The sequence below is a fragment of the Mustelus asterias genome, chromosome 9 (genome assembly GCF_964213995.1).
Source record: "Mustelus asterias chromosome 9, sMusAst1.hap1.1, whole genome shotgun sequence".
Classification (NCBI taxonomy): Eukaryota; Metazoa; Chordata; class Chondrichthyes; order Carcharhiniformes; family Triakidae; genus Mustelus; species Mustelus asterias.
The window spans coordinates 98,455,531-99,608,963 of NC_135809.1; the positions used below are offsets into that span (position 1 = coordinate 98,455,531).

At 43.1% G+C, this 1,153,433-nt stretch overlaps 2 protein-coding genes and 2 pseudogenes across 5 annotated transcripts; 1 reads left to right on the forward strand and 3 right to left on the reverse strand.

Annotated features, from left to right (window-relative positions):
* The first annotated feature begins 5,995 nt into the window (after positions 1-5,995).
* mob2a (MOB kinase activator 2a) lies at positions 5,996-227,384 on the forward strand. 4 transcript variants are annotated; one of them, XM_078220648.1, is made up of 5 exons: positions 5,996-6,283; positions 197,068-197,228; positions 200,982-201,075; positions 217,263-217,387; positions 225,237-227,384. In XM_078220648.1, the coding sequence occupies exons 1-5, from the start codon at positions 6,267-6,269 to the stop codon at positions 225,500-225,502; spliced, it is 663 nt and encodes a 220-aa protein (XP_078076774.1). In that variant the 5' UTR covers positions 5,996-6,266; the 3' UTR covers positions 225,503-227,384. The 4 variants fall into 4 exon arrangements, with proteins under 4 accessions (XP_078076774.1, XP_078076772.1, XP_078076771.1 ...); XM_078220646.1 differs by lacking the exon at positions 5,996-6,283 and adding an exon at positions 156,224-156,987; XM_078220645.1 differs by lacking the exon at positions 5,996-6,283 and adding an exon at positions 157,052-157,416.
* Positions 227,385-249,099: 21,715 nt separating this feature from the next.
* LOC144499351 (U6 spliceosomal RNA) lies at positions 249,100-249,159 on the reverse strand (annotated as a pseudogene).
* A 16,628-nt stretch (positions 249,160-265,787) lies between these two features.
* On the reverse strand, positions 265,788-903,839 carry LOC144498863 (serine/threonine-protein kinase BRSK2-like). Its single transcript, XM_078220644.1, is given in 19 exon segments — positions 265,788-265,913; positions 265,915-265,967; positions 333,699-333,788; positions 339,676-339,856; positions 358,156-358,279; positions 370,366-370,414; positions 384,251-384,458; positions 385,288-385,348; positions 387,543-387,693; positions 388,507-388,604; positions 392,114-392,278; positions 394,043-394,074; positions 425,819-425,965; positions 449,587-449,655; positions 460,993-461,026; positions 485,384-485,500; positions 639,114-639,254; positions 702,979-703,064; positions 903,779-903,839. Coding segments are annotated over 19 exon segments (1,938 nt in total). The 5' UTR covers positions 903,785-903,839.
* Positions 903,840-911,133: 7,294 nt separating this feature from the next.
* Positions 911,134-911,787, reverse strand: LOC144499173 (proteasome subunit alpha type-7 pseudogene; annotated as a pseudogene).
* Positions 911,788-1,153,433: the final 241,646 nt, after the last annotated feature.

The window sequence follows — 1,153,433 nt, forward strand, 5'->3', positions numbered from 1 at the left end:
TTTTGCAATTTGTAATCCCTTGTTGTGCACATATTGGGTTGCATCTTTGCCCACAAAACAACAGTGGCTTCTACACTTTAAAATAATGAACTAGATGTGAACCGATATTTGGGCATTTCAAGGAATAATTAATAATTAGCCACAGTCCATAAGGGACCATGGACATATTTCTACATTAGTGAGGAGACAATTGCTTATATATAGCTTGAGCGACACCAGTCAGCAAGCATGGGACAAGGTGAGGAAGGAGACCTCCATAAACTACCACAGTCTGTATGGGGAGTGAACTCGCGCAATTGGCATCATTCTGCAATACACCCATCTAGCCAACTGAGCTAACTGACCCTTGGATATCTTAAGGACACGACTGCAATGTAGGAAATGTGGCAAGCAACTTGCAAGCAGCAAGGTCCCACAAATGCAATAATAACCAGATGTTCTGGTTGAGTGAAAACATTGGCCCGGATCACGAGGGGATCTTCCCTGTTCTTCTTAGCAACAGTGATAAGAGATCTTTTACGTCCTTCTGAGAGAGCAGACAGGGTTTCAGTTTAAAAAGTCATCTGATAGATGGCAGCACCAACAGATGGGAGGTGGGATGCTGGAGATGCTATGAGAAGAGGAGGCATGTGGGGGTTGGCAAATTTGTGAGAGCAGGGTCGGGGGGCGGGGGGGGGGGCGTGGGTTTGGAGTGGGTATTACCATTGTAGCCACATGACCTGCCACGAGCTCGCTATAGCTCTCCTCCCAACCACTGATAGGCCTCAAGCACAAATCGCGGTACTTCTGGAGCCGATGCATGCACAAACACGAAGACTGGTTAACACATAAGCAAACATAAAAAGTGGAATGACAGATGAGTTTCGGGACAAAACATGTCCCAGAATGGCATGACCTAGGACACAGGATTAAAAGCCAAATTATGGGACAGATGGTTGTTCACTCTGCCAATGTGGCTTCTGCCCTTCTCACAGCACCAAACTGGCACTCACTGAACAAATGACAACCTTTGTCATTGTGATGCACCCACCTTCATCCTCCTCAGCTTTTGACACATTTGACAGCATCATTCTCCAATGCATCTCCTCTCTCTTCCAGTCCAAGTCTATTACTGGTCCCATTCCCTTCCTAAACATGTGTTTAAACTGAATTAGATTATCTGCTATCTTGTTAGACTTTGAACTGAGCTTTAAACCCCGCATTCTGTCCATCACTGGGACTGCCTATTTCCACCTGCCTGACACTCTCCACTTCTACTGTGAGTTGAAATTCTTGTATATGCTTATCATGTTTGTTTGATGTTTGTTTTCTTGGATGTAATGATGATAGCATTTTCTGTCAGCTGATCTTGCATCCTCTAAAATTCAGAGCATGCCTTAGATTATCTAATAGAAAGATCACAGGACAGTAAAAAGGAATCCATATTCTGCAAACCATTTATTTTGTGCGACAACAAAATTATCCATTTTGAAATGCAGACAGAATACATACCCTCAGAGCAAAATTGAGCCTCTAAACCTTTTTTTGATGTGTGTCAGCTTTGGCAAGCATACTCTGAATCACATGGCTCTAGGTTCAAGGCCCACTCCACGGCTTGAGTACACAAATCTACAATCTGACATTCCAGATAGCTACTGAGAGAATTGTTTTTTTAATTACACTGTTGGAGATGCCACCTTTTGGATGAGATGTTAAATCAAGGCCTTATCTGCCAGTTTGGGTGGATGTTAGCACTACAGAATTTCAAAGAAGAGCAGGGGTGTTATCCCTGCTGAACTGGTCAATGCTTCCACCTCCAACAAAATACAAACAATATAGATTATCTGGTGACTAAATTGTTGTTTGGGGCGGCACGGTGGCAAGCACTGCTGCCTCACTGCGCCAGGGACCTGGGTTTGATTCCAGGCTTGGATGACTGTCTATATGGAGTTTGCACAGTCTCCCCGTGACTGCGTGGCTTTCCTCCAGGGGTTCTGGTTTCCTCCCCACATGTCCAAAAGACATGCTGGTTAGATGGCTATGCTAAGTTCTCCCCAGAGTGTGGCAGACATTTTCGCAGAAACTTTGTTGCAGTGTTAATGTAAGTCTACTTGTAACACTAATAAATAAAACTTAAACTGTGGGAACTTGCTAAATGCAAAATTGGCCACCGTGTTTTCTATATTACAACAGTGACCAAATTTCAAAAGTACTTCATTAACTGTAAAGCTCTTCAAACATCAGGTGCTGGTGGTCATGAAATGTTCAATATTGATACATTAATCTCTTCTTTTTCAACAAAATAGGTAATTGAACAGTTTGCATGATAAGACAGTGAAGCATAACTTCACTTTCCTCACAATACAAAATGGAGATACCGTGCACTTTTTCTCCAAACAATGATTTTAAAAGTTTTCTTGTAGCTTTCACCTGCTTAAGCTTCCCTGCTAAACTGGCACAAATTTAAACAAAAAGCCCTTCTGCTGCTGACTATAAGCTGAAAGTGACATTGTTTGGTAAAACAGACTTCCCATAGAAATAAATTCCCAGCTGCTTTGAAGTTGCACAGAAACAAAAGACCATTGACAAGTGAGTGTGTCATAATCCTCTTAGATAAACAATATCTTATCAGTATTGATTTCAAGTAATTTTTGATAATGACAAGGAAATCTACAATTGTGACGGCTCCTGCCATATAAAATATACCTTAAACAATTTACTGTGCACCTGCAACAATTCACACCTCATGAAGCCATTAAGCCAACCTATTTGTTCAAGCTAGTGGCTTTTCTTTAAGAAATGATTGAGGTTTTAAAGTCTTGCATGCTATTTGTAGCCTTGCAAGTTACCAAATTTTACAAACATCCTGCAGCAAGATATCCCTCCAGGACCTTGCCTCATTCAGTGTCTCCAATTCTCCAAATTTACGGGAGTCGTAGCAGATGGGACACAGACCATGCAAAGGTTCATTGACCACGGGCAAGATTTTACGGTCTCGGGGCAAGCATAGCCGGAAAATCCCACCCTCTGACTGCAAACCATTAACTCTGTTTCTCTCCCTCCACAGATGCTGCTGCTAGATTTGCTGAATATTTCCAGCATTTGCTGCTGTATAGTTGGTAGCACACTCTCCTCTGAATAACAAGGTTCAGTTCCTACTCCACAGTTGAGCACAAAAATCAAGACTGATATTCCAGCGCAGTACTGAGAAACTGTGCTGTTGGAGGTGCTGTCTTTTTTTCTCTTTAATTACATTTATTCAAAACTACCAGAAAGGTCTTCAATGCTTTCCAATTAAAACATGCCAATTAGCTGTAAATGAACCATGTGTGTAGAGATGCTGGTGACAACTTATCTTGTATCTCTCTTTATAACAAATTGGATTTTAGGATTTTCAAAAGTCAATCTACTAAATTACCCCATTATCTGAAATAATATCATTTATAACAAGTGGAAAGGACAAAAAGAACAGGCTCAATCACCAGTAGTATTTTCCAAAAGAAAGTGCTCCTATGTATAATTTTTAAGAATTATGAACAAATAACCTGCTAGGCTTATAAAGATAATAACTTGGAAGCATATTGCTCTTACTTGTTAGCAGCTCAGAGGAAAGTTAGTTGAATTCACATCATTTTTCCCTCAAAATTGGCCATTGTGCATTTCCTTGTGAGGATACCAGAGGAACCTGGTTCAAAAAGAGTTGGATGACACAATAAACTGAGTCCCCATCTGCCTACTCTGGTCGATGTAAAAGAGCTTATAACACTATTTCAAAAGAACAGCAGAGGGGTTAAACCTGGTGTCCTGACCAAAATTTATCCCTCAATCAACATCACAAAATGCAGATTATCTGGTGATTATCACATTGCTGCTCTATTGGCTCTGTCTACACTTTCCACTGCCTTGGGAAAGCAGCCAGCATAATCAAAGACCCCACGCACCCGGACATACTCACTTCCACTTTCTTCCATTGGGAAAAACATCCAAGAGTCTGAAAACACATACCAACAGACTCAAGAACAGCTTCTTCCCTGTTGTTATCTGACTTTTGAATGGTACTATCATATATTAAGCTGATCTTTCTCTTCACCCTACCTGTAACTGCAACACTATATCCTGCACCCTATCCTTTCCTTCTCCCCTATGAATGGTATGTTTTGATTGTATACCTCGCAAGAAACACTTTTCACTGTATCCCAGTGCATGTGACAATAATAAATCAAATCAAATCAATTGCTTTTGACAAGGTACCGCATGGTAGGTTGTTGCATAAAGTTAAATCTCACGGGATCCAGGGTGAGATATCTAAATGGATACAAAATTGGCTTCTTGACAGAAGCCAGAGGGTGGTTGTAGAGAGTTGTTTTTCAAACTGGAGGCCTGTGACCAGCGGTGTGCCTCAGGGATCATTGCTGGGCCCACTGTTATTTTTCATTTATATTAATGATTTGGATGACAATATACGGGACATGGTTAGTAAGTTTGCAGATGACACTAAGATTGGTGCCATGGTGGACAGTGAGGAAGGTTATCTCCAATTGCAGCGGGATCTTGATCAATTGGGCCAGTGGCTGACGAATGGCAGATGGAGTTTAATTTAGACAAATGCGAGGTAATGCATTTTGGTAGATTGAACCAGGGCAAGACTTACTCAGTTAATGGTAGGGTGTTGGGGAGAGTTACGGAACAAAGAGATCTAGGGGTACATGTTCATAGCTCCTTGAAAGTGGAGTCACAGGTGGACAGAGTGGTGAAGAAGGCATTCGGCATGCTTGGTTTCATCGGTCAGAACATTGGATCCAGGGGTTGGGACATCTTGTTGAAGTTGTACAAGACATTGGTAAGGCCACACTTGGAATACTGTGTGCAATTCTGGTCACCCTATTATAGAAAGGATATTATTAAACTAGAAAGAGTGCAGAAAAGATTTACTAGGATGCTACCGGGACTTGATGGATTGAGTTATAAGCAGAGGCTGAATAGACTGGGACTTTTTACTCTGGAGCGTAGGAGGCTGAGGGGTGACCTTATAGAGGTCTATAAAATAATGAGGGGCATAGACAAGGTAGATAGTCAATATCTTTTCCCAAAGGTAGGGGAGTCTAAAACTAGAGGGCATAGGTTTAAGATGAGAGGGGAGAGATACAAAAGTGTCCAGAGGGGCAGTTTTTCACACAGAGGGTGGTGAGTGTCTGGAACAAGCTGCCAGATATAGTAGTAGAGGTGGGTACAATTTTATCTTTTAAAAAGCATTTAGTTACATGAGTACGATGGGTATAGAGGGATATGGGCCAAATGTGGGCAATTGGGATTAGCTTAGGGGTTTTAAAAAAAAATAAGGGCGGCATGGACAAGTTGGGCCAAAGGGCCTGCTTCCATGCTGTAAACCTCTATGACTCGATGACTCTAAATCAAATCGTGTTTGCTGTGTGAAAATTAGTTGCTGTGTTTTGGTGGGACAGTGGTTAGCACTGCTGCCTCACAGCGTCAGGGACCCAGGTTCAATTCCTGGCTTGGGTCACTGTCTGTGTGGAGTCTGCACATTCTGCCCACGTCTGCTGCGTGGGTTTCCCCCGGGTGCTCCGGTTTCCTCCCACAGTCCGAAAGACCACTTAGATGGATTGGGCCATGCTAAATTCTTCCTCAGTGTACCCAAACAGGCGCCGGAGTGTGGCGACTAGGGGATTTTCACAGTAACTTTCATCGCTGTGTTAACGTAAACCTACCTGTGACACTAATGAATAAACTTAAAACTTTACAACACAACAAGTGATTAACTCTTCGAAAAGTGCTCAATTGGCTTCACGGTGTCTTGAGACACCTGGTGCTGATGAAAAGCGCTATGTGTGTGTGAGCCTTTCCATTCTCCTCAGGTAGGGAGGTTCCCCCCTCACCTGCTCTGGTGCTCACCTGGTGGCTTGGCAAGCAAGGAAACTACATTTCCCAGCGGGCGGCGGCGCTTCCGGCGGAAGCGGCCGGTGACCCTAGCAGGGGGCGGGTGGGCGGTTGAGTGTTTACTTCCGGTCTGGCTGGAAGCGCCTCATCGGCTGAGTGGAGTGTCTGTGGCCGGCTCCACAGTTCCAGCAGCTGGGGCTCCCTCCTTGCGCGCACACACACACACACAGAGAGCAGCCTCCTGACTGACACTCAGTCACTCACTCCACTTTAAATGCCTGCCGTCCCTCGCCTTTTGGCACGGCTTCCACTTTGATGGTGTGGGACTGCGCCGTGGAGAGGGGCTGGAGGAAGCTTGAAGAGGTGCCGGCGGCTCTTCAATCCGCTCAGCGATGGATTGGTTCATGGGGTGAGTGAAGGAACTTCGGAGAGAGACAGAGAGAAGCCCAGCCAACTGAAGGGAAATGGGGTTTGAGTGCAAGGAGCTGGCGGCTTGAGGCTGACCTGTTTGCCAGTCCTCCTCCTGCTGCCTCCTCTTTCATATAGTTCACCCTGGGCCGAAGTGAGGGCTGTTTCTGCCCTGACCTCGGGCTGGCAGAGGCACTCCATTGAATGACAGGGGAACAGTTTCTGTAACTTCGATCCTGCAGTAAGCTGAGAGGGACAGACAGCTCTTGTGTGTCCTTGCTGGGTGGGTGTTTAGTTTATTGGATTAACTTCTGTTTTATTATGATACTGCGGGCTGGCTAAAAAGTTTAAGTTTGTTTATTAGTGTCACAAAAAAAATCCCACGGTTACAGCTTCCACACTGAAATCATCGTTTTTTTTGTTTTAACTAATGAATGACTCGATCCGTTTGTTTAAAAACACTGAGCAGTGGTTACATTTTGTTTTCAAATAAGTAAGGGAGGCAAAGGTCCAAGTGCTGTCTACCTATTTATGGAGAAGGCTTACTATAAACTGCACATGATAGATGTTCGGGGAGGAGAAAAATATTTATAGTGTTTGTAAACCCGGTCATAAAATTGCCATGTCATGTCAGAGTACAGCAATTATGTTGGTATATTTTACCCAGCGAAGCCAATGGGTAATATTTTGAATACGTTTCCTTTTAATAATTTATCATAACCCTCTGTTTTGGAGGTGGTAATTCTTTATTGGCAGAGTTTAGACTTTGTGTAACGATGTTGTCCTGGCAATTCCTCCATTAGGATGTGACATGAAAAGCCTTTTGGGGACTGTTCTCTGGTTTGCTTTTTGCACAGTTATTTAATTCTACAAACTTGTTTATCAGCTTGCCCTGTTTATCTTACTCAAAATATGCACCTTTACAAGCAATGAGGAAATATTACAAGCTCCATTTAAAGTTTAGGTAGTAATATAAACTTTACCAGCTGTGCAGGTAAACATTGGGACTAGAATAATGCAGTGCATAAGAACATGGAGAGAAGCTGGAGTAGGCTATTTGGCCCCTCAACCCTGCTGTGCCAGTCAGCAAGATTGTGAGATTGTGGCTGACTTGATTATGACCTTAACTCCCCTTTCCTGCCCTCCCACCCCCCCCCCCCCCCAACTCCCTTGTTGATCAAAAATTTGTCTAATTCATTCTTGAATATATCATAGAAATAGAATCATAGAAACCCTACAGTGCAGAAGGAGGCCATTCGGCCCATCGAGTCTGCACCGACCACAATCCCACTCAGGCCCTACCCCCATATCCCTACATATTTACCCGCTAATCCCTCTAACCTACACATCTCAGGACACTAAGGGGTAATTTTAGCATAGCCAATCAACCTAACCAGCACATCTTTGGACTGTGGGAGGAAACCGGAGCACCCGGAGGAAACCCACGCAGACACAAGGAGAATGTGCAAACTCCACACAGACAGTGACCCAAGCCGGGAATCGAACCCAGGTCCCTGGAGCTGTGAAGCAGCAGTGCTAACCACTGTGCTACCGTGCCGCCGAGATATTCAGTGACCTAACCTCCACTGCTCTGTGGAAAAGATTTTCAAAGATTGACAACTCTCTGAGAGGAGTCATTTCTCCTCATTTCCATCTTAACTTATTTTGAAACTGTGCCCCCTTGTTCTAGATTCCCTATGAGGGGAAATGACCTCTTGACATCTAGCCTGTCAAGCCACCTCAGAATCTTAAGTGTCAATTCAACTCATCCTTCTAAATTCCATTGAGTATAGGCCGAAGCTGCTCAACCTTCAAGATAGAATCATGAGCTCAGAAATCAACCTAGTGAACCTCTTCCGAACTGTTACCAAATGTGACTAAATCCCCTCTTAAATAAGGAAACCAAAACTGTAAACAATACTCTAGATGTGAGTTCAAAATTGGGACAGTATCTGACGACAGGTTAGTCGGACAACGCTATGACAGTCTTATGCACATAACATCATACTTTTTAGTCCGTGTCCCAGGCTCTTCCATCACTATGCCAAGATTTTCACCCTCAAACTGAATGTGAAATTCTATCCTGTTATGATCACTTTTTTCACGAGGATCCTTTACAATGAGATCATAAATCAATCCTGTCTCATTGCATTTACCAGATCTAAAATGGTTTGTTCCCTGGTTGGTTTCAGAATGCATTGTTCTCAGAAACCAATACACTGTGAATTCATCTCAAGGCTATCTCTGGGAAGTTGACCTGTCCAATCTGTACGAATCGTGCTATCCTTCTTACAAATCCCCTTATTTCTAGCTTTGTAAACTCTTACACAGTGTACCGACTGGGGCCTATAAACTGCTCCCACCAGTGAATTATTTCTTCTTGCTGTTTCTTATCATAACTCAAATTGATTCTACATCTTGATCGTTTCCTTTTACTGTATAGTTCTCGTCCTTTACCCCACCTCCTTTTACATTTTTCCTACCGTTCCAAAATATCAAATATCTTTGAATATTCACTTCTCAGATTTGGTCACTTTACAACCATGTCTCTGTAATAGCTATCATTATCAGATCCATTTATTTCTATTTGTGCTATCAATTGATCTATCTTGTTAGGAATGCTGCATGCATTCAGTTAAAGAGCCTTTAGTTCTGACTTATTCCCATTTTTCCCAGCACAGACCTATTTGTTCGTGCACTCTTATGTTTAAATGCCCTGGCCCTTCCTGATGCACATTGTTTATCAATACCTTTTTGTTACTCTGGACAATTGCCTTGTCTTTGTGAACTTTTTGAATCTTTCCACACATGGACCCACTTCCCAACTATTTTGGTTAAAACTTTCTATGGCTCTCGTTATACAATTGACCAGGGCACTGGTCCCAGCACAGTTCAACTGAAACTTGGCCTGATGATACAGTTCCCTCTTACTCCATAACCAATGCCAGTGCCCATGAATCAAAATCCATTTCCCCCACATCAATTTTTATAATTCTGAAGAGGAGATAGAGTATAATCTGATACTGCACAGATGAACAGGTGTAATTTTATGGAAATATTTCAGTTTGGTATCATTGTCCTTGATTGCATAGCATTGCATTCCGATAACTCCGTCATCCTGAGTATTGTTATAAAATATTATTTGAATGCAACATTTTCTTGACTTTAATTGGCATATTTGATCATTTGTTCTTTCTCAGAAGTCTTAATTGGTATTGTACTTTTTGCCAAATTTTGGAAAGAACTTTTATGATATAAATGAAGGCGTTAATTTCTCTGTGACACTCCTCAGAGAACAGGTCAGAAAAATCATTAATGCGATTGAACAAATTGGAAACATGAAAGTGAATGATCCTGGAATATACTAAGCAGCGTAAACTTCCAATTTCCAAAATTACATTTATTGTTCAACATTGGTAAAGAATAAACTTGGATCAGATTTGAAGGGGTGTGGTAACATCCTGGTTTTGTTACTGCACTAGTAATTCAGCCTAATGATCAAGAGCCCAGAGTTCACATCCCATTATGGCGTCTGGGGAATTTGAATTCAGTTAGTTAATTATATAAATCTGGAATAGTGACCATGAATTATGAAGATTATTGTAAAAACACAACTGGTTCAATAATGTCCTTTTGTGAAGTAAGTCTAACATCTTTAACTGGTCGAGCTTACATGTGATTCCAGACCCACAGCATTTTGCTGCCTCTGAAATGGCCTTGCAAGCCACTCCGTTTCAAAACAGCTACATTTTAAAAAAGACTGAGTGGTCTACCTGGTGTTGATTTCAGCATCGTGACAAAGGCACACCCTGCCTGGTCGACCCTGCAGAAATCTCCTCGCTAACATCGGGATACTTGAATAAAAATTGAGAGAGTGCCTCACAGCCTAGTTAAGGGACAGCCTGACAACCAAATGTGCAAAGAATCGTATCTTTCAACCAATATCCCTGGCTCTTCCATCACTTATTGCTGGCTATGCCATCTCCCACCTGAAGAACAGACACACCAAACCTGATGGCACACTGCTGTATAGTTGGGTAAGAGTGGCCCTGCAATTCCTCAACATTGACTCTGGACCCCATGAAACCTTGTGATGTCAGGTCCAACATGAGCATGGAAATCTCCCGCTGTTCGCCATCTATCATGGGTGTTCAGCAACAGCAAAATAATATTCCATCATAATCTGTAAACACATGGTCTGGCATATCGCTCGCTCTTGTCATTACTGCCAAGGCAACAGACTGACTCTTGTGCAATGAGGAGTGGAAATGAGCATGTCAGGACCATAAGACAGAGGAGCACAATTAGGCCACTCGGCCCATCAAGTCTGCTCCGCCATTCAATCATGGCTGATATTTTTCTCCTGCCTTTTCCCCATAACCCCTGATCCCCTTTTTAATCAAGAACCTATCTATCTCTGTCTTAATGACACTCAATGACCTGGCCTCCCGATGCTGGGACCACAGCTTTTCACAATATACATTAATGATTTGGAAACAGGAACTGAAGGCACTGTTGCTAAGTTTGCAGATGATGCAAAGGTATGTAGAGGGACAGGTAGTATTGAGGAAGCAGGCAAAAAGTTCCACAGATTCACCACTCTCTGGCTGAAGAAGTACCGCCTCATCTCTGTTTTAAAGGATCGATCCTTTAGTCTGAGATTGTGCCCTCTGGTTCGAGGTTTTCCTGCCAGTGGAAACATCCTCTCCACGTCCACTCTATCCAGGCCTCGCAGTATCTTGTAAGTTTCAATAAGGTCCCCCCTCATCCTTCTAAACTCCAACAAGTACAGACCCAGAGTCCTCAACTGTTCCTCATTCGACAAGCTCTTCATTCCAGGGATCGTTCTTGTGAACCTCCTCTGGACCCTTTCCAAGGCCAGCACATCCTTCCTTAGATATGGGGCCCAAACTGCTCACAAAACTCCAAATGGGGTCTGACCAGAGCCTTATACAGCCTCAGAAGTACACCCCTGCTCCTGTATTCTAGCCCTCTCAACGTGAATGCTAACATTGCATTTGCCTTCCTAACTGCCGATTGAACCTGCACGTTAACCTTAAGAGACTCTTGAACAAGAACTCCCAAGTCCCTTTGTGCTTCTGATTTCCTCAGCATTTCCCCATTTAGAAAATAGTCTATACCTCCATTCCTCCTTCCAAAATGCATAACCTCACACTTTTCCACATTGTATTCCATCTGCCACTTCTTTGCCCACTTCTGAGCCTGTCCAAGTCCTTCTGCAGCCCCCCTGCTTCATCAATACTACCTGTCCCTTTACATATCTTTGTATCATCTGCAAACCTAGCAACAGTGTCTTCAGTTCCTCCTTCCAAATCGTTAATGTATATTGTGAAAAGTTGTGGTCCCAGCAGCGACCCCTGAGGCACACCACTAGTCACCGACTCCCATCCTGAAAAAGACCCCTTTATCCCCACTCTCTGTCTTCTGCCAGTCAGCCAATCCTCTATCCATGCCAGGATCTTACCCTTAACACCATGGGCTCCTTAACTTATTTAACAGTTCCTATGTGGCACCTTGTCAAAGGCCTTCTGGGAATCTAACTAAATCACGTCCACTGGTTCTCCTCTATCTAATTTCCTAAGAACTCTAACAGATTTGTCAGACATGACCTCCCCTTGACGAAGCCGTGCTGACTCAGTTCTATTTTATCATGCACTTCCAAGTACTCCGCGATCTCATCTTTAATAATGGGCTCTAAAATCTTGCCAATGACTGAAGTCAGGCTAACTGGGCTATAATTTCCTGTCTGCTGCCTCCTTCCACTAAACAGCGGTGTTACATTAGCTACTTTCTAGTCCTCCGGGACCCTTCCTGCCTTCAGTGATTCCTGAAAGTTCACTACCAATGCCTCCACAATTTCCTCAGCTATCTCTTTTAGAACCCTGGGGTGTAGACCATCCGGTCAAAGTGATTTATTCACCTTCAGACCTTTCAGTTTCCCCAGAACCTCCTCCTTAGTGATGTCCACTACACTCACCTGTGCCCCCTGACTCTCCTGGAGCTCTGGCATCCCACTGGTGTCTTCCACCATGAAGACTGATGCAAAATAACTATTCAGCTCCTCTGCCATTTCTTTGTTTCCTATTATTGCTTCTCCAGCCTCATTTTTCAGTGGTCCAATGTCTATTTTTGCCTCTCTCTTACCTTTTGTATATTGGAAAAAAAAAACTCTTCCTGTCTTCTTTTATATTACTAACTAGCTTACACTCATATTTCACCTTCTCCTCCCTTATTGCGTTTTAATTGTCCTCTGCTTGCTTTTAAAGGCTTCCCAACCCTCTGGCTTCCCATGAATCCTCACCACTTTATATGCTTTTTCTTTTGCTTTGGAAATTAGCATGTTAGGACCAGCACGAGGCAAACCTAAAAACGATCTGCCACCCTGGTAAGGCTGCGACACAGAACAATGTGCAACCTCAGCAGTAAAAAGACATGCTGTAGACAGAGTTAAGTGATCCCACTACGAATGGGACAGAGCATAGCTCTGCTGTCTTGCCACATCAAGTCATGAATGGTGGTGGACAATTCAACAACTAATGGCAGCAGCAGAGGAAATAATTCATGTGAGAGCAGTTTATAGGCCCCAGTAGGTACACTGTGTGACAGTTTATAAATCACAAAATAATGGGGGCTTGTAAGAAAGATATTACAATAATCGTGTTTGAACATTCCCATCCTCAGTAAGCGGGGAGTTCAGTTTGTTGGTGCAAAAGACAAGGCTGAAGTATTTGCACTCCTCCATCTCGGCCTCCTCCTGAGATCCTACCATCGCAGATGCCAGTCTTCAGCCAATTCTACTCACTGTACATGATAAGCAATGGCTAAGTGTGCAGGATACAGCAAATGTTATGGGTCTTAACAATATCCTGGCATTACTATTACTGAATCCCCTATCACCAATACCTGAGGGTATCCATTGACCAGAAACTAACTTTGTCAACTGTATAAATATGGTGGCTACAAGAGCAGGTCAGGCTGGGAACTTTACAGCCAATAACACAGTTACTGACTCCCCCATAGCCCTCTTCCACCAACAAGCACACATCAGGAATGTGATGAACGCATAAGAACTAGGAGCAGGAGTAGGCCATTGGGTCCCTTGAGCCTGCTCCGCCATTCAATAAGATCGTGGCTGATCTTTTTGTGGACTCAGCTTCACTTACCTGCCCGCTCACCACCCTTAATTCCTATACTGTTCAAAAATCTATCTATGCCTTAAAAACATTCAATGAAGTAGCCTCAATTGCTCATTGGGCAGGAAATTCCACAGATTCACAACCCTTTTGGGTGAAGACGTTCCTCCTCAACTCATTCCTAAATCTGCTCCCCTTTATTTTGAGGCTATGTCTCCTAGTTCTGGTTTCACCCGCCAGTGGAAACAACCTCCCTGCTTCTATTTTATATACTCCCTTCATATTTTTATATGTTTCTGTAAGACCCTTCCTCATTCTTCTAAATTCCAATGAGCATAGTCCCAGGCTACTCAGTCTTTCCTCATAAGCCAACCCTCTCAACTCTAGAATCAACCTAGTGAATCTCCTCTGCACCCCTTCCAGTGCCAGAATATCCTTTCTCAAGTAAGGAGACGAAAACTATGCACAGTACTCCAGGTGTGGCCTCACCAGCACCTTTTACAGCTGCAACATAACTTAACTGTTTTTAAACTCCATCCCTCTAGCAATGAAGGACAAAATTCCATTTGCCGCCTTAATTACCTGCTGCACCTGCAAACCAACTTTTTGTGATTCATGCACAAGGACACGCACGTCTCACTGCACAGCAGCATGCTGCAATTTTTTACCATTTAAATAAGAATCCATTTTGCTCTTATTCCTACCAAAATAGATGACCTCACATTTACCAACATTGTACTCCATCCGCCAAACCCTTGCCCACTCACTTAAACTATCTGTATCCCTTTGCAGACTTTCAATGTCCTCTGCACACTTTGCTGTACCACTCATCTTCATGTCATCTGCGAACTTTGACACACTACACTTGGTCCCCAACTCCAAATCCTCTACATAAATTGTAAACAATTGCAGTCCCAACACTGATCCCTGAGGCACACCACTAGTCACTGATCGCCAACCAGAAGAACACCCATTTATGCCCACTCTTTACTTTCTGTTAGTTAACACTCCACTTGCCTGGATGGCTGCAGCTCTTATAACACTCAAGGAACCCAACATCATCCAGGTCAAAGGAACTTGCTTGATCGGCACCAAATACACTAGTGTAAATATTCAGTGGTGCACTGTGGCCGCAGTGTGTACCATCTGTAAGATGCACTACAACAACTCTCCAATGCTTCTTTGGCAGTGCCTCCCAAACCATCAACCACCTACCAGATTAGGGCGCTTTTTATTCAAATTCAGATCTTTAATTTGTCATATCAGTTTTCACGTTAGTTGCTAACTGGATAGCATTTATAAGCTGAATAAGTAGATATCAAAATTCAACTTAAATTGCTTGTACTCGAATAAATAATGAAATATATATTTGTTTTTAAATGATACTTAACATTTGAAACTTACAATCTGGAGTTCAATATATAGAAGTTAAGAACTGAACAATGGGTGACAAATGGGACATTAGTGGACATGTATGTTAGGCCTCATTGATAGATTTGACTTCTCCACTGTAACATAAATGAAGAGGGCACTCCGTAGAGTGCATTTTTTGCCGTACCATGTTATTTCAATTATGCAGCTTTTCATTGAGGCTTTTCTGGTTGATGTTCCATCACTGCAAAGCTGGAAAAAGTCTTTCAGAGCTTCTGTCTCAGAGGAGTCTTCAGGCCAATTCACATCCAACAACATGCTTTGAAAACTCTGCTCACATTTTGACAGCTGTGACAAATTGCACTACAGAAGTGGACACAATGCAGAGCATTCCAAAACAACCTACAACATTTTTTTAAAAAAAAGTCAATTTGCCCTATATCCCAATGGTCATAAACCCTTAAGAAAAACTCCACGATTCAAGTCCACATCTTCACCAAAATCTGGTTGGTCCTTCCTTGGCCCATACTCTAAGTGTACTAAGTTTTGTTGAAATCTGCCCATTAGCTTTTGTGATATATTGTTTACAAATTGGTGGAAACATTAACTTGATCCGTCTTCAGTGGCAGAGGCAATAATGCTGGTGAACGTAACTTCCAGTGCTTATTTGTGGAAGTTTTTAATATTTATGACGTGGAGGAATTTTATTAGAATGATCTCTTTCTTACTGGGCTTTCATTTTGGATTATCTCCTTGAGAAGTTAAGGTGTGGAATTAAACAAGTAGCTCTTCATGTTGTGGATCCTCATTAATTAATTAATAGCTGCCAGTGTACTGCAACATCTCAGTTACAAAGTTATTTTTGATTCCATTTCCTGTTACTTATCAAGCAGGTATAATATCACAGCACATACAATAGTTATGGCATTTCCCTTGAACATTGCACACTGATTAAATGGGTGCATATTTAAAGGTAAAAAGTGAGTTGTCTGGTTTACCATTGAAAAGTTTGCCTGTTAAATCATCAATTTCTATATCTCGATGGGATGCAATGTGATTGTTAAAAGCTGATAGTGTGAAAGCTATAATGAAATAGCTAGTTTTGGTATTTTGAAATTGAATCTACTGAAAAACGCTACCTGTATTTTATGTTTGCATCTTCAATGCATGTTTGTTAATTCTATTTAAAAGTTGCTCATGGGAGAGGGATAAAAGTCAGGTTAATTTCATCTGTGCTTAAAAAAAATAATTTTGGTAATGTGTAACCAATTGTCTGCAATACCTTTAAAATACCAATGGTGTATTTCTTGAATTTAATTGAATACTTGGTAACTTTACATTCAGTGCAGTGTAGAATTATTATTAAAGTAGGGTCTTCCAATTGTGATTTCTGTTAAATGATGTCGGAGACTTGATACAGAAGTAAACGTGACAGATTTATCAGTACAAGTTTGGACAGACAGTATTGCATAATTTGATCCCTTGACTTAACCATCTATTTTAAGAGTAGGGTACTTTTCTGTGTTTTGTTTTCCTGCTTATTTCTTTACTTTCCTTTATGCTGTTATCTCAACAGAATTATATCTAATGTCCTATTAATGTATAACAAGCATTAATAGAATTCTGGTTTGTGATCTCAGCAGCAGAGATCAAAGGCAACTTGAAGTACTGATAAATTGTAGGATGTTTCAGCGCGCACGTTTCTGAAGCAGTTCTGCTGGTGCCTAATGCTTTAGAACTGCCTACGATAGTGGGAAAGATTTGCTCTGAGATGGTATCATGTGTATACCTTGTTTTTTGAAAATGGGATAATCAGAACCAATGTAATTGTGCAGCAGATGAAAGTTTAGTTGGGTTTAGATTTTCTATTAGTCTTGTGTGGGAAATTAGGTGAGCTGTTCTTTTCTATTATTCTGACTTGAAGAGACTGTCACATTTTTCCCTTGTTTTGCTTTATTACTGGAATAGAAACACACTTTTCTTCATCGCTTTTCTGAATTGATAATGGTTTGTTTCCCCACTTTCCAGTCTGATAGATGTGGTACAGCTTGAGGTTTGATAACACTAACCTGAGTTCAACAAATAGGAGGGAATACATTGGTAAACTGCTTTTTTTTTTTTGCTATGTGATGAAATCTTTGCAGTGATTATTTTCAATGGGATAGTTGAAAACTGGGGTTGATTGACCACTTGGAGAAGATTGTTGTAATTGAGTGATTTTTGTCTGTCTTCAGTAGAAAGTTTCTCAGATATTAGCAGAAATGAAATGAATACTTGTATGTTTTGTGGTAAATCTGCTGTCAGGAGTGACACTGACCAATGTGGATCTGGAAACTTCCTGATTTTGATATCCAGTCTTTATGTTCAGTATGTTGATCTCAGCTGGAGCATGAGTGTAAGTATTCAAATTGATTTCACCCCCCCGTTGACAAGAAAGGGAATACAAAATCAGCCATGATTCTAACATGTAATTGTTATCCAGAGATATCTGTTAGAAAATGGATATTGAGTGAATACAGATCATACTCTGTTATGATGCCCACTTCTGCCATGAGTCAGGCAATATCTATTGTTGAGATTTTTATACAATTAATGGCTACCTGGGTGAGTTCTTGGAGAACTGTCAAATCCATGAACAATACCTTTTTGAATCTTTCCTTTTTGGAAAACAGAAAACATAAAAGGGAACATTTAACCTGTTGTGTCCAATATTTAAATTTGAATACATTTTTAAAATATCTGAAGTGTATCTCCAATGACACTTTGCATTTGCAATGATACGTCATAGATAATTTAAAGCGTTAAATGTACTGTCCCAAGTTTGCGGTCCTTTCCATTCCTGTCTCCTGGCTCAGTTTAACCATTTTGTATATAAATTTAATGGAAGTTGAGTACTTCATCAACCAGATATCAAAATGGGGGACGTTAACTTGAAGTAGATAATAAATTTGAATATGGTAGCTTTAAAGTTGTAGTTATCATTCTGCTGCACAATGCATTTATAGTGAATAAAGAAGCAAATAAAAATGCTTAAAAAAACATCTTTGCTAGATTGAACTATTTTACCCTCAGTGTACTTGTACTTTTAATTAATGTGGCATAATAGTTGGATTAAATCTACGGGGTTTGTGAAGTAAATGCTGCTTTTCTTTTAAATTTCAGAGTGCAGGAGTGGTAAGACTTGTGTTTGTGACAAGGAAGTGTTAGGAAATGGTTAACTAGATTATCAAAGCTCATTAGGTATTCAACTGGGAGGAGAACTGGGCATTCATTCAGGGATTGATGGTAGATGTGGCTCAGACGGATGTACTTTAATCATTAATGCAATGTTATATTCATATGTCGGATATTTAATGCGTGATTTGGCAATCATATCTCCTCTTAAATGTCTGGTTGCTGTAAATGATACAGAGCCTTTGTTGTTCAAAGTTTCCTCTGACTCATGATTTATCTGTGTTGGGTTCACCTTGTCAGCTCCAGAGGATTTAATCCATTTTAAGCCTAAAAGAAAGTTTAAAATTCAAAACTTCCTGCTGCCGCCATCCTTTATTTTTTTTGTTCGTGCCTTTGGCATTTCAATGAGAGACTGCTATTTATTGTTCGTCTCCCTTTCAGAGCAAAGTTTATTTTGACAATAGCTTTTAAGTTAATGTACTTTAGAAAACTGGAAATGTAATTTGGCAATGTTTCTTTTTTGATTTGTTACTTACCTAATGCTACTCCAAATGCTGAGATGGAAATGGGGTTTGGGAGTGAATGCAAGTAGCGATGCAATATCTTTGTAATACTGTTTCTGGTGACCGCTGAAATATCTGAAAATGTATGCAAAGTTCTCTTGCCAGATATCCAGGAGAATTGTTTTCCACTTCTGGTTAAAATGAAGCAATGCATCAGCTCCCTACTTGTCTTTGGGTGCTAGCCATGGCTCAGTGGCAGCACTCTGACCTCTGAATCAGAACATTGTGGGTTAAGTTGCATTCTGGAAATTGCGCACAATCTAAGCTGAAAGTCCAGTGCAGTACATTATTGTACTATCAGAGGTGCCAACTTTCAGGTGAGACATTAAACATCTTCCATCTCTGATGGACTTAAAGTCTGATTCCACTGTATAGAAGAAGAACAGGGGAACTCTCCCTAGTATCGTGGCCATTATTAACAATATTATTAAAATAGGCTACCTGGCCATTATCATATGCTATTTGTGAGACTTTGCTAAGTATAAATTGTGACACGTTTCCCCACAAGTTTGTTTGTTTATTTATTCATCACAAGTAGGCTTACATTCACACTGCAATGAAGTTACTGTGAAAATCCCCTAGTCGCCACACTCCGGCATCTGTTCGGTAGATTGAGGAACAATTTAGCATGACCAATCCACTTAACCTGCACAGTCCACCTCACCTGCACATCTTTGGACTGTGGGAGGAAACTGGATCACCCGGAGGAAACCCACGCAGAAGCAGGGAGAATGTGCAAACTCTACACAGACAGGGACCCAAGTCGGGAATCGAACCTGGGTCCCTGGAGCTGTGAGGCAGCAGTGCTAACGACTCTGTCACCCCCAATGTGGAAGTGACTTTAAAAGGTATTTAATTGGCTATAAGAAACTTTGGGACCCCAAAGTTTTTATTTGCGTCAATTCTATCTAAACATTTACAATTTCAAACTCGCTGTTCACATTAATTAACTATGAGCCTAACCTTCCTTCGTGTTTGGGGAAGTTCCATATAGGCCTTGGATCATGAAATAGTTCAGCACAGTAGCCTTAGATTGGTATTCTGCATGACGCTTAACTTGAGAAAATAGTCCTGCACTGCTTGATGCAGAGTGCTATGTAACTGCAAACTCGTGGAAACCTGCTCAAACTTAAAAATTAGTTAGAGAGTCTACTATGCATTTTTAATTGTCAAAAGTGCCGACAGGACAGAGTAAGCAGTAGAGGTTCTATGTTTTTTTTTAAGTATGCATGCGCAAAGCCCTCTTTTCCGTTACTTGAAAGCAGTTTGATTTCTTGTTTAAAATAGTCTTTCATTTTCATTTGCTATATGATGGCAAGGTTTCAAGATAATTCTTCACCTACTGTAGGTATTTAAAAACATGCATCTCTACTTTGGATATACTCTGTTACATTTTTAATTTGGTGTAAAATTGAACCTCAGTGATACTGAGAACTAATAGTTATGGGTCATTCGATGAGTGACAACATTGTGTCTGCTCATGTACTCAGAGACAATAAATCATAGATCATAAAACAGTGAGGGTGGAGAAGAAATTGAGGGAAAAAAATTGAAATGCTGTTGTAGGAAAAGAGGAAAAATATATAATAAAACCCAAAGTGGGAATCTTGAGAAATGAAAAGTGAGCAAAAGTTAAGTTTGCTGCAAGTGATGACTTGCAATTTATTTAGCACCTTAGTGAAACTTCTCGAGGTGCTTCACAGGATCATTACCAAACAAAATTTAGCAAGCAGATCGGCCTAAAGAACAACAGAAAGCAAGCATTTATTTTATTCTTGGAGAAGGTTTAAATTGTGTAGATAGAAACAGACTTCACTACATGCTGGCACAGTACCAACTTGCTACAATGCTATCAGAAGCTTCTGTACACTTTAGGAGGGAGGTTTTATTTGTCAACTGTCAGAGGTCATAATCTCCCGATTAAGTACAAAGTTTAAACATCATGTTTACATTTGTATTAATGACCCAAAATTATGCGTATGCTTTAGCTTATTTTACAGCTTTAACTGATTTTGGATGTGGGAATTAAAGGAAAACTAGATGCCATCATTTGAAAATTGGACGACTGATTAAATATTGATACTGCATAGGGCTTGCAGCTAAACTAGACTGCTATGTTAGCAAAATTGCATATTTTGTCTTGCCACCAGAAGGCTCCTGAGTGTTCTGCAGCATGGGAAGAAGCTATACCAAAAGGATGCTACAGTTAAGATTCGAAGAAGCCTTGGGAACCATTGGTGCAGCTGTTAGTTATAGTTTGCACCTTTATAGTTTGCAGCTCACAAAGGAGCCCTGGGAGTTGATCGATGCAGTTTGGGGAACTGAGAAGGTGGTGGAAGGTTACGGATTCGGTGCTGGAGAGAGGTAGGGCTCAGAAGAAGCCCTGTGAGTCATTTATAGCTTGGTGCAGCTGGGTCACTGGAGTTCGGAGAAATGCAGGGACAAAGCCAGTTTAGTGAAACTAGTGGTCTGCAAAAGAGTTTGCCAACAATAGAAGCAGGAGCTTTGTTAATCCCCTGGCACACTGTCTCATAGAACATAGAACAGTACAGCACAGAACAGGCCCTTCGGCCCACGATGTTGTGCCGAGCTTTATCTGAAACCAAGATCAAGCTATCCCACTCCCTATCATCCTGGTGTGCTCCATGTGCCTATCCAATAACCGCTTAAATGTTCCTAAAGTGTCTGACTCCACTATCACTGCAGGCAGTCCATTCCACACCCCAACCACTCTCTGCGTAAAGAACCTACCTCTGATATCCTTCCTATATCTCCCACCACGAACCCTATAGTTATGCCCCCTTGTAATAGCTCCATCCACCCGAGGAAATAGTCTTTGAACGTTCACTCTATCTATCCCCTTCATCATTTTATAAACCTCTATTAAGTCTCCCCTCAGCCTCCTCCGCTCCAGAGAGAACAGCCCGAGCTCCCTCAACCTTTCCTCATAAGACCTACCCTCCAAAGCAGGCAGCATCCTGGTAAATCTCCTCTGCACTCTTTCCAGCGCTTCCACATCCTTCTTATAGTGAGGTGACCAGAACTGCACACAATATTCCAAATGTGATCTCACCAAGGTCCTGTACAGTTGCAGCATAACCCCACGGCTCTTAAACTCCAACCCCCTGTTAATAAAAGCTAACACACTATAGGCCTTCTTCACAGCTCTATCCACTTGAGTGGCAACCTTTAGAGATCTGTGGATATGGACCCCAAGGTCTCTCTGTTCCTCCACAGTCTTCAGAACCCTACCGTTGACCCTGTAATCCACATTTAAATTAGTCCTACCAAAATGAATCACCTCACATTTATCAGGGTTAAACTCCATTTGCCATTTTTCAGCCCAGCTTTGCATCCTATCTATGTCTCTTTGCAGCCTACAACAGCCCTCCACCTCATCCACTACTCCACCAATCTTGGTGTCATCAGCAAATTTACTGATCCACCCTTCAGCCCCCTCCTCTAAGTCATTAATAAAAATCACAAAGAGCAGAGGACCAAGCACTGATCCCTGTGGCACTCCGCTAGCAACCTGCCTCCAATCCGAAAATTTTCCATCGACCACCACCCTCTGTCTTCGATCAGGAGAAGTAATTGAACCATTGGGAGGTGAGTAGACATTGAGAGTCAGAGCGACTTTCAAAGGAATTCAAAGGCTACATCTTCAAAAGTGAAGAATTGAAATCACCCGTGAGAGACAGAGTTCTCCTGTTTTTCACGCCCCTCTACCGCTGCCAGCGCGAACAGGCAATTTGGCGCTCAGCCAAATCTCCATTCACAGTAGCAGGACGGGATAATCCCAGCCGCGGGTGAGGTCAGAGAATTCTGGCCAGAGTTTCAATGAGATTTTGTGACTCTGATATCTGGGTGGACTACTGAGAAATTCATGGAATCTGTCTTGGTTGCATCTGTTGTTTAATGTGCAGTGGGTGTGTTTGACTGTTAATTCATATTTACCTCCTGTTAATTCTGAATGTCAGAGTGTAAGATAGATGTTGTAGATTTTTTTTTACTTTTTGACTTTGTACAGTGAAGCCTCTTTTGTTTGTTTTGAAACCTTGGAATTGTGCAGCTTTGTTATTTTCGTTGGTAACTGGGTTTTCAGATTTTGTCCACTTGCAACAAAAAGTTAATGGTCCCGAATTGGTTCGTTATACATGGGAAATAAAATTATCTGAACCTTTAAGTTTCAATGAGATTGGGTGATACACTCCAATTAAAATATTGGTGTAAGTTTGATTTCTCAGAGAAATTAAATGCTCGCCACAATCTTTTTATTAGTTCGATTTGTTGGACATGTGTGCACCTGTTTAATTTTGTTTACTAACAATGCTTGGCTGCACTCCTGTAATATTTTTCTTCCTTTATTGAACTGATTGCTTGTAGTTAATGTGAGGAAATAGATTATTTATTATTTCTATAATGGATATCCCAAAGAGCAGCTGTGGCTTTTATCCATCTCAGACTAGCCTGTGTGTAGATTTTTATTGTTGCACCGTTAGAACATCCGGTCAAATCAAACTACTTGTAAATAATTTGGTCATAGAATTCCTACAGTACAGAAGGAGGCCATTCGGCCCATCGAGTCTGTACCGACCACAATCCCACTGAGGTTCTGTAACCCCACGCATTTACCCTGCTAATCTCCCTGACATTAGGCTCAATTTAGCATGGCCAATCAAACTAACCCGGAGGAAACCCACGCAGACACAGAGTAAGTGCAAGCTCCACACAGACAGTGACCCAAGGCCGGAATTGAATCTGGGTCCCTGGCGCTGTGAGGCAGCAGTGCTAACCACTGTACCGCCCATAAAATTTCACCATTTGCAGGGTGGGATTTGAACCCAGGGTCCGAGAGCATTTCCCTGGGTCTCTGGATGTTAGTCCAGTGACGACACCATCGCCTCCCATTCCTCTTACACTGTTCATTTTTAAAATATATTTAAAAGTGCATATTTTGTGCTATACATATTAGCGTAGAAAGCAATGAATTGCACGATCAATACATTTGCAGCCGAGCTAACACAATTATTAAATGTTGCAATATTTTCAAAAGAAGATTTAGAGGAAGGGTTATGTAACAGAATGATGACCTTGTGCTAGTCAGGGACAATAATGCTTATTTGTTTACAAATTAATTCACATTCTCTTTCTCCCAGTTTTCATCTGTTCCCTCTTTGAAACTTTACACCCACAATCAATTTAAGGACAGAAACACAAATACTGAGCAGAACTGATTTTTGTCTATGATGTGGTGATGCCGCCGGTGGACTGGGGTGGGCACAGTAAGAAGTCTCACAACAGCAGGTTAAAGTCCGACAGGTTTATTTGGAATCACGAGCTTTCGGAGCGCTGTTCCTTCATCGGGTGAGTCCCTGATGAAGGAGCAGCGCTCCGAAAGCTCGTGATTCCAAATAAACCTGTCGGACTTTAACCTGGTATTGAGATTTTTATCTAGTTACTGGAGCTAGAATTTGGAAATACTAAAAGTTATCTTACTAGTATTGCTTGATTACTCGTCCATCTCAGTTAGAGAATATGTTGGAATGCCACACCAGAAACCAAATTTATCATTATTACAGGGATGCAAGATCAAACTCTCCCTTTTCAGCATTTCGACCTAAAGTTGCAAAAAGAAAGCTGCTTGGGTTGGATTTTTAAAAAATATATTGAAGTTTGGGCTGGTGAATAAGACCGTATTACAGTGGAATTTGAGAGCTCTTTAAAGTTATTGTTCTGCATCTAATTATACACTGTACCAAATGACCAGTACTCATAACTCCTATTTGAGGATTCCTTGTGCAGAGTTTGCACTATTGAATAAAAATCTTCATAAAGCACTAAGTTTGTTGTAGTATAAAAATGCTTCCTGTTCTAGAAGCAAATTTACCAATAGTTGACCACTTGTTACAGGAAACTGGAAGCTTTGCCACCTGTGTGACGACAGAATAAGCTGCCTAAAAATGCCTACAGATTTAGATATCCTTCAAATAACATTTCATACATACAGCACACCCTGCTTCCACCACTCCTTCAGGCAGGAGAAATTCACTCCTGGATGTTTTGCAATTATTTTCTGTCCAATATCTGATGCTTTAGCTCAGCATCATAGCTATAATGTTGGCAGTATTTCATAAATTTTAGGATCAGATCTAGGAACTTTCCAATAATGGGACAAAAATACTAAATTACATTGTCCTACCTGTTCCATGCACGTGTAGTTTGGTTTCTTGGAGGAAAAACCGTTGTAGAATTACTAGCACCAGGCTACTGCAATTTACAAGATTCTACTTCAGTTAAGTGTTGCTGTGAACTTATTAGTTTGTTACAAAGCTGCGATCTGTGTTAAATTTTTAGCCTAACAACACCAGGTTAAAGTCCAACAGGTTTATTTGGTAGCAAACACCACTAGCTCCTTCGTCAGGTGGAGTGGGAGATCTGTTCACAAACAGGGCATACAGAGACACACACTCAATTTACAGAATAATGATTGGAATGCGAGTCTTTACAGCTAATCAAGTCTTAAAGGTACAGACAATGTGAGTGGAGAGAGCATTAAGCACAGGTTAAAGAGATGTGTATTGTCTCCAGACAGGACAGCTACTGAGATTTTGCAAGCCCAGGCAAGTTGTGGGGGTTACAGATAGTGTGACATGAACCCAAGATCCCGGTTGAGGCCGTCCTCATGTGTGCAGAACTTGGCTATCAGTCTCTGCTGAAACTGAAAGCAATTTTTGTGAGTGACCCCCCAATATTTCCTGTAACTTTAGGAAGAGAGTCCTTCCTCAGAATGGCCCTGATTATTGGGTATGTTATCTGTGGTAATTTGTAGTCTTAGCACATCAGAGAGTCGGTGAATAATGTCTTTGTGTTGCCAGTAATCCTAGTCTTTTTTAAATACACAAATGTAGAGAATAATGTTAGTATACCTGTACACCAAAACCTTAAGTAAAATAACATGGTTAGTGCTACTTACAGTTTAAAAATATGAGTAAATCCTGTTGTACTATTAGTGATATAAATATTTTGCAAAGTATTTTGTTGGGATTGGGCAACTCTTGCTTGTCCTCGGGAGGTTAATAGCAGCTGGGTGGGGTGAGCACTACAGGCCTTGATTTGCTCAGTTTCACATCTGCTGCATTACATGTTATAATCTACAGAACCAATAGTTTCCTCAGAGAACTACTTGTTTAAAGGCCCTGGCTAAAATGAAACCACTTCAGTGTGGTTTCAAGCTGACTGATGCACAATTATTTTTGCGCTTAGAATTTAGATCACAAAGCCACTATGTAAAAGTCACTGGCAAGATATGAATGTTCCATAAACTACATGACCTGCTGCCTCATATGGAACATTTACTCTTAGCTAGCCATTAATAAAGATTTGTATATTAGGACTTATTAACCAAGACTGTATACTTTCAAGAATGCAGTCATGCAGCAAATCACATTGAGTTATTACAGACCTTTGAGGTCATAATTTCAAGTTGTATGAATTTCTTGGGGTATAAAAACAAATTAGGCCAAGTGTTAGTAAAACTGCTGTACATGTTGGGGAAGCACTTGGTATAATTAATGTGCGTAAAGGTTAAAAATGGTCCCATTTTTGAGTTATTGGTGTATTTATAACCAGCATAAAGTCTCAAAAAGGTCTGAAATAACACATGGCCATGCGTTTAATGAGACTCATTAGTTTTCATCATGTAAAGTAAGTGTGTGAATGTTTGGACTGAAAATCCAGTTACGAGACAGACGCATGACCACCTGCTGTATCTTAAACCCGTTTGAAATGCATGGTGACTTGTAAATTATTTCATAATTGTACAGAGTTGATTAACAGTTGGTGTTTGGTTGCATTTTACGAGCATATGCCATGCCATTGATTTGCTGATTGTACATGCCAATTGTGGGTCTCAAACATGTGCATAATGGCAGCCATTTTGTGATATGTGCACCATGATCATTTGGTCTGTATAGTGCATTTAATTTAAGGTGAGATTTCTTTTAATTTAGAACTGTTTACTATTTTTATCATTTTATTTTTAAAACTTTGCATGTAAAGGCAGTACCAATAAGCCACCACGTCCTGCTTGTAAGTTTCCAGTTAGCTGCTGTCTTGGAGGAAAACAATAAGCAGAAAGCAAGGTGCTTTTAGCTGTTAAGTGAATGAGGCACCTTTTCTTTCCTTTGCACATTCAGGAAGGAGTTTGGGAATCTTAAACATGAAGTGAGCTACCCTCTTTGATGGGATGATGTATGGGTTGGGGAGTTAAAAAATACTTGGAGATGAGTAAATCAGCTTGGTTCATCTTAATTCATCCATCCAGAACAACTTTTCAATCAGGCTGTCTAGTTTTTTATTGTAAACTGATTTCACATACTGATCTTGGCCCTCAACCCTATTTTAAGCAGTCATTTTCGGTATGATGAATTTCCTGATATCAATGCTAAAACTATCTTTTACCCATTACCTGGGCACCAGATTAGGTCAGTCCACCTCTGATGCCTATTCGATCACATCATACATGATCTTTACCTCAACTCCATTCAACAATTTTTGATCAATCTCCCTTGATATCATTATCACGGTACGGTAGCACAGTGGTTAGGTACGAGCGGCACGGTAGCACAGTGGTTAGCACTGCTGCTTCACAGCTCCAGGGACCTGGGTTCGATTCCCGGCTTGGGTCACTGTCTATGTGGAGTTTGCACATTCTCCTCGTGTCTGTTGGGTTTCCTCTGGGTGCTCCGGTTTCCTCCCACAGTCCAAAGATGTGCGGATTAGGTTGATTGGCCATGCTAAAATTGCCCCTTAGTGTCCTGAGATGCATAGGTTGGAGGGATTAGCAGGTAAATATGTAGGAATATGGGGGTAGGGCCTGGGTGGGATTGTGGTTGGCGCAGACTTGATGGGCCAAATGGCCTCTTTCTGCACTGTAGGGATTCTATAATTACCTAACAAATATATCAATCTTAGTCTTAAATTTTAATTGACCCACAGCTTCTTGGGGGAATATGTTATAGATTGCCATTACCTTTTGTATGGAAAAATTACATTTGAGTTTGATCCTGCAAGGTGGTACAGCATTCTACCTCGTGAGACGATGGTTTGTACTGTGGTGGTCAACTCTTGTGTTAAGCATCGCCTTGGGCCCGATTTTACCAAAACTTCGCGCCTGTTTTCGGGCGCGAAATCACGGTAAAATTGGGCGCCGGGCCTTTAACGCGATCTGCACCCGATTCCGAGCAGATCGCGGCTTTATTGACACCCGAGACCCGTGCCCGAATCGGGTGGCCCGACGATTTAAATGCATTTGCATGCATTTAAAGCGACTTAATGAACCGCGCGCCCAACTCTACCGCCAAATCACACTTTACTGTCTTCTGGCCCGTTCCGCATCCGCGCTGTAAGCGACCTGCAAAATAAAAGTCTGAAGTCGTCGCTGCAGCTTCTGAAGAGCGGGGTCAGAGCCTCCAATGGCTCTCTGAACCAGGTCATCCTCTGGTTGGGGGGAGGGGGGTGATGTTTCATCCTCTGGGGGGGGGGGGGGGGGGGGGGGGTGACGTTTCATCCCCGGGGGGGGGGGGGTTCCGCTGCCAGTCTGCGGCCGATCCCTCCTCCCCACCGGAGGAACGATTCCCTCTGCTGGAGTGGCCGCATACTTCAAACACCAAGACTGTCATCATTCACCTCAGTGGAATGCAACAGTACCACACTTTCTTTGCACCATCTGTTCAGGGCACTGATGCAGAATGAAACGACCAGGGTAAATGCCAAAGACTAAGTAGATTTGTGATATGAGCCATGTTCGTCCCGAAGGAGTAAATAGAAGGATAAATAATCTTGAGTTATTCATTTGGATCTGAGTTGTCTCTTGGTACCCCAGCGAGGATGGTGTGTTTTTTGCACTGCTGAAGCAGCTTTACATTGATAATTCCCACTGTTTGTTCAAGTTCACTCAGTTGACCAGCGGAACGCTGAGGTGAATGATGACAGTCTTGGTGTTTGAAGTATGCAGCCACTCCGGCAGAGGGAATCGTTCCTCTAATGGGGAGGAGGGATCGGCCGCAGACTGGCAGCGGGGGACCCCCCCCGCCCCGACCAGAGGATGACCGTCAGAGAGCCGCTCTTTCCGCTTTTTTCTTTCGTGCCCAGGCGCGCTCTGTCAGATGTTTTTCGAACTGCGCATGCGCAGTTCAGAGCTCCGATCGGTCCGCCAGCGCGAATCGGACCAGAGCCGGCAAAACACGTATGGTCGTGCTGGAAAGAGGATTCCAGGCGCGGATCTATTTGACGCCCGGATTCGGCACTTAGACTCAAAATGGTAAAATTCCCCCTCTTGTGTTGCTCAGGAGCTGCAATCTCTGCTGAATTTTCTATGATGGAAGACAGTGTGCTGAGAAGGTTCCTGATTCGCTGGCCTCTGTTTTTTTAGGGCCATTTGTCCACCAGCTGAGCTTTTCTTTTCTGCTTGGCTTTTTCAATGCCTTCCAAACTGTCAGCTTCCAGAGTTTAGGGCCGTCAGTAACTGTCTCCCAGATGTCAATGTCCATCATCTTCATATCTCCTTTGCAGGTATCCTTGTAGTAGAGGAATGGATATTCAAGAAAGAGGTCGTAACCAGTTCAACATACTTTCTGTTTGGGTGCGCCTGCCATCCAATCAATGAATGTGACTGAGTCAGCGCAGACGTAGTTGACTTCGTGATGAGGGTATGCTAATGGAATTGGCATGTTTTGGGATCTCTGAGTTGGCAACCTTGTTCTGCCAAGAGATGCCGAGCAGATTCTGAGACAGTCTTCAGCTTTTTCTCCCATCTATCATGTGTTGTCCAGATCTCGCCACTGTAGAGGAGTGCACTGAGAATGCAGGCTTGATATACTCAGTTTTTCTGATGCGTATTTTGATTTCGGCATCAAGTACCAGAATTTTGGTGATTGCAGAGCCTAGATATGTGACGATATCATCTATTTTCCAGCATTACATTGAACTTTACAGGTGTAGGAGAGTCTGTCCATTTGCTGCTGAAGTTGTTCCTTGGTAAGGAATGTTAGTGTGACATTGTCAGTACAGAGCGACTCTCTGATGAGGACTTGGCGCACCTTTATCTTGGATCTTAATCGAGCAAAGCTGAACGGCTTTCTGTCAGTTCTGGTATGTAAGTGGACACCTTCTGAGCTGAAGGCATGTGACTGCAGCAAAGAAAAGAATATGCTAGAGTGTCGGTTCCAGAACGCAACCCTGTTTGACCCCACTGCTAATCTGGAACGGTTCTGATGTTGCCCATCGTAGCTGATCTTACCTATCATGTTATAAAGAGATCACATTGAGCAGCTTCAGTGGGCAACCAATTTTCTCTGGCAGCTTAGAGACCACTCTTGCTCACATGGTTGAATGCCCTGGTGAGATTGATGAAGACGATATGTAGTGATCTTTGTTCATGGCATTCCTCCTGTAGTTACTGGGCGAGGGAGATCTTTCACGCGGAGATGACGCTGGGATTTGGGATAGATGCGTTTAGCCAAGATCTGCAATCTGATGAGGGTAACACTGGCAAATACTTTTCTCACAATGCTCAGCAGGACAAATGCTCGATATTTGTTGCAATCGCTGTTGTCGCACTTGTTCTTGTACAAGATTATGACCCTGTAATCCTGAATAGTCTAGCTCTAATTTTAAGACTGCACCCTATTATTTTGGATACCCTCCATCGACAAAATAATTTATTTATATCTACCCTATTCAATTCCATTATAACTTAAATTAATTAAGACGTTTGGAACCTTAATTTCCCTGTCTTATTCCCACAGTTTAATTTAAAGCAGAATTCCAGAATAACTTTTTCCATACCATTTACTATCTTGTATATCAGTTATGGCTCAGATGATTGCACTCTAAGCTCCATGTTAGAACATTGTGGGTTTAAGCCCCACTCCAGGACATGTTTTTTTAAAATCAAGATTTTATGCCATTCTTGAAGTTACAAAGCCACTGCTCTGAGTGGACTGGGCAAATGCAAAAATTCATCTCCTGTTTCCTCCAAAAACCAAGTTCAAATTCCAATTTTATCGAACTCATGGCCCCCACAAAGAGAGGAACAAGATCCAAGCTGACAAGATAAGGCATTGTGTCAAATCTTGGGCTTGATCCAATGGTTGATCTTCGCCAAAAAGCTGAGGCCCACTCTAGGACTTGTTTTTTTTAATTTCAAAAATATACTTTATTCATATGTAATCTGAAAAAAAATTACAGAAACATTTTCAATCATAACAGTAAAAAGCGTTTATATTGACATTTTCCCTGAGATCAAAAATTACACTGTGTTCAGTCCAAGAACGTTACATATATTTCAATACCATCCCAAAGTTCTTTATGAAACCAGAACTTATTGAGCATAGTAATCTAGGCTGACACTTCATTGTAGTATTAGATAAGTGCTGCACTGTCAGAGGTGCTTTCTTTCAGATGGAACGTTAAACTGAGGCTCCCAATGGGGAAGGTGAAAGATCTTGTGATATTATTTTGAGGAAGAGTATGGAAGTTATCTCAGGAGTCCTGGTGAATAGTTAGCCCTCAGACAGCATCATAAAATGCAAATGACCTGTTCATTATCACATTGCTGTTTGTGGGAGTTAGCTGTGTGCAAAATAGCTGCCATGTTTCCAACATTTATAACAGTGAATGCACATTAAAAGTATTTCATTGGCTGTTAGCACTTTGGGGCATATTGTTTATTTTATTTTTTGTATGATATCACCTCTCAGACACCACCCTTGCCAGCTGAAAATCCATAAATCTCTCTTGTCTTCTCTCGTTACTCTGAAACTAATACTGTTCTTTGCATTCTTGAATGTCTCCCCAGTTTCTTGCTGACCAGGCCAGCATGCAGTGTTGAAGATGCAGTTTGGTCAGAACAGCTTGATCATGACTTCCTAATTTGTAATCGACTTGTTTATGCTATGCAGCTCAACTTCTTATTGGATTGGCTAATTGATGCTCAGCATTGGTTGGATGTGTTGAGCATCAATGCCATTATATTTATGAGCACTCTTTCAGTCCCCGGCCTAGATAATTAAATCATAAAATATGTATGTCATTGTTTTATGCCTAAATGCTATACCTTGTATTTGCATTTAAATAGCATGCACCATTATTCCATTTGCTTGTATATTTAATTTTTTTCTCTTTATGGCTTCTACTTTAAATTGCAATATTATGTCTCTTGGTTTGCCAATGTCTGTAGACTTGACCAATTTGTAATGAGTTTCTGAATCCAAGACACTGAGGTCAATTAGAAGTAATAGTGATCCAACATCAAGAGTGATCATGGGTGGCACAGTGGTTAGCACTGCTGCCTCTTAGCGCCGGGGACCCGGAATCAATTCTGGCTTGGGTCACTGTATGGAGTCTGCATGTTCTCCCCATGTCTGCGTGGGTTTCTTCGGGTGTTCCGGTTTCCTCCCATAGTCCAAAGATGTGCGAGTTAGGTGGATTGACCATGCTAAATTGCCCCTTAGTGTCCAAAGGTGTGTAGGTTAGGGGGGTTAGCAAGGTGGGGTTATGAGGATAAGGTGCTGTTTGGACCTGAGTAAGATGCCCTTTCAGAGAGTCTTTGCAAACTTGATGGGCCGACTGGCTGCCTTCTGCATTGTAGGGATTCTATGATTTCAACATTGAGCGCCTGTATATCCCATTCAGTATATCTGACACCCGGAGGAAACCCATGCAGACACTGGGAGAACGTGCAAACTCCACACAGACGGTGACCGAAACCTGGAATTGAACCCAGGTCCCTGGCGCTATGAGGCAGCAGTGCTAACCACTGTGTCACTGTGCCGCCCATTTTCATTTTTGGTATCTCTCAAGATTCATTGATTTTCTCATAATGATTCGTCAATGCCTCATAAATCTCCTCTCCTCAATCACTCAACACTAGTATAAGAACCATTGAAACTGTGGAAATTATCTACTTTAAATTCTTTCATCTTTTCTACAACTTCGCTATCCTATTGAAATATTTAATTTTATCTGTATAATTTTTTCCTGAGGGAGGGATAATGTTCTTATCTTCTCTTGGGAATTTTGGAGGAGTCGTTCAGTGTGCTTGTTATCTTATACTCATTTTCAGTTTCAAACTCACTTACATCTTCTTACATGCTCACCTGTAGTACTGGGAATTGCTGACTGGACATTTCACTACTGCAGCTGTGCTTTTTTTCCCCTCTAGGTTTTTGTTACCTATAAGATCAACCTGTTAGTGTCCATATCCAATATAAACCCTGTGGACATTCTGACTGAAATGGCTGCCATGATCTGTCGTTTGAAAATCTGTGTTCAAGAAAGCAATGCAGGATAATTGAGGTGATCTTAGTTTTTAATATTTTTGAAGCTGTTGCTGCTTTGTGGTTCAGAGAGAGACCACAGCAAGTTACCAGGCAAAGGTGGCTAATTATCTGAAGTAGAGGAAGATACAAGACCATAATGAGAGAACAGGACAGTGGAAGTAACTGATTTCCCGCAAAAAGATTGCGTGCAGACATGGTCCCAGTGACTTCCTTAGGTTGGCGTTGTTTGACTGCTGTTTTTTTTTCTAATTTCTTTTAGCACCAAAAGGTGCTTCCATGGTTGCCTGTCCACCTTTTGAGTGAACTTAAATTGTTAGATTGCAGAATATAACTGCTCAATCAATTTAAACACTCCATTTGAGACTCGCTGGCTGATTGCAAAGTTACAAACTGCTTACTAACTGAGCCAGTAAGGTAAATCTGAAACTCCTGGCCTACTGCGGGGTGATCAAGTTCCTTGGTATTTAGGTCATTTGTTCTTTGTTCACTCTCTCTCATGATCCATCTTTGCATTGCATTATTTTGGTGGAACAAAAATTCAGTTATCGACTTGTTGACTATTATACAGGAATTTAAATTTCAAAATAGTACTTCATTTTGGTAAGTTTTGGAACATGCCTAGTTTTTAAAGACTGAAATTTAACCAATTGAGCACTAAATTTACAATTTATATGGTAAAGTTTTTGATCTTTTAATGCTGCACAGCCTTTATATAAAATTGAAAAATTGTAGTTTGATGTTAGGTAGAAGTGTTATCTATGCACTGCTTTCTTCTGAGTTTAATGATAGCAGTGCTTTATTTTACAATTTTTTTCCACATCTTAACATGATTGATTTTCACATGTTTCAGAATCTTTTGGAACTACTGAAATATTTTTCCATTTTCAATAGTCATTGATTTTTAATTTTAAAATAGTCAAACTATTCACTCGGGTATTAGGATAAATTTCAGTTGAAGCTCTAAGTGCAATTCACAGCCACTTCGTTTGCATGATATTTTATGTCCAAGTTGCATGTTTAATATTTAACCTATCCATAAAATTCAGCCTCAGTATGTTTTGAGACACCATTCTGATTGAACATTAATTTATGGTAGATTATGTAGTAATTCCTCTTGCTGTAGGGTGTAGAAGAGTAAACATAATTTATGTTTAAAAACTTTCTCTCTTGATAACTCCATGAGTTTATCCAGTGAGCAGCTGAGTCATACGTACTATGCAGGCTCTGCATTTTGTCTTTCACTTGTGCTGAATTTGCTGAACTCAGCTAGGGCAATCAAAATGAACCAACATTTGGCTTTGCCATTCTGAGGCCATGAAGGGAACAATAGCCAGGTGTCCTGCTCCTGATTGTGGTCCAGTGATTCCTGTTGAAAGTGTATATTTGTTGTTGCTGGGTAAGGAGTGATTTTGACCCCCATCTGTGATGCTATGTGCACATGCGCGCACGCACACAGACAGAAGTGCAAGCACGCAGACACACGCATGCACACCCACACAACCTGGCACACAGACACACACACATCCTGCTGGTGTTATACCAAAACTGATGTGAATAATGATCACTTGACAGAGGAATCAGAGAATGCCCATGGAGCTGAGCTTCAGTGAGGAGTTGCTGCAATCAGAAGGAAGGAAAGCTGTGAGAGAAAAGTAATTGTAAAAGCTGTATAAAGTTCAGAAAGGGAAAATACCCACTTGTCGGTGTCCAGTGTGGAATGAATTGAGTTAATCAAATCCTCTCAAATAAAGAATGACTTCTTTGGTCAAGCACTAGAATGGAACAGTATCCTAATCGAGAGGCAGCATCATAAGGAAAAGGGTGATAAACTTTTAAAAAGATTTAGCTGTTTATTTTAGGGTGTTAAAACTGTGGTTTGAGTGACCAGCAAGTCAGATTGTGTAGAAATTACAACCATTTTTAAACATTAAAATGAATCTGCACTATGTTCCACTATTTGCTGGGAATCTGGTGTCATGCTGCCTATAACAAGGAAACCTTCAGCACATAGGAAATCAGTCTGAGTAATTCGGTCTGTCAGACTCAGCATTGCTATTAACCACAACTAGAGCAACATGTTCTTACACACACACACACAGCAGGTGCAGACTCAAAGCTATTTCTGGGTGTTTGGTGGGAAGTGGTTTCAACTGTGTATTTATCCTCTGTTCCTTCACACTAAATGATAATGAGACTCACAATAAAGGGCGATTTATCTTCTTTACTCCAAGAATTTTACTGAAGTAATGTTGCCCTTTCACACTTAGATTATCTACTTTCTGAGAAGATAGCTTTTCTTTTAAAGCTAAATTTCTGAATCTGTTCTGCTGGCCTAAGTATTTCCTATGTAACTGTCTGATATTAAAAATGAAGTTGGCAAAAAAAAGTTTGTAACAGCCTGATGATGTGATCACTATGCTTAATTGTTTAATCTTGCATATGATATTTATTTTGAGATAGGCTGATGGGTTTTAAAAATTCTCACCATGTTTTAGTAATAAGTGATCTTATAGGAATAAGAATACTGCCTTTCTGAGAAATTTCAACAACTTGTATAACATACTGCAGTGGAGAATAAATAATTTTCAGAATTTCTCAAGCGAACTTCAGGATTATTTTGTTCTATACCTAGAGATTGTGCTTTTAGGTACAAGTCACCACCAGAGCACAATGTTTGTAGAAGTCATTTACTGAAAAATATGATCGTTTAGATGATAATGACTTCACCATATGTTTCAGATTTAACATTTCAGATAGCAAATAGTGATTTTTAAAAAAAATTTGGCCGTACAAAACAAAGATTCTCTGAATAAAATATGTTCTGACAAAATTTAAAAATATTGAAAGAAATTTCCTCCAAATAAATATTGGGAAGATTGAAGCTGTTGTCTTCAGATCCCGCCACGAGCTGCATTTTCGAGCCAAGAACTCCATCCCTTTCCCAGGCAACTCTGTGTCCGAACCAAATTGTTCACGACTTCCCGCTGCGTCGGAAAAGCAGTCAACATAATTAAGGATTCCATGCACCCCAGATATACACTCTTCCACCACCTTCCGTCGGGAAAAAGATACAAAAGTCTGAGGTCACGTGTCAACTGACCCGAGAACAGCTTCTTTCCTGCTGCCATCAGATTTTTGAACGGACCTACTTTGCACTAAGTTCATCTTTCTCTCTAGCTATGACTGTAACACTACATTATGCACTCCCTCCTTTCCTTCTGTATGAACAGTATGCTTTGTCTGTATAGCATGCAAGAAACAATACTTTTCACTGAACATTAATACATGTGACAAATCAAACCTCAGTGTTATGTGACCCCGAGATAAGCTTCTGACCACACATACGTTCAATCACTAAGACTGTCAGTTTCCACTTCGATCATATTGCTTGACTCCACCCTATTTTTAGCTCAACAACTGAAACCCTCATCCATTCTTTTGTAGCCTCTGGACTTGATTAATCTAATGCACTCCCTGCTGGCCCCCGACATTTTGCCTTTTGCAAGCATGAGGTCATCCAAAGTTCTGCTGCCCAGGTCCTTACCAGCACCAAGTCCTGTACACTCATCGACCCTATGCTCGCTGACTTAGATTGGTTCCCAGTCAAGCAATGCCACGTTTTTAAAAATTCTCATTCTTGTTTTCAAATACTCCATGATCTTGCCCCTTCCAGTCACTGTAATGTTCTCCCATCTTATGACCATCTGAGATATCTGTGCTGTGCCAATTCTGGCTGCCTGAGTATTTTTATTGCTCCACCACTGATAATGATGCGTGGGGAGATGGTGGCATAATGGTATTGCCATTGGACTGATAATCCAGAAGCCCAGGGTAATGCCCTGGTGACGTGGGTTTTGAATCCCTCCATGGCAGATGATGACATTTGAATTCAATAAAAATCTAGAATTTAAAGTGTAATGATGACCATGAAACCAGTGTCAATTGTCGTAAAAACCCATCTAATTCACTAATGCTCTTTAGGGAAGGAAATTTGCTGTCCTTGACTGGCCTGGCCATCATGTGACTTCAGATCCACAGCAATTTTAAATGCCCTCTGACAGGCCACTCAATTCATGGTCAATAAATGCTGGCCCAGCCAGTGACACCTATATCCCATGAACGTTCAAAAACATGCCTTCAGCCAGCCGCCAAAGACCCGAACACTCTATCGCTTCTTAACTATTTGCCTCTGTATCTTACTCCTCTTTAACACACTCATTCTATCCTATTTATGATCAAGCTTTTGGCCACCTATTCTGATGTCTCCTGACCTGGCTCTCAAATTTTATTTGATAATGCCTCTGTAAAGTTCCAGGGCAAAAACATGCTGGAAATTCTCAGCAGGTCTGACAGCTTCTGTGGAGAGAGGGTAGAGCCAACGTTTTGAGTCTATATGACCCTTTGTCAGAACGCTGAAGTTCCTGGGCATGTTGTACTCTATTAAAGGCAGTATGTAAATAAGTTGGTTACTCTTGCCAGCGAAGGTAATTGTTGAGGCACCAGAATTTACTTTTGTGCTGTTGTCCCAACACCCCCACCCTTCCCTTGAGCTTGCCTATGTTTTTATTTAGCAATGTAACTGCAATCCAAATTATCTTCAATTTGATTGCTGGCTTTAAACTTGACATTATCAAGAAGAGTTTGGATGTAATAATAAACCAGAATGGAAAATGGGGAAATTCATGTCAATCAATCTCTCCTCATTGGGAGTTGACCATATGGAATTATTCATTGAGTTTATGATACAGGTATGCCATTCTATATCTCATATGTTTAGTTGAGCAAAGATTTTTAGTGTTTGGACTGAAGCAAAATGTTGATCCATTGATTTTACAGTGGAAAATAACATTTCAAATAGCCTTAGAGTTTAATCTAATGTGATCTGACAATTGTGCAAGATCATTAATTGCTTTACAAATATGCTTGCAACACCTAATTATTAGAAAATCACCCTCCAGGTTTGGAATTTCCAATTGTAGATTAACAACTACCATTGTAGATATTTACTTGGATGTGAATTTTGCAGAGGCACTGGGCATTTCCACAAACCTTTTTGCTCACTGACCCGTAACCCTGCCCTAATTAGTAGAGCTGATGCAAGATTCTTGGAAAGTCCAGGAAACAGATTTGACAGTCAAACTGTCGGTAATTTTTTTAACAAACCATTTAAGCAGTAGTTTCAGTTTTGCTTGCCGGAGCATTGCTGGAATTTAGAAATTCTAGTTCATATTTAAAGTTGAACTGTACTTACTGCATTGTTTAGAAGCTAATGAATTCCAGTGGCAAAACCAGCAGTTGGAAAATCCACTGCAGTTCAACAAACTTCTGATATCTGTATGTACTGCCTACAAAGTTAACAACAAGAATTATTACTTTTTTTCAGGTTTTGAATCAGGATGTTGTGGTTAGTTGTTTTTCTTGTTTGATTTTTAAATTTTTTTTCACAAATTACAACAGTATCACTGTAATTTGGTGTGGAAGAAGCTAGATTTTAGTGTTCATAGGTAATCAGGTTTGGAATAAAGTTACCATTTAAATACTTAAGAGTTTGATTTATCCTGTTTGAAGTTATTGGAAAATAAAGACATTAGTATCCTGTGGCTAGTGATCTGATGTTTCAGGAGAAGTGCAATGTGCATGATTACAGTTCAAATTGATGCACTGATATGAGGTTGCAAAAGGTTTGCAGAGTGTGATTTGATCCAATTGTGATTGATGCTTCAGGTATTTTACAAAGATGTGCTGACTGAACAGTGGTTAGTTTGTAATTTTAATGAAGGTTAAATTCATGGTAATTACCCAGAATTTCAAAAAGCACTGAGTTTAAATTGACCAATGTTTAAATCCATATTATATAATGTTTCTTGGTCACAGTTATAATCCCTAAAGGCAAACTTCTTTTATTTGTTATGCTTTTTTGTGTAATTCAACTGAATCTACAGAAGGACAACAAATCTCAGTAAGGTGATGTAATAACTCAAAGTTAAAATTACAAGTGAACTATTACTCAAATACTACATATATAAGTTACAACCGTAATTGTCAGCAGATGTCATCAAAATTGTGAAATATAGGTGTAACCTCTTAATGCCTTCAATAATAATGGTTGTGTTTGAAGAAGTAATTAAAATTAAAAAGGGTTTAAAAAGGAGCTAAAATAATCCAAGAACAGTTTGGTAGATTCCATGTTTCCTTTTTTTTCTGTGGAGTAAATTGGAATGGAATTTGATCTTTGTTGTTATTAGAGGCAAATTAGTGGACAAACTATGTTGAAAATAATTTATATAGAGTCCTCGAGTGAGGGAAAATGTTTCCAAAGTGTTTTGCAGAGTGCAGTTTGGAATTGTGTGTATACCTGGGAGTTTGGAATTTTTACATGCTCTACTGCAGGGAAAGAAGCTAGCTGTTTGGTGAGTAAATGGTGAGTGGTTAAGGTCTATTCCAATGGTTCCCAACCTATTCAGCAACAAGGCACAGTTTAATGAGGCAAACAATTCCACAGCACACCCACTTTTTTCAGTTGAATCGATTGCTCATAAACCTCCCCCAAATGTAGTAGCAAACCAGCAGTAATCAATCACACAACAAGGGATTGGGCCACCCGATGTCCCATTGCCATGGAGATGGATCATTGGCACCTGCTACTTCTTGGTGGGTACCTGGGGGGGAGCAAAGAGCGTGCAGGGTGGGGATGAAAGAGGATGCAGGGGGTGGGTGAGTGAAAGAGGGTGCCGAGGCGCAGGAGAGAGGGTGGAGGGGAAGATCCAGGACTGGAGGATTTCATTGCGCAGGTTATGGGGGCAATTGAAGGGAGTTTTGGGTTAAATCTGGAGGTGGCTAACACATGCAGACATGTCTCTGATGTGAAAGTTCAGTTTCTAGGATGGAGGTAATGATGCAATCACTCCCTCCAGCCAGCAGGCTATGTGGGAATCCATCCTATTTCGAGATTGAGAAGTCAATATTGGGGGTTTCTAATGAACATGTCAAAATCCCAATGCATTGGTTCAGTCCAGTTTCATCACAGGTTAGGCTCATCCCAGATGTCCCATAGATCTCACTCTTGCTGCGGTTGATTTGGTAGTTTTGGGTGGTCACCAAACCCCATTCCATCACAGGATTCAGCTCATAATCTTCCACTCTCACATTATCCTTTTTTTATGATACTTTTTTGCTGCTCTGTCTCTTTCCTCTGGCGTTCTGGGATATGGACCTGGTAGCATATTCTTAGAAATATTGGAGGCAACCCTGAAACAGGACCAAATCCCCTCTGGCTGCCGCTCTTCCTTAAGCCCCTGCTCAAAGAGCAAAGCCAGCAAGTTCTGCACCATATCTTTTTGAAATTGTTCAGAAGATGTCTTGCTCGGCGAGGGGGAGGTTGGAAACAAGGAAGTTGGATTAACTTTGTAGATTATATTCTGGCCTCTGTGTCTGCCACGTTCCCGCCACCACCTCCGCCCCTCCCCACCCTGTTTTTGTGTGCTCCAGGACCAACACCTCACAATAAGTATTTGCATCTCGAGGACCTTTGGCTCAGTGTCATTGAGTCGGAGGCTGAGCTGCAGACACTATGGAGCATCAGGGATGGGGAAAGTTACTTTTTATACCAGGGAGCAGTTAGGATAGGGTTTTCAGATTTGGTCAGTAATCATGAACAGCAGAATGAGCGAGGTAAGAGGACACCAAGGGCAGATGTTTGTGAACCTCAGCCTTTGTAGATGTTCAGTAGGTTTAAGATTCTCTCGGCTTGTTTGGATGAGAGTGGGGACTACAGGCTGAATGAGCTAACTGATCATGGTGCCATGATACAGGAAGCCATTCAAGTGGGGTGGGGGGGGAGCAGGTGGGCAACAAAAAAGAATGCAGTGGTAGTAGTAGGGGGCAGTATAGTCAAGGGGATTGATACTGTTCTTTGCAGAAAAGTGCAAGAAACCAGATGGTGTGTTTCCTGCCCAGTGCCAGTGTCTGGGACATTTGCTCAGGGCTGGAGGGGAACTTGGAATGGGAGAATCCAGTCATCGTGGTCCATGTAGGTACCAACGACATTGATAGAACTAGGAAAGAGGTTCTGCATAGAGAAAGAAGGAGCTAGGCACTAAATAAGCAGAACGTCAAAGGTAATAATCTCCGGATTATTACCTGACCATGTGCAAACTGGAATAAAGTACATAAAATTAGAGATGAATGTTAGGCTCAAAGACTGGCATAGGAGAAGTGGGTTCTAGTTCATGGGGCACTGGTACTAGTACTGGAGAAAATAGAGGCTGTACAGTTTTGACATTCTGCACCTGAACTGTGGTGGGCTGACTTTCTAAATGGGTGACCCCTTATTTTTAAACAGTATCCGCTAGTTTTAGATTCTCCCAGAGTGGAAATATCCTCTCCGCATTCACCCTGTCAAGACTCCTCAGGATCTTGTTAATTTCAATCAAGTCACCTCTTACTTTTCCAAACTCCAGTGGATACAAGCCTAGCCTGCCCAACCTTTTCTCGTAAGATAACCCACCCATTATATACAGCGAGTTCTCATATAAAGTAGTAGTTACGTTCCTGAAAATCACCACGTTAAGTGAAGCGTGCTTTCCCATAGGAATCAATGTTAAAGCTAGGGTTAAGTTCCTGAGGACAATTTTATGCCAGCAAAATTCGATGTAAAAATTGAAACGCTGTACCATACGGTGTAGAATACTGCACAAAACAGTAAATGACTTTAAAATTGCTGCCTTGCCTTCAGGCTTCATCCTAGCAGGGAATTACTTAAAACATGAAGTGTACCACCAGTTCCTCAAACAGATTCTGTACAGTGGAGTATAAAGTAGTACCCCTATACAACAAATAATTCTTGTGAAAACAGAAGTCTACTGCAGTTTCTCAGGTACTTACTGTACCTGAGGCAAAGAAATTTGAAAAGTAAACTTTATACTAGGTACTCTGAGCACCTGTACTGTAGGATAACGTGGTGCATTTTTGTTTCCAAAAAACAAAGCCCACAGAGTTCCTCAACTAATACAGGGGTACAGTAAATAAAAGTTCAAAATTTAAGGAGGGGGGGGGTTACCAGAAAATGCAGCAAACCCACCCCCCCACCTGATGTTCCTTGGAGGTACAGAAAGGATAAAATGGCCAGACTCCACACTAAATCACTGGGCTGGGTTGCGCGATGATCGGGACCAGATGATGTCATCGCACTGCCATCACCCTGTGCAAAGGGGAAATATTGCACTTTAAATGGAACCCAGACATAAAAAAATAAAGCCCTTTAAAATGAAACCACTTTGAAAAAGGACACTTAAAATGGGGATTTAATGTATTAGTCCGGTAAACCTTCTCTAACTGCTTCCAATGCATTTACATCCTTCCTTAAATAAGGAGACCAATGCTATACGCTATACTCCAGATTTGGTATAATCTGAAGCATAACCTCCCTACTTTTGTATTTAATTCCTCTCGCAATAAATTATAACATTCTGTTGGCTTTCTGAATTACTGTACCTGTACCACCCTTTCATGATTCATGCACTCAGACACCCAGATACTTCTGCATCCTCGCTCCATTTAGATAATATACTTTTATTTTTTCTGCCAAAATAGAGAATTTCACATTTGCCCACATTATACTCCATTTGTCAGATCATTACCCACTTACTTAAGCTCTCTATTTCCCTTCGTAGTCTCCTTGTGTCTTCACAGCGTACTTTCCTACCTATCTTTGTGTCATCAGCAAATTTAGCAACCAAAACTTTGGTGCCTTCATCCAAGTCATTTTTATAAATTGTGAGAAGGTTAAGGCCCCAGCAATGATTCCTGTGGCACACCACTCATTACATATTGCAAAGAAAACAAAAGACCCATTTATGCCTATCCTTGGTTTCCTGCTAGCTCTCCAATCTTCAGTCTATGCCAATATGTTGCCCCCTACACCATGAGCTTTTACTTTTTGCATAACCTCTGATGTAACACCTTGTTGACTGCCTTCTGGCAGTCTTAAGTACAGTAGATCCACCAGTTCCCCTTTATCCATTACACATGTTACTACTTCAGAGAGCTCTAATAAATTGATTAAGTACGATTTCCCTTTTCCAAAACTATGTTGACTCTGCCTGATTACCCTGACCTTTTCCCAATGCCCTGCCAAAGCATCTTTAATAACAGTTTCTAACATTTTCTTTATGACAGATGTTAAACAACTAGCTTGCTTTCTGTCTCCCTCCCCTTTTCAAATAAAGGAGTTAGAATCATTATTTGCTAATCTAGTTGAAGCTTCCCTGACTCTAAGGAGTTTTGGGAAAAATAACCCAAGTATCTCGCTAACCATTTCTTTTACACCCTAGGATAAAATTCATCAGGACTTGCAGCTCCAACAGGTTGCTCAGTGCCAATTCCCTGGTGATTGTAGTTATTATGTGTTCCTCCCACCTTTCCAGGCCATTTTATCAAAATGGTGAGAGATTGCGGAGTTTTGAGGTGCAGAGTGATCTGGGTGTTCTAGTGCACGATTCATAAAAGGCTTGTATGCAAATCGCAGTCTCCAATGATGAAGTAAAGGGAGCAAGGGGTACAGCTGAAGTGATGTCCTATCCTCACCCAAATTTCCACATAAGCACACATTCACCTGGGAGTTATTTGGCAGGCCAGTTGTAGTGATTCTATCGCCTATAGTTGAGGTCAGCAAACTCGGCATTGTTTGGAACACATCTGGTCTGTTGGCTTAATAAATTGCTGACCTGATATCAATGCATATCATTCAAGCTGAATTTCAGAAAAAAAGAAGCTGTCCTCTTGAGTATCTCCTTGTCTTGAATCATTCAATGTTCTAGCTTCCACCAAGTTGTGTTGGGAAGTCCCAACACATTTACGTGCTATTTGACTGAGTTTCATGTCCTTTCCTGCCCACAGCTGCTTGGTTGTGAGAAATGATTTATTTTGCTTCTTCACCATTGCATCCCCCTTTCCCTATCTTGTCCTTGGCTTGGGAAAACCCAAACCTATACCTTTTTACAACTAAAGAGTTTGTCCCTCCAGCTGTATTTCTCTGCATCACCCATCTGTAAGTTCCTACTTGTATTAAATCTCGCAATGTGAATTAAATCTTACATTCCCATCAACCTCATCTTTGCTAGGTTCCATTGACACACACTGCTCTGACATGTCCATTTCAAAATTCTCATTTTTATTTTCTAGTCTGCGGGCCAGCACAGACATGATGGGCTGAATGGCCTTCAGCAGTGTAACCATTCTGTGACCATAACCCCAGCTTTCCTCAATTACATCTTTCTGCCTAATATATATGCTCTACATGAGACATCAGTGGGCTATTCAGTCACTTGAGCCTGTTCTGCCAGTCACTGGGTGATTGTATTTGAACTCCATCCATTTACCTTGAATCAATGTTCTCTTTTCCTCACCCTTTGTTGTCTCTGCTGCAACATTGGTAGCAGCTTATTCAGAAACCCGAGGCGTAATTCTCCCAAAAAATAATGAAGTGTCATTTCTGGCATGAAACGCGGCAAGAATTCTGCTAGGTGAGTCGGTGAGATTCCGATCTCAATCCACCCACCCGTAGTCATATCTTTGGAGGGGGTGAGGCCTAAAAATGGCGGCAGGCCATGCTCCTCCAAGATCGGACTTTTAAAGGATGCCCTGATCTCAAAGTAAAATGAGCCCCCCTTCCCTTAACCATTATATGCTTGGGTAACACCAGCCCCATCCCCACATCATGCAGGCATCACGGTGGTCCAACACCACTCCCCCTGCCCTCCCATCCTTGCCATCAAAATCCCCTCTCCCTCCCCACAGCTGGCATTAGCCCCACCCCACCCCCAAGTGAGTGATATTCCGCTATGGGGTTGCCAAGCGCCGTGTCCCTTGGCAGTGCCAACCTGACACTGCTCGCTGGCATCATGACAGTTTCAACTTGCCAGGGCACTGTCCAACCATGTCTTTGCCCACCCAGGGACTACAAAGGCTCCAACCTCAAATTATTATTTCTATACTGGAAACATTTATGAAAAGTGCTGTGTAATTATGATTTGCAACTTATTTGGTATTCTGCAAAATCAGCTACAAGTGGTCCCAAAGAGATATATAGGAACATAAAATAGACACTGCAGAACAAATTCATTACAGTGTGTTGCATCTGAATTCATGCCACAGTTTGATGCTTCTCTTCCTGACACTTGTTATATTTTCCTAATGGAGAGCATCTCGGAAGGCTCTCGTATGTATTTTAGGGATTTTTGAAAGGAGATTTTTGCATTATGTGATAGGATCTACTTGAAATGCTTTCTAAGCAATGGATTATGTTGAAGTATGGTCACTGTTGTATGGGCAGAATTTCAACTGAAATGATTTCTTGAATGGTCTGCTGAAGCACGTAACTGGATGAGTGAGAAATATTTTCTGAAGTTTCTCACATGGCAAATTCACAATCTCAGTTGCTGATTTGCAGGGAAATGTTTGTTTTGGGAATGAAGGGTGGATGAATCGAATTCAAGATGTGCACAGATCACATACACAGTGGTGAGCACTGCTGCCTCACAGCGCCAGGGACCTGGGTTCGATTCCCGGCTTGGGTCACTGTCTGTGCGGAGTCTGCACATTCTCCCTGTGTCTGCATGGATTTCCTCTGGGTGCTCTTGTTTCCTCCCACAGTCCAAAAGACGTGCTGGTTAGGTGCATTGGCCATGCTAAATTCTCCCTCCGTGTACCCGAACAGGAATCGGAGTGTGGCGACGAGGGGATTTTCACAGCAACTTCATTGCAGTGTTAATGTAAGCCTCCTTGTGACACTGATGAATAAACTTAAAATTTTAAACTTTAAACCAATTGCTCAAGATACCCAATAACTCAAGTACACTGACAGTACTGAAACCAAACAGAATCAAACAGTATAATATCTTTTCTCTGCATTGGAGTGCTTTGTCAGTTTTAACAAATGATGAAGGAAGGCTTGTAGTTGAGCACTTGGGTGTAAATCTTCTGTATGTATATTTTTAAAATCTATCCTTGTATCATTACTCTGGTGGCATTTTTGTGGCTTAGGTGCAGAAATGTTGCATTACTTCAGAAACTCTTGAGGAAGATGGAGGAAAAGAGGTTTAGGTGTGTCCTTATTTTCTTGGCCTAAGTGTAGATATATCTGTGATTTAAACATAGACCTAAGTTTTATTTTAAGCAGTTTAGAATGAAGCTATTATAGAGCCTTCGCTCCATATTTACTTGATCCAAGACAACTTCAGATTCATGTTGCTCAACGTATGTTTATTTCCAGTGTAATCCATAATTTTGGATCAAAGTTCTTTGAGTTTATTTTATTTTTCCACCTTTCTCCTATGCAATACAAAATAACTCATTTTTTAGCATAGTTTTAATTGTCATTAGAAGATGCAAAAGCAGCTATCCTCTACTGGGCAATGCAGCTCGTTGAGTTAAATTAACATACTAACCCGTGGTTTTCATTTCAAATTACGCTATTTCCACATAACTTCTGTATATGGCAAAATATTGGAGGAGCAAGTGTACGGAATGTTCTGTTAAAAGCACCTGCAAATAGTACTTGCAAACTTTACTTCGACTCCAATCATAAATTACCCAAGGTCACTGAATAAAACAGAGTTTGTCCAGCCTTCTGCCTACTGATTGTGGTTCTTAATGGTGATTTAACTTTGTATGGCCTATTGCTACAAAAATATAAAGTTTATAGATAGTTTATAAAATATATAGAGAGCCACATGAACGGAGTGGGAATGGAGGGATACAAAAGAATGGTTTAGTTTGGACCAGGGAGCAGCACGGGCTTGGAGGGCCGAAGGGCCTGTTCCTGTGCTGTATTGTTCTTTGTTCTTAAAACTTTACTAAGAATTCCAGAAGATAAACCTCATTGAAACTTCAGTGGCAGTAATGGCCCAAGTATGAAGTTGTAGTAATGCAGTAATATTTTGAGCAGAAGATGAATATTTAGCTTATCCTTTCAAAATTACTAGTTTCTTTACCATAGTTCCACAATAACTCCGCATGCCCATTCCTTAGAGGAATTCATCCAATCCCTTTTAAAGAAAACAGCTGTGTCTTTCTGACGTGTCATTCTCGAATCAGTTTCACAGTTCTATTGTCTTCTCTCGAAAAAGTGTTTGCTAAATTTCTATTTTCTTATAATCTAACTCTAACTTTAAATTGTGGTCCTAGACCGTAGTTCTTGGCTGAGAGAAGAACTTTTCCCTGATTTCTTATTCTCTGAACGTATAAAAATCTCTCTCCCCACCCCCCCCCCCCATTCTCTTCTCTTCTTCTCTTCTGAGAGTTCAGTCCTAGCTTTGTGCTTTACTCATAACTCAGCCCCAGCGATTCTACATTTAAAAAAAAAATGCAAACTGAGAGCAAAACACTCAAAAGTATTTCATATGTGGCCTTATCATTACCAAATGCAATTGGAGCACCTCTTAGCTACATATCCCAGCATCTTTTTTTCACTGTCTGCAAACACTGAATTGATGGTTTTAATTTCCTATCCTCTAAATGCCATCTCTTGCCCTTTCTTATACCAAGGTCTCAAACAATCTTACTTTAGGTGAAAGTAAGAGGATTGTTTTGTGTATGACCATCCCCAGCTTTCTTTTACAGATAGGGATTACGTTTGGTACCTTTCAGTACCTTGTGACATAAATCAATTCATGTGATTTTTAAAAAAAAGTTAGCAGTGTGGAATGTGAAATCTTCTCGGCCAACTGTGCCAACAACCTTGTTTAGAAACTGTTGGAGCTCTGGGAGTTGAATTTATTTTCTGGTTCCTGAACTCTTAACCTATGCCCATCATTATGAAGCCCATTTTTAATTTGTCACTGTCCTGTATATTTCCCTCTTGACTCTAACAACGTGCCTTTTTTTCCTCCACCCCTATTATTTCTTTACCAGGTTCCTATCTTGCATTGCGTTAGTTCATTGACAGTTCTTCACCCCCATCTAATTCCTTCCCTGTGCATTTCAAAATTATAGAATCTCTCTCTAACCTTCCTTTTACTCGGATTAATTTTATTCTCCTGCCTGGTCCTTGACTTGTTTAAAAAAGAACTACTTGAAATGGGCCAATTTTCCTTTCATGTTTCATTTCATTATGACAACATTTTATTAATTTGAATTACTCTCTTCTGAAATTGATTTTAAGATTTTACTGTTCTCATTTCAACATTAAAATAAATGATCTAGTTTTCCAATAGTAACACCAACAGTAAGCCATTTATTTTGATGGTTCCTTTTTGAAAAAATCATTCACAGGATGAGGATATTGCTGGTAAGACCAGCATTATTGCCTGTCCTTGATCTTTGGTGGTGAACAGTCTGTGTGGTGAGGGTATCCGCAGTCCTGTTGGGTGGGAAGTTCCAGGATTTTGGCCTATTGATGATGAAGGAATGGCTAGATTTCCAAGTCAGGATGGTGATCGACATTGAAGAGAACTTAAAGGTGATGTTATTTCCAAGCACCTGCTTGTGTTGGCCTACTAGGCATAGAGGAGGTTCTGCCAAAGAAACTTTGTCAAATTGCTGCAGTGCATCTTGTAGATGGTACTCACTGCCAACATGGGTTCTAATCAAATGAGTGCTTTGTCCTGGCTGGTGTTGAGCTTGGGTTTTGCTGGAGCTGCATGCACCTTGGCCAATGGAGAATATTTCATCACACTCCTGACTCGTACCTTGTAGAATTATGCAAAAATTTCAGGGAGTCAGGAAATGAGTCACTTTCTTGTAACCACAGAAGTTACATGGTTGGGTTGATCATCAACATCCCAAGGATGTTGATGATAGAGAATTTGATGATGGTAGTACCATTGATTGTCATGGGGAGGTTATAAGAATTGATCTTGTAGGAAGTGATAATTGTTTGGCCATTGTGTGACCTGAATGTGACGTGCCACTTTTCAATCCAGACCTTGCTGCAGGGGGGTATAGACTCCATTTTTATTCACTCTGGTTCGACCACATATGGAATACGGTGAACAATTCCAGGCATCATTAGGAAGTGAGGGAGCACAGCATTAATTAAGGAGAATGAGGCTTGGAACTTAACTTGGTTAAGCTGTGAGGAAGCATAAGACATATTGTAGTTGTATTCCCTTGAATTGATAAGTTTGAGTAATTTGAATAAGGTTTTCAGGATTTTAATGGGAACAGAGGGTAGATAAGGAAAATCTATTTCTGCTGGTTAGGAAGTCTCACCCCAGGAGCTTGGTCTAAATGTTAGTCAGACATTTCAAAAGTGAAATTGGGAAGCACTCCTCGCAAAGGATGATAAAAGTTTGGAACTGTTTTCAAGTGACAATTGATGGCTAGATTGTTAACCAAAGGTATTGGGAGATATGGGGCAGAGGCAGGTATGTGGACTTAGGCTGTAGTTATGTAATTGAATGGTGAAAGAAACTTGAGCTAAGTAGCCTATTTTTATTCCTCTGTTTCTATGAGATTTTGCAAATTGATGATTGCAGAGTAATCACTTCTATGAACATCCCCACTTCCTCCAGCCTATGATGGATGGAGGAACGATCAGTGATGAAACAACTGTCAGTGGTTCAGCCTAACACACTGCCTTACAGAACTCCTGGAACAATGTCCTCTGGTTGAGTTGTTTGGCTTCTAATAACCTCAACCATCTTCCCTTCTGTTAAGTATGACTGCAGACAGTGAAAATTCTTCTTCCATTCCTCAATTTTGTTGGGCTCCTTGATGCCACAATCTGTCGCATGCTGCCTCGATGGTCAGGGGAACCATTCTCAGATCATCTCTGGAATTCAGCTCTATTGTCCCATGTTTTTATCACCTCCCCAGCGGTGCGTGCGCCTCCTTTTTGTTTCGCTGTGGCCTGCATTATTCTGACTACTAATCTTCTTTCTTTTCTATGTTCCAGATCCATCTAAAGAGAGACTTTGCCATTCTCAGTTTTTCCTTCTCTGCAACATTTAAAGCTTCCCTAAGGAACACCAAACAACATTTTTAATTGAATCTTACTGAGGCATATATGGTCTTGCAATTTTGTTCTCTGCTTATACTCCGTTTAGTATCTATACACTTAACATTCAATGGCATTGCCATCGCTTAAGAGAAGAGTTACATTCTCTCGTTAGAGACGTTCCTGGAACTTGTGCAGCATGGTTGTTACAGCATGGTTGTTACTCCGTTTAGTCAGTTCAGGAACTCTGAATTTTAACTTCCAGCATATCCCCTTTTCATCAGAAGATCTTATGACCCCAAACACCCAGAAAGTAACATTTTTGATTTGATTTATTATTGTCACATGTATTAGTATACAGTGGAAAGTATTGTTTTTTGCGCGCTATACAGAAAAAACATACCTTACAAAGGGAAAGAAATGAGATTGCAGAATGTAGTGTCACAGTCATAGCTAGGGTGTAGAGAAAGATTAACTTAATGTGAGGTAGGTCCATTCTAAAGTCTGATGGCAGCAAGGAAGAAGTTGCTTTTGAGTCGGTTGGTGGGTGTCCTCAGACTTTTGTATCTTGTTCCCGACGGAAGAAGCTAAAGAGAATATGTCCGGGGTGCGTGGGGTCCTTGATTATGCTGGCTGCTTTTCCGTGGCAGTGGGAAGTGTAGACAGTGTCAGTGGATGTGAGCCTGGTTTGTGTGATGGACTGGGCTTCATTCACGACCCTTTGTAGTTTCTTAATAAATAAACATATTATGTTATTAAATAACATATTATGATTTCAATTGGATTAGATCCTGAAAACTTCCTTAGGCAAACAGCTGGGTGAAAATTTGGTAGCTTTCTATTTTCCACTGTCTTGTTCACCCATTTAATTTCTTATATCTTGACATTTGTGTAAATGCATGTTAATTCATTCCATGAAGTGTTGACGTGACATAATAAGGTTTATACAGTTTTCCCCTTCTACTGCTTCACTTGTTTCAATCTTCTCAATTTTCTTGTTTATCTTGTAAGTCACAATTGTTGCAACAGTGCAGCCCTTCCTTCCCTAGAAGTGGTTTAGATGGGTCAAGCATTTGAACATTTTTCTTCTGACACCATGTTATGCATTGACCAACCTAATATGTCTTTCTCTCATAGGTCCAGTTCATTGCACAGGGAATGAAGGTTACTATCCTGTATACCCCTTTCTTACCTCATGGAATCTCCTTTTCACCTCAATTCTAAATCCACTTTTGCAATTGTTTGTTCATAAATTGTAACCGTGGACTTCTCAATTTCTCTTCACCTGATTTTTATCATGTACTCTAATGCATCCTGACACTTAGTACCCAGGAAGCACCATACCGTTGATTTCAATTAGATCAGATACTGCAAGCATTCTTATTCAAACAGTATTTTTTTTTCTTTCGAGGGATGTGGGCAGCATTGATTGCCCCTCCCTAATTGCCCTTGAAAAGATGGCTGTGAGCTGTCTTCTTGAGCCTCTGCAGTCCATGAATTGTGGAAGTAATTGGGGTGAAAGGTACTGGAAGCTATTCATATTTGCAGTGAAACCATCGCCCTATCACTGAATTAAAAGTCGCATTTTACTGTTCAAGTTATAAAAGTGCTAAAAGTTTAGAGTTTGAGTTTATGACCATTGGTTGTTATCAGTGGAATTCTGGAACCTGCTCTGTAACATGGAAGAGTTTCATTTCACAGTTTCAGGAGCTTTTGCACATATGCAAGATAGAAAGCATGACCTTGCATTTGTTTAGTGGCTTTCCCGACCTCAGGATATTGTGAAGTACATCATAGCCAGTGAAATACTTTTGAAATGTAGCTGCTATTGATTAGGGAAATATGGCAGTAAATTTGTATACAGCAAGGTCCCATAAATGGGAATGAGGTAAATAACCAATTAAGAATTTTTCCAACGATACTGGTTGGTAAATAAATATTGGCTTTAGAAATTCCATGCTCTTTTTCAAGAAGTCCTATTTCATCTTATGCGTCCCTCTGAGAGGGCAGACAAGACTTTAGTTTAATGTCTTAGCCAAAAGAAGTGACCTCTGATGGTGCAGTACTTTCTCAGTATTGAGTTGTGTTGGCTGATATGTTCATAAGTCCTGAAATGGGGCTTGAACCCCCAACTTTCTGACTCAGAAGGGAGAATGCCACATTGAATCAAGGCTAACACATAATAGAACATGAACTAGCTCGATAATCTAAATAATATGAACACCTATTAAAAGCCAGTTGACACTTTGAGCCCCACACCCCCCCATAGTGCATTGCGCACAGTGGGCAGCTTATCAGGAAATTATAGATCCAGTGCTCTTCATTAATAATGCTGATAGTTAGAAATTGCTAGTTGGGCATCACAAGCAAAAGTACCTGTGATTTCCTGATTTTTGCCTGTTTGGAGGTCAAGTACCTGGTGAAGCCCTGCCTCTGAGCCAGAAATTCCAAGTTGAAGTCCTGTATCAGGACTTCTTGGCCACGGAAAGAAAGTTCATGACATGGCCAAATCACTGAATAATCAGTTTGCTAATCTATCCAATATGATGTAGTCGGTGGTAAGAGCAGGAGAGATTTCTGCTCAGCAATGCTTGATGTAGAGCGGTGCCCCTCAAGCAATAACCACTTGTGTCCCTCTCAAACATGGAGAGGTGCCTTTGATCCATCGAGGACTAATGGCTAATTACAGACAGATATAAATACATTTGAGTATTTGTTTCCGAAACGCACAAAAATATATAAATAGAATACTTCCACAATAATCAGAGCAAACATCCCATATCTTGTGACTGCAAGTGATAATTCCTCGAGTGGGCCATCTGAACTGTTAGAACTATGATGATGTGTGGGGGGGTTTAGAGAACATTGATGCATTCAGTACATGTAAATGTTACTTCTGGAAATTCTGGCCCTGGAATGTGGTATGTTGCAGTGTGAATGACTTGCATATCTACATTTGGGGGCAGACTAATTTTAGAGTCATGTTTCAGCTTTGAAATACCACACAACACAAAGTATACAGAAATAGCAATGTCTCGGATGTGATACACACATAATAAATCCATAGTGTGCAGGACATGAATAGGAGTAAATAAGGAGTACATCTTTCTGAAATGAAGCTGACCTACAGTTTATTTTATTTCTCAAGTGCTTTAAAAGATTAATGGATCACCCTATGTGGGATTTTTAGTTCGTAGTACGTAATTTGTTTTAAGCAATGATGTATCATTTTTCAGGTTTCTGTAGTAATCAGCTGGTTGACACAACTGGCGTTATTTTTCAGTTTATTTTGTATTCTTTAGTGGCGTCAATCAGCAATCATTTAAAACATGTTAAAGTGAAAGATCATGATCCACTATCCAAGTGAAATAAAACAAAGAATGCTGGAAATACTCAGCATGATGTGGAGATGCCGGCGTTGGACTGGGGTAAACACAGTAAGAAGTTTAACAACAGTTTGACCTGGTGTTGTTAAACTTCTTACAATACTCAGCATATCAGAGAACATCTGGAAAGCGAGAGAGTTAGCATTTTGGATACTCACTTTTTATTAGAACTGATATCCTTTGACTTGTGCATTGTGTTGCAAATACGAAGGTTATAAAATTATACTTTGTGACTGTCTCTTTTTAATTTATGATAAAATGGAGAAATGAAAGGGGTTGTGTGCCTTGCCTTTGAATTTTGCCCTGGTGACATGGTTATATGGGGTAGAGGATTCCAAGTCAAGAGATTCGTTGAGGAGGTGCAAGATGTTCACATCTGCGGACCATGGAAAGAGCATCTGTGCTGACTGTGGATAGGCTGTCTGTGGTGAACCATCGTTGGTTACCACTGTGGGGTTATTCCAATGTTGCTGTTGGGTTAGGGTGTTGACACTGTGGGGTTGTTATAATGTTGTTGTTGGGCTAGGGTGTTTAGGGATTAATATACCTGTGGTGGATGCTGTTATGGCACATCCCGGTCGGGCCCCGCCTCCTGGGAGAGGTATAAGACCCTCTGCTCAGGCGGGACCCCTCCAGTCTGGAATGGTGTACTCGTGTTTAGATAGTTCCATTGTTTGTCAATAAAAGCCTTCAATCACTGAAGCCTTGTACCTCGTGCTTGATTGTCGCGCATCAATTTTATTGACAAACACGAAACTCTCGACAGTAAAGAGAGTATGGAGCAAATGCTGAAACCAGAGCGTCTGACGCTGGACCCATGTGCGGTCGGCGCCTCTAACACCTTCGACCACTGGCTGAAGTGTTTCGAGGACTACCTGGCAGCCTCCGCAGCAGTTACTACGGACAACGACAGACTCCAGGTCCTCCATGCGAGGGTAAGCGACACGGTCTACCTCGCGATTCGTGCGGCCACCACTTACCCGAGGGCCATCGAGCTCTTGAAAAAGCGATACACGAGACCACCCAACGAGATCCACGCTCGTTACCTCCTCGCTACACGACGTCGGCAGTCGGGCGAAACCATGGAGGACTACGCCAATGAGCTCTTGCAGCTTGCCAGGGGCTGCGACTGCAAAGCTGTGTCGGCTGAGCAGTACATGTCCGACCTCGCCCGAGATGCGTTTGTGGCAGGGGTAGGGTCTTCGTACATCCAGCTCAAGCTGTTGGAGAAAGGGAATCTCAACCTGACCCAAGCGATGGAGATGGCTGAGATGCTGGAGGCGGCGTCGAAAAGCTTGGCTCTGTATCCAGAAGACCACGTGGAGACAACATGGCAGGAGCAGGCACAAATCCCTCCTCGCCCCACGGGCTCGCGCTCCCATATCGACCCGACGACGGCGGCAGCCCCAGGCGGCCCGCGGTGCTATTTTTGCGGAGGAGCCAAGCATCCACGGCAACAGTGTCCAGCTAAAACGGTGATCTGCAGTCAGTGCGGTAAAAAGGGGCACTACGCGAAAGTCTGCAGATCGAAGCCCAAGAACGGCAGTGCAGCCTGTGACCCTCCAGAACGGAGACAATCTCCATCGGCGTCGCAGTACCCACGAGGTCCGACCACGTGCGAACCCAGGACGACGCCATTGTGGCTGGCGGAGGAGGAGGATGACCACCAGGAGTCGCTATGCTTGGCGCCCTCACCCACGTGCGATTCATGGGGGCGGCCATCTTGGTCGACGACGACCAGGAGCGACCAGCAGGGGTCCTCAGCATCAACCTCGGCTGCCTGCAGTGACGTCCAAGGGCCAACGGTGGCGTCGATCACCCTGGACCAGGCAAAGCATCACAGGCTTGACTGTTCAATGATGAACATCAAGGTAAATGGTCGTACTGTGTATTGTCTGTTTGACAGTGGGAGCACCGAGAGTTTTATTCACCCTGACACTGCAAAGAGGTGTGGACTCCGGGTTCTACCTGCCAAACAGACAATTTCTATGGCATCACGGTCCCGGTCTGTACCGATCCAAGGACGTTGTGTGGTAACTCTGGAGGTGCAGGGCACAATTTACGAGCGATACAGGCTTCTTGTGTTGCCGCACCTTTGCGCGCCAATTCTCCTCGGACTAAACTTTATGGTCCACATGAAGAGTGTGATCCTACAGTACGGTGGGCCACTCCCTTCGCTGGCAGTAGGGAATCAGCCGCAGCCTCCAAATCGTCCAAAGCGCCCCGCATGCAATCTTTCCACACTAAAGATCACCACACCCTCTTTATTTAAGAATCTGGTACCAGGCTGCAAGCCCATCGCTACTAAAAGTAGGCGTTACAGCGCTGAAGACCGGATCTTCATCAGATCTGAGGTTCAGCGGCTCCTCAAAGAAGGGATCATACAGCCCAGCGCTAGTCCGTGGAGAGCACAGGTCGTGGTGGTTAAGAGCGGGAACAAACCCCGGATGGTCATCGACTACAGTCAGACCATTAATCGTTATACGCAGCTGGATGCGTATCCTCTCCCGCGCATATCTGATATGGTCAATCAGATTGCGCAGTACCGGGTGTTCTCCACCATAGACCTTAAGTCCGCCTACCACCAACTCCCCATCCGCCCAGAGGACCGACAATACACGGCTTTTGAGGCGGATGGTCGTCTGTATCAGTTTCTTAGGGTTCCATTTGGTGTCACCAATGGGGTCTCGGTCTTCCAGCGTGCTATGGACCGAATGGTGGACCAGAACGGGTTGCGGGCTACCTTCCCGTACCTGGATAATGTCACCATCTGCGGCCATGACCAGCAGGACCATGACACAAACCTCCAGAACTATTTGCGCACTGCGTCTCGCCTGAATCTGACCTATAACAGGGAGAAGTGTGTATTCCGTACGCGCAGGTTAGCTATCCTGGGATACGTGGTGGAAAACGGGGTCATCGGCCCTGATCCAGACCGTATGCGCCCCCTTACTGAACTTCCCTTGCCCGCTAGTGCAAAAGCACTGAGGAGATGCCTCGGCTTCTTCTCTTATTATGCGCAGTGGGTCCCCAACTACGCGGACAAAGCCCGTCCGCTCATCAAGTCCACGACTTTCCCACTCACGCCGGAGGCCCAATTGGCCTTCAAGGCTTTGAAAAGCGACATTGCGAAAGCCACGATGCACGCGGTGGATGAATCCATCCCTTTTCAGGTGGAAAGTGATGCATCGGATTTCGCCCTGGCCGCCACACTAAACCAGGCAGGCAGGCCCGTCGCGTTTTTTTCCCGCACCCTTCAAGGTCCCGAAATTCGGCATTCAGCGGTGGAGAAGGAGGCCCAGGCTATTGTGGAGGCCATCAGACACTGGCGCCATTACCTGGCGGGGAAGCGGTTCACCCTGATCACGGATCAGCGATCCGTGGCGTTTATGTTCAGTAATACGCAGAGGGGCAAGATCAAGAATGACAAGATCTTGCGGTGGAGAATTGAGCTCTCCACCTATAATTACGATATTATGTATCGTCCAGGGAAACTCAATGAGCCCTCGGATGCCCTCTCGCGCGGAACATGCGCTACCATGCAGGAGGACCGCTTGAACGCCCTCCATAATGACCTGTGCCATCCTGGGGTCACTCGGCTCTACCACTTCATAAAAGCCCGCAACCTGCCCTACTCGGTGGAGGATGTCAGGTCAGTAACGAGAAGCTGTCGGATTTGCGCGGAATGCAAACCGCACTTTTACCGACCTGACCAGGCACAATTGGTCAAGGCCACTCGCCCCTTCGAGAGGCTGAGTGTGGATTTTAAGGGCCCCCTTCCCTCAACGGACCGGAATGTGTACTTTCTCAATATCATAGATGAATACTCCCGGTTCCCGTTTGTTGTCCCCTGTGCGGACACGTCGACTGCCACGGTGATCAAGGCATTCCGTGATCTTTTTACCCTGTTCGGGTACCCCTGCTACATACATAGCGACAGGGGCTCGTCGTTCATGAGTAACGACTTGAGACAATTCCTGCTCTCATACGGGATTGCCTCTAGTAGAACCACGAGTTACAACCCTAGGGGCAACGGACAGGTGGAGAGAGAGAATGCTACAGTCTGGAAGGCTGTCCTATTGGCGCTGAAGTCCAGGGGCCTTCCAGTCTCCCGTTGGCAGGAGGTCCTTCCAAATGCGCTTCATTCCATTCGCTCCCTCCTGTGTACGGCAACCAATGCTACTCCCCACGAGAGGATGTTCTCATTCCCTCGGAAGTCGTCCTCGGGGATATCTTTACCAGCCTGGTTGACGTACCCAGGACCCGTCCTTCTGCGGCGACATGTAAGGGCCCGCAAGTCCGACCCCTTGGTCGAACCAGTCCAACTCCTCCACGCCAACCCTCAGTATGCCTATGTGGCATATCCTGACGGGCGAGAGGACACAGTCTCGATTCGAGACCTGGCGCCCGCAGGGGACGTAGCAACTCCTGTCGCTCCCATACCCCCTGTCACGAATCCCCTATCACTTATTTCTTCCCCGGACGTGGCGCGGTCAGCACCGGGACCAGTGCATAACAGTTATACTCCCATGTACAGTTTGCCTGAGACTCGGAGATCGGCGCTACCACAGAAGGTACCGGGATCCCCTGCACCACCGCTTCACCAGGGTCAACCGGCCCGTGAGTCCTCGAGGGGACAGCCGGATGCTGTTTTGGAGAGAACGCCACCGCAAGCACCTGCTCCAGTGTCACAACCGGTGTTGAGGAGATCACAGCGACGGTGCGGTCCTCCAGACCGTCTGGACTTGTAGATTTTTTTGTGTATAGGTAATCTGTTTTCGCACCCCGCCGGCCTTTGTTTTCAAAGGAGGGGTGAATGTGGTGAACCATCGTTGGTTACCACTGTGGGGTTATTCCAATGTTGCTGTTGGGTTAGGGTGTTGACACTGTGGGGTTGTTATAATGTTGTTGTTGGGCTAGGGTGTTTACACTGTGGGATTAATATACCTGTGGTGGATGCTGTTATGGCACATCCCGGTCGGGCCCCGCCTCCTGGGAGAGGTATAAGACCCTCTGCTCAGGCGGGACCCCTCCAGTCTGGAATGGTGTACTCGTGTTTAGATAGTTCCATTGTTTGTCAATAAAAGCCTTCAATCACTGAAGCCTTGTACCTCGTGCTTGATTGTCGCGCATCACTGTCCATCACCAAGATTCACAGAGAAGTGTTAGCAATGTCATGTTTTATAAATTATTATACTTCAAATTGTCTGTGCAATTCCAAGCTAGAATGGAGTTGATCAATTAAAGGATAGCGAATTGCCATTTCTACGTGGATACAAGACCCATATGATTTATGTTGCCATGGAATGGAATTGGGGGGGGTGGGGCCGGGGGGGTGGAGCCAGAAATGAATGGCAATAAATCCTGCACCTGAAGCAGAGAAAATGCTGACCCTTTGTTCACCACTGAGAAAGCAGGCAGTAGCTTCTGCTCAGATTGAAAAGGTTATGTTTGTGAGGATTTAGAGAAAGCTGGAAGATTTACCAAGCCTGGCCTAGGGAGAAGGAATATCCACTGGGACTAGACAGTAGCTGACCATAAAAGGAAAGGAAGCTGGCCATTGGGAATGGGGAATAACTTTGGACTGGTTCCAAAGAATAAAGTGCCCGTTTAAAGGGCAGCTAAAGTATAGCAGTGTTGGGAAATTTTGGATTGTTTTAAAAGTTAACTGGGGAAATGTTTCTGCAGTTTAAAGTACAAGTTGCCTACTTAGTGGTTAGTCAATGGTACTTTTAATTTGTTTGCTACAGTAAAAATCTCAACTTCAAATTTTGTTGTGCAGTCCTTCTAGACAGTCATTGGAAACTCAAATATTTTTTTCAGTTATTTGCCTCTACGGGGATTGTAACAATGAAGTTAGGGTGCTACTACTTTTCTAATTTTATGAATATATCTGCAAGGAAAATTTAGCAGTTTTCAGTTGCAGTTTTGTTATAAAAGCAAACGTGCTGAAAATATTCAGCAGGTCAGAGTTAAAGTTTTGAATCAAATCTTACTTTGTCAGAACTGGATTTGGCTGTTCTGAAGAAGTCATATTTAGCTTGCCATGTTTCTCTCTCCACAGATGCTGCCAGACCTGCTGAGCATTTCCAGCACTGTTTTCATTCAGATTTACAACACCTGCAATATTTTGCTTTTATTGCAGCTTTATCACTGGTGATTTAAGGATGGGTGGTTAAGGGAAATATTATCTTGAGACCCCCTGTATCCAGTGTCACCTGCTGTAAAGTGTGCATGTTGAATGAGAAAGGATCCGGCTCAGCTGTGATGCTCCATGTAGTTGGAAAAACTCTCTTGATTAATTGGGTTCGCAGTTGAAGGGTGGCTGCTGTTAATGGAACCATTCCTCTGTTATACAGCACCAAAATAGGCATTCAGCCAAACTCTTGCTTCCAATCTCCTCCCTCTTGTGCTTATCTAGCTTCCCCTTAAATGCACCTGTGTTATTCACCTTAGCTATTGTTTATGGTAATTCCACATTCTAACCGCTTCTCCTAAAATAGTCCTTGGCCTGTTCAATCTTTGCTTATGCATACAGCCTTCTGTTCTGGCGTCATCCTTATAAAGCTTTCATACTCTTTCTACATCCACTCCCCTGGCAGACCTGCTCAGTTTTTCCCACGTCCTCTGTTCTTTTATCTCAGTGGTGTGCAACTTGTGGCCTGGAGTCCACATAAGGCCCATCTGGGTTCTGAGGGTAGCCTATGAGACATTTTGTTGACCATTGCCCATGCATAGCTTTGCCACATTCCACTGACTTTTGTCTGCACAGTTTTGTCCCCTACTGATATGACTGTGATATGCATGTAAAGCCAGTACAAGCTGATTGCACGCAACATTGACTAAGTGAGCGGTGCGCTCCCTCTGTCCAAAGTGTAATTTTTTTTTGTTTTACCATTTGAAGTTGATGACATTAATATATGTATGATTAAGCATTTCCTGTAACTTGTTCTGAAATATTCAGTGTGTATTAAATATATTCAATCTTATTAATGGGGCCATGTTTAGTGAACAAAGCCCGATTTCAATCTTGCGGCCCACTGAGATGAAGGAGTCTAGGGTGCCCAATGCTGCTCTCTCTGCTTTCTTTAATGTGGAGAACAGAACTGTGCACAGGTTCCAGCTGTGGCCTCACTAATATTCTATGTGAGTTGAACATAACCTCTTTTTGCTTTTCAGTTCTATTTTTGTAGAAGGGCTTTCTTTGCTTAATTTGTTTTTTTATTTAAACCTAAATCTATTATGTTTCATAATAGATTTCCAAGCTGCATCATCTTTGCCTATTTTTTGGCTTCTAGATATATTCTTAAGTCTTCACTTCAAGCTACTCTTGAAATCTTTTTTATTCTATCATCTGTAGCATAGAGTTTTGGGAAATCGCGTGCATGCTTGTAATTTGTCTAACTGACCTGTATGACCACTGTTTTGATGCTGGTCATATTGGCACACTGTACTACTTTGGTGTTAGTCTTGTTGTGCCACTTAATTTTCATAGGTTGTGTATGACTTCGAGACGTTTTTCTATCCATTAAAGTGCTTATGTTGAAATGCTTGTGGCTGAATTCCCTATTGCCTCCCTTTGCTAATCCAGAGGTGTTGAGACCAATTAGCATGTATTCGTTAACGCACAACATCCTGGTGATTAGATTTCGGATCCTCCTGATATATTCACCCACTTAAACAGCCAAGTTATCCTGCAGCAATGAAGTGTTTGTTTTCCTTTTTGATCTGACAGGAAAGTTGACTCAACTTTGTTGGAAGTGCCAAGGCTCTTTGTGTTGGTTCCTTCCCGTGTGTTTCTGCATCCTACTTCCTTCACTAAGAGGATAGCAATAACAGCTGACCTGTTCCAACACTTCTGCAGTATGAGTACTTGGGGCCCATCTTTATACTTAAGTGCTTTCTTTTAATGTTTGACCCTCCCTCTATCCATTTTAATAGTTATCAAAATACTTCTCATTAATGTAAGAAAAGCAGCACTTGCCAATTTCCTCTGTTCCATGAAGATTCAGTTGCTATGTACGGCAAAAGTTCTGCCGCCTTTGCAGCTCAACACTAATCTCCTGAGTTAGAAGGTTGTGCATTTAGGTCCCACTCTCAGATCTGAGCTAGACTCACACTTCAGAAAGCACTGGGGATCTGCATTATCAGAGATGCCATCTTTCATGTGAAATATTTTAAAATAAAGAGCTCATCTGATTCCAAAGATGTGCAGGTTAGGTGTATTGGCCATGCTAAATGTGTGGGTTTATGGGGATAGGGTGGGGAAGAGGGTCCAGGTAAGATTCTCTGCCAGAGAGTTGGTGCAAACTTGATGGGCTGAATGACCTCTTCTGCATTGTAGAGGTTCTACAATTCTATGATTTTAGGTGGATGTGAAAGATTGCATGGTACTGTTGGAGAAGAGGGAGATTTCTTGGTTTCCTGGCCAGCCTTTGGTCCCCAACCATCCTATAAATAACTGCATTTACCTCATCATTGTTTGTGGGTTCCTGCTGTGCATTCATTGGTCGCCACATTTGCCTCCCAAGCCAAGAATGGATACACTTTAAAATTCACTTGAGTTCTGAAACTCATTGGGGTGTCTTGATGACGTGGGAAGCATTTTACAAATGCAAGTTTGTTCCTTCCTTCAATAAGTGCAACATATTTTGTTTCTATGTTTCTATTTTTAAGAGACTCCTGGATGAGTACATGGGATTTAATAGGATGGAGGGTTATAGGTATATGTTCGGCACAACTTGTGGGGCCGAAAGGCCTGTTTTGTGCTGTAGTTTTTCTATTTCTTTCTATGTTTCTATATTAGCATTCTGTTGAGCAAATGCCAAAGGTTGTACAGAATATCCTTGAGGTTTTTTTAAATGCCCTGTTTGTACATGGCTATAATCCTCGTTCATTCTCTTGCCGTTATAAGTGTGCATTAGACCGTGTTCTGCTTTTCACAGTTAGTAATGCCTTGTTAATCTCACTTTATGTTCTGAGAGCTGACAACAGCATGGATGAACAAAAGAAGGTTACCCTTTGAGCACTGGATGGCTTTTGAAGCTTTCAAACTATATACACCTCTTTTATATAATTTGTCCAAAATGACACTCTACTGCTGAAGGTCTAGTCCATTGTACAAAGTCTATCATCTTGATATAATTACAGCGATGAGCAACTTGCGTTTGGTGAATTTCTGCCATTTGAATTTTGGAATTCCATTATTCTAAATATATCCCTGACCTTCACCTCTAAAGTCACAATGAGGCTGAAAAATTGAAATCAAAAGCTTCAAAAGAATGGAAAAATAATGGAGTTGTGCTTGGAGGAGCTGTGGGTGTTGGAGAGTCAGAATCTGAGAGGAACTACTCCAATCTCAGATTCTGTCTCTCCCATGCTACTGCTCCCAGCTCCTTCAATCACAGGTTCCCAGCATCCTGCTCTTGCTGCTTCTCCTGAGACAGAATCTATGATTGGAAGAGCAGCAAGTTCACGAGAGGTGGAACCTGTGATTGGAGGTTGAGAAGAAGTTATTCTGGCTAGTCCCACTGCTGCCATGCAGGAGACTTCAAACTGTGCTGCCACTGATCACTTTCACCAGATGCTTGACAACCAGTCTGATCTGTTGGGCATCCTCCATCACACAAAAAATCAAGAAGCTGAATGACAAAGAAAGAGGAGGCAAGAGACTGCCTGTATCCTAGAGCAGTGGCTCTGAATGAGGGCCCCGAGCAGCACTTTGGCCACTGCCACCTCCAACATGGCCAAAGTTGAGAGGAGAGTCTCAGCCTGGAAAATCCGCACCAGCAACAAGTAATCTTGAGGGAGCCACTGTACAAGGATTTGTTCATGGACAGCAGCCAACAGAAAGAAGGTCCAGCCCCCCCACTCCCCAGCCCTTGACTGTGCAGTATTAGGCAAGGGAAAGGTTAATTAAAAACACCAGTTAATGTTTAACCACCAACCACCTGGGGGTTGAATGTGTACTCAGTTTCACTCTGCAAACCCGGGGCTGTGGAGAGGAGCATGCAGGCAGGGGACTGGCAAATAAAACTTAGTTTTGTTTTCAAAGGTCTCTTGGTCATGTAGGTGAGGAGTACAAATTTGCCTCAGGGTTTACTTTTTCTATAAAAATTATCAACACTTATGTATGAAGTGCAGCATTTAAAGTGGGATTGGGATGGGTGTCTGTACTGGTTTTAGAGAATTGCGGGGAAGAGTCTGTACCCAAATTGGTGGTAGAGTTGGGGTGAGGTGGTTTGTGCCAGGGTTGGAATGGGAATTGGTCTAGACTGGGGTTGTCGTGGGGGTCTTACCGGGCTTGGCCATTGATCTGGATGTGCAAAGTTCTGTTTGAGGGTGGAAACCTTGCCTAAAATTGTCATGGCAACAAATCATTAATATATAATGTGAACAGTTGGAGTCCTAGCACAGATCCCTCTGGTACCCCACTAGCCACTGCCTGCTAATCAGAAAAAGACCCATTTATTCCAATTCTTTGCTTTCTGTCTGCTAACCAGATTTCTATCCATCTCGAGACACTACCCGTAATCCCATGCGCTGTGAGACCTTGTTGATAGCCTTCTGAAAGTCTAAATAAACAATGTCCACTGATTCTCCCTGGTCAACTCTACTAGTTAATCCTCAAAGAATTCCAGTAAATTTGTCAAGCATGATTTCCCTTTCGTAAATCCATGCTGACTTTGTCTGATTATACCACTGCTTTCCAAATGCTGTGCTTGAAATCCTTGATAATGGACTCTGGCAACTTCCCTACTACCGACTTTAGACTCGCTGGTCTAAAGTTTCTTGTTTTCTATCTACCTCCCTTTTTGAATAGCGGGCTTACGTTAGCTATCCTCCAATCTATAGGAACTATTCCAGAGTCCAAAGAATGTTGGAAAAATGAATAGATTTTTTATGATGTTAGATTTTACCGACAACTTAAGGTTTTTGATTGCTTATTCATTTGAGTATTTGGGACAGTAAATCCTCATTTAATGTTATTCTAATGTGTTCCTGAAAAATGCAATTTTAAATGAAACTATTAAATGAATCCGATTTTCCTATTACAGCCAATGGAAAAGCTATAGGACCTTTGTCAGAAAAAAGTAACGACATTATATTCTAAGTTTAAATACTGTACATTACTAAATTGCTGTATTCATAAACAAAACTTTAAAAATAATATAACATTTCTCTTGTATTCAACTACCTATCCACCCCTATTTGTCTTACTCACTGGCTACCTCTTCTGCTCCTTGCCACTCATTACCTCTTCCGTTCCCAGATCCTCCTGGTCACCACTTGGCATGCCAGCTGTTCCACTTACTGCTTCTCTCTTCCAACTCTTGCTTTGAGTGAGGGTTTGGGAGATGAGCATGGCAAGGCAGGAAGCAAGCTGCAGAGCTTCAAGTTGCAGAGACATGGAGGTATGCCACAAGTAGGAGAGTCAGCTGGTGGGAGAGGCCACTCCAAAATGGCATTAATCAGGTCACAAGACTGTCACACCTAGCACAAAACAAGAAGTCAAACCAGGATAGGACTTGTACAGTGGATGATAGGGCCCTGGGGAGTGTTGAGGAACAGAGGGACCTAGGAGTACAAGTACATAATTCGTTGAAAGCAGCGTCACAGGTAGACAGAATAGTGAAGAAGACATTTAGCACACTAGCCTTCACCAGTCAAGGCATTGAGTAAAGGAGTTGGGGAATTATGTTACAGTTGTATAAGTCATTGGTGAGGCTGCACTTGGAATATTGTGTACAGTTTTGGCCACCCTGTTAGTAAGAGGGGAAAGATCTAAAAAGGACCTGAGGGGCAACTTCTTCACGCAGAGGGTGGTGTGTATATGGAATGAGCTGTCAGAGAAGGTGGTTAAGGCAGGTTCAATAGCAACATTTAAGAAGCACTTGGATAAGTATATGGATGGGAAAGGATTAGAAGGATATGAGCTAAACGCGGGCAATTGGGACTAGCTGGGAGGGCACCATGGTTGGCCTGTACTGCTTGACCAAAGGGCCTGTTTCCATGCTGTGTTGCTCTACGACTCTATAATTAATGCAAATCCATAAGGGTAAACAATAAAACGGGGCAAGTTGAAACAAGGACTGACTGTAGTTGTAACTGTCATAGAAGTTAATTTTAAGCTTTTTTAAGTAAAATCTAGACTCTTTAATTTTCTCTAATTCGAATTAAAGAAATGATTCCTTGTTTAATTCCAGTTATGCGTTAACTCATTGAAATATGAAGTAAACACGTTATTCAAGTAGCACTGACTTAACCGTAAATTTTAGAGTGAAAATTAAGTTTCTATTATGAGAACAGAGATATATACCACAGTGCAAATTGCATTAATCTGTAATAGTATATCATCTGGCTACAGGGATATCATATACTTAACGTACAGAATTCATCTCTCTCGGATATGTGTATTTATAGCATGGGTAACACTACCTCTAATCTGGAATGGAAACCCATGATCTCCTGAGAATGATAATCTCATTAACTGTCCTCTTGATCTTAGTGCAGAATCAAACTACACAAGAGAATATGTTCGGACAATATATTCATCAGATGGTCTGTTGAGTAAATGACAAATATACGGATGCTACTAAATATTGCCGATGCAAGCTCTCTGGTTTTAAGAAATGAAAGTATTCACAAGTAAGCACATGGTATGAAAGTTGCTTCATGTCGTTAAATCCATTTCTGTGGGTGTTGGTTTCAGTCCTCAGTGTGCAGAAGAGACAATATTAAATAGGAATATTTGGGAAAAGTTATTGTGAATGCTTTCACACAATTCATCCAGTTTCCTTCAATGAACTTTTGTTTGTGGCTTATTTATACTTCTCCAGGTTTGATTTTAATCACATGCTCTGATAAGTACTTTTGAGCATTCAAGCAGAATAATTACAACTTGTACCATTTCCAAAGCAGTTTGGCATACTTTGGTCATGGAGAGGAATTGTGTTAACTGTTTGTTTCACTGAAAATGTACATATTATACTTGGTATTATTTTTGTACCAGCAATATGTTAATAGCTGTGCTAATGTGAAATATTTCTTGACCCTTGACATATTAAGGGAAAAGTCAGTTCAGTGCTTATTTGGTTAGTTGTTACCAACATCCTTTCGTAAAAATTACACACATCAGTGTTTAAATATTGTCATATTCTTAATCCTAGAAATCATGGAATCCCTACAGTGCAGAAGCAGGCCATTTGGCCCATCGAGTCCACACCGACTCTCCAGAGCATCCCACCCAGACCCCATCCACGTAATCCCATGTATTTGTCTTACAAATATCCCTAACCTACACATCTTGAGACACAAAGGGGCAATTTAGCATGACCAATCCATCCAACTGCACATCTTTTGAGGATTAATGAATCACCTGATATTACTTCCTCTATCAATGATAGAACTGTAACCACTACTATATCGTAATATTGCAAAGATGAATATATCCCTTCTAGAAACAGCTCATTCTTTTGTAATGGCTGAGAGAGTGCCCTACACATGTATAGTGAAAGAAGCCTGTGCGCAGGGGAAGAAACAGCAGGATTCTTGATTAAGTGATCAGTTTGAAGAATCCTCACTGAGACATGTAGAATCTATACCTGAAAGTATATAGCAGGAAATATAAAGTAGCTTTAAGTTGTGAATGAAGAGAGAGATGAAAATGATGGAGAAAAAAAGTTTAAAGTAGTTTTTAAAATCTTCATTTGTTTTCTTTTGTGGGACTGAGACTCCCCACTTGCAAATTTAAATTCTCAGACCATAGTGACTGTCACCTATCACTTATCACATGTTTAAAAAGATCGTTCACTCCTGAATATAACTGTTCTACCTTTTCAGCAGTTTTTAAGCACCGAGCTAGCAGGCAGGTATGGCAATTTCATGCAGTTCAAGTTATTTAAGTGCCACATCTATTGCAAGGATCACAACAGTGCATCCCATGAAAGAGGAAGGTATTTCTGTGACAACTTCTAATATTTGTATTTTGACTGTATATGTGTGGCCTGTCAGATTGTCTCCCTTAAAATGGTGACTACTGTTGACCTCAACATTATTTTGAAAAATGTGACCCAGTAGCTCACCACTCGGGTAAATCTAAGTAACCAGGAACAATTTACTTTCTTGGAAATTGGAACATGCCATTAGGAAACTTGTACCCCATTCTACAGCACAGCATGTAGAATGCACCGCCAATTTGCTATTTAACCTATACAACCTGAAAATTCATTTGGATAGTGCAGGTGTTTGTTAATTGCATCAAAAATCACAAATACATCATGTAATTTTGACATTTGGACATATGCAAACATTATCTCCAATAGATCTGTTTTTTTCAATTTTGTATAAACTTTGCTTGACCAGTGATGCACTGAATATGGCTTTCTGTTAAACAATATGCAACTGACTCTCATATTAGGATAACCTGGTGTTTGTGGGTTATTGATCCATTCCAGTTTTAGCAGACTTAGTTAAACCTATAGTTACAAAGTTTTGTTAAGTCATGCTGTTACTTGCTATTTTTCATACTGACTCAAGATAAATCTTAGTTTTATCCCGGATCAACATCTTTGTCAAAAACTCATCGGTTATTCCTTGGGCCATATCCTATCTGTCTACCAAGTTTTGTTGAAATCTGTCAGTTTTTGAGATATATTGTTTACAGATAGACAAACTAGCAAAAACATTCCCTTTGCCACTTTTAGTGGTGGAGGTAACTAATATGGGAGCCATAAAAGGAAGTTGTCTGGTCAGCAGTTTAGTGAGAATAGGGTTGAGGGAGCAGGAGGTGGATTCCATATCCAAGAAGTTTTGGAGAAGGCATGAAGGGACTTGGGGGAGAAACTAGTAATGGATACAATTTCAGGGTTAAGCTTACGGGGATCTTTGAGAGGCGATTTCTCCTTGTGGGCTAGGTGAAGGGATGGCAGAGGCTACTGATTGGATGCACAGAGAAATCGATGATCTCCTTGCGTTTGCTGTTGGAGGTGAGGGTGCAGAAGAAAAGAGGGGTTTAAGTGGACACCTGGCAGTAGGAAAAGAAACCTGGGAGTTATAATTACACCAGGCTGATCTTGAAAACCAGGATTGGGCAGGATTTTACTAAACTTTATGTTGATGGTCTGCATTGAAGAAAACTTGGTTCTTATCAGATTCCTGGTAAATCATTTTAATGATTCAAATTGTTTACACTCAAAGCCTCTGACTTTTGTCTGGAGTGGGAATTTCTCAGTGAAAATGCTTGGGAAGTAAACAGAGTTCTATCGTTTACGTGTTTTTACTGTGTTTACGTGTTTTTACTGGGCATGGGCATTCGTTTTTTGATATATTGAAGGTAAGTTCATTTTGAATGAAGCAGTCTTTCAGTATTCAGGATAATCACTGTCCTGTTTTTCTAATACTGTAAACTTATTCTGTAAGATAGTTTGTTCTTTTACAATTATGACATTGGAACTTGTAGAGAACATAAGAGTATCAAAGTTAGCCACTCTAGTATATATCTTTGTGACAATGAAGAAGTCAATGAATATCATGGTTTGTGATCTTTCTGATGGGTATCCTTAAGAGATGGAAGGAATCCTACAAAATACATTAAGTTGCACCTATAACAAACATGAGGACAGCGTGATTGTAGTGAAATGATCTGTGTGTTTGTGTCAGCATACCTGAAGGTTTTCACTGTACAAAAACCCATTAACTTTCACATCATAAAAATAGAAAGCAGCCTGTACCATATTTTTTTTTAAAAAAACAAATCTTGGCCCTATATAAATGTAAATAACTTGTAGCAATGTTGCTTTCATACCCTTGAGGGTCAAGTTTTTTTTTATCCCTTCCTTATTTTGGGTAGCTAAGTAGAGCAATTGGTGCTGTTTCTTCTCAGAAGGAAAAATCAGGATCAGTCCAACTCTGCAAAGAAACCTCCTGTGGAGGAGAAGTATTGGGTTATGACTTCTGTTCTGGCTAGAAGTTAGAATGTTGAAAAACAACCCAATGAGAAGGAAACATTTCATTTGTAAGAGTGAATCTGCTGAGTTTGTCGGAGACTTGCTAACAATTGACCCCAGCAATAGTATTATTTCTGTCAAGTGAAACACTTGATTCAAGCTACAAAAATAAAAGTGGATTTTTCAATTCAAGCAGCGCTTCAGATTGTTAATGAATTTCACAGCAATTGTCTATAATACAATTGTAGTTTTCAAGAGCTCTTGTTTACTTTTAAATGGACAAAGCTTCTTGTTTGTGATCATGTGAGTTCACTCCAGGCACAAAACATAATAGGGAGGAATTGAAAGTGTGATTGTTCATTTTACGATTCTTTTGTGCTCATTTTCAGTACGTAAATACAGCAAAAATGTCAACATCTTGCCTTGATCCGCTTATTCAATTTGCCCATTTCTAATCATAAATAACTTGAAAAGTTTTCCCAATCTGACATCACTTTTTCTTCTTTGCATGTGTTTCAATTGTATGCATATGGTCATTTTCAGCCCAGTAGAGGGCAATAGATATCTGAAAACTACTTCAGCAGACATTTGAGGAATCATTATTACTAAATTATGTACTATAAAAAGTTAGAATGAGGCCTGAAGGCGAGGATGAGAAAAAGCTCACCACTCAGAACAAATGTGATTCTTTCTTTGACCATTTGGCATTTGTTTTGACAATTTGAATATTCCCATTCCCAGAATTTCAAGGTATCTGTTAGAGATAGGTTAGCCTAAGAAATTACCCAGAGCTTTAATTGGGTGATCTTGCTCTTTCTTCACAGTTTCTCGAAAGTTGGACTGAAATGGTTGAGATTTTCTGCTTTGTCAGGCAATGTGTATTTCTTGTTTACAGTGAAACATTCTTCTGCTTTTTTGAGAATTTGAGTATTTTGTTAATACTAATTATTTACGGGACTCAAAAACCTGCAGTTATGGTCTTAATATGGTATATTGTTGTATGTGTAACTGTTACGTGCTTTCAGTTTTAACTGCTGTGTTACCAATAGTATTCCTTTGATGGGGCAAGGAAGAAAATTAGATTTTTAAAAGTGTGTTAAGTAGACCAGGTATATATTACTAGTTATATTCAAACCTATCTTAGAAATGGGGGGAAGAGGCATGTTTCAGAATATCAAAGTCCTCCTTTGAAAAAAGGTGACAGCTGCAGAATCAGTAGAGGAAACTGTTTTGTCTTTGTTCACATGAGGGGAATTTATCGCCACTTGATAAGTGTAGAAAGGTAAATTACGCTGACACGTCCTGTTTAATCATACAAAGCAGTGTTTAATGAACCTTACAGCTGCAGATAGAAATGCACACGGTTGGTTAATGTTTGAAGCTTAGATTCATGCGGTTAGTTGTACCCAATGTTTCTTGCTGTTGCTATCACTCCCGTTCTTTGGAGGCTGTTAGATACACAGCTAAACTCTGTTGCCGATGTTCTGAGGTTGGTGTTCTCCAAGGTCATCCTGTTAGCAGAGCAGAACCACTTATAGCACGGCTGTTTGACCATACATGGCCACCCAGCTTTCATGGGACTTTTGCATTCCTGAATCTGTAACGAAGCAGCAACGTGTCTGGGAAACAACAGGAATGCTTGGCTATAACCTCTGGGTTGATTGTTTCTGATTTTTAAAGGAAATGTGATAATCAACTTGGGCCCACAGGAAATAACCTGATATCATTCATACACGATAATGGAGAAGCAGCCCCTTTTTGTAGATGTTGATTGTGGCTTACATCGTAAACTTTGATGGCCCCATACTTTGAGATTTTGCTGGTTGCCATGACACTCACCACATGCAGGTAACATAATTGACCTAGTTATGTTCTTGTATTTAGAAGCACCTTATTAACTGATAGCTTTAAGCTCCTAAATTGTTGTTTTTTGCTTTATAAACATGGTATGGTATTTAAGACAGAATTTGAATGTTTTGTCTGCTTGTTGCATCTCCTGTTCAAAGTATGCCTCTGGGCCACATCTTCCATGAGAGTGGCAGCTTGTAGCTTGCATAGTTTGACCTTATTTTGCATCCTTTATTCAAAACATTTTTTCTGCTGCACTTGGTGGAAGTTGATCTGATAACAGCATAGTGGCAGTGGAGCATCAGGGACCGACAGTATTCTCCTTAACTCAGGAGAATAAAAGGTTGAGGAAGATATTATAACAGTAGAGAAGGAAGATGAATTTGTCCAAGTCAGTTTCAATAGCTTGTATTAATGTAACTCCTTTGTTTATCCCAAGGTATTCCCACAGAAGTGTGATAAAACAAAATGTGACCAAGCCCCACAGAGGTAATACGGCAGATGACCAAAAATTCAGTCAAGGACTGAGGTTTTAAGAAGAAATTAAAAAGAGGAAAATGAGAGCGAGGTAGAGAGGTTAGGAAAAAAATTCAGAACTTAGGATCTAGGTAGCTGAAAGCTACCATCACCGGAGTGATTAAAACCAGAGATGATCATGAGGCCAGAATTGGAGCAGTGCAGATATTGTAGAGGGTTGTAAGACTGCAGATGATTATAGAAATGGGCAGGTGGTGGGTGGGGATGGGGAAGGACCATGGAGGGATTTGAAAACAATGATGAGAATGTTTAAATGGGAGCCATTGTAGATCAGAGAGCGCAACAATGATGGGTGAACAAGATTTGTGCTAATTCGGACATGTGTGGAAGAGTTTTGGATTGCACCAAGCTCATGGAGGTGGAACATGAGAGGCTAGCTAGGAATGTATTTGAATAGTCAAATCTGGAGGTAACAAAGGCATGATTGAGGTTTGAGCAACAGATGAGCTAAGACAGAGTGGGTTAGGGCAATGTTATGCAAATTAGAATAGCAGACATGTGATAAGAGGGTCATCTTGGGGTCAGATTAGATACCAAGATTGTGAACGGTCTGGTTTAGTGCCAGGGAGAAGGATGGAGTTGGTGGGTAGGATGTGGAATTTGTGGCAGAGACTAAAGACAGTGATTTTGATCTTCATAATTTTTAATTGGAGGAAATTTCTACTTCAGTACTGAATGAGCAGTCTGACCATTTGGAGAAAGTGGTGGGAGAGTCGAGAGAGGTGTTGATGAAAGCAAAGGGTTTTCTGTGTACTCATGTAAACTGACATGTTTCTGGATGATGTCACCAGGAGACAGTATGTAGATAAGACCATGGCAATGAAAATAGATCTGTGGGAGACACCCAAGGTAATAATGTGTGAATGGGAAAAAAAATGATTGCAGTTGATTCTCTGGCTACGATGAGACAGAAGCGAATGATGCCAGGCGAATGTAGTCTGCCCCAGCTGAATGACATTGGCGAGACTTTGGAGGAGTATCTTGTGGTCAGCCGTGTCAAAGGCTACAGATGAGTCAAGAAGGATAAGGAGGGATAATTTGTATGGGGATATGGTTGTCACTTATGGGCTTTGCTGATTTAATATGAGAGATCCCTGATTCATATTCTGGGACAAGCCCTGCGGTGTTGCCAGTTGGTTTAGATAAAGTGGAAACCAGCGGATGTCACATATTTGGGTTTCCAAAAGGTATTTGTTAAGCTACCATATAAAATGTTATTGTACAAGGTAAGACTCAGTTGGGGGTAATATATTAGTGTAGATAGAGGATTGGCTAATGAACAGAAAGAGACATTTGGAAGCCAGTAACTTGTTGGGAGCCACAAGGATCAATGCTGGGTCATGAGCTATTTACAATTTATATTAATGACTTGAAATAATTGATCTCAGTTTGTTGAAGGTACAAAACTCAGTGGAAAGTAAACTATGAGGATGATGCCGGGGGCTGCTAAGGGAGTTAGACAGGTTAAGCCAGTAGGCAATAGGCTGGCAGATGGAGTACAATGTGGGAAACTGAGATTACTCACTTTGGTCAGAAGAATAGAAAAATGAAAATTTTTTCAATGGTGATAAATTTTAAAAGTTTGATGTTTGGAGAGATTTATTCTCTTGCAACTTGAGGGTTGTAAGTTTTTGTCTTTAGCTGTCAGTAAACAGGGAGAATTTGTATTCGTCCACAGCAAGCAATTAGAAAAGCACATGGCATGTTGGCCATTATTGCAAGGTTGCTGGAGTACAAACATAAATAAATCTTGGTACAATTGTGCAGGGCTTTTGAGCGACCATAGCATGAGTACTTTGCATGTTGAAACAAGGAATATAGCCTCAGAATAAAGGGTCAATCATTTAAGGTTGAGATGAGGAAGAATTTCTTCACTTGAGGGTTGCAGGTTTTTGGAATTTGCTGATTCAGAGGGTTGTGGATGCTCAGTCATTGAGTATTCTACGGTGAGTTGGATAGATTTTTTTGCATTCTTGAGGAATCATGGAGTAATGGGGTTCAGGTGGGAAGATTGAATTGAAATCAAAGATAACCCATGAACTTATTGTTATAGGAGACTTGAGGGGCTTTATGGCCTCTAATTGCTCCTGTTTCATAAGTTACATTTTCCTTTGCACAGTCTCAAAATATGCAATTTACAACTTAGAGCTGTTTGTGTAGTGTGGCAGGGACTGAATCTTGATTTGACAGAATAAAACAGTGTGCGAGTAACATGGGCATGGATTGGGGAGGTAACAACATGTTTAACATCTTTGGAGAGAATAGGGGGTTGGAGATTGAGTGCTGGTGTGCAACGTGAAAGGACGTCGGAGGTTTTTTGAGAAGGTGATAACAGCAAATTCAAAATAGCGGGGGCAGTACCTGAGGAGAGTTCACAATATCCACTAACATGGGAGCCAGAAAGGGAACTTGGGTGGTCAGCTGTTTAGTGGGAATAGGATCAAGATAGTCTGTGCATGAAACACACCTCATGCCAAGTTCAGAAAAGCCATGAGGGGAGATGGGGGAGAAATTAATGAAAGGTACAAGTTCAAGGCTAGAGCAAGGGGAAATGTTGGAGGAAATTTGATCCAGTCGGCTCGGGGGAGGGAATTGAAAGAGGCAACTGATCATATGATCTCAATCTTTGTGATAAAAATATTCGTGGTATCCTCCTATTGTTGAAGGTGAGGATTGAGGATGTTAATTATATATTAATTGTGGTTAATTGTATGCAGGTGCTGGGTATTAACTGGGGATCCATTTGTGCCCCAATAAGTAGACAAAATGGGAGCTGTCGTATTTGGATTAGGAAGTGCATGTTTGTAATTGGGTCTCTCTCAAATAAATGCTTAGAAACATGTATAAAGATTGACTCAAGTTGCCACCTTCACCAGCTGGCTTTCTGGAGTATAATAGAGAAAGCCAGGGAGAGGGGTTTAAGAAGACACTTTGCAATAGAGAAAAAAAGCTAGGGGTTATCTTTGCATTTCAAGACCAAACTGAAATAGTGAGCAGTTTTGGCAGATGAGAGTGGGACCCAATAGAGCTTTATGGGGAATGTCTAAACCAGTTATTCACCCTATCCATTCAAATCTCTTTGGACTACATATTCCCTTTCCAGGCTGGGAAGGTTGTTTGGCATTGCGTTAATAGTAATCATGTTGTTGTAAGTGTACTTACACGCTTCAGTAAAAGTTCTAACTTCTTGTGTCAAATTTAATGTGCAAATCCACTAATTAGTTAATATAGTGTGGATGTTGTGAGCGAGCCGCCACTTGTGTGAGATAAATAGTGGAGTGGCACAAACCATCTACAAATGTTCAAGACTCTCAAAATATTAGTTTTTCACCTGAACTTGCTGATTGGTTGATTTTGTATATTAATCAAATTAACTTGCTGTTATTTTTCCAGAATGAGTTGGGCCTCTTGTGTTGCTGATACACGATCAGGAAATGATAATTACAATGTGTCATGCTTGATGAATATGCCAGTCATCCAGTTCTATTCATCTATCTAACAGTATGGGTATCAAGCTCTGAAACCTTGAGGTGCATTTGTAATAAATTGAATTGGAGCATTTGATTTTTCTCATGATCAGCACTTTAGTGTTGTAAGCTCTTAGCTTAAAAAAAGTTAACTGCCTCAAGCCCAGTTTATAAATAGCCCAAGTCATTTTAAAGCACTGTTTTTTAAGTTAAAAGTGGAGCATTGTTCAGTCATTGAAATATGAAGGTCACGAAAGGCCCAGTGCATTGGTTCAGTTGTACACAAAAATCACTGCTTTACAAAATGGTTGAGGTAAAAGTTCACTCGAGTTCTAGCCACACAGAAGCTTACTGATCCCAGAATAATAATCGGGGCGAAGCATTGATAGAGTTGGGAAGGGAGGTGGAAGTCACCAAAGTCCCAGAGGGCCATCGGCTTTTCTCCCACTTTTTTGAGAGAAAGAGAGAGCTGATTTAACCTGAGGGTCAGGTGAGGGGCAAGGTTGAGAAAGTAATGAATAACCCCTGCACCCGGTACAGGAATTCAACCCGCTCTGATGGCGTCGCTCCAGATTCGAAACCAGCCAACCAACCAATTGAGCTAACCGACCCCCTAATAAGTTTGAGGGGAAATGCTGGTAGCCTATTTAAGACTGGCATCAGAAATGGTATCTCAGCCTGTCCACTTGTGAAATGTGTATTCAAGATTAATTTGTGGAGGTGGGAGTTTTCTGTTAAATATGGGGGCTGGAAAGATAATCTATCACCAGACGTTACTGCTGGCTGGAAATTGAATGCTGCAGCATTTTTGAAATGCTTCCAAAAGCAAAACATATGACTAGACAGTATAATTACAGAAGAAAGTGTGTTCAGACATTAAAAACCATAAACACAGTTAGTTAGTGTATTTAATTATTCAGGCTTGGACTTTGAAAGCAATCTGAGTTGCAAATGTGTACACTTCCCCCTGTTTTTGAAATTATGGGTTGACTGTTTTGTGATGTCTTTGCAGAATACATTGGGAGGTAATACTAGTATAGTTCAGAACATGATTCCTATCAATGGGGGCCATGTCATTGAACTCCAGAGTTGTAATAACACACCATTCTTGAGGGAAATTTTTCAAATTAAAATTTGAAAATGTACATATCCTGGATGTGATAAGCACAACGTTCTTATTCGAATAGAATTGATTCTTGAAGGATTTTCTTGTGCTTTGTTTTTGCAATTTCTGAGTCAGTTGCAGAAAGTTGTTGAAGGCCCCTTACCAATGTACTGCAGAAGGAATAATGTACAGGTTCCTGTCCTGGATCTTGGATGAAAACTTGTTATGGAGGGGGTGCCGAACAAAAGCCATGCTCCTCTATTCGAGAGAGGAGACGCCTGCTCGGCACAACATGCTAGTTGCTCTTGGTAACTTCCTGGTGAGTATTGAGAAGTCTGCGGGAAACTTATCTTGCTCATCATCTCACCTGGAGAGCGATAGACGCTACGAAGGGTTATAGAATATTGCAAGGAAAAAAGGGAAAGAAGTTGGGCGGCACGGTAGCACAGTGGTTAGCACTGCTGCTTCACAGCTCCAGGGTCCCGAGTTCGATTCCTGGCTCGGGTCACTGTCTGTGTGGAGTTTGCACACTCTCCTCGTGTCTGCGTGGGTTTCCTCCGGGTGCTCCGGTTTCCTCCCACAGTCCAAAGATGTGCGGGTTAGGTTGATTGGCCAGGTTAAAAATTGCCCCTTAGAGTCCTGAGATGCGTAGGTTAGAGGGATTAGCGGGTAAATATGTGGGGGTAGGGCCTGGGTGGGATTGTGGTCGGTGCAGACTCGATGGGCCGAATGGCCTCCTTCTGCACTGTAGGGATTCTATGATTCTATGAAGTTCATGGAAACAAAATAAGTCTTTGTTGACTTGAATTTCCCTGAGTGGAATGTATTTGCAGCATCTTACCACATGGTGGTGCTTGAACCCATTAAAAGAAGCACAGCAAGCTTACTTTTGCGGTCCTCCAACAAAAACTGCATTAGATATTTGACTTATTTATACACACACACACACACACACACCTAGGCTTTCATCCAATAGTGTAACAGGGTGGTGATGCCCAACATGGCATATTCTCAGTTGGACTGTTGAGGATACATTTGGCTCTGCTTGTTGCTGGATTCTGTTACCAAGAACTTCAGTATATTTGGGCAGAATTTTGAAGTGCCTTTAAGGTTATGTTTATTTTATATTGACTCTGGATTAGATGCTGCCTGCCCTGGGGATTTTGGAGTTGAAGGAATCTAGCGTGCCAACTTTGTGCCTGGTCATGTAGACTTGTTTATACAAGAGGAAGACCCACTTGAATTGATTTTCCAAAAGGTTGCTGTTTGGTAAATGTTGCAGTTAAACAAGTTACCCATACTCCTGCACTACATAAACAGGCCTTCATTTATTACACTGTCTAGGAGACTGTTGGTATCAGTTTGTGACTGTGACAAAATGTAAGAAGACATAAATAATCTTGCAGAATGGGCACGTAATTGGTAAACAAATTTTGATATAGTTAAGTGCAAAGTGAACATCAGCTGCTGCGGAAGGATGTTCAACTCTGAAATACGCTCTTTGGTCTGCCCAAAACGTATTGGTTTTTCAGTGTAACGAGTTGTTGCAGACTGGCACACTAAAAAGTCCAGGACTATGTGCTGAGGGATGCACAAATGTTTGGGGCAGCCACTGCAGAGGTGCAATGCAGAAAGGTCACTGCCTAAGACCTTTTTGCCCATTGTAAACTAGGGGCTGGAAATTGTACAGCACCACCCTTGGACTGTATGACTCATAGTGAATGTGTACAATGAATCTTACATGTGTCAGAATTGTAATAAAGCACCTCAGAGTGCAACTTGATCTAGGTTGATAACTTAAATTCCATTGCACTTTTTGTAATGGCTGTTTTGAAATGTTTGTAATGTTCCTTTTGATAGTATTGAAGCAGCTCAGGGTACAACATGATCTTTGTAGAAAACTTGAATATTATTGTAGTTTCTGTGATAGCCGTTTTGAACTGTTCCAAATATTCTTTCAGGTATTTTATGAATAAAGTATAAACAAGAAAAAAACCCAGGGTTGCAGTTCACAGTTGCCACAAAAAGAGGAGCAACAGAGGTCAATAAAGCCATGAAAAAACCCAAATAAAGCTTGGTTCTTTCATTTCTGGAAATACTGAATAGGAAAGCAGCGAAGTTATATTCAACTTAGACAGAACCTTGGCTAGACTATACTTGGAGTAATGTGCATGTTTTGGCAGATTATAAAAGGTATAGAAAGGTACTCGATATACTAACACCAAGAGGTCATACCTACCAGGAAAGATTAAACAGGTTGAAGCTCTTGTTCCTGGAAAGGAGAATGCTGAAGGATAACCTGACCATTAAAATTATAAAAGGGTTAGATAGGATGAGTGTTCCGACCTGTGGGAATGGGGGATTAAAACTCGAGGCTATGAATATATGATGGCTTGCTAATAAATGCCTTTAGGAATTCGAGATTTCTTTTTAACCCAGTGTGGTTATAATGTGGGACTTGCAACATCAAGGAGTCGTTGGGCCGAACAGCATAGATTCATTTAAGGAGAGTCTAGATAATCATTTGAAGGAGAATTGCTGATGGATTTAGGATGGGAGGCGGCTTGTTTTTGTAAAAAAATATTATTTCACAGGATGTGAGTGTCACTGATAAGGTCAGTATTTATTGCCCATCCCCAATTGCCCTTGTACAGAGCATAAACACCCACACCCACATGCACTGCATTGAGCAAATTGTTCTAATTCTGTGATATGCATTCTGTGTAATTCTGTGTTGGTTAAAGGATACAGAAATGGACATTTACGTCTGACAACATAGCCATTCGTAGTCAGATATGGCTGGACTACATAAAGCAAAACCGTGTTTTGCTCGACTCAGTCAAAGCTGTTCACTATTTTAGGATCATCTGTAATGCACAGATAATCCTGGATTCTCTTCTTTATTACAATCAGGCTCAGGACTTCTGATCTGTGAGTTATCAGACTCCAGGGGAGTTGTCTGGGAAGTTTGGACTTTCCTTGGACAATTTTTCTGCTTCGTGGGAATCTCCAAAACAGCCTTCAATTCTGAGTCCGAGTTTGAGACTTCGGATGGTTCCAACCTACTTAACTGGATAGTACCTGGGAAATGTTATACAGAAAAGATTGTATTCTGACTCCTGGGTAACCATACAATTGACCTGACTGACCTGATTTTTCTGACAGCTTGTGTGACATCCAGTACTGAATTGGTCCCCATCACTCCATTCGCCCGCCAGTCACCGACTCCAACTCTCTCCCTGGCCTATGGCTGAATCAGACTCTTTGAAATTTTGACTCTAAAGTGAGCTTCTGATCACATATCTGCTCATCACGAGGATCCTATTCCACCATTGTGCAACTTTGCTCATGCCTTAATTGATTTTGTACAGAAGCCTCATCCATCCTTCTGTTACATCTAGTCTTGTCTATTCTAATGGCTTCTGACTCCCATCTTCCACACTAAAAAGTTAAAACATGTCTAAAAGATTGCTGCTCCAGTCTTAATTTCCTCCATAATTCGAACCAAATCCTGTTCAACTGTCACATCTTTCCTTCCTCTACATTGGCTGTTGGTTAAGAAACACTACAAATTTAAAATGATCATCCATGTTGCAAATCTGTCTATAGCACCACCATTCCCCATCTCTGTGACCTTCTTCAGCTCTCGACCCTTGGTCTCTGCACTTCTCCAGTTTTAGCCGTTTGTGCATTCCTGAGTTTAATTGCTCCACCATTGTCAGCTTTGTCAGCCTTCTGTTACCTGAGTCCTAAGTTCTGGAATTACTCCCCAGATCTCTCCATTTCCCTCCCTCTCTCCTCCTCCTTTAAAATGCTCTGTAAAACCTATCTCTTTGACCAAGCTTTGGTCAACTTTCCTGATATCGGCAAAAATAATGCGAATGCTAGAACCTAGACAAAAACAGAAAATGCTAGAAAAACTCAGCAGGCCTGACGGCATCTGTGGAGAGAGAATAGAGCCAACACGGATGCTGTCCGTCCTGCTGCGTTTTCCCAGCATTTTCTGTTTTTGTTTCCTGATAACTTCTTGTGTGGTTCAGTATAAGACTTTGATAGCAGTCTTGTGAAACAGCTTGATGACCATGGTTTACTGCGGTAAAGGTGCTATATAAATGAAGTTTGCATTGGAGATATTGTTCATGCAGATATTTACATTTGCATTGACATCAGGAATTTGACTACCGACTAGATTTTTGTATTTTACTGAATTTGCTTGTCCTAGTTAGTGAGCAGTCTGTTTATCAACAGTCATTTCGAGTATGAAAATAACTTGAACAAGAATCACTATTTGGTGCCACATTGGCTGTGGCATGCAAAATAAAAGCTCGATGCTATTCTGTTTTACAAAGTTTTAATTTATTAGCATCCTATTACAACAGATCGGAAATGAATTACAGCATTGAAACAGAACATTCGACCTGACAGATCCATGCTGGTCTGTGTTGGTCCTTCCTCGCCACCAAACCCCAGAAACATATCCTGTATTTTATCGCAATGTTTCACTATTAAAATCAATGACAGTACGTTAACTAAATGTTTGGATACTAAAACCTAGTTTTGTTCCTTGTCTCTGATAATCTATCGTTTACTGAACATCTGTTTTTAAACAGGTATTTTTAGTTGATTTTCAGAGATTCACCCTTTCACAGCTTGAACTGTGAAGATTGACTGACTGTTTTGAATGCCAGAATGAAAGCTTATTTGTTTCACTTTATTTCACCATTGCTCTGTAGGACAAGCTGTGATGACATGGGCTTGAAGGCCACTTTAATTAAATATTGGAACCTCCCACTCCCGGAAGCAGAGTTGTGAGGCCTCACAGGTCAGGAATGTGATGGAATGCACTCCATTTGCCTGGATGAGTGCAGCTCCAACAACACTCGAAGCTCAACACCATTCAGGACAAAACCATCTCCTTGATCAGCACCCCATCCACCACCTTAAACAATGGCAGCAGTATATACCAACTACCAGATTCAGTGCAGCAAATCAGTAGTGCTCCTTCGAAAGCATCTTCCAAATCTGCAACCTCTACCAACAAGCACAACAGATGCATGGGGACATCAGCACCCGCCGCTTCTTTGAGTCACATACCATTCTGACTTTGAATTATATTATTCGCTGTCGCTGGGTCAAAATCCTGGAAAAACCCCCTTGTCCGCGACAACCAGGCCGTGCTGTGGCCTCAGGAGCCGGGCCTTGCATTCTATTTGACGATCTCATTCGTACACTCTCTCCTCATCCATGAAAACTATTTTCTTCCCAGCCAAGTCACTGCCACTGCTCTTCACTGTTCCTTCAATCAGAAACTCACTAGTGAGCCTTTCAGTAGTAAATGTGGTAGAGAAACATTCTCTGATTGGAGAAGTAGCCCCCTGTGGAATCTTCAGTTTCATGTGCCTTTCTTACTGACATTTTGAACAGTGGCTCCAGGGGCCACAATCAAGGCCACGGGTTGGACAAGCCTTCCCTACACCCTTAGGTTCTTGAGTGACATCTAATTCAGTCTTAAAAATATTCAGTGACCCTGTCTCCACCACTCTCTCGGGGGAAATGAGTTCCACAGACTCATGACCCTCAGAGAAACATTCGTATTTCAAACAGGAGACCATTTATTTTTAAACTGTCTCTTCCTAGCTCTCGTCTTTCTCAAGGAGAACCGCCTTCTTCGCATCCACCCTGTCAAGTCCTCTCCGGATCTGTTTCAATATGATCTCATTCCTCTAAATTCGAATGAATACAGGCTCAACCTGTCCCAACTTCTCCTCATTCCAGGAATCAGTTAAGTGAACCTTCTCTGAAATGCTTCTAATGCAATTATGTCCTTCCAAATAAGGAGACCAAAACTGTTCCCAGTACTCTAGATGGAGTATCATTCATACCCTACTGATCTGCAATAAAACACCCCTATTTTTATATTCTATTGCCCTTGCAACAACAACATTCGATTTGCCTTCCTAGTCACTTGCTGTATCTGAATACTGTTTCTGATTCATATACCAGGGCACCCAGATGCCTCTGTATCATGGAGTTTTGAAATTTAAATAATATGCTGCTTATTTTATTCTTTCTGCCAAAGTGGACAAGTTCACATTTTCCAACATTACACTCCATTAATCAAACTTTTGTCCAGTCACTGAGCCTGTCTATATCGTCACTGGACACAGGTGAGGTCCCAGAGGATTGGAGGATAGCTAATGTGGTCCCGTTATTTAAGAAGGGTAGGAAGGGTAACCCGGGAAACTATAGGCCGGTGAGCTTGACGTCCGTGGTGGGGAAGTTGTTGGAGAGGATTCTTAGAGATAGGATGTATGTGCATTTAGAAAGGAATAAACTCATTAACGATAGTCAGCATGGTTTGAGAGGGAGGTCATGCCTCACTGACCTGGTGGAGTTTTTTGAAGAAGTGACCAGAATGGTTGACGAGGGAAGGGCCGTGGATGTCATCTATATGGACTTTAGTAAAGCATTTGACAAAGTACCTCATGGTAGGTTGGTGCAAAAGGTTGTATTTCATGGGATAAAGGGGGGAGGTGGCTAGATGGGTGGAGAACTGGCTTGGTCACAGAAGATAGAGGGTGGTAGTGGAAGGGTCTTTTTCCGGCTGGAGGCCTGTGACTAGTGATGTTCCGCAGGGCTCTGTATTGGGACCTCTGCTGTTTGTGATTTATATAAACGATCTGGAAGAAGATGTAACTGGGGTGATCAGTAAGTTTGCAGACGACACGAAATTGGCTGGACTTGCAGATAGTGAGGAACATTGTCAGAGACTACAGATGGATATAGATAGGCTGGAAATTTGGGCAAAGAAATGGCAGATGGAGTTCAATCCAGATAAATGCGAAGTGATGCATTTTGGTAGAGCTAATGTAGGGGAGAGCTATACGATAAATGGCAGAACCATAAAGGGTGTAGATACGCAGAGGGACCTGGGTGTGCAAGTCCACAGATCCTTGAAGGTGATGTCTCAGGTGGAGAAGGTGGTGAAGAAGGCATATGGCATGCTTGCCTTTATAGGACGGGGCATAGAGTATAAAAGTTGGGGTCTGATGTTGCAGATGTAAAGAACGTTGGTTCGGCCGCATTTGGAATACTGCGTCCTGTTCTGGTCGTCACACTACCAGAAGGACGTGGTGGCTTTAGAGAGAGTGTAGAGGAGGTTTACCAGGATGTTGCCTGGTATCGAGGGGCTTAGTTATGAGGAGAGATTGGGTAAACTGGGGTTGTTCTCACTGGAAAGACGGAGGATGAGGGGAGACCTAATAGAGGTGTATAAAATTATGAAAGGCATAGATAGGGTGAATGGTGGGAAGCTTTTTCCCAGGTCGGTGGTGACGTTCACGAGGGGTCATAGGTTCAAGGTGAGGGGGGGGGGGGGGAGGTTTAACACGGATATCAGAAGGACGTGTTTTACACAGAGGGTGGTGGGGGCCTGGAATGCGCTGCCAGGCAGGGTGGTGGAGGCGGGCACACTGGGAACGTTTAAGACTTATCTAGATAGCCACATGAACGGAGTGGGAATGGAGGGATACAAAAGAATGGTCTAGTTTGGACCAGGGAGGGGCGCGGGCTTGGAGGGCCGAAGGGCCTGTTCCTGTGCTGTATTGTTCTTTGTTTGTTTATATCCCTTTGCAGACCCTTGTCGTCTTCAAAACTTACTTCCCTACCAAGTTTTGTATCTCAGCAACTTTAGCAACCATACATTCGATCCCTTTACCTGAATAATATAGTTTGTAACCAGGCCCCAGCACTAATCTCTGTGGCATTCCACTTGTCGCATCTTGCCAACCTGAAAATGACCCATATATGCCTAGTTTCTGTTTCCTGCTCCAGTTGTCTTTTTGCTCCATGACATGAAAAATGTTTCAAAAAATGTACGTTCATTTCTGTAATGTCTTAGTTCATGTAGAAACATCTCAAAACTGAACTGCAGTGACTTGTATAGATAAATGTGGTGTTATTCTGCACAAAGTAAGATCTCACACATTATCAAGGAATGAATAGTCATCTATACTAGTGTTACACTAAGTACTCTACTGGAATGCGAGCCTCAGTTTTGTGTTGAAGTTGAATGTACAATCACCTGATTCAGAACTGTTAGTGCTGTGAATGGAATGCTTTTCATTTTGGACTTCCAGTGTTCACTAAATATGCTGGATATGAAGAGTACCCCAATTTCAAAAGAGACCTCCGAGGCATAAGTGTGATTTAAAATGCTGGTTATGTTACTGAACCAGAAATCTGGACTACCACACTCGTCTGGAGATGAGAGACTTGGTTGTACTAGAAGAAGAAGAAATGCAGAAAGTTAGCACGTAGGTACAGCAAGTAATTGGGGTGACAAGTGGCCTTTATTGCAAGGGGATTGGAGGACACGAGCAAAGGCGGTCTTGCTACAGGGCTTTGGGAGACCACAGCTGGAGAACTGCTCACAATTTTGGTGTCTATCTAAAAAAGTATATACTTCTCAAGGGCAGTAAAGCAAAAATTGACTAGATTTGAATGGGCATTGTTTTATGGTGAGCAGCTGATTAAATGGCGTTAATATTCCGTGGAGTTTAGAGGTGAGAGGCAACTTCATTGAGACGTATAAAATTTTGAAGGGCCTTGTTGGGGAAGACATTAAGATGTTTCCCCAGGTTGGGGAATCTAGAACATGGGGGTACAGTCTCAGGATAAGGAACAAATTTATTTACTACTGACATGAGAAGAAATTTCTTCATTACAGCTTTGTATATCTTTGGAATTCTCTACCTCAGATTATTGTGGATGTTGTATTGTTGTGTATTCAAGGCTGGGATAGATAGATTTTTGATCTCTGTGAATTAAGGGAAATGGGAGGTGGATGAGAAAGTGAAGTTGAGGCAGAAGATCAGCCATGATTTTGTCGACCAAAGTCACTCGGTGCCTGATTGAGGGCTTGACGTTGAAAAAGGAAGCCTACTGAGAGCCACCCCATTTCCCTTGCTGCTGACCTTGTGCATCCTCTGTCCCCATGAGACCATCTCAAATTACTTACCTGTGGCCGAGGTTGCTCTGTGATCATTGGACTCTGGTGTCTGTCTTTCCAGCTGGAGTCACGGTCTCCCAGTGGCGCTGCTGGCTCTGACAGGCCGGCATCTTTTGGTAGGTGAAACTTCTGCCCCGGGATCTTAATTCCAAGGGAAGGCCCTTGAATTAAGATGCCCTCATCACTTGGCTGGTGGTACAGTGGGCTTTCCTGAAAAGAGGCACTGCGGTCTCTTGCTGGCTCTCCAGCCGACAGGCGAGACCCCCGCAACAAGATTCCGCCCGTTAGATCATCATTGTGACTACAGGAGCAGCACAGAGGTTGGATACTCTGCGATGTATGGCTCACCTTCTCGGCCCTCAAAATATTTCCATCATTTAATATATCAGCCTTGACTCAGTGGCAGCACTTGTTCTGAGTCAGAAGATTGAGTTCCAGTGCCACTTTTGATACAAAGGAATTTTTCCTATCCACATACACCCAGTCTTTCATGAAGCAATGTGTTCATGGAGACAAATATCACCATTAACTTTGAATCGATTTCTCTTTACAGTATGTTTTCTCTTTGAACATTGTTAATAAATATCCAGTCTGAACCTGTTTCTGTTTGAGATTAGTTCTGTACATTACTATGCTGTATGTAGCAACACCTGCACGGCCTTAAGTTGGTCAGATATGAATGGAATGTACAGAAATGATAGTTCACTTCTATTGATGTAATTTGCAAAGTGTTGCAATATTTTACAGAATATGAAGAAATATAGTTGAATTCTGGACACTGCCTGTGGTTTAAAATCCACTTGAACAATGCTGGATGGACAACATGGTAATGCAGCATAGTGGCTCGCTGTAAAATGTTTGTTTCTGTGTATGTTTGTAAAACTCAGTGGCTTCACATTCAGATTTTGGTCCCAGCTTTGGCTCCCTTTGGGGACCAGTTGCTGAGCTTGACTTTGAGTACTTTACTCTGTGGAGGTTAGGTTTCTATCTGATGGGAAACAAATTTGATCTGAGCACTGTTCTCAATATCTGAGTCCCTGGCTAAATGGCTGGCATGATGTGGAGATGCCGGCGTTGGACTGGGGTGAACACAGTAAGAAGTCTCACAACACCAGGTTAAAGTCCAACAGGTTTACTACAGACTGACCTGACTAGGATCTCTGAGATGTTGTCTTTTTTTTTGTCCAAAACGGACGCCTCGGGAAAGATTTTTTATGAAGTGGAGAAAATCAGGATCAAATTGTATAAAATCATAGCTATTACCTTATACAGAATAATCATTATTTATAAACCAGTTATTCAAGCTGCAATTTTATAATGCCTGTGAATAATTTGAGTACATTTTTATAGAATAATGTTTTCTCAACAGCATGCAAAGCAAACAAACAATGCAAACTTCATTGCATAGTTTGGTAAATGGTTTGCTTGTATTTGTATAAATGAGTACTGGTGAGTTGTTTCAAGTACTTAGCTTGGAGGAATAGTATTGTAAGGGAGCTAAATCATCTACAGAGGTGGCCATGTACTTAGAAGGACGGAGTAGATGACCCTCCTGCTGACGTCTCCAGTATCAAAGGTGCCAGTCTTCAACCAATTCTGTTCACTCTGTGATACTAAGAAATAACTGAACACACTGGATATAGCAAAAGCTATAACAGCTTCCTGGAAGTAGTACCGAAGACTTTTGTTCCCAAACCAATGGCGACCCTAGCCAAGCTGTCTCAGTACAACTGCAACATTTGTATCTACTCAACAGCCTGAAAAATTGCCCCAGACATTTTATGTCCACTAAAAGCACAATATATCCAATCTGGCCAATTACCACCCCATCAGTCTCATTAAGTGTGCTATCAAGAGACACTTGGACACCAATAACCTCCAAGACTGCTCAGTTCTGGAGTTCATTGCCACCTTGATCCAAACATGAACAAAAGAGCTGAGTTGACAATGACTGCCTTTGACATCAAGGTAGCATTTGATTGAGTGTGGCATCAAGTGCTCTCTCAAAATTGAAGACAGTGGGAATCAGGGGAAAACTTCCATGGTTGAGGTCGTATCTAGCACAAAAGGAGATGGTTGTGATTGTTGGAGGTCAATCATCTCAGTCCTAGGACATTGCTGTGTGACTTCCTCAGGGTAGTGTCTTAGCTTCATCCATCTTCAGCTGCTTCATCAATAATCTTCCCTCCATCATATGGTCTGAAGTTGGCTGCTGATTGCACAGTGTTCAGTACCATTCGCGTCTCTTCAGGGTTCCAGTGCCACTGTGGTCCTGTGCAACAAAGCTTGGGCAACATGGCAAATGACTAGTAACATTTGCACCACACAACTGCCAGTCAATGACCATCTCTAGTACGAGAGAACCGAATTTCCCCTTGACATTCAAAGGCATTGCCATCACTGAATCCCTCACCATCAACATCCAAGGGCTTGCATTGACCACCAACTTAACTGGATCAATCCTAGAAATACTGTGGTTACAAGAACAGGTCAGACAGCAGATTCTGCAACATCCTGCCTTCCTAAAACCTGTTCACCATCTATAAAGCACAAGAAGCATGATGTATTGTTTTCCACTTGCCAGAATGAGTGCAGCTACAACATTGAAGAAGCATGACACCATCCAGGGCAAAGCAGCCTGCTTGATCAGCACCCCTTCCACCACCTTAAACATTCACTTCATTCAGCACCAATGCAGAGTGGCAGTAGTGTGTACCATCTACATGGTGGCAACTCACTCAGGCTCATTTGACATCAACTTCCAAACCTGGACCTTTACCACCAGGTTGGACAAGGGCAGCAGGTGTATGGGAACGCCACCTGCCAGTTCTCCTCTAAATCATAAACTATCCTGACTTGGAATTATATTGCCATTGCTTCACCATTGCCTGGTCAAAATCCTGGAACTACCTCCCTAATATCATTATGGATGTACCTACACCTGAAGGACTGCAGAGTTCATGAAGATAGCCCATCCCAACCTTCTCGAGGGCAATTAGAGATTGGTAGCAAATGCTGGCCTTGCCATCCCATGAACAAATAAAACAAAACATTGTTAATGAGAATCAGTAAGCTGTTTGACTATGGAATAACTCTAATAATGTCCTCACCCATTGCCCAGAAATGCATACTTGTAGCTGCAGTAGCTGAATTATTTTCCCTTCTTTCTCCTTTGTACCTGCAAAACATTGGGGTGCTGACACCAACTGCAGAGTACTTTGTTCCCCAGGGTACTAGCTGAAGTTACCAGCTCTGCACATAGCTGGACCAGTGGAAGTGCGAAGAAAGTGTTTTTAAGCATGTACTTTGTCAAGAAATTCCTACAAAAATTAGACATGTCAAAATTCCACATGCATCGAATAATGCTCTAAAATAAATCTGAGGAATGGGAAAGTATTTCCCATCTAAATTTTAACTGGCACATTTTTGTTATCTTTCTTCCAACAACAGCATCTGTGTTTTCTGACAGTAAATGGCAGGTTGTTGCTTGGAAGCAAATGCTCTGGTTCCGATTGCTGCACCTTCAAACAGATTAAGTCTAAGTTTAAAGCAAAATATTGCGGATGCTAGAAACCTGAGCTCTGAAAGTGAAGAAAAACATATAGCTTTAGCAAAGCAGACTCTAGTTACAGCTTGTTGTGTAGCATTCTTAAACCATCCAGCCACACACAGTTGGAAATAATGATGTTCCTTTGATGCTCAAGGAACCAGACTGGTTAGAGCCAAGTAGATAAAGAAGATCCCAGGCTTGGTGAATGCTGGGTTAACTGATCTTGATAATGGGAACAGGGTGGTGTGGAAGGGGTGCTTAGGGGGTGACTCTGGTGCAGTTGGACAACTGCTTTACTTCCCTGATATCTTTGGGCTGAGGAAGCAAGAAACATGACGCTCATAATTGCGATCCACTGACCTACCCTGAAATGTGCACCTGGCGAGAACAAGATCAGACTTGGCTAGATGCATTTCATGATGAATAGCTCAGTGTTATTCAATCCTAATTCATACAATTTGGGTGAGGTACCTATAAAATGGAGAAAATAGGGACGATCACTGGGAGAAGAAAACATTTGTGCAAACAACTGAGAAAAAACAGTCCTGATCACATGAGTAAGAGGAAGTGAGATTATAGAATGTGTTTTCTGAACTTCATTCATGATTCTCAGACTTTGCACCCTAATCCCAGACTAGCCCATCAGTGCAAGTAAACAGAAAATTTCTGTTTCCCTAAAAGTTATTTTATCAAACTATTAACTTTCTAAATACCAGGAAATGCAAGCCTAGCTTGTGTAATCCCTTCTGTAATTTAACCCTTGAAGCCCAAGTATTTTCTTTTTTCCTTTCAACATGGTGACACAGTGGTTAGCATTGCTGCCTCACAGCACTAGGGACCCGGGTTTGGTTTGGGTCACTGTCTGTGTGGAGTTTGCACGTTCTCCCCATGTCTGCATGTGTTTCCTCCAGGTGTTCCGGTTTCCTCCCAGTCTGAAAGACGTCCTGGTTAGGTGCATTGACCCGAACAGGTGCTGGAGATGGCGACTAGGGGAATTTCACAGTAACTTCATTGCAGTGTTAATGTAAGCTTTACTTGTGACTAATAAATAAACTTTTACTTTACTTTTGATATTGCTAAACCTTCCAACCTGTGACCTTCCAAGCTGTGACCTCTACCACCTAAAAGGACAAGGACCCCACCACAGCTGACAAATGCCTTCCAAGTCGTACATCCTCAGTTGGAACTATATCGCCATTCCTATACTACAATGGATCAAACTGATTTTCTGATGGTTTAAAAACTCTGATATGATTTGAGCTAAATCCAGATACTAGGGGTGGGATTTTCTGGCCGCACTTGCCTAAGACTGGAAAATCCTGCCCGAAGTCAATGGACCTTAGCATGGTCCTGTCCCACTTGCTATAATTCCCGTGGCAGGCGGGACGGGAGAATTCCACTCGAATATCCTATGCTTCATTAAATCAAGATGTTGAGATGCCAGCGTTGGACTGGGGTGGACACAGTAAGAAGTCACAACACCAGGTTCAAGTCCAACAGATTTATTTGGAATCACGAGCTTTCGGTGCGCTGCTCCTTTATCAGGTGAGAAGCACTCACCTGATGAACGAGTAGCAACCCAAAAGCTCGCGATTCCAAATAAACCTGTTCGACTTTAACCTGGTGTTGAGACTTCTTACTGTGCTCATTAAATCAAATCATGAGATTTTGCACATTGTAATTTGGGATAGCATGTTTTAGGCAACCAATTCGGTTTTCTTAGTCATTGTAGGAGTTCATGTGAGACTTCCATTCTGTCTCGCGTCACTTCAATAAATGATTAACATTGACTGTGCCAGACGGTTTCAAAACAGACTAACAGATGAAGTAAGCTTATCTACAGATACTTATTTACAAAAACAGATGGTAACAGTGAAAAACAAAACTTTGGAAAGTTGCAAAGGTTATTGCTAAATTGAGTGAAAGGGCAAAAACTGTGAAAAATGGAGTTTACTCCAAGGCAGATCAGTATTTTTTGAAAGATGAGAAGTTGAGAATTTTGGGGAAACAGATTTGGGGATCAATGAACAGAAATTGTTAAAAACTGGTGTTTGAAAAAAAGCGAATTAAAAGGCTGACAGAACGTTCTCTTTGTCTCAGGGGGCAGGAATGTTAAGGGGTACAGTTATATAAATTTCCTCTTTGACCCCCATCTGGAGTACTGTTCAGTTCTGGGTTTTGCACCCCGGGAAAGATGTATTGGTCTTTGACAGGATGCAGTGCCGATTCTCTCGAATGGTGCCAGAGCAAAAAGGGTTAAATTAGGAGTTCAGATTGCACAGACAATGCTGACATTCATTTAGTCCAGATGATCAGGGATAATCAATTAGGGATGAACAATAAATGCTGGCCCTAGCCAGTGATGCCCATATCCTGTGAACAAGTTAAAAATACCTGTTAAAGCTCGGCCAGTTAGAAACTTCAGAACTGAGATTGACAGATTTTTGTGAGGTAGTTGTATTAATGGTAACATAATTAAAACACTTGGATGGAATTAAGGTATAGATTTGTCATGATCTAATTCAATGGCAGAACGGACTTGAGGGTCTGATTGGCCCACTCCTTTTCCTATGTTTATAAGTTCCCTTCCAAAGTTCGGGACAAACCAAATGGTTTTTCAGAGATAATTGTTATGGTCCTCATAGAGACCTATAACTATATGAAAGAATTTTCCAAGCAACCAACAGTAATAACCGAAGGATAAGATTTCAAGTTTTTAAACTTTACAGTAACGAACAAACTAAAATGAGCATAAATCAAGCATGACTTAACTAATACATCAATTTAAAGAAAATATACTTTTGATTTCTAATTAATACTGTGCACTGCACTTCTGGCAGATATGCAGCATTACAACATCAAGTCTTAAGTTATGACCAGCTTTCCTGCCGGCACTCTTCTCCGTGCCACACCAGGTTGATTCTTCTGGTGTCTTTCAAAAATGGTTCCACTCAGCCTGAGTATTCCCGAACCAACTTCCATCAACAAGGCTGACCTCAACAATTCCTTGTTCCTTAAATCTTCAAAAGTCCTGTCTGTTCCTTCGTCTTCGTTTCAAACAGATAACCAGTTCGCAACAGCATCCTGTTTGGTTGATAACACAAAAAGCAGTCCCCCCCCTCCCCCCCTGTCTTCACAGTGGCTGCTGCATAATCTATCTCTGTTCTTAAGCCTGTTTCCAAAATACAACTGTCCCTTTTTCTGTCTGAGTGAAAACTGTCACTTAATTTTGAATAGGCTTGATTTGGGTTTTCTTTCCCCATGGCCAGCAGATAACATGACCCAGTCTCTGAGCAATGCTTGAGTAGGACCACCATTCTTTCTTTCTCTCTCTCCCTCCCTCTCTTTCTCTACCCTCTCTCTCTCTCTCTCTCTTCCCCCCCCCCCCACCACCCACAATCCAGAACGTAATTTTACCTTATTAATGCAGACATTTTAAAACATATTCATCAGTAAAGTCCTGCATTTGTAACAATATTTAATTCTTGGAGACCCAATGATCTTTACAGGATTTGCACAGGTGTGTACCCCTGTGATTGAAAAAGCAGCTTCCTTTCCAGTAATTCTGGGAAATTTATTGTGAAATAGTCAAACAGTGACAAGCTAATAATTGGCCAAATTCAACTAATGGGCAACTTGGGCAAATAGTTACCAAGAAGTATTTGGCTTTTAGCAACTTAGTAATTGAAGTGCTTTCAATTATGAAGTCATTTCATTGGTGTTTTACTCTTCCAAAAAGACTCTGTGGAGAAATTGTTTTTTAATATCGAATGCCAACAAAGACAATAAATAAAAATGCCGAGCAACCCAGCTGTTGTGCATGAACAACAAAATGTATTGTTTATTAATCCTTAGGTGGAATGACTTTGGTAAATGAATTGGCATAAAACTTAACTTGGTAGGTTTAAACATTCCAAATCAATACATCAATCTATCAAATGCTAGGATTTTAATACAGATAAGATTGAGGAAAACTTGGCATTTTCTGTCTCTTTTTGATGTGGGCTCAAGTTTCTCTGGGTTTCTTCATTCATTTTAAATATTGTTTTGCCAAGAAGATAAGCCTTCAAACAATTGATACTTAAACATTTAATGATAGAAACGGCATCACATTTCATATATTTAAAAAAAATCTGGCATATCAGCAGTATATAACTCATTCCAGGTAAATGTACTTAATTTGAAACAAGATGCTACTGGCAACAGCAAGGGATTTGATCTGTTTGGCAATTGTTATAAAGTGGTGTTCAGTAGATGGCGTTAAATTTCACTTTTCCTCATTCCAGCAGCACTCACCATACAGTAGGCAGAAGTTATGATGTAGCTTCTTTCATTCTTTGACCTCCAATGCAATATATTTCTTTCTGCTCCTGCACTGTTAACTCTGACATACCCCAAGGATCTAGCCTTGGCACCCTCCAATTCCACATTTACATGGTGCCTACCCAGCCCCAGCTCCCGATGTAATCCCAAAACAAGGTGTCAAGTTTCCCCACACAAGTCAATGACACCCAACTGTACTTCATCATAACCTCTCGTGACTCCTCCACTGTCTCTAATTTGTCAGACTGCTTGTCTGATATCCAATATGTAAGGTGCCAAAGCCCTAAGCTTTGAAATTCCCTTCCTTAATCTCTGCTTTCAATCTCTTTTCTTTTTTCAGGCACTCCTTAAAATCCACAGTATCTCTCTCATCAAGCTTTTGGTTATCTTCCCTAATGTCTCCTACTGTGGCTTGATGTCAAATTTTGTTAATGTTCCTGTGAATAATCTTTGAACATTTACTACAGAAAAAACACAATATAAATGAATGTTGTTACCCTTACTGTCAGTCCTCCTTGCTCCATTGTCAAAAATGGAAAATTAATCCCTGGAGAACATATCTGTTGAATAAGTCACATTGAGTGGATATCAAATCTGATGAGCATCTCGGGTGGAACATTTGAACACTGGCCAATTTCTCTGAAAGATGCCCCAATCCCTTACACACTGATACTAGTCACTCAAAACTAAAGATACAGAATTGGGGTTACAATGATCATAACTCATAATGCAGTTGTGATGATTTCTACATTACAGCAATGATTACACTTCAAAATGCTGCAAAACACTTTTGTGTATCTTTAGATTGTGAAAGGTGCTATATAATTGGTCTCTTATTGGGTCTGAAATGGTGGTATGAATGCTACACTGTCAATTCTTGTTCAAGTCCTGTAATAGGGATATAGGGATGATGCCATACATCTATGGTACATTTTATCTTATACAGTTATACTGGCACAAATAATTCTTGAAGCATACATTCATATTTCAAGTATTTTCAGTAATTGCAATTACTATAAATTTTAGTTATTTCGTAATCTGTGTTACACACACGTGATTATTCTGCAATTACTTCAATTATGTTACAAGATTTTTGACATTGTGTGTTGGATTGCCGACTGGTATAGTCCTTAAAAGCTGGAATGGTTAGCAGTAGGTAATGTAATTTTCTCCTTGCATAAAAGCTCAACTTGCCAGTGAAGGCTTTCTACTCTCCTGATGGAGTGCAGATAATTTTTATTAGATGATTGGGTATTAAATTAAGAATATTCTTTTCTTCATTTCCAATGACAAATGAAAAATGTTTCAAACAGACCATCTGTATTTACTGACTATTAAATAAATAAAGTAAATTCTGATCTCAATGCATCACTGTTGTGTTGCATCCCATTCATGTTTGTACATTTAAGGCAATCTGTATATACTTTCAAAATAATTTCCGATAGTATAAGCTACTTCTTTGTCTCCTTGATTATCTTTTTTTCCTCTAAAATATTCTCAAACTGTAACATATAATGCAGTTAATGCAGGGGCCCAGTGAACGGTTAGTTGTTTGGTGAAGATCAAGAGACACTATGGCCCTGTAAATTAAGTGAATATTGAAGAAAGAAACTACATCTGGGAACTAGTGAAGAGAAAATGGAATCCATTGAGGGAGAATGACTGTCGAGGTAGTTTTTGGCGACTGGTGGTATTTATTCAATTTTTAGATTAAAAATCTATAATAATAAACGAGTTCACTATTTTCAATGAAACTTTCACAATATATACAGAAGTAAATTGGGGGAAGTAGTATTTGGAAATATTCGGGTTTTAATATATCCCATGGGATACCCTCGCAGGAAAAAACTTTGCATTATTACTTGGAAATCTGGACTAGCAATCTAAAACTTTTCACAAACTCCCAAGAAATGCCGTTGTATTTTTAATATATCAGATGTCTTTTGGGACAATTCCAGAAAACCAGCTTGAACAAAAGACTATATTAGTGTTATTAACTGGCCCAGAAACTCTGTTACCTCTTCAACACTCACTAATGCTGAATAACTTAGTAACTCTTCCAGCTCATTCCTTGCCGCCTCCAGCTCATTGTCTCTGAGCTCGCAGCTTCACTCCCCAAACTCTCCGTCTCACCTCCTCTCTCTGCCTCCGAAACACTCGCTGTGAATGAGGACCTGGGAAAGGGGGCAGCAAGAAGGAGTAAGCAAGATGGACAAGTGGTGTTGTGAGGGTTGGGGAGGAAGTGGCATGGAGGGAGGTGGCAAATCAGTGTAGGTCCAATAGCCGGCAGGAAGTGGTGAATGGAAGGGTCAATGAGCAGGCTGCACATAAAGCAAGTGCTGAAATAGCTTCAGGCTTAATGAACTGACGCATTTGAATTTTGGCTGTTAATTTCATCTGATTAATCATGTCAGGCTTGGCTCTTGTCCATTAATTTCCTGGCATGGGGGAAGTCTACCATTTCTTTGCTCGAGGACTAGCGTGGCAGTAAACGTAATTTAACCATCAGAATGTGCATGCCTGTAATAGTTAAGTGACCAGCACGAGATGGGTTGCTGCACAGGTGCACAGCTTGGAGGGAGATTCGTTTCTGTGATTCATTGTGCAGAGATGTGGGTAGGAGCCCATGCTTAGATTGGAAAGATCAAATTCTTGAGGCATTAAAACAAGACAGGAAGATTTGCCTAACTTTAGCTAGAGGGAGAAATCCCCAGGAAAATGTGCACCATGAAAGACCATTCTGTGATGAGACCTTTCCAGGCTGGGCAAGGAAAAGACCAGAAGTAAACACTCAGGAGTTAAGAATCATTTTGAATTGGTTCTTGCAGAATGAAATCTTTGTAAAGGATGGTGTAACGTGTTCCTGATTGTTTGCTTTCTCAGTAAAGTTATGTTCTATGGTTTAAAACACAAGTTGTGTTGTAAAAGCAGTGTTTAATCAATAGTGCTTTTAGCCTGCTTGTTGCAGTAAACATCTTAAAATGTGAAATCTTGCCATGTCGCCTTTTCGCTATTAACTGAAAAAGATGTGATGTCAAATTCAATTGAAGTTATGGTTGGTGCGAAGTATTCAAACCCATAATATAAATGGGGGAAAAAGTTGCATCAGAGTGGTGGATACTTGTAACTCTCCCCCAACCTAATGTTTGAGGACTAACCAAACTCATTCTGCCTACTGCCTATGATTGTTATTTCCATAGAATCCCTACAATACAGAAGGAGGCCATTGGCCCATCGAGTCTGTACTGACCACAATCCCACCCAGGCCCTGTTTCTGCAACCCCACACATTTACCCTGCTAATCATCTTGACACTAGGGTCAATTTAGCATAGCCAATCCACCTAACCCGCACGTCTTTGGACTGTAGGAGGAAGCCGGAGCACCTGGAGGAAACCCCCGCCCCCCCCCCAGCTGCTACTTATCAAAAGAGGACAATTAAGTGATGGTTGCAAGACCTACTGCAGTAATCTTGATGGTATTGGTGGGGTTCTGATTTAAATCAAAAATTCCCCCATGAGGCTCATTCCAATTTGTCCTAATGCATTGATGCCAGCACAATCCATCTTTTGACTGAATTAGACGCCCCCTTCCACCGGGATGTTCCTTTGTGCCCTTCAATGGCAATTTGAGCCAGCCTGAAGTACATTGTTGACATTATTGCTGTGGAAAATATGTATGCAATCCATGGTACACTTAAGAGTTTGGATATTTTTAGATGCTGAAAATTTCCAGCCTTCCAGCAGTGGGAGAGTTTGCTTATGTGATCAACACATTCACAATTCTGTACTTGATTCAAGCACTGTTCAAAAAGACTGAGATGGAAGCATTCAAGCTGTTTTTCGAGGTACCATACAGCATTTCATTACAATGCTAGCAAAAAAAATGCATTTATGTGCACTTTCATTGATATAATGTGGAGATGCCAGTGTTGGACTTGGGTGGTCAAGATGAGAGATCACATGACACCAGGTTATAGTCAAACAGGTTTGTTTGAAATCACAGGCTTTCAGAGCACTGCTCCTTTGTCAGGTGAAGTTATCTGATGAAGGAACAGTGCTCCGAAAGCTTCTGACTTCAAATTAACCTGTTGGACTATAACCTGTGACGCCTCATCTTCATTGATATATGCATATTTCAGAGTGAATAGGCTAAGCGATAAGTGCCAATGTAAATATTTGTTTTGGAGATTTTCAAGACTTGTATATAATTTCAGTTGGCTGCATCCTCAATATTTGCATTCACACCTGAACCTTTGCACCAGAGAGAATGCTTTGATTTGCATTGATGTCACTGATGATGTACAAATGCTACTTGAGTCCATTTATAAGTCTGACATCACACCAGAATGAATTCCCTTGAATGTGGGAGGCTTGCTTCTCATTGTTTTGAGGTTAGTCTGAAATTTGCATCTTATTTGTGTCAAAGTTTAGCATCAGTGCAAAATTGTTTTGGCTCCTGCACTTGTGGATTGAGCATACATTTTGTGCAGCACCCTTTTCAATACTGCTTTATAGCTCTTATCAACAACATGATGTAACAGTACTTTGGGTTGGGTTATGGAAAATGAAAGATAAGGGATCATGTCTGTGTTTTCCCCATGATGTTTTGTTGAATAAACCATCAGGTTTTTCTTTGACCATGGAAATTTTTTCCCTACATCCCAGAGTTGATCGCACTCCTGTTTTACGTAGAATATACAGCACAGAAACAGGTTATTCAGCCCAAACAGTTCATGTTGGTGTTTATGCTCCACTTAAGCCTCCTTCCATCCTTCCTCAGCTATATCAAAATAACTGTCTATTACCTTCTTTCTCAGCATTTTACATAAGGGCTTCGGCATTTTGCCTGGAGCCTATTCAACTATGGGAAGTCACCAAGTTCATGCCCAATACAGTATAAATTCATACACCCTTCCATGAGGTGTCAATCAATAACAATCCCAAGTTGTAATGCTAGGTGATATTCTCTTTCTTGAATAGTGTGCTGAAGTCAATTGTTCCTCAGAACTCACAAACCACAAGACTACAGGGTCCAAATTGGATAGCCCCTGAAAATGGGCATCAGGGTCACGATGCATCATGAATTCGTACTAGTTGGATGTGATGCAAGGCAGGCCATATTTCGTGCTGTCTTCTCATTTACATGATTCTGCATGAAACCAGAGTGAAAATGCACTGTTAATTGGCTGTTTGTATTAGCACAGGCCTAAAATCAATTCTAGCTAGCATTATTCAAAACTAACCTGCATTGCTTAAGTCTCGCCTACGTTTCTCAAAGGGGGTTTCAGGAGCAGGTGCTGAGTGTCTTGTGGGAGCTGAGTCCAGCCTAGGAAAGACAGAAGAATGGCACAACCTGGGAGAGACAACTCAAAGGTGTTGTGCACAGCACAAGTGGTTTTGGTGGAGAGGAGCAAAGTCCTGTAACCATGGAGTCAGGGGCCTTCTGGACACTCTGAAAAGGCACGGAGGTCAAAACCAGAAGTAGTGCTGCAAAAAGTTCCATGACCTCTCACGAGTGAACATTAATGCACCTTGAAATACCATATCCTATCAACTGTACCACTAGTCCTCAGATTACCACATCTTTGTCGCTTAGCTACCAGCAACCTCGAACAGTCAAGACCCTGAGCTAACATGCCTATACTTCACTTTATCCATTTCTGTAAGTATTGTTGCAGGCCTCACACCTACATCTCTCAGTTTGCAAACACTGCCGGGCTATTCAATCAAATCAGCTGCACATATTGCTGATTCAGTGGACAACAGTGGAGCTGAAGTTGTTGAATTTTCTGAAGTCTGCATTTTCATATGTAATTTTCCTCCTCCCTGTCCCACATTCCCCCTTTCTCACTCTCGTCTGATTTTCAAGCTGGATGTGTTGTAAGAATCCATTTCCTATCATAACCAATACCCCCTCCCACTCCGCCCTCGCCACAATCTGAGTCTTATACTTTTTTTTTCCTCTCAGATTCTTGAAAAGTACATGTCCATACATGGGAGCAACACTAAACAGTCATAATGAATAAATACCATCACTTGATTCCACATGCAACCACCAGCTCAGATATCAACACTGCACGTATTCAGAAGGATAGCTTGGAGGTCGCACACCAGGCACAAGTGTGCTGCAGTCAGGGCAGTAGGCAAGGACAGCACAAATGTCAGTTCACTGGAGGGCAAGGCTACACATGATGTGCTACCTTTGTTCACACCAAATGGACATTGAGGATGTGAAAACTTTTTTGGTTCAGGTGCGTGGCAGAATTGACAAGAAGCATGCACAAAGCAATACGTGTGCAGTCCGTGACACCCTGCACCATGAAGAAGCTTGCAAAACTCTATGTGACCTATCTGCCTCTCTGGCAAGAGAAAATTAACTGTGATTATCTCTCTTTGAATGGAAAAATTTCTAATCTCCTTTATGCAATGGTGCATGACAAACTGAAATGTTGTTAATAACTCATCATCAGCCTAGAAAGATCTAGATGTATGAATGTTCATTGCACGGTTACCTTCACACCCACTAGTAAAGCAGTCCTTGCCCTACTCTGACATTGCAATTGTGGCTCCAGCAGTTAGCAGATTTCAGTCAGGCTGGTCTTATTAATGCATAGATATCTCACCTGAGGTTCAGGTATAAGAATGGCTTCTTGAGTATTCTAGGTATATACAGCCTTCCGATTGGAGCCATTCTACTCCTATTGGAAAGTTAACTTGCTTTTTAGGCCTTTCTCATTCTCCCAGTCGTGCTGCATTCCATGTGGAAGGTCTACTATTGTGCCCATGTCTGGGAGCAACAGGTTTATGCATAAGTCAAGAAATCAGCTTAAAGTCCTTCCATAGATGTCATAACACTGTGGACATTCTCTGACATAAAATCATTATTCCACCAAAAAATTGCAGAATTATGACTACAGCCAGGAAAACAACTAGAATTCTCTAAATAATACTACTGGATAAATTCCCACTAAGCTCCATGGGTGTGCCACCACCTGAAAGTTTGTGCACAGGCCTTGTTCTGTAAAAAGTAATGTGTCTGCAACGGTGTAAATCAGATTTAAAGCTACGGTACACTCAAATTAATGGGCCTTGTAAACATGTAAAAATCTTAAAGGGAACATTGCTGATGAGGTTGGGGAGAGGGGTTTCCTTCCTGCTGTTCAATGTATGTTGCTAGCCAATGTAGGGTGTCAGCTGGAGTCTTAAAGTCAAAAGACGATGCTGGCATCAAATCAGCACTAATGAATGTCCTGATCTGCCTACAGTGCGTACAGTTGGTGGACATTAATTGTGTGAGCAATAAAATGGTGTCTTGCGCATTTTGCCTCAAGTGTGCACGTGTGCCATGGCACTGTTTTGAATCTCTTGCGGCATTCATAGTGCCCAGTAAACGGCATTGTTGATCCTTTCCTGGTTCTTATTTGGCTGTACGGGGCAGTGCGAGCATCATCTGTGCTTTTGGCGGCAGGCAGTTCCAGAATCTTCAGAAGCAGGAGCACGTGTGGCCGCCCTGGTCCCTCAGCTGGGAAGTGGTGTTTTTTTTAAATGTAGAAATGTGAAATAACTCATCCTTGCTAAAGTTTTAGGCTGGTTAGTTAATTTGCACATTTTGAAGACCCTGCGAGAACTCTCTTTAAAAAGTGCCGTTTGACCTTCAACATCCACCTGGAACAGCAGATGGAGCTGTCAGTATTTCAGCATTTTATCTATAGCTCTGTGAAGTGTGATACAAGATTGTATGGAGTGGGCTTGAACTCGCAACCTTCTGATTCAGCCGGAGAGTGCTACTACTAAGCCATAGCTGATAACACACACATGCAGCTAACATGGGTATACATATTCAACATGCTCGCAACACAAAGCCTTGCATAATGGATTCTCACCCTACATAGATGCATCCAATCTATGCACACACTTGAACCTACATACATAATAAACACACTCCCCAAATACAAACGTCCATTCTATCCAAATGAAAACACACCCGTACATGCACACCAACATGCATATTACAGAAAACATACACCACACAGAATGACAATACACAAACTTCATAGAAATGCTTGATGTTACAACGTGAAAATCAATCGTTCAACTCACCCAAACCATGTTGGCCTTTACACTACAAACATACAAACTGGTTTAACCACCACCCTGATCTCCTTCATGCACGTATTCAATCTGATGCTGAATGTGCACACAGTTTCTGCCTAATCATGAATCTTGAGAACAAGTTCCACATCTTCACAATTTTCTGCATAAAGAAGTTTCTCTATGGCCCCTAGTTCTTGATCCTTCAATTGCTTTCAAAAGTCTGCTTCAATTGATCCTGTATTATTCTTTGAGAATTTTGAAACTTCGATCATATCACCCTGAAATCAACATTTTAACAGGAAAATTCCTACTTTTTAATCAGTATTTTTTATTTCCTCATGCCAGACAGTGGGCGGCTCAGTGGTACTGCTGCCTCACAGTGCCAGGGACCCAGGTTCAATTCTGGCCTTGGGTGTCTGTGTGGAGCTAGCACATTATTCCTGCGTCTGCGTGGGTTTCCTCCGGGTGCTCCGGTTCCCTCCCACAGTCCAAAGATGTGTGGGTTAGGTTCGTTGGCCATGCTAAATTGCCCTTTAGTGTCACGGAGATTAGCAGGGTAAATACACAGGGTTATGGGGGTAGGGTCTGGGTGGGATTGTTGTTGGTGTAGGCTCGATGGGCCGAATGGCCTCTTTCTGCATTGTCGGGATTCTATGATTCTCTGATTCCAAGCAACAATATCCTAATGAATCTACAGCATGAGTCTAAAGACTCATTATCCATGCAACTTGCATATAGACATCCTCCAAACACAAATATGGTGCTCATATTACAATCACGTGCTACAAACACACATACATACTCTGTAAAATTGCAGGTGTATAAATACACATGCAAAACATGATGAGAGCATGGTGAAGCAAATCAGTAGCTGCACAAGTCATGTAGAAACTGGAAGATTGATAAATGGGAATTTGAAAGTGAGGTCTTGATCAACTTAGAGTAAAACTCGAGCATCATTTGAATTGGTTGAAAAATCTCTGACTTTACCAAATTCTAAAGGAGCGTCATCAAACATAAGGCAGATTTGCACAATGGACTGCCAAATATGAGGGACCTCTGTGCAGTTTGTGAGGTGATAGTATTACAAATGAAATTAATTTGCTCATCCCTTTTATGGCTGGTATTACCTCGCCAGCGCACTCGCTGCAGTAGCTGCTTGTGCAAGGAATCTTTAAAACAAATAATGATAGAGAAAAAGTGTCACATGCAAAATTCAATAGTGGGTGCACTTACAAAGAAAATCATTGTGTAAAGCACTTTGAGATGTTTTGATATGATAAGATGCACCATAATTGCAACTATTTTATTTTAAATTTCCCTTTGAAGGGGAAGGCAGGTTTGGTCAGTTATTTGGTCTGTGCTGGTAGAGCTCTGGACAATGATCGGAATACAATAAATTTTACCTCCGTATAACTGCTGGTTTATTTTCATAATTTTAAGATCTGTGCAACAATTCAGCTTCACTATCAAATAAAAACTAGACTTTAAGTCAATTTTAATCAATAGAAATTTATTGACCCCATTTCTAATGTGGCAAGGGCTTTCTTCTCAAAGCTGGAAAAACTCTTAGTTATTGGAAGTCTTCATTCTGAACAACGGGGCAGCACGATGGCACAGTGGTTACACTGCTGCCTCACAGTGCCGGGGGGGAGCTGGGTTCAATTTCCGGCTTGAGTAACTGTCTGTGTGGAGTTGCACGTTCTCCCTGTGTCTGCGTAGGTTTCCTCCGGGTGCTCTGGTTTCCTCCCACAGTCCAAAGATGTGCAGGTTAGGTGAGTTGGCCATGCTAAATTCTCCCTCAGTGTACCCCAATAGGTGCCGGAGTGTGGCGACGAGGGGATTTTCACAGTAACTTCATTGCAGTGTCAATGTAAGCCTACTTGCGACGAATAAATAAACTTAAATTTTCCTCCATCCTTGTCAGCAGTGAGGTCCAGGTCACTCCCACTCGCAGCATAAAATAGATGTTCTTTACACTCCTCCAGCCCAAAGCCTTAAATCTTTTGCCCAAAGTCTCAATTCTTGATGTTTAAAAAGTTATAGAAGTGCCACTTTTTTCTCGAGGGTAAAATAACTTTTCACCTATGTTGAGCTATGTAATATGGAAGATATTCCATCTTCAATAAACCTGTCTAATTTAGAAAATTGGATTGTTAATTAAATCATATATTTGAGTTTGTAAGTGCAGCTATGCTTCAAGCATCTGTGTTCAACAGAAATTGAATGTAGACTTGCAATAGGATTTTTATAATACTTACATGTTGGAGTCCTGAAACATTTCACAATCTAACTTTTTTCTTGCTGAGAGTTGGAATCCACATCCATTATTCTTGGTTTAGCTGTCACGACATAATTAGAGATCAACTTTCACTTTGCCTTGATCAATCATGCATGCATGTTGGCACACAGGTTGCTGCCAAGACTGGAGCTTATTGTTCCTGTCCCAAGATAAAAAGGGGAACACAATTTTCATTACTGTGAGGCTAGTTCCTTCATGTTATGGAGGAATAATTGTTAGGCTGAGCATTCTTCAGGATTCATTCAATCTGTATTTTAATTGTACAGTAAAAATCTGAGATTAACATTGCTGATAGCAGTTCTTAAACCAGGACTAAATTCTAGGTTAAAGTCATGAGGTGTCTTCCACTGCTTCCATTGTATACCCTGGTTGTACTACAACATTTCTATCTGGAGAAATGATTTATTAGTTATCTAATATTGATGCTGATGGATGAGTGATGGAAATCATCAATTGTAAATTGAGAGATTTACTCAACTGTTGGCAACAAAAGATATGAAAAAGGCAGTATATTAGCAGTTGAGTTTTTATTTCTAGCATTTTGATAAAATTTTGTCTTTATTAGCTGTTCCCAAATGATGCCTTCCCCCAAATCCTTGAGCATGTTGTCACCTTCCAAATCTGTTACTATCTTTTTGCAATTCCATGTTTGAACCACTCTAATCAGGTTTCCACCCTGTCCCAGCATTGGAATTACTCTAAAGTCATGGATTACATTTTCTACATATTATGATTTTTCTAATTATTCTATTGGCACATCTCCACAATAAATTATTGCATTTTGCCTTTATCAATGTTGGGCTAACTAGCTTACAGTTCCGCATTTTCTCTCTCTCCATGATGGGGTATTGTTTGCTACCTGCTGATCCTTGGGAATTGTTCTAGAATCAAATGAATTTTGGAAAATCTAAACCAATGCATCCACTTTTTCTGCAGCTATCTCTTTTTTAAAACCCTAGAATGCAGATCATCAGAGCTAAACAGTTTGTCAGCACTTAATCTCATTAATCTCTCCAGTCTTTAAAAGAAATATACTAATTTCTTTTAAGTTCCTCATTCTCTCTATACTTGTGGTTTGTCATTATTTCTGGAATGTTCCTCGTGTCTTCTACCATGCAGACAGATATAAAGTATTTGTTTAAAGTCTCTGCCATTTCCTTATTCTTCATTATAATTTCACTTGTCTCTCTGGGCCCACACTTATTTTCATTAATCTCTTCCTATTTGTGTGCCATCTACAATCTGAAGCATCTACAATCTGTTTTTGTATCTCTTTCTAGTCTGTTCTCATTTTTTTACCTTATCATTCTCTTAGTCCTCATTTGCTGAATTCTAAAATGCTCCCAATCTTCAGGTTTACTTTTTCTGCAAGTTTATAAATCTCTTCCTTTGATAAAATATTATTTTAACTCCTCTTGTTAGCCAAGGCTGGCTTACTTTCTCCGTGGTGTTTTGTGCCTCAGGTATTGTATATTTGCTACAAATTTAATATTAATTCTTTAAATGCTTGTCTATATAAAATCCTTTAATGTATTTTCTAAATCTACCCTTGCCAACTCTCACCTCAAACTTACATAGTTTGCTCTCTTTAGGTTTTAGGCTAGTTTTGAACTTGCACCGAGTTTGAAAGTTATTTAAAATTCTATCATATGGTCACTCTTCCCTTGAGACCTTTCCCCGACAAAGTTATAACTTGGCTCTTTCTCATTGCATTATGTGTGGAGTTTGCACATTCTCTCAATGTCTGCATGGGTTTCCTCCGCGTGTTCTGGTTTCCTCGCACAGTCCAAAGATGTGCGGGTTAGGTTGATTGGCCATGCTAAATTTCCCCTTAGTGTCCCAGGATGTGCAGGTTAGGAGGATTAGCAGGGTAAATACATGAGGTTATGGGGATAGGTCCTGGGTGGGAATGTTGTTGGTGCAGGCTCGATGGGCCGAATGGCCTCCTTCTGCACTGTAAGGATTCTATCGATTCTATGCTAGATCCAAAATAGCCCGTTGGTTCCTTGACACATTGATGTGGAAAATTATCTTGTATCCATTCCATAAACCGTCTTCCAAATGCTAACTTCGGATTTGCTTTGTCCAGTCTATATGAAGATTAAAGTCCTCCATGATTGCTGGATTACACTTATTACATATACCTCTAATTTCCTGAAGAGTGTGAAGTAGGTCAGGATCGCTGTGTAGCAGACTGGAAGGAGTATGAAGCAGGTCAAAATCATTATGAAACAGATGGGGAGGAATCTCTTGAGCTAACTGACGACCAGTGTGGTACAACCCAACTAATCTTGGTGACTTTTTAAAATCTTATTACTTCAATTATTCCTTTTCTTTGAATAATTATTTTAACAGCTCTACACAGCTCCTTGGGGGTGAACAAAGTAAACCTAAAATGAGAGGGCAGCCATTCATACTTGTTAAAATAAAAGTACTTTCAATGAAAATACATTGGGGTTGTATTTTTATTATTTGGGTACTAAATCAGTAGTTTCCTTGAGATTTCACGTTTTTGCTTTGACAGCCCAACATTTGACCAAATGATTTGAATGGTGCAGTTATGTTGGTGCACAGAAGATTAATTTTAGTTCATTGTTGGCCTTCAAGTTTGAAGTTTGGTTATGAAATGAAAGGATATTTTTAAGGCAGAGGTAGGTAGATTCTTGTTGGACAAGGGAATCAAAGATTATCAGGGGTAGGTGAGAATGCAGAATTTGAAACACAAAGATCAGCCACAATCTCATTGAATTGCAGAGCGAGTTCGAGGGACTGAATGGCCTACTTCTGCTCCCATTTCATTTGCTCGTAAATCCCAACCCTGGGAAAGAACTATATTTAAGGAAAGTTTCTTATCCCTTGATAGTTTAGGGTTGTATATAAATTCTAATGCAAACAAATACGGCTCCTGCAATTCAGAGAGTCTGATGTCTGAGTGGAAAACAGAAATTATTCACTTATTTGAATATTGTGATCAATTATTTAAAGGAGAAGCTCTTTTATTAACTAAATTGTTCCTGTTAAAAGTTTGAAATACTGCATCAGAATGTAATGGTAAGCTTTACAGAATTGAAAATATTGTTTTGTAGTTTTTCTGACAACTCAACTATGTTCAGAAGCAATTGATGCTTTTCTGCGAAGCTTCTTTTTAATTGCACTTGAAGACAAAAAGGGATGTCTACTTTTTATTCTCCTGGTAGGGAGTAATTAATGGGAGGAGGGGGCTATATGAACATCTTCATCCTCAACAATCCAGAGTACGGCATCTGCAACTGTCTTCAACCAGAATGGATGGCATTCGCCAATCTCCAATGAATTCTGTCAACCCACGTGAAATCAAGAAACGGCAGAGTGCACAAAGCACAGCTAATTTACTGACCCCAACAAAATCCTGACTCCAGACATCTCCTAGAATGTGATGTTTTGACACCAATTATCTCATCTCCATAACATCTCACCAAGAGTGCATCGCTATCTTCAGCTGCTTCCCTCCATTGTGTCAGATGTGAAGGTTTTAGCTGATGATTGTAAGGGTAAAGCAAATTTCCTTAGATAATGTGCAGTCCCTATGTTTGCGTGCAGCAAAACCTAAACCAGAATCTAATTGAGGTATGTAAGATGATAAAAGGCATTGACAAAGTAGACGCAGAGTGGATGCTTCCTCTTGTGGGTCAATCTAGAATAAGAGGTCACTGTTTTAGGATAAGTGGTAGCAGATTTAAAACAGAGATGGGGAGAAGCTTCCTCTCTCAAAGGGTTGTGAATCTGTGGAATTCATTACCCTAAAGTGTGGTGGATGCTGGGATATTGCGTAAATTTAAGGAAGAGACAGATTTTTAATTGGTAATAGTTTGAAGTGTTATGGAAAATGGCAGGAAAGTGGAGTTGAGGCCAAGACAAGATCAGCCACGATCATATTGAATGGTGGAGCAAGCTTGAATTGCCTATTCCTGCTCTTAGTTCTTATGTTCTAATGTCAAGGCTTGGGCTGTTAAATGGCAAATCCAAAGATGTGCGGGTTAGGTTGATTGGCCATGCTAAATTGAACCAAGTGTCAGGGCGACTAGCCAGGGTAAATGCGTGGGGTTATGGGAGTAAGGCCTGGGTGGGATTGTGGTCGGTACAGACTCGATGAGCCGATTGGCCTCTTTCTGTACTGTAGGGATTCTATTCTAACTTTTGTGTCATAGCAATGTTGGACAATGACTATCTTTAACAGGAATGCCTAACCAACTCCCCATAACATTCTATGGCACTACATCATGACTACCATTGCAGTCATCTAAATCTTGGGGGTCACCATCGATCAGATGTTCAACTACTGCAATCGCATAAATACCATAGCTACTACAGCAGGTCAGAGACTGGGTGTTCTGCAACAAGTTGCTCATCTGACTCATTAGTGCCACTCCATCACCTCCAAAACACAAGTTAAGAGTATGATTAAGTAATTTTCCATTTGCCTGTATGATGCAGCTGCAACAACATCCAAAGCTCAATACCACGGAGAAGTCCACTTAATTGTTACCCATCCACCATCTCCATCACCATTGGACTTTTGTTGTGTGTGTCCTATTTACAAACTGTATTGTAACAAGTTGCTAAGGCCAGATCTTTGACAGCATCTCACAAAGCCACAATCTGCATTCCCTGGAAATACAATGGCAGCAATTCCATAGAAACACCCATTGCTTTGATGCTCCCACCAAGTCGTATAACATTGATCTGGACATTTATCTTCCTCCTCCTTTGAAGTTCTGGAACTTCATACCTAGCAGCATTGTTGAAGTACCTTCACTAGTTAAATAACTACATAGATGAGTTCATGAAGGAGGACCACCGCCTTTCTAGGGAGAGGCAATAAATGTTGGCTTTGCTGGCAACGCCCGCATTTTAATATTTCCTGGATGAATAGCTAGTTGCTTCCAGCCCTTGAGGGATGCTGCTCATGACCAGGCCACAATTGCCATAATTAGATTACAGAATAGCGTAATAAAACATTCTGCAGTATTCCCTCAGGGCCCAGGTGCTGTTGTACCCACCCTGTTGATGTTACAGATAGTCATGCTTGCGTGTGTTGAAGTTGGCTATTTGAACATTGTGGTTATTTCAAAGCCCATGATTTGCAATTTTTTGCTGGTTTCCTCATAACTGGGAAAGTGTGTAATGCTTGTTGGGTGATTGAAAAATTTTATTGCTGTCCATTATAGAAAAATGAAGCTACTAAATCAGATGGAGGAAATAAAAGTTTCAGTCTTTGCCTGTAGAGGAGTACTTGTATTGTTGAATGTGCCAGTGAAAGCCTCCTCTCTGTGAGCCCTGCCTTAATTACCTTACAGTACTGCAGCTAATGTTGGTGAAGCAATGTCATTGCAGGAAATTAAATGGAGCACAAAATTTACGTAGGGATTTCTTGATTGAAAATTTTGCTTTATGTCATGGAAAAGCCTGATCTTCACTTGGTACTTTTCTGATGAGCACAGCTTTTGACAGGCAGCTAACCGGGCAACATAGCATAGTGATTATGTTACTGGACTAATGATGCGTTCACATCATAATAGTCTGGCAATATAAATTAAATTTAAAAAAACTAATATCCGTAATCTGGAAACTACTGAATAGTCTTTTATGGAAGGAAATTTGTTCCCTTGCTCATCTGGCATAAAAGTGACTCCAAACCCACAGCTCACTATTGTACAATCAAATGGAATGGCAAACCAATCAATTGTATTCAGGAAGGTGGCTCACCACAGCCTTCTCAACAACAATTAAGGATGGGCAATGAATGCTGGCCTTGGCAATGAGTGATCCCATGAGCTAATTAAAAAATGGTGGTAAAAAATATCAAGCATGCAATTTTGGACCTGTAATGTTTTTTTAATTTTAAAACTCCTTTCCTTCACCTTACAGCCATATCAAAGTATTTCTAATTGATTCTTGCAGTTCCGTTGTGTCCACATCCATCCACGACTTAATCTGAACTCCTGCCTTAGCTGAACTCAACTAACCCAGCACAAATGAGAAATATAACTGTATAAAATCAGATGTACGGCACAGAAACTGGTTAGTGTCAGCTGTGGTTCAGTGGGTAGCACACTCTTCCCTGAATCACAAGATTCCAGGTTCAAAACCCACTGCAGGACTTAAGCAAAGTTGACATTCACCGTGCAGTATTGTCAGACGTGGTGTCTTTTGGATGAGAAATAAAACTGACACCTGATCTGCCTGCTTGGATTATTGTAAAAGATCCAATGGCTCTATTTCAAGAGAGAAAGAAAGTTATTCCTGATATTCAGGTCAATACTTATCCCTTGATCAACACCATAGTAACTAGATTACATTCCCAAAGCACTTCATTGGTACTAAAGTGTTCAAGATACTCAGTGATCATGAAAGGCATAATGTGGAGATGCCGGTGTTGGACTGGGGTGGACAAGATGAGAGGTCACACGTCACCAGGTTATAGTCCAACAGGTTTATTTGAAATTACAAGCTTTCGGAGCACTGCTCCTTCACTTGGCGAATGAAAAGCATGATAAAAATGCCGGTCTTCCTTAATATTTTTGGCATATCTAGTCTCAACTGGTATATATGCTGCATGTAAACCTTCTCTCAGCCCTCTTCATCTAACCCCATCATCACAACTCTATTCCGTTTCCCTCATGTTTATCTAGTCTCCCTTTAAATGCATCTATGCTATTCACCTCATCTATCCCTTGTGGTAGCAAGTTTCACATTCAAACCACTCTCTGAATTTTTATTCTTTCACAGAATGTAGGCATCACTGACTAGATCAGCATTTATTACCCATTCTAATTGTCCTTGATAAGGTGATGGTGAGCTGCCTTCTTGAATGACTGCAATCCAAATTGTGTAGGTACACCCACTGTGCTGTTACAATGAGAAGTTTCTGCTTCATTCCTTATTGGATTTATTAGTGAGCAGCTTGCATTCATAGGTCCTAGATTTGCACTGCTACATCTATCCTATCAAACACTTCTACAATATTAAAGATTTGTATCAGGTCACCCTTCCCTTTTCTGAAGAAAAGAGCCATAGCTTATTTAATATTTCTTCACGATGGATAACTTCTCAGTTTTGGTGTAATTATAAATTTTCTTTGAATATTCTCCATTGCCTCAGGTAAACACAACTTCTCTATTTCGCAATTCTACCGCTGCGGGGGAGGGGGGGTGGAAATGGTGCTTTTTCATTACTTTCAGTGCTGTATTTGTTTGTCCGAGTAAGGAGTCTCACAGCACCAGGTTGTTGTGAGACTTCATACTGTGTTTACCCCAGTCCAATGCCGGCATCTCCACTTCTTTGTTTGTCCCTCCAGATCCCTCTGCTCCTCTACCCCATTTCAGACTCTCCCAAGAAGCTTGGAACATCCTTTTTCTCACTGAAAGCATCACTTTGCACTTACCCATGTTGAAATTAATTTACAACATTTAAGTGGAATAGAACAGTAATACATTTTCCAGTTCCCACAAAAAGTGAAACCTGACAAGATTATATAAACGATTTGGATGAGAATATAGGACGTTTGGTTAGTAAGTTTATGGATGACACCTAAATTGGTGGTGTGATGGACAGTGAGGAAGGCTATCTAAGACTACAATGGGATCTTGATCAAAACTGGGCCAGTCAGCCGAGGAATGGCAGATGGAGTTTAATTCATCTAAATGCGAGGTGTTGCATTTTGCTAAGACAAACCAGGGCAGGGCTTGCACAGTTAATGGTACGGCCTTGGGAAATGTTGAACAGAGAGTCCGAGGGGGTGCAAGTACATAGTTCCTTGAAAGTAGCGTCACAGGCCGACAAGAGTGGTGAAGAAGGTACTTGACATACTTGCCATCATCGGTCAGAGCATTGAGTACATGAGTTGGGACATTGTGTTGCAACTGTACAGGATATTGGTGAGGCTACATATGGAGTACTGCGTACAATTCTGGTCACCCTGCTATAGGAAGGATGTCATTAAACTGGAAAGGGTGCAAAAAAGATTTACAAGGATGTTAACGGGACTGGAAGGTTTAAATTATAAGGATAGGCTGGGACTTTTTTTTTCCCCTGGAGTATAGGAGAATGAGGGGTGACTTTATCGAGGTTTATAAAATCATGTGGGGCATAGATAAGGTGAGTAGCTAAGGTTTTCTCCCCAGGGTAGAGGAGTCCAAGGGTAGAGGAGTCCAAAACTAGAGGGCATAGGTTTAAGGTGAGATGAGAAAGATTTAAAAGGGACCTGAGGGGCAACTTTTGCATGCGGAGGGTGGTATGTATATGGAATGAGCTGCCAGAGGAGGTGGGTACAATTACAACATTTAAAAGGCATTTGGACAGATACATGGATAGGAAAGGTTTAGAGGGATATGGGCCAAACGCAGGCAAATGGAACTAGTTCAATTTTGGAAACCTGGTCGGCATGGACAAGTTGGGCCAAAGGGTCTGTTTCTGTGCTGTATATCTCTATGATTCTGTGAGTCACATATTTGAAATTGCTACATTAGTTACCAGAAGTTGCTGTTTATGTTGTCATGTATTGGTTCAATAGCAACAAACATCAATAGCCCATTCTGCAACATTATTAATGTTGTCTTGTATTTTGTCGTCACTGGCCATTTCCTGGACAGGGACATTTTGATCATTAACTTTGTTCACAAAGTAATTGAATGGGCAGAACCTCCAGTTTTAAAAAGTGATCAGTAATAGCTCTTTCTGTGGAAATGTTCACTGTTTGAGTAAAAATAAAATTTAGTTGCAAGAAGTTTTGAGTAGCATATACAGCCAATAAACACTGATACTTGTTGATATTAAATGAATGCATGGCATATAAACAATGATTTCTAATAACCATGATTTTGTCAATGTTCACTTTTCTTTGGAAACTGAAGTATTTCTGTAATATTCCACTGAAAATTGGCAGAAGTTTGCTATCTCCTGACGCATTTGCAAGGGCTGCTGGCAAACAGACAAACTCAAAAGGCTGAAGTTTAGAGGAAGGGAAAGTAATTTGTCCATAATGACTCAGATATCAAATTGTTTGGTTAAGAGTAAAAAAAAACAGACTGGAAATTCCCAGATTTAGTCTCTAGCTTGTGCTTTGGCAAGAAATGAAATTGCCTTTATGTGGCACCTTGCAGATTCTGAGGGCTTCCCAGTAGTATGAATCTCTACATTGACATAAGTGCCCTGGTTTTAGAAGGGGTAAATTGCACATAAAATTATGTTCTTACACCTATCCAGTGATTCTGCGCATGTTAGAGTATTGGGTAACGACAGTCCGATTTGACACTTGCTGTCACCTCTCGCACACGTGAACAATAGCCTCTTGGGGGGGGCGGTTATCAGAGGCGACACTGTACCTGTAGAACTGTCGCCAAAGGTGGGGGTAATATCTTAATGAGAAGTAAATAACAGATTATTTCCAAAAAAAAAGACTATAAAAGATTTGCAAGTGTCTGATAATTTGACTCGACTGTTCATTAGTGAGATAACGTATATAACTATATCTGCTTCAGGAAAGAGATAGTGGAAGATGTAAGTATGATGATTTAAATGTTTTAGCCAGGAGGTTCTGAAACAATTCTATTTGAGCTGACTTGTTTCTGCCAGAATGAGGGGTGGGGTGAGGGTGTTCCAGTTCCTACCAGTCTTCTGTTTCTTTATTTTGAGCTTTTTGGGTTCCTTAATTTCAATTAACAGAAATGGGCTTCCCTCCTCACCTTCAAACATTATTTCTGTTCCAAATTAACATTCCTTTATCATCTTCTGGATTTAATTTAATGTCTGATGCTAGTATATTATTAAGAGGTTTAATTTAGTTTGAAGCAGGAAGAGTCATCACATATCAAATAAGGATTTTTGAAGTAAACTATATTTTATCACATCTTTCTCTTTTTAAAGATTTCTCATGATTGATGTTTTTCTCCCTTTCTCTTCGTCCTATTCTGAAGCTACAAACTTCTGTTAAGGTCTGGTTCCACAGGTATTGATTGCATAGCACCACCTCCCCAAATTGCCCAGTTTTAAGTGTGTGGAAAGTGAGTCACAAACATGGAGGGCGTTATAGCCAAGTTCAATCTCGCCCTTGTTAATAATCCACCCACAGTGTTTTCAGCAGGACAGAAATCGGGAGCTGAAATTTTGGATTTCTTGTTCCTTAGATTAGAAGTATTCAGACCAGTTGAGGCATCCAACTGAATACTCCTTTAATCAACTAACTACAGCTCAGGAATCAAATCAAAGACCTTTCACTCAATGACGAGGGTCCTCTTTACATTTACCAATTGATCCATTGAATCCACATCACACATTAGAGCTCAAATTCAAATGTTTTTCAATGCTTGTAAAATTTGAACGTGATGCATCTTATGAATGCAGATCCCAATATGAACACACCAGTTTCCCCAAAGGTTACAAAATATATTTGAGCACAAATCTTAAGTAACCTATTCTAATACTAAAAGTGACTGCAGTTACAGTATTACTGTTACTTTTGTGAATTGGCTTCGCTCTGCACTGCAGTTAGTGTAAGTGCCGCGATAATAATCAATTGTCAATATATGGTACCTCTAATGCAGAATAAAGCCCTAAAGTGCTACACAGGTATAATTTTAAAAAAGGATGTTGAGCTTCAGAGGAAAATTTTTGGAGAGGCTTGTCCATTGTGGTAAATATTAATAAAGGTATTAATTAGAGGAGAGGGAGGTGGAGAAGAAGAGTTAAGGGAGAGAATTTGCTAATATATACCCAGGAGGTTAAAACCCTGGGCTAATGGTGGGGTAAAAGGAGGGAAGCGTTATTTGTGAAAAGTCATGAATTTTTGAAGTTCATTCTTGGTATGTGGGTATCAATGGGTAGGCCAGCATTTATTGTCCATCCCTAACTACCCTGGAGAAGGTGATAATAAACTGTCTTCCTGAATATCTGCTGTCCATGTGATGTTAGTACATCCAGAGGGGAGGAGTTGTTCCAGGATTTAGACCCAGCAACAGTGAAGGAACGACAATATATTTCCAAGTCAGAAGGATGAGTGGCTTGGAGGGCAACTTCAAGGTAATGGTGTTCCTATTTGTCTGCTGCTCATGTCCTTCTCGATGGTGCATTTGGAAGGTGCTGTCTAAGGAGCTTGGTGAGTTGCTGCAGTGGACCTTGTAGATGGTACGCACTGCTCCTGCTGTGCATTGGTGGTGGAGGAACTGAATGGCACCTAATCCAAAAACAATCAAGTAGGCTGCTCTGGATGGTGTCAAGCTTCATGAGTGTTGTTGGAGCTGCACTCATCCAGGCAAGTGGAGAGTTTCTATCACACTGCTGACTTGTACCTTGTAGATGGTGGGCAGGCTTTGGAGAATCAGGAGATGAGTTACTCACTGAAGGATTCGCAGCCTCTGACCTGCTCTTCTATTTTTAAGGTTAGTCCAGTTCAGTTTCGGGTCAGTGGTAACTCCCAGGATATTGATCGTGGGGGATTCAGTGATGCTAATGCCATTGAATGTCAAGGGATGATAGCAGCATACTTTTTGTACTTGTTGCTTTTGAATATATCAGTTCATGCTTGTTAAAAATTCTGGCACACCCACGTCATTTGGACAGTCAGCACGAACATATTGCATTGCACAGTAAGACTTGAGAGGCTTAGACAAATTCCATTTCTCAATGTTATCAGATTTGATTAATTAATGCTGGCATATTGGGTAATGTAATTGAATATAGCAAAAGCAGACTGTTTCCTCTATGGACTCTGAAGAGAAAAGGCAAGAATCCCAGACTTTATGTTCCAGAAAGTTGCACAAAGTGGATTATAATTGGAGATATTTAATTTGGAGTTCTGGTATGCCAGCTAAGGCTTCAGAATTTCCTGTTTTTTTTTAATGTAAACTCGCTCAGTAATATAATTAAACACAGTTGTAGCCAGGACATTTTTAAGTGGAACTTCTGTAAATCATATATAAATGCAAGCATTTCAAACAGGCACTGCTTTATTTTGCATGCAAGGAGTTTAAGCCTTTTCATTAATTTCAAGCAACAAATGCAGCGAGTTGCATTGACCAATTTGTTATCTGAACAGTTTAAATTCTCAATTGCTGAAGTCAAGCCTAACACAAAGGAGGATGGTTGTGGTTGTCAGACCAATCATTTTGACCTCAGGACATTGGTTCAAATGTTTTTCCTGGCAGTGTCCTAAGCAGATCCATCTTTAGCTGCTTCATCAATGACCTTTCCTCCATCATAAGGTCAGAAGTTTGAATGTTCACTGATTGCAATGTTCAATGCCATTCGCACATGCCTGCATGTACAGGTAAAATCCCTTTTTTTTTCTGTAGTACAGTTTTCCGGATATGCGGGTTTTATGGAATGAAAGTGATTTGCTTGTAAACTGATGGCTACGTAGGCTGTGGAGCTGGTTGCTCTCCGTATCACTGTTCCGTTTCTTCTGCCTGCTGCAATATTGTATAAAATCTATTACTGTGATTATGCTGTCATATACAGTAGGCTACATATTTCTTAATGAAGAACACAAACCTGCATGTTTTGTTTTCCAATGTTATTAATATCTTTGTGTATTTTACTATATTCTAAGGGTGAACTATACAATACTGGTTTTAAGGAAAATCTTTTTTTATAGAATGAACTTGGCCCTGACCCATTTTTTTAAAAAGTAGCAAGACCTGGACAGTATTCAGGCTTTGGCTCACAAATGGAAAGTAATGTCAGTGTCACACGAGTGCCAGCTGATGACCATTTCTGACAAGAAAGTCTGTAACATCTTGAATGACAGGCGACCACCAGGTAGATTAACGAATGAATGGTTTATTGTGATGAATAACTATTTACAGAGAGTGATGAAAGACTACTGTATGCCAGACTCCTAACAACCAGGGAAACCCCACACTCTGTCCCTGGAACCGTGCACTCTGACCCGATTGGCTGACTGGGTCACATGACCTATAGAGAGCTTGCCTCTTGAATGCACCAGACTAACACATTTCAATAACAATTGAACTATTTACAATATTATACAACAAATGGAACTCAAACACAGCCACTTGTAAGGAAAGTTGCTTTGGGGACTTCCTTTGGGTAAGTTGCAGTTCATTAATGGGTGCCCCATCAGCAGAGGTAACTTTGCTTTGAACCTTAATGTGTTGACTTTCAATTTGCAAAGGTGCTCCAATGCCAATAACACTCCAGATTCCACTGGTGCATTACTTCTCTCTTCCTTGAGGCAGTTTGCTGCAGTATTAGTTTCATCCATTTTAGTGTCACCAACAGGCATACTAAGGGCAGCCAATCCCCCTGGTTCTGGTGCACTGTACCTTCTGCAGGATACACTGTAGGAATTCACCAAGGCTTCTTCGACCTTCCAAACCTGTGACTTCTATCAGCTACAAGGCCAAATGGGCGGCACTGTAGCACAGTGGTTAGCACTGCTGCTTCACAGCTCCAGGGACCTGGGTTCGAATCCCGGCTCGGGCCACTGTCTGTGTGGAGTTTGCACATTCTCCCTGTGTGTGCGTGGGTTTCCTCCGGGTGCTCCGGTTTCTCCCACATCCAAAGATGGGCGGGCTAGGTTGATTGGCCATTCTAAATTGCCCCTTTGTGTCCCGGGATGCATAGGTTAGAGGGGTTAGTGGGTAAAATATGTAGGGATATGTGGATAGGGCCTGGGTGGGATTGTGGTTGGTGCAGACTCGATGGGCCGAATGGCCTCTTTCTGCACTGTAGGATTCTATGATTCTATGATCATCTTTCAGTGCTTCTTCTGCATTGTGGAATTAACTTTGCATACATAAATATTTATGTAAATATATAGGAATGATGACTCAGTTATTCTTCCCTTCAGTTGAAATAGGTTTTAAGTAATATACTTTAATTGTAGTTCGACCTATGTAATTGTTCAGCTTGCAAATCTGCCGGCAGAAATCTGATTCAGAATAGGCCCTTGCATCAAAGAGGAACAAATTGATTACATCACCGTTCAGTTGTGTGCTTCCCGACTGTAGTCAGGTCCTTCTGCTGCTACAAAGTTCAGGTAGTCATTCTAACCAAGACAGAAAATGCAGCAAAGCACTTGACACAGAGAGCCAAAATAGATGCAGCTTTTTATTGACTTTATTCTTGTCATCAAAGCCACATTTCCTCATGCATCGAACCTTTTTGTTTTTGGTAGGGACCTATGATACTTAATGTGTTGCAAATTAGTGTAATGTTACTGCAGGTTGCTTCTACATGACCGCAGCGGTGTACAGCTCTATTTTTTTTTCAATTCTTTCTGAGACTTATAATTGTGTCTCGTATGCGATGGGAAATGAGCACAATTAAGAAATGCATTACATATTTACAGTTGGGTAGACGTACAGAGTGTTCATTTAAAGCTATGCTGTAAGGTGCAGAGTGTGAAGAAGCAATTTATAAGTATCTCAAAACTGATTTGAAATTGAGGCGAGTAATAGTTATAGCACCTTCAATTAGTGGAAAATTGGTGCTAATTTTTGACATTTGGCATTAATTGTTTGTTCAGCTTTTCCTTTAGTATCTGGTTCTCATGTCCCTTGCAGATATAGATGAATGCACCAAAATTAAAGTATCAAGATGTGAAAAACATTGCCAAACAAGACAGAGGCTGCTGAATGGGTGTGCAAGTTTCAGAATCATTTGGTTCGCTGTCAGTCCCACACAGAGGCCTTTGAATATAAATACTTAACCACAGGGAGATATAATTTAGCATCTACAGTTTCATCACATTTTTTCTTGTGAACTTCCTAGAGAGCTATTCTGCAGTCCTACATTTTGTAGTGTTGCTGAAGTTCCAGTGAACAAGAGTCCAAATCCCACCCGGTAGCAGAAGAAGGTGATTTCTGTTTTTAAAAGAAATACTGGAAATAAAAGCAGGTGTCGGTAAGAGGAACCACAAAGCTGAGGAAGCAAAACTTCCATTGTTCAGTTTGTTCTATAAGAAAAACAAAAACACACAATGCTGGAAATATTCATCGGTTCAGGCAACATTTGTGAAGAGAGAAACAAACACAGTTAACATTCTGGCAAAAGGTTATTGATCTGAAAAGCTAACTCTGTTTCTGACTCCACACTTGCTCGACGAATTCTCAGTATTTCCATGTGGTAATACCAACTGCAAACCAATTCAGCACTTACCAATCTGAGATTTTTCCAAGCTGAGAAAAGCTGCCAATTTTGCCTTTAAATTTGAATGTCCAGCACTCCCAGGAGCCATTCCGTCATTGGAGACCCTCCAAGCATGGGAAATTTAAATTGACTGATTTTAATACTTGTTACTGCTGCTGAGTTGCCAATAGTACATGAAGGGCCCTGTTCTTCTCAATGCTGCCTCTTGCACGCAATGTCTGAAGCCAGTATTCGCATATTATATATGTGAAAAATTGAACAAACAATGAGTGCCAAATGTCAAAATTAATATTACTGTATGTAGTAGAGGTTTTTAAAGCTTTTGTTTAAACTAATGCTAAAATTCAGACAAGCATCTCCTCCAAACTGGTGAACAGTACAGGCACCTCTTAGCTGGATGGCTACAGTATTGGACTCTGGAAGTTGATACCTTTGCCTGCAAAAATGTTTTTATTATGAATTAATTTGACATTTGCGCTCCTGAAACATTGCCTGATAACCACTTGGTTCAGATTCACAAGCTGACTAGTTGATGCTAGGGATGAAAACAGTTATACAGACATACCTAATTATCCAGGGACGGGCAGCACCTGGGTGGCATCCTTAAGTGTCATATATGTTCGGAGGTAGAACCAAAAGATCTCATGGCACCTTTGGGGAAAAAAAATCTCGGGATGTGGACATTGTTGACAAGGGTGACATTTATTGCCTATCCTACCTTGTACTGAGAAAGTGTTGGTGGGCTATTTTCTTGAATCATTTTAATTTGTGTGGGGAAGGTGCTTCCACAATTAGGTAGAGAATTCCATGATTTTAACCCGGTTATGATGGAGTGATGCCCCATCAGGATTTTGTGTGACTTGATGGACAATTTGGAGGCGATGATATTCCCTGAGTTGTAAATGGTGGTGATGGTTACAGGTTTGTATGATGCTGCTGAAGATGAGCTACAGAGTTCTTCTGTATTCCCTCAAACAACTTTGTTTAAACAAATGATATGGTTATTAAACTCATTGCTATTTGTGGGATCTTGTTATATGCAAGTTGACAGATATTTCCTTACATTGCAATACAAGTATTAAAATCAGTCAATTTAAATTTCCCACTTTAAAGTATTTCATTGGCTGAGACATTGAGATTATAAGATGTGCAATATAATTGCAAATTTTTCCTCTAAAGCAATTTTTCTATGACGAAGGCTCTGCTATCAGCTCATGCCTCTCATGTTTGCAAGGCTGAAATCAGGAACACATCATGTAAGGAATTATAGGCTCAAATGATGTGGTAATGTGTGTCTGATCCACAGCAGTATCACTCAGCATATGTCCTTTGACATGATGACTTTCAGCTTGTGTGAATCCATAATCCGGTTTTACAGTAGAATGGTTTTTGTATAGCTCTTAAAAGACTTGAGTGTCTGCTGTGCATATCTGGTTCATGTACTGTACAGGGTTGGATATTTAGTTATTGATTTTAGTAATGTATAATCTGTAAACTGACTACTGTACATGAGAGCAGTAACTGTTTCCTGAAAGAAATGGCACATTGTCATTTTCCCTGTAGATTAGAGGAGTTAATTGCTGGAAAGATTCAGAGTTGAATAAATAAGCCACTCAAATGTTTTCTCAATGGGGAAAATGCCATCTACTTAAGAATTAATGATGCAACACATGGGAATGGTTAATAGTCAGCAGATCTGTGGTACATTGTTTTGTCTGGCAGAGGACTGGTATTTATAAAGGGCATGGCAGCTTGAGGGTGGGTGGGTAAGGATTATACCTTTTTATCACGTGGTTGTGTGTGAAGGTTGTTCTTTACTGCACACTTATTTGTTTAGGAAGGTGGAGCAATAACCTGAAATAGTTCTGACTTCTGTTTCATTGTTATCATTGCTGGTACTTAATGTTGGAAATCTGCTCTGAATACATTGTGATTATGCAGTAACATTTTGACTTGTGGTATCAAACATTCCTGCACACCACACTAAGCTAATAGATTTGTGAGCCTGAGTCTATGCCCAAATTGTTGGGAGCCATGTACAGATTGCAACTACTTAGGATATTTTTTAGGCAAATATTTAGATGGCTACATTGAAGCAGGGTGCTGTATTTTTAAGGGTTGAAATATGGTTTCAAAAGATTACAGTTGTAAAGTTTCATTGCAATGCATGTATATTTCAAACATTATCATATTTCTACACTTTCAGAGCTGTATTTTCATTTATTGGCTGCATTATGTAATAAGTAAAATAATTACATTGCATTAACATTCACCCAGAAAACTCATAGAATCATAGAATCCTACAGTGCAAAAAGAGGCCATTCGGCCCATCGGGTCTGCACCAACCACAATCCCACCAAGGCCCTACCCACATATCCCTACATATTTACCCACTAACCACTCTAACCTATGCATCCCGGGACACTAAGGGGCAATTTAGAATGGTCAATCAACCTAACCCGCACATCTTTGGACTGTGGAAGAAAACCGGAGCACCCGAGGAAACCCACGCAGACACAGGGAGAATGTGCAAACTCCACACAGACAGCGACCCGAGCTGGGATTCGAACCCAGGTCCCTGGAGCTGTGAAGCAGCATTGCTAACCACTGTGCTACCGTGCCGCTCAGTAATATTCATGTTGAATACCTTGCTCCGCAATAGAATCTTCTTCAAGGAAAGGGCATATAACCTCGTCTTTTTAAAAAAAAACTTGTGGACTTGATTCCTGGTCCCGTGAAATCTCATGGCATCAGGACAAATCTGGATAGGGTTACCCCCCCCCCCCCCTCCTCCAGCTGATGAATCAGTACTCCTCCATGTTGAACATCAATTTGAAGAAGCAATGAGGGTGGCCAGGGCACAGAATGTGCTTTGGGTGGGGGACTTCAAAGCCCATCACCAAGAGTGGATCAGTAGCACCATTACTGACCGAGCTGTTGAGCACTAACATACATAACTGCTAGACTGGGTCTGAGGCAGGTGGTGAGGGAACCAACAAGAGGGGAAAGACTGCCTGGTTTAAATTTCCATAATGCTTAGCAGTTAACTGTCAGTAACTGTCAACTGGTGCATTCCCCATGGCCATACCTCTACCAATCAGAGTCCACTGGCCATACAAGCAGCACTCTCTTGTCATACAGTATAAATTTGTTGATTTTCCCTTGCATTGTGTTCTTGTGAATATCCTGATGAGCTTAAGACAGCAACTTTGACAAAACTTCATCTTTTCAGCAATACTCAAGTTCTGTACTACCAAATGACTATTAATTACTGTCAAGCTGGGGACTAAACCTGGTTTAATGAAGAGTACAGGAGAACATGCCAGAAGCAGCACCATGCATGCCTTAAAATTAGGTGTCAACCTAGTGAAGTTGCAACATGACTACTTTCATGACAAACAGCAGAAGCAGCCTATGAGAGACGGAGCTGAGTGATCTCACTACCGACAGATCCGATCCAACCTCTGCAGTCCTGTCACGTCCCCAGTTGTGTATGATGTGGATAATTTAACAACTACCTGGAGAAGGAGGCTGCACAAATATCCCCTCCTCAGATGATGGAGGAGCCAAGCAAATCAGTGGGTTGGGTAGCAATGTAGCATTTAGAACCATTTTCAGCATGAAGTGCTGGGTGGATGATCTATCTCTGCCTCTTCGAGGGTCCCCAGCAGCACAGATGCCAGCCTTCAACCAATTCAATTCTCTGGATACCGCAAAGGCTATGGACCCTGACAGCATTCCGGCAATAGCACTGAAGACTTGTTCTCCAGAATTAGCTGTGCCCCTAGCTAAGCTGTTGCAGTACAGCCTTGACTTCTACCTGACAATGTGGAAAATTACCCAGCTATGTCCTGACACAAAAGCAGGCCAAATCCAACCTGACCAATTCCCAGTCCCCTCAGTCTACTCTCAATCATCAGCAAAGTGGTGGAAGGGGTCATCAACAGTGCTATCAAGTGGCACTTACTAAGCAATAATCTGCTCACTGATGCTCCGTTTGGGGTCTGCCACGGCCACTTAGCTCCTGACTTTGTTACAGCCTTGGTCCAACATGGATGAAAGAGTTGAACTCAAAGGATGAGGTAGGAGTGACTGTCCTTGACATCAAGGCTGCATTTGATTCAGTTAGACATCAAGGAGCCCTAGGAAAACTGAAGTCAATCGTAATCGGGGAGAAAACTCTACTGGTTGGAGCCATAACTAGCACAAAAGGGGATGTCTGTGGTTGTTGGGGGTCAACCATCTCATCCCTGTGACTGTGCCACAGGAGTTCCTTGGTAGTGTCCTTGGTCCCACCATCTCAACTGCTTCATCATTAACCTTCCTACCATCATAAGGCAGAAAATGGGGATGTTAGCTGATGATTACACAATGTTGAGCACAATTTGTGACTTCTCAGATACTGACATACTGACTTCTGCAGCAAGACATGGACAATATTTAACCAAAAGAGAAAATGCTGGAAAATCTCAGGTCTGGCAGCATCTGTAAGGAGAGAAAAGAGCTGACATTTTGAGTCCAGATGACCCTTTGTCAAAGCTAAAAGTCACAGAAAGTGAGAGATATTTATACTGCGGGGTGAGGGAATGAAAGATGAAACCAGGGGAACTGACTGCTAATGAACAATAAAAAATTAGAATGAAAACAAAGGGGCCGAGGTGGGGTAGAGCAAATCATCTGAAGTTGTTGAATTCGATGTTGAGAATGGAAGGTTGTAAAGTGCCTAGCCAGAAGATGAGATGCTGATCCTCCAGTTTGAAGCTTTGAGCTTCATTGCAGAAAGCCAAGGACAGACATGTGGGCATGGGAGCAGGATCGTGGTTAAAATGGCAAGCAACCAGAAGGTCAGGGTCCTGATTGCACAAGACCAAAGGTGCTCAGCAAAGTGATCACCCAGTCTGTCCGATATAGAGGAGACCACATTGGAGCAGCGAATGCAATCGACCAAATTGAAAGAGATGCAAGTGAAACGGTGCTTAACCTGGAATGAATGTTTTGGGCCTTGGATGGTGAACATAGAAGAGGTAAAGGGACAGGTGTTACACCACCTGTGATTGCATGGGAAGGTGCCATGAGTGACGGGAGAGGTGTTGGGTATCATGGAGGAGTGGATTAGGTTATCCCGGAGGGAACGGTCTCTGCGGAATGCTGACAGAGGGAGTGAAGGGAAGATGTGTTCGGTGGTGGCATCACGCTGGAGTTGGTGAAAATGGCAGAGGATTATGCTTTGCATGCTGAGGCTGGTGGGGTGAAATGTGAGAACAAGGGGGACTCTATCCTTGTTCTGGGAGGGGGTAAGGCTCGTGGCGCGGGAGATGGACTGCATACTGTTGAGGGCCCTGTCGACAACTGTAGATGGAAATCCATGGTTGAGGAAAAAAGAGCACATATTAGAAGCACAACTTTGGAAAGTGGCATCATCGGAACGAATGCTACGGAGGCGAAGGAGCTGAAAGGGATGGAGTCCTTGCAGGATGTAAGGTGTAAAGAGCTGTAGTCCAGATAGCTGTGGGAGCCCATGGGCTTGTAATGGATATTGGTAGAAAGTCTTTTGCCGGAAATGGAGATAGAAACATAAGGGAAGGGAGGTGTCTGAGATGGACCAGGTGAAGGCGATGGAGGGGTGGAAACGAAGTTGATGAATTTTTCAAGGTCTGGACGAGAGCATGAAGCGGCACCAAAATAATCATCAATATACCAGTAAAGGAATTGTGGGAGGGGACCTGGGTAGGCTTGGAACAAGGAATGTTCCACATACCCCATAAAAAGACAAGCGTAGCTAGGACCCATGCGGGAACCATTGCTACTCCTTTGATTTGGAGAAAGTGGGATGAGTTAAAGAAGTTGCTGAGAGATAGAACAAGTTCAGCCAGACGGAGGAGAGTGGTGGTGGATGGGAATTGTTCAGGCCTCCTTTCAAAAACGAAGCGAAAGTTCTCAGGCCGTCCTGGTGTGGGATGGAGGTGCAGAGAGATTGCATATCAATGATGAAGGGGAGACGGTTAGGGCCTGCGAACTGGCAGCTGTCAATATGACGCAGGACATCAGAGGAATCCCGGATGTAGGTGGGGAGGGAATGGACCAGGGGAGTGAAGATGGAGTCAAGGTAAGAGGAAATAAGTTCAATGGGGCAGGAGAATACTGACACAACGGGCCTACCAGGACTGTCCTTTTTGTGGATTTTGGGAAGTAGGTAGAAGCGAGCTGTCCGGGGTTGGGAGACAGATTGGAAGCTGTGTTGGTGGGGGGGTGGGGGGGGGGGGGGGGGGGGAGACATCCAGAGGAAATGAGGTCGGTGACGGTGTTGGAAATAATGGCTTGATGTTTAGTGATGTGGTCATGGTTCAGGGGGAGGTAGGAGGAAGTATCTGAGAGTTGGCGCTCAGCCTCTGCTAGGTGGAGGTCAGTACGCCAGACGACAACAGCACCACCTTTGTCGGCGGGCTTGATGACAATGTCAAGGTTGGACATGGGGGAGCAAAGGGCAGAAAGTTCAGAAGGAGGGAGGTTGGAATGGGTGAGGGAGGGGGCAGAAAAATTGAGATGGCCAGTGTCCTGTCGACAGTTCCCAATGAAAAGATCGAGGGCAGGTAATTGTCCCGGTGGGGGTGTCCATTTGGAGACAGAATGTTGGAGGCACGTGAAAGGACCTGTGGAACGGGGGGAGCACTCTTGCCCAAAGAAGTGGGCACGGAGACTAAGGCGAACGAAGAAGAGTTCACCATCATGTCAAGCCCGGAATTCATTGAGGTCGGGACGTAAGGGTACAAAGCTGAGTCCTTTGCTGAGAACAGTATGCTCAGCCTCAGAGAGGGGAAGGTCGGAGGGTATGGTGAAGACACGACAAGGGCTGGGGCTAGAAAAGATGGAGTTTGAGGGATTGGGACTGGTGGAGGGCCTGGGATGGGGAGTTGTGTTGATAAGTTGTTGAAGCTTGCGTTCCTTTACATCTGTAAGAAACAGGAAAAGGTTTTTGTTAAGACATCGAATGATGCGGAGGATGAAATGAAACTGGGAACAGGGACGGCTTTGAGAGAGAGTAAGATGGTGTTGCTGGAGAGAGATGTCGAGTGTCTTCATGTGGCAGTGCATGGAACTGAGTGTGGCTTTCAGGATGCGACGAGAACAGCAGTTCAAAGAATGTTGTATGTATATTTAGTCGATATGTTTAGACAATATTTAGTCTTGGCCTAATATGTGGCATGAATGTTACTAGCCAGTTAAGTGCCAGGCAGTGGCATCTCCAACAAAGGAGAACCTAACCATGTCTCCTTGACAGTCAATGGCATTACCTCTGCTGAATCGCCCACTATCAACATCCTGGGTGTTACCATTGACCAGAAATTGAACAGGACCAGCCATATAAATCTATGGCTTAAAGAGCAGGGCAGAAGTTAGGAATTCTATGGTGAGTAACCCACCTCCTGACTCCCCAAAGCCTGTCTGCATTCTACAAGGCACAAGTCAGGAGAGTGATAGAATTCTCTCCATTTGCCTGGATGAGGGCAGTGCCAACAACACTCTTAAGTTAGACAGCATCCAAGACAAAACAGCTCACTTGATTGGCAGCCACCCATCATCTTCAACCTTCACATTCTCTACCACCGATGCACATTGGCAGCAGTGTATATCTTTTACAAGATGCACTACAGCAACTCAAGATTCCTCTGACCATACCTTCTAAACCCTCCGCCTCCACCATCTAGAAGGACAAGAATGGAATTGCATGGGAACACCAGCTTCAGGTTCCTCCCCAGGCTACTAAACATCCCGACTTAGAGCTATATCACAGTTCCTTCACTGTCACTGGGTCAAAATTCTGGAACTCCCTCCCTCATAGCACCATGGGTGTTCTTACACCATGTGGACTGCAGCAGTTCAAGAAGCTAGTTCATCACCTTCTTGAGGGCATTTAGTGATGGTCAATTATTGCTGCTGCATTGAGCGAGACCTGCATCCCATGAATATATTTTTAACAAGTTTCTGCTCACCTGCTACAACTGAGGGAGATCGTGAAACGACATCCATGTCGTAGTTTATTTACTCTTAATATTATATTGAAATAGCTACACTTGTTTTTACTTAAGCAGATCCGATACAGTTTCATTTCGAGCGAGTGTACTTGGTCACCACCTTTGCCCCCGCTGATACTGTGTGCTTGGCCAGTTCTCTGGGCAGCAGCAGTCTGGATCTCCCAGGAGCTGATGGTTTGTCACTTGTTGGAATAGACCAGGTGGGAAGCCTTTCCCACGATGCATTTAAAATATGTCATTGAGTTCATGATGCTCATAGCCTTGGGGGATATGCCAGTGTCGGGGTGAACCTGCTTCTTCACCTTGTAGATGTAGATGGAGTAACTCTCCTTCCTGGTTCTCTTTCGTTTCTTGCCACCCTTGGGCACCAGCTTCTTAATTCAGATGCAACAATCTGAATATAGCTACCTCGATGCAGCTCATAATTATATGTAGGTAATAACGGACACAGATTTCACATGTAATATGTGTTTATTCTGTTTTTAAAAAGAGCATTTGTCCTGGGCTCCTTGCACCTTTCCCCAAACATTTGACAGAAAGACAGGTAGCTGTAACCATGTCCTATGAGGCTCTGTAACAACGTCAGGAATTTAATACATGAAACATAGAAGACATAATAGCAACATTTGTTTTACCTAGAACAGGACTATATGTCAATTAAACTATTGGTATAAAGTTTTGGTTGTTTATTCCACTGAGGGAGGCCATTTGATGAATTTAATTTTCAGAGTGACTGATCACAGCCAAATTTGCCTGCATAACAAGTAAGTATGCTTCAAAAATAATTCACTAGCAATGTGGATTTCAGTAAGGCATTTGACAAAGTCCCACATGGCAGGTTGGTTAAGAAGGTTAAGGCTCATGGGATACAAGGAGAAGTGGCTAGATGGGTGGAGAACTGGCTTGGCCATAGGAGACAGAGGGTAGTGGTCGAAGGGTCTTTTTCCGGCTGGAGGTCTGTGACTAGTGGTGTTCCGCAGGGCTCTGTACTGGGACCTCTGCTATTTGTGATATATATAAATGATTTGGAAGAAGGTGTAACTGGTGTAATCAGCAAGTTTGCGGATGACACGAAGATGGCTGGAATTGCGGATAGCGAAGAGCATTGTCGGGCAATACAGCAGGATATAGAAAGGCTGGAAAATTGGGCGGAGAGGTGGCAGATGGAGTTTAATCCGGATAAATGCGAAGTGATGCATTTTGGAAGAAATAATGTAGGGAGGAGTTATACAATAAATGGCAGAGTCATCAGGAGTATAGAAACACAGAGGGACCTAGGTGTGCAAGTCCACAAATCCTTGAAGGTGGCAACACAGGTGGAGAAGGTGGTGAATGAAATCATAGAAACCCTACAGTGCAGAAGGAGGCCATTCGGCCCATCGAGTCTGCACCGACCACAATCCCATCCAGGCCCTACCCCCACATATTTACCCACGAATCCCTCTAATCTACACATTTTAGGATTCTAAGGGGCAATTTTTAACCTGGCCAATCAACCTAACCTGCACATCTTTGGACTGTGGGAGGAAACCGGAGTACCCGGAGGAAACCCACGCAGACACGAGGAGAATGTGCAAACTCCACACAGACAGTGACCCGAGCCGGGAATCGAACCCAGGACCCTGGAGCTGTGAAGCAGCAGTGCTAACCACTGCGCTACCGTGCCGCCCGATACACGTGAAGAAGGCATATGGTATGCTTGCCTTTATAGGACGGGGTATAAGAGTATAAAAGCTGGAGTCTGATGATGCAGCTTTATAGAACGCTGGTTAGGCCACATTTGGAATACTGCGTCCAGTTCTGGTCGCCGCACTACCAGAAGGACGTGGAGGCGTTGGAGAGAGTGCAGAGAAGGTTTACCAGGATGTTGCCTGGTATGGAGGGTCTTAGCTATGAGGAGAGATTGGGTAGACTGGGGTTGTTCTCCTTGGAAAGACGGAGAATGAGAGGAGATCTAATAGAGGTATACAAGATTATGAAGGGTATAGATAGGGTGAACAGTGGGAAGCTTTTTCCCAGGTTGGAGGTGACGATCACGAGGGGTCACGGGCTCAAGCTGAGAGGGGTGAAGTATAACTCAGACATCAGAGGGACGTTTTTTTACACAGAGGGTGGTGGGGGCCTGGAATGCGCTGCCAAGTAGGGTGGTGGAGGCAGGCACGCTGACATCGTTTAAGACTTACCTGGATAGTCACATGAGCAGCCTGGGAATGGAGGGATACAAACGATTGGTCTAGTTGGACCAAGGAGCGGCACAGGCTTGGAGGGCCGAAGGGCCTGTTTCCTGTGCTGTACTGTTTTTGTTCTTTGTTCAATGTGTTTTGGGCGTTCACAATAATACGAAAAGGTGTTTAAGGTCTTTGTTCCATTCTACTTCCATTTCCTGGCTTAAATCATTTTCATTCCCTAGTTCTGAAGCAGCCATGGCATTAAAACACCTCGAATGCACAAAGTGAATTAATCTTTTAGACCTAAGAAGCCACCAGGTTCCCTGACTGAATTGCTATTTTTCAGATCATTTGCTTACAGTACACATTTTGTGAGGTCACAAGATTATAGTGCTACAAATTATTTAAGTCTGCAGTGTGTTAAACAGCAGTTATTCAATTTCCTTCTTTTCAAAAAAGAAGAACATGTCCATCAGCTAATAGCCTCCAAAGCAATTCTAACTATTTGCTCATATGTTAGAGTGCAGTCTGGGAACAATGCCATTGAACGAAGCCAATCAATTTCAGATCTATCCAAAGCCAAAGTTGTTTGCAGCCAAATGTATTGAATAGTTTAATTTTAAAATTGTCTGAATACAGCTTAAATTTGTTTCTTCAGAGTTGGTATTTTTTTAAAAAGATACTGACTTGGATAATACATTGCAAATAAAATTGTTTCAGCTATTTTTCCATTCCTCAAATTATAAAGACACAGCTAATTAAGACTACATGGTTAGTATGAATTGCTCTAAACAATGTCTAATCGGAAGACCCAAGAAACTGAATTTAATCATAGAATCATAGATTTGTAGAACGTTTTGAGCTTAAATGCAAACTGGTATTAATACTTGCTATTCCAGTTCTTCCACATTCAGATGCTGAGCTTTTTTGCATGCTTCTGTTGATGGTTGTAAAACACTTTTCCTATTTATTTACGTAGTATTGATGCATATTTAGGCAGTTGTTCTTGGGAGAATTTCCAAGGTGCAGAATCATCTGTAAAGTTTTCTTGTTCTCGCATTTTCAGCAACAGGCAGTTAAGTCAATATTAATAGGTATATTTTATAGTTAATGAGTGTAGAACCATGAGAAACAATTTACATATTGCAGTTAAGTGTTAGTGGAATTTCCAAGCCTGGTTATGAACAAGGCACAAAGTAGGATGATTTGGTGGAGATTGTTTATTGCTCGTCATGCAGCTTACTTCTCCACTCTAACCCCAGACACCCAGCATTGGTTGCCTCTTCTTTATATACACATCTTGAGTATAATTAACCACTCAATACCCGTTCACCTGATTACCTTAAACTACTAGGTATATAACCTCCAGTAGAAACTAATACTTTTCTTTAAATTAAATTTGATATGCAAGCAGAAACAATACATTATGATAATTCATGTTATTTCATTATATAATCAACTTTAACATGCTCCATATTCCCGCCCCATCTTGCAAACAAAACAAAATTTATAATCTTACAACATGAAAAATTGCATGTTCTCATAACCCATTAGCGCACAAAGCATTCACCTCGAGGATACCCAACAATTCCTTTGGACAAGCAGTTCTTTTTGTGAAACAACCTACCATCGATTTGCACCGATCCATTTTAGCTTTGAAATCTTCCTTTCCAACATTTCTTTCACACTCACAAGATCAATCCTGAACCTCTTTTCCACAACACTTGGTTAAATGGACATTGTCTCATAGCGAATGGTTATCTATGTAGCATTCTGTAGGCACATTTTCCCCCCCATTTGTCCCTTTATATAGTTCCTTAAAAATACTTTGAAGATAGCGGACAATAGACGAAAATTTGCCAATGATGAATTCAGGAGTACATGTGAAAATTTGAATATCATATGTACAGAGTAGTGGAAAGTCCTTTTAACAATGGGATATGTGACAGAAATCACTCCGGTTGGCTAAACTGCTCCAAAAGATTTTCGCTGACCCACCAAATTGTTAGTTGACAACTGCTTTAGCATGGGAAGTACATGCAGAAGACATGCTTCAGATTGGTGGGGGGAGGGGCATTCAATTTCTGCCGAACATGTAAATGCCCTGCATACACACTTATTAAGGTGGAGGTTTCAAAAAAAATCAGAGCTTTGTGGTACTGAATCAGGCCATTAGAAACTCATTTTAAACCCAGGGACAAGGCAGATTATAATGGAGCAGGGAAAAAGAATGGAGAAGCCCAGGAACACTTATAGGCACTGATAACAAAACAATACTCTTGAAACACGGTAACCAAACTGTTACAGTGCATTCCACAAGGCTTATTGGCACTAATTACACATTGACAGAACCCGAACAGGAAATTGAAGATGCACAATGAACTTCACACACCCATATCCTGGAGCTGTACAAACAACAGATTGTGACAGAGGAACTAGGGTGGTATGTGCCCTAAAGGGGCTACTGAGTATAGGGAAGCCACAATAGTAGAAAGAGCAGAAAAGGCCACAGTGAAATACAAAAACTGGCTGAATGTACAAGACAAGGGGCAGGATATTAGATCTGTGGATTGGCAGAACAAAGTAAAAATGCAAAAAGCCAGGAAACATATAGTTTAAGTTCAGACAGTGAGTCGACTGATCATCACAGCCCAAGGAAAAGATCAAGAACTTGTGAAAGGAAATCTAGTCACAGGAGATCAAGTAGTAGAAGTCCAGATAGGTACAGCAGATCTAGTAGGGACATAATTTAACACAAGCAAGGACCAAATAACGGGAGGAGTGACGCAAGAAGTAGGAGCCCCGACCTTGGAGTGGCTCTAGTAGCTATAAACGAGTTAGAGAGTAAATTGGTAAAGGAAGCAAAACAAAAGAATTTGAGGGTTATAGAGTCATAGAGGTTTACAGCATGGAAACAGGCCATTCGGCCCAACTTGTCCATGCTGCCCCTTTTTTAAAAAAAACCTAAACTAATCCCAATTGCCCGCATGTGGCCCATATCCCTCTATACCCATCATACTCATGTAACTATCTAAATGCTTTTTAAAAGATAAAATTGTACCTGCCTCTACTACTACCTCTGGCAGCTTGTTCCGGACACTCACCACCCTCTGTGTGAAAAACTGCCCCTCTGGACACTTTTGTATCTCTCCCCTCTCACCTTAAACCTATGCCCTCTAGTTTTAGACTCCCCTACCTTTGGGAAAAGATATTGGCTATCTACCTTGTCTATGCCCCTCATTATTTTATAGACCTCTACAAGGTCACCCCTCAGCCTCCTTCCAGAGAAAAAAGTCCCAGTCTATTCAGCCTCTCCTTATAACTCAATCCATCAAGTCCTGGTAGCATCCTAGTAAATCTTTTCTGCACTCTTTCTAGTTTAATAATATCCTTTCTATAATAGGGTGACCAGAATTGCACACAGTATTCCAAGTGTGGCCTTACCAATGTCTTGTACAACTTCAACAAGACGTCCCAACTCCTGGATCCAATGTTCTGACCGATGAAACCAAGCATGCCGAATGCCTTCTTCACCACTTTGTCCACCTGTGACTCCACTTTCAAGGAGCTATGAACATGTACTCCTAGATCTCTTTGTTCCGTAACTCTCCCCAATGCCCTACCATTAACTGAGTAAGTCCTGCCCTATTTCAATCTACCAAAATGCATCACCTCGCATTTGTCTAAATTAAACTCCATCTGCCATTCGTCAGCGTACTGGGCCAATTGATCAAGATCTAGCTGCAATTGGAGATAACTTTCTTCACTGTCCACTATGCCACCAATCTTGGTGTCATCTGCAAACTTACTAACCATGTCCCCTATATTCTCATCCAAATCATTAATATAAATGACAAATAACAGTGGGCCCAGCACTGATCCCTGAGGCACACTGCTGGTCACAGGCCTCCAGTTTAAAAAACAACTCTCTACAACCACCCTCTGGCTTCTGTCAAGAAGCCAATTTTGTATCCATTTAGATACCTCACCCTGGATCCCGTGAGATTTAACTTTATGCAACAACCTATCATGCGATACCTTGTCAAAGGCCTTGCTAAAGTCCATGTAGACAACATCAACTGCACTGCCCTCATCTACCTTATTGGTTACCCCTTCAAAAAACTCAATTAAATTTGTGAGATATGATTTTCCACTCACAAAGCCATGCTGACTGTCCCTAATCAGACCTTGCATCTCTAAATGCCTGGAGATCCTGTCTCTCAAAATACCTTCTAACAATTTCCCCACCACAGATGTGAGGCTAACTGGCCTGTAGTTCCCAGGCTTTTCCCTGCAGCCCTTTTTAAACAAAGGCACAACATTTGCCACTCTCCAATCTTCAGGCACCTCACCTGTGACTATCGATGATTCAAATATCTCGGCTAGGGGACCCGCAATTTCCTCCCTAGCCTCCCACAACATCCTGGGATATACTTCATCAGGTCCCGGGGATTTATCTACATTGGAGAGAGTTTGGCATTTACACGGACTTGCCAGACAAAGGACAGCCAGCTTTGTCCCATAGACAAATATGTTTGGAGAAAGCACTTTCCCCTGATATATATAACACTCAGGCTAGACCTGTAGCTTGGGAATTTAAGGAACAATTGGGCGACCAGGAAGTTAGAGTAGTCTCCAAACAGTAGGAAAAGTAAGTTTGAGGATGTTTCTAGCACTTTTAGTGACATACTCATCAGAATGTAAATCCATTGACATGAAAAACAGCCTTTTTGGAAGGGGTACAATTTCAAACAGAAATATTCTTAAAGCCTCCAAAACAAGCTGGAGATATATAGAGGAAGCTATGGAGGCTAAACAAGTGTCATTATGGGCTGAATGATGGATCCAGGGTATGGTAGTTTTCAGTGAGTAAAGCTGGCTGTATTCAATTCAAAGCAGATCTAGCAATGTTTTATTGGTACGATGAAGGAAAACTAACAGCTATTTTCTTAGTGCAGAAGATGATTTCCTGTGGGGGGGGAAATCTAGGACATCTGACAACTTTGTGATAGATAAAATTATAAAGGAATTCAAACTGGAAGTTGGGCTTCAGGAGCTTAAAAGTATACAGGGTTGGACATTCAGCAGTTGGGAACGACCCAATTTCAACATTCTCGATTTGTTAGTGAATCCCAATAAAAGAGGCCAGATCGTCACAAAAGGAAAACTTTTATTATCAGGAAGAAGCAGATCAATTATGAAGCCTAACTGGACAATTAAACTGTTAATATACACAAGCTGGATGGGTGCATGTGATGATGCATTAGAACCGAGTACCATGCTAAAATGTGCTACTGTTGGGCAAGTGCAAAAAGCAAATAAAACATTGAAGAAATTAAGTTTAGAAGAATGTCCACTAGATTTCCAGACCTCAGTGACCCAGAAGGGATGAAATTAGTTGTTTTCAGTGACGCCTCAAACACTTGCCTTCCTGATGGTTATTCGAGTATATTTTTTTGGGAAGAAATATTAAATGTTGTCTATTAACCTGGGGATCAGAAAACAAATAGTGGTTAAAAACACCTATACTGTGGAGACACTTGCACTGGTTGAAGTGACATCTGTATTTAAAATGTAGAACCCCAGACTTCGACACTGCTGTGGTTACATCAAAGTCTCTTGCTAATGGAATACTTACAACTGGTCACGAGAGCGTTCTCCTTTACTTTTTAGAAATATCACATTTTTCATTTGTATCTTTGACAATTCTAGTGAATTCCTTATCCAGTACCCTGGAATCTTCATCCCAATAGCCAGAGGGATGTGCAAATTACCAATAAAGTTTGGTAATAATTTGCTTCTTCTCCTCTATCCCCTGCTGACATTAACACCTCTTTAACATTCTGTCTAGAGATGATGGGCCTTAAAGGAAAATGCAAATCTGCAGATCTATCAATTACTTTATCGTGCTCCATAAGTAATTTCTTTTGGGCATTTTTCATTAAAGGTTTACTTAACAGTAAAGTTATTTCACTCAATACCACATCAGTACTGAAACTTATTAATCTCTGCTACTTAAGCACAGAATTACTATTCTGTGCACTGTGTGCTGCTGCATTGTATTTTCCATCTTTGTTGTCACTGCTGAAGATCCCATTTGGACCTTGAAAGTGGCTGGAAATGAATGTTTTCTAAGGTTTTTGGATTTGATCCAAGGGTGAGCAGAAAAAGGACCCAGAGGCAGTAGCCACCTCCTAGAAGAGCGAGAGACAAGCTGCGAGGCCCTTGACGGCACAAGAAGTCAGTGCCACCCTCATGAATTTGAGGCCAGCACTGCACTTTATGAATTCCAGGGAGTTGAGTCCTGTGGGAAGGTGGAGTATGTGTGCTTGTATAGAATCATAAAGTGCAAAAGAGGCCTTTCAGTTTATTGAGTCAAAACTGACGTGTGAGAAGCACCTGACCTCCAACCTAACCCCATTTACCAGCACTTGGACCATAGCCTTGAATGTTATGACGTGCCAAGTGCTCCTCCAGGTACTTTTTAAATGATATGAGGCAACCCGCCTCCACCACCCTCCCAGGCAGCCATCAGACTGTCACTAACCTCTGGGTAACAACATTTTTCCTCATATCCCCTCTAAACCTCCTGCTCCTCACCTTGAACCTATGTCTCCTTGTGACTGACCCTTCAACTAGGGGGATCAGCTGTTCATTATCTACTCTGTGCCCCTCATAATCTTGTACGCTTTGATCACGTCGCCCCTCAGTCTTCTCTGCTCCAACAAAAGCAACACAAGTCTATCCAACCTCTCTTGCTAACTTAAATGTTCCAGTCCAGAATCTCCTCTGTACCCCCTCCAGTGCAATGACATCCTTCCTATAACATTGCGAGCAGTACTGCACACAGTAATCTAACTTTGGCCATACCAAAGTTCTATACAACTCCAACATGACTGCCCTGCTTTTTAATCTATGCCTCAAATGGTTAAGGCAAATGTCCCATGCGCCTTTTTCACCACCCTACTAACATGCCCTTCCACCTTCAGAGATCCATGGACAAACATGCCATGGCCCCTTTGTTCAACAGAACTTCCTAATGTCATGCCTTTCATTGAATACTTCCTTGTCAAATTACTCCTTCCGTATGTCCTGCATGTGTACAGTGGAGCCCATGCTTCAATGTCCCCAGTCATCTTGGATCCCCTTGTCGCTGGACCAAGGCCTTGCTCTGTCAAGCCAGTGTGGTAGCTGGTGAGCTGGTCACCCAACGTTAAAAGAACTCGTGCATAGGCATCGTCCTCCCCTTAAAATGAAGTTTGGGACCTGGAATGTCAGGATCCTCGTGGACAATCTCAACAATGAGAGAAATTGCAATGACTGAGTACTATTATTGCCCGAGAATGCAGGTGTTTCAACTTTGACATTGCTGCCCTAATTGAGACCAGGTGGACAGGGGAAGCTATCTTAGAGGACAAGATGGTTATACCTTCTTGTGGAAAGGTAAACCAGAAGATCATCGTCGCCGCCTCCACAGAGTTGGCTTCGTCTTTACAAAACAAACTAGTTGTCTGTCTCATACTCCCATGGTGGGATAAATGAGTGTCTCATGAGCCTCCGGCTCACCTGAGCCCAGAATCAGTGTGCCACAGTCCTCGGTGCATTCGCCCCTACACTGGAAACTGCAGATGTGTCCAAAGAGGAATTTTACTCCAACTCCAAGCAATCCTTGGCCTGAGTCCAAACGGGCAACTAACTGATCCTCCTCAGTGACTATAATGCTAGAATTATAAAGTACACAGACCCCTTGGGAGGTATAATTGCCAGAGAGGGGTAGGGACTTCCAACATCAGTAGTATCCTGTTCCCAACAAAATACCTAGTCTTGTCATAATCAACAGCTTGTTCCATCCACGACAAGTATAAGGCCTCGGCAACACAATAATTTCAAGTACTGGCACCAGATCAGCCGTGTCATCTTCAAGGGGCCACAAGGTCGTATATATCACCTTTGCCATGACGGGCCAATGACTGCTGAATGGTCCACTATCTAATCCGCTCTGTGATCAATGTCAATGTAGCTCCAAAGCAGCAAAAGCAACAATGCCACAGGAAAATCAATGGTGAAGCATGCAGACACCCTGACAAGAAAGCCTATTCAGCCAGTGTCTCACTGTCAACTTGACAACTCCCAGTAACCCAGAGATGCAGTGTCCACAGTAACTGGTCTGTCCTCAAGGTCTGCATAATCATCACCTGCGAAGAAACGCTTGGTCATGCAACTAAGTAACACCAAGGCATTTTGAAGGTTCAGTGAGATCCAGGAGCTGATGAGCCACAAGTGCAAGACTTTTCTGAACCTGAAACAGCAGCCCAATGTGAGAGCAAGAAAGCAGCTCTACAGACAACTGGGGTCCAACAAAAATCCACGACCTAAAGAACAGATGGTGGATGGAGAAAGTGTAGGATATCCAGCAATTAGCCGACAACCATGACACGCAGCGCAGTCAAGACCAGCCACGGCCCAAACACCAAAGGCCCTAACCCACTGCTGGCCAAGAATGGAGAGGTGCATTTCAAGAATAGAGGCAGTCAGTGCCTGTTGGAAGGAGCACTTTGAAGACCTCCCTAACAGAGATTCTGTCCTTGACTTCATTCCAGAGCAGCTATGCACCACCATTGCAACACAACCCAGCTTGGCAGAAGGTAAAAAAGGCCATCTAACAGCCAAAAAACAGCAAGGCATCAGGAGCAGATGGATTCCCTGCCGAAGCATGAAAACATGGCGGAGATGTACTATTGGTGAGAGTACATGACCAAATTTCCTTTATGGGGAAGGAGGGAGATCTCAGACACCGTAATCGTGACCATCTTCAAGAAAGGTGACAAGTCCAACTGCAGTAACTACAGAGGAATTTCCCTGCTGTTGGCCACAGGGAGGGTCATCAGAAGAATCCTCCGTCATCATCATTTCCCTATGGCTGAAGAGTTGCTTTGAGTCGCAATGCAGATTCCACCAGTAGGGCATCACAGACATGATAGTCACCATGCAGCAACTAAGGGAAATGCAAGAGACAGCATCAACCCTTGTATTGTCAAACCTGATGAGTTATGGAGCATTCTCCTTCATTTCAGCAGCCCCCTCACCATTTTCTGCCTGCTCCATGATCAAATGCCAGCCATGATCCTGATCGACGGGGTCCACCACTGACTCATTCACGTTTCGACTTGGGTCAATCAAGACTGTATCATTGCGCTGAAGCTTTTCTCAATCTTGCTTGCTGCAATGCTCCATCTGGCCCTGAGCGCACTCGCCACTGGAGTGGAACTAAACTACAGAACAAAAGGGAACCTGTTCAACCTACACCACCTGCAAACCAGATCCAAGGTTGTCCCATCCTGGAGTCATCATCAACATCCTCATTGACATGTACAAGAGCATAGGCCTTACACTAAACATCTGTAAGACAAGGTTCCTCTACAAACCCCCCCCCCTCCCCCCCGTGCCTGATTATTGAAATCCATGACAGGGTCTTGGATAACGTGAACCACTTTTCATACCTTGGCAGCCTACTGTCAACAAAAGCAGATATCGACAATGAGGTTCAACACTACCTTCAGTGTGCCAGCACAGCAGTCGGTCACCAGAGGAAGAATATCTTTGAAGACCAGGACCTCAGATCCAGCACCAAGCTCATGGTTTACAAAGCAGTAGTGGCACCAACTCTCCTACATGGCTTAAAGACATGGACTGTGTAAAAACAGGCACCTAAAAACACTTAGTTTAGCTCAGTGGCTGAACTGCTGGTTCATGATGCAGAGCAATGCCTACAAAGCACTGCTTCAATTTCCGTACCGGTTGAGATTATTCATGAAGGCCTGCCTTCTCAAACTTGCCCCTTCCCTGAGGTGTGGTTAAATCACTACCTGTGTTAAAGAAAATTTTAAAGAGCAACGTACATTGCGGCAAATCCATACAATATTATTTTATTTTGTGCTTACAATGGCCATTGGGAGTGACCAGAAGGATCTGCTCAAAGTTGTTCTGTTACAGCCATCTTTTATACAGATCTAATCATAGGAGTATATTCCATTTTGTAGAGATCTAATCACCTTCCTCGATACAATGGTTTTCCTACCTTATTTACCCGATAGATCTTTACCAGAATACAATTACACCCATAATGAGATCACTTATGTGATTTTAGCTTTCTTCCTAGAGCATTCCATTCTTTGTATGCCTTCATTTTATTCGAGTCATGCTATCCTCTCTAACCAAGTCTTGCTAACCCATGTTTTCTGAGATAACCCTTTATTTATATTCTACTTTCTCACCTGTCAGCTCTCCCCGTTAAAGGGGAGATCAGCCTAGATTCATCTGGAACTACAGTGACTATTTTAGATCCTAACATTAAGACCTGTTTGAATTCTGGTCAATTTTATTGATGTTGGCTCTGCCTAATCTCACCATAATTCTCTAAGTGCCCAGTTATCACATCCTTGAATAGTTTCTAGCATTTTTTCCAACTAGTGTCAGGCTTAGATGTCTGTAGTTCCGTTTTCATTCTCCCTCCTTTCTTAAATTGTGGGATTACATTTGCTACCTTCCAATCAGCAGGCACTGTTCCAGAATCTGAGATGTTGAAAGATGATCACCAGTGCATCCGCCATAGCCACCTCTTTCAACATTCGGATTTAGATCATCAGCTCCAGGGGATTTATCGACTGACGGTCCCAATAATTTCTTTTCTTCACTGACACTAATTTCTTTCAGGTCCTCAATCTCATTTGTTCTTTGGCTCTCCGATATTTTGGCGAGGTTTTTATATCTTACTCCATGAAGACCGAGGCAAAATATTGGTTCAATTTCTCTGTTATTTCCTTATAAATTCTCCGTTCTCTGCCTGTAATGGGTTCACATTTGTATTTACTAATCTTATCCTTTTTACATAGCCTCAGAAGCTTTTACGGTCGTTTTTATATTCTTCACTAGTTTACTTTATGTTCTATTTTCTCTTTCTTTATCAATTTCTTGGCGGGTCTTTGCTGAATTGCAAAATGTTTTTAATCCTCAGGCTTATTAGTATTTTTTGCAAATTTATGTCTTTTCCTTAGATCTAATAGAACCCTTGACTTATTTTGTTAGCCATAGTTGGATCACTTTTCCAGCTAGCATCTTGTACCTTTAAAGGATTGCAAATTTTTTGCAAAGCATGCATGGTTCTTTGAATGCTTTGAATGCTATCCATTGCCTGAATATCACCACACCTTTTTAATGTAGCTCCCCAATCTACTGCAGCCAACTTGCCCTTCATATCACAGTAACTAGATTGAACTACATCACTTTCCAACTTGGCTTAAAATTTCATCGTATTATGGTCACTCTTTCCTAAAGGCTCCTTTCCAATGAGATTAATTAGCCTTTTCTCATTGCACAATACTAGATCTAAAATAGCCAGTGCTTTAGTTAGATCTTTGACATATTGTTCCAGAAAACGTTGCATATACATTCCAGGATTTGTCCACTGCTGCATTAGTGCTGCTTAGGTTTACCCAGCCTACATCTACATTGAAGTCGCAAATCTGAAGAGATTGAGATGAAGGGAATTTCGCTTTTAAAAAAAGAGGATTGGATTGGAATGTATTGTAATCTTTGGTTTCAGACCTGCTGCTGGGCAAGTGTAATAATGGCTCATACCATCTTCTCCATGGGGATGAGCACCATCCTCGTCTCCCCCAGTTAGATGCTGCTGCCTCTAGCTGTGTGCCACTTTGTCCTGCGCAACAAAGGGAAGTGTGTTTGAATGATATCCCTGTCTTTGGTTTGAATTCTGATCAGTAGAAACTGTTCTTAGATGGGCATTGAGCATTCTGTGACCTTGACTATTTATGGGGAGGCCATTGAACCTTCTACAGCATTGCATCCAGATCTTCAGGGTTTGACTCCTGGCATTGGCCATCGCAGCTATTGAGTTACAGTGCCTTCTGAGAATTTGTCTGGATTACCTTATAGTCTGCTGTGGATACAGCACATTTCTTCTCCTTGACCAAGGCTCCAGTGGAGAGTGAGGAAATCTTAGAACCCATTCGCTTTCCTATGTTCTGCCATTATATCTTAATGACAAAATGAGTTACACAATGATTTTTATTGCTTGCTCCAGCCACAATAAACGCCCCCTTTACAAGATAAAGACTGGCTATAAGTGGTGTTTGCATCACAGTTTTGGGCTGAGGTGTGCAGACAGTCAACAGCATTGTGAGCACTGACTGCACTACTGAAATTATATTAATCAGCAGGCATATCAAAATGGATACGATGCTGGCATTGAAGTAAAGGGCCTGGTTTAATCCTGCATCATAATGACTGTCTATTTTCAGGGGCTATTGAATTTAACTCCCACATACTTAATGGAAACTGTCAAGTTAACAAGGGGAAAACTGGAAAAATATCCAGTGCTATTAGAAGACTTGATACTGAACATTGTGAATCAGCAATAACTCATCAAGGTCAGTAGTGAACTACATAGTAAAAGTAAGTGGTCTGCTTGCCTTTATTTATTATTTATTAGTGTCACATGGAGGCTTACGTTAACATTGCAATGAGGTTACTATGAAAATTCCCTAGTCACCATACTCTAGCATCTGTTCGGGTACACTGAGGAACAATTTTAGCATAGCCAATGCACCTAATCAGCGTGTCCTTTCAGATTGTGGCAGGAAACAGGAGCACCCAGAGGAAACCCACGCAGACACTGGGAGAACGTGCAGACTCCGCACAGGCAATGACCCAAGCTGGGAACTGAACCTGGGTCCCTGGCGCTGTGAGGCAGCAGTGCTAACCACTGTGCCACCGTGCCGAAGCGTAGAGCTCAAGATCATAGAGGTTCAGCTGGAACTGTATAAAGCATTGGTTAGGGCACAGGTATTGTATTATATGTAGTTCTGGAATCCACATTATAGGAAGGATGTGATTGCACTGGGAAGGGTGCCGAAGAGATTTACTAGGATATTACCTGAGCTGGAGCACTTCAGCTATGAAGAGACTGGATAGACTGGGGTTGTTTTCCTTGGAACAGAGGAGACTGAGGGGGGAGACATGATTGGGATGTATAAAAACATGAGGGGCATAGATAGACAAACTTTTCCCCCTGGTGGAAGGATCAATGACCAGGGAGCATGCATTTAAGGTAAGGGGCAAGAGATATAGAGGAGATGTGAGGAAAATCTTCTTTACACAGAGTGTGGTGGGAGTCTGGAGAGTGTTGGAGACAGAGACCCTCAACATTTAAGAAGTATTTAGATGTGCACCTACGATGCCAAGGCATACAAGGCTATGGGCCAAACTCTGGAAATTGGGATTAGAATAGTCAGGTGGATGTTTTTGACCAGCACAGACGTGATGAGCCAAAGGGCCTTTTCTGTGCTGTAGACCTCTAGGATTAAGTTAAAGGATATCACAGTAAACTGCAGTATTCAGATTATCCCTTGAGATTTGATCACTGAGATACAGAATTCCACAAGATTGTTCCCTTGTATAAAAATTTTGAAGTCTGGAAAAAGCTCAAAAGGAATTAACTAAGAACCACAGAGATATTTAAAGTAGTAACACAATAAAAACCATCAAAAGCAAAACAAACCTGTGGATGCTGATATTTGAAATAAAAGCATAATTAGCTGCTCAGACCTCGCTCGCCCCGAAACCAGAAAATCCCGCCCAAGGACAATGGACCTTTCCATGGTCTGCCCTTCACCTGCTCTGATTCCTGTGACAGGCGGGACAGTAAAATTCACCCCAATGTTTCAGCTCGATGATCTTTCATCAGAACAGGAAAAAGTTAGAGATTTAACTGATTTTAAGCAATCACACAGGCAGAGAAAGGGAGGAAAGAACGAGAGGGATAGGTCTGTGATGGAGTGGAAGGTAGGAGAAATTTATGAACAGGTATGATGTTGCAAGACAATGGGATCGGTAAAGAAACAGAAGATGTGTCTAGAGGAGTTGTAAATGACAATAGCAAAATCAATACCAGCATCGGCTGCCTGAAAAACTAGAAGCAGTGGTTACATTCTGAAACTCGGTCTTTAGTCCAAAAGGCTGTAGAGTGTTTAATGGAAAAATTAGATTCTGTTCCACCAGTTTCCTTTGAAGTTCACAGAACAATGTAAGAGGTGAAGTCCGGAGAAGCCAGAGTGGGAGCGGGGCAGAGAATTAAAATGACAAGTGAACATTAGTCCAAGGTCATGTTTGTGGACATAATGGAGGTGTTGTGCAAAGCAGTGCCCAAACTGCATTTGATCTCCCCAATGCAGAGGAGATCATATGGAACTTAGCAAATACAAAATAGTGAATTGGAAGTACAAGTAAATGTGGATGAAAAGATCAATTGGAATGGTAGGTGCTAAGTAGTTGTTAATTCAAGGGGGCATTGTTTCAAATGAGTGAAAGGTAAATTTTGGACAGTTATTGAGAAGTTTTTTGCACAATGATCAAGATGGAGAAAGGAGTTCTAAATAGGATAATGGAGAAAAAACTGAAATTGTTTTAAAGAAATAGTTGGTGTCTGTCGTGAGATCAGTAGACAAACTTAAATGGTGCATAGAGCTTTGTGCATCTGTAAACTTTTTGTGATTTAGTCAAGTGGTTCAGGTGCTGTGTTTGATCATTTGAAAAAAAACATTTAGTGGTATCCCATTGGTCACCATGGCAAGAAGATATATTTGTATTTTACTTAAAGAAAGTGAAAAATAATTCAATTACTTGGTTTTGAGGACTTTTATTGAATAAGGTTAGCACTGCTGCCTCTCAGCACCAGGGACCCAGGTTCAATTCCCAGCTTGGGTCACTGTCTGTGTGGAGTTTGCATGTTCTCCCCGTGCCTGCGTGGGTTTCCTCCGGGTGCTCCAGTTTCTTCCCACAGTCTGAAAGACTTGCTGGTTAGGTGCATTGACCCGAATAGGCACCGGAATGTGGCCACTAGGGGAATTTCACAATAACATCATTGCAGTGTTAATGTAGACCTTACTTGTGACTAATAAATATACTTTACTTTAAATGACCCTCTAGTCCTGGGTTTTTTGGCACCAGCACCAAATGTACTTTTATCAGTACAGCCTTCAATGCGAAATCACTGGATTCTGTTTATCTATATACATACCAGTCATCCATTTTGTCATCATTTGGAATCCCTGTTGCACTATCTATACCTATTCCTTGTGCCTAAAGTCTTTGCTTCTCTACACTTACTCTCCCAACCTGACAATACAGTCTAGTTTCTCCTAAATCCATGGGTAATTCACCAAACAGGCTGCATTCCTCCTCTTAAGTTTGTTTTTAAAGTTTTAAAAATTTATTATTCGCAAGTAAGGCTGTGAAGTTACTGTGAAATTCCCCTAGTCACCACACTTCGGCGCCTGTTCGGGTCAATGCACCTAACCAGCACATCTTTCAGATTGCGGGAGAAAACCAAGCACCTGGAGGAAACCCATGCAGACACTGGGAGAACGTGCAAACTCCACACAGACAGTGACCCAAGCTGGGAATCGAACCTGGGTCCCTGGCGCTGTGAGGCAGCAGTGCTAACCACTGTGCCGCCCCTCTTCACACATTTTCATTATTAATTCCTGCAGTTTTCATCTGCTGGGGGCAAGACCTTGTGTGGAAACAGGGGAATGCTGTTTCATGTATAGGCCATTAGCTGTACAGAGTGTGAAAAATGGAGAATGCATGATCAGTATACACATGTTTGGGTGAATAAGGGCAAAATTTGTGATGAGGAAATGGACTGGGGAATGGATGGCAGTGAGAGAGGGAAGAAGAAAAGTGGAAATTGACAGGAATAAAGATGAAAAAATGTAACCATGTGAAAAGGGTGAAGGTAACAAACAAGCGGGGATTGGTACTTTGGTGGGGGAGGTGGAAAACTGAGGAGTTACGCACACAGAATCAAGAGCTTATGTAGTTTTAAATGAGGCAGGGTTAGAAGACAGAATAAATCAATTGTGTTCGTTTTGGTGCTACAATGCATGTGTAGCCGTGTGGCTGTGTACCAACTTGTTCATGATTTGTTGGTTGACTGGAGAATAGGGTGTATCAAGTGTCTTTAGCAAACAGTGAAGTAATATAATGTTTAGGATAACTAAGGAAAAGGACAAGGAGCAATCTAGGGTCAAAATAATTAATTGCCAACTTCAATGGAATGCAAACAGATCTGGCCCGAATAAATTGGAATCGAAAGGTTGGAAGGCAAAATTAACAAAACAGTGGGCTGCCTTCAGAGAGGAAGGGGAACATTCAAAGTACATTGCAACCAATAAAAAATGGTGCAACCTCTTTCGAAAGCAAGCATATATCAGGGGCAGAGAGAAAATACAAGGGGAGGAAATCTTGAGCCAATAACTAATCCAAAACTGTGCAGTAACCTGTCCTATTTGTGGCAGGGCCTTCTGGGCACAAATAGTCCTTAGCAGTCACCTATGTACCCACTGGAACCCTACTAAACACCCCAGATAACGAACATGATCATCTTCACCTCAGAGGACAAACCAGGAAGGGTGTCCAGTTTAGGAAGGATGTGAAGGAATTTGAGATGTCCAGAGACGAATCACAAGAATAGTTATAGGGATGAGGGACTTCAGCTTGTGGATAGCTTGGAAAAGGAGGGGCTGTGTACTTGGCAGGAGAGGGAAAAAAAAGAACCGATTTGATAAAGGTGTTCAAAATTAAGAGATCAAAACAGAGTAGATAGGGAGAAAATGCTCTGCCCATTGGCAGTAGGATCAAGAAAAAGATGATACTGATTTAAGATGATGGACAAACGCAGCAACAGCAACATGAGGGAAAACTGCTTTACTCAGCGAGTGGTTTGGATCTAGATACATGACTTAAGTGTGTGGTAGAGGCCAATTCAACTGAAACATTCAAAAGAGAATTGTCTAATAAACTGGAGAGAATAAGAATTGCAAGGGTAAGTAGAAAGGTGGAACAAGCTGAGTTGCTTTAGCAGAGAGCTTGCACAGAAATGATGGGCTGAATGGTGGCCTCCTCTGCCGTAGACATGTTCTAATTCTATCATTTTAGTAAACATGCAAAATAGTACGACAACAAAAGTACTAAGTACTTACAGCATGTTTATCCTCAACCACCTTTTCACTTTGGCCTTGGAATAAACATTTTCACACTCTTCATCTAATTCCATTGACACGATTTGCTATTCTTTGCTCGGTCATGCTATCCAGCTATCTTTTGACACATTTTCTCCTGCCACTTGCAGTAGCTGTACACGAAGTTTTTTTTTAAGATCCATGCCTTTATGGGCTTCACCCTTCTCCTTCAGGATCTCAGCACCATACATTATTTGTATATTTTGGCTGACCAGTTAGTTACTGAGTCAGTTTTGGCTCGGCCATGAATAACTGGCTGAAAATGATTTACTGTGTTTCAAGTAATGTATATGATTTTTCATGACTCGCACAAATTGTAATTAAAGTGCGTTTTTTAAAAATCCTGTTCAGCAAATATTCAGCCAAGTGCTAAAGTGAAATGTAGAACCAGCATTTTGCTATTTTAATTTACATCCTTGGTTGTGCTCTCCACCTTTTTCTTTTGTAGTTTTGCCCCTGCCTTATCCCAGTCTTTTCTAATCATTTCCCCCATCAACTTTCAATGAGGAAAAAGGAAGCAACTGAACTGTAGTCTTGAATACTGCTGCTTTTGTTTCCATCCATTAGTTAACCATAGGAAGATTTACTTCAAGCTTGAGTGAGTTAGGTGTTTTGTTGGCAGCTCTAACACTAGAATATATTATATTTCTTAAAAAAGAAACTTAATCATGAACTGTACTCTCAGACTTCCCCAAAATTCATGTTCAAACTTCAACTTGAAAGCAGCTGTCAGCTTCAATGTGATGAAAGATTCCCATTGTCCACCACTCAATTGAGTCAATACTTGGGTTAACATTCATCATTTTCAGAGAGGCGACAGTAGCACATGATGCTGTCCCTTTCTTTTACTGTGGTCTGTCCAGAGCAAGATATTTGACAGTCGGAGTATCAACTTTTACAGATGCACCATGTAAAGTATTCTTTCTGGTTGTATCAAAGCTTGGTATGGCTCCTGCTCTGTCCAAGACGGCAAGTAACTACAAAAGGTCATTAACAAAGCCCAGTCCATCACGCAAACCTGCCTCCCGTCCATTAACTCTGTCTACACTTCCCGTTGCCTCGGAAAAGCAGCCAATTAAGGACCCCGCGCACCCCGAACATTCTCTCTTCCACCTTCTTCCATTGGGAAAAAGATACAAAAGTCTGAGGTCACCTACCAACCAATCCTAGATACAACCCTTTTGGCAATAGTACTGGCAAATTTTCTTTAATGTGTTGGAGTCAGTGCAGACTTGATGGGCCAAATAGCCGCCTCCTGTACTGTAGGGATTCTGTGATTTTATGAATGTGTGGCTCTTACCTATCTGGCTTGTGTCCCAACAAGGAGTAATACTTATGCATGTCAAGGTGCAGCCCATAGTAAATGAGAAGGGTACAAGGATATGTAATTAGGAGGTCAATGAAAACTTGGCGAGAAAGCTGATATGGAGGAAGTAGTCAATAGACTGAAGGGATAAGAGAGGCAACTTCAGTCAGAGGAGGCTAACATGACGGAATGCTGTGCCACCTATGTGTGAAGAGGATAGAATATGAATACATTGGCATTTTCTACACTTATGTTAATGTGACTGGCTGTATTATCACCAATAGGCAACATCGGGTCAAATATAGAGTCAGAGATAAGCCCTTGAGAATTGGAAAGGTGACATGTTGTTGGGAAGAGAAGCCATTGCAGATATGTGCTGCCTGTATCAGGATGGGTAAGCTGTTCCTGGAGTTGAGCAGTAGTAGAAGATGACAAAGACAAACATATCAAGTGTTATGGAAAGGTTGAGGAGAGCAAGGGGAGGTGCTCACAACACTCGCAGCTGCACAAGAATGTATTTCTTATCTTGCCCCAGGCATTGTCCATTCTGTGAAAAGGAAGAAAAGTAGTCTGAAGACATCTGAACAAATTAATGCAACACTTGAGAGGACAACATTATCTCTTAGACCAACATACCAATACATCGCTTTTCTAATTAAAAGATATCACTAGTGTTAAGGGCACAGCTGATAGTAAATGCCGAGTTGTTCAAATCCGAGAAGGGAAACTTGAAACAACTACCCTCAACTGTATTTGCAATTTGTGTAGTATGAGGAGAGGTTTGAAATCCAGAGAATGATGTCCCTGACTGTGATGATTTTAATAAAGTTAACGTTTATTAAGAAATAGAAGAAAAATACAATAAAGTAAAATAGAACTACACTTAACCAGGATAATGGCTTTACAAAGTATCCAGAAGTTCCAAACAAAGTTAACTACGATCTGAGCTAACTCTCCCAATCTGTTCCACAACACGTTCTACATTTGAAGATGATAAAAAAATCCAGTAACTATTACCACACGTGGCTTTCACATCTCTTGAGGCCGCTTCTGAGCTAAACCAGCAGCTTGCTTTTCAAATTCGGCTTCTATCACAAACATTGCATGGCTGGGAGATAAACAGCCACTCCTGCTGTTGGCTGAGAGAAGATTTCAGAAACCCTTTAATTGCATCATCTCTCCCTTATCTGACTTGATTTATTTAGATCTTCCCTCTCCCAGACCTAATTACCTTTATATCTCTGTTTAAGCTTTCAGACTTTAAAAGCAAAGTACTTTATACACCTTCCGTATGACACCTTTCCTTCACACCTTGCATCTCCTCCATTGAATCTTTAACGACCTATTCATGTTCTGTATCCATTGTTATTGAGGTGAACATACGGAGGTAAATTGTTACTTGGGTAAACATCTGTTTGCAGTGTTGCAAGGTTCATTAACATATCACATGCACCTGTGCGCCATTCACATAGTCACTCTTTCCTGTCCTTAATTATCTTACTCCCATATTCCCACAGTTTGGAGTATATTACCAGAACGTAACCGACAGAATATATAACAATTTCTTAGGTTTCCTTGATGTTTGCATGACATTATACCATTTCAAGCTACAGCTGTGCCACCACTATCTGCACAAAGCAGTTTTTCCATTTTTGCAATCCAAAAATTACATCATGAGGGGAGAGCATCACTTGGGAAAAATCTCCATAGAAATGTGATGCCAGGTTTAAAAAAAGAACTCATGGATTCCAGGGCATTTTATAAAAGTGTGACACCCCTACCTGTGCACTCAAACATTTAAAATGTACTGACCACAGAGTACTCTCCTGGCCTCGAGCTGTTCCAGTGAGGCGATATAAATCAAATGCTGCCAGTTTTGAGTCAATTCTATTACTGATGCTTTTGGACCAGTTGCTTTAATGTTGATGCAGCCGACTTTTGTCGGGATGAGACTAATCAGTTTCATAGAGAACAGTCTAACAGTCGTGTTTAACTGCTTTTTTTAAATTGGTAGTGTATTACTTTGTGCAAGAAAGGATTCTTTCTGCTCTTTCTTAGTCTGATTATCTGCAAGTGGTTAACAAATGTACACTTTGCATTCTCTTTCCTGTTAAATGATTTAATCTAAGCATTTTTTAAAGGGCAGAAGCCAAAATAATAATTTGAATGAATATTCCAATGATCCGATCAGTTTTGATTTCATTGGATAAAAGACCAGATTAGTTCCTATTCTGTATGAGAAATTCCTCCCCAAGGTGGTGTCCAATTTCCATCTATTTCTAAGAAATGTTCTGCTCTGGGTAAGGCTTATCACATCAATTTTTTTTGTTCATAAACTCAGTGACTGGGGGGGGGGAAATAAATCCCTCAAGTGTCAGTCATTCTGTGGAACTAAAATGTTTGGTGAAGTCTGTTGCAGGAAAGAGAATGTTATATGAACATACAAACAAGTAAGGAGTCTAACAACACCAGGTTAAAGTCCAACAGGTTTGTTTGGTTGCAAACGCCACTAGCTTTCAGAGGGCTGCTCCTTCGTCAGGTGAGTGGGAGACCTGCTCATACACAGCAAACAGGGCATATAAAGACACAAACTCAATTTACAGAATAGTGAATAATGATTCAAATCATTACTCACTCCGAAAGCAGTGCTCCGAAAGCTAGTAGCGTTTGCAACCAAATAAACTTGTTGGACTTTAACCTGGTGTTGTTAGATTCCTTACTGTGTTTACCCCAGTTCAACGCCGGCAACTCCACATCATACAAACAAGGGCAGACTTTCCCATCCATCCAACCTGCCCCATACAATTGCAGTGTCTTGCATCATAATATGTGGATTCCAACTCCACTTGATAGCTATGATTCTCTAGATAAGTAGCTGCCTCACAGTGCCAAGGACCTGGGTTTGTTTGCTGCCTTGGGTGACTGTTCTTCCCGTGGCTGCTTGGGTTTCCTCCCACAGTTCAAAGATGTACAGCTTAGGTGGATTGGCCATGTTGAATTGCTCTTTAGCGTGCAAAGATGTGTAAATTAGGTGCATTAGCCATGGTAAATGCACAGGGTTATGGCGATCGAGTGGGCCTGGGTCGGATGTTCTTTTGGGGAATCAGCATAGACTCGATGGGCCAAATGGCATCCTTCTGCATTATAGGAATTCTATGGTTCTATGCATATTAAGTGGAGGTGGAGATTCAAGTTCTTCAGCTTTTAAATAAAAGCGTTTCGACATTGTAAAACAAAGAATTTCCATCTTTTCTAACAATCAGTCACACTCTGTCTTTCTTGTATCCCCTTATTCCATTTGCTTTGCTTAGATTGTTAGAAGCTGGAACTTCCTGATGTGATATATTAAGGATCCATCATTGCATAAGGAAGTGTGGGAATTGTCCTTTTGCTTTATATGGCACTGAGCAAAAGCTACTGGGAGCCATTTGTGCACACATTGTTTCAGCATTTACTTCCTGTGAGGATTACGCCCAGATGGAGATTTGATGTGTATAATGCTCCCAATTTTATGCAGCAGCTCTTTTATACTGGCTTCTGCTGGATGGAGCTATCTAGCGCACACAATTCTTCTTTCAGGTTCATATACAGACTTTTTTTAATTTAGCAGGGTTCCCAAACATTGATAGCAGCTAATGTCTCTCTAAGTGGGATTTAGTCACTAATCCAAACAAGCTTTATACAAAGGAAAACTTGTTTCACTGAACTATGAACAGTGTTAGCAAACCATTAAGCATAACCTCTATTCAGAGGAAATGTGTACAAGTTGGAAGCAGATATCGAGACTGAATCAACAGCCAGAACTTGCATTATTCTGCTGGTTTAAAAAAAAACAAATATTTTTTTTCCGAAAACATGACCAAATCTATTCATGTTTTAATGTGTTTTGGCATAAACTTTCAATTTTAAATTGAAGATTTTCTTTAAAAGGTTAGTCACAAAGCAAATCACACATATGCAGGAGGATATTTGTATATAAGAGACCAGAATTTGTAGATTGGAATAGAAACAGTCAAAATCATTAGAGCTAGGAAATTGATATCTGTAATTTATGCTTCATGGAGAAAATAATTTTAATGGAGAGAAGTGAAGCAATTGCAGGATGCCTCTGTTGGGGCAGAAAATGTTTTTTGACAACACTTTTGCATAAGGCCCTCTCTTTCCTCTTTCATTTGTACAAGTAGTTTACCTTTTAAAATAACATGTGGACAGTGAGCAAAGGCAAGTGAGAGATTTACATCCGGCTCCCTGTGACTCAGCAGATTTATCCAGCGAGAGATTTGACAGGTCTCCGGGGAAACTGCTGATCCCAGCCGAGGAAGTAATAGGGGTGTCACAATTGGCTTGATGCTGCCATGTTGGGGGGGGGAGGAAAGAGTCAGTTGGAATTGATGCTCCTGGATAATGATCGCGTTCTGAAGAATATCTGGAATCCATAGATGAGTGGACAGCAAGGCATTATTGTCTTCAGAAGAAAATAAATCACCTTGTGACCTGGTTTCTGCAGGTTTTTAACTTAAAGATGACATCATGGGCATAATTCTTACTCAAATGACAATCCACTTAATGCCACAACTCTGGGGCAACACCACCAGTGATAGGCCCTTGTCAGAATTTTAATGTTTTGTGCTATTCTCTCAGATTCAGTGTCAGCTTTCACTACAGTGGGTGAACCTTGCATCATCTCAGGAACATATTTCATTGCAATCCATATGCAGTTCATTGATTGTCTGATCAGTGAGCCATAATAGAGAACCCTTGCTCTGTAGGCCAGCTCTTTGTAAAAGATGGTTTGAGATGAAACCCAACATCAGATTAACACATCCTGATTTCACATAAAACACATGGATGAATATGGAATTTTCATAGTGAGAACTGTCAATTTTCTTACATTTTGTTATAGAAAATAAAGACAGTTTATTAACTCTACAGACATGAGCATACTTCGTTGAGCCTGTGTGATAGAGCAAAGTGGGCAGCAAAGGGGTACATAAGGTCACTAAACCATCAATGATGGTTGTTAGCTTACATGGAATGCATATCCTGACAATTTTTAAATTTTACCCACCGGAGCCTAACCAAGTTTCCAGAATGTTGTGTGACCTTAGATGTTAAAATAATATCAGGATAGGATCCTTAAGAATGCACATAATGACCTAGCTATTAATTAACACATGGTAAAACAGGGTTATTGTTGGGGAAAAAGAAAGAATTTGAGAATAGTATAGAAATATAAAGATTAAAAAAATACAAATCTGGTAATAAACTATTCCATTTTGAATCCAGTTTAATACTTAAGTTGGGCGACGCAAAAAGGAATGGGGTTGACAGTCTTGCTGTATTACTTTCTTTTGTCCTTCCTTAACCTCTGATCTTTCAAACCAATACCTTCCAACACATGCGACACTTGGGTAAAATAAAAGCAGAAAATTAACAGCGCAAAAAGATGAAGCTTTTTATTTGAGAAATCCTGATGCGAGATTCTCTCTTTAAATACAAAATGGCTATGTTTTTTAAAAAAATTATCGTCCCATGTGCTGAGACAATTGCAGCTGTTTATACAAAGTTCACATTGATTGCTCGAAACTAACAGAGATTGAAAATGTGATAAATGCTGAGTTCAGCACTCCTCCTTCCCAACTGCTAAGCCTAGCTGATTGGAACTTTTTTTAATAGCCATTCCCCCTCCCTGATAACCTTTTCTAGTTACATTTTTCATTTTGAGGGGGAGATTTTGCCATTTTTTGGCCGTGTCATCTCTGGCGGGAAGAGCAGAGGGCAGCCCAATGGTTATGCTGCTGGCTTTGCCTACCATATTTTTGGACACACTGGCAAAAGAAGCTCAAGGGATGGGTCCCATGATATCATCCTGAATTAATTCACCCTATCAGCAACTTGGCCTTCTATGACATTGGGGTACCACTTTTAAAGTGCGCCCCGGTGTAAGTGAATAAAAATGGAAATGTTTATAAAGCTTTTGAAAAGGTGAAACCGAACCCCTCCTTCCCACCACAGACACCCCCCACCTCATGGCCATGCCCAGGCAGTGTCAGGGCAGTAGAAGTACCCTCTTCCTCTGGGGGCTGCATTCACCTGTGCATCTCCATGGGTTCTGTGCACATCATGTGGGATCTGTCATGATTCACATTAGCATGTCCTCACACTGACCTGATTAGATACTTTACGGGGAGACAATTAGGCATAAAGGCCTGATATTGAAATTCAAATTGATCTAAATGAGGATTCCAACTTTTAAAGTTGGATTCCTGTTATGTCATTGGCAGGGGGCAGGATCGATCGAGCGGGGAAATCCTGCCAGTACAAAAGCCATTTTGGGACTACTGCTCAATTTTCCACATCTTCTGCTGTTCCCCGAAAATAAGGATGGTAAATCCCAGTCCTTGTGCTCCAGTGCAAATGTCAAAGGTGAACAAAATGCCAAAACAAATTGAAAACGCTGAAAATCTGAAACAGAACCAAAATGTGTTGGTTAGTCAGAATTAGTGAAGAGAACAGATAAGTTATTGTTCTAGATTTCTGATGAAGGTTATACCTTCAACTATTAAAACATATTTTACTCCATTTTTAAAGTTACAAAGCCAATGCGTGGAGTGGACCAGACAAGCCCAAATCCATCTCTTTGCTTGTTCCAAAAGCCAAATTCAAATTGAATCCAATTCTTGATCCCCACAAAAGAAACATATAAGATCCAAGCTGACAAGGAGGTGGGCAATGGTCTCTTCCTCACCACAGTCACCTCAAGGGCAATGTGCAGATGGGGTGAGACTCTGGGGCATTTAGGAAGTATCTGATGGGGAGGATCTTTATCACAATAAGCCAAACTAGTTCTTGGTGCCTGTTTGAAAGTTCTGGTGATGAGGCATTCTACCAAATGACTGTCAGTCTGCTCAGGGAACCATCCGACAGGCTCTGTCACCTCCTTTTCCCATAGGACGTTCCATGCAGACTGCTGCCTGATGGACTTGTGGTCAAAGATGTTCTTTTGCAGAAATCTTTTCCACAAGGTATAGGTATACAGCTCTATCCAACTCCTTGGAATGTTCCACGGCAGTGTGGCCAGACCCATTCTTTGCAACACGGGGGACAGGTACCCAGTGACACCTGGCGTTTGAATACTGAGATTCTACGCACAGCTTGATGCAGCCGCACAAAGATGGCCATCAGGATTAGGGTGATGTTGAGCACGTTTTTTTCCCCCCTAGTGGTTTGTACATCACGTCCCAATGACAGTCCATTTTAGATCCCCACGTGAAACAGAAAATGGCTCGGGTGATTGTCACAGCACAGGAATGAGGAATGGGCCAGACCTGTGTCACGTACAGTAACCAGATTGTCTCTCACCTGATGACCAGGTTCTAACTTGCAATGGAGAGGGAGCGTTGCTCCCACATGCCCAGTTTTTGGTTCATTATACCTACTTGCTCCTTCCAATTTCTAATATATAGCCTGGTCCCTCTGAATCAGATCCTGAGCAGCCTCAGGCTGTCTGACATGAAGGGACTAAGAGTGGGTCCGCCCAGTTCCCAAAAAACATGGTCTCGTTCTTGCCAACATTTACCTTGGCACCTGAGGCCAGTTTGAACTGGTCGCTGATGTTAATCAGTCTGCATACTGACAGTGGATCCGAGCAAAAGACGGTGAGACTGTCCATGTACAGGGAGGCTTTGACCCAAGTACCGCCACTTCATGGGATCTTCATTACTCTTATGCCTGAATCGTTCCTGATAGACTCAGCAAAGGGTTCTATACAAAACACAAAACAGGATAGGAGAGAGAGGCAGCCCTGCCTAACTCTAGATTTAATTGGAAAGCTTTCTGAGATCCCCACCCGATGATTGCAACTGCACTGCTGATGTTTGCATGGTGCTGTTGGGTCCAATTGTGGATTCCTTCTCCAAACCCCATTTTGGAGAGCACAACCATCATGTAGGTGTGTAATATTCTGTCAACAGCCTTCTCCTGGTCCAGGCTGATGAGACACCCTTGTCCTGCACATCGCCTCATGCTACTTGGCTACAATCGCCTATCAGAGATCTTACTGTCGGGAACAGAGCAGCTACCTTCAACTTTGTCTGCATTCTCCAGAGATGCTGGATGACGAACAGGGTGTTTCTAGCAATCTTTTGTTTCTGGTCAAGTTTAAAAACCATCATCCTGGTGGTAGCTATTTGCTAGAAGCAGAAAGGCAAAATGCAAGATTGCAAGTCTGAGACAAAAGAGACTGCTTTATCTGAACAGTGGTCCAGAGGGTTTCTTTCGAGGAATCACAGCTCAATTTTAAATGTTTTCCATGAATTTATTTGAAATTTACATCTGTGATGCATCACATGGCAAAGTACCCAATGAGCATGAAGTGCTGTTTAAGGAAGAGGAAAAATTGACGAGCCAGTCAAACTCCCAGACTGACGCCACCTGGCACTGTTTATGGAAAGATAAAGCCAGTGAATTTTTCTCTCCCTCCCCTTTTGTCTGGGAACTTTTTTGTAGAAATAGAGAAGCATGAAGCCGAAATCTTAATTGAGAAAATAAAGTTGGAAAACTAAGATCTGTTTTAAAATTTTTTTTTGAAGTTTGAACATGTTACTTGTTTCACCATGGATCTCAACAGGGCAAGAAAGAAATGCTATAACATTTCCACTGCATCTAATTAATGGCTGCCAGTAGCTTTAAGTATTATTTAATGAAAGGTTTAGTAGGGCAATTAAATTATTTAATGATACGACGCTATATATTTAAGAATTGCTGTGTGTGTGATACTATTAGGGCCTTTTAATTCTACATACAGTTGGACTTGGTTAGAAAAAGGCATGAAACTTGAGATGACCATATGCAGCAGTCATTATTTATAGGCCCTGGGGATTCGGGCCTTTGTGTTTCGTGAGGGGGGTCTTAAGTTTTTGCCTGGTTTAAGATAAAACTGCTTATTTTATTCAGTTGCAAGTATGGTTTCTTGATTCCCGCCCGCCCGAGAAGTGCACATGCAGTTTATGGGCGTTCTCTAAAATTAAAATACTTTTTTATTGCTTCACCCGCCCTGTTAACAGAGACTTACTGTCAGTTGGAATTTTTTTGTTTCACCAGGAATCAAGTGGGCAGCCCTATTTGCGGGGATATTAAGTGGACAGGAAGGAAAACTGAGCAGTCTAATCAGACACACTGTGCATCTGTGATTTATGCAAGGCAGCCTGCCCAGAGTTTTTTTTAAAAAACAAGACATTTCTGTGCCTGGGAAGTTGCAACGGCGCTCAGTTGTTCCTTTTTCCATCCAGAATCAATGGTGCATAAGAACGCTGCTCCCCAAAAAAATATGTTCTGTTAACCTAGAAGGCAGGCTGAAGATCCGTCTTGCTTGTGTTTTCCCTGGGAGCGCAGTGAAGCGATCTGCACTGTTATTTTATGGCCAAGAAAGATCCAGTGGCAGAGGAGGAGTTGATTTCAAGCAGAGATAATCATTCAAGTGAACGGCCGTGGCAGGCTATCAATGCAATTAGACTGGAAGGTTTTATTTTATTTTTATTTACGTGGCTTATTGGTGCAGTTAAAGGAAATCTTGGCCATCGCCTCCGAGAGACCGTCTCTGGGTTGGATCTGCCGTTTGTCTCCAGTAATTGTTTCCCACTTGTATTTAATTAACGTAGTCGAAGGGCTGTTCCTTTCCACTCCTTGAATAGAGTTGCAGTAGGTTGCAAAATAACGTCAGCAGCGTGTTTTTTTAAAAAAAGATCTATCTATATTTAACAAAATCATTCTGGATTTCATCATAAGACTCCTGTCAGCGAACATGAGGCTGAAGAGGAATGGATCGTACACATTGCACAGGTACAGTTAATATTCCTGACCTCTGTATTGGTGCCTTTAAAAGTAAACAGTGAGGTAAGAACTGGAGAGAGAGGGGGGGAAAAAGCGTTGTCGAGTCGTGATTTGCATTTTGTTCCGTTCGTCCTTGGACCCGCAGCTAGCCTCGGCAAACACACAGATGTGTGTTTGAACTCTCAGTCCCATTCGCTGTTGGGTTAAAGATTCCTCGGTTTCAGAAAGTTTACCGTTTGTGTGTGTGTTTGTGAGAAATGTTTCTGTCTTTTCCTTCCCCACTGCATCCACCGGGGGTTGTACGATCCTCTGGGCAGAGCAGTCGAGGAGGAAGTTAGTGCAGATCTTGGGAACAGCATGTGAAGACCAAGAGGAGGTAAACAGACCAGCTGCAAGCTCGATGGACATCCTGTTCTGCTTCGATTGCGTCTTGTTTAGGTACTATCCGACGCTGCGAATCCTATGTGCTTTTCATTTCTTTCCGCTTTTTTATCGGACCATCCATTGTCTCTCCTTTTTTTTCCTGAATTTTGTTTTAATTTCGGTCACATTGTGTGCCCAGACTGCTTTATGGTAACAAGTTTACTTTTAGCCGGAGCCGTCCTTCACACACATTACGCATTCAGAAGCACTGACTTCAGATCATCATTGCGTAAGGTTGCTTTGTCCGCTGCCGTATTTTAATTCAGGTTATTGACAGTCAAAGTTTATTGATCGGAGCCTCGGGTACCCCCGCTCTAGTGAAGATACGATTAAGCACGCGTCAAGTTAGTTGCCATTAGCAGTGATCTTAATATCACTTTTAACAATCGCATGTTAGAGCAATTCATACAGATGGGATTTTCATTAAGTTGATGGTTCAGAATAATGCAAATTAAGAATTCCTTTCTTTGAAGTTCAACTTTGGGCGGGCGGGGGGGGGGGGGGGGAGGTGGTTGCAGTATTCTGCCTTATTTGAGCTCTACAGTGGTTCAAATGGCGAATGGGTCATTTGTGTACAAACACAAGATTTTGACTTTTTTTCACTCAAATTACGTAGAAAATAGGTTTGGATGATGGGGGAAGAAGGAACAAGAGTATTACAGTTCAGAAGGAAAGGTTGCTGAGCTATCTGGAACTTCTATTCTTGGCTCGCATATCAAGGTAATAAAGGTTGAGATATAGGTATCAGGGAAATGTACTTCGTACACCGATTTTGGCACGTTTTGTATAGCAATGTGGTACTGCAATGCATTTTGTTGTTCACTCTCAAAGGTCCCACCTATATTCACTAACGTAGTTTAAAGGCAGGTTTGTTCCCATCCCTATCTCTCACATCTTGTAGATTCCATTGTTCTTCTATCCCCACCTTCCTCAGAGTAAATGCATATTGCTGATTTTAAAGCTGCCATATGTAGTACGAGGTGTTTTGTTTCCCTTATTGACAGTGAGATTGAGTTGCATTGACACAAGATTTTAGGGCAGCACCACTACATACCAGTCACCTGCTTGGAACCAGTCTCCATTGCTTAATTGAGAGCTTTATTAATAGCTGTTTGAAGTTCCAGGGCTAAAAAAATAGGGAGTCCGGTTTACTGTCTTGGTCTAGACTCGATGTGGAGATGCCGGCGTTGGACTGGGGTGAACACAGTAAGAAGTCTCACAACACCAGGTTAAAGTCCAACAGGTTTATTTGGTATTTGCTACCAAATAAACCTGTTGGACTTTAACCTGGTGTTGTGAGACTTCTTACTGTGGTCTAGACTCAACAGTGCCCGAGATCCATTGACGTCTTGGTCTCCAGTGCAGCTCAATTTCCAGAAGTCAGTCTTTTTATATTTAAGTGGACATCAATGGTAGGAAAGCTGTGCATCTGCCATCCATGCCACTCCTTCAGTGTAAGAATTCTCCCAGACGCCTAATTAAATTGATTGCATTAGATATAAGTGATGCACATATATTTGGTTGCTGTCAATGGCATTGCCCTCTTTTTAGGTCAAACCAAATAAACAAACTCAAATTAAATCAGGACAAAGTAAAAGGGGCAGCTCCCCAAAAAGGAGGGGGAACAGCCCGAACAGAAATCAAAGTACAAAGGAAACTTAAAAACATCAAATTAAAATGTGATTATTAGGGTCCTCACATCAAGATTTCTCTGTGACATGAGCGAGGCAGGAAGCTGATCTCTGCTTGTCACTCTCAACACTGGGACTAGATCGAGTTTGTTAACTGTGGAGTGACAATGCATGGACAGTGGTCAGCATTACTGTAGGCTGTATTTAGATTTCAAATTGTGCTGCAGAATGTTATAAAGTCATTACATTGCCTGAGGCATGGCCTTGCATTTATGTCGCATTTTTGTAATCTGTATCCATTGGAGCACTTTAGAACTTCAAACATTGTTGTATTGTAGGGGAACATATCATTTTAATTTATTGTATTTTAGCAAAGTATAACTGTCCTGAATTAGAAAAATCCTATTTTGTTAAGAGAACCATTCTGCATTGCAAGTATCAAAAGCTGTAAATACCTGAGCCCCAGGATAAATTTTGAAAGTTAGTACTGCAGTCCTAAATTCTTGGATCTTCAGTTAGCTCAGTACGAAAGTTCTCCACCTGAAGCATACGGACCACAAATTTGTAGTTCTCAACTAAAGTAGTGGGGGAGTAAAAGTGAAAGAGATGGAGGGACGATTATGATTCCTCTACTGCACAGAGCCAGAGAGAGAAGGAAAAGTGCAGTAAAAATTCCCATTTCTGATCTCTTATCCAGTTGTCTTTGTTGGAAAGTGTGTGGTAAAGAACAGGGTGTGATCAACCACAATTTAATAGTTTGGCATCATTGTAAGTGAAGAATGGCTGGCAAGTAATTGGAGGGCTGGGCTGCTGGATTGCTACCTTCAAGAGGAGATGAAAAGAAAATTGGAGGAAAAAAAGTATTCACATTTTAAAATTCAGTGATTTACATTAAATTAGGTAATTTATTAACCAGAGCAAACGTTTGGTCTGAGTTTTCTGTTCTGATGTGGGTCACCATACAGCTACTTCACTACTAGTGAATTTCGCTTAGCTAGAATATTGTCAGTTTATGCTATGTCTATCTTGATGTTTGGTCTGAATTTTTGGTTCTGATTTGGGTCATCATGCAGTTAGCACCTCACTACTGGTGCATTTCGTCTGGCTAAAATCTCGACAGTTCATGTTATGTGAATCTAACCTTCCGTTGTGGCTCTCACAGGCTTACCACAAAGCAGTGCTAAGCATGGAGGAGTCTACAGTTCCTTCCGCCCCCTTGTTCTTGCTCTTTTCACATGAGAGATACCTCATACTGATGTGAGATTGGCCCTGTCCTTTCTTTAATCTACATACTGGCTCATGGTGACATCACAGTCACGAGGTCAAATTCCATATGAATGATAAAGGCATCCAGTTCTACCTCTGCAGCACTTCTCTTGACCTCCCATCCATCTCCATATTATCAGACAACCTGCCAAATAATTCATGGATAGAATTCTTTATTTCCTTCCTCATCTTCAAAAGCCTTTTCAAAACATCTTGGCCAATCCTTTGGTCACCTTCTCTAACCCTCTTGCTCAAGGCATGTTCTTTTCACCTTTGTGAAGTGCATTGGGATGTTTTTGTGTGATTCTGTTAAAATGCAAGTAGTCGCTGCTGTAACACAACTTGGACTTGAAAGTTCCATGATTTATTTAACTTAAAAGGACAACTGTTTTTCAGTCTCAAATACCATTAAAGAAAACTGATTAACCAGGCAAAATTTTCACTGGATTTGAACAGGATGTGGTATTCGGTTTTTTATTGAACCTCTCCAGTTCAGTGCAATATGACGTTAATAAAAGTTAAATTTGTTGTAACCTGTGTAAAAGCAGCAAGCTGCAGCGCTTTTTTCACTAATGGTGTGAGTAAGATTCACAAAAATGTTCTGAGAAAGCAATGACGAGGTTTTGTGGTCCCACTCCTTCTGAGAAGATTTTCTAATGCCATTTTTTTTTTAAGAAGTGCCAGAATAAATAAATTCATTTTATGCCATAACAATGAAACTGTAGACCTGGTACTAACTCTGAATTTGTGCAGGGAAGCTTTAATATTTTTCAGCTCCTAGTTTAACCAACAGAAAAGTACATTTCCATTACAAATGGATGGATGAGAGGTGAAAAGTAAAAATAATTTGCAGTTATGGATTGCCAAATGTGATATGCTTTTATGAGTGTTTTATATTTAGAAGTCGCTGATGTATTTCCTTGCAGCCATGGAGGAAGGGCGATGCTTGTAGAAGTCTGCCTTTCCCTGGAGATTTGTGGGTGTATGGAATGTATGGCTGTCTACATCTGTTTTACAAGATCGAGCATAGACTGTGTATGCTCAGCTATAAAGGCTAAAGATGTTGTGTTTTGTCTGCTTCCCAAATGGGGCCATGTTTAAATAGAAATTAATGTATGAAGTGTGTAAGTGCATACATGCACGTATTTTAAAAGTCTAGCTGTTTTAATTGAGAAGGCAAATAGCCTTTTTTATTTCTTTACCTTGTCTATGTGTTGTGCTCACTCAAATCTTTTAAATACATGATTTGTATTGTTTTGTTGAACTGTCCTGTAAGGCTTACATTGAGAAATATTGCCCCATATTCTAACATTCTTTCTGAATAGTGAATTCGTAGACACAATGTTATCTTTATATACCAGAATGCTCCTTTGATAGGCTGAGAGGAGGAAAGAGACTTAATAGCACAGAAAATCAGAGAATATATTGTTTTTCATCTTTGGCATCTGTGAGGAAAGGCTCGTTCGTGTGTTTGAAATGAAAGTCTTCTGACTTGACCAGTAACAAAGGTCCTGTCTGTCTGTGCTAGCTGTAAGGGTCCGAAGTGAAATTATGTACTCACCCTTGGGTTTGGAGTTTACTACAAAAAACAGCTTGACATTTTTAATACTTGGAAGTTGTATTCTAAAAGAATTCTTACTTTCATAGAAATGAAAGTAAGAAATGATCTTACTTTCACGAGCTAATCTTAATTGACCCTTCCTTCCCTGCTTTGAGTGCCTTTTTCTATAGGTTACCTATGCCTAAAATATTTCTGATAAGGTTGTTGTGTATGTGCTGAGCTTTGGACACCAATCCTTGTTCAGTTCACAATAGGGGACAGAACTTTTTTTTAAAATCATGTTTCAAGTAATTTTCAGTAACTTATGTTTTTCATCGTGACATTTTTTTATTTGTTCATGGGATGTGGGCAAGGTTAACATTTATTGCCCATCCTTAATTGACCTTGCAAAGGTGATGATGTGCCACGTCCTTGAACCACTGCAGTATTGTGGGGCAGGTACACCCACTGTTGATGGGCAAGGAATGCTGAGAGTTTAATTCAGCGATGTTGTAGATGTGGCCACTGCCAAGCCAATGCTGGGTGGCCTATCTTGGTCTATAGCAAGTCAACTATCAATTTAGACCATCTGACCCATTGTCATGAGTCTAATGTACAGCTGCAATGTGGTATTTATGGCTTCTGCAACAGGAGGAACTAATGATGCAGATCCATAGACTCTTTGGGTATTTCCTTTTGGGTCTGCTTGTATACATAAGTACAGCTGAAGGAAAGGCACCTATATGTCTGTTGGTTACTTCATGCAGAACTTTAATGCAAGAGATTCTGGTGATTTGTGTTAGAAGAATAAATCCCAAATGTTCTCATAGGTGGTGCCCTCTTGAGATTGAGATTAAGCAATTTATTGTGACTCGGGTGCACAAAAATGTAATTCTTTGTGTTGCGAAGTTGGGTAGAGTAATTGTAGATTGGTAATTGTAAAATGCTAGGGAGAAAGCATTGCATGGTCCCTCTAAAGGATGGTGCTTTTTCTGTGCTTAGATTTTTAAAAATGCAAGTATATAGAGAGCACAAAATGAAAAATTATATCAAGCGGTTAGGCAGCAGTTTTTAACTAGGCAACAGGCTTTTGACTTTAGCCAATCAATTTGAATTAGGCACTTGGATACCAGGAACCTATTAAATTTAAATCTGATGGTTTTGACAACCTAGGACCAAACCTATTGTGGAAAATATTGATATGTCATCACAGATATAATAGAGGAGGGCAGTGGGACAAAAAGGAGAGAACAACTGCTACAGCTCACAGCTTCTAGCTCAAAGCGCCATCTAGATAACAAATGTACCAAAGAAGAGAAAAGTTTTAGGCAGAAGAATCAACAGAGAAGCCCAGAATATTTCAGAAGATACAAAACCTGGTAGTAATTTAGAGAGTAACTCAATTCTTTGTTTTTGTAAATAAGTGGAAATTGTATTTATTGGAACAGCATACCATTAGAATCTTGTTTTATTTGTTTGTTAATAGTTTGGTCAAGTTGTTCACTGTTAGATAAATAAATTGTTACGTGTTGATTTTAGTGTGAGTGTCAAGGATTTATTTTGTATTTAGCCACTAGAAATGCTGAAGAACAGGTCACACCACTTCTCTCTCACTTTTTACAGATTATAAGGCGATGTACTCCCTTTGGGTTTTGGTGTTAGTTCTCGGGGGGGGGGGGGGGGGATCAACCTCCACTTCATAACACTTGGGACTGGCTTGTTTCAACTTGAGGGACATATTTGGTCAAACCATGAAACTTGTTTTCCTCATTTAACAATTTGATGAACATAATATTCAGGTGATATATTTGAATTGATAGAAAATGAGTGCTTCCTTGGCAAAGCTCTCCCTTTATGCTTTGATCAGTTATTTGCCATTTGGCTGATTATAAACTCAATGCAAGGAAATAAGCCAAATGCAGGAGCCAGATAAAATAATGATGCCCAGATTGGGATAAGCTAAGCATTACTTCACTGCAAATTGCCCTATTGCTGCAAATTATTATTTTTGGCATTCCATGGTCAGTTCATCAGACTTTGAGTATTTGCTAGTGGAGACAGTGTTGATAAAGCAAATTCTTCATCTGATGTTGCAACATAACTAAACTCTAATGTAAATGGTGCACATAGTAACTATTGTTAAATTCCTGTGTAGAATGGTGTTTTTGCCCAAGTTGTAGTACTGTGTACTGTTCTGGATACCTAATTATATGGAAGGTGTTATTCTGTTTGTGAAGGTGAAAATTTTGAGGTCACCTAATTGAAGTTTATATTGAGGGGGCTGATGGAGTTGAATTGAGCAAATTATTCCCTTGAGAAGGGTTCTAATACTGAGGAAGGCTAAATGATTTAGAGTATAGAGAAGGCTATTGAAGCAGCTCTTGCTTCTCTTCTCTCCTTGCCTTCACACACTGTTTCAACACAGGAAATTCTATACCTGTGCAAACTGTGAAAAATGCTGTATTCCAATAAAATCCAGCCTTCATAGCAAGTTTTCATGTAAAATGGAGTGGAATTTTGAAACACTAAATTCATTTCATTTGCATTTTCAATGCCTTTTTGATATTTGTTTTGTCTGTTTTGTTTTATATAATATTGTTTTAGCACTGGTTTTTCAGTGTCCATACATGTTTATGGTTTGAAATTATTCTGAAACATATTTCTAGTTTGAATTGGCAACCTGTGTCCAATTTTAATCAACATACCTCATGAGTAAATGATGGTGCTACATTGCTCCAAAGTATTTTAAAAAACAAAAATGTTAGTTTTCCTCTAACTTTCTGCAAACGAAATCTATTTAAGTGGAGAGATAAAAGCAATGTGTTTATTTTATGTAGTCCTCCTTGTCCTTGGACTAGCTATTCTTTTGTCATATTTACTGCAAAAATAAACATTCCTTTGTTTGTGTAGAAAATTCAGAACTTCAAAGGCAATCGCAGTGGTATTGACTTTGGTTTCTGTTACAGTAAACAGTTCCCGAGTCAAAGCTCAATATCGGTGCAAATGTTTATTTTTGTCTTATTCCAGTGAATTCTTTTCTACACAGAAATGTTTGTTGGTTGTTGCTGAAGTCTTCAGTGATTTAAACAAGTTGTCAGTTGCAACAATTCTAAATTGTAGACATCAGTATAATAACTAACTTAGAAGTGTGACCAGTTACATTGAAATTACTTGTGTTTATTCAACAACACCAAATACAAGATAAAAACATCCCCGACAAGTGAGAAATTGAGGGAGTGTAGCCTCTTAGCAACATGCCCTTCCTGTATTGGCAGGCATTTTAAGTCAACTAATTTTTAATACTTCAGGATTCAAAGCATCTCATTTTAATAACCAAATGTTTTAACTATGAAGGTTTTATTTGGGGAGGCCAAGGCTGTGTGTGAATATTGCATGTCGATTTTCTGGTTCTTCTAACGCTCACCCTAGTTGTTTGGCTGAACTTCGTGGCCCTTGCCAGTTCTGCGCAAAGTTGGTTCCTGTCAGATATGTTGGAGCAGTCAGGGCTGTCTTTAATATCCCTCCTCCACGTTATGTTTTTTCCCATGTTCCCCATCTAAATGATGTGAAAGTGCAGTCCATGTCCAAATGCGGCAAGAACTGAACAAAGTTTAGGTTTGGGCTGATCAGTGGCAAGTAATATTCGTGCCACACAAGTGCCAGGCAATGACCAGCTCCAACAAGAAAGAATCTAACCATCACCCCATACCATTCATTGGCATTACTATCACTGAATCCCCCACTATCAACATCCATTTACCAGAAGCTGAACTGGGATAGCCATATAAATACTCTGGCTCCAAGAGCAGGTCAGAGACTAGGAATCCTGTAGCAAGTAATTTGCTTCCTGATTGCCCCAAAGTCTGTCCACAATCTACAAAGCAGAAGTCAGGAGTGTGATGGGATACTTTCCCCTTGCCTTGTTGAGTGCAGCTCCAACAACATTCATGAATAAGTCTCGTAATACCAGGTTAAAGTCCAACACGCTTTTCTGGAATCACGAGCTTTCAGAATGGTGCGCCTTCATCAGGTGAGTCCAGATAACCTGTTGGACCTTAACCTGGTTTTGTGAGACTTCTTACTGTGCCCACCCAGTCCAACGCTGGCATCTCCACATCATAACATTCGTGAAGCTTGATACCATCCAGGCCAAAGCAGTTTGCTTGATTGACACAAACATTCACTCCCTCCACTACTGACGCACATTAGCAGCAGTGTGTTCTAATTTCTCAAGAGCAATTAGGGATGGGCAGTGAATGTTAACTTAGCCAGCGAAGCCACATCCCTTGAATGAATAAAACAAAACTGACTTCCATACTGTATACAGGGTTTGCATAATTTAACTGTGGCAGCTGAAGAGCTGAAATTTAATGGATATTGGTTTTATTTGGTTATTAATTGCAGTGCATTTTAATGTCGAGGTGCAAGAAGAATTTTGAATACACTGGGGGAAGAATGATAAATTGTGACCAAAACCTGTTGAGCACTTGCAGAGATTTACACAATTTAGTTGCATTAGATCTCCAAGCACCCTTAGAAACATAGAAAACTACAGCACAAAACAGGCCCTTCAGCCCCACAAGTTGTGCCAAACATATCCCTACCTTTTAGGCCTACCTATAACCCTCCATCCTATTAAGTCCCATGTACTCATCCAGGAGTCTCTTAAAAGACCCTATTGAGTTTGCCTCCACCACCACTGACGGCAGCCGATTCCACTCGCCCACCACCCTCTGTGTGAAAAACTTCCCCCTAACATCTCCCCTGTACCTACCCCCCATCACCTTAAACCTGTGTCCTCTCGTAGCAGCCATTTCCACTCTGGGGAAAAAGCCTCTGAGAGTCCACCCGATCTGTGCCTCTCAACACCTTATATACCTCTATTAGGTCTCCTCTCACCCTACGTCTCTCCAAGGAGAAAAGACCGAGCTATCCTCATAAGGCATGCCACTCAATCCAGGCAACATTCTTGTAAATCGCCTCTGCACCCTTTCAATCTTTTCCACATCCTTCCTGTAATGAGACGACCAGAACTGAGCACAGTACTCCAAGTGAGGTCTGACGAGGGTCTTATATAGCTGCATCATTATCCCCGGACTCCTAAACTCAATCCCTCGATTGATAAAGGCCAGCACACCATACGTCTTCTTAACCACCTCCTCCACCTGCGGGGCCGATTTTAGAGTCCTATGGACTCGGACCCCAAGGTCCTTCTGATCCTCTACAGTACTAAGAGTCTTTCCCTTTATATTGTACTCCTTCATCCCATTTGACCTGCCAAAATGGGCCACTATGCATTTATCTGGGTTGAAGTCCATCTGCCACTTCTCCGCCCAGTCTTGCATCCTATCTATGTCCCTCTGTAACTTCTGACATCCCTCCAGACTATCCACAACCCCACCAACCTTCGTGTCGTCGGCAAACTTACCAACCCATCCTTCCACTTCCTCATCCAGGTCATTTATGAAAATGACAAACAACAAGGGTCCCAGAACAGATCCCTGGGCACACCACTGGTGACCGACCTCCATTTAGAAAAAGACCCATCTATACACACACTCTGCCTCCTTTGGGCAAGCCAGTTCTGGATCCACAGGGCAGCAGCACCTTGGATCCCATGCCCTCTCACTTTTTCTAGAAGCCTTGCATGGGGGACCTTATCGAACGCCTTGTTAAAATCCATATAAACCACCACTGCCGCTTTCCCTTCGTCAATGTGTTTAGTCACATTTTCGAAGAACTCCACCAGGCTCGTAAGGCATGATCTGCCTTTGACAAAACCATGCTGAGTATTCTTGAGCATGCTAAACCTATCTAAATGCTCATAAATCTTGTCCCTCAGGATCTTCTCCATCAGCTTACCAACCACTGAGGTTAGACTCACCGATCAGTAATTTCCTGGGCTATCCCTATTCCCCTTCTTGAAAATAGGAACCACATCCGCAATCCTCCAATCCTCCGGCACCTCTCCCGTCTCCATCAACGACGCAAAGATAATCGCCAGAGGCTCTGCAATCTCTTCCCTCGCCTCCCACAGTAACCTGGAGTACATCCCATCTGGACCCAGCGACTTATCTATCTTGATGCCATTCAAAGATTCCAGCACAACCTCTTTGTTAAAGTCCACCCTTCTGACCATTTTTAATATGGCTTAAAGCTGCACAACCTCACAAGCTACATCCTGTAAGAGAATGATCTATTTTTCTGAACTTTTCCGAAGAGAATATAGTTTCTACGTCTTGTTTGAAAGTTAGTGAAAAAACCATGTGAAACCATTCACTGGGATTCCTCATGGCTCAAAGAATAAATGCTATAAGTGATGCAACGTTCAGCATATAGATTTAATCTTCACCAGAGCCTTTGTATTTGTTCATGGGAAGTGGGCATTACTGACAATATTACATAGAAACAATAATCCCAAACTGAGCATTGTGACATTAGTGTACCTTTAAGAATGTTTTTTGATTCATACACACAACCTTGGGTGATGTCATTTTTGGGAGGCGAAACAAACTGTAGGCAGGTCAGGTGACAGGGATTTCATTTTCAGTTTGGAGCTGCAGGTTTGAGTTTTTAAGTTTTAGAAAGGACAGCAAGCTAAAAAGAAGTGTTTTCTCTCCCCTTCTCCCCCCCCCCCCCCCCCCCCCCCCCACTCCCTGTTGTTCTGAAAATTCTGTTGGTTAGGTGAAAACAAAATCTTGTTTTCCTTAAAGGTGAAAACTTGCTGTTGTTGGGGGCTGGACCAGAATCTCTTGGTTTTGGGAAGCTGTCTTGTCTTCAAACTGTTCTGAGCCTCAAGAACATTTGACTGCAGAATTCAACTAATGGCCTCTATCGCAGTATCATGTGAGCATTAGTCTGTGTTAAACCTGTGAAAAGGGTCTTTGTCAATGAGATTGGTTTGATTGGAACATTGTAGAGATCTTTGTTAAGAGTTACACATTATCATGATTATTTGTTTCTTGTTTGTAATTGATAAAAGTTCTTGCTAATTTTCTTACTATACGTGTTAACTATATTCTTAAATAAACTTTGTTTGATAAAAGCTCCCCACTGGGTCACTTAATCATACTTGAAGTGAAATATCTCATGCTTATGCTAGCTAAATTCAGAATGCAAAACTTATGATTCAGGCGGGCTTCATAAAACACTTTTGGAGTTTCTAACCTGAACCTAACAGCATCCATGAGTAACTATTGCTTGATGGCAGTGCCAATGATGCCTTCTGTCACCTTGCTAAAGATAGAGGGTAGACTGATACAGGGATAATTGCTGGATTGAATTTGTCCTGCTGTGGTGAACCATCGTTGGTTACCACTGTGGGATTATTCCAATGTTACTGTTGGGTTAGGGTGTTGCCACTGTGGGGGTTGTTATAATGTTGTTGTTGGGTTAGGGTGTTTACACTGTGGGATTAATATACCTGTGGTGGATGCTGTTATGGCACATCCCGGTCGGGCCCCGCCTCCTGGGGAGAGGTATAAGACCCTCTGCTCAGGCGGGACCCCTCCAGTCTGGATTGGTGTACTCGTGTTAGATAGTTCCATTGTTTGTCAATAAAAGCCTTCAATCGCTGAAGCCTTGTACCTCGTGCTTGATTGTCGCGCATCACCTGCTTATTGTGACAGGGCATACTTGGGCAAATTTCGATTGTCAGGCAGCTGCCAGTGGTGTCGCTATACTGGAGCAGCTTGGCTAGAGGGAAGCTAGTTCTGGATCATAGGTCTTCAGTACTACAGTTGTGATGTTGTCGGGGGCATAGCTTTTGCTGCTAGCAGTACTTCAACCATTCCTTGATATCATATGGAATGAATCAAGTTGGCTGAAGATTGATTTCTTTGTTGGTGGGATGCTCAGGAGGAGGCCAAATGGATTATCCATTCGGCACTTCTTGTTGAAAATGGTTGTAAATTCTTTCATGGGCGTCACTGGCTGGCCAGCATTTATTGCCCATCCCTAGTTGTCCTCAGAGGGTAGTTGAGAGTCAACCACATTGCTGTGGCTCTGGACTCACATGTAGGCCAGACTAGGTAAGGACGGCAGATTTCCTTCCCTGAAGGACATTAGTTAACCAGATGGGTTTTTCCGACAATCAGCAGTGGTTTCATGGTCATCCGTAGATTCTTAATTCCAGATTATTTTTTATTGATTTCAAATTCTTCCATCTGCCATGGCGGGATTTGAACCTGGGTCCCCAGAACATTAGCTGAGTTACTGGATTAATAGTCTAGCGAGAATATCACTAGGCCAATGCCTCTCCCCTCTTCTGCACTGAAATGCTGGACCTAGCTATCATTAAGGCTGGGGTGTTTACGGAGTCATCATCTCTCATCAGTTGTTTGAATTTTCACCGTCATTCATGACTGGATGTGGCAGGACTTTGATCTGATCCATTGGTTGTAGGATCACTTTGCTCTGTCCATAGCATTCTGTTTCCGCTTTTTGGCATGCAAGTAGCCTTGTGTTGTAGATTCACCAAAATTCACCCTTTTAGGTTTGCTCGGTGCTGCCCCTGACATGTTGTGATACATACCCTACGGTAATGATAGAATGATGGATATGGTGGACCATGAGGTTACTGATTGTGATGGAATACAGGACTTCTCACTGAGCTTCAGTTTTGAGCTGTTAGGTCTGTTCTGAATCTTACCACAATTAGCAGGTGGTCATGTTAAACATCACAACAGATTGTCCTCCGTGTGAAGACGGAGCTTTGTCTCCATAAGGATTATGTGGTGCTAATTCCTAAATCTACAGCAGGTAGATTGGTGAGGACAAGACCAAGTACCTTCAGGATTCACCCAACTTGGTCAGTACTGATACTACTAAGCCACGCTTGATGGATCTTGGGAAGTCCCCCACCAGAGTACATCCTGTGTCTTTGCAACTCTCTGCTTCTTCTGAGTAGCGTCCAATGTGGAGGAGTCCTGATTCATCAGTTGGGCATATTAGACAGGTTGTACATCAAGTAACTGCGTGTTTTGGGTTGGAGGTGCCAACCTAACAGTATCCCACGAATAGTGTAATTTTCAGACAGAAACCGGACAAGGTGAGTGGATTAGAATCAGTGTTCAGAAGAAATTCAAATACTAAAACTATTGTAGCGAAACAAAATGTATATCTTACCCGTGTTTAAAATCCCATCGCTTGAAATGGAAATAGGAAACCTTCATATTTCCCTGCAAGCAATATTTATTTTTTTCCCAAGCCTCAGACATTTAGCTTTTCATGTTTTAGGAAGTATTATTGATCTCTGACATGGATTGGCTTTGTAGTTGATTCCAGTATCCAATTTGTCCTCCCTTACACCTCCTCTGGGAATCCTTGGACATAATTGTTTAAGTTTTAAATGGCAAGTTTTGAATTATAAATCTTTTGATGCTGCTCCTTCAAATTTGGATATTTACTTTTGTAAGTTTATTATGCAATTATCATTTATTTGAACAGTTTTTATTTTGATGCAAGAGTGCAGAGACCTGAGTAACATTGAAGTTTCTAGCCAGAACTCAGTTCCTTCTAAGATCATGGTAAATTGAGAACAGAGATGCTTTGTGAACAGAGGGGTGTTGGGTTAGTATATATGGACAAGGTCCCTCCTAGTTTTCAGAGTCAAAACCAGGCTGTCTGCACAGCGCACACAAGCAGGCAACAATTCATGTAAGACTTGAGTCACTAAATTGGTAAATTAAACTGTACAATGGAGACCACTGTTAGTCCGTGATAGGTTAAACTCTGAGAGCTGAACTCATTTCCTGCAAAATCCTACCTTGTGCCAACTTTACAGCCAACAATAGCTCTTTCAAATTATAGCCTTTAAAGCTAATATTCCCATAGTTTGTAGCTTTCATTAGGCGCCCCTTTTACTGCTCAATGCATTGCAACTGCCCTGTTGTATTATGTAGGAGCCATTTGTTGAAATATTCTGGGGATTTCTGACACGCAAAGTTAATTTGCCAAAACAAGCAAAATAGTACTGGTTGTATTTATTTTTACTAATATTGAGGACACAAGGAACCTGTAAGTTTCATGAATAGATTATTCTGTTCCAATTTATGAAATTTCCAAGAACTGAGGTAATGCCTTTATAACTTTCTGACAAGTGATTTTGTCCCTATCTTATCAAAAAGGGGTATGCTTGCCATTATGGGTGAATTAGATCATATCCAAGTATCTTGTGCTGCGACAACACTATGTAGCCTCACTGGCTTAAATATGTTTTTAATACCCCAGGAAGTTGTATATTAAATGCATTTTGTTTTGGACTTTATGAATAATTGGGACTCTGCATCTTGTGTCACCTTTTGTACCGTTCCCAAAATACCTTAGGTAGACTTGATAGTTGCTGTGCCTGATGAGGAAGTTGGTTCTACAGTCGTTCCATGTCTTGGCTGCTATCAGATAAATCCGAACTGAAGTGTTCATTATTCTGTGCTGTACCACTATGTAAATTCAACATCCTGCCCCGTACTATAATTTTTCTTGGGGAATAGTCTGATTGCAATGGATTCCCTTGACCAAACATGGTCTCCAATCCAAGTTACTGAGAAGTGTGCACAAGTTGACTTGACTTTTCTGGCCACTTGATATGAATATTCCTTTGCCCCATCGGTCAGTGTCCACTAGAGAGTTGGATAAGAATCTGCTTTTGAGCAAAAAGCTACCATTGTAGCTTAATCAGCTAAACTAGCACAACTTCCTAGCACAAAGTAAGCTTTCAGTTACTTGTCCAGCCAGTACCATTCTTAATTTAAGGTTTTGGCTTATATGGCTAGCTGGTGGAAACAATCTCAGCTCCTGCCAGGTCCCATTCAAGAGCCAAACGCTCTGCTTTCCCAGGAGGCTAAGGAAATTTGGCATGTCCGCGACAACTCTCACCAACTTCTACAGATGCACCATAGGAAACATTCTTTCTTGTTGTATCACAGCTTGGTATGGCTCCTGCTCTGTCCAAGACTGCAATAAACTACAAAGCATTGTGAACGAAGCCCAGTCCATCACTCAAACCAGCCTCCCATCCATTGACACTGTCTACACTTCCCGCTGCCTCGGAAAAGCAGCCAGCATAATCAAGGACCCACGCTCCCCAGACAAACTCTCTTCCACCTTCTTCCTTCAGTAAAAAAGTACAAAAGTCTGAGGACGCGTACTCACCGACTCAAAAACAGCATCTTCCCTGCTGCCATCAGACTTTTGAATGGACCTACCTTGCATTAAGTTGATCTTTCTCTACACCCTAGCTACGACTGTAACACTACATTCTGCACTCTCTCCTTCCCTATGTACAGTATGCTTTGTCTGTATAGTGCACAAGAAACAATACTTTTCACTGTATACGAATACATGTGACAATAAATAAAATCAATTTGGTTGGTTTAATTATGAAAAGCCCGAGGGTACCATGGGCCAGTCCAGCGCAGTTGTCCGATTTCATCGCCACCTACAGAGGGTTGACTAGATTTGAATCTTCTATGACTAGGCATTTCAACCTGCAGCTAGCATTATCCGAACAAGGTCTGGTAATGTCCCTATTGTCGTCTTAAAACCTCTGCGAATGTCCGTGTCCTACCCTCATCAAATTCTGACCATCATTGCCCCCTGTGCTTGATGACTGACATTGGCTCCTGGTTAAGCAGTGCCTTGATTTTAAAATTCTTGTTTTTAAATCCCTCCCATGACCTTGCTGCCGCCAACCTCTGTAATATCCCCCAGCCCTATAACTTCCAGGATATTGATGCTCCTCCAATTCTAGCCTTTTGAGCATCCCCACTTCCAATCACTCCGTGATTGGTGGCTGTTACTTAATTTGATGTCTTAATCTTGTTCTGGAGATCCCTCCCTAAGTTTCTCCACCTCTTTTCAACCAACTTCTTTGACCTGATTATTGATTAATTGTCCTCATTTTTCTTTATGTGGCTTGGTGTCACATTTTGTTCTACAATCCTGTGACATGCCTTGAACTGTTTTATTACATTAAAGTCACGGTATAAAAGTTGTTTTTTCCTGTGATCTAGAGGAACTTGGTGAAGTCAAAATTGTTATCAATCAGGATCTTTAGTTGCTATTTGAGGAATTGACAACTGTGACACATGCTCCTTACATCTTCTAACCAAGACTTTTGAGATGCTCTCTTAAATCATGCAAAGCCAGTGGAAACTGAATTAGGTTATGCTTTTGTGTAATTGTGTATCCTAGTGCATTAATGCAGTGCCACATTTCTCTTTAACCATTCAACATATTGCATGTACTTTTATTTTTCAAGTATTTTGTGAAGCCATATTATATCTTCATAACAGCTCTTGTTCTCTTTGGCAATAACTTTGAGAAGATCTCATTTCAGTTTTGAAGTTTGGCTGAAGAGACTGCCTATCAGTGATCTTTTGAAGGTCATGGTCAGTAATGTCCTTGTGGCTGAGGGCCTTGGACCAATCATCAATAGTGTAGAAACTATTAACCATCTCAACCTGCTAGTCATCAAGGCTATACTCTTGCCAAAGATGGCCAGAGATGCCCTCTTACTAAAGAATGTAAGTAACCAGTGGTGCAAGGTTCCCACGGTATTTAACAGCACAATTGGAAACTTGCACTGGTGACAAGGAAGCTGATTACGAATGTTTGTTTATGCAGCGTTTGAAGTCAAAGTTTATCCAGAATCCACTGAAAGCAATACGTGCAGCAAGGACTATAAATGGGCATGTAGTTTATGCAGACAGAATTTAGGGTGTTATCTAACTGCCTGGCAGCAAAAGGCCGCAGTCAATTTCCTTTCCTTCTGGAAGTAATTTTGCTCCTTTTAGAAGATTATAATCATCTCCGCATTCTAATAGGTTTTTGAGCACCAATGAACCATAACACAGGAGTCAGCATTAATTATAATCTCTGTGAATTCCAGGAAATAGAGCCCTTCCCAGTTCATCAGATTCATCGCTGGAACTGACAATATTTTTGTGTTCCCATACACCATCTTTTTTTTTAAATGCACGACTGATAGTCTCTGTACAGATATCATAATTACAACAAAAACATAATGAGACTGTAACTTGAGTTGGCTGCACCTGTGAGGAAGACATTGCCTCCAAAGCTTTACAACAGAGGTCTGTTGCAGAGGGACTCTGGCAGAGCCCAAACTGAGCATCAGTGTCACTTGACCATGCTGGCTATGAGACCTTACACAATGATCAAGATTAGATGAATAGGTCAATAATTAGCTGCGTTGGATTTGTCCTGTTTCTCATGGACAGAACATACCTGGGTAATTTTCTACATTGTTGGGTAGATGTCGGTGTTGTAGCTGTATTAAAGCAAGTTCGCTTAGAGCTCAGCTAATCCTGGAGCATAAGCCTTCAGAATCGAGTGCCTTCGGCTATTTTTTGATATCGTTTGGAATTAACTGAATTGGCTGAGTACTGGCATCTGTGATGCTTGGCTCCTCCATCATTGAGAATGGGGATATTTTTGGAGTCTCCACCTTCTGTCAGTTGTTTCATTGTCCACCATTCATGACTGGATCTGGCAGGACTGCAGAGCTTAGATCTGACCTGTTAGTTGTGGGATGGTATAATTCTGTCTATTGAAGGCTACTTGCACTGTTTGGCATGTGTGTTGTAGCTTCATCAGGTTAGCACCTCATTTTTCGGTGTGCCTAATGCTGCTCCTGTCATGCCCTCGTATACTCATTGAACTATGAATTGATCCCTGGCTTGATGATGATGTAGACTGAGGCATATTCTGGGCCATGAGGTTACAGATTGTGTTTGAATATAATTCTGTTGCTGATGGCCCATAGCACCTCATAGATGCCTGGATCTGTTCTGAATCAGTCCCATTTATTATGGTGACAGTTCCGTACAGCATGATGGTCGGTATTCTTGGTGTGAGAATGTGATGTTTTGTCCATAAAACTGTGTGATGGTCGCTCCTACCAATTCTGTGATTGACAGATACATCTGTGATGGGTAGATTGGTGAAAGTCAAATGAAGCAGGTTTTTCCCTCTTAGTTCTTTCACCAACTGCTGCAGGACCAGTCTTGTAATATGCCCTTCAAAACCTGGTCAGTAGTGATGCAACCAAGTCACCTTGGGTGATGGGCAATTAAGTCCCCCACCCAAGTACATTCTGTGCCTTTGCTACATTTACTGCTTCTTCCAAGTGGTATTCAATATGGAGGAGTACTGATTTACCAGCTCAGGGAGGGTGATATTCTCAGGAGATTTCCTTGTCCACATTTGATTTGAAAGACTTCTTGCAGTCCAGTGTAAATATTGAGGACTCCCAGAGCAATTCCCAATTTCCCCCCTCACCACCACCAGCACTTCCTGCTGGGTCTGCCCTGCCAATGGGACCAGTTATGCCCAGGAATAGTGATGGAAGAGTCTGGGGCATTGGCTGTACTGTATCATTTGGTGAGAATGACAATATCAGGCTTTTGCTTGGCTAGTCTTCAGAGAGAGCTCTCCAAATTTGGGCTCAAGTCCCCAGATATCAGTAAGGAGGACTTTGCAGTGTTGACTGGTCAGAGTGTGCCTTCATTGTTTCTGCTGCCTAATTTGATGCCAAGCTTTTCTTTTTCAATTTTCCTGTCGTGGTTTGGTGCAACTGGGTAGCTTGCTAGAACATTTCAAGGACAGTTTGAGTTAAGAACATCACTGTGGGTCTGGTGTCACATGTAGCCTAGAATGCATAAGGATGGAATATTTCCTTCTCTATGAACCAGATGGGTTTTTATGACAATCCAGTAACTTCATGGTCACTGTTACTAACACAAAAATTCCAGATTTATTTAATAACTGAATTTAAATTCCACCTACTGCTGTGGTGGGATTGACCTTTATGTCCTCCGAACACCCAGGATTAATAGTCCAGTAAAATTACCACTACACCATCATCCCCCTGAAGGTGAGGTGAGAGTGAATGCTCTTGACATTAAGACAGCATTTACCGAGTGTGGCATCAAGAAGTCCCAGCAGAAGTGAAATCATTGAGAACGGGGAAAACTCTTCGCTGGTTGGAGTTGTAGCTCCCCCAGAAGAAGATGGTTGTGGTTATTGAAGACCAAACATCTCAGCCCCAAGACATCACTGCAGGAATCTTCCAGGGTGTGCCCTCAGCCAAACATTTTCAGCTACTTCATCAGTGACCTTCTCTTCATCATAAGGTCTGAAGTGGGGATGTTCGCTGATGGTTGCCCAATGTTAAGCACCATTTGAAACTTCTGAGATAGCCAAGTAGTCAGTGGTGATATGCAGCAAGACCTGGACAACTTTCAGGCCTGGGCTGATAAGTGGCAAATAACATTAATGTCACACAAGTACCAAGCCAGAACCATCTCCAACAAAAGAGAATCTAACCATCTCCCCATGGCATTGCCATTGTTGAATCCCCCTCCATTGACATCCTGAGGGTTATCATTGGCCAGCAACTTCCATTTAAATACGGTAGTGACAAGAGCAGCTCAGAGGCTGGGAATTTTGCAACAGGAATTTTTGACTCCTGTCAAACAGGCACAAGTCACGAGTGTGAAGGAATGCTCTCCACTTGCCTAGATGAGTGCAGCTCCAAAAACATTTCAGAAATTCAACACTATCTTGGACAAAGCAGCCCACTTGACTGGCACCCCATACATAGAACATAGAACAGTACAGCACAGAACAGGCCCTTTGGCCCACGATGTTGTGCCGAGCTTTATCTGAAATCAAGCTATCCCACTCCCTATCATCCTGGTGTGCTCCATGTGCCTATCCAATAACCGCTTAAATGTTCCTAAAGTGTCTGACTCCATTATCACTGCAGGCAGTCCATTCCACACCCCAACCACTCTCTGCGTAAAGAACCTACCTCTGATATCCTTCCTGTATCTCCCACCACGAACCCTATAGTTATACCCCCTTGTAATAGCTCCATCCACCCGAGGAAATAGTCTTTGAACGTTCACTCTATCTATCCCCTTCATCATTTTATAAACCTCTATTAAGTCTCCCCTCAGCCTCCTCCGCTCCAGAGAGAACAGCCCTAGCTCCCGCAACCTTTCCTCATAAGACCTACCCTCCAAAGCAGGCAGCATCCTGGTAAATCTCCTCTGCACTCTTTGCCACATCCTTCTTATAGTGAGGTGACCAGAACTGCACACAATATTCCAAATGTGGTCTCACCAATGTCCTGTACAGTTGCAGCATAACCCCACGGCTCTTAAACTCCAACCCCCTGTTAATAAAAGCTAACACATTATAGGCCTTCTTCACAGCTCTATCCACTTGAGTGGCAACCCTTAGAGATCTGTGGATATGAACCCCAAGATCTCTCTGTTCCTCCACAGTCTTCAGAACCCTACCTTTGACCCTGTAATCCACATTTAAATTAGTCCTACCAAAATGAATCACCTCACATTTATCAGGGTTAAACTCCATTTGCCATTTTTCAGCCCAGCTTTGCATCCTAACTATGTCTCTTTGCAGCCTACAACAGCCCTCCACCTCATCCACTACTCCACCAATCTTGGTGTCATCAGCAATAAAATAAAGCTCAGTCATACACCACTTTATTTCCTCCCTCCACCACTGGCAACAGTGTGTACAAGTAGCAGTGTAGCAACCCGCCAAGTTCCAATCTAAATGTTGTAAAGGTATGTTCATATATACCATACCCATTCTTGTAAGTGCTTTAACTTTGCTAGTTCATCAATTAGGCAACAGAGATCTTGCTCGAATCCTCTGGCAGTGGCATTTATGTTCCAGTTAAGATGAACAAAATGCAGCCACAATGTAAAAGTTTTAAGTTTCATGGGGAGAATGCTTAACATAATGCTAACTTGTTTGCAGATTATTACTGAAATTACTGAATTGTAAGCAAATAAAATACTCGTGTTCAACAGATCTTTAGGCATTTGAGAAAAGACAGGATAATATTTCAGGTGTAAATAATTTTTCAGCACTAAGTGGAAGGTGGTAAGATTGTATGGAGTGATTATCAAATCTGTCTATTTAACATGATGGAGTGGTTATCAAATCTGTCTATTTAACAGTGAGCAAAATTGCAAATATTGAATTGTGCAGTGGCTTTGATTTAGAGAGAAATGATAAGTCAAGACCTTCAGTAATCCTATACTGAGAAGTGAAGAAATTAACTAAGATTCTCAATTTGGTTGTTTTGTGGTAACCCCAAATGGAATCTATAATCATGACAGCATTGAACAAGAATGGGTTGTATTCAACTCTTTGGCCCTCCATAGAAAAATAGTCTGCTAATCACAGTGCAAGCTCCTATGTGAAAAGTGGTCTTGTCAGACCTATATTACAGCATGAACTATGGTAATGTCTTGTGTATTTATGGGGGTGGGGAGGATGGAGGGGTAGTGGGTTGCATGGATTGACATTTGAGTAATGTGAAGTAAGATGATATTGGCAAAGGTTAGGACAAATTGATGGCTTGGGGGGGAAAAATTGGGAAAACCGAATCTAATATATGACGTGCTTTACGTTCACTAAAATGAATCCAACTCCATTGATATCCTGGGGGTTATCATTGATCAGAAACTGAAATGGATCAGCCGTTTTAATACTGTGGCTACAACTTCTAAACTAATTTCTTTTCTCTCAAACGCCTCATAATACATTCCCTACTATGATAGCAAAACATTAAGAGCTTGTGCAATTATATCCAAATAATTAATGGAGTCCACTAGTTTAGAGCTGACTTTGGACACCCAAGAGTTGATGCTGATTTGTGCTTTGATTTTCAGATTGTTATTGTACAGTTTGTATTTATGTTGGGATGTAGTTATCTGGTATTTCTATCCTGCCATAAGATGAAAGAACCTACATTTTAAAAAGTTACGGAAACCCACCTACAGTATTCGGAAACATTGTACGCAAATAATCACCTGTTTGAAGATTGTAGGAGAAAGTGATATGAAGACAAGGAACCCTAGACATACTTATGCATATTTGTTGGTGAAGTTGTTGCAATCAAGGAATGACTTGTGTACTTACTAATTATAAAGATGTGTTGAATTGGCTTTAACATGGAAACAAATGTTGAATTGTGCAAAATTTGTCCCCATCTTTATACTGACTTGCCAGGGTATGATCTGTTACCATACCATGTATGTTCATAGGGCTGCTCTTGGAGCAATAGCAGCCCATTCCATCATGTGATATACCACTACAGAGACTAATCCATTTCCTTATCCAATGTCCTCCCTTGCCTTCGTGTTCCCTAACAAAGGGAAATGTTTTGATTACTTTCATTTTTCTTCTTCCTTTATTGCTAAATTTAGAGTCTCTTGTATCATGAAATATGACAAGTTTTCAATTTATTCTGATGGGTATCGCTGAAGGGAAATGATTGCAGTGAATCAAGTTCAATATGCCTACAACTATTGTGCAATGCGTTCACTTAAATTGTTGCCTTATCACACTCTAACTTGAAATCAAATTGACGCAGATAGAAGGTTTTTCTAGGAACTGCAAATATCTGACCAGAATAACAATTTGTTAAACTATTGGAAATAATGAAAAAAAATCTTAAGTAGCTGACATATTAAAAAATATACATTACATTTTACTTGATGCAAAATGTGCCCTGTTTGTGCGTAACATTTTTTAAATAATCACTGCAACATGAAATATGTTAGTTGTGCAGTCATTGATTATGTATGTTACCGGGTATAAAATTGTTGGATTGTCTGCATCATAGTAGTGAATTTAATAAAATGTATGACATGTGGCAGTTATTTGAGGAATGAAACCCCTTAATTAACATAATTATTGCTCAAGCAGTACACAGCCCGGGATTAACAGTACAAGGTCCAGTAGCTAGCATGCTTCTGTCCAAACATCTGGGTTACCCCAAGATGCTGAACAAAGGTAGAAGGACAGCATTTGTTTTCCTTTCTGAATAAAATAATGGTGTGTAAATTTTACATTTGGAAGTGTAATTGATGTTGCTATTCCAATCATGTGGAGACCCCTTCCTGAGTGGTTTTATTTTCTCTGCCACCCCTCCATGCAAATCCGTCAGCAATTGAAGACTCGTCACTCAAAAGAAAAGGAAATCCTGCACTTTTCACTGTGATATGGATTTTTATGTAAAGTGTAGCTTCTATTGTCTAACACTCTCGTCAGTGAAAGCATAGTTTACCTATCCCAATACAGATGTTAGGACAGAAGCATGTTAGCCACTGGATCTTGCACTTTTAATCTCAGGTTGTGCACTGTTTGGGGAAACAAGTTTGTTAATTTAGGGGTTTCATTCCTGAAATAGCTGGCATATGTCACAGATTTTATTAAATTCGCTAGTACAATGCACCCATTCCAATAATTTTATATCTGGCAACATACATAGCCAATGACTGCACAAGTGACCTATTTCATGTTGCAGTGCTGAGGTCCAAAAATATTATCAACAACATTCTGCATACAAACAGGACAAGTTTTGTATCAATTAAGTAAAATGGATATATTCCTTTTTACATTTAGTATTCCTATTAAGATTTTAATAAAAATGAGAACTAGGCGTTGTCCCCTTTCCATTAATTAATCTCACTCTGGAAGGAATAAATCCACTTGTGGGTTTCTGCAAAGCCAATGTTCTATTATGGCTAATACATGGAATGTGGAGATGCCGGCGTTGGACTGGGGTAAACACAGTAAGAAGTCTCACAACACCAGGTTAAAGTCCAACAGGTTTATTTGGTAGCAAATGCCACTAGCTTTCGGAGCGCTGCTCCTTCGTCAGGTGAGTGGGAGTTCTGTTCACAAACAGGGCATATAAAGACACAAACTCAATTTACAAATTAATGGTTGGAATGCGAGTCTTTACAGGTAATCAAGTCTTAAAGGTACAGACAATGTGAGTGGAGAGAGCGTTAAGCACAGGTTAAAGAGATGTGTATTGCCTCCAGACAGAACAGTTAGTGAGATTTTGCAAGCCCAGGCAAGTCATGGGGGTTACAGATAGTGTGAACCCAAGATCCCGGTAGTGTGAACCCAAGATCCCGGTTGAGGCTGTCCTCGTGGGCGGAACTTGGCTATCAGTCTCTGCTCAGCGACTCTGCGCTGTCATGTGTTGTGAAGGCCGCCTTGGAGAACTCTTACCCGAAGATCAGAGGCCGAATGCCCGTGACCGCTGATGTGTTCCCCAACAGGAAGAGGTTCAACAGATTTTCCTTAAATGAATCCTTCGTGGGCTTGGAGATTAATTTAAGGAAAATCTGTTGAACTCTTCCTGTTGGGGAACACATCAGCGGTCACGGGTATTCGGCCTCTGATCTTCGGGTAAGCATTCTCCAAGGTGGCCTTCACGACACACGACAGCGCAGAGTCGCTGAGCAGAGACTGATAGCCAAGTTCCGCACACATGAGGATGGCCTCAACCGGGATCTTGGGTTCATGTCACGCTATCTGTTACCCCCACGACTTACCTGGGCTTGCAAAATCTCACTAACTGTCCTGTCTGGAGACAATACACATCTCTTTAACCTGTGCTTAACGCTCTCTCCATTCACGTTGTCTGTACCTTTAAGACTTGATTACCTGTAAAGACTTGCATTTCAATCATTATTTTGTAAATTGAGTTTGTGTCTTTATATGCCCTGTCTGTGAATAGAACTCCCACTCATCTGACGAAGGGACAGCGCTCCGAAAGCTAGTGGCTTTTGCTACCAAATAAACCTGTTGAACTTTAACCTGGTGTTGTGAGACTTCTTATTGTGTAATGCATGGAAGTCAGCATCAATTTGTTGAAAGCAAATGGTGTTCAATTAACTTGATTTGATTTTTTTTTGAAGAGAGGGCAGATGAAGGCACTATGGTTCACGCGTATATGGACTTTCAAAAGGCTTTTGACAATGTACCATATCTAAACATCCTTGACATTAATAGCCACTGCCAACCTGGCTAAGGCACATAAAGTGAAGATGATAGTAGTGTTGAGCAATTGGTTTTCAGACCAGAGAGAAGTATACAGTGGTTTTCCATGGGGGCTGGTATTAAAAACACTGTTCTTTTTGGTATATATTGATGACCTGGATTTGGATGTATATGGCATTATATCTAAGTTTGCAGAACTTGGCAATATAGTATAATAATGATGAGGATAGTAACAGACATTCAGGGGGATATAGATGGGCAAGTACCATGGTGATGATATAGCACAGAAAGGGACCACTTGGCAAATTGTCCATGCCGACCCAACGACATCCCGGTGCCCTTTCTAATCCCATCTTCCTGCATGTGGCCCATAAGCCTGCAGCTTACAGCACTTAAGGTATTTTGTAAGAGTTTAGGGTCTCTGCATCCACCACCAACTCGGGCAGCAAATTCCAGACACATGGCAGATGAAATTTAACAGACTGTCATGATTAATTTTGACAAGAATGAGGGGAGGCAGTATGAACTAAATAGTATAATTTTGAAGGGGGTTTTGGAACAGAGACACCGTGAGGTGTGTGCGCACAAATCATTTGACAGCACAAGTTGAGAAGGCAGCTTCTTATAAAAAGCATATGGCATTCTTGGCTTTAGTAATGAAGCCGGAGAGTGCAAAAGTAAGGAGGTTATGCTAAACCTTTCATGGTTGGGCCTCAGTAGTATTATTTCCCATTTGAGAAGGATAACAATGGTTTGGAGAGAGTGCTGAATAGTATAAGGGATGGGAGACCTCAGTTGTGGAAAAAGTGGAGAATCTGGAATTGGTCTCTCTTCTTTGGGAAGGTTACTAAGAGCTTTACCAGAGGTGTTCAGAACCACCAATGGATTTGATAGAATAAGTGAAGAGAAACTACTTCCCGTGATCAGAAAAGATAGGCTGACGATAATAGGCAAAGAAACTAGAGGTGAAATTATATACAGCAAATTGTTGTGACCTTGGATGCATTGCCTGAAAGGATGGTGGAAGCAGATTGAATTGCTGCTTTAAAAACTCAATCAGATAAATGCTGGAAAAAATATATATAAATTGACAGATCTTTCAACAAACCAGCTCAGGCATGATGGGCCAAATAACCTTCAGTGCTGTATCGCTGTACGATTCTGCACTCGCTTCACCTGAAGGGGCAATTTGTCGGCATTCTTGTATTTTAAGTTTAGAACAATCAGACAGATTGAGTTCATAGGTAGTTCTGGAGTTTGAGGGTAATGTACTTGCCAACCATGCTGCTGCACTGCCCACAGCTTTCTGAAAAATTACGTATGAATTCCAAAAACTATAGAGTAGCACACTTGGAGCATTGTGCTGCTTGTGGTGTTTGTTTCATTTTTACTCCCGTATGGTTTGTATCAGTTTACCTTCCTTTAGACCACTGTGTTGCCTTGAGCAAGTTTCTGCTGGCTGTGTTTACACAGAGGGAGAAAAAGCTGAAAGAAGCCAGTTCATGCGTGGTTCTCTATGAAATGCATTTTTTGAAAAAAAATTCTATTCCTGTTTCAACCTGTCTGGTCGAGTAGTTTAGACAGATGTGAGCTTGAGCATGTCCTGGCATGACTGCACTGTGCACACTCTGTTCTTCACAAAATATGCACTGTCTGACTCAAAAGTAGAAGGTGGGAGTTCTCTTGAGTGAAACCATCCTGTTGAACTGCAATCCTATCAAGTAGGACGATACATATTCTCTTTCACATATATTGCACAAAGAATTTCCTAATTGGAAAAATAACGCAGTTCTGATTGAAGAGTGTTTAAAAAATCCTGGAATCCCATGTAATAAAAATTGTATTTAACCAGCCAACTACAGTAAATCAGTGATCCCAGTAATTAATTGTGTTCCACTGTAGGTTTTCTTGTTTTATGACTTTTGACTGAGCACATTATTGAAATGTTCAATTTTGGTCCATTTTGAGGAATTTAGGAACATTTTTTTTTCTTTACCAGCTGTTTTGTCACAATTAAACAGAAGAACGAAATGCTTTTTTTAAGGTTCCATGAAAATTGGTAGCCCTCTGGAACCTTTTCCAAGCTAGTTTTTGTGTATGTCTAGTTAGATAAAGTGTGTCGAGGAATTTGACAACATATGATCTTTCTGCAAATGCTATGTGCTTTCTGGCAAGGTAGAAATCTGGTTTGAATTGAGTTCCATCTGAGGCCTTCAGATCTATTTGTGCTAAGACAGGTTTGAAGGTCTCATTTTGATACTTGGTCTGGTGCTAAGTTACCTGATCTCAGCATCCGGTGTAGCATCTGGCCTCAACAGCATAGCATGATTTCCCAATAAATCCATCTTTGGCTGTACTATGCAAATATTTTATATATGGGAGATGCATTTTGTTATGCCATACTGTGAATATTTTTGTCTCGTCTCATTTCGGGATGTAAAAATCATTATTTAATATGTATATGCATTTTTCTAAACACAAACATTATTGTTCACATGAATCTGGCATTCGTGTGGGAGTGGACAATGCTATAGAAAAACCCTGAAGGATCTTGAGTGAGCAAAATAGAGCATTGAGGACGTAATGTAGAACTGGAGGTGATTACAGAGATGATTTGATGGTGAGATAAATATTAAGAAAGCAGGGTTTGTGGTGGAAGCTGAAATCAATCACATTGATGGTCTTTATTGAGCTGTAAATGAACAGTAATGCAGGATACATTGTTGAATGCATTGGGGATATCAGAAGAAATGGTGGACAGGTAGAGTTTGGTAACAGAATAAAAGCTGGCCTTGTACTTCAGGGTAGTTTTGCTAAAGGGGCTAAATGTTGATCATGAAGAGGAGCGATCTAAGAGAAAATCTTTATGTTGGGGTACCCAGAGTGCGATGAGATGACAAAGAATAAGCCATACTCCCAGAGGACCATGGGCTGTTTTTCCCTTTGAGACAGAGTTGTCTGGTGGCGAACAGGATTTGAACCCATGTTGTTGGCGTTGCTTCACATCACAAACCGGCTATCCAGCCAACTGAGCTAATACGGCAGAGAACATAATTATCAACTTTTTGATCAACATCACAAACCAGCCGTCCAGCTAACTGAGTTGATATGGTATTGTCAACTTTTTGATGGTCTCTGTGCTGTTAGACTGCTGCTTCCAACTTTAGCTGTGAATTACTTTTAACTTCTTGCTTCAACTTGCAAGCAGCTGCAATTTATGCATTGCCCTAGGCTAGGAAAGGAGATGGGAAGGGTGTGGTAAGGAACCTGGATTACCAAGCTTGCTTCAGTGATCCCCATTGGAGCGTGCATGTTGTGAACACCTTGAGGATGGGATCTGGATCAAAAATTCCTTCCATGAATAAATGGCTTGTCGGAGTGGTACAAAAATAAGCAACTTGAAGATTATTTTAAAAAATGCTTCACTTGATTATTATAAAGCGTGCACACACGGTGATATTAGATTAGCTGACTAAAAGCTTGGTCAAAGAATGTCTAAAAGGATGAAAGTGAGATAGAGTGGCAGAGAGATTTAGGGAGGGAATTCCAGAGTTCAGGGCCCAGGCAGCTGAAGGCATAGCCCCCTAATGGTGGAGCAATTAAAATTAGGAAGGTACCAAGCTGCCAGAAAAAGATGAGTGCAGAAAACTCAAGTTGTGGGACTGGAAGAAATTGCACAGATATGGAGGGTCAAGGAGCGATTAGAAAACCAGGATTAAAATTTTAAAATCTTGACCAGGAACCAATGTAATTTAACGAGCACAGGGGTGATGGGCAAAATGGTCTAGGTGCGAGTTAAGACACAAGCAGCTAAGTTTTGGATGATCTCGAGGGTAGAATATGGGCAACCTTTAGGGTAGCAGAGTGTCATGGACCCGGGTTTGATTCTGGCCTAGGATGATTGTGTCTGTGGGGAATTTACACATTCTCCCAGTGTACGTGTGGATTTCCTCCGTGTGCTCCAGTTTCCATCCACAGTCCAAAGATGTGCTGGTTATGTGGATTGGAGGGATGGGCCTGGGTAAGATGCTCTTTCGGAGAGTCGGTACAGTTTCAATGGGCTGAATAGCATTCCTCTGCATTATAGGGATTCTATGGACCAGCTGTAAGTGTGTTGGAACAATCTAGTCTAAAGGTAACATGCATGAATGAGAATTTCAGCAGTTGATGAACTATGATGAGGGAAAAGTTGATGTTATGGAGGTGGAAGTTGGCAGTCTTAGTGATGGCGTGAATACGTGGTCAACTATGATACCAAGGTTATATACGAACAAGGAGTAGGTCATTCAGCCCCTCCAGCCCACTCTGCCATTTAATAAGATCATAGCTGATCTAATAGTTATTATCACTCCTTGTTTAATAATCTATCCACCTCTACCTTAAAAATATTCAAAGCTTCTGCTTCAGAGAAATTAATTCATCTCCATTTTAAATGGGTGACCCCTTATTTTTGGACAGTGACCCCTGGTTGTAGATTCTCCCATAAGAAGACAAAACATCCCCTTCCCCCCAATCAATCTCCTTCAGGGTCTTACAGTTTCAATCAATTTGCCCATTACTCCAGCAGATACAAGCCTAGCCTGAACAACCTTTTCCTTTATAAGGCAACCCACCCATTCCAGGGTATTAGTCTGGTAAACCTTCTAACTGCTTCCAACGTATTTACACCCTTCTTTAAATAAGTTGACCAATACTGTACACAATACTCCAGATGCGGTCCCATTCATGAACTGCACAACTGAATCATAACCTCCCCACTTTTGTATTAAATTCCCCTTGCAGCAAATGATGCTTTCCTAATTACTTGCTGTACCTGTGTACTAACCTTTGGTGATTCGTGCACCAAGACACCCAGATCCCTCTGCTATCTCTCACTATTTAGATCGTATGCTTTTTTATTCTTCCTGCCAAAATGGAGAATTTCACATTTGCTCACTTTATACTCCATTTGCCAGATCTTTGTCCGTTTGCAACTTATCTATATCGTTTTGCGGCCCCCTTATGTTCGCTTCATAATCTACTTTCCTACTTTGTGTCGTCAGCAAATTTGGCAACTGTCCCTTCATCCAAGTCATTTATATAAATTGTAAACATTTGAGCTCCCAGCCTTGATCCCCCCCCCCCCCCCCCCCCCCCCCCCGTTGTTTCACTGGCTGGGTGATGGGAATAGCTCAGCTCAGTGGTCAACGGCAAAATATCCTAAGGCACCACATGGAAGCATTATCAACAGACTTTGATACCATGTCACATAAGAAGAAATTAGGGCAGATGATCTAAGAGCTTGGTCAGATAAGTATCTTTTTAAGGAGTGTCTTAAAGGTGGAGTGAGGCAGAGAGGTTTAAGGAGGGAATTTCAGAGCTTGACACTTGGAGCCCAGACAACTGAAAGCATGGCTGCCGCTGGTGGAGTGATTAAAATTAAGTTTCAGAAACCAGAGTTAGAGATACAAGAGGTTTATTTGCCCAACATATTTTTTCCCCCAGCAGAAGAGAAAATTACTTACCTACTCACCTTTTAAGGAAACTATTATCTTTTTTTTTAACTTGAACTTGATTTACATTAGTTTCTGTATTGGCATCCAGCCTTGTGTATATTCTGCATGGCCTTTCAGCTTCATTGAAAACTGGAAGTATCTAAGCTTTAATAGACCTCCTAAGTGGAATCTAGATACATTGTGAAATTGAATGCTCTGAGAAATTCTGAACTTCCATTTCTATATAATTGGCAAGGTGTATTGCAATGAAAACCGTGTCATGCATTTATGTCTTTGGAAAAGAACTTCAGATTATTTTTCAATGAAGAGATTGATCATGTCCTCAGCAAGGCTTTTTCAACTCTAAAAGTTCACAGGAGTAGAAGTTTACTATATTGCTTCCCTCTATCAGTTAAACTGTATTACAATTCCAAATATTTTCTGTTTCTGCTATGTGTATATTCTACAATGTGGAATATGTTATTTGTATTCTACATAAAAAAGTGTTGTTTAAAAAGAGATTTAATTAATTTGTCATGTAAAGTTACAATGGTCAAACTTCAGGGAAATCGCCAGTCTACAGCCGGCTTGCATATAAGCCAAGAGCTTGGGGCTTTTAGTACTGAATGCAAATCTACAACATGATGTCCATGAGTTTCATTTTGCTCCGAATAAAACCAGCTCTTAAGTCTGCCTTTAGACAAAATTGAAATTGATCCAGGTGGTTGAAAATGCGATATTTGAGGTAAAACGTTTTTTTTCTTTGCGTGTGTGCAAGATCTTCCTCTGATTCCACATCTTGGAAGTGGCTTCATGAATTAATTTGTTGCTTAGTTGAACATGGTTAGGTTATATTAACATTATAATTTTGATGTAATCAATTTTAAGTTTAAAATTGTGGTAAGCGGCAGATTGCCAACATGCCATGGAAAGATAAGAAGCTGACTAGAGGTTGATTAGTACAACTTCTAAACATTTGAGGTGTATTGTAGCAAAGATTGTCACACGCTATGCTTGTACTTACAGCAAGGAAAATGTTCACCCTTTTGAAAAGTAGGAAAGGGAGGGGAAACAGGCTGAAAAGAATTTGGGGGAAGGAAGTAAGAAATCTTGCTGGAAAAGTGACCGCAAATGTTCTAATAATCACCAAGATGATTAGTTTAGATGTGGGAAGGGTACTGATGCAGAAGTTGGTTCCTACTCTGGTATCTTTTAAATTCGGAACAGCTGTTTTCAGTCATATGCCTGAAGGTTTTCCTTCTCTTTGTAGACGCTCCCTAGATTTATCGTCCTAGCTGTTGATGGAATCAGTGAATTACTTGTCCTTTCATGCCAAATCCAAGCACTTCTGATTGGATGAAAGCAAAGGTTGTTTGAAGCTCAATGCTGATGTAAATGTGAATGTGGTTTGACTAGTTTGAGTTATAGAGAGACAAAGGAGGTCTGAACGCTGAGAAACTATCATGGTGGGAGATTATTTAAACCATGGTGAAGATAGGTCATTACTTGGACAACAGAAAACAGGAGTGAGTTACAAGATGGTTCTTCAAGCCATGGGAAAAGTCCTGAGGTAGAGGCACACTTTTATAAAAAAAACTTAAGGGTCAGGAGGAGGGAAAAATATGGTAAAGTTTGTTATAGTTTGATTTATTTCTTAACTGATATCATTATAGCTAACTTAAGCAAGTGACTAGGTATTAATCTGTAAACTACTTATTAATGTTTTAACCCAGATGCAAGGCACAGTTATCTCCCATATGATTGATTTGCAAATGACATAAATTGATGTGATGTAACGTTAATTGATGTAATGTAACGTTTTATTAAGCTTACTGTAGTAGAACGTCAACATCATGCAGCATGCTATGTATTTTTCTGTACATCAAGAATGAATTAATTTCCTGAATAATCTCTTTGAGTGATACTATGCAAACTGTTGGACCAACAAGTGAAGAGAAATTGTTAAATGGTGCAGTAAATATTTAACTTCCCCACTGAAAGTGTCTTCAGTATCTGCTAATTTTGTGACTATACCTGGAATAGTACGTAGACTATGATGACAGCAATGGAGCCTGCCATTGCAACAACCAGCATTTAGTTATTGATACTCTGGAAAGTATCTGAGAGACTAAAGTTCACTTTACAGTTTGTGCATGTGAACTGCATGTTGAAATCTTCAAAATAGATTGAGCTTGACCTTGGATAGTTGAAATCCCAACTAACAGTTGCACCTGATTTTGGTTGAAGCTATTACCTCCAGAATTTAAAGAAATGCAACATTTCTGTAGAACTAGCCATGGATCTATCGAATGTTGGTTCAGAAGTGTTTGCTTTATATCACTTTGGTACGGGTTGAGTATTTGAATTATGCTGCTCAAAGTATCAATCTTGAATCAGTAAAATTTGACACTTCGGTGCAGAGTTTGGTGTTCATGAGCCAAAGTTACTGAATATGCTTGATATTGCCTAAGCAAAATGGTCAAACTGCAAGAATTTACCCCAGTGTCCTGGCACCAGCTAGGAACAACTTGGGAGTGTTGTGTGCCTTATAGACAGCTTACTGACCACATGATCTGTGAATGACTGCATTATATTCACCAAAACCCCACAATCCTTTTCAATGAATTAAGCTTCTGTACTTCACATTTTGTGTGAACTCTCTGTTACTGAATCTTTGGGTGAGCCAAATATCATTCCCAAATTTGCTCAGAGCAACTTTGGCTGAGTTCATAAATACATTATTAGTGCAGAAGTACAGCTATTGTAAATGTAACTCTAAAACTTGTAGGACATTAGTTTGGACATCAGTCCATGTTTCTGAGTGGTATCAGGATTACTTAATATAAACAGATTTAAATTTTCGTTTTGAAGACTGTTAATGCCAATGGTTATTCAGTCAGCATAGGGCAGAGGGGTGGTTTATATGGGCAGATTTAAGGAGGTAGTCTACTAAATGATAACCTTATTTTCCTGCCTGAATACCTGCATTATGCATTGCCAGACACACTCATTGTCTAGTGCTTGGGCTAATGGAATTGTGATCATTGGAATATTTCTCAATACAAAGATTTCAAACTGTTTCAAATTCAGTTAACTTTACTGCTGATCAGGTGGTCTTATTCCTTTGCTTAGAGAAAGTTATGTGCGCAGATAGGGATCTCAGCAGCTGTCTTCCCACCTGCGACAGGAATGACGGTTCTTCTCTTTATATGATGGGCAAGGTCTGTTTGATTACAAGATTTATTACCCATACAAAGGCGCTCTAGCTACCATTGTATTAAGTAGCTGTGACAGACTTAATGGATCAATAAAATATACTGTCAGAAGTTATCTTATGTAAATAGTGTAAACACTGGCCTGCAGCCAAAACCATTGCAGCATCATGTATATAAGCTTATGTACAGCCTGCAGCTTGTAAAATATTTGTTTTCTGTCATGGAGTATTTTGGGTTAAGAAAATGATATAGAATTCCACATGCAGCATAATTTTAAGGATTTTTGGTTGTCCATACTGTCATATTTTCTATAGTTTCATTTGAATTTGAGGTGTCAAGGCATGCCATATATCCTTACTGAAGTTTAGTGGTAGGTTTTGCAAAGTGCTACTCAAAGCTGCACCATCTTAGTCACAGATATTGCATTTGTAGCAAGATAAATTTCAAAGCAGGTTTCCAACTAATCTATCTGAAGAGTACTAAAATGCAAGTTGCAGTGAAACATTCTCAGTACAAACCTATGATTATATGGAGTTGCTCGATTAGGCTCCTTTCTTAAAAAACCTACTTGCAAAAGCATTTGTGTCGGTACAACTTTGAAGCCGCTTTATGGTCCTGTGGAACGCGAGTGTAAATTGGATGTCATGGCCTAGACTGATTGCGAAGCAGTGTGAGGTACATTCCTCCACCGTGCTTCAATCAATTTCATTCCATTGTTACGTTTTCTCTGTTAACTATAGCATTGGTGCAAAACTATTGGGCTTGCAAGTTGTGTGAGTGCACTCTTCGGCACTTATATTCACTTTGTGCATCCTCATCCCTTTCACTCCATACAGCACCTAATTTTTTAACAGTGAATAAAAAAAATCAAATTGTCAAATAATTTTAAGAATGAACTGCACATAATTGCAAGCTCTCTATCAAAATTCAGTTTATTGTATGTTAATGCCCAATCATGTTTACTTAACCAGAAGAATGTATTCTAAAGGTCACATGGTTCTGTTCTTTGACTGGTGTGTGTTGGATCTCTTAAATGTAGATTGACTTAATTTGACTCGCAAACAAAGTAGTAACACTGCCATTATCAATGGGTTCCGCACTCAGGAGGTGGCCAAGGATAGCTTCACAAATGCTGTAGTGTATGATCATATGTCATGATTATTTACACTATACCTTCATGACACTAACGGGGTATAAGTAAAATAGCTGCTACCACAATAATAATTCAAACTGCTTTAGAGAATTCCAATTGCATCAAAATTTGACATCTGATCAAAGGGTGGTACATGTGCTAGTGTTGCTAATAGTGCTGGTTTAACAGTCTTACAATCCTGGGTACAGACAGAAAAGTTGCATTTGAATACAAGCAAGGTCAAATACCAATTCCATAAGCCTCGAAGCTGCCTGAGGGGGAATGTGATGTAGAATGCTTAAGGCTATATTTCCTTTCCTTTGGTTTGGTGGGCTTATTTTGAAAATTGAAATTGATCTTATCCTCATTTCTTGCCCTCCCTCGTTCCAATTTTTTTTTGAGGGCTATGTTTGCAGTGATAGGTTGGTTGCATTCCAAATATTTGATATTGAGCTTAAAGAGATTTTGGTTAATCTTGTAATGCTATGATAAACACTTGGTTAAACGCCACTGAGGGATATCCAGGATAAGATGCAGCTGGCTGTGATTTTTAGAGCATTTTGAGGACACGCATAAAACTGCTGTGAGTATTCTGAATTAGCTGCCAATCATGGACTGTTTAGTTTAATGTGTTAAAGTATGCAGTTTTTTTGTTTGTTTCAAAACTTTGTGGTGCAAGAATGTTGGATATATCAGAGCTAAAAATGCAGCTCCCTGCGATGGGGACTGAGTAAAACGTTTTGCTGTAATGTCATGAACTACCATGTTTCCGTTTGTGCATTGTGGGCTACTTAGCATGAATTTTAAGCATGTACTAAAACTGACCTGTAACAGTTGACAAGTTGTGATTCTTCAGAAATATGCGAACTCTGTAGCACCTTCAAGATGCAAACTTCATGACGTTACAGCTGCATATTAAAATGACTGCTTGGGTCCTTCCAGCATATATATCTCTCTGCATCAACTCAAGATTTGATCTTGCATCTTCCATGGCAGACCCTGGAAATGTTGAGTGGAGATTACCTATTAAGGAAAAGCTTTTTCTGAGAATAGGGTGAAAAAGGCTTCTGGCAGTATTACTGTTTTTTTTGTCCTTTTATAAACTGAACAGGAAAAACAGTGTACATTGCCAAAAAAATGTTATTCCCTAAAATACAGATGCCTGGTATGAACAACTGGATGATGTCCAAAATGTCATACGATGGCAAGTAAACAAATGAAGATTAGCTGTAGTAGATGTTGTGAATTAATTGGTTCTGTGTTTAATTTGTGGTCAGAAATCAAGATGCCATTCACTTTCCAGTGATCACATCAGAAGGATCCATCAGTCCATTACAGTACTTTTTTTTTCCCCTTCTATCTCCCTCTTTCTCTCTCCCCAGCACCCCCATATGTATATGTATATACACACACACACTCTCCGAGTTGGCCTCTTCCCATCTTATCACCCCCACTAGCACCAGCATACTTTTCACGGTTCATAGGGAAAATGCCAAGTGGCTGCTAATCCTATTTGACCAGCCATGTGACAAAGGTATAGGATATTTACTGAAGTAGTGCATTCATTCTACATAAATTGCAAATAGTTTGTTTTCCTACTTTGAGAACTACTAAAACTTCTACTTCGAGCATTTTGTGCTTATCTGGAAGGAGATCTGCACACTTTTTCTGTAGGATCCAATAAAGTGCCAGCCCACCTGCTCGCTCATCAGAAGTTGTGGGTTGACTTCCAATCCAGGCTGTGACATGTAAACTCAGTTGACATTGCATTATAGTACCAAGAAATCCTGCATTGTTCAAGATGCCATCAGTCAAATGCGATGTGATTCATTCTTGTGGCTTGGGTGGATACACTCAAAGGAACAACTTGTTTTTCCTGAAGTCTGGCCAGTGTTGCATCCCCAAAATTCTTTTTTTTCATGGGATTTGGACAACACTGGCTAGGCCAGCATTTATAGCCTATCCTCAATTAATCTTGAGATGGTGGTGGTGAGCTGCTTTCTTGAACTGCCGCAGTCCATGGGGTGCAGGTGCATCGACAGTGCTGCTAGGGAGGGAGTTCCAGGATTTTGACCCAGCGACAGTGAAGGAATGGTGATAGTTTCCCAAGTCAGGATGTTGTGTGGCTTGGAGGAGAACTTGCACGTGGTGGTGTTCCCATGCATCTGCTGAAAATGCTGTCTAAGGAGCCTTGGTGAGTTCCTACAGCGTATAGATGGTACACAGTGCTGCTGCCGTGTGTCAGTGGTGGAGGGAGTACATGTTTGTAGACGAGGTGCCAATCAAGTGGGCTGCTTTGTTCTGGATCAAACTTTGAGAGTTATTGCTGGAGCTGCATCCCAGCAAATGGAGAGCATTCCATTACACACCTGATTTGTGCTTTGCAGATGGTAGTAGACAGGCTTTGGGGAGTAAGGAGGTAAGTTAATAGCCACCTCTGACCTGCTCTTGTCTTGAATTATTTAGAATCATAGAATCCCCATGGTGCAGAAGGAGGCCATTTGGCACATCGAACACAATCCCACCCAGACCCTATCCCCTCAACACCACCTACTTGCTAGTCCCTCTGACACTAAGAGGCAATTTACCATGGCCAATCAACGTAACCCGCACATCTTTAGAGTGTGGGAGGAAACCAGAACACCCAGAGGAAACTCATGCAGACACGGGGAGAACATGCAAACTCCACCCAGGCAGAGACCGGAATCGAACTCTGGTTCCTGGCGTTGTGAGGCTGCAATGCTAACCACTGTGCCACTGTGTGCTGCCCATAATTATTTGGGACAACATAATTCAGAATTAATGTATATGAAACATTTTAGGATGTTTCTGAAATATGAGATGATTTATAAATGAATGTCTTGTTTAGTTAGCAAAAGTCAGTTGTTAGCCTTTCGTCCTTTACCATATGTAGAATTAATTGTTTGCAAATACTTCTCAGTTCAGAGTTGCTTCATTTGATTTGTCATAAATTTGTGCAAAAACCTTTGTTGTTTTATTTAAATTATACCATTGGATCATTTTTTAGATAAAAAATATTGGCTCAAATATTCTATTTCTTTTCAATTCGGATAAAATTTTAAGGGATCCCTCCAGGTCATTGGTTTAAAAAAGTCATGTGACAAAAATTTCATAAGCCAAAGAATGTTTCCTTAAATATACAAGTGCACAGCACTACAGGATATAGGTGATTGTAAATGTGATGGACTCCTGATACTGGTTTAACTTTTGGGGAGAATCAAGCCATGGAGAAGGGGTCTATCCTTTCTTGTACTCAGGCTCATGCAGCTAGCCATTAGGGAAGAGCCTTGGAAGTGGTCTGTGCTCTGCTGTGAGGGGGATTGAATAAAATGGGATGCCTATATAAGATGGTCATTTAAATAAGAAATTGTATTTCAGTAATTTAGGTTTCAACAATGTGCTGGCAGTCTTGTACTGTACAGTTAAACAATTGTTCAGTGATTAGTGCCTGGAGTCTTTACCAGTTGGTCAATTTCAGTGGGATTACTACCAGACATTTTGCTTCAACACTTAAATTGTTTGCAAGTAAATAGAAAAAAAATCTGGAAATAATTTTAAAATTCACCTACGGTAACATTTTACATCTTGGGCAATTTCCTGTATTTATTCAAACTAAATTGCATTAAGGAGTATTACTTTGTGTGTGCAAGATCCATAATGTCTTGTATAACATGCACGTAATACCACTGGAATTTACAGTATTATACTCCAATGCAAAATAAATTTCAGTCTTCACTTAATATGGCACATTGATAAATGTAGTGGCCACGTATATTTCAAACTTAACAGTACAATCTTTCCACATGGAAAGGATGAACTTTTTGTGTACTGTAAATATAGAGTGGATGGAAAGAGCATGAAACAATCACTGCTGAACAGCACCTGAATTAACCAAGTTTTTGTAACTGGAATGTGAGAAAGAAATTGATTTAGATAAAGACTTGTGATTCATATTGTAAAATGTGCATCACCAGTTCGACTTTTACAAGCTTCTGGAGAACTTGTGGTTTGGCTGCTGTGAAGTATATTATGCTCAAAGTAACTACTGTATGAATGTATCATATTAGTCATAGAAGATGACAGCATTAATGTCATTCTTGAGAATTGGGTGTCCGTGCAGAGCAAGGCATTAGGCTAAGGCTGAGTAATAGAAATGATCGAAAATTTGGAATTACTTGCTGAACAGTTGAGGATCGGACGCAAGGTTCAAGTTCAATGTGCTATACAACCTTTCCATTGGATTTTGGTAAAGCAGGAAGTGAGGAAGGGAAAATGGGTCTGAACATAGTGATTATTTGGTGTGTTCTGGGAATGGAATAGTATCTTGGTTGGCATTGTTCCCCATTCCCATGCTCATTTTGTTTTCCTTTAGACTTCATTGTCTTGCACAACATTGTGTAGCATGTTGAATTTCCTTTGTGATATTTATGTAAACGCTATGAATGTTTGAGACAGACTAAATAGTCGCATTGAAACTTGTCCAATCCAGTCCCATTCAACTACTCTCTTGTTTGTTTGCTTTTAGGAAGTCAAAGACTAAGCCAAATGGTAAAAAAACAGCAGCAGAGGAGAAGAAATTGTATCTGGAGCCCGAATACACCAAAGCAAGAATAACAGATTTCAACTTTAAAGAGTTGGTGACTTTGCCACGTGAAATTGACCTGAATGAATGGCTAGCTAGCAATAGTAAGTTCCTATTCAGTTACTTAGCAATTACTAATAAATATTAAAGTCTTATCCCGTATTAACATCAGTGAAGAAGAGTGAGCAGAGACTTGTCTGGACCATTTGGGCCAAATGGACTGTTTCTGTATGGTAGCTGGTGGCACAGTTGCTGCTGCTTCACAGCGCCAGGGTGACTGTGTGTGGAGTTTGCATGTTCTCTCCATGTCTGCATGGGTGTCCTCCGGGTTCCTCCCACAGTCCAGAGATGTGCAGGTTAGGTGGATTGGCCATGATAAAAGTGTGGGTTTATGGGATAAGGTGGAGGGGAGGGCCTGAGTGGGATGCTCTTTCGGAGAGTTGGTGTGGACTCAACAGTCCGGATGGCCTCTTTCTGCACTGTAGGCATTCTATGGACATTTTATATAACAAGTGAATTGGATTATATTCAGAAAGCGGGCAAGGTTGCCCTTCATGATAAACCTACTGTGCAGAAAAACAGTTGTGTTTTTGTGCAGTGAGACCCTATTTTAATATCAAAAGAAAATGTCTATCTGGAGCAATATACCCCGTTGAACTCGAACATTGCACCTGATCCTCAACTGTTAGGCGAGTAAATTCCAGCATTTTTGAACATTTCTGTCATTCAGCCTTAGCCAATTGCCTATTAGCCAGTTCACAAGAATGATAGTGAAGCTATAATGTTGTATGACTAAGATATAGTACATTAGAACAATAGTTGTGTTGAGCTGAAATTACTTCAGAGCAGTCAAATGTCACAATTTATTCATTACCTTGTTAAAGTCTAACTGGTAATTGTACATTTTACGGTGTGAATCTCAAGCTTTTATCGAAATCAATCTCTTCATTTCTTCCCAGCTGCAAAAACTTCAAGTGCTGTTCTGCTGCGATCATTTCATAATCTTGTTCCATCCACTTTATATGTGCAGTACACAAAATTTGAATATAATTAGATCCATATAGTCAGATCCTCATCTCTTGGAGTTTGATGCCTCCTCTGCTCATTCCAACTGGGTCAGTGGCAGTGTATCCCACAGTTACAGAGAAGAAAGTCAGCATTAGATTATGAGAAATAGGAGCTGGAATGGATCATAGAACTCATTGAGCCCGTTCAATCATTAGCATGATCTTCAATTTAGCTCCACTTTCTTATCCATTCTCCATATCCCATGACTAGCTGAGTGTGTCCAAAAATCTGTCCATATCCACCTTAAATATATTCAAGGATCGAGCAGCCACAATCCTCTGGGGTACAGAATTCTAATGATTCACAACCAGTTTAGGAAATAAATCCCTCCTTATCTCAGCCCTAAATGATTTGTCCCTTATCGTTTGATTCTGCCCTCTTGTTCCCAAGCCATTGGAAATAGCCTCTCAATGGTTCCTCTGCCTTGTGAAGACTTTTCAGAATCTTATATATTTTAATGAGATTCTCATTCTCCTAAACTCCAAAGAAGCCCAATTTATTCAAGCTCTCGTACAACAACAATCGAGTGAATCCAAGTTGAACCACCTCTAATGCAATAATTCCTGCCTTAAACAAGGAGACCAAACTTGTGCATAGTACTCCAGTTGTAGTCTTACCTAAGCTCTGTGCAAGACTTATTTATTTATTATACTCAAATCACCTTGCAATAAATACCAGTGTGCCATTTGCCTTCCTAATTGCGTGTTGTACTTGCATGCTGACCTTGTGGCCATTGTCTTGAGTATACTCGACTCTTTCTGAACATCATTTCCAAGTTTCGTGCCCTTTTAAAACGCAACTCGCTTTGCTATTCTAAACACCAAAATGAAGAACTTCACGCTTCCCCACATTATACTCTTTCTGCCACTATTACTCATTTCACTTAGCCTGTCTATATGCCTTTGCAGACTCTGTGTACCCTTCTCACTGCTGCATTCCTACTGTCCCTAGCTTTACATTATTAGCAAATTGGATATATTTTTTATTTATTCATTTATGGGATATAGTTGTCATTGGCTAGGCCAACATTTGTTGTCCATTCTTAATTTTTCCTGTGAAGGTGATGAGCTGTTGCCTTGAATCACTGCAGTCCTTGTGGTGTAAGTACACCCACAGTGCTGTTAGAAATAGTTCCAAGATTTTAATGAATGAACGGTGCTATACTTCCAAGTCAGGATGGTGTGAGAGCTGGAGGGAAACGTGCAGGTAATGGTGTTCCCATGTATTTGTTGCCCTTGTCCTTCTAGGTGGCAGAGATCACAGGATTGGAAGGTGCTGTTGAACCTTAGCAAGTTGCTGCAGTACATCTTGTAGTAGATACATATCAGTGGTGGAGGGAGTGAATGTTGAAGGTGATTGATGGAGTGCTAATCAAACAGGATGTATTGCCATGGATGGTGTCAAGCTTCTCGATTTGTGGTTGTTGGAGCTGCATTCATTCAAACAGGTGTACAGTGTCAATCACACTCCTGAATTGTGCCATCTGAAATGGTTGACAACTTTGGGGGAGCCAGGTGATGAGTTACTTGCCACAGAATTCCCAGCCTCTGACCTCTTTTATAACCATGGTATTTATATGATAGGTCTAGTTCAGTTTCTGATCAAAGGTAAAACCAAGATGTTGATCATGAGGGATTCAACAATGGCCATGCCTTTGAATGTCAAGGGGAAATAGTTGGATTCTCTCTTTTTGGAGATGGTCATTGCTTGGCACTTATCAGCCCTAGCCTGAATGTTGTCCAGATGTTGCTGCATATGAATATTGACTGCTTCTTCTGCTTCCTTTTGTCTTAAGTCATCCAAAAATATTGTAAATAGCTAAAACCCCGGTATTTATTTCCGAGCACTCCACTAGTTACAACCTGCAAACTTTAACAATGCCTGAATTATCCCTACTATTTGCTTCATGTCCATTAACCGATCCTCTGTTCATATGGGATTTACTAGTTCGACTCCTTGAACTCTTTCCTTGTGTAGTAATCATTTGTGTGGCACATTATCGAATCCAAATATATTACGTCCATTGGCTCCCCTTTTTCTGCTGTCCTCGTTACCTCCTTGAAAAACTCTGAATAAACTTTTCAACAGAATTTCCCTTCTGTGAAACCACATTGACCAGTGTTTCCGCTCCTGAAAATGTGTGAAAATGGTGATTATGTTGTCTGATGACTAACTATTCATAAGCGCACATGCATCATTGCACATGGGTACAGTACTAGAGGGTTGTCAGCACCATACACCTGCAAAGCATCGATATTGTCAGGTCAAAGGGAAGAAAATTGACGAGGGAAATTATCTGTGTGAGCACGTTGTTGTACTATTCACAGTATCATCACAACCACACAGTGCAGGAGGCCATCATATACAAGAAGTGCCCATCTATTCCTCCTGCCCCTTTCCCTGCCAGGTTTCACATTTTATTTTAAACCCCTTTTCCTAATTTATGTTTTCTGATTCAATGTTCATTAAAATATCTGGCCTCAGAATTTTGAACCTGTAATTTTAGTGAAAATGGTATTCGGTGATTTATTCATGTTTTGGAGTTAAATGTGAAAGAATTTGCATCTTGTACAAATTCTAATCCGCTTGCAATGCCATCTGCTGTTCACTGAAGACATTTGACTATTTCACATCAATTGGCTGGTAATGATGGAAGCTTAAAATATGATTGTTCACCCAAATACATTTTTATTGCTTTAAATTTGATGCATCTTGATCAATTTATTTACCATAATTTTTGATAAATGTCATCGTGTAACAACATTTTTCTTTTCCTCTTTATTCTTTAGCAACAACTTTCTTCAACCATATAAACCTACAGTACAGCACTATCTCTGAATTCTGCACTGGAGATACATGTCAAACGATGACAGTGTGCAATACGTAAGTATAATGAGACTCTGAGGACAAAGTCCATGTTGGTACTCAAAAATCTCACATACCTGCATGCATATTCAATGATATCATGAATCTTTGCCTTCCAATCAACTGAAATACTATTTACATCATATTGTTTGATTTTAAAGTCATATGGTGACTTAACAGTAAATAGCAGATCCGAGCATTAATTTGGCACTGGTCAAACCTTTGTTACTCAACTATAATTACAGTTATGCTTTAATAGTTAATTGTGATTATGTGCATGAGGTAAGAGTAACTTGGAGCAGAAAGTGAGGAAAGGGCTGTGCATTTTGTGAATGTTAACTTCTGCGATAGTAGAAGTTTATTTAAACTAGATGGGTTGGGGGGAGGGGAGCTCGAAGAGTTGACTAGGATCAAGGAACTAATTGATGGGGGGGAGGATGCAGGGGTAAGGGGAATTACAAAATTAATGGTAGAGGAGAGGGTGCAAGTGAATGAAGGCGGTAATTTAGATAAGGGAGTAGAGGGAGAGGGTGTTCGCGACTCATCAAAGCGGGTCCAGATAAAAGCTGGAATAAGGACACTTTGCCTGAATGCACGAAGCATTCGGAACAAGGTAAATGAGTTGATGGTGCAAATCAGCACAAGTGGGTACGATCTAGTGGCCATTACAGAAACATGGCTGAAAGGTGACCAGGACTGGGAGATGAATATCCAGGGGTATCGGGCGTTTAGGTCGAATAGACAGGAAGGAAAAGGTGGTGGGGTCGCGCTATTAATAAGAGATAATATCAGGGTAGTACTGAGGGATGACATAGGCTCTGAGGAACAAAACGTGGAATCATTATGGGTAGAGATGAGGAATAGTAGAGGGAGAAAGACACTAGTAGGTGGTATATAGGCCCCCAAATAATAATGTTGAGGTAGGGAGGGCTATAAACAAGCAGATAAGGGATGCGTGTAAAAACGGAACGGCAATAATCATGGGGGACTTCAACATGCACATTGACTGGCAGACTCAAGTCAGTAAGGGTGGAATGGAGGAAGAGTTCTTAGAATGCTGTCGGGATAGTTTCCTTGAACAGCATGTTACGGAACCGACGAGGGAACGAGCTATTTTGGATCTGGTATTGTGTAACGAGGTAGGTAGAATTAAGGATCTTATTGTGAAGGACCCTCTTGGGTCTAGTGACCACAATATGGTCGAATTTCTGATTCAGATGGAAGAGGAGAAAGTTTGGTCCCAAACCAGTGTCCTCTGTTTGAACAGAGGGAAATATGATAGGATGAGGGATGAATTGGCTAAGGTAGACTGGGAGAGCAGGCTGGCAGGTAGGATAGCTGAGGAACAGTGGAGGATTTTTAAGGAGATCCTTTTCAGTTCTCAGCAAAAATATATTCCAGCAAAAAACAAGGATTGTAAGAAAAGGGAGAACCAGCCGTGGATAACGAAGGAAATAAAGGAGAGTATTAAAATAAAAACAGCTGCGTACAGAGTAGCCAAAAATAGTGGAGAAACAAGTGATTGGGAAAAATTTAAGAAACAACAAAGAGAGACTAAGAAAGCGATAAAGAAAGGAAGGATAGACTATGAAGCTAGGCTAGCAATTAATATAAAAAATGATAGTAAAAGTTTTTATAAATATATAAAAAGGAATAGAGTGGCTAGAGTGAATGTTGGACCCTTGGAGGACGAGAGGGGGGAGTTAATAGTGGGAAATGAGGATATGGCTGAGTCTTTAAATACGTTTTTTGTGTCGGTCTTCACGGTGGAGGACACAAATAGTTTGCCAAATATTAACGATAGAGGGTTGGCAGCAGGAGAAATACTTAATACAATTAATGTTACCAGAGAGGCAGTGCTGGGTAGACTAATGGGACTGAAGGTGGACAAGTCCCCGGGTCCGGATGGAATGCATCCCAGGGTATTGAAAGAAATGTCAGAGGTAATAGTGGATGCGTTAGTGATTATTTATCAAAACTCGTTGCATTCTGGGGTAGTGCCGGTTGATTGGAAAACGGCTAATGTTACGCCGCTGTTTAAAAAAGGAAGGAGACAAAAGGCGGGTAACTATAGGCCGGTCAGCTTAACGTCTGTAGTAGGGAAAATGCTGGAATCCATTATTAAAGAGGAGATAGCAGGGCATCTGGATAGAAATGGTTCAATCAATCAGACGCAGCATGGATTCATGAGGGGAAAGTCGTGTTTGACGAACATGTTGGATTTTTATGAAGATGTGACGAGGGCGGTTGATGGAGGAGAACCGGTGGATGCGGTGTTTTTGGATTTCCAAAAGGCGTTTGATAAGGTGCCCCATAAAAGGCTGCTGAAGAAGATTAGGGCACACGGAGTTGGGGGTGGTGTGTTAAAGTGGATTGGGGACTGGCTATCTGACAGGAAGCAAAGAGTCGGAATAAATGGGTGTTTTTCCGGTTGGAGGAAGGTAACTAGTGGCGTGCCGCAGGGATCGGTACTCGGGCCGCAACTATTTACCATTTATATAGATGATCTGGAGGAGGGGACGGAGTGTAGGGTAACGAAGTTTGCAGACGACACAAAGATAAGTGGAAAAGTGAATCGTGTGGAGGACGAAGAAGATCTGCAGAGAGATTTGGACAGGCTGAGTGAGTGGGCGAGGATATGGCAAATGGAGTATAACGTTGATAAATGCGAGGTTATACACTTTGGAGGAAATAATAACAAATGGGATTACTATCTCAATGGAAACAAATTAAAACATGCTACCGTGCAAAGGGACCTGGGGGTCCTTGTGCATGAGACGCAAAAGCCCAGTCTGCAGGTACAACAGGTGATCAAGAAGGCAAATGGGATGTTGGCCTATATCGCGAGGGGGATAGAATATAAAAGCAGGGATGTCTTGATGCACCTGTACAGGGCATTGGTGAGGCCGCAGCTGGAATACTGTGTGCAGTATTGGTCCCCTTATATGAGGAAGGATATATTGGCATTGGAGGGAGTGCAGAGAAGGTTCACCAGGTTGATACCGGAGATGAGGGGTTTGGATTATGAGGAGAGGCTGAGGAGATTGGGTTTGTACTCGTTGGAGTTTAGAAGGATGAGGGGGGATCTTATGGAGACTTATAAGATAATGCGGGGGCTGGATAGGGTGGAGGCGGAGAGATTCTTTCCACTTGGTAAGGAAGTTAAAACTAGAGGACACAGCCTCAAAATAAGGGGGGGTCGGTTTAGGACAGAGTTGAGGAGGAACTTCTTCTCCCAGAGGGTGGTGAATCTCTGGAATTCTCTGCCCACTGAGGTGGTGGAGGCTACCTCGCTGAATATGTTTAAAGCGCGGATGGATGGATTCCTGATTGGTAAGGGAATTAAGGGTTATGGGGATCAGGCGGGTAAGTGGTACTGATCCACGTCAGATCAGCCATGATCTTATTGAATGGTGGGGCAGGCTCGAGGGGCTAGATGGCCTACTCCTGCTCCTATTTCTTATGTTCTTATGTAGATGACATCATTGGTGTCAGTCTGGTCATTTATATTTTCAAAAATAGATTTAAAACAGTAACTGTAAATAGTGTGATGAACCTATTGCATTTTTTAGCTTTACTCCGGTTTATATTGTAATACAATGGCTGAGTACACAAAAGGGGAGTTAGTCCCAAATGTTCAGACTTAGCAGCCACACGAGGACAAAATTAGTCTGTGATTTTACAAAGAAACATTACCTGGAGCGACTTAATATATTGCTTGTCGAAAAAGTGTGAAGGTTTAGTTGTCTCGCTGCACGTAGTGTGTATGTGTGAAGATAGTTATGACCTTTGGTGGAACTTTTGAAGGAAATGAACTGGATCACTTAAAGCAATAAATTAGCTCAGAGCTTCCTGCTGTCATGGTCCATACAACTTCCTTTATTTCTTTGTGGTCACAACTATTTGTGATTGCATCAGTTCCATGCATTTTCAGCCCCCAGCCCCATTAAGAGCAGTTGAATTTGGTTTTGTGACTGAGTTTTTGTTTGAAGATCATTATATTGATGGCTGTAGGGATTGTGGCAAAATATTAATTAAGTCAATATAACAGCACCTGCTTCACTGTAAGCCCTTAGCCATGCCTCTTGGCTTCTTACTTTCAAGGAGGTACTCCCTCAGAGTGCTTTGTTTTGTGGAGTATGCTGGAATGTTCACCTTAAACACACAATTTAGCTAACAGGCACCTTGCTTTGCCATTTGGTCCAGTAGCTGCAGTTTTCCCAAAACAGGATCAAAACTCGGAGGAGGGTGTGTCTTATTGTTGGAATGGTTGTGATAACTTGATACGTTTTTGTAACACCAGAGATCATAATCATAAGCTTTGTCCCCTTTGAAGCATAGTAAGGTTGTCTTGCAGCTGCACGTGCCAATTGATATTTTGTTAGATTTTGTAAAGCAAGAAAAAAATCATTGCCCGAGGTTATTCTGCAAGCCCTTGCTAACACCTGGTATGAGGGAGAAATTAGCTAATTTCTTAATACATTGGAGTTCTGGAAAATTCATCCATTCTTGTTATCCAGCTGTAGATTTTAAACTGTATTTTCTGGAGCATTAAATAGATTATCCTCCTTGCTCTAGCTCTGAAACTGCATATTTCTCTAGATTCTTCCCGGTTGCCCATCATACTCTGATCAGGGCAGTGCGGTGGCACAGCGATTAGCACTCTGTTTCACAGTGCCAGGGACCCGCGTTCAATTCCTGCTTGGGTCACTGTCCGTGCAGAGTCTGCACATTCTCCCCATGTCCGCATGGGTTTCCTCCGGGTGCTCCGGTTTCCTTCCGCAATCTGGTTAGGTGCATTGGCCATGCTAAATTCTTCCTCCGTGTACCTGAACAGGTGCCAGAGTGTGGCGACTAGGGGATTTTCACAGTAACTTCATTGCACTGTTAATGTAAGCCTACTTGTGACACTAATAAATCCTTTTTAAAAAGGACTGATTTCATGGACAAGATGAATTAATCTGCAGTTCCTTGATTCCTTCCTATTAATTTTCTGAGCACCCAACTTCTCTTCCTGGCCCTATATTGGTGAACATTGTAAATGTCCCCCTTATTTGAGGTGCTATCCCATTACTTTCAAAACTACAGTCCTTCGGCACATGATTTACAAAGTTCTTGGTAGCACAGAACTTGGATATTGCTGAAGATAGAAACTTGTGGCTAAAGCATTTCATCATGTACTCACCTGGACAAATGCAAGGATACAAAATTTCAAACATCCACAGCAATATAATAATGCAGGAGAAAAGGAATGCTGGTTAGCAAGTTAACTCGGACCAAGGCATTGCTATGGAGAAAGCAATGGGAAACCATTGGCTTCCGATGCTTCCAGGTAGTTCTGGACTCGAGGCTTGAACATATTCCTTTTGTTTGCAGAGAATAGACCTTTGCGTGTGAAGGTGCATCATTTCCAGCCGGTGTAAATAAGCCACGTTGAGTTCAAACAATGGTCTTAAATTATTTGTTAATGCAGCTAATGGTGTACTTGGAATTATTCAAGTGCTGCATAATTGTGGAATTACATTTAAAAGTCGACATTTTGTTTTCGGTTTTGCAAGCACAGGCTGGTTGAGAACGGTCTGTACTCTCTGCCTGTTATGAACAGCCGGAAAAACATGCTGTTTGATTCAATCAGTCAATCATTAGGACATATGGCCTACACCCCTGGCATCACACCAGCACTGAAACTCGTACACATTTGTTGCTCAGTTATCTGATAAGCAGACTGTCTTTTTGGACTAACAACAACATCCTATTAGTTGGAAGCGCCACTTACATTGCAATTGCACAGAAGCAATGTGAGCTAGTTTCCTTAACCTGTCGTTCAAATGTTTGAGACACTTTGCCTTTCCAGGGTAATTTTAGGTAGACGGGGCATGTTTAAGGTCCAAAAGTGGGAGCCTTTGGCCCATTTGTGAGTTTGCAGCAAATAATTTTCTGATCTTTGTTTGAAAAGGTATCTTTGATGTGCTTGATTTCTGCATCGTTCGCACTCGATGACACAAATGGCTAGGACAGTGCTTCCCAAACTTACTTTTCCCAATGTGACCCCATTTCAATGACTCATACTTCATGTGGCCCCAGAGTTAGTGTTGTAGAGAGTTCATAGAAACCCTACAGTGCAGGAGGAGGCCATTCGGCCCATCGAGTCTGCACCGACAACAATCCCACCTAGGCCCTATCCCCGTAACCCCACATATTTACCCCGCTAACCTTCGCATCCCCGGGACACTAAGGGGCAATTTAGGATGGCCAATGCACCTAACCTGCACATCTTTGGACTGTGGGTGTCAACTGGAGGAAACCCACGCAGACACGGAGAGCATGCAAACTCCACACTGACAGTGATCCGAGCTGGAAATCGAACTCGGGTCCCTGGAGCTGAGAGGCAGCAGTGCTAACCACTGTGCTAGCATGCTGCCCCATTGTTGAGTAACGGGTGTTAAAATTGCTGAAAAAATAAGTGGAAAGATCCACCAGTTTACAGACTGTCGTTGGACCTCAGAGAACAGACCATTAATCCACCCCCACCAATAGGGGAAAAAAGCAAACATTTGAAGGGACTGCAGCCCAGTTTGATAACCCCTGGGCTAGGACCCTATTTACAAGACCGTTGATGAGGCCAATCATCATGTGCTTCATCCCACACTAAAATTCACTTTTGAGATGGAGCAGTCGAATGTGCTTCCTTTCCTCAACATGCTAGATGGTGGTTTCTCCACTTCGGTCTACTGCAATCATACCTTCACCAGGCACTTTATACATTGTGGTGATATAGTGCCAAGCAGTCTAAGATGGATCTTATCGGCAATCTTGCAAATGGAGTCATTTGCTCACCTTGCATATTTGTCTAACTACTTTTAGTTCTACACTTAATTGTATTCTCCATTTCAAAGTCTCTGCCTCTGGTCCATGCTTCCCTCAGTACATCTTTTCACTTCTTCCCCTTGAGCCACACGGTAAGTCCTCGCTTTAAATTGCCCCGCTTAATCGTTATTTTGATTTAATGTTGTTTATTCTTTAGGGCCTATTTTTAAAATTTGCGTTGCTGTTTTTTTGCTCTCTGGCTCCAAACACACACACTGCTGCATTCTGGACCAGTTGCTGTGGTGTTCTGATGTCTGAGATACCAGTCTGTCATTGAGGACAAGGGTGTGGAGGGAAAAGTGAAGTCCAAGTTCTGGGAGCAGAGGGGCAGGGAGCCTGACCCAGAGGCTTGGGCAGGGAGCCTGACCCAGAGGCTTGGCCAAGCCAATCACTACCAATTGGAGTGGTGCCCTGGTGGATTGGTATGGCAGCTGCTAACCACCAATCAGGTCATGAAGTATGAGTAACGCAGGTGGGGTGGTTGGGGGTGTGGGGAGGGGTGAGGTGAATGGAGAGTCTTGTTCCCCTGAACGCTGTCAGGAAGGAATATTGGCTCCAGGCCTGGGAGTTGGCTAGAGCATTGGGTTGTTGAGTCACTGGACTGGGGGTGATGATGAAGGTGTCGGGGGTTGTGGTGAGACAAAGTAGGGAAAGAAGAGAGACAGTGAGAAAGGAAAGCGAGCAAAAAATTGAACTGAGTTTTAGGAGTGCTGTGGGTGAAACACAGAATCTATACTACTGGGTTTATTTGAGTGGTATAGTTTAGTGTTATCCAGTTTGAATTTATACAGTATTTGTTATGTTCAGTGACATTTTATAAGGCATTGCAGCTACAAATGCACAGTGCTGCATGTAAATTGTACAGTCTTTCAACTTGTACATTGTTTTTTCTGGGCAGGAAATGTTTGAAGGAATAAACATTGATGGGAACCCATGACTCACTTAATGTTGTTCCACTTAATTCGTGCTATGCAGGAGCACAGCCAGAAATATAACTGAGAACTTGCTGTCCTATATTCCGGGTATTCCTTCAGCTGCTTGGGCATCACAATTGAATTTCTCTCTAAAATACCTTTGGTGCTCCCTAAGCCCATCTGCCTCAGCACCCCTCTCCTGGAATTCACCTTTTTATCAAAATGTTTGATTGCCAATGAAGCAGAAATGAGGGTAAAGTATCCATTTTTATCTGCCTCTGGGAAATTTCAGCGGTCAAGGCACTATATAGATGTAAATTGTTGATCGGAGCTCAATAAAGTAGCTGTCTTGGTTCAGATTTTAACTTTTTTAAATATAAAACATTATTTCCATTAAGGAACTAAAGAGTTTGATTTGCCACCAGTGCTGTTTGGTATCAGCTGGGCACTAATTGGGAAGTTTTTGCCAGGCAGGGAGGGGAAACATGGGATTGGTGGTAAATTTTTGGCCTTATTTTGCCCCTCTCAGTTTTAGCTACTCAGTTAAAATCCAGGCCATTATAAAATCAAGCTGAAGAGCAGAGATTCTGCAACTCTGCAGCACACTCCCCAGTCAGTGATGCATGCCTGATTTTGTAGTCCTTGAAAACTTAAGTACTGAGTTTGTGCTTTGTCTTTGCCCAATGTAATTTGGACCCAATAAATGTTGCACTAAAGGCTTCTCCACATTTTATTTCCAACTGTATAATCAAAAGTGGTCATCATTTGTGATGTTTGCAAATATGCTTTTCTTGTAGATTTGCTCCCGTTGAGCATTATAAATAAAACTCTCCATGAACTGAAGATTGGGCGAAAGAGTATGTTTACTTTCTGTCTTGTAATCTGGCGTTTGTGGTGGCTTGGCTAAAAAGTTTGAATAAAAAACAGGATATATGTTATTTGAGATGAAATAATGGCCAATGTGGGTGTCTAATTAGGGGTTCGCTGCCACAATGTTAACGTTGTCAAGGTTCCATGTTTGGTATTTCGCAGAGAGTCTGATTGAATGAGAGCTTCCAAGTCTTGATTCCGTTCCAGATCCCATTGAAGCACTCATGTCTGCAGGCTTTGGTTGTCATGAATCATTCTTTTTCTGTAAAGAGCTGCTGATAAATTTATGCTCCTGACACTTTTACATCTGCCTTGCATAATTTTCCGTTTGACTTCTGTGCAAACTTGATTGATCTGCACTCATCAGGAGAACAATGGTGTGCGCGAGTGAGTCAAATCTGGTCGAGACACCAAATAACTGCCTGTCAGCAGAATTTGTGGTCCTAACCCTGGTGAGCGATTTTAAAAAGTGTGTAGTCTTCTCTAAATTTGATAAGAACCTGCCTAAAGTATAATCTTGTTTTTAATTTGCAACCCGTGGAAGCTCCGAGCTTTGCAGATATAACTATCCAATGTTGTGTTAAAACCTGCAGTTGAGTATAAACCAGTTATAAGCCTACATTGATTTGATTTCTGGAGTTTTGCTAAACAGTCAGCCAATTGGTATTAGTGATTACAGACAGAAATGGTTGTCAGAGAAGCCTTCTAACCTACTTAAAATTCCAAAGTTTTTTTAAGTTCTCACCATTATTCACTCTCTCTGCTCTTGTTCATTTCCTTTATTTACCCATTATTTTATCTTGTGACAAGCCAGGCAGATGATCAGTTACTAAAGCTTTGCAGATGTGACTATTCTTTACCCGGTCAGAGACCTACTTGCACAGATTTGTTTTCTGGGAAAACTCTTGAAGTCCCATAGCTGAGACCTGTAATGTGTTGGGATTAAAGGTAAACCTGAAACCTAGAGAATCAAACCTTTACTTAATCATTACGTTGTTCCCTCTGTTTTGAAAAGTAGCTCGGATTGATTGCATGCATGCTGGATCTAAGGATTAGAAATCCTTATAAGCAACTTTCATATTATTAAACTGGTAAAAGCACTAAACTGCGTGCATTGACGTTGCGTAAGGAATTGGAGCAAGAGTAGACCATCTCCCCATTTCAGTAAGATCCAGGCTCTACCTCCATACCCCTTGATTTCCTCAGTATCCAAAAATCTGCTTAACTCTATATTTACTGTACTTGATGAATATCCACAGCCCTCAAGTAGAGAATTGCAAAGATCAACAATCCTTTTGAGAGAAAATATATCCCTCGTATCGACTCTGAATGGCAAACTCCTTATTCTGAGACAGTGACCCCTTGTTCGAGGGAACATTGGTGCTTTGACTGGAGACCTTTGTTTGCAATGACCCGATGCTTTCTCCTTTTCTAATAGGCTGACCACACAACATCATAAACACTGAAACCATGATTTTAAACTTTGAGGGGGATTATCTGTGCCTGCTGGCTCCTGGCAAGAATCATGATGGCCCAGTAAATCAGGCATCAGCGGGAAAATGGGTTTTGCGCCGGTCACCGAACACATTCCGATACTCCCGGTCCACCACGCTGGTGACCACCCTGATTGGGTTCCTGGTCAGAGCAGGTGGGAACCCAATTAAATGTTGAAATTGCCTAGTTTACATCTGGTTCCCTCCCACTATTCACCCCCCTCCTCCCCAATGAGATCTGCGCCAGGCGGCCTTTGGTGCAGGTCCTCACAAGTAAGGATCTGGCTTGTTGGACCCTGAGGATCCAGGAGACACCACCAACTCCTCAGCAGTGAGAGGCATCCTCCCCCACACAACGTGCAGGCATGAGGTTGACCCGACGACCACTCACTCAGCCAACCCGCCCCCCCCCCCCCCCCCCCCCACACCCCTGTCCCCCTCAATGGAGGTACTTGAGATGCATTTAAGAGGAATGAAAATAAATATAGCTGTCCATGGAGGCCTCTCTCAAAGGTGCTGAACTTTGAAATTAACAGAGATCCAAGGCTTTCCAGTGACTAGACAGTTTCAAAAAGTTTCTGCTTGCTAGGAAGCCTCAAATTTCAAATTAAAGCAGTGTGCATACTTTGGGGCTGAGTGCACAGCTGTGCAAATTGGAACTGCTGCCATCCCCCCCTCACCCCAGTGAAATTGACATCTCCTGTCTGTCAGGGGACTCTGCTCACACCTGCAGCTTCTAGCAGGTAGAAAGGGAAATCTCTGCTGCAGAATGGAGTGCTGCAGTGATTTAAAAACCTACCAGGTGACCAGGGGCATTGAGATGAAAGTGACCTGGCCACTTCAAAGTTTTTACAGCTGACAGGCAGGAATGCAGATGTTGATCACAGGGCTGCCTGAAATTGCCATCCCAGGGGAGAGTGGTGAGGTTAACCCTTTGTTCCCAGCCCGACCCCACCCCACCCAACCTTTCAGGACCCTTGAGGAATCATCTTCTGCAGCCCGGCAGCTGCAGAGAGTCAAATGGACGCTGGATCTACCTCTTTGACCCACCTTGGGACCTAACGCCCAGGGGGCAGTGCACCGCCAAGGCGAGTGGCCTGAATGGGGGGACCTGAGGGGACTATGGTGGGGTCTGAGGTTTAATGGGGCCTGAGTGAGGGTCGGGGGAGAAGGGTGGAGATGGCTGAGTATGGGTTCTGAGGGGAAAGTAGGTCTAAGTGAGGGGGCTGAGGGGGAAGAGGGACCTGGTTGGGGAGGTTTTAGAGATTGGCGTTGGGTCACCCTCACGGCTGTATGGTGTGGAGGGGGAGGGTTTACCTGTTACTTGTGGGTGGGGGAGGATGCCTCTCTGGTGAGTGATGAGACACCCCTCTGGTGTCTGTCTCCAAGCGCAGAGATCAGGTTGCCTCTCGGAACTGATTTGCAGTTATGTAGATTTTAGTATATTTTGTGTAAATGCTGACATTTATGCTTGCGTGCAGGTGCAGTAACTAGCTGGCACACATCAATGTTCCTCAAACAGCAGTGAGACAGTTGACCAGATACTCTGTTTTAATAATGATGTTAGCCAGGACATGGAGACACCACATCACACTTCTTGAAGTGGTGCTGCGGACTTATTTTTTTCACATCCTCTGGAGAAGCCAGAAAGATAGCACCTCTGACTCTACAGCACTCCCTAAGTACTGCAGTTAAGTGTCAGAATGTACTGTGCACTTGAGTCTTGAGTTTGTATCAGACTAATATGACTTCAGTGTTCATATTGTGATAAAAATGCAAGACTTAAACAATGTTTAAGGCTTTAATCTACAGCCTTCTGATCGAGTGCTACCACAGAACCAAGAATGGCTCTTTAAACTCTACTGGTCAATCGTTTTTGTAATTCAAAAAAAACCACACACAGCTGATTCTTGTGTCTAAAGAATACTTTGTAACTTCATTGAAAATCTGCAAGCAGCAAAATAGAGAAGTGCTGGAACAAATTTATTTGCCAGATTAATGTTTGACAGGCTAAAGCCGATTACATCACCATGGTCCTATGATCTGTACCTTTGTTCCAAAATGCCCCTACACATTTGATTTCTGTCCTCTGCATCTGTTTACTGAGGTTCCTCCAGAATCTTCACCAAATAAGGGGCAATTTTGCATTGTTGGCTTTCACAAGATCAGCTGTGTGTTTTCTATGGCCCTTCTATGGTTAAAGTATGTTTTTAATAAGTGCTCTATGAACTGCATTGTGAAGCCTCCTTTTTAGGTCTTGTAGCTTGTTGCAAACTTAGTATGTTGCCACCCAGAAATGCCAGGCTTCTTCCTTTTAGCTGTGCCTTTCCTTTCATAAAGTGGTGCCTCTCATAATAATTGAAAACAATGCAAAGTAGGACTAGAATTCAGAATGTGGAAGCTATAAAATATTGCTTTCTCGGCTGAAACTATACAGGAAAAAGAGTTTTTCAGTTCTCAACTCATTTCTATTGTAGGAAAAATCAGATTTCCTTCCTTCAATATTTTCAAAATGATTTGGCTGGGAGTAGTATTTGAGTATAGAGTAATTAATGGTTTGTGAAAACTCCTGACTTTTCTACTTGCAACCTATTCAAGATAATTAAATCTGATAGAGATCTTACTCTGTTCAAATTGAATTTTATCTATTGTTCAGAGTGGACTAAGTTGTGGCAATGAGAATAGTTCTTGTAATATAAAAAATGTGTTGAATTGTGAAATCCTTAAAGCTTTGCGCATCCCTGAACTGCAATTTAAATAAATTTTAAACTCCGATTTGAGTGGCATTTCCTCACATATACTAAAGAATGTTAAAATGATGCATGTTTCAGAACTAGAGGGTAAAATTTACCAACACCTGGAACAGCTTCCATTAGTTTAATAAACTTTGCATGCTGAAAATATCAGAGTGCTTTTTGCATACGATAAGGAATAAAGTTATATGCTGGACATGGTACATGGGTGAGGCTGGGAGGATTAGAAGCACAGTTGGAAGGATTATACAGTGATTCCAGAAACTGAAGGAAGTGGCACAATGAAAAAACTTAGAGTGGAAAAAGATATGGAGGGTCTTCAGCAGTAGAATGGAAGTGATGAAAGTAGAGGCAGCAATATTGCAGAGGTGGAAGAAAGCAATTTCGTATTGGAGCGGATTAACTGGGTTTCCTTTCATTTGGACACCAGTGGTGCGTGCTTCTTGGCACTTGAGATAGCAGCAGGGAGGTTAGAATTAAAGGCACAGTAGCTTAGCTTCAGTATTCTAAACTTTCTCTGTTTGCACAATCCACTTTTTGCAATCCAACGCAACTAAGTTTTGATTGAATACCTATGAGTTTCTGGTTTGAACCTGCTGTATCCTATGGCTAAATATTCTCCTGCTAATGCTTGCAAGCCAGCACTTGCAAAATACATACTGCCATGAGCAAAGGAATGATTAAAGGGTGGGTGGAGAAGTGTAATTAGCATACAAATATTTTCTCTAGGTAAAAGTTAATATTCTAGATATCCGTGGTAAGTTTTGATTGTGAAAGACTTTTACAATAGACAAACCAACTCTGTAAATATTACTGTTTTTAGTATAATTATTTACTTCAGGGAACCTATAAGCACCAGTCCTTAATTTTTGAAAGGTATCTAGTTTCTCTCTTTTCGAACTGAATTTTTAAGCACATTTAATTGTAAATCGCATTTTCTTCCTCTGAATTATTTTGTAGAATTGTGGTCGTATTTAGACTTGGAGAATGCAACAAGCTTGAGTTCAACTACTCAGGAATTGTTAATGTTGAGATATAAACACAATTTAAGTATAATATCCATGTATAATGCTGGTATGTAATTTTGGGATTATACTTTGCCACTCTCTCAGGTTTGGTCCATGTAGTTGGCCTGGGGAACTGCAGTCTGAAAATAGGACACTACTGATGACATGTTCAAGTATTGCAGTTGATACAAACTTTGCTGGGTTGAGTGACCAAGAATTAACTGAAGTTGGCAACTCTACCAAAAAGAATACATGTCTGAATTTTCATGCTTTAAAATCAAGATTGACCTATCAAGTAGTACAGAAGGATCCCAGAGTTTTGCTGAGTTGAAAACTATTGCAAAAGGCTCCTGGAGCAACTGGCAGAAATTTTGTAAATAGCATGCATCTCTAACAGATCTATGAAAGAAGAGAAAATATAAGGGAATTTCATTGATATGGCGTACAGCTCACTTTGGTAGTTTAAGTCAACTTACTCCTGTTAATATTTGATTTTCTTTGTCCCTGGCACTCTTAATCCAATTTACAATTTCCCACTTTTTAAATTTAATTCATGGGATTTGAGTGTCAGTGGTGAGGCCAGCATTGATTGCCCATCCCAAGTGGCCCACAGGAAGGTGGTGAACTGGCGTCTTGACCATCGCAGTCCAAGTAGTGTAGGTACACCCACAGTGCTTTTAGAGAGGGAGTTCCAAGACTTTGACCCAGTGCCACTGAAGGAATGGCAATATACTTCCAAGTCAGGATGGTGAGTGGCTTGGAAGGGAATTTGCAAGTTTGGTTTGATTTGATTTATTATTATTGTCACATGTATTAACATACAATGAAAAGTATTGTTTCTTGCATGCTATACGGACAAAGCATACCGTTCATAGAGAAGGAAATGAGAGAGTGCAGAATGTAGTGTTACAGTCATAGCTAGGGTGTAGCGAAAGATCAACTTAATGCAAGGTAAGTCCATTCAAAAGACTGATAGCAGCAGGGAAGAAGCTGTTCTTGAGTCGGTTGGTACGTGACCTCAGACTTTTGTATCTTTTTCCCGACGGAAGAAAGTGGGAGAGAGAATGTCCAGAGTGCGTGGGCTTCTTAATTATGCTGGCTGCTTTGCTGAGGCAGCGGGAAGTGCAGACAGAGTCAATGGATGGGAGGTCGGTTTGCATGATGGATTGGGCTACATTCATGACCTTTTGTAGTTCCTTGCGGTCTGGGGCAGAGCAGGAGCCATACCAAGCTGTGATACAACCAGGTGTTGGTGTTCCCATGTCTGCTGCCCTTCCAGATGGTAGAAGCATGAGTTTGGAGGGTGCCATCTCGGGAGCCTTGGCGAGTTTTTGTAATGCATCTGTTAGATGGTACATACAGCTGTGCAATCAGCACACTCCTCCTGCAGTCTAAGGTGTTCCCTTTACTGTTGGTATTTCTTGCGAGCTGTGCTAATGAGTGAAAAAGAAAAAGCTTCAATAGCATGTCTCTCTTTCCAGCAATAATCAAGTTCCGTACTCCCAAATGATTACTGAATCACTTTGTATGTGTAGTGACTTATGCAGACAAATGCAGCAATCAATCTACGCACCGCCTGATTCACCATGAATGGCCAGCTAATTTGATATTGGTGTTGGTGGAGGAATGTTTGTTGACTAGGACGTGCAATCTCCCTGCTCTTTCAGTAATGCAGTAAGAAGTCTCACAACACCAGGTTAAAGTCCAACAGGTTTATTTGGTAGCAAATAAACAGACATCAAGTTTCTACATATTTGCTACCAAATAAACCTGTTGGACTTTAACCTGATGTTGTGAGACTTCTTACTGTGTTCACCCCAGTCCAACGCCGGCATCTCCACATCATGGCTTTCAGTAGTACTACAGGATTTTTACACCCACCTGAACAGAAAAAATGGAATTAATGTCATAAATATCTGTGCCTCTGTCAGTTCAGTACTGCACTGAAGTCTTAGCGTGGGGATTTAACCCATGATTTTCTGACTTGTAGGTTAGAATACTGTTGAGCAAGACAAACAGTGGAAGATAATTTGCTGTCCATGTTGTTTTAACTGTTCTGAGTTTACAATATGGGTAGGTAAATTATTAAACTTGGGTTAATAAAAACAGAGTGAAAGTCAATTTCAAAAAATGCTTCTTAGCTCTGAATCAGAGCAGTTGTTAATTAGGAAAGTTGAAATAGAGAGAATATTTTGTTTTTGGATGCAGCAGATATCTTGGAAATTGCTAATTTTTCATTTTGAAAGTTTTATCTGTTGCAATCATTGCTTGTAGTAAGTTGAACTTTTTTTTTGTCATCAGGCAATATTACTGGTACGATGAAAGGGGAAAGAAGATCAAGTGTACAGCCCCACAGTATGTGGACTTTGTAATGACTTCTGTACAAAAATTTGTGACAGATGAAGATATTTTTCCAACAAAATATGGTAGGTTTTTATGCCTATTTTTCCATTGATTTGAGCAGCACAAAGCTATCACGTGCGGATTAGCCATTTCAACTGAACGTTTTTATTTATCGTGTTTAATTATGTGCTGCAAACCTGTGTAATTTTAGATTGGGGCCTCTTGGTTTGGAAAAGAATGGCTCAGAGACTCTGCTACCTTTTACTGTCCTCCCGTAGCTGTACCTCCCAAATCCTTTGCTATTTTAGGTTTGGTTTGGTAAATGTCCTAAAAGAAGTCCTAAAAGTGGAAAAACGGATCCTTGTATGACCAGGGTGGTATTTTTCTTTCTTGATCTTTGGCCTTTGACCACTTGTACTTTTAACTCCTTTAATTTTAACCAATCCATTTCACACCAATATATAAAATCAGTTCCACATTTGGATTGTTGTTTAATATCCTTATTATGTAACAGACTGTAACAACGTCACCAAATTGTGGTATTTAAAACGTATTCTAAAAGTTCTAGCTTAACTCAAACCCTTCACCCACACACCCGCAACTCCCATATTTTCCCAAATATTCACTTTAGAGTCACAAGAAATTTCAGACTTATTAAAAGAACATCAAATTGTTCCAATAATCCTAGCCTAATACATTTAATAATAGCAAGCTTTGTGGCATGTATACATGCCAAGCTTGCCTACAGTGTGGCTTAATTTTACGATGCCAGTACTGGTTTGTCATGCCAAAACAAGTTGAACAGTAGAAAAGAACATTGGTTTATGAATCAGGTGGAGGGAGTGTATGATTTTAAAAATAAGACAACAAGTTTGAATTCTCCATCCCCCCCCTTCCCCATCCCCAATTTTGCTTTGCTTTTCATCTACATATATCTAGCTCACTATCTAACCTGTTGATATGCAGCTACCCATAGAGGCAGGCAGTCTTTGCTGTTTACTGTTTCTATCCCCAGTACTCTTGCCATTCCGGCATTATGCTGCATAGTCAGTCCCAGACCAGAGGACTGCCAGACACTACATCAGCCCTGAGATTTGTAGTTCCTTCTAATTTGGCACCTGGCACTGTAACAAGGAAGTCTTAAGTTTTCATTAATCACACCCTGTTGACCATGCTTTTGAGGGGGGGTGGGAGGCGGGGGGAATCAAAGCTACCCTACAGACAATCTAATGATCGTTATTATTGTGATATAGTTGATGGTGCATTTGCACTTCCAATATTTTTTCATCGCTTTTGCGATTTGATTGTTGGGTGGGGGTGGAGGAGGAGAGAGGAGGGGGGTGGTGGGAGATGGTGGAGGTGTTGGGAAGAGGGTGGTATTGATGCCAGAAATGAAAATCTTGAGCTGGGTGGCATAGCTGCAGAGGGTGGATCGAACAAAGCCAAAGGGCTTTGAATCTGAGGATTTTAAAGTCTGAGGAGGGACCAGTGGAGGTGGTGAAGACTGTGCGCTGATTAAGACGAGCAAAGTTTTGTTTGACATGCAAGTTACAGTCCATTATATCATGTTGTATAATTTGGAATTTGAGAGGCTGGAAATCTAAGTGTTGAGAGTCGCACGTTAAGGTGAGAGAACTTGCATAGCGAGAACCTGTAGTTGTTTGCAGTTTGGGAATGGAAAGAAACAACCTGGCATGTACCAAGTATGGGGTTTGATGCTCAACCGTAGGTTAGGGTAGTAAACTAAGATTGTTGCATGCATGCATTCAGTCTGAATGAACAGTTAAACAGGATCATTTCAGCCTTACCGTTTGTTGATCTGGAAATAGCTTTTGCTAATCCAGAATTTTAATATGAAGCAGTTAATGGCACCACAGGTACCATGGAATTAAGGGTGTTAGGGGAAAGCTAGAGTTAGCAGATATCACCATAGGAATAAAAGCTAACCCAATGTATGTGGCAAAAAAATGTAGCAGCAGTAATATGTATATGTGAGGAATAAGATTCAGGGATTAGCCCCTTTGCACAACAACAGTGACCATGGATGAGTGAGATGAAATGCGCATTCAAAGAGATGTTGGCCTTTTTGGTATAAATTGGAATGGAACCAGGAGGAGGCCGTGCATTGAGAGGATAGGCTGGTTGCTTTTATTGGTAGGGCAAGGAGGGATAGAATGCCATATTGTAGGATTGAAACATCACTGAGTAGTGTTAAAAGCGATGTAGACGAGACTGAAACCAGACTTGAACAGATCAAGAGCCTTTGCTTTGATGTAATTTTTTGTAATAAAAACTGTCTTGTGGCAGGGCATAATCATTTTGAAAGATGCAGTCATAATTCTTTTTTTGTCAGAGCTGCATCTTGTTAAGTTTCTGTTGTGTCATTTGATAGTTTTGCAAAACACCACTGAATTGCACATCACTGACTCTTTTTATACAAGTCAAACTCCTGACTATAGCATGACAGGATATGACTCGGTTGATATGATTACCAAGATGGTTACCTAATATGGAACCACCAGCTCAAAATATTTGAACAGACTTGTAATTTTCTGTGACTCAAATATTCAGTAAGTCATGACATAAACAACCATTTACGACTGTTACTGGTGTTGTAAAATGTGGTAAGAAGTCTCACAACACCAGGTTAAAGTCCAACAGGTTTATTTGGTAGCAAAAGCCACTAGCTTTCGGAGCGCTGCCCCTTCGTCAGGTGAGTGGGAGTTCTGCTCACAAACAGGGCATATAAAGACACAAACTCAATTTACAAAATCTACCGAAAGTTGTAAAATGTCAGCAGAGATGCTTTCTTGCAAATATAATGTATGTAGGTGGATTTCATTTGGTACTTTACAATTAAAAATCTGAAAATTACTATCTAAAAGCTAGGAATGTCTCAGGAATTTTGTTTGTAAAATGCAGCCATAACTTAGAAAGAGAGGTTGGGATGTTGCAGTGAACCACTTTCCGTTGTGCAAACTGAACACACTTGCAAGTGAATCAGGAGCTTTACAAGGTGGTGGTATGATTGCACAGTGGTGTGTGGCTCCCCCTATTGGCACTTAATCTTATTCAACAAATGTGGAATAAGGACTGGCCCTCGCATGTAGTTTGTACCAATCTTCTTGGAAACCACAAGTTTTCAGTTAGATTTTGGATCAAGTGTATGTTTGCATTGTGTGTTAAATTACTCAGCCATTGTTCTACACAGGTAGTAGGCTACACAGAGATTGCATGTGAAGGTTGATTTGTTGTAAACAATATTAATCTTTTAACATAAAACACCCCAAGGCACTTTACAGGAGCATTAGAAATCAAAATATAGCACCAAGTCAGATAGAAATATTAGGTCAGCTGACCAAAAGCTTGGTCATAGTTATACAGCACAGAAACAGGCCCTTCGGCCCACCATGACTATGCTGACCATCAAATACCAATCTATACTAATCCTATTTACCAGCACTTGGTCAAACAAGTGGGTTTAAGAAGTATTGTAAAGGATGAAAGTGAGGTGGAGAGGTGTCAGGAAGGTATTCCAGAGCTTAGAGTCCAGGTAACTAAAGGCACAGCCACCAAGAACGGAGTGATTAAAACTGGAGATGCTCAAGAGGCCAGAATTAAAGAAATGTAAAATTTTTTAAAAGTTTATTAGTCACAAGTAAGGCTTACATTAACACTGCAGTGAAGTTACTGTGAAATTCCCCTAGTCGCCTCAGTCTGGCGCCTGTTCAGATCAATGCACCTAACCAGCACGTCTTTCAGAATGTGGGAGGAAACCGGAGCCACCCGGAGGAAACCCATGCAGACACGAGGAGAATGTGCAAACTCCACACAGACAGTGACCCAAGCCGGGAATCGAACCCGGGTCACTGGCGAATGTAGGACTTTGAAACAGGAGTGGGCTCTTCAGCCCTCAAGCCTGCACCACCATCCAATAACATCATGGCCAATGTGGTTATATTTCAACTCCACTCTGCATTTGTCCCTCATAACCTTGACTCCTCTGCCTATGAAAAATCTGTCTACCTCTGCTTTGAATAAATTCTGTGGCAGGAATGTTACGGCTGTTCACGCCAGTGGGATTTTCCCATCTTGCTGCTGTGAACGGAGATTGCGTTGGGTGTCAAATTCTCCGACTTCGCTGCAGTGGGAGTGTGGCGTGAATGGCCAGTAAAATCATGCCCAATCACTGCCTCCACTGCTTTCTGGAAAAGAGGATTCCACATACGACCTTTCAGAGAAAAAACTTATCCTCATTTCCATCTTAAACAGTAGACCCCTGATTCTGGTGTCCTCCACAAAATGAAAACATCCCCCTGGTGTCCACCCTATCAAATCCCCTCTGGATATTATGTTTCAATAAGATCACACGTCATTCATCTAATCTGCACTGAGTGTTGGCCCAACATGTCCAATCTTTATTTATAAGTAAGCCCCTCATCCCAGAAGTGAGCTGTGTGGAGCTTCTCTACTGTTTCTAATGCAATGATATCTTTTTTCAAATAAGGAGAACAAAACTTCACAAACTGCTCCAGATGTGATCTCACTGAGGCCTTGTACAACTTCAGTAAAACACCCCTACCTATATATTCCATTTCCTTTACAATAAATGCCAACATTCCATTTGTCTTCCTGATCACGTACTGTACCTGCATACTAACCTTTTGTGTTTCATGTACCAGGACATCCAGATCCCCCTAATTCACGGAGTTCTGCAACTTCTCTCTGTATAAATAGTATATTAAGTTTCCATTCTTCTTGTCAAAGTGTACAAGTTCATGTTTTCTCACATTATATTCCATCTGCCAAATTTAACCTGTTTTATATATCCCTTTACAGACCCTCTGCCTCCTGTTGACAACTTTGTTGCCTACCCCTATCTTGGTGTCATCGGCAAATTTATCTTCTGTACACTTGGACCCTCCATCCAAATCATTGATATAGATTGTAAATAGTTGAGGCCCCAGCACTAATCCCTATGGCACTTCACTAGTTACAGCTTGCCAACTCTGACTTTCCTGCTTCCTGTTAGCAGCATGGATGAAGGATTTGTTGGCTATGTTAGCTCCTACACCATGTAATCCTATTTTGTGTAGTCTTGGTGCTGAAGCGATTACAGAAATGGGGAGGGAAAAGGCCGTGCAGAGATTTGAAAACAATTATAAGAATTTAAAAATCAAGAAATTGCTTGACCGGGAGCCAGTGTGTCATGTTTTCTTCATTTAAGATGCTCCTTAAAACCTATCTTTTGACCATATCTCCTTATGTGGTTCAATGTCATATTTTGTTTTATAAAGCTCCTGTAAAATATCTTGAGGTTTTATTATGTTAAAGGCAAATATATTTGATTTGATTTATCATTGTCACATGTATTAACATACAGTGAAAAGTATTGTTTCTATACAGACAAAACATACCGTTCATAGAGAAGGAAACGAGAAAGTGCAGAATGTAGTGTTACAGTCATAGCTAGGGTGTAGAGAAAGATCAACTTAATGCAAGGTAAGTCCATTCAAAAGTCTGACAGCAGCAGGGAAGAAGCTGTTCTTGAATCTTGGTACGTGACCTCAGACTTTTGTATCTTTTTCCCGATGGAAGAAGGTGGAAGAGAGAATGTTCGGGGTGCGTGGGGTCCTTAATTATGCTGGCTGCTTTGTCGAGGCAGCAGGAAGTGTAGACAGAGTCGATGGATGGGAGGCTGGTTTGGCTGATGGATTGGGCTACATTCACGACCTTTTGTAGTTCCTTGCGGTCTTGGGCAGAGCAGGAGCCATACCAAGCTGTGATACAATCAGAAAGAATGCTTTCTATGGTACACCTGGAAAGGTTAGTGAGAGTCGTAGCTGACATGCCAAATTTCCTTAGTTTTCTGAGAAAGTAAAGGCATTGGTGGCTTTCTTAACTATAGTGTCGGCATGGGAGGACCAGGACAGGTTGTTGGTGATCTGGACACCTGAAAAGTTGAAGCTCTCGACTCTTTCTACTTCGTCCCCATTGATATAGATGGGCACGTTCTCCTTGCACTTCCTGAAGTCGATGACAATCTCCTTTGTTTTGTTGACATTGAGGGAGAGATTATTGTTGCCGCACCAGTTCGCCAGATTCTCTATCTCATTGTTTGAGATCTGACCCACTACGATGGTGTCGTCAGCAAACTTGAAAATCAAATTGGAAATATATATTGTTGTAAGGTGCCACAAAAAAGATTAATGCATATAATGAGAGCTTGTGGAGTTGGTAGTAATATATTATCATGGATAAAGAATTGGTTAAAAAACAGGAACCAGAGCGTAGGGATGAAAGGGCCATTTTCATATCAGCAGGTTATAACTAGTGGAGTGCCATAAGGATAAGTGCTGGGACCTTAGCTATGGACCTTAGCTTTCTCCCCTACCCCAAGTTGGCAGATGGAGAACAGTGTGGGGAAAGTGTGAGGTCACTCAGTTCCGTGGTAATGATTTTTTAAAAAAAGCAGAATACTTTTGAAAAGGCATGGAACCTCAAGTGATGTTCAGGGAGATTTGGATGTACTTGGAAACTCAGCATGCAGATACAGTAACAATTAGGAAGGCCAATGTTGTGTTGGCCTCTATTGTAAGGGATTCAAAAACAAGAGTGTTGTCGTTGTACACACCTTTGGTGAGACCACACCTGACGTACCTTGTGCAGCTTTTGTCCCTATCTAAAGAAGGATATCCTTGTCTTGCAGGCAGTTGAGCAAAGGTTCAATAAATTGGTTCCACGGGTGGGTTAGTTGTCCTAATTTGAGAGGCTGATAAACTGAGTCTATGTTCTCTGGAATTTAGAAAAATGAGAGGTGATCCCTGGGGCCAGATTTCTGCCATGGAGCCATGGAAATGACCTCCCCACACAAGATTTTCACTGAGCGGAAGGGAGAGCAGCAGCAGCGCGGGGGTGCGATCAATTCGGGCCTGCTACCTCTGGCTGAGGTGGGCTGGATAGAATGCTTGTTTTGGTTATGAGATTTAGGCCCAGTTTTATAAATGGTTGTTGGGGCCCCTACCTGCCTCCTGCCCCATGCCCTCCCTCGTGTTTGAGTGTGCCTCCCTGCTCCACTGTGGCACCTTGGTGGCCACACACATGCTTCTTACAATGCGAGTTCTCACTCATGCACACTTGATACAGAAAAAAATCATGAAACCCATTCAAAGATTTTAAATCTCAAGCAGTCGATTTGGGTTCAGGTTTCTCACCTGTGAGTCACATCCTTTCCCTGTCAGAAAAAAGGGATCTGCTGAAAATGGGAGTATTTCCACCAACTATTTTTAAAGTCCTCCTCGGACAGCTTGACTCCATGAAAATTCCACCCTCGAAGGCTGTTTTGCCTGGCTGGGGAATTGAGAACATAGTAAGAAGTCTAACAACACCAGGTTAAAGTCCAATAGGTTTATTTGGTAGCAAACGCCACTAGCTTTCGGAGAGTGCTGCTCCTTCGTCAGGTGGAGTGGCAGATCTCCCACTCCACCTGACGAAGGAGCAGCACGCTACCAAATAAACCTGTTGGACTTTAACCTGGTGTTGTAAGACTTCTTACTGTGTTTACCCCAGTCCAACGCCGACATCTCCACATCATGACTAGAATTGAGAACATGGCATAGTTTCTGGATTGAAGGGTTGATTATTTAAGTCTGGTGATGATAAGGCATTACTTCACTCGGAGAATTGAGAGTCTTTGGAATTGTCTGCCCCAGAAGGTTGTGGATGCTCCCTCATTCAGTATATTCGAGGCTAAGGGCGACAGATTTCTGATGTCCATGGGGAGCAGGAAAGTGGAGTTGAGGCAGAAGCTCAACCATGATCATCTTGAAGGAAGGAGGAGGCTTGAGGAGCCATCTGGTCTACTATTTGTAATGTTCTTAAAGTTGAGTGCTTATGATTGGGTTCTAAATGTGTTTCTCTTTCTCGTTGCAGGCAAAGAATTTCCAAACTCCTTTGAGTCTTTAGTTAAAAAGATCTGCAGGTATCTGTTCCATGTACTGACTCACATCTACTGGGCTCATTTTAAGGAGACTGTTGCACTGGAACTGCACGGACACTTAAACGCACTGTATATGCATTTCATGTTATTTATAAGGGAATTCAATTTGGTAGATCCCAAGGAAACACTTGTCATGGATGACCTGACTGAAATCCTCTACAGTAACGCAGCAGCACAGAACCATGTCAAGGAAAGATGAGCCACATGCAGAGGAAAGACATTTGATCATGAAGACTGTGGAACTTAACTGAAATGTGCAGAATCAAGTGTGGAACCTCATTTCACACTCTAAATGCAGTGTTTACTTTTAGGAAAGAACCACATTTGACATGGGAAGATGCTTTCTAGAATGGTGGTACTGCCATTTTTAATATATTATGATATGTTATTAAAAAATGACTAACTTTGAAGTGGCATGCTGGCAAACATGCTCTGTTAACTGCTTCTCCCCTACTGAGTAGGAATGGAATGGATAAGCCTTGGTTTTAACCCAGGAAAATAGAGGTTGGGATTTGTATGGTTATAATCTTGGAATACTGGAGCTATCATGTTGCTCTGGCAACTAATCAAGTACCTCTCATTATTATTGCTTGGACCAGTTACGCACGACAGGAATAATTTTTCTTAGCACATTCTATGTGCAAGCTCCATAGTTATACTTTAAAAGAGAACTTAACGTGCAGCTTATAAACAATATTTTGGCTTGCCTTCAGACCTGTGGGATGAAAATTATTTTTCCCTCATTAAGCAATTCTATACTCAGTTAACCTTGCAGATTAGCCTCACTCTAGATAAATAGTCAAAGGCAGTGCTGCTGGGGAGCAAATAGCATGCAAAGGTGGGCACTGCAGTCAGGCCAGGTTCGGTACCACGAGGGCCTCTGCTCTGGCACATTTTAATGGTGAGCTCTTGTTGCTTCTCACCCTTGCTCAGCTATCTGGGAAATGTTCCTGATTGGGCAGAAAGGGGAAAGTCAGTCTGATGTTCCTTCAAAGGTAGCCACTTCAGGGTGTACACACATTTCTTTGTAAATACTGTTTAAAGTTAAGGTTGGCGTGCTGTATGTGAATGCAAATAGCAACCTTAGTTTTTTTTCCATCAGTTCATTATTTGATTTATGGTTATTTTCATTTTCTGTTATAGTGCTTCTTCTAAGTTTAGCCAAGTAGCTCGCCCTCATGTTTGCTAGGAATTGAAATAAAAGGGGGGATTGGGGATCAGTACACAGATTTCCAATCTCAGTTGCCTCATTTTTGGTTTTAAAACTGAGGGACAGCACACAATATTTCATTTTAATTATCATTTTATTTAGAAGTGTAGGGGTTTTTTTTGCTGTTTAAAGTTTCTCTTGAGTTGGAACATGTTGCACTTGAACCTTGATAGTTGTAGTCAACCTTGGTTTCCAGGTGTGTTCAAGCAAATTTATTTTGTTTCTGGCTTCATTAATATAAAATTACAAATAAAAATAGTGATTACAAAATGATGGGGATTGTCTTTTGTAAGTAAGTCTTCTGTTTCTGAAGTTCTCAAAGTATTCATTGTGTTCTAGGTCTTAGTCTGCTGAAGTTAATGATGATGGGTGGCACAGTGGTTAGCACTGCTGCCTCGCAGTGCCAGGGACCTGGGTTCAATTCCGGCCTCGGGTGACTGTGTGGAGTCTGCACGTTCTCTCCCCCCTGCCTGCGTGGGTTTCCTCCGGGTGCTCCGGTTTCCTCCCACACTCCAAAGATGTGTGGATTAGGTTGATTGGTCATGTTACATTGACCCTTTGTGCCGTGGGGATTCACAGGGTAAATATGTAGGGTTATGGGGATGGGGCCTGAATGGGGTGTCAATGTTGGACTGTAGCCCTGTGATAAAATGTAATGTATTGATTCTATGCAGGATCAAGATTATACTGGAGATTGTTTCAATCTTCACTGTAATTATCAGTAAGAACACTCTGTGTAAAGTTAAAAGAATCCTCCTGAATGGATGAGATGTTCCTTGTACCGTGGTAAACTAAAATGAGTCTTAGAATTTTTTGTTTATTTTCAGTTTTGACGGGCATTTTTAAAGGAATTTTACATTTTGCTATTGAACTTGTTTCTTCAAAATCTTTGTTACCTTTTTAAATGCCTTCCATAGATTTGAGTATTCATAGGCAGTTTTCTGTAGAAGGGAAGAAGAAAGCAGTCTTGGTAAGTAAAGATTTTTGAGAGGTTGAGTTTTAGAGCATTTTTCTTTGTTAGTCATAACATGTGCATACCCTTCAATTCATTCTTGAGTCAATAGTGTAATGTAATGGGGAGTGTTTGCTATTTGTTCTTTGGGATTGGCTGAATGGAATATCTCCAAGTTAAATAATATCATTAAATGCTGTGTGAAAGAACATCGACCAGGGTGAAAAAAGTTCTGGAAATACTTTCCACATCTGTGGAGAAAAAAAGAGTTAACAGAACTTTAGAGTCTCCTCATTGACTTAAAACTGTTTCTCTCTCCAAAGATGCTACCAAACTTGCTGAGTATATTCTTTATTTCCCATTCCTGGCATCTGCAGTATTTTGCTTTTGTCATAATTACAAATTCCCTGGTTGCCTCTTAGCTGAGCTATTTGATAGAGCAATGTGGCAAGAAGATGGGCCATTTCTGCAAACGATAGAGGGCGAAGCTGGAAATTGCAGGGAAGGACCGGAAGGGACAATTTTATAGAAGACTGTTCTGCGTTGGCACTCCTTCTGATCTTGGTTGGTGCACTGCTCAGACTGTTTTGCCTTCCTGACATTTGTAGGCAACAAGTTTAAAAGATGGAAAATGAAATCTTGAATTCATGATCGGCAAATTTCCTTAATTTATAGCAGGTTTTGTCTTGAATTTTGGTCCTTCCTCCAGTAACCTCAATTCTTTCTCTTTGCCCCAACAAAACAAAGATTCCGACACACACTTTTTGGGAATATTCTTTCTAGATTTTTTTTTCTTATTCCTATTATGTGAATATTATCGACAAGACCAACATATGTTGCTTATCTGTAATTGCCCTTGAGAATCTGTTGGTGAGCGGCCACCTTGAACCACTGCAGTCCTTCTGGTATAGGTACATTCACAGTACTGTCAGCAAGGGATTTTGACACAGTGACAATGAAGGAAAGGCAATATTTTTTTTAATTTCAAAAATATACTTTATTCACAAAATAAAACTCTCAAATAAGACATTTCAAACGACAGATCCAATAGTTACAAACAGTCCAATAAATGAATCATTTTTACCCTACAATACAGTGCTTATTTACAAAACATTACATTAATTACATTTCATTACTTAAAACTATGTACATACGTCATCAGAGTTTACTGTGTGCCGTTATTTTTCAGATTGGCACACAGTTACGCAGGCCGAGGGTATTCTGCAGTTACCCGGCCCTCGGTCTGCCTCGGGAAAGGCAATATATTTCAAAATCAGAATCATGTGCAACTTGGAGGGAAATTTGCAACTGGTGATGGTCCCATCTTTCTGCTGCCCTTGTCCTTCTAAGTGGGCTAAGTGATCATGGGCTGGAAAAGTGCTGTTGAAGGAACCTTGGGCAATTTGCTGCAGTGCATGTTATAAATAGTACCACTGTTTAAGGTAGTGAAGAGGGTACTGATCTAGCACTGCTTTGCCCAGGATGTTAGCGAGCATCCTGAGTATTGCCAGTACTGCATTCATCCAATGCCATCAGTCCTGACCTGTGTTTGTAGATGGTGGACAAGCTTTGGGAGGTGAGTTACCTGTTGCACAATCCCCAGCTCTAACCTGCTCTTGTAACCACAGTGTTTATATGACAGGCCCCCAAATGCTGAGCTGGGGAATTCAGTAATGGTAATACCATTAAATATCAGGGGGAAATGTTTAGATTTTTTCTCTTGTGGGAGATAGTTATTGCCTTGTATGTGTATGATGCAAATGTTACTCGCTACTTAATAGTTCAACCCTGAATGTTATCCAGATCTTTTTGCATGTGGGCATGTGCTTCAGTATCGGAAGAATTGTGTATGGTGCAGTCATCAACAAACATTCCCCCTTCCGACCTTATGATAGAGGGAAGGTCATTGATGGAGAAGCTAAAGCTGGTTGGACCAAGGACACTGCATTGCAGAAGCCTGGCAACAATATCCTTGGACTGGGCTGATTGGCCTCTGGCACCCACAGCCATCTTTTCTGCTAAGTATGACTACTATCATTGGAGAGTTTCCACTTTGATTCACATTGATTTCAATTTTGTTAAGACTCTTGGGTGCTACACTGTCAAATGTCACCTTGATGATAAGGGCAATCGTTCCCTATTGTTTGAGTTTTTAAGTTTGTCCATGTTTGGGCCAAAGCTCTGATGAGACCCGTGGCCCTAGCACAACCAAGTATAGTAGCCACTGGGCATTCAGTGACTAATGTGTGATGTTGGAGTTGAGCTCCATTATATCTCACCTCAAGCACTATCAATGTTTGCTTTCAGATGCTTCTAACCAACATACCTATAAAAATAATGATGATTCAATGAGACATGCTGTTAAATGTACAGCAAAATCTCACACTAGAAAATTTCAGTAGGTCATGTTTCCCTTTCAACATACCAATTATTGATACTTGAGGAAATTTGTACTTCTCACCTTTGTATTTCCTTCCAGTTCTAGCTCACTTTTCCTCAGTACGCCAATCACATATACCTGTATATGTAGTCATTTAAAAAGAATATATTTCAAGGCATATTTAATTTTTTCAACTTCAAATTTGTTCAAAACTTGAACATAAATTTATTTTTTGTGTTTATCACAAGTAGGCCTTTCCCTGGTCTGTAGTGGCCTTGTTTTGTGCTGGGAGCTCTTGGGTGGCAGGAGAGGGAAATGCATGATGCAAAACCCTACCTAACCACCGCTGTCATGCCTGTGCTGCTTTTAACCTGGAGCCTTCTGTCATAATTGTGTTTTCTTGCGTGTACTTTGTATTCTTCCTTTTCAACGGCAACCTTTCCTATTCAAAAGGATGAGATGGTTGATGGAAGGGGAAAGACAGGGGTGGCACAGTGATGCAGTGTTTAGTACTGCTGCCTCACAGCGCCAGGGACCCGGGTTCGATTCCCAGCTTGGGTCACTGTCTGTGCGGAATCTGCATGTTCTCCACGTGTCTGCATGGGTTTCCTCCGAGGGCTGCAGTTTCCTCCCACATTCTGAAAGACGTGCTAGTTAGGTGCATTAGTCATGCTAAATTCTCCTTCAGTGTACCTGAACAGGCGCCGGAGTGTGGCGACTGGGGGATTTTCACAGTAATTTCATTGCAGTGTTAATGTAAACTTGTGACTAATAAATAAACAAAAAAACAAACCCACAGCAAGTTCAGCATTATCCAAGGTAAAACATTCTCCACCATTGGTGTAAAATGTCTACAGTGTGTATTAACTTCAGGATCGACTGCAGCTACTAGCTTTAAAGCTCCTTGGAAACCACTTCCCAACTCAATAATCTCCACACCTGGGAAGGTGACAGTAGCAGATGTACAGGAACACATCCAAGTTCCCATCCTAATCTCTCAATATCCTCAGTTGGGTAAATATTACCATTCCTTCATTGGGTCAATATCCAGTTAACATCATTCAGATGTCAGTGGTTCAAGAAGACAATGACTCATCAACACTCTCCTGGAGGACACCTGATGAGGGTTAGTAAATGTTAACCTTGCCATAGATGCCCACATTCCAAGACTCAAGCTGAAAATTAGTATATTACACTTGCTCGAAAAAAATTGTAATGATAGAATAACAATTCAAAAATGAAGCACAGAATTGGGAAAACATTCATTCTTGCTGGGAAAACATCTGTCCTTGCTAATAAAGTGGTCTACATTGTGTTTAATGTTACAATCTCTATCGTCGCCAGTTCTTATGGGAATAAGGCCACAACATTAAGCAAACCATAATTTGGTGTAGTCATAAACTGTCTGAAGTGGAAAGTTGTTCAATAGCATAACCATCCAATAAAAATTTACCCACAAATTAGCCTTTATAATGTTACAAATTTCTAACTTCCAAGGATGCCATGTTGAATATATAGTGATCCTAATCTTGATCATTCCAATAATGAGAGTCAGTGATGGCAGATCAGATCCAAAGATCTTAATCTATACACATTAGAATTTCCTGGTTCTGCTCCAGTTTCTATAGTCCAAAAGAAAATCACCATGCCTTTGGATCTTATGAGAAAGACTTTACTATAGGGTAAACACAATCAATGCCAATTCATAGACACAAATTAGAAGTATTGGACAGTACAATAAATAGTAATCTTTCTGCTTAATTTTTTGTCATGCACACAAGTGGGAACTTCATTCTAAACTTGCATAAGTGGTGAGTGGATGTGGGATGAAATTCTCTGGCACCATTTTGTAGCCATATCACCAGTGACCAATATTGGAAGAGGCCAATTGGCCCGAAATTGGGCTTGAATCTTGCCTGCACTCGTTTACAGGAATGCTACAATGCTGACTTTGGGGTATCAACTGTTGAGGATAGTTGCTGTACGGGCATCACGTCAATTTCAGAAACCTTCAAATAGGAGAGTGGGGTGGTGCTGTCACCTCTACACCGCCACTTAATTTAGATCACTACTTGTCAATCACCTGTCCCTTCAGCCTGACCGAAGGCTGCTCATGGACTGAAATGCTTTTTGACATTCTTAAAATGGACAGAAGTGACAACAAGTAATATCTCTTGTTTCTTACCTTTGTTGTAAAGCTTTAATTTTAAACACCTTCCAAGCATTCCAGTTTAATGAGACAAACAAAGACAGTAATTCAATTATTTCTTTTTTTTAACACTTCTAGTACCAACTCAAACAGTTGCAACTCATTAACTCTTTAATGAACTTTAACTCTAACTGAACATCAACTTTAAAACGGAACTTTAATCCTTAAACTGCATATTAACTTTAACTGAACATCAACCGTAACTATTTAGCTGAAAATAGATACTACCGAGTTTAGAAAAACCTTTGCCAAGAAATATCTTCGATGTAGAATCAATCATCTTGTTCTCTGAAGCTCCTTCAGGGTACAAGGTCTTGCTGCGATGGTTGGTCTCTTGAGTTATCGCTGCCAAAGGATTCACATGTCTCTTTATCCACAATTTTCCACTTGCTTCCAGAAGATTCTCTGTCATCCAGCCAATTGTGTCACCATGATCACATGGCTCAAACATCCAACGAAATTACTTTTGAACAATGCCATGCTGCTTAGCTCCTTTTATATGTCCCATACATAGCAGCCATATAAATCGAAGCCACTGTATCTCGGTTAATGTAAACAACTTCCCTTATCTGAGAAGCTTCAGATCACAGCTCCCAGGCCAGAGCCTCTTTACGACCTACACTTGGTTTTAATCTATAAATTGACCAAAATTCCCAGCATGCTTAGCTCTGAGCCAGAATAGCCATTTTAAAGCCACTATTGCCATTATTGTTGTTAAATCATTGTTGTAGCCGTTCTTTCTCCATCGAGAGCTACATCCGCTCAAATACTTTTGAAGGTGTAAATAAATTCCTCATCTCAGTCCTAAATGATCGACACCTGATCTGGAGACTGGTTCTAGATCTCCCAGACATCGGAGACAATTTCTCATAGTTGCATAGTTTATGACAGGAGAATCTTTTACTTTAAAGAAACTCTGGGAATACACTACATCTTTTGGGCACTTTACAGCCTACTAGATTCACCATTGAGTTCAACACTTTCAGATCCTAAACACCACTCCCATTTTTTCAGACAGCAGTTATAATGGTTGGGCTTTTTCATTTTCAACTCTTTTTTACTTGTTATATCATATTACCACCCCCTTTTACCTTGCACGATCATCCTTTTTTTCATTTAATCCCTCCTGCCTTCCATTCCATTGTGGACCTTCCCTTTTATTCCTTTCTTTTCTTAAAACCTGATGCATCTCTAACTTTTTCCATTCCTGATGAAAGATCAACCTCGAGTGTTAACTTTCTCTGACCGGCGGTGTATTTCTAGCGTATTCTAGTTGTAATCACCTGAATTGCCTGAGGATGAGTAGGTTGTTCTGTGTGAAAGGCTGAGTAAATTGGGCCTAAACTCTCAGGTTTAAAAGTAATGAATTGACCTTGTTGAAACATAGCTGATCCTGAAGGCAATTGAGAGGGTGGACACTAAGAAATTGTTTCCTATGCCTGGGGAAATCTAGAACAGTCTCCGGATAAGGTGTCGATCATTTAGGACCCAGATGAGGAATTTAGATGAGGAATTTGTTCACACATAGGATTGTAAATCTTTGGAATTCAACCCCAGAATATTATGGATATTCCATAATTAAATATACTTGAGACTGCAGTGGACTGATTTTTGATCTCAAGGGACTTGGGGAACGAGTAGGAAATGGAATTGAGGCAGAAGATTGGCATGATTATAATGAATAGTAGACTCAAGGGGCCCACCCAACTCCTATTTCCTAAGTTCTTATGAAATAACTTTGCCATTCTTCTACTTTCAAATGTCTTTGTATGAAAACACGAATAATATGTATACATTTTTCTGCTCTTTGTTATCCACAGCAATTTATTTTTCAAATTTCTCTTTCAGTATCATTTGTAAGCAAAATTTCAGAGTATTATTAATGATCATCTGTCTGAAGTCTGAGTCATAATTATCCCCATAAGAGTCCGATATGACAAACAATTTTGTAACTTAGTTTATCAGTAAAGTACAATAACTGATTAACTGTAGAAGCATTGTAAGTTTCCTTGGATAGTTAGCCTTGTTCCTACGCTCTTGTGTATTGAAGAAGCACTTAATTGCACCTAGTATAAGTGGAAATTATCTTTTAAGTTTATGCAATATTGCAGCAAATCACCAAAGATCCTTGGATAGCACCTTCCAAACCCACGACCACTTCCATCTAGAAGGACAAGAGCAACAGATACATGGGAACACCATGCCAGTTCCCCTCCTAGCCACTCACCCTGACTTGGAAATATATCACGCTGCTTTGCAATCGCTGGGTCAAAATCCTGGAATTCCCTCCCTGTCGGCATTGTGGGTCAACCCAAGGCACGTGACCTGCAGCAGTTCAAGGCAGCAGCTCACCACCACCTTCTCGAGGACAACTAGGGATGGGCAATAAATGCTGGCGAGCCAGTGACGCCCACTTCCCATGAATGAATTGGGAAAAACAGTTGTTTTTCCTTTCTCGGCCTAGATAGCAGGTTGAAAATTTGCTGCTAAAATTCTTACATTGCCATTCTACATATTTTGCAAGGTGGCGTACAAGAGTGAGATGCAGAAAATGGATGGTGCCTACACTCAATTTTTCTTTCTCTCCAGTATTTTGGCATCAGCCTATAATTCCTCCTATTAAGCTGCTAGGAATTTCGGGAGGAAGCGTAACTCTAGCCACTGGAATTAATGCTGGAATTTATTTTTTTTTAAAAAGTATGAAGGATATAGATGGAAATCCTAACTCGAGCAGTGATGTGTGAGAGAATAATGAGTACTGAGTTACGTTCGTCGGCTGTCTCATTATGTTCCTAGTCCAACCAACTGTTCCTAACTTACAAACGCTTTCCCCAGAAGATTGCAGAAGCTGCCTGGAAGCATCCTGTCTCCAAATACCAATACCATCCGGATCTCGCACCAGGAAATGTACTCGCCCAATCAATTGTCACTTCTTGAGGACATTATACCCTGAAGTGAATCAGTGCCTTCAAGAGAGAGGAGAAAGAAAAGTGTGTGTTTATTTCAAATGGTTCATATCACAGTTGGTATTTTCAAGGCATGTACAAGCACACAACCAATTTCCAACTGCTGTTTGCAGAAGAAACCAAAGGCCTGAGGATAGAAAATGACATCTCAAGTTTGTGGAATGTGCAGTTAAGCAATTTTAAGTGACAGGGAACTATTAATGCCACTTATTATTCACACGTGGTATGCAATAATTACACACATTCATGAGAAGTTGAGGAAAACTCCCAAGCAAGTTCAAACCTATAAACATGCCACACAGCTATTGATGCTGAAACTGCATCCACAGACGTGAGGCTATACTAATAATTCTCAGCACTAAATTTCCTGCCATCCTGCTAAAGCTTTTTTTGGGATCATCAAAACCAGAATGAATTAGAAGGTGAGTAATTAAGTGATGCAGGATGAATAAAAAGAAACTTGCTATCTAAATAGTGAGAGATTGCAGGGCTCTTAGATTCAGAGGGATGTGGGTGTCCTAGTACATAAATCACAAAAGGTTAGTATACAGATGCAGCAAGTAATTAGGAAAGCTAATAGAATGTTATAACATTGTGTCAAGAGAATTGATTACAAATTAATTCTTGTAATCAATTCCCCTGACACATAAGTAGGAGGAGTTGTGCAGGGAATTGGTGCACCCACATCTGGAGTAGTGTGTAAAGTATTGGTCACCTTATTTCAGGAAGGATATAAATGCATTAGAAGCAATTCAACAAAGGTTTACGGGAATAATGCCAAGAATTGTTGTCTTATGAGGAAAGGTTGCACAGGTTCAGCTTGTATTCACTAGTGTTTAAGAGACGACTTGATCAAAACCTTTAAGATCCTGAGGGATCTTGACAGGTGGATGTGGAGAGGACATTTCCTCTTGTCACCAAACCTAGAACTTGCGGTCACTCTAAAAATAAGGGGTTGCTCGTACAAGACCGGTGAGGAGAGTTTTTTTTTCTCTTAAAGGTGATGACTCTTTGGACTCCCTTAAAATTTAGTTGTAGCAGAGTCTTTGAATATTTTTAAGGCAGAGTTTTCACCCTGTTACTTATCAAGATGCTATCAGGGGTAAGCAGAAATGTGGGGTTGAGGTTAGAGTCGGATCAGCCACGATCTTATTTAATGTATTTACGCTACTAATCCCCATGACACTAAGGGTCAATATATCATGGCCAAATCAACCTAATCTGCACAGCTTTGGACTGTGGGAGGAAACCGGAGCACCCGGAGGAAACCCACAAAGAACGTTCAAATCCCACACAGTCACCCAAGGCTGGAATTGAACCCAGGTCGCTGGAGCTGAGAGGCAGCAGTGCTAACCACTGTGCCGCCGTGCCACCCCTTCATAAGACGCATTCTTTAGCACAAGCTCGGCAAAATGTTCTTCTGGTGAAAACTCAAAGGGACGATATTAGATGATTAAAACAAAAATCTGCATTAGTTTAGTCACAATTTTAACAAGTGTTTTTTCTTTCATTTTGTTTCTCCTCATTAATCCTTTCCTAACATCCTTGTTGGGAGTTGGTTACCTTCCAGCAAATCAACTGGCCATTGTTCAAATGTAAACCTCACTAATAAACAGGCTCTTTGAAGGGAAGGGCACCACAGAAGAGCCAGAACTTGGTTCCTCCCTTCATCAGCCATAGGATAGTGCACAAAACCCTTGCTGGTTTTCTCGGTGGGAATAACAGTCTGGGCCAAGATAGCAGAAGTGATTTACAGACAACAATCTGCCAATCATAATTGACAGAGCAAGTGTGAGGCGAATTACAATGTACAGTGTGAAAAAGTCAGCCCTTAACCTGTGGGCTGAGCAGCTGGGAAAGCCATCACAATGACTGAATACAAGTTCAAGCAAGCTGCAGAAGTACATACAACAGAGTAGGCTATTCAGCCCCTCATGGCTGTTCCTGCATTCAGTGAGGTCAGGGTTGATCTGTGTAAAAAAAAAAACTCCCTATACCCCATCTTTGTCTCCCCTTAGGTTAACAAAATCTATCAATCTCTGGGATTTAAAATTAACAATTGATTTATCAATTATCAGCTGCAAAAAAAACATTTCCCAACTGCTTCCATCCTTTCTGTGTACAAGTGTTTTCTAATTTCATTCCTGAAAGGTCTAGCTCAAGTTTTTAAAATATACTCGCTAATCCTCGACTCCTTAACTAGCAGAAAGAGTTGCTTTCTATCTACTCTGTGAAGTGCTATGTGGCAGATGGTGTCTGACCTGAAGAAAAGTACCAATGTAAGAAATTAAAATAGCTGGAAAAGTGGCCGAATATGTAAAAAATCAATCATCCCAAGGGCAACATGTTGGCACAGTGGTTACCACTGCTGCCTCACAGTACCAGCGACCTGGGTCCAATTCCGGCCTCGGGTGACTGTCAGTGTGGAGTCTGCATGTTCTCCCAGTGTCTGGATTTCCTCCGGGTGCTCCGGTTTCCTCCCACAGTCCAAAGATGTGCAGCTTAGGTGGATTGGCCATGCTAAATTGCCCCTTAGTGTTCGGGGACTAGTAAGGGTAAATGCATGGAGTTACGGGGATAGGGCATGGGTGGGATTATTGTCGGTGCAGGCTCGATGGGCTGAATGGCCTCCATCTGCACTGTAGGATATCATGATTCAATTCTATGAAGTTAATCAGGTTTCACCATAAACACAAATCGATCCAGTCATCTGCTGAAATTACAACACAAATAAATGATGAAACTGATTAAGAATTCATTTAGCAGAATCAAAAAAGCATGATGTATCTGAGAAATTGTGAATACCAATTATATGTGTAGCGATTTAGTTCTTTTCAGCAACTGCAGTAAAGTTTATCACCACAAACTGAAAAAATCAATTGGCTAGAGATGCATTTTGCAGAGAATTTAACAGGAATGACCATTCCCAACTAATCTAACCATGCCCCCAACCATTCAATGAATCCTCCTCCACCATCAACATCCTGCAGGTGACCATTGACCAGAAACTTACCTGGACCTGCCATATGAATACTGTGGCTGCAAGAGCAGCATAAAAACATGGAATTCTAGGGTGACTAACTCATCTTGGAAGGGATTTTCCAGCCGCGCTTGCCCCAAGACCAGAAAATTTCACCCAAGGTCAACAGATCTTTGCATAGCCTGCCCCCTATCTGCTACGATTCCCGTGGCAGACAAGACAGGAAAGTTCCGCCACTTATATCCTTAAAGCTTGTCCAACATCTACAGGCATAAGTCAGAAGCACGACCCGCTTGCCTGGATGAGTGTAGCTCCAATAAAGAAACTCAACACTATCCAGGATCAGCAGCCTTCTTGATTGTCACCTAATCAAACACTTTAAATATTCACTCCAAATACCATACAATCACAGTGTATGACATCTACAAGATACACTTCAGCAACTTGCCAAAGCTTCCTCGAATAGCACTATCCAAACCCATGACCTCCAGCACCTAGAAGATCAATGGCAGCAGATGCACGGGAACACCATCACTTACAAGTTCCCCTTCAAGCCCCACAGCATCCTGACTTGAAACTATATTGCCATTTCCTGACTGTTGCTGGGTCAGCTCCCTTCCTCATAGCACTGTGGTTTCGACCTGCAGCAGAAGGTGGCTCACAGACACTTTCCCGTGAAATTAGGGATGGTAACATTAGTGACAGTGATACTGTTACTTGACTAGTAACCCAGGCCTGGAATAATGTGGAGGAACCACGGGTCCAAAGCCCATGACGGCAGATGATGGAATTTAGATTCAATTAATAAAATCTGTTTGAAAGTTAGTCTCAGTAAAAGTAACCATCGTTGATTGTTGTAAAAACACATTTAGTTCACTCATATCCCTGAGGGAAGGAAATCTGCCATCCTTACTTGGTCTGGCCTACATGTGGCTCTAGATCAACAGCAATGATGTTGACTCCTAACTTCCCTCTGAAATGGCCAAGCAAGCCATTCAGTTTAAGTGCTATTGGGAATGGGTAGTGATGTCCCAATTCCCCTGAAAGAATAAACAAAATGCCGGCCTTGCCAGCGGTGCCCACATTCCAGGAATTAATTTCATTAAAAAGTCACAAAGTTTCCTCCTAAATCTGGGACAAAATGCAATGTTCAGCAACAATTAGATCAACTCACTTTGATATCAGGAGCACTCGATTTATCCAGTTTTATACACTGGAACACAGTGGTTGCAAATCCAGAATTTGGTACCTCGTCACGAGGGAACCTCAGCCTTCCCACTTCAGATCTTCAAATTTCTTTACTGCAGCATACTTTATACTCTATATACCATACATCTATGAGAAAACTAAATGGGGCTGATAGCTTACCAAACGGTGACTGCTCACTCGTGATCAAGTGCAGGGTCAGAGTGCCCCCTGCTGTGTATTCAGGTGTATTACCATTCAGGTAAAGTTCCACGCTAACAGCCACAGCAGTAAGTTAAAAACATTTGCTGGGACACACAGTTACATAAACCTGCCAGAGTCTAAAAGAGGATAAATTCTTAAAAAGAACCAATACTAATTGTCCACACATGGTTAATAAACCAGTAGAAATTTTCTATTCGCGCAGAAATTAACAGGCTTTAAAATCAGGAGCTCACCTCAATGAATAAAATTATGCAATCAAGTCACCTTCTTGGTCATATTTCAAAGCTTCATTTTCTCATGGTTTCATTTTTGGATCATTAATTATGAAGTGAAACGCACATTCTCCGGTTCTTCATCAGAGGAGGGGATTATTATTCCTTGGTCTGCCTGTGTATTTTTACAAGCTATATCAAACAATAGTTTGTTGTGCGCTGGGTTTTTATTTAAACACAAGCTCTTGGATAAATTGCGACAAGTCCCAATCACGGAGCGAGCCACTGCCCGTCTCTGCCGTGCATCTGAGCAGAAAGGTGACTGACATTTCCTGAGAGGAAATTATATTGTAAGAAAGTTCACGCCTTTCCTTCAGTCTTCTGCAATTATGTTGTCTTAAAGAAAACAAAGAAAGAGGATTAATTAAGGGTGAAGCCTTTCCCTGACACTCTCAACCCTCAATCCCGCTCTCTGTTTCTTTTCTCTCTTTCAGATGCTTGTTCAGACTGGATCAGCGGCCCGGATATTGGTTTTCTGTAATTGCACAAATTAACGGCATTTAGCCGTGACACTGATATTCCAAAAATGCTATGTTAGGCTGCCAGTGGCGTGGTCTAACTCATAGAATAGAATCCCTACAGTGCAGAAGGCCATTCAGCCCATCGAGCCTGCACCGACCACAATCCCACCCAGGTCCTATTCCCATAACCCCACATATTTACCCTGATAGTCCCCCTGACACTAAGGAGCAATTTTCCATGGCCAATAAACCTAACCTGCACATCTTTGAACTGTGGGAGGAAACCGGAGCACCTGGAGGAAGCCCATGCAGACATGGGGAGAATGTGCAAACTCTACACAGTGACCTGAGGTCAGAATTGAACCTGGATCTCTGGCGCTGTGAGGCAGCAGTGCTAACCACTGTGCCATCCCATGATGTTGGCGATAAGCACGGAAGATGAAGTTGGGTTTGGTAACTGCATCCTCTTCACCATGAGTTTCGGTTTGCCCCAAAGAAGAATAACAAGTGAATAGAGGCTGCTCTGGTGGCCAGTGCCAACCTTCTTTATAATATTGTGCAAAATTCCACAAACTATAGGTAAGCTGTACCCTGGCATTCACCTTGATGGTGTAAAATGAGTGCAGTAATAACCCAATGGCTGATGTGCTGAGGTTGGACTGGGGGGGCTGACAGACTGAACAGATGGTTGCTGGAAGAACAAGGCTGCATTGGCCTTACTGAGGAATCCCAGGCCACAGTGTGACATTAATGCGGAAAGGCACCTTAATTAACCAGATCCTGATAGACCACTCAGGGTGGGTGCTTGTATAATTCAGCAAAATTCAACAATAACCAAGGTGTGATATATAACTTTATTCGCTACATGACATTATTCAATAACATATGAAGAGCAGATTACAGCAGAACAGGAGGCCAATCATACACACTGCCCCGATGCTTTGTTCGAATGAACTCAGAATGAATTCCACCATGCTTACTCTCCCTGTAGCTTTGACTCCTTCAACATTCATCTAACTTTGCCCTAAACAAAGTGATGGTCTTTGCCTCAATGACTCCAAGTAAAAATGCATTCTGAGCACCAACAAACACGTGTGCAAAGCAACTTCTCCTAACCTCATTCTTCATTTATTTTAATTTGTTTTAACTCCATTCTTCCTGATTCCCCAGTCAGGTAATAGTCTTTCCCCAGTCAATCGATCAAATTCTTCAGAATTTAGAAGTTCTATTGAACTCCTCCTGTGGGATAGCCCTAATATCTGAAGTCTCTCAACATAATTACAGTTTTCTATCCCTGGTATCATCACAGTAAACTTATACTGTCTTCCCCATGTTTCCTCCGTGCAGATACTGTTGGATACCTGTACCTCTGGCCACTCTGTCGCCACAGTTCTTCTTCAGTGAACAATATGTTTTCACCGTAACAAAAACTTGCCCCCCTTTAATGGTGAACAGCAGCCCTTTTTTCCTGTTCGCAACTAATCAGTTTGCTGGCCAGATACATCCCATCCATAATTCATATATGGATTGTGAATTGAAATGAGGAGGACAGATAGCCTTAGTAACATTAGGTGAGGCCAGCCTCTGACACATCAGCGACTGTATTTCATATATAATGCTGACAGACTGTTGAGGCACCCACCTTGATAACTCCTTCTTAGGGTAGATGTCAGTCTTTGTCTGGTTACACATGTGAAGTAATGTGGGACATTTTCCCACATTAAATGTGTGCTGTTATGGTGTTACAAATTGGGTCTTAAATATCAAGAGGCTGGTTAACTATGTGAGTAGATGTAGTAACTCGAGGCGATTCGATGTGGCAAGTAACAAACTAAAAGATTTATTGACTGAGAAGAACTATGTGCAACTAAGGGTTTAATAGCCCATCTACTCCTGACAACGCCCTGACTCCAGCTGAAGCCTTCCAGCGCTGCATGTATGCGCCTTCACTCCCGATTGGCCTTGGCTTACGCGCCCACGCTCCATTGGTTTCGGCCAGGTCACGTGGTATGTGAAGGGGGTCACGCTCTAACGGTAGAGTTAGGATGGGAATTGCAATTAACTCCAATCTCGGCGACAGATACATGAGAACTTCCTATTAGAGGGTCACTGGATTGAGAGCAAGATAACTACTGCACATTCTGTAATGGTTGCTAACGGAGTTCCATTAGAAGATATCAGTAAATTCACCATTTACCTAACACCTGGTCCAGGGATAGTGAGCAATTAGAGGAACCAAAGAAAACGGTTTGAAATTTTTAAAAACTGGGAGAAAAGCAAAGAGATCAGGTGGCCAAACACTAGAACACTTGGATTCTGTACCAGGAAATGAGAATTTGATTGCTAGTATTGCCTAATGCATGGGCTTGGGGAAACATAATCTGGCATTGTTTCCAGGTGCTGATGGGTGGGAGCTGTCACTCATTGCTCTGAATCTTCTGAAATCCACAGCAGCAAAATCTGGTATCAGGGTGCTAAGACCTCACTCCATATTTTATAAAATATGTATTTATCACCATTGCTGATTAATAAAATTTTAAAAACTGATCAAGACTTAAAAATGACTAAAACTATGGCTGGCTATGACTCAGACAAAAGGAACTTTCTGGCATTCAGAGAAGCTGACACCTCGTTATCTCCAAAGAGACACCAACAACCCGGTGAACTGCAGAAGGCCAACTTCCAATGAAATTGTACATTTAAGTCAGGCCTGGCCAAGTGAGACTGCCAGTCCGCACAAATGTCCCTGAAACCTCTTTTGAAAATCTTAATGGTTGAAATATTAACTATCTCAAGCTTATCTCAGATTAAGGAATATGTATCCTTTGTCAAAGCCAAAGTAGTGAGGTGTGAATCACATGACACACCTGCTCAATCTGATGGATCCTGTAATTTGCCTGCTGGAGCTGCAATGCTCAGTCTGCCACCTTCCACCAACTGAGCAGCTGCTCAGGAAAAGAGCCGCGGCCAGGTTTGGATGTCTGGCCCCCATTTACGCTGTTTCTACTGAGACATCTGAATTTCCAATAAGATTAATTCGCCCCTGGATGCCCATCTCATTGTGGAAGTCACATCTACAGGAAAAGTGGATTATCCAGCATCAGTTTCAGCCTGCTGACCTCTGAAGGAATACACCATTGGACTTTTGATTCTGGACTCTGGAATCAAGTGAAACAGTAACTTTTATTACTGAGGTCTTTGCACTGACCCTCGTTTCTTTAATCCCTCTTTTACTGTCTGAATAAAAAAAAGGTGCAAGGATGGGGGACATTGCAAACCCTCTTCTCACATTTTGAGTGTGTATAAAATAAACCAACCCTCCAGAAAATAAACTAACTCCTATCACAAGTTTGCAGTGGGGTTATTAGTAGAAAATAGTAAAAAGCAAGGGTTTGGGTAATATGCCACTGCGTATAAAGTGGGGGTGTCTAATATCAGAACATTTTTCTGTTTATGGATGGAGGGTGAGAGGAGAAATCGGGGCTCGCTAAGTTAATCCCCCTCCTGTCTGTAACACTGGATTTAAGTTATTGTTGTGCCTCAGGACCCTGTGGAAATCCTGATGTTCACACGTACTATGAAATTATTTGAGAAGTTGAAATTCTGATGGGTGGATATGTGCTGACTGGAATCCTCGGCGAAAGTCTCTAAGCCTGAACTTAGAGTCAGACACTGAGAGTAGAAATGCAGGAATTACCCGGATACTTAGCCTGGAAATGTTAGATTACTTAGTACCTGGTGTAACTCAGTGATTAGCCATCAGTAATTGAAATGAACAACCGCCCCCACCGCCTTCTCATCACCTCCATCCAACCTGAATACCCCTCTGACCCAACTACTTCACAAACTGATCGTGCACTCACAGATCTCAACCACATACTCAACCACTCACCTAGCCACTCACTCACCTATTCACCCACTCACTCACCTACTCACCAACTCACTCACTCACACACTTACCTATTCACTCACCTACTCACCCACTCACTCACCTACTCACCCACTCACTCACTTCTCCACTCACCCACTCACCTATCTCCTCACCTGCTCATCTATCTCCTCACCTACTCACCCACTCACTCACATATCCATTTGGTTACTCACTCACTCACCTACTCACCCACTCACTCACCTACTCACCCACTCACTCACTTCTCCACTCACCCACTCACCTATCTCCTCACCTGCTCATCTATCTCCTCACCTACTCACCCACTCACTCACATATCCATTTGGTTACTCACTCACTCACCTACTCACCTATCAGTAAGGATAGGCAACAACACCTCTTCCATGATCATCCTCAACACCTGTGTCCCACAAGGCTGTGTTCTCAGCCCCCTACTATACTCCTTATACACCTCTGACTGGGTGGCCAAATTCCCCTCCAACTCAATTTTCAAGTTTGCTGATGACACCACCGTAGTGGGTTGGATCTCAAACAATGACGAGATGGAGTACAGGAATGAGATCGAGAATCTGGTGAACTGGTGCGGCAACAATAATCTCTCCCTCAATGTCAACAAAACAAAGGAGATTGTCATTGAATTCAGGAAGCGTAGAGGAGAGCATGCCCCTGTCTACATCAACGGGGACGAAGTAGAAAGGGTCGAGAGCTTCAAGTTTTTAGGTGTCCAGATCACCAACAACCTGTCCTGGTCCTTCCCATGCCGACACTATAGTTAAGAAAGCCCACCAATGCCTCTACTTTCTCAGAAGACTAAGGAATTTTGGCATGTCAGTTACAACTCTCACCAACCTTTACAGATGCACCATAGAAAGCATTCTTTCTGGTTGTATCACAGCTTGGTGTGTCTCCTGCTCTGCCCAAAATGGCAAGGAACTACAAAAGGTCATGAATGTAGCCCAATCCATCACGCAAACCAGCCTCTCATCCATTGACTCTGTCTACACTTCCCGTTGCCTCGGAAAAGCAGCCAGCATAATTAAGGATCCCACGCACCCTGGACATTCTCTTTTCCACCTTCTTCCGTCACGAAAAAGATACAAATGTCTGAGGTCACATACCAAGACTCAAGAATAGCTTCTTCCTTGCTGCCATGACTGACTTTTGAATGGACCTACCTTGCATTAAGTTGATCTTTCTCTATACCCAAGCTATAACTGTAACACTACATTCTGCACTCTCTCGTTTCCTTTTCAATGAATGGTATGCTTTGTGTAATCTGCAAAAAACAATACTTTTCACTGTATGTTACTACATGTGATAATAATAAATCAAATCAAATCAAATCAAATGCAGTCACCTACTCACCTATTCACCCACTCACTCACTTATCCACTCACCCACTCACTCCATATCCATTCGAATACTCACTCATTCACTCACCTACTCACCCACTCACTCATCCACTGACTTATCTATTCACTCATTCATCCACCACCCATCTACTCACTCACTCATCTATCCACTCACCTATTCACCCTCTCACTCACTCACCTATCCATTCATCTACCCACCCAACCACTTACCCATCCACTCACTCACCCACTCACACGTATGCACTCATCTACCCACCTACCCACTCACCTACTCACCCATCCACAGACTTACTCAGCTATCCATTCATCAACCCAGCTACCCACTCGCTCGCTCACACCTCCCTCCCTCCCTTACTCACTCACTCACTCACTCCCTCATCAACCCACCTACTCACTCACGAAAAGACTTAAGAGCTTTAAAAACTTACCTGAATATAGCGGCTAATCTTGTAAAAGGGGGTGTGGGGGCCGGAGGGGGCGTGTCTTCTCCTTGCCCATCTTCTCCAGTACTTGGCAGTCTTGCCCTTGAAAGCTGCACTGAATCATCACTGCTTGGGCCAGGATAGGAAGACCAGACTGAAATATGCGATATGGTCAGGGAGCAGAAACATTCATGGACAGTGGTAATACACACAGCACCAATGCTGACCGTCATGTTGGAGGAACCCTTTCTCTAACCAGGCCTCTGCAGCGGATGGGGCTGGGGAGGGCAGGTGGAAGCCCCTCTAGAGAGTGGCTTTAATCTGTTCCTGCAACATGGTAGGGAGAGAGGGCCTCTAAGGATCTAAGCTAGTCCCTGCCGCATGGTGGAACTTTAATTAGCTTTAATTGGTTTCTTAATGAACCATGTCCACCATGTAGCCTATCACCCAGCCACCCCCATTCCACCACTAGAAAAATGCCCCAGAGGTGGCATAGAGCCAAAAAACAGGCACACCAGCTGGTGAGGCAACTTTTAGCTCATCCCTCTCTGATCCTGGCTCTGATAGAGGCTGGAAGTCCAGCCCCTCATCCCATAGAAACATAGAAAATAGGAGTAGGCCATTCGGCCTGTCGAGCCTGATCATCCAACTCAATAGCCTGATCCTGCCTTCTCCCCATATCCTTTGATCCTTTTGCCACAAGAGCTATATCTAACTCCTTCTCAAAAACATACGTTTTGGCCTCAACTGCTTTCAGTCCTAGCGACTTCTACAGGTTCACCATTCTCTGGGTGAAGAAATTTTTCCTCATCTCAGTCCTAAAATGTTTACCTCATATCCTTAGACTATGACCCCTGGTTCTGGACTCCCCCACCATTGGGAACAACCTCTTTGCAACGCTGTCTAGTCCTGTTAGAATTTTATAGGTTTCTCTGAGATCTCCCCTCATTCTTCTGAATTCCAGTGAATATAATCCTAACTGACTCAATCTCTCCTCATACGTCAATCCCACCATCCCAGGAATCAGTCTGGTAAACTTTCGCTGCACTCCCTTTATAGCAAGAACATCCTTCCTCAGATAAGGAGACCAAAACTGCACACAATATTCCAGATGTCTGGTCTCATCAAGACCCTGTATAATTGCAGCAAGACATCCCTGCTCCTGTACTCGAATCCTCTCGCTATGAAAGCCAACATACCATTTTCTTCTTCATTACCTGCATGCTTACCTTCAGTGACTGGTTTATGAGGACACCCAGGTCTCATTGCACATTCCCGTCTCCTAATTTATAGCCAGATAATAATCTGCCTTCCTGTCTTTGCTACCAAAGTGGATAACCTCACATTATACTGCATCTGCCATGCATTTGACTCAACTTGTTCAAATTACACTGAGTAATCTCTGCATCATCCTCACAGCTCACCCTCCCCTCCAGCTTTGTGTCATCTGCAAATTTGGAAATATTACATTTAGTTCCTTCATCTAAATCATTATTGTATATTGTGAATAGCTGGGGTCCTAGCACTGATCCCTGCGGCATCCCACTAGTCATTGCCTGTCATTTGGAAAAAGATCCATTTATTCCTACTCTTTGTTTCCTGTCTGCCAACCAGTTTTCTATCCATCTCAATACACTTCCCCCAATCCCATGCACTTTAATCTTACACGCTCACTTTATTTGGGACTTTGCCAAAAGCCTTCTGAAAGTCCAAGCAAACCACATCCACTGGCCCCCTCTCATCAACTCTACTAGTTACATCTCCGAAGAATTCCAGTAGATTTGTAAATTTGTCAAACCTGTTTTCTAAGTGCTCTGCTATAAAAGTTTTGATATTGGTCTCTACAATTTTCCCCACTACCGATGTCAGGCTGATTGGTCTATAATTCCCTATTTTTTCTCTCTCTTTTTAAATAGTGGGGTTACATTGCCTACCCTCCAATCTGTAGGAGCTGTTCCAGAGTCTATAGAATCTTGGAAGATGACCACCAGTGCATCCAATATTTCTAGGGCCACTTCCTTAAGTACTCTGGGATATAGATTATCAGGCTCTGGAGATTATTGGCCTTCAATCCTAACAATTTCCCCAACACCATTTCCGTACTAATTTTGATTTCCTTCAGTTCCTTCCTCTCTCGAAACCCTGTATTCCCTAACATTTCTGGTACGTTATTTGTGTCCTCCTTTGAGAACTCAGAACCAAAATATGTATTTAGTTGGTCAGCAGTTTCTTTGTTTCCCATTATAAATTCACCTGTTTCTGACTTTTTCTGAGTCTTTTTCTCTTTATATACCGATTGAAACATTTACAGTCAGTTTTTATGTTCCCCGCAAACTTATTCCAGTACTCTATTTTCTCCTTCTTAATCAATCCCTTGGTCCTCCTTTGCTGAATTCTAAACTGCTCAGGTCTGCTCTTTTTTCTGGCCAATTTGTATGCCTCCTCCTTGGATTTAATACAGTCTCCAATTTCCATTGTTTTACTTTTGTGCGAGACAGGAATGAACAATTGTTACAGTTTATCCATGCACTTTTTGAACGTTTGCCATTGCCTATCCACTGTCATCCCTTGAGGTAACATTTCCCAATCTATCATAGCTAATACGTGCCTCATATCATCATAGTTTCCTTTATTAAGACTCAGGACCCTAGTCTCAGAATCAACTATGTCAATCTCCATTTAGGTGAAGAATTCTATCATATTACGGACCCCAAGGAGTCTCGCACAACTAGACTACCAATTAGTCCTTTCTCATTACACAATCTAGGATGGCCTGTTGTCTAAATTGGTTCCTCAATGTATTTGTCCAGAAAACAATGCTGTACACAATCCAGGAATTCCTCCTCTATGGTATTGTTACTAATTTTCCAATCTATATGCAGATTAAAATCACCAATAATTGCAGCTGTTCCAATTTCGCATGTTTCTGTAACTTCCTGTTTAATGTCATTTTCAACAGCACCACTGCAGTTTGGGGGTCTATATATCATTCCCACTAACGTTTTTTGCCCCTTAGTGTTTCTCAGCTATATCCATACAGATTCCACATTGTCTAAGCAAATATCCTTCCTCACTATTGCATTAATTTCCTCTTTAACCAGCAATGGAACTCCACCGCCTTTTCCTTTTTGTCTGTCCTTCCTAAACACTGAATAAACCTGGATGTTGAATTCCCACCCCTGGTCACCCTGCAGCTATGTCTCTGTAATTCCCAACTGATGTGGAGATGCCGGCGTTGGACTGGGGTAAACACAGTTATGGAACGCTTCACGAATTTGCGTGTCATCCTTGCGCAGGGGCCATGCTAATCCCCAACCGACCCAGACGGACATCGTTGGCCTCCCCATCCCCCACTGACCCGGACATCGCTGGCCTCCCGGCATTCCCATCCCCCTCCATCCCTTCTCTCACAGAGCGCTGCGAAGGCACACTGGGATCCTGTCTGCAAGCACTCCTCCTCATTGGGTGAGAGGCTTGAGCATTGCACCCCCTCCCCCCCCATCTCCCCCCCCATCTCCCCCCCTCTCCCACTCCCCCCTCCTCCCTCCCTCCCACTCCCCCCTCCTTCTCACCCCCTCCCCCCTCCCCTCTCACACCCTCCCCCTTCTCCCCCACACCCTCCCCCTTCCCCCTCCCACCCCTTCCACCTCCTCCCCCTTCCCCCCCACCTCCTCCCCCTTCCCCCCTCCCACCTCCTCCCCCTTCCCCCCTCCCTCCCCCCTCCCCCTTCCCCCCCTCCCACCTCCTCCCCCTTCCCCCCTCCCATCTCCTCCCCCTTCCCCCCCTCCCACCTCCTCCCCCTTCCCCCCTCCTCCCCCTTCCCCCCCTCTCACCTCCTCCCCCTTCCCCCCCTCCCCTCCCCCTTCCCCCCTCCCACCTCCTCCCCCTTCCCCCCTCCCTCCCCCTTCCCCCCCTCCCACCTCCTCCCCCTTCCCCCCTCCCATCTCCTCCCCCTTCCCCCCCTCCCACCTCCTCCCCCTTCCCCCCCTCCCACCTCCTCCCCCTTCCCCCCCTCCCACCTCCTCCCCCTTCCCCCCCTCCCACCTCCTCCCCTTTCCCCCCCTCCCACCTCCTCCCCCTTCCCCCCTCCCACCCCTTCCCCCCTCCCACCACCCCCTCCCCCCACCCCCTCCCCTCCTCCCCCTTCCCTTCCCCCTCCCCCACCCCACCCCCCCTCCCTTCCCCACACCCCCTCCCCTTCCCACTCCCCTTCCCCCCCTCCCGGTCTCACCCCACCCCCCTCACCCCTCTCCCCTCACCCCCCCATCCCCCCCCCCCCCCCACCCCTCATCCCGCCCCCCCCCCCCCATTCGGACAACATGTCAGACTTAAGTGGCACCAGGGCAGGATCCCAGTGTGCCTTCGCTGTAAGGGCCAAGGGGTTGGTATTACGCAGCACAGCAGTCTATGCCTCGATGTGTGGGATTGGAGTGCACTCAGCTCTGTGGGGGGAAAATCAGAGACACATTAATCTCTACTGTGAGGTGCAAATAACTTTTAATTGTGTTCTTAGCATTGACCAAAACTTAACCCTGACTATTGGTGACCTTCACCCATGCCCTCTTAGTGAACCTATAACTTCCTAATCTTGTACGGCCCACTGCTTCTAAAGTTTATTCATCATCCTCCAGCCTTCATCAAAGACTCGCTACCATAGCTAGCCCAGGCCTATTAAGCTGTTGTGATATTTTTTGAGATTGGGGGGGGGGGGGGGGGCGGAGTGGGTTGGTGATGGGCTGAGAGGGTGGGGGAGGTGGACTGAGAGAGGGTGGGGAAGGGTGCCGGGCACCTGCAATCGCCACCTGTCCTCCATCCTCTGGCTCTTCATAAGGCAGGCCCTCCTGTTCTGCCTGGTGCTGACCCTCTTTCTCCTGCTCCAGCTGGTCTCCCCACTGCTGGACGATGTTGTGCAGAATGCGACAGATGATTATAACGCACGAGGCACACACAGGGTCACACTGGAGGGCACCCCCAAAGTGGTCCAGGCAGCGGAATCACATCTTCAACAGGCCTATGCAACGCTCTACTATGGACCGGGTGGCAGCGTGGGGCTCATTGTAGTGGGTCTCCGCCTCAGTCTCGGGTCTCCGCACTGGCATCATCAGCCATGACCTTAGCGGGTAGCCCTTGTCCCCCATGAGCCACCCCGGCAGCCTGGACTGGTGTTTGAAGAGCGCTGGGGTGTCTAACTGCCTCAGCACATAGCTGTCATGAACAGTCCCTGGGTGACGTACACAGACCCACATGATCATCCGATGGTCACGTACAATTCGTACATTCAGGGAGTGGAACCTCTTTCTGTTAATAAAGGTTGCCCCTTACCTCGCAGGGATAACGGGGCGGCTGTGTCCCATCCACTGCCCCCTGGACATGGGGCATCCGGGCAATGGTGGCGAAGCCTGCCGCCTGGGCCGCCTCCAGAGCATGCCCAACATCAAAATGGATGTATTGGCCTGCCCGGGCAAACACCTGGCGAATGCATCTGTGGATTGAGGCCTGAGAGATTCCACAAAGGTCACCACTGGGTGCCTGAAATGACCCTATTGCATAGAAATTCAGTGTCGCTGTCACCTTAACTTCTATTGGCAGTGGGTGGCCGCCCCTGCCTTCTGGTGCCAGGTATGCGAACACCTCACACAGGTGCTGGACCGTGTCCTTAGATAGGCAGAGCCGGCGACGGCACGTAACCTCCGACAGCCCCTCGAATGGTCCAGTACCGCCTAGGCCTCTGCATCCTCCTTTTCCAAGCCACTCTTTCAGGACACATTCCTGTGGAGTTTGCACATTCTCCCCGTGTCTGCGTGGGTTTCCTCCAGGTGCTCCGGTTTCCTCCCACAGTCCAAAGATGTGCGGGTTAGGTTGATTGGCTAAGCTAAATTGCCCCTTAGTGTCGCGGGATGCGAAGATTAGAAGGATTAGTGGGTAAATATGAGGGTTAGAGGAATTAGCAGGTAAATATGTAGGGGTACGGGGAGAGGGCCCGGGTGGGATTGTTGTCGGTGCAGACTCGATGGGCCAAATGGCCTCTTTCTGCACTGTAGGGTTTCTATTGTTTTCTATAGTTTTTCTATGACACTGCTTTCCCACCTCTTGGCCATCAGCGGCAGCCCCCTGCCCTCCTTCCTGAAGGGCTGCTCCTGGAGTGCCCTCCCTACACCCTCCACCTCCTGAGCTGCTACCTCCTCCTCAGCTGCCACCATGATGGCCAGCTCTCAATTAATCAGCCCAAGATCCATTCTACACGGTAGGGGTTAGAGAGAGAGAGAGAGATTGATAGATATATGTCATTGCTTGCAAACCCCCCAATCCCTCACTGGGACCAGTACCCCCTGGCAACACAACACAATCTGTGGTGCCATTCGTCACCTGATTAGGTTGCCTGCCATTGGCATTATGAACACGGTTGGCAGGGAGAGTATGCAGGTTGGTGTGCGGGTGTGACCATTGCGCTCCCTTGAGCCATTGCCATGAGTTCCCATTCACTGCTAAGTACATGCAGTATGAGTTTCTATGTCAACCTGAGCACCCCTGCTTGGAGCACCAGCTGCCTGAACTGATGAGCCCCCAAGCAGCACATGGTGCACTTTCCCTGCTCTCCCTAAAACCCCAGCACTCAGTCCAGTCCCTCACCACAGCCCGGGGCCAGAAAAATGGAACAGCCCAGTGGCTGCAGACAGCAGCCTGACCAGCACCCAGTAAAGCAGTCCACCCCACCCCACAGAGACTACGTAAAACATCCCTGGGCCTGGGGACAGCACTTCCAACTCTCCAGGGACCTCCCCACAGCAAGCAGAAAATTTCCAGGCCCTGCCTCCATCTTCCCCTGCACTCCGAGGGCTGCAGCTCCTTAACACTTACCTCCTTACTCCTGTTCAACGCTGCACGCCCAGGTCCCGACTATTATACTGGATAAAACCAAATTACTGCGGATGTTGGAAACTGAAACCAATTCTTTGACAAAGGGTCATCTGAATTCGAAATGTCAGCTTTTTTCTCTCCTTATAGATGCTGCCAGACCTGCTGAAATTTTCCAGCATTTTCTCTTTTGGCTCCCGACTTTTATACAGCAGCTCTAATCCCCGCCAGCGTGACGTCACGCCAGAGTGGGTGGAGATGTTAATGGGGGCAGAGATTCTAGTCGCGCACCCGCTAATTAGTTGGTAAGTTATGTAAATGCATGCTAATATCCTTACACTGACTTTCAGCATGGATCTGTCGATGCCAAAAACATAGGCTGGGAGACGCGCAGAGACCTGGACGCCCAGCGTGAATTGCGTGAGTCCCCTGGCCCGCCGCGCTAAAAAATCAGCGTAGCCGGATGGGAGAATCACCCCCGCGCTCCCTCCCAGTGCTCAGGAGCAAAGTTCACCATCTCTGCTTAGCTTGTCTGCACATTTGCAAGTGGGTTATGTCAAGTAAAATCATCCACGATTCCTGTGGAAACATGTGTAGGGTCAGGTAGAAAACATGAAAATCAGAATGATAATAAAGTCAGAGCAATATATTTGTCAATTTAAAGAAGAGTTAGGTATCATTGATGTGGAAATACAGGCTATTATGTGAACCTTCATAATAAGTTGTATTTAGGAATGACAAAAAAACCACGGAAATGATTTATTCCATAAAATCATAGAATCCCTACAAGTGCAGAAGCAGGCCATTCGGCCCATCGAGTCTACACCGACCACTATCCCACCCAGGCCCTATTCCCGTAACCCCACATATTTACCCTGCTAATAATCCTCCTGACACTCGGTTCAATTTATCATGGCCAGTCAACCTAACCAGCACATCTTTGAACTGTATTGTCCAAAGATGTGCGGGTTAGGTTGATTGGCCATGATAAATTAACCCTAGTGTCAGGAGGATTATTAGCAGGGTAAAGTCCAGCATTGGATAACAACAATACACAAATCTGATTCTCAAACCAATGTTTAACCATTTACATTTTACTTCTCCTCAAACTACTACAATCATTTCCAGCATTTACTAACTGTGTATCAAACTATTCTACATGTTGCCTCTGAAATGTATCTATTAGTTAGACTCCCCACATCAGCTGTTTCTCTAACATAAAACATTAAGCCCAATTTGTTTAAATAACATTCCTGTCCAAGCCTTGCTAGAATCTTTTGTTCTACGTGCCTTGTGAATAACATACTCATTTCAATTTAATTCAAAAAGACATTAGAATATCCATGGTGTAGAATTGAATATAGAGCAGATCACCTCTTTTTGCAAATAAACCACAACATCCTCAGGGTCGTTATCATTCCCTGGCATTACTGTTGTTAGCGTCTTAACAGGAGCAACAAAGAAGGAGCGGGCAGACCTGGATTATTTTTTAAAAATGACCATTTGACTTTTCAGTGGATGGATAAAGCACCAAACAATCTAGGAATTAAAGATAGTACATGTGTTGTCTGTTGCATTTTAGGAGATAGATAAATATCTGTTAAGGCATTTTTCGATGTTGGAATACCAGCAGTTAGTTGTCACTGTTCCCTCTCAAGCCTGTCGATGACATTTTAATCAGCTATCACATTATAAAATGGGCATTGAGGTTCCTGTCACGTAGGAGCTCCAACCCACCACCAGATGGTGGTAAAGAGCTTTTAGCATCACAAATTCATCTTCACTTCGCTCAGCACAGTTTAGAAATGATTCAGCCTCCCTGTTCAAACAGAATAAAGTGGAAAAATGTCTCTACTGTGTATTTTTGTTGCTATTTGAAATATAGTTGGAGATTGTGTTATTCAAATTCTCCATGTTTCCAGTCCAGTCCATGTCTTGTTCGGACTTTCCTTTGACTATTTCAGCATTGGACCTATTCCCGCACAACCGCCCTCCCCTGCCCCAAATCCCCACCGCTCCCCTCCCCTGCCCCAAATCCCCACCGCTCCCCTTCCCTACTCCAAATCCCCACTGCTCCCCTTCCCTGCCCCAAACCCCCACCGCTCCCCTTCCCTGCCCCAAATCCCCACCGCTCCCCTTCCCTGCCCCAAATCCCCACCGCTCCCCTTCCCTGCCCCAAATCCCCACCGCTCCCCTTCCCTGCCCCAAATCCCCACCGCTCCCCTTCCCTGCCCCAAATCCCCACCGCTCCCCTTCCCTGCCCCAAACCCCCACCGCTCCCCTTCCCTAACCCAAATCCCCACCGCTCCTCTTCCCTGTCCCAAATCCCCACCGCTCCTCTTCCCTGCCCCAAATCCCCACCGCTCCCCTTCCCTGCCCCAAACCCCCACCGCTCCTCTTCCCTGCCCCAAATCCCCACCGCTCCCCTTCCCTGCCCCAAACCCCCACCGCTCCCCTTCCCTGCCCCAAATCCCCACCGCTCCCCTCCCCTACCCCAAATCCCCACCGCACCCCTTCCCTACCCCAAATCCCCTCCGCTCCCCTCCCTACCCCAAATCCCCACCACTCCCCTACTTGTCTCTCCTCCCACCACCCCTCCCCCCCTCCCCCCCCAGCCCTCATCACTACTGGATTCCATGATTCAATACAGTCCTAAATCTCCTTTTCCTATTGGCCTCAGAGCTCCTTTCAAGTTTGCACCACCTGCCCTGACTGCTTCTGACCTGAATGAATTGCAATGGCTGCAAGGTTAACTCCAAGTCCTGTCCGCAATAAACCTGATCTTGAGGCTTTTACAAAAATACATTTCTACTCAGTACACCTACCCAGCACTGCCTGCCTGTCGACTTTCTTTCAACCTGCACTCTCTCTCCGTGTTGGCTCAGGGCTGTAACTGTTTCCAGTCTATCCCAGCCGCCAGTCCCAATGCCTCATGGCTGTTAAATCCCACTGCCAACAATAATCCTGCTTCCCATCCCATGCAGTCAATACCTTCTGGGAATGTGGCCTTAGAGATTGTGTGATGACCACCACACCTTCATTCTCAGGGAAAATTCAGGATGGCTTTGCCAGTGACACATACATCCCAGCAACAAATAAAAGAAAGAATAGTCACTGAGGAGGGAATTGAATAAAGCTCAGGATAAATGATAGATGTTATGAGGGAGTCAGAAACATGATCAGGTCACTCAATGGGGACAGAGGAGAGGACAAATCATGAGAAGTGAGCAGTGAGATCAGGAATGGAATTAGTGAAAGGGAATATGGATTGGTGGAGAAAACATTCGAAGAAGGTGAGGCAATCATGATGAGATATTCTGTTTAGTGGAAAGGCAAAAGAGATTAATATCATGAGAGGTAATAAGAAAATGAAAATAAGTAGGATATTTCATACATAATGGAAAGAAATAGCAACATAGAAATTTAGAAAATAGCAATAGTCCATTCGGCCCTTCCAGCCTGTTCCACCATTCATGGATACAGTGACTATAGGCGACTACAAGTCCTGATGGAGATTGCCATGGCTTCATCTCAGAACAGGTTGGACTTTAACCTGGTGTTGTTAGACTTCTTACTTCATCTCAGAACAGCAGAGTCGGGAGACAAACATATGGTGGACTTCAACCTTGGAGCTTCCTGGGCAAGAGTGCCTCCCCTCTGTCCCACTTTAACAATATCGCTGCAGCCCTGACTGTCATTAATCAAGGATCCCACGCACCCCGGACGTACTCGCTTTCACCTTCTTCCGTCGGGAAAAAATGTCTGAGGTCACGTACCAACCGACTCAAGAACAAATTCTTCCCTGCTGCTGTCAGACTTTTGAATGAACCTACCTTGCATTAAGTTGATCCTTCTCTACACCCTAGCTATGACTGTAACACTACATTCTGCACTTTCTCCTTTCCTTCTCTATGTACGGTATGCTTTGTCTGTATAGCATGCAAGAAACAATACTTTTAACTATATACTAACACATGTTAGGGGGGCACAGTGGCAGAGTGGTTAGCACTGCTGCCTCACAGCGCCAGGGACCTGCGTTTGATCCCCAGTTTGGGTCACCGTCTGAGTGGAGTTTGCACATTCTCCCCGTGTCTGCATGTGTTTCCTCCACGTGTTTCCTCCCACACTCCAAAGATGTGCAGGCTAGGTGAATTGGCCATGATAAATTGCCCCTTAGTGTCAGGGGGACTAGCTAGGGTAAATACATGGGGTTGTGGGGATAGGGCCTGGGTGGGATTGTGGTCAGTGCAGACTCGATGGGCCAAATGGCCTCTTTCTGCACTGTAGGAATTCTATGGATTCTATGGATGTGACGATAATAAATCAAATCAAATCAAATTGTGGTAATCCTGTGACCTGTATTTACAAAGGTGGGGAGCTCGAGAGGAGGATAACTGAGATAATCCAATCAGCGGTTTGGGCTGAAAATGCTTACAAACGGCACCAGCTGGAACTGCAGCTTTCAAGCTTAGCACAGAGGGAAATGCCCCTTTAGCTCCTAAATTAATCAACGTGCCAGCAAATAGTCCACAAATCCTCGCTAACTAGCAACTTACTATCCGTAACTGAAGATGTTAATTTCATTCAGAAATTTGTAAGTTCAGATATAAAGAGCTATAATGAATTCCTATCCAGTGTAACAGCCACGTTAATGAAGAGATTCGAGATTCCTTCACTTTCCTCCCTAGCTAAACTTGAGAAAAATATTCAACAGGGGAAATTAAAAATCCGTAACGAGAATGGGTGGAGGAGGTCAGTGATATAAAAATTAATTTCCTCTTCTATTTTACCAGCAGCTATTCCTGCTATTATATTTCCCAATCCAATTCCGCAGGCTTAACAACTTCATTCAGAGTGAGGAGATAATCAGGAGCCTCATCAGGTACCTTACTGCACACTCAGGTATAACTAAATGAGTTAAAATGTGTGAAAGCTATGGAATAAACACAGGAATAAATGGAAAATAATGAATATTTCCAAAACGAAATTAAGATAAGAGGTGCAAGATAGTTGCTTGTCACATGGTTAAAGCTTTTGCTGCACTGATGGACTTACCAGTTCTAATCATATCATAAATGTGGGGTGGGGGGGGGGGGGGGTGTGGACAGGATATATTTATTTATTTTTATTCATTTGTGGGACATGGGCGTTGCTGGCTGGCCAGCATTTATTGCCCATCCCTAGTTGCCATTGGAGGGCAGTTGAGAGTCAACCACATTGCTGTGGTTGTGGAGTCACATGTAGGTCAGACCAGGTAAGGACGGCAGATTTCCTTCCCTAAAGGACATTAATGAACCAGATGGGTTTTTCTGACAATCGACAATGGTTTCATGGTCATCAGTAGATTCTTAATTCCAGATATTTTTTATTGAATTCAAATTCCACCAGCTGCTGTGGCGGGATTCGAACCCAGGTCCCCAGAACATTAGCTGAGATTCTGGATTAATGGTCTAGCGATAATACCATTGGGCCATAGCCTTCCATCACCTCTCACAAAGGTGGATGATTATGCAAATCTATCATTTGTGCACAATCCCAATTTCGTCACACAGCCTCCTCTACCCTGAGACAACATTTTACCACATTTCAAATCAGTAGAACAGGACAAAATTCTGTCAGTTTTGTGATTTTTTTATTTCATTAAAATTACACTTTTCTTATATTAGTAAAATGGAAGTTGTTAAAGGTCAAAGTGTTTAGGTTATAAATCCAAGTCTCCTGTTCATTTATGCCAAACTAGAAAACCCAAAAATGCAGACCAACAGTTGGTGTGGTTCCAAAAACCTGACCATTGAAGAATTGCCCTGAGTGTTAAGTCTTTGACGTGCAAAATTATTTTGTAACTTATGGTGTAGGACTACCCAATCCTCCATCACTTGTATTGGAGCAAAGTAAAATAGACCAGAAAATAGGCCAGGCTCCCCAGCATCTGTTGAAGTGATACGTAAAAATTGCATATTCCAGTTAGCTATAAATTTGTTTTTCCTTTTACAGATAACAAATATTTAATCTGTAAAAAGGAAAATTAAAATAACATTTGGAGTTCCAAGTGACTAACCAGTTGAACACATTCACAAAATTTATCTCAACAGTCCCTTTTCCATATCCATCCTTCACGCAACAGGAATTTTATACCTTTGGGAACCTTCGAGACTGTATACTCAAATCAACTTCTTCAAATTAATGGCATAATGGTATTATCGTTAGACTATTAATCCAGAAACTCAGCTAATGTTCTGGGGACCTGGGTTCGAATCCCACCACGGCAGATGGTGTAATTGGATTCAATAAAAAATATCTGGAATTAAGAATCTACTGATGACCATGAAACCATTGTCAGAAAAACCCATCTGGTTCACTAATGTCCTTTAGGGAAGGAAATCTGCCGTCCTTACCCGCTCTGACCTACATGTGACTCCAGAGCCACAGCAATGTGGTTGACAATCAACTGACCTTGGGCGACTTGGAATGGGCAACAAATGCTGGCCCAGCCAGCTACGCCCATGTCGCAGGAATGAATTTTGAAAAAATCACTAGCTTTGATATTTTTCATTATCCTGGGAACATACCCAGTGTCCATGCTGACACTGCTGTAGCTTAAGGTCATTCCCAAGGAAAATTCAGGATGGCTTTGCCAATAATGCTCACATTCCACCAATAAATAAAAGAAAGAACGATAGATGAGGGGAATCTAATCAACCACCGGAAAATTTGCATAGGGCTGCTAAGGTTATAGTGTCAAACTGGGCATTTACTTTTAACTGAAAAATGATATGAACACAAATGTTATCAATAACTTTTCTTCTTCCAAAATAAAAACTCCAACCAAATTCAGGATTATTGCGCAATTACCATCAGTTCAGAATCCCTGCATCAGATTCTTTCAGACAACATTTTAAAAATTCTACCTGTGAATCTGCCTCCAGAATCATCAGATTACACAATAGTAATTATATTTCAGGACCGGATACCAATTCACCAGGCTCCTGGACTGACAGAAGCTCAATTATAAAACTCCTTGAGAACTTCCAGATGCTACGTGTGATAGCCTAATAGCAGCACCACAAACCACTTCACAGCCGCAGAGAATTCACAAAAAGGACAATTACAATGGCAATGCACCAATGATGTTACGGGAGGGGGGTGGCGGGGGTGGGTGGGAGGGGGGGGGGCAGGGGGACTACAAGAAAGATAGAGAGATTAAAACAACATAACCACAGCAAATATAGCTGAGAGGCATATCATTTCCCGCAACTAATAGAGAGTAATGTCACAGGAAATACACTAGCATGCACATAGGCCAGGTGGCTTGCATATTGTAACAATCACTGCAAGGATCCTCCACTTTCCCAAAGACATTGACTTTGTCATTTAATGTTGCCCAAATAACAAACAGTAATTATTTCACTATCTGATCAGACAAATCTCTGACGGATTTTGGGACCAAATGTTTTAAATTTTTAAAATGATTTAAGTTTACAGGGCAGGAAGCTATTCAGCCCACTGCGCTAACACATGAAGCGCTATCCATTTAGTCCCTTAGTCCCTTCAGCTTTCCCCACATCCTTTTATATTTTTTCTTTTTCAGATACTATTTTTGTAAAGTTGTTATAGATTCTGCTTCCATCACTGTTTCTGGCAGGGTACTTCATCTTCTAACACGCCCTTGGATAGAAGCAATTCTGGTAGCACAAGCAGACAAGAAACAGGGGAAGGCCCATCGAGTCTGTTCTGCTATTCGATATGGTCATGGCTGATTTTGGGCTTCAACTCTACTTTCCCACCAGCTCCCCATATCCCTCGATTCCCTGAGAAACCAAAGATCTGTTTACCTCAGCATTAAATACATGCAATCATAGGGCACCAACAGATGAGATTATAACCACAGTTACTGATACTAGCTTTTCAATTCCAGACTTATTTAATTGAATTTAAATTTCTCAGTTGGCATAGTGGGATGTGAACTCATCTCCAGATCATAAGCCCAAATCTCAGGATTGTTACTGCCAATTAATGATCACTTAAATGTCTTATTCCAGCCCCGCTGCCATTTTACCCATGTCAGTGGATACCTATGCCAGATGGGTAAACCCAGCAGCTTTTACTGTGTGGGCTGGTGTTAGGGAATGGGGGCAGTAGGGGCATCCACCTTTGGGTGGTCCGCTGGACTCATTGAAGGCAACCACCAAAGGTCATAAACTCACTTTAACTCACCCACTATGCAGTCTCTCAAATCCAGGCCCCCGCCCCCCTCAACCCTCTTGACAGGGTCTGCCAGCCCAGGCATTTTCAACACCTCTCATCTTGAAGTCCACATCAATAAGCTCCTCTTGCTCGGGGACTGCCTATAGTTGCAGTAGTGGCCACCATTCATACTTGGTGCTACTGGAACTGAATGGCCGGCAGCTCTTGAAGACAGGATGCCCTCCCCACCTGGGAGGAGATGTCATACCCCGAGACAAGTAATACTGCTTCCAACATAAAATGGATACAGAGCAGCTAGCTTTTTGATGGGCAGGCTTACAACAAAGCTATTAGCTGGGGCGAGTGGTGGATGGAGAATATGGCACCTCGTAAAGCCCCAGCCTCTATATTCCCATTACCATTTATCTATATTGAATTTCATTTGCCAATTATCATGCCCATTTTGCATTACAGGTTTACTGATCAGTGGGAATAGTTTTTCCACAGATTTAACAGCTTCATTGCTTTGCTTCAAGTTCCCCATTCTGTGTTGCTTCAATAGACTGGTGATGATTTCGAACCCGATGGATCCAACCTGTGGACTGAAAGACTTCACTCACCAATCCATTGCCTGTTTTATAGGCCAGGCAATTCCCCTCCCTCACCTTCTGAAGCACCTTTCGAGGCAACACAACTCCTCTCCCCGCCCGCTTCTCTCTTCAGCTGGTGGCAGGACCTGACACACTAACCTTGGTCTTCTCTGGAATTTTTTCTCTTCCCCACTGATAGCCTTTCTACTCTGCAATTCCTGAAAATTAGATTTTATCATCACACGAAAGAAAATTGAGTAACATATTACCACATGGTCATATTAGTGCTCCTTCAACATTTCTTAACCATCTAACGATTGAAACTTTATTCACCGTGTAGTACGAAGTGTATTGAGAATGACAGAAAGAATTGTCAGAAGTGTTCAATTTTCAAGCCATCTTATGGAGGTATCACCATGTCAGAGAAACACGAGCAGATCTCAGTAATAGGAAAAAATAACTCCCAAGTATGCAAAGAAAGCAACCGGTGGGACACTTTATCACAGAAAGAGTCAATGTCTTGCACACGATCTTGAGGGTTTGATGGGAGGACTGGGAAGGTTGTCTGAAGAAGACCAGAGGATGACATGGAAATTGCTGCATAGAAAGTTGAGACAATTGACAGAGAAATATTAGCAAGTAGTTAGCAAATTAGTAAGAAGTGAAAATGGAAGAGTGATGAAGTTAAAGTGTACATGCTAATGTGACAAGAAACCTGTACTGCAGGAACAAATTACCTCGAGCCGCATCACCCCGTGTCATCCACCACTCTTCTTGTTTAAAGGCAAAATTTGGACTATACTACAATATGGATCAGAGAACAGGAAAATACTTATAGCATCCCAGGAAATGGTAGTTGCTTTGTTATGATGGGTGAACTTCAATTTATGTACCATGATATGTGGGTATTCTGTGATTGTGAACAAATGCACATTGATATATGTGAAAACAATACAACCTCCAGCCTGATAAATGGGTGCATCTCGTCATCACATCCCATGTCCTCTCTTCAAAGAAGCATGGAGAATCCGTAAAAGGTGATGAATATGGACCTGCCAGGAAACCTCTTTCCTGTTGTTTCGCACTAGTTATATTGGTGGGGGGGCCATAAGGCTGAAGCAATACCTCCTGGAGCTGATCTCACGCCATATGGTATGGAGGGCATTAGCTATGAGGAGAGGTTGGAGAAACTTGGTCTGTTCTCACTGGAACGACGGAGGTTGAGGGGTGACCTGATAGAAGTCTACAAGATTATGAGGGGCATGGACAGAGTGGATAGTCAGAAGCTTTTTGCCAGGGTGGAAGAGTCAATCACTAGGGGGCATAGGTTTAAGGTGCGAGGGGCAAGGTTTAAAGGAGATGTACAAGGCAGGTTTTTTACACAGAGGGTGATGGGTGCCTGGAACTCGCTGCCAGGGGAGATAGTGGAAGCAGATACGATAGTGACTTTTAAGGGGCGTCTAGACAAATACATGAATAAGGTGGGAATAGAGGGATACGGTCCCTGGAAGGATAGGGGGTTTTAGTTCAGACAGGCAGCATGGTCGGTGCAGGCTTGGAAGGCTGAAGGGCCTCTTCCTGTGCTGTAATTTTCTTTGTTCTTTGTATATGCCCACATTTAATTCAGCTAATTTCACCCTTGCGTTACGCAAATTATTTGGATGTGAAGCTAAAGCTGTCTTCATTCTGTGGTACAACTGTCTGAATGGTGGGGGGGAAAGAAAACTTGAATCTTTGGAACTGGAGTGGGAGGCACAGTAGCACAGTGGTTAGCACTGCCGCTTCACAGCTCCAGGTACCTGGGTTCAATTCCTGGCTTGGGGGCACTGTCTGTGTGGAGTTTGCACATTCTCCTCGTGTCTGCGTGGGTTTCCTCTGGGTGCTCCGGTTTCCTCCCACAGTCCAAAGATGTGCGGGTTAGGTTGATTGGCCATGCTAAAATTGCCCTTAGTGTCCTGGGATGCGTTGGTTAGAGGGATTAGTGGGTAAATATGTAGGGATATGGGGGTAGGGCCTGGGTGGGATTGTGGTCGGTGCAGACTCGATGGGCCGAATGGCCTCTTCCTATGCTGTAGGGTTTCTAAGATTCTTCTAAGATTCTAAGATAGAACTAAATTGTTGGACAAACCAGAAATCAATAAGACCCATTAATGCTATTTGCATAAAAGCAAATTACTGCGGATGCTGGAATCAAACCAAAAGAGAAAATGCTGGAAAATCTAAGCAGGTCTGGCAGCATCTGCAAGGAGAGAAAAGAGCTGACGTTTCGAGTCCAGATGACCCTTTGTCAAAGCTACCATTGTGTGTATAAAATTATCGCCAGGAATAGTTGGAAGTCAGCGTCAAATACAGTTATTTATAATATGCACCCGGTCCCAGATCTCTACCGGGGCAACCTTAGACATAGATATGACGATAATAGTTTGAAATTTCAATCTTTCACCCTTAAAAAAATGTTAAACTTCACCTTCAGTCCACGTTCAGCTCCAGTTTTCTTCCTGTTAAATTACAAATGATCTGAATTTTTCTGTCTGTGCCACTGTAGACGCTGTAAATACTCTTCTGTTTTGATGTGTTGAGCGACTCTGTTGCACATACGTGACGTTTTACCTGGACAAGTGCAATGTGTGCCAGAGTAACCTTGCCATCTCATGGTCGCCAGCAAAATATCAGCACACAAATGATTGGAATTGAATGAATTTATTGATCTTGCAGTGAAGTTGCTCACAGTTATATTACAAGGGGGAGGGGGCTGGGTGGGTGTGTACATTTGATAGTTGGTCTGTTAAATAAGTATTTTTTTTTCTCCAAAGTACAAAATAGGAAGGATATCAATATAAGTATTGCTTTATTTCTTCCCCTTCCTGCTTGTACCATCCATGTTGTAGTCCAGCCATTTTGCAGAGGTACGGTGTAAGGAAGCATTAGTTTGTGCACATAGGAGAGCAAGAAAGAGGACAGAGCATTTTGAGAACAATTACAGCAACATCATGCAAAGAAAAAACCATGTCTGACATGCACACAGTTATACAAGATAAATTCAATAACAGTAACCTCCAGTGGTTCAAAGTCCATTGCTGATTTACTTATGTACAAGAACTGGTCCAATAATTTTACCTGTGGAACACGCACACTGATATGAAACTAACAAATAGCAATATAAGGTAATCATTTCAGACACTACTGCTATCCTACATTCTTAAAGTACTGTTTGTTCTTTAAACATATACTACAAGTTCCTTGAATCGGGACAGAATAAGTTAATATTGTTCACAGAGCTCTGATAAATTGGACAAAATATTTTTTTTTTCCTTTAATACAGTAAGTGTTGCCTCTATAAGTCATTCACAATGAAAGACAACATTCATACACCTAGACGTTCTGCTGATAAATTACTGGGGTTCAATAAATAAGAACAGAAAGGGGGAAAAATATATATAAAATGTCCACAATAAATGTAACCTTTTACAGCAGTGGGTGGTTTAACTGTGCCCCCCACCCCATGATAGTAAACCAGCAACATGGTTCAATTGAACATGGTGCTCCTGTGAAATGAATAAAATATATCTATATACACATATATATTACCCTGAAAATAAATAATACTGACAAACTTATAACCGGCAACACAGTGTTTGAATCTGTTGTTCTACAGCTAAACAAGGTGTCACAACTAGACAAACAGAATCTATACAGAAAGTAGGGGATGTACAAGTGTTTGTTACACATGTACGTGCTTTAGTTCCTTGCTGCGGTGTTGTCTGACCCCCTGATATCTTACCCCTCAGCAGCAGTCTCACCAAAGTCCTGCTTCAACAAAGAAAGAGTCCACTGTAGCTGCCGAAGCCCATGTTGCTGTGCGGTGCAGTTCAATTCAACCCCACCTCCTCTCTCTGGTGGACAACCTGCTGCTGAAGGGTGTCAGTCTCTCCCAGGATTTCCGTCCCTTTTCCTGGGATGCAGCAGCTCCAGATTGGTCAAGTGTTAAGCGTCAAAAGGGCGCCAGGTTCCCACATGCACCAAGATATCAGCTGCCTTTCCTTCGACAAATGTCCGCAGCCATAGGGTTCACCAGATGGGATTTAACAAGTTTTCTGGACAATTCCTGGCAGTAGAGTGGAAATAAATCAGGTCATCATAAAAGGAGAGCAGCAAAAAACAGGGAAACAAATGTTGTAGAGGGGGGTTGCACGTGCTAATCCTCAGTTATATACAATCATTCCGCCATACAAAATTCTGTCTATGGACATTGTACCGAAGCAGTCTGCTTTTTACATCCTTTCAGAACATGGGACTATCTCTAAATGGTTTTAAGGTTGGTCCTGTGTCCCAATACTTGGCACCATCTTTGCCTTCTCTCTCCCAGCTGGAAATTTAGAGACTCCGCTAGAACCATAGTCAATAGCATCAGAATCATTCTGCTTGCTGTTTTGTGCCATGTTTGGTTGGCGTAGCTGGTGGATGAGCTACTTGCCCATTGTTCTTCTCGTCTGAAAAAAGTTGTTTAATTACGTCAAAGAAGTTACTCAATGGGCTGCCTGGGTACACAAACAGAAAGAAAGAAAGAACAAACAAACAGATGAACAATGGGTCACGAAAGAAGTGAAGTGAGATCCATAGCCACAAGCGCCTGAAGGAGGAAGCACGTCACCACTGAGCCTTTGAAATCACAACCTTTTTTTGTGGTTAAGTTTGGCTGGCTGGTTTATTTGGAAATGACGAAGTCAAATACTTCTTGCGACATATTGTTTTTAAAAGTGGCTTTGGAGTCTCAGTTTTTCTACTTGAATGGAATTAGTTGACAGAAAGAATGGAACAGAGCATTGAAGATGCTGAAAGGGGGAAGAGACTTTGTCTCACAGGATAGAGGGATGTTTGCTGACAAACATTTTAGTTCCTTCTGCGGACACGATCACTGTTACTGATAGAACATACATTTCAACACAGAAACTCTTATCCACTTACATGATTTTCTGACCTGTCTTGGAAACAGAAAGAGAGAGAAAGTTGGGGGGCGGGGGGGGGGGGGGGGGGGGGGGGAATAGGAAATCTAACCCTCCTCAGACTGGGGACTTTCTCAACAGGAGACCATCATATTGGAGCTGCAACAATTTACAGTATCCGGAGATAAAAGTGAACGTGACCGGATTCCATGCGGCTCTGACTGGTACCATTCATCACAAAGGATTCAGAGCCATTTAGTGCTTACTATCTCAACCCTGCACTTTGATGACAGAAATACATTTGAGGCTTCCTGGCTGAAAATGGGCTCATAAACTAATTATTCGCTTATAATACCTCCCCATTACTTAAAAGAGGAAACCATTCTAAATTATAATCTGCATAACCAAGGTTAAACTGCATTTAAACCTTTGTAATAGCTTTTAAGGCAGGGCACCTTTCAAGCAGTACGAAGGCTTAATAAAACTGACAAATTATTTTATAAATTTAATCTGCACACCCAGAGTATTTTTAAAAGCTGCCATCATCTTCGGTCTAATTTAATTCCGCTCCTTGATGGCTCAGCTGCTAAGTACCGCCGCAGCAACGAATCATAAGTCCCAGGTTTGATCCCTGCTCTGTAATAAGTTAGCTAAAAGCTGCTGGGCCAGTGGTGTATTTGGCTAAACTCAGGGCCCTCTTCCTAATTTACTGCAGGAATGTGTGCATGTTGATCCTGAGTGAGGATAGGAGTGAATTAGATTGTGATAACCACCTTCTCATCCTCAACCCCGATCAAACATCCAGCAAACACACACTGGCCACACACACATCAAGCCTGATCAGTTGGGTAAAACAGCAATGGTGTGCTATTGTCTGTAACACTAAACCTATATGTTCAGGAGAGGAGGGTGAGGAAAAAAATAACTGGCAGAAAGCTAACCTTAATGAAAATTGCACTTTCTAAATGGTGAAATACAAAGGTATGTGGTTATTTCAGAAATTGATGATTTCAAATAGTGTAACTTGTGCCATGCCTTGCTGTTTTAGTTCAAAAAGTTCTTATTCAAACTAAGCAACATCTGGTTGAGATGATGCTCCCTAAGATGCTGCCAAGTAATTAAACAATACACCTTCATTCACTGCTGCCTCACAGTGCCAGGGACCCGGGTTCAATTCCGGCCTTGGGTATCTGCGTGCGTTTCCTCCGGGTGCTCCGGTTTCCTCCCACAGTCTAAAGATTTGCATGGTGGATTGGCCATACTAAATTGCCCCTTTGTGTCCCATGATTTATATGGGTTGGGGAGATTAGCGGAGTAAAATATGTGTGGTTATGGGGATAGGGCCTGGGTAAAAGTTGGTGCAGACGTAAGGGGCCAAATGGCCTCCTTCTGCACTATAGAGATTCTATGATTCTATTCTATAATTCATCTCCTGGCCTAAGGTTGGACATTTCAAGACTCAGGCTGCCACCATCATGGAAGGAAACTTCCCTGACTCAGTAAGTTCCATCAGTTTTTAGTCAGTCTGCTACTGCGGTAGAGAGAGGAACACAAGATATTACAACAACTAATAGGTAAATACTATTGTAAACATATTCCAGTTCACGTGGCCTGATACAAAACACATGGAGCAGTCAAAAACCTTGACCATCTCATCTTCCAGAACCAGGTAACACGGAGACCCAGGGCAATACTCCGGGGATCTAGGTTCGAATCCCACCGTGGCAGATGGTGAAATTTGAATACAATAAAAATCTGGAATTAAAAGTCTAACGACGCCCGTGAAACCATTGTCGATTGTCAGAAAAATCCATCTGGTTCACTAATGTCCTTTAGGGAAGGAAATCTGCCATCATTACCTGGTCTGGCCTACATGTGACTCCAGACCCACAGCAATATGGTTGATTCTTAAATGCCCTCAGAATGGCTCAGCAAGCCACTCGGTTCAAGGGCAATTAGGGATGGGGAAATCAATACTGCACACTGTACTCCAGATGTGGTCTCATCAGTGTCCGGTACAATTGGAGCATAACCTCCCTACTTCAGTAATCAACTTTACTTGCAATAAACATTGTATTAGCTTTCCTAATTTCTAGCCATACCTGTGTACTGGCAAATTGCAATTAATGCATTCGGACACCCAGATCCCTTTGCATCTCAGAGCTGTGCAATCTCTCACCACTTAGATTATGTTGTATTACGTGTCTGCATGCCTTTGTAATGTAAAGGTTCTCGGCAGAGCAAAGGTTAATGCGGGACTGGAAAATGGCATAGCCCACAGTATGATGTACAGAGTCAAATGGTAAGAGACTCAGAGAGAACACTCTGGAACCAGCCTTCTTTTTTTCATTCATGGGACATGGGCGTCACTGGCTGGCCAGCATTTATTATGTGGAGATGCCGGCATTGGACTGGGGGAAAAAAAAAAGAAACATAGAAACATAGAAAAACTACAGCACAAACAGGCCCTTCAGCCCACAAGTTGTGCCGAACACATCCCTACCTTCTAGACCTACCTATAACCCTCCATCCTATTAAGCTCCATGTACTCATCCAGGAGTCTCTTAAAAGACCCTATTGAATTCGCCTCCACCACCACTGACGGCAGCCGATTCCACTCGCCCACCACCCTCTGTGTGAAAAACTTACCCCTAACATCTCCCCTGTACCTACCCCCAGCACCTTAAACCTGTGTCCTCTCGTAGCAGACATTTCCACCCTGAGAAAAAGCCTCTGAGAATCCACCCGATCTATGCCTCTCAACATCTTATACACCTCTATTAGGTCTCCTCTCATCCTTCGTCTCTCCAAGGAGAAAAGACCGAGCTCCCTCAGCCTATCCTATAAGGCATGCCACTCAATCCCGGCAACATCCTTGTAAATCTTCTCTGCACCCTTTCAATCTTTTCCACATCCTTCCTATAGTGAGGCGACCAGAACTGAGCACAGTACTCCAAGTGGGGTCTGACGAGGGTCTTATATAGCTGCATCATTATCCCCGGACTCCTAAACTCAATCCCTCGATTGATAAAGGCCAGCACACCATACGCCTTCTTAACCACCTCCTCCACCTGCGGGGCCGATTTTAGAGTCCTATGGACCCGGACCCCAAGGTCCTTCTGATCCTCTACAGTACTAAGAGTCTTTCCCTTTATATTGTACTCCTTCATCCCATTTGACCTACCAAAATGGACCATGACGCATTTATCTGGGTTGAAGTCCATCTGCCACTTGTCCGCCCAGTCTTGCATCCTATCTATGTCCCTCTGTAACTTCTGACATCCCTCCAGACTATCCACAACCCCACCAACCTTCGTGTCGTCGGCAGACTTACCAACCCATCCCTCCGCTTCCTCATCCAGGTCATTTATGAAAATGACAAACAGCAAGGGTCCCAGAACAGATCCCTGGGGCACACCACTGGTGACCGACCTCCATTTAGAAAAAGACCCATCTATACCCACTCTCTGCCTCCTTTGGGCAAGCCAGTTCTGGATCCACTGGGCAGCAGCCCCTTGGATCCCATGCCCTCTCACTTTTTCGAGAAGTGACCACTCATCTGATGAAGGGGCAGCGCTCCGAAAGCTATGGCTTGTGCTACCAAATAAACCTGTTGGACTTTAACCTGGTGTTGTGAGACTTCTTACAGCATTTATTGCCCATCTCTATTTGCCTGAGGGCAGTTCAGAGTCAACTGCATTGCTCTGGAGTCACATGTAGGCCAGACTGGGTAAGAACAGCAGATTTTCTTCCTTAAAGGACGTTCGTGAACCAGATGGGTTTTTCTGACAATCGACAATGGTTTCGCGGTCATCAGTAGATTCTTAATTCCAGATATATTTTATTGAATTCAAATTCCACCATCTGCCATGGCGGGATTCGAAGCCAGGTTCCCAGAAGATTGTTGAGTTCCTGGATTAATAGTCTAGTGATAATACCACTAGGCCATCGCCTCCCCTGCATGGGAGAAAAAGCACCGGATATAACAACATATGGGATCTGTAAATAGTTAAAGGCTAATAATAAGGGTTCCTTTTTACACTCCTCACTGTGATACTGCAGCAATGGCACAATATTACATCATTGTTGGCAGCAATGATGTAATATTTATTTTATTCATACGTTAGGAACAAAAGGGTTGTCAGGGAAAAAATTGGACCTCTCAGGGACAAAAGTGGGGAATTATGCTTGGAGCCCAAAGAAGTAGGGGAGATCCTAAATGAATACTTTGCGTCGGTATTCACAAAGGAGAGGAATGTGTTGACTGGGAGTGTCTTGGAGGGGAGTGTTGAACCGTTGGAATAAAATCTACATTACAAGGGAGGAAGTGTTAGGTTTGTTAGAGAATATAAAGACTGACAAATCCCCAGGGCCTGATGGAATCTATCCAAGGCTGCTCAGGGAGACGAGAGATGAAATCGCTGAGCCTCTGACGCAAATCTTTGTCTCGTCACTGGACGCAGGTGAGGTCCCAGAGGATTGGAGGATAGCTAATGTGGTCCCATTATTTAAGAAGGGTAGGAAGGATAACCCGGGTAATTATAGGCCGGTGAGCTTGACGTCCGTGGTGGGGAGGTTGTTGGAGAAGATTCTTAGAGATAGGATGTATGCGCATTTAGAAAGGAATAAACTCATTAACGATAGTCAGCATGGTTTTGTGAGAGGGAGGTCATGCCTCACTAACCTGGTGGAGTTTTTTGAAGAAGTGACCAGAATGGTTGACGAGGGAAGGGCCGTGGATGTCGTCTATATGGACTTTAGTAAAGCGTTTGACAAAGTCCCTCATGGTAGGCTGGTGAAAAAGGTTGGATCTCATGGGATAAAGGGGGAGGTGGCTAGATGGGTGAAGAACTGGCTTGGTCACAGAAGACAGAGGGTGGTAATGGAAGGGTCTTTTTCTGGCAGGATGCCTGTGACTACTGGTGTTCCGCAGGGCTCTGTATTGGGACCTCTGCTGTTTGTGATTTATATAAACGATCTGGAAGAAGGTGTAACTGGGGTGATCACTAAGTTTGCGGACGACACAAAATTGGCAGGACTTGCAGATAGTGAGGAGCATTGTCAGAAGCTACAGAAGGATATAGATGGGCTGGAAATTTGGGCAAAGAAATGGCAGATGGAGTTCAATCCTGATAAATGCGAAGTGATGCATTTTGGTAGAAATAATGTAAGGAGGATCTATACGATAAATGGCAGAACCATAAAGTGTGTAGATACACAGAGGGACCTGGGTGTGCAAGTCCACAGATCCTTGAAGGTGACGTCACAGGTGAAGAAGGTGGTGAAGAAGGCATATGGCATGCTTGCCTTTATAGGACGGGGCATAGAGTATAAAAGTTGGGGTCTGATGTTGCAGATGTATAGAACGTTGGTTCGGCCGCATTTGGAATACTGCGTCCAGTTCTGGTCGCCACACTACCAGAAGGACGTGGAGGCTTTGGAGAGAGTACAGAGGAGGTTTACCAGGATGTTGCCTGGTATGGAGGGGCTTAGTTATGAGGAGAGATTGGGTAAACTGGGGTTGTTCTCTGTGGAAAGACGGAGGATGAGGGGAGACTTAATAGAGGTGTATAAAATTATGAAAGGCATAGATAGGGTGAACGGTGGGAAGCTTTTCCCCAGGTCAGTGGTGACGTTCACGAGGGGTCATAGGTTCAAGGTGAAGGGGGGGAGGTTTAACACAGATATCAGAAGGACATATTTTACACAGAGGGTGGTGGGGGCCTGGAATGCGCTGCCGGGCAAGGTGGTGGAGGCGGACACACTGGGAACGTTTAAGATTTATCTAGACAGCCATATGAACGGAGTGGGAATGGAGGGATACAAAAGAATGGTCTAGTTTGGACCAGGGAGCGGCACGGGCTTGGAGGGCCGAAGGGCCTGTTCCTGTGCTGTATTGTTCTTTGTTCTTTGTTCAATGGTCACTTCTAAACATTATCACATGAGCAGTGATATGAAACATGGCATCTTGAATGATGAACCCAGAACAATATTCCAACTAAAAGCAGCTAAAGCTGGATTAGGGAGATGTGCGCCTATGAAGAGAAAGTAAAGACTAAGCTGGAAGTTGGAGAAGCTTTGCTATAGAGTTAAAAGTTGAAACACCAGAGTGAGTGGAAGTTCATTGTAAGTCCCAGGTGATGCACTGGTCAGATCATAAGGATGGGTGAGCCATACTACGAAAATTGCAAAACCCTGAGTATTGCAGAGTCCAAGAACCTGGACAGTTTAAAACACGGTCAACAAAATGATATTAAAGAAGGTGCACTTACATTATGGACTAGGTGGCAGTCCCAGGACTCAGAGACGGCGGCAGTGGTTGCTATGCCGTACTGAGGCAAAACAAAGTTAAACAGAAATTGGCAGGCAGAGTCAAATTTTAAGAAGGCTGTGCAGAGTTAAAAAAGAGACCCGCAGAGTTTAAGAAGCAAGTTAAACTTTAAGTTTTAAAAAAGGCTGATCGTCAAATGGCTGAGAAGTCTCCCAGTGTGCGGGGCATTCACGGTAAAAAGGCAATAGTTCCTGCAGATTTAAAAGACAAACAAAAGAATCGCCCAGAGGAGAAATACTGCACTTTTAAAAAGTTTTAAAAAGAGGCCCAAGATTGCCGTGAGGCTTGCCAAACCCAAAGAAATGTGGTAAACTCAGCAAAGAAAACCGACAGGTGCAGATTCAGCCTGAAGTGAAGGAAAACGGTTACTGCATTGACAGTCTCATTGGAGCAATGACATTTAAAGCAGTAATGAGAAGAAAACACAAATGGCCGTGGACAGAAAATTAGAAGAGCCAGATGCATTCTGGGTAAGGAAATGGCTGTATCAGACACAGGTGTGGGCTAGCACACCCCCAGTAAAACATGGAAGGTAACAAAAAACCTTGTAAACAAGGCTAGAGAAGATCCAAGAGAAAGGGCAATTCCCAATAAACTGTCGCGGGCCACAAGAGACCCTAGAAAGAGGGTGACAAGAGATCCCAGCAGGAAGGCACCAAATGACCCCAGATAGAAGGCAACAAAAGACCCCAGAGGGAGAGCATCAAAGACCCCACAGCAAGGAGGGCTGAAGACCCCAGAGCAAGGGAGACAATATTCAAGTCAACAATGAGTTGTAATGAAATGCATGAATCAAATTTTTTAGAAGAAAGAAATGGCTGAAATGCAGCCAAAAGACTCAAATATAGCGTGTCCTGAAAATGCTGACACAATACCCAAACTGCAACAGCAGACAGAAATGTGCAGTGAACAGATGGCTATGAATGAAGGAAAGCTATCTGAGGTATGTTACCCCCTGTATAACATGCGCTTTTAATGTCCGCAATGACTTTTGATGTGGCATGTTATCAAATGCTTCCTGGAAATCTAAGTACAGTACATCCGGCAGTTCTCCTTTGTCAATAGCACGTTTCTTCTTCAAAGTGAATTGGTTAAACACGATTTCCCTTTGATAAAACCATGTTGACTCTGTCTGATTACCTTGATTTGATCTAAGTCCCCTGCAATTACATATTTAGTATGAACTTCTAACATTTTCCCGATGACAGATGGTAAGCTAACTGGTCTGTAGTTTCAAAGAACAAACAAAGAACAAAGAACAATACAGCACAGGAACAGGCCCTTCGGCCCTCCAAGCCCGCGCCGCTCCCCGGTCCAGGATTGAATCCTGAATCCAGGATCCCCGCCCAATTTTCCAGCCTATCTACATACCAATATCCTATCCACCGAGCTGTCCCTCACAGCTACGATGCTTTGTTCATTACAACCTATTAACTTACCCCCACCCCCCCATTCCAGACCATGTGATCTCCAGGGAGAGGCGAAAACCCAGAGTGAAAAACCCCAGGGCCAATATGGGGAAAAAAAAATCTGGGAAATTCCTCTCCGACCCCCTGAGGCGATCGAAACGAGTCCAGGAGATCACAATGGCCCCGATCGGAAAATGCTTCCCAACCCTAGTCATTTCCACTTCCACGAACACCATATGAATTCCCTGCCCCCGAGACAGGTTCCCAACTATCCGCAGTCTCACTCTGTACTGGCACCAGCAAGATGATCGTAGAATGAAGCCTTGAAACGAGAAACCAGGAACAATTAGCCCGCGCCGCTCCCTGGTCCAAACTAGACCACTCTTTTGTATCCCTCCATTCCCACTCCGTTCATATAGCTGTCTAGATAAGTCTTAAACGTTCCCAGTGTGTCCGCCTCCACCACCTTGCCCGGCAACACATTCCAGGCCCCCACGACCCTCTGTGTGAAATATGTCCTTCTGATATCTGTGTTAAACCTCCCCCCCTTCACCTTGAACCTATGACCCCTCGTGAACGTCACCACCGACCCGGGGAAAAGCTTCCCACCGTTCACCCTATCTATGCCTTTCATAATTTTATACACCTCTATTAAGTCTCCCCTCATCCTCCGTCTTTCCAAGGAGAACAACCCCAGTTTCCCCAATCTCTCCTCATAACCAAGCCCCTCCATACCAGGCAACATCCTGGTAAACCTCCTCTGTACTCTCTCCAAAGCCTCCACGTCCTTCTGGTAGTGTGGCGACCAGAACTGGACGCAGTATTCCAAATGCGGCCGAACCAACGTTCTATACATCTGCAACATCAGACCCCAACTCTTATACTCTATGCCCCGTCCTATAAAGGCAAGCATGCCATATGCCTTCTTCACCACCTTCTCCACCTGTGACGTCACCTTCAAAGATCTGTGGACTTGCACACCCAGGTCCCTCTGCGTCTCTACACCCTTTATGGTTCTTCCATTTATCGTGTAGCTCCTCCCTACATTATTCCCACCAAAATGCATCACTTCGCATTTATCAGGATTGAACTCCATCTGCCATTTCCTTGCCCAAATTTCCAGCCTATCTATATCCTTCTGTAGCCTCTGACAATGTTCCTCACTATCTGCAAGTCCTGCCAGTTTTGTGTCGTCCGCAAACTTACTGATCACCCCAGTTACTCCTTCTTCCAGATCATTTATATAAATCACAAACAGCAGAGGTCCCAATACAGAGCCCTGCGGAACACCACTAGTCACAGGCCTCCAGCCGGAAAAAGACCCTTCCACTACCACCCTCTGTCTTCTATGACCAAGCCAGTTCTCCACCCATCTAGCCACCTCCCCCTTTATCCCATGGGATCCAACCTTTTTCACTAGCCTACCATGAGGGACTTTGTCAAATGCTTTACTAAAGTCCATATAGACAACATCCACGGCCCTTCCTTCGTCAACCATTTTGGTCACTTCTTCAAAAAACACCACCAGGTTCGTGAGGCATGACCTCCCCCTCACAAAACCATGTTGACTATCGTTAATGAGTTTATTCCTTTCTAAATGCGCATACATCCTATCTTTAAGAATCTTCTCCAACAACTTCCCCACCACGGACGTCAAGCTCACCGGCCTATAATTACCCGGGTTGTCCTTCCTACCCTTCTTAAATAACGGGACCACATTGGCTATCCTCCAATCCTCTGGGACCTCACCTGTGTCCAGTGACGAGACAAAGATTTGCGTCAGAGGCCCAACGATTTCACCTCTCGTCTCCCTGAGCAGCCTTGGATAGATTCCATCAGGCCCTGGGGATTTGTCAGTCTTTATATTCTCTAACAAACCTAACACTTCCTCCTTTGTAATGGAGATTTTCTCCAACGGTTCAACACTCCCCTCCGAGACACTCCCAGTCAACACATCCCTCTCCTTAGTGAATACCGACGCAAAGTATTCATTTAGGATCTCCCCTACCTCTTTGGGCTCCAAGCATAAGTCCCCACTTTTGTCCCTGAGAGGTCCGATTTTTTCCCTAACAACCCTTTTGTTCCTAACGTATGAATAAAATGCCTTGGGATTCTCCTTAATCCTGTCTGCCAAGAACATTTCGTGACCCCTTTTTGCTCTTCTAATTCCCCGTTTGAGTATTTTCCTACTTTCATTATACTCCTCCAGAGCTCCCTCCGTTTTTAGCTGCTTGGACCTAACATACGCCTCTCTTTTCCTTTTGACCAGTCCCTCAATTTCCCTGGTTATCCACGGTTCTCTAATCCTACCCTTCCTATCCTTCTTTTTTACAGGCACATGCTTGTCCTGTAGCCCTAACAACCGTTCCTTAAAAGACTGCCACATACCAGATGTGGATTTACCCTCAAACAGCCTCTCCCAATCAAGAGCTGCCAATTTCTGCCTGATCCCAATAAAGTTAGCCTTCCCCCAATCCAACACCTTACCCTTGGGACACCACTCATCCTTTTCCATCACTATCCTAAAGCTAACAGAATTGTGGTTTCCTGCTTTCTGTCTCCCTCCCTTTTTGAATAAAGGAGTTACATTGACTATTTTCCAATCTAATGGAATCTTCCCCGAATCTAGCGAAAATTCAAACCAATGCATCAACTATCTAACTAAAAGAGAAAATGCTGGAAAATCTCAGCAGTTTTGGCAGCATCTGTAAGGAGAGAAAAGAGTCGATGTTTCGAGCCCAGATGACCCTTTGCCAGAACTTTGTAACTTCTGTAGCTTTGACAAAGGGTCATCTGGACTCGAAACGTCAGCTCTTTTCTCTCCTTACAGATTATGCCAGACCTGCTGAAATTTTCCAACATTTTCTCTTTTAGTTTCGGATTCCAGCATTCACAGTAATTTGCTTTTAACTATCTAACCAGCCATTTACTTTAAGACCTGAGGATGAAGTGCTGCAGAACTCAATGATTTGTCAGCCCACAGCTCCAACAATTTACTCAGCACCACTTCCCTGGTGACTCTAATCTTCCTGAGTACCTCGCTCCCTTCCATTTCCTGATTTACAGCTATTTCTGGAATGTTGCTTGTATCCTCTATAGTGAAAAGCAATTGCAAAATACCTATTCAAGACATCTGCCATCTCCTTATTTTCCATGATTAATTCCCCAAACTCACTTTCTATAAGACCAATGCTCACCTTGTTAATTGTTTTATTTTTTAGTAGCTACAGAAACTCTTTTTATCTGTCTTTATATTTCTAATTAGCTTTCTCTCATATGCTAATTTTTTGCTCCTTACTAATCTTTGAAAAATTCTTTGCTGTTTTTCTGTCCAATGTTTTGGCCTGTTATCCATCTTTGCACAATTCTATGTTTGTTTTGATACTACCTTTAACTTTTTTAGTTAATCACAGATGGTGGGTCCTCCCCTTGGAATGTTTCTTTTCTCTGTATTCTGAAATATCCCCTTAAATGTTTGCTATTGACCTATTCCTTAAGCTAATTTGCTAGTTCACTTTAGCTAGCCCTGCTTTCATGTCCTAATTTAAGTTTAAAATACTAGTCTTAGGCTCACTCTTCTCTCCCTCAAACTGAATGTAAAATTCAATCATACTATGATTGCTTCGAACTCAGGATGCCTTCATTGTGAGGTCATTAATTAATCCTATCTTGTTGCACAATACCAGGTCTAGTATAGCCTTTTGTCTGGTTGGCACCAGACTGTGCTGTTCTCAGAAACGACCTCAAAAAACATTCTATGAATTCCTCATCTAGGCTACCTTTGTCCATCTGTTTTTTCAGTCTTTATGTATGTTAAAGTTCCCAATGATGATCACCATTCCTTTTTGACAAGTTCCCATTATTTCTTCCTTTATACTGCATCACACTGTTCGGGATCCTGAACACCACTCCCAGAAGTGACTTCTTGCCTTTATCATTTGTCATCTCTATCCAAACTGCTTCTACATCTTGGTTTCCTGAACTTAGGTCATCCCTCTCTATTACATTAATATTATCATCAATTAATAAAATCAACCCTTTACCTGTTTCTAGATTCCTGCCTTTCCTAAGTGTCATATACCCTTCAATATGCAGGTCCCAACCTATGTCATCCTATAGCTATGTCTCTGTAATGGCTAACGATCATACTTATTTATTTCTATTTGAGCTATTGTTTCGAATGCCAAGTGCAGATGCAGGGCCTTTAATTTTGTCATTTTATTATTTTTGTAATCTCTAGATGCTTCTTCTGACTTATCTTAGATTTCATAGAATCATAGAAAATCATAGAAACCCTACAGTGCAGAAGGAGGCCATTCGGCCCATCGAGTCTGCACCGACCACAATCCCACCCAGGCCCTACCCCCACATATTTACCTGCTAATCCCTCTTACCTACGCATCTCAGGACTCTAAGGGGCAATTTTTAACCTGGCCAATCAACCTGACCCGCACATCTTTGGACTGTGGGAGGAAACCGGAGCACCCGGAGGAAACCCACGCAGACACGAGGAGAATGTGCAAACTCCACACAGACAGTGACCCGAGCCGGGAATCGAACCCAGGACCCTGGAGCTGTGAAGCAGCAGTGCTAACCACTGTGCTACCGTGCCGCCCACGGTACTCTCTATCTCTTCCTATCATGCTCTGTTCATCACGTCCCATATTAATATTCATATTTCTCTCCAGCCTTGTCTCTACTTTCTGATTTACCACATCTTCCCTTGACCCCATTATTTAAGTTAAAAGGCTCTCCACTTCCCTTGTTACCCAGCTCATTGGATCACTGGTCCCAGCATGGTTCAGGTGTAAACCATTCCCCACTTTCCCCAGTACTGGTGCTAGTGTCCCACAAAGCAGAAACCACTTTTCCCACACCAGCCTTTGAGCCACGCAGCCACCTCTCTAACTGAATGCCAATTTGCACATGGCTCAGGTAATAATTCAGAGATTATTATCTTTGAGGTCTGCTTTTTAATTCAGTGCCGAGCTCCTTATACTGTCTATGCAGAACATCTTTCCTAGTTCTACTTATGTCATTGGAAACCACGTGGGCCATGAAAACTAGATCCTTACCCGCCCACTGCAAGTTCCTTTCCAGTCCTGAATAGATATCCTGAACCCTGGCACAGGGCAGACAACACCACCTTCTGGACTCTCGTTGTTGGTTGCAGAGAACAATGTGTAACCTCCCTCAACTATACTGTCCCCTTCTACTACTATATTCCTGTTGGTTCCTCCCATTTGAATGGCTTCTTGTACCATGGTGCTATGACCAGACTGCTCATCCACCTTGCAGACTTCGCCTTTATTCACACAGGTTGCAAGCACCTCAAACATGCAAAATTGGCATAAGGTATAAAAATGTAGAAACACCTCTGACAATTAAGCAGTCTAAAGTTCCTCCACTATTGTCTGCTTTACCCGTCTCACTCATGCTCTCATTGTCCTGTCCCTCACTGCTGACAAAAAAGGTAAAGTCACCATAATCCCAGATGACAATAGACTCCCTCCTTTGAGGGAAGAGCCAACTGATGGTGATATAAACCTGAGGATCACCACACCTCAGGCAAGGAGCAAGGTTGAGAAGGTGAGGCCTTCATCAATAACCTCAGCCAGTTCAGGAATTGAACCCATGCTGTTGTCATAACTCTACATCACAAGCCAGCTGTCCAGCCAACTGAGCTAAACAGATTGCCTTGACACTAGGAGTCCCCACGTTCCACAGATGAAACACAGCATCTGTCCAGCCATTGTTATTTATGTTAGTTAGTTAATTTAATTTCTTTCTTAATTAACTTAGGAATTATGTTAAGTACAGTTTACTGTACTTAATCAATGCGAGTACCACCTTCAGCTAACAGTTATACATTTCTTAGTTCCTAATTAGTTGACCAGTTGCTCACCAACCAACACCTTCCACCACACCGAAGTGTAAAAACCAGAAACTCCTCCCCACTCACACATCAGCTCTCTTTACTTGCAATCTGCACACAAAAGGAACAGGAGAAGGCCATTCAGCCCTACTCCACAAATTGTAGTCAGAAACTCGAGCAGGAATTGAACTAGCAACTCTGATTTACAAAGTCAGTGCTCTAACCACTAAGCTATGGAGCCAACTGCTGAACGATGGAGTCAGCTTCGGTCTATAATCTTTGGAACTGACACTATGGGCCCGATTTTACCAGCAAGTTGCGCCCGTTTTTGGGCGCAAAAACTTGGTTAAAGTCGGGTGTTAGATGAGTAGGGCGATCCGCCTCTGCCTCTGCACTGGTTCCCCCTTTACCAAGGCCTGAAAATGGCCGCGATCGGGACCGCACCCAAAACGGGCGGGACAGCCATTTAAATGCATTGCATGCATTTAAATTGACTTAATGGGCTGCACGACCAAACTTACTGACACTTCACCCTTTACCACCGCGTTCGCCTATCCAGAATGCTCCGTGGGGGTGGGTCCGAAGGCTCTCTGCTGGAGATCAGTGGGGGGGAAGAAGAGGGGTCTGCTGCCACTCTGCCTGAGATCAGTGAGGGGGAAGGGGCCATGATCGATCTGGGTGGCGGAGGGGATGGGGCGGATAAGGAGGTCAGTAATGTTGTGGGGGTGGGGTAATGTCTGTGGGGGCCAGGGGGAGGCATTATCCGGCCTGGGAGGGATGTGGCAGGGGAGCCACATTCTATCATATTTTTTCTGCGCATACGCAGTTGGAGGCGCCAATCAGAGCTGCAAGATTTCGGGCTCGTTAAGCCTCACCCACAGGTTTGTGCAGACGATTTGGAACTGCTGATATTTTTGCAGGCCGAGTGTGTATGGGGACACCTGAGAACGGGTCTAAAAGTTGGATCTGAAACACTCCCAGTTTCAAGTCCATCCAGCACTTAGAATCAAAATGGTAAAATAGGGCCCTATAACTAGTTAGCTAATTAACTAACCATTTGATTTCCAATACAGCTTGTTTATCCCTGCATAAGGCTGGAGGAAAAACTGCAGACCATGGGGGCGACTCTCCCATCCTGCTGCTCTGCTTTTTAAGCGCAGCAGGCCCGGAGGCTGGAGTGCGGCAGGCCGGGAGGCTGGAGTGCAGCAGGCCGGGAGGGCAGAGTGCAGCAGGCCGGGAGGCTAGAGTGCAGCAGGCTGGGAGGCTGGAGTGCGGCAGGCTGGGAGGCTGGAGTGCAGCAGGCCGGGAGGCTGGAGTGCAGCAGGCCGGGAGGCTGGAGTGCAGCAGGCCGGGAGGCTGGAGTGCAGCAGGCCGGGAGGCTGGAGTGCAGCAGGCCGGGAGGCTGGAGTGCAGCAGGCTGGGAGGCTGGAGTGCGGCAGGCCGGGAGGCTGGAGTGCAGCAGGCCGGGAGGCTGGAGTGCAGCAGGCCGGGAGGCTGGAGTGCAGCAGGCTGGGAGGCTGGAGTGCGGCAGGCCGGGAGGCTGGAGTGCAGCAGGCCGGGAGGGCATAGTGCAGCAGGCCGGGAGGCTGGAGTGCAGCAGGCCGGGAGGCTGGAGTGCAGCAGGCCGGGAGGCTGGAGTGCAGCAGGCCGGGAGGCTAGAGTGCAGCAGGCTGGGAGGCTGGAGTGCAGCAGGCCGGGAGGCTGGAGTGCAGCAGGCCGGGAGGCTGGAGTGCAGCAGGCCAGGAGGCTGGAGTGCAGCAGGCCGGGAGGCTGGAGTGCAGCAGGCCGGGAGGCTGGAGTGGTGGCTGATTTGTGTGGTTCATGCTAGCTGTCCGGGCCTCCGTGCATCTCCCAGAACCGAATTTCCGGCACCATCAGCTCTGCACCAGAAATTGCCGTGGAGCTTCCTAATTTATGCAGCAGATAATTTTAATATAATTTAAATCCTATTAGTGGGACCAGGATTGAAGTCTCCGGACCCACTAGCCTTTCGCCACCACCCCCCCCCCCCCTCCCCCCACTCCAACCAGGAATGGTTCACTCCAGTGGAGGCGGAGTTTACTACAGCTCCCAACTTGCAGGGAGCTGGCAGTCCAACCCCGCTGGAGTGAAGGGGGGGCAATTGAGGCATCCCAGAGGGTCAAGGGGTTGCTCCTAGACATTGCCACCTTGGCAGTGCCAGCCTTGGACCCCTGGCACTGCCCATGGGGCAAAATGCCAATGCCAAGGGGGCAGGGCCTAATGGGAGGTGGGGCCTCTGGTAGGTGATCTGTGGGGATGGGGGTCCTGCTGCATTTTGCAGTTGGGATCAGCGGGGGAGGGAGTGAGGCCAGCGATCGGGGCTGGCCATCGAGTTGGTGGTGGTGTGGGGGACGGGGGACGGGGGGGACGGGGGTGGGGGGGGGGGCAGTCTGCTGGGGAGGGGGGGATGGGAGGAGAAGATTGAAATGGGCCAGGAGAGGGATGGCTGGGGCTGGGCCCGGACATGTTCAGGGCGGAGGGGGGGAATGCTCAGGCCATGGGGGTGTCAGTCAGGCAACAATGTGGGATCGCAGGGCTGGCCAGCGATTGAACTGGCCAGAAATCAGGAGGCCAGCAGGCAAGGGCCACTGTGCATGCATCGATCTCCGCTCTGACAGATAGGCACATGCGCTGTGACCCGCTCAGCGCTATGCTGCCAGTCTCTCCAGCAGGAATGGGACCCGCCTGCTGGTTTCACTGGCGCACTGTGCAATGCACAGTGGGAGATTCATTTTGAAACTCCCGTTGAAAGAACCAGCAGGATTTACTCCAGTTTTCATGTCAATTCAATACTTAGAAAATTTTTGGGAGAATCCCACCCCATATTCTTCGAAAGATATTGATGCTTAAAACTCCCTGCTCATCAAACAAGTGTCAGCTCAGCCTGCTTGCACTCTGCACTCCATTTCTACCCTGAATGTGGTTTCCATATTGTGCCATTGTTTTCTTCAACATGTGCCGACTCGTCTGCTGAGCTCTCCCATCAATAATGGAATACCTGGTTTTGCCGGGAGAGCAGGGTCACACGCAACTGTCCAGCCGAGTGGTTCTCAATTGTTCTTGTACAACAAACATAATGTTGTTTTGATGGTAGCTGATCACAGGTGAGGCCTGTCACCATTCCATTGTGAATAATTAAGAACGCTTTTTGAACAGTAATTCTGTTTCACTGATCACTTGTTCCACCCTCTGGACGGCTAACAAAACCTACAGGATTTGAAATATTGAAACAGATGATGGACATGTCGACTCTGTCCTCCTGTTGCCAAGCTGCAGTTATTAATTAGCTCTGTTGACAATCTGATTACACCTGTAACGAGATTGTGACATGCAGCAGACTTCCAGTGAGATCCCACTCTCCCAACAGAGTTTGACTACCTTCTCATCTAGATATCATTCCCGTGCACACTCTCACATTTGCATTGCAGGCACAGTGACAGCAGCTGGGAGCAGAGCCAATTGGTGTGGATGAGCTTCCATTAATACACCAGGGATGAGAATTAGACGCTAGCTAATGATACAAATGAACCAAGCAAAGGAAGTGGACATAGAGGTCATTAACTCAGGGACAGATGAGACCATCAATAACAACTTTGTGCACTACTTACCACTAATGCAATGTTCGCACCTATTTCACATAATTGCCCGATTAACGGTGAACTAACTCTACCCTATCATACCATTAAAGAAAATCATGATGCAGACAAAATATATGAATTATTTTCACCAAAGCGTCATTTTTCTCAATAAAAGTAATTACTAGTACAATGTAATCTATAAAGTTCAATTGATAATATAGTATTTTGAAAAAATGTACTGCAGCAGTACACAAAAATAGTGTTTCTTATACCACCATTTCATTCTTTATATTAAAAACTACTGTTGACAAATTCTGCCATATTTGCCTGTGGGTTACAGCCATGAGATGTCTCTGTCAGGAGCTGCCGCCACTAGTGTGCGCTTTAACACAGTGTAAGAACAACTAATCTAGGAACGAAATGCTGTTCCTCATTGTGTAGCTCTCTAAGAAATCACAAAGGAACATATTTATGGGTCACAGATGAGATGGCCTTCTTTGTATTGAACTTTGCTCAGGTACTGGTTCAGGGCTGCCCTCATTAGTGTGAAATGATGAGCCTGCCATTCCAGCCTGTCCCATACATTTTATTAATTCTTCCATGGGCTGGTGCGGGGAACTGTCATCAGTAGCAACCTAACTTGGGCTGCTCTGTCTCAAGTAATTTCAATAACTTAGAGAAGAAGCTATTCACTATTAGCACAAGCTTCATTAAAAACAACTAGAAGCCTGTGCATCCATTTGTTTAGTGTTGAAATGTGCCTACTGCGACATCAATTTGATCCTGTCAAGAGTCGAGTGCACTTAATAACAATGACATTCACTGTGGGAACTTCATCACTGGGTCTCAGTAACTCTCCTCTAAACCAACACTGGAGCTCATCAATATAAAGCACTTTACTTGCAGAGATCAATGCAAAGGTCAAAGGTTTGTGCAAGAAAACAGTGTGCTACTTCTTCAATATCCTGAATAAATATCAGTATAACATGCCTCTCAATCCTTGTTGTTGCATTTGGGATGCTTCAACATACAGCAACAGAAAAGCCAACTTATTGGTTCTCAGAAGAACTACACTGCAGCTAAGTTTCAATCTATAGCTTCAAAACACATTGCAAGAGGTATATAGGTATGTCTTGGGAGAGGTATATCTTGGGAGAGGTATATCTTGGGAGAGATATATAGGTATATCTCAACAGTTACCAACTTTCAGCTAAAAGCCCTCGCATTTGTCTTCAGTTTCAGTTGCTTTTTGCAAGTGAGCTAATTGCCATTATTTTTCAGATGAGTAGTGCCAACTCAAATTACTTAACGATAATTGTCTGTTAACCGTTCCATCAAGTAGATACAATTGTACTGCACGGTTATCATTATTGGCCTTTCTGAAGGGATTACAGTGATCAGTCCTTATCGTTGGGAAGTGTTTAATGCAGAGATACATTTACACCTGTACGTGAAGCCATGAAACAGATGTGGTCTGACAGAAAGCTTGTACTTCAGCAAAACCCAGAGGACCTGATCCTCTCCTCTAACACTGACAGAAAACATCAAAGAAGCCCAGCATCTGTCCTCAGCAATCTGCCAGAGGAATGCACTGTGCTCTGAATAGTTTGCTCATTAAAATCATTACCAACAAGTTGATAGATTTGAAAACAAACACAATAAAAGAATTTGTTTTTGTAACTTAATATTTACAACCTTGCAAGATGTATTTATAAATTTAAGTTACAACCATGTAGGGAGGGAAAGAAGAGCTTTTTCATTTAATCCTTGCATTTCCTGGAGACATCACATTCATATTCAAAGAAAACTCCGATTACTAATCACTGGACACATTAACTGAACCAAAACACCTCAGGACATCCCAAAAAGTGATTAAGTTGAAATGGCTTTCAACACTCCAATTATTCAGTGGATAACTATGCCCCCATTAAGAACCGAGCCAACAGCACAGTGGTTAGCACTGATGTCTCACAGCGCCAGGGACCTGGGTTCAATTCTGGCCTCGGGTCACTGTCTATGTTGAGTTTGCACATTCTCCCCATGTCTGTGTGGGTTTCCTCCGGGTGCTCCGGTTTCCTCCCACAGTCCAAAGATGTGCGGGTTAGGTGGATTGGCCATGATAAATTCACCCTAGTGTCAGGGGGGATTAGCAGGGTAAATATGCGGGGTTACGGGAATAGGGCCTGGGTGGGATTGTGGTTGATACAGACTTGATGGGCCGAATGGCCTCCTTGTGCATTGTAGGGATTCTATGGAACAGGCAAAGGAAGTCTCAGAATCATAAAGAGAGAACCGTTTTAATTGTGTAAGGTATCAGCATAAAGTCTTTGCAGGAGTTGGAGAGAGAGGAGGAAATGGTAGTGGGAAAGTGATACAGAGACATTCTTTTAGAATCTTTAGTGGTAAATTTACCTCCGAGTGGAAAGAAAAAAAAATCCTCCTATGAACTCAGCTTTCGCAATAGATGTTGGTTACATTTTTAACTCCTTATTTTTGACATATGTGGATCTGTGGAAACCTATTTTATTATTAATGAGAAATATCAATCTCACATATTCAGTATTTTTTTGCCTTCCAATAGAGATTTTTGCTTCTACACAGCCTCCCCCTGTTACATGGATGATAGTGCCAGATGGATACGTTTTCAATGCTGGTCAGGGGAACCTCTTAAAGTAGGAATACTTGCTTCTTCCTTCCTCCAAGTGGAATGGTTTCACAGTGTAAGCCAAGGATGTAAAATATGAACTCAAAATATAGTACTGTAAATTCCAACAGATGTTTAATAAAGAAGAAAGGATTTGCATTTGGAACATGTCTTTTGCTACCTAAAGATATCCCAGCCCATGTGGTACTCTTAAAGCATGGTCGCGGTGGGAAGGTAAGGAAAATTGGCAGCTCACCATAATGTCCCACATACAGCATGGAGACACGTGACCAGATAATCTATTTTAGTGATGTTGGTAGAGGGATAAATATTGGTAAGAACACTTCAACTTGGTTTCCCCTGACCAATACTGAAAACATCTCCATCTCAGACTATCAAAGAACAAAGAACAAAGAAAATTACAGCACAGGAACAGGCCCTTCGGCCCTCTAAGCCTGCATCAACCATGCTGCCCGACTCAACTAAACATCCATGCAACAGGAGGGAAGCTGTGTAGAAACAAACATCTCTGTTGGAAGGCAAACAAATACTGAACGTGTGAGATTGGCGTTTCTCATTCATAATAAAACAGATCCACATATGTCAAAAATAAGGAGTGAATAATGTAACCAGCATCTATAGCAAAAGCTGAGTTCATAAGAGGGTCTTTGTTTCTTTTCACTCAGGGGTAAATTTACCAATCATGTTGGGGGATCTTTTATGTCCACTTGAGGTGGCATAGGGAAGGACGATTAAATGTCTCACCTGAAAGACCGCACTGCCAACACTACTGCACTGAAGTGATTATGTGCTCAAGAACCCTGACGTGGAGGTGAAAGTGCTATCACCGATCCAAGCCTGACACCATGCTGCAGCAATCAGAAACCAGGGACATAAATGTGAAAAATTATTATGGAAATTAAATGTTAAGAATGATACCAGTGATGTCATAAAAGCAATATAGCAAAAAATAAAACAGGTCTAAGGTCAGGCGGATTATTTTTAAACACAATATGTGACATTTAATTAGATACCAGACACTGAGACCCTGCCTAGTGTTTCACCCTTAGGGTTTTCAGCCGAAGATGGATTTGGTAGAATTTCAATTAAACTTTCAACAAGAAGGTGCAAAATGATGCCTGTCATAAATAGTAATTTTGAAGAACAACTGACGATACAATGGATTGTCAACTGTGAGTGATTCAAGAAATATTCTGAGTTGGAGATACTAGAATAAACATTAATTACTTACAAGTTAAATCAAAATGTTGGAGTTTTGTTCAGAAGGCAATTTGCTTGGGACTGTGTACAGAAGATAACGATGTGGAAAGGTTTCAAGAGTTTGAATGTTGAAAAGCCAGTATTCCTCTGGTTTGTTACAAGGGGTCTTACACATCACGCAGACAAACAACCTATTAAATGCTTTGGTTTATTAGTGGAATGAAATCCATGAAAAATGTCCCTTTGAATATGGGAAAGCAATAACTACAGGGCAGACTTTTTTTAAATGCCGTCTCAGGATTGCAAAATCCCAGCATTTACTGATGGAGTGGAAGGCTGAGAGGTTGCCATGGAAATCCCATGTCTCAGCAGTACACTGACTGATGGCTTCTCTAGGTATTAGAGGCAATATCAATCTTCATTGTGCGAGCTACCATTTTCAAGCACTGCTTCTTTGCCTCCTTAGGCTCAGTATTGAAGATATTCGAGTGTAACCTTTATTGCTTCCATTCCTTCTGAGTTAATTGTTCTGTTAGCATGTCTGTTGCTACAACGGTGACTTTAGAGTTAAATTGCAATGAGTGGAGCTTAAAACAACCGCAATCAGGCGTCAGTGCTATCAAATCAACATTGACTTTGTGGTTAAGTGCAATATTTATAATCCGAACAAATCTGCAGGAAACTGTTGGACAGCTGAGATCACCGGAGTATTAGGGAAAACTGATTATGGATCCATATTCAGGCTTTTGCTTTGAGCTCTGGTGTCCCACTTTCCTGTCTAATCAGATTGTCTCCGACAACGCTGTGCTGATTTGGTAAAGTAACGCTGATTCCTGTAAGGACTGATGGACCATTATCTGCTCTGCCCAGTGCTGATTGCTTTTCTTTCTTGATGCCCAAATACTGTTAGTATAGAGCAGAGGCAATTTTGTTTTTAAACGCAATGATTTGTTGAATGCATTCCACAAAGTGGGTGGCATGATGCCACAGTGGTTAACACTTACAGCACTAGGAACTCAGGTTTGATTCCAGCCTTGAGTGATTGTCCATGTGGAGTTTGTACGTTCTAACCAGTGTCTGCGTGGGTTACCTATAGATGCTCCAGTTTCTCTCACAGTCCAAAGATGGGCAGGTTAGATTGACTGGCCATGACTTAATTGCCCCTTAGTGTCCCAAGATGTGTAGGTTAGGCGGATTAGTGGGGTAAATACGTGGGGTTGTGAAAATAGAGTGGGATGCTCTCGGAGTGTCAGTGCAGAGATGGGCTGAATTGCCTCCTTCTGCACTGTAGGGATTCTTTGATTCATTGGCTGAAGGGGTGCTGCAAGGTTCAAATTTTACTTTCAAAAGGGAGTTGAACAAATGTTTGAAAGGAAGAGAACTGCAGGGATATGGGGGAAGAACAGGAGAGTGGGATTAATTGGATAGTTCTTTGGCACAAGAAAAAAGGTGCTGTAAAATTGTGTAATTCTATGGCACGAGATAGCATCAGTTTTACAGACAAACTACGGCTCTTCCTATATTATTTTCAAACGTTAAAGTCATATCAAAATGATTGTATTTAATGTTAAAATAATTGTATTTGCCCCTCCCCCCAATAAAAACTTGTGTCAACACAATCAAGCACCACAATATTTTTAACAGTGCAGTGACATTGTGTTTATGTGATGTGGCCAGATCTGGATTTTCGGGTTCAGGAGGAAACTCTTCACAAATATGTTCACAGGCCTGTTCCCACTTGACTGTTAAGCTTGAAATGTCTCAGGAGTTTTCCTCAAAGTAGGTTAAATGCACAAATTGCCCTGCGTATTCTGGAAATCTGGTTTGGTATCGAACTTGCAACTGTTCTCTCACCATTCATCTCCTGAATCGAGTTGGGAACTGACCCAGAAATATCCTGTCACTTTTGCATTGCTGTAAATTAGAAACCAAGTGGGAAAGTAGCAGGATGTCAGAACCATAAAGCTTTACCTTTGAGGAAATGACTTGAAAGCTAATGTTAATAGCTCTTAAATTTAGTCAATCATCCAAACAACAAACTTGCTAAGATGGAGAAATGTACTGTAGGTAACTAACATGGGTGAACACTTTGCAATTTTAATTCAAAGAGATTGGATCTTCAACTGTTTTGTGTCTCGGATGTGCATGATCAGTGCAGCCAGAAATCCAGGTACATAGCCCTGCAGTTGTACACATCATTTCAGTGGCCAGCAGTTAACTAATCTAATCTTAACCACCTCAATGAATAATTTGAACAAATTCAACAACTATTTTTATTGCTGCTTCTGTTTTTGCCTGTTTTGGTTTATTTTTGAGTATATTGGGAGGGATTTTCTGGCCCCAAAACCGGAAAATCCCACCTGAGGTCAACGAATCTTTGCATGGTCCGCCCTGCGCCCGCTACGATTCCCGTGGCGGGCAGGACTGGAAGATTCCCCCAGTTGTCTAATAATGCTACTCAGTTAAAACTGCTTTAGAATTTCAGGTTATTGTTATGGACAGGACTTTCCTGTACCAGCAGCGGTGAGTATCATAAGACCATAAGACCATAAGACATAGGAGCGGAAGTAAGGCCATTCGGCCCATCGAGTCCACTCCACCATTCAATCATGGTTGATTTCAACTCCATTTACCCGCTCTCTCCCCATAGCCCTTAATTCCTCGAGAAATCAAGAATTTATCAATTTCTGTCTTGAAGACGCTCAACGTCTCGGCCTCCACAGCCCTCTGTGGCAATGAATTCCACAGACCCACCACTCTCTGGCTGAAGAAATTTCTCCTCATCTCTGTTCTAAAGTGACTCCCCTTTATTCTAAGGCTGTGCCCCCGCGTCCTAGTCTCCCCTGTTAATGGAAACAACTTCCCTACGTCCATCCTATCTAAGCCGTTCACTATCTTGTAAGTTTCTATCAGATCTCCCCTCAACCTCCTAAACTCCAATGAATACAATCCCACGATCCTCAGACGTTCATCGTATGTCAGGCCTACCATTCCCGGGATCATCCGTGTGAATCTCCGGCAAACCCCCACCATGGCTTTCCTGGCGACGGGGGCTGCATAGAATGGGAAACCCCATTGACAGCAGCAGGATCTGCCAATAGCGGACTGCCTTTGCCACTGCGAAACACGTCGCGGGTTTGCGGAAGGGTTTTGTTTCTCTAATTTCTCCCATTATGCCTCCCTTTGATTAAAGCTTCTATACTTCTATAATATATCACATACTTCTAAAATATTTCTATTAACTAAACCACCTTCTGCTCAAAGCCTAAAGAGAAAATGCTGGAAAATCTCAGCAGGTTTGGCAGCATCTATAAGGAGAGAAAAGAGCTGGCGTTTCGAGTCCAGATGTCTCTTTGTCAAAGGGTCACCTGGACTCGAAACATCAGCTCTTTTCTCTCCTTACAGATGCTGCCAAACCTGCTGAGATTTTCCAGCATTTTCTCTTTTGGTTTCAGATTCCAGCATCCGCAATAATTTGCTTTTATTCTGCTCAAAGCCTAATTGCTTTACTTTTTTAAAACAAATTGTGTATGTGGTCTGCCCCTCCACAGCTTTTCCCCTCTCTGTTTCTTTATAAACTGCTTATTTGCAAAATTACCCAGCTGTAATGAAGTATTACATGTGAAATGTTAAAGTTGTTCCTCCCACATTTTCTATTTACACATCATTTTGTGTTGATGTGAGCTGACATCTGAGATTTTCTTTGAAACATGACATATTCTTTGAAATACCAGGAACTACAAAGTGCACAGAATCAATAACTCCAGGAAATCAATTCCAGGTATTCCTTTGCTCAGGAGAAAGACTATATTGGTGGGACAATGCCTACTAACTCATTAGAGTCAGGGTCAAAACTTTGAATCAACATTGTGCAGCTATTTAATCTAATTTTGGATAATCACTTTTTATGAGTCCTTATGAGTGAGGCACCTGCGTAATCCCACTGAAGGAGATTATAAAGGGGAAGAACAAGTGAACAAAAGGGGAATGAGAGTTTATTTCATACAATCAGATTTATGCCCATGACTCCCCAGAATGGGAGTCCAGTTTTGGACATGCTGCAGTGTGCCTTGCAACTGTGAGAACTGCAGGCGAGTCCCACAACACAATCAACCTTGTGGGCATTCTTGATGCCAACGTCGTGACACCTAGAGTGAATTACGAGCTTTTTCCAATTTATCCACTCATGGGATGTGGGGATTATTGACAGGAATTTGTGGCCCATACCTAATTGCCCCTGAACAAAGTGTTTGACTGGGCTATTTCAGATAAGATATTGCTGTGAATCTCAAGTCACATGTAGGCCAGATGTCAGATTTCCTTCCTTAAAGGAGATTAGTGAATGACAATAAATGATAATTTAATGGTCACAATTATTAAGACCAGCTTTCAATTTCAGATTCTATTAATTGAATCAGGATTCCACCAAGGTGGGATTTGATCCCACGTAACAGAATCATAGAATCCCTATAGTGCAGAAAGAGGCCATTCATCGAGTCTGCACCAAACTCTTCAGAGTACTAGCCTAGGCCTCAGGGTTACTAATCCAGTGACATTGCCACAATGGCACTGAGGATAGTGTGAGGCTGTGGAAATTATAGACCCTGAAACTATAGTACTGCTCCCTCACAGCACCGGGGACCCAGGTCCGATTCCGGCCTTGAGTGACTGTCTGTCTGGTTTGCACATTCTGACCGTGTCTGCGTGGGTTTCCTCCAGGTGCTCCGGTTTCCTCCTATAGTCCAAAGGTGTGCAAGTTAGATGGATTGGCCATGCTAACTTGTCCCTTTGTGTCCCAAGATGCGTAGGTTAGGGAGATTAGCCGTGGTATATGTGGGGGGATTATGGGGATAGGGCGGGGGTGGGGGGGGGCAGTGGGACTGGGTGGGTTGGTCTTTCAGAGGGTTGGTGCAGATTCAATGGCCAAAATGCCTCTTTCTGCACTGTTGGGATTCTATGGTTATCACACTAGATGATGATTGCTATTTATTTTAAATAGATTAATTTCAAAATAATTCTGAGGAATGTATTAAATGTTAGATAATCATAATTCCAAACATTTGAAGATAAAATGGTAAGTGATATATTTTCTTGAAATGATTCAAAAAGCCTAATATTGAACCAAACAAATAAAATACTCTGGAAACTAAAAGCCAGCATTTTATTACTGTAAAGCCTTGCACTTTTGTTCTACAACATTCACAGTTGATTATTTGCAGCACAGTTTATCTCTGACTATATTAATGACGTTCTTAACAAATATTTTCCAGCCTGCAATGAAGCCACTTATCTCTGTGGGACTGCAGCCTTCAGCACATGAAGGGAATACTCAGCTCATTAGAAACATTTTCCTAAATATCAATTAATGCTCTTTGTAAGCGCGCAGGAAAGAGGTATGTGCATTGAGACATCCAACAAAGTTCCAGGATCAAAAATAGCTCTGTAATTCTCATCAAACACAAAACACAAGGCAAATGATTGCAGGATATCCCTGGTAGCATGGCCACCTCTAGATTCCCTCGTGCATTGGCAGCCGGTCTGCATCTCTGACTAAGTGAATATGAACACACTTACTTTGTTTCTAATGATCCTTTCTAAACAAGGTTTTGAGGGGAATCATTTTTCTTAATAAGGGTCATATGGGAAACATTTTTTTTAAATTACAAAAATCCTCTCTATAATTCCACAATCAATTAAGTGCATTACCTCAGTCAAATAATTAATGACACCGAAATGTGCAATGCTGCTATTTTTGTGCTTTATTCCTAATTCATCCAGTTAGTGTTTCCAAATTGCCTTCTTTAAGTCACTGTCACGAAGGAAGCCGATCAGACACTGCCAGGTTTAACAATAAGATGCATTAATACTGCATTTACTGTATGTTGCAATACTGCTTCCAGCCAGTTTGTTGCCAGCCTTGGAGCACTTTCCCCTCTGGGTCAGAAGGTTGTGAGTTCATGCCCCACTCCAGAATTTGAATATACAAATCAAGGCTGACACCCTGCTGTGCAGTACTGAGGGAATAATAATCTTTTTAAAATAATGTTCATGGGATATGGGCGTCGCAAGGATGAGCCAGTATTTATTGCTCATCCTTGAGGGCAATTGAGTCAACCACATTGCTGTGGATTTGGAGTCACATGTAGGCCAGACCAGGAAAGGATGACAGATTTCCTTCCCTAAAGGACATTGGTGAACCAGATGGGTTTTTATGACAATCGACAATGGTTTTATTGTCATTGTTAAACATTTAATTAACCAAATTTCACCATCTGCCATGGTGGGATGCAAACGCAGGTCCCCAGAGAATCGCTGGATTACTAGTCTAGTGACAATACCACTACCTCCCTTAGTTCTGCTAGAGGTGCTGTCTTTCAGATAAGATGTTAAACTCAGGCCCAATCTGCCCTTTTAGGCAGACCTAAAAGATGATGGGCGCGACTTTACCGTCCGTTGACACCATGTTCCCGCTGCTGCGAAGTCAGAGAATAAGGCGGCAAGCCAAATCTCTGTTCACTGCAATGGAATGGGAAAACCCACTGGAAAGAACGGTCGGAAAATTCCAGTCCTTATGTGGCACAACTTTGGGGAGAAGCCGGGGAATTTCCCTATTTCCTGCCAATATTTATCCTTCAAAAACAGATTATCTAGTCATTATTGCACTGTTGTTTATGGGAAATCTCACAACACCAGGTTAAAGTTCAACAGGTTTATTTGGAATCACAAGCTTTCGGAGCGGTGCTCCTTCATCTCCACTCACCTGATGAAGGAGCAGTGCTCTGAAAGCTTGTGATTCCAAATAAATCTGTTGGACTTTAACCTGGTGTTGTGAGACTTCTTACTGTGCCCACCCCAGTTCAACACCGGCATCTCCACATCCTGTTTATGGGAGCTTGCTGCAGGGAACTAATCGGCTGCCTTGTGCCACACTGCAACAGTGACTACACTTCAAAAGTACTTCACTGGCTGTTAAGTGCTTTGGGACATCTGGTGGTCGTGAAATGTGTTCTACAAATGTAAATCTTTCTTTCCTCTTTAAACAGGCAGATGCAGCTTTCCCTTTCTGCCTATTAAGTATTACCATTTTTAAAGTCAAGGCAGGAACGTTTGCATCGTCTCTCTGTCAGCTTTAAGTGTTGAAGAGGGCCGCCAACCCTCCTTATCCAGCACTTTTTAAGCTCAGTTTGACCCTGTATGGATGTTACACCCCTTATGGCATCTACTGTGGGGATTATTCGACTGCCAGGTCCACAGAACCTCTCGGGTGCCAGAATGAGTTCAGAAGCTGATTATAAACGTAAAGTAGAACTTGCTGCTTCACAGTGAGGCCGAAGTTGCTGTATGAGTGCACCCACAGTGTTAACAAGCACTTCTCCCTCCAACAGTCAGAACATCTTAGGACATTAGGATGAATATCATAAGAATACACAGAATGGAAGTAGGTCGTCCAGCCCCTTGGGCTGCTCTACCATTCAGTTTGATCATGGCTGATCAGCCTCTGAACTCGATTTTCCTGCCTTTGCTACATATCCCTTGATCCCTCGTCGGAGTCCAAGCAGAGACTATAAAACACACTTTTTACGTCAAATGCAGAAACAAAAGACTTGTGTGAGTTGAGGAGAAGGTGGAGCTTTATGAAACGTAGACATTTCTATCAAATAACTGCGCTGCTCCTTACAGGGCATTAACATTCCTTCAGCAAATCCAAATTCCTCTATCTTAGTGTCAACTTTGATCCATCCATGCGGTGCAGAGTTACAAATGAGATGAACATGCATTTAAAAGTTCCTCGGCTGCTGGTGTTAATGAGCATCCTCTAATCCCCTCAGCATGCTGTCTTGCGGTCAGCGGTGCAGAAAGTTACACCGCTGGCCTCCTGTGCCGGTAGCAGATATCCCTACATACTTACAAGTCAGCTGTGTAAAAGTTGTGCGATAACACAGATTCCTGGAATGGCTCGCCTTCATATCAACTGGGAGTGGAAATTTGCAATGGGAAGCCTGCACTGAAAAGCGCTGTGCTTCACCAGTCGATGTTTGAAACATCCCGTTACAGGAAGAAACTGGGTAAAGGGGTGAGTGAGTCTGTGAGCAAAGCCTGTTCAGCCCCTAAGCCGATGATGCCACAGCAGGTCCGTTTGTTGCTAACCATAGTTCAGCTGGTGGACATAGTAACAGACATCTGTGACAATTTTCTGCAATTACTTTTTATTTCCTTTGACATTTACTTTCAAAATCAGAGTGCCAGGGACCCTGACATTCTTTTTGTTTTGTGCTGATCACGACCACTTACGCAGTTCCTCCCTCTGCAATATTTTTGCTCACCGTGAAATGTTTCTATTGCTTGATTGCTTCCTGACTGCAATGTCCTGTTCTCAAATCTGTGCTGCAGCAGTGGAGACTTTAGATTTAAATTGGAATAAGTGGGGCTCAGAACAATTGGCATCAGTGCTCTCAAATCAATATTGAATTGTGCAGTAATATTTGCTCTCGTGGGATGGCTCAAATGTAAACTCACGTGATAAGCAGAGATTTAAAAAAATAAAGGAAGACTTGAATTTGTGGAGCGCCTTTCACAAACCTGATTCAGTCCCACAACGCTTCACTGTGAATGAAGTAAATTGGAAGCGTAGGCACTGCTGTAATGTTGGAAACATGACAATCAATTTACACACAGCCAAACAGCAATGTGATAATCAGCAGTTAATCTGTTTTTAGTTGTGTTGGTGAACAGATAAATATTGGCCAGGCCACCAGTGGACACTCCATTCTTCCTCTTCGAAATAGTGCTATGGGATCTTCTATATCCACTTGAGAGGGCAGAAGGGGCTTCAGTTTAATGTCTCATCTGATAGACAACACTGCTGACCGTAACAACATCCCCCATACTGCACTGAGTTGCCAGCTTGGATTATGTGCTCAGGTCTCTGAGGAGAAACTTGAACCCACAGCCTTCTGGCTCAGAGAAGAGGGTACGAGCCACTGAGCCAGGCCCACGCCTGACACCCAGAATTAATTCCAGGACCTTTAAGGCTGGCTGGACCATAATTAATATCATGCTCCGACTTTACCTCTTGTTGATAAATGGGTGGCTGAAGCAGCAGAGCAGGTTCCCTGGGAAACAACCACTGCTAATGCCTTCTCCCTCTCAATGAATGACTCAATTAATTTTGGATCATGTGGAAGGTGGGGGATGGAGGGGAGGTGTTGGGTCGGGTGATGTTGGGAAAAAGATTTTGCAAGGACTTTGTGCAGTGAGTGTGCCACCAACAGCAGATGGGTGGCTGCCCCACACTCATAAATATAAAGAAAGCAATCTGCAGCATTTCCTTGGCATCATGAAGCTCCTGATCTGTTGTGAAATAAACAGATTCTATCTGCATCATCATCACACAAACATGTAGATACACAGAATCTACTCCCCATCGATATAGAGATGTTAAATGCTATGCAAATTAAATGAGAGACAAGTGATATGATTATCTTGCTGATTTTTTGTTCCTTTTACGGTGCAGAAGGAGGCCACTTGGCCCATCGAGCCCGCACTGACAACAAACACCAATCCCACCCAAGCCTTATCGCCCCAGTAACCCCATGTATTTACCCTACTAATACGTCTGACACTAAGGGGCAATTTAGCATGGACAATCCATCTAACTCGCACATCTTTGGACTGTGGGAGGAAACCCACGCAGACATGGGGAGAACGTGCAAACTCCACACAGACGGTCACCCGAGGTCGGAATTGAATCCAGGTCCCTGGCACTGTGAGGCAGCAGTGCTAACCACTGTGCCACCGTGCTGCCCTTATGTTTTGCCAATTGTCTCCTCTGCTCAGAGTTGGGGAGTGAAGCAAAGGGGGAAACACTGGTTTGAAATGACTTCACCATCTTAAAGCCAGGACAAAGTTAAAACCATATTGCAGCACTCCCATTGAGAGAAGGAAGCAATCAAATAGAAAACATATAAAAATACAGCATAACCATTTGCTAAAAATGAATTTACTGCCAGAACCTAATGACATGTAATTTCCTGTCACAAAAGCAAAGTGCTGCAACTGCTGGATATTTGAAAGAAAAACAATATTCCGAAAACACTAATAGTTCCAGCAATTTATGCTTTTGTACTGTAACTTCCTGTTGCTGTTTTCCCTGTTCCAGAGGCCATTTCTAAATGGCTGGAGATGCATTTGGGCCATTCAATTAAATGCTTTACATTGTGTTCCTGTTCACATTTACTTTTATCCTTAAATTCAAATATTAAACACACAAAATAAAGAATCTCACAGAGACTGGTGGTGCAATTTAATGCCCTACTTTCTGAGGCGCGTTTGGTGAAAGCGATGGAGTCCATTTGATTGGGCAAAAGTTGAGGGTGGAGCCTATGCCACCTTCCCAATGTCCTCCTCCCCATTAAGCTCACAATAAGAAGGGCAGAGGTAGTCTTTCCTGCTGCCCGGCTGCCAATTGAGACCCTTATGTAGTCACTTAAAGGTCAAGGGCCTGATCCCACCATTGCTGGGATTCAACCAGCGACAGCGACAGGCAGAGAACCGCCATCACCATGCAGCACGACTATAAAGCAAACCTTGTAGCGTTTGCCTGCAGCCTACTGGGCTTGGGTGGGAGGAGGGGTTGGTGCAGGATGGGGGTTGGTGCAGGATGGGGGTTGGTGCAGGATGCGGGTGTGTGACCAGTCCACCCTTGAACTCATGCACTTGAGGGATCAACCTCATTGCTTATTGCTCATCATCTTCTGACCACCACCCCAACATCATGAAGAGTGACTCAGGGAATCCCTTGGTTATGCCACGCCAGTGCCCCTTCCATCCACCCGCACCTCCTCACCCCCACCTTGCCAGTTACCACCATCTCATCCACACTTCCCTCTTTCCAGGCTGTGGCATTTGTAGTTCCAGCAGTGTCCACCTGGAGTGGTGGCAGTGCAGGCACTGGTGAACTCTGGCCTCTGATTAGCCAGCAGTTCTTTGAGGCGAGATTTCTACCTTGTGTTGGGTTCAATTCAATGTGAGACCCAATGCTGCCCAAGTAAGTACCTGATTATTAAAAAGTTCCATCCATTTTCCAAAAATGATTGATGTGGAGTTCCCATTGGTTTTGCAGCCTTTGGACAAGAACCCCACTGTGATCATTGTATTCTACTCAAAGGGTTTCTTTCATTGAAAGTGTGAAAGTTAAAAGGGAATCTTCAAAATCAGGAATAGGTTTTGAGATGGTGAACAGCAAATCCTTGATTTGTCAGATCGACAACAAGAGCACATGGAAGGGTATGAACAGAAAATCAAAAGGGAAATTAAGAAATTTGCCACTCAAGATTAATAACCTGTAATAATTTACCACTGTGCCGATTGACTAGAATATAAATTAAAAGGCAATTGGATAGACTGTTGAAAAAATATTAAAGGATGCAGGGAAAGGGTTTCGGAATAGGATTAGATCAGATGGTTCTAGTTTAAGAGCTGGAATCCTTGAACCACTTTCTTCAAGTGGGCTTGAACTTTCTGTGCAGGCCTTAGGGTGGCAAACAGGCAGATTGCTTGCTGGAATGTGGAAGATGGTGGAGGGGGAGAGGTTATCTGGGTTTTCTGGCTATTAATCTCATTACATTTTACTTGTCATCTTCTGCCCGCCACCCTCAAAGCAGTGAGTGGCTCGGGGAATCCCTGGGTTGTGCAAACTGGCCCTTATACTGTCATAACAGAACATTTCACTTCTGAGACCCGGGGCAAGATTTTGCTCTGGGGTGGAACCCTGACTACGAGGTCAAATCAGAATCAGGCCCTGCACTGTGTGGTGAATGCTTGAGAATGACATTTACCATTGGATGGCCAATAGGAATCTCTGCAGAACTGAAGAAGTTGCCTTTTCAGGTGAGAGGGAATGAAAGAGGCTTTCATCTTGCAAGAAGTGGCAAGCAGCACTAGATTTACTTCCGATGGAGGCACTCTCTCTTCAACCTTTTACACATGTAAATAAAATATATTCAGCAGCCAGGCCACCAGTGTGGAAGGGATCGCTGCAGTTGGGGAGGAGATGGCCTAGTGGTATTATCAGTAGATAATTAATCCAGAAACTTAGCTAATGTTCTGTGGACCTGGGATTGAATCTCATCACGGCAGATGGTGGAATTTGAATTCAATAAAAAAAATCTGGAACTAAGAATCTACTGATGACCATGAAACCATTGTCGATTGTTAGAAAAACCTATCTGGTTCACTAATGTCTTTTAGGGAGGGAAATCTGCCAAATTCCAGAGCCACAGCAATGTGGTTGACTCTCAACTGCCCTCCAGGGCAACTAGGGATGGGCAATAAATGCTGGCCAGCCAGCGATGCCCATGTCCCACTAATGAATATACAAAAAGTTGAAACTAGACAAGCGGAGAGGGCCTCAGAGCCTGCCTGGAATGCTAGCCACCCTTTGCCTTTTCACCAGGAGGTTGGCTTCAGGCAGCAAATCTGTTCCCGATGCCTCCGAAGTCCAGGAGGCCGACTGCTAAAGCCTAGTCGGTCCTCTAACAATAGGTCTTCAGTTGCCTTTAACTAACTACCAACTGCTTGCTCCTATCAGAGGCTAAAAATCCTGTTCCTGATGTGAGTTCAGCTGAGGGAGCAGAAAAAGGCTCAAACCTTTAGCAGATAAGGTATAGGAAGAGAGGTTTCTTTAGTTTGGAAGGGTGGGCCCTCGCGTCCTCAGACAGAGTGGCTGTGGAGGCAGCCCTGTTATTTAGGCAAGATTAAGTGTGAAGCAACTTCAGATGCTTTCGACTCTCGTTTTCAGATGCGATGCTAATTTAATTCATTACATTTTGCTGCCAGCTTGATTCATGAAACATAGTCCAATCCATGTTAATATGAGATGACATTTGTTCAAATACTTGCAAAGACAACGCAAATTCAAACAGACAAGTTTGACTGTTTTGATGGTGATAATATTTCTCTCTTGTCCTTCTGCACATATTGCATGGAGGAAATTAACATTACTGTTATAGCTATTCAATATGATAATACAAATCAATACATCAATCTTAGCCAGCCATTTTTAAATTATAAAAAATATTTGCATGAAATCTAATGATGGAGCATTGAATGTAATGCCAATTCCTGCTTAACATCTCAGAGAATTATATCTTATTCACTGTAACTGCTTTGACCTTCTCACATATACTTACACAAAGGAAATGATGATTTATTCATATATTCTACTGATAAGCATTACATGCTTGCATGTATTATTTGCACCCTAGCTCAAAAGCAAAACTATTGCAGATGCTGGCAATTAGAACTATAAACAGAAAATGCTGGGAAAACGCAGGAGGTCAGGCAGCATCCGTGGGGAGAAAAACAGACCTCATGTTTCAGGTTGATAATCTGCCGCTTGAATGAGTGATTTTCCCATCAAATCTCTGTGAAAAAGAATGCAAAGATACAAAATGTATGCATAACAACAGACCTAGTCATTTCTAACAGTGGTCCCTAGGCATGGTTGACGGGGGAATCATCTCCATTCCAGCAGAGGATGGTGGTGTCACTGTACACAATCTACATACAAGGGGAATCGATTGATGTAGCTGTGTTGTTCTGATGAAAAATGGTTGACCTGAAACATTAACTCTGTTTCCCTCTCTACAGCTGCTGCCAAATCTACGATTTCCAGGATTTTCTACTTTAATTTCCTTATACCTTGTTCTGTTGACTTCAGCTCTGCTAGATCGGATGATGTATCATCTGTTGTGTAAGCACTCCATGGTGAGCATTAACAAATGTCACCAGCCAGGACAAAGATATAAAGAACATAGATATAAAGGAAAACATGACATAGACCTCTTGTAGGGCTAAATGACCTGTTACCGTGCCGTAAATGCTATGTAATACGCTTTAGATCCCGAATGCTCTGTCAACACACAATTCTATTCATTTTTATTCATTCATGGGCACCACTGACTGACCCAGCATTTATTGTCCATCTCTAATTGTCCTTCAATTGAGTGGCTTGCTAATCCATTTCAGGGGTCAACAACAACTGCTGTGGGTCTAGAGTTACATCATAAAATCATAGAATCCCTACAGTGCAGAAGGAGGCCATTCAGCCCATCAAGCATGCACCAATAACAATCCCATCCAGGCCCTATCCCCACGTATTTACCCTGCTAGTCCCCTGACCTTAAAGGGCAATTTAGCATAGCCAATTAACCTAACCAGCATATCTTTGGAGTGTGGGAGGAAACCGGAGCACCTGGAGGAAAACCCATGTTGACACGAGAGAATGTGAAAACTCCACACAGACAGTGATCTGAGGTCGGAATTGAACCCGGGTTTTTGGCGCTGGGAGGCAGCAGCGCTAACTACTGTGCCACTGTGCTGCCCATATAGGCCAGGTAAGGATGGCAGATTTCCTTCCCTAAAGAACATTAGTGAACCAGATGGGTTTTTATGACAATCAACAATGGTTTCATGGTCATCATTGGACTTTAAATTCCAGATTTTTATTGAATTCAAATTTCACCATCTGCTGTGGTAGGATTTGAACCTGGGTCCCCAGAGCAGTGCCGCTGGTTTCTGGATTTATTGCCTATACCGCTGCCTTTAAATTTAAAACTAGAGATATTGCTGAATAACAAATTTGACTTTTGTTCCTTCAGCTACCTTGATGATTCCAAGACATTAGTGTTGGCTGGGCTTGTTTGATTAAAAGTTTTGCTTATTTGTAAAATTTACCTGCAGTGAACATAATCTAAATATCAAGCCATGCCTGGAATGGAAAACTGCTGTATGCATAAGGTTGAACTGTTGGAAGAGTTGGAGTTGATTGTGGGAGTAAAATAAATTGATGACAAAATTTGGCATATGCTGGAAGTTATGTTAAACAGAACACTTGTGATTATATCTGATATGAGTAGCTTAGGTCCTGTCAGTATATCTCTACAATAATTGTTGTCACAAGTTAAAACTGAAATGTATCTATTGAATCACCATCAGCCAATGAGTTGCATGCAGGCTGGGACTTACAGTAGACCTCAAACAAAGTTCATTTACTCAGCAGAGTCTATCTAAACAGTGAGCTACAGCAAACAGTCTACAGAGTCTATTTAGAAAGTTACTACAAGATACAGTGAACACAACTCATGATCAAAACCATAGCAACTTGTCCTGATGAAACAATGATTTCCCCACCATATTGCAGTGAATAAATGGATAGATAATTACAAATTGTGTGTACAAAACCAATCCCAGTCACCTGCAGAAGTCTGGTTTCTAACCTGATCAGGGGATGAAGCTATCTCTACTTTAAAATGGTGGTTTCACTATATGTAACCTATGAACAGAGGGAACAGCTTGACCTAGCTCCATAGTTTCAGGAATACAGCCAGAAAGCTGCTACTCTCACTGTCTTCCATTTGCGGAGTTGTGTCAGTTATTAACCAGACTGCCAGATGGAGCATCACATCTCATGGAGAGAGAAAAAATACCGCCTCATTGTGGCAACCTTTACTGACTAATTACTTGATATAATTCAATAAGATTAATCAGCAGAAAATTGGGGGTGCTGTGCTCAGGTGAGCTGACCTTCTGCCAAATTCGCCGATCTTTCAATAACCTTAATGTGCTCGGAAGGAATTATGCAAAATTGGCCTGCGTATCACTCGGTTTGACTAAAAAGGTTGTGACAATCTAGAATAAAATCTTTACCTTTAACTTTGATCTTTCTCCCTTCTGCTATGTCCTTGATATTTACCTCAAAAGGAATGGCTCTGATACAAGAAGCTTACTGTCAACTAATTGAAAAATTACACAACCAGTCGAAAATGCCTATTTTGAATTTAAAAATACTTGTTATGGGAGCTCCAACCTGATTTTCTACTTTGATTACTGAGTTATGTGAATATAATATAATACAATCTTTAAAGTTACTTACAAATAAAAATGTTTTATCTATATATATATATACAGTGAGCATAATAACCCAGTTCATAGAAAATCACAAAAGTCAAATCTGTCTTGAGTGGTAACGCAAAACAGGCGGTAAAAAATAGATAACCCGCTTTACACACTCCACACTGTTACAGTCAATGAAGCAGAAAATTGGGTCGAGTGTAAAACAGATTGCCAATTTGCTACTTCTATTTTGCTCGACCTCCCAAGATGTATTTCATCCCTATACTTTTCTGTTGCTGGGTGACAATTTTCTGTTTTATTGACTCCCACGTGTCACTCAGGCTGCTGGCCAGGTCACCCTGATCCTGTTGCCACTCAGTCTTCATGCTTCTGGTTAACTGCCCGCCCTCTGTTCGATTGTCCCTACATTACCATTGGAACTTAGAGCTCAGACCCCTAGTTCTGACGTTCCCTCCCTAAACCGCTCTGTCTCTCCCTCCTTCTTTAACCAACCTTTCACCTTTCTTAATGTCTCCTCCTTTAGATTGTTGACCATTTGTGTCTGATTATCCTTCTGTGGAGTGTCTTGAGAAGCTTTCTTACATGAAAGATGGATCAACAAGGCTAATTGTTTTGCATTTATGTCCATGAACCCTGTTAGTCTCAAACCTGCCCCCCTATCTTTAAAATCACATGTTTTACAAGTAGCTATTGAATTTCCATTTAATAGAATTTATAGATTCTAATTTAGCAATGATATGTGACAGGGAATTCTAACCATCCTCTCCATAAACAAATTATTTATTTCTTCTCTTAAATTCCCATTCTGGTTATCTTGAATGCCTGGTTCATTTTACTGACCAGTGAAAATAACCAACAGTATTTATCTCAGCAAAATGTTTGAACACCTCTTTCTGATCACTCCAAAACATTATGTGTCATGGATTTGCCTAGTATTAGCAGTAACAACAATTTAACAAGGCCTGATAGGATCAGATCAGCCCAGCACCAGGTAGTGACAGCAGCAGCCAGCATTCAAAAGACATGACTTTCCCAACAACGAGATTATCAGGTATCTAGACAGAATCACGTGTAAGCTGCCCTATGAGTAGAAAACAGCTCACCTAGATGTCCGAGAAATTAGTGGTGGTAGGCATTTCTAGAGACCCGGAATTTGAGAGATGCAGACAGCTAAATACACAGAAGGAAGAATCAAAGAAAAAAATTGTATAACTTCCAGCACTATCAGAAGCAGGCAAGCCTGTTTACATCTAGCAGCCGAGAGGCCAGTTTGTACCGAGCAGCAGATAGGCCAGTCCAATCTCACAGCCAGGTGGCTAGGCCCACATCTATGTCTTAGAAGTGCAGAAACCTTCATAAAGGCAGTTTAAATATCTTCGCTGGATCGGGAAAAGACGTTTCCCAGACTTGATCCTGTGGTGCGTGCTAATTAGATGCTGGATTTGACTAATGTACTTAGTTAATTTGGATGTTGTTTGGGAAGGGGACGGTCTTGAGGAGTTGTAGGATCATAGATATATTTTGGAACAAGGGCAATTTCTACCTAAGCTGTGTGTGCTTAGTGATTCATATATTTAATTGTCTGTAGTCCTGTTTGTATTTGTCTTTTCTTCAATTTAAAATAGTCTTTAATAATTGTTATACGATGAACTGGATTGGTTATTCTCACTGGGGGTTTCACGTGCCTCCTTACACCATTCCAAAGACAAAATCATACAAAGTCAAGTTGGGACACCCTTTAGAGTGGTTTGTGACACTTGGCTCTAGTTAAAACAAAACCTAATTTCTTAAATCTTTCTTCATAGCTGTAACCGCTCATCCTTGTTAACATGCTGGTGGACCTGTGTTGCTGTACATTTTCCATTGCTGTTATATCCTTCCAGAGACTCACAATGACTATGGTTAAATGAAGATTGATTAAAGATTGTTTATTAGTGTCGCAAGTAGGCTTACATTAACACTGCAATGAAGTTACTGTGAAAATCCCCTAGTTGCCACACTTGGCACCTGTTTGGGTACACTGAGGGAGAATTTAGCATGGACAATGCACCTAACCAGCATGTCTTTTGGATTGTGGGAGGAACCAGAACACCCAGAGGAAACCCACGCAGACACAAGGAGAACGTGCAGACTCCACACAGACAGTGACCCAAGCCAGAAATTGAACCCAGGTCTCTCGTGCTGTGAGGCAGCAGTGCTAACCACTATGCCACCATGCCATTTTGTTGGATTTAGCTTCAGTTCCTGTTCTTTGGAGAATTAGGGCATTTTGGAAGCTATGGTGAAAGAAGTGGAAGACCTTATGATGCAGTGGGTAATGTCTCTGCCTCTGAGCCAGAGGCATTTGGCTGGATCACTGGCATGGATCAGATGACCCCAAGAGCACAGGGTTTGATTCCTCTTCTGGTTGGTGTGGATTCAGGACCTGCCTTCTTGCCCTACCTGCGCTGGAGATCGCGGTGCTCTGGGTCAGACATGCTCTCGGGCAGATAATTGAAGGAGGGTGAGAAAGGAGTGGAAGTTGGCCAGGATTCATGTTCGTGAGTTAAGTGATAGCTGCTAGAATTGTGCATTTGGTGATAACATGATCAGGATCAGCTTGATCCCTTCTTGGGCAAATAACCTGCTGCTAATGGTTATACATCAATAATGGCCATTAGGTGAAGTAATGGCAGTCAACCAGTATTACAACAAGGAATGAATGCCCTCAGGAGGGGAGGAAAATTGGTGATGTTTTAAAAAATGATGAACAGAAAGAAAATTCAAGCAGCTCCTGTTAAACTAATCACACAATTATAACTGAAAGGCATGGAGGTTGTTTAAAGTGAAACAAGTTGTGATAAATGCAAATAATGTCAATAACTGGCTCTTAAGTGATTATGTTATGAAAATACACTTAACCCTTCAAAGCACGATGCATATCTCTTAGAATAGTGCAGTAGTGGCTTAATTATCAGTTGGATTGTTGTCATGGCCTTATGTTAAACAATAACAGCATTCAGTAATTCCAAGACAGGGATAACCAGAGAAATTTACAACTTTACTTTGCAGAGATTGTCACCAATTTTCTTCAATGTGCTTTCTAAATTCTCAATAGTGTGCAGAAACCAATAGCAACAAAGGTGAAAGAAGAAAGTTATTTGGGATTAGTGAAACCCTAAACTGCTTCAACAAGCATATCAGCATGAATCTTCCATTCACACATCATCCATCAGAGGACTCTAAAATAAAGCACTGGAAGCCTGTTAATTAGTACTAAATTAGGACAGTTTTAAACTGCTTGCTGGCAGCCAGAGGTCTGGGTTAAAACTACCAAATTAATTTCACTTAATCTTTTAACAGTTTTCAGACTGTACTGGATTTGTTGCCTTTTGTAGCGGATGCAACTCAAACTGGCTAGCAACTCACACAAGGAGTGATTCAGAAAGTGAAGGTGTGTGACATTACCATGTCGGTTTAAACATCAGTAATTGAATGCTGGAAGGTAGGATGCGGTTGGGTTATTGGTTAACCTAGAATTACGGCTGGACAGGAATGTGCATTGGAATCAATACCAAATTGTATTTCTTTTGTTAGCCAGCTGAACCAGAAAGGTGACATAGGAAGGGAAATGGAGAGACAGATGAGAAGAGCAATACATTTAGGCTGATGAGTCAATATAGTCAATCTCAATGGTGTGAACTATGACATTAGCAACTAATGATAGATGATCTTGCCTGAGCCTTTGGACAACTGTTGTCTCTGAGCAATATTAGGAATAAGATCTCAGGATCACTTGCTGAATATGGTTAAGGTCAAACAAGATAAAGATTAGCACTGCAGCTAAGATGGACAAAGGGATGAACAGTTCCCGGTACACGGCTTGAATGAACAACAGACAAGCCAAACAATAATTACATTTACATAGAAACTTTAATTTATGAGAGAAAATCCAACCTCCACTCCCTCCATTACCCTCATCACCCTCCAACCTCCCCTCGCTCATTGCCCTCCAACCTCCCCTCCCTCCCTCGCCCTCATCACCCTGCAACCTCTGGTCCCTCTCTCACTCATCACCCTCCAACCTCCCTTCCTTTCTCCACCCTCATCATTATAGGTGCTGTTGGAGGGATGCTTTTGGGTGACTGTTGGTTCAGGGTTGCTGGTGTTTTGGGGAGCATGTTGGGAATGGGGTATGTTGTGTGGACGATATTGGAGCAGGTGATATCGGGGGCAGGAAGTTGTGGGGGTATTTTGGCAAGATTTTGGAGGAACGTTGGGGGAATGGAGGGTGATGAAGAGGAGTGAGGAGAGTTTGATTTGTTATGAAGGCAAGGGAGGGAGGGGAAGTTGGAGGGAGGCTTGATGGCAATGAGGGTGGGGGGGAGGTTGGAGGGTAAGGAATGGGCAAAGGAGGGGAACTTGTAGTGTAATGAGAGTGGAGGAAGGAAGGGAGGTTGGAGGGTGATGAGTGAGCGAGGGACCGGAGGTCGCAGGATGATGAGGGTGAGAGAGGGAGGGGAGATTGGAGGGCAATGAGCAAGGGGAGGTTGGAGGGTGATGAGAGTAGTGGAGGGAGTGGAGGTTGGAGGATCTAAGAGCAGAGTTGAAGGGGAGTTGAGAGAGTGATAAGGATTAGGGAGAGGGCTGGAGGGTGGGAAAGTATGGCGGGGGCAGTTGGAGGGCAGGGAAGAGGGGGTGGAGGACAGAGAGAAGGGTTTGGAGGGAAAAGGGAGTTGGAGGAAAGGGGATATAGAGGTGGAGGATTTAGAGGGAGGACAGAGGAGGTGATGGAGGTTATTATAATAGGAGCAAAGCCATAATGTTGTGATTTACATGAGTGAGAATTTAAAAAGTGAAGCTAATGTAGACTTGTGGATGAATAGAATGTGGGCAGCAGAACTTTGGATATCTGAAGTTTATGAAGAGTAGAAGGTGCGGGGTGATCAGGAGAGTTTCGTCTGGTGGTAACAAAAGCTGGAGATGGGTTGAGGTGGGTGATGTACTGCAGGTGAAAATTGTTAACCTCGCTGAGTAGGCGGCAATGAGATCACTCATTCACTCTCACTCAACTCTGAGCCTAATAGGACACCAAGATCCTTTCACAATCTTGAGACAATGGCCTCAGCAGGGAATGGCTTTTGAGTTTGTGACAAGGGTCATGAGGATGATGGCTCAGTTTCAGCTGCATGTAGATGCGGAAAACTGCAGGAAGTGAGACAAGGGCTCTGGGATCAGAGAAGCAAGCTAGCTGGTGGGGAAGTCAAAAGCTGCTGTCAGCAAGTTTTGTAGATTATGTTACCAAGGTGCCACATGTAGGTGATGGAGAAAATGCCAAGAATAGGTCCCTCGGGAACACTGGTGGGAACAATGGTGGGGCGAGGAGAAACTATTTCTTGGGGTACAGTGGCTACAATTGGTAAAAGTTAAGGCATATAATGGTAGCTCTACTGAATTAGGCAATGGAGGTGAGAAATTTTGGGGAGGAGGGTTTGGTAAACCCATGTCAAAAGCTGCAGAGAAGTTGGACTAGTACTTAACAAAGGGGAAGCATGTACAACGACTGCTTGGTGGACACAAAAAGAAACACATAGAAACCCAGCCCAGATAGTGACAAACAGCTTTAGTCCTGTGAATGATTGGAGGATTAACTATCAGTTCTTTTTGTATTCTAGTACAATCCTTGCTTTGTACCTAAGTCTGAGTAGCATGAAAAGATAAAAAATCAAGCACAGAGCAGACAGATATTTTACTAACTCATCCATAAAAACACACAAAATAAGGAGTTTAGTACAATATTCATTGCCCCAGGATGCAGTGGGCATTGCTTCCCAGCCCACGTCTGACCCTTTCAGATGTAAAGATGTATCAGTAAGCATGCAAGACTGGGTGAAACACTCACTGACCACTGGAGACTCTGCCCACACATGAGAGAGTACCAAAATGCCAGATTTTCAACAAAATGGGAACAAGAAAATTGGGGGTGGTGGAGTTAAAGACGACCAGATAGAAATATAGAAACTAGAAGCAGAGGTAGGCCATTTGGCCATTTGAGCCTGCTCCATCATTCATTTTGATCATGGCTGATCATTGAATTCAATATCCTGATCCCCCCTTTCCTCCATATCCCTTGATCCCTTTAGCCTCAAGAGCAATATCTAATTTTTTTTCTTATATTTTTGAACAGTCAAGGAATTAAGGGCTATGGTCAGCGGGCGGGTAAGTGGAGCTGAGTCCACGAAAAGATCAGCCATGGTCTTATTGAATGGCAGAGCAGGCTCGAGGGGCCAAATGGCCTACTCCTTCTCCTAGTTCTTATGTTCTTAATTTCTTCTTGAAATCAGACAAATTTTAGCCTCAACTACTTTTTGTGGCAGTGAATTCCACATATTCACCATCCTCTGGGTGAAGAAATTTCTCCTCACCTCAGTTCTAAAAGGTTTACCCCTTATCCTCAAACTATGACCCCTTGTCCTGAACTTCCCCACCATTGGAAACGTTCTTTCTGAATCTACTCTGTCTAACCCTGTTAGAATTTTATAAGTTTCTATGAGATCCCCTCTCACTTTTCTAAACGCCAGTGAATATAATCCTAACTGACTTAGTCTCTCCTCATATGACAAACCAGCCATCCCACAAATCAGCCTTGGAAACTTTAGCTGTACTCCCTCTATAGCAAGGCATCCTTCCTCAGATAAGGATACCAAAACTGCACACAATATTCCAGATGTGGCCTCACCAATGCCGTATACAATTGCAGCAAAACATCCCTATCCCTATACTCAAATCCTCTCGTTATGAAGGCCAACATACCATTTGCCTTCCTTACTGCCTGCTGTACCTACCCACTTATATTCAGCGACTGATGCATGAGGACTCCAAGGTCTCGTTGAGTATCCACCTCTCTCAATTTAGACCCATTTAAGTAATAATCTATTTTCCTAGTATTGCTGCCAAAGTGGATAACCTCATTTATCCACATTATACATTTACTTTTGTCAATCTTTTTCTCTTTACATAGCTCTAGAAACTTTTACAGTCAATGTTCATGTTCCCCGTTAGCTTACTTTCATACTTTATTTTTCCCTTCTTAATCAATCCCTTGGTCCTCCTTTGCTGAATTTTAAACTGCTCCCAATCCTCAGGCCTATTGCTTCTTCTTGCCAATTTTTATGCTTCTTCTTGAATGTGATACTAGCTCTAATTTCCCTTGTAAGCCATGGTTTGGCCATAATCCCCTTACCATCCTTGCGCCAAATAGGAATAAACAACTTCTGGAGTTCACTTATTCGTTCTTTAAATGCCTGCCATTGCCTGTCCGCTGTCTTTCAGGAATGTTTCCCAGTCCATCATGGCCAATTCATGCTTTATACCATCAGAGTTACCTTTATTGAGATTCAGGACCCTGATCTCAGAATCAACTACATCACTATCCACCTTGACACAGAATTCTACCATATTATGGTCACTCGTTCCCAAGGGTTCTCTCACAACTAGATTGCCAAATAATTCTTTCTCATTGTATAACACCCAGTCCAAGATGGTCTGCTCTCTTGTTGGTTCCTCAAAGTATTGCTCCAGAAAACCATCCCATATGCACTCCAGAAATTCCTCCTCTATCGTACTGTGACTAATTTGACTCTCCCAATCTATATGCAGATTAAAGTCACCCATAATCACAGATGTTCCTTTAACACATGCATCTCCGATTCCTGTCTAATTACCACTGCAGTTTGGTGGTCTGTATACCACCCCACCCTTGTTGTTTCTTAACTCGATCCATACAGATTCCACATCGTCTATGCTAATATCTTTCTTCAATATGGTATCAATATCACCTTTAATCAACAATGCAACTCCACCACCTTTTCCTTTCCATCTGTCCTTCCTAAACACTGAATAGTCCTCAATGTTTAGTTCCCATCCTTGCTCACCTTGGAACCACATCTCTGTAATGCCAACTATATCATCCCCCTTTATATCTATCTGTGCAACTAATTCATCCATTTTGTTTCGAATGCTCTGAGAATTCAGATACAAAACTTAAGGTGGGCACTTTTAACATTTCTTTTCCCTTTCATACTATTTTTTACTCGGTCCTCATCTGACTCTGACCCTTGATTTCTCTATCTGTCATTTCCCATATTCTCCTTACTGTCTTTTCCTCTCGTTCTTAATTCCCCCTGTTCCAAACCTTTGCAAAGGTCCCCATTCCCCTGCTGTATTGGTTTAAACCCTCCCCAAGCACTCTAGCAAGTACCCCACCAAGGACATCAGTCCCAATCCTGCCCAGGTGTAATCCGTCCAGTTTGTACTGGTCCCACCTCCCCCAGAACTGGTCCCAATGCCCTAGGAATCTGAAATCCTCCCCCCCACACCATCTTTTCAGCCACATATTCATCCTATGTATCCTGCTCGATCTACTCTGACTAGCACGTGGCACAGGTAGTAACCTTGAGATGACTACCTTTGAGGACCTACTTTTCAGTTTGCTTCCGAGCTCCCAATGTTCTGCTTTTAGGACCTCATCCTTTTTTTTTACCAATGTGTACTACGCCCACTGGCTGTTCGCCCTCTCCCTTCAGAATGATCTGCAGCTGCTTCGAGACTTCCTTGGCTCTTGCACCAGGGAGGCAACATACCAACCTGGAGTCTCATTCGCGGCCACAGAAATGCCTATCAATCATATTCAGATGTTAGATCAAGCAGTCTGTCTAAAAATCAATGTAACATAAAACTAACTTTAATGTTTTGTTTCCTATCTGTAAACCAATTTCAACACATGCTTCAATAGTTCATTTTCTATCATATATTTGAATATTTGTAACAAGTCTCCTGTGAGAGATCTTACTGAACTTACTTAAAATCCATACACGCTACATACAGCCCATTCCATTTAGATAGTTCAGGAAAAACCAAACACAATTTACATATCTCTTAATATACATGACATCAAGGACCAGTGACTTAGAAACCTTGAGCTCTGCTAATTTCTTTTCAGAACTCATTCTTTATCCAGTTATTTCTAACAACTGTTCTAGAACCTTCTCCAGCACCTTGTTACTTTCATGTTCACCATTGTTTGTAAAAACAGAGTCTTTAATTCATCCCTCCACCATAACTTTCATTCCTCACCATTAAATTTCCCCCTTCATATCTGAATATGGGTGGCACGGTAGCACAGTGGTTAGCACTGCTGCTTCACAGCTCCAGGGACCTGGGTTCGATTCCCCGCTTGGGTCACTGCCTGTGTGGAGTTTCCACATTCTCCTCGTGTCTGCGTGGGTTTCCTCATGGTGCTCCGGTTTCCTCCCACAGTCCAAAGATGTGCGGGCTAGGTTGATTGGCCATGCTAAAATTGCTCTTAGTGTCCTGAGATGCGTAGGTTAGAGGGATTAGTGGGTAAATGTGTAGGGATATGGGGATAGGGCCTGGGTGGGATTGTGGTCGGTGCAGACTCGATGGGCCGAAGGGCCTCTTTCTGTACTGTAGGGTTTCTATGATTCTATGATCTGAGTGGTTCTGTCCTTTTGTCAACTATTCTTCTCTTTGGCTGCTTAGAACAGTCATTATTATTTTTTAAATTATCTGCTATATTTTTAAACTTTTCTTTCTTGACCTCCCTTCTATTTTTTTAAATCTTCCAACTCTACTTTCTATATTGTTCATTCGTTTCTCTAGTATTTTTAACCTTAATTTTATCATCCTTTCATGTATTCACCTTGCACAGAATGTAATTGCTTAGTGAGTACATCTGTCATAGTGCCCATTAACAATTATATGCTGACATCAGGGTTTTGCTTTATGTCATGGCAGCAAAAAGCACTTCTCACTTCTTGTACTCTTCCTCAAGGACAAACCAATCCATAACATTTGAGAGAGAGCGCGGTGACAAGTGGGTATCTCACCAAACCTCTAACCTTCCACCCTTGGTGAGGAAGAAACACTTCAAATGGTGGAAACGAAGCGATGTCGAATTAACAAGGTAGTGAGGTAAAAGAGGAAACTCCCAGGCAATGTCAACAAACCACATCATGACACCGTCACATTACTCCTACTGGAATAAAAATGTAAATTGTGTGCACCACGAAATGACTGTAATTTCTCTTCTCTGTTTCTATCCTCTCGAAATGACTGAGGAAGAACAAACAGACCCTAGTCCCATCATTTAGTCTATTCCTCCCAATCAAAGGCTCGGAGATATTCAGCCCCTGAGAGCTAGCAAGTGTGCCACGAAGGAGCGTATGGATGAAATAATGGACACATGAGAAAGCGTACATGAGGAGGAAGATGTTGCTGACTGGAGTGATGGGTTTTGTAGACTTTTGCTTGAAAAACCTAGTGCTCTGAATCCTGCATGTCTAGCATTTAAAAGAACGCTGGGGCATGGCACCAAGTATTGGGGCGGACTGGTAGGCAGCAACCTGCAGATTGGCGGGGGGGGGGGGAGTGTAAAATCCAGCCTGCAATATGGAGAAAAATGTGTAGTCCCTTAGCTAATAGTAGGAAACTATCAAAGTAGGTAGTGAAAGCAAAAACAACCCAAAAGTCTCTAAACGCATCTTCAAAATAAGCTTTAAACTGATGACTTTCAAGTTGATGCTGAGCTCAGTAAGTCCTGTTTTGACTTGCCCAGGTTGCTACCAACCCTGGATGCTCATATTAAACATAGAATCATAGAATGCCTAGTGCAGGAAAAGGCCATTCGGCCCATTGAGTCTGCACCGACAACAATCCCACCCAGGCCCTATCCCCATAACCCCATGTATTTATCCTGCTAGTCCCCCTGACACTAAGCATCAATTTAGCATAGCCAATCAACCTAACCTGCACATCTTTGGACTGTGGGAGGAAACCAGAGCACCCGGAGGAAACCCACGCAGACACGGGGAGAGCATGCAGACTCCGCACAGACAGTGATCCGAGGCCTGGGTCCCTGGTGCTGTGAGGCAGTAGTGTTAACCATTGTGCCGCCAGATGAGAACATGAATCAGAAGAGATGAGACGGACATTATAGAAGAAGAACTGCATTATGGGCAGGCGCAAAAATGGGCACAAATCTAATGTGGAGTTTCACTGCCCAAACATTTGATCAGATGTGATGTGTAAAATATGCACTTCATCAACTAAGCACGCTCGTAAAGAATAATCATTTTGCTCAACTACCCGAGGGTGGTTAACACGCAGAAAATAGTTAGTGCTTTTAGTAAAGCAGATATTAGTTCAGAACAATGAAATATAAACAACTTGCATCTTTAACGCACCTGTAACATTGTAAAATGTCACACGATGCTTTATTAAACAAAATCTGACACAAAGCCTCACGGATAAATATTATTGGGGCAAATGACCAAATACCTGTCCAAAGATATAGGTTTTAAAGGGGGAAGAGAGGCAGATAGAGAGGCATAGGGTGTATGGAGGGAATTCAGGACTCAGAGACAAGTCAGCTAAAGGCAAGGCTGCCAAAGGTAGACTAATGATGCAAGAGGCTAGCATTGGGAATTACCATATCTTATTACCAGCTATATGCCACTGACAAGCATTGGAAGCTGAGAATATGGCCAGACAGGTACTGGTAGAATCTTCAGATTATGTGGGCAGAAACTAATGTAAAATCAGCAAAAGTCAACCCGTGACATTCTCCCAGGCGAACTTGGTTCACATTGCAGCTTACATCGAGCAGAAGATGAATTTTCTACATTACAGCTATCACTGGCCATAATACAGTCCCTCAGTGACCTTATTATAAATCAGCTTCGGCTGGAAGAGGAGGGATTTTAAACTGCAGTCATTGCTGGATTTTCCAGTCATTCAATCATTGTTTCTTTAGCTGAACTACTGTCTCTTTCCACTCATAAGAAAGCCATACAAGCCTATAAATCTGTTTGGCTGGTCTAAACTTACTGAGAATTACAATTTCCAGTTACTGCCTTGGAAAATTACATTAATAATGAAGGTGAGAGCGAGCAGCTTGTCAAAAGTTGAGAGTAAAATAAGTCTCCACTGGCTTCGCTTATCGTCAAACCCACACACCCTGTCCCACTTACCTGAAGCATTTTCTAATCTAAAGGCAGCATCTTTGTATAGAAAACTGTCATAATTGCAGTGTAAACACCCAAGTAGGTTCACTAAACATTCCACTACTCTAGAGATAAAATACAGAAATCTCATCAATCATAAAACACTATACTAATTTCCCTTTAAGAACTAACATTAATACTGCTATTGGGCTTTCTCTGTATCATGCCTAGGTACTGATCTTACCTGAAGAGAAGTGTGTTAGATTGCCAACAGATGAAAAATCCTTCACCATCTAACAATAGTTAGATGTCCTGGGATGCGTAGGTTAGAGGATTAGCGGGTAAATATGTGCGGTTACAGGCCTAGGTGGGATTGTTGTCGGTGCAGACTCGATGGTCCAAATGGCCTTCTTCTGCACCGTAGGGTTTCTATGATTCTATGATCTAACAATACAATTTCCAGCTAAGGTTGGGGAGAAATAGAATGCATAGCACATTCTGGTCCAGTTACTAACCAGATGACTATTATTGCAATACATTTATGATACCTAGCCTTCAATGACTAGCTACAAGTAGATGCAAAGTGCAGGAAGGAAGGTGAAAATCTTTACTTATTTCAGTTCTGTGGAGCTGTTCGCAGAGTGACAGGCTGCTAAATGATCATCACCTTCATTTTAAAAACACACACCAGGCCGAGGACTATAATAAACACAAACACAGGAAATGCAGGAACATTTCAGCAGGTCTGTGGGAATTTTTAAAGCTGTATGTTTTTTTGCTCAGATTCCATGGTCCTTGTAGTGTGCAAAAAAAAAAGGGTTTTGTGCAAACTGACTTTTCCTGAATGACTTGCACAAATTGTTTATATTGGTGAATAAAGGAAGGGTAAGGTGTCTCAAAAATCGAGTAACAGGTGTAGTATTCACCACCAATAGGATGCTGCTGTCAAGCCAAAAAGACATTCTGTGCATCACGGTGGCACAGTGGTTCACACTGCTGCCTCACAGCACCAGGGATCCAGGTTCCATTCTGTGTGGAGTTTGCATATTCTCCCTGTGTCTGTGGGTTTCCTCCGGGTGCTCTGGCCTCGTCCCACAGCCACAAGATGTGCAGATTAGGTGGATTGGTCATGCTAAATTGCCTCTTAGTGTCCCAAGATGTTTAGGTTAAGTGGATTTGTCATGGTAAATGTGCGGGGTTACGGGATAGGGCAGGGAGGAGGGCCTGAGTAAGTTGCTCTTTCGGAGTGTCGGTGCAGACTCAATGGTTTGAATGGCTTCCATTCAGGGATTCTATGATTCAATGATCACAAAGTGAGTAATGTGGATATGAACTTCAGTGCCAGTGTGATGCCAGTTGTGTGAGCTGTACTTCTTAACGACTGGCGGATCATATCAAACAGCACCCCTTCAGAGATTCACAACAGGCAAAGTACTGACCATACAAAACCAGCCTGCACTTGCAAAATTCAAAACATAGGCCGGAAATGTCAGGATGGCAAGTGCTCTGTTCCTGTCATCCTGATATGAATCTCTACCAACCTTAACAGGCCTGCTGCCATTTCACACTCAATTGAGCATTGACTGGCAGCAGGCGAGACTTCCTACTGCAATTGGATGGAAGTCTCACCTTGGAGCTGTTGGCCAATCTAATTGACTGGCAATTCACCAGTGCCTCCAGACACAGCGTTGCAGTGGTCAGACGTGGTAGACATGATCCTTGCAGCACCTTGCCTCAGACTAAGTCCTGGGACTGCACTTCAGGTAAATACCAGGAGCTCTGGGGAAAGGAAGGTTAGAGATCTGTCTCCAGGGATATACCAGTGGGGGGAGGATCAGAGATCCCTGGTCCTTGAGGCGAGGGGGCCTTTCTACCCAAGATAAAAGGTGAGAATTTTTCCAGCTTCCTATCCTTAGAGATTGGGAATCCACCAGCCTAAAAGTTGGTGGTGGGCTGGAAAAGTGTCATAAAGTGGCCACTTCATGGGACATGGGTGGGCTTCCCACCCGAAGTTCTGTCCATCACTGAAGTTTTGTCCATCCCACCGTAAAATTGCATTTGGGATTCCCGGAGGAAATCTCATCCAGGCTGATTTACATGTCTCCCACTCCTCGGTCTCAGAAGCTGCCTGGGGGATGGTGGCGGGCGGATGGGGGGGGGGTGGGGGGGAGGCGCGGGTGGAGCCTACTTGCCAACAAATCAGCACTCTCTTCCCATGCAGTATAAATTGTTGTACCATTTACAATTGGTATTCTTGGCAAATCTGTCCTGATGAGTGGAAGGTAAGAAAGCTTCAACAGCATCTCTCTTTTTTCAGCAATCCTCAGGTTCTGTAGTACCAAATGACTAATTGTTTATATGTTTATTGGTGCATAGTTTAACAGAAACTGTCTGCAGAGGTCAGGATTTTGAAACAAATTCAGATTTATGGTGCAAAAGCATCTGGAAGGGAAGGACAGTCTCCTTGTACTTTGTTTTTGACTCTTATGGAAATATCGCTGCCTAGATTCGAAAGAGAAAGTCCAACGACGTTTCCGAATCATGGGTACATGTACAGACTTGCATTTGTGACGGACTTGGGTAGGTATGTTGCCACAAATGTGCGTTAAATGAAGTCCCAATGATAAAGTCAGTCATTTTATTTGCACATTTCCTTCAATTTTACAGTGATTTTCTGAGATAATTTCATGGAACTTTCCCAATTACGCGAAATCTGCTCGAATGCTGTGTGCCATGTAAACCTTAAGCAAATAGGTAACACTAACTGCTGCACAGAGGAGATAAAATGTGGAGCTATGTCCAAACATATAAATTATGGAGAATGAACCAAATTTTTAAAAACCCTCCAATTTATTATCATCTCTGTCAGCGGCAGATACAATGTTCTTCATTTGGGTCTTCATGAGCATTTAACACTAAGGTGTGGCAAATTTAAACCTTGTAGTACAATGAAAATTTACTGAAATACTTAAGAACAAAACATTTCTTTTACGCTGTGATTCAAATTGTCTTCGAATTTTATAAATGTAGCAGGTTCTATTTCTAGAAAACTTTAAACCTGAGCATAAATAATTTACAAGACATTCTACTAACCAGATAAGGATGCTGACGCAAGTGCGAGTCTATGCAGCAACAGGCTGGTATGCTATGCTTCTAGAATCGAGAGCTTTAATGGCTTATTCCAAAGATAAACACTTTTGCTCTACTTCTTTTTTCATTCTCGAGAGCAATCTCAGTGTCCTCTTCTTCCATCTTTATACCTCCCATCATGTACCAGGCAGCTGGGCTCTGTTGTGAGACCCATTCTTTTACACATGCTTAACATGTTAAGACCATGGCTCAGGTTACTCAGATTTTAGCCAGGGGAGTGGAGCCAGATTTATGGCAGTGTATCACAATTGATTTGTTAATTAAAAGGTTAGATTAAAAGATTGTCAGGGATTGTAGACTATTTGCCAATCATATTTTTAAATTTTCACCTCATTTTCAAAGTTTTCTGCTGGTCTTGGCGCTGGGGAATGAAAGATCTTTCCGTTTGGGCATGCATCGTGAGCAAATGTAAAGCAGCATAAGCAGACACGGGACGGCGTGGTGGTGCAGTGATCAATACTGCTGTCTCACAGTGTCAGGGGCCTGGGTTCGATTCCCGGCTTGGGTCACTGTCTGTGTGGAATCTGCACGTTCTCCTCGTATTTGCATGAGTTTCCTCCAGGTGCTCCGGTTTCCTCCCACAGTCCGAAAGACATCTGGTCAGGTGTAATGGCCATGCTAAAATCACCATCAGTGTACCCGAACAGGAGCCAGAGTGCGGCGACTAGGGGATTTTCATTGTAACTTCTTTGCAGTGTTAATGTAAGTCTACTTGTGACACTCATTGAAAAAAAAAACTTTAAAAACCATTCTATTCTGCTATTGCATTATGCCTAATCTTAGCCTCAACTCAGCATGATTATTTTTGATTATTTCCTTTTCTGGCCATCCCGTCACGGTCCAAAATACTAGGGACAGTTTTATGCCATGGAATCTTCTTATAAGAATTGAGTTGGAAGGACTCAAACCCATTACACATTAGTCAGAGGGGATTTTCATTCCAGAAATATTGGCTGGATTTGCACGCATGTATTAAATTAATCAATTTTCAACCAAACACCTCCATTTACAATATGCACACAAAATTAAATATATAAAAAGGCTGGAATTTTACCATTCCAACCACCACAGGAATCGGAGGGGGCGAGGGGTGGACAATGGTTAGGTCCGTCGATCTCAGGTGTGAATTTACGGTTTTGAGAAGAGCGAGGCCATAAAATCCCGCCCAATGTATTTATATTTTTCAATGCATTTTCACAACGAGGTGATAATTTGATCAAATGTTGTGACACCTTTTGCACATTATGAAGGGAAAATGTGCAAACTCATTCGCTTTCATAGTGGGTATAAAAATAACAGCAAACACTCAAAACTAAATAAAAATGAGAAAATCCTAAAAATACACGGCAGGTCAGTGAACAGTGGGAAAGAAAGCATTCTGAAGTAAGATTGATGCCCAAAATTTTAATATCTTTTTCTTCACACTACTGATCCATTTGCAGCTTTATTTGCAATGCCCATTTCCTCAAGTTAACAAGGTGTTGTTGCTGTTATGGGGATTCAGTGCTGGTTGAAGTCTTGTTGTGCAATATGTTGAATGCAGCTGATGATGGGTACATGCTCTGCTGCAGAAGTAATATTGCAGAGGATACTATAGTTTTTGTGCAGCCCAAAATACTTTAACTTTCTTTTTAATTTGCCCCCAGCTTTCTCCTCTCCTGAAGTTCAATTGCTGCCAGCTACCCACTGCCATCCCACGTGTGAGTCTAGACAATGAATGTTGACAGATTATTCGATCACTGGAAGCCTTATAGCCGACCCAATCTTGCACTCACATGACATCTACACTCACGCATTTCCCAAAAGGGCTCAGGAAAATAAACCCTGATTACTTTACTCGCTCCAGTTTAGGAGTCCAGACTGAGATCAACCAGCTCAGCACACACAGCAGGGATTACAATGTGGACTTTTCCTGGTCTGAATTACTCAGCACCGCATCACACAAACACTCACCACTATGTCAATAGGAATCCTTTCAATCAGGATTTAATGCTTGACTTTAGTTTTGTAAAGGTACTCGTTCACCAGTTCAGGGAAAACACAACTCGTTAACAGGTTCAAGATGCAGCTACATGGTGCACCAGGTAAGTTACCTTAGAGCCTCCTTCTTGAGGCGAACTCCAGCCTCTTGAAATCTCTTCAGCCTTCTCTAAGTTTGCTCGATGCTCGGCTTCTGTTATGGGAACGTGTGGCAGCTCCTGCAGCAGACTTTCCACTGCCCTCTAGAAAATTGCACATGCTGAAGACACCCAAAAGGTAGCAGGCACGTGTATTGGAACAACCCTTTCTGTATGTTTATTGTGACATAACCTCGGGAAGCGTGGACTGATTTGAGTTGCTGATATGCATGACTCATATCCAGACAGGTTTTACACATACCATTACTGTGTCCACTATTTTTATTGCCTCTCGAGTACAAGTTGTTAACTTGGCTGCAGTACTCTTCAAATTCAATGGTTGAACTCGTTCTCTCAAGTACCGATATGTGTGCTCACCTATCACAGTAGCTGATGCCCCTGTATCATCATCCATCCATTCACCTGGAGCATTAGAATAATAGGGGCTATCTTGCCCGATTTTATATTAAACAGTGAATGAATACTTAAATTGTTGACCCGAGACTCTTCCACACTGTATATTGGCGAACTATTATTTAATCAGCTATTCAGTAAACTGACTTGCCATCTATGCCATAAGTGGTAGTCAAGGAACTCCTTCTGGAGTCACAGTGTGATTTTTGCCCGTCAGGAGAAACCGCAGACATGGGGGGATTTCTCTGCCCTCAGCTCCCCCCACCTCCTACCTCCCCAACCGTATGTTTCTTAGTGGCGGAGGTGGCACGTTGTTCACTGGCGGTGGGTTTCTCTGCTCCCACTGCTGTCAATGGGATTTCCCATCGATGTCATCCCATGCCTCCGTGAAACCCACTGGAGGGGGCGTGCTACCACCGGGACCGGAGCATCCCACCGGCATGAATGGCTGGAGGATTCTCCCCGAGGTCTTCACCATGTGCCAAATTGTGGCAAAAGGTGTCCCCTGGGCATTGTCACTTTGCCCCTTGGGCAGTGCCAGGAAGCAGAGGCTAGCACTGCCAGGGTGCCAATGCCCAGGAGCAACCACCCCACCGGATCATCAATGGGGCCCTAATTACCCTCCCTTCACTCCAGCAGAGTCGGGCTGCCAATTCCCTGTTAGTGGGAAGTAGTGTAATCCCCACTGGAATGAAATACTCTGACAGGGTGGGAGATGCTAGTGGGCACAGAGAGTTCAGTCTGTGCGCCTCTCTGCCAACTTCCGGTGTGGAGCAGATGCCGCCGGAAATCCGGTGCTGGGAGATACAAGTGGGATGCGAATGCTCATGCAAACCCCACGGATTGGCCGCCATGTGATTCTTCCGGCCTGCTGCGCTAAAAAATTAGCACAGCAGGATGGGAGGATCGCAGCCCCTATATTTGAAAACTGGGGTCAAACGTGTGTATTTGCATCAATCCTCTTCTCCATTTTCCTCATTGCAATATTGCATTTCACCTTCAACAAATTACCCACAGGCGTGGAGACAGTCTACAGAACAGATGGGAAACTATTCAATCTAAGCCAATTAAGATCAACGGCAAGATCCTGAAAAACGTAGACCATTTCCATATATTGGGAGCCTCCTCTCATTGAAGGCAGGAATTGACAATGAAATTCATTATTGCCTCCGTGTGCCCGCTCAGCCTCTGAACAACTTAGGAAAAGAGTATTTGAGGACAAGGATCTCAAACTCTAGACTAAGGTTATGGTTTACCAGGTTGATAAGTGAGCTAATCCACACACTCCTATATAGAACATAGAACATTACAGCGCAGTACAGGCCCTTCGGCCCTCGATGTTGCACCGACCAGTGAAACCAATCTAAAGCCCCTCTAACCTACACTATTCCAATATCATCCATATGTTTATCCAATAACCATTTGAATGCTCTTAATGTTGACGAGTCCACTACTGCTGCAGGCAGGGCATTCCACGCCCTTACTACTCTCTGAGTAAAGAACCTACCTCTAACATCTGTCCTATATCTCTCACCCCTCAATTTAAAGCTATGTCCCCTCGTGTTAGCCATCACCATCCGAGGAAAACGGCTCTCACGATCCACCCTATCTAATCCTCTGATCATCTTGTATGCCTCTATTAAGTCACCTCTTAACCTTCTTCTCTCTAACGAAAACAACCTCAAGTCTCTCAGCCTTTCCTCATATGACCTTCCCACCATACCATCCTGGTAAATCTCCTCTGCACCTTTTCCAAGACTTCCACATCTTTCCTATAATGCGGCGACCAGAACTGTACGCAATACTCCAAGTGCAGCCGCACCAGAGTTTTGTACAGTTAAGAACAAAGAACAGTACAGCACAAGAAACAGGCCCTTCGGCCCTCCAAGCCTGTGCCGCTCCTTGGTCCAACGAGACCAATCGTTTGCATCCCTCCAGTCCCAGGCTGCTCATGTGACTATCCAGGTAAGTCTTAAACGATGCCAGCGTGCCTGCCTCCACCACCCTACTTGGCAGCGCATTCCAGGCCCCCACCACCCTCTGTGTAAAAAACGTCCCTCTGATATCCGAGTTATACTTCGCCCCCCTCAGCTTGAGCCCGTGACCCCTCGTGATCGTCACCTCCGACCTGGGAAAAAGCTTCCCACTGTTCACCCTATCAATACCCTTCATAATCTTGTACACCTCTATTAGATCTCCCCTCATTCTCCGTCTTTCCAAGGAGAACAACCCCAGTCTACCCAATCTCTCCTCATAGCTAAGACCCTCCATACCAGGCAACATCCTGGTAAACCTTCTCTGCACTCTCTCTAACGCCTCCACGTCCTTCTGGTAGTGCGGCGACCAGAACTGGACGCAGTACTCCAAATGTGGCCTAACCAGCGTTCTATACAGCTGCATCATCAGACTCCAGCTTTTATACTCTATACCCCATCCTATAAAGGCAAGCATACCATATGCCTTCTTCACCACCTTCTCCACCTGTGCTGCCACCTTCAAGGATTTGTGGACTTGCACACCTAGGTCCCTCTGTGTTTCTATACTCCTGATGACTCTGCCATTTATTGTATAACTCCTCCCTACATTATTTCTTCCAAAATGCATCACTTCGCATTTATCCGGATTAAACTCCATCTGCCACCTCTCCGCCCAATTTTCCAGCCTATCTATATCCTGCTGTATTGCCCGACAATGCTCTTCGCTATCCGCAAGTCCAGCCATCTTCATGTCATCCGCAAACTTGCTGATAACACCAGTTACACCTTCTTCCAAATCATTTATATATATCACAAATAGCAGAGGTCCCAGTACAGAGCCCTGCGGAACACCACTGGTCACAGACCTCCAGCTGGAAAAAGACCCTTCGACCACTACCCTCTGTCTCCTATGGCCAAGCCAGTTCTCCACCCATCTAGCCACTTCTCCTTGTATCCCATGAGCCTTAACCTTCTTAACCAACCTGCCATGTGGGACTTTGTCAAGTGCCTTACTGAAATCCATATAGACGACATCCACGGCCCTTCCTTCATCAACCGTTTTTGTCACTTCCTCAAAAAACTCCACCAAATTTGTAAGGCACGACCTCCCTCTTACAAAACCATGCTGTCTGTCACTAATGAGATTGTTCCGTTCTAAATGCACATACATCCTGTCTCTAAGAATCCTCTCCAACAACTTCCCTACCACGGACGTCAAGCTCACCGGCCTATAATTTCCTGGGTTATCCCTGCTACCCTTCTTAAACAACGGGACCACATTCGCTATCCTCCAATCCTCAGGGACCTCACCCGTGTCCAAAGAAGCGACAAAGATTTCCGTCAGAGGCCCAGCAATTTCATCTCCCGTCTCCCTGAGCAGTCGAGGATAGATGCCATCAGGCCCTGGGGCTTTGTCGGTTTTAATGTTCCCTAAAAAACCTAACACTTCCTCTCTTGTAATGGAGATTTTCTCTAACGGGTCAACACCTCCCTCCGAGACACTCCCGGTTAACACGCCCCTCTCCCTTGCAGCATGACCTCCTGGCTCCGAAACTCAATCCCTCTACCAATAAAAGCTAACACACCGTATGCCTTCTTAACAACCGTATCAACCTGGGTGCCAACTTTCAGGGATCTATGCACATGGACACCCAGATCCCTCTGTTCATCCACACTACCAAGTATCTTACCATTAGCCCAGTACTCTGTATTCCTGTTACTCCTTCCAAAGTATATGGTTCAGAGATTTGAACAACCTATAGCAGGCAGCTCAAACGTGCTGGGGAAGTACCATCAGTGATGATCCTCCGAAGACAGTCCAACAGCTTCTCCCAAGCCAAAGGTCACACCAACCCAGTTCCACCAGGTGGAATTGTGATGTCATTCGTATGCTTGACACTAGATGCCTGAAGCAATTGCTCTACCTGACACTTGGTCATGGAAGAAGATTTCCGGGAGGTCAGCGGAAACCAAAAGCAGGACAAATCCAACCCAGCCAATTGGTGTCCCATCAGTTTACTCTCGACCATCAGCAAAGTGATGGAAGGGACCATCGACACTGCCATCATGCAGCACTTACTTAGCAATAACCTGCTTGTTGACGTTTAGTTCAGGTTCTGCCAGGGCCATTCAGCTCCTGACTTCATTACAACCTTGGTCCAAACATGGACAAAAGTGCAGAATTCAAGAGGTAAGGTGACAGTGACTGCCATTAACAGCAAGGCAGCATTTGGTTAACTGTAGTAACAAAAAAGACCCAACAAAACTGAAGTCAATAGGAATCAGGGTGAAAACTCTCCATTGGTTGGAATCATATCTAGCCCAAAGGAAGACGGCTGTGGTTGTGGAGATCGATCATTTCAGTCCCAGAACATCACTGCAGTGGTTCACTGATGATTACACAATGTTCAGCACCATTCACAATTCCTCAGTTACCGAAACACTCTGTGTCCATGCGCAGCAACACTTGGCCAACATTCAGGCTTGGGCTGATAAGTGGCAAGTAGCCATTGTGTCACACAAGTGCCAGGCAATGACCATCTCCGACAAGGCAGAATCCAACCATTTTCCCTTGACATTCAATGGCATTACCATAATTAAATTCCCCTCCATCTCATACCGATTTGGAAACATATCATCATTCCTTCACTGTTGCTGGGTTACAATCCTGGAACTCCTTCCCTAACAGCACTGTAGGTGTACATGGTCTGCAGTGGTTCAAGAAGGTAGCTCAAGACCAAGGGCAACTAGGAATGGCTGTAAATGCTGGCCTAGCCAGTGACACCCACACTCTGTGAATGTTTTTTTAAAAAATGCTTTAATGATGTCCTCAATGCATCCCTGAAGAGGTCAAAAATCACTACCAACTCATGGGAGTCCTTGCTTTGTGACTGACCAAAATGGAGAAGGCTCATATAGGAAGTCACCAAACACATCAAGATACTTTGTCACGAGTGTGCAGAGGCACGGGCGATGCACAAATTTCCAATCAACCCTTCAAGCACCGCCTGCTCGGCTGGTGGCAGAGTCTGCAGATCATTGATCGGACTGATCAGCTTTCTCAAAACCCATCAAACCAGAGTGGAAGCAAGGGACTTGCTTCCTTGATCCCAAGGGGCTGCCTAAGAAGAGAAGGGCTGCAGACTCAAACAACAGCATTCTGTCTCAGGAATTATAAACACAAGGGGTGGAACCTTGCATGTATTCAGGCTGCAAAGGAAATACTTTGGTAAAATTCAGGTGCAAGGGCCAAAATCTAATTTCCTTCCTCTTTTGCCCCTTGCTCCGTGCCCTTGAACACATCTCAGCCCATTGCAATGTCTTCAGTTAAAGGACCTGTACATGTGAATTTCCTGCAATGATGCGGGATCATAACGGGTGCAAGGTCCTGCCCAGAATTTTAAGTGGAGTGTGAAACAATATAATGTTGCTGCTGTTTCACTGTAAATGTTGAACAACTTTGATTTAATACCCTCACAAGGGTTCTGCACTTTCTGTTTCAGTTAATGTATTTTAATGGCATCAGTGTAAGACACATTAAAAATTGAAAAGTTTGCCTGATTGCAGGTTTTTAAAACATCAATTGCTTCCTGTGCATGAAAGATATTTGGACGGCTGGAAACTTTAATTTTCATACTTAAGGAAACTTACAGGGGGCGATTCTCCCAGCCCGCTGCGCTGCTTTAGTAGCTGCCGGGGGGAGGAGGGGTGGGGGGGGGGGGGGGGGGGGGGGGGTGGTGGTGGAGATCGGGACTGCCGGCGGAGGTGGGGGGAGGAGATTGAGGTGGGCCGGAGGGAGGTGGGGGTCGGGGCTGGCCCAGACACGTGGTGGTGGGGTGGGGGGGCGCAGGACTGGTTGGCAGTCAGGAGGCCTGCAGCACAGGGCTACTGCGCATGCGCCGATCTCTGTTCTGACAAATTGGCGCACGCACAGTGGCCCGCTCAGCCCTATGTTGCCGGCTTCTCCAGCAGGAATAGGCCAAGCCCACTGATTTTTAATGAGATTCACGCTAGTGCACGCTGCAGAGTGTGGGAGATACATTTTGAAAATCAGGCTCAAAAAAAAAGCGGGATTTACTCCAGTTTTTACACGAATTTGACACTTTCCTCAGGCCCTGACTGATTTATTTCTTTTCGTGTTTAGGTTCATACCAATGAAATTAGTAGGAAATTTGGGCGGAATCAGATGTCAGAAAAATAGGTGCACCAAAGGGGGTAACATGGTGAATAAAGTCACTGCTGATGAAGTTGTGAAAGTGGATTAAAACGTCTTGTCGAGTATAATTCAGGTTTCAAAGCTAAATCTCTAACTGCAACACCAAGTTGAGATTGCTGTGAGGCATGAAGGTATATTTCTCTTTTGCTTGTTACCAGCAGATTTCTGTTAAAATTCATCACATTTTTTTCTTCACAATTCTGGGGAATTTAAAGGAGATTTTGACATAGTTGTCACCTGAACGCAACTCCATTTGCACAGGGAAGTAACAGAGGAAGTTTGTGCCATTTAAAAAACACGTGACTTAAATCTAAATGTAGGATTCTGCTGTTGAAAGGTTCAGAAATCTTTCTTTAAAGCCATTAGCTAGCTGACACTAGTCTGTTCTGAACTGCATCAGTGTTTAATCTCATAATAATATTGTGAAATGTTGCAACATTTATTTTGACGTAAAGTTTTTCTGGCAAATCGTTAAAAATCTTCTGAGAACAGTGAGACTTTGCAATGTCACTGTGTAAATCAATTAACAAATGTAATAGGGATCCTCCAATATATCTGTAACTAAAGGTTGTCCCCACACTGATGTTTTAGAACCAGGTGCGTTTGACTGGGAACTACATTGTAACTTGTGGTAAAAATATTAATTTTAGAATATCATTGCAAACATGTGATGCAAATATAATCGATCATGTTACATGTGTTGATGGGGTGAGATGGGAGGAGGCTAAGGTGGAGCATAAAACACACAGTTGCGCCAAATGGCATGTTTCGGTATTGCAAAATCATGAATAGCGGTGAGACCATACAAATCCACACTTGAGGGTCACTGTAGAATTTGAACATAACATGTCATTTGAGATATCTGGTCCTCTCAGCTCTGTGAGATGGTTATCACACTTCAACGCTGGGTAGGTATATCTTCAAGCTATTTCTCCCACTTTACTGTGTTTGTTGACCATTCCTGGGCAGGAAGCCAATTCGAAAAGGAGACTTTTAAACTGAACTGAGCTATCAAGAAACATAGAAAATAGGTGCACCACCATTCAATATGATCATGGCTCTTCATGCACTTTTAGTATCCCACTCCCGTTTTCTCTCCATACCCCTTGATCCCTTTAGCCACAAGGGCCACGTCCAGCTCCCTCTTGAACATATCTAATGAACTGGCCCCAACAGCTTTCTGTGCTTGAGAATTCCATAGGTTCACAAATCTCTAAGTGAGGACGTTCATCCTCATCTCAGTCATGAATGGCTTACCCCTTATTCTTAGACTGTGAGCCCTAGTTCTGGACTTGCCCAACATCGGGAACATTATTCCCGAATCTTGTCTGTCTAGTCCCATCAGGATTTTATGTGTTTCTATGAGAAACGTCCAGGTGTAAGTTTCTAATGATTGCTGAGGTTGCCAAAAAAGCTTGTGAGAATTGAAACTGTATTTGCACTTTAAATGTAAAGCAAAATATATTTACAGTGTAGTGCACCCTACCTCCACTGTTCTTTCTGCCTTTCCTGAATACACAGAATTCCTGCAGAAAGGTGGTTCCACTGGTAGTCATAGAATCCCTACAGTGCAGAAGAGGCCATTCGGCTGATCGAGTCTGCACCAACTCTCTAACACAGTATCTTACACAGGCCCTCTCTCTTGCCCTATCCCTGTAACCCCACACATTTACCATGGCACCTAACCTACACATCTTGGGACATTAAGAACAAAGAACAGTACAGCACAGGAAACAGGCCCTTCAGCCCTCCAAGCCTGTGCCACTCATTGGTCCAACTAGACCATTCGTTTGTATCCCTCCATTCCCAGACTGCTCATGTGACTATCCAGGTAAGTCTTAAACAATGCCAGCGTGTCTGCCTCCACCACCCTACTTGGCAGCGCATTCCAGGCCCCCACCACTCTCTGTGTAAAAAACGTCCCTCTGATATCTGAGTTATACCTCGCCCCTCTCACCTTGAGCCCGTGACCCCTCGTGATCGTCACCTCCGACCTGGGAAAAAGCTTCCTACTGTTCACCCTATCTATACCCTTCATAATTTTGTACACCTCTATTAGGTCTCCCCTCATCCTCCGTCTTTCCAGGGAGAACAAGCCCAGTTTACCCAATCTCTCCTCATAGCTAAGACCCCCCATTCCAGGCAACATCCTGGTAAACCTTCTCTGCACTCTCTCTAAAGCCTCCACGTCCTTCTGGTAGTGCGGCGACCAGAACTGGACGCAGTACTCCAAATGTGGCCTAACCAGCGTTCTATACAGCTGCAACATCAGACTCCAGCTTTTATACTCTATACGCCATCCTATAAAGGCAAGCATACCATATGCCTTCTTCACCACCTTCTCCACCTGTGCTGCCACCTTCAAGGATTTGTGGACTTGCACACCTAGGTCCCTCTGTGTTTCTATACTCTTGATGGCTCTGCCATTTATTGTATAACTCCCCCCTACATTAATTCTTCCAAAATGCATCACTTCGCATTTATCCGGATTAAATTCCATCTGCCATTTCTCCGCCCAATTTTCCAGCCTATCTATATCCTGCTGTATTGTCCGACAATGTTCATCGCTATCCGCAAGTCCAGCCATCTTCGTGTCATCTGCAAACTTGCTGATAACACCAGTTACACCTTCTTCCAAATCATTTATATATATCACAAATTAAGGGGCAATTAGCATGGCCAATCCACCTAACTGGAGCACCTGGAGAAAAAACTTATGCAGACGTGGGGAGAATGTGCAAACTCCACACAAACAGTCACCCAAGGCCAGAATTGAACCTGGGTCCCTGGAGCTGTGAGGCAGCAGTGCTAACTACTGTGCCACCATGCTGTCCTCTGGCATCTTTCTCAATCTTCCATCCTTTGTACTAAAGATTGAATATTGGTGGACAATTCAACAGTGGAGAATGTCAGAGCAGGCTCTGCTCCTGTCTTCAATTATCATCTATGTTCAAACAATATCTAAATGGCATCATGGACAGAAATTAGGAATAGCTACTATTGTTGATTTTTCCTTAATTTGGTTATATTGAGGGAAATTTTAGGATTGCATTTCCATCCCAGCCGAGAACAGCTATTTCAACTTCGGCAATTGAGTCCAGCTCCTCCTGATTTGTGTAGCTGAGTACCTGACTGATCAGCGCAGTTCAGATTGGCGCCATTAAGGGAGCTCAAGTACAGACAACACTAAAAAATGAATATAATGCATGCACAAGACAGGGGACAACTCTAGTGGTTCATTGCATTGAATATCAACACTACTCCCAGTCCTCAAGAAGTTAAACAATTACAATACTAATGCGGAAACTTTTCTACTTGCACAGGCAGGACAAGTGCAAGAATGCCAAATTTCAAACAATCACAACAATCTATATTACAGGAGATGAAAGTGTTGATTGGTTGACATGTCTACTCCGACTGGCCAAGGAGTTGCCATGGAAAAATTGACTCTATTTGGCCAAGGAGGTACGATGGAGAAAGCAACAGGAAACTGGAGTCCATTAAATTGTTGTGTTAGTTTGAAAAGTGACGGTCGTGTGTTTGTCCTGATGAGTGGAAGATGAAAAACTTTGGCAACATATCCCCCTTTTCACAAAAGTGTTGATATTTTCAAAGGCATTTTCACAAGGAAACCATATTTATGAATACAATATAAAACAGCAAAAATTTCGATAAGTCATTTATAAAAACAATTATTTAAAAAGATATAATATATAAAGAGGGAGGATTTGGTGGGATAAACTTTAGCAGGAAGTGTACAAATAAAATGCATTTTAATCGTTGTGTCATCATGCACAATTCAGTGGGGGGGATGTTAGGTGTGTTTTCCTGTCCATTTAGCATTATGTGCATTGGAAGATAAGCAAAGCGACGGCAATTGCTGAATACTAGATCAGTGAGCAGCTGGTTGACAAGAAAGGCGATAATAATCAAGTAATTGAGGCTCATCTTCAAAAGACTATTAAAGCTGCGGTCTTGCCATTCACTGCCAAAAGAAAAAGCAGTAAGGCATCTTAACGCACCACAAGCCTATCTAGCAGGCAAAGTCACCCAGCGACTGCTGCATAAGGTCGGGCTAATTATGACATATTGCAACATGCAGCATCAGCAACAGAAGGAACTGAAATGTGGTGGTCAGAAGCGTGGATTCAAAGTGAACCAAAAAGCAATCCGAAAAAGTCATCACAGGTGCTCTCCATAGGGTAAGAGTGATTGGCAGGGTGGCTGGGGGCGGCGTTGGGAGGGCGGGGGAGGGAATTCTTACCACATTTTGAAAGTCTGCCAGTCAGCAGCTGCATACAGTGAGAAGTTGCTGGATTACAGGAGGAGAAAGGTACATGTTTCTTTACTGCATAAACCAATAAGCTAAGACATGAAGATGTAGACAAATAAGTCACACTAGGTCACGAATAAAATGTTATCCTTTTTTAAAAAAATCCCCAGGATGTTTATTTACGGACATGACCCCATTTGAACTGTATCTGTTGAATGGCAGATCTTCTTAGATTTAAATAATTCACTCTTCCCAAGGATGGTCGTTGCAAGGATGGTGTGATTACAAAATCTCAGTGAATACCAAAATGGAGAGAATAAGGAGAAGTGAACATGGGTCATGAGAGAAGCTGAGAGATGTGGAATAGATAGATCACGCACACAGATATCATGAGACTATACGGTCGCCATTAAACAAGGATGGAAAACAATGGCAGTGGAGGTGTCAGAATATTCTATTTAAACACTGTTAATGTTACCCAGGATTTCAGAGGGAAATCGTGCTTATATAGATGAGGCAAGTACGTTCAAATGAGCTATGATTTGACTCTAGTTCCAATTTAGAAGCAGCGTCCAACACTATCTGTAACAACTTCCTCAGATCACCCAAATAGAATTAGTTACAAAGATTTTGTGAACCTCAAATACAGTTTACAAAAGTAGATGGTAAAAAGCAAGTTACTTGGTCAGTAATTCAATCTTTTTTTGTATTTTTTTTTTAATTTTCAAAACCAAATTTACAATTAGGAAATAAATCTTTACAGATTTCCACAGAACAGAAACATGAATGAGGACAAAAAACAGTAAGAGTTTTTTCCCCCCTCGTCACCTGAATAATTGCTTTGAACCATCAAGGGTTAAGTAAATACAGATAAAGTGTGACCTTGGCTGACCAAGTTTCCAGCAGAGGGGAATATGATTTGCTCCGGGATTAATGGGGACTTTCAGCTTTGCTATTCAGAGAGCTGCCTACACAATGTTAGCCTGGCGGAGCGACCAGAAACAACAGCAATGATGGCCACAGGATGATTGCTGTATTAAAAATAAACCCACACCTTGTTTCATTGGCAGAACTTGTTTGAAATTTATTCTCCAACAATAAGGAGAATGTTCAAAATGATATAATTGCGTATACCGCATTTACAAAAGGACCCGGTTGCCTGGCGTGGAAAATCGTCCCTTAAAGGGACCACTTGAAAAATCCCACCACAAGCATTTAAAAACATCAGTGCTTTTGGATATACATTGGCTGGAATTTTACTGTCCCACCCACCACGGGAAGCAGAGCGGGCCAGGGGCGGAACATGGAAAGGTCCGTTAAGGTCTCGAGTGGGATTTTCCGGTTTCAGGACAAGCGAGGCCATAAAATGCCGCCCATTATGTCAGAATGTCATCACAACAACCATCTATTTCTGTTAACCTACTTGGTTCAATGTTGGAGATGGCTACATAATTAAAGAATTGTTGTATATAATTTAAATAGAGCAGGTGGTCAATTCCTGAAATTCCTCCTCATTCTCCCAATCTGTGGATTGTATCTACTTTCAGTTTTTTTTTTACTTTTCTCACAGAACTTTTACAAATCCAGCCAGGAAAATTCGATCCAGTATTCAATCTTTCAAACCTTAGAATAATTTGCTGCATGTTTTAATACAGTAGGTATGAGATGAAAAACCAGGAGCAGATCCAATTTTTATTGCTTTTCATTTATTTAAAGTTTACAAAGGAGTGTCTCAAACTTTGGGACCCAACTTCAACCTTTTCCTCTTACTAGGTTGCGACTCTGCAACTCACAGTTTCTAATTGGGGTTATGAGTGAACTGGCTGATGAGTGGCAGCGATGTATTCAAATTCAGTTAAAGGGAATTAACCCATACAATATAAAATATTCTAATCACTAAGAGTTCTGAAAAATCAACCAAATTTTAAAAAATGAAAACCAAACTTTTCACTTCATCGCTACTGCGAGGAGATTTAAAACAGTTTTAACAGGCTGGGAAGCAACATTAAAAGTGGGAGATGTCTAGGATACATGGAATGACTTGACATGTTGCATGCTCTTAGGCAAATACTGTAAGCATACAGATGGCATCTATTTAGCACATTATTCATTTTGAGAAAAAAACGTAATATTTACCAGACAACTGTTGCACAGAAGGCTGGTCATGTGTGCTTAACAACTGGACCTGAATTGTTTCCACGACTCTTTTGAACCGACGACTTGGACCTATTATTTGGAGCAGAGAATGAAAGGTAAAAGGAATGAACTCTGTATTCTCATTACAAGCACAGCACGTTCATCCACATAAACACAGAGTGTCATTTATACAGGACATCATATCTGATTTTTTTAAGCCTGACAACTTTCTGAATCTCACACACTTAACATAATAATTATCTGCATTAATTTCATCTATATTTCACTAAGGTTTCTATGAGTCAGTGATGAAAATTAGTTTCTGATTAAATGTAATCATTGGTACGATTTTTCAATCTCTCCAGAGAAGATTGTTTACTCTTCTAATAAAATAAATAATGTAGCAAATACCATCTTGTTTATTTGGATTAATATCTACACTCCCCCACTCCTAAAGACATTAAATACTGTGGAGGTTTTTTTCCCCTCCAGAGTCCGGTTCACCTGCAGCAGTCTGCCCTAGTGTCCATCCTTCAGCTGTGAGTCTACTGACTATTTGGGTATGGGGGACATTACAGTCAAACCCGTTCCTGTTCTCACCCAACACACATACAAACACGCAACTTTCCACGTGGGCCCAGAGGAGCAACAGTGACCTTGGTCACCATAGGTTTCAGTCCTTCCTACATCAGCGATATGGCAATTGCTTGTAGTGGCGGCACGGTGGCACAGTGGTCAGCACTGCTGCCTCACAGTGCCTGGGACCTGGGTTCAATTCCCAGCTTGGGTCACTGTCTGTGCAGAGTCTGCATGTTCTCCCCGTGTCTGCGTGGGTTTCCTCTGGGTGCTCCGGCTTCCTCCCACAATCCGAACGACATGCTGGTTAGGTGTATTGGCCATGCTAAATTCTCCCTCAGTGTACCCAACCAGGTGTGATGACTAGGAGACAGTAACGTCATTGCAGTGTTAATGTAAGCCTACTTGTGACTGATAAATAAAGAAATAAACTTTACTAATGTTGTCCAATGGAAATCAATTAACTCAGTATAGTGAGAATCAAACCTAGGGTCTTCTGGCTTGTGAGATTCACAGTTCAGAGACTTTAACAAGTACAATGAATATATTTTTTCTAAAAAGAATAAGAACTTTAAGAGTGGCTTGAAGACAATTACCAATTGATAAGATTGGTCTTTAGAGAGGTGCCCCGACATAACACAAAACAGGATCTTAGCAGCTGAATAACCTGAGCTTCATCTTGACTATCACTTTAAATCCAAATTCACTCAATGGGTATGCCTTTGCAGCCCTCTCACAGACACTACAGTTCACAAACTTCACAGTAACTGATCATTGTGTCTGGGCACAGAAAATGAGAATATTGGAACTAGTTCCGCATATCTTTTTTGGCCAATGCTAGTGTCATAGAGATAGAGCTATGGAGCGGTCAGTGTACACACTGTCCCACCCTCCAAGCTGGAGAGAGAACTGCCTGACTGAACTAAAACCCCCGACCTTCCGGGGACCATCTCCCTCTACTGGTTGATTTAACACCACGGTGGTACAGTAGTTAGCACTGCTGCCTCACAACACCAGGGACCCGGGTTCGACTCCCGGCTTGGGTCACTGTCTGTGTGAAGTTTGCACATTCTCCCCATGTCTGCGTGGGTTTTCTCCGGGTGCTCCGGTTTCCTCCCACATTCCAAAGATATATGGGTTAGGTTAATTGGCCATGTTAAATTGCCCCTTAGTGTTAGGGGGATAATCAGGTTAAATAGATGGGGTTACGGGACCTGGTTGGGATTGCTGTCTGTGCAGGTTCAATGGGTCGAATGGCTACCTTCTGCACTGTGGGGAGACTAGTCTATGAGATAAGTGCTTTTTAGTGAAGCAAGTTTGTATCCTTATTTTATGGAGTTAACACAAGACCTCGCCCATTGATTTTCAACAGTCTGTGATAGAGGGGTGGCGGGAAGAAAGACACAATTCTTGCCCTCTGCTGAATTGAATCTGTTAGTAGGGGGTTACAGAAACATTTTAAAAAAAAATTTTCCCTCACTACTTTCTTCAGGGAAAGCACCTTGCTTCTAACTGTTAGCTCTATCTATGGTCTCTTGACAAGTGTGATCAAGGCTTTTTGGGTGTATTTTGAATCCTTTGTGCCCAATGGAAGCCAGACCAATGGACAGTTAAAATCACCCTGGTCTCCTACCCACCCTGCAGCTGCTGGGGAGTTGACATGCTGCTCTTTAACCTATGCCACTGTGGAGCTGGCCTCTGTGGAAAATGGCAATGCATTTCCTGCTCAGCCAACCAAGTGAGGAAGTGGATTGGGGATCCACAAGATTCCTGCAAACGTTCGTAACCAATCACAGGAACACTTCTGGGACAGTATAGCAGTCAATTCCGTAGACTAATCTGCTCTCAGTGGGCAATACTGGGCTACATGAATTCACACCACTTCACACTCAGAACTGGTAAAGTTTATTTATTAGTCACAAGTAAGGCTTACATTAACACTGCAATGAAGTTACTGTGAAATTCCCCTAGTCACCACAGTCTGGCGTCTGTTCGGGTCAATGCACCTAACCAGCACGTCTTTCAGAATGTGGGAGGAATCCCACGCAGATACGGGGAGAATGTGCAAACTCCACACAGACAGCGACCCGAGCCGGGAATCGAACCCGGGTCCCTGGCACTGTGAAGCAGCAGTGCTAACCACTGTGCTACCATGGTGTTAACTTAACCAGTAGAGGGATATGGTCCCCGGAAGGTTTGGGGGTTTTAGTTCAGTCAGGTAGCATGGTTGGTGCAGGCTTGGAGGGCCAAAGGGCCTGTTCCTCTGCTGTAATTTTCTTTGTTCTTGTTTTTTGTAAATGAAACCTTGGAGTTAAAATAGTCTTTTCCTTGCTGCAAATTTTGAAACAGTGTGTAGGGACGGATGAAACCTCAGCAAGTGCCTCATCATCTTACTAGCACAATTGATAAGCACACAGGGACGCAACACTCCAGAATACTGAACAATGAAGTAACTACGAAGTATTTGGTACATTACTTCTCTGCATTAGACTAAAACTAAGATGAATGACACAAATTGCATGATGAGTCATTTAGCATGAAAATGTGTTGGTGCTGCGAGGAGATTGTTTCCTCCTTCCCAGGAGTGAAGTTGGCACTTGCTTAACGAAAGGCTGTCAGATATTAGCAGTTATCATCTCTGGGCTCTTCCATTGTGCAGTACATGTGATTTCACAATTCCCTGCCTTCACCAATCAAGTCAAGTTATTGTCCAGGTATAGCTGAAACAACTGTCACATTGAATGCAGTCAACCAACTAAGTTTTCTTTTGGAAATTGTCCTTAAAATGCAACATTTCTTTGAAGCATTTTGGATAGGAACTCTTAACTTCAAGTCCAAAGGCACTGAAGGGGGATTTGAATTTATGCAAACAGCAAATCAAATGGGGGCAATGCTATCTTGAGCAGATATTGTTGGCAACTTGTGGCTGAGATGCCAGAGGTATAGCTTCTTCTAAAGTGAGACCCACACAGAGGTATCAAACATGCTACATAATTTTCATCAAATGGTTGATTTTGAATGGTTCTAGATAAAAGTGAAGTCAAGTTTATGTATTAGTTACAAGTGAGCTTACATTCACACTGCAATGAAGTTACTATGAAAATCCCCTAGTCACCACACTCTGGCGCCTGTTCCGGTACATTGAGGGAGAATTTGGCATGACCAATTTACCTAACCTGCACATCTTTGGACTGTGGGAGGAAACCAGAGCACCCAGAGGAAACCCACACAGACACGGGGAGAACGTGCAAACTCCACACAGACAGTGACCCAAGCCGGGAGTCGAACCCGAATCCCTGGTGCTGTGAGGCAGCAGTGCTAACCACTGTGCCACCGTGAGATATATGCAACGCTTCTTAAAAACAACCTCAATCGAAAAACAACAGAGTACCTATATCACTGCGATTTAACATGCGTTGGAATTTGTCCCCCAATTTATCTATGAAATTTATGTCTTGCGACAGAAATCGCGATGGATATTTAAAATAAATCCAATCAGGAACCCAGGTACTGATTTCACAAGACGTTTATAATAGACTGAAGCTTTAGTGATACAAAAAATATCCAGTCTGCTACCAAAATCATCCTTTCTAGCACCAAAATCATTTTTTCTGCCACCAAAATCATTCAGTTTGATATCATAGCCCAAAGAAAGCTGTTGATTTGCAATTATTTTGACTCTGACCTACTTTTCCTGTCCTATGTCCCTGCTCATTAATTCCTTTGCATTAAGTTTTACATTTTTTCTGTAACTTTTTCCACAAGTAGCATACTTAAAAGATTTCATGTGGAGGCCTCCCACGCACCAGCTTTGGTTTTGAGGAAGCATTTCCCAGTTTCTGAAGTTCTGCAAGGTTCTGCTGTCAATAGTCATGTGGGGAGGGGATACTGGGAGAAACCTCTGGTACAATTCTGTACACATTTGCAACTCAGTAAACTTTACAGACGTGAAAATCAAAGTTAGTGGAAATTTAATTGTCATTCATTACTCACAAGTTATATAAATACCACAACATGGTTTATAGTTTCCTTCACTTCCTACTAATGGGGAAAGTCACTGTGATTTTAATGCGTGTTTTTCTCACTGGAAGAATGACATGCCTTTCTAATTGAAACTCATCTTAACTTCATCAAACCTACATGCCTCTGTCTTTATCTGCCAAGGTTATGTGTCAGTTTTTTGATCGATTGTCTTTTGCTTTCAACAGGTTCATGTCTCCTGCCTCTCTGCTTTTTTACACGATCTTTGGTGACTTTGAGATTAATTTGCGGGTTGATCCAATTAATTTTCTTTTGCTCGCTCATCACTTGTAAACATTAGAAATTTTGGCCAGTGACGCTTTCTTACTCTCGCCAGAAGTAAAATTCATCCAAATTATTCATTGCGGTGTCTAACAACATTGAAAACAAGGGCAAGTGGAACCTCATTAGAGAACTTGTACACCCTCATACACTCAATTCCAGCTCCACTGGATACACTAACATCAAAATCAAAGCACTTATGTTTACAACATTAACGTTTCTGCACAATAGTAAACTCACAGAAAATTCTCAACAAAAGCTTCTCTGAATAGCACTTTTATACATTTTCTGAAATGTAAACGTGATGGAATAAGAACATTAAAAATAATTTTCATGGTGGAAGAAGGTTAACAATTAACCTGTCAGTGACAATTATGTACCTTATTTTTTTCAACCAATCACTGTTTCCAAATGTCTGTCACCCCTGGTCGATGATAAAATGATTTTCTTTTATTGTAATCAACTAAAAAGAAGCACTCTCCAAATTTGGCCACACATGACTAATTTATTTTTAGCTAAAATGCTAAACAAATTGAAGTGAATATGCGTTTCAAATCAAGCCCAACTTGATTTAGATTACCTTGGATACAACATTATGTGAGCAATTTGAGAGATATGACAGAATGCACTCCTCAAGCACTCATAAAAACGGCAAAAGACTTGCTTGTGATTTTGCAAGAGTACACTTAAGGCCAATATTCCTCCCCCTATTCATCTTGTTTATAATTAAAGTTGTGACGCAAAATGATTAGAAAATTCTGCTTCAAGTGAAAAATGAAACTGAATTTTTAGCACACAACAGAATTCAGCTCTGATGCTTAAAGTGCGGGATTCTTTTGATGCTGTTGCTTGCTACCCAAGCGTTCTTACTGAGTTCGCTTGAATTTAATATGCATATCCCCCATCTGCTTCTGTGACTGCAATAACATAATAAATCACTGATGACCTAAAGAGACACAGAATACAATATTACACAGGAATGAAACATTATGCATAGGTTGCGGTGATAATCAGTGTATGTGCAAGAGGTCCTTCCCATTTCCCTTCCTGCTATTAATAAGGCTACTCCTGCCCCCATTGCCTTTGTCGCTGCTGTTACCTGACAGCAGTGTGAAGGTGACTGAATAAATTCCATTCTCCTTCCGTGCCTCATTGCCTTCTGTGTAAGTGATGTCCACCTGGAATTTAACTGGCTTCTGGAACACAGCTGGGCCCCCAGTGGACTTGTACTCTGCTCGGAAACTTGTCTGAGACATGACACTGTGACTTAGGCTGGGAATCTGAAATTCAGGAAAATAATATACCATCCATTAATGATAGTGAATTGGGGTTTAATTTCTTTAAGTAACATACATGCATATAATGAAGAACCAGACATTTCAGACAACACAGTCAAAATCTTTTAAATAAATTAGTCACTTTCCAATGGCTACAGTATAGTAGATGGAAGTTTTACACTAGCTCTTCCACTATTTTCATAGAACCATTGAAGTTTACAGAAGAAGGAGACTTTTCTGGCCTTCATATTTATGATAGTTCTTTGCTACAGCTAAACAAAACTAACTCTACTGCCTTGCTCTTTTTCCATTACCTGTATCTCCCTATGCTCCCAATTCTCCCTTAAAAGATGCAATGGTTTATACCTCAAACACTTCCTGTGGAAAGGCATTACATTCTTTAACAACCTCTGTGCAAAGTAAATTCTCATGGCCGCTCTCCTTGTTCTCTTTAATCATTTCAAAATGCTGACCCCCCTGGTCACTAATTCCCCAAATCATGATCATTCTGTCAAACCTCTTCAGAACTCTAAAACATGCTATTACGTTTCCTGCTGGTTTTCTATGCTCCTGTGGAAGTAGCTCAATTCTTTCCTCAAAACTATGCTTTTTCACCCCAGGCATCCGCCGAGTGAATCTACACTATACACTTTCTATTACTTAAATGTCTTGTCGATAAGCAAAATCTAAAACTGTGGTCTACTCATCATAATTCTACTATCTGTTTGCTTGTCTGCTAACCAACTTGTTATCTATGCTGTTCCAGTTCCCGAAACAAACCGTCTGAAAGATTATATACATCACGCCATGCAGTGTATGCGGCACGGTGGCACAGTGGTTAGCACTGCTGCCACACAGTGCCAGGAACCCAGGTTCAATTCTGGCCTCGGGTCACTGTCTGTATGGAGTTTGCACATTCTCCTCGTGTCTGCGTGGGTTTCCTCCGGGTGCTCCGGTTTCCTCCCACAGTCCAAAGATGTGCGAGTTAGGTTGATTGGCCATGCTAAATTGACCCTAGTGTCAGGGGATTAGCAGGGTAAATACGTTGGGTTATGGGAGTAGGGTCTGAGTGGGATTGTGGTTGGTGCAGACTCGATGGGCCGAATGGCCCCCTTTTGCACTGTAGGGAGTCTATGATTCTATTCTATATTCAAGAATCCAGTTTGTTATTTCTTCAAAATACTCTGTACATTTGTCAGACACAATTTGCCATTTAAACAAAAGCAAAATACTGTGGATGCTGGCAATCTGAAATAAAAAGTAGAAAATGCTGGAAGTACTGTTCTGGCAGATTTTGTGGAGAGGGAAACAGAGTCAAAGGGCAGAATTTTATGGCCTCGCTCGGGCGAGACCAGAAATTCCCGCCTGAAGTCAAAGGAGATTTCCATTGTCGGACCCTCGCCCACTCCGATTCCGTGGCGGGCGAGGTGGTAGAGTTCCGGCCAATATTTCAGATCAATGTCATTTCATCCAAACCTATTTTTTGCTTCTGAAAGATTAGATGACAGAAGTTATCATGGTTCAAAGCCAAAGGGAGTGGTAAAAGGGACAAGTAAAGAAACAAAATGTGGATTTCGAGGAGGTGAGAAAAAAAGAGAAATAAGGAAAACAAAACAAATGGTGGCAGAGGCTATGATCCAAAATTGTTGAACTCAGTATTGAGTCCAGAAGGTTGTTAAATGTCAAGTTAAAACATGAGGTAATAATCCTTGGGTTTGCATTGAGCTTCACTGGAACACGGCAACGTGTAGGCCAAGTATAGAAAGATCAGAGTAGGCACAAGGAGGGAATTAAAATAACAGGACACTAGAAGCTAAGGATCATGCTTGCAGAATAAATGGAGATGTTCCATGAAGTGGTCACGCAGTCTGCATTTGGTCTTCCCAATGTAGAAGAGAGCACATTATGAACAGCGAATACAGCACACCAAACTGAGAGTGCAAGTAATTTGCTGCTTCACTTGGAAGGAATGTGGGGTCTTGGATGGTGAGAAGAAAGGAGGCAAAATTGCAGGTGTTACATCTCCTGCACTTGCGCCAAAAGGAGCCAAGGGAAAGGGAAGAAGTGAAAGGGGTGTCTGAGGTGAGGACCAGGGTATTGCCGAGGAAACAATGTTACATGTTGCTGAAACGGGAGGGCAGAGGTAGATGTGTCTGGTGGAAGTGGCAGAAATGCAGGAGAATGACCCACTGAATACAGAGGCTGGGAGGCAGAGATGGTGGAATGTGAGGACAAGGGGTAACATATCTTGCTTCAGTGAAGGGAAGGGGAGAGAGAGCAGAAGTGTGGGAAAAGAGACAGACACTATCAAGAGTTCTGTCAACCATGAGGCAGAAGGAGATGGGGGGAAGGAAGGATATGGCAGGGGGTGAGGGGTGGGTGGGTGAAGGAGTCCTCGGTTGAAGAAAAAGGAGGACATATTGGGAGTGCTAATATGGAAGATTGTGTCATCAGAAAAGATGCGGCAGGGATGGAGAGACTGGGAGAATGGAAAAGTTTTACAGGAAGCAGTGTGTTAGGAAGTGTACTCAGGGTAGTTGTGGAAGTCAGTGGGCTTACAGATTCCCAGGATCCTCAGTATTTTGCTTTTTTATAGTGAATTTTACTTGATTACCTATCCCCAGAAATAGGAACAGAGAAGTCGAGGAAAGGAAGAGTCAAAGATCAACTCTGTGAAGGTGAAGGATGGAAAATGGAGGCAAACTTGATGAATTTTCTCAGATCAGAGCAAAAGCAGGAAACTGCACTGATACAGTCATTAGTGTACCAGGAAAAGGGATGAGGGCAGAGCCCGAGTAGAACCAGGACAAAAATGGTCCATACAATCTCACAGAAAAGTGGGCATTTCTAGGATCCATGCCGATACCCTTAGCCAACCTTTTATTTGGAGGTAGCATCTTTGGTCAGTATGCTAACTCGGACTAAACTCTGATGTACTGACAGTTGTAACATGCCTCATGATCAATAAACAGTGGGAAGCTTCAAGCTTTTACCCTGCATGAGATCATAAGCAGAATAACATACTTTACTAACATGCTTCACGCACAAGAGATTATCATGCAAGATTAAAGTGCATGGGATTGGGGGAAGTGTATTGAGATGAATGGAAAACTGTTTGGCAGAGATGAAACAAAGAGTAGGAATTAATGAATGCTTTTCAAATTGACAGGCAGTAACTTGTGGGATGCCACAGGGATTGGTGCTGGGACCCCAGCTATTCACAATATATATTAATGATTTGGATGAGGGAACAAAATGTAACATCTCAAAGTTTGCAGATGATACCAAGTTGGATAGGAGAGTGAACTGTGACGAGGATGCAGAGATCCTTCAGAATGATCTGGACAGGTTGGGTGAGTGGGCAAATCAATGGCAGATGCAGTATAATTTGGATAAATGTGAGGTTATTCACTTGGGAAGCAAAAACAAGAAAGCAGATTACTACCTGAATGGCTGTAAATTGGGAAAGGGGAGTGTGCAGCGGGACCTGGGTGTCCTTGTGCACCAGTCACTGAAGGTAAGCATGCAGGTGCAGCAGGCGATAAAGAAGGCAAGTGGCATGTTGGCCTTCATTGAAAGAGGTTTTGAGTACAGGAGTAGGGATGTGTTGTTGCAATTATACGGGGCCTTGGTGAGGCCACACCTAGAGTACTGTGTGCAGTTTTGGTCTCCTTTTCTGAGGAAGGATGTTCTTGCTCTTGAGCGAGTGCAGCGAAGCTCCACCAGGCTGATTCCGGGGATGGCGGAACTGCTGTATGAGGAGAGATTGACTAGATTAGGATTGTTTTTGCTGGAGTTCAGATGAATGAGGGGGATCTCATAGAGACTTATAAAATTCTAACAGGACTAGACAGGGCAGATGCAGGGAGGATAATCCCGATGGTGGGGGAGTCCAGAACCAGGGGTCACAGTCTGAGGATTCATTTAGGAATGAGGTGAGGAGACATTTCTTCACCCAAAGAGTGGTGAGCCTGTGGATTTCATTACCACTGGAAGTAGTTGATGCCAAAACACTGAATGTATTCAAGAGGCGGCTTGGAGCAAATGGGATTAAAGGTTATGGGGAAAAAGCAGGATTAAGCTATTGAGTTGGATGATCAGCCATGATCGTAGTGAATGGTGGAGCAGGCTCGAAGGGCCAAATGGCCTCCTCCTGCTCCTATTTTCTATGTTTCTATGGCAATGAGTTTCTATGGCAATGAGTTCCACAGATTCACCACCCTTTGGCTGAAGAAATTCCTCCTCATCTCAGTTTTAAAGGAGCGTCCCTTCACTTTGAGATTGTGCCCTCAAGTTCTAGTCTCTCCCACGAGTGGAAACATCCTCTCCACGTCCATTCTATCTAGGCCTCTCAGTATTCTGTAAGTTCCCCATGCCCGATTTATTTTTCCATCGACCTCAAATGGGAAAGGAGGTGCACAGGCTGCCAACTCGCTTCTGCCTATTTCGCATGATCACCAAAGGCCAACTTCATATCCCGTGGGTGGAATTTTCCACTTGGAAAATTGGAGTTCATTTTCAGAGTGGCAGCTCCTCTACCTCATAAAAGATAACCTCTGAACCCGGCTCAGGGGTCGTTTACATCGCCTTGGGGACAGGGTTTCCTGTTCCTGCGCCACGGGCCGGGATTTTCTGGTCCTGCCGCCGGTGAGCATTGTCGCGGGCCCAGATGGGAAAACGTCTCTGCAAATTCTCCCATCCCGAGATGATGCCTGGAGGTGTCAGGGCCGGAAGATCCACACTGGCAGTCCGCCTAGAGTGCACATGGAGTCTGGTGTCTCGCCAATGTTTGCTGCAATGTAACGCAGCTGGCAGCCTCTGTACAACAGCACGAGGGTTCGAGATAAAAATTTCCATTTTAGAAATCACATCAAAACCAGAGCAATCATTTGTCCTGACCTTCTGGGGCTTTCAAATATTAAATAGTCCTCCTCTGTCACCATAGCAAAGCCAGTGCAAATGATTGAAAATACTCCTGCCTAGAAACAGGTTAGCATATTGCAAGTTGCTTTTCGCTCACACAGGAAAATTAAAACAGTGCTCAAATAATACAACCGGATACATACTTTTCACCCAGGCCCATCTACGTAAATGACACCAACCAATTAGTAGATGGTTAAAAGAAGACTGCTGAAGGACTGGGATTTTAAGTTTCTATTCGGATTATTCATTTAAGTGAAGTCAAATTTTTTTAAAAAAGTGAAGTCAAATGCATAATGCACAATCAGCTTTAACATTCTGGAAATAACGCGACCTCCAGAGCCACAAAGCTCTCATCATTCATTTCAATACTCCTTTCCATCAGGCTGGTTTTCAGTTCTCCCTCCTTCATTGCTTTCTGCTTTGTCAAGCCCAGCGATGGGAGCTAGCTGGAGCATTTTATATATATTGTTGGCTGCAGTGGACTGAAAGTAAAATGGGCTGTGTCAGATATTGATGTATGCTCGCTGTTCCAATCCTGAGAGAAAGAAAGATCACAGGACTTAACCTGCGAAATGACAGGTCATGAACAATCTTTTGTATCTGAAAAGTGCTCAAATTGTGAGCTTTCAGACAGAGGATAAATACTCCAGATTAAGGATAGAATTCTCCCATCCTGCCCTGCAGCAGGTTTGGTGGCAGACAGCAGTGAAGAATCTAACGGGAGCCAATAAGTCATAAACCTGCTGACGTAAAATCACATTGTAATTCTCCCAGTGGTGGGTTAATGATGGGCTGTACTCCCACTGTCTGGTGGCGTGAACACCATTTACATCTCATGAATGCTCATTAAAAAAGCTGCCCGCCAGTATCTGATCAGGTGGACACTGTACTATGTGATGTTGGCATCCAATGCTGGCGTCACGCCAACATGAAATTACACTGGTCTGAACCCTAATTGATGTAGAGTGAGGTGGACAAGATGATCCTCAGTTCACAAGAGACTTCGAGGTAAGTGCATCCGAGCCCATCTGCCATAGTACTGCGCTACCCTGGATGCACTATATGTCACTCTGCTAGGGCAGACCAGTTCCTGCCCCCACCTTCAGGTTGAGCAGGTCTTCAGGGACAGCACCTTGCTGATGGACTCCTGGACCCTCCTGCGACACCGTCTCAGTTCAGTACTGTGCCGAGGGTTGGGGAGTACAGGGGTCTCCTTCCCCCTGGTGCCACACACAGTGCTCTGATGAAGGGTGATCCAGACAAGAAATGTTGGCTCTATTCTCTCTCCACAGATGCTGTCAGACCTGCTGCATTTCTCCAGCATTTTCTGTTTTTGTTTCAGATTCCAGTATCCATAGTATTTTGCCTTTATCTAATCTGGACAGCACTGTGCTGCGGGACCCATGCAGCCACCATTGTGTGAAATTCAACCAGGGGCAGGGGTGTGGGTGGAAGGAGGGCTGTGCAAGGAGCGGGGGTGGGTGGGGCGGAGGAAGGACAAAGGAAGGATGGCTGTGCAGTGCTTTGTGTTGTCCACAGTCCGCTTTGGAAATAAGAATTATGTCAAGGCTCCCTTTTAAGTTCAGGGGCTGGCAGACAAGAGTCAGAGTGTGCAGACATTCTTGCGATGAAATGGAAATGAGCCACAGATGTCTGGCAGTCCAAGGGCTACGTGAACCTCTCAGTCTGAAGACAGAGGGTGGAGACAGTGCAGAACAGCAGCAGGCCATGCAGCAGGAGCAATCACTGGAAGCACGGTGTACCCCAGCTGCAGGGAGGGTCAAGGCCTGTATCCTTCAAAAGTAAAATGGACAGCCTGGTTTGCAGGGCTGTCCAACAGTCAATGTCCCTGGGCTTGGTGTGCCCTGTCACTGGGTTGCTGAGTGTATGGTGATGGTCACAGGGGGCACTTGCAGTGTGTAGACAGTAAGCACATAATACAGAGGCAAGGAGCATGGAAAGCTCTAATGGAGGGTTGCAGGACCCCTGCATGTGATGAAGCATATGGCCTCCAGATGAGCTGGGTGCAAGTCCACACGAGACATGGGCACCTCACAGGTGATGGGCTCGGGGGAGGAATGTGTCACTATCCATTATCACACAATGACAGGATCTAGTATAAAGGGGAGGCTGGAGAACCACATAACTAAGCATCGTGAGGCACCAGGTAAATTAGAGACATGCTGACAGTGAGGGAGTAACTCCATCTTCTAAACACTCAGGTAAAATCACACCTTCCGATATTGAAAGCAAGATCGGTTCTGTCCAGGCGAGTATGATGAAGTTTGGGAGGACCTGCTAAGCTGGCCTCTGGGGCTCCTTCTTGGAATGCATACTCACTTGTTGGTGCCACTACAGTGAGCAGGATCCAGGTCAATCAGAGGTCACAGACCCTGTTTCCCAGGAAGCAACAGTAAGCCACATTTTTAATGTTGCACTTTGAAAGGGAGAGGCACAACTCAATAAACTCATGTTAAATTTGGAAAAGCTACATAGTAGATTGCAGCCTTGAAGAGTGAAAGCTACAACGAAGGGGACACAACTGCATCAACTCTGTCATCCTATCAATGAAGGGGAGTTACGGGTTAACAATTAATGCCATTCATCATGACCAAATGGATTCCATTCATTTACCATCAGCAAATGAATGCTTTAGTTATGCCAAGTCAATGAGTGGAGTTCAGAGCTACATTTGTTCAATTCACAAGTTCCCACCCTCCACAGGACTCCAGATCTAACGCCTGTGGAATGGAATGCTGTTCACATCTGTGTTAGGCATAAGGTAACATGAAGAACAATGCAATCTAAGCTGCCAAAGCTTAACTGCCCAACTTCTCCCAAAGGTCTCTTGTTCACACCTTTGTACTCTGCACCCTTTAACCATTCTGGTCTTTTAAGTCAGGAGGCAAAAGTGAGAATGGATCCAGTGGTCCAGGTAACTTTTATATTCAAGACAAGAGGCGAAAGCGGGCAAGACACACAGTTCCAGCAGGGGGCTCTGCATGGGGGACAAAGCCAGAGGGAACATGAGCATCAACAGGAGGCTGAGGAGCAGAGACTCAGAGAGCGGAGATGACTGGCAACACCAAGGATCTGTCGCCCTTGAGTCTCCTTTCTCCAAATGAGAGGGAGCGCAGAGTAAGGCTGTGATTGTCCAGAGATCTGGTCCACCACAAATGCCACATGCTCTGAGAAGACCTGATGGGTGGATGTGGTGACTTCCTCATGCTAGTGGCCCTGAAGGCAGTACTTAATTTCTTTGCCTCTGGGTCTTTCCAGGGAGCAACCGGGGACCTGTTAGCATTTACAGTCAGCAACACATCAGTGCATTCAGGAGGCAACCAATACCCATTACAGGAGGGCCCATCATTGTGTAAGCTGTGCTTTGGATATGGACAGCCAGGCTCAGAGACTCAATGGCTTCGCAGGTATCTCGAGGATCCCAAGGCTGCAGGGTGAAACAGACTGCACCCATGTGACTATATGGGCTTCCTGGTAGCAGGTCTTTGCAGTTCATCCACCACAAGGGCTTCCATTCCATCAATGTGCAGTTGGTGTGTGACCATCAAAAGCAGATACAACATGTTTGTGCATGGTTTCCTAGGAGTTGTCATGACTCCCACATCCTCAGTCACTCCTAGGTGCTGGGAGATCTTCGAGGGGCCAAAACATTTGCAAGGGTGGTTGCTGGGTGATGAGGGATACCCACTTAAACACTGGCTAATGGCTGTGGTGCTTTGCCCTCTCACTCCAGTTTGGAAAGGTACAAGGCTGCACACGCCACTGCAGGCTCCCTCATAGAGCAGACCATAGGATTGCTGAAGATGTGATTCCGATGTCTGGACTGTTCAGGTGGCTCTCAGCAACACACTGCATGATCACAGTTTGCTGCGCCTTCACAATATAGTGCCCACCACTGCACTTATTCTCATAAAGGGAGAATTCCACTGTAAGATTGTAATTTGATCAGTGATAGTTTTTTTTATGGTAACCTGAGATGTACTTGAAACACTCTCCAATTTCTCACATAATTGTGAAAGTAAAGACAGTGGAGGATGCAAAAGGGCTGCTGTGACCATGAGAACTACAGGGACCAGGCGGGAAGTCATTCCCAAACATTTCTGGGACACCTTTGAGTGGGAGGGTGGCTTCAAAATCTACCACATGGCTTCTTCCAAAGACATAACTGCTGTTACGAAGCAGATAACGAGGATGGAGAGACACTCAACAAACCACTTATCATGACAGAACTTTATCACTTTGCTCGGCATTGCACTGCACTTCCTAATTTGGAATAAGTAACTTAAGCTTCTGGGCAGAATCAGCAACTGAAGCTTGGTGGGAGGAGGAACTTAATTTTTTAAAAAATTCATTCATGGGACATGGGCGTCGCTGGCTGGCCAACATTTATTGTAAGAGTTTTAACAACACCAGGTTAAAGTCCAACAGGTTTATTTGGTAGCAAATGCCATTAGCTTTCGGAGCGCTGGTTGGTCTGGTTGGCTGTAGAGATTCGCACTCTAATCAGTATTCTGTAACTTGACTTTGTGTCTCTGTGCCCTGTTTGAGAGCAGATTTCCACTGGAAAGGAGCAGCGCTCCGAAAGCTAATGGCATTTGCTACCAAATAAACCTGTTGGACTTTAACCTTGTGTTGTTAAAACTCTTACTGTGTTTACCCCAGTCCAACGCCGGCATCTCCACATCATAACATTTATTGCCCATCCCTAGTTGCCCCTGGAGGGCAGTTGAGAGGCAACCACATTGCTGTGGCTCTGCTGTAAGCCGGACCAGGTAAGGATGGCAGATTTCCTTCCCTAAAGGACATTAGTGAACCAGAAGAGTTTTTCCTGATAATTGGCAATGGTTTCATGGTCAGCAGTAGGCTCTTAATTCCAGATTTTGTTTTGGAATTCAAATTTCACCATCTGCCGTGGTGGGATTTGAACCCACGTCTCCAGAACATCCAGTTTCTGGATTAATAGTCTAACGATAATACCACTAGACCATCGCCTCCCTTGGTGGAAGGCCAACTATCAGTTTCCTTCTGTCAGGATGAGCTTTAGCAAATAAGTTCTGGGACTTCAAAGGTGGGTTGAGCTTCCCGATTAATAATGTCATGATGCCTTTTTGCACCTCAGGCATACTCATTAAAACCTCACCAAATTAAATTCTCCACCTATGAGAGATTAGAATGTTCACTTTTACAACTGCAGATAAGTGACGTGGGCCTGGTAAGGTCGGCTTCTTCTATGATACGTCATGGAAGAATTCTTGGAAATAAGTGGAAATAAATTCTTGGAAATAAATTCTTGGAAATAAGTGGACTTATTAGTGAGAGCAACATGGTTTTGTGAAGGGGAGGTCATGTCTCACGAACTTGATCGAGTTTTTCAAGGAAGTGACGAAGATCATTGATGAGGGTAGGGCAGTGAATGTTGTCTACATGGACTTCAGTAAGGCCTTTGACAAGGTCCCTCATGGCAGACTGGCGCAGAAGGTGAAGTCGCATGGGATCAGAGGTGAGCTGGCAAGGTGGATACAAAACTGGCTCGGTCAAAGAAGATAGAGAGTAGCAGTGGAAGGGTGCTTTTCTGACTGGAGGGCTGTGACAAGTGGCGTTCCTTAGGGATCAGTGCTGGGACTGTTTGTAATATATATAAATTATTTGGAGGAAAATGTAACTGGATTAATTAGTAAGTTTGTGGATGACAGAAAGGTTGGTGGATTTGCAGATAGCGATGAGGACTATCAGAGGATACAGCAGGATATAGATCAGTTGGAGACTTGGGCGGAGAGATGGCAGATGGAGTTTAATCTGGACAAATGTGAGGTAATGCATTTTGGAAGGTCTAATACAAATAGGAAACATACAGTAAATGGCAGAACCCTTAAGAGTATTGATAGGCAAAGGGATCTGGGTGTACAGGTACACAGGTCACTGAAAGTGGCAATGCAGGTGGAGAAGGTAGTCAAGAAGGCATACGGCATGCTTGCCTTCAGCGGCCGGGCATTGAGTTTAAAAATTGGCAAGTCATGTTGGTGCTTTATAGAACCTTAGTTAGGCCGCACTTGGAATATAGTGTTCAATTCTGGTCGTCACACTACCAGAAGGATGTGGAGGCTTTGGATAGCGTACAGAAAAGATTTACCAGGACGTTGCCTGGTATGGAGGGCATTAGCTATGAGGAGAGGTTGGAGAAACTTGGGTTGTTCTCACTGGAACGACAGAGGTTGAGGGGTGACCTGATAGAAGTCTACAAGATTATGAGAGGCATGGGCAGAGTGGATAGTCAGAAGCTTTTTCCCAGGGTGGAAGAGTCAATTACTAGGGGGCACAGGTTTAAAGGAGATGTACGAGGCAGATTTTTTACACAGGGGGTAGTGGGTGCCTGGAACCCGTTGCTGGAGGAGGTAGTAGAAGCGGATACAATAGTGACGTTTAAGGGGAGTCTTGACAAATATATGAATAGGATGAGAATAGAGGGATATGGTCCCCGGAAGGGCAGGGGGTTGTAGTTAAGTCGGGTAGTATGGTCGGTGTAGGCTTGGAGGGACGAAGGGCCTGTTCCTGCGCTGTAATTTTCTTTGTTCTTTGTTTATTTGGTATCACGAACTTTCGGAGCGCTGCACCTTCATCAGGTAAGGTGATGAAGGAGCAGCGCTCCGAAAGCTCGTGATTCCAAATAAACCTGTTGGACTTTAACCTGGTGTTGTGAGACTTCTTACTGTGTGTTTATAGTGAAACAGCTTCTTCTGCCGTTTTCTCTCCTTCTCAATTTTAGCTTTCTCTGCTTCATTTTCATCCTCTCAAATGTTTAGATAATCTTCTCCTGGACATCTGGGAAAACTGCTCTGGACGGAGTTTTGAGGATGTAGACTAGTTCTGGAAAACACATCTTCTCAAAGAAGACAGTCAGACATCTCAGTACTCCTTAAGAATGGCAAAAAGTAACATGGCTGAAGTGATGGAGTTGACAGCAACTGCAGCCTCCTCTAACAGTAATCGCACTCTTAGCATTCCAACACCTCGAGGACACAAACAGTCCATGCAACTAATTCATAATTTGCCTGATGGATATATAATCATTGGAAACAAGTTTATTTCATATTGAGACTTTAAATATTGCAGATGATATGAGAATCTTCAGTTGAATTATGCAGCTCATTTATTTGCATGTCCATTCTGATCAAACTTGTAGAAGAGGAAATACCCTGAGGTGAAATATTAACAGAAGCCAAATGATAAACTTCAGCCAGCTGTCATGTGAATTTACATCAGTCTCCCCAGTCTGCTGCTTTTAAAAAGTAATTCTGAATGGTTAATATTCCGGACTGCCAGTTCAATCTGAAGTTATGATGACATTGCTGCCCATATGAAGGAGCATCGTCTGAAATGATCACTGAACTTGCCCAGTGCACCTACTTTCAGGTGTCAAAGAGAAAGAGAAAATGTTGTGAACACATTGCAACTTGGCCAACAGCTAAACAAAAGAAAGGCAGGCTAACACCCTTGACAGGCGAGCTGAGCTGACAGCTAGGGCAGTCAGTATATTAACGGACCTTTTTCCTTTAAGATACAGAGGCACAATGGTTAGCACTGCTGTCTCACAGCACGAGGGACCCGGGTTCAATTCCGGTCTTGGGTAACTGTCTGTGTGGAGTTTGCACCTTCTCCCCGTGTCTGCGTGGGTTTCCTCCGGGTGCTCTGGTTTCCTCCCACAATCCAAAGATTTGCAGGTTAAGTTGATTGGCCATGCTAAATTGCCCCTTAGTGTCAAGGGACTAGCAGGGTAAATACATAGGGGGTTACGGGGATAAGACTTGGTTGGGATTGTTGTCGGTGTAGGCTCGACGGGCTGTATGGCCTGCTCTGCACTGTAGGAATTCAATAATTTTGCAGCATTTTTGCTTGCATTTCAGAAATTTGGGCTACAGTGCATTTTTTGAAAAAGAAAAACAGATTTATTTAAAACCAAATTACGGTGCAGCTTTAACAATAGTCTGGATGGAGTTGCAGTTAAGCTCCTTCAATAACTTCAATTTGATGGAATAAGCTATCACACTTCCGCGTAACAACTTATCACATGGTGATCTCATCTCTGGTTTTGTTTCTGGCAGTGAAAGGGATAAACAATGGGGGAAGTTTTCCCATCCTGCCCACCATGGGAATCACAGCGGGAGAGGGGTGGGGTGGACTATGCAAACGTCCATTGACCTCGAGCAGGATTTTCCGGTTTTGGGGCAAGCGTGGCCAGAAAATCCCGCCCAATAAGTCACAAATGGAATTGGGTTACCCTGCTTGTTCTGGCACCTCTTAAACCTGGATTCAAATTTAGTTTGGACTGATGGGATGAAAGTTTGCGGGCTACAAGAATCTTCCATAAATGAACCTGCTCATTCTCTATCCACTCACCCACGTTTGGTTCTAAACTGGTCACTGCCTTCAGCGCGTGGCTTTATCTGAGATGTTTTAATTGGGCACTGGGGAGGGGGGATTCAGTTTTGCCCAGAAGGTAAAAACAGTAAAAACCGGGGAATAAGAATACTGGTCTGAACTGCTTTTTCCTATCGGGTGGGTATGCCTTGATTGTTGTCAACTACTAGTTTAGTTTGGAGACACAGTCAAACCACCTATGATTTTGCATTCATTGACTTTATGTAAAATCCCACGCAAAGTTAGCCCATGATTTTTGAATGTGTGCTTGCAGCTGATACAACAATGTGTATTTAGAAATTTACCTTGTGGACATGACAATTTTACCTCACAAAGTGAAAGCAGAATGGCTGTGTCAGTTGCAAAGCTTTCCTGGAGAGGAAAGATTTATCCCAGAGTGATTTGCAACAATTAACTCAGGATGGGCTAATAGGATTGGCAGGAGAGTTGTAGATGAAGCAGCTTGAAAGAGAGGAAGAAAGAGAAATCAAAAAGCTCAAATTAGAAATAGAAGAAAGGGAGAAATGGAAAAAAAACTGGCAAGAATGCAACAAATGAGTGATCACCTGATGAAGGGGCAATGCTCTGAAAGCTCATGCTACCAAATAAACCTGTTGGACTTTAACCTTGTGTTGTGAGACTACTTACTGAGTGGAAAGGGACAGCGTTAGAGAGCTTCAAAGAGAGAAGGCAGTCAGAAAATAGGAACTGGCTAAATAAAAGCTTAAAGGGTGAAAGTGAAACATATAGTTCAGACGATGAGTCAGGTCCCACTTTGAGCTTTGATTTAACAAAGAAGTTTCGCCGAGTAGCAGCTTGGTCTCTAACTGAAAGGGCCAACTTTGTGGGGAGTTGATATGAGCCTGGAAGAATTGCCTAGCTTGGGCTAGAGGGAGAATCTCTGGGAAAAGAAAACTTCAACATGAAAGACAGGACAACACATGGACTGCAGAGGTTATGAAAGGCTGTTCACTGCTACCTTCCTGAGGGAAAGAAGAGATGGGCAATAAATACTGGTTTAGCGAGGGACACCGGCACCCATGAACAGAATATTTTTTTAAAATTGCAAGGTACCAGGTCGAAAGAAGAAAAGAACAGGAATAAACTGGGGCGGCTGGGCGGCACGGTAGCACAGTGGTTAGCACTGCTGCTTCACAGCTCCAGGGTCCCGGGTTCGATTCCCGGCTCGGGTCACTGTCTGTGTGGAGTTTGCACATTCTCCTCGTGTCTGCGTGGGTTTCCTCCGGGTGCTCCGGTTTCCTCCCACAGTCCAAAGATGTGCAGGTTAGGTTGATTGGCCAGGTTAAAAAAATTGCCCCTTAGAGTCCTGAGATGCGTAGGTTAGAGGGATTAGCGGGTAAATATGTGGGGGTAGGGCCTGGGTGGGATTGTGGTCGGTGCAGACTCGATGGGCCGAATGGCCTCCTTCTGCACTGTAGGGTTTCTATGTTTCTATGTAAACCCCTGGGAGCTCATCATCACAAATTCTGCCTCGGTTCTGACGAAACACCATCAACCTGAATTGTCAACTCTGTTTCTCTCCAGAGATGCTGCTTGACCTACTGAGTAACACCAGCATTTTCATTTTCCAGTTCTACTCAGGCTGCCTCCCTTATCTCATTTTTTGAAACATTAATGACTGTAGCAGTGCTATTTGATGCTCTCAATCTGAACTGGAAATTTTCACTGATTTTACTCCAATTTCCACCCTTCTTTCACTTTCACATGTACATCTCCAACTCTTCCCTTCCCTTCCTGACTTCTCTCTCCCCATTTCTGGTGATAGACTTTCAACCAATAGTCAATATGACCTTACTAAACCCACTGCTACTTTAACAATGCTCCCTCACACCTTGCTTACTGTAAGGACTGTATTCCATTCTCCCAGTTTTTCTGTCTTTGTCGCATCTGTTTTGCCAATGCAGCCTTCCATACTAACGCTTCCTATTGGTCCTCCTTCACTTTGTTGCACCATGAAACCTTTCGTCATTGAACCTCTCATGCCTCCACCCTACCACAGATCTACCCATCCTCACTCTTTCCCTTGCTCAGAACCTATTATGTTTCTAACCTACCTCAATTCTGATGAAAGGTCATAGACCTGCAATGTAACTCTGTTTCAGTCTCAACAGATACAGCCAGACCTGCTGAGTATTTCACACTCATTTCTCCCTTGAACAGCTTGGCGCTGATTTCAAGGTCATTCTAGACTTCCCCAAAAAACAGCAAACGTTCCTATCATAATCTTTTCATAATCCTAAAAAAATCAATGAAATCACCCTTTAACCTTCCATATTTTGGGGAATAAAAGCATGGTTTATGGAATTTCTTCCTATAATCTAAAACTTAGAACCTGGTAAAATTCTGGTTAAGCTGAGCTGCGCCAGTTCAAAGACCCTACGGTGTGATGACCTAAACTGCACAGTGTGCTGCAGTTCAGGGCTTTTGATAGTTGTACAAAAACTTGCCTCCTTTTACATTTTAGCACTTTAGTTTTATTAATTTATTTATCCATTAATCTTTTGTTTTTGTTTCCATCTGATTACAACATTTTAGTGGTCCCATCTACACTACTTATTACATCATTAATATTTGTGACATAAATAAATTTGGATACATGATCCTCTATTGTAATACTTGTGCAGTATATGTATACTGAATAGTAGAGGCTCCAACACAGATTCTTGTGGGCTGCTGTCAGTTGCTCTCTTACAATTCAACTGCATGTCTATTATTCCTAGTCTCTTGTCATCTAATGTCCAACCAATCTCTTAATAAGGTCAACAATTTGCCTTCAATTCCATGAGTATTAATTTTACCTAATAGTCTCTCATGTGGAACTTTATTGGATATCTTCTGGAAATGCATTTAAACTACATCTATAGACATTCCCCTGTCTACTACTTTAGTCATTGACTCAAAAAATTCAATTAAGTTCATTCCACATGATTTAGCCTTTATAAATCCATGTTGGCTCTCTCTAGTCAACTTAAAGTTCTCTAAGTCACTCTGTTCGTGATTATAAATTCCAATGACTTGCCCACACAGGTTCTCTCACGGTTCTTAAATAACAGAGTTACATTTGCAGTTTTCTGATCTAAAAGGACAATCCCTGAATTGAGAGCACTATGGAAGATTATGATTAGCGCATTTCAAATGTTATCACTTACATCCTTTAAAAGCCTGAGATTGAAACCATCAGTTCCTGTGGCAAAGGCAGGTACTGTAGGTTGCAGATCAGGCACGATCTCACTAAATTGCAGAACAGGCTCAAGGGACAAGATGGCGCATTTCTGTTCCTACATTCCTACGATTTGTCAGTCTTTAGTGCTATTATTTTTTTAAAATACCGTTTTCTTGTTTACATTAGCTTTAATGAGTTCCAGTCCTTGATTCATTATTAATTTCCCTGGAAAGTCAGATATAATATTGTCTCTCCGCTGCTTTGAGTAGCAAAAATGGCACCCAAGAGAAGCTTAAATTGCCTACTCAAGGATGAGTGAGACAGACAAACGAAAATGAAGCAATCTCCAAGTACATAAATGCCTTGACAATGCATTAATGAAAAGTACAGATTCTAGTAATCTATCTTACTGGAAATGCATGCTCTTTCAAATTTTCCTGCAAGTTATGTCAATCTGAAACATTACTAAGTTGTTTACCACTGAGCGGATTTCTATCTCACTGACTTAAAATTGCTTCAAGGTCTTAACTACATAATCAAACCTGGATTTAAACATATTTGTTAGCGACCTACTGGAAACTAGAAGATGCATCTCTGAATCAGTTGCTTCATGAAAATTGGGATGAGTCAGAGGAGGGGTGGTGAAAGTGGATTTCCCTGCTTTTAACTGCTCAACTGTCTGATTGCTTATAAGGGGTGAGGAGGGTTAAAATCTTAAGACACTGTTGTTATGGATAGTTTGCAAAAATTTAAAGTAAGAATTGATTTATCAAAACCACAAAAATGTGCAGATTAGGTTGATTAGCCATGCCAAATTGACCCTAATGTCAGGGGATTAGTAGGGTAAATATGTGGGGTTACGGGAATAAAGCCTGGGTGGGATTGTGGTCGGTGCAGTATTGATGAGCCGAATGGCCTCCTTCTGTACGGTAGGGATTCTATGATTCTATGATATGATTACTTAAAGCACAGATACAAATTTCAAAGAATATTTGTCATTTATTCTTAACAGTAGCCAAAGTAATAAGCTTCACTGCAACAAGCAAATAAAAAGATTCTGTTCTGCCCTGTTTTTACACAATGTTCTATTCTGCCACTGCTTGTTAGATCTTCCCAGCTTGCTCGACTGAGTTTCTGCAATGTGATTTCAAGAGCCCATCTCTCTCGTGATTATCCATTGAGTTTTCCTTCTCCGTGGGGAGATACCAGGCCTCTGCTCTTTGATTCTTCTTAACTAGACAAATAAGATCACAAACCCACATACCATGGGAGAACCACATAGGCATGGGCTCACTTCATACCCAGAATAATACATCAATAAAAGAATGGGTCAAGCAGTAAATCATTTCTCAATAAATACTCTCTTTAGGTAAGAATGCTGTTTTAAGATTTATATTTTTCATACAATTAGAATGAATATAAACTTCATGATGGAAAAATCAGAAATTGATTTTCTACATCTTCCAGTTTCAGTAGCAATTTTTTGCATTGGTACCTTTTCCCAAATTTCAACCATACCATATTTCTTTCTTTATTGAGAAATGATTTACTGCTTGACCCATTATTTGATTGATGTATCATTGTGGGTATGAAATGTGCCAATGCCTGTGTCTTTAGAAAATTAAATATTCTATGATTATTAAATATAGAAAGGTGATAACTTCACGAAGGCAATGTCTCATTTTAATTACAGGCAGCAAAAAGATGAGAATCTTCTCCTAAAAATGCAGCTGTATCTTCAGCACAAATTCATACTTACTGAAAGGAAGGCATGGACAATGTCTGCTTTAATGGAACTCAATGGCTTGTCCTTGATGACCACAAATATCTGCTCCTCTTTGTCCAAATTGATGAAGTTACCAAACCACGACTTTTTGGCAAGTCTAAAGAAAATAAAAGGAGAATTTTGACTACACATGCCTGAAAGATTTCATTCTCTTCCCCGTCTCATTTTCACTTACCATGGTCACCTAACCTTTCCATGGTATCTAGCTTTCTGAAGTGTTAACAAGACGTACAAATGTATCTCCAGTGATCAACTGACTGGAGTTGTAGGCCATTGGACCAGAAAGGCAGAGCTGGCAGTTTTTCCCTTCATACTTCAATTGAAGATCGAACCTATAAATTATATCTGGTAACTCCAGATCCTTAATGAACAGTTCTATTATATTTCTAGACCATTGACTCATTAGGACTGTACATAAATATAATATTGTGTTGCAGCAAGATTTAATTGCCTGCTCTCTTGTGGAAGACCACTCCATTGTAAAAGAGGCACTCTATGTCAGCCAAAACTTGCTTGTGCCTATGGTCCTTCCTTGTTTCATAAGACCATAAGACATAGGAACAGAACTAGGCCACTCGGCCCATCGAGTCTGCTCCGCCATTCAATCATGGCTGATATTTTTCTCATCCCCATTCTCCTGCCTTTTCAGTTACCAACCTGAAGCTGAAGCATTCACCACATGTTAGTGATAATGGGAACATTTTAAAAAATGTTGTTTATTTTTAAAAAATCAAGATTGGTTTCTTAATAAGCCAATTTAAAGCTTCATTAAGCAGATAAACAAGTCGGAATGCAGGTTTATAAATCTGGATTCAGCATGTTAGGAGTAAGGGCAATCCCTATTGGAAAACTTACAATTTTGAAATAGTTTATTCTAATTATGTCATACAAAAATGAAGTGACATTAAATAGTCATTGAGAAACTTAGCAGAGATATTGAAATTGCAGAAAATTAAGAGGTTCGTGATTTCCCACCTAATTGCTCAAAGATCACAATCTCCAGTGCGTATCCATCATGCCAATAAATCCTGGCAATAGTCCTGCTTTGGGAGGAAGGGTTATTGAAGCATGCAAAGTAATAGCAAATTCTCTTTTGTAAAACTGCATGGCTTCTAGTTTTACTGGCACACATTAACTACTGGTTAGGTTGTTGGGATAGTCTTCCTGGAGAGTGAAGCTTCAGCGAGTGGTGGGGACAGAAGTCCAGAAAAAGAAACAGAAAATAAATAAAGAAAAGAGGATAAAAAGGAAGGAGAATTTATTAATCACCCTAGGCAAACTCAGCAATCACTATGATACATATAACTTGTCACTTCTAAAAACGTTTATAATTTTTGATTGAGACAATAGGCTCAACTGAGAATCTAACATTTAGGGAATTAACCAAGATTGACAACTCTAAATGTAAGCCTCAATTCAAACTATTTCCTTTGGATAGTACAACAAGCTAAATGGTGGGTGGAATTTAATCAAGCCCCTCGCACTGAGAACAATGGTGGCTGGTCTCAGTTCAGGGAGACTCCACTTCACTCTCCCAATGGCAGGGTAACCTTCCCTGATTAAGTCGGAAGTATAAGAGGCTGACACAGGATTTCAATCCAGATGTGTGTGACATTAGTGTATCTTTGAGAAAGGTTTTTAGTTTAAATCATGGTCTCTGGAGCTCTCACAGCTTCAGTGTTCCTCATTGCTGCCGAGCTGTCTACCAGATCTCCTTTCACTGCTCCTTAAGTGACATAAATGGGGGCCTCAGGTACTTCCTGAGATTCGTTTTATGACCTTGCATTGTTCGAAAGAAAACTGGTTGGCAGGTCAGGTGACATTTTCATTTTGGGTTTGGAGCTGCAGGTTTGAGTTTTGGAAGGAACAGCAAGCCGAAAAGAAGTGTTTCTCTCTCCCTGTTTTATTTGGAAATTCTGCTGGTTATCTGCAAACAAGGTCTTGCCTTCCTGGAGTAGAAAATCAGCTGTTGGTGGCTTGACCAGAGTCTACTTGGGCTTCTGGGAAGCTGTTCTGACTTCAAACTGTTCTGGGTGTGTCAAGAGGACTACTAGAACTTACAAGACTGGGGGTTTTCAATTCTCCAACCAAAGGACTCAATTCCAGTATCACGTGAGCATTAGACTTTGTTGTGTTGAACCTGTTTAAAGGGTTTTATCTATGGAAGGTTTTGGTTTGATTGGAACAAGTTAGATATATTTGTTAAGGGTTATACATTATCGTGGTTGTTTTATTTTTGTTTGTAATTGATAAACGTTATTGGTAATTTTCATTCCATACATGTTAACCATATTCTTAATTAAAATTTGTTTGATAAAAGTTCCCTCGTGAATCATTTGAATCATACCTGAAGTGAAACATATCATGCTTATCCTAGCCAAATTCAAGATGCAAAACTTAAAAAATCCAGGCAGGTTCCATTAAACACTTTGTGGAGTTTCTGACCTGTTCCATAACACGTGGCAACATGCCATTTAAAGTCGTTAGTGAGCCAATTGACACTCATTATTACTGAGACCACCGCAATTTAGTGGTCATTGGGATCTGTATGGCTTTTCATTATCTCCTGAAAGCCACCCAGCAAACTGCTGAAAGCTACCTACCTGCCCTTGTGTCCGATTCCCCTGCACGGTCCTCCTGTGAGCCCCTACACTGAGATCCCCATCCTGCCATCACTCACCTTTGTCCTGGGTCTCTGGTGGGTGCATTGCCAGCAGCTGCCACCACTCCTGATGACACTGATGGCAATAAGGATTTGATGGCTGCAGATTGGCTGGCAGGACTTGCGCTGTCAGGCTCCTGTATCCTGGGGAAGAGCTGATGGTGGTCAACTAAGTTTCTGAAAAAGCACTTCATACCATCTGGCCTCCCTCATGGAACTGATGGACAGTTCTTGTCAGTTCTCAGACAGATGTGCAAAATCCCCATTGGGTTGATTAAATTCAGCCCAGTGTGTAATAAATTATTGGAATGTAGGAATGTAAGAATGTAACAATGAATATTTCAGCCCACTATTCAAAAACCAAATACAGAGAGTTCACTATGTACATCCCATTGTTTTTCTTGCCAAACGTCTGCTCAATTCCCTCTTAATGTTACGAAGGTGCTCAGTCTCAGCTACCTCTCTTTGAGCTTACACCATTCACTGTGTGAATCATAGAAACCCTACAGTGCAGAAAGAGGCCATCTGGCCCATCGAGTCTGCACCGACCACAATCCCACCCAGGCCCTACCCCCATATCCCTACACATTTACCCGCTAATCCCTCTAACCTACGCATCTCAGGACACTAAGGGGCAATTTTAGCATGGCCAATCAACCTAATCCGCGCATCTTTGGACTGTGGGAGGAAACCAGAGCACCCGGAGGAAACCCACGCAGACACGAGGAGAATGTGCAAACTCCACACAGTCAGTGACCCAAGCCGGGAATCGAACCCAGGTCCCTGGAGCTGTGAAGCAGCAGTGCTAGCCACTGTGTTACCGTGCCGCCCCAAAGTGTGATTCAGCTTTGTTCGATGTGTCAATCTATCTTCCTTCTTCTGAGCTTTATCCCATGTTCTCTCCCTCTCTCTTTCTCTTGTTTCTGGAACGATCTATTTTCAACTTGTTCAGTAGCGTTAAGAATCTTGAACATAATAACATAAGAACTAGGAGCAGGAGTAGGTCACGTTGCCCCACGAGCATGGATGATCTTTTCGTGGACTCAGCTCTACTTACCCGCCTGCTCACTAACCCTTAATTCCTTGACTGTTAAAAAATGTATCTGTCTTTGCCTTAAAAACATTCAATGAGGTGGCCTCAACTGCTTCACTGGGCAGGGAATTCCACAGATTCATAACACATTGAGTGAAGAAGTTCTTCCTCAACTCAGTCCTAAATCTGCTCCCCCTTATTTTGAGGTTATGCCCCCTAGTTCTAGTTTCACCCACCAATGGAAACAACCTCCCTGCTTCTATCTTATCTATTCCCTTCTAATCTTATATGTTTCTATAAGATCCCCACCTCATTCTTCTAAATTCTAATGAGTTTGGTTCCAGTCTACTCAGTCTCTCCTCATAAGCCAACCCTCTCAACTCCGGAATCAACCTAGTGAATCTCCGCTGCACCCCCTCCAGTGCCAGTATATCATTTCTCAAGTAAGGAGACCAAAACTGTACACAGTACTCCAGGTGTGGCCTCACCAGCACCTTACACAGCTGCAACATAACCTCCCTGTTTTTAAACTCCATCTCTCTAGCAGTGAAGGACAAAATTCTGTAAACCTGTAAAGCAACTTTTTGTGATTCATGCGCAAGGACACCCAGGTCCCTCTGCACAGCAGCATGCTGTAATTTTTTACCATTTAAATAATAGTCCATTTTGCTGTTATTCCTACCAAAATAGATGACTTCACATTTACCAACATTGTACTCCATCTGCCAGGCCCTTGTCCACTCACTTAAACTATCTGTATCCCTTTGCAGACTTTCAGTGTCCTCTATACATTTTGCTTTACCACTCATCTTAATGTCACCTGCGAACTTGGACATATTACCCAACTCCAAATCATCTATGTAAATTGTAAACAATTGTGATCCCTGAGGCACACCACTAGTCACTGATCGCCAACCAGAAAAAAACCCATTTACCCCCAGTCTTTGTTTTCTGTTAGTTAACCAATCCTCTATCCAAGCTAATACATTACCCGTAACACCGTGCATCTTTATCTTATGTAGCAGTCTTTGATGTGGTAACTTGTCGACTGCCTTCTGGAAATCCAGATACACCACATCCACCGGTTCCCCATTGTTCACCACGCTCATAACGTCCTCAAAGAGTTCCAGTAAATTAGTTAAACTTGACCTGCCTTTCATGAACCCATGCTGCATCTTCCCAATGGGACAAGTACTATCCAGGTGTTTCGCTATTTCTTCCTTGATGATAGATTTAAGCATTTTCCCCACTACAGAAGTTAAGATAACCGGCCTGTTGTTAACCGCCTTTTGTCTGCCTGCTTTATAAACAGTGGCGTCACATTTGCTGTTTTCCAATCCTCCAGAACCATCCCAGAGTTCAGTGAATTTTGGTAAATTACCACTCGTGTGTTTGTTATTTCCCCCGTCATCTCTTTTAGTCCCCTGGGATGCATTCCATCAGGGTCAGGAGACTTGTCTACCTTTAGCCCCATTAGCTTGCCCAACACTACTTCTTTAGTGATAATGATCATTTCTAGAGGTCCTCACCTCCATAACCTTCTTGTCATCAATTTTTGGCATGTTATTTGTGTCTTCCACTGTGAAGGCCGACACAAAATACCTGTTCAATGCCTCAGCCATTTTCTCATTTCCAGTTATTACATCCCCCTTCTCATCTTCTAAAGGACCAATATTTACCTTAGCCACTCTTACGTTTTATATATTTGTAGAAACTTTTGCTGTCTGTTTTTATATTTTGAGCTCGTTTACTCTCATAATCTAGGTTACTTTTCTTTACAGCTTTTTTTGTGGCTTTCTGTTAACCTTTAAAGTTTTCCTAATCCTCTAGTTTCCCACTTGCAACTTTATATGCATTTTCTTTCAATTTGATAGTCTCCTTTATTTCCTTAGATATCCATGGCTGATTATCCCTTTTTCTACAGTCCTTCCTTATCACTGATATACTATTGCTGAGCATTATGAAAAATCACTTTGAAATTCCACCACTGGTCCTCAATTGTCCACTATAAAGCTTTTGCTCCCAGTCTACCTTACCAACTCCTCCCTCACCCACTGTAGTCTCCTTTTTTTAAACACAACATACTGGTATTGGATTTTACCTTCTCATGCTCCATCTGCATTTTAAATTCAACCAGACTGTGATCACTCCTTCCAAGAGGATCCCTAACTGTGAGATCGTTAATTATTCCTGTCTCATTACACAGGATGTGGAAATGCTGGCGTTGGACTGGAGTGAACAGAGTAAGAGTTTTAACAACACCAGGTTAAAGTCCAACAGGTTTATTTGGTAGCAAATACCATAAACTTTCGGAGCGCTGCTCCTTCGAGGAGCAGCACTCCGAAAGCTTATGGTATTTGCTACCAAATAAACCTGTTGGACTTTAACCTGGTGTTGTTAAAACTCATACTGTACTTACCTCATTACACAGGACCAGATCTAGGATAGCTTGCTCCCTTGTAGGTGCCATTACATATTGTTCAAGGAAACTATCGTGGATACATTCCAGGAACGTCTCCTCAAGGCTACCTTGACCGACCTGGTTTGACCAATCGACATGTAGATTTAAATCTTCCATGATAATTGCCATACCATTGTTACATGCATCAGTTATTTCTTTGTTTATTGCTCCATCCACTGTGATGTTAATATTTGAATTATTTGAATGACTCAATAAGCTCCCATTTCCATCTCATCCTGTACTGCAAACACACTCAGCTCCTGTACAATTACTGAGCTGTGAAGGAAAACTATTAGCAAACATGGCTTGAAAGGAAGGTTTGGATTTCACATTTTTAAAATATCAGCACATAAAAGTAACATACAAAAATGTAAAATCTTAAAGGAGGCTTCCAGCTTTGCAGAAGCTGGAGTGAAGGGAAGCAATCCAGACCCTCCAGAGGGTCGGGCAGCAGGTGTGGGTGCCCCCTGGGCATTGGCATCGCCAGCCTGGGCCCCCTGTTTATTATTACATTAATTTAATTATTTAATAAAATGAATGTTATTAAAAACTAATGTTTTTTATTAAATCATGCTGACTAATTGGATTGACTATTTTTGATCAGCTAAGTGGTATGGGAACAGAGCTGTTGACGTTGTGTTTATGGACTTTCATAAAACATTTGAGAAAGTACCAGATGATAGGATTGTTGGTCAAATTGAAGCCTAGGAGAAGTAGCAGCTAAATTATTTGACAGATAGGAAACAGAAAGTTGTGGTGAATGGCTGCTTTTTGGACTGGGGAATGGTATAAAATGGTATTTCTCAGAAATCGGAAAATCCCGTCCATTGAGTACGAAAGCAAAGAAATGATGATGAACCTTTGTAAAACGTTAGTTCATAGAGCATGATCTTTCCTCTGCAATTATTGGGTCACAGGAGAGTACTTGGGCCATTACTGCTTTTGATATAGTTGACTTGGTCTAGGGAGTACGGAGCACAATTTTGACATTTACACATACCCGAAACTTGGGAGATGGATTAAACAGTAAGGAAAATAGTAATAGACTTCAAAAGGATGTAGGCAGGCTAATGGAATATGTGAACGCATGATAGATGAAATGCAACACAGAAAAGTGAGGTGATGTGATTTGACAGGAAGGATGAGAGGCAATGCAGCTAAATAGAATTATTTCAAAGGAGGCGCAGAGGTGCATAAATGGTTGAAGCTGATAAGACAAGTTAACAAGGCAGTTAGTAAAGCATATGGCAATCTGGGCTTTAGAAATAGAGGCAAAAGGGTAAATTTTCCAGTCCCGCCAGCCACGGGAATTGTCAGTGGGCGGGATGGAAAATTTCACGGACCACTTAAAGGTCTGTTGACCTCAGGTGGGAATTTTTGGTCTTGGGGCCAGTATAGAGTACGAAAGCAAAGAAATGTTGATGAATCTTTGTAAAACACCAGTTCATACAGCTTGATCTTTCCTCTGCAATTTTTGGGTCGCCGAAGAGTTCGAGCCCGTACTTCCTTTCCTGCTTTTATGCTCAACTTATAACCACCTGCTTCTGATGCATGGTCCCACACGGCTGGTGCCAGGGGAAACTTTAACAGGCTGGATTACTTGAACAAAAAATAGGAAACACGAGAACTGTTCATGGGACCATGCAGCATTTGCCCAGAGAAAAGGCATTTTAACATTTCAGATGAGGACCTTTCATCAGCACAGTTCTGGCAACATTAACTTCTCTCTACAGAGGCTACTTGACCTACAGGTTTTCAGAATCCACATTATTTTGCTTTGTAATTCATTTTTTTGTTTTTAAAGGTAACACCCTGGGTCAGTGTTAGGGCTGCTTCTCTTTATGATATTATTAAGACTTGGAACCACAGGGTATATTTTCAAAGTTTGTAAATAACACAAAGCTCGGAAATGAAGATCATTATGAAGAAGACAGTAATAGGTTTCATGGGAAAATAAATGGACTGGTGAATGTTGTTGGATAACGCTCCTGAGAAGCACCCTGGGATGTTCACAATATTACAATATAGGCTCTATGTAAATGCAAGTTGTATTTGGTGAAATGGGAAGACATAAAGCTGTTTTAAAATTTAATCGAGAGGTGTGATTGGTGATTCACTTTGATAGGAAGAATGAGAAAAGTCAGGTGGAATCTTAAAAGGATGCAGGAACAGAGTGCTAAGGATATAGCTACACAAGAAGGTGGCAAGACAAGCTGAGAAGGCTGTCAAAGGGCATTCAGAATCCTTGGCTGTATAAATACTGATGTGGAGATGCCGGCGTTGGACTGGGGTAAACACAGTAAGAAGTTTAACAACACCAGGTTAAAGTCCAACAGGTTTATTTGGTAGCAAAAGCCACACAAGCTTTCGAGGCTCTGAGCCCCTTCTTCAGGTGAGTGGGAATTCTGTTCACAAACAGAACTTATAAGACACAGATTGAGTCTGTGTCTTATAAGTTCTGTTTGTGAACAGAATTCCCACTCACCTGAAGAAGGGGCTCAGAGCCTCGAAAGCTTGTGTGGCTTTTGCTACCAAATAAACCTGTTGGACTTTAACCTGGTGTTGTTAAACTTCTTACTGTGTATAAATACTGGCATAGAGCACAAATGGAAAGAGGTTACACAAAACTTTAATGAAACCAGCATTAGGCCTATACTGGAGTATTGTGCTCAGTTTTGGGCATCACAATATAGGAAGCATGTCAATGGCTTAGAGAGCATGAAGAGGATTTACCAGAATGGCACCTGGGCTGAAAGATTATGTAGAGAAACTAGAGAAAACTGGGGTTCTCTGTAGAACAGGGAACGCTAAAGAAGATTTGATAGAGGTGTTCAAAAACTTAAAGGGTTTTGGTACAGCAAAAAAAAAGCAGAAATTGTTTCCAGTGGCTGACGGCTCACTAACCAGAGGACACAGATTTAAGGTAATTAGTAAAAGAACCAGGACAACATGAGGGAAAGAAAATGCAATGAGGTCTGATGCACTGCCTTGAAGGACTGGGGGAAGCAGGTTCAATAATAACTTTCAAAGGGGAATTGGAACGTATTTGACGTGAAAGGATTTGTAGGGCTATGTGGACGGAGCAGGGGAGTGGGACTAATTGGACAGTTCTTTCAAAGAGTTAGCAAAGGCATAATGGACAGAGTACCTCTTCCTGTGCTTTATCAGGCTATGATTCCATGGTTCAATGATGATCCGGGTGTAAAAGATGGCCTTACAGGCTCTGCTTTTAGTCAATCTGGCAGATTTAAAACTCCAACACAGCACAGATCATCACAGAAGCACTATTTTGATTGCAAACTGATAAATATTTAGCACAGCCGAAAGCACCATTAGGCACGGCAATTAGAGATTACTTGTGAAGCACATGAAATATGGATTTCTACACTAAACAGGGTGCAATGATTCTGTCCAAACGATCTCAATACATGCTGCTGTCAGCAGCTTAGAGCTGGTGGAAGGTTTGCAGGAAATGACACTTTATGCAAACACCTTTGAAATATGCATTAATGAGTTATGCAGCAACAGCTTTGCAAGAAAATGAAAGAAAATAAATATTTGTTTTATTTGGAAATGTTGCTTTCTTAATAATGCTTTGCGAAATTAGCATTTATTTTAGACGCAGGATCAAGGTCTGGGTGAGGTGGGATATGTTTATGGAAGTAATCCAGCAAAATATTCCGTTTCTTTAGTTTCAATATTGAATAACCTGACAAAACTCATTGTCTGGATAGATACCTGTACGAGGAATGGCTGAGAGAGGAAGTCTTTTCTCAGCAGCTTCTGGAGAGATTAGAGGGAAAGTGGGTTGGGGTCGGGGCGGGGGGGGGGAGGAGGAATGGGGTGTAGTGCGCTGGGCTGGGTAGTGGTAAAAGGGGAGAAATTTACATTTCCCTGTCAAAACATATTTAATTATAAATAGTCGCTGGGATATGCTGGCCTCCTTGTGGCATTTCTCCCCATGGCGGGAGATGGTGTAACCTGGGATATCCCATTGATTCCACGTCATGCCACTGGGTAACACACAGCAGGCATGAAGAGCCAGAAGACTAAGCGTAAGTATAATGCAGAGTTCAGCCTAATGTCTGCAAGCCAGAGTGCCTCCCAACAATGCAGTATTTAATGCAGTATTTGCTTGGCTAATGAGACAGACTGAAATGGTCTAAGGCAGGGCAGATTGGTTGAGATAATTATCTAACCTCGTACTTTGTAACATGACTTATTTTTTCAGCTGGCAAATTCCAAACTCTTCTTTCCCCTGAAAACTATTCGCCTAACAACTGTGGGTCTTCGACATAGAAACGGTAACATCAGCTGCAGGGCAGATTCTCTAGAAACCCAGGAATTGCTGGAACAAAGGCCTAGGTCCAGTGATCATCCTGGAAGTCACATGGAAAAAAGGAAAGATTTGCATCCATGTAGAGCCTTTCGTGACATCAGGACACCTCAAAAGTGTTTACAGTCTGTGAAATACTTTCCAAGTGTAGGATCAAACTTTCCAATTTTTTTCAAAGTATACTCTCTGGTGGGAAAAGCAGAACGCCAGTTGCCTTGCCTTGCAGGAACAGAGTGCTAAGGATATAGCTACACAATTAGTTTTAGACACTTTGAAAATAAAAAGTGAGGAGGTGGGTCCCTCGACGTCATGCTGGTGGGGCCGGCTCATGCAGAGCCCATCCTAACAGATCAGGCTGCCATTTCTAAAGGGTGTAACAAAATTTAAAATAAAGGAAAGGAACTCCCAATGGAGATGGGACAACACCCACCCTCAAACCCCTATGAACACAAAAGCTCCCCCCATAACACAGAAACCACCACCCCAGGAACTTCTCTTCCCCAACAGACACGGACAATATTCCACTGGCGTTAAAGCTGTTTTGGGTCTCTGCCCCATTATCACTGTTCCAATGTAGGAAACATGCAGTAATTTGCAAGTTTCCACAAACCGCAATGTGATAATCACCAGATACTCTGTGTTTCCGATGTTGGCTAAGAGTCAAATATGGCTAAAACATTGAGGATAACTTCTCCTTCCTCAAAATAGTGCCAGGGGATCATTTACCTTCACCTGAGAGGGCCTAGGTTGAACATTTCTTCCGAAACATAGTACACCTGACAGTGCAGCACTCTCTCAATACTTCACTGGGGTGTCAAACTAGGTTTTGGTGCTCAAGTCTCTGCTGCCTCACAGCGCCAGGGACCCGGGTTCAATTCCAGCCTCGGGTGACTGTGCAGAGTTTGTATGTTCTCCCTCTGTGTGCGTGAGTTTCCTCCAGGTTCCCCGGTTTCCTCCCACGGTTCAAAGATGCGCGGGTTAGGTTGATTGGCCATGCTAAATTGCCCTTAGTGTCAGGGAGACTAGCAGGGAAAATACGTGGGGTTACGGGGATAGGGCCTGGGTGGGATCGTTGTTGGTGCAGGCTTGATGGGACAAATGGCCTCCTTCGGCACTGTCGGGATTCTATGATCTAAGTGGGACTTGAATCCATAACCTTCTGACTCTGAGTTGAGAGTGCTACCCACTGAGCCACAGCTGACATACAATGACAATGGACTTGTCGACTTATTCTGGAAAGACAGTCAAACTTCAGGAGTCTGTCGACTTTTAAAGAAAATTTTACAATCAAAAAATCAAAGCATTGTCTATGAATAGCCAGCTGTGGTTGTCAATCATTAAACACCGCTTGCATTAGTAAATGCTAGGAATTGAAGTCTGCTGGTTGGAATATCTTCAGCTAACTGTGATTGTTCTGGGAACCTGCAAGAATTCAAAGCACAGCTTTCTCACAAAAGTCACTGACAGAAAAGATTTTACAGGCATTTAAAATACAAAAAAAAATGCTAATGGGGAGAAGGGAGGCTGCAAATGGGTCCTGGATCTTGAAGTTGCACTGATGAACAGTCTATTCAATAATGGACTTTATCTCACTTAAAAATGGACAAATGGGTTGGAAGTAGTTGGGACGTATAAGCAGTGAACTACCCTGACAATGTATCTGCACCAGTGAGCAACGGGCAGTTACTTACTCTGGGGAAGACTCTGGAGTTAGGCTCGACATCTCCTCTGGCGTAGGTACTGCATGGAGAGAACAGTAAAACAAGTTATTTAAATTAAACATGGCATTTTGGAAACTTTTTATACCTTTACATGAAAGCTTTAAACAAATTATTAAATGTATCAAACAGTTTAATCATTTAGAAGATCTGATGCTTGCGAGCAATGTGTTTTGTTCTTGATATATCAAAAATCAGATAGCAATGCAAAGAGAATGACCATAGTCTTTTCAAAATACATGTATTCTTCTTGATTTTTGTGTCCGCCTAGGAAAGGATAGGATTTTGTGTGGCACAATGGCACAGTGGTTAGCACTGCTGCCTCACAGCCCTGCTGCCTCACCTTCCACCTCTGGTAGAAATGCCCTTTCTTGGTTGATCATAATGGCATTCTGGATTGCTGCTGCTCACATCCCACTTCACACCAAATGCTCACACTCCGAATCAGAGTCAGCATTTGCTTGATTTTGCTGGATGAACATTTTCAGATATTGAACGGGATTCTCCCACTGGCAGGTTCGATGGCTGGAGGCCCAAGAATTGGTTTTACGCAGGCATGAATTTACAGCGAGATCTTCCGCTGGTGCCTGCCATGGCAGAAGGGGAAACAGCTGGAGGCTGGGGTGAAAATTATCTGCATCCCGCTAATGGGATGCAGATGAAAGTCCAGCCAGTCACGCTTGATTCTTCGCAGTGCCAGTGGGAAAACAAGCCGGTGTGAGACACATTTGGAACAAAGTGGCATGCAGATATCCAATTTCACATGAACAATGCGTGGAGTTGCCTCCAGGGTTCAGGATGGAGGCCAACTGCAACCTTGGGTCCTGCAACACCACAGCAATGAGTGGCAGGAGCTTCTGCAGGTGGACCTTCCAGATTCAATGTCCTGGAGGGGATTCACTTTCCAGCTTCAGAAATCAGAATGTTCCTGGGAGATCCATCTTCCAGTCTCAGGGTGCTCACAGAGATCCATCTGTATTTGCAGAAGGCCCACCTCCTTGTTTCAATAGTGGGTCAGTGATTTTGGATGCCCTTTTCAATATGGCACCCAGATAGGATGGCAGACTACACACCATCAGGCCTGAACCACCATGGAATAGGTGTAAGATCCCCGGTTGCATAATTAATTAGGTTGGCACTGGAAAATATGGTGTGTTTGCCTTCCAGGCACCACTGTGGGAAACACTCCACATTCCCGCCCCCTCTACGCCACTTCATCCTCAGATGGGAAAATTTCATCCATTAACTTCCACTGCATCAAACAGTGGGGTCCATTGCCCAATATCCACATGGATCCAAAATGAAAAAAAATTACCCAAATCGGGACCCGTGTTCAATTCCCGGCTTGTGTCATTGTCTGTGTGGAGTTTGCGCCTTCTCCCCGTGTGTGCGTGGGTTTCCTCCGGGTGCTCTGGTTTCCTCCCACAGTCCAAAGATGTGCTGGTTAGGTGGATTGGCCATGCTAAATTGACCCTTAGTATCTGGGGGACTAGCTTGGGTAAATGCATGAGGTTGTGGGGGTGGCCCCGGGTGGGATTGTGGTTGGTGCAGACATGATGGACCAAATGGCCTCCTTCTGCACTGTAGGGTTCTACGATTGATTGTATGATCAAGTTTTATCAATGTTAACAAAATAGATTTGGGTAATTTTTTTTCATTTTGGATCCATGTGGATATTGGGCAATGGTCCCCACTGTTTGATGCAGTGGAAGTTAATGGATGAAATTTTCCCATCTGAGGATGAAGTGGCGTAGTGGGGGCGGGAATGTGGAGTGTTTCCCACAGTGGTGCCTGGAAGGCAAACACACCATATTTTCCAGTGCCAACCTAATTAATTATGCAACCGGGGATCTTACACCTATTCCATGGTGGTTCAGGCCTGATGGTGTGTAGTCTGCCATCCTATCTGGGTGCCATATTGAAAAGGGCATCCAAAATCACTGACCCACTATTGAAACAAGGAGGTGGGCCTTCTGCAAATGCAGATGGATCTCTGTGAGCACCCTGAGACTGGAAGATGGATCTCCCAGGAACATTCTGATTTCTGAAGCTGGAAAGTGAATCCCCTCCAGGACATTGAATCTGGAAGGTCCACCTGCAGAAGCTCCTGCCACTCATTGCTGTGGTGTTGCAGGACCCAAGGTTGCAGTCAGCCTCCATCCTGAACCCTGGAGGCAACTCCACGCATTGTTCATGCGAATCTAGATATCTGCATACCACTTTGTTCCAAATGTGTCTCACACCGGCGTGTTTTCCCACTGGCACTGCGAAGAATCAAGCGTGACTGGCTGGACTTTCATCTGCATCCCATTAGCGGGATGCAGATAATTTTCACCCCAGCCTCCAGCTGTTTCCCCTTCTGCCATGGCAGGCACCAGCGGAAGATCTCGCTGTAAATTCATGCCTGCGTAAAACCAATTCTTGGGCCTCCAGCCATCGAACCTGCCAGTGGGAGAATCCCGTTCAATATCTGAAAATGTTCATCCAGCAAAATCAAGCAAATGCTGACTCTGATTCGGAGTGTGAGCATTTGGTGTGAAGTGGGATGTGAGCAGCAGCAATCCAGAATGCCATTATGATCAACCAAGAAAGGGCAGTTCTACCAGAGGTGGAAGGTGAGGGGGTGGGGTGCAAGTCTCATAAAGTTTCCAACCCTTCTTTAAAAACGGGCATTCCATTGTCACAAAATGAGACATTGGGCCTGATTTTACCATTTTCATTCTAAGTGCTGAATCTGGGCGTTATTCAGATCCGACTTAGAAATCTGCTTCAGGCGCCCCCATATGCACTTAACCTGAAAATAAAATCGCGGGTCCCATTCGCAGTGTGGGCGCGGTTTAGCGCGCCCGAAATGATCGGAGCAGTGAACTGCGCATGCGCAGTTAGAAAAAAAATTGAAAAAGCGCGCCCGTGTCAGATCGCTCCCAGGCCGCAGAAAGCGGAGAAAGCGGCCCAGGAGCGAAACGCGGGACCGATGGCCCCCACAGACATCACTGTCCCTCTTATCCACCCCCCCCCCGCCGCTACCCAGATCGATCACGACACCCTGCCCCCTTCCCCCCCCCACCGATCGCCCGCAGAGTGGCAGCGGACCCCCCTGCCGCCCTCCTCCCCCACCAGAGATCCATCTACCCCGCTCCACCAGTGAGCGACCGGGCCTCGCCCCCCCCCCCTTTCCCCGACCAGAGATACATCTTACCCGCCTCCCTCCCCTCCCCCCCCGCCAGAGAATGGTGTGGCCTCATGCTCCCCCCCGCCCCCCACCCAGAGAACGATCTGGCCTCATTCCCTTCCCCTGCCAGAGAACGATCTGGCCTCACTCCCTCCCTCCACCCCAGAGAATGGTCTGGCCTCACTCCACCCCCCCCCCCCCCCACCCCCCACCAGAGGACAGTCTGGCCTCACTCCCCCCACTCCAGAGGAACATCTGACCCGCCTCCTCCCTCCCCATCAGACATAGAACATAGAACATTACAGCGCAGAACAGGCCCTTCGGCCCACGATGTTGCACCGACCAGTTAAAAAAAAAACTGTGACCCTCCAACCTAAACCAATTTCTTTTCGTCCATGAACCTATCTACGGATCTCTTAAACGCCCCCAAACTAGGCGCATTTACTACTGATGCTGGCAGGGCATTCCAATCCCTCACCACCCTCTGGGTAAAGAACCTACCCCTGACATCGGTTCTATAACTACCCCCCCTCAATTTAAAGCCATGCCCCCTCGTGCTGGATTTCTCCATCAGAGGAAAAAGGCTATCACTATCCACCCTATCTAAACCTCTAATCATCTTATATGTTTCAATAAGATCCCCTCTTAGCCGCCGCCTTTCCAGCGAAAACAATCCCAAATCCCTCAGCCTCTCCTCATAGGATCTCCCCTCCATACCAGGCAACATCCTGGTAAACCTCCTCTGCACCCTCTCCAAAGCCTCCACATCCTTCCTGTAATGTGGGGACCAGAACTGCACACAGTACTCCAAGTGCGGCCGCACCAGAGTTGTGTACAGTTGCAACATAACGCTACGACTCCTAAATTCAATCCCCCTACCAATAAACGCCAAGACACCATATGCCTTCTTAACAACCTTATCTACTTGATTCCCAACTTTCAGGGATCTATGCACACATACACCTAGATCCCTCTGCTCCTCCACACTATTCAAAGTCCTCCCGTTAGCCCTATACTCAACACATCTGTTATTCCTACCAAAGTGAATTACCTCACACTTCTCCGCATTAAACTCCATCCGCCACCTCTCGGCCCAACTTTGCAACCTGTCTAAGTCTTCCTGCAAACTACGACACCCTTCCTCACTGTCTACCACACCACCGACTTTGGTGTCATCAGCAAATTTGCTAATCCACCCAACTATACCCTCATCCAGATCATTAATAAATATTACAAACAGCAGTGGCCCCAAAACAGATCCCTGAGGTACACCACTTGTAACCGCACTCCATGATGAATATTTACTATCAACCACCACCCTCTGTTTCCTATCCGCTAGCCAATTCCTGATCCAATTTCCTAGATCACCCCCAATCCCATACATCTGCATTTTCTGCAGAAGCCTACCATGGTGAACCTTATCAAACGCCTTACTAAAATCCATATATACCACGTCCACTGCCTTGCCCCCATCCACCTCCTTGGTCACTTTCTCAAAAAACTCAATAAGGTTAGTAAGGCACGACCTACCTGCCACAAAACCATGCTGACTATCACCTATCAATTCATTACTCTCCAAATAACTATAAATCCTATCCCTTATAATTTTTTCCAACATCTTGCCGACAACAGAAGTGAGACTCACCGGTCTATAATTCCCGGGGAAGTCTCTGTTCCCCTTCTTAAACAATGGGACAACATTCGCTAACCTCCAATCTTCTGGTACTATACCAGAGGCCAACGACGACCTGAAGATCAGAGCCAGAGGCTCTGCAATCACTTCTCTTGCCTCCCAGAGAATCCTTGGATAAATCCCATCCGGACCAGGGGATTTATCTATTTTCAGACCCTCCAGAATATCCTGCACATCCTCCTTATCAACTGTAATACTGTCTATTCTACTCCCCTGCAACCCAGTGTCCTCCTCAGCTATATTCATGTCCCCTTGCGTGAACACCGAAGAGAAATATTGGTTCAATGCTTCACCAATCTCCTCCGGTTCCACACATAACTTCCCTCTGCCATCTATAACTGGCCCTAAACTTGCCCTAACCAACCTTCTGTTCTTGACATACCTATAGAACGCCTTAGGATTCTCTTTAACCCTATCCGCCAAAGTCTTCTCATGTCCCCTTTTAGCCCTTCTAAGCTCGCTCTTCAACTCCCTCTTAGCCAATCTAAAGCTTTCTAGTGCACTACCCGAGTGCTCACGTCTCATCCGAACATAAGCCTCCTTTTTCTTTTTAACCAACAAAGAAACTTTTTGGTGCACCACGGTTCCCTAGCCCTACCAATTCCTCCTTGCCTGACAGGGACATACCTATCACAGACTCGCAGTAGCTGCTCCTTGAAAAAACTCCACATGTCGGACGTTCCCAGTCCCTGTAATCTCCTAGTCCAACCTATGTTTCCTAATTCTCTCCTAATAGCCTCATAATTACCCTTCCCCCAGCTAAAACCACTGGCCCGAGGTTCATGCCTATCCCTTTCCATCACTAAGGTGAACGTAACCGAATTGTGGTCACTATCACCAAAATGCACACCAACTTCCAAGTCTAGCACCTGGTCTGGCTCATTTCCCAGCACCAGATCCAATATAGCCTCACCTCTAGTTGGCCTGCCTACATACTGAGTCAAAAAACCTTCCTGCAACAATCAGCCCTCCCCCGCCCCACCACCAGACAACGAGCGGCCCTCCCCGCCCAACCCCCCCCTCCGCCAGACAACGAGCGGCCCTCCGCCCCCACCAGAAAACGATCAGCCCTCCCCGTCCCCCCAGAGATATATCTGACTTGCCTCCTCCTCCTCCCCCCCGCAACCAGACAACGATCTGGCCTCACTCCCCTCCCCCCACCCCCCAACCAGAGAATGATCTGACCCGCCTTCCTCCTCCCCCCCCACCACTGATCTGAGTCAGAGAGCCATTGGAAGCGCTGAACTCGCTCTTCAGCAGCTGGAGCGCCCGATTCAGATTTTTATTCAACAGGTTCATTTCGGCGCGATTCCGGATCAGCGAACACGGCGGTAAAGGGGGAAATGCTGATAAAGTTGGGCAGACAGTTTATTAATTCAATTGAAATACATTTAAATTGCCGTTGTGCCTGTTTCGGGTGCGAAGCGGATCGCAGCCTTTCCTGGGTTTCGGTAAAGTGGCCATCTGCGTGGACGCGGGCGTGGATCGCGTTAATGGCCTCACACCTGACTTTACCACGTTTTCGCGCCCATTAGGGCCCATTGTTTGGCTTATTGTTATTGTTTGGCAGCATGGTGGCACAGTGGTTAGCACTGCTGCTTCACAGCGCCAGGGACATGGGTTCGATTCCCGGCTTGGGTCACTGTCTGTGTGGAGTTTGCACGTTCTCCCCATCTCTGCGTGGGTTTCCTCCGGGTGCTCCGGTTTCCTCCCACATTCTGAAAGATATGCTGTTAGGTGCATTGACCCGAACAGGCGCTGGACTGTGGCAACTAGGGGAATTTCACAGTAACTTCAGTGCAGTGTTAATGTAAGCCTTACTTGTGACTGATAAATAAACTTTACTTTACTTTTTACTTTACTTTATTCAGGAATCACTGGAGACGTTCAAATGTCAGTTTAGTGAGACTCCCACCTCCTCCCAGGGTTAGTTTTTCATTGCTTCTCAAAAGGAAATCTCCCAAATTGGAGAACCTCAATATCTAGGGGAATTCCAAGTGACAGTGTAAAACGGAGAGCTCTAGTTAAAGTCATTTGGCCCATCTGAGAGTCTATTATTCTTGTATAAAGTGATGCTCAAATAACTCATTCCTACAAAATCTCAGAGTTGATCTCTTTAGTTCTCAATTTATAGATACATATTTATCAAAAGTTAATCTGAAAGTTACTGCATGTGGTCTTTTTATGTTAATAATAGGGCAACATGGTGGCACAGTGGTTAGCATTGCTGCCTCACAACCCACCGGTTCGAATCCGACCTCGGGTAATTGTCTATATGGAGTTTGCACATCTGCCTGTGTCTACTTGGGTTACCTCCGGGTGCTCCGGTTTCATCCCCCAGTCCAAAAATGTGCAGGTTAGGTGTGTAAGTTTCAGGGCAATCCTCCATACGTTAAAGGACTCAGAAGAAATCTTGACAGTTTAAAAGTGACCAACTCTGGCTGCTGCTGATGAAAAGCTTCCCAGAAGGCTCGGCAGGACAAGCATAGCCGGCCTCGGACTGGGATAAGGAAAGGTGTGAGCCAGCCTTGAATATGCAAGCGGCCAGTGGAAGTAGAAAGGCAGACACACCTGTGACCTAATCATTAGAACAAAGGCAGATGGAGACCAGCAGACGAATAAGTAAACAAATCACCGGGGGGGGGGGGGCGGGGGGGGGCAAATGGCCATGGAAATCGGCCCATCCCCAGAAGACAAAAAGACCCATCCCACTAATGGGATACCGTTCAGGAAGCTCCGGAGGGACATCAAAAGGACATTAAAATATCAATCAAGGCAGTTTCAGCCTTTTGTGTTTGGACTTGACTCAATTTAAACCAAGACTGCGGGTGATCGAAAGCCCATTGTCTTTGAAAGCATCTACGGGGGCGGAGTCAATCGGACCCTTTTGAAAAGTCAAGACTTAAAAGATACAGGTGCTTCTGTGTTTCAGTGCTTCAGGTCTCACAGGTACTGCAGAGTTGTTTTCAGAGTTGTGGTGCTTCTCGGCCTTTTGGCTGAGATCAAGTGTAGTATGGTCGGCAGCCCATGGTCGGCCGCACTTGGTTGAGGTCATTAGGTTACGCTGAAGCTTCATATGTTTCATATGAAGCAATTTTTAAAAGCGGCATCTCGGCCTTTTGGCTAAGATGCAAATGAGCTCAAGTCTTGGAGGAGGAACCTCCCCCTTCTCCAATCAGCTTGGCTCGTGTGGATCGGGCCCAGGACAGGGTGGTTTGGTCACTCGCCCTGTCTTGTCAGCCTGGATCTGAAATGTCTCAACTTGTTGAGACTCTGAATTGGATTTGATTTGATTGAATTGGAAAAGTATTAAAAAAAAAGTTGTGGTGCTTGAAAGCCGTTTTGGAAAAGTTAGCTGGAGAGTGTGGCTGTTCGAAAGGGCAGAAGTCAAGATTGAGAAAGCAGACAAGCAAGGCCAAGCTCCTCTTCCAGAATTGCAAACTCCCTGCACTAAGCTGTTCGAGCTCACCACAAAGGGACCCCTTTTTGGATTGTGAGTATCCCAGCCAACCTCGTGAAGTTCCCGAAGATAGGATAGAGGTTGAGGGAAAGGGGAGGGATGGCGTATTGTATTTTTAAAGTTCAGTAATCTTGTTTGAACTGTGTAAAGTAAGATTTTACTTGTGTCCGTTAGCATTTCTCCCATAGTGATAGCATAAAGCATAAGTTTTATTCATGTGTGGTGTGGCATTGGAGAGGTTGATTCTATTGTTAAATAAATCACTGTAAGTTTGAAACTCGTTTTGGAGTTCGTCTTGCCTCTTGGTCTCTCATCAGCGCACTCTGGCGAGGTCACAGTTTCAATATCCCTTACCATAAATCCGGAGTCCAGAACCGAGGGTGATCTGAGCGATTCAAATCCGCTCACTCCAGGGAGACTGCTGGTCAGGAGATAAAGGATCAGAGTCTCTCTGTTTCTCTCTCTTGGGAACCCACTCGAGTGGTGTGGGTACAGGGTGGCTATTGTCCCACCGACAAGGGAGAGAATCACTCGGGCCTTGGTGGCGGTTTTGGGATAGCTGTGTGATATAAGTATCAGGTTACCGGTCAGGTATAAACGGTGAGCCTGGTTCAGCGCTCTCTCCTGCGGAGTTGCCCCAGTGCGGCATTCCCCGATCCTTTGAAATTTGTAGGAGAGAGACACTCACAGCTATCGGCAGACCCCCAAATACCGGCCCGCAAGTGGAGTAAAAAGAAAGATCCCGCTACAGTGGATTGGCCATGGTGAATGCGCGGGGTTACGGGGATAGGGCAGGAGATGGGCCTGGGTAAGATGCTCTTTCAGACAGTTGGTGTGGACTCGGTGGTCTCTTTCTGCACTTTCGGGATTCTATGATAAACTGAAATAAATCGATCTTAAAATGCTGATTTTACTCCCAGATCTTGCACTGGCGCAACCTTAAGACAGCGTAAAACTTTGCTTGGCCCATCATTGCACAGTTAATTCTGGCTGATTTATTGATGTCAGGGTCATTTTAATATTCCTGTCTGGATTTCTGTAAGGGCACTCATTGCCACGGAACTGAGGAGGTTGAATGTGCATAGCCTCACCAAAGAAGTTTTCTTTCAGCTATACTGCAACAATATTGAATGGTGTGTCCAATTGCATTTCTCACATCCAGTGTCACAATGGCGTATAAGGCATAGGCTGACAGATTCCTGTCATTTGCATATGATTCCATATTGGACTCCTGGCATCATTCTGGGCAGAAATGGCATAGAGTTTTTTCACCTTTGCCCACTGGAGTTATCCAAGGGAGCTGAAAGATGGGTATAGAGGGATATGGGCCAAACGTGGGCAATTGGGACTAACAGTGGTTTAGAAAAAGGGCAGCATGAACAAGTTGGGCTGAAGGGCCTGTTTCCATACTGTAAACTTCTATGACTCTATGAGATAATTCAGGAAAATGGACCCTTATATGTTTAGAAGGAAACAATTTAGTTTCTTCTCCTAACATTCTTTGGATCTGTGCTGAACAAGAAATGTATCTACCACTGGAAGCTGGTAAATAATGAAATGGCAGAAAAGATTTCATGCATTTTTGTTCTTTTCTGCCTATGGAATGTGAAGTACTATAACATTGGGCCAGCCCATTAGACACTTTAAAAGCTACTACATAGAATGTACAGCAGAGAATTAGGCTATTCGGCCCAAATGGTTCCTGCATGCATATTCAAGGGACTTTTGTTAATAAGCAAATTAAATTTTTTGAGATTTCGTTTTGGCAGCAAACTAAGCAATTAAATTGTGGGAATGATAAAGGTTCGGTCATTTAATTCCCCCATGGTAACACTAGGAGTGTAAGCATGAACACAAGTAGTCACGGCCGAAATATTTCAATCAGTGCCCTTTTGCAGCCCCATTGTTAGTCAATGACAGTGTGTTAGGGTATGTTACAATAGAGATCTTTTTTCTGGAAATGTCACCTGCAGAGTTTAACAGTTGAGTTTATATTTCTGTAATGTTCTACTGTAAGTGATGGACTTTTTAGCTTTTGAGAATATTGTAACATTTCTGCACCACAATATTAAAACTGTTTTTCCTGCAACCATTGCTGATACCAATATATTTTGCTTGGAAAGCAATAAGAGTAAAATCATGGTTGTATCACAATTAGAGGTTATACGTAAAAATGAGTCATCCCATTTGCAATTCATTTGAGCAATACAAAAATACTGCATTGCGGGAGTCAAGGGAGTGTGAGTAGCTACGTAGGCATGAAAGCATCTGATGTAGATTGAACTTGTGGTTGCATTTACACAGCAGCAGCCATTAAAGGATCACAATGGAAAGCTTTCTCTGGTGGGTCTCAAAGAAGAAAAGCAAACTTAGTAAAACACTAATTTTGTAATAGGGCCCCCTGAGGGAAGGCCATTATACATTGATAAAATTAATGAAGAACAATAAATCAAACTTCTACAAGTGTAAGTTGGAACACAGTCAAATACCACACACAGAGACTGAAACAAAATCAAGGGTCAGAATTTATGGCCCTCCATGTGGTGAATCTGGTGGTGGGCAAAGGGCCACTTAATCAGGCAGGAGGGTGATGGCTGGGAAGCCCACCATCTTCCCACCTCCATCATGATTAAGTCCATGGCAAGGACAGCCAAGGTGGACAGCCTTCCAACCTCGCTGCCAATTGAGGCCCTTAAGTGGTCAATTGACAGCCACTTATGGGTCTCAACCTTCCGCCATTGTTACTAGCCAAGGGTGGGCTCTCCATGTGGGGAGCACCACAAGCAAACCTATGCAGGTTCCCAGGAGGGGTTCCTTTAAAGGCACTCAGTGCCTGATCGAAGGACTAGGCATCAGGAAGTAGGGGCCCACTGAGAGCCACCCCCTCCATCCTTGCTGTAGACCCCCTTCCATCCTCCCCCATCATCACTCATCTGTGGTGTGGGATCTAGGGACGGTCATAAACTGTGAGTGGGTGTACTACCAGCAGTAGTCACTGCCTCCCAGTGGTGCTGCTGTTCAATCGAGCTGTCCACCTCTCTTTGGTCTTAGTTTACGGTGGGTGGGACTTCCCCTCCCCCTGGGGTCCCTGACCCTGGGGAAGACCCACCACTGTCGAGTTAAATGACTCAGTAGTCTTTAAATTAGTGGATTTTTATCTACTTATGGAGGTGAGCATCAGCTTGCGGAACGCTGAATTTAGTCTTTTTCCCTAAAAGAGGCCACATGAGGTTTCTGCTGGCTCTCCAGCTGACAGGCAAGATCTCTGTCCATTCAATCCAGCTCAAGGTTTCCACCCCTTGAGAAACTAAAACAGATTGTTGCAACATCACTCAAATTAAATTGTTGGAAAATATGTGTCCCCAATGTTGTATTTTAAAAAATTCTCTGAGGTTAATATTTATCTCAATAGTTTGGAACAAAGTGCAATGAGTTTATATGTCTTAAAATAAAATGACTCTCTTATGATTGACCAGGAGCCTGATTTGAACTCTGACTTTTCGGTGAAGGGGTGCTGGAAGTGGGCGGATGGGGAGGCGAGAACATTCATCTGCTGCTTCAACAATCAGGCGGAGGCTATGTTAATGCCCAAGTTTGCTGTTAGCCCACTTCACACTGGGAATGGAATGGACAGCAAGTGGATGGGAAGGATACCGGGCTTTGGAGAACGAACCTTTTCTCCAAAGGTGGGGTTAAGAAGAGCATCCATTCTCCTTCTGGCCCAAAGAAAGTAAAACCTCTTTAGGCCTCTGCACCTTTATGACAAATCCCAACCTTTGAGCATGGTGGGAAAGGTGTAATGATTTTGGTTAGGTGGGTAGGATTAAAATTGTGAACTTAGGAGTAGTGAAAATAGTGTGCTATAATTTAAATTAACTGACAGTTCTGGCTGTTTAAATAAAAACCTTCTTGTTAAAGTAGAAGCAAATCACTGCACCTACTCCCCTCCATTGATTGACAAGCAGTCTGCTTTGAAACAGAAATGGGAGACCATACTGTTCTGTCAATTTCAGGCAATGTAGCTGAAAGCTTTTGTTATGACAGCTGTAGCCATTATGAATGTTTGGCTGAGTTTCAAAAGTTCTTAATGGCTTCAGCTCAGCAGGAGGTCTACTGTTCCAAGAATGATTAAATCTTTAAGAAGCCATAATATAACATGCCTTTGATGTGATCTCTTTTCACTTAAAAACCTAATAGCCCTTAAAGAATTATAATTTTTTTGCACTGGAATAGTTTATTTCCTTTACAGTACCAATGATAGTGAGTTTTAATTCAGCATTTTATCAGATTGTTAGATGTTTAATATTTTTCCAATGGTTTAAAATAATTCCCATTACTGTTGCACAGCTCTGGAGGACAATGCATACTGCATATGTAAGTAACTATAGAAGATGCATGGGGAGTACGATAGTGGCCTAGAGTAGCATGGGAAGGTGGGTGAAGGGTTGAGGGGAATGAGGTTTAACAGCCCTTTCAATGACGTGGGGAGCTAGGCTGTTGTGTCGGAGGAACTGCATACACCCTTGATGCAATTCATTGTGACTTACAAAATATTTTGTGATTCCCTGTGTGAAAAGACAAAAATCCCAGGCAAAGTCACACACAAATGGTCAGATGTACGTTTTCGGAAGTATGAAAGTGTGCAGATCAGGTTTTCCCAAGGCCCACAAAAAAATCCGGGCCCATGAGTTTCCTCCGGGTGCTCCAGTTTCCTCCCACAGTCCAAAGATGTGCGGGTTAGGTTGGTTGGCCAATGATAAATTGACCCTAGTGTCGGGATTAACAAAGGAAATATGTGGGGTTACGGGAATAGGGCCTGGGTGGCATTGTGGTCAGTGCAGACTCAATGGGCTGAATGGCCTCCTTCTGTAATGTTGGGATTCTATGATTCTCTGGTATCCAACATTATTTAAAGCCTTTTGATTTAAGTTACACTTAAAGCTGCACTGCAAAAGCGAGGTGTTGAACTGAGTTGACTATGACACGAAACTGTCACAGCTGATTATTTAATCAATATTCACCATTGATTTCAGGCTGATGACATTTCAAACTGCACATGGCAAGAGGCAAACATGTTCTGTGTTTTTTACATGGGTCTATTCTGCCAGCACAATGTCCCACCATGCCTGCAAAACTCCATTTGAACTATGACACCAAAGGTTCGCCCACATGCATTTTTTAAATTAAAAAACCCTATGCAGTGGTCACCCGCAGAGAGTGTGAGAGTGCCATATAAATTTGAATCCTGACAATCGAATGATGAAATTTAAGTTTGTCATCTTGATGATTTAGATAACTAGCATGGGCACAGACATAAGGGAAGAATTGAACATACTTCCTTCAATAACAAGCTTTACAGCATCCATAAATCTTTAAAGTACTGAAACTTGATAGGAACCGAATATTCACCCCCAGCACTGATTCAAAACCCAAGCCTTCTCACAGCAGGCCAGCTCAAAGCAATCCCAGTTATTTCTGCCACACTAGAGAATATTATGAGGACATGTCATTGAACTAATATAAAAGAGCTTACCCTGTAATTTCCTGCGATGGAACCGAGGTGAACCAAGGAAACTGTTTTTGATTGAATTCAGCCGCGTCCTCCAAGGCATCCCTCCGATGCTGGGGCTGGATGGCGGTGTTGGAGTCGGAGTGCTCGCCGGACTTTCCTTGGGAGTGTGGACTGGTGTACCCTTTGGGGTGGGGAGGGGACTTCCACGTGGGGAAGGGTGAGGGGTCACCTGTATTATGGGGATAGATTTGGTGCTCGGATCAGTACCAGGGATCAATCTAACAAGCGAAAGGGGGGTAATCTGGACCGACGGAACAAGCAATTGGGTTGGTGCGGTGACTGCAGGTTGCTGACTCTGAACATTTTGAACAGGCGTTTTCTGTGGGGAGGGCGCTTCCGATGTTACAACAGGCAGAGGGTTAGATTTAGCGCTCTGCAAAGGTTTATCTGCAAGCTTACTTTTAGCAGGAAGAGTCTGTGTCTTTGGATTGGATTGAAACGCTATCTTTGGTTGAAGCACAACACCAGGCTTTGTTGCATTTCTATTACAATGAGAAACTATGGAAGCATGTGTTTTGGGAAAGGGGGTAAGCTCAGAACTCTGGGGAGGAACAAAAAACTTTCTGATAGGCTACGCGACAGACAATGTCATGCAAGGAGAGTTCAAAGGAGAATAAACAGACAAGAAAGCATGGAAGACAGACACAAATCAGGAAGATGGGAGTGCAGAAAACAAAAATATGCGCTGTTAGGCGGTAAGCAACATATCATAAAAAAAAGTGAGCATAAAATACTATCAAATACATAGGCATTCAAAAATCATAAGATTTATGCCAGCAAATTAATAGGAAGAGAAGCAGCACATTGTAATTAATGTGTTTGATGAGCTAAAAGGTAAACACATAGCCAAAGTGGCAACAATTGTAACTCATAGTTAAGGGGTTCAACCAATCCTTGCAGTTGTTACTTGTAGAGGCAAAAGTCAAGACGCAAAAAGCATTACTTAATGAAATGAAATTGGAAGTATAATGAGGTGGGGTTTGGTCAGTGTCACTTACCCTTGGACTGCTTAGAGGGCTAGTGGAGAGGCCAGAAGATGCTCCACTTATTGACCTGGATCTGCACAGAAAAAGTACACCAGGATCAACTCAGTATTTTAAAGGTTTACTTTATAAAGAGGCAATGTTCAGAATTCATTACCCTCTCACATAAGATGCACTTGATCCTATGTCACCTTTAGGCTCCCATTCATCACAATATTGTACTGCTTTTGAGAGACAGAACAAGGCATTTAAAAATTAGAATTCCCTCCAACATGCTCCCCTTGTGTCCTGAAGCAGCTGTTTATCATAGAGTACAGGTCCCCAGGCCCTCCAGAGCCTAGCCCAATTGCCCTAGGCAACCAATGCTTTGTGTGTCGGTGTGCAAGGGAAAGGGTGATGGGTGTCTCAACACTCAATCTCATCAGGTCTTTCCTTGATGTCCATAGATAGAGATCTTTCCAGCAGATTCACTGGACAACAATCAGCAGGCAAGTCCCCAGCTGATCTTCCCCCTCCCTAGTCAGTGGTATTAAGCCTATTTATAGAACCTGTACCAATGCCACAGCTCAGGCCACCTAACTGAGCACACAGATTGGGAATCAAATATTGGACCTTTGTGTTCCGTATTGCTCATGCTTACCAAGCAATGCACTTACCAACTGAACCATCTGGAGAGCTTGTCACATTAGCTCAAATTACTTTCGCTACACATTATTCTTGTACCATCATGTGTTCCACACGCTACAAATATTTAAGATAAGTGACATGTTGCAAAATGTAAGAGAACTATAAAGTTCGAGCACACTTAGCAAAAAAGATTAAAATATATCAAGTCTCACTTCTCCATTGTACATATTAAAGCTGTCAGGCACCAATTCTATTTCAGTACACTGCAAAACAGCACCTCTTAGTATAGACAACCATTGCGTAAAAACTCCACTCTATTGTAAAATTAACAGACGGATTTGCTCAATGTTGCTTCTGAATAATTTAATCAGTGTAAAATAAAGATTAATTAGAACCAGCACCATCCCATGAGGTGGAAGAAAGAACATTAGGAAACTTTTACATGCAGATATACCAAGCTTTTAACGCCTGTCATGTAATCCAAGGGAACACCTTTAAATAAATCACCAGAATGCCATGCATAGGCTTTAGGGGAGGAAAACAGCATAGATCAGAGCATTAAAACAATTGGCAATTACTTTCCAACTAGGTGCACTAGAAATGTTCAGGCTTTCAACAAATAAAAATAAACTGAGTTGGGGAAGAAAAAAGGTGGGGAGGGTGAAAGCTACCCAAGCCAGAGTTTAATCAAGACTGTGGACATGGTGTGCAACAGAAGAAACTCTTTGCCATTCAGATATGGGACGGAAACCTCTAAGGAGTGGGGGGAGGGGAAGAAGAGAAGATATCTTAGCTATTCCAACAACCATGTGCACTTAAGGGCATCTAATTCAGCTACCCACAGTGAGGGAGAAATCATGTGAAACACTTTTACTACCTTTCTTCTTTGTTGATTCTGGGATTGGCATCTGTGATATCCAAGCTTTTACTGAACATACTTTTACTACAGTAGGGACAGTAAAACAAAACAAAAAAAACATAATTACATTGGTAAAGAATTTAAACAGGGGCTATTTTAAAACTTGATATATATATATATAGTTCAAAAAAGAAAGCTTTTTTAAAAAAAAACTGAGAGCTACAGAAACAAATATTTTGAGCATATCAGTAAACGTCCTTAGTCCATTCAGATTAATGAGACATGTTTCCATTGTTGGCAGCTGCGCCCCACTATTTCTCTATTTCTAAAATAAGGTTAACACTAAGTTAAGATTTAAGATTGCAGGCAGACTAAAATATGTATATTTGGCAAATAAAAAGATTAGGATTTGAAAGTACAGCGTGAACATCCAACTCTACTGTGCTTCAAAATTGTACTTTCTCCCTTAACACCCCTGATTCTTTGCCATGTAATGCTCATACTCAGGCATGCTGAAGCCCAGAACTCCCTGCGCTGCAAAAATCAGCGTTTGGGTTTGTCACCCGCTCACATACAGTGTCTCGATGTACAAGACCATAGATGCAAGGGCAGCACCAGGTCGGTGCTCTGTAATTCATCACAAAAGCTCTTCATTCTTGGTGGAGTCAACAGAAATAATCACCACGTCATTAATGATGGAAACATAAAGAAAGCCTAAATTCATTCCCTCTATTAGTTTGTGAAAAAGCATTTCATGGTGTGATACCACAATGCAACGCTGTACCTCTGGCCGTGCTGTGCCATTTCAATTGCCCGTCGAGCTGGAACTGGGGAGCCGCCATCAGTAACACTCAGTACCTCCATCGATTTCCTTTCGGGTCGCCGTTTGCCATGTCGGTTTAACATTGGTGAGTCTACTCTTTTTCTAGGTGGATCTTTCAAGATCCAAATCAATTAAAAATTGCATATTAAAATTTGTAGTTAGAATGATTCTATGCATGTTAGACTTCCTTCCTAAAACATTCAAAACATCAAAGTTGTTCAAAGTGACCAATATTTTGAGCAGCAATTAGTACTGATGCGTTTTTTTTTCCATCACTAGTCCAGATGTTGCCGTAACTATGAAGGTGATGAGCGCTCTCTATTAATGCAGCTTACATGTGACAACAAATTTGTACGTGTGCGTTTATAACAAAAACCCAAAGAAGCTTCAAAAGAAAGACATTTAACATGGAACCAATCTGATTCCTGGAAAACGTTGATGTTTCCAGGAGGAATACACCAATGGATTGATTATAGTTTCTGTGTGGAGAATTTGGAAATAAGCTGGTTTGGGATATATTTTTAATATCCTCACCCTTTTTTTGGAAAGCACCGACTCCGGGCATGAGAAGCCCTCTGAGCCTGTTGAAGAAAGTAACGCTTCATACATGAACCTATGCAGTGAGTGGTGGCAAGCTTTTCAACTGAAAGGGCATCACGCCCTAAAGCCAATCACACGCGCACACACACACAAGATTGAACCTGGGAGCTTCAATGATCTGTATGGATCCACGCAACTCTTCATTCAGCCAATGAAGTAGGAGCATGTCAAGCGCTATACTTTGGCAGTGAATTGTTTGGATACTTTGGGACTCAAAGGCTGGGATCACTGCACGGTCTTGTAGAAAGGGGAAATATCAATGGTTTGAATACAACTCTTCTTCTGATTATATTTGTAAAACTCACAGAATATTCTTTGTGCTCACCTATATCACTTTGAGGGGGCAAGTCTTCATCTTCGTGGCTTGGATACCGCTCTTTCCGATCAAGAAGAAGAAAATAGATCATTTTTTCTTGATTTTCTCTGCAAATCAAGAAAAATTCAAATCAGTGGGTGTCAGTCATTTGATATCATAGCATCTCTGCACACACGTTTGACCCGCTTACCATCTGCATACAATTCTACCAATATTATAATACAATATTTCAGCATGCAGCTCTAGTTTGTGTATTCCTAACACGTCTGCATTAATAATGATGCTGCTTTAAGACACCATAAATTGCTGCAGATGCTAAATTACATCCACTGAGCATAAGTTCCAATTTTAACGCAACCTGCCCAGTGGGAATGGGATAGCTGTGCAGTTAAAATTATGAAAATCAACAAATTGTCCAATTCCCATCAAAAAGCCTCCTAACCTGCATTTTAACTGCAGAGCTGCTTGTAGAAGGCCTCAGCAAACCAGTGCATGAGAAGGTTAAGATTCACCCGATAGGTTGTACACAGCCTGTTGCAGCAGGACCACTTGCCCGGGCGGTATTCTCCGATCTCATCCGTGCTCACCCCGCTGCAAGTCAGAATGGAGAATTTGGCATTCCAGCCAAAACTATTCACATTCAGCGGCACTAGGGAATCCCAGCCAGGAACAAGGGTGGAGGTTTTTTGGTGATACATTTCCAAAGAAGTTCAATCCAAGTTTGGAGAACAGCACCTCATCTTTTATAAGATACCTTAAAGCCTTCCAGCCTCAACACTGAGTTCAACAATTTCAGATCATAACCCAATGTGCCCCTTTTTCAAAGACCACCTGCTAGTAATGTCTCTGCTGTTTACAGCTACTCTGCACCAACTTTTTATTTCTAAATAGTCTTTGTTCCACTCTTCCTTTACCTTTACACCCTTTGCTTGTAATGTCATCTCTTTTGTTGTTTAATTGCTGCTTCCCTCCACCTGAACACAGAGCTCCCATCTTTTGTTCTTTCCTCCATCCTCCTCCTCCTCTGCCCACCTCCTACATTCCTCTGGCTCTGTATTTGCTTATAGATCTTTAAATTCTTTCCATCCTGGTGAAAACTATCAGCCTGGAACATTAGCTCTTGTTTCTCTCTCCATGTGCGCTGGCTGGCCTGCTGAGTATTTTCTGCTACTATGCGTGAAACATCCTGATTTTCTCCAATTCTCTTCATTCAATTGAACCGTAGCAATTTAATTATGCTCTGAGAGAGCTGTCTGGAAGTCCACACACACACACACAAACACTTCGCGAATGACCAAGATGAGAGCAGATGACCACACTTGGTGATCTGTGCACCTCCTGCTAAAATCAATTTATTATTCTTTCCCCAAATTGCCATATTTAGCATCAAGGTAACATTTTCAAGTTGAGTCATGAAAATGATTTCAAATAGAAATGATTTAAAATGCAGTCACACACACAGTGGAATTTTAAACAGGTACAACAGAGAACACTGCAGGTCACTTTTCTGGTTGCTATTTGTTCCATGCTTGAGGTGATAAATGTGGGATGCTTTGAGCAGCGCTTGTCGGGTTCTTCAGTCTCCACAATGGACCTAGATTATATTGAATTAATTTGGAATAACAGTCTACATTAAATATGCAGAGGTTTTAAAATTAGAAGCATATTTTTATACTTGGGCAGTCTGTTTCCCCAAAACAGCAGAATGCTTTCACTTTATAAACATGCACTTCTCTGTTCAAAAGGAATGGGACACAGTGCCGAAAGAGTTGGAAAATTGAATATTTCAAGCCTGATATATTTATAGGTATATTAAATAGCACTAACAACACAGGTCAATGATTTTTAATTTTAACCTTATATTTGGATTTCTTTGCTGCATCAGGTGAAATCATCCTTCTATTAAGTTTCCCCCGGGTTACACAGATCTGGGATTTAGAAACAGATCTGTGAGTGGTTTTGCGTTTATTGGAGGCTGGATGTTCACTGTGGGAAGTCATTTCATTACTGACTGCTCAATATAAAGACACGGCTGAAATCGAACACCTTCTTCTTTCCTAAAATCTGATACATGGGTAAAACTGGTGCTTGTACAAGTCTAGTTCTTTTTCATTCTGCAAATTGCAGACTCTACACTCCAAATCCCTCCTGATCTGAAGTAATAAAAGTAGCTTTATGGCGGTATACGTAAGCGGAAATAGATGGGATGGTGGGAGGCAGGAAGCCGAAGAGAGCAATTGAAACCTCAGGCTAGAAATTCACCTATCCATACTCAAAGGCATAGTGCATTGACCCTATGGTGATCTGTGCCACCAGTACATTGCAACAAAAATAGCCAGCTGTTCATTTATTAGACTGAGATCATTCTAGAAATTTTCTTCTAAGTGTTCTTGTGTCAATTCGCCTTCAATAGGTGTCCAAGTCAGCAACAACCTGTCCTGGTCCCTCCATGCCGACACTATAGTTAAGAAAGCCCACTAATGCATCTACTTCCTCAAACGACTAAGGAAATTTGGCATGTCTGCTACAACTCTCACCAACTTTTACAGATGCACCAAAGAAAGTATTCTTTCTGGCTATATCACAGCTTGGTACCGCTCCTGCTCTGTCCAAGACTGCAAGAAAGTACAAAGGGTCATGAACGAAGCCCAGTCCCATCACTCAAACAAGCCTCCCACCCATTGATACTGCCTGCACCTCCCGCTGCCTTGGAAAAGCAGCCAGCATAATCAAGGGCCCCTCTCTCAGAGCACTCTCTCCTTTCCTTCTCTATGTATGGTATGCTTTGTCTGTATAGCACACAAGAAACAATACTTTTCACTGTATACTAATACAGGTGACAATAATAAATCAAATTAAATTAATATCCCCTTAATTTAGCACTATTGGTTCATAGAACATAGAACAGTACAGCACAGAACAGGCCCTTCGGCCCACGATGTTGTGCTGAGCTTTATCTGAAACCAAGTTCAAGCTATCCCACTCCCTATCATCCTGGTGTGCTCCATGTGCCTATCCAATAACCGCTTAAATGTTCCTAAAGTGTCTGACTCCATTATCACTGCAGGCAGTCCATTCCACACCCCAACCACTCTCTGCGTAAAGAACCTACCTCTGATATCCTTCCTATATCTCCCACCATGAACCCTATAGTTATGCCCCCTTGTAATAGCTCCATCCACCCGAGGAAATAGTCTTTGAACGTTCACTCTATCTATCCCCTTCATCATTTTATAAACCTCTATTATGTCTCCCCTCAGCCTCCTCCGCTCCAGAGAGAACAGCCCTAGATCTCTCAACCTTTCCTCATAAGACCTACAGATAATGAAATTAGAAGCTCTCCAACACATTCCCAAGAAGCAGCTTGCACTGGATTTGGTTTTATTTTACCTTGATTCCCTTCAGTGTATAACAACAGACAAGTTACACATCTAAACCTTTTCCTCCCATTCTAAAGCTGCCAGTACAAGTCTCTAACTGATACAGTTCTGGTGGACTAAATAAACAAACATTTGGAAGAATCACACAATTAATGATCGACAATGAGTATAAATACTACAAATGGAATATAAGCACAATACGTGAATATCATGAACAAAAGGGGAATAAAACTTACTCTTCTGATACCAAATCTTGCATGAGTTTGTTCTTATCTCTAAAACAACCTAATGAATGCATGCTGTCCAGGACGTCTGGGTCGATGTCCTCCAGTGATGGAAGTGAACGGATCTGCACCTTTCTTGGGACAGGCTGCTCTGGTTCGGGTTCATTCTTGCCCCCGCTGTAAGAACATAAAATCCCAAAATTCCAGCTCCATCAAATAAACTGCATTAGGAGAATCATTTTCTTCACTTAAGTTGCTTTTTTCATCATTGATTTCTTCAAAGCTAAACAATGTGCTGACTGAGATGGTAAAAGTCCCTCCTGATAATTAAATTCTTACTTGCCAGATAAAACTCTTTTGCTTCCATCTACCAACCAATGCTCAATCCCGCAAAACAGCACCAGTGTGACCTCAGAATGAGAGGGACAATCATTACCAATTGATTGTGTTGTGGACTGCACACGAGAAATTGGGAAACCAGTTTCAATTAGGCCATCAGCAGACAAGGGAGAAGGCAATCTTTCTGTCCGCAGGAAAATTAAATACAGAGGTGGATAAAATGTTCTGACTCACGGGGGCAATAGGCTGGTTCTTAATAACATTACCTTTCCTGACTGAAAGTGGCCGAGAGACTTTAATTTATATAAATTGGTATTTTTGTTTGATTTTGAAAGAAAAAAATGTTCTTCACAGTTAAAAATGAGTGATCCAGGTTGATATTTAACTTGAAATGTTGCAATAAAGAAACAAACCAAATGCAGTGAGCCATTCATCAGATATTCAAAAGTAAGGGGAATGGTGACAGTAAATAATTAGTCTTTATTGTTATACGGGGTAGTGCGAGATGATGTTTCCACTGGGGTAACAAATGGTTATCCAAAAGTAGATACAAATCTCTTATTGTCTATTACATAGAACAGTGCTAGAATAATTTACAAGCTGGTTCATTCATATTCATGATTTAGAATTGCTGAAATGTGATGTGTGCTGTCCCAAATTGAATATTCCATTCCCAGCAATGAATGTCCAGGTGCTGAAATTCCAACTGTGTCTTGTGGAGGAGGTAAAGAGAGAGGAATTGGCTCAAATCGTCCTAGACCACTTTTGGAAATGCCTTAACAGTAGTTACAAAGGCACAGGTATTGGTAATAGCACAAGCAGGTAGGCTGCTTGGAGTCCGTCTCAACCACAGAGAAGCCTATTATATGGGAAGAGAAAACTAAAGATGAGTGAAATAATGTCTTGGGGCCTTTGAGAAAGAGAATACAGAAAAGTCACCTCCCTGGGAAGAAAGCCACAACAATATAATGCATTTTGATAAAAATATTTTGTTTGCTTTGTTTCCTCTCCTCCTGAAGGAATCTAACTTGTGCTTGGGTCCAGGTGCCATTTTGCATGAGCCTAGGCAATAAATGTCAGCAAACCATTAAACTGTAACAGGCATCACATTCAAGCCCAGTCCAGTCCTCGCTTACCCAACAGGAATTATTGAAGGCAAAAGATCTAACAGAGCTTTCCTCTGGACTGAGATCAGTTCGAGCACTTATAATGCTACCCTCATAGAGATTGGCCAATGAAGCACAAACTAGCAATATATAGACTGCTAGTCCATCATGTCTCAGTTCTAAATTGGGCTTTGATTTTCATTTACTAAACCACAAGGAAAGCTGTGTTTTATTAGTTTAATTATTTTTAGATAAAATTGTTATGCATCAAAAATATTCACGAATAAATTAAAACCACAAAGAATGGAAACCCATGTTTTAAGTTCAAAGTCTGCCAAGCTATTTTATTCCATTCGACTTCCATATGCCAGCAATGTCACACATGAATTGTGAGAGATTGCAAAAGACAGGCAGGTTGAATTTGCCAGAAGGGGAAAACAGAGATAGGAGCAAATAAAATGCTAATAAATATATTCAAACTAATAGTTGTACTTACATATACCAAGAATGTTTTTGGATCTGGTCTAGCTGTTAAGGGAAATAAATTGAGTAATATATTACTTAATGACAAGCAATATGAAGAATCATATTACGTATAAATATTTTAATAGAAAATTATATTTCAACACTATTATATTTTTATACATCAAATATTCTTCAATAACAACGAATCTGACCTCAATAGTTTCATTAGGTTTTGGCAGACATGAAAGGCATGACAGGATACTTATTATAAATTCATTTAATAGACAGCATTCTCTGTTTTTGGACTTGTTCTATATTTTTTTCCATGTTTAGTACAGCTCATACACTTGTTCCATGGCTAGCGGCAGCGCAAATGTTCTTCCTTCACTGCAAATAAGACACTCAACCTTTTCAATAATACAATGGCTGTATTTGCATATTTATGCTGGAGTGTTTTAGATATAAAAGCTCTTACACAAATTTTAAAAAAGCAAAAACCTCCATGTCAACAAAACTCAAAATGAACGGATAAAAATGTATCATTTATTTAAATGTGCATTGCAGTTTTTCTTTGGACACGACTAGAATAAGCTGTTTAAACTAACTGGTAACAGCAAAGGTATTAATGCCTGAATATAAAGGGTCGGTGTACATTTTCTTAAAGTTTTAACAATATTCTGTTGTCAGCTAATCTGTCACACAGTATGAAGGCGTGACCGGTGTGTGATATCTTTGCACGACAAAGAGACAGTGCACAACACATGGAGTTCAAAAGTACCCAACTTAAAACTAGTTTATTCCAATTTGACTATATATAGACAGTTGATCAACAATGGCAGACATTTTATGAAAATAGTTCATAACTCAATCACAGATATATCCCAGTGAGGAAGAAGGATTTTGGGAAGGTGTTGATTAACCAAGGAAGTTAAGGATTGTATTACACTAAAAGAATAAGCATACAATAAGGCAAAGGTTGGTGGTAAGCTAGAGGATTGGGAAAGTTTTAAAAACCAACAAAAGATAACCAAAAATCTAAAAGAGGGAGGAGATAAACTATGAGGGTAAACTAGCATGTAATATAAAACTGACAGAAAGATCTTCTTTAATTATACATAAAGGAAGAGAGAGGCCAAAGTGAACATAGGCCACTTAGAGAATGCGACCGTGGAAATATTAATGGGGAACCAGGAAATGGCAGGCAAGTTAAATAAATACCTTGTGTTAGTCTTCATAGCAGAAGACAGAATAACATTACATAAGTACCAAATAATCCATGGAAGAAGGAAATAAATACAATCACCATCACTGGAGAAAAGGGACTCGGGAAATTAATGGGGCCAAAGGTCGATATGTCCTCTGGACCTGATGGATTGTACCTTGGCTTAAAGGAAGTAGCTACAAGATAGTTGATACACTGGTAATATTCTTCCAGGAATCATTAAATTTTGGAAAAGTGCTAGAGGAAAACTGCCAATGTCACACCTTTATTGAAAAAGGGTGGGACCACTTAGCTTTAAGTCTACCATTGGGAAAATGTTAGAGTCCATTATTAAGGGTGTTATAGCAGAGTATTTAGAAATACATAATATAATCGAACAGAGTCAGCATGGCTTCATGAAGGGGAAATCATTCCTGACAAATTTATTAGAATTTTTTGAGGTGGTGATGACCAGGATAGATAAAGGGGAACCAGTAGATGTAATATATTTGGATTTCCAAAAAACATTCGATAAGATACCACACAAAAGGTTACTTAATAAGATAAGAGCCCATGGTATTTCTGATGGTATATTAGCATGGATAGAAGATTGGCTAACAAATAGAAGAAAGAAGTAGGGATAAGATTTTCATGATGGCAACCTGTAACTAGTGGAGTGCCACAGGGATCAGTGCGGGGGCAATAATCATTTACAATATACATTAATGACTTGGATGAGGGAAGTGAATGCACTATTGCCAAATTTGTGGATGACACAAAATAGAAGGCAAGTGGTGAGGATGACATAATGCTCAGAATTTTAGCTGTTCACTCTGCCCATTGATGCAGCAGCAGGGGCCTGGCAGCTCTCTCTCTCTCTCTCTGTCTGTCAGACCTCTGTTGGTGCTATTGTGCATGTGCAGAATCAGAGGTTTGCACATGCAATAGCTCCCACTGCAGGCTGACTGGCAAATTAGGCCCAGCCCACAGCCTACAGCAACTTGAAATGGTCTGGCCCATTTTTCCATGCATTATGTGCACAAGATTGGGTATAAGAACTTGCCCAAAAAATGGATCTGCAACTCTCCCATTTTCATGCTAGCTGGACATTTAGGCTGGAATTTTACCGGCATGCTCACCCTGATTCTGGGGTTGGGCAAGGCTCGGAGAATGGCATTCTCCATTGGCCTCAGGCGGGATCATATAAACCCGGGCGGATGTACCGGTAAAATTCCGCCCTCGGAATCGTTCTCGTAAAATTCCGCCCAAAAAGGCTATAGAGGGATATAGACAGGTTAAGTGAATGGACAAAAACTTGGCAGATGGAATATAATGTAGGAAAGTGTGAACGTATGCACTTTGGTAGGAAGAATAAAGGAACTGAATATTATTTAAATGGACAAAGACTGCAGAAAGCTGCAACGCAAAAGGATTTGGGGGTCCTTGTGCCCAAGTCACAAAAAGCTGGCAGGCAGGTTCAGCAGGTAATAGGGATAGCAAATATAGGGCCCGATTTTACCATTGTGTCCCGCCTTGGTAAAGTCGGGCATGAGACGATTAGTGCGATCCGGGCCCACGTACGCACAGATGTCCACTTTACCAAGGCCCGAAAACGGCCGCGATCAGAACCGTGCCCTAAACGGGCACAACGGCGATTTAAATGCATTTGCATGCATTTAAATTGAATTAATGGGCTGCCCGCCTAACTTTACCTGCATTTTCCACTTTTCCCCATCGTGTCCGCCCGTCCAGATTCGGCGTGAAAGACACGCTCAGCAAAGGTCTGCTTTGGGCACTCCAGCTGCTGAAGAGGGAAGTTCAGAGCTTCCAACGGCTCTCTGACTCAGATCGGTTGTGTGGGGGGAGGGGGGAATCAGATCATTCGCTGGTGGCGGGGGGGGCGGGGAGAGGGGCGGATCAGATCATTCTCTGGTTGGGGGGGGCGGGGGGGGAAGAGGGAGGCCAGCTGGTTCTCTGGTGTGTGTGTGTGTGGGGGGGGGGGGGGCAGTTCGTTCTCTGTTGGGGGGGAGGCGGGGGGGGAGGAGGGCCAGATCGTTCTCTGATGGTGTGGGGGGGTGGGGCAGATGGTTCTCTGTTGGAGGGGAGGCGGGGGGGGGAGGAGGGCCAGATCGTTCTCTGATGGGGGGGGGGGAGGGGGGAAGAGGAGGGAGGCCAGATCATTCTCTGATTGGCATGGGGGGTGGGGGGGAGGGGGGCAGATCGTTCTCTGATTGGCGGGCGGGGGGGAGGGGGGCAGATCATTCTCTGATTGAGGGGGGGCTGGGGTGGGTAGATCGCTCTCTGGTGATGGTGGTGGGGCGATGGGGGGGGGGGGGACCAGATCATTTTCTAATGGGTGGGGGGGGGGGAGGAGGGAGGCCCGACCATTCTCTGGTGGGGGTGGGGGGGAGGGAGGCCAAATGGATCTCTGGTGGTGGGGGCAGGGGCAGGGGGACCGCTGCCACTCTGCAGGCGAATGGTGGGGGGCAAAGGGGGCAGGGGGTCGCGATTGGTCTGGGTAGTGGGGGGGGGTGGGTGGATAAAGGGGACAGTTATGTTGTGGTGGTGGGGCAATATCTGTGGGGGCCATTGCTCCCGCTTTTTGCTCCCGGGCCGCTTTATTCACTTTTTGCGGCCCGGGAGCGATGTGACAGGGGCGCATTTTTTCAAATTTTTTTTCTCACTGCGCATGCACAGTTCAAAGCTCCAATTGGAGCTGCAGCGTTTCGGGCGCGATAAGCCCCGCCCACAGCGCAATTCAGGCTCGCAATTCTTTTTCAGGCTAAGTGCGTATGGGGGTGCCTGAGAGCAGGTTTCCAAGTCGGATCTGAACTGAGCCCAGATTCAGCACTTAGAATCAAAATGGCAAAATCGGTCCCAAAATGTTGGCCTTTATTTTTAAGGTAACAGACTATAAAAATATGGAAGCCTTACTAAAACTATATAAGGCACAAGTTAGACCGCACCTGGAATACTGACAATGGTTTTTGTCCCCTTATCTAAAGATGTACTGGCATTGGAGGCAGTCCAGAGAAGGTTTACTCGGTTGATTCTGAGTTTGGAGGGATTTCCTTATGAGAAGAGGTTGTGTAGGTTGGGTCAGTACTCATTGAAGTTTAGAAGAATGAGAGGTGACCTTATTGAGACATATGGGATTTTCAAGGGGCTTGATAGGGTAGATACTGAGAGGTCGTTTCGGCTTGTGGGACAATCTCGGATCAAGGTAATCTCAGAGTAAGAGTTCACCTATTTAAGACAGGGTCGGCACGGTAGCACAGTGGTTAGCACTGCTGCTTCACAGCTCCAGGGTCCCGGGTTCGATTCCCGGCTCGGGTCACTGTCTGTGTGGAGTTTGCACATTCTCCTCGTGTCTGCGTGGGTTTCCTCCGGGTGCTCCGGTTTCCTCCCACAGTCCAAAGATGTGCGGGTTAGGTTGATTGGCCAGGTTTAAAAAATTGCCCCTTAGAGTCCTGGGATGCGTAGGTTAGAGGGATTAGCGGGTAAAATATGTGGGGGTAGGGCCTGGGTGGGATTGTGGTCGGTGCAGTCTCGATGGGCCGAATGGCCTCCTTCTGCACTGTAGGGTTTCTATGATTTCTATGACAGAGATGAGGAGAAATTTCTTCTCTCAGTGTGTAGTGAAACTGTGGAATTCTTTATCACAGAGGGCTGTACAGGCTGAGTTATTGAGTATGTTCAAGGCTGAGATAGACAGATTTTTAATCAGTCAGGGAATCAGATACTATGGGGATAAGGCGAGAAAGTGGAGTTAAGGATTATCCCATCAGATCAGTCGTGATCTCCTTGAATGGTGGAGCAGACCCAATGGGCCAAATGGTTTCTTTCTGCTCCTACATCGCATGGTTTTATATACATACATAAATACACAAATGGCGACAGAGGATTCTATTACTCTACTTCCTCATTCATGAAAAAGTTAGGCAGAAGTTCAAATTCCATGCAACTTATATACCTTTCTCGTTTTTCATCTACTTACATATCCAGCTTAATTACTAGTTTCCAGTTTCCTGTTCCTAAGAGGATACTTCATTTATTGAGCCAAACCTCCAAAACTATGGGAAAGACCTGGAGCCATCTGGGTCTGAGTCTGAGGAGAAGATTTCTCCAACAAAGAGTGATTTTGACCTTAACCTTCAATTGAATTTTCCACTTCATCAGGTAATCCTGTCTGACTCTGATTCTGATCTGAACTCGTTTCAGGCACATCATTTAACTACTGGTATTCCTCACATCCCAGCTGTCCAATTCTTCAGACTCATTTGACTCTTCCCAACTCTCTTCTTCTTCCTGAACCTCTGAAGGTAAAGCATGATTAATGTAGACAAACCTAACGTTTCCACTATCAGTCCTCTTGACCAAATGTGTGCGAGGACCACATATGTTCACAACACTTCCTGGCTTTAACCAAAGAACAATACAGCACAGGAACAGGCCCTTTGGCCCATCAAGCCTGTGCCGATCACGTTGTCCTACCTAGACCAACTGCCTGTATCCCTCTATACCCTGCCTGTTCATGTGTCTATCCAGATAAGTCTTAAATGTGGCTAACGTATCTGCCTCAACCACCTCACTTGGCAGTGCATTCCAGGCCCCCATCACCCTCTGTGTACAAAACTTCCCCCACACATCTCTATTGAACCTTTCCCCCCTTACCTTGAACTTGTGCCCCTTGTAGTTGTCATTTCTGCTCTGGGAATAAGCTTCCAATTGTTCACCTTATCTATGCCCTTTATAATTTAATAAACTTCTATCAGGTTGCCCCACAGCCTTTGTGTTTCCAGGCAGAACAATTCCAGTTTATTCAATCTCTCCTCATAGATAATACCCTCCATACCAGGCAACATCCTGGTAAACGTTTGCTGTACTCCCTCCAAAGCCACCACATCCTTCTGGTAGTGTGGCAACCAGAATTGGACACAATATTCCAAATGCGGTCTAATTAATGTTCTATATAGCTGTAACATAATTTGCCAACTTTTATACTTGATGCCCCACTTAGATGATTATTCATCTTAACTTCAGATTTTTTTCTCTCACTCTACCCTTTATCATGGCTATCTTTCTGTCTGAATGTTTTACCTTCTACTGATTGTGGTTTCAGCAGTGAAAACCTTCTACCAGGCTGTCTTTTGAGAAACAATTCAGCTGGCATTCTGCCAGTGGTAATATGAGGTGTTACAATAAATAAAACAACAATTCAATGACAACTGACATTTCTTCCAACTTGTGTCGAGCATTTGTTTAACAGGAACATGCTGAATCATTTGTATTGTGTGCTCTGCTGCTCCATTTGAAACAGGATGATATGGTGGAATTTTAGTCTGTTCACTCTCATGAATTTTGCAAACTCTTCTGAACAAAACTGAGGTCTGTTTGGGACACAACTTCCTCTGGGAACCCATAAGCAGCAGGCAAACTAGGCAAAATATCTAGAGTATTGCTCACTGTTGTCTGATTCATCAGGAACCCCTCAGCCCACTTTGAAGCTGCCGCCTTTCAAATTCTGCAAAAATCTATGTGCAGCTTCTGCCACACTCTAGTTGGCCACCTGAGGGTACTTGGCAATCACATGGTCTTTCGCTGTGAGCTTTGCTTTACAAGAAAAAATGAAAAATTGAACATAGAATAGAATCGAATCCTACAGTGCAGAAGGAGGTCACTTGACCCATCGAGTCTACACCGACCACAATCCCACCCAGGCCCTATCCCCATAACCCCATGCATTTATCCTAACTAGTCCCCCTGACACTAAGGGGCAATTTAGCATGGCCAATCCACCTAACCCGCACATCTTTGAACTGTGGGATGAAACCGGAGCACCCGAAGTAAACCCACGCAGACACGGGGAGAATGTGCAAACTCCACACAGACAGTGGCCCAAACCAGGAATTGAACCCAGGTCCCAGACGCTGGGAGGCTGCAGTGCTAACCACTGTCCCATCATGCCGCCCTTGCATTGCTGGCAAGGGCAAACTACCCTTGAACTGAGCGGCTTGCTGGCCAATTAAGGTCCAACTGCACAACTGTGGATTTAGAGTCACCTGTAGCCCAGTCCAGGTAATAATGGCAGATTTTCTTCCCTAAAAGATATTAGTGATTGTTTTTATAACAATGGATGATGGTTCCACAGTCACCATTACTAATGTTAGCTTTCAATTCCAGATTTTATTAATTGAATTTTTAAATTCCATCAGCTGCCATGGTGGGATTTTAACCCATGTCCCCAGAGCATTAACCTGGGCCTATGGAGCACAAATCCAATAACATTACTATTGTGCCATCACCCCACTTAAATGCTGTTAACCAGTTTCTTCCTAATTAGACTGGGTTTTCACCCTTCACAATGAGAGGCAACTTTGCCCATTGCTCCTTGTGTGTGACTGACACGGACATATTTCCCATGATGGGGATTTTCTCTCTTCCATAACTTCATAATTCTATGTGAGATTTCTCTGGCTGATGTTGACTCAAAGTTTGATGGTGCAGTGATTCAGGAATCACGCTGACTGATACTCCTGCCTCCGATGTTTACTGGAGTTCCGTTCAACACTACTTGGATAATGATGCTCTGTGAACTTCCACTGAACATCCTTGTGCTTCAGATCATATGGGTCTCAGCCAACCCCACATCGACCCGGTGCTGTTTGACAACCAAATGCAGTGTTGTGGTTTCCTCCAGCCAGGGTGTTCTCCATTTACATTCTTTCATCATGCCTTGGCAAGATGACCCTTCTTGCAGTGGACAATTCTGTGTGCAATGTTCGGCTAAGCACCTGTAACAGGACTTATTAATACTTTTGCTACTACTAATTGCTGTCATTAGAGCCTTCCGCTTACTCAGTTGCAACTTGTAAGAACATAAGAACCTAGGAGCAGGAGTAGACAATTCAGCTCCTTGAGCCTGTTCCACCATTCAATACGGCCATGGCTGAACTCATCTCAGCCTCGTCTCCACCTTCCTGCTCATTCTCCATAACCCCTCATCCCGCTACTAATTACAAACCTATCTATCTCCTCCTTCCATTTGTTTATTGTTTACCATCCACTGCACTCTGGGGTCGAGAATTCCACAGATTCATAACCCTTTAAGTGAAGTAATTCCTCCTCATTTCTTTTTAAATCTCTCAACCTTGAGACTAAAACTATGACCTCTCATTATAGAATGTCCAACATGGGGAAATATCCACTCTATGTCTACCCTGTCAATCCCCTTCAGCATCTTATATATCTACAATTAGATCTCTTCTCATTCTTCTAAACTCCAGTGAGTATAGGCCTAAATTGTTCAATCTCTCTTCATAAGCCAAGTCCTTCATCCTTGAAATCAATCTAGTAAACCTTCTCTGAACTGCCTCTAATGCATTTATATCCTTCCTCAAGTAAGGGGACCAAAATTGTGTACTGTATTCCAGTTGAATTCGATGATCAGCCATGATCAAAATGAATGGCGGGACAGGCTCGAAGAGCCGATTAGCCTACTCCTGCTTCTAGTTTCTGTCTCACCTATGCCTTATACAGTTGCAACAGTACCTTCCTACTTTAATACTCTATTCCAACTGCAATGAATGCCAAAATTAAATTTGCCTTCCTTATTACCTGCTGCATCTGCATACGAGCTTTCTGCAATTCATGCATGAGGACACTCCGATCCCTCTGCAATGAAGCATTTTGAATTTTCTCTCCAATAAAAGTAGCCTTTTTAATCTTCCAACCAAAATGGATAACCTCACACTTACCCACGTTAAATTCCATCTTCCAAATTTTGGCCGACTCGCCCACCCTATTCATATCCAATTGTAAATTTCTTATTTCCTCATTGCAACTTGCTTTCCCACCTATTTTAGTGTCATCTACATATTTGACCAAAGTACATTCTATCCCTGCTTCCAAGTCATTCATATAGATTCCAAGTAGTTGAGGACAGCGGATTGAGCCCTGTGGCATACCACTAGTTACATCTTGCCAACCAGAAAAAGTTCCATTAATCCCCACTCTGCGCTTTCTGTTAGTTGGCCAATCTTCAATCCAAGCTAATATATTACCTCCAGTGCCCATGGGATCTTACCTTGTGTATTAACCTTGTGTATTTGATGCGCGACAATCAAGCACGTGGAACAAGGCTTCAGTTATTGAAGGCTTTTATTATCAAACAATGGAACTAACTAACACGAGTACACCAGTTCAGACTGAAGGGGTCCTGCCGGAGCAGAGGGTCTTATACCTCTCCTCCGGAGGCGGGGCCCCACCGGGATGTGCCATAATAACATTTACAACAGGTAAACACCCTAACCCAACAACATTATACAACCCCCACAGTGACAACACCCTAACCCAACAGTAACATAAGAACAACCCCCAGTGGTAACCAACGATGGTTCACCACATTCACCCCTCCTTTAAAAACAAAGGCCGGCGGGGTGCAAAAACAGGTCATATATGTACAAAATTCACAAGTCCAGACGGTCTGGAGGACCGCACCGTCGCTGTGATCTCCTCAACACCGGTTGCAAAACCGGAGTAGGTGCTTGCGGTGGCGTTCTCTCCAAAACAGCGTCCGGCTGTCCCCTCAAGGGCTCCCGGGCCGGTTGGTCCTGGTGAGGCGATGGTGCAGGGGATCCTGGAACCTTCGGTGGTGGCGCCGATCTCCGAGTCTCAGGCAAGCTGTACATGGGAGTATAACTGTTATGCACTGGTCCCGGTGCTGACCGCGCCACGTCTGGGGAAGAAATAAGTAGTAGGGGATTCGTGACAGGGGGTATGGGAGCGACAGGAGTTGCTACGTCCCCTGCGGGCGCCAGGTCTCGAATGGAGACAGTGTCCTCTCGCCCGTCAGGATATGCCACATAGGCATACTGAGGGTTGGCGTGGAGGAGTTGGACCGGTTCGACCAAGGGGTCGGACCTGCGAGCCCTCACATGTCGCCGCAGAAGGACGGGTCCTGGGTACGTCAACCAGGCTGGTAATGAGATCCCCGAGGACGACTTCCGAGGGAATGAGAACATCCTCTCGTGGGGAGTAGCATTGGTTGCCGTACACAGGAGGGAGCGGATAGAATGGAGCGCATTTGGAAGGACCTCCTGCCAACGGGAGACTGGAAGGCCCCTGGATTTCAGTGCCAGTAGGACAGCCTTCCAGACTGTAGCATTCTCCCTTTCCACCTGTCCGTTACCCCTAGGGTTGTAGCTCGTGGTTCTACTAGAGGCAATCCCGAATGAGAGCAGGAATTGCCTCAAGTCGTTGCTCATGAACGACGAGCCCCTGTCGCTATGAATGTAGCAGGGGTACCCGAACAGGGTAAAAAGCTCACTGAATGCCTTAATGACGGTGGCAGTCGACGTGTCCGCACAGGGGACAACAAACGGGAACCGGGAGTACTCATCTATTATGTTGAGGAAATAGACGTTCCGGTCCGTTGAGGGAAGGGGGCCCTTAAAATCCACACTCAGCCTCTCGAAAGGGCGAGTGGCCTTGACCAATTGTGCCCGGTCTGGTCGATAAAAGTGCGGTTTGCATTCTGCGCAAATCCGACAGCTTCTCGTCACTGACCTGACATCCTCCACCGAGTAGGGTAGGTTGCGGGCTTTGACGAAGTGGTAGAGTCGGGTGACTCCAGGATGACACAGGTCATTGTGGAGGGCCTTCAAGCGGTCCTCCTGCATGATGGCGCATGTTCCGCGCGAGAGGGCATCCGAGGGCTCATTGAGCTTCCCTGGACGATACATAATATCGTAATTATAGGTGGAGAGCTCAATTCTCCACCGCAAGATCTTATCGTTCTTGATCTTGCCCCTCTGCGTGTTACTGAACATAAACGCCACGGATCGTTGATCCGTGATCAGAGTGAACCGCTTCCCCGCCAGGTAATGGCGCCAGTGTCTGACTGCCTCCACAATGGCCTGAGCCTCCTTCTCCACCGCTGAGTGCCGAATTTCGGGGCCTTGAAGGGTGCGGGAAAAGAACGCGACGGGCCTGCCTGCCTGGTTTAGTGTGGCGGCTAGGGCGAAATCAGATGCATCACTCTCCACCTGGAAAGGGATGGATTCATCCACCGCGCGCATCGTGGCTTTCAAAATGTCGCTTTTCAAAGCCTTGAAGGCCAATTGGGCCTCCGGCGTGAGTGGGAAGGTCGTGGACTTGATGAGCGGACGAGCTTTTTCCGCGTAGTTGGGGACCCACTGCGCATAATACGAAAAGAACCCGAGGCATCTCCTCAGTGCTTTCGTGCTAGCGGGCAAGGGAAGTTCAGTAAGGGGGCGCATACGGTCTGGATCAGGGCCAATGACCCCGTTTTCCACCACGTATCCAAGGATGGCTAACCTGCGCGTACGGAATACGCACTTCTCCCTGTTATAGGTCAGATTCAGGCGAGATGCAGTGCGCAGAAAGTGTTGGAGATTCGTGTCATGGTCCTGCTGGTCATGGCCGCAGATGGTGACGTTATCCAGGTACGGGAAGGTAGCCCGCAACCCGTTCTGGTCCACCATTCGGTCCATAGCACGCTGGAAGACCGAGACCCCATTGGTGACACCAAATGGAACCCTGAGAAAATGGTATAGACGACCATCCGCCTCAAAAGCCGTATATTGTCGGTCCTCTGGGCGGATGGGGAGTTGATGGTAGGCGGACTTAAGGTCTATGGTAGAGAACACTCGGTACTGCGCAATCTGATTGACCATATCAGAAATGCGCGGGAGAGGATACGCATCCAGCTGCGTATAACGGTTAATGGTCTGACTGTAGTCGATGACCATCCGAGGTTTGTTCCCGCTTTTGACTACCACGACCTGCGCTCTCCACGGACTAGCACTGGCCTGTATGATCCCTTCCTTGAGGAGCCGCTGAACCTCAGATCTAATAAAGATCCGGTCTTCAGCGCTGTAACGCCTACTCTTAGTAGCGATGGGCTTGCAGCCTGGTACCAGATTCTTAAATAAGGATGGTGTAGTGATTTTCAGAGTGGAAAGATTGCATGCGGGGCGCTTTGGACGATTTGGAGGCTGCGGCTGATTCCCTACTGCCAGTGAAGGGAGTGGCCCACCGTACTGTAGGATCACACTCTTCATGTGGACCATAAAATTTAGTCCGAGGAGAATTGGCGCACAAAGGTGAGGTAACACAAGGAGCCTGTATTGCTCGTAAATTGTGCCCTGTACCTCTAGAGTTACCATACATCGTCCTTGGATCGGTACAGACCGGGACCGTGATGCCATGGAAATTGTCTGCTTGGCAGGTAGAACCCGGAGTCCACACCTTTTAGCAGTGTCAGGGTGTATGAAACTCTCGGTGCTCCCACTGTCAAACAGACAATTCACAGTACGACCATTTACCTTGATATCCATCATTGAATTCTCAAGCCTGTGGTGCTTAGTCTGGTCCAGGGAGATCGACGCCACCGGTGGCCCCTGGGCGTCACTGCATGCCGCCGATGTTGATGCTGAGGACCCCTGCTGGTCGCTCCTAGTCGTCGTGGACCATGATGGCCGCCCCCATGAATCGCACGTGGGCGAGGGCGCCAAACGTAGCAACTCCTGGTGGTCTTCCTCCTCCTCCGTCAGCCACGATGGCGCCGTCCTGGATTCGCACGTGGTCGGACCTCGTGGGTACTGCGACGCCGAAGGAGATTGTCTCCGCTCTGGAGGGTTACAAGCTGCACTGCCGTTTTTGGACTTCGACCTGCAAACTTTACCATAGTGGCCTTTTTTACCGCACTGGCTGCAGATTGCCGTTTTTGCCGGACACTGTTGCCGTGGATGCTTGGCCCCACCGCAAAAATAGCATCGCTGGCCGCCTGGAGCTGCCGCTGTCGTCGGATCGATATGGGAGCGCGAGCCCGCGGGGCGAGGAGGGATTTGAGCTTGCTCTTGCCACGTTGTCTCCACGTGGTCCTCGGGGTACAGCGCCAAGCTTTTCGACGCCGCTTCCAGCATCTCAGCCATCTCCATCGCTTGGGTCAAGTCGAGGTTCCCTTTCTCCAGTAACTTAAGCCGGATGTACGAGGACCCTACCCCTGCTACGAACGCGTCTCGGGCGAGGTCGTACATGTATTGTTCGGCTGATACGTCTTTACAATCGCAACCCCTGGCAAGCTGCAGGAGCTCATTGGCGTAGTCCTCCATGGTTTCGCCCGACTGCCGACGTCGTGTAGCGAGGAGGTAACGAGCGTGTATCTCGTTGGGTGGTTTCGTGTATCGTTTCTTCAAGAGCTCGACGGCCCTCGGGTAAGTGGTGGCCGCACGAATCGCGAGATAAATCGTGTCGCTTACCCTTGCGTGGAGGACTTGGAGTTTGTCGCTGTCTGTAGTAATAGCTACAGAGGCTGCCAGGTAGTCTTCGAAACACTTCCACCAGTGGTCGAAGGTGTTAGCGGCACCGACCGCACGTGGGTCCAACGCCAGACGATCTGGTTTCAAAATCTGTTCCATACTCTCTTTTTACTGCTGAGAGTTTTCTGTTTGATAATAAAATTGATGCGCGACAATCAAGCACGTGGAACAAAGCTTCAGTTATTGAAGGCTTTTATTATCAAACAATGGAACTAACTAACACGAGTACACCAGTTCAGACTGAAGGGGTCCTGCCGGAGCAGAGGGTCTTATACCTCTCCTCCGGAGGCGGGGCCCCACCGGGATGTGCCATAATAACATTTACAACAGGTAAACACCCTAACCCAACAACATTATACAACCCCCACAGTGACAACACCCTAACCCAACAGTAACATAAGAACAACCCCCAGTGGTAACCAACGATGGTTCACCACAGTATTAACCTATTTACCTTGTGCAACAACTTAGCAAATGCCTTCTGGAAGTCCAAATACACTACAAGACCCCCATTATGCACTTTGTTTCTTATATCTTTGAAGAACTCTCGTAAATTAGTCAAACACGATTTACCCTTCATAAAACCTTACTGACTCTGATGGATTGAGTTTTGACCTTCCAAATGTCCTGTTAGTACTTCCTTAATAATAGATTCCAACAATCTCCCAATGACAGATTAAACTAACTGGTCTGTAGTTGCATACTTTCTGCCTTTCTACTTCAGCAGACGACTGGCAGTTGTTAACTTTGACCTGTCTCGAGTCACGTTCTGCCATGTCCATACCCATGTTGAAAGTTAACTTAAGCAATGACAGCAACTTACTGCGAATGCATTTGCTTTTTAAACTGCACACAAATCTGGCCCACAATGTTCTCGCTTGAAATTTTCCAACATTATGATGGATGGACAGCTTTTTCAAAGCCACAATAAAGCCTCCAATGTCCTCACCAAGCAATCGATTCCTTATTCCAAACTGATTGCTAGATTAGGGCCATAGTGCTAGTCAGCTTACATAAAATGTCTGATAGCAGTGTGTCTTTCGGCTTGAGTGGGGTGAGAAAATTCTTGAGTATTTCATAAACATCTGAGATTGTTTCAGTCAGAAATATTGCCCTTTTCCTTTCTGCCAATGCCCAATTATCAGCCGGATTATCAGGAATATCATGGATATTATTAACAGTGAAATCGACCTCTAGCTGTTCCACATACGCACCAAAAGACTCTCGGTCATAACTACGCTCTCCGAGTTTCTCAATAGTACCTGTTGATGCAGCTTCCTTTGAAGGTTAGTCCTCCCAATGTTCAAACAGCCTTTATTGAAGACTAGATTTTTAAATATTATTTCTTAGGCAAAATAAGCCTCACAACTCAATGGTTTTCTAGAAGCTTCTTCAATTAAATTTGTTTGGCTAGAGAATCCAAAATCCCATCCTCATCTATAGACTATGATATCTTTGCAGGACAGAATAGACTGTGTACAGAACATGAGTTCAAAAGTATCCAACTAATGTATTCTTGTTTGACTACATGTACATATGTACACCAATGGCCACATAATGTAAACAATTAAATAATCATAAATGCATTGATAGGATGTCACTCTTTTGAACTATGGCTTAAAAAGGAATGCAATTTCTAACAACCAACCAACTCATGTTTTCCATAGTTAAAAATCAAAAGTTGTCACTTTCTTATCAGCCCATATTGCTACATCCAGTGCAAATAGAATTCGCAAGATATTTTTCATTTGTTTAAAAACTATTGCACCCTTATGCTAGCCCTACTGACCAACATGAACATGCCCCCAATTGAATTCATTAGCGCAGGGAGCTTCCATCATTTTCACCTGTTTGATGGCCCTTCAAGGCTTACTTTGTACTTGGCACAAAGGGTATTAGTAGCCCAGTATTAAAACATTTTAATTTGAATACAGCTGCTCATTTTTGAGTGGATTTATTCAAATATGGGGACATGTGATCTGATGAATTTCCCACAATCAACCCTTTAGCAACTTGGTGTTACAAGGATTGCTATCGTACTTCTTGCATCCTATTTTGCAAAATCAGTGAATGGAATCTGGCATATGAATGGCCTGTATAAATGCGCGGTCCTATTTAATGCAATGCTGGCGGATGCAATATATATGTATTTATACACATATAATATATATGCGCATTGACAACCCCCTCCAGCCCCATATCCTAGCAGCCCACTGACCCAGGGAAAATAACCTTTGGCATCAGTAGTACCATTGGGAACCATCAAGAAAATTTAAATGAACTGGGTCAAAAAATCTAACCCTCAAATGTCTTGCAGATAATACCACGGATCCTTTAAAACCTATTTTTTGATCTGAATAAAAGAAAGGTTCAAAGCTGCCTGTGGTGATTCAATTACAATAGTAACTACATTACTAAATTTAACTAGTATTGAGAATCGGGAGTTTTAAAAAATATTATCTAACGAAGAAATTTGTGAAGGAATTTATGCTAAAGCTTTATTGATGGGATTCATGTACAAAATTACAGGACGTTTGAAAGACTAGACATAATAAAATTAACATGGAACAATCAGTCAAAACCACAAGAGCAGAACCATCTGAGAAAATTACTTCAATTTTGCATTTTTGAGCTTTTGTAAACACAAGGGAGATTGCAGGTACATATTTTACATTAAAAATAAATTTAAATTCATTAGAGCACAATTATGAGGTGATGCAGAGTGATAAGCCTGTTCACAGTTGTCAGCACTATGTACTATTTGTTTTCCAGTTCATTTCCAGACTAATGACAATAATATATGAAAATAGAATAGAAGGTAACATTACTTTTACAATGATTTTAACAACGCTCTAGGTGCCAAGTCTTTCAAACAAATGTGGGAACCATTAGGTTATTATTAATAAACAAAGAAGTGTTCAACTGATCATTAAAGCATGCCCATGCAGAATGTGAATACGGTGCATCAGTGCCCAATGACAAAGCACATTAACTGACAATTAATATACACTTTGCTCAGAGAACTGTGTTATATATTTATGCAGAAAATTAACATTGTTGATTAATGACTGGTATGCACTCTATCATGTTCAAAAATACGGTGGTCTAATACTTTTTGCAAACATTCCTTTGCCCTTTTTGTTCTACCTAATATTTCATGGTTAATAGGCATTCAACTTGCTTCCCAACCTCTGGGAACAATTCATGATGCAGACCCCATGGAGATACAGCTATGTGCCAGCCATAACTCAAATGGTCACTTCCTTTCTTCTGAATCAGAAGGTTGTGGGTTCAAGTCTCGTTCCAGACTTTGGGTACAAAGTTAAGGCAGGGATACCAGTGCAGTACCAGGGAAGTGCTCCTCTGTTGAAGATGCCCTCTTTCAGATAAATGTTAAACAAAGACCTCGCCTGCCCCCTCAGTTGGATGTAAAACTGTGGAAGGGGATTTTAGGTCAGCTAGTTAGATCCACAGACAGATCTTTAATCTATAGTGACAGAATAGTGGGAAGGGGTTAAATGATTCTACCTAACGAGATAATGTTAACAGTTTGCTCATATGTGAATGCAATAGCAGTATTAAGATGAATGAAATATGATTTAAAAATATAAATAGGAATATTAAGTGTATTTTTAAAATGTATTTTAAATATATAAATGTATTGTTCGTCTCAGTCAAAAAAATGTAAATGCTGCAGAAATATAATGAGAAGGTCAGAAGTTCAGTTGTTAGAAATCCATTAGTCAGCAGAATAAGCATCAGTAGTTTCAAGTCCCGGGACAGTTATTAAAACATAATGTAATATTATAGAGGCACCCATTGTCCAGACATAAGAAAGTATCTTTCTAACTGGCCCGGAGAGACACTTGTCTCACTGTCTTGACAATGTGCGCATGGGAAAGGTATAGCAATAGAAGCGTCCCTGACAACATAGCAACCAGGAAGTGAGCTCAGCCAGGAGGAAGATGTCCAGTATTAAATGGACAAATGGAGTATCGTTATATCAAGTAGCATATCGCAATTGGCTGAGATAATTTGTTTTGTATTGGACTGACATGTTAACACTGAATGAAATTGAATATAAGCTAATTAGAAGATGTATCTTAGATAACTAAAAGTATAATTGTTCTGTAATTTGGCTGAGTGTCTCAGATCTTTGGAGGAGTCTTGTAGCGCTGAATCAGAGCTATCTGACCATCTAAAGGCCTCCCACAGCTATAGGTCAAAGGTTTGTTTGTGTTGTATGATTTTTGTGTTTTAAATAAATCTTGGTTATGTCTTTTTGAACAGAGACTTTGGGCCCGATTTTACCACTTGGAGTCTAAGGGCCGGATCCGGGCGTAATACAGATCCGAGCCCGGAATCCTCTTTCCAGCACACCCATATGCTTTTTGCCGGCTCCAGTCCGATCCGCGCAGTGGGCGGGGCTTAGCGCTGCCGGAACGATCAGAGCTCTGAACAGCGCATGCGCAGTTCGAAAAAAATCTGAAAAAGCGCACCCGTGTCAGATCGCAGATCTGAGGAGTAGAAATGATGCCTTGACTTAAAATCATACCTGCGAGTAAATTTCTCACTCAGAATGACAATTATTTGTTAGTTTAAAAATATAACCTGTTCCTGTGCAAGCCACTCAGAAGCAATAAACACAGCTACACGTATTTAACTACATTTGCAATTTGCATCATTCTTGCTGACCAGAAGTAACTTTTAATATTTCCATGATGCCACAAATCTGTGTTGTTAAAAACAGATAATGAGTCGGTGCTGAAAGATTTCCATGGACTAGTCTGTCAGTCAGTGCTCCCACTGATCCATCCTGTACCAATATCTCTGTCCAGCTGCCTGGAAATCATCGAGTCTCATCTGGAACAACTGAATTTGGTCAATAAATGATCTTTTTTGCCTTTGATGCTGAAATAAAAATCTCACCATTCACCGGACTCTGAAATGTCTTGCTGCACTTTACACTGGAGGCTGTCAGCTCTCTACCAACTGGTCCTATGTTGGCCACTTCAGTCATTACTGCAGTTGAAGAAAAGTCTATGGTGACTGTATATTTCATCCAAAAGAATGCTGGCTTTTCACGCTGTGATATATGTGCGTTCAGTCTTTTGAGTTATGCCCTCTACTCCAGACGTTAGATAAACATCCATCTGAGCACCCTTATTCCAGACATTAGACAAACATCCATCTGAACAGCTCCATTCCAGACATTAGATAAACATCCATCTGAGCACCCCTATTCCAGACATTAGATAAACATCCATCTGAGCACCCCTATTCCAGACATTAGATAAACATCCCTTCTGAAGTTTTTGTGGAGAAGCAAGGTCACATGACCCAGGACACCTACCTTTTGGCCAGTTTAATAATACAGACCCCCCTGGGAGGCAGGCCTCCCTCGGCAGACCCCCCCCAACCAGAGATCCATCTGAGCCCCCTCCTCCCTCCCACAACCAGAGATCCATCTGAGCTCGCCTCCCTCTTCCGGCGGACGCCAGCGGAACGGTGTGAAGCCCGGTCACTTTAGCCGTGGCTCCAAGTCTGTGGCTAGAAAGATGCTGCAGGCTCTCGAAGGACTGAAGATGGTCGAGAAGGATGGTGGAGGGAGACCAGCGATCGAGGCAGGTTGAGGGTGTGGTCTGCCGAGGGGAGCCTGCCTCCCAGGGGGGTCTGATCCCGGTTGGGGGGTGGGGGGTGGGGTGGTGCTCTGCTGGGGGGGGTCTGCCTCCTGTCGGGGGGATCTGCCTCCAGGGGAGGGGGGTTGGTCTGCCGGGGTGATTCTGCCAGGGTGAGGGGGGTGGAGGGATTGGCACTGCTGGGAGGCGTGGGCTAGATATCGGGGCGCTCTGAGAAGGATGGTCGAGAAGGATGGTGGCCGCAGACTGAGTTCACAAGGGCAGAGAGGGCTTCGGAGGTTCCCCTGCAGAATAGAAATCCGTTTCGGATTTTTATTTTGCAGGTTGCTTACAGCGCGGATCCGGAACGGACCAGAAGAAGGTAAAGTGGGATTTGGTGGTAGAGTTGGGCGCGCGGTTCATTAAATCGATTTAAATGCATGCTAATGCATTGAAATCGTCGGGCCGCCCGATTCGGGCGCGGTCCGGATCTGCACCCGAATTGGGTGTCGGTAAAGTCGCGATTTGCTCGGATTCGGGTGCAGATCACGTTAAAGGCCCGATGCCCGAATTTACTGCAATTTCGCGCCTGAAAACGGGTGCAAATTGTTGGTAAAATCGGGCCCTTTGCCTTTTGCGAGTTTTTCAAATAAATTCAAGTTTTAAGATGTTTAGCCACCATTGTAAAGAAATCCCCATTGGAGTCTTCCCCCTGGCTAAGCCCACTTCCTGGGATTATAATCATATATCATTCAATTTAACACTGTAATTGCATTCAAATATGAGAAAACTGTTAACATTATCTCGTTAGGAGGAATCACTTAAGCCTTTCTCACTATTCTGTCACTATGGACGAAAGATCTGTCTGTGGATCTAACTAGCTGACCTAAAATCCCCTTCCACAAAAACATTCCTTTGCAGTATTCTGAAACGAAGAGCTGGGGAGTTATACCTGGTGTCCTGGCCAATATGCATCCCTCAGTCAACATCACAAAAATAGATGATCTAGTCATAATCACATAGCTATTTGTAGGAGCTTGCCATATGCAAATTCACCGTTCCATTTCCTACATTTGAATAGCGGCTATGCTTAAAAGTAATCCATTGGCTGTGAAATGCTTTGAAATGTGAGGTAGCCTTGAAGGGCACTATATAAATACAAGCTTTTCTTTCTTTTCAATACCATCGAGATTGGCTTGACCTCTGATTTTCCCCTTTCTCTGTGGATATATTGGAGCATCAGCTCTTTGCACAATTGCAGAACCCACATGGCCTTTTTTTTGACCTCACGTGTGATCTATTTTCTTCACAAAAATCTTCATGCCAGCAGACCAGTAGATCGCTATTGTCAGCTCAAGAGATGGAGTTGCAGGAGAGACACCATGAATGAATCATCATTTCGTCAGAGGAAAGGGTCTTAAAAAAGATTAGAGTTGATGTTTTGAGGATAACAACTAAATTAAATTTAACACCTCCAGTCCAGAAGTAAGTGATATTAATGTAAGTGTAAGGTGGGCATGCCTTTGTGGCAGGAAGTGTTGAAGTAATTTGCATCCTCGTTAGGAACTGTAAGTTGCATTAATCACAAGTGTGCTATTATTGGTGTGCGTCATGATTTACACCACTTAGAAAAGATAATGGGGCAGCACTCTCTGACTTTTGAGGCAAAGGAGATATTATATTTCATGTTATGATTGATGCCGAATGGCCTAACCTACTTAAAAAATTACCATTTACTTAAACTGATAGAGGATACATAAAAGTGCGAGCCACTCCGCTCAATCAGTTGTATATGTGAACAGTGAGACAAGCCATAGCTATTAGGCACAACAACTCGACAAGACCACTTAATGCCATTAAGAAATTTTTATAGATCCATCATTTGATTTTAAAGTAACCCAGCGTATCTATTTTACCAACAACGTAAAACTTCCACTGACCCATAAAAATTTTTCAATGATCTTGCCATCTAAATGATCTCAGTTTTTCAAACAATCTGAAAATCCCCTCATAAAGGTGACCTGTCTTAGAAGCTAGTTTGTCTCACAGGACTTTCGGAACTTCACTTTTTATGCAGAGAATTCATGATCCACTCCAAGCCCCATGTCGGGCAGAGATTTACTAAATATTTGGCAGAAACATTGAAATCATTTATTAATGATTGGAGATTACCCAGTAAAATCTTTACTATCTGGCAGATGAGGGAATGGATGGTGGCAGTAGATGCTGTTTTGTTTCAGATTCCAGCATCCACAAGTAATTTGATTTTAATTAAAAGACCGGTTAGTTCCATTTACCAATGGGGGAGAATTTTGTGGACCCTCCAATCAGTGGAATCTTCCGTTCCCGCCAAAGTCAATGGAGATTTGAACGGCAATGCAATTAACAGCCCCGCCCTGGTAAAGTTCCACCCATAGAATATAGCGCAATAACTTGTACTATAAACTAATGTGCAAGTACTCAGGAAGTAAAGGACAGTATTCCTTTTACTTCTTATCAACAATACATTGAAACATAAAGAAGTACGAATCAATACAGTACGAAGGTACTACTTCTGGATAACTTCAAAATTGCTTCCGGTTGGTATAGTGGCATTTCGTTTTGGGAAAAACATCAGGAATTCCAGTTAGTAGACAATTCTGGATGGTAGGGTGCTGGGTAACACATAGTTAATACAGTTTTCTGTACTAACATCTTCTGATGTTCTGACTGTAGGAAGCTCTAGGCTCTGATGACGTAGTAACTATGTTGTATGCTCACGTCCAAAGCAGTGCTGCTACCTTTGGCCAGGATTTTCTGGTCCCGTTTGCGTCGGGAAGGTTCAGTGATAGGAGCAAAAAATATCGCGAGAAGTGCAAAGTTGCATTTTACGTTGGTGTGAAAGCATGACATAACTGTCCCCTCCCCTGTCACTGAGAGGCCACGCTTCATCATAATAAATTTCATAATAGAATTATAGAATCATAGAATCCCTAAAGTGCAGAAGGAGACCATTCAGCCCATTGAGTCTGCGCCGACAATAATCCTACCCAGCCCCTATCCCTGTAGCCCGACATATTTACCCTGCTAATCCCCCTAACCTACACATCTTGGGACACTAAGAGACAATTTAGCATGGCCAATGCACCTAACACACACATCTTTGGATTGTGGGAGGAAACTGGAGCACCTGGAGGAAACCCACGCAGGCACGGGGAGAACGTGCAAACTCCACACAGTCACCCAAGGCCAGAATTGAACCCGGGATTCTGATGTTGTGAGGCAGCAGTGCTAACCACTGTGCCACTGTGCTGCCCATAACGTATGAGCAGCACAGTGGCTAGCACTGTATCATTATCAGGCCCATTTGCCAGGATCATCCCCGGTCAAAAAATTCCATCCACGACGGTGTGATGACAGGATGGCGTGAAGCACGACTGGTCTCGAGCGTGCAGCTGGCGAGCAGACCTTCCAGGGGAGCTTAGGTGTGTGCAGCGCTCTGGGGGGGGGGGGGGGGGGGGGGGTCATGCCCGGGCACTCCCCTGGCACCCCCCAGGTTCTGCCCTGACACCCCCAGCACTACCCAGGTAGTGTCCACTTGATGCCTGGGAAGCGGCCAGTTAGTGCCAGGGTAGTACCGGGGGGGGGGCACCAGGGTGAATTGGTTTGCTTACAGTTCACTGGAGTGACCTTTAGAAATGGCGCTCCGGATCGAGTGTCTGAGTTGTTGGCAGGACGGGCAAATCAGAGGTGCCCTGCCAGCAACATGTCATGGGACCCGTGAGGGAATATTTTTTTCAAAGTTTCGCCTATACGGCGGAGAAAGCTGCCATTTGTGTCGGCGGCTTCAACATCACTTTTCCTGCCTGACTTCAGCCTTTGCCGATATCAGGGAAAATCCTGGGCTCTGCCATATCTTTCCATTCTCCAGTGATAGAACTTCTCCAGTTAAACGAGATTTCACCAGAGCTGAATTTAAAAGGGAATAGTTTTAAATGCAACTACTCCTTATTGCCTAATTAACCATTTCTTATTCCTAACAGTTCCCTCCAATGGAATGTGTACATTTCAAACTCTATAAAAAACAAAACCAATTTATTTTTTGTTGTGCACGGGCCTACAAAGCTCAACATTCAGAGCAAATTCAATAATGAGCTCAGTTAAACTAATGCAATGTCCTTGCTCAGGCATGACAGGGTGATGTATTACAATACAAACAGCCTTCAACCGCAGCATCAACTAAAGGGCAGGAAGCAGGCTATGCAAATACAGGCAAGTCTAGTCAGCAGTGATAGCCGTGCCTGTGTAATTGAGGTATTTATATGAGCATCTAACAAATGGAAGGGCATTTTCGAAAACAAAATAAATGAATTGAGTGTGAACTGATCCTGAAATAACAATCATCCTATCAGCTAATGGATAGGCAAAGAAAAGGTTGCAGAATGATATTCCTTTCACATTAATGGATGCTGGATGATTGCCAATTATGGTACCCAGAAGTTAAAAGTGGATTTTCTCAGAGCTGCAAATTTCAAGACAACCAAGCTTACTCAGTTCTCTGAATGAAGTAACAAATAATAGACAAGGGCAGGAGAGTGGCTGTAGCACAATGCACATGAAGTTTCAGAAGACGCAACACAATAAGACTCACGATTAAGCTTGGGGCATGGGCAGTCAGGGGCTAGGAAACAGGATGGATTTAAGGATGGCTAAGGAACAGGAAACAACATTTTAAGGGAAGCTGCTGGGACTGATGGAATGTGAGAAGGAATGCACTGCATAAAAAAAGATTTGATTTGATTTATTATTGCCACATATATTAGTATACAGTGAAAAGTATTGTTTTTTGCGCACTATATGGACAAAATATGCTGTTTATAGAGAAGAAAAGGAGAGAGTGCAGAATGTAGTGTTATAGTCATCGCTAGGGTGTAGAGAAAGATCAACTTAATATGAGGCAGGTCCATTCATAAGTCAGATGGCAGCAGAGAAGAAGCTGTTTTTGAGTCAGTTAGTGCGTGACCTCCGACTTTTGTATCTTTTTCCCAATGGAAGAAGGTGGAAGAGTGTACGTCCGGGATCCTTGATTATGCTGGCTGCTTAAGGCAGGGGAAGTGTAGGCAGTCATTTGGTGGGAGGCTGGTTTGCATATGGACTGGGCTTCGTTCATGACCCTTTGTAGTTTCTCGCGGTCTTGGAGAGAGCAGGAGCCGTACCAAGCTGTGATACAATCAGAAAGAATGCTTTCTGTGGTGCATCTGCAAAAGTTGGTGAGAGTCGTAGCAGACATGCCAAATTTCCTTAGCGTCCTGACAAAGTAGATGCGTTGGTGGGATTTCTTAACTATAGCGTCAGAGTGGAGGAACCGGGACAAGCTGTTGGTGATCTGGACACCTAGAAATTTGAAACTCTCGACCATTTCCACTTCATCCCTGTTGATGTAAACAGGGGCAAGTCGTCAGCTACGCTTCCTGAAGTCGCTGACTATCTCCTTCGTTTTGTTGACATTGAGGGAGCGATTATTGTCGTCGCATCAGTTCACCAGATTCTTTATCTCTTTCTTGTACTCCGTCTCATCATTGTTCAAGATCTGACCCACTATGGTGGTGTTATCAGCAAACTTGAAAATCAAGTTGGAGGGAAACTTGGCCACAAGAGGGCCAGAAACCAATTAAATAAAGAATGTAGAAGGAATTTCTTTGCAGAGTGGCAAGAATGTTGAACACAGCCACATGGCGCACGACTGGAGAAAGTTTGATGGATACATGAGAGAAAAGAGAATGGAGAGATTAAAGGACAGGGTCGGAAAAGATCATTATAACAGGGAAGAGGGTTGTGTAGATTATTGACAATGGCAGGGACCAGATGGGCTGAATATTTTGTACCTCTGTTGTTGAATCCATGTATATAATTAGGCAGTTATGTGTGTATATTCCCAAACTTTCAAAAGCAATCAACAGCTTTGAGAATATTTCATATTGTGTCTGTACTTCCTGTTACAAAAAAGCACTGGGAAATTCTAATAAATAATACCACTGAGTCACGTAACAGAAAAGATCCTTTCAAACTCCATCTCAAAAGTGCCGGATGTGCAGCATGTCTCCCTGTAACTTTTCACCTAGACTTTCCACTCTTATTTCTCACACTGTCACCACCTGTTATTTCCCTAAATAACAGACATTTCATTTTAAATACTGTCTGAAATAATAGATTGGAAATAAATTTTAAAACTGATTGTTCCTGAACCTAACCAAAGCCCTGGACTTGCTGTAATCCTTTTACACACAATATCCAACATGGAAACAGCTCACAATATATTTACCTACTCTGTTGCCTTTATTCCATGTCCCTTCATCCACCTACCCAATCTGACCTTGGAAGTGAATTGGACAGGTTGACACCTACCAAGGCCCAATTGTAGCTGAACCTGCCCCAGGCAGAAATGAATGGGATTCAATTACCCACCTGCTCCTGATTTCACTTTCCCTCAATGGTCAGTTGCCTGTCAGACAGGATAGGTCAAAATGACCGACCGTGTATGAAGCAGTTTCTCTTGTTCTCCTTTCCATAACTGTTACATTTAATCTTATTCCCATAGCTTCATGATTGACCCTGCAATTTCTGCAAATAGTCTGTTTCTATCTGCTCTGTGCCACCCATTCATAATTTTTATCATATTGTTTGCGAGGTGCATTGTTCCAATGAACAAGAGCTCAATTTTTTGAGCTCTGCTTTGGAATTTGTATTTCCTCACACCAGGTAGCATTGCAGTGAATCTGCTTGTACCCTCCCCATCAAGTTTCAAAATACTTCCAATAATGTGCAGCCCAGTACTGGCCACTGTACTCTCACTGAGGATATTAGTGAAAGGGTCACGTACAGTATGTCCGGAAATGGAATGTATCAGCCCACCGTTGGTGTGTTGGCCTGGCCCCTGGGTGTCCAATCAGCTTTTTCCCTTCCACCAGGCTCCCAGTCAAGGTGTAGCCCACTCTTCTTCACTCCAGGTTCAATTTTGCTTTTGTTGTAACCATTGCACCTCTTTGAACCAACCTTTTGGTCCTTGTCTCTTCTGGCATGCACCATCATCCCTTTTGTCACTCAGGCCCTCCAACTTATTCCAGTCCTTTGCTCTTTCCTGCCTCTCTCTTGCCCCAGGTTCTCTACTTGATTAAAAGTGTTTAATCTCCAACATCTTCTGGTTCTGATGAAAAATTACTGAAACACTGGGGGCTATCTCGTCTGGTGTGTTTGGTGGCAGCGAAGGCAGTTAAGCAGGTTGGACATTGGCATGCAAGCACCCTGCTGCCTTTCACCTCCGCCAAAATTAAGCCCTGGGCAAGAAAACCCACGGTGGGACTTCACACCCCACTGCCAATTGAGATCCTTAAAGGGCAAGTAAATTACCACCTAAGAGTCTGATACCATTACTGTTGGTATTAATCCAGCTGTGGGAGGGTCTGTTGCCATGCAGCACGCATGGCATGTTTCACTGTGAGGATGGGCTGCTTGTGCTTTCCAGTAGTGAGGCACATTGGTGGGGAGGGAGGGCAGGACTAAGCATCAGGGAGGGAAGGATAGCTGAGGCCACATCCCTGCCGGAATCCCCACCCCCTGCCACTGCGACCCCTACCCTGCGAAGCCCCACCCACCTTGACTTACCTCTGACATGTGTCGCTTCTCGATCCTGGGCTCCCGGTGGCTGTCTTTCCCACTGTGGCCACCGCCTCCCTAGCTGAGATTATGAGCAAAAGTGCTGTTGGCCCTTGATTGGCCAGCAGCCCCTCGAGAGCAGGATGTCCAACCCCGGATCCAGGATCCTGGGGATAGTTCACTTACGGCCAATTAAGTGCCTGGGAAGAGGCAACGTGGTGGGCTCTCCAGTCTGTAGGCAAAAGCCCCAACGCCTCCATAACTTTCCCCCGTGAACTCAATTTCTCTCTTCAAAGCTGCTGCCTGGCCTGCTGTGCATTTCCAGAATTTTCTGTTTTTATTTTACCTTATAGTCTAAACGGATTATTTTGATCAGGTCACACACATGTTTTAGCGTATTTTGAATTTTATCAAATCATTCCTCTTTCGGTACCACTTCCATTTTGTGCAGCTTTAACATTGGAAAATATTCCAAAGTATTTAATTGGAGTCAATAAAAAGTGGACCTAAGCCAAAGAAGGGGATTATGAGAATTGAATCAAAGCTTGATTCGAAGCAATTGATTCGAAGAATTGTATTTCAGGAGGTGACTATAGACCATACACAGGCAAATGAAAGTAGATGTATAACTTTTATAAAAATCTGATTCTGACTAATTCTATGGGTGCCTTGGTCCTCATGGCCCCCTCCCCCCTTTTCCCCTATTAAAAGCCTTTGGGGTCCTGGTTCAGCCGAAGAATGGCTTCTCTGCAGACATTTAACAGTTGACTAACCGTTAATAGACAGGAGGCAGAATTTCTGCCTCAAGGACATGATATCTGCCTCAGTGAGCTGCCAAACAATCAGAGGTCTGCAATGCTCCAGTACCAGCAGCCAACTGCTGCTAGTGCGCTTGGGGCTTGTGAAGGCGTTCAGTGCTGGATTGGGACTTGCTGTGTGATTGCACCCCCCCCCGCCCCCTCCTCCGCCACCAGTCTATGCAGGAAAACCCGCATTTTGTGTGGATCTCTCCCAAAACTGCTTAAATCCCAAATAGCTCTTAAGTGGGCATTAATTGAAAGGCCTCAATTGGCCCACAGGCAGGTGGGCTATCCAACATCACTCAAGGTGAGAGGGGCGAAGTATAACTCAGATATCAGAGGGACGTTTTTTACACAGAGGGTGGTGGGGGCCTGGAATGCGCTGCCAAGTAGGGTGGTGGAGGCAGGCTCGCTGACATCGTTTAAGACTTACCTGGATAGTCTCATGAGCAGCCTGGGAATGGAGGGATACAAACGATTGGTCTAGTTGGACCAAGGAGCGGCACAGGCTTGGAGGGCCGAAGGGCCTGTTTCCTGTGCTGTATTGTTCTTTGTTCTGTCACTGATTAAATTGCAATAGAGCCATGTGGGTAGGCAGCGGACAGACAGCCTGCTGGGTTTAAAATGAAACCTCCCCTTTCCAGCTCCAAGCCTGATGGTGAGGACAGAGGCAATAATGAATATCTTACCCAAGAATGGTATCTGAATTCACCGCCCTGAAAGGGAACCACACATTTCGCAGGGCAACACGGACAAGTGCACCCATCCTGGGTGAGAGTCCCCAAGCTCAAGTCCTTCGCCCTCAGCCTGAGCCACCCAGACCCCAGGTCTCTTGGGGAACACTCCATCTGCAACCTGGCAGCAGCAGAGAGGCACATGGGAGAATTGTGCCCTAAATCAGAGTTGTGTTTATATTCATTGAATATACCCTTTCACTTAATCCAATTCTTGACCAAGGTAGTTCAATGTTCAGAGTTAAAAAAGATAATGGGACAAAACATATTCTCATAAAAAAAAACGAAAGCAGAATCCTTCCTGGTGTATAAAGCAAAGAGCCTTGTTGATCCTGGGAAGCACCTTGACATTGCTCCCAGAAAGCGGGTTTTCTAGGAGGGAGTTGGTCATCTTTGATTACATGTAGCTGCCCTCCAGCATCCAGCTCCATATCTTGGAAAAGGAGATGGGCATCACATTAATAAACAAGAAAGTAAAGCGGGCAGCCATTTCTTGGCAAAATCTTTATTTGTAAAGAGGACTTGAAGGTCTGAGACTTTCTATTAGCAAAGTTCAGCTGCCAAATGAGAATTTATTTATCAATCGCTTGGAAAATACGTTCAATATTTGCAGTTAGTTTTAACTTGAAGTCTGATGGTAAAGTATTTATCTGTGATCCGATCATCCACAACTCTATGTTAAACATTGCATGTTGTTTTGTGTGTCCAATATGTTTATATGACTTGATCAGATTTGGATGTTTAAATTTTTTGGGGCATTCAATTATGTAATAAACTGTGAAGTCACAGTGTGATTTATTACCTGCAAAAAGGCAACACTCAGCTAGGGATCAGACTCCACAGAAGCTAAATAAGTTCATGGCAACTCTAGCATATGTGCAAAAAAGTCTGATCTTACAGCAATAAATCACTTCACTACTAAGTCACCAAGGGCCCAACAGTGACATTACTGAGTTGTGGTAGTGATTAAAGTGGCTTTAATTCAAGACACCAAAGCTTGCAGTTGATTTTAAACAGGGTTGAGCTTAGGTAATTAATTTATCATTTTATTGGCACAAAGCAGCGTAACAGTGGAGTGGTACAAATATCCCAGTGAATTATGGCATGGCCTAAGTGTCACCCTGTACAATTCTCTGAGATTTCTGCAGCATAAACTGGGCTCTATGCCGAGTTTATTACCAGGGAAGTCTCCAGAAAATTCTGGCTCTATATTTTCAGGTTTTGTTGAGGGTGGATGCATGTCAGAGAACTGGAAAGCAGCCATTTTCAAAAATGGAGACGGAGCTAACTTGGATACAGGCAGTCCTTGACTTTCTGACGTTCGAGTTACAATGAACAACACTTACAACATTTACAAATTGACATCCTGTTTCGTCTTTACGATGCCACGCCAGCGAACAAGTTCAAACACTCATGCATGAGCATCAATGTCCTGTGCCGCCCATCTCCCTGACTCAAGACACTCAGTTGCTCTTCCAACGCAATTTCACTTGGTGAATCTTTGTGTTTCAAACTTTTTCTTAAAATTTATATTTTATAACATTAATTTATTGCGATATTGCTTTATCATAATTGATTGAGTACACAATTTTGGGTGACCTCGGTGAAAATAGGGCATTGGACCTTGGTTCAGGGACCAATCCCCCATTTATAACGTTTTTCTTCTGGGAAATTGATTCTGACTTATGATGTTCTGACTTAAGACGTGGTTTTCAGGGATCAATAGTGTTGTAAGTCCAAGGACTGGGCAATTAGTTTAACGTCTGCGGCAAGGAAAATTTTACAGTCTTTAACCACGTCAGTGTTATTAAATATCTCGATGAAGGGAAAATAATTAGTGGTTGACAACATGGATTTCAGACAGGAAGCTCATGTTTGATAAATTGGAGAGAGTTCTTTGAGAAAATTACTTCTAAAAGATTTAAAATTGAGGACAGAAGGATTTTCTTTTGCACCGTGGATTCTGAGGTACTGAAATCACAACTGAGTTACTGATTGATGCAGAGAACGTGTCAACATTCAAAGAAAAGGTTGATAAATAGTTGAAGGAAAAAAGGGTTAAAGGGATGCGGAAAGAGGGATGAAGGGATGTGAAAGGAGGGATAAAGGAATGTGGAAAAAGGCAGGCTTTTGTAGAAAAATTGCTTTGCCCACTGTCTGGTTTCTTTGGCGAATCGACCATTGTCAGATTCACAAAAATAACCACTGGGAAAAGCTGGTAGAAAAACGGTCAACTTTCTGTACAGCAAGTCTGAATTATTTCAGCTCATATTCCGGGTCACCAGTAGCTGCATGAGACCGGCACTGTAGGAGCTAGAAACTGCCACTAAACCAGATATACAAACAGCTTTAGAAAACCAGCTGTTAATCACGCCAAGGTATCTGTTCTGCCAACTGAGCTGTGACTAAGTCACTCATGATCCTGTTGTTCTCTGTAAACATCCACGTGAAATCAATGGTAAGATAGCCACTTCTTTAAAAAAAGTCACAGTTTCAGTGAGCAAATACTAGGTCTCCCCGCTTCACTTTCATGCTTAGTATATTTCTCATGGTACTCCAGACAGGATTTATCTTAAAAATACATAACCTTTTCCTTAAAGATCCATCCTTTTTGTACTGGAGGTAGTGACTCATGCTGCTGAGTGGCAACATGGATGCCAACATCCTGCATTAGCTCACTCAAATGATAGTCTTCTCATGCAGCTAGGCATTGGGAATTGGCAGGCTAGTTGCTTTGGAGGGCACAGGAATTGAACTTAATACTGTTTGCACTTGACATTTGCATAGCAGCATTTTCTGAAGAGATTAGGAGTAGGAACTCTGGCTAATAACTTTCCCCTTCTCCTATCTTTAAACATGTTGAAAGTGCTGGGGAGTAGGGTTGTTAAAATTATTGCGCAGTCTTCTTCACCATCTGCTTCAGATCAGCTAAGGCAGCACATTGCAGAGCCTGGAACCTTGTAGGTCTGACTGACTTAGCTCCTTACTGGGCAATTAAACTGCCCACAAAGCCACCAGGGAAGCAACTCGTCTGAAAAGCAATCATCTTCTCCAATCCACCACAGCTCATGTCTTCTAACTAAGAATAGGCGCTTTTGCCACATGATTGATCACACTTCACCTTATTGTGTTAGTTAGAGATTCTTCTTAACGCTTCAGTACAATATCTATTGATTAGGACAACCCAATTGGCATGTTCAGCTTATTTTAAATGAGAGTTTTAGTTAGGCGATGTTTGTGTTAAAAATTGTAGTGGGAAAGAATGCAACAAAGTGGGAAAGTGCATCACTGACACTTACAGCATCATGAATTTTTATTGAATTTTAAAACTATTGGAATCACTGCACTGTACCTTTGAGCGCACAGTATTTTTTTTATTGATATCCTCAAAAGAAACGACCATGTATGATTTGCATGGTCAAACAGGAGATTAATGTACATCCAGAGAGCAGTGGAGAAACAGAAAGCCAATACTTACTGTTAAGCGTTTTGAAGCATCCACCTCAATCATTCCCTTTAAGAGATTTTGACAGTCCGGCGGTATAAAGTGTGGCATATGAAACACTCCACGTTTTACCTTTTCCAATAACTGTCTCAGATTATCATCATCAAATGGCAGCGCTCCCTACAAAAGCAGGAAAGCTCAGTGTTAACATTCTTGTTTATAACTCAATGGATAAGAAGTCTCACGTTAGAAGTACATTGATCGCAACTTTCTTTTCTTAAAACATTTCTGGATTTGTTTTAGGGCAAACAGTCATTAGCTGAACTAGCTGCAAAGATTTGGAAACTACTTTGTCCTTTTTCTTGAATGCTGAAATGCAGAATAATAATAATTGAGGTGAAATTTCACAGAGGCACCAACAATTCTGATTTCCTCAAATATCACCCATTTATATAATGCTTTTATGCTCTATAGTAGTTGTTGTAAAGCTCCTCTCATGATCTCTAGATGGCCCAAAGTGCAATACAACCAAATAATTATCATGAAGCGTAGTAATGTACTCTTGTAATGTAGAAAACATTACTGTACGTTACTACACAAATGTAGAAATTTGTGCACCACAGATCAATGAGATAAAGACCAGAGAATTTCCTTTTAATGATGTAGGATAAGGGATAAATAGACACGGGGCAGAACATGCCTTCTCTTCTCTGATGAGAGGGCAGATATGGCCTTCGTTTAACAGTTCATGTGAAAGACCAACATCTCTGACTATGTAGCAATCCCTCAGTACTGTACTGAAGTGCCAGCCTAGATCATGCATTCAAGTCTCTGGAGCACATGGGACAGGAAGTCTTAGTAATAGTAGCCATTATGGATTTATATAGATTTGGATGCACCTTTGAGGGTTTGGATGGTCAGCAATGTTTTCACTTAAATACGCAAAAGCGTTCTATATTCACTGTAATCTTATTTGACACTGCCAGTAGGAACTTTCTTAAGTGAGTCTTTGTCCATGGTCTAAATCATTGCCTATTTGCATCCACTAGGAATGAGAAAATATAACAATAGGGTATATAAAATGATCAACTGCTCCAATTTAATCCCTCTCATTCTTTCTCCAGATGGCAGTGGTAAAGGGACAAAAACAATGATATGGACACAAATGCATCTTTCCTGTAGCATAATACAATCAAAAGTTAATGTATGAAGGGAAATAACAGGTAATGCGATGCAAGACAAACACATTATTTCAAGTCTTAAAGAACTTTAATTGAATGTTCTCTATGAAGATACAAATAGCCTTGGATTGGTCCTGAATTGGTATCCTGAAAATATTTCTGTCAATTAAAATTGATTTTTCTGGAGCTTTGGAAAGAACACCCGTGAAAAACTGCAGTTCAAGTAGTAATTATTCTTGCTGTGCTGCTTTCATCGGTGTAATGGTCTTTTGCTGTAAGCAGCTCAGATAATCAGAAAAGTGAAGAAAACAAAATACCACATTGGCTATGCAATGAACTCTGGTCTGTTTAATCTTCAGGGACTGAGTGCTTGAATGCAAGTGATCATTCCCATTGTTTAGGGTAGATAATAAGATTGATACAAGAATACTAAATCCAATAAGTGAAAAAAAATACCTTGGGGCCCATTTTAACCCTGCCTGCTGTGCGGAAATTGGGCAGATGGAGAATGAGAATGGCCTCTGCTGCTTACTCTGATCTGTAAGTGGGGTGACATTTTAGGTAGGTGAGGGTGACATCCTGCAGGAGGTGATGGGGCTTTCTTTAAGTATGGAGATTGTATTGGGCCTGACACTAATTTTAATGATGTGGAGATGCCGGCGTTGGACTGTAAGAAGTCTCACAACACCAGGTTAAAGTCCAACAGGTTTATTTGGTAGCAAATACCATAAGCTTTCGGAGCGCTGTTCCTTCGTCAGATGGAGTGGAAATGTGCTCTCAAACAGTGCACAGAAATCAAGTTACAGAATACTAATTAGAATGCGAAATTATCAGTAACCCCCACAGCTTGCCCCCTGGACTTGCAGAATCTCACTAGCTGCTCTGTCTGGAGACAATACACATCTCTTTAACCTGTGTTTAATGCTCCCTCCACCACATTGTCTGTATCTTTAAGACCTGGCTGGTTGTAGGGATTCGCATTCTAATTAGTATTCTGTAACTTGATTTCTGTGTCTCTGTGCACTGTTTGAGAGCACATTTCCACTCCATCTGACGAAGGAGCAGCGTTCCGAAAGCTAATGGTATTTGCTACCAAATAAACCTGTTGGACTTTAACCTGGTGTTGTGAGACTTCTTACTAATTTTAATCCCAGGCCTGCACAGGAACTCACTGTGGCTTAACCACCAAGCCAATTTGGTGGAGCAGGAGTAGAGGAGGCTTTGAAAGGTAGTTTAATCCCATTTTTAATTTCCTTGTGCAAAGGCAGGTGTCTCCTCTATGTCCCACAAGGCACGTTCAGGCCTCCACTGCCTTGTGCATCCCTCCTACCTTACTGGCCGTGATGCCCTTCTGACCTCAGTCCCAATAACTTACCTGAAGGATAGAGATGGATCCATTTGGACTCCAGTGCCAGCATCCTACAGCATGAAACCCCATGCTCACCCGCGCACCTGCCACCCAGCTAATGAGCACTTCCCACTGGACTGAGGGGGAGATGATCCTTGGGAGTTAAAAGTTTCCTGATCTTATGCTTTAAGGTCAAGATATTGTGCTGCTGTCTGCCTTGGTCCTGAAATGCGCAACTCGCTCCAGGTGTTGAAATTGGTCCTTGTGTCCCCAAGTGACATCTCGAGGTTTATAGCCTCCTTTATAATTGAACTTGGTTGCCAGTTAACAACTGATGTGCTAACATTAATCCCTCTCTTATCTCAGCATCAACACAATGCAATATGATCTCTCTAATTTGCCTGCTGTAAATGGGGTGTTAAAGTAAAAATATACTATCCATGAAAGGAAATAATGGGCGAGATATTCTCCGATATCAGCAAAGGTCAATGTCAGGTGGGAAAAGCCGTGTTGAAGCCATTGGCGGGATTTTGAGGAAAAGGGCAGGTAGGGGTTGCAAGTCACATCCTGACGGGCAGCCTCCGATTCATCCACTCCACCATCTACTCACCGGATTGATGATCCGGTTCTCATTTTTAAAGGCCACCCCAACAAGCAACAAGCACACCAGCAAACAGTCTTCACTCAAGTGCATCCCTGGTATTACCCTGGCAGTTCCTGGTATTACCCTGGCAGTTCCTAGTATTACCCTGGCATGACCTTCTTCCCTCAGAGTGTGCACTCATCTCCAAACTCTCCTGGGAGTACAACTCGCCAGATGCATACCCTCCGAGACTAGTCGTGCTTCACAGCTTTCTGACATCACACCGCCACGGTTTCATGGGGGGTATGATCCGGCATATAGGCCCAACAATGAGATGCTAATTTATTACAATGACGTTCCCGACATTGAATGGTGGGAAACGCAGCCTGCCAATGACGGGGGGTGGGGGGGAGAAGGTCACTTCCTGCTTTTATGACAACATGAACTATGACTTTGGTCTTCTCGCGACATTTTCCTCTCTTGTGATCAAACCCACCTGACTTGAACAGGAGTGGAAAATCCTGGCCTATGTCTCACTAATGAAAAATTACAGGTTAATGTACTTAACAGGATAACTAAAAAGTTTTTTGGAGATATTTTCTTGTATTGAAACAGTTTATTTATTGCATTAGTTAATACTAATAGTATTAGTAGTTTCATGCAGTGTCTTACTTTTAAATAAATTTGAATGTATTTATTAGTTTTAGGTTGAATGTAATGATCTGTCAGTATGTATTGCCTTTTGAAGCACATAGGAGAATATGGTGGGCATCATGTGTAGTTCTCAATGCATTTTATCCAATTGCTAGTCCCATGGTACTAATGGCTTTAATGTAGATTGATAGGATTTGGGCTTCTCTTGATACATTTGCCCATTGCTCACAACAAAAGGCCATTCAAATATGAACCAAATCCTTTATAGGAGCCATTCATACCATGGGCCTAGCAATTAGATAAAATGCGTTGAGAACTACACATGATGCCCACTGTGTTCTGCTATGTGCTTCAAAAGGCAACAAATACTGACAAAACATTACATTCAACCTAAAACTAATAAATAAATTCAAATTTATTTAAAAGTAAGACATTGCGTGAAACTACTCATACTAACTATTAATATTAACTAATGCAATAAATAAACTGTTTCAATACAAGAAAATATCTCCAAAAGACTTCTGGTTCTCTTCAGCTGCTTTTGGCAGACTCTGTGAAGGATGTTATAAGTCAGATTGATATTGCAGGGAACTTCTCTTTGCATCCACTGTTACTGAGATAGTGTGAAGCAGAAGGCTGTTCCTCTGCTATATGTATGTCTTTATTCTGATATTAAAGCAAGCTCTTTTGAAGGCAAGATCAGATTATTCTCAAGGGTCAGGCAACTGATATAATAACAACACTAACATTTACTCAGCATGACAGTAGTTTCCTGGGCACCTGATGATTCATTTGTTTTCAACACCTTACTCCTCTTCGAACAAGGCTCCCTTGATGGTTCAGAGATTTGAAAATATTAATTTTGGTTTCTTCCTAGTTCCCAAACTCTCAAATATCAGTATTTGAAAGGAAGATTGTTCAGCTTCCAAGAATACTTTGACATAATCGATTTCCGAGTCCAGGAATCTTAAGAACAAAGAACAAAGAACAGTACAGCACAGGAAACAGGCCCTTCGGCCCTCCAAGCCTGTGCCGCTCCTTGGTCCAACTAGACCAATCGTTTGTATCCCTCCATTCCCAGGCTGCTCATGTGACTATCCAGGTAAGTCTTAAACGATGTCAGCGTGCCTGCCTCCACCACCCTACTTGGCAGCGCATTCCAGGCCCCCACCACCCTCTGTGTAAAAAACGTCCCTCTGATGTCTGAGTTATACTTCACCCCTCTCAGCTTGAGCCCGTGACCCCTCGTGATCGTCACCTCCGACCTGGGAAAAAGCTTCCCACTGTTCACCCTATCTATACCCTTCATAATCTTGTATACCTCTATTAGATCTCCCCTCATTCTCCGTCTCTCCAAGGAGAACAACCCCAGTCTACCCAATCTCTCCTCATAGCTAAGACCCTCCATACCAGGCAACATCCTGGTAAACCTTCTCTGCACTCTCTCCAATGCCTCCACGTCCTTCTGGTAGTGCGGCGACCAGAACTGGACGCAGTACTCCAAATGTGGCCTAACCAGCGTTCTATACAGCTGCATCATCAGACTCCAGCTTTTATACTCTATACCCCGTCCTATAAAGGCAAGCATACCATATGCCTTCTTCACCACCTTCTCCACCTGTGTTGCCACCTTCAAGGATTTGTGGACTTGCACACCTAGGTCCCTCTGTGTTTCTATACTCCTGATGCCTCTGCCATTTATTGTATAACTCCTCCCTACATTATTTCTTCCAAAATGCATTACTTCGCATTTATCCGGATTAAATTCCATCTGCCACCTCTCCGCCCAATTTTCCAGCCTATCTATATCCTGCTGTATTGCCCGACAATGCTCTTCGCTATCCGCAATTCCAGCCATCTTCGTGTCATCCGCAAACTTGCTGATTACACCAGTTACACCTTCTTCCAAATCATTTATATATATCACAAATAGCAGAGGTCCCAGTACAGAGCCCTGCGGAACACCACTAGTCACAGACCTCCAGCCGGAAAAAGACCCTTCGACCACTACCCTCTGTCTCCTATGGCCAAGCCAGTTCTCCACCCATCTAGCCACTTCTCCTTGTATCCCATGAGCCTTAACCTTCTTAACCAACCTGCCATGTGGGACTTTGTCAAATGCCTTACTGAAATCCATATAGACGACATCCACAGCCCTTCCTTCATCAACCGTTTTTGTCGTTTTAACATCAAAGTCTGGTTGCATTTGGCTGGAATTGTAGATCTTTCTGGAAAGATTCAGTTATCCCTGACTCCTGTGTCACAGAAATGATGGAAAACTATGCTCTCTGCACCTCGGTGGACCTAATCTTTATACCACAATTTTCTATCCCAAGTCATGTCAAATAGATACAGTAATTTCCTTCATTTGATGCAGCATAAAAGCTTTGCTTTATTTTCGTCACGTACACAATCAATAACTGCTCACATGAATTTAATTTTTGCTCTGATTGCTACAAACTGTTTTCCAATTTTTCTTCTCCAATTTGGGGCGGCACGGTGGCACAGTGGTTAGCGCTGCTGTCTCTCAGCGCCAGGAACCCGGGTCCAATTCCCGGCTTGGGTCACTGTTTATGCAGTTTGCACATTGTCTGCGTGGGTTTCCTCCGGGTGCTCTGGTTTCCTCCCACAGTCCAAAGATGTACGGGTTAGGTGGATTGGCCATGCTAAAAATTGCCCCTTAGTGTCAGCGGGAGCTGGGTAAATGCGTGAGGTTATGGGGATAAGGCCTGTGTGGGATTGTTGTCGGTGCAGACTCGACAGGCCAAATGGCCTCCTTCTGCACTGTAGGATTCTATGATTCGGGTATCTCCATGAGAGACAATATTTTACCTGCTCCTTGCTTCCACAATTCCGTCTACCATCTGTTTGAGTGAACTCCTGGAGATGTAACCCGGACTAACAGAGCACCAGGGGAGGAACCATTTTGTAGTCATATTATTTTTTGTTTTTTCAATGAATTGTAAATGAGGCTGTGGCTAAATTGCTGGATATATTGGAATTTAAACTTTTCTCTGTATCACCTCTCTTGCCTTCCCTATTTTGTCATTTGCTGGAATTCTACCACCCCGCCAGCCACGGAATTGGAGCGGGCAAGGGGCGGAAAACGGAAACGTCTGTTGACCTCGGGCGGGAATTTCTGGTCTCGCTCAGGCGAGGCCATAAAATCCCGCCCATTATCTTTCGGAGTTTTACATCCTTGTTCCTTTGAAGAATCAAATAAACTGAATACTCTTCCTCCACCAGACATCAGCACTGCACACCTCTTATACTAAATCATTTGTTCTAATGACTAAAATATCTGAAATTAATAGGGGCCCAATTCTCCCAAAAAATTCCAAGTGCTGAATTGGTGGGAAAAATGGTGTAATTCACAATTGTTTTTTCAGTGGGAGTTCAGACTTGAATCACTCTATGCAACACAGAGGTCACAATCGTGAATCTCATTAAAAGCTCGGGGGATGTGGCCTATTCACGCCAGAGTCTGACAGTTCCAGGCCCCTGCGCATGCGCAGTGGCCCCGAACTGTTAGATTGCAGTTTGCAGACCAGCTCTAACACTGGCCAACCCGAGACCATTGCAGTGCTGCCCCTACACCCCCCCTCCACGGCCTGATCGCGACCATTCCCAGGCCAATCCCGACCGCCCTCTCATCCTGGAGCACTGCAATCTCCAGCCGACGCCCCCATGCCCAGGGGGCACCACCGCCCTGCTGCCTGACCCCCTGGGGGACCCCAATTCCCCCCCTTCCGTCCAGCGGGGTCTCCCGCTAGTTCCCTGAATGTGGGGAGTTACTTTAAACCCGACTGGAGTGAAATATTCCTGGGAGGGTGGGAGATGATATTGTGCCCGGAGAATTCAGTCCCTGGCCCGATGATGACCCTTAAAATAGATTAAAAATAGATTTAAATCACTTACCTTGTCTTCCCACCGGTTTCTAGCGCGGTCCTGACTGTGCCTGCTCTCCGGCTGTGGGAGACGCGCTTGCGTGGCCAACACGCGCATTTCCCAACCCAACGTGTCAAAATACATGTGCGTCGGGATGGGAGAATCGGGCCCTAAGAGTCTACTAATGACAATGAAACCATTGTCGATTTTCAGAAAAACCCATCTGGTTCACTAATGTCCTTTCAGGAAGGAAATCTGCCGTCCTTACCTGGACTGGCCTACATGTGACTCCAGAGCCACAGCAATGTGGTTGACTCTCAGTTGCTCTCTGAAGCCACCTTGCAAACCATTCAGTTCAAGAGCAACTATGGATGGGCAATAAATGCTGGCCAGCCAGCGACGCCCATGTCCCACAAGTATCTCGGCGGGTCCCTTAGCCGAGATATTTGAATCATCGATAGTCACGGGTGAAGTGCCTGAAGATTGGAGAGCGGCAAATGTTGTGCTTTTGTTTAAAAAGGGCTGCAGGGAAAAGCCTGGGAACTACAGGCCAGTGAGCCTCACATCTGTGGTGGGTAAGTTGTTGGAAGGTATTTTGAGAGACAGGATCTACAGGCATTTAGAGACGCAAGGACTGATTAGGGAAAGTCAGCATGGCTTTATGAGTGGAAAATCATGTCTCACAAATTTGATTGAGTTTTTTGAAGGGGTAACCAAGAAGGTAGATGAGGGAAGCGCATTTGATGTTGTCTACATAGACTTTAGCAAGGCCTTTGACAAGGTACCGCATGATAGGTTGTTACATAAGGTTAAATCTCACGGGATCCAGGGTGAGGTATCTATATGGATACAAAATTGGCTTCTTGACAGAAGCCAGAGGGTGGTTGTAGAGAGTTTTTTTCAAACTGGAGGCCTGTGACCAGCGGTGTGCCTCAGGGATCAGTGCTGGGTCCACTGCTATTTGTCATTTATATTAATGATTTGGATGAGAATATAGGAGGCATGGTTCGTAAGTTTGCAGATGACACCAAGATTGCTGGCATAGTGGACAGTAAAGAAATCCAATTGCAACGGGATCTTGATCAATTGGGCTAGTGGGCTGATGAATGGCAGATGGAGTTTAATTTAGACAAATGCGAGGTGATGCATTTTGGTAGATTGAACCAGAGCAGGACTTACTCAGTTAATGGTAGGGCGTTGGGGACAGTTACAGAACAAAGAGATCTAGGGGTACATGTTCATAGCTCCTTGAAAGTGGAGTCACAGGTGGACAGAGTGGTGAAGAAGGCATTCGACATGCTTGGTTTCATTGGTCAGAACATTGAATACAGGAGTTGAAACGTCTTGTTGAAGTTGTACAGGACATTGGTAAGGCCACACTTGGAATACTGTGTGCAATTCTGGTCACCCTATTATAGAAAGGATATTATTAAACTAGAAAGAGTACAGAAAAGATTTACTAGGATGCTACCAGGACTTGATGGATTGAGTTATAAGGAGAGGCTGGATAGACTGGGACTTTTTTCTCTGGAGCGCAGAAGGCTGAGGGGTGATCTTATAGAGGTCTATAAAATAATGAGGGGCACAGATCAGCTAGATAGTCAATATCTTTTCCCAAAGGTAGGGGAGTCTAAAACTAGAGGGCATAGGTTTAAGGTGAAGGGGGAGAGATACAAAAGTGTCCAGAGGGGCAATTTTTTCACACAGAGAGCAGTGAGTGTCTGGAACAAGCTGCCAGAGGTAGTAGTAGAGGCAGGTACAATTTTGTCTTTTAAAAAGCATTTAGATAGTTACATGGGTATGATGGATATAGAGGGATATGGGCCAAATGCGGGCAATTGGGACTAGCTTAGGGTTCTTTAAAAAAAAGGGTGGCATGGACAAGTTGGGCCGAAGGGCCTGATTCCATGTTGTAAACTCTATGACTCTAAGACTCTCAATGAATTTTAAAAAAATTCCCCTTGCATCTCTTGCCCCAAATCTTAAATCTGTATCCCTTAGTTCACGTGGACTCAACATTTCAAAGTGAATTTCAGTATATTTTCTGCAGTTTCTTTTAAAGTATGACAATTGAATGATCAGTTTTACACTCTTTGCCTATCTCCGATTGCAACGGGATCTTGATCAATTGGGCCAGTGGGCTGACGAATGGCAGATGGAGTTTAATTTAGACAAATACGAGGTGATGCAATTTGGTAGATTGAACCAGAGCAGGACTTATTCAGTGAATGGTAGGGCATTGGGGAGAGTTACAGAACAAAGAGATCTAGGGGTACAGGTCATAGCTCCTTGAAAGTGGAGTCACAGGTGGACAGAGTGGTGAAGAAGGCATTCGGCATGCTCGGTTTCATTGGTCAGAACATTGAATACAGGAGTTGGCACGTCTTGTTGAAGTTGTACAAGACATTGGTAAGGCCACACTTGGAATACTGTGTGCAGTTCTGGTCACCCTATTATAGAAAGGATATTATTGAACTAGAAAAAGTGCAGAAAAGATTTACTCGGATGCTACCGGGACTTGATGGTTTGAGTTATAAGGAGAGGCTGGATGGACTGGGACTTTTTTCTCTGGAGCGTAGGAGTGATCTTGTAGAGGTCTATAAAATAATGAGGGGCACAGGTCAGCTAGATAGTCAATATTTTTTCCCAAAGGTAGGGGAGTCTAAAACTAGAGGGCATAGGTTTAAGGTGAGAGGGGAGAGATACAAAAGTGTCCAGAGAGGCAATTTTTTCACACAGAGGGTCGTGAGTGTCTGGAACAAGCTGCCAGAGGTAGTAGTAGAGGCGGGTACAATTTTGTCTTTTAAAAAGCATTTAGATAGTTATATGGATAAGATGGGTAGAGAGGGATGTGGGCCAAATGCAGGCAATTGAGATTAGCTTAGGGGTTTTAAAAAAAAGGGCGGCATGGACAAGTTGGGCCAAAGGGCCTGTTTCCATGCTGTAAACCTCGATGACTCTATGACTCTAACTGGGCGAATCGCCAGAATTTAGGAATGAGTGACCTCAGTGAAACATTCAGTAATTTTGTGTAATAGGAAGAACACTCCTGTTCCTTCTGCTAAAAACAAAAATGACAGAAGCTTCTGCTAAAAATGAACGCTGAAACTAAACAAAGAGGAGCTTAAAAAAAACTCAGAGCTATTCAGAGTTCATGGTGCTTCTCTTCAGCCTGGTCCAAGTGAGTTGCCGGCTCAGTCTCAGCTTAAGTAAACAGCAAATGGTGCCAGGCTTCATTTAAATACATTGCAACTCTTAAATGAAGACCATTTTCAGTATGAGCAGGTTTTCCAGAACGATTCTCTGGAAATATTGCATCCAATGTTAAAAAGTGGCCCTAATCAAGTTATACGAGCATCTAGTTCTCTTGCACTGTTGCTGCACCTTCATTCAGGACAGAATTCAAGTTGTTTGTTAGCCTACATTCTGTTTTGCAGTAGTCTTTTATTCCAGTTCAGTTGTTCCCAAGACCTCAAAACTGTAGAACTCCTAAAATCTTACCAACTTTCTTTCTTTTTAAAAGCAACACGTTTATACAGCTTGAGCTTGGCAACACTAACAGTTCCCGATTGATTTAATCTTTTCTAACAATCTGCCCAAGTCTGGTGGTATCCTTGGCCTTTCATGTAGTTGGTGTCATATTAAAAATAATATTGCCCAGGCTGGCAGGTGCTGGTTGGATCAGGGTGCCAAAGGGTGTCTTCACCTATCACCTTGGGCAGCGAGGGTTGGGGCGCCGTAGATTTGAAGCACCCTCTCCTCATGGACCTAGGATCGCCAGCCCACCCTACCCCTCCACCAGCCCCTCCCCCTCCCTAACTAACCCCCAACATTTTGATCGTCCCCCCCTCCCCCCTCCCAAGGGCATCTCCTGTCCTCCCGCCCCAGGACTGTTGGTACTTACCTGAACTGTGGACCCGGGACTTAGGCTAAGGCACGGTGTTGCAATACCTTTTCTGGCCACTGCAGTGCTGTACCTGGGGGGGAGGAGCAGGAGAACTATTGGGCAAAGTGTTAGACCAATAGCTCTCCAAGGTGCGACTTGCATCCAAGTGCAGACAGGAGTCCCGCCTGTTGCCAACTAATGCTCAATTGAGCGTAAAATCGCAGTGGGTAGGCTGTTCTTTTCAGCAAACTCCTTAATAGACGGGCAGGCAGAGGGTTGCCCTTTAGGCTGTGCCCTGTGTGCATCAGGAAAAACTTCCTCCCCAAAGATGATACTCTCTCCCCTTTTGCCACCTCCCAAACCCACCCTCCCATTTCCCACCTGCCCCCTCCCTAGCTTACATTGCACTATATTCACACTAACTAGAACTGAATGTAATATTAAGCAAGTAGATTTATAAAGATAAATGCAGCAAAATACAGAGTTCTTTAGACTAAAAAAAACTATATGTTACCTACTGTCAAGCAACCACTCAACTTAATGGGCTGGACTTTCTGGGCCCTCCTGTTAGTGGGATTTTCGGTTCTGCTGAAATCAATGGGGATTTAAGTAGATCACTGCGGGAAAATCCACTGCAGCATTGCCGGAAAGACACGGCTGATGTATTGCAATTTTAAAAAAATCTGAAGAATGAAATTAATTGATTCTTGTATGTTTTGAACAGCGATTTAACTCAAAACTTCTCAAAATAAATGCAACTGCATAGGATTATTTTGTACATTAAGAAACAATAACAAAGCTCCCTTCATTTTAAGGTAACTCTTCAGTGTTTAAGCCTAAGCATCGAATACATGTTTCGGCATGCAACAGAATTGATCCCCAGGCCATGATTAATGTTGGCTCTAAATAAAAGCTTTCTGATCAAAGGACAAGCCTGTGTAATTAATGTCAAAAGCACAGAAGCAGAGATCAGGACCCGCATTAAATAATAATGAAAGAAAAATGGCTGTTTTAAAATGTCAAATCATATGTTCTTGTGTATAATAAGTTTAATATAATTAGATTCATCGTAGTTCCAAATGCGAATGGAGGCATCAACACAATTTTTCTATAGCTCAATCTTAACAATGGCAATTATAGGAAAATAAAATGATTGTCACATATTTTGCTTTCTTCGCAAGGTTACATAGCCAGACTCAAAACAAATCTTTCATCCTTTTTTTCCAGGTTATTCAGGTCTTCCAAGTTCATAAAATTAGCTTTCTGTTTAAAATATCTAAAAACATGCCTGCAGCTGATATTCAAAATTTTCAGGATCATGGGTAAGCTTGAATCCCAATGTCTTATTTGACATAATTATCGAGTCTGAAAGGAGATACAAGGAAAGAAAGTGGAAGCTGGACATGAAGCTTAGATATAACAGCATTTTACAAAGGGTGGAGAATATTAGAAACAGGTCTGCTGGTGTTGAGAATATCCAAAGGGAGCTGGACAGCTAACTGGCAGAGAGAAGAGATGGTGGAGCCTTAGTGATAGTAGAGTATGGTATTTTTGAGGCTTTTTAATAGGCTACATTGGACAGTAATTTTCTCTTTAATGTAGCAAGTACGAAAGAGATTTCAAAATTCTTAATAAGTTCTCAGGACTGAGATTGCTCCAAAGAAATCTAAATTTCATAATGACCTTGAGGTATTTGATATTTAACCATGATTAACGGGAAACGATTTATGACAAATGTATAAATGGTACCATGACTGGAGAATATCACATAATGTCGCAGAGCAGATTATTCTAACAAATACATTAGAGAAAATTCAAAAAAAACGAAACAAGTATGTGAAACGTTAGGAACTTTTAAAGAGATTTTAATGCTCATCTCCGTGCTGTTCCTTGGTGACATCACCTGAAAACACAGCGTTAGTCTTCACATGTAGGCTTATGACATGCAGCTCCACCTCATCAGCACTTCTTTCAACCTCTCTATTGTTACTAAATTATCACAGTAAGAAGTTTAACAACACCAGGTTAAAGTCCAACAGGTTTATTTGGTAGCAAAAGCCACACAAGCTTTCGGAGCTGCAAGCCCCTTCTTCAGGTGAGTGGGAATTCTGTTCACAAACAGAGCATATAAAGACACAAACTCAATTTACATGAATAATGGTTGGAATGCGAATACTTACAACTAATCAAGTCTTTAAGAAACAAAACAACGTGAGTGGAGAGAGCATCAAGACAGGCTAAAAAGATGTGTATTGTCTCCAGACAAGACAGCCAGTGAAACTCTGTGGGGGTTACAAATAGTGTGACATGAACCCCATATCCCGGTTGAGGCCGTCCTCGTGTGTGCGGAACTTGGCTATCAGTTTCTGCTCAGCGACTCTGCGCCGTCGTGTGTCGCGAAGGCCGCCTTGGAGAACGCTTACCCGAATATCAGAGGCCGAATGCCCGTGACCGCTGAAGTGCTCCCCAACAGGAAGAGAACAGTCTTGCCTGGTGATTGTCGAGCGGTGTTCATTCATCCGTTGTCGCAGCGTCTGCATAGTTTCCCCAATGTACCATGCCTTGGGACATCCTTTCTTGCAGCGTATTTTCTTGCAGAAAGGATGTCCCGAGGCATGGTACATTGGGGAAACTATGCAGACGCTGTGACAACGGATGAATGAACACCGCTCGACAATCACCAGGCAAGACTGTTCTCTTCCTGTTGGGGAGCACTTCAGCGGTCACGGGCATTCGGCCTCTGATATTCGGGTAAGCGTTCTCCAAGGCGGCCTTCGTGACACACGACGGCACAGAGTCGCTGAGCAGAAACTGATAGCCAAGTTCCGCACACACGAGGACGGCCTCAACCGGGATATTGGGTTCATGTCACACTATTTGTAACCCCCACTGGCTGTCTTGTCTGGAGACAATACACATCTTTTTAGCCTGTCTTGATGCTCTCTCCACTCACATTGTTTTGTTTCTTAAAGACTTGATTAGTTGTAAGTATTCGCATTCCAACCATTATTCATGTAAATTGAGTTTGTGTCTTTATATGCTCTGTTTGTGAACAGAATTCCCACTCACCTGCAGAAGGGGCTTGCAGCTCCGAAAGCTTGTGTGGCTTTTGCTACCAAATAAACCTGTTGGACTTTAACCTGGTGTTGTTAAACTTCTTACTGTGTTTACCCCAGTCCAACGCCGGCATCTCCACATCATGACTAAATTATCAGACAACTTACGAGCAGACATTTCTTGCAATTGAACATTGAGAAGCCAGAAGCCATTGTTTTTGACTGCTGTTGAGAAAATTCCATTCCCTTGCCAGGATGTCAGGGTGGGCAGCACGATGGCACAGTGGTTAGTACTGTTGCCTCACAGCACCAGGGACCCGGGTTCAATTCCGGCCTCGGGTCACCCTCTGTGTGGAGTCTGTACATTCTCCCCATGTCTGCATGGGTTTCCTCCGGTTTCCTCCCACAGTCCAAAAGATACGCAGGTTAGATTGATTGGCCATGTTAAATTAACCCTAGTATCAGGGAGAGTAGTAGGGTAAATATGTGGGGTTACAGTGCATGGGCGGGGTGCAGACTCGATGGGCCAAATGGCCTCCTTCTGCACTGTAGGGATTCTATGATTCTATGTTCATTTTTCTCCCTGGAAGCTGTTTGAGACTGAACTAGACTGCAACCTCAGCTCATCTGAAGCCAAAACCCTCATTCTATTGTTACTTGTAGACTTGACTATTCAAATGGGCTCCTTGCTGATCTTCCACATTCTACTCTCCATAACTTGAGGTCATCCAAAACACTGCTGCCCATGACTTAACCTGCGTCAAGTCAAATATGGCCTGGGTGGGATTGTGGTCAGTACAGGCTCGATGGGTCGAATGGCCTCCTTCTGTACTGTAGGGATTCTATGATTCTAAGTTTTGTTCACCTCTCCCCCCTGTGCTCATTGACCTGCATTGGCACCCAATCAGGAAACATCTTGATTTTAAAATTTTCATTTATTTTCAAATTTCTCCATGGCCTCAGCCCTCCCTAGCTCTACAATCTCCTTCAGCGCCATAACAGTCCGAGAGCTCTGCGCTCACCTCATTCCGGCCTCTTAAGCATCCCTGGTTTTAATCGTTCCATCGTTGGTGACTGTTTCTAGTCAGCTAGAACCAAAGCTCTGGAATTCTCTTCCTATGCCTCACTGTCTCTCTACCTTGAAACCGTCCTCGAAGATGCTCCTTAAAATCCACCTCTCTGACCAAACGTTTAGCCATTTGATCCAATATCTCCCTGTGCAGCTTGGTATTATGGTGTGTTTTAGTTTGCTCCTGTGAAGCACCTTGGGTTTTTTTTACACTAAAGATTCGATACAAATATTGTTTTTGTTGCACGTATGGACTGTGAACGCTACAAATGCTCAAGGAATTTTCCCCACATCATTTTAAACTTGTATCTTCCATATTTTCATATGATAGCTTACAATTGCAACGTTAAAACAATTTGGGTGCATGTAGGAGGGAAAAAGAGTCTTTTGACATAATTTTAAGCACAGCATTCAATCCAGCGTGCTTTGAGAAACGAGGAAAGTACTGATCCATAGAATCCCTACAGTGCAGAATGAGGCCATTCGACCCATGGAGTCCGCACCGAATCTCCGAAAGAGCATCTTAACCAGGCCCACCTGCCCTATCCCCTTAACTCTGCGCATTTACCATGCTAATGGAGGTGAAATTAAACCTGCTGAACTTACCTAGCTGAGAGACTAAGACAAATAATATTAAGGAAAACAGAGATAGAATAGTGATAGCAAGTGAGATACACAGGTGCTTTAGTTTAGGAAGACTAGACCTTGAATCAAGATTAGGTGAAGCACAGCAGTCCAGCAAACCTGGAAAAACATAACGGAACTTTAACTGGAGAAGATAAACTGTGGTGCAGAGGCCAACCCACAGGCCAGCTAGGTAAGCAACAAAGGCACAGAGACTTACCAGGCTGGGGAAAACTATCCAAACTAGCCAGCAGAGTGACCATACAAATGTTGTGGAACAGAGCGCCCCCACAGGCTTAATCAATGTCATGCAATGTCAGCCCAATGCCTTCAATGCAACAGGATTGGACACTACAGCAAACAAGACAAAACTCTGAAACGCACAGAAGGTCCAGAGATTATCCATGAGGATGAGACTGCAATCCTGGAAGAGACATGCTTCTTGAGTGAGGTCAAAGTTCTTGGTTTCTCATTTGGAAATGCAGGCATTTGAGTCAATGGCCATTTATAAATTTTAATTTAAACACAGGAGTCAGCATTACAGTGGTGTTGGACCAAGAACCATGGTTATAAAAACTATGACTTCAAGCAACAGACATACCAATCTCAGGGCCGAGGTAATTGCAACACCTCCAGTGGGAGAAAAGAGAGCAACCAGCAGTCCGATGAGCCTCAACCTCCAGCTCCAATGTCAGATCAACACTGCAACCACTGAGCATGCCCTGCACCTCCCCTGTGCCAAAGCCACAAAAGATGCTGGAACCTGGTAGCTGCCGTCCGTTGGAGAGGTGAGTGTACCACTAAACCTCATTCTAGCCACTGGCCTTTATCAATCAAGGGATTGAGTTTAGGAGTCCGGGGATAATGATGCAGCTATATAAGACCCTCGTCAGACCCCACTTGGAGTACTGTGCTCAGTTCTGGTCGCCTCATTACAGGAAGGATGTGGAAAAGATTGAAAGGGTGCAGAGGAGATTTACAAGGATGTTGCCTGGATTGAGTGGCATGCCTTATGAGGATAGGCTGAGGGAGCTCGGTCTTTTCTCCTTGGAGAGACGTAGGATGAGAGGAGACCTAATAGAGCTATATAAGATGTTGAGAGGCATAGATCGGGTGGACTCTCAAAGGCTTTTTCCCAGGGTGGAAATGGCTGCTACGAGAGGACACAGGTTTAAGGTGCTGGGGGGTAGGTACAGGGGAAATGTTAGGGGGAAGTTTTTCATACAGAGGGTGGTGGGCGAGTGGAATCAGCTGCCGTCAGTGGTGGTGGAGGCAAACTCAATAGGGTCTTTTAAGAGACTGGAAAGGCACTAATGAAAAGTGGAACTTTTTCAAGGAACAAATACTGGGTGTCCTTGACACGTATGTCCCTGTCAGGCAGGGAGGAAATGGCCGAGTGAGGGAACCATGGTTCACGAAAGAGGTGGAATGTCTTGTGAAAAGGAAGAGGGAAGCTTATGTAGGGATGAGGAAACAAGGTTCAGATGGCTCGATTGAGGGTTACAAGTTAGCAAGGAATGAGCTGAAGAAGGGGCATAGGAGAGCTAGGAGGGGACATGAGAATTCCTTGGCGGGTTGGATCAAGGAAAACCCCAAGGCTTTTTACTCTTATGTGAGGAATAAAAGAATGACCAGGGTGAGGTTAGGGCCGGTCAAGGACAGTAGTGGGAACTTGTGTATGGAGTCAGTAGAGATAGGCGAGGTGATGAATGAATACTTTTCTTCAGTGTTCACCAAGGAGAAGGGCCATGTTTTTGAGGAAGAGAAGGTGTTACAGGCTTATAGGCTGGAGGAAATAGTTGTTTGGAGGGAGGATGTACTGGCAGTTTTGAATAAACTGAAGGTCGATAAGTCCCCTGGGCCTGATGAAATATATCCTAGGATTCTTTTGGAGGCAAGGGATGAGATTGCAGAGCCTTTGGCTTTGATCTTTGGGTCCTCACTATCCACGGGGATGGTGCCAAAGGACTGGAGAGTGGCAAATGCTGTTCCTCTGTTTAAGAAAGGGAATAGAAATGACCCTGGTAATTATAGACCGGTTAGTCTTACTTCGGTGGTTGGTAAATTGATGGAAAAGGTCCTTAGGGATGGGATTTACGACCATTTAGAAAGATGCGGATTAATCCGGGATAGTCAGCACGGATTCGTGAAGGGCAAATCGTGCCTCACAAATTTGATAGAATTTTTTGAGGAGGTAACTAAGTGTGTTGATGAAGGTAGGGCAGTTGATGTCATATACATGGATTTTAGTAAGGCGTTTGATAAGGTCCCCCATGGTCGGCTTATGATGAAAGTAAGGAGGTGTGGGATAGAGGGAAAGTTGGCAGATTGGATAGATAGGAGCATCCGGAACAAGGTAGATGAACTTGGGGCGTGGATTGGTACTTGGGACTACGATGTTGTGGCCATTACGGAGACGTGGGTAGAACAAGGACAGGAATGGTTGTTGGACGTTCCGGGGTATAGATGTTTCACTAAGTGTAGGGAAGCTGGTAAAAGAGGTGGAGGAGTGGCATTGTTAATCAAGGATAGTTTAACGGCTGCGGAAAGGCACTTCGTGGGGGATCTGCACACTGAGGTAATATGGGCTAAAGTTAGAAATAGGAAAGGAGCGGTCACGTTGCTAGGAGTTTACTATAGGCCCCCAAATAGTAATAGAGATGTGGAGGAAGAAATTGCTAAGCAGATTATGGATATGTGTGGGGGTCACAGGGTAGTTGTCATGGGGGACTTTAACTTTCCAAATATTGATTGGAACCTTTGTAGGTCAAATAGTTTGGATGGGGCAGTTTTTGTGCAGTGTGTGCGGGAGGGTTTCCTGACACAATATGTGGATGGGCCGACTAGAGGTGAGGCCACATTGGATTTGGTACTGGGAAATGAACCGGGCCAAGTGTTAGATTTGGTTGTGGGAGAGCAATTTGGAGATAGTGACCACAATTCGGTGTCATTTGTTATTGCAATGGAGAGGGATAGGGCCGTACGGCAGGGCAAGGTTTACAATTGGGGGAGGGGTAATTATGATGCTATTAGGCAAGAATTAGGGGGCATAAGTTGGGAACAGAAACTGTCAGAGAAAGGAACTAATGAAAAGTGGAACTTTTTCAAGGAACAAATACTGGATGTCCTTGATAGGTTTGTTCCTGTCAGGCAGGAAGGAAATGGCCGAGTGAGGGAACCATGGTTCACGAAAGAGGTGGAATGTCTTGTGAAAAGGAAGAGGGAAGCTTATGTAGGGATGAGGAAACAAGGTTCAGATGGCTCGATTGAGGGTTACAAGTTAGCAAGGAATGAGCTGAAAAAGGGGCTTAGGAGAGCTAGGAGGGGACATGAGAAGTCCTTGGTGGGTTGGATCAAGGAAAACCCCAAGGCTTTTTACTCTTATGTGAGGAATAAAAGAATGACCAGGGTGAGGTTAGGGCCGGTCAAGGACAGTAGTGGGAACTTGTGTATGGAGTCAGTAGAGATAGGCGAGGTGATGAATGAATACTTTTCTTAAGTGTTCACCAAGGAGAGGGGCCATGTTTTTGAGGAAGAGAAGGTGTTACAGGCTAATAGGCTGGAGGAAATAGATGTTCGGAGGGAGGATGTCTTGGTAGTTTTGAATAAACTGAAGGTCGATAAGTCCCCTGGGCCTGATGAAATGTATCCTAGGATTCTGTGGGAGGCAAGGGATGAGATTGCAGAGCCTTTGGCGTTGATCTTTGGGTCCTCGCTGTCCACGGGGATGGTGCCAGAGGACTGGAGAATGGCGAATGTTGTTCCTCTGTTTAAGAAAGGGAATAGAAATGACCCTGGTAATTATAGACCGGTTAGTCTTACTTCGGTGGTTGGTAAATTGATGGAAAGGGTCCTTAGGGATGGGATTTACGACCATTTAGAAAGATGCGGATTAATCCGAGATAGTCAGCACGGATTCGTGAAGGGCAAGTCGTGCCTCACAAATTTGATAGAATTTTTTGAGGAGGTAACTAAGTGTGTTGATGAAGGTAGGGCAGTTGATGTCATATACATGGATTTTAGTAAGGCGTTTGATAAGGTCCCCCATGGTCGGCTTATGATGAAAGTGAGGAGATGTGGGATAGAGGGAAAGTTGGCCGATTGGATAGGTAACTGGCTGTCTGACCGAAGACAGAGGGTGGTGGTCGATGGAAAATTTTCGGATTGGAGGCAGGTTGCTAGCGGTGTGCCGCAGGGATCAGCGCTTGGTCCTCTGCTCTTTGTGATTTTTATTAATGACTTAGAGGAGGGGGCTGAAGGGTGGATCAGTAAATTTGCTGATGACACCAAGATTGGTGGAGTAGTGGATGAGGTGGAGGGCTGTTGTAGGCTGCAAAGGGACATAGATAGGATGCAAAGCTGGGCTGAAAAATGGCAAATGGAGTTTAACCCTGATAAATGTGAGGTGATTCATTTTGGTAGGACAAATTTAAATGTGGATTACAGGGTCAAAGGTAGGGTTCTGAAGACTGTGGAGGAACAGAGAGATCTTGGGGTCCATATCCACAGATCTCTAAAGGTTGCCAGTCAAGTGGATAGAGCTGTGAAGAAGGCCTATAGTGTGTTAGCTTTTATTAACAGGGGGTTGGAGTTTAAGAGCCGTGGGGTTATGCTGCAACTGTACAGGACCTTGGTGAGACCACATTTGGAATATTGTGTGCAGTTCTGGTCACCTCACTATAAGAAGGATGTGGAAGCGCTGGAAAGAGTGCAGAGGAGATTTACCAGGATGCTGCCTGGTTTGGAGGGTAGGTCATATGAGGAAAGGTTGAGGGAGCTAGGGCTGTTCTCTCTGGAGCGGAGGAGGCTGAGGGGAGACCTAATAGAGGTGTATAGAATGATGAAGGGGATAGATAGAGTGAACATTCAAAGACTATTTCCTCGGGTGGATGGAGCTGTTACAAGGGGGCATAACTATAGGGTTCGTGGTGGGAGATACAGGACGGATATCAGAGGTAGGTTCTTTACGCAGAGAGTGGTTGGGGTGTGGAATGGACTGCCTGCAGTGATAGTGGAGTCAGACACTTTAGAAACATTTAAGCGGTTATTGGATAGGCACATGGAGCACACCAGGATGATAGGGAGTGGGATAGCTTGATCTTGGTTTCAGATAAAGCTCGGCACAACATCGTGGGCCGAAGGGCCTGTTCTGTGCTGTACTGTTCTATGTTCTATAACTGGCTATCTGATCGAAGACAGAGAGTGGTGGTGGATGGAAAATTTTCGGACTGGAGGCAGGTTGCTAGCGGAGTGCCACAGGGATCAGTGCTTGGTCCTCTGCTCTTTGTGATTTTTATTAATGATTTAGAGGAGGGGGCTGAAGGGTGGATCAGTAAATTTGCTGATGACACCAAGATTGGTGGAGTAGTGGATGAGGTGGAGGGCTGTTGTAGGCTGCAAAGAGACATAGATAGGATGCAAAGCTGGGCTGAAAAATGGCAAATGGAGTTTAACCATAAATGTGAGGTGATTCATTTTGGTAGGATAATTTAAATGTGGATTACAGGGTCAAAGGTAGGGTTCTGAAGACTGATGAGGAACAGAGAGATCTTGGGGTCCATATCCACAGATCTCTAAAGGTTGCCACTCAAGTGGATAGAGCTGTGAAGAAGGCCTATCGTGTGTTAGCTTTTATTAACAGGGGGTTGGAGTTTAAGAGCCGTGGGGTTATGCTGCAACTGTACAGGACCTTGGTGAGACCACATTTGGAATTTTGTGTGCAGTTCTGGTCACCTCACTATAAGAAGGATGTGGAAGCGCTGGAAAGAGTGCAGAGGAGATTTACCAGGATGCTGCCGGGTTTGGAGGGTAGGTCTTATGAGGAAAGGTTGAGGGAGCTAGGGCTGTTCTCTCTGGAGCGGAGGAGGCTGAGGGGAGACTTAATAGAGGTTTATAAAATGACGAAGGGGACAGATAGAGTGAACGTTCAAAGACTATTTCCTCGGGTGGATGGAGCTATTACAAGGGGGCATAACTATAGGGTTCATGCTGGGAGATATAGGAAGGATATCAAAGATAGGTTCTTTACGCAGAGAGTGGTTGGGGTGTGGAATGGACTGCCTGCAGTGATAGTGGAGTCAGACACTTTAGGAACATTTAAGCGGTTATTGGATAGTCACATGGAGCACACCAGGATGATAGGGAATGGGATAGGTTGATCTTGGTTTCAGATAAAGCTCGGCACAACATCGTGGGCCGAAGGGCCTGTTCTGTGCTGTACTGTTCTATGTTCTATGTACTCCTGGATGAGTACATGGGACTTAATAGCATGGAGGGTTAGAGGTAGGCCTAAAAGGTAGGGATATGTTCGGCACAACTTGTGGGGCCGAAAGGCCTGTTTTGTGCTGTAGTTTTTCTATGTTTTCTATGTTTCTATGTTTCTAGGAATGCTCATCCTCCACCACAGAGCACATTGTCACAATGCGCATGATGATGGAAGATGCAAAAGAAATGGCAAGATGATAAATAAAATGTTTATGCACCTCGCAAGAAAAACGTTAGTCTAGCAACAACCAACCAGCGCAACAGCAGAACCAACCAAGTGCAGTTCAACACAAAGGATGAAAACATACCCAGATGCCAGAACAACCTCCAAACTGCAGGACGAGCCAGCAGTGACAAGGCCTGCCACTCTTCTGACTGTAGTGAGAATGAGATTTAGAAGGGTTATAAGGAATCCCGCCCATCCATTCAAGGACTTGAAGGGGGAAGATAGGGTAGTCATAATGCAGGATTGACAATGTAAATGTATGATAGTAATAACAATGTAAGACAGAAGATAAACTATAATCACTTAAAATATATTGGATAAAGACCTGGGGGAGGTGTAGTATAAGGCTCTGGCACATATAGGGTTAATATGGAGCTGAGTACCGCCCACACACTGAGCACATGATCTGGACCCAGGAGTCAGTTCAGTGTTAGACAGAGCCATGAGTATCAGCAAGCACAGTGACAGCTCTGAGTCTGCACCCTTTACTGTATATTCATAAATACTTTAAGGTGTCAATAAAGAATTGCAGTTAATCTGTGTATGATTATGAAGACTTCTTCAGACTTACCAAACTGTAATTAACACCCGACAACAATCATGGGTACAAATAATCTAACACCATTAAGCACAACACTTTTTGGAATTTACCATTTAGGTAATCCACCTGAAATGCTTAACATGATCTCACTGTATTGCTGAAGATTACTGGAAGCCAAATAGATCCATCAACATGAGTAGACATGCAGATTGTTTGATATGGAGACAAGTGATAATGCTGTCAAAATGAAACCTCCTGGGTACTGAACTCACTGCAGCACAGCAGCACATCTTCACAACAGAATCACTTTAACAAATGTATTGCATAAAATTATCATTAATTTTAAAAGAAGTGGAAGCAAATAGATCAAAATTACATTAAGTGAAAAGTGCAAAATACTAATCCTCTTATAATAGGTCTCTGTACATCAAAAGCTCATTCAATATTTACAAGACTGAAGGAAAATACTCAAATGACTTACCACCAACAGTGCAAATAGGATGACACCACAGCTCCAAACATCTGCTTTCCGACCATCATACTTTTCTCCCTAAAATGAAAACATTTTTCAATTAGAAAACTTCTGTTCAGAACTATGATTTCTGATTAACATAAAGCATCCACTGCAGCACCATCTTCAAATCTTTGTATTTTCTGCACTGTCATCTCTTATGCACATTGATCTGTCTCGCTATGGGATACACTGAACATCCTACCTTCTGTGACGAAGTCACCCAAAGAAAGGTTTGTAGTTGCCCCTTGGTGGAGTAAATTACTGCACTTGGAAGCCTATTTAGGCACTTTTTCACTATGCAAGACTCATACAAGTGCAGCTGGTAAGATGAGTTTTCCTGGCAGGAAATCTCTGTGAATCCCAGATACTTTAATTTAGCTTGTGGCTGTCTAGACAACACCTGCTCAATTTGAGCCAGCCATTGGCTTCAGGCAATAGAAAAGCAGCTTAAGTTTATGATTTGCTACTGTATTAAGTTAAAGCATTTAGGCCACGATGGAGATGCCTAGCGACCCATTCGCTCAGTAACAAATACATTTTATATTTATTCATTTACCTATGAATAGTCAGCAACAAAATAATCTGCCCCATGCCCAGACACTGGAAAACTTCAAAACGGCACGTGGAAAGATTACTGGAAGGTAAACAGGTGCATTTATTTCAACCACTGCCAACAGGTAGGATTTGACAATTGTGTCCCCAGGTCTGGGCTTGGTCTTCAATTTTGCACCATATAGATCAATGGATGAAAGAATAAAGAGTTGAGTAGCCAGATGTTCAGATGATACTACATTTGTAGTGATTGCAAATTGTGTAGATGGGAGCTGAAAACTTTAAAACGGCACAAGCAGTCTAAAGAAGTAAGCAAAGCTCTGTCGATCAGGGTTCAATGTGGAGAAGTGTGCCATCATCTACTTTGGATCTGAGAAAGGCAATTGGAAAACTTTGTGAATAGACTCAGATTATGCATTAACAAAAACAGGATGTCAGAAGGGTCCTGTACAGTTATTTTTCATCTTTACCATCTGGGGTTGACAATGAATAACATCCTCAGCTAGATTAGAAACTGTGGGGGAGTTACGAGCGTCATGAATACAAATCACTAAGATCCAGTGGAATACCATGTTCAATTTTGAGCACCAAACTTCGGGAAAAATATACTGAAGGTGTACAATGCAGATTCACCAGCATATTACTAAAGTTTAAAGGATTGTATTATGATGAAAAGTTAAACTAATTTGCTTTGTATTCCCTTGAGTTTAGAGGGTTGTGTGATGATTTAATTAAAGTGTTTAAAATGATAGATATTCAATTGAGTGCACAGAGACACTATTTTCTCTCGTGTGAGTGGCTGCGGGTAATGGGGGGATGTATCCAGAATAAGAGGGCATCGTCTTCAAATTGGAGCTGTACCTCTTAGGAGTAAAATTGTAGAATAGAATCATAGAATCCTACAGTGCAGAAAAAGGCCATTTGGCCTATCAAGTCTGCACTGACCACGATCCCACCCAGGCCCTATCCCCATAACCCCATGCATTTACCCTAGCTAGTCCCCCTGACACTAAGGGGCAATTTAGCATGGCCAATCCACCTAACCCACACATCTTTGGACTATGGGAGGAAACTGGGACACCCAGAGGAAACCCATGCAGACACGGGGAGAATGTGTAAACTCAAAATCAGGGAGTACTTTTTCCACATAAAGTGTACCAGAAATCTAGCACTTTCCCCCCAAAAGAATATCGGTGCTGAATCAATTTTAAATTCAAAGGTTGGGATTGGGACGTTATGAAGATATTAAGGGGTTATGGAGAAAAGGTGGATAAATAGAGCTCAGGCACAGATCAAGCATGATCTAATAAAATGGTGGTGCAGCTGCATGATCTAAACCTGCTTCTATGTTACATCTGATGGCAGCAGCTGATTCCTATGCACCCTCCACAGCCATGCTGATATATTAAATGGGACTATACACATGGATAGTGATGCCAATTATTCACTATATGACTCACCTAGTGAAAAGTTTAAATTACATAGAAAATTATATAGCTCACTTCAATTGAACCTAAAATGGATTTGGTGGTCTAGTGATTGTGGTAATGTTCTAGCAACTCAGTGATTGTCAGTTCACAGTCCCAGAATGGTAAGCATGGAAGTGAATTCATTAAATCTGATAATCCATTGGCCGGCTCCAGGTCGATGGCTTCAACAGCTACTGAGCTGTCATTAAAGATCAAACTAATTCACTGATGCCATTCAGGGAAGGGTGCCCTCCATCCTTAGGTTAGGTTGATTGGCCATGCTAAATTGACCCTAGTGTCAGGGGGATTAGCAGGGTAAATATGAGGGGTTACGGGAATAGGGTGGGATTGTGGTCATGCAGACTCAATGGGCTGAATGGCCTTCTTCTGCATTGACCAGGTGCTCCCCTGGTCAGCGGGGGGTGGGTGGGGGTCATTATTTCCATTGTGGTGGGGAGGGGGTCCTCTCAATCAATGTGGAGTTCAGGACGCCTCTGAGCTTGACGTCCGTGGTAGGGAAGTTGTTGGAGAGGATTCTTAGAGACAGGATGTATGTGCATTTAGAACGGAACAATCTCATTAGTGACAAACAGCATGGTTTTGTAAGAGGGAGGTCGTGCCTTACAAATTTGGTGGAGTTTTTTGAGGAAGTGACAAAAACGGTTGATGAAGGAAGGGCCGTGGATGTCGTCTATATGGATTTCAGTAAGGCATTTGACAAAGTCCCACATGGCAGGTTGGTTAAGAAGGTTAAGGCTCATGGGATACAAGGAGAAGTGGCTAGATGGGTGGAGAACTGGCTTGGCCATAGGAGACAGAGGGTAGTGGTCGAAGGGTCTTTTTCCGGCTGGAGGTCTGTGACCAGTGGTGTTCCACAGGGCTCTGTACTGGGACCTCTGCTATTTGTGATATATATAAATGATTTGGAAGAAGGTGTAACTGGTGTAATCAGCAAGTTTGCGGATGACACAAAGATGGCTGGAATTGCGGATAGCGAAGAGCATTGTCGGGCAATACAGCAGGATATAGATAGGCTGGAAAATTGGGCGGAGAGGTGGCAGATGGAATTTAATCCGGATAAATGCGAAGTGATGCATTTTGGAAGAAATAATGTAGGGAGGAGTTATGCAATAAATGGCAGAGTCATCAGGAGTATAGAAACACAGAGGGACCTAGGTGTGCAAGTCCACAAATCCTTGAAGGTGGCAACACAGGTGGAGAAGGTGGTGAAGAAGGCATATGGTATGCTTGCCTTTATAGGACGGGGTATAGAGTATAAAAGCTGGAATCTGATGATGCAGCTGTATAGAACGCTGGTTAGGCCGCATTTGGAGTACTGCGTCCAGTTCTGGTCGCCGCACTACCAGAAGGACGTGGAGGCATTGGAGAGAGTGCAGAGAAGGTTTACCAGGATGTTGCCTGGTATGGAGGGTCTTAGCTATGAGGAGAGATTGGGTAGACTGGGGTTGTTCTCCTTGGAAAGACGGAGAATGAGGGGAGATCTGATAGAGGTATACAAGATTATGAAGGGGATAGATAGGGTGAACAGTGGTAAGCTTTTTCCCAGGTCGGAGGTGACGATCACGAGGGGTCACGGGCTCAAGCTGAGAGGGGCGAAGTATAACTCAGACATCAGAGGGACGTTTTTTACACAGAGGGTGGTGGGGGCCTGGAATGCGCTGCCAAGTAGGGTGGTGGAGGCAGGCACGCTGACATCGTTTAAGACTTACCTGGATAGTCACATGAGCAGCCTGGGAATGGAGGGATACAAACGATTGGTCTAGTTGGACCAAGGAGCGGCACAGGCTTGGAGGGCCGAAGGGCCTGTTTCCTGTGCTGTACTGTTCTTTGTTCTTTGTTCTTTGTTCTCTTTGTCTGTAACCTAACTTTTCTGTAGTTCTACAGGATTCTATGATTACCTGGTCTGGTCTACATGTGATTCCAGTCTCCAGTGATTCAGGACATTTATCCCAGGCAAAGCTAAGTAAAATAAAATCTCTGCGGAGTTCATAACTAGGGAACACCTTACCACCCTCAGCTTTCCACTCCTTCAAAGATGTGTATGCATTCTGAAACCTGAGCTAGGCATCACTTCTTCACTGTTTCGTGACTTACATTATTCTCTTAACTATTCTTTTCATTTCACTTAGGTTTCTCAAGCTAATAGTTTCTGACTTGAAGCTTCAATCACTGCGTTGAATCAAACCCCATCGCCGATGTGGTGTGAATTATTTAGACTTAATTGTTATACTTTTTGTTTTTCATTAAATCCAAAGACAGGGGAAAAATACATCCTGACAATTTAGAATCCTCAGCATACTGATACATTCAGCTCTTTATATTCAGGGATTTCACACAACACAAATCTCTACTGCTTTTTTTTTGTCCTACTGAATATGATTGAAGCGTTCAGTATGATCACTGGTTGTGTGTAAGGTGCTGATTATCAATGATTTACTATTGAACCTACTATCTAATGAATTAGAGTATCCTAGCAATGCATTCATGAAGTAGTTCTTTGAGAAGCTACAGTCAGGCAAGGTTTTTGCACAAACTCAAAGATATGTTCCTTTGATACCAAATACTTCTTTAGTTCATGTACTCCATTAGAATTTTATAGCTGATCAGTGTTATTCACGATTAGTGCTAAATTACTGTCTGTGGTTTTGTATAATGATTAATAAGTGCAAGATTTGTTCATTTCTATCTTGCCTTAAATGATTGTTGCTTAGTGCTCGCGATGTGCGTTAAGGCTCATTGTAAGATTTTCAAGTTAATACAATCTTGATTATGAACAACTTTTCCCCTAGTTATTTCTAAATTCAATCTCAAATATACGTTCGCAGTTTAATCTTCAGCAACCTAGTGGGATAATGAACTGTACTGAACAGTAGAATTGTAAATGGGGCATTTACTGAATGGTAGATTGAGTAGTGCTGTGCTTATTTTACTGGACAAGTAATCTAGAGTCTTGAGGGCTGGGAGGGCTTGGGTGAGGGAGGAGTCAGGCCACCCTCATGCCTGCATGGTGGGGGAGGAGGGGGGGGGGGTGACCCGTTAGTTTAATGGTGGTGGGAGGAGGATGCCCCTCTTTGCTGAGGGGTCGGAGGTGCTCCCCTGATCAGCGGGGGATGGGGGGGGGGGGGGGTCATCATTTCCGTTGTGGTGGGGAGGGGGCCCTTTCTGTCAATGTGGAGTTCAGGGCGCCTCTGTCTGCAACCTAACTTTTCTGTAGTTCTGCAGTTCTAACCTTGCAGAGAATAAAGATCACTGCCTATTATGTAAAAGCATTATTGTGCATCTATATTTTGAAAAATGGAAGCTTTCTCATCTAAGATTTAAGCTGGCATTGATTTCTTTAAATCTGTCACAGTAAGTAACAGGTTACAAACTGGCTCACACACAAATCATTTTCCAGCTTAGGCCAATACTTTATTGCAATAATTAATCAATTGTTGCTTAACAGTTTCTTGAGCAAGAAGCCAACCCATTTAATTGAAATACGAACATGCTATGCAATATAGTCATCCATATTTCGGATTTATTTCAAAAAAATGACAACTATCTGTTTGAATTCTGCTTAGTTTCAGTTACTGAAAGGATTTATCACCCTTTTTTGGGCTTTCAATAAGGCAAGATGTGACCAATAGTTTCCAAAATAAATCTATCTGGAACTTCTGCTAAGTGTCAAGCTAAAGTTGAGACTTGTGCACTGAGTCAGAAAAAGCAAGAGAAGAAAATAAAGAATTACATATAAACATTAATTAGAACATATAGCTCATCATTTTCCATTGCACTGGAAATAAAAACAGAAAATTCTGGAATTACTTAGCAGGTTAGGCAGCATCCGTGGAAAAAGGAACAGAGTTATAACGGGTGAAATTTCTCATTTTATTTTCGAAGTGCTGGACCAGGTGAGAAAACCAGTCTGCAGCTCACCAGCTGCACCAGCTTTTCTCTCCATATTTTCCAGCACTTAGTGAAAAGAAGCGTTGGAGGCGTGTCGCAAGCCGTCATGCTGGTGAGGCGGAGTCTAATAGAGCCGGCAACGTCTGCACTCCAGAGACTTGGGATAGGGCGCCCTACTCTTGAAAAAAAAACCCACCAGGAATCCCACCTCTCAGGGAATCCATCCGCACACGGGAGTTGCCCCCTTTGGTGATACCCCTGCCCACAAGGGGAACTGCTCTTGCCCGCATGGACCTCCCTAACTGAAGCCCCTTCCTCCCCGGCACAGCCCCGGCACTCTAAGTCATATGGACTCGAAACGTTAACTCTCTTTCTCTCTCTAGAGCTGCTAGGATTTTCCAGCATCTTCTGTTTTTATTTCAGATTGTTAGCATCTGCAGCATTTTACTTTTATTATATTATTGTAACTATTTGCGATTCTCCAGTCCTCAAGTCTACTGGCACCACCCAGATAGATAAGGAGGTTTGGAAGATTATCCAGTACCTACACAATTCCTACCTTTAAGGCCCCCAGCAACCTAAGATATACCCCATTCTGAACTGATGACCTAAACACTGCCAGCCTTTCTGGTACTACCTCTTGATCTATTTTTACTTCATCCAGTGTCCTGACAACCTCCTAGTTACAACAATTTTGGTTAAGTCCTTTCCCATGGTGAACATAGTTTTATTGTTAATACTCTTAAAGCAGATCTTTGGATTCCATTATATGTTGGCTACAAATTTATTCCTGTTCCGCCTCTTTACCCCTCTTGTTCTCTTTTTACTTCTCTTTACATTTTTACGTCAGTCCTAGATAGTACCTGAACCATCTCCTCTTTAAAGATCACCCATTGCTCCATTATTTCTGCCTGACAGTTTTTGATTCTATTTACCTTGTCCAGGTCTCTTCTTAATTTGTTGAAATTGGCCTTCCTGGAGTTAAGCATTTTTATTCGAGATTGCTCCTTATCCATAACCGATCTAAACTTTGTCATCTTATGATCACTATTTCCTAGATGTTCCCCTAATATGATTCTCTTCACTTGATCATTTCACTCCCCAGGACCAGATCCAGAAAAGCCTCCTTTCTTCTGATGGAAGATCAGAGGTTTGAAAAGTCAAATCTGTTTCTCTCCCTACAATTGCTGCCAGACATGCTGAGTATTTCCTGCACTTTTGTTTTCAATTTCAGATTTCCAGAATCTGCAGTACATTGTTTTTGCACGGCACCTTTCTTGTTTGGAAGGAACCATACTCATCATGAGAATTTCCTGAGTGCACTTCAGAAATTCCACCCATTCTCTGCCCATATCACCATCTCCGTCGCATTCAATGTTGGGTAATTAGAAGTCTCCCATTATTACTATTCAATCATTCCCACGCCTCAGTAACATCCTTGAAAATCTGCTGCTCTATCTCCTCCTCATTATCTGGTGGCCTACAAAATACAGCGATTTGCATAGCAGTTCCTTTAACATTACTTAACTACAACCAAATAGACTCTGTCTTTGACCCTGGAGGCATTCTCTCTTGCTAGCTCTGTAATGTTTTTCTTAATCAAGTATGAGCAACAGCCAGATTGGAAGTAGAATTTACAATACGGCATGTAAAATCCACTCAGTATCTGGGCTTGGAAATTCCTCCTTGGGCACAACCTGAAAGTTCAATCTAAAGATGAGCCTAACGCTACATCTATTTTATCCCTGCTAAGTTACACTCAAATATCCTCCGCATCTGCATGTCTGAATTTAAAATAGGTATATGTCAGCATAAATAATCTGGGCCCTAGAGAACGCCAAACTCACACCAGTATATTACTTCACTGAGCCTTAAAATTTAAGTTTCAAGTCATTTAACAATCAATCATTCATGCACATCAGGCACAGTATGTTTAAGAGCCTGCTTTTCAATTTTTAATGTGCCTTAGACCAATGTCTTCAAACTCATTAAGAGAAATGGAGAATACAGAGCAGGTTTCGTGATGATAATTAAAACAAAAACCTGAAAGGTTGTAATTGAAAAAAATGTCTGTTTTCTACTGCGTCTGAAAATCTGCTCTCAGTGTTCAGAGCTCGCTCACTACCCCAATTCCCCGAACAAATACAATTAGAGGATATTCATATTTAAGAACTGAGGGCATGGCCGGTTTTGTGGGATGAAAATTGCTTTGAACAGAGGGTTTGATGGACAGACATGAAAAATTGAAGAGACTTGGGCATATTGTGGACTTAAATGCTGAAAATATTGCCCTCGACACATCCACAGAATTTGTTTATGCCACAGAGTATGGACATATCGAGCCAGAAATACAGAGGGAACTCCAGGCCCTGAACTTTATCCTAAAACTAGCCAGAAAAAAACAACAATCACAGTAGTAATTAGGATGATGGTGAGGAGCTAACATTTAATAAAATTTGGCAGGAGTAACTGAATTTTCCGTTGCTCAAAGCATTTAGTATATACAAGGTATACTGTCCACATGCCACTGTTGCAATACAATGAACTATGGCAGCCACAAACAACAACGATCAGGGACTGGATTTTGCAGGAGAGATGCATTTGCTTTCTCGCCTACTTTCCATTGCCCACTATGTTATGGTAGTGGTAGAAAGATTGTGCGCCTTAAATGGGTATTAATTGGATACTTAAGGGCTTCAACCAGCCGAAGAGCTTGGAAACGTTCAAAGAGTGGAGTGAGATGGGGGGTGACCGAGGGGGGGAGACTTTAGATCATGTGACTGGGGGATGGGAGGGTTAGGTTCATTGGCCATGCTAAATTGACCCTAGTGTCAGAGGGACTAACAGGATAAATAGGGCCTGGGTGGGATTGTGGTCGGTACAGACTCAATGGGCCGAATGGCCTCTTTCTGTACTGTAGGGAATCTAATCTATGGAATCTATGGGATAGAGTTTAGCTTCTGGGACTTGGTGAGTGGGTGCAAAGTATAGTCCCGGAGACTAAAATTAGTTAAGAACTGATGGGGATCTGGTGGGTGCTCTCAAGCATATATTGTACAGTAGAAAGGTTTTTTGGTCTAAAGGAAAAAAAATGAATAAATTCAGATATTATTTAAGTAATTAATTTTCTTGTATATTTCAATGCAGGTTGTTGAGTGCATTGGATAGCTGAGTGCACTGGATAGCTTCGAGCTTGCTTGATGCCTTTGAGCGTCTTTTGCCAGTTGATTGCATTTGATGTCAAAGATGGCAAAACAAGCTGCTCTAAAATCAAACTCATTCCAAATTAGAACATTTGATTTTGAATAATCGTTGATAGTTTTCAAGTGCATTGAGTGCAAAAATGATGTCCAACTTTTTGGGGAGCTTAACCAGCTAAGTCTTTCCAGCCATTAAAATCTCTGACATATGCAATATTTTGCTTTATACCGTAACAGTATAATAGTGTTTGGCTACCATTCTGCACCACTGTCACTGCCTCACCATCACCATCATCATGGTGGCATAGTGGTATTGTCACTGGACGAGTAATCCAGAGACCAGCAGCAATGTTCTGGGGACCTGAGTTTGAATCCCACCACGGCAAATGGTGAAGTCTGAATCAAATAAAATCTGGAATTAAAAAGACTAATGATGACCATGAACCCATTGTTGATTGTCGTAAAAACCCATCTGATTCATTAATGTCCTTTAGGGAAGGAAATCCTCCGCCCTCACCTGGTCTGGCCTACATGTGACTCCACATCCACTGCAATGTAGTTGCCTCTTAACCGCCGTCTGGAATGACCTAGCAACCCATTCAGTTCAAGAGTAATTAGGGATGGACAATTAATCCTGGCCCAGCTAGCGACACCCACAACACATGAATGGGTGAAAAAAATTGCCTCTCTGAAGCAGTTTTCTTTATGTGCTTCTCACCATGCATTATGATGTGGAGTTGCCAGCGTTGGACTGGGGTAGACACAGTAAGTAGTCTCACAACACCAGGTTAAAGTCCAACAGGTTTGTTTGGCAGTACAAGCTTTTGGAGCACTGCCCCTTAAAGTCCAAAGATGTGCGAGTTAGGTTGATTGGCCATGCTAAAATTGCCCCTTAGTGTCCTGAGATGCATAGGTTAGAGGGATTAGTGGGTAAAATATGTAGGGATATGGGGGTAGGGCCTGGGTGGGATTGTGGTCGGTGCAGACTTGATGGGCCGAATGGCCTCTTTCTGTACTGTAGGGTATCTATGATTTCTATGATTCTATGATTCATCAGGTGAGTGCAGGATCTGTTTCACAAACAGGGCATATATAGACACAAACTTGTAATTGATGCATTATGACTTGCACTGCTCTACGACCTGGTTATCTTGCAGCAAGGATTTCAGAGCAGTGGTAGCCAGCCAATAAAATCAGCGCAAGTACATATTTGTAGAGAAGAACTTAGTTTTCTGGCTTTGGACCCGCTCAGCGACAGAAATTGCACTGTGAGCAGGGAAATCCGGCTCAGTGAGAATAAAAGAAAATGCGTGGAATTGTCCGGCCATTCACGCCGGCGGGATTTTCCAGTCCCGCTGCAGTGAATAGAAATTTGGCTGAGCACCAAATTCTCCATCCTCGCTTGTGGTGATGGTTGTGGGGGGGAGCTGAACAATCGTAAAATTCTGGCCAATGCATCACAAGTAGGGCTGCTTGCTCCAGCGAGTAGTGTTATGGCATCAAGACTACCTCTCTAGGGAGTACTCCATTCTAGAAAGCATTGGCTCCATCTCATTTACATCACTGCCATCACTGGAATTGTAGCTGCCTCCAATGGCAACAACTGACATGGTTTTTTTCCAGTTAGTTTGTGCTCCTTTGCCTCACCTGACAGTATTGAACAAATTCCACTTCAAAGATTTTCTTTGAAGTTCCACCCAACAAGGAGTTCTCAGTAAGTATGGATCTCCATCCTTAGCCAGTAAAGGAATGATATATTATTCATTTCTTTGCTGAAGGACCAGGACAACAATGGAGGAGGTCACCGTTGCAGTACCACAAGAAGAGTAAGTGCCCTTTCTAGTGAAAAGACCATGGATGACTTTCATGCGAGTCAGAGAAGGCAGGAGGAAAAGCTACAGGACCAGCAGCAGAAGGCTGTGAAAAACCAAGAGTAGCAGTCTTGGGAAGAATAGTGAGAAGCACGAACAGTGAAACAGGAACAAATAAACTGAATTTGATTTCCTACTATTGGCCAAGAATATTTCCAGCACCAAAACAAACACAAAATGAATTGTGTGCAATACCTGAAAGAAACCTTGTTTCGGGTCTTAAAAAAATAATGTATTTTTATGCTTCATTACACAAGATATGGTAACATATTATTTTTGCAGTTTTTGGTTGAACAGGCTATTGCTATCCGCGTTATGGTTCACATTCAAATTAAGGAACAGCTATTAAGTCCTTGCTTGGTTTATACTTACCCTGATGACTTCAGGACAGGCGTAATGGGGTGAGCTGAAAAAGAAGAAAGCAACACAGTTAGTTCATCACACTGCAGAACTACAGACTGTTTTACACTGTCACAGGCAAGTGATCTCACCATACTGCAAACATGTATTCAAAGATAGTTTGAAGATTAATGTTCTTGGAATTGGATGACAGGGGGAACAGGGGGAAAAAATGTTGTTCGGCAGATCCCAGAAGCATTAATACTGAATTTGCACACCACGCACGAGGCAGAATTTAGTGCTGTACTGATGTAGACCACGCAGAGAATAGGCACACGCACTCGTCCAAACTTGCAGTGGTGTTCTGTGTTGGCTGTGAGGCGATTGCCATTCAGGTTCTTTCCCCAGCCCTGTCAACTTTGATTTATTTAGCAAAAGGGTGCATTAGTAGCAACAAACTGTGACCAGCTGGAAGGCGATCTGGCCAGTGTGACTTTCTGTCTTGAAGTCCCTCACAGCCTCTGGGGGCTTTGTCTTGACAAGTAGCTGGTTGCGCCTGTCAAACTCTGCCCAGTTGCCCCACTTTATATAGAGAGATGCTTTTGCCACGGAGTAACATGCAATGGATTTGCATTACACTGTATTTTAAATCACACTCCAATTTTGCAAGCACCTTGCTGTTATTTCTCAAAAAGGAAAAGGGGCAGATCGGATCGTAGTATTTTTCTCCCAACCACAAGAAGTCATCTTGTGAGTGCAGTGGAGTTGAAAATATTGAAAAGGAAAGTTATTAGTAGGAGACAGTAAGGATCCCCAGTATCAGTGCATTTACTGAAAGAATTGTCCAGAAGGAATGGCACTCAAATTGCTCACTAATGAAATGGCTTGCCTGCCTTCTTTTGCAATCGTGGTGATGGATGTAAAATGTTCCCCCAGTACAAAAGAAATAACTAATGCATTTTTCGGTACAGAGGCTTGGAGTTAATTGGCGTCCAGGCAGATGGTCAGTTAACTCCTAATTGCAAATCACCTTCCCAGTGTACATTTAACAACATATAATTGCTATAGAAAATCATTATGACTCCAATATTTGAAAGCGCACTTTACTGTACGTCATTACTTTAAAATTAGTAAGTTAACTATCCATTAAACTGGATGCACAGATATTAACTGCTACCAAATTAGTGTTCTTTTTTAAGTTGATGTCACCATATTGACTTTTAGAAGAAAATGCACTATTGAAACAGTCTTTGTGCTGTGAAGTTTGCCTTTTATATACTTTCATCACTGAAGTCTTAAAACATGAAATCTTGTCATCCAGTTCTTCCCGATCAATGGGATAATCATTTATTTTAAAAAGTTGTCCGTCTCTACAAGGATCAGAACAGAATATACAACTCAAGTTAGCAAGCCTTTCTGAGTATCAGGCATTCTGGCTGCAGAACCTCCAAGGCTGTTGTGATAGCAGCAAAAGTCTGCTTAATACAGGCTGCACAAGCCATTGAATAAATTCCTTGATCTCCTGCTCAGCAAAGAGCCACGCTTGAAGGGTCCATGGGCTGAAGAATCAGGGATAAAATGGTTTAGCTGCAATCTTTGACTTGTTATTCCTTTGAATGTACTCCTGGCTTCAGGCAATTTACCATTATTTCAGTTCTTCATCAGTCTCTGTCCAACAAGTGGAGTGTTTCTCTCTTGAGCAACATGAATCAAACTTCCAAAATTTGTTGCCAGCAATGTCATGTGACCAGTGAGTAATCACACAGTGGGAACGAATAACTCAATGTTGGAAGCCATTTGATGATGACGATAATTCCTTTTTAATGCAACCGAGAAAGAGTATTAATGGGCTGACCAGTTTTTCAGTTTTCAATGGTAGCACAGCCTCTTCTGTCAACGAAGGGTCTCACATAACATATATTTGGGTAGTTGCAATCCGATTCCTCCTGGTCAATAGCCCATGCAACGTGCCATGAAAAATAGGAAAACGTTACACTGCGAAAAGACGGACGGGGTTTGGTGGTTGAAACCAAGGAATATTCTTGGAACAGATTAGTGTGACCTTAAGCTGAATATAAACCGTGCTTTGTCTTATCAGGGACTGCAAAATGGAGATACCAGGCATCAGGATTTGAAATATTCCACTGTCCAGCATAAACCCTTACTTGACGGGTCAAAATATTCATGTGCACAAACATGCCTACATAAACGAATAAAAGATTGTCCCCTCTTGTAACCCAACTAGTAACCAACAAAATTACAATAAGTACACCTTAGCCTCGTAACCCCACACATTTACCATGGCTAAACCACCAACCAACCTACACATCTTTGGAAACCAAAGGGCAATTTAGCATGGCCAATCCACCCAACTTGTGCATCTTTGGAATGTGGGAGGAAACCGGACCAACTGGAAGAAACCCACACAGAGACGTGGATAATGTGCAAACTACACACAGTCACCCAAGGCCGGAATTGAACCCGGGTCCCTGGCGCTGCGAGGCAGTGGTGCTAACCATTGTGCCACTGTGCCACCCTGCACCTAACACTTCAGCTGCATGGCTTTTCAATTTCCCGAGCGCACAAAAATTGATTACTTGAATGTTCATTATCAATGAATAATGGGAATGTTCATTTTTACATTCAATAATCATTTACTGAGATTAATAGCTCCATTCACAGAGAAATTATTGCAGCTTGCTCTACCCAGAAATTTAGCTAGCAGCAAAAGGACGTTCAAAAATATCAAAACATGCAGACATTCATCATACTTTTAATTGTTCATTTAATTATTAACCTTATAAAGAACTGTGATTGACTATTATATTATCTCAAAATTACTGTACTAGGAGAATTCAATTTTTCACCCATTCACTAGGACAAATCATCACGCATTTATATTTGGGCTAACTGTTCCTAGATTCCATCAGTCTACAAATTCATCTCAGGAATTTCACCACAAAAGTAACTATTTGTTTTTAGTCTCACTATTTACAACCTTAGGCTTCAATTTCCATTGCGATCTGCACTTTATGCTGCAAACAACATTTCACATCCGCACACTAGAACAAACATTTCAATTTGATTCAAGGGTCCTCATAGGCCTTTGACCTGGAGTGATGCTTGGCTGCTCCAAAGTTGAAATTTGGAGCTTTATCACTGGGTTAGTTTAGCTTTCCACAGCTTAAATTCACATCTGTGGAAAACTGTAAAGTTCAGATTATGATTATCAGATTCTTTAAAACTAAACCTCACAACTTATCTCTGTTGAGTTGATTTCTGGGATGTGTGCATCACAGTAACAACTTACATTTATGCAGCACTTATATCATAGTAAAACATTCCAAAGGTTCGGGATATCTTATCTGGGCTGCAGAGGAACTTGGAGTGGGAGGATAAAGATCCAGTTTCGTGGTTCACCTAGGTACCAATGACATAGGTAGAACAGGAACAAAGATTCTGCTAAGAGAGTATGAACAGCTAGCATCTAACTTAAAAAGCAGAACCAAACAGGTAATAATCTCAGGATTACTACCTGAGCCACGAGCTAATTGGCACAGGGTCAATAAGATTAAGGAGGTAAATGCGTGGCTCAAAGATTGGTGTGGGAGGAATGGGTTTGAATTCATGGGATATTGGCACCAGTATTGGGGAAGAGGGGACCTGTTCCGATGGGACAGTCTTCATCTGAATCATGCTGGGACCAGAGACCTGGCGAATTGTATAACTAGGGCTGTAGATAGGGCTTTAAACTAAATAGTGGGGGGGGGGGGGGGGGGGGGGGGGGAGTGGTCAATGCAGGACTGAGGGTGTTGTACTTAAATGTGCGCAGTGTACAGAACAAGGTAAATGAGCTTGTTGCGCACATTGAAATTGGCCGGTACGTGTTGTGGACATCACAGAGATGTGGCTGCAAGGGGATCAGGGCTGGGATCTAAATATCCAAGGATATGTGTCCTATTGAAAGGACAGGCAGATGGGCAAAGGGGGCAGGGTTGCATTGTTAGTAAGGAATGAAGTTAAATCGATAGCAGGAAGAGATACAGGATCAGAAGGCATAGAATCTATGTGGGTAGAGTTGAGGAATCGCAAAGGTAAAAAGACCCTAATGGGAGTTATGTACAGACCCCTAGCAGTAGTCAGGATGTGGGGCAGAAAATAAATCAGGAGATAGAAAAGGCATATAAAAAAGGCAATATTAAATAATCATGGGGGACTTCAATATGCAGGTGGACTGGGAAAATCAGGTAGGTAGTGGATCCCTAGAAAAGGAACTTGTGGAATGTCTAAGAGATGGTTTTTTGGAGCAGCTTGTGACAGAGCCTACTAGGGAACAGGCAATTCTGGATTTCGTGATGTGTAATGAGGCAGACTTGATTCGGGAACTTAAGGTGAAGGAACCCTTAGGGAGCAGTGACCACAATATGATAGAATTTACCTGCAGTTTGAGAGGGAGAAGCTGGAATCAGATGTAATGGTATTACAATTAAATAAAGGTAACTACAAAGACATGAGGGAGGAGCTGGCCAGAGTTGATTGGGAGCCTAGCAGGGAAGACAGTGGAACAGCAATGGCAGGAGTTTTTGGGGGTAATTTGGGAGGCACAACTGAAATTCATTCCAAGGAGGAGGAAACATGCTAAGGGGAGGACGAGGCATGATGTGCGGGTTAGGTGGATTGGCCATGTTAAATTGACCCTAGTGTCAGGGGATTAGCAGGGTAAATGTGTGGGGTTATGGGGATAGGGCCTGGGTGGGAATATGGTTGGTGCAGACTTGATGGGCCGAATGGCCTCCTTCTGAACTGTAGGGGTTCTATGATTTATTTTATGATTCTATGAGGCATCCATTGCATAAGAGCAAAAGAAAAAGCATACAAAGTGGATAGGATTAGTGTGAAGCCAGAGGGATTGGGAAGCCTTTAAAAGCGAGCAGAGGACAACTAACAAAGCAATAAGGGGGGGGAGAAGATGAAATATGAGGGTAAGCTAGCTAGTAATATAAAAAAAGATAGGAAGAGTTTTTTTTCAATATATAAAAGGTAAGAGAGAGGCAAAAATAGACATTGGACCACTGGAAAATGAGGCTGGAGAAGTAATAACAGGAAACAAAGCAATGACAGGGGAGCTGGATAGTTATTTTGCATCAGTCTTCAAGGTGGAGGACACCAGTGGGATGCCAGAGCTTCAGGAGAATCATGCCCGACTTTACCAAGTTTTCGTGCACTAAAACGGACACAACGCGATGGTAAAATTGGGCCCAATGAATCAAATTTGACCCCTTATTGCCCATGAGTGTAGCGGACATCACTAAGGAGAAGGTTCTGGAGAAACTGAGAGGTCTGAAGGTGGATAAATCACCTGGACTGGATGGACTACACCCCAGGGTTCTAAAAGAGATAGTTGAGGAAATTGTGGAGGCATTGGTAGTGATCTTTCAGGAATCACTGGAGGCAGGAAGGGTCCCAGAGGACTGGAAAGTAGCTAATTTAACACCGCTGTTTAAGAAGGGAGGGAGGCAGCAGACGGGAAATTATAGGCCAGTTAGCCTGACTTCGGTCACTGGCAAGATTTTAGAGTCCATTATTAAAGATGAAATCGCGGAGTACTTGGAAGTGCATGATAAAATAGGACTGAGTCAGCACAGCTTCGTCAAGGGGAAGTCATGTCTGACAAATCTGTTAGAGTTCTTTAAGGAGGTAACAAGAAAGTTAGATAAAGGAGAACCAGTGGACATGATTTATTTAGATTTCCAGAAGGCCTTTGACAAGGTGCCGCATAGGAGACTGTTAAATAAGTTAAGAGCCCATGGTGTTAAGGGTAAGATCCTGGCATGGATATAGGATTGGCTGACTGGCAGAAGACAGAGAATGGGGATAAAGGGGTCTTTTTCAGGATGGCAGCCGGTGACTAGTGTTGTGCCTCAGGGGTCAGTGCTGGGACCACAACCTTTCACAATATAAATTAATGATTTGGAAGAAGTGAACTGAAGGCACTGTTGCTAAGTTTGCAGATGATACAAAGGTATGTAGAGGGACAGGTAGTATTGAGGAAGCAGGGGGGCTGCAGAAGGACTTGGACAGGTTAGGAGAGTGGGCAAAGAAGTGCAGATGGAATACAATGTGGAAAAGTGTGAGGTTATGCACTTTGGAAGGAGGAATGGAGACATAGACTATTTTCTAAATGGGAAAATGCTTAGGAAATCAGAAACACAAAGGAATTTGGGAGTCATTGTTTAAGATTCTCTTAAGGTTAACGTGCAGGTTCAGTTGGCAGTTAGGAAGGCAAACGCAATGTTAGCATTCATGTCGGGAGGGCTAGAATACAAGAGCAGGGATGTACTTCTGAGGCTGTGTAAGGCTCTGGTCAGACTCCATTTGGAGTATTGTGAGCAGTTTTGGGCCCCGTATCTAAGGGAGGATGTGCAGGCCTTGGAAAGGGTCCAGGGGAGGTTCACAAGCATAATCCCTGGAATGAAGAGCTTGCTGTACGAGAAACGGTTGAAGACTCTGGGTCTGTACTTGTTGGAGTTTTGAAGGATGAGGGGGGGATCTTATTGAAACTTACAGGATACTGTGAGGCCTGGATAGAGTGGACGTGGAGAGGATGTTTCCACCAGTAGGAAAAACTAGGACCAGAGAGCACAACTTCAGACCATAGGGACAATCCATTAAAACAGAGATGAGGAGGAATTTCTTCAGCCAGAGAGTGGTGAATCTGTGGAACACTTTGCCGCAGAAGGCTGTGGAGGCCAGAGTAGATGGTTAAGGACATGTAAAATAGGCATCTTTTAAGGCTTTAAGGAGGCTTTTAAAGAGGCAAGAGATATAGGACGTAAAGGGAAATTGAGGGAGACCTGCGGGCTGGAAGAGAGCTAAAGGTTCTGAAGGCAGGTCAGAGGAAGCTGATCAGGGTTGAAAGAGCAGAGAGTGAAAGCTGGATGGAGAAGCTTGCAGGCTGGAAGAAGTAAAACCATGATGAGATGTGCAGAAGAAGGAAGATACACAACAGATCGAATCTATTGCCAACGTTCCGAGTCTGGATGACCCTTCATCAGGGCTAGCGAAGGGTCATCCAGACTAGAGACGTTGGATCTATTCTCTCTCCACAGATGCTGCCACACCTGTTGAGATTTTCCAACATTTCCTGTTTTTGTTTCAGATTCCAGCATCCTCAGTATTTTGCCTTTATATAGATGGGATGTATTGCCTGGTGGGTAATGTCCCTCAATAGCACTAAATCATGGGCAATAAGGGGTCAAATTTGATTCATTGGGCCCAATTTTACCATCGCGTTGTGTCCGTTTTAGTGCACGAAAACTTGGTAAAGTCGGGCATGAGTTGAGTAACGCAATCCGCGCCCGCCTCTGCGCCGGTTCCCCCTTTACCAAGGCCCAAAAATGGCCGCAATCAGGACCACGCCCAACCTTACCGGCACTTCCCCCTTTGCCATTGCGTTTACCCATCCAGATTCAGCGCAAACAGACATGCTCTATAAAAGTCCGATTCAGGCGCTCCAGCTCGTGAGAAGCTAAGTGCCGAGCGTCCAATGGCTCTCTGCTCGAGATCGGTGGGGTTGGCGGAGGGGGGGAGTGGGTCCACTGCCACTCTGTCTGTGATCAGTGAGGGGGAAGGGGGGGTCCGCTGCCTCTTTGCCTGAGATCGGTGGGGGGGAAGGGAGGGAGGGGGCCGTGATCAGTCTGGGTGGCGTGGGTGGGGGGGGGGTAAGGGGGTCAGTAATGTTGTGGGGGTGGGCAATGTCTGTGGGGGCCAGGGGTAGGCATTATCTGGCCTGGGAGCTATGTGGCAGGGGAGCCGCAGTCTATCATTTTTTTTCTGTGCATGCACAGTTGGAGGCGCCGATTGGAGCTGCAGGGTTTCGGGCGCGTTAAGCCCCGCCCACAGGCTTCTGTAGCGCGATTCAGAATCGCTGATATTTTTTCAGGCAAAGTGCGTACGGGGGCGTCTGAGAAAGGGTCTAAAAGTCGGATCTGAAACACACCCAGTTTCAAGTCCACCCAGCACTCAGAATCAAAATGGTAAAATAGAGCCCATTATCTGTTTTATGTTTGCTGGTAGTGCTCTTCGGCTGGTATGGCAGGAGAATAGGCCTTAGTGACGAGGTGAGGAGAGCTGGGTGGGAGGAAAGAAAAATCATACCAGGATTCAAAATTAAGTGAACCCTGTGGGAGGGAATGTGTACTAAAAATATATGGGAACATCACCATCAGCAAGTTCCCCTCCAAGCCACTCACCATCCTGACTTGGAAATACATTGCCGTTCTTTCGCAATCACTGGGTCAAAATCCTGGAATTCCCTCCCTAACGCATTGTAGGTCAACCCATAGCACATAGACTGCAGCGATTCAAGAAGGCAGCTCACCACCATCTTCTCAAGGGCAACTAGGGATGGGCAATAAATGCTGGCCAGCCAGCCATGTTCCACGAATGAATAAAAAAACAGTTGGGTCTAGAACTGGCTTAACTCAAAAATATGCATGGCCAAATTTCTAAGCCATGCAGTTTAATTGCTGTACTGTGCAAAGGCAGAGGCATTCTAACAATTTAAAAAAAGGAATCAAGTTGACTCAAGGTCTTAGATCATCAAGCAGTGAAAAGAGGATAAGGCAGCTCCATCTGTTCTCTGAAAAAATATAATTGTTGGGGGAGGGAGAAGTGTCCCTAGCTTTTAAAAATCATTGTTAAGAGGATAATTGGTTTAGATGTGGAGACCCATTTTGTGTGGAAGCCAGCAAGCTCAGGATAATGATTATGCAGCGATGGAACCTAAAGTGTCAGTGGATTCTAAAGAATAATTTCTTCACAATTTGGTTATTAACTTGTGGAATCATACAACCTTGTGCAGGGAATAAGAAATCAGTCACAGTGCGCAAGAAAGCAATGGGCATATTCTTAATTTATTGGGGCATAAAGAGCTTAGCATGAGGGCAGGAGGAATATGACAAGTAGCCTACATGAGTCTGAACGATGTACAGCATAAACTGATTGGGACTATTATCAATTTCTTCTTCCTTCCTTACGATCTTCTCAGAAATTAAAGAAAAGATTGAGACCAGGAGGCACCGAGAGTGCTGAATTGATGGACATGTATCCGGCACTGAGTATCTGAAGATATTTTCCCAATTTATATTATTGTGTTTAATTGTATGCAGGCAGTGGGCATTAACTGAGTATTTGCTCGAGTCCTCTATAAGTAGAGGGACTAAAAACCATGGGGTGATTCTCAGGCCCTGCACACTCTGACTCTGACTGCATTGGGCGTGCGTGCGGCCAGAAAATCACAATGGAGGGGTCTAGTACATTTAGCACTGGCTAGAACCCCATTTCGGATTCTTCCCAGCCCCCTTCCTGGACGTAATCTGGGTCTCCCCCCGGGGCAACAATTGAAGCCCCCAGGTGGTTGGGGACATGGCAGGGCAGTGCCCTGGCAATGCTTCCTGATGCCCTGGCAGTGCCAACTTGACAGGGTGGCACCACCAGTGTACAGGCCAGTGCCCAGGTGTAGGACCTGAAGGGGTAGGGTATGAATAGGGAGGAGTATGAGGGGTGGAAGAAGACTGGAACAAATTACAGGAGGACATTAATAAACTTGCAAATCAGGCAAAAACTTGACAAATGAAATTCAAGACAGGTGAGGCAGTACATTTTGATAGGATGACTTATTACTTGGAAAGTGAAAGTCTACATGAGCTGGAGGAATAAAGTGATCTTCGAGTACAAATCACTACAAATAGTACCGCAGATTAAAAAAACTTGAGGGGGGGACAAATAAAACAAGCACAAGGTTTTATTTCTAGAGGGATAGAATTGAAAAGCAGGGAAAGTTATGCCAAACCTGTGTGAAACCACATTTAAGAGTACAGCCTGCAATTCCGGTTACCATATAATAAAAAGGATACTGAGACACTGGGGAGGGTGCAGAGATTTACAAGGATAATACCAGAAATGTCTGGGTATAGGTATCAGGAAAGGATTGATAGGCTGGGTCTTTTCTCTCTTGAATAATAAAGGCTCAGGGGGCGATTTAATGGATGCATTTAAAATAATGAAAAGTTTTTCTGGAACGAATACAGGGAGAATGTTTCCACTTGTGGGAAAGAGCATAACTAGTGGAAATCAATATAAGATAGTCACCAAGAAATTCAACAGGGAACCGAGAAGAAATCTATTCATCTAAAGAGTGGCAAGAATGTGGAATTCATCACCGCAGGGAATGGTTGAAGTGAATAACATTGGCGCATTTAAGGGGCAACTTCACAAATGTATAAGGGGGAGGGGAATAGATGGTTAGAATTGTACACTTAGATGAGAAAAGATGGGAGGAGGTTCAAGCTGAGATCTTATATATGAGCATCAATGTCAACACAGACTGGTTAGACTGAATGGGTTGTTCCTTTGCCGTACATCTTATGTACACCTATTTAATAACGAAATGGAAAAGGAAATCTCACGGCAGGTGAAAGGTTTGTGGAAATAACAAGTGGTCATTTTGTTTTGGATTTTTACTGGAATGATAAAGGGAATGAAGAAGTACAAGAGGAGGATTGGGAATTAGTTATGCTAATGCCTGATGGGAAAATAACACTGAAAATATTGCTGTAACCCAAAAATAACGGGGTGGGCTTTAAAATGCAGAGTTAAGTCACGGCGGAAATAGCAAAAGCTCTGATCAAAATCTTCCAACATCCTTGGATATAACATTCACATTTAAGGAGAAAATAAGGAGTTAACTGGGTATCGATATTCAATCTAACATCAGTAAATTGGTGATGTTATAGATGTTAAAGTACAGAATACAATCAATGCTTTCTTAGAGAAACATGGATTTAGTAAGGATAACCATCATGCGTTTATATAAAAAAAGACAAATCAAGTCAGAGCAACCTTACCAGAGTCCTTTGAAGAAATAATGGAGCATACTGACAACAAAATGGAGTGGGGATGTTGCATGTATGGATCATCAGAACAATTCGTTACATGGGAGACTTTAGAATCAAGTTAAGCAGACAGCATTAAAGGGAATGCGCCAACACAGAAAGGAAGCTGGTTGTTGATCAGAGAATGGAAAGTAATTATTTCCTTTTTTTTGCAATGGTGGGATATAAATAATGATGTTCTTTTTGTTTGGACTAACATACATACAAATAGAAAATAACAGAATAAATTATCTGTGCTCAGATCAATTATGGTAGGGCCATAATTTCAAAATTGAGAGAGAGATATGGAGTGCCTCTGACAATAAAAGAGATTGTGTCATTTCAGAAAATCATAGATTGGGGTGTACAAAAATTATGGAGACATACAAGGCATGATTTTGGATGGAGGAAAAGAAATATGGTAACTATGAATGAGTTTTTAAAAAGAAATGAAAGGATAATTGAGCAACATCACACCTACGGATAGGTACTAAGGACAGTCCCTCAGGAGTCCCTCAGGATCTGTTGACAGTAGTGACGCATGACTGTCCGGTTGTTAACTGTGGTTAACATCATGGAAGCATTTATCGAGTTGCAGGTGTCAGTGAAATGCATGGCAGCTTTACTGGTACCTGTTACATTCCCTACTTCAGAAATGGTTTGATCCAGCTGTCGACTGCTCCCCCAGGGCATCAGAGACTGCAGCTAGGGAACAGTAGGACAGAGGTCTGCAACTGGCTTGCAGACACTGTCACAGGCTACTGCCTTTCGTGGCTTTTGGAGCCCAATGGCTATCATTAGGCCTGCCATGCAGTTAATCAGTTGTTACACAAGTCTTGGGCTCTGTATAATGGCCGCAGATGGAGTAATCCTGTATGATGCTACAACTTCTCAGGACAGCAGCACATATCAAGCATTGGGTGCATCCCATCAGAGATCCACACAAGTGGCACACAGGAGGCAACCACAAAAGAAAATTGCAGAAATGCAATCCACAGCAGGTTTCCTAAGTGCCAACGTGCCATGTATGGAGGACCACGTGACTCCTTTGCAGCACAGGAACAGCCAAGTCTTTTTCACAGTACTGACTCCTGGGTTGCATCGTGCTTTGCATTCATTTATTTATGGGATGCAAGGACAGCATTTATTACCCATCCAAATTACCCTAGAGATGGTGGTGATGAGGCTCTTTCTTGAACGGTGCTGTTAGGTATGGAGCTCCAGGATTTTGATCTGGTGACATTAAAGGAATGGTGATATACTTCCTAGTCAGCAATGTGTGAGGCTTGAAGAGGAACTTGCATGTGGTGGTGTTCCCACACATCTGTCCTTTTGGCCAGTGGTTTTCAACTTTTTTTTTCTGCTAATGAATAATATAACATATTGTAAAATTCTGTGGAAACCCAACCTTCTCTCCCTTCTCCATTCAAAACCAAATGAAAATAAAGCAAAACCGTTGTCGAATGAATGAATGATTACTTTCCATTAAATGTAGAACAACATATCCTGAAAGATTTGGTACAATTTTCAAATGATCTGAAAATTGTACAGAACCCTTTAGGGATGCTTTAGGGAACCCTTGGGTTCTGGGGAACCGTGGTCAAAAAACCCCTACTGTTCTGGGCAGTTTTTGGAGCTACAATTGAAGAAGCCTTGGAAAGTTGCTGCAGTGCATCTTGTATATGATGCTGTCATGGCACTCCAGTGGTGATGGGGGTACCAATCCAATGGGCTGCTTTGTCCTTTGTCCTTATATTACTAAAGTGACACTCATTCAGGCAAGGATTTATTTCATCACATTACTAGCTTGTATATACGAGATGGTGGGCAGGTTTTGGGAAGTCAGGAGGTAAGTTACTCAGTGCAGAATCCCTAGCTTCGGATCTGCTCTTGTAGACACAATATTAATATGGCTGATCCAGTTTAATTTTTGGTCAATGGTGATGCCCAGTATATTGATAGTGGCCAATTCAGCGATGCCAATGCCATTGAATGTCAAAGGAAGATATTTAAATTCTCTTCTGTTGGAGATGGTCATTGTCTGGTATGCGTATACTGTGATTGCCACCTGCCACCCATCAGCCCATGCCACATTCGGCAAGACTATTGTCCAGGTCTTGTTGAATGTGGACACGTACTGCTTCAGTATCTGAGGAGTAATGAATGGAACTGAACACTGTGTAGTCATCACAAAGATCCCCACATCTGATCTCATGATGGAGGGAAGATCATTGATGAAGCAGCTGAAGATGGTTGGAACTAAAACACTACTCCCAAGGAACGCCTCTAGCAATGTCCAGGAGTCAGGATGATTGGCCATAGACTACCACAACCATCTTCCCATGTGCTGGCATGATTGCAACTAGTGGGGAATTTTCCCCAATTCCCATTGATGCCACAATCGATGAAATGCGGCATTGAAGTCAAGAGCAATCAATGCCCCCCACACCTCTGAATTCAACTCTATCATCCATGTTTTGACCAAGGCTGTAATCAGGTCTGAAGCTGAATTGTCCTCGCAGAATCCAAACTTGGTGAACATGTTATTGGTGAGCGATTATTGCTTGACAGCACTGTCAATGAGTCCTTCTATCAATTTGCTGATGGTTGAGAGTAGACCAATGGGGCAGTAACTGGCCAGACTGGATTTCTTTTACCGATACAGGGCATACCTGGGTAATTTTCCACTTTGTCTTGTAGATGCCAGTGTTGCAGCTGGACTTGAACAGGTGATAGAGGTGCAGCTAGTCCTGAAGTACAAATCCTCAGGGCTACAGCTGGAATGTTGTCAGGTTCATCATTCGTAGCCATTTCTTGGAATTAATTAAATTGGCTGAAAGCTGGCTTCTTTAATGGTGAGGAGCTCAGCAGCAGGCGGAGATGGATCATCCACTCAACACTTCTGGCTGAAGATTGCTGCCAACGTTTCAGCCTTTTGCACTAGGGTGGGGATATTTGTTGAGAATCTCCTGCGGTTTTCTTTTTAAATTGTTCGTCATCATTCGCAACTAGAAGCGGCAAGACTGCAGAGCTTTGATCTGATCTGATGGTTATGAGATCTTTTAACTCTGTCCATAAGGAATTCCTGGTTCTGCTCCTTTCATCTCTCTGGGACTCTGGGTGTCCACCACAGCGAATAAAGTGGTTCAAGGCAACAGCTCACCACCACCTTCTCAAGGGCAATTGGGGATGGATAATAAATGCTGCTTTTGCCAGTAGGATCCCTGTCTTGATGGTAATATTAGAGTGAGGAATATGCCAGGCTATTAACTTACAGATTGTGGTGAATGGACACAGCACCTGAGCCAGGAAAGGCAGGTTAGACACCCGGGGGAATTGAGCCCGGGTTCCTGGCACTGTGAGGCAGCAGTGCTAACCACAGTGCTGCCGTGCCGCTGTAAGAAAATTGGAAATAATTGGCCTTCCTATGGTAGATGTATTTTCTTGATCTTGTTGTTCAATAGAGGTGAATGCAACAAGTTATGAGGTATAAGGAGAGGCTGGATAGACTGGGACTTTTTTCCCTGCAGCGTAGAAGGCTAAGGGGTGATCTTATAGAGGTCTATAAAATAATGAGGGGCATAGATCAGCTAGAAAGTCAATATCTTTTTCCAAAGGTAAGGGAGTCTAAAACTAGAGGGCATAGGTTTAAGGTGAGAGGGGAGAGATACAAAAGTGTCCAGAGGGGCAATTTCTTCACACAGAGGGTGGTGAGTGTCTGGAACAAGCTGCCAGAGGTAGTACTAGAGGCGGGTACAATTTTGTCTTATAAAAAGCATTTAGATAGTTACGTGGATAAGATGGGTACAGAGGGATATGGGCCAAATGCAGGCAATTGGGATTAGTTTAGGGGTTTAAAAAAAAAGGGCAGCATGGACAAGTTGGGCCGAAGGGCCTGTTTCCATGCTGTAAACCTCTATGACTCTATGATCACGGCTCCCAAAGCAATTCCCGGGGCAGCCCTGACCCCCTCCGTCCCGGAGTGCCCCGATGCACAGCCCACCACCCCCCCACCTCCCCCAGTAGTGGCGATCCCCCCATCGGCCATTGTCTCTATTCTCTCTCCACAGATGTTGTCAGACCTGCTGAGTTTCTCCAGCATTTCCTGCTTCTGTTTCAGATTCCAGCATCCTGCAGTATTTTGCCTTTAACTCACTATAAAGTTCCTTAGTTTCTCTTATTGCAACGTACTGGGGGATCATAATCCAGAGCTGCTAATGGTATGACTAATCATGCAAAATCCATTTGTCATCTTGCTTTTCTTCATTGACCGTGTGGGTAGAGATCCTGAGGGCAAAGCAGGAGGACAGTTTCCAGTGAACTTGTCATGTACACGGAGAATTCATTGCAGCGAGTTGAACATTCTGCAAATTTAGAAAGTTCTGTCGGAACTTTAAAGCGCATCATCCCTCAGGGAGTTTATATATAGGAGGACCTCACCATGCTCTGTGCATGGCACATCATCTCTCAGGGAGTTTACATACAGGAGAACCGCGCAATGCTCTGTGCCTGTCATCTATTATTTGGAAAACCTGCTACAAGATCAACTTGAGTGACTCGATCAGATTGTTGTCCTGCCAAACTGAATGATCTCCCTGCCATTCACCTCCTCAGAATGCTGTCAGTGACCTGACAAGTGCATGGCCAGATGGTATCTCGAATGGCATTACATAGGCCCCTCGTAGCTGCTGGTAAGTTGCTGATGGCATTGACGTCCGGCAGCAACCAAAAACCGTTTGGACAGATGATCTAGGCTCCAGGTCTTCATGGACAAAGTTATCACCTCACCTAGAGTCTCTTACATGAAAACGCACTCTTCTCACTCACAGCTGCTCCGTCTTCAGAAGATCTGTTTAGGCTGTGGGGAGCACAATATTTTGCAGGGTGCAAATTCCTGAAATTCTACCTCTCTTTTTCTCCATTCTGTGCAGTACCTCTGCCTGTGGAAGGCAAGGCACGTCCTTGAACTGACACAGAACATCTTACTTTGAGTAGAAGCAAAAATATTCAAGTGCTCTTCCAACCCTCAAGCTCTATGAAACGTGGCCAGCTCTGTACAGGTGCCTGGCAAAAAATAAAGCTGCTCCCAAACATCTCTTCAAAGACATGCAATTAGTGTTAAAACTTCTCCAGGCAACACTTCTGTCAGGATCAGCTGATTCTGCTCTTGGCAACCCCTCTTTGCTTTGTTCTAACTTACCCTTGGTGCAGTGGAAATGCAAATCATGGTCTTTTTCCTCATTTGTAGCTATTAAAACAAACTCCAGACAATGCTGTCTCACGGACTAAAGTGTCCTCAGAATCAATCAAATGTTATAAGGTGCAAATCTGGTTTAAGCAGGATTTGTCCTGATTTTTGGCTATCACAAAGTAGAGGTGCTTTTACAGCATTGATGTAAGTTCAGGGATATATTCCGTAAAGGGACTTTTCAAAACAAAAATTTTGCTTAAAGACCTGTCTTTCTCTTTTCAGATGCTGACAGACATCATTCGGGTGATTCTCCCAGCCGGGAGAATCACGCGTCAGCTGATTCGCGGGATCCCCGCGGGCGTTCATGCCGGATCTCCCAGGCACGGATTTCCGGTGGCATCTGCATGGCGCTGGAAATCGAATGGGAGGCGGGCTTGGCATTTAAATAGTATTTTACATACTGAATTCTCTGGGTCCGCTAACATCCCCCTCCCCGCTAGAATGTTTCACTCCAGCGGGCATTACAGTAGCTCCCCATTTTCGGGGAACTGGCGGGATGACCCTGCTGGAGTGAAGGGAGGCAATTGGGGCCCTCCATTCCAGGGTGGCAGGTGACGGGGGGGTGCCCCTTGGGTATGGGCACTTTGGCAGTGCCCATCTGTGCCCGCTGGCACTGCCCAAGGGGCATCTTAGCACTGCCCACCGGGCATGGAGCAGTGCCAAGAGGGCTGGGCCTATGGGGGCAGGGCCTATGGGCAATCAGTGGGAGTGGGGGACCCCTCTGCCACTCTGCATTGGGATCCAGTCGGGGCTGGAAGGAGGCCAGCGATTGGGGTGGGCTGGGGGTGGGTTGTCAGCCTGGGTGGGTCTGCGGAAGGGGAGATCTGCTGGGGGGGATCTGCAGCAGGGTGGGAGGGAATCGTCATTGCTGGGAGGGGTGGCTGGGCACGGGAATGGTTGGAGGGCTGCGATCGGGCCGTTGGAGGGGGGGACAGCACTGTAGGGGTCCTAGGCTGGACAGCGGTCAAGCTGGCCAGCAAATGAGAGACTGACAGTGCAGGGCCACTGCACATGCGCAGAGGCCCGCTACTTTCAGCCTCAGCTCCGCCCCCTGAAATTCACGCTGGTGGTCTCTGCAGTGTACAGAGTGTGGGAGATTCCAGTCTGAACTCCCACTGAAAAAAACAGTGTGAATTACTCCAGTTTTCTCCTGAATTCGACACTTAGAATTTTGGGGGGAGAATTGCCCCCCCCCCCCCAATATAAAAGTTCATTTTCCTGCACTCATTTCATATTTCAATATTTGCATTTTTCACTCTGTGGTAGCATGGCCCCTATAAGGGAGGAAGTGTGTGAACCATCACCGATTGAGTGTTAGGCCACGGGTTCTGGCAGAAGGGAACCTTCAGTGTGAGACTGGCAGTCAGTGGAACTGAACCGGTAAATGCATTGAGTTTGTTTGTATATAGTTCTATTTTTTCTTCAATAAATCACTGTGGTGATTCAAGGTTTCCTCAGCATGATGCCGTGTGTTATTACACTGGCGACGAGAATAAATTGGCCTTCAGTTGCTAATATACCAGCATCTGGAGGGCGGAGGGTGATTCACTGAAAGAAAGATCTGCAAGGGAGGTAAAAAAGGCCAATCTTAGTTGTGTAGCCACACCACTGTTCGTGAAAATTGATCCATTTGGTGAAAGTACTTTTAATACTTTTCCTCAGCCAATGAAATAGTGTGTAAAGAAAAACAGGAAGCTATTTTACTCCTGGTTTGTGGGCCTCAAATTTATAATCTTGTGAGAAGCCTTACATCTCCAGAGGTACCTTTGATGAGTTAGTCGCTCTAATAATGGATCACTTATCCCCGACCCTCCATTACTATGCAGAGATATAAATTCCAACCAGTTATTAGGGACCCAAAGGAGACAGTTTCTACTTTTGTCGCTGGACCTCGGCAATTGGCCAAGCACTGAGAGTTTGTTCCATCTTTAAGCGATATGTTATGTGATTGTCTTGCAGGTGGTGTTAACAATTTCAACATTCAAAAGATGCTGCGAGCCAAAACCAAAATTTCCCTGGATAAAGGCGTGGAATTGGCTCAATCGACTGAGAGTGCTGAGCAGAGTCCTTTTGAATTGCAAGGCGTGCAGAGCGGGGTGAACAAATTTAGCAGGAATCAGTGACTGCTCAGAATACCAGCGGAGCCTGAGAGAGGGAAGAGAAATCATCAGCTTGACAAGTGTTATTGTTGTGGGGGAGACCATCCCCAAGACAGATGCAAATGTAAAGAGTTTATTTGTTTCCGATGTAGGGTGCAGTCGGGTGCAGAGTCAGATCATCTTCGACTAGTTCCCAAATAAAAAAACGAGGACTGCAATGAACAAGATTAAGGAAGGTTCGGAAGAGAAGTCCAAAGTTTATGAGGTCAACACTGTTGAGGTCAATAAAGTTAAACAAAACGGGTCGGCATCTGAGAACTCTCTGGACCTGGTTTCTCAAATTTAATGGGAAGGGTGGAGGCTCAGCAAGCTTCACTGAAGGACTATCGTGATTTCCTTTAAGGCAGACAGGTCATTTAATGATTTGGTTTGTTGCCCAGAACCTTGGGAGGGGAGAGGTGTGGATGAGGTGGCCAGTTTGGGTACCCAGGAAGATCATTCGAAAGACTGGTCCAGTGTCTTATTCTATTGACCTACAGGACCACGAGGTGCAGAAGCACATTGATCACATCAGAAGATGGAAAGCTATAGCCCTCACTGCCAGTCGTCAGAACACCGGAATAGAGTCCAGTGTGTCGGCACTAGCAGGACCTAGCATTCTCCAGGAAGAATCTTGACTGTCAGCTGAAGCAAAGGAAGAGAGCACCGGCTCCAGTGCGACATCGGAATCTCTTGACCCACTCTGGAAAATTCAGTTATCCTTGGCTCAGATAACACGGGTGTGGAGTTGCGCCACTCCACAAGAGTCCATAAGATCCCAGAGCGACTGACTTTGTGAGCTGTGCCGAATGGCCCCTCTTGCAAATTTTATTTTGACTTTATTTATATCTAAAAATCTGTACATAAAATTTTTGTTTGTGTTTTAATAAAAGAATGAGGAATGTGGTAGCGTGGCCCCTTTAAGTGTTTGTGGGTCACGGGACCCTCCTGGGGCCTATCAGGAGGAAGCAAGTGAACCGTCACCAGGTGTTAGGGCGTGGATAAGTGGGAACCTTCAGTTTGAAACCGGAAGTTGGCAGAACCAGACCTGTACCTGCATTGAGCTGTTGTGTACAGTTTTATCTTTCCTTCAATAAATCACTGTTGTGATTCAAGGCTTCCTCGTCGTGATACCTCGCACTATAACACACTCCATTTTTGATGCCTTTGTTTTCTAGAAGTTAATTCTCTTAAACTGTGTGCTGCTGTAGTCTTTGCAAACTTGGAAAATCCTTGAACAAGAATGCCCTTGCTGGGCAATCAGGGATTTAGTTGCACACTGTTATTGCACATGACAGAATTTGACATGTGGCGCCCAATCTTTCAGAGGCCACAATGGATCAGATCGAAAGCAGCAATTTTCCCCAATCCTAAACCTATAGTACGGAGAAGCTTCTTTCGTGGCACAAAGGAGGTGAGGGCAGCCCCTGCCTGTCTCTGAAAGCAGCAGAGATACACAGGTGTCAGGAGCTGGGCTTTCAAGGTATATCATGCCAAATGTAAAATGGAGGCAGCTAGCCAAGTTAACAATGTCAAACCATATACGTACCATCAGAGTATCTGAGCTGTGATAATTAACATGCATCTAGCGCTGTCATAGACCTTCCAACTCACTCCTCAGTAATTTCTGCACAGATGACTATGGTTCCTGTTTACAGGCTGCATCAAAGAGAATTAATGAAAGGTTTGTAACCGTTCAGCAGCTTTTGATCTACCACCTATTTGATCACGCCTATTTCATTGGGCACTTATGACATTTTCCACAAACTGGAAGACCGGCTGTCATGGCAGAATTAACGCCTCTTTTCTTTTTGGAAATAAAAAGCTAACAGAAGCAGTGCACACAATTTGTCACTGATGACCTTGTGTTCAAGTTAATGGAAAGTGAAAAGTTTCAGCTATCAGTGAGATCAGAAGCACTGCTGAATCCTCCTCCAACTGATCATTTCTAGATGCAGTTCTCGTGTACCCCATGGATGGAATTTTACCGGCCCGCTCCACCCCAGTCGGTAAAATCGCATGAGGGACGGGAAATCAGAATCACGCCCGATTTCTCGGCGCTCGCGATTTTACAAGAGCTGGATTTCTGGCGCAGTCAGCTTCTCAGCGGAAATGGGCAAGAGGCTGAATAATTTATTTAAATATATTGTAATGAGGATTACCATGTGATTAGTGAGCCTGGCGCTCAATCATCCGGGCTCCCTTGCCTTTATGGCCTCACCGGGAGAGGTTCTCTGCAGCAAGAAAAACACCTGCTCCCCATGAACAGGAAACAGTCGTTTTGGCCGCGCCAGTGGAAGCGGAGTCCATTGAGGCCTCCCATGGAGGCCGAGGGCAAGGGTGTTGCCCCTTGGGCAGTGTAAGCCTGGCAATGCCACCCTGGCACCTTGGCACTGCCAGCCTGGCACTTAGGCAATGCCCACTGGGCCACTTGGCATTGCCTGCCAGGCCAGGGAGTGGGGCTGAAAGGGGGGAGGTGGGCTGCTGCTACTCTGCAATGCAATTGGGGAGGCGGGCCTGCTGCCACTTTGCAATATGATCGAATCCAAGTGGGGGGGAGGTGGCACGATTGGTCTGGGTGGCGGGTGGGGTGGCAGGACCTGCATCTCTGGCAGTGTGAGGCTCACGATTGGCTCCGGGCCTCCACGGTTAGGGGGTGGCTGGCTGTGTTGAGGCTGACTGCATCAGCAGGGGTGTGATAGCTCTCTCTGTCATTCTAGACCCCGGCTTCTGAAATTGTGCATGTGCAACATCAGAGGTCTGCGCATGTGCAATAGCTCCCTCTGCAGGCTGGCTGGCAAATTAAGCCCAGCCCAATGCCTGCAGCAGCTAGAAACAGTTTAGCCCATATTTTCGATGACTAAGTACGTAAGATTTGGCATGAAAACCCGCCCAAAAAAGGCATCAGGAACTCTCCCATTTTCATGCTAGCTGGACACTTGCAATCAATCTTGTAAAGTTCTGCCCTTTAGTTTTGTGCACAGCATGTAATCTTAGAACAGTACAGCACAGAACAGGCCCTTCGGCCCACGATGTTGTGCCGAGCTTTATCCGAAACCGAGATAGTAGAACATAGAACAAATGATGGCTATATCCTTAGAGTTTGCTCGCAGCTCACTTTTAAACTATTTTCAAAGCACTGAAGGGACAGTCTCTCGATTGACCAAGACCGCACAAACAACAGGGTTTTGTGGGGTAAGTCGAAGGAGAGGGAGGGTAGGGGGTTTTATTTCACCAGGGCAGCATGGTCGGTGCAGGCTTGGAGGGCCGAAGGGCCTGTTCCGGTGCTGTCATTTTCTTTGTTCTTTGTTCTTTGAGAACTTGGTTAAAATCATTGCAGCATGTTTGCTAAAATGGCTTTACGATACAAGAAAAAAACCAAAATACTGTACACCCTGATTTTTGGCAATAGTGCTAATTTTATTGGTGCAACAAGCTGGAAGAAACCTGAGTTGCAAGAATCCCCCCTTTGTGAATAATTTAATCATTATAATAATATTGCAGCTTAATGCTTTTCATCTTTACCAGCTGGGGTAGTAAAGGATCATGTGACCACAGACGCCCTTTAATCTGTTGGTTGCTCTGTACATTAAATCAATTCCTCGTAAGTAAATGCACAACACAAAGTTGTGCGCATTTTGATACTAATTTTCATTGATCAGACACACAGGATGGTTCATTGTGAAAATGTCAACAAGGAAGATATGCTGTCAAGGCACAACATTAGGAGACTTACTATGCAAGTAACCAAAATCTTACCAGACCTAGGAGTGGCAGATTTTGACACGGTATTAATTCCTCACCAATATCTTTCTCTACACCCTAGCTATGACTGTAACACTACATTCTGCACTCTCTCATTTCCTTCTCGATGAACAGTATGCTTCATCTGTGTAGCGCGCAAGAAACAATACTTTTCACTGTACAGTAATACATGTAACAATAATAAATCAAATTAAAGCAATAACCCTCACTATGAGCTCAAAATTCAACAAAAATAAAGTGTAAGTGCGAGGGTCACGTGGGTGTTTCAGAAAGATAAAATTAAAACATACAGATTCATCAAGTCACATGTGCACACCTACATCAAGGAACTGTTAGAAGTGAGATCTGTGATCAAACACTGACAGATTTCACATTCATTGAAACATGCTGTTCCCTTTGGTTTCAAATGTAATCTTCTTTCGAGTTACTAATTCCTCAAAGTGAATGAGTTTGAGTTCAAGTGACTGGGATTTTATGGTCATTCATGTTTTTCAGTGACATTGGATGTTAACTAATAGCTCAGCTCTTCTCCTTTCAGTAGGTTTGCTATCGATTTCATTGTTTCTCTTGAAAAGGTCCTATCCAATTATCTGAAATGGGTATGCAGATTCACGGATTTCAACTAAAGACTTCTGAGTGAGGAGCTAAACAATGTTAGGGTAATCCTGAAGAATTGCTCCACTCATTCAGATGTTGACAGTGAATTAACAAAGTCCTCTTGTTCATTAACCTCTCTTCAATTCAGCCTTTGTCTAATTTTCAGCTATGTGGTTACACTGAATAACCTGTTGCCTAGGTGTGAAAATTACTTTGTTTAGTTTTAATTTGAGGGAAAACATGTTGTCGTTATATGGCTTATCCACACACAAGGCTAAGAATAATTTTATGAAAAGGCCATGCTTACATACAGTTCAACAATGGCATTGTGGCCAAAGGCACTACCTTATACAGCCTACAAGCCATACAGAGCAGAAAGCTACGCTGAGTGAGCTGGTCTCCATTTGGACAGCAATGACAGTATGTATCAGGATCCTTGAATTAGGATGGGAAATATCAGATGTAGTTCCAGCACTGCTGGAAAGTGCACATGTGGGCACCGGTGAATTGCATTTTGCTGTGATGCCTCCCATGACTGAATGGCCTGCAGTCACTTGCAGTCTAGGCACACACATGAAGATTTGTCACTTGGATGAGGTGCCAGGAGATTCACTGTGCAACTAACAAATGTTTCACCAGGCCTAGGAGTTTAGCTTCTGACACTTTGTGCCTGTAGTATTAACTGCTCACCAGCATGAGGTACCAGAGAGCTGCCGGCAGCAGTACAACTGTACCCCAAACAACTATGGGAAGAAAACTGTACAGGAAAAGAAACAGCAAGCACATAATATAAAAGATATTTAGAGTTTCATAATTAATAATAATAAAAAATCTGTTATTTCCTCACCAGACTTTTGACACTAATGCTGTGCAAATTCAAGATACTGGCAGCAGAAATTCCCATTTGTGACAGCAAGTCTAAAATTCCAGCGATACCTGCTGGTCATCTGGTGGCATTCCGGAATGATTTTTTTGTCTGGGAAGTATTGATTTTTAATGAGCATCCTCCATGTGTTGTCACTGCACCCGACTGGAGTGCGGCAGGCAAACACAAGCGAGATGATAATCAAACAACAGTTTCCTTGCCACCTCTTTTTTTTATACGTACTGTAACTTTCAAGGAGACTTATATTGATGGGGATCTTAAAAAAAAATGTTCTTACATCTCTTCTTTGATGATTCCATGGTTTCCTGTAACTTTGAAATTGGAAGGGTACTACAGTCTCTCTGGTTATTCATTGAGATGGATTAAGAAACACCCCACAGTGAAAAATTATTTCATACAATGTTGTCATTGGATGATAATAGCCTCATATATTTTGCCGAGTTGCCATTTGTTGTTGTCAGTGCAATAAAGAGTTACTTGTCTGACACAGTGTTTGTGAATTATTACCATCACCCGTTGTTTGAATTAAAGGCAGCGGGCGAATGCTGTTTGTAATAGTTAAATGCTGCCAAAAAAAATGAGCATTTCCAAAATTTAAATCAAGATAAATGGGAATTTTTGAAAACAAACCATTTGAGGTTTGACACTATATCTCAGTAAATCATAATAACATTCTGCTCTGAATTATAATACACACCAAATAAATAGATTAGTTTTCAAAGATTGCGTTTTCACATTGCTGTTTGTACAAAAATGAATAATGCATCCGATATGAACAAATTAAATGTCTGAAGCAGTCAATTATTAAAACATATTTTGTTTCCTTTATTATACGAGCAAAATGAGAACTTACCCGCAGCTGGTTTCTAACAAGCTGTCGCCGACCTGCAGTGAAGCCATCCCGAAGTCTGCTATTCTGATGTTATTCTTTTCATCCAGCAATAAATTTTCTGGTTTCAAGTCCCTGTGGCTGTAGGAAAAACACAGTGAGAATTACTAAGGGTTGCCTTCACAACCTCTATTTAAGTGGAAAAGGACCAAGATAAACTTGATTTGCCTTCCAGTCCATTCAAAACATTAAGACATCTTTCTCTGACCAACCTGTTGTGCACTTGCTCAGACATAAATTCTGGGTTTCCTCCGGGTGCTCCGGCTTCCTCCCACAGTCCAAAAGACGTGCTGGTTAGGCGCATTGGCCATACTAAATTCTCCCTCAGTGTACCCGAACTGGGCGCCGCAGTGTGGCGACTAGGGGATTTTCACAGCAACTTTACTGCAGTGTTAATGTAAGCCTACTTGTGACACTAATAAGTAAACTTTTAAAAATTCAGCACAGTTGCACTCACTCTATGGGTGTAAAGTAGACGCAGCAGTGACAAATATAGCAAATGGTCAGAGCCCAGTTTGCATGTGCATTTGAGCTACCACCGAACTCATAGGAACCTTTTTTGTTAAGGTGGCCAAACAGAAATAAGTGCAGGCCTCACTTCAATATTGAAATGAAGTTGATGTCTCATGGACTGGTTGATGTTGGCACTGCTGCAGCTGCAGTATCCGCTGGTATTATCTCAGAGATACAGTCACACTAGGGAGCCTCTTCCACCAACTGTTCCGACAACCAGCAACTTTCCTTCCCTTACAGCAGTTGCACCAAGTAATACAATATCATTGGTGTTCGTCTTTGAGGAAGGAACATCTAGATTGTGCAGCTTCTGGAACAGCGCATTTAAGTTATTGGACACTTGCTTCTTTTTCCAAGTTTCTATGACTGAAGTAGTCATCTGAAGATCATCCAAATTGGGTCAATTAAACTTTTTTGGTCAGCATCATTTATGAGATTAGTATTTTGGTGGCATAAAGTCTCCAAAGTCAAAGTGATTGAGTGAAATGCCACCGTTATTTCTGCAATCTGATTAATGTTTTGAGCAGGGAGAAACATGTCTAGTAGTATTTCAGATCAATAACAGTTTTCCGAATGGAGATTTTGCCATACTCTGCAACATAGAAATCCGAGCATTCTACTATGTCCTGCAATCCCGATTCAATTGTTGTTCTTCTTCACGTTCTTGACCTCTGCCTTCTCTCTTATTCGAAGATGAATATCATCATTTGTCAGTACACTGTTGTCAGCTGTTGTACTGACAGCGGTTTTCAAGCCCATCATCTTAATCAACGCTGTATTCTGATCCACAGTGTTTAATGCATTTGTTTACATAAATGTCACCATTGTCATATTCAGTTTGATTTCTTCACCTTTTGAGTTGAACTCTCCAGGCAAATTAGGAATGGGATGGGAAACAAGCCCGGACCCGATCTTGCTGCATAATAGATGCAAAATGAAAAAATAAAATCACATATTAAAAGGAGTGAAATTCCTAATGGACCACCGGGAAGGTTGTGGGAAGTTGTTCACATTGAGAAGTAAATTCAATAGGTTGGGAGGTACATCTGATTGCTATGTTGGAAGATTGGTTGAGAGGTTGAATAATCAGCTACTTTCTGTTCAACAATTTAGATGTTGGCAGGTGCTAAACAGCAATGGTGTGCAGTGCAGTCACGAAGTCACTCTCACAACTCATCAGCCATTCATTCACAGTCTAATAGTGCAGAAACATAACTGGACCAACTGGATAAATAGTGTGGTCCAGAAGCTATGAGTTCTGTGGTGAGTAACTCACTTTCTGACTCCCCAAATCCTGTTCATCATCCACAAGTGTGATGGAATACTCTCTGGTTGCCTGAATGAGTGCAGCTCCTAAAACACTCAAGAAGCTTGACACTAACCAGGATGAAACAGCCCGCTTGATCAGTGACCCCATGCACCACCTTCAACGCTCCCTCCACTATCAACGCATAGTGGAGCAGTGTGTATCATCTACATGATGCACTGCAGCAACTCACCAAGGCTTCTTCAACAGCACCTTCCAAACTCACAACCTCTACTACCTAGAAGAACAAGGGCAGCAAAATGCACAGGAACATCATCACCTGCAAGTTCCCCTCGAAGTCACACACCATCCTGACATGGAACAACATTGCTGTTCCTTCACCTTATGGGTGAAAATCTTGGAACTCCCTCATTAACCTACACCAGACGGACTGCACGGTTTAAGAAGGCATCCCACCACTACCTTCTCAAGCTAAATTAGGGAAATAAAAGCTGGCCTAGCCAGCGATGCCCACATCCCACAAATGAATTTTAAAAAGTCATGGCATGATGAAAGGAAAACCTGCAAATGCCAGAAGTATGACTGGGGATTTTCACCCAAAACATTAACCTGCCTGTTCTCTCTGCAGATGCTGACAGACGTGTTGCATATTTCCAGCATTTCTTTGTTCATACTTTAGGAAGCTTTGTTAAGGTCATTTGCACACTAATTCTAGCATGTTATCAACATGTGCAGCTGTGCAAATAAGAAGTGGGATCACTATGCCCAAAGTGCAATGGTCACCATAAACACTTGAAATTATAGCCTATCATATGGGCTGTAGTTCAGAAAAACTGCTTTTGACCAATATAAGGGACTGATCACTGGAAGTGGAAATGAGTACTTCCAGATTTTCTTAAAATTACTAATGCATCATTCACAATATTTTGAAATAGAAAAGGTGGTTAATGAGTGAGAAATGGGGAATTAAAATATTTAGCAAATGAGGCTGGAAGATTTAATAACTCAAAAGCAAATAGAAAGGCATGTGGACAGATTCACATACAGGCAGACACCAATATGATTCAGGAGATAATATATAGGCGGATATTTAAACAAATAGACACACAAGCACCCGTGAATCTGCTAAATTTTAAAAATAATTTTAACTAGCTCAATTCTCTGGTTAATAACGTATTTACTTTGCTTATGCATATTTAAACAAACAAACCATTGAAATTAATGACACCAAAACTTTAGCGCTCCCAGAAAAACTGCACATTTAAATACCAAGGACGGAATTTTTCTGTCCCGCCCACCACAGCAATCATAGCGGGCGGGACCCGAACCACGGAAAGATCCACTGACCTCAGGCGGGATTCTCTGACCTTGGGGCGAGTGCAGCTGGAAAATCCCACCCCAAATATTTATCCATTTTGGCACAAAAATGTGCATGTAAAGATATTTCTTGTATCTGCATAATCTTGTATAATTTGCACAAATGATCCATTCACCACTGCCTAATTATAAATTATAGAATCACATTGTTCAATACACCAATAATTCTACTTCTACAAATGTACAAAAGGGCTCATAGTCTCATGATAAGGGATCGGTTAATTAGAACTGGGATGTGATGTCATTTTTTTCACTTAAAGTTGTGAATCATTGGAATTCTCTATTCCCATGCTCCACCCCTCGCCCACTCCGATTCCCTTGGCGGACGGGCCAGTATAATTCTGGCCAATGAGTCAATGTGGTATGTAGTTGAAAAAAAACCATTGAAGACACATTTCAGATCATAATAAATAGGAGCATTCAGTTCAATGAGCTTCTTCCACCATTTGGTAAGATCATGGCTGATTTGATTGTGACCTTAATGTCACTTTCCAACCTGCCCCCATAACCCTTGACTCTCTTGTCAATCAAGAATCTGCTAAACATAGCCTCAGATATATTCAAAGACCCAGCCTCCACTACCCTCTGTGGAGGAGAACTCCAAACAATGACCCTCTGAGAGCTAGAAGAAATTCCTTACCTCCATCTTAATTGGGAGACCCTTAAATGTGTATATGATAGATGTGGAAACAGAAATTGATGTTATCAACCAGGAAGGCCAAGAATTGTACACTGTCAGAGAACAAGACAAACAGCACATGGAAAATGAGAGTAAAAGGGCTGAAGACATTCCAATGGCCACAGTAGAAATAAAAGTTCGAGATTCACAATTTACTTTCATCACTGATGTAGCTGCAGCCATGTCCGTTATCTTGGAAGGAGAATATAAGAAGTCCCTAAGTCATATTCTCTTCCACAGAACTGGTGCGAAACTGACTAGTTCTTCCAATAACTGTATTCCACTGTTCGGTGAAATTAGTGAGGGTGGAATACGTTGATACATTCTATTACTTGCATTGGTAGTAGGAGGGAACAAAGTCTCTGATGGAAAGATATTGGCTGAAGAAGATACTGAGCTGAGTTATTTACCGGAGGGATCAGTAAAAGAACATTTGACAGAGAAAGTGCTAAGAGAGCATGAAGTGATATTTGAGCGAGGAGGATCAAATTACAAAACTAGACATCACAAGGTTGAAGTGAAGTTAAGGATAATGTACAATCAACATTTTGCAAGGCTAGGCCAGTTCATTGTGCACAGTTAGAAGCAGTAAGTAAATAGTTGCTACATGAGAAAGACCATAGTCAAACAGAAGAAAACTGTGCAGAATGAGTACATGTTGATTTCTTTGAAGTGGAAGGGAAATAGTACCTTGTTGTTTGGTTGATAGCTATAGGCAGTGGATAAATATTGTGTCTATAGCCAATACTACAAAACTACTGAGGTTTTGAGAAGTTGGTCTGTAATTTATGGGTTGCCAAAGGCATTGGTGTCCGATAATGGCCACAATTTACATCAGAAGAGTTTGAAATATTTCTGAGTAAGAATGGAGTTAAACACACTCTAATATCACAATATCACCCAGCATTGAACAATACGACAGAAAGAAGTATACAAATTGTGAAGAAGCCTTTTGCAGAGGTACTTGCTCAGTGACAAGCCAGGCAGTTATTTTCCTGTTTCTCTTCAGCACAGGCTGGACAATTTTCTGTTGTCTTACAGAATAACTCCACCATTAACAACAGGCCACTCACTTCATGAGTTAGTATTTAAACGCAATTCTAGAACAAGCTTTAGTTTGCTTCAACTTGACATCAATAGTGAAGAGAAAGGCAAGGCAAAGTGAAGATGATGAGCAAAGCATTGAACTTAGCGAGTTCAGTGCTGTTCAAAAAGTCCTTGTAAAAAATCACTGAGGTGATAAGGAGAAGTATATGATTGGAGTTGTTGTAGAGAGACGAGGTGCATTCACATATGTGGTGAAAACTGGATAGAGACTCCATCAGTGTCATGTAGATTATTTGCTTGAAAGAGGAACTCTGACAAAGGGAGAACATGATGAACACTCTTATTGTCCAAATTCCTCCTACAGTGCAAAGTGAATGTCAGAAAGAAAGCAAAAGTCAAAACTAAAGTGCAAGTCACAAAGAAAGTGCAAGTTTGATGGTATCAGAGAATCCACCAGTTGAGCAAAATGAGTCAGGACTTTTAATCAAGACAAATCAAGCAATGTCACAGTTCCAACCATTAAATGAAGTCAGTTGTCAAAGTCAAAGTTCAGGTTTGACACAGTCAGAGATATTGAGACAACAGACTCAAGCTAATGGAAATGGAAGGAGATACCCAGATAGAAAGAGAAAGAAGTCAGATAGGTCAATTGAAAGTATGTAGGAAGAAAGAAGAAATAAGTTGTTATTTTCATTACTTGTCAAATGATGATATTTTAGTTAAAGATATACTGGTGCTAAGGAAAAGCATGTTTTTGTATGTAAATTACTCTGGAAGTTTTGGTTATATATGTTTTGGCTGTGATTGAAATAATGTCCATGTGCCATTTTACATTTTAATGTTAAAGTTGTTTATTATATTGAGGAGGAACTGGAGTATATTGCAAGATCTGAGCATTTTGATATGTTGCCCTCTCTTTTGGAAGATGTAAATAAAGTTAGTTCAATAATGGCTGCTCACAGTGAACAAACATGGTGGAGGGGAGGGAGGAGGGAGTTCCCATCCCACCTGCCATGGGAATCATAGCAGGTGGGGGGGCGGGGGGGTGCTCAGACCATGCAAAGGTCCATTGACCTCGGGCGGGATTTTCCGGTTTTGGGGCGAGTGTGGCCAGAAAATTCCACCCGGTGAATTTTTTTCAGTGCAATATACAACAGGGGGTGAACAAGAAAGTGGAATTAAGGCCACTTTTAGAGAAACTATAACCTCATTGAATGGCAGGACTGGTTTGAGGGGCCAATTGGCCTATCCTGCTCCTATTTTTAACATTCAATATTCAAACTCAGTGTTTTTCCTTTGAAATTGATTATTTTCAGGACAATCTGGTAATTGTAAACACAGTCAGAATGATTAAACAAAATGATATATTTCATCCCAGTTAATACCATGTATGCTTATGTGATTTGAATCTTTTGACATTCAGTTTGTGCATATAATATTAGTATTCAGTGTTGTTGCACTTGAAACCTAAAATCACTTTATTTCAGTGATTGATATCAAACAGTTTCTTGGCTCTGACATGCAGAGTATTTAGACAGTGGTATAACTGATTAAATCTTGTAAGATGAACTGACTATAAAAAAAACCACATCATCTAGTGCGCAATCAAACTCATTGATGTTGAGATCAGAAGGTATTAATACATCAAGGATAAGGATTGCATTGGCAGCTAGTAGCAGCAGCAAAAAATAGAATACCCCAGGAGTAAAACAGATAAATATATCTTACATACTCATAAAATTTTCACGCTCATTTGTGGACCTAGAGCCAGCTCTGTTCTAGTCTCTCCCAGGGCCTCAGTTAGCTGACTTCTCTCATCAAACTGCTTTGATCCCTTGCCAACTCTTGATTGGCATAGCTCTTTATCTCTATCTTTGAATGTTGTTTTTCTTCAACATATTCTTCTGTTCCTTCTCCTTCAGTCTTGACAACTATTCCAACCCCTCCCAACCTGGACCTGTCTTCTCTGGGCCTGTCTGCAACCTCAGTATTCCTACATAATTGTAGGAACTACAATTATGCTCATCTCTGCCGTTTGGGCAGATTGTCCAACCTGCTCTCTTCAGGCCTGGTACTTGGCTGATATCAAGCCACATCCCCAGTACCAAGTGCTTCTATGTTTCGACCCAATTCCTGCAATTGTGTCCCAGATCCCCACCTTGCTGAGGGGTGCCATGCCTCCATTTAAAACATGAAAATAATAATTAAAAAATTATTGCCTAATATTATTTTTTTCAAAATTGACCCCAACTTCATCCCAATCACATGGTGGTCCCAGGCTGTTTGCTCCTTGCTCATCACAGCCACATCTCATTGTTAAGTGCCTTGCACTCCAGAGCAGTTCCCTTTGGACAGTGCGAAACATCTTAAAGGGAAGTAAAATATGTCTAATCACCTTCACTTTTCACAATCCCAAAGGGTGCCTCTCCCAAAGGTGTCCCAAGCCCCCATCCAAAGGAATACCTTGCTTCCCTAAAGGGAATACCATAGCTACCCAAACAATCCACCAAGTTTAAACCTCCTATTACCTGTTCTTTTCTACACACTCTGGATTTCACACTATTGTTCTTTCAGAATCCCATTTAAGTGGGGGCAGCTGGTGGTTTAAATGGTCAACGGCCTCCACAAATCACACGTGAACCTTGCCTCAACTCTAGTCCTGCCCCCATGAAGTTGGTATTTGCTGGGATCAGGGGTGAGACTTAGAATGTTTGGCCATTTCAGAGATTTTTGCCATGATTGAGAGCCTCTCTGTCCTAGGGAGGTATTGAGAATGTCAGGTTTGAAACAAGTATACTTCAAACTGGTCACTTGATTCCATGATAGAATAGAGTGGAATCTAAAGATTAGCTCATCAAAATTTCTATCTGGATACCAGGCCCATGTGACTCACATTGCAATGGAGATGGATTTTGAGAGGGTAAGTGTTTCAAAGATGTCCCTGAAAATATAAACACAGGCAGTCTGTAGGAATCCAACAAAGAGCTGCTGGAGGCAGCCAATCTCAGGTTCATTGTGCAGGAATACGGATGAGAACGTACACTCAGACTATGAAGACTAAATCTCTGAGGAATTAAAACAAGGCTGGAAGATTCACCTGGCTGGAACTAGAGTGTGTGATTCTCTAAGCAAACTTTCACCGGAAAAGTCAATTTTGGGGTTAGAAGTTACCAGGCTGGAAAAGGAAAAGGAAATAAGTAAACTTTCGAGGGGTAAGAATCACTCTGGACTGGTTCTGGGTGAATAAGAATGTCGACTGAAGGGACAGTGTAATAGTAAAACTGGAAAGTGAGATTTTTGGTTGTGTTATATGTTTAAGGAGAAAGGTCAATTCTGTAATTAAAATTACAAGTTGCCGACAAAAAAATATTTATTTCAATTTGTTTGTTACAGTAAAAGCCATGAAATCCTGCAATGTCATCCTTTCAGCTATTCACTGGAAGCTCAAATTTATTTTTATGAGTGATTGGTCTCAGCAGGGATAGTAACAGTACAAAAAGACTGATATAGAAAGAAACAAAGGAATCTGAAGAGCGAACAGAAAAAAAATGGAAAACGCTGAAGAATCCTGAGAGTAAGGACAAGGAAAGTTATAGAGAGAGAACAATTAAGAGATAGCAATTGAAAGAGGAAAGAAGGAAGGAAGACATTAATGTGTCTTCCATTATCTCAGACACCACAAACTGCATTGGAGGTCATGAAGTTCTTTTGAAGTGTAGTTGCTGTAGTAACATAGGAAACATGGCAGCCAAATTGTACACAACCAGGTGCCGCAAACATGTTAAATGACCAGATAATCTGTAAATTGTAAAGAATTAACAAGATGATGGCAGGGAATGTGACAGTTAGGGAAAAAAGTAGCATAATTTGTTTTCTCTAAGCAATGACACAGGAGCTAAACACTTTGTATAGTGTATATTTAAAAATCATCATGATGTTTAAAACCATAGCCTAATGTTGGGCTTTGATTTCGTGGGTTATGAAACCATTTGAACCCATAGAATGGATCAAAATCTTGCAACAAATACCCTCAAGTTAACTATTAGGTAACTGTTTAAAAAAATTGATATGCATATATAGCAATTGTTAATCCACCAGTCATCATTCATTTAAACTCAATTTGCTTTTAGTGGAAGTTGCTATTTAAATGGAAATGAAAACTTAATCAGGCTGAATTCTTCAAAGGAAATAGTCTGTCACATATTATGGACTTGTGATGTGCCAATTTTTATATAAGAAAAGCTCAATATCAGTCGTTTGTCATGGGTTAATTAAGAAAGGGCTTTGAGCTGAGCTCTCGGGTTCCGTCACTATAACCATAGCCTTGTTTGTTGTCTTGAATCTAAATACCATTGACCCTTCAGAAGTGAGCTGCATGATGCCAATAAAAAAAATGAAGCATTTATTCCTTTTACACTGGCACTGTTTTTTAGGTTGAATCTGGTATAAATAGTCTAAGACTCCCTGCATTTCTGCTGATCCACCTGGATTGTATACCGTGTAGGCTAGATTTTTATTTTCACTGCCCGGTTGGTAATCTGGTGTGGCAGAGCATCCACCAATTGTGGTCGCTGCCTGATTGAGATGACTGGAATTGAAAATTAGACAGGTACCAAAACAGGTGAATGATCTACTCTACCAGATTATCACCCAGTGCAAATGTTAATTTATACGAAAACATAAGAAATAGCAGCAGGGAGGCCATAGTGCCCCTTGAACCTGCTCCACCGTCCAATAAGATCATGGTTGATCTGTACTTGGCTCAATTCCACTTTGCTGCCTGTTCCATAAATCCCTTGATTCGCAAGTTGTTCAAAAATCTGTCCATCTAAGCCTTAAACATATTAAATGACCCAATATCTACAGCTCTCTGGGGAGAGAGTTCTGAACATTCGCCACCCTCTGACTGAAGAAATTTCTCCTCAACTCAGTTTGGAATGGTGACCATTCTGATACCAAGCCCCCGCAAATTCTTGATTCCCCTACAATGGAAAACATGCCCTCAGCATCTACCCTGTCAACCCCCCTCAAAATCTTTTAAGTTTCAATAAGACCACTTCACATTCTTCTAAACCTCAATGAGTTTGGGCCTCATATGCCACCCTAATATATTTAACCTACCGTCATAAGACCCACCTTCAAGCCAAGAATCAATCTAATTAACTTTTTCTGAACTACCTCCAATGCAAGCACATTCCTTCTTAAATAAGGGGACCGGTGGGGTCTTATGGCACAGTGGGTAGTGTCCTACCTCTGAACCGGAAGCTTAAAGTTCAAGTCCAGCACAGGACTGTTGGCCATGGATGGAGCATTTATAACACGGTTCAATGGGCCGATAATCAGCTTGGGAATCTTTTCACCATTCCCCAAAGGAAAAAAAAAGTGTTAGTAAAAATAAGCTGAAAAAAAAAGACCAAAACTATATGCAGTACTTCAGTGTTGTCTCACCAATACCTTCTATGGTTGCAGCAAGACTTCCTTCCCATTATACTCCATGCCCCTTCCAATAAAAGTGGACATTCCATTACTTGCTGTACCTTTATTTATTCTGTTAAAAGAAATGCTCTATCACGGCAGTGGTTTAGTAGTTTAAATGTTGGCAGCTAATGGATGTTGTTCTCTGGAATCAAATGAAAACAATAATAACTTGCATTTATATAGTGTCTTCAACGTGGAAAAATGTTCCCAAGTGTATTGCAGAAGCGTATTCAGACAGAACAAATGATAACCAAGCCAAGGGAAATATTAACAAGAGTGACAAAAAGCTTGGTTAGAACGGTGACTTTTAAGAAGAATCTTACAGGATAGATGGAGAGGTTTACAGATGCAATCCCAGAGAGTAGAATCCAGAAGTCTGAAGTTAAGGGGTGAGTGGGATATACACTGTCCGTTTACAATTGTTTATAAAACATAATATTCAGTATAAAACAGGCTATTGCATGGTGTCATGGAATACTCGAGTATCACAACATGAGCAGTGTTCCATTATTCACAATAGGCAACCTCCACAACATTTAAATATAGAGATGTCATTCAGGTGTGGGGGCAAGTCCTACTCTGGAGAATTACCCACAAGTTTGGCTACCATTTCACCGCAGTACTGAAGTACATTGTCAGAGATGCTAGCTTTTGGAAGAGATGTTAAAGCAATGGTGTGCCTGCCCACTCAGGTGGACATAAATCTTCCCATGCCACTTTTCAAAGAACAGCAACATTTATCTCTCAAGCTACACCACTAACACAGATTATCTTGTAAATTAATACTTGTGGGGTCTTGCTGTGTGCAAATTGCTTATTACATTTCCTTATGGTTACAACTGTGACTACAATCAAAAGTACCTAATTGACTAGAAACACTTTGTGATGTCCTAAGATCTTTGAAAGGCACCATAAAAATATTTGTTGTGATATATAGTCATTTATTTAACCATTTAAAAAAAATTGATGTTATTTTATTTATTGTTGAAAAGCTGTGAAAGATTTAACATACAGGTGGCTAAAATACTTTTCATATCATCATATGCATGTTGATCCCTTCCCCCGCCTCATTTAAATTGTCACTCTCCCTCCAGATTACAGTAGCATGGTCACTTTGCAATAAGGCAAGCACTATATATGTTTTTAATTCAAACAGTCTCCAAAAATAAATCAAACTCACCAGAAACCAACTATTAAGATGCATGATTATGACCTTTAGCAGAAACCAGGACACTGATAAATTTAAAAAATGAATTAAAAAGTGCAACCTGAATCTGCAGAAGTATTCATTCTGGAATAGGTTAGGCTGCTGTAGTAGAGGTTAATATGGTCATTTCACAGTCCCTTCAGGAAATGTTATATGCGATTCATTGCTGTTGCAGGACTCCTACCTTTTCCATTGCAATTATTATTTTCTTGCCTGGTCTAATCCCGGCATTACCTTTACATTAGCTTGTAGCTTCTGGGTTCTTTAAATGTTACAGAGATGTAAGAGGTGAATTTAACCCTGTCAGCAAGGGAAACCAGGCAGGCAGTTAAAATCAACCAAATAGACCGACCTGCCTACTCAAAATGTATCACCTCATACTAAATTATATCCAACATCTAATCCACTCCTTCACTATCACCCACCTCCACCCCTACCTTAGCTCATTTGAAATTCATACTCCGCACTTGACTATTCGAATGCTTTCCTTGCATTTTTACTTCCCATCCATTACCCTCTATAAACTCGACTGGCCCAAAACCACGATGCACTGTAATACAAAAGCGAAATACACGTGGATGTTCAAAATCTGAAATAAGAACAGAAAACGCTGAACAACTCAGCAGGTCAGGCAGAACCTGTGGACTGAAACACAGTTAATGGCCAGAACTCTACCACCTCACCCGCCATGGAATTGATGCGGGAGAAGGTCCAACAACAGAAATCTTCGTTGACCTCGGGTAGGAATTTCCGGTCTCGCCCGAGCGAAAGTGCAAAATCCTACCCATTGTTTTCAGGTCGATGACCTGATGAAAGATCACTGACCTGAAATATTAACTCTGTTTCCCTCCACAAATGTTGCCCGACCTGCTGAGGTTTCCCAGCAACATTTGCTCGCATTACCGGGGTGCACATGTTGTGTTCTGTACATAAGCTCGACCGCTAACCCAAAACTACCTCCTCTAATCTAAAATCCTTGATCTCATTTTCACTCATCTGCTCTATCTACAAATTTCCTTTAGCTCAATATCTCAAGCTTTGAGATGCCAGCAGAGGAAGGTTAAGGGGGAGTCATAATCTTGGGAGGGGCACATGGGACAATCCCTGAATGGCAGCAGCTCAAGCAGTGAAAACTACTGAGCTTGCCGCCGAGCTGCTGCCTTCCCCTTCTGCCCATGAGTTAGAGGCAGAGGTAGAATGAGGTCCTTAAGTGGCATCAATAGGTCCAAGGGTTGCCTGATGCCTTCACCAACCTTAATGCAGGGGAGAGGTTGGGAGTGGCTGGGCACTTTATTTCATCCACTTTATTTTCCATCCTCCCGTGCCATGGAATATACCAGCAGCGAGCTATAAAATCCAGCCCCATGACTCTGGAAGCTTACGTCAAAGTACCTCTGGAACCTGGAGCTATCCTGAAGAATGCCATAGGAGATCTGCTGGTATATCAGACGTACCCAACCCCGACCACAATATTGATAGGAGTGTGTGCAAATGGATTTGGATCTTCACAACACAAACTGAAAATAAAGCCATCATTTTGTACTTGGTCCGTGATTAAATGAGTAGTTCAGAACATTTAATGTTTCATCTCGCAATTCATTCTGGGAAATCTGAACGATTGAGAAAGTGATGTTGTCAGCTGAACCTGTCATTCAAGTGCAGAAGGAAAATGATCTCAAGTTGCTTTCAGGTGATTTTTCTCAGTAGCACATTACCTCACATATTGGGCGGGATTTTCCAGCCTCGCTCACTCCGAAACCGGAAAATCCCGCCCAAGGTCAACAGACCTTTCCATGGTCCGTCCCTCGCCCGCTCCGATTCCCGTCGCGGGTGGGATGGTAAAATTCCGGCCATAGTGTTTTCAAAATACCACCCTGCCCACCCCTTAGTTGGTTGCTTTGTAACATTTTCCCTTCCAGGTGCCACTGGCATCATCCATTGTCTTTCAGCTAAGGCACCATTCTTCACAGGAACGTTGCGTAGACAGCAAGGTTCAAAATAAACAGGAGTGGTGGGCAGATTTACTCCCAAAATGCCATCAATAGCCGATGGAAAAAGTAAAGATGGGGGTGGGAGGGGGTTAACAAATTCAAGAAAGGTCACCTTGCTTTTGCACATCATGGCTTCTCCAGTCATGTGATGTGGGCATCGCTGGCTAGGCCAGCATTTATCAACCATCCCTAATCGCACTTGAGAAGGTGGCAGTGAGCCGTCTTTTTGAACCGCAGCAGTCCATGTGGTGTAGGTACATCTACAGTGCTGTTAGGTGGGGAATTTCAGGATTTTGACCCAGCGACAGTGAAGGAATGGCGACATAGTTCCAAGTCAGGATTGTGTGTGACTTGCAGATGCTGCTGCTCTCATGTACCTTCTGTCCTTGGCCTTCTAGATGGTAGAGATCATAGGTTTGGAAGGAACATCGGTTAGTTCTTGCAGTGCACCTTGTAGCTGATACACACTGCTGCTACTGTCTGTTGGGAGTGGAGGAACTGAATGTTTGTGAATAGAATGCCAATCAAGCAAGCCACTTTGAATAGTATTGAGCTTCTTGAGTGTTTTTGGAGCTGCACTCATTCAGGCAAGTGGTGAACATTCCATCATACTCCTGACTTGTGCTTTATAGATAGTGGACAAGCTGTGGGGAGTCATGAGTTACTGTATGCAAGCCTCTGACCTACTCTTGTAGACACAGTAAGAAGTTTAACAACACCAGGTTAAAGTCCAACAGGTTTATTTGGTAGCAAAAGCCACACTTTATTTGGTAGCAAAAAGTTTATTTGGTAGCAAAAACCTACTCTTGTAGACACAGTCTTTATATAGAAACATAGAAAACTACAGCACAAAACAGGCCCTTCGGCCCCACAAGTTGTGCCGAACATATCCCTACCTTTTAGGCCTACCTATAACCCTCCATCCTATTAAGTCCCATGTACTCATCCAGGAGTCTCTTAAAAGTCCCTATTGAGTTTGCCCCCACCACCACTGATGGCAGCTGATTCCACTTGCCCACCACCCTCTGTGTGAAAAACTCCCCCTAACATTTCCCCTGTACCTACCCCCCAGCACCTTAAACCTGTGTCCTCTCGTAGCAGCCATTTCCACCCTGGAAAAAAGCCTCTGAGAGTCCACCCGATCTATGCCTCTCAACATCTTATATACCTCTATTAGGTCTCCTCTCATCCTATGTCTCTCCAAGGAGAAAAGACCGAGCTCCCTCAGCCTATCCTCATAAGGCATGCCACTCAATCCAGGCAACATCCTTGTAAATATCCTCTGCACCCTTTCAACCTTTTCCACATCCTTCCTGTAATGAGGCGACCAGAACTGAGCACAGTACTCCAAGTGGGGTCTGACGGGGTCTTATATAGCTGCATCATTATCCCCGGACTCCTAAACTCAATCCCTCAATTGATAAAGGCCAGCACACCATATGCCTTCTTAACCACCTCCTCCACTTGCAGGGCCGATTTTAGAGTCCTATGGACCCGGACCCCAAGGTTCTTCTGATCTTCCACAGTACTAAGAGTCTTTCCCTTTATATTGTACTCCTTCATCCCATTTGACCTGCCAAAATGGACCACTATGCATTTATCTGGGTTGAAGTCCATCTGCCACTTCTCCGCCCAGCCTTGCATCCTATCTATGTCCCTCTGTAACTTCTGACATCCCTCCAGACTATCCACAACCCCACCAACCTTCGTGTCATCGGCAAACTTACCAACCCATCCCTCCACTTCCTCATCCAGGTCATTTATGAAAATGACAAACAGCAAGGGTCCCAGGACAGATCCCTGGGGCACACCACTGGTTGCCGACCTCCATTTACACACTCTCTGCCTCCTTTGGGCAAGCCAGTTCTGGATCCACAGGGCAGCAGCCCCTTGGATCCCATGCCCTCTCACTTTTTCTAGAAGCCTTGCATGGGGGACCTTATCGAACGCCTTGCTAAAATCCATATAAACCCCATCTACCGCTTTCCCTTCGTCAATGTGTTTAGTCACATTTTCGAAGAACTCCACCAGGCTCGTAAGGCACGATTTGCCTTTGACAAAGCCATGCTGAGTATTCTTGAGCATACTAAACCTCTCTAAATGCTCATAAATCTTGTCCCTCAGGATCTTCTCCATCAGCTTACCAACCACTGAGGTTAGACTCACCGGTCGGTAATTTCCTGGGCTATCCCTATTCCCCTTCTTGAAAATAGGAACCACATCCGCAATCCTCCAATCCTCCGGCACCTCTCCCGTCTCCATCGACAACGGAAAGATCATCGCCAGAGGCTCTGCAATCTCTTCCCTCGTCTCCCACAGTAACCTGGGGTACATCCCATCCGGACCCGGCGACTTATCTATCTTGATGCCATTCAAAGATTCCAGCACAACCTCTTTGTTAAAGTCCACATACTCAATCTTTTCAGTCCACCGCAAGCCCACAGTACATTCACCCATGTCCTTCTCCTCTGTGAAAACCGAGGCAAAATACTCATTAAGCACCTCTGCCATTTCTACTTGTTCCGTACAGATTTTCCCGCCTTCACCTTTTATAGGCCCTATTCCTTCACCTATGGCTGGTCCAATTCAGTTTCTGATCAATGGTAACTCCCAGAATGTTGATAATGGGGAATTCGGCAATGTTAATGCTATTGAATGTCAAAGGTAGATGATTATTCTCGTTGGAGATGGTCATTGCCGGGCACTATTGTGGCACAAATATTAATTGTGTACTTGAATGCAGTAAATGGTGGCTGAATCAAAACCCAAGAAACTCCAAAGTCATACATGTCACCGTTGTGCAAAGCCAGAGCACTCTGCAGTTGAATGCTGGTGTAAAGACATGGGGGGGATTCACCCAAAAAAAATCGAAGTGTTAAATTCGCTTAAAACTTAGAGTAAATCCCGCTGGTTTTTTTCAGTGGGAGTTTCAAATCGAATCTCCCGAACTCTGTGCATTGCAGAGTGCATTAGCGTGAATCGTACAACAAACCCAGAAATGCAGAAATCGACGCGGAGCTGCCTCATTTATGTAAATGATCATTTGCATGTATTTTAAATCCCATCAGCGGGTCCGGGACTGAAACCTCCGGGCCGGCTAGCGCCTCCTCCACCCGGCCCCCGGAGCGTTTCACTCCGGCTGAAGTGAAGAGGGGAAATCGAAGGCCCCCCCAGAGAGTCGGGGGTAAGGGTGGAACCCCCTGCCCTATTCCCACTGGAGAGGCCGGCAGCACAGTGCTGAGCGGGCCACTGCGCATGTGCCGATCTGTCAGCACCGAGATCGGTGCATGCACAGTAGCCCCTTGTTCCGGCGTCCCGATCACTGGCCAGGCTCGCGGCCCCGCATCACTGGCTGTGCAAACATGTGCAGGTCAGCCTCGACCACCCCCTCCCACCTCACCACCTCTGGCCCGCCTTGATCTCCCCACCATCTCCCCCCTCCCTGGCAGCCCTGATCCCCCCCCCAATGATTGCCCTGACCCCACCACACCCATACCTCATTGCCCAGCCCCGATTACTGGCCTCCCTCCCTCTGCTCACAGTCACTCTACAGAGTGGCAGCGGGACCCCCCACCCCCACCAATTGCCCCACAGAGTCTTCTCTCCCTTTAGGTCCCACCCCTTTGGGCCCCACCCCCTTTGCACAGCCTGACAACACCCAGTGGACAGTGCCAGTGGACATTACCACTTTGCCCCTTGGGCAGTGCCATGGGCCAGGTTGGCATTGGCAAGGTGGGAATGTCCAGGGGGCACCACCCTTACCGCCGACCCTCTGGGGGGCCTTCGGCTTCCCCTCTTCACCCCAGCTGGAGTGAAACACTCCAGTGGGGGGCCGGGGGCGCTTGCAGCCCGGAGATGTCAGTCCCGGACCCGCTGATGGGGTTTAAAATACAGGCAAATGATCATTTACATAAATGATGCAGCTCCGCGTCGATTTCTGGATTTCTGGCGCCAGAGACTTGCGGAGGCCATGGCACCCAGCGGGGAAGCCCGTGAAATAGCCTCCGCTTGAGTCTCCCAGCCCGCTGCAGGACAAAAGCAGTGCAACGGGCTGGGAGAGTCGCCCCCACAGTATGTCAAAGATTTGAAAAAAAAGGAACATAGAGCGTGCCTGCTGGAAGAGAAAGCAAGCTCCAAGTAAAACTAAGAAACAAGAGCAAACCAGGACAGCATTTAAACAGAACAAAAGGAGAAATGTTTAAGCTGTAAAACAGGGTTGAGAAAAACTCAGTCTGAGGAGGAATTATCACGGAATGTGCTATCCATTGCAGCACATCAATATTGGGTCATCCAACTGCGGGATGGACAGCCTTTAAGTTGACACTGGGGCAGCAGTCTCTCTGGTGCCAGAGACTGTTTACAAGAAGAAACTTAAAATACATTCCCTTGAAGCCATGAAGAATAATGCTGAAGATGTACACAAGACAAGTGGCTCCACTGAAGGACTGCATCGAAGTAACTATGCAACTTAATGGGCAAACAGCGGATTTGTCTCTACATGTAGTAAAAGGCAACTATCCAGTGCTGATGGGTTGAACATGACTGGAGAAGGTTTGACTGAACTGGGCTGAAGTCAACATGATGACCAATGGAGAATCAGATCTCACAAAAAGTTTTAAAGAAGCACACAGTTGTATTTGATGGAGAATTAGGAAATATTATAGTTGAACTCAAAATAAAAGAGGGAAACCAAGCAAAAGCAAAATGCTTGAAGTCAAGGACTATAACATATACTATTAGGCCGAAGGTGGAAAGCTGACTTGGGATGACTTGTGAAGATAAGCATTCTGAAACTTGTCAGCATTAGTGAATGGGCCACACCAATAGTTCCAGTCATCAAGAAGGATGGATCCATTAGGATTTGTGGAGACTTCAAGGTCACCACCAATCCAGTGTTATGTGCGAAATAGTACCTGTTACCCCACATTGAAGACTTGTTTGCGGGATTGGCAGGAGGCCAGCTTTTCAGCAAATTGACCTGAGCCAGGCTTACTTACAGATGAATATGGACAAGATGTCACAGGAATTTCTGACAATCATGACGCATAAAAGCTTGCTCTGGTACTAAATATTGCCATTTGGTATCATCTCAGCTTCTGCATTGTTTCAAAGAGCAATGGATCAGATCCTGAGTGAAGTCTGGTGTTATCTGGATTATATCCTAGTCACTGGAAAAAACAAAGAGGAACATCTTTGGAATTTGGATGTCACTAATCCAGAGATTAGAAGGCTATGGTCTGAGAGTCCGCAAGGACAAGTGCGAGTTCATCCAATCCTCTGTTGAGGATTTGGAACGTGGTTGACACCACTGGCCTTCATAAATCTCTTTCAAATGTTAAGTCACCTACACTTCAGAATATTAACCTGTTGTGTTTCTTCCTAGAATTGTTCAATGATTACAGAAGGTTTGTTCCAAACTTGGCAACCATTCTGAACCCATTACATAACCTCTTGTGTCAAAACAAAAAGCAGAACTGTGATCAATGCAATAACACTTCCATGCATTTTGATCCCACTCTACCCATACAGTTAGCTTGTGATGCATCCCCTTATGGTGTAGGAACTACATCATGCAATTGGATGAAAAAAGACCCATTGCTTTTGTGTCTCCTTGAGTAAGGCTGAAAGTAACTATGTACAGATTGAAAAGGAAACACTAGGAATCATCTTTGGAGTAAAGAATTTCCATCAGTTCCTGTACGGGAAAGAACTTATATTGTTGACAGACAATCATCCACTAACTACCATTATTGGACCACGCAAGGGAATTCCATCACTTGCAGAAAGTAGAATGCAAAGATGGGCATTGATTTTGTCTGCACATATACCATTAAGTATTGACAATCAAGTCTACATGGTAATGTGGATGGACTTTCAAGATTACCATAGCCAGGTAGTTCGTCAGACTACTCAGGCAAGAATATCTTCTACTTTGAACAAGTAGACAACACATCAGTCACTTCTAGAAAAGTGAGGAAGCATATTTGGAGTGATCTGATACTCTCAGAAGTTATGGATCTGGAACTAGCACCTAACCTGATACCATTCTATTCCAGGAGATTAGAGCTGTCAGTACAATCAGGATGTCATCCATGGGTCCAGAGTGATCATTCTGCCATCATTGAGAAAGCGTGTTAGAGAAGTTACATGAAGACCATTGTGGAATCGTAGGCATGAAGAAAATAGCGAGGCGTCATTTCTGGTGGCCTGGATTGGATGCGGAAATTGAAGGGAAAGTTAGAACATGTTCTTCAATGCGAACATAAGAAAGCTTCCACCCTTAGCATCACTGCATCCGTGGGAATGGCCCGAAGAGGCTTGGCAATGCGTGCATGTAGATTTTTCAGGACCTTTGAAGGACATATGTTCTTAAATTAGTCAATGCTCATACTGAGTAGCCAGAGGTCGCTGTGATGAACTTTTCTTCATTCGAGAAAGCTCTTGAGAAGTTAGGAGAAGTATTTAGTCATTTTAGATTCCCTGAACAGCTGGTAAGCAACAATAGACCTCAATTTGTCTCACAAGAAGTTGAAAGTTTCTTACAAGAGAATGGTATTCAACATATTAGGTCTTCACTGGATCATCTTCCCCTCTCCAATTACATGTACTAAGAGCTGAAATGTTGCAATGCTGAGATACTATTTGGTGATTTTATACAAATGCATTAGTCCACAGTCTTGATGGTTGAAGAGGTAAAGAAAGGAAAACTAATGTTAACTTTAAGTATTTGCTACTTTTGGTTAAGATGAGAAATCACACAACACCAGGTTATAGTCTGCCCCAAAAGCTTGTGATTTCAAATAAACTTGTTGGACTATAATCTGGTGTTGTGTGACTTCTCATCTTGCCCACCCCAGTCCAACACTGGCAGCTCCACATCATGGCCACTTTTAGTTATAATGGAAACTTCCATTTCAATCAAAATTGTTGTTACCCAATTTCCATATGTTTTCTCAGTGCTGCTTATTTGAATGACTACTTCACAAGCAATGTGTTGCCAACTAAAGGCATTCTTTTGCAAAATATGTTTTTACTCTCACATTGATACATGTTTAACATGCTATTTTGATCGCTTAATCCTTGACTTTAGACTGGATGAGCTGCTACATATCAGTTTTATCAAGGGGCGGCACGGTAGCACAGTGGTTAGCACTGCTGCTTCACAGCTCCAGGGTCCCGGGTTCGATTCCCGGCTCGGGTCACTGTCTGTGTGGAGTTTGCACATTCTCCTCGTGTCTGCGTGGGTTTCCTCCGGGTGCCGGTTTCCTCCCACAGTCCAAAGATGTGCGGGTTAGGTTGATTGGCCAGGTTAAAAAAAATTGCCCCTTAGAGTCCTGGGATGCGTAGATTAGAGGGATGAGCGGGTAAAATATGCGGGGGTAGGGCCTGGGTGGGATTGTGGTCGGTGCAGACTCGATGGGCCAAATGGCCTCCTTCTGCACTGTAGGGTTTCTATGATTCTATGATTTTGTATCTGTGTCACCTTGTCTGTCCAAAAGAAGGAAACCCTGAAAAAAAATTCGACACAAATACAGAAGGTAATGTTACTGCGTGACTACATCACCTAACAAAGGACATAGAGAGAATGAGTAAAGAGCCTCTGAAAGTCAACAAGTAACTCTTAGAAAACTCTCAAACGGAACCCTCAAAATAGAACAATGATTTTGACCCCTGTCAGACAGTGAATGATGGCAGGCGTGTTGACTGTGGGCATCACAATCAATGCTATCTAAACCTGACCTGACATTTCCTTACGTGGATCTCTGGGTAGTGATCAAGAGTAGGGAAATGATCCTAAGGATGTTGAGGCTGTAATCGTAATGCTCACACTGAGATCAGTAACTCAGCCGTACACAGGATTAAACACACAATTTCCTGGTATGAGCCACAGCAAACATCAAATCTTGCCATGAGTTCTGAACTCTCTCTCTCTCTCCTCCCCACCCCCCCCCCCCCCACACCGATGTGCAATCCAAAGAAAAGGTCACATCCAATTCAGTTCAGCAAAATTTGCATCTTATTAACTTTAAAACAAAATGGATTTCTGTGCATTAGGTTGGAGCTACATATTATAGTGTGTAGTATTGATTTAAAAAATGGAGTCATGCAAGGTCACGCAGCTTTAATATGTTGTGAAACTGATAAGGTTCTTTCAAGCAGAGCCTGAATGTGGGATATAGCCACTGCCATTTCTGCCTCTCTCAGAAATGGCAGCTGGACTTTTCTTTGCGTCTACCAAAATGTCAAATAAAATAATTTTCTTATATCAAACATTGTATATATTGTATTCCCTGTGACAATTTCTGCTAGTGACAAATGATTTAATGATATCACTTACTATTGCTTGCTGCAGTGTGTTCTCCACTCCTGGCTATAATTGCCACAGAATTAGTAAGCTCCAGTTATCACAACAGAAATAAGAGCCTGAAGACATTGTTGAAAGATGGTTTTGTACCATAAAAATATGACCAGATGTCCTCCAAGTCAGTGTTTTATCACAACCCACTGATTATACATCTGCACTATACAAAAAAAAACCTGCCCACACTTTACATCACCCTGCGTCGGTCACAGAGAAGGTGAAATAAGCAGCCGTGAAAAACAGAAAGGAGAGGAACCTGAGAAATTATTGTACATCACACAAGAGCCAGAGTCAGAAACTTCCAAGGAGGAGAAAGCATTAATAAAAGTCCTAACCTTCTCCTCCTGTCAAATAAACACAAAAAATGTGAGAAATGTGTAAATCTACCAGAATTAGCAACAAACAGAACAGACTAATCCCCCCCTCACCAATCAAAGCAATAAATTTATTGCAGTATTAATGTAAGGCTACTTGTGATACTAATAAATAAACTTTAAATAAATGTACTTACAGTGCTTCTGATTGTAAAGGAAAACAGTTGTTATTAAGAGCTAACTATACAATTGGACCAATGGTATATTTATTCCATGATGTGGAAATGCCAGCGTTGGACTGGGGTAAACACAGTAAGGAGTCTAACAACACCAGGTTAAAGTCCAACAGGTTTATTTGGTGGACTGTTAATAAACCTGTTGGATTTTAACCTGGTGTTCTTAGACTCCTTACTATATTTATTCCACCCAATTTTTCAGGGAATATGAGGATCAAATTCAGCAAAAATGTAAAAGAAATTGGATACAAAGGAGCTCAAAAGCTCTTCAGATTCTACTGATACCCCACTGTTGGAATGCTGATGAAAAGTCCATGGGTGTGAGGTCAGGTATGGGCGGGATTTGAAAATACTACTCTCAGTTGGTGTGTCAATGCCTTCAGAATGTATTCCTTTTTACAACTGAGGAGTGCGAGCAGGCCACTGGCTGCTAAATTCCTGGAAAGTCTTGTTAATGAGGTGGGGAGGGCCAGAAAGAGATTTTCAAAATGGAGACCTGAATAAATAAATGGCCTGGTACTCAGTTGTCAGGAGCAATGCAGGAGTCATTATGTGATGCAGCTGATAAATAAGAGTAAGGGAAAATAGGATGATTCAGAGCGAGGGAAATATCTCCTGAGTAGTTATTTGGTCACTGTGATGCCACTGGCTCTCTGATCTCCTGTCTGCTCCATTCCACAAGGCAATGGCAAGCCCTGTCATGGATGCCATGTGCCTTTGAGCATTGCAAGCTAGGGCTGGCTCTCACTCCACCATGCAGCACCCATTGCGCACTGAGCTTGCCTCTGGCCCAATTAGTGGCTATTGATTTAAAGACATCACCATATTAGTATTTAAGGTGCAGGTTAGGGTTGGGACTCAGAAATGATTGGGGCATCAATTTCCTGACCAGCACCCACTGTTCTATTCTTAGTTGCTGCACTTGGAATGCTTCAATACTTCTGGCTTTGAGTGTGATACTGTCTGTCAATACTGTCAGTGTGGAGTTAGTATGTTCTCCCCGTGTCTGCATGGGTTTCCTCTGGGTGCTCCGGTTTCCTCCCACACTCCAAAGATGTGCTGGTTAGGTGGATTGGCCATGCTAAATTATCCCTTAGTGTCAAGGGGATTAGCAGGGTAAATGCGTGGGGTTACAGGGATAGGGCCTGTGTAGGATTGTTGTCGGTGCAGATTTGATGGGCCGAATGGCCTCTTTCTGCACTGTAGGGATTCTATAATCTTTCAGGTATTCATTAGATTTTTGTAACATGATTTGTCTTTACTTTGGATTGTCTATCATCTCTATTTTCCACCTTACTTTACATCTTTGGTTTGTCAAACGCTGCAACCTAAGTTGCCATATGCACAATTAAGAGGATCACTTGGTAGTACAGAACTTGAATGTTGCTGAAAAGAGAGACATTTTGTTGAAGGTTTTCAGCTTGCACTCATCAGAACAAATGCAAGAAGGCTGGATTTCAAATTATCACAACAATTTATACTGCAGGAGAAAAGAGTGCAGCCACGTGTAAGGATTTCCTTAAACACCTTAATGCACTCCATCCCATGCTCAAATTCACTTTTGTGATGGGAATAGTCTAACTGGCTATCTTTCTCGATGTGCTAGTTTATCCAAACTCTTTGCTTAGTGTTTGTATTGCAGTAAATTCACTGATATTTTTTCATCTTTTTAAAGTCAGGCCTACTCATTGAAGATTTCTTCTCCTTATATGTTTCACAGTTTTTCAATGGTGGCTTATCTATCCATTTTATTTGGTATTATTCCAGTCTGTTCAGTTGTGACTTTTTGAAGTTTTGTGAATGTTAAATTTGAGCAAATGCTTTGGAACTATCATTCATACATTGCTGATCAAGCAAATATGGAAAGTGAAATGTTGGCCCAGGGGCAAGAACACTGCCAAGTGACGTAAGGTGACACATAAAGGACAATCTACAAAGGGAAATATTGCTGAAAGTGGCTTTGAAGCAATTGAACTCACTTCCTGTACAGCACAAGCTGCGTCAGAGTCAAATCTATAACAAAGATATAACTGCAAAATTAACCATTACAGACAGAACTGTGTCTCCAGCTGTCAATCAAAGGAGCATTTCACAGTTTTCAGGAATTGTGCCACAATCCCACACAAAGGTTCTTCCTCAGACTGACACACTTTGAATTTTAACTTACAAGTGACCGAGGTGCTATTCTGAGATAAGACAAAAGACAAGAAAACTTTCAAATCATACAAAACTTGCATTCATATAGAGCTTTTCACAACCGCCAGATGGGTGGCACGGTGGCACAGCGATTAGCACGGCTGCCTCACAGCGCCAGGGACCCGGGTTCGATTCCCGGCTTGGGTCACTATCTGTGTGGAGTTTGCACATTCTCCCCGTGTCTGCGTGGGTTTCCTCCGGGTGCTCCGGTTTCCTCCCACAGTTCAAAGATGTGCAGGTTAGGTGGATTGGCCGTGCTAAATTACCCTTTAGTGTCAGGGGGACTAGCTAGGGTAAATGCATGGGGTTATGGGGATAGGGCCTGAATGGGACTGCGGTTGGTGTAGACTTGATGGGCCGAATGGACTCCTTCTGCACTGTAGGATTCTATGACCTCTCAAAACACATCACAGCCAATAAAGTACTTCTGAAGTGTAATCACTGCTGTCATGCACATATGAATATGTACGAAGTATGAACTTGTATAAACACAAACATATTGCCTTTGAGGGATACACAAATGTGCACTGAAGTGAGAATTGTGAATATTGACTCTACACTTTTTTAAAAATTGTAAATGATAGGTGTTAGAAATTGCATCTGTTATACATTGGAGCTGAGTAGTCAGGGATCAGGATACATGAGTGAATTTGGTTATAAATCAGCATTATGGTAAAGTTAAGGATGGGAGAGATGCCACTGGTGTAGTCGAGTAAACCTGTCATACAATATAACTGGGCTTCCCACTGACAGCACATAACCTTACCATGGAACTATACCTTCTATAAACTCCTGCAGCAGACTGCCCATCACTATTCCACCATTCATATTTTCCAGAACACATGTCGAGTTTGACCTTCTATGCTGAGTAGAGATCATCTCTAACAAAAAGGAATTCAGCGGTAGATTTGACATGTTTTGATTATTTTTCCCATAACATTGGTTGAGGTTTTTAATCTGGCTTTTCACCTCCCCACATGGCCTTCCCATTGCAAACATCTTTCTACAGTACATTCTTACTGTATGCAGGCCACGTCTGCAAATTACCTTCACTGTCCTTCCAGTTCAAAGGACTCTGCTTCTGTGCCTTTGACCAGAGCCAGCTCTTGTTCCCACAGAGAGTGAATTTGGCACTCACATACACTCCTTTCCACATGTCTTCATACATCTCTCCTGCTCTAGTGTGGTTTCCATCATTTTTTTAAAATGCTCTCAGCTTAGATAATGAATTCCTCCATCTCTTTATCACCTTTTCCTTCATATGGATTTCACACTCAGCCATCATAGAATCCGACAGTGCAGAAGGAGGCCATTCAGCCCATCGAGTCCACACCGACTACAATCCCACCCAGACCCTATCCCAACAACCCCATGCATTTACCCTAGCTATTCCTCCTGACACTAAGGGGCAATTTAGCAAGGCCAATGCACCTACCCAGCACATCTTTCGGATTGTGGGAGGAAACCGGAGCACCCGGAGGAGACCCACGCAGACACGGGGAGAATGTGCAAACTCCACACAGGCAGTGACCCAAGCCGGGAATTGAACCTGGTGGTGTGAGACAGCAATGCTAACCACCGTGCTACCGTGCCTTATCATCAATTTTCATTCTCTTAAGTTACCCTTCATTCTTCTGTGCTGTTTTTAATCTGTGGTCTTTCTAAACTTCAGTTGATGTTCCAATCCTTTCCTTCACCATCCCATTCTAATGTCACAAGATGTGAGTAACCAACAATGCAGTGATAATGGCAATAAAATCCAGATGTTTTACTGGGAAGTGACCCATTTGTACACCTTCAAACTGGTGTCTCTGCTCCCTGACATCTTGCTTGTGTTGCGGATGGAAGATCATTGCCTGCATTTTCTTCAAATGTGCCCTTTGAGAACCTTTGGCTCTGCTAGATCCTGGAATCACTTTCCATATTGCCACAAACGGGAGCCCTGCTGTCATACAAGTGCTAATGTTCCTGAAAAAGCTTCATTTTAATTTCAAGGTGCACATCACCCAGAGATAAACTTCCCGTTGCCTCCTCAAGCTGGAGTGTAACAACGTGCAACTGCATGTTTGCTAACAACTGCGTCCAGCTGTGTCACAGGCTCTTTCCTTCTAAGACAATGAGATGGTTTTCAGTCTGTTGCATCCTGTAAACTGTACCTTCACTCGAAGCATTTGGTTTCATCGACCTACAAATACTAACAACTTTTCCATGATTTCCGACCAGTTGGGACGAATTTTCCCATCCTGCCCACCACAGGAAATGTAGCGGGCAAGGGGTGGACAATGTTGACTTTGGGCGGGATTTCCCGGTTTCAGGACGAGTGTGGCTGGAAAATCCCACCCATTCTGTTAGTGGAATCTAAAGTGTACAGCTACCACTCAATGTTGCTGTAGAAGAATGATTTTGCTACCAAATAAACCTGTTGGACTTTAACCTGGTGTTGTGAGACCTCTTACTGTGTTCACCCCAGTCCAACGCCAGCATCTCCACATCACGGCTGTAGAAGAAGACAGCTTATAGTCATGGGATGTAAGTGTCATTGGCAAGGCCACGTTTGTTTTCCTCCTCTAATTGCCCTTAAGGTGATGCTGAGCTGCCTTCTTGAACAACCGCAGTCCACCTGGTGTAGGTACATTCACAAGAGTATTGGGAAGGCAGCTCCAGGTTTTTAACTCAGTGACAATGAACTTGGAGGGGAACTTGCAGGTTGTGGTGTTCCCACACGTCCATCATCCTTCTAGGTGGTAGAGGTTCCATGTTTGGAAGGAACTGTCGAAGTGAGAAAGAGATCACACAAGTTGCTGCAGTGCATCTTGTAGGTGGTGCCCAATGCTGCCACCATGTAGCGATCTTGGAGGGAGCGAATGTTTAAGGTGGTGAGTGGGGTGCTGATCAAGTGGGTTGCATTGTGCTGGATGGTGTCAAACCTTTTGAGTGCTGTTGGAGTTGCACTCATCCAGGCAAGTGAAAAGTATTCCATCACACATACTCGGGCATTCAACATTTACCATCACACGAGTTTCCACCTTTGACATGAAAATGGAGATGGGAATGTGCAGATACTTGGCCTCCTCTGGGTTCATGTGAATGTATACGTCATCTTTCTTAATATTTCTATGCATGTTTCAAACTCTCCCCTAGCTATCATTCTTCATGTAAGAGATCTGAAACGTAACTTGTGTAAGAAAAGAAGAACCTACTTTTGTATAGCAACTTTCACAATTCAAGCTGTTCTCTCAGAAGCATTCATGAGATACATTGTAGAATATTCTTCTTTTTAGGAGAGGGTGGGATAAATATTGACCAGGCCTAGCTGTAAAATTCTTTATGCCCACCTGAAGGAAGTTAGAGCACTCAGTTTAACATTTCATCCAAATGATGGCATCTCTGACAGTGCAGCACTCCTTGGGCAGAATTCTCCCATCCCGCCTGTGGCAGGTAGGAGTGGAGAATCTAGCGAGAGTGTGCATGCGTGTGCGTGTGTAACATCTGAAGCACCAGGAAACATCTGAAACAGCAAAACTATCATAGCTGGAAGTCTTTCAATGCAGCCAAAACTTGTTCCAGCTTCCAGATCCACCTAAGGACCAACATCCTGGCTATTCATCGACAAAAGGCTTCACCGCTTCATGTGAATTCTTCATTTCTAAAAGACCTTCACTCCAACTAGAGTATCAACTCAACCAAGAAGACAACAGACCTGTATCGATTTAAAGACTGAGTTATAAGTCCCATTTCTGTAATTATGACTTTAACCTCATCTGTATCTAATCTTTGTGCGTGTGATAGTGAGTGAGACGAGTAACTGGGATGTTGGCCGGAATTTTACCATCACGCCTGCCCTGATTCCGAGGGTGGGTGAGGCTTGGAGAACGGCATTCTCCGGTGGCCTCGGGCGGGATCGTACGAACCTCAGGCGGACGTGCCGGTAAAATTTCACCCGTTGTATTCAAAGATCTGGGGCAAGTACGTGTCATTAAATAACCTGCTGCTGGAATTTAGTTTAAGGAAATTCATTGTGAGAATAAGAAAATACACACAATCATCCTGATTGCAGATTGGAAGGGACCTCACAAATCCTGTCTGTAACACCTTAAGATAGGATGTTAAAATCTTAACAGCATATGCAAAATGTTACAAACCCAGCTGGTGTTAATACTGAACAAGTAGGATCCCAGAATGAAACCCGGTTTGATAGATCCTAACTTTGTTTTTTTTTAAAAAACTGTGGAGAAAAGTTACTGAACAAATTCACAGAAGTCTGCTGATGAATTTTTAATATGAAGCATAAAACATTTATGAAACGAGAAAAATGAACGATATTAAGACTAGACAAAAAGGTTGGAAGGATCTCAATACAAACACAATAAATGATTCAGACAGTCACCATTCCTTTACCTCAGCTAAATGTTTACAGGCACATCCAAATTCAGAAAGATAAAAAAACTTGCCATATTCTATCGAATACTCTAACATTCAGGGTAAGTATACAGTAAATATGAAACAACAGGTGACACACCACGCTCCAAAGCAAGTGACAGATGCGGCCAAAGCAGATTCTATGGATTTCTCACATACCCACCTAGACGCTTGTCATGCCGTGAGCCAACTAGTCTCACTGAAACACTTTCTCACAAGGGGTTTCCAAGAACTTGTCTTGTAATTTTCTCCAAATGTTCCTCCCGCTTGGACGGCTGCTAACACTCTACATAAGGACATAACATAAGGACTAGGAGTAGGAGTAGGCCATCTGGCCCCTCGAGCCTGCTCTGCCATTCAATAAGATCATGGCTGATCTTTTTGTGGACTCGGCTCCACTTACCCACCTGCTCACCATAACCTTTAATTCCTTTACTGTTCAAAAATCTATCTATCTTTGCCTTAAAAACATTCAATGAGGTAGCCTCAACGGCTTCACTGGGCAGGGAATTCCACAGATTCACAACCATTTAAGTGAAGAAGTTCGTCCTCAACTCAGTCCTAAATTTGCTCCCCCTTCCCACCAGTGGAAAAAACCTCCCTGCTTCTATCTTCTTTATTCCCTTCATAATTTTATTTGTTTCTATAAGATCCCCCCCTCATTCTTCTAAATATTCTCTAATACTCTGATATTCTCTATACTCTAATATTCAGTGAGACTGCTCCTCGCAGTTCTTTTTTTAACTTGGAGCCTTTTTCCCTGCTCCTTTTCTTTACCTTGACTCAATGAGATCTATCTCTGATCTATGTCTTAGTCCCTGCCTGGGACTTTCTTCTGCGACCTCTCCCAATCCCCATTCCCATGTCCTCTCCTTCGGACACCTTGTCCAGAATTTTCTAGGTCATCAGACCTGCATTTTTGCACTGCTTGACTTAAAGTTTAAAGTTAACTCATTAGTGTCACAAGTAGGCTTACATTAACACTGCAATGAAGTTACTGTGAAAATCCCCTAGTTGCCACACTCCGGCACCTGTTTGGGTACACTGAGGGAGAATTTAGCATGCACCTAACCAGCACGTCTTTCAGACTGTGGGAGGAAACCGGCGCACCCGGAGAAATCTCACGCAGACATGGGAGAACGTGCAGACTCCGCACAGACAGTGACCCAAGCTGGGAATCGAAGCCGGGTCCCTGGCGCTGTGAGGCAGCAGTGCTCACCACTGTGACTTCCTCTCTTATGCACAGGTGTGCAGGGCACGTTCCTGGCCTGAAAAATTGAAGAACACCAACTGCACATCTGCAACCATTGCCAGGGTGCCGCATGCGCACAAGTCCCGAGGCCCACCGGGAACCGCGGTTCTTGACCTGCAGCTGCTGGTTCAAATTTAAAGAAAGTATTTGCGTTTTGAAACAAAAACATGTTTCTGAAAGTAGAAGTAGTAATATCTTATATCTAGCCTAATAAATTGCAACTATAGTTTGGTATTCCCGACCTCAAAATGTGCTGATTTAAATCACTCTCATACATGTTTGTAAGTGTACAGTTGCTGTAATACTGATAGTGATTTCTCCTCCAAGAACTGCAGATGGCTGTCAACAAGATTCACTTTTGCCGAATGGAAGCTTGTCTTTCACAAACTGATACCCTTAAAGCCACAGAAGTTCAGCATTTCTCAGATACAGCGCCGTCAGTATATTTCTAAAGCATTCATAAACCTCAAAGACAGCAGAAAACGGAAAGTAGCCAAATCATGTTTAATATGGCAGTCACAAGGGAAATTCCACACGATCCAAAGGCTGGCCATTAATATAGGTCAGATCTTTGCAACAAGCTGTGATGTTTGTACATCTCGTTGCTCTGTATCTCATCCTTCACACTGACATCAACTTCATGTCTGATTTGCTTCATAAAGTTTTGAGTTCAGCTATCCATCTTTGTAAGCCAACTCCTTTATTTTTCTCCCTTTTTCTAACCGCAGGAGCTTTGAAAATATGTTTTTTCAAACAGCGAGCGTGACTAAACCAACATCCCATTTGGAAATCACCTTTAGCAATTTTCACTTGAATTCCTCAGAACAATCCATGTAATACCCAACTTCGCTGAAGAATTTTCTTTTTAGCTCTTCAATCACTTTTCACATCTAATTTCATTCACAATAACCTATATTTTGAATTGCGATAAATCATGTTATCAACCATCCTTGATTTTACAATGATGCTTTTCATCATTGTTGCTGACTCCCTGTGAAGCTGTATTTCTGATGAATTACTTCACTGGGTCCATTGCATTTGTGGCAAAGCATTTATTGTGGCATTCAGAGGCAGAGCAAGAGAGCAAGGCAGACAGTGCAGGAATCTCCTCCGGCTATTCCCCTGCAAAACAGATATACCGTTTTGGATACTGTTGAGGGGAATGGCATTTCAGGGGAAAACAGCAACAGCCAGGTCCGTTGCACCACGGTTGGTTCTGCTGCAGAGGGGAGGAGTAAAAAGTGTGAGAATGCAATTGTTATAGGGGATTCAATTGTGAGGGGAATAGATAGGCATTTCTGTGGCCACAAACGAGACTCCAGGATGGTAGTCTCTTTGGTGCGAGGGTCAAAGATGTCTCAGAGTGGCTGCAGGACATTTTGAAGGGGGAGGGCTAGAGATGGTACACGTTGGTACAAACAACATAGGTAAAAAAAAGGGGATGAGGTCCTAAAAGCAGAATATAGGCAGCGAGGAAGCAAGCTGAAAAGTAGGACCTCAAAGGTCTTAGGATTACTAACTGTGCCGCGTGCTAGTCAGAGAAGAAACAACACAGCTGGATACATAGGATGAATACGTGGCTGAAAAGATGGTGTGAGGGAGAGGGTTTCAGATTCCTAGGGTATTGGGACCAGTTCTGGGGGAGGTGGGACCTATACAAACTGGACGGGTTATACCTGCGCAGAATTGGGACTGATGTCTTTGGGGGCGGGGGGGGGGGGATTAAGAACAAGAGAAAAAGACAGTAAGGAGAATAAAGAAAGTGATAGGTGGAGAAATCAAGGGCTAGAGTCAGATAAGAACAGAGTAAAAAATAGTAGGAAAGGGAGAAGAAATGTTATAACTGCCCACCTTAAGGTTTTGTACCTGAATGTTCAGAGCATTCGAAACAAAATGGATGAATTGGTTGCACAGATAGATGTAAAGCGGTATGATATAGTTGGCATTACAGAGATGTGGCTCCAAGGTGAGCAAGGATGGGAACTAAACATTGAGGGCTATTCAGTGTTTAGGAAGGACAGATGGAAAGAAAAAGGTGGTGGAGTTGCATTGTTGGTTAAAGGTGATATTGATACGACATTGAAGAAAGATATTAGCATAGACGATGTGGAATCTGTATGGATCGAGTTAAGAAACAACAAGGGGTAAAAAACATTGGTAAGGGTGATATACAGACCACCAAACTGTAGTGGGAAAAGTATTAGACAGGAAGTCAGAGATGCATGTGTTGAAGGAACATCTGTGACTATAGGTGACTTTAATCTGCATATTGATTGGGAGAGTCTAATTAGTCACAGTGCAATAGAGGAGGTATTTTTGGAGTGCATACGGGATGGTTTTCTGGAGCGATACTTTGAGGAACCAACAAGGGAGCAGACCATCTTGGACTGGGTGTTGTGCAATGAGAAAGGATTAGTTGGCAATCTAGTTGTGAGAGAACCCTTGGGGACAAATGACCATAATTCTTGGTCAATGTGGATAATGATGTAGTTGATTCTGAGATCAGGGTCCTGAATCTCAATAAAGGTAACTATGACGGTACGAGGCACGAATTGGCCATGATGGACTGGGAAATATTACTGAAAGGAAAGTCAGTGGACCGGCAATGGCAGGCATTTAAAGAATGAATAGATGAATGCTAGAAGTTGTTTATTTCTGTTTGGCACAAGAGTGCCAATGGATTGTGGCCAAACCATGGCTTACAAGGGAAATTAGAGATGGTAACAGATTCAAGGAAGAAGCATAGAAATTGGCAAGAAAAAGCAATAGGCCTGAGGATTCAGTAAAGGAGGACCAACGGATTGATTAAGAAGGGAAAAAATAGAGCATGAAAGTAAGCTAACGGGAAACGTAAAAACTGACTGTAAATGTTTCTATAGATATGTAAAGAGGCAAAAACGAATGTAAGCCCTTACAGTTAGAAACAGGAGAATTCATAATGGGGAATAAAGAAATGGCTGAGGAATTAAATTTGTACTTTGCTTCAGTCTTCACAAAGGAAGACATAAATAATGTATCAGAAGTGCTGAGAGAAACATGTTTTAATGAGGAGCTGAAGGAAATCAGCCTTAGAGAAATGTTTTTTGTGAAATTGATGGTTTGAAGGTGGATAAATCTCTAGGTCCTAATAATCTTCAACTCAGAGTAGTTAAGGAAGTGGCCCTGGAAATAGTAGATTCATTGGTGGCCATTTTCCAAAATTCTTTGGGCTTTGGGATAGTTCCTACAGATTGAAGGGTAGCTGATGTAAGCCCACTATTCAAAAAGGGAGGCAGAGAGAAAACAGGGAACTATAGACCAGTGAGTCTAACATCGGTACTGGGGAAGCTGCTAGAGTCTATTATCAAGGATTTCATAACTCGGCATGTGGAAGGCAGTGGTATAATCAGACAAAGTCAGCATGGATTTATAAAAGGGAAATCATGCCTGACAAATCTATTGGAATTTTTTGAGGTGCAGTAGAGTTGACGGAGGAGAATCAGTGGATGTGGTTTATTTAGACTTTCAGAAGGCTTTCGACAAGGTCTCACATAACAGACTATTTTGCAAAGTTAAAGCACATGGGATTTCAGGTAATGTCTTGAGATGGATAGAAAGCTAGTTAACAGATAGGAAGCAAAGAGTTTGCATAAATGGGTCTTTTTCAGATTGGCAATCAGTGACTAGTGGGATTCCACAGGGATTTGTGCTAGGACCCCAACTGTTCACATTATATATTAAAATGATTTGGAAGAGGGAACTGAATGTATTATCTCCAAATTTGCAGATGACACTAAGTTGGGTGGGAGGGTGAGCTGTGAGGAGGATGCAGAGATGCTTCAGCGTGATTTGGACAGGCTGAGTGTGTGGGATTATGCATGGCCAGATGCAGTATAATATGGATAAATGAAAGGTTATCCACTTTGGTAGCAATAATAGAAAGACAGATTGTTACTTGAATGGGTGCAAATTGAGAGAGGTGGATACTCAACAAGACCTTGGAGTCCTCGTGCATCAGTCGCTGAAAGGAAGCGTGCAGGTACAGCAGGCAGTAAAGAAGGCGAATGGTATGTTGGCCTTCATAGCAAGAGGATTTGGATATAGGGATAGAGATTGTATAGGGCGTTGGTGAGGCCACACCTGAAGTATTGTGTGCAGTTTTGGTGTCCTTATCCGAGGAAGGATGTCCTTACTATAGAGGGGGTACAGCGAAGGTTTACCAGGCTGATTCCTGGGATGGCAGGTCTGTCATATATGAGGAGAGACTAAGTTGGTTAGGATTATATTCACTGGAGTTTAGAAGAGTGAGAGGAGATTTCATAGAAACTTATAAAATTCTAACAGGGTTAGACAGAGTAGATTCAGAAAGAATGTTCGCGATGGTGGGGGAAGTCCAGAAGTCGGGGTCATAGTTTGAGGATAAAGGGTAAACCTTTTAGAACCGAGGTGAGGAGAAATTTCTTCACCCAGAGGGTGGTGAATGTGTGGAACTCACTACCACAGGATGTAGTTGAGGCCAAAATGTCTGATTTCAAGAAGAAATTGGATATAGATCTTGGGGCTAAAGGATCAAGGGATATGGGGGGAAGGGGGGATCAGGATATTGAATTCGATGATCAGCCATGATCAAAATGAATGACGGAGCAGGCTCGAATGGCCTACTCTTGCTTCTAGTTTCTATGTTTCTATATCCATTGTGAGCTTACATCTCAACAATTTTTAACTTCTTGATCCCTTTCTCCTCCTATCTGGAAGATGTTAGCTCCTGTTGGAGTTGCTTCCCCAGTTATTCTTTGCCCTTTGGTATTTTGCCTAAATGATCTTTTAAGGGGTATCTTGACAAATCCATGAATAAGATGGGAATTGAGGGATATGGTTCCCGGGAGGGTAGGGGGTTTTAGTTCAGTCGGGCAGCATGGTCGGTCCAGGCTTGGAGGGCCGAAGGGCCTGTTCCTGTGCTGTAATTTTCTTTGCTTTTTGTTCTTTGATCGTCCTTCATGTATGGGCGTACTTCAATGTTTGCAGGCCATCCGACTGCAATGAGAAGGTGCACTTTACAGGCAAGCCTGATCCTGAACTCACCCAACAACAACCTCTAGCAGGGATTACCTGATAGCAATCAACAGTACAAATGCAGGAGCTGGTCTTTCCCTTGCTAACCCAATTACAGGCCCATCCTAGCACCCCGGCTGGAGTCAGCTGTCTCAGTCTACATCAATGATTAAATGTCGGAGCTGCTTTAATCAGCTACATGCTGAGTCTACCACTGCACACCTTCTCCGTGTTAATTTTTATTTATGATGTTTAAAAGAAAAGGCTTTTTCAAATGGTAGGGGTGGTAAAACAGAAACAGAAATGCTGGAAGCGCACAACTGGTCAACATATACAACAGAAAGAAAAGATAGCCCAACAGTTCAGATCGAGACCCATCATGAGACGTCAATTTGAACTTTTAAGAAGGGTGATAATCCAAAGCCTGCCTTTCTCTTTCAAATATCAATGTACCTGCTGTGCCTCATTTTGCTCCTGAATCTAAAGCAAGGATCCTTCCATTCACCGAGCATACCAGGAGTTTCTTGTAAGATCCTACATTTTTCAATCTAATGATAGAAAAGTCGAGAGGGGTGATTGATATATTCTCCTGTATTAAATCAAATATCATGAACCATAAGCTTTTCTTCAGGTCAGTAATTCGAATACATTGAAAATAGAATATTATTTTATACCATTTATATTTGATCCCCAGTACGGCAACAATTCAATGCTGCATAGTTAACTTCTGATCCCTAATATTATGCAAAGATAAAATGCCCTGCTGTTCAATCTTTAATAAATCACGCAGTGATACTGAACATGTAACACAAACAGAAAGGCTACAAAAACAATAGAATAACTTTTCTGTTTGCTATCACTAGATAGCACTAGATGGGGCGGCATGGTGGCGCAATGGTTAGCACTGCTAACTCACAGCGCCAGGGACCTGGGTTCGATTCCTGGCTTGGGTCACTGCCTGTGTGGAATCTGCAAGTTCTCCCCGTGTCTGCGTGGGTTCCCTTCGGGTGCTCCAGTTTCCTCCCGCAGTCCGAAAGATGTGCTGGTTAGGTGCATTGGCCATGCTAAATTCTCCCTCAGTGTACCCAAACAGGCGGCGAAGTACGGCGACGAGGTGATTTTCACAGTAATTTCATTGCAGTGTTAACGTGAGCCTCCTTGTGACCCTAATAAATAAACTTGAAAATCTTTTAGAAAGAAGGACAAAAGCCCTGTTTACCACCAGTCATGCTACCATTTTGTTTTCAAAGCTATTTCAGCAATTTCAACACTTCTCATCTTACTTCTGAACCGTCAAGCGTTTAGTTGCTTTCACTCATGCTACTGGGATGATTAGATGCTATGACACAGGCTAGGACAAGCTAGCACTCTTCCCCCTCCTTCAAGTTACCCTCGCTGACAGTTCAACAACAGTAATAGAGAAACAAGGGCATTTGCCCTACCAATAATGGTAGGACTTGCATTGATTTAAAGAGTGTGCAGGCTGCTATCTAGGGACCTGACACGAACAACAGAAAATAGATGAATTAAGAATCCCATTTCAAGAAAATCTGCTGTACCAATGTCCCTTGGGTTTGTAATCATATCATCTGTCCACCTGCGCAGCCAAAGAACACATGAAAAATGGAAACAGGAAGACAAAGACCGGCAATTCCAACAAATTGTTTCATTGCTGACGGTTAATAGGCTTTATAGAAATTAGCTAACCACTTTGGGCTGGACGTGGATGCAAATTGTAATCTAATGCCTGGTCGTACACACCAAAAACTGCAATTTCGAAGCAGGAGTTATACGTGTCATTAAAATAATGATGCACAAAAGATGAATGATTCCACAATTTGTTCTGTCACAATTAAAACTGCTTCAAAAATCAGAATTTAGATTAATTTGTTGTTGCGATATACAGAGAGCTTACTGAATCAAACATATGCTTAATTACTTTTTTAAATCAGTGCGATCCACATTCTGATCAATCAAAAGTTAAAGTTTGTTTATTAGTCACAAGTAAGGCTTACATCAACATTGCAATGAAGTTACTGTGAAAATTTCCCTAGTCGCCACACTCCAGCGCCTGTTCGGGTACACTGAGGGAGAATTTAGCATGGCCAATGCACCTAACCAGCATGTCTTTCGGACTGTGGGAGGAAACCGGAGCACCCGGAGGAAACCCATGCAGACAAGGGAAATCGTGCAGACTCTGCACAGACAGTGACCCAAGCCTGCTGACGTTTGGAGCTAACATTCATTAAAAAATAGATTTTTATAAACAGGTGAGCATAAGCTGCAAATGCTTCATCCATGTGGATCAAATGTTGTGGTTGAAACTTTGGAGTAAATTAAACGTCTCTCATAAATAATCAGTCTGAAATGAGCTTGGCTGTTTCTTTGCTGGGGAATGGGAGGGAAGGAGGGCGGGGGGAATAATTAAATGGAGATTTCCATTAAAATAATTTTTCACATAATCAAAAGCACAAGAGCTAGACCAATCACGGGTAAGGGCACTAACAAGGTGAGGTTTTCAGTACTAGCATCAAGCACTGAATACAGCAGTGACCTGACAGATTAAAATATAGTTCCTGTTATCCTGCCTCAACAGCATCCCTTACCTCCAAGTCTTGGAAGGTCACCTCTGTGTGAATTTAACTTCACAGCCATCCTGCAAGAATGGCACTTCTGTGCCAGAATGTACTGCACTGTGGGCAGTGTTACTGATGTGGGGACATGAATTGGGGATTGAGACAAGCCAAACATTTTCACAGTGGGACTCTTTCATCCCATCCCTTCACTACTAAGTTTCAAACCTTGATGCCAGACATGAGCAAACTGTCTGTTAGCCCATTGTCGCACCCACTCAGCCAGCTAAATAAATGTTTGATTTGCCAGCTGCTGACAACCTCCTTAAACTGATCTATGCATGCTCCCCTGGCAATGTTAAATAATTGCTATATATTGGATAGTGCAAATGGATGGAGTTAAGGTAGAAGATCAGCTATGATATTGTTGAATACTGGAGGAGGCTCAAAGGACCACATGGACTACTCCAGTTCCTATTTCTTACGTTCTGATGTATAACTGGAGATGATCCTGTGGACCCATTAAAAATCATTTTTTCTACAGAGGAGTGAATCACAGTAAATAGAATGCTGTTTCTTTACGTCACATCACAATAACTTTGTCATCAGAACTTGATTTTTAAAAATTGCTTTTCTTCCCCAAAACTCAAGGTGTTGAGTTTTAGCCCAGCGCATTGCTTCATGGACACTGCCGACCTCCATTGCCCCACTCAATTAACTACTATTCATAGACCATAAGACCATAAGACATAGGAGCAGAATTAGGCCACTCAGCCCATCGAGTCTGCTCCGCCATTCAATCATGGCTGATATTTTTCTCATCCCCATTCTCTTGCCTTTTCCCCATAACCCCTGATCCCCTTATTAATCAAGAACCTATTTATCTCTGTCTTAAAGACACTCAATGACCTGGCCTCCACAGCCTTCTGTGGACAAGCTTTGGCAGTGGGTGCTAGCAGAGTACTGGACCCTACAGTGACACCACAGTTAAGCCTGAGCATGTCCTTGCTTGTGAAAGCATACTCTATTCATTTGGGGTGGTGCCATTTCGATAGCAGTCTGAAATCAAAATTTCCATCTAGCCTGAGTTTCCCAATCACTGAAGTGTTGCCTTCATCGCTTTCATTTCATAGCTAGATTATAAGGCTAAATTGCTCTTTCTATTTTAAAAATCACCAATCCAATACACAAAGATCTTGCTTCATCCATCCAATGACTCAAATCTGAGATAGAACATGCTACTGGCTTTCAGTGTAGCAATAGGGCTTAAAGTCCACAAGGCTTGTCATTAACTCCCTAGCCTCTACGTAGTAATTGATTTCAGCCATCTAGAGGTGGTACAATTGGCTGCAACAGCTGAGTTAGGGAGGTAAAGACCAGATTGGGTTCCCACTCCTGTTCATTATTCTTTTCTTTATTCTTTCATGGAATGTAAGTGTTGCTAGAAAAGCCTGCCTTTGCTGTCCATTCCTAATTACCCTTGAAATGAATGGCCTAATCAGAGAGCAATTAAGGGTCAACCATATTATTGTGGATCGACTAATATGTAAGCCAGAGTAGGTAACGGATGGCAGATTTCCTACCCTGAAGGATATTAGTGAACCCGATGGGCCTTTGTGATAATCAGTCATGGTTTCATGCGCACCAATACTGATACCGACCTTATATTCCAGATTTATTAATTCCAATGGTGGGAGATCCAATGGATTCTATTGTGATTTGTCCAGTGTGGACATCAGGTTTGATTAGAACCAGGCTTGGTTTTTACTGGTCTGAACTGATCTTGTACACCTTGAAATGGAGCTCCAGTTCAGACCAATATCAGTCATGTCCAAATTTCACTGTTTTTTCCTGGGTGTCCACCAGGTATACTGATACCTAATGGGTGAGGTTTTCCGGTTTTGCCCACCCGGAGAACAGAAATTCCCCCCTGAGGCCAACGGCCCTTTCAATGGTCCGTCAAATTGTCCAACCCACCTGCAAAGATTTTCACGATAGGTGGGATCGGAAAATTTACCCCACTGCCTCTAAGCTCATGCACAAAGAGCGGGTATTTCTGTAAGGTACCATCGGGCTACCCATGGAAACAAAACACAGTAAGTACATTTCCAAAATAAGAGGAAACAGGATAGAAGTTATTAGGAAAAACAACGCAGATCTGATTTTTCATTTAAAGAAACTCCATATCATTTCAATAACAACATATACTTATCATGATATGGTTAGCACTGCTGCCTCACAGCGCCAGGGACTCAGGTTCGATTCCCGGCTTAGGTCACTGTCTGTGTGGAGTTTGCACGTTCTCCCCGTGTCTGCGTGGGTTTCCTCCGGCTGCTTCCGTTTCCTCCCACAGATGTGCGTGTTAAATGGATCGGCCATGATAAATTGTCCATTCGTGTTAGGGGGATTATCAGGATAAATATATGGAGTTACAAGGATAGGACCTGGGTGGGATTGTTGTCGGTGCAGGTTCAATGGACCAAATGGCCTCCTTCTGCACTGTCGGGATTCTATGATTCTAGAGATATCTTTAACATAATGAAACATCCAAAGGTTTTCACAGAAGAGTATAAAACTAAGTACGGCACTGAACCACGTAAGGTGATATGAGATCAGATGACCAAAAGCTTGGGCAGAGAGGTAGGCTTTATGGAGTATCACAAAGGAGGAAAATGAGTGAGAGTGGCAGAGAGGTTTAGGGATGGTATTCCAAAGCTTAGAGCCTAGGTAAGTGAGACATGGCCATCAATGGTGTGAATAAAATTGGGGACGCACCAGAGGTCAGAATTAGAGGAATGCAGAGATCTCAGAGGGTTATGGAGCTGGAGGAAATTGCAGACATAGGGAGGGCCAAGGACATGCAGGGATTTGGAAACAAGGATGAGAAATTAAAAATCAAGATACTGCTTGATCAGTACCCAATGTAAGTCAGTGAACACAGGGTGGATAGGAAATGGAACTTGCTAAGACATAGGCAGCTTGGCTTTGTTTGTCCCTCAGGTTTATGGAGGGAAGAGTATAGAAAGTGACTCAGAAGTTCAAAAGTTCTCATAAATTTATATTTTTAAATGTTGAAAAAAATGGCGATATTTATCATTCCACTGGTTCTCTCAGTCTCGATGTGGAGGTGCCGGCGTTGGACTGGGGTAAACACAGTAAGAAGTTTAACAACACCAGGTTAAAGTCCAACAGGTTTATTTGGTGGCTTTTGCTACCAAATAAACCTGTTGGACTTTAACCTGGTGTTGTTAAACTTCTTACTCTCTCAGTCTCGACATGACAGCTCCAGGAGACAGCTACTGAAGTCTACCACTAGGTGGCACTCCAAGCACGCAGCTTTTAAAAAATAATTGGGAACCTTGCCACAGGGTCAAAGCCTATCCGCAGTTCAGGAGACACCACCAAGGTGTGCAAGAGGTGAGGGGAATCAAAAGTCATAAATAGCTGCAGCCAAGTTTGGCTATTCAAAGCTGTATATTGTAGATGGAAGGGAAGGAGGTGAGGAGTTTCATAAAGAGGCCTGGCAACATGTAGAGTCAGTAAGAAGTCTCACAACACCAGGTTAAAGTCCAACTGGTTAATTTGGTAGCAAAAGCCACTAGCTTTCAGAGCACTGCCCCTTCGTCAGGTGAGTCTGTTGGACTTTAACCTGGTGTTGTGAGACTTCTTACCATGTTTATCCCAGTCCAACGCCGGCATCTCCACCACATGTAGAGTTGATCAGACTTGATTTCAATGTACTGAGGACGCAGCAAGAAGGACAATTTTTTTGGATGAAATACAATGGCAGTTAACTTCAGAGGTCCAATTACCGTTGCATTGTGGTGAAGAGCGGGAGTCTGCGGTTCAGTGATGCGACTGTGACAATTGCTCATCAGATATCAAACAGCATTTTCTTAGTAGGGAATGCAAAAGAGTTCTGGAAATAGTACTAATCTCTTGGATAGACCAGGACTTTGTGAAGAGCAAAGAGCTGCAGAGGGGACAAATAAGTTTTGGCACAAAGGAGTCAAACAACTTTCCTGGAGGCAGCAACTAGGAAGCGAGAGTTCCAAGAATTTCAATAAATGATGAACTACAGATGGAGCCATCAAAGGCAAGAGGCAGATGGCTGGATTCAATCGATCGAGAGGGAGAGAGAGAGACTTTAGATGCACACATATTCACGGAGGAGATCCAAATACTGTATAGTAATGTAGTCCAGTGAGAAAAATGAAGATTCTGTGCACTGAGGAGGTATAAGTTGAGGTGAGTTGATGAATGTAGGGTGGCATCATTAGCAGAAGAGTGGATTCAGTTGAATGATGAGGTGACTGCAAGAATAAAGTAGGAGAGAGGAGAAAGCCCTGGGGAACGCTTGAATTAATGGAAAGAAGAGTCAAAGGATGCGTGAACAAAATATGGGAAAATCTATTAATGGGTAAAGTGACAGTGGAGGCGTTCAAAAAATAATTTAACGTGACACAGAACCAGTTTATAGTCCTGAAGGACAATTCGATCCATTTGCCCACAAGGACAACGGAAGAGGTAAGAGACAGCCTTAAAAGAAAAGGTAGACAGAATGTAAAAATGAACACAGATCCTGACTAATGGGGAAGATACGGAGAGCAGCAAAGGATGATAAAGCAGACAGTGGAAGCTACAAATAGAGGGTGTGCAAAGAAACTTGCGAGGGATATCAAAATCCGCACAAAGAACCTACATTAGGAAAAGAAGGCTAGTCAGGAGCAATGTGGGCCCTTTGAAAAATGTTGACAATGACATTGTCAATGAAAATAAGGAAATGGTGAACATGCTGAATAATTATTTTGTATGAGTATTTAGCATTAAAGAGTGACAAATCCCCAAGACCAGATGGTTTCCATCCAGGGTTATAAAAGGAAGTAGGTGATGACCTGTTAAATGCTTGAACAAGTGGCACAGTGGTTAGCACTGCTGCCTCACAGTGCCAGAGACCTGGATTCGATTCCTGGCTTGAGTCACTGTCTGTGTGGAGTTTGCACATTCACCCCATGTCTGTGCGGGTTTCCTCCGGGTGCTCCGGTTTCATCCCACAGTCCAAAGATTTGCAGGTTAGGTGGATAAACCATGCTAAATTGCCCCTTAGTGTCAGGGGGACTAGCCGCGGTAAATGCATGGGGCTATGGGAATAGGGCCCAGGTGGGATTGTGGTTGGTGCAGACACGATGGGCTAAGTGGCCTCCTTCTGCACTGTAGGATTCTATGATTCTATAATCTCCCTAAATTCACTGGATCCTGGAACTGTTCTTTTAAACAGGAAAATTGCACATTGTTCTGCAATTTCAGAAAAGTCAAAAGTAGAAACAAGGCAATTAGAGATGAGTTAACATCTCTTATCAGGACTCACATGGGTCCAAGCTATGCCTGCCTTTTTGTGGAGTATGCGGAACATTCTTCCAGTCTTCCTCAGAACCCCTTCCTCACCTCTGATTCAGTATATTGCTGCCGTTTCCTGCTCTTACTCCAAACTGGAAACTTTTATCAATTTGAATTCAAATTTCTAGCTTTGCCTTGCCTTCACATGGTCCACCTCTGACTCTTCCCTTTCCGACTTCCCTGTCTCCATTTCTGGGAAAAGGCTGTCAACTAATATGCACTATAAGCCCACCCCCTTGCACAACTATCTTGACCAAATATCTTTGCACTCTGCTTCCTGTAAGCACTCTATCCCATTCTCCCAGCTTCTCCATCTCTGTTGCAACTGACCTTTCATAACAGGGCTTCTGAGATATCTTCCTCTTGATTCAACTGAGGATACCCCTGCACCGTGGTTGACGGAATCTTCAACTGTTTCCATTCCATTTCCCCTCCTTGAAAGAAATGATAGGTTTCCCCTCGTCTTCAACTTACACCACCCTCAATATCTAATGGACCACCCTCTATTACTACTGCCACCTTCATCATAAGACCATCACCAAACGTCTTCCCCTTACAATTCCTTTCAGCATTCCGAAGGTATTGTTCCTTCTGCAACAATCTGATCCACTCCTCAACCACTCCCAAATCCCCCTGTCCTCCTCACATGGAACCTTTCCACGCACATCACCCAGTGAGAATTTAGTCACATGGCTCAAAGCCTATCAAACCCCTAGTACTGTCAACGCTGAGTTGGACCCAGAAGACCTGGCCATGTCAACATGGGTTTCCTCCGGGTGCTCTGGTTTCCTCCCACAGTCTGAAAGATATCCTGGTTAGGTGCATTGACCCGAACAGGCGCCGGAGTGTGGCAACTAGGAGATTTTCACAGTAACTTCATTGCAGTGCTCATGTAACCCTTGCGACTAATAAATAAACTTTACTTTTATCATAAAAACAGATGATCTGCTCTTCATCACATTGCTGTTCATCATGCGAGTTCGCTCTGTGTCAAATTGACACCTGTGTTTCCTACATTTCGGTTTATCCCATCAGTTTCCCACTCAGGGGTTTAGTGTTAAAATTGCCCCTCAGTTACATATTAGGATCAATCAGGCTAGAAAGCCACATAATAGTGGACTCAAGTAGGAGATGAGGAAGAGATAGGAGAGTGGGATGGAGGAGACACAAGGGAAAGGCAACTACAGAATGGTTTCCACTGGAACTGGACCCAGTTCTTCACAGGAATTGATGTTTATGAAGTGGAAAAGGGTCCATATGGACTGAGGGAGAGGTGTTTGAGACTTCTTATTCTATATCCTGCTCAGTGCTGAAAGGTTCCCAAGCTTCTCAGTACTGGGTGAATGAGCAAATGATTGCTCATTAGTACTGTACTGGGTGAATGAGCAATAATTAGCACTGCTGCCTCACAGTGCCCATCGAGTCACTGTCTGTGTGGAGTTTGCATGTTCTCCCCATGTCTATGTGGGTTTCCTCCAGGTGCTCTGGTTTCTTCTGACACTCCAAAGATGTTGGCCATAAAAATTTGCTCCTCAATATCAGGGGGACTGGGAGGGTAAGTATGTGGGGTTACGGGGATGGGACCTGATGGAGATTGTTGCCGGTGCAGGCTCAATGGGCCAAATGGCCTCCTTCTGCACTGTAGCTTCTATGATTCTATGGCAATAGAAGGGTTGAGGAATGATAGGGCAAGAAAAATGACCTATAAGGTTGGAGAAAGTTGGTATGACATTGGACCAGGTTACCATTCAGTCAGAGGGAAAAGCTGCACTGGGTCAGGGATGATTTTCTGTTCCGAGGGAATAGCTTCACTGGGTCAAGGCTAGTGGGAAAAGCTGCACTGGGTCAGGGAGTTTTCCATTCTGAGGAAATAGCTGAGGTGGGCCAGGGTCAAGGCCAATCTTTTGTTCAGTGGTAGGGAGAAGAGACACTGGACTATGGCCTGACTCCATTTCCATGATGGTCAAGGAAGAGGATACTATCTTGTTCCTCAAACGTGAAAATTATTGAGGGTAGGTTTTCAACTCAGGGTGTGGTAGTGCTGAGTTGCCTCTGGGTGAGGGATTAAATGAGAGACAAGTTGTTCCTGATTTCAACTCAATGGAAGAGATTGTGCCATCAGATTTTACTGAATGAGCAGGAGGGACTGTGCCTAATGGAGTAAAGGAAGTTGCACTCTCAGCTGATATGATGGATTTTACATGATTTTGTCTGTCCAAGATATGGAATTTTATTGACGCGTTTCACAGAGAATGCCAGGTTGCAGTTTGCACACGTTCAATCCATTATCTGTTTTGTCTCTTCAGATTATCCTTGGACATGCCCTGCTCAGGCCAAATGTCCTACCTGTTAGAGATAAGGTAGGGCATAAAGCCTGTTCATGTGGATGAGATCTTTACATGTTGGTGGCTATGTACTCCCATTGGAGCATGCCACAGTATTTTCTCAATAGATGGAGCAAAGTGAGCCATATGGTCATACGAATTCTTAATGGAAAGGGATCGACAAAAAGTGCATAAGAGACTTAAGAATTTTAATTTGGAATCTAGTTCCTGTGATGTAGAAAATTCAAAATGCACGAGAAGGAACCATTGGATTAATAGCTTCTATTTTATATGCAAGCTGATCCTTCATAATTCACATGTGACTTGGCAGTTTGTTGAGCTTCACGAGTTGAATAAGCTGTTTATTGCACCATTTCATTGATAATAGTATTTTAATGATCCTGGGCTTTTCACAGGATGAATTCTGCAGCGTAGTTATTTTTCTAAGAACCCTGATGTAAAGAGGCTTCCACAATCTTTGCTTTCGCTCTCTCAAGATCTTTAGGCTTTTAAAACCTAAGCTTGGTGTTATCTAATATCATCTGATTCATCTCATTATCTCTCCAACTCTCTTAAACCACAATCCTGCATTATGGGCATCAACTCCTTACTTAAATTTCTCAATAATTAACCGTTTAAACAGACAATGTTTTATGCAGAAGTGACATATGGGATGGCACAGTGGTTAGCACTGCTGCCTCACAGCGGCAGGGACCCGGGTTGGATTCTTGGCTCGGGTCATTGTCTGTGCGGAGCCTGCATGTTCTCCCCGTGTCTGCATGGGTTTCCTCCGGGTGCTCCAGTTTCTGCCCATAGTCCAAAAGATGTGCTGGTTAGGTGCATTGGTCAAGCTAAATTCTCCTTCAGTGTATCCGAACAGATGCTGGAGAGGGGCGAATAGGGAATTTTCACAGTAACTTCATTGCAGTGTGAATGTAAGCCTACTTGTGACACTAATAAAATAAACTTTAAACTTTAAACCCTGGATGCTGTCTCCCAAGACAGATGTATGCTAATGATAATTTTAAAAAAACAAAGGTAAATTGCGGAACCTAATTTAGCTTGTAAGAAAAGCAATCTTACTGACCAGCCAAGGGAAGTTGAAGAAGAGGTATTATGTCGGTTGTGGTGAAAGCTTTCCCCAATTTGCTGCTAATAAAGTATATATATTTACGGTTAGTATATATATTTACAGTTATTATTAACAGCAGTGTCCATCACTTTGGAAGGTATTCAATACCAAAAAGCTGGAAGGCTATGAGAAGATGCGACACTCTTGTTGGTAAAATACTTGTCGTCAGAAATGCTGCTGCTTGTTTTTAAATAGGATTTGGATTATTAGAGGGTTAAATGGAGTATATACCAAGCCCACTTTTACTGAATGGGCCATAAAGCCAAACTTAGGATGACTGAATTTAACTACCTAACAAGGAGGTATAAAAATGCAAATTCGATCATTTAATTTAAAACTGAGCCATTTTATAATCCTCGAGATACAGCATTAGTCTTCATTCTTCCTAACCAAAGATTATGTGTAAACCAAATAGGTTAGAGGACATTAGGAAGGGCCATATAATTTTGAATTGGGTCGGCCTGTGTATAAATTACTGAGCTCTAAAAATACGCAAAACCCTAAAACCAAATGAGGCGGTCCCCCACTCTTAACGAAGATATTTTCTATGTTTAGAACTTGTGCCATTTGAAAGACTATTTATTGCTAAAGCTCTAGCTAAAATGATGGGGGGTGGGGATTCTCCTGGCCTGCTGCCCTGCTTTTGGAGCACAGTAGGCTGGGATATTCGAGCGGAGGCCGTTTTGCGGACTCCCCGCTGGGCGCCACGGCCTCCACGAGTCTCTGTCAACCAGATTTCCGGAGCTGTCAGCTCTGTACTGGAAATCGGCGCAGAGCTGCATTATTTATGCTAATACCAATTTACATCTACTTTACATTGGATTAGTGGGCCCCAGACTGAAATCCCCAGGCCCGCTGTCATTCCCCCCCCTCCCCCCCCCTCACCCCACCACCCCGCCAGCAGTGGTTCACTCCAGCGGGGCTTACTATAGCTCGCCACTTGCAGGAAGCTGGTGGCCCGAACCTGCTGGATTGAAGGGGGGGGGCAATTGAGGCTCCCCCCCTCAGAGGTCAAATGCTGGGGTGGGGGGGGGGGGGGTCTCTGGTGGGGGGAGGGGGCGATCAGTGGAGTTGGGGGGGTATCCACTGCCACTCTACACTTAGGCTGCATGATAGGGAGAGGGAGGCCAGCAATCAGAGCTGGGCATCGGGGTGGGGATTGCGGTCAGCCTGCATTGGGGCGGGTCAGGGCTGCTGGTGGGGAGGGGGCTTGGGAGATCGGGGCTGCTTGGGGGGTGGGGGGGGATCGAGGCAGGCTGGGGGTGGGGGAGTTTGAGGGGGTGAGGCTGATCCGGACACATCCGGGGGGGGGGGTCAGCGATCGGGCCATGGGGAGGGTCGCACAGCCGGCGATGCAAGGGCTGTGGGGCTGGCCAGAGATCAGGAGGCCGGCAGTGCGGGCTACTGCGCATGTGCCGATCTCTGCTCTGACAGGTAGGTGCGTGTGCAGTGGCCCGCTCAGCGCTATGCTGCCGGTCTCCCCAGCTGGAACAGGCCCCGCCCCCAGATTTTCAACAGGATTCACGCTAGTGCACTCCGCAGTGCACAGAGTGTGGGAGATTCATTTTGAAACTCCCCCTGTAAAAACCAGCGTGATTTACCCCTGTCTTTACAAAATTCAACAATTAGAGTTTTTTGGGGAGAATCGCCCTCGGGAAGTTTACTGTGATGATAGAAGGTTTTTTTCTCTATACTTATACTTTCCACAATCTATCTTTTCTGAACAGCTCATCTCATATTCTTTCATTAAAAATGTCATTAGCTCTGATGTAAAGATTATTGTTCATTTGTGCATTGGGGTTCAGGTACTCATGGGAGGAACAGTTGGACCAAAGTACACATGGGCTTTCCAACCTTTTTTGGATATCGTTGATGACATAGTATTTCAATGTGACCGATGCTCATATTTGGGGAATGTGTTCTACATCCCCAAAACTGCGGTGTTGCGTAGAAAGCTATTGGAATGCTCAAGGCAAGTTTGCCCCACATTCCACTAGAGTTACACCAGCCCCCAGGAGCAACTTGAATGGGGAATCATGGCTACACTGACTGAAATTTTGAAAGCTGCTGTAAACTTCCAAATTTTTCATAGCCCTCTATGAGTGGGCGCGGCACGGTGGTTAGCATTGCTGCCTCACAGTGCCACAGTGGTTAGCATTGCTGCCTCACAGTGCCAGGGACCCAGGTTCATATCCAGCCTCGGGTGACTGTGTGGAGTTTGCACGTTCTTCCTGTGTCTGCGTGGGTTTCCTCCGGGTACTCCGGTTTCTTCCCACAGTCCAAAGATGTGCAGGCTAGGTGGACTGGCCATGCTAAATTTATCCTTAGTGTCCGGGGGGATTTGCAGGGTAAATATGGGGGGGGTTTCATTGATAGGACCTGGGTGGGACTCTTGTCGGTGCAGGCTTGATGGGCCAAATGGCCTCCTTCTGCACTGTAGGAATTCTATGACTGGCCTTAACTGTGATTGTTTTTTAGCTTGACTTTCTTGGTGATGCAGTCTGTTTTGTGTATATCTGGAATTCTGCTCTGAACTACTTTTTATGATTCATTTGTCATTTCCATCTTTTGTGCCAGTGTTTTCTACTATTTTCCATTTCTACAACAAAAACAGAAAATGCTGGAAAATCTCAGCAGGTCTGACAGCATCTGTGGGGAGAGAATAGAGCCAACGTTTCGAGTCTAGATGACCCTTCGTCAGAGCCCCGGGTTCTGATGAAAGGTCATCTAGACTCAAAACGTTGGCTCTATTCTCTCTCCACAGATGCTGTCAGACCTGTTGAGATTTTCCAGCATTTTCTGTTTTTGTTTAGGTGCCAGCATCTGCAGTACTTTGCTTTTTTCTTCCACTTCTAACTCGGCTACCATCATATAGTTTTCCACTAAAACCTTAGGAACATAGGAAAGGGAGTCGGCCATTTAGCCCCTTGAGCATGTGGCACCATTCAATAAGGTAGTACCTGATCTATGACCTAATTCCACATACCTGCCTTTGCCCCATATCCCTTAATGCCTTTGCCCTTTTAACATTCTATCATTCTTAGTTTTAAAATTAACAACTGATCCAGCATCAATTTCCACTTGCAGAAAAGAGTTCTAAACATCTAACAATGTTTATCGGAAGAAGTTTCCTAATTTCACTCCTGAGAGGGCTGACTCTCAACACTGGACGACACTGGGGTTTGGGGGCCCCATTATCAGGCACTCAGTTCTTCAATTGAGGGACTCAATATTGAAGGGGGAGTGTGTGTGCATGGGCGTTTGGGGGGGGGGGGCGGTGGGTGGGTGGGTTAGAGGGTGCTAAAAGCCACTCCACTGCCTTTGCCATCAATCCCCGTTCATACCTCCAACCTCCCTGTCCCCTCCCACGATTACCCTCCTGCCTTCACTCAGCTTTGTCTTGGGATCCCTTCGTGATCCTGGGCATTGCACTGCTGAGGGGACATGGAGAGCTGCATTCTAGGGAAGGACTTCTGCCACCGGGGTTCTGAATCCTGGGGAAGGCCCGACAGTGGCCACCTAAATGCCTGAAGGGCATTTAATACCATCAGGCCTTCCACATGGAACTGATAGGGATTCCCCATCAGTTCCCTGACTGGTGGGTGAGACCCCCATTGGGCCAGCTTAATCCAGCACTCTGCTTCCTGCTGCTTTACCAACTTCCGGTTTAGGTTAATCATTTGCTTTCAATTTCTTGAGTTCAATTTTAGCTAACTCTTCTGAAAGAGGGTATCAAGTGTCTTGTAGAAGTCCATATAAATACGACCCACAGACATACTCCTGTTTACCACGTTAGTCACCTCTTCCAAATGAAGAATTTAGAAACAAGCTAACATTAAAGAAGCAGGCATATGGTGCCTGTAGGTATGAATCCCTACAGTGCAGAAGGAGGCCATTCAGCCCATCGAGTCTACAGTATTCACAATCCCACCCAACCCCACGCATTTACCCTGATAGTCCTCATGACACAAAGGGACAATTTAGCATGGCCAATCAACCTAACCTGCACATCTTTGGAGTGTGGGAGGAAACCGAAGCACCCAGAGGAAATCCACGCAGACACGGGGAGAATGTGCAAACTCCACACAGACAGTCACCTGAGATCAGAATCAAACCCGGGTCCCTGGCGCTGTGAGGCAGCAGTGCTAACCACTGTGCCACCATGCCGCCTGTATGATGTAAATAAGAGACAATGCAAGAAAATAAGTAAAGAAAGGATTTAGGAAAACAAGGAAGGGATATGAAGCAAAACACCAAAGAGAACAGCAAGGTGTTCAAAAACAATATCAGTAAGAAGAGAATTGTTAAATGTACGACAAGGAAGGGATCGTAAATTAGTGCAGGGTAAGAAGAAATTTATGGAGAGACTTAACAAATGCTTAGTTTTGGTGTATCCAAGAGAAAAGATACTGGGCAGCAGATATATTTTGATTGGTTAAAAATGACTGCTTTTGTTGCAAATAACGCGAAAGTATTTGGCAAGTTAAGTTGAAGGAGGATAAAATGTTGGATCGTCATGAACTTCGTCCAAGGATGCTAATGAAAATGGGGAAAAAGTGGAAGGCTGATGTTATGGGCTGAATTTTCACTGTCATGATGACACCAGAGCCCTTTAAGAATGGCGGGTGGGTCCCAATTCTGGTATTCCCAACCCAATTGCCAGGCTCTCTGATCTTCAGGAGTGCTTTTAAAGGGTGCGGACAGGTTCCTGTCGGAAGCCGGCATTCCTGCACTGCAGACTTGGCCGGCTCCATTGCAGAAACAGGCATGTCCCACTCCTTCCTAATATTTATGGAGACGGGCCAGGTTTTGAAAGAGCCACGGTTCACAGACCATCAAATGAGTCAAGAATCCTATTCCACATGAGGGGACTTGTTAAAAAGGTGAGATCGGAAAGTCCATTTCATGTCCCTACACCAAGATAAAACTTCCCACTCACCCCTTTGGCCCCTCATGCCCCCATGCCAAGCTATGTCACATCCATGGTCATTAACCCACTATACGCTGTATAGAACAAATGAAACCCATAACGACAATACGATGCATGAAATAAAGTTTTCAAAATTGATTCATTCATGACTTTCCATGATGTTAAAATAAGTAATTTCACTACAAGACAATAAAAGTGTCAATCATCCAGACCCTTTAAAATAATGAGGCTTGGCTGAAATGACTGACATCCATTACTCTTGTTGCAACAGTCGCACCTAGGGAAAACATTGATTGATTGACAGCTCTGACTCTCTGATCTCTGCTGTAAATTTTACAACGTTTATTTACACAAGTGGTCTCAACGGTTGTGTTTTCTCTTTAGAAGGTCCGGATAATTGACACTTTGTTGCCTTGTAATGGGAATTACTAATTTTTCAATATAAATGGTAAGTAATGAATGGATGACTTATTTCAATTTTTTTTCTCTTACCTACTACTGTCACTTTGGGTTCTTCGATACAATGTATTGTGAGTGGGTCAATGGACATGGAAGTGCCATATTTTGACAAAAGGGGTATGATGAGCCATGTGGGAGATGGGTGGAGGAGTGCAACTTGGCACTGGGGACATGAGGGAGATTAGAGGTGGGTGGAGGAGCATAGCTTGGCATAGGGAATATGAAAATCCCTATGGGGGGGTGGATGGAATGCCATACCTTGACACAGAGGGCATGAAGGGGCATGGGGGTGGGGCATACACTGGAATGGGGGCATGAGGTGATACGGAAAGGGAGTGTGTGAGGGGTGAGGGCTGGAGTGCCTTTGTATTTTTATTTTAACTGGGGCTAGGTCCTACAGCGCCGAGGCAAGGCTTTCAAACAGTCCACCTTGACTCCCAACCGCCACTGTGGCTGCCTCCGAACCTTTTTCCCTGTTGGCTGGCATGACTGTGGCCCATACCAGCACCCCAGCAATGAAGACCTCCCTTTTGCAACAACATTCTCCCAAAGTCTGAGGGCCAATCCAGAAAATTACCAGACTCCCATCACACGCCGCCACAAGAATTAAATTCAGGCCAACATTTCAGGGTTCCATTGAGCGTTGATGTATGAAAGAACTGCAGAGTTTCGCAGATGGTTACAGTTCAGTAATTTTAATACCTGTTTTTGACAGAGGAAACATTGGAATCTTTAAAAATGAAACGACGAAGTAAGCAATGTTATCTCGGGACAGAAATCGGGAATGTGGACATTAAGGAGGATGCAAACTATTCTTCCTCTTGGAGCATGGGGCTTTGGATATTTTAACTCCCAGGTTTCATTTGAATGCCCAACCCAAGTCACACCCCAGGTCAGCTGGATCAATAGCACAATTGGAATGAGGGTGGTCAGACCGCAGACAGAGATCCACCAAAATCATTACATCTCAGCACAGCAGAAGTTAAGGACAATAAGTTAGTTCCTAGCTTCAACCTGAAATTGGACAAGTGCAGTGAAGTTTAAAACTTTGCCAATGTCTAGGCTTCTGTTAAGTATTCCCTCAGGTGGTTCATTTTCTGTTAAGGGTCCAGATTTTCAGTCCATTCCCCTTATTCTAATCATTGTAAATGTGGATCTATTAATTATTCATCTATTTAATGAAATGTAATTAGTGTAAATGCACTTGAAGCGCTGAACTGCCCTATTATTTTATATTCATTCAAATGCATTGCAATAGGGACATCTCAGTGCGCTCATGTGCTGAATTTGAGTTTCATGAAGATCAGCCCTTCCCCCAACCTCCTAAATGAAAACATTGCCACCAGTTCCCAATACACATCAGTAACTGAATTCCCAAAGAACTGTCGTTCTGCAAGAATGGGAATTTTATGGACACCAGGGCTGAAATATTCCAGCTGTTCTCGCCGCTGGGATCTTCTGGTCCCTGCCAATGGCAGCCCCCTCCCCCTGCAGGTTCCCCAGTGGCAGAGAGTGTGAACAACGGGAAAGCCCATTGACAGTGGTGAGACAGGAAGATCCCGCCAATGGTCAAGGTGGGTTGCTTCTGCCACTGTAAAGCACACTGCAGGGGGGTGGAAAATCTCGCCACAGAGCTTTTTTTTACAACTGTGATTTGGGATTTGTTATGTTTATTTGCACATTTTGAATATGTAGAAATTTTGCAGGATTGTTAGATCGCAGTTGGATTCTTCAAATTCATTATGCCATTATTCACAGAAGAAAATGCAATGGAAAAAATCTTAAACCAGTTTTGCTCCATGCTCGGTTCAGTCCAGTTGGAATTCGGAAGTGCAGGAAGAGTTAGATTTCAGTTCCTATTCATTCACATTCATAACTGGAATGCATGCAAGTTTAAATATAGTAATGAATATGCCCTTATAGCATCTTTTAAATCAGTATACAGTCTATATATCAGCATACCTTATGCTCAATTGGATCCCATGTATCAGTGACACAGTTGCACAATCATCGAAGCACCATAGACTAACAGACCATAGGTTCACCTTAGCTATCTCTACATCAATCCATCAAACACCCACAGCATTCCTTACATGCTGAATTCCAAGCTTAAGTTACTCAGGTGTGTAAAGAGGTGGGAAATATATAAACATTCCTACACTATTACTACACAAAATAAGAGCTCCTGGTGTAGAGGGTAACTTACTAACATGGATAGAGGGTTGGATAGTTAACATCAAGCAGAGAGTAGGGATAAATGGGTTTTGGGTTGGTAAAATACAATGAGTAGAGTTCCACAGTACAGGAGTCTCAACTATTTACAATCTATATTAATGACTTGGAAAATTATGGTTGCTAAATTTGCTGATGACACAAAGATATGTAGACAAGTATATTGTGATGAGGACATAAAGAATCTATAAAGGGATTTACATAGGTTAAGTGAATGGACAAAAACTTGGCAGAAGGAGTATAATGTGAACTTGTCCATTTTGGCAGGAAGAATAAAACTAGCAACATTTTATTTAAATTAAGGAGAGATTGTGGAACGCTGAGATATAAAGGGATCTCGATGTCCTGGTACATGATTCACAAAAAAAGTTAGTATGCAGGTACAGCAAGTGAGTAGGAAGGCAAATGGAATGTTGGCATTTATTGCAAGGGAAATAAAAGTCGGAATGTTTTACTACAGTTGTATAGGGTATTGGGTGAGATCACCTCTAGAATACTGGGGAAAGTTTTGGTCTCCTTATTTATGAAAGAAATTAATTTCACAAGAAGCAGTTCAGAGAAGGTTCACTTGACTGATTCCAGGAAAGAGGGGTTCATCCTATGAGGAAAGATTGGACAGGTTAGGCCTGCATCCCATTGGAATTTAGAAGAATGAGAGGCGATCTTATTGAAACATTCAAGATCCTGAGGGGCCTTAACAGGATGGATGCTGAAAGGATGTTTTACCTTGTGGGAGAGGGGAGAACCAAGGGACACCACTTAGAAATAAGAGGTCTCCCATTTAAAATGGAGATGAGGATAATTTCTTTTTTCTCAGAGGGTCATGCCTCTGTGGAACTCCCTTTCCCTGAGAGTGCTGGAGGCTGGGTTACTGAATATTTTTAAGGCTGAATTAGATTAACTCCCTTGTTAATCAAGAATCTAAGAGTATAGAAGGTAAGAAGGAGAGTCAGCCATGATCTTATTGAATGGCGGAGCAGACTTGAGGGGCCATATGGCCTATTCCTGCTCCAAATTGTATGTTGTACCTACGTTTGTTTACCACTACCAATTCCCTACCTCACTCCTCCCCAGCTCTCACCCCTTTCACTACTCCTAGGGAACAGGAAAGAGAGAAATTGCAAGGTTTAGCCAACACCAGTACCTTTTGTAATGATTAACTTGTACAGAGAAGTGGTGGTGTGGATCTGGTAACAGGTTAACTGAAGTAAGCTGTGGCATGGAAAGAGTCATAAGGAAAAAAGTGGGGATGGGGGTGATTTAAAAAAAATGGGATTTAAACAAAGACCCTGTCAGCCTTAAGAGGAGATCCTGTAAAGGAGACTTCAAATTATTCATGCTAATTACTGCTTCCATCTTGATCTGATTATTTTTAATACTTTAAGCCTTGTCAAGTGAAACAATATACATCTAAATTGGTGGATTTCATATGGCTTCCACAGAATGGAAGCGCACTTGCATTTAGCTGCACTGTGCTGACCCACTATTCCCACTCATTCCTTGGGGCAGATGGTTTTATTGAGGAAAGCAACTGATGATATATCACATTAATATTCTGAAAATGCACAGCGCCAAAATTAAAACTGTGATAATTACTTTACATTTAATGGAATATCACAATGTAAATTAACTTAATTTTGTCCCCATCCAATTGACCTTGCTCACTCATCATGTATGCCAAGAACTCACACTTGAGGTGTCTCATTACACCAAGCTCCTCTCTGGTGTAGTAGTACTTATCATACACTCCCTTTATGCAAAAATATGAAAGATGAAACTATTAATTTAGAAACCAGCATTTAAAATTATCTGTATATCAGTTGTAACAAATCATTCACACACAAACCTGGATTTTACAACGGGAAAAATCCTGAAATTATCCGGCACTCATGTTATTAAGAAATTATGATGTGGAGATGCCGGCGTTGGACTGGGGTAAGCACAGTAAGAAGTCTCACAACACCAGGTTAAAGTCCAACAGGTTTATTTGTTAGCAAATACCATAGCTGAAGGAGCTGTGCTCCGAAAGCTTATGGTATTTGCTACCAAATAAACCTGTTGGACTTTAACCTGGTGTTGTGAGATTAAGAAATTAATCAGACAACAATATCCAGGAATGCAAATGCACTGTAAAGGACAGAAATCTGCAAACTGCTGTCCAAGTTGTCTTGCTGCTGCAAAAGATAAGCTATACCAGTACCAGCAACCATCTTCAAGTGTGGTGCTGAGTGGATGATCCCTCTTGGCCTCCTCTTGTGGTCTCCAGCACAGAGATGCCAGTTCAATCAACTCCACAGATATCAAGCAACGGCTGAAGGTACTGGATACAGAAAGGGTACAGGCCCTGACAATATCCTGTTGTAGTGCCGAAAACATGCTCCAGAACTAGCTGCACCTTGAGCCAAGCTGTTTTAGTACAGCTGCAACACCTGCCTCTACCCAACAAGGACAACAATTGATTAGATATGTACCTAAGGAGTTTAATACTCTCTCTGCACTTGCCTGGGTGTGTGCAGCTCAAACCACACCCATAAAGCTCCACACCAGTAGGACAAAGCAGCTTGCTTGATTCAATATTCACTCCATTCACCACTGATGCACAATAGCAACCGTGTGTACCACCTACTAGATCCAGTGCAGCGCCTCACCAAATCTTCTTTGACGGCATCTTCCAAAACTGCAACCTCCATCACCAAGAAGAACGAGGCCAGCATATGACTGGGAACATCGATATTTGCATGTTCCCCTCCAAGTCACGTCTTGGAATGTTCCCCTCATGGGATCAAAGCCCTGGAACTCCCTAGCTATCAGTACTGTGGGGTTACCTACACCACACGGACTGCAGCTATCTAAGAAAGTACACCACCTCTTTCATATGGACAAATAGGGATCAGTAATGAATGTTGACCCTTCAGTGACATTCACATCCCTGAATTGCATAAAAGTACTTGGCAGAGATTTGGCCATTGAAGCACAAGAAGGCTATGAAGCTGGGGTGCTTACTCACAAGACACCTATTAAAAATCCCCAGAAAGAAATCTGGGCTTATCCATTCCAGTATAAGTAAATTTTTAATGACATAACTTTTAATTGCTGACAAACAACCTCCCGAGTGACGAACACTAGAGTTTCATTCCTTCAGATTTTAATTATTGTTGAATCTTTAAATTATTAATAAAATTAAAATTTAAAATGTTGCTTTACCTTTTTTCTCTTTTATCTTTCTCCTTTAATCCCATCTTTCTTTTCTTATGTTTATTTGCTTTCTGTGCATGAGTTTACATTGAAGAATCGTTACTGAAACATGTCAGGTCAATCTGATTGATTGAAGAGGCAAAGTGTCCTTGCTGTGCTCAAAACCCACATCTTCTCTGCAGGGGGCTGCCCAGTTTGCGACTTCCAATCACATTAAGTTGCCCCACAAAAGCCCAGGAAAAGTCTGGGGACAGCTGTAACCGTGCCGAAAGAAAGAGGCCGTTCCTTCACCTGACTGCAAAATTGCTGCCTGTATGACCAATTGTAGAAGGTCTTGTTTATGAAATAAAGTCATAAAGTATGCTGTCACTGCTATCGGATCATTGATACCAAACATCTTTGGACAAAAAGTTCACCTGAGCCAGTCTCACCAAGTCTGATGTCTCAATTAAAGTCAAGTCAGTACAGGTGCTGCAGCTGCAGAATGTCTGGGGTTGATGCCATTCTGATTTGATTTGATTTATTATTGTCACATGTATTAGTATACATTGAGAAGTATTGTTTCTTGCGCACTATACCGACAAAGCATACCGTTCATAAAGAAGGAAAGGAGAGAGTACAGAGTGTAGTGTTATATTCATAGCTAAGGTGTAGAGAAAGATCAACTTAACGCAAGATAGGTCCATTCAAAAGTCTGATGGCAGCAGGGAAGAAGCTGTTCTTGAGTCGGTTGGTATGTAACCTCAGACTTTTGTATCTTTTTCCCAACGGAAGAAGGTGGAAGAGAGAATGTCCGGGTGCATGGAGCCCTTAATTATGCTGGCTGCTTTTCCAAGACAGCAGGAAGTGTAGACAGAGTCAATGGATGGGAGGTTGGAAGCTGGCTGTAGACAACAACTTGCATTTAGTAAGCATCATTAAGTTAGGAAAGCAACCTCAGGCACCTCAAAGATTTGTGGAGAAACAGATGTTGAGTGAAAGGAGGAAAAGTTGAGGAAGGGTGGAGTCATTGGTGAAAGAGGTGCATTTTAAAGAGGATCTCAGAAGGAGAGGGAGATGAGGAGACAAGTAAGTTTGGAGAGGAAATCCCAGTGAACAGGACCTAGGTGCCCAAAGGCATCAGCTGCCAATGGTGGGGTGAAAGGAGGACAAGTGCACAAGAGGCCAATCAGAAGAGTTCACCACAAGGTATATGTAAGCCTTGCCATCTCCCACTTAACTCTCCACTCCCCCAACTCCCCTTGACATTCAATGGTGTTACCATCACTGAATGCCCAGCTGTCAACATTCTGGGGGTTTCACTGACCAGAAACTGAACTAGTTGTATACATTTATTGTAAAAATAAAATTGCTATAGATCCAGATAACCATAGGCTGCTTTCCCCTTTGAGGGAGAGAGCTGACTGGTGGTGATTTGTCCTGAGGATCACCACACCTCAGGCAAGGGGCAAGGTTGAGAAGGTGGACCTTAGTTGTATAAATACAGTGGCAACAAGACCAGCTCTGAGACTGGGAATTCCAAGGGATATAACTCACCACCTGGCTCTCCAAAGCCTGTCCACCATCTATGAGACTTAAATTGGGAGTGTAATGGAATATTCTCCACTTGGCTGGATGGGTGCAGCTCCAACGACACTCAAGCTTAACACCATTCAGGACAAAGCAGCCCGCTTGATTGACACCCCATCTACCACCGATGCACAGTAACAGCAGTGCATGCTTTGCATAAGATGCACTGTAGCAACTCACCAAGGCACCTTTGACAGCACCTTCCAAACCCATAATCTTTACCACTTAAAAGGACAATGGCAACAGAAATTTGGGAACACCACCATCTGCAAGCTCCCCTCCAAACCACACACCACCCTGACTTGGAACTACATCGCTGTTCCTTCACTGTTACTGCTTCAAAATCTTGGAGCTCCTACCCTAACAGCACTGTGGGTGTACCTACACAGAGGGACTGCAGAAATCCTAGAAATCATAGAAACCCTACAGTGCAGAAAGAGGCCATTTGGCCCATCAAGTCTGCACCGACCACAATCCCACCCAGGCCCTACCCCCATATCCCTACATATTTTACCCACTAATCCCTCTAATCTACACATCTCAGGACACTAAGGGGCAATTTTAGCATGGCCAATCAACCTAACCCGCATATCTGTGGGAGGAAACAGGAGCACCCGGAGAAAACCTACACAGACACGAGGAGAATGTGCAAACTCCACACAGACAGTGACCCAAGCCGGGAATCGAACCCAGGTCCCTGGAGCTGTGAAGCAGCAGTGCTAACTACTGTGCTACCGTGCTACCGAAATTCAAGAAAGTGGCTCATCACTACCTTCTCGTGGACAAGTAAGGATGTGCAACAAAAGTTGGCTTTGTCAGCGGCCTTGGAAAAAACATAAAAAAAACAGTAGCCCTTTGTGCACCCCTTCATCTTATTGTCCCTATAATGGGAACCATTGTCTTCAGTGGCCTAGGCTCCAATTTCTGCAAATTCCTTCCCAAACTATTCCAGTTAATTCCCTAGTTTTAAGAATCTCCTTAAAATCTATTGCCTTGACCAAACATGAAGCCACCTCTCTGAACATTTCCTTTGCTCACTTAACATCCATTTTCTTCTGATCCTGCATTTGTGAATATCATGGGCATTTTTCAATATTCAAGGGGTTGCATACATTTAAATTGTTGTTTAAAATATTTTGATGTGCTGATTTAATATGTCCCGTTAAGGCAACAATGCTAAAGACAATGGAGGCTAAATGAGCTTCCAAGAAATGATAAAACGCGCCATAGGGAATTGGCAGTCCTCTTCCACGGCACCCAATTCATTATCTGCATTGTATGTTCAGCAAAGACTAATTTCACCCACTCACACTGTTATAGAAAATTTTTCCAAATTTTTAGGTTGAGTAAATTTACACAGGATAAACCCACAACAGGAAATGTGTACACAACTAATCTGAGTTGAATGGGTTTTGAAAACCAGATCTGCTATTCATTCTGCAGGAGTGGAAAATGCATTCACACCATTCTTCAGCAAGTCACTCAACATAGATACTGGTCAGACGGGGAATGTGCAGATGTAAGTTGACATTCGGCCATTTTGTGCGGCAGTTTATAGGTGCCCAATGAACTGCTCTATTGCACAGAAGCATAGAAAATAGGAGCAGGAGGAGGCTATTCAGTCCTTTGAGCCTGCTCGCTGATCATCCAATTCAATAGCCTAATCTTGCCTTCCCCTCATATCCTTTGATTAACCTTTGCCTCAAGTGCTATATCTAACTGCTTCTTGTAAACATGCAATGCTTTGACCTCAACTACTTTCTGTGGTAACAAATTCCACAGGCTGATTACTCTCTGGGTGAAGAAATTTCTCATCTCTGTCCTAAATTGCACTGTCCTTTCATTGACAATAACCCTGGGCAGATTCTCTGGCCTCATCAGTAGTGGGACCTGTTGTGAGCAAGAAAGAAAAATTTGGCATTCCAGCCAAAACTCCATTTACTCTCACCAGCACCAGAAAATCCCAGCCGCGAACGAGGATGAAAGATTTTGGCCATTGTAACCAATGGTACCTGGAATACAGGAGGGCTGCTAATTCTTGATGTTTCATTCAGTGTTTGAACTGATGCTAGTTGCAGGGAAAACCCACAGCTCACACTGCCTTTCCCTTCCATCAGTGAGGATGAGCAACTGCTCATTGGTGGCACAATGGTTAGCATTGCTGCCTCACAGCACCAGGGACCCAGGTTTGATTCTCAGCTTGGGCCATGGTCTGTGTGGAGTCTGCATGTTCTTCCCATGTCTGTGGGTTTCCTCCGGGTGCTCCGGTTTCCATGCCAAAAGACGTGCTGGTTAGATGCACTGGCCACGCTAAATTCTCCCTCAGTGTAACTGAACAGGCGTCGGAGTGTGGCTACTCGGGGATTTTCACAGTAACTTCATTGTAGTGTTAATATAAGCCTACTTGTGACACTAATGAATAAACGTAAACTTAAAATGTGGAATAAGGTGATTATTTGTCTTTTTAAGGATAAATGGATATTGGATGCAGTTTCTGCAGTGCCGACATAAATAATAAAACTACAATGTTGTAAATATGAAATTTTAAAAATGTACAAAGCAAATTGGTCAGCATCTGAAAACAGAATAGATGGATTAATGCTTTAGCTATAGCACCATCATCCTAAGTTTGATGAAGGGCTTCTACCTGAACAACTTTTGAGTTGCTAACAGACATGTTTCCAAGTACTTTTTTTTTGCCCATGGCACAGCACTTTGATGACATGGTGGAAAGAATCCATATGATCTCATCCAAGCACAAATCAGATTTTCATGCTGCATTATGCATGGTAATGGGTCCACATGTGTTTCCTTCTTAAAACGTTAATCAACAATACTTGAGCATTGGAAGGTTAATTTTGTGCAACTAATGTGCCATTGGCCTAGGGCTGTTCAGTCTTAGGCTTACTGACCTCACAAGAAAACTTTTCAGTACTTGTCTTTCTCTCCCTCTTCCTTTAGCCACCAACCACCACCCCCAACCTCCCTTCACACCACCATAACCACCCCCAACCTTCCCCCACCCCCCTCCACCCCACCCCCAAGCTCTTCACTGTAACATTTACTTTCAGAGATTTTCACACTGTCTATTCTGTGGCAAGAAGCACTCAAGCATTAACCCAGCAATAATCCCCACAGAATAGCACAAGCGTGATGTTGTAACAGACTCTGATGGTATTAAAATATACGAGAGATATGCAGAAAGGGATGCTCCCTGCTTTATTAATGTGCAGAACTTTGCAGACACATATTTCCCTGTGATCTCCCTGGACAGATATTTATAACAGGTACCTTTTCTCAAAGTGATTGATGGCAATAACGAGACCATAGTAAAGCTCACTTAACTTTCAATATCACAATACATAGTTCCTGTCTAAAGTATATTCATATTTTATGAATCAGGAATATCCTGCCATTTAATCATTACTGTATAAGATTTCCAGTCCCATCTGTCATGCAGATCTTGGGAGAAATTGCTCCGCATACAGTGCCCAACATAAAACTCAGAAGACATTGCTCAGATACTCTCCAATTAATGTTCAAATGGAACAGTTTCTCAAAATACAATTATCAAAAAGCAACAACATTAAATGCTCCTATTGCCCAGTGAGTTAACTGTCGTTACCCATTATTAATGTTTTGTTTAAATAAAGTTTTAACAGGCAGCGTTGTTTTGGTAATCATATGCTCCCTGTCAGTTCTGCTGCTGTGCATATCGTCCAACTGCGAAGACTGCATTGACAATAAAAATGAGCTAATAATATACTAGTGTCACATGCTAATCCACAGTCTGCCTCATTTCTCCAATTGTTCAAGCAGCCTTTTCTAATGAGTAGCCTTAGGCTTTTTCTGCAGGTTTTATCCTGTGAAAGGGTAGCACTGGTGCTTCTTCTATATTTGAGGACAACTAATGCCCAAGGGTCTCATTGCATCACTGCTGTTTTTGATTAATATTTTACATTTATACCATTTTTTTTTTAGGAACTCCAGCTTTTCAGTCAGGCAGACTTTTTTTGATTTTTTAGAACTCTTTTGCCAAGCAACGATAATGCAGAGGTAGACGAAACCAGAACAGCAATGCCATTATAAGCTCAGCTACAATAATAACCTCCATCTTTAAATGATATGTAGAGCTATGTCAAGTTGTGTTCCAACATTTCACATGGTTATGCAGAGATGTGTCATGACGTTTCCATCAGGGGCTGTGAAACACCTCAGTGTGAATCCAGACAGAAAGATCTCATGATCCTGGCTTGAGCTGCACTATTTGCCTGTTTGATTTTTGCTCGATTTCACCTCCAAGCAATAGTTGAATAAGACAAACTCAGTATTTCTAGCTCCATTTCAGAGAACATCAGCCAACGCATGAATACAGGTTTACGAGTCAGTGGTAATCTCTTCTGTTCTCCATGTTTTTATGCTTTTGCCCTGAACACAGATCACATTAAGAATAATACTCCAGAGACTGAGATCTGCCTAGCACACTTCATCATAGATTCAGTAGCTAAGCAAGGACATACGCTCAAAACCACACTCAAACCCTCGCACAAGAACCTGTACTTAATAACACACAGGAGACATGGATTAGGGAATAAATAAACTAGAACAGGAACATGCCTAAAACTGTTTGGCATTCAGTCTGTTTTTAGCAGCTCTCTCAAGGATAATATGCCCAAGACACATGAACTTTAGGATAAATACTTTGGCATCAAACCAGCATAATAATCACGTTTGTGGCATGAACTGTGGGGCTGTAATTCCTGGCTGGGAATCATGATAACAGTTCCATTGTTAGACCTCTTGTTTACATCAGCAAATACAATGTGAATCAGTTCATGGAGCAGGCTAGCTCAGATTCGTGTCAGTCAAGCTCAGTGCCCAGCTGCACACATTAGCCAGCCTACATTGCAAGATGGATATGTAAGTGCCAGCCATTAATAGGCAACAAAACATCAACCCTGGGCGGGATTCTCAGGCCGTGCTCGCCTCAAAACTGGAGAATCCCGCCTGAGGTCAATGGACTTTTGCATGGTCCACCCCCCCGCCCCCCCCCCCCCCACTCCACCCGCTACAATTCCCGTGGTGGGCAGGACGGGAGAATTCCAGCCCCTGACTTGTATATTGTAAGCGGAGCCTTCTAATCCTTCAGCATCAAAGGTGACTTGCTTACTCTCCAGTTTGATGGGTTATGAGATGGCAAATAAGACCAATGTGTGATCTGCAGACTCTGCCACATGTGGCACAGGTGGTGCTTGAAAGGCCAGGTAGATGAGTTGTTCGGAGGTCTGTGCACTCTTTTCAATGCCTCAACTTTGCCTCTGCATGTTGGTAGATGTGTTCAGTGTGTTCCCAAATGAACCTTCTCCATTTTGGTCAGTTACAAGCCAGGGACACTTGCAAGTCGGCAGGGATGTTTGACCTCTTCAGGAATGTTTTAAGGACATCCCTAAAGTGTATTTTCTGACCTCCTGGAAATCTCCTGCTATGACCAAGTTGCAAGCAGAGCAATTTCTTTGAGAGTCTGGCGTCAAGCATACAAACGATACAGTGCTGCTCAGTGGAGATGGTTTTGAGTGATTAATATCTCGATGCTGGACATTTAGCTTGGGAGAAGATGTTGCTATTAGCCACTCTTGTCACCAGATTTTCAGGATCTTGTGAAGGCAGCCCTGACGCTTGTCCAGTGTCTTCAGGTGCCTGCTATCAGTCGTCCATGTCTCTGAAGCATGAAGGATTTGGGGATCACTGTTCTTCAGTAAACCATGACCCTTGTCTCGGATCATCAGTTACTCTTTTCGTCAGTCAGCCAAAGGTTGAGATGGGACATTGGAGGCACTCACTAATGAACTTTGACACCTACCTCTGCCTCCTTCGAGAGGAGGCTTCCAAGATATGGAAAATAGTCCATATTTTCCAGGATCTAGCCACTGATCTTATTTGACAGATGGAGGTGTTTTGCTGAGGGAACTGATTGAAAGAGGACCTTCATTTTCTCGATGTTTAGTGAAAGGTTTGTTTTCTCATATGCTTCAGAGAAGGAGTCGACAGTGACCTAGAGTGCAGTTTCTGCATTATCTGCATAAAGGGGCTCAATGACTGAAGTTGGAGTGACTTTGGTTTTGAGTTGAAGATAGAGCAGTTTGAACAGTTTCCTGCCTATTCTGTAAATCATCTCCATTGCTCTGGGTATTTTACTGGAGGTGGGGTGCAGTATTGCAGTGAGGAAAATGGAGAAGAGGGTTGGTGCAAAAAGACAGCCTTGTTTGGTCCCAGTCTTCACTGAGATAGGTTCTGTGGCATTCTGTTGCAGAGGATCATGGCTTGCGTGACATCGTGTAGTAGGGGAAGATGGTGACAAATTTACAAGGGCAGCAAAATTTGAGGAGAGAACTCCAGAAGCCTTCAGGGTTGACAGAATCAAGTTGAAAAGGCCATGTGCAGTGATTAGTTCTGTCTTTGGGGCTGAGTCTCCAGCCTCATTTGCGCAGACACAAATCACGTTATGGCTGGAGATTCTTGTGAGAGGTGCCATAACGTGATTTTCACCAGGGAGAGCTCGTTTTGAGATCGTTCTGACCCCAGGCCGGCTCAGCGAGGGTGTGGGTCTGATTAGCATATTTAAATCTTCGTTTAAATATGTTAGATCTGTTTTAGTAAGAGTTTTAACAACACCAGGTTAAAGTCCATTAACCTGGTGTTGTTAAAACTCTTACTGTGTTCACCCCAGTCCAACGCCGGCATCTCCACATCATGATCTGTTTTAAGCCAGAGTTACCCGGCTCCTGGAATTCACCCACCCACAGGCGCAATGTGATGCCGGCAAGAATCATTACTGGTTCACCACAAACGGAGACCAGACATGGTGATCACATCAAGGGGCTCAGAGGCCATCAGAGCCCCAAGGTGGTGATGGACACGGCTAGGCACTGACCCCAGCACAGCCAACCTGGCACTGCCAACTTGTCCATTGAAAATCTGCCTGTGGTTCCCTTTGGTGGGTGAAAACTACACTGCGATTCTGGAAGGAGCTCTTTAGTGATGTAATTAACTGAAGGGCAGCTATTTTGGACACAATTATTAAACAGATATGTTGAACCAGAAACTGGTGATAATGCCTATAACATTTATGAATATTATGGGATGTTGTATTCCATTTTTCTGTAGCAGAACAACTGAAACAGAATCGCACATCTATATATACCAGCTTCGGTGACAGGTGCACTGTTTGTGATGGGAGAGACGTATGCGCAAAGTCTTTTCAGGAAAAGAACAATTGATTACCACGTACAACTTGCATTGTAATTCTGCGCACAACTCACCATGATCAGAGGCATCACCAGACTAAATATGCCTCTTGTCACAACAGCTGTCTGTTTCCAGCTTTGTAACATCATCCACCTGTTTGCTGCTGAAAACCTCACCTATGCATGTGTTACATCCAGATGCAACTATTCCACTGCTGTTCTAATCAACCTCCCATCCTCTTCCCTTTATAAATTTCAGCTTACCTAACATTCTGTTGCCCGCATCCAAACCTGCAATTCAAGCCACTCTCACCAGTCACCCCAGTTCTCGTTAACCTAAATTGACCTCCAGTCCCCCAAATGTGGTAGGGTGAAATGTTTTCTAATAACCCAACACAGAAGTATTTTAGAGTTCTCAGGGAAGAATGCTGTGCAGCTCTTTCAGGGTTTGACCCTGACCAAGACATTACTAAAGCAGTGCAGTACTGAGAGAGTGCTGCATTGTGAGAGCCATTTTGCATCTGCCTGTTCAGGAGAGCATTAAAGGCCCAAATGGAACTTTTTAAATAGGAGCAGAAAATTCTCTTGATGTCTAGATCTATGTTCCAGACTTATGCTGCCCCAATTAGATTAATTGATCATTCACCTCATTGCTGATTGTGGAAACTTGTTGTGAGCAAAATAGTGTCTGTGTTCACCAAAATAACACTGACTACACTTCTCGTTGTATATGGAACATTCAGAGAGATGTAATAAGTCTATATAAATGCAAAATCAATCTTTTTTTAGGTTAATACACTTTTAGTCTGATATATAGACTGCAGTTTTTGCTCTTAGCTGATTGAGAATCCTTACTCTGCATAATTTCCATAGTTTCCATTTGATGCATCTCTAAATGTGATTCAGGCATAACAATAATATAAACAGGGATCACTGGTTAATGCATTAAAAGAAGTTCTTGACCCTTATGGGAAGCCCTGGTATAGAATGGTTTGTAAGGGGCAGCACGGTGGCACAGTGGTAAGCCCTGCTGCCTCACAGTGCCAGGGACCTGGGTTCAATCTCCGACTTGGGTGACTGTCTGCGCGGAGTCTGCACATTCTCCCAATATCTGCGTGGGTTTCCTCCGGGTTCTGCAGATTCCCCCCCCATGCTGGCTAGGTGCATTGGCTATGCTAAATTCTCCCTCAGTGTACCCGAACAGGTGCCGGAGTGTGACGCCTAGGGGAGTTTCACAGTAACTTCATTGCAGTGTTAATGTAAGCCTACTTGTGACACTAATAAATAAACTTTAATAATCAGAATCAGGATAACATGGTCAAGATGTTTTCCACAATCATAATCTGTCCCAAAACATGTGGCTTCAACCAAACCCAATTAGTCACAGTGTTTCAATTCCTAAAGCTCCAAGTTTCTGATGCAAATTTCCATTTGTTGATACTTGAGCCCTGATTCACAATCCCGTTATCCTTCTCTGCTCATTATTTTCCTTTGTGCCACAAACCGTTCCCCAGTCAAAGTGCTGTCAGGCAATCATCTCCCATATCTGTAAGTGTTCATCATCACTTATGTCTCCTGCCAAGACAGGCTGTGCTGGGTCATTAGGTCTGAGCAAGTCAAGGTATGAACAACTTGAGCAGGAGACCAATATAAAATAATTCACTTGGATGTTTTACTTTCCCTTAAAATGTTCCCTTCTTCTGAAGGCACATGCAGGGAATGGGCCCATGGACACCAGTAGCTTCTCTTTGACTGGACGGTGAACATGAAGAAGATATTCATCCCTGTGGGATGGGGAAAGGGGTTAACAATATTGGTGACGAAACATCACAATTGAATCAAATCTTGTCCTCACTCAGGATCACTGTCTAATGTCCTCGTAGAGCACAAAGACAGCAGCAGTAAAATAAGACGATTCACCATCACGTTCTCAAGAATGGAGAACAAATGCTGTCTTACCAATCCTGCCCACAACTTGAACTAATTTTTAAAAATAAAATAAGCTGTGGGGACGATAACCACTTTTCACCATCTTAGCCTGGGAAATTGCTGTGTCTTTCTTGCTTTCATACTTGCAACCACTTAACTCAGCAGGGATCAGGAATAGAACGTGATGCCTTCCTGATTGGTATGGTCACGCATCACTGTTGAACAGATGCACACACAGTCATTACGAGATACTGAGATTTCCCATACTCTTAAATTCATGGCTATACTACACAGTTATTTTAAGCAAAATCTGTACAACTCAATCTTGATGTACTTCCCAAAATCTTGTCTCTCTGTGTCAGTGGAAATAGTGACTCTCTTTTTCATCTTCATTAACCGAGCATAGCACAAATTGCAGGAGACACATTATGAATTATGCAGCTTTTACGCTGAAAGCAAATCAGGGAATAAAACTGAGAGAAAGATCCTAGTTTCTAATTACGAAGAATTCTGAACCAAGTGTTTCCTAAAATCAATTGATCACAGAATCCTAGCTATGAAATAAAGGCTGGAACTCTCCAGTGTCACGTGCCCCACTATCGCGGCCAGTGAGAACAGAGAATTTAGCACTCAGCCAAATCTCCATTCACAACAGCAGGACCAGATAATTCCAGCCACGGGTGAGGTCTGAAAGTTCCGGCAAAAATATCACAAAAATTTCCTATATCATACAATCATTACAGCAAGTCCTCACTCACAAAGTTGTGGTTGCTGAAAATTGCTACTTTAAGTGAAATAACTTTAAACGTATCATGTGTCCCCATAGGAATTGATGTTCCAGCTGGAGTTAAGTACTTTCAGACATTTCTTGCCCAGAAAAAACAATGCACAAATTGAAATATTGTAATCATACCATAGCACTGAGCATTCCTAGCTGGAATAACTTGCAAAGCAAAATAAATCACTAAATATAACAAAAATACTGTATAAATTCAAATTAGATAACACTAAATCACCCAAACAAGGCCCGGGTTGCACAGCTTGTGTGTCTCATGTCAGGAACCTGGCTAATGTTATCTGCGAGGGTGTCCCAACTTGAAACACTGGTGCATGGTGGTGTATAATTTTGCTTACGGGAATGGTGTGAGGAGTCACATGGAAGACACAGTGTGACCTGTAATCAGCCCAGACATAGTATAACACTTATTAAATACTATTTATTACAATAAAGAAAGGACACATATGCATGGACAGGACTATAATTATCCAAGACTGTTGTGTACAGGAACTAGTAAAAACGCTCACAATTTATGTAGAAATGACCATTTTTAATCCAAAGTATATTTAAGAGATCCAAACTCTGTTAGGACTTCCCTCTTCCCAAACAACACCCACTTCAGTAGATCTATAAGTGAAGGCCAGCTTATAGTTACCACCTGTACCCAATTGAAGGGGTTATTCTGGGAAATGTCTCTTCTTGTTTCAGTGAAGATAAGGTTTTAACTGTCTCTACGAAGGTTTCTGCACTCTTACTTCTTGTCTGCTAACTAGAACTGGCTTGCAGGCTGTTAGGTGAAATCTGTCTCCCTGCTTCCCCGCGTGTTGGCTTACAAAATATTAGTCGTTATACAATTTTCCCCTTTGATTTGTTCTCTCTGTGTATTTGCTGTCTATTAGCTTCTGTGGCTCTAAAACATTAACATATGTATGCCTCCCCTTGATGGTTCAATTACCTAACTAAGGTGTTTCCTATTAGCATGGGGTGGAATGGGGAGGGGGGAGGGGGTGGAATGGGGGGGGGGGGGAGGGGGTGGAATGGGGGGGGGGGGGGGGAGGGGGGAATGGGGGGGGGAGGGGGTGGAATTGGGGGGGAGGGGGTGGAATGGGGGGGAGGGGGTGGAATGGGGGGGAGGGGTGGAATGGGGGGAGGGGGTGGAATGGGGGGGAGGGGGTGGAATGGGGGGGAGGGGGTGGAATGGGGGGAGGGGGTGGAATGGGGGGGAGGGGGTGGAATGGGGGGGAGGGGGTGGGAGGGGAATGGGGGGCGAGGGGTGGAATGGGGGGCGAGGGGGTGGAATGGGGGGCGAGGGGTGGAATGGGGGGCGAGGGGGTGGAATGGGGGGGCGAGGGGGTGGAATGGGGGGCGAGGGGGTGGAATGGGGGGCGAGGGGGTGGAATGGGGGGCGAGGGGGTGGAATGGGGGGCGAGGGGGTGGAATGGGGGGCGAGGGGGTGGAATGGGGGGCGAGGGGGTGGAATGGGGGGCGAGGGGGTGGAATGGGGGGCGAGGGGGTGGAATGGGGGCGAGGGGGTGGAATGGGGGGTGAGGGGGTGGAATGGGGGGAGGGGGTGGAATGGGGGGAGGAGTGGAATGGCGGGGAGGAGGTGGAATGGGGGGGAGGGGGTGGAATGGGGGGGAGGGGGTGGAATGGGGGGGAGGGGGTGGAATGGGGGGAGGGGGTGGAATGGGGGGAGGGGGTGGAATGGGGGGCGAGGGGGTGGAATGGGGGGCGAGGGGGTGGAATGGGGGGAGGGGGTGGAATGGGGGGAGGGGGTGGAATGGGGGGAGGGGGTGGAATGGGGGGGAGGGGGTGGAATGGGGGGAGGGGTGGAATGGGGGGGAGGGGTGGAATGGGGGGAGGGGTGGAATGGGGGGGAGGGGTGGAATGGGGGGGAGGGTGGAATGGGGGGGAGGGGTGGAATGGGGGGGAGGGGGTGGAATGGGGGGGAGGGGTGGAATGGGGGGGAGGGGGTGGAATGGGGGGGAGGGGTGGAATGGGGGGGAGGGGGTGGAATGGGGGGAGGGGGTGGAATGGGGGGGAGGGGGTGGAATGGGGGGGAGGGGGTGGAATGGGGGGGAGGGGTGGAATGGGGGGGAGGGGGTGGAATGGGGGGGAGGGGGTGGAATGGGGGGGAGGGGGTGGAATGGGGGGGAGGTGGTGGAATGGGGGGGAGGGGGTGGAATGGGGGGGAGGGGGTGGAATGGGGGGGAGGGGGTGGAATGGGGGGGAGGGGGTGGGATGGGGGGGAGGGGGTGGAATGGGGGGGAGGGTGGAATGGGGGGGAGGGGGTGGAATGGGGGGGAGGGGGTGGAATGGGGGGGAGGGGTGGAATGGGGGGGGAGGGGGTGGAATGGGGGGAGGGGGTGGAATGGGGGGGGGAGGGGGGTGGAAGCCACTGATTAAATCAATATTAACCACTTTCTCACTCCACCCTTCCATCTTCAACAATTTGTGCACATCTACCCAAGACCTCTCCTCCTGTATCCCTTTAGCATTGTATTCTTTATTTTAAACTGCCTCACCTCATTCTTAAACCAAAACGTAGTACTTCACCCTTCCCTGTATTAAAGCCATGTGTCCACCCATTTCACCTTGGTAAGTGTGAGGTTATCCACTTTGGAAGGAATAATAGTAAAATGGACTATTATTTAAACGGTGAAAAATTACAACATGCGACTGTGCAGAGGGACCTGGGGGTCCTTGTGCATGAATCACAAAAACTCAGTTTGCAGGTGCAGCAGGTAATCAAGAAGGCAAATGGAATGTTGGCCTTTATCGCGAGAGGGATGGAGTATAAAAGCAGGGAGGTCATGCTGCAACTGTACAGGGTACTGCTGAGGCCGCAGCTAGAGTACTGTGTACAATTTTGGTCCCCTTATTTAAGGAAGGATATATTAGCTTTAGAGGGTTACAGAGAAGGTTCACCAGGTTGATTCCAGAGATGAGGGGGTTAGCTTATGAGGAGAGATTGAGTAGACTGGGCCTGTACTCATTGGAGTTTAGAAGGTTGAGGGGAGATCTTATAGAGACATATAAGATAATGAAGGGGCTAGGCAGGGTAGAAGCAGCGAGGTTATTTCCACTTACAATGGAAACAAGAACTCGTGGGCATTGCCTCAAAATACGGGGGAGTCAATTTAGAACAGAGTTGAGGAGGAACTTCTTCTCGCAGAGGGTAGTGAATCTTTGGAATTCTCTGCCCAATAAAGCAGTAGAGGCTACCTCGTTAAATGTGTTTAAGTCACAGATAGATTTTTAACCATTAAGGGAATTAAGGATTATGGGGAGCAGGCGGGTAAGTGGAACTGAACACATATCAGAGCAGCCATGATCTTATTGAATGGCGGAGCAGGCTTGATGGGCTAGATGGCCTACTCCTGCTCCTATTTCTTATGTTCTTATGTACCAGCCTGTCTATGCTCTCTTAAAATCTATTACTATCCTCCTTGTAGTTCACAATACATTATGACACTTCTGTGTCATCTTTGAAATTATGTCCGGCACATGCAAGCCTAGATCATTAATATAGATCAAGAAACATAGGGATCCTATAATAGATTCCTGGGGAACTTCACTGAATAGCTTCCTCCAGTTCAAAGATTGACTATTTACCTTTATTCTCTATTTCCTGTCACTCAATCAACTTCGTATCCTTGATGTCCCTGTCCCTTTTATTGCATGGGTTTTATACTTTGATGAGAAGCCTGTTATGTGTCACTTTATCAAATATCTTTTAAAGGTCCATACTACTTCAACCCAATCTTCTCCGTTACATCATCAAAATATTCAATCAAGTTCGTTAAACCCAATTTACCTTTAACAAGTACGGACTGGTTTTTCTAAAATAATCCACACTTGTCTAAATAACAGTTTGTTTTTGTCTTGGATTATAATTTCTAAAAGCTTTCACACCATCAAGGTTAAACTGATCTGTCTACAGTTGCTGGGCTTATCTTTACAACCCTTTTTTGGAACAAGGGTGTGACATTTGCAATGCTTCAGTCCTCTAGCACCATCCATTTATCTCAGGGGGACTGGAAGATTGTGGCCAATCTCTCTGTAATTTCCACCCTCACTTTCCTTCGTACTCTTAGATGCATCTGCCCTGTCCTGGTGGCTTATCAACTTTACGTATAGCCAGCCTTTTCTGATACCACCTCTTTATCAATTTTTAGTCCATCTAGTGTATCAACTATCTTCTCTTTCACTTTGACTTTGGCAGAATCTTCTTCCTTGGTAAAGACAAATAAAAAGTACTCATTTCACACCATGCCTTTTGCCTCATTTGTAAAGCCCCTATTTGTTTCTGATCGCAACCCAGCTTTTGCTTCCTTTTTACTATTTATATGTCTCTGGAGATATTTATAAATGGACAAGGCTTCTAAGTAGAAGCATGATTTACATTTGTCATTCACAATGATACATCTAAAGGCAATCCAATGCTATTGTGAATTCTGCAGTGTATAGGCCCCATGCTGCTATGTGGGAGAACCGCCAGTGAACGCTTCAGATAGATCAATAAACTTCAGAGTTCTTCACAAAAAAATGCAAATGATATTTTTGCTTTCTACTTCTAATCAAAAAGTCTTGTTATGGACTGCAGAATTACCTTTCTTTAGCTGATGCAGCAAAAAGACATTCATACATTATTCTATAACTGGCATATATGAATTCAAAGCCCTCTTCCATATGCAGGATCCAACATAAAAATTTTCCAGGTTCTTTAACAAACATATCTCATCGGATACTAAGGGAATTTTCCACTATGTTTGAAAACACTTTTCATTCAGTTCTCATTTGGCTTTTCAAAGACAATGACTTACCTTAAGGCAGTGCAATTTTAATTGTGTTTTTTTTAAACACTGTGCATTCAGCAATCACAAATCAAGCAGCATCCATTTTATTTTTAGGCACCTCAAAGACTTGTCCACCTTTGACCAAACTCTTTTCCAATGAAAGCTGTCTGCTTTCAGGCCTCTTTGTAATGTATGCATGAATGTGATCTGTGCAGTTCATACAAATAGTTGTCATTCCTTGATTATGACTCATACCCGCTTCTTGCGCACTCTTACACACACGCGCACACACACGCACGCACGCACGCACACACACACACACACACAGTAAATCCATCAATTTAATGGCTAAGATTGCCACATGAAATTTGTATTTCAGATCAACTTCCAACAGCTGCAATGCCATCAATTGCAGAAGAATCACATAAACATATTAGGTCCGAGCAGTCATTTCACATTAAAACAGCAATCCAACAATCTGTATTTGCATTGCATTCTGTTAATACAGTCCCTCTGGAAATGCTTATATTATTCATCTCTTCCTCTGGAATAGGAAATCACCCTTTTATTTACAGCGAGAAGCACATCATTTCCACACAGTAACAAAGAATTAAAGAACAAAAATGACAGGAAAAATAGAAATAGTTCATAAAATCATGAAAATAAAAACAACAGATGGGAACGCATCTCGATCAGTTAAGTGGAACCTAATTTGCATCTACTTTAAAAAAATATTAATTCCCATCGTGTGCAGAGGAAAGATTGTGCGCATGGAAATTGTTTTCTCGATGGTGATACCAGGACTGTGATGTTACACCCATCAGAAAGGATGCACAGGCTGGGTCTTTATCTCTTGAAAAGAGAAGGCGAAGGAGTAACTCAATGGAGATTGTGGTAGCATGGCCCTTTAAGGCCACGTGATCAGGTCAGACCCTATGGATTGTCAAGGTGGGATGTTGAACCAATCAGGAGTGCACCCCAGGTCAAGGAGGTCCTGCAGTTGGAGCCTGGGAGGAGAGTTGTTCAGTCAGGTGGCTAATTCAGTCTGACCGCTTGTATATATAATTATTTATTGTTGGCAATAAATTCTTCGTTAATTCGGGCAACATCGATATGCCCTCAATCTATCACAGAGGTGTTTCAAATTATGGGAAATTTCAATGGAGTTGACAGAGAGAGTGCTTCTACTTATGGGAATGAGCAATATAAGACCATAAGACACAGGTGCAGAATTGGGCCACTCAGCCCATCGGGTCTGCTCCGCCATTCAATCATGGCTGATATTTTTCTCATCCCCATTCTCCTGCCTTTTCCCCATAACCCCTGATCCCCTTATTAATCAAGAACCTATCTATCTCTGTCTTAAAGACACTCAATGACCTGACCTCCACAGCCTTCTGCGGCAAAGAGTTCCACAGATTCACCACTCTCTGGCTGAAGAAATTCCTCCTCATCTCCGTTTTAAAGGAACATCCGTTTAGCCTGAGGTTGTGTCCTCTAGTTCTAGTTTTTCCTGCTAGTGGAAACATCCTCTCCACGTCCACTCTATCTAGGCCTCGCAGTATCCTGTAAGTTTCAATAAGATCCCCCCCTATCCTTCTAAACTCCAACGAGTCCTCAACCGTTCCTTATATGACAAACTCTTTATTCCAGGGATCATTCTTGTGAACCTCCTCTGGACCCTTTCCAAGGCCAGCACATTCTTCCTTAGATATGGGACCCAAAACTGCTCACAATACTCCAAATGGGTTCTGACCAGAGCCTTATACAGCCTCAGAAGTACATCCCTGCTCTTGTATTCGAGATATAAGACAGTCATCATAAAATTAATGGTGAATTCAGAGATTACTTCCACTTGGAGTAGTTGAGGCTAATAGATACATTTGAGAGGACATTAGATAATCATATGATGGAGAAGGGAATTGAGGGTTACTCTAGAGTCAGATGAAGAAGAATGGGAGGATGCTTGAGTGGAACACGAGTATGGACTGGTTGGACCTAATGGAGGTTTAGCTCAAAAACAGGCTGTGAATTCATGAAAAAATGTTGCACTATTAGCCTGGATTTTGTGGTCAGAATAACACTGAGGCTATCAGTGCTCACCATTATTGTGGAGTAAATCAGACAACAACATTCAAAATCCGCATAAGCACAGTTAAACACGGAAAACAGTGGCTGTCTGATTTGCCATCTTCTCCTCATGTTCCACTATAGAAGTAGCATTGGAATCCATGCAAGGGCATGAAATGGTGGTGCTTGCCCACCAATTACACACATAAACAAGGCAGAAGCAGTTAGGTCTGTGCTTTTAATTACAAATAAATTATTAGCTTTACGATACGTCTTCATTATTGTCAAACTGGCTCTTTAAATCTTACTTTTCAATTGTGGGGTCTCATTCCTTTTAAAGTAAATTATTGTTGGAAATTAAAACAAAATTTTTATTTTAAACTTGTTCTCGTTTCCTCTCTCAATCCCACCTTTTTTTCTCCTCCATTTTGCTCTCAATACATGATTTTAGAATGAATTCAATGTTGTAATTTGTACTTCCTGGTTTAGATTCTATACAGTTGTGTGGATTCTTTAATCTAACTGGGTGAAGAGCCACATTATTCCTTACCTTGGTCATGCGTATTAGGAAGTAGAGATGGTTTAAAGTAAGTTATATGTGTTGTGGGTGTTAGAAAAAAGCTGTAGCTTTAAGTTTAAATTTAATTTTAATTTGTGTGTGGGAACCTGAGTTTTGGTTTCATTTGAAAAAGCTTCCTGCAAGTCTGGAGGGTTTATTTGTGCACCTGCATTTTAATGAGATCTAATGATCCTTGAAGTAGAAAGCTGTGTTATCAAGAAGGATAGTGGTTTTGGGAAGTCAAAACAAAATTTTAAAAACTGGGCTGCTGTCTAGGAACAGGAGATGCAGAGAGACAAATGGAACCAGAAAGCAGTTTTAGGTCAGTTGGAATCAGGTCCCAGGAGGATCTGGGCACAGGAGAGGGAACTGCAGATAGAAGATTTCTCAAAGGGACAGGAGAAAGTCCTGAAAACTAGGGAGTGGGTCAAAAATAAAGTCCCAGAAAGACACTTCAGTCAAGGAACTTGGCCAAGATCCTGTTCAGTGAAGTTAAAGTAAGGACCAGAGGAAAAGATTCTCAAAGCTGCAGGGAGCATAATCAAGACAAAGTGGGCTTGCGATAAGCCGAAGATTCAAAGAGACAGCCAAAGGTTGGTGACTCCTTACTATGGGCATGTGAAGTACAAGTATTCTTTGATACAGTTGAGTATCTGAGTGTGGAAGGCTAAGCTTGAATACACATGGCAATCCAGGGAGAAGAACATCAGAAGGAGAGGTTGAAACCTGGAAGTGGATCCTTGTTGAAAATGTCTAAGTGAAAGCAGAGTTTGGGAGGAAATTCTAAGATAGTTTCTTACAGAGTGGATATTGGAACTCGAAGTCAAAAGACAGAGTTCCTGTGAGACTAATTGGCTCACAGTGTGACAAGCATCTGGGGGAATTGATGAGAAATCCATAGGAAGTTGTTTTGGGTGGTATCCATTTCTTGGTTTCAGAGTGTGATGTGTCCGATTACAGGTTGCTGATTGGTTTAGGTAGACTGCACCGACTGTGAACATTTGAGTATAAGATAGACTTTGTAACTCGTGTTACCCTTATCATAGAATCATTGAATCCTACAGTGCAGAAAGAGGCCATTCAGCCCATCGAGTCTGCACCAACCACAATCCCACCCAGGTCCTATCCACATATCCCTACATATTTACCCACTAATCCCTCTAACCTATGCATCCCGGGACACTAAGAGGCAATTTAGAATGGCCAATCAACCTAGCCCGCACATCTTTGGACTGTGGGAGGAAACCAGAGCACCCGGAGGAAACCCACGCAGACACAGGGAGAATGTGCAAACTCCACACAGACAGCGACATGGCCGGGATTCGAACCCAGGTCCCTGGAGCTGTGAAGCAGCAGTGCTAACCACTGTGCTATCATGCCGCCCACATGTACCTGTATATATCTGTAAAGATATGGTTGGGGTGAAGGAGTAATATATTTCACATTTTCTTGTTTAATAAATGTCCATTCTTTTCTTAAAATTTCATTAGCAGACTCCTGTGATTCTATTCAATAGCTGCTCTCCACATTCCGAAACAAAAAGTAAAAGTTAGAATCTATCATGCCAGGTTCTACCCTGGGATTGTACTTGTCCACTAGTAGCATCAGCTGGGATCATAATACATGCCATAGATTCCCTGTAGAATGCACCTCACTGAAAGGATCTCTAGTAATCATAAATCACCATTTAAATGTCAGTGAAAAGTTTATGAGCAGCAGTAAGAGTGAGCACCATTGCTTCACTGCTAACTGCAAAATCCAAGCCATTGAACTGAACCGACATTATCGATGTGTAACCACCAAAACACAAACGCAACAGATACATCAGCAGAAATTCAGCTACATTTGAATGGAATGTAAAAATAATGAGAAGCAACACTTAAATCTGAATTCATAAATGTTGCACTCTCCAAAGGAAATTGAGCAACCAACCTGAGCAGTCAGGAATCAGATTAATGATTGCAAAAAATAGCCTAAACTTCAAACGCCACATTGCCTGTGTTTCAAGGTAAGTTAGAAACTTGGCAGCGCAGAGCAATGACTTGGAGAGGAGATCGCACTGGAACAATTTTTGGTGGATTTAAAAAAAAAGCATGGCAAAATGAAATCACATTTTTATAAATCCTAACATCTCTCCTGAGCCCAAAAAGGCTGTTAAAACTGACAGGGAGCATCAAATTAAATTTCACCATATAATGTCACATGTTGTTATCACTAGATATCTCTGATTACTGGCCAAACTGGTGACTCCTGCAAGTTGTTGGAGCAGCAGTGAACTTATTTGTAAAAGGTTAATGTATCTGGAGAAATGCTTGATTATTTGTCCAATGTGCAGCGCAGGCAAGGTGTCAACAGAGCACCTACCAGCATGCACTGCCACAGGATTAGTATTCCAATTGAAGTGGGATTTGTGAGAGGAAAGCCTGAATTAAAATTCAAAGAAGAATGGCTATGACGGCAGTGAGCAGAGCAATCTTAAGTAGCGAGGAGAGAAAGGCACACACACAACTATTGCCAATCAACTATTGGATATCAGATGAATACTTCCTCCTGACTAAATCACTGAATTAGTCAGATATATTCACCCAAACAAGTCACCAGAGTAACTAACACAAATAATGAAATTGCAGAACCGGAAAAATCCTATCATGGTCGACCTGACCCATTCAATCTCAAGGAAAAGCTGCTTTTCTTTTCTCCCAGAGGTAAATGAGAAAAACTCCACATCATTGGTACAGGTCGTAGGAAATTGTAGGAAATGTTGTATCCCACTGGATATTTAATCATCTTTGTCCAATCAAATCATTATATCTTTTACTCCCACTTCTCACATTTTCTTTATTTTGTATTACTACATTACATTGAGTTAATTTTGAAGGGAGTTAATCATTATACACTGACCATATTAACCATTATCATCATAGGTTAACCGTGCACAAACAAAGAAGACAAAGCAAGGAAGATGCCAACTTTCTGACTGGAAAGCTGGTACATCAGGACCAGGTGCATGGGATTGACAGATGACTTGCAGCTGGTTGGGAATGGCAGCAAGACAGCTGTGATCAACCTGGAACTTGATAGGCTGGTGATTGATATAGCATCCCTACAAGAGAGCAGGCTTGCTGGGAGCAGGTCACTGAAAAGATAAACACTACACATTCATCTGGCAGGGGAAGGGGTTAAAGGAAACCTGTAAGCAAAGTGTAGTCTTCACTGTAAGGAACTCACTACTGTCAATGATAGAACACCACCCCCATCAATGGTTCAGGGTGTGCTTTCTACATCTGCCTCTCAACTCATACATGGTCAGTGAACCTCATGAGGATCTATACTCCAACACTGTGCTGCACTACAGAGGAGAAAGACAAGTTCTCTGAGGAACTCGATCCTTCTATCAGCAGAATCCCCAAGTCAGAATATCTTTAGCTACACGGGGATTTCAACACAAGAGTGGGAGCAGACCCGAAGGCATGGTCCTCCTACCTCAGACACCATAGCCTAGGAGAGGTAATGGCGAACAGACAGAGACTATTTGAGCTTTGCTGCTACCATGGATTGTGTGTAACAAATACCTTCTTTCAGGGCAAACAGGCCACAATGTGCCCTAGAGATATCCAAGATCATGGCTTTGGCACCAGATGGATGTGATCATCACCAGATGCCGCTCTCTGAACAGCATTGTCAACGCACACAGCTACTACCGCTCTGAGTGTGATCCAGTTCGCTCCCTAGTGTGTGCCAAGCTTTACAATACAAGCCTTGAAGATTTTTCATTCTAAACAGAAATGTTGGTTTTTGTACCAGCATCAGCCATACAGATAAAAACTAACAGTCTGCGATTTGATTGCACAGGCACCCTCCGGCATTCCCAGAGTGGAGAATTGAAATGTTACATACATGGAGACACCATCTATAATACCGTATTCTCTCAACATATAACAAGCAAGAGCGGAAGAATGGTGACTGTGATGGAATCCGCCATTGAAGCCAAGCAACCCGCTCTCATTATTTATGAGATCTGAGCAAGAAAACTCTGAATGCAGTAAGAGCTGCCCAGACTGTTCGGCAGTGTGACAATGACTGGTTGTATCTTTGCCAGAACATCCTGATGTCATTGAATACAGGAAATGTCAGGGGCGTGTAATCATCACTGATTACAATAGACAGTTGGCAAGATGGGTAGAACACTACCTTGAGTTGTACTTTCATTGTCTAAAGACATATTCTTGGCATCTCTTAGCAGAACAAGGTCACCAACACAGAGGTCCTGGATTGTGCTAATTCAACCAGCATATACTCATTGCTAAGCCAACAGTGTCTGGTGTGACTCAACCACAACCATCGGATGAATGGCGCCTACATACCCAAAGGTCTTCTATTTGGTGAATTGGCTACTGGTTCATGACCTCCTCGGCATCCATACCTCCACTACAAAGACACGTGAAAGTGAGATTTGAAGATGGAGGATACTGACACTGACAACTGTGACCTTAGGAGGCTGACTGTTTGCAAAGTTGTTGGAAGAGGTGAACAGAAGCAAAGAGCTCAACTGCCCATGCAGAGGGCCAGAGAAATCAGAGGCCAGCAAAGCATGCACCTTCTCAGCCCACTGTCTTCCTCAGCAGTGAATGTGACAGAGACTGCCATGTGGGGAGTGGGGCATCTGTGCCACACCAGACCATGCTTAACAGAGTTGGCCATCACGGCCAAAAACAATTGACTTATGAGGGAGAAGGCTGTCACAGAACTGTATTTGCTTGGAATCAATTCCAAGCATCCATTAGCCTGTGAAGAAAAAGCTTTATTTCTGCTCTGCAATTCCATTTGTTTGTTTTGCATTTGTCCTACAGGTCTTTGGACAGTCAAATAACTTGCTTACACCATGCCACTCCTGATTTTAAATACGTGGATCTTGCCTCTTCCCGATCTTCCTTTTTCTAAGGAAAACAAGCTCTACACAATCAGTTTCTTCTGCCAGGACTCTTGATTATCTGTCAATTCCTGTTACCCATTGGCAGGCCTTTTCAATTATAGGAGATAATAGAGTTCCTATTGTAGATTAGTTTCTTTGATCGCAACTTCCTATAGACTGGATCTTCCAAGGCATGGTCAATAATTATAAAGAGATAGGATTGCCAGGAAGATTAAACAATTACTAAACAGCTTGTAACAAATTTGGGTCTGCTGTAGATGTTTTCTCAGATCTAGTGCTGTCAGTCTTTCCCTTAAGTAGTCCGAGCATCTTACTTTTAAGTGAATTGACTTACACTGTCCTGCATCTACTCCAACAGTACACAGATGCAAACAATAGTAATCCTTTGTGAGGGGGCTGGATGTACATGCTTTCTCTATGCTCATTCCATCAATTTTCCAAAGGAAGACCAGTTTGAAGCTAGCACAGGCAAGGCTGGGACTGAATCTTGTACATTAACTTGTACATTATGGAGAAATACAGTTCAAGTTTATTACTGCAATGAAGTTACTGTGAAAATCCCCTAGCAAGACACAAAGCAATAGTTCTGATCAAACACGATTAGTTCAACTGGCGCAACTGATATTCACATAATGATACAAAATAAAGAATATGCCACACTTCCTCAATGCATTACTTCAGCTAAACCCAACAAAAGGTTTTGTACTTGTCCTCCAGTAATTCTGACTCGTCACCTGAGCAGAGACCCTTACTTTTCCCTTTAGCATTTGCAACCTTGTTTAAAAACATTCTACCTTAGGTCTTTATGATATCCACAGTTTCAAAGGCTCACAAGATTCAAAGGGATTGACATTGAGTCCACAGCATGGAAACACACAGCCTAACTGATCTATGCCTGACTAACTCTGCACAAGCCTCCTCGCATTCTTCCTCATCTAACCATACCAGCATCTCTCTTTCTACTCCTTTTTCCTTCATGTGATTGTCAAGGTTCCCTATTGCATCGAGGCAACAGTCTCAACTACTACTTGCATTACTGAGTTCCATATTACTACGAGTTTTTCTAGGGTCCTGATCCCAATGCCGGGCTAAATCCCAGGTAAATAATGTAAATGATAGAAAATACATGTTGGTTACAGCTGTCCGGCCATCATTAAGGGGTGTGACTGTCCTAGACTGCTCAGGGAGACAAGAGATGTAATTGCTGGGCCTCTGACGGAAATCTTTGTCTCTTCATTGGACACGGGTGAGGTCCCTGAGGATTGGAGGATAGCGAATGTGGTACCGTTATTTAAGAAGGGTAGCAGGGATAACCCGAGTATTTATAGGCCAGTGAGCTTGACGTCCGTGGTAGGGAAGTTGTTGGAGAGGATTCTTAGAGACAGGATGTATGCGCATTTAGAATGGAACAATCTCATTAGTGACAGACAGCATGGTTTTGTAAGAGGGAGGTCGTGCCTTACAAATTTGGTGGAGTTTTTTGAGGAGGTGACAAAAACGGTTGACGAAGGAAGGGCCGTGGATGTCGTCTATATGGATTTCAGTAAGGCATTTGACAAAGTTCCTCATGGCAGGTTGGTTAAGAAGGTTAAGGCTCATGGGATACAAGGAGCGGTGGCTAGATGGGTAGAGAATTGGCTTGGCCACAGGAGACAGAGGGTAGCAGTTGAAGGGTCTTTTTCCGGCTGGAGGTCTGTGACCAGTGGTGTTCTGCAGGGCTCTGTACTGGGACCTCTGCTATTTGTGATATATATATATAAATGATTTGGAAGAAGGTGTAAGTGGTGTTATCAGCAAGTTTGCGGATGACATGAAGATGGCTGGACATGCGGATAGCGATGAACATTGTCGGACAATACAGCAGGATATAGATAGCCTGGAAAATTGGGCGGAGAAATGGCAGATGGAATTTAATCCAGATAATTGCGAAGTGATGCATTTTGGAAGAACTAATGTAGGGGGGAGTTATACAATAAATGGCAGAGCCATCAAGAGTATAGAAACACAGAGGGACCTAGGTGTGCAAGTCCACAAATCCTTGAAGGTGGCAGCACAGGTGGAGAAGGTAGTGAAGAAGGCATATGGTATGCTTGCCTTTATAGGATGGGGTATAGAGTATAAAAGCTGGAGGCTGATGTTGCAGCTGTATAGAATGCTGGTTAGGCCACATTTGGAGTACTGCGTCCAGTTCTGGTCGCCGCACTACCAGAAGGACGTGGAGGCTTTAGAGAGAGAGTGCAGAGAAGGTTTACCAGGATGTTGCCTGGTATGGAGAGTCTTAGCTATGAGGAGAGATTGGGTAAACTGGGCTTGTTCTCCCTGGAAAGATGGAGAATGAGGGAAGACCTAATAGAGGTGTACAAAATTATGAAGGGTATAGATAGGGTGAACAGTGGGAAGCTTTTTCCCAGGTCGGAGGTGACGATCACAAGGGGTCATAGGCTCAAGGTGAGAGGGGCAAGGTATAACTCAGATATCAGAGGGACGTTTTTTACACAGAGAGTGGTGGGGCCTGGAATGCGCTGCCAAGTAGGGTGGTGGAGGCAGACGCGCTGGCATCGTTTAAGACTTACCTGGATAGTCACATGAACAGTCTGGGAATGGAGGGATACAAACGAATGGTCTAGTTGGACCAATGAGCGGCACAGGCTTGGAGGGCCGAAGGGCCTGTTTCCTGTGCTGTACTGTTTTTTGTTCTTTTGTTGTTCTTTGTTGGGTGGGGGAGGGAATATACCCAGGATAGCATGCGGCTAATGCTGTGACTTTGGCAGCCAGTAGATCCTCATTGGGCTGATTTTCAGGATGTGCTTCTGACTCCCTGGCCTTCCATCATGAAGACCAGCACCATTCTATCCACACTCTCTAGTCACACCCGTTCTCTGTAAGTTCCATATGGCAGTGTTGTACTCTCATACGACATTAGCGGGTGGGTAAGGAAATCTCCTGCTAATTATCAGCTATCACCCTCAGCCCCAATGCTGAACACCATTTGGAAAAAGCACTAATGGTAGCAAGGCACAGAATTGATTCTGGGAGGAGGATTTGAATGTCCATCACTGTGAGTGCTTCAGAAGCACCACCACCAACAGATTTGTCCAAATCCTTAAACGACATGGCTACCAATCTGGACCTGTGGCAGATGGTGATTCAGTTGAGGGAAAAGCCTACTTGACCCCTCTAATCTGCCTATTGCTGATGCATCTGTCCATGACAGTGTTGGAAGGAGTGACTGCAAGTCCTGTGGAGACAAATTATTGTCTTTGCACAGAGGAAACCCTCCATTGTGATGCACAACATTACCACTGTGCTAAGTGGATAAATTCAAAATGGACTAAAACAGAATAAAATTCGGCATCTGTCAGCTATTATGGGTCATCAGCAGAAGCAGATTCTACCACAATCTGAAACCTTATGATCTGAAGTATTCCTCACTTTACTATCTCCATCAACATTGGTATAATGAAGAATGTCAGGATCAGCACGAGACATACCTTAAAATGAGGCATCAACCTGGTGAGCTACAAAACAGGACTACATGCAAACTAAACACAAGATGCAGCAAGCAATAGGCAGAGTTAAGTGATTCTACAACCAACAGATGAGATCGAATGTAATCCTGCTGTATCCAGTCCTGAATGGTGGACAGTTAACCAACTAATAAGAGTAGGAGACTCCACAAATACCTCCATCCTCAATGACGTCCCAGCCCAGCAAGTGAATGAAAAAGGCAAGGTTGAAACATTTGCAACAACTTTCAGCTGGAAATGCTAAGTCAATGACCTAGTTTGGCCTCTTCAATGAGGTCCCCACCATTTCAGATGCCAGTCTTTAGCCAATTTAATACACTTCACTTCATACCAATAAATGGCTGAATGTACTGGATACAGCAAAGGCTAAAGACTCTGACAACATCCAGGCTCTAATGCTGAAGACTTGTGCTCCAGAACTAGCCTTGCTCCTAGCTGAGTTATTCCTGTACAGCTATAACATTGGCAGCAACCTGTTAACGTGAACTTTGTCTAGGTATGTTCAGTACATATAAAAGCATCCATTCCCACCAATTAATGCCCCACCAGTCTGCTCTCAAACAACAAATTGATGGCAGGTACTGTTGACAATGTTACCAAGTGGCTTTTGCTCAAAAGCCTGCTGACTGATGTTCAGTTTGGGTTCTGCTCGGGGAATTCAGCTCCAGACCTCATCACAACCTTGAGCCAAACATGGACACAAGTTGAATGCCAAATGTGAGGAAAAAGTGACTGCCCTTGATCTCAAGGCAGAATTTGATCGAATGTGTCATCAAGGAGCCTGAGTAAAATTGAGATCAATGAAAATCAGGGGGAAAACTCTCCACTGGATTAGAATCGTACCCAGCACAAAAGAAAATGGTTGAGGTCATTGGAGGCCAATCAACTCAACCCCAATATATTGCAGGAGTTCCTCAGGGCAGTGTTCTAGCCCCAACCATCTTCAACTGCTTCATCAATTACTTTCTCTCCAAATCAAAGTGAAGTGGGGATGTTCATTGATGATTGCACAATGTTCAGATCCATTCACTCCTACTCAGAAAATGATAGATCACTAACATACTAAAATAATGGAAGGGTATTTCATTCATGGGATGAGGTTCACTGGCAAAGCCAGCACACCTTGTCCATCTCTGATCGACCTTGAGAAGGACACATCCAGCAAGACCTACAGAACTTTCAGGCTTGGGTTGGTCAGAGAAATGAAATACCTTTCCACTATTTTAGTATGTTCGAATCATCTATTGGGTTTTATCATTTTGAGAGAAAATAACTCCAGCCTGTTCATTCTTCCCTGATTGCCGTAAGTGCTCAGTTCTGATATAGTCCTGGTGAATCACTTTGCACCTTTTCTTATAATTTATTATTTAGTGCTGGATCAAACAACTTTCATTTAATCTCTTTTCATTGAGGTGTCTTTTTAAAAACTTGCATGAACACATTGATGTTTTAAAGAAAGTATTAAAAATAACCCCCTTTTCAAATCCTTTCTGTGGATAAAGCGAGAGGAACTTAAATTCAGTTATTTAATCAAAATCTGGAATAAAAAGTTAGCTTCAGTAATTATGATTACAAAACTACCAGATTGTCAGGAAACCCCTTCTGATTCACAAATGTCCTTTAGTGAAGAAACCCTGCCTTTTTTTACTTGCACAATCTTGCCTACATGTGACCTACAATGAGCCCACAATGACTCAAAGAACAAAGAACAATACAGCACAGGAACACGCCCTTCAGTCCTCCAAGCCTGCACCGATCATGTGTTCCTAACTAGACCATCCGTTTGTATCCCTCTATTCCTAGACTGTTCATGTGGCTATCTAGATAAGTCTTAAATGATCCTAGCGTGTCTGCCTCAACCACCTTGCTTGGTAGTGCATTCCAGGCCCCCACCACCCTCTGTGTAAAATACGTCCCCCGCATATCTGTATTGAATCTTGCCTCCCTTACCTTGAACTTGTGACTCCTTGTGTTTATCATTTCTGACCTGGGAGAAAGCTTCCAATTGTTCACCCTATCTATGCCCTTCATAATTTTATAAACTTCTATTAGGTCGCCCCGCAACCTCCGTCTTTCCAGGGAGAACAACCCTAGTTTACTCAATCTCTCCTCATAGCTAATACCCTCCATACCAGGCAACATCCTGGTAAACCTTTTCTGCACTCTCTCCAAAGCCTCCACGCCCTTCTGGTAGTGTGGCGACCAGAACTGGACGCAGTACTCCAAATGTGGCCGAAGCAACGTTTTATATAACTGCAACATCATATGCCAACTTTTATACTCTATGCCCCGTCCAATAAAGGCAAGCATGCCATATGCCTTCTTCAGCAACTTTTCCACCAGTGCTGCCACCTTTAAGGATCTGTGGACTTGCACACCCAGATCCCTCTGTGTGTCTATACTCCTGATGGTTCTGCCATTTATTGTATAGCTCCCCCCTACATTAGATCTACCAAAATGCATCACTTTGCATTTATCTGGATTAAATTCCATCTGCCATTTCTCCGCCCAATTTTCCAGCCTATCTATATCCTGCTGTATTCTCTGACAATGTTCTTCACTATCTGCAACTCCAGCAATCATGTAGGCAAGACTCAACTGCTTTCTGAACTAGAGAATAAAACCAGATGGTTCACCCAGCCCCGAGGCACAGATACATCAGAGGCACAACCTTCCATGTCAACAAAGTCCTCCTTATCAAAACCTGGTGTTAGAATGTAACAGGTGATAACATTGGATCTGTTGTAATGTGACCAATGGTAACAAGGTGTAAGGGTCAGCTGGCCCAGTAAAACATGTAACCAATGACAGAATGATATGAGGATCAGCTGACTCAGTATAAATTAGAACATGTTGGGAATTGTGGGGAACTTGGAATAGCTCAGGGTGAGGCCCCAAGTTTGGAGTAATGAAGTTTCATATTAAACCTTTTCTTTGATTTATAAGTTGGAGTAATGTTGTCATTAGTTGTTATGTTTTATTGTCTACACTGGCAAATTTCCTGGATCAACACGTGGGGGCTTGTGGCAAAATTGTGAGATTTATTCCACACCCTAGTCAGGCCACAGCCTCAGAGGCATTATTGTAGACTTCGCCGTCACCACTGCTGGCTATGTCCTATCCACCCCCTCTGCACACTCAGCTGATGAATCAGGGCTCTTCCATGTTGTACAAAGCAGTGGGAGGTCCAGACAGGGTAAAAAGTAGTTTAACATATCTTTAAATGACCCAAAATAAAATTGAAAAAAAATTAAATACAAATATGCATTGAATAAAAACACAGTTTAAAAACTTTTGTGCACAAAAAGCAGGAAATCATCTATCATGCAATAGGTTCACAAAGCCACCTAGTGGCCAGAATATACAATTACAGAATTACATGCCTCTTATCCACAGTATTTAATCAGGTCATTCAGCCCAAACAATCTGCTGATTATATTTCACATGCACTTCCTCCCACGCAGATTCCCTTTGCCTACCTGGCCTGATATCCCTCTCTTCCCCTTCTCACTCAACTATTCATCAAATCTCCCTTGAAATGTCTGTATCACATTCACAAGGAAATCGGATTAAAGATGTACTAGAAGCAAACAGCACAAGATGTACCAGAGTGTGGATACAGTTTGCAGTAACATCTTTCCAAGGAATGTTGGTAGTTGATATTGTTAAGGTACTGGATCAGAACCCCAACTTAGATTGGGAGGCCAGACTAGACCCCAACAATTTTTCTTTTTAGCATGAATGTGAGGATAAGATATTTCTCTCCAAGAGTGATTTCACGCGCAAAATATGGATCTTTTATAGCAAAACAAACTTTATTTCATAGAATCATACAATCCCTACAGTGCAGGAGGAGGCCGTTCATCCCATTGACTCAGCACTGACTCTGTGACAGAGTATCTTACCCAGGCCCTCTCCCCATCCACCCCCGAAACCCCACACATTTCCCACGACTAATCCATCTAACCTACACATTTTGGGACAGTAAGGAGCAAGTTAGCATAGCCAATCTACCTAACCTGCACATCTTTGGGCGGTGGGAGGAAACCACAGTACACAGACACAGGAAGAATGTGCAAACTTCACAGAGACGCACTAGGCCGGAATTGAACCCGGGTCCTTGACGGTCTGAGGCAGCCGTGCCATTCTGCCACCGTGCCGCCCCAAATTAATAACACAGTTTAAATATAACTCTAACAAATGAAGCAACTTAACCATTAACAGTTGAACAATATTTAAAAAGGAAAAGAAGCAACTTTCCTTGCTAGCTTATGACTATTCCAGTTCCAAATAAGCCCCGTTTATGTATAGATAAAAAACGCATTTTAAAATAAAGTTAGCAAATCCAAGCATATTTGCTATAAATTGTGTTAACAGTATTAAAGCTCTGAGAGATTTCGTGGAGAGAGAGTGAATTCTCAGGGACAACCTGAATGTGCCTTTGACTTTATCAGACCTACACCTTCAACTGCAAAAGCTTCTTTCCCTCTGGTACAGACTGAACACACTCACAAACACATTATAAATACACATACACACTTATACAGAGATATATATATATATATATGGAAGTGTGGCATGCAGTGAGGATGATACAAATCAATTCTGACAGGACATAAACAGGCTAGCAGAATGGGCAGACAAGTAGCAGATGGAAGATTTAATACAGAGAAGTGTCAGGTGATACAATTTGGCAGAAAGGAAAGGGATAGGCAATGTATATTTAATGGTACAGTTCTGAAGAGTGTACAGGGACAAAGGGACATGGAGACTCATGTGCTCAGATCTTTCCAAGCAGCAGTAGCCTATAAGAGCAGTTAACAAAGCTTATGGGATCTTGGGCTTCATAATTAGAGGTATTGAGTACAAACGAAAGAAAGTAATGCTGAACCTTGATAAAACTGTGGTGAGGCCACAGCTAGAATGTTGTGGCCAGTTCCGGACACAGCATGGATGGCCAATTGGCCTGTTTCTGTGCCGTATATAAAACTATTTTGATAGTTTCCACTGAAGCCAGAGCAGAAAAGTATCTATTTTGAAGTTATCATACACTTCATATCTTGTGGGAGGTTTGGTAGGGGGTGGGAGCGGAAAATCTAGCAGGAGCCAAAAAGCCGGAAACCGCCAGGCATAAAAGCACATTGCAATTCTCCCAGTGGTGGATTGGTCTTCCGACTGGTTGGTGGGAAGCTCATTAAAACAACTGCCTGCTGTTGTCCCATCAGGTCCTCCAATCTTGCGTCATGCCAGTGTGTAATTACATTGGTCTAAAGCCTGATTGTTAAAGAGTGGCGTACACAAGGTTGTCTTCCATTCGCAAGTGACTTTGGGGTGAGTGTAACAAAGCCTTTCTGCCATAGTGTTGCACTGCTCCTGATGCAACGCTCACTACTCTGCCTGGGCAGACCAGTTCCTGCCTTCCATCTCCATGCTAATCTAGTCTTCATGCACAGTACCATGCTGCTGGACCCGTGGACTTCCCTGTGTCACTGTGTCGGTTCAGTACGATGCCTGGAGGTTCTGGAGTAAAGGGATTTCCTTCCTCCCTGAAGCCACACACCAGCAGCCATCGCAACAACGGTCTAAAATGGGTGGAGTCCGAGGTGAAGCCAGGTTATGGAGGGAGGGGTGACTGGCCTGACAGAGACTAGGGGGGCAATATGGAATGAGGACTGTGCAAGGAAAGGGGGAGTGGAGGCGGAAGGGTGAGGACTCATGATGGCATACAGAGGGGGAAGAAGGTGGATAAAGAAGACAAACAATGGAAGGCAGATGGAAGACCAAGGGAAGGGAAGCTGGACCCCAACAAAGCTGCATGAAAAGCTCACAAACAAGGGGGTAAAAGGGATACCACGATGTCAATTGGAAGAGGATGGATGAAGGTTCATCTGGAACTGGATGCCTCGCAGGTGATGGGCTCGTGGGGAGAGTTGTTGATTCAAGGAATAGACTTCTTCTTGAGGCTGCTAGCCTTTTCCCTCTGGGTTGCTGACATCCTGCATGGTCTTGTGAAGCCAGGTGGGCTGGAGATAGTGACACAAGTGTGCTGAACTGGTGTTTAAATATGGTGCCGGGACCTTCAAACCCATCAGCTGAGGGCAGGCGGACGAATCAGCTGCTAGGAGATTCAGAGGGGAACTCGTCTGTGCGTAACCAATGAGGTTTCCAACACTGAAGGTGGCATGGGATTCTGCCATTCTGGCCAGTGGGAACAGTGCCACCAGAGCCACCCACATCCGCACATACACCAGAATTCTACCGCCCCGCCCACCACAGAACCGGAGTGGGCGAGGAGCGGAAAATGGAACTGTCCATTGACCTCGGGCGGGATTTTCCAGTCTAGTGAGGTGCAAATTCTGCCCATAGTCTCAAAAATGGAGAAGTCTGCCCAGTGTCTCAAGAACTCTCTAATCATACAATATCAGTTGCTCTTGCATTATCTTTCACTTACATAGAACAGTACAGCACAGAACAGGCCCTTCGGCCCACGATGTTGTGCCGAGCTTTATCTGAAACCAAGATCAAGCTATCCCACTCCCTATCATCCTGGTGTGCTCCATGTGCCTATCCAATAACCGCTTAAATGTTCCTAAAGTGTCTGACTCCACTATCACTGCAGGCAGTCCATTCCACACCCCAACCACTCTCTGCGTAAAGAACCTACCTCTGATATCCTTCCTGTATCTCCCACCACGAACCCTATAGTTATGCCCCCTTGTAATAGCTCCATCCACCCGAGGAAATAGTCTTTGAACATTCACTCTATCTATCCCCTTCATCATTTTATAAACCTCTATTAAGTCTCCCCTCAACCTCCTCCGCTCCAGAGAGAACAGCCCTAGCTCCCTCAACCTTTCCTCATAAGACCTACCTTCCAAACCAGGCAGCATCCTGGTAAATCTCCTTTGCACTCTTTCCAGCGCTTCCACATCCTTCTTATAGTGAGGTGACCGGAACGGCACACAGTATTCCAAATGTGGTCTCACCAAGGTCCTGTACAGTTGCAGCATATCCCCACGGCTCTTAAACTCCAACCCCCTGTTAATAAAAGCTAACACACTATAGGCCTTCTTCACAGCTCTATCCACTTGAGTGGCAACCTTCAGAGATCTGTGGATATGGACCCCCAAGATCTCTCTGTTCCTCCACAGTCTTCAGAACCCTCCCTCTGACCCTGTAATCCACATTTAAATTAGTCCTACCAAAATGAATCACCTCACATTGATCAGGGTTAAACTCCATCTGCCATTTTTCAGCCCAGCTTTGCATCCTATCTATGTCTCTTTGCAGTCTACAACAGCCCTCCACCTCATCCACTACTCCACCAATCTTGGTGTCATCAGCAAATTTACTGATACACCCTTCAGCCCCCTCCTCTAAGTCATTAATAAATAGCAGAAGACCAAGCACCGATCCCTGTGGCACTCCGCTAGCAACCTGCCTCCAGTCCGAAAATTTTCCATCCACCACCACCCTCTGTCTTCGATTAGATAGCCAGTTCCCTATCCAATCGACCAACTTTCCCTCTATCCCTCACCTCCTTACTTTCATCATAAGCCGACAATGCCATTTTGTATTTCTTTATTGGCTATTAGAAGCGTGCTTTCTCACAATCATACTTGTGCTGTTTGAACATCAAATGAAGTAGGCAATATTTAGAATCATTGGCTGGGATTTTCCAGCCCATCCCGCTGATGGGATCTTCCGGTCCCCACCCCGCAGGTCGCCCTGATGGTACGTTCTCTGGTTGCGCGGCTGGCGAGCAACACAAATGGCCATTGACTTTGATGGTGCCGGAAGATCCCGCCAGTAGCCAATGACAAGCTGCCTACATTGCCGAAAAATGGGGGAGGGGAGAGCTGGAGGGAAATCCTAACCATAATTACTGAAATGTAAGGACCACAACTTAATCTTAATCAGAGCCCCAGTGCCTTAGCATTGTTTCCACCTTCAATGGAAGGGGTTCCGACCTTGCATTTTGAGGTGGGAATTCTCAGGAGCATCCTTGCTGATTAAAATGGGAGTAAGATTGTGGTGGCGGTGAAGTGACGGGGAACTGAATCGATGAGGGCAAGCAAGATGAAAGATGGAGAGAAAGTGGAATGAAGGGAAAGGAAAAAGGACTGGGACAGGAACGGGAAAGTCACTGAGGGAGAAAAACAGAGCAGCTCTGAGATTTTGGGGCAAAGAGGGAAAGCATTAATGGGCGTTTGAGGGGAAATAACATAATCTTCAGCTGGATGGTTCAGCATAAAGTTTGGAGCCACAACAACTTGAACTGAGTGGACTGGAGGGGAACTGTAGAGTTTGAATTTGAACTGAAGTGTGCCATTTCAAATGGGAGAGTGGGGATGGGGTGAGGTGTGTGAAAAGAGTGCCTGCTTACACAGGGCTGGAGAACGAGTGCAAGGTTGAACAGAGTGCCGATGGTGAAGAGAAAGGACCTCTTTATGAGGGTGATGAGTTGGAAGGAATACAGTGTTCCTTTGAAGTGACTCAAGAGGAGGTAAAATGTCTCTAAAAGATGGAGCAGGATGGCTTTGATTTGGAACAATGGCCTGTATAGGAAATCTAAACGTTATTTGGATAAAAAATGAAATCAATTCTGAAATACTAAAATGATTAAAATTAACAAAATGTATCATTTTAATGAAAACGCAGAACTTTCCAAGAAACAAGTCCCCAGAATCATCCCTAAAAGCACCACTAATTTTCTGTCTCCAGTATTTCCTCTCCTGGATTAAATTTATTCATATCTCTTTCCTCCAATACATGGTGTAAGGTTCGAGGGACAAGGTTTAAAGGAGATGTACGAGGCAAGTTTTTTACACAGAGGGTGGTGGATGCCTTGAACTTGCTGCTGGGGAAGGTAGTGGAAGCAGATACGATAGTGACTTTTAAGGGGCGTCTGGACAAATACATGAATAGGATGGGAATAGAGGGATATGGTCTCCAGAAGGGTAGGGGGTTTTAGTTCAGACGGGCAGCATGGTCGGTGCAGGCTTGGAGGGCCGAAGGGCCTGTTCCTGTGCTGCAATTTTCTTTGTTCTTTGTATGTGAAGGAATGTTAAGTGCATCTACCACATTTAATTACACCCACGTGTTCACTTGGTCAGCACGGTGGCACTGCTGCCTCACAGCACCAGGGACCCGGGTTAGATTCCCGGCTTAGGTCACTGTCTGTGCAGAGTCTACACGGTCTCCCCAAGGGTTTCCTCTGGGTGCTCCAGTTTCCTCCCACAGTCCGAAAGACATGCTGGCTAGGTCATGCTAAATTCTCCTTCAGAGAACCTGAACAGGGGTTAGAGTGTGGCGACTAGGGGATTTTCACAATAACTTCATTGCAGTGTTAATGTAAGACTACTTGTGACACTAATAAATAAATTAAAACTTTCACATGTCAGAGGTTTGTACTCAGTCATTCTTGAGCTGTCAGCTTTTTTGGGGCTGTTTTATTTTGAAACTGTTGATTAGCTTTCATTAGATTTTTAAATTGGCGTGTGTGGTTATTGGAGCATAAAATGCTTTAAATAATTTGTTGCAATTAAAAATGGACATTAAAATATTAAAACAAATGTTTCGCAAACACTTTCTAAGCACAAAGGATCTCGCACAAGCTGTACAAGTGTCTTGGCCTCCTGATTCACCCTTTGGCTTCTTGTATGTTCAGGGAGTGTGATGTACTGTATATTATTTAAATCCATTCCCACCTTTGGATGTCAGTTAGTTTACAACCCCCTTCACAGAATGTAAATCTCCAGTTATCGGCAGGTTAAAGATCGGAGTTGTTAGACAAGTAAAGAACTGTCAAGCATGTGTGGCATCTAATTCCCAGTGGAATTGGCAGGAGCGATGATATAAAGAGAAAGTTTTGCTTACCGCAGACGTGATCGCAAAAGAGGTTCCTGATGCATCCCTGAGAACAGGTTCTGCCATTGTGCATGAAAATAGCCGTAACTTGGATGTCAAAAACCATGTCAAAATATACATCCTATGACATGAATTATTGAGCCTGCTTTTGGCAGTACAATATGTTTAATGCATTGCTACATTTTCATTATCTGTGGTTCTGGCTGTGTTGCATCAATAACAACGAATAGAACCCTGATGTAAAACCAATTGGAGAGACAAAGAGTTCACTGCATTAAATTTACTGTGGATGTGTTTTCAGAGCTGTCTTCACAAATGTGAGTTTCATTTTAAGCATAGCTTACTTACAGGCAGAGTGTAGAATACATGCTGTCTTAGAATTCACCAATTGAAACTTTAAAAAAAATCCTTTCAAAGCCTCTTCTTTCCCTTCGCATTGCAAGATGGCATTCTCTGTCAACCAAGTGTACATAAATCATAGAAACCCTACAGTACAGAAAGAGGCCATTTGGCCCATCGAGTCAGCACCGACCACAATCCCACCCAGGCCCTACCCCCATATCCCTACATATTTACCCACTAATCCCTCTAACCTACACATCTCAGGACACTAAGGGGCAATTTTAGCATGGCCAATCAACCTAACCTGCACATCTTTGGACTGTGGGAGGAAACCCCGGAGCACCCGGAGGAAACCCACGCAGACACGAGGAGAATGTACAAAGTCCACACAAATAGTGACCCAAGCCGGGAATCGAACTCATATCCCTGGAGCTGTGAAGCTAACCACTGTGCTACCGTGCCGCCCGTATACCATAAAATGCTAATAGAGGTTTTAGAGTCACATGACAAATATGGCAGTTTGTCCCATAAATGAAATTAGTGGCAATGATGCTCACCTTCTATTTAGCCTACTTTCCATCTTTCACCACTGTCCACTTTGCCAGACTCCTGTCACTCTGCATTTCCGAGTGAGAGGTTAAAACTTCAGACTCCCTGTGAAACGCACTTATGCAGGGGTAGATAAAACAAAACTATTTTCTCAGCTGGGGGCGAGGATCCAGAACCAGGGAGCATAATCCTAAAATCAGAGATCAGTTGCCCAATGCCAAGGTCAAGAAGCAACTCTTCACACAAAAGGTAGCAGCAATCTGAAACTCTCTCCCTCAAAAAGCTGTTGAGGTAAGATCAATTGAACAATTCAACACTGAGACTGACAGACTGTGTCAACGGCATTAAGCAATATGGAAGTAACACAGGTAAATGGAGTTGAGTAAAGATCAGAAATGATCTTACTGAATGACAGAACAGACCTCACAGGGCTGAATGGCCTCCTCCTGTTCCAATGAGTGCAGAACATTCCAGTCAGAGTGGATCCAGGTGATCTCTGCCCTGATCACACTTTCCACAGGCGATCCACCTAGCAATCAACAAACCTCACAGCGCTTCAGTCACACCTGGAGCCTCAGTCACACCTGGAGCTTTCAGTCACACCTGGAGCTTTCAGTCACACCTGGAGCCTCAGTCACACCTGGAGCTTTCAGTCACACCTGGAGCCTCAGTCACACCTGCAGTCTTCAATCACACCTGCAGTCTTCAATCACACCTGGAGCTTTCAGTAACACCTGCAGTCTTCAATTGCACCTGCAGTCTTCAATCGCACCTGCAGTCTTCAGTCGCACTTGCAGTCTTCAGTCACACCTGGAGCCTTCAGTCACACCTGCAGTCTTCAGTCACACCTGGAGCCTCAGTCACACCTGGAGCTTTCAGTCACACCTGGAGCCTCAGTCACACCTTGAGCTTTCAGTCACACCTGGAGCCTCAGTCACACCTGGAGCCTCAGTCACACCTGGAGCTTTCAGTCACACCTGGAGCCTCAGTCACACCTGGAGCCTCAGTCACACCTGCAGTCTTCAATCACACCTGAAGCTTTCAGTAACACCTGCAGTCTTCAATTGCACCTGCAGTCTTCAATCGCACCTGCAGTCTTCAATCGCACCTGCAGTCTTCAGTCACACCTGGAGCCTTCAGTCACACCTGCAGTCTTCAGTCATACCTGGAGCCTTCAATCGCACCTGCAGTCTTCAGTCACACCTGGAGCCTTCAATCACACCTGGAGCCTTCAATCACACCTGGAGCCTTCAGTCACACCTGCAGTCTTCAGTCGCACCTGGAGCCTTCAGTCACACCTGCAGTCTTCTGTCACACCTGGAGCCTTCAGTCACACCTGCAGCCTTCAGTCACACCTGGAGCCTTCAGTCACACCTGCAGTCTTCAGTCACACCTGCAGTCTTCAGTCACACCTGCAGTCTTCAGTCACACCTGGAGCCTTCAATCACACCTGGAGCCTTCAGTCACACCTGCAGTCTTCAGTCGCACCTGGAGCCTTCAGTCACACCTACAGTCTTCAGTCGCACCTGGAGCCTTCAGTCACACCTGCAGTCTTCAGTCACACCTGCAGTCTTCAGTCACACCTGGAGCCTTCAATCACACATGGAGCCCTTCAGTCATTTAGCAGATTATCAGTTGCTAAATTCTTCTTTCGACAAAGTTAAAACACTATTTCTGCCCCACTGCAAAGTTTCCATTCGTGGTCCCCAGTGGAAAGGGACAGTGGTATTTCTTAGCCCATCTCTTCAGCCTTTAAGCACCTGAGTTAGCTGTTTACATGCCAAGAGGTGGGCAGACATCTTGTAGGATGACACTTTCTCTAACTGTCTCACTTTATTGCGAAGTTTTCTTTCTGTCGATCATAGCCACAACACCACAATCATTACCAGAAATGTACCTGTCTTTTTTTCCTCTTTTACAGGCCTTGCTGAATCCACATTTGATTCAGTAGATAGGGTACACAGTTCATCTACTGTGAGCACCGCCCCCCACCATGATTAGATATGCAATGTACATTGAAATAAAAATCACACATTGGAACACATCCTGCTCTGATGTAATGCAATTACTTTGTGCCCAAAGTATTCCCTCTTTCAAATCTCAACCTGTCCTGAATATGTTACTTCTTGTTGACAAAATGTTTCCTAGGTACATGCAGCCTCCCATATCGGATCCAAAAAGCCACTTTTCAAGGTTGAGTCTTCCAGAGACGAGACATATCACATCAGAGTCAGATCTTGTTCAGTGTTCACATGAATTCAGGAGAGTGATAGGTGAGAGAATCCTGTTTCCTTCCTTCCCTGGCAGGGTTTAAATCAGTAATGTTGTTGTCCAAGCTAAGATAAGCTAACTCATAATAGACAGGAAAAGGGGAATTTTATGTAACTAATTCCGGATCCGCCCACTGGTTGGAAAACTCATGGGAAACCCTTGTTGTTTCTGAAGGTGAAGCCAAAAGGATTAAGGGCCCCAAGTACTTGATTGGTGAGCGAGCATCAGGCCTTCCTAGGGATTCTGGATCCTGGAGGTGAAAGCTACCTCACCCCCGGAGTTGCCAGCCAATCAGAAACCAACTGCTCTCCTTTACAGGCTGTGCTACCAGGAGCTGTGGCTGCTGGTGGTAATGCACCCAGGGAGAGGCCGAGGATTGCTGATGGACCCAGGACTGGTATTCAGTAGCCATCACCCACTGCGATGCTAGCTCCCTAAATGCCTTCACCCCAGAAGGCCGCAATCTCTGTAAGGTTTGCCCGATGGCCTTCTGGAGGCATGGCAGAGCATTTACATGTAACCCCCTGAGCCATCGCTAAGTTCTGGTGGGTTAAGTGGCTCAATGAGCCTAACTGACAACCCACCACAAGCAGGCTTGTTTCCCTCATGAGGCTTTTCCAACCTCCAAATTAACCATGGGAGGTTTTCCCACCACCGAGAGACTGAGGGACAGACTCCCAAGGTTAAATGGGCCTGGCAGCCATGTTTCACACTGCAACAAGCTACATTAAATCCAACCAGAGATCAAACATGGGACCTTCCTGGCTTGCAAAGCTCAATACCTCACCAGATAGCAGTTACACCAAATGAGTCAGTAGATGAGATCAAATGGCTAGTTTTATTTAGCTATAACTTTAAAGGCGCCAAGTCTAGAAACAATAAAGAACTGAATTCACTGCAACGCACGTTAATCACTTCTGTTAAAATCTTCTATCAAAGTAAAAGGTGATAAACAGTGTGGTTTTGAATATTCACTTATCCGTGATAAACTCTGTAAATTCACTATTTATTTGCTCCATGATTTTTTTGACTTGGTTCCATGTCAGCACCTTATGTCACCTATCATAGAAAAAATATTAAAGCAAGAGCTTTTAATTAGTATTTCTTAATAAATTTGGTAGAAGAGGCATATCATGAAACCACTGAATGATGAAGGCTGTTTGTAGTGTAAATTTAATTGTTTAACACAAGTAGGTTAATTTTCAAATCACTGTTTCCTATTGTGTAATCCATTTGTACATTTTCTTCTGGTTATTTCTGTAATAAAGTAAAGATTATGAATGTTCACTGTGAGTAGAATTGGTACTACTGATGTGTTCAGAAACCAGGTAAGGCATGTTCTGAGAAGCACTTTGCTTGTTGCTTCATTTTCATAGTTAGTCTGTATCCTGCACTATCAGTTTAACAACTACAACAGTGTTGTAGCTGTTAAATGATTACCATCGATATCAAACTAACCATTTGTTGAAAAACAGCTCTGTGTTTGCTATTTGGTAAATGCTCAGTGTAGCATTCAGCTAAATACAGACATAGTTAAATCTTCAATCGCCAGTTTCTTTTTCCTTTGCTGGTGCATGAACATTGCTGTCAAGGTTGCCCATCCTTAATTACCCTTAAGAAAATGGTGCTGAGTTGCCTTCCTGAACTGCTGCAGTCCATGTGGTATAGGAACTTCCACAGTGCTGTTGGGGAGGGAATTCCAGGACATTGACCTAGTGACAGTGCAGGAACAATGATATAGTTCCAAATCAGGACAGTGTCCATCTTGAAGGCGATCTTGCAGATGATGGTCTTTTTATTCTTTCATGGGCCAGCATTTGTTGCCCATTCCTAATTGCCCTTTAACTTAGTGGCTTGCTAGGCCATTTCAGAGGGCAGTTAAGAGTCAATCACATTGTTGTGGGTCTGGACTCACATGTAGGCCAGACCGGGTAAGGATGGCAGATATCCTTCCCTAAAAGGACATGAGTGAACCAGATGGGTTTTTACAACAATCGACAATGGTTTCATGGTCATTGATGGATTTTTAATTCCAGAATTTATATTGAATTCAAATTTCACCATCTGCTGTGATGGGATTCAAACCCCAGGTCCCCAGAGGATACCCTGGGTCTCTGGATTTCTAGTCCAGTGACAATACCTCTATGCTATTGCCGTTGTCTTTCTAGGTGGTAGAGGTTGTGGGTTTGAAAGGTGATTTTGAAGATGTCTTGGCAAGTTGCTGCAGTGCATCTTTTGATGGTGCATATTGTTGCCACTGTGCATCGGTGGTGGAGACAGTGAATGTTTAAGGTATTGGAAAGGGTGCCAATCAAGCAGGCAGCTTTACAATGGATGGTATCAATCTTCTTCAGCATTGCTCGAGCTACAGTCAACCAGGAAAGTGGAGAGTACTCCATCATACTTCTGTCTTGTGCCTTATAAATGGTGGACAGACTTTGGGGAGTCAGGGAGTGAGTTACTCGCTGTAGAATTCCCAGCCTCTAACCTGCCGTTGTAGCCACTGTATGTATATGGCAAATCCATTTCAGCTTCCAGTCAATGGTAACCCTACGGATGTTGATAGCAGGCGAATTCAGAGATGGTAATGCTGTAGAATGTCATGGAGATGGTTAGATTCCTTTTGTTGGAGATGGCCTTTGCCTGGTACCTGTGTGGCCGAATACTACTTGCCACTTATCAGCTCAAGCCTAAATGTTACCAAGGTTTTACTGCACTTGGACACAGTCATCTTCAGTATGTGAGGAGTTGCAAATGATACTAAAACAGTGAGCTCAGACAGGTTAGTCATACCCAGCAAGGTAGAAATGCAATAATTGGCATTAGTATTCCTGGATTTTGGAAAGAAAAAATGCCTGATTGCAATCTGAAGATTTCATATCACGTAATACAGATTCAAGTCGACTTCCAGTTATTAATGGAAATAAATTCTATGAAAAATCCCAGTGGAAGCAATTAGTTCCAAAGTCCAATTTTGTTTCTTAGTCAAACACAAAGGCGAATGATAGCACCTTGCATTACTGGGCATGGATGCCTGAGGCACACTCCTTTCCTGACTCACCCACCTCAATGCAGTTGGTGTCATGGAAGCCTCTGCATAAAAGATGTGGAAAGTTCATTCAGGACCAGAAGTTATTTGAGTTTGAGAGGCGCTCTGAAAGTTCACTGAGTGCCTCTAGTCAGTGAATGGCCATTTGGAATGGAGGGAGGCCTGTTCTACAAGTACTGAAGCTTTATTCCCAAGTGGTTCTCTTTTTGTTAGAGGGTTAGTTTTCACATCAATGCACACTGCAACTTTGCCCGCAGTGCTCAATTTTTTCAACAAGGACTTTGTTGTCCATGATACGCAAGAAATAAAATGGTGGCACATTACACCCGATGTTTCAGCCTGGTTGATGGGTGCTCCCACTATGGCTTGGTCCATGCAGCAGAAACACTAGGCCATCAAGTTGACCTTGCATTATAGCATAATTTCAGCTTGTTTGGGTGCAAGCAGGGCAATGCCTCAAGAATAACTCTTCCAGGACAGAGCACCCGCAATCACATAATCTGTACTCATACCTTTGTTTTAAGCTAATCTCATTCAAAGTAATTTTACCACTTGTCCCAATGACATTGAAAATAAGTAGAATCCAAAATATAGTAAGTTGCTTATTTGATATGTTCTCTCAAAATCTCTTTCTGCAGTGGTTCATGAAGATGGCTCATCATCACTATCTCTAGGGTAATTAGAGAGGAGCAATAAATGTTGACCTTGCCAGCAAGGCTCAGACTCCAAGAATGAGTTTTAAAAAAGGCTAACCACCACATTTGAATTAGCAACAATTCTTTCCATCCTGAAAAGATAAAACAGAGTTTGCTTGCACCTCTACTAAAATGTAATATTCATTACTTTGTGCACCAGGCCACACAAAGTTTAAGTGACTGATGCAACAGCAAATGCTGTTGTACAGGGGTTTCATTATTTTGGAGGACAGGTAACTTGGGCAAAAGAATGTGACAGCTTAGTGACAGTAATATGCCAAATAAAGCCTCGCCAGAAAAGACAGTTTCAAAATTATCAGCACTTGTAGCCCCCAGCAGTTTTCTATCGAACCTTTCCTTTGCTTCTACCATAGCCACGACCTTCCAATAGCTGATACTCAAAGGGGGATCAATCAATTCTACCACGGAAATGTGTCTGAGCGCCGTGAGTGCTTTCGAGGGACAAAACAACATTTACACTGTGGTGGGAGTGGGATACACGCAAGGTTCTTTTCTTCCGTGAACAAGTGAACTAAATATCACAGCACACACAACAGATTACAAACTCAGAATCACAATCGCATTTCGTGTTCTGCACCGTTTTTACTTCCCCATGGCCTATATATATTGTCTAGATTCACAAAGAGTTTTGAGGATTTAAATGAGCCTTTTGGAAAAGTACCCTTTTTATTCTACAAGTCATCCCTTTTGGCAATGATAATTTTCCTGTCTTCGTAATCTTCTCTGCTGCCGATAGCATCTTCCTTTGAGAAAGCGGAGATTATGCTCCATCTATGAGCGCCCATATCTTTAAATGACTCATGGTAGATAAAGCAGAATCTATCATACTTCATGGTATTTTGGGCCAGATCACACAATGGCCCGCTAACTCCGGAGACGGCTAGATTGAAGTTTGTCATCCTAAATTATCCTAAATACAAAGGAAATGAAGAATAGAGCTTTACTTGTAGTCTTTCAAGAAATCCAACAGAATGCATATTGAGTGGTGCAGGAAAGGAACATTACATCTCTGCACCCTTCAAGCAACTCGAGCTACATAGTAAAACTCAGCCACCACAAGATGTCTAAGTGGAACTCCAAACCCATGACCACTTCCATCTAGAAGGACAAGACCAGCAGATACAATGGAAAAAAACACCACCTGCAAGTTCCCCTCCAAGCCACTCATCATTCTGACTTGGAAATAGATTGCCATCCTTTACAGTCGCTGGGTCAAAATCTTGGAACTCCCTCCCTAACAGTATTGTGGGTCAACCCACAGCACATAGAGTGCAACGATTCAAGAAGGCAGCTCACCACCACCTTCTCAAGGGCAACTAGGGATGGGCAATAAATGCTGGCCAGCCAGCGATGCCCACGTCCCACGAATGAACAAGAAAAAAATGAGAACATCCCTCGCCCCCGCCACCATCTCGTTGGCAGTCCAAATTCACAAGTGCTGGAGCTCTGGTAATCTAAACGTGTTTAGCAATTAGAAATAATAGCAGCCTAAATGGACACCAGCATTCTGCTGCAATTACTGTGACATGATGAGTGATTGGAGATCTGTAATTAGGAATAGAATGGAGAAGCTTTAGAACACAGGGGAGTTTTAGCTGAGAAGAAGTTACAAAGAATGACTGTAAAAATCCTGATGGATTTTGTGCCAGTCACACAATTTAATTTTTAGCCGAAATTGCTGCACATTTATGCATCAAACTAAACAGTAAATTACCAAAGAACTGGTAGCCCGAGGGGGTAACGGATTAGTAAGATTGAAAAGCAGAGCGCAAAACAGAGACACCCTTTATGGTCATATTTGCTTGTCAAATTGACAAAAAAGATCATTATCACAAGGAGCATTTATTAAGAGTGACATTAGACAGTAAATTTGCCTTATTTGTAATTGAGGAATCTATTATGGCTTAAACTTGAAATAGTGGCAGAAAAATATTGGCCAAAATTCTCCAACCACCATGCCTGTGGTTGGGTTTCTCCGGTCCCGCTGCAGTAAACAGAGTTTTGGCTGAGTTTCAAATTCTGCGTTCTCGCTGGCAGCGGTGGCAGGGCGAATGTGATCAGAGAATTCCACCCATATTATTTCCCAAAATATTTAGAACATCACGGTGACAGATTTTAGTTTGAGAAAGTGGGATCCTTTCTATTTCAGGAGCCCTGTATGAACATCACATTCTGCCAGCTCAGGTATCACATAAACGGATAGGGTATAAAGCCCCAGCTCTTTGCTCCAAAGTATCCCATTCTCCACATCAGACAAGCAACACCAACGTACTACTCTTCCACTTATCACACCAGTCATATCCTAGTCTTAATGTCCATTAAGAAGTGATTTGAGACAATAGGTTCATTACAAGCAGCGGGAGGAGGGGGGGGGGTGCATTCCATCAATTTAGGATGAATTTGAACTCAGGGGAGGAGATAAAGCTTATGTCTAATCCACTGCGCTACTCAATTGCTTTAAGTGTCAATGTAATTTGGGGTGAGGCAATGGTGTAGTAGTAATGTCACTGGTCGAGTAATCCAGCAGCCCGAGCTAATGCTCTAAGGACACGGGTTCAAATCCCACCACGGCAGCTGGTGGAATTTAAATTCAATTAATAAAATCAGGGATTGAAAACTAGTCTCAAACTATCATTCACTGTGATAAAATCCACTTTGTTCACTAATGTCAGAAGGAGGCCATTCAGCCCATGAGTCTGCACCAACTCTCCGATAGGGCATCTTAACCAGGCCCACCCCCTGCCCCATTCTCGTAATCCTAGACTAATCCTCCTAATCTACACATTTTGGGAGGCTAAGGGGCAATTTATCATGGCCAATCTATCCTGCACATCTTTAGACTGTGGGAGAAAACCAGAGCACCCGAAGGAAACCCACGCAGACACAGGGAAAATGTGCAAACTCCACACAGACAGTCACCCAAGGCCAGAATTGAATCCGTGTCCCTTGCGCTGTGAGGCAGCAGTGATAACCACTATGCCACCTTAACAGAGGATGGGACGTCCATTGACAGCCAAGTGATCAATTTGCTTTGATTTGATATATTATTGTAACATGTATTAGTCTACAGTGAAAAGTATTGTTTCTTGCGTGCTATGCAGACAAAGCATACCATTCATAGAGAAGAAAATGAGAGAGTGCAGAACGTAGTGTTACAGTCATAGCTAGGGTGTAGAGAAAGATCAACTTAATGCAAGGTAGGTCCATTCAAAGGTCTGATGGCAGCAGGGATAAAACTGTCCTTGAGTTGAATTTGGTACATATCAAAAGAGTTGAATTTGGTACATATCAAAAGAGTTGAATTTGGTACATATCAAAAGAAAAAAGAAAGATTTTCACTCTGTGTCGTGTGTAACAACATTGCAAATGCAGTTATAAAAGAATACATTTTTAATTTCACTAGACATAGCACAAAGGGTATATTCCTGATACATTATAGAATTCACCAATTAGAGGGGTAACTCTTTGCTGGAATAATGTTAAACTGCCCTACTCTCTGCAACTCTTTGTCTACTTCAATTTGTTTCACACGAGCCTTCACTCCCTATTGGGTGTGCCAGGTCACCTCTTTAGCGAGATGATCGGCCTAACCAATTTATCTGAGCTGCTTTTCTGTGTTTCCATTAGATCAAATCAGTGATCTAGTTCCTAATGGCACGACCTCACTTGATTTTGACATCCATACAGATTGACAGCAAGATAGCTTAGTGGCTGAACTGCATTACAAAATCCAGATACTTGAAACACAAATAACTTGATAAATCCCAAAATGAAGCTGGAGCATTTTAATAAGGTCTTCTGCCTTCCTTGATATATTGCTGACTTGAAGCAAACTCTTAACGCCTATGTTATTCTTTACAGTACGTACTGACAAATTAGCTTATCATTTAAAATAGAACCCAAGAGTTTGGTACTGAATTGATGGCAGAATCCTGCGATTTAATTATAAAAGTCAAATTAACATAAACTTATACTGGGGATCCAGACTGCACTGATCCCAATTTTATTTCAGAATACTTTACAGGATACTATCACTCAGTTTATGCAGGTGATAAGATATCAAAGGGTTCATGTAATGTCAAGAAATTTGAATAGTTATCAGCAACATCTGATATATCCTTGATGCGAATCAGCTTGAAAACATTAAAAATAAATGATTGTGTAGGCCACACTTGGAATATGGCGTTCAATTCTGGTCGCCACACTACCAGAAGGATGTGGAGGCTTTGGAGAGGGTACAGAAAAGATTTACCAGGATGTTGCCTGGTATGGAGGGCATTAGCTATGAGGAGAGGTTGGAGAAACCTGGTGTGTTCTCACTGGAACGACGGAGGTTGATAGAAGTCTACAAGATTATGAGAGGCATGGACAGAGTGGATAGTCAGAAGCTTTTTCCCAGGGTGGAAGAGCCAATTACTAGGGGCACAGGTTTAAGGTGCAAGGGGCAAAGTTTAAAGGAGATGTACAAGGCAAGTTTTTTACAGAGGGTGGTGATTCCTGAAACTCGCTGCTGGGGGAGTTAGTAGAAGCAAAATAAAAGGTGACTTTTAAGGGGCGTCTTGACAAATACATGAATAGGATGGGAGTAGAGGGGTATGGCCCCCGGAAGGGTAAAGGGTTTTAGTTCTGTTGGGCAGCATGGTCGGTGCAGGCTTGGACAGCCGAAGGGCCTGTTTCTGTGCTGCAATTTTCTTTGTTCTTTGTATTAACATAACAATATCTACAGGTAGAAGCAATTTGGAAGCATAAGAGATGACAGTTTAAAAATAAAAAAATGCAGCATATCACACAATTCAAATCAAGGTCATAGATGGAAATAACCTCTTCGGCGAGAATCATATCAAATCTATTGAATAACCAAAACAATTCAGTCTGGCTTACAGTGACATGCAGAACATTTCTTTTTATTTTGAGGCACGGGTGAAATGATGGCGTAATTGGTGACTCACTCCATTCTTTGTACCAATTCAGCTATACTTTACCATGACTTTTGCACTGTTCCGCCAGTGCACTCACAGGCAACATTTAGAAGGTAATTATTTTGGGCCCGCCTCATCCACTACAACCAATAGCGATTCCAATTTTCCACCAGTTTCTATGCCAATGGCACTTAGATTCAAAACTGATAGTACTAAAAAATCATGATGTGGAGATGCCGGCGTTGGACTGGGATAAACACAGTAAGAACTCTAACAACACCAGGTTAAAGTTCAACAGGTTCATTTGGTAGCAAAAGCCACTAGCTTTCGAACAGGCTGTTCCTTCGTCAGGAGTTACCCGCATTTGGCCCATATCCCTCCATACCCATCGTACCCATGTAAGTATCTAAATGCTTTTTAAAAGACAAAATTGTACCCACCTCTACTATTACCTCTGGCAGCTTGTTCCAGACACCTGACGAAGGAACAGCCTGTTCCGAAAGCTAGTGGCTTTTGCGACCAAATAAACCTGTTGGACTTTAACCTGGTGCTGTTAGACTTCTTACAGTACTAGAAAGTGGCAGTTGCTTTATTACTTGTAGACCTGGACTCCATCCTCTGGTTGCATTGAAATGATGTGTTAATGGGGTTGCTGAACGGGAAGCTGCTCTGTTTGCAGATTGGGGCTTTTGAAAGACCGGGTGTTAAATATTGCAGCGTGATTTCGACGCATTTATTTTTGCTAATGTGCTGCTTCATGTCATAGAGTGATAGAGGTTTACAGCATGGAAACAGGCCCTTCGGCCCAACTTGTCCATGCCGCCCTTTTTTTTAGAACCTCTAAGCTAATCCCAATTACCTGCATTTGGCCCATATCCCTCTATATCCATCGTACCCATGTAACTATCTAAATGCTTTTTAAAAGACAAAATTGTACCCACCTCTACTATTACTTCTGGCAGCTTGTTCCAGACACTCACCACCCTGTGTGTGAAAAAACTGCCCCTCTGGACACTTTTGTATCTCTCCCCTCTCACCTTAAACCTATGCCCTCTAGATTTAGATTCCCCTACCTTTGGGAAAAGATATTGACTATCTAGCTGATCTGTGCCCCTCATTATTTTATAGACCTCTATAAGATCATTCCTCAGCCTCCTACGCTCCAGAGAAAAAAGTCCCAGTCTATCCAACCTCTCCTTATAACTCAATCCATCAAGTCCCGGTAGCATCCTAGTAAATCTTTTCTGCACTCTTTCTAGTTTACAGAGGGTGGGGACCCTCTGCTAAACACTGTGTCACCGACCAGGCCATCATAACAGCGGCACAGTAGTTAGTACTGCTGCCTCACACACCAGGGACCCGGGTTCAATTCCCGGCTTGGGTCACTGTCTGTGTGTGGAGCTTGCACATTCTCCTCATATCTGCGTAGCTTTCCTCCGGGTGCTCTGGTTTCCTCCCACAGTCCAAAGATGTACAGATTGGCCATGCTAAATTGCTCCTTAGAGTCAGGGGCACTAGCTAGGGCAAATGCATGGGGTTATGGGTATAGGGCCTGGGTGGGATTGTGTTCGGTGCAGACTTGATGGGCCAAATGGCCTCCTTCTGCACTGTACGATTCTATATCAGTACGAGGGCATCAAAAATCAGAAGACACATGCAAACTCTTCAAGCTTTGCTCCGATAGCATATGGCACCTTTTGCCCCCACTTCCTCCTACATATTTTCAAAACTCTATTCAAAGCATAGAGCAAATCTAAAAAAACACATCAAGTTAGATTTAAGATTAATTTAAACACCCTGCGGCAGGGATTTATGCTATCATTTATTACCCAATACGATTAGTGTTTGAAGGTAAACCTTTCTTGATGCAATACCATAAATTCCAGGTTAATAAAATATTTACAAAATTACAATCCCATCCATGTAGCTGGAAATTACACTTTTAAAATATTGGCAAATACTTAATATAATTGCATGAAATTCCTGCATCTGCTATCTTAACAGCAATGCTAATTCATTGGAAATAAATGGGTTAATGCCTCCATTTAAATATTGGAGGAATTTTATCATTTGTACCAGGCATTCATAAGCTAATATTCAAAGGATCCAGATTTCAAGGCAATAGTTGATTTAAAAATACATTGTTTTTGCAACAAATTCTGTGGCTATATAAGACAAGTCAAAATTTATAAGGCTATCTATCACCAGTGGGACTCAACTGCAATCTATGCACCCCCATGGCCTGCACTATGTTGCGCCCTAATGTTGTATTGACTATAGCTCATGCTTCAGCTGGCATTCAGGAGTTATCAGGTCCGGCCATTCTTGGGATATAAATTGAATCCATGGATCCTCATCATTTATCTTCTACTTGTAAACTGGGATCCTTCAAGAGTGACAAGAATGTTTTCAGTTATTTTATTGACCAATTAAAGGAACTTTGTTGCTGCATGGAATTTGATGCAGCATAGGCTGACGCGGTCAAACAGGCCTAATAAGGCCAATTCTGACATGCTTCCTGCAGGCAGTAGAGTGTAGATTTTAATAAAACAAAACGAGTGAAGGAGAACTAAACAATGGTTCATAATAAAATTTAACCTTTCAGAATTGACAAGCCACTAATTTATCAATGCATGGTTGCAGTTTTTACAGGCAAGCTATATATTGATTCAGCCTTCATATTAGACACTTCTACTCAGTTAACTGGAGACTATGGATTTTAGTTCATCACTCATGCAGATAGTTTATTTTCGAAAGAGATAGTTTATTTTTCCGCTATGGCCATCATGACAAGGCTATAACAGAAAGCTAGAGAAGACTATTGAAAACAGTGACAGGAAAACCAGTTACTTCTGTAACACAGGGCTGACGAAGGGTCATCCACACTCGAAACATTGGCTCTCTTCTCACTCCACAGGTGCTTTCAGACCCGCTGAGTTTCTCCAGCATTTTCTGTTTTTTGTTTCAGATTCCAGCATCCACAGTATTTTGCCTTTATTATAATTGTGAGGTAAGGTTGGGTGTCACCAGCATACTTATGAAAATTAATCCTGTGCTTTTGGATAATGTTGATGTGGGCAGTATTTAGATGTGAAATAGGAAGTGGACTAAAGACAGATCCTTGAAAAACGCCAGAGGTAACACCATAAAAACAGACAGAGAAGCTTTTGCAAGTGATTCTCTCTGGCTATGGTTAGATAGGTAAGAATGGAACCAAAAGAGTGTACTCTCAACCAGCTGGAAGAGGCATGGGAGGAGGATGGTGTGTCAAGTGTGTCAAAAGCTGCAGACAAGTTGAGAAGGAAGTGTTTACCTTTATCATAATCACATCAGATTTCATTTGAGATTTTGATAAGAACCATCTTGATACTGTGGCAGAGACAGAAATCTGATTGGAGGGATTCAAACATGGAGCTCCAGGAGCGATGGGCACGGATTTGGGAAATGACAATGCATTCAAGATTTTTGAAAAAGGAAAGTAAGTTTGAGAAGGTGTCATCTGCAAGGATGGTAGGATTAAAAGTTGTCTTTTTCCCCCCTGGAATGTGGTGATGACTGCAAATTGAAAGGTGAAAAAGCCAGTACCTGAAGAGAAAGGACTTGTTAACAATATCAGTGAACATGGGAATCAGGAAGAGAAGTCGAGCAGTCAGCAGGTTAGTGGGAATAGAATCTAGGAAGCAGGAGATGGGTCTCATCGACATGATGAACTTAGTGAGGTCGCAAAGAGAGATAGGAGAGAAAGATGTGAGTTCAGTGATAGGGCAGGATGGAAAGTTTGGAATGATGGGCGAGGGGAAGGGAGGGAAGTAGCTGATGGAACGTACAATCAACAATACCAAAACAAAACTATCTGCTAATTTACTTGATTGCTGTTTGTGGGATTTTGCTGTATTCAAATCGACTGCCTCAAATTACATTAATAACTACACTTCAGAATCTACCTTAGAGTCAGCCATCTCATGCAGGAGTTTGTAACTGAATGGAATGGCATGCCTCCTTCCTAAAAACTCCATTAAATGATCCCAAACACATTGAACAATCTGTGAGATGAGCTATCACCCAAGGAAAATGGCTAGCAGACAGCCATGTATATCAATGCATTTGGTGTACCATATTGCAATGCAGAAATGCATGCCATCAATATGTTTTAACCCTATGTTTGCCATAGTCAGTCAGAATGAATCCGTTAACAATCCATTTCAGTCAAAAAGGCTTCGTTTTTCTCGGAGTTTAATTTATTTGAAAAAGTATTTTTTTTTAAACAATGGAACACTCTTGGAGTGCTTGCAGCTCAGCTATGTTTCCATTAGCTACAGCAGTAAAGAGTGATTAATGATATAGCCTCAGCAATGTTGACAGCAGAATAATAGATGAATTTTAGTAGGAGAGTCAATTGTGGTAGTTGTAAAATAAAATGCAAATGAGAGAAAAATATAGATATTTATGAATAATTAGAAAAAAGGTTGCAGGAATGTTATATTCACAATGTTCAAGTACTGCACCACTTTGTTTTGATTTTACACCTTAAGTTCGCATAATTACAATGACTGAACCTGATATATCCGAGCTGCAGATCTCACAAATCTGAAAAGACCATCGTATTTATTTGATGAACAGCCGTCTGTTAGAGAAATACAACATTTTATAGCGCACTGATTTTAAAAATCAAAACATGTGTTCACCAATCCGTCGGGAAAAAGAAACAAAAGTCTGAGATCATGTGCCAACTGATTCAAGAACAGCTTCTTCCCTGCTGCCATCAGACTTTTGAATATTATGTTGATCTTTTTCTACACCCTAGCTATGACTGTCACACGATATTCTGCATCCTCTCCTTTCCTTCTCCCCTATGTACTCTATAAATGGTATGCTTTGTCTGTATGGCACGCAAGAAACAATACCTTTCACTGTGTCCCAATACACGTATGTAATAAGTCTTTGGAGGCAGAACTCCCTTCACCGAAACACTTTCATTTACAATTCCAACAGCAGTACCCAGAGTGCTATCCGTCAACAGTCTGCCTTCGGGAGTGCCAGAGGAACTGACACTTCCCGTTAAATACAAGGAAAAGACTCACTGATTGGCCCATCAATAGACTCCTTAATCAGGGAGTTCATATACCAACAGGCCAGCCTCAATGGCTTGATTGAAGTCATTACAATGTGACAATAATAAATCAAATCAGTAGCATAACCATGGGATCACATGGTGCATTTCAATAGAAATGGCTTGAGTGTTTAGAAATGTTGACTGTGTCCTCGTGAAGTCTGTTTTATAAAATGGTGGCTCGCAGGCCCTTTTTGCCTTTTGGTAAGCTATGCGACAAGCAGATTTTCAAACAAAGTTAATTAAGGCAGAACTCATGCAACGAGATTGCATTAACTGCCAGCTCACATAAGAGCCCACATGCACTGGAAACTATTGATATGAGTTTTGAAAACCCTCAATTGTGTCAAGCACAAAGAGAAGGAATAATGAAATGCTGGCTTACATAATGAGGCAGGAAAAACAGCAGGTACTGATCTAATATCCAAGCGGAAGTATTCATCGAAATGTTCAACATCTTAACAGCGTTATCATTGTGAGGGATGCAGAGAGTTTACTTATTAGTTGTATCAAGCCAGCAATAAAGACATGTGAAAGAAATTACTCTGTGTACACAACACAGAAATGATATCCTTGGAGAGAACCTTAAGTGTGATCAGGTGGTAGTCTGTTTTGTTTTATTATTGTTCTTAAATCTGTCCCTGGGTATGATAGAAAATCTTAATCTCTCAGAGTAGCAATCCTGATTCGGTAGCCAGAGTACTGGTTCCTGTACAGAGTGAGCTGCAATTCTGCCCATCCTCCCTCCCATTACATTAAGATATAAGACTATCAAATGTAAACGATAAAAGAAATTGGAAAAAACTCATAGACTTCGACCCAGGTGAAAGCAGCAGCATTGGGACTGGACAGAAAAGTATTTTATTAATACAATATTTCACTGAACTCCAGACAATGCACAACTACCAAAAGGAACAAGAGCGAAGAATGAAACTGACTAATTTAGCAATAACAGAGACCTGGCAAATCATCAAAGCTTAACGGCATTCCCTAAAATATAATGGCAATTGCTTCCGAAAGCATCTCAAAAATCAACATGTTCCATTGAGTCAACTGCTAATGCCAACATTTGGTAAAGGTCAAGAAAAAGTTGGAAACATTATTTTTAAAAACTCAGCTGTGGATGTAGAATTACATAGAATTAACAGTACAGAAGCCAACCTTTCAGAACCATTCATCTTTGCTGGTGTTTGTGTCCCATACCAGTCTCCTCCCACCCTATTTCATCGAACCCTGCTAGCATAGCCTTCTATATTGGCTGTCACATACTTATCTAGGTTCTCCATAAAAGCATCAGTCTGACTTTGCTGTCCATTTGTACACATGATTGAAGGAATTTCAGCAGCTTGAAGTCAAGGAATTTTAATTTGACGGACATCAGGTCAGCTACCTCCCAGTTTGTGTCCAAAATTGGAACTGATGTCAGTCAGCATCACACGCTAACAACACAGAAACTTACTGATGGATATTATAGCTGATGTCAGCTCTGCCGAGTTCAGATACCAGAAATTAAATTCTGAACACTTCTTAGCAAATTGAGATTTTTAAACAAAAACTTTTCCTCGCTTATTTTAGCCAAATTGTCTCCTGTTAAAACATTCCTCCTACTGTTACTTTCCTCTTAAACACAGGTGTGTAACCCTCATACATTGTGCCGAAGTGAGGAAATGAACAAGTCAATCAACTGAGCGTGACCTCCCTCCTGAAGACTGTACATCAACTGCATGCAGATGAGGGAATCGTACAGGTGAGGCGAGAGGAAGTCAGGTATCTGAAGATCATAGAATCCCGACAGTACAGAAGGAGGCCATTCGGCCCATTGAGTCTGCATCAACAAGAATCCACCCATGCCCTATCCCTGTAACCCCACATATTTACCCTGTTAATCCCCCTGATACTCAGAGGCAATGTAGCATGGCAAATCAACCTAACCCGCACATCTTTGGAGTGTGGGAGGAAACCGGAGCACCCGGAGGAAACCCACGCAGACACGAGAAGAATGTGTAAACTCCACACAGACAATGACCCCGAGGATGGAATTGAACCCAGGTCCCTGGCGTGCTGTGAAGCAGCAGTGCTAACCACTGTGCCACCGTGCCGCCCTTGAAGATCCTGTGGCATTAATAGTGGTGGTAGCAGTCTAATACAAAAGAAGACCATTTAGTTTGAACAGAGGACTTGCAAAACTGATATGAATTTTGGAACATGCATCCCTCCATGCCTGCACCTTCCTCCCCTCTCTACTTACTGAGCGAAAACAGGGGAAAGGATTTCCGCACTTAACAGACAGACTGGATGTGAAGAGGGATGGGGTCAACAAAAAAAAACAGAAGGACAGAGAAAAAGAATAAGAGGAGTAAGGTAAAATAAATTAAATCACTTGGCAGCCTTTGCACCTCATGCGCCAAATTTATTGCTCTTAGCCACAACTTTATATTTTAGTTGAAAGGTTATACCTCAGACGTGTAGCTTGCGACTGAAAGTTTCACAGCTCGGATTTATCCAATGTTGACAGCTCAGGTAACTGAAGTCGTTCTCATTCTCTCTCGTATTGAAGTATGGTATCTCAGTTGTTTGTCTCAATGCAATCAATGCTGTCAATGTGGTTCACTCATCCTAAGCTTGGACAATAGTCACTGCAGTTCTCTCTCACAAGCAGGATTATAATTAGTAAAATTTGCTTCCTCCCTGAGACTAGTGTATTGAATAAACGGTAGTTCTAAAGTTTGGGAACCACCCATGAACCACTGTGCCACCCATGGGCGGCACGGTGCTACAGTGGTTAGCACTGCTGCCTCACAGCGCCAGGGACCCAGGTTCAATTCCGGCCTTGAGTCACTGTGTGGAGTTTGCACTTTCTCCCCGTGTCTGCGTGGGTTTCCTCTGGGTGCTCCGATTTCCTCCCACACTCCAAAGATGTGCGGGTTAGGTTGATTGTCCAGACTAAATTGCCCCTTAGTGTCAGGGGCATTAGCAGAGTAAATGTGTGGGGTTGCGGGAGTGGGACCTGGGTGGGATTGTGGTCGGTGCAGACTTGATGGGCCGAATGGCCTCCTTCTGTGCTGTGGGGATTCTATGATATGATATATGAAACTGTCGGTCATTCTAAAAGAAGTATTTTGTGAGGAAGTTTGAAACTGGAGACTATAGTTTGGGAATTCTCTCTCAAAAACGGTATTATATATCTCTCAATATCTGGGCTATAGTTGCTCCGGTTTCCTCTCTCTGTAAAGCTCAACTGTAGTAACTGATGTTTCCCCTTTCTGTAAAGCTGGACTCTCGCTGCTGTGTTCACCCTCACTCTTCATCTCTGTTAAACTAGACTATAGGTGCTGTGGTTTTCCCTCTATTTAAAACTGGACTAAGTTACCGTGGTTTCCCCTATTGCTGTGATTTCCCCTCTCTTTATAAAGCTGGACTACAGTTGCTGTGGGTTTTTTTCCCTATTCAAAGATCTCAAAAGGCTCAATGAATTACTTTTGAAATTCAGAGACTATTTTATAGGCAAAAATAATGTGAATCAATATTGTCTAAAATCAGTGCAGAAGGCTTTGAAATTCAGTATAAAGTTGGGCTGCGGACATCAACTTAATAGGTTCTGCGCAACAATACAGCCCATGGAAAATGTGCAGCCTGCACTCACAGATAGACATGGTTGTCATATTGACACAATATAAGATTCAAGTCAGCATTTGTAAAGAAATAAGATGGCTTAATGTTTCAGATCCTTTGTCAGGAATCCAACTAATTCGGACAGTTTGATGAAGAACCTGCACCCAAAATATTAAACTATTTTCTTCACTTCACAGATATAGGCCAACTGTGTATTTCCAACATTGCTGTTTAATACCAAATTTCTACCATTTGAAGTTCCTTTCTTTTTAGTTTACATGTTGTGAATGTTTCCTGAGCTTTCAGCTTGTCCCAATAGATAAAACAATTCTTATTTATCAGTTTTTACTGGTGTTCCATTTTAAGGTATACAAGGTTATTTCGGAGCAGTATTCTAATTTCCCAGTTTTTACTGCCTTTTTCTTCTGTGCGCACCAACAGCAATACTGGAATAGTGAAACCTGGAGCCTGAAGAATGTTGAAAGATTGTTGAAAGTATTATAAAACTTGAATACATCAAATTACAGGCGGCACAGTGGTTACCGCTGCTGCCTCACAGCGCCAGGGACCCAGGTTCCATTCAGGCCTTGGATGAGGGTCTATGTGGAGTTTGCATGTTCTCCCTGTGTCTGTGTGGGTTTCCTCCGGGTGCTCAGGTTTCCACCCACAGTCCAAAGATGTGCGGGTTAGGTTGATTGGCCATGCTAAATTGCCCCTTAGTGTCAGGAGATTAGCAGGATAAATACATGGGGTTACGAGGATAGGTCCCAGGTGGGGTCATTGTCGGTGCAGGCTTGATGGACGGAATGGCTTCCTTCTGCACTGGAAGGATTCTATGATTCTATGATACATGGGGGGAGTAGTAAGATATGGCCAAGCATTTCCTTGAATCAAAGTAGAACTATTCACATTTCATAGTTCTCAACAACTGCATGTCCTCTGAAGTGGAGATGCCGGCGATGGACTGGGGTAAACACAGTAAGAGTTTTAACAACACGAGGTTAAAGTCTAACAGGCTACCAAATAAACCTGTTGGACTTTAACCTGGTGTTGTTAAAACTCTTACTGTGTCCTCTGAAGCACAGGATCATGTGTGGCCTATGAAGGAACTTAAATAGATGAACAGGATGAAATGACAATTTAAATATATACACACACGCATATATATTATTCGTTCATTGGGGTGAGGGCTTTGTTGGCTGGGCCAGCATTTATTGTCCATCGCCAAGGGCATTTAAGAGTCAAACACATTGCTGTGGATCTGGAGTCACGTGTAGGCCAAACCGGGTAAGGATGACAGATTTCTTTCCTAAAGGACATTAGTGAACCAGATGGGTTTTTACAACAATTGACAATGGTTTCATGGTCATCGTCAGACTTCTAATGAATTCAAATTTCATCATCTGAGATTTGAATCCGGGTCCCCAGATCATTACCCTGGGTCTCTGGATTACTAGACTAGCGACAATACCACTACACCACTGCCTCCCCTTCATATATTATATATATAAAACAAAACATTGCAACAGGATGAATTTTAGGATCAACAGCTTTTTTAAGAAATAATTCATTTCACCTAATATGGAAAGCACCTTCCCTTACATAGATGCTCTTAACTTGTGTGCCCAGCCCTATTCAGCTTCTTTGAAAGCACTGTGTTCCTATATCAGTGTCTGGGTGTTTCATATCACACGGTCATCAGAGGCTGTATTATGCCAAGTTTTGCAAGTTCAGACCAGATCTGCAAAAAGCTATGGTTAGCCTACCTACAATAACTCCTGTTAAACATGTCATAGATCTAAATTCTCATAATACATTTTTGCTTTCCCTTTGGTTAGACGTTTTAATGTTCTTTTACTTGTTATTTGAAAAATTGCACCATCACCAGCTTGTAGGAATTCAATACTTCATGTAATCACACATTTTTAATATACTCACCACTAATACATTTACAGCATGAATATAAAATTTTTTTTAAAAAACATCGCCCTGAAATTGCTGTCAATTGCTACTTTGCTGCCTAGCAACTTCAAGAAGGTTCTAACAAAGCATTTTGAGAACAGAATTTGAGTGGGCGACTGCAGGTACCCAGCATGGGCAATGGATTAAGTAAATGAATGGAATATTAAAACCAGTTTATTTAGTAAATCATGTCGTGAGTGCTTTTGGAAATCCAAATTTAGCACGGCAGGAGATGCTGAAATTGGCCACAATGGTTACCTGCTTTAATTTCAAAATGATCGTTCTGCCGGTTCTGAAATGTTATTAACTCTACCCGTGTTGAAATGTGTGTACGGAATGTAAATCTCAAGTGCAGTCAGGGGTGATCCTCTGTGGTTGGAGTTAATGCCCTTTTTTGGGACCGCTGTATAGGTGGTTTATCCGCACATCTGACCCGTACCAGAGGCTTGACAGTAAGTGGAGTAAACAATATTCATCGTGATATACAGAGAAAGCTCGCATGTACGTGTGTCCCGCATTAACTGTGGGTGGGCGTTGATTGCCCATCAAATAGGATATAAAGATAATGTCATCTTTCCTTCCCAAGGATTTTTTTTAGTGCTTTCTCCACAATTCCACTGATATAGAAAAAGATCAGGAAGAGAAAGCTCAAATTGGTTGCTGCACCTTCCTGATTCCCAGTGTCAACTCACTTTTAATTTTGCACACAGGTAATAGCAGGCTGTCAGGAAAATTCCAGCATTAGTGTGCAAAAGGCGAATGCAAAATGACAACTTGTCCCAAGAAATCTAGATGTAGCTGTTAATGCTTTCTCGTGCTTTGCTATGTGCTGCAATCAGAGTTAATTATCTAATAATATACATATACATAATACATACATGCTTTTGGAATGCTGATCAAATATTGCTTAATCTGTATATGGTGGACACAACATAGCTGCCCAGAGATCTACTTTTCAACTTTGCGAACATTATTCCATCTGATAGCATGCACATGCAAGCACACACACTCACACTTGTGAATAGTACACCTTGCTTACACATTTTTAAGTTTATTTATTAGTGTCACAAGTAGACTTACATTAACACTGCAATGAAGTTTCTGTGAAAATCCCCTAGTCGCCACACTCCGGTGCCTGTTCGGGTACACGAAGGGAGAATTTAGCATGGCCAATGCACCTAACCAGCATGTTTTTTGGACTGTGGGAGGAAACCGGAGCACCCGGAGGAAACCCACGCAGACAGGGGGAGAACGTGCAGACTCTGCACAGACAGTGACCCAAGCCGGGAATCGAACCCTGGTCCCTGGCACTGTGAGGCAGCAGTGCTAAACATTATGCCACCGTGCTGCCCATTTTCCCCCAGACAACTTTATCCACTTTTTCCTTCACCCAAAAAGATGCCAATTCTTTGCTGGGGCACTGTTTGACAGCAGCCATCACTTCTGTGGAACATCTGCTGATGTAAAGGTAAAGTCGCCATTGTTGCCAGATGACCAAAGGCTGCTCTCCCCTTTGAGGGGATGTGCGGGTTAGGTTGATTGGCCAGGTTAAAAAAAAATTGCCCCTTAGAGTCCTGGGATGTGTAGGTTAGAGGGATTAGCGGGTAAAATATGTGGGGGTAGGGCCTGGGTGGGATTGTGGTCGGTGCAGACTCGATGGGCCGAATGGCCTCCTTCTGCACTGTAGGGTTTCTATGATTTCTTCTATGGCTGGTGGTGATTTAACCTGAGGATCACCACGCCTTAGGCGAGGGGCAAGATTGGGAAGGCGGCCTTCATGAACAACCTGATGTACATGTCCACAAGTGCAACACACTCACCCACACATACGCGGGTGCACACACACACACACACTAGGACTGAGAACCATGGGCGATTTTCCCCTTTCCTAACCCAGGGGAACAACGGTTGAATTCAGCCAACTCTGCGCAAAGAGCTTCCCTGGTCTTTGCAACTCCTCAGCTCACCAGAAAAGTTTAATCTAGCCAATAGGAGAGTTTTTCATATATTTGTAATCTCAATTTTGATTCTAACTGTTGCATTTTTATAATAATCAAGCAAAAAATTGAAATAGATTGTATTTTATTTATGTAAAATGACTTAAGATGATCCCTGATGAGATATTTATTAAATCAATTTTGAATTACACAATTGATTTTCTCATAACTTTGGTATCTAATTGTAAATTGTTCCATTATAGGGTATACGGATCTCATCCAATATAACCATCTGATAGGTGTCTACAACACAAAGTAATGTTTGGGAATTGAATTCACAAGAAGCTATTCTTATTTTGATCGACACAGTAACTAATAGCATAATTAGGAAGTGTAATTGGAGATGTCCTGTTAACTCTGGAGAGCTGGAGCCAACTGTCTATCTTTTAATTTGCCTTTTTACCATTTAATCATAGGCTTCCTACAGTGTAGAAGGAGGCCATTTGGCCCATCGAGCCTGCACCGACAACAATTCCACCCAGGCTCAATCACCATAACCCCACATATTTACCCTGCTAATCCCCCTGACACTAAGAGGCAATTTAGCCTGGCTAATCAACTTAACCCGTACATCTTGAGAGTGTGGGAGGAAACCGGAGCACTCAGATAAAACCCATGCCGACACGGGGAGAACATGCAAACTCCACACAGACAGTGACGCATGGCATTGAATTGAATCCGGGTCCTTGGCGCTGTGAGACAGCAGTACTAACCACTGCCACCATGACGCCACTACGGTCATGTTTCAACTCTCAAATTAGGGCCTGGATATTTTAGATGTGGAGAGGATCAAGTGGACCAAGTACCAAGTGGAGAGGATCTCCAAGAAGATCGCGCATATCGACACAGACATCAAGTTTCTACAAAGATGCAATAAAGCAGACAAGATACCGAAAGGACTACGGATCACGAACCCACTCAGGTCAACCTATAACACAGACTACGCTGAGAGACTTTGCCGTCGCACCTCTCTCACACTCCTCAACCACCTCATACACCAACTCTACAGCAAATGCCGCAGCCTGGAAACCAAGATTGAGTCCATATTCTCAACTTGCGCTCAGGATGCAGACCAGCTGCGAAACTCTGTCAAGCAGACAAGACAAAGGAACTACGCCACGGCATCTCCACATCATATTTTAGATGCAGCAGGATTTCCCAACGTGCTAGGAGCCAGTGGGGAACAAATCCCGCCAATACTGACTGCCCTGCAGCCATTTAACTCTCCAAGGAGCATTAATGGGCTGGTGATGGGATTTCTGCCCCTTACCCGCGAGGAGGTTCCGCCTCGGAGAGCTGCCAGCAACTCTGACTGGCCGACAGCTCTATGGTCCCAGCAGGAACAATGGCCAGCACTGGGAAAACAAGCAATGCTCAGACTCAAAGACCTGGAGTCCAGGACAGGGTAAGTGTGGTTGGTCTCACTGCGGGAAGGGGTGGTGCGGCCTGAAGGTGGTGGTGGGAATGGGATGGGGGAGGAGGGGGTTGCCCAATGTAAAGAAGGCCGTTTAAGGAGGCTCAACCTCCTTTCCAACCTGTGGCCTGAGCAGGGTGACTTTCCAGCACCTCCCCACCTTCCCCCACCCCTTCCCCCCACAAAACCCCTCCTGCCATCCTGAAAATTCAGGCCAGGTGGGAAACAATCCTTAAGTGGTCATTACTTGGCCAGTTAAGGGCCTCAGTTGGGGCGAAGGGTGTATGGGACAGCTAGCTAGGGAATTTTACGCCCCACCCCCATTGCTTGCAAGCCCACTGATAGGAGAATGTAAAATCCAGCCTGAGGATTCACCACAACTATTGTCACACTATTATGCAACAAAAAAAGTAGTTGACAGAACTATACCGAGGCTGCCCCAGAATTAATGGATGCTAATAAATGGCATGCTTGCCCTGTTGGTCATCTTCTCTCAGGTAATCGTATTTTTCTAATTTGGGCATATCCTGTGCCTATATTCCCATAAAGACAGTCACTAGATGGTTGGTGAAGCGAGCGCCTCTATGGCAGCAGCCCCAACCTAAATTGTATGTAATATCTACAGGGCAAAAAAAAATCAGTTTGATGCTCTGTGGTGAATCTGACACCTTGGAATCATTTACCACAGACAGTTTATAACACAAGGGGAAGTTTGCAATATCTCCTTCTAATGGTAGCTTCGTACACAGAGGACAAGGGGCCTGCTCTGAATGTCTGCGGAGGGTAATCTGAGCCAAACACCAGGAGTGAGAAAGCATGTCTTTTTTCTTTGACAAAGATTTTACACAAAATAGGGTTTTACCCCAGTGGCGAAACCAATGGCATGGCTGATACACATTTACAGATTCTAGCAATGTAACTTTGCACACATTGGGAATAGAAGAGATATCTACACGGTAACAAATTAAGATTCTTCAGTTCGGCCTTTGCAGAGATGGGTGGACTCTGTTATCACACTGCAAATGAACCCACATGACTCTGTTCTCAACCACTTGGGGCAGCTTTAAAAGTTTTCACTGCTTTAGAACAAAGAACAAAAAACAGTACAGCACAGGAATAGGCCCTTCGGCCCTCCAAGCCTGCGCCGATCACATTGTCCTATCTAGACCAACCGCCTGAATCCCTCTATTCCCTGTCTGTTCATGCATCTATCCAGATAAATCTTAAACGTTGCTAACGTATCTGCCTCAACCACCTCACTTGGCAGTGCATTCCAGGCCACCGCCACCCTCTGTGTAAAAAACTTCCCCCGCACATCTCCACGGAACCTTTCCCCTCCTTATCTTGAACTTGTGCCCCCATGTAATTGTCATTTCAGCCCTGGGGAAAAAACTTCCAATTGTTCACCCTATCTATGTCCCTCATAATTTTATAAGCTTCTATCAGGTCGCCCCCTCAGCCTCCATCTTTCCAGGGAGAACAATCCCAGTTTATCAATCTCTCCTCATAGCTCATACCCTCCGTACCAGGCAACATCCTGTATTCTCTCCAAAGCCTCCACAAAACAACTCAGTTAGGTAACAAATTTCCGTGACAAGAAGTTCAGGTCCATTATGATTTCTAATATTGTTCCGCTGCACCTCTGCCAAAACAGGAAGACAGTTTTTTAGTTATAAGAACATAAGAAATAGGGGCAGGAGTAGGCCATCTAGCCCCTCGAGCCTGCCCCGCCATTCAATAAGATCATGGCTGATCTGACGTGGATCAGTACCACTTACCCGCCTGATCCCCATAACCCTTAATTCCCTTACCGATCAGGAATCCATCCATCCGCGCTTTAAACATATTCAGCGAGGTAGCCTCCACCACCTCAGTGGGCAGAGAATTCCAGAGATTCACCACCCTCTGGGAGAAGAAGTTCCTCCTCAACTCTGTCTTAAACCGACCCCCCTTTATTTTGAGGCTGTGTCCTCTAGTTTTAACTTCCTTACTAAGTGGAAAGAATCTCTCCGCCTCCACCCTATCCAGCCCCCACAGTATCTTATAAGTCTCCATAAGATCCCCCCTCATCCTTCTAAACTCCAACGAGTACAAACCCAATCTCCTCAGCCTCTCCTCATAATCCAAACCCCTCATCTCCGGTATCAACCTGGTGAACCTTCTCTGCACTCCCTCCAATGCCAATATATCCTTCCTCATATAAGGGGACCAATAAATAAAAATGAATAAAAAACTTAAGAATAACATGAAGGGGACCTAACCTTTCCTCACAGTTTGAATGATTTATATTTTGGAACAATACCTTCTATCACATTTTGAAACAAAAAAAATGACTTGCACTGCTTCAAACAACTATTCAAGCAGGCAATCTGTACAAATGGGCAGAATGCAGCATAAATCTGGGTCACAGTGCACATTGCACAGATTAATTTGTGGCCTGCTTTACCTGAATAATGGATTAACCTGCTACAGATAATTGATCATTGGGCCTTAACTCAAAGAAAAAAAAGAACCTAAACAAAAGGAACAACAGGAGAAAAAGATGCATTCCTTCAGCTGATTCAGAGAAGTCTTGAGTTTGCTTAGTTTTTTTTTAAAGTTTATTTATTTGTTTTACAAGTAGGCTTACATTAACACTGCAATGAAGTTAAAGTGAAAATCCCCTAGTCGCCACACTCCGGCGTCTGTTCGGGTACGCTGAGGGCGAATTTAGCTTTCAGACTGTGGGAGGAAACCGGAGCACCCAGAAGAAACCCATGCAGACATAGGGAGAATGTGCAGACAGACAGTGACCCAAGCCGGGAATCGGACCCAGGTCCCTGGCACTCTGAGGCAGCAGGCTACCGTGCCACCCAATATTATGTATATATATTGTTATATTGTTGCGCATCACCCAATAAGTCTAACTAGATGCCGCCCCAACATCTCATAAACCAGTGACACTGGTCTTTTTAAATGTCCGTGGAAAATTCTGAGATTTCAGAGCTTTATTGTGAGATCAGGTGTGAGGTTTAATTTTAATTAAAAATGGTGTCTCTTGCCAATACTACAGTGAGGGTTGTAATGTCTGGCCTACCTGTAATTAGGACAACTTGGGTGATTCCCAAGATTCAAAATGGGGCAGGCCTGGCATCAAAACTTGCTTTTTTTTAAAAAAGCTTCAATTTATAAATTCCGAAATCCCACTTAATGACATCCTCAGGATGTTCAAATCTCTTTGCAAAAATTGGATTATTTTTTGAAATGCAGACACTCTTGTTATGTCTACAAATGTAGCAGGCAATCTGCATGCCACCATAGATAAGATGAACATGCAGCTCATGTGTTCTGAATGATGTTGTTTGAGAGAGGAATATTTGATGGAACTCTGGGTAAACTCTCTGCCCTTCATCAAAGTTATGTGGAACCCAATTTTAACTGGGAGAGCAGTTTTCAGCAGGTGAGTTTTGGTGTTAGTTCAAAGCTCACCCACTGCAGCAACAAGAGGGGCATTGGATATTTTTACTTCCAGATCTCGTATAAAGCCCACTAGTCCTTTTCCCACATACACATTTGCCAGAAGCAACAGAAACCTAGGGCTCAATTTCCCAGCCTTAAGGCAGAATTTTCCACACCCCTCCCCCTTTCCCCACACAGTGTGTTTTCTGGTGATGGAGGCAGCCCACCAGTGGTGGGACCTTCCTGTCCTGCCGATGTCTACTGCCTTTCGCATTGTTTGCCGGCTGCACCACCAGCCAACTTCTGATTATGAGGGCAAAAGGTGCAGTGGTGAAAAAGGACCACATTAACTTTGGACAAGTTAAAAAGGTAACCAGTCGGCAACTGGTGTCTCCAAGGGGGATAACTAACCAAGGCAATTTTAACAGGTGTCGGCTCAATTTCATAGAATCCTCATAAAATACCTAGTGTAAAGAAGGCCATTTGGTCCATCAAGTCTGCACTGACCACAATCCCAACCAGGCCCTATTCCTGTAACCCCACATATTCACCCTGCTAATCCCCCTGACACTGGGGTCAATTTAGCATGGCCAATCAACCTAACCAGCACATCTTTGGATTGTTGGAGGAAACCGGAGCACCCGGAGGAAACCCACGCAGACACGGGGAGAATGTGACAACTCCACACAGACAGTGACCTGAGGCTGGAATTGAACCCAGGTCCTTGGCGCTGTGAGGCAGCAGTGCTAACCACTGTGCTACCGTGCCACCCAGTTAAGTTTATTTATTAGTATCACAAATAGGCTTATATTAGCATTGCAATGCAGTTACTGTGAAAATCCACTAGTCGCCACACTCTGGTGCCTGTTCGGGTACACTGAGGGAGAATTTAGCATGGCCAATGCACCTAACCAGCATGTCTTTCAGATCATTTCTGCCAGAGGGTTAAGTATTAAAGAACCCGGATCTTTTATATCCATTGAGCAGGATATCAACCTTGTTTTAGTATCTCATCCAGAAACGGCACCTTTGTTAATAGGTGGTGGCACGGTGCCACAGTTAGCACTGCTGCCTCATAGAGCCAGGGACCTGGTTCACTTCCCGGCTTGGATCACAGTCTGTATGGAGTTGTTCACATTCTCCTTGTGTCTGCATGGATTTCCTCCGGGTGCTCCGGGTTCCTCCCACACTCCAAAGATGTGCGGGTTAGGTTGATTGGCCATGCTAAATTGCCCCTTAGTGTCAAGGGATTAGCAGGGTAAATATGTGGGGTTACGGGAATAGGGCCTGGGTGAGATTGTGGTCAGTGCAGATGCGATGGACCGAATGGCCTCCGTGTGCACTGTAGTATTCTATGATTCTAATACCATTTATGTTAATTCTCAGAAGTGCACTGAAGTATTAGCCTACATTAAGTGTTAAAGCTGGTAATGGAACCTGAACCTACAACTAAGAGGTGAAGGGGCTACCAAGATGACACTTGGTGAGATTTCCTTTCCAATCAATGCTCCAAACAGGCAGTACGTGCTGCTAGGACTCTGTGCTCCACGCATATTCCCAGGCACGCACACCAGGTTCATGTCACACTATCGGTAACCCCCACAGCTTGTCTGGACTTGCAGAATCTCACTGGCTGTCCTGTCTGGAGACAATACACATCTCTTTAACCTGTGCCTAATGCTCTCTCCACTCACATTGTCTGTATCTTTAAGAACTGGTTGGCTGTAGAGATTTGCATTCTAATCAGTATTCTGTAACTTGATTTTGTGTTTCTGTGCCCTGTTTGAGAGCAGATTTCCACTCCATCTGACGAAGGAGCAGCGCTCCGAAAGCTAATGGTATTTGCTACCAAATAAACCTGTTGGACTTTAACCTGGTGTTGTTAAAACTCTTACTGTGTTCACCCCAGTCCAATGCCGGCATCTCCACATATTGTTGGGCTTCCAGTGCAAAGAGCTGTCGACAACCAAATGTTGCGGATGGGCACATTCAGGTCCAGGACGACATGTTAAGTGATGCACTAAAGCTTGGGGCATCCGCTGCAAAGGTCCAATGGAGAAATCCCTTCAGCCATAAAATACTAAGCAGCTGGAAACTTTGTAAACACTCTTGGGCTACATTTGCCATAGAATGTTTGACATGTAATGTAAATGTACCATATAAATATAACCTGTAGCTTTATTCATTCGTGGGACATGCGCATCGCTGGCTGGCTGGTCAGCACTCATTCCCCATCCCTGGTTGCCCTTATTCAGAAGGTAGCTGAGAGTCAACCACATTGCTGTGGATCTGGAATCACATGTAGGCCAGACCAGGTAAGTACGACAGATTTCCTTCCCTAAAGGACATTAGTGAATCAGATGGGTTTTTACATCTGATGTAACATCTGATTTTACAATCAATAATGATTTCATGGTCATCAGTAGACTATTAGTTCCAGACATTTTTTTTATTGAATTCAAATTTCACCATCTGCCGGGTTCGAACCCGGGCCCCAGAACATTTGCTGAGTTTCTGGATTAATAGTCTAGCGATAATACCACTCGGCCATCACCTCTTCTGTAGTGAGTGAGGCATCTCATGTACTGTATTGAAAGAATCTGATCCGTGTTGCGCTTTATGTAATGTTGAATTTAGACTGCTTTGTAATGTACTTTTACAAATGTTATGAATTAAGTACCTTAAATCATGCCATATATATTGACTTAGTGCATAAGATGACCCCATTTTTTCCAGTCTCACAAATCACAGCTTTACATATAGAAACATAGAAACCCTACAGTGCAGAAGGAGGCCATTCGGCCCATCGAGTCTGCACCGACCACAATCCCACCCAGGCCCTACCCCCACATATTTTACCCGCTAATCCCTCTAACCTACGCATCTCAGGACTCTAAGGGGCAATGTTTAACCTGGCCAATCAACCTAACCTGCACATCTTTGGACTGTGGGAGGAAACCGGAGCACCCGGAGGAAACCCACGCAGACACGAGGAGAATGCGCAAACTCCACACAGACAGTGACCCGAGCCGGGAATCGAACCCGGGATCCTGGAGCTGTGAAGCAGCAGTGCTAACCACTGTGCTACCGTGCCGCCCTATATACTCAGCATGTAAGTCAGCCTCCAGTCCCTTTCCAGCCACAACATGGTATATTTGCATTAGTGATCACTCTCAATTTATTTTCCCACAAATGCATGTTTCACTTATCATTGACCAGAAATTCAAATGGACCAGCCATATAAATACTGTGGCTACAAGAGCAGGTCAGAGGGCATATAACTGAGCGTATAAAGGATCAAGCAGGCAATACAGGGCGTGTTGCAAAGGACAATGGGAGGTTAAGCAATGCCCACTCTTTGTGTTGGGAGCAGATGACATTTCAAAATGGCAACCAGCCATGCCCACACCAGCGTTTCGCTTTCATATTGGGCGTTTCAGTCGACCCCTGTTTTTGGAATTAAATGTAATATCTTCAAATTCGCAGATAACAAAAAACTGTATGGGAGGGTGAGCTGTGAGGAGGATGCAGAGATCCTTCAGTGTGGTTTGGACAAGTTGAATGAGTGGGCAAATGAGTGGCAGATGCAGTATAATTTGGATAAATGTGAGGTTATCCACTTTGGTAGCAAAAACAGGAAGGCAGGTTACTTTCTAGATGGCCATAAATTAGGAGAGAGGACCTGGGTGTCCTCATACACCAGTCACTAAAGGTAAGCATGCGGGTGCAGCAGGCAGTAAAAAAGGAAAATGGTATGTTGGCCTTCATAGCGAGAGGATTCGAGTACAGGAGCAGGGATGTCTTAATGCAACTATATAGAGCCTTTGTGAGGCCACACCTGGAATATTGTGTGCAGGTTTGGTCTCCTTATCTGAGGAAGGATGTTCTCACTCTCGGGGGAGTGCAGAGAAGGTTTACCAGACTGATTCCTGGGATGGTAGGACTGACGTATGAGGAGAAATTGAGTTGGCCAGTGTTGTATCTGGTAAAGTTCAGAAGAATAAGGGGGATCTCATAGAAACCTATAAAATTCTAACGGGACTAGACAGGGTAGATGCAAAGAGGTTGTTCCTGAGGGTGGGGGTGTCCAGAACCAGGGGTCACAGTCTAAGGACTGTTTAGGACAGAGAAGAGGAGGAAGCTCTTCGTCTAGAGAGTGGTCAGCCTATGGAATTTGCTACCACAGAAAATAGTTGAGGCCAAAACATTTAATGTTTTCAAGAAGCAGTTAGATATAGCACTTGAGGCATTTATCTCAAGAGGCTTGGAATACAAAAGCAGGGATGTACCTCTGAGGCTTTATAGAGCACTGGTTAGGCCCCATTTGGAGTACTGTGAGCAACTTTGGGCCCCATACCTCAGGAAGGACATACTGGCACTGGAGCGGGTCCAGCGGAGATTCACACGGATGATCCCAGGAATGGTAGGCCTGACATACGATGAACGTCTGAGGATCGTGGGATTATATTCATTGGAGTTTAGGAGGTTGAGGGGAGATCTAATAGAAACTTACAAGATAATGAACGGCTTAGATAGGATGGACGTAGGGAAGTTGTTTCCATTAGCAGGGGAGACTAGGACGCGGGGGCACAGCCTTAGAATAAAAGGGAGTCACTTTAGAACAGAGATGAGGAGAAATTTCTTCAGCCAGAGAGTGGTGGGTCTGTGGAATTCATTGCCACAGAGGGCTGTGGAGGCCGAGACGTTGAGCGTCTTCAAGACAGAAATTGATAAATTCTTGATTTCTCGAGGAATTAAGGGCTATGGGGAGAGAGCGGGTAAATGGAGTTGAAATCAACCATGATTGAATGGTGGAGTGGACTCGATGGGCCGAATGGCCTTACTTCCGCTCCTATGTCTTATGGTCTTATGGATCAAAGAATATGGGGGGGGAAGGTGAGATCAAGTTATTGAGTTGGACGATCAGCCATGATCAGAATGAATGGCAGAGCTGGCTGGAAGGCCCGAAAGGCCTTCTCCTGCTCCTGTTTTCTATATTCCTTTGTTCCTATGTTTCTATGAAGAGTACACTGATAGTAGATGATAGTATACTGTTTGCACCTTGTCTCTCTCAGAGAAGAGCTGTGTTAAAGCGGTCCCACTGGAAATGCTGTGCAACACTTATTCTATTGATTACTCATACTGTACAATAAAAGGGTGTTGCTTTCTAAAAGCTACTCATAATCTGTTATGGGGCCACTGCAGAAATTCCATTGGTGTTCATCTTCATGTTAATTGTCTTGAAAATGGAGTGATTTCCAAGCTGGCACAAATCTGGAAACTTCCCTGTCTTGATCAACTCGCTAGACTCCACCATAGCTCTTCTTAAAAAAAATAGGTGCTGAACAGATAGTCCCTTTTATACAGATACGAATAGGAAACATTTTCAGATTTCTTTATAATCTGCACATGAATTATAATACAACTCGCGGATGGTTGATAACCAATGTATCACGCAGCTGTAAGATCTCCCTTCAACCTGCTCACACGCGAGCAGAAAAGCTTGACTCTCCTACACAGAACAGCAAACTCATTTTCTCAGCTCCTCAACCATATGATCTTCATCCTAAGAGCTCTCAAAAAAAACTAATAATTTTGAGGAGGCAATCATCTCAGATGAAGATATGGAAAGGAGAGCTCGTGTCTTTCCCAATGACGAGAGAAAGGCAGAGAAGCAATTTTTGTGAGTTGAGATCCGCAATATTTGATTTTTCGACAAATCCATTTATTATTCACTGCTTCATAAAGGAAGACTACATTATAGCCTCCTCATCTGTATCAGCGGATAGCAGAATGGAAAAGGATTATCTTACATGATTGCAGAGTGATGTGATCGGGCAAAAAAGGGGGAATGATTATTTTAGATGATTATAGTAAAAGTATCTAAAGATTTTTATGCCCAAGAGCTTGCTATCTCCCAGAACTGAATTAGAAGCACTGATTTAATACGTGCCTCTCAATGTCATTGGATGCCTATCACAAGGGATTTTCTCCGCACGTTGCAAAACATTTATCTTCTTCATTCTCTTCGGAAAATTAGAGAAATGTTTGCTGTAGCAGGAAGTTTTAATCAATCGATAGAAATTGGAGCAAAATATTAGAGCCAGGAAAGGACCTGGTATTACACAGAATATGAGTGCACCCAGCACAGCGAATGGGAAGCTTTCCAGTTCTTGCTACAATAATTCAACTACTATGCGACGCAAAGCTCTCTGTGGCTCATACATCTATTCAAGTGCGTAGTCATTCTCTGGAATAGCGTGTTCACAAAGTGAACAAAATGGAAAATACGAGAAGTCTGCTCAGCGTATCAAAGTATAAAACAATAACACATCTATTCGCACTTGATTTTAATAAAAGGTTTCAGATAACACCAAATCACCATCCTGCATGCCAGAGGCAATCCCACTCAAGATCTTTGTTATTTTTTGACAAATGCTGACAAGTGGCAAGTAACAATCTTTCTCAAGGCAAACATTGCAAGATTACGATGCATGCCTGCCAACAGCAGCTTTTGGTCTCTTGGGAGCCAGCAAGTGCTAAGTAACATACGTGCCGCACAAGTGCCAGGCAACGGCCATCTCCAACATGAGAGAATCTAACCATCATGCCTTGACATTCAATGGCATTACCATCACTGAAGCCCCCTGGGTTTACCATCCTGGGGGTTACCAATGACCAGAAACTGAACTAGTCATATAAATACTGTGGCTACCAGAGCAGGTCAAAGACTAGGAATCCTGCAGTCAGTAACTCACCTCCTCTCTCCCTGTCCACAAGTCAGTAATGTAATGGAATAATTTCCACTTGCCTAGATGAGTGCAGCTCCAACAGCACTCAAGAAGCTTGATACCATCCAGGACAAAGCAGCTGCTCAATTGCTAACCCTTCCACAAACATTCAATCCCTCCACCACCGATGAACAGTAGCAGCCGCGGGTACCACCTACAAGTTGCACTGCAGGAACTCACCAAGATACCTCAGGCAGCACCTACCAAACCCAGAACCACGAGCATCTAGAAGAACAAGAGCAGCAGATACCTGGGAACATCACCACCTGCAAGTTCCCCTCTAAGGCACTCAGCATCCTGACTTGGAAGTATATCACCATTCCTTCACTGTCGCTGGGTCAAAATCCTAGATCTCCCTCCCTAACTGGGTATACCTACACCGCTGTAGGTATGCTGTAGGGACTGCAGCTGTTTAAGAAGGCAGCTCAATGCCAGCTCCTCAAGGGCATTAGGGATGGGCAATAAATGGGGGCCCAGTCAGCAATGCCCACATTCTGCAAAGTGAATAAAGGAAAAGAAAAGAAGGGTATACTTATCTTAGACAAATGTTTCTCAAAAGTGTGGGACCAGTCCATGATGATTGAGTCACATAAGCGTGAGGATCATAAATATCGTGCCTGTTCGCCGTGGACACAAATCCCGTTCTGGCTGCTAATGCTTGTGAAAGGGCCATAACGGGATTTGCAGTGGCGAGATCTCAATTTGAGATCTTCCCCGTCCCCTGCTGGTGACGTGAACAGGTTCATGCCCAGGCCGTGAACCTGACTTCCATGAACTTAAATAGATTTAAATGTTATTATATGGCTTAACACCGTTGCTTCCAGGATTGTTCGTCAGGAACTATTGCTGATTTTCAAAACAAAAATCAGTCGTGATGGCCACATCATGGGCATCAAGCTGAGTATAGCCGCTGGATGGTGAGATACATTGCAGCACAGTGCCCTGGCACTGCCTGGGGTGGGCACTGTGTAGCCCCATTGGAGAGTTCCCTAATGCGGGGGCTGAGGGGCAGTGGATGATCGGGTGGGGGGGGTTGTGCTGGAAGTCTATCACGGGGAAGTGCCCTAATGCTGGCAGTTGGGTGGGAGGAGGGTCGGGTCACCCTGATGCGCGGGGGTGCGTTGCAATCGATATTTCAATGGTGGTGGTGCGGAGGAGTTGCACTTCTGCGTACGAGTGTTGGGGTTGTTTCCCATGTCTGCTGGCAGTCCTGATGTTTGTGGGGGAATCCCAATGTTCATGGGGTGGGGGGGAGATAGGTGTGAACTTTACTTTGAGATCGGGGCATCCTTTAAAAAGGGCACCCCGATCTCTGAATCCCAGGCTTTCTGGTGAGTTTAGGCCCCGCACCCGCCCCCAGCTGGCTGTGTAATCCTCACCAGAACTTTAAAATTGTGCAGAGTGTTGTTCAATCAGGCAAGAAAAGGCAGTTGTGAAACCAACGAGTTTCACACAGCTTTTATCACCTGCTCCAACACTCTGCAATTTTAGGAAAATTCCACCCGTTGCCTTATAAGCAAGATTCTTGTCACTGTTGATTTTGTTTGATCAATCTACCTTTAAGATATATAGTCATTTTGCAGAAGATGACTGTCATGATTTTACAACATATCTTAGAATATTTCAAATAAATAAGTTCTCTTGTACCACTGTTTACAATATGAAAATGCATATGCTTTTGTTTCTGACATGATTTAATAATTTACTTACTGTATTTAACAAGAAAATTATTCAAGTAAACTTATATTTAATACCAAAAATGCAATTAATATTTGTAGTTTTCGTAAGTTCTGTCAATTCTGATTAATTTTCTTTGTGAAAGTGGGTGGACTAGGGTCAACTGGTGGGCCACAAGGTCTTTTGCCCCACCTAAATAGTCCACAGAAGAAAAGATTCAAAAAAGGCGGCATGGTGGCACAGTGGTTAGCACTGCTGCCTCACAGCACCAGGGACCCTGGTTCGATTCCCAGCTCAGGTCTCTGTTTGTGCTGAGTTTGCACATTCTCCCCGTGTCTGTGTGGGTTTCCTCCGGCTGCTCCTGTTTCCTCCCACAGTCTGAGGATGTGTGGGTTAGGTAGATTGGCCATGCTAAATTGCCCCTGGGGGAACCAACTGGGGTAAATGCATGGGGTTATGGGGATAGGGCCTGGGTGGGATTGCTTTCGGTGCAGCCTCGATGGGCCGAATGGCCTCCTTCTGCACTGTAGGATTCTATGAAATCCGACCTTAAACGTAGGGTAACAAAAATTTACGAGGCTGATTCCTTGAATGAGAGGATTGTTCTCGAGGAGAAATTGAGTAAACCAGGCTTTTATTCCCTTGAGTTTATAATAATGAGGTAATCTCACTGATTTGTTTAAAGCTCTTAAGGGATTTGACAGGCGAGATGTTTCTCTGAGCTGGTTAGCCTAGCACTGGGGAACACAGTCTCAGAATAAGGAGTTGGCAATTTAGAACTGAAATTAAAAGAAATTTCCCCTCTGTGAAATTCTCGACCCCAAAAGTTCACCTTCATTACCTGGGGGTGCAGTGGTTGCTGCATCATTGGGTATATTTGTTATAGAGGTCGATAGATTTGTGGACACTCGGAATGTCGGAATGAATGCTTCTGAGGATCTGGCAGGAGGGTAGAGCTGAGGTACAAGATCAGTCCTGACCATATTGAACGTCTGAGTAGGCATGAAGAGCCAAATGGCTAAATGCTATCTATCCAGGAATGCATTTCTTTTCACCCCAAACAGATGTCTAAGAACAAAGAGCAAAGACAATTATAGCACAGGAACAGGCCCTTCGGCCGTCCAAGCCTGTACCGACCATGCTGTCCGACTGAACTAAAACCCCCACCCTTCCGGGGATGAGATTTCATCTCATTCATAAGGAAGACATCGATATGTTAATATGAGATATAGAAACCCTACAGTGCAGAAGGAGGCCATTCGGCCCATCGAGTCTGCACCGACCACAATCCCACCCAGGCCCTATCCCCACAAATTTACCCGCTAATCCCTCTAACCTACGCATCCCAGGACTCTAAGGGGCAATTTTTAACCTGGCCAATCAACCTAACCCGCGCATCTTTGGACTGTGGGAGGAAACCAGAGCACCCGGAGGAAACCCACGCAGACACGAGGAGAATGTGCAAACTCCACACAGACAGTGACCCAAGCCGGGAATCGAACCCAGGTCCCTGGAGCTGTGAAGCAGCAACACTAACCACTGTGCTACCGTGCCGCCCACGGTCTGGAAAGGGTATGTTGCTCATGTCTTCAATACTTGAAGAAAAAGGTCATTTGGAAAATGTACTATTTTATGCTCATCCTGAGCTTCAGGTTCCTTTATGTCTTTTACGCTTTTCAGTTCCTTTATTATTGCTCTCTTGTTACTGCAGTACAGAAAGAACATTTTTCTGTTAAACGTAGCTTCGGCTGCTACTTCTCTTTTTAGGTCTCTCTTTGGCACACTAATCACCCTATTAACATGTTGCTTCATTTTATTATCATTCTCAGTGAGGCTTTCCTTTCTCAGATGATGCAGAAGCCACTCTTTTCTGCCTTTTAATTTGTTTATTCATTAATTGTGGATAGCCTGTCAAGCCTGGGCATGCTCTTTTAGGAATGTATCTATCCAAATGCTCAGCAGTGTGGGTGGAAAATTCACCTTCACCACCTGAGCAGTAATCTGATATGCCCAGATTTTAATGAGATAAAAGTGAGGAGGGTTCTACAATTGGCAGGCGAACCACTTTACTGGAATACCGCCCTGGTGTTAACCTTAAAAAGCTGTGATCGTTCGTTCTCCCACTGAAGAGTTGTCGCACACTACTCCTAATTTTTTCTTACTTTAAATGTCCCCCATTTTGCCAAATGTAGCTCTCCTAATTTAGAATCACCTACCCTGAAGTTATGAGCGCCCAGTCAGAAAAAGTTTTGGATCCCTACCCTGCTCTGACAGGGTACCCACCTGCTGGATCTTCCCAGAGGCGGCCAATAAAGAGGTCACCTCCAGGGTCACTGTCCTGGTGGATCCCTGAGGCTTCAGGGCCTCGGAATGGAAGGACAGCAGCAGGGGTGAGTGCTGCCACTGTTGGATGGGAGACCTCCCGTGGGCACCCCCATCTTGAAGCGCTCTCTGAACAGGTTAAATATCATATAAAAAAGCACTGGCCGTAGCTGTGCATCCTGCGGTTGGCCGACAACAGCAGCTGTGGCCCACTGATGTCTGCAACTCCAGTGGAGTGGGCTTGGTGTTGGAGGCCTTCTGGGTGCCCCCCTCCCCAGACCAATTGCCAGTAAGCTGCTTTCAGGTGACTGGCAAGCTTGGCCCCCAATGGTCGGCCTGTCCACAGTCAGGAAGATCCCAGCAGTGGCCTAAATCAACCCAAAAATGCACAGATTGGCTAGATACTGCTGCTGAGTGGGGAGCCTCTGCAGGTGTTGTGACTCATCTCCAGTACATCTCCCGAGGCAGGAATGCAACGCATTGGGTCTTTCTCAAAGATTCCTCCAAGCCCCACCTTGAAGTCCATCCCCCTGGGACTGGGAACATTTCGCTCTGACAGTAAGTAACTGGCTTAGGAATCTCTGACTCCCAGAACATGAGTTGAATTTTACATGTCCCGATTAGGTGCATTTTCAATGAGGGGGGAGCTTGTTAAATAGGGCGAGTGCCTCCCCCAACATTTTCCCACACACTCATGAGCTCACCCCCATAATACAGGGGGTGGGTTTGTGTCAGAACTCGCCCGCCATATTTAAATTAATAATTAAGATTCAATTCAGGTTGTTTCCAAACCAATTAATCCTGATAGTATGTTGCCTGCGCTATAGAATGTGGGCAACACATAGGTGTGGCTAGTTGAGCAGGACTGGGCAACTTAATTTTTAAAAAATAATTTCTTCCAAGGGATGGAAGGAAGTAGGGGTCCCATCTTGGGGGAGCTGCTCTTTGCAGGTTTGGGGGGCCGGCTGTGACCTCTCCTAAGCTGGAACCCCTCCGTTCTTCCTATCCTTCTGCAGTCTTAAACCCACCAACCCCACCCTCCCTGTTCCCCTCCCTAACCTGCCCAAACCCTGCTTGCCCATTTCTAGGGATCCACTGCTCCTTTTCCATGTTCCCCAACTTGTACCCTCACTGGAGAGGAATTCCCACATTGCCCCAATTTTTTTTAGAATCCCTATAGTGAAGAAGTAAGCCATTCGGCCCATCAGGTTATTTCTGATCCTCTGACAGAGCATCTTACCCAGGCCCTATCCCCATAACCCCACATATTTAACCTGCTAATCCCCCTAACCTACACGTCTTGGGACACTAAGGAGCAATTTACCATGGCCAATCCACCTAACCCGCACATCTTCGGACTGCGGGAGGAAACTGGAGCACCCGGAGGAAACCCACGCAGACACGGGGAGAATGTGCAAACTCCACACAGACAGTGACCCGAGGCCGGAATTGAACCCGGGTCCCTGGCGCTGTGAGGCAGCAGTGCTAACCATTGTGCCACTGTGCAGGGCATGCTGATGTGGAGTGGGTCGACTCCACACCAACTTTGCTTCGAGAGGGGAGCAAGCCGTTCCCCAACTACCGGAATATTCAATGTTAAACATTATCATTCTGCGGTCACAGAGGTGATCTTTAACCAATTCTAGATTACAATGAGCACTGCCTCCTGCGGGTGATAAAGCTGTCATATACTTCATCTACCAATACTGACGTGAAACCACTGCAGAGTTGCATCAGTATGTGTCCAAATAGACAAACTACAAAATGCACGACTAAAATGAATCAAGCACCGGAGCCTGGCTGAGCTGCCCAATGCAGAATGCAATCTGGAGGTCAACTGCATCCACTTGCCCCTTGCAGTGATGTTCAGCACAGATATATTTGGCCTTTCTTCTGCTTTCTCCCAGCTCTGAGAAATGAAATATTGATACAAAATAGAACAGGATTAAAATTGTAACTTTCAACAGCGGGGTTGGGAGTAACCTGAATTGCTATGGTGTTCAGTTGGATTGAACAGAAAATTCTGCTGGTGGAACCTCTATTATGAAAATTTTCATTCAGGAGCTGTGCAAACAAGTAGCTCGAATAAATAATAAGGTCAAAATATGAACGGTGAGAATTTTGCCAGCCTACAGGAGGCAGGATCATGGCAAGGGAATGGTCAAATCAAGAGGTGGGGGTGGGGCAGATACGCCTGATTGACAGCCTGACCATGTCAGGGCAGGTAAGTAACTCTTGCCATCTGGAAACATACCTAAAGAAATGTTACTAACAGCAGGGCTGGTTTTGCACAGTGTTCCTGCTACAAGGAGATGGGAAGCAAATTTAAATATTCTATTGACCTATGAAGTACCACTGTACCAGGCTGTTGGCATTTTGCCAATGAGGGTTAGGAGGCTGCCAGCTGAATGCCGGCAACCCAGGGAAGAATGGAAGTATTATTTCCATTCGAAGACAGGGCTGCAGGCACTCTTTGCAACCCCAGCAATTAGCTCAGAGGGGTTTCCCTTCCATCTGGAGTCATATGTAAACCAGACCAGGTAAGGATGGCAGATTTCCTTCCCTAAAGGACATTAGTGAACCAGATGAGTTTTTACAACAATTGACAAAGTTTTCATGGTCATCATTAGAATTTTAATTCCAGATGTTTATTGAATTCAAATGTCACCATCTGAGATTTGAATCCGGGTGCCAAGAGCATTATCTTGGGTTTCTGGAGTACTTGTCCAGCGACAATACCACTATGCCCCCGTCCGAGGTCTTTATTTAAAATTCTCTTCGGCCTACCTTCTGTAGGCTGTAGGGAGCCTTCCTCAGCTGTGGGCACCATTGCTGGGGGCATCGCTGAGGCTCCTGAGCTGCGGGCCATTCAGTTCACCTGGCAGCTTTCTGAGTCGAGACATTCCCCGCGTGAGGGGCAGAAGTCCATCTCTGGTTAATTAATGCTCCAGGGAGTGTTAAACAGCTGCGGAATTGTCCACATTTGCAGGGGGTATGTTTTCGTCGACATTTCCAAGACAGGTAAGGAACTCCTGCCATCTGGAAAAATCTTGCCGCAAGTCACTGACAACATTAACCAGCATGAAATTATTTTAACAACCAGAGGTTGAATGGTCCAAGTTTTATTTTCATATTGTAAGATTTTCTGGGGCTGGCACACCAGAAATAAGGGTATGTAATCTCTTTAAAATGTATGAAACCTGACAATACTCCAAACCTGAAAAACCACAAATCCAGAGCTTAAGAGCAGCTACAACACACCAGGCAGCTATTCTTTTTGCAAAAGAGGTGACACGGTGGCACAGTGGTTAGCACAGCTCCAGGGATCTGTGTTCGATTCCCGGCTTGGGTCACTGTCTGTGTAGGGGTTGCACATTTTCCCCATGTCTGCTCAAGTTTCCTCTGGGTGCTCCAGTTTCCTCCCACAGTCCAAAGATGTGCTGGTTAGCTGCATTGGCCATGCTAAATTGTCCCTTAGTGTCCCGGGATTCGTAGGTTAGAGAGATTAGCAGGGTAAATTTGTGGGGATAGGGCCTGGGTGGGATTGTTGTCAGTGCAGACTCGATGGGCTGAATGGCCTCCTCCTGCACTGTAAGGATTTTAAGGATTTTAAGTATTGGGGGTAAAAAAGGACAGTGCATTGTGTGGGGGGCAAAATTGCTTAGTATGCATCTCAACAATTTCCACAAAATCTTAAGATCAGGGCACAGTAATAACTTTCATGATAAATAAAATGCTGAAGATTAATTTCAGTTCCATCAGTCATGATTAACTTGTTGTGAAAAACACAGACATTAATTGGTGAGAACTCCTTTACACCTGGCAAAATCAACAAAACTGATGACTAATTACGGCCATCCACAACCAATGCCTTTCCACCTATAAAGACATCAATGGTAACTTTAATTAATATTCACACGAGTGGTTATGTAGCCTGATACACATCAGCCTTCATTAAAAAGGTCAACAGTTACATGCTGCAAAATCAAAGCATGCCCGTCAACATGCAATCATACACAAGGCATTTTGCACATAGTTAGTTACCTTGAGATCAGAAGATTATAATGAATGAGTTCGCTTCAGCGTTTCAAAATTAATTATATCCCCTTCAGAAACCACAGACACAATGACCTTTAGACTTCAGCTTGAAATCTCTCTTCTCTCATGTGTGGTTTAGGTTTGAGCATGTGGGCTTTTTAATAGAATTGTTTTTCATTTTTACTGCCCAGCATATCCCCAGCAGCAATGACAGAGACAATAGTGCAGGCAGAGACTTGCCACTTTTCGGATCCATCAGTTTTGCATTATCCAAAACATTTTTTCCTGAAATGTATCAAACTCAACTCATATCAATGAAGAAAATGTCAACATTCAGTGCACAGAAGTGCAAAGCATGAACATAATAAAGTGGAACTGATAAACAGGCAAATTGGACTCCGTGACCATTGGGTTTTGCCTCCAATTTGACAATAGACAACATGACAGTAGCAGACCAAGTCTGGCGCAATCCTAAAAGCATGTACTATTTGGAACCTTCACAATAACAGAACCCTTCTACTTAAAGTTTATTTATTAGCATTACATTAACGTTGCATTGAATTTACTGTGAAAATCCCCTAGCCGCCACACTGCGGCGCCTGTTCAGGTACACCGAGGGAGAATTTAGCATGACCAACGCACCTAACAAGCACGTCTTTCATTCTTGTGGGAGGAACTGGAGTACCCGGAGGAAACCCACACAGACACGAGGAGAATGTGTAGACTCCACACAAACAGTAACCCAAGCTGGGAATTGAACCCGGGTTCACTGTGTCATCGTACACCTGATCTGGAGAATTCTGAAAACTGCAACTTGTTAAACAGAGCTCACATCTATTAGGAAACTGCTACAAACCAAATCTCGACTTCAGATATTTGAGTGTTTTTTTTAAAATTTCTCCTTACACTTGGCGATGAAGCACATTTTCCATATCAATGCTGTTGTATAGAGGCAAGTACTGCCAACCTCAAATTCTGTGTGGAATTACACAAGACCGTTTTATTTATAGGAAGAGAAATACAAAATAATTACTGTAAAACCAACATTGAAGCACAAGATACCAGGTCAGAATTCTTTTTTAAACTGGAAAAAAACATGTGGGCGTCTTTTAACATGGTAAAGAAAGATCTCCTTCAGTGGATAATCATATTCAAATATATTCTAAAATTACAGGGGATGAAATTCCTCCTGTTGATAAATTTGGCTAAAAAAAAAATTGTTGTGAATTCAAACAAGGAATCCCACTTTGTATTTGCACAATAATTTTACTTAACTATAGCTGAGAGTGGGGATTTGATGTGGACAGTGGTTTCATCTGATTAGAAAACACCAACACCTTGAAAATAAGAATCCCAACAGAATGTGAAGTAATATTCTGTGGAGACTAATAAGTACATTGTGTCAGGTGGCAATAATTCATACTAGTTAGAATAAAAGAAACAATAGCTTGAGCGAATTATGATTTAATAGCCTGTGCTCGACAAAGTGTCCCAATGGAATTTTAAATCTGACATGAACAATGGGCACTGCTTGGGTAGTTGTAGGTGTTGAGTGACATGCAATTATGGCCATTCATTGCTTTCTGGGAAAGACCTTCGTAAGTCACTCCTGTCAGCCAGCATTACGAGAGAATATTTTGTACTCATAAGAACCAACCAGACTGAACTCTCAACTCTCATTTCTTCCCTCATTTGCATACCTATTTGCATTGTGTGTCAGTGCTGCATCGGATGTATGATCAAAGTGGGTAATGTACAACACCTTCCTCAGCCAGGGGAAAAAAAATCACAGAGATATTGACAAGTAGTTCAAGAAGAACATGACAGTTCTGGCCCTTAAATCCATGTCAGCTCCTATTCGGTTTATTATAAACCCATCATGTGTACAATTCTCACTTCCAGGGTTTGGACCAGCTTGGGATTTCTCTTCGCAAGACGCGCTACAATTGTCTGATCCATGAATAAAAGGCTAAAGGTAGTTACTGCAAGTATTCAGCCAAATGACATTTTCACAGCAAGATAATAATGTGTCAGATCCTTTTGCACGGCAGAAGTTCTCCTGTTCCTCGCCAAACGACACATAGCTGCCAAATTGCAAGACAAATCTGAGAGAACATTTCTGAATTATTTCTTTTGTGTACACAAATGTTTTGAGTGAGCCTGTTTTTTGATGCTACTTTTAGGTTCTGCAGGCAGAGGATCTTTATTTTGGGATTTTATAGACACAACAGGGCTGATATTGTGATGAGTCACCAGCAGTGTTACTGCCTTTTGAATAGCAGAACCCTGCAATTTTGGATGAAGAGTAAGTCTGAGTATGACTGAAGCAAATGAGAACATAAATGTGTCCCTGTGCAACTGGTTCCTCTGCTTGTACTGTGTGGATCAGGCTAATTAAAGATACGTGGTAGAAATGTGACTCGGGCAGTTGTGCAAAATGGTAGTATCGGATCGGGCTACCTGTTTTTACATATGCAACACAGAACATGTCCATTTGGTCAAACTAGTCAAGGTCAGGTTTTATAATCAACATGCGTTTCACCCTATTCCATCTCCCTCATTTTATGCTTTCCAAGTATCTTTCTATCTCTTTGTCACTCATGTATGGCTTCCTTTTGAAAGCACCTCAGCTATTTGCTTCAACCAATTCCTGTACTAACAATTCCACATTCTAACTACTCTTCAAGGAAAAAAATTCTTGTTAGAACCTGGAATCTCCACAGTGAAGAAGGAGGCCATTCATCCCATCGAGCCTGCACTGACAATAATCCCACCCAGGCCCTATCGCAGTAACCTCATGCATTTATCCCACTAATTCCGCTGACACTAAGAGGCAATGTAGCATGGCCAATCAACCTAACCCGCACTTCTATCCCTATTGAATTTATTAATTGCTAGCTTTGTTATGAGCAAGATGGGAGGAGTGTGTAAATGATCTCGCTCCATTACTCCACAGGTCCTACCATTTGTTTAAAAGTTTAAAATTAAATTTAATTATTATAAAACAATACTTTCTTAAAACAAGTCCCAAGAACTGGTACACTCAGAATTGTACTCTGCAAGTATAACTATCTCTTCTTTTTTAAAAGTGCTCCAGCACACACACACAAAAATAAATAAAGGACAAACAGATAGTGGGGGGGTCAACCTTACCAAAAAATTCTAAGTTCAGGATGGGCAGGAAAACGGAAGAGTTTCAGATCCACTTTTTGGGTGAGTTCAAAGCTGCTATCTTACACACTCAGTGCATGGAAATCAGCAGAAACGGTTCCTCGCCTGTAGGGCTTAAATCACCTGAACGCTGGCTGAAAGCGACAGTGGGCGATCACCAGCCCAAGCCCTCCCTCCCCCATGATCGGCTGCTCGACCCCCGCACATGGCCAGCCCCGATCGACCCCTTCCCTACTCTGCAATGCAGAGCGGCAGCAAGTCACTCTTCCCACCCCATACCGATCGCAACTGCAGAATGCCCCCCCCCCCCCCCAATCGGCCTCTCGGGAGGCCCCGCCCCCAGTAGGAATCGAACCCAGGTCCCTAACACTGTGAGGCAGTCGTGCTAACCACTGTGCCCCAGTCCGCCCTGCAGTTAGTAGCCTTTACAGGGATCATAACACTTTCCAAAGGCATTTACCTGCCCTGACTCACATTTCCTAGCAGAACTATGCACACAGTTGCAAGAAGATTAGCCAGCCAGTTCCAAGTCAGGAATGGCTGCTGTGACTCTAAAGGCTAAGGTTCCATTGAATTTTACTTGACAGGCTAATTTTAAGAAGTTCTGGCTACATCTTCCAATCTTCAATGGCACTTCATGTCACTAACACATCATGGAGTAAGGATTCATTTTGTTCTTGGTAGGGAACCTTCCCTACTGTGGTGTAATATTAGGAATTACAGCGGACAATTGCCTGACCATTTAAAGTCATGTTTGGGAAAATCGTGTTCAGCACCAAACAGCATTTCCAATATTCACTCTTGATAGATGGGGCTCCCTACCGGAAGCGTGAAATTAGAAATTACCTTTTCTTTGCCAGGGCCATTGATTCCATTAACTTTACTTTTGAAAGGAACTAGTAACAAGAGTGAGCCTTCCACTTGTATATGTGGTAGGATTCCCATAAGTGCAGTGCAAAATTGACTGCATTAATATGGTCTTGCTTTCCCCTATCACCTACCCGACATCATTTAAATCAAGAAAAGGCTACCAGTCCATGAAATTACAGCAGGTCTGTGACCATTGACATAGAAATATGCAAGTCAATGCCCACTCTGCTGATAGATGCAATGATTCCTACATTCTGCAGCAATCATAGAATCCCTGCAGAGCAGAAGAGGCTATTTGGCCCATTGAGTCTGCAGCAACTCTCTAACAGAGTATCTACCCAGGCCCTCTCTCCCTGTACCACCCCTGAAACCCCACACATTTACCATGGCTAATCCATCTAATTTACAAATCTTGGGGCAATTTAGTATGGTCAATGCACTTAACCTGCACATCTTTGGACTGTGGGAGGAAACCAGAGCTCCCGGAGAAAACTCACGCAGGCAGAGGTAGAATCTGTAAACTCCACACAGTCACCCAAGGCCGGAATTGAACCCGAGTCCCTGGAGCTGTGAGGCAGCAGTGCTAACCACTGTGCCACCACGCCAATGTGACAATGCTATGTGAAGGGCCAAGATGTCAGTAAAATGGCTGTTGAAGAGATCATGCATTTGTACTGCATACATAGCTTGTGACAATGCTGCGCTACCCAAGCATGAGACCTGGGGTAATTAAGGTACAATGCAATCCAAATCCCACCGGGACCTGATTGGAACATAATTCCGGCACCCTCAACTAACAATTCTAATTCTTGGAAAACAGGGGTGGGTAGAAATGAGTACTACAGTACATGTCCACACAAAGGTGTTCAAAATTGTCGTAGTCTGTTGCGTCAAGCGTGCATGGGATATGGGTCACAGCTAATGTGGGTGGCCTTGAGGTCTGCTGCCTGTGCTGTTTTAAAGTTCTTACAGGGCTGTGTCAGTCTAATATCTGTGGCAGGGGATGCCTGGGGTAGGGGGGTGGGAGTGGGGTGTGATGAGAGGCAGGCCAAATGGACTGAGTGGATGAGACCCCGAAAGAGAAAGCAAAATGGTGCCCAGCGTGGGTTGGGGAAGGGACTGGTAATAAAACTCTACAGTGGCTGCTCAGGAACCTTAAACGTTGAGGCATGATAGCAAGAGATTTTGGGATGATGCGGCCTGAGTTAGAGGGGTGCCTAAAAGCTTTGCCCATCCCTGAAGCAGAAAACAAATGTGCCTTCTATCATTCCTGAGACTGATGCTCATCAAATGAATTGGCCATCAAGAGTTAACCCTTAACAATGACAGTTTCAAACCCAAGGAATGGGATGAATACACAGGGTTCAAGGCTCAAAACCTGTGCAGTGTAAACTGGATATTGAGGCCTGAACTTACCCTGAAATGGAGTAAGACTCCCTCCTTTGGTGACACAGTGGTTAGCACTGCTGCCTCACAGCACCAGGGGACCCGGTTCAATACCCGGCTTGGGTCACTGGAGTCCGTGTGGAGTCTGCACGTTCTTCCTGTGTCTGCGTGGGTTTCCTCCGGGTGCTCCAGTTTCCTCCCTCAGCTCAAAGATGTGCTGGTTAGGCGCATTGGCCATGTTAAATTCTCCCTCAGAGTACCCGAACTGTGGACACTAGGGGATTTTCACAGTAACTTCATCGCAGTGTTAATGTAAGCCTACTTATGACTAATAAATAAACTTTTAAAACTTTAACCTTCTTTGTGCTTCAGTCCAGTGCTGAGCGGGATCCTGACTCCAGATTCAAGTTGCATTTATGCTGTGACTCCAGGGTTGATGTGGAATAGAATTGATTGGTTTTAAGGCTATGGGACTTACCTAGGTTTGTCTGTGGGGCACTTTTACTCCTTCTAGGAAACCAAACAAATAAAAAATGTCACTGACTTTCTCAGTCTCTTACTCTTACTGATCCTTCTTACTGCCAGGCTGGCTTGGATCAAAAGTCAGACCCTGTTGACATCATCAGAGTAAGAGTTTTAACAACACCAAGTTAAAGTCCGACAGGTTTATTTGGTAGCAAATGCCACCAGGAGAGATCCCGGTGGCATTTGCTACCAAATAAACCTGTTGGACTTTAACATGGTGTTGGTAAAACTCTTGCTGTGTTTACCCCAGTCCAACGCCGGCATCTCCACATCATGACATCATCAGAGCCCTAGCTGCATATTTAAAGAGGACCTTCTGCTGTTGTCTGGTAGCCAGTCCTCTCAACTACTCAAAATAACAGCTTCAAACGCAACCTGTGAAAATACAGCGTGATTGGTGCGGCCAAGTTGCTATGACCATTTTAACTGTTACAATCGGCCTCAGTATCGTAATCTGATATCAGCCAAGTACAATTTTAGATTTCAATGCGGGTCTGGAGGGGAAGACTGAAAACAGCTGCTGCTTTGCCAAGAAGAGGAACAGACTGCTTCTCTGTTCACCGCCAAGCAGAACGCTGGTGAGGAGAGATTCCCTGTTTGAAGAGATGAGACATTCAGAGATTTAAAAACTAAGGAACCTCCAGAGGATGCCTTGCTCCTGGAAGTCAGTTTGATGATTCGCAGACGATTGACTGAAGGAACTTCAAAAGGATCTTGAAAGACCATAAGACATAGGAGAGGAATTAGGCCATTCAGCCCCTTGAGTCTGCTCCGCCATTCAATCATGGCTGATATTTTTCTCATCCCCATTCTCCTTCCTTTTCCCCATAACCCCTGATCCCCTTATTAATCAAGAACTTATCTATCTCTGTCTTAAAAGACACTCAATGACGTGGCCTCCACAGCCTACTGCGGCAAAGAGTTCCACAGAGGCCATTCGGCCCATCGAGTCTGCACCGACCACAATGCCACCCAGGCCCTATCCCCATAACCCTATGCATTTACCCTAGTTAGTCCCCTGGCACTAAGGGGCAATTTAGCATGGCCAATCCACCCAACCCACACATCTTTGGAGTGTAGGAGGAAACTGGAGCACCTGGAAGAAACCCACACAGACACAGGGAGAGTATGCAAACTCCACCCAGACAGTGGCCCAATTCAGGAATTGAACCCGGCTCCCTGGCACTGTGAGGCAGCAGTGCCAACCGCTGTGCCGCCCATTAGGCAGAAAGTTAAAAAGCAGGAGTGAAGGGTAGTAATCTCTGGATTACACCCAGTGCCACATGTAAGTGAGAGTAGGAATGGGAGGATAGAGCAGATGAATGTGTGGCTGAGGAGCTGATGCAGGAAGCAGGGATTCAGATTTCAGGAGCATTGGGAATTCCTCTGGGGCAGAGGGGACTTGTACAATAGGGACAGGTTGCACCTGAATGAGAGGGGGACCAATATACTGGCAGGGAGATATGCTAAAGCTACTCGGGAGCATTTAAACTAGTCTGGCAAGGGGATAGGGCCCTAAAGAGTAGCGAGACAAAAGGGGACATTGAGGCTAACACAGAACTTAAAGAGAGCAAGTTAAATAGACAAGCCAGGCATGAGCACTGTAGGGAACGAGGGGAGACTGATCAATTAAACTCCACTTATTTCAATGCAAGAGACCTGACAGTTTAGGCAAATGAACTCAGGGCATGGGTGGGTACATGGGACTGGGATATATAGCTCATGGCTGAGGGAGGGACAGGACTGGCAACTCAATGTTCTAGGGTACAGAAAAAGAGAAAGGGAGGCAAGAGAGGAGGGGGAGATGCATTTTTGATTAGATGTATTTTTGAAAACATCACAGCAGTACTTAGAGAGGATATTCCTGAGGGACAGTCCAGTGAGGCTATATGGGTGGAACTGAGAAATAAGAAGGGGGTGATCACTTTAATGGGACTGTATTATAGACGCCCCAGTAGTTAATGGGAAATTGAAGAGCAAATATGTAGAGAGATCGCAGATAGCTGCAAGAATAATAGGGGTGTAATCGTGGGCGTTTTAATTTTCAAACCATAGACTCGGACTGCCATAGTGTTAAGGGCTTGGATGGGGAGGTATTTAAGTGTGTTGAGGAAAAATTTCTCAATCAATATGTAGGTGGCCTTACTAGAGAAGGGACAAAACTCAACCTTCTCTTGGGAAATAAGGCAGCTGACTGATTAGTGGGGGAGCACTTTGGGACCAGTGACCATAATTCTATTAGTTTTAAAGTAGTTATGGAAAAGGATAGGTCTGGTCCGGAAGTTAAAGTTCTAAATTACGGCAAGGCCAATTATGATGGTATTAGAGAAGAACTTTCAAAAGGTGATTGGGGGAAGCTGTTCAAAGGTAAAGGAACATCTGACAAGTGGGAGGCTTTCGAAAGCGAGATAACGAGAGTTCAGGGCCAACATATTCCTGTTAGTATGAAGGGCAAGGCTGGCAAGAATAGGGAACACTGGATGACGAGAGATATTGAGACTCTGGTCAATAAAAAGTAAGCATATGTCAGGTATAGGCAGCTGGGGTCAAGTGATTCCCTTGAGGAGTATAGGGGGTGTAGGTATATACGTAAAACGGAAACCAGGAGGGCAAAAAGGGGAATTGAGATAGCTTTGGTAGATAAGTTAAAGGAGAATCCAAAGAGATTCTAAAAGTACATTAAGGGCAAAAGAGTAACTAGGGAGAGAATAGGGTCCCATAAAGGTCAACAAGGTATTCCATGTGTGGTGCCACAGGAGATAGGTGAGATCCGAAACGAATATTTCTCATCAGTAGTTCTCATGGAGAAAGACATGAAGCTAGGGAACATAGGGAATAGTGATGTCTTGAACATTACAGAGGAGGAGGTGCTGGAAGTCTTATAAAGCATAAAGGTAGACAAATCCTGCGGACCTGATCAAGTGTATCCCAGGACATTATGGGAAGCTAGGGAAGAAATTGCGGGGCCCCTAGCGGAGATTTTTGTAACATCGACAGCCATGGGTGAGGTGCCGGAAAGTTGGAGGGAAGCAAATGTTGTGCTGTTATTTAAGAAAGGTGCAGGGAAAGCCAGGGAACTACAGGGCGGTGAACCTAACGTCAGTGGTGGGTAAGTTTTTGGAAGGGATCCTAAGAGACAGGATCTACATTAATTTGGAAAAGCAGGGACTGATTAGGGATTGTCAGCATGGCTTTGTGCGTGGGAAATCGTGCCTGACAAATTTGATAGAGATTTTTGAAGAAGCGACCAAGAAAATAGAGAGGGCAGCGCAGTAGACGTTGTCTACATGGACTTTAGCAAGGGAGTGAGGAAGCAAGAGGTATCTGTTTCATTGACAAGGTGAATCTGATGTGGGGATGGTGAGAAATGGGGGAGGGGAACCCCTTGGGGGGAAGGGAGGTGAGGGGAAACAACTGATCTTGTTACCTCTATCTTAGCAGCCCCTAATTGGCGACACTGTTCTTCGAACAACAGCTTTAATGTTCATCCACCTATCGAAAGGGGTTTCTGAATTCCCTTTTAAAATTTCCCATCAATTGATTCTCAGACTCTCTCTTTGCCCTTCATTTCCTTTTTCACTTGCCTCTGTATTTCTTTGAACTCAGACTGATTCTCCTTTGCAGACTGGCATAACCGGCGGGAAAAATAGGGTGGAAGCCACTGGCCCCACGGACAGCTTCCTCCGCCATCACCACGGAGCCCCCACCCCATGGACATGGAACCACCCATCCCTGCTGTGGAACACCCACCCACCCCACATAGAACACTCTCCCAACACTGCCCCTGGCACTGTCTGGACATGACCCTCTCCCCCCTCCTCACCAGCATGCCTGCTTGCCAGGTTCACGTCTTGGTAGACCTATTACGATTCCCATCAACATGCCCTCATGCTGATGTGAATGGACAATTTAGTGGGGAGAGGGGACTCTCAGGCCTGAAGGCTAATAATATTTAAATATATTCAAATGGGGATGCCTATGTTCAATGTTGAGATACCCATTACATCATTGGCGGGAGGTGGGGACAATCATAGCAGGAAATCCTGCTGGCATTAAACCCAATTCAGGCTTCTTGCAGGACTCTCCACCCCCACCACTGAGCCTGCCCCCAAAAATGGGAGTGCAAAATCCCCCCACAATATCTGTCATATAACCTCTCTCTTAGCAACAATCACCAAAAGTTCAATCCTGAATTATAAGCCACTTTTTCACAATTTAGCATGGAAATGCAAAGAGTGCTGGTGATTATAGGGTAGTTGTAGTGTGGACACCAGGGCAGGATGTGAGGTTAGTCTCCACTGGGAACGCCAGGAAGGAAGCAGTAAAAGAGGAAAACAAGACCATTGGAGATAATTTCTTAAAAACTAAGCAAGAAGTGTCACATTGACCCAACGGACAAGGCCGTGAATGACGAAGGATCATCCAGACTTGAAACATTAGCTCTGTTCTTATTTCAAGAAGAAATTCAATATAGCTCTTGGGGCTAAAGGGATCAAGGGATATGAGGGCATCAGGATACTGAATTTGATGATCAGCCGTAATCACAATGAATAGCGGAGCAGGATCGAAGAGCTGAATAGCCTACTCCTGCTTGTAGTTTCTCTGTTTCTCTATTTCTCTCTCCACAGCTGCTGTCAGACCTGCTGAGATTTTCCAGCATTTTCTGTTTTTGCAACGGTGGCCTTGATTGAGATGACAGTAGTTGAGAAGGAAGACTGAAGAGTAGTTATGGGTTGGGGTAGCATTAGTGGGAGTAAGGTCATTGAAAGGAGAGAGACAATCAGAGGGAAAGCTGAGTAAGGGGAAGGGAAGGACAGACGAGTAAAAGGCCTGAGGTGGAAAATTGTAGGTAGACTAATTTGGAGCTGTAGTCAAAATGCGCAATGAATCACATAGGCAGGGACGAAGGGATGGATTGCTGTACATTGTCTTTCACTTGCTGGATGCCTTCTCTAAAGCAATTGGTTGAAATTAGGAACTCAGTATTCACTCCCGACTACAAACACACCGTGCAGCGCCATTGGACTAGCTTTTATTTCTCTTTCTTCAATGGAAATTTTGCTTTGAGCTGAAGAATTGCATAAAATAACCAATGGATCCTAACTTTAGAAAGCTCAGTTCCAATTTTAACACATCAGGTTGTGGCCTAATGTTCCATAGAACAAAAATTGCCAGTGTCAACAGTGAACTATACTGAAGGGATAATAATATTGTACAACACCATTAATCTACTGTGCAGGATTGCTTTATTTGGCGCGTTTCTTTATAGTGTTGTAACAAGGTTGAAGTCTCATTGATCACTTCTACACATCACATAAACTTCAAAGAATTTTTCCACAGAATACATTAATAGAACATTCATATCGTTCCAGCTACTCATTTAGTTAAAAATACCAAAGTGACATTGTCTTAATGGTTGATAGACTCTCTTGTTTAACCTGTTGCCTAATTAACCTCAAGTTATTATGCCTATATTTAAATATATTTGCATCATAATCAGTTTCACATTAATGTTGATGCATAAATTAAATTACAAATTCGACTGGCTTTTCTTTTAGAACTTGCTATGAAATGGTGAATGCATTTTAAAATCATTCTTTTTAACCAATATTTCCTTTTTGACTGAGATGCATTTTACAAACTGCAAATAATAGGGCTAGAATATAGATAGGTTAATGTGGCATTGTGCGTCGGGGACATTGTGCATTACTGTTCTCTTTCGTCAAGATGAGCAACATGCAGAAACAGATTACAGTAATAAAATCATCACCAACATAAGAAGCTCGTAGGATGCAGAATAACAAATAAAATGATGAGTTTACAGGGCTCAGATGTTTGCAAAGGGTTGCAGTTTGCCCTTGTGATTTACCTCTCAAGATTTCAGTCTTACAGCTCATTGTTATTCTAAATTAATTTCTTCCAGTGGTGTACAAGTAATCTTATGTCCACTAAACTGTGCAGACCTTTCCAAACAACTTGATATAAAGATGAAAAAAAAGGAGAAGAACGATATTGACTTGATGGATCATCATTCAATAACATGTAGGCATCCAGCTCTTTCCAGGCTCCTTTGATGTGCATTAAGGTGACAATGACTTTCATGATGCAGTTAACATTCTTCACTCACCTTCTGGTAATGGTACGAACTGGCTTCTGATGTTTGCTCTTTTTTTTATCATTGTCCTTGCCTCCCTTGTAACAGAGTGTTCCAACAATACAGCTCCCGAGGACTTTCATATCACGATTTAAACCAACCTATGCATTCTCTGACATGAAGGTCCAATTCAATGGAAAATGAGTTTGGGGTTTCCAGCATTCTATCAATAATAAGCTCCTTTCATTCTCAGAGTGACATTTGTCTTTTCCTTGCTGTTTGTGTTGGCTTCAATAATCAGTCAAATTGTACCAGCCTTAATATACGCTGATTGTTCTGGTAATTGGCTATCACTTGTTAGACCTGAAAGATATTAATTCCACATCAGTCGCAATGGGCATGCCAGCTATGACATAATGATGAAACAAACTCCAGTACATAGTAAATAAGTCATACTGGAATGGCCTTGAGCTGCAATCTTATTTTAGACTTCAGATAAATTAATTGATTGACAATGCCAACCTAAAATTACTGTGGGGTAATCATTATTCTCCAAACTTCTGAATTGTAAGGCAGTCATCCTCCCAATTCTTCTATACAACTCAGAAACCTAAGACTACTACAGACGCCACCTCAAGGTCCTGGAGAGGTGCCATCAACTCTGTCTGAGACAGATTCTCTGCATCAGCTTGGAGGACAGGCGTACTAACATCAGCGTCCTTGAAAGAGACAAGAGCACCAGCATCAAGGCCATGATCATCCAAAACCAACTCTGCTGGGACGGTCATGTGCATCGGATGTCAGAGTCCCAACTGCCAAAGCAAATCTTCTTCTCCCAGCTCAAGGAAGGCACCAAACAAGAGAAGAATAAAGGAAGCACTTCATAGACACCCTGAAGGCTTACCTCAAGAAATGCAACATAGATGTCAACATCTGGGAGACCCTTGCTCAGACGAGACCTACTTGGAGGAACCTCCAACAAAAACAGAAACAACAGCTGTTTGAAGGGACCCAATTCTTCAAGAACACTTGACAGCAAGAGAAGGTGCAGAAAAGGAGCCTGAAAAATAGTAAAATCATAGTATCCCTACAGTGCAGAAGAAGGCCACTCGGCCCATCAAGTCTGCACTGACCACAATACCACCCAGGTCCTACTCCCATAACCACACATACTCACCCTGCTAATCCCCTGACACTAGGGTCAATTTAGCATGGTCAATCAACCTAACACGCACATCTTTGGACTGTGGGAGGAAACCGGAGCACCCAGAGGAAACCCACGCAGACACAGGAAGAATGTGCAAACTCCACATAGATAGTGACCCAAAGCCAGAATTGAACCCGGGCCCCTGGCACTGTGAGGCAGCAGAGCTAACCACTGTGCCATCGTGTCATCCTGTAAATGAATGCTAAAAATCTCGCGTCCAAGGACCAATTCCGCCTCCCAGAAACACATGCCAAGTGTGATAAGACAGTTCTGAATTGATCTGCATTTAGTGCTCTAATGTTGACGCTGGTGGGCACTAACCACCCATTTACCCATAAAAGAACAAATGCATTGTGCCTTGCTTAATGTTGGGACAGAAAGTGACTGAGATTGAACTGGATAAGTTTGGTTTGAATGGTTGAGCTTTACTGACATGTGAAGAAATCAACAATAGGGCAGCACGGTAGCACAGGGTAGCACAGGGTAGCACAGGTAGCACAGGGGCGGCACGGTAGCACAGTGGTTAGCACTGCTGCTTCACAGCTCCAGGGACCTGGGTTCGATTCCCGGCTTGGGTCACTGTCTGTGTGGAGTTTGCACATTCTCCTCGTGTCTGCGTGGGTTTCCTCCGGGTGCTCCGGTTTCCTCCCACAGTCCAAAGATGTGCGGGTTAGGTTGATTGGCCAAGCTAAAATTGCCCTTAGTGTCCTGGGATGCATAGGTTAGAGGGATTTGTGGGTAAATATGTAGGGATAGGGGGGTAGGGCCTGGGTGGGATTGTGGTCGGTGCAGACTCGATGGGCCGAATGGCCTCTTTCTGTGCTGTCGGGATTCTAAGAGTTCAGAGTTTTAAAATCAGAACTTTGGAAATAATTCAATACTTTCTACATGGTCAGTGTTACTAAATATTGGCTGCAACTTTCAGAAAAAAATGCTAACTTACAGCTGCCTATCATGTACAAATGACGCTGGTTTTGGATGCTGCAATAAACTCCATAAGGAAACTTTCCAAAGTTAAATTCAGCATCTCTGAGGAAATTTAACTAATTATCATATTTTTGATGCAAGTCTCAAGACAAATCCCCTTCCTGTTGTTAACGAATGTGCTCAGATGAAAGTCATATGATATCAAACGATTTCTCTCAATTTATAACTTGCATCAAATTTTAATAGCATCCCAATAGTAAAGAGTCGACATGTACACAGAACCTTGTCCTCATTGATGTGATCATTCTCAACAACTGTTGAACAGTTCTCTGGCAACAAATGTTCCATACAATGTATTTATATACAAGCAGCTTTAATGCTTTTCAGATTAACTGTGGTACCAATGCTTTAGGCTTACCATATTGAATGACTATGGCAGAAATCTAGTGCAGATATTATTTGTCGGAAGAACTTTCTGGCCTCCTTTGGTGTCAGTCGTCCTTTTTTCACAAGATAATCAAAGAGCTCTCCCCCAGAAACATGTTCTAGCACCAAGTACCTGCAAAAACCAAACAACACAAAACAAATCAAAAAGTGATGAGAAAAGATCTGATGAGTTAAAGAACTGTAACACCTTAAATTGGAGGAACATTCCATTCAAGAGGTTTGTACCTTTCTTGAAATGTTTTGACAAATTCTTTACCTGGTTTGCCAATCAACGTGTCATCGTGGCAAAACACAACACAATGCTCTGTAAATAGTGCAACTGATGCAGAAGCATCATGTAGTTATCCTCCCTACCACCGTGTCTAAGATAATGGTTCTTTATGACGTATTTGCTTACCACAAACACACACTCAATTTTGGTAAATGGTATGATACGCCACTAATTCAGCCAAGATCAAGTCTTTAACTAGGTCACAAGTACAAAGAACAGTACAGCACAGGAACAGGCCCTTCGGCCCTCCAATCCTGTGCTGATCATGATGCCTACCTAAACTAAAACCATATGCACTTATGGAGTCTGTATCCTTCCATTCCCATCCTATTCATGTATTCGTCTAGATGCCCCTTAAATGCCGCTATCGTACCTGCTCTCACCACCTCCCCGGGCAACGCGTTCCAGACATTCATCATCCTCTGTGTAAAAAACATACCTCGCACATCTTCTCTAAACTTTTCTCCATGCAACGTAAACCTATGTCCCCTAGTACTTGACTTTTCTATCCTAGGAAAGAGCATCTGACTATCTACTCCCTTGTGTCCTGAGGTATGTCTCTTTATTGTTAGCACAATATCTGGTTATTTAAAGAAAAAACTTCCCCACCAGAGTTTCAAAGGTTCATTTGGATCAGTTTTGTTTTACTCATTCGTGGGACATGGGCGTTGCTGGCTGGCCAGCATTTATTGTCCATCCCTAGTTGCCCGAGGGCAATTGAGAATCAACCACTTTGCTGTGGCTCTGGAGTCACATGTGGGCCAGTTGTGGGGCAGAAAGACAATGATAAAGTTGGAGGTCATCTCTATACATGTCTATTCCAAAGCACTGCTGGCTAACCTCCCATGTTCTACACTATGTAAATCTGAGGCCATCCAAAACTGCTGCCCATGTCCTACCTCACACCAAATCCTGTTCACCCATGACCTCTATGAAGATTAACCTACATTGGCAGGTTTAGTGGCATCTATGGAGAGAGAAACAGAGTTAATGGTGCGGAATTTTACGAGAATGATTCTAAGTGTCCAGCTAGCATGAAAATGAGAGAGTTCCTAATTTGTTTTTTGGGTGGGTTTTCACACCCAATCTTATGGACTTCAGACATTGATAAAATAGTCTAGGCCGTTTCCAACTGCGGCAGGCAGTAGGCTGGGCTAAATTCAGCAGCCAGCCTGTAGAGGGAGCCATTGTGCATGTGCAGACCTCTGATTCTGCACAGATGCAATTGCAACAGCACGAGTCTGACAGACAGAGAGAGAGCTGTCAGGCCTCTGCTGTTGCAGGCAGCCAGAACCAACCAATCCCCTACCCCCCCCTCCCCACCATGCCCACCCCCTCCCGCAGTCAAAAGGGCCCTCAGCCGAACACGAGCCCAACACCGCCACCCAGGCCCATTGCGACCACAGGCAGAGTGCGCAGCGGCCCCCTCTCACCCCGCTCTGATCACAGGCAGAATTCGCAGCGGCCTCCCCCTCCCTCCGCGATTGGGCCACCCCTTCAGGCCCTGCCTCCTATAAGCCCGATCTCCCATAGGCCCCACCCCTGGCCCTGCCCCATTCCCCCGCCACCCCCCCCCCCCCCCCCAGTGGCCCCAGCCTGGCACTGCCCCATTGGCCCCACCTCCTGCCTGGTGGGCAGTGGGCATTGCCATGGTGCCAGGCTGGCAGTGCCAAGGTGGCAAGGCCAGGCTGGCACTGCCCAAGGACCCTCCCCCATCCTCGGCCTCCCTGGGGGGCTTCAGTGGCCTCTGCTTCCACCGGCGAGGCCAACATGACTGTCCCCCGTTCCTTGGAAGCAGCTGTTTTCCTTGCTGGAGAGAACCTCTCCCGATGAGGCCATAAAGGCACGTGAGCCTGGACAATTCAACGCCGGGCTAGCTAAAAACATGGAAATGAAGATTTCAATAAATTTGAATAATGTATTCAGCCTCTTGCCCATTCCTGGCGTGAGGCAGACCGTGCCAGAAATCCGGCTCTCGTAAGATCGCGAGAGCCAGAAAATCGGGCGTGATCCTTGGGCACGCTCAGCCCATCGATAGCGGGGTGAGCCGTAAAATCCCGGCTGATGTTTCAAGTCTGTCTTAGAGAGCTGAAGCCAGGGAGGAACGTGATGGATAGTGTTTAAGAGGGGGGTGGAGTAGGTGGAGCAAAATATGTCAGGGTTAGGTGGGAGTTCTGTTATTGACACATTCTACTGCCTTACCTTTATGCCACTTGCAGCACCTTCTTTTTACTCTATAACACTATTTTTAACATCCATTTGTTTTGTGTCCATGGCATATTTGTCTAATCTCTCAAAGCTCCTTCCTATCCCTGACATACTTTGCTCCGCCTCTCTCAAACAGTATAAAATCCATCACATTTTTCCCTCTCCTTATCTCTGAAGGAGAGTTATAAGGACTCGAAACGTTGGGTGGAATTACGTGGCCTCGCTCGAACGAGTCCAGAAGATCCCACCTGAGGTCAACAGATATTTCCATTGTCCGCCCCTCGCCCACTCCGACTCCATTGCGGGCAGGGCAGTAGATTTCTGGTTAACTCTGTTTCTCTTGCCACAGATACTGCCAGACCTGCTGAGTTTTTCCCAGCATTTCCTGTTATTATTTCCCCCAGTATTTTGCTTTTAACCTAGATTGGCTCATGATAAAGCAAGGCCTCCATTTTTAAGTTCACAGTTTCTTCCAAGTCCCTCCATGGTCTCACCCCTTCCTAACTCTGTATTCTCCCACAATTCCAACCTCTTAAGTACCCTGATTTTGATTGCTTTACCACTGGTGGTCATACTTGCAGTTGCTGAGGCCCTGTGCTCGGGAATTCCTTCCATAAGCCTTTCCATCTCTTAAATGGTCATCTGCCCTAGTATCTCCTTTTGAGGTTCAGTGTCAAATTTTGTTTTATAGTGTTCTTGGGTTGGTTATCACATGAGAGACACTATATAAACACAAACTGTTGCTGTGGATTTTTAGATAGGGGATGGACATTTATGAGATATAGTAAATTACAGATAGATGCTACTGTCCATAAAATCATAGAATACCTACAGTGCAGAAGGAGGCCATTCGGCCCATTGAGCCTGCACTGACAGCAATCCCACCCAGGTCCTATCCCTATAACCCCACGTATTTACCCTGTTAATCCCTCTGACACTAAGGTCAATTTATCATAGCCAATCAACCTAACCCGCACATCTTTAATACTGTTGGGAATACTCAGACTATTTTTGTACTGCATAACTCTGCTCTCTATTTTAATCCATTTCAGGTCAGAGTAGGCGGAAGAATGTTGTGCAAATGTGTTCGTATTTGTTCACTAATATTGCCAACAAATACTTGTCAACTTTAGTATTGAACTGGGACAATGTAGGTTCTAAAAAGAAACGGATCTATAAATAAAGTTTTCAAACTAATTTTCTCCAAGGTATTAGACGGCTTAAACAAATTCAAATAAAACAAATTTAAAATTCAACAGAGCTTTCTACAAACAGGTGAGAATCGCTGGGGATGGTTTTAGCATCATGCTATTTATATAGTGCTGAAGTTACCATAGTAACAGTAAAGTGCATCAATAATTAATTATGGATGTATAATAATGGCACTGTCAGCATGACGATTATAAATACATTTCAAAAAGTTATACTGTTCGTCATCATTTTTCTTTCTAAATTGGTAAAGGGGTGTAGAGTCGCACAGGGATAGAATGCTGGTTCACACTTGTGTATTCGCACGGTGACCTTGGCTTGGCTGTCATGCTGAGGTAACAGGTATGGAAGGCTGAGTCAGTTAACAGTACACTCAGTGGTACTTTTATATTTTCATAATAAAGATCCATGGGATTGACACTAAAATGCACATTTGCAAGCCCTGTGCACCAACTCAGCCACTGCTGCCAATCAAAGCCAACCAGAAAGTCACAATTTCCGTGGCTAAAGAGCAAGCTTCCCTGTCTACATTTCCCGGAAAAGCAGCCAGCATAATCGAGGACCTCACGAGGACATACTCTCCTCCATCTTCTTCCATCGGGAAAAAGATACAAATGTCTGAGGACACGTACCAACCGATTCAAGAACAGTTTCTTCCCTGCTGTCATCAGACTTTTGAATGGACCTACCTTATATTAAGCTGATCTTTCTCTACACCCTATCTTGAATGGAACACTATATTCTGCACCCTCTCCTTTCCTCCCCTCCTATGTATTCTATGAATGCTATGTTTCTTCTGTATAGCGCGCAAGAAACAATACTTTTCACTTTACCCAATACATGTGACAATAATAAATCAAATCAAATCAAATCCTTGGATTCCTGGCATTCACTCCCTTTAAGTTGGAGAGTGCCATTTCTGATAAAAGAATTGTTTGCCTCATTTCCGTGACACTTTTCCAACATTCGAGTTCCTTCAAACCTCCTAGCACTCAGTGAACAGCAGAATAGTATGAATAACTCAGGGTATAGGTTGGTAATCCACTGTTGATCTCCAAGGCAGTACGAGACATCTAAAAATAGGGCAAGAAAGACAGCTAATGAAAATAATTTACAAGTTACAGAGCAAAAACTTCTTTGTCCAGACTCAGCCTAATTTTGTAAGTTCTTGACGTATTTAAAAAATGACTGCTCACATTGTTTTCCCTGAACTTTTCCTTGATTACGTATTTTCAGAAGTCAATGTAATCATTTTACAAGAAAGCCTGAAAACCTAATTACAACCAACAAGCAATCATTTTGCATTGTGTGCTAAAGTGTTTCTGGCTATAAAAATGTGTGGCACATGGCTTCTCTGCAAGAATGATTCAAGTCTGTTATTCAGTTAAATTCTATTATGTTTAGCAGCAGATCAAATGATGACATTTCCAACACTTTTTTTTAACATCCAGACTACTTGGAAGAGACTGAAGAGGACTACCCTACTTATTCAGAGGAGCAGAAATTGTTCAGATACTCCTCAATCCACTTAATCCTGCTCATCAGAAAAAATAAATCAACAGTTACAAACACTGGGCAAACTGTTAGCAGTCTTTGCAGAGTGGGAAATGTTAACGTAACTTCAACTGCAACACAAACCAAGCGGCATGGTGGCACAGTGGTTAGCACTGCTGCGTCACATCTCCAGGGTCCCACATTCGATTCCTGGCTTGGGTTATTGTCTGTGTGGAGTTTGCACGTTCTCCCCGTGTCTGTGTGGGTTTCCTCTGGGTGCTCTGGTTTCCTCCCACAGTCTGAAAGACGTGGTGGTTAGGTGCACTGACCTGAACAGGCGCCGGAGTGTAGCGACTAGGGGAATTTCACAGTAACTTCATTGCAATGTTAATGTAAGCCTTACTTGTGACTAATAAATTAACTTTACTTTCTTTTTAAACTTTAAACAAGCAAGTAAGGTAACAGCATTTTCCGAGATGGAGCTCTGTTTTGACACAAATTGTAATATTTTATGATTCATGCAGCCTATATGGGGCATAATTTGGAAACCAAGGGAAAGGAACAATTTATGTGAAGATTATAGGCGCACAACGCTGGTCATGGCATGAATAGCTTGCTGGTTTCATAGTTGTTAACTCAACAGGAAAATTTCATTTGTCCTTTAATAACCTGCCTTTTACAATAACAGATTGCGAAGGGGTTCTTGTACAATTATTTCTACCACATGTGTTGAGATTATTTCGAAGGTTTGTACGTGATGCTTTTTCGTTCTGCCAACATTGTTTAGCAGCGGCTGTGTGCCAGCACTGACAGCTGTTGGGCTCTCACTTTGTCTCAGGCAACTGATGAGTTCACACCAGGGACAGAGAGAGTAAAGCCGCAGTCCATGTTTTACTCAATGCCAACAAATGTAAATGCTGCCAAAATTCACTCAACAATTAAAGGAAATTCTCAATTGTTGTGTAAAATTCATTCCTACTTTCTGTTCCTTTTCCTCTTGTAGCCTATTCCTCTACCTTTCTCCTCACTCCCCCTCTTTCTTACTTTCTCTCCCTCGTAATCCATTCTATTTTTTTATTCCCTTCATCGCCTTCCAGCCCATTTAACTCACTCTCCTCTCTCTTTCTGCTGGTTTGCCCCACTCCTCCCGGCTTCAGTGAGCATCTGACTGTCCAGTAGTAACATCAGCTGGGACCGTAACACTTATCTAACAGTTAAAGTGCCATACACTGCAACACTTTTTCCTTTCAATCACAGTCAACAATGAGCACTCCCAGTTCAGCTACAGCACAGGCTAAATGCAGAGTATACTTCATCTCTGCCTGTACCTGCGGATAGCATTTTCCTATATGTGTGTGGTACCTCTGATTACCTATTATAAATCCAATTATTGCTGATTTATGAGCAGTTTTGTCCTCTGGATATGCCCATAGGAACGAAGTTAAGACTCTTCAAGCTCCTTCATTATGGCCATTATAGAAAGGAGAAAATGACCTTGTTGCACTGGTTTCTAAATCCTGGTCACAGAGGTGAAACCTGGACTTAGACATCCCACTTATCTGCATAACCCAGTCAGTTGCCTGGTGAGCAGTTTTGATGAGTATGATAGGAATTAAAAAGCAAAAGTGCAATGATGTTGGAGCAGCAAAAAGTGAGTGGCGACAACATTCAAAGCAGCTGTTCTCAGAAACAGGACATTTGCAGAAATCTGCTGGCTCTATTGTTAATTATTATGATGTTTTATTCATAGTAAGCATGGACCTTTATATGTGTCCACCCACGGAAGATAAGGTGGAAAATTCTTAGATAAACCTAACAAAATGATTCAGAGAAAGTAGAAGCAGCAATGACTCCACAATGCAGTGAAAACAAATATATGAGTGGTTCCTGTGTGATCTGTCTTTATCAGGGAACATTCAATACCTTTTATATTTCTTTATCAAATGTTAGCAGCTGACCAGCTGGTGGCTATTTTCACATGTTTATCACTTGCTGGAAATAGACAATCTGTGCTTAGCTGAAAACATTTTATGTGTATTGTGTGCTGATATTAAAGGATGGATGAATCATTTCTGTCTGGACGGATTTCTGAAGAAAGTCACGAAGTCATTTTTGGACCCAACCGCACGAAGCAGAGCTAGCTTTTAGGGACTTGGAATGTGAACATCCCTGGCAAAGCCAGCATTTATTGTACGTCCCTCATTGCCAGTGAGATGATGAGTACTCTCTTGAAATGCTACAGTCCGTGTGTTGTAAGCACACCCAGTGCTGTTAGGAAGGTAGTGCCTGGATTTTGACCTGGGTGTCAGTGAAGGTGTGGAGATGCTGGCGTTGGACTGGGGTAAGCACAGTAAGAAGTCTCACTGTGGAGATGCCGGCGTTGGACTGGGCTAAGCACAGTAAGAAGTCTCACTGTGGAGATGCCGGCGTTGGACTGGGGTAAGCACAGTAAGAAGTGATGTTGTGAGACTCCTTACTGTCAGTGAAGGAACAGCAATATATTGACAAGTCACAATGGTGTGTGACTTGAAGGGGAACTTGTCGGTTCCCATGGAGATGTTCCCATGAGTTTACTGCTCCTAGTTGGTTGAGGTTGCAGGTTTGGAAGGTGCTGTCAAAAGCAGCCTTGATGAGTTGCTGCAGTGCATCTTGTATATGGTGCATATTGCTGTCACTGTGTGCCGGTGGTGAAAGGAGCAAACGTTTAACTTGTAGATGGGATGTCGATCAAGTGAGCTGCTTTATCCTGGATGGTGTCCAGCTTCTTGAGTGCTGTTGGAGCCACAATCATCCAGGCAAGTGGAGAGTGTATAATCACATGAATATTACTTACCACTTTTCAGCCCAAGTCTGGTTGTTATCTAGTTCATGATGCAAACAAGTGGCTTGAATGGCAGCTACCTACGCTTCAATAAATACTTTGTGGGTCAGCCTTAACACAACATTTTCACAGATCTTCCAAGACTCAATTGAAACTAGCTGGTCTGCTCTCATACTGATGAGTATTACCTCTGCACAGAGAGGCAAGAAGAAGGGTAATCATCATCATTAGCACCATCACACATGCTCTGCCTGAAGGCAGCTTCGAGGCTCATTATTGGTTGATGCTTCATCCTGAGCTGATTTCTTGGTAGATTTTGTCAGTGGTTGTTTGCCATTGCCTTCCATTCAGGGGCAAATCGAGGAGGCAGGAGCCAAGTCTACCTCAGCCAGAATGGGAATCAAATTTCTGCTGTTGGCATAATCATGAACCATACGTAGCCATCTATTCAACTGAGCTAATTAGCTTCCTAAGAATGGTAATAGCAGTCATTCTCTCTTATAAGAGTGACAGGGAGCCTAACACCAAAGGCTTTCTCCAATATCATCATGAGAGGGCTTCAAACTTGGGATAAGTACACCTTGTCACAGAAAATCAAGGATACCAAAATGCATCCCTCAGGGGCAACAGCTTAACTGACATGAGGACTTTGAAAAGCTCAGATATCCACTTCCTCGCCTCCTGTCAGCAAAAGACATTAGGTAGAAGGAAGAGGTTAGGAGCACGGGTCAATGCCACTGAGGGCGCAAGAAACACACACAATAGTACAAAGCAACAGTAGCTAATTTCTGAATTGTTAGAATTTTGAAACGAATGTACTGAAAAGTGCTTGGCTATAAAGCCTGTGGTGGCACAGTGGTTAGCACTGCTGCCTCACAGCACCAGGGACCCGGGATCGGTTCCTGGATTGGATCACTGTCTGTGTGGAGTCTGCAATTTTTCCCCCCCATGTCTGTGTGGATTTGCTCTGGGTGCTCTGATTTCCTCCCACAGTCTGAAAGACATGCTGGTTAGGTGTATCGACCATATTAAATTCTCCCTCAGTGTACCCGAACAGATGCCAGAGTGTGCAAATTGCTCCTGGATAACCAAGTTCTTCAAATTAGCCTCTTTAATTTATTCATCTTCTGTAAAGTACAACAGAGGAATTCTCATTGGGAAGTCTAGCCAGTCCTTAAACTAACCTTCTTGAGTAGGAGAACGGGTAGACAATACAGCATCTACAGCTTGCCCCACCACTTAAATAGCTCACGGTGATCTGTTATTGAACTTCATTTCGAATCGTAGAATGAATAATCAAATCATGCTATGGGTATGGCATATTTCCATAGCTAATCTGAACCTCATTATACCATGATAGCTGTTTGCTAAATGTTCCCTACTGACACTTGATTCCTCCTCAGCTCTCAGTCCCAGGAACCAGACCCAGCAAAGGCTCTTTCGTCATTGGGCTGGAAATGTACAGGCCAAGAGAATAGTCCTGAACAAAATGATTCTCCCTCACTACTCTTTACAATAGTATCCCAGTCTATATTAGAATTGTTAACGTGCTTCATTTTCACTACAGTACTCAAAACTTCTTGTAATTTTCCTGCATAGTTACTCCTGTATATTTTCCACTAGTTGGTGGCCTATTGAATATACCCAGAGGTATAATCATACTTGTTTCATACCTCGAACCAAACAGATTCTATCCTTCACCCAACTAAGGAATCCTTTCTGTCCAGCACCGTGATACTCTCCTTTATCAACTCTACCACCCCTCTTCCTTTCTCTCTCATGGGGCAGCCTGGTGGCACAGTGGTTAGCACTGCTGCCTCACAGCGCCAGGGACCAGAGTTTGATTCCCGGCTTGGGTCACTCTCAGTGTACCCGATCAGGCACCAGAGTGTGGTGACTTGGGGATTTTCACAGTAATTTCATTACGGTGTCAATGTGAGCCTACTTGTGACACTAATAAAATAAACTTTAAAAAGAAGTTACCCTGGAGTTAGACAGAAAGGTTCACGAGCTCCCCGGCCCCATGACTGTCCCGGAACCTCCAATCCCACCTGACCCTTGCACACCCTCCTGCATGCAAGAATATTTATTATCCAACCCCAGCCTTTCTGGAAACAAGTCTCCATTATTGTCATGATGTTCTATTCACATGTGCCCATTTCTGCCTGCAGGTCATGAACCGTATTTTGTATATTTACATACATGCACTGTAAATCTGAATTCAATCTCACTGTATTCCTTTAGTCTGATGCCATGTAATGCCTTGCTGTTTCTTATTCATGTGCTATCTGTCTCTCCCAGTCCTTTGCGCTCCTTGTTTCTCCTTTCCAATGCTGGATCTTGGTTTTCATTTCTGTGCCAAGTTATTTTATCCCTCTCCTGCACACTCTAGCAAGTCGCCCCCATCAGGTCATTAATCCCAGCAAATTGTCCAATTTGTGCACATCCCATGTCCTCCAATACCAGTCCTAATGTCCCAGGAATCTAAAGGCCTAGTTTCTGCACCATCTCTCCAGTCACACATCCACCTGCACTGTCCTCCTATTGCTATACCCAATAGCATGTGGCACCAACGATAATCTGAAGACTATTATGTTTAAAGCCCTACCTCTTCATCTCTTTCCTAGATCGCTAACATCTGCCTGGAGGACCTCACTCCACATTTGACCTATGCTGCTGGTACTGATGTGGACCATCACCTCTGATTGTTTACCCACTGCCCGCCAATCCCCTCAAAATATAATGAAGCCGCTCAGTGACATCCTGGGCACAGGCAACAGGAATGTAACATACCATCCTGAATCTTGTCTAGGTTGTGGAAACGTTCCTTGAACTATAGAATTTCCCTGTGATCATTGCTCCTCCCTGCACAGTGCAGCCACCCCTGATGCTGTAGTCCTGGCTCTGGCTGCAATCCTCAGGAGAACCACCATCCTCAATAGTATTGAGAAATGAATGCTGTTTGGAGAGCAAGATGCGTTGGTAGGACTCCTGTACTACCTGCCTGGGCCTCTTCAACTGTCTGGACAGTTACCAGTTTCCTCTTTGCCTGCACACCATTCAGCTGGGGGGTGACCACCTCCAGAAACATTCTATGCATGTTGCTCCCAGCCTCACAGATGCACCACAGTGACTCCAGTGGCTGCCCAGAACATGAAAGCATTTTGGGAGTTCCAACATTGCGCAAGATGCACATTCCACAGGGCTGAGATGACCTGTCATGCTTCTACTTATTAGGATAATGACTAAATTAAGAGAAATAAGCTTAAGTAAATACTCAGTACTCAGCTCGTTTCTTGTGCTGATGTTGCTTTATTCTGTAAGTAGGTTTTTTAAATGTTTTTACTTGATTCTTATCTAAACATCTCAGATTTTAATTTAGTGAAAAATTAGGAATCCTTTAATATTACTATCTCTCTTCAGCCAGCTTAGTTCAATATCCCATTATCTAACAAAAATCCATCTCTTTCAGACTTGAAAGCTCCAAATGACCCAGAATCCACTGCCTTTTGGGTGCAGAAAGTTCTAGATTTTTACTACAGTGTGTGTGAGTTCATGCTTCCCGAGTTCTCTCCTTCATAGCCTGACTCAAAATTTAATATTATGTGCAATCGTTCTTATTTCCCCTACTGGGCAAAATAATTGCTCTGGGTAAATGCTGCTGAATCCTTTCAAACTTTTAAACATCCCACTTACTCCGCAATCTTCTATACTCAAAGAATTAAAAGCCAGGTTTATGGAACCTGACATTAGAATCTAATCCTCTAAGTTCCAGCATCTTTTTATTTATTTGTGGGACATGGGTGGCGCTGGCTAACCAGCATTTATTGCCCATCCCTAGTTGCCACTTTCTCAGAGGGCAGTTGAGAGTCAACCACATTGCTGTGGCTCTGGGGTCACGTGTAGGCCAGACCAGGTAAGGATTTCCTTCCCTAAAGAACATTAGTGAACAAGATGGATTTTTCCGACAATAGTTTCATGGTCATCAGTAGATTCTTAATTCCAGATATTTTTATTGAATTCAAATTCCACCATCAGCCATAGCAGGATTTGAACCCAGGTCGCCAGAATATTAGCTAGGTTTCTGGATTAATAGTCAAGCAATAATACCACTAGGCCATCACCTCCTCTGCACATTCTGGTATGCAGACCTTCCAAAGCCATTATATCCTTCCTGAGTTCAAAACTGAATGTAATATTCCGGAAGAGGCCTGACCAAGGCTGTGTACAAACTGAAGCATAACCTCCTCGCCTCTGTATTTTAACTCCTTTGCAATAAAAGACCAACACCGATTATCATTTTGAATTTGTCTTCTGGATTTAAATGATGTACTTCGTTTATTTGCGTTTGATAAGGTCCCCAATGGTCGGCTTATGATGAAAGTAAGGAGGTGTGGGATAGAGGGAAAGTTGGCAGATTGGATAGGTAACTGGCTAGCTGATCGAAGTCATGATGTGGAGATGCCGGCGTTGGACTGGGGTAAACACAGTAAGAAGTTTAACAACACCAGGTTAAAGTCCAACAGGTTTATTTGGTAGCAAAAGCCACACAAGCTTTCGATGAAGGGGAGCACTTCAGCGGTCACGGGCATTCAGCCTCTGACATTCGGGTAAGCGTTCTCCAAGGCGGCCTTCGCGACACACGACAGCGCAGAGTCGCTGAGCAGAAACTGATAGCCAAGTTCCGCACACACGAGGACGGCCTCAACCGGGATATTGGGTTCATGTCACACTATTTGTAACTCCCACAGTTGCGTGGACCTGCAGAGTTTCACTGGCTGCCTTGTCTGGAGACAATACACATCTTTTTAGCCTCTCTTGATGCTCTCTCCACTCACATTGTTTTGTTTCTTAAAGACTTGATTAGTTGTAAGTATTCGCATTCCAACCATTATTCATGTAAATTGAGTCTGTGTCTTTATAAGCTCTGTTTGTGAACAGAATTCCCACTCACCTGAAGAAGGGGCTTAGAGCTCCGAAAGCTTGTGTGGCTTTTGCTACCAAATAAACCTGTTGGACTTTAGCCTGGTGTTGGTAAACTTCTTACTAGCTGATCGAAGACAGAGGGTGGTGGTGGATGGAAAATTTTCGGACTGGAGGCAGGTTGCTAGCGGAGTGCCACAGGGATCAGTGCTTGGTCCTCTGCTCTTTGTGATTTTTATTAATGACTTAGAGGAGGGGGCTGAAGGGTGGATCAGTAAATTTGCTGATGACACCAAGATTGGTGGAGTAGTGGATGAGGTGGAGGGTTGTTGTAGGCTGCAAAGAGACATAGATAGAATGCAAAACTGGGCTGAAAAATAGCAAATGGAGTTTAACCCTGATAAATGTGAGGTAATTCATTTTGGTAGGACTAATTTAAATGTGGATTACAGGGCCAAAGGTAGGGTTCTGAAGACTGTGGAGGAACAGAGAGATCTTGGGGTCCATATCCACAGATCTCTAAAGGTTGCCACTCAAGTGGATAGAGCTGTGAAGAAGGCCTATAGTGTGTTAGCTTTTATTAACAGGGGGTTGGAGTGGGGTTATGCTGCAACTGTACAGGACCTTGGTGAGACCACATTTGGAATATTGTGTGCAGTTCTGGTCACCTCACTATAAGAAGGATGTGGAAGCGCTGGAAAGAGTGCAGAGGAGATTTACCAGGATGCTGCCTGGTTTGGAGGGTAGGTCTTATGAGGAAAGGTTGAGGGAGCTAGGGCTGTTCTCTCTGGAGCGGAGGAGGCTGAGGGGAGACTTAATAGAGGTTTATAAAATGATGAAGGGGATAGATAGAGTGAACGTTCAAAGACTATTTCCTCGGGTGGATGGAGCTCTTACAAGGGGGCATAACTATAGGGTTCGTGGTGGGAGATATAGGAAGGATATCAGAGGTAGGTTCTTTACGCAGAGAGTGGTTGGGATGTGGAATGGACTGCCTGCAGTGATAGTGGAGTCAGACATTTTAGGAACATTTAAGTGGTTATTGGATAGGCACATGGAGCACACCAGGATGATAGGGAGTGGGATAGCTTGATCTTGGTTTCAAATAAAGCTCGGCACAACATCGTGGGCCGAAGGGCCTGTTCTGTGCTGTACTGTTCTATGTTCTATGTACTTCGACTTTCTATAGTTCCAAGTTTTGTCATCATTTACAAAATACTCTGGTTTAACTTCCTTGGGTCTAAAATAAACTCCATCTACTTTAGCTTTTAATCATTCAGTTAATTGTTCTTTGCCTCTTTGCAGCTCCCATCTGCACTGCTTATACTGCCCTTCCTAATTAGTATAGTTTTCAACTCTGCATTCCTTCACCCAAGCCAATAATAAATATGATTGTCCCCCCTTTCCTTTAGATCTACTGTCATCACCCAGCTCCTCAAAAAAATGCTCGATTCCACCCCCACCCTTGTAAACTATCGGCCACTCTTCTTGAATGTGTAGCCACCTCCCAAATCTGTCCCCATCTGTCCCCTTATCAAGGGCAATTAAGAATAGGTCTTAAATGCTGACCTTGCTAGAGATGCCCCCCCATATCCTAGAAAGATTCTTTACGGGAAGGTCCAAAGAGAGGTCATGAACCCAAATTGAGGACCTGAATTCTTAGCAGCATCTAGATTGATAACCTGCATCCCAACTTAAACATAGATGAGCAAAACAATTACTTTTAGCAGCTGTTCTATAACAAGAGTATACCGAGCAAAACATTGAACTAACACCTGTAGCTAAGGTAAAATCCTACAGTACAGAAGGAGTCCATTCAGCCCATTAAGTCTGCACTGACTACAATCCCACCCAGGTCCTATCCCCATAACCCCATGCATTTACCCTAGCTAGTCCCAATGACACCAAGAGGCAATTTGGCATGGCCAATCCACCTAACTCACACATCTTTGGACTGTGGGAGGAAACCGGAGCACCCGGAGGAAACCCATACAAACACGGGGAGAATGTGCAAACTCCACACAGACAGTGACCCAAGCCAGGAACTGGACCCGGGTCCTTGGTGCTGTGAGGCAGCAGTGCTAACCACTGTACCACCGTGCCACCTAAGATATCTGGGTTGTGATGGTGACATGGACAACACTCATACTATTTGCTCTATAGAACAGACAGTTGAGGGGAGATACTTAACTACGTAAAACTCCTCATGGAATAAATAAATATAGCCCTCAAAACATATTCCACTCGGTCCAAAAATTCTAGAACTCGCAGCTATAAGCTCAGAGTCAGAGGAGGGAAAATAAACAGGAAACCACTTCAACCAACAATGGATTCAGCAAACATATTCTTCATGTTTAAAAGTATGCTCTTTCTCAGGCAGTAAGACAAACGCGACCTGTCTCCATTGCCATGTGCCAATCATCACATGCACCTGGACTCTGCCAGTCTGAATTCTACTATATTTTTGAAAGCTGAATTCAAAGTGAATTGGGCCTGAATTGTAAATTTGGTTTATAGATGAATGATCAAAATTGTGCATTTCCTAAGATGAATGTTCCTAAGTAAAGAGATTGCAATTCTCTCAGTGTGCAGCCTGTTATAATGAGACCTGATTACAGCAGGATATCAAACCTCCGCTAAAAGCCCATGATTAGAAATGGAGATCATGTTGTACAAAGAGGGATGTGTCATCCCACAGAGAAGTCTTACTGTACGTTGACACCCACATATGTTACTTTCAAATATCCTCATCTGATTTCAGATTATTGAATCTTGCATTCAACTGCAAAAAAAGCCACGGGTTTTTGGAAACATTAGGGGTGGGACAGTGGCAGAATGGTTAGCACTGCTCCCTCACAGCACCAGGGACCTGGGTTCAATCCCAGCCTTGGGTAACTACGTGGAGTTTGCATGTTCTCTACGTCGGTTTCCTCTGGGTGCTCTGGTTTCTTCCGACAGGGCTAAAGATACATGGGTTAGGTTGATTGGCCATGCTAAATTGCCCCTTAGTATCACAGGGATTAGCAGGGTAAATACATGGAGTTACGGGGATAGATTCTGGGTGGGACTGTTGTCAGTGCAGACTCGATCGGCCAAATGGCTTCCTTCTGCATTGTCAGGATTCTATGATTTGGTAGTTCATGGTTAATAGCTACAAGTGATATGTGGATATCTAATTTTTCAAATGAGATGCAAGGCCAAGGGCCCTTCTGTCTATTCAAGTAGATGCAAAAGATCCCATGGTATTATTTTGAAGGTCAGCAGGGGAGTTATCCCCAGTGCCTGACAAATATTTACTCCTCAATCAACATTTAAAAGGCTATCACATTGAAATTGATGGGAGCTTGCTGTGTGCAAACAGCCTGTCACATTTCCTGCATTAGAACAATGACTACTTTTCACAAAGCACTTAATTAGACGTAAAGAACTTTGGAACATCAGGTGGTCATGAAAAGCACTATATAAATCTCTTGAGAAATACTAAACCCTTTTAGATCCAAATTGTTTTCTGTGAAGATTGTGCCTTGTAGATAAATTGACATTTTCTCTATTATGTTGTGAGCCACCACTGCTGTAGTACAACGTTCCGCCAGTTTTGTCCATTCAATGGTTATTTAGCTATTTGAGAAAAAGTAAGAAGTATTGACCCAAATCCCCCAGTTTCCAATGGTCAGAGACCTGATGTACTCTGGAAGATGCACTACTGGACCTCTCAGAAGTTCCAATGCATGGGCTCCACGGGAATCGCCTGGGAAGTTTAAAATTCCAATGAGCGCTTCTCATGACACAGCTCCCCGGGACTGCCTAAAAAAGTCTTCACCTCTGAGTTACAGTCAGAGAATTTGGTGAGTTCCAACTCGACATGGTGGCACAGTGGTTAGCACTGCTGCCTCTCAGCACCAGGAACCCGAGTTCGATTCCCGACTTGGGTCACTGCCTGCGCAGCGACTGCACATTCTCCCCGTGTCTGCCGAGGTTTCCTCTGGGTGCTCCGGTTTCCTCCCGCTGTCCAAAAGACATGCTGGCTAGGTGCATTGGCCATGCTAAATTCTCCCTCAGTGTACCCAAACAGGCACCAGAGTGTGGTGACTTGGGGATTTTCACAGTGACTTCATTGCAGTGTTAATGTAAGGCTACTTGTGACACCAATAAATAAAACTTTAAAAAAATAGTTACCCAGGAGGTAGACAGAAAGGTCCAAGTGCTCCCCAACCCTATGACTGTCCCAGAACCTACAACCCCACCTGACCCTTGCACACCCCCTTCACTCTCTGATTCCCTCAACCCTCTGGCCCCCATCCTTGCCACCTGCCACTCTGCCACCTTACCTCCCTCACACTCATTCACCAACACAGTGAAAACGTTTTTCGCTGTATTAATGATTGATGACTTACGGCAGCTAGTGCCATATAAAGGGCACGACTTGGTTTCTCCTGATGATCCTGCCCTATGAAGAAGAACACTTAGGACAGAGGTTCAGAGGTCTGGGCCATAAATGTGGAGGTACAGAGCTATGTTTATTAAAAAAAGGAGTGGAATGGCAATCTGACAGTGATTGCCACTCCTCGGAAGTTTCAGAACTTCAGCACATCAAATTTGAGATTGGGTGCCTTTGTTCAAAAAAACTTTGACTAAAATAGAATAGAATCATAGAGTAGAATCCCTAAAGTGAAGAAGGAGGCTATCGGGCCTGCACCGACAACTATCCCACGCAAGCCCTATCCACGTAATCCCACATATTTATCCTGCTAGTCCCCCTGACACTAAGGGGCAATTTAGCATGGCCAATCAACCTAACCTGCACATCTTTAGAGTGTGGAAGGAAACCGGAGCGCCCGGAAGAAACCCACGCAGACACGGGAAGAACGTGCAGACTCCACAGACACCCAAGGCTGGAATTAAACCTGGGTTCCTCGCACTGTGAGGTAGCAGTACTAACCACTTTGCCACTGTGCCACCCGAACGTGTTTCTCAAAATTGTGTTTTGCCACTATATTGATTAAATTTTATACAAATGGGCATTTAACATCATTATTGAAAGAGTGAAAAATAAAGGATTAAATAGATATAGACAATATGCAACCAGCAACTTGCTCCAGGTTCAAACTTTTAAGAATTTGACTTCTGCGGTTAAGTCAAAGTTCTCAGTTCTGGGATGGCTAGGTGCACCTGTTGAAGTAAATTGCTTGAGAGTGCTTGAAAACTTTGCAATATTGTTCCAAAGGGAATGCGGAATTCCTATAATCAAATGAATTTTAAACCAAACTGGAATTCGATCTGATGACTCAAAGGAATCAAGCGAAAGGCCTTGAGTGTTTAGTGCCTCTGCAATACTCACAGCTTTCAAATGCACTCGAGCTTCTATTTACTGATTGTGTAAGTGATCTGTGAGTAAATATGCTTGGGCATTAAGCTTAGACTCTCTACACATCTCTACACCTCCTCCAAGGTGCAGACCACTTTCAGCATTGTGAATGGAAGAACAGCCACACAAGTGAAAGTTAATGAATCAAAATCTGCAATTAATAAAATATTTAAAGTTTATTTATTAGTGTCACAAGTAGGCTTACATTGCAATGGAGTTACTGTGAAAATCCCCCAGTTGCCACACTCTGGCGACGCCAGTTTGGGTATGTTGAGGGAGAATTTAGCATGGCCAATGCACCTAATCAGCACATCTTTCGGACTGTAGGAGGAAACCAATGCAGACACGGGGAGAATGTGCAGGCTCCGCAAAGACAGTGACTCAAGCCGGGAATCGAACCCGGGTCCCTGGCATTGTGAGGCAGCAGCGCTAACCACTGTGCCACAGGCTCAACCTGTTGATCTGAACACTCTAAGCTCTTATCTTTTCTTTACTGGGCTTTATTTCCACACACATTACGCTAGTGTACAGAAAAGCATGCATATTCAAAATGAAACACACACTTTCACAAAAAAAAATTCACAATTGAGTCCTTTGAACCTGTACATGTATATACAGTGTTGCATTCCTCCTTCATCCCAGTTAGATTTAGGCAAATTAAGACCAGGATTTCAGTTTCAGAAATAACAAGACAAATTAATACATTCTGCCTACATTAAAATTTTAAAGTACTGAAGAAATCAATGTTTACTTTCAACAGAAAATTCATGTCATTAATTATTCTTTTAATACTGAACCAACTGTATTTCTTAAGATGGATTGCAACTGACAGTGTTATATATTTACTCCTACATTTAGGAAGTGCTTTGAGATTTGGAAGCATATATTTAAGTTCTATAATAATGCCAACATCATTTTTCCATTTTTAATGGAAAAATGAACCTCAGAAATAATGCAACGCAATAATTTTACATCATTATTATTTCCATCCAATATGAAGTATTTATACCTCCAGTGTCCTACATATGTTAAATTATGTAGCTTCACTGCTGAACATACGGAGCTGGTAAAAAATATGCTTGAAGTCATCCATTATTAATGTTACAACATCATGTGAAATAAAGGACTGAGGGAGTTTCTATATCACACTGCTGAATTATAAAACCATTTGGAATGCATTTATTGCAAACCCTTTGCAGAATGTCAGTAAGGCTTCTGTCCATTATTATATATGGATCCATATCTTCAGTGTTAATGGGTTTGATTATTATTCTTGCTTTTTCTCTCAAATAAGATACTCCAACTAATTGGATAGCTTGGACCTCAGACTTCTTCATAAATGCGACTACTAATGATACTCCACGGTCCATGAATTAAACTATAAGTGGAACAAGATGGACAACATTCATTTATTTTTCATTGCAGGAAAGTCTTATTTCCACTTCATGCCTTTTACAGCAATCCAGCTGAAGAACTGTAAAAATTACATATTCATACCAAGTAAATCTGATCAATAGAAACTCTTGGATTATGAAGTTTAACTGCCTAGTCAGGACACAAGCACTCAAATGCTTTAGCCAACACACAACCTCATTATGGAAGAGTATTTCCAAATCAATTTTAATTTTCTTCATTCACTGCATTCTCATAATGACCAGGCTTTATTGTACTCCTGTGTTGAAGCAGCAGAGTTGCATGACATTTTAATACTTCAATGCTTTGTGTCCAATGGTGCAAGAAGAATATATTTGGGATTACAGAAGGTTTTGCTGTTCTCATTTACGTCTCCTTGAGATCCACCTTTTGTGTCATTGCTTGTTCCAAATGCTATCTCTTTTTGCCTTACACTATCGTTTAATATCTCTCCAGCCTTTCACCCTAGCACAAACCTTCCTCTTTGATCTTCTCCAGTCTCTGCATTTGCTTAAAACCTTTTACAGCCCTAACTTTTTCCATTCCTGATGAACAGTCACCAACCTGAGATATTAACTCTTTCTCTCTCCCCATAAGCTGTCAAACTTGCTGAATATATCCTGTATTTTCTGTTTGTATTACAGAAGGCTGGCGTTAGCTTACTCTTTCAGTCAGGTTATAGGGGATTTTCACAGTAACTTGATAGCAGTTTTAATGTAAGCCTACTTGTGACACTAATGAATAAACTTAGACTTCAACAAAGTACATGATGAAGTGATTTTGAAGTTTATTTATTAGTGTCACAAGTAGGCTTACATTCACATTGCAATGAAGTTACTGTAAAAAAACCCTAGTCGCCACACTCTGGCGCCTGTTTGGGTACACTGAAGGGAGAATTTAGCATGGCCAATGCACCTAACCAGCACATCTTTCGTACTGTTGGAGGAAACCGGAGCACCCGGAGGAAACCTACGCAGACACGGGGAGAAAGTGCAGACTCCGCACAGACAGTGACCCAAGCTGGGAATCGAACCTGGACCCCTGGCACTGTGAGGCAGCAGTGGTATCCACTGTACCAGCATGATGTATAAATTTTGTCAAAGTCATCCTGAAGGTAAATATTGCTGCTCAAAGGTTTAAAAGGTTTAAAATGACCAAGGTCAACATCATAGACAATGTAATAGTTTCAATCGCAAGAGTTTGGACATGACAGTCAATAGTGTCAAAAATGAATTTATATTTATATAGCTATCATTGTCTGCTGCTTTAAGACATCAATCAAAAAAGTAAAATATTTCACAGATGCATCAATAACAAAGAAAGGCTGTGATGGGAATAGGACCATTAATGGATAGACTGGATTATTCCACATGGCAGAAATATTAAATAATTATTACACTTGGGTATTTACCAGGGAGATAGATCAGGTAGTCATGACATTGAACCATGAGATGAGTAATGAGCATTTAAGATGGAATAAACAAGTGCATGGAATAACTACACAAATTCAAAGCCACGTATTCTAAAAGAATCTAGGAAAGAACAGCAGTCATTTCTACCCATATTTAATAATTTGTTGGAACAAGGTATAGTGCCAGAGCTGTCAGACACTAGTGTAATTCCTATATTTAAGAATGGGGACAGAACATGGCCAACGAATTATAAACCAGTCAGTTTAATGTCAGTGGTGGGACAAATAATGAAATCTCTATGAAAGTAGAGAATGGAAGGACATCTAGAAATGAAAAATATTATATTGAATAGTCAGCTTGGATTTCAAAAGGGGCAATCTTGCTTGGCCAAGCTTACTGATTTTTTTGAGGAGGGAACAGAATGTGTAGATGATAGTCATGCAGTAGTGCTTTATTTGGATCCACAAAAAGCCTTTGATACGATGCCCCATAATAGACAGATGAATAAGGTCTGAGAATGTGGAGTCAGGCCACAAGTGAAAGAATGGATTGCTGGTTGGCTTCAAGATAGAAATCAGAGAGTGTTTCAATTAATATGACAGGACGATGGGGACCTATATAAGGATTCAGAACAGGGGAATCAAGAACAAGAGGAAAAGACAGCAAGGAAAATCAGGAAAGTGATAGGCAGAGAAATTAAGGGCCAGAGTCAATTAAAGACACAGTAAAAAAAATAGTAGGAATGGGACAAGAAATGTTAAAAGGGCTCACCTTAAGGTTTTGTACCTGACCACTCAGTGTATTCAAAATAAAATGGATGAATTAGTTGCGCAGATAGATGTAAAACGGTAAGGTATAATTGGCATTACGGAGACATGGCTCAAAGGTGACCAAGGGTGGGAAATAAATATTGAGGGTTATTCAGTGTTTAGGTTGGACAGACAGAAAGGAAAAGGTGGTGGAATTATATTGTTGATTAAAGAAGATTTTAATATGATATTGAGGAAAGATATTAGCACAGATGATGTGGAATCTGTATGGGTTGATTTAAGAAACACCAAGCGGCAAAAAACATTTGTAGGGGTGGTATGTAGACCATCAAATTGTAGTGGTAATGTTGGATATAGCGTAAGACAGGAACTCAGAGACAGATGTGTTAAAGGAACATTTGTGATTATGGGTGACTTTAATCTGCATACTTGATTGGGAGAATCAAATTAGTCACAGTAAAATAGAGGAGGAATTTCTGGAATGTATACCAGGCAGTGGTGAAGATAAAATGGAGGCAGTGAACTTGCCAGTTTGGTACAGATCCAGGATCAATTTTTGGGGAGTGGTGACAATATCCACAAGGTTGCTAAGGAATCTTTCTGAATCAGATAAAACCCGCATAAAGCTACAAAAACTGAGATCTTACGATGTACCTAGGAACCTGATGCTCTTTTACTGGCTTACTTTCGCCATGGATAATCCTCTCAGTTAATTCTATAGAAGAGGTGCAAGGATGTATGAGCTAAAAGAGTTTTTATGGGGCAAGCTACTGGCTATGTTGGCCCTCTGACTTCCTGATAATGCAACGGCCCAAAGCCAGTGAGCTGCAACAGGACACTCTGTTTAGGGCATGCAGCTCACCAGTGGCAACTTAAAGAGGCTCAGCCCTCAGTGGACTGGGCCTCTCACTGGGCCTGCTCACTGGCCACCCGAATCTGTCTCCATCGGTTCCAGTTACTGACTAGAACAGTGGTAAAAAAAAACTATTTTTAGTTCTTTGATTTGTTTATCACACAAAATGACAGACATACTTACACAAGGAAATTGAAGTACAACCATTTACCCCACCCCCCGCCCACAAGGAATTTCAATGTTAAGTATGAATGTAAAAGTATGACAAGAATTTGTGATAACAGAAAGTGAAACTTGTCGATTGATACACTCACAAGATGATAAAGCCAAATCTGATAATACAACAGTACAAAAATGGCATTTACAGTAGCTATAAATCAACATTAATTGACATTAATCATAAGGTTCAGATGGCTCGATTGAGGGTTACAAGTTAGCAAGGAATGAGCTGAAAAAGGGGCTTAGGAGAGCGAGGAGGGGACATGAGAAGTCCTTGGCGGGTCGGATCAAGGAAAACCCCAAGGCTTTTTACTCTTATGTGAGGAATAAAAGAATGACCAGGGTGAGGTTAGGGCCGGTCAAGGACAGTAGTGGGAACTTGTGTATGGAGTCAGTAGGGATAGGTGAGGTGATGAATGAATACTTTTCTTCAGTGTTCACCAAGGAGAGGGGCCATGTTTTTGAGGAAGAGAAGGTGTTACAGGCTTATAGGCTGGAGGAAATAGATGTTCGGAGGGAGGATGTCCTGGCAGTTTTGAATAAACTGAAGGTCGATAAGTCCCCTGGGCCTGATGAAATATATCCTAGGAATCTTTGGGAGGCAAGGGATGAGATTGCAGAGCCTTTGGCTTTGATCTTTGGGTCCTCGCTGTCCACGGGGATGGTGCCAGAGGACTGGAGAGTGGCGAATGTTGTTCCTCTGTTTAAGAAAGGGAATAGAAATGACCCTGGTAATTATAGACCGGTTAGTCTTACTTCGGTGGTTGGTAAATTGATGGAAAAGGTCCTTAGGGATGGGATTTACGACCATTTAGAAAGATGCGGATTAATCCGGGACAGTCAGCACGGATTCGTGAAGGGCAAGTCGTGCCTCACAAATTTGATAGAATTTTTTGAGGAGGTAACTAAGTGTGTTGATGAAGGTAGGGCAGTTGATGTCATATACATGGATTTTAGTAAGGCGTTTGATAAGGTCCCCCATGGTCGGCTTATGATGAAAATAAGGAGGTGTGGGATAGAGGGAAAGTTGGCCGATTGGATAGGTAACTGGCTATCTGATCGAAGACAGAGGGTGGTGGTGGATGGAAAATTTTCGGACTGGAGGCAGGTTGCTAGCGGAGTGCCGCAGGGATCAGTGCTTGGTCCCCTGCTCTTTGTGATTTTTATTAATGACTTAGAGGAGGGGGCTGAAGGGTGGATCAGCAAATTTGCTGATGACACCAAGATTGGCGGATGAGGTGGAGGGCTGTTGTAGGCTGCAAAGAGACATAGATAGGATGCAAAGCTGGGCTGAAAAATGGCAAATGGAGCTTAACCCTGATAAATGTGAGGTAATTCACTTTGGTAGGACTAATTGAAATGTGGATTACAGGGCCAAAGGTAGGGTTCTGAAGACTGTGGAGGAACAGAGAGATCTTGGGGTCCATATCCACAGATCTCTAAAGGTTGCCACTCAAGTGGATAGAGCTGTGAAGAAGGCCTATAGTGTGTTAGCTTTTATTAACAGGGGGTTGGAGTTTAAGAGCCGTGGGTTTATGCTGCAACTGTACAGGACCTTGGTGAGACCACATTTGGAATATTGTGTGCAGTTCTGGTCACCTCACTATAAGAAGGATGTGGAAGCGCTGGAAAGAGTGCAGAGGAGATTTACCAGGATGCTGCCTGGTTTGGAGGGTAGGTCTTATGAGGAAAGGTTGAGGGAGCTAGGGCTGTTCTCTCTGGAGCGGAGGAGGCTGAGGGGAGACTTAATAGAGGTTTATAAAATGATGAAGGGGATAGATAGAGTGAACGTTCAAAGACTATTTCCTCGGGTGGATGGAGCTCTTACAAGGGGGCATAACTATAGGGTTCGTGGTGGGAGATATAGGAAGGATATCAGAGGTAGGTTCTTTACGCAGAGAGTGGTTGGGGTGTGGAATGGACTGCCTGCAGTGATAGTGGAGTCAGACACTTTAGGAACATTTAAGCGGTTATTGGATAGGCACATGGAGCACACCAGGATGATAGGGAGTGGGATAGCTTGATCTTGGTTTCAGATAAAGCTCGGCACAACATCGTGGGCCGAAGGGCCTGTTCTGTGCTGTACTGTTCTATGTTCTATGTCTTGAACTGTTAAAAACCAGAGACACTTTGCAAGACCTAACTTTGAATACATTAAGTTTTTTTAATGCAGTTATTCATTATTGTGTTGTCCTCTGACTCAAAGGAGAAACAGAGAATCCCTGCCCATCTAACGAATATAATCCAAGTTGGTTAAGGAGAAAATAAGTCATTCAATCATGCATCCACCAAAGACATTGACCCATAGCCCGATCAAAACTCACCCTCGGGCCTCTACAGGAGACCAACCAGATGAAGATGAAAACTTGACATCCCAGTATGGTTTGTACATGAGGAAGCTTTAGGAATTGGGAGCTGATTCCACACTTAGTCAGCCCATAGATGAACGATCCTGGGCAGGATGGAGAAGCAAAACGGAAGGGTGTAAACCAAGGTCAGCATGGTCTGTAGTACTTTTGTGGAGCCACAGAAACAGTCCTATTCCTCCTGGCTTTACAAACATTAGACGATAAGGAGATTTCCTCATCTTTTTGTGGCCATCCAGTAGCAGTTGAAAACCTAGAAAAATGTCTCCTCCCAAATGATGACCCATTTAGTGTTGGGTGCCAAAAATCTGATTAAGGGGACACCCTCTGCACTCAGAATTCACTGGCTTCCAATTTGGCAGCTGACAAACATCTGGAGGAGACTAAGCAAGGGAGATTAAAATCTAAATTTTGTCTCCGTAACTTTAATTTTCCATGCAAAAATAGGAGTTCCAACGATATCCAATCTCTGCCCTAAGTATTCACCTGAGATACTGCATTCAATTCAACCGTGCACAGGATATTAACAATTAATGGATTTACTGCTTTCTTGGGAACCATTATCAAATAATTCCACCCAGTTTAATAAAATGGGTTTGCTGAAAATTAACATATCAGAAAGCTACCAGGCATTTTTCTGGTCAGTACCTTCAATGGATATTAGCATATTAACCCTCTTCTTTTCTCTCATCCACCCTTTGTTCCACAGGAACAAAGCACAGTGTATTACTGGCTCCATTTTTAAGGTTACTACGCCAATGCTCAGAATGGACCAGGCAAACCCAAATCTATTCCTTGCTTGCTCCAAAACTAAATTCAAATTCCAATTGAATCCAATTCAAGGTCCCCACAAGAGAGACACACAAGATCCAAGCTGACAAGATAAGGCATTGCACCTCATCTTGGGCTTGATCTTAGCCAAAAGGTGTATTATTGCCTTCAACATATCAGTCCATAATGTTTCTTCTCCGCAGCTCATAAAATCTCCGAGCAGCAACCATTTTAATCCAGTGTGGGCTCTGACCATCAGGAAGGAATCCAATAAATAAATCCATGCTTCCACACTGAAGCAAATGCTAACTGAAGATACCCTTGTTATGTGCAGGTCTGACACTCAGCTATCCTTGTCTGAAAAGATAAATGTGCAGTGTAGAGCCAAAACTATGGGCAGAATCTTGCTGAGCCGTGAGGGTCTTGCCTGTTGGCTGGAGAACCGGTGAGAGACCCATGCTGCCTCTGTTCAGGAGTACCCGCCACGCCACAAGCCAATCAGCCAGCGGTGACACCGACCTTCCTCTAGAATCAAGACCCTGGTGTAAGTCTTGCCTATTGAGAGCTGCTGGCCTCTGATTGCCTGGCAGCTGTTGTGCTCAGCAGCACCACTAGGGAGGCTGTGGCTAGTGCTGGGAGAACAGGCATCACAATCCCAGGATCGCAGAGAGACTTAGGGCACAGAGAGGTTGTGGGGGGGGGCTGAAGAGGAAAAGCATGTGGAGTGGGGGGGCGGGGGGTCAGCAGCAAGAGCAGAGGGGTGTCTTTTAGTGGGTCCTGGACCCATCCCTATGTCAAGACCGTCTATCAGGCATGAAGTACCTCTGATCAAGGGACATCCCCCACCACCATTTTAGCTGCCGTCCACATCACATGACAAAAGACCACCTGCAGTTGGGTTAATATCAGTAACAGTGGGATGAGGCCCATAAGTGGTCGTTAATTGATCACTTAAGGGCCTCAAGAGGTGGCAGGGCAGGAAGATCAACTGAGGGCCTTCCCATCCAGAACTTAATTCTAGCAGAGGTAGGAAGGTGGTACATCACCATCTTGACTAATTACAAGCCCTTCCTGCCTCCAAGCACGCCATTAGCAAGAACAGAAGATTCTGCCCTCTATCTAGTATCAGTGTCTCGCGTGAGACTAATGGTGTTCTCAGAAAATCTGTTCCTCAGCAGAACTTCCATGGTCCAATGGACAATTTGAATTTTCAAATACTTAAAGGGATCACTTTATATGGAACCATAACAAAATAAAATATTTATGACTGTTCTTTCACCAGTGATATTATGAGTCATTATTTCCATAAGAAGATACTGTACAGCTGGAACTAAAACAGACAGCAAGTCAATCAGCATTTATGGAAACATTACAATCTCCATTGGGAAACCGTAAACCAAAATAACCAAATTTACTGAATGCCCCCCTCAAATCACCAAGATTTCACTTTTTGTAACTTTTACTTCAACATGAATTAACAGGAAAATGGTATTTCAAATAAAAAAAGGTAATTTCCACTTTGATTCAACGCAGATGTCTCTTTCACAATGACGTACATTGATGTCACTCCCCACAGATATGCAGCGCTACATAGATGCACCGTCCCATGATATAATGTTGTTTATTCATGCAGGGTAGGTCAGGAATCCTATCCAACAGTAGCTTTAGTCTCCAAGTTTCAAGGGTATGATTATCATCAGTAAGGTATACTTATATGGACCCTCTCCTCTTCAGGTCACAGCAGTTCTGATGCTGCAGCTTTCCATAATTCCTATTCAACTGATCAACCAACAATACCATTCAGTCCATTGTTACAAACTTTCAGCTTTCGTACGCCTGAGCTCTTCATACTGCATTTAGGATTCCGTTCCTTTTAGCTTGCTTGTATATCATTTCCCCAAGATATAATTCTACTTTTCTTCTTATTGCCAAACAGAAAAGTCATCTTGTCATAAGCTTTGCTGACTTCTTTTCACACCCCCTTCTTCCGTCTCTATCCACTTTCTCAGCATCTGCGTGCTGATCGCCTTCTGCCTCCAGCTCTCCTTTGCCGTGCAACTCTCCCTTGAGTCTGCTTCTAGAACCATAGAACCATAGAAAATTACAGCTCAGAAACAGGCCTTTTGGCCCTTCTTGTCTGTGCCGAACCATTTTATGCCTAGTCCCACTGACCTGCACTTGGACCATATCCCTCCACACCCCTCTCATCCATGAACCCGTCCAAGTTTTTCTTACAGTTTTTCTGTATCTTAATTTCCTTCCTGTTGGCACTGCTTCCAGGTCAAGGGTTGTTGGGTCGCATAGACCAGCATTTGTTATCATCAAAGAAAATTACAAATGATCCCTTTACAATTGGTGCAAATTCTAAAAAGAAAATCCCTTTCACACATTCTTAGAAGATAATTACAGATTCCACAGACATTTTAAAGAAATTGAAAATTTTCCTTTCTTTACTGCTTCCAAGTTAAAGGTCATCACAGAACGAACAGACAAGTACAGTCCATAAATTACCCCTCATCAAAATTGTACAACTGAAGTCTTGATTCAGCAAATACAAGGAATTAGCACACACTCATGACTTCGAGTGATAAGAGAACAATCACCTGCTATGCTGGGGATAACAGCAGCTTCCATAAGCTCCAGTAATAATATTGCTCGGAAATTGGAAATTAAATCAGGTCATGGGCAGCACTAGTTCCGTCCCGCGTTTAATCAAATGGCTCCCAAGCAAAGCAATTTTACAATAATTCCTCAGTTTTGTACTATGCCACTACTTCCAATTGTAATGTGATTTCCAGCCACCTTCAGCACGATACCTCCTCCTCTAGGTTTCCAGCGATTCACAGAATCAACAACAGAGCCCTACTTTGAGCTTCTGATATTAGCAAATATAATGCTTGAGTTTACAATGAATATCTGATGCTATGAGCTTCTAAAGGATGAATGCTAGATTTAGATCTTAGTCTATTAAATATTGCATGAAGTAGATAAAGTAAAACATAAATGATGTGCAAACAGCTTTAATGGAATTAAGGTGAACTTTGAGATAATCTCAAGCATTTATGTTTTCTGCTGAGTAGGACAACATACCACAGCATCAATGTGTCACAGAGTAGTATCCTTATCATGTAGACTCATAGAATTTCTACAGTACAGAAATAGGCCATTCGGCCCATAAAGTCTGTGCCGAAAGAACATCCCACTCAGGCCCTTCCCTCTGCCCTATCCCCCTAACCCCACACATTTATCATGGCTATCCCACCTAACCTACACATCTTTGGAGACTAAAAAGCAATTTAGCAGAGCCAATGCACCTAACCTGCACATCATTGGATTGTGGAAGGAAACCGGAGCTCCTGAAGGAAACCCACACAGGCACGGGGAGAATGTGCAAACTCCACACAGACAGTCACCCAAGGCTGGAATAGAACTCGGGTCCCTGGCACTGTGAGGCAGCAGAGAAACCACTGCACCACCAGGTGCCTTAACTGACAGTCATTCTAGGGAACTGTATGGCAGAGGCTAGGTACAGTCTCTCTGCTATGGATAGAAAACTGAAGAAAACATCCATCACGGCACGGTGGCACAGTGGTTAGCACTGCTGCCTCACAGCTCCAGGGACCTGGATTCAAATCCCAGCTTGGGTCACTGTCTGTATGGAGTTTGCACATTCTCCCCGTGTCTGCGTGTGTTTCCTCAGTAAGAGTTTTAACAACACCAGGTTAAAGTCCAACAGGTTTATTTGGTAGCAAATGCCATTAGCTTTCGGAGCGCTGCTCCTTCATCAGATGGAATGGATATCTGCTCTCAAACAAGGCACACACAGACACAAACTCAAGTTACAGAATACTGATTAGAATGTGAATCTTTACAGCTAATCAAGTCTTAAAGATACAGACAATGTGAGTGGAGAGAGCATTAGGCACAGGTTAAAGAGATGTGTATTGTCTCCAGACAGGACAGCCAGTGAGATTCTGCAAGTCCAGACAAGCTGTGGGGGTTACCGATAGTGTGACATGAACCCAAGATCCCGGTTTAGGCCGTCCTCATGTGTGCGGAACTTGGCTATCAGTTTCTGCTCAGCGACTCTGCGCTGTCATGTGTCATGAAGGCCGCCTTGGAGAACGCTTACCCGAAGATCAGAGGCCGAATGCCCATGACCGCTGAAGTGCTCCCCCACAGGAAGAGAACAGTCTTGCCTGGTGATTATCAAGTGGTGTTGTCGTAGCGTCTGCATGGTTTCCCCAACGTACCATGCCTCGGGACATCCTTTCCTGCAGCATATCAGGTAGACAAAGTTGGCCGAGTTGCAAGAGTAGGTACCGTGTGCCTGGTAGATGGTGTTCTCACGTGAGATGTTGGCATCCGTGTCGATGATGTTGTGTCCCATTGCCACAGGGACCCTGTGCGAGAACCTCTCCGGCTATGTCGAGGGCATCCTGAAACCCATTGTACAAAGAACCCCCAGCTTTTGTCGCGACACGACGGACTTCCTACAGAAACTCAACACACATGGAGCTATTGAACCAGGAGCACTCCTTGTCACAATGGATGTCTCGGCACTCTACACCAGCATCCCCCACAATGATGGCATTGCTGCAACGCCCTCCGTACTCAATGCCGACAACTGCCAGTTTCCAGATGCAATTTTACAACTCATCCGCTTCATCCTGGACCACAATGTCTTCACCTTCAACAACCAGTTCTTCATCCAGACACACGGAACAGCCATGGGGACCAAATTCGCACCTCAATATGCCAACATCTTCATGCACAGGTTCGAACAAGACTTCTTCACCGCACAGGACCTTCAACCGATGCTATACACTAGATACATCGATGACATTTTCTTCCTTTGGACTCATGGTGAACAATCACTGAAACAACTATATGAGGACATCAACAAGTACCATCCCACCATAAGACTCACCATGGACTACTCTCCGGAATCAATTGCATTCTTGGACACACGCATCTCCATTAAGGATGGTCACCTCAGCACCTCACTGTACCGCAAGCCCACGGATAACCTCACGAATCTCCACTTCTCCAGCTTCCACCCTAAACACGTTAAAGAAGCCATCCCCTACGGACAAGCCCTCCGTATACACAGGATCTACTCGGATGAGGAGGATCACAATAGACACCTCCAGACACTGAAAGATGCCCTCATAAGAACAGGATATGGCGCTCGACTCATCGATCGACAGTTCCGACGCACCACAGCGAGAAACCGCACCGACTTCCTCAGAAGACAAACACGGGACACGGTGGACAGAGTACCCTTCGTCGTCCTGTACTTCCCCGGAGCGGAGAAGCTACGAAATCTCCTCCAGTGCCTTCAATATGTCATTGATGAAGACGAACATCTCGCCAAGGCCATCCCCACACCCCACTTCTTGCCTTCAAACAACCGCACAACCTCAAACAGACCATTGTCCGCAGCAAACTACCCAGCCTTCAGGAGAACAGTGACCGCGACACCACACAACCCTGCTACAGCAACCTCTGCAAGACGTGCCGGATCATCGACACGGATGCCATCATTTCACGTGAGAACACCATCTACCAGGTACACGGTACCTATTCTTGCAACTCGGCCAACGTTGTCTACCTGATACGCTGCAGGAAAGGATGTCCGGAGGCATGGTACATTGGGGAAACCATGCAGACGCTACGACAACGGATGAATGAACACCGCTCGACAATCACCAGGCAAGACTGTTCTCTTCCTGTGGGGGAGCACTTCAGCTGTCACGGGCATTCAGCCTCTGATCTTCGGGTAAGCGTTCTCCAAGGCAGCCTTCACGACACACGACAGCGCAGAGTCGCTGAGCAGAAACTGATAGCCAAGTTCTGCACACATGAGGACGGCCTAAACCGGGATCTTGGGTTCATGTCACACTATCGGTAACCCCCACAGCTTGTCTGGACTTGCAGAATCTCACTGGCTGTCCTGTCTGGAGACAATACACCTGTGCCTAATGCTCTCTCCACTCACATTGTCTGTATCTTTAAGACTTGATTAGCTGTAAAGATTCGCATTCTAATCAGTATTCTGTAACTTGAGTTTGTGTCTCTGTGCCTTGTTTGTGAGAAGATATCCACTCCATCTGACGAAGGAGCAGCGCTCTGAAAGCTAATGGCATTTGCTACCAAATAAACCTATTAGACTTTAACCTGGTGTTGTTACAACTCTTACTGTGTTTACCCCCCAGTCCAACGCCGGCATCTCCACATCATGTGTTTCTTCCCACAGTCCAAACATCTGTGGGTTAGGTGGATTGGCCATGCTAAATTGTCCCTTAGTGCCTCAGGATGCGTAGTTTAGAGGGATTAGCGGGGTAAATATGTGGGGTTATGGGGATAGGGCCTGGGTGGGATTGTTGACGGGGCAAACTCGATGGGCTGAATGGCCTGCTTCTGCACTGTAGGGATTCTATGATAATCTTCTAGCTCACTGAAACCCAACTGTAAGCAATAGGCTTCAGGATAGCAAAGAATAAAGAAACTTACAGCACAGGAACAGGCCCTTTGGCCCTCCAAGTCTGCACCGACCATGCTGCCCGACTGAACTAAAACCCCCTACCCTTCCAGGGACCATGTTCCTCTATTCCCATCCTATTCATGTATTTGTCAAGACACCCCTTAAAACTCACTATCGTCGGGAAATAGTGGGAGCAAGATTTGTGGACATTGAAGAAAATTGAGAGGATGGCATTTTTATTTATTCATACCTGGATATGAGCATCACTGACAAGGCCAGCATTTATTATCCACACCTAGTTGATCTTATTAAGGTAGCAGTGAGGCACTTTCTTGAACCACTATGGTCCATATGGTGCAGGTACACTCACGGTGCTGTTCAGAAGGGAGTTCTAGGATTTTGACCGAGCGACAGTGAAGGAAAAGTGATATAGTTCCAAGTCAGAATGGTGTGCGATTTGGTGGGGGACTTACAAATGGCAACATCCCCTTGCTTCTGCTGCCCCTGTCCTTCTCAGCCAGACCTGGGCAAACCAGAGTCCAGGGGCATACCCAGCCAGCAGGATCTGGCCCGTGGCTGCAGCAGGAAAAGCTGACTTCCCCACCTAATTCCATTGACCAGCACTTGGCCCATAGCCTTGAATGTTATGATGTGCCAAATGCTCATTCAGATACCTTTTAAAGGATGTGAGGCAACCCGCCTTTACTACCCTCCCAGGCAGCGCATTCCAAACCATCACCACTCTCTGGGTTGAAAAGTTTTTCCTCTCATCCCCCCTAAACCTTCTGCCCCTCACCTTGAACCTATGTCCCCTCGTGACTGACCCTTTAACTAAGGGGAACAGCTGCTCCCTATTCACTCTGTCCATGCCCCTCATAATCTTGTACACCTCAATCAGGTCACCCCTCAGTCTTCTCTGCTCCAACGAAAATAACCCAACCCTATCAAACCTTTCTTCATAACTTAAATGTTCCATCCCAGGCAGCATCCTGGTGAATCTCCTCTGCACCCTCTCTAATGCAATCACATCCTTCCTATAATGTGGCGACCAGAACTGCACTCTGTCTGTGGCCTCACCAAAGTTTTATACAACTCCAACATGACTTCCTGCTTTTGTAATCTATGCCCCGATTGATAAAGGCAAGTGTCCCATCTGCCTTTTTCACTATCGTATGAACATGCCCTTCCATTTTCAGAGATCTATGGACAAACACGCGAAGGTCCCTTTGTTCCAAAGAACTTCCGAGTGTCATACCGTTCATTGAATACTTCCTTGTCAAAGTACTCCTTCCAAAGTGTATCACCTCACTTTTCAGGGTAAATTCCATTTGACACTTATCTGCCCATTTGACCATTCCATCTTTATCTTCTTGTTACCCAAGACACTCAGCCTCACTATTAGCCACCCGGCCAATCTTGCGTCATCCGCAAACTTACTAATCCTACCCCCCACATCATCATCAAATGTCATTTATATAAATGACGAATAATAGGGGCCTAACACAGATCCCTGTGGTATGCCACTGGACACTGGCTTCCGGTCACTAAAGCAGTCGTCTGTCATCACCCTCTGTCTTCTACAACTGAGCCAATTTTGAATCCACCTTACCAAATTACCCTGTATTCCATGTGCATTTACCTTCTTTTTAAGTCTCCCATGTGGGCCTTTTCAAAGGCTTTGCTGAAATCCATATAAACTACATCAACTGTACTACCCTCATCTACACACCTGGTCGCCTCTTCAAAAAATTCAATCAAATTGGTTAGGCATGATATGAGGACAATTTGTTTTCCTCAAAGGATTGTTAGTGTGTGTAATTCTCTTCCCCAGAAAGCAGTGGAGGCTGGGTCATTGAATTTATTCAAACCAGAATTAGACAGATTTTTGATAGACAAAGGAGTCAAGGGTTAAGGGCATGACATGTGGCAAAGTAGGCTTGAGACCACAAACCAGATCAGCCATGAGCTTATTGAATGGCAGAGTAGGCTCAAGGAGCTTGAATGGCCTACTCCTGCTCCGAAGCACTATGTTCCTAAGCCAGGAGTGCAATGGAATTTCTCCACATGCTTGGATGAGTGCAGCTGTGATAACACTCAAGAAGCCTGAGACACCACCATTCAGGCCAAAGCAGCCTGCTTGATACGTACCCCATCCGCCACCTCAAACATTCACTCCCTCCACACCAAAGCACACTGGCAGCAGAATGCATCATTTACAAGATGCACTGCAACAACTCACCAAGCCTTCTTAGACAGCACCTTCCAAATCCTGAGACCTCGACCATCTAGAAAGACAGGGGCGGCAGATACATGGGAACACCACCACGTGTATCCAGTTCCCCTCCAAGTCACACACCATCCTGACTTGGAACTCTATCGCTGTTCCTTCACTGTTGCTGGGTGAAAATCCTGGAACTCCTTTGCTAGCAGCACTGTCAGTTTACCTGCACCAGATAAACTGCAGCAGTTCAAGATGGCGTCTCACCACCATTTACTCAAAGCCAATTAGAGATGGACAATAAATGCTGGTTTAGCCAGCAATTTGCCCACATCCTGTATTAGCATCAAAAAGGTATCTCAACAATGAGTTGTTTACGTACTTCCGAAATTAAGAATCGGAAAATTAGTTCCAAAGAAGTGATATGAACCTGAAATGTTAATTCTGTTTCTCTCTCCACAGATGCTGCCAGGACTGCTGAGCTTATCCAGCATTCTCTGATTTTATTTCAGATTTCCAGCATCCACAGTATTTTGTTTTTAATTTAATGGAAAAGCAATTTTCTGTTCCTATCACGGGTACAGTCAAGTTTTAGATTTTTGGAAGAAGGATGATGAATGTGATAGAAAGTGAAGATTGTGTGGGTTTAGATTACTCCTTGGGTTTTGAGAAAATTGAAAATTACGAACATGTCCCTTCACAGGTGTGGAGCAGTGATTTACAGCCGAGGCATGCTGGAAGAACCAGGAGTTTACCTCACAGGTGGCACAGTCTGCGTGCGAATGCACTTGGTAGCCACTTCTTTTAAAATGTGCCGTGAGGTTATTAAATCCCAGGCTGTGATAGGCCACAGATTACTGTGCTCCCCACAAGACTCTGTTTCTGAGATGCCTTTTGCTGTCTCCACATTTTCATTTTCTTTCCTTCAGTTTTTTTTCCCTCGGTGGTTCTTGCAACATCACATTGTAAATGACAGTAAAGCAGCATTAATATTGGCCAAATACCGTGGACACTGGAAATCTGAAGTAAAAATGGTAAATGCTGGAAACACTCAAGAGGTCAGCATCTATGGAGTAAGGGAAAAAGTGACATTGATACCATTGTAAAGAGAGGAAACCAACTGTGTTTTTCACATTAAGCTGAGAGGGCATGGAGAAAATGGTATGTTTGATTTCATTGCTGTATGGAATGCATTATTGTGATGGTATAGTTATCATAAAAATTGTTTTATTTTTATTTGCGCATAAATATATCTTTATGACTCTTGTTAATTTCTTGAGCATTTATGGCTGCTCCCCCCATGCAATTCTCATACCCAGATGTGACCCTCCACCCAAAAAGTCTCCCCATCTCTATTCTCGGTGATAAAGGTCATGGGCTGGGAAGATGCTGTTGAAGGACCATTTGCAAGTTCCCACAATGCAGCTTGTCAATGATCAACATTGCAGGCACTGTTCAATGGTGCTGGAGGGTGTACATGTTTTCGGTGGTGTACAGGGTGCCAACCAAGTGGGCTGCTTTGTCCTGGACGGTGTCGAGCTGCTTGAGTGTTGTTGCAGCTGCACTCATCCAGCCAAGTGGAGAGTATTCCATCACACTCGTTACTTGTGCCTTGCAGGCAAAACGTGAGGTAGAGAGAGACAGACACAGAGCTTGAGATAGGGAAGAGACAGATCCTGAGAAAAGGCATAAGAGACGCAAATAAAAATAGAGACAATGCTTGGAAAAGTTGCGAGTGTGAGTGATGAGAGAGAGAGAGAAAGGGACAAAGTCAAAGACATAATGAAAGGACATATGCATACACATACTGGAAAATAGAGGAAGAGAAAATGGGTGACGAGTTTGGTGAACATAGATGATCCTTTGTTAGATTAAATGCATTTAACCCTTGTGAGAATTGAGAATTTTCTTTCATTTGAATGAAATTGTACTTGGTAAGTTTGTCTTGTTCTCTCAGGAAGGATTATGCTGGCATTAATAAATCATTTACTTAATTGGACTGCACATTCTCTAAATGATAAACTTTATAACAGTGGGAGCACATGCTAAAATGTAATACCACTATAATTTGGCAACCCAAGTACTTGATATCAACATGCTCTCCCATCAGAAATATTATGAAGTCTCTCTCCTCCCGAAACAATTTCTTTCTACCTCAAATAATATGCAAATCATCTGTAATAGCAGAAATTGTCTTTACAGTAGTGAGTTCACTGTTGGGATTTGAATCAGCAAGACACAAAATCACATTAGTTTCTTCAGTTCTGATCGCTAATCACCTACAGGAGAGTGTGCTATTTTAGACTGAAGTCCATGCTGCCTTATTTAGTTGCATGCGCACACACAATGGTAATGGTTGCAGTGTATGCTGAAGCTCGAGGCATTACAACGAATGGGCAATTAGTATAATGTGAATACTTTCATTGAAACTTGGGCGATCACCAAGTATTAACCCAACTTACATTTTTGCTTGCAGCATTACAAATGAATGTGACTGGAACAGGGAACCTCCAGCGTTCATGAGAACAGTTGCATAAAGAGGCCCAATGAGAAACACCACAGAATGGCTGCGATTATGACCAGAGGCAGCTGGAGTTATTCAGCAAAGATCCCAATGAAATCATCTCAAAGAGATTCACCAAAATTGACATTCGCTTGTATAAATGAAAATGGTCAAAGCAGATTGAAAAGCGTTAATGTGAATGTGGTCTGATGTCTACCATCTCACCCTATGTGATGAAAGCACTCAATTAAATAAATAACTGGTACACAATATGCAGGCACTGGCTGTTTAATTGACCCACTATTATTGTCATCAAGTCTTGGCTGTTACCCAGTAATTTCAAAGTCCACTGTTATATGAAAACATTTGAAATTCTGTTCCCTTCAAATATAATTTACAGATATTTTGCTGTAATTATTTTCAAATGTAAATGATAGCAAGTTACCATCAGTAATATTTATCAGAGAAAATCATCAATATGAGAAATAAATTGGAAAATGGAATGATCCTCCAATAAATGTAGCCTCAAATATTTAAAATTTGTCTCAATATAGATATAGAGTCATAGAGGTTTACAACATGGAAACAGGCCCTTCGGCCCAAATTGTCCATGCCGCTTTTTTTTTAAACCCCTAAGCTAATCCCAATTGCCCGCATTTGGCCCATATCCCTCTATACCCATCTTAACCATATAACTGTCTCACTGCTTTTTAAAAGACAAAATTGTACCCGCCTCTACTACAGGAGTTGGACGCCTTGTTGAAGTTGTACAAGACATTGGTAAGGCCACACTTGGAATACGGTGTACAGTTCTGGTCATCCTATTATAGAAAGGATATTATTAAACTAGAAAGAATGCAGAAGAGATTTTCTAGGATGCTACTGGGACTTGATGGTTTGAGTTATATGGCAGCTTGTTCCAGACACTCACCACCCTCTGTGTGAAAAAATTGCCTCTCTGGACATTTTTGTATCTCTCACCTTAAACCTATGCCCTCTAGTTTTAGACTCCCCTACCTTTGGGAAAAGATATTGACTATCTCGCTGATCTGTGCCCCTCATTATTTTATAGACCTCTATAAGATCACCCCTCAGCCTTCTAAGCTCCAGAGAAAGAAGTCCCAGTCTATCCAGCCTCTCCTTATAACTCAAACCATCAATTCCCGGTAGCATCCTAGAAAATCTCTTCTGCACTCTTTCTAGTTTAATAATTTATTTTCTATAATAGGGTGACCTGAACTGTACACAGTATTCCAAGTGTGGCCTTACCAATGTCTTGTACAACTTCAACAAGACGTACAACTCCTGTATTCAATGTTCTGACCAATGAAACCAAGCATGTTGAATGCCTTCTTCACCACTCTGTCCACCTGTGACTCCACTTTCAAGGAGCTATGAACATGTACCCCTAGATCTCTTTGTTCTGTAACTCTCCCCAATGCCCTACCATTAACTGAGTAAGTCCTGCCCTGGTTCAATCTACCAAAACGCATCACCTCGCATTTATCTAAATTAAACTCCATCTGCCATTTGTCAGCCCACTTGCCCAATTGATCAAGATCCCGTTGCAATCGGAGATAACTTTCTTCACTGTCCACTATGCCACCAATCTTGGTGTCATCTGCAAACTTACTAACCATGCCTCCTAAATTCTCATCCAAATCATTAATATAAATTACAAATAACAGTGGGCCCAGCACTGATCCCTGAGGCACACCACTGGTCACAGGCCTCCAGTTTGAAAAACAACCTCTACGACCACCCTCTGGCTTCTGTCAAGAAGCCAATTTTGTATCCATTTAGATACCTCACCCTGGATCCCGTGAGATTTAACCTTAAGATATAAGATTTAAGATATGTTACTACTTCTAAGGGACAATTAGCAATGGGCAATAATTGCTGCTCTTGCCATGAGTACAACATATATATACATTTACCAGATTATGAAAAGGAGGCAGGTGTCAGTCCTTTTCACCATGTTCCTCGGGCTAGGGCACAAAGATGTATTCTACCACCCACACTCAGTGCTCTGCGACTGGATCCTGAATTTCCTAACCCACAGACCACAATCAGTAAGGATAGGCAACAACATCTTCTCCATGATCATTCTCAACACCTGTGCACCACAAGGCTGTGTTCTCAGCCCCCTACTATACTCCTTACACACCTATGACTGTGTGGCCAAATTCCCCTCCAGCTCGATTTTCAAGTTTGCTGACCACACCACTGTAGTGGGTCGGATCTCAAACAAGGATGAGAAGAGTACAGGAATGAGATGGAGAATCTGGTGAACTGGTGTAACGACAATAGAGATTATGTCAATTATACTCTCAATGTCAACCAAACGAAGGAGATTGTCATCGACTTCAGGAAGCGTAGTGGAGAACATGACCCTGTCGACATCAACGGGGCTGAAGTAGAAATGATCAAAAGCTTCAAGGTTTTAGTTGTCCAGATCACCAACAACCTGTCCTGGTTCCCCCCATGCCGACGCTATAGTTAAGAAAGTCCACCAACGCCTCTACTTTCTCAGAAGACTAAGGAAATTTGGCATGTCAGCTACGACTCTCACCAGCTTTTACAGGTGCACCATAGAAAGCATTCTCTCTGGTTGTATCACAGCTTGGTATGGCTCCTGCTCTGCCCATGACCATAAGAAACTACAAAAGGTTGTGAATGTAGCCCAATCCATCACGCAAACCAGCCTCCCATCCATTGATTCTGTCTACACTTCCCGCTGCCTTGGCAAAGCAGCCAGCATAATTAAGGACCCCACGCACCCGGACATTCTCTCTTCCACCTTCTTCCATCAGGAAAAAGATACAAAAGTCTGAGGTCATGTACCAACTGACTCAAGAACAGCTTCTTCCTTGCCGCCATCAGACTTTTGAATGGACCTAGTTCGCTTTAAGTTGATCTTTCTCTGCACCCTAGCTATGACTGTAACACTACATTCTGCACTCTCTCATTTCCTTCTCTATGAACGGTATGCTTTGTGTATAGCGCGCAAGAAGTAATAGTTTTCACTGTATACTAATACAGGTGACAATGATAAATCAAATCAAAGCAGTGGCACACTCCAATCCTACTGCTCACTAAAAGTAAATGGTGCTTCCAGCAGAGTCACAAGGAAGAACTGTAACTGGAGATGATGGATAAGTTTCAGACCAGGCAACAGATTAAAACACCTGAAACTGAAGGTGCGTTGGGAAGCTGGCAGAGTTTGCCTACATCCACCTTTAAACTGAGTGTGATCTGAGTATGGGGAAACCCCCATGGGGACTGGCTGGTCTGCTATTTAAATATGCAAACTACTCATTCGCTGTTGCTTTAATTTTTAATGTAACTGTATGCGTTGGTTTCCAAGGCTTCCCGGAACTTAGCTGGGAAAATAAGATGAATTGACTGGGTTGAGCTAGTGACAGGCAAAACATGCTCTGAACACTGAGATTGGACACATGTCTCCTTGCCTGAGTGAAAGACTTTTTGTTCAGAAAGTGTACTTTCGCTGTTTTGGAGATCATTTTCTATCATTTGGAGATTATTTCTATCGCTCTGGATTTTTTCACCTTTGATCTCCACTTTTCAGTTGTCAACCTTCAGATCATCGTGGATGCAGCATTTGCAGCTTTACCTTGGCACTCAAGAGGAATAAAAGGAGCACGAGAAGTAACATCAACAGTAACAGGGCAGTCACCTTCTCCTCAACCACTTGCCTCTCCACAGGTGAGATTGGATGAGTACAAAGCTCCAGCTCACAGAAAGCAATATTCCCAACACAGGGGATACGACACAGGACAAGCTATTGGATATGACTGAGCACCAGTGTCTCGCGAAGCTCAGAATTTCCCACCAGGGTGGTCACTGCATTCTATTTCAAGTGAAATTCAGAGTGTGCAGGCCAGTTGATGAAGTGCTTGCACTCGAGTGACACCCTGGTCTAATGCTCCATGTAGGTGGCTGTTCTTTTTACACGGATGTAGAAATCAGCACCAATGCCTGCGACATAATGGCATCAATTCTAGAGACAACTCCTCCAATCTCTCCCTAATTCTGCACAGTGCCTCTGGTAAGGCAAGCAACCTCAGATATTTGTTGCTGCTTGCCAGAATAGTCATCTTCATCAACAGTCCCCAAGGTTCAGAATCAGCATCTAGCTGAACAGAGCTTGGATGGCCCTGTGCCCTCCAGCAGAGACTTGCCACTGCTGAACCTTTCTCCAACATCTGCTCCTATTCATGTGATGGACGATTCACCATGTGTGAACCCTACTTCCTGACTTGGTGGTCGTATCTGAGCTAGTGATGGTGTGCTTGAGTTCTGTGTGTTGGTGAATCCTCAGTTTGTATGACCTCCTCTTGGTGGTGGTGGTGGTGGAGGGTTGTCTTCCTCCTGTACCACTTTCTGATGAATGCTTGAAGGTTTTGTGAGAGAATAAAAACTATGGGCTGGAATTGTCTGGCCATTCATGCCAGCAGGATTCACTGGTCCAGCTGCAGTGAATGGAGATTTGGCTGAGTGCCACATTCTCTGTCCTCACTTGCAGTCATAAATGGCTGGAAGATTTATGTCGATGGTCACTGGAGAATGGAACGGTTTGCCACAGTGGTTGAGGCAGATACTGTGGCATCTTCAAAGGAGAAAATTGGGTAAATATCGGATGGCATGGTGGCACAGTGGTTAGCGCTGCTGCCTCACAGCTCCAGGGACCTGGGTTCAATTCCCGGCTTGGATCGCTGTCTGTGCGCAGTCTGCATGTTCCCACCGTGTCTGCGTGGGTTTCCTCAGGGTGCACCGGTTTCCTCCCACAATCCAAAGATGTGCGGGATGGGTTGATTGGCTACGCTGAATTGCCCCTTGGTGACCCGGGATGCATAGGTTAGAGGGATTAGCAGGGTAAATATATGGGTTTTACAGGGATAGGGCCTGGGTGGGATTGTGGTCGCTGCAGACTCAATGGGCCGAATGGCCTCCTTCTGCACTGTAGCGTTTCTATGATTCCGCCAATGAATTCCAACAGGCAAGGTGAGAGGGTTGTAAGACATCATTGTGTACATCATCATCTTTCCCTGTCTGCTGAGGATGTGCGAGATGTAATTCTGTCACGGGGCGGCTGGGACACCCCCATCACGCTATCTCCAGTGGCCCGCCATGCCAAGATTCAGCTTATCCCCAACACACTGCAGTTGTCAAGGTGGAGACGACTGGAGGGCTACCTCTGCTTCTCTCTCTGGTGCTCTGCTGCAAGGAGTGAAAGAAGACACTTACCAGTGTGAGAAGTGGGATATTTTGAGAGGATGGAAGGACAAAATTTGTGTGAGAGATGGGTGCGACATTGTGAGGGTGAGTGTCAGAGGTAGCTGATCAGAGGAAGTACCTTGACAGAATTCTGGGTGTGCCTGCAAAGGTGTGTTGGTATGAGAGATGTGCAGGGGAAAGCTCGGGAAAGCGTTATATTTGAATGTTCCATGCTAAGCACATTTCTTGCCTTGATTGGGCCGTTGGACTTCATTTGACATTTTATCCAGAAGCAAGGCACCACATTCCTCACATAGTTCAACAATAAAAGCAGCAAGGTGGCACAGTGGTTAGCACTGCTGCCTCACAGGGCCAGAGACCTGGGCTCAATTCCCTGCTTGAGTCACTGTCTGTGCGGAATCTGCAAGTTCTCCCCATGTCTATGTGGGTTTTCTCCGGGTGCTCCTGTTTCCTCCCACAGTCTGAAAGACGTGCTGGTTAGGTGCATTGGCTATGCTAAATTCTCCCTCAGTGTACCCGAACAGGCGCCGGAGTGTGGCGACTGGGGGATTTTCACAGTAACTTCATTGCAGTGCCTACTTGTGACAATAAATTTCAGACCATGAGCTCTCTCCTCAATTTTGGACCCCTTAATCCATTTTATTTTGCCTCCTCCCATCTAATCTCTCAGGGTCATCTATCGCTTAGTTTTAAGTTTTGTTTTCGCAGAATGCCAACCCTTGTCCTGCTATTAATACATTCTTCTATCTTACCTGTATGCCACTCCCAGCATCTTCTTTCGTCTTTAACACTACCGTTAACACTCTCTTTGTCTTGTGCCCATGACATTTTTGTCAAATCTCTTCTCTGCTCCCACCTGACCTATTTTGCTCCACCTGCTTCACCCACTCTTAAGCAGTGTAAAATCCATCATATTTCTCCCTCTCTTTAGCTCTGAAGAATAATTATATGCATTGACTGCTTCTCTCTCTCCACAGCTGCAGCCAGACCTGCTGAGCTTTTTCAACCTTTTCTGTTCTCAAACCACATTCCTACTGCTTTCCTCTGCCACTTGCAGCCATACCTGCTTTTTCTCGATGGCAGCATTCCTGTCTCTCCTCTTTCAAGGAATAGTATCTCTCTGCAGGCCCTTAGAGGCTGCAGTATCACCTTCAGAAACATGCTGCTGAGGTGTGGGTGCTGCCTTGCCGTGTGGCACCGCCCTTTCTGCTGGTTTTGGGTCAGTCTGCACATCTCAACCACCTTTCAAGTCTCAGGCCGGAATTTTACCGGCATGCCTGTCCCAGGTCCGGGGGCGGGCGAGGCTCAGAGAACAGCATTCTCCATTGGCCTTGGGTGAGATCGTACACCTTGAGCGGATGTGCCAGTAAAAGTCTGCCCTCAGTCTCACAGGGTCCCTTTCACTAGTGATACGTCAAGAGACTGATACATTTTGGCAACATGCCCACTCACTCTGACCGATTGGAAAATTCAGAAGCCAGGCACAAATGCAGAGGCTGAGTTAAATAAAGAATGACAAATGTACTGTTTGAAACTTAAAACTCGGCCCACAGTGACGGAACATTATCCTTCCATTCATAAACCTCAGGAACTGCTTCAGAATCCAGTTATATTTTCAAAACAAAACAAAAATTAAGCTCGAAACTGATGGTTCTTTAAAACAAAAAATCGCTTTGTATTTTATGGTCGAGCAAACGAGAAGGGAAAGACCATTGGTCGGGCCTTGTTCCGGAATATTTCTTCAAGTAAGTGTGCTTGCCAATTAGTTTACCACTTAGACACTTGTTCTCATACATACCGAGTGAATTAAAAGGACACAGTGCATGTATAAAAAGCAGAAAGTCAAGTAGGTTGCCTCTAAATTGCACAAAACACAGCAGTTCTATGGAAAATAATGAGAATAGATGTGGATAGTTTTCTAACACTGTGAAAGCCTAACCTTGCTCTGACCCACCGACTCTCATGTAAGTCAGATTATTTAAGCAGCTCATGCAGTTAGCAATTATGTAAATAAATTAGGAGGTCACCGAGGTCTGATTTCTTGAAGACATCACAATAGGAACCAATAGCCTTGACAGTCTTATTCCTGGATTTTGTATGTAGCGAGTTTAAATAGAAAACTATGTTATTCACTTCTGGGATCAGTGAGAACGTCTGGAGTGTATTGTTGAGTATCATTTCCATCATTGTATGCTAACTTAACACTAAACTCAGCTTCACACAGTAAATGACATACATCTGCTGAAAGGTTAATTAAGGTACATTACATTACCAGGCAAAAATTGAAATTCTCATAAGGGTGTTTTGTTGGATACTTTTGTATTGATTAAACAATCTATAAAAGATATTAAAACGCTGTATTTGGTGCAATTTATAAATTATGCAAGAGTCATATCCAGTCTGATGTTATGCATGAATTTTTAAAACCCTGATTGGGCAAGGAGCCAAAATAATCACTGCCTTAAAATAAAATACAGGCTCCGGTTTTAACAAATATTTCCAAAGACCTAACAAAGTAATTTTCGTTTTAAAGAAAGTTCAGATTTTTAATGAATCTTGTTTTATTGTTTTCTTGCCCAAGAGTATTTTGATTCAAAGTTCAAATGTGGAGTCGCACAAGATGGTGATTGGATGGTTCGGAGCTGATTGACAATTTTCCGTGATTGGTTGACAGCCATTACAGTGTCACTAATGAAAACATGCAAACATATTTAACCTGACTAATAGGATTCTGCAAACAACAGAATGCTGGAAATCTTAACGAGGAATGGAAAATGCTGGAAGCACGCAGCAGGTTGAGCAGTCGCAGTGGGCTCAGCCCTTCTACACTTCTGTCTAACAAAAGATGAAGCAGCTTTTTCATAAAATCGGGACGGAGGGAAAATGCATGGAGAGGCCATGGGCGCAATCTTATTGGCCATTCACACCACGCTCCCGCTGCAGCGAGGTCGGAGAATTTAGCGGGCAGCCAAATCTCCGTTCACTGCGGTGGGATGGGAAAATCCTGCTGGTGTGAATGGTGCTAAGATTCCAGCCAATATGTTGTTGGACTGATTTGTAACTTGCTTAAAACAAAACCTAATGATTGTGAAGTGACTGGGATGATATTCATCTGATGTGAATATTATCACTGCCATCTAGCAATCTCTTGTAGTTATTTTTAGGCAGGTTGCAGAAAACCTACCCATTCCATGTTCCCTCAGCCCATCCTTCCCCCCCCCCTTTCATGCGTGTTCATACATGTTGACTGACTTGACAATGTCCCACAGCGGATTCCACCACAACACCAAAAGTGTTACTTTATTATCAGCCACCACCTCAATTGTTGGTACTTCTTCATGTTCAACAGACTGCAAATTCAACTCTTTATATTCACTTTAAATTTCTGCTTAATTGGTCCATTTAAATAAACAGTCACATCCAAAATGAAAGCAGAAAGGTCAGTCTATCCAGGCACACTTTAGCTCAGTCGACTTAGTACTACTCAACACTGGTAACTGCTTGGGCTATCACTCCACTGACAGCAAGAGAAAATGTGTAATGGTCAGTGCAAGAATGGTGTATACATACCTTAGTACCCTGAGAAATAAAAATGATAACTGTTACAAAATGTAGACTCCCATATAAGTTGACAAAAATGGAACTGTGAATTTAATTTTACAGTCACACATGCTTTAGTGTATTTTTTTAAGAGAGTTGCATTCCTTTATTTATTGATAGCTATTATTATTTACCATGATAAGTCTTTCAATTCCAAAAGATCTCTGGTATATCATAAGAACTCCAGCAAGATATGCCATTGACTATAGAGGGATTGAAATTTATATTGGGTAGGGTTTCTAATTTCAATAGTGCTGAGAGGAAGGTGTTCCGAGTAAAGGCCTTGGACTTTCTCAAAGAGGATATTAGGAAAAATAATGATAGTCAAGTCACCTTGTTACATTTTCATGCATCTACTTGCAAAATAGTGCAAATAATTGCAGAGACTAACATGTTAGTGTAAAAGCCAAGAGTTCAATCATCTTCAGCCAGAAGTGCAGGGTGGTTGGCCTATTTCAGCCTCCTTTTGAAGCCAGTTTACTCCACGTGATGTCAAGAAATGACTGGACAGCTATAGTACTAAAGACTTGTCCTTCTGAACTAATCAATATAGTGGAAAATTGCTGCATTATATCCTGTTCCTGAAAAGTAGAAGAAATCCAATCTGAGCATCAGTTTGCTCTGAATCATTAACAAGGTGATTGAAGGTGTTGTCAATAGCAGTGTTTACTAATAGATCTATTGATGCTCAGTTAGGGTTCCGCCAAGAATTCTTAGCTCCAGATGTCAAAACAGCTTTGGTCCAATCATGGATAAAAGTGCTGAATTCCAGTGTGAGATGAGAGTCACTGCCCTTGACAACAAGGCAACATTTGACAGAGCATAACATCAAGGAGCCCTAGCAAAATTGAAATGAAAATTGGATTCAGGGCGAACCTTTCATTGGTTGGAGTCTTCCCTACCACAAAGAAGGATGGTTATGAATGCTGGAGGTCAATCATCTGATAAAACCCATTTGATTCACCAGTGCCCTTTAGTGAAGAAAATCTGCCATCCTTACCTGGTCTGGCCTACAGGTGGCTCTAAATCTACTGGGCGGGATGTTACAGTCTCGCTCGATCTGAGACCAGAAAGTCCCACCTGAGCTCAACGGACTTTCGCATTGTCTGCCCCTCACCAGCTCCAATTCCCGTGGTGGGCTCGGTGGTAGAATTCTGGTGACTGATATGTAGTTGATTCTTAACTGCCCTCTGAAATGTCATACCAAACTAATCGGTTCAAGGGCAATTAGTGATGGGTAACAAATGTTGGTTTTGTCATCAATACCCACATCCTACCAGAGAATAAATTAAAAATAAAACTCTCCCTACCATTGACACAAAATGTCAGCAGTGTGTCTCAGCAGAAGATGCACTGCAGCACCTTGCCAAAGCTTCCTTGATGGCATATTCCAAATCCATGACCTCTGCCTCAAGAAGGACAAGGGCAGCTGGCCCTTTGGAACAGCACCGCCTCCAAGTTCCGCATCAGCTCATACGCCATTCTGACCTGGAAATATATTGCTGGTTCTTCATCATTATGACACCATAGTGACTATGAGGGATCAAGACGGTGACTCACCACACACCTCCTCAAGGGCAATTAGGAATGGGTGATAAACACTGGCCTTTCCGGTGATGCCCACATCCTATTAATGAATATAAGAAATTGTGGCAGGGGCATGGGAACGTTACTCCAATCTGCCTTAGTACCTTTGTCCACTGTGGTAAGGTCAAAGGAGGCAAAAATGTAGAAAATATAAACTCTTTCCCTCTTTAAAGTGAATACTTTAAAGCAGAATATAACATCATTTACCCCAATTTCAGCCTGACTGTTTCAAAGACAACACTGTATTTCAGGTTTCTCTTATGCATCAGTAACTGTGAACTTTCCATTGAACCCCATTCCATTCAAGAATGGAACAGGGTCTCCTGACTGGAGGAGATTATTTTAACAATTATGTTGTGCTCCTCAACAGACAGTTGCTTGATGAAATAGAAGATTAGTTGGTGTTAATGGGCAATATCAGAAAGGCTAGTAGATGATGTAGAACAAAATAGTACAAGCTTCTAAAGTACAAGCACATTAAAAGTAAAAGAATATCTAAAGAAATTGAAGAGCTATTCAGGAATGAAGGGAGTCAAACAAAGTGATGGAGGATTATTCTTAGGAGGAAGCAACCAATTAATATTGGCTTCGAGGTTTGGAGGTGGTAAACTAATGGAGGATATGGAACAATTATTCGAAATAATTATAGTAAAGGAATTGTTTTTTTAAAATTGGCAGTACTCAAGATGGACAAGTGACTGGAGCACCTCACACTGATTGGAAAGGTTAGAGAGGATGCATCGTAGCTTTGGGTCTAATTTTTCAATGCTATTTAAATATACAACATGTGCAAAAGACTGGAAGATTGGAGTGGCATGGTGGCACAGCGGTTAGCACTGCTGCCTCACAGCTCCAGGGACCTGGGTTCAATTCCTGGCTTGGGTCACTGTCCATGCAGAGTCTGCACGTTCTCCCCATGTCTGCATGGGTTTCCTCCGGGTGCTCCGATTTCCTCCCACAGTCCGAAAGATGTGCTGGTTAGGTGCATTGGCCATGCTAAATTCTCCCTCAGTGTACCCGAACAGGCGCCGGTGTGTGGTGACTAGGGGATTTTCACAGTAACTTCATTGCAGTTTTAATGCAAGCCGACTTGTGACACTAATACATGAACTTTACTTTAAGGATTGCTAATTTAGCAGCTTTGTTCAAGAGAGATGGGTATACCAGGAAAATCCAGATCAATGAATTGCATGTTAATCCCAGGATTAAATTGGTGAGTGTTTGGAAGTGCGCAGGATAATCAAGGACAGGTTTCATCCCTAGCGACATTTGCCAAATTTAATTATCTTTTTCGAGAAAGTGGCTTTCCGCTGACAAATGCAAATGTACGCCATTTGGATTTTCAGCATACATCAATAAAGTGTGTCATGGGTTACAAAAAAATTTAAGCAGATGGTAAAAGAAGGTGGTTGGCAACATGGATGGAATATTCGCTGATGGACAGGGATGGGGCAAATGGGTATTGGATTAGAGAAGGGATGGAAGTGGTTTGGGTCTGTTCTTACTCAGAGCTGAAGCTGGAAGCCCTTGGGCAGAATTGCTGGAATCAACCCATTGTGTACAGCTCCATGTTGAGGTAATGCAAATCCTTTTTAAAACGTTCATCTGCCTGTATTTATTTTTGTTAATGATAAACTCAGAGGAGCAAAACAGTAATCCAACTTGAAAACAAATGTGGGTGTAGCGTGTACTTGGCAAGGCAAACACTTTCTACAAATTGCTCAGATTTAGGGAAATGGGCGTTATTTTTTGGTTCCATATTATACTTGACATTAATCACATTCTAAATCTGTACTATTTAACTAATTAATATGATTCCAAGGACTGTGGCAAATTATTTATGTATCTATTAGCAATCCCTTGAGCAAAGAAATCCTGTCATCTGATGGGATAATTTGAAGGGGAATTTTTCTAGCCAGCTAAGATGTCGATGTCTATTAGGGCAATCTGCATATTATTCTGGCAGTCAGGACCTGGGGTAGAAATCCATGGGTCCTGGTACTTCATCTGTTTCCCCAACACCCCCGCTCCCCCCACACTCCATTAACCCCCGCCCCCCTTTCAAGATTTGCCAATCAATTTTAATTTAAGGTCTTTACACTCCATCATAGCCTCCATGTATTTCAAATGTCTGTAACTTTCCTTCATCCGTTACTGACATCACACGAGTGTGGCTCAGTTTTGATGGCAAGAAGTGAATGCACTTTAAGAGTTTTTTTTAAACAAGTGTATCTAACAAACTATTTGGACTGCAAATTCATAGAACAGAAAGAGAAATTTACCTGAAACACGCTTTGCTTTCAATGTTTGAGGATAAAGGAGTGATGCCAGGATAAAAAAATAAGCATTCAAATAAAAGTGAGTCAAGTGTATCTAAAGGAAAATGCTTCGTCTAGCTTTCATAGTGGCAAACAAATCAATAACTTCAAAATTTTATATTTATTTCTGATTCATTCTCAATGCTGAAAACTGTTAAATCAACAAATCAACTCTCAGCGAGCCAGACAGGATTTGTACGGAAACCTGTCAACCTTTTAGGTACCGACCCTCCATAGAATATCATAGAATCCCTACAGTGCAGGAGGTCATTCGGCCCATCGAGCCTGTTAGAATGTAACCGGTGATAACATTGGATTTATTGTCATGTGACCAATGGTAAGGATCAGCTACCCAGTAAACCATATGACCAATGACAGAATGATGTGATGATCAGCTGACCAGCTGACTCAGTATGATAAAGAACCTGTTGGGAATTGTTAAATTACTTGGAATGGCCCAAGGTTTAAATGAGGCCTCAAGTTTGGCGTAATGAAATTTCTTTATTAAACCTTTTATTTGATTTATAAGTTGGAGTAAGTTTTGCTATATTCTTATTGTCTACACTGAAAGAGTTCCTTCTGGATGAACAGAGCCTACACTGACAACAATCCAACCCAGGCCCTATCCCCTCAACCCCACCTATTTACCCCGCTAATCCCCCCGATACTCATGGTCAATTTTACCATGGCCAATCAACCTAACCCACACCTCTTTGGACTGTGGGAGGAAACCGGAGCACCAGAGGAAATTTCAGCCATAGTTTATCAACCTTTGCCTTCTCCAATGATGGTGCCTGACTTGCAGAGATTTTTCTGCATTGTTTATCTCTGTATCAAGAGCAATTACTTGTTTTCAAAGCCTGGTGCTCAGTTGGAGCTAATGAAAGTGGCAAATAGCCAAAAATGATTCGAGCAAACACTGAATTAACTTAAATGACCATTAATAGCAAATTGCTGTCTAAGATCAGAGATAGCTATACCCTTTGACTCCAATGCTAAGTAGGTGCATTGAATATCAAAGCCTGGGGGTGTATAGATAGCTCCTCTTCTGTTTCAGCTTAAATTGAGGATTTCAATTCTTTCTGTTTTGCAATTTGTATAAAAAAGACTAATCATTCAAAATGTGGAATGAATTCAAAGATAATTGATAAAATCCACTTTTGTTACCTAGTATGATTTTTACTAGCAGAAAGTATCTAGTTACCACTTCTTGCTGCAGTCTCTCTGTAATAGTTAATGGCTGATTGTCACTGGATAATTACGACTTCATCATGAGTCTTTCATTATTAAATAGCAACATTGAGTATGCCCACCTTAAGCAGATTTTAGTAAATTGAGGCCTGAAGCTCAACGACAGCTTCCAGAATCACAAACTGCATCCTGAGGAAATTTCAATCAACTTCCCTTGACAGGATTTTGGTGTTTATAAACTGTTTAAACTATGAACTCAAGAGGCGAGCACAGGCCGATGTCGGGCAGGAATAGCGGCGTTGAAACCGCTAATGGCAATGGTGATTTTCTCCGCCATATAGTCCAGGACTTAGAAAAAAAACTTCCAAGGGATGGGTCCAAGAATTTCAACAAGAAATTAGATATAGCCCTTGGGGCTAAAGAGATCAATGTATATGTGGATATGTGGGAAGGGGGGGATCAGGATATTGAATTTGATGATCAGCCATGATGATAATGAATGGTGGAGCAGGCTTGAAGGGCCGAATGGTCTCCTCCTGCTTCTAGTTTCTATGTTTCTATGTCCCATGATGTATTACTGGAAGGCAGCCTCTGATTTGCCCGCACCCCCACCCCTGGCACTACCCAGGCATTGCCACGGTCGCACCTAGACAGTGCTAGAGTTTGCCTTTCAGCCTGGATTTTCCTCCTCTCCTGGGCCAAGGTCTAGATACGTTTCTGGGGAGGGAGGAGGCAACATGGTGAGGTGGCTGCGTGTATGTCCCTGCATCAAAAACACCCTCTGTCTGCTGTATGTGTGACTCCCTCGCTACCAATCTCAGGGTTCACTCTCACTCATTCCCCCCAGGAGGTTTGGAGATTAGTATCACTGAGGAAGAGTTCAGTATGTCTGTAAAGGTGGCAAGATGTGCTTCCTCTCCACACTGTCCAGCACTCCATCTGCCCCAGGCCTTGCTTTGCTGCAGCCACTGCTCTACTTGGCCTCCCTGGCCTGTTTCGCCATCTAGATGTGATGGCAACTCCTGTAGTCCATGAGTGGGCCAGCGCCTGTGTGAGAGGGTGGACTTCATCGCCGAGAATTCAGTCTGTTTCACTCCAAGACAATCGAATCTCAAGCATTGGATCTTTGTCTTGAAGTGGAGTGCCCACCACAGGCGCAAGGTGACCACTTGAGATGGAGAGGGGCAGTGCTTTAGGAAAAGGAAAAGCGCAAAAGCTGCAAATTGAGCCCGGGTCCCCCAGAGGGCACAGGACCTAGTGTTTTGCAGTTTGTGCACCCACCCCTCTCCTGGGCCTTGCTGACAGTACATGCTCATCCTGTGATGATACAAATCTTTAGCTCACAACCACTAGCAGAAATAACATGGAGTTTCTGGCATGAAAGACTCTTTATAATACAACCGCGCCAACATACAGCACCAGAGAGGATACATAGGAGGTTCACCAGGATGTTGCCGGAGCATTTGAGCTATAAGGACTGGATAGGCTTGGATTGTTTTCTTTCAAGCAGAGAAGTCTGAGAGGGGACATGATTGAGCTTTATAAGATTATGAGGGGTATGGATAGGGTGAGTAGGGAGCAGCTGTTCCCCTTGTTTGAGGGGTCAATCACGAGGGGGCATAGTTTTAAGGTAAGGGGCAGGAGATTCAGAGGGGATTTGAGAATAAATTTTCACTCAGAATGTTGTGGGAATCTGGAATGCACTGTCTGGGAAGGTAGTCGCGGCCGGAAACCTTATAATCTTTAACAAATATTTGGATGAGCACTTGAAATATCATAATATTCAAGGATATGGGACAAGTGCAGGAAAATGGGATTAGCGCACCTTTAGTGATAGATATGGTTGGTGCAGATTCAATGGGCTGAAGGGTCTTTTCTGCACTGTATGACTGTAACTCAAAATGTGACCGCAGCGAGCTCAGCTACGGTGGAATCCTATGTTCACAAGGCAAAATAAATCTGTTCAATGCATCTGAAGGTTACGGCAAAATCTTTGAAAATTAAACAAAAATTAAATGAGCATAGCAACTGACCAAGAACAGTTGTTTCAGAAGAATGCAATGAGAGAAATTGTAGGCTTTGGTTAATGAAAACTATGATTTAAGGATGCGAGCTTTCATATCACACGATCAACAATTGTAAAAACTAAACCGATATGATGGATCCATATGTCAGCAATTCTTTGGAACATGAGATTTTTTTTCCCAACAAAGCAAATTACATTAGCAGTCAGAGTGGTTTTAAATATAAAATAAATGACTCTGAAGTGTGTGTGTGTGTGCCAGGAATCCAATTTATTGCACTCTCAAAATTGGATTTTCATTTAAAGAAGGTAACATATCAAGCAAGTCCATTCATGTGTGTGGATATTACCTAATCATTTACAGGTCACACAAAAGACTGAGTAGCTCTCAGAATTATTTGTCTTCTTTTTTAAAGAATATCTCTCAGCTATTAATTCTTGAGAGAATGAACAGTCGCTGCTGTTTAGTGTATTTATTGCAACATAAGCTCATTCTGTTCAGGTTTTAGCAGAGATGTTACCATGGATTTGAAAAAATTCATGCCCTAAGAAATTATTCTTCTGTAAAATTTAAATTAATTTAGTGGTGAACAAAGAAGTGAAAACTGCAACAAATACAAAATACATTGAAAATCATAAACTTAATGCATTTTCTGTGCTATTGATTTTCTCTTTCAAACAATATAGAATTGCTTGCATCAGAAATTGCACATGGTTGAATGAAAATTCAAAGACAGGGGAAAGCCTTTTTCTGAATCCTTTTCGACTGATCATTGCCTAGAGAGAGTTGCATTTCTTTGGGGTTTTTTTGATAAACAAAACTCTGTTTTTTATGCCTAGTGTTTTTAAGGAAACATTTTACACTTATTTCTGATTAGCATCTCCGAGAAAGCATGAAGAAATTCTACAAAGTGACACAATGTGGCCTCTTGCATTTGAACCGAAGATTCAACAGAAGATTCCCAATGGCATGAACAGCTGGATAATCCTGCCCATTCTGTGCCAAATTCACTGTTTTGGTTAGTCAGATACCAACATCAGAAATGACTTTTCATATCTGCCACAATTACAACTATGTTGGAGCTATTCCTTGAAGCAAAACATACCATGAAATTACTTCCATATATCCAACCGTGAACTGTAGGCTGACATAGTGGCACAATAGGGCGGCATGATGTCACAATGGTTAGCACTGTTGCCTCACTGCGCCAGGGACCCAGGTTCAATTCTCGGCTTGGGTCACTGTCTGTGCGGAGTCTGCACATTCTCCCCATGTCTGCGTGAGTTTTCTCCGGGTGCTCCGGTTTCCTCCCACAGTCTGAAAGACATGCTGGTTAGGTGCATTGACCATGCTAAATTCACCCCCAGTGTACCCGAACAGGTGCCAGAATGTGGCGACTAGGGGATTCTCACAGTAACTTCATTGCAGCGTTAATGTAAGCCTACTTGTGACACTAATAAATAAACTTAAACTTTAAAGTTAAAAGGCAAGACCTGAAATCACAACATTTTACACTGTATCTTTACCTATTCCTGGTGTAAGACCCCCTCACCTCCCAAAACATCTGCTTCAGCATCATGAGTGTAATCATGAATAACAGTGACAACACTATGTATATAAATGGATCAGTAATGTCTAACTGGTTGTCTTCAATGAATGTATTCATCTATTTTTCACTTTCAATGGAATTATCTCATTGCTCAATTTACTATTTGAAAATTTTCATAAATTTTGTTCACTCAATTTGAACTGATACCCAATTCCTAAAAATTCAGATATCGTAAAGACTCAAATTCCAATGACTCTTATTTTCAGACTGCTAAAGGTACATGTATCCACGCATCACAATTTTCACAGGACCTAAGATACCACTTTCCATTGCCTCTCTCAGTCACTTAACAAAATCTCTATGTGTCAGTATATCATGATGCTCAATATCAGCTTCTTGTATCTCGGTGAACAGCAAACAGTCAGTGTCAATGTACTGGCAACATTTTCACCGAGGTATTAAGGCTGCAGATTAGCTGAGATACAAATTACATTGATGGTCCAATGTCATCCTATTAAGTGTTGGATAGACATGGCAAGTCATCACAATTCCTTGTCCCCTAGGTATGGCAGAGCGGGTAAACTATCAGCTCTTTTCAAAAAGAATGCAATCCATTCCTAAAATAATGTGCAGATTTTGAATGCTGGACATCCCTGGACTGCAAAATCTTTGAAAATTAAACAAAAATTAAATGAACATAGCAACTGACCAAGAACAGTTATTTCAGAAGAATGCAATGAGAGAAATTGTAGGCTTTGGACATCCCTGGACTTCAGGAACTGAATTTAATAAGAGGCCAGTATTGTAATTTCCATGCAATTATCAACAGAAGTGCAAAGAACTAAAAAGCTACATTGTGGAAACAAGGAAAAAAATCTGTATTTCCTAAATTCTCCTGCAAAGATTTGTCAAATAAGAAATTGCACTGTCATCAATATCAAGTTATATATCATTTGTGATGCAAAAGGTTTGCTGAAACTAAACCAATATATTTAGATTTGTTGAATACTGTAATCCTAAATGTTTTTTAAAATTAATTAACGTGATTGCTTCTATTTTAACATTAAAGTCCATTATGACATAAAGAATAGATGAATGTCAATGCCCAGTATCACTTTTTCCTCCATTTTTATTCATTAATTTTATGTTCTTCAAGGCTAGAGGTGTCCATGACGGGGTGTGAAAGACTTTGAAGTTCCATCACTCAGTGTCAGCCACTATTTGCAGGGAGCATATATAACACAGTATTCATCTCCAATTCCTTCAGGATTTGGAGGAGGAAATTGCTGATCCCAAGCTTGTAGTTCAGGGCTCGATTCAGCGTAGAAGTGCACCGGAAAATTGGAAAGTGACCAATGTTTCATCATTTCCAGCTAATTACAGGTAAGCTAGCTCAATATATCGACTGGGGAAAAATTTACAGTCTCCAATCAAGGATGAAATTACCACATATCTAAATGAAGTATAAATAGTTCGAAGTGGCCAGCACAGATTGCAAAAGGGATGATCATGCTCGAGAAGCCTTGGAAAAATCTTTGAGAAGCAACATACATGGTGAAATGCAGTGTATGTAGTGTACATGGACTTCATCAAACTGTTAACAAAGTTCCACATTTGAGAGAATCAAAAAAATAATCATGAGATATGCAATTAAAGGGAGGATACCAAACTGAATAAAGAGATAGAGAAGAAGAAACAGATTTGGAGTCAAGCACCCCAAAATATCATAAATTCAATTTCAGCAAACCAATCTCAATGCTGCGAAGTGACAGTGCTATTTCTCACATCAGCTATCCCTGTGGCCTTTCCAAGTGACAGTTCCAATATAATGGCAAACTGGGTACAGTACTGTTCTGGGGCCACATATGCATTAGAAACAGGGGTCAAAATGTCCAGCCATTCTTGAAATACTGCCCTTTGAATCAATTGAAATTAACTTTTCCATCAATCGTTGTTGGGTTTGATCCCAGGGATTAAAGTTGAACAGAAAGCACACCAATCCATTATGTCACCCAATTTGCAGCATTAGATGCATTTATGGTTTAAGGGAGACAGGGCATCATTCCTTTTGCCAGATTCTTCATGTGCCAGTAACACATCATAGCTTACTTTTTAGAAACAGGGTATTTCCAAGCCTGTGTTAAGTTACCATGTGTAACAAGATATATATCCTTGCAGGATGTTGCCTGTTATGGGGGGTATTAGCTATGAGGGGGAATTGAATAAACTGGGATTGTTCTCCCCAGAAAGACGGAGGCTGAGGGACAACCTGATAGACGTTTATCAACTTATGACATATTTATTTATTATTGTCACAAGTAGGCTTACATTAACACTGCAATTAAGTTACTGTGAAAATTCCCTAGTCGCCACACTCCAGCACCTGTTCGGGTCCACTGAGGGAGAATTCAGCATGGTCAATGCACCTAACCAGCACGTCTTTTGGATTGTGGGAGGAAACTGGAGCACCCAGAGGAAACCCATGCAGGCACGGGGAGAACGTGCAGACTCCGCACAATCAGTGACCCAAGTGGGAATCGAACACTGGTCCCTGGTGCTTTGAGGCAGCAGTGCTAACCACTGTACCACCATGCCACCCTGAGGGACATGGATAAGGTGAACAGTTGGATGTTTTTTCCCAGGGCAGAAATGACAATTACAAGGGGGCACAAATTCAAGGTGAGGGGGGGGAAAAGTTCAGTAGAGATGTGCAGGGGAAGTTTTTTTTACACAGTGTGGGGTGGTGGCCTGGAATGCACTGCCAAGTGAGGTGGTTGGGACAGACACATTAGCAACATTTAAGACTTATTTGGATAGACACCTGAACAGGCAGGAAATAGAGGGATGCAGGCGGCTGGTCTTGATAGAACAATATGATCAGTGCAGGCTTGGTGGGCCGAAGGGCCTGTTCCTGTGCTGTACTGTTCTTTGTTCAATAATGGAACTGATACTATCAAACTTAGATAGCGCAATTATTCTTCAACTGCATTTATCTGCTGTGTTCCAATATCAATACAGATAACGTTAGGTGGCTTGAATTTATCATCTTTTCTCATCTACTCTAATTTTTCATAGATAAGTATGTGAGATGAAGTATGATCGGGATCATCAGAATGTTTAAATGTTATGAGGAGATTAGAACTGGACAACACAATTGATTGACTAATTACCCTCTCAAACCCAAAGCCTGGCCGGTGAGCTATGATCTACAGACCTTTGTCAAAACTGCTTGGAGTCCAGCCAGGATGAGGAATACAGAGGTAGGCCAGAGTGACTCTTGTTTCATTGTCATCTCCCCATGTTAACATGGTTGAGATCAATGTCCCAAAATGGCATGCTGCCTCACAGTGCCAGGAACCCTGGTTCAATTCCCAGCTTTGGGTCGCTGTCTGTGTGGAGTCTGCACGTCCTCCCTATGTCTGTGTGGGTTTCCTCCGGGTGCTCTGGTTTCCTCCCACATCCAAAGGTGTACGGATTAGGTGGATAAGCCATGTTAAATTGCCCCTTAGTGTCAGAGGGATTAGCAGGGTAAATGCGCGGAGTTAGGGGAATAGGGCCTGGGTGGGATTGTTGTCAGTACAGATTTGATGAGCCGAATGGCCTCCTTCTGCACTGTAGGGATTCTATGAACATGTCAGAATTACACCTTTTAAAAGAATGGCCTGACTAAACATTTTAAACTCATCCTTAAGGGGAAAAGCAAAAGCTGTTATTTTTTCTGATGGTATAACCAAAGGCTACACTAATAAAAGAATGGGCTGCAATAAACGACCAGGCCAAGAAAAGTGTAGCATTCCAATAGAGATGCAGACACCAATGACCCATGCCATCTTTAAGACTCCTCATATTTTAGATGTTGAAAGTTCATACTTCTAAGTGTAGGTCAAAACTGCAGCTGGGGAACATTGCAATAATAAACAGAATCTGTCGAAATCTTCCAGCGGTATTATCATGAATGAATTCAGCACCATGGAGACAGTCCTCTGTGGAAGAATTCATCAGTTTTGACATCAGCGTGGGAACATTTCACAAAAAAAGATTGTTGCGCACAGCTCTCCTTTATATTTGTATTTAAACTGAAGCAATATTATATATACCAGTAAGGATATGCATTTATTTACTTAGATTAAAAAAATATCTTTCTGAATTTTGGTTCCTCAAAGTCAGAGACCCCTTTATAAAGGGCTATTCACCAAGCCCGCCGTGCTGCTTTTGCGTTTGATCCTTCTGGAGTGAAGGGGGGGCTTTTGAAGCCTCCCAGAGGGTCGGGCATTGGGGGTTCCCCCTGGGCATTGCCACCTTGGCAGCGCCAGCCTAGGCCCCCTGGCACTGCCCAACAGGCAAAGTGCCAATGCCCAGGGGGCATCTTGGCACTGCCCATCAGGCATTGGGCAGTGTCAAGGGATGGGGCCTAATGGGGGTGGAGCCTGATGTGGGGGCGATCTGTGGGTTGGCGATTCTGCAACCATTCTGCACTTTGGGCTGAGTGACAGAGGGAGGGAGGCCAATGATCAGGGCTGCGAGGGTGGGTGGGGGGGCTGCATTTTGAAGCTGGCCCCGGTCATGTTCGGGGGGCCAGTGATCAGGTCATGGGGGGGGGGGGGGGGGGGGTTGCGATGTGAGGATTGCGTGGCTGGCCAGCGATTGAGCTGGTCAGCAATCGGGAGGCCAGCAGACAGGAGTCACTGAGCATGCGCCGATCTTGGCACTGACAAATCAGCGCATGTGCAGTGGTCTGCTCAGCACGATGCTGCCAGCCTCTCCAGGAATAGGCCCCACCCACTGATTTTTAGTGATTTACGCTAGTGCACTCTGCAGTGCACAGAGTGTGAGAGACTTATTTTGAAACTCTCACTGAAAAAACCAATGTGATTTGCTCCAGTTTTTGCACAAATTCGGCACTTGGAATGTTTTTGGGAGAATCGCCCCCACAATCTTTATCCTTGATGTCAGTTCAACATATTGCGGATTAGACTTACTCTAAAGCTTCCACTGGCCTATCAGTATGCTTTAACTGAAATTCAGAATAATATCACTTCCCATTTTCTAACCTCGATATCCTTATAATCTGTCCAAGTGAAGCAGCTAGTTTTGTGGTTAATTGTGAACATTTTGCATTTTGTTTTGTGTAGGTCTATACCAGAAAATGAATGGGAGCTCTTTAAACTCATTCCCTTTAACCTTGGCCTTCCGGGACGCATTCTGAGACAGGTCAGGTGTGTGAGAGGATAGTGAGATAATTGATTGTGCCATCCAGTTCTCACCTCTCAATAACATTTAAATATTCTGACGATTCTCATTAATGTTCCGCTCACATAATTAGCGAACAGGAATAAATGTAGATGAACAAAAAAAATGAACATTCAAAACAACTTTTATTGTCTAGAAAAAGTTTGATATTGGAAGGCTTAGGATTAATGCAGGTGAAAAATGAGGCCATTTCCTAAGTTAGGTCGTGTCTAAAGATTTATTTAAAAGATATATGTACACACGGTACCTTAACAAAGGCTTGGAAGTATTCTGTTGATAAAATGTCAACTTTCACAATATATTTGAAAACATATATCGTCAACTATATGAAAAGAGCAATTTGTCCAATAAAGGAAATCTTTCTTAACCACCTTGTCCATCTATCCTGCCACAGTCAAGGACCTGTGGATATACACTCTGAAGCCACTCACTTCCTTAACCCCTTTCTTTTATTGCATATTCCCTTGCTTTATTTGCCCTCTCCAAATGCAATACTTCACACTTATCCAGATTGAACTTCATTTGCCACTTCTCCGCCCACTCAACCAAGCCATTGATACCATTCTGGAGTTGACAGCAACCTCTTACCTATCCACTGCATGGCCAATTTTTGAATCAACTGCAAATTTCCCAATCATGCCTCCCACATTTAAATCATTAATATACACAACAAATAGCAAGGGTCTGAACACCAAGCCCTGTGGAACACCACTGGAAACTGTTTTCCATTCACAAAAACATATATCAACAATTACCCTTAGTTTCCCATCACTGAACCAATTTTCGATCCAAACTACCACCTTCCCCTGTATCCTTTGAGATTTCATTTTTCTGACCAGTCTGCCAAGTGAGACCTTTTAAGTGCCTAATTGAAGTCCATGTAGATAACATCCACTGCACTCCCCTCATCAATCCTCTTTGCTGTTTCCTTCAAAATTCAAATAAGTTAGTAAGATACAATCTTCCCCAAACAAAACAATGCTGACTATTCCCGATTAATGTATGCCTTTTTAAGTGACAGTTTATTCTGTGTCTCTAAATTATTTCCAATAATTTGTCCACTGCCCAAGTCAGATTGACTGGCCTAATGTTTTCTGTCCTATCCCTTGCACCCTTTTTAAATAATGGTACAACATTCACAGAGCCCCAGTCCTCTGGAACCTCACCTGTATCCAATGAGAATTAGAAAATGATCCTCAGAATATCCGTTATTTCCTTCCTAGCTTCCTTCAACAGCCTGGGATACAATTCATCTGGTCCTGGTGATGTATCCACCTTCAAGGATGTCAATACCCCTCGTACTTCCTCTCTCATTATATCTATCGTATTTAATATTTCACACTCCATCTTCTGCATCAACCCACAAGTTACTATGTACATTTCTGATAGGCCCTACCTTTTCCTTAGTTATTCTCTTGCTCTTAATGTACTGGTAAAGGATCTTAGGATTTTCTGACAATATTTTTTCATACTCTTTCGTTGCTTTCCTAATTTGCTTTTTAACTTCACCCCTGTACTTTCTATATTCCTGTAATCCTTCTGCAGTATTAAGTATTTTGTGACTGTCATAAGATTTCTTTTGCTGCTTCAGCTTGGCCAGTATGCTGCTGAACAACTAGGGGGTCCTAGATTTAGCAATACCACCCTTTTTCTTTGTGGGGACATTTTGCACTGTGTCTGCAGAATCTCACCTTTGAATGCCTCCCACTGATTTGACAGTTTTTCCTTCTAATTGCTAATTTTCCATCTCCCGTTCCCTGTTCTGAGTCTGCCCTCAGGTTCCCATTCCCTTGCCGATCTAGTTTGAACCCCTTCCAACAACATTGGCAAATCTCCCTGCAAAGATATTCGTCCTAGTCCTGTTCAGGTATAGGTTGCCCAGCTTGTATAGGTCCCACTTTACCCAGAACCAGTCCCAATGCCTCAGGATCTGATGCCCTCCCTCCTACATCAGTTTTCCAGTCACGTGTTTAATCGCTCAGTTCTCCTAGTTTTATACTTGCTTGCATGTGGCACTGGCAGTAACCCTGAGATTACTGTTTATAGATCCTGTTTTTCAGTCTCCTTCTTAGCTCCCTAAAGTCTCTTTCAGGACCTCATCTCTTTCTTACCCAGGTCGTTTGTACCAATGTGGACCCTGACCTCTGGCTGTTACCCTTCTCTCCCAAAAGAATGCCCTGCGACCCATCCATGGCATCCTTGATCCTGCCACTAGGGGGACAACTTACCTTCCTGGAGTCACATCTATGACCACAGAAACATCTATCTGTTCCCTGAACGAATCTCCTATTACTACTGCTCTCCTTGCCTCTTCTTTCTCCCCTGCTGTACAACAGACCCGTACTTGGCTCTGACTGCACCCCTCTGAGGAACCAACTGGTATCCAAAACGGAAAACTGATTGGTGAGCACGATGCAGAGAGTTCCTGCACTACCTGCCCAGTTATGTTGGACTGCCTGGTCCTCACCCATTCCCTTTCTGCCTTTCGGCTCCTAAGCTGCAGTCTGAACACCTCTCTGAATGTGCTTTCTGCGTAGCTTTCAGCCTCATGGATGCACCACAGTGACCTCAACCGCCGCTCAAGCTCCAAAACCCAGAGCTCAAGGTTCTGCAGCTGGTGATACTTCCTGCACATGTTGAACACCTGTGACATCCACAACTTCCCACATATTACAAGACACGCATTCCGCATGACCAAGCTGCCATGGCTTCAACTTACTTCCCTTATGTTCACTTTATTTTACTTTGGTTAACTGGTGCAACTTTATTTTACCTGGCCTTGACTTAACTTTGTTTCCCTCAAGCTTGTGTTTTAAATGTAAGTAGCCCCTTCTTTTAAAAATAATGTGTTTCTCTAATTCTCAGGATATCAGTTGGTTCCTCAGAGGGGTGCAGTCAGAGCCAAGTACAGGTCTGCTGTAGAGCAGGGGAGAAAGAAGAGGGGAAGAGAGCAGTAGTAATAGGGGATGCATTTAGTTATGGGAACAGATAGGCGTTTCTGTGGTCATAGGTGTGACTTCAGGAAGGTATGTTGCCCCTCCCTAATACCAGAGTTAAGGAAGCCATGCAACGGCCGGAGGGCATTTTTTTGGGAGAGGAGGGTGAACAGCCAGAGGTCAGGGTCCACATTGGTACCAATGACTTGGGAAAGAAAGGGATGAGGTTCTGAAAGCAGACTTTAAAAAGGAGATTGAAAAACAAGATTTATAAAGCAGTAATCTCAGGATTGCTCCCAGTGCCACATGCAAGCAAGTATAAAACTAGGAGAATTGAATGATTAAACATGTGGCTGGAAAACTGGTGTAGGACGGAGGGCATCAGATTCTGAGGCATTGGGACTGATTCCCTTCTTTTAAAAAGAATGTGTTTTTCTAATTCTCAGCCTCTTAATAATTTTCCCAGCAGCAGTTTTTCACCAGCCAATTAAACTTATGTTTCTTCTGTGATGTTAGATGCCAGGTGCTGCTGACTGCCTGTCCCAGGGCCCTTCTGTCACATTCTCCTCTAGGTGCTGCTGACTATCTGTCCCAGGGTCCTCCACTTGCACTCTCCTCTAGGTGCTGTTGACTGGCTCACTTGGGGTTCTCCTCTCGCACTGTCCGCTATGATAAAAATGTATTTAATATACAGCCAAAAAAAATAGAAAAGTGTGGATAAGTGGAACATAAGCTTGTGTATTAAGACACAATTCATTACAAATCAACAGAAAAGAACCAGAAAACATACTTGCATTTAAATACCAAACATATACCTACAAATATTTTTTATTTTCATAGACGTCGTGTAGCTTTAAAACATGTGGATGTTCTATTAACTTCAGGATAGCTATCTCCCGTTCTACCTAAAAGACAAGAAGAGAGAAATGTTACACTAATATTACAATGAAGTTTAGTGATGTAAGTTAATGCTAAACTATGATTATACAGCATCCATTTCTGTATTTATTTAAAAAAAAACAAGCGTAACTACTCCATTTCACTGACTACACCACAGAAATGTTACAGAACCGTGTCAAAAGTAGTTAAATCAGTGCATACACAATTGTAACTTGCATTGTCATTATTGGAAATATTGAGTTAATTAAAAGAACTACTAACATTACGATCCAGTGAGTTCCAACAAAACCAAATAGACAACTGGTTAATATGTAAACTTTATTGAGATCTCAAAATAGATTATCCAACCAAGAAAGTTATATATGGAAATATGATACAGAGTTGTTATGAGCATTTTCAGTTCCAATTTATTCCAACGCACATATTGTAGTGTATGGCATCTTCAATGCTGTCAGGTAATTCAAACATACATTATGTTTATTTAATATTCAGCAAAAATTAAAATTACAACCAGATGTTGTATTCATCTCCCATCCCCATAATTTCTCAATAGCCCAGTTGGCTATTGAAAGTCAAACTAAATATTGTTACTATAATGCTGAAAGGAAAATTTGGAAAAGGCCTGATAGCAGACGCAGACATCTCAACGTTGACTAATCCATGTCTGTTTGTTGTGATGCAGGCAGTGCACAAATTTCATGCTACCTGCTAATTTGAATGATGTCAGCATGCAGTCCAGTGCTAAGCGCACTGCTCAGTGGCCGCATGCCTCAACAGGGGGCAATTCATGCAAGGCTGGCAGCACCTTAAGTTAGTCTGCACTCCCTAAAACCAACTTGCACCTCCTAAAAGGGAAGTGCATTCTGGCTGCAGCAAGTGCTGGAATTGTTTGTGGAAGGGTCTCTTAGCAGGCAGATCAATAATGGCACAACAGGACAGAAATCATGCTCTAAGATTCCCCAATGTAGCAAAGGCCTTGGTGCACGAGGTGGACAGGAGGAGAGAGATACTGTTCCCACAGTGGGGTTGAGGCTGTCCAGAGAGAGAGGAAGCGCAGATAGCTATTGCTGTTAATGCAAGCATTCTAGGCCCAAGAGCCTTGATGCTGTCCAGGAAGAAGTTTAATGATCTCACACAAATGGTTAAGGTCAATGAGTGCATTGTCAAATGCTGTAGCCTTACAAATGAATCATTAGCTCCATTCACCAAACCCTCTTCACTTACTTAATAACAATCTGCAACAAGTACAACTCATACTTCGCATCAATGCCTCACCTCAACCTCACACATTTTCCACAGTAAAATTCAATCGATACACACACTGCTCCTGGTATTAGCTGAGGGAAAAAATATTTCTAATCTACCTGTGGTAAGGCCTCTTGCCCTCTCCCCCACCTCCCTTTCGTCCCCTCCTCCTCCCTCTGCAAGCAGTTTGTCCTCTTCTATACTGCCTATTTCCATTTCTCTCAAAATCTTCAGGCCAAGGGGGAACAATAAACACGGACAGAATTTTATGGCTATTCTTGCCGGCAGGATATTTTGGTCCCGCCAATGGCAAACCCCCACCACGTGTTCCCCAGCTGCAAGGGCTGCAAACAATGGGAAAGCCCAATGACAGTGGTGGGGCCAGAAGCTCCTACCAATGACCGGCTGCCTCCGCTGCCCCGAAACACGGCATGGGTGGGCGGCACAGAAAATCCGGCCCGACAACACCACCATTGTGCGGTCTGACTTGACCGCTGAAGTCTCCACATTAACTTCACCAACATTAAATAATTCTGCAACTGCCAAGTTCCACTGCAAATTGATTCAGAGCCTGTAGAAATGAGTACCTCTGTGTAGTTGATGAGCTGTTTAAATAGCACTGTTTAGGGGGCATGTTCTTCCTGCTGCTGTATGGATGTTTAGAAGTGCATGTTTAACACAGGGTATCAACAGGATTGGCGAGGTCAAAAATGGTAGCCACATTGACTAACGTCATGATCTGTCTGCTTGGCATACCTCTAGCACATGCTCCAACACCCAATTTGGTGGTCAGATTGCATCAAGCCAGAAATGGGCACAGATGCCATTTGGGACTAAAATGGCATCCGTGGCACCAAATCTGTGGGCACTACAGAGCTGAATCTTGCAGTCATTGTATTTATCACACCAGTTATTTGCTAAGAAAAATTATGCAGCTGATTTTTATTGACCATTTCCAACTACCTTCCAGTACCTGTGTAGCGTGGCTTTCTCTAGAGAATTATTGCTAAGTCAATTAATAATCCAGACATGTTTTATGGAAATTCCTGCTTTGGAGACTTTCAATTTAGCAGAACGTGCCTCTGAGGAATATTAAGGTACCTTCATGTATATAATAGTCCTCATTAGCTTTAAATAAAAAGCACCTCTTAAAATTTGCAGTTAGATGTAAAATTGTGAAAAGGAAACATTTGCATCTCTCGTGTGGAATAATTTTACAACTGCCTCAAACCACTGGACAAACTAAAAATCATCTTGCTCTGCACCGAATGTTTAAAAATTCAATCACAAAAATGCCATGGGCAAAGTCAGCATTTATTGTCCATCCCTAATTGCCCTTGAGAATTTACTGGTGGGTCATGCTTGAACTGTTGTGATGAAAATTCACCTACCGGTCTGTAAGGCAGTGAATTCCAGGATATTAACTCATTGACAGTGAAGAAAAATCTGGAGTCAGGGTGGAGTGCAACTTAGAGGAGAACATGGAGGTGGTGGCTTTCCAGTGCATCCGCTGTCTTTGTACTTCTTAGTGGTAGAGATCATGAGTTTGGAAGGTGTGGCAAAAGAAGCCTTGGCTAGTTGTTGCAGTGCATTTTGCAGATGGGGCACATGATGTATCAGTGATGGAGGGACTGAACAGTTAAGGTGGTGGGTGAAGTGCCAATCAAATGGGTTTTGTCCCAGGCAGTGTCGAGTCTCAAGTGTTGTTGGATCTGCACTCACCCAGGCAGATGGAGAGTATTCTATCACACTCCTGACTTGTTGATGGCTGACAAGTTTGGGGGTGCCAGGAAGTGAGTCACTTGTCAGAGAGCAGCCAGACTCTGACCTGCTGTTATAGACTCAGTATTTATCGTTAGGTTTCTGGTCAATGGTGACTCCCCATGATCTTGGTGTGGGTGGAAGTTGATGATGGTAAAACCATTTAATGTCAAGGAGAATTGGTTATGTGAACATGTGAATTAGGAGCAAGATTACGCCACTCGGTCCCTCGAGCTTGCTCCGCCATTCAATAAGATCATGGCTGATCTGACTGTAACTTCAACCTCACATTCTTGCCTTAAAATATTCAAAGACTCTGCTTTCACTGCCATTTGGGGAAGAGAGTTCCAGAGACACTCAACCCGCAGAGAAAAAAGTTCTCCACATCTCTGTTTTAAACACGCACACTGTCTCTTGTTGGAGATGGTCATTGCCTGGAACCTCTGAGGTGCACTCTGAAATTAATCTAACCTATGTGGCATGGCAGTGCTGTCACACAATGAGTTCGCTCAGTGTGAAAATACCATGTCATCTCAAGGCCTGTGCAGTGGTCATTACTGCCATTGCTAGGAGATTGGTGAGGAGAGGACAAGTAGGTTTTTCCCTCCTGTTTGTTCTTCCACCACCTGCCATTGGCCCAGTCTGGTAGCCATGTCCTTCAAGACAGAGCCAGCTCAGTCAGTACTGGTGCCAGACATTGTGATGGACACTGATGTCCCCCATCCAGAATGCATTCTATGCCCTTGCTACTCTCAGTGTTTCTTCCAAATTGTGGTCAACATGGAGCAGCCTTAATTCATCCACCGAATGAGGGCTGTAGGTGTAATCAACAGGAGATTTCCGTACCCTGGTTTGACACCATGCCATGGGACTTCATGGGATCCAGATGCAATGTTGGGCAATCCCACAGTCACTCCCTCCTGACAGTATACCGCAGTGTCACTCGCCACCTCTGTCTCGCTGGTGGGACAGGACATACCAAGGAATGGCATGAAGGAGTCTGAAACATCGGCTGGATGTTGGGGTTCTGTCAACCAGGCTGTCAGTCTGTTGTTTGTTGGACTGCAATCCTAATTCTGGGACAGATCCCTAGATGTTAGTAAGAAGGACTTTGCAGAGTTGACTAAGCCAAGTGTGCCTTTCTCGCTTCCGAATCAAGTACCTTGTTGCATGGTCCATATAATTTTATTAATAGTTTTTGTAGTGGTTTAGTACAACGGTGGCACGGTGGCAAGTGGTTAGCACTGCTGCCTCACAGCGTCAGGGACCCGAGTTCAATTCCAGCCTCGGGTGACTGTGTGAAGTTTGCACGTTCTCCCCACGTCTGCATGGATTTCCTCCGGATACTCCGGTTTCCTCCCACAGTCCAAAGATGTGCAGGTTAGGTTGATTGGCCATGCTAAATTGCCCCTTAGTGTCAGGAGGACTAGCTCGGGTAAGTATGGGGATAGGGCCTCGGTGGGATTGTGACTGGTACAGACTCAGTGAACCAAATGGCCCCCTTCAGCACTGTAGGATTCTAACTGACTGGTTTGCAACATTCGTACATTTTTCATAATTATGGCATTGATCCAGTCATGACTGAACATATCTTGTGAGGGATTGGTTACAAATGACTTGATTTCACAAATTAAGGACAAGAAAACGTGACATTTTACAACAATAAACATGACATCCGAAGCAGTAAACTATGAAAGTGGATGGGTGATAACTTTGCACCCTGTCCAGTTAATGATTCTCCTGTTTATTTTACTCTGGAAGATGTCAGATGTCAAGATGGAGGGTCTAGCAGTAGACACAAGTTTGGTGTCAATGTTAAGCCTCACTAATGCATTAAAGATGATTCCGAGTATGAGAGTGAATCATTGCTGAAATCGGACAAGTAACTGAGTCTTTAATGCACATGTCCCTGTCAACCATCAGAGGCATTAGCTCAGGAAAGTCACAGGCCATCTTGAAACCTTACAACTCATACACCACCTAGGAAACAATTAAATTCCTTCTGAGCAAGTTGAGTTCCAAAAAGAAGCTACTTTATTGGCAAGGATCTCGATACAAGCAGTTCTTCTCTGAAGAGTAATCCAGTCCTGGAAAAATCAGACCTTCACTCTTGACGCCTTGTGTAATAGCTTAGTTTCTACCGACCAGAAAGCGATGGAATGAATGACATTTTTTCCCCATTTACTTAGATATATTTAAGTTTATTTATTATTGTCACAAGTAGGCTTACATTAACACTGGAATGAAGTTACTGTGAAAATCCCCTAGTCGCCACACTCGGACGCCTGTTTCGTTACACATTAGGTGCCAATGCACCTAACCAGAGTGTGGGAGGAAACCGGCGCACTCGGAGGAAACCCACGCAGACACGGGGAGAACGTGCAGACTCCACACAGACAGTGACCCAAGCCGGGAATCGAACCTGGGTCCCTGCCGTTGTGAGGCAGCAGTGCTAACCACTGTGCTTCCGTGCTGCCCTATGATGTTGAGGCGCTGTCATCACAAGGGAAAACAGACCAAAGAATAATTTTGTATTTTGATTAGGTTTCTTCAAAGTTCCCATCTGGCTGTAGAACAAAGGAGCTTCACACTTACAGTGCAGATCACAACTGTTCCTTGTGTAAGCTGCTGTAGCGTCATTTCCCAGGTGTACAATTGACATTAGAACTACACATGTACAAGGAATCAAGATAATGGGCCCTATCTTCCTGTAATGGAATGTCTCACGGTGCATGCCATTTATATGACTTTTTCCTGCACTGTTCAGCACAAAATTCATTTGCAGCATAACTTGCTAAGATCTGAACAGATAACAGATAACTTAGTGAATGGTGTACTTGCTTAACCAATGAGATTTAAGGATTGAGAAAGAAACAGAGGGGGGAGTTTTCCTGTCCCGCCCGACACGTGAATCGTAGCGACCGAGTGGGGGCGGGGGGGGGGGGAGACCATGCACCGGTCCATTGACCTCGGGCGGGATTTTCCGGTTTTGGGGCGAGGGCAGCTGGAAAATCCCACCCAGAGTGATTCGGAGGGAGAGTGAATCAGGGCTGAAAGGAGGTATTGAAATAAAAGTAAAGAAAGATTGGATTGGAGGAGCGACAAAATAAAGAGAAAAAAGGAAACGAGGATTTACAACATTTCAAGTTTCCAAATTTAACAAGTCTCAGAAAAATCCGCTACATGTGGGAATGACACGAAACAATTTAAATGGTTCCCTTTCTCAGCCAGGTGTGTGGATTGACAATCATATCGTTTAAACAGTTATCATATCATATCGTTAAAATAGTTAATTATTGCACCGTTAAAATGTTACTTTTAATTACTAGCTCTAACTTCCTGTGGTGATTTTAATGGCCAATTAATGTGCAAATCCAGCAAAATGTTAAAATCAGGAAGGCTAAGGTTGAGATGCCATTTGTGCAAAGCAAAAGGCAAAGTGGCATAAATTGACGAACAGGTTCCAGGGATTGGAAACTCACGGTATAGCTCTTAATCTCTTGAACCTGCTGGCTAATTTGTATGTTGATCACAGAATATGTCGTTAAAACAGTTATTTTTCCAGCAAAAGCTGGCCCATAATGGCTCTTGCAAACTTGCTCCTACCTCTTGAGTACAGTATAGGGTGAGATCTTATTTATGCATGTTCAGTGAATACTGTCAATGTTAGCACATTGTACTGGAAACTTACAATGGCCATCTGGAACTCCTGTCTTGTCAGGCCACTAATTAAAATGGCAACTAGAGCCTCATAGAGTGTTCCTAAAATTATCCAGTGGCAGTGCATTAAGAAATTACAACACCTACTGTCATTAAATGAAGACAATTTATTGGAATCAAACAGCTTTGGTACTATACTCATCAAATGTAAGTTGCAGTATTGGGTGAAAACTATAAACCACAAAGAGTGATGCTGCCCTCATAGCACAAAGTCAATAATTGTAGCCTGATCCTGATTTTAATGACCATATTAACGTCTGTTTGGATGCTTGAGGATAGAGGATGTTTGAATATATGAGAGCATAGAGGGTTATAAGAGCCCAGGTAAAATCAACTTGCATTTCTGTAGTGACTTCAATGCAAGATTGTTCCAGAGCACTTCACAGCAGTGTTAGTGGATAAAAATCGAGCCAGGAGATATTAGAATGGGTGGCTAAAACCTTGTTCCAGGAGACAGGGGGATGAACAAGCGGCCAGAGATTGATGAACACAGGGTTGTGAAGGGTCATGGGGTTGGAGGAGGTTCGATATAGGAATGGGTTGATTTCTGTACATTCTAGAAAAACACTAAATAATGCAATTGAATCTTACTCCAATTGTTTAAAAAGGAAAAGCAATTTAAAATAGTGACTATGTTATTCAAATAATCGTTAACTTCAGAAAGTATAATTGTATGAACTGAAAAAGAGTTTTAGATAGCTTAACAAAACCACAAACCTGAAAATTAAGTTCTGCCCAGTTAACCAAGAACAAAGGACAGTCAGCAAGCACGGCTTGGTGGCACAGTGGTTAGCACTGCTGCCTCACAGCTCCAAGGACCTGGGTTCGATTCCTAGCTTGGGTCACTGTCAGTGCGGAGTTTGCACATTCTCCCTGTGTCTGTGTGCGTTTCCTCCGGGTGCTCCAGTTTCCCTCCACAGTCCAAAGATATGCGGGTTAGGTTGATTGGCCATGCTAAATTGCCACTTAGTGTCCCAGGATGCGTAGGTTAGAGGGATTAGTGGGGTAAATATGTGGAGTGACAGGGATAGGGCCTGGGTGAGATTGTTGGTGGTGCAGAGTCGATAGGCTGACTGACCTCTTTCTGCACTGCAGGATTTCTATGATTCAATATTGAGGTGAGTATATTATATATGAGTACAGTGTTGAAAAACAACTTCCTGACTGAACTGTTCAACTGTCAGGAAATTATCTCATCGGCCACAGGAAGGATGCCAATACCTATGACTGTATTCCATTCAACATTCTGGTGGTAATCAGAAGTCCACCATGATAACCTGAGCTGGGAAGCAGCTTTGAAAACTGTAAAAAGTCCGGAAAGGCAAACTTCGAGTTCAAACTCTGAATAGCAAGTGAAAACCAGCTATGCTCCACCAAGAAGCTAACAATTGTAGGCTGAGTGTAGAATTCAAATGGCAGGCTCATTCTTCAAGATCTTCCATCAAGCTGTCAGTTTTCAGTTCTCCAGTAAGGTAGGAGCAGACAGCCATTATTAAGTACACATCATTTCACCGATGTTTCTCTTCCATTGTACAGGTGTAATCAAGAGCTTCCTGTCATGGCAAGATGTCGTGACTGAAGGCTTCATCTACAAGGTCGTGTCACATATAAAACTGGCTCTCTTATGATTACCATTCTTTCCAAACGATATTGTTGCTTTTCAGCGTTTTGTCTGGGATGTGGGGGAGAATGGAGAGAGGGGGAAGGAAATAGGAAAGGACCCAACTTCAAATATAGCAGCCCTACCTCTGACCTGAACAGCCCAAGGTATCTTCAATAACAAACCTAAGGATATTATATTTCTGAAGAGTTAATATCTGTGTCTTTAAAATTGTGTTAAATTGCAACATGTTTAATAATGCTATTATAATAGTCCTCATTACATGTTACACCAAATATCTGTATAGCTTTTGAGTTATAGCTCACATTAGTATACAATGTTATATTATTGTTAAATTATTTATTTTTTAAATAGATCTCTTTATTACACTGGCACTTACTCATGAATTATTGCCACATTAAATGTTAAAATATTTTAAAGCATCTTGGTCTAGTTCCTATGGTAATTTAAATTCTGTAAACACAAATATTCAAAATTATTATAATGATTGGTGTATTTGATTTGGAATATTAACATCTTGTGCGCTTATATAACAATCAGACATAAATATTTCACACTGGTAATGTGTTATTCATTGGAAGAATGGTCTGGGATGTCTGCTTTCTGTCATCTTCCTCCTTTACAGCTTGTGTGACACGGAAACAAAACCTGTATTTCTAATGGAGTGAGTAAAGCTGCAAATCCTTCTATGATTGCTGCAGGAATGGAGAAGGATTTCTCTACAAACTGATTACCATAAAAGATGATCAATATGCAGAACTCTTCCTTCCTTCTTCCTCTTCACCATCATCGCATCACGGATAACAGTCGACATAATTTATTTTTATTACCATTTTATTCATTCGTGGGGCACGGGCATCGCTGGCTGGCCAGCATTTATTGCCCATTCCTAGTTGCCCGAGGGCAGTTGAGTGTCAACCACATTGCTGTGGATCTGGAGTCACATGTAGGCCAGGGACCAGGTAAGGACAGCAGATTTCCTTCACTAAAGGGCATTAGTGAACCAGATGGAGTTTTCTGACAATCGACGGTGTTTTCATGGTCATCATTAGATTCTTAATTCCAGATATTTTTTATTGACTTCAAATCCCACCACGAACCTGGGTCCCCAGAACATTAGCTGAGTTTCTGGATTAATAGTCTAGTGATAATACCACTAGGCCGTCATCTCCCCTTAGATCTTCAAAACCATTCCAACAAACACACACACACACACACTCTCTCTCCTCATGTTGTGTTCTTCATGATTTTCAATTCAAAATGTTTTGGGATCTACTTTTACATGAATAAAATCTATTTTTGGGAGGAAAAAAAACAAGGTTCAGTGATATCACAAAGTCAGTAGGTGGAGTGCCAGGCACTGAGATGCTGTGCCCACACTTACAGGGCAGCTAACATTCCTTTTCCTTGTTCCCACAGGAGAAGAGGACCCAAAATGCAAAGAAAAATCCTAGACCAGTGACAGGGTTCCAATTCTGCATTCCTGAAACCACTGGAGGAGACCCCTGAGCTGATAGGGCAACATGACAGCTGAAAATCATGGTCAGTGTGGCATATGTACAGTTATGTGCGGGGTGAGTGGCCTAATGAGCAAGTAGAAGGGAGCCTTAGGTGAGTACAAGGGATGGTGTTGCTATGTCCTGCACTGGACACACAAACGCTAGCTGATTCTGAAGACTTGTGCCCAGAAAGGCAAAATCCTTTTGATCTTTTTCTCTCTCGCAAGTCAACCACAAGAATTGGAAAATGCTGTCACTAGTTGTTCCCCTCTGAAGAGGGGGAGAAGACCTTGGACAGTGCAGCATTATATCATTCACTCACACCCTGGAGTAAGGGTATGACAGTAGATTTGCAGTCACAACCTGGTGAGAGCACCACACTGTCACCTGACCAGCTTTTAGAGGGTGTGACTGCCAAGGCCACTGACACTCAGAGGATTGTGGGAGGTGAGGTCCATGCTGAGTACCGGGCTGAAGACCTATCTCTGGAATCATCTGTAAGATGGCAGATGCTGCAAGTCCAGAGTGAGGTGTGTGAAGATCTGGTGGAGATTGCAGAGGGTAAACACACCCTGGCTTGGGCAATTGAGTTGAAAGTTTATTTATTAGTGTCACAAGCAAGCTTACATTGCAATGAAGAGACGGTGAAAATCGCCACACTCTGGCACCTGTTCGGTACACTGAGGGAGAATTTAGCAAGGCCAATGCATCTAACCAGCACATCTTTCAGACTGAGGGAGGAAACTGGAGCACCGGGAGGAAACCCATGCAGACACAGGGAGAACGTGCAGACTCTGCACAGTGACCCAACCCGGGAATCAAACCTGGTTCCTGGCGCTGTGAGGCAGCAATGCTAACCACCATGCCACTGTGTCTTCTTCTCCAGGCCATGAGTGCTGCATTTCCCTCTTGTCTGCACGTGTGACCATCTCCACGGAGATACTGGTGATACAGTCAGTGATTGCCAGAAACTCAGGTCAACCTGCATACTATCACCTTGTTCATAAGCTCAATGGAGCAGTGAGAATGTGGGCACTGAAGTTCATATACAAAGTTACTTAATTGTGAGAGCTAGGCAGAACATCTTGTGGAACTGATGGCAACTTCTTGTCAGTGAAAAATACCACTGTATAGTAGCAGCGTGAAATGGTTTGTTTAACCTGTTGTTCAAATGTTTGAGATACTATCACCTATCACTGACAAGCCTATTACATGGTACCTTAACAAATGTATTTCAAACTTCTTTATATCCAATGTCAACTGTACTATCCTCATCCACACTATGTTACTTCATCAAGTTAACTCAATCAAGTTAGTCAAACCTGGCTTGCTTTCATTAAATGGATTTCATTAACCCATATTTCATTAAGCATCAATAAAATTTTGTCCTGGATTAATGTCTCACCACCGGCGTTGAGCTGATTAGTCTGCAGTTGCCAAGTAGATCCCTCTCCCATTTTTGAACATTTACAATTTTTTGGTCTTCTGCCACCACTCCCATATCTAAGGAGTATTTGAAGATTGTGACCAGAGCCTCTGTAATTTCCCACCTTTCTACCCAAAGACAGGTACAAAGTCGTAATTTCATAACTCAGTCATGTCCGCTGCCTCCATCGATCTTTTCTTTGTTCCCTAATCAGCCCCATCTTTCCCTTGACTACCTTTTCATTATTTATATGTTTGTCAGTAGAGTTGGGTTCTATTTTATGTTCCCCACTACTTTGTGCACTCACACAGTCTTTATCCTTCATTTACATTTCCCACTGTATTTATTATTGGAATTACGAACATCATTGTAGACAAGCATCTATCAGAAGCTTTCTGTCCCTATTTCATTTTAATATCAATACCTCTAGTCAGCCAAGAAGCTCTAGCTTTAGATGCCTTTCCTTTCCCGCCTTGAGGGAATGTATCGTGCCTGTACCCAGACAGTTCCTCTTGGAATGATTAGTTATTCCAAGATTAGTTATTTTACCTGCCAATCTTTGATTCCAATCCATCCAAGTCAGATGTCTTTTGGAAATTAGCCTTCCAAAAGTTGAATATTGTGATATTTGATTTGTCCTCATCCTTTTCCGTAACTAACAAAGTGCTGATATAATTCATAGAATCCATAGAATCCCTACAGTGCAGAAGGAGGCCATTTGGCCCATCGACTCTGCATCAATCACAATCCCACTCAGGCCCTATCCCCGTAAACCCATATATTTACTCCGCTAATCCCCTACCACAAGGGTCATTTTAGCATGGCCAATCAATCTAACCCACACAACTTTGGACTGTGGGAGGAAACTGGAGAACCCGGAGGAAACCCATGCTGACATGGGGAGAAAGTGCAAACTTCACACAGACAGTGACCTGAGGCCGGAATTGAACCCAGATCCCTGGCGCTGTGAGGCAGCAGTGCTAACCACTTTGTCACCGTGTCACCCCAATTGCAGCATTTGTTTCTGTTGAGTAATCCTAAATTTTGTTTTCCAGCTTTAATGTTAGCTATAATCTGTCATTACTTATAGACAAGGAAGAAACAATAGGAAATATCTTGGACACACTCATTTATTTGCCACTCCTGTAGCGGCTCAGCAGATATTCTGAAGCATATGGAGGATAATAATGAATAATTCATCATATACAATGAATTCCCAATAACTGGAAGCAGCTTAGTTAGGAGCACATTATTCACCACTGACAGCAGCAGCTGATAGAGCTCGCCTGCGTCACAAGAGTGGTTGAAGATCCATTCCATAACATGAGCACATAATGTGGACTCTCGCTTCCATGTTGCACTGAAGGAATGCTGCATTGCCGGCAGTGCCATCTTGCAGATGAGTTACAGAAAGACCCACCTGCCTGCTCGGCACCATCAGAAAAGGGCAAAGAGTTTTCCCGCATAGCAATTCCTTCCTCAACCAACACCATCACAAGAAGATTAAACGGGTATTGATCTCTTCATTATCATTTGTGGGACATCATTGTGGACAAAGCAGTTCCTGTGCTTGCTTTCACTACAGCAGCAACCCACTCATTGCAAAGTGCTTTGGGAGATCCTGAAAGATGCTAAGGAAAAATATTAGCTCTATTTATAATGCAAATGGATACATTCCTCAAGTAAACGGATTGCAATGAAATAGTAATCTTCATTGTAACAGATGTGCAATTGCCTTGTCGAAATAAAGTTTGCTTCATCTGTTAGTTAACAGATGTGCAATCAGTTACCTTGGGTAAATAAAGTTTGTTTTTTTCTCTCTCTGCTGATAGAATGCAGAGCTATAAATGAAAACAGAAGCGTGTGAGAAGTTCAGTGGGGAGAAGAAAGCCGCAGCAGTTAATTGTAGATCACTTTAAACACGCTCAGGTGTAAGTCAAGTTCCGATTCAATCTTCTGAGCAAGATTAGCACCTGCTGGAACAAAAACAGAAAATGCTGGAAAATCTCAGCGGATCTGACAGCATGTGTGTGGAGGGAATAGAGCCAACGTTTCGAGTCTAGATGACCCTTCATCAGAGCTGAGAGCAAACAGAATCAGCGGAGATTTATTCTATGAGGGTTGGGGGAGGGGGGGGGCTAGAATGGGACAAAGGGAATGTAAATGAAGTTACAGAAGGCTGAGAAGGTGCTAAAAATGTCCATTAAGTGATCAGAATGTGTGAATGGCAGAACAAGAGGTGCAGAATGTTAAAGGACTTCCTTAGGAACATGGCTGTTGCACTGAAGTGTGGGAGGGGGAGGAGTGGGGTAGGGGAGGACAAGTTGCTGGGCCTATTATCCTCATCACGCGCTGTTCTGGAAGTGTGGCTGTGCATGGTCTGTGGTTATTCCTTGTTGTTTTCTGTGGAACAGTTACAAGGAGACAAAGCTTTTGAAGGGCTTTTGTGATCCTGCATTCATCCCAGCCCGGCCCTTGGAAAGTTGTAAAGCAATGCAAGGGGAATGAACAGATGGTTTCCCAAAGCAGTGGTATCACTCCCATTATGAAACCATGGATTTTCTAGTAAACTGTCATTGCCACTTCTCGAAACGCTGAACGGTACTCCAACAGCACTAAGGTGCAGAGTCCAAGGGACAAGAAACCAGTAACAAACTGAAAAGAGACAGTACACTCCATTTGGCTTGAAGGAAATAAATATATAATTAAAATTTGGTGCAGCGCTTCATTCTGAAAGAGCCTCGCTCAACTTTCAACTCAATGGTAAGACTCGCCTCTGAGTCAGAGGGTTGCAGGTTCATTCTAGCCCCATTCTAGAATTTCACTCCATGATCCAGTACTAAGAGACTGCTGCATTGTTAAGTTTAAGTTTATTTATTAGTGTCACAAGTAGACTTACATTAAAACTGCAATGAAGTTATTGTGAAAATCGTCTGGTTGCCTACTCCGGCGCCTGTTCGGGTACACCGAGGGGGAATTTAGCATGGCCAGTAGAATGCACCTAACCAGCACGTCTTTTGGACTGTAGGAGGAAACCGGAGCATCTGGAGGAAACCCATGCAGACACGGGGAGGTGCCATCTGTTAGATGATACAATTTGCCCTCTCAGGTTCACATAAAAGATTTTATCTGAAAAGAAGCAGGAGAGTACTTCCACTATTTGCCTCTCAACCAACATAGCAAACAAATTCTCTGCTCATTATCACATATGAGAGGATTATTTTTCAGAGATAGTCATCAACTTCAGGAAGCATAGTGGAGGACATACCCCCGTTGACATCAACGGTGATGAAGTGGAGATGGCCGACAGCTTCAAGTTTCTAGGTGTTCAGGTCACCAACTACCTGTCGTGGTCCCTCCATGTCGACGCCATAGTTACGAAAGTCCACCAACACCTCTACTTTCTCAGAAGGCGAAGGAAATTCGGCATGTCCACTATGAACCTGACTAATTTCTACTGATGCACCATAGAAAGCATTCTTTCTGGTTGTATCAAAGCTTGGTATGGCTCCTGCTCTGACAAAGGCCGCAATAAACTACCCATCACGCAAACCAGCCTCCCAATCATTGACTCTGTCTACACTTCCTGCTGCCTCAGGAAAGCAGCCATCATAATCAAGTACCCCATGCACCCCAGACATACTGGGCAGGGGTTTACGGCCTCGCTCATCCCGAAACCGTAAAATCCTGCCCAAGGTCAATGGACCTTTCCATTGTCCGCCCCTCGCCCACTGCGAGTCCCGTGGTGGGCGGGGGGGGGGGGGGGGGGGGGGGGGGGGGGGTAAAGTTCGGGCTACTCTCTTTCACCTTCTTCCATCGGGAAAAAGATACAGGAGTCTGAGATCAAGCACCAACTGACTCAAGAACAGCTTCTTCTCTGCTGCCATCAGACTTTTGAATGGTCTTATCTTGCATTAAGTTGATCTTTCTCTATACCCTAGCTATGACTACAACACTACATTCTGCACCCTATCCTTTCTTTCTCCCCTTTGTACTCTATGAACGGTATGTTTTGTTTGTAACAGCTCACAAGAAACAATATTTTTCTTTATATCTCAATACATGTGACAATAATAAATCAATTCAAATATCTCAAAAACTAGAGCACACCAGGGCAAACCTTTCCCGTGTACTTCTGGTGTTTGGAAAAGGGGAGCTCATCAAGGGAAACTGATGATGTGGTTGCTAAACTGTTGTGTGAAAATAATGCATCTATTTTCATAAGTAACGAGGAACATTGTTCGAAAAAGATGAGCAGATACCAAATGAAGGCCGTCACTTAAAAGTTGAAACAATGAGACCTGCGAAGAATGTTGAGACTGTTATTGAGAATCACTTAGGTGGGGCAATGGGGTGATTGCAGGCAGGAAAATGGATATCAGATATGGCGCATTAGAAAGTCAAATCAGCGGCAGACATGAGCACTTTAACATGAGGGAGAGACCGAGAGCAAGGAACAGAAATCGATGACAGGAAGTAGATAAACAAATACTGGGGCCTGAAAAGGAAGTGTTTCCACAAAAAGACATATGTACATGGATTCTAGAAACGTAAAGAATAAGTTGTTGTGACAGTAGAGAAATACAGTAAAGCAGGAAGACCATAAAAATGGTGGAGACCAAAGAACGGTACTGAAGACATCACATAGTAACCGTTAAGGACAGGAGATGGTGCAGACCCATTTCTTAAGGACACCTGGCAGTGAAAGAAGTGAATGTGGAAAGTTACACAATGATTTCCTCTGTTTAGGTATCTTTTAAAATGAAAATGACAAAGCACATATTAGAGCCGAGATTCTAAACCCCCTTACTCCTCACTGCGTTTCCACCGCGGGGTGGTTCGCCACTGGCCGCCAGCAGGATCTTCCAGTCCCGCTGAGGTCTATGGCATTTTGTATGGTTTGCCCACCGCACCACCAGGGAACTTGCCATGGGGAGTTGCCTTTCGCAGGACCGGAACGTCCCGCCAGTGGGAAGGGCCGGAAAATCCCCCCCCCTCGGATTATATCACTGACCACCAGGTCAGATAAAGAGGAAGGTAGCTTACTCAATGGAAAAATAAATAAATATCTAAGCAAGTGCAAGGAAGTGCTCTTCAAATGAAGGCTTTAGTTACAAATGATGAATAGCGGTGCCGATTCAGAATTGGTAATGTCTGACTGTTTCTGAATAGTCAGGGCAATCACAAGCCACTTCTTTCCCTATCACTCTGCAACACTCAATTTTGAAAGCTACAGCTGAATCTGACCAACATTCAGACAGCAGAAATATATTTTCACCTCATTTCAGGCTCTTTCATCGTGAAACTCCTTTAGACATATAACGTCAAGTATAATTAATGCACATTTCAGATAAGTAAACACAGAATAGTCAAATTAATTGGAAGCTAAATAAGAATGTTAAATTAACTTCATTTTTCTTCTGGTGGATTTGTGTAGAGGGCTGCTGGGACGCGAGTGCAGCAAGACGCTGGAAGCAGATTGGCATTGGGAACCCTGCTGGGATGCTGAATCTAATTGAAACATGGTCAAATGAACAATGATGCTAAGACAAGAATGGCATTTAGCTCAGCAAATACAAAGTAACTTGCATATTCTACCAAAGCAATAAACATGGCGGGTGGGATTTTCTGACTGCGCTCGCCCGAAGGCCGGAAATTCCACCCCCCCCCCTGCCGAGGTCAACAGACCTTAGTATGGTCCATGTCCTGCCCACTACCATTCCCGTGGTGGGCGGGACTGGAAGATTCCGCCCTATGTGCTATATTGTTAGAACATTTTTTTTGGTTCAATTCAGTGTCTGGTAAAATTCTACACTTCAAAGCAAGCTGCTAGGAAATCCACATAGATAGTCTCAGGAATTTTCCCGTCCTGCCTGCCACAGGAATCGTAGTGAGCAGAGGGTGAACCATGCAATGGTTCATCGACCTCGGCGGGATTTTCTGGTTTTGGAGGCGAGTGTGGCTGGAAAATTCAGAACTTCCAGCATGAAACTCAATTCTGTAAGGGGGGGTTACACCAAATCCACAATGTTTATCCATACGTTTGCAACAACCAAAACTTACTGACTGTCAAAGGTGACACAGGGATATGACTGAGGCTTAAAAAGGATTAATTCGGGCACTGGCTTCCAGGGTTAGCAGAGCCAATTGGGAAAAGCCACTGCCCGAATGACAGATCTACCCCCAACAAGCCAACACGATGAGCTAGGCTAGTCCGTTAATTTTCATGAACACTCTGAGGGACTGGAGACCCACGAATAATCTAATGCAAAATTTATTGGATTGATGCATGAAATTTTATTCAATTCTGTAAATTCCAAGCCCATCAGCTGAGTACAGATGTTGCTCTGGAAATATTGTACATCACTTTAGCTGAAATAAAATCAAATTCAGATCTACCTTCTTCCAGTTGATCGACAGTTTAGGTTTTTACTACATATATTGCAGCTAATTACTCAGAATACACACAACACTGTAGTGGGAGTCACATTCAGCTATAGGAAGTAGAGTGGTTATGGTGGACAGACAAAGCCTATATTTCAGAAGAGGGCTAAGACCACAAAGAAGATTATGCTGAGACCGGAGTGTGTGGAGCCCAACTATCGGTCAGAGAGAATGCTGGCCCGCAAGAGATGCGAGCACTTGGAGCTCGGAGGGGAGAAGGAGAGGAAGGACCAAGTCATCCAGTTCTAAGCTGCATTCGTTGCATTTTCTGGGAGTATCGATTCACAATAAAATTTATCCTTTCAGGTCCGTGGTTGCTATAATCTATAGCAGGAATTTCTCAACCTTTTCAGTTCTGAGGCCCCCTTTCCAAGTGACAGAAATTCCATGGACTCTCTGCAACACAAATAAAAATTCTCCTGTAGGAATTCCCACAAACAATTTCTCTCAACACCATTCCCACTCGCCATGTCACTGCTCTTATCACAGCACTGCAGAGAATGGATCCCATGCCTATCCCACTCCCTCCTTTGCTCCACATGAGCCTCAATTACCTGACTTCCAATCTCCCTCTTTCCCTTTGAATCGCCAATTCTCTCATGGAAAGTTCACAGACCATCAGCTAATCCTGGTTCTCAGAACGGCCATTTTTCCAATCTATAATAATTTTCTAACCAATTAACAAAAGTGAACAGTAAATATTAAGACGACATTTTTTAAGACCCATTTGATTTGATTCCCTCTCCCCATATAGCTCACAGCAGTGCCCAGGTTATTCCTGAAGACTACAGGATAATCCTGGAAAGTGCAAAGCCAGTTGGAAACTAACGTTATGCATGAACAACCAATTGTGCAGGTGATACCCTCCTTGGTAGAACTAAACTGCCAACAGTCAAGGTGTTGTAGGTCAGGTGAAGAACGAACGAGATTAGGCACCAAAAGGCAACTAGCACCTGACTCAGCACTTTGAAGACAGCAGAAGTGAATGGTGGGGTGGGCGGAGGGGGTAGGGACAGATTTGCCAGCTGTCTTAATAATCAGGGAAAAACACCAAATCACATTTGGAAATACTGAACTTGGAATGAGACCTGTGAGTTTTTTAAAACGGCCATACACGCCAAAGATGGCTGGGGATGTAAAGTCAATCACTGGCTGAATTGTTGGTGGGTGATACTCTGACAGTAAAACCACCCTGCTTACAGACATGGATACTTCTAAAGCATGCAGAAACTAATTGTCATCTCTGGTGGAGACACTGGGAGATCATAGGAGATTCGTATCATCTCATCAATAGATATCCTTTGCGTACTCTCTTGATGGATGTATGGGATTGCACCTTCCAGCGACTAGGATGAATGCCAGCTGGAGAGCAGTGCGTGTGCACATGCGTCCGTGTGTGTGTGTGCGTGTGTGTGCGTGAGTGTATGTGTGTGTGCGTGAGTGTATATGTGTGTGTGTGCGTGAGTGTATATGTGTGTGTGTGTGTGTGTGTGCGTGAGTGTATGTGTGTGTGCGTGAGTGTGTATGTGTGTGTGTGCGTGAGTGTGTATGTGTGTGTGTGCGTGAGTGTGTATGTGTGTGTGTGTGTGTGCGTGAGTGTATATGTGTGTGTGTGTGCGTGAGTGTATATGTGTGTGTGTGTGCGTGAGTGTATGTGTGTGTGTGCTTGCACGCAAAAATATATGTGGCACCAAAGAAACAGCCAGCTGCAGCAACATCTATCTCTGATTGCTGATATAAGCTGAGTCAGCAAAGATCACAGCTACAAAGGAAACAGGGAAGTTTCTCAGTCAAACTGTAGAACACTGGAATCCCAAAATTGATTATTCACCTGCTGAAATCAGCGCTACTCGAATCTCAAATCATACCAGCTACAACACTCGATCATCTACACCTCACAAGGACTGTTTTGTAGAGGTTTTTTATAAAACTTACTTTCGACTCAATTCTCACTTCTAATCTGTATGAATGCATAAGCAGCTGTTTTACCATTTTCTTGCCTTTCGTAGTTAATAAACTCACTCTATCTTGAACTCAAGAAAGCCTGTTTGAATTGACTACATAAATATTGGGACTGGGAAAAGGGGGTCCACAAAGGGAGAGGTGCTTTTTAGGTTAATCTTATTGCGACCGGCAGAGGATGGTTAAGTAAAGTAAGGGAGCCAGTTCCTCCCTCCTCATCCAGGGCATAACAATGTGGGAATATCCCAGCCAAGGGTAACAAATTGAGGGATCTCGCTTGGGGTAACAAATTTGGGGAACTTCACTTGGGGACCAGTTGTAACACAGTACAGAATATTTAAATGGGTTTGCAAACTATTTCAGTCTTTTTGGTAGCACCAACCCGAATAGGTTTCTCATGTTGATGGATTCTGCTCTTCTCCCTCCACTGAGACAATGACTTGTCCAGCAGCTTCTTTCTGCCTTGCAGCTTCCTTGTCCTAGTTTCGATTTGATTAACCATCACAATCATGCAAACAACAAAACAGGGCAAAAAAGAAAATTTGAATTGGAACTAACATATGTATGCTCTATAAAGACTTGCCAGTGGCTGACTTTAGTAGTTGTGGGTTACTTGAACTGAATGGGTTAGACTTGCTCCTGGTGATGTATAGCAGCGAGAAGATTCAGGGAGTGAGAGGTGAAAGTGGAAAAACAAATGCCTCAATTAGCCAGGGGAGGAGTAAACAACAACCCACACAGGAGGGTGTTAGGGCAAACTATACATTGGGATAGGCACAGTTAGCACCGCTGCCTCACAGCACCAGAGACCCGGGTTCGATTCCCGGTTTGGGTGACTTTCTGTGCGGAGTCTGTATGTTCTCCCCGTGTCTGCGTGGGTTTCCTTCGGGTGCTCCGGCTTCCTCCCACATTCCGAAAGACGTGCTGGTTAGATGCTTTGGCCATGCTAAATTCTCCCTCAGAGTAACCAAACAGGCGCCGGAATGTGGCGACTAGGGTATTCTCACAGTATCTTCATTGCCAGAGTTAATGTCAGCCTACTTGTGACACTAATAAATAAACTTAAACTGAGATACATTGGTGAGAGGAGAGTGGAGGGCCGAGACAGCAAGCTGGTGCATTCAGTCACCAGTAGGGTCGCCAACTTAAATTATTAATGATTAAACGTATTGCTGCAGGTTTGATAACAGGACTTGCTCCCATGCTCCTGCCATTTGTCAGGCAACGCCTCCATCCTTGTGACATACCACCTTCTTATGCCAAGTGGAAAACAAGGAGACTCATTACCCAATTAGATGATGCTCGACTGGCAGCCCAGCAGCCTTTTTCTTTCCCATTTTCAACATTTTTACATCTGGTAAAGAGAAATGTTCAAAGAAAATTGCAAACAAAAACTCAGTCCTTTTGAATGTCCCTGTTACTGTTCTCCAGGATTGCCCACAGCAGTGTTTGGCAATTGACTCTGGAGACCCGGACAAATCCTGCAGGGCTGGATACAACACAGTGACCAGCAGCTACTCAGTTCAGTCTCACCTTCATCCCATGCTGCATTATTCTGTGTTTCCTTTAATCTGATTTATTTTTCGTATCCCGAAGATTATTTATGGCGATCCTTGAAACTTTCCCGCAGACACCTAGGTGAGAACCCCTGATATATAGCAGGGTTTCTCCTGATCAGCCTCAAGCATCATTCATTGCTTGCCTGTCCTGTCTGAAACAATGTCAGCCATACATTACACAATAGATTGCTCACAGTTTGTGATACCATCATATCTAATTGAATTACAGCTCTGTAACTCACTGCTATATCCTTATTATCTTGTAATAGCATCTACACAGTTGTTAACCTCGAAAACAGGGAATATCAGTTCTCAGTAAAAACCCTTACCATGTTTGCTGATTGCTATTAGAGCTTTAATCGTCCATCAAAATATTGTAGAATGCTTTATTTTCCTGTCACATGCATGGAGCCACAGTGAAAAGCAACCATAGTCAGCAGAAATGGAAAGTACAAGTTAAAAACTGTGAGATGCTCAAACGTCCAGCATTGAAGGGCAAAATTTAAAAAAATTATACAAACCTTCGGACAATTAATGCAACAGATCATTCCAATAAAGATATCCAAGAAGCACAACAACCTGTTTCAGGTATTACTCTCTTGCTCTCTCGATCTAGGTCACCAATCTGATTCTGCACTACGCCATCCATCACTGTGACCTAGTTCAAATAAATTTAGTATCTTTTATGTTGAAAAAAAAACAATTCCCAGGAATGAGTTTCAAGACAGCAGTGAATTCAGGGTTCAGGTACTTGCAAAGTGTACAAGCTTTGCCCTCATTGCTTGAACCCTGAAAACGATCTTTCTCACATTCCCTCTTTTTTTTAAATTCTCCAGACCTGAAAGGGCCAACTCAGATGCTGCAACTCCATAAGCAGCAGTAGATCTGCCTCTTGCTGTAATCACCCCGGGACCAGATCTGCCTCTCCCTCTCTCTGTAACCACCCCGGCCGGGTTCTACTATCTTGTACCAAGCCCTCTGTCCCTATGTGCAGCCCCTGCTCTTTTTGTCCTACCATCGATGGCCATGCCTCAAGTCAGGTAGACCCCAAGTTTTGGAATTACTGGACTAAGCTATTCTGACTTTGACCTTCTCACCTCGGTTAATATTTTTACTCAAACCCGCATCTTTTGACCAATTATTTAGCCATTTCTTCTTTGGTTAAGTGCCATTTATTTGTGATTAAACCACTGTAAAGTACCTTGGAAGGCGTCTTGTGGTATATCTGCCTCTGAGCCAGAAGCTCTGGGATCAAGCCCCAGCCCAGGACTTGAAGGACAAGGAAGGTACGGGTACAGGTTGAGTATCAACCAGCAAATCCTTTCAGCGCAAGCCAGTGGCCAGCGGTGAGGGCGGGATAGATTCCTGTGATGGAAAGAAAGTTGGATCTTTTACTATTACTATCCATAGCTCCAGACCAACATGGAAGTAACAGTGCATGTTGCCACAGCAACTCAGACTAATTGGCCGGAATTTTATCAGCATGCTGATCCCGGAATCGGAGCAGGCCCGGCTCGCAGAACGGAATTCTCTGTTGGCCTCGGGCAGGATTTTACGAGCCTCGGCCAAGCGAGGTCGTAAAATATCGGCCATTGAGTGAATAACAGCACCGCACCAACAAAATGCCTTGGAACATTTTTCCATGGTAAATGCAAGTTGTGTTGTATGATGAGTGATTCTGTCCTCGCCCCAGTTTAGCGCTCTGTACCTGGTACTGCCCGAGTCTGTACCAGGTACAGATTCGCATCAGTACATCGTGCATTTATTTGCTGATTCATCAGGGAAAGATCTATCCCTTGCAACAGTACCCTCTTATGGCCATTTGTGTGTGTATGTACGGTCAAACCTGTGAGAAAAATTCCAGTTTGAGGGATGAAAAAGAAAGTAGCACTTGGATAAGAAATTGGCTGAGTGACAGGAGAGAGAGAGAGAGAAAGATAAACAGTTATTTTTCAGATTGAAGGAAGATTTGTAGTTGAGTTCCCCAAGAGTCAGTGTTGGGACCATTCCTCTTTCCGATATATATGTTAATGACCTAGATTGTAGTGTGCGGGGCATGATTTCAAGATTTGTGGATGATAAGAAGGTTGGAAGTGTTGTCAACCATGATGAGGATAGTCTTGAACTTCAAAAGGATGTTTGGGCAGGCAAATGACAGATGAAGTTCAATGCAGGGAAGTGGGAGGTGATTGACTTTGGCAGGAGGAATATTATAACATAAAGGGAGAAATTCTAAAGAAGGTGTAGGAACAAAGGAACCTCGGTGTAGGTGTACATACGTCATTGAAGGTGGCAGGGCATGTTGAGAGAGCAGTTAATAAAACATATAGTATTCTAGATTTTATTAAGGTGGCATTGAGTACAAGAGTAAAGAGGTCTTATTGAACATGTATAAGACACTAGTTAGGGCTCATCTGGGGCACAGCATCCAGTTCTAGGCATCATGCTTGAGGAAGGATGTGAAGGCATTGGGGAGAATACAGAGGAAATTCGTAAGAATGATTCTGGGACAAAGAAATGTAGTCATGAGGATAGATAGGAGAGATTGGATCTGTTTTCCTTGGAGAAAAGAATCTGAGAGAAGACTTGAAAGAGATATTCAAGTTCCTGAGGGACATGGACAGGCTAAATAGTGAGAAAATGTTCCCACTCAAGAGTACATCAAGAACTAGCGACACATATTCAAACTAATGGGCAAAAGGAGTAGAAATGATGTGAGAAAAATATTCTCACCCAGAGGGCGATTAGAGTCTGAAATGAACTTCCTGAGAGGTTGGTGGAGGCAGGTTCGATCACGGTATTTAAAAGGGAATTAAATTGCTATCTGAAAAGAAAGAGTGTGCAAGGTTGTGGGGATAAGGCAGGGGAAAGGGACGAGGTGGAATGCTCTTTTAGAGAGCCAGTGCAGACTCAATGGGCTGAATGGTCTCCTTCTGCATTTTAAAGATTCTGTCATTCTGTGAAATCATCAGCTGGAGAAATCACAGATAGATAATTACAAAGTTATGGGAGGAGAAAAGATCCCCATAATGGACATGTGTTGGTTCCAGTCACATACAAGGAGCAATGTGCAAACTTGTGCACTATTGTGGTGAAGGGCAAAAAAAAAAGTCTTGCTGGAAAGAAACTGGTTAAAAGCATTTCAGTTCAATGGGGTTGAGTTTTTATTGTGCTGAAGCAAAATTTACAATGCAAGATGAAGTGACCGCCAATACCATCAGGTGTTTAGTGAAACTAGCAAACTGATTCAAGGATATAAGGCCAAAGTACAGGTCCAAAGGAACACAAGACCAGTTTATTGCGGGTCTCGTCCCGTACCCTGTGTTCCAAAAGAAAAAGTAGAGCAAAAACCAAAAAGATTTGAGATTGAAAATATTGGGCAGACCTTTAGCGGTTTGCCCCACCCATCGTTGGGTGGAGCGAGCCGGTAAAATCACGGGAGAGCCGAGAAATCAGGATCAGTTGTGATCGGATCGGGGGAGGGGGAGCCGATTGGTCTGGGCGGCGGCGGGGGCTAGATGCCCATGCGTTGTGGAGATCGCGATCGGCCGCGGGGCCCCACAATTCCGGGGTCGGGGGGGAAGCTGGTTGAGGCAGCCTGCAGTAGCAGGGGCCTGACAGCTCTGTCTGACAGACCTCTGTAGTTGCTATTGAGCATGTGCAGAACCAGAGGTCTGCACATGCCCAGTAGCTCCCTCTATAGGCTGGCTGGCAAAATAAGCCCAGCTCACCACCTGCAGCAGCTAGAAACAGTCTGGACCATTTTTTCAATGACTAAGTGCATAAGATTGGGCGTGAAACCTCGCCCAAAAAATGGATCAGGAACTCTCCTATTTTCACGCTAGCCAGACACTTAGAATCAATCTCATAAAATTCCGCACATTATCTCTAATGTAGAACAGAGTAATTGGACTAATCCCATTGTGAGAGTGCCACAGTTCGATGGTAGTGTAAGAATATGTGGTGATTCGAAGGCAACTATAAATCAGATTCAGGAATGTAGTCTACCTGACAGTTTGCCAAACATGGAGGACTTGTTCACAGTCTTAGCAGGAGGCCAGATTTTTCAATGCTAGATCTGACAAATGCCCATCTGTAACTTGAATTAGAAGATGACTCCAAGTCATATTTGACTATTGATTCTCACAAAGGTCTATTTCAATTTCATAGGGCATCATCTGGTGTTCCTTCAGACCCTGGAATTTTCCAAGGGCTGATGAACCAAATTTTGCAGGGAATTCAGGGAGTAGTTTGCTACTTGGATGATATCCTTATTTCAGCTCCAGAGCCATGATGACAGGCTGAATAAAGTATGTTACCAGACACTGCCAATGGCATTGGTAGGAAAAACTGCCAGGGATGCTGTGTTGGCAAGGGTATATGATTATATCGCAAATGGATGGCCAACAAAAATACTGCATTTAGAAATCAAGCCATTTCTAATGTGTAGAATTCCTACAGTGCAGAAGGAAGCCATTTGGCCCATTGAGTCTGCACCGACTCTCGGACACAGCATCTTACCCAGGCTCAACGCCCCACCACACCCCCCCCACCCACCCCCCATATCCCTGTAACCCCATGCATTTACCATGGCTAATCCACCTAACCTGCACACCTTGGGATACTAAGGGGCTATTCAGCATGGCCAGTCCTCCTCACCTGCATATCTTTGGACTATGGGAGGAAATCCACGCAGACACAGGGAGAACGTGCAGAACACACACACACACACACACAAAAACCTCCACCACGGTACCTTTGCAACCATGGAAATAGCCAACTAGTAGAGGCTTTAATAGATTCTGCAGCATTCGTAGGACAACATCTATTGACTGTGATAGACAGCCATTTGAAGCGGGTTGAAGAATTTCCGATGAATCAAACAGCAACTAGCAAAACTCTAGATAGCTTGCATCATTTATTTGCTGGTTGTAGGTTCCTTGGGGAAATTGGATACAACAATGGACTTCAGTTTTGTTCAGAAGAGACTTTAGATTTCAGGAGAGTGAATGAGGTAGACCACACTGAAGTTTCACCATATCATTCTGCTTCAAATGGAACAGCAGAACGCACAGTTCAAATTGTTAAGCATGCTCTTGCTAAACAAATGCTAGATGCAAACTGAAAGAAATGTCAGCTATTCTTAAATCACAAACTGGTGATTTTAATACATCTCACACTATCATGCAGGATTGAGCTGAATTGTTTTCTTCGAAGAAAGCCTAGGACGAGGCATTAATTGCTGAAGCCACACGCAATAGAAAAAAAAGGCAGAAAGAGAACCATGATAGTAGAGGGGGAGAGAGAAAGAAATCTGCAGTTGAACCAGAAGGTTAAGATGAAAGAACATTATCCTAAGTGGTCGAAGTGGTTACCAGGAAGTGTCACAAAAATGTGGTCCTTGTACATATTTGGTCAAGATAACTGATAGTGGAAATGTTAGGTTTGTCCATATAGATCTTGCTTTACCTTCAGAGGTTCAGGAAAAGAAGGAAGGAAGTTGGAAAAAAAACTAATGGACAGAATTTTCCCATCCTGCCCTTCATGGGAATCGGAGCCGGGAGGGGCGGGGGAAGGGAGGGGGGGGGGGCGGTGGCGACCATGCAAAGGTCCATCGTTGACCTCAGGTGGGATTTCCTGGTCTTGGGGCGAGCATGGCCAGAAAATCCCACCCAATGAGTCCGGTGAATCAGATAGTTCGGATCCGGGTACTCATCGGAACTGCAACACAAGATGTGCCTTAAAACAGCTCTGATTGCAGTCAGAGACAGGCTGGTGTGCCTGATGAAGTGGAAAAGTCAATTCAAGGTCAAAATAATTTTTTGTTGGGAGAAAACTGTTCCTCAGCCTCAGATGGGTCCAGGTCATTCTCCAAGTTCTGGAAATTTGGATCAAGTAAGGAGGTATATTCTTAGGAATTGGAAGCCAGTGGTTAAGTTGGATTGTATATGATAAAAACAAGCAATGTATACAAGCATCCATTTTCAACTTTCGTGCTACATTTTCATTAAGGATGGTGGACTGTAATAGCATTCTCTTGTGATCATCTGTGTATGGTCAAATGGAATTAACTAGTTTTCAGTTAGGTACTTTTGAACTCAATGTGCTGCACATAGTCCTTTTCCTGTCCTGCAAAGATATCACATCCCCAACCAAAAGTGAAAATGCTGGAAAATCTCAGCAGGTCTGGCAGCATCTGTAAGGAGAGAAAAGAGCTGACGTTTCGAGTCCAGACGACCCTTTGTCTGGTTTCAGATTCCAGCATCCGCAGTAATTTGCTTTTATATCACATCCCTAGGTAGCTGTTCTAGACATGTTGGCTTCTTCATAATCTGATACACAATTTCTGCCTGGTAGACCTAATGTTGCAGTGCAATCAGAAGAAAGAAAGACATATTGATATGCAACCTTTCAGAACCTCAGGACATTTAAAAATACTTCATAGGCAGTGAAATACTTTTGAAGTTAGTCATTGTTGTAACTCAGGAAACAAAGTAGCCAAGTTGTACACAGAATCCCCAAAACAGCAATGTGATAGTGAGCAGATAATCTGTTTTAAGTGATGTCAGTCAAGGGATAGTATGGGAACTGACCACGATGCTCTTTTCTGAGATAGTGACATGGGAGAGTTTACGATCGTTTGAGAGGATAGTTTGGACCTTGCTTCCTCCAGTACAGTCGAGAACACAAAGAGAAGCAGCATTCTGTGCAAAATATTTGCAACTAACAGTTATAGCTGAGATTTTCAGGATTATCATCAAAATACAAAGGCAAGCCCTGCATAACAGCAGGAATTACTGACACAGCTGCTGAGATTGCGGAAATGCGGGGATTTCCTTGACAGCAGCAATAGATCTGCATTTGCCACATGAGTAATTTTAAGTCTTTGAATACTGAAGTGGTGCACATAAAACGTAATTAAACAGAATTAATGTGCTGTATATAAGTAAATGAAATGGATATCACATATTCAAAACTTAGACTCAGTGACTCTTAAAGGTCAATATTCAAGGAGAAAATACACATTGTACTACAGCAGAGGACATTTTATGGTACACTGTACATTATATAAAGAGGTCTCGTGGGAGCAACATTCAAACAAGGAGCAATGCCCCAGGACTCCAGCGGTCATTTTTATTACTTCAGGAAGTGTCATCAGCAGTGTAAGTATTACATGTCAGCTAGCAAAAGCACTCAATGGCCTTTCGACCCTGGTAGGGTAATTGGTTTATGGTTATAAAAAGGGAACCATTGAAGATGTCATCTACATACAAGCAGCAAACGTGACATGCACCAGACGCCAGCTATTTTACAAGCTCACAATTCAACCAAGGAACAGTGGTGAAAGAAGGAAGAGAAGAAAGAAGGAAATAAAAGGATAGAACAGTAAAAGGAAAGAAGAAAAGAACACACTTTCAGTTATATAATGGTTTGGAAAATCCCGAGTGCATTATATCAAAAGACACAGCCGCAGTTGCAATGTAGACGATTGTGACAGCCAATTTTGTATACAAGATGTCCGCAGCAGGAAACGCATCATTTGATTCATTTGTACTGATATTAGCTGAGGGAGAATTGTTGGCCAAATCACCAAAATAATTCTTCTTTTCCATGAGATCTTTTGCATCTACTTGGATCAACGGATGAAGACTCGGGTGTTTCGTACACCATTGGTGACTAAACCTGTTCTATTTCCTTCAATTAAAAGTCCAGTCTCAACTATTAAGTGAAGTTTACAAAAGTGTCCAGGACAAGCCAATACATCTTCATACTGATAGATTAGTATTATGTTTTTCAAAGAAAATGCTTTAGAAATAGGATCAAGAGCAAAGCAGGAGACAGAGAATGGACTGCACAGTAACGCCGCAATGGCTAGAGCACAGATAGCCAGCATCAGAACACAATTAGTTTACAGTATTGATGAGATGGGTTCAAGCAATGGGCCTGTGCATCTTCGATCCCATGGGAACTTCAGTTCTGGCAGGAGGTGGGTTGCAAACAGTATTATCAGACTGCTCTGGTCATTAACTGGATCATTGAGGCAGTTTATCTAATAATAAACTTCTCTTATCTTTTCAGCCTTGCTTAATTAACATCTGAAAGGTTCATTTGAAGACGTGAGGTGGTAGTAGGGTAAATGATAAGGAAGGTTTTGATGGCTGAAAAGGAAACTAGGTCTAGCCAAGTAGGAGAACTGACAGTGCTCTAAGGTTCCTATCTGCGTAATAAGCCTGAAGGTGCCAATTTATCTATTAGTATTTTGGCAGTAATTGATGCAATTATTTCTTTTGTTTTCTGGATGAGAATAAAATGCAAACCTTCTGTTGTTTGGCAAAAATGATCTGAGTCCTTAGCCAAAAAAACAAACCAAACAGAGGGTCACTCTGTATCTCATTATCATGAAGGTCAGAGCTCAAAAATAAAGGAAAGGGAAGGATAAGCGTATAACATGGTCAATATTTCCCGTCTCACAAAAAGGTTCCTTTTTACATGACATGCACCAAATAATTCACATCTCCATGAAATGGACATTTCTGAAATCTGAAGGACTGTGGCGTATTACATTGGATTGAATGATTAGCTTGGAATTAATACAGATCTGATCAGATAAATTTAGAGTTTTTTTTAATACTGCAGCAAATGATAATGGTTCTTTACATTAACAAGATGGAATGTCATCATGATTCATCTCGAGTGGGCTCCATTAATTGTGGTCCTACAAGTGCAATCTTCAAAATTCACATGCAAGGCTGTATTGGTGCTGTACAAAATCCACATTAATGGCATTTCCTTCACATTCAATGTTTCGTGCTCAGGTTGCAGCTTTGTAGAATCCTGGTTAGGCCATACTTGGTCACCATACTACCAGAAGGACGTGGAAGCTTTGGAAAGAGTGCAAAGAAGCAAAGTACCAAACTTCAACCTCTCCTCATAGCCAACACCCTCGAGACTAGCCTGGTCTCGAGGGCGTTGGCTATGAGCAGAGGTTGAATAAACCAGGATTATTTTCACTGGAAAGACGGAGGCTGAGGGGAGACCTGACAGAGGTCTACAAAATTATGAGTGGCGGAGACAGGGTGGATAGTCAGAGACTTTTTCCCAGGTGTAAGTGTCAATCACAAGGGGGCACAGTTCAACGCGAGGGGGGAAAGTTGAAGGGAGATGGGCGGGGGAAGATTTTCATGCAGAAAGGGGTGGGTGTCTGGAATGCACTGCCAGGGAGGTAGTGGAAGCAGGCACATTGGCAACATTTAAGAGGCATCTGGCTGGATACATGAAGAAGTCTAACAACCCCAGGTTAAAGTCCAACAGGTTTATTTGGTAGCAAAAGCCACTAGCTTTCGGAACAGGCTTGCTACCAAATAAACCTGTTGGACTTTAACCTGGTGTTGTTAGACTTCTTATGGTGTTTACCCCAGTCCAACGCCGGCATCTCCACATCATGGATACATGAATAGGCAGGGAATTGAGGGATACAGACCAAGCAAGGGTAGAATTTCTTTTGTTCTTTAGTTAGGGCATCATGATTGGCATGGGCCTGGAGGGCCGAAGGGCCTGTTCCTGTGCTGTACTTTTCATTGTTCTTTCTTTGTTTTTGTTCTTTGACAGACAAATGTATGGTGGAGGAAAGCAGAGGGAAGAATGGGGCACTGAAAGTAAAGGGGGATACCTGGATTTCACTTTCATGCATTTTATTTTTCATGTTTCCATACAAGTAAAGGAACTGCTTAAGTTGCAAAGTCAAAACAAATTCTTCTTTTCACACCTCAGAGCAGTACATGGATCGTCAGACTTTTAAGTGCTCTTGGTCAGCTTTCACCAATTTTCTAGGTTGGCAATTGTGACAATTAAAAATGAAAATTATTCAGGTAAATGCAGACTCAAATTGCAGCCTTTGAAGTCAAATATAACTCCAATTTCCTAAGATCACAGTACACATATAAAATGACACAGATCACCCATCAGACCCTCCACAACAGTACCGTAGATCAGTTGTGTCCAACAGTTAACCATTAACTACATGAGGCTAATTGAAAATCCAGCTCATTTCAATTTTAATTAGTAAATGAGTGAATAATAAATACAGTCACTAAACACATGGTGTGTCTTCATGTCCACATGGAGTATTACATTTGAATTTTAAGCTTTTGTGGGTTTGCTGGTAAAATAGTGAGATGGAAAGTATAGTGTGCAACCACTTCTTTGATTGTTTTTGTTGCTGAATGGGGTTAGATGTTTATTATTAAATATACACATGCAGTATATTTCCCTGCATTGTGTGACTGTATGGAAAGTATTTTCTACTAAAATTAGTGCACATGGTTAAACAATATTGCCATAGCCTCACTAGTGGCTGGTCAACAACTTTCACTGAACAACATAGGTTTTGACAGAACCAAAAGTTACAGTTACACTAAAGAGCCTGAGGAAAACCATGATTAATTTGACAATCAGTAGCTCACTCCTCAGCGTGGGCATTGAAAAGTGCTGTAACCCTGAGAACAATTGGACTCTGTCCTACAATCGTTTTCCCTGAGAGATCATAGCCTCAGCTGGACAGTCTGAGAGGGCATTAAAAGGACCAAGTATTCAAAACTGAGTTGCCTTGCCCTCTCATAGAGGCTGTTAACCAGTATATGGCAGGAAAAGAGACATTTATTTACAAAATGAAGAACAGACACTCGGTGTAGCATGTATCCATCATGTAATGATAGTAAAAGTGAGTAATACATATGTTAAAGCAAGATGCACATTTATAGTTCTCTATGTATAACTCTACACTACTGCCACATTTTTATATCATAAATCTTACACACAGCACTAACTCATCTATCTGAATAACAATATACTAGAAAACATCTGGCAGCTGCCTCAGAGTCATGTTTCAGCAGTCAAACAAAACACAAGGTTACACTTACTGCTGTTTAAAATATTTGTGAAATTAAAACAATTGCTCGGAAATCACTTAGGATAAAATATGTTAAAGGAACAGTGTGCTTTAATTTGGACCCAACGAGGATTTTTTGGATCCAAAGGTCATATTGGAACGCTGAGCTTTGCAACTTTCGCCAGCAACATTTTCAGAAGTTATAAATGTGTGAGGTTTTTTTCAGTACAAAGGTGAAACTACACTGAATTCATGTGGGGAAACTGCAGGCACTAGCCACACCCTACCACAGGTTAACGCACCAACATGCTGGACTACTTTGCAATTTTTGACATGGGTATCTCTAAATTGTGATTCAGTACGTTTTCTATCATTAACCCGAGATTGATCCTTTTGTTACTTTAAATGGTTCTCAGATGCTTTTCCCATCACTCTCTATTTGAAACACTGCACTCTGGTTTCTGCCCTGTCTACAACAGGACTGCATTAGTCATAAAACATGGCTTGTTGTCTCTTCTCATTCTCTTTTATTTGTCTGCTGCCTTTGATACTGCTGACCTTTCCATTCTCTTTGCGTGCCTCATCTCTGCCTTCTAACTTTCATGGGAGAAGCCCTCTATTTCTTTCACTAAATCACATCACCTCCAATAGCTCCTTCTTCAGTGTTCACACGGTACCTTTAATAGACACCAGGGGTGTTATTCTTGAAAGGCAATTGATAAGGATGATATTAGAGCCAGTATTTCCTCAATCTTCTGTTTAATTATAAAGTGAATCATTACACGCACATTCCACCTAACTCAACTAATAGTTTCAGTGTCACTTTATACTCTTTTGAGAACCAATAAAAATAAACTAATTAACAAATTAAAGTGCACAAAAAAACAAAACTTTAAAGGAAGTTTATCAAATTAAATTAAAATAATTTTCCTGGTTATGATGGACTCTAGCTCCCTGGGCACCTATCGGCTATGGAAGGCCTCATGCGTACTGGCGAACAGCGCATGATCACCCTCCAGGGATGCCCAGGCACAAATGATCCCTTCAAATGCCAAATGCCGCTTAGTATGTGCTTAAATGAAACCCCAATTAATGCCCTCCACCCGCATATAATTAAACACAATTAATCTACAATACCCAACCAGGATTCTATTCTCAGTACCCTCCCTTTCACTAACCCGACTGTCTGTCCCTCTACCACAGCTATATTCGTGGCCGGGTGTCCCTGGAGAGGAAGTATGCGGAGTCCAAGGGTACTGTTAATGCCTTCCGTGCCCGCTGGGCACTGCAGGGACTGGGGTGCATTATTGGCCCCTTTAATCACATTTTGATTTGCTGTTTTAAGTTTCCTTTCCACTTTCTCTTTTGTCTCAGACGGTTCCCCTCCTTTTTGGGAGCTGTCCCTTTTAATTTATCCCCTCGTTAATTTGAGTTAGTTTATATGGTTTGCCAAAAAGACTGGTACCCTTCCTTTCACCATAAGAACATAAGAAATAGGAGCAGGAGTAGGCCATCTAACCCCTCAAGCCTGCTCCGCCATTCAATAAGATCATGGCTGATCTGATAGTGGGTTCAGTTCCACTTACCCGCCCGCTCCCCATAACCCTTAATTCCCTTGATGGTTAAAAATCTATCCATCTGTAACTTAAACACATTTAATGAGGTAGCCTCTACTGCTTCATTGGGCAGGGAATTCCAAAGATTCACTACCCTCTGGGAGAAGAAGTTCCTCCTCAACTCTGTTCTAAATTGACTCCCCCGTATTTTGAGGCTATGCCCCCTAGTTCTTGTTTCCATTGTAAGTGGAAATAACCTCACTGCTTCTACCCTGTCTAGCCCCTTCATCATCTTATATGTCTCTATAAGATCTCTCCTCAACCTTCTAAACTCCAATGAGTACAGGCCCAGTCTACTCAATCTCTCCTCATAAGCTAACCCCCTCATCTCTGGAATCAACCTGGTGAACCTTCTCTGTACCCCTTCCAAAGCTAATATATCCTTTCTTAAATAAGGGGATCAAAATTGTACACAGTATTCCAGGTGCGGCCTCACCAGTACCCTGTACAGTTGCAGCATGACCTCCCTGCTTTTATACTCCATCCCTCTCGCGATAAAGGCCAACATTCCATTTGCCTTCTTGATTACCTGCTGCACCTGCAAACGGAGTTTTTGTGATTCATGCACAAGGACCCCCAGGTCCCTCTGCACAGTAGCATGTTGTAATTTTTCACCGTTTAAATAATAGTCCATTTTACTATTATTCCTTCCAAAGTGGATAATCTCACACTTACCAACGTTATACTCCATCTGCCAGATCCTTGCCCACTCACTTAGCCTATCCAAATCTCTCTGCAGACTCTCTGTGTCCTCCACGCAATTTGCTTTCTCACTCATCTTTGTGTCAACCGCAAACTTTGTTACCCTACACTCGGTCCCGTCCTCCAGATCGTCGATGTATATGGTAAATAGTTGAGGCCCCAGCACCGATCCCTGCGGCACGCCACTAGTCACTGATTGCCAACCGGAAAAGCACCCATTTATTCCGACTCTCTGCTTTCTGTTAGATAGCCAATCCTCAATCCACGCTAACACTTTACCCCCAACTCCGTGTACCTTTATCTTACGCAGCAACCTTTTGTGAGGCACCTTATCGAATGCCTTCTGGAAATCTAAATACACCACATCCACCGGTTCCCTTCTGTCAACCGCACTCGTTATATCCTCAAAAAATTCCAGTAAATTAGTCAAACATGACTCTTTCCCTTCATGAATCCATGCTGTGTCTGCTTGATTGAACCATTCTTTTCCAGGTGTCCTGCTATTTCTTCCTTAATGATAGATTCCAGCATTTGCCCAACTACGGATGTTAAGCTAACCGGCCTGTAGTTACCTGCCTTTTGTCTACCTCCTTTTTTAAACAGTGGCATTACATTAGCTGTTTTCCAATCAGCTGGCACCTCCCCAGGGTCTAGTGAATTTTGATAAATTACAACTAATGCATTTGCTATTTCTTCTGCCATTTCTTTTAGTACCCTAGGATGCATTCCATCCGGACCAGGGGACTTGTCTACCTTTAGTCCCATTAGCCTACCCAGCACTACCTCTTTAGTAATAGTGATCGTTTTAAGATCCTCACCCCCTACAGTCCCATGACCGTCAATTATTGGTAAGCTATTTGTGCCCTCCGCTGTGAAGACTGAAAAGAAAACTTGTTTAAGGCCTCGGCCATTTCCTCGTTTCCTATTATTAAATCCCCCTTCTCATCTTCTAAGGGACCAACATTTACTTCAGCCACTCTTTTCCGTTTACACCATTTACATGGTCTGTCTCAAAAACATCCTTAGAAGCATTGGTGAGCATCCACGTTTGCTGATAATACTTAGCTCCACTTCTCTGTTACATCAGTGATCCCATGTCATTTTCCAATGAAGTACCTGAATGAACTACAGTTCAGCAAGGAATTTTAATGTACTGCCTAATCCCAAACTGAGTCTTCACAGGGTATCCTATTCTTTACTTTCACCTTTCATCCCCACTTATTCCCCAATTGGTTTTAAAGCACTCTTCCTTCATCACCTCAATAGAAGACTTTTCTAACATTCTCTCAGCCTGCCACCCCATTTCCTCTTTCTAATAATGATACACTCTCAGTTGTGACCTTGCGTACACCCCCCTCATCCCCGCCTTCTCCAAACTCCACTGGTTCCTCAAGACACAGCACAATGACTGAAAATCCTCTGTTTTGCTATCAACTCCCTCCATAATCTTGCACCATCTCAGCCTTATAGTCTCCTTTAATTATATATCCCTGCACCCACTCTTGGTCTTCTAATACGAGGTTAATCCTTTCTCTCTGCTCAGTCTGCTATGTCAGTACCACCTAGATTTTCCTTTGTCTAGTCACTTGACTGTCCCTGCCTATAAAGCCTCCCCATTCTCTTGCATGATGCCTTTGTCTTGCCACTAAACATGTTGCACTCCCAGCATTTTCCCTTTGGTGGCCGCTATTTTTCTATTCCACACGTTGCAAATGTCATTCAAATTTTTCTTTCTGCCATGAGCCATAGACATGAATGTCATTGCAGTTGCTGTCATAAAATAATTCATATGCTTCATAACAGCACTTCAACTGATCAAAGAGATGAAGATTGATCTCAATGTCCCTGGGCTGGAGAGTTGGAATTCACGGGCTCTGCTCTTTATGGATATCCAGTGATCCTGTGGGCAAGTCGATGATGTGGATATCAGATAATGCTAAACTGTGATACTCTCCAGAATTGAATGATATCTTAACTGACAATTACAGGTTAGATTCACAGGTCTGGTGCCTGGATCCTAAACTCTGGGATTCCCTCCCTAAACCTCTCTAGCTGTCTCTCTCCTCCTTTAAGATGCTCCTTAGAAGTGAAGAAGGGAAAGGGTTAATGTTTTTTTTTGTACTCAATGTATTTTGTGCCTAAAAGGTTGAACTTTGTATCTGGAATGCATCATAATCATAACCCTTCCTTATGGCTAGTCTCCCCTTTGTTTATATTGCTCCTGGTAGTAGTATAAGCCATTTGTTCATGTCTTTCATCTTTAACTTTTAGTAGCACAAGCCATTTGTTCTTGGTTTCATCTTTTACTTTTAGTATAAGCCATTTGTTCATGGTTCCCTCGCTTGTTTACATCATTCTGATAAAACAGATAGTTAAATATAGATGTTAGGTGGTAAGTCTTTCTTTCCCGTAGGCTTGTGTATGATTTAAACAAAGGAAGCAGCTACCAAATGGTAGAGTGCGAGAATGGCCGTTTGAAGGAGGACTCCCACTGGGACAGCTGCACTCGTACTCAGTCACTTCAAAGGAAAAGCTGCGGGAAGAGCAGGGGACCAGAGGTGGCACCTTGGCTTCGACTACCAGGAGAATTGTGCTTTATGACCCAAGGATATCAGATAGTCTCGAACCATGATCCAGAGACTATCAGAAGCTGTTAAAGGAACTATAATTTACGATCAAGGACTGTTAACTGGACTTTGCTTTATGGCTTGTATTGGGAACCCTGATGTATAAATATCCATGCTTCTTGTGTTCAGAGAGAACTTTGGCTTCCGCTTTCAAGGGGTCAGGTTCTCCCTCAAGCTTGTGAGAATAAAGCCTGACTGTATTTTGACTCATACCAGCCTCAAGAGGTATATTTACCGACTTCAGAAGCTGCCTCTTTGGCCAAGGTCACCTCACCTAATATCCGTTCATGTGGCTCGGTGTCAAATTTAGTTTGATAATGTTCCTTTTCAAATTCTTTGGGACATTTCACTGTATTTACGCTGCTGTACAAGTGCAAACAGTTGTTGTGAGGAATGTCCCATTGGGTAAATAGTGGAAAGACACCATTACATTTGAAACATTAATCCAGTGCCTGAGATAGTTCTTTACTAACCGTAATAACCCTAATCAGTGGATATGTAACCAACAGGGCTAGACCAGAGAGTGGAAAGTAGGATTATGCTCGATATCTCTCTTTTGCAGCAGCAATAGACATGATGGGCTAAATGGCCTCCTCCTGTGCCATATGTTTTCTACATTTCTAATGAAATTGTATTGCAGCTTGGATCGCACATTTATGAACAGAAGAAAGGGAGAGAAAAGTGGGAGAGGAGGGAAACAAGGAAGGCAGCGTGTCTTTGCTTTAATGGGAAAAGTCAGTTTCTCGTCTCCCAGCGACCCCTGCGCCTAAGACTGGAGGACACAGCAGGAGGACTTGCAGAAATATTTGCACACTCATCACTAGATGAACTCTATAAAATCTGGCACGAGATTAATGGAAGAAAGGAAGAATTAATGGACCATATAGGAGAACACCGCTGTTCCTTAACTACTAAGGATCACATGACCTGCACTAACACAGGAGTGCAGCCACTGATCATCCTGACTACTCACGTGGTTAGTAAATAAATATCCCAGGCACTGGATTAATGCTTGAACGTCCCTTTCATTTCTCATCCCATTCTCTAACAGCCAGCTCATGATATTAAGCGCCGTTGATCTCTTGATCGTTAAAAACTTATTATGTCATTAGATCAGGCGTCATCCTGCACAATTTGCCCTCTTTTGATCTTTCCTCATTCATTATCATTTTATAGCATATTGTATTTAACACTGAAAAGGATCCATTTGTAGCTGTGTCAATTATTTCTTCATGTGTTTCCAAGGTTTATGCTTGTTCTAACAATTCCATGAAATATAACTATTTTTCTTGATTAGGATGCAAGAGTTCCAGTCATGCACATCAGCTGGGGATATAAGGACCTGAGCCCAAGCCCCTGCTAAATTTCACTCTACTGGGAAACATCTGATCATGGCCTGGGTTACCTTTGATTTTCCTTGTCCCTTCTGGAGGGTTGCACGTTGCCATCCACTTAGTACTTTCTCAAAGGCCTCCTGCCGAGATTGACAACCCAGCAGTGTTGAAGATTAACCCCCGATCTTCTTCAATTCCCTATCCACCATGCTGAAACAGTCAGTGCACCAATGCACTATCCTTGCCCCAACATTTTTAGGTTGGTATTTATGCAGTATATCTTGCACAATAATGAAGCTTTATGTACTTAACATCATTATTTTTAACAAAAGTAAACTTAAAATCAATCATTTTAAAATTCCATAATTTCGCTGCAAATTATTTTCCCAATAAATTGATTTTTCCAATAAATAATTGATATTATCAGTTATTTTTGAAACCACACCATTTGTTGGGGGGGGGGGGGGGGGGGGGGGGGGGGGTGGCGGTGATTGAGGAAATTCAGAGAGAGACTAGCCCAGTATAAACTACCACTTAATAGACTTCCATTCTTGGAGATTGGCAGCTCTACTGACTAAAAATAATGAGAAAATCTGCTGCAATCCTACTGCGACATAAATATTTGGCATTAAATCAAGGTCATGGTGTCTGTGGTCTTGAACAGATGCATCAACTTCTGAAGTAAGCTCCCCGGGTGAATGGGGATCAGGGTACTTCTTGTCTGTGGCAATCGAACGGTGTGAGCTGCTCAGGCGGACAACAGACCTGCTGTGCGGGTTCTGTGGAATGATGTATGCTTCTTTGCTTGATCAGGAGATGAGAAGTAGCTCTTTGCTGAAGCGTCTCAGAGAATGCAGCAGGGCTTCAAAGCAAACTCTGAGGTTAGGGCTGGAGACTGAAATAATGTGAAGCACACATTCCATTTGTGCAAGCTGACACTTCAGAAACTTCACTGTAGTATCATTATAAGTGGTAACTTAACTTTCTGCACTGTAACATTTAACAAGGTTATGGATATCAATCTCCCAATACACAACATTTATAAGTGCATTTACAAGTACAATATTCTTTCTAAAAATATTCTTTCCAAATATTCTTTGCCAATGTGGAGGGAAAAACAATCTATGATTTGATTTATTATCGTCACATGTATTAGTATACAGTGAAATGTATTGTTTCTTATGCACTATACAGACAAAGCAGAGAAGGAAAGGCCAATCAACCTAACCTGCACATCTTTGGACTGTGGGAGGAAACTGGAGCACCCGGAGGAAACTCACGCAGACATGGGGAGAATGTGCAAACTCAACATAGACAGTTACCTGAGTCCGGAATTGAACCCAGGTTCCTAGGGCTGTGAGGCAGCAGTGTTAACCACTGTTCCAACCTACCATTTCTCCATGGTTTGGAGTGTTGCTGCCTCATTAGTGGCCAGCAGGATCCCCATCTAATAGGATCTACAAATCTGCTTCAGACATGAACCTCTCCCGCTGAATTTGTGCACGGATTCATTCACTGACCTAAAGAGAAGATGACAGAACACCTGTCACTAAAGGAACCATTGTGAGCAGGATGTAATCACTGACACTCAAGGGAGGTCATCTGAGCAAACTGTAATTATTGTTGGTACCAATCTGAAGCACCATCCTGCAGCAGTGTCCATTATAAACCATTTTCTGGATTAAATTACTCCAAGTACCTCGATGGGTAAATCAGTCTGGGATTATTCAAAGACACCATGCATTGTAACATGAAAGCCCAGTCTCAACTGTTAATTTGAAAGAGTACAGCCAACATGTTGAAAAGCTGGATCTTTTATTGTGTTTGTATAGAGCATCTCAATCGCTGGTAGCCTGTGAGATTATGTTCAGTCAAGACACCACAGAACCTGTGTCTCCCATCACTGTATTCTCTCTTCTTCATACAAACATGTGTCCAATTCGCAGTACTGTACAAAATCGATCCTCATTAGCAGCTCCTTAAAATGCACGTTCTAATTCAAATGCACAGACACACAAAGTGTATGGTAACAATGCTGCTTTCTATATTTAAATTGCCTTATATGCCCAGCTATTCTGGAGCTACCCATAAAACCTCCAACCCTGCTGGGCACAAATTCATCATCGACTGGAAGAAATGAGAGCAGTTTATGTCTTTCCCCTTCGCTGCGTTTTGTTCATTTTCTTTTTAGCTGTAATGCAATTCACAGGAGACAGCCTACACAGTTCACACTCTGTGCTGGAGCCCCAGCAGGGTTTCTGCAACAACCTGCACTACTAGGTGGCAGCTGATGACCACTGCATCGGGGTATTCATTCAACAGTGCCTTTGTACCAAAGTAAGTCATTGAATAGCTCTGCCCCTTCACAGATGTGCAGGAGTGAACTACACCATCAAATGTATGGTGTAACACAGCAGTACGTCTCCTGATCAAAGACAATGAAAAGAGTGTCATTATCTACACAGATTGAACATGAAGTAAGGCTACTGGCAACTAACATTTTAAAAGACGGCATGCTCCCAAGGTGCCACTGACATTTGCTTTCCAATTAACATTTACAAGCAGAACAACCTTCACCACTCCACCAAAAACCTCAAGACACATGCCAAGAAACAGACCTTGCAGATAGAGAAAGGTGAGCTCACGTTACCTTTCGTTATGCAATGAACTTTTATGGACAAAATGAAAATTGCATATGAGGGCATGTTAAAAGGATGTTTGGGAGATGGATAGGAAAGGTAACAGTCTGGCTGCTTTTGTTTCGTGCCGATGATGAATGAGTGGAAAATCCCAGCCAAAGTAATTCAAGTAAATTAAAGATGATGAACTTCACACTATGCAAATTGCTGTTGCCACAGGCAATGCACTGCACAATTCATCTAAATTTAACTATGAACATCTTAATTCAACTCTCCAAAGTCTTTACTTCTCTTGTGCACGCCACTCTGGAGCATACCTCGTTTTGCTGGCTTGCTTTATGAGCAATGCATCAGTAAGGCAGGTTCAGTTGAACCATTTGTCTGGAGGGGCAAACTTCAACACAGAGCAGAAAAGTTTCAATACAAATCTCAGCGGTTTGGATAGGCTGAGCATCGGCTTCCACAGCAACAAGCCCAGTCTCCGACAAACACACTGATTGCAAGCAGCCCTTCATTTCTTTGATGCTCTCTTAAAAATATTGCACAACCTCTTTCATCAGTCCGCAATAGCAACTTGCTTCCCTTCCTTTTTTATTGACGTGCTAAGCTTTATCATATTTTCTTTCATCTTTAACTCTGTTAAACTTGAGACATTCTTATTAAACTGTATGGTTATTTATGCCCATGTCATGTAATATAGAGCTGCTTAGAAATTACAACATGGAAACGGGCTATTCAAGGCAATCAGCCTGCGATGGTTTTCAGTTTCCAAGAGACCATTCTTCCTAATCTCAGATGTCCACCCAGTCCCTAAAACCCTTTATTTCTCCATTCCGATAAGTCTATCTTACTTTGGTGCTGCATTTCACAGCCCTCGATGAAAAGATGTTTCCCTTGCCGTTTGTCCTAAGTCACTGATATTTAATCTTCTAAATTGCAAATTTTATTCCAAATCCCTCTATCAACTGTTTCCCTTCTCGTCATAGTCTTCTAAAGCCTCTAGAAATGCAACTCATAATCTCCTCTGTTCTAATTAAAATAATCCTGATTTTTCCAAGCCTTTCTTCATATTTTCTCATATTAGGCACCATATTACATCCTCTCTTTATTGTCTTGACAACTTTCCTACAGTGTGGAGCCCGAATTTAAGTTTTAAGTTTATTTATTAGTGTCACAAGTAGGCTTACATTACCACTACAATGGATATGCCAATTGTCACCTTAATAAGCTTTTACATGGATTCACTAATACATCTTGACATTTATATCGTATCCCAATTGCCATAAACCCATATTCAATTAGTCCTTTTTACGACCTTACCTCTTGAGCAACATTCCTTTAATTTTTCTTTGATTTATGTGGTGACTTTTTGAACTGTGTGGCTCCTTTAAGGCTCATGTGCACATCTTAAAGTGAGCTTTGGTTGTTTACGGTCAATTTGTTCCCTGTGGAGTTCATTGTGCCTTACTGTGTATCTGTACATAGTAAGAGTTTTAACAACACCAGGTTAAAGTCCAACAGATTTATTTGGTAGCAAATGCCATTAGCTTTCGGAGCGCTGCCGGCATCTCCACATCATAACTGTGCATACACACACTCAAGAGGGATCATTGCCCTTGAAATACTGCTTCTGAATGGTTTGTGAATATGGACCTCCAAATCCACTTGCTCCTCCACATCATCCTACATTTCTCATTCATAGTAATGTTATCTTTATTCATTTTTAAATCAACATATACCACCTCTGACTGATGTTGAATTCCATTTACCACTGTTTCCCTATTACTCCAGCTCATTAATGCCCTCTTGTAACTTCCTCGTGTTCTCAAAGTTTGTAGCTCGAATTTTGCTGGGTTGACAACAGGATCAAAGCCGTGAGCAAACCCATCTACCCACATCAACTAATTAGATGCTGTTGAGGCTTCTGTCCCTTTCGAGGAATGGTGCACTCCCCCATTAGCTATAGGCCAATTGGAGGGCTAGCAACTCAGCAGTGTCAGCCGGAGTCATGACTGCAATGACTAGGCCTGGAGGCCACCAGGAAAGCAGGCCCCTCTCCTAACTGGAGTGAGCAGACTGCCAAGTTGCTGACGCTCCCCTAATGCCAAAGATGCCACCAATCATGAAGGCACTTTTCGCATCGGCTATATCTTTTCCCCAATAATAAGTCACATGTGTCCTCGTCTCAAATAATTGAATGAAAGACTGAGAATAATGGAACAGCTTTTGGTTATAATAAAGCTACTTCACTGAGGGTGCCAGGGCTAGTCAGGCAGGTCCGGGCATGGGAGAGTTGGTAAGGGAAGAGTGGGGCTCGCTGCAAGTGTGGTTACTTTAATATTCATAAGTCAACATTTTTATTTAATGACACATTTTATGTTATGCAGAAAAATAGGGGGCTTGAGACAATCCAAAAGCTCTTGAAGGTCCAAAGCAGAATACTACTTATATCATTCATATGCAGCGATAATGACAAGATTTTCAAACCCCTTTAGCTTTAGAATCTATTTATTGAGCCCTACAAATCCGCCATAATTACCTTGGCAAGTTAAAATCAAGCTGAACACAGTAACCTATTAAACAAATGCTTTATAACATCAAAACGCCATGATGAAATGTATATATAGCCATTAATTATAAACCATTCTCATTCTTTACAATGACAAATAACACGAATAATCAGTAGGAAACCTATTACAGTTTAGTTATTCTGTGCAGAATATTTTTATTCCCCAATAAAACATTTTCCTTTCAACTGTAGCCAAAGGGCAAGTCTTGATTCTAAAATAATAGTGAATTACTTAAAGAGTAATGCAGTGACTCGTTATCTAAGTTTTTGGTCTACATATGTTAAAAACTTAATGTAAACACAAGAGTCTGCAAAGTATCTAGTCCAGAAGTAACAGTTTCACTATGCACGGTGTGAGTGCCATAACTACAGGTTTGACTCTAAAAGTAACCGTTAACAAAGTGTTCAACCTACAGAATTTGAAAAAAACTACAAACAGCTTCAGAAAATCTGAAAAACATGCACCAGAAAAGATTTACACATCCTCCAAAAAAACCTGACAACTGAAAAACACATCTGAATAAATCTCCTTCCATCCAAGCCCTTGCTTCATGGCAACCAAATAAATTGTATTCCTTTGTAATTAGTTTGGATGTTGTTCCCTTTCAAATAATATTTCGGGATTGTGTTCACAATTCCTGCATGGAATTTAATTTGCTATGAGGTGTTTGAAATCTCCTGAAGACAGAATAAAAGGGCCTTGACATGAATGTATTTCCAATTACATCTTGAAATGGGCTGAAATGTTACTGAACATTGATCTAGTGCATTTAAATGGCGTATATTACAACCTGAATTTATGCACTGACCAGTAAACTTTGCTGATCGTCAAAGTATCACTTGGAGAGAATCACGTGACAAGGCTGTTTACACCTATTTAATTTACGCATAAACAAATTGCTTCAGTCTTGCTGTTGGTTGTAGTTTGTATAACATATTTTCTTTATTTTAAATGCTTACTGGATAAAAGAAAAGGTGCAACATGTTGTCAATCACCCTTTCTATCCTCGGCAGCCGGTGGGATCAGCACAGTCTCATATCTGCTCAGTGGCTCAGCCTGGTCTAGCACCTGATTGCGGCTTAACTGCCCTGAAGTTAGCACCTGGAAGGAACAACTCTACATCACCAGAAATGAACGGGAAACATTCAAGCGAATGATGCAACAGGATAGAAATTTGAACGGATACTGCAAAGAAGAGAGACATACTCGTAGAAGACAACTCTGAAGACTGGAGAGGGAAAGGAAGTCACAAGCTGCATCTGCATGTAATGGCTGGAGCCCTAGAGCTCAAAGTTTCAGAGTCATGAGCCAAGTGCATGGATGGGTCACTAGGTCAGTTTCTTACGATGGGGCACAAGAGGCAGACCACATATCATGAGATGGTGCCTCCATAGCAGACAATTGACAATTATGTTCAACAACTGCAAAGACACTGGCCAATAAAGGTGTCAAGCAACTGAAGGCAAGTTTCAGAAACAGAAGAACCAATAACAATGGAAATATTGGAAATATTACATTGGAAATATATCACCATTCCTTCACAGTCACTGCGTCTAAAGCTTGGAATTCCCTCCCTAACGGCATTGTGGGTCAATCCACAGCACATGGACTGCAACAATTCAAAAAGCAGCTCACCACCATCTTCTCAAGGGCAACTAGGGATGGGTAATAAATGCTGGCCAGCCAGCGGCGCCCATGTCCCACGAATGAATAAAAAAACCATTCAGAAAAGCTCCTTTGGAAAAGACGAAAAACTATTAACTGGATGTCACCATTAGAGAAGAACACTAAGGTGCACTTTGGCATTTGGGTGTGAGTTTGATGGAGAGCTAGGAGCAGTTTGGTTACATTAACCTGATGCCAACATGGGATTCAGTGATTGGAATCAAAGCAATTCCACAAAATGTTAAAGGAAAGCCAAGAGGAACCCCATTTGGTTCGATGACTGAGCAACATACCAGTGCAGTCTATGTGCAGACTGGAGAATAGCAAACTTTCAGTCTCCAACCACATCCCATTGCTTGAAGAGTATGAGTGGAAAAGCTGACTATTTACACAAAAGCGGATTGCTGACCCCTTCAACAATGATAGAATACAAAAACTGATGTGGAGTGTGATGCGCAATATAACTCACGAGGCTAGAGGTACTCGGGGAAATAAAGGCTTTTATTGACTACAACAATAGAGCTACCATATATAATACACAATCCCAGACTAAAGGGTCCCAGACAGAGCAGTGACCTTTATACCTCTCCCAGGAGGCGGAGCCCGACTGGGATGTACCATAAGAACTATATTACAGGTAGAACAGCCCAACCCTAACCCCAACAGTAACATGTAGAACAGCCCAACCCGAACCCCAACAGTAACATATATACAGACTCATAGTACTGGCCAGACCCTGGCTCAGCACTACCTGGTGGGAACCAACAATGGTTCACCACAGAGTGCAAATGTGTGATTATGCAAAGCTTTATTTGCATCACTTATTGTTGCATGAAAAACTTTTGTTTCATTGCTAAAATGTAATGTAGCACCATCTGACCGACAGGGAAAGCAACTGAAGAAATGGACTCTTCCAAGCGGTAGAATTCCTTGCAAGTTTCTAATGGAAACCCACAATGAGGAAAGAAGAAAGCAATGCAAGAAAAACCATTAAAATTTGGAAGCAGATGAAATTGGGGCTTGATCAGTGAGTGCCGAAAGTTGTTTTATTTCAGATGCTCAGAAGGTCAGAGAAACGATTTATGTTTTCAGTTTTAGCATGAGTAAATTATATTGAAGTTTCAGCTGAATGCCTTCACTCATGTACCTATTTCTTGCACGTGTGCAGTGCCAAACCTTTCTTGCTGCGTCTTCAAACTTTGAAGAATTACCTTTGGAAAGCTACATGAGAGAAACAATAATTGCTGCTCCAATCATTATGTGATTCAGATTGGTGAGAGTTGGAAAAGGGCAGTCTGCCTCAGTACCTCCAATTAAGAGCCAGCAGTAGGACTAGAATCACATTGTTATCTGATAGGCATGGATTGGAATATCGAATCAGCCAAATTCCATAGTAAGCTAGGAAGAACGTGAGGGAGGCAGTTGGATTAGCTCTTTATAATGCCTGAACAGTACACATACAGGCTGGAGCATAGCGAATTTCTCAACAAATACCTGTCTGTGGATTACTCTAAACAGCAATGGGGATGCTTACATAATCTATAACTACTAAACAGAGGTCTGTTTAAGAATAATATTTAAAGTATAAATGTACAAACTGAATTTTGGTTTGATTAGGATCAACACATTATTTATTATTGTGATTTCAAGCTTGAAAGGCAGGCATTGATTAGATTTGATTTAATATTGTCACATATATTAGTATACAGTGAAAAGTATTGTTTCTTGCGCGCTATACAGACAAAGCAGGCTGTTCATAGAGAAGGAAAGGAGAGGGTGCAGAATGTAATGTTACAGTCATAGCTAGGGTGTAGAGAAAGATCAGCTTTCTATAAGGTAGGTCCATTCAAAAGTCTGACAGCAGCAGGGAAGAAGCTGTTTTTGAGTCGGTTGGTACGTGACCTCAGACTTTTCTATCTTTTTCCCGACGGAAAAAGGTGGAAGAGAGAATGTCCAGAGTGCGTGGGGTCCTTAATTATGCTGGCTGCTTTGCTGAGGCAGCGGGAAGTGTAGACAGAGTCAATGGATGGGAGACTTCTTTGCATGATTGACTGGGCTTCATTCACAACTCTTTGTAGTCTCTTGTGGTCTTGGTCAGAGCAGGAGCCATACCAAGCTGTGACACATCCAGAAAGGATACTTTCTATGGTGCATCTGTGGCAGTTGGTGAGAATCATGGTGGACATGCTGAATTTCCTTAGCCTCCTGAGAAAGTACAGGTGTTGGTGGGTTTTCTTTTCTATAGCATCAGCATGGAGGGAACAGGACAGGTTGTTGATGATCTGGACACCTAAAAAGTTGAAGCCCTCGACCATTTCCACTTCATCCCCGTTGATGTAGATTGATACTTAGAACTTAGAAGCATAGAATCTCTACAGTGCAGAAAGAGGTGATTCGGCCCATTGAGTCTGCACCAACAACTATCCCATCCAGGCCCTAAACCCATGTAACTGAACATATTTACTCTGCTAATCCCCCTTACACTAAGCATCAATTTAGCATGTCTAATCAACCTAACCCACACATTTTTGGGCTTCATTTTGGAATTATTTATTTGGAAGTTTCTGCCTACAATTTTAAACTCAGTGCTCTTACATCCTCATCAGTATGCTCTATAAATTACATATCGTTAAAAATATCCCTGCATATGTTCTGTATATTTCCATGTGTAAGCAGGGTGTGTTAATGCATTAAATATCGAATAATGAAAATGAGTCAATATTTCATTTCTTTTCACAGAAATATTTTAATTGAATTCTCAAAGGTGTAGATTCACATTTATATTTTATAAGTGCACTAAAAGATTTTGATTGCATGCTGTATATGGAAGGAGTTTATTGATTGATTCTGGTTCCTTGATATCACTGTGCCTTTGGGAGAAATAATGCAGGTGAAGAGGTTCAGGCAACTTGCTTTTGGCTTCTGCACTTTGCCTAGTTCTCGGGTTCAATGAAGCACTAATTTCCGATTAATGCTGCTCTCCTTCATTGTCAGTCGATGGGCTTCTAAGCTGGGGTGGGCCTACAAGACTTGGCACCAACATGGTTAGCATTCTCTATTTCCACCTTGAGGCCAAATGGCTCCCACCCCAACCAAAATATGTGCTTAAGTCACACTTGTTGAGGTGCACTGTAATGGATTACCATTATGCATTCATGATAATAATGATGTCAGATCACATGGCTGGAGAGGTAAGCGAGATCTGGAAGGAAGTGACGCTCATACGAACATATGAATTAGGAACAGGAGTAGGCCATTCAGCTCCTCCAACCTGCTCCACCGTTCAATAAGATTCTGGCTGATCTGATCTCAACTCCACATTCTGCCAAACACCAATAAGCATTGAGCCCCTTATTAGTCAAGAAGCTATCTACCTCTGCCTTAAAATGGACCCTGCCTCCCCCAACTCTGAGGAAGATAGTTCAAAAAATTCATGACCTTCTGAGAGAAAAATAATTCTTTTCATCTCCGTCTTAAATGGGAGAACCCTTATTTTTAAACAGTGTCCCATAGTCCGAGCTCTAACCTTGTGGAGATGTTCAAACATTTGAATACTGGCTTTAAATAAAGAGTAGTGGTTTTGAGCAATGACAGACGAGAGCAGCATATTTTGGGAGAACAGACAATACCCAAAACCCTGTCTAGACCCCGAGATGGGGGGGGGGGGGGCAGTGGTATTGTCACTGGACTAGTGATCCAGAGACCCAGAGCAGGATCTGGGGACCCAGGTTCAAACCCCGCCATGGCAGATGGTGATGACAATGAAACCATTGTCGATTGTCATAAAAACCCACCTGGTTCACTAATGTCTTTTTGAGAAGTAACTCTGCCGTCCTTATTTGGTCTGGCCTACATGTGACTCCAGATTCACAGCAGCCGCCTTCATAATCCACCCCGTTCATATCCCCCCTTCATTCTCCACGCCCCTCATGCCCCGCCCTTCATGATTCCCTTCATGTTCAACCCCCTTATGACCCCCTCAGGCCCCACCCCTTGGCAATGCCCTGCTACCCTGGCAGTGCCAACTTGCATCCCAACAGTGTCCACCTGGCAGTACCTCACTGGGCAGGAACTGAACTATGTCTGGATATGGTGGCTGTGAAAAACCCAACAGGGGTTCACGCCAGTGCTAAACGTGCTGAACCCCTCACCCGAGATTCTCCAACTCCACGCCACCCTGATGCAATCTGTGCCAGGCACAACGTGGCTGGAAAATCGTGGCCAGTGTTTCATTATATTTCCTCAAAGCACACAGGCTGATTGTCATGGCTGCCCCAGCACTGAAAGCATGTCTCTCTAGGGATTTAAATCTCCACTGCATCCTTTAAAAATTTTCAATCTAAGACCACGTTGTAAGTTTTCATTGCTTCCTGGTTATCTACTTGTGATTTTTCACCTCCTTATCAAAACGTTTAGCTTCTCTGCTATTTGTCTTTCTTCATCCTCTTCCTGCTTTCTTCCGTTAGTCCCTTTCACTGAGTACTTTTGACTCAGTTAGACTAATTGATGTAGTTTATATAGATTGGTGCAACTGATGCAGTTTATATGGATTTCAGCAAATCCTTTGACAAGGTCCCACATTGGAGACTTACAAAGAAGGTAAATGCACATTGGATACAGGGTAATTTGATAAAGTGAATTCAAAATTGGCTCAGTTGTAGGGAACAGAGGGTGATGACAGAAGTCTGCTTTAGTGACTGGAAGCCAGTATCCAGTGGCATACCACAGGGATCTGTACTGGTCGCCTACTATTCATCATTTATATAAATGGCATTGATGACTATGTGGGTGGTAGGATTCGTAAGTTTGCGGATGACACAACATTGACTGGGTGGTTGACAGTGAGGCTGAGTGTCTTGGGCTACAGGAAGATATAGATGAGATGGTCAAATGGGCAGATAAGTGGCAAATGGAATTTACCCTGAAAAGTAAGGTGATGCACTTTGTAAGGAGTAATTTGACAAGGAAGTGTTCAATGAATGACATGACACTAGGAAGTTCTGAGGAACAAAGGACCTTGGCATGTTTGTCCATAGATCTAGGAAGGCGGAGGGGCATGTTAGTAGGATGTTGAAAAAGGCATAGGGGACACTTGCCTTTATCGATCGAGGCGTAGATTACAAAGGCAGAGAGGTCATGATGGAGTTGTTTCGAACTTTGAGGCCACAGCTAGGGTGTGCAGTTCTGGTCACCACATTATCGGAAGGATGTGATTGCATTTGGGAGGATACAGAGATTTACCAGGATGCTGCCTGGGGTGGAACATTTAAGTTATGAAGAGAGGTTGGGTATGTTTGGATTGTTTTTGTTGAAGCAGAAAAGACAGAGGCAACCTGATCGAGGTGTATAAGATTATGAGGGGCAAGGACAGGGTGGATAGGGAGCAGCTGTTCCCCTTAGTTGAAGGGTCAGTCACGAGGGGACATAGGTTCAAGGTGAGGGGCAAGAAGTTTAGGGGGGATGTGAGGAAAACGTTATTGCCCAGAGGGTGGTGACACTCTGGAATGCGTTGCCTGGGAGGGTGGTGGAGGCGGGTTGCCTCACATCCTTTAAAAAGTGTCTGGATGAGCACTTGGCACATCATAACATTCAGGGTTATGGGCCAAGGGCCAAATGGGATTAGGTGGGAGTTCAGGTGTGTCTCGCATGTCGGTGCAGACTCAATGGGCCAAATGGCCTCTTCCACACTATAATTCTATGACTAATTAAATTCATTACAATGGTGGTCATTAGGCTTGAATGAGTTGATCATAATAACATTCACTTGCTGTCTCTTTCTCCCACTGACATAAATGACCTAATTTAAATTGATGGCTCTCCCAATGACTCAGGCAAGTTTGAGCCGCAGCTGTGCAGAGCATCAAAGCACCTGTTTGGATGCCTGTTGTATATCGATTTAACTCATTTTAAACAGCGCAGTGAGAGAGGCATTGCAACGAGACTCAATGTCCCAGAATTCGGGAAAGCAAAAGCCCATCAGGATTCCTGCTCCTGGTTGCACAACAGGGGCCTCCTGCTACACGTGTTGTCATTTGCTGGAAACCAATTTGGATGTGGATGCAATTCCCCTTTGATTTTGTGGGCTACTGACACTCATACAAGCTCACACAAGAATGGTGGCCACCATGATTCGCTATTATGACAGTTCCTGTACCAAAGTAAATGCTCCATATCAGCTTATGTATAGAAATTAGAAACAAGGCCCTAACAACCAGTCTCTGATGTGGCAGTACTGGAGCCGAGGTCTGATAGTGGATTTTAAAATCACATTCACAGTCTGAATGACTGAATTTTGCTGAATACATATGATAAAAACAGGAAATGCTGGAAGTACTCAGCAGGGCTGGTATGGTCTACAGAGAGGGAAACATAACGTTTCAGATCGATGACCTTTTGTCAGGAAATCAGAATGAGGTAGAATATATATTAAACTTTAATGAAGTATCTGTTCGTCATTCAATTTCGGGGATTGAATTTCCTTGGTTAATTTATCTAGACCCCCATGTAATACCTGAGACCTGACGACTTTTGGAAAACTGCACTCAATCTTGTAAAAAGGAATGCTTGGCCTGTGCCTTACAGCACCAGCCATGGCAAGCACGGTGAGTCTGGATAAAGAGAATTCAGGAGTCCCCACTTCCCAGTTTATAAGGAATTTAGTATGAAACTGTACATTGTCTTAGATGCTACCTGTACATCATCTTCCAGTGCATCGGAAAAGCAGCCAGCATAATCAAGGACCCCACACACCCCAGACATACTCTCTTCCACCTTCTTCCGTCGGGAAAAAGATACAAAAGTCTGAGGTCACGTACCAACCAACTCAAGAACAGCTTCTTCCCTGCTGCCATCAGGTTTTGGAACGGACCTACCATATATTAAGTAGATCTCTCTCTACACCCTAGTTATGATTGTAACATGACATTCTGCACCCTCACCTTTCCTTCTTCCCTATGTATGTACAGGATGTTTTGTCTGTATAGTGCGCAAGAAACAGTATTTTTCACTGTATCCCAATACGTGTGACAATAATAAATCAAAAATCAAATCAAAAGATGTGGTGTTCTGGACTCCAAGAGGGTACAAGCAGGTTCCAATGAAAGGGAAGGATCCAGACCAGATGGGGAATGTAATTAACATTAGTTATCTTGCTGAGGGAAAAACAGAAGCACAGGATAGGGTTTCTTGTGAACTGGGGATGGGCCAACAGGGGCACTCCCCCACAGGTTAGCTGTGGATGCCAGTACTTCCAGTAGTGGTGCAGGAGATTACTACCCCATGCAAGTGAGATGTCCTCCTGCTTAACCCTGTGCCTGCAAATTCCGAGCAGAATCACTTCCAATTCCAATGGAACTGCTGGAATTATTCCCTGTGGATTTCCAACCGCAGAGGTGTAACTTGGCGTGAAAGTGACTGGTGGAAGGATAAGGAACGGTAAAAGAAGACAATTTTTTTTTTAAATAGGTGCTTTCTGCAATAAAAATACAGGTAAAATAAAAATAGTCACAATTTCCATTTAGCACTCAAGGAATTAAAATGTTTGCAAAAAGATTGACAAGTTTGAATTCCTTGCACCAGGTTTCAGGTACTGAATAAACAAGAGGCTTTTTCCACTTATTGCAGGATATCCAGTTCATATTTAAAATAATAATTTCAACTTTGAGGCTGGTAAGAATCTCACACTGGATCAATTAACGAACAAGCTGAGTAATATTCCCAAGAAGATCCCAGGTTTAACAAGTTAATTTATCTCAGCCAAGACAGTGCCAGGGGTGCTGCAATTAGCCTTGCTGCCTTTAGGATAGGGAAGAAATAATCAGCCGGCTTTTCCATCTCCTGATAGCTTTCCAGTCACCAATATTGAAAACACACCTGTCTGGATGGAAGTGAAGCCAGGAAGGGGCACGTCTACCATTTCTCCACAAGTCAAATTATCTGCTGACGGTCCGTGCTGAGGTTCATGTGGAGATAATGCCAATTTGAGCTGGTGTCAGAGGACAGCTGCAACTTTAATGTTTCCGAAGGAGAGGCGAGAAGAGATACTAATCGATCTGCAGGAGCTCCACGCCATTTCGTAGTTAAATATTGCCATAGCAAAACGCCATGCAGAGTAAAAACCATTCCCAACCATGAGGATCCATCAAAATCTACCTGGAAAATCCTTCAAAAAAAGCAACACTGACAAGCAAACTCATTCACTGCCGTGTTAGAAGGTGCAGAGCAGACTCATACTGACCCAAAAGGTTTAAAAAAAAATCTTCAGATCATCCACTTTTAAAGAAATATAGGAATCTACAAGGTAGGAAATTGGCCACACACACCGAGTATTCTTACATTAGCCGTCAATCATTTATGACTGTTATGTCATTACATTTGGTTATTTGGACTAATCCGGCTGCAAGTGCATATTCTTCACTGAAATCCCTCCGGTAACTCAATATACTACCGCAGAAACTTTAACACAGTATTGCACAGATTTCTCAGCTTAAAATAGATATCACTTTCTTGGTTCTAAGTGTGCATCACAAAGCAATATAGTTCTCTTGAAAATGATACTCCAAACAGCATTTAGCATATTTTATGTTACATTATATATTATACGACAATAATCTCTCCCTCAATGTCAGTAAAATGAAGGAGATAGTCATCAACTTCAGGAAGCGTAACGCAGGACATGCCCCTATCTATGTCAATGGGGATGAAAAGGAAGTGATCAAGAGCTCCAAGTTTCTAGGTGTCCAGATCAACAACAACCTGTCCTGGTCACTCCATGCCGACTCTATGGTTAAGAAAGCCCACCAATGCCTCTACTTTCTCAGGAGGCTAAGAATATTCAGCAGGTCTGCTATGACTCTTACCAACTTTTACAGATGCACCATAGAAAGCATTCTTTCTGGTGGTATCACAGCTTGGTATGGCTCCTACTCTGTCCAAGACCGCAAGAAACTACAAAGGGTCATGAATGTAGCCCAGTCCATCACACAAACCAGCCTCCCATCCACTGATTCCATCTACACTTCCCGCTGCCTCAGAAAAGCAGCCAGCATAATCAAGGACCCCATACACCCCAGGCATACTCTCTTCCACCTTCTGCCATTGGGAAAAAGATACAAAAATCTGAGGACACGCATCAACCGACTCAAGAACAGCATCTTCCCTGCTGCCATCAGACCTTTGAATGGACCTACCTTATAGTAAGTTGATTTTTCTCTACACCCTAGCAATGACTGTAACACTACATTCGCCCCTTTTCTTTCCTTCTCCCCTATGTACTCTATGAATGGTATGATTTGGCCGTATGGCGCGCAAGACACAATGGGGGCAATTCTCCCAAAAAACGAAGTGCCCAACGGGTGGGAAAACAGGAGATTTTCCCACCCGTTTTTTTGCTCCACAGAGTGCCGCAGGGGATTCAGGCCGGTAAGTGGGGGGCGGGGCCTCATCCCACTGGAGAGGCCGGTCGCATAGTCAATGCACGTGCCCTGATCTGTCAGTGAGGAGATCGGCGCATGCGCACTGGCCCTCCCGATGACTTCCCAGGCTGCGACCCCCCCCCCCCCCCCAACTCCTTCTTGATGGGGACCAGCTTTAATCACCACTGCTGGCAACCCCTCCCAGTGGGGGGAACTGGGGGGGGAGACATTAGCGAGCCTGGAGGATACCATCCCTGGCTCATTTATCATATTGAAATTCAGATTTCAATATGGTAATCAGTCTCACGCTGATTTCCGGTGCGAGGCTGATTACATCGAAAGAAAGGGCCTGGAAGGTTTGCAATCGGTGTCCTGCTACACTGATGCCTCCCAGCCCGCTCCACTGCTTGTGTAACACCCAATACTCTTCACTGTACACCAATACATGTGACAATAAATCAAGTCAAATCAAACTTTTAAACTTTAATCATTTTCAAGCCTCAGGACAAAATAATTTTGACTCTCGGTTTGTCTTGGCACTTGATCTGCATTGAGATCATGATGAGGAAGGTCCTGCACTAAGTATTTCTAAATTGTCTTCCTCCCTGCTGGTACCTGTCCAAGTCTTCTTACGTAAACCTTGCCTGTTCATAGTCCATCCATAACTGTAACATTGCCACCAACAGTCTCACTTGCCCGATCCTGGAGCTTTCGACTATTTCTTCAATTAGCTGCGGCTGTGAAATATTCACCACTCAGAATATACAAAAAAAAACCTTATGTATTAACAATCCTTCCCTCAGGCTCTTGAAAACTGGTAACGTGTTAACTTTGGGATGTTGAAGCACACAATGCCGTGGAGTAAACATGCTAAAGTGTTTAAGGGGTTGCCATTTTAAATGCTCTGGTACTAAAGAATTCAGAGGTAAATAACTATAGTAATCAAATTGTTATATTCTTGTTCCTATTCATCATTGTAAAATTCATTTCTCTTTGCAACCGTTTTGAACGAATATTGTGGCAAGATAGAAACCTCCATCCTTTAGCTCTGAACAGATTAGAGAAAAATAAGTCCACTTCTTGTATGAGAATGAACAAGACAACAGCATATTGTCTGCTGTCTCCACCTAATGGCAGTTCCGACAATATATTAATGATTCAGACACAAAGCGCTTTGGGACATCCGAAATCATCAAAGGTGCTAAATAACTGGAAGTTCTTTCTTAATAAAAGATGCTGCCCATTATGTTTGAAGTATATCACAGAAAATCCCTGGGAAGTTGCTCAGTGAGGCATCTTCCATATACTGATCGACATGATGATCAAAATGAAACTCTAATACACATCACAGAATTCACTTGTTTCAAATATGGTAAACAGCATCATGACCTTCCAAAACCAAACGCTGTCAATAGTTTGTTCTGTTATCTGTCATTCCGACTTGATGCAGCACTGAACAGAACTCAAGTCCGCAAATTCTGACGAAAAGGTCACAGACTGGAAACACAGGCCGGAATTTTACTGCCCCGCCCGCCACGGGAATCGGAGCGGACGAGGGGCGGGACATGGAAAAGTCCGTTGACATTGGGCGGGATTTTATGGTTTTGGGACAAACAAGGCCATGAAGTCCCGCCCCCCTGGGTGGGATTGTGGAATTTTCCACACAATCCACCCCCCGCATGTTTTGCGACAGCGGAGGCAACTGCCATTGGCCGACAGCAGGGTCTTGGTCCCGTTGTTGTCAAAGGCTTTTCCTGTTGAACGCACCTCTCGCCGCTGGGAAATGCAGAGCGGGAGGGGGTGCGCTATCAGCGGGACCGGAAGATTCCGCCAGTGTAAACAGCTGGAAGGTTCTACCCACTAACTCTGTTTCTCTCTCCACAGACGCTGTCAGAGCTATCGCAGGTCTCCAGCACTTTTGTTTTTTATTTCTGATTGCCAATATCACAGTATTTTGCTTTTGCTTAAATGCGCAGTTACCGTGCTCCTGGTGCACAGAACAGCAGCCAGAGAGTCGCTTTCACACAAACGAGGTCAAGTAATTATCTAGCACTGGATACTTATCTCGCAGTGATTGATTTAAGAAGTCAGCTCACCATCACCTTGTCCAGGGAAATTAAGGAGGGGCAATAAATATTGGCTTTTCCAGCACCACCCACATCTGGTGGATGAAAGATGGTGGACACTTTTACTCCCATGTACTTTCACATTTGGAATAGATAACAGATTTTTCTTTGCCATGCAGGCCCCAAGATTATATTGGGACAGAATGTTGCTTTGATAAAGCAGTGGCTATAGATTCCCATGTGTGGTTACCCCAGTATTAAATAGGAAGAGGCATAACTGCCCACATAGAAAGAGGTGATAGAAAGTTGTCAAATGAGTCACCTGGGACAATTTCATTCCAGTCCTGACTATAAGTACCAATGGTAAATGGCTGGAATTTGCATATCTTTTCAACCAGGGAATAGTGTGTGGTGCGGGGAATAGGCAGCAGGAAAAAAAAACATACTTTTAAGCTTTAGTTCGGCTTTGGAAGACATGAGGCTACATTGAAGCATTTTGTTTGATGGTACTGTCAGAATGTGGTAGCATCTACTGACCTTGCATTAACTTTCAATGACATAAGGCCACTGAATAGCCATGAACAGCGCAAGTTCAATTACTTCCATGCTTCCCTTTGTTCTGTGGAACTCTTATTTATTTGTACTGGAAGAATGGCACCTTGAATGCACACTTCCATAAAGGCCAGACTAACCTTCCCACTGAAGAACTAGTCATTCTCCGCTGGGTCAATGCACACATCAACGTAAAAGAATATTTTTGGAGGGTGTGAGTGCAAGTGTGCAATAAATATGATTATATTGCGATAAATCAGTCTAACCTGTATTCATGCAATCAACCCAGTTTTATGGGACGTGGGTGTCATTGGAAAGGCCTGCATTTGTCACCCATCCCTTAAACTGAGTGGCTCACTAAACCATTTCGGAAGGCAGTTACAAGTCAACCACATTGTTGGGGTTCTGGAGTCACATGCAGGCCAGACCAGGTTACGGTTGACAGATTTTCTTCCCTCAAGGGCATTAGTGAACCAGGTGGGATACAGGAGACATTTGCAGGGAGACATTTGGATAAGTGTGAGGTTATTCACTTTGGAAGCAAAAACAAGGCGGCAGATTACTACCTGAATGACTGTAAATTGGGAGAGGGGAGTGTGCAGCGGGACCTGGGTGTCCTTGTGTACCAGTCCCTGACGGTAAGCATGCAGGTGCAGCAGGCGGTAAAGAAGGCAAATGGCATGTTGGCCTTCATTGAGAGAGGTTTCGAGTACAGGAGCAGGGATGTGTTGTTGCAATTATACAGGGCCTTGGTGAGGCCACACCTAGAGTATTGTGTGCAGTTTTGGTCTCCTTTTCTGAGGAAGGATGTTCTTGCTCTCGAGGGAATGCAGCGAAGGTTTACCAGGCGGATTCCGGGGATGGCAGGACTGATGTATGAGGAGAGATTGACTAGGTTAGGATTGTTTTCACTGGGGTTCAGACGATTGAGGGGGGATCTCATAGAGACTTATAAAATTCTAACAGGTCTAGACAGGGTAGATGCAGGGAGGATGTTTCCGATGGTGGGGGAGTCCAGAACCAGGGGTCACAGTCTGAGGATTCAAAGATGGATCATTTAGAACGGAGGTGAGGAGTCATTTCTTCACCAAAAGAGTGGTGAGCCTGTGGAATTCATTACCACTGGAACTTGTTGATGCCAAAACATTGAATGCCTTCAAAAGGCAGTTGGATGTAGCACTTGGGGCGAATGGGATCAAAGGTTATGGGGAAAAAGCAGGATTAGGCTATTGAGTTGGATGATCAGCCATGATCTTAATGAATGGCAGAGCAGGTTCAAAGGGCCAAATGGCCTCCTCCTGCTCCTATCTTTCTATGTCCATGACATTTACTAATGGCGGTTTCATAAGGTCCAGAAGCAAACTATGCACAAAGGCTGACAGTACCTGTCAGAGGAATTATTTGTCAGGAGCACAGTAACCTCAAGAATAGAACTAGGACAAGGCCAAGTTGAGTTCTCATATATTGATGCAAGTAGTAGTGACAAACAGTGCCCTGCTTTTCCTCTTCAGATCCTAATCGAAGGCCAAACATGTAGAAATTTACCTGAAGGGCTCCTCCTCAAATAGCAAATAACTTGCAATGTAGTCAACCTTTCCTTATGATGTACAGGGCACAAGAATATATTACCCACATAGTCACTGAAGATTTCGCTCATTAGTCAAGGTTTGAAAAGAACACCACACATGTCCTGACATTGTTTGTGTCATTTCAAGGACAGTCCATCAGTAACTCTTCAGACTGAGTGATGGATTTCAGTACTAGGGGCAAGTTGCACCTTTAGATATCATCACATTTAAAACTATTAAATGAATTCCTGCAAGCAGCTAAGAAAAGTCAGTGTTTCCATTCCAGATAGCCCTCATCGAGCACACCCCATGTTCTGAAAAACTTTGTGCTAAATGAAAATAATTCTGCCAGAAGAAAACATGTAAAAAGGTTGGCTTATGTTCATCCCTGATCACTGTCTTCTTCTGTGGCTCATTACAACCACACCAGGCACAGTAAACACCACCTGAACATACACCTAAAGGCTTCTGAAGCAACACAGCACAAAGGAAACTTCCAGAAGTCTTCCCCTAAGGGCCTCTTAAAGGACCAGAGGCGGTTCTGGCTGCAGCAGGTGGTTTGTAGCTGATCCGCAATCATTTGAGTTGGGGAACCAAGGCTAATATCTGGCTGCTGCAGGGCTCACACTGGGATATGGTGTGGACATGGGCCTGACCCAGAGCAACCTCTCCCAGTACCTGCACTGGATTGGTCTAACTGCCTCCTGGCCTCCCCTTGTTGTTGCACTCCAAATCCACTTCAACCACTAAGGCAGTAAGAACATGGCTGTGCATAGGGCCAAGCCCCAGACCCCGGGGAATAGCCTGGAGGCAGTGACCTGGCTAAGTGAACAGGCGGCCAGAACCTGGCTGGATGACTGCTGGTATAAGGTGAAGGCCATGTGGCTTAGCCAACTACTGGAAGATGGGGATATCATCAGCCTGAGGGATTGGCGGGCGGCTCACTGTCACTGTATTTTATCATTTTGAGTAAGGATGACCCTTCGTCATCTGAGGAAGAGCTCTGACAATGGGTCATCCTGATTCAAAACATTGGCTCTATTCTCCCTCCATTTGCTGTTTTTGAAACTGAAATTAAATTTTGCTGCATTCCTTAAAGCTTGCACAGTACCTCAAAAATCAAGGTCATGGCAGACTGCACTGTTGGGGAAAGATCCCCATTTTGGAACTACTCGGAAATGAAAACGCATTAAACACGCTCTCAACAGGTGGTATCTGTATAATGTAAAGGATTGCACAGTTTACTTTCTGATGTTAAAAGTGCTCTGTTTCCATAATACAAGCGTTCTCCAAGGCGGCCTTCAAAACACACGACAACGCAGAATCGCTGAGCAGAAACTGATAGCCAAATTCTGCACACATGAGGACGGCCTCAACCGGGATCTTGGGTTCATATCACACTATGTGTAATCCCCACCATTTGGCCTGGGCTTGCAAAATCCTACGAACTGTCCTGGCTTGAGACAATTCACACCTCTTTAACTTGTGATTAAACCTCTCTCCACTCACATCGTCTTTACCTGTAAAGACTTGATTACCTATAAAGACTTGCATTCCAACCATTATCTTGCAATTCAGTCTGTGTCTATATATGCCCTGTTGGTGAACCCAACTCTCCAGTCACCTGATGAAGGAACTGCGCTACGAAAGCTTGTGATACCAAATAAACCTGTTGGACTTTAACCTGGTATCGTGAGACTTCTTACTGTGCCCACCCCGGTCCAATGCTGGTATCTCCACTCCATTATACATTAGTGCATTGAAAATGCTCTCAGTGACAAAATACACTGTGGATAGGACATTAGAATTGCACACATTGAAAGCATCTGATGCACTACGGACAAATGAAGAAATCACTATAGGGAACCAGATGTTTCACCATACCAGCTCAACAAGGCAGCTTCAGGCAGCATCTGTGAAAAGGCAAATAAAGTTTCAGGTTGATGACCTTTAGTCAGAACTACATTCAGCAACACAAAGGGACAGTTCTAATGAGAGGTCTTGCACCTGAAGCATTAATTCTGGATATCACTCCATCTAATGCTGATAGATCTGATGAGATTTCCATCATTTTCTGTCCTTAGATTTCCAGCATCTGCAGTATTTTTGATTTTCAGAATCAAACTTTGATCCAATGGATTAAAAGTAAAAATGTTTCAAAGCAGCAATAATTTTTCTGACATTTCTAGGTTACATTGTTGTAAGAATGCCAGAAAAAACAAAGATTAAAATAAGAATGATTCTCTTCCCCACTCATTATGCTTTTCTCACTGATTCCAATTCTAGTAGGTATGAGGTTGAATTGAAATGTTATTAATTTGCAGTGGTCCATTAACTTTGGTTCAAACTGTTATCTATTTCTTTCCATAACATAACACTTTGTTCATGGAATCACCAGTTCATGGTGGGAGGCAATGGCCTCGTGGTATTATTGCTAGACTATTAATCCAGAAACTCAGCTAATGTTCTGGGAACCCGGGTTCGAATCCCGCCGCGGCAGATGGTGGAATTTGAATTCAATAAAAAATATCTGGAATTAAGTACCTACCGATGACCATGAAACCATTGTTGTCAGAAAAACCCATCTGGTTCACTCATGTCCTTTCGGGAAGGAAATCTGCTGTCCTTACCTAGTCTGGCCTACATGTGATTCCAGAGCCACAGCAATGTGGTTAACTCTCAACTGCTCTTGGGCAACTAGGGATGGGCAATAAATGCTGGCCAGCCAGTGACGCTCATGTCCCACGAATGAATACAAGTCACACAAGTCAAGACTTTACAGACTTTGCAGAAGATTGGCTTTCCAACAGAAATTGAGTGTGATAGCACCAGAATCCCAACTTAATTATATATTTATGCCAGTGCAATGGAATTGCATAATATTCAGAGTTTAAAATGAAACAATACTTCTGCAATTATTGATTAGGGAACTTTTCCAACAACCGATTGCACATCTGAACCTTACTGAAGGCATAACATTTCAATACAGGAATTTATGGATGTTTGTTCTGAGCTGAATTCCTGGGATGTTACTAATGACAGGAATGTCTGCTGGGATTTGCTATCTATTGGGCGTTAATAGATCTGTTCATTCTCATTTGCAACGATAAAAAAGGAGTTGCAAAATAGCGAGTCACACCAATATCATGGCCTTTCCAGGGAGGAGCAATGCATGGTACAGTGATTAATGAAGGCACTGGTTGAATCCGAGAAGAAACTGAAGCACATTCACAAACGCTCGCATCACTGTGCACTGGAGCTCCCAACAGGGAAAATGTTTTATTATCGGGCTCCCTGTCGTGCGCAGAAGACACGCGCAAAAGCGAATTTAATCCCTCAGTATCATCATAATGTAGTCTTTCTATTTTACGACTCTACAAACTGGAAACACATATTGAAATTCACTCAGTGTATTTTTCTAATTTTGATTTTATGGGGAGAATTTTCCTGTTCCGCCTGCCACGAGAATCGTAGTGGCGATGGGTGGGGCGGGCGGGCGATGGGTGGGGCGAGGGGCAGACCATGCAAAGGTCCCTTGACCTTGGGCAGGATTTTCTGGTTTTGGGGCGCGTGTGGCCGGAAAATCCTGCCCTATATGTTATACATCTCCGAATATCATATTTAAATAAATATAGGCACATACATATATTTTAATTTTTATACATTACTCATGCTACTGATGATGCATCTATCTGTTGATATGTGCATCATCCCTTGTTCAAAGGCACTCTGTGCCTAATCGAGGGAACTTGCACCAGGGAATTTGCATTGCTGATGGCCACCCAACTGCCCTTTCTTCCGATCCCCTAGTAACCCTCCCTCTGGCATCGCTAGCCAACAACCCCATCCCAGCCTCAATCATCTGTGGTTGGGTCCCTCATTGATCCTGGACTTCTGGTACAGCGTGAGGTTAGGATCCAGAATGTACTGCTGGAAGCACTTTTAATTGTAGTTTTAGGGACTAGATAAGCATATGACGATTAAAACTGTTGCACAATGTTCGGGAAAGGCTAGGGGAGTGGGATCAGCTGAATTTCAGAGAGTCAGGATTAGACAGGCCAAATAGCCTCCCTCTGTGCAGCAATGATCTGTGGCCGGAAAATCAAATTACTGCGGATGCTGGAATCTGAAACAGAAATGGAACCCACTGAAAAATCTCAGCAGGTCTGACAGCATCTATGGAGAGAGAATAAAGCTAATGGGTGCGATCTGATGATCTCATCCCGCCTGACTTTCAGTGAGGTGAGATGGTAAAATCGGGCGGGAGGTGGAAAACGAGAAACGTGCCAGGTTTATTGCCTCCCCTAATCGTACCAGCCCTATTTTGCCGGCGAAATCAGCTTCGCACCCAAAATAGTGTGGGGACGATTTAAATAACGAGTCCTGGACACTATCATCTGGGCTCACTTACCTTAACCATCTTGCCAGTCAAGGTTCTCCCCGGCAAGAATCACAGCTGGTCTCCACCAGCAAAGACCAGATGTGATGGCCTCGCCGGGGGAATCGGAGGGCAATGAAGACCCCAGGTGGTCAGGGACAGGGCCAGGCATTGCCCATGTGGCAGTCCCAGCCTGGCAGTGTCCACCGAGCACACTGGCAGTGCCAGGGCCAGTGCCAAGGGACTGGGGCCTGAGTGGAGCAGAGCCTGTGGTGTGGAGCTATGATGGGGAGGGGGGGTGAATAGGAGCTCTGGAGAAGTTGAAAGGTAAGTATTCTATACATCTATATGTAACTAACTTTGTAACCTGTTAAATAACCCGTCTTTTGAGGGAATCCTTCAATAATGCTGATATATGACTCCAGCTATTGAATCTACCTGGCCTACCCTTCAGGAATGAAGCACCTTCTTCACCAGGCCTTCACTGTGTAGGAGGGCAAACCCAGGGAGTATGGGCTGCAGCAGAAAAAGAATGAAAGGAAATAGACTGCATGGTTATACTATCCACACTCACTGCAGGCAGAGACATGACAAATTACAAATAACTACATCCGAGAAGGCACAAAACAGTCACACCCAGGTGAGATCTTTCCGAGGTTACGACAACAATATGAGAATCAATATCACTTATCAAAGCTCCACAATGCCTAGAGCCATTGTGCCTCTGGAAAACTAATCAAGTATTAGGGAGATGGGGACAATTAACACACAATCAAAATCAGTTTGACAAATATAACGTTTTGATGTTGTAAACAGGTAGACAGGATACGTCCAGAACATGATTAAAGTTGAAGTACACAAGACAATGGTTCCGCATAATGTGATCAAAACAGAACTGTAACCAATTCAAAGTAACAAAATGATGACCTAATGTAAATGTAATGCTTTGTAACGGTAAAAAAAGGTATAGGAAAGTCTAAGAACCGATACTTAGTAGAGTAGCTCGGAAGCAAGCTGGAATTACAGCTCCGAGTTCTGCTCTCTCTCATGCACGCTGAATAAAGCCATTTTTGTTGAAGTTCTATATGGTGTCGGAAGGTTCAGTTCATTCATTCCCTCCAGGAAATGCTTGCTTTCCTCAGAAAAATCAAGCACATGAACTGCAAACTGTTCCTTTGTTTCTAATTAATAGAAGTGCACTATCCTCTATCTTGAATATATAGGCGATTGATGTAACGTTAGACTTTTGGGGTGAATGCATGAATAGGTAATTCTCTTCATTTAAATCCACAGAAACTTGCTGCTGATTCTTTCAATTGACTCCACACTCAAGGACTGAAAAATACGCACATCTTTTTTTTAAAAAACACGCTGATTGCAGACAGTAAAATTGGGATTTCAGTTCTCTCTCATCCCTGCCCATAACAATACTAATAATTATAATGACTAGGAATCGACCAGTTCCTATAGGATTAATTGAAATGATGCTGCATCAGCTGGTGCCTACAAAGTTAATAGTAATGACAGTGGACTGACCGATGGGCGGCATGGTAGCACAGTGGTTAGTACTGCTGCTTCACAGCTCCAGGGTCCCGGGTTCGATTCCCGGCTCGGGTCACTGTCTGTGTGGAGTTTGCACATTCTCCTCGTGTCTGCGTGGGTTTCCTCCGGGTGCTCCGGTTTCCTCCCACAGTCCAAAGATGTGCGGGTTAGGTTGATTGGCCAGGTTAAAAATTGCCCCTTAGAGTCCTGGGATGCGTAGGTTAGAGGGATTAGCGGGTAAATATGTGGGGATAGGGCCTGGGTGGGATTGTGGTCGGTGCAGACTCGATGGGCCGAATGGCCTCCTTCTGCACTGTAGGGTTTCTATGATTCTTCTATGATTCAAAGATACAGCTAGCTAATTTAAAATTTGTTTATTAGTGTCACAAGTAGGCTTACATTAACATTGCAAGCTACTATAGAAAATCCCTAGTCGCTACACTCCGGCGTCTTCTGGGGTACACTAAGGGACAATTTAGTATGGCCACTGCACCTAACCAGTACGTCTTTCAGAATGTGGGAGGAAACCAAAGCATCGGAGGAAACCCACACGGACATGGGAGAATGTGCAGACTCTGCACAGACAGTGACCCAAGCCTGTGTCCCTGGCAGTGTGAGACAGCAGTGCCATTGTGCCACCCTATGCCTAGTGTATCAGGAATGGGATGCTCAAGGTATTATTTGGAATTAATTGATTGACTCCATGGTATTGATGAGAATGATATTGGTTCAAATTATGTCTATGGTTTTAGAAGCAAGAATGCTAAACTGGCCAAGAGCCATAGCACAGAGCAATTTAGTGACAATTATACTTGGTTAGCAATGTACAACAAATCAATTGGCACCGATGGTAATGATGGCAAGGGCAATGAATAAGTTGGCAGGGTATTCAGTTTGGTTAATAACAAGGATACTGAATTGTCTAGTAGCATTTCCACTGAATTTGCCAGTGGCAATGCTTTAAAACACAATTGTTGTTAATCAAAATCTTCTTGGCTTTTAATATTTCATGTCAACGTTCTGGAAATATCTCTTTACTACACTGGTTAAAATCTTTATAGGCCATTTAAAGGACTGTTAGTTGTAAAACTCTTTGCTTTATTACTCCCCCAAGGTTGTGTTGCCTATTGTAGACAGAATGATTAACAAGCAACACTGCCAAACTTCAGCTAGCTTTATAATGGGCAGTTACTGTAATAATTGTACTTTGGTCCACCTATTACACTTGTGGGCAGTGAGCTAAAAATTGATTTTCCATCGTTGCATGAAACATATGGAAATGTATCATCACTGAATAACAAGACTCTGAACAGAACATATATGTATAGTTACATATGTATGTGTCATGTATGTATTACATAAAGTAAAATCTTTAGAATCTGTTACACACAATAACAATGATAAATTAACAATATTTTACAGGATGTAAATATAGTACCATAAATAGAAGAAGCCTTCTGTCTAGCATGCAGCTTGCTTAGGCTCCTACTGCACACTGAGCTCCAATTATGTTGCGACAGAAATGAAGGCTATTTCTCAGCATATAAGGGAGGCATTGCTGATGCTATTGACAGGCAGGTTGTCAATATGACCTTCTGAATACAGAACACTGTGTGCCTTGAAGAAATCTAAAGGAGGAAGGCAAAAGGGAGAGGGCAGAATATAATAAATTGAAGTGTTGAACTCAGAAAAAAATTGACAATGGATAAAGAACATCAAGCGACAACAGTATACAAGGGAATGTTCCACCAGTCCAAATCATTAAAACTATATTTCTTTCCCCAGCCAGTCATTAATAAGGTGAGAAGCAAATAAGCTGAGCTATAGAAGTAACAAGATCTAGGCTCTAAGCTACGACAGCAACGTTGCAAAGCTCAATCATTTTTCTGTCCATATTTTTGTACAACTTCCTAACAAACTTGGAGGCAAAAACCCTGGCGTCTTCTAAGAGGTGGCTAAGCACTGGAATGGCAAAACTGTAGGTGCCTAAAAACAAGCTACATGAACCAATGGCAGCCCTTAACAGTCCTTAGTTTTGTGATCTAATAACACTATATTAAAAAATGCAAGCCACTCAAAAACAAAGATTAAATCTGAAATGCCATGAAAACCAATTTCTAGTTTTCCTGGACAGAGATTTTAGACAAAGCCAGGACAAGTTTTTTAATAACTGCAAGAGAATTCACATCATGAGACAACATGAACGTTAAAAGCAGAAATACTGCTCCAATAAAAGATAAATAAGCCATGCTTTAAAGCAAGACTTTCAGAGCATGGTTAGTTCCCAAAGGTTATGCATATTTTTCTTGCATTTCCTTAATAATTTTGTGATGGGAAATCTCACTAACATGCAAAAGCCTAACCATCTCCCATTGACAGTCATTGGCATTACATTTACCAAAATCCCATCATCAGCACCCTGGGGGATATGCCTTAACAGAACAAAGTTTCTTTATCACCTACAAGGCAGAAGCCTGAAGCATGATGAAATGCTCTTCATTTTTGGACTGGAGGAGCTGCAACAACACTCAAGAAACTTGACACCATCCAGGACAACAGCCACCCACCACCCATTCACACAATCCAGCACTGAACATACTGGCTGCAGAATGGAGTATCTATAGGATGCACTGCAGCAAATTGCTACAACTTCTATGGCAGCACCACTGGGAAGGACAAGGCCAGCCGGTGCATTGAACCAGCATCACTTCAACGCTCCCCTCCAGGTCTCCTAGCTCGCTAACTTGGCGTATATCGCCATCGGTCAAGATCACTAAGTCAACATTCTGAAACTCTCTGTCTAATAGTATTGTAGGAATACCCACACCACATGGGCTACAGTGGTTGAAAAGAGCCCATCACCACCTTTGCAAAGGAAATTAGAGATGGACAATGAAAGGCTAGCCTTGCCAGTGATGTCCATATCCTAATATTTTCTTTTTAAAGTATTTTTGTGTTTTTAATGATTTGTAGTTCTTCATTGAGGAGAGTTAAATAAACAACCATTGCAATTTTTTTGGTAAAGATATTAGTTCCTGACTGCTGTGCGATTTGTGTTCGCCACAAAGCAACCTGGTCTTCTTAATATATGCTGTGCTCTTTCTAAGATGATGAAGGCTGCCATTAGAACAATTCTTGAAATCTCTGAAACACTAAAAAATTCAGGACAATATGTTTTATTATATGACAATATTCCAAACATGAATTAGAAGGAATAGCATCTTTACCTGTTTCCAAATAGCAATACAGACGACTAAAATCTCACAAATAATCTATTTTTCAATAATTCACTCAAGGAAGCAGTTGTGGAAGAAAAACTTTGGAAACTTATGAATATTTAAACTGCACTGAGGAATACTTAAGTTTCATTTCTTTGCTGTCTTCAGTACAGCAGCAGATGGTGTAGTTGGTCATTTGAGAGACATATAGTCAATCATAATAACACTAATATTTTCTGGTAACACTGATGAAAAATAATCTCTGTAATAAATTTAAATGATGAACTCTTCTGTTGTATAAATTGAAGTTTAATGCAAATCTCATTTGATGTACAACGTACACTCCTGAACCAAAAACATCATTCATGCAAAACTAAATCAGACTGCTATTCTGACTTTCTGCGGCAACTTTACAGGGTGACTATGATTTCCCCGTTTCAAAACTCAGTAACGAAAGAACTAGCATTTCAATAACATTTTATTTATTCATTTCACTTGTTACAATAAGTGTGCAGCCATAGATAATTAAAATGAGAATACAAATCTTAGATAGGACAGATGGGTGTTACAAATACGGACGGATTTTGGAAGGATTGTCCTGGGGTATCAGAGGTGTTTCGTAACCCTGGTTCTGGTCAGGGGTCCTCTTTTAAAAAGTCACATAATGGCAAACAAATATAAACAGTCTGAAAATATATTTTCCTTTGCAACATTTTTGTAAGGCTGAATTCAGTGCGTACCAAAGGCATCATCACTGATTTGGAGTGGGGTACAAAGGATGTAATCGATTATGAAAGTTTAGTTGGGGCCAGGAAAGACTATGGGCAGGATTTTCCGGCCACGCTTGCCCCAAGACCGGAAAATCTCGTCCGGTATCAACAGACATTTGCATGCCCCCGCCTGCTACGGTTCCTGTGGCAGCCGAGATGGGAAAATTCCACCTTATGGGTGGGATTTTCTGGCCCTTCCTGTCAGCGGGATTGTCCAGAACTGCTGAAGGTGACCCCGCACCACCCCCGCCCCCCCCCCCCCCCCACTCATGACAGGTTCCCAGGTGGCAGGATGGGTGAGCCACAGACATCAGTGGGACTGGAAGTTTCCACTGTCAGCCAATGGCAAGTCACCTCCGCCAACATAAAACATGCTGCAGTGGGGTTGGAAAATCATATCATAGAATTCCAACAGTCAGAAAGAGGCCATTCAGCCCATCGAGTCTGCACTAACAATAATCCCACCCAGACCCTTTCTCCGTAACCCCACATATTTATCCTGCTCATCCCCCTGACACTAAGGGGTAATTTAGCATGGCCAATCAACCTAACCTGCACAGCTTTGGACTGCGGGAGGAAACCGGAGCACCCGGAGGAAACCCACACAGACACGAGGAAAATGTGCAGATTCCGCACAGACAGTGACCCAAGGCTGGATTGAAACTCAGGTCTATGGCGCTGAGAGGCAGCAGTACCAACCACTGTGCCGCCCTCATCCCGTCCTATGTTCACCTCATTCCCAATTCTAACCTCTTGGAAGCAACATCACTGGAAATAACGCTCGGAAAATATTCTCACTACAACAAACTTACGGAGCGTCATTACTACCCGCATCAACACCGTTACTAACCCAGAATGCGCCAGCTGTCTGCAGGTTGATTCCAGTTTCAAAAACTGAGGGAAGATTATAACTCCTTGCTCCAGGTTAGCAAGATTGTAAACAGAGGGGGAAGATTTTCTCTTTGTTGGCATAAAAACCTTCAAAGTGAAAGGCTTCAAATCTCACTCGGACCAGCGATCACACAAAATTGCCTTGTGATGTTTATAATGTTACAATCACTGAAAATTCTCCTTCACCTTGGCATTCAGAAAACCCCTCCAAGCCATTCTCTGGCAGTTTCAGCACACATTGTTTAAACAAGATGATTGAAAAAAAAACCCGAAACCGTAAGTAGAATGGCAGAATTAATCCCGATTCCTTTTCACCAGTTGAACTTTAAAAGTGCTCTCGCAATTGCGAATCTTTCTCTGAACACAGCAAGTTATGGCACGGTGGCACAGTGGTTAGCACTGCTGCCTCACAGCGCCAGGGACCCAGGTTCGATTCCCGGCTTGGGTGACTGTGTGGAGTTTGCACATTCTCCCCTTGCCTGCATGGGTTTTCTCCGGGTGCTCCTGTTTCCTCCCACAGAGTCCAAAGATGCGCTGGTTAGGTGGATTGGCCATGCTAAATTGCCATCTACTGTCAGGGGATTAGCAGGGTAAATATGTGTGGTTACGGGAATAGGGCCTGGGTGGGATTATAGTTGGTGCAAACTCAACGGGCTGAATGGCCTCCTTCTGCACTGTAGAGATTCTATGATTCGAAGTACTACATCATCAGTATCTTCCAATTCCAACGAAAGTTCATTAATCAGAAACATTGATCTGGACCTTCCGAACTGCAGCCAAGCTGGAGTGCTCGCCATGGGCTGTCTTCAAACAGCCACTTACCTTAACTGGAGCCTTTTATACTTTCCAGCCCTGGCTCTAGCTTGAATCCATCAATGAGCAGAGTGGGGATGGCGAGTGGAGAAATGCAACTGCAACAGAGCTATTTTCATCATGAACTGAAGACACATCCCTTAAGGTCTGCAGCTTATTGAGTTGCAGGGTTTTTAAATTTTTCTGTAACCCCCCCTAAAACTGCACAGCCTGCGCACCCCCCCCCCCCCCCCCGCCCTCACCCCTCTCCACCCCTCCCCACCCCCAGCACTGCTCATTCCCCTCTCCCTTGTCATGATGATGGAGAAAAAAAACACGGAATTACGTCCAAAATATTGGACTTTAACGAAGACCTGAGTTTTGTTTTTAAAAATTGACGCAACCCCGAAGGCAGAGCGATTCTCCAAGGAAGAATGGAACACCTTCCTATTTCCATACAATGTACTTCTAAAAGCATCCAGGGACTGATTAACATCTTCAGTAAAGACATAATGACCATCGCATCTCAAGAGATCCTGTGAGTAATGCCTAGATGGAATTGTGGATTCACCACCCACTTGGAATATACAAAAAATGGCTTTAAAGCCAGCAAAGAAAGCTGCTTCAGTGTCTGTCCATCTAAGTGTGCTTTGTGAGGTTAAGCTGCTGGAACATTTTTCACACTGAAGGTATGTGATTCTAACAGTAGATGCCATTAAATTCATTTTGTCTTAACTCAAGAAAGCCGGGTTAAATTGGCTCCTTTTAAAGCATAGCTGTTGGGTCTGGGAAAAGGTTCCCATGGGAAAGGGAATCTTGTTGGATTAAATTTTGTTGCTACCGGCACAGGTTGAATAAAAACAGGGAGCCCATTCATTCCTCCTCACCTGGGATTGTAACAGTCTTGGGGGTGTCTGGTGGATGGTGACAAATTGAGGGATCTCATCCAGATTAGCAACTATGTGGATGCTCACTTGGGGATGGTTTTAACACCCTCCACACTTCCGACAATGCTGACTCTTCCCACAATGGCTGGAAAGGAACCGGGAATTTCCAAAAGGTCAGCTGGGAGAGCAGGTGGGGAGAAGGAGTGAAAGGGGGGGTGGTATTGAGGGGTTTTCTGAGATGTGTACTATTCGGGTGTTTGGAACTGTAAGGGTTCCTGTGGGACTGGGGAAAAACTTTGGCCCACATTATGACAGAGAGAGTCACATGGGAATAGTAGAATAGTAAGTCTGGTGAAACTTGGCATGAAAATAGCACTAAGTCAGAACTGTATACTTTCTTTAAATAGTTTTGTGTTATTAGCAAACAGTTACCTCTTCATAACACAACACAAAAGCTTACAAAAATGATGATTCGGGGTGCTACGGTGCTGGAGTGCTTTGACACTTCAGCAGATTCACTTAGAGCTGTGCTGCTGAGCTGGCCTTACATCTGCCCGGCCAAGCTCGAAGCAAATCCCTGTATAAAACAGCCCAAGTCTGTGTGGATCCCATTGCTGTGGAGAATCATGCCGAGGTACAGACAGGGTGAAAATGGCAATTGCCAAAGCAGTACACACGTGCGTGTGTCCGGACTTCCTCAGTGATCCTAAGGTGCGACAGCAGTTTACATTGCGTCGTTCGCTGCTTCCCATAAAGGAAGATTCAGGCCATTCATTCTGTGTTTCTCTCTCCACAGTTGCTGCCTGACCTGCTGAGTGTTATCAACATTTCCCACTCAACAATTCCAAAAGATTTTTGTTTGTATTCCCTTTTGTCAACACATCAAAAAAGTATTCTGTTGGGCACTATAGTTTCCAAGAATTTAATAAGATAGGACTAGATCACACCATTATTATTTCCTATAATGTAAACTGAAATTCTTTTGAGAATGCTGACGAATTGATTTCCATGCCATTTAGAAACTTTGCAAACACAGAGGTGGATAATATACTTATCAAGCATGACCTTCTTTATAATTCCTTGCAACTGTGAGATAAACGAGCACACATAGAATCCCATTTTATGTAATGCATGCAAAATGAATCTCACCAATGCAACAGATTTTCAATCAGTTCATTGGTGCACATCCCATAAGGTCCTTTGGCCTTTCCTCAGAGACCATTAAGGCCTTGGAAAGCAATGCACTGTCACAGAACCTCCCTCCAAATCCAAGCCACAAAGACAGAGTCATGTTCTTAAAGAGTCACTGTAAGCAGTATTCTTCTTTAGAAACGTAACAATAATTACTTCGCTTCTGAGAGGCAGAAAACAAAGTCTGCCTAAAAAGTGCATCTGACCCAGTTTGATTGGGGGTAAAGTGTATGTGCTGCTGCAGAAGATGGGTGAGGGGCTGCAACTAATTAGAACTAATTCACAGAATTGTTACAGCGCAGAAAGAGGCCATTTGGCCCATCACGTCTGCCCAGTAGGCACCAGGGTCTGCAGGAGATGGTTCAAATTATGTACAGTGCTGGCAAGACCTGGGGACAGATGTGGGAGAAGATAATACACTTCAGTGAACTTGGCAAGATGAAGCTACCCAACAGCACCACAAACTGCAGGCCGCTCAGTGTTGGCTGTCAACCTCAGAAAGGCACAATTTCAAACTGCAATGTAAATCCTCTTCACATCCCCATCTTCCAAGGGTTTCACACATCAAACAACTGGAACACAAGAACTCAAAAAACTTCCCGAAAGCCAAAATGGATTTCAGGTTGGCAGGTTTGTTCGCCATCGGTAACCCCTTGCACTTTGAAAACAATGCCAGTGTGACTTGGTTAAACAGCTGTGTCATTCTGATCAGTCTATAAGGATGCGACCATGCTGACCACTGCTGTCTATCTGATACATGTTCCACAGCTCATTAGCCGACATGGGACCAATGGGATAAGAGTTGAGGGCAGAGATAGCCTTGCCAACCACTGGCAATGCAATTTATGTTTCAAATTGGCTTGAGGTATCTTTGCTGCAGATGGCAAGGCTCTGCAACTGGTTCCCCACAGAGCAAGCTGAAGCAGTTGTCCAGGGTCTTTGGCAGTCGGGTGTGCCAAGGTCTGCACAGTCTGATGCGTACTCACCAGCTGGTCATTCTTTCTTTCATTTTACATCGCTCAAACATAAAATGCTGAATTTCAGACACTTCGAAAACAAGCTGACCTTAAGGATTAATTAAAGTGTCCAGTTCGTCTCCCGCAAAAAAACCCATAATTTCACAATTACAGGGTGAGGGGTCCGGCAGTGGCGAGATCCATTAAAATACTTCACTAGAAATATTATAAAGATTGCAATGTTCACCCACACAGCTTTCTTTGCTCCCTCTGAAGTGGACATCTAAGGAAGAAAATGAGCAAACTGGGGAGAACTCTCACGGAAGTTTTCATGTTGTTGAACTACACCAAACCTGGCCTATAGGCCAAGTCACGGAATGGGTTCAAACATTCTGGCATGCAGAATGGAACAGACTGCAGAAGTACAGCTCAGAAATGGGAAAAGTGCCAGCTCTCCCCATTGAACCATCTTCTGTAATGTTTTGCATCTACTTCCCTGGTGTATATTTCAGCTGTATCTACCCCCGAGTACATACTACAGTTACAGTGCTTCTACAATCTTATTCCTCTCCTCCCTACTAGCTTCTACTGTTGTCCTTGCACTCTGGAATTCCTATAAGGAAACTGCACAGTTTACTTTAAACATTTAGAAGTGAAAAAGCTGGGATACGTAGAAAATGACATTTCCCAAACATTCCTGTTAATCCTCAATCTGCTGAAATCTCAATCTTAAAATTGAATTTGTGTAATGCTGAAATTTAATCTCCTGTTTGTGGAATGGACAAAAGCACTTTCGCCTTTTCCCTCTGTTAAGCAAGGATTATCCAGAAAACACTCAGAAACAAAATGAGGAGTTTTATAGATATAAATGTCAGACAAGAGCCTCCACAAGTATGGATGTAGTTCAAGATATATATAAATTGTTTCTTTAACCTTGTGGTGGTGCCTACATATTGGGAAACAACAGTAAGTACACTGAAGCTTTCTTGTAAAATGGTTTCTTGCAAACAATGCACACAGATACTCAGCCTCGGTTCAAACATGGACAAAATAGCTGCACTCCAGAGCTGAGGTGAGAGTGACTGCCCTTGACATCAAGGCAGTATCTGATGGAATGGGGCACCAAGGGTCCCTAGCAAAACTGGAGTCAATGGGAAACAGGGGGAAAAACTCACTGCTGGTTAGAGTCATACCGAGCACAAAGGAAGGTGGTTGTGGTTGCTTGAAGTCAATTATCTCAGCTTCAGGATATCATTGCAGGAGTCCCTCAGAGTAGTGTCCTAGGCCCAACCATCTTCAGCTGCTTCATCAATGACCTTCTTTCCATCATAAGGTCAGAAGTGGGAATGTTCGCTGATAATTGGACAACATTCAATACCGAACGCCACTCCTCAGATACTGAAGCTGGCCATATCCAAATGCAACAAGACTTGGACTGGCAAGTGGCAAGTAACATTCGTGCCACACAAGTGCCAGGCAATGATCATCTCCAAAAGAGAGAATCTAGCCATCGCTCCTTGGCATTCAATGGCATTACCATCACTGAATTCCCCATTATCAACATTGGGGGTTTACCAATGATATAGAAACTTAACTGGACAAGCTTTATAAATACCATGGCTACAACAGCACATCAGAGAGTAACTCACCTCCTGACTCTCCAAAGCCTGCCCACCATCTACAAGGCAAAGTCAGGAGTGTGATGGAATACTCTCCAGTTGCCTGGATGAATGCAGATCCAAAGACACTCAAGAAGGTCAACACCATCCAGGACAAAGCAGCCCTGTTGACTGAACCCCTTTCACAAACATTCACTCGCTCCACCACCGACGCACATTAGCAGCAGTGTGTACATCTACAAGATGCACTGCAGGAACTCACCAAGCATCCTGAGACAGCACATTTCAAACCTTTGACCACAACCATCTAGAAAGGGCCAGCAGACACTTTGGAACGCTACCATCTGGAAATTCCCCTCCAAGCCACCCACCATCCTGACATGGAAATATATCTCCATTCCTTCATTGTTGCTGGGTCAAAATCTTGGAACTCCTTCCCAAACAGCAATGTGTGTAACTACATCACATGGACTGCAACAGTTCAAGAAAGCAACTCCCCACCACCTTCTCAAGGGCAATTGTATAGGAAATAAATGCTGGTCTAGCCAGAAATGCCCAGATCCCATGAATGAATAAAAAAAAGTTCTTCCAGGAGGTAGATCTTTAGGCTGTAGGGATGAAGAGGTTGGTTGGAGGTGTATGCCAAGAGGGAGGAAGGGTAGGTGAAAGAGAGAAATGCTAAGGGGATCATGGTGTGAGTAAGGTGGTATGGAGTGGGAGGGAGGGGAGGGCCATAGTGGAGTGTGGGGGGTTGGTGGATGGACATGGGGTATGAGGGTGTGAATGGGCATGTGGGGGTTGTGCGAGTGTGAATGTACATGAGGGGGGTTGCAGGTGTGAGCGGGCATGGGGATGTGTGCAGGTGTGAACAGGAACAGGGCTGTGTGCAGGTGTGAACAGGAATGGGGCCGTGTGCAGCTGTGAGTGGGCTTGGGGGTGTGCAGATGTGAATAACAGCGTACTTTCTGGTGATGTCAGCTGTTCAGATGATTCCCCCCTGCCAAGTGATGTCACAGCAGCGGGAATCACTGCTGCTCTGCACCCCCTGCAAGATGACCATGCTGGAGGTGCGGAGGCCAGTGGGGCCCCCGGGTGGTCAGCGACATGGCAGAACAGTGTCCTGGCACTGCCCCGGCACCCTGGCAGTGCCAACCTGGCAATTCCAGCCAGGGGGAGGGGTGATGAAGGGGGAGGCATGAGGGGGCGGGGGTAGTTAGGCGACAGCAATGAAAGGATGAGGGGGGAAATTGTTAGTTAGAGTGAAGGGAGTCCCATCTCTTAATGTTGAAATTGGGGATACCCTTCAGAAACGGTGCCCTGGTCTCTGTGGAGCCAGACCTGCTGGTGCCTTTAGGTCCTGCCCCTCAAGAATGACAGCAAAAAACATGCCCCCCTGCTCTTTTTTTAAACTTAGTGTCAGAAGATATAAGTCAGAATAAAAGTCAGAATCCCGCCATTCATGCCGGCAGGATTCTCTGAGGTTTGTTAAGACCCAGGCCAGAAACTCCAAGGTGTTTTATGAAGTCAGCCAAGACCCTAAGTTTTACATTTGATTTTGACATTGATGACCATAAGGTGTTTTACTCCAGGTATGATTCAAGTGACCCACCAGGAAGCTTTTAACAAACAAAGTTTATTTAAGAATACAGTTATTATATAACAAAAGGATTTAGCATAACTTTTCCCAATTACAAGAATTAAACACGACACAGTATAAACCTTAACAGCTAGCTATCTATGTTGTTCACGCAGCAACAAAAACAATCATAGATTCATGGAAATTACAGTACAGAAGGCGGCCATTTGGCCCATTATGTTTGTGCCAGCCAAAATAAGAGCCTAATCTTACAGATAACAACTGCAGCCTATGCAATCTTTCAGCCCTGACAATATCTCTGTACCTCTCCCCTGAACCCACTCTGCAGCAATGACATCCATCCTATAATCTGATGGTCAAAAGAGTAAATGATACTCTGACTGCAGCTTAATTAGCATTTTGTACCTAAATACGGTGCAATTACTAAATTTCTTTAAAATGACACGTGGTCCAATAGTTGCACCAGTGCGGGTTGCTGAAGAATTGGCAGATCCAATATTTACACTGGTTACAATAACAAATGAACAAAGACAACTCTGGTCCCAGTGTTAAAATGAGGTTGGAGGTGAAAGAACCATTTTAAGAGTGTTCTATAGCCCCACCATAATTGTTAATATCCAATGTGCAAGTCACATCTTCTTGTGTTTTTGAACTATTTGATAACCTGGGATAAGCTCCAAGGTTTAGGGGTGTGATTTTTCACACAGATGCGACCAGCGTACAAGATTCACAGCACAGAAGCAGGATTCCACAGACATCAGGAGGAGAATGATTCAACTTTCAGCACTGCGCAACAGTACAAAATTGACACCGCTATTTGTCGAAACTAGAGGCAATATTATAATGTGAAATCCGAACAAGTAATTTCAGTCACAGAGCCCGTGACAAAACCGAAATGGCAGAAGCAGTCGCACAATTAAACATTAACACAGGCTGAATCAATTCCTCACAATGAAACAGCACGGTTACGCTGTTGCGAAGGTGACAGATGAGATGAACTGTCACACACTATTGAATCCTTAATTAGACCAAATGTTCAACATTTAAAGTTAGCGTCAGTATTTCCCTACAGCGGAAGAAACTGTCAAAAGTAAAACAAGTTGACGCATTTGTCTCAAATCGTGCATGACCTTTTGTTCCATAGCTAGAAATCGAATGGCATTCAAAAAAGTCAAATATTGATCATATAGCATATTTCATTCTGCAATGGTCATTCACAAACTCATCAATTTGAGTATTGCCTCCAAGGTCAGGGTTCTAAATGTGGAATGATATGAATCCAGAGAACAGCAGAATGAATGTTAATGTATTCCTTGTATGCCATGTGTTCATTAGAAGCTTGTCAAAGTAACATGTCAAATAATGGCTGGCTTGGGTGAAATACAGATGAATGCTGAGGTTCTGAATTAGTCTGAGCTCAGTATAAATAACAATGCCAGGGGTACAAGAAGTACAAATCAAGTGTAGCGCAACACGATAGAAATTAATTCTTTTTAAAAATCTATTATATGAGGTACCTTTCCCTTGCAAATATGACCAGTGTGACATCAGAAAGAGCTGACTGCACAAGTGAGGAAACCAATTAAAACAAGCAATAGAATCACAGGGTTGTTCCAGTCCACAAGGAGGCCATTTGGCCCATCATGTCTGTGTCAGCTCTCCTTAGGGGCAATTTACCCTGTGCCTTTCTCCATGTACTCTTGCACGTTTCCTTTTTAGAAAATAATCTGAATTCTTCTCGAATGCCTCGATTAAACCACAAACTCAGGCAGTCCATTCCAGATCCTAACCACTGGCTATGTGAGATAATAGTTCCTCACGTCACCATTGCTTCTTTTGCCAATTAGCTCAAATCTTGATCCTACCACGTATAGAAACAATGCTTCCCTATTTATTCTGTCCAGACCTTGTGATTTTCAGACCTTCTATCAAATCAGATCCTCTCAATCTTCAATGTTAGAAATATGAAATTTCTAAGATTATCATTAAATTATGCATTGAAACGTCAGCCTGGAGTTTCATCCTCAAGGCAGGTAGGGGGATTCGGGAAAATTCCCAGCTCAACCCACCCACCTCGAGAGAAAGTGTTCACAAAAGCGGGATCTACATTACTCGAGGGGGAGTTGCCGGGGGAGTTGCCGGGGGTGGGGGGGACCACCAGCTGACCTGGGAAGAAGTTCGGAGGCAGCCACAAGGTCTGCTGGGTATGGAGGCCTGCTGTTTAGAAGGGCCAACTCGGTCCCATGAGAATTTGTCCCAGCTAAAATGAAAATGCAAAGGTCTTCTATCCTTCACCTCTCACACCTGCTTAGAAACCATAGATACCCTCCAGTGCAGAAGAAGGCCATTCGGACCATCGAGTCTGCACCAACAACAATCCCACCTAGGCCCGATCCCACATATTTACCCCACTAATCCCTCCAACCTACACATCCTGGGACACTAAGGGATAATTTAGCATGGCCAATGCACCTAATCCGCACATCATTGGACTGTGGGAGAAAACCAGAGCAGCCGGAGGAAACATACGCAGACTAGGGGAGAAGTTGCAAACTCCACACAGACGGTGACCCAAGCCGGGAATCAAACACAGGTCTCTGGAGCTGTGAGGCACCAGCGCTAACCACTGTGCTGCCCACCCTCCAAATACTCCCATGCGCCATCCATGAAATTTTCAATCCTACGCCCCGACAGTCATGATGCAGTTCAAATATGTCATGCCTGCGAGGCACGTGGGAAGCAGAAGGAACAAGGTGAGTCACATTGGTGGTAAAGAGTGGGTGCACGTCTCCTGTTACTGGACTTGCAGAACAGTCAGTGAAAATAAATTAAAAAGTATTGGATTTAGAAATGATGCATTTTACTAAATTTAAAAAATGACACTAAATTTTCCACAATAAAAGAGCAAAATACTGCAGATGCTGGAGATCGGCACGGTGACACAGTGGTTAACGCTGCTGCCTCAGAGCGCCGGGGATCCGTGTTCGATTCCGGCCTTGTGTAACTGTCTGTGCCGAGTTTGCATGTTCTCCCCGTGTCTGCATAGGTTTCCCCCGGGTGCTCCGGTTTCCTCCCACAGTCCAAAGATGTGCGCATTAGGTGGATCGGCCATGCTAAATTAACCCTAGCATCAGGGGATTAGCCGGGTAAATATGTGGAGTTACAGGTTGGATTGTGGTTGGTGCAGACTCAATGGGCCAAATGGCCTTCTTCTGCACTGTAGAGATTCTATGCTCCTATGAAAACAGAAAGTGCTGGAAAACTCAGCAGGTCTGGCAGCATCTGTGGAGAGAGAAACAGAGTTAATGCTTCAAGGAGAAGAGTCAATTAAAATTGCCAGATTTAGAATTCCTTATGGTGCATCATGGAGACTCTCAGCTATGTCTCTGTGTGAATCAAGTTCTGAAACTTAGAACGCTGTTTTCAGTATGCTTGCTGCTGCTACTATAGGTTCCTCTGTACCGTACAGTAACCAGGGAGAAAACAGCCAACAATAAAGTATGTCATTGATATCAGACTAGTCAATATGTGAGGCATGATATCGATAATCATAGAATCCATAAAAAAGAATCCCTACAGTACAGAAGGAGGCAATTCGGCCCATCAAGTCTGTACCGATCACAATCCCATGCAGGCCCTATTCCCGTAACCCTCATGTACCCTACTAATCCCCCTGACACTAGGATCAATTTATCATGGCCAATCAACCTAACCCGCACATCTTTGGAGTGTGGGAGGAAGCCGGAGCACCTGGAGGAAACCCATGCAGACATGGGGAGAAAGTGCAAACTCCACACAGTGACCAAGGCTGGAGTTGAAACTGGGTCCCTGGCGCTGTGAGGCAGCTGTGCTAACCACTGTACCACCGTGCCGCCCACTAATCAATAAACATACCATGAATTGTAAACCCCAGATCAGAGGGAGTCAGTCAGGTTTAGCCGAAAGCACAAAATTCATACCCTATGGTTGTTCCTGCAAATGGAGACAGGAATTCACTGGTCACGGTGGTGGGTCCATCCACCAGCTGGAGAGCTTGTGGCAACACCGCCATGGTCATTTACAGGAGCCCCATTGGGATTAAACTCCAGTCAGGAAGCTAGCCAGATGTTGCTGGTGTTCCCGGTTCCTGCAGAAGGAATTTCAGACAGTTTCCCCTGTAAGGCAGATATCCAATCTTCAAAATCCCCTGGTCAATCAGAGGCTGACAGCTCTCCAGTATCAGCGGCGCCACCAACAGTGCTGACCATTGCCGGTACTGCAGGATATCTGAGGATGAAGACTGTTGCTGAAGCTCCAGAATACAAACAAGTGGGGGTGGGATTCCTGAGGCCAGTCAGCGAGATCCCAGCAAGGGGTTTGGAGGAGGATTGATGTAAAATTACAGGGAGGGAATAGAGAGGTGCTTTCCCTCAGGTCCCTCCATTAGGAACAGGGTGCCCGAGAAGCTGAGACCCACCCAACCAGACTGCTGGCAGGTTCGCCAGCGTTTACCTGTCAGTTTTCCCATTTGGCATGGCCCCCGTCCACCACGAGTTGCAGGCCAGTGACGGCAGAATGAGGCCGGGGACGGAAAGGCCATTGCCAATCCTTCCTGTCCTGAACTTAATTGGAAGAAGTTGAGAAAGCAATAGGCTCTTCACTGTGTCTTCCCAGCCCATTCTAAGGTCCTTGTTCCCTCCTGGCCTGCTCCCTAAGGGACCATCAAATTCCATCCCATGTTTTGGGATGTGCAACAATCTTTACATCCAGCAATAGAAAATAAATCTTTCAAAAAAGGTCCAAAAAGCACCAATAATAGTAATTACCATGGTCAATAACAGCACGTCGGCAGTAAGGCCTGGTTTTCATCTCAATCATACTGGTTTTATGCCACAGTTATGACATCAGGGTAATCAGTGCAAACGTAAAATTGCCAAAGTCTAAAATAATCACAATCAGTGCAAAATCAAGCTTTTGTAATCTTTTACACCCGTTTTAAAAAACATTCCACCAGAAGCAGGTTGTGCAGAGAGTTTCCACGAACCGCAATCATTTGCAAACCTTCAGGGAGACTCCAGAAGTGGAGCTGGTTCATTTGGGCTCAAGGATACAAGTCGGTAGGTTTTCAAAGGTTTTTAAGTAATTTTTTTTTTACATTTTCAGTGGAACTCACTACTATAGCCCAATCTTACAAGAAAATAGTTTTGCAAAAGCAAAATGCTGGAAGCATGAAATAAAAGGAGAAATTGCTGGAAATACTCAGGAGGTGAGACTGGACAAAGAAACAAATAAGTGGGTGAAGAGAAGTTGAGGATGACACGGACGGGATTATTACCAGCTGTTCCTTGTCCCACCGTCTCTCCGTTTTGCCTTGCACCATTATCCCTTTTGTTATTTAACCTCTCCTACATTCCCGCTATCACAGAATGACTCCACGTGACTCTGTAAGATCTTCCTTTTTGATCTTTTCCACCCTTTCTCCGGCCTCGGTCCGGCGCCATCTTGGTTATCCTATCATACCTGTTACAGCTCTGACTCTTTCCGTATCTGATGAAAAGTCATTGGCCCGAAACGTGAACTTCAGAAAGTAATTTTATGTATTTTTTTAAAATGTAATTCTCAGTAATTTAAAGCAGGGTTAAAGGTGACAGATTCACAATTGTGATTTAAAATGCTTAATTTTTTCCATTTTTAACAGTATTCATCAAATGTGACCAAGTTAGCATTATTGCACATCGAGGAATTTTTAAAAGTACGTTTTAAAATGCTGCCCGACTGCATTGATTTGTAGCAGAACCGGCGCTCAGCATTATGCAAATATGTTTGTATGGAAAACAAGGGAAAAACGCTTCTCCAAAAGGGCACAATTTTGTGGGCAATTTGTCCTGAAAATGCATCAAAGAGCAAAGAAAGGTACAGCACAGGAACAGGCCCTTCGGCCCTCCAAGCTCATGCAGATCATGATGCCCTAACTAAACTGAAGAAAACCTTCTTCCCTTACTCAGTCAGTATCCCTCTATTCCCATCCAGATCCTCTTAAATGTTGCTAATGTGCCAGCTTCCACCACTGGCATGGGGACGGCACAGTGGCTAGCACTGCTGCCTCACAGCAGTGAGGGACCCAGGTTCGACTCCCGGCTTGGGTCACTGTCTGTATGGAGTTTGCACATTCTCCCCGTGTCTGCGTGGGTTTCCTCCGGGTGCTCCGGTTTCCTCCCACAGGTCAAAGATGCGTGGGTCAGGTTGATTGAACATGCTAAATTGCCACTTAGTGTCAAGGGGACCAGCAGGATAAATACGTGGGGCTATGGGGATAGGGTCTGGGGGGGATTGTGGCATGCAGACTCGATGGGCCGAATGGCCTCTTTCTGCACTGGAGGGATTCTATGACCTCCTCTGGCAGAGCATTCCAGGCACCCACCACTCTCTGCGTGAAAAGCTTCTCCCATACATCTCCCTTAAACTTTCCCCCTCTCACCTTGAACTGTGCCCCCTTGTAATTGACATTTCCATCCTGGGAAAAAGCCTCTGACTATCCACCCTGTCTATGCCTCTCATAATTTTGTAGACCTCTGTCAGGTCTCCCCTCAGCCTCTGTCTTCCCAGTGAAAACAATCCTAATTTATTCAACCTCTTCTCATAGCCAACGCCCTCGAGAGCAGGCAACATCTTGGTGTACCTTATTAGCATTCTCTCCAAAGCTTCCATGTCCTTTTGGTAGTGTGGTGACCAGAACTGCCAGCAGTACTCCAAATGCAGCCTAACTAAGGTTTTATATATCAAAGGCATGAAAAACCAAAAACTCTACTCCTAATATCTGATATTCCTCCCTCCTCTAATCATTTAGCCATCAAGCATTTTTCCGCCGTCAATATGATTTCAGTTCTTATCGGACAATACTTGAAAGGCAAGGCAGCTTTTGTCAGCCAGTGAAAGGGAAAAGGATGGGTTAATACTAGGTGTGACATTTCATCAGAATTCAGATCGACAGTTTTGTTTTGATGATATTGACTCAGCCTTATCCTTCTGAAGCTACTTGCAAATAAAGATTGTTTATTTAAAATATTTAAATCAGCTTTCCGTTAATCCAGGTAATCCCCTGTCTGCTGCAGAGTGCCACAGGACAGATGGGATAGGACGTCAGTTTTATCTCGTCTGTGTCGGATGTGCTGCCAGTTAGGATTATTGCTGATCGCAGCATCTTCCAAACTTGTGACCTCTACCATCTAGAAGGACAGGACAGGACAGCAGACGATTTGGAACACCACAAGCTGCAAGTGCCCCTCCAAACCAGATATCATCTTGACTTGGAACAAATATCACCTTCGCTTCACTGTTACAGCCCCAAAACCCTCAAACTCCCTCCCTGACAGAACTGTGGGTGCACCTATACCACATGGACTGCAGCGGTTCAAGACGGCAGCTCACCACCAATTTAAACAGTTTAATTTCACTCTCTGGGCCAGAGACGTTGTTTGGCCGTTACTAACAATTATCATGACATTGCAAGGGTTTGTTAATTACTAGAGTGAAAGGATAGGGTAAGCGAAGTAGACTAATCTCAGTTAATGAGGAATTAAGAATGAAGTTTGGGAAAAGGAGAAAATCAGAGTGGAGAAGCTGTTAAATTCTTGAATGTTTGAAGCGGAAATGTTGTGCCAGTCTTTGCTGAAGTAGGGCATCTTGCAATGTGCCCAGCTGGTTAACTTTTCTTCTGCGTCCTTCCATTCAAAGATTTTTTTGCTGTAAATTCCTGGAAGCGTGAGGTGATAATAGTGCATGAGGGAAACAAAGCATCTAGATGAATGATGGCATCAACAGCTTATCTCCTTAACTGCTGAGGAACAAGGATTGAGTAATAAGAGAGGAAGGGCAGAGTAGAAGGGCGGCATAGTGGCAGAGTGGTTAGCACTGCCACCTCACAGCGCCAGGGACCCGGGTTCAATTCTGGCCTTGAGTGACAGTCTGTGTGGAGTTCTCCCCGTGTCTGCATGAGTTTCCTCCCACAATCCAAAGATGTGCATAGTGTCGCAAGATATGCAGGTTAGATGGATTAGCCATGATAAATGTGTGGGATTATGGGGCAGACAACAAAGAACAAAGAACAATACAGCACAGGAACAGGCCCTTCGGCCCTCCAAGCCCGCGCCGCTCCCCGGTCCAGGATTGAATCCTGAATCCAGGATCCCCGCCCAATTTACGGTCTGGGTAAGATAGCCGGTGCAGACTTGTTGGGCCGAATGGCTTCCTTCTGCACCGTATGGATTTTATGATTCTATTCCAGAAAAGTGAACTTGAGTGGGTAAATGCAATGTCGAATCAATTATAGAAAGAGAAATATCTATAGAGGAAAAGAAAGATTGGATGAAGTGGGAAAGAAAAGAGATAGAAAGGGGGAAAAAAATCTAAATATTAACATTAAGAATGATTTTTTAAAAACTCCAAGATCAATTTACAATTTGTAGGGATGAGACTTCATGTTTAAATTGTTCACTCTTTGGGCTGGTATTGGTTGGTTGGCCTGTATTAACAATTTTCATGATGTGAAAAGGGTACTTACATTGTTAATTATTTGAGATTTAATTTTGTGACAAGTTTAATGCTCAACTGATGTGCAAATGTGACAGCTTCTTGAAAATCACAAGGTGGTTAAGGACAGGATGTCAGCTTCACAGAGTAATTGTCCAAACACTTGTGCAATCTGCAGTTCATAGGCTCCCTCCTCCTTACCATAAATTGCTGGTCGAATTGCATATTAATAATGGCATGCATTGCTCACATGTCATTATGTTTTCATCCAGTTCTGGCCTAATCTCAACATTCATGATTAAACAGGTTAGGTACATGAGGTAGTATTGGGACAGGGTGGTTAAATACAATTCAGGCTGTTCGTGTGAAAGGTAAGTGATCTGTTTCCCTGTTGTACTTCTAAGTATATCTGTAAACCTTTGATGACAGATTACCTTTGGCAGAAAAAGGCACCAAAGATGCACTGAATAAAATTCTGGAAATAAATCCACTTGGTTGATATTACAGTTAAAGCACAATTTTTTATCAATTATCTAATCAATCGGGATCAATTGCAACAATATGGTGGGTATTTGAGTTTAATCAGAGTTCAAGACGGAATTTAACAGACCAGTTATACAGCAAAAAAAATAAAACCATGACAATTAATGAGTACCTGTTCAGGTCAGGCAGGACCTTCCACTTTTATCTTCTTGGTGGCTCACATCTTTATGATTTTCCAACTACCTAAGAGTTAGTATGAATCTGCCCTCAGAGGTTTCGCTGCACTGCCTATTGCACGGAGGCCCCCCAGTCTCCTTCCTCAAACCAAATTTTGCAGATACTGACCCATCTATATTCCCTTTGGCTATGCAAGACTAAATCTGTCATTCAAACGCTCCTCCCCTCCACTCTATCACCAACCCTCCTTTAGTCTTTGTCTCACCGACTCCTTGCCAAAAACCTATTACATCTCTAACTTTTCCTAATTCTGATGAAGTGTCATTGACCTGAACTGTTAGCTCTGCTTCTCTCTCCGCACATGCTGCCTGACCTGCTGAGTATTTCCGGCATTTTCTGTTTTTCTTTCTCTTTCTTCATACCCTTTTCAGGAACGAACCTGGATGGATTTTTGACGAGACCTTTTTGCCATATAACAGTTTATGTTTTTTTACGAAGTGCCAAATTAAATATTGTTTTCTTTGCCTAAACCATGGAGTAAACACCCACCTTTAATGTTATTACAACTTCACACGTACCTGCTGCCATCGATCAATCAAGCCGTACATCATCTTTCCCTTAACTCATCCCATGTTATTCCCCCTAATCAGTTTCATTCTCCAAATAAATATTCCACCTCTGGACTTTAAAGCTAAGCTGCCAAAGTTTCATTAATTGTACCTCTTCTATTGTTATTTATGTCTAAAGTGTCTCACTCGCCCCGTTAACACACTGTGCATAATGTCCATTCAGTCTAACTGTTCTTATTTTAAATCAAACTATTGAACCATAGGCTTGTTCACTATAAGAAACTTCTATACTTGCACACGTTGATGAACCTTTGCAGCAAGATCTTACTTAAATAAGATGAAGTTCAAATCCTAACAGCTTTGAAGCATTTCTTTTTGTTTTAAGCTTGTAGTTGCCCCACCCCCGCACACATCTTTGCATCTGACCATAGCCCCTTTTCAGGCAAGCATTTATTGTTCTTATAATGTTATATAATTAGCATTAATCAATAATTATTCCACTGACTTGTTTCTAAAGAAATAATATTTTAAGCAGTTTCTAATTACATGAAACTAGGTTCTTGATTAATAAGAGGATCAGGGATTATGGGGAAAAGGCAGGAGAACGGGGATGAGAAAAATATCAGCCATGATTGAATGGGGGAGCAGACTCGATGGGCCGAGTGGCCTAATTCTGCTCCTATTTCTTATGGTCTTATGAAACTTGAAGCATTAACCTATTATTTTACCTCTTAGAATTAACGCTTGCTTAATAGTCAAAGCATATTTCTAATTTCTAGCAGGGTCCATGCTCGCATACATCCCTGGAAGCCAATGCTTATTCTTCCAGTACTCTCACCACCTTGTTGTAAACTGCTTTCTTGTGTACTTCAGGTCTTTCTGAACTTGCTAAAATACTAATACAGAGTAAGCATATCTGCAGCTTAAGTTATGCATGCCCACGTCTCTTTGAATTTTCATAGTATAGAAGTTTCATAGAATCCCTACAGTGCAGAATGAGGTAATTCGGCCCATGGAGCCTGCACCGATAACAATCCCACCCAGGCCCCATCCCTATCACCCCACGTATTTACCCTGCTCGTCCCCCTGATACTAAGGGGCAATTTAGCATGGCCAATCAACCTAACCTCCACATCTTTGAACTGTAGGAGGAAACTGGAGCACCCGGAGAAAATCCACACAGACATGGGGAGAATGTGCAAACTCCACACAGACAGTGACCCAAGCTGGAACTGAACCCGGGTTCCTTGTGCTGTGAGTCAGCAATGCTGACCACTGTGCCACCGTGCTGCCCCACTTTGAATCTAACTTACTGCCTTTTACATTGTGTATGCCTAGACTCAGGACTATTTTTGAATGACCGTCTTCTTAGAGGCTGTGGGTCAGTTATCGCCAGTTTTTCTGTGTTAAGTCATGGATGAGCAACCTAGTGACAGGAACAAATAAAAATGATGTTTTTTTTACCCTCAAGCTGTCACTAGATTCAGAATTTTAATAGTGCTTCTGCACCCGATGCTTATGTAAAGGATTTATCCCAGTGAAAGTCATGACTCAAAGCATGATGTACACAGCAATCAGTGTGGATTATACTTCTATGTTTTATCTTAATCCATTGAAAATTAGTGTTACAGTGGGCTGATTGAGTACACAAATGACAAACTGTCAAAGCAACCTGCGGGTTTCGGGTTTATTTTGAGCTATAACCCAAGGTTGCTTATTCTGCCTCCCTCATAGCCTTGCTACAATAAATTTCAGAGGAAGAACCGTTCCCAAAGAGCACTATCTATCAGCAGCTGAACAGAATTAAGAGCTGCTTGATCCAAACCAATGTCTGACTTCTGAGATTCCAAAAAGAAAATACAACCGCAGCATGTTAGATTGTGTGGAACATAATCACTTTGCATTACTGGCAAAAAGATGAGGCTGTAAATATCAGAACAGACCTGCATGCACACATATCTATTTGAGATATTGTACAAAGTATGTTTCAGCTGTTTTACTGTAAATCCATTTGACTATTTAAAACGTGGTTGTCAATTGCCAATGCCAAACTTTCTTGCCAGGAGCCTATTTTATCCATATAATTTTTCAATAAGTGAAGCCCAGGACAAACTCTACCATTCTGTTTCCCTATGATATATGTTGAAAGTTGAGATAAATTCAGTCAGTCTCCCACCTATCCTTAAGGGATCTTGAAACTCGAGTGGAACGCAATACGTTTCCAGATGAAGGCAAAATACTGCGGATGCTGGAATCGGAAACAAAAACAGAAAATGCTGGAGAAACTCAGCAGGTCTGACAGCATCTGTGGAGAGAGAATAGAGCCAACATTTCGAAGGGTCATCCAGACTCAAAAAGTTGGCTCTATTCTCTCTCCACAGGTACTGTCAGACCTGGTGAGATTTTCCAGCATTTTCTGTTTTTGTGTACATCTCCAGATGAGTCTAGCAGCATCACTATATCAGTTCTGCAAAGAAATGTCCCATTTTTCCTTTTCAAGCAAATGCCCAAATGAAATCCATGTAATTAGGTATGCACTAATCATATAATACGTTACAATTAGATACTGAAGCCACAAGCTGCCCTGAACATGCCTTTGGAGATTAAAATGCAGCTTGTTCATATTTGATTCCTCTCCATGTCTCCAAAGCAGCCAATATGTAAGTCACGATAACTGAAAGACTTACATTAAGAGACATTGAAACCAACAAGATTCCTCTATAGTTTTTGAACTCACTCGGATTCCCCCTCGAACTCACAACTGCTCTCAGAATACCAAAGCTATGTGTCGTAAACATAATCTTATTTACCAGCTACAGAAGGTATGCACTAAGAATGTTACAATTCTCCCCATGCCGAAAATAGTCATCTGCTGATAGTTGGCACATATATTTCATCTCCCGGATTGTACATTTTATATCAGTCTCTGCAGTATTTCTGTTGCATATCATCCTTTGATACGATTTACATAACTTATTTTCTTCAATATAATTTGCACAGCAGGTCTAAGCAATACAAAGTCCAAACTAGGTCTAGCCCTTGGGTGCCATTTCACCACAGTCATGGAAGTCATATGAGCACAAATACAGACCAGATTTGAAGCAAATGAGTGTGACATCTTCAGGCAACCTCAGAGGAGGAGCCAGGCTGTGGAGGAAGTGCTGAGTTTTGTCAACAAACACTGACATGTAGATTCATTTAGATTAGTGCTGAAAGCTAGCACATATGAAACTACAAGGGCGTAAAGCAATCATTTTATTGCGGTTAATGTTTTCCCCTAAAATAGTTCAGATTGTTTATGATAAAACTTACCATCGGATCCCTTTACATAGAAACACATCAAAGTTACAGCATGAAAATGGACCATTTGACCCAACCGGTCTGATTCACTACATCCTAGATATGACTCTACACCCTAGCTATGACTGTAACACTACATTCTGCGCTCTCTTGTTTCCTTCTCCATGAACTGTATGTTTTGTCTGTATAGCGCACAAGAAACAATACTTTTCACTGTATGTTAATACATGTGACAATAATAAATCAAATCAAATTGTTCAAATCATATTTACCCATCCTCTTCTAATATTCCTTCAACACTTTTTCTTTCATTCATATTTCCAGTCTTATCTTGAGTATCAACATAATTTCTGCCCTGACCGTCAATCCTGGAAGTAAATTCCACAGCTTTGCCCTCTACATGAAGAACCTTCCCCTGCCCTCGGCTATAAAGCTCCTACATTCAATCTTGCTCCTCTGGGCCCTCATTTGAGGCTAGTTTATGTGAAAATATCTTCAGCTCTCTTGAAGTGACATTAATAGTCTACACTGATATTAAGTCCACAAGCCCTACAAAATAAAATCGGAGGAACATGTCAGATTATCATGGTAAATTAAAACAGAGTTATTAAATTCAACCTTTCCCTTGCAATACTAAAATATGCTTTGTATCATCTACTACACACTTGGTTATCGGGATACCCTGCAAACACACTTCAAGCACAATCCACCTAGCTCCATTGCATAGTGCAATGCTACCACTGATCAAGAAAACCCATTTTTATTTAACTAATGCTGATAGATCTATAGCACAAGACACATTGCACAGCAGGAACAATGATTATCTTACTTGCCTCCCTAGGTGCCAGATCAGTGACCAATACAGATGTACTCCAGTACATGCACACACACAAGAGAATTACAGAGCGCTCTGAGGCAGCCTCAGAAGATGGGTGAGGGATTGTGGGAATCATGAGGTTTGTAACAACCACAGACAAAACTCCACCAATACCAAATGCTGGTGTAAAACACTGAAGGACAGGATAAACGCTGAGGTTAGCTGAAGGAAAACAATGACCTGAAATGTTTAAATCAGAAACAGCACTAATTGTGGCATGTCACCTGTCAAGCAAGTGAATCGTGGGGCAGAATTTCACAGGTAAGGACAGGAATTTGCCAAACGCCAGGGAAGGGGGGGGGGGGCAACCCTGGGAAGAGCAATGCTTAGGAGATTCTCCAATCAGAAGATTGGGTCATGAAGGAGGCAACCCCCTGCTCCCGCTCCCACGTAAAGCCCAAGCAGATTTAGTCCACCAATCGCCAACCTCCTTCCAACAGCCAAAAGCATTACGGCCATTACGTGGTCGTTAACTGGACAACTAATGGTCTCAACTGGTGCTGGGGTGGGTGAACTGCCCCAAGGCTTTGTCCTCCCACCCATTAAATTGTAACTGGTGGGGTAAGATGGATAGGGTGCAGGAAAGACACACGTGGAATTTTATGGGCAACCCCAACCTGACTGCAAAAATCTACCTGTATAACCATACAGTTCAGGAGTAGGCTATTCGGCCCATTGATGAACCATCCAGTTTGTCCTCTCCCCAACTCTTTCCTGAAAGTGCTGTAAGTCTTTCAAGTATTTTATCCAACTCTCTAGAGAAAGCAAAGAACAATTTATGGAGAAGGAGTTAGAAACAAATTGGGTGCTGAAAGAGAAACAAGGGCTGGGAAAGAAAGATTGCATTAAGAGACAGAGAGAAAGAAAAGGGAAAAGTGAGACTCTTTTGTTTGCAAATTATATTTTTAAAAATCACTCAATGAGATTCCTAAGTTCAAATTGTTCAATTGTTGGTCAGCAGTGGTTAAATGTCTTTGAATTTAGAAGTATATGCTATTAAAAGGAATTTATGGTCTTAATTACTAGACTGTGGCAAGTTTAATAGGCAACTAATGCGCAAATCTAGCAAGTTTTGAAAAATCACGGGAAAGTTGAGGGTGAGCTACCAATTGAGTGAAACAAACAAGCAGAGTGACGTAAATCAACCAGCAAGCTCCAGAGATTTGCAACTCATGGTGTATCTCTTACTCCCTTGAACTTGCTGTCTGTTTTGTGCATTAATAATGATGTAGATCGTTAATGGCAGCATTATTTTCCATCAGGAACCGACCCATTTTCTTGCACGGCATGCAGTATTAATTATTTGAAAATGAACACCGAAATCAAGCTATTAATTCCAATAGCTGCAATAACATGCTGTGATTATCAGATTGAAATTTTAAAACTGGAGAAATATTTAGCATAAAATATTCAGCAGCTTCATTCACGTATCTGCTTACATTTGTAGTTACAGGTAAACAAAATAAGAATCACAGAATTGGTACATCGCAGAAGGTAGCCATTTGGCCCATCATGTCTGCACTGGCTCTCCGAATGAGCAACTGGTCTAGTGCCATTGCCCTGCCTTCTCCCAGTAATCCTGCACATTCCTCCTTTTCAGATAACCATTTAATTCCTTTTTGAATGCCTCACTTTATCCTGCCTCCACCACACTCTCAGGCAGTGCATTCTAAAACCTATCCACTTGTGTAGAAAAGTTCCTCCTCATATCACTTTTGCTTCTTTTACTAATTATTTTAAGCCTGTGTGCTTTCTTTCTTGAGTGGAAACAGTTCCTCCCCATCCATTCTGCCCAGAGCCCTCATGATTTTGAATACCTCTATCAAATCTCCTTTCAAACTTCTTTTCTTCAAGGAAAACAGTCCTAATTTCTACAATCTATCTTCAGAACTGAAGTTCCTCATCCCAGGAACCATTCTCATGAATCTTTTCTGCAACTTCTCTTGCCTTCACATCCTTCCTAAAACTGCGGTGCCCAGAGTCGGATGCAATGCTCCATCTGGGGCCAAACTAGTCACTTATACAAATTCAACATAACCTCTTTGCTCTTGTGCTCTAAACCCCTATTAATAAAACCCAGGATGCTGTATGCTTTATTAACTGCTCTCTCCACCTCTCTTTTTTTTATTCATTCGTGCGACATGGGTGTCGCTGGCTGGCCAGCATTTATTGCCCACCCCTAGTTGCCCGTGATCAGAGGGCAGTTGAAAGTCAACCACATTGCTGTGGCTCTGAAGCCACATGTAGGCCAGACCAGGTAAGGACGGCAGATTTCATTCACTAAAGGACATTAGTGAACCAGATGGGTTTTTCCAACAATTGACAATGGTTTCATGGTCATCAGTAGATTCTTAATTCCAAATATTTTTCATTGAATTCAAATTCCACCATCCGCCATCGTGGGATTTAATGCCCAGAACATTAGCTGAGTTTCTGGATTAATAGCCTAGCGATAATACCAATAGGCCATCGCCTACTGCCACCTTCAATGACTTATGCACATATACACCCAAATCTCTCTGCTCTTCCACCCCTCTTTAGACTTGTACCATCTATTTCATATCGTCTCTCCATGTTCTTCCTACCAAAATGAATGACCTCATGCTTCTCTGTATTAAATTCCATCTGGCACCTGTTCATCCATTCCATCAACTTGTCTATGTCCCTTTGAAGTTCTACACTATCCCCCTCACAGTTCACAATTCATTTAGGTTTTTTTTAATCATCACAAACTTTGAAATTGTTCCCTGTACACCAAGGTTTAGGTCATTAACTTACATAAGGAAAAGCAAGGGTCCCAGTACTGACCACTGAGAAACTCCACTATAAACTACCTCCTGCATAACAAATATCCATTAAATATTACTCTGATTCCTGTTTTAGCTAGTGTTAGCTATATCCCCAAGTATTCTGTGCCTCTTGGTGTTCCTCTCTGCTGTCTCACAGCGCCAGAGACCCAGGTTCAATTTCTGGCTTGGGTCACTGTCTGTGCGGAGTCTGAACATTCTCCCCATGTCTGCATGGGTTTCCTCCGGGCGCTCCTGTTTCTTCCCACAGTCTGGACGACATGCTGGTTAGGTGCATTGCTCATGCTAAATTCTCCCTCAGTGCCCCCGAACAGGCGCCAGAGTGTGGCGACCAGGGGATTTTCACAATAACTTCATTGCAGTTTGAATGTAAGCCTACTTGTGACACTAATAAATAAGTTTTCAAATTTTATTATCGCCAGGTTCCCACATCCCTGCCGAGTTAATTTAAACCCTCCCCGATAGCATTAACAAAACACTGTCCCAACAGATCCCATCTCCCCCACATCCAGTCCCAACGTCCCCAACAATCTATAGCCTCCCTCCTGCACCATCTTTCTAGCCATGCATTCATCTGTCTTATGTTCCTATTTCGGTGCTCCCAGTGTCACATGTGAGTAATCCAGAGATTACTACTTTTAAGATTCTGCTTGCTAATTTTCTACCTATGTCATCGGCACTGATGTGGAACACGTCTGCTGGCTGTTCACCCTCTCCCCCCAGGGTGCTCTGCAGCTCAGCTCAGTGACATCCTTGACCCTGGCATCAGGGAGGCAACTCAAGACCCTGGAATCATGTCTGTGGCCACAGAATACCTGCCTATCCCCCTAACATATGAATCATCTATCACTATTCTCTTCCAGTCTTCTTTGTATCCCTCTGTACAGCAAAGCTACCCGTGTTGCCATGGACTTGGCTCTGGCTGCACTCCCCAGATGAATCAATGCTCTCACCAGTATTCAAAACTGAAAACTGATTGGCAAGTGGGATGAATGTTGTGGAGATGCCGGCGTTGGACTGGGGTAAACACAGTAAGAAGTTTAACAACACCAGGTTAAAGTCCAACAGGTTTATTTGGTTGCAAAAGCCACAAGCTTTCGGAGCCTTAAGCCCCTTCTTCAGGTGAGTGGGAATTCTGTTCACGAACAGGGCATACAGAGACACAAACTCAATTTACAGAATAATGGTTGGAATGTGAATCCTTACAGCTAATCAAGTCTTAAAGGTACAAACAATGTGAGTGGAGAGAGCATTAAGACAGGTTAAAGAGATGTGTATTGTCTCCAGACAGGACAGCCAGTGAGATTCTGCAAGTCCAGGCAAGCTGTGGGGGTTACAGATAGTGTGACATGAAACCAATATCCCGGTTGAGGCCGTCCTCATGTGTGCGGAACTTGGCTATCAGTTTCTGCTCAGCGACTCTGCGCTGTCGTGTGTCACGAAGGCCGCCTTGGAGAACGCTTACCCGAATATCAGAGGCTGAATGCCCGTGATCGCTGAAGTGCTCCCCAACAGGAAGAGAACAGTCTTGCCTGGTGATTGTCGAGCGGTGTTCTTTCATCCGTGTCGCAGCGTCTGCATGGTTTCCCCAATGTACCATGCCTCAGGACATCCTTTCCTGCAGCGTATCAGGTAGACAACGTTGGCCGAGTTGCAAGAGTAGGTACTGTGTACCTGGTGGATGGTGTTCTCACATGAGATGATGGCATCTCACGTGAGATGGCATCTCAAGTGGGATGAACTACTCTATCTGCCTGATGGTCATCTCTTCCCTCTCTCCCTGCATACTCTTAAGCTGTGGAGTGACCACATCTATAAATGTGCTATCCAAGTAACTCTCACCCTCATGGATACACCGCAGGAATGTCATGTGCTGCTCAAGTTCCAACATTTAGAGCCCAAGCTGCTGCAAGTGACAATGCTTCCCAGGACATGGGAAGCTTGGCGTACAAGGTAAGATCCCAACTACATCTCCAGCAATGCTGTAAATCCAAACTAAAATGTCAGTTCACTTCACATCCCTTTGCCGTGCTATTTATAGTTCCACATAATTTTCTAATAAACTTAAGCAAACACGACCTTATCAATGACATGGGCTGATTGCCAACTGCAATCAAGTAGAAAATAATTTTCACCAGTGGGACTGATAATAAAGACTTTGGCATTTCATTAAAACTATCCAGTTTTTTCTTAAGCAAGTCACATTCAGATTTATTCCAAAATCGCTTCATGTTCCATTTGTGGATCCTTTCAGTGTTTCTTGAGTCACTGAGTGTTGGAAATAAATCTCCCCTTGTACTTATTTTCAGCTGTGGTCGAAACATGTAATCAGTACGCTCAACAGCTCGGGAAAATCGCTATTGATTTAAAGGTGACAAAACAAAGTCTTCTAATTCAGAAAATGTCTGGCTTGCTTCACTGACAATCTATTTTAATATTTACATAAAGGACTACATGACAGGGGGCGTAGCGGGTGTGTCAGAAAGCTCATGGAAAGAGAGTGACGTAAGGCCGCACATCATCCATAAAATTGTTCATCGCTTGCTTTTTGTTGGAAGTTCATTATTTTTGCTCATATGAATTCTGTTATCAAATTGCTATCTAAATAAAAAATCTACCACGTGCCAGTGGAAACTAAACGGCAGGCCAGGAATGAAAGAGAGGAAAGAACAGAGATCAGAGAAGGAAAAGTCAGCATTTTGTTTTGATGGAATTTTAATTTGTTAGCACTGAGGGAGGTACTGAGGAGGCATGTTTAATATCCCATCTGTTTGCCCAATGAGATACCAGGTATTAAAAATCTTAAATTCTGGCAACTGCGTAATGCAGTGAATTAAATTAGCCTTCCAGTTCAGAGACCAAGGTTTGTGTGTCTGCCGGCTGGCGTGCCCGATGTGAACTGCATGTCACCTTGGGATCTTAGCATCAAACTACACTGAAGTAACACTAAGGCATAGAAACAAGTGTGGCTTGAAAAGGGAATGGGGGAAATAGTGTTACACTGGTGTAGGTTCTTAGTTGCATAAGATCAAGGCTGATATGTAGAAGAAAGCCTCACAATACTGACAACCATTCCCCAACCTTGAGGGTCCAGGCCTGCTTTTGGGCAGCGTGGATGTTGGACTACTGCCCATCTTGGTGTCAGGGGCTGGAGGTGCGTCACCCACAGAGAGGAGGCTGCCGGATGGGCTGGAGATGCCCAGGGTCCACTGGTTGGAGGGCCCCGGGCCGTACCTTGCCGATCCATTTCCCTTCGGGTTTCCGGTGGACCGTATGTCCCTCCATGGGATGGAGGGGCAGCTAGACTGAGATCCAGAAGCCCTGCTGTCCTCTGGCACTAACACTAGTGCATTCCCATCATGCCATCAAAGCCCTGCACCATGGAGCTCATACACTGAACCATGGTGCGGACATCTCCTGCCATGGAGTGCCCATCCTGAACCAAGATCTCTACTGCGGACATCACCCTCACAGTGTTGGCCACAGTGCACTGCACTGACAGTACCCTCCTCGGATAGAAGGTGAAGGGACTCCTCCAATCGGCCTTGCGCTTTGAGGAGGGCCATTGTCATCCCTTCCTGAGCATTGCGACTCTGCCTTTGACTTTCCAGCAGTCATGGGACAACCAGGTCCAGGGGCTGATCATCGGCGAGAGGCTCAGCAGGGTCCTGAGCTCCAGCATCTCTCTGAGTGCCGGTTTCCAGGACATCGCTGCCTCCGCCTGCCGTGGACCTTCAGCTGTGAGGTGCTCACCAGTGAGTGACCCAGAAGCTTGCCTACTTAGTGAACCCACTGAAGTGTGAGTATCTGCGCTGATGCCAGGTGTGGGTGACTGCTGTGACATATCTTCCACCGTGGGGTCTGAGAAGTCCCCCTCTGCACTGCTGGAGTCCAATGATTCCAGGGAGTGCAGGGGTGATCTGGCCTCTTCCGCTGGTCGGCCTGCAAGAGAAGGCACATGGCATCAGTGCATTACAGCGACATGGAGGAAACATTGAGGAATGACAGCATTTGTGTTGAGGAGTCTCACATTTCTCTGCTGCCCCCACTTCACCAGTCACGTAAGCACGTTCTTCCTCCTCCCCGGCCAGGTCGAGGGCTCGCTTCCTGAAGCATGTGAGGGTTCTCAGCTTGGGCATGACTCCAGCTGGCTGCGTCCGCTGACATCTGTTGTGCTCCAGTTTGACCTACAATGACATGGTAGGGGAAGCGTAGGTGGCCATTTGAGATGGAGATGAGGTCTGGCAGCCATTTGGCTTGATTGGAAACTGGAGTATGAGGGGCAGAGCAGCTACTGGAGGAGGAAGGTGGTTGTGGGAGAGAGGGGAGGCCTGGTACTGGCACAGGCCAAGGTGGCTGAGTGCGAGAAGGGGTTGGGTGTGCAAGGACATCCAGTGGGAGACGGGGGGGTGGTTCACTTATCCTGGCTGATCGAAGAAGATAATTCATCTTCTTTTGACACTGCTGCCCTGTCCTCTTCTACAATGCACTGGCGTTGACCCATCCTCTTCTGCAGTGCAGTGGCACTGCCCAGGGCTGCCACTGCATCCCAGGCGGGGGTCACCCTGCTGGACAGCTGTCTCCTGGAGCGTGGGTATAGGATTTCCTGCACCACTCTGTCGAGCAGTCTGGTGAAGGTCCCCTCTGTGAAGCATAGTGCTGGCTTCTTGGCTGCCATCCCCTGCAGTCATTGCACAGAGAGTGCTGGGGAGCTGTCTATATGCAGCCCCCCCAGTGCCTGCAGCAATTAAGTCATTATGCAGCGGGTGGGTCAGAACGGCCACGCCGTTGGTGCAGCGTGAAACTTGTGAGAATAGAAATTAATGAGCCGCAAAATTTGGCCCAATAACATGCCAGCGTCGTCGGCACAAATCATGGCATTTTTTGTGCTGGAACCAACAGTGCCATTTTTTGGGAAGATTCCTCCCAATGAGAAAGGGTGAAAAGCGTGAGGGAAAGTATGAGAGTAAGGAAGGGATATTATTATTGTGTCCATGAATAGGAATGATAGATGCCAACACTGACCCCAGCAGGATCAATGAATAAGGCAGGTGGATGCTGTCTGCACTTTGGGATCCCAACTGTGCTTCGAACAAAAATAAATCAATAAACATAATAGGTAAAAGCTCTCGTTTAAATATCTGAAGTTTTTCATCGAATGGCTGCTTTGAACATTGGCAGAATTACAACTCGCTGCTTCAGTGTCTGACTACCAGTATTGACAGTAAGAAGTCTCACAACACCAGGTTAAAGTCCAACAGGTTGGCGTTTAAGTGGAGGGATTTAGTTGTCCAACCTGTTGGACTTTAACCTGGTGTTGTGAGACTTCTTACTGTGCTTACCCCAGTCCAACGCCGGCATCTCCACATCATGACTACCAGTATTGAATCAGAGCCAGTGAGATGGATGGACACAACACATCTCACACCAGTTCTCAAAACTACGGAGCTCACTTTTCTATGTATCAATTAATTTGCCAACTAGATTTTGCAATTGATGATAAACATGATAATCTAAATGGAAATAGATATAAAAGAAGGATCATTAGGTGGACAAGAGGGAGGTTAAATGTTTGGACTATTTATTAGTGGCTCGAAATAAGATAGAAATGGGAAATATCAATGTGCACTGCTCCATCTTTACAGCATAAATGCAAGGTTACAAAACATGCTTACTAAGAAACCCTATGCTCATATGGCTGTTTTTGCCAAATAGCTTTCATTTGTGTTCAGAATGGGAATTTAACTACTGATTTTAACCTGGAAAGGAAGGGTGACATGCAGAGTCTGGGGTAGGAAGGAAGTGTCTAAAGTTGTGAGAGGCCTGGGACATTTTAATTTCTAGGCCTAATGGGCAGCATGATGGCACAATGGCATAGGTGGCAGCGGCATAGTGGTTCGATTCCGGCCTTGGGTGACTGTCTGTGTGGAGTTTGCACGCCCTCCCCATGTCTGCGTGGGTTTCCTCCGGGTGCTCTGGTTTACTCCCACAGTCCAAAGCTGTGCAGGTTAGACGCATAGGTGGATTAGCCATGGTAAATGCACAGGGTTACGGGGATAAGGCATGTGGGCGAGAGGGTGGGCCTGGGTAAGATGCTCTATCTGAGTGTTGGTGCAGACGTGATGGGCCGAATGGCGTCTGTCTGCACTGTAGGGATTCTATGGTTCTAAATACCAGGAATTGGAATCCCAGCCAAATTTGGCCGAACTGACATGCTGGTCAGTGGGGAGGAATGGCAAATCACAGAGATGCAGACAACTGTTCACGAGCCATCGAAACAGTCCCTGGCAAGGTAAGTCATGGGATACATGGGATGGCAACAAACTAAAGAATGAATTGTTACCCGGAGAAGAATCTTTTTAAAAACCTTCTGCCCCTGAATTCTGTCTTCTGCCAGCTCTCCTGAGTGGGTTCAGGACTAAACACAACAGCTATAGAGTGGAGTTAAAATCTTGCTCGAGCCAAGTTACATTGTCGGACATTTCAATATGAATGAAGCCCTCATCAGCTTGCCGAGGGCAATTGGTTCACCAACACTTCTCCTCCCACAGGCCATATACAACGCTACTTTCCAACAACAGTAACCAGAACCAGCTACATTTGATGGGTGAGATTTGAATGCAGCATATATGTGTGCCAAAAACAAAGTGATATCATTCAGAATTCACCAGATACTTTCTCCTCACATGCAACACAACAACTAGCTATTTCCAGTCAACTGAAGCTTGACCTTTTGTATAAAGTCAACTGCAAGTCCTGGATGAATATTCCCGATCTGAAATACATGGCGAGTTTTGACCAACACAGATTATGATTACTACTTATCCCTAATGGACAAAACCACCAAAAACCCTGCAGTTAAAATGGTGGATGCCACAAACATGCTGGTATTGCTGTAAGTTGTAGTTGGTCAACATTTTAACTCCATACTTACACCTGCATCCCCATTGGACAGAGAGGGTTAAGAATCACTGCTCGTGAGCGACATTGCAATCAAGGAAATTTGGCAAAATAAATACAGAATTTAGCTTTGTACATGAAATTTCCCCGTGTAACCTCATGTACAACCTTATTGTTTTGTTATAGAACTGTTCAATGTGTATTTTTAATAGAAATAGTTCTGAACACTTCCTACTTATCTGATATCTGAGGCAGCCTTCTCTCTGGCAGATACCTGACTACAATTAAACTTGTAACATACATGATCTATGTTAAAAAAAAGAGGCAATGGCAACAACTTCTAATATACCAGTTTCACTTCATGTCCTTCTCCAGAGACTACAAAGTAAGCATTTGATAATTAATATGAAATGTTATCAAAGATTTCAAATTTGAAACATCTATCGTCCATTCTCATGCTTCTCTGATTTTGGCTGGATGGAAATTATAATTAATAATAAATTAATAAATCATAATAAACATGTAATTAATCACATTTATAACACATGGAACAAGAGGCGGGCATTTGGTTCATCAACACTTCTCCTCCCACAGGCCATATACAACGCTACTTTCCAACAACAGTAACCAGAACTAGCTACTTTCGATGGGTGAGATTTGAATGCAGCATATATGTGTGCCAAAAACAAAGTGATATCATTCAGAATTCACCAGATACTTTCACCTCACATGCAACACAACAGCTAGCTATTTCCAGTCAACTGAAGCTTGACCTTTTTTGTATAAAGTCAACTGCAAGTCCTGGATGAACATTCCCGATCTGAAATACATGGCGAGTTTTGACCAACGCAGATTATGATTACTACTTATCCCTAATAGACAAAACCACCAAACAGGTTTGTTCATACATAGCCACACACAGGAATAAACATTAACAGTGAATGCTTGCAATCCAGTTGATCTGATTTATTGTCATATGTATTACAATGAAAAGTATTGTTTCTTTTGCACTATACAGACCGTTCGTAGAGAAGGAAATGAGAGAGTGCAGAATGTAGTGTTACAGTCATAGCTAGGGTGTAGAGAAAGATCAACTTAATGCAAGGTAGGTCCATTCAAAAGCCTGATGGCAGCAGGGAAGAAGCTATTCTTGAATTGGTTGGTATGTGATCTCAGACTTTTGTCATTTTTCCTGACAGAAGAAGGTGGAAGAGAGAATGTCCAGGGTGCGTGGGGTCCTTAATTATGCTGGCTGTTTTGCTGAGGCAGTGGGAAGTGTAGACAGAGTCAATGGATGGGAGGCTGGTTTGCGTGATGGCAAATATCAGAACAGCTTTCGACTAGTTCATTAAAGGAAACAGCAGACAGACCAATTAGTTCAGTTTCTTTGAATGCCTCTGCAAATATTTGAAACACAAGATGGACAAATACTTCCCAGAAAAGGATGCCTGATCCCGTCCTAGTAAATCCCCCTCAGAATTATGTAAGTGTTGTACCCATGAAGCTGCGTTTTGCCTCTAGGCCTTCTCTCACTTGAGAGCAACAGATAGTAATGGCTGCTAGCCCAACACTCTTACTGATTGTCTGCTATTAAACAAAAGGTTTTATACTTTAAGGGGACTTTCACTACTGATCTGATTGTTGGGATAGCTCGGTGTTGAATCCTGAGCTCTCCCAGTCTACAATGAGGAGAAACTGGAGAAGGACACAGAATTATTTGTAGTGTTTGTAGCAGGAGCAGATTAAAAATCTCTCCAAAGGGAGGTTCCTGATTAATACAATTTGGTGTTACTTCAACTGCTTAACCTTTTGAGGAAAAGCAACACATAAATACCCCTGATCCCCATAGGAAACTGAACAAATCTCCAAAAGATTTCTCCAATCCTGCATCACCATTCAACCCAGAACTGTGCATTTAAAACACTATCCCCTCTCTTTTTGCGACGAGTCTATTTTTTTCTTCCCTTCATACTGCTGGAGGTTTGTTTATATTAAACTCATACCTATTCTTCCCACCCATTTAAGCAGTTTTCAACCCCCTGAATGTCGAGGCTGCCTTTTTCAAAAGTATCTAATTGTAAATAGAATCCCTACAACCTCAGCACATGCTGGTTCTGTAAACAGCTATGGGGAGCTGTCAGAGGCTGAAAAATATTCCATGGAATATAGTGAGCAGTGGTGAGGTGTTTGGAATACTAGACCGGGTGCTGTGATGTTACGCCTCAGTGATACCAGCCTTCCTAGACTTCATAAATGGTGTCTCCAACTGGGAGGCCAACCACTAGCATGAACAGGTTTTTTAATATTGGAAAAGCAAATAATGAAATAACAATATGGGGTCCTGTGTTTAATAAGAAACTCAAATGAAGCCACAGCATCTCATTCATCATTCAGTTAGTATCCAATGAACATATCCTCAGTTTATGAAATACTCATTTATTTTTTGCACGTTGCTTACTCTACAATGCCTCCAAATACATTTCTCATTAACTGCAATTGTTGGCCCACATTTATAAAACTAAAGGTATACTACTTTATCTTTCACAATTGCAAATGTCCAAAGCCATAAAGGAAACTGCCAAATATAACTTGGTGATAATGTGCTTCGGAAATAGTTTTTAATGGACCTGGACCTGAATGTTTGCTTTGATGTTGCAATGACAAATTCACTATTAAATAAAGTCACCAGAGAGATGATAAATGTCTCTGCCTTGACAACAGTACATCACATTTAGATAAAGGTATATGGCTTTTATACTGAAAACAGAAGATGCACAACTGTGGAAAATTAACAGTTTATGCATAATCTATTTAGTTTCATAGAATCTCTACAGTGCAGAAGGAGACCATTCGGCCCATCGAGTCTGCATCGACCACAATCCCACCCTGGCCCTATTCCCATTACCCCACATATTTACCCTGCCAATCCTCTGACACTAATGGACAATTTAGCATGGCAAATCAACCTAACCTGCACGTCTTTGGACTGTGGGAGGAAACTGGAGCACCCGGAGGAAACCCACACAGACACGGGGAGAACGTGCAAACTCCACACAGACAGTGACCCACAGCTGGAATTGAACCCTGGTCCCTGGCGCTGTGAAGGCAGCAGTGCTAAACACTGTTCCACCATGCCGACCCAGTTTATGCATAATAACAATGTACAACATTGGCCATGCTAAATTCTCCCTCAGTGTACCTGAACATGCACCGGAGTCTGGCGACTAGGGGGTTTTCACAGTAACTTCATTGCAGTGTTGATGTAAGTCGACTTGTGACACTAATAAATAAACTTTAAATTCTAATCTGTTTTGTACTTCCCAAAGTGTTTAGACTCCTGTCTAATTAACTGTGGTTAAATTGTAAACAAGTTGTTCAGTGAAGAAGCACAAGGAATAATTCAGGGAAGATAGACAAGGTATGTTTTTGTGACGATGCAGATCTCAAATACAGGACGTTTTTAACCTTGCTGAACAGACCAGCAGCATGCTTTGAAGTTTCAGATGGGCCATTCGTATTAGCTCCAAACCCTAATTAAAAGCAACTGTGTTAAACCAGCTAAGAGTTAGCCTCAAGCTAACCCTTGGTCGGCTGCAACGCTTCACTGAAGCCCAGCGCAAGTTGGAGGAGTAGCACCTCATCTTCCGATGAGGCATGTTACAGCCCTCAGGACTCAACATTGAGTCCAGCAATTTTAGGCTGTGACCTTTCTTCTCCACCTTGAACCCCTTCTGTTATATCCCATACATTTTTGCCTCAATGCAAAAACACTCCTTCTTCCTCTTCCGCCCCCCCGTCCCTGAGAATCATAGAATCTGTACAGTGCAGAAGGAGGCCATTCGGCCCATCGAACCTGCACCAATCAACAATTCCAGCCAGACCCTATTCCCGTAACCCCACACATTTACTCTACTAGTACCCAACACTAAGGGGAAATTTAGCACGGCCAATCAGCCTAACCCGCACATCTTTGGAGTGCTGGAGGAAAGTAAAGCACCCAGAGGAAATCCATGCAGACACAGGGAGAATGTGCAAACTCCACACAGACAGTGACCCGAGGCCGGCATTGAACCCGGGAACCTGGCACTGTGAGGCAGCAATGCTAACCACCGTGCCACCCACCTGGTCTTCTATCTTATTAAGTTTGCTACACTTTTGTTGCAATCTTTATCTAACAGAAATCTAACAGATTTCCCCCCTCTCTGAAGAAGAAGAAGAGCCAAACGGACTCGAAATGTCAGCTCTATTTTCTCTCCCTCCAGAGGCTGCCAGACCTGCTGAGTTTATCCAGCATTCTTTGTTTGTTTCAGATCCCAGCATCAATACTATATTGCTTATCTAAGCGTTAAGGTGATATTTATTACAATCCTAATCATTTCTCAACAAATAAAGTAAAAGGCAACCCCCTAACTGTCTACACATAGTCAATTGGACGAGATGTGCCTCCAGTGAACCAGCGACCTTTTTCACACTGGACTCCACTGGAAATAATACAGGTTATTGAAATATTCCTGGTCTTACTGATTAATAGAAAAACACGATATATGAGCATCACAGTGGTACAATGGTTAGCACTGCTGCCTCACAGCGCCAGGGACCCGGGTTTGATTCCCGGTTTGGGTCACTGAGTGTGGAGTTTGCACGTTCTCCCCGTGTCTGCGTGGGTTTCTTCCGGGTGCTCCGGTTTTCTCCCACAGTCCAAAGATGTGCAGGTTAGGTTGATTGGCCATGCTAAATTGCCCCTTAGTGTTGGGGGATTAGAAGGGTAAATACATGGGGTTGCAGGGATAGGGCCTGGGTGGGATTGTTATTGGTGCATTCTCGATGGGCCAAACGGCTTCCTTCTGCACTAGGGATCCTATGATTCAGGCTGAATTTGATTATTGCAAAAATAAACACGGTAACCAACTAGGTTGGCAGCTAACGATAGAAATATCTAACTCTCGAGGATACACTGGCCATATTCTGAAACTGAAATAACATGCCACCATCCTTTCCCACCTACAAGTTATTGAATTGGAATTGTTTAATCATTTTTCTATACATACAACCAAACAACTTGGCATTCATCAGATTCAGTCTCATCGCGATGATCTGAAGATGCAGTTGACCTGAACTAAACGGCAAGCAGCAAATTCATGGCCTTCTGCCAAAAGAAGCCTCTCATCCCACATGTCACAGGCACTAACATTGAGACAACAATTGTTTTCTTCACAGATTCCCTCGAAAGGACACCCATTACAGATAACAGCTCTGTTTATTTCTCATGGTGGCAAACTACGTATTTTGACAAATTAATTGACCCAAATTTGTCCTGACAGCAGCCACTCAGCAAGTAATTAATACAGTCAGAAATGGCAATTGCCTAACTTCAGTCAGTCTTTTCTTGCTTCAACCCAGACAAAGGATTCGGAAACCTCGTTCAGAAAGCAACAAACTGGAACGAGTGCTGTTTCCTGTTGGCATCCAATACATTTGGCCAGAGCTTTGTATTTGCTTTACCTATGGCCTCTCATCCCAAGAAGACGAAAAACAAACTTGATAAAGGAGTCTCCATGGCTTCCATTTTAAAAATCTTCATGCCGTGGCCTCATTCTAATTCAAATGAAAAGCAGGAGCAGAAATTTTCGACCTGGTACAGGACGAAACCCCAATTTTGTCATATCTTCAACCTTTTCCAGATCCTGCATCATCTAAAACATTCTATGTACATTTATTGAAAGACATATAACGTTGCGAGACATAGAACAAGCAAACATGTTGCAAACTGGGACCCAGCACCTCCTGTGGCCACTTCCGATCTGTGTCCGGCAGCAGTGGACCTAACCACATCCCACACTCCCTTCCCTCAAGCGACATAGTGGCACAATGGCAAGCATTGCTGCCTCACAGCTCCAGGGACCTGGGATCGATTCCCAACTTGGAAGACTGTCGTGTGAAATTTGCACATTCTCCCCGTGTCTGCGTGGGTTTCCTCCGGGTGCTCCGGTTTCCTTCCACAGTACAAAGATGTGTGGATTAGGTGGATTGGCCATTCTAAATTGCCCCTTAGTGTTCCGGAATGCATAGATTAGAGGGATTAGTGGGGTAATTATGTGGGGTTACGGGGACAGGGCCTAGGTGGGATTGTTGTCGGTGGGCTGAATGGCCTCCTTCAGCACTGTAGGGATTCTATATTTTCTATGTTAACTCGGTCTGACAGGCAAGCAGGAAATTTCCTGTCTCACGCTACCCTCCTCAGAAGTGAAAATCTGGTTCCTTGTGAGTGGAAATCCAGCTCATTAACTCTCCAATCAATGCAATTGGTTATATATTGAATAATTTTAAAGTATTATTCATTTTTAAAAATTGTTTATTTGCTGCACCAAATTTGAAGCAACTTATCCATCACAACTAATATATATTTCAAGGAGGTCTCCCTTCGCAAAGGTTGTCAAGATTTTAATCTACTCACATTTTTCTTCGTGAATCATCCCTTTTCAAGTAGGTTTAGTAATATTGCTCTTACCTAACCTCAGGATAGGTGTTAGTAGTGGTGAAATAGCCAAAACACAATGGGGGCAATTTTCCAGCCTTGATCGACACAGGCGCAAATCATAGAATCCCTACATTACAGAAGTAGGCCATTCAGCCCATTGAATCTGTACCGACCACATCCCATCCAGGTCCTGTAATCCTAACCCCACACATTTACCCTGACACTAGCATCAATTTATCATGGCCAATCAACCTAACTCGCACATCTTTGGGCTGTGGGAGGAAACCGGAGCACCCGGAGGCAACCCATGCAGACATGGGGAAAATGTGAAAACTCTACACAGTCAGGGGCCGGAGGCCGGAATTGACGCTGGGTCCCTGGCGCTGTGAGGCAGGAGTGCTAACCACTGCACCACTGTGCCGTCGTAATCGTGTTAAGGCCGGAAATTCTCGCGAAAGGGCCATAACAGGATTTGCGCTGGGGAGATCTTAGAATGAGATCTTCCTCAGCCTCCGCCAGTGACATCATCAGACTTATGCCAAGTGAGGGCATGAATGTGATTACCATTCATTTAAATATATTTAAATATTCAAAAGCGGCTTAACACTGTATCTTTCAGGAACGTCATATGCGCTGGCAGGAACCACTAGACAGACATGATGACCACGCCGGGAAGCTAGTATAGCGCCTGGGTGGTCAGGGATATGGCAAGAGTTCCCTGGCACTGCCTCTTGGTGGGTTGGCTCTGCCAGGTTGGCACTACCATGGGGCGGGGCCTACAAGGGGCAGGGCCTGTAGGTGACCCCACAGCGGCAGTTTGTTTGACGTGAGGGGAGCAATTGCTGCAGGGGGAATGGGGTGAGCACCAATGCGGCAAAGACACTATTCCGGCAATGATGGGGGGAATGGGGAGGGGACCTTTAACGTGGTTTGAGATTGGAGTGCCAATCTCTGTGGAGCCGGCTTTCCCCGTGCCTTTAAGCCCTGCCCTTTAAAATGGCAAAGTGTGGGAGGAACTGGACAGAAAACCTGCCTATCTCTCTGGCAGAAGCAGGCTGGTTTTCAGTCTGAATCTGACACTTTGCTATTTGTTGGGAAAATTCAGTCCAATACCTAAGCATGGTCTAAGCAGTGTGTGGAAAAGGTTTGAAACAAGGTTTGCAGTCGCGTATCCAACCATTTCTAACTTGTGTCTATTTTATTGAGTTATCTGGACCTTGTGGCCAGTGACTTGGTGATTCCAAATTCATATGTTCATGCCTGACTGCCTTGCATTTTCATTAAATGTCTTCAATGTAGGCCCTACTTGTGTAACATTACCAATATAGTGTTACAATTGCTGGAATTTTAAAAACATTTTCATTGTATAAGTTGTATTTTTCCTCTCCCTCCAACAGTGGAGAGTTAAGTGCTTTTGAGTTCTCTATTTATTGCCTTAAATTTATTTATATTTATTTGTCACAAGTAGGATTACATTAACACTGCAATGAAGTTACTTTGAAAATCCCCTAGTTGCCACACTCAGGCGCCTTTTCAGATACACTGACGGAGAATTTAGCATGGCCAATGCACCTAACCAGCACGTCCTTTGGACTGTGGGAAGAAAACTGTGGGAGCACCTGGAGAAAACCCACGCAGACACGGGGGGAACGTGCAGACTCTGCACAGAAAGTGACCGAAGCCAGGAATTGTTCCCGGGTCCCTGGCGCTGTGAGGCAGCGGTGCTAACCACTGTGCCACCATGCCGCCCATGTTCCATCAACAATGCTCCATTGGCACAACCATGTTCAGAGGGGTGTTTTCAGGGGCATATGTCCCACCATTTCCTATTTGGGCATGATTAATTTTTCCTCTCTCTTCAAGCCTTTGAACTGCTCTTGCGTCTCCCTCTACCTCATACATTGTTGTTCCATTAGCAAACAGAAAATAGGCTTTGCTAATTATACTCGTTATGTTCTTCATCCTTCCCAGCTCCTGCTTCCCTCTCTTGCTCATCGCCAAGGAAGTCTGAACTCTGCACTACAGCAACTTAACAAATCTAACTGATGAGACCTGGTCTTATCAAATGAAAGTTGAAACTATGGGTGGGATTCTCTGATCCCGCTGCAGTGAATGGAGATTTGGCTGAGTGCCAAATTCTCCGTCCTCGCTGACAGCAGCGTTGGGGCACGAACAGCTGGAGAATTCCAGCCAATGTCTCTCAACTCTCTACATATTCAAATTTCTACCAAAATTACCAGATTAGCTATACATCAATGAGCATTTCAAATGTACTGAAACAAGTCTACAATTACCTTCGTTGGGGATAATTTCAAGAGTCTTTACATACTAGATGTGACCTATTGGATGGGTAATTTTTCTGCAAATACATCCTCGCATGCCCTTGAGTTGCTTAAAGTTACAGACTTCTCTTGTGCGGAACATTTAGAAATGCACAGCATCAGTAAAAACAGGAGCACTTTGACAACTGAGAAACTACACATTATCTAGTGAAGTGAGCAAAATCTCATTTCGAAGACAAACAACAGCAGCAAGTGACAGGTAATGGCTCCGTATGATAAAAACCATTACAAAGTAGAGCCCCAACAAGATTACAGGGGAAATTATTCAAAGAAATGCAACATAAGGAATGTTGTAAAGATATATGGCTTGTATTACTTCTTGTGTTACGCATGGGAGACATATGCAAGTATGTGATCACCTTTGGTCATTGCAATGCAGGCAGTGGACTAATTCATAAACAGAGACCATGTAATTTTGGAGTAACATGCAAGAAGAAGAGGAAGAGACCCAAGGCCAAGGCAGTGTTACCTCATCCCTCCTTTCAGATTTAAAAGTTGGACTAATGAATATTCCTATCTTAAGAGCAGAAGTAAACTAAACATGGACAATAAAAGGTTATTCAGAACATCAGACAATCCTCTCATATATAATCTATCATATCAATCTGCCAAGATAAAGTTGACATTCTGGAGAGTTCTCCGACCGTTCACGCCGGTGGGATTCTCCGGTTCCGCCAGCGGCACAGCCCCGGCCTCGGGTTTCCCGCCAGCGTGGAGTAACGTCAATGGGAATTCCCATTGACAGAGGTGGGACCAGAGAATCCCGCCACTAGCAAACAACGCGCCATCTCCCGCCGGTGGGAACCATGTGGCTGGGAGGCTGGAGAACCTTGCCCACTATTCTTCTTTGAACCCCATGTGAAATTGCAAAATATCTACCTATTTGCAGTCCTCTGCTAACATTGCCATTTCTGGTTACTTTCTAAAGATAAATATTCCCTTGGAAATAGCGATGCAGGAACCATCATGTTGAATGGAATGTTCGCCAACAATGCAATCCCGTTCCTAATTATTTTATAAAATAGTTTTGTTTTTGGACAGTTGAACCGTTTTTGCGGTAGTTTGCTCCACGCATCTGCTCACACTTTCTCGGGGGATGCATCTTTTATCTTCAGGATTACTTGAGGCATGTTCATGCTATCATTCACTCTAAAAGCCTGCATTGTCTGTACAATCAATGGCTGTCAGCATTTGAAAGACCCGAATTGCATCCCTGCACAGAAAGTAAATTGAGCTTTGTTACTTCTGTTTGTAATGACTCATTGGTCCTAGCAACATCCCTGTCAGTATTCACTGAGGCCTCTCCTACAAGCCACTGCCCTCATGAATTTGAGGGGCTCAAAGCAGTAGATAAAGGTATGTAATTTGGGAGACAAATGCAAAGAGGCTAATAGAGGTGGAGACAAGTATCTCACCTTTCAGTCAGTCAGATGCACACTGGGAGAAAAATCAATTCTGAATTGGGGTAAACGTTGTACACCATTTTAAAAGGTCTCCCCCCCTCCAACCTTGTGGTCAAATTAAATATAGAAAAATGGAACCAATTCAGGAACTGTGGTGTGCAGCAGGGAATTAGATCAGTTGGACACCAATTCATGTTCTAAACACTTGAAGTATTTACAGGAAAAAACAGGGCAAAAAAAAAGTGACATTTTGCTTCGTAAGGAGGGGAGGCCTGCCCCAATGAGGCCTTGAATATACTTGATTCAGAAGAGCTGTTAGATTACATTAACATCTGCCCAATCACAAACTAGCTACATATTGTACAAAGTACTGGTATATTAGATGTAATTTACTTCAGGGAAATAAATTCAACTCGAGAGAGATGTTTGGATTTTCTCTGCCTTTAATATCACTCAGTTGTTCACAGATCACACGAGTAAACATGCATCTGAAATCATTACACAATTTGATTGAGTTCACATTCAGTGACAAGTGAATAGTTTTCTCGCCGTCCCAGAAGATTGAAGTATTCAATTGAACAGAAAGGTCTTTGCTATGCAGAGCAGTGCAAACATACCAAGAATTTAAAGCAACAGCTCTTGCGCCATCAAATGATAGAATGGAAATAGCCTATGCAAAATTCTAATTATAGCCAGCAGCTGACAGGCCAGAGCTCCAGTCCTGCTCAATTTAATCATTAAAACGCACTGGTCATACTGCAGGCAAAATTACAATCATTTGCAATTTTCAGTTATTTCTTATTTCACCCGTTTTCATATTAGATTGGTGCAGATATTGAAAGCATGAAGAGATAACCACACTATGAATTTTTGTTTCGCGAAAATATGCTTTTCTAAAAATAAGCCAATTACCACTTTTATGTTTGACATGGGTACAATATAATTGCTGGGTGTAATTTTCCCGCTCCACCCGCCACGGAAATCGCAGTGGAGGGGACAGAAAATTTGACAGACGATGCAAAGGTCCGTTGACCTTAGGCGGAATTTCCAGTCTTGGGGCGAGAGTGGCTGGAAAATCCCACCCACTGAATATTTTGTAAAAAAAATTGAGGTAGTATTTTCTGAATTGCACCATGATAATCTCTGCTTCTGCCATGTAGACAAACTTAGGGCTGTAGGATTTGGGAGCAGAAGTGGGACATTCGGCCCTTCAAACCTGCTCTGACCCAATTAGATCATGGCTGACCTGATTGTGATCTCAACTCCATTTACCTGTCTGCCTCCCCATATCCCTTGATCCCAGTGTCCTTCAAAAATCAATCTAACTTTCAATGATCGGCCTCTGCTGCTTTCTGGGGAAGAGATTTTCACAGACACGTGACCCTCAGAGAAAAGAGAATGGGGCAGCACGGTGGCACAGTGGTTAGCACTGCTGCCTCACAGCTCCAGGGACCTGGGTTCAGTTCCAGCCTTGGGTCACTGTCTGTACGGAGTTTGCATGTTCTCCTCGTGTCTGCGTGGGTTTCCTCCAGTGGCTCCGGTTTCCTCCCACAGTCCAAATATGTGCGCGTTAGGTGGATTGGCCATGCTAAATTGCCTCTTACTGTCAGGGGGATTAACAGGGTAAATATATGGGATTGGGGGGATAGGGCCTGGGTGGGATTGTTGTCAGAGCAGGCTCAATGGGCCGAATGGCCTCCTTCTGCACTATAGGGATTCTATAAAAATATTCTCCTCATCTCCATCTTAAAAGGGAGACCCCTTGTTCTTAACTGTGTCCACCAGTTCCAGTCTCTTTCAGAAGAGGAAACATTCTCCCGGTATCCATCCTATCAAACCCCATCAGGATCTTATATGTTTCAATAACATCACAGCTCATTTTTCTAAACTCCAATGGGTATAAGCTCAACCTGCTCAACCTTTCTTCAGAAGCTGAGCCCTTCATCCCAGAAATTAGTCAAGTGAACACTCAGTGAACTGCCTTAAACTGCAATTTTATCATTTTGTTTCAAACAATGCGTCCACAGTAGTCCAGATCTGGTCATACCAAGGTCCAATACAACTGCAGTAGAACCTCCCTACTTTTATATTCCATTCCCCTTTCTCAATAAACACTAACTTTCCATCTGCCTTCCACTTGCTTGACATGCATATGAACCTTTTGTGATTCATGTACCTGGACCCCCAGATCCCTCTGCGCCACCAAACACTGCAAGCTCTCTCAATATGCTGCTTTTCTATTCTTCCTGCCAAAGTGGACAAGTTCACATTTTCCCACATTGTATCCCACCTGCCAATTTTTGCCCACTCACTTTACCTGTCTATATCACCTTGCAGAGTCTGTGCATCCTCTTGACAATTAACTTTCCTACCCATCTTGGTGTCCCATCATCCACGTCATTGATATAGACTGTAAATAATTGAGGTCCCAGCACTGATCCCTCAGCACTCCACTAGTTACCACCTGTCAACCTGAAAAAGACCCATTTATCCGTACTCTCTGCTTCCTGTTAGTTAACCAATCCCTTATCCATGCTGATAGGTTACACTCTACACCTGTGCCCTTATCGTGTGCAGTAACATTTGCTGTGGCATCTTATCAAACGCCTTTTGGAAATCCAAGTACACCACGTGTACAGGTTCTCTCTATGCTTGATACTACTTCAAAAGACTCTAATAAATTAGTTAAACATGATTTCCCTTTCAAAAATTAAAATTGGCTACCCCTGATCACAATATGATTTTCCAAGTATCCTGCTATAGCTTCCTTTAATAATGGATTCCAGAAATTTCCCCGTGACAGACGTTAGGTTAACTGGCAGATGAAGGGTGAAGTAACAGACTTGGACTGGAATTCTCCAGCCGTTCACACTTGTGGGATTCCCTGTTCCCGCTGCCAGTAATGCAGCCCTGACACGGGTTTCTCAGCAGCATGGGGTGGCTTCAATGGGTATTCCCATTGACAGAGGCGGGACCAGATGATCCCGTGGCCAGTGAATCCAACGTCACCTCGCGCCATTGAAAAAAAACTCCGCGGGGAGGCCAGAGAAGTTTGCCTTTGATCTCAGATACTCAGGCAAAGGGTCAAAGAAAGGCATCATCAACAAGACATGAAAAGGACCAAAATTCTATATAAGAGATTGTCTTGTTGCTCAAATAATCCAGAAACAGTGAAAAGGAAATACACAGAAGAAGGTCATTGGGCTCAAAATGACCATTGTTTGAGAGACCAGCCCCACCTACACACTTTCTTGTTATATCTCTTAATTCATTCTCTCCTCAGAGTCACATTTTGCCTCTAAAACCTGAAATGACACAGCATACTCATGTACCATTCTTTTAATTCATCTTGTATTAAAAATGTTTGCCTGACTTTCACTGTATATGGATCACAAACTTCCCTCATTCTCCTTAATCTTCCTAATATCCATAGCACCACAAATAACTGCATCATCCTCCAACTGCTCTCCTCTACAATCCACTTCTGTTGTACTGCTTTCTCCAGGTTTTGTTCTTACCCGTCACAACAAAGACATTGGGGCAGATTTCCACTCATTTGCATTGAGGCATGCATGTTATCATGATTACACCTTGCTCTATTGCTGCACCTATTCCATTGTTCCAAAAAATTGTTTGTTACACTTTTCAATTTGCCTGAAATTGGAATTACCCATGTCAATGATTGCAGAATGTTAAATGTGAAGATATAGCGTCAATCGAGTTACTTCCCACCTTGCTCTGGTGCAAAGCAAACTGTGCACTGGATCCTAGCCTCGCCAACAGGATGAGTAATTCATACCTGAGAGCTTCCACTAATAGTGTATGTCTGCGGGCCAGTGAGGAGGCTCTGAAAATTAAGCTGGATCTTTTGGGCAGAAGAATACGAAAAGCTATATTTTAAAAGCTGTGGAATATCGCTTCTTTTATTTTACAAAGAAAGTGACCACTAGCTCCAATACAGCTGGCAAATCATTCTGTACTTATGAGCCATCTGTGCTCATTTGAAATTAGGTTACTCAAAGGTGAGGGAATGACTCTGGAATTGCACGGAGGCACAATGGTTATCACTGCTACCACACGGCACCAGGGATCCGGGTTCGATTCCCGGTTTGGGTCACTGAGTATGCAGAGTCTGCACGTTCTCCCTGTGTCTGCGTGGGTTTCCTCCGGGTGCTCCAGTTTCCTCCCACATTTTGGAAGATATGCTGGTCAGGTGCATTGGCCGTGCTAAATTCTCCCTCAGTGTACCCGAACAGGTGCCGGATTGTGGCCACGAGGGGATTTTCACTAACTTCATTGCAATGTTAATGTAAGCCAACTTGTGACTCATAAGTAAACTTCAAATTAAAAATACTATGTTTTTGTGATGAACTCATTTTTGGCTGTATTAATCAAACTGTGCCAAGTTGCCAGTTTTAAGTATATTCAGGAATGATTTTAAAGCAAATGCTTTATTTAATAAATAATGTTTTGAAATGTTGCTTGATTGTTCTTGCTCATATTAGTTGATGATATGCAACTTAGTTTGAGCAGAAATGTGAGGGAGAGAATACTCTCCCCAAAGCTGGTGCAATTTTCAACGAGATTTGAACTCGGATTGTCAAATGCACCCTTTCATTTCCAATAGGCCAACCTCCTCAGCTCACAGCTTTCCCTGCAGAATGTCCAGTTGCTTCATACACGGCCCCCGCTTCCCCTCATTCATATGCAACCCTCAGCAACATCATCTGGAAGTAGTAGGGTCAGTTACCACATCCAGCTCGATTGCTCTTAATACTGATCCAAAAGAATGTTTGCATCACTTTTCAAATCCCTCTCTTGCATTAAGAATTAGAAGAGCCAAACTTTAATCCAAATTCATGCTGTAATCTCCAGCTTCCCCCTCCATTTATATTCCTTTACTCAAACTCCGTCAACCTACTTAGTGACAACCTTAGGTTAGGTTAACATATGCCAAAGCTCAGCAAAATACTGGGCCCAAACTGAACCCCTTCACTACATCCATTCAATCATGAAGGCACCTTTTCTACCACCTCTGCAACATTGCCTCCCTTCACCCTCACATCTCCACCACTGAAACCCTATCCTGTGCATTGAATTGTAGGATCATAAAGTCCCTACAGTGCAGAAGGAGGCCATTCAGCCCATCGAGTCGACACTGACAACAATCCCACCCAGCTCTATTCCCATAACCCCGCGTGTTCACCTTGCTAGTCCCCCTTTGGTCATTTATCTCCCAGCCTTCACCTTCCCTCTTTCTATTCAGAAATTCCATCAAAAACCTTTCCTTCTGACCGTGCCTTTGGCCTCCCACAGCTTCCCCCAACCCCTGCATCCTTCACCATTTCTCTTCCTCCCTCCTGTTGGGCAGCCATTATTTTCCTCATGAAGGTGACGTGCTTTGAAATGTCTTCCTGTTCATGAGGAGCACTATAGAATTGGAAGTAGTTACTATTCCCAATGTTCTCATTTCTAGCTTGCATCTCTTGGTACTTGAACCATCTGAAGCCGTAATGAACAACTGTCAGAGTCGATTTGGTCATTTCCCTTCAGAAATGTGAAAACTTCAATTCAGTTCCTCGAGCATCAGGCAAGCAACTGATGTGATATCTTATCATTCCTAAATCCAAATCTTGAAAGCTCTACAAAATTGGCAGCTCCAATCAGAAAGGATGCATTTTTAAAATCTATTTTTAATGATTAAAATAAAGCAGATGCCAAAGTTGTAATTTTATGTGGGAAATATATGTCTTGGCATATCCAGCCTTGTTAAATGCTTTTTTATGGCTGCCTGTGATCCGATGGTTCTTTTAATTTAATTTTAAGACAACAGAAAAAAAATCAACTACCTTTAGGAATCTGCACTGGGAGGAAAGGTGAGTCATCAAGTTGTAAAAATAGAAGCTCACAATGCCCAAATCTCTGGATGAGCAAGAGTAATGTAGTATACATACCCCTAAACAAGGATATCTTCTCAGATCAGGCTAGTCATGGAATGTGTGAAAATCTATCAACCTGATGGACCTGTTCTTCTTGAGCTGCCTGAAGGCAGTTCTGACCCACAGCGCCCCCTGAAGGCACTGAATACATTGAGAGGCTTCATCAGGAGCGTGCAGAGCTGAAGTCCTGGCCTCTAAGGGAGCGCACTAACCTGCGAACAAGCCACCTACCCAACCCTCCAAGCACCATTCACCCTGTAAGCACCAGATTGAGCTTATCAGCCATCAAAGAACTCATTGAACCAGAATGGAAGCAAGTCATTCTCCATCCCCAGGGACTGCCTACTAAGAAGACTTATAAGTCTTATAAGTATCCTTCATGTGCTATGATTTATTGGTGGCATACATGAATGGAAAGATCAAAGGTAAAATTCGTATTAAAAGTGTGAGTCTCTGAATGCTGCAGTCATACTCATGAAGCAAGATATCTCAATAAAGCATAAGAACATAATAACTACAAGCAGGAGTGGGCCACACATTCCCTCTTGCCTGATCTGACTCAACTTCCCTGTCTGTTCCCCATAACATTCAACTTTCCTGTAGTTCACCCTACAGTGCAGAAGAAGGCCATTCAGCCCATCGAGTCTGCACCAACTACAATCCCACCCAGGCCCTATTCCTATAACCCCACATATTTACCCTGCTAATCCCCTGACACTAGGGTCAACTTTTCTTGGCCAATAAACCTAACACACAGACCTTTGGACTGTGGGAGAAAACCGGAGCACCCGGAACAAACCCATGTGGACATGGGGAAAATGTGCAAATTCCACACAGACAGTGACCCGAGGCCAGAATTGAACGCAGGTCCCTGGCACTATAAGGCAGCAGTGCTAACCACTGTGCTGCCCACCTGGTCTATCTTTTTAAGTTTGTTACACTTTTGTTGCTAACAAAAGTGCTAACCACTGTGCCACCGTGCCTCCTCTAAGTCATTGAATATATTCAATGTATTCAATGACTGAGTCTCCACAGTTTTCTGGAGTAGAGAATTTCATAAATTCATGATCCTCTTGGAGGAGAAATTCCTTCCCACCTTCATTTTCAATTGGCCACACCTTATTCTGAGACTGTGTCCCCTAGTTCTAGATTCCCCCACAAGGGGAAACACCTTCTCAGCATTTGCCCTGTCAAGTCCGCTCAGAATTTTATGTTTCATTAAGACCATCTCTCATTCTTCTAAACTAAAAGGAGTTTTGGGCCCAATCAACCCTTCTTCATCAGACAACAGGAGTCAACCGAGTGAACCTTCTATGAACTGTGTCCAATGCAAGTATATTTTTCCTAAGTAACAAAACCAAACTGCACATAATACACCAGATGTGATACTACCAATGTTCTGCACAATTGTAACAAGACTTTGCTACTCTTGCAATAAAGGCAATATTCCATTTCTAATTACTTGCTGTATTTGCCTGCTAACTTTTTGTGCTTCACTTACAAGAACATCCCGCTGTACCACAATGTTCTACAGTCTCTCTCCATTTAAATAATATTCTGCTTTTCTATTCTTCCCGCAAATATGGACAACTTCACGATTTCCATGAAAATAATAGCAAAATACTGCAGATGTTGACGGTCTGAAATCAAAACAGAAAATGCTGGAAAAACTCAGCAGATCTGGCAACAGCTGTGCAGAGAGAAACAGAGTTAATGTTCTGAACCCGATACGAATCTATCCTAGGGTCTTAAAATAATCGGCTAGCGAGATAGTTGACGTATTGGTTTTAATTTTTCCAAAATTCCCAAGTTTCGGTAAAGAAGGTTCCATTACATTGGAAAATGGTGATTGTAACTCCTTTGCTCAAAAAGGAGGGAAACAGAAAGCTGAAAAGATAGGCCAGTTAGCTTAACATCTGTTTTTGGAAAAATATTAGAAGTTATTTTTAAAGATATTATAGCAGGGCACTTCAAAGGATTCAAGGTAATGAGGTAGAGCCAATGTGGTTTTGTGAAAGGGGAATCTTTAATCCAATTTATTTGAGTTCTTTAACAAAGTAACATATGCTATGGATAAAGGGGAACCTGTGGATGTACAGTACTTAAATCATAGAATCCCTACAGTGCAGGAGGAGGCCATTTGGCCCACCGAGTCTGCACCGACAACAATCCCATCCAGTCCCTATCCCCGTAACCACACATATTTACCCTGCTAATCCCTCTGACACTGGGGTCAATTTAGCACGGCAAATCAACCTAACCTGCACATCTTTGGACTGTGGGAGGAAACCGGAGCATCCAGAGGAAACCCACGCAGACACGGGGAGAATGTGCAAACTCTGCACAGACAGTGACCCGAGCCCGGAATTGAACCCGGGTCCCTGGCACTGTGAGGCAGCAGTGCTAACCACTGTGCCACCCAAAAAGTATTATGGAAGGTACCACATCAAAGATTATTGCAGAAAATAAAAGCTCATGGTGTAGGGGGTAACATATTCATAGAATCCTACAGTGCAGAAAGAGGCCATTCGGCCCATCGAGTCTGCACCGACCACAATCCCACCCAGGCCCTACTCCCATATCCCTACATATTTTATCCACTAATCCCTCTAACCTACACATCTCAGGAAACTAAGGGGCAATTTTATCATTGCCAATCAACCTAACCCGCACATCTTTGGACTGTGGGAGGAAACCGGAGCACCCGGAGAAAACCCATGCAGACACGAGGAGAATGTGCAAACTCCACACAGACAGTGACCCGAGCCGGGAATCGAACCCAGGTCCCTGGAGCTGTGAAGCAGCAGTGCTAACCACTGTGCTACCGTGCCGCCCCCATATTGGCATGGATAGACAATTGGCTAGCTAACATGAAACAGGGAGGAGGGAAAATGGGTCTTTTTCTTGTTGGCAAGATGCAACGAGTGGCGTGCCATATGGATCTATGCTGGGGCCTCAACCTTTTACAATTTATAGAAATGGCTTGGATGAAGTGACCAAAAGAATGGTTGATAAATTTGGTGATGACACAAAGATAGGGAGGAAAGTTGTAAAGAAAACAAAGGGGGCTACAAAGGGGTATAGATAGGTTAAGAGAGTGGGCAACCACTGTGCCACCAGAGCTGAACAGATTTAGAAATGTGACAGGTTTTACGTTATTGAAAAAAAAGGGAGTGTTAGGTGGAAGAAAAAGGGACAGGAATAAGTTAGACATTGGGGGTGGGGGAAGAGATTAAATACCAAAGATGTCATGGAACAAAGGCAAAGCAAGTGATCATGTTTGGGCCACTGTCTGTGTGAAGTCTACACGTTCTCCCCGTGGGTTTCCTCCGGGTGCTCCGATTTCCTCCCACAGTCTGAAAGACGTGCTGGTTAAGTGCATTGGCCTTGCTAAATTCTCCCTCAGTGTACCCAAACAGGCGCCAGAGTGTGGCAACTAGAGGATTTTCACAGTAACTTCATTGTTAATGTAAGCCTACTTGTGACACTAATAAATAAACTAAACTAGAAGAGTCTGGACTTGAAATGTTAACTCGCTTTCTCTCTCCACAGACCTGATCAGCTTTTTCAGCACTTCTGTTTTATTGCACATTGTACTCCATCTGCCAGATTTTTGCCCACTCGTTTAACCTACTTGTATTCCTTAGTAGACTCTTTGTGTCCTCCATTTGATCCCGCATTGTTACAACTTCATGTGCTTGTACTGCGGTGTTTACGCTAAAGACATATTCGAACAAGAAAACAGCCCACCAAATAGAAGCTGGATTTCAATCAAAGGCAGCCAACTAATCTAGTCAGATGTAAAAATACTCTCAAATATAAAAAAGTGTAAGCATTTTGTGTAGCATGAATGCATCCATAATTTCTCCCCAAATACAACAGCCATTGAAACAGCAATCTGTTCAATGCTTCTTCCTCACAATATTCGGCATTATGGCTTTGCAGACTGACAGACACAAAGCTACACGCTGATGAAAATATTGCTCAATGAGTTATAATAGAAGTAATGTTTAACAGGTTACGTTATATCCTCTGAGCTAAGAATATGATTTTTGGGGCTCACAATTGTGTGAATAAATATGCGAATAGTGGTGCTTCTCACGAAAAAAAAAAGCTGTGTGTGCAATGTCCAACAAATCAGCGAGACAGCAGTAGCATTTTGGGAGATGGGGGTTGGTTAGCGTATGCATTCGGTGTTTTTAGCTTCAGGCTACAATTATTACTACTGCTGCCATGGAGATTTGTCGCATCACCACGACTGCCTTCCTCTCTTTAATCTCTGATGTCAAGGCCCATCAGCAAATTCTCGCAATATTCCAGAGGGATCTGTCCTGAAATCAGCTTGGTAATGATGTGCGCTACTAAAAAGGTGCGGTGCTGTGAAATGCCAGAGGAGTTGTGCCATTCAACAGACTGAAATCACTTTCACACATGGTCCACATAGCAGCTGAGTATGCAACAGACTGAGCATCCCGTGCGCAGCAGCCCATTCTACTGAGACCATCCCGCTCAGCTATGCAAAGGTTACACAGTATAGAATAGATTAACTTCTCCAGAACCATAAGCAATTTAATACAGAAATGCATTTCTGATATACTTCAACCAATCTCAGTGGAACAGCCTGCCCATTGTATCAGCCTTGTCACGATCATGCACAAATCCTCTGCAGAATGACAGAAGTGCTTTCTTGGCTGGTTTCACACAATCGAATATTAAAAAAAATGAATGCAGATTTTATGCAAATTACTTTTTGATCACATATATCCCCCTTAATGACCATACTATCACACCGCTCTGAGTTATAAAAAGAGCAATGAACTTGGGATATCTGAGGCAAAAACTGAAAAACACACAAATCTGCCAAGCTTTTGAAAGAGAAAGACAACTTTCAAAAGCAACACTAAACAAAGAAAGCGAGACTTGCATTTTATGTACTGCCTTTCACAACCACAGTGCGTCCAAACGTGTTTTACAGCCAATCAAGTGTTTTTTGAAGCGTAGTCATTTTTCTAATGTAGGAAACGCCACAGCCATTTTGAACACAGCAAAGTCTCACAAACAGCAATGTGGTAACAAACAGATGATTTGGTTTTCTGGTCGTTGAAGAACAAACAATGGCCAGGACACCAAGGATAACTCTCCGGCTCTTCTTCAGATTACTGCCGCGGAATCCTTTATGCCCACCTGAGCTCAGCCGGAGACTCAATTTAATGCTTCAATTCAAAGGTGGCACCTCCAACAGTGCAACACTCCCTCAGAACTGAACTAGAATATCAGCCATGGTCTGTGCTCAAACCCTGGAATGGGTTTTGACCATGGGACGTTGGAGCAGAAGTGGATCATTTGGCCCAAGAGTCTGCTCGTGGGCGGAATCTTACCAAAAAATGATAGAGTCTTGATTCCTGCAAGAAAACCGATCAGTTTTCTCTCCAGATCTTACGACACTCTGCCAGGTTAGCATGGTACCAACCTGTGCCAAGAGGCAGTGCCAGGGGGCATCGCCAGACCAATGCTTGGTCATGTCCCTCTCTCCTGGGGACTATACTTAACTTTACAACACTAGGAGACAGGTTCATATCCAGGTGAACCTGTTGTAAATGGCACGGGCGTGACAGCACGGCGAAGCCCACTGAATATCCGGTGAGGGGCAATGTCCCAGCGACAGTGCGCTGTAATGACATGCTAATGTATTAAAATGAGCTTCCTGGGGTCCTGTGGCATGTTTCACTTTCACGCCACTTCACCGGTGAGGGGCTGGTAAGACTGGACCTCGGAAACTCGCCGGCACAAATCGCACTCTCCGGATTTTGAGCACACATTGTTGTTCGCGCAGACAGAGAGTGTGGACTCAAAATCGCCACCCCATGACTGATCTGATATGATAATCCTCAAATCCACTGCCCTGCTTTATTCTTGCAATCCTTAATTCCCTTACTGATTAAAAATCCGTCTATCTCAGCCTTGAACATAGTTAATGACCCAGCCTCGACAGTAAAGAATTCCAGAGATTCACTGAAGAAAGGTTCAGAGAAGAAATTGCTCCTCATCTCTGCCTTAAATGGGCGACCACTTACTCAAGATTACACCCTCTGGACCTAGACCCTCCCACAATGGCCTCTCAGAATCTACCCTATTAAACCCACTGAAAATCCTATATTTCTCAGTAAGGTCACCTCTCATTCTTCTAAACTCAAATGAATACAGGTCCACCCTACTCAACCTCGCCTCATAAGGAAATTCCTCTATGCCCGGGATCAACCTAGTGAACCTTCTCTAGACTGCCTCCAATGCCAGAATGCCTTTCCTTAGATAAGGGGACCAAAACTGTTCACAGTCGTCCAGATGTGGTCTACCTCGTGCCTTGTATAGCTTTAGCAAGACTTCCCTGTTTTTATACTCCATTCCCTTTGAAACAAAGGCCAACATTCCAGTTGCCTTCCCTGCTATCTGCTGAACTTGCATGCTGGCTTTTGTGATTTATGCAGGAGGACCCTTAAATTCCTCTATGCTGCAGCTTTCTGCAGTCTTTCAGCATTAAATTGATATTCAACCCCTTTATTCTCCCTGCAAAGTGCGTAACTTCATATTTTCCTACATTAAATTCCATCTGCCAAGTTTATGCCCACTCACCTAACATGTCTGTATCTCTCTGTAGACTTTTGTGTCATTCTCATCACTTGCCTGCCCATATATTTTGTATCATCCACAAACGTGGCAATAATACATTTACTTCCCTCATCCAAGTCATTAATATATACTGTAAATAACTGAGGTCCCAGCACTGATCCCTGTGGCACTCCACTAGTTACAGGTTGTCACTCTGAAAATGCCCCTCTTATCCCAACTCTCTGTTTTCTATTGGTTAGCCAATCCTCTATCCATGCTAATGTGCAACCCCCAGCACCATCTTATCTGGTAGCCTATTGAGCAGTATCTTTTTGAACGCTTTTTGGAAATCCAAGTACATTACATCTACTGCCTCTATTATATTCGTTACCATCTCAAAGAATTCTAATAAGCTTGTCAGCAGGTTTCCCCTTCATGAAGCCATGCTGACTCTGCTTGATTACATTATGTATTTCTAAATGCTCTGATATTACACCCTTTATAATAGACTCTAAAATTTTCCCAATGACAGATGTTACGCTAACTGGCCTATAGTTACCTATTTTTGTCTCCCTCCCTTTTTGAATAAACATTGACACCGAGAGTGTCTGAATTCATATGTTCTGATCAAAGGCAATAACTGAGCCCAGGTACAGCAAGACCTGTTTAAGCTAGTTCCTTAATTAATTAGCTCTTTCAACTGCTGTTGGTAGACAGCTTCTATCCCAGTGACTGTGTCTTTGATCTACATGGTGATGGGTTCTGGGACTCAGCGAACACGAGGAATGTCCCAGCAAAACCTGGGAGACCACATGGTCCAGGGCAGGCCTTGGCCACATCGGCTCAACCTGTCATATTGTTGCACCTACAAATGTTGTTGAAGCGGTGCCGAGAGCAACCAATGGCACCTTAACTATGGTTCCACTTGGTGCAATTTTTGGAGTGACCACTGGTAAGTGGCCCAGGACAGATGGGAATCCAGTGGAAGGTTGCTGGCTGCAGATGGGTGCAATATAAGGTAGCTCAGATGGCCCATGGCTTGCAGCAAGCCAAATCTAATGGGAGTGGGCTTTAGGAAACGCAGGCAGATGGAGGCTTTAACATTACCCATGAAACAGGAAAATAACTAATTAGTTAGGCACCCATGAAATTGTTTCCTTCCAGACCTGATTCTTGTGAGTGATGCAGAACCTACCCACAGGATAGAAGCAACTAATTTCTATTAAACACAGCCGAATAACATTCAAACTCATTAGAGGAAGACTAAAACATGCATTTCAGCTGACAACTTCAGATAATCACCAGTCAAGTGTATGCATTTCATTCATGGAATATGTCATCCACTTCCTCAGGTTCAACTACTCTCACCATTCAAGATAGGAACAGTGAGAAGTCCCAACAGTGATCTCTGGAACATCCTAGTCAGCTCTTCTGACATCCTAACATCCATCAGTAAGCAACCTTCGCTTGCTTCCTACTCTCAACCAATTTCTTCTCCTTCCCAGGCTGTACTCTGAATGCTGCAGCAGTCCACAAGTTTACTCCTGATAAATAAATGTATTACTTGGTAAGAAGTCTCACAACACCAGGTTAAAGTCCAACAGGTTCATTTGGAATCACGAGATTTCGGAGCACTGCTCCTTCATCTTGCAATTGTGTCTCTGTCTATATATGCCGTGTTTGTGAACCCACCTCTCCATTCACCTGACGAAGGAGCAGCGCTCCGAAAGCTCGTGATTTCAAATAAACCCTGTTGGACTTTAACCTGGTGTTGTGAGACTTCTTGATGTGCCCACCCCAGTCCAACGCCGACATCTCCACATTGATGTATCATTTGGTGTGAGACTGATGGGTCCATCCTTGGCTGGGTCTGTTTTGTCAACCATTGTGTCTCTTCCTGTCCTACACAGTCCAATATTCCGAAGTTTGCATTATTTTATCTTATGACCAACTGAACTAGGTCTCTAGAGAACTTGCTGCCTAAATTCTCTCTTAAGGTGGCAATGTTTCTTTTAAATCATGAGTATGAAATAAAGTATGCTGCTGGTCTTAACTTCAATCCAGTACAAATAAGCATTTGAAAGTAAGGGGATGTTGATGATGGCGATGGTCCAAAACCACTGCAGACTGGTTCATAGAGTCGTACAACACAGAAAAGGCCCTTCAGCCCATCGAGTCTGCACCAACAATAACTACCACTAAAGTCACGCTAATCCCATTTTCCAGCACTTGTCCCATATCCTTGAATGTTATGGTGTTACAAGTGCTCATTCAAATACTTTTTAAAGGTTGCAAGGTTTCCGGCAGTGCATTCCAGATTCCCACAACCCTATGAGTGATTTTTCTTCTCAAATCCCCTCTGGATCTCTTGCCCCTTACCCTAAAACCATGCCCCCTCGTGATTGACCCCTCAACCCTCAAGGGGAACAGCTGCTTCCTATTCACCCTGTCCATACCCCTCATAATCTTATACAGCTCAATCATATCACCCCTCCGTCTTCTCTGCTCTAAAGAAAACAATCCAAGCTTTACAGTCTCTCCTTATAGCTCAAATGCTCCATCCCAGGCAACATCCTGGTGAATCTGCTCTGTAACCCCTCTACTGCAATCACATCCTTCCTATAGTGTGGTGACCAGAACTGCACAGCTGTGGCCTAACCAACATTCTGTACAACTCTAACATTACCTCCTTGCTTTTATACTCAATGCCACGACTAATAAAAGAAAGTGTCTCATATGCCTTCTTAGCTAACCTGTTCACCTGTTCTGCCATTTTCAGGTGTCTGTGAATAAGATCGATCTGTACCCCTGACTTCCTAGTGTCTTGTCATTCATTAAATACTTCCTTGTCTTGTTACTTCTTCCAAAGTGCATCACCTTGCACTTATCAGGGTCAAATACCATCTGCTACTGCTCTGCCATCTGACCAACCCATCTATATCTTCCTGTAACCTACGACCTTCTTAATCACCCAATCAATGTTAGTGTCATCTGCAAACTTGCTTATCATTTCCCCCACATTATCATCTATATCATTCATGTATATAACGAACAGTAAGGGACCCAGCACTGATCCTTGTGGTACGCCACTGGACACGAGCCTCCAGTTACTCAAACAGCCTTCTACCACCATCTTTGTGTCCTATTACTAAGCCAGTTTCGGATGCATCTGGGCAATTTTCCCTGAATTCCACGTGCTTCAATCTTCTCAATCAGTCTCCCATGTGGGACCTTGTCAGAAACTTTGCTAAAATCCATATAAACTACATGAACTGCACTTCCCTCGTCCACACTCAATCACATTTTTGAAAAATTCTATCAAATTTGTTCGGCATGCTCTCCCTCTGACATGCTGACTATCCCTAATTAAGGCCATGCTGACTATCCCTAATTAACCCATGCCTTTGCACGTGGATATTAATTCTCTCCTTCAGAATTTTCTCCAACAGTTTCCCTACCACTGACGTGAGAGTCTCCAGTTTGTACCTTCATAGTCTACCTCCTGAGTGATAACCGTGTTCCTTCAAAAGTGCAAACATAATTGTCAAGCTGTGAAATTAAAATGTTGAAAACTAGTATGGATTTGTATATAGAATCTTCCCAGACTCCGGTCTCAAAGTGCTCCACAGTCAATGAAGTATTTTTGAAGTATGGTCACAATTGTAATGTCAGGAAAGATATATAAAAGTGAAATCTTAAGAAAAAAATGGAATTAAGTAAGAAATATTGCTCTCTGGTTAACCATACTACTGTCCCGTACTATAGTTGATTAATGGAGGAGATTGCTATCACTTTTAAGTTGCCCAGCTGTAAAGGCAATGATAACTAGAATATGACGACAACATGGTTTCACTTAATTTGATGATGTTTTCCTTGGAGAAACATTCAAGATGAACCATAATGCAATAAGCTCATTGTAAAGCACATTGATCACATTTTGCAGTGAGTGTGAATAGGCCTCTAATGGAGGTCTGGATTGCACTGTCCATTTACAAGGAGTTACAAATACTTGCCCCTGACAGATGGTGACAATAAAATGAAATTTAAATGGAAGCGCAATCCTTCCCCTTGCCAAGCGAATAACAAAAGGAACAGGGTAGGAGTTGGGAGTAAATTACACTTTAGCTTTTGAAATAATTCAAATAGGCTCCCAAACCACTCGCACGCAGGAATGAAACATACCAAAAATTTAAACACAGCTTGAGCCATGCGGACAGTAAACAGCAAGCAAATTTCAGAAAGGGATAGGAAGAACAAGTGAACAAAAAATTGGATTTATCTTTACAACCGTTCCATAATCCAAGATTCACTTCATAGCCATGATTGATTTTTCAGCTGTACAAAAGTGGCAGCAAGGTGAATTTAAAAATGTAAGCACTGAGCTAAGTGAAATCCTGCTGCCAACAAGGTGAAGGTCAGTATAATTTTCTCAGCATTTTACTTGATTTGCATGCTTCGAACACAGACGATAATTTTGGAAAATGTGTTTTTATATATGCGTTCCCTCCGAACCTACTTCTTTTCTGAACTTTCTGTGGTGCAATAAAGAGAGTTACAAGTGAAAAGGTCAAGACTGTTTACTCACTTCCATAAAAGGCGAAGGTGACAAAACTGTGGTAGTTTGTGCAATTCTGTATGCCAAATGTATTGTCAAAACCAAGAACAAGTATTTGAGAACAGAACAATTATGATTTAGTAATACAGCACTTGAGTACTATGCTGCTCTTGAAGTAGAAATTGCTCTTCCCTTTACTGTTGGTAATTTCTTGGGGGTTGTCCTGATGAGTGCAAGTCGAAAAGCTTTGACAGCATGTCTCTTTTTTCAGCAATTATGAACTACTCTAAAAGTAATGTGAATATCCACTTTCATACATGAAGTGCAGTCATCTGTGTTCACTATTTGGACACTTACCTGTAATATTGCCTTTGTTTAGGTGTTATTGGAAATGAAAGTACACACATTTATTTCAAATAGTCTTTTTACAACATCTACTGATGGATTAAGAAAAGATTTGGCTTGCTGTAACTCCGAGCATATGGTAAACATTGCAATTGATACAAGCCTCCTGTTCACTAGAGTGGAAAAGCCCAGTTCTAATTCTCACATGGATGAGTGATATAACACTTTCATTTGTACCAATTCCATTGTGCAAGATTAGAACCAGGCACACCTAACCTATAAATCATTGGATACAATTTGCCTGAATATCATCCGTCGCGCACACATACTGATTGGAACTTTCTGGCTGTTTATGCCGGCAGGATCTTCCAGCCCACCGCTGGCACACCTCTGCCACAGGTTTCACAGGAAACTCCATTGACAACAGCAGCACCAGAAGATCTTACCACCAGACAATGGCGGTAAATCCCACCCACTATATATTACTTAGAACTGGAACAAGAATTACAGGATGAGCACAACACAATGTGATAGTGTGCATGAAATAAAGGGCGCTTTGAAGTTTCAGGAAGGAAATACATATAGCACACACTAACTACTTTTTAAAATGCGTTCACTCACAAAGTGTGGATGTCACTGGCTAGCATTTATTGCCCATCCCTAATTGCCCTTTAACAAATAGTGTGAGCTGCCTTCTTGCAACGCTGCAGTCTATGTGGTGTAGGTACACCTGCAGTACTGAAGGGAATTCCAGGGTTTTGACCCCGTGATAGTGAAGGAAGACGATATAGTTTCATGCCAGGATGGCGTGTGGCTTGGAGAGGAACTTGAGGAAGGTGATGTCCCATGCTACCCTTGCCCTTCTAGATGGTGGAGGTCATAGGTTTGGAAGATGCTGTCAAAGGAGTCCTGCTGCAGTGCATTTTGCAGATGGTACATGCTGCTGCCCTATGCATCAGTGGTGGAGGAAGAGAATGTTGAAAGCGCTGGATGAGGTGCCCATCATAGTGGACTTCTTTGTCCTGGATGGCATCTCCCCGCAGCATCCCCAACTCTCAGCTCCCAGTGTTAGAATGCAACCGGTGACAACTTTGTATTGAATGTAATGTGACCAATGATAACAAGTTGTAAGGTCCAGTAAACCATGGAACCAATTACGGTATGATGTAATACTCAGCTGGCCAGCTGACTCACTATAAATAAGAACCTGTTTGGAACTGTGCGGAGCTTAGAGTGGCCCAAGTCGTATCCCCACGTTTGGAGAAATGAAGTTTCTTTATTAAACCCTTTCTTTGATTATAAGTTGGAGTAAGTTTTCTTCGATTTTTATTGTCTGCATTTGAAGAGTTACTTCTGATGAAACATCCAGCACCCCTGTCAGTTACTTTCACAGCATCTCCCGACATTTCATCCCAGGCACAGTGTTTCAGTGCCCCTTCCAACCATTACAGCAGCATGCCTGAAGGGGCACGAGAGTTGTTGGCCAATCTAATTGGCCAATAGCTCTCCAAGGCGGGACTTCCTTCCAAATACAGAAAGGTCCTACATGCTGCCAATCATTGCTCAGTTGATTGTAAGATGGCAGCAGGCCTGGTGGAGTTGGCGGGGATGGGTTCCTCACCGACTCCTAAAATGCTGGGGGGTTAAGCCCCAACCACCCAAAAATTCCAGCCCATATTTCTGTACATTTGTAGAACTGGACATTAGAAGTAAAGACTTGTAAGCAGTCTTTCCTTACAGCTGCAATAACCTGCATATTTTGAAAAGATGCAAATGGCATGTTGGCTTTTAATGCAAAGGGATTGGAATGCAAAAGAGTAAGGAGGTCTTGCTACAATCCTCTTGCTTTGCTGAGACAACACCTGGAATACTGTGCGCAGTTTTGATCTCCATATTTAAGGAAGAATGGGCTTAAAGGCTGTACAGCAAAGGTTCACCTCCATCGATCCTGGGATGAAACAGTTCTCCTGTGTTGAGAGGCAGAGTAAAAATTGGGCCTATGTTCTCCGGAGTTTGGAAGAATGAGGGGTGATCTCAATGAAACAAAATAAAAGATTCTGACGAGAATAGACACTGAGAAGTTGCTTCTCCTGATCGGACAAGCTGGAAGACTGGGGCACAATCTCAGGATAAGAGGCAATCATTTAGGACTGCGATGAGGAGAAACTTCTTCACTGAAAGGGTTGTGAATCTTTGGAATTCTCTATCCCAGAGGGTTGCAGATGCTCCATCACTGAATATATTAAAGGACTGAGACAAACAGATCTTTGGTCACTCTGGAAATCCAGGTATGTGGGGAGGAGGCGGGAAGCTGGATTTGAAGCAGAAAAGTGGAACAGGTTCAAGTTGTTGTATGGTCTACCCCTGATCCAATTCCTTATATCTACAAATATTGAGCACTTTAAAAGTTCTTACTAGTTTTATCTAGTCCCACTAAAAATAAGCTGCAAGGACACTTTGCACATCACGACTTGTGCTTCATCTTTAGATTAAACTATGCAATTACATTGTCTCTAATAGCATGCTCTTACAGACAAGTAAGTACAATGTCACATCTAGAAATATCCTTATTTATCCACCATTCCTCCTGTCACCATATCAATTACTATACACCTATTTTGCCCCCAGCACACTTGCTCTATTCCGCAAAGTATGATATACTTCTATAACTCTTATGTTTCCACAGGTCTCCAAAGACCTTTAAAACAGCACACACTTGAGTTTAGAGAGGCTTGGGCAATTTTTAACGTGGTGAAATGCCACTTAACCTCACACAAGGCAAATATGCTGTGGGGACTTTCGAACGATCGTCGCACACAGCAAATGTGATATTTCATTTTTAGACATTTTGAAGGCTTTATTTAGCAAACTTTTCGTGCTTTCACTCAGAAGCATATTATAAGGTAGCAGGACACCCAGGGTTTTACAGGGCCTCCCAGATCACACATCTAAAATCCATGTGGTTGGTAACTGTTATTGGAATCTGAGGAAACCTTCTTCTCTTTGACCACTTGTCTTTCTTCTTGTGTGCGTCTAGGCCTGGAATTTCAACAAGAGTATTCAACAATGGAGCTGAACCAGAATCTGTTCTCTCTCAATCGCTAGAAATCTACACATTTAAGTAGGTCTTTGACTTGTCATCAGCAGCACAACCCTTGGTGAATATTTCCTATCCTCCACCCAGGGGGATCAAAATACTTCGCCCAACTCCATCGAGTTCCAATTAATCAAGGCTCGGCCTGGGACTTGCCAGGTTATATGTCCCAGCATCATGTCATACAATGGTGTGCCCCTTCACAATGGAGGAACAAAGGGAGTGGGACCAAACCAGACCTTCCTCACATACCACTGGAGGGCCAAGATGGGTCAAACATACAAAGCTGAGCAGAAATGGGTGGCACGATGGCACAGTGGTTAGCACTGCTGCCTCACAGCGCCAGGGACCCGGGTTTGATTCTGGGCTTGGGTCGCTGTCTGTGTGGAGTTTGTACATTCTCCCCATGTCTGCATGGGTTTCCTCTGGGTGCTCCGGTTTCCTCACACAGTCCAAAGATGTGCGGGTTAGGTGGATTGGCCATTCGAAATTGCCCTTAATGCCAGGCAGACTAGTTAGGGTTAACTAGTGCATGGGGTTATAGGGATAGGGCCTGGGTGGGATTGTGGTTTGTGCAGACTCGATGGGCCGAATGATCTCCTTCTGCACTGTAGGATTCTATGATTCTATGAAATGTCAAGAAAATGTAACATGGCGACTTATGAACTTTGGTTCACATTCTTATACCAGGAAACACAGCGTAAGGTATCAATGTCAAGCAGATGCGTGATACTCTTCATCATTCCATCTCACCCAGTGAGAAACTAAGACATTCTGGAGTACACCTGTGAAAACCTATTGGTATAGTGGCCACGAAGAACAATGGGGATCATCAATAGATCTCCCCATGGGCCTTGTGGAGGATGAGCTTCCCTATCAAGCGGGTGGGAGCTTGCCCAATGGAAAACAAGCAGCGGGAGTTTAAAACCCACGCTCACAGCCGAGACCGGGTTATTGTAGGTCCAGAGCTTCGAACTTGTGCTGCTGTAAGCCAATGAATGCAGCGCTTTTCTTTATGTTAAATAAAGCAGTGGCCCTGGCAAGGTTCCTACACCTATCAACCTGTTCAATAGGACAGAACCTAGGACTTGAAAACAAGTCACCTGACTTCCTCCTGGTTGGGCGACAGCACTGGGATACGGGAGGGCAAACAAAACAAAAAGATAAAAACCTCCACTCTCCTCTGCCTGGCTGAATGCATTCTATCTCTCAACAACTTCTCCTTTAACTCATCCCACTTTCTCCAAATCAAAGCAGTAGCAATGGGTACCTGCATGGGTCCTAGCTACACTTGTCTTTTTATGGGGTATGTGGAACATTCCTTGTTCCAGGCCTACCCAGGTTCCCTCCCACAACTCCTTTACCAGTACATTGATGACTATTTTGGTGCCGCTTCATGCTCTCATCCAGACCTCGGAAAATTCATCAACTTCTCTTCCAGTTTCCACCCCTCCATCGCCTTCACCTGGTCCATCTCAGACACTTCCCTTCCTTCCCTTGACCTTTCTGTCTCCATTTCTGGCAACAGACTATCTACAAATACCCATTACAAGCCCACGGACTCCCACAGCTATCTGGACTACAGCTCTTCACATCCTACATCCTGTAAGGACTCCATCCCTTTCTCTCAGCTCCTTCACCTCCGTCGCATTCGTCCGATGATGCCACCTTCCAGAGCGGTGCTTCTAACATGTGTTCCTTTTTCCTCAACTGTGGATAGCTATCTACAGTTGTCGACAGGGCCCTCAACAGCATGTGGTCTATCTCCCGCGCCACGACCCTCACCCCCTCCCCTCCCTCCCAGAACAAGGATAGAGTCCCCCTTGTTCTCACATTTCACCCCACCAGCCTCCGCATGCAAAGTATAATCCTCCGCCATTTTCACCAACTCCAGCGTGATGCCACCACCAAACACATCTTCCTTTCACTCCCTCTGTCAGCATTCCGCAGAGACCGTTCCCTCCAGGATAACCTAGTCCACTCCTCCACTATACCCAACACCTCTCCCGTCACTCATGGCACCTTCCCTTGCAATCGCAGAAGGTGCAACACCTGTCCCTTTACCTCTTCTATGTTCACCATCCAAGGCCCAAAACATTCATTCCAGTTTAAGCAGCGTTTCACTTGCACCTCTTTCAATTTGGTCGAATGCATTCGCTGCTCCCAACGTGGTCTCCTCTATATCGGAAAGACTGGGTGATCACTTTGCTGAGCACCTTTGGTCTTGTGCAATCAGGACCCTGACCTTCTGGTTGCTTGCCATTTTAACCACGATCCTGCTCCCATGCCCACATCTCTGTCCTTGGCTTTCTGCAATGAAGCTCAAAGCTTCAAACTGGAGGAACAGCATCTCATCTTCTGGCTAGGCACTTTACAACCTTCCGTTCTCAACGTCGAATTCAACAACTTCAGATGATTTGCTCGACCCCACCTCGACCCCTTTGTTTTCATCTTATTTAATTTTTTACTGTTCTCTACCTTTTATTTCTTTATTGTCTTTCTTCATTTTTCTTCCCTCTGACTCTTTCCCCCTACTTTATCCCCCATTTCTTTACCTTTTCTTCCCCTTTGCTTCCCATTTGCCCCCCTTTTTCTAAATTTTACCTCTCTCCCACCCATTTCCCATGCCCCCTTCCCCCACATCTTCATCTGTCACAGCTTACCCTCTGATTTCAGCTTCTCTGCCTTTTGGCCATTTACACCCTTTATATTCGCTCTATGGACTGCCATTAGCAGCCGTTTTCTGTGGCTATGACTCATCTTTCATTCCATTTCCCTATAATATAACTATCTCCCACTTTCTATGCCTTTTAGCTTTGACAAAAGGTCATCTGGACTCGAAACGCCAGCTCTTTTCTCTCCTTACAGATGCTGCCAGACCTGCTGAAATTTTCCAACATTTTCTCTTTTGGTTTCAAAACAAAAAGACGCTTAGCAAATCCTAAAAAAAAATTGAGGATAGAGGAACATGAAGAGTTGACAGCTGCAATTCAATCACAATGTCATGTGATTGTTCATAACCTAGTCAAGCTTTCATCTCTCTGTCATCAGCACCGCAATTAAGTCATACTCTTATACTCCCTCCCAAACATCCATTACACTTGCTATCCAATTTGCTTTCTTGTAAAACTCAATCAATTGAGCAAACAGAATTATCAGAACTGCATCAGTCCTCCACCGCCAGAAAGGATATACTGGATCCAACCAGACTGTTTTTTTTTGGTATCTAGGCGACAATAATTGTTGCCCTTGATGCACCATCAATCAAGCAAAGACTAGTTTGTATGCAAGAACAAATAGGCTTTTATTAGCAAAAGACTTGGAGCACACCCATGCCGATGAACTGGTCCAGACTGAGGCAGGGGGTTGGGGAGCAGTCGCCTTTATACCGGGACCCGGGGGGGGGAGGAGTCCCGGTAGGGTCGGCAGGGATGTGTCCAGGCATGTCACATATACAGGTAATAAGCTAACAGTGGTTTACCACAGCCCTGCAATTAAACGATGTCAAATATTTGAGCTCTCTGCTAATTGATTACATATCCCTGTTTGAATCTGCAAGTTGCGCATTTAGTGCACAATCATACCCATTATTTTCATTGACCAGGATATTTCGGCTGGTGGGGTTTCTTGTCCCGTCATCTGAAGAATTGATGGGGAACACCCCTGCCAACTCCACCCGCTCCGCAGCCGTTTCACGCTCGGATGAGCATCAATTGGCTGCAGGGGGACCCCTTATTCGAGAGGAAGCCCACCTTCCTTAGAAGGTGACAGAAGCTGCAGTGGACAGAAGAGGGAACTCACCCGGGACAGGCGAGAAAGGTTAGTTTTTGGGTGGGAAGGAAAAGAAAGGCCCCGAGTTTGGGGTGGGCAATTGGGATGTCAAGGGAGGGGATGGGAGGACCAGTGGGCACTGGACTTTAAGAAGGGATTGGGAGGGTTGGAGAAGGTGCCCAAGGTTGGAATGGGGCTTCTGATGGAGGCTCCCTCATGCCCACCCCCACTTACCAGCCAAGATTTAAATGTGATCATTTTTGGGGTTTGCCCCAGACCCGGGAAATCCTTCCACCAGCTTAGAATTTGAGGATGGGTGGGAAACGGCTCTTACGTTGCCTCAATTGGAGCAAGGGCGGGTGGCCTGTCCAAGGCCTCACCTCACCCAGAGTAAAATAACCAAGAGGTTAGTCGGGCGAGAACTCAGCAGGAAGCTCAATCATCCTATTTCACCCTCTCCCCACTGCCTAATAACCTACCAGCTGGGGCCAAAATTCAGGCCAATATTTCCTTAAGAGTGCAATATATATGTAGAATCATAGAATCCCTACAGTGCAGGAGGAGGCTAATCGGCCCATCGAGTCTGCACCGACCACAATCCCAACCAAGCCCTATTCCCGCATCCCCACATATTTACCCTGCTAATCCCCTGACATTAGGCTCAATTTAGCATGGCCAATCAACCTAACCCGCACATCTTTGGACTGTGGGAGGAAACCGGAGCACCCGGAACAAACCCACGCAGACATTGGGAGAACGTGCAAACTCCACACAGATAGTGACCCGAGGCTGGAATCGAACCCGATTCCCTGGCGCTGTGCTAGCCACTGTCCCACCGTGCCGCCCCAATATATAGAATGACCAGTTGAGTTTATACTGCTTACTCAACAAAATGCTCCATTTTATAGATTCATTTTGAAGTGGTCTTAACCCATCGCAACTTGATTTATTAGCAGGCACAGGTCTACAACCTGACCCTCATCTGCATTAATTGTTGTAAATCTCACTCCACCTAGTTAATGTGAGGAGCCAGAGGCATAACATTTGCTCAGTATTTGGCTCTGTTTAAGCATCTGCCTCTTTATAATAATGGCTAGCTCCATAAACAACAGATAAAAAAATGACCACTCAGCTTCTCATCCTCAGTTTTTCTTTCCTCTCTGCAGTGATGTGCTCGGTTCCTAGGAAGCAAATGATGCAAAACAGAGAAGTTTGTTCATGTCCAAACAGGACACGAGCTTTGTACACATACACAACACGTGCATGCTTTTACTAAAAGAAAAGTCTATTTTTATTTTGCAGCAAATCAAACAAGCAGGAGAAATAAAACTATCAACAACAAGCAAACCAACCACAGGAGGGCAAAAGTATGATTGACCTCTTTTCAAATAGGTTCCATTCTCTATTACATGGAGCAGTGGTTAGCACTGCTGCCTCACAGCGCCAGGGACCCGGGTTCAATTCCCGGCTTGGGTCACTGTCTGTGTGGAGTTTGCGCGTTCTCCCCATGTCTGCGTGGGTTTCCTCTGGGTGCTCCAGTTTCCTCCCATGCTCCAAGGATGTGCAGGTTAGGTGGATTGGCCATGATAAATCGTCCCTTAGCGTCAGGTGGATTAGCAGGGTAAATACGTGGGGTTACGGGGATAGGGCCTGGGTGGGATTGTTGTCGGTGCAGGTTTGATGGGCGGAATGGCCTCCTTCTGCACTGTAGGGATGCTATGATTCGATATAAGGTTCTAAGAAATGCTTTGCTAACTGGATGCAAGGAGAGGGAAATGTTACAATGGGTTGCATGCGAGTGACATGTGGTGGCGTACTTTTATGGAAGAGCACAGAAGAAGCTTTACATTGCACCTAACCCATGTTGCATTTGACTTAGGAGTGCTCAATTCCCACGGCATAAAAAATGCAACTTATAATAAATGAATGGCCACAAACTGTATTTATTAGCCGAGACCTCCAGTAAATGCTAAAGTTTGGAAATTCAATTTGATTCTGAGAACGGAACGGAGATCCAAAAATTAATGACAATTTTTATTTACGGATACCCCTCTTTCTGAGTTTGCATCATGTTGTGGGAAGAGCTGAGGCACTAGAAAAGGCAGTTATGAGTGCTGGACCTTTAATTCTCAATCTAATGGGGCTTTGGCCTAATCCGCTTTTCCCAAAAGCTGCTTCTCATTTCTGAGAGCAACTGTGCCCTCTATCAGCAATGCTCTATAATCTGAAAGAACCATCTTGCTGTCCCCTCATTCCCTGCAGGAGAGTTTGCTGGGCTTCATTATGCCATCATCTTTGCCATTGCTGGGATAAATTAAGTTTTAAAGTTTATTTATTAGTGTCACCAGTGGATGAGCCTGCACAAAATAGGAACCTCTGAGGGGCACTTATTCACATATCCACTGGTATTGAACACTCGCCAGTCAAACGTAACATGGGTTAGGTGCCGTGGAAAGCTCCTTCTCCACTGCTTCAATAAATAAATACCATAAAAACCCTACAGTGCAGAAGGAGGCCGATCGGCCCTTCAAGTCTGCACTGACCACAATCCCACCCAGGCTCTATCCCCGTAACCCCACATATTTACCCTGGTAATCTCCCTGACGCTAAGGGGCAATTTATCATGGCAATCCACCTAACCCACGCATCTTTGGACCATGGGAGGAAACCGGAGCACCCAGAGGAAACCCACGCAATGTACAGACTCTACACAGACAGTGACTCAAGCTGGGAATCGAACCCAGGTCCCTGGCGCTAACCACTGTGAGGCAGCAGTGCAAACCACTGTGCCATATTTAAAATACTAAGCCAAGTAGTACACACAGCAGAGGGTGAAAACGCCAAGTGTTGTTCCCAATTAGTTTACTTGCACCAGGATGTTTTAGCCGCACTAATGTTGTTGCTAGTGGAAAGATAATTACACCATAGGACTTCTTAACAAAAAACTGCTCTTTATCATTTCACCCCTCCTGAGTCTTACTCCAGCTTGTCACCTTGAGGATAACATGGAGAACCTATACAGTCAAATAGCAAAGCATAATAAGTACAAATGTTGTCATTTGTACCACTCATAAAGAATTGACCTCTTGGGTTAACTGACAAATGGAAAGGTACGGAATGTTTCAGCAATGTACTTGCCTCCTGTATTTTTCAAAACTTGACTGATTATAACACATGGTACAGTGTGCTTCATGGTAGACTGAATTGTAAGGGAAGCATTGCATTTAGGCAGCATAATATGGATTATTTAAGTAAACGTATGCAGCCAGGTTATATCAGTTGGATCAAAGAACAGCTTTTAAACCATGAACAAAAAGGACATCTTCGGGTCAAGCGGTTTCTCTGTAAAGTATACAAGATGTATGGTTGGGGGCAGATCTTTATGTTTCAAGATTGATCCCAGGTTCCATGAAGATATAACTTTACACGGCTCCCATTCCACGAGAAAACTGATTCCATTAATGAACACATTAATAGCTGCCCCTCCTGGAAGCCTAAAAAATTATCAGGGATCAACTAAAAGTAACAACTGCAAGGCCTTTCTGCTGGAGAACATCAGAACTTGTTGGAAACATTCTTAAACAATTACAGCAACTTGTATTTACGTAGGAAATGTAATAATGCAGGAAAAATGGATGGCATGCCAAAGAAAATAGTACTATCAAAGAAAACCGAAAGATTATTTGAAAAGTGTGGCGGCAGTTTCAGGAATATCTTAAAGGAGATAAGAGAAGACGAGGAACGGAGGGGCATAGAGAAGGATTGTCAGAGCATGGAGGTCCGTGGGTGGCACGGTGGCACAGTGGTTAGCACTGCTGCTTCAAAGTGCCAGGGACCTGGGTTCGATTCCCGGCTTGGGTCACTGTCTGCGGGGAGTCTGCATGTTCTCCCTGTGTCTGCGTAGGTTTCCTCCAGGTACTCCGGTTTCTTCCCACAGCTTGAAAGATGTGTTGGTTAGTCCATTTACCATGCTACATTTTCCCTCAGTGTACCCGAACAGGCGCTGGAGTGTGGCGACTAGGGGATTTTCACAGTAACGTCATTGCAGTGTTAATGTAAGCCTACTTGTGACACTAATAAATAAGTTTCAAAGCTTTAAACTATCCAACTAAAGGCATGGCAGTCAATGTTGGGACAAAAGGACGAGACATAGAGGAAGTCCAGTGGAGACAAATAAAATTTTTAGCATGTTGCTCTCGAGTTCAGGATAATATGACAAAAGCTCAGACCTGGGATAGATATAAACCAAAGGATACGAATGTTAAATCTGAGCCATTGAAACAGGCCACAAACCAGTATGGATACATTTAAATCCTCTTTAGCCATTTTAAGAACTTCGTTAAGGTTATGCTCTGATAAAAAAACCCTGATATTCTTTTTGAACAGTTCTCGAACTCTTTCACATTCTTTCTGTTTTTGTCCTGCCTCTCAGCATGAACTTTATCCAATTCCTTCCAACAAAGAAACACAGCTTCTTAATTTTAACATTTAAATTTGCATTATAGGATTTGACTCCAACCCTATCAGTCGAGACCAATAACTTTAAAAAAAGAAATTCATCTACTTACTCAATCAAAATCATCAATGATTTTGCATACCTCTATCAAATCTCTTAATCTTCTCTGCTCTATGGAGAACAACCCCAGCTTCTCTAATCTCTCTACATCACTGAAGCCCCTCATCACCCATGTCATCCCTATGCCTCCACGTATAATCCATGCCCCCTCGAATCGCCTATGCCACCTCTATGCCCTCCATAGCCAACCGCCCAGTGCAATCCTCAGATTCCATGCAATACCAAGGGAAAATATTTTACATTCCTTAGGGGAAAAGTGAACCTCTCACCGTCTAATAAAAACTGCCATATAATTGATAAGAAGAAAAAAATGTAATTTGCCATGTGTAAAGATATTCTTAGAACAATTGTGACTCTATTAGCTGGCAAACCAGGAATCACATCAAAGGCACGTTCTGTTATTAAAACTTCTTGAAACTGTCAGTCATTCTTAGAGGAATGGAATACCCACGGTGCTGAAACACATTAGCATTTGTAACTTAGTCAAGCATTGACAATAGCTATAGCTTGGAGACATTTGAAAGTCTGAAAACACTTTACCCTCAACAGGCTTTCCATTTTCTTCACAAATTCTCAAACCTTGTGTGCTTCCTAGAACCTGCACCACTGCATGAAAATGGTATGCAGGAGGAAATCCAATTTCCATCTCCCATTTTAAATTGGGAACCTGACCTCAGCAGAGCTGATGTGCATTTTGCATACAAGACTTTCACAATCAGCAAAAAGGCTAGAGGGAAGAAGTGGAGTTCAGGAACACGGCGGAAAATCAGCCCTCCAAAAGAAATAAGTGTGGTAATTCACACACACACTGAAATGAGTGATCTGATAGCTGGCAAAAAATTTGGTCCGAGAAGTCTATTAACATAACCCTGGATCCCATATACTTTCTTTAAGAGCCTTCTCAACTTTTTCTGCCCCGTCAAAGATATGTGTTCATACACTCCCAGTCCTTCACTCTGTCAGCATTCACTCTATATTGTGCAAATTCTTTAGTTAAAAATTTAGTTGCTGAGAATTTAGTTAGGCTTCAAATTTCTATCTCCTTGAAAGGGGTGCCTCCCCAGGAGCCCATTCGAAGCAGGGATTTACCACTTTGGGGACTACACTGACAATACATAACTAAACTGTCATCTTAAGCAGGTGTTAACAATTCTGCAATGTGTTAATTATTTTGTTGCTTTCAATTAGCCTCGTATATAATTCAGAGCACTTCTGTAGCATCTAAAAATAAAAGATGTCACACTCACACAGCACCTCTCACAGCCCCAGGACGCCTCTAAGCAATAAAAGAGTTTATGGATTACTTTTGAAGTTGGCTAAAGTTATTCCGTAGACTGACTGCATGGTCAGCTTTTCACACAGCAAAGTGCCACAAGCATGGCACGGTGGCATAGTGGTTAGCACTGCTGCCTCACAGCGCCAGGGACCCGGGTTCAATTCTGGCCTCGCATCATTGTCTGTGTGGAGTTTGCACATTCTCCCCGTGTCTGCGTGGATTTCCTCCGGGTGTTCCAGTTTTCTCCCACAGTCCAAAGATGTGCGAGTTAGGTTGATTGGCCATGCTAAATTAACCCTAGTGTCAGGGGGATTAGCAGGGTAAATATGAGGGGTTGTGGGAATAGGGCCTGGGTGGGATTGTGGTCGGTGCAGACACGATGGGCTGAATGGCCTCCTTCTGCACTGTAGGGATTCTATGTTCTATGTTAGCAGCAACCACTTAATGATACCAGATTAGCAACAAGAACTGTATTCAGGTTATGTTCCGAATTGATCATTATACATTTGGCCATTACCTCCTCTGCCCAAAGACCTTGCATTTATAATATATTCACAATCTCATAGCATTCCAATATGTCCTTCACAGCCAATTAAGTACCTTCCTGCTGAAAATACACACCAGGACATAGGAATTGCTTGGTGAAAAATAGAGATTGGCCACCTTGTTCACTGTTGGCTATCCTGGAAGTCACATGATGCACAGAGGGCGATGTGGCCCTCAATTTGCAAGGTCTAAAAGCAGCAATGAGATGAATAACCAGATGATTTGTATTAATGATATCAAATGAGGGTTAAATATTGGCTATGGCACTGGGAGAAGTCCCAGTCTTCACTGATCTTTCACATCTACCTAAAGGGATTGTTAAAACTACTGGTTACCATCTTATTCATACACAGCAGTTCCAACAGTTCAGTACTCTCCTCTGTATTGCAATGAAGTCAGTAAGAAGTCTCACAACACCAGGTTAAAGTCCAACAGGTTTATTTGGTAGCAAATACCATAAGCTTTCGGAGCGCTGCTCCTTCGTCAGATGGAGCGGAAATGTGCTCTCAAACAGTGCACAGCGACACAACATCAAGTTACAGAAGTTACAAGATGTTACAAGTAACATCTGTAACTTGATGTTGTGTCGCTGTGCACTGTTTGAGAGCACATTTCCACTCCATCTGACGAAGGAGCAGCGCTCCGAAAGCTTATGGTATTTGCTACCAAATAAACCTGTTGGACTTTAACCTGGTGTTGTGAGACTTCTTACTGTGTTCACCCCAGTCCAACGCCGGCATCTCCACATCATTGCAATGAAGTGTCAGCCTTTTGGCTATGATTAAGTGTCATCAGATCAAGCCCAAGATGATGTGCAATGCCTTACCTAGTCAGTTTGGATCTTATTTATCTCTCTTGTGGGGACCATGAATTGGATTCAATTGGATTTTGAATTTGGTTTTCAGAGCAAACAAGGAATGGATTTGGGTTTGCCTGATCCATTCTGAGCATTGGCTTAGTAATTTTAAGAATGGAGTAAAACATTATTTTAAGAGTTGTCAGCATAAAACATCTTTGAATGGAATTTCTGATTCAGAAGCAAGAGTGCTATCACTGAGGCAAGGCAAATCTTTGTGCAAGTGTTACCACCTCCAAGTTACATTTATGACCATCTTCCCACTTGCAAAACTTCTCCAATCTGTGGAAGAAAGTCCGCGAAGGCCAGCAACCTAAAAATCACACAATGGGATTCAACACCCAGCTCTTCTGCAGCCTGAGGACAAAAATATTCTGTGGGTCTAACACCAGAGATGGAGGCACTTGCCAGCCTTTCTCCTCTCATGACATAGAGCCAAACCCACCCCTCAAACTGAAACTCTCTATCCTAAGAAGCACATTAACATTATGCAGCTGTCTCCAGCAGTAGGGCTGTGTTACTAGTGCGGCATTAAAAATTTAACTTACAATTGGCTTCAAATAGATTCCCTAAAATGTTAATTCAAATCATTAACCATTATATTTGCAGTTTTGCATATGAAAAGAAGTTAGCAGGTACATCTGGGGATGTTACACATTTGCATGCAATTGCAATTGGATTCCAACCTAATTAAATAACTTCAAACTAAAGATTTGATAGTGTAAATGCAGAAAGATATATGGAGGATATATTATTTTAGTGCACAATCTGTTTTTTTTAAATAATGGATTGTAGTTAAGCTGTATCTAGAATAATTAGTTTTAATTACGCTGAGTGTAAAAGCACTGAAGATATGCTAATAATTACAGCAAGACTAGTGTGAGGACCAATTCCCAACATCAAGGACACAAATCACAACCTGGGAATTTGAAGCATTTTAAATAGTCCTAGAATATATTAAGAAGGTATTTGCATGTAGAATGTGGAGAGTTCTTGTGGAAAAACTGCCCGTAGTGGCTTGAAAATTCAGCACACACTTTTTGTTGAAGGTCACGGAATTGTCTTAATCAAAAGTTTGTTGTTAATTGCTGCAGGTTTCTTTACAATACAAAATTCATGAAACAAGAAGGGCGTAAACTTTAATTTGCACAGTCCTCTTTGCCTAGGGCTTATCCTGCAGTGCTACACTGTATTCACCCAAAGTCCATTGAATAACAGCTCCCAGTTGTTCTATTGATGTGCAACATTTCTGGTTTGATTTTACCACCAGACATAAATGAGGAGCTTTGTACACCTTACCTGAGAGTGCATCATTCACTAAAGGTGAAAATTTTATACAGAGCTGTGTGTGACTTGAAGTGCTCAGTGTGAAAGCCAACGCCGCACTGATGAAGCTTCTATCATCACCCGTACACACTTTGTCCTCACAAACACCGCCTCTGGCAAAATTCTCCATTGCAGAATCAAACTTATTTTCAAACCACGTCATTGCACAACTGAGAACAATTCACTGACAGCAGTTTAAGAGTGTACAGCCCTGGAAGAAAAGCTACTTGCAGAGCCCAATTGGTATGCTCCATGAAGTAAATATCCTTGTCTACGCTTAATCAAAATGGAAGTGAAAAGACTTTCTCTCTAGGGGTGTGAATTGCATTATTTTTGTGTGGCAAACGACGAGGCATTGATTATTTAACCCAATATCCCAAGGAACCAGACTTCAATTAACAGTCAAGCACCCCTCAGTTTTCAACTGTAACTGAAATGGTTGGTAACGACCCACTGCGAACATCTTGCTGCATATTTCTGTTTTCCATCATTTTGTTTGAAAACGCTTAGAGAATTCATGTTCTTGCTCTACGTGGGTTCAAGGAGATTTTCCTCTGTGGAAGCTAGAGAAGTAAGAACATGCAAGGACACATCCTGAACCAAACCAAAAGCTATAGTGATCTGAATTGTGACTCTACACTTATATTTCGAATATGGACTTGGCCCAGTTTTCAGGGTTTTAATCTCTAAACAGAGAGTGCCTGGTATCACACCCCTGGGCACGTGGTACATCTTTACCATGCTGAAATAGTGCCTCGTACAAAAGAATAAAACATTCCTGAACACTTGTGCCAATCAACAACTGATTAAAAGAAGGGTTGGATGAATATCTGTTTATAAATGGGATTGTGAAGTCATAAAGATTAAGTGCAGATTAAATATAATCATATTCTTTGTAGAGAATAATTGCTCCGAAACTCTTGAGACTGCAGAATAATCAGGCTGGGGAAAGCAACCAGTCAACAATATATAAACACAGGATGTAAGGATGGAGAGAAATTCTACAGTTGGCTTGAGGGGGGAAACTCAGTAAAATCTTTTCTCTGGAGGCTGGGGTAGTACAAGCACCAGAGAATTTGGTGCCATTTTTGCTTGAGGAGAAATATATAGCGGACAGGCAGTTTAATTGATTTGGACTTTTGACAGTGATGGCTTCATAACAGTCTACAAACTAGCAGAGTCAATCTCCACAATCACCCTGATTCCATGTCCCTTCCTGGCCACTGAGGTTGAAGCAGCCTGTTCAAATTCTTGGCGTGCTATTTGACCTTGAGTGATACTTCTTGCATAAATGATGTGTGTGTTTTGTGTTGGTCCTGTTCACATCCATGACACCACATTTGTCTCAGTTAAATGCCATTTCCCATTACGTAGCCCACTCAAACATATCTCATTTGTTTTTGCGTTTGATCGCACAAATTTTGGTGTCACCTGCAAACCTTTTCAACAATCTGCAAACACCACTCTCCAGGTTATCAATAAAGGTGGTGAAGAGCAGTGAGCTCAGGAACATTGGCTGAAGGACATCGCAAGTTATGAGCTTCCATGTTGAACCACATCTGTCAACTGCAGCATTTTAGCTGCAGACTCAGAGCCTATTCTTAATTCAGGGTTTCAAATTCCTCCTGATACCGCAACATTCTATCTTGTGAAACAACCTAGTGCAAGGTACCGAATCAAAGGCTTTCTCAAAGTCTAATAGACAATATTTCTCTCATCTGTTAGCTTAGTGACCTTCCCAATAAACTCTATTTTATCGGCAAAACCTTTTTTTCGGAGGCCACGAAAGAGGTTAAAAGGGAAATTGATTTAGATATTATTGTGCACAGACCACTAAAGGTTCATGATCAATGGGTTGTATGAATGGAACTATGCAGTATAAATCAAAGGACGCCATTTGTCACGATACAGGTTGATGATCAGACTGCATCGAGAGCACGGTGTTCAGTTCTGGTTCTTATCACACCCCCTCACAAGCCCATCCAAGTGATAGGTGATGTAATGACTCCAACGTGGTTGGAATACTAGTCTATAAAGTTTCTTTATAGAGAACACTTCGTCCAAGTGAGCTGGACTAGAACAAAGAACAATGAACATAACAGCACAAGAACAGGTCCTTCGGCCCACCAAGCCTGTGCTGATCACATTGCCCTATCTCGACCAACCACCTGTATCCCTCTATTCCCCGCCTGGGGCGGCATGGTGGCACAGTGGTTAGCACTGCTGTTTCACAGCGCCAGGGACCTGGGTTCAATTCCCAGCTTGAGTCACTGTCTGTGTGGAGTTTGCACGTTCTCCCTGTATCTGCGTGGGTTTCCTCCGGGTGCTCCGGTTTCCTCCCACATTCTGAAAGACATGCTGGTTAGGTGCATTGACCCGAACGGGCACTGAACTGCAGCAACTAAGGGAATTTCACAGTAACTTCATTGCAATGTTAATGTAAGCCTTACTTGTGACAAATAAATAAAAACCTGTTCATGTGTCTATCCAGATAAGTCTTAAATGTGGCTAACGTATCTGCCTCAACCACCTCACTTGGCAGTGCATTCCAGACCCCCGCCCCACACTGTGTAAAAAAACTTCCCCCGCACATCTCCACTGAACCTTTCCTCTCTTACCTTGAACTTGTGCCCCCTTGTAATTGTCATTTCTGCCCTCGGAAAAAGCTTCCAACTGTTCACCTTATCTATGCCCCTCATAATTTTATAAACTTTTATCAGGTCGCTCCTCAGCGTCTGTCTTTCCAGGGAGAACAATCCCAGTTTATTCAATCTCTCCTCATAGCTAATGCCCTCCATACCACGCAACATCCCGGTAAACCTTTTCTGTACTCCCTCCAAAGCCTCCATGTCCTTCTGGTGGTGTTGTGACCAGAATTGGACACAGTATTCCAAGTGTGGCCTAACTAACATTTTACATAACTATAGCATAATTTGCCAACTTTCATATTCGATGTCCCGTCCAATGAAGGCAAGCCTTTTCCATCACTTTTAAGGATCTGTGGGATCTGCCCAGATCTCTCTGTGTGTCTATGCTCCTGATGGTTCTGCCATTTATTTCATAACTCCCACCTGAATTGGATCTACCAAAAGCATCACCCCGCATTTGTCCGGATTAAATTCCATCTGCCATTTCTTCGCCCAATTTTCCAGCCTATCAATATCCTGCTGTATTCTCTGACAATCTTCATCACTATCCGCAACTCCAGCAATCTTAGTATCACCCACAAACTTGCTAATCAGATCAGCTACGTTTTCTTCCAAGTCATTTATATATATTACAATCAACAGTGGAACTCCACTAGTTACAGACCTCCATTCAAAAAAACACCCTATTTTCACTGTCTCCATCAAGTGCTTCATCTGTGTTTAGACCTTATTAATGCATCCTTTTTCTTCTTGACTAGACTCACAATTTCCCTGGTCATCCATGGCTCCCAAATCCTGCCTTTCCTGTCCTTCCTTTTCACAGGCATGTGCCTGTTCTGCACTCCGATCAACTGCTCCTTAAAAGACTCCCACATGCCAAATATGCATTTACAATCTCTCCCAAACAACAGTCTCCAAATCCTGCCTAATCCAGTTGTAGTTAGCCTTCCCCCAATTTAGCATCTTAACCCTAGGACAGCACTTGTTCTTTCCCATGACTTTCCAAAAACTTACGGAATTGTGGTCACTATTCACCACATGTTCCCCCACTGCAACAATGACGACCTGGTTGGGCTCATTCCCAAGTACCAGGTCCAGTATAGCCTCCTCTCTAGTCAGACCATCTACATATAGTTCCAAAAAAACCTTCCTGAACACACTTAAATTCCTCACCATCCGGGCCCCTGGCCCTAAGGGATTTCCAGTCAAAATGAGGAAAATTAAAGTCTCCCTTTACAACAACCCTATTATTTCTACACCTGCTTACATATCCATTCTTCAACTTCCCATGGGCTGTTGGGAGGCCTGTAGTACACCCCATCATAGTGACTACCCCTTCCTGTTTCTAAGCTCTAGCCAAAGTGTCTCATTACCTGATTCTTCTAAGGTGTCCTCCCTCTGTACAGCTGTAATATATTCCCTAACTAGTATTGCAACTCCCTTTTGCCTTCCTCTCTGTCTCGCCTAAAACATCTATATCCCAGAATATTTAACTGCCAGTCCTGTCCCTCTTTTAACCAAGTCTCCGTTACCGCAATCACATTCAGGTTCCAAGGCTAGTTTCCAAGTTCCAAGATTAGTTTCAATCCTGAGGTGTAAGAGAAGTATTTTCGAGAGTACTTTTCCCTGATGGAGCCTGGATACTTTTTTTTTTGTTTTTTTCTTGAAAATTCCACAGTTGAAACATGGAGATGGCAGAGTGTGTGGGGGAGGGGCAGTTGTGATGTGGGGTGAGCTTCCTTCCTCCAACAATTTTGTATGTTCATATGTTGGTAGTTTGATAATTGACGAAGAACTGAGTTCACTTTAACCTTGAAAAATCCAGTGATAATAATACAATTTGTCAAGTATTTGTCGTTATTGTAGGGTGGGAAATTTTAGAAATCACATCTGCGTGTTGGACAATAAGCACAAGCATCCCTGGTTAAAAGTGTATTCTAACAGTGTGTTTTCCTCTCAGCTCAGTTTGTAAATAACAGAACTTCACCTGAATAGTGCTGCTGCCATTTTCATTTTAGCCCAGTTCCTCAGCATGCGTCTAGAACCATGTTGTAACAGCGCATGCTCGATCTGTTTTTTCACATGCTGCCACTTTCCTTGCCACCCCTCCTGACTCCTCTCTCCCATTTGCTGCCCCTCCTGGCCCCCCCTTGCTTCTCTGGCTTGCTGCCCCCCCAATGACCTCCCTCGTTCCCTTCCACGCACCTCCCCTCCCCATCTCCTTGTTCCGTCCTCTCCTGACACCCTTGCTCCCAGTACTACCTGCTGACTCCACTTTCCCGACCCTTCTTGCTGCTTCCTTCTTATTACCCCCTCACCTGAGAAGGAAGCAGTGAGGGTATTGGGAGAGGACTGGGAAGAGGGAGGGTGTGACCAAGGCCTCAAGAGTGGCAAGAGCAGCATCAAGCAGAATGGAGTAAACAAAGTGGCTACGGGAGGAGACAGCGAGCAGGGAACGAGAAGAAAGCAGTGAACAGGTGGAGAACAGAAGGAACTAGAAAGAGTAGCAAGTTAAAAGGCATTTTTGGGCCAATTTGATTCAAGGCAGTCAATGTATTTTGAATGTAAAAATTACAGGTCAGGAATGTAATCCACCTTTATTACATGGTTTCTTATGGAAAAGTGATTTTCAGTTAATACATTTCTGTTTAGCACATCATTATTTAGGAATATTTTGAGTGCTAAAGAGGGGATTACAACAGAAAGAAAAGGTTACAAACCTAGGATAATAAACAAGGTAGAATCACAAAAAAAACATGTGCTTTGACGAAAATGATAAAATACATCTTAAAAAGATAGGGAATATTACTTGATTGAAACACTATGATATTTGAAGAGGAGGGAGTTTTCCTATTGCACATTCTGCTGATGAACTTTGACTCACGGGAGTACACCGGAAAGAGACTCGTATTCCACAAGTTTTGAACCAAATGAAAACATGAAGTCAGAAAGTTTGCCCCTTTAAACTTTCAACGAATTTCCTCTGAAAATGTGTGCATTTTTCAACTTATTTGTAGATCATACCACTACCTGTTAACCTGTACACGTTCAAGAATGTGATTTATCCAAAAGTACTATTAATCCTTTGACACTGGCTGACTTGTGGAGAAAACTGAGAACATCTTTTACACCAATTTCTGCTGTGCAATATTGTGCATTGCACATAGTCGAGTTCAAACAAGGATGCACATGAATATCGTGACCATTTTCTTTCCAAGATTAAACCCTGCGACTGCTGACCCCTGCTCCTTGCCAAAGTTCCATTCTATGTAATCCTGTACAGAGTATATTGCTTATACTACAATGTTTCGACAAAAATATAGTAGCCCATTGTGACAATGGACTCAGAGAATGAACTGTCTAAGAGGTGGGGGACATGACTGTTTGGTTTTAATGCACCACAGCAGCACAAGGACATTTTTTATTTTCACACAAGAATTATTTACGTTTTATTGATTTTAAGAAAAATACATTTGAATATGCTTTGTATTTATAATGAAGATATAATTATCTTCATAATCCAATGTAACAACAGCTCCAGCAAGGACACTGAATCTGTCCAAGTGATTACTTTTTATTCCATTTTTCTTACCCTTTCATTATGTTGCTTCTGCGCTTGAGGCCTCAAAATTGACAAGAATCTAAGGCACAAAGCGCTCTGAGCTCAGACTAACAAGCTAACTCGAACTCCCTTCCATAACAAGCTCCGGACCCACATTATGCTGTATAATGCTGTAATGAATATTGTATGCACAGTACAGTATTTTGCTGCTATATGCTCAATGGCTTTAAAATCAGCAGGTGCAAGAGCCTTAGGGAATCCCTACCACACCACTAATACTGCCATTGGGCCATGACCCTCTCTTGCAAATATTCCTCCAGACAACTTTGACAGAAATTGGAGACTATATGGGAATGATCTTGGCATGAATGAAGAGCTGGTGTGGTGGGGGTTGGGGGGCTGTGAAAGAAAGCTGAAAGGGAACATTCAGTACAATACAAAACCTCCCTCCTTCAGTGACTACCTTGCTCCCCGTGCATTTGATTCCCACAGGCCCACCAACTATTAAGATGTAAAAATAGGCACAAATGTACAACTTGTACACGTGAATTTCTGTGTGCATTTTAAAATTGAGGAACAGTGACATTGTACTGTAAATGTGATCAGCAATAGAACAATACAGCAGAGGAACAGGCCCTTCGGCCCTCTAAGAAATAGAATAGAATTGAAAACAGAGACAGAAAAACTGTACGTGGGGTGCAGGGAAAATGGGAAGGACGGGGAAGCAGATTTCACTGCATGAAATACATTACTCTTAAAATATATTGTGATGGTTACCAATGGTGAGTGAACCATGCAGAATCCGTGATTCCCAGTCTGTGCTGGGGTAGCTCATGTCAGCCAGGGCACAGGTCAAAGAACTACAATTGGCCTTGGTACCCTTGCATTAAGGGAGGCAAAAAACTGGTTATTTTGTACCCTGACTGCGACGATTCTTGCTGGAATTATGCCGACAACGCCAACAATGAGAGAGTATAGAACTGGTCTTGACTCTGATGCTCTCAGCGATATATTTTGCAATGCTCTCATTAATGTTGACCACCTCGCAAAGTACCGAAGATTGTCTGGAATCTTCAGTCATGATCAGTCATGATGTCATTGAATGACGGATGAAACTCGATATTTCTGCTCCTACATCCTAAGATCTGATGGAATCTGCAAATATACACTATGCAAAGAAACTAATGTCTTCACAAGGTAAGAAAATAGACTTATATTTACTGTTATAATCTCAGTAGAGACAAGTAACCTTTCTTTTAAGTAGACAACATTCAAATCCCCAGTTACTTACTGAAGAAATAAAGCCAAAAGATTCCACGGTTTAAAGCAGAACGTTTTTTACTATACAAGAGTCAGCAAAGCAAACACTAAATTCTACCGATCCTATACTATAACGTCCTCAACATGAGTTAAACATGAATGAACAGGTAAAAAGTGGTTGATTATAAACTATAAGTTGCACATTGAATGGCAAAAACAACTGCCAGTTTCCAGATGCAATTTTACAACTCATCCACTTCATCCTGGACCACAATGGCGTCACCTTCAACAACCAGTTCTTCATCCACACACACGGAACAGCCATGGGGACCAAATTCGCACCTCAATATGCCAACATCTTCATGCACAGGTTCGAACAAGACTTCTTCACCGCACGGGACCTTCAACCAATGCTATACACTAGATACATCAATGATATTTTCTTCCTTTGGAGTCATGGTGAGCAATCACTGAAACAACTATATGATGACATCAACAAGTTCCATCCTACCATCAGACTCACCATGGACTACTCTCCAGAATCGGTTGCACTCTTGGACACACGCGTCTCCATTAAGGATGGTCACCTCAGCACCTCACTGTACCGCAAGCCCACGAATAACCTCACGATGCTCCACTTCTCCAGCTTCCACCCTAAACACGTTAAAGAAGCCATCCCCTACGGACAAGCCCTCCGAATACACAGGATCTGCTCAGATGAGGAGGATCGCAACAGACACCTCCAGACGCTGAAAGATGCCCTCATAAGAACAGGATATGGCGCTCGACTCTTCGATCAACAGTTCCGACGCGCCACAGCAAAAAACCGCACCGACCTCCTCAGAAGACAAACACGGGACACGGTGGACAGAGTACCCTTCGTCGTCCAGTACTTCCCCAGAGCGGAGAAGCTACGGCATCTCCTCTGGAGCCTTCAACATGTCATTGATGAAGATGAACACCTCGCCAAGGCCATCCCCACACCCCCACTTCTTGCCTTCAAACAACCACGCAACCTCAAACAGACCATTGTCCGCAGCAAACTACCCAGCCTTCAGGAGAACAGTGACCACGACACCACATAACCCTGCCACAGCAACTTCTGCAAGATGTGCCAGATCATCGACACGGATGCCATCATCTCACGTGAGAACACCATCTACCAGGTACACGGTACCTACTCTTGCAACTCGGCCAACGTTGTCTACGTGATACGTTGCAGGAAAGGATGTCCCGAGGCATGGTACATTGGGGAAACCATGCAGACGCTACGACAATGGATGAATGAACACCGCTCGACAATCACCAGGCAAGACTGTTCTCTTCCTGTGGGGGAGCACTTCAGCAGTCACGGCATTCAGCCTCTGATCTTCAGGTATGCGTTCTCCAAGGCGGCCTTCACAACATACGACAGCGCAGAGTCGCTGAGCAGAGACTGATAGCCAAGTTCCGCACACATGAGGACGGCCTAAACCGGGATGTTGGATTTATGTCACATTATCAGTAACCCCCACAGCTTGCCTCCTGGACTTGCAGGCTGTCCTGTCTGGAGACAATACACATCTCTTTAACCTGTGCTTCATGCTCCCTCCACTCACATTGTCTGTATCTTTAAGATCTGGCTGGCTGTAGGGATTCGCATTCTAATCAGTATTCTGTAACTTGATTTCTGTGTCTCTGTGCCCTGTTTGAGAGCACATTTCCACTCCATCTGACGAAGGAGCAGCGCTCCGAAAGCTAATGGTGTTTGCTACCAAATAAACCTGTTGCACTTTAACCTGGTATTGTTAAAACTCTTATTGCAAAAAACAACTAAGGCAGATCTTACTGAATTGGCTTAGCAGTCCACTTAGATTTTGGTGATCATTCTCTGTTCCAAAGTCCTTCACACTCTGTTTTCTACCAGATTAATTTCAGCTTCTCTCCTTCTAGGAGCTAGTCTGATCCCCACCCAACAGCACCACATATCCAACTACGGGTATGGTCGTCACCACAATTGGCACACATCTGTAAAACTTGCTCAACTCATTCTGGGTGGGGTAGACATACTAATGCTGTATTCTAGTCACAGAAACAGCTGCAGCAACTTACTGGATCTGGACTCTGTCTTCTTCAGCCTGTTGGAACTACATCAGTGGACTCATCAACCACTACAGCTCAGCTTGATCTTTTATACCTTACAACCGAAGAAAATTTGCCCAAATATTTTGGTTTCAAAACCCTAGTTTGCTTTCATTTCCTTAGAAACTGGGAGGCCGAGTCTCTTTTTGGTTACCAGGCCGGTTTCCCTTCCAGTTCAGTAATTGTTTTAGTTAGTGTCTGCCTCAAAAACATTTAATTAAATTGAAAAATACAGATTCCTTCACATTTTGTAGTACTCAAGACCCCTCAAAATGCCTCACAATCAATTGGTTTTTTTAAAATTGAGTCACTGCTGCTACTTAGGTAAATGATCTTGCCAATCTGTACACAACTGAGTCCCACAAAAGGCAAATTAAATGTAAGGAAAAATAATTATTTGGTATTTGCAGTTTATGGAGGAATGTTGGTCAGGACACTGAGAAACTCCTTCCCATGTCAGCCCTGGTTCAGTTGGTAGCGCACACCTCTAAATCACAAGATTCTGGGTTCAAGTCCCATTCCAGGGCTGACAACCCACTGCAGTCAAGAGGGAGAATTGCATGAACATTGAACCAAGGTCCCCATCTGCCTGTTTGGGCAGATGTGATTTGATTTGATTTATTATTGTCACATCTATTAGCATACATTGAAAAGTATTATTTCTTGTGTGCTATACAGACAAAGCATACCATACATAGGGAAGGAGAGGAGAGGGTGCAGAATGTAGTGTTACAGTCAAACCTAGGGTGTAGAGAAAGATCAACTTAATGCAAGGTAGGTCCATTCAAAAGTCTGACAGCAGCAAGGAAGAAGCTGTTCTTCAGCCAGTTGGTATGTAACATCAGACTTTTGTTTCTTTTTCCCGACGGAAGAAAGTGGAAGAGAGAATGTCCGGGGTGCGTGGATCCTTAATTTTGCTGGCTGCTTTTTTGAGGCAGCGGGAAGTGTAGACAGAGACAATGGATGTAAGGCTGGTTTGCATGATGGACTGGGCTTCATTCATGACACTTTGTAGTTTCTTGTGGTCTTGGACAGAGCAGGAGCCATACCAAGTTGTGATACAACCAGGAAGAATGCTTTCTATGGTGCATCTGTAAAAGTTGGTGACAGTCGTAGCGGACATGCCAAATTTCCTTTGCCTCTTGAAAAAGTTACAGGCATTGGTGGGCTTTCTTAACTATAGTGTCAGCATGGAGGGACCAGGACAGATTGATGGTGATCTGAAACTTGAAGCTCTCGATCATTTTCAATTCATCCCCATTGATATAGATAGGGGTATGTCCTCCATTGCGCTTCCTGAAGTTGATGACAATCTCCTTCATTTTGTTGACATTGAGGGGAGATTATCATCACAACAGTTCACCAGATTCTCCATCTCTTTCCTGTACTCTGTCTCGTCATTGTTAAGATCTGACTCACTACAGTGGTGTCATCAGCAAACTTGAAAATCAAGTTGGAGGGGAATTTGGCCATACAGTCTGAGGTGTATAAGGAGAATAGTAAAGGGCTGAGGATACAGCCTTGTGGGGCACCGGTGCAGAGGATGATTGTGGAGGAGGTGTTGCTGCCTATCCTGATTGTGGTCTGTGGGTTAGGAAGTTTAGGATCCAGTCGCAGAGGGAGGAGCCAAGGCCCAGGCCACAGAGTTTGGAGATGAGTTTCATGAGAATAATAGTGTTGAAGGCTGAGCTGTAGTCAATAATTAGGAGTCTGACATAGGTGTCTTTGTTATCCAGGCATTCCAGGGTTGAACGTAGGGCCAGGAAGGATCCTATAGCATATTTCAGCATGACTAAAGATGGATTATCTGGTCATCATCACATTGCTATTTGCGACAGTTTGCTGAGTTAGCGACGGCGTTTCCTACAACACAATCGCAACTACACTTCAAGAAATTCTTAATTGGATGTGAAACACTTGGAGACATCTGGTGGTTGTGAAAAGCATGAGATCAAGACAAGTTTTTCTTCCTTCTTTCTTTCACTCTTCATACAACTGTGCTATAGGAAGAGGCAAATGGAGCCTTAGTTTAATGTCTCATTTGGTAAAAAGAATCCTCAGCAATGCAACATTTCCCTAGCGACGGCAGTGCCAGCCGAGATTACGAGCTAACCGTTCAAATGAAGCTGAAAGCCACCTTTTTCTGAGAAGAGTTTTACCAACTAAGCCATGCTAACACTAACTGGAGTATTTTTGTGACCCAACAGGGAGCCTCATTTTGCCAGGATCACACACTGGAAATTTCAACAAGCAGTCAGCAGTGTCCTCCAACTATTAATATACACTATTTCCTAAGTAACAAGAGTGGCTACAGTTCAGAAGTTTTTCCTTGCCTGTTATGTGCTTTGCAATATACTAAGGATGTAATGAAGCACCATGTTTACCGTCACTGGCAAAGGGGCTGGGGGAAGGGCAAGTTTTACAGAGCAAATTATTATAATTTGGATTGCACTGTCTAAACGGGTGGTGGGGCAAGATTTGATATTATCCTTCAAAGGAAATTGGATCAATGTTTGAAAAGGGAAAAACTATAGGGCTGTTGGAGAAGAGCAGGGGAGCTGTGATCAACTGAAAAACTCTTTCAAAGAGTTTTCTAAATCCATGATGGCCAAATGGCATCCTGGGCTGTATGAGTCTACCAAAGATCTGTCCTTTTCATTCAAATGACTGACAAAACATGCCCAGAATGCACCCAAATTTCCCACTTGCACTTTGGGTGGATGAAGCTCTCCAGCAGCAGGGTGAAGTTAAAAATTACCACTTAACTGTAAGATCACTGCAAATTGCATGTACAATCACCCACAATGACTCACAGCATAAAAATAGATAGGTAAGGAATGCACAAATCTGCATTTAGCTATGGAAATCACTAATGAATTTTAAGAGCCGATAGTAAAAAAATGAGGTCACAAGGATCAGTTAAAATGTATGTTGAAAATCCTTTCGACCACTAACTTTGGCTTTCCACCAAGCTGGGCACTTAACATTGCAAACAAGCTTCATAAAATTACAGATTATTAAGTATTGAAATTTACAAGAAATGATCAAGCAGCATCATTTTCCATCTTTCAATTACCGAAATTAATGCTTTTTTGTTATGCATGGCTGTTTGTTGCCCTGTGTTCTGGATTGCTGCCCAACTAGACACTTGTACAGCTTAGGGGAATATTGCCTCCAACTGCCTCCCATCGAAGGTCAACATGAGTAAGAAGCCCAAGGCTCAAGTTTTTAAAGTTTATTTATTAGTGTCACAAGAAGGCTTACATTAACACTGTAATTAAGTTACAGTGAAAATCCCCTAGTCGCCACAGTCCGATGCCTGTGCAAGTACACTGGGGAAGAATTTAGCATGGCCAATGCACCTAACCAGCACGGCTTTTGGACTGTGGGAGGAAACTGGAGCACCTGGAGGAAACCCACGCAAACACAGGGAGAACATGCAGACTGCACTTAGACAGTGACCCAAGCCAGGAATCAAACCCGGGTCCTTGGCACTGTGAGGCAGCAGTGCTAACCACTGTGCCACCATGTTCATGTAGACCATTATGCCCATCGCTGCCAAAGAAACTGAAACTATCCGGTGATGGCTCCTAGGATTTACACTTATGTACAAGGAATGTTTGTATGACTGACAATAAACGTTGCCTTTCACTAAAGATGCCAGAATTTGTTGTTTGTAAGCTTTACCCATTCCAGTCAAGAATGATCAAGAACCAAAATTCCTGAGGAACCAATCATTGGACAGTGAAAATAACCAACTAAAAAAAGATCACTCACTCATATAGTGACAATTGGCACCAATTCCCAATAGGAAGGAGCCAAAGCTGGGTTCATCGAGTCAGTCTCAACACCTCAGAAAATGAAGTCGTGAAAAATGCTCATATTATAATAGGGGTCAAATCAATTGCAAAAACATATTGGCCGGAATTTTACTGTCCCGTCTGCCACAGGAATCAAAGCGGGCGAGGGGTGGACCATGGAAAGTCCACTGGCCTCAGGCGGGATTTTCCAGTTTCGGAGCGAGCGAGGTCGGAACATCCCGCTCATTATTTCTTCCATGGAATGTTTGATAGGCTGAGCCCTACACTTCAATGAGGAATTGAGAATGTTGCTCTCAACTCCATCCCTACCATTCACAGCATGTCACAATCTTAGCGTATGCATTGTGGAGAAACTTAACAATAAAGATCACTATACTTTCCTACGGGTAATCTGTATTATCCAGAGCGCAGGAGGACACAAAAGCCATTCCAGACATTCTGAGTTTTATTGTTTTTTTTTGTTGGGTGCACCACCATATTCAGCAATCCAGCTGTGACATTTACTTATTGATCTGCAATGAGAAAGGAAACACGATTATCAAGGTACCAACTGAAAGCATTTGCTTCACTGCATATAAACCTCTCTCCAAATTCTTTTGCAATCTCAACCCCTACCCATTACCGTGACCATGCAGCCACACCTAAGCACGACAACCTCTAATTCACCACAGACAGCTTTAGACATGTAAGCAACTTCCATATTCGCTGGCTTCCTGTAAATTAACACTTTACACTCATTCTTTACCTGGCACGTCAGTTCCACCATACATGTCTGTCACAATTTCTCTGTCCTGATTCAACTTACCTATGTTATTTATCTCTGATTGAATCTTCAGAGATTGGCCTCCAAGGTAAATGATGCTCGGTGGTTCTGATCTGGAGCGAGAGATTTATAAACAGGCAAGATTGCCATTAAAAGTTTACAACTACTTGAATTTAACAATTATTGCATGGTGGCACGGTGGTTATCACTGCTACCTCACAGCGCCAGGGACCCGGGTTCGATTCCTGGCTTGGGTCACTCTCTGTGTGGAGTCTGCACATTCTCCCCGTGTCTGCCTGGGTTTCCTCTGGTTTCCTCTCACAGTCCAAAAGACGTGCTGGTTAGGTGCATCGGCCATGCTAAATTCTCCCTCAGTGTAATTGAACAGACATCAGAGTGTGGCGACTAGGGGATTTTCACAGTAACTTCATTGCAGTGTGAATGTAAGCCTAATTGTGACACTAATAGGTTTCCTTGCATGTCATGACATTCTGACATGATGGATTGCATTGGTTTGTGGGGAACTGCCTCAACTCCAACTGTTTTCCTGCACAGTACTAGACCATCTACAATAGGTGGTCTCACCCACTCAACTGCTCAATTAAGTCCTTTTTTTCAAATTCACAACATTACTGATGTGGAACAAATGTGAAAATTCTAGTGATGACTGGTGATAAGTGCAGGCTGTAGAGGAAACCAGGTGATGCTTGTCCACAGACTGTCAGGCACACAGACAGGGGATGCAGTGGGGGAAGTGAAGCCAGAGAAAGCCTCGAGCAGTGGAAACCAGCACACTGGTTTGTACACGATTTTAAAAGGAACATTTCCCAATGTCACCACAATTCTTCAAACACAAGCAAACTTGTAAGTTCTCATTTAAGATATTTTTTCTTTATTGTTTCATGATATGTGGGTGCCACGGCAAGAGCAGCATTGGTTGCTCATCCCTAATTGCCCCAGTTAAGAGTCAACCACGTTGTTGAGGCTTTAGAGTCACATGTGGGCCAGGTCATGTAAGGATGGCAGATTTCCTTCCCAAAAGGACATTAGCGAACACTAGTTTTTATGACAATTGATGATAATTTCATGGTCACCATTACAGAAACTAGCTTTCAATTCCAGATCTATTCACCGATTTCAAATTCCACCACCTATTGTGGTGGGTTTGAACCCATGTCCCCAGAGCATTAGCCTGGGTCTCTGGATTACTAGCCCAGCGACATTCCCACTGCGCCAACATCTCCTCATCTGTGGTTGCTCACAACAACGGCTTATCATTTTCAGCAGATACGTCCAGCAACCTCATCGTCCACAACAGGAAAGCTTCAAATCTGCTGGGTAACAAAATCCATGCGAATTAAAGGCAGTGGGGAAAGCAGCATAAAAGGAATTAAATGAAAATAACGGCAGAAAATGCTAGAAAGAAATAGGAAAAGGAAACAATAAAAAGGGGGATAACAGGACAGAAGGGCGAAGACAAAATGCAAGAAAAAGAGAAATTATAAATTAAAAAGTAGAGGGAAAGCGCAGAGCAGTCTTAAAGGTTAAAAAAAATGAATCCAAGCTGTGGTGGTCTGTTCTGATTCACATTCCTCATTTCTTTCTTTTGTTCTTTCTCACTGGGTTTCCATCCACCCCCAGACCTCACAGGATTCTGCCCCTGTGCCAGCTTCTTTGTCGAGCTTTATTCACCGAGAAACATCTGATTCTGGAACCTAATTACTGCAGCACTTTCAAAATGCTGCTGATTAAAGAGGTTCCACGAAGCTGCCTCTCCAGGAACAGAAGTGTGGACCACCGGGGAGGGAAAGGAATCCGACAAAGAAACAAGAACAGACAGCTGCAGCCTCACCCTGGAGAGGCTCAGTTTGGACAAGTCAGCAAAACCTAGCAATTTCTTTCGGATTCAGTTTGGAAGGTGCGAAACAACCTTCAACATTTTGGGTGATAATCCTTTCATTGGTTTTCAAGCTCCACAGTAAAAGGAACCGGGGGTTAACAAACATCTTAGAATATTCCCAAAATCATTGAGCCTGATGAGCAATTAATTATATTTAGTGTCAAGTGTTAAAACTGGCATGTTCCTCATCTACCGTAGAAATCCTTTGAAATTAATAGAAACATAAAATTGTCAGGTGAAAGATTTTATAGTGCTCCCTCCTTAAAACAAAATCATCATATATCATGTATAACTTGCATACATACAATACTTCTATTTATTTCACGTTTATTTGTTGATTAGTGTCGCAAGTAGGCTTACATTAACACTGCAATGAAGTTATTGTGAAAATTCCCTAGTCGCCACACTCCGGCGCCTGTTCGGGTACACTGAGGGAGTATTTAGCATGGCCAATGCATCTAACCAGCAGGTCTTTTGGACAGTGCGAGATAACCAGAGCACCCGGAGGAAACCCACGCAGACACAGGGAGAACGTGCAGTAACCACATGGACAATGGCCCAAGCCGGGAATTGAACTCAGGTCACAGGAGCAGCAGTGCTAACTACTGTGCCACCATGCCACCCTATTGCAATGTGCTTCTATTGTAATGTGCATTTTCCACAAACAATTCAAACAAAAACATCAGTGAAAATGTTTTGTTATTAAGGTCATTTCCTTCATGACCTTACGGACAAAGGTTGAAGAAGCTGGAATAGCTACAAAAAAAAAGCAGCAGCGAGTTTCAATATGGAATGAAAGGGACAGCAATGAAGACTGGATTATTCTGGTTATGGCAAGGTCATCAATTTACTTCGATATCGATCACTTTACTTTAGATTGTACTCCTTCCTGGACAGCCCAGTCCTTTCTAATTGTCAATCGCATTCAGGCTGGCAACCAATCGGCCTCAGCATCCCAAGGACAAAAAGAGAGATGGAGTCTGAATTGTTGAATAGTTTCAAGAAGGAGATAGATATATTTCTAATTAAAAAAGGGATAAGGAGAAATGGGCAATAGGTGGAGAGATGGATTTGAGACCAGGGAGAGATCAGCCATGATCTGATCGAATGGCAGAGCAGGCTTGAAGGTATGAATTTGCCTATTTCTGTCCCTAATTCTTATGTTCCTACGACCATAGTTCTAGCCCGATTGCTGTCATAAGCCCTTCAGGGCAGCAAAGGATAGGTCTTAGGTGGAATTTTCCAGCCTTTCTTGCCAGCGGGATCTTCCAGTCCTGCCAAAGGTGACCCCCCCCCCCCCAATCCAGCAGGTTCCCCAGCAACAGGACAGGCAAGCCACACAAAATGCCATAAACATCAGTGGGACTGGAAGATCCTGCTATGGGCCAATTGTGAGCCACCTCCGTTGCTGGAAGCCACACTGTGGAGCGGGGAGAAAAATCCCACTCCTTGTCTTTGGCACCCCCACCCATGACTGAAATCCTGCTGCCATTTATTGTCTCAACTCATGCATGAAAAACCAAGAATAGCAAAGATAGCAGTGGGCATCAATGGCTTTGCATCCCAACAAGGGATGATGCCTACCAGAGAGATGAAAGGGAGAGAGCCAAAAAAGAAATTGAGTTTGCACATATCATGACTGTTGTTACAATCTCCATAGAGACCAGTAGCTTTTAAAGAGAAAATTAAACTTGCAGTTACGAGCTTAAAGAATGACACATCAAGATTTCATGTCAAGATTTTAAAATAGTTTTATTGTATCAAATTACTAAAAAACACAATTGACTGAACATCATTTTGTTTTGCAAGAAATGTACACTTTTAACTATAGAAATTCCTGTATTTGTCTCTTATCTGTCACCGCAGCGATACAGTTCTTATAGCAAACATTCCACGGTTTCTCCCAATATCCAATAGCTGCTTCCTTTTAACTTTTCCAACCGGTTAACTTAAAATCCCAGAAGTGTGTTTCACTATGAGACCTAAGCTGCAGATCTTATCTTCTATCTCCAAGCTAGGTGAATCTTCCATTCTCCTTTAATTCCTCACAAACTTGATCCTCGATCTGAGTATAAGCTTCCACATGAGTTCTGTCTGATTCTCCTTTTTGCTCTCTATTGTTGACTACAGACCACAAAGGCAAAATGCAACCCCACCCGTCTGTGATATTCATGGATTTATAGGGAAGCCTGCAACCTGATCTCCAAATGGCTTCCTTGACCCTCTTCCCCATGGCAATGGAAAACATCTTTGCTTTGTACCAAGTAGAAATGCTAATTAGTTATCTTGGATCCCAATTCCATTTCAACTTAGAAATAAAAGGCTAGTTTACAACATCACTGTTTACATTTTATTAGCAATAGCACCTTTCTAGGACTTTGGGAGACATAGGCCAGAATCCTCTGGGCCTGCCTGGCGGTCAAGGAAACTTAATTTGGAGTGAAGCCAAAAATCAGTTTCCTGATGGGACGGGATGAACTTCTGCAATTATGTTCTTGGGACTTTAAAGGGAAGTCAAGCTTTCTGATGACCAATTTTGGGAAGTCCTTTTGCATGCATTAGCAAGTCATGCATGTTCATTATAAGGCCAGCTTGCCAGAATCAAGTTCACCTCTAAATTAAGTTTCCTGTCAGTCGGAAATTAGAACACTCACGTTTACGGCTGCATATTAAGTGGCATACAACTGGCAAGGTTGACTTCTACCACAACTTCGCTGTTGAGTCCTACAATCCAAACTCCTGTTTCACATCCCTGTACACTCACATACTTAGACATCTGATGCCCTTATAAGCGTCACTTTGAAGTGAGTAGTCGCACTTATGGGCTGCACGGTGGCACAGTGGTTAGCACTGCTGCCTCACAACACCAGGATCCGGGTTCAGCTCCCAGCTTGGGTCACTGTGTGTGCGGAGTCTGCACGTTCTCCCCATGTCTGCGTGGGTTTCCTCCTATAGTCTGAAAGACGTGCTGGTTAGGTGCATTGGCCAAGCTAAATTCTCCCTCAGTGTACCCAAACAGGCTCCAGAGTGTGGTGGCTCAGGGATTTCCACAGTAACTTCATTGCAGTGTTAATGTAAGCCTACTTGTGATACTAATAAATACATTTCAAAAAGAACTTTTACCCTGGATTGCAGCAGATCCTTTCCCTGCAGTACTGGGCAGTTCTCCTCTGGGCCCATAGGCACTAACTTCCACTGCCACCTCTGCCCAGGCTGCCATGTTCAGAGAGGAGCACCTCCTACTGTCATCCTTGGGAAAGAGCAACTCTTACCTTTCTTGAATGACCCGGGGTTTACTAAACCAGGGGGCCACACATTGTCTTCTCTGTAACATATTGACTGTGGTGTGGGGAATATGGAAATCCTGGCCTGCAATGCGTGATTAGCTGTCCACGTGTCCTTTAGCTATGGGGCCAGGGCCTTCGACCCCATGAGCTAAAGGCAGGGATGGCGACTTCCAGCCCATCCCTGCCTCAAGAGTTGCTGTGCTCCACACTGATGCTTACGTAATGAGCTGAACAGCTCAAGATTGCTTGTGGTCAGCCATTGCCGCAACCTCCTCTGCCCGTAGCAGCAATCACTCTCACTCACACTCCCACCACGGAAGCTGGACTCCAGAGTGGAAGATTCCAGTCACAGGGTTTTATTCATCGCATCCTCAGCATCTACTGGCATCGACTCCAATCATAAATACCTTTCACTTTGCTCGCAATAAAAGAAATCTGAATCTTCCTCAGAGCTCAAACAATTAAACCGGTCCGTCAGGCAGACTCCATTGGTCACATGACCCCTTTCCTCTAGCCAACATTTAAAGCTACAGTCTCAAAATATAGTAACCTTCTCAACCAAAAGGTACAATCCCAAAATGTTTTGTTAATTTCTGGGATGTGGGTGTCGTTGGCTAAGCCCAGCATTCATTAGGAATCCTTAATTGCTTTTTAGAATCTTATAAAACCTCATAATTGTAACAACTGTAACAGATAGTAACAGAGAAGACTGAAGAGGTAATGTCTGTTAAACACATTTCCTGATAATAGAATCATTAATTTATGTTTATCACTCTATTTAGTAGCTCTAAATGATCAGACAGCTTGCCTGCCAATCCACTACTGGGCGAGCAAACATTTCTTCCAGTTAACACGGGAAAGAGAAATGCCATCGTCTTTGATCCCCACTACACACCTCATTCCCTGACCATGGACGATCCCTCTCCCTGGCATCTGCCTGCAGCTGAACCATACTGTTCACCTCTTTGGTGGCATACTTGCCCTGAAGATGAACTTCAAACCACACATTTAAATCATCATTCAAACCGAAAGGCCGCCTATTTCCACCTCCGTAACATCATCCAACTCTGTCCCTGCCTCAGCTCATCTGCTGCTGAAACCCTCTACAATCAATTATTCCAATAAGTTTCTGGCTGGCCCCTCGTGTCCTTCCAAACATGAAGTCATCCAAAACTCTTTTGCCCACATTCTCACTCACACCAAGTCCCATTTGACAATCACACCCACGTTTGCTGAATTCCCATGAGACCTTGCATTTATTTTAAAATTCCAATCCTTGTTTTTAACTTCCTCCATGAGGCCACCCTGCAATCTCCTCCATAGAATCATAGAGACCCTACAGAAGGAGACCATTCATCCCAAAAAGTCTGCACTGACCACAATCCCACCCAGGCCCTATTCCTGTAACCCCACATATTTACCCTGCTAATCCCCCTGACACTAGGGTTAATTTAGCATGGCCAATCAATCTAACCTGTGCATCTTTGGACTGTGCAAAGAAACCGGAGTACCCGGAGGAAACCCACGCAGACACGGGGAGCATGTGCAAACTCCACACAGACAGTGACCCGAGGCCGGAATTGAACCCGGGTCCCTGGCGCTGTGAGGCAGCAATGCTAACCACTGTGCCACCCCTCCAGCTCCAACACCTGTAAGATTTGGTCCACAGGGGTCACAGATAACCCAAAAAAGATGGTTGAAACTGTAAGTGCTTTTAAAGCAGGTTGATAAGAAACAACAGCCTAGATATGATACATTAGCTAAGGCAGAAACGGCTCTTAACAGCTGAGAATGGGAATCGAACGAACAGACTTGTGGCGGAGGGTGGGTGGTTGTCGCTGATCTTCGTGGGCTGGTGGTAAAAGTCTGTTCCAAACAGTCTATTGGTCCCAGCACAGGTAAATGGACAACTGAAGCTGAGCTTTGTAGCTGGTGGTGACAGTCTGTTCTGTTCATGGTCTTCTTTAGCTCGCCGTGGTGTTAGACTGCAGCCAACATGGATCCACCTGGAGAAGCTCTTTCCTGTAAAAAGTGACCTTTCCCTCTTGACAGCCCATTTATCTACCTTATTTCTGGCAGATCTTATGTCAATTGCTTATTGAATTGTCCATTCGCAAGTGACAGATATTCAAAGTCATCACCCCAAATTTCCATTCGAAAGCTATGAAGTGATTTCATGGCTTGTCACTTGCTAGGACATCCTGCTTTTACTCAGCAATACGCTTTCTGCTCCAGTCATGAGATTCTCCACTAATTAGACTTCAGGAATGCCTTGTATCATAGCCTAGGCTAGAGTTTCTTTTAGTGTATCTTCACACACACACTGTTTTCCCTTTGGGGAATAGTTGGGGAAGTGGGGGGAAGGATTCCTGAGCTGATGATCAGCCCATTGGCTGATCAGGTTATTAGTAGCTTTTTCTTACACACCCTCAGTTACACGCACAGCTCGAACCCTGGCCTGTTGCACATCCCTGATTCCAATTGCATTACCATTGGCAGTCATGCCTTCAGATGCCAAGGCCACAAGCTCTAGAATTCCCTCCATAAACTGCTCCATTTCATAAACTTGCTTCCCCCTTTGAAGACACTCCTTAAAACTTAACCCTGGATCATGCTTTTAATCACCTGTCCAGTGGTGGCTCAGTGTCAAATCTTGAGCTTTAATGCTCCAGCGAGGCACTTTACTATATTGTGGGTGTTACATAAACACAAAATGTTGTTGTTGTAGCAGAACTTGCTATCTGTTCAATAAGGTACGAAACAAAAGGTGCTTAAAATAGCTGCAAAGCTGACATTGAACAAAGATATAATGGCTGCAATTTAATACATTATTCAGAGACAAACAGATGAGCACTATTATTTTGATCACCGGCTCAGTTCAATAGACACAAAGAAAATTAACAGTATTGTAATTGTAAAGTGCTCTTTCAATTTATCCATCTTACAATTCAAATGGAATTCTCCATTAAAATCTTAACTGCTAAAAGCCTATCTTTGGCATTAGCTATTATCCTTCCTTGCATTGTAAGCTTTACCTCTGTTCAGTCAGTAGCATTTAATAATCGTGTTTCATTATTTGATTGAAAGCTTGATGGAACAGGAAAAATGCTAGAGTTTTCAGCAGAGTGGTCAGAAATCATTGGTCAAAAACAAAATATAGCATCAGTTACTCAACTTCCATCTTTCATGCCAAAACTCATTTTCAAGAATTATAACGGATCAGTCAAAGGAGTTAGAGATAGTAATCAGCATTATATTCAAGAAATGACAAAAAAAGCCCAATCCAACTCAGTCTATTCCGATCAAACAGCCTCCACCCAAACATCAGCTAAAGAGTTAGAAGAGTTCTCGGCCCAAAATCATGAATGACCCTCCCTCCATCACTCGGACAGGAATGGACTGCTCACTGACAATTCCACAATGCTCAGCTCCATTCACAACTGCTCTGAGAGTGAAGCAGCCCATGCCAGCGTGTAAGCAGCTCCTAGAGAACTTCCAGACCTGGGCAGGTAACACTTGTGCCACATGACCAACCTGAGCAAGGGAAAAATCAGATGCTGCCTTTTGAATTTCAATGGCTCCAGCATCACTAGGTTCCTCCCAGCATCAACATTCATGAAGGGAGTGAGAGGCTCACCATGACCAGAAACTGAGCCAGGCAAATTAACACCATGGCTGTGGCAACTTGCCAAGGTTATTCAACAGCACCTCCTTCTTCTGCAATCTCTACCCAACACTATCACCTCCAAGACATAGGTTATCCTGACTTGATGTATGGCATGGTGGCACAGTGGTTAACGCTGCTGCCTCACAGCACCAGGTTCGATTCTGCAGACTTATGCACAGGCAGTGATCCAAGCTGGGAATCGAACCTGGATCCCTGACGCTGTGAGGCAGCAGTGCTATCCACTGTGCCACCATGCCATACATCAAGTCAGGATAATCTATGTCTTGGAGGTGATAGTGTTGGGTAGAGATTGCAGAAGAAGGAGGTGCTGTTGAATAACCTTGGCAAGTTGCCACAGCCATGGTGTTAATTTGCCTGGCTCGGTTTCTGGTCATGGTGAGCCTCCCACTCCCTTCATGAATGTTGATGCTGGGAGGAACCTAGTGATGCTGGAGCTATTGGAATTCAAAAGGCAGCATCTGATTTTTCCCTTGCTCAGGTTGGTCATGTGGCACAAGTGTTACCTGCCCAGGTCTGGAAGTTCTCTAGGAGCTGCTTACACGCTGGCATGGGCTGCTTCACTCTCAGAGCAGTTGTGAATGGAGCTGAGCATTGTGGAATTGTCAGTGAGCAGTCCATTCCTGTCCGAGTGATGGAGGGAGGGTCATTCATGATTTTGGGCCGAGAACTCTTCTAACTCTTTAGCTGATGTTTGGGTGGAGGCTGTTTGGTCAGAATAGACTGAGTTGGATTGGGCTTTTTTTATCATTTCCTGAGCATAATGCTGATTACTATCTCTAACTCCTTTGACTGATCCGTTATAATTCTTGAAAATGAGTTTTGGCAAGTTACAGTGAAAATCCGAGGAGACGGGCCCCACTTCTACCTCGGTCCAAACGTGAATCGAATCTCATGCTGTTGGCATTATTGTGCTCTACATGCTAGCCATCTCATTAACTGGGTTAATCAGCCCCCCACATAGTATATCACGAAAATAGAAGACTTCCTATACCCATTATACAACCCAACGAATGTAAAAACCAACTACGCCAATTGTTTCCTGCATAGACCATATATGTAGCGAGTCCCCTACTAATAATCAATGCATTCATTAGTGGACATCAATGGGCCAGAGTTGACCACACACATTGCAACTATTTTGAGTATTATCCATATTTTACTAAGGGGCTTCTTAGTCATTTGCATTGTAAGCTGTCCAAAGTATGACGCAAGTTGAGACAAATACAGTGAAAGTACAGAAAGCATGTACCGCCGCCATCTGCTATTAACTAGTTTCCTGTAATGATCTGAATGCTACTTAAGAAAAAACATATTCTCAATTAAAATTTATGGAGCGGAACAATAACACAATATTTAGTCTCTTTAGGGATAAGTCTTACAACTGGGGAAAGTGAGCACTGACAGCACAGCTCTCTTTTCTATTTTGTTTGTAACATTTCCTCAGGAAAAAAAAACTTATTCTTTAATTTTATACCAATACAAAAAACAAATAGATCACCGTCTGGAGTGCATTTGTAGAGGGTTGAAACAGTCCATCATGTCACTGTATTTCATTACATGCATCTGTTCTCACATTTTCAAATTAAATATACTGCACAGCAACAATGGCACACTGCTCTAAGTTTGGCATTTATGTGGATTGATGTGGAATTCATGACTGCCAGATGTAGGTGAAACAGATATGAAGGGATCCCTAAGCACATCAGCATCTGTCCAAGACCCACTACATATTCAGAATGTTATGACAGTAGGATGGAGGAGCCATTCTTCGAAACTCTAACAGCAATGGTTTGAGCACAGCATTAGTCAGGACTCATCTGTAATAAAACAATATTACCAAGCACATCCAATCCTGTCTATCATTTGCCATACTACTCAGAATAAGCACATCAGTATGTGAACTTGTGAAATACAAGTGGACTGAGTTCAATAAGAAACTATGAAGGAAACAAAGGGCAGTAAAAAACTTAAAATTCTGTAAACGCGCAGGATAATGGTTAAAGTCATGTTTTGCGGATCAATAAGGCATCATAAGCTCCCACAGTTGGGCTGTTAAAATTAAGATATTAACAGACCATTCATAACCATGGTTGAGAATATAACATCCTGGTGCATGTTATATTCTCAAACCACATACAGGTTACATTGTGAAGTCTTCTTTATTCCAGTAGCTGAAGGGCCCTTTGCAATGAATGGCATGTTATAAGAGATTGACGGAATAGCTGGCTGGGATGGCATGTGGTGTGGACAATTAAAATAGAGATAGTATAAGCAGGAATCAGAAAGGAAATATAATGTTGTAATTAATGTTGTGATGAAAATAGAATACTTCCTACATCCATTATACAATCTAACTCATATAAGCAACTACCCCAATTGTTTCCTTGACAGAGCATGAAGCAGTGAATCCCGACTAATAATCAACAATCAATACTTTAGGGAGTGGACGTCAATTGGCAACACTCAAGTGGTTGACACTTAGCAAAGAACAAAGAAAATTATAGCGCAGGAACAGGCCCTTCCGCCCTCCAAGCCTGCACCAACCATGCTGCCCGACTTAACTAAAACCCTCTACCCTTCCGGGGATCATATCCCTCTATTCCCACCCTATTCATGTATTTGTCATGGCACCCCTTAAAAGTCACTATCGTATCTGCTTCCACTACCTCCCCCGGCAACGAGTTCCAGGCACCCACCACCCTCTGTGTAAAACATCTGCCTCGTACATCTCCTTTAAACTTTCCTCCCGCACCTTAAACTTGTGCCCCTTAGTAATTGACTCTTCCACCCTGGGAAAAAGCAGTTGAATATATACTTTGGATGCCTTTATATATCATAATTTGCTAAAGCTTGGAACTCACTAGCTGTTCAATAAATCACAGAAATCATTTGTGCACCTCTAATATTCACTTCTGGGATAGTGGCAGAACAATAGAATACATGGATACTCTGCAGCAAAGTTTGTAGGGGAATTTTTCAAGCAGGCACATGGAAAGACTCAGGGCTTGTCAATAAATGTTCACTCTCTCAACCCCACCTATTTAGTAGATCCCACTGCAATTGTTTCAAGTGGGGAGAAAAAATCCTAGTTTGCATGGAGGTCACTTCTGGTTTCATAGACCAGAAAAGACACCAGCATTCACCGGCAACCTGCTCCTGATTAATACAACCCACCCACACCAGCCGAGAGTTTTGACCATTGCCACACTCGCAAAAGGCACAACGGGCCAAAGCCAAACAGATAAACTGGAAAGACAAAAGGAATGAAGCTTAATAAGCTCTTCCAGAACTAACTTGCAGAATTACCAGATGCGCATCAAGTATTTTCTCCAATTGGATTTTTACAGTGGAGATAATTACATTTAAAAATCTCTCAAATACGGAGACGAGAAACTTCCCGATAAAGAGGGAGGACAAAAATATTGAAGAAGTCACCCTGAGGCCTTCTCTGATTGCAAACTGTTACTACACCAGTAATCCATTGTGTTAAATGCTTTGAGACAGTTCAAAGACGTGGCAAGGCGTTACATAACTGTTTACGTATATCGTTCCTGCAACATCCAATTAAAGTGTGGCATATGTAGAAGGGGTTGCTTGGCAACCTCGTGCTCTTAGGCTTCCCGATGTTTCATGAGGGAAGCACAGAAATGAAAAAAGACAGCAATGATACGACTGAGTGAAGAAGCGAAACTTAATCCGCAGGAACCATTTCCAGGGAGTAGTGGCGTGAAAAAAAACAGCACTCATGACAAGGACCTGTGGCACTCGCAGTTATTTAGTTCAGGAACTTAGTCGCTTGTTTTGTGCACACCATTGCTCCCTGTCAGGCTCATTCATGCACACAAGATATTACAGCTTTAAGTTATTTTTAGTCGTTGTGCTACAGTTACTCCAACCACCTGACGCAAATACTCTGAAACTAAATACCTGCAACAAATTCTAAAACCAGCAATTTTTGAACTTAATGTGGAAAATGGTAGATTCCAGCTGTAAGTTATGATTCAGTTTCTTCCATCATGTATTGCCTGAACTCTCATGGGTTGCCATGGCAATGTTTAGATGATTCTTAAAAATAACCTATCTAGTTTAATTGTATTTATGTTGATATTCTTCTCATTTAATTTCTTTGAATTGCGCAATTTGGAATTTTTGGACCTGAAGAGTCTTTTAACAAGCAGAGGAGGTTTGAACCAATTGCTCCTCTCCTGTATTTAAGTCGTAGTTTGTTAAGGATTTGAAAACTCAAGTATAAAAGTGCAGCTTCTCAGACAGTGAAAAGAAAATCACATAATAACACAGGCCCACAAGTGAAGGTCTCACCAACAATCAGTGAGAACAAAATGGCAAGAGGGACAAATCTTGTTCTGGGTGGAATATCTTTCACCCTGGTGGGGAGAGACGATTTTCAGCCATCCAGACACAGTATCTAACCCATCAAAGTTAATCTGGTTGGGGTTTGCTGCTTGGATGCTTGTGGAGCTGGCTTCAATATAGACACAGTAAGAAGTTTAACAACACCAGATTAAAGTCCAACAGGTTTATTTGGTAGCAAAAGCCACACAAGCTTTCGGAGCTGCAAGCCCCTTCTTCAGGTGAGTGGGAATTCTGTTCACAAACAGAGCATATAAAGACACAGACTCAATTTACATGAATAATGGTTGGAATGCGAATACTTACAACTAATCAAGTCTTTAAGAAACAAAACAATGTGAGTGGAGAGAGCATCAAGACAGGCTAAAAAGATGTGTATTGTCTCCAGACAAGACAGCCAGTGAAACTCTGTGGGGGTTACAGATAGTGTGACATGAACCCAATATCCCGGTTGAGGCCGTCCTCGTGTGTGCGGAACTTGGCTATCAGTTTCTGCTCAGCGACTCTGCGCCGTCGTGTGTCGCGAAGGCCGCCTTGGAGAACGCTTACCCGAATATCAGAGGCCGAATGCCCGTGACCGCTGAAGTGCTCCCCAACAGGAAGAGAACAGTCTTGCCTGGTGATTGTCGAGCGCTGTCCATTCATCCGTTGTCGCAGCGTCTGCATAGTTTCCCCAATGTACCATGCCTCGGGACATCCTTTCTTGCAGCGTATCAGGTAGACAACGTTGGCCGAGTTGCAAGAGTATGTACCGTGTACCTGGTGGATGGTGTTCTCACGTGAGATGATGGCATCTGTGTCGATGATCCGGCACGTCTTGCAGAGGTTGCTGTGGCAGGGTTGTGTGGTGTCATGGTCACTGTTCTCCTGAAGGCTGGGTAGTTTGCTGCGGACAACGGTCTGTTTGAAGTTGTGCGGTTGTTTGAAGGCAGGAAGTGGGGGTGTGGGGATGGCCTTGGCGAGATGTTCGTCTTCATCAATGACATGTTGAAGGCTCCGGAGGAGATGCCGTAGCTTCTCCGCTCCAGGGAAGTACTGGACAACGAAGGGTACTCTGTCCACTGTGTCCCGTGTTTGTCTTCTGAGGAGGTCGGTGCGGTTTTTCGCTGTGGCGCGTTGGAACTGTTGATCAATGAGTCGAGCGCCATATCCTGTTCTTATGAGGGCATCTTTCAGCGTCTGGAGGTGTCTGTTGCGATCCTCCTCATCCGAGCAGATCCTGTGTATATGGAGGGCTTGTCCGTAGGGGATGGCTTCTTTAACGTGTTTAGGGTGGAAGCTGGAGAAGTGGAGCATTGTGAGGTTATCCGTGGGCTTGCGGTACAGTGAGGTGCTGAGGTGACCGTCCTTAATGGAGATGCGTGTGTCCAAGAATGCAACCGATTCCGGAAAGTAGTCTATGGTGAGTCTGATGGTGGGATGGAACTTGTTGATGTCATCATAGAGTTGTTTCAGTGATTGTTCACCATGAGTCCAAAGGAAGAAAATGTCATCGATGTATCTAGTGTATAGCATCGGTTGAAGGTCCCGTGCGGTGAAGAAGTCTTGTTCGAACCTGTGCATGAAGATGTTGGCATATTGAGGTGCGAATTTGGTCCCCATGGCTGTTCCGTGTGTCTGGATGAAGAACTGGCTGTTGAAGGTGAAGATGTTGTGGTCCAGGATGAAGCGGATGAGATGTAAAATTGCATCTGGAAACTGGCAGTTGTTGGCGCTGAGCACTGAGGCCGTTGCAGCAATGCCATCGTCATGGGAGATGCTGGTGTAGAGTGCCGAGACATCCATTGTGACGAGGAGCGCTCCTGGTTCAACTGCTCCATGTGTGCCGAGTTTCTGTAGGAAGTCCGTCGTGTCGCGACAAAAGCTGGGGGTTCTTTGTACAATGGGTTTCAGGATGCCCTTGACATAGCCGGAGAGGTTCTCGCACAGGGTCTCATCAAGACCTTTGATCCGGACCTTCAGAACACCCTCCGTGCTCTCATCCCACGTACTCCCCGCGTTGGAGATCTCTACTGCCTCCCGAAGATACACAAGGCAAACACACCCGACCGTCCCATCGTATCGGGCAATGGAACCCTGTGCGAGAACCTCTCCGGCTATGTCGAGGGCATCCTGAAACCCATTGTACAAAGAACCCCCAGCTTTTGTCGCGACACGACAGACTTCCTACAGAAACTCGGCACACATGGAGCAGTTGAACCAGGAGCGCTCTTCGTCACAATGGATGTCTCGGCACTCTACACCAGCATCCCCCATGACGATGGCATTGCTGCAACGGCCTCAGTGCTCAGCGCCAACAACTGCCAGTTTCCAGATGCAATTTTACATCTCATCCGCTTCATCCTGGACCACAACATCTTCACCTTCAACAACCAGTTCTTCATCCAGACACCACGGAACAGCCATGGGGACCAAATTCGCACCTCAATATGCCAACATCTTCATGCACAGGTTCGAACAAGACTTCTTCACCGCACGGGACCTTCAACCGATGCTATACACTAGATACATCGATGACATTTTCTTCCTTTGGACTCATGGTGAACAATCACTGAAAGAACTCTATGATGACATCAACAAGTTCCATCCCACCATCAGACTCACCATAGACTACTCTCCGGAATCGGTTGCATTCTTGGACACACGCATCTCCATTAAGGACGGTCACCTCAGCACCTCACTGTACCGAAAGCCCACGGATAACCTCACAATGCTCCACTTCTCCAGCTTCCACCCTAAACACGTTAAAGAAGCCATCCCCTATGGACAAGCCCTCCGTATACACAGGATCTGCTCGGATGAGGAGGATCGCAACAGACACCTCCAGACGCTGAAAGATGCCCTCATAAGAACAGGATATGGCGCTCGACTCATTGATCAACAGTTCCAACGCGCCACAGCGAAAAACCGCACCGACCTCCTCAGAAGACAAACACGGGACACAGTGGACAGAGTACCCTTCATCGTCCAGTACTTCCCCGGAGCGGAGAAGCTACGGCATCTCCTCCGGAGCCTTCAACATGTCATTGATGAAGACGAACATCTCGCCAAGGCCATCCCCACACCCCCACTTCCTGCCTTCAAACAACCGCACAACCTCAAACAGACCATTGTCCGCAGCAAACTACCCAGCCTTCAGGAGAACAGTGACCATGACACCACACAACCCTGCCACAGCAACCTCTGCAAGACGTGCCGGATCATCGACACAGATGCCATCATCTCACGTGAGAACACCATCCACCAGGTACACGGTACATACTCTTGCAACTCGGCCAACGTTGTCTACCTGATACGCTGCAAGAAAGGATGTCCCGAGGCATGGTACATTGGGGAAACTATGCAGACGCTGCGACAACGGATGAATGGACAGCGCTCGACAATCACCAGGCAAGACTGTTCTCTTCCTGTTGGGGAGCACTTCAGCGGTCACGGGCATTCGGCCTCTGATATTCGGGTAAGCGTTCTCCAAGGCGGCCTTCGCGACACACGACGGCGCAGAGTCGCTGAGCAGAAACTGATAGCCAAGTTCCGCACACACGAGGACGGCCTCAACCGGGATATTGGGTTCATGTCACACTATCTGTAACCCCCACAGAGTTTCACTGGCTGTCTTGTCTGGAGACAATACACATCTTTTTAGCCTGTCTTGATGCTCTCTCCACTCACATTGTTTTGTTTCTTAAAGACTTGATTAGTTGTAAGTATTCGCATTCCAACCATTATTCATGTAAATTGAGTCTGTGTCTTTATATGCTCTGTTTGTGAACAGAATTCCCACTCACCTGAAGAAGGGGCTTGCAGCTCCGAAAGCTTGTGTGGCTTTTGCTACCAAATAAACCTGTTGGACTTTAACCTGGTGTTGTTAAACTTCTTACTGTGTTTACCCCAGTCCAACGCCGGCATCTCCACATCTTCAATATAGACCCCAGCATTAGTTCAAAGGATGCGGTGGAGACATTGCTGATGAAGTTCAGCAGAGGTGGATTGGTCAGCAAAGAGGTGTCAGGTTATCGGGTGTAGGTAGGATGCAGATTTGAGGTTAATATCAGGTCAGGCAAAATCTTATTAAATAGCGGAGCAGTCTCGATGGGCCGAATGGCCTATTCCTACTCCTTGTTCGTATGTAAATTATCCTGTACTCTCATGTGTTGTTGATACACAGTCCAGGTCTTTCTTAGTACAAAATGTGTGGTGACAACAACTGCACCATACACTTAAGGCATTTCATAGAATCACAGAATGCCTACAGTGCAGAAGGAGGACATTCAGCCCATCGAGCTTGCAGAGACCACAATCCCCCCCAGGCCCTATCCCCATAATCCCACGTATTTACCGTAGCCAGTCCCCCTGACACTAAGGGGCAAATTAGAATGGCCAATCCACCTAACCTGCACATCTTTGGAGTGTGGGAAGAAACTGGAACACCCGGAGGAAACCCACACAGACACAGGGAGAACATGCAGACTCCGCACAGTCACCCAAGCCAGGAATCGAACCCGGCCCTTGGCGCTGTGAGGCAGCAGTGCTAACCACTGGGCCACGGAGGCGCCCCATTGCTAATTTGTGGAGGTCTTTATTGTCAAACACTCGCAGCTGTAGTTTGTAGAAGGCTGAGTTGGTGCAGCTGGTCTGGTCTTGGATCTTCTCATCGATGGTGGCATTTTGAGCTGGGTGGCTGCCAAAGTAAGGCCAGTGCGGAACACATTCTAGAGTCTCTCTTTCTACACATATGGGGTGTGCAATATTTAGCTGATCAGGTGTGAGTTGATATATGAATTTTCTTTGGGCAATATTCGAGGACAGACCAGGTTTCTTGTATGCAGAATTGAAATGATCGAGCGTGGCTTGCAAATCTGATGCATTGTGGTCATCTGCAAACTGAAGATCATGTATTTGTACGGTGGTCAGTTTAGGTTTGGCATTGGGGTGGTTGAGGTTTCCACCTGGTCAACAATCAACACTGAAACCAGAAGGCCTCTGATCCTTGATGAAGTGAGTAGCCACTGTCAAGTAAATTGTCCAGTAAGAAGTCGCACAACAGCAGGTTAAAGTCCAACAGGTTTATTTGGAATCACGAGCTTTCGGAGCGCTGCTCCTTCATCAGATGAGTCACTCTTACGATGAGACTTCTTACTGTACCCACCCCAGTCCAACGCCGGCATCTCCACATCAAGTAAATTGTAAATAGTATGAGGTCGACCGCCCAGCCTTTCTCGACCCTGATCTGGATTTTAAAGTCATTTGTTTCATATCTCCCCCTCGAGACAGTTGCAGTCATTGTCATCACGAAGCAACTGCAGGATTGTGATGAAGTTTCTTGGAAAACCAAATCTTGGGAGGCACAGGCCACAGAGCTTTGTAATTTATTGAGTCAAATGCTATGGTCAGATCAATGAATGCGATGAGTTCCTGCTGTTGTTCTTGACATTATTCTTAGATTCATGTGCCACAAAGACTATCCTCTGATAGGTCTAAAGCAGCACTTTCTCTCTCTCTCTGGGACGACTTCCTGAGGAGACAATTTGGGAGAGTGCATGTCAGGATGCTTTGGGCAAGAGGGAAATATCTCAGTAGTTCCCACCACAAGATTTATCTCCCTTCTTGAGGCGAGTTACAATTGTTGCATTTCTGAACGGGAGTGGGGCTGGAGGAGGTCACAGGGGGATGGAAATCTTTTTCCTCCTCAATCTGTAGAACAAATGCATGGAGTTCTGATATGAGTAAGAATTCTGCCAGATTTGAAGACCTCACCTGGAATAGTTTCGGGGTGGCGGACTTTGTTGTTTTTCATCTGTTTGTTTGCTTGATGCTGCCCTTCCATCAGTGGTGGTTCACCCATTGGGCATAATTTTCTAGTCACGCTCACCCCAAGGTCGGGAGTTCAACCCGAGGTCAATGGTCTGCCAAATTTTCTATCCGCCCGCTACGATTCGGTCCATTGATTCTACCACAGGGCTTGGGGGAACATCAGCTACCACTGTGGAGTTATAGTTGAGGAGTTGTTCAAAACATTCTTTGATGGATGACATTGCCATTCTGAGGAAATTAAGGTTTTGTCCATTTGGCCTTGGTCTACAGATGGCCTTTGTGGTTTCAAAAAAAGCATCATGTCGTTGGATTTCTCGAGCTTTCTCTTCCCACCACTTTTATATTAGAATCATAGAATCACTACAGTGCAGAAGGAAGCCGTTTGGCACATCAAGCTTGCATCGCCTCTCAGACAGCAATCCCACCCAGGCCCTATCCCCGTAACCCCACAGACTTACTCCACTAGTTCCCCTAACCTACACATCATTGGACACTAAGGGGCAATTTAGGATGGCCAATCCACCTATCCCGCACATGGGAGGAAACCAGAGCACCCGGAGGAAATCCACGCAGACACGGGAAGAACGTGTTAACTCCACACTGACAGTGACCCGAGGCTGGAATTGAACCTAGGTCCCTGGCGCTGTGAGGCAGCAGTGCTAACCTCTTCCATTTCGTCTTTGGACGTCAGCCAGGATCTGTTGGAAAGCTACATTCTTGACTTGTGACCTTGGGTTGTTCTGCCAGCCAATGAAGGCTGCTCATTTTTGTTCTAGGAGGTCACATACTTCAACATCATTTTCAGCAAAGCAGCAGAAGAGCCAGATTCAGCTTATAATTAACTATCTCTCTACTCACTGCCACGTCAACTGGGCAGAATGCTTATTGTATATTGTGAACAAATGAGAAAATCTACAACACAAATTCCTCATAATCCAAAGGCTTGAGGCATTTTCACAGTTTCAGGTGACCAAACTCTCCAGTTATACTTCATTTCAGAAATATCTGTCTAAATGTTAACTTCTTCATCTGTGACTAACAATCGACACATTTCCAACATGTTCCATTTTCAATTTAGATTTAAAGCTTTTTCTCTCATTTTCCTCTGCACTATAAATGGAGTCCTTGACAGAACAAATTGTACATGATCTGAGCAATGGACTGATAGATGTCTCTCATTTTAGAATTATGTATCTCTGAGCCACAGCTTTAATGATTTAACTGACCAAAGGAAGTTTCCATTGAAAAACTGATTAACAAAAGTCAAAAGCAAAATACCATGGATGCCAACAATCGTTAATGAAAGGAGGAAATGCTGGAAAATGAAACAGGTAAAGATCGGGTCTCTTGACCCCTTTGAGAAACCTGGCAGTTTATATGAATGGTTGACAGAGGAACGGAGCCTCATTGAAATACTGTAACCACGGATCCGCCTCTCCAGAGAGAATTATTCAGGCCTCCTCAAAATGAAGGCTGGGTAGAGGTCAGGTTTTACACATCCACAGATTTAAGTGGGCAGTGTATGGGTTAAATACTCCTCATGAAAAGAATTGATACAGTTTTGTGAGTCATGAACGAATGTCTACACAAGGGAACATGGAAAAGAACTCAAGGCGGAAAAAATGTCCAGCTGATAAAACAGACCTCAGGTGCCATGGATGCCTTTTGACTGAAATATTACAATCAGACATTTGGAATTCTGGACAATTTGAAATAAAAATGAATTCTCAATCAGTTCCACATTATGTCTCATAGGCATATGATAATATGTCATTTCAACACATATAATAATTAGCCTAAGAGGCTTTGTGGCACAATGGCAGCATCTCTACCTCTGGACCAGATGCTCTGGATTCAAATCCAATAAGAAGTCTCACAACATCAGGTTAAAGTCCAACAGGTTTATTTGGTAGCACAAGCCACTAGCTTTCGGAGCGCTGCCCCTTCGCCAGGTAAGTGGGAGTTCTGTTCACAAATAGGGCATATAAAGACACAAACTCAATTTACAAAATAATGGATGGAATGCGAGTCTTTACAGCTAATCAAGTCTTAAAGGTACAGACAATGTGAGTGGAGAGAGCATTAAGCACAGGTTAAAGAGATGTGTATTGTCTCCAGACAGGACAGCCAGTGAGATTTTGCAAGCCCAGGCAAGTCGTGAGGATTACAGATAGTGTGACATGAACCCAAGATCCCGATTGAGGCCATCCTCATGTGTGCAGAACTTGGCTATCAGTCTCTGCCCAGCGACTCTGCATTGTCGTGTGTCATGAAGGCCGCCTTGGAGAACGCTTACCCGAAGATCAGAGGCCGAATGCTCATGACCGCTGAAGTGTTCCCCAACAGGAAGAGAACAGTCTTGCTTGGTGATTGTCGAGCGGTATTCATTCATCTGTTGTCGTAGCGTCTGCATGGTCTCCCCAATGTACCACGCCTCGGGACATCCTTTCCTGCAGCGTATCAGGTAGACAACGTTGGCCGAATTGCAAGAGTAGGTACCGTGTACCTGGTAGATGGTGTTCTCATGTGAGATGATGGCATCCATGTCGATGATCCGGCACGTCTTGCAGAGGTTGCTGTGGCAGGGTTGTGTGGTGTCATGGTCACTGTTTTCCTGAAGGCTGGGTAGTTTGCTGCGGACAATGGTCTGTTTGAGGTTGTGCGGTTGTTTGAAGGCAAGAAGTGGGGATGTGGGGATGGCCTTGGTGAGATGTTCGTCTTCATCAATGACATGTTGAAGGCTCCGGAGAAGATGTCGTAGCTTCTCCGCTCTGCGGAAGTACTGGACGACGAAGGGTACTCTGTCCACCGTGTCCCATGTTTGTCTTCTGAGGAGGTCGGTGCAGTTTTTCGCTGTGGCGCGTCGGAACTGTCGATCGATGAGTCGAGCGCCATATCCTGTTCCTATGAGGGCATCTTTCAGCGTTTGGAGCTGTCTGTTGTGATCCTCCTCATCCGAGCAGATCCTGTGTATACGGAGGGCTTGTCCGTAGGGGATGGCTTCTTTAACGTGTTTAGGGTGGAAGCTGGAGAAGTGGAGCATTGTGAGGTTATCCGTGGGCTTGCGGTACAGTGAGGTGCTGAGGTGACCGTCCTTGATGGAGATACATGTGTCCAAGAATGCAATCGATTCCGGAGAGTAGTCCATGGTGAGTCTGATGGTGGGATGGAACTTGTTGATGTCATCATATAGTTGTTTCAGTGATTGTTCACCATGAGTCCAAAGGAAGAAAATGTCATCGATGTATCTAGTATATAGCATTGGTTGAAGGTCCCGTGCAGTGAAGAGGTCTTGTTCAAACCTGTGCATGAAGATGTTGGCATATTGAGGTGCGAATTTGGTCCCCATGGCTGTTCCGTGTGTCTGGATGAAGAACTGGTTGTTGAAGGTGAAGACGTTGTGGTCCAGGATGAAGCGGATGAGTTGTAAAATTGCATCTGGAAACTGGCAGTTGTCGGCGTCGAGTACTGAGGCAGTTGCAGCAATGCCATCGTTGTGGGGGATGCTGATGTAGAGTGCCGAGACATCCATTGTAACGAGGAGCGCTCCTGGTTCAACTGCTCCATGTGTGCTGAGTTTCTGTAGGAAGTCCGTAGTGTCGCGACAGAAGCTGGGGGTTCTTTGTACAATGGGTTTCAGGATGCCCTTGACGTAGCCGGAGAGGTTCTCGCACAGGATCCCATTGCCCGATACGATGGGACGGCCGGGTGTGTTTGCCTTGTGTATCTTCGGGGGCAGTAGAGATCTCCAACGCGGGGAGTACGTGGGATGAGAGCACAGAGGGTGCTCTGAAGGTCCGGATCAAAGGTCTTGATCAGTCTGTTGAGTCGACGGGTGTGTTCTTTGGTCGGACCTGCGGGTAACTGTCTGTAGTGTTCCTTGTTGTTCAGTTGTCGGTACACTTCTTTACAGTAATCCGTTCTGTTTGGTATGACGATGGCCCCTCCTTTGTCTGCTGGTTTGATGACAATGTTGCGGTTGGTCTTGAGAGCGCGGATGGCATTGCGTTGTACTTGGGTGATGTTCGGGGCTGTCTTGTGAGTGCGGCTGATGAATCTGGTGTTGACGCACCCCCTGACGGCTTGGGCATACATGTCAAGTCGAGGACAGAGGACTTCCGGAGGAGTCCAATTCGACTCTTTCCTCTTCAGTTGCTGCACTGTGGATCTCTCTGTTGGCTGTTCCGGTTCATTGGCTGTCTCATTGTGTTCGCTGTTGGCCTCTTGGGGTTTGTGGAAGAACTCCCGCAGCTTCATTCCAATGCCAGGGGGTGGCACAATGGCACAGTGGTTAGCACTGCTGCCACACAGTGCCAGGGATCTGGGTTCAATGCCGGCCTTGGGTCATATTCTCCTCATGTCTGTGGGGGTTTCGTCCAGGTGTTCCGGTTTCCTCCCAAAGTCTAATGATGTTAGGTGGATTGGCCATGATAAATTGCCCCTTAGTGTCAGGGGGACTCGCAGGGTAAATACATGGGGTAATGGGGATAAGGCCTGAGTGGGATTATTGTCAGCGCAGACTTGAAGGACTGAATGGCCTCCTTCTGCACTGCAGGGATTCTATGATTCTATGAATACTGTAATCCCTGCAACTGACCGGAAAGGTGTCAGGAACTGTTGTGTTTGTACACTTGGCTCACACTGCAGCCGCCAGCCCATGCACAACTGCTCCTGACTCTGGCCAAGTGCAGGAATTTGGATCTATCAAAGGCTATGTACTCTGAGCCTGCATTGGACCGTGCAGTGTAAGCATTTACCATGGGAATTCCAATGTTAAAATACACACTTACACATGTGTATGTTGCCAGTAATACCAGCACGTGGCACTATAATGGGAATTCCGCTGTAAGAAAGGCTGACTGGTGATATCCACTATACCCAGAATCCAGATTGCTTCAAGTAAAACTTGCTGCTCTTCCACTTGATGCCACTGGATAAATCTGGAATGCGCAATGACAGTGCACCTGTGCCCTCCGATATGCAGCTGGGCCTGGTGCACATACCATAATACAGTTTATATCTCAGCAAGCACTGTCGCAACTAAGAGGAGAGTTCAGGTTAGCATGAAACCGTTGACAATTCACCAGACAGCTCGCCTCAGCTGTGCAATGGTATTTCATATGGAACATGGCTGCTCGGGTTAATTTATTCCAAAATTAATTCTTGCGATTGGTATTTACTCATCATGCAGCAATGTATGATAACCGTGTTTAATTCACCATGGAAACCATAAACATACACTCTGAAAAGTAGTACCACCAAAAAGATTACCAAGGAGAGACATTTTCAAACTTCATATCAATCATCAAGGAATGTTCGCACATTTAAAAGAAATTGTGATAAGCTCCATATTTTTTGTTCTATCTTTACTTCATAGGCAGCTAAAGGAGGGAAAAATCTAGCTTCACTGGGACAAACCAAACCCATAACCTCTACCACCGAGAAGGACAAGGGCAGCAGATGTTTGGATAGGCTAGGTATGTCTTCCTTAGAAAAGAGGAGGTGAAGGGGTGATCTAACTGAAGAGTACAAAAATTATAAGGGGCCTAAACAGGTTTCCCCTCGGAGAAGTCAATCACCAGGGACATAGATTTAAGGTGATGGGTAGAAGGATTAGAAGGGTTATGAAGAAAAGCTTTTTCACCCAGAGGATGGTGCGTTGCTGGAATTAACTGCCTAATTTGGTGTTTGAGGCCAAAAAGCTGAACTCATTATTTAAAAGGTATCTGATCTGCATCTGGAGTGCTGGAACCTGCAAGGCTATGGACCAGGTGCTGGAAAATGTTTAAGTTTATTTATCAGTGTCACAAGTAGGCTTACATTAACACTGCAATGAAGTTACTGTGAAAATCCCCTAGTTGCCACACTCCGGCACCTGTTCGGGTACACTGAGGGAGAATTTAGCACGGCCAATGCATCTAACCAGCATGTCTTTCGGACTGTGGGAGGAAACCCAGAGCACCCAGAGCACCCAGAGGAAACCCACGCAGACACAGGGATAATATGCAGACTCCACACAGTGACCTAAGCCGAGAATCGAACCCGGTCCCTGGCGCTGTGAGTCAGCTGTGCTAACCACTGTGCCACCGTACTGCCCATGGGATTAAAATGAGTGGTTCGTTTCTATTATCTCTTCTTTTGGCTGGCGCAGACTCAATGGGCTGAATCGCCACTTTCTGCATCTTAACTTTTTTATCGTTCTATGGTTTGGGAACACAATCACCTGCAAGTTCCCCTCCAAGTCGCACACCATCCTGACTTGGAACTATCGCGCTGTTCCTTCACTGTTGCTTGGTCTGAATCCTGGAACTCCCTTACTAACTGCATTGTGAATTGCAAAGGTTCACGCAGGTGCCTCACCATGACCTACTCTGGGACAATTATGGATGGACAATAAATGCTGGTGAATCCATTGATGTCCACACCCTGTGAAAGAATAAAATCAATAAAAACTACTTGTTTTTTCCCCATTAAATACCATCACTAATTTCTCAGAATAGCTCTTTCTGACCCAGCATTGTACTCTGGTCCTTGTAAAAGCATTTTGTTCAGGTTATTCTACATGAAGAGAGCCAGAGGAGAGACAAGCTTCGACAAGCGTGACGAGTATCAGCATTGACAGAGATATTAATAAATAACATGAAGCACAATGTAAAAGCAACATGCTATTCGGCAGCATAATATGGTACAGTAACATACGTCTGACATGCTCACATGCAGTCAGTCATCTACTCAGTTCACCTTTGTGGAGACAAGTGGACATACAGAGCATTAGTGAGGCCAGGAACAAAGGGATTAGAAGCAGAAGTAGGCCATTTGGTTCCTTCAGCCTGCTCTGCCATTCTATTAGATCATGGCTGATCTTCTACCTCAATGCCAGTTATCTGGAGCATGCCCATATCTCTGGATATCTTTAATATTTAGAAATCTATCCAGCTCTGTCTTTAACATACTCGATGGGTGGGATTTTCCACACTCCCTGTCGCATTTTTCGTGTTGGAGATCTTCTGATCCCGCCACTGACAACAGGGTTTCCTATTCTATACAGCTCCAACGCCACTAAAGGGTTCGCCATCGCCTGGACCAGAAGATCCTGCCATCGAGAATGGCAGGAAAATTCTGGTCAGTGACTGAGCCCTGTGGGGTAGAGAATTCCAAAGATTCACCACCCTCTGAGTGAAGAAATCCCCCTTCTTCTCAGTCCTAAATGGTCTATCCCTTATTCTGAGATAATGTCCCCTGGTTCTAGACCACTCCACCCACCCCCAGCCAAGGGAAACTTCCTTCCTGCCGGTCAATATTAGGAACCATATCTTGCCGTTGATCTTGAATACTGTCTGCAAGTAGGTCATGTGAAAGTCGTGTAGCTTGTTTGCGTGCCTGAACTAAACTGTTCATGTCTCACATACATCGAAGAGAATGTGAGAAAGACTGTATACCTTCACATTGGCACAGTGGTTAGGGTGGCACGGTGGCACAGTTGTTAGCACTTCTGCCTCACAGCGTCAGGTCCCGGGTTCAATTCCAGCTTTGGGTCACTGTCTGTGTGGAGTCTGTGTGTTCTCTCAGTGTCTGCGTGGGTTTCCTCTGGGTGCTCCGGTTTTGTCACACAGTCCAAAGATGTGCAGGTTAGGTGCATTGGCTATGCTAAATTGCTCCTTAGTGTCGGAAGGTGCTTAGGTTAGGGGGATTAGTGGGGTAAATGAGGAAGGATTAGGGGGATAGGGCAGGGGGTGGGCATGGATAAGATGCTCTGTCGGAGAGATGGTGCAGACTCAATGGGCCGAATGGTCTCCTTCTGCACTGTAGAGATCCTTTGATTTTACTGAGACTGTTTCCTCTTTACTCCCAGACACTTCATATGTTGCCAAAGACAATGTCAGCTTTAGCTGATCTGCTATTGAACTTGTCATCATGTGAACTGCTTAAGAGGGTGCTGCAAGTGAATGCAACTTTGTCGACTGCATCTGTAATAGTTGGCTTCACATTATTTGATATCAATGCATCAAAAATGGGGTGCCACACACCACTTCCTTTTCAAATGAGGATTTGCCAAGCACTTCATTATTGAAATCAAATCCCCTGAACTGACTTTAAAGCATCAAAACTTTAATAAATTGGCAACTCAACTCAAAGTTAAAGCATGCCTTTAGCTGATAGCTACCCATTTTGCTTAGACACATCTAAACACAGATACCTTTAGCACAAGGATCCAATATTTGTTGTTCACCCAAGTGTGAAACAGTAGCTTAAACATGGACAGAAACTCATATCATGGGCAAGAGAAGGATTAAAGAGGAAAGTGTCACAAACTGTAAGCAGAGACACGTCCACTGCTTCACCAATCCTATTTTCAGGATTGAAGTATCAGATTGGCAACACAGAAACGCTCATTTCATTTAGCAGTGACATCAAAGCATCGCAGCAATCTCCATAACACTGGATAGATTTAACAGGTTTATTCAACGGGTGATTTTCTTTGATACGTGCCCATCATTACTGCTAATCACCGCCAGAGGTGAATTTATAAATCAAAGTCATTGCCTGGAGAGAGAGTAGATCTCTCTTTTGCTTTGTAGAACACATGATGTCCAGGGGCCTTGACTGCAATTTTAGCAAAGAGCCTGGACTTGTCAGGAAGATGGAAAGGCCCATACAGGTATGTTCTTTTTCAAATTTCTCTTTGTGGGTCTCGGAGAAGCAGGCGACACAAAAATTTCTTTTTTAAATTCAGTTTTACACAATGTGAGCACTGCTGGCTGACCCAGCATTTATTGTCTGGCCCTAACTGCTCTCCATTCCAGAGAACATTTGAGAATCAACCACATTGCTGTGGGTCTGGAGTCACATGTAGGCCAGACCAGGTAAGAACGGCAGATTTCTTTCCCTAAAGGACATTAGTGAACCAAGTGGGTTTTTGCGACAATGGTTTCATGGTCATCATAAGACTTTTAATTCCAGATTTTAATTATCTGCTGTGGTGGGATTTGAACCCTGGACCCCAGACTTTTTAAAAAAGTTTATTTATTAGTGTCACAAGTAGGCTTACATTAACACTGCAGTGAAGTTACTGTGAAAACCCCCTCGTTGCCACACTTCGGCACCTGTTCAGGTACACTGAGGAAGAATTTAGCATGACCAATGCACCTAACCAGCACGTCTTTCGGACTGTGTGAGGAAACCAGAGTACCCGGAGGAAACCCACGCAGACACAGGGAGAACTTGCAAACTCCACACAGACAGTGACCCAAGCCGGGAATCGAACCTGGGTCCCTGGCGCTGTGAGGCAGCAGTGCTAACCACTGTGCTTCCGTGAGGCCCCATGATGTTGAAACACTGTCATCACAAGGGAAAACAAACCAAAGAATAATTTTATATTTTGATTAGGTTTCCCATTTGGCTGTGAGGCAGCTGTGCTAACTACTGTTCCACCGTACTTGGTCTGGGTCTCTGAATTACTAGCCCAGTGACAATACCACTGCGCCACTGCTTCCCTATAAATATTTTGACCTCCTGTACTCCGGACTTCATCCTTCTCCAGCTCCTTCCCTCCTACAATCCCATTCCTCAGGTTTACCCGAGTGTCAGCTATGCATGGTTCCTGGAGACCAGCCACTGGAGGTGGGAAGTTGATGGTCAGCACGATGGAGAGGACCAGGAATTAAAATGGTCCAGATCTAATTCCTGCCTAAAGGTCCAAAATCTTTCTGGAGTTAAAATCAAAGCCCTGGGGCAGGATTCTCCAATCTCATCTGTACCCATCCCACTACCAACAAGAATGGAGAAGTTGGCATGAGAAAATGAGGTCGGAGGTTTTCAGCACTGATCTTTTTCATTAGCAGACATAACATTTCAGTGAAATATTCATTCTACCATCCTAATTTAAGACAGAGATGAGGAGGAATTTCTTCACTTTGTCACAGAGGGCTGTAGAGGCTGGGTCATTAAGTATGTTCAAGGCTGAGATAGACAGATTTTTAATCAATAAGGGAATCAAGTGTTATGGGGATAAGGTGGGAAGATAGAATTGAGGATTAAATCAGATCAGTCACGATCTCAGTGAATGGCAGAGCAGACTCAATGGGCCGAATGGCCTACTTCTGCTCCCATATCATATGGTCACCTTCTTAAAGTGCCAGCACACATCTGGTGCAGGTACACCCACAGTGTTGTTAGAAAAGGAATTCCAGGATTTTGACCCAGCGACAGTGAAGGAATGACGATATTATTGCAGGGAAGAATGGTGTGTGGCTTGGAGGGGAACTTGCATATGATAGTGTTCTCAAGCATCTACTACCCTTGTCCTTCTTGGTAGCAGAGATTGCAGTTGGTATACAAATTGACCCCGAGGATACTGAGCTAATTAGAAAGTCAGCACTGGCTATCCACTCCTGATCATCATCTAGTCGCATCCAATAGAAAGAACACGGAGATGGGATGTCAAGTGAAAATATCTTTGGGACCACTGGTCTAAACTTAAGCAAGCTATGGCACAGTTGCTGGTACATGTGTCTCTAATGTGTTCATAAAGGGGGGGGAGGGTGCATGGGAGAAAATTTGGAAAGGAAATAAACAATGTTTGATTACCATAGTCAACAAAGAAAAATAAATCACTTTGGAACAACATGCACTCTTATTACTTACTAATTAGCAAGACCTTCAGGTTAAAGCCCAGGAGCAAAAGATCCAAATAGGCAGCCCGAGGGCCAGTTCAGAAATTTATAAAATAGCATGGCAATGCTTTCATGTATTGTGTCAAGCACACAAAAGAAAAAAATAATATTCCTTCCACCACTTAAATAACTTAAAGATTGCGATCCCTTTGCTGCATTTCCTTGTTAAAAGATTCCTGGTTCCCTGAGGATTCTGACTTTTTCTCACATCAGACTTCACAGCCGATAAAGCTGCAGCCAGTTGCAAACATTTGCAGATTTTGAAACGTGATTCCTATAACGTTTCTGGCAAGACCTTTCAATTATAGGTAGTGTCTACGTCTTAGATTTTCCAATGCCATCTCTTTTTTTTTAGTTTTGCATGGCAATTTAAATATATCTAGCTTTAAAAACAAAAGGAAATAATAAAAACTACACAATTATTTGGAATGTTTTGTGTAACACGAACATTAGGAACACTTTCCTCACGTGACTGCACCCGGTTTTCTGCCAGGTTGAAGGAAGATTAATTTGGACTGCGCTAGTTTGTGTTAGAGAATGTTAATTTTTTGCCTACATCCGGTACACTTCATTTACGAGGTGAGTCAAAGTGTGCAGAGCTCCAAGGCCCCAGATCAATGCAGGGCTGATGAGTTCTGTATGAAATGGCACAGATTAAGGCTAAAAATAGCAGCCTATGGCCTGATCTATTTTCATCATCCAAAGCCTTACTCAAGAGAGGTCCAAGGTCTTCTGTTTTCTCTTTGTTCTCCAAAGTGAAACACACGGTTATTATAAGGAAGGTTTCAGTGTTTGTCAGAGTGAGTCCAGAGGCCGCAGCTGCAAGTGACAGTAATTGACATCTCTACATCAAGACAAAAACTATTCTTTGTATGTTATGGAGCCCAGCTTTTTTTAAAAAAAAACTTCTTTCATGGCATGTGGTGTCGCTGGCTAGACCAGCGTTGGTTGCCCATCCCCAATTGCCCTTGGGAAGGTGGTGTGCCTAAGTCACAAAACACTGGCATGCAAATTTAGCAGGTAATGGGGAAGGCAAATGGAATGTTGGCCTTTATTTCAAAGGGAATGGAACATAAAAATAGGGATATCTTGCTAAAACTAAAGGCACTCGTAAAAGCACACCTAAAATACTGTGAACAGTTTTTTTTATTTATTAGTGTCACACGTAGGCTTACATTAACACTGCAATGAAGTTACTGTGAAAATTCCCTCGTTGCCGCACTCCGGCGCCTGTTCGGATACGCTGAGGGAGAATTTAGTACTAACCAGCACGTCTTTCGGACTGTCGGAAGAAACCGGAGCACCCAGAGGAACCCCATGCAGACATGGGGAGAATGTGCAGACTCCACACAGACAGTGATCCAAGCCAGGAATCAAACCTGGGTCCCTCGCGCTATGAGGCAGCAGTGTTAACCACTGTGCACTGTGCCGCCCTTGGTCCCCTTATCTAAGGAAAGATATACTGGCATTGGAGGCAGTCCAGAGAAGGTTTACTCGGTTGGTCCTGGGTATGGAGGGATTTTCTTATGAGGAGAGATTGCGTAGCTTGGGCCTGGGCTCATTGGATGAGAAAGGGCTTTATTGAGACATACAGGGTTCTCAGGGGCCAAGGTAGATGCTGTGAGGTTGTTTCCCCTTGGGAGAGAGTCTAGAATCAAGGGGCATAATCTCAGAGTGAGGAGCCAGCCATTTAAGACAGAGATGAGGAGGAATTTCTTCACTTTGCCACAGAGGGCTCTAGAGTCTAGTTTATTGAGTATGTTCAAGGGTGAGATAGACAGATTTTTAAACAGTAAGGGAATCAAGGGTTATGGGGATAAGGCGGGAAGGTGGAATTGAGGATCATATCAGATCAGTCATGATCTCATTGAATGGCAGAGCAGACTCAATGGGCAGAATGACCAACTTCTGCTCCCACCTCTTATTCTTATTCTTATCACCTTCTTAAAGTGTCACCATACATCTGGTGCAGGGACACCCGCAGTGCTGATAGGGAGGGAATTCCAGGATTTTGACCCAGCGACAGTGAAGAAATGATGAAATTGTTGCAGGACAGAATGGTGTGTGGCTTGGAAGGGAACTCGCATATGGTAGTGTTCTCAAGCATCTGCTACCCTTGTCCTTGGTGGCAGAGATTGCAGGTTTGGAAGGTGCTGTTGAAGAAGCCTTGTTAATTGCTGCATTGCATCTTGTACATAATACACACTGCTGCCATTGTGCATCAGTGATGGAGGGAATGAATTTTTAAGTTGGTGGATGGAATGCAGATCAAGCGGTCTGCTTTGTTCTTGAATGGTGTCAAGTTTCATGAGTGTTGTTGACGCCGCACTCACCTAGCTAAGTGTGGAATATTCCTTCACTCTCCAGACTTAATGTGCTTTACAGATGCTGGACAGGCTTAGGGGAGTCAAAACGTGAGTTACCCGCCTCGGAATTGCCAGCCTCTGCTCTGTTCTTGTAGCCACAGTACTTATATGCTGCAACAGCATGTTTTATCTGTCCATGGTACTCGCAACCTTTGAACTGCTTTGTGACCTTACCCAGAGAGTTAATCATTTGTCTTCATCTCTTGGTGGTTATAGATAGGCACGATCAGTTACACTCTCCAGGTCAGGCATCATACGTGACACACTGTCACAGCTTGAATGCCGAGCTATTCATAATCTGCTAATGACCAGAAGTGCTGTGTCTAGCGATCTCTTCATCAGTTATTTTGCACGTGCCTGTGGATATTGACACAGGTAACTACAAGCGAGACACGCAGCACCAATGAAAGGTTGCTGAAGCTTGTTAAGACACAGGCTGCTTCTACTAATGGGGTTCTGACTAGCAGACTGTAGCAAATGATGCATGGGAGCTGGTGGCGCAGGAAAGTAGCAAACTAATACAAATAACACACACACACAAGCTAATTTCTTCCAAACTATAGAGTGAAAGGAATGATAGGGCATTTCTCAAAACACTGCCACATCATAAAAACAACTGCATCTTAAAGGTTTACAACCATATTCTCATATGAGTACTCACGAGATGTAGTGTGTTGAGCAATGCAAATAAAAATCACTATTAGGAGGGATCCGGAGCCCAGGGCTCTGCTGAGCCCAATCCATCCACACAGCCTCCACCCTGTCTGTTCCTGCCACCAAGCTTGGGGGAACCAACGCGCTTTGTGGAGTGTGAGTATGGTGGTGCTATGTCCCTGCCACCCTCTTATCAGCCCCGAATAAGGAGGGGCACTCCCTCAGCCGAGATTTGGACAGGAACCCAGGAAGGAGGACACAGAAAGTGCTGTCTGCATACCAGCCTGCACAACCTCTTTAAAGCAAGGGACGCCTTTTGACATGAACGGTAGGGAAGGCCTGCAAATGGCCTCTCCCGACCTCTCTCCCCAGAAAGCCAATTCTAGGACCCCCACCCCCGCCGGCCTTGAGTTGAAGCTATCTCCTCTCCGGTGACCTCTGAGCAGTGCACACCGCAGAGGGTGCTGGCTGCCTGAGCCCTCACCTCCAAAACTCCCCCTCAGAGGTGAAGGTGCCAGGTTCACGCTTCTGTAGACCCGTTGTAAATGGCACTGACGTGACATCACACCGGTGCCCGCTGAGGCTTCTGTGCAGTCTCAATACCTGGAGAGTGCTTGCTAATGATATGCTAATGTATTCAAATGAGGTTTCTGCAGTCGCAGCGGGTTTCACACCACTTCACCGGCAAAGGGCTGGTAAGATCGGAACTCGGTGTGAATCGCACTCTCCGGAGTTTGAGCCCCCACCGCCATTCCTGCAGATGGAGAGTGCGGGCTCAAAATCGCCCCCACTGGCTACATTCAGCATTTCTCAAACTTAAATCTAAACATAGAAAAGGTACAGCAGACATCTTTGGGACAGACTTAATTCAACCTTTCAAAATAGATGGAGCCTTAATGCAATACTGAGTTATTAACTGAAAGAAGGATGTGGGTTGTTACTCCCGACTGCGTGCACGTACCTACAGCTGGACTCGAAGAGGCTTTTCATTTTAAATTACACACATTGCAAGATTAGCAATGATTGTGTTGTGTACCTTTTCAATCTGTAACGATGCTGTGGACTATAACATTGTGTGCGGCCCACTGTCCAGCCTCCAAAGGAGCTTGGTAATCCTGAAGGAGAAATGATGTGTTTATATTGCTATCAAGCTGATAACATCTGGCAAGACCACGAGTGTATGATTAGTTTTGGGATAAAACTACAATAATTAGATGACTGTCTCATAACCAGCATTGTGATTAATAAAAACCACAGAATGTGTTCAGCTTGTACACTCAACGTCTTGCTAGGATACGTACCCAAGGTAATCTGGTTACAGTGTTATTCTTAGAAAGACACCCTAAGCGATTATTACACTGAAATCAGTGTGTTTCATATGCCACTGGTCAAAGCTGAATGTTTTCAAGTTTTAATTATACACATCCTCATTTTCTCATCACAGTTACTCCTACATTCTATTTTCTAGTGGGACAGGACACATTACTCTGGCTTAGAGCACCAAATCAATCTGGTTTAGTTAATTGCAGGGTAAAGGGTAAAATTTCCCCAAGGTACAGACAGATGAAACACTGCACCATTAAGGCAGAGTATCGCACTGATCAGAACTAAAGTGAATGATCAGAAAATGGGCTGCATCTAAACGATTGAAATTAACTTAATGTCCTAAAATACAGGGTGTTCAGAAAGGCAAGAAGGAGCAGAAAAAAAGATGGAGTGGGGGGTGGGAGGATGGGGGTGGGGGGGAGCGGTATAGCTGTATATCTCAGGGACAACCACAAGGTACATAAAGTTGAGGGACGGGATAAACTGCAGAAACATATACTCTGGTTAAAATCTCTAATGCGAAAGGATCTAAGTTTGCCATTGGCTTACACTGCAGATTGAGAAGTCAGCTCAGCTTTCAAATACAATTTACTGCATTGCATCTTACGTCCAGTGCACATTTTTGCCACTGTGTGCTGGTGGTAGAGGGAGTGAATGCTTAAATTGGTGGATGGGGTACCAAAGCAGGCTGCTTTGTCTTGGGTGATGCTGAGGTTCTTGAGTGTTGTTGGAGCTGCACTCATCCAGGCAAGTGGAGAGCATTCCATCACCCTCCAGACCTATAACTTGCGGACGGGGAATAAGGAAGTGAGTTACTCTCCTCAGAATTCCAAGCCTGTTAACACAGCATTATAGAGTTGGTCCAGTTAAGTTTCTATCGATTAAGTAATTATCACATTTTTCAAAACACCTAGAAAAGAGCTCCATTCAAACAACTGCGAGAAGAATTAAAACAAGTTGATTTGGGGTGGATTTTGTCTATAAATGTGTGTGGGATAACGGAAATGGGGCAGCATTTTTGCAGTTCTCAAACTAGGACTGCAGATAACAAGAGAATCAACATGAACAAAAGATATGTGATTGGGCTGAACAAAACAGTTGAAGGTTAAATCTAGACAATTCTGCTTAGGAAGATGGGCAAGATACATACTTGATGAGTGGTTTAGACATAGCCTACTTGAATGTCATCTCACTGCCTAAATCAGCTGGGATACTTCCTAAAGAGGCTGGAAAATGGGATCTACTCCTACCTCTGCCCCACAACTTTGCCTTTCCTTCTTTCCCAGGGCTGCGGCTGACCATTTTCTTGCCTGCTGTCCTTACATGCAGCAGACCATGAATCCCAATCATTGAATCCTGCCACCCCACCCCTCCTCAGGATCATTGATGGAAGGCGATAGTCGACCCATCACCTGAGGCAGCTAGATATAGCACTTAGAGCAGATGTGATCAAAGGTTATGGGGAGAAAGCAAGATTAGGCTACTGAGTTGGATGATCAGCCATGATCGTGATGAATGGCAGAGCAGGCTCGAAGGGCCAAATGGCCTCCCGCCTCTTCCTATCTTCTATATTTCTATGCCCCAAGCTGGCGATGCCAATGGCCTTGGTATTTCCTGATTGAGAAAGTAGATTGATAAATCATCCAAAACCAGACTCGTCTTCTCCTTTAAGTACAGCAGCAGAGATCCTCTCATGTTGCAGTGATGGGAAGGCACGGTGGCACAGTGGTTAGCACTGCTGCCTCACAGTGCCAGGAACACGGGTTCGATTCCTGGCTTGGGTCACTGTCTGTGTGGAGTTTGCACATTCTCCCCGTGTCTGCATGGGTTTCCTCCGGGTGCTCCGGTTTCCTCCCACCGTCCAAAGATGTGCGGGTTAGTTGGATTGGCCATGCTAAATTGCCCCTTGGTTCAGGGGGACTAGCTAGAGTAGGTTCATGGGGTTATGGGGATGGAGGCTGGGATGTCTGTGGATGGGGGGATATATATTTTGAAATATTTTCCCAAATTTTTGACTGTCAGGTTTTTAGTTCCTGCGATTATAATTTTGACATTATCCTCCAAAAGGAATTCCTCTAATTCTGTGCAATGTTCAGATGAAAACAAGATGAAAGAAAGGATCCAAGGATGCTCCAGAGGCAGATTAGCTGCACCCAACGTTGCCCATGCAAATCTCATTCTTAACATCTGCCATGGAATGTGAGAGAAGAGTTGCCAATACAAACTTCTTTTCACTATGGTTGATTTCCCAGATTTAGTAATCTCCTTGAATCTTATTTCCAACCAAGTTCCACCACGGGGACAATTCTTCCAAGCTGGCTCATGGCTACAGGGACATCAACAATCCAGTTACAGATCACAAATGTATTATACAGGTCACTAATTGCTCACTAGGACACTGTAGTTTAATTACTTTTCCCATAGATAATTAGGCAGCACAAAGAAGATGCTACATTATTTTCAGTTTGCAAGATTCTCCCAAGTCCATCCTCCCCCCGCAACCAGAGATCCATCTGAGCCCACCCCCACCTCCGGCGGACGCCAGCGGAAGGCCAGGAAGGTGCTGCAGGCTCTCGAAGGACTGCAGGTCGGAAGGATAGTGGAGGGAGACCAGTGATCGAGGTAGGTTGGGGGTGTGCTCTGCCGAGGGGGGCCTGCCTCCCAGGGGGGTCCGATCCCGGGGGCGGGGGGGAGGTCTGCCGGGGGGCGGGGGGGGGCCTGCCTCCCAGGGGGGTCCGATCCGGGGGGGGTGGGGTCTGCCAGGGTGGTTAGCGGGGAGGTCTGCGAAGGATGGTCGAGGATGATGGTGACTTCACAAGGGCAGAGAGGGCTTCGGAGGTTCCCCTGCAGAATAGAAATCCGCTTCAGATTTTTATTCGGCAGGTTGCTTACAGCGCGGATCCGGAACGGACCAGAAGACGGTAAAGTGAGATTTGGCGGTAGAGTTGGGCGCGCGGTTCATTAAGTCGATTTAAATGCATGCTAATGCATTTAAAACGTCGGGCCGCCCGATTCGGGCGCGGACTGGACCTGTGCCTGAATCGGGTGTCGGTAAAGCCGCAATCTGCTTGGATTCGGGTGCAGATCATGTTAAAGGCCCGACGCCCGACTTTACCGCAATTTCGCGCCCAAAAACGGGCGTGAATGTTTGGTAAAATAGGGCCCTATGATTCTATGACATCCCTGTTAGATTCTTTAGCACAAGGGCCACTGTTCAAACTGGCAGCTGCAGGATTGGCATCAGTAAGTTTTATTTCCACATCATCCTTCGTGCAGGGTTACATATGTGAATTGCTTTGAAGTCAATTCTTGCTCTCCAACACTCCTTTGAGTATTTCATGGAATAGCACAACACAATGCAGCTATTTGGCCCATCAGGACAGGTGCCAGTTCTTTCAAAGAGTGATCCAGTTGGTCTCACTCCCCTGACTTTCTTTTAATTTATCCCCTTCCCTTTTGAAAGCTACTATTGAAATGGTTTCAAGAAGGAGCCAGATATATTTATGATTTTAAAAAGAGGTTAAAAGGATATGGGGAACAGGTAAGAAGGTGGGTTTGAGACCAGGGAGAGATCAGCCATGATCTGATTGAATGGCGGAGCAGGCTCGAAGGGCTCAATTGTCTACTCCTGCTCCGAGTTCCTATGAAAGCTCCTGCTCAGTTGTGCATTCAGGATCCAGTGCTTATAGCAACATGTAAACATCGAGCCAAGTTCATACCGATTCCAAGTTTCAAAAGGAAAGGATAAATGTGCATATTCTAATATCTTGTCAGACATTATATTCCAAGGAAACTTCACATTTTTTGCTGAGCACAAGAAATTGCCCGATCAAAGTTATGGCTCTAAATGTGCAAATGCTGTGATAGAATGTTGACTTTTCACTTTCCTGCTGACGACAGCAGTATGAGAAATCTGGAACTGTAGGTACTCAGCATAAAATTTACATATTTCTCTTTGGACTACACTGCCTGAGAATATTGCAGGATTCTACAGATACTACACTGCCTCAAACACTACACAGATAACACGTAACCAAGAAATGAAAAAGTGTTCACTGTGCCAGCAAGAGTCAAACAATGGGATTGACTGGTTAACACGCAGTTGGTTGTTGGAGTGCCTGGCATTGTCATTCAGATCTTGATTGGTTAGTAATTCAACATAATAGGAGTGTGTGCAAAGATAATCTGACGCAGGGCAGGCTGTTCGTATAATGTTCAGTAGGAAGGCAGCATTTTGATGGGCAGTGCCATGAAATTGATAACTCCCTTCTCACAAGTCATAGCCAGCTGCATACTGGAAACATCACAATCACTTTAACTAATCGTGACATGAAAATTTAATTACATGCCTGTCGCATTAAACCAGTGGAATTTGCACAGAATTAGAGGCACATTGCACTGGGGAGGGGAAGTTATCAAAATTAGATTATTAAATTACTTCTCCACTGGTTCACAGTCGTCAATTTACAATAATAAGTAATCGAGGATCAACTACACACACACACACACACACCTTTGTATAGTTCTTCTTAATCTGCTGCATGCTGCTCTTTAACCATGCATCTCATCAAACACCAAAGTGAATCAACTGTGAAGTAAAATGTTATGGGATGTGTATACATTTAAATAGCTACTACAATAGGGTCCAGTTATTCTTTTATTGAATGGCACTTTTTTCTTTTTTTCATTATTAACTGAAACGGAATTAACTCTTGTTGAGGTACAATCATTAAGCTGGAGAGATTCCACTTTAACCAGGAATAGTACACGTTCTTTGCCATGTTCTTTGCCTTTGCAATGCGGAGAAACTCTACTCAGTTGTTTTTGTTGGGCCATATTTACACTGTATTTCAGATTCCAGGCAGTAATCACCACATTTATTTTCTCTGACGTCTACCTACCTAAAACTTTAATAGACTGACCCAGAAGAGGACTGCACCCATCCCCAGACAGACATATAGCTCTTTTCCAACGGACAAAGAAGAAATGTTTCGGAAGCAAGGAGGGGGCCCAAACCACTCATTGTGTGAAAAAGCTTTTTCTCACGTCACATTTGCTTCTTTTGTTTTAAATCTGTGCCCTCTTGGACTCAATCCTTTTACAAGCAGGAAACAGTTTCTCCCTATCCATCTGCCCAACTCCTCATGATTTTGAGATCTCCTCTTCTTTGTCTTCTTCTCTCCAAGAAGAACAGTGCCAATTTCTTCAATCTATCCTCATAATTAAAGTTTTTCTTCCCTGGAACCATCCTTGTAAACCTCTTCTGCAATCTCTCCAATGCGTTCATATCCTTCCTATAGTGTGGCGCCCAAAACTGTACACAACACTCCAGCTTAGATCTAACTAGTTTGTTGCATAAATTCAGCATAACTTCCTTGTCCCTATTAATAAAGATGAGAACACTATATGCTTTATTAACTGTTATCTCTACCTGTCCTGCCACCTTCAATGATCAATGCACATATACACCCAGGTCCCACTGCTTCTGCACCCTTTAAGAATTTTACCCTTTATTTTATCTCGTCTCTCCATGTACTTCCTACCAAAATGCATCATCTTACACTTCTCCACTAGCTATGAAATTGATCTGCCAGCTATCTGCCCACTCCACCCACTCGCCTACGTCCTTTTGAAACAAAAACAGAAAAATGCTGGAAAATCTCAGTTGCGCTGACAGCATCGTGGAGAGAGAATAGCGCCAACGTTTTGAGTCCAGATGACCCTTCGTCAAAGCTGAAGTTCCTTTTGAAGTTCTATGCTGTCCTCACAGTTTATCAACTTCCAAGTTTCATATCTTCCATAAACTTTGCAATTGTCCCCTGCTCACCAAATCCGGATCATTAATAGACATCAGGGGCAAGTGTTCAATACTGACCCTTGGGGAATTCCACTACATACCTTCCTCTTGCCCGGAGTAAACTGGCCAACATTCAGGTAATTTTGTATCCACATTGCTACTGGCCCTTTTATTCCATGAGCTATAACCTTTCTCACAGGTCTGTTGTGTGCCCTGTATCAAATGCTTTTTGGAAGTCCATGTATACCACATCAACAGCATTGCCCTCACTGACCCTTTCTATTACCGCTTTAGAAAACTCCAGCAAGTTAGTTAAACATGATTTCCCCTTTACAAAACCATGCTGCCGTTTCCTAATAAACTTATATTTTTCCATGTGACTACTAATTCTATCCTGAACAGTTGTTTCTAGAAGCTTCCCCACCACCAAAGTTAAACCTACTGCTCTGTAATATTGTGCTTATCCTTACAAGGGTGTAGTGTTTGTAATCCTCCAATCCTTTGGCACCTCTCCTGGCTCAAAGGAAGGCTGAAAGATTATGGCCAGTGCCCCTGCAATTTCCCCTCTCACTTCCTTCAATATCCTTGGATGCATCTTATCCGGTCCCAGTGCCTTCTTCTCAACTTCAAGTACTGACAGTTTATCAAATACCTGATCTTCATCAATTTTGAACCCTTCTAGTGACAGAATTTCCTCTTCTAGCACTATGGCCTGGGTAGCATTTCCCTCCTTGGTTAAGATACAAGGTATTCATTTAACACCTCAGCCATGCACCCTGTCTCCATGTGTAAATTCCTTTTTTGGTCCCTAATCGGCCCTACTACTCATTTACCATCCTTTTACTATTTATATGCCCATACAAGACTTTGGGAATTCCTTTTATGTTGGTTGCAATATATGTGTATAAGAACCCAAAAATGGGTACAAACCAAGGGAGCGATTCTCCCATCCCGCTGCACTGATTTTTTAGCGCAGCAGGCTGGAAGATTTAAGTGGGGCTGGATTAGCACAATCCGCATTGGGTGCCATAGCCTCTAAGCATCTCCCATCGCCAGATTTTGGGCATTATCTGCTCCGCACCAGAAATAGGCATGGGGTCTGCATTACATATGCAGCCCTTCATTTTAATGCCCGGGACTGAAGTCTCCGCTAGCATCTCCCCCACCCACCGCCTCGAGTGGTTCAGTCCAGTGGGATTACTATAGCTCCCCACTTGCGGGGACAGGAGGCTGGCGATGCAGGGGTCACAGGGCTGGCCAGCGACAGGGAGGCCGGCAGACAGGGACCACTGCGCACGCTCCAATCTCCACTATGACAGTTTGCTGTACGCACAGTGGCCTGTTCAGTGCTATGCTGCCGGCTTCTCCAGTGGGAATAGGCCCGCCCCCTGATTTTTTCATGTGGTTTACATGCTGAGGCACTCAGCAGTGCACAGAGTGTGGGAGATTCATTTTTAAAATCTCACTGAAAAAAACAGCTTGATTTACTCCAGTTTTCATGCGAACTTGACACTTAGATATTTGGTGGGGGGCAATTCTCCCAAAAAGATTTTAACAGCAGATAATTAGATTTGGAATTTAGCCCCCTCATTCACTTCTGGTTATTGAGTTATGGAGTTCCCATAACTTGTAGGATCAATTCTGTATTCATGTGCCTGGGCTTTTTCTGTCAATTCGCATTTAATCAATTTATTTAAATGAACATTTAGGACCAGGAGGAATGTGAATTAAAATTGAGCTCAGCAAGAAGAAAACATAGCTTTCAATGCCCATTCATCGAAAATTATTGTCTTACTCAGAAGAATATGAAGCAGCATGATCCTACACAGCACTTCCAAACCACACAACCTAAGAATATAATTAGCCGTATATTTGTTAATGTTGATTGTAAAAACTATTTCAGACTTCAATGTAGTCATTTAAAATTAAGTAACTGTTATTATCTAAAGCTGACACAAAGGCACAGATCTTCAACTGGATAAAATAGGTAGTGAATTGGCAATTAGTTGACCAAAAATGCTTGTACGTGTGATTGTACTGACAACAGGCCAAGAATGTATGCTATTAGAGCACAAAGCTTTGAAATGCCCCCTGGGGAAAGAGGCAGAAAATGGGATTAGAGTAGATAGCTCCAGCTGAAGAACTAGCACCATCACAGGTGTGATAGGCTGAGTGACCTCCTTCTGTGCTGTACGTTTCTCTGGCTTAATGAGTGGAAGGGGCTCATACTGTAGCATCAACTACATGACTAGGCTTACTCAGATCAAAATTGATCTGAACCAATTAGACCTTCCTTGTTACTGCAGCCTACGTTAATCTATCCCACAATTCTGCTAAAGTCTGAGTAAAGTTCATTTGAACTTTAAGTGGTCCCTTCAGTGCTAAGTTATTACTGTGGCACATCTTCTAAAGTGTACGCCTCCTTGCCTTTCCTTCCAGCTGAGAATCACAAAGAGAGAAACTCACGAAAGAACAATGGATACGAAGTTCATTGGCAGTGAGAATGGAACAACAGCAAGCACTGATAATGTCCTCATGCTATGCATAACACTGGGGGAAGTGGTATAAAGCAGATTTTCAATATCCAAGGTTCAGCTGACAGCCAAAACTGTTTATGTGTTTACGGTGTTATCTCAACTCCCTTGGTTTAATTAGCTCCTTCGAGCACCCTCACAACTATCCACCACAAACTGAACTGTTTTCACCTGGGTTTTAATTTCACAAATTTTGTGACAGCCCATTTATCATGAAAAGAAATCTCTTGCATGCTTTCTCCTGTCAATAATTCCACCAGCACGCACATGCTAGGTGTGAAGACTAAACAATGTGAATTTCCCCAGGCTCTCTTCTGCAAATATTTTGCCCTGTGTAAATTTCCCAATATACTGTGTAGTATACTGTGCAGAAAGCCATGCGTGAATAGTAAACCTGGGGCACTGGACACGAAACGTAGCATCAGCAAAACTCCAAAACACTTCATAATCAAATTCTGTTTATTGCATTGTACCCACCAGGTACAATTTAATGGTATATTTTCCAGCAACAAGATTAATACTGTATTTGGTTCCATAGTATCTCTGCAATAATTATGGATTCATATGCAGATACATTATGGGTTACGACCATTAGTTGTTTAATATAATGAATTAAATTAATTTTTTTTTAAGGAGTAGCCTTAAAGTGGAAAATGTTATTGAAACCTTCCCATTGGGCCATTACCTTCATTAGCACCGACTCACTGAGCTTCTCCCTGTTGACAATCTTTATTGCGACCTTTTGACATGTTACACAGTGGACTCCCAGCTTCACCAATCCTATTGTAAGAAAAACATAGGAGAAAGAACTAATTAAGAACCATTAAAAACTGTTTCAATATTGGCATCTTCAAACTCCAGCAGCGATAGAGATTCATAATTATGAGATCATTACAAACTACTTTATTAAAACAAACGTTTAAAAGCATCCAAATGCCTAAACATCTCCGAGGTACTGCACTTGCCTTGGGAGGGGACCAGAGTTCCCATATATTTGAGGAGGACACTAGCAAAGTTTAAAATGTTGACATCCTTAACTCAGTGAAGAAAAACAGACTTCCTTGTATACAGACTGCAGAGCAGAGATCTGCTACAGTGAGATTAGTTTTCAGACTAATGTATACATGTATAGTCATTTTAGCAATTCTATTGAGTTCTCACTAGAGCACTTTACCTTTGAAAGAATTTAATTTAGACAAGTTATCAGACAATAGTATCTCCCTCTTCTAAAATTGATTTGAATGTGTTCTCCCCTTTTGAGCTGATTCTTATTCTTAACCACTCATTCAATGATCAGATACCCATTGGAGCATTAGACGACTGATATTCACATACTGGCAGCTCACCAAAGGTTTTTCCCATTCCTTCAGGAGTTAATTGTGAATGAACAGAACACTCACTAGTACACCAGGTAGTCAGCATAATAGGGTTTTGCTTTAGAAGGGGTTAAGTAACTGCATTACATTTTAGAAGCTGTATACAACATGAAAAACCTACATTGAGCATTCAAACATGGTAACATCTCTGGACTTTTTGCTCTGATTATCTGCAAAGTCCAAAGACTCTGAAACGGTCGCCTGCAATTTCTTGCAACATTTCAGCGTCACTATACAGGCATTGTGCTATTTTCTTCCAAGAAAATTGCCACACAAAATGTCCGTTTATTAAGAAGCATGGCAACACAGCTATTTCTCTTTGCTTATTCACTCTGCTTCCAAGATGCATTTGTTTCTTTAAATTAATTTAAGAGATGTGGGCGTCAATGGTGGGTCCAGCATTTATTTCCCATCCCTACCCAATTTCAGAGGGCATTTGAGAGTCATTGCTGTGGATCTGGAGTCACATGTAGATCAGACCAGGTAAAGGACATTAATGAACCAGATGGGCTTTTATGACAATCAACAATGGTCATTAGACTTATCTGCTATGATGGGATTTGAACCCAGGCCCCAAATCTTCTTCAGGGTCTATGGATTACTAGTCTAGTGACAATATCACTGTGCACCGCCGCCTCTTAATTTGTTTGGTGGAACTATCTGCCACTAATTTAGCTCTGCTACCATGCAAAACATCAGCCTACCTGAACTTGCACAAAGTTAGGCCTGAAGCGACCTTATATTGGGGTAACTGAGATTTCTGGAGTTTGATAAAAAGTTTCCTGACAATTTTTTGCCCCCTATTGAGACCTGCATGACATATAATCAAGGCTTTGTCAGCATCAGCACAGCCAATAGGCTTTTCACAGACATTCAGAAGGACCATAGAACATAGAACAGTACAGCACAGAACAGGCCCTTCGGCCCACGATGTTGTGCCGAGCTTTATCTGAAACCAAGATCAAGCTATCCCACTCCCTATCATCCTGGTGTGCTCCATGTGCCTATCCAATAACCGCTTAAATGTTCCTAAAGTGTCTGACTCCACTATCACTGCAGGCAGTCCATTCCACACCCCAACCACTCTCTGCGTAAAGAACCTACTTCTGTCAAAAGGCCACACGGCCTTTTCCACTGCGCATGTTCTTATCTTACAAAGAACAAAGAAAAGCACAGCACTGGAACAGGCCCTTTGGCCCTCCAAGCCCGTGCTGATCATGTTGCCCTAACTAACCAAAGAAAAACCTTCTTCACTTACTCGGACTGTATCGCTTTATTCCCTCCCTATTCATGTACCCATCCAGATGCCTCTTAAATGTTGCAAATGTGCCTGCTTCCACCATCTCCTTTGGCAGCGCATTCCAGGCATCCACCACTCTCTGTGTTAAAAACTTCCCACGCACATCTCCCTTAAACTTTCGCCCTCTGTGGTAAACCACTGTTAAGCTTATTGCCTGTGTGTGTGTGACATGCCTGGACATGCCCCTGCCGGCCCTGCCTGAGACTCCTCCCCCCCTGGTCCGGGTATAAAGGTGACTGCTCCCCACCCCTCTGCCTCAGTCTGGACCAGTTCATCGGCATGGGTGTGCTCCAAGTCTTTTGCAAATAAAAGCCTATTTGTTCTTGCATACAAACTAGTCTTTGCTTGATTGATAATGCATCACCCTCTAACCTTGAACTTGTGCCCCCTTTTAATTGACGCTTCTACCCTGGGAAAAAGCCTCTAACTATCCACCCTGTCTCTGTCTCTCATAATTTTATATAACTCTATCAGGTCTCCCCTCAGCCTCTGTCCCTCCAGTGAAAAAATCCTAATTTATTCAACCTCTCCTCATAGTCAACACCCTCGAGACCAGGCAACATCCTGGTGAACCTTCTTTGCACTCTCTCCAAAGCTTCCCCGTATTTCTGGTAGTGTGGCGATCTTCAATAATAATAGAATAGGAAGAGGAGCAGCGGTGATAAGAAGCTGTGAGAGTGAAGCGCCAAGGCAGAAGGGACTAGCAGATTGAAGTCACAAGCAAAGCAACACAACATCACTCAAGAAATAAACTACATCTGGTAAGGATGTGAACCTCCAAAGATCATTTTTAATCATTCATAATTCATTAATGGTAACAATGGCTTTGTCTCATTAGTGTTGAATGTTTTGTCAATTGACATCATGGTGAAAGTTGTGCAAATTAACCTGAGTTACTGGCTTTAGCAAATGGTCTTTAGTTGCACATAGAAGCGAGATGCCAAAAGACCTGGTGGTAAAAATGTCAGGGATCTAAAATGAATTTAAACATAGATTTAACTGAGATTAGTACTTCTGGGGTGGCGCGGTGGCACAGTGGTTAACACGGCTGCCTCACAGCTCCAGTGACCCAGGTTCGATTCCCAGCTTGGGTCACTGTCTGCACATCCTCCCTGTGCTTGCTGGGTTTCCTCCGGGTGCTCTGGTTTCCTCCCAGAGGTCAAAAGATACGCTGCTTAGTTGCATTGCTTTGCTAAATTCTCCCTCAGTGTACCCAAACAGGCACTGGAGTGTGGCGACTAGATTTTCACAGTAACTTCATTGCAGTGTTAATGTCAGCCTACTTGTGACGCTAAATAAATAAACTTTATTTTATTTATTTATTTAACACATTAATCATGACCAATCCATCTAATCTATACATCTTGGGACAATAAGGGGCAATTTGGCGTGGCCAATCCACTTAACCTGCACATCTTTGGACTGTGGGAGGAAACCGGAGCACCCGGAGGAAACCCACACAGACACGGCGAGAACGTGCAAACTCCACACAGACAGTGACCCGAGGCCGGAATTGAACCCGGGTCCCAGGCACTGTAGGCAGCAGTGCTAACCACTGTGCCACCATACCGCTCCAGTAACTCCTGCAGTGTTATCCTGTAACTGAGACGATTGACCACAAACCATCACAACCAATTGTAATGTTTAAGCAGGAATTTCTGAGTTAACTTCTCTGTATTAGAAACACGCTTCACTACTGAGACACAGAGTTGTCAGTGGCTCTTTCAGCTCGGCACACAGGCTGTCCAGCTCAGAATCGGACACAGATTCTGCTATAACATCTGGAACTCGCTCCTCCTCCTGGAGCTTTGTTAAACAAAAGGGTCTTGCTTTTTGATGTGAGTTTGATTCTGGGCCTTTGATTTAGCATCTTGCTACCAAGATATTGGCCGGCCCGGTCTGTTCCACTGCCAATGTAGAAAACTAGTTTTGTATTCAGAAGCTTTAGCCACAGCTGCTAAGCCAGACGTCGCCAGTTTAAGGTATAAGTATACTATGTGGTCTCCTGTTTCCTCAGCTTGGAGACAAGGGGCAGCCTGAGTTAATGGTGTTTCCAAATCAGAAAGCATTATTATTTTGCAGCATTAAATGAATTTTTCTTTTTGAAAACTGGAAATATTTTCAGTTTGAAATTAGTAAAAAAACTGGACGGGGGGGGGGGGGGGGGAATCTCCCATCGCGGCCCGCAGATTTTCTAGCGGGTTAGGTTGGGAGAATCGTGTGTCGGCCATTTTGTGGGATTTGCACATGTGTTCCTGACGCATGCCCGTCTCCCAGAGCCAGAGAACAGGCGCAGTCGGGACCGCGCTGGAAACCAGCGGAAAGAGAGGTAAGTTATTTTAATCTGTTTTAAATATATTTTAAATTTAGTTTAAATGTCATTATCAGGTCCGGCATGGAACTTGCCAGGCCCGATAGCATCTCCCACCCCGCCAGGAGTACTTCACTCCGGCGGGATTTAGAGTAGCTCCCCAGGTTTGAGGAACTAGAGAGTGAAGGGGGGGCAGTCAGGGCCTCTCCCAGGGAGTCAGGCGGCAGAGGGTGTGGTACCCCATGAGCATGGGCACCCTGGCAGTGCCAGCCTGTGCCCCTTGGCACTGCCCAAGGGGCAAAGTGCCTACACCAAGGGGGCACCTTGGCACTGCCCACCGGGCAAGGGGCCGTGACAAGGGGGTGGGGCATATTGTGCACGGGGCCTAGGGGGCAATTGGTGAGGGAGGGGGGGATCCTGCTGTCACTCTGCATGGGGTTCAGTCTGGGTTGGAGGGAGGGTCTGTGGGGGGCCTGCCTCTGGTGAGTTGGGGGGTGGTGGGCGTTGGGATCGCCACTGCTGGGGGGTTGGGCTGGACATCGGAGCGCTCCAGGACAGGGGGTGGGGGGGTCGGGGCTGGCCTGGGAATTGTCGTGGGGGCTGCGATCGGGCCGTGGGGGGGGGGACTGGAGGGGCAGCAGTGCGGGTGTCCCGGGCTGGCCAGTGATCGAACTGGCCAGCAAATGGGGAGACTGACAGTAAGTAGAGTTCCAGAACAGTCAGGCTCTGGCGTGAATAGACCCCGCCCCCATGGGATTTTAATGATTTTTACCATTGTGACCTCTGCAGTGTACAGAGTGCGGAGATTTGAGTCTGAAGTTGCACTGAAAAAAGTTGTGATCTAGACCAGTTTTCCCACCAATTCAGCACTTTTGGGAGAATCACCCCCTAGGTTCCAATCATATAATAATACATCATAAAAAGTTGGAAAAGTCTGGCGAAAATGAAGGAGAAATGATTGTTAGGAAAGAAAGTTGTATTTTTTTTTAGAACAAATTAATTGTAAAAAAAAATCGTAATTACGAGCATGAGTCACCAAAGAATCCCTACAGTGCAGTAGGAGGCCATTTGGCCCCTCAAGCAGGAATCATTTGCACCAATTCTCTGACAGTTTCTAACCCAGGCCCTTTCCCCCGCCCTATCCCCATAACCCTGCGCATTAACATGGATAATCCATCTTAACCTAGACGTCGTGGGACACTTAACGGGCAATTTAGCATGGCCAATCCACCTAACCTGCACATCTTTATACTGGGGGGGGAAAGCAGAGCACCCGGAGGAAACCCACGCAGATGCCGGGAGAATGTGCAAACTCCACACAGATGGGGGGGCGGGGGGGTGAGTCTCCCAGCCCACTGCACTGCTTGAATAGCACAGTGGGCTGGGAGACATGAGCGGGCCAGTTTCTTGGGCTTCCCACTGGGCGGCACAGGCTCCACGCACCTCCGGAGCCAGGTTTTACAGCGTAATCAGCTATGCGCTTGAAAACCCCAGGCAGTTGGGTATAAGGCGGGGGTGGCCCTTGGGCTGTGCCAGAGGGCCAGGCTGACACTGCCCAAGGGGCAAACTGGCACTGCCCACTGGGCATTGGCAGTGACAAGGGGGTGGGCGGTCGGTGGGTGTGGGGGGGATCCACTGCCAGTCAGCCTTGGGATCGTTGGCAAAGGGAGGGAAAAGAGCAATCTGGGCTGGCCAGGTGGGGGAGTCGGGGGGATCGGGGCTGGAATGACACATAGCGACTGGCCCGGGGAGGTCCAGGAGACCAGCAATCGGGGGTGGGGGGAGGTGAGGTTGGCTTTGGGCTTTTGGAAGGCCAGCGTTGGACGGTCGTGGGGCTGGCCAGCGATTGGGAGGCTGCCAATGCGGGGCCACTGCACATGCTCCAATCTCAGCACTGACAAATTGGCGGATGCGTAGTGGCCTGCTCAGTGCAATGCTGCCGGCCTCTCCAGCGGGAATAGGCCCTACCCCCAGATTTCCAGAGTGAATCATACTAAAGCACTCTGCAATGCACAGTGTGTCAGAGATTCATTCTGGAAATCACACTGAAAAAAAACGGCCAGATTTACTCCTATTTTCCCACATGTTGGGGACTTAGAATTTTTTTGGGAGAATCCTGGCCACAGTCACCCAAGGTCTGACTTGAACCCGGGTCCATGGCACTGTGAGGGAGCAGTGCTAAAACACTGTGCCACGCATTAGATTACCATGGAACAAGGCCTTCTGCTATCCAGCATACAGTACAGTCAACCCAACTTGCTGCATAGGAAGATTGTGCCTTCACCCTTCTTATAGCTCAGGAAGACCAACATCAGAAAGATTCACTGCTGCCGAGCACTCAGACCAGGGGCTAGAATACTGTCACATTTCCAGGAGAGAGAGCAATGTGTCCTGCAAGAAATCAGTTGCTACACTTCTGAAAGATGGCAGGAACAGAGAACTAGGAGAAACAGCAGGTCATTTGGCCCTTAAAGCCTGTTCCGCCTTTCCCTAAGATCATGCCTGATCTCCTACCTCGACTCCACCTTCCCATGCTATCCCCACATCTCTTGTTCCGTTCATATTCAAACATCTATCGACCATTGTCTTGAATATACTCAACAATCAAGCACTCATGGCTCTCTGGGGTAGAACATCCCAATGATTCATAACGGTCTGACTGAAGAAGTTTTCCCTCATCTCAGTCCTAAATGCCCAACACCTTTTTCTAAGACCCTGACCCCTAGTCCTAGACAGTCCAGCCTGGGGGAAACATCCTCCCAGCACTTACCCACTCAAGCCCATAAGAATGTTATGGTTCAATAAGATCACCGCTCATTCTCTGAAGAGTAAAGGTCTAATCTACTCAACACTGCTCCTCGGGCAATACCCACCCTCTCCAGGAATCACTCTACTCAACCTTCGAAAGCAAGTATATCCTTCCTTGTGTAAAGGGACATTGCACTGTAATATCCCATACCCTGTAACTGCAGTAAGACTTACTTACTCTTCTACTCCAACCCTTCTTTTTTTTTTCACAATGTAAAACTCTTCAATTTATTCAAGTGATTGACAATTCATAAAATGGGGAATGTTCAGCTTTTACCAATGATAAAACACGACCATATCTTATGTCTAATTAATAGCGCTTTAGGTCTTTGGTGTCTTTTCCTTTTCAGCTTCTTTCTTTTCTTTTTCGATTTCTGAAACGTAATCCTCAATTTCCTCAGGATTTAAGATCCGCAAGAGTTGTTCATGCTTCATCACTGCCAGTTCGATGTGTTTTCCACCCGACTGTACAACCTCCAGCAAAGCCTTGATGGCAAGCTTTATGGTACCACTATCCGTAGCAGTGGCTTCTTCAGTGTAGTTTTTCTCCAGGAATTCCCTGACCGTCTTTGCACTTCTTCCTATGGCATTGGCCTTCCATTCATGGTAGGTGCCTGATGGGTCAGTCTGGTACAGCCTTGGAGTTCCATCAAAGTCAAAACCCACAATAAGTGCAGAAATGCCAAATGGTCTTCGCCCATTACTTTGAGTGTAACGCTGTTTCAAGCTGGCGATGTACCGTGTGATGTACTCAACTGTGACTGGGTCCTCCACAGTGAGTCGATGGCTCTGACACTCTACACGAGCCCTATTTATAACTATCCTGGCATCAGCTGTGAGGCCTGCAAAAGCCATGCAAACATTGTCATCCAGTATACAGATCTTCCTTACTGTTCTTTCACCCTTCTTTGATTACAGGAATCCTAAACTCCTGTTGGACACAATAGAGAGAGAGAGAGACCAGGCTCCTGTTAATATGTATACAGTAGGGAGCACCTGCTTCTGCCTGATGTACAGTAGCGAGGCCAAGCTAACAGTCACAGACTGCCACCAAACACTTTCAGTATTCAGGGGAACACTTTACTGTAAATCAATGGCCAAGCTGTCAACACCAAAAACTTTAACAACTGTTAAATCTACATTGAAATAAGCAGCCAGCCAAGAAAAGAAAATCAGTCTGCAATTACGTGAGTAATATCAGCATTCATTATCTGCAATTAATCTGAAATTAACTTAATTGGTGATGCACAAAGCAAAGCTCTCATCATCCAGATACCTCTTTTAATCACACGATTTGACTGACAGTCTAACCACAGTATCGTGACCAGAACCAATATTTTATTTTAATTATCCATTGTTTAAGATTACCAGATGCACTCCAATCTCTTAGTTACTTAAGCTCTTTAATAACGAATGCCCGACTTCAAACTGAGCAAAATAACCGCCTCCACAAACACAAATACAAGTGTATAATTAATTTGCTTCCAGATTGATTTTCACGCTATAAGGAAGGAAAAAGAGAAGGAACTTAATTTCACGCTATAATATCGAGTGAGTGCACTTTCTACTGATCAATCGCCAGTAATCTGTACAAATGTTTTCCCGCTGGTGAAATGAAAGTTTTTATTTTAAAGAATGGGATATAAACCTTTGATGTTGCAAGAACCCCAGGGCTGATGCGACAGTAATTCAGCTCCACTCTCTGTGAACATCTGAAGAGCTGTCCTTCAGCTGCCTCTGACTGGACTGGCAACCAAAATTAGAAAGTGTTGGATCTTTTATATCCCAGACCTCTAATTTCCTCCTTGCTGGGACATGGTTCGCAGACCTTGCTGCTTTCTGGTCCCTCGGCCAAGTTGGACTCCTTTCCTTGACAGCATACGTAATGAATGTTTGGCAGGCTACTTCACTCTGGGTAATAGGAGAGAGGGCATGACAATGCATACTGGATCTGGTCTCCATCCAAAATCCATACATGCTTTCAGGCCAACAGGGGTTACTGGACAGTAATGAGGAATGAGAGATCTGGCTCCTGTTTCATCTGCAGAGGCACTACTGCTGCCGCAGCTGAAATCAGTTAACTGAATAGGTCAGGGATCTGAAGCAAGGTCTTTCTAGACTGCACAGCTGCTTTTATTGAATCGTCGGGAGGGCTAACTATTCCATTACATCTCTCCAGCACGGGCACAGTGGGTTGAAATCTTTAAAGTTTAAAGTTTATTTATTAGTGTCACAAGTAGGCTTGCACTAACACTGCAATGAAGTTATTGTGAAAGTCCCCTAGTCGCCACACTCCATAGCCTGTTCGGGTACACTGAGGGAGAATTTAGCAATGTCAATGCACCTAACCAGCACATCTTTCAGACTGTGGGAGGAAACCGGAGCACCCGGAGGAAATCCACGCAGACACGGGGAGAATATGCAAACTCCACACAGACAGCAACCCAAACTGGGAATCGAACCCGAGTCCCTGACACTGTGAGGCAACAGTGCTAACCACTGTGCCACCGAATGAACTCTCCTCTGCTTTAATCTTGAGATCAGGATGCCACCAATTCTGTTATGTCAATATACAACCAGAGAAAAAAATATTTCCTTGAAAATTGAAGTATTTTTAAGCTGCTATACAATTAATCTCTCATGAACACAAAAAGGGAAGCCTGGATTTTCACTTAGGTTACCATAACTGATATTTTCTGTTGACAACTGTTACCATCTCCATAGAGACCGATAATGTTTAAAAATCTGAAATTCCAGTGACCAACTTGAAGGATCACACAAGATAATTTCAAGTTTTGAAACTTTTATTGCAACAATCAAACTAAAAGCAACACTGACTAAGCATCATTTTTTAAAGTAACTTTGGGCTAAAGCATAGAACTTTGCTCTTTTACTTTTAACACAGTGAGGGCGGCACGGTAGCACAGTGGTTAGCACTGCTGCTTCACAGCTCCAGGGTCCCGGGTTCGATTCCTGGCTCGGGTCAGTGTCTGTGTGGAGTTTGCACATTCTCCTCATGTCTGCGTGGGTTTCCTCCAGGTGCTCCAGTTTCCTCCCACAGTCCAAAGGTGTGCAGGTTAGGTTGATTGGCCAGGTTAAAAATTGCCCCTTAGAGTCCTGAGATGTGTAGGTTAGAGGGATTAGCGGGTAAATATGTGGGGGTAGGGCCTGGGTGGGATTGTGGTCGGTGCAGACTCGATGGGCCGAATGGCCTCCTTCTGCACTGTAGGGTTTCTATGATTCTATGAAAAATCCCACTCCACAGTTCTACTTTACACTGTCCCTTAAGTAGACATTCAATTCTCTTTGGATGGGTCCAAAGTGATTCTTAGCTCCTAAGGGTTCCTTGTCCTTTCCCAGATTGGTAACTTTTAACCTTAGAACTAACTTTCACAGTTTGGGCTTTCCTGGAAATTCTTCCTCTTGCTCAAGCTGGGTGAATCTTTCAGTCTCATTTTAAATCCTTCCAAATTTGGTCTTTCCAATCCAAGCATGAGCTCCCATCCATGTACTTGGACAGTGAACCAAAGAAACTTGCTGCCTCAATCTGCTTCCTTTCATTCCCTTGGATCCTGGCAAATAGCCCTATCTATGAAATTCTGAGTAATCTTGTAATCCAAACCTTACAATGGCTTTTTATGCCCCTCCCCATCTCAGAGCCCACCTCCAAGGGAAAATGAATCACATGGGCATTGTATCCAGGAGGAAATGTTTATTAACTATCCTTTAGACTCCTAATTGCATTCTGTCTTAGCAACCTTCCAACCTGACACTGCAATCAGTGGTGGTGGTGGTGGTGGTGGTGGGGGGGGGGGGGGGGGGGGGGGGGCAGGGGTCAAGTTTCACTGTGGGAGTCCCACAATAAAGGTGCAGAACTAATAAGCCATGATATTTTTGTTTCCTCCTCCCTGGGTTAAAAAAAATGCTCTTCCTGGGTAACAGTTGAACAGATAACATGTGAAAACTGGAAGTCTACTATCATTTTTTATTCTCATTCAGGATATATCTGTAGCATCAAGTTACAAATAAAATAGCATAAACTGTAAATTGGCAGTCTTCTCTCATTCTCTTGAACTTGCGTAACGTCTTCAGTATCATGTGATATCCCCTTTGTCGCTATGTTAAAATATCGCTGGAATTAATGCAAAATATGCAAAGTTTTCCACTGCTGCAGGTGCCTTTGAAGCTATTGCATCCTTTGTAATCAAGGGGATTTTCACAGTAATTTCAATGCAGTGTCAATGTAAGCCTACTTGTGACACCAATAAAAAATAATAAAATATACAAACAATGAAAATGGTGCTCCACACAACTCCCTCTGTTGCCCCCGTGTTTCTAGGTCTCAGTACTTTCACATTTTCAATAGGAACAGTTCCGATGTACAGAAGCAAAAGACAATCTAATTGGAGATATGTATTTATTTTTTCCAATCTTGCTGCATCTCCCTCATAGAATCATAGAACAGAATCATAGAATCCTTAGAGTGCAGAAGGAGGCCATTCAGCCCATCAAGCCTGCACTGACAACAATCCCACCCAGGCCCTATTCCCAAAAGCCCCTGTATTTACCCTGCTAATCCCCCTTCCCCCAAGGGGCAATTTAGCATGGCCAATCAACCTAACTCTCACTTTCCAGTTAACTAATTTCTCTCACAATAGTGACAGCTGATTTCCACCAATGTGGGAACATTGCTGGAATAGATGTTTTAGTCAGCAAGGAGTTAAAGAAATATAAGGCAGGATAACTCGATAACTGGAAAATTTCAGGATTGCATGAACAAACAACAACCAAGCTAATAGCACCTTAGATTTAGTTGCAAACTGAAGTCAGAAATATTGAAGAGTGAAATACAATTAGGGGTTATTTGCAGCAATGAATGCAGCAGATGCTAAACCTGCAGCGCTGTAGATGCAGCAGTTCTCTGACATAGCTACCTGCAGCAGCAAAATGCATGGCCTCTGTCAGCATTCCTACTTTGCTTAATGCCCTTTATTAAATGATGTGGAGGTGCCGGGGTTGGACTGGGGTAGGCACAGTAACTTGCCTCACAACATCAGGTTAAAGTCCAACAGGTTTATTTGGTAGCATGAGCTTTCGGAGCGCTGCCCCTTCATCAGGTACTCACCTGATGAAGGAGCAGCGCTCCGAAAGCTCACGCTACCAAATAAACCTGTTGGACTTTAACCTGGTGTTGTGAGACTACTTACTGTCCCTTTATTAAAAGCATTGAAAGAAAATGTGGATTAAGTTTTAAACCGGGGATTATTTCCAATAATTGTGACGCTGCTAGATGAGAAGGAGACTTTATGAAGATGGTGGTAAGAAAATATGCTAGCTAACACAACACATGACATTAGGGTATGAACAGGTTGAGGAGCCTATGGGACATCGGATGCACAAGAGAAGTTGCAGGATACACAGGGCAAGACTAAACTACACAGCCACTACCTCTTGGGGCAAGACATTAAACCCACACACTCCCTGCTGCACAGGGCTGATGTACATTGTACCATGGACTCAATGGAAACAGCAAGTGCATTATAAAAGTGCTAGTTGTGTTATTTAGAGATACTGCCTTTAGAATTGCAAATTGGTATTTGGTGGTAAGAATTGATTTTTTTTTAAGATCCGCAGTCTTGACATAAATGGATTCTAATCAATAGGCATCAGTCCCTTGTGTATCATCACAACTACACTGTTCTCCTTGACAATCCCATTGCACATGCTAAAATACACTTTATGTTACATGGTTCAGTTCATGCTCTGCTGGCAGTTACCATATAAAATGAGCTTAAAATGGGAATCACGAACAAAATAAATTGGGCCATAACTTCCTCGGATACTTAAATTCTTTGGTGTCCGTCTTGCCCAATTTTCCTGAGTTAGGCAAGGTGAGGTTCAAACATCATCCCCAGCTCCAAAGGTGAAGTGTAAAGAGAGTGAAATGAAGGAAGACAAGCCCCTAAGCCGTGAGTTTAAATGTCGCACTGAAAATAACAGGCCAGGCAGAAGGAGAGTGTCTAAGACAAGTGAATGGCATGTAGGGGGTATGGACATTGTGCGGGATGGGTTCTGTTATTGGGGTGGGGGAGTGTCGGACATCGGAGGGGGTTTGAAGTTGGATATCAGGGATGGGGGGGCGGAAATAGTCATAAATGAGGGATGGGGGGGGTTCGGATATCAGGGGTGTAAGTTGGACATTGGGGTGGATGAGAGAGTTGGAAACCATCTGGGGAAGTTGGACATCATGCGAGGGAAGTCTCAGGTTTTGGGAGGGGTGGTGGAGGTTCTTTTGGGATATCGGAAGTGTGTGGGGTGCCCAGTGCAGGTCACGGACTGGGTATTAAAATAGTTACACTGAAGTTAGAAGTGCTCATATTTCTTCTAACTCTTTCGGTGTAACTATGAGTGGAAAACTGGCAAGATCGTTTTGTCGGATGGTTCCAAGTGCACTGTGAATGTCCAGGGGAAGTCAGCACTTGTGGACAATTGTCACACAAACCCTTACCTGGGAACCTCCAAGATGGATTCCCCAGCGCTTCTTTGGGTACCCCCAAATCTGAAGCTCGGGAGCCAGAATGTTACGGGCCAATTGTTAATATACAAATCTCAAATTAGAAATGCATAAAAAGGGAGGAACGTGAATGTTTACTTCCTGATAATGAACGATAGCAACAATGCAAGGGACAGTGGTAAATATATCACAAAGTCAACAAATGGTAGGCAGAATAAAAATCAACACAGGATAATCTTCCAGATTTTAGATATGAAAATATTATTTGCCGTATTGCGTGCAGTTCTGGTCACCACACTATCAGAAGGGCATGGAAGCTTTGGGGAGAGTGCAAAGAAGGTTCACCAAGATGCTGTCTGGTCTCGAGGGCGTTGACTATGAGGAGAGGTTGAACAAACTAGAATTGTTTTTCCTGGAAAGATGGAGGCTGAGGGGAGACCTGACAGGTCGACAAAATTATGAGAGGCATAGACAGGGTGGATAGTCAGAGGCTTTTTCCCAGGGCGGAAGTGCCAATTACAAGGGAGCACAAGTTCAAGGTTAGAGGATGAAAGTTGAAGGGAGATGGGCGGGGGAAGTTTTTCATGCAGAGTGGTGGATGTCTGGAACACGCTGCCAAAGGAGGTGGTGGAAGCAGGCACATTAGCAACATTTAAGAGGCATCTGGATGGGTACATGAATAGGGAGGGAAATGAAGGATATGGACCATGTAAGGGCAGAAGGTTTTTATTTTAGTTTAGTTAGGGCATCATGATTGGCATGGGCCTACGGGCCTGTTCCTGTGCTGTACTTTTCTTTTTCCTTTGTTAACATAAAGGAAAATATTCTTGATAAAGCTGCAAATAATACACGAGGTTGTCCAAAATATCTCAAAAAGAAACTTACTTACAAAAGTGCAATAACTGTGGTTGTATTTTGAAAGGAAAACAGAATCAATATTCCTATCTCTTGTCTATGTAAAACTAGTTCTAATGTAAAGTTTTAGACAGAGGCACCTATTCAGCACAAAAAGGAACAATTATTCATTAGCAAATTGCTGCACTGTATGCCAGAAGGCATTACTGCACAGAGCAAGTTGTATCAGACTTCAATCTTTCTTTCATAACCAGATGTTTCCTTGGAGTCTGCTTCAGCTAAAACAGTTAAGTTCAGGGGAAGAACGTTGAACCTGAATGACATGGATTATGTCAGATGCTCAGTTCCTATCCATATCTAACAGTAATCACTGAGGGAACACAAGGTGAGGAGTCCATAGCTTACAAATAATTCACAAACACTAAAGAGGGTAAAAGTGAGTTTGTTGAATACAACAAATACAAGGCAAAAAGCCAAGGGATGTAAAATTAGTCTGGGATGTAGGGAAAACCAGATATCTGGTTTTGGGATCTGGAAGAGGAAGATCCATAGGATACAAAGGAAACCAAAGAAGAGAAAACTGAAATTTGGACAATATGCATAATACTCAATGCATCTGACATCTTTAAAAAAAAATCTGACTGGTGTTTAAAAAAGGTTAATCAGGAGCAGGTTGGCAAATCACTGGTTACCCAATTTTGCTTCTTCTACCCAGATGCATTAGCATTGGTATTAAAGCCAGTGGAAGTATAGATTTTACTCACCAGTTTAAAACAAAAATCACATGCTACATTCACCGCAAGAGGGAACTCAGGAATATCTTATTTAAAATTGTCTCCAAGGTTGGATATGAATTATCACTGACCAGCTATAAATGCCTCGCTTGGTTCTGTACGAGTGTGTACGCGACAACAAAAGTCCAAAGATGTGCAGGTTAGGTTGATTGGCCATGCTAAATTGTCCCTTAGTGTCCTATGTTAGAGAGATTAGCGGGGTAAATACGTGGGGTTATAGGGATAGGGCATGGGTGGGATTGTTGTCGGAGCAGATTCGATGGGCCAAATGGCCTCCATTGTACTGTAGGGATTCTATGGTTTCCTTGGATGTTTAATCTATGGCTGTTTGGTTATTTATTTTGACATGGGGCTACCTCATGCTCTGTGTACATGCAAAACTCCTGCTGCAAAATTGTGTTTCTAGTTTGAACTGGAAGATAACTGGATCTGAGCCTCTGAACTACCCCTTGGTGTGTTATTATTGTAATCATATAGTAACAGTGTACATTGCCAAAAATCTGCAGCCCATCAGTGCCAACTGTAAATGTATTCAAGCTTTCACAGCTGCCACTTGGCATTGGATTATCACACATCAGACTCCAATATAAAAAAAATTCTTCCAGCGAATTTTATGTCTGAAATGAACAGCTCTATCCCATTCAAAAATCGTTAATTGGGGCAATAAATTAAAAATCTGGATTATAACTGGATTAAAAATTCCTTCAGGAAGGCAAGAGAAATAAAGTACGACATAAAATTAATAAAACAGCCCAGATGTATGTACTGTCTTGTATTCCTGTATGTCAAAGAACAAAGAGTAAAGAACAAAGAAAAGAACAGCACAGGAACAGGCTCTTCATCCCTCAAAGCCCTTGTCGATCATGATGCCCTAACTAAACTAAAATAACGTCTGCCTTTATTTGTCCATATCCCCCCATTCCCTCCCTATTCATGTACCCATCCAGATGTCTCTCAAATGTTGATAATGTGCCTGCTTCCACTACCTCTGGCAGTCCAAAGATGTGCGGGTTAGGTTGATTGGCCAGGTTAAAAAAAAAATTGCCCCTTAGAGTCCTGAGATGTGTAGGTTAGAGGGATTAGCGGGTAAATATGTGGGGATAGGGCCTGGGTGGGATTGTGGTCAGTGCAGACTCGATGGGCCAAATGGCCTCCTTCTGCACTGTAGGGTTTCTATGATTCTTCTATGATTCACGTTCCAGGCACCCACCACTCCCTGTGTGGAAAAATTCCACACACAACTCCCTTAAACTTTCCCCCTCTCATCTTGAACTTGTGCCCCCTTGTAATTGACACTCTCACCCTAGAGAAAAGCCTCTGACTATCCACCCTGCCTCTCATAATTTTGTACACCTCTATCAGGTCTCCCCTCAGCCTCCGTCTTTCCAGTGAAATGTCCTTCAGGAATTTGGGAGTAGGTCATTTACACTTGTTTGTTGATGAATTTTGGTAATGGTGGTACTCTGAAAGATATTGGATTGGGAGGCGGAACAAATTTCTCCTGAAAAAGCCAAGAGGATTATGTTGCTTCTTCCTGGAGAGGGTGTTTCTAACATTTGACAAGGGTGCTGTAGAAGGCTTTACCAACTAACAACTGAACCTGATAAGGACGGGCTCGATATGATTTTCTCACCTTTCTTTTTGTTTCGCATTGTGCATTACCAAGCCATTGAGAAGAAGGTGGTCCCTGCTTTGGTCTGGTCCCAATTACCTGATCCAAAGTACAACACTAATCATAAGTGAAACCCATCTCTCTCTCTCTTGATCAAGGAATGGGTTGTAGCCTAATAAGCCCTAAAAAGAGGGAGAAAAAGCTAACTCAAAAACAAGGGGAGAAAATCTACGTCAGTTCTGCAATTCAGCCAGATGGTGCCTCAATACTGAAGGTAAAAACACAGGTTTAGATGCAATGTCTTCCTCTTCGGGACCTTTTGCACTCATCTCTGACTCAAAGCTGAGTGTTAGGTGGCATGAAAGATTTGATTTGATTTTATTATTGTCACATGTATTAACATACAGTGAAAAGTATTGTTTCTTGGACACTATATAGACAAAGCATACCGTTCATAGAGAACGAGAGAGTGCAGAATGTAGTGTTACAGTCATAGCTAGGGTGTAGAGAAAGATCAACTTAGTGCGAGGTAGGTCCATTCAAAAGTCTGACAGCAGCAGGGAAGAAACTGTTCTCGAGTTGGTTGGCACGTGACCTCAGACTTTTGTATCTTTTTCCCGACGGAAGAAGGTGGAAGAGAGAATGTTCGGGGTACATGGGGTCCTTAATTATGCTGGCTGCTTTGTCGAGGCAGCGGGAAGTGTAGACAGAGTCAATGGATCTTTCTATTTACAAAGCTAAAGGACATTTTCTTCTGGATCCAAATGTAACATTATTGCATTCTTTCTGTATCCAATCATCATTTTATTTGTCCCCAAAATTTAATTCTGATAATTTTAACAGAAATTTAATCCTCTTTTTCAATGTTTCTGGTAGTTTTTTTATTTCCCATAATGAGCCCTTTATAGAATCATAGAACTATAGAATTCTACAGTGCAGAAGGAGGCCATTTGGCCCATCGAATCTGCACTCACAGCAATCCCACCCAGGCCCTATCCCCATACATTTACCCACGCGAGTCCTCCTGACACTAGGGTCAATTTAGCATGGCCAATCCTCCTAACCCACAGATCTTTGGACTGTGGGAGGAAACTCTCTGGTCTGATTCTCTTGGCAAGAGAATCACCATTGGCTCCCTTTATGATTCATCTAAATCCTTTAGCACAACAATTCAATGATCCTTAGTTATCGAGTTTGAAAATGTCGACGTCTCTGGCCCTCTTTTGACTGAATTTTCTTCATCGTTTCATTCTCAAATCCAAAGCAAACTACTAGTCAGTTCACGTTATCCACTAAAGTGACAAGGTTCTGAGAAAGGTGACTTCCTATTGGACATTAATGATCAAGAATGGCTAAATTGTTCCTGAAAATCAAAATATGCTGTACAGATTGATGCCAATTGCACATCCTAATCACAATGGACAGTAATGTCTTGCCTACTCGGTGGGTTTCCAGTCCTCAGGGACAAGAATGCTGTCAGGTTCTCCTGCTGGCAAGGAGCCCATTTGTATTTATTATGCAGTTGGTTTGATACTCTAGTCATATTTAGGAGTGTCATTGCCTTAGACACTTTATATAATCCTCTGTGCCAAGCAAGTACTGTCTTGCTACATTGATGATACAGTGCAATTCATAATTTCATTTATCACTATTTCAGTATAATCCATAGCTTAAACCAAGTTCAGAACACATACAAATGATGGGCAGGAAAACCAGCTGGTCCATCAAACTTGTCCCACACTCGCACTGGCTGCAGCATCATGACTAGTTGCTTCCTGCTCCCACCTCCCCACAAACCTGCAGCTATGTGATATCCTGGAAGCGACAAGAGAAAGCTTCAAAAACAACCACCACGTTTCCTATATCACAACAGGGGCTATATCTCAGTAGTACTTCACAGGGATATCCTCAGGTCGTGAAAGGCACCATACAACATTGTTCTCATCTTTCTAGCTTCACGCAGATTGCAAATAAACTTGACCTGGACAGGAAAATTACTTTTGAATCTGAAAAGTACATTCAGTGTATGTCAGACTCTGAGATCATTCAATCAGGGCTGGAAATTGAATGATCTCAGAGTCTTGGGTTAATAAAGAGCAGGTCCACGCCTTTTCTATCCCATTTGTGGAATTAATTTTACCCAATTGATCTGCCTCAAGATTGATGTTCAGTTGTACAATTTTCACTCTCCTGCTGATTTACAGAAACACGTCCAAGAACACTTCTATCAATTACAGCACCATTTTATTTAAATATACCAATTGATAATGATTTTGTTGAAGTATTTTTTTCATGTATAATCAATAATAAACATATGAGAAACATTCTTAAAATTTAAGGCTCAGTTAAAGCAAGCAGTAGACTACTGTACTGGTCACAAGTAAAGAAATATCCGAGGAACTAAATTCATTCTTTGGTTCTGTCTTCACAAAGGAAGACATGCATAATGCACTGGAAACTCTGAGAAGCACAAGTTTTAGCAAGGAGCTGAAGGAAATCAGTATTAGTAGCGAAATGGTTCTGGGGAAATTGATGCAATTGAACAAAGAACAAAGAAAATTACAGCACAGGAATAGGCCCTTCGGCCCTCCAAGCCTGCACCGACCATGCTGCCCGACTTAACTAAGCCCCCCTACCCTTCCGGGGACCATATCCCTCTGTTCCCCATCCTATTCATGTACTTGTCAAGACACCCTTTAAAAGTCACTACCGTATCCGCTTCCACTACCTCCCCTGGCAACGAGTTCCAGACACCCACTACTTTCTGTGTAAAAATTCTGCCTCGTACATTTCCTTTAAACCTTGCCCCTCACACCTTAAACCTATGCCCCCTAGTAATTGACTCTTCCACACTGGGAGAAAGCTTCTGACTATCCACTCTGTCCATGCCTCTCATAATCTTGTAGACTTCTATCAGGTCTCCCCTCAACCTCCGTCGCTCCAGTGAGAACAAACCAAGTTTCTCCAACCTCTCCTCATAGCTAATGCCCTCCATATCAGGCAACATCCTGGTAAATCTTTTCTGTACCCTCTCCAAAGCATCCACATCCTTCTGCTAGTGTGGCGACCAGAATTGAACACTATATTCCAAGTGCGGCCTAACTAAGGTTCTATAAAGCTGCAACATGGCTTGCCAATGTTTAAACTCAATACCCCGGCTGATGAAGGCAAGCATGCCATATGCTTTCTTGACAACCTTCTCCACCTACATTGCCATGAAGGCAGATAAATTTCCAGGTCCTGATAATCTTCTTCCCAAAGTACTTAAGGAAGTAGCCCAAGAAATAGCAGATCCATTGGTGGTCATTTTCCAAAATTCTTTGGACTCTGGAGTGGTTCCTACAGTTTGGAAGGTAGCTAATATAAGCCCTCTATTCAAAAAGGGAAGTAGACAGAAAACAGGGAACTATAGACCAGTGAGTCTAATGTCAGTAGAAGGGAAGTTGGCCATTATCAAGGATTTCAAGCACAGCATTTGGAAAGCAATGGTATTAATCCGACAAAGTCAGCATGGAATTACGAAAGGAAAATCATGCATGACAAATCTATTGGGATTCTTTGAGGATGTAGCTAGTAGAGTTGACCATGGAGAATCAGTGGATGTTGTTTATTTAGACTTTCAGAAGGCTTTTGACAAGGTTTCACATAACAGATTACTATGTAAAGTTAAAGCGCATGAGATTGTGGCTAGTGTCTTGAGATGGATAGAAAGATGGTTAGCAGACAGAAAGCAAAGAGGTGGAAAAAATTGATTTTTTTCTGATTGGCAGGAAGTGACTCATGGGGACTGCAGGGATCGGTGCAAGGACCCTAACTGTTCACATTATATATTAATGATTTGGATGAGGGAGCTAAATTTATTGTCTCCAAATTTGCAGATGATACAATGTTGGATGGGAGGGTTAGCTGTGAGGAGGATGCAGGGATTCTTCAGCGTGATTTGGACAGGCTGAGTGTATGCGCATCTGCATGGCAGGTGCAGTATAATGTAGATAAATGTGAAGTTATCCTCTTTGGTAGCAATAATAGGAAGACATTATTATTTGAATCATAGAATCATAGAAACCCTACAGTGCAGAAACAGGCCATTCAGCCCATCGAGTCTGCACCGACCACAATCCCACCCAGGCCCCCCCATATCCCTACACATTTACCTGCTAATCCCTCTAACCTACACATCTCAGGACATTAAGGGACAATTTTAGCATGGCCAATCAACCTAACCCGCACATCTTTGGACTGTGGGAGGAAACCGGAGCACCCGGAGGAAACCCATGCAGACACGAGGAGAATGTGCAAACTCCACACAGACAGTGACCCAAGCTGGGAATCGAACCCAGGTCTCTGGAGCTGTGAAGCAGCAGTGCTAACCACTGTGCTACCGTGGGTGTGAATTGAGAGAGGTGGATACTCAGCAAGACCTTAGTGTCCTCCTGCATCAGTCGCTGAAAGTAAGTATGCATGTACAGCCAACAGTAAAGAAGGCAAATGGTATGTTGGCCTTCATAGCGAGAGGATTTGAGGATAGGGATGGGATGCTTTGCTGCAATTGTATCGGGCGTTGGTGAGGTCACATCTGGAGTATTGTGTGTAGTTTTGATGCCCTTATCTGAGGACGGATGTTCTTGCTATAGAGGGAGTGCAGTGAAGGTTTACCAGGCTGATTCCTGGATGGCAGGTCTGTCATATGAGGAGAGGCTAACTCGGTTAGGATTATATTCACTGGAGTTTAGAAGAGTGGGAGTGAGATCTCCTAGATACTTAGAAAATTCTAATTGAATTAGAAAGGGTAGATTCAGAAAGAATGTTCTTGAAGTCCAAAACTAGGGGTCATAGTTTGAGGATAAAGGTTTCACATAACAGATTACTATGTAAAGTTAAAGTGCCTTTTAGGACTGAGATGAGGAGAAATGTCTTCACCCAGAGAATAGTGAATCTGTGGAATTCACTACCATTGAAAGTAGTTAAGGCAAAATGTTGTGCAATTTCAAGAAGGAATTGGATGTAGCTCTTGGGGCTAAAAGGATCAAGGGACGTGGGGAGAAGGCGGGTTCAGGGTATTGAATTTGATGATCAGCCATGATCAAAATGAAGGCGGAGCAGGCTTGAAGGGTCGAATGGCCTCTCCTACTTTTATTTTCTATGTACATTTCTATGTACTGATCATTGCTCTGTACATTTTTAAGTAGCTGTTCCATCTTCATTATTCCTGAAGGGCTGCCTTTAATCTGGTGCTTGTTGATAGCTGGATTCATGCTGCACAGATTTTTTTTCCCCCTTGTTGATCTGCTCTGTGCTGAAAGTGAATACATAAATAAAAAAAATACAACAAACAGAATTCTGTCCCTCCTACGCTGGGATAACAGGGGCTATCGCAGCATGGATAGAGATGAAAAGCATGAGCATGATCACAACCAGAATATCTGAACTGATAACACGGCATTCATTAAGCTGCATTAGAACCCACAGTGGAGAATCTATAAAACCACCCTTAAAAGTACATTCCAATAAAATCTCACCAACGTGATAAAGCCTGAGGTTATTACAAATGCAAACTTGAGACTGCGATTACTTTAACTGCGGTCTTTTAGTGGGCATAACTATATTTCAGTTTCTATCCAACTTCAGTGATATAGTGGGAAAGAGGGTAGATCTGTGCTTGAGCTGATTAAAGATCATAGAGTCATAGAATCCCCACAGTGCAGAAGGAGACCATTCAGCCCATCAAGTCTGCACCGACTACAATCCCACCCAGGCTCCATCCCCGCGATCCCGCGGACTTACCCTAGCTAGTCCCCCTGACACTCGGGGGTAATTTAGCATGACCAATCTACCTAACCCGCACATCTTTGGAGCGTGGGAGGAAACTGGAACACCCAGAGGAAACCCATGCAGACACGGGGAGAACATGCAAACTCCATACAGACAGTGACCCAGGCAGGGAATCGAACCCAGGTCCCGCACTGTGAGGCACAGAACCGAACTTGAAACCCAAACTGATCTGTCTGACAATCCTTGCTAAACTATCATCTGATGCAAGATGCAATGCAACACACTTTGGATCCTAACGCCTTAGCGATGAGGCAGAGTTCTAGCAGGGAAGGAAAAAGGAACCAAATCCTGCACTCCGGATCCCACTACCTCATGGGATATCCTGCCTGCCTCGCGTCCAAAGATCTGTGGATTGAGAATCGACTTGTTCATTCACATGGAAACCTATGGCAGAAACTGGCGAACCGGAGTAGAATTGACTGGGAAAAGCCTCCAGCAAAGAGCAATTCAACAAATGGATGCACCAATAGTGTTAAATGAGCATTTTCATGTATTTTATTTTGTTTGGTGAGATTTGCATTCATGGTGATAATGCACAACTCATTTAATTAGGAAGCTTGCTAATATCTGTTAAATTCTTCAAGTACATTTCAATGAAAAACATTTCATCTGGTTTCAAATGTGAAGCCTGAGGGGCAATAGAGTAGACAGAGTTATGGGACCTGCAACGGAAGGTACTTTCTATTGAAGCGGCTACCATATAGATTATGCAAAGTTCAAAAGCGCTGACTGGAATTTAAAATTATTTCCTCTTCCCCCCAGAATTTGCTGTTGAAAATAATTAGTGCCTAAAGCGTTGCTGCAGGAGGCTTTCCTGCAGAATAAATGTCAGACATGCATCCTTAGTCCTCCAAAGTCTAATGAGAAGAGTCAACAGTGAATGAGTAAAACAGCTCAACAAGAAACATCAGCAACCCATGAACATCTTAAAAGGTAGAGAGAGTTAGGGAGGTGGAGAGGTCTGGGGAGTGCGGGGAAAATGAGGGGAATTCTAGACAGCTGAAGTCACAGCCACCTGTTGTGGTCAGGTAGGTTTACATTAACACTGCAATGAAGTTACTGTGAAAATTCCCCAGTCGCCACACTCTGGCGTCTGTGCGGGTACACTGAGGGAGAATTTAGCATGGCCAATGCACCTAACCAGCACATCTTTCATGCTGTGGGAGAAAACCGGGGCACCCAGAGGAAACCGACGCAGACACGGGGAGAACATACCGATTCTGCAGAGACAGTCACCCAAGCCGGGAATCAAACCTGGGTCCCTGGCACTGTGAGGTAGCAGTGCCAACCACTGTGCCACTGAACAGACATCGCAGAGAGTTGTGGGGTTGGAGGAGATTACAGAGGCAGAGAGGGGTGAGACCATAAAAGATTTGAGATGATCCTTTAAAGCTACCTCTATCATCTGCCCCAATATTTTCTAACGTGACTCAGTGTCAAATTTTGTTGAATAACGTATCTGTGAAGCATTTTGATCAGAGTGCTAAATAAGTACAAGTTGTTGTTTGTGACAAATTCACATGACTACAGCTCTTCTTTATCACTGCTTCATTTCACTTCAAACACAGGTTATCAACCATGGACCATAACAGTATGTAAAAGCTGCAGATTTCCCAGCAAGTACAATAAAATAATTGGCCTAATGGACCACAACAAAAGTCTGTGCATCATTCAATCACAGACCTGAACCAATTTCACACCCCTGCTGAAACATCATGAGAACTTCAAAATACAACCTTATCACACGCTGAACAGTGACACATTTCCATGACATCAATTTGTTTACTTTTCCCTCATTCTCCAATCATGAGCTCTTGTGTAACAACTGAGTTCTGAATCAATCACTGAAAATAAAATGATTCGAGAAAAGGACTCACCGCGCCACCCCACTGCCTCACTGCCCCGCTACCTGGCAGTGTGATGACATGGTGGCACAGTAGTTAGCACTGCTGCCTCACAGTGCCAGGGACCCGGGTTCAATTCCGGCCTTGGGTAACTGTCCGTGTGGAGTTGGCACGTTCTTCCTGTGTCTGCGTGGGTTTCCCCCGGGTGCTCCGATTTCCTCCCACACTCCGAAGATGTGCGTGTTGGGTTGATTGGCCATGCTAAATTGCCCCTAGTGCCAGGGGGATTAGCAGGGAAAAGGCGTGGGGTTGCGGGGATGGGGTCTGGGTGGGATTGTTGTCGGTGCAGGCTCGAAGGGCCAAATGGCCTCCTTCTGCACTGTAGGGATTCTATGATTCTATGACTATTAACTGAATAAGATTATTGCCACAACGTGACGCACGTGGTAAATCTCAGTTCAAGCACTCATCTTGCTGCACTCCGAGTCCCGGTGTTTCTTGGAAACTCTACCAATTGAAGCAGTGTGACAATAAAAGTCAGATGTAATGTTCTGCCAAAATGCGATGCAACCAGGCAATGCTGGACTGATGGACACTACAAAGGGTTACCAGTCCAAACTGAAGCAGCCTATTCCAAGCGAAGCTGCTGCTAGATTGGGGTAAATTAGTTCTGACATTTGAAATGGCTGATGTTGCACAGAGGCTAATACTTGGGAGTATTGGTGCACATCCAATTTGCACAAATGCAAGAGACTACATCCTGCCAATTTTGCTCAAAAACTCTCTGGACTCTTTGAAGTACACCACATTCACAGGCGACTCAAACTCCCTAACTCCCATCAGCTGAAGTGACCTGTCTGCCAGTAAGATACACTGAACTGTGTTAAGCTCACTCACTCCTTTAAAGAAACAAAATACACTTAAACTGGAACATTTATATTTTTGAAAGGTTCAGACATGAGGGAGATATTTTGTTCCGCAAACTATACAGTATATACTAAACAAACACTAGATATTTTTATTAAAGGAGTATAAATTTAATAGAACCTCTACAGTGGCAACCGACTGTGAGGTTAGGAGATAGGCTTATTTGTCAAAACAAGCTGAAAATAAGCACCCACAAAGGCTGTATATGCATGCAGTAAACGTCAGCCTGATTCAGGAATGTCCAAGGCCATTACTTTGACCTTTTAATGCTATTTAACCCATTTCCCGCTGAAATAACTTTCTATTATCTTTCTTTAATATCAATGATCTTTCTGAGTCACAACTCCGCTACTTGCAAAGTGAAGCAGACAACCTTCCATTTGACACAACGTCCATTCTTTCAATTCCATGGTTTTCTTCTGTTAACTAGTTGTAACACCTGTAACATTTGGTACTTAAATGTATTCATGATAACGCGTCAAAATGCCATGAAATGGAAGATGTATTTAAATAATAAAATGCTGCATGAAAGATGAAAGGAATTATTCATGATCGTACTTAAAATGTGGATATCAGCTCCCAGAATCTACCTCGTCTTTTCACTGGAAACAATATCACAGCATTGTGCCTGGTTTCTCATCCTTGGTCCTTCGCTTAAGTGGACAAAGAATCCATTTAACCCATTACTGTTGAACAGTTACAGGTCTATAAATTATGACATGATCCCCAATGTCAAACAGCTTAGTCTGTAGAGTACCAACAGGACGAGGTTGATTTCAGGTCCTATGGCGGGTCTGTCTGAAATCAATACTAATAAGCATGGACAACACGGTAAATCCCCTGTTCCACTCAACACCATTACCAGGGGACAACAGCTGTTAGAAACATTTCAATTAGACCATTTTTGTTTCAACAGCTGGTGTCCATTCATATTCACACATCCACATCAAACCCTCTAGAAATGGCTTCATTGATAAAATATAGTGAATATCTATGGGATCACTTCATCCTATATGAATCAGCCCTGACAAAAATCAATCTTTGCATTTTTTTCCCCAAACAAGTTTAAATTGCAAATCTATAGAAATTATTGATGGACAGCTTTTTTTTTAAGTATCTCCCTTGGTTATTTTCTGATGCTTCACTTCCTTTGCTCACATTTTCGATAGCCAACCTTGCGCACTGAGAGAGACATATTTTTCTCTACCGATGTTATATATGACGTCATATTAGCAAATGCAGAACTTTGAGATATGGCATGTGCTGAGTGGAATATGCTTGGAAGAAACGGATGATCTTGTGCCACGGTTCCCAAACCTTTCCAGCAACAGTGGGGTTTTTCCTATGTCGTTAGTTTTGTTGTAGACTAATTGATAGAGATTGATTGCTGCAATTAATCAACAATTACATTCTCATTGTATCACACGATGACCAGGAAGGTAGAAGGCTAACAAGATAGACTTTGATCTTTCATCTCGCTGCTTATGAAGCAACTGATGTCTCTCGACTACCGAAAAATGATAAAGTCACAGACCAGGAGTTGTCATTAGTAAACGCGGATGTGTGTGTCTGGCTAGTATGTAACATGATGTGGTTCAGTAGAACCTGCTTTTGCATATTATAGAAGTTAGCAGTAATTGCTTTGGAATTTCTTTTTTCCATTTTGGAGCTATGTACGCTGTTCTTACAACTGTATTTCATCAACCAGCAAAAGGAGATGAGAAGATTGATAAATCCATAAGGTGACACACCAGATGAAGCCAATAGTTTTAAAGGGATGATTTTCGTTTCTCTTTGACAGCAGGAGATATGAGCTTACTGACAGTTGCTCCAAGCCCAAGCAGGTAAGCCCTCAGAGTATAATTTGTCAGATAAGAGGATAGGATTCTTGATGGTTCTTTCAGATCATCAGGAAAACAAATATTATTCCTAGATAGCTTTTCCTTCATTTAATCACCAGCATTATTAAGAAATGCTGCAAAGGTCAAGTACGACATAGAGTCATAGAGGTTTACAGCATGGAAACAGGCCTTTCAGTCCAACTTGTCCATGCCGCCCAGTTTTACCATTAAGCTGGTCCCAATTGCCTGCATTTACATAGACATCCAGTAAAGCTCCCTCTATAAAGTCCCAACAATGTGCCTTCATCCTGTACTGCACCTGTGTGACCCCCACCTTTTTCCACACTTCCTATCCTTGAGATGTTCGTGAATAAGGTTATTTTAGTACTAAATTAGAAAGAGTTTTATGTTCTGGGCTTAAACGGTCCAGAAATTGGTTCCAAAATGTCACCCCAGAAATCTAGGAAGCTGCAGACCAATAGTTGGCACATTTTCTAAACCGTTGATAACTCAGAAACAGCACTGAACATAGGTGTCACGATACATGGAAAATGATTGAGCTACACTAGTGCTACATGTGTTCATTACAATCTTTCACCATTTTATGATAGAAAAAAAGAATCTTAAATCTGCACACCACTTACATTTAGAATTGTTGAAGGAGGAATGCAACACTGGAGGGATTCCTGAAGTTAAACCCAGGCATTTTCCCCCCACAGACCCCACCCACGAAGATTATAATTTTTGACATGTATTTGATGCTTTTTCCAGTGTTTGAGCTGCATGTAACTGGGCTTTTAAAAAAATTACAAATATGAAATTAAAGTATTTATAGGTATTTCCACATAACTGTTTTTTATTCTTGCAAATTAATACAATACGGTGATTTACAATGAACAGCAAATGGCATTGTGTGCTATATTGACAAGACTAAATCACGATTGCCTCTACACTCATCCATCAGACCACACGGAAGTCCAAGGGAGCTCAAATTAGGGCTATTCTCATTTAAACAGTTTAAACAAGCCACACTTATGTTTAAATGACACAAAGAGCCAAGGATGAATATCATTCATATAAAATCTCAAAACTGAATTCTGATCAAGTGATACAAGCAGACTTTGTTCCACCTCCACAAAACGAGTGAAGCACCCTCTAACCCTCACCCCATTCATGTCAACTCATGCCACCCACCCATGCCCCATAGCTCCACATACCCTCAATGCCAAGCAATGCCCCCCTCTCACCCCCAGCCCCTCATACTCTCCATATCAAGTTATTCCCCTCTAACCACCTCTCGCCCTTTATAATCTTAATGCTAACTTAGTATCAACTCACGGCAGCCCATTCTTCCCACTCAACCCCATGGTCCCTTCTTGCCCTTATGCAAATTCAATGCCAATCCATGACCTGTATAGCCCCGATGTCAACTTAGTGCAACTTATGCCAGTCCATGGCCCCCATCCAGCATCACTTTCCATTATATCCTCAATGCCAACTCATCTGAATTCACCATGGGCAGTCCTCAGGAACCATTGTGAGATAAAATAAAGCGTTGATGACTTCAGTATTTTAAAAGATGTCTAATTTATAAAAATCCATTCAACATGTTTAAATTCCTTTGACTACTAAATCCACAAGAAAACAAACATTTACTTCAAGTATTTAATCCCTTATCGAAATAAGCATTTGTGTTCGTAGCCCCACATCAAAGACTCTATAATCACCTGAAGCCATTAATCAAATGGAAGTTCCAGCATCTCCCACCAACCCCCACCACCACTGTGATATGATACATTGCAGAATCAGTCATTCAGCACTAATCGTATAAAGATGGGCCTTAAGCATATGTCAACAGACTTGGTGAAATTACAAGCAGTAACAACAGGCTGTTTTTTAATTAAAGGCCACAGGAATTTAAAAATCTTGATAGCTTGACAGCTCCAATGGGTTTAGCCACTTTTCACATATATTTGTATCTACTTCTAACACTGGAGGGCATCTTACCCTTCCAAAGGGCACCTCCCTCCCCCAAATAGTAACTGGGCCAAAAGAGATTCCTTACCTCTCCAAAAGGAATACCCTACTTCTCCAGATGACTCTGGTAGCTTTAGACATTTTGCTCAGATGTCTAAAGCCACAAGAAGGTTTGCCAGATTAATACCTGGACAACCTAGGCTTGCATCCCCTTGAGTTTAGAAGAGTAAGAGGTGGCTTGATTGAAATATATAAGATCCTGAGGGGTCTTGACAGGATGGATGTGGAGAGGTTACCTCCTCTTGTGAGAGAATCTAGAACTAGGGGTCACTCTTTAAAAATACATGGTTTCCCACTTAAAACTGAGATGAGGCAAAATTCTTTAATTTAATCCAACTGCTTCTAACTCATTTACATCTGCTCCCCCCCAACCACCCTCCCCTCCCCCCTCTCCCCCACCCCCAACCACCCTCCCCTCCCCCCTCTCCCCCTCATCCCCACCAAGATAAAATGGATAGGACCTCCAAAATCCGGGCTCCTGTGCCATTTTGACTCAGTCGGAGACTCCTTCAGTCCTGGTGAGAATTTGGGTCTCACTGTTCTTAAACAATAATAGCAAGCAATTGCCATGTATGTTCTCATGACTGCCACCTATCTGCTATTTTGTTCGTCCATTTAAAATAAATGACTGATTTGTTTGTTCTGACAGTTCAGCTCTGCCATGATTGGAATGGATGGCAACTTTCTTGTAAAACACTGGAATTGGTGATGCATGACAACTGTTTAAACATGGCAACTAACATAATATACTGGTTGACTGCTTGAAACATTTTTTCAATGATCTCCCATGCCAGTGAGGGCTTCCATGAGACCATTCTGTGCTAGGTTCCAATCTGAATCTGCCAGAGTGAATAACTGCACCAGTTGGAATCATCAGGGTGCCATGTTTAAAAAGGGTTTGTGGGCAACACAAGGCTTGAAGCTTTGATTGGTCAGTTGTGTACTGTATAAAATGACAATGGCAAAGCTCTCATAAGTAACTCAGTCAGCTGACCATGTTTGTGGGTTCTGAATGGCTATGATGGCACAATTTCAGCATTATCCAGCCGCAATTTAAATGATCTAACATCTCAATTATGACTAAAGATACATGCCATTGCAGCTGCTGGCAACAAAATATTCCATTTTAGCAGCAGTAGAAATTCAAAGCAGACAAAGCACGAGAAACCAAAGCATTAGTTGTTCAATCTTTCAAAGTGCAGTTAGCACAAGGAAACCCAAGTCAAAAGTGAGAATATAAAGCACATTGTGTTTCTAAAAGACATTTATAAAATGAGTTCCTTAATCATGCATGCCCTTTGCTAATATGACCAAACCCAATTCCAAATGACTCAATGATAAAATGCTTGACTCAGTGGATGTGAAAACAATACACTTTCTAAATGTAACTTAAACAAAACACTTTAAGTTTTTAAAAAAAAACTCAGAGCACTTGTAGGATGGGATAGAAACCTCCATGAAGATCCCACCCTATGCCAGCTCATTAGCCGCACTGAAATAGTGGAGCACCATTTATCAGCTGAAATCGGCAGGAGGGTGAGCCATCAGGGCCTGGGGGGTGGGGAGCAGAAATTGGGATGGGAAATTAGTTTTTTAATTAAAGAGCACATGAATTCAAAAATCTTGATAGCTTGACAGTTCCAATGGGTTTAGCCACTTTTCATGTATATTTGTGTCTACTTCTAACAACCCTGAAGGGCACCTCCCTCCCCCATAGTGGTAACCGGGCATATCCAAAAGAAGTTACTGCTGGACGGGGAGGATTTGACACAGACGATACCAATGCTGGATGGGAATGAAGATGAGGAGACCTGCCTCTCCTGGCACAACATTAACCCTGATAGTTGTTACATTTAAGTACTCTGCCCTCTTCTGGCCATGCCACTAACTTTTGCCAGGTTCTACTTTTGGGTTTGGCTCCATGCAAGACTCCTGAATTTTTCATAACATTATGGTGTCAATTACATCATTGTGTTTCTACCCTTGAACGTAAAAAACAATATTTACAATGTGAAGTGAGTGAAATTGAAGAAAGATTTATAAGTGAGATTGAAGAAAGGTAAGAGAATTTAATATGTTCAGTACTGAAAGACAACTTCATCATTGGAAGCAAATGCCTCTGTCCTTTCACACAACCATAAAGATAATATTGAAAAGTTTCCAAAGAAACTTCTTATAAGACAGGGTTCTTTCCCCAATTTTCAAAGCGAGGGAGGTTACTCAATGCTTTAGAGATAAATCCAAGCAAAATCTAAAGACTATTCCCAGTGATATTTGAGGAAAGTTACGTTGTTTGTGACTGATTTGTGCCCCTTCCACAAGAGATATAGCAAATGTTGGGATCTTCTGCATTAAACTGGGCTGGGTGTCACAAATGCTTGGAATGGCCATCCGCTATGATATCTTCCAACGTGTTCATGTCATGCCATAAAATATTCATGGTTTAAAAGCAGAAGTGGGACTGGCCCTGACTGCCAGGGTGAAGCTTTCCCTCTCGAGCTTCGTTGTGCAAAGGAAAGTATTTAGCAACAGTCTCAACCAATCCCCAATGGCTACAAACCTGCAGCTTAACCACTGCTCCAGTTTCTTTTAACTCCCCACGCCACTGTGCTGCAGGTGTTCATACTGGCGGTTTAACTGTTCCATGGGGCATCAACAGCCCTCTGGGCATTTGGCTGGGGGACCAATCTTAGTGTAAGCTTGGATAGTGAAAATCCATTGCTATCATCTAGTGGGTATCAACACCACAACAGTTTCTGAGGGTCAGCTTTTGCAGTTGATGATTAAAAGATAAACTCCGTGACTATAAACAACATTTCCAATGCTGGTGTTTTCTCATTTGTTAATGTAATATGAGGTTAGAAGGTTTTGCGGATGGTGCGAGATGAAATAGGATGGAGAGGAGGCTCACGAGGAACATATACACTCGTTTGTCCAAACAGCAGTAAGATTCTATGTAATTTTCACTCTTTCCAAAACCAACGGTGTAAACTTACATGTGTCTGATGTAGAACGACTCTGCTACACCCAAACTCAAGCAAGTTCTGTGGACTTGCACCAATTCTACCCCCATTGCTAGGGAGATATAAACTACTATTCTCAACCTTAAGGAATAGAGTCAGAGGTTTACAGCATGGAAACAGCCTCTTCGGCCCAACTTGTCCATGCCACCTTTTTTTTAAAACCCCTAAGCTAGTCCCAATTGCCTGCATTTGGCCCATATCCCTCTATACCCATCTTACCCATGTAACTGTCTAAACACTTTTTAAAAGACAAAATTGTACCTGCCTCTACTACTACCTCTGGCAGCTTGTTCCAGACACCCACCACCCTCTGTGTGGAAACAATTGCCCCTCTGGACACTTTTGTATCTCTCCCCTCTCACCTTAAACCTATGCCCTCTAGTTTTAGACTCCCCTACCTTTGGGAAAAGATATTGACTATCTAGCTGATCTGTGCCCCTCATTATTTTATAGACCTCTATAAGATCACCCCTCAGCCTTCTACGCTCCAGAGAAAGAAGTCCCAGTCTATCCAGCCTCTCCTTATAACTCAAACTATCAAGTCCCGGTAGCATCCTAGCAAATCTCTTCTGCACTCTTTCTCGTTTAATAATATCCTTTCTATAATAGGGTGACCAGAACTGCACACAGTTTTCCAAGTCTGGCCTTACCAATGTCTTGTACAATTTCAACAAGACATCCCAACTCCTGTATTCAATGTTCTGACCAATGAAACCAAGCAGGCTGAATGCCTTCTTCCCCACTCTGTCCACCTGTGACTCCACTTTCAAGGAGCTTTGAACATGTACCCCTAGATCTCTTTGTTCTGTAACTCTCCCCAAAGCCCTACCATTAACTAAGAACGTCCTGCCCTGGTTCAATCTACCAAAATGCATCACCTCTCATTTATCTAAATTAAACTCCATCTGCCATTTGTCAGCCCACTGGCCCAATTGATCAAGATCCCGTTGCAATCCGAGATAACCTTTTTCACTGTTCACTATGCCAGCAATCTTGGTGTCATCTGCAAACTTACTAACCATGTCCCCTATATTCTCATCCAAATCATTAATATAAATGACAAATAACAATGGGCCCAGCACCGATCCCTGAGGCACACCGCTGGTCACAGGCCTCCAGGTTGAAAAACAACCCTCTACAACCACCCTCTGGCTTCTGTCATCAAGCCAATTTTGTATCGATTTAGCTCCATCACCCTGGATCCCGTGAGAATTAACTTTATGCAACAACCTATCATGCGGTACCTTGTCAAAGGCCTTGCTAAAGTCCATGTAGACAACATCAACTCAACTGCCCTCATCTACCTTCTTGGTTACCCCTTCAAAAAACTCGATCAAATTTGTGAGACATGATTTTCCACTCACAAAGCCATGCTGACTGTCCCTAATCAGTCCTTGCGTCTCTAAATGCCTGTAGATCCTGTCTCTCAAAATACCTTCCAACAACTTACCCACCACAGATGTGAGGCTCACCGGCCTGTAGTTCCTGGGCTTTTCCCTGCAGTCCTTTTTAAACAAAGGCACAACATTTGCCACCCTCCAATCTTCAGGCACCTCACCTGTGACTATCAATGATTCAAGTATCTCTGCTCGGGGTCCGCAATTTCCTCCCTAGCCTCCCACAACGTCCTGGGATACACTTCATCAGGTCCTGGGGATTTATCTACCGTGATGCATTTTAAGACTTCCAGCACCTCCTTCTCTGTAATATGTACACTCCTCAAGACATCACTATTTATTTCCCCAAGTTCCCTAACATCCATACTTTGCTCAACAGTAAATACTGATGAGAAATGGTCATTTAGAATATCATCCATCTTTTGTGGATCCGCACATAGATGACCTTAAGATCCTAATACGCCCTAAGCTGACCTGTCGATCCCATAACTTCTTCATTATATAAGACATTCTACTCCCACTTGCCTCTGCCCATCTGCTGTTAAAACTATCGACCTTGCTTTTCTCACTACCAGATTTGATGATTCCAATGCTCTTTGCCAGGCCACTGACTAGAGTAAAGTACAACTCTTGCAAAATTTGTAATGGAGGTTTGGTTCAGCTCAGAGTCAGAAAATTGCATCATTGGTACCAGCTACCAGTAGCAACGATGGTGAGAATGGTACTCCCACAGGCTTGTTCCAGGAAATGAAAGGAGAATTTGCAAAGATCACCAAGGTTTGCATCTATTACTGCATTACTCAAGTCATACACAATCAGTTCTTACAAGCTGGTGAACACATTTAAATAAACAGCAGCATGCGAGCCTGACAATTTTCCTGTAAAATGCAGCATTCCCCAGGACTACGACACCACCAACTGCACTCATGTGGACATCCAATCATTTATTCATGCACCTCAAATAAAACTGGTAGAATCTGTTGACTGCCCGAATGGTACAACACCATCACCAAATCTTTGTGTCCAAAAAACCATTCGACTGCACATGAGGCAAGGACTTTAATCAAGGAAATATTTGGCAAGCTGACATTCGGAATGCATGGTGGGGCTTTTTCCAATATGCCCCGGAGTCGGGTATTTGAACATTTTTTTTAACGGCATGCTGCAAACTGCAAAACATCGCCAGTGGAAAAGGCATGTGTTTTTCTGGAGCAAACTCAAAGCCATGGCTGCAGAGGAACAATTATCAGAGACACAGCAACTATGACAAGGAAACAGAACATATTTATCCTGAAGGCGTGCCTTTGTATTTCATTGACTTTCCTAAACATAAAGCAACCAACAGTACAGTTGATGTGGAAAGCATAAATCTTGAAAGTAAACCATGACTATAATGTTGAAGGTGAGATGCTGTGACCTTTACGAAAATAATACTGAAGATCACTGTGCATTTAATGGGTCATGCCATTTACCTACCTTGAACATGAACTAATGCATCATGATGTTTCTACTCCACTACTAGATGTAATAGATTGCTGAAATAATCAGAGGTATGGGAGGTCTCCTGAGTGTCTCCTGAAAATCTGCTTGCAATTTAGCTGTTCTCTTAATATATATAACAGACATGGTATAATAGCAGCCCGATTGAGTCTGCCAAGTCCCCCTGACTAACATCTGAAGGCATGTGCCAAAATTGGGAGAGCTGTCCCATAGATTGGTCAAGCAACAGCCTGATAATAGTCATATGCACTGAATCATACATTACAATGTCCCAGACACCACCATCACTGCCTATGGCCTATCCCACCGACAGGACAGACCCATAGACATTGTGGCACAGTGGTATGCTGAGAGGCAATTGCCCTGGGAGTCCACAATGTATTGGACCCCACAAAGTCTCATCGCATCAAGTAAGCATAAACAAGGAAACCTTGGGTTGATTACCACGGACCGTCCCCTCCTAAGCTGATGAATCTATATGGAACACCAATTGGATGAAGCACTAAGGATAGCAAAGGCACTTCAATGTCCACCACTAAGTAATATCCCTATTTATGGAGCTGGCCAGGTCCTAAAGGATACATCAGCTAGTCTGGTTCTGCAGCCGGTAGTAAGGAAACCAACAAGAGGGAGAAACATACTTGACTTCATCCTCACTACTCACATGCATCCATCCATGACAGTATTTGCAGGAGTGACCACCACACAGTCCTTGTGGAGACTACATATTGAGGATAGCCTGCATCAGTGATTAGCATGCTATCTAAATGTGTTAGATTTCAAACAGATCTAGCAACTCAAAACTGGGCATCCACGAGGCACTTGAGCCATCAACAGCAGCAGAATTGTACTCAACCACAACCTGTAACCTCATGGCCCAGCATATCCCGACTCTACCATTACCATCAAGCCAAGGGATCAACCCTGGTTGAGTGAAGACTGCAAGAGCAATATCAGGCAAACCTAATATAAAGAGTCAACCTGGTGAAGCTAAAAGGACTACTTGCATGCCAAACAGGGTATGATAGACAGCTACGCAATCCTACAACCAACAGATCAGATCTGCTGTCCTGGAGGAGGAGGTTTCACAAGATCGCCATCCTTTATGATAGAGGAGCCGAGCACATCAGAGCAAATGCTGAAGCATTTGTAACCATCTTCAGATAGAAGTGCCAAGGGAAGATCCATCTCAGACTCCTTTTGATGTTCAAAGCATCACGGATGTCAGTGTTCAGCCAATTTGATTCACTCCACTTGATTTCAAGAAACGGCTGAAGGTACTGGATACTGGAAAGACTATGGGTCCTGACAATATTCTGACAATAGTACTGAAGACTTGTGTACCAGAACTATATGCATCCCGAGCCAAGCTGTTCCAGTACAGTTACAACACTGATGTCGAGCTGGCAATATAGAAAATTGCCCAGCTATGTCCTGTCCACAAGAAGTGAGACAAATCTAACCCGGCCAATTACTGCCCCATCAGTCTACAGTAAAGCAATGGAACGGGTTATCAACAATGCTTTTGAGCAATAACCTGCTCATCAACACCCAGTTTGGGTTATGCCAAGATCATCCAGCTCCTGACCTCATTCCAACCTTGATTAAACCATGTGAAAAAGAGCTAAACCCAAGGGGTGATGGGAGGGTGACTGAATTTGACATCAAAGCAGCATTTCACCAAATGTAGCATCAAAGAGCCCTGGAGAAACTGAAGTCAATGGGAATCAGGGAGAAACTCTTCCCTCGTTTGAGTCTTACCTGACGCAAAGTAAGATGGTTGTGGGTGTTGGAGGTCAATCATCTCAGTCTCAGGACATCGCTGCAGGGATTCCTCAGGATAATGTTCTCGACCCAACAATCTTCAGCTGCTCCATTAATGACCTTCCCTTCATTATAATGTCAGAAATGGGAATATTTGGCACCATTTGTGACTCTTCAGGTACTGAAGTAATCTGTGTCCATATGCAGAAAGACTTGGACAATATCCAGGCTTGGGATGGAGAGTGGCAAGTAACATTCATGCCATACAAGACAATGACCATTTCCAACAAGAGAGAATCTAACCATCTTCCCTTGACATTCAATAGAATAACAACGCTGAATCCCACATCACCAACATCCTGGGGTAACAATTTGCAGAAATTGAACTGGACCAGCCGTATAAAAACTCTGTATACCTATAGGTCAGAGGCTGGGAATTTTGTGGCGAATAACTCACTTCCTGACTCCCCAAAGCCTGTATACCCTTTTCAAGGTTCAAGTCAGGAGTGTAATGGAATAGTCTCCACTTGCCTGGATGAGTGCAGCTTCAACAAGAGACCATCCAGTTCAAAACATCTTGCTTGATAGGCACCCCATCCACCACCTTCAACATTCACTCCCTCCACCACTGATACACAGTGGATGCAATGTGTACATCTGGAAGATGCACTGCAGTAACAACTTAATGCTCCCTCGCTAACAACTTCCAAACCATGACTTCCACCACCTAGAAGGGCAAGGGCAGCAGATGCATGGGAACACCACCACCTCCAAGTTCCCCTCCAAGCCACACACCATCCTAACTTGGAACTATGTCACCACTGATTCACTGTCACTGGTCAAAATCCTGAACTCCCTCCCTAACAACACTCTTTTGTGTATCTTCACACCCATACCGTTTTTACCCTTTGGGGAACAGCAGGGGAAGCGTTGAAAGGATTTCTAAGCTGATTTTCAGCCTGTTGAATGCTCTTTCCGTGGCCAGCAAGTCCTAGTGTTGGACTCGAGCCCAGAGCTTCTGGTCCAGTGGTAGGGGTGCTGCCACTGCACCACAAGTTCTCCACCCTAACTGCACTGTGGGTGTACCTACACCACATGGATTGCAGTAGTTCAAGAAGGTGGCTCATCACCACCTTCTCACGGGTGGCACGGTGGCACAGTGGTTAACATTGCTGCCTCACAATGCCAGGGACCCAGATTTGATTCCCGGCTTGGGTCACTGTCTGTGTGGAGTTTGCACGTTCTCCCCATGTCTGCATGGGTTTCCTCTGAGTGCTCCGGTTTCCTCCCACAGTCTGAAAGACGTGCTGGTTAGGTGCATTGACCCGAACAGGCGCCAGAGTGTGGCGACTAGGGGAATTTCACAGCAACTTCATTACAGTGTTAATGTAAGCCTTACTTCCTGTAATGGATGGAGCTATTACAAGGGGGCATAACTATAGGGTTCATGGTGGGAGATATAGGAAGGATATCAGAGGTAGGTTCTTTACGCAGAGAGTGGTTGGGGTGTGGAATGGACTGCCTGCAGTGATAATGGAGTCAGACACTTTAGGAACATTTAAGCGGTTATTGGATAGGCACATGGAGCACACCAGGATGATAGGGAGTGGGATAGCTTGATCTTGGTTTCAGATAAAGCTCGGCACAACATCGTGGGCTGAAGGGCCTGTTCTGTGCTGTACTGTTCTATGTTCTTGTGACTAATAAATTAATTAATAAACTAAACTCAAGAGCAATTAGGGATGGGCCGAGGCTATGATGCCCAATCCATGAACAAATAAAATACTGGTCCTGTTTGGAGAACTGCTTTGCGGGTGTGGGAGAGGTGCAGGTACTGGGTCGCAGATTACTCTAGTCACATGTTCAGATGTAGGCGCAAGCAAAGGACTGTTAGCAAACTCAGAGCCACTCATTATACCCTGAGTTTCTTATCATGAAGTCCTGATGTTGACCAACCAGAGTACTGCACTGCTAGATCACAAAATCCCTCAATTATGATTCTCTGCAGTCGATAAAAAATTGGCATTTATATAGCATCTTCACAACCGCCAGGCATCTCAAAGCACTTTACAGCCAATTAAGTACTTTTTGAAGTGTAGCCATTGTTGTAATGTAGGAAACGTGGCAACTAATTTGCACTCAGCAAACTACACAAACAACAATGTGATAATGACCAGATAATCTGTTTTTGTGGTGATGTTGATTGATGGATAAATATTGGCCAGGACACTGGGAATATTTCAATTCCTTTTCTTCAAAATAGTGCCATGGCATCTTTTTACATCGACCCGAGCAGGCAGCCAGGGCCTCGGTTTAACATCTCATCTGAAAGATGGCACCTCCGGCAGTGCACCGCTCCCTCAGTGTGGACGCTAATGTCACTGGGAGTGTACAAACGGATAATTCAACTGATAGCTGTGTGCCAAGGTTCTTTTCCTGTATTTCTCACTGCACATCGACCAATTCTTCTCCAAAGATGTGCAAGTAGGTTGATTGGCCTGGTAAAATTGCCCCTTAGTGTCAGGCGGATTAGCTGGTTAAATACATAGGGTTATGGGGATAGGGTCAGGATGGGATTGTTGTCAGTGCGGGCTTGATGGGCAAAATGGCCTCCTTCTGCACTATAGGGATTCTAAGATTCTAATTCTTGCCTCATGTTAGCAGTATCTGTAAGCAATGTGGCCTGGAAGGATGAAAATGAATGGTGCACTAGTTTGTGCTCAAGAAGTATTCATGAATTAATTCTTATCCTCTCTAAAGATTTTCTTTCCATTCCACAAACTAGTCTATATTATTCTGAACTTCTTTTTGATTTTACAGCCCTTGTCGTTATTTGTCAAACTATTAACCTTAGCTCAGTTGGCTGGACAGCTGGTTTGTGATGCAGAGCGACACTAATTGTATGGGTTCAATTCCTGTACCGACTGAGGTTATTCGTGAAGGCCCTGCCTTCTCAACCTTGCCCCTTGCCTGAGATGTGTTGATCCCTCAAGTTAAATCCAAAGGGAGAGCAACGTATAGTCATCTGGGACTATGACAACTTTACCTTTTCTTTTGTGCCGTCAGCAAATTCTGAGGCTGTGTTTTCTATGCCTAAACTCTACAAATGTGACAGTAGCTAGTTCTTTGATGTCCGTGCATCTGAATATTCCTGGACATTTTTATAAGATTGGAGGAGCCATCATAAGTAGCAACCAGAAGTTGCCTTCTATTTTGTCAATTCCTTGCAACGGGTTCCAAGGGTAGCCGGTCCCTTCTGATATCTTGTCCAAGTGACCAGTATTCATACCTAAACTTTGTCAGTGAGCATCAGTAAGCTCTTCAACCTCAATGGGTGACACAGTCAAGTTGAACATTAGCCACATGGCCTGGCATCCATGCGTATGGACTTCTAGCAGGAGTCACTGAAAATTGTGAATCATGAAAACGGGGCAAATTTCACACACCCACCCCATCCACTTATTTCAACCATCAATTGAAGTAATAGGAGTTGAATGGACTTGGGAACAGGGCGAGTATGATTAGAACAGTCTGCTTACCTAGAGGCTAACTGTCAGCACTGATAGGTTGGGTTGCATGTCCTGTTTCTGCGATATACGTTTTATGTTTTACTATGTGATCAGCTGACTCTGTCGACACTGGGACCTTTGTGGTCTCTCTGACTCAGCTATCCACTAAATTTTACCAATTGCTTTCTTGCAGCTTTCGAGAGTAAGTGCAACTTGTGCACTTTGAGAACTAAATTTGTTTTGTCTGATTTCCCTGCCTAAAGCACCTTCCAAAGGGGGAAAATGGAAAAAGCAGCATAAATCTAACAAATACGCAGCAGCTACAGATGCAGTCCTAGCGAGAACCTCCATGGGGAACAATGGCTCATTACATATTGTGGAACTACTGAAATTATTTTGAATTCGACCTCAATGTTCACATGTAAAGACATGTGTCGGGGCATCCATTTATGTCGGACTATCCACCATACCATACAAAGATGTTCAAGCTGTACTTTATGATAGCCAAGTTTACATCAATTCTGTGTCATTTAAAAATTACAGTTTTGTAATAAGCAGACTCTGTAGTGATGAAACTACAGGGCTGAGCAGTGTAGTTTATTCACTAGCATTTCACTTTGTGGACCAGAGCAGAAGTCAGCGTTTCAATTGAGGCCGATGGGTAATCTATTGGGTGAGTGATTTTCTGAGGAAGAACATTATTCTTATTATTGAACAGTCATGATGTAGTGTGACCACCACCACTCCACCCTCAAATACTTTACTGACAGATTAGCGGTTTCGTAACTAAATGACCTTCTGGCCATATATTGCTCACTAATGTCACAAACCAATCACAGTTTTTGCAGAGCAGAACTGAATCATTCAGTTATGCCCATCTACAAAGATCCTGTCTACACTGACGTGACCTTGACAGAATAAGGCTGTGCTCTTAGGCTGCAAGAGTGAATAATAAACACCCTTAACCATGCCTCATTGCATTTTAATGTACCAATTATCATAAACCAATGAGAAAAAAATGAAGATGCCATCATATACTGATAACCATTTAAAGGAACAGTCACAAATCAGTTTATCTTAGGATCATAGAATCATAGAATCCTGACAGTGCAGAAGGAGGCCATTCAGCCCATTGAGTCTGCACCAATAACAATCCCACACAGGCCCTATCGTTGTAACCCCACGTAATCCCCCTGACACTAAGGGGAAATCTCATCCAGACCTGTTTGCCGTAACCCCAAGTATGTACCCCGTTAATTCCCCCTAACCTACACATCTTGGGACACTAAGGGGCAATTTAGCATGGTCAATTTACCTAACCTGCGCATCTTGTTCTGAAGCAAAATCAGCTTTGTGCAGCTGCAACACATATGTGAATTATATCTTATTGTATTGCTATATTATTAACTATCTGTGCATGCGTATGTGTACACAAGTTTTCACATCGCTCACGACTGTACTGCAGTCAGAATACCAAGTAACAGTATGCAGCATATACTGTAATTTCAGAAATATATTTGATGGCAGTTCCTGTAGCTGTGTAAAGTCGTGCAATCATTTCAAACTGCTGGGAACTACAAGACATAACAATACCATTCACACACACATGCAAGTTTGAACCAAAAACAAACTTATCAGATCCAGGTGTGGTGTTTAATTAGGTTAGATCAAAATTATGCTTCATTTATTTTGGAAGGGAGGAGTGGAGAGGTGGGAAGAGTCTATTTTTAAAATGATTTAAAATCTAGAATGCCAACAGTGCAGAAGGAGGCTATTTGGCCCATCGAGCCTGTACCGACAATAATGCCACCCAGGCACGATCCCCGTAATTCCACACATTAACCCCCATGCTAGTCCCCTGACACTAAGGAACGATTTAGCATGACCAATCGAGCTAACCTGTACATCTTTGGACTGTGGGAGGAAACCGGAGCATCCGGAGGAAACCCACGCAGTCAGGGGGAGAACGTGCAGACTCCGCAGACAGTCAGCCGAGGCCGGAATTGAACCGGGTTAGGTTGCGGGTTGATTGGCCATGCTGAATTCACCCTAATGTCAGGGGGATTAGCAGGGTAAATATGGAGGGCCTGGGTGGGATTGTAGTCGGTGCAGACTCGATGGGCTGAACAGCCTCCCTCTGCACTGTAGGGATTCTATGATTCTATGACCTGTCCTGGCTTTAAACCACCACTTCTGGTGGTGGTTATACAATAGAGTCCCGCCATTCACAACTTAGCTTACCCATAGTGAAGTCACCGTACATCAGATTGCCCATTGCAAGCACAAATGTTCACATATCTGCACCATTAGATATAGAGCCCGGAATCTTACCGTCACGCCCGCCCTGATTCTGGGGGTGGGCGAGGCTTGGAGAACGGCATTCTCCATTGGCCTCGGGCGAGATCGTACAAACCTCGGGCGGACGTGCCGGTAAAATTCCACCCAGAAAGTAGAAGCCAACTTTAGGAAATGCTGAAAAAAGAACTGTCTGAACTAAGTTAAAAAAAATGCAAAGTGCCCATGATGAATTTCCTGCAGTAGAATGTGTCTCTCTGCTGGTCTTTGCACATGGATGTTCCTTGTTGATGCTAAATACTCACCCATGCCCTCTACATTCACACTCTTGCAAAGTACGATCCTGGTGTGACACATGTTACACTGTTCTTGCTATATTAAATAATTTCTGAAGTAAATTTCTCTTAAATTTCTTTATAAAAACATCCGGCAGGATTTTCCAGTCCTTCTCGTCGGCCAGACCTTCCAGTCCCGCTGACAACAACCACCACGGGTTCCCCAGCAAACAACGGGAAATTCCATTGATAGAAGCGGTACTGGAATATCCTGCTGCCAGCCAATAGTGGGTGGCCATACACATTGCGGTGTAGTGGAAAACCCCAACTATAGTTTATATTGCCTTTGACCTCTTACACATGTCAAAATTTAGGATGGCTGGAACCTATCTAGTTGGCTCTCATTGTAAAGCATGCTCACCATTTGTGATCTCACCATTGTGATGGTGCGTTGGAACATAAACCTTTCAAATGATGGGACATTTTTTTATTCATTCGTGGGACATGGGTGACATTGGCTGTTCATCATTTATTGCCAATCCCGAGTTGACTTTGTTCAGAGGACAGTTGAGAGTCAACCACGTTGCTGTGGCTCTGGAGTCACATGTAGGTCAGACCAGGTAAGAAGGGCAGATTTCCTTCCCTAAAGGACATTAATGAACCAGATGTGTTTTTCTGACAATCCACAATAATTTCATGGTCATCAGTAGATTCTTAATTCCAGATGTTTTTTATTGAATTCAAATTCCACCATCAGCCATGGCAGGATTCGAACCCGGGTTCCCAGAACATTAGCTGAGTTTGTAGATTAATAGTCTAGTAATAATATCACTAGGCCGACACCTTCCCCCATCAAACGTCTTGAACTGTTTCTCTTGAGCAGTCACATCAATACCCGTACCTGACCACGGGGGGCAGGGAGGTGGGGCGGGGGGTTCCACGCTAGAAGGCTTCTTACCTGCTGCGGTTCAAACTTCACCCTGCGTGTATTAATTTATTTTCAGGAAAATGGATATAATGAATATCACAGCACTTACTGCTCCTTTACCAACCTGCTGAAAATCCCCAAGGAGCAATTCTCCAAGAAACAATGTCATCCTTGATTGACAAATGGTTCAAATGTCACTTTGGGAGGGATTTTTCTGGCCGCCCTCCCCACAAGGCCGGAAATTCCCGCCTGAGGTCAACGGACTTTGCATGGTCCCCTCTCCTGCCGGCTGCAATTCCCATGGTAACGGAAAACTCCTCCCTTTGTGTCAGTGTGCCCCTTTCAACACATTTGAAAGTTGAAAAAAAGGGTACTGTTTCAAAATCTGAATAAGAAATTCCAAAGTAAATGTTTTTACTGGATAAGGTATTCTGAGATTTTAATTATTTAAAGCCAATTATTTTATATTGTGTGTAAGACATTAAATTGCATTTTAAAACAATTGCTATTTAATATTTAAATGTTTGATAGGATTGTATCTTCATGTGCTGCAGGCTACAGATGACTAGTCAAGAAATGTCTATACAGGGACAAATTGCTTTGATTAAAAATTCAAAGCATTGTCAATTTTATTGCAAGAATAACAGTAATCATTGTTGTCTATTCCAATAGTGAAATATCCTTAATGTGTTGAGATAAACAATAGTACCCAACGGTTTCAAGATATTAAAATACAATCATATTTTCCCTGAAAACTAAATATTTATCTCTAGCTTACTTAAAAGAATCACACTGACTGATGGTAATAACTCCCATAAAAGCTTTTCAGATACACCTTGTTAAACTTGTGAAGTTTCAGAAGGCCCATCAAATAGCCACAGTGCTCTGCTGCACAGCTCACAGTCTTGTTACAGAGGTGGAAGAACTGTTCTCAGAGCAGTCACATTTCCCCAGCCTACCACAGAACAAGTTATTATTTAAAAGAGTTAAGATACTTTTAAAATGTCACTTTTCTGCACATCCAGTTCATTTCAGGACTTACAACTTTTTAGGATAAGATTAACATAATACTATTTTCATCTTGTTTTTACTTCAGCAGTTAGCAAACTAGATCACCAGAACACTTAACAAAGTTTAACAGGATTACAAGGTATGGCTTGGGATTGTTAAACATTGTTTAAATATCTTCATAGGGGAGGTGATAGCCTAGTGGCATTATCACTAGACTATTAATCCAGAAACCCAGCTAAAGTTCTGGGGACCCGGGTTCGAAGCCTGCCAAGGCAGATGGTGGAGTCTGAATTTAATAAAATATGTCTGGAATTAAGAATGTACTGATGATCATAAAACCAGTATCGATTGTTGGAAAAACCCATCTGATTCACGAAGGTACTTTGGGGAAGGAAATCTGCTGATCTTACCTGGTCTGGCCTAAATGTGACTCCAGAGCCACAGCAACTGCCCTTGGGCAACTAGGGATGGGCAATAAATGCTGGCCAATCAGCGATGTCCATGTCCCACAAACAAATTTTTAAAGAACCTTGGAATGTGAGATAGCATGAGGGAATATCTTATTGCTTCTGGAGTCCCTCAATTTTGCCACATAAGTAATTAGCACTTGTAGAAGTCATGGAAGAACAAAGATGTTATGGGGCAGTGCACTCAAACTATTCTATTCGTAGTAAGTCGTCTCACAACACCAGGTTAAAGTCCAACAGGTTTATTTGGTAGCACGAGCTTTCGGAGCATCGCTCCTTCATCAGGTGAGTGCAGGATTTGTTTCACAAACAGGGTATATATAGACACAAACTCAATTACAAGTTAATGGCTGGAATGCGAGTCTTAATGGGTAATCAAGTCTTTACAGGTGCAGACAATGAGTGGAGAAAGGGTTAAGCACAGGTTAAAGAGGTGTGTATTGTCTCCAGCCAGGACAGTTAATGAGATTTTGCAAGCCCAGGCAAGTCGTGAGGATTACAGATAGTGTGACATGATCCCAAGATCCCGGTTGAGGCCGTCCTCATGTGTGTGGAACTTGGCTATCAGTCTCTGCTCAGCAATTTGGCGTTGTCGTGTGGCGTGAAGGCCGCCTTGGAGAATGCTTACCCGAAGATCAGAGGCTGAATGCCCTTGACTGCTGAAGTGTTCCCCGACAGAAAGGGAACACTCCTGCCTAGTGATTGTCGAGCGGTGTCCATTCATCCGTTGTCGTAGCGTCTGCACAGTCTCGCCAATGTACCATGTACGTTGTACCATGCCTCAAGTACCCTTTCCTGCAGAGTATCAGCGTATCAGGTAACCTAATCCTGGAGATGTCCAGTGATACTCTGGACTCAGCCATGTTACATTACTGAGATGCTCCCTCCACATTGGACATGTATAAATGTCCCATTTCAGTTAGCTGCTAGTAAAGCTACATTTCTTGTGAGGCTCGTATATCTGACCCTCTTGAGCACTCACGCACTCTCATGTTAAGCATGAGATGAACACGCTGTCAGGGTGTTGCAAACAGGTGATGCCACACATGGCCCCCAAATCCTACAATATATAAAGCCCAAGATGTGTGCTGCTTTAACTATTCTGTTTTACTTCAAACTCAACTGAACCTAACTACTTGCCACCAATTTCCTGAAAGCACCTGAAAGATTTTAGACAGAAAGTCAAAAGAGAATCCTGGAGGTGGGTCCCATGACATCAAGCTGGCAGAGGGGACACTGAATGAGTTTGTCCCACCAGAAACCTCAGCACTTTACACATCGGGACGATCTGAAAAATATAAAAAGAATTCCCTCCTCCCCACGGAATCCCAGCACCCTGAACCTTCCCAAGAGAAGCCCCCCCCCCCGGTACTGCCTCTTGGTATTGGCAGGGTACTGCCCAGACATGATCCTCACCTCCGGGCGCTGTATTTTTCTTTGTGTCCAGGATGGGTTCTCTTCTCCGGGTACCCATTTGTCCAGACCTGTTGTAAAGCTGCCGGCATGGCATCATGTCAGCGGGGTAATGGCTTCCCGACCTTTCTTGGCAGAAACTGTATAATTTCATTGGCAGGCGGCGGGGGCTATCTCAATGGGAAATCCCACTGGCGTAAATATCATTTTGGGACTCCTGTTGGATTCTCCACCCCCTTTACTGCCCACTGAAAACAGTAACTAATTCAGTCCGAGACTGGCTTCCAGCTGGATGATTTTTAAGCTGGCTCAAAAGGTCACAGAAACTCAGCTTATGCTGAATGTAACTCATTCTTGAAATACCTGATCTGTTGCACCAGATTGATAGATTTCAGCAGAACTGTATTACCAGCACAACCTAGCGGATACTCCAAGCTATAACATTCAGTCCACGTGGTGAATGTTTTACAGCGTAGTTTGTTTCTGATCCAACAACGAAAGCTGCGTGACCCAATTTAGTTCTGGGAAATTACAACTGGACAAAATAATTGAGGACTAATTGGGAAATAACTGCGACCAAATAGTTAGATTCAATGTGAGAATGGAGAAGGCTATTGCACTAAAAACAGGCAAAGGCCAGCGAGATAAAATGAAATTGACTGTGTAGAAAAGTTCAAAAACTGGACATTACATTAGTGGCGGGGAATCTTCTATACTTTATCAATGTCTATTGAAATTGTTACCAACTCAGGTGAGGAGGGACGACGGACTCTGCGGATTTTTCCCATCCTGCTCGCCACGGGAATCGTATCGTGCGGGACAGGACCATGCAAAGGTCTGTTGAACTTGGGCAAGATTTTCCGGTCCTGAGGTGAGCGCGGCCTGAAAATCCCGTCGTCCGCTGGTATGTTACAGCCAGATCACCTCTCATTTTTCTGAATTCCAAAAATATAGAAACATAGAAAAACTACAGCACAAACAGGCCCTTCAGCCCACAAGTTGTGCCGAACACATCCCTACCTTCTAGACCGACCTATAACCCTCCATCCTATTAAGCTCCATGTACTCATCCAGGAGTCTCTTAAAAGACCCTATTGAGTTCGCCTCCACCACCACTGACAGCAGCCGATTCCACTCGCCCACCACCCTCTGTGTGAAAAACTTACCCCTAACATCTCCCCTGTACCTACCCCCCAGCACCTTAAACCTGTGTCGTCTCGTAGCAGACATTTCCACCCTGGGAAAAAGCCTCTGAAAGTCCACCCGATCTATGCCTCTCAACATCTTATACACCTCTATTAGGTCTCCTCTCATCTTTCGTCTCTCCAAGGAGAAAAGACCAAGCTCCCTCAGCCTATCCTCATAAGGCATGTCACTCAATCCAGGCAACATCCTTGTAAATCTCCTCTGCACCCTTTCAATCTTTTCCACATCCTTCCTATAGTGAGGCGACCAGAACTGAGCACAGTACTCCAAGTGGGGTCTGACGAGGACCCATTTATATATACCCATTTACTCAGCCTCTTGTTATAGGACAATTGTCTCATCCGAGGGACCAATCGAGGGAACCTTCACGACACAGCTTCCTTCTTTAAATGTGGAGATGGACAATGCAGACGGTACTCTGGGTATGGTGTTATGATCTCAGCTGATGTTAATACTGGACAAATCAGATTTCTGGCTTGAAGGATCCTGACTATGTATTTTCAAAACCGTGGAGGAAAGTTAGTGAACAAATTCACAGGAGCCTGCTAATTAACTTTTAACAAAATTAAAGGCCAACATGCCATTTGTCTTACTAACCACTCGTTGCACCTGCAAAGCTCTGCATTCCTTGTATGCGTATGCCCGTTACGTGTTATAAACCTGAGAATATCTTGTGGGAATTAAAAGCTTTTTTAATTACCACTGAGAATATTTTAGGCAACCAACTGGAATGACTATGCATCCAAATACAACATTTTTCCTCGCCCTCTAGGTGACAACTTTGCTTTTCTCAGCTACCACTGGCCTCGTTCAAGGAGATGTTTTAATTGTGTAGTGGTCTTGTGGCCTCCTGGCATTTGCTGCGGGATGTGTGCATGTTTTGCCTTTAATTCCTCTCCCGAGAAGGAGTCGAGAGAGACCTGAGATGGAGAAACAACCACTGGAGGCATGGTTATAGAGGTCCAGCTAAGTTACTCATTGCCCCCACAGTAGAGGTCCTGGAATGAAAAGTTAGAGGCATTTAGAAATATTTTCTCAAGTTACGGTTTAGAGGCCTTCCAGTGTACCTCAGAGTTGTATTATTCTCTACTTTGGCTGATCCTGTACAGTGTGATCTGAAGCAAACCTGTTGCTGCCTGCCATCGAGATTGCTTCAACAATCACCTTCTGTATGGAACCAGCCTCTGCATTCAGTGGTTTTTGTCCGAAAGGGGCATCACTGTGGCACAGTGGTTAGCAGTGCTGCATCACAGCGCCAGGGACCCAGGTTCAATTCCAGCCTTGGGTCACTGTCTGTTTGGAGTTTGCACATGCTCCCCATATCTGCAGGTGCTCTGGTTTCCTCCCACAGTCCAAAGATGTGGGGATTAGGTTGATTGGCCATGCTAAATTACCCCTTAGTGTCAGCGGGACTAGCAGGGTAAATACATGAGGTTAAGAGGTTAGGGCCTGGGTGGGATTGTCGTTAGTGCTGGCACGATTGGCAAAATGGCCACCTTCTGCATTGTCGGGAGTCTAATGATTCTATTCTATGAGTTTGAATTTCTAGAGTAGTAGTTAGCAGTTGAAGATACCAAGTCCAATCTTCCCTAAATCATATCTGAGATGCAGTACCAAAAATTGAAGAGACTGGAATTTGACGAAGGTTTTATCCAAAGCTGAAGAATCACTTGCTGACATTTCCATTCCAATTCCCGTTAGAAGAAGGTTCAATGTTCCATTAGCCTTCTGATTTTTTTTTAACTCCTGCATTTGTAACATGGGCACCTAAAGTTCCTTTGCTCGACCTTGGCTCCTTGTCTCAAATAGAACACAAAGCTTGACTTTTTTCAGCAGTACAAAAATGCATCAATAATTTTGTTATGCAGGAACAATATGATTTTCAATTAGTTGTTTAATAGTGTGACAGAACACAGGATACTTTAATTATGCATTTCACGGAATGCTTCAAAGGCATTGCTCTAATTTTAAACTAATTAGCTCAGTACAGACTTGGAGATAAGTTAGATTTTGGAATTTTACCCATTAATGAGGTGAATGCTTTGAAGAGTTTTCCTCAAACCATGCATCATTTATTTAAAAACCCAGTGAAGTTGAAGTTAGTACCTCCTCTAAAGTAGTACTCCGGAAATAAGCAGGAACGAAATGTTAGTAACAAAAACAAAGGGCGGGATTTTCTAGCTGCGCTTGCCCCATAACCAAAAAGTCCTGCCCAAGGTCAACGTGGTCCGTCCCTCGCCCACTACAGTGGTCAGAACAGGAAGATTTGCCCCAAAGTGCTAGAAATGCTCAGCAGTTGGCCAGCAGCTGAGAGAGAGTGATAGAGTTTGTGTTTTTGAGTTGAATTTGATTCTTCTTCAATGCAAGACAGAGGACTTAGGAGCCAAAGTGGGCTATTCAGCCCGTTGAGCACTGCTCTGCCATTTGGTAAATATTGTGACTGATCTGATTGTGATCACAACTCCAGTTTCTTGTCTGGCCCCCATAACCCTCGACTCATTTGTCAATCACAAATCTGTCCAAATCAGCCTTGAATTTATTCAATGACCCAGCCTCCATTGCTCTCTGGGCATAAGAATTCCACAGACTAAAAGCCTGTGAGAGAAAATAAATCTACTCATCTCATTCTTCAATAGGAGACCCCTAATTTCTAAATTATGCCCTCAAGTTCTCAGCTTCCCCACCGTGGGAAACATAAGGCGGCATTTTGCCGTCCCATCCGCCATGGGAATCGTAGCGGGCGGGATAGAAAATTCAGCAGATCATGCAAAGGTCCATTGACCTCGGGTGGGAATTTCCAGCCTTGGGGCAAGCATGGTGAGAAAATCCCACCCATCACCTCAGCATCCACCCTGTCTAGTCCGTACTTTAACGGGTATAGACTCAACCTGGTCAAGCTTTCTTCACAAGGTAACACCTTCATCCCACAATTCAGTCGAGTGAACCTTCTCTGATCAGTTTCAAATGCCATCATATCCTTTCTTAAGTAAGGTGCAAGTCAGAACCCGATGTTAGTGTTTGGAGTAGTATGAAACTAACACTTTTGATATAGTAATTCTTAGGGGTTTGTACTGTAAAGTATTATCTCAGCTTTTCTTTATATTTGACAGGCACCCCTATGATAACTTAAAATTATCAGAAAACATTACTTTTAAAAAAATAAAGTTCAGGTTAAGATAATCGGATTTTCAGGTACAGACCAGAAGGAATACGAGAGAAGCAGATTTGCTGTTGACATACAGCAGGTTGTAGATGGAGAAGTAAATGTAGTGTGTTTATAGCCAAGCCCTGTATATTCAATGCAAATCTTTAAGCTCATCCATGTTTATGTGCAAGAGAGAAACCAGATAATGTTTCCACTCACAAGAATTCTGCATCAAAAATCAAAGTGGCATTCGGTGGAATGAAGCCTATTTTTGAATGGACCTACCATATGTTAAGATGATCTTTCTCGACACCCTAGCTATGACTGTAACTCTACACCCTGCACCCTCTCCTTTCCTTCCCCCCCCCATGTACTCAATGAACAGTATGCTTTGCCGATATAGCGCGCAAGAAACAATACCTTTCACTGTATCCCCAATACATGTGACAATAATAAATCAAATCAAATCGGGAGGCTAGCAGCTCCACATTTCAGATAAGTACTGATACGTACATCTGTCCATTAACTCTGCCTGTACCTCAAGACAGCAGCATTACTCTATATGTTCCTTTAACAAGACCATGTTGAAGTTCCAGTGCACTAACATAGGAATTTTCAGAAACAGCCCATGGGATTAATAAACAAAACACTGACCATAGAACTATTGACAGATAGTTGGTATAAGTGGCGATCAAGGTATCAACACAACCACGAGCACCTGCTCAGGCCAGGCACAAGTCAGTAACAGTTAAGTTACCGACTGTGCAAAACATTTAAAGGTCCCATGCACTTAAATGAACAGGCCACGCACAACAAAATAACATTTCCAGATATCTTGGTGCAGATGGAAGTAGATTGTCTCACTGATGGAGGAGATGCAGGGTTAGAAACTCAGCTCAGTGGCAAACCAGGCCACAGTCGCAAATATTCTGGTTCATCCTCAGAATGGCCAGCCAAGGAGTTAAATTCTTGGTTAGGGTGCAGATTTGTTGGCAGGGACACAAGACAGTAGTTTTGGTTGTCCCTAGAGAAAGCTGCAACCCATCAAGGATTAGACATGCAGTCTGATAACACGGAGACAGTGAAGGGGTTGAGATGGTGGTGAGATAGAACTGGGTGTAATGAGTGCAGGTGTGGAACCTAGCGTGGTTTTGGATAATGTTGCAGAAGGGCAGTGTGTATTTCAGTAATAGGAAGAGGCCAATTATTGATCCTGAGGAGTCTACAGAGAGGACTGTATGGGGGAAAAATGGGAAGTAATTGCAGGAGAATGTTGAAGCAACAAGACATACACCAGAGTGATAGTGTCACAGATTTGATTGGAATTCCATTTCTTACTGAAACAATGTCACTGTTAGAAGGTACTAAATGGAGGTTTACAGCTTATCCATGAGTGGAATAAAGTCATAAAGATAATTCTCACTGTATCACTCCAGACAGCTGGTTCTGAACGTAAGCAAAAGCCTGAGAGTTCATTTCTCCACCGTCATGAAAGCATTCCATTCTTCAATATTTTTAACACTTATGCAGAGACAATGTGTAGTTTGCAATCTTCCGATTCATTAAAGAATCAGGCAAAATGCACCGTCACATCAAATAAGCAAGTGTTTTAGACTGTCATCATTTCAAAAAAAAAGCTTTTAGCTTTTCCTAGATAAATTATCGATGGTAATTTTGTATCTAAGAATTATGTATGATCCAATGTTCCCCTGTTTTGATATATGATGTATGTGAAAATTCTAGTCATTTTAAATGAGGTTTTATCGCTTTGTATCTGTCCTAATGCCAATTTAACCATTAGGGTAATGGACAAATTAACTCCGCATCTGTGTATTTAACCTTCTTGAAAAATCACAATGTTTGCATTCGTCATTTGTCAGGGTTCCCCAGCTCACGGGTTACGAGTTTGTGCTGTGAACAAAGCAGCACTGAAGATTACAGCAGCAAGCGAATAAGGCTTTAAAGGAGATTTGCAGGACAATTTAACTGCAAGGAAAATATAGTCTTTCAGAAGTCTGGTTTTAAGAGGAAATATCTCAACACTTCTGAGCTGAGAGCAATTAGTTCTTAGGCTCTGCTTAAATTCAAGCTCTGCAGTAGAGAGTGAATGATAAAAAGTCACGTGCACATTTCAATCCATTCTCATAAATGTAAAAGCCAATCATCTGGTCAGAAAATGACAGATGGAAGGATGTTGAATAATTAAGGAGCATCAGCACCATCTCATCAAAAGACAGGGCTAATATGAAACACTGTAAAGCACGACAATATCACTTCAAGAATGTCAGACATACTGATGGAATCAATTAATGAAACGCTGAAGTATTCATATTTAAAACTTACTCCTTTAAACTAAACCATGGAGGTGGGAACACAGCGCCAGGGACCCGGGTTCGATTCCCGGCTTGGGTGACTGTGCGGAGTCTGCCCGTTTTCCCCCGTGCCTGCATGGGTTTCCTCCGGGTGCTCCGGTTTCCTTCCACAGTCCAAAAGACCTGCTGGTTAGGTGCATTGGCCATGCTAAATTCTCCCTCGGTGTACCCGAACAGGCGCCCCGAGTGTGGCGACTAGGGGATTTTCACAGTAACTTCATTGCAGTGTTAATGTAAACCTAAAGAGAAAATGTTGGAAAATCTCAGCAGGTCTGGCAGCATCTGTTAGGAGAGATGCTCACAGATGCTGCCAGACCTGCTGAGATTTTCCAGCATTTTCTCTTTTGGTTTCAGATTCCAGCATCCGCAGTAATTTGCTTTTATTTAATGTAAGCCTACTTGTGACGCTAATAAATAAACTTTAAACTTTTTAAACTGATACTCTTAATTTTACTTTGCATCAGCTGCTGAAAAGTGGTTCTTCATCTCTCTCTTTCCCAGTGCATCCAGACAAAACTCCATTAAGAATGGACATGAATGTCCACTAATTCATAGAATCATAGAAACCCTACAGTGCAGAAAGAGGCCATCTGGCCCATCGAGTCTGCACCAACCACAATCCCACCCAGGCCCTACCCCCATGTATTTACCCACTAATCCCTCTAACCTACACATCTCAGGACACTAAGGGGCAATTTTAGCATGGCCAATCAACCTGACCCGCACATCTTTGGACTGTGGGAGGAAACCGGAGCACCCGGAGGAAACCCACGCAGACACGAGGAGAATGTGCAAACTCCACACAGACAGTGACCCAAGCCGGGAATCGAACCCAGGTCCCTGGAGCTGTGAAACAGCAGTGCTAACCACTGTGCTACCGTGCCACCCACATGGGGCAGTTCATTCATATGGAGCTCTTCTCCACTCCCAGCACATTATTCCTGCTATAATTGCAGTCCCAAATCAACAGGCCTTAAAATACAATAAAACTAAGGATGAGATTACTCAACAGGTCAGGCAGCATCTGTCTGGAGACAATAAAAAAAAGAGCTAACGCCTCAGGTCGATGACCCTTCATCAGAACTGCAAATAGTTAGCAATATTAAAGGTTTTCAGGCAGGGATGTGTGCGGCAAGGACAAAAAGGAAGGTGTGCAACGGGCTGAAAGGCAAGACAAAAACTGAATGACACAAGGATTAGTCTCACAGAGGAAAAGGGAATGGTGATGGAGCAAGAAAAGAGGCAAAAGATGTGGAAATGAAAGAAAAACCGAAACTTGCAAAATAAAGCAACAAGATGGAGGGACAGAGTTTAGGCCTGAAATTGGTGAATTCAATGTTGGGTCCAGAAAGTGTCTCATCGAAAGATGAGGTGCTGCTCCCCAAGCTCACGATGAGCTTCACTGGAACAGTGCAGCAAACCAAGGACAGAGAGGTCAGTGTGAGTGCAAGTAGAGAATTAAAATGACAGGAAATAGAAGCTCGGAGTCATGCTTGCAGACTAAATAGATGTAATCTACAAAGAGGGCACCTAATTGGCATTTGGTCTCCCCCATGTCAGAAAACCAGATTGTCAAAAGCAAATACAGCAGACCAAATTGAAAGAAGTGCATGCAAGTCACTGCTTCACTTGCAAGGAGTATTTGAAGTCTTGCGTAATGAGGAGAGAAGACAGAAGACCAGATGTTATTTCTTCCTGCATGTGTTTAGTTAAGGTTCTGTGGAAAGTGGTGTTGGGGAGCTGACCAGGGTATCACAGAGGGGGGTCCCTTCAGAATAGCGAGGGAGAGGAGGATGCGTTTGGTGTTAGCATCACAGTGGAGGCGATGGAAAATGATCTGTTGAATATGAAGAGGAAAGGACAAGGAAAATCCAATTGCGGTTCTGGGAGGGAGGGAAAGGGTTGAGAGCAGAAATGTGGCAGACATGAGAATCCCATCAACCACAGTGGGAGGGGAGTCAACGGTTCAGGGAAAAATAAGGTATTTTAAAACCACTGGTGTGGAAGATTGCATCATCGGAACAAACGCCGCTGAGTATTTCCAGCACTTTCTCTTTTTATTTGCAGCATCTGCATATTCCTCTTTTCGATTCTGGTTGAGATTGCATCTTCCCCCAAAGTCTTCGAGATTATTTAACTCATGACAGTGCTATTTATAGAATAATTGCTGATGGCATAAACAATAAAGATTGTAAAGAGTGCTAAACTCAACACGTGAACTGAATGAACAAAACCAGTTCATTTACTACAATCAAATAGTTAAAGACCTTTGGGCACAGTGGTTAGCACTGCTGCTTCACAGCGCCAGGGACCTGGGCTCGATTCCCGGCTTGGGTCACTGTCTGTGTGGAGTTTGCATGTTTTCTCTGTGTCTGCGTGGGCTTCCTCTGGGTGCTCTGGTTTCCTCCCACATTCTCAAAGACGTGCTGGTTAGGTGCATTGGCCCGAACAGGTGCCCGACTGTGGCGACTAGGGGAATTTCACAGTAACTTCATTGCAGTGTTAATGTAAGCCTTACCTGTGACTAATAAATAAACTTTAACATTAAAAACCTTTTGCTATCAATGTAACATCACACTGTTAGGCTATCTATTTCCTCAAGCCAATGTCACCAGTATTGACAATTCAGACATTTTTCTTTTTTAAGGCGGAATTTTCTCGTACTGCCCGCCATGGGAATCATAGCGGGTGGGACATGGACCATGCAAAGGTCCGTTGACCTCAGGCAGGATTTTCCGGTCTTGGGGCGAGCGTGGCCAGAAAATCCCGCTCATAAAGTCAATAGGAAAAGACAAACAAAAAGTTTTAAAAGTTGGAACTTCCAAACGTTATAGTATAGGCTCAATTTTTAAGGATATTGGTGTCAACTCTGGAAACATCAATAATTGTAGCTGACCTCAAGGATTGGAATATCCAAAATCTAGAAGTTGACCTTGAACCTGAGGAGAAACGTTGAACTACTCGAGAAAAGAAGTATAAACTCTAATACTCTTGAACTTGCACCTGGAAAAGGGTGGCTGTGTGGGAATACTGGAAACAAATGGTGACATTATGGTAGTGTCACTGGATTGGGACCCAGACAATGGGATCAAATCCCACTGTGGCAGCTGATTAAATTAATTAAAAATAAATCTGGAATTAAAAGTTGGTCTCAGTAATAGTGACCATAAAACTGTCAATTGCTGCAAAACCCATCTGGTTCACTCATGCCCTTTATGGTAGAAAATCTGCCATTCTTATTTGGTCTGGCCTACATGTGACCCCAGACACACAGCAGTGTGGCTGACTCTTAACAGTCTGCTGAAATAACCTGACAAGCCCCTCAATTCAAGCCAAATTAAGAATTATTTGATTTGATTTATTATTGTCACATGTATTAACATACAGTGAAAAGTATTGTTTCTTGCAAGCTATACAGACAAAACATACCGTTCATTGAGAAGGAAACGAGAGCGTGCAGAATGTAGTGTTACAGCCACAGCTAGGGTGTAGAGAGAATGAAGTTTTAGAAGCATAGAATGAGAGTAAAAGATAGAATTAGAAGGTATGCTGGGCACAGCTTGCAAGAAGTCGCCTCGCTCCAGCGCCATCTTGGGAGAAGATGCGGATGGGCAGCAAATGCCAGCCTTGCCAGCGATACCCACATCCCACGACAGAATAAATGAAGAAAAAAGACAACAAAGAAGTGTGAGGTGATTTTGTTTCCGCCTTGTGCTAATAAAACTCTGATGGATTGGCTAAAACCCAAAACAAGATGGACCTCCTATGTGCATTGAAGTCAAAAAACAGACAGAGGATCCTCATTGTTAGCAGAGCCACTTATGAAATTATTTCAGTGTACAATTAGAAAGAATGAGAAATGATTGGCTTTACCAACAATAATTAAAATAATAATTTGTTTGTCTGTCACTTGGCACCAGAATCAATTGTACATATTACAAATGTCAGAAACTTTACAACCCAAATTTTTCCCTGTTCTTTTAGACAGACTCCACAACTTAATCATTTTCAGGTCAAATAGATTTTAAACAAATGTTAACATTGTATTATATCCTTGATAATCCAGGTGAATGGGCTCTGAAGACTCTGTTTTTTGATTAGAGATAGAAGAAAGATATACAGGTTAGGTTAATTGGCCATGGTAAATTGCCCCTTCATGTCAGGGGATTGGCAGAGTAAATACGTGGGGTTACAGGGATAGGGCCTGGGTGGGATTGTTGTCAGTGCAGACAGATGGGCTGAATGGCCTCCTTCTGCACTGTAGGGATTATGAAACTAAGCTTGCTTTTGTAAAGTTACTTCCAGTTTTGTTGCATATATTTACAGGAGAATTTCCTGGCACACTGGATCAGTGCACATATGCTGGGAAGGATGCACTTTGCTATTTGAGGACAGGAAGATGCAATCAACTAACAATAGTTGATGAATTAACTTGCATGTTCCTCTTATTCACCAGCAGGTAGACTCAATAGGTACTATCGTTCCTTGGCTTATTGTTATGGTTTACCAAGAGGTGGTGTTCCAAATTTACCCTTTGTATGCTATTTAAATAATTTTATATTCTTCTATAATTTCCTTTCACATTTAGCATTTTTAAAGCTAAAAGTCTCAATTGATTGAAGAAAGACATAATTCAGGTCTTTAAAGTTCTTATAGATTCAATAGATAGTTGATTTGTATTGGAAATGGAGAGCTAGAACAAAGAAGTATACAATGTACAATATACAAGCAAATCTGAAGATACTGATGTGAAATGGGCTCTCCGATAACACACTACAATTACTATTTATGTTCACACGCTCCATAGATGAAAGAAAAATCAGTTAGGTGCACTGATCACTATCCAGTCCCTCTGTTAGAAATTGCCTGTGCGGATGTGAAGGAACACACAGTTGGGTTCCACACTGATGAATAGTCCACCTACACTTGCTACCTAACCTTGCATATATGCATTTGAATTGGGAAGGGGGAGCGTAGTGGTATTGCCACTTGACTAGCAATCCAGAGACCTTGGGTAGCGCTCACATAACACAGGTTCGAATCCCACCATGGCAGATATGAAATTTAAATTTAATAAAAATCTGGATTTACAAAGCCTAATGATAACCATGACGCCATTGTCAATCTTGAAAAAACCCATCTGGTTCGCTAATGTCCTTTTACGGAAGGAAATCTGCCATCTTTATCTGGTCTGGTCTACATGTGACTCCAGATCCACAACAATGTGGTTGACTCTTAAACACCCTCTGAAATGACCATTCAATTCAAGACAATTAGGGATAGGCTATAAATGCTGGCCCAGACAGCGATACCCACATTCCTTGAATGAATTAACAAAGATACCAAGACACTGTGGAATTGTATCCCAGTATGAGGCAGAGAAGGTAAAAATATTAAATTGTGTCACAGACCGCTTAACAAAGCAAAAAAGATAACCAGAGCCACTTCTGCCTATTATTAAAAATGTTTGCCCAATCATCTCTTCGAAAATATACTAAAATGTACATTCTCTTTCTTTCCACTGAACTTGAATCCATCTTTAATTGAAAGAAGGAGAACTGTTACAATTCTTGCTCACTATTTCACTGAATCATTTTGAGAACAGAGGCAGCACGGTGGCACAGTGGTTAGCACAGCGCCAGGGACTCAGGTTCAATTCTCACCTGTCTGTGGGTGACTGTCTGTTTGGAGTTTGCACTTTCTCCCAGTGTCTGCGTGGGTTTGCTCCGGATGCTCCAGTTTCCACCCACAGTCCAAAGATGTGCAGGTTTGGTGGATTGCAAATGCTAAATTGCCCCATAGTGTCTAAAGATATGTACGTTAGGGGGATTAGCACAGCAAATACATGTGGGGATAGGGCCTGGGTAAGATATTCTGTTGGAGAGTCAGTACAGACTAAATGGGCCAAATAGCCTCCTTCTGCGCTGTAGGTATCCTATGATTCTATGAATAATAATTAAGGATACTCTTTGACAACGCTTTTGGTTATCTTGCCTAATAAGTGGCTAGATGTCAAATCTTGTTCTTATAACAATCCTGTGAAGCACCTTGGGATATTTTATTATGTTAAAGGCGCCATAGTGGTTGTATCATTTAAATAATGAAATGCTACAAAAATCTAAAAGTAACCTGCAGGTTTTACATTTATAATTAAATTCCAAAACTTAACCATCAGATTTCATTTGAAGCGTTCGTGCTGTGATTTGCTTAAAATTGAGTATGGATATTTGAAATGCCATTGACAAACTGCAGGTAGATGCCATTGTACTATATTAGAATAAATGATATAGAAAAATGTTGACTACAATGTAGTGACCCATTTGCTGGGAAAAGCCAACATTGTTTCTTTTGAATGTTGTCCTTTTATGACCAAAATAGATTGGGGATTATTCTAAAGAAAAAGGGCTAATTTGTTTCTTGATTATGACATCATTAGGTTCCAAGATATGCCCAAGTCACCTGAGTTTTCCATGGGGATAAACAGGTAAGAGGCAAAGGGAAAAATTGAAAGCTGATTGCAGTGGGATTGGGTCAGCCTGTGTTATCTGTTTGGCAGTTCAGAACAGACCAAAAATTTGTGCAAAACGGAAAGAAGCAATGAAGCACTTTTCTTATTGGCAATCTTCAAACAGATCCGGGTATTGAAGCAGACTGGAGCAGAAAGTGTGCTACTATGTATGTTATACAGTTTGGAAGAGCAGACGGCTGAATACAGGAAGAGCTAGGGAACGTGGATTGGATTCATTGCTGCTGATTCAGTATTGCCAGCGCCCACTAGATGATTTAAAGGGACCAGCAAAGCGAGTTTCGGGGGATTATGTGCCATTAGGACTGTTGAGACTCGAGTGAGAGAGGGGTCATAGGTGTGTGCTTTGACATTGGTAGTCGGGGCTAGGGATTTTGAATGGAATAAGGCTGCTGGTGAATGCATCTCAAGAGCCAGAATAATTCAGTGGGAAAGAAGAAATCTTACATACTGGAGCCTGAGTTGGAAAGACTGAGATCGCACGAAGTGCCACACATGCAGGAAGCAATGTGAATGCTTGTGACTAAGTGGAGAATATCTTTGTTGGATCGACTATAAAGTTAAAGTTTATTTATTAGTCACAAGTAGGCTTACATTAACACTGCAATGAAGTTACTGTGAAAATCCCCGAGTTACCACACTCCGATGTCTGTTCGGGTACACTAAGGGAAAACTTAGCATGGCCAATGCACCTAACCAGCTGGTCTTTTGGACTGTGGGAGGAAACCGGAGAACCCAGAGGAAATCCACGTAGACACGGGGAGAACGTGCAAACTCCACACAGACAATGACCCAAGCTGGGAATCGAACCCTGGTCCCAGGCGCTGTGAGGCAGCAGTGCTAACCACTGTGCCACTGTGCCACCCCATATAAAAAGTGATAGTTTCTTTGTTCAAAATATCTTTCACCTGTTAATGCTTGAATTGTGTTCATTTTAGCTGGTCTGTCACAGTAAAGATTTAAGAAAGTGAAATCCTGTCCAGGGGATTCCATTCTTTTTTAAAAGTCTCTAGAAATTCACCATGAACTTCAGTTTGTTGCTTCCAATGAAACAGAAGTTTCAATAAACATCTTCCTCGAGACCCTTTGGGCTAGATTTTCAGCTGAGCATGGAGTGGGGTTGGGGACGTGGGTCCTTTGAAAACAGCTCTCTCGATTGGTGTGTCAGTCTTTGGAGGTCTCAGTGAGGCACAGGAATTTTCAAATGCAGGATGGGTGGCTGGAAACAGTTTGCTTCCAAATAATTCGCTGTTAAACTCATTGAAGAGCTTGTCAATGGGCTGCAGAGGGACAAATGAAACTTTCAGAAGATAACAGGAAGAGTGACAAACACTCCTAGGCATGTTGGCGCACAGCAGTACAGCAGACAACCACTATTTATCGTTGCCGCTGGTTTAAAATGTTGAAAAAGAAAGGATAGTCAAACGGAGGTGCTCATGCGGCGGCCTAAAGAATTGCCATCACTTGAGTGAAGTGGGTTAAGTAGCTATGAGTGAGATCATTGGGCGCCAAACTCACCTCCAGTCCAATTGGGGTCTTTGAAACTCAAAATCAGTGTGTCAGTGACGCTGACATGTCCTAGGGTTGGGACCTGAAAACAATCTGGACGTTAGGTCCCTAACCCCAAACTGAAAACTCTGTTTAATTGTTCACATTTTAGCTACATTATTTTTGCTTTATTGAGAAATTCAGGTGATAAGGCACATAATGCAAGACACCATCAAGATTGGAGAGAGTAGGTTAGAAGGGATAAGGCAAGAACTGGTAGTTATGTGATACCAACCTGCGATTTTTAAAACCTGCATGGTGTAGGAGGACCAATCGGAGTAAAGATATTTCTGTTATATTCATTTCCAGGATGTGGGCTCACTGGCAAGGCTAGCATTTATTATCCAACCCGAGGAGTGACTGTGTTGTTTTCACAGCAGTCCCTGTGGCGATGATGCTTTCACAATGTTGTTCAAGAAGGAGTTGCAGGGCTTTGACCCATCAACAATGACGGAATAAATCCACAGCTTTGAGGTCCGGATGAGAACATGTTGGGGCAGTAGGGAGACTTGATTCAGTGCAGTAAGGAAGAAATGGAGAGTTTAAAGCTACAAATGACCTTGGTCTATTGTAGTGATCAAAGATATGACCATCATGTCAACGCTTTGTATTAAACAGTAAATCTCTCAAATGCAGCTTTTCATCTCCTTCGAGACAACAAACTACACAAATTGCTTAAGGGATTAGTGTAAATCCCTCAGTAGTTGAATTTACAGCTTTCTTTTGTTCTGAGTAGTAAAATGTTTATCTACATACCAGAAGTACTGATCTATTTATAGCAATCCTTTGTCTTTATAAAACGTTTGGAAAATTCTTAACACAATGATGTTGGGAATAGGGTCAGGAGTAGGAAATTCATTCATCTGAGGTTACTCCAGCATTCAGTAAGATCCTGGCTAACCTTCTACCTCTATTCCTCTTTCCCACCCTATCCCATAACCCTGGATTCCATGTGTATTCAAAAATCCATCAAACTCCATTTAAAAAATATACACAACTGAACATCCAGAACCTCTCAGGTAGAGAATTCCAAAGATCCACAACCCTTTGAGTGAAGAAATTTCACATCTCAGTCCGAAATGGCTGATCCCTTGTTAACGTTTCAAGCGCCTAAAACCAAGGATATATGACAGCCCAAATTTTGATCAGATTTACTATCAAAGCAGCTGCATAAATGACACCTCCATGTTCTCCACAAAAGGATGAGCAATTTTGGCTGATCACTGAAAACTAGAATCTAGATTTTAATACCAAAATTGTTCTGTAAGCTATCAGTGGAATAGGATTAACAAAATGCTTTTTGAACAACATGATGATTTGATATAACAATATTGAGTTTATCATGTGAAAAATGGAAAGAACAATTTAGAGTCATAGAGGTTTACAGCATGGAAACAGGCCCTTCGGCCCAACTTGTCCATGCCGCCCAGTTTTTAACCATTAAACTAGTCCCAATTGCCCGCATTTGGCCCATATCCCTCTATACCCATCGCACCCATGTAACTGTCTAAATGCTTTTCAAAAGACAAACTTGTACCCACCTCTACCATTACCTCTGGCAGCTTGTTCCAGACACTCACCACTCTGTGTGAACAAATTGCTCCTCTGGACCCTTTTGTATCTCTCCCCTCTCACCTTAAACCTATGCCCTCTAGTTTTAGAGTCCCCTACCATTAGGAAAAGATGTTGATTATCTACCTTATCTATGCCCCTCATTATTTTATAGACCTCTATAAGATTACCACTAAGCCTCCTATGCTACAGAGAAAAAAGTCCCAGTCTATCCAGCCTTTCCTTATAACTCAAACCATCAAGTCCCAGTCGCATCCAAGGAAATCATTTCTGCACTTTTTAGGAGACTTCTATGACAGATGCCATCTTTGCTTAGCAGTATTGGTCTGGCTAGCTTTTGTTTCCCCTTTACACTTCTTCTTAGGCAGTCCCTCAGAATCAAGGACTTAGTTCCACACTAAAACTTATAGCCAAACCGCAGCTTCCAAGGGGGATGGGGGGAAGTCAGTTAGAGGGGACCCTTCCTCCATTTGGCTCAATATTGAAGCTGTCCAATCTGTGTAGGCCTGAATGGGCCTGTTGTTTCTCAGGGATTTCAAGCTGAGCCTGACAAGTAGTGAAATCCTTTCATCATTAACACTCAAGTGCATGGATGGTGGATGGATGGAAGGAAGATCTAATGTAACGTCCGCTCTCTCTCCCATTCACGGCAGGTAGGCTGGGTGACATGTTTAGTGGTGTGCCCTTGTTATCTTTTGAGCAACAATGTCAACAATTTGATATCCCAAGATACTCCATGTTCAGATATCTACAACTCAGTGACTTTATCCTTCAGAAGATATCTCTGCATTTTGATGCTAATGTTTCCCCGGTAGAAACAATCCATACGTATACAAAACCTAAGCAATTAATCAGCAAGTTTTATGACGCTTTATGTTTTAGATCCTGTGTGAATATACTAGAGACTCTGTGGTTTTGGGAAAAAGGCTTTGCAGTGAATATTAATGAGGAGACTTGGGGTGATACATGGGAAAATGCCAATAGGATCTCACTCTGTATTAGAATGAAGGAGACTCAGTTTAAAATATTACACCATCTACATATTAACCAAGCTTAAAACACAGGATTGACCCTACCATGTCCTCGATGTGCCAAAAGTGCAAACTAGACAGGGGAGACAACACACATTGGGGGGAATTTTCCCATCCCACCCGCCACAGGAATCATAGCGGGCAGGACACAGACCATGTGAAGGTCTGTTGACTTCGGGCAGGATTTTGCGGCATTGGAGCTAGCACAGCTGGAAAGTACCGCCCATTGTGTTTGGCCCTGTATCAAAATTAAATCCTCTTGGCTTGGCATACTTAAAGGAGCTTGAGAAGATAATTGATACTGCTTTAGAATTTGATCCTTTGTTCTTAATTCTGGGGCTCACAGATAGAAAGGTAATTGACATTAATGCAAACAGCTGTATAACATTTGGAAGAAAATCCTCTGCTCCTGGGTTAGCAATAAATATTCTTCAGTTCAGAATAAGCATAAAATCATGGAATGTATCCCAATGGAATCCTAACCTGTATACTCCAGTCCAAATCAAATGCATTCCGAAAAGTATGGGGCCCCTATCTCAAATATTTAGGTTCTGTAACATCTGACTTGCTCCTACAAGATTTTCCATAAGCTATGTAGCGTTGCCTTGAACATGTTGTACCCAAAGATATGCACCATTTTGCGATATTTTCATGGTCTTATCCTCTTTCCCCCCATCCTCTCACTTGTCCTTTCATTTTTTTTTGTATAAATGGAAGGGCTACAATTGGAGCTACTGATTTTAGCTCTTCAGAAGCTGTTTCCTTCCTGAAGGCTCGCCATTTTCATCATGAGCATTTAATTCTGCTCTTTAGCACAAAGTCTGGTCTTGAAACTGAGTCTATACAAAAGAGAAGAGTCCCCGCTGCAAGATGAAGGGGGTTATTTGGAGGATGGCATTCTAATAGAGTATTAATAAGGCAGCCTTCTGCAAAGCATTGATTCACCTCAGAGTAGATCTACAGAATTGTACAGTTATATTGTTGGGTGAAAATGAATAAGTCACACCTTCCGGCAGTGTTTTAACCATGAACTTAATAATTCAGAGAAATATGAGCAAATGAATAAAATACACTGCCTTTGTCTTGGTTGATAATGAAGTTAATTATATCACCATAAACAACAGCAGATTCTCCGACACTGTGCTAATATACATAAAAAAAAATGCATACTATTTAGTTTAACTAGCTCTGAAATTGGAATTCTCTAATTCAAACCCTATTTAGATTCACTTTGTGGTTTAGAAATACAATCTAAATAGGTGAGGTATGCTTGCTCTCCATGTCAATTAAAAACTCGCACAGAAACACATAAACAGTTGGAGGGGTATTGGAGTAGTAAGTCCTTTCAAAACATCAATTAACAGCAGGGTGACTGGTCTTTGCAAAAGGATTATAAAATGATTTTCTTTCCCCATCTTCATCTTATCTGATTTGATTGCTGTGTTAAGAATCAAAACGCTTAAGGGTTTTGCTTTTAAGGAGACATCAGCTTCTTGAAATCTGTTTACCATTCTCTTTTGCATGATAGTTACAGAACAACTGGCAATTTTTATACATTGGATGCTATCACATGTATATGATATGGTAAGCTGAAAAACTGATGGGATACAAATGGAAAAGTTTTATTATAAATCCATTGACAAAAATTTTACCTTTGTTTCAATAAACCAAAGACATTTCTCCCCCCTCACTAAATCAAGAAGTGAGACTGTGTACGGATTGCGATCCCATGTAACAGACCTCCCCTTCATTTCAACAGTATGTCTCAATCTGTGCTCCATTCTTAAATAACAGACAATTGAAATCATTAAACTGGAATATCTAAAGAGGAGAGACAATAGAAATCATTAAAGAGGGGACTCGATCGGCGTCCCATAGCTTTCTTCTGGACTCAAAGTGTAGGCACCCATTGGCTTTTAGACTGAGGGAAATGTGGGCGCAAAATCAAAACTTATTTCTGAAAGATGTATGTCAGCAACAAAATGGTTTCCCAGCTCCAATCAAAAATCCCCAATCCACAACTACAATTAGGCCATAGCACACATTTTAAGTATTACTTCAAGGCAAAACAAATGGGGAGGACCAAAGCTTGGCTGCTGCACAATTGGGGAAGAGGGGAAAATGTGTTTATTTATTCCTTTGATGCAGTGACAAATTATTATTATGGTTTTTCCCTATGAAGTACCTTATGTTTTATTTACATTCAAATATACAAGTATTGATGTTTCCATTATTTTAAATGGTAACAGTACTGTATTGATTTGAATATGTCAAAATTCAGTAATTTATAACTACACAGTACAGCAGCATAAGGAGACGTATTACAGAGCCCAAGTGAACAGAATAGCATACTCCCAGTTCAGTTTGCCAGTGAGACACTGTGGATTGCATGTTATGGGCAGTAATGGGGGTTGGGGGGTAGACGTCTGCCCTCCTGGAAGCAGAGTTTTGCTCCATGCCAGCCCAACCTGCAACCGTAAAATTCTGCAGGCGGACAAAATAGCCTCCCAGGGGGACTTCTGCCCCTCGCTGGGGAGGAAGTCCCACCCTCGGAAGCTGCTAGGCAATGTGATTGGCGAACAGCTCCAACAGTCCTGGCAGTGTCAAGAGGGGACTGTTGAAAAGGCCAAAGAAAGAGGCACAATAGATCCTGGAGCAAGGGAATCCTGTGTTGCTGAGTGGAGAAGGTCTAGGCAGTTTAGGGAGAGGGTGCAGGGGAGGTGGGCTTTGGCAAGCAGGCAAAGAGGAGGAAAAAGGGGTACTATTGTAGAGAATCTGCCCCCACAATGCAAAAGGGGATACTATCTTAGAGGGTCTTCCCCCACAAGACGCCCCTGAGGATTGTACCCCCTTACTTTCCCGCCTTTGTTTTAAAAAAGAACCTTCCCATTCCCACCTTCCCATTTCCTGACTTGCCATGCCAACTATATTATAGTGTGAGCAAGATGGCTGGAATTCTCCCGTCCTGCCCCGCCACAGGTATTGTAACGGGTGGGGGGGTGGACCATGCAAAGGTCCATTGACCTCGGGCGGGGTTCCCTGGTTTTGAGGCGAGCACGTCCGGAGAATCCCGCCCATGATTGGAGTCAATTGGCTTGTTTAACAAGTCTGACTCTTAGTTATTTACTTAAATTGTGGCAGACAGGCGACTGATTTCAGCACCTATCCATCTACTGTGTAATGGGAGTGAGCTCAGGCCGGGGCAGGAAGGTGACGGGGTCTGTACCGGCCCTAGTTTGCATCCCCCTCCTAACAAAAACACACCCAGCAGGGGGGCACGTAAAGTATATCCATTTTGGCACTCAGGGCTACACTAGATTATTCTATCAAACTCCCTGCAGCAGCTCAATAAATTCAAAATGAAAGGGATCAACGCAACAATTACAGCAATGCAAATTAATTCATCTTCTCTCTCACTGTAAACAGGCTAGAGTGCAGAATGTTCCCTCCGGTAGCACTGAGCAACCTACAGAGATTGTTATGCACTGGAGCACTACAATTGCTAGTATAAGGTCCCCCATGGTCGGCTTATGATGAAAGTAAGGAGGTGTGGGATAGAGGGAAAGTTGGCCGATTGGATAGGTAACTGGCTATCTGATCGAAGACAGAGGGTGGTGGTGGATGGAAAATTTTCGGACTGGAGGCAGGTTGCTAGCGGAGTGCCGCAGGGATCGGTGCTTGGTCCTCTGCTCTTTGTGATTTTTATTAATGACTTAGAGGAGGGGGCTGAAGGGTGGATCAGTAAATTTGCTGATGACACCAAGATTGGTGGAGTAGTGGATGAGGTGGAGGGCTGTTGTAGGCTGCAAAGAGACATAGATAGGATGCAAAGCTGGGCTGAAAAATGGCAAATGGAGTTTAACCCTGATAAATGTGAGGTGATTCATTTTGGTAGGACAAATTTAAATGTGGATTACAGGGTCAAAGGTAGGGTTCTGAAGACTGTGGAGGAACAGAGAGATCTTGGGGTCCATATCCACAGATCTCTAAAGGTTGCCACTCAAGTGGATAGAGCTGTGAAGAAGGCATATAGTGTGTTAGCTTTTATTAACAGGGGGTTGGAGTTTAAGAGCCGTGGGGTTATGCTGCAACTGTACAGGACCTTGGTGAGACCGCATTTGGAATATTGTGTGCAGTTCTGGTCACCTCACTATAAGAAGGATGTGGAAGCGCTGGAAAGAGTGCAGAGGAGATTTACCAGGATGCTGCCTGGTTTGGAGTGTCGGTCTTATGAGGAAAGGTTGAGGGAGCTGGGGCTGTTCTCTCTGGAGTGGAGGAGATTGAGGGGAGACTTAATAGAGGTTTATAAAATGATGAAGGGGATAGATCGAGTGAACGTTCAAAGACTATTTCCTCGGGTGGATGGAGCTATTACAAGGGGGCATAACTATAGGGTTCATGGTGGGAGATATAGGAAGGATATCAGAGGTAGGTTCTTCACGCAGAGAGTGGTTGGGGTGTGGAATGGACTGCCTGCAGTGATAGTGGAGTCAGACACTTTAGGAACATTTAAGCGGTTATTGGATAGGCACATGGAGCACACCAGGATGGTAGGGAGTGGGATAGCTTGATCTTGGTTTCAGATGAAGGTCGGCACAACATCGTGGGCCAAAGGGCCTGTTCTGTGCTGTAATGTTCTATGTTCTATGTTCTATATTATTTTCATCTCATATCAATGACCAGCATGTTAATCGTACCTGAAAGGAACATTCCGATCATGCTTTGACAAAAATACATCAGTAACATCTAAAGGATAGAATATATTTTTCGGACAGAAGACAAATAACTTTTAAAACTGTTACAAAAGTGAAAAACGAGGGTGAAGAACACCTTCTGGTCCTTTACAGCTCAGTTTTTTCATTATCTAAATCTCCCATTTTACTATTCAGCTATTTTATTTAATACCCCAAATAGTTCTTCTTGCAATAAATAATAATAAAAAAATCTCATTAAATCCTATCAGTACTATTTATTTCAACATATAGATGAAACCCCAACTTATGTTAAAGTGGTATTCCAGATCTGCTTCAGCTATATTATTTACCATGTTATAGACCTTAATGAGGTTCCATTTTTTGAGTCACTTCCCATCTTTGCACTGTGAATTGAATGTGACAGGGCAGCTGAAGCAAGAGGGGAGATTTTCCCTGGGTTTGGATGCATGAAAATAAAGGGTATATTTTCTGAGAAAACTTGATAACTGTTGTTACTTCGGCCAAAGGAGGAAGCTGCCACAGGCGGGAGAATTTTACAACAACTGGAACTCTGGTCTCAATGATTACCTCTGTGGCAGAATAGGCTGCCAGCATTCACTGTGCAACTTCTCACAATATTCATCACGGCAAAGCACCAGTGCCAGCAATCATCCTTATGTTCACTCATCTTGGCTGCAACTGCAAATGGCATAACTTGAGTGCAAACTTAAATCATTGTTACGTAGGATGAAGGAGCAGCGCTCCGAAAGCTCATGATTCCGAATAAACCTGTTGGACTTTAAGCTGGTGTTGTGAGACTTCTTACTGTGCCCACCCCAGTTCAATGGCGGCATCTCCACATCATGTCATTGTTATGCACAGCAAAATGACAATTACTTGCACCCATTTTCGCTTTTGCACGCTAGAGAGAAATACAGCTTCAAGGATCTGGGAGGTTAATCTCAAAGGAATGTCCGTACAGTCAATATCCTTTTGTTGTGTACTCAAGGCTGTTTACAAGTGGCCATTTCAAAACACCTTGAAGTCAGTTGACACAAGCTCGCCGTCAGGTTGGTCCAGTAATTGCAACTGTAGATACTGCTGCGTTTTCAATGCATCAAATCTGTTTCACACACCAGAGACAATGCAGTGGATTACTTAATCCTCATTGACCTGGTCTTGTAAAGTCTCTCCAGCAAAAGTGAAGTCAGAATAAGTCTCTTGTTAAGAACCCAATGTAGATACCTACATATTCACATAGAATTACGAAGCATAGAATATATGAATACATTCTGACTTTTGCAGAGGTACCAAACTAATCAATTCAATTTCCATCACTGACTTGGTATTGACCAAGAACTGGTAGGAGTGTTGATCGTAATTCTGGTTCCAGTTTCCTCTCCCAAAATACTCAAATTCTATTACAATTTACATTAACAAACCAGTGTCATCATTTTCCCTCCCCAGTGGTCAGTGAAGCACGGAAATTGGGTGCAGTAAATTTCATTTTTTTTCAAAACTTGAAACTTTTTTTTTCAGTTCTTGACAAGCACTTGAACAGGAATGTCAATTATACTGAGGCACAGGCATTCCACTTAAACCACATGTCATCATAAAAACTGACCTCTTCTCCCTCCTCAACCAAAGAATGGTCTGCAAAGCACTTGCCCATGAAAAGAGATCTCTTTAAGTAAGCAAGAAACTCCAGTTACTTTAATGATTGCGTTAATCTTTACAAATTACTGGAAGAGGCATCTTTGACAGTAGGTTTGCATGCAGCATCTGCTTGTTAAATGTCCCAATCTAAAGCACACCTTTCATATTATCACTGAAATCCTTAAGAATGCACAACCTTCCTGGCTAAGCACTGGCAATATGGCTGACTAAAAGAATCCCTTTTTGGTTGCAGTCTCTGGTTTAAAGAATGCAGGTCTTTGCAGGAGAGAAATTTTTCAAGAGCAGTCAATAGGTTGGAGATTTTGGCTGAGAGCAGGAAGTTGAATCATGCAGAGGGAATTTCGATGTAAGATCCTTCTTCAAGCTACTGAATTTATGGAACGTCATTCCACACTCATTAGAAAGTAACATGAGTGGATCTTAATAATCAAGAGGAAACTGATTACGGAGACTTGCAGGTAAAAGTAACCCAACTAATTCTTCTAAGCCATCAACTATGGTTGGCAACTTGGTATGCCTTATTTTCACGAGCCCTGTGTTGCCAGATAAATATCATAATTTAATTCTTGCCTTTCCCACCATTAGTATTAACCATTATGGCTGGAATGCTCTGATTTCCCTGTCCGCCAGGGAAATCAGAACAGGTGAGGGGCGGTGTATGGGAAGGTCTGTTGACCTCGGACGGGATTTTACGATTTCCGGACAAGCGAGGCTATAAAATCCCACCTTCCGTACCAATCCTGCGCAATAATTATTATTCAACTTTTGTAACAACTGCAGTGCTTTTTATCGAGAACTTACCTCAAATGTAGGTCATTCAGCCCCTCAAGTCTGTTCCACCGCTGAACAAGATCATGGTTGATCTGTATCTTAAACTTGACCCACTTGCTTTTGCACCAGATGTTGTACCCTTGCCAAGCACAAATCTAAGCCTCAGTTAGAGGGCAGGAAAGATTAAATGACAAAGGTGAACGTGGAATAAAAGACAAAGGGAGTGGCAATGATAATATTAAAGGCCATAAGACATAGGAGCAAAATTAGGCCACACGGCCCATCGAGTCTGCTCCACCATTCAATCATGGCTGATATTTTTCTCATCCCCATTCTCCTGCCTTTTCCCCATAATCCCTGATCCCTTTATTAATCAAGAACCCATCTATCTCTGTCTTAAAGACACTCAAAAGATACAAATCATTGATCAGAGTAGGTGTTACTTGCAGAATAAAGGTCCATACTGTCTGAAAGCAAAAACATGAGAACAAGAAACACTTGGGGGGTAATTCAAAATGGAGGACAGAGGTCATTGTTGAACTTGCTGTAGAGGCCAGACAACTGTAGAGCGCTTAATCAGAAGATAAATTGTTATTCTCCAGTTTGTATTGGGCTTCACTGGATTATTTTCAGAGACCAAGGACAGAAATGTGAGCCTGAGAGCACAATGGTGAATTCAAATGGCAAGCGATCAGAAAGTCGGGACCATGCTTGCGGACTGAGCAAAGGGGTCACCCAGTCTGCTTTTGGTCTCCCCAATGTAGAGCGGACTGCATTGGGAGCAGCGGATACAGTAGACTAAATTGAAAGAAGTATGAGTAAATCACTGCTTCACCTGGAAGGAATGTTTGAAGCCATAAACATTGAAGCCTTGGGCATTGAAGAGGGAGGAGGTAAAGGAGCACGTATTACACTCCCTGCGATTGCATGGGAAGGTGCCGTAGGAGGGCAATGAGATGGTGAGGGTGATTGAAAAGTGGACCAGGGTGCCATGCAGGAAACAATTGCTTTGGAATGCTGATAGGGAGAGGAAGATGTGCTTGGTGTGGCATTATATTGGTGTTGGCTATAATAGCCGGGGATGATCACCGATACAGAGACTGGTGAGGCGGAAAGTGAGGACAAGGGGAACACTAGCATTGTTCTGGGAGGGAGGGAAGGGGTGAGGGCAGAAGGGCTAGTAGGGGATTGGACACAGTTGAGGGCCCTGTCAATCACAGTGGGGGGGGGGGGAAAGGGGGAATTGTTGATTGCGGAAAAAGGAAGACATGTCACAAGTATCATGGGGGAAGATAGAATCATCAGAGCAAATGTGACAGAGATGGAGAAATTGGGAGAATGGAATGGAGTCCTTACAGAAATCAAGGTGTGAGGAGATGTAGCTGTGTGGGATCAGTAGGTTTGTGATGAATATTGGTAGACAATATATCCCCAGAAATGGAGGCAAAGTCAATGAAGGGAAGTGTCAGAGATGCACCATTTGAAGGTGAGAGCATGGTGGAAACTAAGCAAAACTGATGATTTTTTTCAGTTCCAGGCGAGAGCACAAAGCAACTCAGCTAGGTGGAAGAGGGTGGTGGCAGATATGGGCTGTTCAGACATCTATTGAAGGAAAAAGCAGACAGCCCTCAGAGTTGCCTCAGAGAATCCTGGTGGGGACTGGAGACATCGAGGAATTGGATACTCGGAGTGAAAAAGAGGCAGTAAGGGCCAGAAAACTGGAAATCGTTAAAATAATGCAAGATGTCAGAAGAATCATGTATGGGGGTGGGAAGAGATTGGACAAGGGGAGAAAAAAAAGTTCAGATAGGAAGAATTACGTTTAGTGGGGGAGGATCAGGCTTAAACAGTGGGTGTACAGGACAGTCTTGTTTGTGGATTTGGGGAAGGAAGTAGAAGCAGGCAGTACAAGACTGAGGGTGGAGGCTATAGAGGAAAGATCTCTGCGGAGGGAACATTCTAGCGAATCTGTGCTGTCCTCCTGCCAAGGATGATATATCATTTCTAAGTGTGGCACCCAAAATTGTACACTGTGCTACAGATGTGGTCCAACCCATTTTTTCTCCTTTACATTCTAACCTCCTAGTTATAAAGGTTAACATTCCGTGAACCTTTCCGATTCTTTTTTTGTCCCTGAATACTATGTTTTTATTATGTGTAATGGGCCACTAAAGTCCTTGGAACCTCCACTGTTTTAATTTTTTCCAGTTTTAAATAATACTTCACAGAATTATTATGGTGCAGAAGTTGGCCATTTGACCCATCATGTATGCACTGGCTCTCCACACAAGCATCATGACTTAATGTCATTCCCCTGCACCGCTGCACATTGTTTCTATCCAAACAATCATCTAATGTCCTCTTGAATGCCTCAACTGAAGCTGCCTCCACCACACTTCCAGATAGTACATTCCAAACCTGAACCACTCACTGTGTGAAAAAGTGTTTTCACACATCACATTTGCTTCTTTTGCAAATCACTTTAAATCTGTGCCCCCTCATTCTTGATCCCTTTAGGAGAAGGGACAGTTTCTCTGTGTCTACACTATTCAGCCCCCTCATGATTTTGAACATCTCTATCAAATCTCCTCTGAGCCTTCTTCTCTCAAAGGGTATTGGTCCCAAACTCTCCAATCTACCCTCATAACCTGAAATTTCTTATCTCTGGAATCATTCTTGTAACTTCTTCAGCACTTTTTCCGATGTGTTCACATCCTTCCTATAATGTGGTACCCAGAACTTTACACACTATTCCAGCTGAGGTCTAACCAATGCCTTGTATGCGTTCGGCATACCTCCATGCTCTTTTATTCCATACCCCCTTAATAAAGTCTAGCATACTGTATGCTTTACTAACTGCTTAACTGCTCTCTCCATCTGTCCTGCCACCTTCACTGAGCTATACATAAATACACCCAGGTCCCTCTGCTCCTGCACCCCTTTATGAATTATACCCCTTATTTTATGTTGTCTATGTTCTTCCTACCAAAATGCATCACCTCACACTTCTCTGCATTGAACTTCATCTGCCATCTATCTGCCCACTCGATATGTCCTTTTGAAGTTCTATACTGTCCTCCTCACAGTTTACAATACTTCCAAGTTTCATATCTTCTGTAACCTCTGAAATTGTCCCCTGCATACCAAGACTGATATCACTTATATAAATCAGGAAAAACAAAGGTCCCAATACTGACTCATGGGGAACTCCACTGCAGACCTTCCTCTAGCCCAAAAAATATCCATTGACCTTTATTCTCTGCTACTTAGAGCAATCCTTGTGTCCCAAAATAAGTGGTCTCAAATTTATCTGCACTGAAATCCATCTGTCGCAGTTTATCCCGCTTACTTAATTTATCAGTGTATCATTATAATTCTATTTTCTCCCTTACGTGTTATATCACCAATCAATGCCCATTGGCAAAATCCGAAATATGGCATGCAATCCAAGTCATTAATAAATTTGGTGAATAGTTGAGGCTCCAGCACAGATACTTGTGGGACATCACTGGTCATTTCCTTGCCTTCAAATATGTCCCCAATATTTCTACTCTCTCATCCTCTACTGTCTAATCAATCTCATAATCAATCTTCAATTCCAAGAGATTTCATTTCAGCTAACAGTCGCTTATGAGAAACCTGATCAAATGCCTCCTGGATGCCCACATAAACTACATTCTTCAATATTCCCCTGTCTATTATTAGAGTTACTTGTTGAAAAAATTCAATTAGGTTCATTTGCCATGACCTCTCCTTTGCAAATCCATGCTAGCGCTCTCTAATCAGTTCAAATGACTCAAGTGCTCAGTCACTCTATCCTGAATTGTAAATTCCAATATATTCCTGACAACGGATGTTAGACTAACAGGTCTATCATTTCTTCCTTTTGCTCTTTCAGAGCAAAATGTAATGGAATTACATTTGCAATTTTCCAATCTAAAGTAACAACTCATGAATCACGAGAGCTTTGGAAGGTCTTGAATCAATTAATGTGCTGTCTTTTTGTTTTGGAATACTTTCTTGTGATGTGTTGATTTAAAGCAACATGTTAAAATTACCAACATGATCCTCACTGTCTTTGGAACCTTTCCGAAAGCTCTTACGTTGTTCAAAATTGGTTCCTTGTATTAATGTACTGATTCACTAATATATAACTTATGGCCATCATAATTTAGGGTTTGCTGTAACTTACCTTTAATTCTTCGCTTTTTTTCATCAAGATGTGATGAAGTCCCTCAATGCTAGTTACAACATAGGACCTAAAGAATTTTCTTCCAACATTCAATTGTCAGTATCTGATCTGCACCTTGTGCGGCACCTTATCAAACATATTATGGAAGTCCAGACATACTATATCTACAGGATTCCCATTATCCACCACTTTGCTTGTTACATCCTCAAAGAACTCTAGCAAATTAGTCAAACATGGTTTGCCTTTCATAAAACCACGTTGACTCTGATGAACAGCGTTTTGACTTTCTAAATGTCCTGATATTGCTTCCTTGATAATTGATTCTAACACTTTCCCAACAACAGATGTTAAACTAACTGGTCTGTAATTTCCCACATTTTGCCTCCCTCCCTTTTTGAATAAGGGCGTTACATTAGCATTTTTTCAATCCATTGGAACCTTTCCTGTGTCCAGGAAATTTTGGAATATTATAACCAATGGATCCACTATCTCCGCTGCCACTTCCTTTAACACCCTAGGATGTTGGCCATCAGGCCCGGGGCATTTATTTGCCCTCAATCCCAATAATTTGCTGAGTACCTTTTTCTTATCAATGTTAATTGTTCTAAGTTCTACCCTTTCTATTACCTCTGACCTGCCCGTTCCTATAGGAATGGTACTAGTATCCTCCACCGCGAAAACTGAAGCAAAGTATTGATTTAGCATCTCTGCCATTTCAGTGTTCCCCACTATTAACTCTCCGGTTTCATCTTCCAAGGGACCAACGTTCACCCTGGCGACACTCTTCCCCTTTATATACCTATAGAAGCTTTTGCTATCCTTCTTGATATTTTGCACTAATTTTCTTTCGTAATTTACCTTCGCTCTTTTTATTACTTTTTTAGTATCCCTTTGTTTATGTTTGAAAGTTTCCCAATCTTCCAACCTGCCACTGGCCTTTGCAATATGGCAGACCTTAGTTTTTGTCTTTGTATTGTCCTTGACCTCCTTGTTTAGCCATGTATGTGTTTTACCCCCGTTACCATCTTTCTTCCTTACTGGGATATATTTAAGTTGTGAGGACTTGATTATCTCCTTAAGCAACTGCCATTGCTCATTCATCCTCCCTTTCAACCTTCCTGCCCACTCTACTCTGGTCAAATCTGTCCTCATGCCTATGTAATTTCCTTAGTTTAATTCCGGAACGCTAGTGTGGGACTCCACTTTCTCACCCCCAAACTGAATTTTGAATTCTACCATACTATGGTCACTACTCCCTAGAGGATCCTTAACTATGAGGTCATCAATTAATCCCTCCTCATTACAATACCAAATCCAGAATAGCCTGCTCCCTGGTTGGTTCCACAATAGACTGTTCCAAGAAACAATCCCTATTACATTCAATGAACTCTGCCTCCAGACTACCCATGCCAATTTGTTTCTTCCAATTTATGTGCATCTTATAATCACCCATGATTGCTGCCGTACCTTTCTTGCAAGCCCCCAATATTTCCTGGTTTATACTGTGCTCCACTGCGGAACTACTGCTTGGGGACCTATAGATTACTCCTACCAAGTACTTCTTTCCTTTGCTATTTCTTATTTCTACCCAGGCTGATTCCACATCTTGATCTCCCGTGCTTATCTCATTTCTCATGACAGCACCGATCCCTTTCTTCACCAGCAAAGTACACCACCTCCTTTACCTTTCAGTCTATCTTTTCAAAATGCTGAGTACCCTAATGAAAATGCTGGAACACTCAGCATCACCTAATAATTCAAAAGCCAGAAACAATTGTGTGAAATGATGTACAAATGTGACAAACTAAATGAATATAAAATGCACTTTTTTGCAAACCAAGTCTTCTTAAAATCCAGCTTACTACATTACAATAGTCACTAAACTTCAAGCATACTTAATTTGCTGAAAGCCCCTCAGAATGTTCCAAGATCGTGAAAGTGGTTACAAAAATGCAAATTACATCCTTCATATAAAAAAAGGTCTGATTTACTTGCATTTGGTTTCTGTCTCAAATACCAGGAAGTCTCAAAGTTAATCAAAGTCAGAAAAGTAACAGCAGGTTGGCAAAAAGACAAAACCACAGAAAGTTTAAAGTTTATTTATTAGTAACACAAGTAGGCTTACATTAACACTGCAGTGAAGTTACTGTGAAAATCCCCGAACTCCCTCCTTCCCAGAACTCTGAACTGACTTGTTATTTTGACAATTCAACTTTTGAGACATAGAACAATCTGGAATAGGCTGAGTTACGCAGTTCACAGTCTTATCGAAAAATGCCTCTTTTCATTGATGGACTATCCTTATCCTTCTTCAAACCTGGATCACTGCTTGTCAAACCATAGTTTATTACACACTCTCTGGCCCAAATATTAATCTGAAGGCAATTTCTTTGCCGGGGTTGGACCTTGGGGACGTGAGGTGGGGGGAGGCTGATCGGATTGTGCGGGGGAAACCCGGAAGTCAACTAGGGGTTGATGAGGTCTCAAATCAACTTAACAAATTAGTTTTTACCTCAGGGTTTTGCATCTCCAAGCTGCACAGCCGACACCCGATACTCACACACGCAGCGTAGTTTCAGCAGTATTGTCGGGACAGGGCATGAATGAAATTTGGAGATCTTCAGCTTGGATGCCAAACATAGATAAATGGCGACACCCAGGTTCAATGGTGCACCAAAAACCTAAAATGCTGGAAAATCTCAGCAGGTCTGACAGCATCTGTGGAGAGAGAATAGAGCCAATGTTTTGAGTCTGGATGACCCTTCATCAGAGCGGTCATCTCGACTCGAAACGTTGGCTCTATTCTCTCTCCACAGATGCTGTCAGATCTGCTGACGTTTTCCAGCATTTTCTGTTTTTGTTTCAGATTCCAGCACCTGTAGTATTTCGTTTTTATCAATGGTGCACCACTTGAATCACTGCTGAGTTCAGTCAGGAGGAGGGACATACTTTCTCCAGCAATGGGAAGAAACCTGTGGATCTCACCAAAAAGGTACGGCTGGAAGTAGCTGAGGAGGAGAGTAGGGGTGTTGTGCCTAAGTCTTACACATAGAAAGCAATTTAATTACCTAACCAGGACAGGAAACGTGAACACAATTAAAGATTCAAATTCACCCTGAGCCTGTGATTCCCCATCCCTTTGACTCTACCTTGCTAAGCATTCCCCATCACATCACTTGTCACAACCACTCAATTTACATCCCCAGGCAACGATCTTAGACATAGAACATAGAACATAGAACAGTACAGCACAGAACAGGCCCTTCGGCCCACGATGTTGTGCCGACCTTCATCTGAAACCAAGATCAAGCTATCCCACTCCCTACCATCCTGGTGTGCTCCATGTGCCTATCCAATAACCGCTTAAATGTTCCTAAAGTGTCTGACTCCACTATCACTGCAGGCAGTCCATTCCACACCCCAACCACTCTCTGCGTGAAGAACCTACCTCTGATATCCTTCCTATATCTCCCACCATGAACCCTATAGTTATGCCCCCTTGTAATAGCTCCATCCACCCGAGGAAATAGTCTTTGAACGTTCACTCGATCTATCCCCTTCATCATTTTATAAACCTCTATTAAGTCTCCCCTCAATCTCCTCCGCTCCAGAGAGAACAGCCCCAGCTCCCTCAACCTTTCCTCATAAGACCGACACTCCAAACCAGGCAGCATCCTGGTAAATCTCCTCTGCACTCTTTCCAGCGCTTCCACATCCTTCTTATAGTGAGGTGACCAGAACTGCACGCAATATTCCAAATGCGGTCTCACCAAGGTCCTGTACAGTTGCAGCATAACCCCACGGCTCTTAAACTCCAACCCCCTGTTAATAAAAGCTAACACACTATATGCCTTCTTCACAGCTCTATCCACTTGAGTGGCAACCTTTAGAGATCTGTGGATATGGACCCCAAGATCTCTCTGTTCCTCCACAGTCTTCAGAACCCTACCTTTGACCCTGTAATCCACATTTAAATTTGTCCTACCAAAATGAATCACCTCACATTTATCAGGGTTAAACTCCATTTGCCATTTTTCAGCCCAGCTTTGCATCCTATCTATGTCTCTTTGCAGCCTACAACAGCCCTCCACCTCATCCACTACTCCACCAATCTTGGTGTCATCAGCAAATTTACTGATCCACCCTTCAGCCCCCTCCTCTAAGTCATTAATAAAAATCACAAAGAGCAGAGGACCAAGCACCGATCCCTGCGGCACTCCGCTAGCAACCTGCCTCCAGTCCGAAAATTTTCCATCCACCACCACCCTCTGTCTTCGATCAGACAGCCAGTTACCTATCCAATCAGCCAACTTTCCCTCTATCCCACACCTCCTTACTTTCATCATAAGCCGACCATGGGGGACCTTATCAAACGCCTTACTAAAATCCATGTATATGACATCAACCACCCTACCTTCATCAACACACCTAGTTACCTCCTCAAAAAATTCTATCAAATTTGTGAGGCACGATTTGCCCTTCACAAATCCGTGCTGACTATCCCGGATTAATCCGCATCTTTCTAAATGGTCGTAAATCCCATCCCTAAGGATCTTTTCCATCAATTTACCAACCACCGAAGTCAGACTAACCGGTCTATAATTACCAGGGTCATTTCTATTCCCTTTCTTAAACAGAGGAACAACATTTGCCACTCTCCAGTCCTCAGGCACCATCCCCGTGGACAGCGAGGACCCAAAGATCAAAGCCAAAGGCTCTGCAATCTCATCCCTCGCCTCCCAAAGAATCCTAGGATACATTTCATCAGGCCCAGGGGACTTATCGACCTTCAGTTTATTCAAAACTGCCAATACATCCTCCCTCCGAACATCTATTTCCTCCAGCCTATTAGCCTGTAACACCTTCTCTTCCTGAAAAACATGGCCCCTCTCCTTGGTGAACATTGAAGAAAAGTATTCATTCATCACCTCGCCTATCTCTACTGATTCCATACACAAGTTCCCACCACTGTCCTTGACTGGCCCTAACCTCACCCTGGTCATTCTTCTCCACCAAGACAGAATCTAACCATTGCCCTTGACATTCAATGGCATTACCATCACTAAATCCCCTCCTATCAACATCCTGAAGATTATTTACCATGACTTCTTCGACAGCACCTTCCAAACCCACCACCACTGCCATCTAGAAGGACAAGAGCAGCAGATACATGGCAACACCACCATCTGGAAGTTCCCCATCAAGCCACTTATCATCCTCCAAACTGCACAAGCAAATACCCCTATGAGAATAATGGTCCTGGACCCACTGGAGCGCAAGCCATCCAGTTTGTACAGGTCCAACCTTCCCCAGAATCGCTCCCAATGCCTCAAGAATCCAAATCCCTCCTTCCTACACCAACTCTCCAGCCAAGCATTCATCTAGTCTATTCTTCTATTCCTGCTCTCATTAGCACGTGACACTGGGAGTAAAAACTTTGAGGTCCTGCTTTTTAATGTATTTCCTAGTTCCGTATGTTCTGCTTTCAGGTCCTAACCCTCTTCTTACCTATGTTATTTGTACCGATGGAGACCACAACCTCTCGCTGTTCACCCTCCCCCTTCAGGATGTCCTGCAGCTGCTCCGTAATGTCCTTGGCCCTGACACCAGGGAGGCAACATCTCATCCTGGTGTCACATCTGTGGCCACAGAAACATCTATCTGTTCCCCTAAGTATAAAATCCCCAACCAATATTGTCTTTCCACTCTTGTTTCTCCCTCTTTTGTGGTTGAGCCATTTGTGGTGCTACGGGCTTGGCTCTTGCTGCATTATGCTGAGAAACCACCTGCCCAATAGCATCCAAAATGGAAAGCCTGTTAGAGAGGGAGATGGATCCAGGGGACTCCTGCACTACGTGCCTAGTGCTTTGTCTCTGGCTGGCGGTCACCCATTACCTTTCTGCCTGTGCATTCTTTACCTGCAGTGTGACTACCTCACTGACCGCGCTATCCACAAAAATCTTTTCCTTGCAGGTGCTCCACAGTGACTCCAGTCACAGCTGCAGCTCCGAAATGCAGGTTTCAAACAGCTGAAGCTCGAGACACTTCCTGCACACATGGTCACCCTGGACACTGAGTGTCCCTGATTTCCCACATTGCACAGGAGGAGCATTTCACATGGCTGAGCTGCCCTGCCATGAGTTACCCTTAAATTACTCCCTTCACTTTTAGTTTAGAGTATATTAAGAACAGTAGAAATACTCACCAGGCCTTCTTACAAAAGCTGTCACCTGTTTTTCAAAGGAAAGGTAGAAAAGGATCACCTCACTCCCTCCTCACTGAACTCCCTCAGTCACCAAACTCCAACTTTAGCACCCTACTGCAGTCTCAAGCGGCACTCCAGTATAGACAAAGCTGCACTTTAAAATAGCCTACTTTCGATTCGACTGAAAATCAAACCTCTGGAAACCTGTTTAGGCCAGCTATCTAATTAACTCATTGCAAACAGAAACCATATGTGCCCTGTTTTAAAGCTGGACTAAAATTCACCTTCTTCAATCCCATAGAGCAATTTTTCATTAATTGCAAAATTTAAAAAAGACTAGAAATTAGAAACTAATCTTTAAATTCTCTCAGTCGCCAAACTCCAACTTTAGCACTCTACTGCAGTCCCAAGCAGCACTCCAAGCTGTATCTATGAAAACGCTCGCTACCAAATGTTTGCTGGAAGGGACTGAGAAAGTAGTTGCAATTCATGAGATTCCATTCAGATGGGATAATGACCCATGGACCTGCCGCTTAAACTTGCCCTCATTTACCCATGTCTCCTGAGCCCTTGAAACACACCCTGCTCAGGTATATTTTGGAGCCAAGTTAGAAATTATTTAAACCTACCTCACAGACGTCTCCAAAGGACATTCATTGTGTCAATAAATACTCTCTGCTTTTGACTTCAGCAATTAAATTTCTTGCTAGTAGCCAAAGGTATCTCTGTAAAACTTGAAACCTGACATATTAGAGCAGGGTTCTTGCTTTAAAAATCAAAAATATCTATCCTCACCTTCTCCCAATCAACCTGATCATGGTGTTCCAAATACCCCCTTTATTTTCTCCTTGCTGGCAACCTTGTGGTATCTAATGCAGCAACAACATAATGCCTGGTATTGTCGTAAAACATTGGTGTAGCTCAAACTGCAGAATCACCAGACCTTGTCTTCCTCTCTCACTTAGATTGAGACTAACCTCTGAAGCATCTCAACCCTACAAATGGGCGGCACGGTGGCACAGAGGTTAGCACTGCTGCCTCACAGCGCCAGGGACCCAGGTTCGATTCCCGGCTTGGGTCACTGCCTGTGTGGAGTCTGCACATTCTCCCCGTGTCTGCGTGGGTTCCTCCAGGTGCTCCAGTTTCTCCCCACAGTCTGAAAGACGTGTGGATTAGGTGCATTGGCCATGCTGAATTCTCTCTCAGTGTACCAGAACAGGCAGCGGAGTGTGGCGACTAGGGGATTTTCACAGTAACTTCATTGCAGTGTTAATGTAAGCCTACTTGTGACACTAATAAATACATATTAGATCCAAATAGGTTGACGTGGAGTTTGCAACCTGTCCCACCATTTCTGATCATCAGTCTCACTGCTCACATTTGTCTGACATAGTCAGCTCTGCCTCAACTTGGGTTAAAGCAATTGGCTGCTTGGTAAGGAGTCACATTGTGCGGACTTAAAAGCCTGGCTTTTAGCCTGAAGAAAGAAAATCATCTCACTCTTAACTACCCAGCACATTATCCCTTCCCAGCTTGAGGCCTACAATGTTACCATGCCATTGCCGTGCAAATCTCAGTTGCACCATTACACTTGCTCCAGGCTACCCAAAATGGTCCCAACGTGAGAAGTTGATTTTGCCAGGTATCTTATTTAAAGTGAATGGCAAAAGGAAGAAAATTTTAAATCAAAAATCACAGCCTTTATCTCATTTTCGATACTTACTGAGCCCCAGTATGTTTATTGGTGAATTTTTTGCCCTATATGCTGGTGGTGACATAAGGTCCCTTCTTTTTTTAAAGAAAAGCTGTTTCATCTAAACCAGGGTAATTGGGTATTGACTGCAAACAGTGTGCTGTGGTGCACACTCCATAGAACAGAAACTCCATCCTTCCAGTGAACTGCATGCTTTTATTAATCCTCCAATACTCCAGTATGAATATCCAGCTTGTCTTTCCCAATCTCTTGCTGCCCTTGCATGCAGTCCAATTACCTGGCACACTCTCAACATTAGTCAAACAGTGTTAGCAAGAATTCTAATAACACGCATATGCTACGCCTCATCAGTTCCCTTTCAGCAGTGGAGCTAACTTCCTGGAGACAATCTGACTGGTTTTATCTGTTCTATACGAACTGTTACAAAAGGTACGGAAGAACGGGAAAAAGTACAAACGATGATTTAAGGGCAGTACTCGAGCTGTAAGGGCACAGCTGATCAGGCTGGAGCTCTTTTTTCGAGAAAAACAGAGACTGAAAAGTACCGTGAGAGGAGACATTAACATTCTGCAGGGGTTTGATTGGGTAAATGAGGAGATGTTATTTCCATTTATGAGGAGGCCTGAACTACAGGTCATATAAGCTGGTCACTAATACATTCAATAAGGAATTCAGGTGAAACTTTTACTCAGAGATCAGTGAGAAGAGTGGTAATGTGAAACTTGCTACAACATGGAGTGGGTTGAGGTAAAGAGTACAGATGTGTTTGGGAAGCTACCCAAGTACACACCAAAGAAAAGGAATAGAAGAATAGATCATAGAGTTGGGGGAGATTGTCTGGACCATAAATGCCAACATAGTGCTTGGGATAACTGGCTTCTCTCTGTGCCTCAAATTATTACAACAGACTTACAAATGGCTTGCATTATGCCATTTGGCATTGATCATTCCTATGATGGCTCAATTAATCTCAATTTATAGCATGGCTTTGTTGTTGGAATGCCAGGGAATCTGGAGTAGGATAGCGAGTCTCGGGTAGCTAAGGCTGATAGAAGTCCAGAGTAAAAAGCTATCTGACAATGTGGGTTCTATTGGTGTTGTTCCTATGGTGCTGGTGCTGAATATATTTTAGGGTCATAGCAAAATTTAATTGCTCTTTACTCTCAGCATAAAAATGTGAGTTCCACATCAATCAGCAGCAGTGGGAGGCAATTTATATTTGAGCATTACGCAGGCCTTGGGCCTGCATTAAAAACATTAACAGGACCACCATGGTGGTGGTATAATGGATACATTTGCTTTCAGTTTTCAGATCATAAGGAGCAAACTTATCATGCAAGGATTTTCATCCCTGTTGGGTCCTTAATGATGCCTTTTATCAGTGGTAATATTTTGCTTTGCAAGTCATACAGTGCAAGAAGAAGAATGCTCCCTTTGACTATCGGTTCAGGAGCAGCATGGTAGGACACAGAGGGAAATGATGGTTGTACATCGGCATTCCTCAGTACATTCAGAGCCGAATTACCAATGCAATGAAGAACTTACCCTCGCGCCACGATTACGTTTCTGGTTTCCCCACAGACTAGCTGAGCCAGAGGGCCTGTTAAGATTGGCACACAACTTCATACCTGTGAGCCAGCAACTGAGCAAGCTGACCCGACAACTGTTTTAATGCAGCTCCCCACACCAGCCCGAGTAAATTAACATGCAGATTCTGCAATCAAATAGTATAACTATGGAAATACCGGCAACCCTGACTAGATGTACAATTGCAAGGAAAAATGAGAGAAAAGGCAGGATTGGCATTTATGTAGGATGCCTGGAATTATACAAATCTTGATACGACGACACGAAGGTTGGTGGGGTTATGGATAGTCTGGAGGGATGTCAGAAGTTACAGAGGGACATAGATAGGATGCAAGACTGGGCGGAGAAGTGGCAGATGGACTTCAACCCAGATAAATGCGTTGTGGTCCATTTTGGTAGGTCAAATGGGATGAAGGAGTATAATATAAAGAGAAAGACTCTTAGTACGGTAGACGATCAGAAGGACCTTGGGGTCCAGGTCCATAGGACTCTAAAATCGGCCCCGCAGGTGGAGGAGGTGGTTAAGAAGGCGTATGGTGTGCTGGCCTTTATCAATCGAGGGATTGAGTTTAGGAGTCCGGGGAAAATGATGCAGCTATACAAGACCCTCGTCAGACCCCACTTGGAGTACTATGCTCAGTTCTGGTCGCCTCACTATAGGAAGGATGTGGAAAAGATTGAAAGGGTGCAGAGGAGATTTACAAGGTTGTTGCCTGGATTGAGTGGCATGCCTTATGAGGATAGGCTGAGGGAGCTCGGTCTTTTCTCCTTGGAGAGACGAAGGATGAGAGGAGACCTAATAGAGGTGTATAAGATGTTGAGAGGCATAGTTCGGGTGGACTCTCAGAGGCTTTTTCCCAGGGTAGAAATGGCTGCGACGAGAGAACACAGGTTTAAGGTGCTGGGGGGTAGGTACAGGGGAGATGTTAGGGCTAAGTTTTTCACACAGAGGGTGGTGGGTGAGTGGAATCGGCTGCCGTCAGTGGTGGTGGAGGCAAACTCAATAGGGTCTTTTAAGAGACTCCTGTATGAGTACATGGAGCTTAATAGGATGGAGCGTTATAGGTAGGTCTAGAAGGTAGGGATATGTTCGGCACAACTTGTGGGCCGAAGGGCCTGTTTGTGCTGTAGTTTTTCTATGTTTCTATATTAGAGCACCTGATTTTAGAAATACACTTCATCATTTGCTTCTGCATCTTAACACACAATGCCATAGATATTGTAAGGTTGTTAACTATTTTTAATCATCATAAAGCAAACAGAATGAACCCTTCCTGCTCCTAACCATTTCACACTTCTCAATCCGTCCCTTATTTCTCTCTCAATGTAATCTTTCTTTGTCTGTCTATTCCTCTTCCTGTGACTAATTTCATTCTAATTCATTCTCCTTCTCCATCCTTTCCTTCTCCTTATACCTCATTGGTTATGGAGATAGGCCATTGGTTCCACTCAGCTCCGAGATATCCTGCTGCCCTCACTATGCTGTTAGCAGCTCAGACTGCAAATAAATTATACTTGAGCTGAAGAGTGTAGGAAAAAAGTCTAATTTAGGGCGCGCACCAGGATGGCCCTGCTGCAGCATGGCTTGGCCCACTGACAATACTGCAGCTTGCTTCTCTCAGAGTTCAGTACTGACTTCTTGTAATGCGAAGCTTACCAGGGGCAGGGGTGGTTCTGCAATCCTATTGTCTTTGTTGTTTTGAGTTACTGCCACAATGTGGTGATGGTGATAATTGTATTGAGAGCACTTCAAGCCCTACAATCACATAACCCATTCCTTTGTACAGCACTGGCACTTGGTACAAGTTGCCTTTGCAGCTAACTCTGTTTTACTTCTAGCTGTTTTTTTCGCAAATAACCAAAAATGTAGCCAGTTCTATCAATAATGGAAGCAACAGAGTATCCTGGGGATTTGTGCAGTCTTTTTAAGCAGCACCAGGCATATTTCCTGAAGTAAAACACAAAGCTTCTAAAGAAATGATGAAGCTATTTAAGTTGTTGTTCATCCAGACCGTAATGATTGCTAATGGAAACTTCCCAAAATGCTAGGATCTGGCTATGTGTTCATAGCAGGTTACCAATCTCCGAAGGAGAACCGTATAGGGGCTCTGCAGAGATGAGGAGCTTTCTTTATAAGGAGAGGCAGGGGAATTTCAGCGACTCCATGAACCAAGTGGCCAGTGATGGAATATCCTAGTTAATGACTTGGGAGTCAATCACCAGTCTGCCCCTGGATTGGGAAAAGCAAAAAAAACACGATGGACACAAAGGGCAGAATTCTCCCAAAAAAATTCTAAATGTTGAATTTGCATGAAAACTAGAGTAATTCACGCTGGTTTTTTCAGTGGGAGTTCAGGGAAGAATCTCCCTCACACTGTGTACTGCAGAGTGCACCAGTGTGAATATCATTAAATTTCAGGGGGTGGGGCCTATCCCCGCTGGAGAGGCTGAAATCCGCGCACTGAGCTGGCCACGACGCATGCGCAGATCTGTCAGTGCCAAGGTCGACGCTTGCGCAGTGGCCCCGCACTGATGGCCTCCCGACTGCTGGCCAGCTTGATCGCTGGCCAACCCACAAACCCCGCAATGCCAGCTCTCTGCCTCCCCAAGGCCCAATCGCTGGCCTCCCGACTATTCCCGGGCCCAGTCCCGACCAACCCCCCAGCTGCCGTGATTTCCAGCCACCCCCCCCCAATTCCCTGTCCTCCCCCGACAGTAACCCCCCCCTTCCCCCCCGATGTCCCGATCCCCACAGCAGGCTGACTGCCCCCTCGGCTGTTCTTTCGTAAAAGAACATTAATTCTACACACAAATTGAGGCAATTCCCAGATACCATTAACCTATGTTTGATATACAGGTCCGTTCTGAGAATCTAATTATCACCTGGTACAAAACATAGTTGTGCATGTTACAGCATTGTATTAATCTCCATAAGCGACGCACTAAAGAGGAAGACCTTGGTATCTTTGTTCTTGTCAGTACGTTGAAAAAGGACTGATCTCTTTGTTCAGCTTTCTTTCCCCCTTCTGAAACATACACACTACTCAATCTTGGTGGTTCAATGGATAAATGTAACACATACTGCAATGTTATACCATACACGTTTCCAAATCTGTCTAGGGAGACCCCAGGATTATCTCTTGTCAGCTCTGAATTCTCCACTGCCAATGCTGTGGGAAAACCCCAAGCTCAATTCAGTACTACACAACAATCAGGAGTTTGACAAGTGACCTGGGATTACCCCAGTTCACAAACATTGCAGTGATGAACTGCAGATTCCTGGATTATACTGAATTAGGCAATTTTGATTACCTGTAAAGACTCGCATTCCAACCATTATCTTGTAAATTGAGTTTTGTGTCTTTATATGCCCTGTTTGTGAACTGAAATCCCACTCACCTGATGAAGGGGCAGCGCTCCAAAAACTAGTGGCTTTTGCGACCAAATAAACCTGTTGGACTTTAACTTGGTGTTGTGAGACTTCTTATTAAGCAATTTTAGCCAGGGCAGCAATGGGGCGAGTACGTTTGTCCAATGAGATATATATAAACGTAATTTGTCGTTGCCAAATGCAATAGCACATACTCCCACATGCAGATACCCAACTGGTGATTTACTCAAAGGCTGCTGCCAGTTGTAGAACTGTAATTCAACAAAGTCATTTTGGTGTGGACTAGAATTGTTATCTTCAGATAAATTGTCCAAGTCTCTTGAGTAAGCCATGATTGAATCTGCCTCCATCACACTCTCAGGTAGAGTATTCCGCACCCTAACTAGATAGAGTCATAGAGGTTTACAGCATGGAAACAGACCCTTCGCCCCTTTTTTGTACCACTAAGCTAATCCCAATTGCCCGCATTTGTCCCATATTCCTCTACACCCATCTTACCCATGTAACTGTCTAAATGCTTTTTAAAAGACAAAATTATACCCGCCTCTGCTACTACCTCTGGCAGCTTGTTCCAGATACTCACCACCCTCTGTGAAAGAATTGCCCCTCTGGACTCTTTTGTATCTCTCCCCTCTCACCTTAAACCTATGCCCTCTAGTTTTAGACTCCCCTACCTTTGGGAAAAGATGTTGACTATCTAGCTGATCTATGTACCTCATTATTTTATAGACCTCTATAAGATCACCCCTAAGTCTCCTACGCTCCAGGGAAAAAAGTCCCAGCCTATCCAGCCTCTCCTTATAACTCAAACCATCAAGTCCCAGTAGCATCCTAGTAAATCTTTCCTGCACTCTTTCTAGTTTAATAATATATTTTCTATAATAGGGTGACACAGTATTCCAAGTGTGGCCTTACCAATGTCTTATACAACTTCAACAAGATGTCCCAAATCCTGTATTCAATGTTCTGACCAATGAAACCAAGCATGCCGAATGTCTTCTTCACCACCCTGTCCACCTGTGACTCCACTTTCAAGGAGCTATGAACCTCTGCTCCTAGATCTCTTTGTTCTGTAACTCTCCCCAATGCCCTATCATTAAGCCCTGCTCTGATTCAATCTACCAAAATGCATCACCTCGCATTTATCTAAATTAAACTCCATCTGCCATTTGTCAGCCCACTGGCCCAATTGATCAAGATCCCATTGCAATCCTAGATAACCTTCTTCACTGTCCACCAAGCCACCAGTCTTGGTATCATCTGCAAACTTACTAACCATGCCTACTAAATTCTCATCCAAATCATTAATATAAATGACAAATAACAGTGGACCCAGCACCGATCCCTGAGGCACACCGCTGGTCACAGGCCTCCAGTTGTGTTCCTCATGATACCATTGCTTCTTTTACCAATTACCTTAAATTGATGGTCTCTGGTTCTCGATCCTCCCCAGTGGTAATAGTTTCCGTCTATCAGCTCTGTCTAGAGCCTTTTGGATTTGAACATCTTTACCTAATCTCCTTTTAATCTTCTCTTTTGCAAAGCAGAACAATCCCAACTTCTCCAATCTATCTACATGACTGAAGTTCCTCATTCCTGGATCCATTCTTATGAATCTTTTCACACCCTCTCCAATTCCTTTCTAAAGGCCATGCAGAACTAGACACAATACTCCAGCTGAGGCTGAACTCGGGCTTTTGTATTCTGCCCCTAATTCTAAAGCCCAGGATCCCACATACTGTATTAACCACTTTCCCAACTTGCCTTGGCACTCTCAATGATTTGTACACATACCTCCAGGTCCAGATCCCTCTGATCCTTGCAGCCCCTTTAGAATTGTACTCTAATTTATATTTATAATAACTCCAGGAATTGGTTGTAAAGGAACAGTGCTTTTATTGCACAAAATAAAATAAAACTAAAACCACAAGCCTGTGGTGAACACAACAGGTCCCCAATCGGAACAAAGGAATAATGGACCCACTCAGGGGCCTGCTTTATATAGGCTTCAGTATATGAGCTCCACCTGATTGGCTAATTACTAATCCCCAGGGAGCGCATATTCAACAAGTTCTAAGGGAAGTCAAGTCATGGGGGTTATCACAATATTGTTTTCCCTCTTTCTTCCGCTCAAAATGAATCACTTCACACTTTTCTGCATTAAATTTCATCTGTTCCTTGTCTGTTCTTTCTACCATCCTGCCCATGTCGTTTTGAAGTTTATCACTATCCTTCTCACAGTTCACAATACTTCCAAGTTTTGTGTCACTCCTGTTTCCTGTCACTCAGTCAATTTCATATTCATGCTGCGAATGTTCCTTTCATTCCACTGGCTTTAACTTTGCTGACAAGTCTGTTGTGGTTTATCAAAAACCATTTGGAAATCCATGTACACCACGTCAACTGCACTACCTTCATCAACCCACTCTGTTACCTCATCAACAAACTGAAGCAACTTAGTTAAACTCAATTTGCCCTTAACAAATCCATGCTGGCTTTCCTCAATTAATCCGCATTTGTCCAAGTGATTGTTAATTTTCTCCTGAATTCTTGTTTCTAAAAGCTTTCCCATAATCTAAGTAAAATTGACTGGCCTGCAGTTGCTGGACTCATTCTGACATGCTTTTTTTGAATATGTAACCTTTATAATTTTCCAGCCCTTTGGCCCCAACCTTGTATTTAAGCAGGATTAGAAGATAATAGCCAGCGTCTCCATAATTTCCACCCTGACTCCCCTTAGTGACCTCAGATACATTCCAGCCAGCCCTGGTGACTTGTCAAACATTCATATTCTTGCAGATACCTGACTTTGTTCAGGGGTCCAAATCGATAATTAAAAAAAAAATCTGTTTGCAAAGTTAACAAAATTAGATTTGGTGTAAGGAAGATCAGACAGCTGGCTGCGTGAAAGGCTGAACCACTCTACTTGATGAGGTTAAGCCGCAGTTAAGAGTATTGCATTCAATTCTGGTTGCCACATTACAGTAAGGATGTGGAGGCTTCGGAGAGGGTACAGAAGAGGTTTACCAGGATGCTGCCTGGATTAGAGGGCATGAGCTATAAGGAGAGGCTGGACAAACTAGGATTGTTTTCTCTGGAGCGGCGGAGACTGAGGAGAGACCTGATTGAAGTCTATCAAATTATGAGAGGCACAGATAGGGTTGACAGTCAGAATCCTTTTCCCAGAATTGAAATGTGTAATACTTGGGGGCATGTACTTAAGGTGAGAGGGGGAAAGTTCAAAGGTGATGTGAGGGGCAAGGTTTTTTTGCACAGAGAATGGTAGTTGTCTGGAATGCGCTGCCAGGGGTGGTGGTGTGGGTAGATACAAAAGGGGTATTTAAGGGGCTTTTAGATAAGCACATGAATATGTAAGGGTAAGAGGGATATGGACCAAGGGCAAGCAGAAGGGAGTAGTTTAATTTGGTGTCATGTTTGGCACAACATCGTGGGCCAAAGGGGCCTATTCCTGTGCTGTACTGTTCTATGTTCAAAAACCACTGGAGCTGGATTTGAATCCCAAGATAACTTACTGGGTAAAAATCTGCTCAGTAGAAACATCTATTTGCTGTAGTTTGCAGAATATTCCGGCACATCCAGCATCAGTCGAGCTGCACTGGGCTTTTGTTTTCCTCCTTTCTCATGCACCAAAAATTCCCATTCCCATTGATTTTTGACTTATCGAAATTGGAATTTGGAAGATGTATGCGGTTGTTAAATAGATATTTTGAGATATAGCTCAACGTTGTTCAAGGGTTTAAAGGATAAATCAATTATGGAGAACTCCTGAAATTCTTAACTCCAGATAAAATTGGTGAGCATTTAGAAGTATGTCAATGAATTTGTTGCAAGTCACTTGAGAAATTAAGAACCTTTTTTTCTTTTAAATTGACTTATTGGATAGATGAAGGGAATGCAGTATAGGTAGTGGATGTGCGCTTTCAGAAGGCATTTGATAAGGCTCGTGAGAAACACTTCGGCATAGAGTGTAAGAGAAAATACAGCCACACTGATACAAAACAATGAATTAGGTTAAATATATATTGCTTGGATTGGAGGGTTGAAGTGGTGTCGCCCAGAGGCAAGTTCTGAAACCGTTTTTCTTCTCAGTATACATTGATGACATGGAGTCAGGCACATTAGGCACATGGAGCAGAATCTCAAAATTGGCCAACAGCACAAAAAACCTTATGAGGCAAAACGATTAGATAGTTGGCAGATGTTATTTCATGTGGGCAAGTTTTAGGTAATGCACTGTGGGTGGAAACCAACAGAGAGTATACAGTTAATGGAACTGAGGGACCCAGGGCTCAATTACATAGTTCCTTTAAAGTATGGGTGAAAAGAATCAGAAAAGAAATCAAAATGTATAATTAATAAATAGGGTCACAAATATACAATTAATTAATAAATAGGATCACAGAACTGAAGAGTCAGGAAGGAATGATAGTTTTGTGTGAAACATTTGTCAGGGCCAGAGTCCTGCATTCAATTTTGGATACTTCATAATCAAAAGAATACTGAAGCCAAAAAGAGCAGGCAGAGTTCATCCATTAGGTTGATAGCAGGGATGGGTAAACGATTCAGAGTCCATCTCCAGTGGAATATAGAGGGATCAGAAGCAAGCTAATTCCAGTTTCTAAAATTTGAAGGATTAAAAGAGAATGTAAAGCACCTTATTCGGCTTTTTAGTGATACATCTCTGAAAAGGAGGATGATCTTTCTGTTAATAATTTTAAGTATACAGTCTCGAATGCGCCAGTGGCATCATGCATTTTGCACTGGGCTGCATGATCATGAGCACCGTCCACTGGTATTAGCAGTGCAAGCTAAGCTGTCAATTTGCAACGTGTGACAAGTGAGGCTGACAGCAAGACTGCCAGAAGGAGATAGATCTCGCACAGTATCGACTGATGTTACTGCTGCTGGTGCGAAATCAGAAGTACCTAGCAACGCATAGCACTACCACATCAGTGTTTTAGGCCATGCACCAATGCACGGACTCATGACATTCCCAAGCCCCTGATTTTAAAACACAACCTCACGCAGAAAGCAGCATTGTCTTCAGCATTCACTATCCCATCACCCCACAACGCAAATTGCATCTTTATACCAACACAGAGAGGCTGGAATTTTCCCATCCCGCCCGCCAACAGAAATCGCAGGGGGCAGGACACGGATCATGCAAAGGTCCCTAGACCTCGTGTGGGATTTTCTGGCTTTGTGGCGAGCGGAGCCGGAAAATCCCGCTCAGAGTCTTCAATGACAGTGTGAAAAATCTACATCTTATGTGCAGTGGGTATAACCAGAAAAGTAGCGTCCTATATAGGGTCAGAATAATTTTTTTAAATTCAGTCATGGGACATGGGCGTCACTGGCTGAGCCAACATTTCTTACCTATCTCTAATCGCCCTTGAACTGAGTGGTTTGTGAGGCCATTTCAGAAGGCAGCTGAGAGTCACCCATCTTGCTGTGGCTCTGGAGTCACATGAAGGCCAGACCAGGTAAGGGTGGCAAATATCCTTCCCTAAAGGACATTTGTGGACCAGGTGGGTTTTCCCGATAATCGGCAATGGTTTCATGGTCATCAGTAGATTCCAGATAATTTTTATTGAATTCAAATTCCACCATCTGCTGTGGCAGGATTCGAACCCGGTTCCCCGGAACATTAGCTGGATTAATAGTCTAGCGATAATACCACCACTAGGCCATCGCCTTCCCATTTATGTTACAGGAAGAGGCAACTTGGCCCATCAAGTCTACCCCAGCTCTCCATGGAGCAATCCAGTCAGTCCCATGCCCCACTCTATTCCCGTACTCAGCAAGTTAATTCCCTTCAAGTACCTAGTCAATTTCCTTTTGAAATCATTGCTTGTTTCTGTTTTCACCACCCTCAAGTTCCAGGTCTTTACAAAAAATTCTTCTTCACATTCCCATTGCATCCCTTGTTCCAAATCTGTGTCTCCCAATCATTGTAATATCAGCTGATGGGAACAGTTTTCCTTCATGTTACCCTATCCAAACTGGACATAATCTTGCACACCTCAACTCAATTCCCTTTGCTCTAAGGAGAGCAACTCTCACTTCTGCAACCTAACTGGGCAGCTAAAATATCCCCATCCCAGGAGCCATACTGGTAAATCTCCTCTGCACTCTCTCATGATATGGCTGTGGTCAGTGCCAGAGGCTATATCAGGCTGGGAACTCAGCAGGTGTAAATACAGGAATGCATAACAATGTGAGCATGAAGATTTTAAAAAATGATCGGCAAAAGGACTTTGCACTGACCGCCCACCACTTACCTGCTTGAGTTCTAATGACCCTGCTAAATATAGAATCATTTCGCTGTGTCCATCTGCCATCTTTGCGTCCACTCACATCCCCCCCCTGCAGTGGTCATTTTGGCTCCACATTCTGTTCTCTGTTATTATGCGCCTGTGCTGAGTACATTTGCAGGATTAACTGCTGCCATTCTGCCCCCCAGCAAATCTTGAAGCACCTCAATTATACCAGAGATAACCACCTTTAGTTTGATGTTAAATCAGAAGAAACGGGGAATGGGGAAAACTAATTTTTGTACATTTCTTTTGGACTTTTAACATTACTTTTTCTCAAAGTTTTGTCTGAATAATTGCTCACACAGTACGTATCCAAGGTCCAAAATTACTTTAACCTCTCGAGGCAAATTGTCTAATTTATGCAGCAAGAATGTGCAAGTTGATTGGCAAGCTCAGGAAATGAAATCCTCATGCCTAGAATCTTAAGAGATCTTTTAAAAAAACCTCAGTCTTTGATTTTCTTTTAATCTTAAATTATTCCATGGACCTAGTGTAAATAAAAGAAGATACAAGCGCAGGGTAAAATTGGAATTTTACAAAAAAAAATTACAAATTGATATTCAGATGCTGATGTTTGTTCTCTTGTAATCTTCTATCTATAAGACTATACAGCATTGCCTTTAACAATATAGCATAAATAGGTTCGGTACAAGGATTAAAGGTGGAATAAAATGCATTATTCAGTGCGGTGTTGGGTCAGTCAAATTTAAACCTTCCTCTAAAACACTCGAAACAGAATTTCCAAATAGCTCTCTTGGTAAATGCACTGGATCGGGTGTTATGAAGCCAAACACACAACTGGAAAGAAAGCCCTGCTACGTATTGAATTTGAATTGGGAAAATTGGGAGCAATGGTCTTGACGTTCCAGAGCAAGCGATAGAGAAAAGGAAGTCAGCCAGTGCCACTATTCTCAATCAATGTTCAGTGGTCTCTTGAGCCAGGTATGCGCATGGGGACCTGGGGTGGAGGATGGAGCTCGTGGCAGTTCCATACAACCGGTACGGTCTTGTGGAGTCCGTGGACTATGTATATGTTAATTGTCTTAGGCTGCGCTCCCTTTTTTGTTATCTGTAGAACATTTCATTATTAGTTTGTTTGCAATTCAGTCCCATGCTCCTGATTTACAGGCACCCGCTGCAGTTGGGGGGGGCGAAGGGAGAGGACCTCCTCGTGAACCTCCTCTTGGGCCTGGCAAAACTTGCCATGAACAGGTCCAGGCAGCGGGCGACCGAGGGGGTCATCTGACCTGACTGTCTGCCCCTCAACTGCGGCTATACTCATGGCCGGGTGTCCCTGGAGAAGGAATATACAGACTCCATGGGCATCACTGAGGCGTTCCACACACATTGGGCCCCCCACAGGGACTGGGTGTATTATTGACTCCCTTAATCACATTTTGGCATGATGTTTTAAGTTTCCTTTACACTTTGTTTTTTGATTCGGGCCCCCCCACCCCCACCCCCCACCACCCCCATCCCGCACCACCCCCTGCCCCCTTTAAGGGGCTGCCCCCTTTACATTGTCCCTCAGCTTATTTTATTTAGTTTATTTGATTTGCCAAAATGATTAGTAGGTGCATGGGTACAAGACCAAATAAGATGCGATAACCCCTTTCTACCCTATGCAATAGCTTGTGTGGAATCCCCTTGAAGTAGAAACGGCAGAAGAACTATCACCTTTAAGATTGGATTGGTCCCAATATTTTTACTTCATTCCATAAAAATGCTTCCCTATCAATGTTTTTTTCAGAATAGAAGTCTTCCCCTTCACAAAAGCTGCCAAGTAAAATAAATATGCCATCAAATCGATCTAATTCAGAAATCCGCAGACCACTATATTAGCAGCCACCTCCAGCCAGGGCAAGTCCATGGTTTCTGATCACATGATACAAATCTAATCTACAACCATCCAGCCTCCATGCTGAGTATCTCAGTTGCGCATCGCCTGTTTGGGCTGGGCATTTAATGAGGTGGAACATAAAATTACACCTTACCAGCTGTGCGACAGCCAAACCGCAAGTGAAGAAGAAAAAGACTGATCATCCCGAATCTCCCCGAAGACAAACTTTCTCTGCGTGCTTCCTATTTCCTCATCAGGAAAAAGCTACAGTATAACAGACCGAGGTGAATTTCAATCATTCTGGTGACAAGCTTCACTGGGAAAACAGGTTTCGACAGCTGGTGATTTACTGTGGAGTATATCCGCGCTATAGCAACACAAGCTTTTCCGAGGCCGCCACAAATGTTTTGAGTACAAAACAACTGAGTATAAATACTTTCAGGATCATTGTATCAGTAACCATTGAACATTTTGAGAGCAACATGCTCAATGGGTACAGTACATGGCAGACATTAAACTCTATATCTATCTCATGATAGTATCTCAATAAAGGATTTTCAGACAGTGAGAATCTTGCTACGAGTGCTCTCGCAATATACAAGACACTGCTCAAAAACCCATCAAAACGATATATTCAAATATCAAGTCAATACAGTCAGATTTTGCTGCCTCATCTGTTATTATACTCGGCCCCTCTGATTTTAAGCTAAGTTGATTTATTAGTGTTACAAGTAGGCTTACATTAACACTGCAATGTAAGTTACAGTTAAAATCACCTAGTCGCGCCTGTTCGGGTAGAGTGAGGGAGAATTTAGCATGGCCAATGCACCTAACCAGCACAGCTTTCAGACTGTGGGAGGAAACCCACGCAGACACGGGGAGAACATGCAGACTCCGCAAGAGCCAAGCTAGGAATCGAACCCTGGTCCCTGGCACTGTGAGGCAGCAGTGCTAACCACTGTGCCATCATGCCGCCCAGATTTTCAGGCTGATATTTTGTATGTATATAATTCTATTTTTATTATACAACCAACTTCACTCTGTCGCACACCTGATTGTGATTTTATTAATTATTTTGGTACGATTGTACTAAAATTAGAATACGCTAAAAACAAAATGCCAGACTTCTCATAAGGAATAACAAATGTCACTCACCTGTTAAATGCTCACATTGCTTTCATGGACAGAGAACCACTGAAAACACACTCTTAGTGAGGTTAGTGGGCTTCCTTAAATACTCCTCCTGGTACTTGCATAGCTCTGGATCAAGGTTTGGAACTAGGATAAAAAGATGATTCTCATGCAGAAAGGAGTTTACTGGCTCAGAGGTTCTGGGAAAGCTTGTGGTAGAATTTTGAGCGAAGTTTGTTGTCAGGATAATTAGTACACACAGAGAGGAAAGAGGATTGAAAGATGGCAGATTTGGAGTTCAGGAAAGGAGAAAAGGGCAGTGACCAAAACAGTATTGCCATAAGATAGGCTGAAAGGAAAGGCAATGCCAGAAATCATCCAAAACTTTGCCACACACTACCGAACTTACACCAAATCCCAATCACCCATCATCCTTGTGCCCACTGAGCTTCATTGGCTTGGAGTTAAACAATATCAAAATTTTAAAATTCTCATATTCATTTCCAAGTTCCTCTATGGCTTTGTCCTTCCTAACCTTCATAATCTCCTGCAGCCCCACAAACCTCTGAATTACCTGCACTCTTCAAACTCTGGCCTTGAGCACTCTTCATTTTGATCACTCCACCCTTGATTTGATTTGATTTATTATTGTCACATGTATTAGTATACAGTGAAAAGTATTGTTTCTTGCGCGCTATACAAAGCATACTGTACATAGAGAAGGAAAGGAGAGAGTGCAGAATGTAGCGTTACAGTTATAGCTAGGGTGTAGCGAAAGATCAACTTAATGCAAGGTAAGTCCATTCAAAAGTCTGATGGCAGCAGGGAAGAAGCTGTTCTTGAGTCGGTTGGTATGTGTTTTCTGACTTTTGCGTCTTTATCCCGACAGAAGAAGTGGAAGAGAGTATGTCCAGGGTGTGTGAGGTCCTTGGTTATGCTGGCTACTTTTCCGAGGCAGCGGGAAGGGTAGACAGAGTCAATGGTTGGGAGGCTGGCTTGCGTGTTGGATTAGGCTTTGTTCACAACTCTTTGTAGTTTCTTGCAGTCTTGGACAAAGCAGCAGCCGTACCAAGGTGTGATACAACCAGAAAGAATGCTTTCAATGTTGCATCTGTAAAAGTTGGTGAGAGTCGTAGCAGACATGCCAAATTTCCTTAATCTTGTGAGAAAGTAGAGGCATTGGTGGGCTTTCTTAAGTGTAGCATCAGCATGGAAGGACCAGGACAGGTTGTTGGTGATCTGGGCACCTAAAAGCTTGAAGCTCTCGACTTTTTCTACTTTGTCCCCATTAATGCAGACAGGGGCATGTCCTCCACTACAGTTCCTGAAGTCAATGACTATTTACTTCGCTTTGTTGACATCGAGGGAGAGATTATTGGCATCGCAATAATTCACAAGATTCTCTCTCTCTTTACTGTACTCTGTCTCGTCATTGTTTGAGATCTGACCCACTATAGTGGTGTCATCAGCAAACTTGAAAATCGAATTGGAGGGGAATTTGGCCACACAGTCATAGGAGTATAGTGGGGGTCTGAGGACACAGCCTTGTGGGGCACAGGTTGAGGATGATCATGGAGGAGGTGTTGCTGGCTATGTCTTCAGTTGCCTGGGAATGCCCTTCCTAAAACTTCCTTGCCTTTCTATAAGATGTTCCTCTAAAGCGGTCTCTGACCAACCGCCGTAATATCTCCTTATTTGTTCGGAGTCAAATTTTGATTTATAACCTGCCTGAGGAAATTTTATTATTTTACAGGCACAATTTAATGCATAGTTTTGTTGCTTTAAACAATTGGAGACCAAAGATGTGAGAGGAGCCAAGAATCATATCAGATGGTGAGCTTTTATTTGTACTTTATCATCCAGGAATGAGAGGGAGGTGTGTAAGTACAGCACAATGACACCAAAGTGAAGCTGAGCAAGAACATGCATAAAAATCATTCAACAATTTAGTGATTAAATGTGGTATTGCGCCAATTAAAGAAATGAGAATAAAAGTTGCCAAAGAAAGCGAAAGTCAAAGAGTCACCACATGAAAGGAGGCCATTCAGCCCATTGAGTCTGTACTGACCACAATCCCACCCAGGCCCCATTCCCGTAACACCACAATTTACCCTGCTAGTCTCCCTGACACTAGGGTCAATTTATCATGGCCAATCAACCTAACCCGCACATCTTTGGACTGTGGGAGGAAACCGGAGCACCCGGAGGAAACCCACGCAGACACGGGGAGAATGTGCAAACTCTACACAGACAGTGACCAGAGGCCGGAATTGAACCCGGGTCCCTGGCGCTGTGAGGCAGTAGTGCTAACTACTGCGCCACCAACAATAAACTGAAAAATAATTAATATTATGTTAAGAGCAAAACACTTTTTAAATGAAAGTTTATATCAAGATGGAAGGAAAAGATTTAAAATATCTGAAAGATGGCTATGTATGAAATGAGTTTAATTTAAGCATATTCTCCACAGGACACAGGCCAGCAATAGAAAACTGTTCAATGCATCCAATCGTACCACTGAGATGGCCATATGTAGTGATGGGTTGGGAAAGATTGCTTGCGTGGTCAATAAGCAAATAATGTAGTCTATTTGCAGAAGCAACTAAAGGATTGTAATCATGTAGGAAATAAATGTTTATTCCAAATGAAAGAAGAAAATATTGATATACTTAAATCACACCGAGCCAAAAACCATTTTTTCTGTTAGGAAAATATCACAAGATCCGGCCCTGTTGGAGGTGGCTTTCTGGCACAGCAAGAGCATTCTATAAGTGGGGGTGATCTTTGATTTGATTTGATTTATTATTGTCACATGTATTAACATACAGTGAAAAGTATTGTTTCTTGCATGCTATACAAAGCATACCGTTCATAGAGAAGGAAATGAGAGAATGCAGAACGTAGTGTTACAGTCATAGCTAGGGTGTAGAGAAAGATCAACTTAATGCAAGGTAAGTCCATTCAAAAGTCTGACAGCAGCAGGGAAGAAGCTGTTCTTGAGCCGGTTGGTGTGTGACCTCAGTCTTTTGTATCTTTTTCCCGACGGGAGAAAGTGGAAGAGAGAATGTCCGGGGTGCGTGGGTTCTTTAGTTATGCTGGCTGCTTTGCCGAGGCAGCGGGAAGTGTAGACAGAGTCAATGGATGGGAGACTGGTTTGCGTGATGGATTTGAACCAATCAACTGGCTGCTCACCTGCTACTAAATGGTACAATGGAAAAGCAGCAAGTTTCAGGTGGCATGGTGAGGGGGCACTGTGCCCATTTTACCACCGGCAGCAGAGGAGTCATGCAGCCCACCAGCCTGCCTTTGTGCCAACTGAGTCACTTCAGTGGCTTATTAATAGTTCTTAAGGGCTTCCTACCACTGCCACTGACATCACACACCACCTGATGACTCCTAGCAGCCTGGCAGATCACTACGGCAGATCCCCCCGATGTGGGCAGACTGTACTGAAAGGAGGGCCTCCTCCAAGGGTCATTGCCACCCTGCTAGCCTCATAGAGGTCTGTTTGCAGCCCCACACCCCTCCAAGTGAGTCTGCAAGACTGACACTGGCGAGATCACTCCAATTTACTTGTCAGTCCAGCCTGCTCTGTAGCACTTCACTGGGGACTGTTGCAGTCCCAGCAGTGGCCGTACTGAAATATATCTGAAATAGCCACGTCCTCTGATTGTAAGGGAAAGAAATACTAAGAAAAGGGAGCAGCACTAAAGCCATGAATGCAGGGCCAGGGACATGTGAAGCCTCAAGTCTACTATGTCCTCAGGTTAGATGAAGTAGGCAACAACAGAGCCCTGCAAATTCCACAATAGCATATTATATCAGTGGCGAATGCAAATCTCCAAAATAGATTTGTTTTGAATTATCTTGCAGTATGTGGCCGGTACGCACAGCTTGGTTTACAGGCCTTGGAGACAGACACATCTGACAAAGCAGAAGTCTTTTTTTTAAAAAAAGCAATCTACCTTCACGCTTCTTCCATTTTTGTGATAGTTTTTGAACACTGAATATGATGAAATTTCAACCATACTCTCCCCCGAATCTCTTATTTTATGCTACATTACACACTTTGTATGGGCATGACAATTTACAGATCACTGATCCTGCAGATAGTACAGGCTGGAAATAAATGCTTACAACTGGGGAGAGGGGTAGGAAAGGGGACAGAGGGGGTGTGGGTGGTGTGGCGGGAGGTCGGGGCGGGAGGGGGGGCATGTAATTGACCCTAATCGTGCACCAGAACCCTGTTACTCAGCCCAGCAAATACTATTTGCCATAAACCAAAATGTTAAAGGCCTACCTTTTGAGAAATAATGGAGATCTGCTAGAGCAGAAACGATTCAAAATGGTCAAAGCAATCATTTTTTGTAACAATTACCCATTTTTCATAGAGATTGATTATACAGTGCGTGTCACAATGAAACATCATTTCAGCTTGCTTCTAAACACCCAGTTTTTGGAATGGAATGCTTTTTTCAGTGTTTTTCGATTTCTTATCTTTAATCATACCCCATTTAGAGCTGCAAACATTATGTCTACATTCCTCCGGCTGATAGAGCTGTACAAAGACTGCCTCATTATATTTGGCTCCAAACAAATAGCAATTGGTCTCCATGGGTAATACATGTAAGCTTGTCTTTTTCTCATGAAAGGCGGCAAAATTCTGGAAAGTTTACATCATGATCCTCAGACTGAAGGCCAGGGGATGCCACCTTAGTGGTGGCACACTGTAATGTATCAGTATTTCTAGACAACAGGTCACAGTAAGGTTCAGATTCACACCTGTGAAAACTTCCAGCACCATAAAGGCAAATTCCCGATTTTGGAAGGGTTTTTCAGTTTACGTTCATTTATTAGTGTCACAAGTAGGCTTACATCAACACTGCAATGAAGTTACCGTGAAAATCCCCAAGTCGCCACACTCGGGTGCGTGTTCGGGTGCACTGAGGGAGAATTTAGCTTGGCAAAGCGGTTAGCACTGCTGCCTCACAGCGCCAGGGGCTTGGGTTTGATTCCCGGCTTGGGTCACTATCTGTGCGGAGTTTGCACATTCTCCCCATGTCTGCGTGGGTTTCCTCCAAGTGCTCTGGTTTCCTCCCACAGCCCAAAGATGTGTGGGTTAGGTGGATTGGCCATGCTAAATTACCCCTTAGTGTCAGGGGGACGAGCTAGGGTAAATGCTTGAGACTATGGGGATAGGGCTTGGGTGGGATTGTAGTCAGTGCAGACTTGATGGGCCAAATGGCCTCCTTCTGCACTGTAGGATTCTATGAAATCCAATGCACCTTACCAGCATGTCGTTTGGACTCTGGGAGGAAACCAGAGCACCCGGAGGAAATCCATGCAGACATGGGGAGAACATGCAGACTCCACACAGACAGTGACCCAAATCGAATCTGGCGCTGTGAGGCAGATGTGTTAACCACTGTGCCGCCAAGCCGCTCCCTAGTGCACTTAGTGGTGGGCACCACCCAAGCTGAACAAGTTGACCCTTCGTCTGGTGCTTGGGAGTTCTACCCGGTGGTTAACAGAACAACACTGACAGATGGCTGATCACAAGTTAACTCTCTCATCCCAATATCCTGAGGAGAGAAAAGGGAGATCTTCAAAAATGCAGGAAAAATAGTCAATTTGTCTTTTGCCAACCCTGCAGGAGTCCCTGCAATAGATTTCCCACAAGTAATCCTTTAAAAACATGTCACATTTTTAAAACTAAATGTAGGGCTGAATAATACGTGTTGAAAACAGGCCTGTACTGCACCAGTGCCTGTGTATGATTAGGCGCAATGCTGTTAGGTTGTGTTCCTGACGACGTCATGCCAGAATGCGATAAAATGCTAGGCAGGTGGCCTTAGAAATCCAAAGCCCTCCACCTTGTTCAAATATATCGAAATTGAATTGTTAAGCTTGTTAAAGTTGCAATTGACTGGAATAATACGTGCTGGGAGCAATAAAACCTTCAGAGAGTGTGAATCACGCCAGACGGGGTTCTTGTTTTCTGCACGGAATGATTATAGGGGTGGGTTTAAAGTCAGCAGTTGGGTCCTTTGTTTGAGCTCAGCTGTTCAGGCTGCTGCGAGTGAGTGGCTGCTGTGGTTCGTTGGTATACATTTGCTGTCTGAAGGCTTGAATGTGCCGACAGAAATGTGCAGCTAGTGCCACACATCTGCACCTCAGCCTGCTTGAGTGTAAGAACATGGGGAAAGTGGTCTACATGGGAGACACATCCTTCAGCGAGGAGGAGGAGATTGAGAGGGAGGGGGGAGAAGGCCAGATGGCCAAGGGCAGGATGCGCATGTGGCCCATACAGGTGGCAGACCTGCATTGGGAACAAGTAGCTGATGAAGGCAGAATGCTGCAACAATGGAGGGACAGAGTACTTATGCTGCCAATCAAGCTTATGGGCAGAGAATGAGTTACCCTTAATTGACTGGAGGGAACTCAGGCTTTCCAGAGCCACAGTAACCTCCATCTGTGAGATCCTGGCAGGGGAATAGCTTCCAACTGCGTGGGTAGTCACCCAATGCGAATATCGATCAAGGTCACTGTAAGGCTGAATTTATTTGCCATTGGATCTTTCAGGTAGCCTAAGTAGAATTATGCAGCCTACTGCACACCACTACATTAAGGTCTTTAGTAATGCAATGTTCTGAAGGGCACTGTATTTTCCATGAACAACCACAATCAAGTTGAACAAACTAGAGGCTTTCAACGATCGCAGGGTTCCACAGGGTTGAGGGAGTTATAGATTGCACTTAGGTCACCATGTCAGGCCTGTACATTCATTAACAGAAAGGGCTATCACACTTTAAATGTCCAGTTGCAATATCACCGCCATCAAATAATTATGCAGGTCCGTGTGTGCTTGGACCACGTGGCAGCAGCCACAACTCCTACATTCTCCAGATCTCTCCTAGTGCCAGACATGTTTGGATCTCAAACAATGACGAGATGGAGTAAAGGAAAGAGATAGAGAATCTGGTGAAATGGTGCAACGACAAAAATCTCTCTCTCAATGTCAGTAAAACAAAGGAGATCGTCATCGGCTTCAGGAAGCATGGTGGAGGACACGCCCCTGTCTACATCAAAGGGGAATGAAGTGGAAATGGTCAAAAGCTTCAAGTTTCTCATTGTCCAGATCACCAATAACCTGTCCTGGTCCCTCCACACTGATGCTATAGTTAAGAAAGCCCACCAATGCCTCTATTTTCTCAGGAGGCTAAGGAAATTTGGCATGTCTGCTACGACTCTCACCAACTTTTATAGATGCACTATAAAAAGCATCCTTTCCAGATGTATCACAGCTTGGTATGGCTCCTGCTCTGTCCAAGACTGCAAGAAACTACGAAGGGTTCTGAGCGTAGCCCAGTCCATCACTCAAACCATCTTCCCATCCATTGACACTGTCTAAACTTCCCGCTGCCTCGGCAAAGCAGCCAGCATAATCAAGGACCCCACACACCCCGGACATACTCTCTTCTACCATCTTCCATCGGGAAAAAGATACAAAAGTCTGAGATCACGTACAAAACCACTCAAGAACAGCTTCTTCCCTGCTGCCATCAGATTTTTGAATGGTCCTATCACACATTAAGCTGATTTTTCTCCTCACTCTATCGAAAACTGCAACACTATATTCTGCACCCTCTCCTTTCCTTCTCCCCATGTGCTCTATGAATGGTATGTTTTTCTGTATAGTGTGCTAGAAACATTACTTTTCACTGTATACCAATACATGTGACAATAATAAATCAAATCAAAGACATGCTTAATGGAGCTGATGCACAGGATGGCAGCCTTCTGGGTGACAGGGATTACACTTTGAAGAGATGGCTCATGATATCAGTGAGAGGCTCAGAGAGGAGCCATAAAGACAGCTACGGCACCACCAGGGCCATCATGAAGCAGACAAAGATGAGTTTCTGATGCTTGGATTGATCGGGGGGAGCATTGTAGTTAGTACCATCCAGAGTTTCATTGATGGACATTATGTGCTGCATTCCCCAGTAGCACAGGCAGCGAGAAATGCAAATGGTCATTGACTTTGGAGCGACTGGAAAATCCCACATTGGTCAATAAAGAGCTGCCTCCACCGCAGGAAATCCTGCCACTGTGGGGGGAACAAAAAATCTCAGCCTATGTCTTTTGTTTTTGAATGACCCATTCAAATCAGACTTTTCAACTGGCTTCAGGGAAGGGCATCGATTCATATCAGTCTTGAATGTTCCTTCATGAAACGGGGGTGCTTCCAATCGAAAAATAAGTCAGGAGACCGTGGGCAGCCATCTTTTCTAGCCTGTGTGTCTAGTTTTAAAATATAAAATTAGATTGAAGTTCGGAATATTACATGCCATTATTGAGCTTTTCAATCCAATTTATCAGGATCATCGTATAATTTAAAAGCTCTTATTTAATAACCACCTACGTGAGGATTTTATTTCAACTGTATAAACTTTAGTGTGGACATAACATAACAGGCATGTCAAATTTTATTTGAACTAAATTTAAAGTAATATTTTTAAGGTTATTTTATGAAAATGGATCATTCATTTTGGAATTAAAGTATACATAAAGCTTTAAAGTAATCTCTTACTCTTCATGCACATTAGAAATAAAAATCACCACTAAGTGCTTTTCTCTAAATCCTGTACAATAAAAAAAACACAATCCTTTTCTTTGCCAAAATTAAAAATAAATCATCCCTAAGCTATATTTCCTGTCTATCATCGTATTTTTTCTCCCCTCTGTCTGTGTATGCATATCTGAGCGGCATTCTGATTACTGCTGCTGTGGAATTGGGACTGGAATCCAGCACTCCCACCTGCACATCTGGAGTTGGCTTTACTTGTTGGACTCTGCACTCACTTCACCTTGGACTCCCTTCCATTTTGAATTTATAACCAGTTCTCTGGAATCAAGTTCCAACAGTTAACAAGAGAGTCTGTGAGACAAACATCCCAAACAACCTCATAAATGGATTCAAGATGGCGCCGAGGCGTGGTGACTTTTTGCGAGCTGTCCCTCTAATTCTATCTTTTACTCTCGTTCTATGCTTTTATAACTCTACTCTGGACCTACCTTATATTAGGTTGATCTTTTGCTATACCCTAGCTGTGACTGTAACAGTACATTCTGCACCCTCCCCTTTCCTTCTCTATGAATAATATGTTTTGTCTGTATAGTGCGCAAGAAACAATACTTTTCACTTTAAAATAATATATGTGACAATAATAAATCAAATCAAATCAGGGAACTTGGCAATCCTGCTTCGTAGCTACATATTCGCAGCATACCACCGAAGAGGACACAAACTAACTCAAGAAAGTGATGTGCCAAAGATGGATTTAAAATGCCTGGTGCAAGAAGGGATGGTCACAGGAGGCAAGGCTTTCCAACATTTTAGAAACAATTCTGATTTTAACAAGGGGAGGAAGAAAAACATTGAGGCACAGAACTCAGAGTTCTGGAGAAATAAAACTGGGGAGCACTTAAGGGGTGAAGTTGAATTTTCAGATGGCTAGCTCTTTCTCCTGTCTTCGCCATTTTTTCTTTATTCTTTCGTTGCCAATCCTTAAATTGTCCTTGAACTGAGTGGCCTGCCAGACCATTTCAGTGGGCTGTTCAGAGTCAACCACATTGATGTGCATCTGGAGTCACATGTAGACCAAACTGTGCAAAAATGTTAGATTTCTTTCCCTGAAGGACAGCAGGAAACAAGGTGGGTTTTTACGACAATTGATGACAGTTTCATGGTCACCATTACTGAGGCTAACTTTATATACCAGATTCAGTAATTGAATTTGAATTCCATTAGCTGCCATGGTGGGATATGAACCTTTGTCCCCAGAGTGTGGAGTCTCTGGATTACTAGTTCAGTATGTGGAGATGCTGGCGTTGGACTGGGGTAAACACAATAACAGTTTTAACAACACCAGGTTAAAGTCCAACAGGTTTATTTGGTAGCAAATACCATTAGCTTTCGGAGCGCTGCTCCTTCGTCCGATGGAGTGGAAATCTGCTCTCAAACAGGGCACAGAGACACAAAATCAAGTTACGGAATACTGATTAGAATGCAAATCTCTACGGCCAACCAGTTCTTAAAGATACAGACAATGTGAGTGGAGGAGGGAGCATTAAGCACAGGTTAAAGAGATGTGTGTTGTCTCCAGACAGGACAGTCAGCAAGTCCAGGAGGCAAGCTGTGGGGGTTACTGATAGTGTGACATGAAGCCAACATCTCGGTTTAGGCCGTCCTCATGTGTGCGGAACTTGGCCAAGTTCCAAGAGCCAAGTTCCGCACACATGAGGACGGCCTAAACCGAGATGTTGGCTTTATGTCACACTATCAGTAACCCCCACAGCTTGCCTCCTGGACTTGCTGACTGTCCTGTCTGGAGACAACACACATCTCTTTAACCTGTGCTTAATGCTCCCTCCTCCACTCACATTGTCTGTATCTTTAAGAACTGGTTGGCCGTAGAGATTTGCATTCTAATCAGTATTCTGTAACTTGATTTTGTGTCTCTGTGCCCTGTTTGAGAGCAGATTTCCACTCCATCTGACGAAGGAGCAGCGCTCCGAAAGCTAATGGTAGTTGCTACCAAATAAACCTGTTGGACTTTAACCTGGTGTTGTTAAAACTGCTACTGTGTTACTAGTTCAGTGACATTACTACCATGCCACCATATTCTGCAATCCTACTCAGGTTTGCTTAAAATGCTCAAGGTACGTCAAGAAAACTATTTTCGCATACTTGCTCAAGTGTTTTCACTCCTAAGGGCTGGTTCCGTGTCGCTGCACCAGCATTTAACAACTCTTTCAATACATATCCATCGATCTTGAAAGCAATGCTACCTTTTTACCTCTACACAGTTACAGTTAGTGGATTCAACTAGAACGTGTGAAGACAAGATTTCTCATATATTGGGAAATTACTTCTCTGTGCCTCCTCTTACTTTGGAAAAGCACTTCACCTTAATTTCATGCATCCCTATTCACTGATGCACACTGATGTGTTTTCAGAATTGCTGTAGAGGAGCTCCCCGACCAGGTGCGTTAAATTGTACTTCATTGATTTTTATGCAACTTGAGTGGGGAGCGCTATACTCTGCAACTTGCAGAGCTGTTTTCAGAATGGATTAGTTGGACAATCACGGAAATGATGAAGCCAGGATGGCAGCCTTCAATCTTTCACTATGCTATTGTGCTTTCAATGTTCTCCTTTTCAACGTCTCTCTGCTTACAATTTTTCAAGATGTCCGCAAGGACGAGAGGAACACTAATAGCATGAATGATGATGCCACCTCCATGAATATTGTTCTGATTCCACAAAGAAGAGGTATATTACTAAAAGGTGTATCGTGGGAGTTTAAAAGAATACTCCACAGCATATCACGTAATACAAATTTAAAAGTAGATCCGAGGTTTTTTACCTGATGGGACATAAACAGATTTAATGAAATGCTCATCAGCTGATCTAAATAATCTCCAACAGTTCATTTTGTTATTTGTAGAGTGACTCACATCTTATAGGTACATATAGTTGGCAGAGCCAAGACTCTGCCTTGTAAGATAGATATTCATTCATCAAAATCCCATGTTTGACATTGCTTAAACTGGTGCCAGCTTGTGAATGTACCTAATCTTTCAATACCTATTCTGAACGATGTAAACAGTATTGTTTGCCTGAGTTGTGTCAAAAACATTATGTAGAAGATTGTAGAGAAAAGGCAGCAGTTGCCAGTTGGTTCACTACTGAAAAGCTTGAAGCAATTTATGACTTACATTCCATAAAGAGAACAATTCTCTTTGAAATATGTTTCAGGGCTTCTTTCCTGCCTATCTCTCCAGTGTAGGATCAGAAATGGGCTTATTAACAAAATTGCAAACATGTTGAAAACCAAGTTTTGACATTGCCTTAAACAGAGGAAGAACTTGTTTCCCTTCATACTGGCCTCAATGAAATCAATTAAAAATTGATTCTTTTTTAAAGAATCTTCTGGCTCACTGGGCAGCACAGTGGCACAATGGTTCGCACTGCTGCCTCACAGCACCAGGGACCCGGGTTCAATTCCCGGCTTGGGTCACTGTCTATGTGGAGTCTGCACATTCTCCCCGTGTCTGCATGGGTTTCCTCCGGGTGCTCTGATTTCCTCCCACAGTTTAAGAGACGTGCTGGTTAGGTGCATTGGCCAGGCTAAATTCTCCCTCAATGTACTTGGAGAGGCACCAGAGTGTGGTGGTAACTAGGGGATTTTCACACTTTTACACTACATTCTGCACTCCTTCCTTTCCTTCTCTATGAACTGTTTGTTTGTGCAGCATGCAAGAAATAATACTTTTCACTGTATGCTAATACATGTGACAATAATAAATCAAATCAATAACTTCATTGCAGTATTAATGTAAGCCTTCTTGTGACATTAATAAATAAACTTTAAGCTTCTGTCAATAATGTGCACGAGGTCTCATTGCTGCAGACACCTTACTGTGTGTTAGCCTCTCAGTATCTCACCTCTAAGGATAACAGTCAGTGAAGAGTGCCAAATAGGAATGGAGTTGCAGTTCCTTTCAATGTCCGAAAATCAGAAAGGAAAGGCATTCAGAAAATGATGTAGCATGGTGGAGAGTCGATGTCTGACCCCATGGAGTGGAGAAAAGGTCACCTGGGTCACTTAGCTCCCAGTCTCCAATCCTCAGCTGTGAGGGAACTTTTAAGTGGAGGCACAGCATTTTCCCACTGGGAAGGTGAGTGCATTGTAATCAAAGAACAAGCTGCTCATGCATTTCCTAGTGCCAAAGGTGATGGGCAAGAATCAGATTCCCCAAGCTCCAACCAGCTTGAGAGACCAGGAGCAAGGCCAGAACTTGACAACTATATAAAAATGTTGATGCAAAACACTTTTTCATAATGAAATTTTTTTTGTCTGAAGTTTGACAGCACATGAGAAAATAATAAAATTGCTGCAATAATTAGTCACTGCAAACTTTAAGCATGCTATATAAGGAGGGTGCAGAAATTTTACTTGAGGAAATGCACAGACTGAGACAAAATATTTCACTTATATGCAGTTGATTTGAATGTAGTGTTTCTCCATCAGTTCAATTGTGTTTCAAACAGCAACCCATGTCATAATCAGCAGCACTTATCCAACTGAGGGATGAATGTTGGATCGATTGACAGACTCAGAAATTAGACTCATCAGACCATCCGAAGCACTGGCTCATTTAAAATAACTCCCGAACCTTGCCTCAGTTAACAAGAATCAAATATGGAATAAGCCAAAACACAGACAACTTTATTGGGTTGCAACTACAAAACAAAGCCTTAATCCCAAAATATTATTGACCTGACTGTATCTGCATGATATTCATTAAGTTGTCATCCAATTTTTAATTAGCTATAGATCGTCTCACTGGCTGGTAATTCAAAACAAAATTGCTGACTGGAATATTCCTCGAATGACCTGTGTTGAGGTGATAATACTCAAAATAAACATAAAATAGCAGAATTCATTCTTGGATAACACTGTGAGTAAAAATGTTCTGTACTTTCTTATTTTAAAGTAAGGTATATTTATTAGTCACAAGTAAGGCTTACATTAACCTTTGTGTCGTCCGCAAACTTACTAATCAATCCAGTTACATTTTCCTCCAAATCATTTATATATATTACAAACAGCAAAGGTCCCAGCACAGATCCCTGAGGAACACCACTTGTCACAGCCGTCCATTCAGAAACGCACCCTTCCACTGCTACCCTCTGTATTCTTTGACCGAGCCAGTTTTGTATCCACCTTGCCAGCTCACCTCTGATCCCATGCGACTTCACCTTCTGCACCAGTCTGGCATGAGGGACCTTGTCAAAGGCGTTACTGAAGTCCATGTGGACAACATCCACTGCCCTACCCTCATCAATCATCTTCGTCACTTCCTCGAAAAACACGATCAAGTTCGTGAGACACGACCTCCCCTTCACAAAACCATGTTGCCTCTCACTAATACGTCCACTGCCATTTATGTTTCAGGGTCTGGCGTTTGGGAAACCATTGTCTAGACAGACCCACTGACTCCACTAGCAAGGTGAGATTATCAGATACAAATAGCATCCCTGTGCGTCCCTTTGCAGTGGGTCTGGAAAGTCCCAGGTGTGATCGTAGTCTGTTAGCAGCATTCTAGGCAGAGTGAAGTTGGATGTGCAAGCCTCTTTTCCTTTTGTGATTACAATGATTTGTACAATGAGGTTTGTGATCCAGAATTACAGTGATAGGGGACCATGGTAGCTCAGTGGTTAGCTCTGCTGCCTCACAGTTGCAGGGATCTGGGTTCAATTCCGGCCTTGGGCGACTCTGTGTGGAGTTTGTTCATTTCCTCCCAGAGTCCAAACATGTGCAGGTTAGGTGGACTGGCCACACTAAATTGCCCTTTAGTGTCCCCAAGATATGTAGGCTAGGTGGATTAACCATGATAAATGTGTGGGGCTATGGGATTGGCGTAGGGGTATGGGATGCTCTTCCGGAGAGTCAGTGTAGACTCGATGGACTGAATGGCCTCCTTTTGCACCGCAAGGATTCTATGGATTCTTTAGAAGCTGAAAAAGTAATTATTTTGTTCTTGGTGGTTGTTCTCAGACGAAGGGCCAACCTGTGGTCAGGTGACTAGTAGTAACCATCTTTTTGATTTAGCAAAAATGCCATTTTTAAAAATAGCAATAAGGATAAAGTTTTGAATAAATGGCTTTGAGGATAATGCCCTCCAGGACCTTTTAACATTTCTTTTGTGTATACATTTGTTTTGGGTGTAAGTGTAATTGTATAGTTTTCTGTAATTGGAGATGGTTAAAGGATTAAAAGTCTAATCCGACAACATTACTCTTTAATCAAACTGCCCATCCCCATGTGAGGTAATGCATTTTGGAAGGTCTAATACAGATAGGAAATATACAGTAAATGGCAGAACCCTTAGGAGTATTGATAGGCAAAGGGATCTGGTACACAGGTCACTGAAAGTGGCAATGCAGGTGGAGAAGGTAGTCAAGAAGGCATACGGCATGCTTGCCTTCATTGGCCGGGGTATTGAGTTTAAAAATTGGCAAGTCATGTTGACGCTTTATAGAACCTTAGTGAGGCCGCACTTGGAATATAGTGTTCAATTCTGGTCGCCACACTACCAGAAGGATGTGGAGGCTTTGAAGAGGGTACAGAAAAGATTTACCAGGATGTTGCCTGGTATGGAGGGCATTAGCTATGAGGAGAGGTTGGAGAAACTTGGTTTGTTCTCACTGGAGCGACGGAAGTTGAGGAGAGACCTGATAGAAGTTTACAAGATTATGAGAGGCATGGACAGAGTGGATAGTCAGAAGCTTTTTCCCAGGGTGGAAGAGTCAATTAGTAGGGGGCATAGGCTTAAGGTGCGAGGGGCAAGTTTTAAAAGAGATGTACGAGGCAGATTTTTGACACAGAGAGTGGTGGGTGCCTGGAACTCGATGGCGGGGGAGGTAGTGGAAGCGGATACGGTAGTAACTTTTAAGGGGCATCTTGACAAGTACATGAATGAGATGGGAATAGAGGGATATGGTCCCCGGAAGCGTAGGGGGTTTTAGTTAAGTCAGACAGCATGGTCGGTGCAGGCTTGGAGGGCCGAAGGGCCTGTTCCTGTGCTGTAATTTTCTTTGTTCTTTGTTCTCTTTTAACCACTAATAACTGGGAAAATATCAGCCCTGAAATCAGAGCTAATTCCAGACGCTGATAAACATTCGTTTTGAAGTCAATGTGAAGAAGGAAAACCACATGACTCAAGTCACCCTTCTGAAATCCCAAGATGCTGTTGGAAGCTGAGAACTAGTCAGTATGCTGCTTTAACATCTAACCGGTGAGCCACAAAGAAGCAAGACCCTTCCAGGCAAACAACAGCTTGTGCCTCAAAACCTGCCTCTGCTGGAAGATTTTGTACCATCAACTCAGTCACTGCATACCTACTTCAAATTGTGGTCAGCGCCAACTAAAAAGCAAATACTAAACTCTGTGCTTCAGCCAGCTAAACTCTACCATCTATATGAAATAATTCTTCATTGGACTCTGAAAATTAAGTGAACTAATATTCATTTTAGTGGTTCTTTTACTGTAAAACTCCTTTATTCTATGTGCGTGCCTGCACACATGTCCGTAAGTACGCATTAGGAGTGGGACGTTGCGTACCCTCCTTCTCTGGGTTTTAGAAATGGGGAAAATAAACTAACCTTCTGAGTTCCTCCAAACTTGAGTTTTCTGTGGATTATTAGTAAATAGGATCACAAAAACTGGATTGGGAAAACATGCCACTGCCTGTTTCTAAAAAGTAATTCAAAACACCTTCAGGTGATCAAGAGGAAATCAGTGCAGTTTACCTGTATCAGCAATGTCCGTAACAGTAATATTCATAAAATACATACAACCATTTTAATCTGCACAATAGATAGTTGTGTACTGAGTACGAAGATAGACTTTAATTTGTTAAACATGATCTTCAATTGAAAATTGTTCACTTTTACACAATCAAAAATCAAGAATGGAATCCAAGTATAAGATTCGACTTCAAGGTTTTTGTATAAGAACGCCATTCAAAAAGTCAGTACCATTTATGAAGCTCAGTTTGAATCAAGGCAAATTCCACAACCCCACTGATCCTGCATTGCTATTTGGTGCCACATATTCAAAGAATCATAGAATCCTACCTGCAGAAGGAGGCCATTCAGCCCATTGAATCTGAACCAACCACAATCCCACCCAGGCCCTGTCCCCATAACCCCATGCATTTACCCTAGCTCGTCCCCTGACATTAAGGGGCAATTTAGCATGGCCAATCCATCTAACCCGCACATCTTTGGACTGTGGGAGGAAACTGGAGCACCCGGAGGAAACCCACGCAGACACAGGGAGAATGTGCAAACTCCACACAGAAAGTGATCCAAGCTGGCAATCGAACCTAGGTCCCTGGCACTGTGAGGCAGCAGTGCTAGCAACTGTGCCACCGTGCCATGTATTCTTCCCACCAGTCAGGAGGCAACAGCCTACAGATGCTCCATGACCGTCAATGTCAACTCAGCATGAGTAAACAGAAGGCAAGGCGATGAACAGTTCTAAAAAGGCTTTTAATCTAAATCCCCTCCCAAGATTTGCAGTGACGGAAAGGTTTCCTCCTACTGAAGCGGTGTTCCATCTCAGCAATGCCATCTTTTGGACAAAACAATAGGCGGAGGCACCACCCACCCTCTTAGGTGGGTGTAGATAATCCCAAAGTGCTGTTTCAAAGAGACTGCAGGGCAGTTCTCCCTGTATCCTTGGCCAGTACCTAACTAGCACTAAAATAGATTATTATTTGGGCAGCACGGTGGCACAGTGATTAGCACTGCTGCCTGACAGCGCCAGGGACCAGGTTCGATTCCTGGCTTGGGTCACTGTGTGGAGTTCGCATATTTTCCCCCGTGTCTGTGTGAGTTTCCTCCAGGTGCTTCAGTTTCCTCCCACAGTCCAAAGATGTGTAGGTTAGGTGGATTGGCCATGCTAAATTGCCCATTAGTGTCAGGGGGACTAGCTATGGTAAATGCATGGGGTTATGGGGATAGGGCCTGGGTGAGATTGTGGTCGGTGCATACTTGATGGGCTGAATGGCCTCCTTCTGTGCTGTAGGATTCTATGATCATATTGTGCAACATTGCAGCAGAAACTCCAGCTTGTGACGTAGTTTGAAGACAGCCCAGAAAGACTGACCCATTGAAGACAATGAAATTGAATATCAGTCACAATGTTAATTTATTGGAATCTTTAGGACTGGTTATCATCATTTTCCCCACCAAGGTCACTCTTCTTTTTTGAAGTACTTCGATTGCTGATTGATCAAAACAGTCATCAAGCATCAGAAAAACAATCATTGTCGAAAACTGATCATACAAATCACATCTAATCTTATACATAAAGAGGATACTCCTGACTATCTTTCTCTCCGTTCAATAGGCTTTGATGAGCAGCAAACCCTTAATGTTGAGGGTTGTGAGAATAAGAGAACAAGGAATACTTGCAGCATTGAAAGATGATATCAATGACTGATTATCTCACATATTAAACGTAACAATCTAAACTGCAAAAACAACAAGATTAAAAAGATCATGTGATACAAGGAACTTCAAGGCATTGTGTCTTAAAATCAAAATTTCAGTTCTCCAGTTTTATTTCAGGCAATTCATTTCTTTGATCTGGCTGTCTTTTTATTTTAACATAAAGTAGGCAGCAAAAGACTACTGTGCATTTTAATCTGCTATTGTGGAGTTAACACAGAAGTATCAAAACTGAAGCAAGCTGATCTTCACCCCAGAGCTGTTAAACCACCAGGCTGCTAATATCAAGTTTAGCATCACCAGCAAGGAGAGGATCTGCATCAAAATTAATTCCCAGAACACTGGAGCATTAAGGGAACTCCGTTAATTCCTAGCCATGCCCGTAACCTCAATCCAACATCAGCTTCTATTTATCTGGTTTGAACTTGGCAAAAGTGGACGAAGCGATCCTGCATTACATTGTCCGTGGCAGCAAACCCCTGGCTATTTGCTACCAAATAAACCTGTTGGACTTTAACCTGGTGTTGTGAGACTTCTTACTGTGCTTTCACCTTACTAACTGCTCAGTGTTTCTGCGGCTTTCCAGCATAGATTATAACAAAGCCAGCGTCTTTTCCAGTGCAGTGCCCTCTACAGTGCATCTGTGAGAAGGACAAGAAAAAGTGAGTCTCTTTATTAACCAGTTTGGAAAGTCCTCACAGCATCCAAACAAGAAAGTTCAAAGCAGTGAATATGCATGAGATTTAAATGCTGAAAAGAAATTCAAATAAAAATTGGGAAATACAGATGATATTAAATTTAAGTGTATTTATTAGTGTCACATGTAGGCTTACATTAACACTGCAATGAAGTTACTGTGAAAATGCCCTAGTTGCCACACTCCGGAGACTGTTCGGGTACACTGAGGGAGAATTTAGCATGGCCAATGCACCTAACCAGCACGTCTTCCGGACTGTGGGAGGGAACCAGAGCACCCGGAGGAAACCCACACTGACATGGGGAGAACCTGCAAACTCCACACAGACAGTGACCCAAGCCGGGAATTGAACCTGAGTTCCTGGTGCTGTGTGGCAGCAGTACTAACCACTGTGCCACCGTGCCACCCTGTGCCACTGTGCTGCTCTATTAATGGATAGAGGTAAAAGTGACACAGAAATAGTTATTTTTTTCAATTTCAAACATTAATATTTTTCTGAAGGTAAAACTAATTATTCAGGGCCAGAGAGGTTGTTCAAATTGTCACAAAGAATATTGCTTAACAACTCACTCACCCCCGAGTGCATCAGTCCCATTTATTTCAAGCATTTATTGCTAAACTAGTGACCAAGTACAGCAAGTTCACTTTGTACTTCAGTGTCAAGCCTATGGATGAGGGCAACACACCTTGTGCAAGTGTGGGATATCTCTGACAGCAATCTCTGTATTTTAAAGTTTAAAGTTTATTTATTAGTCACAAGTAGGCTTACATTAACACTGCAATGAAGTTACTGTCAAAATCCCCTAGTCGCCACACTCTAGCGCCTGTTCGGGTACACTGATGGAGAATTTAGCATGGCCAGTGCACCTAACCTTTCAGACTATGGGAGGAAACCGGAGCGCCCGGAGGAAACCCACGCAGACATGGAGAGAACATGCTAACACCACACAGACAGTGACCCAAGCCGGGAATCGAACCTTGGTCCTTGGTGCTGTGAGGCAGCAGTGGTAACCATTGTGCCACTATGCCACCCCAGTGCCACCCCTGTGCCACAGTGCTGCACATGTGTGGCTATCCAGTGAACTGAAAGCCATGTCATCATTATTATTATGGCAAAATCTTGGTCATAATGTTGTGAGCAAACAATAAAATACATAGATTCCCAGAGGACAAATTACACATCAAATCACAAAAATCAGGTTGCTGGAATTATTTGACACTCGGCTGTTTAGCTTTACTTTAATTACAGGTTATCAGTGTATTACACACATCATAAGCAGGTGGCATGTGTCTAAACTGTCCAAAAGGCCTTCGCCCCGCTCTCGGTATTTACACAGTATGATAATATCCTCATGTCAATCTAATTTACGATTCAGCCATGGACCTTCCCCAGAGATTCCTTTTTCATGCAATGTTCAAAGTCGCCTAAAGTCTCAAGGCAGAGAAAGGCACAGTATTCGTACACAGCAGAAGGTGTGAACAAGAGCTTTGCAGCTATAGTGAGCCCTGGGCCTGCCTGATAAAAGCTGACTCACTCCTATAACTTATTTCACCTACAGCAGCATCAAGGAGGCTAACTGGAACTGTCCATCAAAGCCGACAGGCCAGCATCATTCATTCTGACAGCTTGGACTCTCAGCGCTGGTGGAGAGAGATCAGGAAAAGGACACAAGAAGTGACAGGTTGCTGATGACATCATGCCTCAGAATGAACAATTTGTATTTTTAGTCATTCATAAATCAATAGTGACAACACACGGGCTTGTTTACAGCAGCTGCTCCTCCACCTTCACAGGTTTCCCAAACAAAAATTTTGATTTCACTTCTCATAAAGTGGTTTTGTAATGAAAGATCACAGATCTGCTGCCTTAGTCGCTCTCCTTCTCATTTCAAAGACCAGTGTGTACAATATTGACTGGGGGGGGGGGGGGGAGGGGGGGGAACAGGATTCCATTCATTGTACAATTGTCACAACAACTCCAGTCCGTGCATCCACCCCCAAGACAGTTTTACTGTATTTTGCTGTACCCAACACATGCAGAAAGAAACCTCAGTCCTGCCTCTGCTCCTGCAGGTGAAGCCCATGCCAAAAGCCTGCGTGTTTTAAGATCAGTAATCAACTGAAAACTCTAAAGTGGACTAAGGTGGACCTCCGATATATAGTCAAAGCTGCCCTTTGGTGCATCTCACTTACATGTGGTCATTCTCTGCAATTCCATTCTTGCTTTTTTCAGCACATGACTTCAATTCTGTTCCTTCCATTACCACTCCATTAACAAAGGTGCGCAGGATAGGTTGATTGGCCATGGTAAATTGCCCCTTAGTGTCAGGGGAATTAGAAGGGTAAATATGTGGGGTTGTCAGTGCAGGCTCGATGGGTCAAATGGCCTCCTTCTGCACTGTAGGGATTCTATGATTCTATTCTATGATTCTCCGTTATATAAAAATCAAGGCTTACATTCTGCATTGATGCTGTCAGTATTATATGTCACTACAACTGCCATTACCTTTCTTGTAATTCCCTGCTGTATTTCTTTATATTTAGTCATTGTTATATTTTGTAAGGGTGTAGATCAGCACTGTGCACTTTTCAGCAAGACGCAACAACAGTTAATCTATCTCACTTGTAAAATGTGCATGGTAAATATTCATTCTGGTAGCAAATGATTGCCAACCCTCCAGGGTTGGCCTGGGAGTCCCCAGATATTGAAAATCAATTTCCACTCGGGAGAAAAATCATTGCGACACAAAGAAAGATTGTTTTGTAATTTTCTTTGAACATTTCTCTTTAGCGGGGATACAAACATTGAAAACAGGGGTTAAAAAAATAGAGGCTGTTGCGCTGACAGTCAAGCATTATCCAATTGGGTAATGTGCCTTGCAGCTTTCCAATTGGCATTGGAAGGCAGTGTGTCACAAGGATGGGGGGGGGTGGGTTGACTGATTAATGGCTGGAGCATGGGGGCTAGTCATGTGATGAAACCTCCAGGAATACGTTTACTCATGGTTGGCTACCCTACTTGTGGTCCCATAATGGGGCAGCACGGTGGCACAGTGGGTTAGCACTGCTGCCTCACAGCGCCAGGGACCCGGGTTCATTCCTGGCTTGGGTCACTGTCTGTGTAGAGTCGGCACGTTCTCCCCATGTCTGAGTGGGTTTCCTCCGGGTGCCTGCGATTTCCTCGCACAGTCCAAAAGACGTGCTGGTTCCGTGCAACGGCCATGCTAAATTCTCCCTCAGTGTACCCGAACAGTGTGACGACTACGGGATTTTCACAGTAACTTCATTGCAATGTTAATGTAAGCCTACTTTTGACACTAATAAAATAAACTTTAAAATTCTCGACACAATAGAAGTGACCAGGCTTAAAATAAAAGTACTTCTAAAGTCACAGGTCATGAAAGGTGCTGTACAATTGCAAGTCTACCTTTTGAGTTAGGGTTCGAGTCTTGTGGGCACATTAGGATGAATATGGCCTCAAATTACTGCTACAGAAATATGGAGCCTACTCTCAAAGAGATTAAGAGTTAAATTATGATGTACAAAGCTTAACACAGATCCTTTACCGTCATGTATAATACAATATATTGCGTGTGAAACATTCACATAGATTGTAGTCACCATATCAGGCTTGCTGTTCAAACTGAATCAAATACCAACAATCACAGTGCTAGTGCCTCTATTGCTTCCTCAGGGCTCCACAGTAAATTAAAATGTGTCCCAATAGCTGGGGGAGGGGAAGATGAGGAAAGAACACTGTATTGTGCCAAAATGTGGATCGAATGTAATTTAGCCAGAGTGCCTACTAAACAGAATCGAACACAAGAAACCAAAACCAATCTTTTTCACCTGAAATAGGTTAGAAAGGATTATACTGTCAAAATAAACAGTACAATAGCAGATTTTAATCCTATGTTACACGCGCAGAAAATTTGGAAGTTAATTCTTTACTTGAGATCATGAATTATTCAACACTGGGCCAGATGGAAAAATGCTCAGGCTGTTAGGGGCCAGCTCAGCTTCAAGTCCCGCCAGGCCTCATTTTAATTGGCTGGACTTCTCCTTTCACTTTTGGATTGTTGCTCCTTTACTGCTGTCGTATACAGAACATGGGAGAACTAATCAAGTGGCCTTCACATCTCTTTGGAATTCACAGAGAAATGCTAAATAAGAATAAGAAACCATTGAATTTGAAAAGCATTTCCAATTTTATGAATTAGGCCTCAAGATTCTTGAGGAGAGTTGTAATTTTGTTTTACTTGTTCACAGGATGTGGGTGCATGTTGCTGCCTAGGCCAGTGTCTATTGCCCATTCTTAATTGTCTGCGAGGTGGTGGTGGCGAGATGCCTTCCTGAACCGCAGTCTCCGTGGTGTAGGTACAGCACAATGCTGTTGGGGAGGAGTTCCAGGATTCTGATCCAGTGACAAAGAAAGAAGACTTCTACAGTTCCATGTCAGGATGGGTGTATGGCTTGGAGGTGAACTCACAGATAGTGGTCTTCCTAGGCACGTGCTGCCCTTGTCTTTTGAGGTGATTGTGGTCATGGGCTTTGAAGATGCTGTTGAAGGAATCTGACGCCAATATCATTTTACATATTTTCCACCAGCCCTCTTTGCTCACATTTATTTTTTTTTTAAAAAGCAGTTCCCATTTTGACCTCCAGGTCATGATGCCGGCTTGGAAACCCCGATGAATCAGATTTCCACTGGCCAAAGTAATGGTACTTCTGCAAAATCTCTTTGTGGACACAAGAAACCTGACTGCCCCCATCTAATGCTAATGGGTTTGTCAAAAGCTGGTCTGACAAAAGGTCATCCTGGATGCCCCAACAATTCAATAGGGCCCCCTGTCAAAATCTCCATTTCTAATTTCCAACCCGGAGAGACTAAAACTAGAGGCGATGGGGGGCCTGTTATTTTTCTTCCCGCTAGATGTGGACTAAACGGAAATATAATGATATTTTATTCCACCCCTCCTACCATCTTATCCACTCATCCTCTCCTGAAAACTGTGAAGTTGTGCTTGATGGCCCTTCAGGCTGTTGCCCCAGATAGATTGCCTCCATGTAAAACAGGTTGAAGTGGAGTACTTGCACATAACTGTAGGTGGTATCCCAATTAGACCCAATCCAGCCCTCAGACAATTTACACACACACGTGCACGGATGCAGCAAATCCATAAAACTCAGCACAAAATGAGGGAAGCTTGGATATTATTATTTTCGGCTTGTTACTTTGTGTGACAATCTATTATATCTCACCTTGCCCATGAAGTAATTGAAGAAACCATCAATATTAGAAGTATATATATAAAATATTTTATATATATATATAAGATCTTTAAAAATGTAAACTGGCATTTAAGACACTTAGCAAAACTGCTGCTGTAGACAGTAAAGGAACTGCCTTTCCATTCTGATTGCTGGCACAGCAGTCACCAAAGGTCAAAGTAATTCACGGCAATGTGTTTGAGATATTTCTGAGAGAAATTATCAAGACATTATATAAACCCAAGTCCTGCTTCTTTATTTCTCCATTTCTACAGATCCATTTATTACAACTGGCAAACCCTCTGTTTTTAACATTGCTATTTCAATAGAACTCATCTAATTTCCAATCTGTGTCACAGCAGTGAAACATCAGGAGATCTTTCATTGCTTGCTCTGCAGAGGAACAACCCGGAACACTGCCCTTCTCTTGTCGTCTTTTCTTTGCCGAAGTATATCTTCTCTAAATTGCACTGTAAATTGTGCAGCAGTGTGAATAAAGCTGCTACGTTACCACCAGGGTTGCAGAACAAATCACAGGGGAATGGATTTGTGAAGATGAACCAGTATTTGAGAATTGGACACATTACCACCCCAAGAAATGTGCATTTGTATGTAACACGCATCTCATTGTCTCCATTTTTCAACAAAACAAGCAATGGTTGCTACATGGGAAAATGACCTGCATATCTATTTGCTTAAAGATGTTGTATACATTGAACATCTAAAACATACTATTTTGTGTCGATTATTCAGGGTACAATTGTGCGCATGGGGCTCCTGCAATTGAAAAGATTACAAAAGAAATTGAGATTTATTTTCCAATTGAAAAACATTTGAAACATTGGGCTGGGTGGGATGGCAGTGAGACAGTGGCGCTGGGTGGGATGGCAGTGAGACAGTGGCACTGGGTGGGATGGCAGTGAGACAGTGGCACTGGGTGGGATGGCAGTGAGACAGTGGCGCTGGGTGGGGGGGGCAGTGAGACAGTGGCACTGGGTGGGGGGGGCAGTGAGACAGTGGCACTGGGTGGGATGGCAGTGAGACAGTGGCACTGGGTGGGATGGCAGTGAGACAGTGGCGCTGGGTGGGATGGCAGTGAGACAGTGGCACTGGGTGGGGTGGCAGTGAGACAGTGGGGCTGGGTGGGATGGCAGTGAGACAGTGGCACTGGGTGGGGTGGCAGTGAGACAGTGGCACTGGGTGGGGGGGCAGTGAGACAGTGGCACTGGGTGGGGTGGCAGTGAGACAGTGGCACTGGGTGGGTTGGCAGTGAGACAGTGGCACTGGGTGGTGTGGCAGTGAGACAGTGGGGCTGGGTGGGGTGGCAGTGAGACAGTGGGGCTGGGTGGGGTGGCAGTGAGACAGTGACACTGGGTGGGGGGGGCAGTGAGACAGTGGCACTGGGTTGGGGGGGGCAGTGAGACAGTGACACTGGGTGGGGGGGGCAGTGAGACAGTGGCACTGGGTGGGGTGGCAGTGAGACAGTGGCACTGGGTGGGGTGGCAGTGAGACAGTGGGGCTGGGTGGGGTGGCAGTGAGACAGTGACACTGGGTGGGGGGGCAGTGAGACAGTGGCGCTGGGTGGGATGGCAGTGAGACAGTGGCACTGGGTGGGATGGCAGTGAGACAGTGGCGCTGGGTGGGATGGCAGTGAGACAGTGGCACTGGGTGGGATGGCAGTGAGACAGTGGCGCTGGGTGGGATGGCAGTGAGACAGTGGCACTGGGTGGGATGGCAGTGAGACAGTGGCGCTGGGTGGGATGGCAGTGAGACAGTGGCACTGGGTGGGGTGGCAGTGAGACAGTGGGGCTGGGTGGGATGGCAGTGAGACAGTGGCACTGGGTGGGGTGGCAGTGAGACAGTGGCACTGGGTGGGGGGGCAGTGAGACAGTGGCACTGGGTGGGGTGGCAGTGAGACAGTGGCACTGGGTGGGTTGGCAGTGAGACAGTGGCACTGGGTGGTGTGGCAGTGAGACAGTGGGGCTGGGTGGGGTGGCAGTGAGACAGTGGGGCTGGGTGGGGTGGCAGTGAGACAGTGACACTGGGTGGGGGGGGCAGTGAGACAGTGGCACTGGGTTGGGGGGGGCAGTGAGACAGTGACACTGGGTGGGGGGGGCAGTGAGACAGTGGCACTGGGTGGGGTGGCAGTGAGACAGTGGCACTGGGTGGGGTGGCAGTGAGACAGTGGGGCTGGGTGGGGTGGCAGTGAGACAGTGACACTGGGTGGGGGGGCAGTGAGACAGTGGCGCTGGGTGGGATGGCAGTGAGACAGTGGCGCTGGGTGGGATGGCAGTGAGACAGTGGCGCTGGGTGGGATGGCAGTGAGACAGTGGCACTGGGTGGGATGGCAGTGAGACAGTGGCGCTGGGTGGGATGGCAGTGAGACAGTGGCGCTGGGTGGGATGGCAGTGAGACAGTGGCACTGGATAGGGTGGCAGTGAGACAGTGGCACCGGATAGGGTGGCAGTGAGACAGTGGGGCTGGGTGGGATGGCAGTGAGACAGTGGGGCTGGGTGGGGGGTGGGGGTGCAGTGGGACAGCGGGCTATCTTTCACACTTCACTGGACTGCAACAAATGATTCCCCCCTCCCCTTCCCCAAGCCCATTGGAGCACCAGTGCAGCACAGCGATAGGATTTAGGTGCATGCTGCAATGTTCAGTGAACTCAGACAGTGAACCTTAGAATGGCCAAAGCCTCACACTGGTCAATCACAAACCGACCACCTTAAACAGATCCACCCTCTCAGCTGCTCTAAGGAGCAGGGAGTGGGATTCCCGTCCCTCGGAGGATGGAAATCATGCCCTTGAGAGCTACCAACCAATCTGATTGGTCTGTAGCTCTCCCAGAATCACCAGAACACATTAGTGGGCAGTTCTGGAACTACACGCAGATCCTGGGGGAAAAGAGCAATGACTTGGGTTAAGTGCAAACTTTAGAGTGATAATGGATCAGACACTCCAGGGAAGGTGAAGGGGTGAAGGGGAATGGGTTTTGAGGGCCAGGCGGGGGGCACAAAGGCGTTATCCCTTTAGGGGGGTTCCTTCCTTCCCACTTTTTCACCTCAGATGGTAAAAAGGTGGACTTCCTACTCTTACCTACCTGCTCACACCACCTACATTTTGGTGGCGACCGCATAATATTCGGGTCAATTGGCTTATTAACAAGCTCAACTGCCTGTCAATGATTCTTTTACATTGACAGACAGGCTGCCAATTTCAGTGCCTACCCGCCTACCATATTATGGGGATAGGGTTACGGGTGAGTGTCAAGGTGGTGGGCTAGCCAATTATGTGCCCCACCCCTGCCAAAAACACACCTGGCAGGGGCCGTAAAATCCAGCCCCATGAACTTGGACATCGGAATTGGAGGCAGAGCGGTGCAGACAATAAGAGCAACTAATTATTGGAGTACATCAGGGACCACAGTTCAGAAACTTACAGTCACAAATTGAACTTAAATCTTCAATGCAAATTTGTCAAATCGAAGGAGGATAATAGAGAAGACAGTCGAATGTACAGTGTCACAGTGATTAGCACTGCTGCCTCACAGCGCCAGGGACCCGGGTTCAATTCCAGCTTCGGGTGACTGTCTGTGTGGAGTTTGCATGTTCTCCCCGTGTCTGCGTGGGTTTCCTCCATGTGTTCTGGTTTCCTCCAAAGATGTGCAGGTTGGGTTGACTGGCCATACTCAATTGCCCCTTTGCGTCAGGGAGATTAACAATGTAAATATGTGGGGTTACAGGACCTGGGTGGTATTGTTGTCAGTGCAGGCTCGATGGACTGAATGGTCTCTTCCTGTACTGTAGAGATTCTATGATTCTATGAATGTGAGGAGGCAACGTTATGAATTAGGTGAAACATGCAAATTGCTAATCAGTGACAGATTAAGTGTAATATTGATAAAGCATTGTGCTCAAAAAGGAAAAAGAATGTCATGCACACTGTGCGAATGAAATCACTAAGGCTGAAGTTCAGAGATCCAGAAATGCCAGAACACTTACAGCTCATCATATCGAATGGCAGCAAGAACCAACTGCATTGACTATATATTTTGGACTCAATTTCTTTGTACAACAAGAGGAAATCCTGTTAATACTCAGCAGATCAGGCAGCATCTGTGGTGAGAGAAACTGAAGTAAGATTTCAGGTTGATGAGGTTTCATCAGAACTTGCACTTGTTTACATCTTGTTAGAGAGAAAGTTGGCACCAAAGCTAAATGCTCGTTACTCCTGCATAGTTAGTATTCAGCTCGAAAGACTACATCACTGCAGAATCAATGGCTTTAGTATTCAATTGAATAGACGGAGCATTCTTCCCAAGCAAACAAAATTCATTTATGCGTCATGGCTCATGAAGCCGATTGTGTGTTTATTCCACTTTTCGCCAAAGTGCAGATGATGAGGAGGCCACGACGTATCCAGAAAACCACTCAGAGCAACAAGGGTTTCTGTTGAATTCCTGGCCCTGCTACATTATCAGACGCTGGGTGGAAATCAGCAAAAATCCATTTGGGACAGATGTCAGGAAGTTCTTCACACAAAGGGCAATCAACAAAGTAGATTAAATGGGAGGGAAAACTCGAGGAATATTAAAATAAAACACAGCTGGAGGCTGTGAAGTTGTACATTTTTGGCTGGATGAGTTGGTCTGGATGCCCTTCCTATGAAACCTGTTATCTTGTGAATATTGATGAGATAACGCTATCAGTGGCAGCTCTGCAGTGCAAAATATTGCCGACGCTGGAAATCAGATAGAAACTGAAAATGCTGGAAATACCCTGCAGCTCAAGCGCTTTCTATGGACGGCGCAACGGAATTAATGTTTCAGATCGATGACCTTTAGTCAGTCCTGGAAAAAGTTAGAGATGTGGCAGGTTTGAAGTAAATACAGAGGCAGAGATGAGAGGGCAAGGGGGGGAAAGCAAAAGCGGAGGTTTCTATTAAAGCAGATGATAGGAGAGATTAAATGACAAAAGGGATAATGATACAAGACAAAATCTGATGGGAATAGGGCAAGTAAAGAAAAAGGTGGGTCTCAAGAAGGTGTGGCAGAATTATCACCAAGAACTTGCCTCTGAAGGAAAACGGTTGCAGAGGTGACGGTCTATAATTATAGAACCCAATGTCGAGTCTGGATTCCTGCAAGTGCCCAATCTAAAAATGAGATGCTGTTGCTCCAGCTCACCTAAAACTACAATGGAATGAGGAGACTGGTATCTCAGGCTTGTGTTTGGGAACTGAATAGGGGTGATAAGGTTACCAAACCTTTTGTTTGGTGTCCCCAATGTAGAGGAGAATACATTATCAGCAGTGAATAAGGTGTATTGAAAAGAAGTAAATCACCATTTGACCTGGAAGGAATGTTTGGGGCTCTGAACAGTGAAGGAGGAAGTAAAAGGGCAGGTGTTGCAACCTCTGTGCTTGCACAGAAAGGTGCCGTGGGAAGGGGGAGGGTGTGTTGGGTGATTGAGAATTGGGACAGGCTGTCACAGAAGGAGGTCCCTTTAGAATGCTAAAAGCGAGATGAGGGGAAGATGTCTTTGGTGGTGACATCACGTCAGAGATGGCAGATGGTGATATGCTGAATTTGGAGGCTGGTGGGCAGAAGATGAGAACAAGAGGAACCCTGTCATGGTTCTGGGAATCGGGAGAAAATGCAAGAGCAGAGATTAGCGCTGCTGCCTCGCAGCGCCCGGGATCCGGGTTCGATTCCAGATTTGGGTCACTGTGTGTGTGGAGTCTGCACGATCTCCCCGTGTTTGCGTGGGTTTCCTCTGGGTGCTCTGGTTTCCTCCCACAGTCCTAAGATGTGTAGGTTAAGTGGATTGGCTATGATAAATGCATGGGGTTATGGGGATAGAGCTGGAAGGTGGACCTAGGTAAGGTGCTCTTTTGGAGAGTCAGTGCAGACTCTGCGGGCCAAATGGCTTCCTTCTGCACTGTAGGGAGTCTAGATACAAGAAATGGAATTGACAGTCCTGAGGGCCCAGTCCATCACAATGAAGGGAAATCATCAGTTGAACACAAAGCAAGATATGGAACAAGCATTCATATGGAAGATTGTATTGCCAGAACAAACATGACTGAGGTGGAGATGCTTTCTGATTACCTGTCATTTTAATTCTCTGTCCTCCTCCCACTCTGTCCTCAGCCTTCTACCTTGAGCTTTCTGCTCAAGGACAGCTCCTCATTTTTGGTTGGGCACTTTAGAGCCTTCCAGACTCATGGAATTTCAAAAAACATTACCCCTGTTTCCCACCCAATAGATGCTGCCTGATTTGTTGAACATTCCAGCATTTTCTGTTTTTATTAATGTTTTCCTAGTGCTTGGGAAGACACAACGCAAGACAGTTTACTCCAAGTATTGATGCGAGGCAGACCTGGTACCGAAGTAGTAGTCAATGTAGTGCCAATACATGGATGTCCCCACTGTCTCTCCTGCCTGGGCCAAGGTATAAAAGCCACAGCTGTAGACGTGAACTCCAGGAAACTGGATTCGGAAACAATCTGAAAACATGGATTGGTAAACTGGAAAATGCTGGGATTAAGATGTTTGATCACAGAATGCGGTCACAACAGAATCCCAATGTAGAAAATCTGAAATTAAATCGGATTTAATTTTCATTGGTTTAACAAATAGAAGAATCGCCTTTTTAAGTTATTTGTTATAGCTAACCCACAGGATAACAAAATACTTTAAATCTTCTTTCTATTAATGCTAATTTACACACAATGTCTGTTAATATAAGCCGAGAAGTTCAATAACATAAGCCGAGAAGTTCAATAGTACCTCTTGTTACTCATGTATTTTACTAAGTACATCATTAGCTTCTCATAATCTTCTATACTTTTGAGAATGGTAAAATAAACACTCTCATCAGACCATGACTTAATAAAAAAAAGGACATTCGCATGGGAAGAACGTATCATTTCCATTTCTACAGATTCGCTTTAGTTTGTGGCATTGCTCACTTTTCTCTTGTGATTTCTGAGGATTTCTAATTTAACCCTTTGCTTTTAACAAACTATTTCAATATCTGCCGCCGCACAAGTACAGAAACAGTTTGCAGAGTTAAACCATGAATATGGCTTGAAATCAGCAGGCAGGAAGCACTTCAATGCTGCTGCAATATTGAAAGTGTTCCATGCTAGCTGTTATGGATCTGTGCCAACACTGCAGTACCAATGGTTTAAAGAGTGCTGGTCAGTCCAAAGGACAAAATGAAATGCGTGTCCGGACCATGAAAGTGGCTTGTGCCACCTTCCCTCTGCCCATCTTTCAACTGCAGAAATACTGCAGATTAAAGGTCGATGGATCAGTATGCTCAGCAGATGGCTCAGCAGGCATCAGGAGCCACTTGAAATAGAGCAGTTTTGCATGTTTGATTTGTCTTATACAAATAGTTTCAAACTCTTCTCACTGAGGTGCTCTGGAAAAGGGAAGAAAATTGCTGCGTACAATATAACAAGCTGTCAATTGGTAGACTTCCCATGTGATCCCTTTAGCATGCTAAAGGGACCTCCTTCTGTGACAGCCATATCATTGGAATCTGCCCCCCACCTCCTCCCCCATACAGGCATCAAATACAGTTTCTGGGATCCAATCTTGGGCAGGATGGCTCCCTCAGAACTGAACTTGTAAGCATCAGTTGGAGTTGTCCGATAGAGTTTTTCCTCTTCTTTCTTCAGTGTTGCTGCTCCTCAGATCTTTTCCTTTCATGTGGTGATTTTGAAAGAGGGCAGAGAGAAAGAGAAAGGGTAATGTGAATGCAACTACAAGATGGCAGGTGGCTAAATCCCCTTCTGCTTGAAGATACCAATTCCATCATTTCAGCTTCATCTGCAACACATCAACTGAAATACCGCGTAGGAACTGCGCATCAGAGTTAAATCCAGCCTAGTACTAAGTGTTAAAATACTGCCATTTTCAGGCACAGGGATTGTAATTGTTGAGAAATTTTTCGGTACAAATCAAGTTTAGTTTGACATATCCTGATAACAAAAGAGGGAAAAGTCTTGGAAGTAAGAGGAGTTACTCTCAGTGGAACCACTTTTACCCTCTCTAAAGCACCAATGAATTGTGAGGTAAACTGTGATCTGTGGGAAAATGGAAGTATAATTGATCCATAGGGCAAGCTGATTCTCCAAATTACAGTAATTTGGAGAATCGACCATAAACATATGCTAATATATATTTTCTCATTAGCTTCACAATGATCCTTTTGATGCACAAATCTCAATGAGTTCATATTTTACAATTATGAGGTTTATAAGGTTGTTATGTTGTGTCTTTCATTTAAGGTAAAATGAAGAGAGCCATGTGACCTGTTCTGCCTGACAGTAAACATGCTGGTTTTATTGGTAGAGTTTAAAGAGGGCCCAGACTGCTTTATTAGGAAGTTGATAGATGCTTAGACTTGAAGACAATGCAGCAACTGTGTGCTAACAGTGGATAGACTGTAAGTCCCAAAATCCCAGAAAAGAGTTGAGAATGCTGATTTGTAAACAGTTGTGCTTTTAACTGTCAATTTGCTTCCAAGATAGAGAGACAGGGTGTCAAGGATAGCTAATCAAAACTTCTACCTGAATACAAGGCCCATATGATTCACATTGCCATGGAGATGGGCTTTGAGAGGGGAAGGTCTAAGGTACAGATGAAAACTCACAGACAAGATTAGCCTGCTAGGCTCCAGAAGAGGGAGAGTTGAAATAGGCAGCAAGGTGATGTTGTGTTTCACTGCAGGAAGTGAGTGAGAGCCCATGTTCAGATTGAAAAGATCAAATTCATGGAGTTAAAATGAGGCTGGAAGATTCACCTAGCCTGTGTTAGAGGAAAAATTGTTTGGGGAATAAACCCCACGATGAAAGACAGTTCTGAGATTAAAAATTACCAGACTGTGAAAGGGAAAGTACAAAAGTAAACCCAGATCCTAAGAATCACCTTGGCCTGATTCTGAGAGAATTGAATGTCTTCTTAAAGGACAGTGTAAAATATATTGGTGAAGTGTGTTTTGGTTATACTAAAAGAAAAAGGGGAATGTTCTGTTTTGTGGTTCAAAGTATAAACTGATACAAAGTTAGTGTTGAGTCAATTGTGCTTTTAGTCTTTTGTTACAGCAAATGTTTTAAAATGTGAAATCCTGTTGTATCATCCTTTCAGCTATTAATTGGAAGTCGAAAAAGATATTGATCTCTACAGAGATCATCACAATTAAAATTGACAGCCTGATGCACTTGGACATTTCCATTTCTGGATGTGTTCTTATTTTTACATGAAGTCCAACTCTGCTGGTAAACGTCACAGAACTATGAATATTTGATAAAATGCAGCGAGGCCACAAAGCTGTAATTGCTTTCACAACCAATTTAACATATGGTCAGACCGGATACGAGTGATGTTAGTTATAATGGGTAGGAGTGACTATAATCTGGTTTATATCCCAGTAATTCTGGGTTATACTGTCAACATCCAAACAGCTGCAGTTTGGTCATTGATCTCTGATGTAATGTCGGCCCAATATCTTAATAGTGTGAATATCGCCACAAATATAAACATCTTCAGTTCAGTATTTCAGAAGGTAGAAACAATCTGATTGTGATGACAGAGACTTGGTTTGCCCAAGGTATGGAGGCTGTATCCTTTTAAAGATCTATAAAAGTAAGCTCAGTGTGGTGCCACAGATAAAAGTAAATAGTTGGACCTCAGCCAGTCTAAGCATTGGCAAAAGTTAAACATAAAAATACATTTTAAAAAGGTTAGTCTGAACCACAGGAAATTACATTTTATCAGAACAGAATTAACAAGCACTGGAGACTTAGATTACAGAGTCCCTTAAGTGTATTTTAAAACATTTTATTGGGATGCAAGTACTTCTTTATTTAGCGATTTTAGTCGAGCACATAACCAGTCACAGGGTCAGAAGGCAAAATTGCAACTTGTATTTCTATATAGCAGTGCCTTCAACAGAATAAAACATCCCACGGTGCATCCAAGAGGCATCATTTCAGGTAACATAACACCAAGTCACATCAGGAGGTTTTTGAGTAGATAACCAAAGGTTGGTCAAAAGAGGCAGTTTTCAAGGAGTGTTTTAAAGGAGGAAAGCCAGGTAGCAATGTAGGGAGGGTTTTTCGGAGGTTACGACCTTGATATTATCAAAAACGTATCAGTTGCAACATTCACACTGGTGACACCAGCGTTATCTTGCCACCACCTCTCTTGATTCAGTCTCTAAATTGGCAGACTGCTTGTCCGCTTATACTGATCCTCCAACTAAACCCATTGCCTTCAGTCCTCACCACAAACTCCATCCCCTATCTACTGATTCCATCCCTCCCCGGGCAACTATGTAAGGCTAAACCAAGCTGTTCACCGCCTTGTTATAATACTTGATCCCGAGGTGAACTTGGCCCCGAGATGAACTTGCAACGCATATGCACGTAATCACCATGACCACTTATTTCCTGCTCTGTAACATCATCCAACTCCATCCCACCTCAGCTGACATGATGCTGCAACCCTCACTCCAGCCTTTGTGACATCTAGACTTGCCAATTCCATTACATTCCTTGCTGGCCTCCCACCTTCACAATCCATAAACTTGAGGTCATCCAAAACTCGTGCTCGTGTCCTAACTCACACCAAGTCCTGTACACTCATCACCTCGCTGTTCACTGATCTACCTTTGGCTTTTCTTTCAACAAAGGCTCACGTTTAAAATTCTCATCCTTGTTTCCAAGTCCCACCATGACTTTGCCCCTTCTTATCTCTAATCTCCTCCAACCCCACTACCCCCAAGAATATCAGCACTCCTCTAATTCTGATCTTTTGTGCATTCCCAATCAACTTTGCTCCACCACTGGTGACTGCGCCTTCAGTCCCTACACTCTGGAATTCCCCTCTTACACCTCTGTACCTTATTTTCCTCCTTTATGATATTTCTTAAAGCATACCCCTTGGACCAAGCTCTCTGTTATTTACCCTAACATCTCCTCATATGCCTTGCTGTCAAATTGCGCTTTGTGTGGAGCATCTTGGGACATGACTAAGTACAAGTTGTTATTGTAGCTCATATCACATCACATCATCCAATCAGCAGTCTCTAATTAAAAATAAAAATTTCAAGGCAAAAAGATTGAGACCAGAGATGACACAAGAACTCTTGAGTTAACCAACATTTGTGATAGCTGAGTAATTAAAAGCCCCATGGCGTGGTATGTAACCTAGCAAGGTACTTGGTTTACTCTTAGGCATCTATAGCTTGACAGAGACTAATGATATTCTTCTACCGTGTGAGTCAGAGAGTAGAGGAAAGACGCAGAGGCAAGGGAAGAAAACCTTATTAGAAGTTAAAGAAAAAAATCACGACAAAATCCATCGATATTCTATCATTTCATTCCAAGTTACTGTTCGCCTTTTGAGCTTTTCTGAAGACTGACGTTTGAATCTACCACAAAAAAAACTAACTTAATTTGTTTCCAGGTGGATGATGGCAAATCGAGTTGACATTAAGATTTCATGTCATTTAGAGTCCTTGCTTCCCAGAATCCTCACTGGCCCTCACTGAAAATGGAAGAAAATAACTATGACACAAATCTTGACTGAAAATCCTACTCAACACACAATTACACAGGGGCAATTTTCACCTTCACTGGTCCAAATGAAAATATTGGGCCGGTTACAAAACAAGCTCCACCCAAGCGATGAAGGTGAAAATTGTATCCCTGATCTTAGAAACTGTAAATATGTTAAAATAGTTTCCAAATATGTTGAAAAATATGAACTTACAACCATCTAACATTACAAGAGAAATAGATCAAGTCCCTCCCTTTGGAACATCACTGATGGCATTCCAGAACATGCCCGGAAGCTGCAGACCTCTCTGTTCCACTGGTTAAACTCAGTGGAAAATATTATTGTCAGAAAAGCTGTTTTTGGTCCAAATTACCTTCAAATAATTCCATACACAAATAGTCAAATACTGCTTCTATCAGTATTTGGGGTTTTGTGATCGCTTTGTTGTTTCAGTATGTCTTAAAACAAATACAATTGCTGAATTGTGTTTTCTCTTCAATTGTGCATGCATCGCCAGTTTGAGCTGTCATTGCTCTGATGTTAATGAAGGCAAATGCTTTAAAAGAGCACCCCAGTAAATGATTAGAATTGATCAAAGCACATATTCTGAAATTGCACGCAGAAGAGTTGAACAGAGTCCTATAGCAGCGGTTTTGAGTGCATCCATCATGCGAGCGACTCAGAAATGTCAAGTTGCCTGCCAAGCGCCTTTGCATAGATCTGTTCCACATCGGCAATGCTTAGGCTGTAACAACACTGTGCAGCAGAGCAGAACCCTCAGATAGATATAAAACAGGAGAAAAAAAAGACTTTCCTTCTCTCCCATCAAACTGAAAATAACCTAGGCTTATGATGAAAGCTCAGAAGGCAATTAGTAACTCAACCAAAATAGATGACAGCCCAGCTTCTTTTTATTTTGAGTTGCTTTTTATTTTGAAAAAAGTTAACATTTTGCAACCTAATAAAAGGTAAACAGGGGTACAGAGAAAAGATGGGTAAGCAGAGTTGTGGTACAGCTCAGCCATCATCTAGTTGAAGAGCAGAAATGGTTTGAGGGGCTGAATGGCCCACTGCTGTTCCGACAATCATTGAAAGGATTTTCTGGCATCAATTTTTGACTTAAAGTGCCCTCTCTCACTCTAAAAGCATAATGTCATGCTGAGACCCATTTTAATGGTCAGCAGTGCTCTGGTGCCTCACTCATGGCCACTCTTCTGTGTGAAACCAGCAAATGATTTTTATGAAGATGTCACTAGTGCGGTTGACAGAGGGGAACCGGTGGACGTGGTGTTTTTAGATTTCCAGAAGGCGTTCAATAAGGTGCCTCACAAAAGGTTGCTGCAGAAGATTGGGGTACACGGAGTTAGGGGTAAGGTGTTGGCGTGGATTGGGGATTGGCTATCTAACAGGAAGCAGAGAGTTGGGATAAATGGGTGCTTTTCTGGTTGGCAGTTGGTGACCAGTGGCGTGCCGCAGGGATCGGTGCTGGGGCCTCAATTGTTTACCATTTACATAGATGATCTGGAGGAGGGGACTGAATGTAGGGTATTCAAGTTTGCTGATGACACGAAGCTAAGTGGGAAAGCGAATTGCGTGGAGGACGCGGAAAGTCTGCAGAGAGATTTGGATAGGCTGAGCAAGTGGGTGAGGATCTGGCAGATGGAATATAACGTTAGCAAATGTGAGGTTATCCACTTTGGAAGAAATAATAGTAAATTGGAATATTATTTAAATGGAGAAAAATTACATCGTGCGACTATGCAGAGGGACCTGGGGGTCCTTGTGCACGAATCGCAAAAACTCAGTCCGCAGGTGCAGCAGGTGATCAAGAAGGCGAATGGAATGTTGGCCTTTATCGCGAGGGGGATAGAATATAAAAGCAGGGAGGTCTTGCTGCAACTGTACAAGGCACTGGTGAGGCCGCAACTGGAGTACTGTGTGCAGTTTTGGTCCCCTCATTTGCGAAAGGATATATTGGCCTTGGAGGGAGTGCAGAGAAGGTTCACCAGGTTGATACTGGAGATAAGGGGTGTAGCTTACGAGGAGAGATTAAACAGATTGGGTCTGTACTCGTTGGAGTTTAGAAGGATGAGGGGTGATCTTATAGAGACATATAAGATAATGAAGGGGCTGGATAGGGTAGAGGTGGAGAGATTTTTTCCACTTAGAAAGGAAACCAGAACTAGAGGGCACAGCCTCAAAATAAGGGGGGGGCGGTTCAGAACAGAGTTGAGGGGGAACTTCTTCTCTCAGAGGGTAGTGAATCTCTGGAATTCTCTGCCCATTGAAGTGGTGGAGGCTTCCTCGTTGAATATGTTTAAATCACGGGTAGATAGTTTTCTGATCGATAAGGGAATTAGGGGATATGGGGAGCAGGCGGGTAAGTGGAACTGATTCGCTTCAGATCAGCCATGATCTTGTTGAATGGCGGGGCAGGCTCGAAGGGCCAGATGGCCTACTCCTGCTCCTATTTCTTATGTTCTTATGATGGCGGGCAACTGCTGATTCAACATGCACAATTCCAGTGGAGGCATCAGATAGCCATTAGGGATGGAAAATCGGAGTGATTTTCCCCCACTCCAAACAGGATTTGGCCCAGGAGTAAACAAGCTAATGCTCAGGATCCAACGCAGTAGATTAAAGCAGAAAAGTCAATGTGCACCTCAGTCCACTCTAGAAAACCTAGTAGCTGTATGTGGAAGATGAGCATCAGGATGGCACAGTGGTTAGCATGGCTGCCTCACAGCACCAGGAACCCAGGTTCGATTCCAGCCTTGGGTGACAGTGTGCAGTTTACGTTGTCCCCGTGACTGCATAGGGCAGGGGAGAGGGCCTGGTAAGATACCCGGGGTCAGAGATTCGGTGCAGACTTGATGGGCCGAATGGCCTCTTCTGCACTCTCGGGATTCTGTGATATTCTTAAATTAGAAGAGCTTGAAAAAGATTTGAGTGGCAAACCACAACCAAGGCATATGGTGTAGTCCAGCAGAGCACAGCAGCCTAGAAGTGGTTGTCTTATGAGGGCAGGTTGAGTAGGCTGTATCTATACTCATTGGAGTTTAGGAAATGAGAGGGCAGGTGAACTTACTGATACAAGCTTCAGCTGGGACATAACAGGATAGATGCTGAGAGGAACTTACCCTTTGTGGAGGAATCAAGAACTAGGAAGCACATTTTTAAAATAGGGATATCCCACTTGAGATGGCGATAAGGAGGAATTCTTCAATATTGTCTTTTGTGTTTCAAATTCTCAAACGCAGAGAGCAGTGGAGGCGGATTCATTGAATACATTCAAGGCCGAGTTAGATTTTTAATTTACTAGGGAGTCAAAGGTTACTGGGGAGCAGGCAGGAAAGTAGAGTTGAAGCCACAGTCAGTTCAGCCGTGACCTTACTGGATGGAAGAACAGGCCCAATGGGATGAATGGCCTACTTCTGCCCCTGTTTCTCGTGTTCTCGAGCCCTAATGGCAGAAATCCAATGCAAGGAGAACGCCAACCAGTAGAAACAGCAACCAGGTAAAAATACAAAGTCGTGGACTGAGCAATGTGTTCTGCTTTGTAGCTTGTATGATAAAATTGCAGACTGAATTAAAATATACCTACTATTCAGGGCAGAGTCTTTAGATGTGCAGGAAAGGACATGGAAGAACAGGCTGGATTGGTGTGAAGGATAGCTATGGATGGAGTTGCAAAAGAGAAATATTTTCAGTAGAGGTAGCAGCCTAGAAGGCACAATGTAAGTCAGAGTATTGAAGCAATGTATGACTCACAAGCATTTCACTAATGTAGGTCGATCAATAGATGCTTGGAACAAATTAAAATACTCCACTGATGACATATGAAAACTTCAAATCAACTTTAAAACTCTGACATCAAAGGTCTTTTTGATGCTATCAAAAGCTGATCTTGTTTATAACTTCAACTTAAATCAGAACTTCAGAATGAAGAGTCATAGATTAGATGCCAGTCGGTAAATTTGTAACAGATGTCAGGAGACACTTCTTTAAACAAAGCCTACCTGGTCTACTGAGTAAGACCAATTCTGGAATCAGCCAGGTACATTCAATATCAGTGATTGGAGGTGCCAAATGAGCTAGTTGAGCCAAATTGTCTTGCTAATCTGTATTTATTTTGCTGCTCCCTTAGTCTAACGAAAAAATCCTCTCGAAATAAAAATGTAATTCTTGATTTCAGATATCAACTCTTTTTTACAATTTAAATGGCGATTCTATTCTCTGTTCAAGATGTTGGCTGTTCCTGAAGTCTAAACCATTGAGATCTATCCTAATAACATTAAGAATCCTCTACTTCCTACTTGTAGCTTCTCTCAACCCTTGCTGAAATCGAAGAACCCCACACAAAACTCAGCAGCTACCAGAATTATGTTGTGGGTTGAGTCAAACAGAGGAGAAAGTACCAGATCAGATCCTTGATGTGTGTCAAATTAGCTAATCAGGATTAGCATTATGGGTGCTATAATTAGGTTTCGTAAAGCAGGATTAAAGAGAGAAAATAAAGCAGCATTTAGCATTCCTGGTAGCATATGCAGACACCAGGTGATGGCAGAGTCAGACTTAACAGGTGCTTCCTACAGAAAGAGATTTGCTGACAGATTTGACCAGAGACTGAGTAATGTGCCAAGGCACCTATGAAATCGCATCATAGGAACAAAAGAATTGGCAAGAAAAAAGCCTCCACATGAAGTGATCCCCTCTCTCAGTCCGGAGTTTCCGTGATGCCTATAGACAGATACATAGTGTGGCAGGTCACTGTAGAAATGATCTGTGTTCTACTACAGGATCTGTACATTTCACTACAAAACCTGTATGTTTGAGAATATATTCCATAATACACCATTGCACTGTACGCAACACCAATGAAGGATTTTTATTCATTCACAGGATGTGGGTGTTGCTAGCAAGGACAGCACATACGCCAATCTTTCAGAGGGTGGAGGTGAGCCGCTTTCTTGAATCACTGTGGTTGTGGGATAAAGCTACTCCCATCCTGCTGTTAGGGAGGGAGTCTCAGGATTCTGAATCAGAATGATGAATGAATGGCGATTTATTTTCAAGTCAAATAGTGTGCGACTTTCAGGGGAACTTGCTCCCATGTATTTACTGCTTTTGTTCTTCTAGGATAGGTGATGGTGTCGTGGGATTGTCGCTGGATTAGTAATTCAGAGACCCAGAGCAATACTCTGCTGACCTCGGTTCGAATCCCAACATTGGCAGATGGTGAATTTGGAATTAAAAATCTAATGTTGACCAAGAAACCTCAACCGAATGTTTTTAAAAACCATCTGGTTCATAAATGCCCTTTAGGGTAAGAGATCTGCCATACCTAAACCAGGGACCCGAATTCAATTCCAGCCTCGGGTCACTGTGTGTGTGGAGTTTGCACATTCTCCCCGTGTCTACATAGGTTTCCTCCGGGTGCTCCGGTTTCCTCCCACAGTCCAAAGATGTGCTGGTCAAGTTGATTAGTCATGATAAATTGACCCGAGTGTCAGGGAATTAGCAGGGTAAATGTGCGGGGTTACAGGAATAGGGCCAGGGTGCGATTGTTGTCGGTGCAGACTCGATGGGCCAAATGGCCTCCTTCTGCACTGTAGTGATTCTATGATTCGATGATGCTTACCCGGTCTGGCCTATATGTTACTCCAGACCCACAGCAATATGGTTAACTCTTAAATAGCCCAGCAAACCATTCAATTCAAGGGCAATTTTGGATGGGCAATAAATGCTGATGATACCAGTGATGCCCATATCCTATGAATGCAATGAGATCACTAGTTTGGGAGGTGCTGTCTAAGAACTCTGGGTGACCTGTTCACTGCACCTTGTAAGATGGTACATACTTCTGACACTGTGTTTCAGTGATGGACGGAGTGAATGTTTAAGGTGATGGAGGGGGTGGCAGTCAAGCAAGCTATTTTGGCCTGGATGGTATTAAGCTCGTGTGTTTTGGAGTTGCACTGAGCCAGACAGTGGAGCGTATTCTATCACATCCTTGACTTGTGCCTTGTAGGTAGTGGACAGGCTTTGGGGAAATCAGGAGCTAAGACACTTGTTGGAGAATACTCAGCTCCTGATCTGCCCTCACAGCAATATCCTGGGGCTGAGATAATTTGCCTTGAACAACCACAACCATCTTCCTTTTTGCCAAGTAAAACTCCAGAGGTTGAGCCCCTTGATGCCACATTCAGTCAAATGTTGCCTTTTTGTCACGCGCAGTCACTCTTGCTGCACACCTCTGGCATTCAGTTCTTTTGTCCATGTTTGGACAAAGATTGTAATGAGATTTGGAGCCGAGTGTTCCTGGCAGAAGATAAGCTGATCATTGGTGTGCAGGTTATTAGTGGGTAAGTGTTGCTTGGTAGCATTGCCAATGACCCATTTCATCCTTTTGCTGATGATTGCACATAGGCTGATGGGATGGTTATTGGCTGGATTGGATCTATCCTACTTTGTGTGGACAGGACATACCTGGGCAATTGTCCACATTATCGGTTGCCAGCATTGTAGCTGTATTGAAGCAGTTTGACTGCAGACACATCACAGCCCATAGCCTTTGCTGCAGCCAGTACACTCAGCAGTCCTGTGACATCATCAGAAGTGAATTGAATTGGCTCAAAACTAGCTTCTGTGATGGGGGAACCTCAGGAGGAGGCCATGATGGATCACCCTCTTGCTTTTTTTTTCAGGCTGAAGATGGCTGGAAATGTGATGTACCCCCAGACTGCAATCAATGGAAAAATCTATGAAATGACTGGAACGTCCACTCTTAATCTAAAATTCTGATATTAAAAGCTAAGATCAGGTGTAGTCAGCATTGCCTTTCATACTCATAAGCTGGGCCCTGCCATCATTGAGGTGTGCGTGAAATTTGAGAAAAGATTTTGGATTATGTCTCCAATCTCCTCATAGATTGATATTAAACAGATTGTAAACTAAAATGGTAAGTACACGCACTGAGCACTTTACTGCTTTTTTTTAATTTAAATTTTACTTTAGCACCAGCATACACCTATACTTGCAGGCCACAATTCCTCAATTATTGACAGAAAGAAAATGTGACAGACATGACGACTGGAGATGCCGTAAGAACTGACTGCCAATAATCATTCAAAACTGCAGCTATTGTAGCTGATGGTAGTATCAAATCATTGTGGAATGTCGGACAACAGGGTTATAACACCTCTCCTCAGTGACAAAATAAATCACTTGTGCAGTGACCACCTCAGACATCAGAACCCACCAACTGATATCCTGTACCATTAATACAAATCATCAAAATGCTGCAATTTCATAAAATATTAAGAGGTAGCCCTGTGTCTCTCGTGGTGGAACTATCAGCCCAGAGGATGAGGAACTCACACTCCAGCCTCCATTAGCATTCAGGTTCACCAGCTGTCGTTGAGAAAGTTTTGCCAAGTGTCAGCAAGGCCAGTGTATGAAATATCATGTCGGATCACAGAGCTGTGTCCCAATGGGGATGGAAGGAGAAATTGACAGGATTAGTCTGGCCTTGTGGAAGCAAACCTCCTGTCAACCAAACACAAGACTGTTGGCAGTCATGGAGAACACTATATAAAATAATTAACTTGGGGCCTGGAAAAAGAATAAAATATATTAGTTGTAAGAATGGCTTTCATAGAGCTTTGGTTGATCGCCATGCTCACATTGAACACAAGTCACTCCTGGGTGATGCATTTAAAGTTTATTTATTAGTCATAAGTAGGCTTACATTCACACTGCAATGAAGTTACTGTGAAAATCCCCTAGTCGCCACACTCTGGTGCCTGTTTGGCTACACAGAGAGAATTTAGCATGGCCAATTCACTTAAGCTGCACATCTTTCGGACTGTGGGAGGAAACTGGAGCCCCCGGAGGAAATCCACGCAGACACGGGGAGAACGTGCAGACTCCACACAGACAGTGACCCAAGCCAGGAATTGAACTCGGATCCCTGGCGCTGTGAGGCTGCAGTGCTAACCACTGTGCCACCGTGCCGCCCGTGCATTTTTTGAGTTCTTTATAACTATGAGCAAGGAGATACTTTTCCCGGGGAATACTGAATGGTGTATTGCAACCAATTATTTCAAATTTTCCAGATGCTACTGCTTTACTCTAAACAAAAAGTTCTGTACCTTAAGTACCCAGCTTTCAAGAGAGCCATGACAGCTTCTGCAAAGCTTCCAAAAATCCAGATGACCGGGTGTCCCAGAAACTTTGGATAACCTACGGATTTGCTCATGTAACTTGCTGTAATAAATGCATTATATTTGATTGCATTATTGATAAGGTACACTCATCTTCAGAACTGCGTGCTCTCAATGGCTCCACCACGTACTTTTAAATGGATTTCAGACTTGAACAAAGCAGGAATTAGCTTCCTTGAACTCATTAACTCGAAATGTAAAGTCTCTGCAGGAATAGTCTAAATATCCCTTTTAACATGCATGACAAGTCAAAAAGTGCATCTGCGATGGGCTCTGCTGGGCAATATTGGAGCCTCACTGCTCTTACTGGTGTCTCACTGCTGTCATCACTGCAGGCAGAACCTTGCTCCATACATTATTAAAATAAAGCAGTTTAGTCATTTAGTTAGAAGGTGCAGACTCAGAATGGTGGATTTTATTTTTGTACAAATCAGCATCAGACATTAATCATTTATTATTATGGTCCATTCAGCGGAGACTTTTTCCTTCTTATTAAAGTTAATGGAACTGCTGCTTTCCGCTGCTAAAATGAAAGCACTTTCGCTAAACAATCTGAAGCATATTAATCAAGATTTCTACTGGAAATTAAATCCTCTACTTATGAGGCGACAAAACTAAAACATTCACAGGCATAGATTTAAATAGATTAGCAATCAATGGGTGCTTAAGAAAATACTCTTTATAAAATGAATATCCTTATTACACATACGCACCACTTGTCAGGTAACCTATATGGTTTTATTCAGCACTCCAAAATAGTGCCTCAACTTTAAAATCTAAGGTACAATAAATGACCCTTTAACTTCCCCAAACTATTTCATGACACACACACTATTTGATCATAAACTGTTTACTGGATTTTAATGATGATCTGTACACAAACAAGAATGAGGGTTCAACTGCTTATGCATGATTTTTTCCTCCATCCCTTGTCCTGAAGGGTCCTTTAGATGTGGTTTCCATGGCCACTCTACAAAGCTCATCCAAATTCTAATTCTTTGTCTGCGAATTTAGCCAACGGTTTGACCACGTGATATGGGAATGATGAACACAGCAGGCATTTAGCCACATCTAATCTTTAATAGCAATGCCTAATCCCAATATCCACACATGAGCACCTTGCAGCGGGGGCTACTGAATAGCAATCAAGATCGGAGCGCCTGGACGATTTTCCCTGCCAAGCCACAGGAGAGTGAAGCTGTTCTCATCACCTGACAAATGAAGATCAGATAAATTAATCACCAACTGCAGGTCAAACTTGGGACCTTCTAATTTGTATGGTTCAATACAGGAGATGGAATTATCTAGAGGACCAGTGTACGGTTTATCTGAAGTTACTGTTGAACTTGCTAAATTACAGAAGTTTATCTTACAGAGAGATTGGAAGAAGTATGTGCATTGGAGGAATTGGGGACCCAAAATGAAAGAGTTTGAAGCAAAGGAATGCTTCATGTGTTCTCATTAATACTCAATTTGAAACCATCACTAATAAGATATTCACTAATAACATAAAACTTTTTAAGCCTGAAAGATCAAATGCATGGAGGAATGCTTTCAATATTCTGTTTTGATTACTTATTGTAAACTCTATGCAAATGATCAGCCTACGTTCCTACAGAGCCATCAGTCTTATTCTACACTGATTAGGTTAATGGTAATAGCTATTATTAAAATCATCCCTAAAGAAAACAATACTCATTTTCTCTTATCAGTCTTTCCTAAAACTTCAAGTAAACGGGAGCTCAATTATGATCCTGCCTTACTGCACTATAATCTGTTCATAGAATTCCAAGACATCAAACTATTTCTAATTAATTTTTACATAATCTATCCTCATTAATGTCAAAATAGGCCTGTTTCAATGTCATTTATTAAAGATATTTCTATTGGAGATATTAGCTACCTCAAAAGCTCATTTATAATGGGATCCTGCTAAAACACGACAAAGCATCTTACTTTGTCACAATTAACCCAAGGTTTGAAAGCTGATTGTTGCTGTCAAATAAGTTGGAGAAAAGACGGACACCTCCAATGACTTACACCAATGTGAGATATTCCCGTTAGAGGTAACATTTATCCAAAATATTGCTGACATGGGAGCCCATCAACATCTTTACAATATATATATGGAAAAATGTTTTGATACAAAGCACGGTGGCACAGTGGTTAGCACTGCTGCCTCACAGCGCCAGAGACCAAGTTCGATTCCTGGCTTGGGTCACTGTCTGTGTGGAGTTTGCACATTCTCCCCGTGTCTGCATGGGTTTTCTCCGGGTGCTCTGGTTTCCTCCCACAGTCCAAAGATGTGTATGTGAGGTGGATTGGCCATGATAAATTGTCCCTTAGTGTCAGGGGGACTAGCTAGGGTAAATGCATAGGGTTGTGGGGATAGGGCCTGGGTGGGATTGTGGTCAGTGCTGACTCAATGGGCTGAATGGCCTCCTTCTGCACTGTAGGATTTTACTGATTAAATAATTTTAATGTGCCACACTTATACGGATCAAAACGTACCTGAAATCAGCCAAAACCAACTGTATTGAATAGGCTGGTCTGTTAGTAAATATGAATGTCCATTTCCAAGCAAGAAATTGTAGCATCGCTTAATGTTTGTGATTAACTGTTTCAATAATTATAGGAAAGCAGTAAGTTGCAGTCAACCAGCTACATCATTTCTGTATAAAGAATTATCAAAAGACAAAAGCATATCAAGGTGTTACGTCTATTAGTCAAGTGCAGAGTGACATATTCACTTATCATGCACTTGGCTGGTAAATTGGACAGATTAATGTGCCATCGTACTTTGGGTGCAGTTCTCAGGAGGTGCCACCTTCACCTTTCCTTGCCTGGGGAAATGGAACAGTCAGGAGAGTGTGCATCATTTCTACCTTAATTATGTCACACATAATTGATGCACTGGTGGGGTTTGATGTGATTTACATCATTGCATTGAGCATTTGCCAAAAAAGGCATTCTAACAAACCTGCTTTGAGAAAGAAGGTGCTCAATTAGGGGTTAAAATAAAAGATCTAAATAACACTATCGTTGGAAGTTCAGGAAAAATTCATCAAAAATCTGCAGTCTAATTATGTAAGAAATAAATATATAAAGTGAGTCAAGTACATCCAAAATGGATTAAAATCATTCCAATTCCCCCTGTAGTGGCTGGACTACTCCACTGTGTTTTGAGAGAAATAAATGCTATGACAGTTACGCAATGCATGTCACCAAGAAACAGCCACTCCACAATCGTTTCATTTACAACAAATGAATCTGTAATATCTTCGGTTTTTGATGTAGCTTGACAACTTGTGTACTAAATAAATTAATCATTTTGAAAACCCATCGGCATGAAAGCACCAATTTAGCCTATTTTTACTATTCTTGGGCATATAAGGTGGGGATCAGTTAGCTCGGTTGTCTATAGTGTGATGTAATGATGCCAATGATAGGGTTCATGAAGGCCTGCTTTCTTGCCTTGCTCAATGCTGGATATGGAGTGGTGCCCCTCAAGCTATACAAGAACTTCTCTCTCTCCAACTGACAACACGCTTATGGCTTCCCCATGGACTAGGACTAATTACCTCGGCATATATGATGCATTTAAACAGTCTGTACCAGCACCAGCTTTTAGAATGGTGCTAGTGTGAATGACGTTGTTATATTGCTCTTTAGTTATCGGACAGGGTTCTTTGCATACGTACTTAAATGTATGCTCAGCTCTGATTACAAGCCTGTGAATTATTTATTACTTTATATCTTCCTTGCTGCCAGTTTTCTAACATTGGAAGCTTATAGTTTGATGGGGATGGGTGCCAGGACTTTTAACATTTCCATTTTGAAATTTTTAATACTGGCTTAGCAGAAGTTGCAGTTATACTCCAATCAATGCAATGTTGAGGAAAGACTCCTGACTAAAGTTGTTGTTTCATCCAATGCTAAGAAAATCCTTACAAAAGATCATCCACCTAAACACTCACTGTATCTTGCTCTCTCCACATATACTGCTTTACTGAGTGCATTTTTGGTTTTATTTCAGATTTCCAGCATCTGCAGTATTTTGCCTTTTCTCTATTCCCAGATTATAATATCTAATAAAGTATTGTTTTGCTTAGACAACCAAAATACCCATTGATAAGTCTTCCTATTTCATTAACGGAAAGGAAATAGGGTGGAATACCACACAAGGATTCTTTTTTTCCCCAGATCATTTTTTAAAAAAAAGCATAACCAATGTTTTGTTTACGATATTTGTTTATTCAAGTTTGTGCCAAAATCTATTGGTTTAAAAACAAGTTCAAACACTTTCCACAAGAGTTTGAATATTCAGTAAGAGCTTGCTTCAATTAGTTACAATAAGTCAATCAAGAGAAACGGTGTGGGCGAAACCTTCAGGGAACATCTCAAATTCTCATTACTTGCTTAACCTCTCTCAGTCAATTTTCGGCATTTGCACTGAAAGTAAATCCTCTGAGAAAAGCCTTAGTAATGGCAATTGGATATTTGGCCCAGTTCGGGGGCCTGCTCAAAGGGCCATGTCTTACATTCAAAATGCCCGACCATTGAGTTACGCGACCCCAAGGGCATTACACTATTATTTTAGGAGTAGCGTGCTGCCTGATCCATACATCATAAAGACCATGAGAATCAATTAAGTATTCCCTTGTTTGCAAGGCACCGTCACGACATGAACAATGAAACAAAGCTGAACGATGCTCTTTGTACGCATGCGACAGACATCTTTATGCTGTGCAGTGTTCACCTTATGAGAACCCGATATTAACTTTAAAAAAAATCAGTTGCAGTAACACACAAAGTAAATATCACCTTTTGTGTGGTCTCGCAGGTAACAGGCTGAGATAGCGTGTCTGTATTTAGCAATGTCATGTTTGAAAATGGAAAGCTTTTACTCATGAAATCCACGTGGATATGGTCTGCAGTGATTATAATATATTAAAAAATTAAATGCCAAAAGGGCTAAGTAGATATCCTTTGTGATTTCTAGCACTAAGTTTAGAAAGTTGTAATTCCGACATTGCATATTTCTGTGCAAGATGTTTCTGAAAGCCTGAAAAATGATATAGCAGTGACATTTGAATTTACACGGTGGCACAGTGGTGAGCACTGCTGCTTCACAGCTCCAGGGACCTGGGTTCGATTCCCGGCTCGGGGCACTGTCTGTGTGGAGTTTGCACATTCTCCCCGTGTCTGCGTGGGTTTCCTCCGGGTGCTCCGGTTTCCTCCCACAGTCCAAAGATGTGCGGGCTAGGTTGATTGGCCATTCTAAATTGCCCCTTAGTGTCCCAGGATGCATAGGTTAGAGGGGTTAGTGGGTAAATATGTGGGGATATGTGGATAGGACCTGGGTGGGATTGTGGTTGGTGCAGACTCGATGGGCCGAATGGCCTCTTTCTGCACTGTAGGATTCTATATGCAAGTGTGATGCTAAAGTTAATACTCTGACACGGCTGATAGAAGGGCAGGAATGGAAGCCAAAACATCCTGGTTACAGAGATTTCAGACGAGATAGGGTGGGGGATATAAAAGATCGCAGTATTGACAAAAAGGAACAACTATAGCTGCGAGGTGGATCATATGGTAGAAGATTAAATGAGACCATATGAATTGAACAAAAAAAAGGGGCAATGCCACGACGAGGAGTTTTCTATATTCACCCAAACAAAAAGTATTTTTTTGTAGTGGTTTTCAGCCTGTGTTTGCCATCAAAGAGAATGGTAATGCAGGCAGAAAATCCAGAGAGAATCGGGAAACCCAGGTTCCCATGTTTTACGGTGCATGGGTGGATGCCAAAAATCTGATTCCCACCATAATAATGCTGAACATTGATAGCTTCAGTTTTAACTATCGCAAAACCTGGGCCATTGACTTGGAAAAATGTAAGCGATACAATATAAATGTAAATTCTATAAAGGGAACCTTGATTTTCTTAAAAACACAATTCACAAATAAATTTATCCAGTTCATACAAGATTTAATATTTTGAAATGGTCATCAACATGAATGCAGACTGCAGGAAGATATCAACAGATTCAACGGCAGCAAATGGGGTTCATTCTGGAAAAGTGTGAGGAAATGCATTTGGGAGAGGCTAAAAAGGCAATGGAATGTGCAATACACATTAGGAACAGCTGGACCTTCAGTGCATGTCCACAGATCCTCAAGGAGGCTGGAGACGTGGATAAAGTTGTCAAGAAAAGAACCAGGATACTTGCCTTGAATGGCTGAAGAATAGAATACAGGAGCTGAGCCCATATAAAACACTACTTAGACCGCAGCTGGTGTTTTGGTCACATGATGAGAGGTCAGACGTGTTTGCGCTAAAGAGCTTACAGTGGAGATTTACAAGGATGTTGCCCGGCTTGGAGAATATCTGTTATGAGGAAAAACTGGAGAGGATGGGATTTTTTTCTTTGAAACAGAGGAGGTTTATAAAATTATGAGAGGATCAGCAGCAGTGGATAGGAAGGCTCTATTCCCCTTGATTCAAGGATTCATAACCAGGGAGCAAAGGTAGGGGGTTTAAATGTAATTAGAGGGGCATGGGAAACGCATTCATCTGGGACTCTCTACCTGAACGGTGGTAGAGGAGAACCCCTCAACGTTTTAATAAATACTTGGATATACACTTGAAATGCCATAACCTACAAGGGTACAGACCAAGAACTAGAAAGTGAGATTAGGTGGAATGGCTACTTCTCAGCCAGTGTAGACATAATGGGACGAATGGCCTCCTTCCATACTATGCATCACTATGGTATAGTTCCAAGCAAAATTCAACTCATTCATATCTCACCAAAGCTTCTTGTAGATAATGTAATTCAATGTTATCCCAGCGATAAGTTGAAGGTTTACTGACAAGAATAACATACCTGTTAATCAATCACTTCACCTCCACTCAAGACATTCCTCCCAGTCCATCTGAGATAAAACAACTTCCCCGTGTGGAAGTTAAGCCAACATCCCACCAACACAGGATATATGCAAGCGGCTTCTAAACAAAAGGGCAGATGTGCTCCCAGCACCACAACAATGTGGTCAATCACAATCTGACAGCTACCCAAACCTGCTCAAAGCAATTCTTACATAATGTGCCCTTACACTCACTTAAACCTCAGGCTAAATGTATGCACTGTGATGTTCTGAAGCCATATGTCCCAAATGCTTTCTCTGCTGCTCCACCATCAGTCTACTTTTAATACCATGCTCTCTTTCCATGGATGTTTATTCCTTCAGCCACCATGCCCTCACCCTCTGAAATTTCCTCCCAAGATCCAATGACCTTGCCACCTTCCTCCCAGTCACAAATTTTCATTAGAATGGCTTTCTTTGAACATGCAGCTCTCCCTCACCCAACTTCCCTTCCTACCTTTCTCTCTACTGCTGTGAAATTACTCAGTCTTCATCAGTCAGTGGGTAATGGCTGGAGGTGGCAGACAACAGAGTCAGATTCAAAGTCCCAGGTTCAATTGCGAGACTAATTATCCATGCAAGGGGCCCTACATAAATGCAAGTTTTTAATTTTTGACATGCAAAACTCCTGAAGAAAATATCGTCTACCACGAGGAAAGGTACAAACTATATTCCAGCTCTTAATTTTCAGCACCATCACTTCACCAACCAACCTTGCGGAGTCTGGTTTCCATGTTTAAACTGTGACAGCAGGGTTGTGATTTTTCTCATTTCCAGTACTTTCTATTGAGCCTGTCAGCATATCTTCATGACTGAATCACCACTATCACGCAGCAAAGAGCACCAATATTACTGACAGAAACTTTTAATGCTACTTTGGAGCAGCAATAACTGCAGTCTCCCACGTGATTAAATCTCAGGCATCAGCTCCCTGTTTATCTCTCCAATTTCTCTAGTTTGTAACTTGTTCTCCACACATTGCGCGTTATCTACCTCTGCACTGATCTCGAGTATGTTTAATCTGATGAATGGAGATTGTGTAGGATCTGCAAACAGCAAGCTCATTCCCCGAATGAATCCAGTTAAGATTTTACTTTGATATTTCACCCTAACAGTTTTGCCCTCCATCGCCACCCCACACATTCCCAATTTCCTCCTCACTTTCCCCTGAAAATGAAGAGATTCCTTTCCACTGATGTTGGACAGCTCTGATACCTGAACAACTGACCATTATGCACACATGGTATTTAAAACAGGAGTAAATCACAGATGAACCTACACTGCTCTCACTTAATATCCGCACGTACTCATTCCAGCAGAGGGCAATTGTAAGTAATACAGGTGTCAGAAATTTAGCTGATCGGAATGCCAAATTATTGTAGCTATCATTTGACTCACTTGTCGATCAAGAATCTAACTAACTCAGCTTAAGTATATTCAATAACCCAGCCTCCACTGCTTGCTCAGCAAGAGAATTCCATAGACTGACAAACATTCACCTAACACCCTTTGCCTTTCCACACTTCATGTCAAATCTACTAGTATCCTTTGACACTTCCTTGACAGCTGAACAGTTCTTTGACAATTTGACAGCTCCAGCAAGTTTATGCACAATCATGTTTACCTTCCCCATAGGTGTCCTGGGACCAAATCTAATTGGGTACCTTGGCTATCCAAATGAAACCATCAAGCTCAGACGTCCTCTTACCTGGTCTAATCGGCACACTTTAGGTTTCACATGTTTGGTTTACCAAAATCCTGTTTCATTGGAGACAGCTGGTGATTTAAATGGCCAGCTGACTCCACAAAACCACACATGTGAACCTCAGCCCAACTCTGTCCCATCCCCACGATAATAGAACATGCTGTGTTTGAGCAAGGTACTTAGAATATCTGGCCATTTCCTGGATTTTCACCTTGATGGAGAGCCTAATGCAGAGGTTCTCCATTTTGGTGAAAATCTGGGCTCTGGTCTCACCAGTACCCCGTACAACATCCCTACTTTGATATTCCATTCCCCTTGCAATAAACAGCAAACATTCCAATCGCCCTCCCAATCACTTGCTGTACCTGCACTCTAACCTTGTGATTCATGTACCAGAACACCCAGATCCTTCTGTACCTCAAGAGTTTTGCAATCCCTCTCCATTTAAATATTATACTGCTTCTCTTCCTTTCACGTTTTTCCACATTATACTCCATCTTCCAAATTGTTGCCCACTCACTGAACCTGCCTGTATCCCTTTACAGACTATTCATGTCCTCATCACAATACATTTTCCTACCTATCTTTGTGCCATCAGCAAATTTAGCAACCATACCTCAGATTCCTTCATCCAGGTCACTGATATAGATTGTAAATAGTCGAGTCCCCGCACTGATCCCCGTCGTAGTCCACTGGTTACATCTTTCCCACCCAAAAAATGACCCATTTATCCCTACTCTCTGCTGTCTGTTGGCTACTGATCCCTGATAATATATTACCCTCTATGCCATGAACTCTTATTTTGTGTTGTGACATTTGATGTAGCAACTTGTCAAATTCTCTTTGGAAATTCATGTGCACCATACCTATGAGTTCCTCTTTATCCATGTTACTTGTTCCTCAATTAAGACAAAATTTAATATTTTCTGTTAGAAGTTTACAGCAACTTATATTGAGATAGCACCTTTAATATTTAAAATATCCCACGATGGAATTCACAGGAGTGTTAGAAAACAAAATATGACATTGAGCGACACATAAATATTAGATCAGGAGCCAAAAGCTTGGCCAAAATGGTAGGTTTCAGAGAGCATCCGAAAAAAGGAATGCGAGTTAGAATGGCGGAGGTCTAAAGAGGGAATTCCAGAAGTTAAGCCCGAGGCAACTGAAGACACCAGAACCAATGGTAGAGCAGTTAAAATCAGGAATGCTCAAGCGATCAGGCTTAGCTGAGCATTAATATCTCAGAGTATTGTTGTGCTGGACGAGATTAAAGAGATAGGGAGGGATGAGACCATGGTCAGATCTGAAACTAATGATGATAACTTTAAAATCAAGGCCTTGCTTGACTGGGAGCCATGGTAGATTAGTGAGCATGGGGGCGATAGCTGAACATGACTTGGTGAGCATTAGGTCAAAGGACAGGTGAATCTTCGATGACCTCAAGTTTATGGAGAATGTGGGAATAGTCAAGTCTCGGTTGGCCAGATGTGTGGGAATAGTCAAGTCTAGGGGTAATGAAGGCATGAATGTGAGTTTAGCAACAGATCAGCTGAGACAGGGGCAAAGTCAGACAATTCCACAGAGATGAAAATAACAGTTTTGGTGATGCCGCAAATATGTGGTCAGAAGCTCATCTCAGGCAGCTTAATCACAAAGAGGCCATCTGGGCCAGCATATCCATATCAGCCCTTTATCAGTCCAATCCAAAAGTAATCGCAGACCCCTGCTCTCTGATCATACGCTTTGCTTAAAACATATGGCAAAAGCATTTCATTCTCCAACAAGTCTGTGCAAAACAATACTTTTAAATTTGCTCAGTCAGTGACAATTTTAAATTGATGTTCCAACTCAAGAGATAATCTTTTTGCAGTCACCTTACCAAGTTCCTTCATTATTTAAAAAATAAAAGCTTTGTTAATGTCCTATTCACCTGTTCTTCTGAGTAGATTAAGAGGGTCAGAATGGTTCATAGTCAAAAAGGGCATTCACACAGGGGTGTGTTCTCTCACCGTATTTATCCAACATCCCAGCAGAAATGGTTTTGAGAGAAACATTTGGAGGGCACAGAGGTGGGATACCAATTGGCAGACAGCGAGTTTTGAATCTTCGATATGCCGATGATATTATTCTGCTGGCTAACTTAGTGGAGAAACTACAGGAGTTGTGGATCATCTCAATCACGTTAACTGAAAATACAGCTTCCTGGTCAATGTCGACAAGGTCATAGATGATGAAGATGGGTGGAAGTACCTGTAAAATTCTGAATAACGTGGAGTTCGGCTTGAACAAGTTGACATGTTCCAATATCTTGGGTCAAGTCATCAGTCATCACAGAACATGCAGAGTAATCAAATAAATTTGGGCTAGACTTAACAAGGAGTGTGGCCTTGTGAGCTGCCTTTAAAGAGTATGGAGTAGCCACAGCAACTTGATAATAATGAAAACTCATCTTCTGAAAGCCACCTTGTGCGACTGGTGACAATGTACAGCAGTGGAAGCTGGACTATCAAGGTGTGATAAGGATCGATCAAGAATATTCAAAAAGAAAGGACTCAGACAAATAGTGTGCCATGGACAGCCAAGCAGACAAATGAATGTGTGTTGGAGAAAGTTGGTGTCGAGAGGAACTTGCTTGAGGCAGTGATATCAAGAAAGCTCACTTTCTTGGACATTTGAACAGGAGAGAAATGTTTAGAAAGAGGTAATGCCAGGCCAAACATCTGGAAGACGTGTATAAGAAAGACACTCGATGGAATGGACGGATAATAACAACATGGACCGGCCTCTCTATGCAACAAGCAGCGAGGGCAGTAGAGAATAGAAATCAGTGGAGAAAAATTGTTTGTAATGTAACCAAGCCTCGGAACAAGGATGGATGAAAGAAGATCTTACTATAGTTTCCAATCTATGGGATCACTCCAGTGAGTCCACTGTGGCTTTAATATTCACTGTGTTAAATTGTGCACGCAACTCTATCCACTGCTTTGCACAAATCTATCACCACCACTTTGCTCCTGAACTCTAAACCTCTAACCTCAAAATCTAGTGTTGTTCTCTTCACGGCTTTTTCGGTTGGCACACTCATATGTTTGTATCCTTTGATCTCTCTGCTCATCACACCCTTCAGCAGTTCTCCACTTAGCTCGTATTTCCAATCTTCACTGTTCCTCCAAAATCCTTGAGCAAACTCCAGTGCTTTTCCTTAACAGCAGACACACAGGAATGTCAGAAAGGGGCAAGCAGGAGAAATTGCTTTTCCCATGGTTGTATGTGGATAATATAAAGCGACTATAACTGATGATTCAGGAGCCCGGAGAAAGGTAGTGATTTTCTGTTGGACAAGATTGTGATCGTTCTCCTGATTTACTGTTAAAATAACTGAGCATTATTACAGGTCCTGTCACATGATCTGTTCAACTTCAGATTCAACATGATTGAGTTGGTGATACCCTTTGCCCTTTGAGATGAAGGACTATTTAATCTTCAAACGGCGCTGCAAAGCTGCACATCTAACAAGAACTCCTTCTATCCACAAAACCAATTTAAAAACTGAAGACGATCCTTTCACGCATTAAAAATGATCACATAACCCACTCGCGTCAGTAATGGAATCTCGAGTCCGGGTGATATGCATGATGGTATCAACTGACCCTCTTAACTTAATTACGTTTAATAAGATTGCACTAATTCCTGTGATGAGCAGTTCATGGGAATTTGATAAACTTGTATAATAATCCCACAATCATTATGATGGAGATAAAACAAGTCAGTGTGGAAGCCATTAGGTACGGGCAGCTGAAGGCCATGGGAATGCTTAATCAGCAGGAAAGCACAACTGAATCACAGTATCCTCAAACTTCCAAGTGTACAGATCATTCACTCTTCTACAATTGTGTACGGTTAGACGAATAGGGCCATTCACCTCACATCAGAGAAGCCCTACACTGAAGAAGGAGGCCATTCGGCCCATCTAGTCTGCACCGAACTCAAGCCCACCCAGACCCTATTCCCGTAATCCCTCATATTTACCGCGCTAATCCCACTGATGCTAGGGTTAATTTAGCAAGGCCAATCAACCTAACCTGCTCATCTTTGGACTGTGGGAGGAAACTGGAACACCTGGTGGAAACCCACGCAGACAAGGGGAGAATGTGCAAACTCCACACAGACAGTGACCCAAGGCTGAAATTGAACCCGGGTCCTTGGCACTGTGAGGCAGTAACCACTGATTGAGTTGATGATACCCTTGTTTTAGATAAATGGTACTATGGTTTAGGTAAATTAACAGTAAGGAGAAAAATCGCCTGAGAGATGTCAGCCATGTAAGGAATACCAGTTATCCAATATATTACTTTCTGAATCCTTCAAATGAAATTCCCCAGGTCAGAATCACCGCCATGTGAACATTATTCCATGGAAATATATTTACGATGGACATGTTTCTGTTTTGATGGTGGGCAAAGGGCAAAACTTGGGGAAAGTATAGGTTTAAAAAAAAAATTGCCCACAATCTGACTGGGCCTCTCCTCAATGAAATTTAAAAGAATGAGAAGTGATCTTATTGAAACATATAACTCTAAGGGAGTCTTGACAGGGTAGTTGCTGAGAAAAAGGGTTGGATTTTATGTGCCCCTGCCAGGCAAGTGTTGGCAAAGCGGGGGAATGGCATGTAAAAAAGGGCGGGTGCCCAGCCCCACCACCTGCCTACCAAGCTGCAAATCGCCCCTCATAACAGTATGTGGACAAGCACCGAAACTGGCAGACCACCCACCATGCTTAATAAATTAGCACTGCTGCCTCACAGCACCAGGGACCCAGGTTCAATTCCAGCCTCGGGTCACTGTCTGTGTGGCGTTTGCACCTCTTCCCCATGTCTGCATGGGTTTCCTCCAGATGCCCTGGGTTCCTCCAACAATCCAAAGATGTGCAGGTTAGGTGGATTTGCCCCTTATAGTGTCAGATGAATTAGTAGGGCAAAATACGTGGGGTTACAGGGCGAGGAATTGTTATTGGTGCAGGCTCGATGGGCTGAAGGGCCTCCTTCTGCACTGTAGGGATTCTATTTTATTCTAATTGAGTTTGATACAATTGACCCCAAAAATATGTTGCCCGTGCCACATTGCAGTTAGTGTGGGAAGTTTGGGAGTGGGGTGGGGGAGAAAAGAGTGGGCAGGCCACTTTGCTCAAGTGCTCTTGGCACTGCTCTGCACATCGGAGGGGGGCACTCCCCCTCAGATGGTACCAGCCCTTTCTTCTTACCCACCTGCTCTCCAAAACCCATCACCCTACCCCATCACCATCCTTTCCTAAACTGGCCAAACCCTCCCTACTAAATACCCTGGACTTACCCGACTCTGGGATCCATCGAGTCTTGTTCTTTGAAACTGGTTGCAGTCCTGGCAGTGCCCACTAATGAGATCTTTACACTGCTGGAGTGGATAGTCAATCGGTTTGGCTGGCAGCTCATGAGGGTGGGACTTCCTCCCCAGCGAGAGGCAGTAGCCCCACTCTTCAGTAATTTAGTCCACCCAGGGTGTATTACTTCTCCTGAGGGAAACTAGAAATGGGAAAGCTTTTAAAATAAGATTTCTCCCACTTCAAAGGAGATAAAAGGAAGGATTTCTTCTCGGAAATCTTTGCAATTGTCGACTCTAGAGAGCAGGGGAGGCTGGGCCATAGAATGTATTCAAGGCCAAGTTTGACAGATTTCTGATTTCAGGTTGGGAAGGGGGGGGCGGGAGCGGTGGGGGGGGGGGGGGGAAGCAGGGGGTGGTGACAGGTAAGTGGATTTAAGATCACAATCAGACCAGCCATATTGAAGGGAACAGCAGACACGAGGGGCTGAATGGCCTATTGTTGCTCCTATTTCTCATGTCCGTCTGCAATGTACATGAAAGTTCACTAATTTGATGCTTTAGCAGGGAATCACATGTGAATGGAGTGCAAACTGGAGTTGGGGCTACAACACTCAAGAGGCAATGATTCTCTGACCTGAGCTTACTTTGAGTGCAGCTCTTCTCGGGAGTGCAAGATCTGTGAATTAACCTATAGTTTTTAATTAAGTGTTTCCCACATTTTGTAGCAAAGTCATCTAAAGAAATGATGCCATGGAGGGCAAATAAAGGGCTAGATAATTTCTGAATTTGTATTCTAATCCAAGCCCAAAGGAACACATCTGACTTATACTATATATAAATGAAAAACCTTCATGAATCATGATGCTGTTGTAAACAGTAGCACTTTTAACTTTATTTCAGGAATTCTTAACACAAGAGACTTCAAAAGAAGGTTTTATTTTTCAATTTTTGGTAGCTTCCCACAAGATCTATCCTTTCAAGAGGTTAGGCTTTATTGCATCTCTATGGTGTCGAAAACAATGTGGACTTTTGCCTCCTGGGACTGAGAGACCCAAAGTGACCAATCAATACAAACTTCTATACCCTGATTGCCCTTCATTGGTTTCAATAAAAAATGAATTGGGTGTGCTGTAAAGCATTTGACAAGTGCAGCTTTGATTTATAAAATGCTGGCAGTCATAATTCTACCCATGTAGGGAGCAAGCAAGGATCAGCACACGGAATATTGAACACCCACTGGAGTTTATTAACCCTTTCCTTATATCATTCATTGCCAGACACACTCTAATTCCGCAAGTATGAATGATCCTCTGTAACACTGCTGCTCTATTATAAAGAACAGGAGTAGGCCATAGTGCCGCATGAAGTGCCACATGGACCTGCTTCACCATTCAATGAGACCCCAAGGCTGAATTTCAACATCAACATTACTGCTGCTCTCTCCTCCAAAGTCACCAAATGATCTTGCGCTATTTTTTTTTGCATTAACGTTTACTCATTTAGTAATCTGTACAGTATATTAAACCTTAGAAACTTTTACAGCAGATCGTAAAGTTGCCTGGAAATGTCAGCTGCATTGATCTTAGACTGTAACATTCCCCTTAGATTGAATAATTAAAAGTCAAACAGCTTATTAAATCACTTATTAAAAACCCGTAGTATCAAATGTATGTGTGGACAAAGGTGTGATGAGATTAAAACCTTCCCACAAAGGTAAGGGCGGCACAGTAGCACAGTGGTTAGCACTGCTGCCTCACAGCACCAAGGACCCAGGTTCAATTCCAGGCTTGGGTCACTGTCTGTGTGGAGTTTGCAGATTCTCCCAGTGTCTGCGTGGGTTTCTCTGGGTGCTCCGGTTTCCTCCCATAGTCCAAAGATGTGCGGGTTAGATGAATTGACCATACTAAATTGCCCGTTAATGTGAGGGGGACTAGCTAGGATAAATGCATGGGGTTATGGGGATAGGGCCTGGGTGGGATTGTGATCGGTGCAGACTTGATGGGCTGAATGGCCTCCTCCTGTATTGTAGGATTCTATGATGCTATGAAACCAGATCTCTCCCAAATAACTAAGTAACAGTGTTCAGTCTGAGATTGTGGTGTTGCAGAGGGCAAGAATGCTTTAAGGGGTAGTTGTGTTCCTGTGCAATGAATAATTACAGCTGATTGGTAGAGAAATGCTGTTTCCAGAGAAACTCAACATAAGAACATAAGAAATAGGAGCAGGAGTAGGCCATCTAGCCCCTCGAGCCTGCCCCGCCATTCAATAAGATCATGGCTGATCTGACGTGGATCAGTACCACTTACCCGCCTGATCCCCATAACCCTTAATTCCCTTACCGATCAGGAATCCATCCATCCGCGCTTTAAACATATTCAGCGAGGTAGCCTCCACCACCTCAGTGGGCAGAGAATTCCAGAGATTCACCACCCTCTGGGAGAAGAAGTTCCTCCTCAACTCTGTCTTAAACCGACCCCCCTTTATTTTGAGGCTGTGTCCTCTAGTTTTAACTTCCTTACTGAGTGTACTTGTTGCCATCATCACAGCTTTGTTGTAAACACCGAGTGTTCCCCAATCCAAACTCACTCCAAGGCATTCCACTTTCGAGTGGTTAAGCAACTGTGGCATCACCTGAAATTCAAAATTCACGCTTGGCTCCACGTGGACAGTTGGGAATATCTGTTTTGGAGGGAGTGTTCTCCCCAGATAGCAACAATGGACTTCCTTCTCTGCAGGAACACAGTGCCGGCACAGGCACCAGTGCTATCTCCATTACTTAGCTAAGAAGCAATCTTCCTTTGATTCATGCCTTGCCATGGCCTCCAGCTCCTTCCACTCTTCCCCACATTATACTTCATCTGCCACATTCTTTCCTAAACCACACAACCAGTCCTGGTGAAGGGTCATTGTGGACTCAAAATGTTACCTCAGTTTCTCGCTCCACAGATGCTGCCAAACCTGCTGAGTTTATCTAGCATTGTGTTTTTATTTCAGATTTCCAGTATTTTGCTTTTGTATATCCCCCAGCAGCCTCTTTACATACCCAATGTAGATTACTGTCCCACCCAACTTGTATTGTCAGCAAATTTGTTTACATTACACTCAATCCCTTCACGCTAGTCATTAATGTAGATATATCTGAGGCCCCAGCACGGATCCTTGCAGCAACCTAAGTGACATCCTACCATCCTGAAAATGACTTTTAATTCCTCCTCTACTTTCCATGCATAATATATCACCACAAACCCTTAATCTTTTGTAACAATCTTTACATTCCCTGTGGTTCCCCCCTCATCTACCTTGCTAGCTACATCCTCAAAAATCTCTAACAGATTTGTTGAACATGATTTCTCTTCCATAAAACCATGCAGGGGAGACTAGGACGCGGGGGCACAGCCTTAGAATAAAAGGGAGTCACTTTAGAACAGAGATGAGGAGAAATTTCTTCAGCCAGAGAGTGGTAGGTCTGTGGAATTCATTGCCACAGAGGGCTGTGGAGGCCGAGACGTTGAGCGTCTTCAAGACAGAAATTGATAAATTCTTGATTTCTCGAGGAATTAAGGGCTATGGGGAGAGAGCGGGTAAATGGAGTTGAAATCAACCATGATTGAATGGTGGAGTGGACTCGATGGGCCGAATGGCCTTACTTCCGCTCCTATGTCTTATGGTCTTATGGTCTTATGCTGATACTACCTGTGCGGCACGGTAGCACAGTGGTTAGCACTACTGCCTCACAGCGCCAGGGACCTGGTTCAATTGCGGCCTTGGGTCACTGTCTGTGTGGAGTTTGCACATTCTCCTCGTGTCTGCGTGGGTTTCCTCCGGGTGCTCCGGTTTCCTCCCACAGTCCAAAGGTGTGCGGGTTAGGTTGATTGGCCATGCTAAAATTGCTCCTTTGTGTCCTGAGATGTGTAGGTTAGAGGGATTAGTGGGTAAATATGTAGGGATATGGGGGTAGGGCCTGGGTGGGATTGTGGTCGGTGCAGACTCGATGGGTCGAATGGCCTCTTTCTGTACTGTAGGGTTTCTATGATTTCTATGATTTCTTCTAATTGACTAACAAAACCGTGATAAAGAGTTGCCCAAGAGTATTTGATCTCTGATTTCTCCCCTTCCACTTTGAAGCTAAATATTGGAGGATAAAGAATGGTGAGCTGCTTGCATTTGGCAAGTCACCCACAGCCATTTTACCACCGTTAGCATTAATTGGCTTGAGATGGGCCTTCCGCCATGATTGAGCGGAAAGTCCTCCTTTAGAGACATGCCAGTCAGCAGCACTCTTTCCACAGCAGCGCCACCAGGAGTAGTGACCACTGCTGGAACTGCATCCTATCCCAAAGAAGAGGAGCCAAGGAGCTCGGAATTACAGGCAAGTCTGAGGTCTCACCATGACCATTGTGACAAGTCCCTGTTTGACAGGGCAGAGGAAAAGAGGGTCCTCTAATGGACGCAGAGTGTACAACGCGGAGGCATGCCCCTTGGCCCAGCCACGGCACTGCCAGGTGTCATCCAGCTGCCTTGACACATGGCAACAGCCACCCCCACCACTGAGAAAATTCCCAGCGGCAGTGGGGGAAGGTCATTTCAGGCTATTGGGCAAGTAGCCACCCGACACCTCCCCCACTGAGGCTAAAATATCTGCTTTTGGTGCAGAGCCTCCCCCAGATGCTCGATGATATCAGAATTTGAAATTTAAGAAATGAACCTGAATCCAAATGATCACATTGAAAATGAAAACAGAATTGAGTGTCATTTTTAGACTCATGAATCGTTCAGAATTGAAGTCCATTCAGCCCTTCTTTCCATGCCATTCTACTGAGACTTAACTCTACTGGCATTAAAACTTTGTAAAACTGCACACTACTTGTTTAGTAAGTACACAAATTTTAATTTATCAACAGTGATCAGAAAAATTTCTGCCTTCGAGGAGAGAATAATTATCTGGCCCACTGCAGGTTGACAATTAATTATCTATAAATGTAAAAGAAAAAAAAGCTAGAGCAAGGGACTCAATTTTCAGTACTTACAAACTTTCATTTTATCGCTTGCCCATTAGATTGCCATGTACTGTGTTCCATCATGGCTGTGTCTAGAATTAATGATCTGCACATAAACGAGAAAGATTGGGGCAATACGGTGGCACAGTGGTTAGCACTGCTGCCTCACAGCGCCAGGGACCCGAATTTGATTCCCAGCTTGGGTCACGGTCTGTGTGGAGTTTGCACATTCTCCCCGTGTCTGTGTGGGTATCCTCCAGGTGCTCCGGTTTCCTCCTACAGTCCGAAAGATGTGCTGGTTAGGTGCATTGGCCATGCTAAATTCTCCCTCAGTGTACCCAAACAGGCGCCGGAGTGTGGCGACAAGGGGATTTTCACAGGAACTTCATTCAGTGTGAGGGCTAGGTTGATTGGCCATGCTAAATTGACCCAGGTGTCGGAGGATTAGCAGGATAAATATGTGGGGTGACGGGAATAGGGTTTGGTGGGTTTGTGGTTGGTGCAGACTCAATGGCTGAATGGCCTCCTTCTGCACTGTAGGGATTCTATGATTTTCTTAATCTTCCCAAAATCTAGAAAGTGAGTTCCTCAGCTAACACCATTGCTGACAGCAAAATCACAGATTTGCTTTAGTCATTTTCAGCTCAAGACCCACTGGAACTATTCCTCGTGGTGAGTGGCATCCTCATCTAACTGACAGTTTATTTACATATAGTTCAAATTCTCTGCTGGAATTAATAATTTTGTCAGGTTAATAATTTTGTCATAGGCTGCTAGGTTGGGTGGAAATGGAACAGGGGAGAAAGATCGTTTGGTAGTGATTAACAGAGCAGCACTGCCAAGAGACACAAAGAGCTCTGCAGTCTGGCCCGGCGTAGATGGGCATCCTGGGAGTTGGGCCGCTCCGGAAGGCTAATAAAATAGTTTGGATTTTTGAGCTTCAAAGTTATATTCTGTTGGATTTTTATTCCTGCTGAAACTTTTCTAAATGATTTTTCCAGCATTTAAATCACGTTAAAATCGTGAAGTGTAATATTCTTCTGGGAGTCTGAATGTACTGTAGGATAATGAGAAGGTAAAATAGTCATATTTATATCGTCGCCTTCCTCTTGATATCAGTAAATTTATTCTTCCTGTTAGTGGAGATATAGGAACACATGAATGAAGGCCATGTGGTGTGTCGCATAATGCAATGATAACAAAAGTTGTTGACTAATCAATTAGTCTAAAACAGATCCAGATATAAAAACAGAGACCTATATTGATGTTAAGTTTTGGGAACCATAGGCCTAAAATCACTGGTTTTTCCAAGGCATGATACACTTACCCCCACATGTTACATCTCCAAACTACTCAGACACATGGGAAACACCACCACCTGGGAGTTCCCCTCCAAGTCACTCACCATCCTGACTTGGAAATATATCACCGTTCCTGCACTGTCGCTGGGTCAAAATCCTGGAAATCTCTCCTGAACAGCACAGTGGTCTACCTACACCACATGGACGGTAGTGGTTCAAGAAGGCAAATAAATCTATCCAAATTTACTTGAATCAACACTATCCAAGAGACCTAGATGGCTACCTTCTTAGCCAGGAAAGCACGTGAGGCACTAGAGGCAAGGTGAGGCATCATCTAAAACAGGAAATCAGTGAATAAAACGTTAAAAATACTCAACAGGCTAGGCAGTATCTGCGAAGTGAAACAGAAGTTAACGTTTCAGATTGATTACCCTTTATGTGAATGGAAAGGCAGAGGGGACAGGAAGAAGGGAAGGTCTACGATAGGGGCAGGAGAGATTTAAAAAACGGAAGATTTCATGGTATAAAAGCCAAAGGAGAGTGGTAATGGGTGTAGTAAAGCCACAATGCCACATAGTAGCCATCTAAATGAAACATGAAGGGATAAAGGAAGAACCAAGATGAGATTGTAGCAGCCAAAAACAAAACACAGAACAAGATGGAGGTTGAGGTCATGATCTTAAATTGTTGACCTCAGTCCAGAGGCTGTGGGGCACCAAGTCGAAAAATAAGGGGCTGTTCTTTGAGCTTGCGTTGAGACCCACTGAAACACCACAGCAGGCTATAGACAGAAAGGCCAAAGTGGATGGAAGGTGAAGAATAAAATGACAAGCCACTGGGAGCTCGGTGTTATGCTTGCAAACTGAATGAAGGTGTCACCTAGTCTGTATCTGGTACCCCAGTGTAGAGGGGCCACATGGTGAACAGCGAATACAGTATATTAAATGAAACAGAAGGCTGTTTGGGGCCTTGTATGGTTAAGGTGGAGGTAAAATGACAGGTGCAAGTCCTGTGTTGCATGGAAAGGTGCAGTAGGGAAGGGAGAGGTTGTTGGGGAAGATTGAGGAGTGGACACCAGGGTGTCTCTGAGAGATGGTTCCATTGAAATTAGTCACTAAACACGAGATAAAAACAAAAAGTGGTGGAACCAAGTCTGGCAGCATCTATGCAGGGAGAAACAGAGTTAAGATCTTTGATCTTTCATCAGAACTCGCACTATGCTGGTTTTGAGAGAAATCTGTTTTTAAGAAAGTGTGCGCCCTTCAAGAAGAATACATTAGTGCTGGGGAACAGAAGACTTCATTTTGGGTGCCCTGTGTTAGTTTGAGCATTCCTACATGATTAGAAAAACTGGGTTAGATGCTTAATGATATTCTTTCCAATCTCAACATGCCTCCGCCCCAATATCAAAGCAGCACCACCTCCTGCATCAGACTGTCCTTTCATCACTTTCTAGATCAGTCATCCTATGTAAGATTGCATATTTGGTGGAAACTTATGAGTTCTTATGCTTTGAACCCATGCTTATTCCTGTCCAAACTCATCCTTTATAGGATCCTTCTAGCCAGAAGACAAATTAAACATTCACTCCATCAGTTTGGATTTCTTGCCAACTTATGTCTCGGAAATAAAAGGCTAAATTCTGACCCACTTTATCAGTTAGGGTGGTATAGTATAGGATAGCACTGACAATTGAACCAGAGTGTAATATCTACCCACTTGGAATCATAGAATCCCTGTGGTGCAGAAGGAGGCCGTTTGGCCCATCGAGCCTGCGCCTACAACAATCCAATCCAGGCCCCATCTCCCTAACCTACTCGTTTACCCTGCTAGTCCCCCTGACACAAAGGGGCAATTTAGCATGGTCAAATCGATCTAACCCGCACATCTTTGGAGTGTGGGAGGAAAACGGAGCACTCAGAGAAAACCCACAGGGAGAACGTGCAAACCTCACACAGACAGTGACCCAAAGCTGGAATCGAACCTGGGTCCTTGGCGCTGGGAGGCAATAGTGCTAACCATTCTGCCACTCCAAGAGAAAAAGGAGAGTCTAACCAGAGAGTCTTTACCGCAGAGAAAGAGAGACTAAATCCTGCCAATTTGTTTTGTAGGTCAGGATAGTTTCCACTAAACCTTAGCCAAAAATGCATACTTCACAAACATTAAAATTTACCATAAATTAAGTTTTAACCGTTTAAAATCACAAATAAAGATCCGAACTAAATCCAAACAAGTCATTGCGGTCCTTGTAATAAGTTTAAAATCATATAAGGTTGTCAATTGTCTCTCTCAAAATACTTTACCAGGAGTTTATTCTTAGCAGCTATCCAGCTAACTGCATTTACCTACACATGCCCTCAGGAGATCTGCAGTATGAGCTGAGTATAATTCGTGACTACAGCTGGTGACGCAAACCACAGATCTATTCTGCCTTTCTAATCCTGGTACCAAGGAAAGCGTGTCTGAGGATGCTAGGAAGACAGATTCTATTCTTAGACTCTCATTTCACTGAACATCATAACCAGATTTTACAGCGGAGTACAGCAAACGCTTTCAGCTCATTTCCTTTCAACCTGCTCTGCAGCGAGAGGAAGTAATGCACTGTGAGGGAATGCAATAAAGTTGAGGCATGGAGAGAGAGAGGAAAACAAAAATGACACAATTGACCTTAGGAAAGTCTTGACTGATACCCGAGAAAAAACCAGCCATTTATTATCCATTCAGCTGTGTTTCCCCTCCACTAAATAATACTTATCCCTGGGACACATCACTGTCCTTCCAATTTTCGAGGAGTCATTGACGAGTAAGATTAACATGAAAATCTTGCACAGAGCAATTGGTATTCAATCCACAAAATCACTTCATTTAATGCCATATCTTTGCTAACAGAAATAATCCATTTCATTAATATTCAAAACACTGTGGAAGATTTTAAAATAAGAGAATTTCCATTAAGGAATGAACCATAATTGATACATTAGGGTCCAAAGACATCAAAATTAAAGTGGACAGCACTGCGGTGGACGGTACACTTGCAGAACTTGCACACAAGTGCACAGCAACGCAAATATAAAAGGAGTGTAATAGTGAAGACTGTTTTACAGGTCAGTTTTCACCGCAGGAGTGGGAAATGCAGTCTTTTGGATGAGCTACAAAACCTCATGTGCCTCACACAGCAGACGGACATAAAAGATCCCATGGAATGATTCAAAGTTCTCCGAAAGTCGTGACCAACATTTATCCCTCAAGTGATGCTGCCAAAACCAGTTACCTTGTTATTTATGGTTTCTGCTGTTTGTGGGACCTTGCAGTCGTCAAAAATGGTGCGGGGATTATTAAAATAGTTGATCTGCTGTAAAGCCCTTGGTATGCCTCAAGAACAGGCAAGTCAGTGTGTCGCTTCAGTTATTTCTTATTCAACTCTATAGAATCACCACCGCAATCGCTTTGGATTCACAGCATAATCACTATGGGGTGGAAGGTGAAATGCAAACACCTGGCTGGATATCAGCTCCAGGAGGTACATTGCTTCATTACCACCGCACTATATGTGCATATGTGGAAAATAGGTTTTTAAAAGTTCCCAGGAATTGGGCACTTAATTTTTAATTTCCTTAATATTCACTGAAAGGCAACTGTCCAGTTAACCATTTGACAATATTAAAATGTGGTTGAGATCTGCATATTTATGAGTGGAAGTGTGTGTGTGCTATTTCCAGACTGCTGTAAACACCTACCAGTTTCAATCTAGTATGTGTGGGATAACAACACCCTTATGCCCATCAAGAACAAAACAAAAATGGACCTGGGTTCTACTGAGAAAGGCTATTTTGAGGAGTTTGCTGACCTTTCTGGTGACCGAATGGACAATAAACAAGATTTATTGAGATATATGCAAAACAAAGGGGTCGTCAGTGCTACCAAGCAGCTCCCGCTCAGTGAAGCCCAGTTTGGATTTTGTCAGGGTCACTCAGCTCCTGACCTCATTACAGCCTTGGTTCAAACATGGACAAAAGAGCTGAATTCCAGAAGTGAGGTGAGAGAATGACAGCCCTCGACATCAAGGCCGTATTCAGCCGAGTGTGGCAACAAGGGGCCCAGCAAAACTGGAATCAATCGGTATCAGGGGGCAAACTCTCCACTGGTTGGAGTCATACCTAGGGACATAGGAAGATGGTTGTGGTTGTGGGGGGAGTCAATTATCTCAGTTCCAGGACATCTCTGCAGGAGTCCCTCAGGGTAGTGTCTTCGGCCAAATCATCTTCAGCTGCTTCATCAATGACCTTCCCTCCGCCATAAGGTCAGAAGTGGGAATGTTTGCCGATGATTGCACAATGCTCAACACCATTTAGAACTCCTCAGATACTGAAGCAGTCCATGTTCAAATGCAACAAGATCTGGACAATATCCAGGCTTGGGCTGACAAGTGGCAAGTAGCATCACCAATCAGAGACACTCTAACCACCGCCCCTGAACATTCAATGGTGTTACCATCACTGAATCCCCACTGTCACATCGTTGGGGTCACTACTGACCAGAACCTCAACCAGACTCGCCACAAACACAGTGGCTACAAGAGCAGGTCAGAGACTAGAAATACTGTGGCGAGTAACTCACCTCCTGACTCCCCAAAGCCTGTCCACCATCTACAAGGCACAAGTCAGGAATGTGATGCAATACTCCCCACTTGCCTGGATGGGTGCAGCTCTAAAAACACTCAAGAAGCTCAGCACCATTTAGGACAAAGCAGGCCACTTGATTAGCACCCCATCCGTAAACATCCACTCCCTCCACCAGTGACGCTCAGTAGCAGCAGTGTGTACTATCTACAAGATGCACTGCAGCAATTCACCAAAGAGCTTTAGACAACATCTTTCAAACCTACAACCACTTCCACCTAGAAGGACAAGAGCAGCAGATACATGGGAACACCACCACCTGCAAGTTCCCCACCAAGTCAATCACCATCCTGACTTGGAAATACATCACCGTTCCTTCGCAGTCACTGGGTCAAAATCCTGGAATTCCGTCTATCAGCATTGTGGGTCAACCCACAGAACATGGACTGCAGCGATTCAAGAAGGCAGCTCACCACCACCTTCTCAAGGGCAACTAGGGATGGGCAATAAATGCTGGCCAGCCAGGGATCCCCATGACAAATGAATTTTTAAAAATTCACATTTTAACAAACAAAACACTCCTGACTGGTGAGGAATAATCTCTATGAGGAAGTAGGCAAATCGAGTCAAATGTACAATGTTCCATGGATGTCGCTGGAGTGCTGAGAAATCACAAAATGGTGGACCCTTGAACTTTTACCATTCACTTGAACTGCAAAAATCACCCAGCAGTACAATCATAAATTTGTCCTTTGGAATCACCTCTGAAAAGAGCATTTAAGCCATGTAAACAGTACGATGGCAGAGGTTTCCAATTAAGAATGGACAATAAATGCTGGCCTATTAAGTGACACCCACAATTCAGGAATGAATTTAAAAATCATCACTGAGGGTGCAATAAGAGGCAGTGAATCAAAATCATCACACAAAACCTGCTTCATACAACATCATATATATGATATATTTCCAATATTGTACTGCTGGGTGGTTGCTCTGATGAAGAGTCATCCAGACTCAAACCGTTTACAAAAATAGAAAATGCTGGAAAATCTCAGCAGGTCCGCACAGACAGTATCTCTGGGGAGAGAATAGAACCAACGTTTTGAGCCTGGATGACCCTTCGTCAGGGCTTATCTTAGTGTTTAACTCACTGCCACTTCTTTTTTAGGAATGCCATCCCTGAGAATGCACTTCTCTTCTCTCCATCAGAAAATCTTAGTGTTTAACTCAAAACATTAGCTCTGTTCTCTCTCCACAGGTGCTGGCAGAGCTGCTGAGATTTCCCAGCATTTCCTGCTCAAATGAAATTAGTCCTGGATCATATTGGCACCTCAAGATCGAGGATAGATTATGCTTCAATGGCGCAACTTTTCGATGAACCTATGCCAATAAGTTGACCCAGTTTTCTGTAACTGAGTAGTGCGAAATTCAAAGTTTTTTTTATATAATGTGTCAAATGGGAGAAGAGGATATTGTACTTCATCTACCTGTAATCTGGACATAGCCGAATTCTCAAATCAAACTACTGGATAATTCAAACTTCCTGGCCACACTTTGAATCAGTGTAAGTAGCCAGAATTGCAAACCCCTGATTGCACAGTGGAAGCATTCTTCAGCAACGAGGGTTCCAATTGCTGGGCGGCACAGTGGTTAGCACTTCTGCCTCACAGCGCCAGGGACCCAGGTTCGATTCCCGGCTTGGGTCACTATCTGTTGGAGTCTGCACGTTCTCCCCGTGTCTGCGTGGGTTTCCTCCGGGTGCTCCTGTTTCCTCCCACAGTCCAAAAGACGTGCTGGTTAGATGCATTGGCCATGCTAAATTCTCCCTCAGTGTACCCGAACAGGTGCCAGAGTGTGGCGACTAGGGGATTTTCACAGTAACTTCACTGCAGTGTTAATGTAAGCCCACTTGTAACACTAATAAATAAATACACTTCTTTCTACAGTTAACCACCTAATAATGTCAAGATGTCAGAATGTCACAGGGCTTCATAGTCATGCTGAATAAAAGGGGAAGAAAAAAGAGGCTTGAACCAGCCAATGCAAATGAGTTCTCAAAACCTCTGCAAATTCAAGTGCGAGCCAGTAGATTCACTGTCAGTTCACCACAGGCAGTCAAAATACAATTTTATATCTATATAAGATTCCCTCTTCTTCCTTTCAAAGCTGAAGAGTCCAAGTCTTTCTAATCTTTCCTCATAACTCAGTCCTCTGATTCTATGGATCAGGCTTACAGTTCTTCTCCACACTACGGCTCAGAATCTGTTTTTTTTGTACTTTAATGACCAGAAACGAACACAGGATCAAAGGTACAGCCTCAATAGAGCACTGAAAAGCTTCAGCACAACAGCCTCCCCCTTCACTGATCTGATAAAATTGCCCAGCACTCTGTTTATTTTCTTGATGGCTGCCATGCAATGACTGGACACGGTTAAGTGTTAAGCTCATCAGTCGCAAGTCTCCTTGAGCCTTCAGTGCAGCCAGTCCTACACTGTTCAAGTAGTGTGTTCACCATTTTTGATTTCCAGTGTGCATTACTCCTTTTCTGTCAAAGGCTTCCCCTGTATTCATTGATCACCTCATAATTGCCTGTCAGCACTTGTGAATTTCTTCCCAGCTCACTTGACACCCTTGGTTATAATAATGTCTGTTTTTGGCAATTTATTTGATTTGAGCTTCTGTGAAAGTGGTCATAGAATCCCAACAGTGCAGAAGGAGGCCATTCGGTCTATTGAGTCTGCACTGACTCTCCGACAAAGCATCTCACCCAGGCCCTATCCCCGTAGCCCCACATTATTACCCCGCCAATCCCCCCATTTGGGGACATAAAAGGCAATTTAGCATGGTCAATAAAGCTAACCCGCACATCTTTGAACTGTGAGAGGAAACTCACGCAGACAGAGAGAGAACATGCAAACTCCCCACAGGCAGTCGGAATTGAACTTAGGTCCCTAGTGCTGACCACAGTGCCACCGTACTGCCAAAGTAATTAATTTTAATTGTAGAATGAATGGTCTACAATGGGTGCAATGCTATTGGTGTCTTCTGCTGTACCTGTTCACCATATGCAACAAGGGATCCGCTAAATACTTCTGAAGTTTGAACATACATTATTAGCCATGGCAAATGCGTGGGGTTACAGGGATTGGGTAGGCCTGGGTAAGATGCTCTTTCGGAGAGTCGGTGCAGATTTGATGGGCTGAATGACCTTCTCCTGCACTTTAGGGATTCTATGGTCCAACGTACAAACAGCCCAGCAGGTAACCATCTCACTGACCCTGAGTTATACATACCTTTCAAAAATGTTTGAGGAAGAGGAAAATGTCAATCATTTCCCCTCTACAGATGAATTACCCCACCAACAAAAATTATCTGAGTAAAATCATGGCTTACGTCTTCAAAAGCAATTTTGATGCATTGAGGCACGGTGGCACAGTGGTTAGCACTGCTGCCTCACAGCACCAGGGACCTGGGTTCGATTCCTGGCTTGGGTCACTGTCTGTGTGGAGTTTGCACATCCTTCCCGTGACTTTTGCTCCGGTTTCCTCCCACAGTCCAAAGAAGTGCGGGTCAAGTTGATCGGCCATGCTAAATTATCACTTAATGTCAGGGGGACTAGCGGGTGAATACGTGGGGCTGTGGGGATGGGGGCTGGATGGGATTGTGGTCGGTGCAGATTCGATGGACCGAATGGCCTCCTTCTGCACTGTACGGATTCTATTTTTAAAATTCTATAACTTTGAAAGACTTCAGGATACAAGGACAAATAATTAGACCTAATAACCTTGAAAGCAGAAAAACACATTGGGTGGGCGGGATTTGATAGCCTCACCGTAAAATCCCATCCGAGGTCAACGGACCTTCCCACGCTCCGCCCCTCTCCCGTTCCGATTCCCGTGGCGGGCGGGACAGTAAAATTCTGGCCATTATGCAACATGCCATCATGTTACTACCCTCCAACATGTTACTGCCCTTAACAGCAACACTCATAGCACAAGAGAAAAAAAGAAACTTTTTGCAACACTTTTGAAAATGCCTTGCAAAATAATAAACTATAAATAGTGATTATGATCTTAACTATGTAAAAAGCTGGAGTACAGAAATAACCAAATCATTGCACTCTCTTGTCACTCAACTGAATTTCAAACATTTTAACCAAGTGGATAAATGGTGTTCCAGTAATTGGAGATAACGATTCGAAAGCAGGGCCCACTCAGAAAATGTTAACTCTAATGTAAAACAGCATCTGCTGCAGCATGAAGATATGCTTTACACCAACCTCCTTACATCCCCTCCAGACAAGATTGTCATGGATGGATGTAAATCTGTCCCCTTTCTTCCTCCCCCATCTTGAAATACGAACAAACATACAGCACAAGACCATGAGATGAGACATAAAAGGTTCACCCACTCACTCCCAAATTCCCTAAGCATTCTACTAAGGATTAAAGCATACACAGATTTGGCCTATAAAATACAAGAAGAATGCCAAGCCATGGAAGTGGCCAAGCACCAGAAAATACAGGTTCAAAAACTGGGGCTCTTTTGGTTAGAACAGGGTAGTTTATGGCGTGCTTCAACACAGTAGAAGTGGTAGAAGAGTCATTAATGAAGGGAGAGATTGAAGATCAACTGGAGGAATTTTAGGATGATGAACAAAAAGCAACATTCTTTTTTTAAATATGGTGGCCAGAATTTTCACACCATTCACGCCAGTGGGATTTTCCCATCCAGCTGCAGTGAACAGAGAACTGACTTGGCGCCAAATTCTCCACCTTGGCTGCAGTAGGAGCGTGGTGTGAATGGGTGGTACGATCGCGTCCAGTGACTGTGAATCTGAGTCAAGGACTGAAGCAGAGAACATGGGGGAATGTTCCCATCCCACCCGCCATGGGAATCATAGCTACAATTTTCCGTACAAAGTTCCGTTGACCTCAGGCAGAATTTTCCCATTTTGGGGTGAGCGTGGCTGGAAAATTCTGCCCCATATCAACTCTTAAGAATAATTTTGATGGTTGGGTGAAGGAAAAGGGATAAGGGGATGCAGTGACAGAGTGGACACAAAGGATTAGAATTACTGCTCATTAATTGTGTACAAGATAAAGACCAAAATGGACTGGATTGAATGGTGCGTTTCTGTTTTGTAATATCTATTAATTCTTTGCAAAGCAAGTTCATCTGGACAAAATAAATGGCATTGCACATATTCTGTAGAACATGTCCTCTATATGAATAATAAGAAACGGGACAAAAAAATTGCAAATACAATATATGCATTGTTTGCTTTAGTAGGGACAGAAAGCTTTAAGCCCTGAAGTGCAATAAATTCTGGAATTTCTAAGAGCTAAAATAGGAAAATTCTAATTAAAGTTTATAGAGTCATAGAAGCCTGCAGTGCAGGAGGAGGCCATTCGGCTCATCGAGTCTGCACTGACCACAATCCCACCCAGGTCCTATCCCCATAACCTCATCCATTTACCCTAGCTAGTCCCCCTGACACTAAGGGGCAATTTAGCATGGCCAATCCACCTAACCTATACATCTTTGGACTTCAATCTCAACATGAAATATTTCTCTTTTTAAAGCCTGATGTGCTCGCGCCTGAGACTCTTCCTGGGACCAACATTGAAAACCCTTTTCTATTCACTAATGGTGCTGGAATAAGGCAGCCACATTATTAATAATTATGTAAATTCAGTGAGTCAGCTCGTGATGCTGGTCTCAGGGAACCAACTCACAGACATCGGTCTCGACCAGAACAAGTATCCATTGTAAATGAGGTCTTCCAGCTCTCTTTCCTCCCACAGAAAAAGTGTTCCAAACAAAACACCATAAAGACAAATAGACGGGTAAAAGAACTTGCAAATAATCATTGCGGTATTTAGTATTTTGAACGGCAAGATGGAACGTGCAAGAGGCACAGGGAGGGAGAAAAAAAACCAAAGATCCCAAAAGGAAAGTATAAAAATAATCAAAAGCTGTGAAATGTACTTGCTATGAACAGAAGTGAAACCAATACAGGATTGTGATTCTACAGTCAAGCCGGCAGGATGCTGTACTATTCCCAAATGAGTGAAGGTACTGCATTGTCAGACAAGATAACATACCCTCTGATAATGCAGCTGCAATGTCTTTACCAAGTCACGATTCCTGTACACTTAGACACTGTGTGGGAGAGGATGTGCACACACTGGCCAGCCTGCACACCCACAAGTTCTGCCATCAGGTCATTTAAAATTACCATTATGTATATCAGGCAACCTCGCACTGATTTCATGACCGATATTCATAAAACTTGAAGAAGACATCAAAAAAAAACGAGGGCAGAAAAAGTACTTCAAAATTCTCAAAGAGCCCCGAGGATTTTACTTTCTTCCCTCTTATACCACGAGAGACATTTTGAAGATTATCCAATGTGCTACGCACTGATGGAAGTGACTTAAAAGGATCAAACAGCACTGCGCCCACAGTATTTCAGAAGCAAATTTGACTAGCTTTAAGTTACATAAATGTTTCTTTAGCTTTTCAGTGAAATTCCAGGTGACACAAGAGCCCTTTGGACAGGATATACAGATTTTTTTAAAAATAAGTCAAATAAGCCAAACTAGGAATCTTGAAGTGGAGTAAAAATGTTAAATTGCTCTGTGTCCCTGGGTTGGGGAATAATCAACAACAACTTGCACTTATATAGCACCTATAACAAAGTAAAACATCCCAAGGTGGTTCTCATGAGTGTTTCCAAACAACATGGCACCAAGCCACAGGAGGAGATATTAGAGCAGATGACCAAACGCTTGGTCAGAGGGATTTTAAGGAGCATCCTGAAAAGGGGAAAGAGAGCCAGGGAGATTTTTGGATGAGCTCTTGACTTTTGGGCTGTGGCATTAGAAGGCGTGGCCACCAATGGTGGAGCGTTAAATTGGGGATGTGTACACAAGAGGCTAGATTTGGAGGAGCACTAATAGCTACAGGGCTGGAGAAATTAAAGATCGGAAGAGGTGAGGCCATAAAAGGATGAAAATTTTAAAAATCGAGATTGTTGAAACAGGAGCCAGTTGTAGGTCAGCAAGAACAGGACCGGTCAGAACTCGTGCCACTTAACTGGGAAGCAACGTTTATGAATGAGCAGAGGGGACTGGGTGACTGGGACTTGGTGCATATTATGACAATGATAGGAGGGTTTTGGATGCCACTCACTCCATCCATCTTCCTGACAATTATCCAAGACTGAACCAGACTCAAACTCTCAATCTGTGCCATCACTAAAACCATTTACTTCCACCTCCATTACTCCACCTGACTGCACTGTTGCCTTCGCTCATCTGGTGCTGAAACCCTCATTCCAAGCCTTAGTAACACTTAGACATGTCGATTCCAAAACATTGCTGATCAGTTGGCTATGTTTTACCCTCTATAAACTTGATGCACGCAGCCGTTTGGTAGAACTATCCCAACACATTCCTGATCATGTCGTTGTCTATGTTCCAGAACTACGGGTCATACTTTTAGGATAAGGGGTAAACCTTTTAGAACCGATGAGGGGAGAAATTTCTTCTCCCAGAGAGTGGTGAATGTGTGGAATTCACTACCACAGAAACTAGTCGAGGCCAAAGCATTGAGAGAGATTTCAAGAAAAAATTAGATTTGGCTCTCGGGGCTAAAGGGATCAGGATATTGAATTTGATTATCAGGCATGATCACAATGAATGGCGGAGCAGGCGCGAAGATCCAAATTGCCTACTCCTGCTTGTAGTTTCTATGTTTCTATCCTCTGTAAACTTGAGGCATGCAACTGTTTGGTAGAACATCCCATGTGCTGTGCTGTGGGGTCTTCAAAGGAATTCTCCTGGTATCCTGGTGAACATTTAACCAACATCTAACATGGATAATCAAGACACTTATTTCAATGGTGCATGTGGGTGCTTGCTGTACACAAGTTGGTTGCCAGATTTCCCATATTACAAAAGTGACTACACTTCTGAAATACTGCAATGGCTGTGAAAAGCTTTTGGGATATTCGCATATTGTGAAAGGTGCTATATAAGTGTAAGCATTTCTTTTTCGAAAAAGCATAGAATTCATTTCAAATTAAACAGAACTCAATGTCTTGTTTTATTGGATTTAGCTTTGTTTCATGCTCTCCTGCACTGTCACACATTACAGGTTACATTGCATTGTACTTACAAATGTATGCACTAAGGTTTATGTACTTAGTTAGCTCTAATTATTGTGGGTTGATGGAGCTGCGAGGGCTTGTGTTAAGCGATAAAAGGTGGATTACAGGGCTAACCTGGACACTAAAGACAAGGTCTGGACAATGTCTCATCATTTAATTGTGATGTGATATACAGCTCAAGAATTCTCCAGGCCTTACCAGGTGTATATTTATAGCATTCGACAATAAAACAATGGGCACATAATGTACAGAGCGGGGAACCACCAGTCTCAGGAGACACACAAAGTGCTAAGAATAACAAGAAAGAAGAAAATGGAAACTGTTGGGAATTACTTGAAGAATAGTTTGACTTTAAGAAGCGGTAAAGGGACAGGAAATTGCAAACGAGGTACTTAACAAAAAATAAAGAGGTTGGACTTTGCAGTCAAGTCAGAACAGTAGTGCTCCCTGTCGACCTTACTGCTCACCAAGACGTAGCAATCTGTGGTGTGCATTCCCTCTTTCCCAATGTGTAGTTTAAATGCCACACCAAGTCGAGGAGGTCTCCAAGTGTGCAGCATGTAACATCAGCCTTGGAGTAAACAGGCAATCAATTTGAAATATTCCCACAGACAGAAAAGCAGGAAGTTAAAAGCATTTTTAATTTAAATTCTCAATTAGCAAAATAATGATTGGATTTAGCTGGAAGTCAAAACTGTGGCCAACAGCACAGTAGAGAAATTTGACATTCTACAAATACAAGAATACAATGAGGGTGTTGAACACTAATTATGAAGTTAGTACACCATTAAAAACCTGGTTGCAACTCATTCAATAAAGGTATAATTGCAAGGGTATTTACAGTGAGGTTAACAGCCTGAAAGTAGAAGTTTCCTTATCTCATTGATTGCTTGGGAATGGTACTCTGGAGGATTCTCAACAATGCACCCTCTGGAGCAGCACTAAATCACTGTTAGCATTTTCTGGATTTGTGTGTTATTGCTCACAAGTGTGGACATGTTAAATTGCTGCCAGTTTCAGTAGAGTACTGACAGCAAATGCTGAAAATAACACCCATATCACCACATTAAAATGAAAACCATTCAACTGTTGAACCAAGCTGGTTAGGAGAACAAAACAGGTCATTCTTGCATTTACACAGAATCTTTCTTGAATGCAAGATGTCTAAAATCAGCTAATGAATCCCAAAGTACTTCTGAAGTGTCCTATTGAAATGTAGCACGTTCCTGAAAATAGCAATGTGATAATGACCAGGTAATTTATTTTTAAATGTTGATTTAAGGCCCCACTCCCTTCGCATTGCCCAATGCTTGGTGGGCAATACCAATGTGCCTCTTGGGCAGTGCCAGGGGCAAGGCTGGCACTGCCAAGGTAGCACCCCCCCAGCGCCTGACCCTCGGGGGGGAGCCTCGATGGCACCCCCTTTGCTCCAGCGGGGTCACCAGCTCCCTGCAAACTTCAGTCCTGGGCCTGCTAATGATATTTAAAATAGATTAAAATGAACATTTAAATAAATCATGCAGCTCTGCACCGATTTCTGGCGTAGAGCTGACAACGCTGGAAATCCGGCTGCCAGGGACTCACGAAGCCCAGTGGGAAACCCGCAAAATGGCGTCCACTTGAGTCTCCCAGCCAGCTGCACTACAAAAGCAGCGCAGTGGGCTGGGAAAATCGCCCCCATAAAGTTGCACTTATATAACGTCTTTCATGCATGGGCGGACTAGCTCCCAAAGGCTGCAAGATGCTAATGGAAAATGAGGGGGTGCACCAATAATACTTCATTATGGAACCATTCACTGGGACACCTGGGAAACTAAATTTCCATATGGTAAGGTCGCCCCTGCTTTCGTGCCCTCTGGAAATCTTAGCATTCTTTTCAGGTAATTAATTCCTTTCCAAACACAGTCAGACAGACAGTCATTCTTATACAAGGAAACGTAGCAGCCCATTCGAACACAAAAAAACTAATAACCAACAAACAAGACAAATAAACAGCTATAAAATCAGAAGACAGCAAACTGTCAGCAGGTCAGGCAGCATCTTTGGACAGAGAAACAGTTAGCATTTCAAGTCATTGATCTTTATCAGAAAGTTAGAGATGTAACAGGTTTTAAGCAGAGAAAGGGAAGAAGAAGAGATTGAAACAACAGAAAGATGTCTGTAGGAGGTGGAGGCAAGGGATTAAATGAAAAAAATGTTAAACGGCAAATAAAGAGGATGCAGCAATGAGACAAATTAAATAAAACACGGATCTCGGAAGAGGTGTGAATGTCAACACAGCCATCATCAGGCCTTGCTATCCAAATAAGGGAGGGTATGATTTGAAATTATTGAAGTCAATGTTGAATACGAAAGGCTGCAAAGTGCCCAAGTAAAAGAGGAGGTGCTGTTCCCCAAACTTGCATCGAGTCCCATTAGATTCAAGGACGGAAAGGTGGGATGAAGAATTAAAATCTGAAGCAACTAGAAGTTTGTGGACTGAAAGGTGGTGTTCAGCAAATGGTTTCCCCAGTTCAAGGAAATGTGAGCAGGAAATAAAGGTATTCAACTGGAATTACAACAAATAAATTACTGTTCTACCTGGAACGAGTGTTTCCGGGACTCTGGATGCTGAGAAGGGAGGAGGTAAGAGGGCAGGTATTGCATCGCTTGCCCTTGCGAAGGAAAGTGCCATGGAAAGGGGGTTGGGTGTTGGCAGTAATGGAAGAGTGGGTTAGGGATCACAGAGGGAACTCTAAAAGGGAATGGGATGGGAGAGGAAGATGTGTTTGGTGGGGGCGAAATGCTGGAAATGGCAGAGAATGTGAAAGCTGGTGGGATGGAAGGGGAAGACAAGGGAAACCCTAACATGGTTCTGAGAGGAAGGAAAGCAGTTAGAGCAGAAGGAACATTGGAATTGGCATGGACCATTTAACACTTCAAGCCTGTGTTGTCATCCAATGAAATCAAGGCTAATCCATGACCCAATTTCATTTAGCCACCTCACCCTCAAATTCTTCGTACCTTTCATTAACAAAATCTCCCGTCTCAGATTTAAATTAATTGATATAGCATCAATTGTCATTTGAAGAAAGGTTTCCAAATTTCTACCACCCTTTTTGTGTGAAAGTGTTTCCCAATTTTACTTCTGGAAGGTTTGGCTCTAATGTTTAGTCCATTTCCTCTCCAGTGGAAATAGAGTAGGGTGATGAAGAGAAACACTGTTGCCCTTAATATCTCGAAAAACGTCAATCAAATCATTCCTTAGCTTTTTAAATTCTAAGGAATACAATCCTGGTGTGTTTAATCTCTCCTTGTAATTTAACCCAGGTGCCATTCTGATAAATCTATGCTGTACTCATCCAAAGCCAATATATTTTTCACTCCCGAGGCCTAGAACTGCGCACAGTATTGCAGGTGTGGTCTAACCAGGGCTTTGTACAGCTGAAATATGACTACGAACCTCTTTTATTCTGTTCCTCTCGATCTAAAGGCCAACATTCTATTAGCCGTTTGGATTATTTTCTGTGCCTGCTCATGACATTTTAAAAATGTGTTCCTGGACCCTATAGTCTGAATCTTGACTTGTTCTAGCTTTGCACCATTTAGAAAGTGCCCTGTTTTATCTTTTTAGGTCCAAAGCATATAGCCTCCACATTGGTCTACATTGAAATCCATTTACCATAGTTTTTCCCATTAACTCAATCTATCAATATCTCTTTGTAATTTTACATGTCCAGCGACTCTGCCCACAAGGGATGGAATTTTCCAGCCATTCATGCCTCGTCGCCACTGCAAGTGAGGACAGAGAACTCGGTGCTCAGCCAAATCTCCGTTCACTGCAGCCGGACCAGGGAATTCCACCAGCGTGAATGGCTGGAGAATTCTGGCCAAGATCTTCTTTGCTCCCAGCCCTGACTATTTTACAACCATGTCTCAGTAATAGCTACCTTGTCATATTTTCCAGGTTGAATTTGCATCTGCGACTCATCGAATTGCTTCCTTGTACTCTGTGCATTCATATAAATGTATGTTATTTGGGCTACACATCCCAAGCTGTTTTGTTGTTTCTCTCAATTTTTAACAAACTTCTCTTTGCTGGTTTAATTACTTTTTATCTTATACTTTTTCCTTTACCTGCATCTAAGGCTCAGTTCTGACTGTCACTCTACACTCTTCCCTTTCAATTATTATTCGTACTACCTTTTGCACCCAAACCCTCATCCCCAATTACTAGATTGAGGTTCATTTTATCCTTTCTGCCATTGTTTAAGGCCTGGTTCAAATCAAACACACCTCAATGGTACAGATTTTTTTCTGCCCCAGAACTGGTTCAGGTGGCTAAATGGAACACCTTTCCAGCAACACTTTGTCAATCAAATTGTCTGCTTATCCCCATACTAATTTTTACATGGCTCAAGTAAAAATTCAGAAATTTAGCGCAGGATTTTCATGGACATTCGCATGTTGACTTGGCCTTGATTTATTTTTAACAATAGCTTCTAACATATTCCCAATGACAGATGTTAACCTAATTGGTCTGCAGAATCCTGCTTTCTGGCTTCCTCCTTTTTTTATTGAAGCAGTTATGTTTGCTATTTTCCCAATCCAGTGGAACCTTCCTAGAATCTAGGGAATTTTGGCAAATTAAAAGAAATGCATAGACTTGCACGAATCAAGGGACTTTCTTTCTCCTCAAAAATCCTTTCAAGCCAGTTCAAGATGTCCCTCACTCTGGCTACGTGGGACTATGTGGGATTCTGCTCGGGAAAGATGCTATCTGTCTCTCTAATTATTCAATTCCCTACAAATACCGTATTAAGCTTCACATCTTTCTGCTCCACCTTGGGACAACCTCACACTGCCCTTCTGACAGTCTTTAGCCTGATCAGTAGCAAGTACATTGTAGCTTTTGAATAGGACCAATTTCTGCAGATCTTCATTCTCTATCTCACTGGGTTCTCCTTACTCTGCGCACTATTGGTCACACCAACCCTTTTGAGTGTGCCTCTCTGCACATGGTGTGTCCAAAATCTGGCGCAAATTTTCCAGATAGTGCTCCCCCCCGCCCAGGACCTAGGTTCGATTCCAGCCCGGGTCACTGTCTGTGCAGATTCTGCACACTCTCCCCATGTCTGCGTGAATTTCCTCCGGGTGCTCTGGTTTCCTCCCACAGTCCGAAAGGCGTGCTGGTTAGGTGCACTGGCCGTGCTAAATTCTCCCTCAGGTGTACCCAAACAGGCGCCAGAGTGTGGCGACAAGGGGATTTTCACAGTAATTTCATTGTAGTCTGAATGTAAGCCTACTGGCGACACTAATAACTAAACTTATATTAAGCTTCCAGTTCTTATTCAAGTAGAAATTTGGGCCTTTTGAATCCACCTTTACAGGACCTCAGTTCTAACATCACAGCCAAAAATAAAAGTAGGCACTCTGACACTGTGTTACTCACTCAGTACTGCATTAAAGTGTCAGCTTAGAGTCCTCACTTCATGGAGTGAAGCTTGAATCCAAAACTTTTTAAGGAGAAATGAAATTACTACCTGAGCCCAGCTGCCATATTTCAGATCGATGGTCATTGTTAGTGACTGACCCACACCTGAAAGAAAACTGACGATAGTTTGGGAATTGCCATTGTCGTGATGGCTTTAAAAGTGAGAATAAGCATTTGTACAAGAATAGAAAAAAGTCAGTTGAGATGAATGGGCACTTCAAAGAAAGGAATGAAAGTAGAAATTAAAATGAGTTTTAGGACAAAGAACAGCCAGCGAGCCTGTCAAAGGAAACAAGAGGCACTGAAAACAAGACAGTCAGAGTGGGAAAAACTATGCAAACGTATGAAAAGACTGGAGAAAAGGCTAGATTGGAAGAGTAGGCAAGAGATGCATAACCAAAAATATGGCAGAAAGCAAAATGGTGCATAAATCTTGATCAATTGCTATTGATAATTGAAACTAGGCCCTGATTTTACCGGCACACCCATCCTGAAATTGGGGTGGGCGAGGCTCGCAGAACGGCATTCCCTGTTGGCCACGGGCGCGATCTTACGAGCCTTGGGCGGGTGGGAAACATTCCAGTCAATATGTGGTTATTCACTTCAAACTGCACAGAGGCAATCAATGTTGAACATTCATTGGTCAACTGTAGATTTTTTTAAAATGTATTCCGCAGATGGAAGCCAAATGGTAGATGGTGCACTGCCTCCTTGAATACAACGGAGTGACTTTGAAGAGTCAAGTTCAACCACATTGCACATAGGCCAGACTTGATATAGACAGCAGATTTCCTTCCCTGAAAGACAAGGGGGGGGGGGGGGGGGAGGCGGCGGGGGGGGGGGGGGGGGGGGTGCACATCTTACAGGCTCATCACATTCATTTAAAGTTTATTTATTAGTGTCACAAGTAGGCTTACATTAACACTGCAATGAAGCTACTGTGAAAATCCCCTAGTCGCCACACTCTGGCACCTGTTTGGGTGCGCTGAGGGAGAATTTAGCATGGCCGATGCATCTAAACAGCACGTCTTTCAGACTGTGGGAGGAAATCAGAGCACCCAGAGGAAACCCACACAGACACGGGGAGAATGTGCAAACTCCACACAAACGGTGACCCAAGCCGGGAATTGAACCCGGGTCCCCGGTGCTGTGAGGCAGCAGTGCTAACCACTGTGCTGTGCCGGCAAGATCAGACGAGATGCAAAAAAATCAGGCTCGCATCCACTTTCTCACCTCTCACGATGTTACCGGCCCCGTTCTGCCTGCGAAATCAGCCTCATGCCTTGATGCATTAGGTAACTTAAATATAATTAGCGAGCCCCAGACGTTATCGTCCGGGCTCACTTGTCCTTAACTACTTGATGATCAAGGTCTTCATTGGCGAGGATCACGTCTGGCCCCCACCAATAGGGACCTGACGTTATGGCCTCTCCGGTGGGGCCGGAGGCCCTTGAAGCCCCCCGGGGTGGTCGGCGGCAGGACCGGGCAGTGCTCCTTGGGTAGTTTCATGGCCACCTGATACTCACTTTTTATATTTTAATTCCAGTTTTTATTCAATTGATTGGATTTAAATTCCCCAACTGCTGTAGTAGGAATTGAACTTATGTCTCTGGAGCATTAGTCCGGGCTTCTAGAATAACTAGATCAGTAACGTAACCATTATGCTGCTGCACTTATGTTCTGAAACGCAGACTCAGGTGCTGCGCCGCATTTTGCAGCGCAGACAAATGCAAGGGATAGAGAGAGAACATGGAAGCAACCATCAACAAAATGGTCCATTCACACATTAACTTACTGCCCAGGTAAACTGGTATGATAACTGGTGTATAAGATCTTTCAGCATGAATATGCTGCAAGTTTTTTAAAAGTTTATTTATTAGTGTCACAAGTGGCTTACATTAACACTGCAATGAAGTTACTGTGAAAATCCTCTAGTCATCACAGTACACAGCTAGCTTTGAAGGATAAATGTTAAAAAGCACATTTCTTGGCAAAGATAGTTTGATTACATTCAAAGTCCGTTGCTGCACCGTCACTGAATTTGTCAGTGGCTAACACTTGAGTCAGCCTAATTATTTATTTACTGTTCATTGTGGTCAGGAGAGGAAGTAAAATACTGTGATACTCAATGATAAAAATTTCCGAGTATAGAATATTAAACATCTTGAGGACGAGGAACCAAAAGCATTTACATGTCACGGTACACACAACTATATAAAATTGAATATTAAGTTTAACAGCAACAATTCGGGAGGCACGGTGGCACAGTGGCTAGCACTGCTGCTTCACAGCGCTAGGGAGCTGGGTTCAATTCCGGCCTCGGGTGACTGTGGAGTTTGCACATTCTCGAGTGTCTGCGTGGGTTCCCTCCAAGTACTCCGGTTTCCTCCCACAAAAATGTGCAGGCTAGGTTGATTGGCCATGCTAAATTGACCCTGAGTGTGAGGGGGATTAGCAGGGTAAATATGTGGGATTGTGGGGATAGGGCCTGGGTGGGATTATTGTTGGTGCAGGCTTGATGGGTTGAATAGCATTCTCCTGCACTGTGGGGATTCTATGAAAAGGTTGAAAGCAGTTCACAATGCTAATCCAAATTAATACAAACTAAAGCACCACTGAATGATCATCTCCATTCTCCAGATTTTGAAAATACACCTCTGGAGTTGATCCCAGTCACTGGATTATAATTTGCATTTTACCCCTTCCCGGAAAGGTCAGATCAAAGGCTCCCCCCACCAGATGTGGAGATTTTGGTTTAATGTTCAATAGAGGCTACAAAAGGTAAAAAACAAAAAGTGTTTTTTAATTTTCAAAATGTTCTGCTTGATACTGGAGGGGTTTTCCAGAGGGCTGAAATAATTTGTTTAATGTTCATTTCCTGCACAAATCAAAAGTCAGAGCCATCAGCCACCAAGAAATTGGTTTCTCAAATGGCATCGAACCACCAGCAAATACAATATTCCCAAACTCCATCTTCCAATGCACGTCCATCCATTTTGAAATAGGCTGTACCTGACAGTGGTGATCTTTTGTTCTATGTTGTGCTGGAGATGGGGAGGAGCAGAAGGCGTCTGTTTGTTACCCTGCACCTGCACTTCAAAAGTAAACTCGTGGACTAGGTGAAGATGTAATTTGCAACTATCCAATCACCCTTTTCCACTCAGCCATCTTCCTATGTGACTGGCCCTTCTCCGTCCAAAGCAAGGTATAAACAGTCTTCCTTGCCATTTAAGTAGATCACGGCTGCTCTGATTGCAATCTCAACCCCCGTCTACCCGTGATAACCTCTCCCCCCTTGATAAGCAAAAATCTATCCAGCTCTGTCTCCAAAATATTCAAAGACTCTGTGGCCACTGTCTTGTGAGCAAGAGAGTTCTAAAGATTCAAAAAAATTCTCCGCATCTTAAATGAACAACTCATTTTTAAACAGTGACCCTCAGTTCTAGATTCTCCCACAGGAGGAAGCACCCTCTCTATCTCCACTCCTATAAAGATCCCTCAGGAACTTAAAAGTCACCTCTTACTCTCCTAAACTCTAATGGATACAAACCAAACCTCTCCAACCTTTCCACATATGACAATCTAAGAGGAAGTGGTGGCATAGTGGAATTGTCACTGGACTAGTGATACAGAGACCCAGGGTAATGCTCAGGGGACCCGGGTTCAAATCCCGTAACAGAAAATGATGGAATTCAACTTCAATGAAACAAACATCTAAAATTAAAAGTCCAATGATGAGCGTGAAACCATTGTCGATTCTCAAAATTCCACCTGGTTCACTAATGCCCTTTAGGGAGGGAAATCTGCCAACATTACCTGATACGATGTGACTCCAGACCCACAGCAATGCAGTTGACTTGTAACTGTCCTCTGAAATGGCCTAGCACGCCATTCAGTTGAAGGGCAATTAGGGCAGAGTGATAAATGGTGGCCTTGTCAGCAATACCCACGTCCCATGAAAGAATAAAGGAAAAAAAATCTGCCCATTCCTGGTATCGGTCTAGTAAACCTCCTCTGAACTATAGTGTGTTAGCTTTTATTAACAGGGGGTTGGAGTTTAAGAGCCGTGGGGTTATGCTGCAACTGTACAGGACCTTGGTGAGACCACATTTGGAATATTGTGTGCAGTTCTGGTCACCTCACTATACGAAGGATGTGGAAGCGCTAGAAAGAGTGCAGAGGAGATTTACCAGGATGCTGCCTGGTTTGGAGGGTAAGTCTTATGAGGAAAGGTTGAGGGAGCTAGGGCTGTACTCTCTGGAGCGGAGGAGGCTGAGGGGAGACTTAATAGAGGTTTATAAAATGATGAAGGGGATAGATAGAGTGAACGTTCAAAGACTATTTCCTCGGGTGGATGGAGCTATTACAAGGGGGCATAACTGTAGGGTTCATGGTGGGAGATATAGGAAGGATATCAGAGGTAGGTTCTTTACGCAGAGAGTGGTTGGGGTGTGGAATGGACTGCCTGCAGTGATAATGGAGTCAGACACTTTAGGAACATTTAAGCGGTTATTGGATAGGCACATGGAGCACACCAGGATGATAGGGAGTGGGATAGCTTGATCTTGGTTTCAGGTAAAGCTCGGCACAACATCGTGGGCCGAAGGGCCTGTTCTGTGCTGTACTGTTCTATGTTCTATGAACCGCTTGGAATGTATTTACATCTTTCAAAATTGGTTGAGGGGAGCAAGGTTGAAAGCTGTCACAAGTTTTCACCTCGCGCAATCTCAACTGAACGTGATCCGAAGGCAGAAACGTTTTTAAGATGCGCTGATGGTTTTTTTTTTAAAAACTCAGTTAAGGGTGTGTTAATTTAGTATTTATTCATAAACATTGTGACTTTCTGGAGGCATACCCAACCACTATCTTAATGAAAGCATTATTTTGAAAGTATCAAAGTCACAGGTTTTAGCTAGGTGGTGTTCCCGGATATGAATAGACTAATTTGCTTTACTCCGGCCTCCCGGTGACTCTGCAGAATTGCAGATTTCGGACTCCACTGCAGTGTCCCTGCAATGTCTAATGCAGATGCCGGCTGCTCTGTAGAAAGGTTGTTGTCATGCCTAGTTGGATTCTGTATCACTGAAAGCTGTTTTCAGTTTGTTTACATCATTGTGGTGGCTATCCCATTGTTAACACCCACCATCTGTATCAGACAAAATCCATAGCATAAAAAAGAGGTGAGTTGACATTAATAATTAAAAAGTATAATAAATTGGAACGCACATTCTGGAGGTAATCCTTCATGTCCACCTGAGTGTGCAAAATCAGCTCGAAATGATTGCTGTGAGTAATGATTATTTTCAACAAGATCATTTTTTTTCACAATGTTAAAAAGAGCAACACAGCCCAGAGACTACAGCTGGTGAATTGTCAACATGTTTGACTGATATCTCTCTGTCCATTGTTTTAATGATAACTCTACCAGCAACCGCACCACCGCACCCCACCCCCACCGCCACCCCCGACACTTCAACATTAAATTGAAACCAGAGGAAATTCATATGAATGTGTGTGTCTAGTGTTCAACCATTCTCTCATCAACGATCATATCCGGGCCCTTATGTTATCAGATTTCCACATATAAAGGCAAAGGGCTACAATGAATGACCATCAGCATATGGACTTATCATAACTTAAGCTGCGACTGGACCCAACATGCTAACTGCCCAAAATTCTAAATAAATTGAGGCATTTGTCTGTCTGTAAGAGCACACGGTGAGATCACGGCTGCCTGTAAGAGCACACGGTGAGATCACGGCTGCCTGTAAGAGCACACGGTGAGATCACGGCTGCCTGTAAGAGCACATGGCGCAATCATCCCTGTATGAGAAGCCTTTTCTGCTATCTCCTAATCTTCAGTCTATTGCTCCCTATTGTTTGGTTTTCTTGCTTCCCCTCTCTTCGGGGGCGTGCCAACTGCACCACGCCTCCGTATTATTTTGCGGAGACAGAGAGAGAGAAAGCATGCAAGTCAGACAAAATAAGAGAAAGAAAGTCAGAGAGAAAGAGAGGAGTCAGAAAGAGAAAGAAAGACAAAAAGAAAAGGAGAAAGTCAGACAGAAAAAGGAGAGAAAGAGAGAGAATGTATCTATGCAAACATGAGAAACTTTCTGGAACATTCCTAACCCACTTACTGTACTATCTTTCTGACAATTATAAATTTTTGACAAGCTTGGGAATCTGGGACTGAAACAGATGCATGAAGACACGAGACTAGGGGATGGGTCCTACTGGGACAGAGAGATACAGGCCCTATTATCATCCCCAGTGTTCCTACATATCAGCTTCAAATCTTCTGCCTAAGCTACAAAAGAAAATTGTGGTTTACAATCAGCTACTAGGCTTTGCTACTGCGGATCAAAGGCACTGCACCGGTCTCTGGGTAGCTCTGCAGTGTGAAGATATATCAATGCCATTTATTTTAATCAGTTGGTACTGTTGTAACAGCAGATGTGGAGCTGCCCCAGGCCCAGCTCAGGTCTCCAAGAAAACTAATGGAGCTAACAAAGCAAGATCTCAATCCCCAGGCATTTCAGGGCTAATGGCAGAAGAAAGCTTTGGTAAAGCTGTTCTATTTGAGCTTGCCACATCAGTATTTATTACTGCTCTGTCTGTTGATGCTAATACAAAACAAAAGTTAGTTAAACTAAGTTAATTCTAATAAGCAACTACAGTAGTCTGTACACAGAATGTTGTAAAGATCCCTCCCTCCCACCCAGTTAATGGCATACAAAGGCACAAGTGACCCCGAGAGCCCTTGAGGCCCCAGTAAGCAGGTGATCTTCCACAAGAAGTTGGCACTGCAGCAACTAGAATGTAGAGCAGACATGGGTAATAGCGTTATTTAATTTGATACGTTTCCTCTTTTTCATTATTTAGAGCCCATCGGACCCATGCCAGCTCTCTGGAGAACAAAGCATCAGGTCCTGCTGCATCCCCATAGCCCTGCAAGATTATTTCCAGTGTCCATCCAATTTCCTTCTGGAGTAACCGATAAGTGTCGGCCTCCACCACCTTCGAGGGCAGCAAGTTCCAGATCATTATCAGATACCGAGTAAAAGAAAATTCTTCCCCCGCATTCCCCCTGCATCTCTTGCCCAAAGTCTTAAATCTGGGCCCCCCTCATCCTTGTGCTGTCAGCTAATGGAAACAATGTTTTCTCATCTGCCTTATCCAGAGCTGTCAGAATCTGGTACATCAGTCAAATCCCCCCCAAACCTCCTTTGCTCTAAGGGGAACAACGCCAGAATCTCCGTCCCAAGCTTGCAGTTAAAGTCCGTCCTCCCTGAAATGATTCAGGTAAAGCCCCTCTGCACCGTCACATTCCCCTCTGCACCCTCTCAATGACCTTAGTGTCCTTTTCAACGTATGGCAACCAGAACTAGACACAATACCCTAACTGTGCCCTCACCAAAGGGTTGTAAAGGTTTGGCATAACTTCTTTGCCATTTGGACTTCTTTCAGTGCTACAGCTTTAAAAAGGAGGCACTTTTGTGGGGTTTTTATATCGTGACAACCAGGCGCACTCCAAATATTTTTGCTGCCTGGACCTTAGAGACCAGAAGACCCAGATTTGATTCTCATCTACACGCAGTTATCAATAAAGATAAAGAATCCGGAGGGGACTTGACAGAGCAATCACCAGAAAGATGTGGTGGAGACCAGAGAATACAGTTGACGAATAAGAGGTCTCACTTTTAAGACAGACATGAGGAGAATTTTCCCCAATCAGAAGGTCCTTCGTTTGTGGATTTCTCTTCCCCAGAAAGCAATGGAGGCTGCATGGATCATTGAATTTATTCAAGGCTTCGTCAGATAGACAAGGGAATCTCAAGGGTTATGGGGGGAGTGCAGATAGAGCGAGGAGTTGAGACCACAATCAGGTGAGCCATAAACGTATCCAAAGGTGGAGCTGGCACAAAGGGCCGAATGGCCTACTCCTGCTCCTAAGCCCCGAAAAAGTACTGAATTGGCTGTAAAGTGTTTTGGGCTTTCAGGAAAGGTACTTTATAAATGAAAGTCTCTCTTTCAGATACTCAAGTTCTTTCCAATAGGCTTCCAGTTGCACCACAATGCAAGGTTAGGTTGAGGAGAAAGGGTTTATTTATTGTTCCTAGCTAATACCTTGAAAGCCACAGACAATTTTATTAGGCTAGCAGACAGTGATGAATCCATGTCAACTTGTTAATGTTTCATAAGAAAGATCAACTTCTGTAAAGGTTGGACCCCATCAATGAAGTTAGAAAGTTAATGAATTAAAAGTTGGAGTCTTCCAGACCCAATGGAATGTCAATTACTTTATTTTTTGACATGAATTTAAGGCAGAAATTATTATTCAAAGAGCTGATGGTTTTGCCACGTCAGTTATTTTTGGATTTACTCAAGTTTGTTCCCAAAAATAAAAGCATCCATCAAATAAGTCATGATGTAGTTTAATAAATAAACCAAAAAAAACTCAACTTGCGTCACAAGTAGGCTTACATGAACACTGCAATGAAGTTACTGTGAAAATCCCCTAGTCGCCACACTCTGACGCCTGTTCGGGTACACTGAGGGGTAATTAAGCATGGACAATGTACCTAACCAGCATGTCATTCGGACTGTGGGGGGAAAGCAGAGCACCCAGAGAAAATCTATGCAGACACGGTGAGAATGTACAGACTCCGCACAGTGACCCAAGCCGGCAATCGAAACGGGTCCCTGACGCTGTGAGGCAGCAGCGCTCGCATCTTGCTTAAAACACTTTTTTTCTCAAATATAACATTTTCAGCAAGTCGAGGTATTGCCTTGCACAGGATGCATAACAAAGAAACAGCCATTCAGCCTAACTGGCCTGTGTCAGCATTTACACTCCACATGAACCCCCTCCCACCCTATTTCACCAATCCCATCAGCAACTTCTCTCATTTAACTAGCTTCCATGTAAATACATCGATGTAACTTCACACTTCCCACCTCTTCCCCATCCCAACAACATCTAAGTTTATTTATCCTATTTATTAGTCACAAGTAGGCTTACATTAACTTTGCAATGAAGTTACTGTGAAAAATCCCCTGGGTAGCAACGTCCAATTTTAACCACTATGGATAATTTTCTCTCAAATAACCATCTTACATTTATGACCTCAACATTAGATTTCCCCACATTGCTTCTCTCCAGCTACCCTACAAAACCCCTCCATAATCTTCAAGACCTCTACTAAGTTACCCCTCAGCCTCCACTTTTTTATCCTGCTCAATCCTTCCTGATTGTTAGAACCTCTTAGTTCTGGTGTCATTCTTGTAAATATTTATTTTGCACCTTCTCAAATGACTTTCCATCCTTTTTTCTCATATGGAAACCGTATTACATGAAAGTTTTTTTATTTGCAGCTGCTTTTTGAGATAAGAATGTTGACTCCTGCTGTGAATGGATTAACTGTCATTCTTGAGCATTGCTGGCAATGCACTTGTGAAATTGCCAGAATTTGGAATTACAACAGGCAGAGGATAGAGTGGTTCTTTATTTAGAAAATTAAATTGACATGTTCATTTTAAGGGTTATACAATTATGATGTGTGATGCATGCATTGGATTGTGTGTGGGTGAGCTACAGTGCCAGGTTATGCTCTTTAACTTTGACACACCATCCACATTAGAATGAAGAGATTGTTTTCTGTCGGAGGCTACGTGGGAATATGACCCTTTAAGTTCACGTGGGCTCCAAAACATCTGCGTCAACTGAAGAATTGCAGAGAGAGACTATTCAGTCTGTGCCATTATCTTTCTTCTCAAAACCACAAACTAACCAAAGATTTCTGCATGCCAATATTGCTCTTTTTAAGAATCTAATTGCCTTTCAAAATAATTTACAGACTCTGCATCAATAATGGTTTGGTGCACGCAATTCCAGATTTGAATCACAAAAAGGGTGGCACAGTGGTTAGCACCGCTAACCTCACAGTGCCAGGGACCCATGTTTAATTCTGGCCTTAGGTGACTGTGTGAAGTTTGCACGTCCTCCCCGTGTCTGCGTGGGTTTCCTCCGGGTGCTCCGGTTTCCACCCACAGTCCAAAGATGTACAAGTTAGGTTGATTGGCCATGCTAAACGGCCCCTCAGTGTCAGGGGGATTAGCAGGGCAATTATGTGGGGTTATGGGGATAGGGCCTGGGTGGGACTGTTGTCAGTGGGTGAATGGCCTCCTTTTGCACTGTAGGGATTCGATGATTCTAACAAATTATAATCTCTCTAATTCTTTTCGTAACTATTTATAATTTATGCCCTCACTAACTCATGGAAGCAATCTGTCACTATTCAGCTTGGGCCACAAGACACAGTGGCAGAAGTAGACCATTCAGCCCATTGCTCTGCCATTCAATTAGATCATGATGATCTTGTGCAATAATCCTCAACTTCACTTTCCCATAACCCTTGATTCTCTTAAAGGAAAAATTTAAAGATTTTGAACCTTCTAAACCTGTTTCGGGTCACCTCTTACGTTTGAGTGAAATATGTTCTAATTTCAGAGGAAAGAGAAACAGAGTTAACTTTTCTGTTGACTCCATTTCTCATTCCACAGATGCCAGTCTAGCAGTTCCTGTTTATGTTTCAGATTTTCAACTTCTGCAGTATTTAGCTTTGGTTTTAATTTCGGGGGCCTATCATTGTAACTGTTAACCCATTATGGTTGGTACTGCTTTCACATTCCTTCTTTCATGGGGTGCTCAATACGATACACAGTACTGCTCCTGCCAACATCTTGTAAAATTTCAACATTGCTTTTCTACTCAATATAAAACACCATCACATTCAAACTGAATTCTAGGTTATCAATTCGCACTACAATATCTAATGGTCTGTACATCACCAAAGTCTGTTTGCTGTTCTGTTTTAAGGTATACTCCCTTTCCCTGGACCTATTTTACTACATGGACCGGTCTCTACCACCTATCTCTAACTGCCTCCTGGCTTTGTCCTCCTGCAGTCTTGTCCAATGCTCATCACCTAACCCCCAACTGCACCAATGTGGTAATTTTCGCACATTTTGACAACACTCCATCACTTCCCAAGTCCAGAGTCCTTACTTATATAACAAGTTAAGCGACTAGTCCTTCTTTTCACCCCAACTGGAAGAAATATGAAGTTTTTGTCTGCAATGGAATACCGATTGAGCTCTGCCTTGCTAGTCACAGCACACACAGAGTAATAAACAGCTACTAATGGCTGTCTATGTAGGATACAGAGAATACATGTCAGGCTGATATGCACAACACAGGAAACAGCAGAGACCTTGCTTAAGTTGATATAGAAACAAAAAACTCATGCAGCTCAGGCACAATCAATAATGTAAGGGTGCATGCCAATAAACCTTCAGTAACTGCAGCACCCTTTGAGGCCTAATTTTAATGAACTGTCCAGTTCATTCGGAGGCACAAGTTAAGGTGTTTTTTTGGGGGTGAATTTTGAAATGAAATAAAATTAAGGTTGAAAACATCAGAATTTATTCCAAAATAAACCAACTATTGGCAGGTTATTAAAAGTAAACAATCTAACTGGATGCTGAAAGATAATGGCCTCGCTTATCCAAAAACTGTAAAATCCCGCCTGAGATCAATGGACCTTCCCACTGTCCGCCCCTTGCCCGCTCCCATTCCTGTGGCGAGCGGGGCGATAAAATTCCAGTGATAGATCCTCAATGAGGCCCTTTATTCCAAGAATCTAGTTTACAAGTGGAATCATAATGCTCCTTAGAATACATCTCTTTGAGAATAACTTAAATATGTACCTCCCAATGGATAAATGAAACAGTTTAGCAAATTGCACATATGAATGCTATAATTGACTATGGCAGAAGGTAGATTCTTTCTACTTCTATCAGATTTGTACCATTCTGGAAGGTGAAGACTGCCGGATCATGCACGAAAGCCAGATCAGTTATCCTTTCCATGCTCAGTGGAATTATGGAACAATACTGTTCTACAACACAAGAGCAAAATTAACCATACCCAATATGCACAGAATGGGAAACAATCTATGTTGCTTTCACTTTGCAAGCGTATTCCTCTGGAGAATTACGTAATCAGAATTCTAAAAGAATGCTTTCCCATCAAATTTTTTATCAGTATATCTTCCAGCTGGACAAACACTTGATGAAGCATTCACTTGATCAGTAAGAAGACTACCTCTTTCCAATGTCTCATGCTAAATTACACTGGTTTGACTGGAGGACATCCATTGATCAGAGGCCAATCAGTGTCAATAGCAAAGCACTGATGGATTACATTGTAATTGACATCATGTGCTAGAGGTTTCCAATGTGTGAAAAGGCAGATTTATTTCCTGCTACCTGAAGACAAATCAAATATTACCTTCCCACCTGACCCCATGCCAAGGAGACACTCTTTATTACCAATTCCAATGCCCATAAGAAAAACAAATGGCAGAAGTACTTTCAGTCATTTTAGAAAGAGGTCCACATTTCCTAACAAACTAAGTTAAGCGTCATTGATGCTGTTGTCACTCCTATTGTCAATTTTCCTGATATTCCATCCTTTCATCAACATAGTTGAGCTAAAGGCAGCGGAGATAGGAGTGTACTGCCTCCATGTAAGGGATGATGTGGAGGTGCCGGCGTTGGACTGGGGTAAGCACAGTATGAAGTCTCACAACACCAGGTTAAAGTCCAAGGAACCTGAGACTCCGAAAGCTAGTGCTGCCAAATAAATCTGTTGGACTTTAACCTGGTGTTGTGAGACTTCTTTCCATGGAAGGATACAGAACATGGGGAGGACAACCACAAGTCATCCTCCTGTCTTCTGTACCCGACTGCCCACACATGGGCAGTTGGGCTTTTGGTTCTGCCCTATTGTACATTTTTCCATCACTCCGTTCACCTAATCTTCAGTTACCACATTCCTACTCTCTGGAACTTATTCTCTAAACTTAAATGACCTGTCAACTGTTCTCTGTTCAATGAAAAGCCTGCTTCAGCCCCTTCTAGTTTCTCCACCCACGATTGTTTGGCACCTGTTTCTTTGTTTATTTCCATCTGAACAATGCTTTGGGGCATAGTTACATTTAAAGGCAATATTTAAATACATATTATAAAATAATGAAACATAATCTCAGGCTAAAGAATATGCTCAGAAGGCTGCACGATTGCAGAGTGCTTGTTGCCAGAGTGTACATTAGTCAAATAATGCAGCAATACTCACTTGCGTCACCATTCTATCCAGCAAGATTCAACCAATAAGATCATTTTTAAATATTTTGTCAGACCAAGTGCCAAGTAATTCATTTCTTAGCCAAACACTGCACATTTTTAGATTATCTGATCAACAAAGTGCAAAATACACAAAATTCTTCCAGAAATATTTAGTTACTAGATGGAAAAATGTATAATGGGAAAATTTCCCCTGCAGGCAATGTGACAATAAATAAAATCTTCAATGTTGAATTATGATCTGATTTTTAACATTCCCGCAGATCCCATATGTCCTCTTCCAATTTTAAATTATTTCTGATCTATTTATTGATGGCATTTTGAACCTTGAAGTAGTCTTGTCTATTGCTATCTATTTATAGTGTTTTATTCAAAAGACATTGCTGATTTACAGTGATGCGTACCAATTGTTCTGGTACTCACTTCAGCTAGCTGACTCATCTTGCTCCAATCTGCTCTGTTCCAAATTGTTGTCCTTGCTTTCATACTAACTTCTTATCTTTCTACCCAGACTTCACATCTTACCATATTATATGCTCTAACTCAAATGCATTCACCAACATTTAACTCATTGCGCAACCTATATTGTCATAACTAAATCTATCAATGCCTCGATTGCAGGCATTCAAACAGATTCCTTGAGAAAAAAGTCCTGCATATATTTTAGGGAGCAATTCCTTTCTCTTCATTTCTTCAAATCTAACAGCTAACCAGCAAGATCCCAAGAACAGAAAGAGGATGAATGACCAACTATGCTGTTTCTGGGAAGGTTTGTTCAATCCAAGCCAAGAAATTATCACCATGTGATCCTCAAATATCCACCTGAACCACAGTAATATGCTGAGTGGACCTTGCTGCAACACTCAAGTGAAGCGCAGGAGCTCTGTAGTGCTGCAATGTCAATTAAACCCACAATTTTGACTCCAGAGACAAAAATGCTACTTCTTGAGCCGAAGCATGTTTATTTTTCCCTAACCTTGCTCTTTCCTCAGAGAACAGCGCTTTAATATTTAAACATTATATAAAGTGACACAATCAATCACCTCCAATAATAGGAACTTGCTGACACGAACCAAGTGAAAATACATACACACTTTGTTCTTACTCTAAGAATTTGCTAATGTATATTAGTTGTCCAACAAAGGATCAGATCTGAGCTTCTGCCACATCCAGTCATGAATGGTGGTGGGCAACTTACTAACGGAGGTGGCTCCACAAATACCCTCATCCTCAATGATGGAGGAGCCCATAGTGCATCATATAAGGCTGACGCATTTGCAACTACCTTCACTAGAAGTGCCGAGTGGATGGTCCATCTCAGCCTCCTCTGGAGGTCCCCAGCATCACTGATGTCAGTCTTCAGCCAATTCGATCTACTCCACGTGATAGCAAGAAACAGCTGAAGGCACTCGATACTGCAAAGGCTATGGTGCCTGATAATATTCCAGCAATAATACTGAAAACTTGTTTTCCAGCCCTACTGGACCCCTGGCCAAGCTGTTTCAGTGCAGGTTTAACACTGGTGTCTACCTGGCAACATGGAAAATTGTTTAGGTATGTCCTGTGCACAGGAGCAGATCAAATCCAACCCAACAGTTACCACCCCAGCAGGCGACTCTTGATCAGTAAAGTGATGAAAGTGGTCATCAACAGTGCGATCAAGCGGCACATACTCAGCAATAACCTGCTCATGGACACTCAGTTTGGGTTCCACCAGCAGTCAGTTCTTGACCTTGGTTCAAACATGAACAAAAAGAGCTGAACTCCAGAGCTGAGGCGAGACTGCCCTCGACATCAAGGCAGCATTTGACATGGCATCAAAGAGCCCAAACAAAATTGGAGTCAATGGGAGTCAGGGGAAACCTTCTGCTGGTTGGTGTCATGCACAAAGGATGATGGTTGTGGTGGCTGAAAGTCAATCATCTCAGCTCCAGGACATCACTGCAGAAGTTCCTCAGGTTAGAGTCCTAAACCCAACCATCTTTAGCTGCTTCGTCAATGACCTTCCTTCAATCACAAGGTCATAGTGGGGATATTCTCTGATGACTGCACAATGTTCAGCACCATTCAGAACTCCTCAGAAACAGAAGCAGTCCATATCCAAATGCAGCAAGACCTGGACAACATCCATACTTGAGCTGACAAGTGGCAAATAACATTCGCACCACAAGTGCACGGCAATGAACATCTCCAACAAGAGAGAATCTAACCATAATCTCTTGACATTCAACGACATTACCATCACTGAATCACTGGGGGGGAGGAACACTGAGTCATCAGGTCAGGTTGGGGAGGGTAAATTAGGTCAGGGAGGTTGGTGTAAAATGATCATGTATAGTTACCCAGGAGTTAGAATTGTGCTTTTATCTGTCCAACATTTCCTGGGTAACTATCCAGGGAGGCAAGTCTGAACTCTCCAAAGTCTTGTACTCTAATTCTGTTGGAGTTAAAGAGGGTGTAGGACACAGGGCTCATCAACAGTCCAGACTTACATCGGCAATTCCCGTGTGGTCAGTGCATCAGGACTTCCGAGGAGTCTCAGTGCAGTTTGTGGGTAATCATCCGGAGATCGGAAGTTCTGATCCCCAAATGCACACACTTCCTACTCACCATGTTGAAGGTTTAACAGACCAACTTGCACCTGTAAAATCTTTTTGGTTATAGGTCCCTCACATTTCTTGGTGCCCTTGAATCAATTTCCACAGCCACTTTTTTCTGAAAATCTTGAGTCTGAGCTAGTTCCCTATCATTATAATGCTACATTTGGCTCTCTTCAACCTGTGGCAGAATTGAAGACCTAATTTCTTGTGCAGCTGTGATTCTGTTATGAGGCTAAGGAAGTCAGATTTGGTAATGACAGCAGATCAGAGAATTCGCATTGATCCGCCAGAATCCGACACAAGTGCTGGCATAGTTCTCACTTAACTACTGGTTTAGTCATTCATGACAATAAGGGCTGAAAAATTGTCATAATTCTATGCATCTTAAGTTAAAGAGGCAAATTTTACCGTCTCATCCGCCACGGGAATCGGAGCGGGCGAAGGGCAGACCATGGAAAGGTCCGTAGACTTCGGCTGGGATTTTCCGGTTTCGGGGCGAACACGGCTGGAAAAATCTCACCCATAGTTTGTTTTAAAGATGACTTTACTGACAAAATTCCATCTTATGAAATAGAAGGTTCCAAGCAACTGACAAAATTATAGTGTTTGAAAAAGGTTGGTGCAGACTCGATGGGCCGAATGGCCTCCTTCGGCACTGCAGGGATTCTATGATTCTAAAGGCAAGTCTTTTTTACCTATTAAACGTAACTATGCCAGTCACCTTAACCAGTCCTTGTCAGAGAAAATTACATATTTATCAACTTCCTCAGCAATATAGTTTTTCCTGTATTCCCCATTGAATTGATTAGTGACTATCGTCTATTTATGGCTCTTGGGTTTACTTTTCTGGTCCCCAGGGTTTGCTTGCCAGCGAGTCAAGGGATGAAAACAAATTAAAAATAAAAAGTTCCAGCAGTTGCTATTTACAGCCCCTCTAGATCCATTTTTGTTTCTTCACTCATCCCGTTACCAGTGCCTGTCACCTTCTCCAATCCCCTCCATCATCTAATCACAATGAAAGCCCACCAACGCCTCTAGTTTCTCAGAAGACTAAGGAAATTTGGCATGTCAGCTATGACTCTCAACAACTTTTACAGATGCACCATAGAAAGCATTCTTTCTGGTTGTATCACAGCTCGGTATGGCTCCTGCTCTGACCAAGACCGCAAGGAACTACAAAAGGTCGTGAATGTAGCCCAATCCATCACGCAAACCAGCCTCCCATCCATTGACTCTGTCTACACTTCCCGCTGCCTCAGCAAAGCAGCCAGCATAATTAAGGACTCCACGCACCCCAGACATTCTCCCTTCCACCTTCTTCCGTCGGGAAAAAGATACAAAAGTCTGAGGTCACATACCAACCGACTCAAGAACAGCTTCTTCCCTGCTGCCATCAGACTTTTGAATGGACCTACCTTGCATTAAGTTGATCTTTCTCTACACCCTAGCTATGACTGTAACACTACATTCTGCACTCTCTCATTTCCTTCTCAATGAACAGTATGCTTTGTCTGTATAGTGCGCAAGAAACAATACTTTTCACTGTATGTTAATACATGTGACAATAATAAAACAAATCAAATCAAATGCTGCCTCCCACCTCATCACAGTCCTTCCCTTTTGTTATATACTTCCCTCTTCCTCTCTGCCCTATCTTTCCCTGCCTCTGTGCTGGCATAAAAACTTTTTCCCCAAAAAAACACCATCGACATGAAGGTTTTACTCCCCACACATGCTGCCAGACCTGCTATTTTGTTTTTATTTCAGATTGCCAGTGTCCACAGTATTTTGCTTTCTTTCCTGCGACATGTTTGACACTATTCATGTTCCCAGTTATTTCCAGAATTATAATGTGCCTGCTAACTAAGCAACCAATAGATCACACCATAATCGCATTGACACACACGGTTGTACATTATCTATGAACATTTCTCTGTGCACTGAGGATAATGCATAAATTGTTCCAGCTTTATTCTTAGTTGCATTGAAGACAAAAATAAGGCAGAATTCTGATTTACCATGCATAATCTTTAGTGAATCAAGAAATGCCCACACATATATTATACGGATATATACAAAGCAGCCTGAGTTAATATGACACCATCCATTACAATATGATCCCATCCAAATCACTCCCTGTCAGGTGTTCTATATTTAATCAGAGTATCTGAAAATAAAACAGCATTGACTGGGTTGAATGTCACTGAAGGCGGCCCAATGCCTGGAGTCATTTTCTATTTGCCATACCAACCAACCATATTATTTATCCCTCAGAGTGAAACAGACATTTTGGAGCAGATGTTACAGCCCTATTTTAGGCCCGACCTGGGATGATGAGGCCCAGCATGAAGGCGTGGGCTGGATTAGAACACACACACACCTGTACCCATCCCCATGGACCCTCGTACTTGCTATGTCAACCCATGGATCTTATACCCTTCATGACAACCTATGTCTCCACGCATCCCCATGGCCCTTTATAGCTCCTCTGGCAATCCCCACCCACTTTTGATTTGATTTATTATTGTCACATGTATTGGTATAGAGTGAAAAGTATTGTTTCTTGTGCGCTACACAGATAAAGCATACTGTACATAGAGAAGGAGAGAGTGTTCTCTCTCTATGACTGTAACACTACAATGTGGTGTTGCAGTCATAGCTAGGGGGTAGAGAAAGATCAACTTAATAAGAGGTTGGTCTGTTCAAAAGTCTGACGGCAGCAGGGAAGATGCTGTTCTTGAGTCGGTTGGTACGTGTCCTCAGACTTTTGTATCTTTTTCCCGATGGAAGAGAGCATGTCCGGGATGCGTGGGGTCCTTAATTATGCTGGCTGCTTTTCCGAGGCAGCGGGAATTGTAGGCAGAGTCAATGGATGGGAGGCTGGACTAGGCTTCGTTTACGAACCTTTGTATTCTTTTTGTGATCTTGGGCAGAGCAGGAGCCATACCAAGCTGTGATACAACCAGAAAGAATGCTTTCGAGGGTGCATCTATAAAAGTTGGAGAGAATCGTAGCAGACATGTCGAATGTCCTTAGCTTCCTGAGAAAGTAGAGGTGTTGGTGGGCTTTCTTAATTATAGCGTCAGCATGGAGGGACCAGAGCAGGTTGTTGGTGATCTGGATACCTAGAAACTTGAAACTCTCGACCATTTCCACTTTGTCCCCATTGATGTAGACAGGGGTATGTCCTCCACTCCGCTTCATGAAGTCGATCACGATCACCTTCATTTTGTTGACATTGAGGGAGAGATTATTGTCGTTGCAGCAGTTTCTTTGCCTCTTTCCTGTATTCCATCTCATCATTGTTTGAGATCCACCCCCCTACGGTGGTGTCATCAGCAAACATGAAAATCGAATTGGAGGGGAATGTGGCCACACAGTCATAGGTGTATAAAGGAGTATTGTAAGGGGCTCAGGACACAGCCTTGTGGGGCACTGGTGTTGAGGATGATCATAGAGGAGGTGTTGTTGCCTATCCTTACTGATTACGGTCTGTGGGTTAGGAAGTCCAGGATCTAGTTGCAGTGGGAGGAGCTGAGCCCTAGGCCACGGAGTTTGGAGATGAGTTTTGTAGGAATAATAGTGTTGAAGGCTGAGCTGTAGTCAATAGATAGGAGTCTGACATAGGTGTCTTTGTTATCTAGGGTGTTCCAGGGTTGAGTGCAGGGCCAGGGAGATGGCATCTACTGTGGACCTGTTGTGGCGATAAGCAAACTGTAGTGGATCCAGGCAATCTGGGAGGCTGGAACTGACTAATCTTTCAAAGCACTGCATAATGATGGCTGTCAGAGCCACCGGACGATAGTCATTAAGGCACGCTGCCTTGCTTTTCTTTGGTACCAGGATGATGGTCAACTTCTTGAAGCAGATCGGGCCTTCAGATTGGTGTAAAGAGAGGTTAAAGATGTCTGCGAATACCCTGCCAGCTGGTGTGCGCAGGATCTGAGTGCTCATCCGGGTACCCCATCTGGGCTTCTCCACTCATCCCCTGCCATATCAACTTACCTAATATCCACCATGAGAAAACCTCAGGAGCTATTTAAAAATATTTTGATAAAAAAAATTCAATACTTCTCCTTCAACTAATCTCTTATTAAAAACAAATATTTGTATAACCACTCAGCTGTCAAACTGCTTCCATGACAAGCACCCCACTGAGATAATGATAGGTTGTTTAATCAGTCATGCAGCACAAATTCTATAATGATAACCCTCAGGCTTATGTCAGCAGTCAGTGATATGGTCAACACTGACTTTTTTTAAACTCCGCTTTTTTTTACATTAAAGTCTTTGACAGCTTTGACCATTCTAATGAGTTTTGACAGTTCTTTGAATGCATGACAGTGAGTTCATGCACTTCTTACACACCTTTACATCTATTGTCTTTCAACAATTCTAAAGGCCACCTGACCTCTCACAAAAGGGTACCTGACCTCCACCAAATGTGTTCCAGATGATAACCAGAGGGGTGCCTTTCCTCTCCAAAATCCACAAGGTTCTGACCTGATCTTACCAGGTCTACTGACACTTCAGGATCCTACTACACCAAAATCACACGAGTGGTGGGAGCTGCTGATTTATATGGGAAGCTCCCTCCATAAACCATGAATGTGCAATTTAGAACCCACCCCCATTTCCTCTGCAAAAATGGCAGAGGTCTGGTTCAGGGGAGGGACTCCCAGATTTGGGCCAATGCCTCTCCATTTATGCAAAATGGTATATATATCTCCGGCCCAATCATCTGACATTGAGCAATTACTGTCCATTAGGTTGAGATTACACCAAATTACCCTCGGATATAGCTAAATGCCCTGGGCAGACAGACAGAATTTGGCCTCTGGGCTCACTCTAGATTGACTTAGCACCATCTATCAATACTGGTCAGCATCCGTTTACATTATATTTAAAACATAAGTTGGATTTTCGTAGAGTCGTACCCAACTGCATCCCACACTACCGCACTCCCCTCACCTGAATGCGGTGGTGTGGGATGCAGTGGGTATCCTGATACCCAAGTCTTATGTCTGTGTGTACTCTCTTGCAACTTTGACCATGATAACATACTTTGTCCACATTTATAATAGAACCTGCTCATGCAAACTTGTCATTCTGCAATTACATTGCCTTTTAGCCATGTTGTTAAAACAAGTGCATCTGTGCTTTCGGAGTGGGATAGGGGAGCGGCAGAAAAAGTGTAAAAGAAAAATCCTGTGTATCATTTCAGAGAGCAGAGGAGTTCTCCAGGAGTCTTTGGAAACATTTATCCCTCAACCAGCAAAAACTGATCATCTAGCCCTTGTTTAGGAGGATGTGCTGTGTGCAAATTGGCTGACATAATCCTTACAACAGTGGCAACACTTCAGAAGTACTTCATTGGCATTGGAACATGCTGCTCCACAAATGCTAGCTTTTTGCTTTATCTCTTCCTACTAGTGTTGACACTATAATGCCTCAATTTTGCATCTTCCACCTCCTCAGCCTGTACAGCAGCCAAACACCCATGCAACAATTAAATCTACTTCTCGATTTACAAATTGCCTTGTTTTTCTATTTAACCACAAATAGTAAAATTCAATAAAATACAAAATATTAATGAAAATGTGAATAGCATGCAAGACTAAGATTTCTATGGAATTATTTGCATCCCTTGGTCTAATTCTCTTCTGACAACACTTGCTCATGGTCCACGCCATATATTTTAATTTCTTTTAAAATGAATGACGATTAAAATTCTACTATTTGGCGACATGATTCAGTTCAATACTCCCAGGCCTGAATTTCACACCGTTTGGGCACACACACTCTGCCTAATAACTCTTTTTATGACAGGAAGTAAGGAAGTTAACTTTTGAAACTGAACAAGACTCTGAAACATACTGAATGGCAACATGTGCATCTTGTTGATTCGAGTATTTGCTCCTGCACTGGACTGGCTCATTCTGTGCTGCAGTTTAGGGGGTAGCTCATGTCAAATAGGAACCATCCATCCAAACGAGCAGGAACAACAAACAACCTTGGCACGAGTGTCACAGGACGTAAGCGTCCTGTGAGCTGCCAGGGTAACGAGCACAGACTTGCAAGATCTGTGCCTTGTGGTCACAGATGATTCGAGCATTAACTGCATGGAATCCCTTCCAGTTCATAAAGGCTCCCACCTGCAGGCGCCTTGGTGGCCACATGAGTGCAGTCGATAGCACCCTAGATGTGGGGGAGCCAGCAATCACCATAAAGCCTCTGGCTGTCTCAGCCTGGCGGACCTCACCCATCCGGTAATGGATCAATGTCATCACCCATCTGAAGAGAGCATCATTAACGAGCATGACAACTGTGGGCAGCAAGTTTCAACACACCACACCATACCACACAGAACCCCCCCATCCCCATTGACCACTGGAATGAACTGGTGGCATAGAAATTGAGGGCCACTGTGACCTTCCCAGCAATTGGTGACCACCCATACAGTTGGATGCGATCTCCGGCCCAATCATCTGCCATCTCATGGTGACAGTGTCCCTAAAGAGGCACAGCTTCCCTTGGCACTGGTCCTCAGACATGTTGAAATGGCTGGATGGTTGCCTGTACACCCTGGCTGCCGGGTAGTGGCGTATCCTGTGGACACATCCTTGCACTCCCTGCTGGTCCTGCATCTCTCCTCCTATCATTGGTCCCTTGGGATGCTGCCTGTGGTCAGCTGGCCTCCTCTCCCTCCTCAGAGGAGGACCTAGCAGCTGAATATACAATGCCCATGATCGGAAACACACAAGGTACTGACTCATGCATCTCAGGATGCACCCTGCTGAAATGTTCAGACAAGATGGCAAGAAAAATGTAATCCAAAACGAAGCCATCCAGGCATGCAATGCACAAGAAATAAAAGAGAAACCTCTCAAATCAAATAAACTTCACAGCGATAAACTCTAAAGTGACAGAGCCTTTGTTCTGGAGGCCTTTTATCCCACCCGTGGATGAGAACCTGAGGAAAACATGTTAGCCGCCTGCACATGTTCTGACTGCAAAACAGCACAGGTAATGTAAAATTGTTTTCAATTGGTAAAATAATGCTCTTTTTGCCCTTTCAAGTGTCGATGGGTGCGCTTTTGACCCCCGTGCATGCCCGGCAACCATAGTATTATAGCAGCAATGGGACGCACTCCTGATGTTGTCTCTCACAATTTCATGCGCGTTCGGGTCGGGCACTCGCTCACTTTAGTTGCATAAAATTCTAGCGCAAGGGGAATCATTTCCCTGATGAAACACTTCCACTTCTTTGAGAGCGTTGTTGTTCATGAAGTGGATAATGGTACCCTGTAGGTTACAGGCCTGAAATGTAGAAACATAAAGGATAGGAACAGGAGGAGGCCATTCGGCCCTTCGAGTCTGCTCCGCCATTCATCACGATTATGGCTGATCATCCAACTCAATAGCCTAATCCTGCTTTTTCCCCATAACCTTTGATCCCATTCGCCCCACTATCTAGCCACCTCTTGATTACGTTCAATGTTTTGGCATCAACTACTTCCTGTGGTAATGAATTCCACAGGCTCACCACTTTTTGGGTGAAGAAATGTCTCCTCATCCCCGTCCTAAATGGTCGACCCTGAATCCTCAGACTGTGACCCCTGATTCAGGACACATCCACCATCGGGAACATCCTCCCTGCATCTACCCTGTGTAGTCCTGTTAGAATTTTATAAGTCTCTATGAGATTCCCCCTCATTCATCTGAACTCCAGCGAAAACAATCCTAACCTAGTCAATCTGTCCTTATACATCAGTCCCGTCATCCCCGGAATCAGCCTGGTAAACCTTCGCTGCACTCTCTATAGGCTGCATTGACTATCTCCATTTGCAATGTATTCAGACTGTATAAAACTTTTTGACCAAGCTCTTTATGAAGGACATTAATGAAACTAAAAGCCACATAAAACCAGGGTTAACATTGAGAAGGGTAACAAAAGTAACAAACAAGGAATACTCAACACAGGTATCAGATTCGGGTGAGAGATGCTGACATTTAGGAATAAATGTTTGGATCTCTGTTCAGTCTAATCAACATTCTTGATCTGAATACTGCAATCAATTGTCAGCTGGTCAAAATTTGCAATGGATTAAAAATAAGAGGGGTTAAAAAAAGGTAAAAACTAAATTTCAATCAGTAATGCAATTAGGGGGGGGCATATGGTAAATACAATTTAACACTGAAAAAGCTTTAAAAGACAGACTGATAAAGTGAGGGAGAAGCATACAATGAATCAATTTCAATTAGCGCTGAAAGGGAGTCGGGGGTGATGGTATTCACCTCTCATTCAATGTTCAAACATATTTGGCGAAGCAATTAAAAGAAATGCCAAGATAAATTGGACAGTGAAATAGAAGTTAGGCTAAGACTTCAGAATGCAGAGGTTAGTTCATATTTGGAATATGTTCACTTTGGTTACACCGGAAAGGCTACCGAAAAACTAACGATATTGATCAAGTACAAAAGGCGATGAGCTATGAGAATAGATTAAAGAAGCTTAAATTTAACAGTATAGCAATGTGACAGCTGCGAGGAAGATCAAAGGATATAAAATCCTAAAATGGGACAGGTAAGCTAAACACAGTTAGGGAGTAGAGCACAAGGGAAATTCATAAAATAAACTTCAGAACAGGACAAGACAAACATTTACTCAAAAACGTGCCAACGGTCATATTCTTCAAAGCGAAAATACTGGTAAAATGTTGCCACGTACAAAACACAATTCAACATTCTTGATGGATGGGTTAATTTTCTGGTGGATAGGCTAAAAATCTTTTCTTGTCCTTGGATTATTTTGTGTCCCAAAAATAAATGGCAAAAGCTACGAACAGAAAGAGGCAATTGACATGAAAAACAATCTCCAAACTCTTCTAATAAAACAATGAGCAGACACAAAACTAATTGAGAATAACTTTCTACAATACCAATTGAAAGAATTTCTGCAAGTACATCTTGAATGTGCTTTATAAAGGGGTGCAGAGGAGAGTAACAACAGTAAAACTTCAAATCCAAGTCTAGAACAATTCTGTGTGCCAAATGATCTTGGCTTAAGCATCAAGCCAGTCAAAATTCTTATCAATGGATTCATAGTAATTTGATTTTCTTCTGTTGTTCTATATTAAATGGGACAATGTGGTGGACAGTCAATGTGAGAACTCACACTGCAAGAATCATGCAATCACTGCAGTGCAGAAGGAGGCCATTCGGCCCATCGAGTCTGCACCAACAACAATCCCACCCAGGCCCTATCCCCAGCACCCCACATATTTACTCCACTAATCCCTCTAACCTACGCATCCCACGACACTATGGGGCAATTTAGCATGGCCAATCAACCTAACCCACACATCTTTGGACTGTGGGAGGAAACTGGAGCACCCGGAGGAAACCCACGCAGACACGGGGAGAACTTGCAAACTCCACACAGACAGTGACCCAAAGCCGGGAATTGAACCTGGGTCCTTGGAGCTGTGAGGCAGCAGTGCTAACCACTGTGCCACCGTACTGCCCAAGGAAAATGCAGTACTGATGGCTATCTTTTGCTGAAATGCAAATTTAAACATTGTTCAATAAATGACGTAAAATACTTTACAAGTAATAAAAACACAAGTGGCATTAAAACAAAGTGCCAGAAACACTCAGCAGGTCTGGCAGCATCTGAGGAGAGAGAAAAGCAGAATTAACGTTTTGAGCTGGAACTGGACGTTCTCTGTTGCAGTGGAACATGCTATTAAGTATCAGTGAAGACAATGAATGGATCTTCAATCAAATCCACATGGGCTCTGAAATTATGCACTAGAATTCAACAGCAAGGCACAAAATCCTGTTGTGTTGAAATATGCCCTTCCCCCCACAAGCACAGAATGCTCGGCACCTTTATTTAGTATTGATTGCTGTTGCAGCAGTAAAGGGAGGATTAAAACAAAACAACTTGGTATTAATAAGTAGTCAGAGACCAATTACAGTACTGAGCATGTCAATGCTTGGATTTTTATTTTAAATTTGTGCTTCTGAACCTTCCACGTGTGATGCCGGTCTGTATCATTATTAAAGATCTACAGCGCTACTTGATCTAATCAAATTAGTTTCTGCAGCGATAATACAATAGCAGCTTCCTCAGCTTGAATGCCAGTGACCCACAGTGTGCAGCTTCAGGCTCTATTTACACTACAGTATGTACTGGAATGCAAAGAAGTATGATCCTCTCCAGCCACAAAGTTGTAGTACAAATCCAGAATGAAGAATTGAACTGGAGTTAGACATGCTGGAACATCTATCTGCACTCTTAGATGTCATAGCTGCCAGATGGACTTGTACACCGTTATAATCGATTCTACATTGCGTACACCGTATGTTAAATTGTATGCCAATAATGTGATGTCTAATAAATGACCTACGTACAGCAGGAGGTTGTCAATATCTTCAGCTTTTTGTGAGCTAATGTCTGCATTGGAAACAAGTTTTTACTTTTTTTTTTACAGGTAACAAAGTTGGTCTCATCCTTCTTTTCCGAAACATTTTAAGAGTTTTCTTTTCATTGATAATTTGGTATGTGGCTCCCCAGCTTTATTTTAATGCTAATGTGAGGGGAATGGATAGTGAACATTGGTTGTTAATGGTAAGAGGTCAGGACATTCACTCAAAACCAATCCACTGATACTAAAGTTAAAAATCAGGCCCCAAACATTGAATCTCTGTTGACACAGCATAGACAGCATCTTTCTTCAGGTAAGAGTTGTTTACCATAGAGCTTTGACTAACTTTGGCTGGTTACAATGGGAGACAGCATTTTTTAAAATCATGACTGCAGTGGAACATATAAGGCTGCAGTTTGTTTGAACCCATAAAATATACAGAATTATAAAAAGACATGTTTTACGCAAATACCGGACGCTTCCTCTAAACAGAAACCTCTAGGACGTCAGCATTACATGAAAGAAGTCTTTCCAGGGAGCACAACAGTCAGTACAGCTTGATTGGCCACAGTCACCAAGATACCTATAACCACTTGTGCCAGCATTGTCACACCTACCGGAGAACGATAGTGGGACATTGTCCACAGAGGTTTAAAGGTTGGCAGAACCATCTGTAAAGTTGGACAATAGCCAGTCAATGTCAATCAGTTTTAGTCTTGCAGGCAAACTGCAATAATGACTCAAGGGGATGGTGCCATACTGTGGCAAAACCATGCCATGTCAGCAGTCAAACAAGCAATCAGGTGATGGGCTGACCTATTCCTTGCCTGCAAACTTATCCTTTCCTGTGAGTCCTCCCCTCTGAGCCTTGGCCAAGGCTGCTGATGGTTGGAGATGCCTCAGAGTCCCTACAGTGCAGAAGGAGCCCATTTGGCCCATCGAGTCTGCACCAATCACAATCCCACCTAGACCCTATTCCTGTAATCCCACCTATTTACCCTGCCAATCCTCTGACACTAGGGTCAATTTAGTATGGCCAATCTTTGGACTTTGGGAGGAAACCGAAGCATCCGGAGGAAACCCACGCAGACACGGGGAGAATGTGCAAACTCCACACAGACACCGACCTGAGGCTGGAATTGAACCCGGCTCCCTGGCACTGTGAGGCAGCAGTGCTAACCACTGTGCTGCCCCCTGTGTCTCTTGAGCCTTGACAGCCACCCACCCCCCCCCCCCCCCCCCCGCCCATTTCATTATCCCCATCCCTTATTTAACAGCCAGAGGTAATTTTCCATTTCCTTAGTACATTACCTGGACCCATCGCTTTGCGAATAATTCAAAATCAGCAAATTAGATGAAAAGTTCTATCAGCATCTGTCTAAAATATCTAACCATTCATATTTAAACTGCATTCACCATAATATCTTGGCTAAAAAGTTGTACAGTTGCTTCAATTTCTGAAATGTTGGTTTACAATCAAGGAACCAATAACGTTTTCAGAATAGAAAACGTTGGACAACCAAAGTGTACATTGTATCTCTGTGGTGGTGCTGCTGGCTAACAGAGCAGATGATCAATAATTTATTTTCAACTGCTCTGGGGCACACTACACAAAACCAATACTCCAGCGAAGCCTAGTCCCAAACTTACATGAACTTTTGTGTAGCATCAGAAGGTCCCATAGGAGGTTGTTCTGAAATGGTCAAGGACAATGACATCCAGTAGTTGCAAATGGACCTCTTGGATAATCAATTATTCAAGAATTCTACTTCCCCTCAAGTTAAAGGCTGGGACAAAATGAGGATGCCTCTACAGTATTAACTAATTAATAATATTTTCAAACAAAAACACACAAAATTTCACTTATTAAAAGGGAGTGTTGTCCATAATTTCAAAATGACAAATGTTTTGTCATTTCTGCCATAGAAAAATGACGCGAGTTAACAATTATTCTGTCTGGTCAGACAGAGCACAACTGAAACATGCTTCAACATGCCAGTTGTTGCCCTTGCTACACTTTTATCCTGCACTTCTATCCTACAGGATTAATAATAACTGCAAGTAGATTTTCCACTTGCAGTGTTGCTGTAAATCAGCCCAAATCTTCGATTGCTGTTCTGAATTCTGTACTGACATTGACATTTTGTTGCATAGCGAAATTGAACCACCGCATCCCACAGTTTCAACGATTCGTGTCGGAGTAGGGGTGGGAGGGGGTGGGGTGTATGAGGCATATAGCATCAACCAGTCCGCTGCCTGCCCTTTCAACTAATAATCAGCAACAGCAGCTCAATAATTTATGCAAGTTCTTAACTCAATCCCGTTTATTGCTGCAATGCTTACTTGGTTCAATACAGTGTGGAGAGAATCAAGTTTCAGTCTGCACGGGCAGCAAATATGAATTCACTAAGATTTATAGTTTGCTTACCCACCCACACTTAAAGCATACGTGTTTCTTTGTCAACCAGTTAGGTCTTTTGCACTATCCAATATCCCTTGACCAAGGGGACAAAGCTACAACAGCTGCTTAGTGGGCCTGCTGCAGCTGGAAGCTTTTTGGAATTGCCGTCATGTTCCCCCTTGTGGGTAGTCTAGAACGAGAGGTCACAGTTATAGAGCGAGAGGAGGTAGGTTCAAAACTGACATGAGGAGAAACTACTTCTCTCAGAGGGTTGTGAATCTGTGGAACTCACTGCTCCGGTATGCAGTGGAAGCAGAATCAATTAACAAATTCAAGAAATAAATGCATATGTTTGAAGGGGCTATGGAGAACAGGCAGGAAATTAGGAATGAGGAACAGAAGGAGGCAATTCAGCCCTTCGAGCCTGCTCTGCCATTCAATCAGATCAGGGCTGATGTCTCCCTGGTCTCAAATCTGCCTGGAGTTGAAACCAGGATAAGATCGGCCATGATCCCGTTAAGTGGTGGAGCGGGCTCAAAGGACTGAATTGCTGCTCCAATTCCTAATTCCTATGTTCACATCCCACCGCCCTATGGCTGGCCGGTGCTCATTTACTGCATGGTGAGCTCAATATTGCAAAGTTGTGATTTGAAGCTATGTATTTACAGGCCAGTTAAAAGGTAATGGGAATGCCAACCACCATAAGAGGTGGTTGGGGCGGCACAGTGGTTAGCACTGCTGCCTCACAGCGCCAGGGACCTGGGTTCAATTCCGGCCTTGGGTCACTGTCTGTGTGGAACAAGAACAAAGAACAAAGAACAATACAGCACAGGAACAGGCCCTTCGGCCCTCCAAGCCCGCGCCGCTCCCCGGTCCAGGATTGAATCCTGAATCCAGGATCCCCGCCCAATTTTCCAGCCTATCTACATACTAATATCCTATCCACCGAGCTGTCCCTCACAGCTACGATGCTTTGTTCATCACAACCTATTAACTCACCCCCACCCCCCCCATTCCAGACCATGTGATCTCCAGGGAGAGGCGAAAACCCAGAGTGAAAACCCCAGGGCCAATATGGGGAAAAAAAAATCTGGGAAATTCCTCTCCGACCCCCTGAGGCGATCGAAACGAGTCCAGGAGATCACACTGGCCCTGATCCCTGATGGAGTTTGCACGTTCTCCCCGTGTCTGCTTGGGTTTCCTCCGGGTGCTCCGGTTTTCTCCCACAGTCCAAAGATGTGCCGGTTAGGTTGATTGACCATGATAAATTGACCCTAGTGTCAGGGGGTTTAACAGGGTAAATATGTGGGTTAACAGGAATAGGGCCTGGGTGGGATTGTGGTCGGTGCAGACTCGATGGGCCGAATGGCCTCCTTCTGCACTGTAGGGATTGTATTCTATGATTCATAACTCACATGAATGCTCAGCATTTTTTGAGGTTGGCATCTCCAAAGAATATCCACCTCTTGCTGGCCGGGGGAGGAAGCTTTTGTATTTATATATAAAGTTTATTTATTTATTAATCACAAGTAAGGCTTACATTAACACTGCAATGAAGTTACTGTGAAATTTCCCTAGTCGCCACAGGCCGGCGCCTGTTCGGGTCAATAAACCTAACCAGCACGTTTTTTCAGACTGTGGGAGGAAACCGGAGGGCCCGGATGAAACCCATGCAGACACGGGGAGAACGTGCAAACTCCACACGGACAGTGACCCAAGCCGGGAATTGAACCCGGGTCCCTGGCACTGAGAGGCAGCAGTGCTAACCGCTCTGCTGCGAGTGGAAGTAATTGTAATTGTGCATGGGGTGAAGCAGAAACCATGTCGCAGGAATACAAATGCAGATTATAATGGGGTTTGTACCTCAAAAAACTCATCTTTCAACAAAATCATCATTCTCAACATTAAAGAATTGAACTATTAAATAGATTCAATTTGTTACTTCATTAAAAGTCTGCTTATCTTTTCAATAGCACATCAATGCTTCCCACTCATACTAAGAGTTGGAGCTTGTTATACATGAACACAGACCGAATTCTCTGATCTTCCATATAGAAATGTCTTCAGCATTTGCACATACTCAACCACTTTTTTTAAAAAACAGCAAACTTTGAATTTACCAAACCATTAGTGAAGAATAAGAAACAATATTGGAATGTTATGTGGATGATCTCTCAGTTTCATATTCGATCATGGAAATCATAGTTGGTTTTCAGGTCTTTCCAACCTGACTATCAGGATCTAACAAAACTCTCAATCTCACATCCCAACTCCCCAAGAAAAGCCCAGTAACAAACTTTATAAACCACCAAATGGCACAAGTTAAAACAAACTTTAATTAAAATGTTTGAGATTCAATAAGTAGGCATCCTTTGTTGTCAATAATTCAGTAGGTTGTGAATTATCTCTCAAGTTCCAACTCTCTTCACACATCAAGGCAAAACTTGATCACGATTCTAATAGCAAGTACCACTTCAAAGAGTCAGAATCCAATGATGAGTTCAACACATCTAAATCTTTATTAACAATTTGAGTTAGAAAGCCACTTACGACTCAGGGTTAATTGGCTACCAATTGAATTCTTAGATCTTAAATAAGCCAAAATTAGTTTGTTTTCAAACATATTACATGATGCCAAAGATAGACTGAACGTTGTATTAAGTTTGCTGCCAATTTGATGGTGTACAGCTGGACTGTTTTTCCATAGCTTTGATGCATTGGCTAAACGTGCACAGCACATCACTGGTGATACTATCTTGTTCTAATTATATTAAGTACAAATACTTGGTCAGGATGATAATTTGTAAGTATCTTTGGAGAAACTTCAAAGTCAAGTGTCCTTGCATAAAGTTCAGAGCCATTTGGATACAACTTAATGTACGACATACTGTGGCCTTGTGGTTTATGGTACTGAATAAGTAGTCAATAGATCATGGCGGAGTCTTTAGCTCTATCCAATGTCTTCCAGACATTTTTGAAGGGCCAGGGCAATTAATGACAGGGAGCCAGCTCGCCACCCAATGAGGTGGGCAATCTGAAGGCCCTCCAGCACTCAGCAGCCTGACTGACAGAGGTCAGAACTGCCAATGAGATGTACAGAGAGAGAAGGGAACGCAAGTTGATTTATTTTTAAAACCTACAGCTGCCTAGCCCAAGACCCTGGAGGGACCACAACCACATCCACACCCCACTCCCCAGCAATGGCTCAGCAGCTGTTACAGGTCTGGAGGGGAGATGGTGTTTCTCCGTGTGGCACTGCTGAAAGATCACTAAACTGAAACTTTAACTCCATTAACACTGCCAGACTGCCAACTATCTCAAGCATCCTTTTGTTTTTACTTCCTGCCCTTCCAAGTTTGTAGAGTCACTCAAGCCTGTTCCAATCACCAGAGAGATCAATAACTTTGACTGACCAGAAGAATAACAACAAGATTTTAAGTTTGAGGACTTTTACTGTGAACAAATAAAAAGCAACATTGACTAACCACTATTTAGTACATCGAACAATACAGCACAGGAACAAGCCCATCAGGTCTGTATCAATTCCTAATCCTTATTTAGACCCACTACTTATTGCCCATATGTAGTTTCTATCCCTCTGTTCACCTCACATTCATGTGTCTATCAAGATACGCCTTGAATTTTGCTAACGTGCCTGTTTCAATCACCTCCACTGGCAATGTGTTCCGGGCACCCAGCCTCTGAAAAACTTTCCCTGTACCTTTCCATTAAACTTTCCCCTCTCACCTTGAACCTGTGCACTCTTGTAGTTGACCTTTTCTTTTATAATCACTTGGAAAAACAAATATTTGTAGCCATAGTCCCACAAAGAGTTAACCCTTAATAACGTCTTAAGAGCCTTCAACCAAACTGTGAACTTACAGCTCCCCACCCTACTGTGATAATAATAGGTTGATAAGCAGTAATGATAGCCCTCAGGCATACATTAACAAACAGCTATTGAAATTGCAAGCACCAATTTGTTTAAAATCAGAGATACCGCAGGCTGTTTTTTCAGATTTTAAAGCGCAGGACATTTAAATAACTTGACAGCTTCACGGATCTCATCTGCCTTTACAAACATTCATGTCTACTATTAAAACGCTAAGGTACACACTTCAGGAAACAGGTCATGCAGGGTTCGGCTTTCCCCACTGTGTGAATCACATCCCACCCCTTTCCCCTACCAGCAGAAATAGAGAGGTGAGAAACCTTCATTTTGGATAAGACACAGGGTCTCCACAAAAACCCTGGCCCAACAGTCTAGCTGCCATCTGACAAAGGAGCAGCGCTCCGAAAGCTAATGGTGTTTGCTACCAAATAAACCTGTTGGACTTTAACCTGGTGTTGTTAAAACTCCAACAGTCTAGCCACAGACAGCACAGAGGCTCTTGGCCTTGCCCACAGGTGTAACATTTTGCACATTCACAGCAAACTTGGACCCACCTTATCCCCATAGCAACCAAGTCACTCGGCTTGTTATCCTGCAGAATTCAGAGGTCACATGACCACCTTCATTATTTCATTTTAGCTTAAAGAGACAGTCCCAAAGCAGAACAGCCTTTATAAGCCCTGTACTTGTTATAAGTTGTACATGCTGTCTATTCAAACCCTTTCCATTAAAACCCTCAATATCCTTTAATGACATGTTGTTTTGACCCCAAAGCCTTGTCATCCTTTGATACTCATCCAAGAGTCATAGATTCCCTACAGTGCAGGAGGAGACCATTCGGCCCATCGAGTCTGCACTGACGCTCTGACAGATCATCCCATCCAGACCCTATCCCCCTAACCCACATATCCTGGGACATTAAGGGGCAATTTAGCATGGCCAATAAACCCAACCTGCACATTTTTTGGACTGTGGGAGGAAATCGGAGCACCCAGAGGAAACCCACACAGACGCAGGGAGAATGTCTGTTTGTGCAAACTCCACGTAGACAGTCACCCGAGGCTGGAATTGAACCCGGTCTCTGGTGCTGTCAGGCAGCAGTGCTAACCACTGTGCCACCGTGCTGGCCCTAATGAATGCTCCCATTTCTAAGGGGAAGGTGGCTCTTATCCTGAGAGAGCTTCAATCTGGTACGGCTCCGGGGCCCAATGGTTTTGGATATGAATTTTAAGGAATTTAAAGACTTGCTAGTAGATCCTATGATTGGTGCGTATAACCATTCATTTGAAGCAGGTCTGCTGCTGCAGTCGCTCCTTTAGTTTAAAGGCAGACAAGAATCTTGAAGCGAATGCATCCTATCGGCCAAACTCACTCCTGAATGTAGATTTGAAATTGTTGTGCAAAACGCTGGCTTAGAAAAGAATCCTCTTCTAAATCAGCCAGGGCAATCAGACTGGGTACATAAAGGGATAGCATTTATGTAACAGCATCAGGAGGTTATAAAATATCATTCAGGTCTTTCAAAAGCAGGCATTGGATAGTTTAGTGATCTCCTTGGATGCAGAGAAAGCTTTTGACTGGGTGGAATGGAATTATTAACCTGTACGTTACACAGGTTTGAGTTGGGGAGTTCAAGTGGATACAAGTGCTTTATAAAAACCCACTGGCTTGCTAACTGTTCTTACTAACGGTTATAGATCTGATGATTTTAGTCTTCAGGGAGGGACTGGGTAGGTAGGGCTGCCCTTTATCCCTGTTATTGTTTGCAACAGCTATAGAGGCCCTAGCAGAGACGATTATGATCCTTGGTTGTGGGCTATTCAGTGGAGGAAAGCAACATAAGATTACACTCTGCTGGATGGTGTGTTGCTATTCATATCTAAGTTGGACGTTTCTGTTCCGACTATTATTGATGTTGTGGGTACATCTAGCCTTTTCTTGGGCTATAAAATTAATTTTATGAAGTCTGAGGCTCCCCCCACCCCTGCTGATTTCCCTTTCAGGTGGTTCCCCCTTAAGGTTTACTTACTTGGGTATTTTTGTTACCCCCTCTTTCAGACATTTGATTGGGGCAAATTCCACCCCCCGCCCCCCCCCGCCCCCGCCCCCGCCCCCGCCTTACTTGCATCTATCAAGTGGGACCTACGTTGTCCTTATCGATACTGTGGCACCTGCTAAAATGAATGTGCTGCCTTGATTTTTATATCCTTTCCAGATGCTGCCAATCTTGCTTTCTGCTCAGGTCCCAAAGGAAACTAATGGGACACTCAGTTCTTTTTAGATGAAACAAAAGGAAGCATCACTTAAAATTAGGCAAATTGCAGCTTCCCAAGTTCAAAGTGGGAGGGGAGGGGCTAGGGGAACTGAATATTAAAATGCATCAGTTATCCCCCTCATCTGAGGTTCATACGCAGAGTGGGTAAGAGGGGACCCTTCCTCCATTTGGCTCAATATTGAAGCTGTCCAGTCTGTGTAGGCCTTACTGGCCCTGTTGTTTCTCAGGGATTTCAAGGCTGTGCCTGACAAATCCTATAATCATTGAAAATCCTGTGAAAATCCGATAATCATTAACACACAAGAGCATGGAGGATGGTCTGTGAGCTGGACGGGAGATCTAATTTAACTTCCACTCTCCCTCCGGATTTGCCACCAGGTCATAATACACCGTGGATTTGATATTTGGAGGGACAGAGGTCTTTGTAAGATGGGCAGCATGTTTAGTGGTGCTTCCTTGTTAACTTTCTCGATCAACAATTTGATATCCCAAAATGCTCCTTTCTTTAGATATCTACAACTCAGACTTTATCCGTAGGAAGACACCTCTACATCTAAATGCTAATGACTCCCCAGTGGAAAAAGAATTCTGATATCCTGGGAACCCAAGCAATTACTCAGCAAGTCTTATGACACTATGCTCTAGATCCTGTGTGGGTATACTAGAGACTCTGCAGTCTTGGCAAAAAGGCTTTGCAGTGAATATTGATGAGGTGACTTGGGGCGATATATGGGAAAATGCCAGTAGAATCTCACTCTGTAATAGAATGATGGAGACTCAGCTTAAAATAATACACCATCTGCATATTACACCAAGCTTAAGTCATAGGACTAACCCAACTATATCCTTGCTGTGCCAAGTGCAAAGTAATCAGGGGAGACTATACGTTGTGTTTGGTCCTGTCAAAATTCAATCCTACTGGCCTGGCATACTTAAAGACCTGAGAAAATATTTGCTCTCAATGGAATTCCTAACCTGTATACTCCAGTCCAAATCGGATGCATTCCAAAACGTATGGGGCCCCTATCTCAAATATATAGGTTCTGTCATATCTAACTTGCTCCTACAAGGTTTACCATAAACTATGTACCACTGCCTTAACATGCTGTAGGCAAAGGTGTGCACCTTTTTGCTATGTTATATCCTCAAACAAAAGAATCAGGAAAGATTCACCTGCGATGACAAATAAAATTATGCGCGTTGTCGAACCCTACTACCAATTAAAATGTATGCGCTAGATTTGCTAAACAATGATTAAAATTTCCAGCCAAGGCAGGAAATTTTCCACTCACTATCCGAGTATTGCAACAGAGTACCTGCACTCCCAGCACAGAATGGCAGTACACAGGTTCAGTTCCTCATTCTGTTAAATTTCCAAATCCAATTATGATACACCAGGAGGTGCAGCACTCGTGATAAGGCACTGCATTGCTTTGTGGAGGTGGGGGGAGGGGTGGAGAGAAACCAAGTTGAGTCTTTAATTAGCTGCTCTTGCATAAATGCCTACAGGAGAATGTCATTATACCATGACAAATTTACATAGGCAGGTCTCTGTACAGGTTGATGGCATTGTCACGTATATCATGTATATAAATATAACAGAATGAATGCCTAGTAAGCAGGGATGGATTGCAAGGTCCCATTATCCCTTGAACTCTAATATCCACTGCTCCATATTTGGTCTTGTGTCAGATCAACCAAATGTTTTCATTGAAAAAAATGTTCTTCTATCTAAAATAAATCTCTGAAGAGGGCTGCAGAATCTCTGTTATCACGGCAAAATTAAAACCTATATCGTTACAAAGTCTGAGATTCCATGTCCTCGGTTGTCTTCAAAGGGCCGATTTGATTAAAAGGGAGCAAAGTAAATCGAGTACCTCGGAGTGATTATAAAAACAATCAGATAACTCGTCAGTTTCATAAATCACCCCAAACCAATGATTCAGCCTCAGAAACAATCGGATATTACATAAAATCATTAAACTTTAACGTTACATAAATAATTTAATTTTTGAAAAAAAATCATGCATTAATGTATATTTGTTTGCTTGTAGATTCCAACCATCAGTAGCTCTCCTGCCTTTGATATGTGATGTCATTCAGACAGAAGTAGTTAAAGCAGTACCCAAGAGTCAACTCGCACAAATCCTATTTGTGAGACTTACCAAGGCATCTGCTAGCTCCTCGGGAGATGAAAAGTGTAAAGGGATGGCCTGCTGGGAGGGCAGTGTTCTGTTGTAATAAAATTTGATTCTAGTTAAGCACTCAGCTCAGTGTTGAGCACTCCACGTCCAGCCCTCCCCTGTTACCTTGCATCACTTCAAAACGCTGCATTATTCGGTAAATCACTCTGGATTACAAAGTCAAATACCTTAGATAGTTACCATAAAAAATGCTCATTTATTCCTTCTGCCCCCACCTCCCCCATGAGGAACTCGAAGACATTTGGTTAAGCTTCACAAACATGATTTAAGTAAGCCCTCTCTGCAATGTATCTAAAAGCTATGGTGCCATATCTGCAGGCAGAAAAATAATCGGTTGCTCTTTTATACAAAAATTGTTTAATTTTTCATCTTATTAAACTAGAAAGAGTGCAGAAAAAATTTACTAGGATGCTACCAGAACTTGATGGTTTAAGTTATAAGGAGAGGCTGGATAGACTGGAACTCTTTTCCCTGGGGCGTAGGAGGCTTAGGGGTGATCTTATAGAGGTCTATAAAATAATGAGGGGCATAGATCAGTTAGATAGTCAACATCTTTTCCCAAAGGTAGGGGCATCTAAAACTAGAGGGCATAGGTTTAAGGTGAGAGGGGAGAGATACAAAAGGGTCCAGAGGAGGAATATTTCACACAGAGGGTGGTGAGTGTCTGGAACAAGCTGCCAGAGGTAATAATAGAGGCAGGTACAATTTTGTCTTTTAAAAAGCATTTAGACAGTTACATGGGTAAGATTGGTACAGAGGGATATTCCCAAACGCAGGCAATTGGGAATAGTTTAGTGGTTAAAAAAAGGGCAACGTGGACAAGTTGGCCGAAGAGCCTGTTTCCATGCTATAAATTTCTATATAATGTTTGCAAAATATAACAGTCCATTTTCCATTTTGAAAATACCAGTAGGTCTCCTATGGTCTTGCCAACATTCAGCCGGAAGCTGGAACACAGTTTGCCGATTCCTGCAGGCCTAAGGTACCCTAAACATAGGGTACCTATGTTTGAACATAAAAATAAGCCACTCCCTAACAAAATCAACTTTGCATATATTACTGCAATAAAACAAGATAATTGTGAAGCTTCCATCTTTAATGTCAGTAAAATATTACAAAACATGTGACTTTATAAATGTTCTGAAATGCAACTTCTGTTTAGTTTGTTCTTTGCTCCCTAGAACCTCTCAATCTCGGTTAGGTTACATTAGTGGAATTTTTATGACATTAATGAGTCAGGGATATGAGCCGGAATTTTCTGACTGTTCACGCCAGCGGGATTTTCCCGTCCTGCTGCAGTGAACAGAGATTGGGGTTGTCACCTAATTCTCCGACTTCACTGCAGTGGGAATGTGGCGTGACCGAGCAGTAAAACCACACCCTGTTGGGGGGTGGGGGGCGGTGGGTGATTCTCCCAGCCGGCTGCGCTGCTCTGGCATGTTTCTGGCTCCAGGTTTTTTGGAGTCATCAGCTCAACACCAGAAATCGGTGCAGAGCTGATTTAAATCTCAACTTACATTTGATTAGCGGGCCCGGAACTGAAGTCTCCGGACCCGCTAGCGTCTCCCCTCTCCCCAGCCTGGAGTTGTTCACTCCAGCTGCTCCCCACTAACGCGGAACAGGCTGACCATTAGAGGGAAGAGAGGCCATGGAGGAGCCTCTAAGGAGGTCAGGGGTAATGGGGGTTATCCCCAGGCATCGCCAGCCTTCCCCCTGGCATTTCCCACTGGGCACCTTGGCACTGCTGACTGAGCATCAGGCAGTGCCACTGGGGCAGGGGGGATCCCACTATCACTCTGCATAGGGATCAATGGCAGAGGGAGGGAAGGGGTTGAACGGGGCAGGCTGAAAACATTGGTGCTGGCCCGGAGAGGTCTGGGAGAGTCAGCGATGTGAGCTTGCAGGGCTGGCCATCAATTGGGGGGCCAGCAGTGCGGGGCTATTTTGAATGGCCTACTCCTGGTTCTAGTTTCTATGTTTATGTTGCGATGAACAGTGGGAACTTGCATATCCAATAGGCAGGCCCCAGTGGTTTGGATCCTCTGCACCATGAAACTAAAAAATCTGTAAAGGGTACCCCGCAAAGGTGAAAGCCTCTAGTCCTGTTTACTGAGGTCCTTGTTGAGTTTCTGTTATGACAGATCGGCACATGCGCAGAGACCCACCTTAGTGCTATGCTGCCAGCCTCCAGTCGGCCCCGCCCCCAGATTTTCAGTGAATCTCGTGTGATACACAGAGTGTGGGAGATTCATTCTGAAAATCACACTTTAAAAAAAAGTGGGAGTTACTCCAGTTTTCATTCAAATTCAGCACTTAGAATTTTTTGGGAGAATCGCCCATGGTCTTTCAGAGCAATGTCTGTGGTCATATTGTGGATAGTGGGGGTATATTCTTATTAAATGGATCATCTGTTGTGGATTGAAATCCAAAACTGCCCATTGTTCTGTTAGAACTGGAAATGAATGGCTTTAATATTCAAGTGATCCCATGGTCTCCCTCTCTCTGGCATGTACTCTTATTTGCATTGCTATAGTTTTCTTTTATTTCTCACAAATAGAAACCTCAGCGAGAAGCATTTGACCCAATTCCAACATCTTCTCCAAAATCAACTTTTTTTTTATAATCGCTGTAGTCATGTTGTATAAAAAGAGCTGAGGAAGCATGTTCCTGCTGTCAATAGCGAGGCATCTAAAATTGATGGCCAAGATGACTAACTGAAATTCAACAAGGACCTCAGTAAACAGGACAAGAGGCTTTCACCTTTGCGGGGTACCCTTTACAGATTTTTTAGGATTACGGTGCAGAGGATCCAAACCACTGGGGCCTACCTATTGGATATGCAAGTTCCCACTGTTCATCGCAACATAAACATAGAAACTAGAAGCAGGAGTAGGCCTTTCGGCCCTTTGAGCCTGCTTCACCATTCATCTTAATCATGGCTGATCATCGAATTCAATATCCTGATCCCCCCCCTTCCACCCATATCCCTTGATCCCTTTAGCCCCAAGAGCGACATCTAATTTCTTCTTGAAATCAGACAACGTTTTGGCCTCAACTACATTCGGTGCGAGTGAATTCTACATAGTCACCATCCTCTGGGTGAAGAAATGTCTCCTCACTCCAGTTCTAAAAGGTTTATCCCTTATCCTCAAACTATAACCCCTAGTTCTGGACTCCCCCACCATTGGGAACATTCTTTCTGAATCTACCCTGTCTAACCCTGTTAGAATTTTATAAATTTCTACGAGGTCCCCTCTCACTCTTCTAAACTCCAGTGAATATTATCCTAACTGACAGATCTGCCATCCCTGGAATCAGCCTGGTAAATCTTCGCTATACTCCCTCTATAGCAAGGACATCCTTCTTCAGATAAGGACGCAAAACTGCACACAATACTCCAGGTGTGGCCTCATCAATGCCCTATACAATTGCAGCAAAACATAAACACTATTTTCTTCCTACGGCAAGACTGAGCCCAATGAAGTTCAGTATAGGTCACACAAGCAACTTAACAGATCAACAAGCAGCTGCAAATGTCTGACTGGTCATCTGACTGGAGCACTACATGAAGAATCCTTGCTTAGATGCAGCATTTTATAATACTGCACATGCAGCTCTTCAAGAAATTACTCTACATTCTGTTAAGAGTAAAATGGAGCAGAAGTAGCATGATCTGCAGAGTCCATTAATAAAGTCGTATCACTCCCCTTCACTGATAAATGAGGTCAGGGCAATTTGATTACTCATATCTGACCTTTCATCTGCTATTTAACATCCCACTGATTGAATCCGTTTCGCATATTTGGCAAACATTCCCTCCAGTTTGAGGATTAAAATGGGCATTAAGGTTCAGCTTACTAAGATCAAAGACAACGATTAGAGGACTTTATATTTAGCATCATTTCGAACCTGAAATAATCAAACAGGGAACATTTTTCATACTTTATTACAGGTGGCATGTTGGGGCTACACGATATGAAAAAGCAAATCAATTAGCTGCCACTGGATGCTACAACGCAGCTGACTCCCATTAATGAACTTGAGCATTTTTGTAATCATGAGTGTTTTACTGATGCAAAAGTATCATCTACAGAAAATAAATATTTTCATGTGAAATGGAAAAGATGCTATCTGAATTAAGCCACCTTTCAAAAGGATGACTTTTCATTTTGACACAAATTTCTGTCTACTCAAATTTATTTTTAAGCTACACACACACACACACACACATACCTTTCAGTATTTCTGGACAAGTCCTGTAAAATTCAGTTACAAAGTACAGCATTTTCCTGTAACTCTTGTCAAACTCCCATGGTCTGCATTCACTGCTTCACCACTGATTTTTTCAGAGCTGATGTGGAGATGCCGGCGTTGGACTCGGGTGGGCGCAGTAAGAAGTCTCACAATACCAGGTTAAAGTCCAACAGGTTTATCCTCACCTGATGAAGGGGTAACGCTCCGAAAGCTCGTGATACCAAATAAACCTACTGGACTTTAACCTGATGCAGTGAGACTTCTTACTGATCTTTCAGAGAGCACACCCCTGCTATTTGGAACTTTCCCAGAAATTAGGTTTATCTCTTTTGTTCAAAACCCTCCTTGTTCTTTCGGTTTCGCACCCTGTGCCTGCCCTCACCCCCTACTTTTCCCCAAACTGGTAGCAGTGTCCAGTTGAATTCCAATTCTCTTGCCCAGGCGACAGTGCTGTACATGTGTGGCCCTACGCATGTTTAGCACTGCATTCCCAGCAGTTAAAATGTAAATGTTTAGAGAAAGCAGGCAGTGGTGTACATACTTAAAATTAACTGCACGCAGGTTCAGAAGTGTCCAAATAGCCAAGGGGCCCCCCCCTTGGCAACTTATTAAATCAGAGGCTAGCAATTCCGCACTCCAGTTAGTTCTGATTCGTGTTCAAGCCAAGCTGTGCGAGACTATACCCACTCCAGCCATTTTCTTTCTTCTTCATATGCAAGTTTGGATTTAACCCTGGATTCATTTCAAAAGCAGGACACAAGATGTTGGAGAGACATAATGACCCACTCAGCACCTGCACAGAGAAAAGACTGCTTTTAGGGACAAAACCCTTCCTCGGAAATGAATCAGGCCCCTTTATAGGAAGAAAAAGCAGCAATTCCAAGAACACCTCAGGTTGGAGACAGGAACAGTAACCAAATATTTGCCGATATTTGGATTTAGAAATATAGGCCAAGTCAATCATAAAACCTAATGGCTTTACTGAACTGACAAATCCTTCAGATATACTAATTAACCTTAAATATCATTTACATGAAGCAAATAAACAGGCATTAAAATACCTATATTAACACGCTTTTTGCAGTTTCTTTGGTTCTGAATTTTCCAATTTGATTAGCTTTGTTCCTCCTTCAAAAATATTTCCACTGCTTTCCAACATGTGTTCAAAACATGAGTTTGGCCCAACCCTCCGGCATTCAGATCTGGTATTGGAAGGTGGGATGATTTTAAAACATTCAGGTGCATATGGGGGAGAAAAACACGGCCAGGTTCACTTGTGATTTACACCCATGACTGAACAAGTCACCAATGCCAACCGTCAAGGAGGTGCCCTCTGATTTGGAAATGTACCACAACATGATAGGGAATTTGAGATTCCCTGCCAAGAATTGTTATGGTTTCCTCTTCTTCAAGCTCCATTTCTAACAATACAGCTATTATCTTCCTCTGGTAAAGTTCTTACTTCATACCCTCAAGTCTGAGACTTCAGCACACCAGTTACAGATCTGGTTTGCTCTTTGACTGGCAGATCTCAGACCCAGCTCAGGGAACGCTGCATAAATCCTACCAGAACTCCAGGATATTCCCAGATTCTACTTCAAAGAGGCAACCCCAAGACAAAAAAACACCCATTGTTGCCCGTCCTCTTCATCCTCATCTCCAATATCAAGTATAGGGTGTGGACATTATTGTCTCAGATCGAGACAGCTTCCCCACCCTGCATTCTCACACTAACCCCATTATCACTTCTCTCCTTTAGCTCATCTTCTCCACGAATCCCACCTGTTGCAACCCCAATCCCTTCCCCGACCACTCATTCCTTTCATTGTTCTGATGCTTACTGTTATGATGCAGAGGTCAATCCCCTTTACCTCGCTTCGTAATCTGGTAAAAAAGTGTTTGGGAAGGTGTTAACTGTTCTACATTAATTTTTAGCGGTTCAATAATATAAAGATCTGACACTCACCTTAAGTGAATAATTAAAAAGCTATTTTATTTAACCAACCAAAACTTTAATTAAACTAGTAACATGTTTTATTAAAGGATGGTTCAACCGAAATGCTGTTCAAATAAAAACAAGGACCATTCAGTACCAAAACAGTAATAACAGAATCTTATTCACTCTCAAAAAACTATATACAACCAGGTCTGGTGGCTTGGAAAAGATTTGGAGTTCTTTTCTGGTGATTTCTCTGTCTGTGAGGTCTTTCTGACTTGATATCCGGTGGTTAGGTAGATGGAGAATTCTCTTCAGAGATAGTTCTTTTAGCTAGCAGGATGGAGAACCGCTCCAGAAATGGCCTTCTCAGTTGAACTCAACTGAACTCACTCACTGAAGACAAGCAGTTGAATTCCTATCTTAATATTCCTGATGACCTATCCATTTTCTACACCAGGATTGGTTTGATGCTGACAACAGCAGCAAATTCAAATCTGATAGGTTCCCTTTAGCTGAGTGTTTTCTTTAAACTCATAGGCTGTCAGAATGCAAAAAAACCTGCAGAGCCTATTACCAAGGCAACCTTGTTATCTGGCTTTTGGTACAACAATGTTGCATCCTTTGCACCCTGTGTGTCTTTTATTAAACCATTCAAGAATTGAACACGACCAGCTTTTGAAGGTACTGACACAAAACCAGCTTTTAAAGAGACCACACACTATTGTTTCCCCTCTAGTATTTTACGTTCTTTACATCTTTATAAACCCAACTTCATAACATTACTAACATCACACACAAACATCACTCACAGGCACCATTTTGTTCCCTTCCTTCACTGCCATCAACCCTATCTTTAAAAAAAGTGTGCCTTGAAGCTCTGTCCTATCCAGTGTCCATTTATGACTGAAAAACCTTTTCTCAAGGTACTCAATGTATTCTCTCCCTGTGGCATACTCAATTGTCCCACAACATCATGTCTGAATCCCTTCCACCAAATTGCTAGTCACTGCACAGAGACCATGCTGATCAGGATCACGTAATGGTGCTGGAAGACTCACTAACATCTTCGTTAAACTTTTCAAACCTTCCATAACACTTCTTTTCTGGGTCCATGTCAATGCGATTGCCTTGTGATTCCATACTTCCCTGCTCTTTTGCAGGTGGCCTATTATCAATGGGTTCACATCCTGCTTCCATATGGTTTCCTTCAACTCCATGGCCGGAATTTTACTGGCCCGCTCACGGAGCGAACCATGGAAAGGTCCGTTGATCTTGGGCGGGATTTTACGGTTTCGGGACGAGTGAGGCTGTTAAATCCAGTGTCTCTCAGCAACATCACCCACAAGCTTGGGATTGGACTGTGTATGTATGTGGGCAACAAAACCATACCAGCTCCCTCACCTCTATGACTGATTATCTGACATCAAGACTGAATGAGCTAGAACTTTCTCCAACGGAATATTGAGAAGTTGAAGACATTTTATTCAACCCTTACTGAAACCAAGGGATCCTCACCTTTGCTTAATCCTACTGTTCTGCTACCTGTGCATATTGAAGCAGATGGTACACATCAGCGTAATCCAGTGTAAACATCCCATCACTTAGATCACTTATGGTGACATTCATTGCCATTATACCAGTTTGCAGCAAAACCCAGTTGTTGCCTTTGGGTGCTCTCTTGCTGTCCTTCCAATCTCCGCCATTCAAAAATTCCAATTCAGCCAAAGCCCATCTGCCAATGCTTTATTTCACAGTTCCATTCATGCATGGTGGGGAGGGGGAATCTATGGAGCCTGCGAGAGTGGGAAACACGGTGCGCAGAGTGAATTAGACAAGAGCAGAAATGTCAATTTCCCTCCAGCAGGTTAAGAGATGATGGCTGGAACTTTCTGGTCTTTCATGCCAGCAGGATTCCCAGGTCTGGATACATGGAGGTGCAGGTGAGGGATTCAAGGAAGGACAGGCAATGGGGTTCAGGTGCCTGGCGGTTCAGGGGAGGGAAAGGTCTAGAGTTCTGGGTATACTGTGGGGACAGTTACAGGCAGTGAGAGACTGAAAGGGCAGGGTTTTGGCACTGGCAATATTAGGGTGCTGTGGGGCGAACTAAAAGTGATATGCAGCATCAGAATCAGGTATTCAAAGGTGTCACAGAATGTTGACAAGAGGGTTGAGGGGGAAAGCCCTGACAAAGAGTCATCCAGACTTGAAACAGGGGGTGTAGAGGATGTTCACCAGGATGCTGCCAGGGGTGGAACATTTAAGTTATGAAGAGAAGTTGGATAGGCTTGGATTGTTTTTGTTGGAGCAGAGAAGACTGAGAGGCGACCTGATTGAGGTGTACAAGATTATGAGGGGCATGGACAGGGTGGATAGAGAACAGCTGTTCCCCTTAGTTGCAGGGTTCGTCATGAGGGGACAGATGTTCAAGGTGATGGGCAGATTTAGAAGGGCAACGTGAGGAAAGAATCTACCAAGAGGGTGGTGAGTCTGGAATGCGCTGGTGGTAGAGACGGGTTGCCTCACATCCTTTAAAAAGTACCTGGATGTGCTTTTGGCACATCATAACATTCAAGGCTATGGGCCAAGTGCTGGTAAAATGGGATTAGGTTGGGGTGGGGGGGTGTTTCAAGTGTTTCTCACATGTCAATACAGACTTGATAGGCTGAAGTGCCTCTTCTGCACTGTGTGATTTGCTCGATTCTCTCTCCATAGATGCTGCCAGACCTGAGATTTTCCAGCATATTTTGTTCCTGCTCTAATATTTAAACTGCTGAAGGTAGGTTCAAATCTTTTCACATCGTTATCCTGCTTTCTGGGCTGTTCTCGAGTGTCAAAAAACAGTCTCAGCTGTACAGCTCAAATTATCTCTTCAATTTAGACATGGGAGTGCAAGATGAACAATATATTTAGACATGTAGATTAACGATTCTGAACATTGGGTTTTAATATGCAAAAAACCATTAACTGTCAGAGTTTGAAGAACATGAAGTTTTCCTTAAACTTCTGGGATGCTTGTATCATCAACTAAAATGTGGATCCAATTTTCACCGCAGCAGGTTTCAAAAGGCCCACGCCTCGAATACAATCACATCCCACACCGTGGGTTTCAAGGTAAAACAGATCTGTCTCGGTAAATGAACTGCAAGTCTGTTTCGTGAGACTAACCTCCAGTAATAATCATTTATAGCCCACTAATACAGAGAGCCATCTGAGAATACTGCTCTGTACAATACATTCAAGATGCGATACCATAGCTCTGATAAACAGCATTACAGCCGATTGTATTCCTATCCTACTGTTTTTCATTCACTGACAAGCTTTTCAGATCATGCTGCTTATTAAACAGGAATTTTAAAAAGGGACTATACAAGTCATGCTGTGTGCATAATCTTGTTTGAATTGAGAGATCTTCATTTTAAGAAGTAGATCTCACTCTCGAGAATGCACAAGCACCACAAAGAACGCAATATTTTGGGCTGTCATTGAAGTCGAGTTATTTTAAGATTACAAAAGCGATGATCCCTTTTATTCTCCCTCAGTCTCAACCCATTATCATTGTACCACACATACCCATGTGTGAGCAATGCCATTCAGCCCATCTAAATTCACTCAGATTTTTCACACGTTTCCATCTACCACGATACTGAACTTAAGTAGCATCAGAGTCCATAATAAAAAAAATTTTTAAATGCTAGAAATACTCAGCAGGACAGATAGCATCTGTGATATTTCATCAGAACAAATGAATCAATGTCCATTTTGAAACTCCTTTGAGATTTTGACAGCCAGATTAATCTGTCTCAAATTGTCAGATAATGTGGGAGATTGTTAGTTCCATTGGCTGATGTAATGCCCTCGATTGGTTTAAAAAAGGAAAGAAACTCCTTGAAGTGTGGTAAAAACGCTTTTATTTTAAAATGGTTGCAGAAGTCACATGACCCTCAAATTGGCCAAGTTTCTAGAAGCCTTTAAAAAGGGGATTACCAGGGTACAGCAGCTCCATTGTTTGAATTCACACCTGCCATTGTCTGAACTCTGAAAAACACAAGGACAATAGGCCACCAGAAACTAACAGGAACAAAGAAGGACTAACGAAACTCAGTGTAAGGCGGGTGCTAAGGATCCCTATCTGTTTTGATGGCACCTTGATAGCTTTGAAAATGGGATATCAAAGTTTCCTCATTAATATGGATTGACCACCATTGTGCGTGAATAGTCAGCTGTCACATGACCGGCATCCCACTTGTTAGAAGCTATTGTTATGAGTTTGTGGCGGACAAAAAGGAGTCTGCAGGATATGCTCCGTAACATCAAGACGACTGCAGAGTGCAACATCACCTCTCTCTCCCTGCTATTCTCAAATCTGGACCCTGTTTCTGTTACGTAAAAAGAAAAGGAATTACCAAGTGCCATAGCATCTATTTTGTTGAAAGACATTACAGTTGAAAGAAACTCCAGCAAAACAGCCAGTTTACAGCAGCCATCACTGGAACTTCAAGACCACGAAAGGAGCATCAATTGATATTTCTCATGGTCTTTCTGATCAAGTCCACCTCCTTCACCCTGTAACTTATTCTACTTTGCATGCTAGCTTGTGCGTGTGTCACAGGATTTGGGATGTGTTTCTACCTTTTTAAAGATTTACACTTTTGTTTGATTGAGTTTTTAAAACAAAAAAGTCTAACTCCTTCCTTCTTAACTCTGACCTGGCTGGCTTATTTTTTCGTATGACTACATCCAGTCAAGTATCGAATTGAAAAATAACAAGTGTGCAATAACTAACTTCTAGAGTGGAAAAGAGGAATTATTTACCTGTCGGAACTTAGTTATGATATAATCTACCAATGGCATCCCAACATCCACGGATTCCCTCAATTATAGTTAATGCTTCTCTAATACCCTGCTATCTCTTATATGTGATGTGGAAATGCCGGCGTTGGACTGGGGTAAACACAGTAAGGAGTCGAACAACACCAGGTTGAAGTCCAACAGGTTTATTCGGTAGCAAAAGCCACTAGCTTTCGGAGCGCTGCTCCTTCGTCAGATGGAGTGGAAATCTGCCATTCGTCAGATGGAGTGGATCTCTTATATGTGGCAGGACTGATGTGTGAGAAGAGATTGACTAGGTTAGGGTTGTTTTCACTGGAGTTCAGACGAATGAGGAGGGAACTCATAGAAATTTATAAAATTCTAACAGGGCTAGGCAGGGTAGATGCAGGAAGGATGTCCCCGATGGTGGGGGTGTCCAGAACCAGGGGTCACTGTCTGAGAATATTAGGACAGAGATGAGAAGACATTTCTTCATCCAAAGAGTGGTGAGCCTGAGAAATTCATTGTCACAGGAAGTAGTTGATGCCAAAACATTGAATGTATTCACGAAGCGGCTAGATATAGCATTTGAGGCAAACGGGATCAAAGGTTATGAGGAGAAAGCCTCAATAGGATTAGGCTATTGAGTTGGATGATCAGCCATGATCGTGATGAATGGCAGATCAGGCTCGAAGGGCCAAATGGCCTCCGACTGCTCCTATCTTCTATGTTTCCATGTTTAAATATATCTATCCCTGGGGACTTGTACAAATCCTTTTAGTTTGTCGAACGAGGTACTGATTTTTTTTCCTTAATACTCCTTTTTAGGGGTGAACATATTCCCTTGTGAATACTTGGGAAGTAATAACTGCTGACAATATTTATCTCTGTGCTTTCTTCCAGCACAAATACATTAATTGTCCTTTGAATTTTATTCTGGCTGCTTCAGTCGTCTTCCTTGGTGACTTACTGTACAAATTTACTTTTTCAGGAATAAAGTAGTCAGAAAAATCTTTATCCAATCTAATTTTTAAAATGCGTTCACCTTGTATTTGAATCCTTAACTACAACCACAGCCTGGGTCAGTTTTCTTAATGTTCTGAAAACCTCAATTGAAAAAAAACCTCACTTTTCTTGCTAAACAAACAATATTAATATTTTCTCACAAGATACATTGCTGAAATACAGAATCGTTAATTGTTTGCCTCTGTACCTCTCAAGATAATATCTTACAATTAGATATCTTGCAACTAAATGACCAGATCTGCCTGCAATACTCCATTGCATCCACAATTAGTCCTCAGATCTTGAGCACACAGTTTCATTATTTTAATTTAAGCTTCCTTATGAATAAAATCCTAACCAGCCTCCCACACAACAAGAAAGGAAACATCTAGCCTATAACACACATCTGACATAGTATACACATCACTGGGAAACTAATTATTGCAATATTTTATTGTTCTGAAATACTAAGCAATGCTCCAAAACAAAATCAATTTTTTAAAATCAGCTCTAGTAATCTAGAGAGCTCGATATCTGATAAATGGCTACATGCTTCACCAAGGGTGACTAAGAGGTCAGAACTAATAAAGAAAGCTGTAAGAAAAAGTCTGTTTTGTTCAAGAAATGCAGCTTCAGATTGACATACACCAACAACTATAAATGTGACACTGTTATAAAAATTAAAGATTTCAAATTATAGACATGTATAATATCGATCATCCATTTCTGGTACTTTGGTTCCTAATAATGGTTTACTGGATCCTGAATTGGCCTCAATCAGCCATCTTTGAACTCATGGAAGACAATCATCCCTGCTTGCAATTCCCTTTATATTTCACATACTATGGTACTAACAGTAATTCACACAATTACTAAGAATAGTGATATGATACAGATCACTCAGAGTCCGAGTTGCTGTGGCAACATTTACTTTAACAAGTATGCTGCAGTCTGGAGCATTGGATAGTGTTGGTAGAGGGTTCAATTTTCCTTCCATCACATGGCTGGTCAGGAATCTCTCCTGCTCTTACCACCTGTCATTTGTGTTGAAATAACTCCTCAGAGGCCGGTGTTCCTTCACCAGGTTCCCTTTATTTACACATTCAATTCCACTCCTAAGAATGCTTCAGGTACAAAGTCAGAATCTGGAGTGTCGGTAGCCCTGACACTCCTTACTTCAATCAGGGAGCTCATACACCAGAGGCCAACCTCATTGACCTTGGTGAGGTCTTTACAGGCATGTGTTGAAAGGATTTGCAGTTTGATAATCAACTTATTTGGCTTGTTATGAATGTGCCTTCCTTGGTTATCAAGTCCTGGGATGGGACAAGAATCCAGAGCTACTGATGTAGAGGCAGGGACGGTACCCATTGTGCCAAAAGACCTCCCAGAATTAGAGAGAACATGTTTCTCAGACTCTGTTCACCCACAAATTTGGATGCTGGCAGATGGATGGAAGATTGCCACAAGCAAACTGCAGCTTGCTATTTATTGTCGTTTTTATTCTGCAATAAATGATTGGACCACAGCGTGAATTTTTAAACGTTCTACATCTTTTATGTTCCGAGGGATACTGTTTTGGACTGACTGAAGTATGTGATTCCCAAAGCATAAAAATGTTTTGCTCCAAAGACTATGCTGGACTGTAGGCAGGATATTTTTGGTATCATTCCCTTTACATTTCAACCTTTCAAGGGCCCAGTTGGATAATGTGCTCCGATTATGATTTTACTAATGTCGGTCTGCATGAACCATTAGCAAATGCCAGGATTAGTCCAGGATAATTCTCATGATTTGTTCTTCCTTCAAATTTGGCACTTTCCAACAGTAACAAGGTCAAAAAAAAAGCTCAAAATGAGAAGAGAGATCTAGAAACTCGACTTTTATGTCCCCAGTGCACCAGCTCAAGCATAAAGAAGGCAGGCATTTTGTGTTTATCTCCAAGATATATTTACATAATTACCTTAGAATGAGTTAAACGATGAAAGTTGTTGCTTTTGCAAGTTAAATGAAAGTTGGCATGTAGATTAAGGGTGAGCGTAAATAGGGTTTTGTCGAACAATTATTCCATCTAATTTCCCAGCTAAAACGCAAGTTCTCAAATAAGAGTCATCGCCCCAAAGCACGCATCAATACCAATGCTTCATATCATAACAAACTCCATACACCCCAGGGGTCCTTAACAAGAGTGCATTAACTATATAAAGTAACATTTCTAGCTAAAATTAGTTATTATCCTGCTTTCTCAGGATCTGCTGCCTTCCCACCAAACAAACAATCTTAAAGCAGACCCACTCAAATATAAAAATGTTTCAATAGCACAGAATCATTACATAGCCCCCCCCCCCCGCCCCCTTAAGAAAGTGAACCAACAATGAAAAGATGGCTAAATTTTTCAAAACGTCTAGCTTTCACACTATTAGTACTCTATAAGACGTGTTCAGCTTTTGGCAACATTGAACGTTCCATCCTTCGACATGGCATATCATAGAAATCATAGAAACCCTACAGCGCAGAAGGAGGCCATTCGGCCCATCGAGTCTGCACCGACCACAATCCCACCCAGGCTCTACCCACACATATTTACCCACTAATCCCTCTAACCTACGCATCTCAGGACTCTAAGGGGCAATTTTTAACCTGGCCAATCAACCTAACCCGCACATCTTTGGACTGTGGGAGGAAACCGGAGCACCCCGGAGGAAACCCACGCAGACACGAGGAGAATGTGCAAACTCCACACAGACAGTGACCCGAGCCGGGAATCGAACTCGGGACCCTGGAGCTGTGAAGCAGCAGTGCTAACCATTGTGCTACCGTGCCGCCCTAGTCATGATAAAGCACGGCAATCATATTCTCTCTTTCTGTTTAACACTCTGCTGTTATTTAGCTGCTTCCTTCTTAGAGTCCAAGCTTGGTTCTTTCGTCACGATTGTAAATTAATTCTGGCGATGTCCTCAGAAAGCTGGACAGGATCTGGAGGGTAAAACTTTACATTGAATGCAAATTACTTGAATTTGCTTTTAAGTTTCCTTTGTTGAGTCTAACATGTTCTTTTGATCTTCAGAGTCCTGAAAGATCAAACCAAAGTAATCTTTTTTCAGAAGGTTGAGCTGCTCACAGACTGTCAAAGAGAACCTGTTCCTTTGCACTCTCAACTTCACACGTGTGTTCTGGGCCATCCAGAAGGGTCACTTTATCTCTGTCCCCTTTCCTTTTAACTGGCTTTAGCTCCTCTGTCAAGTAGTCCAACTCCCCCTTCTGTTGTGAAATAGTATGTTCAAAATTCTTCCCAAAGTCTCCAATTTTAACTTCAGATTATGATTTTCTTCCTTTCCCGTATTCTTGGCTTGCACTAGTGGAGCAATGCTGCCTTTGCTCCAGAAAAACCAGCTGCTTGCAGAAAAACACAGTCACCCTCAAACATAAGAATATATCAAAAGTGCACAATCACCACAAACTTCTATGAATGGGAAGAATTAAATGAAATCTTTGCATCATGGACATCATAGCCAGGTCAATGGCTGGAAGCTAATTTGCATAATTTTGGTTATTTTTGTTAACTTTTAGGTCTAGAAATATGTACTTATCTAAGAATTTTCTAAATAAGTTCTGAGCCCATGTCAGTCTTAGCCGGTTCTGATTTGAAGAAATAGCAACATACAAACAGCCTTAAAGATAACTTTGAGAGAAAATCAAATGTATGATTGAATATAGATCTGAGCTGACCAGTATAAATGAAAATTTGAGGAGAAGGCACTAGCTAGTCATAAAGAAAGTGCAGGCTGCAACATTTTTGTTTGCCTGATTGGAGGGAGGCTGATTTGATCTATATGCATATTTTTTATTCTTTAACGTGACATGGGCATCGCTGGTCAGGCCAGCACTTTTATTGTCCATGGGAAGGTGGTGATAAGCCAGCTTTTTGAACCACTGCAGTACAAATGGAGCAGGTACACCCACAGTGCTGTTACAATGTGTGTCAGCTTATGCACTTTACCAAGCCAAGTGCTGAGAGAGCAAGAACAAGCACATGGATCAAATATAAATGCAATTTCTTTTTCCAAAATCAGCAGGGATAAGCTTCCTCAAAATTAATGTCTTGAAATATGTTTTCTAAAGTGGTGATTGTCCCTTTAAGGGCAAAACAGAGAAGGGTCATATGACTCTCGCGACCAATCAGGTGGAATCATCCCACAGTAAGGGAGACTCTTGGGCAAAGGGACATTTTGGGAACTAGCTACAGTCATGAGGCTGCTGTACAATTCTTATCAAGAAATAAATTTTTGGGTGGCACAATGGTTAACTCTACTGTCTCACAGCGCCAGGGTCCCAAGTTCAATTCTGGATTCGGGTGACTGTGTGGAGTTTGCATGTTCTCCCCTTATCTGCACGGGTTTTCTCCAGGTGCTCCGGCTTCTTCCGACAGTCCAAAGATGTGGGTTAGTTGGATTGGCCATGCTAAATTGCCCCAGGGGACTAGCAGGGTAAATACGTGGGGCCTGGATGGGATTGTCATCAGCGCAGGCTCGATGGGACAAATAGCCTCCTTCGGCACTGTAGGGATACAAAATATCATTTTGTGTTCGCTAGCGAAGTCTGTGAAAGTGCATCTTTACAACTAGTCAGTCCTAAAATCATGCCAAAGACAAAGGCAGGGTGATAAAGTGCATGGTGCATATGGCATGTTGTACTAAAAAGAGCATGACATCAGTCAGAGGTCACCAACTGGTGTCATGGGCCACGCACAGTTCTTTTATAGCTTAAGAATGGCCTTGTGCTCAGCTACAACTACTGACTCAAGCTGCCTGGGAAAGGAGCAAGCTGGAAGCAATGTGAAAGTTATTGTCACAAATCCAAACCTTCAGTGCATTATAATCTGCAAACCTTCAGCAAAACACAAGCCAGATGGAGGGCTGGAACCACAGCCAATTCACCACACAATCATTAGTGCTAACATGGATGCTACAGACGTTAAAAGTTCACCAAGAAACAGCAGAGCATCACAAAATCTCCTGGATTCATTCCTGTTGTACTCAACTACAGAATGATTCATTCATAAAATGAATTAGTCATATCCTTATAAATTCAGAGGAATATGACACACCAAATGGAAAAAGGAACAGTGTACGAGCCCAGAGGACAAATAGAAGGGCAATGCAATAAGATTGGAGAAAAGAAAACAGAGACAAACAAATGAGGAAAAAATCCTGATAAAAGCAGAACTCATTTCACAGTTATTGGCATTGTGTAGTGTGCCACAGTGTAAATACAGTGAACATACCATAGATAGACACACCTTCAATACAGAAAAACATGTGGACATCTATCACAAGACAACGTTTCTCCAACTTTAAAATCTTGACCAACTCTGTTGTAACTGGTCATTCCCTGAGTGAAGGTATAAAAATATACACAGGTTAGCCTCACCATACAAGTACAGTTAGAAATGAACTTCACTGTATTTATGTTTAAAAAATTAAGAGACTTATTTATAGAATTTGAAAGAAGAAAACTAGCCCAATTTTAACTCTGAACATAAATCAGGCAGGAGGAAAGCTGGTATGATGCAGTGAAAGTGTGCCCGCCTGTCCCAACCAAGCAGCGATTTGACATTGGGGCAGGCAAGGCCTCAGTTGGGGAGCTTGCCCTTTTCCTGACTGAGGCCCTCAAGTGGCCAATTAATGGCTGTCCCAACCAAGCAACGATTTGACATTGGGGCAGACAAGGCCTCAGTTGGGGAGCTTGCCCTTTTCCTAACTGAGGCCCTCAAGTGGCCAATTAATGGCTGGCAGCAGTAAATATCTGGTTTGGGGCAGGGGGGAGGGGGAGAAGGAGAGAGAGAGAGAGAAAAACACTGGGCCCACATCATCTCGGGCACCTCCATCAGAAGCCCCCTTCTAACTGAGTGTGCTCTCTCCCCACCCCCAAGGTCCGGTAGCTGCAGGAACTCTCCACCCTTCGGCCTTTGTGCCCACCTCTCCCCCCCTTGCCAAACTCTGGTTTTGGAGGAAGACAGCTAATGCTGTATATTGCCACATTTTCTTGTATTGACTGCAGAGGTTAATGGAGGAGGTGATGGGCTGCCCAGCCTTGGCAAAACAGATGTCAGAAGCCGGCTTACTGCTGGCTGTATTGCAGACCGTGTTATGTAACTGATAACCCCATTAATAGACTCAAGAAGCTAATTGATGGTGATTTCGGGAGACACTGTCAAGGAATGGCCAACCAGTCCAGCAGGCCATAGGTCAAGTTAGAGGAGAAATCATAGAAACCCTACAGTGCAGTAGGAGGCTATTCGGCCCATTGATTCTGCACAGGCTCTCCGGGCATCTTAGCCAGGCCCCATCCCTGTAACCTCAGGTATTTATCCCTAACCTCAGACAGTAAGGGACAATTCAGCATGGCCAATCCGCCTAACCAGCACACCTTTGGACTGTGGGAGGAAACCGGAGCACCCGGAGGAAACCCATGCAGACACGGGGAGAATGTGCAAACTCCACATTGACAGTCACCCAAGGTTGGAGTCGAATCCGGGAACCTGGTACTATGAGGCAGCAGTGCTTACCACCGTGCAGAGGACACAGTGGTCTGAAAAAAAGAAGCCATTAGAAGCAGCACAGCCTCCTTCCTACACTGCCATCCAGATAGAGCCAAGAAAGTGATCTTTGACCTGGGTACCCCCCTCTTATCCCAACTGCTGTTGGCTGTCCCTCCAATTCCTCCATCCAAATGAAACTAGTAAGAACAGCTCCCATTATGAGCGTGGTTAACTTACTGGGGCTGATGAGGCAAAAGAAACATCTGGAAACTGGGAATACTCCTGGCAAACTGGGCAACAAGTGATGTTATGGATCCAGAGGCAGCTTAGTGCTTTGGACAGACCAATCCCAACAGGCTTTTCCAGTAGGTCAAACACAGGGCAGCATTTGAGCTAAGAATCCTGTCAGACTCTTCATTAAGTTACAGAGGTCACAATTTAAATATATTCATGAGGCCTTCACCAGCCTTTGGCAGGCACCTGCCCTGAATCAATAAAACTCCCTGGTTAAAACAGTGACAGACAGAAAGAGGTAAGCACCCAAAGGGGGATTTTAAAAACCCCACCCACCATTTTCCCATCAGGAAGATGGAGTTAAAATTGGGGCTACTGACAAAGGAAAAAAAACATGCAGCACAGCTGCCTGGTCATTAGAAACACTGTGCGGCTATCTATACAGTTAAAAACGTAAGGGAACTCTAAGCTGTTCAGACGAGAATAATAGCATCACCTAGATCTTTATCTTTTAGAAAATCAATAGGATAGGCCGTCATAAAAGAATTCTCCTGAATCCACAGATTAACAAAAGGCAACATTCCACATCTCCTTACAGTGAAATCACATCTGAGAGAAATTTGTCAAATCATGCCATCCTTACAAAAATCCTGCATAACATGACAAAGCTCTGTAATAGCACTCCCCATTCTGAAGTGTCTGGAAATTTCTAGAAAGATTCAATCTATGCTATTACAAGGTTGCAATCCAGTGCATTCACAACGCATGAACTGCTAGATAGGCTCAGAATTAATACAAAAGAAGAAACCAATTGATACGATCTCCTGCATTTCCATCAAAGGACGTATAAAGCTCCCTAACGCTCAGGAAAGCCAGAGTAATTTTTTTTTGTACTATTTGTGTGACAAGCCCATTTTTGTGCTGAGCTCAAAAAAAAATGGCACAGTTGGCCACCTCAGCAACGTTATGCAAGTAATGAAAATGCACGAGCTCCCCTTGCACATCACTCCTGCTGCAACTGGGAGCATTTGAAATGCTGCAAAGCTTTGCACATAGCTGGCAATTTAAAAGGGAGGATATTGAACAGGAACTCTTCAAGTAGAGGCAGCTCCAAAAAAACACTGTCGACAGGTGTTAGGCTGGACACCTTGTCAACCTCGTGCTTCAGAAGACACTATACCTGCTACACAGTGAACTTATCCAATCAAATTCCCATTAAATGGTACAAAAGTTCTCTTTTATCCTGTCAAATACAATTAACGACTTCATCGCATCACTGCACTCTCCCACTTTGTGTTACGCGTGGTATTTAAGTCAGTTCACCATGGTAACATAGTACAATGTGACCTGGAATATTATCAGAAGTTGTATTCCGTTTTTTGGGGCTCCAGTTTACAGCATCAGCATGCTTCCAGCAACGTATACAAAACAGAACTTTGCAAGAATTTTAAAAATCCATCATCTTTTAAATGCTTGCTTCTACTTCCTTAAAAAAAATCAGAAGCGGCACCTTGGAATATTGCTATGCTCGAGTTACAAGCATCAGCTATGTTTCTGTCACAAGAGCTTTCAAAAGGAACCCAAAAATAACAACATAGTATGGCATAGTACTAATGTTCAGGTTACCTCGAGTCAGTAACACGCTTGCTTCCAGGTCTGACAAAGCCCCACTGCAGGATAGGAGTGCATAACCTATGCAGACGTTCATAAGCTGTTCTGAGGGAATCCTGCATTGTTGAAGATACGTCTTTCAGATTGATCTGAGACCCAGTCTGCCCTTTATTCAGAGGTAGGGGAGGCAATGGCATTGTTGCTGGACTAGTAATCCAGAGACCCAGGATAATGCTCTGGGAACCAAATCCCATCATGGCATATAAAACATTCAATAAAATTAAAAGTCTAATGATGACCATGAAACCATTGTCGATTGTCGTAAAAACCCAGCTGGTTCACTAATGTCCTTTAGGGAAGAAAATCTGTCAACCTTACCTGGACTGGCCTACATGGGACTCCAGACCCACAGCAATGAGGTTGACTCTTAATTGCTTCGGGGATGGGCAATAAATGCTGGCCTAGCTGGCAATGCCATCCCATGAACAGATTTTAAAAGAAATTAAAAGGTCACTTGGCATTATTCGAAAAGGAGCAGAGAGTTTGTTTGGTGTCTTGGTCAGGTGACTAGATGGGAGAGACAAGCGTGTTCCGCCCCCAGGATAGAAGATTAGAACTAAATCCATCTGCTATGTTAGGCTTGATAATCAAATATTGGTCCAAGCAGATTCACTATACTCCAATGTGCAGTTGGTTTTAATAGAATCTGAATGGTCAGAACTTTACTCATCTCATTTAGTTCCACACAACCAAGCATGCTAAAGTTTGAATGGTTATGGCTATGCTAGCTGTCCAAGCAGCAGAAGGCCGACTAAAGATCAGTTCTGCTGAGCTTTGTGGTTTTAGCTGGTTGAACATCAACAGAAAAAGTTCACAATTCAAAGTCCTTAACGCACTCAAGCTTTATAAATGTAGCCAGCCTGGTTAAATTGGCGATGCCCAGATGAAGAGAAGGAACATGTACATAAATGGAAAACAGAAGTCTCATGTAAATGCTTGCCAGCTTGAATTCAGGACTCATATTTGTTAAGTATCCCGCTGACAAAATAAATGTCAGATCCTGAGTTGAGATACTGTTTTTGCTTGAACAAAAGGAAGTTAACAGGCACAGTGGCAAGCACTACTGCCTCACAGCGCCAGAGACCCGGGTTCAATTCCGGCTTTGGCCCCTGTCTGTGTGGAGTTTGCACTTTCTCCCCGTGTCTGCGCAGGTTTCCTCCGGGTGCTCTGGTTTCCTCCAAAGATGTGCGGGTTACGTTGATTGGCCATGCTAAATTGACCCTTAGTTCCAGGGGATTAGCAGGGTAAATCTGTCGGGTTACGGGAATAGGGCCTGGGTGGGATTGTGGTCGGTGCAAACTCGATGGGCTGAATGGCCTCCTTCTGCACTGTAGGGATTCTATGATTCAAATAAAACTATGAATTATTGGAACAGATTGGGCAGAAACAAAGGTCACATTTTACCATCCCACCCTGCCACGGGAATCAGAGCGGGCGAGGGGTGGAGCATGTTGACCTTGGGTGGGACTTTACGGTTCGAGACAAGCGAGGCCTTAAAATCCCTCCCAAAGTGTAGGAAATATTTGAAGTCAGTCAGCATCTGTGGAGAGAGAAACTGAGTTAACATTTCAGGTCAATGACCTTTCGTCAGAACTGGAAAAGGTGAGAGATACAGCAAGTTTTAGGGAAGCACAGAGGAAGGGAAAGCAGTGAAGGAAGAGCAAAAAAGGTGATAGAGTGAAAAGTAGGAAGGATTACATGACAAAAGTGCAAAGCAAAAGGAGATAGCAATGGAGCTAAAAGGAACAAAAAATGGATATAAAAGTTGTACAAGTGGGAATTGCAGAGTTTTCAATAGTTGCCTTTGCCCCATATCCCTTCATACCTTGGCGTAATCCGTCATGTATACTTTTGTAAAAGGCAAATTTTTGAGACTTATTTTTGGGCAAAATGTTAAAGGGTCAACTTTGACACTGGTAATGTCGTCAAGAGGCACATTCTAAACTAAACCACTACTGCCCAGCACATCTAACAAGGCTCACAAAAGAATCCACAAGGCTGAGTAGCACCCACACCAATCATTTATTGAGTGCATCTCTCTCTAGGTTTTTATTAAGGAGCCTCCTCCAAGTTCATACCCTCGGAGAGGAAGCATTAGCTGGGCCTGCGGTTTCAATGCTGCTCAGGGGTCAGGGAAAAGAAAGGGCCATGCCTTTGGAGATGCACTGATGGTGCCAGCCCTCTGCTTAAGAATTGGTGCAGGGAGATTATACCAATCACAACGGCTCGATTGGCAAGGCCTGAGCCTCTCCTCCCTAGGGATGGTGATTGAGGACACAAGGCTCTGGGGTTTATTTATTTGAAGTTTGCTCTGGGAGCTGGTCCCTGCATCCAGTTTCCACGTGTGCTCTTTATTACTCTTCACCCTCTGAAAAAAATCTACATTCTTCCTGCCTTATTTGACAAATATGAACTGGAGGAATTATGATACGTGTAACTGTTTTAATGAACAATGAGTTGATGTTTTGGACGTAATTGAGGAGATTATACTTGGGTTCTGAAATTTTTCAGCTATGATTTTTGAAAAGACTTTTAAGAGGTAAGTGAAAAACGGCGTTGTTGGTGTAAAATCATGGGGTCGACTTATATACGAGATGGACGGTTACACAAGTGCGTACATGACAATCTCAGATTTAAAATGAACACCTGATCCAGCATCAATTGCCATTTGCGAGTTCAAACCCTTGTGTGTGCAGCAGTGCTTCCTAATTTCACTCCTGAAAACTCTGGTTCCAATTTTTAGATTACGTCCCCGAATTGTAGACTCCACAACCAGCAGAAGAAGCCCCTTCCTAGCAGAATCAGCAATTCAGACAAAGAAAGAAACTGAGATTACGGGGGCGATTTTACCATTTTGATTCTAAGTGCTGAATCTGGGCACAATTCAGATCCGACTTGGAAACCTGTTCCCAGGTGCCCCCATACGCACTCAGCCCGATGAAAAAATCATGAGTCTGAATTGCGCTGTGGGCAGGGCTTATTGTGCCCGAAACGCTGCTGCTCCAATCGGAGCCTTTTGCGCAGTGAAAAAATTTTTTTTAAACGCTCCCCTGTCACATCGCTCTCGGGCCACAAAAAGCGGTCCGGGAGCGATGACCCTCATAGATATCGCCCCACCCCCACAACATATCCTTATCCACCCACTCCCCTGCTACCCAGACCAATCGCGACCCCCAGCCCCACTTCCCCTCCACCGATCGCCTGCAGAGTGGCAGTGGACCCCCTCTTCCCCCCCACCGATTGCCCGCAGAGTGGCAGCAGACCCCCCCGCTCCCCCTCCCACCAGAGATCTATCTAGCCTCCTCCTCCTCCCCCCTACCAGAGATTGATCTGGCCCTCTCTTCCCTCCCCCCCCCCCCCCCACCACCAGAGAGCAATCTGGTCCTTTTTGGGCCCGGTTCCGATCGCGGCCATTTTCAGGCCTTGGTAAAGTGGGAATCTGCGCAGACACAGGCGCAGATCGCGCTATTCGCCTCATGCCCAACTTTACCAAGTTTTCGCGCCTGCAAACGGGCGCAATGCAATGATAAAATTGGGCCCTACATGCCAAAACAATTGGTGAAATGGTCATGTGAATGGAAGAGCAGGAAGCCTGGACGGAAGAGTTCCATGCAAGACTATATTTGGAACTGTACATAGTGACGGCCTTTAATAAAAGTGTTTGGACACACGAAGCCTCAAGATCTCATCAATGAGGCATCACCACTGCAACAATAAAAAAGCTCAAATTACATAATATGAAACTTTGGTAGTGGATCAAGTTAGATCTCTGTAATTAAAGTTTCTGTGGCCAAACTCCTATTCTACCCAATAGACATGGAGGGACAAATCACCTGTACACATGTGGATCACTGGAGGTGTAAAGAGATGCTCCAGCAGTCAGCGTTGCCGTCAAGAAAGGTTTTTAAACCTTTACGCACCAAAGTACCTGACTGACCTGTTATAGACATAACTGATGCCTGAGTGGAAGCAGATAGTAATTAACTGCCTGTGCCAGAAGAGCTACCTGTTATTTGCAATTTCTGCTAATGTAGATCCGGTGGAAGCATCCCAATCTTGGGGCAAGCGCGGCTGGAAAATCCCACTTGGTCAACGGACCTTTGCATGGTCCGCCCCCCCCTGCCCGTTACAATTCCCGTGGTGGGCAGGAAGTGAAAATTCCATCCCAATTTAGGACTATCCATATGCCCAACTCATGGGTTTAATGTTTAGTTAGAGTTTAGAACAAAATCACTTGGTTATTGAAGATTGCATAAAGGAGTTAAAGGGTGTGTGGAGGGAGGAGGGGAAATGTGGTGATTGTCCCTTTAAGGGCAACACAGCAGAAGAGTCATCTGGCTTGAAGGACCAATTGGGACTGAGAGTGGGTAATCACCCCAGGGGGTGAAGTCCTATCTTGGGCAGACTGAAGACATGTAGGGACAGGGGAAACCAGTGGGCTGCTCCAGAGCAGCCAGGGGGTTGCCGGCCTCTGTACAGTTTTTCCTGGTTAATAAATACCTTATGTGTCTCTGATGAAGTCTCTGAGGTTGCATCATTACATTTCCCCAAAGGGCATTAGTGAACTCGCTGGGATTTTACAACAACCCAACACTTCACTGTCACTTTTAGAGATACTAGCTTCTTATTTCCAGTCTTGCACTGAACTCAAACTGCCAGCCATTTGAACACTCAAAAGTCTCTGGATTATTCACATGACCCCCGGATTATTAGTCCAGTAACATAATCACTACAATATTATATCCAAATAAGTAATCTGAATGCAGTTAATGAGACTATTCTCATGTAATTTACTTAGATGTAAAAATACATTGCCAAAAGCTTATAATCAACAACTGACTTTGCAATTGGGCTCTCTAGAATACTTCAACTTTTTAATACATATTTACAGCCAAACGAGAGGTTTATAATGTTGCCTAATCTTTTCTCTTCCCAGGCACTGAGAGAGCTTATTTTTTGGATTTTCAACTTCTTTGAAATGGCATGCTTGCTTGGTAATTTTCATAGTACAGCATATGTCCATAAATAGCAAATTTCTTCTAATCCACAGGACTATAGCCTTTTCCCAAACGCTGGAGTTGCAGGAAATGAATCAGAGCTCATGAAGAAAATAGATAACAAAATCACTAAAAACTGGAGCACCACTCTATTCAGCAGATCACACCACTTCAGAAAATAAAGGCAGAATGCTTATCAACATAAGATCAAATCGCTCCAGAATAGTGTTTGAATTCATTTCCGGTGGCACAGTGGTTAGCACTGCTGCCTCAGTGCCAGTGATCCAGGTTTGATTCCCGGCTTGGGTCGTTGGCTGTGCGTAGTCTGCATGTTCTCCCCGTGTCTGTGTGGCTTTCCTCTGGATGTCCAAAAGATGTGTTGGTTAGGTGCACTGGCCATGCTAAATTCTCCCTCAGTGTACCCGAACAGGCGCTGGAGTGTGATGACTAGGGGATTTTCACAGTCACTTCATTGCAGTGTTACTGTAAGCCTACTTGTGACACTAATGAATAAACATTTTCACAACTGGCTCTACAAAACAATATTAACTTAGAGAAAGAGAGCTTTGAGGAAATAAATTTTAGTCGGAGAACTAACTCCTTTCTATTGGAGAAAATAATGCAAGTACGATAAGTTATTTTGGTGCTTTAGTAAAAATATATCAATTTTGCTGTTGGTGTAGAAAGTCTGCAGGTCAGTTCTTAAACCTCCTTGGGCACCCCAGCAATGTCAATAGCTAATTTATCCCAGCGTCACAGAGCACATTAATTGGCAATGCCTAGTGTGGCGTAGGGTGGCTAAAAGACTGGGCTGAGCGCTTTACAAAATTGCGCAGGTCATGTCAAACAAATTCATTGAAATGTTCGAGGAAATAGCAGAAGTGGCTGATGTCGTGGACCTTGATTTGTGCAGTCATTTGAAAGGTGCAGCACAAAACACAATGGTTGAAATAATGGGATGAAATTAATACTTGTAAATAAGTAATAAATTGGCTCAATAATAGGAAATAAAAGAGGGCTGTGATCAATGGCCATGGTTCTAATTGGACAGCTGTGACCAAAGTGCCCAGGGATAACTCTGCTCTTCACTGTATTTAGAAATGATGTTGATAAAGGTATTAGCAAATTAAACATCTATGATTGTAGAGGATTCTATGTAACCTGCACTGTTTGAAGCTACTGTACAGAGATTTAGCAACTGAACAAATGAATGATTATATTTAAGAAATATGAGGCATTGCACACTACACTAAAATGGCAGATAAAAAGGCACAAATCATGATGTAAATAAATCACTGCAGGTCAAAAAAGTGAGGCACTTTATTCAAAGCTTAATTAGATTATTGAATTATGACAAATTGAAAGGGAAAGCAGGAAAAAGTAGGCATTGATTTTTTAAAAAATAATAAAGTCAATCAACAATGTTGTAAAAATCAGAACAAAATTAGACCCCAAACTAAAAAGAGGGAAATAAATCAGGTTTAGAGTTGCTGATTTATAGACTGGGGGTTAAGCCTCAGAACCTTTATCAATTACACCACTGCACTCTGTATCTCCTCTTAAACAAACTGAGCTTTTTCTCTCAGCTTCAAAAGCAGTAAAAAGCTCCTTGACCACCTCCATTAACATTTCCTTTAACTCCTGCACCACCACTACCACCTTTGTGAAAGACCACAAGACATAGTGCGGCAGAACAAGTGCAGGCAGTTAAACAGCCACCTATTGGAGCTTAGGCCGACTCAATTGCTAAAGCAATCTGAATCTGCAGCATAAAATAAATCCTGTAAGGACAAAGTTGAATAAGGGTCAATCTGGGTCTAACAAATGACCTGAAAAAATTATTGTGCTAAACAGCATTGCATCATTTCTATATTTACTTTGCTAATAACCACTTTACACGCAGTTTGATTACGAAACCATTTCTTCTTCAAGCCAAAATGGTCAGTGGATTGTATAGAACAAGCATTGCTTCAAAATGAATATATACAAGAAACCTAAAGAGTGTGCATGGTTTTTTCATACATGTTGTATCAGGTTCTGGTATGGTTAGCTTGGTTGGCAGGCATGTTGAGTTTCTAAGCACCGAACTGCACCTCAAAGATACCTCTAGCATTAGTTCTTCTCCTGGGTTATTGAGAAGAAATCCAACCAGCAACCCTTCAAGGTCTTGGTGTTCCTCCAAATTTTGGACATCCCCAACTTTAACTGCTGCACTATTGATGGCCAAGTCTTCAGCTGCTCGCCTGAAGCTTTGAAATTCCCTCCCTAAATCTCTCAGTCTCTCCAGCTTTCTTTTCTCCTTTTGGCTATCTGTTTAACTGAATAATTAATTGAGTAATTGTGTTCAGGTGATGGGTATTAACCGTTGCTGAATCCCCCAATATCAACATCCTGGTGGGGATACCACTGATCAGAAAAATACAGGAGCAGGTCAGAGGATAGGAATCCTGCGGCAAGTAACTCACCTCCTGACTCCCAAAGCCTATTCACCACCTACAAGACTCAAGTTAACAGTGCGATAGACTACTCTCCAGTTGACTCAATGAGTGCAGCTCCAACAACACTAAAGAAGCTCGATACCATCCAGGACAAGGGAGGCCGCTTGCTTGGTACCCCATTCACCAGTTAAACATTTACTCCCTCTGCCATCGATGCATGACCTCTACCACCTAGAAAGACAAGGGCAGTAAGATGCATGGGAACACCACAAGCTCTGCATCTTCCTCTCCAAGTTGCACATCATCCTGACTTGAAACTATATCGCCATTCTTTCAACTGCAAGAGAGATACATGGATGGTAGAGATTGACACTGAAAACGAAGAGATGGTCACTGACAGTCCTGACTATGGAGGGTGATTGTTTGGAGGAGGTGAGCAGAAACTACCAGTGAATTGTACACTTTATCAGCCCACTGACTTCCGCTGCAGCAAATGCTGCAGGGACGGTCATGTCTGAATGGAATTCCGAAGTCACATTAGGTGATGATGAACACAGAGTTGACCATCGCTAGTCATTCCATTGTCTTATAAGATGGAACGCAGCCACCAGTGGGTTTGGAGTTGCATGTTTGTAATGCCCATCTCTAACTAAAAGCTTATCAAGAGTGTAAAAATTAGGGTCCAGTTCTAACCTTTTGGAATGTAATAACTTGCTCTATCATCTCATGTGGCTTGTTGTTTGTAAACTCTGCTTTGAAGCACTTGGGACATTGTATATTAAAGGTGCTATGTAAATTGTTGTTATAGTTCATGCATTGAACAAGGAGAAGCACAACAGATCCACAAATGTCCAAAAAGGTGGAATTGATCGGAAAATCTCAAGACTCTGCAATATTTACTGGAACAAAAATATTCGGTGTGAAGTTGATGAGTTAACAAAAGGTCCAATTCAGAGTGCGACAGTGTTAAATCGCTCATTTTCAACATGCATCTTGAAAGTCAGGAAGACTTGGACATTGAATTCAAAATCAATAGCAAACTGATGAGCAATGCACTGTACACCAATGACACAATGCTCATTGCAGATTCAAACAGGAGGCTGCAAATACTTGACAAAGTAACCCAGGCAAGTTTGGAATATGGATTGAAATTAAATGTTAAAGAAATGTGGCTAATGGCAATCACATGGAAAGATAACTTCCCAAAATAACCCTGATGTGAATATAAGTAGTAGTGCAATAACAATTATTACTATTATTTGAGTAATAACAACAGCTGGTTAACACAACGAGGTTAAGCAGAGTCCAGAAATCAGTGATGTTTAACAACATGCATGTCAGTAAAATCAAAATAGTGATATCAAAAGTACTTCACATTTTGCTGCAGCCATTTTTATGGGCTGTGAGCATCCCTGGCAAGGCAAGTTTCCAGGTGTCCAGATCACCAACAATCTGTCCTGGTCCCTCCACGCCGACGCTATTGTTAAGAAAGCCCAGCAACGCCACTACTTCCTCAGGAGGCTAAGGAAATTCAGCATGTCTGCTACAACTCTCACCACTTTTACAGATGCACCAGAGAAAGCACCACAAGAATCTACAAAGGGTCGTGAACAAAACCCAGTCCATCACCAGCCTCCCATCCATTGCCTCTGTCTACACTTCCCACTGCCTCAGAAAAGCAGCCAGCATAATTAAGGATCCCACGCACCCCGGACATTCTCTCTTCCACCTTCTTCCGTCGGGAAAAAGACACAAAAGTCTGGATCACGTACCACCCGACTCAAGAACAGTGTCTTCCCTGCTGAATGGACCTACCTTATCTTAAGTTGATTTTTCTCTATACATTCTGCACTCTCTCGTTTCCTTCTCTATGTACGGTATGCTTTGTCTGTATAGCGCGCAAGAAACAATACTTTTCACTGCAGACTAATACATGTGACAATAATAAATCAAACCAAAATCAAAGACAAGCAGTTGTTGCTCATCCCTAATTATCTTTGAACTGAATGACCATTGCTGGGGCAGGTAAAAGTCTGTGGACCTGGAGTCACGTGTAGGATCGACCAGGGAGATTTTTCTCCCTAAAGAGTAAAGGACCAGATGATTCAGAACCACTTTTTACAACAATTAATGCTAGTTTCATTGTTCAACTTGCTGAGAGTATCTCTATGTTCCGGATTTTATTAATTGAATTTAAATTCCACAAGCATGATTTGATGGGATTTGAACCCATATCCCTGGAGCATTAGCCTAGATCTCTGGATATCGAGTCCAGTGGCACTTACCTCAACACCACCATCTCCTTCACACATTGTTGGATATAGTAACCCCACCTCTCCACTCACCTGAGGAAGGGGCAGCGCTCCAAAAGCTTGTGATTCCAAATAAACCTGTTTGACTTTAACCTGGTGTTGTGAGACTTCTTACTGTGCTTAACCCCAGTCCAACACCGGCATCTCCACATCATTGTTAGATGTCAGAGAGCAACAAGATGTGTAACTGGTTAATCTACTTTTGGTGATATTAGTTGAGGGACAATGTTTACCAAAACACTTAAGTTTAAGTTTATTTATTAGTGTCACAAATAGGCTTACATTAACACTGCAATGAAGTTACTGTGAAAATCCCCAAGTCGCTGCACTCCAGCACCTGTTTGGGTACTGAGGGAGAATTTAGCATGGCCAACACACTTAACCAGCACGCTTTTTGGCCTGTGGGAGGAAACTGGAGCACCTGGAGGAAACCCACACAGACCACGGGGAGAACGTGCAGGCTCCGCACAGACAGTGACCCAAGCCAGGAATCGAACCTGTGTCCCTGGCGCTGTGAGGCAGCAGTGCTAACCACTGTGCCACTATGCCATCCCACCCCTTGCAGAACTACCTGCTTTTCTTTGGATAGTGCCATGGAATCTTTAACATCCAACTGAACAAACAAATAGAGTTTCAACTGAAATAAAGTATTTAACACTTTGCTCTTGTGTAATGTCTTGAACTAAAAAGTGTCCCAAGACTCAAACAGACGGGCAAAAAAAAGATAATAGAAGAGATAACCAGGACTTGGATCAAACAGATGGATTGCAAGGTCAGTTTTTCCTTTTGAGAGAAAAAGAGAGGGAGTGAGAGAGGTGGAGAAGGCTGATGACAAGGTGGCCACTGAAAGGTGATAGAAGCAAAATACTGCGGATTCTGGAATCTGAAACAAAAACAGAAAATGCTGGAAAATCTCAGCAGGTCAGACAGCACCCGTGGAGAGAGAATAGAGCCAACATTTCGAGTCTGGATGACCCTTCTTCAGAGCTCAATGAAAGGTGAGATAGACGGTGAAAGTGCTGCAAAGTTCCGAGTCAGAGGGAGTGAATTGGAAGAGTTATAGGGTTGGACACATTTACAAAGAGGCTGGGGTGGAACCATAAAGCGCTTCAAGGATGGGGGCAAGGATTTTACATTTAAGACACTTGAATGGGAAAGTCAGTGAGTACGGCTCGAGCTGATGGGTCAACAGGGCTTCATGCACGTTAGTACAGAACTTTGGAGCTCATCAAGAGTATCAGATAGAAGGCCAGAAAAGAGTGTTGGAGTAATCAAGATTCGATTGTCAGAGGTGTAGAAATGAAACAGATAATGTTTCACTGGTGGCTGCAGGTGCCCTTTGCAATGGAGAAGGTAAGGAGTCTGAAATTCAGAGTGAAACATTAAACCAAGGTTACAAACAAATTGGTTCAACCAGAGACAGTGAGAGGGGGTGGAATCAATGGCAAGAGGAGCTTGTTGTGGTGCCAAAGGTGATAGCTTCAGTCTTGCCAGATGCTCAACGGCAGGAAAGGATAAATCATTCAAGACTGGATGGTAAATAAATAACGCAACGGCCGGACACTGCTGCCGATTCAAGAGAAGTGTTAGGAAGCATCATTAATGATTGTGTGAAAACTGATCTTGAACCTGTGGATGATATCATGAGGTAGAGCTTGATAGCCATTTGCAAGGTGCAAGAATAGATTGTCCATGACTGTAGAGGTGATAGCACAGGGATGGGATGAGATGTCATTGCCTTAATCCTCTAGGTACATTTGAAGAGAAGAACAGTATCATGGAACTGGACAATACGAAAGTGACATTGCAAGAAAAAAGTGGTGATGAACCAGACCAATTGCTGCAGAGAGGGTGAGGATGATATTTCTGGTGTTTTTGTCCTCCAAGAAGCATGACAGCTGGACTGGAAATTCGAACCAGGAGTTCTGGGAGCGATGAACACAGGAGTGGGAGGCAATCACACACTCAATGACCAGAGGGTGGAAATGGAGGCTGAAGATGGGGTTGTATTCTTAAGAATATAAGCGTCAAGAGTGTGTTTTATTTTTAAGGTAAAGCAGTTATGTTGAAAGGGGCAATGAATGATAGTGTTAGGACAGAGTCCAGGATGGGGAATTGAATGGAAGGTGGAGGAGGAAT

Excerpts from the sequence above, each read along its gene's own strand:
- mob2a (XM_078220647.1), top strand. The coding sequence starts at position 189,638 with ATGGTGGGAGATTATTTAAACCATGGTGAAGATAGGTCATTACTTGGA. Across the intron at positions 197,229-200,981 it reads TGAATGGCTAGCTAGCAATA|CAACAACTTTCTTCAACCAT; the intron begins GTAAGTTCCTAT and ends TTTATTCTTTAG. Across the intron at positions 201,076-217,262 it reads ACGATGACAGTGTGCAATAC|GCAATATTACTGGTACGATG; the intron begins GTAAGTATAATG and ends TTTTGTCATCAG.